The following is a 1,153,433-nucleotide window of genomic DNA, read 5'->3' as shown; positions in this document are numbered from 1 at the left end:
TTTCTTATAATTGCACAATATCCTCCTTTTGAGTTCATTGGAACAAAAGCCCATCCATCAACAGTTTGATTCAACCCATGTAATTTCTGCAGTGCCTGGGGCAATTCCACTTTCTGAATTCCATTGTTAACTCTCATTGCCCTGGAATCTGGTGCCTCTTCTTCCAGGGATGAGGCCAAGGACACTGGATCAGAAGGAGAATTGCTGGTGCCCCTCGGTGCAGAAGGCAGAAGCACCATGCAGAAGCCTCAATAAGACTGGAGTCTCCTGCAGCAGGCTGCACTCCTTTAACCAAAAAGGCAATTGGGATACAGCTGTTCTTCCTATATAGGGCTCAGCCTAAGTTTGACTGTTGCTGTTGCAACATCAGAGCTATGTTAACTGTCAGTATTTGGCCTGAGCCCTGAACATGGCTGCCTGAACATGGCTGCCTTGCAGCAGAGCAGCACATTAAGATGGAGGATAAGGCTCTCTATGTCTGCTAGTCAAGACAGATGATAGATAGATAGATAGATGATAGATAGATAGATAGATAGATAGATAGATAGATGATAGATAGATAGATAGATAGATAGATAGATAGATGATAGATAGATAGATAGATAGATAGATAGATAGATAGATAGATGATAGATAGATATAGATATAGATATAGATATAGATATAGATATAGATATAGATATAGATATAGATAGATGATAGATAGATAAATGATAGATAGATAGATGATAGATAGATTATAGATGATAGATAAATAGATGATATAGATAGATGACAGATAGATGATAGATAGATAGATAGATAGATAGATAGATAGATAGATAGATCGATGATCGATGATAGATAGATAGATAGATAGATAGATAGATAGATAGATAGATGATAGATAGATAGATGATAGATGATAGATGATAGATAGATAGATAGATAGATAGATAGATGATAGATAGATAGATGATAGATAGATAGATGATAGATAGATAGATGATAGATGATAGATGATAGATGATAGATGATAGATGATAGATGATAGATAGATAGATAGATAGATAGATAGATAGATAGATAAAATTTTATTTATACCCCACCCTTCCCAGCCAAGACCAGGCTCAGGGTGGCTAACACCAAATATAAAATACAGTGTTTTTGTGTCATTGTTTTTTTAAAAAAAACAATTGATTAAAATACAGCTTAAAATGCAGCCTTGTTTTACTGGCAGCCCATAAATCAAGACCATAAGGGGAGGAAACATCAAATATTCACCAGGGCCTGCTATCCATGCTCATCCTACAAGGGTCAGTGAAAGGGCTGAGGGAAAATTTATATGCAGGATCCCATATAAGGGGTTCCATCAAAAAAAGAAGAAAGGAGGGGGTCAGACTGAGTCCAGCTCCGTCTTGCAGGCCCTGCAGAAAGATGTCAAATCCCACAGGGCCCTGGTCTCCCATGATAGAGCATTCCACCAGGTCGGGGCCAGTGCTGAAAAGGCCTTGGCCCTGGTTAAGACCAATCTAACCACCTTGAGGCCCGCGACCTCCAAAGTGTTGTTATTTATGGACCGTAAGGTCCTCCACAGGGCATACTAGGAGAGGTGGTCCTGTAGGTATGAGGGTCCTAGGCCGCATTGAACTTAAAAGGTCAAAACCAGCACCTTAAACCTGACCTTGTACTTCGCTGGGAGCCAGTGCAGCTGGTAAAGCACTGGAAGAATGTGATCCCATGGCAAGGACCCCATAAGGAGCTTCGCCGTGACATTCTGCACTTGCTGGAATTTCTGGGTCAGCTTCAAGGGCAGCCCTGCATAGAGCAAGTTACAATAATCAAGCCTGGAGGTGACCGTTGCATAGATCCCTGTGGCCACATCAGGGAGAGAAAGGTAAGGGACCAACTGCTTAATACGGTGGAGATGGAAAAATGCCGCCTTTGCTGTAGCTGGAACCTGCACCTCCCTAGAGAGGGAAGTGTTGAAGGTTACACCCAAACTCTTGACAGAAGGCACTTGCAGTAGTTAAGCCCCCGCAAGAGATGGGAGTTGGACCCCCAACCCCATGTTATCCAGACCCAGCCAGAGGACCTCTGTCTCCGATGGATTTAACTTCAACTAGCTCCCACGCAGCAATCCAGCCACAGCTTCCAAGCATCTGGTCAGTGTGTCCGGGCCCGAGTCAGGATGGCCGTCCATCAACAGATAAATCTGGGTGTCATCAGTATATTGGTGACAACCCAGCCCAAAGTTCTGGACAATCTGGGCAAGGGGGTGCATAAAGATATTGAAAAGCATCGGAGAAAGGATTGCACCCTGTGGCACTCCACACACCAAGGAGTGCCACGACTACAGCTCCCTAACACTACCCTCTGTCTCCAACCTGAGATAAAGGAGGTCAGCCATTGTTGGACTGTGCCCTGAATCCCCATGTCAGCAAGACAGTGGTGCAAAAGTTCGTGGTTGACCATGTAGAAGGCTGCTGACAAATCTAAAAGAATCAGCAATCGCAACCCGCTTTGATCCAGCTGTCTATGGAGATCGTCTGTAAGGGTGACCAGAGCCGTTTCGGTCCCATAACCAGGGTGAAAGCTGGACTGAAATGGATCCAAGGCCAATGTTTCATCCAGAAACCTACCAAGCTGTTCCGCAACCACTCTCTCAATTACCTTGCCCAGGTACAGAAGATCCGAAACTGGGCAGTAATTGGATAGATCTAAAGGATCTAATGATGTTTTCTTTAAGAGTGGATGCACCACTGTCTCCTTCAACTCCCCTGGGAATGTCCCCATGTTGAGGGACATATTGATGATCTCACCCGGGGGGCCGCACCTCGTCCGGACACACTCTAATCAGCCAAGACGGACACATGTCAAGGAGGCAAGTGGTGGGCCTTCCAGCACAGAGGAATCTAACAGATGGCTAAACTACCTGCAGCATCAGGAGACACATGCCTCCATAGCTGGCAAACCAGACAGACTTGAAGAAGGCTCTCCTAGTCACTGGGGCCCCCTAAGCCTCCAGTGACAGTGTTGAATCCAGGAGCACCCCTAATGGTGAATCTGCTCCTTCCAGTGGCATGCAACCAATGGACCAATGGTCTTTCTCGGTACAATACAGATTGCTATATAGGTTCAGTAAGTAGCTTTCCTAATAGAGCGAGAGTGGTGTGTCCTACAGCATTCTCCTTGAAGCCAAAGCAAATGCCAAGGGAGCCCAGCTTGTCACCCCCTGATCCTAATCGGCACACCTGTCTCATCAAAAAGGCAACCTTGCTTTTCTTCCCTCCAGGCGGTGCAGGCCCACTTGACAGAGCTCTTTGCCAGCCTTTCATCCAGCCTTTCATGGATCTCTGCATATGCAAATTTCAAGGGAAAGCAGACTATCATTGCAAAGAAAGCATACTGCAAATTAGATGAACGAGAATGCTACTATTTTTAGTGTTCACGAATACACTCGCTGCCTGACTTGGCATTTTATTTTATTTTATTTTTAAACTTTCGCAGTTCATAATTAAACTCCAGAACTCCTTCCCACAGGACACACAGATGGCCACCAACTTGGAGAGCTTTAAAAGAAGATTGGACAAATTCATAGAGCATAAGGCTACCAACACTTACTGCTCATGATGGCTGTGATCTTTATCCACACTCAGAGAAAGTATGCTTCTGGATAGGAGTTGCTGGAAGCTGCAGGAGGGGAGAGGGCACATGCGCTCAGGTCCTGACTGAAGACTTCCTATAATACAGGATGCTGGGTTATATGGACCACTGCACTGACCCAGCAGGCTCTTCTTATGTTCCCAATCTAAGGGGAGAGATAGTAGAGGAATTTGCATTACTCACAGGCTCTTCTTATGTTCCCAATCTAAGGGGAGAGATAGTAGAGGAATTTGCATTACTCACACTTTCTGAATGCACCCTTGGAACAGGGCTGCCTAGAGCAGTGTTTCCCAACCTTGGGTCTCCAGCTGTTTTTGAACTACAATTCCCATCATCCCTGACCACTGGTCTTGCTAGCTAGGGATGATGGGAGTTGTAGTCCAAAAACAGCTGGAGGCCCAAGATTGGGAAACACTGGCCTGGAAGAAATGAGCATCCTTTTGGACTACTTGCAATGTGCTTATGTGGGGCTACCTTTGAAGGTGTCTCAAAAATGCAATTAATCCAGAATGCGACAGCTGGACTGGTGGCTGGGAGTGGCCACCATGACCATATAAAATCGGTCCTGAGAGACCTACATTGGCTCCCAGTACGTTTCCAAGCACAATTCGAAGTGTTGGTGCTGACCTTGAAAGCCCTAAATTGCCTCAGCCCTGTATACCTGAAGGAGCATCTCCACCCCCATTGTTCAGCCCAGACACTGAAGTCCAGCTCCAAGGGCCTCCTGGTGGTTCCCTCACTGCAAGTAGTGAGGTTACAGGGAACCAGGCAGAGGGCCTTCTCGGTAGTGGCACCCATCCTGTGGAACACCCTCCCATCAGATGTCAAGGAAGTAAGCAACTATCTTACTTTTAGAAGACATCTGAAGGCAGCCCTATTTAGGGAGGTTTTAAATGTTTAATGCTGTATTGTGTTTTTAATATTTGGTTGGGAGCCATCCAGAGTGGCTAGGGAAGCCCAACCAGATAGGTGGGTTATAAATAATAAATTGTTGTTGTTGTTGTTGTTGTTGTTGTTGTTGTTGTTGTTGTTGTTGTTGTTATCCTTAACAGCTGTCCCACCCTAGAGAGAAATTGAAAGGAAAGTATTGCATTTTCCCAAGCCTGCTTAGTTGAAACTGCCAGGCACCAACATTTGGGGCTGGTGTATGGTACAATAAAAGCAGGAACCAATTTGTTCTCTCAGTCAGTGTATGAATGAAAGGAAGTTCTGGGTAGCAACTACAGAGAACTGAAACCCATGAGAGGCTGGCAAGGAGGCGTGGCAACATGGAGCTAAGCTTCCCAATAGCAAAGTTGCTGCCATGTACTGGGATGGTGAGCAGTCAGAGCAGAGCAGCAGTGAGGCTGGGGTTGCCTCTACCATGGTGCCAGAGCTGCCCCCAACTTCCCTTCCTGCTCACAGGTATGCCACACCGCCTCCTGCTGGCTGCTCCTGCGGAAACCTAGTACAACAGTTATCTAGAGTTCAGCTGTCATAAGAGTGGCACAGTATTAAGTATAGTTTATTTGTTCCATGTTTGCGTCTCCAGTGACAACATTCTACAGGTCTGAAGCAGGGAATATTACCTGTGGCATCCTGGAAGCCAAACAAAGAATGAGAAACCTCTCTGCTCCAGTCACCTTCAAATAATTGCTTTTCAGCCAGGAGAATGATGGAAACAATCCTCTTCAGCCAAGCAGCCTTGAGAATAAACTGCCTTATTAGGGCTGGGGTAATATCTCCTCCTTTCCAACAAAGGTGGGAAGGGGAAATACTTGAAATAGTTGGTGGTGGTGGTGAGACATTTAGCATTCAGAGGGCTTCTTAATAAACTTACAATGTTGTAAAGTGGTCCATGAGCTTTTTAACCATTTTCTTCTTTTGGAAAGGGGGAAAAAAGTCTTCCTTAAAAGGAAGGAATCTTTGGCCCTCCAGATGTTGCTGAACTACTGAAAAGAATAATAACCAGGGTTGATGGGAGTTGCAGTTCAGTAACATGGGCAGGGTCCACATCTGGAAGAAGAAGAAGAAGATGTAGAAGTTTGGATTTGATATCCCGCTTTATCACTACCCGAAGGAGTCTCAAAGCGGCTAACATTCTCCTTTCTTTTCCTCCCCCACAACAAACACTCTGTGAGGTGAGAGGGGCTGAGAGACTTCAAAGAAGTGTGACTAGCCCAAGGTCACCCAGCAGCTGCATGTGGAGGAGCAGAGACGCAAACCCAGTTCACCGGATTACGAGTCTACCACTCTTAACCACTATACCACAAAGGCAATAGTCCCTCTGAAGGGGAAGAGGAAGCCACTGTTGAACCCTGAAAGTCTGCACAAACTTCCCTGGGCATTGCCTACCCCCTAACCTTTGGAAGGGGTTCCTTGCCCCATGGAACCACCCAAATTTCCACTACTGGGGCATTTGGAACAGCTCTACCTGTGGAGCTTTCAGATCTACATTATCAACCTGACCCCAGGGAGTTGCCTATGACTCTGGCTTACTCTGGTTCCTGAGAGGTGTATGAGACAACACTATGAAAGAGGCGAGAACTGTACATATCATGAATAAGTCCCCTCCTAATAGAAGAAATGTGTCAAGGGAGAAGAACAGCACTGAGCATTATGAGAAGACATAGAAGGATGACTTTGTGGGTGTTCAAGAAAAAGTAAAGAGTGCTTTAGACCACTGGTAGAGACCTGTAGGCCCAGTGGCTCAATGCAGCCCCCCCCCCCAAGCCTCTCTTTATCTGTCCCTTGGAACTCTGCTCAGGCCATATCCCTTCTCTGGCCCTTGTTTGGACCCTGGGTGTTTTTACCAGGCTGGAATGTGTCCTTCTGCTCTCTTGTCTGGGTGGAGAGGTGTGTGTGTGAGAGAGTCCTGTGGAAAGTAACCAACTGTACAAAGGTGACAGTTGCATTTGTTTCTCCTTCCAGTCTTGTCTCTGGCCTCACCCACCATGTGGCATGTCACCCTTGGAAGGTTGCCCAGAATGGAGTGCACCTCGTGAGTGGGAAAAGGCTCTCTATCTTTCAAAGGCTTCGCATTATATTCTTTTAATTGAGTTTTTCCCCTGTGGCTGTTTTGATGGTCTAGAAGGGACATTGTGACTCCTGCAGGTGTGGCATGAGTGCAGGGGAGTGAAGCTCTTCCAGACGTCACAGCCAAGATGGTTATATGTCAATAGCAAGGACCCCATAGAAGATTTACCAACCATGGCCGTATCAAACAGAACCTAGTATTTGGAGATTGTACCCTGATCATTTCAGATCTGGGCCGACTCTCCTTGTATTTTTGATTGAAGTTATTTTGTTTCCTTTCCCTGCTGTCTTCCAAGCAGTGTTAAAAACTAGACTGTAATAAATACAGGTGTGTGTGTGGGGGGGGATCAAATTGCAGGAAAACAAATTCAAGCACTTACCAGGGACAAATGCGGTTTCCAATACGTCTTCCAATCCAATGACTTTTTTTGCAATTGTATTAGCAAGCCCGATACAGGCACCTGATTACATCACCTTGACTTCCCAAAGCAGTATTGACAAGGCAGGAAAGGCAGCAGGGTTTGTAAAGTTTTGCTGAGTTTTCTGATTGCCAAGTTTTGCTTTCCCTCAATCTTGAAGAAGCATAAATGCTGCTGGCCTTAATTTCTAACAGAGCAAGGCTAGAAAGTCATCATCTGATAGTTCACAGCTGTGCTATGTGGAACTTTCCCCCCCAAATGGAAGGGTTGTGGTTCAGTGGTAGAACATCTGTCTTGCATGCAGAAGGTCCCAGGTTCAATCCCCAACATCTCCAGGTAGTGCTGCAAGACGGTCTCCTGCCTGAAGCCTTGGAGGGTTGCTGCCAATCAGTGTAGACATTACTGGCAAATGTACCAATGTTCTGACTCAGTCTAAGGCACTAGTGAGCCAGTGTGGTGTAGTGGTTAAGAGTGGTAGACTCGTAATCTGGTGAACTGGGTTCGTGTCTCCGCTCCTCCACATGCAGCTGCTGGGTGACCTTGGGCCAGTCACACTTCTCTGAAGTCTCTCAGCCCCACTCACCTCACAGAGTGTTTGTTGTGGGGGAGGAAGGGAAAGGAGAATGTTAGCCGCTTTGAGACTCCTTCAGGTAGTGATAAAGCGGGATATCAAATCCGAACTCTTCTACTCTTCTTCTTTCCTAGGTTCCTATTTAATCCAGCCCTTTATGCAGAACTATAAGCACTAGGTCTGCAGAGCAGGTGGGCGTGGCTGAGCCAAAATGACCTCATGGGCCTGATGGGCTCAACTGGGCTTGTGGGTTATTAGTTCCCAACCACTGAACTAATTCTTGAAGCATGGAAATCACATTTCCTGCACCTTAACTGAATCTCTTACTAACTTAAGTTCTTTCTTTCTTTCTTGAAAATGACCCCCATGCAAATGAACATTTAAATTCCTTTCTTATGAATCATTCTTTAAGGCCTTAAATTGATGCAGTCAGCTTTTCCTCACGCATTGTCAAGTGCTGTCCTTAATAAAAAGAAGACACAATGATAACACCAGGATCAGAAATTAACCCTAATGACTGAAGTCTTTTACCTCTGCCAACTCATATAATCCACTAATACCTTTTGTAAAACACTTACATTTCACTTTAGAAGAGCTTCCGTACCCCAATTGCTGCAGAATCTTCAGAATTGGATTTAATGAACGCCAGCTCACCTCCAAAGTTTCGCATTTTAGAATCTTTGCTCTTTGATACACCTTACTTTTTAATATTGTCCTGATGATGAAAGGTGGGGTTGGCCTAGGACATTTTGCTGCTTGTGGTGAAGGAGAAGGCCATGTCTTCCATTACAAAAAGCTGACTGGGTTGGATGTTCAATCTTGCTTTCACACAGGTGATGGAACAGTGTCTTCCAACACACTTGGGTGCAGCAGGCAAATGAAGGGACCGAGGACTTTCTGCATGGCACATATCTTTGCGTGGCAAGGTTCCAGACCCTCCTGGGAAGTGCATCTGGCACTGACCCTACTGAGTTTTTGACAATAGTTAAAAATGTTCTGCTGCATTCAGGCTTTGGGAGAAAGAAAGCTCTTGGAGCCAGATTCTGTCAGTCTATCAGTATCCCTTACTGTGCAATGAAATATTCTGAGAGTCATGTATGGTTTTCAGTGTTTTAAAGGTATTTTATGTGGTGCTGGCCTTATTAATGCAGACCCACATTTTCTCTTGCCTCGTAAACTGGAGGGCAGGTTTATAAATAGGAGGAAGGAAATATATAAAGTGATCACTATGATTCCTCTTTAAAATAATGTCACCATGTGCTGATGTCATACTTGCAATTGGGATGGCGTTATTTCTCTCTGAATTTGTTCCCCTCTGCTGTTCCCCATGCAGTGGCTGTGCTCCTACCCCTGGTGACTTCATTAGAAATGAAAGTCCTTCAGTAAGGAATGAAGAAGAACATCATGGGGTCTCCAAGGAGATTGTATCTACGTTTCCAGAATCCAAACAAGCTTCCTCCAACCAGTGCTGAAGAAAGAATGCACTAAATTGCCATGTAGCAGGCTGGGGGTGGGGGAGTAAACAAATGCAGCCACCGCATCTTCACAGAAAAGAGAGAAGGACAGCTCGTGCTTATTCTCAGAAGCTCTTTTTTATGCTCGAAAAAAGTCATCTGCATTAAAAGAGGAGCAAAATGACATCAGCCGTATTTCTGCTTTTGTGCATGAGTACACTCCCCGGCCATTGGCTGAATTTCTGTGATGTCATTGAAAGTTTTGCAAACACTTCATGTGGTAGCAGCGCTACCCCTTCTGCAGCCTTAGATGAATTGCCGCAAAGGGGTACAGGTGCACTGACCAGGGGTCTCCTGGCTTGGTGCCAGATAATAATAATAATAATAATAATAATAATAATAATAATAATAATAATAATTTATTTATACCCCGCCCGATCTGGCTGAGTTTCCCCAGCCACTCTGGGCGGCTCCCAATCGAGTGTTAAAAACAACACAGCATTAAATATTTAAAACTTCCCTTAACAGGGCTGCCTTCAGATGTCTTTTAAAGATAGGATAGCTGCTTATTTCCTTCACATCTGAAGGGAGGGTGTTCCACAGGGTGGGCGCCACTACCGAGAAGGCCCTTTGTCTGGTTCCCTGTAACCTCACTTCTCGCAATGAGGAAACCGCCAGAAGGCCCTCGGCGCTGGATCTCAGTGTCCAGGCTGAACGATGGGGGTGGAGACGCTCCATCAGGTATACAGGACCGAGGCCGTCTAGTGCTTTAAAGGTCAGCACCAACACTTTGAATTGTGCTCGGAAACGTACAGGGAGCCAATGCAGATCTCTCAGGTTCCGGTGTTATGTGTTAAGTGGTCCCGGCGGCCACTCCCAGTTACCAGTCTAGCTGCCACATTCTGGATTAGTTGTAGTTTCCAGGTCACCTTCAAAGGTAGCCCCACGTAGAACGCATTGCAGTAGTCCAAGCGGGAGATAACTAGAGCATGCACCACTCTGGTGAGATGGTCTGTGGGCAGGTAGAGTCTCAGCCTGCGTACCAGATGGAGCTGGTAAATAGCTGCCCTGGGCCCAGAATTGACCTGTGCCTCCATGGACAGCTGTGAATCCAAAATGACTCCCAGGCTGTGCACCTTGTCCTTCAGGGGCACAGTTACCCCATTCAGGAAGAGAATCCCCCACACCCTCCCGCCCCCTGTCCCCCCAAAACAGTACTTCTGTCTTGTCAGGATTCAACCTCAATTTGAATTTGAAAGAGCAGGAAGAAAAGAGAAATAGTGAGGAGAGCACATGAAATTGCAAGAAGCAGAGGGAGAGAAGGAACATGGATAGGTGGAGGATCCACCTTGCACACAGGAGGCCCCAGGTTTAATCCTTGGGTAGGACTGCGAATTCCCCCTATCTGAAACGCTGGAGAGCCACTGTCAGTCGGAGTAGGCTATATTGAATGAGATGGCTCTATGGTCTGTCTCAGTATAAGGCAGCTTCCTATGTCCATATGTGTTGTGGAAGTTAAAGCAGGCAATGCAATTGGAGGGGGCAGAGGCAAAAAATGAGGAAGGGGGGTTTACATAGCTGTTAGCAGCCTAGTCATGTCATTAAAAGGAAATGTTTTTGCTGCCTGCCTGCCTGCCTCCGGATCAGTAAGTTCCAGCCCAGGAAGTTCCAATGAGGCAGAGCTAACAGACTAACTCTGCATTCCTCAGGTTGGTATGTATTTTTTTCCTCCTTTTTTCATCATCTTTACATTAATCCTGCCGAAGCCACGGCTAAAGCAATTGAACATGAACAAATAGAAAAGCTAATGATGTAAAGTGCATTGTGCTCCGTTGCAACGCACAAAGGCAATTTCCTGGCAGGGATCAAATAAAGTGGGATTTGATGAAGAGGAGGAAGGCATCGGTAGAGGAAAACTGTGGGCCAAATTCACCGATGAGTCACACGGGACTGCCAGTTTCGTGATAAGTGGGTTCTCAGTAAGAGATAATGGGAAACTGTCTCACCGGTACCTTGTGGAGGGCCTGGGATCCTGCAAGGGCTTTGAATTCACAGTGACTTGCCAAAAAGGGATTTGGTTTATTCTTAAATTGTCATCAGGATTCCTGCCCAAGAGGATTGTCATGAGGGTGCAGAAGGTTTTGTGGGTGCAGAAGGTGGGGTGGGCAGGCTGGAAGTGGAACAGTGGTGCAAAGAAAGATCCCTCAGTGTGTTCCCAGAAGCTCCTAGGAGTCTTTGTGGCTAGGAGTGTCTTCTTTGAGCTCCGGCTGGTTCACCAGCTGCAATTCCTTTTGGACAGAGCTGTCTTGGCCACTGCACTCTATCCAGACTGGATTATTGCAATGCACTCTATGTGGAGCTGCCTTTGAAGACGGCTCAGAAACTTCAGTTGGTCCAAAATGCAGCAACCAGATTGCTGTCTAGGAGTCCATTTCAAACTCATATGCAGTGGTACCTCGGGTTACATACGCTTCAGGTTACAGACTCTGCTAACCCAGAAATATTACCTCGGGTTAAGAATTTTGCTTCAGGATGAGAACAGAAATCGTGCAGCAGCGGCAGCAGGAGGCCCCATTAGCTAAAGTGGTGCTTCAGGCTAAGAATAGTTTCAGGTTAAGAACAGACCTCTGGAACGAATTAAGTACTTAACCTGAGATACCACTGTAAAACCCTGCTTTAAAACAGCTGCACTGGTTGATAGTTAATTTCTGGGACCAATCAAAAGTACTTGTGTTAGTGTTTAAAGCCCTAAACAGCTCAGCCCCCAAATATCTGAAAGACCGTCTCCTTCCCCACTGACCCTCTTGGGCGCTGATATTGGCAAAGGGGGCCTCTTGGTAGTTCCTTCACCTTCAGAAGCTCAGGGAAGAAGAGCATTCTCTGGGTTGCCCGTATGTTGTGGAGCTCCCTCTTCACAGAAGTGCATTGGCAATCTCACTATACAACTTCTGGAGGATGCTGAAGACTCAACTCTTTGCCCGGACTTCTGACACTTGGGGTATATATTTTTAGGACTCACCTTATTTTTGTGTTGCAAGTTGTTTTAACCTGTTTTTGATACTGGGTTTCAATGTTTAAATCCACCCTGGGACCTTAGGGTGAAGGTCAGGTAATGAAGAACAACAATATTAGAGTTGTGGGTGCAGTTGTAGGTGGAGTGAGTGGGAACTTAGATATGCCAAGGGAAGCAGAGAAAAGGCACACGAAGCAGGCTAAGAGAAGGAAATGGAGATGAGAAAAATGTTCATACCTCAAAGGAGGTGAAGACTGCAGATATGGGAAAAGGCTAGAGAAGGATCTGGGACTCTTAACCCCATTGGTGAGCCAGGTGAGGTAGAAGAAAAGGCAGCTGGATTCAGTGGGGCAACTGTATTATAGAAAATAAAAAGAGGATTCTGTGACTAAAGGAGTATTCAATATCTCAGACCCAAGGACCCACCAGATGGTATCTGAAGTAAAGAGACACCCTGGGACACTCATAGGGACCTTGGGAATTTTTTTTACACAAGGATTTATTATATCTCCAGGATACACACCTCCTCATAAGACCATGTGGTGCTGCGCTGCAGAAGCATGTTGTCATTGCCAAGGCAACTGGGCCATGTTCTCTGCCTAATTGCTTAGTGACCACATGTCTCTCTAAACTTTGCTGCTCTTCATTCCATTGCCAAGGCGGCCAAGAGAGGGCTTCCTTATTTGCCAACTCCAACTCCCTCCAAAGGAGCACACTTTGACAAGGAGTCCAAGACTAATACAGTAGGAGAGAAACCAGCAGGGGCAATCAAAGACAAACAGAGGCAGAAGAATGCAACAGACAATATTGCGTCAAGGAAGTTCTGACTTGCCACTCCAGCGATGTGACTCCGTTAGGAAGGGCTGCTTGAAAAATTTGATCATTGCAATTTCTAGCATGAACTGACCCTATCTGCACCACTTAGATGACTGTGAGGATCAGAACTGAGGTTGTAGTTCAGGGCTCAAAATTACATATCAAAAATGCATTTAAAATGTGTATTTTGAGAGGTATTCAACTAGGCTTTACTCATAGGAATCCCACTGAAAGTAATAAACATGACTCAGTTCATTAATTTCAAAAGGTCTACTCTAAGTAAACTATAGTTGAACACATTTGTATGAGTGGGACTCACTGAACCAATCCCATCAGTGGAAGCCTTACGCTAAGACTTCTGCTTCTGCAGTTGGGCTTTCCCCCCGCCTCTCCTCCTTCCATGCTGCCCCAAAAATGATGGGGGGGGGGTAGGAGAACTGCGAGAATAGCAAACAGAGGGAGGAGAGGGTGGATGATTCCATCTGGCAAACAAATAACAATGGTTGTGCAGATGGAACAATTAGAAGAGCACAGTGTGGAATTCCACCCAATATGTTTAGAAATATGTAATTTTGAGAGAGAACTATTTTGAAAAATGTATGTTTAAATAGATGCATGTGGATTTGAATGTATATTTTTTTGAAAAGCATCAAGAACAAAGAGTTTAATACAGAAACTAGATGGAACAGGCTCATGAATGAACATGTGCAAAAATAATCTGGAGCAGAAAAACGTAGGTGGATGCTACCATCCCAAATGGGATGAACAAATGGACGTCTCATTGATCGTATTAATGAATCAGGGTCCTCTTTTGTGCTGTATGTTACTTTTTATGAATTATTCTTATTCTCATTATTAGTTACTTTCTTCACAAAAGCCACCAAAGATGACTTACATTAAAACCATTAGATACTAGCCATAAAAAGACATATCCAGATAAAAGATGGGATTTGAATTGAATGGAGTTGAACAGGATTTCTCCAGCTTGGGTCTCCAGCTGTTTGTGGACTGCAACTCCCAGCATCCCTTGCTAGCAGAACGAGTGGTCAGGGATGATGGGAACTGTAGTCCCAAAACAGCTGGAGACCCAAGTTGCAGAAACCCTGGAGTAGAGTGAATGATTACTGAGCTAGTATGAGTGTGTAGGGGAATGTAACAATGTTCAGCAAGTTTTCTTAACTGCTGTTTTTTTTTTTAATTGATGATTTGCTAATTTATTGAACCTGCACAGTAGTTATGATGTTCTATCATTCTGCCAGTGTTGTCCTTCATTGTATGTAAATCGCTTTGGGATTCATTTGAACAGGAAGGGGCACAGAATTGCAATCAATAATATTAACTGGGCATTCCATCCTGTGCCCAAAATAAATGTAGACATAGCTTAGTGCTAGCAAGGGAGGGGGAAAGGGAGACACCAAAATGTAGGGGTGGAAGAGGGAATAGCTCACACTCTGTATTAACTCAAGGCATCCACTACTTTTATACTGCTTTGTATTCCACCCCACCCATCCTTTAATTCACTATCCTGTGATTCACAAAACTGTACTCAATGGTGACTTTGCCTCAGACGACCACATCATAATTTCCCAGGATGGTTTCTCCCACCACCCCCTCTGCAACCTGGGCTTACACTTCTGAGTCTCCCCCTTCAAAGTCTGCTGCATGGCCCATCAGACTTATCTTGTGAAATCACAGCTCAAGGTATCATGCCTAGGGGCTACAGAGCACAGCAACACTGTGAAGAGTGATACTAACAAGCAACACACCTTAATCTCGCCTTTCGTGCTGGTGCCATGGCATGTGCTGATTAAAGCTTGACTTGGGTTAGAAATCCTTGGGCAAGTAAATAAAAAATAAGCCCACAAGTTTCAGAGGAATATATACATAAATAATGGCTAACCTTTTGCACTGGCAAAAGAAACAGAGAAAGAGAAAGATTTCTATTTGGTTTCATCGCTATTAGGCTATCTGTGTAGGGTGGTTTTGTTTAGTCTTTACAAAATTTGGCCGGGAAAAATTGATTTTATGGGGGAGGGGTATTATGGCTTCAACACTTCTGAATATTAATTTAATGTTGTGGTGGCCATTTGGAAATGCTATTTTTTAAATGGAATCTGCTTCTGGTGTGCTTTGATTCTATGGACAAGTATAATGTAATAATAATAATAATAATAATTTTTATACCCCGCCCATCTGGCTGGGTTTCCCCAGCCACTCTGGGCAGCTCCCAACAGAACACTAAAAGCAGAATAAAACTTCAAACATTGAAAACTTCCCTAAACAGGGCTGCCTTCAGATGTCTTCTAAAAGTCAGATAGTTGTTTATTTCCTTCACATCTGATGGGAAGGCATTCTACAGGGCAAGAGCAACTACTGAAAAGGCCCTCTGCCTTGTTCTCTCACTTCTCTCAGTGAGGGAACCACCAGAAGGCCCTCAGCACTGGACCCTAGTGTCCGGGCTGAACGATGGGGGTGGAGATGCTCCTTCAAGTATACTGTGATTTCATGATACTGGTCATCTTATAATGTGTTCATATCAGATCATCAACATTCACCCACATTTGTGCCATATTTCAACCCTTTCACATAAGATCATTGTCTTGTGATAGTTTCAGCATTCGTTTCATGAACTGGCAGGACACAGAAAGAAGATCCTGGCAAGGGGTGTAGCCACAACTGGTATACACTATGACAAGCTGAAGAAGGAGAAGGGGATGTTGGGGACTTACTAGGTGCTCAGTGGACATCAGAGGACATCGAAGGGGCAGCCAACAGTTCACAGGAGCAAGGGGAAAGGGACACATCATCAAAACCAGAGGTGCCTCCTTCTCCATGAACAGGATAGGCTCTGATTCGTTGGGAACAATGGGAAGTACACTTTAGGAGACTGAGGCTGGTGAGAGAACATAGCCCAACTTATTAGTTGATCAGGTGAAGATCATGGGACTTGTTAGGTCTGGGAGGAGGTTTGTGGTCACTCCGCTTGATTAAGCTCAGGGCAGGTGATTTCATTAAGTGGAGAGACACAGTTAATCATCTGGAGTAAACTCAGGTGCATCAAATAAGATTGGGAGAAAAAGTGTCTGCTCAACTTTCACCATTGATGGAACTGTTTTGGGGACTCCACTAGACTGTTATTTTGGGACTGACCCAAGGATTCCAACCCTGGCTATTCTTCAGAGATGAGAAACTGGCATCACAGTTTGACTTTGAACCTTTCTCATTGCATTGGGTCAGAACTTGCATTTGACCATTGGACTATCTGACTCCTCTCTAGCCTTGTCCTTGGGACTTTGGTCAACAGAACTTTCTGTTTAGAATATGCTGCTCACTGCACGCACTATTGGGACTTACCACAGAGCACACTGGGGTTCAGGATATTAAGGTGTGTAGTGTGACCACTGGTGAAAGACGTAGGAGTGGGAATGACTTATTTACCTGGCTTTTAAAAAGACAGAAACCATGGTGCACTAGTGCTGTGAGCAAAACCTACAGGTGCAAGCACTGTTGGGGCCTGGGTGGAGCAATCCCAATTCTCATGGAGTTTTGGAGCTTTTTTGCAGGAGGTGTAGAGGGCTATAGTGGGGAGAAAGCACCATAAAAAATGGAAAAGATATATCAAGCTAGGTTCCTGAGCAATGTGATAAGTTCTCTCTCTTTCTCTCTCTCTCTCTCTCTGTGTGTGTGTGTGTGTGTATGAGAGAGAGAGAGAGAGAGAGAGAGAGGGAGAGATATGTCACAGGCACACATTTGTAACATAATAATGTAAGAGGAGCCTCTTGATCAGGACAATGGTCCATTTAGAACCTCCACTGAAGCATTGGAATAGGATTCTGGACAGCTACTGTTGCTTAATTATGCCAAGGATTGCAACCCTAACTGGTTTGACTGTCCACCAGCTTGCACATCCAGTTGCTACAGAAGAGCACCAGAAGAGCCTAGTTGCTAGATCAGGCCAAAGACCTGTCTAGTCCAGCATCCTGTTCTCACAGTGACTGAACAGATGCCCACAAGCAGGACCAGAGGGCAAGAGCATTCTTCCCTCTTGTGGTTTCCATTCAGAGGCATATTGTCTCACACTGGCCTGTGAGTGCTCCAGTTGGAGAACAGCCTTTACCAAAGGTGTCATGGGCGTTGAAGACACTCAAACTCAGAACGCAAGGGAGAAATGTGCTAAGAGGAAGGCACGCTTGCCAAATCCACACCGTGATCAACTCCTGGCCAGAAACCAATGTCCCCACTGTGGAAGGATGTGTGGATCCAGAACTGGCCTCCACAGCCACTTACAGACTCATTGTTAAAACTGTGTTTATGGAAGACAATGTTACTTGTCTATGAGTGATCGCAAATGAAGAAGAAGAAGTCTCCAACCTTGTTTGCTTTGCCTAATTCTCATGTCCTGCTAAATCACCCTCCTGCCTTTAGCTCTTTGGAAGCAGCAGGGTGGAAATGGAAGAGAATAAATAAAGTAAAATAAAGACAAATCCAGGGAAACTCAAACTCCTATTGCTTGTAGATGCTCTTCCTTACTCCCCAAGCAGTCCCTGCCTATGCCACAGAATTGTATAGTTACTTTAAGGAAAATCATGGTAATAAGGGGGAAAATATTACCAATATTATTCATTTCTCAGGTGGAAGAGAAAATAAACCAATTGCACAGATGATTCCAAAAGAGTATTACATTAAGTGTAGTGGAAGAAAATCAAGCTGAGGCAGCTTTTTTTTCATTATGAATTGTCAATTTTTTCCCCTTCCACCAAAATTAAATTGCTTATCTTGCCTTGAGACAGGTTGCCATCCTAGAACAGGTCTGATTAGGGGACTTGAGGCAACATTGTTAGAATGCAATAAGCAAGGTTTCGGTTAAAGAAGAATAGGAAATCTCATGGGTTGCATTTTTTTTAACATGACTCCTACCTACTAAGCAAAAGTAATTGACATTCAGAGGTTCTCATCAGCCATTATTTTCTTTTCTGTGGTGAAAGCAGCAAGGAAGTCCTTATGACATTCCACAGGTGAGCTGTATTGTTATTTATTCAATGGAGAAAACACCATTAAATGCAGTGAAAGTCAATGAGTAATGGGAAGTTTAAAATCCCCCAGAGGAAAAGTCAAGAAACTGAGCAATTCCTACAGCCGGAGATCAGCACATTAAGCCATAACTCTGCACTGCAACACAAACTAATAATGTCACATTCAGGTCTGATGCTGGAACCCACAGGGCAAGGCAGGTCAGACGTTTCAGCACCACGGATAGCTCTAAGTACACAACTTGCTCCAACAAGGATTGAGAGCAGATCACTGAGACCTTAGCGGCCTTAGACTGAAGCCACATTCACACCTTGCATTTAAAGCACTATGTTAACACTTTGAACAGTCGTACTGCCCCCCAAAGAATTCTTGGTGCCGTGGTTTGTTGATGATGCTGAGAGTTGTTAGGAAGTTCCTATTCCTTTCACAGAGTGGCAGTTCCAACAGTGGTTTAACAACCAATCCCTTTTCACAGCGAGCTCTGGGAATTACAGCTCTTGGCGGGGAATAGGGGCCTCCTAACAAACCTCAGAGCCCTTACCAAAGTACAGCTCCCAGAATTCTTTGGTTGGGAGCCAAGACTATTTAAAGTGGTATCATAGTGATTTAAGTGTATGGTGTGAATGTGACCAGAGTCAGACCATTGGTCCATCTTTCTCAGTATTGTCTAGGCTGACTGGCAGCAGTTCTCCAGGATTTCAGGCACGAGTCTCTCCAAGTCCTATCTGGAGATTTGAACTTGGGATGCTCTGAATGAAAGGCAGATGCTCTACCACTGAGCTGTGGCCTTTAAGACTCTGCCCATAGACTACCTCTCTCTAGAGCAGCCTTTCTCAACCTGTGGGTCCCCAGATGTTGTTGAACTACAACTCCCATCACCCCTAGCTAGCAAGGCCAGGTGATGGGAGTTGTAGTCTAACAACATCTGGGGACACACAGGTTGAGAACCGCTAATTTAGAGGAAAGGATCCTTAGTTAAAAACTCTAGAGGATAGTTTCAGTCCCACTATAGTGGGGAGGGTCAGAGGCAGGGAGGAAAGTAAGTGGGATGGTTTTGTTTTAAATTGGCTTGATTCCATTTAGCCTTCATACCCATCCACTGTCCTTATAACTGCATGCAATACATTGTAACAAGTTTGAATTAATACATCCACAATTTGGAACCATGACAGTCCATTATAAATCACTGCCATGAGAAGAATAGAGTGATGACAAATGAAGCCAAACCCATTAATGAATGTGGCCTAATATTAGTTCTGACATACATTTCAAACAACATTCCCAGATATTCTTGTTGTGTGCATTTGTGAATTGCAGGGAAAGATGTGCAGTCGGCATGACAATGCCCCATTCCTGACCCTTGTTTGATATCATTAAGATTTTTAGGGCTTGTTTTCATCTTCTACCCTTGCCCAGGCAAGAGCTGTTTGTGGAGCTGGAAGAGGCGGTAGCTTTATTTGGCTTGGAAGAAACCAGTAGGCAGTGCAACAAAGTCAAGAATGAGGTCTCTGTGGTGGAACTTGCTCTCTGGAACACAACCTCATCCGGGGTCAGTTCCAAATGACCTGTTTTTTTAGCATCATAGTTTGTATGCTCCAAGTTGCAGGGAGGTTGAGGGATGTAGACTATTTAATGAACATTCCTTTTGATTTGCTTCTAGGAAGGTTATGTTGTTGTTGTTGTTTAGTCGTTTAGTCGTGTCCGACTCTTCGTGACCCCATGGACCAGAGCACGCCAGGCACTCCTGTCTTCCACTGCCTCCCGCAGTTTGGTCAAACTCATGCTGGTAGCTTCAAGAACACTATCCAACCATCTCGTCCTCTGTCGTCCCCTTCTCCTTGTGCCCTCCATCTTTCCCAACATCAGGGTCTTTTCCAGGGAGTCTTCTCTTCTCATGAGGTGGCCAAAGTATTGGAGCCTCAGCTTCACGATCTGTCCTTCCAGTGAGCACTCAGGGCTGATTTCCTTCAGAATGGATAGGTTTGATCTTCTTGCAGTCCGTGGGACTCTCAAGAGTCTCCTCCAGCACCATAATTCAAAAGCATCAATTCTTCGGCGATCAGCCTTCTTTATGGTCCAGCTCTCACTTCCATACATCACTACTGGAAAACCATAGCTTTTACTATATGGACCTTTGTTGGCAAGGTGATGTCTCTACTTTTTAAGATGCTGTCTAGGTTTGTCATTGCTTTTCTCCCAAGAAGCAGGCATCTTTTAATTTCGTGGCTGCTCTCACCATCTGCAGTGATCATGGAGCCCAAGAAAGTAAAATCTCTCACAGCCTCCATTTCTTCCCCTTCTATTTGCCAGGAGGTGATGGGACCAGTAGCCATGATCTTCATTTTTTTGATGTTGAGCTTCAGACCATATTTTGTGCTCTTCTCTTTCACCCTCAATAAAAGGTTCTTTAATTTCTCCTCACTTTCTGCCATCAAGGTTGTGTCATCGGCATATCTGAGGTTGTTGATATTTCTTCTGGCAATCTTAATTCCGGCTAGGGATTCATCCAGCCCAGCCTTTTGCATGATGAGTTTTGCATATAAGTTAAATAAGCAGGGAGACAATATACAGCCTTGTCGTACTCCTTTCCCAATATGGTGTTGCAATTGTTATCCCACACTTTCCAATGCAGTTTCCTATTACTTTAATCAAAATAGTCAATTGGGGGGGGGGTATTGTGCAAGAGCACCAGATCCACTTTAGTTGTGCGACCTTAATTTGTGATTGAATCCCACCCAAAATAGAAACAGTCTGGAAGTACCCTGGGAATCTTCTGATTCTCTAATTGACGTTTTCAGTTCCAAATGGGAACCTATTCTAATAATACTTCCAGCTGGCTAAGTGGATGTCTTTTAATTGTTGCTGTTTAAACTTGGTTATGTGTGTTGGGGGGGGGGTTGGGGGGGTTGGAAGATATTCTAGGAGCTCAGCCTGTGTTTTATTTAATTTGTTTGTATGCATAATGGCTTTTCTTTCATCTCCTTCCTACCCACCCAATACCTGTAGGGTAACTGAGGAGTAGGGTTCCCATGTGCCCTACTTTCCAGAGGAGAGGCTCTACTTAGAAGGGTCTGATCTAAAAATAAAGAACCTTAAGAAGGGAGATCAAAAAGGCCTTAAAGTTGTCCATCAGATGTTCAGTCCTGGAGAGCAAAACAATCCCACAGATCACCTGCCCACAATTTCCTACAAGACTTCTCCTCCTACAGAGGGGAGGGGTTGTGAGCGGGAGCCGCTTCCCCCATCGGCAGGGGGGCATATTCGGCCCCCTGCATCAGCTTTCCTCAGCTGCCGCACCAAGCCTTTCAGCAAGCCAACAGGGCTGGCTGGTGGGCAGGGTTTAGCTGCATTTATGTGGCCGCCACAGCACCGGGTCTCCATTCTGCTTCCTGCTTACATCGGATCTTCCGCCCACCCTCCCTTTAGGTCATTTCTATGCTCTTGACCTTGCTATGGACGTTGGTCGGTTGCCTTGGTTGCCCAGGGGGCCTGGTAGGAGTTTTTATCAATTTGGCAAATTGGCACCAGCTTCTTGGTTTTTCGCCTACCTTGTAGCAATTCGTCACAACTTTCTGGTATTAGTGGTTAGGCACTGGAATATGTGTCGTGTGTTGGAGGGCAGGTTGTGGCCATCACCTCCCCCTCCCCCTTATGGGGTATTCCGTTAAGGGATCCGGTGGTCATGAATCCTGTCTGATGTCCTGCTGGTGGCTAGGGCCATGGCGCGACCCCTGGTGACGTCAGAGGAAGCTTCCAGTTGTATTTGCATCAACAAGCTCCTCTCACTGAATGTTAACCCTTGAATGACTCCCCGCTGAGTGGGATAGGTTGTTTTATCCATTGCCTAAGCTAATACCACTCACATGCTATAACCAATAAAGCTGTGGCCTTATTTTGCCCATTAACCTAAAACACATGTGTCCTTGTGTCTTATTTAACTCCATGTGGGTAGCAGATCCTCGACTCACGATACTTATTAATTTATTACTCACTTTTTTTGCCAAGGTAACTCATAGTGATTTACAACATGCACATACATTGAAACTGGCATTTAAAAAAGCACAATCTAAAAGGCAACCCTATTTTTTGAAAGGCAGGATTAAAACATTCCACCCACTTGAGGTCTCAGATTATGAAGAAAAGATGGGTTGGCTAAAAAGGAATTTTTTTGAGTGGCACCTGAAGCTAAGTAATGATGGTGCTAGCCAAGTCGCCCCAGAGAGAGGCTCCACAAACGGGGAGCCACCACTACACCAAAGGTCCATACTTGTTTTGCCACCCTTTGGACCTCCCGAAGAGGCATGGCACTATGAAGGGCCTCAGTTGATGATCCCCCCCTCCCTTGAACAGATAGTCATCATCCCATGAGCTTTTGCTGGATGGAGAGTTCCCTTACATTCACATTTTCCAAAAAAATAATAATCTGGTTGCTGCACTTGTAGAAGCAAGAACACTGTTAGTTATATGATGAAGAAGAGCAATTTCTTCTGAAACATTGCTGGCCCATGATGGGCAAGGCAGGACCCTCCAAATGTTGTGGATCCTGGTCTGGTTAGGGCATACATTTTTTTAAAAAAAAAAATCTACTGTCAATTTTGGAGATATAATTTGTTGTATTTTGCATTATTTGTTCTTTTTATATACAGTAAATTGTTTTCATTTGTTTTTCAAATGGAACATAAGAAAGTGACTCCCCTTATCAAACACTTTTTCTTGTCTTATCCATTCCTTGGTCAGTTTCCCCCCCTGAAAGTGCTATGGTCCAAATTCTTATTTGTGTTGTGACATTTGCAAATGTTCTAAATATTTCCAGTTTGGGGCAACAAGTTGTCAAACTGCTACTAAAAGAAAAGTAACCAGTTATTTGTTTCTCAAATTGGTGTTTTCATTTTTAAAGATTGTTAACATTACTAACATTTGTGTGCAAATTGCATTTTGTTTCATGATCAGGCTTCTTTCATCAACATTGTTCTTCCAAAATGGTTGGAAGAATGGTTTGTTCTTAATCTATAAGTCACTTGGAAAGCTTCTGAGAGGAAAAGCAGCCTAGAGATACAGATACCATCTATCAATGTGTATAGCACATTCCATAATCAGAACTGGGGGCGTCTCTTGATACAGACTTGCAGGCATCAGGGACCAGACTGTCTGTTCCTTCTCCCACTTCTGATTCTTTCTGCTTGCACGTCTCTCCCCCTTCCCTGGCTCCTTGTGTTTTGATACTCTGATTTATGCAAAGTGCTCACAGCAAGGAGTCATCTGATATTCAGACTTCACACAGATTAATATACAAATGATGAGTGGAAGGGGGGCACCAGATGCATAAACACCTTCAGGCATGTGCTCTGATGAAACTCACAGAAGAAAAGGCTGTGCACAAAATTAATAAACAAATTAATAACCAAGTATACAATCTGTAATGTAGCTGTATCTATCCCTTGTATTCTGCATTCTTTGAGGAAAGGACGGAGGTCAGGGACAGAGTGCTTTCTTTGCATGTAGAAGGTCCCAGGTTTCTGTTAGGATATTTCCGTTCCACCTTAAAAGAGAGCAGGCTTTGTGAGTCACAGAGTCTGCGTATTTCCTGTTCACAGGATGTTTCTGTTGTGTCTATGCTTTCGTTTCTCTCTCTGCCTGAGCAGACCGAAGCAGGCAGTCATGTTTTTTTCTTTGTTCTGACCAACGCTGAATAAACTTCTAAATAATACTCTCCTGAGTGCACCTTTTGCTGTGCATTATCTGCTGATAGAGCGTGCATCAGTTCTGAAATGTGGAAAGCTATTTTCTGGAGCTCGTGTCACTAATTGCTGATACTGCGTTTCTACGGGAGGTCGATGGACGTCTGGAGTCGACGTGGAGGTAGTGATGGCCTTTGTCTCCCTGGCAGTATCCCAACAGTTTCATCCCTGACATCACCTTGTAGACTTGGGAGCATCCGCCATCTGAAACCCTGAAGAGCCACTGTCAGACAGTGTAGACGATATTAATCTAGATGTGCTAATGGTCTAATTTAGGATTAAGGCATCTTCCTATATTTCCTGTTCTACATACAGTGGTACCTTGTGTTGCGTAACCTCCAGGTTATGGAATCTTCGAGTTACGGCCACGGCAAACCAGGAAGTGTATACTTCTAGGTTTTGCCGCTCACGCATGAGCAGAAGCACACTGCACACTGCGTGTGCGCGCAGAAGCTCTCTGTCATGCTGCATGTGTGTGCAGAAGCAGCACCTCTAGTTGCAGATTTTTTGGGGTGTGCACGACACTCCGAAATGAATTAAATCCGTAACCAGAGGTAAAACTGTATAATGGCTGGCATTCAGAGTGCTCCATCTAAGGTCTTGGGATTTTATCAACTTTTTCTACCAACTGTAATCCCTCTAGCTACCATTCTCACGTGTCCCCTCTTACATGTGTTTGGGGGCCCAGTTCTCCAATCAATTTGAATTCTGATTCTGTCTTCTGCAGCATTACCTAACCCTCCCAGTTTGGTGTTGTTACCGGAAAAATCCGAGGGCTCCCTTGGACAAAACAAAGACACCAACCAGGATAACTTGGAGCAAAACAGCAGCCTGTAGGCTTGGCCTTTATTGAACTGTTGCAACAGGGTATTCCCCTCACGTGCAGGAGAGAGGAAAAGACCCAGAAGAATAGTGTGCAAGGTCTTATAAAAACTTTTGAAATTCCCCTCCTCTAGGTCTAGCCCACCCCCAGAAACATCATGCATACATTACAGAAAGGAGGAGTTGAGGGAGGAGTTGGTGGTAACTTGAGTGTCTTGTCACCTGGCTGGTTCCTCCTTTCCCCCCTCCCCCTGGGTCACTTCCAGGAGACAAAGGGGAGTTTGCAGTTTCCTGCCCCCTGAGGGAAGATCTGATCAGTGTCCTTTGTTTCAGTCCATGTTGAATCCACTCCCATATGCAAGTTCTTTGTGATCTTGATTGTCTTCTGTCTGGGATCATCAGGGTTGGCATGGGCAGGGCTCCTGTGTATGTGCTGAGACAGTGAAGGGATTATGGCTGACCAGGACTAAGTCACCCCCCTTTGTTAGTTCTTGTCATATGGAGTAAAAATAAAATGAAACAGTGCAAATCCGATGTATGATTGATTTTCTATTTTTCTATGAATTTATAACAGAAATGTGGCGTGTGTGTGTGTGTGTGAAGTTTATACAAACAGAATGATTGGGGTGGGGGGGTTCCTGCAACAGTTCCCCCCTTCGGAGATAAGATTGCAAAGGTGGCTACTTTGCAATCCTTTTCTCCGCACAATTTAAAGTGGTAAATATTAACCTGCTATTCTCCCTCCCAGATGCGTGTGTCCATGTGAACCTGAAAGGGACTTGGATGTCACATTTCTCAAGGATATTTGCATAGAAATGTAACATTGTAACAGTGCTCATAGTTAGACATAGGATATCACGTAAAATTAATATTTTGTTGCTCAGTTACTTGTGGTATTTTAGCACCTTGGAATAAATATTTTCTCAATAGTGGCGTATGCTTTACATTTAGCAGGAAGGTCCACCAATGACTGAAAAATGCAGTTTGCTTTGTCCCCCGCCATTTTTGTGTTCTCAGGTGTCAAAGTAGCTCTTCTGTGGTCTCACATCGGCATCGTGTCACAGTAGTAGCAATCCCTGGTGAATCCACTTAGGGCTTTCATATTAACCATGTTGCCTGGCACTCACCACAGCTGGCACAGGTTTGGACACGTCCTGAGAGAAATGTCTTTACCGTGGCCTTTCTATGGGGTTTTATTATTATAGGCTCTGGTCTTGCAGTCATGGGAAGTTGCTCACTTGCACATTAAGGACCAAAAAGCTAATTGCAGCCTGGATACACTTGCCCAATTCAAACTGAGTCCAATTTGAATTTATCTTGCCCCATGGTTCAACTTTTCAAACCAATCTGTTAAAAGAAACCCATTCTAAAAAGGGCACTTGTCCAAATAAGTCAATTTAACTCTATAAGGGATTATTCCGGCTAAACCAAAGCATACACACCTTCCTGAAGCTTCTCCTTGGTAAAGTGAGTTTTAGCACATTTTTAAAATGGGTAGGGAAGTTGGCAGAGTGCCAGGTGAAACAACTAAATGTGGTTATAAATTTATCTAATTCTAAACATTGGACTACATAATAGCCTGATCTGTAAAAAGCATAAAATGTATGAGAATCCTCCACTGGGGTGTAAGGAATAAGACATTAAACATAAAAACAATTACACACAAAAATAGCCACAAAAATAGCCCCAATTCCCCCCATTTGTGGAAATAACACACTGTCAGACACATTTCAACATTCCTACATAATAACACATAATACAAAACAAACTAATAGTATCAGTTGCATATCTTGAGACAATTGTGATATTTTTACGCATGTATCTTGAGGTTCAAAAGTGAGAAAATGTCCTTGCAATTCAACTCCTCCCCCCTTTGTCAGCCCCACTCCCCCTGCGGTCTATATCCTTTGAAAGAGATAGCTGTGGCCACTTTGAAAACTTTGGTGTCTGTTGCTGCAGGTGGTGGCGAAGCTTTTTCATCATAGGTCTGTAGTAACACATCTGTAGAAGTGACATCCTGTAAGGGGCAGGGTTTTGGAGACTTAAAAAGATAGGAGTTAGTAAGGGGAAGGGGCAAAAGGGAAAAAGGATGTCCTTCAATTTACGTGGGAAGCTGCAAATAATAAAAATCTTAGCGGATTAAGCATTTCATTCATTCCAATATTATTATCACATTTCCATATAATTACTGTTATTATCTGCTAAGTTGGTTTGCTTTCCTTCACTTCGGAGAGAAAGAGAACTGTAAAAAAATACAAGGTTAAAATAATAATAAAACACACACACGCACATACAATGACCTATGAGGAACAAAAAATAAATAAATGCTAAGACACACAATTTCAAGAAATCTGAAGTAACAATGAAAATAAAAGAGTGTTTCTTGATGTGACAACATTGGCTAGAATGTTAATAGCAAAATACTGGGAAATGACTTAATACCAAGGAAAAAATGAATGGCAATTTAAAGTTGTGCAAGTACCTTGAACTAGCCAAAATGACAGAATTAATAAGAAATGCTCAGGCAAAAGGTAAACAAATACCATTCCACAAACAATGCTTGGTTGTGCTTCGATTAATTTCATGAAAAAACTGATTAAATAAATGAAAGGAGATTATTTGTAACTTTAAAAGTGTCAAAGCTACAAAGAGATGGAAGTCACTACTACAGCAGGGATTTCACAGAACAGAAAGAAAGTTGTTGTGGGAGGAAAAAGGGACAAACACTTTGTTATCGGGGTTCACATATCCTGTTAAAAGGGAAAAATTATTTCATGCGAGAGGCCTGTCAGGAAATGCTGTTCCTAAAATGCACACAAAGCCTGTTATAAAAGTTAAATCTCATTGGGGGGAGGACTATTCAAGAGTGGAACTCACAGTGGGAGCGCTTTGATATTTACCTGTGAAAAGAATTTGTCATGTTAAGATTTGGAACCTGGAAGACTCTTGACTTTTGATGGGCTAGTTTTTTTTTTTTTTTTTTTTTTTTTTTTTTTAATCCTTTTGTCTTACGAAGCCCCTGGAGGAAAGGACACATTAAGGGTGATTTCCCTCAGTGGCTCCAAGTTTTACATAAGGAAATTTGGATAAATTTCCCCCTTCAGCCCAAGCTCCTCTCACTCCCTACAGTTCCCCCTTCTTTGCTGATCTAGCCTCTGTGCATGTGCAGAGTTCATGTCTCTTTTATACTATTGAAAATGTTGAAACCTTTGGCTAAATTACCATTTGAATAAAGGGAATGAAGGGTAAGGAGTAGATTTTAAAAATAGGGTTAGATTTTAAAACAAAAAAGAGAAACTCAGCAATTTAAGTATTCACAAGAGCTAGGAATTGCAGCCCAAGCAAAAGGGATTGCTTCCTTTATGTACAGGAAAGGGCTAATATCCCTCTGGCAATTCGCGGAACAATGCCACGCCCTTATATATGGGAAAAAATGGCCAGACAGTCAGAATTTATAGGATTTTTTTTTTAACATTCTCAGTCATTTCAGCCTTACCATTTGCAGACAAATTTTGCTGCCCTTTATTTACAGGATAAATGGTCAAGACTCATATGTATTTTATGTGCTTAAACTTTGAATTGACTTAGAAGTTTGATTTATTTATTTTTTAATAGTAGAGAAAATGATAAACACTGTAATCACTCAAATGCTTGAAATTACCAGTTCTGCTTCAAAACATCACGGATTTTTACCTCTCACCTTTTTTAAAGAAAAACAAAGAGCAAAGTTGGGCTGAATTTCAACTCATCACATGCTTGCAGACACATGGCCCTCCACACAGCCACAAATTGGGAGAGCTGAAAGGGACCCTTGGGTCATCTAGTCCAACCCTAAATACAGTGTTCATAGCAAGATTTCAAAGCAAGATTTGCAGTACCAAAAGGACATATACATTTAAGTACAGATTTTTAACTGGGAAAGGAAACATCTATGCTCGTATCATGTACTAAGGAAGAGAAAAAGAAAAGTAGCCAACTTTACACAGAGCCGTTTTAGCAGATCTTGAGATAGTTTGAGTGAGTTTGCTTCCTTCAAGTTCCTAGAGAAATTATCTTTAAAGGAAGATTGAAGTGAACATTTTTCCTAAGAGGGAGAGGATCTCTTATAAAACATAGTTAAAACAGCCATAGATTTGATTTAAAAGGAATACAAAAGTGAGTTTTTCCTGAACTTGCATAGGAATAGTAAGCCTAATCTATGCCCCCCCCTTGCAGTTTCCTTTAAAGGAAGCTTACTTGGGAGTAAATTTACCTAGCACAGAAGTAAGAAGGAGAAGTGGGGGGGAAAACATGAAAGAGACAGAATGAAACAAGGTGGGCATTTTCTAAGAAAAGAGGCCAGGAAGTCTTATAGAGACTGATATCAGGACTGGACTCAGATAGACAATTTTGCTGGCTATGGAAGCCTCTACATTTAAAACCAATTTTTAATACCAATTTTTTCTTAGAAAGAACACATTTTCATAGGCAGATGCTTAATGAAATACATACACTGCATTTTAGCTTGAGAGAGCAGTTGGCTCTACTAGGCTTTTGCAGCAGAAACATTAGTTTTTTCACAGCACATTTCAAAATACTGGAAAGAAATACTGGAACACGGATATAAACTCATAAACTCAAACGTTGCAACATAACATTATCTACCATCAACTTAAAATCATACTCCTCACTCAAGCTACTCGTAGGAAGACTCCTTGGAGCCTCTCTCAAAGAACAAACATTCGCACACTTCATTCTAATGATTTATTTATTTATTTATTGGTCCTGTTTAAGACTGATGAGGCCCAACATGGCTTCCTTAGATTTAAAATTTCGAAGCATGCTTGCAATTTAAAAACTATGTGCATTTAAGAACAGTCTGTGGATGCCGGAGCCAATGTAAACACAAACCCTTTAAATATTTCCAAATCTTTGAGTACATCTCTTATCTTTTTTTTTTTTTCTTTTTTTTTTTTGAGAAACTAAGATCTCAAATGCATGGGCTCCCAGGCTGGGCTATTATATCTACTGCCTTCTGAGCACCATTAAATTTACGGTTTCATGTTCTAGCTTTAGGTTCTAGTTTAACAACCCAAATTTGATGTGTTCAGCTCTCCCTAAGGGTTCAAACCCTGATTTTGTTAAAGGATCCCTGGGGTGGCCACTGTGCCCTGGGTTCCAGGTGGTGGGCCTAAGCCACCCACTAAAAGTTACAATGGTCTCGTACTTTGTACTTGGAAAGACCATTTTGCCCCTTTATTTTTTTATTTTATTTTTCCCAATTGGAGATGACAAGCTGGAGGGGCATATTAGAATCCTCTCTGGGGCAAAAAGGCTTCAAGGAAGCTTTGTTGCCAGGAGGAGTCCAGTTAGGGTGTTTAGTGAGCTCCCATTCTCTCATATGTTATTATTAGGCTTTTTTCTTCTTTTTTTTCGTTAACGAAGTACGCTAAAGACAGAAAGAGTGGACGCACACACACAAGGGAAGAGGGGCAATGGGAAAGAAAGGGGGGACAGATAAAAGATCCTTTCAGTACTCAAAGTACCCTTGACTAACACAATTCCTACTTATCTATAAACCACGAATTAATTTCTGGAAATCTCAAACCTGAACCTGAAACTCAAACCACGGGTCTCTCTCTGCCCGGAAACTCAAACCACGGGTCTCTGCCCGGAAACTCAACCACGGGTCTCTCTGCCCGGAATTCCTTACCTCAGCGCTGTTTACAAGACAATTTCCCCCTCTACCCTCCACGACAGCCTCCTGCCTAGCCTTTGAGACTAAGTTCGGAACCCCTACTGGACGCTTGCACAGTGCAATGCCAGATTAAGGCCCGAGAAAATGAAGGTTTGGAAAGGAAACAAACAACCTTGCGTTCTCACGTACCCGGGTCATCCCTAACAAAGGTCGCCAGGCAGGAGGGGCAGCTTTGTTTGCATAATTAGAGGAGAGAGAGAGAGAGAGAGAGAGAGTGTGCTTTGAAGGACGCCTCTGGACGACTCCGAGAGAGGGACGTCAGAGAAAACAGTAAAGAGCCACGCTTTCCCGGACTCAATTCCAAGACGGAAAACGGGGGAGAAAAGGGATAGAGAGATTAAGACGTTCCTGGACGACCCCGAGGGGGAACGTCGGAAAACAGTAAAAGTACCACAATTTCCCCGGACACGTTCCGCGTAAGAAATTGGGGGGAGAGAAAGGGAAAGAGGAGAGAGAGAGAGGAGAGAGAGAGTGCTTTGAAGGACGCCTCTGGACGACTCCGAGAGAGGGACGTCAGAGAAAACAGTAAAGAGCCACGCTTTCCCGGACTCAATTCCAAGACGGAAAACGGGGGAGAAAAGGGATAGAAAGATTAAGACGTTCCTGGACGACCCCGAGGGGGAACGTCGGAAAACAGTAAAAGTACCACAATTTCCCCGGACACGTTCCGCGTAAGAAATTGGGGGGAGAGAAAGGGAAAGGTTTTGGCGTTCCTGGACGACCCCGAGGGGGAACGTCAGACAGTAAAGTTCCGCGACCTCCCTGGCCACTTTCCGAAAGGGGAGGATCGGGGGAGAAAAGGATAAAGCTGAACGTTCCTGGCCGACCCCGAGAGGGAACGTCGGAAATGAAAGAAGGAAAGTCTGGCTGTCGTGGGGACGCTGCTTCTCCACCCCCCTCCCAATGTATTTACTTCAAACCATACTCACGTTTGAAGATGTCCCCCGCGGATCCCGGGATCCTTTCCCCTTAGCCGGCTTGACCTCGCCTTTGCTCCCCCTGGTTGGGCTTTTGGTGACGATTGATTACCGCCCGCAAAGAGGAGGCAGGGAGAGGAAGAAGGATCCCTGGGCTAAGGTTGCCCAGTGGCGCCCGATCCCCTCTATCTCCCCTCTCACCTTTGCAGGAGAACCAAGTGTCCCTGAGCATGGTCGCCAAACTGTTACCGGAAAAATCCGAGGGCTCCCTTGGACAAAACAAAGACACCAACCAGGATAACTTGGAGCAAAACAGCAGCCTGTAGGCTTGGCCTTTATTGAACTGTTGCAACAGGGTATTCCCCTCACGTGCAGGAGAGAGGAAAAGACCCAGAAGAATAGTGTGCAAGGTCTTATAAAAACTTTTGAAATTCCCCTCCTCTAGGTCTAGCCCACCCCCAGAAACATCATGCATACATTACAGAAAGGAGGAGTTGAGGGAGGAGTTGGTGGTAACTTGAGTGTCTTGTCACCTGGCTGGTTCCTCCTTTCCCCCCTCCCCCTGGGTCACTTCCAGGAGACAAAGGGGAGTTTGCAGTTTCCTGCCCCCTGAGGGAAGATCTGATCAGTGTCCTTTGTTTCAGTCCATGTTGAATCCACTCCCATATGCAAGTTCTTTGTGATCTTGATTGTCTTCTGTCTGGGATCATCAGGGTTGGCATGGGCAGGGCTCCTGTGTATGTGCTGAGACAGTGAAGGGATTATGGCTGACCAGGACTAAGTCACCCCCCTTTGTTAGTTCTTGTCATATGGAGTAAAAATAAAATGAAACAGTGCAAATCCGATGTATGATTGATTTTCTATTTTTCTATGAATTTATAACAGAAATGTGGCGTGTGTGTGTGTGTGTGAAGTTTATACAAACAGAATGATTGGGGTGGGGGGGTTCCTGCAACAGTGTCATCTGCAAATTGGATGAGCATCTCCTCAATTCCCTCATCCAAGTCATATATAAAGACGTTGAACAACAATGGACCCAAGACAGAACCCTGTGCCCCCCCCCCACAGAAAGCCTTCCAGGTCATGTGGCTTCTGACACAATGGGACACCGTAACAAAAGCCAAAGCACACTGAAATGCCATTTACTTTCCCAACACAGCAATACTTGTTTATTTATTTGCATTGGTGTGCTTTCAAACTGCTAGGCTGGTAGAAGCTGGGACAGAGCAATAGGAGCTCACCACTGTTGTGCAGATCTAAACTGCCGACCTTCCAATTGGCAAGCCCAAGCTCAGTGGTTTGTACAAATGCACACTTATTTATTTATTTATTTATTTATTTATTTATTGTGTCAGGTGGGAGCAAGGGGGAACAGAGGTGAAGATGAACACATGATGTTCCCATTTGGAAAGACGAAATGAAGTAACAAATCTGTGTGTACTTCTAAACCAAATAAAAGTGATTGGATAGAAATGTAATTTAATACTTCTAGTGTTATCTTCCATGACAACAGTAGTATTAAATCAATCTCTCCAGCTGAAAAGAGATCTCAAGTCAATTTGGAGCTGTTTGTGTGATCTATGGGACAGAAAGTACCTTGCAGCTCCATCTAAAACACTGAAGTCAAATGAGTGATTTGCTGCTAATCACTCCATCTGATTATTTTTGTCATCATCTTGAGGATGCTTTGTGAATAAGAACATAAGAAGATATCCGCTGGAAAAGGCCAAAGGCCCTTTTAGTCCAGCATCCTGCTCTCACAGTGCCAAGCAACATGCATATGGAAGCCCACCAGCCAGACTTGAGTGAAAGTTGGGACTTTCCCAACTTTTACCCCCTGGCAATTGGTATTCAGAGGCATGCCACCTTTGATACAACAGATAGAGCATAACCATGATGACATGTAAAGGTAAAGGTAAAGGGACCCCTGACCATTAGGTCCAGTTGTGGCCAACTCTGGGATTGCGGCGCTCATCTCGCTTTATTGGCTGAGGGAGCCGGCGTACAGCATGACTAAGCCACTTCTGGCGAACCAGAGCAGCACATGGAAACGCCATTTACCTTCCTGCCGGAGTGGTACCTTTTTATTTACTTGCACTTTGACGTGCTTTCGAACTGCTAGATTGGCAGGAGCAGGGACTGAGCAATGGGAGCTCACCCTGTCACAGGGATTCGAACCACCGACCTTCTGATCAGCAAGTTCTAGGTTCTGTGGTTTAACCCACAGTGCCACCCGTGTCCCCCATGATAACTTGTAGACTTCAGTATTTACTCACTATTTGAACGGGGTCACTTTTGTTTCCAGTGAATCCTTCTTTCATGGTGGGTGGAAGATCATAGCAGATATTTGTAGTACTTTTTTTGTTTCTGATATGTGGGTTTGTGGTTGGTCCTTTCCCAATCAAAGCGGTCTGGCAAGTATATCACCTCACCACCAACTGTAGAAAGACCAATATATGCTTGTGAGCACAACAGTGATGTACACAAAAGCACAATCCAATTTGCACTGGTCCATGTGTGCCAAACAAGCCACTCATTTTCTTCATCTTTGTCTCCTTATTTGAAAACATCTGACGAGGCACTTTTAATGCAGGTCATGAATTTGGCACTTGAACGTAAATGTTTGTTAGCAGTAATAAGAAGTGACAAGACAGCACAAAGATTTTTATTTCTCAAATCCACCTTATTAGCAAAATGTAATAATTGGACTGGAGGTTTCTCAGTTGCCTAAGGAATGACCAACCCATGTGTATATACCCTAAGGTTTAAGTGGAAACTTTAATTAAAAAGCAGAAGTGTCATTTCCTGTTTAAGTGATCCTAGGATCCCCACCTCACCCCGTCATAAAGCTTTGAAGACTCCAGCCAGCAATTAGGAATTAAGCATGTCCAAGGGAGGGTTGTTCACACTTATCTAGAAGTGACAGGTGATGGTACTTGTGTAATGATGGGTGCCAGTCTGGACTTCTTACCATGATCCACAGAAATAAACCATGTATCAGTGCAGCTGCCAGAAGATGAATTCAAAATGTTTAAAAACTACGCAAATGTGTTTCATTCCTATAACTATTGATGGCCTAATGAAAAATTCAGTGGAACCTCAGTTTTCGAGTGCCTTGGAGGCGAACTATTCTGAACCCAAACGCTGAAAATGCTTCCATTTTTGAACACGCCTCAGAAGTCAAATGGCTTCCAAGGAGCGTTTCTCCATTTTCTCAATTGAAATTGCTGAGCACCCATTGCACCTTGGTTGTTGAACGTTTCGGAAGTTGAATGGTCTGCTGGAATGGATTATGTTCGACAACCGAGGTTCCACTGTACTGTTGCATTTTGGAGGCAATTTGGAGAAATTGGAATCTGTGTGTGCTTCAAGCACAAGTTGGCAACCAATGTGGAGATTTGGAGAGTTTTAATCAAAAAATCAGGTGCACCCCCCCCTTCTTTTGACCTTCAGGGCACTGAAATTGAGATATTCTTCAATGGGTAGGGTTCTTTTCTTGGAATGGGGTTGAGAACCTTCCCACCCCCTTCATTCCAAAAACTAGAGATTCAGGAAACAAAAAAGTGCTCTGATGGTGTTTCCTGCTTGGCAGGGGGTTGGACTCGATGGCCCTTGTGGTCTCTTCCTGATGCTCAGGAGTGCTCTGATGGTGTTTCCTACTTGGCAGGGGGTTGGACTCGATGGCCCTTGTGGTCTCTTCCAACTCTATGATTCTATGATTCTATGATTCTATGAAAAGTACATTGATAGCAAACATCCAGACAGGCATCTTAGCTGCAGCCAAGGTGGTGGGGGTGGGGAATCACTCCAGCTTGGTTTCAAACACTGGCTGATGCCTTGCTGTTCATTCAGCAGTGCATGAAAAGCTATTTTCATCATAGCAGGGGCTCCTGATGGAATGTGTTGCTGTGGAAAATCTGGGCTCATTTAATCTGGTGGCATTAATGCGCTGAGACATTCCCAGTGGGTGTCGGGGGTATCTGCCTGGAAACAACTGGGAAGCATGGAGGTAGGTAACAGGAAGAAGCTGTCAGTATGAGCCTCCACAATGATCACACTAAGGAACTGAGCCAAAGTCTATGCCTTTGTGGTGCCAGGTGAGGTGGACCTCTACTGGTCACCTGAATCACCTGATTGCTGTTGAGCTGGTAGCAACAGTATTTCTCATTAGGCCATCCATAGTTATAGGAATTAAATACAACAGACTGACAGAAAGCATTTTCTTGCAAGACACTGAGGTCGGTGGGATTTGGCCCCTAGCAACTGTGTATGGAACTTAGGCACCCAGTCCTTGTAAAGTTCATCATCGTTTGGTCATTTGGTCCACATTTTATGATATTTAATGATTTACTTGTACACTGCCATGATTTATTTTATGTGTTGGCAGCTTATATTTAAATAAAAGGTAAAGGGGACGCAGGTGGTGCTGTGGTCCATACCACTGAGGCTCTTGGGCTTGCTGATCAGAAGGTCGACGGTTCGAATTCCCATGATGGGGTGAGCTCCCATCGCTCTGCCCCAGCTCCTGCTAACCTAGCAGTTCAAAAGTACGCCAATGCAAATAGATAAATAGGTACTGCTGAGGCAGGAAGGTAAATGGTGTTTCCGTGCGCTCTGGTTTTTATCACAGTGTCCTGTTGTGCCAGAAGCGGTTAAATCAAGCTGGCCACATGACCCGGAAAGCTGTCTGTGGAGAAACGCTGGCTCCCTCAGCCTGAAAATGAGATGAGTGCCACAACCCCATAGTCACCTTTGACTGGACTTAACCGTCCAGGGGTCCTTTACCTTTTACCTTTTTTAATTTAAATAAAAATCAACATCACCATCTGTTTATTTGTATGCTATTCCCCTGACAAAACAACAATGGTGGTCAATAGATAATCAATTAGAAATAATCATAATATCTATCAATGAATACAAAAAAATAATAATCAATCCATACAACTTTGTATGGAACAATACAAAAAACAGCTTAAGCTTTGCTAGTCATCCTTTGGGGTGGGGGCAGAATAGAGGGGGGGACCTCATATTTTTAATTGTGTGATGTGTAATTCCCCTGAACCCCAGATGAAGAAGCTCAAATGCTTATTCTTGTGGAGTGGTTAGTAGGTGCACTATGCAACTTCAGATGATTTTAAACATGCTCAAAGGAACGGGAGAATGCATCTCACTCTGAACATATAGTTACAATAACAGGCACTCCTGATTGCCTTCAGATTACCCAGGAAGGCACTTATTAGAGTCACTTTCTTTGTGTTTTTCTCCATTTCGCTTTGAGAAAGAAAATCAATCTCCTTTCTCTTTCTCCAACAAAAGATACTTCTGTGTGGAGGGAGAGCAGGTCCTTCCCAAGTCATCAAAGTGCTTAGGAGGAGGGTGAAAAATAGTAATAAGCCTCCCAATTTTCTCTCAACCCCACCCCCACCTCCAGACATTATTTTCTTAATCTAGAAGGTGCAGGCTTGCGTCGTGAATGCAATGTGGGCTTAGTGCAATTCTCAGACGCATTGATTTTGTGCCCTTCATGTCAGAAGGAGAAGACGGGAGAGAGAAGCGTTATGGATAGTACTTCTGCGTTGATACTCCTCTGACCTGCGACCCCGCTGTTGGTGAGAGGATGGCTCATTTAAGAAAGAAACACTGCATTTCCCGAAGGCAGGTTTTAGCACAATGCTCTATGTGGAAAGCAGTATTTAGGGCAACAAGGTCCGGAATGTGATTTAGCTTCACGGAAGAAACATTTACAACTTGTTTCTCATTCACAGTTCAACCGACAGTAATCTTTGCATGTAGTGTGTGGTATTGATAGCTCTCTTAAATTCCAGCAGATCTGCATTATTCCATGCAAGTGGTTTTCAACACATTTTCTTCAGACTTGGGGGGGGGGGGCGTTCTTCCTCAATAGGCAGATCACAAATATTAGGCAACTTCCATGAGAGACAGTAGACCCACCAAGTCCCCAACCTTCCATGTTAATTAATTTTAAATGATTTTTGGTTAGAATGATTACATATGAGCTTCGTGATTTATCACATTATCACTGCTGTTATTCATTAATCACCGTCCACATACAGTATACATAACATGTAGCTTAACAATGCAAAACAGTGGGTGTTAGGTTAACACTGAGCAATGCTTCTGCTCACCGAAGCCAGCTACTCGGTTTAGCTGTTGCATGACATTAAGAAGAGAGCTTGCCACAGTGGCTCTTGCGCTAGGAGCTGGAGCAATTGGATGTCACACCATATGCCTGCAGAAAGAGCCGTAACCTAGCCTTCTCTTTCAGTGGTGGCTGGTGCCCATTGGGACTGGTGCGACCAATAGTAGATGGCACAGCAGCCAATGACAGCGGGAGCCCACTAATTCTAGTTTTGTCCCCATCCTTCTCCCTGCTGAGTTCTACAAGGACAACACTTAGACTCAGGAGGAAGTTGGCAGCCAGTGGCATTCTCTGGACTGCATGTAAGTAAGAAAAGCAGGTAGTGCCTGGCTGAAGGCAAGCTGAGGTTGGTGGGGAACATACCCTCCCACATTTCTCCGATGAAAATAGAGATGTCCTATTCCATCCATCTCCTCCCCCTCCTCCCCATCATCATCATCATCATCATCATCATCATCATCTTAGTATTTAAGGGGATGATTGCCCCAGCCACTCTGGGTGGCTTCCAACATATATAAAAACACAGTAAAACATTAAAAACATTAAACATTAAAAAAAAAAAACTTCCCTATGCAGGGCTGCCTTCAGATGTATTCTAAAGATTGCATAGTTACTTGGCTCCTTGGCTTGGGGGGTTGCATAACTCCATACCTTCCAACATTTCTCCAGTGGAAATAGGGACATCAGAAACCAGGATAGCTTTTGTAAATCTGGGACTGTCCCTAAAAAATAGGGACACTGGAAGGGTCTGGGGAAAGTGTGCCATTCACCCTAATGCAGCAGTCTCCAGTATTCTCTCGGGCGATTCCATCATATGAACCTGTATCTGTCATACGGAGCAGTGTGCTACTTGTACAGGTTTACCACTCCAGCAAGAACGAAATACGTCTTTTCGCTTGATAGTTTGGTGGGTATTAGGACCAAGCTGTTGAGGTTTCATTAATACACAGTTCAGGCAAGCAGCTGAACAGACATTCTCATTCCAACCTGCCAAGATGCCTCAACCCTTTCCTAGTGCATTAAGAGGACAGTTTCTACTCGGCAAGCCATTTATTCTTTGGCTTCTCCACAGAGGCTGTCAATAGAAGTGCTAGGAAGTGCCAAGTGCAATGCAGATACCTGTTCACCAGCCCCTGGACCGAGACCAAAAGAGCACTTTCCACACAGGCCACTGAACAGCCATCTGTCGGTAATGATTTTCAGACACTGCCGACACAGGCTGAATATACCTGCTGTTCAGATACTCATTTGTTATGGGTACTGCTTTACACCCTTAAGGAAACAGCTTCAGTCTAGCTCAGGACTGCATGACATATGATCCACCAAGCCAAACTCAACCCACTATCCATTTATGGCCACCGACCAGGTGCTCAGTGAAGCCCCTGTTTTTGTATTTTGCTACCTGGTGCAGCAAAAAAAAAACAACCCCAATACTGGGAGTCTGCAAACACATCGCAGCCATAATACATTGTTGTTGTTTTTTGTGGGGGAGATGGTTTTAGCTCAATGTGGGCCTGGCATAAGCCTGGCCTGGGTCCTGCCAATTCAGCCTTTGTGAGAAACCACTGCAGCAAAACGTTGTGATGTTGAAAGGCTTAGTTGTCTTAAAATGGGGATTAGACAAGCTATCTAATGTAGCTATACTTTATGGCACCATGTAGGGGATTAGACAAATTCATGGGGGGAAAGCTGCTGGCTGCTTCTATGATATCCAGGTTCAGAGGTAGTTCTGGATACCACTTGATTGGAGAAGGTAGAGGAAGAACTCTATTGCCTTCAAAAGTCACTTATGAGTTTCCCAGGGGCATCTGGTAACTGTGGGAAGGTAGATGGTGGAACTGATGGAACTTCTATGTGTTCTATTTCCTGATGTTCACCTGCATTATATCATTTCTCTCGCTCGCTCTAGAATGATTGCAACCCAAGGTCAGCTCATTTGCTCATGAGCAACCTTGTGAGGTTGTGTGCCAGTGGAGGGTAGGACCAGAAGCAACACAGAGAAGCCGTGATCAGAGGGGAAAAGTGAGTGGGGTAATATATCTGTCTCTTCTCACAGAGTCACAGTACAGGAGGCATGCAAAAGTCAGACGTTTTTATGTGTGTACATACTCACATGCATGAGAGACAAAAGGATAAGATTTCACAAACAGAAGCCTCATGGGCTGGCAGCAGAATTGCACTTCAACACACGGCAAAAGGATTGTGTCTTCTACCACACCTGAGGGCAGCAGGCTGGTTCTGGAGGCACAAGGATGGGGCTGCATGACATACACAGCTATGTATTCCAACAGAGAAACAGCTGGGGGTTTCAGAATGAGAAACCAGGGGTCCACTTTTGCCCATCACCACCGCAATATCAGCTGCCTGAGGTGGTTACCTCACTCTGTCTAATGATAGAGCTGATTCTGGCTGCCTTTGCCTTGTTCTGTTCTGATACCCCCCTGAATCCTCGTGCTAGCTTCCTCCTGATCCATCTATGCCTCCCACCTCTCAGATTGTCCATCAACAGCATCACCGATCTGGGTTTGTTTGCTATTGGACTTAAGGCAATGCAATCATGTCCTTGTTGACTTTGGTACTGGAGGCAGTGAAGGTTGAAAGGAAGTTTGCTTAAATTGGGGAAAGGATGGAGTTAAGAAGAAGAGTGCTACAACCTCATCCCCCAAAGGGACATTTGACAATGAAAGGAACTGACACCTATCCACAGAGTGATCCTCAGAAGAGAAGACAGAAATATCTCCAGGGGCTTTCTCACAACCATAGGATAAACTATCATGAAAAAAGATGTTGTTGTGTAAATGGACACCAAGAATGCATACAAAATTATGGCACAAAACAGGAATTTTATATTTTATGACATTTCCACAGTGAGTTTTTTTCTTTTAAAAAAGCTGCCACTGCTCTTTGATGAGATGAATCAAAGTACGTTAAGTAGAATGGAAATGCTCTAAAAAAAATTGAAATCAAATTAGGAGTTCATCTCTGCACACAGACACTGAACGTAGTGACATGTGGACGTGGTATATCTTGACTTGAGGGAGGCTTTTTGTGCATCGTCTCCCATGATATTCTTGTTGGGAAAGTGGTAAAATATGGGCAAGACAGTAATAGTGCTGCAGGTGACTGATGGGCTATATCGGAAGAGTGTTCATCTATGGTTGACCAGGATGAAGTGATATGTGGGGTGCTGACTGTTTCTGACCTGGACCCAGAGTGGTTTCAGATCTTTATAAATACTTGGATGAAGTAATAGAGGGGCTGTTCTTCGGATTTCCAGATGATACTAAACTGAATGGAGTATCAGACCAGGGTCAGTTCTCTGGATGAGTTATGAGGAATAGTTGGAGAAATCAGGCATGTTTAACCTGAAGAAGAGAGGTCATATGATAGCTATCTTCAAAAATCTGAAGGACTGTCACATGGAAGATAGAGCAAGCTTGTTTTCCGCTGCTCCAGAGGGCAGGATCCTAACTATTGGATTTAAATTACAAGAAAGAAGATTAAGATGTAACATTAAGTAGAACTTTCTAATGGTAAGAGCTGTTTGACAGTGCAACAGTCTCCCTCTGAAGGTGGCAGACTCTACTTCATCAGAGCTTTTTAAGCAGAGGTTGGATGCCCATCTGTCATGGACGCTTTAGTTGAGATTCTTGCATTTCAGGGGGTTGGGGTAGATGGCCCTCGAGGTCCCTTCCAATTGTATTATACTATGATTATGTTGTTACACATCACCCCAATCTCCAAGTGGAGCAAGTTTTCAGGGGTTCCAGGTGCCTATCCATGGTTCATATTTTCATTGGAAATGGGGCACAGTGGAGACTGTGGTGTCTTTATGATATATGGTTTATTTACACATATATACAAGCTGAGTATATGATGCAGGCGTTCACACTATCAACACCTCAAATGGGCCTTGTTTCTCCCATAGCTGCTGTCTTAGATGCAAAGAGAAATCAAATATCGCTTTCAAAAATTGCCCCGGCTCTCTCCAGCTTGCTGCTTTACCTCTAGTTCACATCACTGACTCTCAACTCTCTCCATTGTATTTTCCTAACTTGTAGCAAGTTGAGGGAGGGTGGAAACACCCATTTGCCATCTCACAGAGATCCACTTCCTTTGTTCCCCTTAATGGCCCATCACCCAAACAATCGCCTCATCAGGAAGATAACTCTTGCTGGATCCAGGAATTAGAAAGGTCTTGGCATACAGGCTACTTCCCCCAAACTCATAACCCTATTACTCATCCCAAATCCTGAAGCCTTGTCATTTCATTATTTTGTTGCTGCTGCTGTTTTCAGGAATGCTAACTTTTCTTAGCTGTAACGTACTGGAGCTCTCACTGTCTTTGTCACCTCAAACCAAATGTGTGCAGTAGAAGGGACTGTGTTCCTTCCATGAGTGATAAGGGGTCTAGACAGCAATCATCACTACTGCAGGAAGTGAATTCTGGATGTGACAAGGCTGCACAGAGGTTATGCATCAACTTTATATACTCTCCATTAACGCTTGGAGATACTTGCACTGATAAGTTCAAATAGTTGCCATTTGTTTCCACATACGTGACAGCCAACCTCTGCAACCCTGCAGAGAATCTGTCTCTTGTCAGTACATAAACACACTGGGACATCCTTCCCCACACCCTTTGCACTAGCCTTGCCAAGAAAATCTGCAGAGACCTCTTCTCCAAACCTTTATGGTCCTTGGGTTTAGAAATTGAAAAATCTGTCCATATTAGTTTCTCATTTTTCCAGTCTTAAGTTGGTCACATTTCGATAGCAGCTTGATTTTTTTTTTATAAGTCCCCCTGATAATTCATGAGTATTTTATGGTGCAGTTATCCTATTAGAGATATATTTCAATGCAATGTAGCATAAACCACACATTCTTGCATGCATTTTCTCCCAATGCATCTCTGCATGTCATTTTCACTATTCACCCTTTAACTTAATATATGCATTTCCTCAGACATTTTATGGTGGGGGGGGGGGAGAGGACAATTGCATTGAAATTCAAAGAATTGAAGGATTACTCTCTTTAAATTTGCACATGGTTTCAGGAAGTGCAAATTAGGTAAATTTGCATAAAAATTTGAACTGAACCAAATTTCTTCCCACCAGCACCTGTGTTGCAATGCTATACACATTTTCCAGGAGCACGTTTAAAGGTAAAGGGACCCCTTACCATTAGGTCCACTCATGGACAACTCTGGGGTTGCAGCACTCATCTTGCTTTACTGGCCGAGGGAGCTGGTGTACAGCTTCCGGGTCATGTGGCCAGCATGACTAATCCACTTCTGGTGAACCAGAGCAGTGCACAGAAACGTCATTTACCTTTCCACTGGTGCAGTACCTATTTATCTACTTGCACTTTGATATGCTTTTGAACTGCTAGGTTGGCAGGAGCAGGGACCGAACAATGGGAGCTCACCCTGTCATGGGGATTCAAACCACTGACCTTCTGATTGGCAAGCCCTAGGCTCTGTGGTTTAACCCACAGCGCCACCCGGGCAAGTTTAGTTGAACTCAAACTTGTGTGGGAGTAACATCCTGGTTAAGGAGCAATCCTGTGCATTCCTCTGATGGATCACTGCTAAGGGTACTAATGCTCCATAGGCTGCTTAGTTTGAACTAGATGCTGGGTTTTTGGTGTTGTGGCTCCAATCCTCTGAAATCATCTACTGTGCAAAATTAGACATCAAAATGTTTAGGTACCTACTGAAGACTCTTTTTTTGTTTAAAATTGAAGTGTGACCCAGTCACTTTATGGAATAATAATTGCACAGTTGTAGAAATGGTTTCATTGCAATTAATTAACTGAGTCTGGAGACTTTTGCATTTAAATTAATTTCATTGTACAGCTCTTTGATACCTTTGGGATGTGAAGTGGTTTGCAAATTTGCAACAACAACAAATACATAGAGTAATATCAGGATTGAATCCAATACTTAGCACAGCTTTCTTCTGTAGTAGCCACACATTTATCTTTTGGTTTCACTGAATTCCCATCTGTTTTCAGATTTCACCTGAGAAATGCATCTTTTATCCTTCGCCCTTTGTGTCCTGATTTTCCTCACCCTTGCTTATTTCCATTTAAATTTAGCTTTAAAATTTTGGTTCTTTAACTCCACAACACTCTTGAAGAAAAGACTATTATGTTCACCCAGAACAATGCACAACATTATATTTTACAATATCTCAGCTCAGCAGGCTTCCTTGTTTTTTGGGTATTTGTGTTCTGTGCCTATTCTTTCCACCATTTAGTTAAACCACGGAAAGTGAAGTTTAAACTCTGAGATTATTCTTTGGAAAATGCATTTTCTCAAGTGGTGTTGCCATCTCCTACTCACCTTATTTCTGCCTCAAAGAATGAACAACTTCACTTTTCTTTTGAGATGCAAAATTACACAGCAGATGCAGGGGTTCTCAATTTTGTCCTTGAGAGATTATCTAAAATATGAAGAAGAAAAAAAATCTCATTTTTTAACTCAGGTAGCTTCCTATAGGGGGTAGGAGAGCTGAAAATAATGCCAATATTTTTCACATCTGGCAATCAATGCTCCTCTTCGGTTTCAGATAGTACATAGGCAGATGAGCCTAAAAAGCCTGGGACACAAATTTCCATGGCTCTCTAGCAGCTATGGTAACTCATTTACCAGAAGTAATGTATTTAGCTTCCATGATCACTGCAGATGGTGACAGCAGTCATGAAATTAAAAGACGCCTGCTTCTTGGGAGAAAAGCAATGACAAACCTAGACAGCATCTTAAAAAGCAGATACATCACCTTGCCAACAAAGGTCCGTATAGTTAAAGCTATGGTTTTCCCATTAGTATGGAAGTGAAAGCTGGACCATAAAGAAGGCTGATTGCCGAAGAATTGATGGTGCTGGAGGAGACTATTGAGAGTCCCATGGACTGCAAGAAGATCAAACCTATCCATTCTGAAGGAAATCAGCCCTGAGTGCTCACTGGAAGGACAGATCCTGAAGCTGAGGCTCCAATACTTTGGCCATCTCATGAAAAGAGAAGACTCCCTGGAAAAGACCCTGATGTTGGGAAAGATGGAGGGCACAAGGAGAAGGGGACGACAGAGGACGAGATGGTTGGACAGTGTTCTTGAAGCTACCAGCATGAGTTTGACCAAACTGTGGGAGGCAGTGGAAGACAGGAGTGCCTGGCGTGCTCTGGTCCATGGGGTCACGAAGAATCGGACATGACTAAACAACAACAAATGTATTTAGCATTAACTCTGGAAGTGTATGCTCGATTCTGACCAACTAAGTCTGCTAGAGCAAAATATACACCAGGAAAGCAGATACCCATATGAAGAGCTTTGCCTGTACAGCAGGGATATTCAAGCCCTCATCCTAGGGATCTCACCTGGCTTCCTAAGGAACATCATCTCCCCCTCCATGATCTCAGCAAGTTTGGTGGTGGTAGGCAGATGGGGGGGGGGAATAAAAGTAGAGGTTAGGTGGCCATCTGTCATGGAAGCTTTAATTGAGATCCCTGCATTGGAAGGCTTGGACTAGAAGACCCTCAGAGGTCCCTTCCAAATCTACAATTATATTATTCATTCAGGATATGACACTCACACCCTGAAGCAGGAATCCCACCACATCCAGTCTGCATGCATTACATAATATGTTGGTTGGCTCCTAATAAATATTGGGTGACTTTGATTGTCTTTCAACTGGTTCTACAGTTGGCTGACCTGCTATAGGTTTCAGATCAGGGTTGCTGAGAAATCAAATACAGTTTTCATTTAAAGGCAATTCTACCTAGTTTACACTTTCCAAAGCAATGCATGAATGGAAACTGGGGCATCCATCGAAATCTGCACTCCTCTGAATTTTGTGATGAAGATATCCATCCAAGTAACAGACGCAGAAACACATATACTGAAGTAAAATGTGCATAGCAATGAACGTTTTATGAAAACTGCATAGAAAAATGCATTATTAGGGGAAATCGCTTTGCAAAAAATGTGCGTGCCAGGCAAGAAAGATGCATACAAATATCAAGAGGTGACATTTGCACTAAAATGCTGATGAATTTCCCTGAGGAACCATAAAAAGGACAGTCAGATATGGAAATGTAGAGCACTGAATTGGAGGAAAGGAGACTCTGAAATGGTCCACTCATTTCTATTTTGAGCTAACTCTGAATCAAGATATTAATGTGGAATGGAGAATATCTGGGGGAATGACCCATTGTGCTGTGGAAATAGGCCTATTGCCCTTGCCGAAGCCTGCTGAAAATGATTACAGGCAAAAATGCCCAAATCCTTTCTTTGGCTGTGGGCAGCCACACCAGCACTAATCAGAGGAGCAGAAGGAGAATCACATCACAGAAGCTTGAACAGAGAGCCATTTCCACACTGCCGTGAGAAATCTCATGGTCATTAGCGATAAAAGAGGCCTATAGCATTGGCCAGCGAAGCCTGTCTTCCTACCGGTGGTTTTCTGTTGTTGTCCCCCACCCACCCACTCACACACAGTATGCAACATAACCTTCTTGCCAAGCACCGGTTTAACTATCTAGGACTTCATCACTTCCCTGAGGTAAATGCTGTGTCCAGCTTAGTGTGATGCCTTGACTGCTGCATGCTGCTTTGGTATGCAATGGCAACAACTCTTTCCGGATAACAAAGGCATTTCAGTCTATCCCTGTGTGATCTCCCCTGCTCCTCAACTCCTCAAACTCAGCAAACAGCATGACAATAACACAATCAAAGCAACGGCGGCCTGCTCCAATTAGGAGAATGGGAAGGCAAGGCATCACCCTGTGTCAGATGAAACATTAATTTGTTTGACAGACGTACTACGACAGGATGGATGAAGAGATTAAATGCTGCTTTTTTTTTTTTTTAAAAAAAGGAAAATCTATGAAGCGTGGTTTGATTTGAGCCAGCATCAGAAAGTAAAGCTAAAATGGAGATTCACAAATATCCCACACAAACTGTGCGTGCAGATTTCTCACTTTGAAATCCAAGCTCAAAGAAACCTAAAATCTTAAACTCAATATCGGGCGGGGTGGGGGCTAGATCTGCGGGACTATTTCAGCAGGCTTCAGATATGAAAATAGTGTGAGCTGTCACCTCCCAAAGAGCCTTGCATGTCAACAAACTGGTTCTCTAAATTGCAGGGATGCAGGTGGCACAGTGGTCTAAACCACCAAGTCTCTTGTGCTTGCCACTCAGAAGGTTGGTGGTTCGAATCCCCGCAACAGGGTGAGCTCCCGTTGCTCTGTCCCAGCTCCTACCAACCTAGTAGTTGGAAGCACACCAGTGTAAGTAGATAAATATGGCAGGAAGGCAAATGACATTTCCATGTGCTCTGATTTCTGTCATGGTGTTCCATTGCACCAGAAGCAGTTTAGTCATGCTGGCCACATGATCTGGAAAGCTGTCTGTGGACAAACGCCAAATTTATGTATGTGTTTGCCTGGTACATTTATGAACATTTATTTTATATCTTAGACCTTATAATTCTCATAACACTTCTGAAACGGCAAAAGAGAGGGGGGGGGGGACCACAGAAACTGCAGGCATTCTCCCCAACAGCTTCTCTATCAATGGGAGAAAAAGACACCTATGTCAGCCATGAAAACACTTGCTGACCAAGAGGAACTTTTTGTGCCTGTTCCAAATGAAAAACATGGTAGGCATCCAATTCTGGCACACACTGATATGTAGACATGATGGGTGTGCCAAAGTACAGAGTTACAGATCCAGTGGCTATCAAGTGAGGTGATCTTACCTTTGTTCACAGTTTTTATTGCTGCCCCCAGACTTCCTAGAAGTTTCCAACCCTCCATGAAGAAGAAGAAAAAAGGATGAAAGCTATGCTTTGTAATTGTTTGTTAGGGGGAAAGACCATTGGGAAAGAAGCAGGCCACCCCAATAGTCCAACTCCACTTCTTACACCCAGAAATCACAGCCAAAACCCAGAGGAGAATGAGGACCTTCTTGGAGAACAACTCTGTTTATTCTGTGATTGCACTGCATGGGATACAAATTCCTGGGATCAAAGCTTGACCTCTCTGTTGGAATAAACACTTTGCCCTCACACATGCAGGCCTTTGACCTCCTCTGCATCACCTCCTCTCTACAGCTCATGCCATTTCCCTAGCCAGCTTGGTTTCATGTCTAAGAAAACAGAGAAGGAAACACATGATATATATGCACAGTATCATGGGTTTTACCCATTTTATCCTCATTTTAATCCTGTGAGGTAGGGTAGGCTAGACTGAGAGATGGTGCCTGGCCCAAAATCACACCTTGAAGTGAGCTTCAAGGCTGAACAGGGACCTGAGCCAAAATTGCAGACTGACCACAGAGTAGACATGCATAGGATTGAGTCAGAATGCATTATATGTTCTGATCTGAACATTAGCCTGGGAGGTTCAGATCAGGTCAGATTGTATCAGAATCCACAGAGGTCCAAATTCATTCTTCCTACTTGTGTATGTTAAATGCCTCAGAGTTGAGGATAAATGAGCATGCTGCTGAATGAGCAATGGCAGAGTTAGCTTTGAAGCAGCATTACCTGAATCCAAAATAGATCTTCCTCATTCTGGGGTGGGGTGGCAACGGCGGAGAATAATCTACAAAATATCATTTAGAAAAGCGGGAGCAGTAAGGTGGGGGGTATATGCAGGGTTTGGGGAGGGGGGAAAACCAATCAGGTGGGAGCGTGCATTGCTGAAACCTACCTTCTGCTGTGAGTCACTGTCAATGAACATGATTGGTGAGTTGACAGTGCACATCACTCAGGTAACCCGTCGCTGAGTCTCAGGGTGATGGATGGATGTACTGGTGAGCAAGGTTAGATGGAATTTCAGTAGCTGTGCCGAGGTGATGGGGGCACAATTAGGAGACAAATGACACAGAAATGGCTTTTATTTAAAACTTCAGGAGGTTAAGTTATTCTTATGTTCTTGGGGGATTAGATATTCTTCTAGCATGGATTTTTTCCCCCTAAAGGAAAAAGGGTTCACTTTCAAATTTGCTAATTCATAAAAAACACTATCAGGATATGTGATAGCGACTAATATTTATGTGCCACATTTATTTCCTCCAAGGAGCTCAAAACACTCACCCCCCCCCCCCATTTTTATTCTGGATATGAAGGCTATTGATGGGTACAAATCAGTGTGACTGCACATCACCTGCAGGTTGCTTCTGAATATCAGCTGCAGGGGAAATCGTGAGTGGGAGAATGATGTTGTACACAGGCACTGCATGTGGTTGTCCCATAGGCATCTGGTTCATCATTGTAGGGAACAGAGAGATGGACTAGATAGGCCTTTGGTGTGACTAGGGTTGGTGGCATCTGCTTTCCAACATCGTAATATATATCGCCAGCTAAATTGCACAATACGGTGGTACGTTGTGATGTTGGCAGTTGCTGACCACGAATATGGTTAGCAACACCGGACACAACTTCTGCCTCTACCTGGCGAGTTTTGGCAGCCAGCGCTGCCCCAGGCAGAGCACATCAGCTGGGGTGTCATATGGCATGGCACCGTGGAGCAGCTGACCTCCCCAGAACCACCAGCCACAGCTTGCCCTGACACTAGTCTCTTGCCTCACAAGTCATCATTCCACTCAGCATGAGGAGGAATAAAGGGAGGAGGCAGCCTGTCTGCACTCACATAGCCATAGAATGAAACAAAGGTGCTGGGTGGCTGGCAGGCAAGCCCCACTTCTGAGGTCAGTGGCCGGGCTGCAGAGGAAGTCAGCGAGCATCAGGCAGACTGATTGAAGTTTGTGATGCTGGCTGTGAATGGGGTGAACAGGGATTTATGACACATGACCTGACTGGAAATTCTGAAACCTCTCTTGTTGTTTATAACTGGTTTCAGGCAATGTATTGATAGATTGTTGTTGTTGTTTAGTTGTGTCCAACTCTTCGTGACCCCATGGACCAGAGCACGCCAGGCACTCCTGTCTTCCACTGCCTCCCGCAGTTTGGTCAAACTCATGCTGGTAGCTTTGAGAACACTGTCCAACCATCTCGTCCTCTGTCGTCCCCTTCTCCTTGTGCCCTCCATCTTTTCCAACATCAGGGTCTTTTCCAGGGAGTCTTCTCTTCTCATGTGGTGGCCAACGTATTGGAGCCTCAACTTCAGGATCTGTCCTTCCAGTGAGCACTTAAAGCTGATTTCCTTAAGAATGGATAGGTTTGATCTTCTTGCAGTCCATGGAACTCTCAAGAGTCTCCTCCAGCACCATAATTTAAAAGCATCAAATCTTCAGTGATTGATAGATTACCCAGGCCTAGGTGCAACCCAACAGGTCTCAAAACTACCGTTTAATGTAGATTAGACTGTGATGTCATGACTGGTCTGATATCACCCAATGAACTTGATGGGCTGTGTGGGCTGAACCTGGATCTCCAAGTCCTAGTCTGACAACCTAACCACTAGGACATCATACTGGCATACAAGCTTTGATGAATTTTGAAAATAGGCATATAATAATAATAATAATAATAATAATAATAATAATAATAATAATTTATTATTTATACCCCGCCCATCTGGCTGGGCCTCCCCAGCCACTCTGGGCGGCTTCCATAGAAAGCAAAAATACAATAAAATATCACACGTTAAAAACTTCCCTGAACAGGGCTGCCTTAAGATGTCTTCTGAATGTCAGGTAGTTGAAAATAGGCATAGACAGCAACTGGTGGGAAGCAGCCTTCTGGCAGCAGTGTCAATACTACTAACCAATAGGCGTGAGGCAGTGGTGAGCTCAGGGTTGTATAATGCAATGGCAAAGCCAGTCTTGCACTGCCACCAGCGCACAACACAGGCCCACCTCTACCACCATCTTGACCCTTCCAGATAGTGACAGCAATGCTGCTGCCATGAAACAATTACCCTGTTTCTGTCTCCAGACCTGCTCTGGGTTACAGCTTTAGGGAATTAAAAAAGTTATAGCATGAAAGGTTTGCAAAAATCCAAGCATTCTTTTGAAGAATGCCCCTAGGTTCTCTGCAATACATTATTGTTATTTATTTCTCTTTACTATTTGTTATCAGATAGCATTTAGACAATGGCAGAGAGCTGTCGTCTAACCTTCTATGGTTTGTCTCACAGTCATGTTTTGGATTTCTTCCCTCAAATTCAGCTGTGGCACATTCAGAGAGGGATTTACGGTTACCATTATATCCTTTATTAATTTACAAAGTAGGGGCTATCGGTCAGGAGCTGTAGAGTCATAAAGAGAGCCACAATCTCTGCCCCCAGAAGACTCACAATTTAATTTTGACTACAGCATTGATTTTGGTGCTCAGCATCGTTAGGGCATTTGCTTACAAGTGCTGTATGCTCTCCGCTTAAAGCTGGAAATGTAAAGCCATCCAAATGAAGTTCAGATTTACTGAAATGAATCTATATTTGGGGTTCCCACAAGCTGACTGAAGTTAGACCCGCACCAAAACAGCACAGACATTTCCAGGTGGGAAACAGGGGTAATCTGATGGAGCTGAAGTCCCGAAACCAACTGCCCAAGGTGGAAAATCAAAGGTTATTTGCCCATGCCAATGCCATGATCAGGAGTTATCCAAGTAGCAAAGCAGCAGCTTGCTACAACTGAGGTGTGGAGCACAATGAAACTCTAAGCCTCTCCCTCCAGACAACCTCTCCCAGGATTTGCTAACTTTATATTCTTAAAGGGCAGACACATACCTTCCAACATTTCTCTGATGAAAATAGAAAAATCCTATTCCATAGAAATTTACTTACCTGCCCGCCCATCTGACATGGTTGTCCCAGCCACTCTGGGCAGCTTCCAACATATATAAAACATAATAAAACATTAAACATTTAAAAAAAAAAACCCTTCCCTATACAGGGCTGCCATCAGATGTCTTCTAAAGGTTGTATCTGTGGCCCGGGGGTCACATAACTCCACACCCTCCCATTTCTCCGATGAAAATAGGGACATCCTAAGGAAAAGTGGGACATTCAGGGATCAAATCAGAAACTGGGATGGCTTCTGAAAATTCAGGACTGTCGCTGCGAAATAGGGACGCATGGAGGGTCTGCAAATGCTCTGGCCTTAAGATGGGCAGTCCTCCTCCATTCTATGGCTTTGTCCCTGCTGTGCTGTCTGTGAACATGAATGTTGAGGTCCCGGGGGAGGCATTTGGTTCCTCTGGCTCCTGGGGAAGGTGCCCATGAGGGATTGGGCTCTGGCCCTATAAGTACAGCAGCTTCTTCTGGGATTCATGTCCATCAGCCTCAGGCTTAGCGATCTCCTGATCTCCACCCTGCACCTGATCCTTACCTGGAGAGTCCACTGCCCCTGATTTTAAGTGCTGCTTGCTTCTGGACTCAGAGGTCATGACAGCACACAACCAAGCTGCAGGCCTTATTATTAGCATCAATTCTTAATAAGGGGGTGAAACCCTCTGCAAAGAACCTTCATTTTTTAATGACACCAACCAATTTAATAGGAACGGTTGCATTTCTGACTAGTGCAAAGCATGCGCGCGCACACACACACACACATTTCAAGTTCAAATGCTCGCCTTAAGCCAATGCCAGTCACAACCCATCATGCATTGCTTTATGTTCACATGAAATAAAGAAAACACACTACAGTTCTGGTCACTGGGTAATTGCTGCCTTAGAGAAGCTCAGATTATTGTGCTTCAGCCCATGCAGGAACAACTTTTCCACCCTGTGTGGCTGATCTCTTCTGTGACTGATGCTACTTAATTTTGTTTAATTTACTCTGAAAGATGCTGAACTGGCAACATAGAGAGGGCTGTAAAGTCATGGCCCGACCTTCCTGGAACTCTCGCCAGTTGGAAATATCCCATCTTTTAAATTATCCTTTTATTAATGTTGTTTCAATGCATTTTATGAAACGTGTTGTGCTGGACCTGTAAACCACTGCTGTTTTCAGTTGGTTATTGGATTACTTTCCATACATATATTTCAGTTGTCATGTATCATTTTAATCATGGGTCGGCAAACTAAGGCCCGCGGGCCAGATCAGACCCAATTGTCTTCTAAATCTGGCCCGTGGACGGACCAGGAATCTCCAACGCATGGATCATCAGTGAATGCATTCTTTCCCTCTCCCTCCCTCTCCCTCCCTCTCCCTCACACGGCGCCAGCGGCACCTCCTCCCTCCCTCCTCCTGGCTTCTCCCTGCCCTGCCTGGAGGAGGAAGGGGGCTGGGCTTTGTTGGTGCCAGCCCCTCTCTGTAGCCCTTTCATGCACCTCTCATAATCCCTCTGCCACTGCCAGCCCCTGCTGTTCGCAAGACACAAGAGCCGTGGTTGGCTGAGCGCCCCTCTCGAGTGGCCACCATTTAAAGCAGCCCCTCTCCGGAGCCCTCTCGTGCACCGCTCATCGTCTTTCGTTCATCCCCCCCCAAAAAAAAAATATATAGTCTGGTCCCCCACAAGGTCTGAGGGACAGTGGACCAGCGCCCTGCTGAAAAAAATTGAGGACCCCTGATTTTAATTATGCTTTTATACTGTCTTGGGATGGCTTTGACCTGAGAAGATGGCACATGCATTCTACATTTCTCTGTTGGCACCCATTGGCAATGAAACATGGCCAATGTTGCAAACAGCCTACATTTGACTAAAATGGAGGATCAGCTCATTCGTAGCAGTAGGGAAAGCTAAATGGATTACAAAAACATATTTAGGAGCATGTCATCATTGCAAGTAGGGTGTGGTCTACTCAAACCACACAAGCCTATGTCACACTCTTATAATGTCTACTCAGAAACAAGTCCCATCAAATTCAATGGGAATTCCTCCCAGGTAAGTAGGTAATGGATAGCAGCTCCAATTCTCACTCATATGGTAAAGGTTCTATGCACACCTTGCTCTGATGCCACATAAAAGCTACAAATGTACTGTCAAAATTGTACACAGAAAGTAATGAATGTACAAAGTATCGTGTAAACCCATGTATATATTTGAAAATAATACATACACATTTTGCTGCAAATTCATAGGGACTAGAAGAAATTCAATTCAGTCCACATCTAAAGGTGAATCTATCAAATTCCCATTTTTAAAACAATATGTGGACCGAAACGCAGCTTTTCTTCAGAATTTGCAGGTATCCAATTTTCACTATGCAGTTCGCCAACCAACCAAAGTTCTCAAAGTAGATCTCCTTTAAGTGGAGATCTTTATCTCAGTCTGTCTCTGCATTGGATTTGAAATTATATTTTTAAAAAGAAACAAATAAAATAGTTTCTAAATGTTGAATTGTTTTTAATTGTTGTTGTTGTTAATGTTGTTTTAAACTGTGAAATGGAATTGAGATATTATATTTATCCTAAATGGAATCAAATCAAACAGATACTGTAAACAGTAAAATAAATATGACTGGGTAACAGGATGATTTGCTTCTCAAGCACAGCGGAGGTGATTCTGAAGCCCAATTCACAGATCTTCATTTTACTCTCCCAGGTATGGTCAAAGCTGTAATCTTGGGTTACTGTAAATGTAACTGTATGTCAGCTTGACTGTACAAATGGTGTTTAATGTGAGAATGTTAGTAAACAGTGGCTCAGCAGGAGATGTAATAGACTATTCAGCTTAATAGCATCAGATAGTAGACGGGTTATTATCATGTAGTATAAAATACATTGTAATTACTGCAACAGTGCTATGAGAATGGTACATTTATTAAGAGAACGTCGAAAGGAGCTAGGCAGTTCTTTCAGAGTGGAATGCAGAAAACCTTCCTGTTCCTTTTCCTATGGATATTTCCATATTTGCGAATGTTGGCATTGCACATTTGCAACAATGTCTGCCAATAAGTAATAGTGTTCATTGTTCTCCATCTAAGCACCAGTCAGCTATGATACATGGACCTGCTTATTCCAATCAGTTCTCCATGAAAAGCAGAATGCAACATAGGTATTTCATATGGTGCGAAGGTATTACTCATTTCTCCCCCACTGAATACAATTGCTCAGCACTTCTCCATTGAACAATGGCCTTGTGCATCATGCTAGGCTGTTGCTATTCAGCTCACTAGTCAACCCACAGACCCATCTAAGGTATTATGGTAGCTCCAGTCATTTATTTAGGGTAATGTTCTTCAAGCAGAAAACACTAAAACTATGGAACTTGCTCCCACAGGAAGCATTGATGGTCACCAATCTAAGATTAAAATAAGAATACACAAATTCATGGAGATGAGGACTATTGATGGCTACTAGTCAGCACAGCTGTAGTTGGAGGCAGTAATGCTTTTGAATACCAGCTTCTGGAAACCACAGGAAATGAGAATGCTTTTGTGCTTGAATCTTGCTTGTGGGTTTCCCACAAGTATCTGGTCAACCTTGTGAGAACAGGATACTGGACTAGATGGGCCATTGGCCTGATCCAGCAGGCTCTTACTATATTTTTAGGTTCAGAGAGTAGCACTGGGTGGGTGTTTCTTGGCTTGCTTGCTTGCAAGTTTGACTAATGTGTGCATTTTTTGCAAACAATTTCCTCTAATATTTGTTATTTTCACTCATAAATGAATTTTATGCACATATTTCCCAAATATGGGCATTTTTGTAAACATTGGTTGGAGAACTTCATCACAAAATTTGGCTAAGTACAAATTTTGAAGGATGCCTCAGTTGTTACAGAAGGCAAAACATTTGATAGATTCGCCTTTAAATGTGACCTTAATTAAATTTATCCCCATCCTAGTGATAAAGCACATGTTTTGTTTCAATAAGCTGCCAATTTCAGTGCCCAGCATCTCCAGAGCAACAGACTTCAAATAATGCTGAGTTGGGAAAGAATTCTGCCTGAGTAGGGGCACGGACTTGGACCCGAGGTTATGGATGTCCAATGGCAGCCGTGATGTCGCGTTACACCAATGTGCTGTAGCGGTGCTTCGGAGGCCTGGCAGGGCCTTTATAATAATAATAATAATAATTTATTATTTGTACCCCGCCCATCTGGCTGGGTCTCCCCAGCCACTCTGGGCGGCTTCCATAAAAACCAAAAATACACTAAAATATCACAGATTAAAAACTTCCCTGAACAGGGCTGCCTTAAGATGTCTTCTGAATGTCAGGTAGTTATTTATTGCTTTGACATCTGCTGGAAGGGCATTCCACAGGGCGGGCGCCACTACCGAGAAGGCCCTCTGCCTGGTTCCCTGTAGCTTTGCTTCTCGCAATGAAGGAACCGCCAGAAGGCCCTCGGCGCTGGACCTCAGCGTCCGGGCAGAACGATGGGGGTGGAGACACTCCTTCAGGTATACTGGGCCGAGGCCGTTTAGGGCTTTAAAGGTCAACACCAGCACTTTGAATTGTGCTCGGAAACGTACTGGGAGCCAATGTAGGTCTTTCAAGACCGGTGTTATGTGGTCTCGGCGGCCGCCCCCAGTCACCAGTCTAGCTGCCGCATTCTGGATTAGTTGTAGTTTCCGAGTCACCTTCAAAGGTAGCCCCACGTAGAGCGCATTGCAGTAGTCCAAGCGGGAGATAACCAGAGCATGCACCACTCTGGCGAGACAGTCCGCAGGCAGGTAGGGTCTCAGCCTGCGAGTTGGTAGACAGCTGCCCTGGATACAGAATTGACCTGCTCCTCCATGGACAGCTGTGAGTCCAAAATGACTCCCAGGCTGCGCACCTGGTCCTTCAGGGGCACAGTTACCCCATTCAGGACCAGGGAGTCCTCCACACCTGCCCGCCCCCTGTCCCCCAAAAACAGTACTTCTGTCTTGTCAGGATTCAACCTCAATCTGTTAGCCGCCATCCATCCTCCAACCGCCTCCAGGCACTCACACAGGACCTTCACCGCCTTCACTGGTTCTGATTTGAAGGAGAGGTAGAGCTGGGTATCATCTGCATATTGATGGACACCCAGTCCAAACCCCCTGATGATCTCTCCCAGCGGCTTCATATAGATGTTAAAAAGCATGGGGGAGAGGACGGAACCCTGAGGCACCCCACAAGTGAGGGCCCAGGGGTCTGAACACTCATCCCCCACCACCACTTTCTGAACACGGCCCAGGAGGAAGGAGTGAAACCACTGTATAACAGTGCCCCCAGCTCCCAGCCCCTCTAGACGGTCCAGAAGGATGTTATGGTCGATTGTATCAAAGGCCGCTGAGAGATCCAGCAGAACTAGGAAACAACTCTCACCTTTGTCCCTAGCTCGCCGGAGATCATCAACCAGCGCGACCAAGGCAGTTTCAGTCCCATGATGAGGCCTGAATCCCGATTGGAAGGGATCCAAATGGTCCGCATCCTCCAGGCGTGCCTGGAGTTGTTCAGCAACCACGCGCTCAATCACCTTGCCCAAGAAAGGAAGATTTGAGACTGGGAGATAGTTGGCCATACTGGCCGGGTCTAAAGATGGTTTTTTAAGAAGCGGTTTAATGACCGCCTCTTTCAGCGGATCTGGGAATGTTCCCTCACAGAGGGAAGCATTCACCACCCCGCAGAGCCCATCGCCCAGCCCTTCCCGGCTTGCTTTTATTAGCCAGGATGGGCAAGGATCCAGGAGACAGGTGGTTGGTTTCACGCGTCCAAGCAGCCTGTCCACATCCTCGGGGGTAACGGATTGAAATTGACATGATCTCTGATCACAAATTCCTTGTGTGACTTCAGCAGGACTTTGTCACCTTTCTTTCACCATGCGAGTCAAGCTGGGCACAGAAAAGCATCTCCTACATTCAGAAATGTTGCAGGTGGGTCCCATAGCAATAAGCGAATAGGGCAGATTTTTGTGCGGCAGGAATGCCAAGGAAGCATCATGCATCATCCTCTCTGTGCGGTGCAGTGCCAGAGAAACAGCATGGAGAGCCAGTATGGTGTAGTGGTTAAGAGCGGCACACTCGTAATCTGGTGAACTGGGTTCGTGTCTCCGCTCCTCCACATGCAGCTGCTGGGTGACCTTGGGCCAGTCACACTTCTTTGAAGTCTCTCAGCCCCACTCACCTCATAGAGTGTTTGTTGTGGGGAAGGAAGGGAAAGGAGAATGTTAGCTGCTTTGAGCCCTGCTCTGCCCGTGTTCCTGCTCTCTTATTCCTAAGGGGTCTGTGTCCTCCTGACATTGGACAATATGTCAACAAGTTCAGCAGGTAGCAATCATGCAGAAGTGGGAGAATAAACATACCGTTGGGGGAGGGTGGTGGTGCAAAACACACCAAAGGAGGAGCCCTCCCCTCCTCCCTCGGGAAGGTTAGTGACAGGAGTGGAGGGGAAAGGAGGAGCGTTGGTGAGAAAGAAGAAAAGATGGATTTCAAATTGCAGTGTGATCCATCCAGCTCACAGCATGAGAGCAATTGGGAGTGCATCACTAGACAAAATCTCATATTACAAGGGAGATGTGGATCCTTTCTGTTCCCTTTCACATCCTGGCATGTATGTGCCTTTGTGCCCACTGAATATAGCTAAATAAACGAAGGGCCAATTTGCAGCTTACCTTCTCATTCCAGAGAAAATAATACTTCCCATTTGCACAGTATTTTTGAGTCTTCAAAGTAGTGCTGAGCCAAATATATCTCCTTCCACCCAATTCCTCTCCAACATAAAAATTTTCCTGGGTGAATTTCAGGTCCCCCTCCTTTACTTTCTTTTAGGAACATCCCTTACGAAGAGTCAGATCCACCCATCTAGTTCAGCATTAGTCTACACTGACTGGAAGTGGCTCTCCAGGATTTCAAGAGTCTCCCCCAGCCCTCCCTGGAGATGCTAGGGATTGAGCCCAGGTGAGGATTCAGCCCAGGACATTCTGCATGAACAGCAAATGCTCTGCCACTGGGCTATAGTCCATCCCAATGTGGCCGAAGGGTGTCAGTTTCCATTTTTTTTCCCTTCTATAAATCACCTCTGCAGTGAGTTGCACTAGCCAGCCTTCCTGGGAGTCCACACTTCACTTAAAGCTCAGGGAAAGACATAATGAGATAGTTATAATTCCCAAATCACAGGGGTTGACCTTGATGGCATTTTGGGTCCCTTCCAACTCTAAAATTTTATGATTCACCCTCTACCTAACCAGTTTCTGCCACTACATCACTTCACTATCTTTCATCCAACCAAAATCCCTGCAAACAATTGCTCAACCTTTCTTTTCCTTTTTTTTACTTTATGTGTTAGAACCCTCCTTGTACCTTGTATGGAGTTATTTTTCACTTTAATAGTCAGCCATTAGGTTCATCCTTAACTGGTTCTTACTAGTTTTGTGGTCAGATCATATTCTTGTGTATGTGGCACTGCTTTCACTGATAATGGGCCTAACAGAAATTCCACATCACAGCCCATCACACAAGAATGCTAAGCAGATATCAGAGCTCTGCATCGCGGCATTGCATTTTTAACATGTAACACGCAGCTCTGCTCATCTGATGTTTGCAAAGTAGCTGCTGAATTCAGTCTGGAGCAAAATGCAAGGTGAACCTGGAGCATTACTAAAGTGACCCATCAGAAGACGGAATGATGGGAGCAAAAAATTTGATATGCTCTCTCTCTCTCTCTCTCTCTCTCTCTCTCTCTCTCTCTCTCTCTCACACACACACACACACTACAAATGTGCTTTCTCACATGGGATTCACAGTTACTAAAACCGTGAGTGCCTAAAGCAAAATTCAGAGTATATTTGGAAAATTCTGTTTTGGCAAAAGCCCTGTCAAAAAGTGTTTCAGTGCAATGAAGTAGTGCAGTGCACTAGCTCTGGCCTAATCTCAAACTGAATGGAGACTATTCAGGTTGACAAGCGATTCAGGAAGCCCTGGATCACCCCAGGTAAGATCAAGTCAACCCAGAGTGATTCAGGACTGTCAAAAGGGAGAGCATTTGGGTGTCAAGGAAGGGACTTTCTGTCTGTGTCTCTGTGTCCCCCCTCCAAAACTCATGCTTAATTAGGGATTTAAATCCAAAATTGCCAAAGGTCCACAATTTGGTTTCAGGCTCTGATCCAGTTTGGGTCATCCCTGGATCATCCCAAATTGGGTTGAGGCTTCTTGGAAGCACTGGATCAAGTGCCAAATTGTATTGGAGGGTATGCACAGTCCTATAGTCAACTAAAGGTGGATAAGAGGACATAAGAACATAAACAAGAAGACATAAAAACATAAACCGAGCCTGCAGGATCAGGCCAAACTGCTCATCTAGTCCAGCATCCTGTTCTTCAACATTCAGCTTCATTGGATGACCATGAGATCTAGTGTTCTGAGACAGGGAGAAATTTTCTCTCTGTCCACCTTCTCAGTGACAAAGGGGAGTCAATCCATCACCTAGATCATTTTGGATGCCCTTTTCTGGGCATTTTCCAATATCCTTTTTGAGATGAGGCAATCATAAGTGTGTAGAGTTTTTCAAATGCAGTTGCATGTTCGGGTAACACAGGTTGTGTCGATGGCCAGCACTTTTTAAAAAAGGGTTAATGGAAACTAGATCTATCAACTATGCTCGTTAAATGGAACATCCATTGTCAGGAGCAGAGCACTTCTGAGTAACAGATTCTAGTGGCCCAGGAAAATGTGACGGCCCATTGTATAAAACTGAATGCTAGGCTAGACTGGCCTTGGTCTGTGCCAGCAAGCTAATGTTAATTAATTTCCTTCTCCAATATGAATCCTGGAGTAGAATCACTTACGCATATGCACTCATTGGAATGGAATACATCTCCTCTTCTTCTGGTAAAAGCATGGGTTCCTGCTCGGAAATCATGCTTTGTTTTTGTTTTTTGCTTTTTTGTTTTGCAAACAGACCCGTTAGTTTCCAGTAATCCCACCATTCATGGGACATCTTTGGAATCTGCAAGTGAGCCTGCAATGAATATACTTTCCAGCCAAAAGTCCCTATCGTAGCTGCTTAGCCTGACACTCTACTGCCTGCCACCCACTATCCAAGCTAGGATCACCTTCAGGCGTTTCTTCTCTCTCTCCCCCTTTCCCCCACTAGCTGTTTCGAATTTCAGCCAGACATATTCGCCTTGTACTTCTCTGTAATTGCATTTTAATTGAATGCCTTTCTGGAGCAGGACCAAAGGAACTCATTTTTTACTTCTCGTTTTCATGTTCCTGGATGAGGTTTGGGAAATCTCAGGCAACCTTTATGTATCGATGGCATGAACGGAGGCAGCCTGAGGTCTTTTCCTTCCCTCTTAATCTTGCGGGTGTTCTCCCCTCCTCCCCTCCACCACTGCCCCAACATTTTTCCTTCTTTCCTCACCTCCTCTTGGGTGCAGTTTAGACAATGGCTGCTAAGTTGCTGGATGAATCACCCATCACCTGCAACAGAAATGGCCTGCTATGCGCATTAAGGCTGTGGGTGGAGATCTTCCCTCCAATTTCCTGAAAAAACTTTCCTCCACTAATGCTTCTGAATACCAGTGACTGGAAAGTGTGGCAAGGGGACTGAGCTTGTGCTTGGGTCTTGCTTGGAGGCTGACCACTGACTGACCACTGCGAGGGCAGCATGGGCCATTGCCCAATTCCAGGAGCCAGTGTGGGAGTCATAAAGCCAAGGCAGAGGCTTGTAAATACCGCAGGGTGCCCCCTGACCTCGGCTGACCAGCACTCTGTGCCTTGCAATGTATTAGGATGTATTGATCTTAAATGGAGCTGTGTTTCCTCTGGGCAGTGTTTCCTTATATGGCGAGGGGAGTGTCAAACCTTGACCAGGCATGTAACTGAGACATTGCCAGATGACAAAGGATAATAAAAGTGACCGGGGAAGAGAGAGGTTGGAAGGAGCTGCCCGGCCATTATGAAAATACTCGCTGCCTCATTGTGTCTTCTTTCTATGCTATGCTAAGCACCATCTATGACAGCAGGACTCCGACAAGCCAGTTCTTTTGCTATTAAGAACATGGGTAAGTTTTCTGCTGCCTTCTTGAAAGGGTGCAGAGAATTTTCCCGGAAATCCCCTACCTACAAACCTCAGTCCCCACTTGTCTGCCACCTTGCTTAGCACCTAGCCAGGAGGTGGCACAGCCTATCAGCTTCCTCCTTCTTAAGTTCCAGCATTGTTCTTTTCTTAAACACAACAACTCTTTTTCTTTATTCATTTAGACAGCTGAACTTGTTGGGGCTTGTTTGTTTAAAGTGCATCCTGCGGCTTGTTTGCGAGCGTGTATTCATCGCTGATATGCTACTTGAAAATTGTGTACTTGATAAGAGACTTAATTAATATCATTCCAAGTCATGATCCGACGAAGACCGCTTCTAGAACAGAACACACTGTTGTTGTTTTAATTTCTTCTCCTCTTGTGAGCCATTAAAGAAAATGCACCAGTGGAGGCTGGTTTGTTATGACAAATGGGGCATTTCCCCATCAGCATCAGCCATATATATATATATATATATATATATACACAGTGGCGTAGCGTGGGTTGTCAGCACCCGGGGAAAGGCAAGTAATTTGCGCCCCCTAACCCGTGGATTTGCGCCCCCTAACCCTATCCCTAACCCTAACCCCCAGATGTTGCGCCCGGTGCGGCCGGCCCCCCTGCACCCCCCACGCTACGCCACTGTGTGTATATATATATATATATATATATATATATATATATATATATATACACACACCCCACAAACACCAGATCTTTCACACTCTGTCAGACCAAATGCATACCTTCCATTAATTTATTATTTGTACCCCACCCATCTGGTTGATTTGTCCCAGCCACCCTGGGTGGCTTCCAACATATATAAAAACACCATAAAACATTAAACATCTAAAAACTTCCCTACACAGGGCTGCCTTCAGATGTCTTCTAAAGGTTGTATAGTTACTTATCTCCTTGGCTCGGGAGTGGTATAACTCCATACCCTCCAAAATTTCTCCAGTGAAAATAGGGACGTCCTAAGGGAAAGTGGGACATTCTGGGATCAAATCAGAAACCAGGATGGCTTCTGTAAAACTGGGGCTGTCTCTGGAACACAGGGACACTTGGAGGGTCTGAGAATGACAATTTGATTTCCCTGTGGGTTGGCTTTTGCTCTTGTTGTTGTTGTTTAGTCATGTCCGATTCTTCATGACCCCATGGACCAGAGCATGCCAGGCACTCCTGTCTTCCACTGCCTCCCGAACTTTGGTCAGACTCATGTTTGAGCTTTGAGAACACTGTCCAACCATCTCGTCCTCTGTCGTCCCCTTCTCCTTGTGCCCTCCATCTTTCCCAACATCACGGTCTTTTCCAGGGAGTCTTCTCTTCTCATGGTCTTTTGCTCTTACTGAGTTTTAAAGAGCGAGTTTTTGTGGGGAAAGCTCTGAGGCATCAAAACAGGGAGTGCACTTGAGTTTTCTTAGTCTTCAGGGTGCCAGATGACTCTTTGTTGTTCATGTGCATTGATGGCAATGTGTAAATAATGACACGCTGTGTGGAAACCCCACCCTACCCCACGCTTTTCTCCTACTACAGATCCTGGCAAATCAGGGCTGTTAGTTGTACGTTTGCAAAGGTGTCTTGCTGAAATGAGGTACATTGTTGTTTGCCTCCTGCTTTGACCATGTGCTTCTTTGGCAAAGGGTCCCTGTAGGCTTGAGATCTACTCGGCGACAAGTCTCTGTAAGAAACAAAAAGTTACACAGCAACAAAAGAGGCGAACCTCTAGGCCTGAGAAGGATGTAAGTACATCTGAAGGGTAAAACTATAACAGTGAGATGCAATTACTGGAACTGTTCCCTCTGCGATGTCTATAGTGGCCTAGCTTGAGTGCCTTTGAAAGAGAGGCATTCCTGGGCCCAGACAAAAATCTGTCCGGGCGCTTTGAGTTTGCGCATAAGCAGCAGGTTAACGAGCCGGTGTCTAAGGTAGGAAAACTTACCTGAGGTATTTGAAAGAATTAAGGATGATCATATGGTGGAACAATTTGGTCTAATGAGCTAATTATAGCACAATCAGGATTTAGGGAAGCTTACAGCTTGCTGAGGAGAGTGGATGGCGAAGATTATCTGGTGTAAAAATGCCAGTTAGCTAGCCTTGTTTTCTCATTATCTGATGAGCAGATGGGAGGGAGCTTTTACCCGTGCCCCTTATTTCCATAAATCTCGATTTCTGCAACAACAAGTTTTTGAGGTCCAAGATTAGTAACCAAATATGCCAGTGGTTTCTCTGGGATTTATTTTTTAAGATTTAAAAGCAGCTGCGTGCAGCCCAAATTGAACTGGTGCAATGGTGCTAGGTTTTGTGTGTGGTCAGAAGGTAGCTGTTTCCCACAGCTATTTTCCTGCTCAAAATCCCCTCTCTACAAAACCTTTCTTTTAACTGCCGCACTGGGGGCAGGAGGGGAAATGTAAGTACCTGTCGGCTAATATTTCATTTTGTTCATTTATATTCCAGCCTTCCTCTGAGGGGCTTGAGATGGTGTACATGGTTCTCCTCTTCCTCCTGTCATCCTTACAACAACCCTGTGAGGTAGGTTAGGCTGAGATACAGTGACTGGTCCAAAGGAACCCAGTAAGTGTCATGTCTGAGTGATGGTTTGAGCTCTGATCACTCCAGCCATTGCACCATACTGCCTCTACATAATAGTCCTCTGCCCATGCCATGCATGTTCCTCTTGCATTTCATGTATCCCATGGCCAATCTTCACTTGCATTGCTCACCTATCAGCTTGGTGAAACTATGCTCCCTGTCACGAGTGATGGATAAAGGAGGTCATTGTGAGCTCTGTGCACCCCGCTGTCTTGGAGCGGAGCTGGAGTGGCAGTTTCTGTTTGAGGAAGAAGAGGAGGATGGGGAGAAGCTGAGAGCGAGGACAGTGACCCCACCTTTAGAGGTCAGAAACAGGGCAACAATTTTGCTGTCTCCCTGTTCTGCACCATCCATAGAACTGAGAGATTCCCTAGCAACAGGGATGAGCATCACCCATTTGTCTAATTCTCTTTGAAAGCCATCCATGTCGGTATCTATCACTATGGAAGTGAGTTCCATCATTTTAACTATGGGCTGCACAAAGAGACGTCCTTTCTTTCATCAGTCCTGGATCTTCCAACATTCAACATCACTGAATGCCCGTGAGTTGAGTGTGAGGAGAGAGGGAGAAAACCTTTTCTCTATCCACTTTCCGTGTGCCATGCATAATTTTATAAACTTCTGACATATCACCTCTTACTCAACCTTCCTGTAGTAGTAGTAGTAGTAATTTACTTATACCTCGTCCATTCTGGGCGACTCCCAACAGAATATTAAAAACACAATAAAACATCAAACATTAAAAACTTCCCTAAACAGTGAGCTTCAGATGTCTTCTAAAAGTCAGATAATTGTTTATTCCCTTACCAGCTGATGGAAGGGCATTCCACAGGGTGGGTTCCACTATCGAGAAGGCCCTCTGCCTGGTTGCTAAACTAAAAAGTCCCAAGTGCTTCAACCTTTCCTCAAGGTGAAGTTGCTCCATTCCATTGATCATTTTCTTTGCCCTTTTATAAAGCTTTTCCAGTCTTAAAAATCCTTCTTGAAGTGAGCAGCAGAACCACACTCCTTGGAGAAGTGTGTGCCTCCAAGGAGACCAGTCTTGTAGGGAGAGACTGTTTCATGAGTGAATGTAACCTTTAAAAGCTAGCTGGAGGACCATAACCAATCACTGAGACATCATCTTAGGTTTTGCCCAGTCTCAGATCCCTAATGTTGTTCCTGAACTCTATAGCTGTGCCCTAGACAGTGTTCGCCTGTACCACTGCAAGCCTTGAATAAAGCTTACTTTATTTCTCATGCACCCATAAGAGCCTCTGTTGAAGCATTGGGGTAGAAGCCTGGGCAGCTACTTCCCGTAAGTATGCATAGGACTGCAGTTTTTTAAATAATAATAATAATAATAATAATAATAATAATAATAATACTTTATTTATGTGGGATGTAAACACAGGAGCAGTCAATGACAACATTCCTAGAGTGTACATGTTAGAACATGGGGAGGGATGTCTGTCCAGCAAGCAGGTAAACTTCCTGGGGACGGACTTCCTCCGCATGTGACCAGAGGTGGGTGTGGCCTCACCTGTGCAGGTAAATGATAAAAGCACAGGGCAGGCAGCCACTCTCTCTCTCTCTGCCATCTTCCGTCGATAAGGAAACATCTAAGGATGCTCTCTTGGCTCCCAGCCAAGAGAGGAGATAAGGACTACCTTGCTATAAGACAGATTCTGAATGTATGTAACCTTTTTTAAGCTGTCTGCCTTCTGGGATCATATTGTGAACAGAACGTGAGTAAACTCTTTTATACTTTTATAAAGACTGTGCCGTGTCTTGTATTTTAAGAGGGAACAAAAGGAGAAATTACCAGAGTACTTATTACAGAGGTTCTAGCGAACCTGTGCAAACGTTACCGTTGCGAAATTAAAGGGGAATGTTATAAACTCTGCTGATATTTTGGCAACTTGTTAGCACAAGTTGGATTAGGATATAATCTCACAATATATCCTCTCCTGCACCCCTGAACATTCCCACAATTTATACCCTGCCCATCTGGCTGGGTTTCCCCAGCCACTCTGGGCGGCTTCCAACAGAACACTAAAATACAATAACCTATTAAACATTAAAAGCTTCCCTAAACAGGGCTGCCTTCAGATGTCTTCTAAAAGTTTGGTAGCTATTTTTCTCTTTGACATCTGGTGGGAGGGCGTTCCACAGGGCGGGTGCCACTACTGAGAAGGCCCTCTGCCTGGTTCCCTTGGCTTCTCACAGTGAGGGAACCGCCAGAAGGCCCTCGGTGCTGGACCTCAGTGTCCGGGCAGAATGATGGAGGTGGAGACGCTCCTTCAGGTATACAGGACCGAGGCCGTTTAGGGCTTTAAAGGTCAGCACCAACACTTTGAATTGTGCTCAGAAACGTACTGGGATCAGCTTGCACATCCAACTGCTACATAAGAACATCAGAAGAGCCTAGTTCCTGGATCAGGGCACCAGCCCATTTAGTCCAGCATCTTGTTCTTGCAGCAGCTGAGCAGATGCTTGTGGGAATCACCAAAGCAGGACCTGAGCACAGCAGCAGTCTTGCCCAGAAACTGGCATACTGCCTCCAACAGTTGTTGCTATCTTTTGTCTGCAGCTTATTCAATGTTAATAATATCAAACCTGTTCCCCTTTTAGTACGCTTATCCACAGTGCTGTGTGGCTTCCCCAAACAGAAGCAGAAAAACTTGAATATTTGCAGCATCCCTAGCGCACAACACATGCAATTATGCCACCTCATATTATCCGAGGCAGCTTGTTGTTGTATCACTGAAGTTTTCTGTTCCTGGAAAAATCTGTGAAGTTTTTTTAAAAAGAAAAGAATAAAGTTCTAGCCATCCCTCATGGACATTCCTTTGCTTTTATTAAGAAAAGATCCATGTACCCTGCCAGAAAATGTCCCGTAGCAAAGAATAAATGGCTTACAGATTGGTGATTGGTGACAGTGATCACACACAAGTTCCTCTAGATGCTTTGTTGTACATAATAAGCACAGCAAAATAATACATCTCCCTCCCCCGTAGGAGTTTTAACGCTGTTGTCAAGTATTAAAGCGTTTGGATTCCTTTTCAACATTCATCCATTCTTCTTCTGTCCCTCAGGGATGGAACTTTTATGTTTCACAGTCTAAAGCAAATTGAAATTGCTCTTGGCGGTGCTAACAGGGCACACTGCTTTGCCTTGAAGCTGAGGAAGGTTTCCTCCCGTCGTGTGTGCTGCCTTTGGGGTCACCTCAGAGGAGATGGCTAAAGCAAGGGGCGGGGGAGAGTTTTTTTTTGTTTTGTTTGGCAGAATCTGTGCACCAGATTCAGCTAAGTTCCTGAGCAACATTGGGCCTACTCAGAGGGACTGGGGCATCAATCAAATCAGGAGGAGACAGTCGTGGATTTCTGTGGATATGTTGATCCAGGCCTGTGAAAGGGCATGGCTTAATGTAGGAAGGAGAGGCAGGCATCGGAGAGGATAATACGTGAAAAGACTGAAACCTATCTCAAACAAGTGCATTGCATGGGCAGTTGCCCTGAGTGCAAAATTCTTAGGGTCAGTTTTTCACAGGGGCAGTTGTTCTGGGCAAACAACAACAATAACATTAATTTATTTATTTATACCCCACCCATCCAGGTGGGTTTCCTCAGCCACTCTACGCGGCTCCCAACAGATTCAAAACAGAACAAAACATCAAACATTAAAAACTTCCCTAAACAGGGCTGTCTTCAGATGTCAGATAGTTGTTTATTTCCTTGAGGGTATTCCACAAGGTGGGCGCCACCACCAAGGTGGTTACAGAGGTTACAGAGAACCACCCCTCTGCCTGGTTCTCTGTAACCTCACTTCTCGTAGTGAGGAAACCACCAGAAGGCCCTCAGAAGTGGATCTTAGTGTCCGGGCTGAACAATGAGGGTGGAGATGCTCCTTCAGGTATACTGGGCCGAGGCCGTTTAGGGCTTTCAAGGTCAGCACCAGCACTTTTAATTGTACTTGAAAACGTACTGGGAGCCAATGTAGGTCTTTCAGGACCGGTGTTATATGGTCTTGGCGGCCACTCCCAGTCACCAGTCTAGCTGCTGCATTCTGGATTAGTTGTAGTTTCCAGATTACCTTCAAGGGTAGACCCATGTAGAGAGCATTGCAGTAGTCCAAGCAGGAGATGACTAGAGCATGCACCCCTCTGGAGACACAGTCTGCGGGTGCAAAATTTCAAAAGAAAAAGAAGAAAAGTAGTAATAATAAATGAAAAATAGTGCACCCTCCCCTTCATACCAAAAATCTCTCAATGTTCACATGCGCAGACTAAAGAGCGGATTTGGGCTTGCTAGGGCACCCTCTGTATGAGCTTTAGAAAGATACCTGCTCCCAACCAAACCCCCGTCCTGCTCTCTGTTTTGCTTGACATTCACAGGGAGCCATGACTGCTACTTGGGTAAGTTGCCGAGCGATTGCTCCTTCTTCCAGCCTATTGGCAGGTGGTGCCAAGGATACTTGCCTTGCCCCCTGCACTGGCAACCCACGCTACACCACTGCCTACCTGACCTCCAGCTGTATCTTCTCAGATGTCTTCCCAGATGCTGCCTGACTCTCTTTCCTGCCTGATGCCTTCTCTCTGAAGAAACACCCCACAGGACCAATGCCTACATGCAACAGCTGTTGAGTGAAGCCATCAATCCTGCAGGGTGCAAGCTGCTCTTTTGCCAGCGACTTCCCTGAAGGAAAGCCACTTATGGAGCAATACCCAACAGGATGGATGCCTCTGCTGAGAAGCTGTTTCACAGAGGCATCAATCCTGTGTGATGCAGGGTCCTCCTTCACAGTTTCCCTGCATGGAACCCATTTGCAAAGGTGCACCCTGCAGAATTGACCCCATTGCTATCAATCACAGGTAGGGAGGAGACCCAACATCTCCATCAACCTTCCCCACCCCCCTCCTAGCTGTATGTTTATGCGAATCAGTTCAGAATCTGTATGACTTTTCAGGTGGATACTTTGAAAGCAGGGCGAACTGGATTCGTTTACCTGGATATTGGAAAATGCAATGCATTTGGAACATCGTGCTCATGGGGCAGGCCAGGGAATAAAACAAGAAGATAAAGAGGAAACATAGTTAGGAGGGGGAGGAAGAGTATCAGGGAACTGACATCAGAGCGAGAGGTGGAGGCAAGGCTCCCGAGCGATGCAGGAGAGGGGACCAGCAGAGGGGAAGGAATTCAGCGCAACACCAGCAGAGAAGGGAGGGAGATGGAGGATTCGGAGAGGGGTCTCCAAGACTCTTCGCCCGAAACTAGTGGAGAGAGCGCAGGCACACCTCTGCCCAGTCCTTCCTTGCGCAGAAGAGTTCTGCGCAGGGAGAGTAGGTGGAGACTGGGTGTCAAACAGCTTCTATGCTGGAAGAGGTTCAAGAAACACCCACTGACAGATTCTGCAAGCGACTGACCGGCCACGCAGTGGAGGGCTGTCAGCCAAGGCATGGTTAGCCAGGCAATCTAGCCGAAAGTAACGGCAACTTATGCACAAGTAACCCCTTATAACCATTACAAAGAGGAAAGGGGAGAAAATGAGGGGAAATGAGGAAACTTCCTAGAACGGACAAGAGATATTCTAATAGCAGGAAAGGGTATAAGAAAGAGATGTATGTGGCTGCTAGAGCTACAGCACATCAAAGGCAGAAGATGCTTTTTCTCCCAAAAGGGTGAACTTTGAAGAAGGATGTTAGCACCAATGGTAAGTGTACTCATAAGAGAGATCTGTGGTCAGAACAATGAGATCAGAGGAGTCACCTTAAAGCTTTCAGGCACACAAGTCAGATGTAAATAAATAAATAAATAAAATTTAAAAAAAAACCCAAAAGGCTATGATAATTGCTCCATTACAATAATACAGTTGCTGTGTTTGATCAGTTAGGTTGCCTCGTTACTATAGAAACCATTACTACTTGGAGCATGTAAATCAGATGAACTTATAAAAAGGGAGTTCACTATTAATTTCCCCTTTTTTTCTTAGCTCAGAATATTATTCAAAGGAAAGACATAAATATTTATAACTTCTTAGCCAAATCAGCAATGCATAAGGAACTAATTATTCTATTAGCGACAATATCCAGGTACTATGCATAAAGGGAATGGCTTTCTCTCCCCCCTCCCCCTCCTTTCATGTGACTTTCCCCCTTTTATGAGAATGTCAGATGCTAAGTATGTTTATAGCCAGAGATGACAGCTTGTTGTGCCAAGAGTCACAAATTGTGGCTTCTGTTGTGGGAGCCAGCAGTAGTCTGATGCTACTCAAAAAGAGCATTGTTAGATACCAGCACACACACACACACCCCCGCCCAAGGGAGAAAATTATGGTGCCATCCTAAACATGTCTCCTTAGAAATTAGCCCCATTGAATTCAGTGAGGCTTACTCCCAAGTAAGCGGTCCAGGATTGCAACCTTGGATGCTTTATAGTGAAATGAGCTTTCCGAGGCAAAGGGTTAGCCAACAAAGTATCTTCCAGATGTTATAGAATCATAGAATCGTAGAGTTGGAAGAGACCCTGAGAATCATCTACACCGGTGTGGTGTAGTGGTTAGGAGCGGTAGATTCGTAATCTGGTGAACCGGGTTCGCGGCCCCGCTCCTCCACATGCAGCTGCTGGGTGACCTTGGACTAGTCACACTTCTCTGAAGTCTCTCAGCCTCACTCAACTCACAAAGTGTTTGTTGTGGGGGAGGAAGGGAAAGGAGAATGTTAGCCGCTTTGAGACTCCTTTGGGTAGTGATAAAGTGGGATATCAAACTCTTCTTCTAACCCCCGGCAATGCAGGACTAGGCAGCTGTCCCATACAGGGATCAAACTTGCAGCCTTGGTGTTATTAGTCCCAGGGCCATCTTAAGCATATCCAGCGCTGTGATGCAAAGATGCCTTTGGCAGCGCCCCACCCCGTTTCCCAGAGTTGCTGACCTTTTTAAAGGAAATGTTCCCCAAAGCATAAACAAACTTTTTTTAGTTGCTCATTTATTAACAATGCACCTATATACACACTTAGATAGTCTCAGATGCATGTGGGCCAGCCAAAATCTGACAAGTCACTCCTGGTCTTAAATTGTCCAAGCAAATTGGCTTAGTTTAACCTGGCACCAAAATGAGGAGGGGAAATGATGAACTGAGATATATCTCAGTCAGTAAAGCATGAGACTCTTAATCTCAGGGTTGTGGTTCATGCCCCATGTTGGGCAAAAGATTCCTGAACTGCAGCGGGTTGACTAGATGACCCTGGCCGTTCCCTTCCAATTCTGTGTATGTTTATGTTATTCTGTTGTATCTGAAGGGCTGTTCACAGCGAAGATGGAGCTAACTTGTTTTGTGGGAGGTGCTTGTGCTGTGATTCCTGCACTGGAGGGGGTTGGTCTAAAAGAACTGGTCCCTTCCAACCGTCCAGTTCTGTGATACAGTGGTACCTCAGGTTAAGTACTTAATTCGTTCCAGAGGTCTCTTCTTAACCTGAGACTGTTCTTAACCTGAAGCACCACTTTAGCTAATGGGACCTCCTGCTGCTGCCGCGCCGCTGGAGCCCGATTTCTGTTCTCATCCTGAAGCAAAGTTCTTAACCTGAAGCACTATTTCTGGGTTAGCGGAGTCTGTAACCTGAAGCGTATGTAACCTGAAGCGTATGTAACCTGAGGTACCAGTGTACTATGATTAAAATACTCCAAGAAATAAATAAACGGGCTTCTCGGTGGCAGTCACTGGAAAGGGCTCCACGGGCGGCCATGCCACAGAAAGTTTGGTATGTGCCCTGTAGCCCAAGCTCCATTCACCAGGCGAGACCCGGTGAGCCGAAGGAGCACTCCGCAGTGCAATGAGGCTGCCCGGTAGAGCTTGAGTAGGTGCCTGAGGGATCTAGGGAGGTTGAGGTGCATGCAGGCCGGCCACCTCAACGCCTCCGTTGCTCAGCCTCGGACTCTGGGCAGGAGCCCAAGGTGGCTGAGGGCGATGGAGGCAAGGCTGGGCTGTGTGCCTACTTTGAAGCACGCAGCCTCTAGGCAGCTTGAGGTGCACAGGCCGGCTCAGCCTCTGGGTGGACTGAGGTGCGCGCAGGCTGGCCGTGTCTCAACGCCTCCTGCTTGGTGCTCCTAAGCAGCAGCCGGAGCCCGAGTCCCGAGGCGGCGGCGGGCAGCGGAGGCTGCAAGGCTGGGCACGCAAAAAACCAAGCATTGCTGCGCAAGCTGAGGTGACTGTTGAAGCCGGCCAATGGAGCTCCGTGAGTAGCACGCTGCTGGGCTGGCCCTACACCAATGGCGCGCAGCCGGGCAGCCGCCTCAGCACCTGCACTGCTGAATAAGCAGAGAGGGAGCTGTCCGCAAAAGAGGTGCCTGCCTGCTGCTAGGCTCTCTCGGCTCTTTCCGGACAACTCCGGACTCTCCACAGCGCCCTCGGCAGCGGGAGCGCCCTGATTCAGGGCGCCAGCTGCACCACTGGTTAGAGATGGGTCTGATCAGTACCATGTTCTAACCAACAGAGATATCCAGGCTCAGACAATAACTCCCACCAACCCCAAACAGGGACTCATGAGGGGCCCCCAAGCTATTTCCCCCCTGTTCCCCACTGACTCTCAGGTAAAATGGGGTAGGATTGCAGAGTGAGGGTGCAATCCTGTGCTCACTTGCCTTGGTTTAAATCTCATTGAACTCAATGGGATTTCATTCTGATCATTCACAAATGTAGGATTGCACTGTTGTGAGTTCATGGCAGAGAAGTCAGATTGTCAAGCTAGGAACTTTCCAGCTTATGTTCTGAGACACGATACTATATTAGAATTAAGATTAAAACTGCAAAGCCCTTTTGTACACCAACAAGCATAAATGATTGGATTTCCCTTTTCCTTTCAGACAAACATGTGAACATTGTACTACCTCCTCCAGATATGCTTTGAAAACTTCAGTACACCATTTCAGTAAATGCCAGCATTTCAATCAGGGGAGAACACACACACACACACACACACACACACCAAAATATAATTTACAACAGGCAAGGCAAGGATGCTGAGCCAACCAATTTGAAATAAAAAATAATTTCCACATCAAAGACTTTTCTTAATACAAAAGCCTCTTTAGACAGCCGAGCCTGCTGACGCTTGTTTGTTTAAAGTGCATTGTGAGGCTCAGATTTTGAAAGACCTTGTTTGCGAGTGTGTAGTCGCCATTGATGTGCTTCTTGAATATTGTGCACTTGATAAGAGACTTAATTAATATCATTCCAAGTTATGATCTGTTGACCGCTTCTGGAACAACAATGTGTGTGTGTGTGTGTGTGTGTGTGTGTGTGTGTGTGTTTAAAAATATAATTCTGCTGTGAACCATCAAAGAAATAGCAGCGTGATAGAAGTTTATAAGATTATACATGGCATGAAGAAAGTGGATAAATAAAGGTTCTCCCTCCCTCCCCCCCCCCATAACACTAGAATTGAGGGGCATCCAATAAAGTTGAACTACTTCTTCATGCAATGCAGGGGTGTCATCTAGGAGGGCTGAGGGGCTGAGGGCCCCCAAAAAATTCAAGGAGGGGGTTGGGTCCCCTCAATATTCTGCAGCCAGTGGCGGGTCTTTGTGGGCCTCCCCACAGCTGTGGTGGGCCCCATAAGGCCCCATTGGTTCTACCCACAGCTGTAGTGGGTCTTGTTGGGCCTTACCACAGCTGCAACGGGCCTCACCAGGCCTATCCACAACTGTGGCAGGCCTCACGGCCTCCTCCTGCCACATGTGTACATCGTGCACATGACATCACACGTCTGTCATGGGCATGACATCACACACATGCGCAGAACTCAGTGCCTGTGATGTAATGCATAGTCAAACTATGGTGCTTGCTCCACTGGAAGGCAGTGTTGGCCACCAACGTAGTAAAGGTAAAGGGACCCCTGACCATGACAGACCTTAGGTCCAGTCATGGCCGACTCTGGGGTTGCGGCGCTCATCTCACTTTATTGGCAGAGGGAGCCGGCGTACAGCTTCCGGGTCATGTGGCCAGCATGACTAAGCAAACATTCTGGCAAACCAGAGCAGCGCATGGAAACACCGTTTACCTTCCTGCCGGAGCGGTACCTCTTTATCTACAGTGGTACCTCGGGTTACATATGCTTCAGGTTACATATGCTTCAGGTTACAGACTCTGCTAACCCAGAAATAGTGCTTTGGGTTAAGAACTTTGCTTCAGGATAAGAACAGAAATTGTGCTCTGGTAGCGCGGTGACAGCAGGAGGCCCCATTAGCTAAAGAGAGGTTAGGCTGGCCTCAACTAGAGCCAGGGCCTTCTCGGCTCCGGCTCCAATCTGGTGGAACGCTCTGTCACAAGAGACTAAGGCCCTGCGGGACCTGACATCTTTCCGCAGGGCCTGCAAGACAGAGTTGTTCCACCAGGCCTTTGGTCAGGGCGCAGCCTGACTCCCTCCTCTGGCAACCTGCACAGAATTTTGCTTAATCGGTTGCCATTAATTTGATTTTAATTAATTTTTATAATGAAATATTTTTAGAATGTGTGATTATTTGATTGTTTGATTATTTGATTATTGTTAGCCGCCTTGAGCCCGGCTTCGGCTGGGGAGGGCGGGATATAAATAAAATTTATTATTATTTATTATTATTATTTAAAGTGGTGCTTCAGGTTAAGAACAGTTTCAGGTTAAGAACGGACCTCCGGAATGAATTAAGTACTTAACCTGAGGTACCACTGTACTTGCTCTTTCACATGCTGTCGAACTGCTAGGTTGGCAGGAGCAGGGCTTTGAACCGCTGACCTTCTGATTGGCAAGTCCTAGGCTCTGTGGTTCAACCCACAGCACCACCTGCGTCCCTGGCCACCAACTTAGTTGGCTTTAAAAGAAGATTGGATGAAATCATGGAGAAGAGGGCTGTTGATGGCTATTAGTCATGGTGGCTACGCTCTTTCTCCATGACTGGAGGCAGTATTGCTTCCAAATACCAGTTCCTGGAAACCACAGGAGTGGAGAGTGGTCTTGCGCTTTGATCCTGCTTGTTGGTTTCCCACAGGCATCTGGCTGGCCATTGTGAGAGCAGGGTTTTGGACTAGATGGGCCATTAGCCTGGTCCAATCTGATCTTATGTTCTTATGACCTTATGCTAGTGGAGGCTGGTCTGCTAGGGTGAAAGGGTCACTGCCCCACCAACCACTACCTCCTGTCAGGAGGGGAGAAGCAGATGCATTGTCTCCGCTCTTCCAACTGTCTATTTAATAAGAGTGCAAATGATCTCATATCTTTCTTTTCTATGATAGCTGCACTAAAGTGTATCCCTAGAATGAAATAACTCACCTCAGTATTTATTTCATGTATTCCCATGAAGTTCCATTCAATTATGAGGGAGAAAGGTTGTTTTCTGCTGCTCCAGAGAAGCGGACACGGAGCAATGGCTCCAAACTACAAGAAAGAAGATTCCACCTAAACATTAGGAAGAACTTCCTGACAGTGAGAGCTGTTTGACAGTGGAATTTGCTGCCAAGGAGTGTGGTGGAGTCTCCTTCTTTGGAGGTCTTTAAGCAGAGGCTTGACAACCATATGTCAGGAGTGCTCTGATGGTGTTTCATGCTTGGCAGGGGGGTTGGACTCGATGGCCCTTGTGGTCTCTTCCAACTCTATGATTCTATGATTCTATTCTATGATTCTATGCCGCATCATATTAACAGCATCTTGCTGATAAGGTAAAGGAGCCCTGGACGATTTAGTCCAGTCAAAGGCGACTACGGGGTGTGGCGCTCATCTCGTTTCAGGCCAAGCGAGCCAGTGTTTGTCCACAGACAGCTTTCCAGGTCATGTGGCCAGCATGGCTAAACTTCTTCTGGTGCAATGGAACACCATGATGGAAAATAGAGTGCACGGAAATGCTGTTTACCTTCCTGCCACAGCGGTATCTATTTATCTACTTGGACTGGTGTCCTTTCAAACTGCTAGGTTGGCAGAAGCTGGGGTAGAGCAATGGGTGTTCACCCCATTGCACGGAATCAAACCACCAACCTTCCAATCTAAAGCCCAAGAGGCTCAGTTGTTTAGATCACAGCGCCATGCACATCCCTTGCTTATATGACCAATTTATTGGCAACCTCTTGTGAGCATGAAGCTAGGGTTGGATGTCTGGTGTATTGCTTCTCCAGCTCCTCATTTGAAAGCAGGTGGATGCAGGGCTGCTCAATATAGACTTAGTGTGAGCTCTTTTGTGAAGGGCAGAATCATAGTGTATCCTAGCAGAGCTGGCTAGACCAGGAAATAAATCTGGATGCCTTGAGAGAGGTGAGTTTTCTCACTGCCCATTTTGTCCTGTACTCATCAGCTCCCAGCCTGCCTCATCTACCTAGCACCTGGCTGATACAGAAAAAATAAGAGGGTACCCAGCTATGGTTGTGATAGAATCATAGAATTCTATGTTGGAAGGGACTCTGAGTTGAAAGGGTCCCTGTAGGTAACCAAATCGGAATATCAACTAAAGCACCCATGGCAGATGTCCATCCAAGCTCTGCTTAAAAACCGCCAGTGAAGAGAGATAATGATGATGATGATGATGATGATGATGATGATGATATATTTATACCTCGCCCATCTGGCTGGGTTTCCCCACCCCTCTGGGCAGCTTCCAACAAAATATTAAAATACAATAGTCTGTTAAACATTAAAAGCTTCCCTAAACAGGGCTGCCTTCAGATGTCTTCTAAAGGTCTGGTAGTTGTTGTTCTCTTTGACATCTGGTGGGAGGGCGTTCCACGGGGTGGGTGCCACTACCGAGAAGGCCCTCTGCCTGGTTCCCTGTAACTTGGCTTCTCGCAGCGAGGGAACAGCCAGAAGACCCTCGGTGCTGGACCTCAGTGTCCAGGCAGAATGATGGGGGTGGAGAGAGAGAGAATCCACCACCTTATCAGGGAGTCCGTTCCACTGCTGAACAGCTTATACTGCCATGTCCAAGTACATTAAGGGTGGGCTATTAACCTCTTCTCTATAGTCATTCATTCATAATCGTATTCCTGTGCTGCTTTTCCACAAAAGGAATCATTCCCAAAGTGACTTACAACAAAGAAAAGAGGAATACAACTCAAGATCAATCACCACAAGAACAATTTTTGAAATAGCGCAATAAAACAACGTGAAAGCAAATAAATCAACATACAAAAACATTTCAGTTACACACAGACACACAAATACATCCATATATGACAAAATATTGCTCTAAAAAAGACATGCTAATATGCTTAGATTAAGAATGTAAATGCATCAAAACAATAAATTATCAATGACATATGTATGTATATAGAGAAAATAAAAACAATCAGAATGCTATGATAAGGGTAAAATTGATTCTAGAGAAGACGAGTAGCAGTGGAGGGAAGTTAAACAGGGTGGTGAGTTTATTTTATTTTGTTCATGTTTTTTGATATTGCATAATGATTTAATGTTTTTCTGTTTTGTATTATTTCTCTTTTTATTAAATTGTATGAAAATCAAAATAATAATAATAATAATAATAATAATAATAATAATAATAATAATACATCCATACCATCCAACAGCAAAAAAACAACAACAAGGGAGCCTGACAGTTCCATCTTGGTCCCAGAAATTCCCCTTCCAGGGTGAGATGAGATGAGGATATCAGAAAGGAGACCTTCTCAGTGGTGGCTCCCCAGTTTTTCCACACTCTAGCCAGAGAAGTTTGCACGAGGCCTACCACTGTCTTTTTGAAACCAGTCAAAGACTTTTCCTCCTTCCTGAATTTTTAGAGGAAATTTTACTGGCTGCTTTATGCTGCTTTTATGATGTTGTAGCTTTGAGCTTTTTTTGCATTTTGTCTTACACTTTGCATAGGCCTCCCTGGGAATATAACATAAGGGTGCTATAAATATGTATGCGATAAATTAATTAATTATAAAGGATGCTTTGGGTACTGGGCTGTGGCTTGGGGACTGAGCCACGGATCGTATCGTCACACGTGCTTTCTGTACAAGAGGGAGGCTTCCCCATTTCATGTTCCTGAAATATCCTCATCATCTGAAGCTTGAGTTTCAAGAAGGCCATGAGAACAGAAACCTTCTCTTTTCATATGAGGAGGGGTCAAGCAATTCACCAGTCATCTCCCCATAGCTGCTCCCCCAAAAGAGACTGCCGATCAATTGGCCATATAAGCAAGGTGCCCTTCAAAGGATGCAGCATAATTTATCAGAACTTTGTGGAGATACTGGAAACAAATACTGAGCAAGTTGCGGGGGGGCGGGGGGTGTTTCCTACTGGGAATGCTTCTTAGTGCAGTCATCATAGAAGACAAAGGCAGAATCGAGAAACGCACAGTGCCTGTCTGAGCAGGAGGCAGAAGCTTTATCTAGCAGACTTGGCGATGAGCTATGGGAATTTGCAGGTATTCAATTAGTCACCAGGGGGAGCCCCTATTATTCCATAAATGCAGCAGAACCATGCTGAGAATTAAAAAGGCGAATTGATCGTCCATCACGGGGCAAGGGAGTTCAGGAAACCTGTTGTGCGTGGAGCTGAGAAAGAGACACGGTGTAATCCAGGATTGCAGCAATTTTCTAGAGAGCAAAGCAAGGGTTGGTATTATCGTTCAAGGAACAGGCAACTACCATTCTCAGCATCGCTGTCATCAGCCTTGGCCCTCTTCTGCATGCAGGGCCATGGCTGCATATGCAAAGCCGCATCTCTCCTTATGCACATAGCTCACGTCAAAAGCAAAAAGAAGCTACCAGCAAAAAGAAGCTACATCCAGAAATGAGCTGCTGGATGTGTGCAAGGAAGCCTGATTTGTGCACAGCTAATCCTGTGCACAGGGACGCAGGTGGCGCTGTGGGTAAAAGCCTCAGTGCCTAGGGCTTGCCGATTGAAAGGTTGGCGGTTCGAATCCCTGCAGCGGGGTGCGCTCCCGTCGTTCGGTCCCAGCGCCTGCCAACCTAGCAGTTCAAAAGCACCCCCGGGTGCAAGTAGATAAATAGGGACCGCTTACAAGCGGGAAGGTTTCCGTGTGCGGCTCTGGCTCTGGCTCTGGCTCTGGCCAGAGCAGCGATGTCACGCTGGCCACGTGACCCGGAAGTGTCTCCGGACACTAGCTGTGTCATCCTGTGCACAGCTTGCAAGAGGGACTTGTGTATCTGCATGTAAAACTGCACAAGCAATTGTCCCTGCATTCCTTGAGCTGCAGTGCAAACGTAAAACATCTGAAGAAAGTCCCAGTTTCAATCCCTGGCATTTCCAAGTAGGTTTGGAAAAGATGCCTGTGTGAGATCTTAGAGCAGAGCTGCCAGTCAGTGTAAACAATACCAGCTAGATGGACCGACAGTCTGGCTCAGTGTAAGGCATGTTACAAGGAACTATTTTTCAGTGGTAGAGCAGCTGCTTTGACTGCAGAAAACCCCAGGTTCAATCCCTGACACCTCCAAGTAGGACTGGGACAGGTGCCTGGTTGACACCTTGGAGAGGAGCTGCCAGTCAGTGTATGCAATACTGAGATTAATGGACCAATGGTCTGACTCAGTCTGATGCAGCTTCTTCTCCTCCCCTCTCCACTTCTCCTAAAATGAGGATAACTATTTGTAGATGTGGTTTGGGACCATCAGGAAGATGGCAAGAGTGGAGGGGAGATGGAGAAGAAGAGTTTGGATTTGATATCCCGCTTTATCACTACCCGAAGGAGTCTCAAAGTGGCTAACATTCTCTTTTCCCTTCCTCCCCCACAACAAACACTCTGTGAGGTGAGTAAGGCTGAGGGAAGTGTGACTAGCCCAAGGTCACCCAGCAGCTGCATGTGGAGGAGCAGGGAATAGAACCCGGTTCACCTGATTACAAGTCCACTGCTCTTAACCACTACACCACACTGGAGAGGAATGGGTTAATGGGACAGCGGGAATCTGGCTGCCTAAGTTATTTGAGCTGTGCAGTAACAACAACATCAAGCAGTGATAGCCAACCACCACTGTCACTGCTGCCTCCTCCTCTCATTCTTTTCAATCTCCTCCTCCTCCTCCTCCTATGTGTGGTGGGGGAAAGTAGAGATGTACGGGAAGATGGGATTCTGGACTTCCCATAAACATTTTTTTTTTTTTTTTTGTCACCATGAAGAATAGGATGCTAAACTAAATGGGCGATTGATCTGATGAGATTTGGTGAAGTCCCTTTATGGAGTTCCTAAAGGAAAAGGTAGAGGGACCCCTGACCGTTAAGTCCAGTCGCGGATGACTTTGGGGTTGCGGCGCTCATCTCGCTTTAATGGCCAAGGGAGCTGGCGTCTGTCCGCAAACAGCTTCCGGGTCATGTGGCCAGCATGACTAAGCTGCTTCTGGTAAACCAGAGCAGCACACGGAAACACCGTTTACCTTCCCACCGGTACCTATTTATCTACTTGCATTTGGACATGCTTTTGAACTGCTAGGTTGGCAGGAGCTGGGACCAAGCAATGGGAGCTCACCATATCATGGGGATTCGAACCGCCAACCTTCTGATCGGCAAGCCCTAGGCTCAGTGGTTTAGACCACAGAGCCACCCACGTCCCTTTTATGGAGTTCATATTCAGTAGCAAAAATACGTTTTGGATTATCATTCCCATCTTCACCATCATCCATGAAGTTGTTCAACCACTTAGTTTTCAGATTTTGCTAGCAGGTTTGTTTTATTTTATTTATACCCTTTTTATGCTGCCCTTCATCTTTTCATATTTCAGGAAAGTAGATACCCTTTATAACTCTGGATGGTTTTTCAGCTCCTTCTTCGTAACATGCTCAAAAGGGAGGAAAGGATTTATATCTCATCCCTGTCATATAATAACAATATCAGGCACTCCGAGTTGCTTTCAGATTATCCAGGGTGGCACTTAACTTGAGTCACTTTCTCTATGCACTGCTTTTCTCCATTTATCTTTGAGAAGGTAAAATAATCTCCTTTCTCTTTCTGTAACCAAAGACACTTTTTGTATGGAGGCAGAGGCTAATCCTTCCCAAGAAGCCAGCTTTCCAAACGCTATAGCTTTTCCTTGCAAAGTGTTGGGTTTGAGCGTCTTGATCATTTTGGCTGCCCTTCTCTGTACTTTCCCCAGCTCTATTATATCCATTTAGGGATGGCATAGCCAAAACTGTACACCAAGGATGGAGACCTTGTGCTCATCCAGAGGTTATTGGAATACAGCTCCCATCAGCCCCAGTCAACATGAACAATGGGTTGAGATGTGGGGAGTTGTAATCCAATAGCAGTCAGGAGGACCACAGGTTCCCCAGCCCAACTGTACACAGTTGAAGTTCACACTGAGCAGTTCACCATGACCTGAAGTTCTCTCTCTTCATTAAGGGCTTATACACACCTCCTTTAACCCTGACTCTTTCTAATGGGAAAAGCCATGGTTTAGCATTGAATCGGAACAAACAGCAACCCGGTTTTCTTCAGATTGCTGTTTGCTCCAATTTAGCACTAAAGAGCAGGTTTTCTGGGGAAAAGTAGTGGGGTAAAGGCAAAACCAATCAGACCCATGTCTAGAAAGAATGGGGCAAGTGGTAAAATGCTCAGACCCTTGATTTCTATGCAAGTGGAAGTGTGGGTGAGTCACTGCCAGTTCAGATCTCGTCTGGGTTTGTCTGAAGATAGGATTCTTTTGCTTCCATTTGCAATACTTCATGCTTGTTTACACTTAACCTCCATTGCTATTCTATTGTTGCTGTTGTTTCCTTATGCATGCTTTCTCTGAGCAATGTGGGGAAGATCAGGGAGTTAGCAGGAGCAGGGAGGGTACATAATTACGCTGTGGTGGGTCTTGCATGTGCACTACCCTTTCACAGTTTGACACTCACGTATCTAGTTTGCCACCTGAACACATAGAATCATACAACCATAGAGCTGGAAAGTACTCCAAGTGTTATGTAGTCCATCCCCTACAATCTAAGATACATTCTTGTTCCATGACCACTAGGTTCACCCAGGAACCTTTGACAAAGGGCTTCATGCAACTCGTTTTTGGAGTTTAAGTATAAAGGGAATCATCCAACAATGTCAATGGATACAGCTTGGGCAATGGAATCTCAACTCCTTCTACCCCAGCATGCCCCCAAAATTCCCAAGAGGGTTATCCTAACAACCCATTATGTCTATGACCACTATGTACATGCTTGTTGATACTGAGAACAGATTTCCCTTTGCAGAAGCAATGCAAATCCTTTCTCAGCAACTCCAGGGATCATTTGTAGATGTATCTCTTTTGCTCTTGTACAAGGCATTTCCAGTGGCTGAGTGGCTCTATATTACCATCATCATTCCACCTCAACTCTGATCCAAAAAGTCAGCCCATACAGATTATTAGGTAGACCACTGAACTGTCATGACACGACAATCAATTTTTTGGGGGGGGATGAGGAGGTCATTGAAGCCAGCCACTGAGAATTGGATTTATCTCCTTGGCAACCTGGGCTTGGGGGTGAATCATCTGGAGATATTGAGTTGCTTTCCATGGCATTGCTCTCAGATGACGCGTATGCCCATCAGCCTGCAATCGCAGATCAATTTCCATATTGACATGTAATAGGACTGTTTTGAACATCTGCTGTACTGCTAGGAATTCACACCGCGACCCTGCACTTGTAATTCCACCTGAGTTCAACTCATTCCCAGGTAGCGATAGATGAATCTGTCAATTTTTATTTAACTCTATCTTCCATCTTTTGAATTCCCTGGGCATAGGGTTTCAGCCAAGCTGGGCTCTGCATGTGTGGGTTGGATTGGAAAAGGTAGGGGCAATCCTCTGCTTGCTTGTGCCACCTCAGCCAGCCTCCCATTGCCCATTGCTCCCCCTCTGCCCAGCAAATGTGATGGTGTCTCCTCAATGAAGTCTGGTGGAAATCTGTAAAACAAGCTGTTCTGGGTGCAGGGAAGATTCAGGGTTGAGGCAGCCCTTTCTACTTCCTGCCACAGATACAGCAATGAATCCACCACTCTTCAGATCCACAGCAATGGGAGGTTAATGTTCCTTTGCCACCCATTGTTCCTGAGACACAGCTATTGCTTTGCTATGATATCTTTTTAACTGGAGCTCAAAAATAGAGATATGAGGTATCCTTTTTGGGCATTCTTGAGAACTTTGCAAGATGTGTCGGAAAAGCTGGATGGGCTTGAGTCAGACGGAGATGAATTTTTCATCACAAGCGGAAGACAAAAAAAAAAAAAGCCAAACTAAGTGAGAAAGCTTAGAAAAAATAACAGCTTCTGAAACCGACAAATAATATATATTTTAAACTATAATTTGTGAAGCCCACAGCCAAGGTAGGAAGAAAGGTGATAGAGCGAGATGACTCATTTTGGACAGAGAAACTGCAGACTGCAGGGGATTTAATTGCCTTTCAATTAAAGGGTGGAAGCAGAGATCGGGTGATATATTCTCTTGAGCAAGAAGACATGGCTACCATAGTGATTCAAACCCAGCATTTTTTAAAGGCCTTCTGAAACACTTTGATCATTTCTCCATGTCTGATAGGCCACAGGCATATGAAAATAGCGACATCCTCAGAGGATGTTAATGACTGCATGATTACCTGGAAGTCTGACATGAATTTTATCGCATGAATACATATCACAGATGGAAGTGGGCACCTTCTCATGTGCTGGTATTAGGAACTGGAAAGAAATTTGATTCAGTTTGCATTTTAAGGTGAACCTACCTACTTTGAGACACTATTTGCAAATGTTTCAGTGCAGTTCTTCTGAAAAGTAATGCTTACAAAAATGCACATGCTAGGGTTAAGTGTACATGAACATGCATATATTAGTGGAAACAGCATACACAAAGGAATTATATTAAGGGAATTTGCTTTGCAAAAATAAAATAAAGAATAGATTAAAATTGCACTGGGAGAAATTTGTCATAAAAATGCTAGTGGATTTTCATGAGAACTTTTAATTTTTTTTCTTTAAAAATTGCAAACTGTTGGGGAAATGTGGAGAACTAAGCTTAGGGATGGGAAACAAAGAGAAATGGTGAGATTCTGACAGATTCATGCATTCCTGATTGGCAAGACCCTACTCTGGCACTTGGGATGATGGTGTGTTCATGTGCACACAGATGCAAACCCTTCCACTGTCACATATTACTGCAAGCTCTTTCCCTTCTGCAGTACATTCTTATGTAGTAATAGCATGCTCATGATTTGAATGTGGAGCCTTACGTTGTCAAAATGGCACCTTGTACAGACAGAAGGAAGTTATCAGTGGCTTTGAGAGGACCTTCCAAGTTTGTAGAAGCACAAAATAGGAAGGGGAGAAGAGAACTCTCAAACAGAATGATGACGATATACCCTCCAACATTTCTTCGATGAAAATAGGGGTGTCCTATTCCGTAACAGTTATACCCTGCCCATCTGACTGAGTTACCCCAGCCACTCTGGGTGGCTTCCAACATGTATAACAACCTAATAAAACATAAAACTTCCCTATAAAAGGCTGCCCTCAGATGTCTTCTAAAGGTTGAAAACCTGTCTCCTTGGCTTGGGGTTGGCGTAACTCCATGCTCTCCAACATTTCTCTGATGGAAATAGGGACATCCTAAGGAAAAGTGAGACATTCTGGGATCAAATCAGAAAGTGGGGTGGCTTTTGTAAATCTGAGACTACCCCTGGAAAATAGGGACACTTGGATGGTCTGTGATGACTGAGCATGGAACTGGGCAGGGGGGGTGTTAGGGAAATGGAGCTGTGTATTCTGGAAGAATCTGGCTGACAGGAACTCTAAAGAGAAAAACTCAGAACTGCATTTTTTGTTTGTTTGTTTGTTTCAGGTCTGACTTGCTGTATTCTATTTAAAATGAAGAAAAAACAAAGAAAAGCTCGGGCATTTGTGCATTTACACATCCACACATGCTTCCAAACCACAAGGAACATATAATTTAGGGTATCTGCTTTAGCTTCCACACCATGAAAATAATAAAGGTATTGTACAGTCTTTCATGGGGCCACTATAGACTGGTGGTGGGTGTTTTTCTGCAACATGTCACTGAAGCAATAATAATGCATTCATGGTGGATTTATACTGGACCATCCATCCATCATTCCAGTTTGTTAGTTTTTCTGCAGTGCCTCTCCAATATTAACTCATTGTTGCCATCTTGCACTATAAAGCAAATAAGGCAGGACACACACACACAATAAAATCCCCAAACAATTGTGCTTATAAAAAGTTATAGGATTTCACCTCTGCTGAATTATGTTAACAATAGTTTTTAAAGACATCCTCTGAGTTTCCTCTTTCCCTTCTTCTCTTTCAGCCTCCCCCCCCCCCAGCAAAATAGGGATAAAGATAGTGGCAGCAACTTAAGCAGCAGGTACTAGGAAATAATTGTTGTCCCTGAGAAGGAGAAACAACTGGAGCACTACCCAGCATCGCATACAAGTGAGATCTTAATAAAAATTAAGAAATATTTTAACTAAGTGTAGTTGTTCGTTTGATAAGCAACAAAGCAGAAATGCTCAGGCTATTGTGCTGTTGTTTTTCTCTTATTTTTTAAGGAAGGTGGGGAGCAGTGCACAGCGTATTATCTTACCATCTTCACCCATCCCTCTTTCCAATTTATTAAATGACATTGCATCCATTCCCCCCATCTCTCCCTATCAGATTTGCTAAAATAATGGCTGAAAGTGTGGGGGGGAATCACTGTGTCTGTTTTCCCTGTAAACAAAGGTAGCCGTTACAGAAAGTGAAGGAGATGAGAGGAACATTTGCGGCATTACAGACTGAAACTGCCCAAGCTTTTATTAGGCAAAGCCAGCCGTGGAATGAGGCAAAGGCACCAAACAAGCTGTTAAATGCGTCTGGTGAGGCAGTGAGGCAGAAGTGAGGATAGCCAGCATTTTCTTCTCTGTTCCATGTTCATACAGTAGGTAGGAATAGCTCTTTCACTAAGCTGCAACAGGTATCTGCCTGGGACAGCACTTTGTGACCCAGCGATGGGGAGCCAGCAGCCCAGAAGTGGTATGTGGCTCCCAATCCAATTTCACACGCCCCTCCAGATGTTGTGTGGAGGCTCTCCAAATAACCTATCTAAGTGCATGCCTGTGTTTGCCCCCAGACCGGATGCCTTCATCTGTCCCAGCTACACTAGTGGCCAAAATTGTGGAAACCTTTTGGAAAAAGTGTATTTCTGAGGTTTGATGGCTCATAACACCATATTTTTTTTCTGGAGTAATACCATAAAAGTATATATGAGTGGAAATATAATTTAATGAGTGTAATGGTTCTAGGGGTTGCTCATGCATAAATCGGCGCCACGCTTGGCTGAGTTACCTGGGTGAACCCTTTCTGTCCGGACAGCCACTCACCCGTGGCTGTCTCAATCGCCGGCAGAATCCGTCAGTGGGCGTTTCTTGAACTTCTTCCAGCAAACAAGCTCTTTGACACCTAGTCTCCGCCTACTCTGCCTGCGCGGAAGCCTTCTGCGCAGGGAGGGTGTGGGCAGTGGAGGACCCATGCTCTCCCCGCTGGTCTCTGGCGAGGAGTCATGGAGCCACCTCGCTGATTCCCCCATCTGCCCCCCTTCTCCACTAGTGTTACACTGATTTCCTTCCCCAGAAGATGGGCTGCTTCTCTCCCTCCCGGTATGCTCTCCAGAATCCCTCTGGAGCCCTCCCTCTCCCTCTGGCTCCGATGGCAGTTCCCTGACAATGAGGAATGTAATGCAATGAAGTTTGTTCAATTATCTGTATTCTATCAAAAGTTGTAGCAAAATAACCAGAAAAAGGAAGCACAACTTGCTTAGGTTGGTATGCAGTAGCTTTCCTTCATTTGAATGTAGCCAATGAGCATGAGTGTTTAGAGAGCCAATCAGATGTTATGGGAAATACACTTTTCCCAGAAGGTTTCCACAGTTTTGGCCACTAGTGTACAATGAAGCATGTCTCTCTCGTATTGGTCTCTACAGTCATAGCAGCTGCTATAACTCTCCAACAGTTTGACTTCACCCCTGAAGGCATGCTGTCCCACCTTTTCTCCAAGGAGCTCAAAGGGCACACATGGTTCTCATTTATTCCCGACATAAACCCTGCAATGTAGGTTAGTCTGGGAGTGAGTGACTGGCCCAAGGTCACCCAGTGAGCTCCAGGGATTTGAGCTCTGGTCTTCAAGGACCTGTTTAAACATGCTAACCACTACACCATGCTGGGTCTCTAGGGATGTGGGAGGATTCCAACAGAAATGCAAACAGAAATTGCCACTGTTCAGTTATTTGTCTCATGTCCTCAATGGAAATCAATTCAGCAAACACAGTTGGAATTGACTAGGACTATGCATGGTACCCCTTATTTTTCCCATGGCTCCAATATGAGGGGCATCAGGATGACGCACCTTAGGTCAACATGGGAGCCACCCCCCCCCCCTGCTCTGGATTCATTTCTAAATAAATTTCTGGGCATTATAATATTTAATTGGGATTTTTTTTTTAACCTAAGAAAACAAATAGCCAGGTGAAGGGTGAAATGTGGTGGGGTCTGCTTGCGTCTCCTTCCCACTTTCCCACAAATACTGAGAACCTCACCCCCAAGTATTTAAGAGTCATCTGTAAGTTTAGCATCACAGTTCATTGAGTTCTTACATTTTTTTGGGGGGGGGAGGGCGGGAATATTCACAGCTAGGTATTGAAATTCATGAGGAATCTATGTGGAAAGGCATGATATTTGGTCCTGGAAAATATTGTGCGAAGTATGCATAATCATGACAGGAGTGCCTGGTGTGCGCTGGTCCATGGGGTCAAGAAGAGTCGGACACAACTAAACGACTAAACAACAACAAGAAAAAAATTCCTTCCAGTAGCACCTTAAAGACCAACTAAGTTAGTTCTTGGTATGAGCTTTCGTGTGCATGCACACTTCTTCAGAAGTGTGTGCATGCACACGAAAGCTCATACCAAGAACTAACTTAGTTGGTCTTTAAGGTGCTACTGGAAGGATTTTTTTTATTTTGTTTTGACTATGGCAGACCAACACGGCTACCTATCTGTAACAACAACAAGAAATGCATAATCATTATGGATGGTGCATTCAGCTGTGAATTGGAAGGAGCACCCAGAAATAGGACCCAGTCAAAAGCAATGGGGCAATAAATCCACAACTTTCAGAGTAGGGTGCACAGCCTACTGAATATGTCTGTTTTGCCCATGTGGTTCCCCAAGGCAGAACAGACTTTATGTGTGTTCAGACATTCACCTGAACACATGAGTGCCAAACTGCCCAGTGGGGTGAGGAGGGGAGCACACACAATCTCGTTCCCTAATGCAGAGAAGAGAGAGAAAAGAGAAGACCTGGGTATAAAGGTCTAAAGGGATGCTTTGAGGCCCCTCTTCCTTCCTAAACAGTCCCCTCCACACACACACCCCAAAAGCCTGGGGAACTTTATTAGGCTCCTGCTCCGGAATGGCTGCAGACCTAAGTAAAAACGCTCCTCTTAGATGTCAGGGATGTAATGGACCATTTCACTTGTAAGGCTACTGATCTACCTCACAGGGCTGTTTTAAGTGTTGCCAAGCAAAGGTATGCTGATTCTGTATCTGTGAAATGTGCCCAGGAAACATTGGCGGTAATTTCCAATCTACCTTCTCACCTCTCCTTGAGCTGCTCCTGAGCTGAATGTAAAAGATGCTGCCTGCATTAAATAGATTATTTTTAGTCTCTTGGCTTCTGCGCCTCCTTAGCAAAGGCCTGAGAGTTATTTTAGTGCTGTTTTATAGGATGGCATTTGCTTCTTTAAAATCCACTTCAGTCGCTTTCTCAGGAGTCAGCACATCTAACGTTTCACTGCGCAATATATTTCCATAAAGTGCACTGGTGGCCCAAGCTTTGCTATACTCTGAGGATTCCGCCAAGCTATAAATTCATTATAATGGAAGGTGGCAACTCCTGCCTCCCTTGGCTGCATATATTCTAATGGAACGGAAGATGCACTGATTATCACATAATACACGGGCATTATATCCAGTAAGAAGAAACACTATGCTTCGATTTTTTAAAAAAAAATGTTTGTGATTATGAAGAGTGGAAAGGGCTCAATAATGTGGAACTGAAAATGTTGCATGTCGTTAATATATTTTAAGCAGCAGAGAGAGTGAAAAAACACGTACTGTGCTGTGTGATTCCCAACATTGCCAACTTACAACTGCTGCTTCTGGGACTAGTATCCAAGCAGAATTATGGGCAAGTGCCCCCAGACATTCTCTCAATTTCTTCCCTAAGTTCAGAGCTATAAATTACCCAGGCAACACTCAAACCTTGTATATAAAGCACTATGATATCATGGCAGACAGTCAAAGAATTCTGGAAGCTAGTAGACCCCATTTCCCTCACGGAGGTACAATTCCCAGAGTGGTTTAACAATCAATCCCTCTTCCAAGGGAAATCTGAGAAGGTCTATCACATTTAAGATGGAGCAAGCTTGTTTTATGTTGCTCCAGTTGGCAGGACTGGAACCCATGACTTCAAATTGCAAGAGAGGAGATTCCAAACAATAAGAATTGCATGTCGAGGTCCCCAATACACCCCAAAGGAAAACACAATTGACACTTAATTTTTGTTTAAATTTTTTGGCATAATTTTGGCCACAACTTTATTCAAATACAGCAATGTGAGTGGTTGCTTAGGCATTGGTAGCACTAACTGCCCCCGCACGGGGACAGCTCTGACATTCGCACCTCCCACGAAGTCAGGAAGGGAAAGTCACCTGGGGAGAGAGACAGGACTGGGAACCATGCCTCACCTCTCCCCAGAATGCTCCCAGGGGCTTGCGTGGCCCTAGCCCCTTGCCAGGGGGTTTAGGACAAAAGCATGGGGGAGCCCCTGGGTTCCTTTAGCGGTAAAACCCTTCAGCAGCAGCAGCAGCAGCAGCATTTTGGAGGGGCAGGCACAGCCAAATCCATACCCCTCCACCAGCAGCAGCATTTTGGGGGGCAGGCACAGCCAAATCCATACCCCTCCAGCAACCAATTCCAGACCAATGCCTAACCGCAAACCTTACAAGTTGTGACGATTTGCTACGCGGTAGGCGAAAACCAAGTGGCACACACTAATCAGCCAAATGGCAAAATTCCTACCGGGCCCCTGCCCCAAAGCAGACGATCCCATGACAGGCAATAGCAAGGTCAAGCAAACAGCCTAACATTAGGGAAGGGAGGGCCGGTAATCCGAAGCATGCAGCGAAAGAGGACGTCCGTTGCTGTGTGCCTTGTATTTAACAAATAGGGCTGTCAATCACTAAATGTCAACATCTAATTTTCCCCAGTAACAGCCCACCCCTGCTTACGAGTTGGCCAAACCATCTGCCCAGAAACAGCAAGGTGTCTTGGAATCCCCAACCGCAACACGTGCTCTCCGTGATGGACAACACGCTCTTTCCGACAGTAAAGTTCAACAGTGGAATGGGGTACCTCACAAGGTGGTGGACTCTCCTTCACTGGAGGTTTATAAACAGATGTTGGATGGCCATCTGTCCGGGCTGCTTTAGCTGAGATTCCTAGATGATCCTCGGGGTCCCTTCCAACTCCACAAGTCTATGATTCTACGTTGCACTACTGGCCACAAGAACCATGCTGGCTTCCTGCCCTTCTCTTAGAATCACAGAATCATAGAGTTGGAAGGAAAGCCATCCCATTAGCATAACTAGTACTGTACACTGCTAAGGGATTTGAACTTAGCTCAGCATTTAATGTTATATACAATGTAAATAACTCTCAGACCTTAGAGTATAAAGTTATATGCAAGTCGAACAGATCAAATCAATCAGTATCAATTCAATAGCTTGTTGCCAGACAGCTTAAGAGGTCCTAGGAGGAGGCAGACCTTGGCCTCTTCTTGCTGAATGCAAACCATATTTGAGAGGAGTGAAGACTGTGGGGATGTTCAGGGAGGCAGGAGAGGATATATTGTTTATTAATATCCTTCCTAACTTGTGCTAGCAAGTTCCTTTACTTAGCAGAGTTTTACATTCCCCTTTTAAATGCACAGCAGGTAGCTGGTTGCAGGCTTGTGTAAGCCTCTCACTATCAGTTTCCTAGTAAGTTCCCTTATATCCCTTTTAAAAGAATAAACACAAGACAATCTTATTTAAAGTCAATAAAGGAAGTTTACTCACATCATCAGTTCACAGTTGGATCCCTGAAGGCAGACTTAGTTACAAAGTATATCCATGTGAATCTATCCCATTTGGGGATAATTCTAGTGTCCTCTGTTGGCGGAAAGCCAGCAGAGCATTTCTAGCTAGAAAGCTGCTCCAGTGACGGAGGAAGTCAAAGAGAGAGAGAGAGTGGCAGAATGCCTTGTCCTTTTGTTACCTGGACAGATAAGGTCACACCCACCTCTAGTCACATGCAAAAGAAGTATGTCCCAGCCAAGAGGAAACAGGAAGTTTTCGACTGGCTGGACCAAACATTCCCCCACATGTCCACTCTAGGAAAACAAGGAATGTTGTACTTGACTGTTACTTATGTATCACACCCCGCAAAGGCTCTGTCTGCTTCGGCTGCTTTCATGGCAGGCTGCATGGGTCCCGTGAGCCAGAAGGAGGGCTCCCAGGAGGAAGCTGAGGCAGGTAGAAAACACATTGATCTCCTCTTGCAACGGGACCCGCACTGACCATAGTCATTGCATGGCTTTCTTCAGTGCTAGAATCCCAAGTTATTTGTGCTTTGCCTTCATTCCAGAGGTAGTGGAGGGCAGAATCAATCATATGCACAATCAGATAAAGATTGCTTAATTGCTGTGTGTTATGCAGATGCATGAATAAATAACGCGGGTGGGGGGGGGAGGGTAAGATGCAAATGAGCACTGAGCATAGGGTTGCAGCCTTAATATTCCTAGATAGTGCCGCTTCATTATTCCCATTTGCACTTTCAATACCATTTTTATCGTCCCTCTGCTTCCTCTCATAAAACTCTAATAATGCTGCAGAATTTCCCTCCCTATATTTTTAAGAACAATTCTTCCCCATGTGCATTTAATTTCAAAGCAATATTATTCATCCACCCAGATTTTTTGTGAGGCTTCATGCAGGGTATTCTCTCCCTAAGCATAGACTCCTTATTGGTCAGCTGTTTCTTCAAATCAATACATATATTTCATTTATATGACCTCTCAATCAGGATGTCAGTCTGTTCTGCACCAAAAATTTATCCCACTTTTTCTTTTCTTTTTTACCATTCGTCATCAATCAATGAGAAAAGAAATTGCACCCAAAAAATATTAAAGGGGATCTTTCTTTTCTTAAGTGAAACTCTTATTGGTGGGAGGCAGGGTTTTCTGAAATACAGGAAGGTGCATTTTTTTCAAGTCAAACCATTGGATTATTTAGCCCAGAATGATGCAGACCAGAGTGATATTCATACCATATATTTAAGACACTATGACAGCACTATAAACAGTCATTGCTTCCCCCAAAGAATTTTGGAAGCTGTTGTTTATTTTTTATTTTTTTAAAAATAATTTTTATTGAGTTTTACATTTTTACCATAACAATATATCAATAATAGGGACGCCTCAGCGCCTAGGGCTTGCCGATCGAAAGGTCGGCGGTTCGAATCCCTGCGGCGGGGTGCGCTCCCGCTGCTCGGTCCCAGCGCCTGCCAACCTAGCAGTTCGAAAGCACCTCCGGGTGCAAGTAGATAAATAGGGACCGCTTACCAGCAGGAAGGTAAACGGCGTTTCCGTGTGCGGCTCTGGCTCTGGCTCTGGCTCTGGCTCTGGCCAGAGCAGCGATGTCACGCTGGCCACGTGACCCGGAAGTGTCTCCGGACAGCGCTGGCCCCTGGCCTCTTAAGTGAGATGGGCGCACAACCCCAGAGTCTGTCAAGACTGGCCCGTACGGGCAGGGGTACATTTACCTTTACCTTTATATCAATAATAAAAATTCCCAAATTCCCCCCTCCCCCTCCCGTCTTCCCTCAACTTCCTATTTTGGTTTTTTACATATTAACTTCTCCTGCTTGCTTTATTGTATCTTAAAATTGAGTTCTTTGTATTAAATATTGTCATGCTCTTATCATTTTAACATCACCTTTATAGTTTTCTATATTGTTTTGTTAATTGTAAATGTTTACTCAACCCTGCTAGTGAGTCCATTTCTTTACACTGTTTCTGTAGATTCAACATAAATGGTTCCCAATCTTTTTTTAAATCTCTATCATCTTTGTCTCTAAGTCTTTCTGTTAGCTTTGCCATTTCAGCCTATTCCGTCATTTTTTTCTTGCCATTCTTCTTTCTTGGTATTTCATCACTTTTCCATATTTGGGTTGGGAGTATCCTAGCCACAGTTGCAGCATACATAAAAAGTTTCTTCTTCTCTTTTGGCAACTCTTGACCTGAAATGCAGGAGCTGTTGTTTAGTAAGGGTGCTGAGAGTTGTTCAAAAAACCCTATGCTTCTCACAGAGCTACAGTTCAATCACCAGGAAACTCTAGAAGTCATGAGGGGAATAGATGTCTCCTGTCAGCTCTCAGCAAACTGTTGTTGTTGTTTGTTGTTTAGTCGTGTCCGACTCTTCATGACCCCATGGACCAGAGCACGTCAGGCACTCCTGTCTTCCACTGCCTCCCGCAGTTTGGTCAGAGTCATGATGGTAGCTTCGAGAACACTTTCCAACCATCTTGTCCTCTGTCGTCCCCTTCTTCTTGTGCCCTCAATCTTTCCCATCATCAGGGTCTTTTCCAGGGAGTCTTCTCTTCTCATGAGGTGGCCAAAGTATTGGAGCCTCAGCTTCACGATCTGTCCTTCCAGTGAGCACTCAGGGCTGTTTTCCTTAAGAATGGATAGGTTTGATCTTCTTGCAGTCCATGGGACTCTCAAGAGTCTCCTCCAGCACCATAATTCAAAAGCATCAACTCTTCAGCGATCAGCCTTCTTTATGGTCCAGCTCTCATTTCCATACATCACTACTGGGAAAACCATGGCTTTAACTATACGGACCTTTGTTGGCAAGGTGATGTCAAACTACAGCTCCCAAAATTCTTTGGGTGAAGCAATGAATGCTTAAAGTCAAAGAAATCAAACTGAGCAAGAGAATGGAGTCATGGAGAAATGTGCCACCTCTTCAGTTGGTCAGAGGGTCTTCAGTGTCATCAAGGATCTGTGTCACAAACTGCCTTCCATGATGGCAAAGAACCTGGCCAGACCACTGGCATTGGCTTGCTTTTTGCATCTGCCTAACAAAAAGAACCTGAAGCCAGAGGGTTTGAAAGACTTATCTGATGTCTTAGTGCTGCAAGGAGATAAGTGTGTGCCACTCAGGCAGAATAAGAAAATCTTGGACAACCTAGGATGAAATTTATATATATTTACATAAAAGATACTCATAGACTGTGTTGCAGAACATCTGCCAATCCACGCCTGCCTCTCTTGAGGATGCCTACATTAATTAATCAACATTAATTGATAATGTTAATGTTTTATCTTTTAAAAACGGCTTAGAGGTTTTCTTACAATCAAACCCTATATAATTTTGATTAAGTAAAAAAAAAAAATGCAACTCAGCTGCTTATGTACATAGATTGTCCACTTGTTGAACATAAGGAGCTGATACCCCTAAAGTCAACACAGAAGGGACTCTCTGAAGACTGTATAATTTGAAGCTACTTAATTAGAGGCCCTCATTTATTTTATACTGGTGGAAACAATCCTCACAAGGAAAGACAAGCTTGGTGAATTTCAAGTCAGTTCACAGGGTCTTAAGTAAGACAAAAAAAAAAAAATACTCCTTGCCCATGGAAAGTTTAAGTAGGATAGAAGGATGAATTGATTTAAAATGTATATCAAAAGCAAGTTCTCTTCAGCTTACCCTTTAAAAACCAAGGATGTCATTTTAGTCCATGCAAAATGGTGAATAAAAACCCAGGATCAAATAAGATTACTGAGTAAAGACCAGAAGCTCTGCTGATAAAGCTTCTGAAATCCTAACTTCAACTGTTTAATTGATCACGGGATAAAGAGTCAGTATTTCCGGCTGTTTCTTTGCTCCCAAGTAGGGTTACTGGATCACTGACAGCTGAGAAATAATTTATTTAGCCCTTCCCATGTATGGAGATCAGGTGTAATAAGGCAGCAAGGCTCTACTACTGTATCCATTTCACACATTTGCATAGGGTTCAAATACAGAGTAATCAAGTATTCAGAAGTAATACGATGCAAACATGATGCAAACCAGCCTGGTTACTGGTTGAGTTATCAAGTGCTAATGGATTGAATGGTGTATGTATCTAGCATCCTTCGCTAACAGAAGACACAGTGGGACATTGGGGGAAAGGTTGTATCTAAATCAGTTGGCATTTGTCTGCCTTGGGAGACAGTGGAGGAGTGTTCCTTTGGGGATAAAGTCAAACTGTTGGGAGATTACAGTGCTTGCTGTGGCTGTAGAGACCAATCTGGGGCAGATGAAGGTTTCTGGTTGGGCCGCTGCAGATGCACCATGGCATCCCTTCTCTCTACGCTCCTCCCAGCTGTCATTCCTCCTCTGGTCACTGCTATGGATGCATGACCCGACTGCATGTCTCCAGGCACTGTAGTATTCCGCAATGGATACCCACACAGTGGGGATGATGTTTACAGCCTTCATGTCACATACCTTCATGCAGGCATCTTTATAGCACAGAAGTTCATCTACATTAAGGTTGCTCAGGACTTGAGTAGGACCCTGGCAAAGACACATGCCCAACTGGCATGTTCTCTCCCTCCTGGTCAGTCATTCGGGAGCTTCAAAAACTTTCTTCAGCGCAAACATCACAGCAACTGATGCCAACTGACACCGGCACACTTAGGGGATCTGCAGAGTCTTCTCAACTTGCGTGACAGACCTCAGCAACTCAACATTTTGGCTTATGTACTTTATTTACATATAAACACACACGGAGCACTGCAACATGGCTCCCTCTCTCTCTAGCATCAGACAGCAAAGAGAAAAAGAACAAAGGACAATAGTCCTACTTCACGGAACACAGTAACACAAACATCCTGTCTCCGTCACTTCCCACTCTGTGGAGTCAAAACATATACCGTTATGTGATAGACAAAAATCCCATGACTGCAATCATGGAGCAGGAATTCTAACAGTTGGGCTACCACTGTCATCATGTCTGATTATGTCTGGGTCTGATGGGAGTTGGGGACTGATTAGAGTTGGGGTAGATACTACCATGTTGGCCACCCCTCCTCTAAGATCTCCAAGCTTAGTGTTCTTAGTATTTAGTAATGCATTAGTAATATTCTTAGTATTTTAATTTCAATCAGGAGTTTCAGGAAAGCAGTTCCCAGAAAACCATGTGATCGAGACATGGGGCACTGATTTCTCATTCAGTTTAATAAAGCCTATTCCTTTTTATATGCAGCACTGTCTAAGAAGGATCTGAGCTTCCATATTCTTATGACATGTCGGTGTTTCGTCTGAATCCTAATAAATAGAATTATTATAAATGGGGAGGGTTATTGCAGCACATGCCACAGGCTCTGTGCAGTCAGCTCATTTCATTGAAACACAGACATCGCTGTGCAGAAGTGCATTTCTGTCTGGGATTGAGTCTATTGGGTATGCTAAAGGTGAAAACATGGGGCACATCTCATCTGGATTTCAGGGCAATGAAAGTCTGAGGGAAACCGCGAATGGGTTTCTGAAGCTTCTGACATGTCAAGATTTCAGTTGTTGATATGGATAATCTCTTCTGATTCTTTGTTGGTCTCCATTCCTTCATCTCTAAGAGACAAACTTCCAGAGTTGGTATATTTTTTTTTGGGGGGGGGGGTGCAAAACTCCAATTACTGCCAGTGGGGGATCCCTCCACCCCATGCACATATTGGTTTCCAAGTTGGGTTTTTGGTTTATCTAAGTTTATCGTTGTTCCAATCTCCATTCCTGCACATGTCCACACCAGTCCCCATTGAAAAGAAAGTCCTTGTGAACTTTCATCACCATCTTGGTGCCCCTATATCCCAATATACACATGTTGTTGTTGTTTAGTCATTTAGTTGTGTCTGACTCTTCATGACCCCATGGACCAGAGCATGCTAGGCACTCCTGTCTTCCACTGCCTCCCACAGTTTGGTCAAACTCATGCTGGTAGCTTCGAAAACACTGTCCAACCATCTTGTCCTCTAATATGCACATACTTGTATGCAATTTTGCTTGATATGCACAAAGTTTTTTGCACACCAACCTTCCCCAATATAATGCTTTTTGTGTTATTTTCCCTAATATACACATTTTCATGCACCTTTTAGCCTAGCAGAGCCTTTAACACATAACTTCGATGGAGAACTGCATTGCAAAATTTGGAAAGTGAGAATTTCAATGGGCGGCTATGTTTCAGAAGGTTCGCATGAGGTAGAAGCGCCCCTGTATGCAAACTAAATCAACCTGCTCCCCACCCATACTTTAGAGGAGGATTTTTTCTCTAAACCCCACAGCAAAGAAGGGAACAATGGGGTTGTATGTGTGTTTCCTTTGTGCTTGATATAGCACTGCATTTAGAAGAGGAGGACATGAGGGTTCTCCTCTTCTAGCCTAACTGCCCCACCAATATGCAAACATTTTTTGTGGGGGAAATATGTTTCATTCCTGCATTGCTAGGTGATCCTTGGGGTCCCTTCCAACTTTACAATTCTGTGATTCTTTGGTTATATGAAAGGCAGCTAGTGCAGCTTCAAGTGGTGCAATCCAACAAAAGCAACCCTATGTGATCTTGCCAGGCATGCAGGTCAGCTGTAAGAATAGGCGGACCAGTTTACATATCTCCAAAAACTCTCAGCCAGCCCAAATCCATACCAGTGTGGTTCCCTTTTCCTTGCTTGCATACCCACTTCCAGGCACACCTGGTCTCAACTGCTGCCCTAGCAGGGAATGTGAATCTTCTCATTCCAAATGCTTGGATCAGCAAACAGCCTGTTGGTGCCCATTGTGTCCCATCAACAACTAAGCCGCATTAAATCCAAAATGGCCATTTTGCTTAATAGGGTGGTGTGAGCCACGAGAGCAGTCTCATGGCATCTGTCTGGGAAGAACTCGACACATCTGGTATTCTCTGGGATCGCCCACTGAGTGGGAAAATTTCATGGTGTCCTGTGTGGTGCTTGATTGAGCTGCAGCAGCAAGAAAGAAACTAACTCCCAAGAATGCAGCAACACATAAAAGAGAGAGGGTGATAAGATACAATGGGAACAGATGTTTTAAAAATGCTATTCAGGGTAAGGAGAAGAGGCAAAAATCTGAATAGATTCCCCGCAGAGGTATTGCAACAGAATCCTATTATTTTTACAGATGCATAAACAGTAACTGCAGCATGTTGTACCAGAGGGTTTTGACTGATAAGTGAAAGGTGGAGGGAGGAGAAATAGGGCACTGATACAAATTTCAGCCCATCAGAATGGAACACATTTTTAATTTCCCCTTAGCCTGCATGGAGATTATCATAAGACTCCTCCAGTGCACCGAACTGCCAATGATCCACGAGACAATCAGGGTGTTGGGCGAGGTCATATGCTCAAAATTGGAACAGATTGAAGCACAGTTCCCACATTGGATTTAAGTTGGCCCTGTGCAGCTTTACGGATGTGTTTCCCCTATTTGAAGGACTGTCAGAGGACAGTCCTTTACACAAAGGGTGCTCTGTTTGAAAGGCTCCAAGCCTAGTCAGTGCCCAAGTTTAAGCACAAAACATCTCAAAATGGAGAAAGAAAAGCTGATTGGGGGAGGGTGCCATTCAGTCAGGACCCTGGACAGTAGACTGAGCTGGCACACAGGTCAGCTGGCCAGAATCTTCTTATATTCATTATTTATAAATTCCCATCTTTACAAATTAGCATGTGCACATTGTATGGAACTATGGCTAAATCTACTTTGTCCTACTCCTCCCCCCTTTATTTATTTATTTATTTATTTATTTATTTATTTATTTATTTATAAGTTTGGGGTGATGAATGAGTTTGATTCCAGCTCAAATAACATAGAAGCATAAAAACGCAATAAGAACTTGCTGAATCAGGCCAATGGCCTATCTAGTCCAGCATCTTGTTCTCACAGTGGCCACCAGGATGCCTGTCAAAAACCCTCAAGTAGGACCCAACCACAAGGGAACTCTTCCCTCCTGTAGCTTCCAACACCTCATACTTAGAAGAATTGCTGCATCTGGCTGTGGAGGCAAAGTTGTGGAGTCCTCATGGCTAGGAGTCATTGAGATCTGTGAGAGTATATATATGATTTAATTTAAGGGAACCAGAAATAATCACTGGCCCACATAGAGGAGCTAGGTTTGTGTGAGGAGTCCTGAATTTAAGAGCCACCTCAACCACTAATGCAGGATATTCAGATACTATGATTTATTCAGCATTAGAGCCTGTAAACTTAGCATTGAGCCCCCTGAAAAAATGTCACATTATGAATGTTAATGACCCTACCAAATGTTAAGCAACGTTTGCCTACACTGTTGAGTAGGTGGGGTGTGGAGCTGTTCTTCAATGCTACAGCTCAGTCTCTGCACACAGGTCTCAGGTTCAATCTTGGGCATCTCCAGGTGGGACTAGGAAAGACTGCAATGAATCCTAAAGCACCCTTCATCCACCTGGTGTCTTCTAGATGCTTTGGACAACAATCCCCATCAGACACTGAGTTGGCAAGAGATGTTCTAGAGAGTCGCTGCCAATAAGCACAAATGCATATGGACTCAGCATAAGACAGCATTCTATATTCCTAAATGTAGGTATACAGGAAACAAGCAAAGGTTTATTGTTTCCTTCCTAGCTAGACCATGGGCCACAATTTGATCAAATTTGGTAAGAGGTTTTGTGACACAGAACTTAAAATGGTGGTGTACCTGGCGAAATGGATATGGACTCCATTGTGGCTCATAGATGTTTTTGATCCTCCCTTCTAAGAATGAGTGTGCTGGTCCCGGGGGAAAGGTACCGTGATCGTAGTCAGAGTTCACGAGATGAGAGGCGAGGTCCGAAACAGGGAGCCGGGCGGGGAACAGGAACGCTGGGAGGTCAGACGCAGAAGGCTGGGCAGGGAACAGGAACGCTGGAAGGTCAGAAGCTGGGAGCCGGGCGGGAACAGGTGCGCTGGAAGATCAGAAGCAGGAGGCCGGGCAGGGAACAGGAACGCTGGAAGGTCAGGAACAGGAGGCCGAGCAGGGAACAGGAACACTGGAAGGTCTGAAGCCAACAACGACGTTGCTCCCGCAACCTGGGACCGGGCTGACTGACCTTTATCTTCTTCTAAGGCCAGGGGCGGTCCCGGCCCCCAGGAGCCCCGCCTCCTCTGGCCTTAAGGCGAGCACTCCTCCTGGGAGCAACCAGTTCCCTTCGCCTCTCTGCCCTAAGCCTCTGTAGTTCAGGAGAGGCCGAAGGGTTACTGGGCCCCGGAGGAGGCTCACCTGTAGCCACTGAGTCCTCAAGCACCTCTGGGGCCAGAAGGGTTTCACCTGGTGCCTGCTCTTGAGGATCTGACACAGGTGCAGGCTCCTCAGAATCTAGGCCTTGCCCCAGTTCAGCCGGCCCTGGAGGCGGGGACTCCTGTGCAGGCCGGGATTCCTCTGGTTCAGCCTCTGAATCGGAATCCCAGGCCATCACAATGAGCAGGAAATACTACATGGGCAATGTGGAAGCCGCTCTTGTGGTGGCCTGTTGTTTCTAACAAATACATTTGCCACTCAAGTATCACTCATTGCCATGTAGCTATGGTGTCAGGAGCTGGAGGAATCTTTGTGTAGCTGCCCCATGTGATGAACCACTGAACTGCAGGTTGCAGCCTTCATGGTCAAGAATCCATTCACCCTGGCTGACCATTGCAGTTTTCTGGACAGGAACGAGTATAGTTTCCTCTTCCAGCCATGGGTCAGTAAATATTGTTTGACTACAACTCCCACCATCCATGATTTGCCATGCTAGCTGGGGATTATGGGGGTTGGAGCCCAACAACATCAGGTTTGGTCTTCAAGGTTTCCAACAAGAGCCATTTTCCAACTTTACCATGAACCTGTGACTTTTTGGATTCAGAGCACACGCTCTCCAGTGGCTGCAGCCCTCCTTTAATCTTATAAGACAAGGCTCCCTGATTCTGTGAAGCATCAAGTTTCATGGAAATGAAAATAGATCATCCATTGGTCTAGCCTCATCACAAGTACTTGGAGGCAATCTATACAAAAGGCAGGCAATTAATGTGTTAAGGTTTTCTTTTCTCTGTCCAATGATCCACAACATGGAGAGCTTTTCTTTTTTCTCTCTCTTTTTTGGGTTAGAGAGAAATGATTGCACAGAGCCAACAAGTATCTTAACTCAACGTGATGTGATGTGTCTCACCAGAGTTTGGATGCCAGCCTGTGCTATTAAATCTGGCAGCCATCATGAGGCCCTCAAGAAGGAACAACAAGCTGCTACATTTGGAAGCTTCCACCTGTTCCGTCCCCCCCCCCCCCGGGCAATTTCTAAAATAAGGATTAAAAATCTCTAGTTCTTTCTTGGACTCTGGGAAAGCTGCTGGACATTGTATCTGAAATGGGGTAGAGGATGACTGTCCAAAGGCTCCCTGAGTTTTATTATGAGTCTTCTCTGGACTATAAAGTGTACATAACAAGGAAGATGAGATTCTTAAGGTGTTACTCTTCTGTTCAGCATTTGGGGAAGGCCAAACAGGAGCTCTTCTTCACCATGTTCCCACGCGACAGTGGTGTCTGAGCACTCCTGCTTTGTGCTTTTGACGGCTTTATAGGACACTTATTTTACAGGAGCAGCGTAGTCATGATTTGAATGGAAAGGCAGCATCTAAATGCTTCAGATGCAATAAACTGTTCATTCCTAATGATGCCAAAGTTGTGTTCTGTTTCCTGCATTGCAGGGAGCTGGAGTGGATGGCCTTTGAGGTCCCTTCCAGCTCTACAATTCTGTGATACTATGATTCTGCTGTTTGCATCCTAAAATGAGCAAGTAGAAGAGGGTCCAATGAACTGAATAACATAGTTGACTTTCAAGGAACTGCATTGATGGTCTCATCTACACCATGACTGAGGCAGGAATTAGAGGTGTTTCTGGAGACACACAGCTATCCCCCCAAATATCAGATGTATGTCTTTTCATCTCTCCTCCAGTAATACATAATTTCTTTCTTTTTTATTTTCCTTTTTCGTTTTATTGAATAAATTTTAGCATAATCAAACATTCAAATTACATTTTACAATTTTAATTAACCCTCCTTCCATGACTTCCCGCAACTTCTCTTCCTAGTTTATAACATATCTATTTTGTCTGCTTATAATGTTATATATCTTATATACTAAAATTAAAGTTGTGTCATCAACTTTTCTTTTCAATGTTCGTTCGTTGGTATTTCGTCGCTTTTCCATCTTTGGCCTAATAAAATTCTGGCCGCTGTTGTTGCATGCATAAGTCATTTATTCTTATCTTTTGGTAAATCCTGTCCTAAAATACCTAATATAAATGCTTCTGGTCTTTTAAATTAAACACTTTAACTTTTTTATCTTAAACATTTTTTTCATTTCATTATAAATCATCTCCCAATAATTTCTAATTATTTTACAATTCCACCACGTATAATAGTTTCAACATGCATAGATCTACACGTATAATGTAGATCTTGGGATAGGAAGAACTAAAAAAGGTTTGCTTTCTGGGTGAAATCATCTCCTCTGATTACAAACTTGATCACAACAGTCATTCCACCTGTCCTCTCCCCACCTTGGTGTTTGTTTTTTTTTTTTTTAAGAAATGTTTATTAATTTTTTTCATAATAAAACAAAGATTGAACAGAAACATCCAAACACAATACAAAATATAACAGAAAAACAAACAAAAAACATACAGATCCAATTTTTTTTGTTTAATCATCTTCATAACCCTCTTTCCTGACTTCCTCACATCTCCCTTTTCTGCATTCCCCTTTACCCAGTCAAATTCAGCAATTCCTTACCCTCTTTCCAATCTTATTTAATATTATACATTTCAACCAATTATGTCTTCGGTTTTCCTTTCTCCCTTATTTCATTTATTTAGCTTCGACATAATTTTACTCTGATCGTACCCTTTTTTCTTAAAACTTTTTTACCTATTTCTTTTTACTATGTCACTGATGCCAAATTCTCTTTATATCCAACATCATTTTAACATTCAAACATTTTGCAATGTTTTTGGAGGTAATCCTTGAACTTCTTCCAGTCCTCTTCCACCGACTCTTCTCCCAGGTCTCGGATTCTGCCAGTCATTTCTGCCAATTCCATATAGTCTATCACTTGCATCTGCCATTCTTCCAGTGTGGGCAAATCTTGTGTCTTCCAATACTTTGCGATGTGTATTCTTGCTGCAGTTGTTGCATACATAAAGAGTGTTCTATCTTTCTTTGGCACCAATTGACCGACAGTGCCCAAAAGGAAGGCCTCTGGTTTCTTAGGGAAGGTATATTTAAATACCGTTTTTAGTTCATTATATATCATTTCCCAAAAGGCCTTAACCCTTGGGCATGTCCACCAAAGGTGAAAGAATGTTCCCTCAGTTTCTTTACATTTCCAGCATTTGTTATCAGGCAGGTGATAAATTTTTGCGAGCTTGACTGGGGTCATGTACCACCTATAAATCATTTTCATAATGTTCTCTCTTAAGGCATTACATGCCGTAAATTTCACACCGGTGGTCCACAACTTTTCCCAGTCAGCAAACATAATGTTATGACCAATGTCCTGTGCCCATTTAATCATAGCTGATTTAACCGTTTCATCTTGAGTATTCCATTTCAACAGCAAGTTATACTCCTAAAGGTAAAGGTAAAGGTACCCCTGCCCGTAAGGGCCAGTCTTGACAGACTCTGGGGTTGTGCACCCATCTCACTTAAGAGGCCAGGGGCCAGCGCTGTCCGGAGACACTTCCGGGTCACGTGGCCAGCGTGACATCGCTGCTCTGGCGAGCCAGAGCCGCACACGGAAACGCCGTTTACCTTCCCGCTGGTAAGCGGTCCCTATTTATCTACTTGCACCCGGAGGTGCTTTCGAACTGCTAGGTTGGCAGGCGCTGGGACCAAGCAGCGGGAGCGCACCCCGCCGCAGGGATTCGAACCACCGACCTTTCGATCGGCAAGTCCTAGGCGCTGAGGCTTTAACCCACAGCGCCACCTGCGTCCCAGTTATACTCCTACTCTCCATCATCTCAGACAAGTGTTAAGATACCATGGTAAGCTTAGAGACATTAGTTTTGCTTTCAACAGATGCCTTTTTATGTCTGGATGCACTTCTGAGCCACCTCTTTGACTTCTGCTATTTCATAGAGATCCCATGTTTTCCTCTGGTAAACCCCCAATCCCTCCAAGCTTCCCCACTTTGCACTGGAATTTGGGATTCATCCAAATCTGATGCACATCCTTACTAGTCATCCTTCAGATTTCACACTTCTCTGACATTTGTGATACACCTATTGTCTCAAGAAATGTACCAAAATGTGTTCACATGGAGGCTGATGAATGTGCGAATTGGGGGGGGGGGAGAGAGCACCGTGTAAAACTGCCACCCATGTTGTTCTGGAAACAATCCCCCCCTCCAAAAAATGAGATTTTTAGCTGGAGTCAAACCAAGCATATTCCTGCTTAGTTTGTATCTGAACTCTCCCAAACTGCAAATATGTGCCCCTGGGGAAAATTATAGAAAAGGAAGAAATTTATAATCTGGAAGGTTGGCCTGAAGAGATGGTCTTCCTAAGAGGATTTGTCTTTTGATAATGACAGCTATGGTTTGAGATTGTCTGACTCAGCCTAGAAGCATAATTGTTCTAACTTGTTTTTATTTTCCATTCCATATGATTCCCATTTGGTTAAAGGAGCCTGCGTTTGGAGTCTAACACAGAAAATTCAGGGTTGAAACCTGCAGCTGGTGCCTTTTATTTACTGATCAATTATCTCATTGCCATTATTGCAACCTGGCTTCCAAAGGAAGAATGAACTTTCTGGATCCTCATGACCTCACCAGCAAAAAGATCAAGCATAGAGAAATCCACTGCAAGATGGTACACAAGGTCAAGGCAAGAGGGTCATGTCCAATGCTCATCTATAACTCATCTTGAGTCACATTCTTGGACTCAAGATGGAGACCAACAGGAAAAGCTATGAAACAAATATGTTAAAAATTTGTGTTTGGGGATAAAGTACATTAAGAAATTCATGTGAGATAAAATACTATTTAAATCCATATTTTGTGATAAAATTATGTATTTAAATGCAAGTTTTAATGTAGACTTTTTTAAAAAAATAAAATAAAAATACAGATTAATGAGAAAACGAGATGAAAGAAATCCATGAATGAACCCAGACTGGAAATAAATGAATCCATCCATTTTGACATTATAAACCTTCGGAATGGGAAGCCTGGTCCATTGTAATTACCACATGCATGGAGCAACCCTTCCATGCACACAGACCCCATTCACACTAATGTTGCATGTGGGTGAGGTCTGCAGGTGTGTAAGGGGATATAGCTCATGAACACAGTTCTGTTCCCTCCACATGTTTTCACTGAATGTAGAGGGAGGACTGTCAGCACGCTCCAAATGTCTCATTTGGAACTAGAACGGAATATGATAGAGAGAACTTGGAAATAATAGATGTAAATGACACAATGTCGTTTTTCACAAAAGGCATTTTCTACCATGGGAGCAGGGGCGTCAAGGTGGGAACAGAAAGAAACGGAACACTTTCAAATGTTGCTTGTGATTGTCAAGGTTTTCACACAACCTGTAATTAAATGAAGCCGTTTACTATTGCAAGATGTTGTAAAACTTAAATGGCTTTGTGAAGAAGAAGAAAAAATAGACATTGCCAGGGACATTATGGCTCTGAATGCATGCTGCTGGGGAATGATAAATGGGGAGAGGGCAGTTGCTCTCAGGCCCTGCTTTGGGGTTTCCTAGAGGCATCTGATTGGCCTCTGTGAGAACAGACTGCTGGACTAGTTGGCCTTTGGCCTGATCCAGCAGAGCTCTTCTTGAGTTCACCACAGCAGCATCCCTAACCCTTAGGAACACAGGAACCTGCTTTCTGTTGGTCAAACCATTGGTCCACCTGGTATTGTCTACATGGACTGGCAGCAGTTCTCTGGGGCTTTGGGCAGGAATCTCTTTCCAGCCCAACCTGGAGGTGCTGGGGGTTGAACTTGGGACCCTCTGCATGCAAACCACCAACCTCTGGAAGACCATGATGAATCCCCATCCCTGAGCTTGAGCTAGTAGCCGCAACAGCTTAATGGAACCTCTAGTTTCAGAAGGGCCAATCTACACATTATACGCAAACACTTGTGACTTGAGCAGCAGTAGGAAACCTTAGGCCTAGGAGCCAAATACATCTCTCTCCTGACATCTCTGTTTGGCATCTCTGGGACTCTCTCAGCCCACATCCTTAGACCCCGGGTCCTGGTGGTGTGATAACAGGGAGGGTGGGGAACGGACGAGCTGGGAGGTGCTGAAAGCAGGAGGTTGAAGTGATGGGGGTGGGGTTCAGAAGAAGAAGGCGCTTCCAGCAACATCTCAAGCAGAAAGAGTCAAGTCAGGGAGACGCTGCTGTGTTACTTTCTGCGAACAAAAGTCAATTGCATTCCAAGCCTCCAGTTTTTTCCTGACCTGCGGAAACCCAGAATTTTCTTGTCAGTCTCATGACAGTGTGTGTGTGTGTGTGCATAGAAACCTTTGACTTTTCCATGGGTGGAATGTAACCTGTGCAACCTACAAATTTACAAACAGTTACATCTACCCACTTTTGCATCTGGACCCACTCACCACTGATATGGTTTCCCACAGGAATGTGGCTGAAAAAGGTTCTCCACCCATTGGACTATATCAAGCAGTCCTTTTCTACTTTGAAAAGCCAGTTTGGGGAGGCACGTGGGACTGCTTGACCCTTTCCCCATTTTCATGCTATGAATTACACACACAAACAAATTCTCCGTACAAATCCCACCCCCCTTAGTACAAAGGCACACATCATTTTCCCTTAGAGCCTTGTATGCCATACCCCATCTTAAACTAATTCACTGATGTTGAGCTAATAACATTTTTGAACCAAAACAGCATTGATTGGATTTCCTACAGTGGCTGTGCATTTATTACCTGGGTACACGGTAAACTGAAAAGCAGCATTGATTTTTCTTTCCCCCACCCCCGCCCAACGTGGCTTTAATCATCTATGCTATAGCCAGAAACGCAGCTGCATTCGTGTGCTTATTTTGGTACTTGCTCTTTCATGCTGTGAAAGGTTTCAGAAATGGCAAGAGCAAACTTGAAAAGGCAGAAGTGAGTTCTTTGGGCCCAAAGACAATAGAGGCACCATCTTTTTGGGGTGTGGTGAGGTAGGGAAGCATACATTTCACCAGCGATTCAAACCGTGTGTATTTATTCTTCTGGAGCACCAATATATAAACAGGAGCTCAGTGGTAGAGCACGTGGTTAAGCCAGAGTGGGTTACTATTCTGCACAGAAAGACACAGGAGCAGGCCCAGCTGGGAGTTTGCAGGTCAGCTGGCAAGCCTATTCTTTTCACTTTTCAATGGAAAAAGAGGTAATTCAGCAGATGAAGCACATATAGCTACTCAAGAAATGCTGAGGTTAGAACTCAGATTTATTTAGTTTTGCATGCAAAACATGTGCTCTACCACTCAGTCATGGTTTTTCATTAAAAAAAGTTAGTAATGTTGCCACTAGAGATAGGCTGAGCAGCTAATTCTGTCCCATTTTGGTCTTGCTGGCTCTCAGTTCACCCTATTGTGTGCTATTACATCCCATTCTAACTTGTTGTCTGCCATTCTGTCCTATTATACACATTTTGTACTTTCTATGTAAAAAAAACAACAACCAAGGAAAATGCTTTCAGTGCCTCCAGTAGTAAAATGTACGTTCTGTATGCATTTGTTCCTCAAAATAATGTTTTTGTGTATGCTTTTTATGCACCCAAAATGCATGGGAAAATCCAGAGTTCAGATCCCTAATCAACTTCTTGTGCTTCAATTAAGGTCGGTCTGCTGTGAGAAGTGGACCAAACAAATTTTCCCCTCCATAAATGGGTTGCCACTTCAAAAAGACCCAGTCGCCAGTCAACCACACACCTAACATCCAAAGGTTTGAGTACCCAGAGCAGGACCCAGGATGATGATCTTACTGTAATGGCAAGTTTGTTTGGAAGAAGGGGGTAACAGAGAGTGCGACTCACTTGGGAGATGAAATCAGATTGGCTCAAAGGAAAGCAACAGCTTCATGTGACTGGAAAAGAGAGATCAAACCTAGCAGTGGTTTACTGGGCTGGCAGGAAGGTTAACTGTGGATAATGCTTAATAACATCCCCAATTGGAATCGTGTCGGAATGGAGGGAGACCGTGAAGGATAGAACCTCTGGGACTTCATGGAATGATTGGCCTGTTGTAGGAGAGTGAAATCTATTTGCAGAAACAAATTGACCTTGCTGGCTGCACAGAGTCAGGACCTGTCCCACTGAAACAATAGTGCCCCCTTTCCTCCACAAACTTCTTGTGTCTGTATAAAGCTACTTCTTTGCCGTAGCCAGTGTATAGATGGTTTTTGGTTTTTTCCTTCTATTTTGCCTCCTTTCTCATGCATCCCAGTGTGGGGTTTACTGCAGCAGTTTACCTGATTATAATGCAAATGCTTCTGTCCTGGTTTCTAATGTTTCTTTTACACTGCATTTCCAGTTGCATTGTGGAACTTTTTGAGCACCCCACGTCATGCTAAATTTCATTCACGTTGGTGGGCATGGGGGACACAACTGTAGATGTCGTTGGATGTAGCACCACCTTCATGTGCATGTGTGCTTCTGTTGCCCCATGATTCACCCATGAAAACATCAGAAAAGAACAGTATGCTAGAACGCTGACCTAAATTCCATCAAATGGTGTGAGCCAATATAGCAGTGAGGAAATGACAGGGTAAACCCAGCAATTTTCTGGGTTAACAGGGTTGAAAAATATTTTTCTGGAAGGAGTTGACATGGAAATGATTGCTAAACTTCCACTAGATTCTGCTAGATTTCTAGTAGTGGGTTTTATGTCATGTGAAACAGCACATAAAATGTGGAAAATATCAGGAAAGGAAAAGTTGGGAAAATGTATTGTTGTGCTTTGTCTGAATGCAACCTTCCTCTGACCCATTTAAGCTTCTGTCACAATGAATGTGCCACTAAACTCTTTGCAGAAGACCAAGCACAATTGGAACTGCCTCATGTTCTTTAAATGCAATTAATTTCTTTTATCTCCCACCCTTGTTATGCTATGTTACTATTTATTAAGGGTGTGCATGACACCAGAGATTCACCATGTATCTGCATCAGTGTTTTGTTTTGTTTTTTTTTTTTTTAAAATTCTGATCTGTTTCTGAGTTGTTCTGAGCTCTATCTGCTTTAACATGTGTTTAGGCTTTCAGATTGTTCTGTGCTCCCCATTTACTAGAACAGGGAACCTAGAAAAGGCTACAACTTTTTTTCCCCTTTGAGGAAATTAAAATTATGGGTGCAGGAACCTCTTCAGAGTGGATTACATCTGCCAAACTGCAGACAAATAGGTCCAGGGTTTGTTTGTTTTTGTGAGGAATAATGCTCCATGAACATGGAGCCCACAGAAGGAAGGGTTCCATCATTGCTTCACCCAAGAAACATTTTGCTCTCCCTGTGTGGTAACTTCAGGGGAAACCTAGGCTGTGTACACATTACTGCTTACTTGGATTCTCTGGTGTTTGAGGCTGAGTACACATGATACTAACCACAAACCATAGGTATCCTGTAGCTTCGAGACATATTCTTGCTTCATGCACATTCCCTCAAATCAGCTTCCATCAGATGAGACAATAGAAGCTGCAGTTAAGTTGAGGTGTGTACATTTCAGGCAGCCACTGCACATGAGCAGATGAGAGTGCATGCACAGATGATAGAATCTATTAATTGGAGTTTGGCATTGAGGGGAAATGAGAACAGCAACGTTTTTAAAAGGGACTTCGCACACAGAAGGAGGGGGTATCCTTGCTGCATTTCAAGCTGCTTAGGTGTAGAAAGCCTTATCTCTGCTTCTCTGTATCTCAGCCACCATTTTCCTATTTCAGTTTGCTGCTTTTAGCAACCATTATGTTGGTGCAGCACTCAAAAAGATTATTTTGTGATGCTGTTAAATTACTCAAAAATGAACACATTACTGAGCAATAACAAAACAAAACACAAAACCCCTTTTCATACACATACACACTTTTTCCCCATTTGAAAAGCATAGAGTAATTATCTAATTTACAACTACTGCAGCAAATGACTGTAATGAACCAAAACTCTCCCATTTAGGACGGAACACACTGAATGCCTATTCTAAACCATGCTTAATTGTCAGGTTGGGTCGAGGAGAGGGTGGGAAGCAAACGTACAAAATCAACCTGAAGTTTAAATACTAGTTTGACTAAATCTGTGGGAATGAAGAACAAATGTACATGTGGCACATTGAAAAAATTAAATAAAGGCAGGCAGCCTACCTAAAATGTGACAAGAGAGTCAGGGCTAGTGGCTGACCCAGCAGCATTCGACTGGATAGAATGTACGTATGACTGCCACATAAAGTATGGAGCAGTCAGGAAGCTGCAGTTTCAATGCAGGTGATGAATCCTCTGTGATGCTTCCACTTTTTGCAATAATGAAAGCGCAGAGACGTTTGACACCAAGATGGTGGCCATCTCTTGATCTTGTGGAAGCCAGTTCCATGGTATAGCTATGCAGTGCGTGAAGATTGGGCCCTATGATTTTCAACTTGCATAACATTTGCATATTTGTTTTGTGTCCTATGAAAACTTGTGTCTCCTTTTGCGGGTAGGGCAGGGGGCCCATAAATCAATCGGGGGCCACACAAGTAGTGTGAACATGTGAAGTTTTCCCCATAATTGTATTTCCATATTCACAAAGGCTTAGCACGATGAATTTCATCCTGCCACCCAGTTGTTAAAGGAACAAGGACCCCACTTTCCCCCAGTGGCAACCCTAAACCAACGCCTGACCTGCAATCCCCCCCCCCACAACTTCTTCTCACTGCACATATCTGTGAGTGGGGTGGAAGATGTGTGTGGGTGGGTTGTGGTGGCAAACTGCTGCTGGTTCATAACCATCAGCCCCAGGATACTGAGGACCCTTCTGGTGTCCTTTTGGGTCAAGGAAAAAGTAAGATAAATTAGCAGAGTCAATAAATAGGTTGAGTGTGTCTCTTTGTCCTGAGGCCACAGCCCTGTAGCCACTGGGAGCCTTATAATATTTTTCAGGTCTCCCATCTGAGGGTACAGAGAGAGGGTGACCTCAGAGAGGGAAGTTTGATCTTGCAAAGAGCTCCAGTGTCAGCAGAGGAGGGGAAATGGATGAGCTGGGCATGCCAAGACACATCAGGGGAAGTCATGTATCCAAAGCCTTCTCATTAGGGACATAGGAAGCCACCTTAAAGACAGACCACTGGTGCATCTAACTCAACATTGTCTACATTGACTGGTGCAGTTGTCTCTCGAGGATTTCCTCTCCCATCCCTACCTGGAGATGCTGGGGAATGAACCTTAGACTGCCTGCATTCAAAGTGGATGCTCTGTCACTGGGCTAGGGGCCTTCAATGCAATCCTGCAACATGTCTCTGAATTAGGGGGGAAATAAATGCCGCCTGTGTAGTTAACAACTTGTCCACGGTTACTTCTCCATCCCCTCCTTCTTGGATTGTTCTGTATGCCTATTTATAGCTGACATTCTGCTTCCTGGCCTAGGATGCAGTCTTGCTTGGTGGGGACATCATTAATGATCACACTGTTTTATTGTGGGTAGGTACACACACACACACACACACACACACCAAAATGCTCGAGTGATCTCAGCTCTGCTACTAGAGCAGATCTGTTTCTTCTCTTAACATTCTCACATAATCAATGGTGTACCCAGACAAAGAAGGAGGAAGCGGGATGCGGGGAGCATAGTTTGTCCCTACTTCCTATAAACAACTTGTAGAGCCAGAAGAGAAGCTGACTAATGGAGGCAGGGAAGAAAATCTATGTCTTGCAGCCAACCTTTGGATATTGATGTAGAAAATTTGAAAAGCAATAGAACAGGGATGGCTACAATTACAGGTATAGCAAAACACAGCCAATTGGGGGGTTTGTTTTTTGCACAACCTAAAGGACTCACTTCTTTTCTTTTTTCTTTTCCAGAGGAGACAGAAACTCACCAGCAAAAAGAGTTTTACTATCAAGCAGGAGACAAATAAAAGGCTTTTCAGAGGCTTGGAAGTAGCATGACAGAAAGAATGTGGCTCACAGTGTGCATAGAACTATCCTACTATTATCTCTGAGTCAGTTGTGATGACAAGTCAGAGGCCAAGTATGTAAAAAGCCTTGTGCTTTCATTTCCATGGGAGACGCGCTGTCTTACATAAGTTTACAACTTAAGAACAGAAGAACCTGCCAGATCATACCAATGGCTTATCTAGTCCAGCATCCTGTTCTCACAGTGGCCACACAAATTCCTGTGGGAAACCCACAAGCAGGACCCAAGCATATGAGCACTCTCCCTTCCTGTGGCTTCCAGCAACTAGTAGTCAGCAATAAGTATTGTGTCTGACTGTGGGGGTGGAGCATTGCCATCATACTTAGCAACAGCTGATAGCTTTGTCCTCTATGAATTTGTCCAGTCCTCATTTAGATCCATCCAAGTTGATGGCCATCACTGCCTCCTGTTGGAGAGAGTTCCATCATTTGACTATGCATTGCATGAAGAAGGACTTAGAATCATAGATTCATTCATTCATTTATCGCCCTATACCCAGAGGTCTCCTTTCATCTGTCCAGAATCTTCCAACCTTCAGTTTCATTGATGCCCATGAGTTCTAGTATTATGAGGGAGAAAAACCTTTCTCTATTCACTTTCTCCAAGTTGCAAACTATGACACCTATGTGAGCAGACCACGCCCTAGCCATATTGTCAGAATCTGCTCGGCACTGACAGATTTGAAGTATTAAACCCTTCAGAAGTTAAAATGGAATTTGGGAGTAGATGGAAACCACCAAACAATCAACTGGGAGGATCTGATCATGCCTAAGAAAATCTTTAATGAGAAACTGGGATTGAAGCCTGTTCTTCTTCTATCAGTAAATAAATGTGGTGAGAAAGAGGAAGGACCATGTACCAAGCCAGAGCCTAGATCCGTTTATCTCATTATTGTCTACCTTGGCTGGCAGTGGCTCTCCAGGCTTTCAGGCAGGGCCCTCTCCCAACCCTACCTAGATGTGTGAAGGATGGAACCTACCACTGAGCCCTTCTACAATTAGGTGGTATCTTAGAGCTTCCTCAACCTTGCCACTGCATCACCCCACTCAATCTCCACCCTGGGGGATTTTCAGTACTTTTTAGCACAGCACAATGGGGAAGGGCCATAGCTCAGTAGGAGAGCACCTGCTTTTTCATGCAGAAGGTCCCAAGTTTAATCCCCAACATCTCCAAGCAAGAACATGCTAAGTGTCTGCCAATGGTCCATCTACTCCCTCAGGAAGAGCTGGTGGACGCTACCTGCCTGAAACACAAACAGCCACTGTCAGTCGATGTGGAAAATACTGAGCTGCATGAACCAGTCATTTGACACACTAAAAGGCAGCTTCCACGGCTATGGCTCCTATTAGTTCAGTGAGCTTAGGCAATAGTAACAGGTCATTTTCAGCCACCTTAAAATGCACCGAACAGGAGCTTGGTTTATTTCTTCTGCAAAAGTTTGTGGTTCAGAATTTGCATTGACACAAATTATTTTCTTCTAAAAATATTATGTTTGCTTCCCCTGATGCTGGTTTCATAGATATCAGTGTTCACGGTGGAGCACTTTTTGGCATAGCAAACCATTGAGCCAATTTCGAATGGCTTGTAGAGTAGTCCTGATTCTATATTGACCTCCTGGTAAGTGCCATCTGTTTGTCCATATCCCAGCATGGCTATTAGAGAACAAGGCAAATCGGCAAGCATCGATTGCAGCAGAGAAGGGGACTTGGTGTTCTTTTATTCAAGCCCCAGGGACAGGCAACCCTTTTAAAAATAGTGTGCGCTGAGTTCCTGGGCATAATGATTTGTGCAATGGAGGTTTCCCTTTGAGAATAGGGCATCTGCTGAAAATGGATTATGGGAAGCAATGTGTTTCAAAGGATTAGCGTTAATACAGCGTGTTCCCTTAAGAGTAACTTGGCCCAAAGTCTCAATTTGCTGCTAGTAGCCTTAATAGAAATATGTGTTTCTTTAAAATAGATGATTCTGTGACAGCTAAACCATGTTGAGAGAAGGCGAGGGAAGCAATGGCCTGCAGTGTGAAACATATCACAAGATTATGCTGAAGTTTCAAATCCAATGAGAGGAGGGAAATGTGCCTGCGGATCCAGCTGCATTTCCTCCCAATATTTTGTGGTCCCTGTTCACTGGTCACTCAACATCCCTATTATAGACTCCTAGAACTGTAGAGTTTCAAGGGGTGCCAAGGGTCATCTAATTCAACCCCCTGCAGTGCAGGAATCACAGCCAAAGGGTCCCTGGCAGATGGCCATCCAACCTCTGCTTAAAAACCTCCAATGAAATCATGTGTACCATGCTCTGAAGTAGTTTGTTACACTGCCAAACATCTCTTACTGTCAGAAAGTTACTCCTAATATCTTTCCTTGCAATTTGACCTCTGGAGCAGCAGAAAACAAGCTTACTCCATCTTCCATGTGAGAGCCGTTAAGGTATTTGAAGATGTCTATCATATCTCCTTTCAGCTTTCTCTTCTCCCAGCTAAACATACCCAACTTCCTCAATTGTTCTTCGTAAGACTTTGTTTTCAGACCCCTTATCATCTTGGTGGTCCTCATCTGACCACATTCCAGCTTGCCAATATCCTCCTTAAATTACCCTGAACTAGGAACAGTATTCCAGGTCTGACCAAGGCAGAAGAGATTGGTACTGTTATTTTCCTTTATCTGGACACTAGACTTCTGTTGGGGAATGCCTTGCTATTGTTGTGTTAGTGTGAGTTGCCAGTTGTCATTTGTCAGTCTCCAGATCTCACTCTGAGGTCCCTAGAAATTTAATCTCCAGGTAGGGAAATGGGCACACATGTCAATTCATGCACATGGTCATTAAAACATCATGCAGTGCGCAGCCTGACATTTGCCAACAGCACGGCCAGGGAAAGAAATTCTGAACCTGCAAGAACTTCTTGCATCTGATTACAATTTTCAAGTATACCATTAGTCAAAAAGAACAAATGTTCCCTTGGCTTTTTAAATCAGGGGTGGCAGGTTGGCAGGGGGAGAAACTATTGTAAACAAATCAAGCATATGGCTGAATAGAGCCTTCAGAAATGAGACGTAGGGGTGCTCAGGCATTGATCCTTTGCAACAGAAATTGTGTGTTAGAAGCTTGTCTTTATTTTCATCTGTGAAATGATAGAAGGCAGGCATTTTACTGATAATGCTAACCAGACGTTTGCATGCCTCCCTCTTTCTGGGTTATTGATCTTTGATAGCTGCATGTAATTTGATGCTTTTAGTGTCTTTAAACAGGTTTGATTATATTGTTACTGTTTATTTTATTTATTTAAAAGCAGAACTAAGCAGCTTAATATTTCAGAAAATCTGTAAGCAGTGCACAGTCTCAAAAGGTCGGCAATATATTCATTAAAACAACATTATTTCAAAAAGAAAAAAGCAAACTCAAATCAAGTAAGGCAGCTGTACAAAAACACATAGAAGTAGATAAAATAGAAATTCAGAAATGCTGCTGTTATTTAGAAACCATTTTGAGTTGCAAGCTGGTTGCTTACTGGAAGAGAAGGTAACAGCAAGTCGAGGCCCACTATCCACACTGGGCAAGATGAGAAATTTCTCAACAGAACAGAGTGGACTGTGTTGGACCAGCAGTGCAGGTGAGGTATCCCACTGTTCAGCTTCACTGGAAGGTCCTGGGTTCTAAGTGAGGTTCTAAACTCTAGGCAAGGGAGAAAAATTACATCTTATCACTTTTTCTACAACAGGCACAATCTTCTACAGCTGCATCATGTCCCCATTGCCCACTCTCCTTTATTCTGCATTACAAAGCTTCGGACGTTATATTCTGTAGAAGTTTTATTGTGTCATATGTCATGGTTCCATTCTTTCCCTTTTCCTTAGGGTGTATATTTATTTTTAATGCCACTGTTTCGTAGTCTTTTCTTAGAGCTGTTGAAATGGCCAGTTGCTCTTTAGCTTCTAGTTAAGCAACTCCTATGTTTTTATGAACAGGAATGAATATGTCTCGAGAATCTTAGGAGAGCTGGTATCTACGCAACAACAAACTAATTTCTGGGTTTCGTTGGAGACTTTTTCTCTCTTTCCTTATTGGCGTGGACCCCCTACTGCACTGCGTCTGTGCTTATCTTCATTTTCCTAACAATGTGGAGTGTGGTCTGCTAGCTTGTCAGAGTTCATAAGCACAAAGGCAGTGAAATCATTGAAACCTGTCAAAAATGTGTGTTTGTTAATGATCTGACGTTACCCAGCAAGGAACAGAGTGAAAAGGAAAATGGCTGAACAGGCTAATGAAATGCCAAAGGAATTTCGCTTCTGCCCGGGGATTTGAATCTGCCAAATGCAATCCTTTGATGTCAAAAGTTTGAAATATGTTTTAACAAAACACTTATCACCCTTCCCTATATTCTGATGCACTAAACATGGCAAGGAGCATAGGAACTCCAAGATCTCTTTATTGGATCAGTCGATCAAGGCCATTGTAGCCCAACATCCTGTTTCCAGTTTGGTTCATCATGCTGCATTTGGAACCTGAGAAGCAGAAGCAGAAGCTGGGGGGAATTTAGTTGGATATGACATCATCATCATCATCATCATCAATAATCATCATACCCTGAGACCTCCGGGTATAGGGCAGTATAAAATTCAATAAAAAATAATACTAATTCATCAATCATCATCATACCCTGAGACCTCCGGGTATAGGACAGTATATAAATTCAATAAAAAATAATACTAATATCAGACTGGGTTGCTCCAGCCCAGGCTTCCTCAACCTCGGCCCTCCAGATGTTTTTGGCCTACAACTCCCATGATCCCTAGCTAGCAGGACCAGTGGCCAGGGATGATGGGAATTGTAGTCTCAAAACACCTGGAGGGCCGAGGTTGAGGAAGCCTGTTCTAGCCACTCTGGGCAGTATCCAGTTAAGTCATTCCATCAGTGCAAGGATTTACACTTGCAAAACAGAGCTTCCCCCTCCTCTTCCTGTGCATGTTCCATATCTTCCCCACATCTGCTGCAGAGCATGGAGGGATTTAGTGGATGGAGCAAGTTAGTCGGATACCACCCAATTGTTTTGTCTTGTTTTGTTTTGACTTATTTCATTTACAAATGATTCTGAAGCATCTCAAAGCAATTTCCGAATGCAATAAAAGAGTATATAAAACGATTGTATTTATTTAAAGAACCAGTTAAAGAAATTGCATATAAAACAATTTTTAAAATGCACTGATGTACCCTGCTTAGGAATTTCTTCATCAAATGGGGTGTAATTTCCTCCCCTGAATAAATAAGTAGAATGAAAGCAGCCATCACTTTTTCCCCTTGTTCCCAGCATATGGAATTCTGAAATATCTTGTCCTTGTAAACAGTTATTGCATTTGATTATCATAGATAATAACCACCAATAGATCTGCAGATAGCCCTATTCATACTTTTGCCAGATTCTGGTGCTATACTGAAACCATCCTCCAATGTCTTCTGTTTTTTTCTGCCTGTTATAGGTCTGTGGGTTGCTCTGGATGATATATGTGGGTCCCTTTCAGGTCTGTGATCCTGCATTTGTGAAATTTAGAATTTAGTGGAAGAAGTCATGGAACCAGTCTGACCAGATTCTTTGTAAGATAATGGCTTAAGCTGGCCAGTTAAGTAGAATCATTTACATGTCCAAAGAGGCTGCCCTGTTGCCCTGCAAAGAGATGACTGGGCGTTGGGTGGTGAGAGAACTCCAGCAGAATGTTAAAGTCACAAAATATGCAGCAAAGTGAAGCATGATAATATTTGCTGTTAGACTTTTAAAATATGCCATTCCAAGTGAGTTGCAAAATTTCTCTCTTCCCCCAGCATATGAAAATACCACACATTTGGTGAGTTAAAAATAGGTTTACTTACAAACTCTTCAAAGGTCAGAGTCATATGCTTTTCTAGACATCTGTCAGAAAAGTTGCACAGGCAATAAAAACTTAGTTTAGTTACAAAGTGGTGAAAGTTCCTAAATTATTGGTATAGGAACACAGGAGTGAAAGCCATGTGGCTGAGCTGGAGCAACCAGCTCAAACCTCTTCACACACAGAGTTTCTCAGGTAGAATGGAGGAAAGCTTGATTACATATTTCCTTCCAAAGTAAGGAAAGTGACACAACTAAGCCTGGCAGGACAGCTTACTCTGTGGTATTAACCCCTTCATGCATTAATTAGACTTAAGCATGTTTGTTAAATGAGACTGGTTACCCCACAGATGCTACATCACCCTAGGAGAGATAACAATGTGTGTGAGAGGGTCTTTTTAGGCTGTTGCTGAAAGCCAGCAATACCTCAGCCAGCTCTGCCTCAGACTCATAGCTCTGACTTGGGTCTCTCCCTGGGAATCTATTGAGAGGTTGGATCTGCTGGAGTGTTGATCCTTGAGTCCTTCATCCATGCTGCATTCAGGTTCTATATATGTGCATCCTAAAGACACCACAGTCTCCAGTGCCCTTCACTCCAAGGAAACCAAATGCTGCATAAGCGAAGGAACCCCTAGAGCAGGCATGGCCAAACTTGGCCCGCCAACTATTTTGGGGACTACAATTCCCATCATCCCTGACCACTGGTCCTGTTAGCTAGGGATGATGGGAGTTGTAGTCCCACAACAGCTGGAGGGCCAAGTTTGGCCATGACTGCCCTAGAGTCTCCCTTCACTAAGAGATTGAGGTGCATACAACAACATGGTGAGTGCAAATTAGGGGTGTATTGCTGTCTTCTCAGGCATCTTGAGTTTGACCTAAATTGAGGTATCTCCTGGAAGCTGATGTTCCTCACTCTGTTGGGGCTGCTGTGTTAATCCTCTTGGCAGCTCGTTCTGTGCATTAGAGAAACTCCATTTAATGCCAGGAGAGACAACATTTAAGCTTCACGTAATTTCAGTCTGTTCTGTGTTATTAAACTCTAGCACCTCTGTATATGGGGTATGGGTACTAAACTCTGGTGTTTTCATAGGTGCTATTACTTGCAGATTACTCTTTTTATGGGCCAGGCAAGGAAAACAGAGGAGCTATCTTGGTGTTGTAAATTGAACAAATTGGTGGCAATATTTTCTGATATTCAGCATGGTGTGAAATAGAGGCACTTTATAGATTTAAATACAAAGAAACTGCTTCAGCCACACCAAAGTAATTTGTATTTATAAGCGGGGAGTCAAACAGAACCTGAACCAAACAACAACTGAGCAAACCTCTATTCCCCCCCCCTTAATCTTGAACAGAACGTGAATCATTATCTGAAAGTGTCTATTGAACCTGAACCTGCAATCAATCAATCATAATTTACCAGTTCAGAATAAAGATTCAGCTCCCTCCCACCCTGGCATGTATTGTTTTGTGTTCCACTGGAACCATTATGACTCATAAGTGAATAAAGCAATAAATGTGAATTTTACGTTGATACAATGTTTAATGTTACAAATTAATTACTGGTGTCATTGAGGTTATTTGCATGTTATTTATTGTATTATGGTTTTACAGTTTTATTATTTGATCATTTAAACTTGTGCACTATACTTGTTTAAACATGCACACCATCTTGAGACAGAATGTAAATGGCAATATAGAAATCAATCCATAAATAACCAAGTTCTGATTTTCCCCCATTTGCTATATACAGTGGAACCTCGGTTTTCAAACGTGATCCATTCCGGAAGACCTTTCGACTTCCAAAACATTTGAAAACTGAGGATCAATGGGCTGGCTGCAAAGTCAATGGGGAAAAAAATGAAAAACGTGCCTCAGAAGTCGTTCAACTTCCGAAGCACATTCAAAAATGGAAGCAATTACTTCCGGGTTTTCGGCATTCAGGTTCCAAATTGTTTGGCTTCCAAGACGCTCACTGTAACAGGAAAGCTAAAAATGGTTGTGTTTCAACACTTTTTAATAGAATAACCAATATACCAGACCTGCTCAGACTACCCTCACTTTGTGGACCGAAATATTTCATTGCAAACATCAAGTCCTACCCTAGCCTATGCACAAGTTCCAGGCCTGCACCAAATGACTGGACCTTTCTCCCTTCTTGGCTACTTCCAATTCCACCCCCTACTTTGGGACCACTGCAAAAAACCACTGCAGCTCTGCTGCTGTTCACCACTTCTATGCACACATGTGATGCTATGTTTGCTTCCGCAAGGATTCAGAGAGCAACAGCCACTTCCCAAGAGACCTGAAGAAACCCTGAGAAATGAGATGTAATTTGGGAGGCCTGGTGTTCTCCTGCAGAGTGTCTTTTTTGATACCCAATCACAAACAATCAGACATCTCCTATTTTATCGGCCAATTCCTTTGACAGAACATAAAAGGATTGATTCCTCCAAGTGGGCCAGCTGTCTTCCAAGCACAGCCTCTTAAATGGAAATCAAGTGATGTACTTACCCTCTAGGGCCCTATACAGTTTCAGTGCAAACACAGCACATAATTATTCAGGCACTGAGATGCTTATAGGATTTCCATTGCTAGAGTGTTAAGATGTTATTTCCTGTGATTCCTGGCTCTGTGTTTATCAGCGACTGGTTAAGTAACAGGGAGCAGAGAGTAAGACTAAATGGACCATTCTCCCAATGGAGAGATAGAGGGAGTTTCCTGAAGGATCTGTACTGAGATTTCTGTTTTTTAACTTGTTCATAAATGATCTGGACTCAGGGCATGAACAGTGACATGGCCAAATTTGCTGATGATACCAAGTGGTTGAAAGAAATAAAAAGACTGTGAGGAGCTCCAAGAGGATCTCTCAAAGTTTGGTGAATGGGCATGCATTTGTAAGTGTGATGTACACTAATGGAGTCAGAACTGAGAGGGACTGATCAGGAATGAGACCTTGGGGTAATAGTGAATAGCTTGACGAAGATGTCAACCCAGTGTGCTGTGCAAAAGACAGAGTGCATGCAAGGAACTATTAGGAAGGGGGTTTCAATTAAATAGCCAATATTATTATGCCATTGTACAAATCTATGGTGCAACTGCTGTTGCACTCAAGTCTCGCTTGTGAGCTTCCCAGAGGCACCTAGTTGACGACTATGAGAATGCTGGACTAGATTGGCCTTTAATCCACCAGTGCTTATTTTATGTTATGTGTGGAATCCAACAACAGGTCTACCTTTCTGACATCAGGCAGTGAGCTGTATCTTTGAGATGCCCTCTCATGGGGCATGGGACTGCAGTTTACTTGGAGTGAAAATAGGCTTTTAAATGTTTTTTTAAACACATTTTAAGTGTTATTCTTTTTGCATGGGTATTTTAATGCACAGATTAATGTGCAAATGGGAGAGAACAGACCTATAAGTGAAAATACATGCAAAAAAAGAAGGAACAGCTATAAACTGATCTGTCCATTCACAGTTTCATGGAAAGTGAAAAATGTGTCTAGGAAAGAGGGAAACAAACAGCAGCACAATCCGTAACTGTGTACAGAAACAGATTTATTCAAAGCAGACACATTCAAAAAGCCCAGTGTCTTTCAGGTCCCAGGTGTCCCTTCATCAGAGGAATCTATAATTAACAGATAAACAAGCCTGAAGTTACATTAAATCATTTCATAGTTTATAAAATTTGGAGGAAATGTCATAATTTGTTACCGTTAAAAGTAAAAAGGCACATTCATCTCACAATGAAACATCAGTAATAAAATGAATAAAAGTTGAAATCAAAACACTGAACAGTTTTCAATCAAGAAAACATTCACTCCCTTTGAGGAAATTCATGCTAGTCTGGCGGCCACAAATATCTCTTAATTGGAAGTTCTTCTTTCTGGGCTGCATCAATAGGAGTATAGCATCTAGATCAAGGGAAGTAATAGTGCCACTGTATTCTGCTCTGGTCAGACCTCACCTGGAGTACTGTGTCCAGTTCTGGGCACCACAGTTCAAGAAGGACACTGACAAACTGGAACATGTCCAGAGGAGGGCAACCAAAATGGTCAAAGGCCTGGAAACGATGCCTTATGAGGAACGGCTAAGGGAGCTGGGCATGTTTAGCCTGGAGAAGAGGAGGTTAAGGGGTGATATGATAGCCATGTTCAAATATATAAAAGGATGTCACATAGAGGAGTGAGAAAGGTTGTTTTCTGCTGCTCCAGAGAAGTGGACACGGAGCAATGGATCCAAACTACAAGAAAGAAGATTCCACCTAAACATTAGGAAGAACTTCCTGACAGTAAGAGCTGTTTGACAGTGGAATTTGCTGCCAAGGAGTGTGGTGGAGTCTCCTTCTTTGGAGGTCTTTAAGCAGAGGCTTGACAACCATATGTCAGAAGTGCTCTGATGGTGTTTCCTGCTTGGCAGGGGGTTGGACTCGATGGCCCTTGTGGTCTCTTCCAACTCTATGATTCTATGATTCTATGATTCTGTGATTCTTTAAAGGAGGAGATTTTTAGGGAATGAAATAAGGAGCTATTCAAAATGAACCAAGCTTTGAAATATGCATATTAGCTATTATTGTCTTCATATATAATGCTTCAACCCTGCAACCCTATGATGCCAGGAAGTGGGTGATGCACTGAGTCTCACACCTCAGGGGGTAGGGGTGCAGAATGAGTGCACGGACATCGAAGTGGGACAACTGATGTAAAATGCCCAGACCCCTTGTTCAGCACTGGCTGTGCCAACGTTGGAGCTCTGTGGTCTGTAGGCTGAAAAAGAGCAGAAGAATCCATCTTATACACAATCAGACCATTGTTATATCCAGCTCTGGGTTGTCTACAATGCCTGGAAGCTGCTCTCCAGGGTTTCAGTCAGAGGTCTCTCCCAGCCTAAGGTTACCAGATTTTTTTCAGTGAATCCAGGGACACTTTTCAACTTCAATGGATTTTGTATGGGGACTAATTTGTAAATCCAGGGACTGTCCCCGGGAAACGGGGACATCTGGTATCTTTATCCCAGCCCTATCTGGTGATGCTGGGGGTTGAACCTTCAGCCTTTAACATGGAAAGCAAATGCTCTAATGGTGAACTTCACCCCTTCCTGCAATGGGACATGCCAGGGTATTTTGGGGCATGCTTGGGGTGGTGGAGAACAAGACAAGGATTTTAAGGATCCAAGGACTTCTGCACCCACAGAAGACCCTCAAACTGGGGAGAAAACTATGCCAGCCCTGGAGCAGGCATAGTTTATTTCTTTTTCATGGTTCTCAATGAGAGGAAAATTGGGGGGGGGGTGATTTAGAAAACAGAAAAAGCCAGTGGAGCATAAGTCTGCTCCTCTGCTCTCTCTCATCTCTGCTGCCATCAAAAGCCATACACTGCTTTTCCAGGACTATGGGTGATATCTTCTGTTCACCTGCCCCCAATTGTGGATTGCAGCCTAAGATTATAAATTGGTAATGTTCTGCTTTATGTGTTAGGTTTCGGCTGTTTAGTTTGGCTATGATTAAATCATAAAATATTTTGGATTAATGTATTGTTGCCCACCTTGTGTTCTTTGGAATTGGCTCCACATATTAAAAGAAGAAAACGAGTGTATTTGACCTGAACATCTAAAAGTGAACATTTAATAGAGGTGTGCATTGGCTCTGTGTGTGGGCTGAATAATGAAATTAATCAGGATGATTCAGGAATCTCCTCTCTCTCCCATGTCAAAACACAATCTCAATACATCCTAAATCAGATCAGCTACAGAACAAAGCTAGAGAACGCTCTGTTTCTGTGTCTTTCTGTGTGAGTACAGCTGTTTTCGTATATAACACATCTCTGTTTCTCTTTGTCCAAGAGCTTTGCAAGAAGTGGCAATGTCCCAAATTTTGTCTGCGGAGCACTGAAGAGCTCTGAATTGTTTTTCGTTGAAGCACAGCAGTTAAAAGCTTCATTTAAGCTTTTAAAACATTCCATGTGGCTCTGGTTTAACAACAGCAACAGAACACCAAAGCTCTTCAGAACTCTACAGGCAACTTTCTAGACAGTCTCAGATTGTAAGGCCTATTGAAGATGTGTAAAGGCCTAATGGGTAGTCTGTGAAACCTGTCAGAGGACACAAGAATATAAGAACCAGGCCAATGGCCCGTCTAGACCAACATCTTGCTCTCACATTGGCCAACCAGATGCCTATCGGAAACCTGCAAGTAGGATTCAAGCACAAGCTCACTCTCTCCTCCTGTGGTTTCTGGCAACTGATATTCAGAAGCATTGCTGTCTTCAACAATGGAAGCAGTTCACAGCTATTGTGGCTAGCGGATGTTGCTAGCCCTCTCCTCCAGTAATTTACCTTCTCCTCTTTTAAACCCTTTTAAGATGGTGACCATCACTACCTCTTATGGGAGCAAGGGCACGAGCAATTGTCAGATATAAAGGATAGTGTGGCGCTGCGTGGTTTCAAAAAATGTGCAAGCAGAAAGATACACCACTCAGCCACCTTTTATAATGTTAATGTAAGAGAAGGATTTGCTGGAATATCTAACTGAATCAGAATACAAAGAGGGGAGGTGTGAGGAGGTCAAGGAAATAAGTTAAAGAAGGAAAGTTATGTAAAGGTTTGATTTGTTCTTTTCTTTTCTTTTTTTTCCTTTTTCTCTTGATTCTATGTATATTTTTTTGCTTGTTTTTTGTTTGTTTTCCATTTTTTATCTTTTTCTTTTGATGTGACTTGTTTTTATGCATTGCTTTTTTGTTGTTTAATTGGGTGTTTTTGTTGTTGTTACTTATGTAACCTTTAAAAATTTAATAAAAATCTTTAAAAGAGAGAGAGAGAGAGAGAGAGAGAGAGAGAGAGAGAGAGAGAGAATGTGAACCCCCATCATAAGGGATTATGGAAGAAAGTGAATCTATGTTACTTCTACAAAAATCCAACCCACCTGCCAAATAATTTTCTGAAGTTTGACAAACTTAATGCACTCTGGTAAAGCCCCTGTGACTAAATTTCATCCACTTTGGCTAAGAGGGGCAATAGTTACAGCCATACAGTGGTACCTTGGGTTAAGTACTTAATTCGTTCAGGAGGTCCGTTCTTAACCTGAAACTGTTCTTAACCTGAAGCACCACTTCTAATGGGGCCTCCTGCTGCCGCCGCACCGCCAGAGCATGATTTCTGTTCTTATCCTGAAGTAAAGTTCTTAATCCAAGGTACTATTTCTGGGTTAGCGGAGTCTGTAACCTGAAGCGTATGTAACCTGAAGCGTATGTAACCCGAGGTACCACTGTATTTAGATTCCCCATTATACTGAATAGGTGAACCTGAGCTTCATTTTATACAGGAGCTGAATTACAGATCAAAGTGGAGCATGTGCAGAGCAATTTAGAATCAGAAAGCCGTACTTTTTAAAAGCATAGGTAGATACATGGCAAATCTTGGGGCTTAGCAGCTACTCTTGCAAATTTGGTTTGCGTTCCCAAGAGCTCTGTCAATGCACAGGCAGCTCCAATAGCATTTTGCTCTAATTGAATATAAGTACACAAATACTAGATACGCAATGCATATTAGAGCCTTGCAACCCTGTTCCAGACACTGGCTGTAAATTCTCTGCGCAGGCCACAACTTAATGTCCTAAACCAACTTTAATGGACATATAACTTTGTCCAAGGTCCCCACAGGCCTTATCCTCATGATCAGTAAAGCTCAGCAGTCTGTGGCGTTATTTAACAGATGCCTTAAATGTTTGTTGAACAGCTCCACCTGGGAACCTTAAGGCCAAAAGATAAAACACTGCACAGACATATTTTCCCCAGGTGTTTGAATTTTTATGAGGTGACAACAGCAGGTGTGACATTAAGCATTAGAGAAAGGACAGCATTTGTGGGAGGGGGGGATAAAGACAGTGATAAAAAGAGAGAAGCAATTGAGATTAACCAATTAGCGACTCCAACATATCTATATTTAAAAGGCTTATTTGGAAGAGGGAGGTCTCCAGCAGGAATTGAAAAGACCACAGAGGTGGCCACTGTCTAACATTCAAGAGGAGACAATGCCAAATGATGGTAGCCAAAGCGCTACAGTACATGGTGTGAACCAGACCTCCCAGTAAGGTGGCATCTGCAGGAAGTCCTCACCTGCAGAGCACCATGATCTGTTGGGCATATGTCATCTGTCACCATAGAAGATCCTAGACATTCCCCTAGACTTCAACTCCCATCAGCCCCAGCCAGCATGGCCAATAGTCAGGGTGATGGGAGATGTCTTTCTTCTTTGGCGATCACTCGTAGCCATGTGAGATTGTCTTCCATGAACACGGTCTTAACAGTGAGTCTATAAGTAACTGTGGAAGCCACTTCTGGATCCACGCATCCTTCCACAGTGGGGACATAGGTTCCCAGGTGGGAGTTGATCACAGTGACGGTTTGCCAAGTGTGCCTTCCTCTTGGCACGTTTCTCCCTCTCATCCTGAGTTTGAGTGTCTTCAAAATCCATGACACCTTTGGTAAAGGCTGTTCTCCAGCTGGAGTGCTCGCAGGCCAGTGCTTCCCAGTTGTTGGTGTTTATGCTACTTTTTTTTTTTTTTTTTTAGATTTGCCTTGAGAGAGTCTTCAAACCTCTTTTGTCAACCACCACCTTTACTCTTTCCATTTTTAAGTTTGGAATAGAGTAGTTGCTTTGGAAGACAATAATCAGGCACCTGCACAACATGACCAGAGTGGCTGGGGAGACCCAGCCAGATGGGTGGGGTATAAATAATAAATTATTATTAAATTATGATGATGTTGATGACCAGTCCAACAAAGTTGATGTTGAAGAATCATTACTTCGACACTGGTGATCTTTGCTTCTTGCAGTACACTGGCTGTGATCTGTTGGGCATATGTCATCTGTCACCATAGAAGATCCTAGACATTCCCTTAGACTCCAACTCCCATCAGCCCCAGCCAGCATGGAAAATGGTCACGGTGGTGGGAGATGTAGGCATACAATGTCTGAGAAACACCATGTTGGCTGCCCCTGAGTTAAAGAATCTCGCATAATGTGGCTCTTTGATGAGGAAAGAGGCTTTCTGTTGTCCATCAGGCAATGGCTTAAAGGGCACAAGGAGAAGGGGACAACAGAGGACGAGATGGTTGGACAGTTTTCTCGAAGCTACCAGCATGAGTCTGACCAAACTGTGGGAGGCAGTGGAAGACAGGACTGCCTGGCGTGCCCTGGTCCATGGGGTCATGAAGAGTCGACTAAATGACTTAACAACAACAACAAATATCTATATCTATATATCTATATCTATATATTCCCACATTTGGAGAGCGGAGCTTTTCTCAAAATTCCTTAGCTGTTTCACCTCAGAAGGAGTGCTCATTTCCTTGTGATCTCTCTCTCCCCCCCCCCTTTAAACAAAATTGTAGTGGTGACTATACTAGCATATCATTTTTCTCATAATCCTGACATGTATGGAATCGATCCAAAGCTTAGAAATGCTTAGCACCAGAGGATGTATTTTCTTAACATTATTAATAAAATCAGCACCTGCATTTTAGTGGAGAAATACATTTTATACAAGCCAGTCAATAATGGTGTTAAAAAAAAAAACTGGAAGGTGCATGCTACATTAATTTCCCCTCCATAATTTCTTTTCCATAAACAAAACGCTGAAGCAATAAAACATATGCTAATGCAGAAATTATAATTTTATACTCCTACCTGCCAAAGCAGATGGAAACCATTCCAGCTTGAATGCTCTTCACTTCAAAATAAACATTTCTTCTCAGAAGGAATGCCCCAGAGATTCTGTTGTTGTTGTTGTTGTTTAGTTGTTTAGTTGTTTAGTCGTGTCCGACTCTTTGTGACCCCATGGACCAGTTAGGGATGGGCGGATCTGTCCCTTTCTGTTTCCGTTTCTTCATTTTTCTGATATTAAGTTCAGTTTTCACATTTCCACTTTGCATTTCGAAGAAAAAGTCCTCACAAATATTTTCAACTTTTTCATGTGAATTTCTCCAAATATGCACATTTCTGTGTGCAATTCCCACATATATTTTGCAGGCAATTTTCCATAATATAATGCATTTTTGCATGCTATTTTCATGAATATATGAATTGTTATGAACACGTTCCCCAAATACACACATTTTTGAGTTGGAGGACTACACTGCAGAATTCCACATTTCAAATGACCATGGCATTTTGAGTCCATGTTGTTTCAGGAAGCGTGGGTAGCTAGAGCTTGTAATAACAATGTGAAGTGAACTAAATATCTGTCCCATCCCTATGCATAATTTAGCTCAGAACACTTCCCTAGACATAGTTATAAATTAGGAATGGATATCCTGTGGACTGATGTTGCTGGACTCCAACTCCCATCAGCCCAAATAATCATGGTCAATAGTTATGGTTGGTGGAAGCTGAAGTTCAGCAACATCTGGAGGGCCACAGGTATAAAGCAGAATCAGAATCTTCGCTGTTATGTCCCACCTGCTTTCTACATGAAGCTGATTTACCTGCAGATTTACCTACACAAGATTCTATTTGTACTGCAGAACATTGTAGCCAATACTAATCCTTGAAACAATGGCTTCAAGCTCCAAGAAAGGAGATTCTGACTAAACATATGGAAAAACTTTCTGACAGTAAGAGCTGTTTGGCAGTGGAATGGACTCCCATGGAAGGTGGTGTACTCTCCTTCACTGGAGGTTTTTAAGCAGTGGTTGGATGGTCATCTGTCATGGCTGATTTAGTTGAGATTTCTGCATTGCAGAGGGTTATACTGGATGACCCTTGGGGTCCCTTCCAATTCTATGATTTTATTCTTCTTCTTAATCCACCCACCCCCCATTTTAATGATACAGCCCTCTTAGAAACTGGGAAATTATGTGCTGTCCCAAAAAATGACTCTGAAGTTGGAATTACTCTCCCTATAGGTATCCCTGAAAGCCGGCTTGAAAAAGGAACTTAAATAATGAATCCAAACTCATTGTCATGCTGCTAGGAATCCAAAATACATGTTTGTATGCTGGCTAAATTTAGCTTCAAATCATGTTTCCATTTCATTTATTCAGGAAGGATTTGAACTCATGGAGGTATACTCTGCAAATTGGAAGGCAGGCACTTATGAATAGGCTCAAACAAGACACTACCCGTCATTTTCAATAAGAGCAGCTCAGAAGAACTCTTTGTCTTAATGCATTATTAGTGAGTAAACAAATCCTCTGATTTAATTAATGAATGGCACCAGGAGACCATGTTAGCTTGTCTCAGAAAATGTTTTGCATGTACCAGATCACTAGCTTGATTCCTATCAAGGAAAAGCAACATTGTCCAAATAATTCGAAAGCAAAATATGCTGTTTTTCTGCCCGTTAAAAGATCACAAATCCTTTGTTACATTAGGATGCTCCTTAAACAAACAAGACATCCAGGCTCATTGCCTTGCAATGGTCCTTGTAGTGATGTGGATGCAGAAAAGTGTGTGAGCTTAGAGATCATACATATTCATGGAGGACCACTATTAGCTATGATAGCTAAATGGAATTTCCATGTTAAGAATCAGTATACTTCTGCATACCTGATAAAAGCAAGAAATAATAGGAGGTGACCATTACCTTCATATTCTGCTTGTGAAGTTCCAGAGGCATCGTGATGGAGCTTGGCATCTGTTGCTATGTTGTTTAGTTATGAAAACAGAGTGGTGACTTGATAAGAATCTTCAAATGTCCAAACAAAAATTGATCTAAGAAAGAAACAAGCCACAAGCTTCTTCTTTACAGCGGACAAGACAGAATTCATCCTAAGGAAGATTTAGGTTGGACCTAATGTTCATCCGCTGTAGTAGGTGACCTTTCCCTTATGACATTCCATATGTTGTCAAATCACTGGTGCCATCATCTCTGACCATTGACCATGCTGGCTGGGGCTGATGGGCATCAGAGTCCAACAACATCTAGAGAGAATCTTTAGCATAAAGTATGGTGGCACCTTTAGCACCGGAGGTCTTTGGCATCAGATTAGACAAGGGTTTAGCTAAATTAATTCAGGTGGTCTCTTTAAGATCACTTCCAGGCATTTTCAATAATCTTTTCCCTTGAGTAATAATGAAAATTATTTTGATAGCCTTTTCAATTCAAAACTCCTTATTTCTATCCCAGAGGTTCTTCTGGGACAATTTTCTTGAGGGAAAGTCATGGAGGATTGGTATATTGACAGCCTTGGATGAGGTTCACAGATTGAAGACTACAGAGAGGTTATCTGTATCACAAGTGAGGAACAATGATATTTCAGTGGATTCAATTTACACAGCTTCATCAAAGCTCTGTGCAAATATTACAAAAGGGCAAGAGTGTGTGTGTGTGTGTGTGTGTGTGAGAGAGAGAGAGAGAGAGAGAGAGAGAGAGAGAGAGAGAGAGAGATCCCATTCCCTCAGTATATCTGGCCTTCATAGTTCTGAGATCCTGTATTGTCATGGTATTGTTAGGCGGGGAATATCCAGATTTAAGAATTAACTCTTTATTGTCAAAAGTACAAGTTAGGAAAAGGCATGTTCACCAGTCCGACATCTCTCAGCTACCTCAAGGTGTGCACCCTCGCAGCAACAGATAGTCCACGTCCCCCACCTCAGCTTATGTATATTCCCCACACAAGCCGTCTAAGACTCCATCTGTGTATGGCTCCATCAGCAATCCCTTCTTCCAAGTCAGTCTCCGACCCCACTTCTCCTGCTGCTTACTCATCAATATCCAGACACTAGTCCACAGTGTCCAGCCAATCCCGGGCATGTATACATGTATGCATATGGCCAATGAACATGCATCCCAACAAAACATGTTCGTAATCGGTGCTAGGGGTGGAAGGATTTGTCCAGTTTGGTGTTCTCTCTCTCTCTCTCTCTCTCTCTCTCTCTCTCTCTCTCTCTCTCTCATTTTTCCAATCTTAAATTCAGTTCTCCACATTTGCCACATTAGCTATTTGCTAATTTGTTTTGAAAAAAAAGTCCCCATGAAAGTTCTTCAGCATTTTTGCCTGGAATTCCCCTCATGTACACATTTGTGTGTGTGCTGTTTGTAGGAATCTGTTTTATACTGATTCAGACCATTGGTCCTCTCCTTCAGTATTGTCTATACTGAATAGCAGTGGCTCTTGGGATTGAACCCGAGACCTTCTGCAAGCAAAGCAGGAGCTCTGTTGCTAAGACACATTGCTTACCCCATTAGTGGCTCCTACTAGGTTGGCCAGGTGTCCTATTTTACAGATGACTGTTTGAAGGGCTATCAGAGGATGGTTCCCTCTTTAAAGGGGTCCTCTGTTTGTCCAAGTCTGCTTTAAAGATAAATAACCCTAAGAAGAATGACCTTGAAGTAGTCCATTAACAGTTAGCAGCACCTGAGCAGCAGACAGCAGAGGCACACATGGTCACAGCCTCCCCTGCTGTGTTGAGATACCTTGCATTCTGTTTAAATTATAGTAATTATTAATAAATTTGCATCTGCACATATAAATTAGGATACGCATATCTTTATGCATATTTGTGCCCTCTTTTTTGGGGGGTGACACATTTCATCTCTTTGGGGCGGTGTACTTTTCTTGCCTAAGGAGTGCCTGGCATGCTCTGGTCCATGGGGCCATGAAGAGTCGGACACGACTAAATGACTAAACAACAACTTCTCTTAGCTACACCTGCCCCTTTTTGAAACTGCAGGTATCAGGGATTGAACCCATTTTTTTAAAAAAATTGTAAATCATGTGTAGTATTGCTGAGTTAGTCCCTCCTACTGTACTGGAAATTTGGGCATATGGACCAACGATAGCTGTTTATTTTATTATTATTATTATTTGCACAATCAAACTTAGGAAATTCCATTGCACTTTTGTGATCGCTAACAACTTTGGAGGAAAAAAAATCAAAGGAACTTAAAAGCATAAGATTTTTCAGAAAGAAAAAAAAGGGGGGGAACCCAGGTCTCCACCCTGCCCACCCCCCAGGCAGGCATATCTCTAAAGAAGGACAAGGAAGATTCCCACCGCAGTCTCTGAGTGCCTTTAGTCGGCTGAGGCATAGTTAATGAGCAAATGGTCTTTCGCTATTTATATCTCTGCATATGTCAGATCTTCTTGTTTATAGGTGACATGTTCCCCCATCCATTAAGCAAATAACAATAGCTGTGGAATGAAAATGAGCAGCCAGGTGTATAATATTTCATTATCTGCCTCTCATCTTTTCCCCTCTGTGTGCCGTTGAATATGCCAATTACTTTGTGCACCTTCTCTTTCTACCTGCTTCCCCAGGTCGCGTCCCTTCATTTGGCAGCCTTTTGCCTGTGTTTTCTTTATAATTTCAGACTCATTAAACTTTACCCAAGAAGGGACAGGGAGGGGGGATGCAAAATCCCCCAAGCTCTCCTGTTGCCATAGCAACACTTACAACTACTTGCTGCTGTCGAGGTTCAGGGTACACTTGCCAAGAAAATCATGGCTTCATGTAAGAGAGACTAGGGTCATACTGAATAATAATAATAATAATAATAATAATAATAATAATAATAATACCAATGGCTTCATCTTTCTGCTATCCTAACAAACATCAGTTTAAAGCAGCACAAAAAGCTCATCTCTCCCTCCCTGCTCCGTTATGGATCCCTCTCAGCAAGATGAAATTGATTTTATGTTGGCACCAAACTATTTGGAGTTGTTAATATGTTTCTGCTGGTGATGGATATTGTGATTCCTTTTCATTTTCTATCGGTCCCTAAATGTGGACCCTTTTGACAGAGGAAAGTGAGGCAATGCCTTGCGATCAAATGCTTTCCTTTCCACAGCAGTGTGACTCGCTAGGCAAAGATGTTTCTCCCTGTGCTGAACATATGCAGAGACGGTGGTGGCTGAGGCCCTTTGGGACTGGTAGGTCATAAGGCAGGGAGGCCAACAGCAGCTGGAGCCAGAGCCAGCCAGATCTAGTTTGGTCCCCATCCTCCTATCTGCTGAGTTGTACAAGGGCAGCACTGAGATTTAAGGGGAAAGAAGTTGACTGGTTGTAAGTAAGAAGGCAGGCAGGTGGGGGATGTCTGGGGGCAGAGCCTCATTCACTCAGCTTCTACTGTACAGAGATGAGAAAACCACCCAAAACAGAACTTTACCTCTGATGATTCCAATCATCCCATATATCTAATCACTTCCATTAAACCCGCATCCAGTTGTTCCCCTGCGGATCTCTAAAATGCCCATATAAGTGATGCAAACTGAAATATATAGCACTAAAACTACAGGGATATCATTGTTAATTGTACCCATTAGGCCCATTATCATTGCCTTCAAAGAGTTATTGAGCTCAGTGTTTTCCCTGTGCCATATGGATATCTAGATTTCCCTTTTGTTCCAGAGGTTTCACTAGGGACCACTCTTCTTCCACTTCAGGGTGGTAAGAACAGCAAGGAACTATGGGGAGATCCAAAAAGGTCTATCCAGACTGGGTGAATGGGGAGGAAAAGGGCAAATGAAAATCAACATAGGCAAGTGTAAAGTGATGCACACTGGAGCAAAACAAAACAAAATCTAACTTCAGATATATGCTCAAAGCTTCTCAAAAGCTGGCAACAGACCAGGAAAGAGAACTTTGGGTCATGGTGGGAAATGTTGATCCAGTGGAATGGGATCTTTGCAAGATATGCCAGAAAAGTCCTGCTGGATTAGACAACAGGTCAATCTCAACTGCATCCTGTTTTCCAAACACATGCCTCCAGGAAACCCACAAGGAGGTAGGGATGGAGCAGAATTTGTTTTTACAAAATTTAACTCGTCATAAATCTCTGGAACTGTCTGATATCTTCTCCTGTCTCTGGCTGAAAGAAAGTGAGTAACAACAGTCAATTATCATAATAGGCTATACTAGGGATGTCCAATAGGTTGATCACGATCTACTGGTAGATCCCAGGAGTTTTTGGTAGATCATGGTCGATCACTGGGTCCCATTCCTTAGCACTGGTAAAATAGAATCCGGCTCTGCCCCCTCGCCCTGCCCTCCATTGTTGCACGATCTGCAGAACAGAAGACGGAGTTTACTCAGTGAGGCTGTTTCCCCCCCCAGTGATCTGTTGGTGAGTGGCTGTTCCCCCTTTTCCCTTAAGCTCAACAAGTTTGACCCGAACCCCAAAGAAATGGGGCTTTACTTCCTAAGAAAAGCTCAACAAAAGGGGGTAGATCACTGCCAGTTTTTAATTCTGCAAGTAGATTGCAGTCTCTTGGGAGTTGGCCACCCCTGGGCTATACCAATCACATCCAGAGCTACACTTAGCCATGCATTCACTGTCTGCATTGTCTTACTTGTCCATGTGTCATCCACTAAAATATAATGCAGGAACACAGTTCTTTCAGTTTGCATTGAGTGTGGTGGTGAGAGCACTGCAACTGCTACCAGAAGTTTTTGCACTGTGTGAAATTATGGGCAAGAGATGGCAATGATGTGCAGACATTGAACATCCTAAATAATAATATCCCCCAAGTTCTGTTTTCAAAGAAAGGTCTCCTGAAAGGCGCCTGAAAGTCAAAAGTGTGGATGCCTGCTGAATTTCTACTGGAAGACTGTTTCATTGCACGGGACAGGTGACCTTAAATGACAGACTTCTAGTAGACACCAGCTGAGCCTCTGTAACATAGCAGACAACTAAATTTGACTTTGATACTGGAAAACACCTTCAACATCATCTGAGGACAGCAGACTGACAAAGCAGGTCATGAGGCCCACACAACTTTGTTGCCTCCTCATCCCTCAGCTCTGTCACCTGAAGTGACTGCCTCATTCAGTTTCATGATAGGACCAGCCTTGATGTCAAGATTGGGATATATCTGATACTGAACCATAAAGCCAGTGTGGTGTAATAGAAGTGGACAGGGTGTTGGATGTAGACCTGGGAGACACTGTTTCAAATCTTCACGCATCTGTGAAGCCTACAGGAAGACCTTGGACCAGTTGTTCTCTCCCTCAGCATAAACTATCTCATGAGGTTGTTGTGCAGACAACACTGAGAAACATATTCTTACATTTAAACTAATACAATAACCAATCAATGCATTGGTGTTCTATGTATACATGGTATTACTAAGGAACTAGATCATGACCCAGAGGGAAGAAACTGGAAAGATAGAGCTTCTCCCATGTTACACCCTGCTCCAGCAGCAGAATCCATCACTTTCCATCACTTCAGCTGCAGTTGTTCCTGTTTGTTCAAAATGTCAGGTACTTGTCAGCAACACAACACCATGTCGGTTCATGAGAGGGAATCAAGTGCATTAATCACGGAGAAGCACGTTGACATTCTCTTAATTAAAGCAAATAGGAAGAGGGCCAGCTGATTAGACAGAACGTTTGGCTCATACTGGAGGAAACACCGTGTTTAGCAAAAAGCAAAAGTTTGATTCTATTCTTCACCTGCTCATTAATTTCTAAGTGCTCTTCACGCATTACCACTGTGATGACAATGGCCCTTTTTCTGAGCCACTAAATCCACACAGTGGAGTCCTGACACACCAGACTCTGAATTTTGTCATCTCTGCCCTCTGAGACACTCTCCATCAGTTGAGAGAGGCATGCTAGCATCAATTGGTACTTACTTGAGGCAGGAATTTCTGGATCTACGTATAGCTTTATGTGCTAGTCTTTTTTCTTTTTAACAGGTTTTTCTTCTTCATGGGGGAGCATTATAGCTTGTAGAAGAGGGATGGGAAACTTATGGACTCCAACTCCCATCATCCCTGACCATTGGCTGGGGATTATTGGAGTTGGAGTCTAACGTCATCGATGGACAATGGGTAACCTGGCCCAGCTGTAAAAGCTCTAACATTCTGAAGTGGTGCAAGCAAATATTTGCTTTATGACTTGATTCTGCTAATTGTATGTACTAGCCCATAATGATGTATAATGATGCTTTCCTACACAACAAAAATGTGAGGTAGTGTTTATTGCAGAGGGCAATTCTCCAATTCTCGCATGCTAAAAACTTTGAAGAAAATGGTCATCCCCTGCATTCTCTAACCATTCCATCAATGAAGGGTTTAGATCTGTCTCCTTTCTTGCTGAATAATTGTGCTTTCATTTAATCAGGAAATGATTGATATAAAAACGAGCCTTCACTTAGATGTTCACTGATCTTTCGAGTTTGAATTATGTGATCTGGAAAGTATTACATTGATATTTACTTATTATCGTGTCAGCTGGGGCCTCATTTTGCAGGCTAAGGGACTGAGTAATGTGACAAACGTTAAACATTTTTATTTAGCTCATTATTTCTTTTTAACTAGCCAGTGATAACATCCTTTTCTGCATCATGCAAGGTACTACATATATACTGCAAGGAGAAGTGATTGTTACTTTGTGTCAGCTTCCTCATTCTGCAAAATCAGAGGTGATCGTGGGTTAAGAGAAATAAATTAGTAGACCCAGGACAGGTATGCCACCTCCAGCACTCTTTAAAACTATTGTTTCTCCCAGGTTAAGGTGCATGGGTCCTGGGAAGGGATATGCAGCAAGTGATGAAAGAACTGAGTGAAGTTTTACATATGAGCATTGTTAAGAAGAAGAAGAAGAGGAGTTTGGATTTGATATCCCACCTTTCACTCCCCTTCAGGAGTCTCAAAGCGGCTAACATTCTCCTTTCCCTTCCTCCCCCACAACAAACACTCTGTGAGGTGAGTGGGGCTGAGAGACTTCAGAGAAGTGTGACTAGCCCAAGGTCACCCAGCAGCTGCATGTGGAGGAGTGGAGGCGCAAACCCGGTTCCCCAGATTATGAGACTACCGCTCTTAACCACTACACCACACTGGCTCTCAACCTTTGGGTGGGCAGGAGTTCTTCATTTTTGATAATTTGATACATAATTCAGAATTCTGCTGGGGCTTTTCTGACTCATCCACTCAAAAACTAATAAACCCAGGTGGTGGTGAGTAGGGATGGTCTCAAAAGCTAATTCCACCCTTTTGCATCTCAGTGGCATTCATTTAGACGTCAATTTCATCCTGTTCTATACAACTGCTTTTTGCTGAAGATTGTTCTGCTCTACTTGAGGGTGGGGTCATCACCCAAAAGGAGATTTCAGGAGAGTGCTGGTAGATACGTTGAAATGTGGGTGAGTTAAGCTTGTTAATCTTTCAACAATCAATAAAACTGAGGACCTGAATAATTTAAGGGCAGACATGACAGTGCCATATAAGATTATCCCTGGTGTGGGAAAAGCAAGATATTTTTCTTCCTCTCTCATCATACTATGAGTCCAGCCAATGAAGCTGAATGTTGGAAAAATTAGGGCAAACAAAGGAAAGAATTTCTTCAAACAGCACACAGTTAAAATGTGGGATTTGCTCTCAAAGGATGTAGTGATGGCCATCAATGTGGATGGCTTTAAAGTGGATTAGACAAATTCATGGAGGAAAGGGCTACAAATGTCTATCAGCCACAATGACTATTAAGTATAATTGTTTAATTGACACTGGAATGAAAAATGCCTGTGTGCATTGATGAAAAGGTTTAACACTGGAAAATTCCACTGCAGTATTCTAAGGGACTCTGAGTTTTAACTTATTGCTAATTAACTGTGATTGTTGTCTGGTAGCTAACATGTGAGTGTTTAACCTAGATCAAATGAGTGTTAATGATTTGCAGATCCCTATTTTGAAGTGAGTTGCCTTGAGCCTTTGTTCCCAGACTCTGTGAGAGTGGAGATATAAATGAACCTCTCAAGGTAAACAAACTTAGGCAGAATGCATTTTGTAAGATACTGAGCCTATGCCTTGGACTGGTATATGTCTTATGGAACTATTGGGATGTATCATTGATGTTTTTGTTTTGTTTTCAAAAAAGTTCTGCAAGTAAAGTTTTGAATAATAACTTATGGGCCTTGGCAATGTTTTATTTCCAAAAAGGAATCAGTTTTCATCCATCCGGCTGCTTCAAACTGCACAATATTAATATGTGCAATATTTACTACCAATAGTATCCAAGGTGGTATGCCTCTGAATAGCAGTTGCTTTGAGTCACTGGTGGTGAGAGTGCTGTTGTGGTCAGGTCCTGATTGTGAACTGCCTATACACACCTGGTTGGCCAATGTAAGGACAATGTCTTGGACTATCTGGGCCTTTGGCCCAGCAGGGCTTTTTCTTATGTTCTAAATTTGTCCACCAAAACCTAGATTTGTCCACCAAAACCACTGATATGAGCAATGGCATCTACTGAGAAACTTTCCCCTAACGTTCATTATTAGTCTTCTTGCATGCTTATCCGACTCTTTAGTTCACATTCCTTCTGCTTTATACTTAAATAGCATAGGCCTTAAGATGTTGGCACATGAATCGGGAAGCAAGACTGGAGCAGAAATGCAAATGTGTATTAAATATTTAAAAAGTTATACAGTTAAGTATTTTCTCCCCCTTTCCCCCAAAGAAATCATTTCTGCCTGTATTTAAATTCCAATTGGGCCAGCCAGTAGTAGTAAGCCAGCAGATGCAAAAGAGAAGGATGGCAGCAGAATCAACAATTAAGTACACACAAATATGCAGTCTTGTGCATTAAAGCAGCTTGTTTTAGATGACTGTCGGCCAGACACTTTTCTTCTGGAGGTTCTTGGTTCTATGTGTTTGAAATTGCTCTTTGCTTTGAATGTTAATATCCCTGGAAGATTAAAAAATAATGTTTGTGCATTTGAAAATAAGCATTTTATTACTCATCTTGCACATGAAATAAATGCAAAAAAGAGGGTTCATTCAGTAATTTGAGAGTCAGTAGAATGGCAGTAACTGCTTGCTACAACTTGTTTTGCTTCATGAGGCTGGCCTTAAGGTATATTAGGTCCCCATAGTATATGAAGCCTCTCATAAATCCAGAACTCAGGACCATCCAATGAAGACAAAAAGAATTCATTCACAAAATGAATGGTGAAGCTATGGAGCTTGTTCCCTCTAGAGGAAGTGATAGCCTCTGGCTTGGATGAGTTGAGAAGAGGATTAGACAAATTGATGGTGGATAAGCCTATGAGTGGCTACTAGTTACAGTGGATGTGTTCCACCTCCACTGCGGGAGGCCGAATGCCCCTGAATACAAATGAGGAGAGCACTGTTGTGCACAGATCCTGCTTGTGGGTTCCCATCTGCACCTGGTCGACCAATGTGAGAACAGGATGTGGACTAGATAGGTCTTCAGCCTGATCCATAATGTCTCTCCATATGTTCTTATGAAAGAATCTGTGTTTTTATTTAAGAACACAGATTTTCTGGAAGAACAGTACTGTCAAGACTAGAGCAAGGACCCATCCAACTTAGCTTTCCTTTTCCAATAGTGATTGTCTAGGCACTACCGAGTTCTCCCATGGTGAACACGGCTGTGACAGCCATCCTCAGTGATCATTAACCCTCATCTGGTTTTCTTTCTTTGGACTTGGATGTTCTTCTTAGCTGTCCTACATCCTAACAGTGGACTCATTTTCAGAGTGACTCTGATATGCAAAAGGGTGGAATTAGCTATTGAGATCATCCCTACTCACCCCTCCTGGGCCTATTAGTCTTTGACTGGGTGAGACAGACTGGCCCCAGAAGAATTCTGAACTATCAAATTATCGAAAAATAAGAACGCCCAACGTATGTAGTGGGGTACAGTAAAAGACAGAAAACACAAGAACCAGGGGTACCGACTTGGGGAAAAAATATATTGGGGAGGGCAAAGTAAGACCTGCCCTGCATAACTGATCACACAAAGTAGCACACACACATACCATTTGAATGGCAATCCCCATCAACTTTGGGGGGCAGACCCCTCAAATATTTTGGGGAGGCAAAGACCCCTTGGCCTGTAGGAGTTGGTTCCTATGACAAGAACAGTCCAATGAGCACTGAGCATGCTCATTGGCTTTTGAATGTTGTGAGGAGAAAATGAGGGGTAAAAAGAGTTGGGGGAGAATGAAATGGAATAATTCAACAAGGATTGGCTGCCTGCCTGCCTGCTTGCCTGGTTAGAAAACTGAACAAAAAGACACAACCTTGTAACATTTTGTTGCAGGCCCCACTGGTCTTACTTAATAGCCATTGATAGATCCAATCAGAAGGCATAGCTTGTCAGCTGAGATCCTCAATAGGAGCAATCCATGATGCATTTGTCTGTCTCGAGAGACAATGGAGGAACAGCATTTTATCACAGGCTGCCCTCGTTAAGGGCCTGAAGGCCAAAATTAAGAGAGAAGTTCTGAAGCATGACTGCAGGGCAGCCTTCCCCAACAAGGTCATGTAGATATTTTAAGGCTACATCTCTCATCAGCCCCAGCTAGTATGGCCACACTGGCTGGGGCTGATGGGAGTTAAGGTTTTAAAATATCTGGAGGGCACCACATTGAGGAAGGTTGTAGCAGTAAGTCATTGGAACAGATTACCAATAGATGCACTAAATTTGCCGCCATATGAAGCTCCTAAATCTAGTCTGGATATCTTTCACCAAGAAATGTAGCACAGTTTTAAACTCAAATCAGTGGCCTTGGTGAACTTTCTGGGAAAGTCATAGCAATGTATCTTATGACCAAATTCCAATAAATACCTATGAATTTATGAAGCTTTCATGAAAGTAAGAGTCTAAATGGATGTGTGTGTTGGAACTATACAGATGAAGGAAGGGGTTAGGTAGCATGATTAGCTGGTTATTTAACCAGCAATAATTCATTGAATAAATGCTTTTGCTCTGCAGCATTTCATGGATCTAATAAACTATCTTGTAAGATGACAAAAAATGCTAGGGTTTCTCTCCCCTTATACTGTGCTTAGTCAATTCACCACTCTAAGGAAGTGAGAAAGTCCATTCTTTGTTTGACAGATTGATTCCCTCTGTTATGAGAATGGATCATAAGCAAAATGCATAGAGACAAATAAATGTGGCTCATATATTTATGACATGCAGAATGACAAATCATATATTGCGGTTCACAACAAGATTCTGCAATGCGCACCCAGTCTAGATGTGGCAGACGTGCTCATGCAAGTTAAGTTATGTATTATTGCCCAGAACAATCTGCCCCTAATACATTATTGGTTCTTATAGACAGAAAGTTAGTGGTGAGGCTACTGAGGAAACATACTCACTGCATTTTGGAGAAAGGTACAGCCTGAATTGAGCTCATGGGACATACGGTGTTTCAGTTTGCAGCAAAAGCTGGATTTCCCCAGTGCTGATTGAATTGTGTCAATCAAAAAAGCTCCCTTTCCCCTTGCCCTGACCATGACTACCCTCTTGCTTCCCCACTCTGACTGGGTCCAATCTGCAGTCACCTATGACAGACCCTTCAAATGTCCCTGTTTTCCAGGGACAGTCCCCAATTTACAGCAGCCATCCCGGTTTCTGATTTGTCCTGCTTTTCCTTAGGACGTCCCTGTTTTCATTGGAGAAATGTTGGGGGGTATGCAAATACAGGCAAGTGTGTTGGTCTTTATTTATCTCCGTATCTCTGTTACTGCCATGAATATATTAAAGTCTTAAACAAATTATTTTGACTTCTGCCTTCTTACACCCACTCTTACTGTGAAAAGGCTGAATAAGATGGAAGTCAAAACACTTTGCTATTAGACTTTCTTTTTTCTGTTATCATAGCTTCTGTAAGAATTAGACAGTTCTGGTAATTAACTGCATTTGGGATCCAGAATAAACTTGTCTAGAGTGTTACTTGATTCTTTAAAACTCAGTTCCAGCACCTCTCAGGTGGGTGCCATTTCCATTCTAAGGGAGCAAGGGAGGTGTTCGTGGTGAGTTCTGGCACCTCTTTTTCTAGAAAAATAGCACTGCCTGGATATATCCATCCTGTTGGCTCATTGAACTGTTCAGTGCATAATTTTCCTTTATCACTGATGCTGCAGGTGAAATCAAACTCTTAAGCATCAATTCTCTCTCCATGGTGGTATTTTTGTGCATGCAAAACTTCATCCATTACAGCATTTACCAACAACATTAGCTAACTAGAGCCAGGCAGCTACTTTGATCATTTCAGATGGGAAATCTTCCTTTTACATATATACAAAACCTTCTGGATATTGTCCACATGGCTAACAGTAAAGGTGGTATTTGAACAGTCTCCTCTAGGATGTGGAATTGCTCTGAGGAATGGACAATGGGGTGAAAGGTAGTCATTTCAAATCTCCCAAAATCCAACAGCTTCCAGAAAACACTTTTGTTCTGTTTATATGAAAGGAACAACACTTCTCAGGAATTAGTTTTAAAAAACAAAAACAAATGCCAAACTGACAATATAGTTGTATTAAAATGAGGGAGGAGGACACAGGAGGTGCTTGTTTTTGATATTTAGCAATGTAGAGGACAATCCTATGTGCATGAAGCTGGGGTAAAGCAAGCTGGTGTAAATTAATTTGGCATACTTAGACCAGATTCAACCCCTTTCAGCAGTGGGGCAGCTCCTAATGTCTTGCTAATAAGAACAATAATTTTATTTATACCCCGCCCTCCCCAGCCAGAGCCGGGCTCAGGACACCAGTAACATTACAGTAAAAACATAATAAGGGGGGGGGGACAATTTAAAATACAGGTTAACATGCAATTTAAAATGCAGCCTCATTTTAAAAGTAGCCCATAGATCAAAACCATAAGGGGAGGGAAACATAAGGGTCAGACTGAGTCCAAACCAAAGGCCAGGTGGAACAGCCCTGTCTTGCAGGCCCTGCGGAAAGATGTCAAGTCCTGCAGGGCCCTAGTCTCTTGTGACAGAGCATTCCACCAAGTTGGGGCCAGTACTGAAAAGGTCCTGGCCCTAGTTGAGACCAATCTAACCACCTTGTGACCTGGGACCTCCAAAATGTTGTCATTTGTGGACCTTAAGGTCCTCCACGGGGCATACCAGGAGAGGCAGTCCCATAGGTACGTGGGTCCTAGGCAGAAAGAAAGTCCTTGAAATAGTGTTCCATGCTTAGGATCAAGCCTAAGTCACCTCCTTCCTCTGATCCAGCCATGCCACATCCACAGAATGGCTTCCCCCCACTTACACCAGTGTTGGCTCAGCCAGCTTTTAGGCAGTGGTTGGATGGCCTCCTATCCAGGTATGTTGTAAAGTGGATTCTCTGCATCAATGTGGGGTTGTAGAATCATAGAACTGTAGGGTTGGATGTGGTCTAACCAAACTGCGGGAGGCAGTGGAAGACAGAAGTGCCTGGTGTGCTCTGGTCCATGGGGTCACGAAGAGTCGGACACGACTAAACGACTAAACAACAACAAAAGGGTTGGATGTGACCCCTAGGTTTGTCTAGTCCAACCCCCTGCAGCAATCACAACTAAAGAATCCCTGACAGATGACCATCCAACCTCTGCTGGATCCAATGAAGAAGAGTCCACCACCTTCTGAGGTAGTCCACTGGAGCAGCAGAAAACAAGCTTGCTCCATCTTCCATGTGGCAGCCCTTCAGATATTTGAAAATAGCTATCATATGATATTACCTCGCAGTCTTCTCTTCCTTGGGCTGAACATACCCAACTCCCTCAACTGTTCCTCATAAGATATATTTTCCAGACCCTCATCTCGGTCTCCTTCCTCTGCCCACGTTCCAAATTCTCAATTCCTTCTTATGCTGTGGTTCCAGAACTGATCACAGGACTCCAGCTGGGGTCTGACCAAGGTAGAATACAGAGCAGTACTATTACTTCTTTTGATATGGACATTATATGTCTGTTGATACAGCCTAGAGTTGTTAGTTTTTGGTCTACTAAGATCCCTAGATCCTTTTCACATGTACTGCTGTCAAGCCAGGTGCTCCCTGTCCTATATTTGTGCATGTGATAATTCCTGCTTAAGTGTAGAACTTTACATTTCAGCTAGAATATTGTAAGCCAATATTTGGAGTGCAGGTGTTGTTGAGGTTTCTTTAAGTGCTGTTAAGGAAAATTTGGTGCACATGCTTCCCTTATCTTGCGCCTGCAGGTCTTGTGATTAGTATTTGAAGGTCACCTGACCTGATAACAGGTCACTGTGATCTGGCAACCAGCCAAGGGTGTGGTCATTCTTGGGTATATTAAGAGCAAAATATCCTCTTGAATTATATACCCAGAAAATGGAACCTTACAAATACTATAATAGTTTAAGATCTGGTGAAGTACAATAACAACCTTGTAAAATATACAGTTTTGGGTTTTCCCTCTTTATTTTTCCTTCTACGTGGGTTCTGTTTCTCTTTCTTTTTCTCTCTCTTTTATTTATGTCTCACCATGTTTAGTGCACATATAATTATGTACTTTTTGAACTTTCAATAATTTTTTTTTTTATTTAAAAAAATGTAGTAGAAGGAAAAAAAGTGGGGACTGTCCATTGCCCCTTTGCTTCGTTACAGTAAAGCTCTGCCAGATTGATACTGAACTCTGTGCTGTATGTATGCTGTGAGTTGTACTTGATTTGCATTTGAAGCCTGCACCTTCTACTAAGGATATAGGGGAAGCCTGTATATTGTGTATATAGTGAAACTGCCTTAATGCTTTGGACCTGTCAGTAAAGGACTGAACAAAATGGAGTCTGACTGAATTTCTTCAACCACAAAACTGCACTGCCACAAACCTGCACATGCCAAGCACCAACAAGTATAACATTACATAAGTTCTAGAAACACATAATCCACTTCCAATCACTTTCCACTTTGACGTTGCACTCACTACCATTATTAATGGCCTCCTAATTACTTCAGTCACCAGATTTCAGTAGTTACAATCAGAGACAAGCATTCAATTACTGGCAGGGATTTCAGACTGACATTCTCGGTAAACACACCCATACTATAAACACCGGGTCCCATATTTAAAATCAAATGCATTCTAAAACTCCTCATCTTAATTCAAATGCATTTTACATCCTTGTTAATCTAAGTTACAGAGGTAATTTGTAGCATAATGACAGGTTTAAACAGGGAGGTTTTAAAGTTAATTCTAATTGAGGCAAGAGGATAGTAATTCTTCATCACCTTGTTTGGTAGGCAACAAAACTGAAGTATATGAAGGAGAAAGAGGAAAATGTGATTTGGGTAGTATTAATAATGCTGTTTTATTGGTGACAAATTTGCTTCTGGCAGAGGGGATAGAGCATAGCCATCAGAGTTAGTAGCCACTGTTGTTGGGAGTGTCCAAAATATCTGCGAGCTTTTGTATTCTCCAGAACTTCTCATCCGATAATGTTGGCATCAGAGTCTTTGAACATTCCTTTGTGATTTTTGTTGTGCGGAGCTACTACTACTACTACTACTAGTAACTCAGTTTATATACCACCCTTTATCAAAAGATCCCAGGAGAGTGTACAACATTAAATAAAATATATGGAACATCAATGATAAAAAAATGAAAACATAGTAAAAAGCATTTGTTGTTGTTTAGTCATTTAGTCATGTCTGACTCTTTGTGACCCCGTGGACCAGAGCACACCAGGCACTCCTGTCTTCCATTGCCTCCTGTAGTTTGGTCAAACTCATGTTGGTAGCTTCGAGAACACTGTCCAACCATCTTGTCCTCGGTCGTCCCCTTCTCCTTATGCCCTCCATCTTTCCCAACATCAGGGTCTTTTCCAGGGAGTCTTCTCTTCTCTTGATGTGGCCAAAATACTGGAGCCTCAGCTTCAGGATCTGTCCTTCCAGTGAGCACTCAGGGCTGATTTCCTTAAGAATGGATAGGTTTGATCTTCTTGCAGTCCATGGGACTCTCAAGAGTCTCCTCCAGTACAATAATTCAAAAGCATCAATTCTTCGGTGATCAGCCTTCTTTATGGTCCAGCTCTCACTTTCATATATCACTACTGGGAAAACCATAGCTAAAAGGCATACTGACAGCCTAATAATAAACTAATCATCCCAATAACATTCCTCTGCATCCACACCCCTTTGTTTTGGGGGTGCTGTTTGGGTGTCTAAGCTCCAATCTGCTCCCCCACCACTTGGAATGAAACAAAGAGCACCTTCTGCCCTCACATCTGTTGGCTTCATTGCAGTCCCTTCTGGAAAGTGGTTGAGACAGTAGGGTGATTCATTTTAGGGGGTGAAACTTGATTTTAGCAAGCTTTTTCAGTGAGGGATTTACAAATACAGTGGTACCTCACAAGACGAATGCCTCGTAAGATGAAAAACTCACAAGACGAAAGAGTTTTTCATTTTTTGAGTTGCTTTGCAAGGCGAATTTCCCTATGGGCTTGCTTCGCAAGACGAAAATGTCTTGCAAGTTTGTTTTCTTTTTCTTAAAACCGTTAATACCCAGGCTGCATTCAGGGGGTGCAGTTGCGACTTGACTTCGAGGAGCAACTCATAGCACGCAGTGTGGTAGCCTTTTTTGAGGTTTTTGAAGACTTTGGTGATTTTTGAAGCTTTTCCAAAATCCGTGCTTTGCAAGATGAAAAATTCGCAAGAGAAAAAAACTCGCAGAACGAATTAATTTCGTCTTGCGAGGTACCACTGTATGTTTTGGGGTGTGAGGAATTCAAATCTGCTATTATTTTTGTGATTGGACAACATTTAGCTTGGTGAATCTACGTTTGATTTAAAAGCACATAAACTGCTCCCCCGAAAAAACAAAGAATTTTCATTTTATCTTCTGGAAATGTCACATGATACTATTTTAGTTTCTCTGCATAAAGCATATCCTGCAAAGCATACAACATTACTTTGTAATCATCAAACAACATTAGAAAGTAATGACTTCAGTTAATAAGAAATTTAAACAAGTTTCATCAAGTCTTGCTTTGATCCATTATTGGGCATCAGCTGCCAACTTGCTTCTTGAGCTCTGATGTTGCCCTCATATTTCTCATGTGTATATACCCTGCCTGCAGCCTCTGCAACTTGCTTCACACACCTCTCTATAAACTGAGCATAGCAGGGCCACTGTGGAACTTGCATGGGCTCATTAATGAACTTCTTTACTTCCACTGTAGTAAGTTTTCTATGTCAAAGGAGGTTTGTATACCCCACCAGACCAGCCTATCAGCTCCAACAGGGACAAAGCACTGGGGATGATGGAAGGTGTTGTCTTCAGACATACAGAAAGTATGCCAACATATTCACCTGTCAAGTCAACGAACATTTGCACACCAGCTCTCCTCTCCTACCTGCCATTTGAGTGTCTGAATTATTTTACTGAATGAGTGCCATGCTGAGTGCTGGATGGTTAGCAAAACCCTACAGTCTTCTTTTGCAGCCCAACTCCCTGCAGCTGAAACAAGATGTGGCATGAGGCTTCCATCCAGGAGTGTTTTATTTTGATGCTGAAACAGCAGGGGTAGCACATGCAAATGATGTATTTCACTCTCAGCCTTTAGTTGTTGAAGGTTTTGACTTTAAGGCCATGCTTTGAAACCCATATGTGACAAAGCCTGTTTGCTGTTGTTAACCACCTTGAATGGCTCACTCGACCAATTTCAAGAAGGACCAGATCTGTGGGAAGTTTTTCTGTCCTTACAGTCTGTGTAATATCAGTGGTGTCCAAACTTTTTTCAAAGAGGGCCAGATTTGATAAAGTGAAGGGCCGTGAGGGCCAACCAAAGGTCTGACCAAAGTTGTTAACCTTTTCTTAGGACTGAAGATGTTGAGCTTTTTTTTAGGGTTGAAGTTGTTGAGGTTTTTTAAGCATTTTACCCCAGGAAATAAACTGCCACAGGGGCCGGATTAAACTGACCGGCGGGCCAGATTAGGCCCCCAAAATGGACTTTGGACATGCCTGGTGTAATTCAATCCTGTATACTTGATTAGTAGACAGATTGTTTATGACATTGTCGCTCAGTGAAGTAAGAGGCTCTCCAGTTGAGAGTTTGGTGAATGAAGGATCAATTTCAAGTTTGATAACAGTGTCTAGCAGCTTGCCAATGCTACCTGTCCATTTGCTATTAGATAAGGTCTTCCCAACGAGTGCTGTGATCAAGTGTTGCAGGGGGTAGCTCTGTGTGGAGTGCACAAACTGACCAGATCAGCTTATGACCAAGCTTGGCACCACCCTCCCAGCCAATGTAAACATTGTAGAATCACCTCCAATAGCCTGCTGACTCTTCTCAATGTGCTTCTTCATGAAATTGACAAGATTATTTAGCCATAACTTTATCTGGTTTTTCTCTCCTTTAGCATTTCTCTGGAGTGAGGTGGTAGAGATAGCTTCCACCTGGTTCACTGCACACAGAATAATGCTGTTCTTTAATGATGCTGGGGAACTGCTGATCTGAATTGTCTGCTTTCAGCACAACTTTAGCTGTATCTTCACAACCATGAAAGAAGATTCAGGTCATTTCACCCTTCTGACAAAGATCAAATTCCTGATCCAAGGATTTCATAACTTGTCCTTGTTCCTTCTTGACTTTATTGCACTCAACTACAAGTCTATTGTATTCTTGTATTCTGCAGTGATCAAGGCAGCATTCATAAAGGTGGCACACAGGTCAACACATATCTGATGCTCTGCATAGCAATATTTTGTATTTCTAATGTGTTGTACTCTGTTTTATTACTAGAAGTACAAGGTGTACTTGGTTTTTCTAATGTCAATGCACAACTTCAGTAATTTCCATCTTGAGCATCAGCTCTTCATTCTTCATTTTCATCAGCACAGATAATTATTTCATTTGATGATATTGAAGCATCCTGCTTGCTTACTTTTCTGCTTATATTCATCAATCTTTTTTCTCTTGTTTTCTTGCCACCTGTTTTTTTTTTCTTGCTTTGTCTTTTATGTTTAGGCATATATAATATAACTGCAAGTACTTGGAAATCATTATTAATGATTTTATGCAATTTTACACTCAATTTTTCCACATTTTTTAAAAATAAGGCAAGTTTAAAATTATTGGTGATTCCACAAAAACATAAAAGTCAATATTTTTAGGTAGTTGTTTACCAAGCAAAACTAAATTATATTATTTTAACCAAAATATGTTTTAATTCCCAAGTCATGTTACAACTTCTTAGCACCCCTCATTTAAAAAAAAAAAATTGAAAAATTCAACATGCCCTATTGGGAGAGTGGACGTTCTTTCCGCCTTAGCTGGCTGGACTTTCTGGGAGTTGTAGTCCAAAACTACATTTTGGCATTTTTCCTGCAAAAAGATTATTGAACCCTCGAGCTATTTAAGAGGATTGACTTTTGCATTCACATTATGTTGTGAAATTAGGGTAAAAATGGGGGGGGGGACACACACTAGAGAAGAATTGGAGGCATTCCTAAATGGGGGGGGGGAATAGCGAGTCCATAATATGGAGTGAGAGGATAGCTGTTTCGGCAGTAGCAGTAAAGCAAGAAGATGATGAATTGGTCATGAGGTTTCCCCTGGCTCCTGGGACTGGCAGAGGTACCTAATTCGTTTTCTATGTTTTTTTAACAGCCTCAGGATAAACCATCTTTAACCTTATATTTTATTCCTGATGTAGCACGAACTCGCCTAGTCCCTTGACAGTCGAATTATAGCTCTGGTTAGATTCTGAAGTCTCATGAAAATGACATTTTCTTCGAGTCACCCAGCAGAAGAAACGTTAGTCATAAAATTAGAGTTTAGGAGATGTTTGAATGGTATGCGTTTACATGCAAGGGGGTGGGGAGAATCAGCTACATCAGAAGGAAAGGGACTTTCAGATGGAGAGATTCTGGGGAAATGTCACAAAGCTTTTGCGAGATGGATGTTTAAAATGTGCATTTGCTGAACCTATCAAGATATCATACAAAACACACACACATACACAAGGAATGAAGCTGTTTATTTATTTTTAGAAAATGTATACTCCACTGAAAATGCTCAAGTCATTAAAAGAATCCAGGGCTGCATTTGCACCATACTGTCAAGATGCTGTCAGTGGCTCCCAGCTGGTTGCCCAGGAAAGTATAAAGACAAAGAAAAGTTTCTTACAGTCCTTTTTTTATTTCAAACTTTACAGAAAGAGGCTATAGAACCAAGCCTCTTGGATAATGGTGTTGTCCTGAGTGAATCTCCACCCCCTTGTCTCTCCCGCTTCCTCATTCGTCATTGTCATCGTCATCACCTCCTCTACAGGTGCCGCTAAGTGTCCTCTGCCTTTGAGCTCTTTGCTCTCCTACTTTTAAGGCTTGCCGGGTTCTGGGAGATGGTGGGTCTGGAATGCTTTCTAGTGACGACATGTCAGCCTGCTGCTCCTCCCCCATTATTTCTCAACTTTTCCCCTCATCTGCCTCTGAGCTGTGGCCTCCCACAAACCACTGCTGTAAATCTATACTGTCTTCCTCTTCTTCCTCCCTGGAAGGGTCAGGATTTGAGGGAAGCGGTTTCCACTATTCCTCCTCTGCCCAGTCCCAGACCCATGCCTTTAAAGCACTATGATACAGTTTTGAACAACCATGGTTTTCCCCCAAAGAATTCTGGGAGTTGTAGCTTGTTCAGAGTGCTGAGAGTTGTTAGGAGTGATGGATGTGGGTGTAGAAACCAATATGGGAGAGACATGGTATGTGGTCGAAGATTTGCATTGCAAAATTCAGAGATGTGTGAATTAAATAGGTTTGCACTAAAATGCTAACCAAACTCAATTTCTGTCATCTCTGTTCTTAAGTGGTTGGTAAGTCCATATGGGAGCATGATCAGATAACTACACGTGTCAGGGCATAAGACATATTAAGTGTGAAATGGGATTGCTACCAATGTAGTGCAGTGGATCTAGGGTCAGGATGATGACTCAGGAAATGAGGGATCAAATCCTCACTTTGCTCTGAAATTTACTGAGTGACTTTGGACTTGTCACAAGCTCTTGGCCCAACCTACCCCACAGAGTTTTGTGAGGATGACATGGAGAGAGGGAGAGCCATGTATTCTTCCATGGAAGGGAGGTGGCAATAATTTTAAAACGGTGTTTTGTCTTTCTTACTTCAGGCCTTGATCACAACAGAGTGACATACAACCAAATGTACAGAGGAAAACACGCTCAAATCTACACAGCCAGTCAGAGCACGTGTTACCACCGTGAACATCCTGCTGCTCTGCTTTGTTGCTAAGCAATGCCTTCATCTGTCCCCCCCCCCCTAGCTAGACGACAAGAACAATAAGGAAATTAACTTTTTAGTTGCACATCTCTGCAATTAAAACCAGAGAAACTGGCCATGTGCTGTGATGTCATTATGATTTAGGTTTCCTCGCCCTCCCAATAGGGCAGCTATTTATATAGAGCAGGAGTAGGAACATTTACAGCTAATATCTGATCATGCATGATGCAAGGTGACGTGCCGGTAATTCAGCATGCAGGGAATTCAGGAGGTGGTTTAAATGAGCCTTGTGAAAGGAACTGTGCTACCTTCAGGTGCAGAGGAAGTGAATGCTATCAAAAGACCAAATGCGATTGCAGATGGGGCACCTCTGAGCAAAGGATTCCTCACACTTGGCAGGCTTCTTCACACAATCTTACACTTAACTTTTCCTCCACCGGGAGAGCAGCATTATTTCAGTCACTTCCTAGTTGATAGACGTAATTAATTCCACTAATGCTATTGATGTAAATGTGATAATTACTTATTACACTGTAATCTTTTAATAAGGCATTTGATAGACTGCCAGGCTGTTTTTTGTTTGCTGACTTGCTTGCTTTAAATAAGCTTTATTATTTTCAAGCAGCCATATGTGAACTGGTGCATAGGTGCACAGATCCTAGCAACTAGGGCAATTAACTGAAATGCCTCATCGAAAATGGCAACACAATTCCCTTCTTAACTTCACTGATGTGGGCAAAGTAAAGGAGAGCAATACATTTGGCACCAGATTAGCTGCAGGAGTTGCCGGAAGGAGGCATACCAGATGCCATCCAACTGCCGTAGGGACTCCACTCCAGATTTGGGTCTTTCTCCTCTTGCCCTCCCGTTGCCATTTGATTTTATCCCAATGTCTCAATCAGGGACTGAGAAGCTGACATCCCATCTCCTCCCCACTGACTCAGACCTCTACTTATCTGCTGATTGCCTAGCAACGTTCTGTAGTAAATCTATACTGTCCTCTCCTCAGAAAGGTCCAGGAGAAGGGGGAGGCGGTCTCCACCATTCCTCCTCCGATGTCCAGTCCCTGATAGGTATTCTGCTTTCTACACACACTCAAACACATATTCCTCTCCTTCGAATAAAGTCAAAAGCTTTGCAGAGTTCAAGGACACATTCCAGCCAGGTAAAAACATTGAGGCAAGTGCAAAGCAGAGCAATGAGGGGGTGCGCTAGGAAGGACTGTGGCCTGATGAGGATCTGGGGGTCCCAGATACTTGGAGGGTTGATTTTGGCCTCTGGAACTAAGGTTCCCCATACACACCATATTGACTCCATGTTGCTGGTGTTGTTTGCCTCCCAACCCCCAAACAGGAGAAACCCAGTGCCCTCATACACATGTGGCTGGAATTCCAGCAGCCCATCTTGTGGTCTGGTGTGGCTATGCATCGCAATGATGAAATCCTTTGCATTCGAGTAACAGTCCGTTTCATTAATAAGAAATAGTTTCAATAGAATCGGTTGGGATTAGTGGACAAAAGTTGGATGAATGGCACACAAAGATAGCAATGAAAATAGCTGAAATTTCAGCAGATGATCCTCACTGCTTTGACCCTTTAATTTAACAGCCATTTAGCTTCACTGGGATTTCCAAATTGACACTGAATAGGATTTCCAGAGAGTCTTAACATGCCTTGGCAGGTAACCAGATGACACCATCTCTGGGTAGTAAACCTATTTCCACACTACATTAGGAATTTACCAAAGCAGGTCAATTCAATTCTCTCTCTTTCAGGGAAAAAGAGAGAGCAAAAGAATGAATCTTGGTCTGAAGTTTCATAGATATGTGTTGCATTTATCAAGAAGGGTGAGGCTACATATGAGGGGAGACTCACAACTGTCACCTAAATCAGGAGCTCATTTGCTTCTTCTCCAATCTTGTCTAGTAATACAAAATCCATGAGGTGACATCACTGATATTCACACATTACGTTTAACAAATGTAAAATATGTGTGCCTCTGCACTCAAATTCACATGCAATTTTCAATGAGTATAGTCGTACCTTGGATCCTGAACACCCCGGAACTCAGACGTTTTGGCTCCCGAAGGCCACAAACCCAGAAGTGATTGTTCAGGTTTGCGAACATTCTTTTGGAACCCAAATGTCCGACAGGGCTTCCGTGGCTTCTGATTGGCTGCAGGAGCTTCCTGCAGCCAATCAGAAGCCATGATTTGGTTTCCAAACATTTTGGAAGTCGAATGGACCTCCGGAACGGATTCCATTTGACGTCCAAGGTATGACTGTATACAGTTGGTGGGCACAAGAATTCAGCTGTACAGATCAACAACTGTACCCTCTTCCCCACAAACTTGTACAAAGATTGCTTGTTCCGAGAAATGTGTTAACAAACATTGTAGGTTTCCACATCTAGGCAAGTGATAGCAAGTGAAATAGGGTGGCAAACTATTGTTTGATTTGGAATTAGTGGGTGCTACCAGAGAGACAAGGAAGGAGATTTAGGGTTATGAAGTTGACTTGCAGTTTTCATAATGTCCACTGCTAGAGGGAGAAGTTCATTTGGTTCAGCTTTTAATGTGAATCTACCTAATTCGCATTCCTCAAACCAATACATGAAAAACACAGCTATTCTTCAAAAGTGGCACTTCTCCATATTTTGCAGCGCAGTTCTCCAGCTTAATTTGATTTAGTTAGTTCTCCAAAGAGCTCAAAGTGGCATGTACGGTTCTTCCCTTCCTCATTTAATCCCCACAACAAGCCTTTGAGAAAGGTTGGGCTGAAAATGACTAGTGGCCAAGAGAGGATTTCAACCCTGTTCTCCCAGGTCCTAGTCTGACACTCTAACCATTGCATCACACTGCCTCTATAATAATTCATACAACAATTATATATCTTAGGGGAAAGTGCACACAGTTATACAAATATTGGGAGAAATAACATTCAGAAATGAATTCTATTGGGAAAATTGCTTTCAGAATTGTGTATATTAAGACAAAATTGAGGCTATTAAGAAAAATCTGCATGAAAATGCAAAATATATATGCATTTTCCAGGATATCCTTCATGGCAAAAATGGGCTCTTTTTATTTATATTCTTTCTCACCAGATCTTTCTATAGCACTGAAGGCCTTTTTTTTTTTTTACAGTTTTTTACAGCAATCTATTCAGAAGTCTTTTCTTCTTCCTGTATTTCTGAAAATGACTGTCGTTAAATTTTTTACAGCTGCTTCTTTGGACTGAACAACAGCAGGAAGGGGAATAATGTTTTTATTTCTCACCTTTCTCCAAGGTCATTCTGTCTATCACTACTGGATTTTTATTTTCATTTGCGTAGCCCATAATAACCTGAAACTGATCAATGGAACATGCTCCAGTTTATTAATATATTCCAGAGTAGCAATAAAGTAATATGGAGCAGGATTGGTGACAGGCAGGGGCTGGGGGGGGGGACTTATTATTGAATCTTCTTTTTCCTGCTAAATGTCCCTCATATTAAAGTGTGTGTTTATTTACTTGGCAAATCTGCTGCTACTACTGTCATAAAGTGTATTGAAGACACACTTCTGGAGGGCCATTTTATTTAGTCACCCATTCATTAGGTCATGAAATGATACTGTCCGTCATTGCTTTTACAAAACCAACATAAGAACATAGCAACTAGACATTTTCATTTTTCCCCAACCAAAAGAAAATAGCCACAGAGTGATTTGCTGAAAGCCCCACTCCAGGTTTTATTACCAGTCATTATTATTTATTTTGTACATTTTAATATTCTTCCACAAAGCTCAAGGCACTGTACATAGTTGCCACGTCTCACCCATTTCTCCTCACGACGACCCTCTGAGGTAGTTAGAGAGAGAGCAGACGCTTCCAGTGTCCCTATTTTTCAGGGACAGTCCCAGATTTACATAAGCCATCCCTGTTTCTGATTTGATCCCAGAATGTCCCACTTTTCCTTAGGATGTCCCTATGCGACCCTTAAGCCAAGGAGATAAGTAACTACACAACCTTTAGAAGACATCTGAAGGCAGCCCTATATTTGTTATTGTTTAGTCGTTTAGTCGTGTCCGACTCTTCGTGACCCCATGGACCAGAGAACGCCAGGCACTCCTGTCCTCCACTGCCCCCCGCAGCTTGGTCAGACTCATGCTGGTAACCTCGAAAACACTATCCAACCATCTCGTCCTCTGTCACCCCCTTCTCCTTGTGCCCTCCATCTTTCCCAACATCAGGGTCTTCTCCAGGGAGTCTTCTCTTCTCATGAGGTGGCCAAAGTACTGGAGCCTCAGCTTCACAATCTGTCCTTCCAGTGAGCACTCAGGGCTGATTTCCTTCAGAATGGAGAGGTTTGATCTTCTTGCAGTCCATGGGACTCTCAAGAGTCTCCTCCAGCACCATAATTCAAAAGCATCAATTCTTCGGCGATCAGCCTTCTTTATGGTCCAGCTCTCACTTCCATACATCACTACTGGAAAAACCATAGCTTTAACTATACGGACCTTTGTTGGCAAGGTGATGTCTCTACTTCTCAAGATGCTGTCTAGGCCTGTCATTGCCCTTCTTCCAAGAAGCAGGCGTCTTTTAATTTCGTGGCTGCTGTCACCATCTGCAGTGATCATGGAGCCCAAGAAAGTAAAATCTCTCACTGCCTCCATTTCTTCCCCTTCTATTTGCCAGGAGGTGATGGGACCAGTAGCCATGATCTTCGTTTTTTTGATGTTGAGCTTCAGACCATATTTTGCACTCTCCTCTTTCACCCTCAATAAAAGGTTCTTTAATTCCTCCTCACTTTCTGCCATCAAGGTTGTGTCATCTGCATATCTGAGGTTGTTGATATTTCTTCCGGCAGTCTTAATTCCGGCTAGGGATTCATCCAGCCCAGCCTTTCGCATGATGAATTCTGCATATAAGTTAAATAAGCAGGGAGACAAAATGCAGCCTTGTCGTACTCCTTTCCCAATTTTGAACCAGTCAGTTGTTCCATATCCAGTTCTAACTGTAGCTTCTTGTCCCACATAGAGATTTCTCAGGAGACAGATGAGGTGATCAGGCACTCCCATTTCTTTAAGAACTTGCCATAGTTTGCCATGGTCGACACAGTCAAAGGCTTTTGCATAGTCAATGAAGCAGAAGTAAATGTCTTTCTGGAACTCTCTAGCTTTCTCCATAATCCAGCGCATGTTTGCAATTTGGTCTCTGGTTCCTCTGCCTCTTCTAAATCCAGCTTGCACTTCTGGGAGTTCTCGGTCCACATACTGCTTGAGCCTTCCTTGTAGAATTTTAAGCATAACCTTGCTAGCGTGAGAAATTAGTGCAATTGTGCGATAGTTGGAGCATTCGTTGGCACTGCCCTTCTTTGGGATTGGGATGTAGACTGATCTTCTCCAATCTTCTGGCCACTGCTGAGTTTTCCAAACTTGCTGGCATATTGAGTGTAGCACCTTAACAGCATCATCTTTTAAAATTTTAAATAGTTCAGCTGGAATACCATCACTTCCACTGGCCTTGTTATTTGCAGTGCTTTCTAAGGCCCATTTGACTTCACTCTCCAGGATGTCTGGCTCAAGGTCAGCAACCACACTACCTGGGGTATATGAGACATCCGTTTCTTTCTGGTATAATTCCTCTGTGTATTCTTGCCACCTCTTCTTGATGTCTTCTGCTTCTGTTAGGTCCTTTCCACTTTTGTCCTTTATTATGGAAATCTTTGTACGAAATGTTCCTTTCATATCTCCAATTTTCTTGAACAGATCTCTGGTTCTTCCCATTCTATTGCTTTCCTCTATTTCTTTGCATTGCTTGTTTAAGAAGGTCTTCTTGTCTCTCCTTGCTATTCTTTGGAAATCTGCATTCAATTTCCTGTATGTTTCACGATCTCCCTTGCATTTTGCTTGCCTTCTCTCCCCCGCTATTTGTACGGCCTCATTGGACAGCCACTTTGCTTTCTTGCATTTCCTTTTCATTGGGATGGTTTTCGTTGCTGCCTCCTGTATAATGTTACAAGCCTCCATCCATAGTTCTTCAGGCACTCTGTCCACCAAATCTAAATCCTTAAACCTGTTCCTCACTTCCACTGTGTATTCATAAGGGATTTGACTTAGATTGTATCTTACCGGCCCAGTGGTTTTTCCTACTTTCTTCAGTTTAAGCTTGAATTTTGCTATAAGAAGCTGATGATCTGAGCCACAGTCAGCTCCAGGTCTTGTTTTTGCTGACTGTATAGAGCTTCTCCATCTTTGGCTGCAGAGAATATAATCAATCTGATTTCGATGCTGCCCATCTGGTGATGTCCATGTGTAGAGTCGTCTCTTGTGTTGTTGGAAAAGCGTGTTTGTGATGACCAGCTTGTTCTCTTGACAGAACTCTATTAGCCTTTGCCCTGCTTCGTTTTGATCTCCAAGGCCAAACTTGCCAGTTGTTCCTTTTATCTCTTGACTCCCTACTTTAGCATTCCAATCCCCTATAATGAGAAGAACATCCTTCTTTGGTGTCACTTCTATAAGGTGTTGTAAGTCTTCATAGAATTGGTCAATTTCAGTTTCTATATAGGGAAGTTTTATGTTGGAAAGTATGAGAGAGGCAGGGACAGCTATCAAAGATATTGTTTTAGAAGGCTTTCGTCAAGAGTCACCCGGGTCATTTTAATGACATAATTGTGCAATTGTGGAAATGGTTTTATTGCCTTACTTTTGTTAAGGGTTGAATCCAAGATAATTCTATTCATAGTAGACCCTGTGAAATTAAGGAAGACCTGACCTTTAATTTCAATGGGTTTACTCTGAGTATGGCCAGACTCATACCCTACCTTTAAAGCGCTATGGTACTAATTTAAACAGTGATGGCGAGAGCCAGTGTGGTGTAGTGGCTAAGAGCGGTAGACTTGTAATCTGGTGAACTGGGTTTGCATCTCCGCTCCTCCACATGCAGTTGCGCGTCGAGGTCCCCAAGACACCCCAAATAAAAACACAATTGACACTTGATTTTTGTTTAAGGTTTTTGGCATAATTTTGGCCACCACTTTATTAAATTACAGCAATGTGAGTGGTTGCTTAGGTACAGTGGTATCTCGCAAGACAAATGCCTCGCAAGATGAAAAACGCGCAAGACGAAAGAGTTTTCCATTTTTTGAGTCGTTCCGCAAGACGAATTTCCCTATGGGCTTGCTTCGTCTTGCGAGTTCTTGCAAGTTTGTTTCCTTTTTCTTAAAGCCGCTAAGCCGCTAAGCCATTAATAGCTGCTAAGCCGCTAAGCCGCTAAGCCGTTAATAGCAGCTAAGCCGCTAAGCCGCTAATAGCCGTGCTTTGCAAGACAAAAAAAAAAGCAAGACGAAGAGACTCGCGGAACGGATTAATTTCGTCTTGCGAGGCACCACTGTATTGGTAGTGACTAACTGACCCTGCCCGGGGACAGTCTCACATTCACACCCCCCGCAAAGTCAGAAAGGGTAAGTCACCGGGGGAGAGAGACGGGACTGTGAATCATGCCTCACCTCTCCCCAGAATGTTCCCGGGGGCTCTTGCGTGGCCCTAGCCCCTGGCCAGGGGGTTCAGACAAAAGCATGGCAAGCCCCTGGGTTCCTTTAACGGAAAACCCTTGCAGCAGCAGCATTTTGGAGGGGCAGGCACAGCCAAATCCATACCCCTCCACCAACCAATTCCCAAACCAATGCCTAACCGCAACCTTACAAGTTGTGATGATTTGCTACGCAGTAGGCAAAAATGGACAAAATTCCTACTGTGCCCCTGCCCCAAGGCAGACGACCCCATGACAGGCATAGAAAGGTCAAGCAAAAAGCCTAAACATTAGGGAGGGAGGGCAGGTGATCCAAAGCACGCAGCGAAAAGAGAAAGCCCGTTGCTGCGTGCAGTGTATTTATCAAATAGGGCTGTCAATCAATAAATGGCAACGTATAAATCTCCCCGGTAACAGCCCGCCCCTGTTTCAAGATGCCCAAACTCTTTTGCCCAGCAACAGCGTGGTGTCTTGTCAGCCCCCACCGCAACACATGCTCACCACGAGGGAAAACACACTCTGCTGGGTGACCTTGGGCTAGTCACACTTCTCTGAAGTTTCTCAGCCCCCCTCACCTCACAGAGTGTTTGTTGTGGGGGAGGAAAGGAGAGGAGACTGTTAGCCACTTTGAGACTCCTTCGGGGAGTGATAAAGCAGGATATCAAATCCAACCTCCTCCTCCTCTTCTTTGTCTTCTTCTTCTTCTTCTTCCCCCAAAGAATTGTGCACTGCTTTGATAATGGTTGCTCGTGAAGCGGTATATAAATATAAACAGAAAAGCAAACATGTATACAGTTAAATTTAGTCTGTAAATCTGATGACCTACCAGGAGTAGATCCACACACAGGGTGGGGGGAACGATATAAATAAGTCAGAAATTAAATCGTTATAACCAAAGGGGGGAAAACACTATGTAAAAATACATAGAATTTATTTATTTTTTTGCTCTATCTGGTGTTGCATAATTATAACACATTCAAAACATTTTTTCCCTTTAATGTGGCTCAGTCCCAGGTTGACCACAGCTCACCAACGATGCAAGATATCCCATTAGGAGATAGATTCCTGGTTTTGTCTGGGCTTGCAAAATCCAGGGCGATTTTCCAGCATTCCTGCTGTCCCTGGGATTGTGATACACCATTTGATGGATTATGTTCAGTTTGGCAGATCTCGGGACCCGCACGCCTGAGTTACTTTGATGCAATAGCAAGCCTAATATAGCAAACAGGTGGCCAGAGCCAACGGTAAAAAACTGTCCCCATCACCATGTTCCCCAAATTAATACGAGTCACAAATGTGTTGCCACTAATACGTAAGATGATTTATCCATCATAAAAATGTCCCCGGCTTGATTTGCTTTTAGCATACTCATATAGCCCAGATTTGGTTTACTAATCACAGATTATTATCCCCTATGCTGTACAATAACACTCACCAAATGCATTTGACCTGCTGGCCTCTTCCCAATGGCTTTTATTTATCTATGTAAATTAGACTTTCAATTATACACTTCCCAGCCTGCTTTCAAAGGGGTGGGCAAGCAACCAGTGTCTGCAGATTCAAAGTCCTGAAATTCCTCAAAACCTTAGCTGGCTATTGGCTCCAGTTGCAGAGAGAGTGTGGCTGGTGGATGCATCATTGGGGGCTGGGGGTGGCCACCAGGCCCATGGCAGGCAGAGCCGGCCCAGGCACCCCTGCTAACCCCCTTCCTGCTCTTTCAATACATGGAGGGAAACAGATGAGAAACCCTGGAATCTCTGGCCTGACGTGCATTATGCTGGGGATTCTTTCCTCTTACGATGTGCTATTGAATTCTTCTTATGCGTGGTAATTCTCTGTCACGATTACATGTTGTTAATATTCTTAGTTTGATTTCTCTCCTTTAATCTTGGCTTAGCTTGGGCTGTGAGCCATTCTGGCTCCTTTTCAAAGAGCGGAACAGACAGTGGTACCTTGGTTCTCAAACGCCTTAGAACTCAAACAACTTGGAACCCAAACACTGCAAACCCGGAAGTAAGTGTTCTGGTTTGCAAACTATTTTCGGAAGCCAAACGTGCTCCGTTTTGAGTGCTACACTTCCATTTTGAGTGTTACACTGAGGTCTGTTTTTATTTATTTATTTCATGCTTTTTGTTTTTGCAGCTCTTTTTGTTTTGTTTTTGTGACTGTGTGGAACACAGTTCAGCTACTGACTGATTGGTTGTGTGACTGCAGCACATTGTTTATTGCTTTCATTTTATGGATCAATGGTCTCTTTAGTAAAATTCATGTTAAATTGCTGTTTTAGGGGGTGTTTTTAGAAGTCTGGAACGGATTAATCCATTTTGCATTACTTTCTATGGGAAAGTGTGCCTTGGTTTTGGAACACTTTGGTTTTGGAATGGACTTCTGGAACGGATTAAGTTTGAGAACCAAGATACCACTGTATGATTGTGTGCCTATGTGTGTGCATGAGTGGTCAGCGAGGTGGCAGCACTTACCTGGCCTCCTGCTTGCGGTGTTGTTCTGGCTTACGAGGAGGGAAAGGGGTGAAGTAGCGGAGACCTCATAAGAAGATCCAGCTGCATCAGGCCAATAGCCCATCTAGCTCTGCATCCTTTACAGGGGCCAAACAGATGCATGTGGGCAACTCACAAGCAGGACCCGGGCACAAGACCATTCCCTCTTCCTGTGGTTACCAGCAAGTGGTATTCAGAAGCATTGCTGCATACCGCTCAACTGTTTCTATCTAAGTGGGACATTCCAGAAATAGTGAAGCCATTCCTGGCTTCTGATTGGGTCTTGGAATGTCCGGTTCCTTGGTCCAGCACTCTGGCTCAAGTCAGCTGGCTTGTGTCAGATTGTCGGACCAAAAAGCATCTGGGTTGTGTGGGGGTTTTTTGCTCCAGTGCTCTGGTACAAAATGAGTTGGCACACATCAGAACACCGGGCCAAAAGACATACAATATTTTTTTTCTCGCACTCTGGTGCGAGACATCTGGAACACTTGCTAGATAGGTGAGCGGCTTGGGGTTGGGGGGAGAAGACGGGAAAAATGCATTGCTGATTTTGTTATTGACTATTCGAGTCACAACTGCAAGAGAGCTGAAGCCAAATGAATATTTGAACTCCTCACCAACACCCATCATGCCGAACCGGGGAAGTGCATCTGCATTTAATATGCAAACTCTGGAGAAGGAATATATTTATTGTTAATAGAATATAGACCTCTAGCTATACTCGTCTGGCTTTTTGTTTTGACAAAACATTTCCTTGGGGATGCAGCAACCAGGCAAGACTGCTCCTGAATTTTTTGCAGAGTGCGCGATGATGCTTATTATTTTAAATTTTTTAGCCATTAAGTCCCTGAAATCCTCAAGCTGCAATTGACTTGCAGCTCATGCTGCCATTTGTATCTATGTCCTATATATACATCTATATATCTGTGCCAAGCAAGAGCAAAGCGCTGCAGAGCTGACATGGTGGCATTACTGCCCTTCCTTTCCTCTGGTGTAATATCCCTCATTTTGCGCTATATTAGTGTAGCTGGAGAATTATTGTTCATTGCACCACGGTCTCTGCAGATTGCTGCCTTCAGTTCAGCACCCAATTTGTGTGGAATAAGCCAAGTTCTACTTCCCAAGAGGAACAGGAAGTAGAAGGAAAGGGCAAAGGGGATACTTCCTGTGGAAAAATAGGCTGCATGCCTAAAAAAGAACAGAAAAGCACCCTGCATACTATCAGCTCTGCAAGTAAAGCCTGCATGTCAGCAAGAAGAATAGGAGGAATGTATTAAAGTTTACCAGCACTACCAATTCACCATCCATGGCACATTAAGGCAAATGGGGCACAGACCTTCTAATCTCAGACACCCTCAGGCTGTGCTCACCTGCCTACTTTCTTATTTAAAGTTGGTCCTGGTTTCTGGAACTTCATACCAGCTTCCCCATGCAGCAAGGAGGAGGATAGGGAGGGATCTAGAATTAACTGGCTATGGCTCCCCCTACTGTTGGGCTCCCTGCAGAGGCGTCTTACCCATAGAGGCTAATGGCTCAGGGCGCCAGGGCGCCACGTTCTGGAGGGCGCCAGGGAAGAGGCGGAGGCTGGACGCAGCGTCTCCCAGCATCAGCTCGCCCTCCTCCACCGTGCCACACTGAAGCAGCGCCACACCCAGAGCCTCCGTCTGCCATGGCCACCACGACACGAAGTGGCCAGCTGAGCCGGGAAGCGCCCCATACAGCCTCTGCCTCTTCTCCGCCAGAGTGAGGCATCTAATCATAAGCCTGCATTTTTATTAAAGCTTATATGTTTAATCAGGGCTTGTATTTTAAAATGAGCTTAAAGATTTTCAAATGTTTTATGCCAGGCAGAAGACCAGCTGCCTAAGAACCTTGGCAAAATGTTTTTCTCCTAGACAAGGGGGCCCCCTGATTTATAGCAGAAAACAATTCTCAAAGTCATAAAAAGGGAATTACAGGCTGAGAGCCAAGGTTACACTGACCCTACAAATTAAGGGTTGATAAATAGTAAAATGAGCCATATCTTCTTCCTAAGGTTAAAAAGGTCAAGAGCAGTGAAAAAGCAACTGGTCTGGCTGGCAGAAAGAGAACATTTTTGGGAAGTCTTTTCTAAAGCTGTTTCTTTCTTAAACTAAGATCCTTTTAAGATTTCTTTTCCTTTTAAAAGGTTATTTATGTATTAAATATATTAGTTTAAATATAATTATGCAAAGGATTTAAGAAATGCTAGATTCTTATTTCATATAGTTGTAAGAGTTGTAACTATCCTGAAATTAAGTCAGCCACCAGCCCGGCCTCCTGCCAGACAGGAGACGCCATCGAGCACTCCTGATATATGGTTGTCAGGCCTTTTGTTTAGAAACCTTCAAATGAAGGAGATCTCTCAATGTTGATGTGAACTCAAAATCCTTGACATATGTTTAAGATAAAAATTCAAGATTAACCATCTGTTTTGGAAGGCAATAGGGCAAGGAGGGCAAGAGGTGAGCTGGTAATTAAGATTCCTTGTTGAGACACATGTAAGATATATTACTACTTATTTGTCATTTATAGATAGAAGAATATATAGCTTTTTGATTCCCATAAAAGGGCAAGAGGAAATGGGTGTATCTTTTGTGATTGGTTCTAGCAAACAGCCAATAGGAATTTCAACCAGGCTGATTGGACAGAGGCAGCCACAGGAGGAGCAAGGGGGCTGGATTAAGGAAATATAAGTGCTGGCCAGAATGGCAAGAGGCCAGGCCAGAGCTTGGTAACCATATACCACTGTGCCTCATATTTATTTGTCTGACAAATAAATTATTATTTTAATTTCTCTATTGCTGCGTTGAATATTTCATTCCAGCTAAGCGTTAACCACAAGCAGGGTGCTACAAGAGGAGCCGCCCTCCAGCTGCTGCCTGCCTCCTCCAGCCCCACTGGCAGTACTGTCCTCCCTATAAAACTCTGGGAAACGGGGGGCGGGGGGGGCGGGTTTAGCGCTAGAGGGAGCTTTGCACCATGATGCCAGATATGCTTAAGACGGCCCTGGCTCCCTAGTTTCTATCCTACTGCTGCTTTTGGTAGCAACTTGACATGCAGAAATTAGCCGATTGTGAAGCCTTTCCATGGAGATAAACACCATCGCCTGCCGCTTTCTTCAGAGCGAGCTGTTACTAAAGGCACAGAGGCAGAGCTGGTACAAAAAAAGTTGGCAACCTGACTTCTGCACTGACTCACAATATGCTCTCTGCCACACTTCATCAGCTTCTGATGCCCGAAACCTGTCCTGCAGCTAATGAAAGCTTCCAGCCCACAATCTTTCTTTTCTTACTTCATACTGAGGTATACTCGAAGTGCTGTAGGGTGGGCAAGGGGGAGCAAGACAAGTATCTCATCCCCTTCCCCATTTATGGATCCCTTTGTGAAATAAGATAGTCAGGGAGGGGGGAACCCTTCTGTCAGCACCTGGAAATTAAAACTGAATCATAATCTGGAAATTTAAAAAAGACTGTCATTGTAAGCATGTTTTTCTCCCCCAACAATGAAAAACTAAACTAAACTAAATTGCTTAAGTAATTGCAATTAATATAGAATTCGTATAAATAGCTTTAATCATACAATTTAAACTTATAATAATAATTGCTTCAGAAGAAAACCCTTTACAAACACTAGAACAAAACCACGCAGACATTAAAATTCTGTGGCAGCTGTATAAACTATCTTCGTACAAAATAAACAAAGCAAAAGTTCTCAAAACCACAAAAGCAATTCAAAGATGCAAAACCTTGAAATGCCATATGACCACATGATGTTTACCAAACTGAAGTTGTCGCCGACCACGTAGTTTAAGATTAGGATTTTGTATAAATACATATTATCTATATTGAAAAGGGGAGGGACTGCATTTTTATAAGATTTAGTTTATTCCAAACTATATTAAGTTCTTCTTATTTTAAGAAGCTTAATTTGAAAGCTAACCTCTTCAAAATCAAAGGTACTTCAGAGAAAGCATGTTTTAGGAGGTGAGCATTAACGTGCCTCTGAATGAAAGTTGCTGGGGATCATGCCAGGAGGAGAGGGCTGTTGCACTCAGGTATTTAATAGAATTGTAGAGTTAGAATGGATCCTGAGGATCATTTAGTCCAGCCCCCTGCAGTGCAGGATTATGCAACTGTTACATACGGCAATCAAACCTGCAACCTTGTCATTTTCCTTCTCCTAGATGGGCTACCTTCCCAACTACAGTGGTATCTCAGGTTATACGTGCTTCAGGTTACAGGCGCTTCAGGTTACAGACTCGGCTAACCCAGAAATAGTACCTCGGGTTGCTTCAGGATGAGAACAGAAATTGCACGGCGGCAGCGGAATGTCCCATTAGCTAAAGTGGCACCTCAGGTTAAGAACAGTTTCAGGTTAAGAACGGACCTCCAGAATGAATTAAGTCCTTAACCCAAGGTACCACTGTATATATATTATGGAAAATGTGCTTTGAAATTTGGGGAGAGGTTTTTTTCCTTTTCTTTAAAAATGCAAACTGATGCAGACACATTGAGAACTTAAGCTCAGAAAATACTGAGATACTGGACAATTTGCTGATCCCTTTGTGGAGGAGGGTTCAATTCCCATCACTCCTTTTGATGGAAAAAGGAAATCTTTTCCACCTCTGCTTTGCAGGTGAACCAGGCTGAAGTAGGATTGGTTAAACAAACATGGCTGCCCCCATGTCTCACTCGGCCTGCGCAGAGAGCAAAGAGAACAAGGGCACTTAGTGTTTCCTAATGGATGCTGATGAGCGCAAGCTGTGGGGCTTCCTGTTTTGAATTGGTGCATCCTTTAGCTCACACCTGTGATTGTCAGGGAGTAAATCAATCCATTCTTCGCTGAGCAGCATGGAAGCTGCATTTCCCCTTCTGAGTGCTTTGTTGTTCCTGTTTCCAATTGCTGCTAACTAATGTCTAGCACTTAAATCTGTCTCAATTAAGGCTTTTTCCATTGAAGTAGAGAATGCATTTCATCTGCGCATCCATTAATCACATCCTCATTAACTTAACTATTGTCAGGAGTTTCTCTCTCTCTCTTTTTCTTTCTTCCTTTGTGGGATTGGGGAGGACAGAAGTGGAATTTCTATTCCTCTGCTTGCCATCTCGTATAATGGAGGAAAGCAGTAGCAGAAATCTTTGTCAACAACTCCAGTGGAGCTTACCAGAGAAAGTCTATTATCTCTCTGCACATTTTAAAGAAGCGTTTGATGGGGACAGACGCCGAGGAAAGCTGCACTTGCAGAATAAATTGAAATGCATTTTTTTAAAAATGGGTTTCTTGGTATTCTCCAGGCATTTAAATTCCATGAAATAATGTGTTCTCCTGAATTAAAAATGTGAATTCAATTTTTACAGCGGGGGGGGGGGGGGACGACTGGATCCAGGCAGGGGTCTGGATCCTTAATTCCCCACTGCGACCACACACTGATTTTGACAGGTGGGTGGAGTCACACACCTATCCATCACATGTTGTCATAAGCATGCCAGATCCCACCCACCTGTCAAAAGAGCTTGCTGTAACTACTTACGATGATGATTTCACAGGAATTTTAAATAAGTTGTGCTATTGACTGTAGAAGGTTGGTGGTTCGAATCCCTGTGACGGAGTGAGTTCCCGTTGCTCGGTCCCAGCTCCTGCCAACCTAGCAGTTCAAAAGCACACAGTGCAAGTAGATAAATAGGTACCACTCTGGCGGGAAGGTAAACGACATTTCCGTGCGCTGCTCTAGTTCGCCAGAAGCGGTTTAGTCATGCTGGCCACATGCTGTATGCTGTATGCTGGCTCCCTCGGCCAGTAAAGTGAGATGAGCACCCCAACCCCAGAGTCGTCCGCGACTGGACGTAATGGTCAGGGGTCCCTTTACCTATGGTGAAAAGCAGTGTATGAATATTGAAAATAAAGATTTAAAACAAAAACAAACCATTTGTGGGAACTCTGAGGTCATGAGCTATATTTAATTGTTTTAATTGCTTTTTAATTGTTAACCTATTTCAATGTCATGTGTATTGTGCATCTTAATTATGGATTTTTTTTAAAAAATGCTTAGATCAAATGGTTTCACTGTGTATTTAAAAAATGTGTGGATATAATTTTAAGATTGGTATACTTGTAAGCCACTTAGAAGCCATTTTTGGCAAATAAAATGTATGTAACTCTAATGATAACAATATACATTTTCTTATTGTTAACTATATCTTTATATTATGCTGTGTTCTGGAGTAGGGCGATGTGTGGCTTACACAAATTAAGACAAGACAGATAAAAATATAAGCATTGAAAAATAATTAAACTGTAATAGAATTCAAAGAATATAAAAACAAATCTTTTTAAATGCAGATAATAAAAACTAGTTAAAAAACAGCACAACACTTTTAAAAGTTATGGTATTTGCTTTAAAACTCGTCAGTTCCCAAAGCCCTCCATTGGGAACAATATCCTCCTCTGAATATTAAAGGGGAATGTAAAGTTTATTACTGCCCTATCCTCCACTGTGACCAATCACATTTGTTTTTCTTCAGACTCATGCTGTGGAGAAAAATTCCGCCCCTCATGTGGACAGGCTGGGCCAATACACCTCATCAATAAAGAAGTGGGTTTCTCTCTCACACTCACCAATTTCCCAGGTGCTCTAACTTTTTCTGGTGCTATAACTGCTATAACAATTTCTGGTGCTATAACTGCTGCACCTCCAAGCTATGAGGATTTGGAGACAGCAGGGATTTGAACCTGAATCTTCCTTCAGAAAAGCAGATACTCTACCACTGAACAGAAGCCAGGGCCCAAACATATCAGAAACTGGAGCAGATCAGTTTTACTTAGGATTCAATCTCTCTGTTTATCACCAAAAGGATCAGATAGCCCCAGAGTGCCTGCAGCACACCAGTCAGATGGGTGGCATATAAATAATAAAATATTGTTACTATTAATATTATTTTTTCCACGCTAAATTCTAGACCTGTTGAGGCACCCATGAAGGATTCCAGTAGTCCTCCTTCTGTACAGCTGTATTTACTAAAATTCTTAGTAATTCAGCTGTGCCTTGTCTTGAACCCTTTGTCTGACTTTTCCTGGGGCTAAAAAGACTCTTTCATCCCCCCCCCCCCCAATTATTTAGAAGTCTCCCCAGGAGTCATGCCACAAGCCACATTTGACTGTGTGAACAAACCACTTTCCTACAACAAAACAGCCTTAGAAAAGAGAAAATCCCAATATTGGGTGGATCAGCGTACATGACATGGTGGAGCACTAATTAATTTGTTTCCACATTGCTGGTGACAACCTTCTTTTGTTCCCTCACGGAAGGCCTTTTGTTGTATAGATTGAACCACAGGGGGATTAGCAAAATAAATACAATTACACTGAGCTACTTCCTGCTGATAAAGAACAGAAGTCAGATCAAACACAGTGTAGACAATTAGCAACAAACAATTCAGAAAAGTTGATGTGCTCCTTTGTGAGGGGGAAGGTGTTTTCTTTGCCTCTTGTGCCTTACCATCGACACCACACCCAGAGGACGACTCGGGAGACCATACTTCGGTAGAAAGAAAGGTTAGATTTGTTCAAATATATTTATTCAAATAGAACAACATAGAAGAGCTGCATATCAACAAATAAGCATAATTAGTCAAAGCAAAATATAGTCTGGGAAGCAAAGTTTCCTGAGGCAGGAGGTATTAGGTCCCTTCCCACTTTTATTGGCACCACCTGTGACCCCACAAAAGTATTTCTCCTTGCTATGAGAACCTTTGGTGTGTGAACCTGGCCAGCTCTGCCGATGGCAGAAAGCTGTGTGTGAAAACCTGGCTCGGTAATGGACAAAGAAATGTTGCGTCTACTGGCAATGACCTGCAAAACAACAGTAGATAGATGTGAGCAGAAGTGAAGGGACTTTGGGAAAGCTTTCTATATTGAAATTAAGAGGAGGTTGGAGGTGCCTTTTTCCAAAACTCCAGAAGTTCCTCTTATGTAAAGATAAAACTGATGAATGTTTTGGAGAGGAGGTTTCATGACTGTGTAACAACATCAGTCAGCGTGGCATGTATTGTGTGACTTTTGGGGGCTATGACGCACTTGTGTTCTGAAGGCATATGCTTTAGTTATACAGTGGTACCTTGGTTTACAACCATAATCCGTTCCGGAGGTCCGTTTGTAAACCGAAACAGGTTGTAACCCAAGGCACACTTTCGCCAATGGGGCCTCCCCCCCAAAAATTGTTCGTAATCCAAAAAAAGGGGGAGGGTTCTAATCCGAAAAAAAGGTTGCAAACTGGGACATGCACTTCCGGGTTTGACGGGTTTGTAATCCAAAACATATGTAAACCAAGACGTATGCAAACCAAGGTACCACTGTATGAATAATGATATCCAAGCTATAAACTCCAAAGCATGTATAAGAAGAGTTTGGATTTGATATCCCGCTTTATCACTACCCGAAGGAGTCTCAAAGCGCTAACATTCTCCTTTCCCTTCCTCCCCCACACCAAACACTCTGTGAAGTGAGTGAGGCTGAGAGACTTCAGAGAAGTGTGACTAGCCAAAGGTCACCCAGCAGCTGCATGTGGAGGAGCAGAGACGCGAACCTGGTTCACCAGATTATGAGTCTACCGCTCTTAACCACTACACCACACTGGCTCTGTATGTATGTATAACACTATAATGCCTGCCATCCCAGGTTCGCCCTCATTCTCAAATACCATTTCTTCACTAGGAAATAATGGCTACAAGGTAGCTCTTGACACAATGCTCTAGGATCAAAATAACCACATGGAAAATCACTTCATGAAGAATTGTTGCTGTTATTATTTTTAAAGACACAATTGTTGTACTACTTGATTCATGGATTTATAATCCTTTCAACCATCCGCAATGACTTCCTTGCAGGATAACAGCAAAGTGTTGAACAGGGAGGTTGAGAAGGATCTGAAAGCCATTTAACCCCACCACATGGGGACAACTGTGTCAGTTTACCCAGACATTCTTAATAGAATAACAGAAGGTGAGGGACAAGTGATGCTAGAATGCTCTTGCTGGGAATGCTTGACGGTTCCAGTTTCTATCAATCCCAATGCAAACTTGACCTGATGAGCATCTCATCAACTGACCTGCAGATCAGAATGTTAATTTTCATTTAATTTTCTACTACTCCAAATGTTGTGAAATGCTTCTCATCTCCAAAGGAAACGTACCTACCAGAATGCATTGAAAACACATCCTTTGAGATTAAATCCATGTTCATCCATTTTATTAATTAATTAACCATTATAGTCCACCCATAATCTAATGCCACGTACCGGGGTACAGCACAACAAATAAACACAATCATATAATCCACAATGACCAAACCATTAAAAAAAAAGTAATCAAGAGGAGGTGCTAAAACCTGAGAGCAGGCAAAACTGACAACAATTAACTAATGGTAAAAATGTCTGAATGAACATAGGGAGCTTAACCTAGCTTCATGGTGGCACATGACCTGGGTAGTATGCAGCTGAGGACTTGGATGAGGACAAGGTTCAGAATAATAGAGTAATAGATTTGTACTTGGAAGGGTCCCCATGGTTTGTCTAGTCCAGTGGTTCTCAACTTGTGGGTCCCCAGATGTTGTTGGACTACAAATCCCATCATACCTGAGCTCTGGCATTGCTAGCTAGGGGTGATGGGAGTTGTAGTTCAACAACATCTGGGGACCCACACGTTGAGAAAGGCAGGTCTAGTCCAACTCATTGCAAGGCATTTCAGAGGAAGAACACTCGGACATTAGGCCCTCCCAGCCAGAGAACAAAATCTTGCTTAGGTATATGCAAATCTGTCACTTTGCTTTTCTCTCAGCTTGTTTTTCTACTCTCAAGTTCTGGTTTTCCACATTTCCACATCCATTTTCTTTTTTTAAAAGAAAAATAATCATGGGAATTTACTTGCACATTTGTGCAAATTTCTCCTAACGTACACATTTTTAAACACAATTTCCCCTAAGATTCACATGTCTGCAAAACCATTTTCCCTAACACAATGCATTTTTGTATGGAGTTTTCACTAATATATCCATATTGATGCACATTTACCGTAGTGTGTGCATTTTTGTATACATTACTTGGCTTGAGAATGGAACTGCAAAATTCTGAGAAGTACAAATTACAAATTTCAAAGGATAGGTGTGTCTCAGTCCTTACATTGTTTCAGAAATGGAGAATTAGGTATGTTTGCTGTTATAAGCAAATTTGAATCAAATTTCTCCCCATCCCTCATCCTACCATCTTCTGACCCAAAAGATAAGCTCCATGCATTACTTCTGTCTCCCCAGCCCTGCTGAAGCCACAGGCTACAAAATCTGCTCTGGTCAGACCTCACCTGGAGTACTGTGTCCAGTTCTGGGCACCACAGTTCAAGAAGGACACTGACAAACTGGAATGTGTCCAGAGGAGGGCAACCAAAATGGTCAAAGGCCTGGAAACGATGCCTTATGAGGAATGGCTAAGGGAGCTGGGCATGTTTAGCCTGGAGAAGAGGAAGTTAAGGGGTGATATGATAGCCATGTTCAAATATATAAAAGGATGTCACATAGAGGAGGGAGAAAGGTTGTTTTCTGCTGCTCCAGAGAAGCGGACACGGAGCAATGGATCCAAACTACAAGAAAGAAGATTCCACCTAAACATTAGGAAGAACTTCGTGACAGTAAGAGCTGTTTGACAGTGGAATTTGCTGCCACGGAGTGTGGTGGAGTCTCCTTCTTTGGAGGTCTTTAAGCAGAGGCTTGACAACCATATGTCAGGAGTGCTCTGATGGTGTTTCCTGCTTGGCAGGGGGTTGGACTCGATGGCCCTTGTGGTCTCTTCCAACTCTATGATTCTATGATTCTATGATTCTACTTTTCAGTGACTTTTCATTTTACACTGAATTCCATTTGTTTTTCTTGCTTTTGTTCCCTATTCATCCATTTTGAAGAGATCTTTGTGGAATTCTTCACAGTCTGCTTGGAATTTCACCATCTTGCATAATTTGATGCCATCTGACACATGCAAACTTGTCTATTTCACTGCACTTTCTTATAATGCATCAAATTAATGCAGAATCCAGTTCATTTATAATAAACTGAATTCCATGAGTCCCAGGATGAACCCTTGTCTAGATTTCATTCATTCTGAGAACTGTCAGTTTATTCTTACCCCCTGCTTCCTCTTCCTTAATTAACTGATTTCCAATCCATAAGAGGACTCTTCCCTAGTCCCATAGCTGCTAAATTATCTCTGGATCCATTTCTGGCACACTTTGACAGAAACGTCCTGGAAGCCCAAGTCTATAATGTCTCAAAGAATTGGTGAGAAAAGCCTTTCCTTTGCCAAAGCCGTACCGTTCCTTCCTCAGAATTATATATAATATTGAACTTAGGCGATCAAGTGCCTATCATTTTGGAAGTGAAATGGCAGATTTCTGCTTACTTAGGGGACGCCAATGGTATTCAGGAGCATCTATGTTAGTAATTAAAAGCAAATAGAATAAGATTTAACCACTCGCCAACTCTATTTCCAACTCCAAAAATAGCCTAGTAAGTCATTCTGAGGTCCCAGGACTCACAGAATGTTGATGACAGTTCAGCCTATAGAGAGAGGAAATACGTCTAAAATCACCAGAAGCCATGGGCACTGATTTGTTACAAGTGTAAAGGGGGCATCACTACTGAGGAACAGGGCCATGGTGTGTGTGTGTGTGGGTGTGGGTGTGGGTGTGTGTATGTCAAGGCCATATTTAGGTTTGATGAGGCCCTAAGCTTTTGAAGGTAATGAGGCCCTTTATATAGCAGGCGGGGCCCATTACTTACAACATAGGAGCCTACACAACACAAAACACTGTTGCTGTATGTAGGTTTCATTTTATTTTTTATCTTATATTTTGGAAAGGCACATCCAGTTTTTTTCTTTTGGGTTTTTTTTTGGGGGGGAAGTGGGGCCCTAAGCTATACCTTGTTTAGCTTATACATAAATCCGGCACTGGTGTGTGTGTGTGTGTATATAATTTTGATGATATGCAGAATAACAGAGTAACTTACAGTTAGAAAGCTAAATAACTCTTCTAGGTGATTGATAGTTTCTTTGTGAAGACTATACCATTTCCAGACTCTTTATATTCGAAAGAACTTTAGTTTCATAAACATATAACTGAGAAGAATACATTTACAATCTCATGCTTATTCAAACTAGGGTACGTTCTCACTTGAATTGTACATTGAAGTCTTCTTACATAGACTTAGAAACAAAACTGTGTTGAGACTTGCATCATAGTTTTACCTCGCTCAGGCCTTACAGTTTATTATGAAATGTCTTTTTTACTTTGACCTCAGCAGTATTCTCTCTGTTCCATATAGAGAGCTCCTGCACAGGTTTCTCCCCTTTTATGTTTAGGGATCTTCCTCTTTTTCACTTCAAACTGATTGCACTGACATAACACTGTCCTCAGGGATATCCCAAGAAACATCTCTCAGCAGCTATTCTCCCTCACATGCAGAGAGAGAACCAGAAAACAGTTTAAAAGCAACAATTACTGGAATAACAGTCACAACAGAATGGAATGCTTCTTATATGACTCACAGTCAGCCAATCACATGGGAGCTGCTGCCAAAGAAAAAAATCCATGTTAAAAGTACGCAGTAATTTAACATACAGTATGGTTGAATCCCTGCGATGGGATGAGCTCCCGTTGCTCAGTCCCTGCTCCTGCCAACCTAGCAGTTTGAAAGCACATCAAAGTGCAAGTAGATAGGTACCACTCCGGCGGGAAGGTAAACGGCATTTCCGTGCTCTGCTCTGGTTCACCAGAAGCGACTTAGTAATGCTGGTCACATGACCTGGAAGCTGTACGCCGGCTGCCTCGGCCAATAAAGCGAGATGAGCACCGCAACCCCAGAGTCGGTCACGACTGGACCTAATGATCAGGGGTCCCTTTACCTTTACCTTTTTATGCTTTTGTAGTAGAACTTCCTCCCATATCTATCCCCACATCTACTCAGTGCCCTCCCCAAATCGGCACCAGAGTTCAGTGTTCACACATTACAGTGAACTCAGGTACAAGCTGCCTCTACACATGTACAAGAGCTCATGTGAAAAAGTGTGCACTTGTTCATTTACATTGTGCACACAAATACACAGCCTATATGCTCACTAAACATTGCATATGTATTACTGTACATGTGTACAACTCAACTATTGTGTACACAGATACACATACTGTATGTTCTTAAATGTAATGGGTGAACACTTCTTATATGTGTTTTCAGTGGTTGTTTAAAACTCCATAAGGAGGGACAGTTACCAATCAAGGCATTACCTCCATTTTAGCCCCTCCCAGGAGAATGTATTCTGTTCATTGATTGGGGCAGAAGATGAAATATTGAACCACTAGCTTTCTGGTGGTAAAAGTCAAAGAGAATATAAATGTCTCATCATGTTGTTTTGATTGACAGAGACATAAACCAATTGGAATTTTCTTTCTTTTTTTAATCTTCCCAGTGGCGTATTTTTATCCAGTTGAATTTCATGCATCTGAAAATAAAATTCTATACAGCAAGAGTTTTGTAAAAGTGGAATGTTTACAGTATATTTCCCCAGGTTCCACAACAATTTGCTATTGCCTTAATATAAATGGGAGAATGTAGCATTTGATAGATGGCTGAATAGATGACACAGTTTGATAGATCCTTGTTGGCCAGCTTCTTGGAAAGTTTAAATTTGATAAAACTTCCTTCAAACTCTTTCCAGCCCTACAAGAGCCCAAAAGGATGATATTTGCAAGTACAATTGGATTCCAGCTGGTAACAAAAGAACTAAATCAGAATTGAAGGCTGATAGGAGGTTGTCATCTTCTTGAACTGTTGCAGCTTCAGAACTTTAAAGAGCTGCAAAGGAAAGGCAGGAAGGGAAGTGCTTGAACTGCACCACAGCTATGACAAAATGATCAAAACAAGCAAACGGTGGCCATATCCATTTTTCAGCATCGGTAATGCTAAGTATCTAAACATCTCACCGTGAGCTTGGCTACGTAACACAAATGAGAACATGGAACAAGAGAAGCACAAAGAAACTTGGTTCATCTTCAGACAATAGCATTTGTCTCAGGTAGGGAGCGGGGAATAATTCAATTCAGTTGTCATGTAAAGGAGACTATCAAATTTGCACTTTTCAAAACAGAATGAGAAGCAACACAGCCACCATTTGATGTTCAAACGTCTCAGAATTTTGCAATGCAGATCTCCAACCAGGGTTTTCCAAAAATGCACATATTAGAGGACACTGTGTATGAAAATGATTATTATTTTTTTGGAAAAAAATGTAACAAAAAACCATTTTGTTAGGAGAAATTGCTTGCAAGAATGTGTTTGTTACTCAAAACTGCAAACAAAAATGTCTTTATTAGGAGAAAGTGCTGGAGAATTTTCATGAGGGTTTAAAAGAAGAATTTGTGAACTGATGCGGTAATGTGGCAAACTGAATTTAAGACTGGAAAAATGAGAAACTCAGAGAACTGAAATTAACATATCCTTCCATTCCCTAGTCTTAAGTGAAGGCTGCTTAGCACCATGCAAATGGAAATCCCATCTATGTCCAGTCATTCATCTCAGTAATAAGAACATCATAAGATCTCTACTGGATCAGACCAAAAACCTACCTAGTCTAGCTTCCTCTTTTCCACAACAGGAAGGACAGTCAAACAGAGGAACAGACTCCCTTGGGAGGTTGTAGACTTTCCTTTATTGGAGTTTTTTGGGGTCCCTTCCTACTCTACAATTCTATGATAACTCAATTTTCCATTCATTCCGAAATGAAATATTGAGCCCTGCTAACTTCCAAGGGGTCTGATCTTAGGCAGGCCTTGCTTCCTGGATACCGAAGTTCTCTTGGACTGTCTGACATGGGACCTCAAGGCTCAAACAAATCAAAAATCTCAATAAGATCCCAACTGTAAATTATCTCTCTCCCCCGCCCTCATTTCAGCCGCACGTTGCTGCTGTATTCATTGTTTGCCACCAGTTCCAATGCTATGGATATGCAAACTAGCAATGCTCATAATAAATCATAATAGGGGGATATTGCTTTTTTTTCTTCCCCTTTTTTACAGAAATAAAAAAAAGTACTCAAACCCATTATAGTTCATTTCCCTCAGGAGTGAATCAGGAACATGGCAGGATGCCAAAAGAACTGAATATATATTGCCTTTTTCACAGAAAAAACCCTGAAATAAGAGTAATCATGCTTTGTGATGTAGAAACTCCCTAATACAGAACTCGCAGTAGCATACATTGAGATATTTATGGCCACAGAGTTATTATGATGAGGATGGGTGCTGCTGTCCTGCTTTGCGGCTGCTGGGGAAATATTAATAGTTAGAAAACTTGTCTCATCTTTGTCTACGACTATAATTTGTGAGCTATAATATTTCCGCAAATGAGAGAAACAGCAGGATGATTGTGCTCCAAATACTTCTTTTTAAAAGAAAGGCATTTCGTGTGCAGTGGCAGCTGCAAGGAGCTGGCAAAGTTCAGCTCAAATTAGCAAAAGTGCAAATTAGGAGAGCACAGTGCTAACCGTACAGTTGTAATGAGTGTCCTGACCCAAGACCTTGCAAGGTGCAATGCAATTGTGGGTGCTGCCCATTGGGACTGATAGGGCAGAAGGCAGGGAGGTCAAAAGTAGGTGGAGCCAGAATTAATGACATGCAGAGCCACCTAATTCTAGGTGGCTGAATTATTATGGGAGAAAAGTTTTTATCCCTCTCTCATAACACTAGAACTTGGAGACATCCAATGATATTGGATGCTGAAAAAATCAAGGCAGACAATGGAAAGCCTTTCTTTATACAGTGGTGCCCCGCAAGACGAATGCCTCACAAGACGGACAACCCGCTAGACGAAAGGGTTTTCCGTTTTGGAGGCGCTTCGCAAAACAAATTTCCCTATGGGCTTGCTTCGCAAGACGAAATGTCTTGCGAGTTCCTGCGGGTTTTTTCCCCTTCCCCCCCCCTTTTCCTAAGCCCTAAGCCACTTATCAGCTGATCCGCTGATAAGCCGCTTAACAGCTGATCCGCTAAAAGCCGCTAAACCGCTAATAGCGCTAATCCGCTAAGCTGTCAATGGGCTTGCTTCGCAAGATGAAAAAACCGCTATATGAAGAGCCTCACGGAACGGATTAATTTCGTCTTGCGAGGCACCACTGTAAACTGCCTAAATGATGGGAGTTGCTCCCACAAGAAGTAGTGGTCCCCAACTTTGATAGCTTTTAGTGCTCTTCATAGGGACGCAGGTGGATAATTTAGTAGGTCTAAACCACAGAGACTAGGCCTTGCTAATCAGAAGGTCGGCAGTATGAATCCCCACGACGGGGTGAGCTCCCATTGTTCGGTCCCAGCTCCTGCCAACCTAGCAGTTCAAAAGCACATCAAGTGCAAGTAGATAAATAGGTACCACTCTGGTGGGAAGGTAAACGGCGTTTCTGTGCGCTGCTCTCGTTTGCCAGAAGCAGCTTAGTCATGCTGGCCACATGACCCAGAAGCTGACTGCGGACAAACACCGACTCCCAAAGCCTATAGAGTGAGATGAGCACGCAACCCCAGAGTCATCCGCGACTGGACCTAATGGTCAGGGGGTACCTTTACCTCTACCTTTTCGTGCTCTTCATGCTCGGGGTAGCTCAGTCAGCAGAGCTTGAGAGTCATTGCTATAGCTGCCTTGCCAATATGCTTGTCGGGTCAATGAAAATGTTGCTGGTTGTGGAGCCCAGGTAGGCAGTTAATCTCTTCAGTAACATCATCCCAGACCTGCGGTGCCACTACCTGTTCCAGTATGTTGCCCCAAAATGGGATATTGGATACTGATCAATAATTATCCAATGCAGTAGGATACAGGGAGGCTTTTTCAATTGAGGTCTTTAAGCATGTCACCTTTAAGTATGCAGGAACCCTGCCTTGTTTTAAGGAGGTATTGATCACTCCCTTCATCCACCCAGCAAGTTTGATGAGCACTGCTCTGTTTGATGAGCCAGGAAGGGCAAGGATATAATAATAATAATAATAATAATAATAATAATAATAATAATAATAATTTATTATTTATACCCCGCCCATCTGGCTGGGTTTCCCCAACCACTCTGGGCGGCTTCCAACAAGAGATTAAAATACAATAATCTGTTAAACATTAAAAGCTTCCCTAAACAGTGCTGCCTTCAGGTGTCTTCTAAAGGTCTGGTAGTTGTTTTTCTCTTTGACATCTGGTGGGAGGGTGTTCCACAGGGTGGGTGCCACTACCGAGAAGGCCCTCTGCCTGGTTCCCTGTAACTCTGCTTCTCACAGTGAGGGAACTGCCAGAAGGCCCTCAGCGCTGGACCTCAGTGTCTCGGCAGAATGATGGGGGTGGGGACGCTCCATGTAGCTCTCACAACTCCAAGGATCTTGTCCACATCTTTGGGTACAAATTGAAAAGTATCCATTAAAACTGGACAAGCAGAGGCCAAATTCACATCTACCAGACCTGTATCAACTGTATTGTCCAAGTCCTAATGGATCAGAGTGATTTTGTCAGTGAAGTGCTGAGCAAATTGTTCACAGTGGGTTGCTGAGTGGTCTAAATTCTCCTCAAGTGGGCCAGAGTGCAAAAGACCCCTGACCACTCTAGACTTCTCTACTAAATGGCTCCTCTCTGATACAATGGAGGCAGAGAGAGAGAGAAACTCCGGTTGCCTGCATTCCCACAGAGTATGTCTTCAGAGAGGCTGTATCTTGTGTCCAGTTGGACTCATCCTGAGTTTTCACAACCATGAGCTGCACTGTAAAAATCTTGGATCCAGCACTTCATATCCCCATGGTGGATCTGAGGTAGTGATCATAATGAACATACATGTTTGGGCAAGGAATGGATGTAGATACACCATTGAATTACAGCTCACAATAATGTTTTTATACTACACCTCTCTGTAAAATAAAATAAATCACAGATCCAGTCCTACCAAACTCCACAACAATTCGGCAGGTCATAAACCAGCCTTCCTCAACCTGGTGCCCCTCAGGTGCTTCAGACTACAACTCTCATCAGCCCCAACCAGGACAACCAATGATCAAGAGGGACAGGAATTGTAGTCCAAACCTTAAGTTGAATAAGATAGACCCTGGTTACATCCAGGAAGGTAATTCTTAACAATCTATGAAAAGAGTGTAAATGCTAGACTTGCATGTGATGAAAGACATAATATGCAAATCGGCACAGCCCTTAGCTTCACAAGGGTCGGGAACCCCTGCTGTTGATTAAGAACATTCCTTGATGGAGCTATAAATATGGAACATTATCCTGATTAATTTGCCAGCATGCTATTGCAGAACTGTGTTCAAGAGTAACTCAGTACCCTTGATTGACATTGTGTGAGAAATAAGGAATACCACACACAAATCTTAGGAGCTTATAAATGGCAGCCATCCTAGTCATTGGATGGTCCTCTTAGCTGATAGGTCCTCTTAGTTGATGGACCTATGTGATCAGTGGTGGTCAATCTTTTTCACAAGCATGTCTCAATTTGAGTCCTAAGTATGAATAAAATCTGTGGTTCTCCAGATGTTGGTGACTCTAATTCCCATCAGCCTATGTCAGCATAGCCAACGGTTGGAGTGGTTGGAGTTGCAATCAACATCTGAAGGGCCACAGGTACCTTATCTGTGACTTCAAACTTAAATCCCCTGGTGGAAGAGAGCACACTGCTTCCTTAGGCAATCTGTCCCTTTGGCCAATTGTTCTTATCATTAGGAAATTTCTCCTAAATGTTAGCTGAAATCTGCTAAACTGCAATTTCATTCATTTTTAGACCTCTCTAAAAACTCATTCATTTTTCGACCTCTACAGAAGTGGGACTTGTTGGATGGGTGAAGGGAGTGGTCAGTGCCTCCTTACAACAAGGTTCAACAAGTTACTGTCTTCTATAGAGCAGCCCTTCAGATATATGAAGACCACTACCATGCCTCTCCTTAATCTTCCCTTCTCAAGGCTAAAAGGAGACAGCTCTTTCAGTCACCCCTCATAGGACTTGGTTTCACCATCCTGATTGCCCTTTCCTGCACACATGCCAGTTTACTAACATCCTTCTTAAAACATGGCACCCAGAAAATAGCACCCACAAAAATACATTGACACAGTGGACTCCAGATGTGGCCCAATGAACACAGAAGAACAGAGTGGAAGAATAATTCACATGATCTGGACACTATGCTTCACTAAAGGCAACATTTTTGCAGCTGCATCACACTGCAGGCTCGTGTTCAGCTTGCAATCCACTAAGACGCCTTTCCTCAAAGGTTTTTGGTGTAGAGCTCATGGCCCTATATGAACTTCCCCTCTTCTCTCCACAATGGAGAAAGGCTGTAGCTCAGTGTTAGAGCACCTGCTTTGCTGATTCAATCCCTGGCAACTTCAGGAAAGGCTGAGAGAGATGCTTATGTGAAAGCCCAGAGAGCCACCGCCAGTCAGTGTAGACAATACTGAGCTATATAGTCCAATGGTCTGATGTGGGATAAGGCAGCTTCCTGCATTCCTTTGTCCTATGCCTCTAATGACATACCCTCCAACTTCTTCTCACCTAAATCTTGGACACCCACCATGTCGCCACCACCCTGCTCAAGCCCGCCATTGCCACACCAGCCCCCGCTGCCTTAACTTCACTGGCTGGGCTTTCTCTCCACCTCCTTTTCCACCACTGCCACCAGGAGGCTGCTACTGCCGCCTCCATGATGAGGCTGCTACCGCAATCTCCACAAGGCCTCTGCCAAGGCTCACTGGGGCCACTGACGTACTTCCAGAAGCCAGTGGTGCACCAGAAGTGCACTTCCAGAAGTGCAGCCCAGCTTTCTGAAGCACTTCAGTGGGTGCAGCAGGCCTCAGGGCCTCAGCGGAGGCCTTGAAGAGGAGAGGCAGTGGTGGCAGAAACGGAACACCATGGATTGACATAAGAAGCCAGGGCAGGTTCTGTCAATCCACGATGTCCCAACTAAATCGGGACAATTGGCAGATGTGCAATGAGTCTATTCATTAGTTAGTTAGACTGAGAGGATGTTACTCAGAATTATCTGAACCCATGCTCCCACCACAGGATGCTATTGTGTACTTTGCTGCATAACCAACAAAATGTACACATTCTAGGACAGGGGTCAGCAAACTTTTTCAGCAGGGGGCCAGTCCACTCTCCCTCAGATCTTGTGGGGGGCCAGACTATTTTTTTTTTGGGGGGGGGATGAACAAATTCCCACAAAGATGCATTTTAAATAAAAAGCCACCCCCAACTCTCCCTTCCCTTCTCCACAGCACTGGATGAGCCCCTGTGTCTTGCGAGCAGCAGGGGCTGGCGGCAGCGAGGTGATGAGCAGCGCGCGAAAGGACTCCAGAGCTGGGCTGGCAGCAACAAAGCCTGAATCGAGCCTGCTTACAATGGTGGCCACTTGAGCGCTAACACTGCTGCTGCTGGCACCAACAAAGCCCAGCCCCCTTCCTCTCGGCTCTAGGCAGGGCAGGGAGAAGCCAGGAGGAGGGAGGGAAGAGGCGCCACCAAACGTGTACGCTGGCACAGCCTGGATGATCAGATCCATGCCAATCCACATGGTGATGCCTGGACTGTCCGCGGGCCGGATCCAGAAGGCAACTGGGCCGGCCCCAGCCCCCGGGCCTTAATTTGCCTACCCATGTTCTAGGACATCACAGTTGATGATGGTTGGTGGTGATTGATGTATATAGCCAGCTTTTGCTTATCACTAGATGGTTTCAAGTTACTCCTTCAACGAGCCTCATTTAATATTGCAGGCTTGTAGGGTTCTCTCTCTCTCTCTCTCTTTTTTTTTTTGCATCTTCTTTCACTACACAAGATGTTTAATATGAAACACCAGCCTTCCAGGGTAATTTTGCCAGCAGATAGATAAACCCATAGAAAAGTCGTTCATTGTCTGAGTTATACATAAGCATTAGACACCTAATAACTCCAAATCAGCATTTCCCCCTTAGGTTAATGAATATATATCTTTTAGTAGAATGGGCTGAATACAGTCGTCGAAAGCTGCGTGGCTGGAATGCCTGGCGCGTTGCGTGCCGCTGCAAGCGATCTGATAAAAGAGCCTGGTTCGACTTCTCTCTTGCATCTGCCATGGTTATTATATTATTGTGCAAAACAGATGAATCCAAAATGTTTTGTAATAGCTTCACGTAGGGCTCGTCTGCACCACGGCCCACCTCAGTGGAAAAAGCCGAGGTGTTGCTGCTTTGTACAGCTTGCATCGCCTCTGTCTGTCTCTCCCCCTCTTTACCTTTTTCTCGGCATCCTTAATGGAAACAACCTCTGTGCAACCCAGCAATGGTTTTCATTCCACAGATACCTGTAGTGCTGACAGAAGTTAGTTCTAAAACTAACATTTCCTGATATAAGAAGCTGTGCACATTTCCCCAGGTTTGAAACCATCCCACCTAAACACGCTAAGATCCAAATTTCAATGAGGCCTATGTGACAGGACTTGATGATTGTTATTGCAAAAGAAAAGCCCAACCATTTGCAACCTCTCCTGTTCTGGTCAGACTTTTCTGTTCATTCATACCCCCATCTACTTAATATACCAAAGAACACACAGAGATTCCTGCTGGATCAGACCAAAGACTCATCTAGTCTACATCAGACAACCAGATACTTGTGGGAAACCCATAAACAACTCATGGGGAATAGCCCTCTTCTGCAGCTGTTCTCCAGAGACATGTTTAGATTCCTCCAGTCCTTGAGCCTCTGATCCTGGAAGTACCATATAGGCATTGTTTAGTAGCCATCGATCGTACTATGCTCCTTAAGTCTAAGACTTAATAATCCAATCTCTCAGTTTACAACTCCCACTGAGCCTCTTGGGCTTCCTGATCAGAAGGTTGGCAATTCGAGTCTCCGCAACAGAGTGAGCTACTGTTGCTCTGTCCCAGCTCATGCCATTCTAGCAGTTCAAAAGCACACCAGTGCAAGTAGATAAATAGGTACTGCTGTGGCCGGAAGGTAAACAGTGATTCTGTGTGCTCTGGTTTCTGTCACAGTGTTCCATTGCGCCAGAAGTGGTTTAGTCATGATGGCCACATGGCCTGAAAAGCTGTTTTTGGACAAACACTGGCTCCCTCGGCCTGAAAGCGAGATGAGCGCTACAACCCCATAGTTGCCTTTGACTGGACTTAACCATCCAGGGGTCCTTTACCTTTACCTTCTCAATTGAATAATGTGTCCGAGTCTTCATTTCACATGGGGGAGGTAACTTGCCACACAACAAGCACCACTACTGAATGAGTGCCTAAGCTCCAGAGTTGCAGCATACTTAGCACAATACTCCCAATGCTTCACATAGGAACATAGAAAGCTCCTTATACAGAGTCATACCACTGGTCTGTCTAGCTCAGTATATCGTCTATAATGACTGGCAGTGGCTCTCTAGGGATTCAAGCAGGGCTCTCTCCTAGTCCTACCTAGAGATGCCGAGGAGTTGAATCTGGGGCCTTCCGCATGCAAAACTCTCCTGCCTCAGGTGGCTTCTTGCCATTGCTGCCAACCTGCCCTTCTGCCCACCAGCAGTGTCCTTCCAGTAGGGCCCAGCAGAAAGATCTGAAATTGGGTGTTCAAAGAGCAAGGAAGGGGAAGGACTGAACTGGCCTGGGATGAATCCTGGCCTGGCCTCACAGCCAAAGGGTGATGGCTTCAGGCACAATCTAGGCTCACTCAGTGTGCCCGCTTGGAGCTTGGCCTGCAGAGATAAAATATTCATCTAATTTATTTATATTCTGCTTGATTGTAAAAATAATAATAATAATAATTCTAAACATTTAACAAAAATACAAAACAATAAAACTGATTAAAATCACAACCATATCTAAATCACAACCATAGGAGAGGAAATTTGACTTCCGTTTGCCACAGGAAGGAACATGGCGTGAGCTCAGAAGGGTTCAGTCACTAACAGGCTTTGAAAACCCTATCTAAAATGTATAAATCTTATTAGAGTGGTCAGTAAAGGATGAGGAGGTGAAGGCAGTTATGGTGAAGTGGGCAGTGGACCTAGGACACAATGTACATCTGTCAGAATGGGCAAATTTATGGAAGGAAGACCTTAAGTTCACAGCCTGTTATACAATTAAGGAAAACTATATGAAGGTTTTCTATAGATGGTATCTAACACCAAGCAGACTTGTCTTAATGTATATATATAAAAAACTCAGATAAATGTTGGAAATGCAATGAAGTGGTGGGTACAACATATCACATTTGGTGGATATACAGAAAGACGAGGGAGTTTTGGGATCTAATTTATAACAAATTAAAAAAGGATGTTTAAAATCTCATTCCCCCCAAAACCAGAAGCATTCCTGTTGAGGATTGTGGGAAATGAAACTCCAAAAGATTTAAAGAAAGTATTGTGGTTGCACAAGAGTTGTGGTTGCACAGAACTGGAAAAGGGAATGTTTACCGACTAAAAAAGATTGGTTGACCAAATTAATGGAGTACACAGAGATGGACAAGATCAAAGAAAACAAAAATTTTAAAAAGATTGGAACATATTCCAACAATATTTGAAAGACTATTATGGGGGAAATGAAATTTTGACTGGTTTAGATTAGAATAACTTCTGTAAGAAAAAACAACACCTAAAATATAGTGGAAAAACAGGAAAACAAACTCATAGACGTGTTAAGAGAGGCATTCAAATAAGTAAAACTGAGGGCCCAAGTAAGAAGGGGAGGGAAGTCAAGTATAAAAGGAATACAACTGAATCAAGCGATTAAACACAAGTTTTTGTTTTTGTTTTCTTTATTATTATTATTTAGAAATACATGTTCAGCCATAGGAGTACTTAGATGTTATAATATGAATCTATGAATGTAAATTAAAAGAAACCAATAAAGATGATTTGCAAAATAAAAAATCACAACCATACTTTAAAATACACAAACATAAAGATATTAAAACAGATTAAAATTGTCTTAACATTCTAAGCATCTGGGTGGGCTTGTCTAAACAAGAATGTTTTTAGCAGCCGCCGAAAAGAGTACAGTGAAGGCACCTGCTTGATCTCAATAGACAGGGAGTTCCAAAGTGCAGGTGCTGCCACACTAAGTGATTGAGTTCTTGAAAAGGTGGAACTGGGATTACGTGGCACATGCCAATTCCTCCGATCAAAGTGCTTGAGTGGGCACATGTGGGTCAAGCAATCTCATAGGTAAACTTGTCCCAAGTTGCTTAGGGCTTTTCATAAGATGTGCCTTGAATCTAAATCATGTCCGTGTTGGTACTAAAGGGTTAAGAGGTAACAAGTGGCTCTAATCACTGAGCAGCTGGAAGTCATTAAGCATCCAGAAATGTGAGTTGGTTTGTATAAATAGACAGTTCACCCGTGTTTCTCTCCCTTCCCCCCTTGACCTGACTCGCAGACTCAGTTTGTGGCCATGGGCGTGTTTGCTGATATGAGTTAAGTTTAGAGTAAAGTTTTCTTTATGCCGGAGATAAAAGCATGTGTGCTTTATCGCCAGGGTTTTTTTTTGCTTTTGTGAATAAAGTTTTTCCCTGAGTTCCAAAGTGCTTGCTCCAGGATTCTTCATTTATAAAAGGTACTGACTCTCCTGCCTCCTTCAGCCGCTGCACGAAATTCTCTGCTGAGATAAGACTTATGGCGTTGGAAGCGCACTGGACGTTTACTTAACATTAAACTAATCAAAGTTTAATGGACAGTCCGCCAGTGGACAACTTCAAAAGGAGCTTGCTGTCAGCCCCAATCAGCTGATTGGCACTGTCAGCAACCCTCTTTGAGGTTCTCCCCCATTGCCATTAAGACGTAGGTTGATTCTCAGGTGTGCAGTCCCGTCCAGTGGTCAACAATGGCCCATGGAGGGTTGAGCAGTTCTTTATCTGGTCTTCATTATGTAAACCCTTTGGCTGTTCTGCCACCACACAAAGGCACAGTGACTATGGACTTATTTCACATTCCAAACTCCATTGCACATCATTTACAGAGCTTGTGGTGGCCAGTGTTGAACTGCTAGCTAGTCTTGGTGCTCCCAGTGCAATTCAAAGGGTTGGTACTGACCTTTAAAGCCCTAAACAGCCTCGGTCCTGTATACCTGAAGGATCATCTCCACCCCCATTGTTCAGCCCAGACATTGAGGTCCAGCTCTGAGAGCCTTCTGGTAGTTCCTTCACTGCGAGAAGTGCGATGTCAGTGAGATAAAGAACTACACAACTTTTAGAAGACACCTGAAGGCAGCCCTGTGTCGGGAGGTTTTTAATGCTTGATGCCATATTATGTTTTTATATGTGTTGGAAGCTGCTCAGAATGGCTGAGGCAAGCCAGCCAGATGGGTGCGGTATTATTATTATTATTATTATTATTATTAGCTATAATATGGACTTATGGAATGAACTAGGTAAAACACAAAAGGAACTGCTCTAGGAATCAAAGTTTTGGTAAATGTTATAATGATGATGATGGTTAAAGAAAAGACAGAATAGGTGTGTAATATGATGGTTATAATGAGATACTGAGAGACACCCTAAGGTAATGATATAAGCTATTTAATCTGATAGAGGGTTTTTTCATATAGAAAAAAAGTCTTCAGACAGCAAATGTATTATAAAAATAAAGACTCTCAAACTTCCCCAGGTCTCAGACTTAATCAAAACTGCCAAAGAATGCCCTTGGAATTTTCATGGAAATGTGTACTTTTATTCTTGTAAGTAGTCTGTTGAAGAAATAAGAGCATATTCAAATGAAGTATATGTATTTTTTTATTTCTAGAAGCATAGAACTGAATATTCAGAAATGAGGTCCAATGATGATATATTTTAATATACTTTTTTACAGTTTTGATTGAAAAAGAAATGGCTTTATGGTAACCATAAAGTACTGTGTGGGATACTGTGGGGGGAAGTAAGTTGATATAAAGAACCATCTAATAATGTAGGAAAAAGAGATGTGCAAACCTTGCAGATGAAATTTCATTTCCCCTTTTCCATCTAGCAGTTTCCATGGAAAATCCTCCTGCCTAACCAAGCATGAGCCCCATGAACTGACATTCTCATTTCTCCTATATTCAGCTGGAAACTCCTAATACTTAACATTATTTAAGGGTTCAGTCTCTGCAACATTTACCAATGTGGTGCCTGCCATAGGCTTTGGACTACAAAGCCCAACAGCCCTGATGGTTATGTTCCACCTCCACTGTCTCCAAATACCAATTGGTAGGAATCAAATGGGGAGGTTGTGGTTGAGCTCATGTCTTCATTGCCAGCTTCCCACTGGCATCTGGTTGGCTTCTGTAAGAACAGAATGCTGGACTAAATGGCCATTTGACCTGATCCAGCAGAGATTTCCTTATATTTTTATCATTAAGCCTTGGTTGCGCTGACTGGTGCTGCTGGGAGTTAAGAGTCCCACGTTGTTGGGCTGCACCACATGGCGAAGGGCTGGTCCAGCCTTCTAACGCTAGCAAAACTTAAGATATTCTGGGGCAAGAGCCTAGAATGTGCATTTAAATTTCACCTTTCTTCTTTTTCTTTTTAAAAATTCATTTTTATTAAGTTTTCCACTTTAACAATCTAATCAAATCACATTAAATATTCCAGATTATACATATGTGTATCAAATAATCTAAATATTCTGCCAAATTATAAATTTTTTAATAGGACTTCCCATGCTTCAAGTTCAGAGGGTTCTGATCATCTCATATCATTACCGCTTTTCATAGTCATTTCCGATGGTTCCTCTAATTCCTCCTGTTGTTAACCTTCCTTCTTTCACGGCCTCTGAGTTGTTCCCACAAGCGAGTTGAAACAAGCAATGATGTGTTTCTGTGTGGATTTTATGTCTATGATTCCCCTCTATAAGTTTGCAGCCTCTCCTCACACGCTGGTGTTTCTGCCAAATCAATCCACCTTTCTTCCATCTGCTTTACATGCAGGTCCTAGGTGCAAACCCCACCATCTCTGGGTAGGACTTTATTGTGAACTTTCCTTCCTTGGATGTTTTTAAGCAGAGTGTGCTGGTCCCGGGGGGAAGGTTACCGTTGGCGTAGTCAAAGTCCGGTCCTGGGTCAATAGCCTGGAAACAGTTCCAAAGGAGCGGGGCGAGGTCCGAAGCAGGAAGCCGGGCGGGGACAGGAACACTGGAGGAACAGGACTGGATGCTAGCCGAAACAGCTCTTCATCGACGTTGCTCCCGCAACCTGGGACCGGGCTGACTGGCCTTTATCTTCTCTGAGGCCAGGGGCGGTCCCGGCCCCCAGGAGACCCGCCTCTCCTGGCCTTAAGGTGCGCACTCCTCCTGGGAGAAACCAGTTCCCTTCGCCTCTCTGCCCTGAGCCTCTGCAGTTCAGGAGAGGCTGAAGGGTTACTGGGCCCAGGGGGAGACTCACCTGCAGGCACTGAGTCTTCAACCACCTCTGGAGCCAGAGTGGAATCACCTGGTGCCTGCTCCTGAGGATCCGGCACAGGTGCAGGCGCTTCAAAATCAAGGCCCTGCCCCAGTTCAGCCGGCCCTGGAGGCGGGGACTCCTGTGCAGGCTGGGATTCCTCCGGTTCAGCCTCTGAATCGGATTCCCAGGCCATCACACAGAGGTTGGGTGGCCATCTGTCCTGGATGCTTTAGCTGAGATTTGTGCATTGCAGGGGGTTGGAATAGACAACCCTTGGCGTCCCTTCCAACTCTACAATTCTATGCTTCTACGACTGGGAGAGACTCTTGCATGAACCCCCAGACTGCCACTACCAGTTGATGTAGACAATACTGAGTAAGATGAACCAATTCTCTCTCTCAATATAAAGAAGCTAGCTATGCTCCTATGCTCAGGGTAGAATGCATGGAGCTGTCTCTCGCTTAGGTAATAATAATAATAATAATAATAATAATAATAATAATAATATTTTTACCCCGCCCTCCCCTAGCCAGAGCCGGGCTCAGGGTGGCTAACATAATAAGAAAAACATAATAAGAAAAAGAAAAAAGAAATTAAAATACAGGTTAAAATGAAATTTAAAATGCAGCCTCATTTTAAAAGTCAAAACCGTAAGGGGAGGGAAAACATAAGGGTCAGACTGAGTCCAAACCAAAGGCCAGGTGGAACAGCTCTGTCTTGCAGGCGCTGCGGAAAGATGTCAAGCACCGTAGGGCCCTAGTCTCTTGTGACATAGAGTTCCACCAAGTTGGGGCCAGTACTGAAAAGGCCCTGGCCCTAGTTGAGACCAACCTAACCAGGGACCTCCAAAATGTTGCCATTTGTGGACCTTAAGGTCCTCTGCGGGGCATACCAGGAGAGGCAGTCCCATAGGTACTGACCAGACCCTATCTGTTTGCTTCAGCAAGGTGCCTATGTACCCTCAAACAATGTATAGGACCCATCACCTCTCTAGGCAGTTGATGACTAAAGAAAAGGCCTTTTCAGTGGTGGCCCCACAACCATGAACCATACCACCAACACCACCAAGATCTTCATTTGGTGCCTACTCTTTATAGTTTTAAATCTCATGCCAAGCCCATTTTATTTGTCCAAGATTTTAAGCAAGTGTGGGTTGTTAATGCTCTTTGGTTATTTTTTCCAGTGAGCTTGGGGAAGTTTTTTGAATGGTGGGGTATAAATGTACTTAATAAATAAAATATAATTAAATGTGTGTGGGTTTTTTTAAATAAATCATTTGTGCTATAATTGAGCTTGCAATTAGCTATTTATTTCACTGTCTCTTCAAAAGGTTTTTCTTGGAAGAAGCCTCACAGGAGAAATAAAATTTAAAGTCAGAATATAAATGTTAAATAAATACATTAAATGAAATGGAAGTGTGGGGAGACAGATACTGGGTACACACATTTCTTGCGGTTGTTAAGACCGTGGAGTTCCTTCTCTCAGCTATTCTTGTGCTGGTGGTCTTATTAGCATTTATATAGCATTTTTAAGTGTTTGAAGGGCTCAACGCTACACTAGCAAGGCAAGAGGAAGATGTTTGGCTTGCCAGTTCATTAGCTGGTGTTTTGTAGTGCATGAAAGCTTCCCTTAGGAAAGAACATAGGAAGCTACCTTATAACAAGTCAGACCAATGGTTCATCTAGTTCAGTATGGTCTACACTGATTGGTAGTGGCTGTCAGGCGTTTCTGACAGGAAGGCCACTTCCACACTGTACATTTAAAGCACCATGATACTGTGTTAAGCAGCCATGGCTTCCCGCAATGAATTCTGGGAGCTGTAGTTTGTGAAGGGTGCTGAGAGTTTTCAGGAAACCACTCATTCCCCTCACAGAGCTACAATTCCCAGAGTTCCCTGGGAAGAAGAGTTGATTGTCAAACCACTCTGGGAATGGTTGCTCTGAGGGATGAAAAATAGGGGCCACCTAACAACTCTCAGCTGGGACATGGGTGGCGCTGTGGTTTAAACCACTGTGCCTCTTGGACTTGCTGATCAGAAGGTCGGGTGGATCAAGGCCCTGCAAAGGGGTGATCTCCCATTGTTCAGTCCCAGCTCCTGCTCACCTAGCAGTTTGAAAGCATGTCAAAGTAGATAAATAGGTACCGCTCTAGTGGGAAGGTAAACAGCATTTCCATGCGCTGCTCTGGCTTTTCCAGAAGCGGCTTAGCCATGCTGGCCACATGAACCAGAAAAACTGTCCGCAGAAGCAGACAAACGTCGGCTCCCTCGGCCTGTAAAGCGAGATGAGTGCCACAACCCCAGTCATTTGCAACTGGACTTAACTGTCAGGGGTCCCTTTACCTTTAACAACTCTCACCACTCCTAACAAACCACAACTCCCAGAATTATTTGGGGAAAGCCATAACTGTTTAAAGTGGTGTCATGGTGCTTTAAATGTGTGGTGTGGATGTGGTCAATGTTTATCCCAGCTCTAACTGGAGATGCAGGGGATTGAACTTAGGACTTCCGAATGCAAAGCAGCTACAGTTGTACCTCAGAAGTTGAACAGAATCCGTTCCGGAAGTCCATTTGACTTCCAAAACTTTCGGAAGCCGCAGAAGCCATGATGGACATTCAGGTTCCAAGGAATGCTCACAAACCAGAACACTCACTTCCGGGTTTGCGGCATTCAGGAGCCAAAACGTTTGACTCACAAGGTGTTCATCAACCAAGGTACGACTGTACTCTACCACTGAGCATGGATCAGCATGGACAAAAGTCTGTGCATGGAGGCAGTGCCTCACCAGTAGGCTACTACAGCTCAAGACATGAAATATCTAGAGCTACACTGTGTCTGCAAACCTCCCTTAGCATGAATTGACTTGAGCAGAGATCCATGAATGGTGGCAGAGCTACTACAGCTCAAGATGTGGACTGCAGGAGTGAAGTTTCTTGGCAATCGGACAAAAGTGAGACATCCCACTATAAAGCCCCTTTTCTCCTTTTCAGAGCTATTCCATAACTATTTTACAGAGCGCCATTTCTACCAAAGTCCTCTCAGAAATGCTCACAGGCTGGTCATTATCTAGGTCTTTCTTCACCTCTCTCTCTCTCTTCCTCCTCAACACTGCTATAATTTAAAATGTATCGTCATCCCCCACCCCAAAATGAAAGCCTATCATTCCTTTAAAAGATTTCTGATTTCTTCCTCTATGATACTAACTTCACTTTCTACGTGATTTGGAGCAAGAAGGCTTAATGCAAAAAAAATTAAATCCCTCAGGCTTAGACATGTATTGCTATGGTCAAATGCCATGTCATGAACTGATTAAGCCCTTAACTGACTAAACTCCTCAAGGCTATGCCTGATAATGTAGAAAGCCCACCAGGAAGAAGATGAACTCAGGGACCAAAAAAGGAAAGATGAAATATCTTTGTGAGAACAAGATCAAACTGTATTTCAATTAGATACATTTCTATATATGTTTTAAACCTGTAAATGCTACTCCTGGCCCATCAGATGTCCAGGGGCTGAGCCACGGCTGCTTCAAATATTTCTTGGAATGTTTTATGTTCCTGCCTCATTTTGTTAGCAGAAAGTAAACAGTAGTGTGTGTGTGTGTGTGTGTGTGTGTGTGTATTACCACTTACTGCACAGGTGACAATGTCCTGTTGATACATGTATTTACATTCCACCTTTTTTCTCCAGGGAAAAAATGTGAGATATAAATTGCCCCCCTCCTCATTTAATCCCCACAGCAACTCTGAGGTAAGTTAGGCTGAGAGGCAGGGATTGGGGCCCAAGGCAGACCCTCCAAGTGTCCCTATTTTCCAGGGTCGTCCCTGATTTTAAAAAGTCGTCCCAGTTTCTGATATGTCCCGCTTTTCATCAGGACATCCCTATTTTCATAGGAGAAATGTTGGAGGGTATGGAGTTATCCAACCCCATAGCCATCTAAAGGCAGCCCTGTACAGGGAAGTTTTTAAAAAATATTTATTTTTTTTTTGTTTTTTGTTTTTTTATAAATGTTGAACACTACCGAGAGTGGCTGGGGCAACCCAGTAGGATGTTGGGGGTATACATAGTAAAATTACTATGGGATGGGACATCACTATTTTCACTGGAAAAATGTTGGAGGGTATGCCAAGGTCACCCAGTGGGCTTTGTGTCTGAGTAGGGATTTGAACCCTAGTCCCCTGGGTCCTAGTTTGACACTCTAATCCAGAGGTTTTCGACCTTTTTGAGTCCATGGCTCCCTTGACCAACTACATTCTTTCTGTAGCTCCCCTGTGGGAAAACATGCTCTGAGCCTCAGAAACCCAGTTATATCACCCCACAATCTTACTCACCTTGGGAGGCAGCAGTGGGCATTGCTGGGCCTGCATGGAGGAAAGTCTCCCCTTTGGCGCTGGACACTCAGCTCCCAGGCAGGCATTGCCCACAGCAAGAGCAATTAAGGCCAGTGTGGCACCTCCATACCTGCATATGCTCCCACTTGTTGGTCCATTCCCCAAAGCAAGGGCTGATGGCTGGGCTCCCTCACCCACTTGCTTGTTTACTCCAAGGCCACCCTCTGCCCCAGAGGCAGCATTAATCTGGGGAGCTTGTAGTCAGGGCCACTGCAATAAACAGCTCCATGAGCCTTTGGGAGGTGGAGACACAAGAGGGCATCAGTGGAGGGAGGGAAAGGAAGAAAGGGACAGAGGCCAGTGTTGCCTGTGGCACCCCTGACTATCATTCAAGGCACCCCAGGGTGCCAAGGCACACTGGCTGAAAACCATTCTTTAATCCAGGGGTCAGCAACCTTTTCCAGCCATGAGCCGGTCCACTGTCTCTAAGACCATGTGGTGGGCCAGACTATATTTTGGAAAAAATAATAATGAATGAATTCCTATGCCCCACAATAACCCAGAGATGCATTTTAAATAAAAGCACACATTCTACTCATGTAAAAACACCAGGCAGACCCCACAAATAACCCAGAGATGCATTTAAAATAAAAGGACACACTCTACTCATGTAAAAACACGCTGATTCCTGAACCATCCGTGGGCTGGATTGAGAAGGCAATTGGGCCGCATCCGGCCCACGGACCTTAGGTTGCCTGCCCCTGCTCTAACCACTACACCAGACTGGCTCTCAGTCCAATGTAGTCCTCCTAGAAGAACTACACTGTAGATTTACTTCTGTGTGAATTCTAGAATGAAAAGTGCACTCAGGAAAGAATTTTGCCCCTGAACTATCGGGTGATAGCATTGCAGTGGAAGAACTTCAGGGTCACAACCAACTTCCTCACTCAACACAGAATTTTACCCCAAATTCAAATTTTAAAGCAGAATTCAGCAGCACTTATGTCTACTAGCACAAAATGCAAAAAGTTGTTGATGGGTTTGTTTCTTAGTTATAGGGAATTCTACTACAGATCAGCATGTCAGAGCAGGTGATGCCTTCCACCTCTATAATTTTTCTTTCTTTTCTAACAGTAGGGTTGGCCAAAGACTTCGACATACAGTAATTTTGTTTCAGTTAACTGCTCTTTGACTAAAATGTAAAAACAAAAAAAAAACCCAGCCCTCTATACCACATATCTTATACCATCATTAAAACATGCTCATGAATGAAACACAATGTATGCATGATGTGAAACGAAGGGTGATTTGTATTGGTCTTTCTGCCACATAACATATTTTGCATTGGGATAATGAAAGGCTAGAATTCTTCCACAGGAATGATTGACGCTCCTTCCTGCTCTTAGAGGTCAGCATGTTCCTTAGTCAGTTTTATGGGAAGTAAATCATATGCATACTTGAGAATATACCCCCTTTTTTTGGCCAAGCTATTATACACTGAATTCTAGTTGTCAGAAGGGTTGGATTTTTATGAACTGAAACAAGAACCATATTAATCCTCTAGAGTGTTGCAGTGGAGCGATTATACTGTGCACTGTTTGGGTTCACTTCAGTTTTACATGATCTTTCCTCAATGGAGGGCTGTCAGAGCACAGGAAGTTGAATACGGATGAGCCGAAACGTCTCAGGGATGTACACTCTGTACAAGTATTCTATCAAAACACACTGCATTATAAACAGCAGAATAAAGAATTTATGTCCCAAACAACTGTCCTTTACTCACTGAAAAATGTGGTTAGTGCTTCCGATCTATGCAGGCAACACAATCTGTCAAGGACTAGATACATTATGTTTAGGTAAAAAAAATCAACTTCGTTGGACTGGTCATGTTGTGCGGATGCCTGATGATCGTCTTCCAAAGCAACTACTCTGTTCTGAACTTAAAAATGGAAAGCGTAATGCTGGTGATAAACAAAAGAGGTTTAAAGACGGTCTCAAGACAAATCTAAAAAAAAAAGTAGTATAAACACTAACAACTGGGAAACACTGGCCTGCGAGTGCTCCAATTGGAGAACAGCCTTTACTAAAGGTGTCATGGGCTTTGACGACACTTGAACTCAGGACGCAAGGGAGAAATGTGCTAGGAGGAAGGCATGCTTGGCAAATTCACACCGTGATCAACTCCTGCCCAGAAACCAATGTCCCCACTGTAGAAGGATGTGTGGATCCAGAATTGGCTTCCACAGTCACTTATGGACTCATTGTTAAAACCGTGTTTATGGAAGACAATCTTACTCGGCTACGAGCAGTCGCCAAAGAAGTAGAAGACATTAAGTTTAGACCAATTTTAATTTCCCTAGAAGTGTAAGGAATGACACAATTAGGCTACCCACAACGGCTACATGGAATCTTCCAATTCAGAGACAATATGGAGCTTTCTGGGTAAAGTGAGACTTCAACCAAACTGACACGATGAGGGAACGGGCATCAGAAACAGGGAGGATGAGCAGAAAGGGCTACTCAAGGGAAAGACCCCATTAACAGCTACCACTGATTCAGCATCTTGTCAGTGATGAAGGGCAAAGAAGGGCAAGAGAGCTTTGCCTCCCCATCCTAAATGAAGTCCAGCTGAACAACAGCCTTTCCTAGGCCATGACTTTTAAAACAGCAGAAGCTGGGAATGGAGAGGGATTTTTTTAAAAAAATAATTTTATAAGTTGTGTATCTTTGTTCCTCAGTTTGATCCTTTTACATGGTTTTGCTATTTCATGCACTGTGACTTTCTGTCATTTTTATTGATTAAAGTTTAGTAATTATCTATTGCAATTATTAAGAGTGAATTTCCGTTTAATTATTTTTTGCCGATATTTTGAGAGTTAATTTTATTGTGTACTATTATATTCTAATGAGTTAGTGAATATTGCTTTATCTGATATGAGTTATTTATTTTAAAATGATGGTGTTTATTGCGACTTTTTTTATCGGATCGGATTGTTACAAGTTGTGTGACCTTTGTTGTCTGTTGTGTTGTTTCTTCAGCTTGTGTGTGGTAAGATAGAAAGGCAGTATGCAATTAAAAGTGAAATTAAAATGAAATGCAAGTCACCTTGACTGAGCATCATCCACAAACCCAGAGTTTGCATTGCCTTGGAACTGTGCGCAGCTAAGCATTGCCAGGGATAACCAGCTATGGAGAACAAGCCATCTTTCATGGAAATCCATTTGTCATGATCAATCTCATTGAGAGACCCCAGTTAAGTTTGCAGCAAGACCCTCCCCCTGAATCCCTGGGATTCATTGAACATTGTTGAAAATTACTGCGGCAACTATTTCACTCTCTCCCCACTTGCTACCCACACTCTGTTAAGCTTCAGCTGTGTCATTACACCCAAGACAGAGATAATATTTCTCTTCCTCTTTCTTTATTTTTCTTTTCCTCCTTGGAGATAAGATAAATGCATCACACACACACACACACCCCTTTATCAGACTTTGTTGAAAATAGTCCCTGAAAGAAGCAAGGAATTCCATCAGGAGAAATGCTACATCCTGTATGGCTTCCTTTTTAAAGATAATGTGACACTTTTCTTTTATTATGATTACTGGAGAGCTCTTAGCAACAGTCAAGTGTTTGTGTATTTCTGTTAAAGGTGTCCCTAAGATGTGCAGAGGCTCCTCTCTATTCTGGTTTATCTACCTGGGCAACAATGAAAGAAGAAAAAGGAAAGCAGCAAATAAATAAATGTGCCAGTAACAACAAGCTAAACGAAAACATATTTTGGAAATGACTATAGAGGCTAGATCGGGTGGCAAATTTCACTGTTTTTGAAAGCATCCTTTAGAATATTGGCCCCTTATCGTGCATAGTATAAATACAGTTAGATTCAATGTGAGCCATTGAAATCATCATCAGTGTCATCGCCACTATCATCATCCCTGTTACCTGCCCTCACATCTCAGGGTTACATCTAAGAAAGATAATTTGACAATTAAGACTACCTATCCCCCAAAATAGGAATATAGGAAGCTGCCTTCTACTGAGTCTGAACTATTGGTTCCTCTAGCTCAATACTGTTTACACTGACTGGTGACAGCTCTTCAGGGTTTTGGATAAGGTTCTCTGCCAGCCCTAGTTGGAGATGCCAGGGATTGATCCTGAGACCTTCTTCATGCAGAGAAGATGCTCCAACACTGAGCTACAACCTTTCTCCTGTTTACCATCCAATGTGTGTGAACAAAACCAGATTGGGGACATCAGCGACAATATTTGTTAGTGTCAATGAGAAGAGGTGTGACTTCAGTGACCACCTAATACTGAAAAGAGATAACACCTAATGTGCCTTCATAAAAAGGGACTTTCCAGTTTGGGGGCCATGACAGAGAAGGCTCTGTTGCAATTATGCAGTTATGCCTTGAAGCCAGGGAAATACTTGCACATACCTACAGTTGCAGAAGTCACTAGGATATGGGAAGGACTAGGAGATGCCTAGGTGACTATCAGTGGTGCCAATGGAGGATGGTCCACAGTCCAGGTGCTACCACAAACAAGCAAATGGATCTTATTGGGGGGGGGTTTCTGCCAGCCATCATACACTCAATGAAAGAGGTACTTCTTCATTTCACGTCTTGCTCATATTTTCCCCGAGGAGCTCAAAGCAGAGTACATTGTGATGCACATACACACATTTTATCCTCACAATGATCCTGTGAGTTAGGTTAGGCTGAAGGTTGGTGATTGGTCCAAGTTCATTCAGTGAACCTCTTCGCTGAACAGAAATTTGAACCAAGATGTATCAGAGGCCATGCGAACCATAGTGTGACAACAACCTTACATTTTACATATATAGGGAGAATCAAGAGTTTGTAAGCTACTATGCATAATAAAATTGCATGTCTGGGTAGACTTGCCTAAGCAATAATAACAACAACATTTTTAGGAGTTATTGAAGACAGCAGGGAAACAAGAAGGGACTTCCAGAGAGCAGGTGCTAAAACACTAATGCATCAATTCCTTAGAAGTGCTGAGTGAACTTTATGTGGCACTTGTAAAAGTGCCAGTTCTGCAGATTGAAGCAGTTGAGTTGGCACCTATGGGGTGTAAGGTGTAAGCTGGTCCCGAGCTGTTTAAGACGTTATATACTAATAGTAGCACATTGAATTTGGCCTGGTAACGAGTCATCAGCCAGTGCAGATCTCTGAGCAGGAGGGTAATATGCTGAGCAGGGGTTCTCACTCCTATAATAAATGCAGTTTCCAGACCAAGTACAAGGAAAGCCCCACATAGACTATATTGCAGTAATCTGGTCTAGAAGGTATCAAGATTATATCATACGGCATACTGCGTAGGGCTTGCAGAATCCTGCTTTTCTCGCTGTAGAATTGGAGCTACATTGCCGTAGTGTCTTGATGGTTCTTTGTCTGACATTCTGCTTTGCACCAACCCTAACCTAAATCCTATTGCACCCTTGAATCTTCTTCATTTATTAGGCAAAGATAAATACAGTAGGCATATTGGGAGGTATTCCCCCTCCATCCCACCCCTAGCTTCCTGTGGATTGAAACTGATTTGGTGTCAATAATTAAGTGCACACAATTCACAGGGATTGCAGAAAGGGTACATTTCATGGCATGGCACTTTTGACAGACTTTTATGCCAACTCTTCCATTATTAAAGAAACACTCCTGGACAATGACACCGGGAGATGCTTTTAAGCTGGTTGTTCCAGCAGGGCAATTGCACAATCTATTTCCCACTCCTTCCTTTTCTTTTCAGTATGAAGAAACCTAGCAGAAGAAGCACAATGGGAATCAGCCCAGAAAACCTGCTGAATTCTGCTAGGAGAGATCTTCACAGCAGGGAAATAACAGGCAAGCATCTTTCCTCATTGCTTATAAATTTCTGGACGGAAGCAAGGTCTCACCTGGAATCCAGGTAGTCACGATCATTTCCGTATCTTTTCACTGTCAAGGAAACAAACACCTCAAGTCCATGGTATGTTGGGGTGGACATAAGCAAGGGTAGGGTACCTCTGGCTCATGGCAATTTCCACAAGGCCTCTCCCCAAGCCACACCACTCATCTGCCCTTCTTTCCACTGTCATTGAAGATTTTTGCTTGGCCATAATGTGCCCTTGAATTCTGTTGATGTCTTGTATGCCTGGCTTGACAGGGAGGTGAGAGTGTTTGCTGATACTAGCCTCCTGTGCAACATAAAATTAACATATCTTGCTCCACCCTCTTTTCCCTCTGGCCCTGCCCATCTCTGCAACTGAGGCCCTGGAAAGCTGATTAGAAGCAAATGTAGTCCTTGGGCTGTAAAATGTACCTATGTGTGGAAATGACATGTCATTAAGTACAGTGAGGTTGAGAACCAGTGTGGTGAAGTGTGGTGGAGTGCCAAACTCAGACCTGTGTCGTTCAGGGCTCAAATCCCCACTCAGGCATGAAGCTCATAGGGTGACCTTGGGCCAGTCACTATCTCTCATATGGTTGTTGCAGGGATTAAACGACGAGGACGAGAACCATATATGCCACCTTGAGGTCCTTGGAGAAAAAAATGGAAAGAAATGCAATAAATGAATCAATCAATCAATCAATCAATCAAGTCATGCTTTTTATAAAGTAGACACAGAGGTATGGATCTGCCCCCAGCCTTGAAGCATTTTAGTGGGGGCAGTTTTTGTTTAGACTTCTAGTGCAACTGACATTAATGTTTCAATCAAAAGCACTTTGTTGACTGACAGCTAGGAAGCAGACAGGAGAATACATTGTGCATTTTTATTTTTTTGTCACCAGGTACAAGCAGGTACTTTCTCCTGCATCCTACCACCTGCGTGGATGGCATATAAGGAGAAAGAGGCGTTGAATATGCACTTAATGCATACAACACAGTAAGCAGGTGAAGAGAAAGGACCTGCATTCTCTCTATCCATAATGTATTTGTCCTGAAGTGCTCTTGTGATCACATTTACACTTAAAAGTGCTGCCCCTTGCCAGCCTGTCAATCACAGGCATGTTTAGCAGGGTATGACTAATGTTCCTTCAAAAATATCAGAGGAAGGAGTGGTTGCTCTTTAAAAAAGTGTATTTATTTAAAGTCTTTTACAGTCTCAACCATCTCCAAAGAATTCATGTAGCTCCAATTCTAGGACATCTGCAGGCTCCCTGGTCTTGGATTTGTCACCTTCTTAGGCTCAGTTCCTCACCTGTAAAATGGGGCAAACTGGTTGCTGAACATCTCCATGCACCCTGTATTTATGTGACCACTTTGAAGGAAAAGCCATGTAATGAATAAAATAAATAATGCATAATTTATATAATATATTATAATAAATGAATAGTGTAATAAATAAAATGATAGCATCAAGTTTATAAGCATTCATGTTTACTGGGGATAGGGGAGGATGTCTCAAATTACATTTTAAAACAAATCTACCTGGTTCACACTACCTGACACAATACACGAACCAAGACATAGCTATCCTTTCAAATTTGCACATTGAATTTTGCAATGCAGTTCTCCAACCAAATAATCGGCAGCAAAATGGGTATCTTATAGGAAAGTGTGCATCACATGTATATGTTATTGAAAGCAATGTATAAAGTGCATCACTGGACTGATCTGGCAACACATGTGACCCCCAGCAATATGAGATAGAACGGAGCCATTGTAGTTAGTAGTCAATGATCAGGATGCTTAGGAGGCAAGGCACAATAGGCTGGCTGCTCAAGGTCTCAGGTTGAGACACATTCCTCTCAGCACATATTTGGATATAGCTAATGCAGAAGAGGGACGCAGGTGGCGCTGTGGGTTAAAGCCTCAGCGCCTAGGACTTGCCGATCGAAAGGTCGGCGGTTCGAATCCCTGTGGCGGGGTGCGCTCCCGCTGCTCGGTCCCTGCTCCTGCCAACCTAGCAGTTCGAAAGCACGTCAAAGTGCAAGTAGATAAATAGGTACCGCTCCGGCGGGAAGGTAAACGGCGTTTCCGTGTGTGGCTCTGGCTCTGGCTCTGGCTCTGGCCAGAGCAGCGATGTCACGCTGGCCACGTGACCCGGAAGTGTCTCCGGACAGCGCTGGCCCCTGGCCTCTTAAGTGAGATGGGCGCACAACCCCAGAGTCTGTCAAGACTGGCCCGTACGGGCAGGGGTACCTTTACCTTTAATGCAGAAGAATTTGCAAAGGATTTGTGGGATCTGAAAGCAGCCTTTGCACAAAATGCAGAAAGACACACATCTACACACACAATTAGAACCATGGTAGATAACTGAAATGGCACTAGAGTCGTTCAAAACCTCAAAATCAAAATGGATTTTGAGAACCATCCCTGGTGGGTGGGCAGTGAAGAGCAGCTGCATATAAAAACCTGGCTCAGATATAGACTTGTTGATTTCCTGAAGTTGTGGTCCTGTCTGACTCTCTAATCACCGAATCTTTATATGCCAGTCCTTTAGGGCTCGTTGCTTAACAGGTGTTGGTACAGCAGGGGGCCCCTTTCCCAGATACATAAAACCCGGTTTCCTATGACATTTTACAAGCATTTATTTGTTATCATAAAACATAAATAAAAGGCATAAAATATTGAGGAAGGCATAATTTTATAGTGCATTTGCAAAATAAAAAAAATTAACAAGCGTTGCAAGGTAGGCTTTTATAATCATCAAAGGAGCATCTGAATAACTGAGGCTGCATCAGCATAACACTCTCTCTCTCTCTCTCTCTCTCTCTCTCTCTCTCTCTCTCTCTCTCTTTCACTCCAGGGCTAATCGAGAGAGAAAGAATGTTAGTTTATTTTACCTCCTATCTAATTACGCACTGGAAATGAGATCCTACCAGCTTCCTTCTAAATTGCTTTCAACAAAACAAGGACTGAGGTTTGGTTCCAAACATTCTTGTGGACTTAAATGTTTAACAGACAAACGTTCAAGCAACTTACGAGGATGAAGGAGAAAGCATTTGGGTGTGTTTGGGTGCGTGTGTTAAGTTTAATCCTATATTTGTGTAGTGAAAAGTAAGTCCCATTGAGTTCAATGAGGCTTACTCCAAAGTACGAGTATATAATATTGCAGCCTATGTGGCAAAAAAGAAGGGGGGGGAGAATTAATACAACTATGAAAAGTGTGGTGAGAGATAGAAGAAGAGAGAGATTTCTTCTTTCTCTCCTAATGGAATTAGATAAGTGTTATAAGAGATGTTGTCGTTTAGTCGTGTCCGACTCTTCGTGACCCCATGGGCCAGAGCATACCAGACACCCTTGTCTTCCACTGCCTCCTGCAGTTTGGTCAAATTCATGTCAGTAGCTTCGAGAACACTGTCCAACCATCTCATCCTCTGTTGTCCTCTTCTTCTTGTGCCCTCAATAAGAGATACTAAGTGGTAACTTATTAAATTAGATAATAAGAGATTGCACTAACTAAATAAGCATATTTATATATGATATTCATATACTCTGTGTTTTTGTTGGATAGTTAGATATATCTATTCTCTCTCTCTCTCTCTCATCTATCCATCTAACTATGACTTATCTTACTATTATTTTCATTTTTATCTGTAAGCTGCCTTTAGTCCCTGTTGGGGTAAAGGCAGGGTACAAATAAATAACTAAGAAAGAAAAAACTAATCACTGTTTCCAATAGTCTCCATGGCTGTTAACAGTGCTTTGATAGTGTTTTAAGTGTGATTGTGACCAGTTATAGCTCTATTTGGGACAAACAAAGAAAACACAAAAAGCCACATTTAAATTATGTGCATTTTGTTTGTGTAAAACATGCCCTGCATTCCTCCATAAGATACACGTGTTGTCTGCATCCTTTATGTAAAATATGTCTTTTCGGATGCAGCTTTCAAACATGCCCAAACTGCATTGCAAAATCCAGAGTAGCGAATAATCTAAATAAAAGTTACATTCAGGTTTGCAAGCAAAAGCATCATATCTGGTTGGTCCACTGGGAGGGGGGAACAGAACTTAGAATTTCCTCCCCCATCACTAATTCTGCCATGAAACAGTTCAAATGCATCCGTCCAACCCCCCCCCCCAAATTTGCATACGTATGTTTCTGCTGACACCTGAAGCATCACAGAAGGAATATTAATCTTGAATAGCAAAGAGTTTTCTTGCGGTGTGGGAAGGCAAAACAAGATTTTCTGATGTTTGCAATGGTCCAAGAACCAAACTAGATAAAACAGGAGATCTAATTAGCAATTCCCCACACATTTTGTGGGGGTGGGAGTGGAGGGGGGTTTCTGCCATTGTGCCTTCCTCCATTAATTACATCTTGCAATCCTTCATTGGCAAACCTGAGGCAATTCAATCACAGCTTAATTGGAGTATTGTTCAATTAAAAACATGGAGCCTAAACAATTGCAGGTATTGTTTGGCTGAAAATGCAAGTGTCAGTGAGGTGTGCCACCCCACCCCCCGTTTTTTGTTTTTTGTTTGTTTTTTGTGGGAGGAGAACCAAAACCAATTTGATGAAGGAGAAGTCTAATAACCATTCTTCTCACGAAGCATCTAAAATGGAATCATTCACAACTGGAATTTATTCATGTATTTGAAATTGTATCTTATTTCTTCAGCTCTGGTATAACTTAGTGCTTACTTTTTTCCCTCTGTTGTTGTTTTCCTGTATTGTCGCCCACAGCAATATAATATCTGCATGATCTTGCCCAATGCTCAACTTCGTTTTGGGATATCTGTTTCTTAAATGCATAGTGGCAATCAATTTTAAGAGGGTTTGGAGCAACAAATCGCTTTCTGCTTCCTTGAGAGGAGGTGAGGTAAGGAATGCCTAAGGAGAAACACCTGAGAATCTTCACTCTATCCCATCTCTCCCTCCCTCCCTCCCTCCCTCCCTCCCTTTTTCATCTGATGGCTGACAGCTGACAGTGACTGATAACTTCATGATAGTAGGTTCCCCACTCTCAACTGGGGCCAGTCAATTAGTACCAGCAGGCTGGTCAGGGGCAGCCAGTTAGAGATGGCTATCACAATGCCGTTATACAGGGTGAGTTCTTTAAAAGAGGCCCTGTGGATACAGAGTACAGTGGTACCTCGGGTTACGTACACTTCAGGTTACATACGCTTCAGGTTTCAGACTCCGCTAACCCAGAAATATTACCTCGGGTTAAGAACTTTGCTTCAGGATGAGAACAGAAATCATGCAGCAGCGGTAGCAGGATGCCCCATTAGCTAAAGTGGTGCTTCAGGTTAAGAACAGTTTCAAGTTAAGAACAGACCTCCAGAACGAATTAAGTTCTTAACCCGAGGTACCACTGTACACATGTTCCACAGGGCCTCTTTTAAAAGACTCACCCTGTACAAATCTGTGGTGTGAACACACTTGTACACAGTTCTGGCTGCCTCACCTCAAAAAGGATATTGTAAGATTCAGAAAAAGGAAACTGAAATGATTGCCAGGATGCAGCAATCCTCTAAGAGAAAAGATTGGAACTTAGCGTTTGGGACTTAGAGTTGCAGTTGCGTGTCGAGGTCCCCAGTTCCACCCCAATAACTCACACATTTTTGTTTTAGATTTTTGGCATAATTTTGGCCACAACTTTATTAAAATACAAATTTGTGAGTGGTTGCGTAGGCATTGGTTGCGACTATCTGCCCCCACCATGGGGGACAGACTGACATTCCACACGATGCGAAAGTCAGAATAGGGGAATACACTTGGGGGTTACACGGAGCAGGGAACCTGCCCTCACCCCAAATGCAACCAGGAGCTCATTGCTATGGCCCGAGCCCCCTTGACAGAGTGGACAAGCAATAGTTAGCTCCCAATTCCTTTAACGGAATCCCTTGCAGCAGCAGCATTAGAGGGGCAGGCACAGCCAATCCATGCCCCTCAACCAACCAAACCATAAACCAATGCCTAACTGCAAACCTTACAAGTTGTGACGATTTGCTACGCAGTAGGCAAAAACCAAATGGCCCCAGCCAATCAGCCAGATGGACAAAATTCCTACCAGGCCCCCGCTCCAAAGCAGACGACCCCATGAGAGGCATAGCAAGGTCAAAGCGAACAACCCTATTCTAGGGAGGGAGGGATGGGCAATCCAATGCACGGGTGAAAAGAGGAAGCCCTAGCCTCGTGCAAGGAGTTTTACTATTTCTGGCTGTCAATCAACAAATGGCAACATTAACTTCTTCCCAACAACAAGGGAAGCCCCAATCGCATCAGTGGCCAACAATCAATTAGCCCGCCCGCCAACTTTGGAGTGTCCTGGCGGCCCCCACCGCAACACGTGCTCTCCACGAAGGAGAACACACTTTGTTGGTACTGGTATATATTTATTTTTTAAAAAAAACCACTGCCACCAATGTGCAGCTGAAACTCTTGGGTTTTTAAAAATAAAATTGGTTGATGGCTTGGGAGCTGGATTTGCCCAGTCCCTTCAGCAGGGCCGTCTTACCCATAGACGATGGGTGCGGGGCACCCGGGCGCCAGGCTCTCAGGGGTGCCAGGCCAAGAGCCCGGGGCCCGAGAGTTGAGCCCAGTAAAGAGCCCAGCTGTCAGTGGAAGTGCCACGGTGGGTTCTTCTGCTGTGGGTGGCTCTGTGCCGTGAGTTCAGGGGTGACCAAGCCAGCAAGACACTGAGGCGGCTGGCTGGCTCCACCCTCCTGTGCGCCTGGGGCTGGGCAACTTGGGGGAGGGGGAGAGGCACCAGGTAGATCTTTGCACCCCAGTGCTGCATATGCTTAAGAAAGCCCTGCCCTACAGCACCTATTTTGTCTCATTTACACATCACTAGCAGATCTTTAAAAGAGTAAATAAGAATGACTCTCAAGCCTACATGGTTGAAGCATGTTTTCATACAACCACAGAACTGTAGAGTTGGTAGGTACACCGAGGGTCATGTAGTCCAACCCCCTGCAATGCACCAATCTCAGCCAAAGCATGCATGACAGAGGGTCATTTTATAGCTGCCTCATGCAGGAGAGGGAAGCAGAGCTTGGGGGTTTAGTGGGAAAATTCATATCCCTTGGAGTGGGTAACTGTCCGCAAGGATGCCAGTTCCCATGACGGGTATGTCTACTCAAGGTAGAGTACATAGAAAAAATATAACATCCTTCATAACATCCATAACAACCATAACATCCTTCTGGACCGTCTGGGAGCTGGGGGCACTGTCATACAGTGGTTCCGCTCCTTCCTCCTGGGCCGTGTTCAGAAAGTGGTGGTGGGGGATGAGTGTTCAGACCCTTGGGCTCTCACTTGTGGGGTGCCTCAGGGTTCTGTCCTCTCCCCCATGCTTTTCAACATTTACATGCAGCCGCTGGGAGAGATCATCAGGAGGTTTGGGCTGGGTGTTCATCAGTATGCGGATGATACCCAGCTCTACCTCTCTTTTAAATCAGAACCAGTGAAGGCGGTGAAGGTCCTGTGTGAGTGTCTGGAGGCGGTTGGAGGATGGATGGCGACTAACAGATTGAGGTTGAATCCTGACAAGACAGAAGTACTGTTTTTGGGGGACAGGAGGCGGGCAGGTGTGGAGGATTCCCTGGTCCTGAATGGGGTAACTGTGCCCCTGAAGGACCAGGTGTGCAGCCTGGGAGTCATTTTGGACTCACAGCTGTCCATGGAGGCACAGGTCAAATCTGTGTCCAGGGCAGCTGTTTATCAGCTCCATCTGGTACGTAGGCTGAGACCCTATCTGCCTGCGGACTGTCTCGCCAGAGTGGTGCATGCTCTGGTTATCTCCCGCTTGGACTACTGCAATGCACTCTACGTGGGGCTACCTTTGAAGGTGACCCGGAAACTACAATTAATCCAGAACGCGGCAGCTAGACTGGTGACTGGGAGCGGCCGCCGAGACCATATAACACCAGTCTTGAAAGACCTACATTGGCTCCCAGTACGTTTCCGAGCACAATTCAAAGTGTTGGTGCTGACCTTTAAAGCCCTAAACGGCTTCGGTCCAGTATACCTGAAGGAGCGTCTCCACCCCCATCATTCTGCCAGGATGCTGAGGTCCAGCGCTGATGGCCTTCTGGCGGTTCCCTCATTGCGAGAAGCAAAGCTACAGGGAACCAGGCAGAGGGCCTTCTCGGTAGTGGCGCCCGCCCTGTGGAACGCCCTTCCAGCAGATGTCAAAGCGATAAACAACTACCTGACATTCAGAAGACATCTTAAGGCAGCCCTGTTCAGGGAAGTTTTTAACGTGTGATTTTACTGTATTTTTGGTTTCTATGGAAGCCGCCCAGAGTGGCTGGGGAGGCCCAGCCAGATGGGCGGGGTATAAATAATAATAAATAACAACAACAACAACAACAACAACAACAACAACAACTATTATTATTATTATTATTATTATTATTATTATTATTATAAATAATTGGTACAGTGGTACCTCGTGTTACAGACGCTTCAGGTTACAGACTCCGCTAACCCAGAAATAGTACCTCGGGTTAAGAACTTTGCTTCAGGATGAGAACAGAAATCGTGTGGCGGCGGCAGGAGGCCCCATTAGCTAAAGTGGTACCTCAGGTTAAGAACAGTTTCAGGTTAAGAACAGACCTCCAGAACGAATTAAGTTCTTAACCCGAGGTACCACTGTACTATAAAGAAACCATGCAGAAAACAGCATGAACCAAAATGGCACCAAATATATGACACAGATATCTGCCATGTAGAACTGACCCCTTCCTTCCATTCCTCGGCTAAATGTCAGGGGAGTCAGTCTCTGTTCATCTCTTAATCCACTCAGCATGCTGTCTCCGTGTCATATTGCTAGGTGAGTCATGTCCCCATGGAGAAGTTTCCCCCCGCTTGTAACTTACATGAAAACTTGACCTTAAGCTGCACTTGTGGAGTTCCTGCTGAACAGGAGCCCTCTCGGGATATTTTATAGAGGGACATAAAATGTTGAAAGGGTGGAAATAGATTTATGCCCTGAAAACTGTTGTTGAAGAATGCAGCTAATTGGAAAACAAGAGGTCAGCAAGAGAGGCTGAGGAGGAGATTAGCATACAAGTAATTGGAGGAAGAAGGTTTTTTTGTGAGTGTTTTTTGTCATTTGGAAAGAGAGAATAAAGGACGTTGACAAAATATGGAGTTAACTGCTCTAGACCAGAAAATCAACTACAGAACTGAGGGTAGATTCACTGATAGGCAAAAGAGAGAGAGAAATAAACTCCAGGAACTAGAAATATGATTTATTCCAGACCCTGAAGTCACCCTGCTCTCATTTTTTACTATTTTCGATAAGCACAAGAAAACAGAGTTTCAGAAGATGTGGTGTATACATTTTTGATGTAGGGTAACATTAACAGAAGAGGAGACACCTCACACATTCATTCCCCATCCACCAAGACAAAATAAAAGTTTTGACCAAAATTAACCTAGCAGCTTAGGCGACATTCTCTTTTTTAGGTGGTGAAGTTTTCTTCATTGCAATGTACCTCCTTCATTCTTACACAGCCAACAATTGTTCTGATTGTCTACCAGCCATGGAGATATCATCAGAAAGTTCACATTTATGTTCTGGACAACACTGATTTATGATGGATCACTGGGCTTTGGCATTCCACAGCTTGGAATGAAGGCACAAGACATAAACTGGAGGTTCCCAAATTTTATGAACTCATAAAGATCAATGATCTCCAGAAAGCATTATTCTGAACCTGTCTCTAGTCACAATAGGCATTTTTAAGATGCATTGACTGTCAAGCCAATGTTGGAGGCAATAAAATCCTCTGAATACTAGTCGCTGGGAATCACAGGTGAAGACAATATTTTTTTTTCTTTATTCCCCCCCCAAAAAAAACCTCTAGGTGCGCCCTATGGTCCGGTGCGCCCTATAGAGCAAAAAATATGGTATTCCTCAGAGTGGATGTTTCTACCCAGAACCAACTCTTTCTCCTCTCCTTACTGATAGGCAAGCCTACCCCAACTGTCTCTCCAAATCCTCTCCTTTTCAACTCCCTCTCCTGGAACCCCAGTCAATCATAAGCTGTTGTTCATTAACCATTTGCTGGCAGGGAAAAAGAAAACACTTGGGGACCCAACCTGCCCACCAAAACAAACTTTTCCATCACAGTGTGTCCCACCCACTGCTGGAAAGTCATCTGTGTATTTCAGAGCAGATTAGCCTTTCCTTCCTAAAACATGCATGGACTATTAGCAGTGCAGCAGTATATGCATGGCAGACATCGCAGCTCTTCTAAAATGTGGTAGGGCCACTGGGGGACTGAGCATTGGGTGTGTACGGGGTTGGAACTGACCCATATGTGCCCTTTGGCTAATTTTTTTCTTTCTTCCTTTCCTTCTAGCTCTTAAGAGCCCATTTAAATGTGGCTCTTACCACATGTAGGTTAATGAGAATGCCCAGACTTTTGCAGATGCTGCATGGTGGGATGTAAAGAGTTAAAAACTCACATGGACCACGTCTACAATAATAGCAGCATGAAAGGCAGTTCTGCCAGGGGCATGTATTGCTAGCTATCACTGAGAAATCAAAACTTAGAGCCAGCTGAAATGTTACTCTTTCCCTACGTAGTTTGCTGGGGAATCCTTATGTTTTCCCAGTTGGATGTGGAGTGTTTTTCTTTTATTTATTTCAGTGAGTAACATTTCAGCTGGCTTTAAGTTTTGATTTCTCGTTTCTCAGCTCTCAACTTTCATTTGTCCCAACTGCAGTTTCTGACTTTTTAAAAGAAGTGTGAAAACGCACATAATTTTGTACTGCTTTATACACACACTTTCACCCACCTTTGCAAGCCCTTTCCATCCTAATATAAAGCTTTTTTGCTTTTTGCTTTCTTTTTTAATTTTACTAATATACAGGTTTCTGTGAATGTTCTCCCCAAATGAAATGCTTCATTTTTCAGCTGGCAAGCAGCACCACAACATTCAGAGAAGTGTGAATTTAAAAGATAGCAATGTATTGGTTTGTGTATTGGACCAGGAATAAAAATGTGAACAGAACTTAATTTCTCCTCTATCCCTAATTGTGGGTCTGCAGCTCAAACTGTAGCCTCCTTTGTGGGGACATAGATAGAGTTTCTCTGTACAGTGGTACCTCGGGTTACAGATGCTTCAGGTTACAGATGATTCAGGTTACAGACTCCGCTAACCCAGGAAATAGTACCTTCGGTTAAGAACTTTGCTTCAGGATAAGAACAGAAATCGTGCAGCAGTGGCGCAGCGGCAGCAGGAGGCCCCATTAGCTAAAGTGGTGCTTCAGGTTAAGAACAGTTTCAGGTTAAGAATGGACCTCCAGAACAAATTAAGTTCTTAACCCGAGGTACCACTGTAGTTCCTCCTCAATCTCCCCAAATTGATGCACAGATAGCGCCTACATTATTGGGCTTCAGCACCAGAGTACGATCCATTTGTTCACCTAAAGTTTCAGAAGAACTGGATTAGATTGTTCAAGGGCTTTGTGTTATTACGAGCTGTTGTGCTCTATAGCTGCATTCGCATGTCTTGTGAAACTGTGGGGAGAAAAAGTAGCTTTTATGACATGTGAAAGATCCCATAGATAATGGAATTGATCAGGTAAGGAAACATCAAGAAAATGAAATAAAATGCTGTCTGAACGCAGGCATAACTGAAGATCCAGTGTAGCGTAGTCATTAGAGTGTAAGGCCAGAACCCAGGAGATCGGGGTTCAAATCCTCCACTCAGCCATATAGCTCACAGGGTGATCTTGGGCCACTTGCTCACTCTCAGCATAACCAAACACTTTTATAAGTGGTTTTGTGTGTGTGTGTGTGTGTGTGTGTGTGTGTGTGTAATTGCAAATTTAATTTCATATACCATATTGTAAACCACGCTGGGATCTCCATGTGATGAATACTGAACAATATCAACCAACACACGAATAAATATGCATTTTCCACCTGCCTGACATTTCTCTGCTATATCTCAAAATAGTTCCTCCATCCTGTATTTTTTCCTCTTTTTACACCCCACAGCCTCCTTATGTACAAATATTGTTCTTTCTCACCTCCATCCAGTATGTGCCATATAATTTCCTTAACGTACAATTTTCTAGGCAAATAATACACTCCTTTACAGCTTACCCAGATAGTGTCAGTTCCTCTATTAGGCCTTTTTTCATTGCTATGGTGCCTATAAGGCGTGGGGAGAGATATAGACACTATAATCCCATTTTTTTAAAGATAGTATTTATGTCCAATAGAGTTACAATCTGAGGCTAGAACGGGGGTGGGGGGTGCAAGAACAGAAATGTAGAAGCAAAATGACCCCCTCCCCCCCTCTCTTCTCTGAATATTGATGTCAAATATTCTCTGGATATATATATATGTATACACACACACACACACACACACACACACACACCCCATTGCATGCCAACTGCCATATACTGCCAAAAATCTAAAATTGAAACTTTAGTATATAACAATATATACAGTGGTACCTCGCAAGACGAATGCCTCGTAAGACGAAACACTCGCAAGACGAAAGAGTTTTTCGTTTTTTGAGTTGCTTCGCAAGACAAATTTCGCTATGGGCTTGCTTCGCAAGACGAAAACGTCTTGCAAGTTTGTTTCCTTTGTCTTGCAAGTTTGTTTCCTTTTTCTTAAAACCGTGCATTCAGGGGGTGCAGTTGCGACTTGACTTCGAGGAGCAACTCATAGCACGCGGTGTGGTAGCCTTTTTTGAGGTTTTTGAAGACTTTGGTGATTTTTGAAGCTTTTCCAAAATCCGTGCTTCGCAAGATGAAAAAACTCGCAAGACGAAAAAACTCGCAGAACGAATTAATTTCGTCTTGCGAGGTACCACTGTAAATAGATTAATAATAATAATAATAATAATAATAATAATAATAATAATAATATAATTTATTATTTGTACCCCGCCCTCCCTGGCCAAGACAGGGCTCAGGGCGGCTAACACCGAATATAAATACAGTAAAAACAAAACAAAACAAACAAACTCCAAACAAACAGTTGATTAAAATATAAGTTAGAATACAGTTTAAAATGCAGCTTAAAAAGCAGCCTCGTTTTAGTGGTAGCCTTTAGATCAAAGCCATAAGGGGAGAAAATGTCAAATATTTACCAACTATCCATGTTGGTCCTACATGGGCCAGCAAAAAGAGCTGAGGGAAAATTGATATACAAAATCCCATATAAGGGGTCCCATCAATCAATCAATCAATCAATCAATCAATCAATGGGGTGGGGGGTTAGACTGAGTCCAGCCCAAAGGCCAGGTGGAACAGCTCTGTCTTGCAGGCCCTGTGAAAAGATGTCAAATCCCGCAGGGCCCTAGTCTCTTGTGACAGAGCGTTCCACCAGGCTGGGGCCAGAGCTGAAAAGGCCTTGGCCCTGGTTGAGTCCAATCTAAACTCCTTGGGGCTTGGGACTTCCAAAGTATTGTTATTTATGGACCTTAAGGTGCTCAGCGGGGCATATCAGGAGAGGCGGTACCATAGGTACGAGGGTCCTAGGCTGCATAGGGCTTTGAAGGTCAAAACCAGCACCTTAAACCTGACCCTGTACTCCACCGGGAGCCAGTGCAGCTGGTAAAGCACTGGATGAATGTGATCCCACAGCTAGGACCCCGTAAGGACCCTCACTGCGGCATTCTGCACCCGCTGGAGTTTCTGAGTCGGCTTCAAGGGCAGCCCCGCATAGAGAAAATTACAGTAATCAAGCCTGGAGGTGACCATCGCATGGATCACTGTGGCCAGATCGGGGTGAGAAAGGTAAGGGACCAACTGCTTAATATGGTGGAGATGGAGAAATGACGCCTTTGTTGTAGCTGCAACCTGCGCCTCCATAGATAGATATTGTTGTTGTTGTTGTTTAGTCGTTTAGTCGTGTCCGACTCTTCGTGACCCCATGGACCAGAGAACACCAGGCACTCCTGTCCTCCACTGCCCCCCGCAGCTTGGTCTGACTCATGCTGGTAACCTCGAAAACACTGTCCAACCATCTCGTCCTCTGTCGTCCCCTTCTCCTTGTGCCCTCCATCTTTCCCAGCATCAGGGTCTTCTCCAGGGAGTCTTCTCTTCTCATGAGGTGGCCAAAGTACTGGAGCCTCAGCTTCACAATCTGTCCTTCCAGTGAGCACTCAGGGCTGATTTCCTTCAGAATGGAGAGGTTTGATCTTCTTGCAGTCCATGGGACTCTCAAGAGTCTCCTCCAGCACCAGAATTCAAAAGCATCAATTCTTCGTCGATCAGCCTTCTTTATGGTCCAGCTCTCACTTCCATAGACAGATATTGTTATATGCTAAAGTTTTGATTTTAGATTTTTGGCAGTATATGGCAGTTGGCATGCAATGGTATTTACTACTTTGCAGCATTTAAGGGTTGGCATGCAATATCACACAGTATTTGATAGATGACATGCAGTTTGACAGCCTGCAGTTCTGAGAAACCATATTTGACACCTGCCAAAATCAGCAGGAGATGCTAATCAAACTAACTTTGAGATCAAATTTCCCATTCAGCACTGGAAAAAGTAAAGTGTTGCTAAATGTCAAATATTTGTACACCTATGTTTTTGCTCTCCGAGAGATGGGGAGAGCACCTGAATAGATCCTATATATGCTCAAATCCATGCATTAATGAATATAGCAGAGTTTTACACCTTATTTGATATTGCAACAAGTGATCGGTGCATGTACCAGTTTCAATTTCTCATAATTTCTACCCCCCCCAATCTGCAGTTCCCCTCATTTCCACATCAGCTTGCAACTGCTTTGTTCATTCGTTCATTTATTTTTTTAAAGTCCTCATGAACATCCCATCAGCATGTTGAAGTTCTCCTAATAAACACATTTTGGGATGCAGTTTGACCTAATATACATTCTGGCCCTTGCTGCCTAACGATGAACTCAGTCTTGGGCTTCGGGTTCTGCCAAATGCTTTGAAGCACAGATCTGAGCAATGCATAGGCAAGGCAAGGGTTAAAGGCACAGGAAGTGAATTGCATGGCTAAACTTGAGCTGAGACCTTGGCCCAGCAAGCTGCATGACCTCTGCCTCTTTCTTTTGAACAGTGGGGTTGGCACATGCCTTAGCGTAGCAAACACCAGGCATTTCTGCTCTGGGCAAGTAGATGAGCTGTTCTGCAATGGGCAGGGCCTGTGAAGTTTGTTCATGTTGGTGCTGCCATCTGTGTCCTTGGTGATGGATGTACCTGCTCTGAATCCAACTGATTCTTAGACTCTTCCCCCAGAAGAAGTAGTGATACGATACGATAATCTTTATTGTCATTGTCCCATAAAGAACAACGAAATTGAAAAATCTACATAAGACATTCAAAAACCAACAAGCCTGCTATCCCAGCTATCCCAACCTGGTTAGCCCCCTAAAAACTCTGATACCCCATTTTTAAATACAATACACTCCCATAGAGACTCCTTACACTGTGTTTAAAACCAAAATCACATTTGGATAAAAACTGTTTCTCAGGCGGCTAGTCCTAGTCTTTATAACTCTGTACCTTCTTCCAGAAGGCAAAAGCTGAAAGAGATCATTTCCGGGGTGCGCACTATCCTGCACTATCTCTGCAGCTTTCTTATGGCACCTGGAAGCATAGATTTGATCCAAGGTGGGAAGAGTGCACCAACTTGTTCTCTCCACAGTCTTTACAACCCTGGACAGCATTGTTTTTTCCCTGACCGTGGCAGCAATTGTGGAGGTGCCTGACTAGAGGTGTCTGATACCATAGGGATGGAGTACCTCTCTGACAACCAGCTTGAACCTTCCTCGGGATCCAGTTCCTCACCCTCCTGATCACTGGCCCCCTCTGCCAGCTCCAACCTGTCTTGAGCCTGCCTACTCAGGCTCTCTCTGGGTCATCTAGCTGCTATTCCCTCCTCTCCACCCCCCACACCTTGCGGATCCTTCCATTCCTTCCATGGCAGCTCCATGAGGCTCCAGACAGTATGCAAGGTTTTTGCAAAGTGTTGTTATTGTTTAGTCGTTTAGTCGTGTCCGACTCTTCGTGACCCCATGGACCAGAGAACGCCAGGCACTCCTGTCCTCCACTGCCCCCCGCAGCTTGGTCAGACTCATGCTGGAAACCTCGAAAACACTATCCAACCATCTCGTCCTCTGTCGCCCCCTTCTCCTTGTGCCCTCCATCTTTCCCAACATCAGGGTCTTCTCCAGGGAGTCTTCTCTTCTCATGAGGTGGCCAAAGTACTGGAGCCTCAGCTTCACAATCTGTCCTTCCAGTGAGCACTCAGGGCTGATTTCCTTCAGAATGGAGAGGTTTGATCTTCTTGCAGTCCATGGGACTCCCCCCCAATACAATTCATTTTTATATGTTACGTCCACTAATCTGTGCATGTTAACACTGTGGTCTAAACCACTGAGCCTCTTGGGCTTGCTGATTGGAAGGTTGGCGGTTCAAATCCCCGCCACGGGGTGAGCTCCCGTTGCTCTGTTGCAACTCCCACCAACCTAGCAATTCTAAAGCGCACTACTGCAAGTAGATAAATAGGTACCGCTGTGGCGGGAAGGTAAACTGTGTTTCTGTGTGCTCTGGTTTCTGTTATGATGTTCCATTGTGCCAGAAGCAGTTTAGTCATGCTGGCCCCATGACCCGCAAAGCTGTCTGTGGACAAATGCTGGCTCCCTCAGCCTGAAAAGTGAGATGAGCGCCTCAACCCCATAGCCACCTTTGACTGTACTTAACTGTCCAGAGGTCCTCTACATTTACACTTTCCCCAACTATCTGTGCTTTTGTATAAATAACATGGGTGGAGAACTGCATTGCAAAATCTGGAAAAGTGTGGATTTTGGAGGGTGCCTGCATTTTGGTCCACATACTGTTTTCAATTAGGTAGGTATACCTTCAATGTGAAGTCAACCAAATTTATGCCCCATCACTAGCTGACAACAGGAGTGGGGAGAATCATGCAATCATAGAATTGTAGGGTTGGAAGGGACCCCAAGGGTTGTCTAATCCAACCCCCTGCAATGCAGAAAACTCAGCTAAAACATCCATGACAGATGGCCATCCAACCTCAACTTAAAAATCTCCAAGGAAGGAAAGTCCACAACCTCCCTCCAAAAGCACAGTGGTGATACTGCATTTGTAGATTACTCCAAAGATCACAAAATAAAAAAAAAAAAATTCTTCCAGTAGCACCTTAGAGACCAACTAAGTTTGTTATAGGTATGAGCTTTTGTGTGCATGCATGCTTCTTCAGATACACTGAAGAGTCACCAGACCTTTATATATAGTGAGAGGGTGGGGAGGGGTATTACTCAGAAGGGTGGTGGGAATGGGTTATTGGCCGGTAAGTGTGGTAGACCTGTTGACGACTGTTAACGACTGCAATTGGTCTTACAAGGAAAAGCAAGGGGTGAGATGGCTAAAAATAGCTTTATCATGTATAATGAGATAAGAATCCAATGTCTCTATTCAGACCAGGTCTCACCATGGTCTGAACTAATTAAGCAACTTCTTTTTCCAGTCTATTTCTGAAATTCTTTTGTAATAAGATAGCTGCTTTGAGATCTTGTATAGAATGTCCTGGGAGATTGACGTGTTCTCCTACTGGTTTCTCTGTCTTGTGATTCCTGATGTCAGATTTATGTCCATTTATCCTTTGGCGTAGGGTTTGGGGCCTGTTTGTCCACTATATGTAAGGGTCTAGTGACTTCTGTTTCAGTGTATCTGAAGAAGTGTGCATGCACGCGAAAGCTCATACCAATAGCAAACTTAGTTGGTCTCTAAGGTGCTACTGGAAGGATTTTTTTTATTTTGTTTCGACTATGGCAGGCCAACATGGCTACCCACCTGTAATCCAAAGATCACGTTCAGCTTCTCGCAACAAGCCAGAGAGCCTAACCCACACAGCAGCAACATTAGCACACACCAAGATAGGTAGATTTGCTCTGTTTATGTTGCTGGGTGTCCGCACCCTCTTCCAATACGTCTATCAATAATGAAACAATTAATATTTAAGAGGCCATTAACCAGCAGTTCAATTAGACACCTCCCATTGGGTGTGATGATAATGTTGGTAGTCATGAGCCGATTCCCGGGGAAGGGATTTCTTTTAAATAAAAAAAAAGCAGCATCAGATTGCTAACCCTGTGAAACAGGATTAATGGAATGAGCAAAACAGATGGAAGATAATCAGAGGATTGTCTCCTTAGCTCTAGTGCAATGAGGTATTGACAATAAAAGAAGGAGAAGGACCCAGTGTATAGGTGATACCTCCTCAAGAGGGAAAAGTCAGGGCTGGGGTGGAGGGGTGCTTAGGGCAGATGAGGTACTGACCCACCAAACTGAGCCTGTCCTCCGCCAGATCCCTTCTGCTTTCTTGCTTATAATTGGCTCTGGCTCCTGTTAGTCTCCTAGCCTTCTGCCCTCCCAGTCCCAATGAATATAATCCATTACTAGCTTAGATGTTCCTCTTCCACTTCCTTCTTCTGTCTTTCATTAAAAAAATATTATTAAAGAACTATTTGTGCATACATGGGGTGTACGGAGTGTTACAGGAGGGGTAGTACCTCTGTCATGATCCTTCTGGGGTAGTTTGTCCACCTTGTCCCTGCACTAAGCTCTTACCTGTGGCTCAGCTGACTGGCTAAACCAGGTGAGGGTAGCCAATAGGTCTCAAAGCTTCAGTGAATTAGGGACTTCCCCTGTATGAGAAGAAAGGCTCTGGCAAAGTGAGTGGATGAGACCAACAGTGGTCCATCAGTCTATTATTATTATTATTATTATTATTATTATTATTATTATTATTATTATATGGTGCCTTGTACACCTCCTTCTGGCAACTTCTGCAGTGAAGGTAAAAGGTGGTACCCCTGCCCGTATGGGCCAGTCGTGTCCGACTCTAGGGTTGCGTGCTCATCTCACTCTAGAGGCCGTGAGCCGGCACCGTCCAAAGACACTTCTGGGTCACGTGGCCAGCGTGACGAAGCTGCAGTTGGCGAGCCAGCACCAGCGCAACACACAGAAACGCCGTTTACCTTCCCGCTTTAAAGCGGTCCCTATTTATCTACTTGCACTTAAGAGTGCTTTCGAACTGCTAGGTGGGCAGGAGCTGGGACCAAATGACGGGAGCTCACCCCACCACAGGGATTTGAACCACCAACCATACGATCGGCAAGTCCTAGGCACTGAGGTTTTACCCACAGCACCACCCGCGTCCCCAGACTTCTGCAGTGAAGCTGGTGCCAAATGCATTGTTTCTGCTTTCCTCTGGAACAAATCCTTCAGACCAAACATACTCTAGTATTGCCCTCCCAGAATTATTGGTAAATACATTACTTCTAGTAAATGAGCCACCATAATCTCTAGAGGGCCATGGAAATTTGTGTCCTGGGCTTTTTAGACTCATCTACCCATGTATTACGGTATCTGAAACCAAAGGGGCACATTGGTTGCCAGATGTGAAATATATTGACATTATTTTCAACTCTCCTACCCCACTAAACATGATTTCTTACAGAGCAGACAACTGAAAATTAGTGAAGACCAGAACATCAATTTGGAATTTTCCCCCTTCCCTTCCTTTCCATTCAGCCAATTATTATTTAAATATGCTTAAATGGTCATTTCCTCAGATGCAAAGGTATCTGGTGTAATCATTAATGTCACGTTTGGGGGGGGGGGGTTGTAAAGACTAGTTCTATGACAACATGGAAACCAGAACCCATTATCCCTATACTTGCCTTAAGAGACAACACAGAACAGCATGATTTCATTATTTGGGAATGTCAAGTACCTCCCTCCTAAGCAATGCCCCCCCAATACCCCCTATTTCTCACATGATAAATGCAGGCAGCTTTTCAAATAAACCATGTATTATATATGCTTGGCATGGGGTGGGGTGGGGGAAGAGAAATGCCAGCATCACAGCAGCTCGAGTCTCTGAGGAAAACATGTATAAACGTTTATACATTTTTTAACACAGGTTATTTACCCAAAAGAACATAACAGCTGCTTCAGAGCTGTTCAAGTCTCAGTGGTAAATAGGATTTTGACAGTTCATTGAAATGGAAATGACTCTTCGGTTTCATTACCTTGTACCCTTGCGAAAGTGCCTGTTCCAATAATTGCTCAAAGGAAATCACATCTGCAAAGATTGAATGGGTCATATCAAACATGGCTGCCAGACAGACAGCCTATGACAGCAGGCTGGGCTGCAGGAGTACCGATCCAGGATTGGAATGTCAGCTGTTACAGGTGCATTCAGGTGGGAGATGGAATGCTCCCCACGCACATGAAATCATGAGAGAAGAAACCATTAGCAGCTTAGGATGCTGCCTTTTCAGGATCAGGGACACGGGTGGCGCTGTGGTCTAAACCACTGAGCCTAGGGCTTGCCAATCAGAAGGTCAGCGGTTCGAATCCCCGTGATGGGGTGAGCTCCCATTGCTCGGTCCCAGCTCCTGCCAACCTAGCAGTTCGAAAGCATGCCAAAAAGTGCAAGTGGATAAATAGGTACCGCTCCGGCGGGAAGGTAAATGGCATTTCCATGCACTGCTGTGGTTTCGCCAGAAGCGGCTTAGTCATGCTGGCCACATGACCTGGAAAAACTGTCTGCAGACAAACATCAGCTCCCTCGGCCGGTAAAGTGAGATGAGACCCACAATCCCAGAGTCATTTGCAACTGGACTTAACTATCGGGGTCCTTTAAAAAGGTAAAGGGACCCCTGACCATTAGGTCCAGTCGTGGACGACTCTGGAGTTGCAGGGCTCATCTCGTTTTATTGGCTGAGGGAGCCAGTGTACAGCTTCCGGGTCATGTGGCCAGCATGACTAAGCCACTTCTGGCGAACCAGAGCAGCGCACGGAAACACCGCTTACCTTCCTGCCAGAGCGGTACCTATTTATCTACTTGAACTTTCTGCTTTTGAACTGCTAGGTTGGCAGGAGCAGGGACCGAGCAACGGGATCTCACCCCGTTCGAACCGCCGATCTTCTGATTGGCAAGCCCTAGGCTCTGTGGTTTAACCCACAGTGCCACCCGTGTCCCTCTAGGGGTCCTTTACCTTTACCTTTATCAGGATCAGCCAGCAATGTGACCAGCTCAGTACTGGCATCAGCTCTCCAGAATTTCAGGCATGGGTTTCTTCCTGGAGATACCAGAGATTGATCAGTATCCTGTTTCTGCAGTGGCCGACCAGAGGCACCCAATGGGGAGCCCACAATCAGGAGCTGAGCACAAGAGCCCTCTCCTCTCCTGTCGTTTCCAGCCACTGGCACTCAGAGGCATCACTGCCTCCAGCTCCAACAAATACAGCACAGAGATCAGAAGCAACGCCACAGAAAAACCCTGCAACATCACAGCAGAATTATAATTGTTTGAGCAGAAAAGTACAGCCGTCACACATCAAGGCACATGTTTGCGAGAGAAAGGGAGAAAAAGAAATGGCACAGAGGGAACTGTTGTGGTCCCCTTACATCGCAGCAGAAGACTGAAAGGAGGCTGGGATGCCTCCGAGGAGATGAACCAAAAATAGAGAATAAAGCCTGCCTAGGAGGGGAAGGAACATCAAAGGAGAAGGTCTCATCTGAGCCCACCAGCAATAGCAGGTGCAGTTGAGATAAAGGAAGCAAAGTAACCTCTGACTACAAAGAACAGGAGCTACAAAGCAGCATGAACTAAGTGCCTTTTGATGACTTGCTTTGCTTTTGTGGAAATGGTTGAAGTGTTTACCTGCTAATAACTAGGACTGCAGATGCTCCCCTTCCAATTCAATTTAGGGGCCCGGTTCGGCAGTCCGCATCAGACCCAACCAGAATTGGACCAGAGCCCCAAATTGGAATTGGGAAAGGGAAACAGATCTTTTGAAATCCAGTTGACTTGCATTGAGAACACAAAATGGCCATTGCTTACTCTGCCCTGCCCCCACTCCAGAAAGGTGCATAAAATTTGGAGGGAGCTAATCTGGGTGCCTCCCCTAATTTTTTTTTTTTTTAAGTTATGCTGTGTCTTATTGAAAAGACAGGATCCCTGTTACAGGCCTGTAGCCACAGCTATTATCTTATGCATATATGATTCAATATCCAACATCTAGGATAGGCACTTCCCAGAATAGGTTCCCTGAACTGGGGTGTAAGAGGTGTTTTCTAAAGGCTAACACCCCAAAAAAGATTTATACAGCCTTGTAAGGAAAATCAACTTTTTGCAAACCTTTGATAGGCTCACATCCATCCTCATCTTTGTCCTTCATAAATATGACAGCTCAGGTATGATGTGACTGAGGAGGGGCAAATCTATCAATTTCAGTTTCTAATTTTTCCCAAATTAAGTTCAGTTCTCCACATTCCTACATCCGTTTGTAATTTTTTTTTAAGGCCTCATTAAAATTCACCAGTATTTTCATGCAAATTTCTCTTTATGCACACATTTAGGTTTGCAATTCCCCATAATAATATATTTCACTAATATATGAATCTTTATGTACATTTTAATTTACTATATGCATTTTTGTACATATTACTCCACTGGAAAGAATGAAGACTATGGTAAAACAATGAGGCTTTAAGAAACCATTCCTCTGCAAATGATTATTGTTAATCACTGGGCCATTAACCTTAACAATGTCAATGTGTTCTCACTAGCAGATTCAGGTAAATGAATGCCTGAGGTAATAGTTAGAAGAACATTTCACAAAGATGAACATATGAATGCTTTATTTGGTTCTCAACGCAGTGTGAAGGGTTTTGCTGAGAGAGCTGGTGCACAGTTAGGCCAAGAAAGGAGTAGGCCACACCCTCACCATCCATTTAAAGCACTAATATTCCACTTAGAACAGTCATGGCTTCCCTCCAAAAATCCTGGGAGCTGTAGTTTGTTATGGCTGCTGAGAGTGGTTTAGATGGTTTGTCATTTGAATATTGAAACTTCAGGGCTTCCCTGATGTTTTGTAACAAAGGAGCAGTGGAAACTCTGAACTAGGGGTGAGTTTTCATGGGAGAAGGCACAAGTTGGTCTCTTCCACTACAAGGCGGTATTGGGGATCATATAGGCAGGGGTGCCTAATAGGAAAGAAGCAATCAGGCTGGAGGAGACTCTTGAGAGTCCCATGGACTGCAAGAAGATCAAATCTATCCATTCTTAAGGAAATCAGCCCTGAGTGCTCACTGGAAGGACAGATCCTGAAGCTGAGGCTCCAATACTTTGGCCACCTCATGAGAAGAGAAGACTCCCTGGAAAAGACCCTGATGTTGGGAGAGATTGAGGGCACAAGGAGAAGGGTACGACAGAGGACGAGATGGTTGGACAGTGTGTTCGAAGCGACTAACATGAGTTTGACCAAACTGCGGGAGGCAGGGGAAGACAGGAGTACCTGGCGTGCTCTGGTCCATGGGGTCACGAAGAGTCGGACACGACTAAACGACTAAACAACAACATAGGCAGTGGTGCCTAATAGGAGAGAAGCAATCAGGCTGCAGTTAAAGTCTGTTTTGCCCTTTTCTCCTCCGCTGCTGGGTGAGTCACACTTCTTAGATGTCTCTCAGCCCCACTCACCTCACAGAGTGTTTGTTGTGGGGGAGGAAGGGAAAGGAGAATGTTAGCCACTATGAGACTCCTTTGGGTAGTGACAAAGTGGGATATCAAATCCGAACTCTTCTTCTTCTCCTCCTCCTCCTCTTCTGCAGTGCCTTCCTTTCACAGTGTGGGGTTTTTTTTTAGTTGCCCTTTTCAGGGGTTGAGTAGCGTCTTGATGGGAGGAGCCCCTAAGGATTCTCTCTCCCTCCCATCTCTTTCTCTATGTGTGGGTCTATGAAAGACTGAAAAGACAGTTTAAAACATGTAGTTTACTCACAGTCGAGCATTCATTCTAAGCAGCAACAGCAGTAAAAATAAATGCAGATAAAATACTTGTATTTACAGCAAAAACAGCTGGAGGAAGCAGATAGATATCCACTATCATGGCCAGTCAGAGAGAGAGAGAAAGAGAGAGAGAAGCAAGGATTGGGAAACACTTCTTTGCTTTCCCCCTCCCAGGCGAGATGGGGACCTGACATCACACATAAACACAATTAAGTGTTTATGGTCTGAGCCTATTAGCAATACAGCTCTATGGTCTTAACTCCTTCACATGCTAACCAACAAGCATATGCATTGTTAGATTTAACTGCATAACCCTCCTGCCATTACCCTGTCTCTCAAGTCTTCTTCCATGGTGTGCTGGTAGTGGTACCTTTTAATTTGACTAGATGTTACTAGAGAGGAACTTAGGACACTGTTCTCTAGCAAGTGTGGATATCTAGCTCAGAACTGGTGGCAGCTCTAAGTCTTAATCCAGCCCTGCCTTGAGATGCTGGTGACTGAACCCAGGATCTTTTGCATGCAAAGCACCTTCACTTACACTGAGCTACAGCTTTTTCCCATAAAAGAGGGTGGGATGCTGGGCCATTGTATGTGCTGCTCCGCATTTGATTTAAGCCACATAATATTCTGCAACCTATTTCTCAGATGTTGGAGCACTGGGTGTTATCCCAGTTCTGACAGTTCTGAACAGCTCCGAAATACCTATTCAGTAAATAATTGCCAATATATGGGATGGCGACTTTCCCCCTTAATGCATTTTAACAGAAATGTAAATACAGATAATGATCTATGCAGGAGGACGACAAAGGAATATTGAGCTCATAAATTCATGTGTAATTGATTAGTTCCAGATGCTTGAAGCTCTCTGAGGTGGAAGAGGCCAATTCTTCATTTCTCTTTCCTGACTCAGATCCCAGGCCTGTGATGGATTTAAAGGGACCATTTTATTTGGGGGAAATGAGAGTGGCTAAACTGAAGTGTTCAACACAACAACAGGGGTATTGGCACATGCTGTTTGAAAAATAAAGAATATGGTGTAGGGACCAGGAAGGATTTGAAAATAACAAGGACAGGAAAGATTTTCATCCCAAAGAGAGGATTCTAGAGCATATTCCATGGTGCATTAGCCACTGAGCCTGGGGTGTGTGTGTGTGTGTGTGTGTGTGTCACAGGGTGTCATAGCTGTGCTCAGCGATGGAGGAAGCTGATCGGGCGCCTGGGGCGGCATGCGTGCCCTGCACCCAGGGGCAGGGCCAGGTGGGGCAGGATGCTCCACGGGGCTTCTGAGGAGTCTGCCTGCCTCCTACCACTCAGCTGCCCTACAGCTAATGGGGAGGCGGCAGGTGGACCGTTAGGGCAGTGCGGAGCCTGTGGGTGCCCAAGCTACTGCGTCACTCCCAGGAGAGACGTGTGGCTTGGGCGTGCTGCAGGCCCTGTGGTGAGTGCCACCCGCCATTTTGTCACCCCCTTCAGGGGTGACACCAGGGGCGGAATGCCCCCACCGCACCCCTTCCTCCGCCCCTGGCTGTGCTGTAGTGAATTGAGCCGAACAGAAGGCAAGAGGCAGGGGGTGCTGAATTTTGGCCTCACACAGGGTGCCAATGAGATTTAAAAGACCAAAGTCCATCCCTGATGGAGGCACCCATGCTCTTATCTGTGCAGTTCCCTTTGAGAGTTATGGGAGGTCCTCAGGTCCCTATTGCTCCCAGGGCGACTTGCTCCTCAGTTCTCAGAGTGTGGAACAGCAAGGAGTCCCATTCATGAGCCACTTCAGGCTGTGCACAGCTGGGTGACCCGTTTTGGAGCTTTTGAAAAGGGAAGCAAAAAGTTACGACAGAGGCAGCACCACAGCCCTCAGACACTTCATAAAGTGATCCTCAGGGCTACGGATGCTGAAGGGGACTCTTGATCTGATCTGGTTCATGATCTGCACAGAATGAGTCAGGCGAGTCTGTTTTGAAATCTGACTTCTGCTCTGCAGAGCCCTTCTCCATCCCTTCCTGCAGTACATCCAAGGTTTCCCCATGGTTGCGAATTTTAGAGTCAGATCAGTGATGTAAGACTAGGGGTGTGGTCACATATGGGGGATATTGTGCTGGTTTTCCTGATTATAATGTTAGAGCTTCAGCCCTGTTTTCCAGTGCTCCTTTTAACACTGCAATTGTGTTATGGAACTCTGGCTTTTTAACCGATATATGACCATGTCACACTAATTTTCATTCACACTATATGCTGTGGTGACATAACAATGAACATCATCTAACAATTCAGTATTCCCTCACCCTTTCATCACATGTGTGCTTCTGTTCCACCCCTGCCCCCCAATTCCTCCATGAAAAAGAGCAGGAATAAACTGTGTGCCAGAATACTGCCCCAAATTTCCTCACATTACGCTCATAATTTTCCAGGAGCTGTAAACATTTCTTTTCTGGAATCCAACAGCATGGGAATGCTAAACATGAATTTTATATCCATTAACTTTCCAGAAGTGGCTTTTACATAATGTGAAAGTTCAAATATAATGTGGAAATTAACATAAGAACATACAGCGGTTTCCCTCTTCTCTCATGGAAAGAAATGCCACTTCTGTGGTTACGTCTTACCTGTATATGGATACATAATCTAACAACGACAGGGTGTATGTTCCTTGTTTCAGAACTATTGTTTTACCACATACAAATGTAATCAATAGATTAATCAATCACAAATTGTGCAATTAATCAACTACATTTTCTTTAACCAGGCCTACTTCCAAGGAACCTGAGTATTTCTTGGTATACATTTTGAAAGCCATGGCTTTGGATAAAATATACTGCTCCATGAATAGTTGCAATCAATTAAGAGTAACCTCCATGCCTATCTGGGAAGAGACTAGGGCATAGGCATTGCAGGAGGGACCATGCAATGCGTGGGGCAGTTGTATACTAGATCTTTCCATCCAGTCTTTCCATCCAGTGCCAAATCCACAGCCTTTTTAAAGGTGGGGCATTGCAATGAGTAAAATGGAAATAGATTTCTGCCTCGTCAATGCAGGCATTCCAATAGAGGAAGCAAAACATGTGTCACCTGCTTTATGTTTTAATTAGAAACCCACTGAACACACTGCTGAGGTCTTTGATGCATCAATGCAGCTGGCAGGTTTTCCATTCTGATTATTATGATCTTGAGATCACACTGGCTGGATGAGTAATCCTGGGCACAGGAGGCTGGGCTGGCTTTGCAGCTACTTCCCCCATGTCTAGCCTTGCTAAATACTAGTCAGGGATCACTGTGTGTCCTTTTAGCTCATGGGCAGGCAAACTAAGGCCTGGGGGCCGGATCTGGCCTAATTGCCTTCTAAATCCGGCCCACGGACCATCCAGAAATCAGTATGTTTTTACTGAAAAAGTTTGCTGACCCCTGTTTTAGCTGGTTGAACATTTGGAGTGTGGGATGCCAGCCAACAACAGCTATACTCTTTTAGAAGAAACCCAGAAGGATTAGCCATTGAGTTGTGGTAGTTTTATGGACATTGCACTTAGGCTGTATAAGAAAGTTAAGTTTCCCAGATCATATAATACAAGAAGAAGTGGATTATGCCTCAACAAATTAAACCACAGTCTTGTATGCACCCACCACCCTAAGCAGGAGGCTGCATGAAGCAATGGTCCTCTCTCAGTTTGCCAGGATATGGACAGTGGTATTGTAGTTGGGATTATAGTTTATGTTCAGATAGATATTCTAGAGAGAGGGAGAGAGAGAGAGAGAGAGAGAGAGGGAGAGGGAGAGGGAGAGGGAGAGAGAGAGAGAGGGGGAGGGAGGGAGGGAGAGAGAGAGAGAGAGAGAGAGAGAGAGAGAGAGAGAGAGTAAGGATGTTGTTAGGATGATCTGGTTACTCAGAAGTTACTCAGAGAGTAGGCATCAAACAAGTTTAATAGAGAGTAGGCACCCTGCTGTTCAGCTCTCACCATGCAGACATGCTTTTCCTCTGTCAACATGACTTAATTTTTATGCATGTGTTAAGGTGAGATAATGCCTGTGTACAGTGGTACCTTGGGTTAAGAACTTAATTCATTCTGGAGGTCCGTTCTTAACTTGAAACTGTTCTTAACCTGAAGCACCACTTTAGCTAATGAGGTATTCTGCTGCCGCCGCACCGCCGGAGCACAATTTCTGTTCTCATCCTGAAGCAAAGTTCTTAACCCGAGGTACTATTTCTGGGTTAGCGGAGTCTGTAACATGAAGCATCTGTAACCTGAAGCGTATGCAACCCGAGGTACCACTGTAATTTACAGGCCTGCGGACTTTACATTTGTAGGTGCCTTGGTGGTCACTGGAGTTTTGAGCAGGGCAAAGCTATCTCAAACATCACAATGGGGTGTTTATTGAAGAAATTTACCATAGTATCATCCAGAAGGTTTGGACCCCCATTTGGGAACATACGAAGAGCCTGCTGCATGAGGGCAATGCCCCATATCTAGTGCAGCATCCTGTTCTCATGGGGGTCATCTAGATGTCGGTGGGAAACCCACAAGCAGAAGCTGAGCACAAGAGCACTCTCCCCTTCTGTGGCTTTCAGAAACTCGTATTCAGAAGCGTTGCTGCCTCTGACCATGGAGGCGGAGCATAACCATTGCGGCTAGTATTTATTTATATCCTTATCCTCCATCTGTTCTAGTGGTAAATCTCTGGCTTGCCTTGTAACTCATTCATTATTTCTAAGTCTTCATGGAGCTCTTGAAGAGAGCTCAGAATGAGCAAGCATAAGGAAGACCAGCCCTTGTAACAGTGTCGAGGTTTCATCTTTAAGGCTTAATCAGTGCAGGTTTCTTCTAAGTATTCTTTGATTGCTGCTGGGGAGCGTGGGAGAAGGTGTTCCAAGTGCCTCTCTACTTAACTGATTAAGCCAGGAGGCAATGTGAATACCCTCCATCCCTGTCATCAAGTTCAGTGTAAAAAACCCCACTTTATCAGGTGCAATTAGTCCCTGACACAGCTCCTGTGGGGAAAATCCTTGACTCAGACCTTCATTCCCAGGAAGAATGGTCCCATCATCCCTGAGCCTCAACTGCCATCCAAATAGACTGGCAAGATTGAGTTGCTAGCCAGTATAAGCGGGGACCAGATATGCATAGTAGAGGATGAGCTTTTTTTAAAAAAAAATAAAAAATATTCAAATTTTAAAAGTTACAAAAAGAAAAAAGAAAAAAAGAAAAATGAAAAGTAAAAAAGACAGAAAAGACAGAAAAAATACAATCAGTTAAAAAAAAAGAACAAATCAAACCTTTACATAGCTTTCTTTCCTTTACTTATTTCCTTGACCTCCTCACACCTCCCATTTCTGTATTCTAATTCAAATTATTGTTTCAGCAAATCCTTCCAACCTTGTTTTTATCTTAATAATTTGTCTTAATATACTATAATTTTACATTCTCTCTTTCACCAATTCATTCTTACTTAATCTTTTATCTCCTTTCTGCCAAAACCACATAATTTTCTTTTTCCAACATCTTTCTAACAATCCTTAATTTTACAATATTTTTGAAGATAAACTTTAAATTTTTTCCAATCTTCTTCCACCGACTCTTCTCCTTGGTCCCGGATTCTGCCAGTCATCTCAGCCAGTTCCATGTATTCCATCAACTTCATCTGCCATTCTTCCCGGGTGGGTAGATCTTGTGTTTTCCAGTACTTTGCTATGAGTATTCTTGCTGCTGTTGTGGCATACATAAAAAAAGTTCTGTCCTCCTTTCGCACCAATTGGCCGACTATGCCCAAGAGAAAGGCCTCTGGTTTCTTCTGGAAGGTATATTTAAATACCTTTTTCATTTCATTATAGATCATCTCCCAGAAGGTTTTAATCTTTGGGCATGTCCACCAAAGGTGAAAGAATGTACCTTCAATCTCTTTACATTTCCACGAGGATGAGCTTTAACACCCAGGCGGTCTCTGTTGTCTTCAGTTGGAAGGATCTAAGGCAGAGGAAGAGCCCAGATTAAGTTCACAAAGAACCATGGCTTATTTGTTTAGTTACTGAGTTTATACCCCACCTTTCCCTTCAGTGAGTTCAAGGTGCCATACATTGTGTTCAGAGAGAGAGAGAGAGAGATTTTCCCACAACAACCCTGTGAAGTAGGTTAAGCTGAGAGGTGAGCTCCATAGCCAAGGTGATATTGAACCTGGTCTCCCAGGTCCTAGTCTGACACTCTTACCCCTTTGCCACACTGACTCACAGCATAAGGCAGTTTCACATTTGCAATAACAATTGCACTGACTTGAAGTTTAAAAGAGTGCCTACCATGGTAGGAATAACAATATACAGTGGTACCTTGGTACTCAAAAGGCTTGGCTCCCAAACAAATCAGCTCCTGAATGTTGCAAACCTGGAAGTGAGTGCTCCGGTTTGCAAACGTTTTTCAGAAGCCGAACATCCGACGTGGCTTCAGCAGCAAGTAGCTCTAAAGCCAGAGTGAGGCCTCAAAATCCAGCCCCTCTGAGGATCTAAAGGGTTGGAAATTAGAGAGGTCCTGGTGCCTTCCTGCTCAGTAGCTGATTCTGAAGGAACCTTGGAGCTAAAGGAGAGGAGGGGGGCTACCTTCTCAGGCTGAAAAGTTGAAGACAATGTTGGCTCCTGGGGCTTCACACTCATGGGAGTGTCTGGCAAAGTGCATAGTTACTGTATTTTATTTTTATTTTTTGAAATAAAATGTAAAAAAAACCCATTTGGTGTGAGATATATGTGTTTGTGTGTGTTTTTAAAAAAGATAAAGCAATAAAATTATCAATAAGAGGAATTAACAACAATAATTTAAGAGTTTTGGAAGATTTTTTTTTAAAAAAAAACCCAGTAAGCTAAAAACAGATTAAAATTTGTATCAGCTTTCTAAATATTTGTACATCCTTTCAGGTGCCTTTGGGCTAAAAGTGTGCTCTCATGTAAACAACATCATGCACATCAAAAGCTAGCCTATCCCAGGCTAACTTTCCATATGCAGGGAGATTATTATTCTTTATGTGGGACAGCATTCAATCATCTAGTCCTCAACATGGAGTCTGAAATGGTATAATCTCAGCAGTGTTGTACCACACCAACATTGAAAACATATACAGCACTTCTGAGTATAGGAAGGGATAAGGAGCCATGATGGCAAGGTATGGATTTCTCAGTGAGCAAACTCCTTTCTGAGAAATAACTGCAGAATGCAAATCCTCCGGGTGCTGTTATGATGGATTAGTAATTGTAAAGCCCATCAGGAGTCTTGTGAAACTTGATGCATAAGATATTAAACGGTTAGCACCGAGGATCTGAAAAACCCACAAATTTAGCAACGGCAAATCAAAGAAAATAATGTATTGCTCATCCATAAATCTATTTCATCAGTGTTGTAGTCCTTCTCCCCCATGGCTCTTTCATTGGCAATCAAAGGAGGTCTGTGCAGGTTAAGCTGAGTGAGTGGAACATTATTAATCTCCAGACTTGGAGCGTCCATGTTGCCGGATTATTACCGCAAGTTTTCCTTCCTCACTTCCTCTTTTCCATTGCCCTATCTCTGTCCCTTCGGAAAACATGAGCATCCTGGCCACATTTCTTTCATCACAGCTCTGAGTGTCTTATGCCAGCATGCCTTAGAACAACCCCTACCACCTCCTGAATGTCAATCAGCTCCTTTTCTAAGTGTGGCACCTGTATGGGAATTCTCCTTCCTTTCACATCCATGCATTTTAATTATTTTCTAATTTATGCTTGCTAGTGAGCTTACTTTCTGCAAATGGCAAAACCATGAGTGAGTGAGTGTGTGCATGCTGCACCTCTAAACAGGATTTCAAGAGGAAAAGAACCAGTTTTTGAAGTGTGTGACATTTTCCAGGTTCTCCTCCCCTGAATTCCCCCACAAAAGTGCTGAAGTGGTGCTAGGGGCTGCCAGGGAAAGGGGCAGTGCTTTTTTTAGGGGGTATTCAAGGGTACACAGTGTGGGAACGTTTATATAATTTAGCAGAGTTTAAACGATCCCCTGTTTGACTTTATGCAGTGACAAGCAGGTTGCTAACTCGTTTGAGTCCTATCAATAATTATACCTTCCTGGTTGATAATCCCTTTCTGTCTCTCTTTAAGAAAACACACATGAATCTGAATCATATTAACACAAACTGGGTGGCGCTGTGGGTTAAACCACAGAGTTTAGGACTTGCTGATCAGAAGGTCGGCGGTTCGAATCCGCATGACGGGGTGAGCTCCCGTTGCTCGGACCCTGCTCCTGCCAACCTAGCAGTTTTAAAGCACGTCAAAGTGAAAGTAGATAAATAGGTACCGCTCTGGCGGGAAGGTAAACAGCATTTCTTTGCACTGCTCTGGTTCGCCAGAAGCTGCTTAGTCATGCTGGTCACATGACCCGGAAGCTGTACTCTGGCTCCCTTGGCCAATAAAGCGAGATGAGTGCCGCAACCCCAGAGTCGGTCACAACTGGACCTAATGGTCAGGGGTCCCTTTACCTTTACTTTACTATCAGATTCATTCAGGTTTACAGAGTTGTTCCTGAAGGCAGGCTTAGGTTACATAACAGATAAACTATATACTAGATGGTAGTGAGTCATGAGAAGATTGCATCTGAGCAGTTACCAGTTAACACTCCCTTCAGCAACTGACCAACTGACCAACTGACAAAACTGCCTGCCACATAGAGGCAGTTAGTCCTCTCTCGGAATGTTGGACTTGACTGACAGCATTATATCCCAAACGCAGTACCGACGCCTCTCTCCTTTTTTGGTTAAAAAGTGTGACACTTACTGTAACAACTTCATGGTGAATATATTCTTCTAGAAAAAAAGCACTGGAGAATTGTGAAAACTCACCCCACACCAGTAAAAGTGTCTCCTAAGTGTTTGTATGCCCAGGTGATTGTCCCACCCATGGGAACAATGTCAAGATTTTCTTCCCAGAGCTACAATTCTCAGAGTGGTTTAACAATCAATTCCTCTTCCCAGGGAATTCTGGGAATTGTAGCTCTCTGTGGGGAATAGGGGTCTCCTAAGAACTCTCAACACTCTTAACAAACTGCCTCCCAGAATCCTTTGGGGGAAGTCATGACAACATGGTATCTCAGTGATTTAAGTGTAGCGTCTGAATGTGACCCAAGTCCGCTCTCAGCTTGCTGCTGAGACTGAAAAGCGATTGAAGTTGGAGACGTTGCCCTTGATGTCCTAATGACGAAAAAGAGCAAAAGAGATCCAGCCATTCTGTTTGTTTGAACTGTATGCAAGCTTATTGCTCATACAATATGAGTCATTTCGAGGGGTTTTTTTTGTCCCCTTTTCCTCTGAGTTTCTTCAAGAGACAACCCAGGGCTGCGCTGTTCTATATTTCCTAGCTCCATCAGGGGATTCTATGACATTTTCGATTACTGTAGAGATGCTTTTTCAGCCACGAAGGAAGCATGCAGGTCTCGGCTTTTTGCAAGATAGCATCTTCTCCTCTCCCCCTGCCACCAGCCCCAAAGACAACCAGCCCCTTTCTTCCACTTGCTTTCTTTGGCACGGCCCACTGATCACATCATTTGGTTACCATGACAGTTCTTAGCGCTCCAGCTCTGGCAGCAGAGTTCACTGGGGGGAGAAACTCTGGGATGCTGTCTTCTTGTTTGGTGAAAACCCACCATCACAATGATGCTCATGAGGCCTCTGAAGGCTATGAGTCAAGCAGATGTTTCAGTACATATGCAGCGCATCAGAGAGGTAGATCAAGGTCGGTTTTTTTCCCTACCTTGGAAACAACAACACAGATAGGTTTATCAACATTCATTTCCCATCGTAGCTAAAGTAAGGTTACCAGATTTTTTCCAAAGAATCCAGGGACACTTTTTTTTAAGAGGAAAAAACGTTATTAAAAAAATTACTATTTTTTAAAAAAGTTATATATTCTCTTCTGTGGTCTCCTCTGCCGTGCGGCCTTCCTCTGGGCCCCATCCTGCCCTCTTGGAGCACTAGCTACCATGGAGTAGGCTCAGGTCGGGCCTGGGCTTGGCCACGTGTCCTTGCTCTCCCGGTGCTCTCCTACCTCTCCTCAGTGGTGGCAGTGCAGCAATGTTGGGGCTCCCTTCTTTTTTCTCCTTCCTCTTCCTCTCTCTTCCTTCTCCTTCTCCTCTCCTCCTCCCTGCATCGTCTCCAGGGTTTTTACTGGCCTTGGAGCGCTACTGGGCAGTCGGCCAGGTGGCCGGGCGCTCTTACTCCTGGCTCGATTTGGGTCATGGGGGGGTCAGTGGTTCCCCCAGTTGACGCGCCAGACATCCCCAGTTCCCCCTCAGCAGTGGCGGTGGCAACAGCAGTCTCAGCAGCCCAGAGCCAGCCTGGTAGCGCAGTTGGCTCTGTCTGGCTTCAGGAGCTGCTTGCTGCTATGGCGCCCACCATTTTGCCTTGCTGGAAGTCCCCATATGATGTGTCTTGTGCCGTTGAACCAATCACGGAACATTCATTCCCTACTAATAAATCTACAACACTTAAAATAAAAATCCGAGGACATTAAATGAAATCTGGGGACATTCCGGGGACGGATTTTGTCTGGAGAGAGATTTGTAAATCTGGGGACTGTCCCTGGGAAACGGGGACGTCTGGTAACCATAAGCTAAAGCTAAACCAAAGGTGGAAAATTTCAAACCTGTAGGGCATTGGAGGAGGGAAATAGATAACACTTTCTGAGAAATATGAAAAATGCATCCTAACCAGTCTTTTGCTGACCACAACAAGCAAGGCTGAGTTTTATTCTTTCCCCAGCTATTGCCCAGCCCTAGGAATTGCCAGAATTATGTCTGGAAAAAAGCCTTTGAATGGCTACAATAGAAGACTTCTTTCAAACCACATGTCAGTAATGGGGGGCGTAGAAAAAGCAGGACCCCACAGGCACCAGGTAGGGCCTCTGTAGGGTGCATGTGTCATGGGCATTGTGTCTGGAGATGGTTGGAGGATGGATGGCAGCTAACAGATTGAGGTTGAATCCTGACAAGACAGAAGTACTGTTTTGGGGGGACAGGATGCGGGCAGGTGTGGAGGACTTCCTGGTCCTAAATGGGGTAACTGTGCCCTTGAAGGACCAGCCTGGGAGTCATTTTGTGCAGCCCAGGAGTCATTTTGGACTCGCCGATGTCCATGGAGGCGCAGGTCAATTCTGTGTCCAGGGCAGCTGTCTACCAGCTCCATCTGGTACGCAGGCTGAGACCCTACCTGCCTGCGGACTGTCTCACCAGAGTGGTGCATGCTCTGGTTATCTCTCGCTTGGACTACTGCAATGCGCTCTATGGGGGGGCTACCTTTGAAGGTGACCTAGGAGCTGCAATTAATCCAGAATGCTGCAGCTAGACTGGTGACTGGGAGTGGCCACTGAGACCACATACCACTGGTCCTGAAAGACCTACATTGGCTCCCAGTACGTTTCTGAGCACAATTCAAAGTGTTGGTGCTGACCTTTAAAGCCCTAAATGGCCTCAGTCCTGTATACCTGAAGGAGCATCTCCACTCCCATCGTTCAGCCCGGACACTGAGATCCAGCACCGAGGGCCTTCTGGTGGTTCCCTCACTGTGAGAAGCCAAGTTAAGGGAAACTAGGCAGAGGGCCTTCTCAGTAGTGGCACCCCCCCCCCCAGTGGAACACCCTCCCACCAGATGTCAAAGAGAACAACAAGACTTTTAGAAGACATCTGAAGGCAGCCTTGTTTAGGGAAGCTTTTAATGTTTGATGGACTACTGTATTTTAATATTTTGTTGGGAGTGGCTGGGAAAACCCAGCCAGATGGGAGGGGTATAAATAATACATTCTTCTTCTTCTTCTTCTTCTTCTTCTTCTTCTTCTTCTTCTTCTTCTTCTATAGAAAGATGCTGAAATCCTTGCTTATACCAGTTCTTGGTCTCTTCTCCCTTCCATTTCTACGATTCCCTAGGCACTAAGGTACTTCACCTCAAATCATATCAATTAGTGGTGGAAAAGAAATGGCAGCTAGGTAGCAGCATATATCCTCAGCCCCTTGCAGTGATCCCTGGAGTATACTCAGTACTACGGTGTAAATATTTCAAGCAACAGGGCTTCTAGTTCCTTGGGAGATCTTAACAGCAGCCTCACAGCTGGGATGTGATTACTGCCATCATTTCTCTTAGCTGCATCCCATTAACTGCAGCAGCTCATCGTCTTGCTCTCTGCAAGGAATGTTTGTGGAGTGCTGGCATTGTATTGCAGTGGCACCTAGTCAGCTACCTCAGAGGAGAATCTGTCATACTCCCAGGCGTCCTTCTGAGAAGAGATGGACAAGGAGAAGCAGAGCTGAGAATGTCTCTGAGTTCAGGGAGACTTCATAAAAACAGTGGCGTAGCATGGGTTGTCAGCACCCGGGGCAAGGCAAGTAATTTGCGCCCCCTAACCCGCACGCCTGGCACCCCCCCCCCTCCACAGTGGGCGGCGACCCGGCGGCTCAGATCGGATTTGCACAGAAGTGAGAGAGAGTGAGTGAGCCAGGTAGGGGCAGAGAGCTGCGAGTGCGAGCACGCCCCCTCCAGATGTTGCGCCCGGTGCGGCCGGGCTGCCCTGCACCCCCACGCTACGCCACTGCATAAAAAAAGAACCTTATTTATTTAATAATTCTATACAGTGGAAGACAGGAGTGCCTGGTGTGCTATGGTCCATGGGGTCACGAAGAGTCGGACATGACTAAACAACAACAACATACTACTTAATATAATAATATAATATAAAAATAGTCAAATGGTTTACACAAACATGATAAAAAAACCCCACCAACATCCAATACAATTGTCTAAAAATGCACTGGACCATATGCAACCTATATCTCACAAATCAATCATCTCACAAATAAAAATTGGGCAGGGTGTGCATTTACTGTTTATCTATTGCATTTCCATCACACCTTTTTTTCTCCAAGGAACTGAAGGTACATACATGGTTCTCCCCTTCCTCATTTCATCCCCACATCAACCCTGTGATGTAGATTAGGCTAAGAGGTGGTGACTGGCTGAAGGTGAGCTTCACGGCCAAATGGGGATTTGAACCCAGGCCTCCCAGGTCCTAGCCTTGCACTCTAACCACTATACAACACTACCTCTCAACCACTATATCACACTGGCTCTCATACAAAATATCCAGTATGCTATTTTCATTAATACATTTCATTTTCCCTACTGTATGTATGTACCCCTAATATATGCCTAATTGGTCAAAGAACTGCACCACAGAATTCAGAGAAGTGCAAAGTGTGAAGGATGGCTGTGTTTTGATTCTCACATTGTTTTAGAAAGTGTGGATTAGGTAGGTTTTCCTTTAAATGCGAACTGAACCATATTACTCCCCCATCCCTTTCTTCAAGTTACCATTCACCTCCTGTGGAGTGACCAGCAGGGTCTTCCTGGAAGATCTTAAAAGATCAGATCGGTCTCTACTGGGTGGCAGGGCGTATGCATGGCACCCTGGTCCCAAGTTACTTAGGGGCTTCACATGTTAACACCAAAACCTTGAACTTGGCTTGGTAGAAAATAGGCAGACAGTGCGGATCTTCCAGCACTTGTAAATGAGTGTGAAGCTGGTCAGCTTATAGAAGGGACAATGAAGAGATGATACAATAGCCATCTTAAAAAAGAAAAATCTGTATACTACTTCAATAGTCCATGAGCGTAGAACAGTTTATAAATTCTGGAATGAATCAATAAACATAGTCAATTAGCGGAGGAGGCTCAGCGTCCCCAGCCAAAGAAGCCACCTCCTCCTCTTCCTCCTTGCCCCGCCGGCTCAGGTCCTTCAGCAAGTCCCCCCTGCACTCCCTCTATGACCTGCTGATTGGGCCCATGGAAGGGGCCTGATGCACTCCAGTCACAGTTAACCATGGCTCAGCATCCTTCGAGTCCAAAGGCTGGATCTCTTCGAAGTTTGAAGGTTCAAATACCTTCTTGGAGCTATTAACAGCAGTTACAGCTTTGGCTGCTTTAGCAAATTCATCAGCAAATCTCTTTGGAGGTCTACCTTTTGTGGCTCTTTCAGACCTGCGAATTAGACGTAAGTCTTCAACACTCTCCTCTTCTTTCTTAGGAATTCTTAGGAATTCCTGCTGATTTATTATCCAAGGTTGTTCTGAAGGATCAAGACTGTACCTATGTACAGAAACTGGGTCTGTACTGAGATTGTACTGACACACTGCCCAGTGGTATTCACAGAAAGGGGGAGGATGTTAGTTTCTGTTTGCCACTGTGCAGTGCTTTGGAGTCACAAGACTCTGTTTTGCATTCCACACATTCCAGGCTGTTGGAAGTCTCACGGAAGACAGGAGACAGATGTGACGTTACTGGTTTCCTGTTCCTTTGTTTGTTCAGTTGCTCTCTGCTCTCACAGAGAGAGGATGTACTTATTTTCTGTCTGCGTAGCTAGAAAATAAAGTATAGCGATGTAGCCATAAATCTCATCACTTCTGCTGCTTTGATTCTCTCTTTTTTTTGCAAAAGTTTTATTAGTTTTTATAATATCAACAACAAACAAAAACACAAAACAAACAAAACATAACCAACATAAATCATAACCTTATTGAAAATAACAGTTATTTACTTCGTAAAATGACTTCCTCGTTTCCCCTTAGTTGAATTTCATTGCATATCCTTATAACGGTTTTCCAAATCCCAATTTTAATACCCTTTGAATTAAACATTAGCATCTTTAAATCTTCTCCTTCTTGTATTAGACATATTATTTTATCAGTTAACATAAATACAATCCGAAACCCATTAAGTATCTGGAAGCTATTTCCAATTATTTTAGCTTAACAAATTTAGCTAAATAATCATTAAATTTCTTCCATTCTTCGTGGTGTTCCTCCTCCTTCTGGTCGCGGACTCTTCCGGTTAGATCAGCTAGCTCCATAAAATCCATCATCTTCATCTGCCATTCTTCTACTGTTGGTAATTCTTGAGTTTTCCACTTTTTAGCTAACAAAATACGAGCCACAGTTGTGGCATACAAAAATAAATTAACATCTTTCTTGGGCAATTCCGAACCTGTTATTCCAAGAAGAAAGGCCTCTGGTTTCTTTATAAATGTATATTTCAACATTTTTTTCAGTTCATTATAAATCTTTTCCCAGAAGTCTTTCATCTTGGGGCAGGTCCACCACATATGAAAGAATGTTCCTTCTTTTTCTTTACATTTCCAACATGTATTATCACAATTATGATACATCTTTGCTAATTTTACAGGAGTCAAGTACCATCTATACATCATCTTCATAATATTTTCCTTTAACAAAGTACATGCGGTGAACTTAACCCCTTTCTTCCACATCTGCTGCTTTGATTCTCTACGTAATGGGAACGTGCCTTGAGGCCTCATCAAAGGCTCAGGTCATTAATTATCTTTGGAGGGTGATTTCGGAGGAGCTCGGAGGAGCTCGGTCGAATGCAGGTTCCAACAGCCAACAGTGCTTTTGTTGAGGTTTGCACAACGGTACGTTCTACCGCCACCTCTTTTCCCTCAGCCACCATCTCGCTGCCGCTACTGTTTGTGGTGGAACTATAAGAAGTTTAAGTAGACTCCCCAATGTTCCTTTGCAAGCAGGGCTCATTGACAGCATCAATCAGTTGATCAACACTGGCAGTGAGCCCCATTGAGATCAGTTGCACTGAGGGCGTGTGGTCTGGAATGGGGCCTGTGGTCTGGGCACAGAGTAAAGGGCCGTATAGAGGGTCAGAGGGCCACATGCATCCCCACACCTGAGCTTCTCCACCTCTGTGTTAAAGTAGCTATTCGTTGTGCGAAGGATTACTTCTTTCTGCCAGCTCTGAACCTATTTCCAGTCAATTTCATTGGTTGACTTCAAGTTTTAGCCCTACATGAGGGGGCAAAAGAAATACAGGGCAGGGGACCCTTCATTATCCACTCTTTTCCAATCAAATGAGGTTGGGTGTTCTTTTTAAACTTTAGGTTAGACAGTGAAGGCTTTACAAATGGATTGAATGTTTTGGATTTTTTTTTTTTTTTAAGTTTCATTGCCTCAGGCTAAAATGTTTTTTTTTTATACTCTGGACAGAAGGATAAAACCCAGAAATTATTTAAGAGCCAGAAAGTATTGTAAAATTAATAGTGGTGATGAATAAGTAAAAAAAAAAGGGCCAATTAAAAAGTAATGCAGGCAAAGGTAGCGCAATGCAGCCTTGACCATCAAAAAGGGTGATGGCCAAAGGGTGAATTGTCAAAGGGAATAATTTAACCTCCATTTTAAATTAGGGCATGGACTCAAGAATGATAGGTAAACCAAATCAAGGGATTAGATTGGGTTAATTAACAGGGTGTCACTATGGAGAGAAAAAACACAGAAAAGAAATGTCCATGTCTGTTTTAGATCTGAGCCCAAATTTCCACCCACCTCTTTTTCAAGTATTTGGTGGGCGGCTGGGTATCCTTAGCAGGGCAAATGATTTATTACAGACCAATAAAATTCCATACAAAGGTAAGAGACACTACACTTAAAAGCAAACACAAATAATTATACATTTTTTTCTTCTCTCAATAAGCCTCCAAGATTTTTTAATACCTGCATCGAGGTCAGAAAACCCCCCAGCAACCCTATTCATGACACAAGAGGATGCGTCCCTTAAGCAAATCAGTACCAATCTTGCAGGAGATCTTCCTGGAAAAGCTGTCAGTAGATAGAGAATCAACCTCCTTCTACATTCACTACAATGTAGGGGAACATGTTCAACAAATTCTACTGCTCCACATCTATTCATTAACCAGAGTCTTATTAACTCATCCATCTAGCAATGCTGATGGCAGCACATTGAATCAAGCAAGAGTAAATGCTCTCCTATACTTGTAAATGTATACAGACACAGAGCTGTGGTGATTCCATAATTTGCAGGGTTATTATAGTATAGAGCAACAGAGGTCAATATTTATTGGCAGTATTTTTCAGATCCTGTAGATCTAGTTCTACTAGTCTTTGAACAATAAGAAGTTGGGCATTGTTTTTTTAATTATAATTGCCCGAAACGTCAGGAGAAAAGCCTAACCAAAATAATGTCTTCTCTCCATCTCTCTCACCCAATGACTAACAAAAGAGTCTGAGAGCAATAAGAAGAGATGGGTATCAGGATCAGCTAAGAAATGTAAGCATAGGCACCACTTGAGTGCATCAGTCCAAGCTTTACAGTCAACTGACCTACTTCCAGGTAAATAGCTGTGATTCTATGTAAGTTCCAAATGGAAATGCTATAACTAACTTGGGTCAAGGACCTTACTTTATAAGCTTGGAAGGCAGAAAAAATAAAATTGTCACCTTGCATAAAGAAGAATCCTGAAATACACTGCTGGTTAGAATTTGCTGAGTCAATTGCCTGCTTACATTGTTGTGATGTGTGGGTTTGAAATGAATCACCTTTCCGCATACCCCAAAGCTTCTGGTTAGGGGATCTAACCATAGTATTACTCAGAAAAATCCTAGGCCAGTATTTGCCAACTTGGTATCTTCCAGATGTTGCTTCCAACAACATCCAGATGGCACCAGTTTGGCAAATTTGGCCTAGGATATGCCTTGCCATCTCACTTGTTACTCTCAAAGCAGACCTAGAAATCTCCAGAAAATGGCAGATCCTGTACCCATCTCTTAAATGCATTTAAGGTAAAGGGACCCCTGACCATTAGATCCAGTTGTGACCGACTCTAGGGTTGCAGCGCTCATCTCGCTTTATTGGCCAAGGGAGCTTCCGGGTCATGTGGCCAGCATGACTAAGCCGCTTCTGGCAAACCAGAGCAGCCCACGGAAATGCCGTTTACCTTCCCGTCAGAGCAGTACCTATTTATCTACTTGCAGTTTGACGTGCTTTCAAACTGTTAGGTTGGCAGGCTTTATGCATTTAGTTATGTTTAAAAAAGCATGCATATACTGCTTAATGTTTCAAAGATCTCTAAGCAGTGAATACTGCTATCTCAACTCATTAGTTTGGCCTGCATTCTGGGATGGGCCTGTCCCCAACCTCAATAAAACATCAAAGATTACAAACACTGACCATAAAACATAGCACAGAAAGAAATGTGGCATTTGGATAATTGGTGAAGAGGCAGATGGAAAACAACCACAAATGGTTAATTGGACACAAATGCCCACAAATGGCCTTAGAGGACGGACTATGGGTCATACCCAGCTATGTTATACTCAAGGAGATACATAGAAATTAACAGACGTAAGTTAGTCATGAAAACAGGAGTGCCTGGCGTGCTCTGGTCCATGCGGTCACGAAGAGACGGACATGACTAAATGACTAAACAACAAAAAGAAGAAGTTAGTCATGCCCATTAACTTCAACGAGACTAACAAGGGATACAATCCAAAGTTCCCACAACTTGTATGTCATCAAACATTTCCTGTTATCTTCTGAAGCCACCCTCAGATTCAGGACACACAAAAGTCTCACATGGCTATAAGTCTACTCAGAAAGTAACAGCAAAGAATAACTATTCCAAAGTTGGCTATGGCTTTACATCTATGTGAAGCTTTCCCTTGGGGTTATACTGTTCCATTATTGCTTTCTGCACCACCATCTTCCAACACGTCGGCTGCAGGCTTTGGGGTGGAGGGCATCATTTGGTTCCGTGTGTTTCCGTTGCTAAGCATGGGGAAGTCTTGTTCTGTGACTTAAGCGGTTCAGATACACCTTCTGGTTCATGCTTTGCATTAGATGAGTTGCCCAGAAATAATGAGACCTGCCTGATTCTATGGACTGTTACAATTTCAAGAATCAGGCCAGGCATGCCAAAACATTCAGCAAGGTTTGTTAAACACATTTTCAAAGTCCCTGGCCAATTTAAACTTTCATGTTATGGCGGTTCTGCAAAGCTTTGATGGACACGGCATCATCCAAAATTCATGCTCTTCGGTAGAGTTTGCTTCCCTCATGGAAATGCCAAGGATGCAAAGTGAATGTGAATCAACCTCAAGGAATACATGGACACACACACACACGTACAAACCTCCATGCTGGAGCCTATTTCCTTTGTCCACCAAAAGTGTTGAGCCCAAGCCATTTGTGCCATCAAAGCCAACTTTATGGATCTTCATTGGAGGTCATTGGTTCCCCAAGCTTCTGGGCAACAAGAACTTTGATCATTTCAGGTGTGCTTTGTTCATTTCTGGTGAATATAGGAACAGGCCAGCCCTAGCACTAGGCAGGTACATCTCAATCAGCAGAATCTGGAGAACTTTAGAGGACAGGGAAATGCCAATTATTTCCATTTATTTTCTATTATTATTATTATTATTATTGCCACCACCATGGGGGAAAAGAAGAAATACCATGGTGCATTTGCATCAGCACAACCAGATGCCTTCATATGCCTCAGCTGCAACAAAACATGTCACTCCTGTTTCGGTCTCTACAGCCACAGCAGGTGCTCTTACTCTCCAACAGTTTGACTTCACCTCAGAAGGCACCCTCTTCCATTGTCAACCAACTAGGGGACAGCACTGGTGCCATCTGCAGGATGCTCTGGGTGCCACCATGCCAGAGGGCAGCGATTCACATGCGCAATGTGGCATGGCATCATGACATCTCATTGTGAGCACCCTGCTGGGCACCCATAGTTTGGGTCCCAAGTCAGCACCTCTGGTGGAGGTGGCATTATTGTGATTGTCTTCTTTAGGTACCAAAATGCCTTGGGCTTCCTTTGAGAAGATCCTACCCTGATCCTACCCTTCTCCTCGGGAGAAGAGGAAACAGAGCTCTTCAGGATAGGTGCCTCCCTTAGGCCCCTTAAATCTTTTCAAGGGCCCATCGTTGCAAAGTTGCAATCTATCTCTCAGCGAATACAACCAGTAATGCACTATTTGTTGATAAAGCACAATATTATATAATGCATTTTTTCACGTGGTGTTCCTGAGGTAGCTTTCCTGAACTGTATGGAAAACAAATGTATTTTACAGCCTGCATCAAGCGATTGGCTTCTGTGGATTTACTAGCGGAAGGAAGAAGCATAAAGTAGGCAGGGAAGAGGAATCCAGGTATGTAAAATAAAACATATACTAGTGCAATATTTACAACCTGGAGAGTCTATTGCTATAAAAAGATGGATACTCATAGAGTGGGCTGTGTGTGTGTGTGTGTGTGTGTGTGCAGGTACTACAACTATAAATGCAGAGCAAGAGAAGGCTACGCTTTAAAAAAAACCCACCAGGGCAACAGGAAAGACCTGGGCTGCATTTCCACATTTTTGTTTGCCATTCTGCATAGGTTTAAAGAACCGGTGATGGATATCATAGGTCCTCCATGGTTCATGTATTGTTATTTTATGAGGAATTCATCCCTTCTTCTAGTCCTACTCAAAAGACTGGGTTCACACGCACCACTGCATTTCAGGATCGAGGTGGAACTCAAATCTGGGACTTCTTGTTCGGGTGGCAAGTTTCTTGAGACTACAGAATTGAGGGTGGAGTGGGTGGTGCTGTCCTTCTGAGTCCCAGCATAGGGTTGTTCATTAGAGAACTCCCATGTACCTATCAATGTGCAAACAGTGGACTGGGACTCTGTCTCTCATCTCCATTCCTGGCATCTCTAAAGCAGAGTGTCTGAAAAGGGGAGACTCTGCACTCCTGGCTTACAAGCACAAGCTTCCCCTTTCATACAGTTAGCCACACAGATGTGGAACAGCTGTTCCACTTCTCCCTCCAAACACTGGATAAATGCATAGAGGGCATCTTCAGAATGTCCCTTCTGTTTCCACCCTAAGGAAGTGAATTGGCCTCTCTTCACCTGGCCTGGATATAAATCAGGAATGGGGAAAATCTGGCCCTCCAGATCTCTTTGTTCAGTCCCTGGGACTATCCTCAGGACATACACCCTCTTTCCCCTAGGAGAGAGGCTAAGGTCAAACAAGTAATGACTTCTCTTCCTCATCTTCACTGTGGCAAGAGGTGAGTGAACAAGCAAGTTACCATGATGAAGAGGAGAAGCAGGTCCAGCGGTCTCTTGTTAGTGGGTCATCTGCTGTATTGTGAGCCTTCAGCAGATGCCCAAACATGCCAAGCCTTTATGCCAGCCCTGGCTGCATCTTAAAGAAGTGCATATCTCTAATCCAAAGCACAAATGAATGAATCTCTTTTCTCATTGCTCACTTATTTACTCTCTCCTCACCTACGTTCCCAGCTCCTGCAAACCACGTTCAGATTGTCCTAGGCAGAGGGGAAGTCGCCCACTGTTAGCCACATTCAGACAACCAGGATTAGAGCTGAAATGCCATTTTGACCAAATTTGAAGAAAAATAATGCAAATGCATACCAGTGTTTGATGTTTTAATTTGTCGAAAGCCACCCAGAGTGGCTGGGGCAACCCAGCCAGATGGGTGAAGTATTAACAACAACAACAACAACAACAACAACAACAACAACAACACCTTTTGCTTTTGATGTTGGACCTTGAAAGGTATAGTTTAAGTCTTAAGACAATCACATTGAATATTATTGCCCACATTAAAAACAACAACCATGGTGATGTTTTGTTTTTGCAAAAATAATAATAATCCTAAATTCATCAGCATGCATACTTCATGTGAAACTTGCCCTTTCTTGTCTATTGGGGTTGTATGATCAAGACATGCAGGAGCAGGTGGGCAATTTTTGCAATGCAGATGAGCATCCTTTGTGTGCATTGCATGCATGTTATTACCCACAGTTGGCTTAATTATCTTGCTACCTACATAATTGTGTATTGTATTCCCTACTGAAAAGCATAGCTTCTCTTTAAGCAGTATAATACAGATGTAGATCATGTTTGCACATCACACACTTGATTGGATTATTTCTTAATCAACTTGCACATCCAGAAGCATCCTTTGTTTTGCAGATCCATGAATAATATTTGAGGGCCAAACTGCCATGCATATATTCCAGAGAAAACAGGGATTAATTTCCTGCTGCTTGCTTGGTGAGAGGAGATATATCTCAATGTTTTCTTTAAGGAGCTGCCACTTTTCCTACTGGATCTTACCTGGAAGCATGGTCTGGTGAGAAAGCTGTGCAGAGAGCCTCCTGCAGTTTCACTGACTGCACTTTCTGGAGAGCCGTGGAAGTGTCACAATATGATGTGACATGGCCTTGTTCCTAAGGAAGTGCCATCAGAAGGAGACTATGGAGAAGATCCTTTAGCAGCAGCATCCTTTTTAAAAAATAAGTGATTATGAAAGCAAGACAGGAAACTTAGAAGACATTTGGCCAACTTGTGATGTGAAGTAATTGGCAACCCTCCCCTGGAAATTTCTGAGAAACTTCTGACTCTCCCCTCCCACTCCCCCATGATCTTTTCAGAAAGTTCATTCTGCCTGAGGGAAATTATATATATTCATGCCATCCCTCATCATTAGTAATGTTCAAAAACATTGCATTAGGAGAGCCTAATATTTGAACACTGAGCAAGGAGAATTTGCTTGAGAACTGCCCTCCCCAATTTATGTTAGTCTCCTCCTGACCCTTGGGATCCTTAGAATGGTAGAAGCAGAAATATTGCCTCCATACTGGAAAGGCTGGAGAAATATCTCCACGTTTGCCATCGCTTATATATCAGCACTGGAAATTCAAGCAACCAAGTAGGAGGTTGTATCCTCTGCACTACTCCCATATATTTTTCCTTCCCAGGGCATTTCTCTAGCGTGCCAACAACTCAAGCACTTGTTTGCTAAAACACAAAATTGTAGAACTGGAAGGGACTGTGGGGGTTATCTACTCCAACACCCAGCAATGCAGGAATCTTTTGCTCAATGTGGGGTTCGAACCCACAGCCCAGAGATTAAGAGCCTCATGCTCTACCAACTGAGCTCATTAAATTTGAGGGAGGTAGCCAATGCACAGAGGAATGGTAAAGTGACCCCCCCCAAAAAAAAAAATGTCATAGGGAAACAGAAGGGGAGACAAGGAGGCAAATATTAATGTAGATTCCTTCAGGGGAAGGGTACCACGGAGGGAAGAACCAGGAACTAGAAGAATGCCATTCTGCAGTAGAATGCATCACCAAAAAGTCAATATTCCCCCCCCCCCATATATATATATTTATTAATTTTTAACATATCATTTCCAACAATCATATAACATATTTTCTTGTCTTATACAATGTTTTGAACTTCCATCAACCGCATCTGAAGATTTTTCAATCTTTATGACTTAATCTGCATTTCTTAATTTCTCTATTACTTTTAATTGTCCTTAACTAATAACTCTCTTCATAATCTTCTCTGCAATATTTCGCACAGTCCTCCTTACAAAACTTCTTGCAATCCTACTAGCGTAATCTGTTGTTTACAATTGCTTTTCAAATAATTTAGATATTCATCTTGTCTCTGTTATTCTTGCAAGTGACCAGTGCTGCCTTTTGGGAGTAGCAGCTATGTGAAACTGTGTTCACTTTGGAGAGGTGGCTATACTCTGCAGTAAAGCTTCTGAATACCAGTTCCTGCAAGCCATAGGAGGGGAGAGTGCTGTTGTGTTCAGGTCCTGGTTTCTGGCTGGCCACTGTGAGAACAGGATGCTGGACTAGATGGGCTATTGACCTGATCCAGCAGACCACTTCTTATGCTCTTACATTCTTATAAGATATCTGTGCTAAGCCAGGAGTTTAAAGAGGTAGGTGGTGTTTTGGTTGTTGCTAATTATTCACTGTTTCAGAAAAAAACAACCCTCAAAGTGAGTTACAAAAAGCATTTACAAACAGGTGCAAAAACAAGAACAGAAAAGCCTAAAATATAGCACAATTTGTGTTTATATATACATATGCACAATTTGTGGGAAATCTGTATCTTAAGCATAAAAAAATGTGTATATTAGGAAAAAATCCCACTAAAACACTGGTGCAAATGTGTAGAACTGAATTTAAGACTGGGGGAAAACTTACATTGACAAATTTGCACCTCGTTAGCACCAGCACTATTCCAAAATAAGTAACTTTAGAACAGCAACAGTAAATCTATCTTGCATTTTCTGTGAATGAACTTACCTTGCCTTGTCAGTTGCAGCACAATACAGTGGTACCTCGGTTTATGCACTTAATCCGTTCCGGGAGTCTGTTCTTAAACCAAAACCGTTCTTAAACAGAGGTGTGCTTTCCTGAATGAGGCCTCCCGCCGCCGGTGCCCTTCCACCGTTCAGATTCTGTTCATAGACCAAGGTAAAGTTCTCAAACCGGGACACTATTTCCGGTTTTGCGGAGTTTGTAAACCAAATCATTCTTAAACCGGACTGTTCTTAAACCGAGGTACCACTGTACTAGGAATAACTACTCAGAAATAAGCCTCACTGAGTTCAACCCATTTCCCCCATTTCTTTGTGTCTTCTGTTCTCTCCCCTCACATCCCTGCACACACACACACCCCTTTTTGACTTCTCTGATCTCTCTATCGCCTGTCCTCCTGCTGTTGCTATTGTTGTAGCTGTAGCTGAAAATAGCCCTTACTCTTGCTGTGTCTAGCAAGGAACAGCAGAGCACCTGCTAAACCCAAGTTCTTAATCAGAGAGCTTAAGCAGTCACCTATGGAGACAGACCTGCAGAGAGCAGAGCAATGGATGGAAAGTAGTGTGATCCTGACCTCCCTCTTCAAGGAGTCAGTTGGCTTTCCTTTGCTCACCATAACTTAGCCAGTCAGATCTTGTCTTTCTGAGTGCCTGGCCTGCGTGTGAGAAACCTATAAAATCGAGTCTTGCTGGAAGCCACTGGGATTTGCACTTCGTGCTCAGTGCAGTTTTTAGATGCACGTTAGGGACAACAGAAAGGCTAAATATCCAGATTTAATTCAAAGAGTCTCAATCTCAAACTCAATAGTTTGTGCAGACTGTTAAAAAAGAACAATACATGGGTTTGCAGAAAACCCAAACTACTATTACCATCTGCATTGCCATTCTGGTTTCTTCTCTTTCTAAATCTTATTTTTGCAAGATTTGGAAAATCTCATTCCCTCTCTCCCTGCCACTCAGCATCAAATTGGAAAATTGCATGGATTCATCTTTTACAACTGGGATGTGGAACTTGTAGCCCTCTTGATCTTGTTGAACTCAAAGTTCCAATTCACATGGTGAATTGTCTAACATCTGGAGGACCACAGAAACTCCACCCCTGTTTTATAACAATGGTCCACATCTCTGTGAACCTATCTTCCCCTACTGGATACCAATATGGTCAGTGGAATTACTAAAGGAAAGCTGAGAGACACACAAAGATAATCTGCTGTGATCAGGTACATGCAGCATTTCTCAGAAGAACATAAGAAGATCCTGCTGGATCAGGCCAGTAGCTGATCTGGTCAAGTGTCCTCTTCTGTCAGTGGCCAACCAGATGACCCAAGCGAAGCGCACAAGCAGGATTCGAGCACAACAGCTGTGATTCTTGCATACTGTGATAGTGCATTGCTACACAGTTTGCATTATTGCATATTTAGCATCATGGCTGATCCAGTCCTGTTGTTCTTCTCAGTCCCTTTTTAAAAAAAATCCTTTGTTTCCACCTGCAGCTTCATAAACTTCCATATTAGCTCTTTAAGATTAAAAACAGCCCTGCAACACTGAATTGTCTTTCGGAGTAATTACCTCATTTGGTTTAGATTAGCTCTGCGCAGAGATTCACCCCTGACGTGTTTACGAGGGAAGTGTGAAATTATTCAATTTGAACGGCAGCTGAAAAGATAACACGGATGCAGTTTATGACTCAAAGTTTCAGCTCATCTGAATCGAGAGATAATTCCTGCTGCTGGTACCTCAACGAAAGAAAAAAGAGAGAGAGCGGAGAACAGCAAAGCAACAAAACACTTAAGATTCGAGGCTCACACCTTTCGTAATAGGTTGGAGATTGGTTTATTATTTTTATTATAACCATCTCCATGATCTTTGATTCTCAGTGTCAAAGCAATTAAGGAATCAGGAAGCATATTAGCTTAACCCCAGGGAAGCTCCTTATATAGGTATTATGAGTGGAAAGATAGCCAGAGATTGGGACTCTAATGAATGCATATTAGTACTGAGAGAGAGATGTTTGGCCACTTGGCAATCCTTCACATTTCCACAATCCTTTAGAGCCAATTGGACAGTACCATCTGCCAAGGGATGGTAGGATTACTTGGGGGGGGCACTAAGAGGCAAGGGGGTGGAAATGGGAAGTACTGGAAGTCTAAATGACACTCAGAATTTGAAAAAAAAAACTGGTATCACTGTATCAAGTTAATCTGCTGTAGTTGAATGAATTGGACTAAACAGCTTTAAATGGGATTTTGAACAAATGTGCTATCAATTGTTACCCTTTTGAATGTCATTGTGTTATTATCTTTCTTAGTGGGGTGTGCAAACTGCTATTATGGGAGGACAGGGCCCTAACTGACTCCAGTTACGGAAACCAAGGCTGCTGATTAGACTATGGGCCACAGTATTGTTTGGGGGAGTTTGTTTGTTGGGCACAGTGCTATTTTTCTAGGGAAAAGAGGTGCCGCAAGTCACCATGAAGGCCTCCCTTGCAGCGGGGGAAATGGGGGGGGGGAATGGATTGAACTCAGTGAGGCTTATTTCTGAGTAGATACTCCTAGTGTTATGCTCAGTGGAGGAGGAAGCCGCTCAAGCGCCTGGGGTGCGGCGAGCCTCCCATAGGGGAGTGGCGCACCGTGGGGCCTCCGGAGTCTGCCTGCCTCCTCCCACTCAGCTGCCCTACAGCTGGGGGGGAGGCAGTGGGTGGACCATTTCGGCAGCGCAGTCTGCGAACATACAAGCTACTGCGTTTGTCCCAGGAGAGATGCGTGGCTCGAGCACACTGCAGGCGCTGCGGTGAGTGCCGCCTGGCATTTTGTCACCCCCCTCAGCGGTGACACCCGGGGTGAACCACCCCTCCCCACACACACCCCTTCCTCTACCCCTGCTCCCTTGTTCTCTTACAATAGCAATGGTGCCCATCTGAGAGGTGCCAGAACTGAGTTCCGGCTGGAAAAAAAATCCCTGACTGGGCTGGCGTTGCCATTGGTTTTTTGTTGTGATTTATGTGGGAAATGTTCTGTTTGGTTTTGTATTGTTTAATGTTCAGTTTATTGTTTATGACCACTTTCTATGTTGTAGTTATGTATTTTTTTTCATGTTTTAAATCACCTTGAGCATAGTTTGAACTGTGGACAGGCAGCATACAAACAGAATTATGTATGTTGTATGGTTGTATGCAGTACTTTTTTCTGGGGGGACACAGACTCCTAAACATTTTGTGAATCTTAAGTTTGGCCTCATTGAGGGGCAGTATTTCAATATGAGTAGGAAAATGAGAGTACCTCTAAACATTTTTTAAAGAAAATGTATGGATGTATGGATAAAATACTGTCCAAATTATCAAAGGCATGGAGGGATTAAAACTTGCAATTTCTGAAAAAAAAGTGTGAACCAAAACAATGCTATCTTTTAAATTTGCTCATTTCCAAATTTTGCAATGCACTTCTCCCATCAAATAATGTTTGCAAAAATGCACGTGTTAAGGGAAAGAATGTATAAAAATGATGGTATTCATGAAAATAGCATACCAAATTGCATTGTATTTGTGAAAGTTGCTTGCAAAAACAGGTTCACTGGTCAAGACAGCAAACAGAAAAGTTTATGAGGAGAAATTCACATTAAAATGCTGATATATTTTCAAGAAGCTTTTTTTTAAAATTCAAATGGCTGCAAAATGTGAAGAACTGAATTTAAGATAGGGGGGAAATGAGGAACTGAGAGAACAAAAATTGACAGATCCTTCCATCTGTCAAACCTGTGAAGGTCTCAAGTGACTCCTGATTTTTCACCTTAATCCTTACTCTCCATGGTACCTCCATCTGTAAGCTTGTCATGTTCTATGATATAGCTTGATGCTTTGGTAAACAGGAAAATGCAGGTTTGAAATGATGACTTTCCAACCACATTTCGTATTTTGGAAGCAGGGTGGAAATGTATTTGGGGTGGGAGAGCTTATGCATGGGTTGATGTATTTTTCTTAATGAAACCCGAAGTGTCTAATGAGTATCTAGCTGAGTTATGTGCGCTGCAGCAAACCCCTGTCTGAGCCCTCCTGATTTATGAGGCTGTCTCTCTGCAAGTATTCTTTACAGAATAATCTTCCTCAAGAGCTGGGTGAACTTTCCTTCCTATCTTCCTTTCACTGATGGTTGTTTACTGCAGTGTGGGGTTTTATTAAAGCCTGATTTCCAGCTGCCACATTTCTTAGAGAGCTCAGGAACATGTCTCTCTCTTAAAAAACAACAACCACCCAAATCTATATTATAGAGAATCTCAACACTTTTCCATGAAGAGTTTGCTTGTGATAACCAGCTAACAGAGGACCCAATTTCACATGTCCCTCAGGGTCAGTAATCTTTCTAGATGCTGCAAGCCCACTTTATATTTCCAGACTGCCTCTCTGGGAATAACTTCACTTTGCACCTTGTGTGAGGGTGTCTGTGCATGCATGGACGAGAGAGACACAGGGAGACAGACAGACAGACAGACAGACAGAGGCTCTATGCTGAATCCAAAGCTATGGTTTTAGGAAACCTCCCTGGAAACTTAATGGTCAGATCTTGCTTCCCTATTAAGTTTCTATCTCTCCTATAGCCTGCATTAACCTGCGTCTAGCCTAAGGCTACACAGCTCCTGGAGATCACATCTTCTCTCACTGTGCTTGGGAATAAAAGGCAAAGTCAACTCCCTTCAAAATGGTGAATTTGCAAGTGGATGCCTTACTCACATAATCTAAGGTTAAACACACACGAAAAGGCTAGCAGAGAACATCAACAGTTAATTATCAACTCAGCTAGAAGCTTGGAGAGAGTTCTTTCTAGCTTAGTATACTCCAATGGGACTTTCCAATGTTAAACCCTTAGCAACATTCATATAAGCACTTTCCATTTCACTGTGCAATTAAAACAATTATACTTAACACAGGCTGGGGTGCAAGCCACAATATACTGGATCAGACCACTGATTGATCTTAATAGTCTAACCAGCAGTTCCATTCCTAGATTTCACACAGATGCTTTCCCACAAGCCATGTGTCAAGCATACATACATCCCTTGGAACTGGAGTGTCTGGGGATATCTGGACATGGGGATATTTTGCATGTTCTACCATTGAGCCTAAAAGATCATCACCTCTGAAATCATCACTTTTCTGTGCAGTGTAACCAGGGAAGCCAAGTTCAGCTAGCTATATCTAGAGACTATGGCCTACCTCCAGTGGCTGTCATTATTCTGGGATGCGTTTAGCCTAACAAAGGATCTGATCCTGCTTTTGAAGACCATGATTGCCTCCCCAAATATACCTCCCTCCCATTATTGATCTGAAGTCAGTTCAATGCAACCAAGGGAAGAACTGAATGTTATGTCTTTAACAAATGTTCTTTTCTGGTGTTTTCAATTTGGCTTCGATGTTGCATTAGGAAAGCAGACGTTTTTGAGATTGAACTGTCCTGTATGACAAAGGAGAGAGTCCTTAATGGATTCCAGCTACGAGACACAACAACTAGTCAAAGGAAATTACAGGACCCGCTTAGTCAGACTGGTTACAGAAGCTCCCCCCCCCCCTTTGTAGCCTAACAATGATGCTCACCTTATGTAGAGAGTGATCTGTCATCACTGAAACAAAATCTACTGATGGACAAATTAGCTGGTTTCCGGTCTGCATCCATTTTTCATGTGTTCATTCATAAATACATTGTGTTCCATCACCATATTAATCTCAGGAGGTTGTGGACTCTCCTTCTTGGAGGTTTTTAAACAAACTTTGGATGACCATCTGTCATTGATGCTTTGCAAGGGGTTGGACTGGATGACCCTTGAAATTCCTTCCAGCTCTACAGTTCTAGGCTTCTTTTCCTTCAGACCTTTCTTGGACAATGATTGGCTCGTATCTTGATGGGAAAAGAATGTTGTGGGGGTATTAAGTAGTTTTCTGCTTCCTTGTTAAAACAATACAGTGGATGCTCGGGTTGCGAACATGATCCGTGCGGGAGGCACGTTCGCAACCCGCAGCGTCCGCAACCTGCAGCGCCACGTCTGTGCACGCACGGGTTGCAATTTGGTGTTTCTGCACATGCGCGAGCGCCAAAACTCAGAAGTAACCCGTTCTGGTACTTCCGGGTTTCGGGGCATCCATATCCCGAAAACACACAACCTGAAGTGTGTATAACCCGAGGTATGACTGTATATATTAAAACACTCACAGCATTCCACTTGCATTTTTTATGTGTATTGCCTGAGTGGTTCCCATCAAAGATCGTTTATTTAACGTCAGTGCAGTTCTCAATTATTACCTCTTTCTTTAACCACAACTTTAAATCACATAATGCATATCTGAGGCTGAGGGGCTTAGAAAGAGACACATAGACACCCTCCCATGAGTTTGGTCTCTCCTCATTAACTATTGCATCAAAAGTGGCAAAGCTGCAAATATGTAACTTATTCCCTTAACAGCTTCATTCTGTCTCAGACATTAATTTAGTTTTATAGCTATTTATTTTTCCAAACTGTTACAAAGGAAATGTTAGTTGCCCAATAGTTTAATGCTATAGTTGTTTACATTTTTTTTCCAGCACTCAGGCAATGCAATGCAAGGTAAGAGAGAGAGAAACAGATCTCAAGGGAAGAAAATGTATTTCAGTTCTGTTTGTGTTGTTCCTATTGCCAACAACATAGATTTTATCTTCACTGTATGGGTTTGGTTGCCTCTTCTCTCTTTTTTTTATCAACTCCAACCATTTCTCCTTGAAAGCCTGTGTTTCATTTGGGAGTTTAAAAAAAGCATTCCCTCTGAGTGTATAATCTGAGATCCATTCAAGCAATTCACTTTCTGGGTTGCCAACCTTTTTTTGCTGGCTCTAGCTCTCCTGACTTTATTAGTCGCTTGGTGTGCAGGCATTAGCTGGTGACAATGTTGAAATCCAAGCTGTGCTTTTTCCTGATGACCAAGCTGCTGTTAACAGGCAGAAGAGCAGCCAGGCTATTCATTTGGCAGCTTGAATAAGCTTCCTTCCTCTGGAGGCAGTCTAAAATGGAACTCATTGCCAAAGGAAGAGGAATGAAGAGGTGTGACATAACTTATAACTTTGGCTAGTGTGGCCCACTTTTATCTGAGAAGCTTCTTGTCCCTTTGAAAACACTTGTGATGGAAAGATCTCCAAAAGGTACAATGTTATTAGCCTACAGATGCACACTATTAACGTATGTGTCTGAATACCAGTTGCTGAAAATAACAGGAGAGGGAGAGTCCTCTCGTACTCAAATCTTACTTGGGGGTTTCACATAAACATCTGGTTGGCCACTGTGAGAACAGGATGCTGGACTAGATGAGACACTGACCTGATCCAGCAGGCTCTTCTTATGCTGTCACATGGAAGAGGGAACAAGCTTGTGTTCTCCTGCTCCAGAGGGTGAAACAGAACCAATGGCTTCAAGTTACAAGAAAGGAGATTCCTGTGATGGCCTGGGACTTGGGCTCGAACTCGGAACCAGAGGAGTCTCAGTCCGCATCGGATCCTTTGCCTCAGGCGGCATCTGAACCAAGTCTGGGGCCTGATTCTGAAGAGCCCCAGTCTGCACAGGTTCCCCTGCAACAAACACCAGCTGGGCCGAGTCAGGGGCCTGAGCCTGCTCTGGCTCCAGATGTGGGGATTACCTTGTTGCCCTCTGCTGGGCAATCACTTACAGCTGCTCCACTACCGGTTGGGTCAGGGGAGACTGAGGTGGCCTCTGGGTCTAGTAACCCACCAACGTCTCCCGAGCTGCAGAGACTGAGGTCTGAGAGAAGGAGAGACCCGAGTACTCGCAGGAGGAGTGCTCGCCTTTGGGCAAGACAGGGAGGTGAGTCGCCGGGGGATCAGGACCAGCTGTTACCCCGACAAAGATAAAAGGCTGTTGGACCCCACCCCAGGTTGCAGGAGCAACATTGCTGTATGCTAGAACCTGCCTCAGACCCTGTGCCAGACCTCACCTGGTTTCCTGCCTTGTGTCCTGCCTTGGCCCTGTTGGATTGTCTCCTCGTGGAATCCTTGGATTTGGAACCGGACCTGGACCGCAGTGCTCAGGTTAACCCCTGGGCCCAGCACAATTCTGACTAAACATCAGGAAGAACTTTCTGACAGTAAGAGCTGTTCAACTGTGGAATGGTCTCTCTCGGAATGTTGTGGACTCTCCTTCTTTGGAGGTTTTTAAGCACAGGTTAGATGGCCACATGTCATGGATGCTTTAGCTGAGATTCCTGCATTGCAGGCAGTTGGAATAGATGACCCATGGGGTCCCTTCCAACTCTACAATTCTATGATTCTATGATTCTATGTTTTTATGTTCTGAAGCAACAGTTAACTGTCTGGCCTGAGGCTTGCAAGGCTCTCTGTGACATCAGAACAGCCGGACCATAGCAGCTGCAGCCTAGAGCGGCTCACTTGATGCTTGAATGAGACCTGCTGATGTTAAAGGGCCTTAAAAGGCCATGTATTCTGAGGGCACTTTTGTTGGAAGAGAAGGCCAAAATGCTATAGAGACTTTAGAAAAGCTATTTCAAAGTCCTTCTCTTATTAAAGTATCTTTCATCGTGTCTTTTCTCCCTTCTCTTAAGATTATCCCTCTTATTTCTCAGGCTGCTCCTCCTTGAAATTAAATAATAATTTAATGTTTCTCATTTTAGACTAGTAAGAACTCCAATCAAGGGATTAGGAGTCTGCGGTTATTACTTGCAGAAGAAGAACGGGTTGAGTGTTAAAACTACTCTTTCCCGTCAAGCTATTGTTAACAAAAAAGAGAGAGCGAGGGAGAGGAAAGCTGTTAATGAGGCAGCTTCTCCTTGCTTTTTATAGCCGGAATCTGTTGGAGAACCTTTAGATAAGGAAAAGATGGAGAGAGAAAAAACCCACTTGATATGTGTGACTTCATTCACGTGGGCAGGTAAGGGCAAAAATTGCTGTTCCCTGAGATCATACTGAACGTTAACAGTGGGAGGGGTATCTTTTTCACTGTGTTTCGATATGCTAAAAGAAGCTTGAAGGCTGAAAAACTTGAAGCAAAAATGCATATACAAAAAGGAGAAAGATTATAACTAGAGGATAGACATGTGTGTTATCCTTTCAAGTGCAACTTTAAAGTTCAGGCATTAATCTGGAACCATATGATGTGGAGCAATGAGAGCACACTTCCCCTCTGAGGCTATTTTTGCTATTTTAAAATGCCGACTGTACAAGTCTTATTTTATTTTTACTTGCTTTGGAGGGCTGAATTAGATGCTATCTACTGATGGGATCGTGGCCTTGGCAGCTTCATGGGAAGCTGCCTCATACCAAATCAGATCATTGGCCCATTTAATTCGGTATTGTGTACACTGATTGGCAGCATCTCTCCAGAGCTCCAGGAAGGGATCTCTCCCAGTCCTACTTGGAGATGCTTAGGATTGAACCCAGGACATTCTTCATGCAAGAATTTACCACTGAGCTATGGTCCTGCGCAATATGTTTTTCTGAATACAGTATTTACAGTCATAGAGTGAAAGCCACAAAGTCAAGAAGTACACAAGAACAGTCTGGGGTCATCCAGATCAAGGAACCATCTCTAGGTGTAGCATTCTGTCTGTAGCAGTGGTCAAAATAAGGCTCCTTGGATGCTGACAAACAGATTAACCACCCATGGAGAACATTCTCTTTGGCATAAACAGAACCTTTGAGTCACTTAGAAGGCCCACACCAGCCTTTAAAACAGGTATGAATTCTTTTAACTTCTGCCCTCAGTGACCACTGAGAATGTGCAATGATAAATGGACCACGTTGGGCTTAGAGTTCTGGAAGCCAAAGTCCAACATGCTCTAAATGTACAGAAAACAAAACAAAAGGGAATGACAAATACTTAGCTCTTGTCAAGTTCAGCTCAGGGATGCCTTCCAGTCTTGCCTGTGGCTACTAAGCAAAACATGGTACCAACTTGTGACTTAGGGAGGCTTTGAGGAAGAGACAGGGGGCACATTAAAAACATCTGGTTAGGAGTAGGAAAGAGATGATTTAATGAGTGAAACAGTTGGGAAACAACCAGAGCACTGTAGACATGTTAATGAAAAGGTGGAGGCAAGGCAAGTCTGCCTGGGCTGTTCTCATTTAGGTCAACATACCCAGAATTTCTGGACCACTTCTCCCCAGGTAAGATTCGCAAGCACTGTTCAAAAATCCCATTGCTCTTAGGCGCATTTTGCGACAGGGAATTTCATTAGCGCGAGCAGTTTCTGAGCTCTAGATGCAGTACCACACCTAAAATTTCAGATTAAAACTGCAGAGTGGAAGGAAAGGAGGACCTGTTTCTTCCTCCCCACTTCCAGCTGCTCTCTGAAGACTGGAGAAGAGGCCCTCTTAAGAATATTAGGGGGTGGGCAGCGGAAAGACTAGACCATGTGAAAAATGAACATAACACAGTGGTACCTCGGGTTACAGATGCTTCAGGTTACAGACTCTGCTAACCCAGAAATAGTACCTCAGGTTAAGAACTTTACTTCAGGATGAGAACAGAAATTCTCGTGGTGGTGTGGCAGCAGCAGGAGACCCCATTAGCTAAAGTGGTACCTCAGGTTAAGAACAGTTTCGGGTTAAGAACGGACCTGCAAAATTAATTAAGTTCTTAACCCGAGGTACCACTGTATTTTAGTTGCAGTTCATTCAACTGCAGCTTTTTATTCTTGTTATAAAAAAGTGTGCCTAGACTTCTGTTGTTGCGCCCATAACCTAGGTTTAAGGGGCCATTTAGCTCCTAGCTTTCATACCTCAGTTTCTAACACAAGGAAGTTGGAGATTCCTGATGGGTAGAAGACATTTGATGGATTTCATGGGAAACTAGGAAAAGATCTGATCAGATTTACAGCAATTCCTAGGAAGGTGAAGTTGATGCAGCATATCCTAATACATGTTTATAAGCATCCAACTCAATCCTAGGATTTCTAGAAGATTGCCTTTCCCCCATAATGCTCATCAGATGAAACCATCCTAGTGGTGCTCCCTGAATTCACCTTGCTGTCACCCTGTTGCTCCCAGGTGACTGAGGACAAGGCGTCTCCCCCCCCCCCAAAAAAAAAAATGATCCAGAGATGGTGTCAGGAATGAGCCAGCTCCAAGTGAAGGTTTGCAGCTAACTACAGAAAGCAGCCAGAAACAGAGAAGCTTAGAAGTTAGTCAGGCAGGGGAGAGCTGGCAGCTGCAGACTTCAGCTCTTCCTGACCTTGACATGCAGGCTGATAAGGCAGTAGCTGAGAGCAGGCAAGAAGACAGCCAAAGCTTGCAGGAAGCAGACAGACTCAGAGACAGCCTCTCAGAACGGGAAGAGGTTGCAGCTGATCCACTAAGTCCTAAGAGTCGGTGAATGGGAGGGCTGCTAGATAGGAAGCAAAACAAGAGACGTAAAGGTCGTAAGTTCAATATCTTCTGCAGATGCCAGAAAGACTCTTCAGAAGAGTCATCTTGAGTAATGATGCTGGAGGCATTGTTCAAGTTGTCCAAATCTATCGAGTTTTTGCAATAAATCCTCCTTTTTCATTACTTATGCTTACTGTGTTATCAAGCTGGGAACCTGGACTCCTGACAGATACCCTGCCCCGTTGCCAGTAGAAATCACCCAAAATGGCACCGATTCACGTTGTGATTTGGGTGTCAGTCTCTGGTGCACAGTCCTGGTGTCTGCTACACATAGAAGCAACTGTCCACATTCTGGGGGCAGGGCAGTTTCTGTGCACTTACTTCCTATTGTTTAAGAAAGGAGATTCCAACTAAATATTGGAAGGAACTTTCTGATGTTAAGAGTGGAATGGACTGCCTCGGAAGGTGTTGGACTGTCCTCGCTTGGAGGTTTTCATATTAAGGTTGGATGGCCATCTTTCAGTGATTCTTTAGCTGGGATTCCAAAATTTCATGAAGTTGGACTAGATGACCCTTGGAGTCCCAGCTCTACAATTCTATGATTCTAAGACACTAAGAATTGAACCTGGGACCCTCAACATACAAAGCTGAGCAAGCACCTTTCCCATGATTCTCAGTGCAATCAGGATAGCAACCTCTGTTGGTGTGCATGCATATAACTTTATGGTCTGCTCTTTACCTTTTTTAAAAAAAAAAGAAATCTCAATTAAATTGTGCTTCAAAATTTAGTCTCAACCTGCAAACTGGTTGTTTTGGTGAAAGTTTTTAATGTGTTGAATTAAAAGCACGCTGGTAGGGAAGGAGGGTCTTGAACAGTAGTAAACAGGTGCATTCTTTTATGTTATAATCAGTCGTCTAAACACCTGTGAACTTTTGAGTTTAATTGGTCTACAGCTGGCCCTGAATCTTTGCTGTAAATTCAGGATGGGAATGGCTTGATTTACAATAAATTTAAGAAGCATACCCTTGAGATCTCCCCCTGCTTTCCTGTGTGTATCTCATGCAACCAAGGAATGATTCCCTGCGCCTTTGTCTCTAATGCAGTTCTTGGTTAATGCAGAGCAATGTCCCCTCCATCCAGTATTCCCACAGCAAATACTGATTTACAATCAATATAGCCAATTCTGTGATGAAAGGTATGTGTCTATATGTGTTTCTATGTTGCACAACGGGTGGGGGGAGACCTTCATGGGATTGTAGGCTATGTGTATGCCATTCGTTGCAATACATTGGAGCTGGGAAATTTTTTTTTATAGAGATGAGATAAGGTGCAGGTTTTGCCCTTATTACAAATGAAGGGTCCCCCCCTTCCATATGGGATATCAGGCACCGTGCACAGGAGGGCTGCACTGAGGAAGAATAATGGGAGCCACCCACTCATCCTGATTCTGATCCTGAATCTTCCCAGGAGCAGGCGGACAGTATAGATTTGGAACAGTGGCTTGCAGAGGGGCATAGTTCAGAAGGCAGAAGCTGGGAAATACTGGGTGGGAAACAGCTAGGAGAAGAAACATTGGAATAGAGAGGGTTAACAGGTTCATAGTCTTTGCACAACATTCCTCCAGCACCTTCCCCAAGGTCGAGAAGAGCTCAGAAAGTCTCAGAACAGAAAACACAGAAGGTACAAACTCAGATTGCAAGACGTAGGAGTGACATAGATTAATAGGGACAAAGGGAGTGTAAGCCTTCCTTGGGAGCACTGACATTCTAGGTAGATGGCTTCTTTTGTCTCTCACTGTGATTATTAAAGAATCTAACTGATAATATCTTTCTTTCGTTTGCTCTCTTCTTATTTACTGTCATGGGGAAAGAAGCTAATTCCCCAAAGCCTGGCATGGGCAAATGATGCAAGGACCCCAGGAGCACTGGGTAGAGAGTGCAAGAGCCTTCTGCCTGCCCCCAAATGGTCAGGTGGGCTGAGACTCCCAGAGATAATTATTACTAGTTATTGGATTCCATTCTCTCTCTCTTCCATTCAGGTGTATGTATGGTTGTCATAAACCCGCTTCAGCCATTTTGAATGTGATCAAGTAATGTATTGCTTTATTATTGGCACATTAAGTAAGCAGATGTTAAAATGCATGAAAATAAAGCAGCAGTCATCATGGCTTCATCATGGCTCCTACCCATACCTTGTTTATTTTATTTTTTATACAAAAAAGCAACCTCTGAATGATAACTTTTTACCTGCTTGTAAGAAAACGATTAAGCAGAGCAGGTAGAGACAGGTGCCCAGGCCTGATACATACATGTGCTGCAATGTCAAAATCTATTGATCAAACAAGTTCATTGATTTTTTTAAAAAAAAAATCATTTCATTGACTCAATTGTTTGGACGAAGATAAAATATGATGCATAATTTTGAATGAATTACAAATATTCCACATGGCAAGCACCATTGTAAGAGGAGTTTCCACTTGTTTCATAAGCATAAGGAATCACCTGAAAGAAATGAGAATGTATTTTCTGGTTTCTGGATTATTGCAAATTTATGCAAATTCAATCAATTATTGTATTCCTCCCTCACTCCCCACTTCATTCATAACTTTGTGACCGAGATTTGTAAATCATATACTCTCTGGGTTGTCATTTCCCTTCCACCGCCTGGGGTTAAAAAGTCCCTGTTGCTTTGCTAGTCTTAAAGTACAGTAGCTAACTTCTTGATCATTTTAATTTCTAGTTCCATTATATTCTTCATGAACTGGAGCTATAATCTTTATATTTATAATACTCTACTTTATCTGTTAAAATTTACACTATGCACTAATCAACTTCAGTAAAAATGATTGGTTCAAACTGAACTCAGTTACTCAAGAGCCTTCAAGTGTATAGTGGTACCTCGGGTTAAGTACTTAATTCATTCCGGAAGTCTGTTCTTAACCTGAAACTGTTCTTAACCTGAAGCACCACTTTAGCTAATGGGGCCTCCTGCTGCTGCCATGCCGCTGGAGCACGATTTCTGTTCTCATCCGGAAGCAAAGTTCTTAACCCGAGGTACTATTTCTGAGTTAGCAGAGTCTGTAACCTGAAGCGTATGTAACATGAAGTGTATGTAACCCGAGGTACCACTGTACATCAAAATAGTTACTGATCTACAGTAAGGGAGACTGGAAACTTTCAGTTATTCAGGAATTGCAGCCATACTCAAATATTCTCACCTTTGTTGTTTAAATTTATAGTTATGCCATTTTAAGATTCATGAATGGAAGACAGCCCAAAGTTTCAAGGTATTCTAAATATGGCTTTGCCCATATGGGTTTCCCAAGTCCTTTTTACATCAAGGACTATATGTAGCCTATAAAGAACAAAAAATGCTAATGGGCCTTGAATCCTGCAAGGATTCTGTCCTCATTATTTCCATCCAAACCCAAAGGACAGTAGGAATATCATCTTACTTCATTAGAGCTAAGGCTACAAGAGAAATTTGATGCTGTTCACATTTGAAGGTGAACCTACCTAATTCACACTTTCCCAAACAATATGCAGACTAAAACACAGCTGTCCTTCAAAAGTCACCCTTTTCTGAATTTTGCAATGCTGTTCTACAGTTCTACATGTACAAAAATGAATATACTAGCATAAATTGTGCATGCATATAAATGTTTGTATTAGTAAAAATTGTTTTATATCAGGAAGAATGGCTTTGCAAAAAAAAATTATATTAGGTAGGGTGGGGTGGGGTGGTTTTTTTAGAAAAAATAAATAAATTGCAACCTGATGTGAAGAACTGATCTCAAGATGGAAAAAGCAGCAACTAAGAGAAACCAAAATTGACAGATCTACCCATCTCTAATTAGCCGTTGCTGGGAACACTTTATAATTGCATTAAACACGGTAGATACTATTGGCCCATTGAAAGAACACACACGGGTTACCTCTGCAGCTGTGCATTTAAATTTAGAGCATCTTGCAAGTTTCCAAACTAATTAACAATCTGTAATGGTGGATGTTGAATTATTCTGAAGATAAAGCTGTTTTGACACTGTTTTTCACACTGCTGTGGTGTTTTTGACAATGAACCGTTTTCCTTTAAAGAAGGTGTTTTGACACCAAGAGTTTGCTGTATAAAACAGTGGTTCTTTGCAAAAGTTTCCCCAAACTATGACAAATCATCTTCTGTACATATTTTAGAGGTGAGTTTGGAAAGTTCTCCTCAGGCACAGAATGTAAGCAAAGGAGCAGAAATTCAGTATCACCTCTCAGTCTTCTGTTCTCCGGGCTAAACATATCCAACTCCATCAACCATTCATCCTAAGACATGATTTCTAGACCCTTGGTTGCCCTCCTCTGCACACATTCCAGCTTGTCAATATCCTTATACTGTGGTATAAGGAACTGGATACAGTACTCTAGGTGTGCTCTGACCAAGGCAGAATAGAGTGGGACTATTACTTCCCTTGATCTGCCCACTATGCTTCCATTTATACAGCCTAGAATAGCATCAGCTCTTTGTGTTGCTGCATCACACTGCTGGCTCATTTGAGCTTGTGGTCCAACAAGACCCCTAGATCCTTTTCACATGCACTATTGGCAATCCAGGTGTCCCCCATCTTATATTTGTGCAGCTGGTTCTTCCAGTTGGTAGCTCAATTGGTAGAGGATGAGACCCTTAATCTCTGGGTTGTCGGTTTGAGCCCCTTGTAGGACAAAAATATTCTGCCATGCAGCAGATCAGACTAGATGTTCCCCATGGTCCCTTCCAGTGAGAGCCAGTGTGGTGTAGTGGTTAAGAGTGGTAGTCTCATAATCTGGGAAACCGGGTTCACGTCTCCGCTCCTCCACATGCAGCTGCTGGGTGACCTTGGACCAGTCACACTTCTTTGAAGTCTCTCAGCCCCACTCACCTAACAGAGTGTTTGTTGTTGGGGAGGAAGGGAAAGGAGAATGTTAACTGCTTTGAGACTCCTGAAGGGGAGTGAAAGGTGGGATATCAAATCCAAACTCTTCTTTTTCCAACTCTACAATTCTGTAGGGAAGAACTGCCCTGAACACTGGACATGATGGCCTTAGAAGATTTAGTCAAACGTACCTGTATTGTTCTCCATCTCTAGCAGCAAATTATAGTACGAGAGAATGACATAAAACTGAGTCAAGGCATGGTGGAAACTTCATGAAAGACTGATATGTATAACCAGCAGAGACAGAAAGCAGGAGTGAAACCACAGTGCACAGATTATATATTTTCCTGCCACAGCCCTGATGGAAATTGCCTCACTGCTCCCAAGCTGCCATTAGCTCCCAGAGAGAAATTCCCATTGGTGCCAAGAGACACTTTGCTTCCAGTACTAATCAAAGCTTCTTGGTAGTGGGCAATTTTCCTTGGGATCTTGTCAAGCAGAAAGTGTTAATCTCACCCCTCTGCATGTGATTCCACTTCTAATCAGGCCCCTCATGAGAACTGTGTCCTAAAAAAGGGGGGGCATGTTCTTTCCTTAAATTCAGTTAATCTTTAGTGTTGCCCACTATATCTGGGGTGGAGGTAGATGTCTCTGTGGCTCCTTGCCATTAGGCACCAGCCCCTGATGTTCTACACCTGCTTGGCTTGCAGGAAGTCTTAGGTTCAACCCTTGACATCTCCAGTTAGTGTTGGGACCCTGTCTGAAATCCTGGAGAGCTGGAGCCAGTCAGTGTAGGGCATATGGAGCTAGATGGACCCATGGTCTGACTTGGAATAAGGCAGCATCCTTTGATCCCTGCTGGATTTGACCAAAGGCTTATATAGTCCAGCATCATGTTCTTACAATGGCCAACCAGATGGCTCTGGGAAGCCTGCAAGAAGTCAGGATTGATGGAGTCTTCTTTCCACCCCTTTTCCTCCTAGCTCTAGTGAATAAAATCTCATTCATTTTGATTTTATTCACATGCAGAAGCAATTAGATGCTCTCTCGCCAGCCATCACAATGATTCAGCATCGTTAAATGAGGGAGAGATTCTGCGCTCTCTCACTCTCTCTCTCTCTTTTTCTTTGAGAAAATGGCACTCATTTTTAAAGGAAATGTGAAATGACCAGCACAAAAGGCTTTCGCTTGAATTCTACAAAATACGTCCTCCCATCCAAGGCAACTTGATCTGCACAAATTAACCCAATTTCATTTTCATCAAGCTCTTTCTCTCTCTCCTCTGCACCACTTTCAATGCAAATAAAGGAAGGCGCTGCTGGCAATATGAGAGTATTTCAGTGAACAATGTCTGCCGATTCATGGTGAACTGGGACATCTCTTTGTCCACAATGTCAAAGCCATTATTTTGACCTCAGCCCTCAGCTTCCAACTCAATAGTATATCCATCACCATGTTGCGAGCAATAGAAGAGAACTGTTGAGAAATAGCATCCAAAAAAAGAAAACAGAGAGAATCATAATGACACTTTCAAATCAAAATGTAATATTCCATTTAAATATGAGTGCAGTAACTCAAAGGGGGCAGGCACTATGAACTGAAGGAGATGGAGAGGTAAGCAAATTTTTCATATGCTTCATAGACCTGGAGGGATCATCTAGTGGCAGGATGGGGAACCACAGCCCCAAAGCCCAGTTGCAGCCTTCCATTTTATCCTTGGGGGTCTTCCCCAGTCATGCCCCTTTCTGGTCCTGATCCACACACACTCTGTGCTTTTTCCTGCCTGGGATATATCCTTGATCTCTGATAGTGCCTCCTGCTTGCCTGAATGGAAAAATGTGGGTTGGACTATATGAACCTCAGGGTCCCTTCCAAATCTTCCAATTATTTGATTGCATGATTCTATGCATTTGTAAAAACCTCCAGATTCGTGTAGCTGGCATATAATATTTTTTTTGGGGGGGGGGGGCTTAATTGAAAGACTTGCACAGGCCTTCCCAGTGGCGTAGCGTTTGTTGTCAGCACCCGGGGCAAGGCAAGTAATTTGCGCCCCCTAACCCTGGATTTGCGCCCCCTAACCCTATCCCTAACCCCCAGATGTTGCGCCCGGCACCCCCTGCACCCCCCCATGCTACGCCACTGGGCCTTCCATGTGCTACCAGGCTAGATGCAGGGAGATGGCCCACAAATTCTGAGGCTGGCTCATTTGTCTTGTGAGACTACCCTAGATGATTCTTTTAAAATGTCCAATCATAACATTAATTCACAGATCAAGTGGGGGACGGGGGACGGGACAGGATGATATCCTAGAAAGGCACCTTAAGAAGAGGAAACCCACTGAAGTTAACGTGCAGAAGTCAGAAAACAGTAATGTCAAAAAATTCTGATGAAAGTGGAAATTGCTAATTTTGGCTTAGCTATCTCATGCCCAGAACAAAAATCAAGCCAATCAATTCTTATCAGTATTTGCTGTTGTTGTTTTAAATTTGCAGATGATCCACAATTGATGGAGCAGCTCCATTTCAATGGTGTTTCCTTTACATAGAAAAGTGTGGTAGAGAAATAATTACGGTACATTGTTAATATACAGTGGTACCTTGTTTTATGAACTTAATCCATTCTGGAAGTCTGTTCTTAAACCGAAACCATTCTGAAACTGAGGCGCGCTTTCCCTAATGAGGCTTCCTGTCACCAGTGCCCTTCCACCATTTGGATTCCATTCTTAGACCGAGGTAAAGTTTGCAAACCGGGACACTACTTCCAGTTTTGTGGAGTTCGTAAACCAAATACCATATTTTTTGCACCATAACACTCACTTTTTTCCTCCTAGAAAGTAAGGGGAAATGTCTGTGCGTGTTATGGAGGGAATGCCTATGGGTGGCATGCCTACGGATTTTCCTCCTCTAAAAACTACGTGCGTGTTATGGTTGGGTGCGTGTTATAGAGCGAAAAATACGGTAGTTCGTAAACAGGGCTTTTAGAAACTTATGTAAATAATTGCACCAACTAGCACATAGTGAAACAAATAACAAAGTATTTGGTGGAAACCGAACAGTGGCAGAATGGAAACAGTGTTGATTGTGACAAAGACAGGATGGGATGGAATTGTGTGCCTTCTTACATTTCCTAATGTCTTAATTTCGGTAGGTCTTCTCCAAGTAAGACTAACATTGGGTACAGACCTATGAATAAAGTGACTGGCAAATTCTTCAGCTTAATGGTTCATAAAGGAAACAGCTGCATTAAATTTGCATTGAAAAATGATGTGCCCAGGCATTTCTGAGGATTAAGGACATTTGTGAAAGGTCCCTGCATGCCTTTGCTGTCTAAATTTCATTTTCACCTTGGCATCATATAACCGGTCCCTTTTGCTGCTTTTGGAAGTGTTAGTCCCTGTAAACGCACGTTGATGTCAGTTTGTTTCTTCTTAGCTCTTTAATTGTTGCTTTCATAATTGATATAGTCATGAGATCATGGGGACGCCTGGGCGGCCCCTTCAGATGAATTATTTGTGATGTGACAGAAATATTACAGAGCGTAGCCCACTCTGCCCCAGTTAGAAGCGCTTCTACAAAACAAAATATATTGCACATTTCACAACACTGGATTAAGATTCAGCTGCCCGCAAAGCCTTAAGGCCGAGGTGGGGATCTTTTTTTCAGCCCAATGGCCACATTCCCTTCTCGGACAATTTTATGGGTGCCATATGCCCGTGGTGGGTATGGCTGGAGACAGAAGTAAGTTAAGTTTCACCTTGGTATGGTAGACTCGCTTCTCAGATGCACACACACCTCTCTGACCCCCCATCTCCTCTAAGCAAGGAGCATTATCAGACACCAAGAGCACGGTCCAGCCAGGCAAAAACAGGGGCCACACAGGTCTAGTGAAGTGTGTGGCATGTGTAGAGGAGTGGCATGAGGAGAGGCCCTGTGGGCAAAAAGTGAGATCTAGAAGGCTTCATTCATCTCCCTGACCTGATTTCCCCCACTCTTGCCTTAAAGGAATGCATGCTTTGATGACTTTCTACACAGAAGTTAGTCAAGATAATGAATCATCCTCTGGCATAGGGCTAACCCACATGGTAGCCAGCCAGTATGGCCAATAAGTAGGAATGCTGAGTGTTGTGCGCCAACTTTTTTTGATGGAACCATGTTGGCTGTCCCTGTTCCAGCTAATTTGCTATCAAGACTTGAGACAACAGGAGGCCTTGAACTGGTGATCTGAGGACTGTTAGGGAAGGATTCAAGCTGTGCAGTATCACTATACTCCAACCCCAATCAAAGGGGGAAATTTGCTATGCTGAAAACTTCTCTTGCCTGCCTTTCTTTCTTTCTTTCTTTCTTTCTTTCTTTCTTTCTGGATTTGGAAGGATGCCTGTGTTCATGTATTGTTTGGGGAAGTGTGAATTAGTGAGGTGCATCTTTCAATATGGACTGAATCAAATTTCTCCCCCGTCCATACTCTTGCTGAATGTGGAATATCAAACCCTCCAAGTGTCCCTATTTTCCAGGGATGTCCCTGATTTTCATTAATGTCCCACTTTCATTAAGATGTCCCTATTTTCATTGGAGGGGACACAGGTGGCGCTGTGGGTTAAAGCCTCAGCGCCTAGGACTTGCCGATCGAAAGGTCGGCGGTTTGAATCCCTGCGGCGGGGTGCGCTCCCGCCGCTCGGTCCCAGCGCCTGCCAACCTAGCAGTTCAAAAGCACCTCTGGGTGCAAGTAGATAAATAGGGACCGCTTACCAGCAGGAAGGTAAACGACGTTTCCGTGTGCGGCTCTGGCTCTGGCCAGAGCAGCGATGTCACGCTGGCCACGTGACCCGGAAGTGTCTCCGGACAGCGCTGGCCCCCGGCCTCTTAAGTGAGATGGGCGCACAACCCCAGAGTCTGTCAAGACTGGCCCGTACGGGCAGGGGTACCTTTACCTTTACCTTTTATTTTCATTGGAGAACTGTTGGTGGATATGGAGTTATCTGACCCCCCCCCCCAGCTGTCTAAAGGCAATCCTGTACAGGGGAGGTTTTTAAAAAATGTTTAGTTACATTTTTATATATGCTGGAAGCTGCCCAGAGTGGCTGGGGCAACCCAATAAAATGTGTGGGGTATAAATAGTAAAATTTTCAGTATGGAATGGGATGTCCCTATTTTCATCAGAGAAATATTGGGGGGTATGGAATACAAGACTCTCTGCACCTTTTCTTTCCTATGGAGCTAAAGGTAGCACTTCATGGCTGTTTAGCTTCTTTTGACATTATAGTGAGCAAGTCACTTCCTTCCCTTTTAAAAGATTCTTTAAACATTTCAGAGAAAGCCAGTTCCAAGAAGATGTGTCTCTGCAATCTGATAAGCAAACATTATGTACTCCAGTACTTTAAAAATTGAGTCACTTTTTCCCTCTGGCTCATTTTGTCCACCTTATCAGTTAATTTGTCCATTCCGATGTTCTTCAGTACAATTGTTCAGACATGGAGAAAATACTCATCTCCAGTGCCAACCCAGGCCAATTTTTGTTGTTGGTAATTGAAGTTGAACAAATAACATGTCTTTATTCATCTGGATAATTCAATGGTGTAGTTAAAGGATCAAGATTTAACCTATGGCCTGTTAACATGTGCATTTGCATAAGATTGTCCTTCTAGCTCACCAACAATAGACCAGGATAAACAAATGGTAAGCAGGGCTCTGTGTGTCAGCTAGATAATAAGGCAAAGTGGTGCTTTCCTTTCTCTCTGAGATGAAGCAGAAAGCCAATAGCCAGCCAACTGAGTTGGTTCAGGGTCCCCATGAATCTTCTGGTTTCTTTGTTTTCTGTACGTTATGGTACTGCATTTTCCTATATCTCTGTTGCATCCTCTGCTCACCAGATTTGAACATCTTCCATTCTATCAACGTTGCTATGGGTCAGGGTTATTTGCATCACCCCACCCAATACAAGATGACCTGGGGGACACTCAACCCAGCTCCAGACCCAAATCTGGTGAGCAGAGGATGCAATTTTGCTGGGGTTTGCTTCTACAATGTGTTTAATACAGGAGACACATTGACAAAGCAGAACCTCCGGCAGGATTGTATCATTCACTAACCTAGAGGGTTTAATCCTGCTCAGTTTGATTGCATGTGTGTGTTTCCTGGCTGGGATCGGATGCACATAGCCCAAGCTCCTTCCTGCCTAACTCCCCACCCCCTGAAAGTTCCTTAGTGGTGCTGCTTTCGTTCTCCAATATATTTTGCAAGACTCTGAATGATCATGGGCGTTCAGAGAGTGAAAGACGCCTGCTGAGTCTAGAGTGTAAATCTAACACCTGTAGTTCAAGAGGATCCCACCCACTGGCGGAGGAAGAGGGGGATGGCGGGAGTGCACTGCCCCTAGCACCACGATCCTGGTGGAGTGACATTGCAGCTGGTCCTCCCCTGCGCTGGGTACCCCACCCCTGCAGGCAGCGTGCCATGCCCCTGCGGGCGGTGCGTCATACCCCCAGGACGTGTATCATGCCCCTATGGCGGTGCACCACACCCCGCCTGCTCTCTGCCCCTGGTCCCAGAGCATGAAGCTCCACCTCTAGTCATCTGCCTCTCCACCTTAGACCGTAGGTGTCAGACATTATGGACTAGTGTATTATCAAATGTGCACAGTAAAAAAAATGTTTCAGAATGAATTCCATCATCTTGGGCTATGCAGCTAATAAACATAAGAAACAGGATCTTCTTGGTAATGGCACAACTGCTCTGGAATATCCTTTCAGTAGAGGTTAGTAAGGAACATTTAGCCCTTCTGATGCTACTGGATTAAAATTCCAATCATTCCTATTGACCATGCTCTTTGCAGATGGCAGGGTTGGAATCTAGAGACATCTAAAGGGCTGTGATTTTCTGTCCCTTCAGTAGAGATACATCAGACTCCTTCTTTGATCTCTTTTTTTGTAAACAACCCTGAGATCTACTGGTATAGGGTGGTTATTATTCTTATTCTTATTCTTATTATTAGTATTACTATTTCCCAAACCACAAAACATTATTTTCAACAGCTATTTAATGTTTCATTTCACTGCTGCCTTAATTTGCATTATATTTGAGATTGCTGATCTTCATTCTCAAACTGTATCTTCAATTGCTTGCCCTTTTGATATGTATGTTCCTTATTGTATTAGATGATGCGAACTGATCTTGAGTGCTTTATGTAGGCCTGCCATACGCCCAGAAAATCCATGACAAGTCCTGCTTTTTGCGTGTAAAAATGGCGTCATGGGGGAATTTTGCCAAATCACCAAAATGTCTGGGAAAACCTGGATGAATGGCAACACAATGAAAAAAAAGCAGCAGAAACAGCTCAAAAAGATTAAAATCACTATTTTGTGTTTGTTCCAGAAAATAGCTTTTCGTCCTAAAAAAAAAAAAAAGCAGAAAAACTCAAAATATGGCAACTGTAGCTTTATGGGGTAGAATCTTAGAGTTGGAAGGGACCTGAGGGTCATCTAGTCCAACCCTTTGCAATGCAGGAATCTCAGCTAAAGCATCCATGACAGACAGCCATGCAACCTCTGTTTAAAAACCTCCAAGGAAGGAGAGTCCACCACCTCTTGTGGGAGTCTGTTCCTCTGCTGAACAGCTCTTCCTGTCAAAAGGTTTTCTGAACATTTAGTCAGAATCTTCTTTCTTGCAACTTGAAGCCATTGGTTTGAGTCCTACCCCCCAGAGCAGGAGAAAACAAACATGCTCCCTCCTCCATGTGGCAGCCCTTAAGATATTTGAAGATGGCTATGATATCTCCTCTCCGTCTCCTCTTTCCTGGGCTAAACATACCCAGCTCATTCAAGCGCTCCTCATAAGGCTTAGTTTCAGACCCTTGATCATCTTGGTTGCCCTCCTCTGCACATGTTCCAGCTTGTCAACATCCTTCTTAAATGGTGGGGCCCAGAATTGGACACAGTATTCCAGGTGTGATCTAAGGTAGAATAGAGTGGTACTATTATGTCCCTTGATCTGGACACTATACTTCTGTTGATGCAGCCTAGAATAGCATGAGCTTTTTCTGCTGCTCCATCACCCTTGTTAAGTTTGTGGTCCACCAAGACCCCTAGATCTTTTTCACATGTACTGCTAGTAATCCAGGAGTCCCCCATCCTATATTTGTGCATCTGGTTCTTTCTGCCTAAATGCAGAACCTTACATTTGTACCTATTGAAATTCATTTTGTTAGCTTCTCCAATCTGTTAAGGTCATTTTGAATTCTGATTCTGTCTTCTGCGGCATTGGCAACCCCTCCCAGTTTGGTGTCATCTGCAAATTTGATGAGCGTCCCCTCAATTCATTCATCCAAGTCATTTACAAAGACGTTGAACAAAAACAAACCCAGGACAGAACCCCGCGGCAACCCACTTGTCACTTTCCCCCAGGCTAATGAGGAACCATTAATGAGTATTCTTTGGGTTCAGTCAGTCAACCAGCTACAAATCCACCTAACAGTTACCTCATTCAACCCACATTTTACTAGCTTCCTTGTGAAAATATCATGGGGGATTTTGTCAAAAGCATTACTGAAATCAAGATACACTATGCCCACAGCATTTCTATGATCCACCAAGTTTGTAATTCCATCAAAAAAAGTAATCAGATTGGTCTGGCATGACTTACTTTTGAGAAACCCATGCTGGCTCTTAGTAATCACAGCACCCTTTTCTAAATGCTCACAGACTGACTGTTGAATTATCTGTTCTAGGACCTTCCTTGTTATCGATGTCAAGCTCACCTGGGTCTTCCTTTCCCCCCCTTTTGAAGATGGGGGCAACATTTGCCTGCCTCCAGTCTGTAGGGACCTCACCTGTTCTCTAAGAAGTCTCACAGATAAGAGACAAAAGCTCTGAAATTATATCCACAAGCTCCTTTAGCACCCTTGGATGCAGCTCATCGGGCCCTGGAGATTTGAATTCATTTAAAGTAGCCAGGTGTTCTCTTACTACCTCTTTTCCTATCTTGGGCTGCAGCTCCCTCCTTACATCATTTATTCTGTTATCACCGGGTTGATTCCTTTTGGGTGAAGACAGAGGCAAAGTAGGTGTTGAGTAGTTCTACCTTCACTCTGTCACCCAATAGCATTTCTCCATGTTCCCCATGCAGAGGACCTACTACTTGCTTGTTCTTCCTCTTGCTTTGGACATAACCAAAGAAAACTTTATTATTATTATTATTATTATTATTATTATTATTAAAAAATGGAATTGAAAAACATGTCTGCTTTTAAAGATACCATTGGTATCTGATTATCTTTAAAAGCAGGCATGTTTTTCAATTCCATTTTTAATAATAATCCAGCAGGGTTCTTCATCTGTTATGTTCTCTGTCCCACTCTCCAGACGTCTGATCTGATCTAGAAAGGGAGATCAGTCCATGCAGAATAATTTCTGCACATGCAGGTGTATGTCCTGCAAAACATATGCACTGCTGAATGAGATCTGGATGCACATTGCAGGATTGAAACTTCTGTGACATTTGCAAAAAGCCAAAAATGTCCTCACTCAGAATGCCTGAGGGAAGTAAACAGGGTTTTTTTTAAAAAAGGAAGGAAGGACGGAAGGAAACCATAGCAACATTTCTTAGTTGATGTTGGAGTTTGCAGATTTTTAGCATCCTAGAAGAACTTATGGTGGTTCTCTAGTTAATAATGTATGGCTGTTAAGTCAATGGAAGCTATTTCCCCCCATTTGAGTGTTACTCTAGTTGACTGCCCCTAAGTGTCAGCTGTTGCAGCTCTTTCTGACTTCATCTGAAGAATTCAGACCCCTGTAGTTCACAGCACGGCAAGCAATTGACAGTTCTAATGAGACAGTCCAATAGCCGTATGCCTACATGTCACAGAAGCCAAAACGGAGTTGAAACCGACTACGTTGCCAAGGTTACACATCAATTCAACATGTCATCCTTGACAACTAACCATTAAAAATCAGTGCATTGCCATGTGGCGGGAGAGACGAAAGATTAAAAGAGACTGTCACCGATATAAAATCCATGTGCCAGCAAAGGGGAAATCTAAATGAAAATGGGCGTAGATTAGCAGAGGAGAAAGGAGAGATGGATATCATGCAATCGTTTGGTGAGATCAATATCCATCTCTGGAATCCATTTGCTATCAGGTACGCAGATGTCCCCAAAATAAATAAATTCACAACTGCATGAATTTCCTGATGCATAAAGATATTCAGACAAATACTAGAAGAACAAGAACCATGTAGGGCAGGGTTGGGGGGGGGATGAAGTGTCCATAAACATAAAATATGTCAGGGTCTACAGTAGTGCAGAGAGTGCTGGATTGGAATGCAAAAGGTGCAGGTGGAAATCACATCTGATCCAGCATGGATGAAGACAGACATGACATTTCACTATAGTGGGCATTTGATGAAATCTGACTAGGGTTGTGGCAAATCCACAACTCATCCACAGCGATTGGGTGTGGATTTTTGGGGTGCATTTTGGGACTGCCCACTGCTTCTGACTAGAGATGCCAGGAATTGCAATTCATGTGTTTAACCACTGAGCTACAGTTTCTCCTAGGACTGTGCAAAATCCCCTCTGAGAAATCTTTACTTTCATTAAAACCCTTTTGGGGTTCCCCTCCAAATTCTTCCTCCAGCCTCAGGAATGCCATTCCTCACTGAAACTCTCTTGGCTTCTCTTGGGGTGGGGAGGAGGCAAAGGTACCAGCCCCACCCCCTTGCAAACTTCATTGCTGCCACCAACTCAATACAAGAGTTGTGCAAAACACCCGAGAATTGATTCAGAACCCAGTTTGACAATCCTGATCAGGCCCTGAGTTGTCCTGGACCAGTCAAGGCCCAACCTGAGCCCTGCATGTTGGGAATCTGAGATAGCGTAGCGTAGGGTTGCCATATTTCGAAAAGTGAGCACCAGGACACATTTTATATATATATATTTTGCAAAATCTAAACAAACAACATTGAGCTATTTTTAATGAAATTCACAAAAATCTACACTGCCGACATGGGCTGCCATACATCTGGATTTTCCCGGACATTTCAGTGATTTCCGCCCAGAAATTCAAGATGCAGCACAGACTCCGGCTCACTGCACAAGACTCACTGGCTGACTAATGAGCTAACATGTCTTAATCACTTATATAGATGTCAACTGAGCCATTGCCATGGCCACTAGCTTGACTGACCATGCACCTGTTGTCTTATCTCATACACAGGGTGATTGGCACCCATGAATAAATTAATGCCTTCCTCCATGTCCAATCCTAACGTTCAATTATGGTTTAACATCCGCTAACAAGATTTGGGCACAAGTGCACTCTCCTTCCCAGCAACAGATATCACTGCCTCTGACCATGGAGGCAGAGCAAAGCCATTCTGGCCATTGTCTATTATACAGGTATTTATTTGCTAAATCAAAAACAACCCCCCCCCCAACCCCAGAATCCCTCCCATCAAATGTCTAGTTTTCTTTTCCACAGCCTCCAGCCCTAAGTATTTACATATGTGATATATTTTCGATCTGAATTGAAGAGGAAGGCAACAAGTTGTCTAACTAAAAACAAAACAAAAACCAAGCCCTCTTGGTTATTTGAAGTGCTGGCAGGAACGGAGAAGTTGGTTGCATTTTAAAAGTAGGTCACAGGAATGAATTGATTTGAATTGACTTGATTAGATCTAGGATGGAAGATTAAGAGAGACTTTATCTTTTGGATGCTTTCGGGAAAAGAGCATTAGTTGATTAAAGAGTGCAGACGTTTTCTGCAGAAGGGAGGGATGGGAGAGGAGGGGATTAGGAGTTGGAATTTGCAACCAGTATTCATTCTAAGAGAGGTAGGGTGCCACTAAAAAAAAAGTGTATAATGAGAGAGAAACACAGAGAGAGAGAGAGAGATTGCGCTTTCCCCTGGACGTGACAACTAAGCTGCAATAGAATATAGTGTTCATGAATGTTTTGTGACTCCTGAAAAGCTTCTGCATGCAGAATCTTGCCTACATGCTTCCAGTCTGTCGTCTTCTTCTTCTTCTTTGGCGATCACTCATAGCCAAGTAAAATTGTCTTCCATAAACATGGTTTTAACAATGAGTTCATAAGTGACTGTGGAGGCCAATTCTGGATCCACATGTCCTTCCACAGTAGGGACATTGGTTTCTGGGCAGGAGTTGATCCGGTGTGGATTTGCCAAGTGTGCCTTCCTCTTAGGACGTTTCTCCCTTGCGTCATGAGTTCGAGTGTCTTCAAAGCCCACAACACCTTTGGTAAAGGCTGCCCTCCAACTGGAGCGCCTGTAGACCAGTGTTTTCCAATTATCAGTGTTTATAGTACATTTTTTAAGATTTGCCTTAAGACAGTCTTTAAACCTCTTTTGTTGACCACCAGCATTACGCTTTCCATTTTTAAGTTTGGAATAGAGTAGTTGCTTTGGAAGATGATAATCTGACATCTGCACAATCAACGAAGTTGATGTTGAAGAATCATTGCTTCAACACTGGTGATATTGGCTTCTTCCAGTACACTGATATTAGTTTGGACTATCTTCCAGTCCGTATAAGGGTATCATATAATAACTGCAGACTTATTTTCTGAATGTGTGTCCTTAGGTAGCCAAAACATTACTACTCAACTCACAAGGGAATATGGGAGGCAACTCTCCATCAAACCCCTGAGTATGGAGGGGACAGAAAATGATTTTTTTAAAAACCAAACCACATAAATATAAAAGAAACAAGTTTTTTTTAAAAATAAAATAAAATAAAATCTGATTTTTAATTTCTAAATTGGAGAGTTTTGAATTATTTACTTATTTTTTAAAAATGCAAATACTTCGTTTCCCTTTAAGAGTAAATTGATTAATATGAATTCAAATTTAAGCATGTCAACCCAACTGAAAATGTCCACTATATCACGAGCAACAGCAGATACATGCACAAATGATGGGTGAAAGGACTCTGTCCCAACCTTCCTCTCATTGCGGGCCCTCTTGAAGGAATGTGTAAGGGTGTGTTTCTTGCTCCTTAGGCTACTTTAACCCCTCAGGCACTGACCAGGTGGGATGGGGGGGGTGAGAGGGTGCTTTCTGGCTCACCTTTAAGGTGAACAGGCACTGATTTGCAGCTGGCTGCAAACTCCTCTTGTAAATTAATGGATATGGAATAGTTAAATACGAACAAAACATCTCACATTGATATGTTACATAACATCAGTGGCTGTTAAAATAAAGGATTAAGATCGGAACTGTTGTATTTGGCTTAATTAAGAGGATTGGAGCAGGACGAAAGAATAACATCACTCCCTGAAAACCAGAACACGGGAAGTCATCCAAAATTTTTTAATTTGGAATTGGATAGTTGGCTTTTTAAATTGTATTATGATTTGGTATTGCATTAATGTGGCATACATTGGATTGTTATTAATGAAAAATTAATAAAAATTATTTAACAAAATTTGCAGCTGGCTGAGTTGATACCAGGGTGGTGTTACTCAAATAGGGATGAGAGGTGAATTTTAATTGAATAGGGTGTCTGTACCTTAATTAAGCATGTTAAGTTGAATTTGGTGCTCACTACTGATCCTTGCTCGTGAATAAGATCATTCAGGTTTAAATCAGCCTCTCTTTTTTCTTGTGGGTTTAAATTGTTCCACCCTTGTTTAAGACTTTATTGAAATCCATCCACTCTGGCCTGGATTCTTCTATGGTTCTTACAAGCAAGAAGCAGAAGCAATCCTGATGGCAATGCACAGGCCAGGCTCCTTTATCCTTAGTCACCAGGTCAACCAGGCTCAGTTTAGAAATTACACAATTTCAGTCTCACATCTTGCAGTTCAGCCCATCCAACTGCATGCATATGTGAAGTCTGAAAACAATATTTCTTTCTCTCCTCTCCAAATATATATATATATAAATGTCTCTGAGGCGAAAAATCTAATTTTAGGAACTGGTACTTCTCCAACTGTTGATTTACAACACACTCTTTCTGCAGTTGCTGGCAGCCTTGCATCTCTTTCTTTTAAGATGTTTTATGATTGGAGTCCTGAGTGTAAATCATGCTCAGCAACGACACTTTCCATGGGCCAGTGACGGTGAGAGTAATCTGTGCATTCAGTGGTTTGCAACAAATACATATGTACCCGACAAACTGATTTAGCCTTTGCAGATTTGCACTGTTATCAAAGAGTCAAAGTGTTTGCAAGCAACAGAGGATTAATATAGATGAACAATAATCTTGGATACTTTCCCCCTGCTAAAGGTAATCCATATCATCCTAGCAGTTAGTTCTGTTCTCTGGTGAAATTATTATCTGACCTGATGTGTCCTATCTGGTGATGTTTAAGCTATTTCTTTGAACCATTATCCAAAGAGGAATTTCCAAGGATGCATCTTAGATTGTGAATTTATGTTAACTTACATCTAATACAGTGGTACCTCAGGTTAAAACGGTTTGGGTTACATACGCTTCAGATTACATACACTTCAGGTTACAGACTCCGCTAACCCAGAAATAGTGCTTCAGGTTAAGAACTTTGCTTCAGGATGAGAACAGAAATTGTGCTCCAGCAGCGTGGCAGCAGCAGGAGGCCCCATTAGCTAAAGTGGTGCTTCAGGCTAAGAACAGTTTCAGGTTAAGTACGGACCTCTGGAACGAATTAAGTACTTAACCCGAGGTACCACTGTACAGACATTTTTTGCATTCTTGCATTTCAAGCAGGACCGGAGGGCAACAGAAGAAGAAGAAGAAGAGAAGAAGAGTTTGGATTTGATATCCTGCCTTTCACTCCCCTTCAGGAGTCTCAAAGTGGCTAACATTCTCCTTTCCCTTCCTCCCCCACAACAAACACTCTGTGAGGTGAGTGGGGCTGAGAGACTTCAGAGAAGTGTGACTGGCCCAAGGTCACCCAGCAGCTGCATGTGGAGGAGCGGAGACGCGAACCCGGTTCCCCAGATTACAAGACTACCGCTCTTAACCACTACACCACACTGTCCAGCTGCAATTTCCACCAGCTGGTAATTAGAAGCTCTGCCAGTGAAGGTACAACATTGTGACTAGTAGCCATTGGTAACCTTGTTCCCCACAGAGAAGGTTTCGGGGTTGGGGGAGGACAACAGACATTGGTAGGGTCACTACTCTTTTGAGACCTTGGCCTGTTTTGGGAAATGTTGCCAGGTTTTTCTGAGTCTTTCCCTCTGAAAAGTACCTAGACAAGGAATGGGGAACCTGAAGCACAGGAGCTGAACATGGATGCCCAGGCCTCTTAATCTGTCCCTCAGGACACTCTCTAAACTAGTCTTTTTCAGCCTTGGGTCCCACATGTTGTTAGATCACAACTTGCATCATCGCTGAACTTTGGCTAACGTGGGCGGTAGGAGGAGTTATAGCCCAGTAACATCTAGGGACTCAAGGTTGAAGAACCACACTCCTGGGCCACAGCGTTCACCAGCAACACCCCCAAGTGCATTTAGCTGGCTAAAATACATACTTGAACTGTGATAGTGCTTCTTTTCCCCCCTGCATGGAGGATGGTGAGAGATCATTGAATCATAGAGTTGTAGAGTTAGAAAGGACCCACCCCAAGAGTCTTCTAGTCCCGTGTTTCCCAAACGTGGGACTCCAGCTGTTTTTGGACTACAGTTCCCATCATCCCTGACCACTGGTCCTGCTAGCTAGGGATGATGGGAGTTGTATTCCAAAAACAGCTGGAGACCTAAGTTTGGGGAACACTGCTCTAGTCCAACCCCCTGCAATGTAGGTATGTGTACGTGTGTAGAAATTGCTGGCTTTGCATGGCTGAAACGTAGGTGGCTACACAGAAAATTATCACCTGATACTATACCCCCTTTTGCCCTGGCTACTGACATGTGGCCCCCATAAGGCTTGCTACAAGGGACTGTGGCCTTCAAGCTAAAATAAGGTTTCTAGCCAATAAATATGAGTTTTGGAAAGGTCACCCATCCTTGTAATGAAAAGCTGCACCAGACACTATTATCATTGTGACCGCTACCTAAGACACACATACACTGATCACGAAATATCACCACTTGCACACTTGGTGGTGTGTTCACCCTCACAGATTTATCCCACCTCTTTTCTTTCCTATAGATCAGTGACTCCACCGAAATCATCCTGAAGCGGGTATCTACTGAATTGGAACTGTGTGTCAAATTGGATCATTTCCACAGCTGCATCACGAAATCACAGAGAGCGACCGTATTTGGATGCCTCATTTGAAAAGGAACGTCACAGGGAAAAGCTGAGAGGCAGGATCTCAGGCCATAAAAGGCATGTGTCCCTGTTAACGATACCCAGCTTGGGGCGGGTATTGGCTTGGCTTTCCTCACCCTCTAGAAATTGCTTTCAAATCCACAACCAGCCAGCTAGCCTGTGGAGGAAAAAACCACTACTGACATTTTGACAAGATTGGCCATCTTTTAAGCTAGTGAAGTAACTGAGCCTCTGCACCCCACAACTTCAAATACAGAGCAGGATTGCACCCCTCATCTCTCTGAGTTTCCTGCTCCCTTATCAGTCATCGATGATGTGAATGAAAATAGACTCTGGCACTAGTAAGCATTGAGTCAATGTGTCTCGGGTGAGTCCTGTAACGCTACCCTGTGGAATGATGGGATTACAAGGACTTCTTTCTCTCCCCCCCCCCCGAAAGAAACTCAGCTTTTGAAATACAGCAAGTCTTAAAGCCATCCAGTAAATGCAGCGGAAGCATTTGGGGTGATAGACGGCAAACGGAGTCAATTTGTGAGTGGCAAGCATGTTTCAGAGATCGTGCAATCTCTGCCCATTTCAGTCAATCTCTGTGAGTGGGAAAAACGTTTTGCCTGAACGAAGAGTGGTTTACTGCTCTGGACAAGATTTCTCTTCCATTGCAGAGTAGGAGAAGAGTTAGTTGCCATGGCATGTGTGCAGATTGCTGTGTCGCCTCTGAAGGAACAAGTGGGGGGTTGTGTTCTGACACCATAAAATTGGGGTCATCCGGAATAACTTGTTCATTCTATCACTTTCTCTTTGCTCATAGGCTCATTTTGCAATAACAGACAGGCTGGGAATAATAATAATAATAATAATAATAATAATAATAATAATAATAATAATTTCTTTATACCCAGCCCATATGGGTGGCTTCCTACAGAAGATTAAAAATACATTAAAACGTCAGTCATTAAAAACTTCCCTAAACAGGGCTGCCTTCAGAAGTCTTCTAAATGTTAGACAGTTGTTTATTTGTTTGACATCTTGTGGGAGGGCATTCCACAGGGTGGGCACCAATACCGAGAAGGCCCTCTGCCTGGTTCCCTGTAACTTTGCTTCTCACAGTGAGGGAACCGCCAGAAGGCCCTCGGTGCTGGACCTCAGTGTCCGGGCAGAATGATGGGAGACGCTCCTTCAGCTATACTGTGCCAAGGCCATTTAGGGCTTTAAAGGTCAGCACCAACACTTTGAATAGTGTTCGGAAACGTACTGGGAGCCAATGTTGGTCTTTCAAGAGGGGTGTTATGTGGTCTCGGCGGCTGCTCCCAGTCACCAGTCTAGCTGCCGCATTCTGGATTAGTTGTAGTTTTCGGGTCACCTTCAAAGGTAGCCCCATGTAGAGCTCGTTGCAGTAATCCAAACAAGAGATAACCAGAGCATGCACCACTCCTGCGAGACAGTCTGTGGGCAGGTAGGGTCTCAGCCTGCACCAGATGGAGCTGGTGGACAGCTGTCCTGGACACAGAATTGACCTGCACCTCCATGGACAGCTGTGAGTCCAAAATGACTCCCAGGCTGTGCACCTGGTCCTTCGGGGGCACAGTTGCCCCATTCAGGACTAGGGAGTCCTCCACACCTGCCCACCTCCTGTCCCCCCAAAACAGTACTTTTGTCTTGTTAGGATTCAACCTCAATCTGTTATCCACCATCCATCCTCCAACTGCCTCCAGGCACTCACAAAGGACCTTCACCGCCCTCACTGGTTCCAATTTGAAAGAGAGGTAGAGCTGGGTCTCATCCACATACTGATGAAGACCCAGCCCAAACCCCCTGATGATCTCTCCCAACAGCTTCATGTGCATGTCGAAAAGCATGGGGGAGAGGACAGAACCCTCAGGAACCAGATGTCACTTTAAGGAGCAAGATACAGATGCCACATTTCCCAATCCAGGACACTGGACCAGGCCAGACCAAGGGCCTCCAGAGCAGCAAGAAAACAGGAATTTCTCCTCTGTCAAGCAGCTGGTACAAAAATCTGGACTCCTCATCATTCACAACACATGAAGAGGGGTGTTGCTGTTGCACCATTCTCCTGGCTGCAATGACTGGTAGCCCTTCTAGAACTCAGCAGGGAGGAGAATGAGGACAAAAGTATAATTAGCTGGCTATGGCACCACCTACTGTTCGACCCCCTGCCTTCTACCTCTCCAGTTCCAATGGGAACCAGCCACCAGGGGTGATACAGATCTGCTGATAGCTCACAGCATAATTTGCAGTTGATCAGCAAAGGTTCTTGAATCCCAGTTGTTTCACAGCAGCAACAACAAGATGACTTTTCCCATCTCAGTTAGGCTATTGAAAATAAGAAAGCCAGTTGGCAGTGGGCTCTTGTGTGAAAGAGATCTGGGGTGAGTTCACTTCTAGTACTGCTTTTTTTTCAGAAGCACATTGTTCTGAAGGAGTGTCTCTACCCCCATTGTTCAACCTGAGGTCCAGCTCCGAGGGTCTTCTGGCGGTTCCCTCCCTGTGAGAAGTGAAGTTACAGGGAATCAGGCAGAGGGCCTTCTCGGTAGTGGCGCCCGCCCTGTGAAACACCCTCCCATCATATGTCAAGGAAATAAACAACTACCTGACGTTTAGAAGACATCTGAAGGCAGCCCTGTTTAGGGAAGTTTTTAATGCGTGACATTTTAATGTATTTTTAATCTTTTGTTGGAAGCTGCCTAGAGTGGCTGGGGAAACCCCGCCAGATGGGCGGAGTATAAATAAATAGAAGAAGAAGAAGAAGAAGAAGAAGAAGAAGAAGAAGAAGAAGAAGAAGAAGAAGAAGCCACTTTCCCCTGTCTGTAGGCAACAGACCTTGGGAGTTAGAGGAGGAGATCTGATAAACTTCAAGTATGCCCATCCCTGATTTAGAGACTATTGAGCACACAGCCCTGGTGTTTTCTAGTCCTAACAAATCTCGGGCCCCCATGCTGCCTGACAGTTGTGAAAACCCATGTTGCACATTCCCAATGTCAATCTGTGCCCCAAGGGATTGCCTGAATGAAACTCATAAATTTGTTTAGCCTAGGCTTGTACTTTTCAGTTCTCAGGCTTTGCTCTTTTGGAAAGCATTGTACAAAATATGCTTTTGATGGCGCTTTCACTAAAGGGCTTCAGGTGGGTCAAAGAGCTAGAGATGCACCATAGCAAAAAGAGAGAGGGGAGCAAAAAATTAAAAAATCCCAAGGAAGCAAGTAAGAAATACTGAATTTTTCACTGATCAGTGCACATTAAAGTAGCCTCATACTTCAGACACTGATGGGATCTCCCAACCATGGTTACCTACTCGAATGAGTGAAAAACTTTGATGGATCAGCTGTGTGTCAAGAGATAAATCTGCCTTTTCAGGAGCAATTGGTGTATCCCAGCAGTCAGTGTTGGCAAGCCCTTAGATGGAGAAGCACATCCCAAGGATTTTCTTATGGGCTAATGGCTCCCAGACAGTGCCTGCTAAGTAGACTATCTGCTAATGTCATTTATAATTCAATTAATGCTAATACTGTTAGTGCTGTATTGATAATTTTCTCTCATTTAGCTTTGTTCCATTCTTCACAGTTCACCTGTTAAGTTCTCGTTAAACAAAATGATAACAGCAGGAACGAGGCCTGTGAATGCTGGCTTCAGTTCGGTTTGAGTCCTCCTCCTCCCTGGAACGTGAGCTCAGCCCTGGATGCTCCAACAAGCAGAGCCTCGTTCACAGGTTATTATTCCTCCCAGGAAAGATTTCAGTCCTGTGGTCGTTCCCCCCCCCCCCCGCCCAATCCCTGCTCAATTTCTCTGTCCACAAACAAGGTGCAGATCTTGAGGCCTCCTCACACATGACAGTGAACACAGGTGCTAGTTGTTTGTGTGAAAGAGTTGTTGATTTGCACAGCTCAACTAACATGTACACAGATTGCACACTTGTTGAATGTAACCGTGTGAATACCCCTTTGCTCTTTCCCTGGGAAGTGCGATTGACTGTCAACCATCCAGGGAATTTTAGCTCTGCCAGGGGAGCAGGGATCTCATAACAACTCTTAGCACCCATAACAAACTACAGTTCCCAATGTTGTTATTGTAGGGCAAAGACATGACTGTTTAAAGTTGTATGATCCTGGTTTAAATGTGTAGTGTCTCTGATAGGACAGTATCCAGCTGAGAGTAAAAAAAAAATCTTTAATGTCTTCATCGGCATCCAGTGTTGGTGCATAAGCGCTTATAATAATAGCCTGTTGGTTTTTGGTGAGCTTTATTCGAAGGGTTGAGAGTCGCTCATTAATGCCAGTAGGGATTTCTGACAGTAGCTTCACAAGGTCGTTTTTTATAGCAAAGCCTACCCCATGTATTCAATGTTCTTGTTCAGATAGACCTTTCCAGAAGAATGTGTAGCCTCCTTTTTCTTCGTTCTGTTGTCCCTTGCCTGCTCTTCGAGTCTCTTGAAGCACTGCAATATCGATGTTAAAACGTCGCAGCTCTCTTGCAATGATGGCAGTTCTGTGTTCAGGATGCTTGCTTTCTGAGTTATCTGACAAAGTCTATATGTTCCATGTTCCAAAGTTCATTTGTCTTTTACAACTGCTAGGTGGTGACCCCACTGGGCGCAGTAATCCAGTCAGGGGGAAAGGGAGGCAGACTATGTTTAGGGCACCTTTTCTAGCACCTCCCCCTTTTCAGGGTGAGCAGAGTGGATCCTAAAAAGGGCTGCTACACACTTGGTAAATGCACACCGTGATCAGCTCCTGCCTGAAAACCAATGTCCCCACTGTGGAAGGACGTGTGAATCCAGAATTGGCCTCCACAGTCACTTATGGACTTATTGTTAAAACTGTATTTATGGAAGACAATCTTACTCAGCTATGAGAGATCACCAAAGAAGAAGCAGAATAAGCAGATGGGGTACTAGGTTCTACACACGCCCATTTCTATCCTTTAGCCAGCCAGGTGTCAGGGACTGGCAGGACCATGACAAGGATGTAAAAGGGGAAGTGGGACTGGAGTCTGACTCAGGAGAGGGGGCCAGTGATTTGTGGGGACATGTACCAGGCAGGAGGCAGGAGGCAGAGGCAGGAGAAGCTTCAGAGCTAGAGAGTGGAGTACAGGATGGGTCAGAAGAAGAGGAGGAAGAGGCACGCCAGTGCTTACCCACTATCTCCCACAACACTGTCTCCCAGCACCAGGAGAGAACTGAAGTGGGAAGAGTAGAGGCAGTTTCCACGCATGCGTAGTCTCCAGCTATGTGTATGCAGCCCATTAGGGGAAGGTACATAAACTGGTGGAGGGCTCATCAATTGCTGCAACTGCACCATAGAGCACAGACCTGGGAATAGCCACCTAGACACTAGATCGGGGTGCTTAAGTATCCAGAGCTGTGGATACTGTGTTATCTTTGACAATAAAGCATTAATTCTCTGCCATGTGCATTCCTTTGGCTGGGAAGCACCTGGTCAATCAAGAGGCATTATTAGGGTGCACTGCCCTATTCCAGCAGGGCAAAAACAGCTAAGGATGGGACCAAGGAATATGGCTTGGTGAGAATCCCAAGGGCCAGAAAGAGAGGCCTGGAGGGCCACATGTGCACCCCCTTGGGTTTGAGGTGCCCTATTTCTGCCTTAGCGTTTGGTATCATTTACATTTTAGAACATATCTATCATCTTTGCCTGCAGGCCTTTCATACAGAATTACCGAACAAGGTGTTTTGATCTGCATCCTTTGAGAACCCTGCCTCAGATCCTCCTAACGCGATGGCATATTGGTAAACATTTGTGCAGTGAAAATTGCCAAGGGGGAGCTCATGCGATTGCGGCCGCAGCCATGAAAATAGATCTTCACAATCCTCTCAAAGAAAGCATTAATGTGGCACCTGGCTAGCTTCCCATCTGCGAGACAGCCTGTCCGCGTGAACAAAAGCCGATTCCTCCTGCAAAGTATTGTAATACATGAAGAAAAAAATTACACACAGAGTAAAAACTACACTTGGGGCAGCTTAAAAGACTCTGATGGATTTGATTAATTTGCATCTGTGCCATCTGCCCTCATTCATTGACGTTGTTTTAATTTGCCTTGATGGCAAGGAAAGCAAACTTGTCTCGAGTCTTTAGAAGTTGGGTAGAGGAAACCCTGCCAATGTCTAAACATGAAGGAACAGCTGATAAGCCACTGGATGCAGGCAGCATCATAATGACAGATCACGAAGTGGCGTCATTGAAGGGCTTCCCCTTCAGCGGAAGTTTTCCAGCAAGGAGACCAATGCTACATCCAACCCATACATTGAAAGCATTGTGATACTGCTTTAAACAGCCATAGTAGTAGTACGACTCATGCAACACATCGGCGACTAATATATACACAATAACTACCAAAATAATTATACATTTTTTATCAATCTTCTGAGAAAAATACAAAGCCACAGAGACTTGCTAACTACCCAACCTAAGATGAATTTATAATGTCTGGTTTCAATGGATTTTTCAAATGCTTAATTCAGTCTTTTGTTTTCTTTATCTTTTTAGGTAAGTTCATGAAGATACCAACAAAAGGTAAGTTCGGTGTTGTTCACAATACTGAGAGATGCTAGTGAAGTTGTAGATGGATGTTAATGAAGTTGTAGACAGGGTGCCGCCGTTTTGCACCTGTTTCGCCCTGGCAGTCCAAGTAATCAAGAGACCGCTGTTCGCCCCCGATGGGGCCCTTTTACTGGGGCTTGCAGGTAGCACACTCCCAAGGTGGTTTTCCAGGCTTCTTCAGTGGTCTAATCTCAAAGCCTTGATACATATATTGATATTCACTAATAATAAAGGTAAAGGTAAAGGTACCCCTGCCCGTACGGGCCAGTCGTGTCCGACTCTAGGGTTGTGTGCCCATCTCACTTAAGAGGCCGGGGGCCAGCGCTGTCCGGAGACACTTCCGGGTCATGTGGCCAGCGTGACGAAGCTGCTCTGGCGAGCCAGCACCAGCGCAGGACACAGAAACGCCGTTTACCTTTCCTCTATAAAGCGGTACCTATTTATCTACTTGCACTTAGGGGTGCTTTCGAACTGCTAGGTGGGCAGGAGCTGGGACCGAAAGGCAGGAGCTCACCCCGCCGTGGGGATTCGAACCGCCGACCATACAATCAGCAAGTCCTGGGCACTGAGGTTTTACCCACAGCGCCACCCGCGTCCCCATTCACTAATAATAATTCAAACCAAATGTTATTAAAAATAACTTAATGCACTTCAAAATATTCAATTAAATCAGAAATACATATCCATTATATGTGGCTTTAAACAGCCATAGCTTCCCCCAAAGAATTCTGGGAATTCTGCTCTCGGTGCTACAATTCCCAGAGTTCTCTGTGAAAAGGGATTGGTTGTTAAACCACTCTGAGATTTGTAGCTCCAAGAACACAATAGGAGTCTCCTAGGAAATCCCGGCAACCGTAACACACTGGAGCTCCTAAAATTCTTTGGGAAAAGCTATGACTGCTTAAAGTGGTATCATAGTCTTTTAAACTCAGAGAATTCATACAACTGTATGGAAAGGACTCCAAGGGTCATCTACAGTAGTTCAGTCCTCTGCAAGGCAGGAATATCAACTGAAGCATCCATGACAGATGGCCATCCAACCTCTGCCTTACAATCTCCAGGTAATGAGAGTCCATAACCTCTTGTGAGAGACTGTTCCACTATCAAACAGTATCTTACCATCAGAAAGTTCTTCCTGATGTTTAGTTGGAATCATCTTTCTTGTAACTTGAACCCCTTGGTTTGGGTCCTACCCTCCAGAGCAGGAGAAAATAAGCTTGCTCCATCTTCCATGTGAAAGCCCCTGAGATATTTGAAGATGGCTATCATATCTCAGTTTTCTCTTTTCCACGCTAAACATACCCAACTCCCTCAACTGGTCCTCATAATGTATGGTGTGAATGTGGCCTAAAGCTATTTTATTGTGAAACCTGGACTCCAAATTGAAATGGATCTGGGTAATTGGTATCATTCAGGAGAGTCTGGATCTGTAGGACTATTACCCATCTGAACACCATGCTTGAAATAGGCATCTTTTCAATAGGAAGGCTACTGACATGTCTTAAAATGTCCCTAAGGTTGGCTAGGCATGCCACACTGAAATCTAAAAATCACCTTTATTTCAATTAATAGGCCACAGCAGATGTAGCTGTGGGGTCCTCAGGAGATGGCAGATTGCGGGTACCTTGTTCCAAACACTCCATGGATGTCTATCCTTAAAGACCCATGAAGGTTAGCTACTACAGGGTAGAAGAAAGATAGGAAATCTTGTTGCAAGGCTGCAGCTTCTAGCATCCCTGGCCATTGGCCAGCCTGGCTGGTGCTGAGTGAAACATCTGGAGAGCTACAGGTTCCCCATTCTTGATCACATGGAGAAAGAGTTGGAATTCTGAGACCCGGATTCAAATTCCCATTCATCCATTAAGCCCACTATATCCAATAGGTAGCCTACTTCACAGTGGTGTTGTAATAATATTTGCTTCTCTGAGCTCTTTTGGGGTGGGGGTGGGGGAGGACAAATATTTGAACAGCAAGATAAACACGGCGGGAAGAAAAAGATCAGACTGCAAGCAATCGCTTGGTTTTCCCCTTTACACCACACACTGTTGACAGAGTCTTTCATCTGTTATAAACTACAATGATGTTTGCTTCGCATGATAGGATTACTTCTTTAATAGTTTTCCCCCCTGCCTAGCCTGCCCTGTCATTTTGGGTAAGTGTGTGTTGTTGGTTTTGTTTTTGTTTTTTTAAAAAAATCTCTTTATGTATAAAGCACACACTTTCATTGTTGGAACAGAAATATACTGCCATTCTCTTGCTACTCTAGAGTGTAATCACATTTAAAAGCATGTCCATTTGTGTTGAAGGCGTCTCACATAACACCTCCTTATCAGGTGCAGAGCTGAACCTCAAGCGGGAGGGGAATCAGTGCAATCCTATATTTTTGGGAGCTATCACAAGCCTAGTAATGCTAACTAGTACAGTGGTGCCCCGCAAGACGAACGCCTCGCAAGACGGAAAACCCGCTAGACGAAAGGGTTTTCCGTTTTGGAGGTGCTTTGCAAAACGAATTTCCCTATGGGCTTGCTTCGCAAGATGAAAATGTCTTGTGAGTTCCTGCGGTTTTTTTCCCCTTCTCCCCCCTTTTTCTAAGCAGCTAAGCCGCTTATCTGCTTATCCGCTAAGCTGATAAGCCGCTAAAAGCCGCTAAAAGCCGCTAAACCGCTAATAGCGCTAATCCGCTAAGCTGTCAATGGGCTTGCTTCGCAAGACGAAAGAAACGCTTTACGAAGAGACTCATGGAACGGATTAATTTCGTCTTGCGAGGAACCACTGTATTGCTGCAAGGTTTTCCTTCTCCCTCCTAAACCTTCTCCCTCCTATGTCATGTCTGTTTAGATTCGGAATCTGAGGACTGGGACAGCGGCGGAGCAAGCTGATCAGGCGCCTGGGGCTGCACACGTGCCCTGCGCCATGGGGCGGGGCAAGCTGCCCGTGGGGCGGGGTGAGCCAGGGCAGGACATTCCACAGGGCCTCCAAGGTGTCTGCCTGCCTTCTCCCGCTCAGTCGCCCTACAGCTGAGGGGGAGGAGGCAGCGGGCGGACCGTTTGGAGCTGAGCAGAGCCTGTGGGCGCCCAAACCACCGCGTCACTCTGCAGGCCCCCCGGTGAGTGCTGCCCGACATTTTGTCACCCTCCTCAGTGGAGACACCCGGGGCGACCTGCCTCCACCACACACCCCTTCCTCTGCCCCTGGACCGGGATGGCCTTAGAACTGATTTTTGTTTGGTTAGGGACTTTATTTTCCTCACTTCTGGCCCACTTTATGTTGTTGAAAGCCAACTCCCATCACCACCAGCCAGGTAATACTGAGACACCCTGAAGAAGTTGGATACACCGCTTGAGGGTACTTCTGCATCCATTGCTGTCACTTGAGGCCCAGGTGGCCTCAATAGTGCAGAGAGCCTCCTATCAGCTTTGGCAAGTGGCTCAGCTGTTCCCCTATCTGGACAGAGACAGCTTAACCTCTGTCATCTATGCTCCGGTCTTCTCTAGGTTAGATTACTGCAATATCTAATATATGGACCTGCTTCTGAAGTTTCTCATATTCCATTGCTTTGCTGTCTGCATCACCAAGTCTTTTAAATGGGTTGCAGACTGAACTATGCTAGCTGGGGGAAAAACACAACCCCACTTTAGGCACCATAACAAGCCCTGTTCCTTTTGATTCATGTTCCGTCTGACTTATGTTCCTTGATCTCCTCCCCTAAATCTAGATCTAGACACGTCAAAGAAGCAATTCAGTTAAATGCGCTGCAAACTCATACAGGGAAATCCAGTAGGGAAAGACGAGACTCCACAGTGCCATCTGGTGCCACCATGTTATATTGCATATACAATGCATATGAAATGCTTTTTCTTTACCGATGTTGCTGAGTTCAAAGAGAAACCAACCCCAGGGTCATGATAGCAACCCTTCTTGGCAGCCTCTGGATTGATATACACCACTTGTCTTTGGCCCTTGTGATAACTAGATCATGCATCTGCAACCTCTGAATTTTCTTGTGCCAAAATGCATCACAACCCACCTGTAACCACACCTGGCTCATGACTCTCTCTCTCTCTCTCTCTCTCTCTCTCTCTCTCTCTCCCTCCCTCCCTCCCTCCCTCCCTCTCTCTCCTGATGCTGAGTTTTGACACTGCACCACCTTGCAGCAAACTGTAATGACTGTTCAGCTACAAAAACACAAAAGCAAGAAAGAAATAACTATGCATATGCAAAACCCAGATCCTGAGCAAATATCCTTTCCTAGTGCTGTTGGAAAAACTGACCCTGCTTCTAATTGCACAATAATTGAATCACAAAGAATATTATTTCCTTCTTTGAAGCAGGCTAGTTCAAAACATTACTAAAGATTTATCCTGTAGAAATATAATCCCTTTTTTTCACCATTAATATTGTTCTTCGCTCCTCTTAAAAAGAAAAAAAAGAAAGTCTACCTCCCCTATCTGCTTTGGTGCTTCAGAAAACAGTTTTATCAATGTAAATTAATTCTACATTCGGATACATATCCAAGACTTAAAAATAGCCAGAAATGGATTTGTGTATCCCAATGTGTTTTCTTAATCATGGCCAAATGCAGGAGCCCAAATAACCAGGAGTGGCTCAGTGGACCAGACAGATGAAGCTTCTCACGCTTTGCTTCACTTTGTCACCTCCATCAGTCAATTGAATTGAGCATATGTCCATGATGCACTCGCTCCAGATTTCTAGCTGAATGATCCATTAGAAAATAAGCCGATTCATTAAAACATAAAAATGAGAAGAGGATTCATGGAAGAAGGAGTGACATATGGGCCAATAAAATGTCACTGTTTGGTTTCTTAGAGAGATACAGACAGAGAGAGGGAGGGAGGAGGAACTCTGTCTGTATGTCTCAATGTTTGTAATGATTTGACAACCCAATGCAAGGATCTCTGGGAAGGCCCAGTTTCATTTTGGACTCATTTCTCTTGAAAATCATAAAACGTTTTGGAAAGTTTCCCCAACTCCCAGTTTGCTATTTGGCATAAGAAGGGTAGCAGAGCTCATAAATATGTCCAGGAGGCAGAATTCTTAGGCCACACGCACACCAAAACATCTAAGGCTATATGGTACTATTTGAAACAATCATGGCTTCCCCCAAATAATTCTGGGAGATGAGGCTTGCTAAGGGTGCCAAGAGTTGTTAGGAGGTCCCTAGCCCCTTCCCTGATCAGAGGGTGTTCCATAAGGCCCTCCACTACTGAGAAGGTCCTCTGCTTTGTTTCCTGCAACCTTGTGATGAGGAAACCACCAGAAGACCCTCAGAGCAGAAGTTCAGTGTCTGGCCTAAACGATGGGGGCAGACATGCTCCTTCAGGTATACAGGGCTGAAGCCATTTAGGGTTTTAAAGGTCAACACCAACACTTAGAATTGTGCTTGGAAATGTACTGGGAGCCAATGTAGATCTTTTAGGACCAATGTTATATGGTCCTGGTGGTTGTTCTCAGTCACCAGTATAGCAGCCACATTCTGGATTAATTGTAGTTTCTGAGTCACCTTCAAAGGTAGTCCCACATGGAGTGCATTGCAGTAGTCGAAACAGGAGAAAGCCAGAGCATTGTACCACTCTGCAATTCCCATATGGCTTCCAGTAGCTCGTATTCAGAGACTGCCTCCAACAGTGGAGGTAGAACACAGCCATTTCAAAGGATAGCTGCGTTTCAGTTCACATGTTATTTCACAGAATCAGGTGGGTTCATATTAAAATGCAAATTGAACCAAGTTTCTCTCCCATCCCAACACATAGGTATCAGTCTCGTCTGCACCTTACAGATGTTGCTGAACTACAACTGCCATGAGTCCCAGCTGGCATGGCTAGTGACAAGGGATGATGGAAATTGCAGCTGAATAGCATCTGGAAAGAAAGAAAGAAAGAAAGAAAGAAAGAAAGAAAGAAAGAAAGAAAGAAAATATTTGGGGAGGCATTGCTCATCTTACTTTCCCACTGCAGGTTTTCAAGCTCCACCTAGGCTACCATGCACAATTGCAAGCCTTCACTGGTTCTCCCAAAGTGCAGTCGTTAAAATGAAAAGCCATTTGTCTTCTAGTTACATTGTTCAGCCGGTAAAAATGCACACAAAACTGGATTGCTCCAGTGGACATGCTCCATGCTTCAGCACTGACTGCAAGGTCAGAAAAACTCCTCATTCAATTCCAGATGGAGAAAGCAGATGTCAAGGTGAAGAGAGGTGGGGGGGAGCCTAGCAGATGGAAGTGTTAAGCATTTCCCATACCGAAAGAAAATAAAAGAAAGTGTGATTCTGCCGGGTGTATTGCAGCTCGGCATCTTATCTCTAATCATTCTTGTTAAGTTTAAAGATGTTGCTTTCACGCAACACACACACACACACACACACCCTGTCTGGCTTCTACATTTAGCAATGGCTGCCTGTGTAATCTCAGAGAATAAACTGCCGATCCCGCTCGAGCACTTTGTCAACTCTCTTGGTAATATTTGGATTAAAGTCGGGGAAATTAAAAGATTGCCGTGGTTAAGGAAGTTTGCCATCTGTAAAATCGGAGACTAGTCACGCTAATCAGCCCCGTGAGTTAATTGGATTTTGGAATGGGCTGGTGTGAGAATGTTGGGAGCAGATTAAATTCAGACTTCATCAGACTACACATTAATTCCATTCAATTTACAGCACCTAATAATTTAGGATTGGCTCCTCACAGAAGGTGGAGTGGTTTATTTATTTATTATTTTGTTTTTGTACTGCTCTTCATAAAATAAAGTAAAAACCCAGTGCGGACAATGTTGAGCAGAACTCACAGTGAGCCCCACTGACAGTAAAATAATTTGTTTGAAGTAGCAGTGGGAGATGCAGAATAGGACACCCCTCAGGACACAGGTCAAATATGGGTACCATATTTGTTTTCATCACATTCACCTTGCTCTTCAGACTCGGAGGTAAATGTATCCACTGTTGCAAGTCAGACTGTAGTTTCTTGAAAACATGTATAAGATTGCAGTTGGCCATGTTACCAGCATTCCTGGGAACTAGAATTCCGAGATGAGTAAGCTCAGTGGGGCACAATCTAGGAATAGCTGCCACTGTCTTACCAACTGATGCTGGTAAAAGGCACCCAAGCCACCAAGTGCACCTTTGCCTCCAGTGACAGAGCTGGACTGAAGAGCACGCTCAAACTCTGTAAACCAATTCATTTCGTCCAAGCCACTCTGGGAGCCTTCTGGGCTGAAAAGTAGGTTAACATGTCCCAGATACACACATACACAGTGCTTGAGTCAAGAGTTGGTACCTTGTACCTAGCTTATAATGTGGTGCTCAGCCACAATCGGTTTCTCGTAAGCCCAATTTCTGCTGTCATCGATGCCACTGCAAATTCTGAGGAATCTCAGTGGGAAGGAGTTGGCTGAACAGAGATCGATAACAGCCTGGGAACCCTTTAAAAAAGTCACTTTAAATTTACAAAGAAAAGAAGCCAGAGAACAAGCCAATGTTTTGTAGCCCAGTCAACATAATGAATAACCCCTTAATCTGCCCTATCTCATGAAAAACAATAAATATTTTTCATATTGGGTGCATGAAAAATGTTTATTTGTCACATGGAAAATACCACACATCATCACTACAGTCTCTTGCAATCTGGCAAAATATTTCTTTAGCTAAGTAACAACACACATACACACTTTTTTTTACAAATGTTGTCCTTCAGCATCATTCTGAAGGACAGGACTGGCCCTGAGTGGTCTGAGTGATATGGCTTCCTCATGCAATAGAAGGTAACAGGTGGGGAAAGTAGCAAGGCATTGGCCCACAGGACCATGCAGTCTACGCTACACCCCTAAGCTAGCCTACCATGCTCAGGTGTAATAGAGAATGCTGTCCCATTGACAGTAAGAACACAAGAAGAGCCCTGCTGGATCAGGCTGATGACCCATCTTGTCCAGCATCCTGCTCTTGCAGTAACCAACCAGATACCTGTGGGGAAACCCATAAATAAGTGCTGAAATTAGATCCACCAGCAAATGGTCAGTTTCCATCCATGGAATGGGACAAGCCACCTTCTCGCCCTCTGCTAGCAACATGTTTTGGGCCAAAGTTAATTTGTACAGTCAATTCAAACACCTACAACATGGAGAGAGGAAGAGGGAGACTTGGAAAATTGGGAGCATTCACAGAAACATTAAGAAAGCTTTAACACTTCTGCTGTTGTTGGCAGCTAACCTCCCCTGAAACTGAAGCATTAAAAGAGCCCACTGCAAAGGTAAGCAAGTTTTGAATGAGTATAAAATAGCAGGGAGTGGTTAGAGCAGGATGGGGAACCTGTGACCTTCAAGATGCTGATGGACTCCAACTCTCGTCAACTCACTGACTATCATGTCCTATAGTCAAGGGGAACTGGAGTCCACCAAGACCAGGAAGGTCATAAGTTCCTTACACCTGGATTAGAGGGACGGACAAGGACTAGGGAGTCAAGAGTTAATATCCCTACTTGATTTTGAAGCTAATTGTATGTCAAAGATACTAGGTGTCCTTGGGTTTGTGTATGACTGCCCCACAAATGAGCACAGGCCAGCACAAGCCAACCTTCCCTAACCAGGTACCCTCAAGATGTGCCTCCATCAATGCTGGGTGAAGTGATGGGAGAGGAAGTCCAACAACATCTGGAGGGTACCAGATTGAATTGGGCTGCCCAACACAATGCATAGTACAATCCAAAAATATCTACTTGGAAGCACGGATGGGAAAGGCATTAAACTGAGTTCACATTAAAAGCAAACCTCTCTAATTCACACTTTCCAAAATGATGTGCAAACTGAAATGAGGACATCTTTCAAAACTCATACTTCTCTTAATTTTGCAATGCCATTCTCTGGCCAAATTATGTGTACAAAAGTGCTCATGCTCAAGCAAAAGTAATATGAATCATTTTGTTTCATAGAGCAGCAGATCTATAAAAGTATATCACCCAATAGCAACAAAAAACCCAACCCAAAGAATGCACCCCACTCTGACAAATGCAACTCAGCCAAAACCTCCCCCAGCCTTCTTTCCCTCTGCAATTGCCTAATTACAAACAGTAAATCAGGAGTGGGGATGGAAGGAAGTGTAGATCAATTTACGAAAGAAGGGGAAGAATCCCAGAAACAAGATTATCAATCCATTCCAGCAAGTTTTCGAACACTGGAGCTGCATTGAAAATGGTCTCTTGTAAATTAACCAGCCCAAGTAAATGCTGACAGGATCTTATCACTGTAATACACAATAAAGCCTTCATTATTAAAATTCTACTTAAAAATAAAAAGCATAGCGCAAGATAAGGCCATTGTGAATGATCATTTAGCATTAATCCTAATGACAACCAGTTCCACTTTGCTGTTGAAGTTCCCGTCTGCCTGGGCTTTCATTTTGAAAGGACAACACGCCTTAATCAATCACATTTACTCCCACTATAATTTAAATCCAGGGCCCTGTTATTTTGCTATAAATAGACTACCAGCAGCCATTTGTTTCTTCACCTCAGCTCTGCGGCCTTTGAAAGGATGTACAAATAGGAGGGTTTATGTGTTGGGGACAATCACCAGCATCACCAGCTGAAAAAAGATGACAAATTTGAACCCTACTGGGGGATGAACCTCTTCCCCTCTTTGTAAAATCACAGTTGCCCTCTGGCAGGGTCTTGTGGTTGCACTGGTCACCCCAAAACAAGCATGCATCATGTGGGGAGAGCTATTTAAAGATCCAAGATAAGGGAAAGCCAAACTACGAATCCTCCCATTTTACTAACCAGGTGGAGGAATGGAAGGGCCATCTTGGCTAATTTCAGCAGCACAAGCTGAAATTAGGAACATAGAAAACTGTCTTATACTAAGTCAAACAATAGGTCCATCTAGCTCAGTACTGTCTGCACTGACTGGCAGCTGATACTCAGGTTTTCAGACAGGGCTGTCTTGCAATTCTCCCTGGAGATACCAGGGGCTGAACCTAGATTCTTCAGCATGCAAAGCAGATGTTCTACCACTGAAGAGAAATATCCTTGCAGTCTTTTGACAGCTTTCGAATAGAGGTAGACACAGGCCCAAATATTCACCTTCTATCACTGTTTGTGTTTGTGCATTTTACTTTATTTTTAAGTTTCCCATTCACTATAATAGGGAATGTAAAAACAGCTACACACACACTCCCCTTTGGCCAAAGTGGATGGAATTTGTAGGCAGATACATTGAGGAAGTTTGTGGAGAGTTCCTTTAACATTTGATTTAAAACACACACACACACAAATCAATAAATTTTTCATTTTCTACCAGAATTGGGTGCAATTTGAAGGCATGGTGACCCCTTCTGAGGAGATGACCCCCCCCCCCATTTACCATTGGGATGTGTGAAATAAAGATTATAGGTGGTGGGAGAAGAGCATGGAGCCACAAGAAAGACTGGGGTGAAGAAACTGCCACCCCTAGCAAGGACCTGCATCCAACAAGAATCATTTATGGAGAGGTTAGCAGCTGCCCCTCCGTGGGTTGGGGGGGGGGGGATACAGCCTCACTGGGAGAGATAAATCTTTGTTTTGTTTTGTGGAGGGAAAACTATGGTGCAGAAAAAGACCCTGTTACTCCAAGGGTCATTGGTGGGGGTGAGATTCTGGCTTCCCATTGGTTTTGAGGGTTATAGTGGTGCTCAGTCTACTGACATACATAGCAGAAACCACAGATCTACATGGAAAACAAACACAGTTTTTACTCCCTCTAAATCACAGTGGTTGAAGTGCCCTGGAAGAATAGTTTACTGTCAACTAAAAGCTAGACCTCTCAGCCAAAAAGTAACAGTCCCCACTTCACCCACTTGCATCTCGAGCCCTGGGTGTTTTTCCCAGTTACCTTGGTTCCATTTCTTGGTTGGTGGGAGGGAAGGCACTTCTTAGACAAAGTCATTCAGAAGCTTAAGATGCCTGCAATCCACCTGTATTATCCTAATGGTGTAATTTAACTCAGAAACATGGGAACGTTCTCCAAATATTCTGTTTTGCCATTTAGTAGAGGATGCACAAAGAGTCAATGCCAAGCCCTGCTATTCACCCTGGCTTTTAGAAATAAATAAATGCAATGTTTGGCTGCAGGGCATCTGAAGGAACTCCTTATTCCATATGTCTCTTAATGGTAAAGGACCCCTGACAGTTAAGTCCAGTCGCGAACAATTCGGGGGTCGTGGTGCTCATCTTGCTTTACTGGCCGAGGGAGCCGGCATTTGTCCACAGACAGTCTTTCTGGGTCATGTGGCCAGCATGACTAAGCCGCTTCTGGCAAAACCAGAGCAGCGCACGGAAACGCTGTTTACCTTCCTGCCAGAGCGGTACCTATTTACCTACTTGCACTTTTGGCATGCTTTTGAACTGCTAGGTTGGCAGGAGTTGGGACCGAGCAACAGGAGCTCACCCCATGGCAGGGATTCGAACTGCCGACCTTCCGATCGGCAAGCCCAAGAGGCTCAGTGGTTTAGACCACAGTGCCACCCACGTCCCTATATGTCTCTTAACCTTGTTTTTTTTTAGTTCTTATGGTGCAGCACTGCTCTCTGTACCACAACCTTCCAAGATGACATTTATGACAGTGACGCTTATAGCTATTTTTGTGTAGTTCTCTTATTAAGGAAGCCAAAGAGGCATATTTAGCCAGCCTGCAGAAAGGCTCTTAAAGTCCTTGTTTCAAGGGACTCATTTGGCTGATTTTGCTGTGGCTGCTGCTCTGATTAAGTATATTACTCAGTTTGTTTGTTTCTGTAATTTCAATGTCTGCAATTTTGTTTAGCATTATATGTCTTAACTTGCTTTGCTGTTACATGGACTTTTTGAATGAGTGGTGCAGAGATAGACTGAAGAATGAATAGATGCTGGTGATCTTTTTCTGCTTCCAGCCTTTAATCCTACATTGTGCCCACCCATTCCTGCTGACTCACTGATCTGAGACATTTTGCATCATGTCTCTCAGATTAGTAGGAACTTCCTCCCACCACCAACAGGCTCTGCTTATCACCAATGACCAGAAATGCCGTTGCCTAAATCAGGGGTCAGCAGCTGTTCACCAGTACCAGCAGGTCACATGACAGAGATATGGGCTGCACTCATGCTGCAGCTTATTCTGTTTTCCTGATTTTTCCTTAGCTGTTATTTTGCACATTATATTTGGGCTTTTACACAGTGTAAAAACCACTTCTGGAAAACCAACTGAATATAGTGCATGTTTAACACTCATTTCTATGTTATTTGATTCTGGAAAAACAAATCCATTTGGCACCCTCTCAGCCTGGAAAAGCATGGGAATTTTGTGTGGCAATTTTCCTGACTTTTTCAGAGCTTTGTGCCACAGCAGCTCACATGACAAGTCCTAACAGTGTGCACTATCCTCCCTTCCCACTTCAAGGCTTGCATTTCTTCTTCTTCTTCTTCTTCTTCTTCTTCTTCTTCTTCTTCTTCTTCTTCTTCCTGATGAGAAGCCATGGTGGGATTTCAGCATAGAAAGTCATGCCAAAAGGTAAAGCCTAGAACAACAGCAGAATGTTAAAAGACAAGGAGGGATGACATGGAGGAATGACATGTGTGGATAACATTTGCTGCAACCTGGTGGTATCGTGCTTGAGATTTGATGAAACGGGTGTGTGCATCATGATGAGGCATCTAATCATAAGCCTGCATTTTTATCAAGCTTATATTTTGATCAGGGCCTGTATCTTAAAATGAGCTTAAAGATTTTCAAATGTTCATGCCAGGCAGAAGAGCAGCTGCCTAAGAACCTTGGCAATGTTTTTCCTCCTAGACAAGGGGGCCCCCTGATTTATAGCAGAAAACAATTCTCAAAGTCAAACAGGGAATTACAGGCTGAGAGCGAGGACACTGACCCTACATATTACAGAAGATAAAAAAGCAGAGATAAACATAATTAAGAGTGGGTAAATAGTAAAATAAAACCATGTACCTCCCATTAAACTTGAGCCATATTTTCCTAAGGTTCAAAGGTCAAGAGCAATGGAAAAGCATCTAGCTGGCAGAAAGGAAGAGAGTATTTTGGGAAGTCTTTTTCTAAAGTTGTTTCTTTCTTAAACTGAGATCCTTTTAAGATTTCTTTTCCTTCTAAAAAGCTATCTATGTTATGTATTAAATATATTGGCTTAAATGTAATTATGCAAAGGAATTAGAAGCTAAGAAATGTTAAATCCTTATGCTAGATTCTTATTTCATATAGTTGGAAAAGATCACAGGGGCCATCAGCCACCAGCCCAGCCCCCCCTTGCCAAGCAGGAAACATCATTAGAGCACATATGGTTGTCAAGCTTTTGTTTAGAGACCTCCAAAGGAAGGAGATCTTTCAATAATGATCCTTGACATCTGTTTAAGATAAAAATTTAAGATTAAACCATTTGTTTTGGAGGGCAATAGGGCGAGGTGAGCTGGTAATTAAGGTTCCTTGTTGAGACACATGTAAGATATATTACTACTTATTTGTCATTTATAGATAGAAGAATATATAGCTTTTTGTTTCCCATAAAAGGGCAGAAGGAAATGGGTGTATCTTTTGTGATTGGTTCTAGCAAACAGCCAATAGGAATTTCAACCAGGCTGATTGGACAGAGGCAGCCACAGGAGGAGCAAGGGGGCTGGATTAAGGAAATATAAGTGCTGGCCAGAATGGCAGGAGGCCAGGCCAGAGCTTGGTAACCATATACCACTGTGCCTCTCATTTATTTGTCTGACAAATAAATTATTATTTTAATTTTTCTATTGCTGCGTTGAATATTTCATTCCAGCTAAGCGTTAACCACAAGCAGGGTGCTACAATGAAGGGAACATTAGAAAATGAGACAGAAGCACTAACCTTATAATCAGTTCCCTTATAACCTTATACAATGGTACTTCAGGTTAAGAACTTAATTCGTTCTGGAGGTCCGTTCTTAACCTGAAACTGTTCTTAACCTCAGATACCACTTTAGCTAATGGGGCCTCCCGCTGCCGCCATGCCACTGCTGTGTGATTTCTGTTCTCATCCTGAAGCAAAGTTCTTAACCCGAGTTACTATTTCTGGGTTATCAGAGTCTGTAACCTGAAGTGTCTGTAACCCGAGGTACCACTGTAACCAGTTCCCTCCCTGCAAGAAATGAAACTACAGGAAACCAGGCAGAGGGCCTTCTTGGTTGTGGTGCCCACCCTGTGAAAGGCCCTCCCATCAGATGTCAAGGAAATAAACAACTATATGGCTTTCAGAACACGTCTGAAGGCAGCCCTGTTTAGGGAAGTTTTTAATGTTTGATGTTTTATCGTGGATTTAATATTCTGTTGGAAGCTGCACAGAGTGGCTGGGGAAACCCAGCCAGATGGGTGGGGTATAAATAAATTGTTGTTGTTGTTGTTGTCGTCATCACCACCACCACACAATAAACCCCACATGTGAATGCAGGCATAGACACAGGACCAGACACTGGTATAGACTCAGATGACATCTTCCCTCCTTTCATTCTCTCCCCCCCCCCATTTTATTTCATAAAATTTATATACTGCTTGATTGTAAAAAAAACAACAACCTCAAAGCAATTTACAAAAATCCCCACAATTAAAACATTCAGAAAAAAATAATGTTGATAGTAAGTTAAAAACACATCAGCATTCTAGATACCTGGGTAGGCCTGTCTAGACAAAAAAAAATAAAAAATGTTTTCAACATGTGCTAAGAAGAGTACAGTGAAGGTGTTTTCCTGATATCAATAGGCAGGGAGTTCCAAAGTGCAGGTGATACCACACTAAGAGATCAATTTCTTACAAATTTGGAATGGGTATTACAGTATGTGGCATTTGTTCTGCAGATTAAAGTGGTCAAGTGGGCATATAAGGGGTTACTCTGTCCCTGTGTTTATTCTAACATTAAGCCCCTTGTGCCTCTCGTGGACTGTGATTAGGGATTGGGGAGAGAAATGGTTCACTTTGCATTTTAATGTGCCACCCCAAATATAGATATGTCCATATCCCCCCAAATTCACCAAACATTTGCAAAGCTGGCATTGCAGCATATTGTACTTTCAGAAGCTACCACTGTACGTAAGATGAATTAGGCTTTCTTTAGCCAATAAATCCCTCTAAACAAATCTGACTTCTATTAAAATGCCACCCAACAAGTCCCTGGTTTTGGTATGTGATCCCAGGGGCTTCCACTGACTGCAGCCCTATGTGCAAATACAGATTTCCAAGTGAAATAAAGGGTTTCTAAATGAAACGGCAAAGAAAAGTGTTTGTTTTAGGGGGTGAGGTGGAATAATCACAACAGAAATATGTGCAAGGGCATTGTCAGGCAGATGTCGCAATAGCTGTGCAAGTAAGGTGTAAAGCTGAAAAGAACACAAGGCAACGGGAATTAAATGCTGTGCGTGCAAACAAGTGCATAAGTGCTCAATCAGTACCTACTGTAGATGAGAAATCAAGAAATTTCAGATTTGTTTTTAGAGGACGGGAAGGTAATACAAACTGGAAGGGTGCTCCAAAAATGAAGGGATTCTTACATCCAATCAAAGGATTGATAGATAGCATGCAATTTGCTTGTCAAATGGGATGCTATCTTGTTATAGAAATATGCAAGTGAAATGCGGCACATTGGCACATACTGATTCAGCTGGCACGTGCAAGGAGCAAGAAAATTTGCCTTAGGGACAAATATGTATTTGGTGCTCTGCAAGAGCCCTGCTGAATTAGAACCTCATCCCGTTTTCCACAGTGGCCAGTTAGAAGCCAATTAGAAGCCCCTGGGAAGCCCACAAGCGGTACTTGAGGACAAAAGCCTTCTCTTCCTGTTGTTCCCCAGCAGCTTGTACTCACAGGCACACTGTGTCCATAAGGCATCATGGCCAGTCTCAGCTTTGATAGATATTGTCACTACCATATTGCAGGATGGGAGAGAGGTTAAGCAGTGGGCCTTCTAGATTTGGAAGAAGCAGATTGTTCAAACTGAGATTTCTTTCACTCTTTCTCTTACCTTTATGAGTTCTCCATGAAATGGGAAGAATTGTGGTTTGGGTGCTCAAAGAAAGAATCTAAGTTTTGAAAGCTCTGGAGCAAATGACATAAAGAGCAGGAAACATGGCCATGATTGAAAATGGGATGAAGTACAGGCGTCCCAACCACTTATGCGTGGTCACCTCACTTACAGTGCTGGGAGGTAAATAAATAATTTGATTCAAACCTGAAAATGGCGGGAGGGAGCTGGAAAGCCCTCGTGAGTTGCAAGGAGACCTCCCCCAGAGCCCAAAGACAATGTCTGTGAGGGCGGATGAAGCCCCAAAGAGACCAGAGGCACAGTTTAGGCTGCTCAGCCTCCCCACCTAGACGGATGAAGAATCTGACATGGTAGAAGGCAGTTTCCTCCTTTTCTATGCTGATGGTTTCCCAGGTAATTCCAATTTTAGATATTGCAAAACAGAAAAAAAGGAGGGTGGCATATGAAATAGCTCTTGATTTTGTGAGTTGTATGTGGCTGAAAGCACCAAAAGTGGATACATACCTTGAACTCAGCCCCCCAAATTATAATCATAGAAACACATGCTTGGCATAGTTAAATCGTACATGATAAATAATACTGTATGGTTCCCAAAGATACAGTGGGTTCAAGTACCAAGAAAGTTAAACTTTCGCCCGGCAGGGGTGGGGAAAACATATTATGTAATGTCCACTCTAAAGACAGTTGGTAAGCTGTGCGTTGAGAAACAGGAGCTGTGCTTGTTGAGATTTTGGCCTGCAATGATCAAGGTCTGTAAGAAAAAAGGGGGTGCATCAGTGCAAATTAAATCGTTATTGAAAGCAGTGCTTCCTTTAGAAAATTAAATACAACTTCTAACTCTCTTCAGCTTACACAGTTGGCCTATGAAACCTGTTATCACCAAGTAAAGGCAGAGATATGTAATCTCCAACAATAGCCCATTTCTTTATCATCTCATTTGTCAATTTTAGAGACGAAGGATCCCCACGGCGCAGTAGAAATTCATCTAAATCGACCTCGTTGATGAATTGGGAGCTTTTCATGTAGTTTTATGCTAATCATTTCTCTTCACCAAACAGAATCTGTTGATGACGGTTTTCACATTGTTGAGGATCAGCGTGAAAAGCCATGGAAAGGTGGAATTGAATAAACCTGCTGTTCCTCTCACAGTGGTACTTTAATCACCTCCCTGCAAGCAGTTTGCTAAAAATGGGCTGGGGGTTTAAGAGAGGAAGAAAGAGATGGGTAATATTGACCTATGCTTTGAGGTAAAAACAGCTTGTCCTTGACCCACACGTCACTGCGCCCCTTGCAGAACTCTTGAGGTAAGTAGGAACTTGGAGGGGAAGTCAATGTGTCAACACCATTGCTGAGGTCTGAATAACAGACTTCAGGAGCTGAAGGATAGCATACTGATGGCAGACAACTGAAAGACCAAAGAACAATGTACCTGCATGGGAGATAATTTGTAAGGAAGCAGTTTGTAACATTGTAAAATGGAATTAGTGATCAAAGGGCATGAAGGTTAAGGCTGTAGCCTTAAGCTACCGAGATATTAGCTGCACACACACTGTAAATTTAAAGCACATTACATCCTCCAAGGAATCTTGGGAACTGTGATTAGTTACAGCTGCTCAGAATTGCAGCTCTGTGAAGAGTAAACTACAATTCCCAGGAATCTGGGGGGGGGGGATCATGTGCTTCAAATGTATGGGGGGGTGGAGAGACGGCTGTACCTACTCATTCTTTCCTCCATACAGTTAGCAAGGGTTCCATGTCATAATGTAACTGGAGCTGCAAAATCGATTCCATGCCCTTCCCTCAGACACCGATTCTGGGCCAGAGGAGCAAGAACAGCAGTTGTAGACTTCAGAACACACTGAGGTGGCTGTGGAAGATACAGCGTGCAGAACAATTCCTGCCATTCCCCAGAGGAAGAGATGTTTGGCGGTGGTAAGTGACTCCCTACTGAGAAGGACAGAGGCAGCAGTGTGTTGAGGTAACAGGATGGTGTGTTGTCATCCAGATGCAAAGATTCGCAATATGACAGAGACTGTAGAGTCTTATAATGCCTACTGACCCCCCAACCCCTCCCTCCTGATTCATGTGTGTACAAATGATACTGCCAGAAGCAGCCTTCGGATGTATGGCAAGGGACTATAAGGCTGTGTAGGAAGTTGAAGCACCTTGGGACACACGTGGTCTTTTCATCATTCCTTCCTGTTGAAGGTCATGGCTTTGAAGTGAGAGGAATATACTTGAAGTAAACCACTGGCTACACAGGTGATTTTTCAGAAAAGGATACTTTAGTTGAGATTTCTGCATTGCAGGGGGTTGGTCTAGATCAGCCTTTCTCAACCTGTGGGTCCCCAGATGTAGTTGAACTACAACTCCCATCACCCCTAGCCAGAGCTCAGGGATGATGGGAGTTGTAGTCCAATGACATCTGGGGACCTGCAGGTTGAGAACCACTGGTCTAGATGACCCTTGGGTACCTTCCAGTTCTATGATTCTGTAACATACTCCTGCTTCTAGAGGCCTTTTAGTCAACAGTTTTTGACAAGTGTTGCAAGAGCAGAACTTTCTAGCTGGGTCAGATGGTAGGACACTTGCTATTTTCAGGGATAAAATGCTGGCTTGGTGCATGGATCCCACTCCATTTCCTACCTGCAAGCTACTTCCAGCTGCTTCCACCTCACCAGGAGTTCCCGACACATACGTAAAGAGAAAATGCAGATGAACAGTGTCTAGGGATTCAAGGATATGGAGGCAGATTTTTCTGCAGAGAAGCCATCACCGTGATTCGCAATTCAATGTTTTCTACTGATCACATTGATTGGTTCTTCCACTGAAACTTCTTTCCCAAATTCTAAGTTCTGTCCATTAATGAAAACACACTCAGTGTGCGTGTGTATCAAAAGAGCTAAATGGATAAATAATGAATGCATATGGCGGCCATTATTTAGGAACATAGGGCCACTGACTCATCTAGCTCAGTATTGTCAATCCAAACACTGGTTGCAGCTCTCTGGGTTTCAGATAGGGGGCACACCTTGGCCAAACCAGAAACATCAAAGATTGAACCTGGGATCTTTTGCCACTGAGCTACAGGCTCTTTTCTGCATTTTGCAACCTGCAGTAAGCTGTGAAAGCTTGCCTCCACTACTGTATGGTAACCACATCGTGGGAAATGAAATTGCAAATGGTGCAAAAAAAATTTCTGGTCTACAGTAGCTATGCAGCTGGCAGAATTTCAACCAGTGATTCTTTTTCTCAAGTCTGGGTCTTTGCGCTGGAAAAGGGTTAACTACTAGCCAACTCTCTGATTCGACCAAGGTTTGCAGCAGAGTCCTTTAAGAATCTGAATTGGAACCAATGATGTTTTAACTTGCCCCTAAATGATCTAGATTGGGGGAGAGGGAGTTGGAATGCTGGTAACTGTAGCTCTTGGAAGAGGGAAAGGTGTTTGCTAACAACTCCCAACACCCTTAACAAACTACAGCTCCCAGAATTATTTGTCACAAGTAGTACCATACTGCTGTGAATGTGACCAAAGTCTTTTTTGGTCTACCCCTCAAAGTTCTGCAGAAAAGACAAATCCAAACTTAAAAGTACTTCAGTTATTTTGCCAGCAAGTCCAGCAGGGATTCCATCCCACTCCTGTCCTTTGTATCATCTACAAATTAATTGATGCTAGCTGAAAATAGCCAACTATTATCAAGCCTTTTAGATAATAATAATAATAATAATAATAATAATAATAATAATAATTTATTTATACCCCGCCCATCTGGCTGGGCCTCCCCAGCCACTCTGGGTGGCTTCCATAAAAACCAAAAATACAGTAAAATATCACACGTTAAAAACTTCCCTAAACAGGGCTGCCTTAAGATGTCTTCTGAATGTCAGGTAGTTGTTTATCGCTTTGACATCTGCTGGAAGGGCGTTCCACAGGGCGGGCGCCACTACCGAGAAGGCCCTCTGCCTGGTTCGCTGTAGCTTTGCTTCTCGCAATGAGGGAACCGCCAGAAGGCCCTCGGCGCTGGACCTCAGCGTCCGGGCTGAATGATGGGGGTGGAGACGCTCCTTCAGGTATACTGGACCGAGGCCGTTTAGGGTTTTAAAGGTCAGCACCAACACTTTGAATTGTGCTCGGAAACGTACTGGGAGCCAATGTAGGTCTTTCAAGACCGGTGTTATGTGGTCTCGGCGGCCGCCCCCAGTCACCAGTCTAGCTGCTACGTTCTGGATTAGTTGTAGTTTCCGAGTCACCTTCAAAGGTAGCCCCACGTAGAGTGCATTGCAGTAGTCCAAGCAGGAGATAACCAGAGCATGCACCACTCTGGCAAGACAGTCCGCAGGCAGATAGGGTCTCAGCCTACGTACCAGATGGAGCTGGTAAACAGCTACCCTGGACACAGATTTGACCTGTGCCTCCATGGACAGCTGTGAGTCCAAAATGACTCCCAGGCTGCGCACCTGGTCCTTCAGGGGCACAGTTACCCCATTCAGGACCAGGGAATCCTCCACACCTGCCTGCCTCCTGTCCCCCAAAAACAGTACTTCTGTCTTGTCAGGATTCAACCTCAATCTGTTAGCCGCCATCCATCCCCCAACCGCCCCCGGACACTCACACAGGACCTTCACCGCCTTCACTGGTTCTGATTTAAAAGAGAGGTAGAGCTGGGTATCATCCGCATACTGATGAACACCCAGCCCAAACCTCCTGATGATCTCTCCCAGCGGCTGCATGTAAATGTTGAAAAGCATGGGGGAGAGGAAAGAACCCTGAGGCACCCCACAAGTGAGAGCCCAGGGGTCTGAACACTCATCCCCCACCACCACTTTCTGAACACGGCCCAGGAGGAAGGAGCGGAACCACTGTATAACAGTGCCCCCAGCTCCCAGCCCCTCAAGACGGTCCAGAAGGATGTTATGGTCGATGGTATCAAACGCCGCTGAGAGATCCAGCAGAACTAGGAAACAACTCTCACCTTTGTCCCTAGCCCGCCTGAGATCATCAACCAGTGCGACCAAGGCAGTTTCAGTCCCATGATGAGGCCTGAATCCCGACTGGAAGGGATCCAAATGGTCCGCTTCTTCCAGGCGTGCCTGGAGTTGTTTGGCAACCAACTCCAGGGACGCCTGGAAGAAGCGGACCATTTCTTCTTATGTGTGCACCCTAGATTCTTATGTGTGCACCCTAGATTCTTATGTGTGCACCCTAGACTAATCTAATAAACACCTCATTTAATCCATTCATGGCCCATGGCCCTAATTAACTATCTTTTACGTATTCAGGCCCTTCAGAAATCTCCTTTAAAAAATAAATACAGCTGTATCGGTATTGTCGTTTTCTAATTTTATTGAGAGACACTGCTAGTCAATGGGGACAAGATGGACCGGTGGTCTGAAACAGTATAACACAACTTTCTTTGTAAGTTTAGTAGTTTTTGTCTCTTAAAATGTCATCAGTTGAAATCCAGGCCTCTCTCTCTCTCTCTCTCTCTCTCTCTCACACACACACACACACACACACGTAACCTCAACTTGTGTATGTCCTATCAGGGTCAAATAGAACAAATCATGCAAATAGTTAAAGTGAACAAACGTTCTTTAATTGGAACCACAATTATACTAAACGATAAGAGCAATTGCACAAATAGAACTAAGCACATCAGTAATTGATTTAACACATGAACAATGCAATCGTCTCCCTGTGTCCAAAGAGACAATTAGAAAATTCTATGCTTGCAAACTTTGTAGCCAGTCCAAACTTTTTCTTGAATACCCCCATGGTGCCAGATACTTCAGAGTTACTTCATTGCGACCTGCTTTAGTCCCCGAGTGGCAGGAAAACCACAGCAAATGGCAATGTTATAATCCGCTGTTTTTGCAGGATATAGTCCTGCAATCACAATTCTACTAAAGAATACCAAAATCACACAAACTGAATCTCCATCCCTTTGCTACCTATCTGTACATGTACAGGATTCTGGTTTAGTTATTTTTTCTTACCCTGCCTTCACCACAGGAGCGCGACTCCTGAGGAATGAGCCTTTTTGGCTCCCCCAATATTTCCCCTTCCCCATGTCCAAAAAAATCAGGGGGCAGAGGAGGCCAAGTACAGAGTCAAGTGCTGTGTGGCTTCAGTGGCTGGCTCCTTCTTCTCCTCCCACCCCAGAGGGATGGTGGGTCAAAGCAGCAGACGTCCTCAGCTAAAGCTTCTGGATAGGATCAGTCCATGAAACAGCCATATCTGCTTGCTCAATGTTCCTCCCCAGTTCCTAAGCTATTTTATTTATTATTCCATCAGCTGGAGGGATGAGGCAGTAAAATATGAAATGTGCATTTCCTTGTGATGTTATTCTCAGAGCCATTTGTTCATTAACTGTAAATGGCACAGAGAGAGGAGAGAGAGAGGGAGAGAGGGACAGAGGGAGAGAGGGACAGAGAGAGAGAGAGAGAGAGAGAGAGAGAGAGAGAGAGGGAGAGAGAGAGAGAGAGAGAGAGAGAGAGAGAGAGAGAGAGAGAGAGAGAGAGAGATGCCCAAGGTGGACCTACTAGGAAGAACAGGCTAGGGCTACATTTGGATATTCAAAGACCGGTGGGGCACTTTGTCAAAGTTATTACTCAATCTGATTGCAAGTGCCAGGAGAGAAAGTGTATGAATGCTAATGAGGAGGGATCCATCTATCCATCATTCCAATAGGGTACTCAATCACCCTATGAGAAGGTAGTATGTGTCCCTGGAATGTGCTTTCTCCTATTCATCAGACACCTGTATTGACTTGTGACAAAGGAAAGAGAGTTTCTTTTCTTCTCTCAATAAACTTGCATTGCATTTTTAAAACAGCAGTCAGCGATTCAAAAGCTGGGCTCCCCGCAGACTGCACTGATAAGGAATGAAGACCCCACCACCCTTATCCTCATGCTGGTACTACAGACAGCAGACCTTGGGATGCTAGTCCTTGGCAAGCAATCTGGGTTGTGGTAGGACATCTGAAATTATCACGAGAGGGAATGTGTTTTCTGGTTTTCATGCCATACCTTGGACAAAGCTGTGAAAAAGAAGGAGTGCAGCTCATTGGCTGAGCATCTGCTTTGCACACAGGAAGTCCCAGATTCAAATCCTACTGGCGTTTCCAAGTAGGACTGGAAATGTCTCCTGTATAAAATGCTGGAAAGTTGCTTCCCGTTGGTGTAGACTGTCAGTTTGCATTTCTTAGTGCCGAAAGTATTGATCCGATATCTAGAGATCTTTCGTAGTCTACTTAATTCAAGAGGGTTCTGGAAGCTTCTGGAAACTTCTCTGTGTGAAAGAAAAAAGAAGAAACTTCATGGTGTTTGGGTTATTCCTGAGCGCAGCTGGCTTAAACTGGTTCTGGGTTTCACTTTCTCTTTCTATCTCTTTCCCTTCTGTTGTGGTGTTTTGTACACAGTATACTTAGTGTTAAGGTTTAGATTCATTATAAGTTATTGTAAGTTTAAATTAAGTCTGCTGCAACTGGATTCCTTATGGACAGTGCCAATCCTGAATGCATTGGATTTATGACCATTATGCTCATTTGCCTTCAGTAGCAGTAAAGGTCTGCTGGATAAAATACAATTGCCTCTGGTCTATGTTTTGGGGAATCCTGCAGTGTGTTTAAGTTTTTACTCTGCTAACTATACATTGGAATCTACTCTGGATAAATATTGAGTAGAATTTCAATGACATAGACAACAGCAATCTAGATGGACTAATGGTCTGACTCTCTATAAGGCACCTCCCTGTGGTTATATCACTGGTGCAGACTTGTAGAAGGTCTTGGAGAACATCTAGAACTATCTAAAGATCTAGAATGTCTTAAGCTCCCTACCCTCTGCCAAGGCGGGAGTCAGGAGCAAGTCCGCAACAGCTCACAAGGTGTCGGTGAAGTTAACTCTTTATTCAAGGAAACAAAGCAGCTCAGGCCTAGTCGTCACAGCAACTCTTCCCGGTAGATCTTGTCCTAACCTATCCAATTACCGCCCAGTTTCAAATCTTCCATATCTGGGTAAGGTAATTGAGAGAGCGGTTGCTGAACAGCTTGGTAGGTTTTTGGAGGAAACATCGGCTTTAGATCCATTTCAGTCCGGTTTCCGTCCTGGTTTTGGGACTGAGACGGCTCCGGTTGCCCTAACAGATGATCTCCGTAGACAACTGGATCGAGGCGGGTCAGGACTGGTGATCCTTTTAGATTTGTAAGCAGCCTTTGAAATGGTCGATCATGATCTCCTGGACCACCGTCTCGCAGACGTGGGGATACAGGGCATAGCCCGTAACTGGCTGTGCTCTTTTATCTCTGGTTGGGGACAGAGGGTGGCACTAGGGAGGGAAATGTCGTCGCGCCACTCCTTGGTGTGTGGAGTGCCGCACGGCGCCATTCTCTCCCCAATGCTTTTTAACATCTTTATGCGCCCCCTTGCCCAGATTATCCAGAGCTTTGGGCTGGGCTGTCACCAATATGCTGATGACACTCAGTTCTATCTGCTGATGGATGGCCACACCGACTCGGCCCCGAACAGACTGACCAGATGCTTGGAAGCTGTGGCTGGATGGTTTCGTGGGAGCCAATTGAAACTAAATCCGTCAAAGACAGAGGTCCTATGGCTGGGTCGGGATGGCATGGGGATGAGGGACCAACTCCCTTCTCTTGCGGAGGCCCAATTAGTGCCATTGCCTTCCGTTAAGAGTTTGGGTGTAATCCTTGATGCCTCCCTTTCCATGGAGGCGCAAGTTACAGCAACAGCCAAAGCGACATTTTTCCACCTTCGCCACATCAAGCAGTCGGTCCCTTACCTTTCCCGCCCCGACCTGGCCATAGTGATCCATGCGACGGTCATCTCCAGGCTTGACTACTGTAATTCACTCTACGCGGGGCTGCCCTTGAAGCTGTCCCAGAAACTCCAGAGGGTGCAGAATGCTGCAGCGAGGCTCCTCATGGGGTCTCTGTCATGGGAGCATATTTACCCAGTGCTTTTCAATCTGCACTGGCTCTCGGTGAAGTACAGGGTCAGATTTAAGGTGCTGCTTTTGACCTTTAAAGCCCTTCACGGCCTAGGACCCTCATATCTATGGGACCGCCTCTCCCAGTATAGCCCACGGAGAGCCTCAAGGTCCATAAATAGCAACACCCTAGTGGTTCCAGGCCCTAAGGAAGTTAGACTGGCTTCAACCAGAGCCAGGGCCTTTTCAACTCTGGCTCCAGCCTGGTGGAACGCTCTGCCTCATGAGACCAGGGCCCTGCAGGATCTGATTTCTTTCCGCAGGGCCTGTAAGACAGAGTTGTTCCGCCTGGCCTTTGGCTTGGAGCCAAATTGATTCCCTCCCTCTCTTTCTTTTTTCTTTTCCTTCTCCTTCTGCGATGAGGATACATTTTAATATTTTAATGTTTCAATATTTTAATGCTGTATTTTAATTTTGTTTTTAAGTTGTAATCATTCAACTTGTTTTTATTATTGCTTGTAAGCTGCTCTGAGCCCGGCCTTGGCTGGGGAGGGCAGGGTAGAAATAAAAATATTATTATTATTATTATTATTATTATTAGGCAGTTGCAACAACTGAAGGGTTTAAAAAAATACTCTTTCTTATGTGATATCTGGATTTTCTTCTGAAGACCTTACTTCGAAAGAAAATAATAGATCTCTGGCAAAGTTTTGTTTTAAGCATAACGAATGTGAAAGATGATATGCTCTGGATGGGAAAGCAGCACAAAGCATGACTTAATCAATAAGTTGCCAATAGATTTCACACAGGTGTGTATGTGTGTTGGGAAAACAGCCAGTGTTGTAACTATAAGCTCTGTTGGTTTCCTTCTTTTTTCATTCTTTCCCACAGTTCCGCCTTACAATACGGACAAATTTTTCATGGGAAGCCTTATGCTTGGCTTTGGTGAGGTTACACAGCACTTTGTGAAATAAGGATGTTGTTCCAAGGAAACAAGGAACTAAAAGACCCACCCAAAACTTCCCAAAGACTTCCCACTGCCACTTTGCAGTGCCGGATTTACGTATAAGCTAAACAATCTATAGCTTAGGGCCCCAATCTCTTGGGGGCCCCAAAAAAATTAAAGGAAGAAAACCTGGGTGTACATTTCCAAAATATAAGATAAAAAAACAAATAAAATTAAATCTACATACAGCAACAGTGTTTTGTGTTGTGTAGGCTCCAATGATGTAAGTAATGGGCCTCGTCTGCTCCCTAAAATATCACAGGTTTGCTCATTTCTATATATAGGGTGCCTACATTCTGTATGGACTGGTTGAATGGCAACATATGCAAATAGCTTTAAATATCTATTAGGTCCATATAGCATATATTCAACACACACAAAAGCGACAATTTGTTGTTGACAAAGGACAGCTGGACATATAAAGGGCCACATTACCTTCAGTAGCTTAGGGCCTCATCAAACCTAAATCTGGACCTGCCAAAGAGAGTAACCATAGCTCAGTGGTATATAGCACAAGGACTGGGGAACCAACGAGTACACTTACTGTAACTGTTGTGGACTGTGGAACTTCCTGCCTCTTAAGACTCACCAGATCCTAAATAACAGTGTGTGCCCAAAATAAATTTTAATTGTTTATGTTTTTTAAATAAGTACCTAGCATTTAAGGATCAGTTAGTAGCAAATTAATATCTTTAGCAAGATAGATAGACAAGAGTGTTCCTAAAATCTTTTTTAAAAATCTATTTGAGTGGTTAATGATTAAGTTTTTATCAGCCCTTCTGGAAAGGCTGTATTATATATTTAGAGGATAATTTTCACACTGCAGGTGTGACACACCCACCCTAGAAATATTAATTGGCTGCCTTTATAATCATATAGTAATGTAGAAGCAGAAATGATTGATCTAACAGCGGGTTTGCTTTGAAACTGTGTGTTAAATGCTCAGGTGCTGCTAATTACATATCCCTGCATTTCATCTTCAGAAATGACCCAGGCAAGATAAGGGACAGTGAATATAACCAAGTCATTGATATCAGGTGAAGATGAGATTATCAAATCTGGAAATGAAAGCCTGCTAAAAACAGGGTGGGTGGATGAAACAGCATAGATAACACAGCAGCCTTTCCCCAATGATGCGCCTTCCAGATGTTTTTGGATTACATCAGGCATAGACAAACTCAGCCCTCCAGATGTTTTGGGACTACAACTCCCATCATCCCTAGCTAACAGGACCTGTGGTCAGGGGTATGGGAGTTGTAGTCCCAAAACATCTGGAGGGCCGAGTTTGCCTATGCCTGGATTATATCAGCTCCAGCCAGCATAGCCAATGGCCAGGGAGTTTTAACCCCCCCCCCAAAAAAAAAAAAAACCATACTGCACTAGATATTGCGAAAGACTGGAGTGATGCAATGATTTATCCAGAGGAACTGCAAACCTGGCTTAAAATAACGTGAGCGCTTTCCTGCTAAGTGCATCCATTTCATTTTTTTTTTTTTTTTTTATATATAAATATTTTATTAATTTCCAATTTTTAACAGAAACAAAGAACAACAGAGAAAACAAACAAACAAACAAAAACTCATATTTTCATAACCTTATTTTCATAACCCTCTTTTCCCGGACTTCCCCATACCTTTCCCTTTTTGCATCCTTGGTTTAGTACCATTATTCAGCAACCTATCTTACCCAATTAAATAAAAATTTGTCCTCTTTCTCTATTCCACCCTAAATTTTAAACCCAATTATCGCTGCAATTCTACGTCTTCTTTTCCCTCAGCATTTTAACACTCCTCAGTTTTATAATAATTCTTAAGATACATCTTAAATTTCTTCCAATCTTCTTCCACAGTCTCTTTCTCTTGGTCGCGGATTCTGCCGGTCATTTCTGCCAGTCCCATAAAGTCAATCACTTTCGCCTGCCATTCCTCCAGCGTGGGTAGCTCTTGTGTCTTCCAATACTTTGCTAGAAGAATCCTTGCTGCCGTAGTAGCGTACAAAAAGAAATTCTTATCCTTCTTCGGCACCAACTGGCCGACCATACCCAAGAGAAATGCCTCTGGTTTCTTGTTAAAGGTGCACTTAAGCACTTTCTTAATTTCATTATAAATCATTTCCCAGAAGGCCTTAATCTTTGGGCAGGTCCACCAAAGGTGGAAAAAGGTACCCTCAGTCTCTTTACATTTCCAGCATTTGTTATTGGGCAAATGGTAAATCTTCGCAAGCTTGACTGGGGTCATGTACCACCTATAAATCATTTTCATAATGTTTTCTCGTAAGGCATTGCATGCCGTAAATTTAATACCTGTGGTCCATAACTGCTCCCAGTCAGCAAACATAATGTCATGACCTATGTCCTGTGCCCATTTAACCATAGCAGACTTCACTGTCTCATCTATTGTATTCCACTTCAACAGCAAGTTGTACATTCTTGATAAATTCTTAGTATTGGGTTCTAACAATTCTGTTTCCAATTTCGATTTCTCCACCTGGAAACCAATTTTCCTGTCTTGTTTGAAAGCCTCCATTATTTGAAAATAATGGAGCCAATCTCGTACCTTGGACTTTATTTTCTCATAACTTTGTAATTTAAATTCACCACCTTCTTGTTCTAAAATCTCAGAGTATTTCGGCCAATTGGTTGTCATATTAAGTTTCTTTACTTCCTTAGCCTCCATAGGTGAAAGCCACCTGGGAGTTTTGTTTTCCAGTAAATCTTTATACCGTATCCATACATTATATAGTGCTTTCCTGACAATATGATTTTTGAAACCCTTATACACTTTAACCTTGTCATACCAGATGTATGCATGCCAACCAAAATTATTGTCAAATCCTTCCAAATCTAGAATGTCTGCATTTTCAAGAAGTAGCCAATCTTTTAACCAGCAGAAAGCTGCCGATTCATAGTAAAGTCTTAAGTCCGGCAGGGCAAACCCCCCTCTTTCTTTAGAGTCGGTAAGTATCTTAAACTTAATTCTGGGCTTTTTGCCCTGCCAGACAAATTTAGATATGTCTTTCTGCCACTTCTTGAAACAGTCCAGTTTATCAACAATTTGTAATGTCTGAAACAAAAATAACATTCTAGGCAATACATTCATTTTGATCACAGCAATTCGACCTAACAAGGAAAGCTTCAGGTTTGACCATATTTCTAAATCTTTCTTTATCTCAGTCCAGCACTTGTCATAGTTGTCCTTAAATAAGTTCACATTCTTAGATGTCATGTTAATCCCCAGGTATTTTACACTCTTTGCCACCACTAACCCAGTTTCCTCTTGGAATCTTTCCCTTTCAACATTTGTTAAGTTCTTTTCCAATACCTTGGTTTTTTGTTTATTCAACTTAAATCCTGCGACCTGGCCAAATACTTGAATTAATTCCAAAGCTCTTTTGGTACTAGTGTCTGGCTCTTGCAAGGTCAGTACTAAGTCATCTGCAAAAGCCTTTAATTTGTAATGTCTGGCTCCGACCTGAATCCCTTTTACCAGCTGATCTCCCCTAATCATATTTAACAGGACCTCCAGGACCGATATAAAAAGTAATGGGGATATTGGGCACCCCTGACGTGTCCCTTTTTCTATAGGTAGTTCATCCATAACCACATTATTTACAATTAACTTCGCCTTTTGCTCAGAATAAATTGCACTTATACCATTTTCAAACCTTTGGCCTACCCCCATCCCATGGAGATTCTTTTTCATAAATTTCCAAGATATATTGTCAAAGGCTTTCTCCGCGTCCACAAAAATTAAAACTGCCTTCGTATTAATGTTCACTGTCAGCATTTCTATAATGTCAATTATATTCCTTACATTAGTAGATATATGCCTACCCGGGAGAAAGCCTGCCTGGTCTTTATGAATCTCCTCCACCAGCACCTTCTTTAGTCTTTTTGCCAAAATGTCTGCAAAAATTTTGTAATCCACATTAAGTAGTGATATGGGGCGGTAGTTCTTGATCTGTTTTTTATCAACCTCAGTCTTTGGTATAAGTGTGATGAAGGCTTCTTTCCACGTCTCAGGTGCCCTTTTCCCCTCTAATATCTCGTTGCAAACCTCCTTAAGTGGCTGAATTATCCAGTCTTTCAAAGCTTTGTAATATCTGGAGGTTAGTCCATCTGGCCCTGGAGATTTCCCCAATTGCATGTTTTGAATGGCACCCTCGATTTCTTGTTCAGTTATTTTCTCATTTAAAAACGCTGTACTTTGTTGCGAAATTTTTTGTAATCCATATTTCTTAAGAAATTCTTCAATATCTCTTTCGTTTTCCGGCCCTTGTGCATACAGTCTTCTGAAATAGCTCTGAAAACAGTTGCTGATCTCATTTGGTTTCGAAATATTCTTTCCATCTACCTCCAAACTTGTAACTGTGTTCAATTTCAATCTCTTCTTCAATTGCCATGACAGGAGTTTCCCACATTTATCTGCCGATTCAAATGTCTTTTGTCTCATTCGTTTAATTTTCCATTCAATCTCCTGATTCATCAATTCCATATATTGCTTCTGATACAATTTGATTTGTCTCAAGATCTCATGTGACTTTGGGTTGGATCTCAGTTTCTTTTCACTGTCTTTTATCCTTTCCAAAATTTTATCTTTCTTCTCCTGTTGTTTCCTCCTTTTCAAGGAGTTCTGCTGTATCAAGAAACCCCTCATCACGGCCTTGCTTGCGTCCCAGATCACTCGTTTCTCCACTTCTGTCCTTAGATTTATCTCAAAATAGTCCTTCAAAGTCTTTTGGGCCTTTTGGTACACCTCTGGATCTTTAAATAGGGTGTCATTCATTCTCCATCTGAAAGAGCCAGCTGTTGTTGTTCTCATTTCCATCTTTACTGCATTGTGGTCGGAGCATGTCTTTGGGCAGATTTCCACTTTCTTTATCTTAGGAGCCATCCCACTAGTAATCCATATTTGATCTATTCTTGTCCAGGTCATCTGTGATTCAGAAAAGAATGTTCCCTCCCTCTCGAGAGGATTTCTTATTCTCCAAATGTCGATCAAGTCCAAGTTGTCAGTCATTTCAAAAAAAGTCTTAGGTAGTCTCCCGTCCTTGGAGATCACCTGTCTTTGCGCTTTGTCCATGTTTGTAGAGACAACCCCGTTCATATCGCCTAATAAAATCACCTTGTAATCCAGATAATTTGTTAATGTCTCATGTAATTTCTTATAAAATTCTGCCTTCCCTTCATTTGGTGCATAGATTCCAAATATCAAAATTTTTTCTCCTTGGATCTGTATCTCAATTGCCAAGATTCTGCCCTGTTCATCTTTAAAAATCTGTCTTGGAGCCAATTTCTCTTTTGCGTATATCACCACTCCTCTTTTCTTGACTTTATCTGATGAAATGAATTCTTGTCCCAATCTTTTATTTATAAGAAGTCTTCTGTGTGCTCTTGTCACGTGGGTTTCTTGTAAGCAGATCAGATCCAATTGTTCTTTCTTCAAAATGTGAAAAACCTCACGCCTTTTCCTGGGAAGGTTCAGTCCATTACAATTCCAAGTTAAGATTTTCAGAGACATTGTTAATTAGTTACCTCCAACTGCACCCTGCAGCTGTTCTTCGTCCGTTGGTGATTTGAGTCCAAATGTCAAGTTCCCCAGGTCTGTGTCTGCAGTTGAATTGAGGACCCCTTTCACCAGGTCTTCTCCGTATTTATGTAGGAACTGTTCTTTATCTTGTATGGTTTTTATCTTGACTTTCTTTCCTTGGAAGTTGAAAGACAAACCCTGTGGAAATTCCCACCTGAAGGGTACGTTGTTCTTTTTCAGCAGGTCCACCAGAGTCTTGAACTGAGTTCTCACCTCCAAAATGTATTTTGGAATATCCCTGTAAATTTGCACAGAGACGTTTTGAATCTGAAGTGTTTTCTGGTAATGCAAATTAAGTATCTTGTCTCTCTCCTCTTTCGACCTCAATGTAATCAGGCAATCCCTTGGAATCTTCCTGCCTTGCCTTCTACCCAATCTGAAGGCGGTTGTAATCTCAAATTCTGTTCCCTCTAGATTTTCCTGCCAAAAGTCTGAAATTTCTTTTGTAAGAAAGTCCACTAGGTTGTCCCCCTCACTCTCAGGAACCAACCTAAGTCTTAAGTTCTTCTCCTTACGCTGCATGTCCCATAAGGAAAGGGTCGCCTCATGCTGGTCAAGCCTCCTACAAACAGGAACTAAATTTTCCTGTGTAGATTCCGCAGTAGATTTAGCCTCTTCTGCAATTTTCCTTATTGTGGCGTTCTCCTCTACCAACTGTTGTATAATCTGTGTATTAGACGTTACGCTCTTCGTGTTTAATTCCAATTTTGCCGTTAGATCTGCCAATTGCTTGGTATTTTCTGTACTCTGTTTATTCAGTCTTTCTAAAGATTCATTTATCTTCAATAATGCCTGCGTCACTGACTCCATGAATGCACTTATTCCCTTTTCCTGTCCACCTGGGCCTGTTGGCAATAGTCCTGATAAAGAGCCCCTTTTCTTTTGTGCTGCCTTAGCCTTGGATCTTGTTGCTATCTCATCTACAGGGCCGCTCATGTCCCAAGGTCGTTCTCACAGGAACAGGTTTGAATGGAAAAAGCCAGTGACTAACAATCGTGTTGCAACTGTTACTTCCAGCCCTCTAGAGGGAGCTGAGACCTTCAAAACAGCAAAGAAACAATGAATCCAAAAGTCCTCAGAGGGAAAAGTTACTAAAAACTTCTCTCAGCCTTTTAGTTGCAACCATATAATTTTTACAAAGTCTCAATAAATTGTAGCAAGTAAGGTCTCCTCTTTGCAATGTCTTTGACAGCTCCCTGTCAATGCCTGGATTATATCAGCTCCAGCCAGCATAGCCAATGGCCAGGGAGTTTTAACCCCCCCCCCCAAAAAAAAAAAACCATACTGCACTAGATATTGCGAAAGACTGGAGTGATGCAATGATTTATCCAGAGGAACTGCAAACCTGGCTTAAAATAACGTGAGCGCTTTCCTGCTAAGTGCATCCATTTCAGAGCCTCCTTGGCACTAGAGTCTGGATGCAGTGTTTGACTGACAGCAAACGGCAGGATTGCTGGGGTTAGCGGCTGTATATGATGCGAGAGACAAAGGACACAGCCCTTATCTGTAGTTCTGAGATCAGCTCTGGGGAGCCCCAGTTCAAGAAGGAAGTTGACAGGTTGGAATGACTTCGGGGAGAAGCTGCCAAGATGATGAAGCATCTACAAGACAAATCTTACAAAGATCCGGATACGCTCACTGTAGGAGAAAGGCGATTAAGGAAGGACGTGCTGAGAGTTTTCAAACAAAGGGACCTCAGGATAGTGATGGGAGAACCAGCTCCTTTCTGGTCCATGCCACTTCTGCATTTGTTCACTTCTAGATCCCTAGGGGTTCCGCATTAATCGCTAACTGAACAACGCGTCTCCGCAAAAATGCACATTTATTCGCTTTACAGATTTTTAAAATGCTTCACAGTCAAATGCTATCAAAGCAGTGTGCAATCAGATAAAATGAGATAAGATATGGAAGATACGTACACTTAAAAAGAAACCATTTCTTACAATTGTACAGTTAATCTAAACGCATGCTCATAATGGATGCTCCATAAGCTAGAGGGAGCCGCAGTTGACGTAGCATCAAGACGAGTTAAGCAGCCAGGCAATGAGAGGGTACGTAATACAGGTTTATTTAATTATTTGATTCAAGCAAGAGCTCAGACTAATAAGGGTGCAGTAAAAGGCCGCTTTGGCCTGGGAGCCAAATCCTGCAGTGGAAATTTATCTATGAAAAGAATACCTGATAAATTGTGACTCATAGAAATGCAGAGTTGGAAGGGACCTTGAGGGTCTTCTAATGCAGCCCCCCTGCAATAACTTATTAGGAGCTAAGTCCTACAGGTAGGAACCCTGTAGAAGCCTAGTTTTCTGTCTCCTCCTAGCTGAAGCTTGAGTGGCCATAGGAAACTAGGCTAACCACCAGTTTTGGAGAAAGGGTAAAAAGAAAACTCCCGATAGAGAGAGTTTCACACAATGCAGATCTAGCCAGTAGAAGAGACAGCTTAGTGTCCCCTTTAGAAAACAAGCTCAGTTTCCTAGATAAAAGGGGTTAGGCATTTGTCAGTGAGGGAAAAAGACAGCTGAAAGTTTCAGCACTCAGTTCAACTTAAAACTAGCTAAAAGCTAATCTAGCATTTTATAGGGCAACCTGTGCATTTAGTTGTGTGTTGTGTCTAGTAATCTTTTTCATTTATTATTATTTAAAACAATTGAATTGGGGGGAAATTACCGGTACTTGCAAAAATTGTATATTAAGAGAAATTAAGATATTAAGAGAAACACTAAAAATCTGTATTAGGGGAAAGTGTACATAAACATGCATTTATTATTGAATATAACACACAAAACAGCATTCTGTTAGGGGAAATTCCATTCAAAAATATGTACCTTGAGAGAAATGCGTCCTAAAATGCTGTCTAAGTTTTATCAGGGCATTTTTTTAAGGAAAGTGATGTGGAAATGGGGGGGGGGTGAGAGACCGGGAGAAACCAAAATTAACTGATTTGTCCTGTCCTGCCCTGATTTGTTGTATTGAATGTAGGTGTAAATAGTGCTTCACATAAGTGGAATGACTTCTGCTTGTGCTGTTTAAAGCCCCTCAGTGTCCCAAAATATGTTCTGTGTGTTTTCCCAAGCTTCTGGGGTGATTTGGGAATGGCATAGAGGAGGAGTAGCAGGCAAAGTCCCATTGAGCAAGTTCCACTCATGTATTTATTTAGTTAAATATCACCCAGGCTTTTTGTTATGGTTAGACACCTTCCTTCCCGCAAACCTTAACAATGCTAGAATCAGATCAATAGATGGGAAATGGTTTGAGAACGCAGAAATCCATGGTTGGGGCATTCCTGCAAATGCACCACATTACACCTCCTAAATGTTGCACTCCTCCTGTGAGAGGTCTTGACATAACGGAAGCATCCAGTCGTGCCATCTCTCACATCCTCTTAAAATGCTACAGTCCCATCTCCATTCATGCACCTTTGCTCTTAAAGTAGGACAATTTTGATATCAGCAGAATCTCAAGCAATTACCATTCCCTCCCTCCTTCTGCGCTTAATTTTCTCTGTAGGGGCCTGTCGGGTGGAATGTGGGCTTTAGACGCTTTGAGAGCCAGACGAACAATGCCGAACAATTTTCAGCAATGGCTGTAATTATTGATGGGAAATGTATAAGAGGACTCTCAAGCACACGTTTTTAAGAAGGTTGTTTCTATGAAGTCGCAGCTCTCTCTCCCTTTTTCTTAACTGAAAGATTACGCAGCCGACAATCACCTTATCCAAAAAGGAGGCGGGAGTTCCATTGTCAGGGTTGAAAAAGGAAGCTGCGGACTCCAACTTTGTTTGCAGAAAGATGAAGTGTGAAAGAAATTCAAAGCTTTTTTTGGGTGATGCCTTTCTTGGCATTTGCCTTTAAAATAAAAAGATGAAAAGCTGGGGGATGCTGATGGGAACAAAGTTTACACAACTATGCCTGGTGTTGCATACCTGAAGGAGCATCTCCATCCCCATCATTCAGCCCAGACACTGAGATTCAGCACCGAGGGCTGCGGAAAGTGAGGTTACAGGGAACCTGGCAGAGGGCCTTCTCAGTAGTGGCGCCTGCTCTGGGGAACATCCTCCCATCAGATATCAAACACATAAACAACTATATGGCTTTTAGAAGACTTCTGAAGACAGCCCTTTTTCGGGGAGCTTTTAATGTTTGGTGTTTTGTTGTGTCCCTTTACATTTTGTTGGAAGCCACCCAGAGTGGCTGGGGCAACTCAATCAGATGGGCGGCATATAAATTAGTAGTAGTAGTAGTAGTAGTACATGGGGAGAAATGTCCTCCTTGCTTTATAATTCATTGTCACCCACTTAAAGTGGTAGTAGATTTACACAGATGAATGCAAGTATTTCTTACAACTGGTAGTGACTGCACATTTTTTTGCAGCCCAAGCAGGACAGCTCTTCCAATGTGTGTGTTCCGAATGTACACAGAGACAGGAAATCCAAAGACCCAGGAAACAGAAATCACATTGTTCAATTTACTCTGCTCGAGGTTGGTGAATCCAATTTCCAGTGTGGTGTAATGGTTAAAGAGTTGGACTAGCATCTAGACCGCAGGCATAGGCAAACTCCGGCCCTCCAGATGTTTAGGGCTACAATTCCCATCATCTCTAGCTAACAGGACCAGTGGTCAGGGATGATAGGGATTGTAGTCCCAAACATCTGGAGGGCTGGAGTTTCCCTATGCCTGGTCTAGGGGACCAGGGTTCAAAAAATATCTGCTCAGTCATGGGTCTGTCTCTCAGCTGGAGCTACCTCCTGGGGTTGATGTGAGGATCAAATGGAGAGAGGGAGAATTCTGTCTTCCAGCTTGAGCTCTTTGGAGGAAAAGTAGGAGAAAAATGAAAGAAAGTACTGTAGACTTGCCTGACCTATGTTTCCAGGACAAATGTGCAGAATGGAATGTAGTCCTCCTTTGGAATTCTGATTCTAATCAATTCCTCAAGGTGGTCCAAGGGCTGCCTTTAAAACAATTAATATTTCCCAAAGAGCTCATAGCCACTTAGAATGACTAAAAAAGGCATGGCTGCCACAGTAAGAATCAGCTCCAAAGGCCCTGGGAGTGATAAGACATAACAATGTGGCATTTGTCACCCTCAGTTTCACTCCATGTGGCAGGATCCATGTGAGGATTTTTTTTAAGGCATATTACTGCAGAAATAGGAGTGAACCAGTTGAAACTTGAAAAGTTTCAAAAGCGTCATGAACCGTATTTAGAGTGATCTTTCTTTACCTATATATAGCAAATATCAGATGGCAGAATGAAACATATATATATATATATATATATATATATATATATATATATATATACACACACACATATATATATCAACCCAACATGAAGAAAGCCTAGATTTCATGCTCAAACCCTCATCTGCTTTACATTGATCTTCCCAAATACGGACGGATATATTACCAGGAGCAAACGCTTGTCAAATATCATATGGAAGATGTGCTGCCTCCCACACTGATCAAACACTTGCCCAATTACTCCCACAGCACTGATAGAAGTGATTAAGCAAAATAACACCACTTTTATCGTTGATCATAAATTGCAAATGAGTCACGTCGCGTGTGAGTTCGTGCCTTCAACAACTTGACAATACTTTGAGAATACAGAAGGTGCTGGTCCCCTGCTCCCTCGATGAATGAAAGAGAGGGGTCCACTTACTTGACTCCATCTGGAAAGAACATAAGGGAGCTTGGGCTCAGTGCTTCTTCGCATGCCACCTTAAATTTCATTCATACCAGTTGGTGTAAATGCGACACAACAATGAATATCATTGGGTGCCATCCCCACCCTTTCTTCACATGTGTGCTTCTGTTCCCCCATGATTTGTCCATGCAAACATCAGCAGAGAACTGTATGCCCCCATACAACCTTGAATTTTGTTGCTTTACTCCTATTATTTTCTGGCTTCGAACTGTTTTTTTTGTTTTTCCCCCCTTCCTGGAATCAAATAACATAGAAATGAGCACTAAGCCTTTGCTATGTTCCCTTACATTTCCAGAAGTGTCTTATATTTCATGAGAATGCTCAATTATAATCTGGAAAATAACAGTTGTGGAGATGGAACAAGCTGCCATGTGAATACAGCCTCAATACAGACCATTATAAACACAGCTTGAAATAGTTTTGTGTACCCAACCTAACAAGCCCCCTCCCTACACACAATGGTGAGATTTGACACCCCTGTATGATAAACTTAAAACTACAAAAACCATGATCCAGTGGGCCATGAGTGAAATATACATTAGCCCATGCTGAAGTGACCACATAAGTATACTGTAGGCCAAGCTCCTTGTTAATCCCACTGAATTCAAAAGAAATGATTTCCGGGTAAGTATGTAAGACTGCAGAATTCATTTTTAAGGTGCCACAGCACTTATCTAGTAGTTGCGTAAGCTTTGAGCGTTTGGGACTAATGCTTCCAAATAAATACATAAAATCACATAAAAAGTGAACTAGTATTCTTCGTAACAACTAGCTCAGCCCAGTAATTTAATTCTTGTTGTAGCAGCAACAAGCAGCAGTTAATTCTTAGCAATTGCTCCTTGTATTTATTCAAATAAATCAGGGTTTAATGTAGTAATATCTCATGCAGAGCTCAGCCTCTTGCTAAGGAATGCATTTCCAGACAACGTGGCTTCCAAGACATAAAAGAGGCAGCACAGGCAGACTTAGGACCATTATTAAACTTATGAATACAACACACCATTACGTTTTATGGATTGATTAATAACAAATTACTGCTGCCCCTAATAATAATTTTGGAAAGCTGTATGTGTGCCAATAAAAAGTAATGTTTGGTTCTGATCATCACAGTTTCTCAGTTAAGCTCATAATTGATTGGAATCCTGAATGAGCTAGGAGTTTCTTGGGAGTTTTATCAAGGAGATGAAGTACTGTGCGTGCCTAGGGACCTGGACTTCCAGGTTCAAATTCCAGCTTAGGCATGGACCCACCAGTTGGCCTTGGGCATGCCTGTACCTCTCAGTCTTCATTCCTCATCTTTAATATACTAAGGGGAAGGCACGTTTGACAAATCCTCATCGTGATCAACTCCTGCCTGAAAACCTATGTCCCCGCTATGGAAGGATGTGCAGATGCAGAATTGGCCTCCACAGTCTGCTACAGATACACTGGTAAGACTGCATTCATGGAAGACAATCTTACTCAGCCACAAGTGATCTCCAAGAGAAAGAGAGAGAGAATACATGTAAGGTATATCAGATTCCCACATCTGTCTCCCTACTATAGGGGCGAAGAACATGTGGCTCTACAGATGTCGTTGAACTCCAGCTCCAGTCATCCCTGATCATTGATCTTGCTGGCTGGGGCTGATGGGAGTTGAAGTCCAACAATATCTGGAGGACCACACGTTCCTCACCCTGGCCCTACTGTGACACAGAATTCACCAATGCATGGTTCTGCCAAGAAGTTGTGCACAACTTTCACTTGTAGCTTCCCAATAAAAGATTGACCAAGCATCAGCTGGAGATTCTTGTCTTCTTACTGAGATGTTTTGCAGTGTGACCCACTGTATAGCTCTGTGAGTGGAGGTCTCAGCCCCAGGCACTGCCAGATGGAAGATGTGCAAAATGGCAGGTAGACTGCATTGAGAAAGGGTTGGAAGAGAGTTCTCCATAGACAACTGTTGCAGCTGTTGGAACCGTTAACTGATACAGTTATCTGGAGTCTCATAAATACATGGAATCATGATCACTGTAATCTTTAGGAGTCTCCTAGCAACTGTCAGCACCCTTAACAAACTACAGTTTCCAGGATTCTTTATGGGAGGACATGACTATTTACAGTGGTGTGATGCTGCTTTATATGTATAATACATATGTGACTTTAGAGTCTATGAGTTATGGCCCAGAAGGCACTACTGCTTACTAAAAGCTGATTAGTCCACTCATTCAGACATCGGGAACTCTTGGGAGGTGGTCAGGCTGCAACATATATGTAAGACAACTTGTTACTCTTTCCCATGGAAGCTTTCTGAGCCTATGGCAGAGTTGTCTGGTGACATTTGTGTGTGTTTCCAATATGACTGCACCTCTCCTAGTTGACCTTGGGTGCTGAATTATTAGCCTCCTTCAACAGATTGATTATGGCGCCTTCCTCCAAGGTGCTCTCCCCCACAAGGCTAATAAGACTGGAAGAACAGGCTAAGAAAAAGGAATAGATTGAATTTTCCAATAGGAAGAGAAGGGTGAGCATGACTTCCACGGGAAATACCGGTAGCTTGCATCTGTTGCTTTGGCTTCTCATGCTGAGATTTAATGCCTTCCCTGAGGAGAAGGCTAAACCTCTGAAACCAAGCAAACCTACTCCCAGGAGGTTGTAGCAAATCATTATATCAGAAAGCACCACACACTGTTCAGACAAGCTCAGTCTTGCTTGGGACTTTCCTGTCTCTGGTTTCTGGATGCCTTAAAAGAAGAAAAAAAGAGAGGTTGGGGAAGAGAAAGACAAACTAATTAAATTGTGGCGTTAGGAGAGGGACATGCACTCAAAGTAAAAGCAGTTTGCACCGTTGTCTTGCATTAGCATTATCAGAGGCTGACAGTGTAACCGAAGAGGGCTGTACAATGAGCATGAGAGGAAAGCTGCAAAAATAGAAATAGCGGGCAAAGCATCAAAGGCAGAAACCGAATGTCAGGAAGCAGACTTATGATAACCAAAGCTGAGGCAGCAGCCAGCCAGACATTCGACGCAAGCGAGGGAGAAATTAGGTTTACGCATAAAGCCATCAGAAACGAAAGATGTGAGTACAAAGCCCTGCAGGATCAGACCCTGCTCCAGGTCAGTCAATCCAGGAATGGGCCCAGGAAATGTAAACGTAGAAGACCAGGGTTCAAAATGGAAGCCCTGGAAATCAACTGCCAGTCAGAGGCTGGGACTGTCAGAACATGAAGCCAGCTATTAGTCTCTCACCTGAAATTCTTGAACCTGGGTGTTAGGTGCCTGTGACAGAGCCAGCCATACCCCCTATTATATAACTCCAATAGCCTGCTTCAGTTCCTCAGCAGCTTGGAAAGGGAGGTACTAGCACGCCAAGATGTTGCACCTCCTATCACCCCATCCAGACACAATACTTTGTGTGTCAAATCAGGCCACAACTTTATTGACTGCAGATGTAAGATGTTTGGCATAGGCATTGGGTATAACCATTTGACTTCTGGTTAGACGTCTGCTGGACTAGATGGGACAGTGTCCTCACCCAGCTAGGCTCTTCTTATGTTCTCAGTTTGAAGGAAGCTACATGATTTCACCACTGAGTTTTTGTGGTCAAAGGGTCAAAGTAGACAGGACATTATCCATATTTGGTTTTTGTTTATTAAGTGAATAAGCGCCTTGGGGATAGGTCTGCACTACTAGCTGATCAATCCTAGTGGCTAATGTTTTGCTAGTTGTGTGTAATGTATCATTTTTCAGATTTGCAAAGGTAGTGCATTTGTGTGTGTGTGTGTGTGTGAGAGAGAGAGAGAGAGAGAGAGAGAGAGAGAGAGAGAGAGAGAGAGTTCATTTAATTTGTTTGGTTCTAAGTTGCTTTGGATTGCCCTGCGCAAGATAAAGCAACTGACAAATTTAATGTTATACACACACACACAGGCCTCAGGCCCACACCCAGCCAATTGGGATGTACACCAAAAATTACTTGGTTATTGTAGAATGCATAGATCCAGTATAGTATAAATGGCATTGAGCCTTTAGCATTGTTTAATATCTCATCTTTGCATCTTTGCCTTTTTATGTTTTGATTTTATATATACCTTGTACCCTCGTACCTACGGGACCGCCTCTCCCGGTATGCCCCACGGAGAGCCTCAAGGTCCATAAATAGCAACCCCCTAGTGGTCCCAGGCCCTAAGGAAGTTAGATTGGCTTCAACCAGAGCCAGGGCCTTTTCAACTCTGGCTCCAGCCTGGTGGAACACTCTGCCTCATGAGACCATGGCCCTGCAGGATCTGATTTCTTTCTGCAGGGCCTGTAAGGCAGAGTTGTTCCGCCTGGCCTTTGGCTTGGAGCCAATTTGATTCCCTCCCTCTCTTTCTTTTTTCTTTTCCTTATCCTGCTGTGATGAGGATACATTTTAATATTTTAATGTTTCAATATTTTTAATGTTGTATTTTAATTTTGTTTTTAAGTTGTAATCATTCAACTTGTTTTTATTATTGCTTGTAAGCTGCCCTGAGCCCGGCCTTGGCTGGGGAGGGTGGGGTATAAATAAAAATTATTATTATTATTATTATTATTATTATTATTATTATTATTATTATGTTATGAGTTTGACCAAACTGCGGGAGGCAGTGGAAGACAGGAGTGCCTGGTCTGCTCTGGTCCATGGGGTCATGAAGAGTCGGACACGACTAAATGACTAAACAACAACAACAATACCTTGTGTTGCACAATTTTTTAAATATCTTGTATTACTTTGACAATATATTTTGTTTTGTTGATTGTTATTGGAAGCTGCTCTGTGCCCACACAGCAATGGGAAATGGAGAGCACTGCTCTACTCAAGTCCTGTGTTCATCTCCAACTCCTCGAGAGATTCCATCAGTGGTGTCTCCTGAAAAATTTCACTTCACTTGGGAAGACAGGTGAACTAATGCCAGTGTACTGGAAGAAGCAAAGATAATCAGTGTCAAAGCGATGATTCTTCAACATCAACTTGGTTGGGCTGGTCATGTTGTGCAGATGCCTGATTATCATCTTCCAAAGCAACTACTCTATTCTTAACTTAAAAATGGTGGTCAGCAAAAGAGGTTTAAAGACTCTCTCAAGGAAAATCTTTAAAAAATGTAGTATAAACATTGACAACTGGGAAACACTGGCCTGCGCGCGCTCCAAATGGAGAACAGCCTTTACCAAAGGTGTCATGGGCTTTGAAGACACTCAAACTCAGGACAAAACGGAGATACGTGCTAAGAGGAAGGCACATTTGGCAAACCCTCACCGTAAGCAACTTCCCATTGTGGAAGGACATGTGGATCCAGAAATGGCCTCCACAGTCACTTACAGACTCACTGTTAAAACAGTGTCTGTGGAAGACACTCTTACTCAGCTACGAGTGATCACCAAAGAAGAAGAAGCTCAAGTCCTGACCATGTGCTTCCCACAGGTATCTGGTTGGCCACTGTGAGAACAGGGTGCTGGGCTAGATGGGATGTTGGCCTGATCCTGCAGGCTCTTCTAATGTTGTTATAGTACAGAAAATTTTGGAAATTAATGAATTTTGGTGGGTCTATTCTTTGTATGATTTAATTGGCTCTTACCCAGAATATTGGATTTATTAATTAACTTGATTTCAGTGTGTATGTGAGAGTGGTATTTAAGATACGATCCACCTGAGTTAAAAGAGTTTTGTCCCATTGACTTCAAGCATACGCTGAGCTTTCTTCCAGTGAAATAAATAGGATGTAAAATTCCAACTTTACATGGATGTCCAACAATGCTCTTTCCAGAACAGCTAACCCAGTATTTGCTGCTTCTGCTTAAACACGTGGTACCTGTGTGTTTGACTTGGATCAGAGTTAAATTTATGACTTGCTTTTTTTATTTAATTAAATTCTTTAATAGATACAAAACTTCATATGATGCCCAAATATCCCCACAACTGACCATTTTGTACATGCACCCTCTGCTAAATCCCCTCTAACAAAATCCTTATAAAGTCTTCATAAAATTCCAATAAAGAATTTGTAAGTCATAAATCAGAACCATAAATCTTCACAAAGCAATAATTTCCTCGCTTCTAATCATGAATATATTTCATAAGTGAGACGACTATAATTTAGTCACAAAGCACAAAACAGCACAAAGTGGAAAAATTCATTTCTTCCAGCGACTATACTGTCAGAGTACTCCTATACTGTATTAATATATCAGTCCAGAAGTACATGCATACAGCTGCTAGAAGGAGTATGTGTCAGCTCTGTGTGAGGGCTGAAGGAGGCAATTTGAAATGATTTAGGAGTCCCCCCTCCCTTGAGTCAACTGTGATGTCAATCACCTCCAACCCAAAATCTTGTGTATCTCTCTGTCTAGAAGTTGTAATGTCTTAAGGAGCTATATCAGTGCTGTGCACATTTTTATTCCTGCATTGGGGAGGAGGAGGAGGAGGAGGAGAAGGAGGAGTTTGGATTTGATATCCCTCTTTATCACTACCCAAAGGAGTCTCAAAGCGACTAACATTCTCCTTTCCTTCCTCCCCTACAACAAACACTCTGTGAGGTGAGTGGGGCTGAGAGACTTCAAAGAAGTTTGACTAGCCCAAAGTCACCCAGCAGCTGCATGCGGAGGAGCAGAGACGCGAACCCGGTTCACCAGATGACGAGTCTACCACTCTTAACCACTACACCACAGTGGCTCTCACTGGGAGGGTTGGACATTTGTGAGCAATCCCTATAATTCTATTTTTCTACCTTCCCTATCAGCCAGAACAGCAAAATCCCATGTCTGTGACTGGACACAGGACCTTGAACAGAGGTGTGTTGCTTGATTACAATCCCTCCCCCCGATCCCTGACCATTGATCATGTTCTCTGGGCTTGATGAGAGTTGGAGGCTGATGACATCTAGAAGACCACGGGTTCCGCATCCCTGCTTTCGTGCATTGTTCCATTTGGTAATGAATACCTGGCAACCGAGGCAGGTTGTTGTGAAATTATTTTCCTAATTCTCTCGAAATAGCAGGTTGGTTGAAATCAATAACAGACAACAGCTGGTCGCCTCGAGGGGAAAGCCGAGTATGAAGCACCAATATCCATTAGCAAGGAATGTGTGTCAAGATCACCTGCCATTCAAAAGGCTTTTACCCAAATCTATAAATATTGAAAGCTCACCAAGCTTCTCCAGTTTCATTTGTGACCATCAGTTTAATTTCTCTTTTCAAAGTGAGCCAAGGTGTGTGTGTGTGTTGGGGGGTGTTTTTCAGCCCTTTTTGAATTTTCATACAGTGAAGGCTTTTAAACAGGGTAGGGAGCATCACATTTATTTATTTCCCCCCTCTTTCCTCTGCCACTTCACATAGAAAATGGAGGCAATTTATCTGCCCACGCAAACTTTCAGGACTGAGCAGTGATTTGAACATGCCCCTTACATTCTTCTATCCTGCTTCTCATGTCTTTTCTGAGCTGCTGATGGAAGTGGTAGTCCAAAACATCTGAAGGGCACCAGGTTGGGGAATTCTATGGGGTAATCTAAGAGGTAATCCAAATTACATATCATATAATGCAGAGCTGCTTCAAATGTGCATAATCATCATTCAATGGCTGTAATAAGTCTGCAAAAACTAACAATGGATAGAATGCTTTTTGTGTGTGATGGTGGTCACCATCTTCAAATTTTTTGCTGCCGTTTTGTGCTGGCACCCACAGCACTTTTACCATGTTATGAGTACCAGCACCTCTTAGAAAAAAGAAGAAGGAGACAGGGAAGAGGGTAGAAAGGTAGAAGTATTCATAAAGAAAAATCAGAAAGTATACAGGATGCCCTTTTTTTCCTTTGTGACTTTTGGAAAACAAGCCAAATGGACTGGGGATGATTTGTCAAGGGGAGACATTATTCAGTAGCAGGGGATACTAATAAAACTAATGAAGCTTAAGCATCAGGGCCCCTAATTCCAGAGGCGCCCCTAATTCTATGGGGCCTCATTACTTAAAAAGCAACGGGTCTAGTAGATGCAATTTGAGCAGCACAACTCAAATTGACTTATTATTATTTTTTGTGTATCTTTCAACAATCCCATTGTTTGAGAGTCAGTAGCACAGATGTTGCAAAGGTGTGGTGATCTGTCGTGGAACAAGCCCATTGAAAAAGGTAACAGTGGTTACCTAGACCTCCTTGCTGGTTGCGAAGGGGTCCCCATATCAGTTCAAGCTTTGGGGACCCCAAAATGAAGGTTTGCCACTGCTCAGTAGAAGAACATATGCTTTGTTTCTAGAAGGTCCCAGGTTCAGTATCTGCTGCTTCTGGTCAAAGGTAGCAGGTTATGAGAAGGACCTTTGCCCATGAACAAGAAGATCAACTGACTACCAGTAAAAGGAGACTGTACGGGCTACATGGCTGTATGGTCTGACTCAGTAAAATACAACTTCACATGTCCATATGTTATTGGCATTTCTTGATACAGGGGTCTGGAAGGATGGAAGAGCCTTTGGAGAATGCTTTTTTCCTGAAATGTGCACTGCTTGTTCTGATCTGACCTTCTGCTCTGTCTCTGTTCCTGGGGCCCAGGGGTGATTATTGAGGTCCTGAAGCAGAGGTGCGTGGCCAGCCAGGGAATATCATGTATCGTAATTCTGCAGACTTCCAGGATGGAGAACCTTCCAGGTAGGTGCAGTCAGATGTGAGGACTTTTGCATTACCGGTAGTTTTCCTGCTTAAAATGCCAGCACTTCTGTCCTGGTTTCTAATGTTCCTTTTACACTATGTTACCTGTTGCATTGGGACGCAGGTAGTGCTGTGGGTTAAACCACAGAGCCTAGGGCTTGCCTATCAGAAGGTTGGCGGTTCGAATCCCTATCATGGGGTGAGCTCCCATTGCTCAGTCCCTGCTCTTGCCAACCTAGAAGTTTGAAAGCATGTCAAAGTCCAAGTAGATAAATAGGTACTGCTCCTGCGGGAAGGTAAATGGCGTTTCCATGCACTGCTCTGGTTTGCAGCTTAGTCATGGTGGCCACATGATCCGGAAGCTGTACACCGGCTCCCTCGGCCAATAAAGTGAGATGAGCGCCGCAACCCCAGAGTCGTCCACGACTGGACCTAATGGTCAGGGGTCCCTTTACCTTTTACCTATTGCATTATGTAACCGTGGCTTTTTGACTGAGATACTTCCATGACACAATAAGTTTCATTTACACCAGTGGGCATGGTGTGGCACAACAGTGGACATGGCTGGACATGTTGCCAAAACCATTATGAGCACACATGCTTCTGTTCCCTCATGAAAATGGCAGGAAAGAATTTTATGCTGGAATTCTGGCCCAAATATCATCGCATGGCATTGTCCAGGAAAATGGTGGGAAATTAGAAAGCAGAACTCCCATGATCTTCCAGGTTAATGGGGTAGTAAATGGATTCTTTCTGGAAGCAATTAGCATGCAAATGAGTACTAAAGTTCCTCTAGATTTCCTGAAGTGGCTTTTCCGTGAGGTGAAATATCACATAAAGTGTGAAAATTATCTGGTAAGGAGACATGGAGGAAATGGAATAAAGTGCTATCGGAAAGCAGCTTTTGTCAACAACTCACCTTGGTTCCAACACATGCTGGTGCCAGTAATAGTTTGATCTTGTCCATTTCTGGATCTGAGTATGGGCTTAACTCAACAAGGAGGTGGATGGATTTGATAGTTCCATACTGGCTGCACCTGAAATTTATGAATGATAGCAAGGTCAAGCTCATCCAGCTCTCCTAATAAGATATAACTTTGTTCACCTTCCTAAAAAAAAATCCCACTGAAATCTGAATTGAGATAAAATCACATTTGAGGGTGGCGAGAAAATGTGAACAGGCCATATGGCAACACTTCAACCCAAAGATAATGTAAGGAGCAACTTTGCCAATGAACCGGAATAAACCTTTCAAATGAAAACATAGTAGCTTGAAGAGATTGAGGGAAGGATTTTGAATACCAGAAATCCGTCATTGTTTAATTGAGAGGGTAAAAGCACATCGTATATTATAATCACCTATCTTAAAGGACAAGAGGAGCTATTTAAGGAGGAAATGTGAAAAGTCACATGGTAAGTCTAAGCAGACTAAAAATTAATGTTCTATGGATTTGTTCTCAATAGCCAGGAAATCCACTCTAAGACTAACCATCAACCATTAAATCCTATTAGAGATAGATTAGTCTGTCAATTTCAATTTCTCTCTGTTTCTCATTTTTCAGAGTTTAAATGCAATTTAGTCCAGCGCTCTAACCACTACACTGCACTGGTTCTCTTCTTACGTGCAACCAGATAGAGGGTTGTGCTGCATGTCACAACTTCTGGCTGTACCCATCCTAAAGGGCAACAGCCACCACTGGGGGGAATAATGATAACTGAGTAAGGCTTACCACTGGGTAAACATGTGTAGCCATGGCGTAGCATGCAAGGGCCACAGGGCAAAATTGTTAGGGGTGCAAAATTTCAACACTTGGTGGTGCCTCAATACAGCTGCACAATTCAATGGCTGGGCTCCACTGAAAATGGCATCTCCATGCAAACCAGGAAGTGACCTCTCCTGACAATAGAACAACTCTTCTTTTCTTATCTCTGTGGCTGCAATCTCCTCCGTGACGCCATCACTGTTAGGCAGATTAATGTACATGCGTACTCTGTCCGTTTCCCTCCCAGCCACCCTCTGTGCAGCCCAGGGCACTGGCAACCCATGCTACAACACTGAGGCATAAGATTGGGCTATTTGTAATTAAGCCAATCAAACCTTAGTAAACCTCTATCATACCCATTTTGTTCTTGACGAAAAAGTTTATTTGTAGGGAAAGAGCCCTGAATTTAGAGCAGCAGAGCTGACTTTCATTATCCTGAATTATAATCCACAGAAACACAGTTTCAGAAACTACCGAAAGCCTCCTGTATCCCATTAGCATATTATATCTTTTGCTTTTTTTTAAAAAAAAAGTTACTTTCACAGGGTTTCTTTCTCATTTTTTTCTTTAATGTACTAAAGGGTTTCTTTAAAAAAAATGAGGGCAATGAACGATGTGGGTAGCTAAGCATTTTGCAAGATATGTCATTTTTTAGTAGCGGGAAAAGTGTTTTAACAACCGGTATTCATTGGCACGTAACTGTGCTGTCCCTCATTATGAACCTAAATTTATCTCCCTTCCCACACAGCCCCAGTGTTATCTCGCGTTTTCCTCTCCTAAATTGCTCACATCCAAAACGAAGGCTCATGAAATACAGAGTATAGAGGACATTATTTATATAGCGAGAACAGTATGCTTCCAGTATATATATATATATATATATATATATATATATATATATATGAATGAAGTTCTCTGCATAACAGGGTTATTCTGTGTCCATCCCATTTCAGGGCTTAGCGCAATGGGAGCTATCTCACATTTGCACCTCGAAAATTTAAGAGGCCTACATCTCCCTAGCTTCCGAGAGCTCCAAATTAATGTACTCAACCTTCATCCTAAATGTACTGCTATAAAAGAGTTAGCCTCTTTATTGACTTGGAGCCCCCTGGATGAGGCTATTTTGGCATGGAAATTATTCAAATTCATCAGCTTAGCTTCCCCACGCTTAGGTAAAAGGAAATTGCAGATTCTTCTCAAGGGTGCACAGCTTAATTGCAGCCCTATTCATCCATTTCCCGTGCGTTGGGGAATTGTGTGCCGACGGGGAAGCAAGGCCATGTTTTGAGGCCCACTCCACCCCTCAATGTGAAGTCTGCTTCCTGGAATAACTGCCTGTCTGCTAGGAATGTAGTAATATGGGGAACGGCCTTATATATATCATACTCCTCAACTGTCCCAATTTAAGGTAGGATATCCTGGAATTACAGGAGCCATTCCGACTTCTGATTGGATCCCAGAGTGTCCCATGTTTTGGTCTGATGCTCTGGCACGAGTCAGCAGGCTAACACCAGACCTCAGGACACACACAAATGTACTTTTTTGGTCTCATGCTCTTACATGAATCAGCTGGTTCTTGGGAGAGCTTGGGACCAAAAAACCGAGCACCCTGATTTTGATCAGCAGGATGTTGGAGGGTATGTTATACAGTCATATCTTGGTTCTAGAACAGAATCGGTTCCGGAAGTCCGTTCGACTTCTGAAAACGTTTGAAAACCAAGGCGCAGCTTCCAATTGCCAATGTGGTGTAGTGGTTAAGAGTGGTAGACTCGTAATCTGGTGAACCGGATTCGCTTCCCCGCTCCTCCACATGCAGCTGCTGGGTGACCTTGGGCTGGTCACACTTCTCTGAAGTCTCTCAGCCCCACTCACCTCACAGAGTGTTTGTTGTGGGGGAGGAAGGGAAAGGAGAATGTTAGCCGCTTTGAGACTCCTTCAGGTAGTGATAAAGCGGGATATCAGATCCAAATTCTTCTTCTTCAATTGGCTGTAGAAGCTTCCTGCACTCAACTGGAAGCTGCGGAAGCCATGTTGGACATTCAGCTTCCAAAAAACGTTCGCAAACCCTAACACTTACTTCCAGGTTTGCAGCATTTGGGAGCCAAAACGTCTGAGTCACAAGGCATGCAAGAACCAAGGTACAGTGGTACCTTGGGTTACATACGCTTCAGGTTACAGACTCCGCTAACCCAGAAATAGTACCTCGGGTTAAGAACTTTGCTTCAGGATGAGAACAGTTTCAGGTTAAGAACGGACCTCCAGAACGAATTAAGTACTTAACCCGAGGTACCACTGTATGACTGTATTGAGTCAGACCATTGGTCTGTCAAATTCAGGTTTGTCAACAGTGACGGGCAGAGGACCACCAGGATTTCAGAGAAGGTTCTCTCACAGCCCTCCCTGGAGGTTCAGTGGATTGCATCTGGTGCCTTCCCCTAAAAAGAGTCCCAGCATGGAGGCCCTACACAGAAACAGGCACTTACACACTCAATTTTCCTTACACATGGCCATGTTTAACTATGTGCTACATCAAGCACCGCTTTATTTTATTTGTCCTGAATCTTCTCTAACATCTGACTTTGCTTCTAGCGATATGAGAGAAAAAGAAAACTTATCTGCTTTCTCCATGCCATGAATAATTTTATAAACCATCACGTCACCTCTTAAGCATAATTGGTTTAATCCACACTGAAATGAAAATGTCTGCGTATTAAGAAAGTTTTAAAATGGAGAATGGCTCGATGCATATTGCTAACATTGGGGTTTTCCCCACAGTAGTTTCCTAAGTAGTGTGAGCTTTTGCTGAGTTGATAATTACCGTATTTTTTGCTCTATAAGACGCACCAGACCACAAGACGCACCTAGTTTTTGGAGGAGGAAAACAAGAAAAAAAATATTCTGAATCTCAGAAGACAGAACAGCAAGAGGGATCACTGCACAGTGAAAGCAGCAATCCCTCTTGCTGTTCTGGCTTCTGGGATAGCTGTGCAGCCTGCATTCACTCCATAAGATGCACACACATTTCCCCTTACTTTTTAGGAGGGAAAAAGTGAGTCTCATAGGGCAAAAAATATGGTAACTAACTTGTTTTCTGCTAGCTCTAAAATGAATGTAACCTTTGGTCAGGTGGTGAAGGTACTGAATTGAAGGTATTGGATTGCAAATTTGCCATCTTGGAAGGGTGGTGGCTGGTTTCTTTTGTTCCCAGGCTGTGTGGAGTAAGAATGTAAATGAAGATCTCCAGGAAAACAGCTCTAGGCAAAATGGATGCTGAATAAGAGAGACTTTTGCTTATAGGTCTGTTCGGATTAATTTCATATTGTCTAATATGATGAGCCTATGCTTTGGGGACGCAGGTGGCGCTGTGGGTTAAAGCCTCAGCGCCTAGGGCTTGCCGATCGAAAGGTCGGCGGTTCGAATCCCTGCGGCGGGGTGCGCTCCCGCTGCTTGGTCCCAGCGCCTACCAACCTAGCAGTTCGAAAGCACCCCCGGGTGCAAGTAGATAAATAGGGACCGCTTACTAGCGGGAAGGTAAACGGCGTTTCCGTGTGCGGCTCTGGCTCGCCAGAGCAGCAATGTCACGCTGGCCACGTGACCCGGAAGTGTCTCCGGACAGCGCTGGCCCCTGGCCTCTTAAGTGAGATGGGCGCACAACCCCAGAGTCTGTCAAGACTGGCCCGTACGGGCAGGGGTACCTTTACCTTTACCTTTAATATGATGAGCCTATGCTTTGGACTGCCATACGTCTTATGAAACTGTTTGGATGTGTCAATTGATGTTTTAATTCTGTTATGAAGAAAGTTCTGCAAGTAAACTTTGAATAATAATAATTTTTATGCATCTGGGTAATGTTTGCTTCCAAAAGGAATAAGTTATTATGCTTCCAGTCACTACAAACTGTGCAATATTAATATCTGCACTACATCTCGCCTGTACTACATCTCGTACTACATCTCATAGTACTACATCTGTACTACATCTGTACTATATCTCGTAGGTGATACTACATCATCACCTGTACTACATATCTGCACTACACCTCGCAGTGAGAAATTTTACTTTCTTGGGCTCCATGATCACTGCAGATGGTGACAGCAGTCACGAAATTAAAAGATGCCTGCTTCTTGGGAGAAAAGCAATGACAAACCTAGACAGCATCTAAAAAGCAGAGACATCACTTTGCCAACAAAGGTCCATATAGTTAAAGCTTTGGTTTTCCCAGTAGTGATGTATGGAAGTGAGAGCTGGACCATAAAGAAGGCTGATCACCCAAGAATTGATGCTTTTGAATTATGATGCTGGAGGAGACTCTTGAGAGTCCCAAGGACTGCAAGAAGATCAAACCTATCCATTCTTAAGGAAATCAACCCTAAGTGCTCACTGGAAGGACAGATCCTGAAGCTGAGGCTCCAATACTTTGGCTACCTCATGAGAAGATGGAAAGGACCCTGATGTTGGGAAAGATGGAGGGCACAAGGAGAAGGGGATGACAGAGGACGAGATGGTTGGACAGTGTTCTCGAAGCTACCAGCATGAGTTTGACCAAACTGCGGGAGGCAGTGGAAGACAGGAGTGCCTGGCGTGCTCGGGTCCAGGGGGTCACGAAGAGTCGGATACGACTGAATGACTAAACAACAACAACATCTCACCTGGCTTTTCACCAAAACGTCCCAAATGAAGCAGTAAATCTCTCTCCCACTTTGGTGCCTGGTGTTCAGTGACATAACATGTCAGGTGCAAATAGACCACAGAAATGTAATTATTATACTTAATTATTTAATTCTATCAAGGACTACTGACACCCAGTGCTCCCCCCCCCCAAGGCTACACAAAGGTATGCAGTACCAGCACCTTTTCTTCTAGAAGAAAAACACTGCTGACATCCCTAGTAGACTTTGGCAAACTAGCTTTCCCAGGTGAAGTTATGTCTGGCAGCATGTCAGGCACCAGAGATGGCCTCCCACTGCCATTACCACTGTCAGAGCCAGTTGTAAGATGACTGAGCAGGGGATTATTACGTCAGAGCAAATGAAGAGGTATTTTGCATGCATTCAGGTGCATGAGAGAGGCAAGAAGGCTTGTAAGATGCACAAGTGGGAGGAGCTTGTGAGGGGAAAGGATCTAATTGGTCAAAAAGTCACAGGTGTGAAACTTAAGAGATGCTAGAGCAAGCATAGGCAACCTTTGGCCCTCCAGATGTTTTGGACTACAATTCCCATCATCCCTGACCACTGGTCCTGTTAGCTAGGGATCATGGGAGTTGTAGGCCAAAAATCTGGAGGGCCAAAGGTTGCCTATGCCTGTGCTAGAGAGAACAGTGCTGTTCCAAAAAAGAAATCTTTAAAAATGCTTTTAAATGACATTTTGTGTTTGAGCAATATAATCTCGATGTCATGGTTTTCTCATTTGAATTATACCTTCTAGATTTTTAAAAAGTTGTTTCTGATGAAGAGTTGTCACATTCTAAATGCATTAGGTGCAATCATACAGAACTGGAATGCATTTGTAAACATACTGAACTATTTTCTTGAGCACCTTATAAACTTCACCACTTAAGGTGTTTGCTCCAAAGCTGCAGCAGCCCCCTTTTTTTTCTTAAAGGGATCCAGCCTCATTACCCTTCTGATGACATCATCAGTGGGCCGCAGCAGGGTTCCACTCATGCATAGGAGCCAACTTTCTAGGGACCTTCAAAATATTTGAGGAGATCGCCCCCCACTCAAAATGGATAGGCATTGCCATTCAAATGGTGTGTGCTTGTTTCATCTTGTGATCATTTATGGGGGAGGCAGGTAAGCCCCAATACTTTATTCAAGTTGGCACCCCTGCCCTCAAGTCAAGATTGCATGCAAAATAAACTGAGTTGTTTTCTGAGTTTTGAAGCAGAGGGGAGTTTTCTGAGCCTGTGTGAATACTTAATCGAGAAAGGGCACATGGTATCGTACTCTGAATTGGCTTTAAAAAGCAGGTATTGTAATATGAATTGGCTTTAAAATGTAGTCATAGAGCAATTTCTGAGCTGGAAACCTATTCTGGAATGCTTTCAGCCTAGAAAGGGACGTTGTCTCAGTTTAATACATGCCCAGGTCTTAGTTCATGTTGTAGCTTGTGCTTCATGCATCATTTTGAACATCACACCCATCAAATGTGACACAGAAAACCACTTTATTCACCCAACAGTGTGGACACTCACTTTGCCATTTAGGATTTGCATTATTGCCATACAATATCCTCCCATTTCCCTTTGGGGACTCCATCTGCAGTTCAGCAGAATTTCCCCCGCCACAAGTAAGGTCCCCATGCAACTGAAACTGAAATGTGTTGAATATTTTGAAGACACTGCACTTTCTGAAATACAAAGCCTCCACACCATTAGTTGAGGGTCCCATGAGGCATTCTGAAAGGTAAATCAAGGGGGAAACTGAGAGAGTTCCCTTGAAAATGGATGTCATTCTCAATACAAGTGCATACAACAAAATGAGCTCCATCCATTTCTTCAAAGATGGGGAGGAGAATCCTTTAAGGCTGCGCCTGTAAAAGTTTCGAATACTGTTCACTTCCTTGACACAGTTAGTTCTTTCTCCAGCCTGCTGCTTTAACCCTACTTTTAAGAATGAAAACAATGTCTTCTTCCTGAAAATACCTTATCTGAGGACAGCGCAGGCTGTGTGATGACATTTGAGCAGATTGGGTTATGTGATCGCATCACAAAGCCAAATAGGAGGGAGGGCAATATGCTCACTCTGAAAGGGATAACATTGCTGCTCTTTTTTCATCGACCTGAAAAAGCAAGTAAATGAAAGACAAAGAAATGGAAAAATTGGATGCGTTTTTAACTGTTTTTGCTTTTTTTGTTTTGGATGTATTGTTTTTTGTTTTGTTTTGTTTTTGTGTATTGTAATGTATTGATTTGTTTTGCTTATTTTTTTTTCTTTCTTCTTCTTTCTGTAATCTTTAAACTTTTAATAAATATCATTTAAAAAACCCAAAAAAACCCCATTGCTGCTCTTTTTCATAGCCACTGCCTCAAACCATTACAGTAGTACCTCAAGTTACAAACACCTCAGGTTACAAACGCTTCAGGTTACAAACTCTGCTAACCTGGAAGAGTTACCTCGAGTTGAGAGCTTTGCCCCAGGATGAGAATGGAAATCGTGTGCCAGAGGCGCAGCAGCAGCAAGAGGCTCCATTAGCAAAAGCATGCCTTTAGATATGAACAGTTTCAGGTTAAGAACAGACCTCCGGAACAAATTAAGTTCATAACTAGAGGTACCACTGTACTGAAATACAGAGGTCTTTTGTTCAGGGGTAAGGACATATCCTATCTTCCCATATCATCTGGATAGGTCAGTTGTCTAGAGCGTGGTGTTGATTATGCCAAGGTTGCAGGTTCGATCCCCATATGGGACAGCTGCATAATCCTGCATTGCGGGGGGTTAGACTAGATGATCCTCAGGGTCCCTTCCAGCTCAACAATTCTATGATTCTCTGATCTCAGCCAAACCCAGACTCATGGTTTTGTCCTCGCTAACCAAACTCAGCTACAGTTTGTTGCTAGCAAGGTGAGAACTTAAACATGGGATCAGGTTCAGACAATGTGCTAAGCCCACCCTAAGCTTAGCGTGAAGCAAAGCTGTTGTGACCGTCCTCCAGGAGCCTAGGCAGTCTTGTGTCATGCAAACCAGGCAATTATGTATATAGGTTTCTGCCTACTTATGCATAATCGACTTGTGTGTGACCATGTTTACGTGCAGCGCCGGGAAGTAAATAAATAGATGGCGGGAGAGAGCTGAAGAGTCCTCCAGAGCCTGAAGAGGATGTCAGTGAGGGTGAAGGAAGCCCCAGAGAGACCAGGGGCCCAGTGGGACTTTGTTTAGGCTGCTCAGTCTCCCCGCCTAGCAGCTGATGCGTGTGGTAGTAGAGCAGCTGCAGCCACTTCTCCACACATCCTCCAGCTTCTGGTTGGCCCCAGAGCTTCAGCTCTAGATATTTTGGTCTGGATTAGAGAGAGAGCTAGAGAGCAATGTGAGTGAGATAGGAGGGGAAGGCAAGGGAAGTGGAGGCAAAAGTAGACAGAATATATGGAGCTACTACAGCTACACACATTTAGGCTTCCAGCACAATCCAAACCAAAGATTCAAGAGAGTTTGGATTCACTGGATTGGGGGCTTTCCCATCCGACTCAAGGCTCAGCCCAAGATACACTGGTGTAAGTCTCTCATGCCAAAAAAGGTCAAGCACCCCTGGACGGTTAAGTCCAGTCAAAGAGTAAGTATGGGGTTGCAGCGCTCATCTCACTTTCGGGCTATTTGTCCACAGACAGCTTTCTGGGTCATGTGGCCAGCATGACTAAACCACTTCTGGCACAATGGGACACCGTGACAGAAACCAGAGCACATGGAAATGTCATTTGCCTTCCCACCACAGCGGTACCTATTTATCTACTTGTGTTGGTATGCTTTCAAACTGCTAGGTTGGCAGGAGCTGGGACAGAGCAACAGGAGCTCACCCCATCGCAGGGATTTGAACCAAAAATCTTCTGATCAGCAAGCCCAAGAGGCTCATTGGTTAAGCCACAGTGCCAACTGCATCCTTACCTTACCCTCACCCCAACTCACCTGAGACCCTGACAACATATTTTAGTCTGAAGTAATTTACCCTACTGTAAGTCCCCCGAAAGGGTGTTCTAATGGTGGAGCAGGATGAGGAAGGAGAGACTGAGAGACTTACACCTGTTCCAAGCCCTGCGAAGCTATGTCATGTGACCTAGGGCCCCATCCTTAAAACCTGGGCCCACACTCACCTGTTGATTCGTCCATCTTTAGCACCTCCCAGAAACTCCTGGATGGAGTTTGGAATTGGAGTAAATTAGACTGGACTAAATTATGCTGGCCCAGGTTACACTGGGCAGATTCTTGTTGTTAGGATTGCTCTGATTATTAGTAAAGGATGGGGTATTGCAACTTGAGCAAAAGTCACAATACAGGCAGTCAATAAATACACAGAAAAATACAGTCAAGACAATAAAGAAGGGGAGAAAAGGTGGGAGGGAGGAGAAAGAAACTAAAGGCCAAGCTATGTAAATCAGTAAGGTGATTTTTAAATAATGGGCTTCATCTTTGTGGATCTGCTGATCCTATATATCTGGGTTTAAACAAGAAAATGATATTATTCTGCATCTGTATTTCTGTGCCAGTATTTATGCCCAAATTACTGGTGGGATGCATGCTCCTAATGAGAGATATAAATTCTTATCTTGGTTAGGTAAATATTAAATCTTACAGGATGGGACTAGAACTGTCAGGAAAAAATGAAAAAATGTCACCATTATGGAAAGCAACAGAAGCAAAAGCAAAGATAAATAAGAACTCTTGCTTAAAAGCAATAATTCAAGGCTTTCAGGAGCACTTTCCAATGGGAGCTTTCAAAATATATGACAGATCTCAGTTCCAAACACACACAAAAATGCCTAACTTCAGAAAAATCCTGCTGCATTTGAGTAGCTAAATAGTTGTGCCCATTGCTGCATTAAGCCATGTATCACTGAGGCCCTAGTCAGCCATTTCAAATTAACTTTAGTTTCCAATGAATTCAGGTGACATTTTTGAGGGTAATTACAAGGTTCCTAAACAGGAAGGGAATGTAATAAATTATTTGCTTTTTTTGTTGGCTCGTTCTTGTTATTTAGATTTATATACCTTTACTCCAAACAGGCCCAGAGCACCAAACATGTCAATACTAAAACTTCTAAAAACAGCCTTTAAAATAATTAAAAACTCCTGAAAGCAATCACCCACTCTCAAACCAATATTTTCAGGGCAGCCAGGGATAGAACTTTCAACCATGAAATGTCTGGGTAAACGTGAATTTTTTTTTTTTTTAAATCTCTAATAGTTAATAGTAAGGGAGACTGATCCACTGGGGGTGGGGTGGATTCCACAAATGGGGACCCATCACTGAGAAGGCCCTGTCACCGGTCACTGCCAAATGGACAACCCACAGTGGTGGCATCATCAACAGGTTCTCTTCTGCTGATTATAGGACCTGAGATGGTTGATACTGGTCTCCCTCAAAGGAGTTCGGGTTTTGTCCCCTCATATTTTTTCCTCACCTCCTATGATGCATTTGTTTATGAAATAGTACAGAACAATAACATTGATCCATTTTAAATCCATGCACCTAGAGCTATGGGTGTCAGAGCATTCTGAAAACAGAAGTGAACATTGCAGGCATTTGCTTATTCTTCCTATTCTTCTGGAAAGCCACTTCCGCCTTAAGGAGGAGGTGGGGTTGCAGGCTTCATTGCCCCTCCACGCATGCGGGGGGGGGGGGGAGAGGCCAGCCCAGTGCAATTGGGGGATTCCCAGCTGTGTCACCCCCTAGCTGGCCAATCGGGTTGGTCTGGGGGCATGGCCTGCTCTATAAAGGCAGGACGCAGCTGGGGATCTCCCTCTTTTTCCGCCTGCCAGCTGTTCCTGTTTCCCCCACCCTCCCGTCCTATAAGGTTTTCTTTCCCTGACCTTGCTATGGACCTCGGTTGGTTGCCATTGAGGGGCCTGGTAGGAATTTTTTCCACTTGGCAAATTGTCACCAGCCACTTGGTTTTTGCCTACCTCATAGCAAATTCTGGGTATTGGCGGTTAGGCATTGGTATAGTTCTATAGATGGAAGAGGGGAGGTAGCACCATCACCTGCCCCATATATTGAAAGGGTAGTCCTTTAAAGGATTCTGGGGGGTGTGCCCCTGTCCAAAGCCTGGGAAAGTTAGGCCCTAAGGTATGCCCTCTATCGGTGACCCCGGAGGAGCTCCTAGTTAATGTGCATCAGCAGGACTCCCCCTACTGGTGGTCAACCCTTCCCAGACTTCAAGCAGATGGGTTGGAGTCAGATATAGTCGGTTAGGACCAATGCCTAAGCCAATACTGCTCATCACCTGTAACCAATAAAGTTGTGGCCTTTTTTAGCCCATTAACCTTAATAATTGTGTCATGTGTCATTATTTCCACCTGGGGAGTGGGTGGGTGGGTGGGTTGGGAACTTGCCATGCAATCGAAATCAATCCAGTGAATGCAATCAGCATTTGCTGCTCTTATTCCTTTCAGTGTGTAAATGTTACTTAATTAACTACACCCCCCACATCTGCACTGCATTTCCTTTTCATTATAACATAATGAAAACATAACTTACTGTATTTTTTGCTCTATAAGACGCACCAGACCACAAGACGCACCTGGTTTTTGGAAGAGGAAAGCAAAGAAAAAAATGTTTTGAACCTCAGAAGCCAGAACAGCAAGAGGGATCGCTGCACAGTGAAAGCAGCAATCCCTCTTGCTGTTCTGGCTTCTGTGATAGCTGCGCAGCCTGCATTTGCTCCATAAGACGCACACACATTTCCCCTTACTTTTTAGGAGGGAAAAAGTGAGTCTTCTAGAGCAAAAAGTATGGTAATCAATTTGTGTAATTGATTAGGTAAATTGTGCAATTTCACTATGGTGCACAGCAGGACGAATAATAGTTTCTGGTGGAAGACCAACTGCAGCAGAACGGAAACAGTGCTGAAAGAGTGCTGAAACAGTGCTGAAACAGTGCAAAAGAGAAAATGAAGCCTTTTTCCATCATGGAATTGTAAAACTGGAAGGGAACTCAAGGGTCATCTAGTCTAACCCCCTGCAATGCAGAAACCACACCCCCACCTGCAACCATACGTGGATACTGGCATGTGCTACTGCAGGCATGCTCTTCAAACTGCTTATTCACAGATTCTGCTTTCTTCACACCAGTATTTGTGTCAATTGTTTCCCTTTTTAAAGGGGAAATATATGTCTATATCTTGATGTTCTGTTAATGGTAAACAAGCAAATAGCCACAGGTGTTCTAATTTGAAGGAAGCAACAAATTTGCTTATAAATCAAATGAACCTCAATTCTGCTGCTTCGTGTCGATTTAATGAAGTTGGAAGATTAAAAATGATGCTTGAAGACTGCAAAGATCTAATTTAATTACCAGTCAGTTCCATAACAGCATATACTGAACAAAAAAAAATGCCACCATTGTTGCATATTATGCTTGTATCAGCACTATGGTTGATTCCCCACATAAACACACACAGCCCTCTGTGTGCGCCAGTGCTTTGATTACTAGTTTGATTACAATGTAGTGTAGCAGGCGGTAGTATTTAGCATAAGTAAATAGAGCCCTGCTGCATAAGGCCAAAGGCCCACCGAGTAAGGCAAAGTGACAGCTCAGTCAGCAGAGCATGAGACTCCTAATCTCAGGGTTATGAGTTTGAGCCCCACGTTGGGTGAAAGATTCCTGCATTGCAGGAGGACGATCCTCGCGGTCCCTTCCAATTCTATTATTCTAGTCCAGTATCCTGTCCTCACATTGCCTAAGCAGATGCCTATGGGAAGGCTGCAATCAGGATCTAAGCGCCAATGCCCTCTGCCCTCCAGTGGCTTCCAGAGACTGGTATTCAGGGGCATTCTACCTCTGGCATTGCAGGTAGAACATACCCATTGTAGCTAGTAACCCTTGATAGCCTAATCCTCCAGTGATATGTATAATTGTCTTTTAAACCATCCAGGTTTATGCTCATTGCTACAGCTCAGGGGGGCAAAGTCCAGAGTTTAACTATGTGCTGGGGGGGGGGGGGATGCTCTTTGTTTGTCTGTCCCGAATCTTCCAGTGTTCAGCTTCATCATATGATTCTGGGTTCTAGTATTAGGAGAGATAACTTCTCCCTATCCATTCTTCCTGCACCATGCCTAACTTTACACACCTCTATCATACCCTGCAAGTGTGTCCCAGTAAAAATGGCACTTCCTATTTCTTTGCATTAGAGCACAGCAGTCATTTTGGGTGCCTAGACCTCGCACAATTTCGTGCCGAGATCTTAGGGTGCTTTCCCTCCCCCCCCCCAAAAAAACACACCTTTTTTCAGGGCCGTGATCTCATGTTGTACCCCATAAACACGTTTTTGAGCATTGTGCAAGTGTCTCTTTTGGGTTCCGTGAACTTGTGTGGGTCACATGACTCATGAGGGAGTGGGGTGGGAAGACGTGCACCCCTGTTTGGGGACTCAAGGTGCTGGACCGTATGCTCTATTGTTTTGCCTGTCCTTGTCTTGCCCTTCTTTTCCAAACTAAAAAGGCTCATGTCTTGCGATCTTTCCTCTTGGGGGGGGGGGGGTTGCTCCATCCCTCCTTTTTACCCATAGGACAGTGCAAAGCCACTGACAGTTTTTGTGACCAACAGACAGAACTTCAAGTGTCTTAGCTTGACAATTTATATACTTCTTAATTACAATAGCCTCTAAAGCCCAACCTTTCTCAACTTGTGGGTCCCCAGCTGTTGTTGAACTACAACTCCCATCACCCCTAGCTAGCAAGGCCAGAACTAAGGGATGATGGGAGTTGTAGTCCAACAACATCTGGGTACCCACAGGTTGAGAACAGCTCCAAGCAGTGTGCAGTTGTATGAGCCGAGGCCTCTGTGTGCGAGAGGGATGGGCAGCTGCCACGATTTGCACAATAGCACAGCTCAGAAAACAACCCACACAACTGTGTAGATTGCGGAATCTGCAGGTCTGTGAGAAACATGGAACCTACAACTAATAGCTCTGTGCAATTCTGGGAGGGTTGGGTTGGGGGTTGGGAACTACTACTCACTCCTAAGACTGCCCACATAAGGTCCAAAAACGTATCAGCTAGGCCAGTTCAAATCTAAGGTTCAAATCTTGGAGTTCTTACTTAAAGGACACCGACACAGTCTTGTTTTCCATCACTCTAGAATGCTTTCCCCCCCTTATTTTAAAGGAGGGGAAAAAACTTTTGATTGCAGTTAATGTGGCATGTTATATGAGAATCAGCCGTTTCAGAGTTGAATAGTCCACATAAATGAAGCTATTTAGACCAAATTATCTGATGGGTGTAATGAACAATCGTGCCTTAAATGGTGTGCCCTTCTGGTTCCCAATCACTCTTTTCTTTCCAACCATACAGAAATAATGTTGGCTTCCTTCTGGAGGGCATCACCTCCATCGAAAATGGTAGGCATCGCTTTTCTAAGAGCAAGGGAATGTTAACATTTGCTGCCCGCATCCCCAACCTGCCAGTAGCCATGGGGAAGAGCCATAGCTCAGTTGCACGGCCCCTGCTCTGAGAGCCGGTGTGGTGTAGTCGATACAGTGGGGAAACCCTTGCCACTTACTATGAGGGGTAATCCCATTTCCTTCAGCAGGACCATGACACTTCTGAATTGCCAATTTATGCAGCATTCCCAGGAATACTTACATAGAAACAGACTCCATTAACCACTATGGGGATTACTCCTGAGTAAGCAGGAGGAATGTCAAGCATCAAGTAACAATTGCCCCACCGCCACTGCCACACATTAGAAACAGAGTAGCTCAGCTGAGGTGTTCTTAAATTCTGTTTGAGAACTTTCCCATAATGAGCAGTAAGATCTGAAGGGGGTTGTAGTTAAGCGTATTTACTTGTTCAGACCCAGAAACCTGCCCCCTAAATAAATTCACACTTGACTCAAAATTTTGGTTTGGTGTTTGGCAGAATTTAGGCCACAACTTCATTGATTACAGAAAGTGGCTGGTTGCATAAGCTCTGGCTCGACTAGCTCCCTGCCACGCAGGTAGCGCTGACCCAGGACACCAGCATAGGTCAGCCAAGGGTGAACACCTGGATAAGCGGAAAGCCAGGCACGGGTTGTCTCCGCCACCCAAATGTCCCCCTGGACTCAGGCACGGGCACAACCTCCTCACAGGGGTTGACCAAACCATCAAGTCCCTGGACTCCTTTAACGAAATACCCTTCACATAGGGATGGCAAGAGCGTTCTCCCATCCCTATCACCTGAACCAGAGCCTAACTGCAACCTTACAAGTTGTGACGATTTGCTACATGGCAGACGAAACCCAAATGGCAACAGACAATCAGCCAAGTGGGGGAAATTCCTGCCGTGCCCCTGTCCCAATGACAGACGACACACGACGGCATAGCAAGGTCAAGCGCAACAAGCCCTTAAAGTAGGGGGAGGTGGGCGGGTGTTCCGAATGCACGCACCGAAAGAGGAAGCTCTGGGTCACATGCAGGGACATAAATAGGTCCCTCAAACCGTTTAGACTGCGTGCCATTGGCCAGATTGTACCCAGCCCTCTTTAAGGGAGGACCCAATTTGATGAATTCCTGAACACAGGAAGGATTTAAATGTATTCAGCCAAACCTTCTTACATAACAACACAGGAAGAGTCTTCTAGATCAGGCCAATGGTCCTTCTAGTCCAGCTTCCTGTTCTCATGGTGGCCAGCCTGTTGGAAACTCATAAGTAGTCTTCATAGAATCATAGAGTTGGACAGGACCATCAGGATAATCTAGTCCAACCCTTTGCAATGCAGGGATCTTTTGCCCAATGTGGGGCTCAAATTCACAACCCTAAGAGTAAGAGTTTTGTGCTCTACTGCTGAGCCATCCCTCATCCCAATGCTATTGAGTACAATCCCTTCCTGCAGTTTCCAGCAACTGGTATTGAGAAACTTCTGTCTCCAGTTGTGGAGTCAGAGCATAGCCATCATGGCTAGTAGACCTCTCCTCCATAAATTTGCCTAATCCTCTTTTGATGACATCTTTTATCTGTCCTGAATACAATCCCTCTTCCTAGTCAACGTGGGAAGACAGTAAGCGGGACTGGTGCTCGTATTCTGCACCCCCTTCAGAGAGCGAAATTAAGGACACCTGAATCAGGGCTGGGCTACTGAATATACCTAAATTATGGTGTACCAAATGTTTTCGAAACTGCATGCTGAAGATAAGCGCTGATGAGTTTCTTAATCTCATTAACTAAAAGAGAGAAACGGCATGTTATTCTTAAGCTCTGAAGGTGGGAGGTGTTTTTTTTATGCAGTCCCGCTGGCAGGCTGTTGTACAGGGCAAAGAACCTGGATCTATTATAATCTACTTATCTCTGGAGAATTTAATTTCCAAAAGGAAAGATTTTTTTAAAAGGTAAAAAAGAAAAGAAACTAGAATGCAACTTCCCCTACTGAACCACCAATTCTCTATTTATGTAGCAGGAATGGGATGCGTTAAGCCTGGGGGCTGAATGCAGGCCCCCAAGCCTCTCTGCCTGACCTCTGGCACTGCACCCAAACTGCAGCCCCTCCCCAGACATAGCCTGTACTAGCCCTGCTTCACATTCTCCTGGGGTGCTTTTCCAGACAAAGAATATGCCCTTGAACTCTAATAAAGCCTCTTGATTTCTTGGCATTGACATGGATGCCTGCAGTGGGAACGCCAGTGTGTGCTTCCTAAGGTCCTGGGATACTGGACCATTAGGATTCTAGGGGCTAAGGAAATCTATATGCCTATTCTTTTCCTCCTACAGAGGTTTACGCCAGGAGTCAGGAACTGCATATAGCCAGCAGCCCAGATCTTTCCTTGAACCACCTCCTGCAGGATAGCTCTATCTTGGTGTCATTATGCCAGATGACAACTTGAAAAGAGCTTGCCTTTGAAGTCTTGTGGCAAGAAACTACTTGCAAATGGATTTCAGCAGCGATGTCTCTCATGCCCATCCAGTGATGGGACACCATCTCTGCAGTAGTGTGTGGTCAGTGGACATGGGAGACTAGGCTAGTCTCCCCAAATGTTCCCTTGGCACCTCCTTCCCAAAGCCTAAGAAGCTTCTGCCTGGCTTAGGGAGGGAGGAGCGATGCTCTGACAGGTCCAAGAGCTCTCCAACCACCTTCCCAAACCCTGCCCAGCTTTGGGAAGGAGGCAGGAAGGTTGCAGCATCCTGTCAGAGACCTGACTCCTTGTTCCCAAAGCCCAAGAAGCTTTGGCTTGGCTTAGGAAGGGAGTCACAGTGTGCTCAATAGCACAACATCAGGACGTCACAATGTCACACATGTTTCACCCCCCACCCACCACAATTGCCCTCACGAGCTGCCACCTCTGGAGCTAACTGTTCCCCTTTGAAAAATTTCACTGCATTCCGCTGCACCTCTGAAGCCCGTTTGCATGCAGTTTTAGTCCTATCCACTTGCAGCTGATTTCAAAGTGGTAGCAGCCTCACAACTGAATTCATATGTTTGTGACATCGGGGTAGCGCAGGTGGGCATGACTTGGGGGAAATGGGCACACCAGAGAAATCAGCAATTTTCTCAGGTCTAATTAGGGCTGTGAGCTAGAGCATCTCCATCACTGGGTTATGCTTTAGAAAAACACAGATCAGGGTTCTCTACCATTTTATCCCATGACCCATGAAAGAGAAGGAGAAGGAGAAGGGGAAGGAGGAGGAGGAGCAGATGTATGTCTCCTTATCTTTATCTTTTACTGTACTTCTATTTGCTTGCTTGCTTATTTGCTTACTTCCCTTTTATAGCAAACAGAATTGCTTCTTACTTCGAAGCTGACCATATTCAAACACAACTTTATAAAGTTACCATTATTTAAACTAAGAACTGCTCTGTGCCGTGGCAAGTGCACTGTGGGGCGTGAGCCATTTCCCACGTGACGCATGAGGCCTACCTGAGAGACGCATCACATTTCCAGTCAATTCATGATCCATGTCAAAGGATCGTAGCATATGTTGGTAGCAGCTGTGCAAACCAGCCACTCTGATCTCACTCTAAACTAATTAATTACATCTCTCCCCGACATATGTTAATAGCAAAATCCAAACCCACATGATATATGCTAATATTATGGGAAGGCTTTGCCACACAGTTTCAAAAAAAAAAAAAAACCCCAGCTGACAAGCAGGTGGCTTCTTGAACAGAAAGAAAACATCAGGTACAGGATCATTTGGGGTCACCTCTTTGGTGGGTTTCAATATTCATGCTGCAGAAAGTGCCAGTAGCCTTGCTATTCTATATTCTTTGCAAAGACCAGGCACACCAACTCTATGGGGCCAAAGCATCTTCAGCCCCCTTGATATTGGTTGAAATGGGGCCTGTCCTCACCTCAGTGGCTCTCCCACTTGCTGAGGGGCATGCTGCCAAAGGCTGGCCAGCTCAGGTTGCCTCACTGGTGTGCCAGCCATGCTAGGGCAGCCAGCTAGCTTAGGGACTGCTGGGCGGACCACATGACACACCTTTCTAGCCACTTCCCACCCCTCAGAATTTGCCTCCTGAGGCAGCTGCCTCATTCGGCCTCATGGTAGGGCCATCCCTGCTGGACACTTTTCAGCAGTCTCATTGCCTAGTTGTCATTCTACTGGCATTACTGAATCCAAAATGTCTCCCTCTTCTCTGCCTAGCTGCACACTCATCTGTTCTGGCTCTCAAAATTAAATGCTTCCTCAAGAATATCCACTATCTTTTTCTATCCCTCTGTCTACTTCTTTTTCTAAGCTTGCATTTCTCGTTGGCTAAATATATTGACAATGTGGCATAGTATTTGCTTTGGCGGTGACCTCACACAGCTGCTGCATGCTCTGCAGTCCTTGTGGAGCTTCAGAAATAACTCGGAGAATTGGAGGTGCTTAACAATGGCATTGGGTCAGTTCTATATACCAAGTGTCTATTTCTGGCTTAAAATTCATATACTTCAATAATTGCTTGCCACATCCAGGAGGTATTAAGTATCTCTCTAGGAAGACTGGGGTGAAAGTGGGGATTTATATGACAAATGCTTTCCTTTATAGCAAGCTTCCTTCTTTCCTAATGTATCAGCAGAATGATGTTGACGTAAGGAAAGGACAGATAAGTGCAAAGTAGTTTAGATCACAGTCCGTTGCACACTTACCTGGGAGTAAGTCTCATTGAACAGGATGTGTCTCACTTGCAAGTAAACAAACACAGAAATGACAAGTGGTTTATTCTAACTTAATGGGGACAGGGAGCACCATTACGCTGCAGGGTCTTTATTTATTAACATTGGGATAGTCGTCTTAAGTTTTTGTGTCAGGTTACACTGCAATTTGTTGCCACTGAATCACAGGGCAAAATGATGGGCCACATCATCTTAAAGGGAGATGTGAATTGGCCCCCACCCCTGTGCCTTGGCTCACTGACAGGGAGCAAGGCACTCACATTCCTTTCCAGGCTGCAATTTGAAAGCCTGCTTTTTTATACCCTCGTTGCTTTGTGGACGACTCACCGTGTAAAGCCTCCCAAGCAGCACTACTTGAGCACCACCACCATGCAGCGCGGATCCCTTGTGATGTGCCTGGCCATGGCAGCAGCAGGTCACAACCAACTCCATCTTCTGACCTCTTACCATGTGCTCCAGTGTCAGTCTGGCCTGTGCTGTGCAGGCACCCTCAGAGGAGACCATTGCTTCTCTGCATCGTGAAGCAGCTGGAGTGCTCCTTCCTGCCCCACTGCTGCTGTGCATTTGCCGCTCCTTTGCTCTCACTGACCGCTTGGAGGCTGCATTTTTTGTAAACAAGCTTCTTTTTCTTCTTCTTCTTTGGTGATCACTCATAGTCAAGTAAGATTGTCTTCCATAAACACGGTTTTAACGGTGTGTCTGTAAGTCACTGTGGAAGCCAATACACTGGCATTAGTTCGCCTGTCTTCCCAAGTGATGTGTAAAATTTTTTGAAGACACCGTTGATGGAATCTTTCGAGGATTTGGAGATGGCTTTTATAAGTGGTCCACATTTCACAAGCATACAGTAAGGTTGGTAGTACAGTAGCTTTGTAAACAAGCATTGGGGTTTCCCTGCAAATGTCCCAGTCCTCAAACATTCTGCACTTAACAAGCAGCACTATCATCGTCAGGAACCCAGCCTGCAATGGTGCCTACCTGAGGGGTACCAGAACTGCATTCTGACATGTTCCAGCAGGGAAAAAAGCCCTGCTTTCAACTCCATTGGCATTTCCTCAAAAATGTCTAAGGTTTTCTTCACTTAATGGCCACAGATGCAATTATGGTGGGGTAGGTTTTGCTCACCACTGCTCTGCAGTTTGGGGAAAGAAAGGACCTCACTTCAAACTTTTAACATTGCCTCTATGAGCAAAGGCACAAGACAAATATGGGTGTTTGGTAAAAGTCAGTTCAAAAAGTCAGTTCCCCCCGTCAATGTTATTTGAAACATTGGGTTCCTGTAGTAATTACTGCAGTCAAATTAGTGCTTTGTCCATGTCTGAAGGGATGGCAGAACTGGATTTTGCCAGCCCTGAATTTGCCAGGTAGTATAAAAACAGACATGTGGAGTTTCTGACCCATCAGTGAAAGGTAGGAAGTAATTGGATAGCTGACTCTGTCCAAATCTCAACTCCTGTGTTTTATAGCTGATGTACGCCATCTTAGGAAACCTTTTGCTTTGAAGTTAATTAAATGCTTGAATTAAGACCCACAAGATGCTACTTGTGCGAAGAAATGAGACAGAGTCTGAAAATAATGATTCACTCATTTTGATCTGTACATTTTTCCTCTTTTAAATAGAAGCCCCAAAGATCCATTTTGTGGTACATGGCTGATCTTAATTTTTCCAGTAAATGGAGATTTTAAAGATCATTTGGGGAGTCTGCTTTTGAACTTTATATCTTTTGCTGCATTATAAAACTTAAATGCCCTGTCCTCTTCAGCCAAAAACAGCAAAAAGCCTGTGGCACCTAAAAGACTAACATATTTATCAGGCCAGCTTCCCCCCAACCTGGTGCCCTCCAAAATGTTGTTGGACACCCGGGATAGCACAGTTGGTAGAGCATGAAACTCCTAATGTAGGGTTGTCATTTGGGCAAAATGATTCCTGCATTGCAGGGGGCTGGGCTAAATTATTGGGTCGTGGTCCCTCCCAACTCTACAGTTCTGTGACTACAAGTCCCATCACCCCTGACCGTGCACAGCAGACCTGATGGGCATCGTGGTCCCAACTATATTTGGAAGGCACAAAGTCAGGGAAGGCAGTATTACTTTCCAAGCCATTTTATCCCTTCAACGTTGGCATAGGGGACCACTTATAGATAGCGGGCCATATTCTTCCTTAAGCAACCTTCCAGAAGCCATATGCCAGTGGGGAGTGGAGCCAGAAGAGCAAAGGCTGTGACAATAGTCTGCATCCTACCCAAAAGCCAGAGGTTTCTATATGCACAAACACACCTCTTTCCATCCTCTGTGTAGGATGGAAAGCATTATGAGGCATCATCACAGCTCAGGGACAAAACACCTGAGGAGGGAAAGGAGCAGGGCTCGTGAGAGAGGTGACCTGAGGAAAGCGTTGAGGGTATGATAGACGGCCATCCAAATCTGAGATTCTCCCATTCCTGCTTTAACCGGAGAGGCTCAGGATTGAATCTGGGATATCATGCGTGTAAATAACTCGGTACAGCATGAGATTCTTAATTTCAGGGTTGTGGGTTCGAGCCCCATGTTGGGCAAAAGATTCCTGCTGTCAAGGCTTCTGTCAAGGCTTCAGGAATTCTATTCCCCCCTCATGGCAGCAAGAAGCAGAGAAAACAAAGCTGAGTCCTTTTTTAATGAGTTTATTCATTCACAACAGCAAGAGACAAAAGTTTGCAGCAAGCCCTGACACTGGCGTTGCTCCAACTGAGCCCCTTCCCTTCTTCCTAGCAAGAGCATTTCCCTTTACGGTGGCCGCTCAGGGCCAAGTGTCTCTAAGACCTTTGTTCCTACACTCTTAACGAATGCTGAGTTCTAGGAGAAGGGGGGGGGGGTCGGAATAATTTCCAGTGACAATGTGTCACCTGGCTGCCCTGCCTCTGTCTCCCTGTTCCCTTCTTCTAACACTTCCCAACTCTTCTGTTTGTCTAAAGCCACTTCCGCCCTTTGGAGGAGGTGGAGTTGCAGGCTTCATGGCCCCACCACGTGCACGGCGGCTGGTGACTGGGGGGATTCCCAGCTGCATCACCTCCTGGCCAGCCAATCGGCTGGCTCTGGGGGTGTGGCCTGCCTTATTTAAAGCAGGACGTGGCTGGGGATCTCCCTCTTTGCCACTTACCAGCTGTTCCTGCTCCCCCTCCCCTCCCGTTTCTGTTTGTCTAACTCTGAGCTGTGACTTTTCTCAAACCCCTGTTGTAAATCAAGGCTGCATTCCTCTTCTCCTACAGCATCAGGAGAAGGGGGGGTGCATCTCCACCATTCCTCCTTCTCCTCCTCCATCTCATCCCCTTGAATCCAATCCCTGACACCTGCATTGCAGGGAGTTGAACTAGATTTCCCTTGCAGTCTCTTCCAACTCTACAGTTCTATGAAATCATATTCCCTAGCGTTGAGCTGAGGTCCCACCACAGAAAACGTTTCTGAAGCCCTGCTATGAATTGCATCAAGGTGTTGTTTGATGCATCACTCAACTTTTAGAATGATGGAAGCAAAACCCCAGTGAGTTGGACCCAGACAATAGAATAAAGTAGTCATGACTTGCCTTGAATCCCGTTGACTTCACCCAACTTCGTCTGGATCCAAGCCAATGATAAGAAGCGCAAATGTTTAAAATCCCTAGAGACACTCGCTGTGAGGATCACCAGGAAGTTAACAGGTGGCTGCTTTTAAGTACAGATGCTGAACGCCACCAGTGCAGATGGCTGTTCAGCAGAGCTGCTAAAAAAAAAAAAAAGACCCACGTACATCTTTATTGAAGATTATGAATCCTTTTCCCATAGAGTATTAAACACAACTTCTCCTGGTTTGAACTGTAGAAAACAGAGTGTTTAAAGGTTAAATTGCATTCCAAATATATCTCCAACTTAGAGATTGCTGCTAGTATCCTAGAGTTTTGATCGAAGGGGGAACTTTGAGCAGGAAAGAGTTTAAAAGTAAAAAGTTGCTTACTTCATTATGTGTAAGTTTAGCTGTCTGCTGTGAAATTATTAGAAAATAATTCAGCAAGTGGCAACTCAACCTCGGTGTAGGAAGTATATTACCCTCACCCACATCTGGTAAAAAAAAATCTGGGGCGTGGTTAGGGATGGGGAAGAATTCAGTTCAGTTCACATTTAATGGTGAACTAAAGGCAGCCATCATCTGGATTCCACACACCTCCAAATTTTACAATGCAATTCTCCCATCAAGCACTGTGTACAAAATTGTGTCTATTAGGATAAAGTGTGCATATATAATTATAAATAACATAAAAAGTGCATATTAGGATGAATTGCTTTGCAAAAATGTGCGTATTAGGCAAAATTGCATACCCAAAATGGGCGTATTAGAAGACAACTGCTCTGTAATGCTGATGAATTTTCATGAGCATTTTTTCTCTTTCTTAATGCAAACTGATGTGGAAATGTGGAGAATTGAGCATAGGACTGGAAAAATGAGAAATGGAGAAATACTGAAATCGACAGATTTGCCCATTCTTAGGCAAGTTATTTTAGTTTCTCTCTGTTTCTCATTTTTCCAATCTTAGGTTCAAATTCTTCCCATTTCCACACCCCATGTATTTAACCGCATGTTGCATACCACTCCAGTCTCTGAGCAGTGTGAGATTCCAGGGGTTTGAGACATTTACCCAGGGTTTATGTTTCCTTTCAGAAATGAGGCACAGTAGACACTGTGGTGTCCTTATGATATATGGTTTCTTTACAGATATATACAACCTCAGCCTATGATGGAGGGGTTCACATTATCAACACCCCAAGAGGGTCTTGCTTCTCCCATAGCCACAGCCTTAGATTCAAGCAGAAATCAGCCATGACTCACTCTCTCTCTCTCTCTCTCTCTCTCTCTCTCTCTCTCACACACACACATTCCATCCTGCAGCTTTTTCCCTCTAGGTCATATAACAGCAAAACTGGCCTTGAAACTCAAGCTTTGTCTTTCTCACTATCTGAGAACTGAAGGAGGTTTGTCATCTGGCACAATCTCCCCTTTCCTTTGCTATCTTAATTGCCCACCACTTCTCCTTTGTTCTCTTAATGGCTCATCGCCCATGCAATTACATCATCCGGCAGCTAGACTGGCTTGATTGGCTTTTAACACTTCATAGGATTACAGGGATCTGGCACCCACAAATTAATAACACTACTTTTCATAGAAGCCAGAGAATTTGGGGATGTGGGTGGGATAGAGAACTTGAAACTATGATATACTAAGAAGCTTCAACTGCACTTGCTTTTCTCTCTTCCACTTTTGCTCTGAGGAGTTTGCATAGAAAGCCAGGAAGCTGTCTTATATTGTCTGAGACCATTGGTCCATCTACCTCGATACTGTCTACACTGATGTGTAGGGATGATCGCAGGGTGGGGAGTGGGGTCCAGAGGGAGCACACTCCCCACCCGCAGGCAGCCTCAGCCTGCCTGCACGCGTGACCTTGGGGTGTGGAGCACACATACCCCTCACAGATAAAGCCACGGCTGTCTGAACATCGTTGCCTCTGTCTAAGCTTTTGCGGTCTCAGTAGTCTGCGGTGTCGTGTCTGTAACCTTTGTCTCTGAGACCTTTTGTCTCCTTCATCATACACTGTGCAAGGGGAAAATGACGTGGTGGAAACAGGTGCCAAAATAACTTTGTACCACCCCACGATCTCGGGACCGGAAGATATATAAAGGTCACAGCCCAAAATGTATCCGCCTGGTTTGCATATTTGTCTCAATAAAAGGAGGCTCCACAGGGCTGGCCGGCAGCTTGCATGCAGCCCACCTGTGCGCAGCTCACCTGCTTTATCAACTCCTGCCTCATGTCCATCACTTCACAGATGGGCAGCAGCTGTCCAAGATTTCAGACAAGGGTTCTCTACCTGAAGATGCTGGGGGTGGAACCTGGGATCTTCTGTAGGCAAAACAGCTGCTCTACAACTGAGCTAGTCATTCCCTTAAGAAACAGCTGAATTCACACCCCAGAGGAGGAGTTTTGGATTTTGGATAGCAATTGATATACCTACTTATTCTGTGGTGGGACAGATATAAAGAATGGTTAGGTTGTTTGCATTGCATTGTAATGAACAATTCAAGCTCTTTTGAGTCCTAAGCCTCTTTCCATGCTGGGAATTTTCCATTGTCACCAGGAGAATGACTTTGATTTGAAATGTCATTTGGATGACCCTTATCTGAAACAAAACAGACATTCTAATTATCATTCCACAGTCACACTTCAGGCTCAAATGTCACTGGGCATATAGCTCACCTTTATGTGTGAAGAGTATCTTCTTGCTTGTGGTTTCATTTTCACTGACAGATCCGCTTCCAGCACCTGTCCTCAGGCTTGTCGATCAAAGTGCTTGAAATATCACACCATTTGCATCTTGCAGGAACTTTGGCAGAACTTCTAAAGTCTCTCCGCCCCCCCTCGAAAGTTCAAAATGTCAATGAGATAAATGTGGGAAGGCAAAAGGTGGACCTTCAGAAAATCATGAATGGAGAAAGCAAAAGATAATCTCTGTTCCCAATGGAACAATGGCCAGCTGCTCTAAGCTGTATCCCAGTACTGAATTCTCCCCCATAATATTTAGGGATGTGTATCACATGACTGAGCAACATCACATTGTTCATGTTCATGCTCTTTGCTGGTTTCGACAAAGGAGATCACACAAAGCTTTGAAGGTGCCTGATTAATGTCAGCCGCAAGATTTTCGGTCATATTCTAGCTCTTGTGGAGAAACAGACCAATCAGACTCAGCTCTCCAGAAGTTTGGTCAAGCCTGAGTCTGTCTGCACTATTTGGTATATCCCATAATATTTCTCTCTTACAATGTTTATATACCACTTGATTGTAATAAAACCTCCAAGTGGTTTACAAAAAGAATAAAACAATAAAATTTACAGGTAGAAACCAAGGATGATGATGATGATAATAATAATAATAATAATTTATTTATATCCGGGCTCAGGGCGGCTAACACCAGTAAAATTACAATAAAAACATAATGGGGGGGGGCAATTTAAAATACAGGTTAAAAATACAATTTAAAATGCAGCCTCATTTTAATAGTAGCCCATAGATCAAAACTATAAGGGGAGGGAAACATAAGGGTCAGACTGATTCCAAACCAAAGGCCAGGCGGAATAGCTCTGTCTTGCAGGCCCCGCAGAACGATGTCAAGTTCTGCAGGGCCCTAGACTCTTGTGACAGAGCGTTCCACCAAGTCGGGGCCAGTACTGAAAAAGCCCTGGCCCTAGTTGAGACCAATCTAACCACCTTACAACTTGGGACCTCCAAAGTGTTGTCATTTGTGGACCTTAAGGTCCTCCGCGGGGCATACCAGGAGACGTGGTCCCATAGGTACATGGGTCCTAGATATAAAACTTACAAAAATTAATTAAAATAAACCCGTCAGCCCACTGTTTGGATGGGCTTGTGTAAACAAAAATGACAAAAAGAGAACAGTGAAAGGGCATATCTGATATCAATAGGCAGGGAGTTCCAAAGTTTGGAACTAAAATATTGATTTCATACAAGTGCGGAATGAATATTATATGACACCTATAACAGTGCCCATTTTACAGATTGAAGTGGTTGAGTGGGAATATACAGTGTAAGGCTATATTTATGGTATAGTGATTAGATTGTTGGACCAGGAACATAGAGACCCCCGCTCAGATCCCTGCATAGCCATGAAGCTCTGTTGGTGGCTTTGCACAAGTCGCAACCTCTCAGCCTGACCTTACCTCAGAGGGCTTTGTATGGATAAAATGATGAACCATGTACTGAGCTTCTTTCAGGAAAGGTTTGGAATAAATACAATATATAAATTAAGTGATGAATAAGGGGATTCCAAGTAAGCATTTATAGTATTGGACAGGGAATCCCATTGATCAAGGGATGAACGTTTGCTGGACTTGCTCTTAGTAGCTCTGAAGGACTTGCAATTCTTTGATAGTTAAGGTTCTAGCATCTACCAAACAGGTTCAAAGTCAAAACATTTATGAGTGCAAAACGATGCTGTAAAAGTGGCTTTGCTCCACTGTAAATTTCTGAAGGGCCATTTCATCACCTCTCAATCTCTTACTCCCTCTTCAGTCGCTTGAAGAACTGCTTTATCGTTTATATACCTTTGTTTATATTTAAGTAGTATATATAGTTTATACATTATGCCTGCTTGCCAGCAAATCTGTAGACATTGGATATTATGTGTACAGATAAAGGATAAGAATTATGGATTTCATAGCAAAGCTGTGTTTTGATAACTTTGGCTTACTTGAGGGAATAAAGCTTGACTTGGGTATATTGCAGTTGAAAAAGGATTTGCTATTCAAAGTTTTGCTTGAAACGATAGTCTGGGTCATCAATCTGCTTTTGCTTAACATCTTTACACTTAGGAACATAGGGAGCTGCCTTGTACCAAGTCAGACCATTGGACCATCTAGTCCAGTACTGTCCACACTGACCGACAGGTGCTCTATAGGGTTTCAGACAGGAGGCATTTTGGGGTTTACAGCCAAAATCACAAATTCATGTTCTGCTAGACAAGCACGGGGCTAGTGCACAGAGAGTTCTTGAACTTCCTAGAGAAGACCCTTTTTGTGTGGTCACTTCCTTTGCCTCCTCTGGCTGGGAACTCTATAACCAAGGAGACAATCTTTTATATTTCCTGCTGTCTCTGAGGACAGCAGAGCCTCCGAGACATATTTCCAGCATGCCTCCAAGCTGACCAGACGTGCATGGCTAAGGTCCTGATATTAGCCATGTTAGCTAAGACTACCTACTGTAACTTAGTAGTATTTTTATGCATACTACTTTTGCTGTATTTGCTGCCTGCATTGAAATGTAAGTAAACCTTTCTTCGTTTATCTTACTAAAAACATGTGGTTCATTATCCGTGATAGGAATGAAGAGGGGGTGGTCAGCAGACCACAAAGGTATAACTGCCTAATTCCCAAGCTTTAATAAGCTTCAAAACATATAACATTACTCTGCTAAAAAGGTTTCACAGACAGATTACTTTTGTATTTCTTTCTCACATGTGGAATAGAAGGTTTAGACCTAAATCTACATATTTAATCCTCAATCCATCTCCCAAAAACATTTGTGTGTGTGTGTGTGTAATATGTTTCTTCTGATTAAAATTTTACAGTCACATATCCAACATACAACATAAAAACAAGATTCTAAGGAATCTCTTGGACTTCCTCCCCCCCCCCCCACTTTGTGGATCCTATTGTTAATCATTTCCTCCCGCATCTTTTATAATAATCCAAATCTTTTACCTCTCCATTGTGTCCAAAAATCACCATTAAACTACAAATGATATTCCAATCCTACTAATGATTTTAACTGTTTACAATGGTCTTTAAGGTAAGTTATAATTTTCCCCCATTCCTTATTAAAATTTCGTTCTCCCTAATTTCTGATTCTTCTGGTCATTTTAGCCATTTTGGCATAATTCATCAATTTGATCTGCCATTCTTCTCTGATAGGGACTTTATCTCCCTTCCATCTAGGGAACATTCTCAGCCCAACCTGGAGATGCCATGAATTGAATCCGGGAGCTTCCACATGCAAAGCTGAGTGCTCTTCCACTAAGCTTTGGCTCTTCTTCTTCCTTGGGCTTTGAATGCAATTTAAAACAGGGAATCACAAAAAACAACCCCCTGTAATGCAGGAATCACAGCTAAAGAATCCCAGATGGTCAGCTGTCAGATATTTTTATTTTATTTTTTAATCTGTGATTTCTTCATTGCAGGAGGTTGGATGAGATGACCCACTGGGTCCCTTCCTCTGCACTTCTATGATCCTATGAAAACATATCCAGCTCTAGTCACATGCTACAGTCACATGGTGTGGATGGAGCTGCTGATCAAAAGATACTCTCAGCCAGCTCAGTATGGCCAGGATGACTTCTGGGTTGCAAATGCCCATGTGTCACCACAGAAAATCAATGAATTATCCTGCTTTAGCAGATTGAGTCCCCTTGTGATGATGTGGGTGTGTTAGCACAGCAAGAGCACCACATAACTCAAGAGGCCAAGGGCAGCTGTAAATGACATCGCTGTGCCGTGGCTTTTACCCAGGAGCTCATCTCTGGAAATATGAGGATGCAAACAATCATTTCCACCCTGATAAGTAAACACCTTTGAAATGAGGTCTACCCTTTTTAATAGATCTGCATAGCCCCTCCAAGTATTCCAGCACAAGGACCATAAAGATCAACAGAGGGATTAAATATCGTTACTCATCTAGGGTTATCAAAATACCAGCTCTCAGGGTTTGACCTGAAGTTTCAAGTTTTTAACCTCCTTCTGTGATGTCATGGGGGGGGAATAATATCTCAGAGTGGAGGGGCAGCATCAGCATTTAGTGTTTGACAGTGGAAGAGACTCGCTCAGAAAGGTGGTGGACTCTCCTTCACTGGAAATTTAAAAGAGAGGTTGAAGGTCCACTTGTCATGGATCCTTTAGCTTATGGTTACCAGACGTCCCTGTTTCCTGGGGACAGTCCCTGGATTTACAAATCTGTCCCCAGACAAAATCTGTCCCTGGATTCCATTTAATGTATCCAGATTTATATTTTAAGTGTTGTAGATTTATTAGTAGGGAATGAATGTTACATGATTGGTTAAACGGCACAAGACACATCATATGGGGACTTCCGGCGAGGCAAAATGGCAGGTGCCATGGCAGCGAGCAGCTCCTGAAGCTAGCCAGAGCCAACTGCGCTACCAGACTGGCTCCAGGCTGCTGCCGCTGCCGCTGCCAATGCCGAGGGGGAACTGGGGACCCCCAGCGCGTCAATTGGGGAAATCACTGAACCCCACCCCCGTGACCCAAATTGAGCCGGGAGTGAGAGCTCCTGGCCACCCAGCTGACTGCCCAGCGGCACTCCAGGGCCAGTAAAAACCCTGGAGCCAACACAGGGAGAAGGAGGAGAGGAGAAGGAAAAGAAAAAGAGGAAGAGGAAGGAGAAGAAAGAGGGGAGCCCCGACCTTTCCGCGCCGCTGCTGCCGCCGCTGAGGAAAAGTAAGAGCACTGGGAGGGCAAGGACACATGGCCAAGCCCAGGCCCAACCTGAGCCTACTCTATGGTGGCTAGTGCTCCAAGAGAGCAGGCCAGGGCCCAGAGGAAGGCCACGCGACAGAGGAGACTACAGAAGAAAATATATTACTTTTTTAAAAAACAAAACATTTAAAAATAACTTTTTTTTCTCTTTTCAAAAAAAAGTGTCCCCGGATTCTTTGGAAAATTGCAGGGGGTTGCACTAGATAATCTTCAGGGTCCCTTCCAACTCTACAGTTCTCTGATACTACGATTAAGCAGGCTTCCCCTGAAGACCTTGCCCAAAGTGTAGACCTTGTGGAGCTGGAGACAAGGGGTAGAAGATGCCAGTGGTTGAGCAAGCATCCCCCCACTTTTCCTCCATGTCTCATTAATCATGTGGGAGAAAGGATGCCTCAACAGGGCTGCTGCTTAAGGCATTCTCGTTATCGTCTCGTTATTGCATCCATTAAGTTTTATGCAGTTTTGACAGAACCAGTATTCTAAGAGCTTCCAAATATTTGTGTTCTCAACCAGGTTCCATACTCCCTATCCATTCTATTGGTCATTAATCTTCCCTGGTTTTAATCCGAACGCTTGAGCTAAATGCGGCTCTGGTGAAACAGGGGAGTTTTGAAATGCTCCATTTGGATAACAACAACATCTGGACCCAGCCAGCAAGGAGGAATACATTGGGAGTGGGGGGAACCTAGGGCTTCATAAAATATGCATGCATCTTCATCCTCAAGCACTCTGAACGCATATAAGGTATATTTCAGTATGAAACCAATACTTTAAATAATTCAGGACTGTAATCTGCAGGATATTTGTGCACACTTACATCTAGGAAGGCAAGAAGCTGTATTACACTGAGTCAGACCACTGGTCTGGCTAGCTCACCTTTGCCAGCACTGGCTGGCAGCTGTTCTCCAGAGTTTCAGAATGGCGTCTCTCCAAGACCCACCTGGAGAGGCTGAATGAATGAATTGATTTATTATGGCCGCAGAACAGAAATACAGACATATACAGCAATAGAGAACATGTAAACTCTGTAAGCTAAAGCACGGTAAATAATACAGATATAAAACAGTTAAAATATGGAGGTTAAGTCCTTAACCACTCATTTAAAATATGCATGTTAAGACATTGAGTATTAGATTTGTTCAGAGTTTGTCTCAGTTTTATAGCCGCAGAACAAAATTTGGCCACTTTTAAGGTAATTTCTGCTTCTCTGTTAGATATTTTAAGCAGTGGTCATCATATCTGCTTGGGGTTCATTGCATGATTGGAGTGACAAATATCGAACGTATGTCCCTATAGTAATGGAAATAAAATAGGACATGGGTAACAGTTTCAACTGGAGATGCTGGAGTTTTGAACCTGGCACCTTCTGCATGTAAAACAGATGTTCTGTCACCAAATTAGGAACCTTTCCCTACAGTTTTTCACTGCATCTGTTTACCCAGATGCTGAATCTGGAAATCTGCACAGAACACAGCAAATCTATTTTTATACCTGAAAAAACAAGAATAACTTAAAACAGATACTGCTTTCTTAAAGACTAACAAATTTACTATGGCATACGTGTCAAAACTACAATCTACTTCATCAGATCAGGATGATGCACCCTGGCAGCAGATGGACAACCTGTCTCAGCAAACCAAAGCTGATGAAATTACTCAAGCGAAAGGGTAATCTGTGAATGGGAACCTAACTCATTCTTCACTTCCCCAGAGTCGTGACCCTTCAACTATCATTGTCCCCCAAAAGATACATAATCATAATAGTACAGAGGACGAATTTGGTTAAATCAAAGCAATCAAGCTTTGATTAATAAATGGGTACCTTGTTAATTTTGCAATGCGTACCAGTGTCTACTTTGCAACAGAGCATAAATCTGCCTGACACATTAATTGGATCTCACTTCATTGCTTTCTGATTTGTCTTCCCTTCCTGCCACCGATCTTAATTATATCCTGAAAACCGGATCCCCCAATTTTTTATGACGTGTGTATGAACATCAGACAGGGCTGTGAGCCTCATGAAACCACATTAACGCTCTTCAAAACTGGTGTGTTAATACTCTCAGGTAAGAAAAATCTCTGGAATAAGTTTCTGGAATGAGCGCTCTACGTGGGGCTACCTTTGAAGGTGACCCGGAAACTGCAATTAATCCAGAATGCAGCATCTAGACTGGTGACTGGGAGTGGCCACCGGGACCACATAACACCAGTCCTGAGAGATCGGCATTGGCTCCCAGTACGTTTCTGAGCACAATTCAAAGTGTTGGTGCTGACCTTTAAAGCCCTAAACGGCTTTGGTTCTGTATACCTGAAGGAGCATCTCCACTCCCATCGTTGAGCCTGGACACTGACATCCAGTGCTGAGGGCCTTCTGGCGGTTCCCTCATTGCTAGAAGTGAGGTTACAGGGAACCAGACAGAGGCCTTCTCGGTAGTGGCACTCGCCCTCCCATCAGAGGTTAAGGAAATAAGCAGCTATCCTATTTTTAAAAGACATCTGAAGGCAGCCCTGTTTAGGGAAGTTTTTAATATTTAATGCTGTATTGTTTTTAACACTTGACTGGGAGTGGCCCAGAGTGGCAGGGGAAACTCAGCCAGATGGGCGGGATATAAATAATAATAAATTTATTATTATTCCTCTTGATCATGGACTTTGTGATCTTATGCAAATTGTTTTTCAAGGTAGTATTCAACTCATAGTAGACCCACTGAAATGAATCATTGTTCATTTTCTAAAAAAGAATGAATAAAACTAGTTTATTGTGTTTTAGAGGACAGCCATTAAACGTTAGCTAATTTAAATAGGTCTGCTTAGTAAACCCTAACTAAATGCTAACCTCTTCATCAATTTAATTTCTCACTTGAGACATTGTAAATATATTATTGTAATATATAGTTGAGGGGTCATCAACAATTTTTAAGGTTGTGGGCACATCTGCAAACCAAAGGAACTCTTGTGGACAACATGCACACACCACAATAACACACACGTGCATGAAAAGCCGCCATGCATTTTTATTTTTCCCGCCCCAGCAATTAGACCTGGGAAAAAGCTTTTGTTGGCTACAAGAGAAGGCTTATTTCAAGCCTAAATTCAGCAGGGGAGGTTGGACCCCATAGGAAGGCATCTATGGACACATGGGCATCATGTTGGTGACCCATGAAATAGTTCTGCACACCCTCCATTCTGTGCTCTCCCTCACTGTTAGCCAATATCTGGGCTCTGGGGAAAGCTGGAGATCCTCAAAAGCTAATCAGGTATTCCTTAATGAGAAAATAAGCAAGAGCAGACAGACTTCCCCAAAAGAATCTTGTCAGCTGCTACTGATCTTTCCCATGTGATGTGCAAGGATATCTAAGGTGCACCTGAGTGTGAAGGCAGATATTCCTTAGGTGATGTTGAGGACCAATGCACCTTGCTTAACTTGAGCTGCCCTGAAACACCCAGGGATTATGTGAAGGAATGGATTTAAACACTAGGAGAGGATATATTGCTTAATTATTATATTTCTTTGCTCATGTGAGTAAGTTCAGCAGAGTACCATCCTTTGCAGTTTAAACTTGGAAGCTAAGGCAATGTTGATTTGATCTTCTAGAATCAATAACCCAGGATGCTTTAAGGCAGACTGAATTTTCCTGGCATTACCCCTTTTCTCCCCCTTAGAAACAACAATTACATGCACATTGTTTTGTGTATAAAAGTAGTGTTTACTTACATAATCTAGGTCTTGAAACAGCAATTGAAGGCAGGTTTATAACTACTATCTAAGTTGTTGTTGTTGTTTAGTCGTTTAGTCGTGTCTGACTCTTCGTGACCCCATGGACCAGAGCACGCCAGGCACTCCTGTCTTCCACTGCCTCCTGCAGTTTGGTCAAACTCATGCTGGTAGTTTCGACAACACTGTCCAGCTATCTCGTCCTTTGTCGTCCCCTTCTCCTTGTGCCCTCAATCTTTCCCAACATCAGGGTCTTTTCCAGGGAGTCTTCTCTTCTCATGAGGTGGCCAAAGTATTGGAGCCTCAGCTTCACAATCTGTCCTTCCAGTGAGCACTCAGGGCTGATTTCCTTCAGAATGGAGAGGTTTGATCTTCTTGCAGTCCATGGGACTCTCAAGAGTCTCCTCCAGCACCATAATTCAAAAGCATCAATTCTTCAGCGATCAGCCTTCTTTATGGTCCAGCTCTCACTTCCATACATCACTACTGGGAAAACCATAGCTTTAACTATACGGACCTTTGTTGGCAAGGTGATGTCTCTGCTTTTTAAGATGCTGTCTAGGTTACAAAAGTACAAAACCTAGGTTCAAAAATGGTGTCTGAGGTATGTAGCATTACAGCTTCCTGCCAAGGAAGACAAAGGAAGTGATGTCACAGAGTAGTTCTCTCTAGCAAATTTTAAAGGAAAGCTCTGTGAGCCTCTGCCGCTGCATGTGCCCATTTGACAAAGCATGAATTGCTGGTCTGACTGCAGTAATGTCCCACATTCTGTGGCAGCCATCAGAGTTCTCTGAGATTGATGACAGAATCAGGTCTGGCTGCTGGATCAGACCAAATGGCTGGATCAGACCAAATGGCTGGATCAGACCAAATCTGAAATCCTGTTCTTACAGTGAACAAGCAAATGCCTATAGGAAGCCAGCCAGCAGGACATGAGTGCACACCTCAACTTTTCAAAACCTCTGCTGTAGCGTATCCACTTTTTTATGCCTTTCTGCTAATCACTTTCAAATACGAAAGGGAAGCAAACATGACCCATCATAATGCAATATTACCAATGGTTCCATCCATGTAAGTAGTACAGCCCGGGAGAAGGAAGAACTGTCCTTTAATAAAGAGCCATAAATGTCAGACAAAAGTTGTTGTTTATTAAATGTATGTTAATACTGTTGTTGTGGAGTGAAATGCTCTATTGATTGCTAATCTGAGTCAGAAACGCTGGTCTCTGGAAGCCTGCCAGTCAACACCAAGTATGTTTGTTATTGTAAAAAGTCAAGCAAGAGAGTGGTTGGATGTGTATGTGGAAGGGGAGCACAATGGCTATATTCTGCCTCCAGTAGCAGAGACAGGATGACTCTGAATATCAGTTGTCAGAGCTTGAAATAGGCAATTCCCCAGGCCACAAATAGACCCTCATTTTCCTCATTTCCAGTAGATAGGAAGCTGGGTTCTCTCTCTCTCTCTCTCTCTCTCTCTCTCTCTCTCTCTCTCTCTCTCTCTCTCTCCATGCATACAGGCTGGGATTGTATTATGCTGCACAATCCAGTGATCTCATGGGTGGTTAGATTCTATAATAAAGAATGTGCCACCTAATAATAAAGTCATTACATCTGCCTGACCATGGCTGGATTAGATGGACCTTTGGTCTGATCCAGCAGAACTCTTCTAATGTTCCTGTGCAAAACTTGGAGAGGTAGAATGTTCTTGTTGTATCTCCCTCCCTCCCTCCCTCCCCCCCCCCCCCCCTCTCTCTGATGTGTTTTGGGTTCAACATTGATTTCAATGGACCTGCTCTGAACATGACTCACATAATATGGTTTCCCTTAAATGTAAAAACAATTTCATTGAATAGTCATAGAGTCACCAGTGTGGCACCCTCAGAAGTCAGTGTGGCCACCACTGCCTTCTAGGGCACCCGTTAAAGATGTTAATAAATATCCCCTCAAAAAGCCACAACTCGTGACATACTGTTTTCTCTCCCTGCTCAGTTCCTGTTTACGCTGTCTTTGTTTACTCTGCCTACATTGACCATGACCCCTCAAGCATGCCCACATTTCACTGGATGTGAGGATTTGATGCCCAGCTCCCTTTCCATTCTGAACAACAGAGAGATGCAAAGTGTGGGATAACTAGCCTTGTACAACCAACATGCTTAAGTCTAATTAATGCATGAATGGGTTAATGCCATAGAGGAGGATGTCCTGGCAGGCTTAGCTAGGTCACTCCCCCTCGCCTTGGGAGAAATGAAATCAAGCCTATTGTTCCCTTTCAGTCTACCTGAGAAGTTCAGCATGTAAAGAGGTCAGAGCTGATTGCTCCCAGCTCAGACCGCATGGCTATTACAAGCCATTCTTGCGTTCCTGTAACAGTGAACTTTCACCAACATAACTAAGTCAGAGTTTTCTGACCGATGTATGGGTAAGCATATGAACTTGATCTCTGGAGATTTAATAAGTAAACAATTTTTAACTTACTAAACATGTGGTCTTTTCCCATGTTGGGGGAAAAGGAGACTATTTTGAGGAAGTCACAGCACTTCCTCAAGATTCCAAGTGTGGCCCAAAAAGGTTGGCAAATCCTGTTATAGATCTACATTTTACCAAAACTTAGTTAAACTTTGAAGGGAAGCGTACAATTTAGAAGGGGAGATTTAGTCCACAGAACACAACACTGGACCATCACTCCTATATTATCAGAAGCTATCAGTTAAACCAGAAAACATAAAGGTTTTTTGTGCCACTGCCCTTTGCAATCAGATTTTTTTCCCTAGAAGCAAATAATACAAATAAGAGTGTTAAACTTGAACTATATCCTGCAACACATTCTGTCATTGAGTCAGTTTGGGGTAGTTTGTTTCTGCATACATACTAGGGAAGGACCTTAGCTCAGTTCTAAAACTTCAACTTTGCATGCAGAAGGTTCTAGATTCAGTTCCCCGCATCTTCAGGTAGGAGTAGGAAACACCCCTTATCTGAAACCCTGTAGAGCTGCTGTCGGTCAGTGTAACCAGTACTGAGCTACATTTATCCCATTTATATAGGGTCATTATATTTGAAAAGCTAAGTTTATTATAATCCACTCATCATATCAATCTAACATGATAATAGCAAGTCAGAGACAATAAATTAGACCAGATTTATAGTGCAGAGAAATCTCGGGCAAAGACAAATGTGTTCATTTGGTTCAAAATAACAATGCTACGAGCGATGTACAAATAGCTTGGTCTCTAAATGTCAAGTGACAGATTAATTAATAAATGAATATTTAAGTCAAGCAGTCATTGACTTCATTTTTCCTACAAACCATAATTGAAGTGCATTACATGTTTTTAACTGCAAGCATCAAATAAAATAATTGCATAATAAGAATGAAATTACTTTCAGGAGTGATTAATTGAGGCTGCTTTTAAATGTGTGGAAATCCAAATGCAAAAAATAAAATAAAAATGTAAAAAATTGTAGGGCAAGCAGGTATGTGCAGCAACATTGAGGCAGAGAAGTATGGGTTATGAAGTCCTCATACTTGTGGGAATCTATGTTCAGTGGCATGAGCACCCATCTCTTGATTATGAAATGCTTTTTAAGATCTATCCACTTTCTCTATGCCATGCATAAATTTATAAACTCCTATCAAGAAACTATGGCAATGTACACATTGGTGGTTTAAAACACATTAAGCTTAGTTCCTCTTGCCCACTGCATTTCACCTTGCCTTTGGACATTGCTGTACATACTAGAGAGAGGACGTTACCTTTAAAAAAAAAATCGATTTATCTTTCAATTTTACAAACATCAAATAAAAAACAGGAAACAATGCATATATCCCCTTTGACTTCTCTCCCCCTCTTTTGTGGATCCTTATGTTATATCCCCCCCACCAGGGGCAGAGGAAGTGGGGTGCGGTGGGGGTGGGTCGCCCTGGTGTCATCACTGAGGGCCATGACAAAATGCCAGGCAGCATTCACCGCGGGGCCTGTAGCGCACCCAAGCCACGCATCTCTCCTGGGAGTGACATGGTGGCTTGGGTGCCAACAGGGTCTGCGCTGCCCCAAATGGTCTGTCCACTGCATCCGCCTCAGCTGGACTCAAGGGCATCCTGATTAGATGGACTCAAGGGCATCCTGATCAAATTTGCAGATGACACCAAACTGGGAGGGGTGGCTAACACCCCAGAGGACAGGATCACACTTCAAAACGACCTTGACAGATTAGAGAACTGGGCCAAAACAAACAAGATGAATTTTAACAGGGAGAAATGTAAAGTATTGCACTTGGGCAAAAAAAATGAGAGGCACAAATACAAGATGGGTGACACCTGGCTTGAGAGCAGTACATGTGAAAAGGATCTAGGAGTCTTGGTTGACCACAAACTTGACATGAGCCAACAGTGTGACACGGCAGCTAAAAAAGCCAATGCCATTCTGGGCTGCATCAATAGGAGTATAGCATCTAGATCAAGGGAAGTAATAGTGCCACTGTATTCTGCTCTGGTCAGACCTCACCTGGAGTACTGTGTCCAGTTCTGGGCACCACAGTTCAAGAAGGACACTGACAAACTGGAACGTGTCCAGAGGAGGGCAACCAAAATGGTCAAAGGCCTGGAAACGATGCCTTATGAGGAACGGCTAAGGGAGCTGGGCATGTTTAGCCTGGAGAAGAGGAGGTTAAGGGGTGATATGATAGCCATGTTCAAATATATAAAAGGATGTCACATAGAGGAGGGAGAAAGGTTGTTTTCTGCTGCTCCAGAGAAGCGGACACGGAGCAATGGTTCCAAACTACAAGAAAGAAGATTCCACCTAAACATTAGGAAGAACTTCCTGACAGTAAGAGCTGTTCGACAGTGGAATTTGCTGCCAAGGAGTGTGGTGGAGTCTCCTTCTTTGGAGGTCTTGAAGCAGAGGCTTGACAACCATATGTCAGGAGTGCTCTGATGGTGTTTCCTGCTTGGCAGGGGGTTGGACTCGATGGCCCTTGTGGTCTCTTCCAACTCTATGATTCTATGATTCTATGATTTTTTAATAAATCCTTAAATATTCCTTATTTCTAATTTTTAACTACAAGTTTTAAATCAATCTTGCTAATGAACTTAATTCTTTGCAATAATTTTTCCCCGTTCTTAATTAAAAGTTGATTCCTCCTGGTTTCTAAGTCTTCCTGTTAGGGACACGGGTAGCACTGTGGTCTAAACCACAGAGCCTAGGGCTTCCTGATCAGAAGGTCAGTGGTTCAAATCCCCGTGATGGGGTGAGCTCCCGTTGTTCAGTCCCACGGCGTTTCCATGCACTGCTCTGGTTCACCAGAAGCGGCTTAGTCATGCTGGCCACATGACCCGGAAGCTGTCTGTGAACAAACACCGGCTCCCTCAGCCTATAGAGCGAGATGAGTGTGCAACCCCAGAGCCATCCGCAACTGGACCTAATGGTCGGGGGGGGGGTACCTTTGCCTTTAAAGTCTTCCTGTTAATTTTGCCATTTCGGCCTAGTCCGTTAATTTTATCTATCTCTGGGCTAGCAGCACCCCTGTTGTGCATTACTTGTTGGGGTCCCCCACTGCAGCCCCCCCCCAACTGCAAATTCTTATTCATGAAACGGTCATCTGCTCACTTGTACAGCCTGGAAGTCTACAAAGCTCAGCTTAACTGTGGTGTGAATGCAGCCTATGCTTTCATAAAGGATGGAAGCTGGTTTGCAGGAAAGCTGAATTTCTCAAGAAACTACAGGATAGATATGGATTGTGGCTAACATCATGTGTACATGCAGCTTCACACACCAGCGGTGGGAATACTCTGGAGACAGGGTAAATGGTTATGTGTACACAGGCTCAGAAAGAGTGATCAGGAAGACAGGAGAGGAACCCAGACAAATTCAACCTCGCAAACATGGAACAGAAAGAAACGCAAGAAGCAATTTATCAACTTTGTCAAGAGCAGTATGCAAATCAGTGGGAGCAGAGCAGAAAGCAATCACATACTTTTCAGCCAGTAGATTGTTAGAAAGCTTACTAGGTGAATGGAAATATATGTATACGACATTACCAGTTTGAACAACTGGAGATATTTATAATCAATCAATCAATAATACAGCATGCAGACAGAGATCAAGATGGACATCTCAGTTTCTGATACAGGACAGAAGAAGCTTGGCTGGTAAATGTATAATCACAATATGAGATTACTAGTAAGCCTCTTTTCAGAGAAATTCTTGTACTGAACAGTATATAAAGCTTACCCAAAAGACGTCATGTGTTGATGCCGTCGGTGACTTGGCTGTCCCAGAAGACTATAGGATCAATGGCGCTGAGTTATTAAGCAAGCTGAAGCAACTCCAAATTAACAAGCTTCAGGGACCAAGTGGGATTTGTTGGCAGCGTTAATGGAAAGGTCGGCAGAAACCTGAATGGCAATGGGATGTTTATTTCACATTAAGAATTTGCTGCCATTGCATAGTTAGTCTAGAAGACAAATTATAACGTGGAAGCAAATTTCATTGAAGACAGGGAAAAATTCAAGCTGCAGGTGTTACCATTCTTCCCATATTACACAGTTATGCTGTCAAATTCATGTTTATAGCAGAGGTGAGCCAAATGGAAGCATTTTTCATGAATTGTTTTAGAAGCTGCAAAAAGCTCATTTTCTTTTGGTAATTGGGGGAAGTGGTTGCTGCGAAAGAGGGAGGGGGCATTGTTTGCCAGTTAAGAGTGATGGCGATTCTACCCAGGAACATTGCCCTCAGTCAGAATTGGCTTCATATATTTGTCACAAAGCCAGATTTGATTGGCAATATGGCATTGTGATTTCACCACATTCTCTACATAATGTCCTATTGACTCAGATCACTTCCCAGGAAGGAGTCTTGGGTTTAAACAATCAGAAAAAATAGCATCGAAGAGGCTGTTGATTTGGCAGTGAGAAGCAAATAACAAATGGACTTTAAAGGATTTCTCTTTTCTCTTTTCTTTTTGAGGGGGGCACCAAAAATATAATTTGTATCTCTGAGGCCTGTTCACACATACATAGGCCAACTTGATTTTGTTTTCACGATGCCTTGCTGTTGAGGGCATGAACTGACTCCACTGAAAATAATTGCATCTTAGGTAGTATTGAAGTTTATCTGTGCTATTAAATTGTTGATGACCCATTCGCACAGGAAAGCCATTTCTTGATGTTGCAGTCATCAAGCAGTGAATACGCCTAATGAGTTGTGCTCATGCTTAGTAAGTTCCCATTCATTGTTATGGTCTGCTGCTCAGGTGTAACTCCCTGATGTATTGATTGGCTTAAGGTTCAGCAGTGGAAGAAGTACCGTATTTTTCGCCCTATAGGACGCACTTTTCCCCCTCCAAAAATGAAGGGGAGATGTGTGTGCGTCCTATGAGGCAAATGCAGGCTTTCGCTGAAGCCTGGAGAGCGAGAGGGGTCGGTGCGCACCGACCCCTCTCGCTCTCCAGGCTTCAGGAAGCTCTGCGCAACCCTCGGGAGACCGGCGCGACTTCGCACCGGTCTCCTGAGGGCTGCACAGAGCTGCCTGCAGTCCCAGGCTTCGTGCAGCTCTGCGCAGCCCCAGGGAGCCCGGTGCAAAGTCGCGCTGCACTCCCGGGGGCTGCGCAGAGCTGCCTGCAGTCCTGGGGGCTGCACAGAGCTGTCTGCAGTCCCGGGCTACGTGCAGCTCTGCGCAACCCCAGGGAGCCCGGCGCGACTTCCCACTGGGCTCCCTAGGCTTGCAGATAGCAGGCTGTTCTCGGGGCTGGGGTCGGGGGAAGCTCGGGCTTCCCCCACACTAGCCCCGCTCCTGGGGGGGGATTTTTTTCCCCTTTATTTCCCCCCCCCAAAAAAAACCTAGGTGAGGTGCGTCCTATGAGGCAGTGCGCCCTATGGGACGAAAAATACGGTAGATTACACAGTGGCATAAGCTAGCTTTTCCTCTACAGTGGTACCTTGGGTTACAGACGCTTCAGGTTACAGACTCCACTAACCCAGAAATAGTACCTCAGGTTAAGAACTTTGCTTCAGGATGAGAACAGAAATCGCGCGGCGGTGGCGGGGCGGCAGTGGGAGGCCCCATTAGCTAAAGTGGTACCACAGGTTAAGAACAGTTTCAAGTTAAGAACGGACCTCCAGAACAAATTAAGTTCTTAACCCGAGTTACCACTGTACTGCAGCTGAAGAATGCTACAGGTGTGATCCACAATGCCTTCTGATGTGGTGACGGCCACACTAGTGCTCAGCCAAAATGGATGGGGGCAGTTTCATGAAAAGCTTCATGAGAATTGAAAGGGTTGCCCCCATCATGGCAGGTTTTCTTTTTCAGAGATCACTGTGAAGTGGGGGGTGCACTTGTTTGACTCTTAGATGGTTCCTGAATAGGCAGGCCCCCTGATAACACCCAGTGCAGGAAACCTTGCCCTCATTCTAGTGTGACATCGACACGTAGCTAAATTTGAATGATCACATAGTGTTGAAAAGGAAAGAATATGCCACCAAGCAATGCTGGTGGGGAATGCAGACACCATACCTTGTCTCCATGATTCATGCACCTCACCAGCAGTGGCATAGCACTGGGGAAGGACCACAGGGGCAGTTGCTCCCAGTGCAAAATTGTTAGGGGCACAAAACTTCAACACCTGATGCTGCCTCAATACAGCTGCACGCTTCTGTCATAGGGCCCCATTGAAAACAGCTTGTCCATGTGAACCAGGAGGTGACCTCTCCAGGTTGCAATCTCCCAGGCATTTGAATGCACATGTGTACAGCTGTTGCCCTCCTTCCCTGCGACCCCGGGAGCTGGCAACCCATGCTACACCACTGCTCACCAGACGTGCTTTGTACCCTGCCTCAAATGTGTCCTTAATAAGTGACATATTCTGCATATTACTGTACAAAGAAAGAGATCACTTCCATTGCTCCACCCACTTTTGCTTATGACTCCACCCAGCAGTCATATGAGGACCCCAGAAGAAAAGTGGCCTTTGGGCTGAAAAAGGTATTCTCTATCTTTGGTTGGATGACGTTCTGCTTTTCATTATTTTCTTTCTTTCTTTCTTTCTTTCTTTCTTTCTTTCTTTCTTTCTACTAGGTATAATCCACACTCCCATAAAATATTTCAAGGCTGTTTTATATGGAGAGAGTGTAGCACCCTGCTTGTGGTTAACGCTTAGCTGGAATGAAATATTCAACGCAGCAATAGAGAAATTAAAATAATAATTTATTTGTCAGACAAATAAATATGAGGCACAGTGGTATTTGGTTACCAAGCTCTGGCCTGCCTTCCTGCCATTCTGGCCAGCACTTATATTTCCTTAATCCAGCCCCCTTGCTCCTCCTGTGGCTGCCTCTGTCCAATCAGCCTGGTTGAAATTCCTATTGGCTGTTTGCTAGAACCAATCACAAAAGATACACCCATTTCCTCTTGCCCTTTTATGGGAATCAAAAAGATATATATTCTTCTATCTATAAATGACAAATAAGTAGTAATATATCTTACATGTGTCTCAACAAGGAACCTTAATTACCAGCTCACCTCGCCCTATTGCCCTCCAAAACAAATGGTTTAATCTTAAATTTTTATCTTAAACAGATGTCAAGGATCTTGAGTTCACATCATCATTGAAAGATCTCCTTCTTTTGAAGGTCTTTTAAACAAAGGCCTGACAACCATATGTGTGCTCTAATGATGTTTCCTGCTTGGCAGGGGGGGCTGGGCTGGTGGCTGATGGCCCCTGTGATCTCTTCCAACTATATGAAATAAGAATCTAGCATAAGGATTTAACATTTCTTAGCTTCTAATTCCTTTGCATAATTACATTTAAGCCAATATATTTAATACATAACATAGATAGCTTTTTAGAAGAATAAACCTTTTCAAAGTAAAAAAGGAAGGAACAGTTTCCAGCCTCAAAAATAGAAAGAAAGAAAACCTATCTTCTCCAGCCAAGCCAGTTGCCTTTTTCACTGCTCTTGACCTTTCAACCTTAGGAAAATATGGCTCAAGTTTAATGGGAGGCACATGGTTTTATTTTACTATTTATCAACTCTTAATTATGTTTTCTCTTTTTTTATCTTCTGTAATATGTAGGGTCAGTGTAACCTTGGCTGTCAGCCTGTAATTCCCTTTGACTTTGAGAATTGTTTTCTGCTATAAATCAGGGGGCCCCCTTGTCCAGGAGAATAAACATCTTGCCAAGGTTCTTAGGCAGCTGGTCTTCTGCCTGGCATGAACATTTGAAAATCTTTAAGCTCATTTTAAAATACAGGCCCTGATCAAGCCTTAATAAAAATGATTAGATGCCTCAAGAGAAAGGAGAGAGAGAGAGAGAGAGAGAGAGTCAGTTTATAAATATGTATAAAATATAATTAAAACATCAGTGAAATGCCAGTAAATACTAGTTGGTTAAAAAGAAAAATAAACCGTATTGTGAAGACCTGCTTACACTTTTCAGAAGATGTCTGAAAGGAGGCAAGGTCAGTTTTTGTTGAACTTCTAGAGTCGGGGAGTTCCACAGGGCAGGATCTGCCACACCAAAGCTTTGTGGAATCAAGGCATATACAGTATGAGCTGCTCATCAGGTTGTTTCTTCCTCTCTTTTATTTCAAAATAAAAGCTTCCTTTCCTTGGTGATGCAGAGGCATCTGATTTTAATAACCGCACAATTCTCAAATTGTAGAATTTCTGCCAAGTCCTCTCTTAAACTGTCTGTTGCATTATTATGATTTTTCCCCTTCAAAGAGCCCGCTAGAGCATTGGCACTTCCAAATTTGTATTTTTCCTATATGTCTCCACTAGTGAGCTGGCATTTTTATGAGGTCATAAAAAATAACAAAATAATTTTTGTACTGGCTATCTTGGCAAATAAGATCAGATCTCTCTTGAAAGTATTATGTAGCATATTTTAAATCTTATGGTTTTATTGTTGGGTTTTTCAATGCGTATATTTTAACATTGCGCAATGAACATATTTTATGATGTCTGGAATTGGTTCGTAATAGCCAAGAGGTAACAATAAATTGCTTTGACTGGATGCAGACTCTTGAAACTGTTTAATAGGACTGAGTCATCGATGCTGGGGGAGGCAGCTTAAAGCCCACCTATCAGTTTCTGTGTTTATTTCATTTCAGTTCTGCCTCTTTTTTTGTAGAGTTCAGGATGGCATGCAGAGAGCTCCCAGGTAGTCTCTAATCCAGGAATTAGCCAAAGCCAGACCTACTTAGCTTCAGCAAACTTTAACTTTTATACCTTTTATAACTGTATATTCCATTGTTGCAATGTGCCCTGGGGCCTTATAGTAAAGAGCAGATAACAAGTCTTGCAAATAAATAATTTTTGCAGCAACATCTGTCTTCAGGCCATATACAGGAGCAGCACTGGTGTCCACCTCTGTTCACAAGCGAAGGAGTCCTGCTGCAGCAGACAGCGGTGTAAAAGATGTACAATGAAGGATTCCAGTGCAACTGTTGCACTGGCCGAAGCTGCTTGTAAAATTGCAGGTTCTTGTTGTGCAATCTGCTTGCCCAACAATCTTCATTATTGTAACTGTGTCATCTCTTGCACAGTAGCTGCTGCTTTTTGTCGAACAGCTGGATTTTGTGCAATCCGATGCACAACAATCTTTGTATTTGTGTTATCCCTTGCACAGCAGCTGATGCTTGTGCAATCTGTTGCACACACAAAAATCTTTGGTAATGTTTTTCAGTGTCCCCAAAGTTCTGTCAGTGCAACAAGTATACCATTAGGTAACTTTAACTTAGCACTGCATTGGATACCACCTATTTGTTTATTTATTTATTTACAAAAGTACTGATAAATACTAATCTAGATTATATATGCAATTGCCTAGATTAGCTAGCAATATCTAAAAAGGCTTGGTTTCCCCTCTTCATGAGTAGCATGTGACTTGATCCACTCATTTGCGATGTATCTTCTCATCAAGATTTTAGTATTGTGAAATCTCTTTTGTTGCTGCTCGCTGGTTGCAGGAATTACTGAGGAATTATGTGGACCCTGTGGGAGGTCTGACAGATGGAAGATGCAGCCTCAAATCAGGAAGCTGAGGCCAATGAGTTCCATGGCCCAATTCAACCCTACAATCTTCTCACTGATGGAAATTGTTGATAATTTCAGCTGCCTTTGATGGGCATTTACTCTGTGGTCCTTCAATTTCTTGGGGAAAAATTGTTATTGATTGCTAAGAGGTCTCTGTCCTCTTCTTTTTTGGTGCCCCCCCCCTCTACATTTGATGATTGAAATGCTTGATCCAAATATACTCAAGTTCTAAGACATTTGAGAAACTACTATTTAGTACTTATGTTATTATCCTTTCGTCACTGAAGCCAACACACAATCTCTTCTCTAAACAACAAACGACCCTTCAACAATGCAATCTGGCAAATTTGTCAGAATGGGAGAGCACATTGATAATCTCCTTTGAATGGCTGGTGGGCCTGTTAGTGCCTTGCATTCCACTGAATCTCCTGCTCTTGAAGTTCTCAGAGCAATTACCTGCAATAAATGTTGGAAGGTGTGAGGATCAGGTCAGCATTCTGAAATGTGACCCAGAAAAGGCTTCTTTTACCTTTATCTTAAGACTTCATCTAGTTGTTGTTGTTGTTGTTGTTGTTGTTGTTCAAATGCCCCCAATGTATCTCTTTTATCCCCAATTTCCATGTTACCCTAAACTCCAGCAGTGCCCTAGTTCACATAGTTCCAAAGATCAAATCAAGTAGTCATGTTTTACAAAGGGGATAAATGGCCCAGGCGCTGACTGGGCAGAGGGGCAGTGAAGAATCATTGCTAGCAACAGGAATGGGCAGGTGAAAGAGAGTTGGTTTGTTAAAGAGAAGGGTCTGGTCATGAGAGAAGCCACTGCTGTGCACCATTAACTCCTCAAAATACAGAGGTCTGCCATATTTCCATTACTTTATGTAAGCCTCCCCCCCCCCACCGCCCCATTATTTTAAAGTGCTATAAAATAAATTAAAGCATCCAAATTCAGAATGGTGATTACCCAGACGGAAGGATTACCCATGCAGGTGTGAAAGCTGGGATGTACAAAAGCGAAGTGAAGTTACCTGTGAGTTTATGGCTGATTAACTCTCTGTTTCTTCCGGCCATACAAATGAATCACCAGCTTAGCATCACACTTCAGCAAATGCACACCAGAGTTGTGGTGTGTCAAGTGGAAGAGAATGGAAGGCAACAGGAACTTCAATAGAGCCTGGAACTTTGACTTGCTGAAGAAGGAGGCATGTATAGAAAACCAGATAGCTGAACCCAGCAGTTGCCAAACTTTGGGGGCCTATGGCAGCATTTCCAAAACATAATTTGTGTGTGTGTGTCACACACCACCACCACCACACACAAGCCACAATCAAGTACACACAGCAACTTATTTCACTGTCAAGTCTAACTGCAATGGAGGGAGGGCCTACCGGCATAAGGGAAAGCCTCTGAGGGTACCATGTTGGCAACCTATGATTTTACCATGCTATTAAGATATACTGACTGGAAATGCAGACACATCAAAGGCAAGAGCTGCTGGAATATTTGTAACAGCAAACACAGAAGACTGGCTCTCATCTATGCTCACCACATAATGACTGGGTCAGAAGCCTACAGGGTTAAAACTGGAGGACTTGCAGTGATCTCCACAATGACTCCAGTCAGCACAGCTGTGGTTTGGAACATCTTCCTCAACAGAAGTGTATTGCCAGGTGGGGCAAAGCCATTATACAATCTTCCTAGCAGGTGACTTGCACTTGCTTACTGGGAGGGAACGGGGAAGGGGTGAGGTGGAAGGGAGATCAGCATATTCCAAATGTTGGCTCCCCAACCCATGAGCTGCTTCTGTGCCTCAATATGAAAAGATTCTACTCACCAAAGAGGGTCAATGGCTCTCTATAACAGGAAAGGCTTTAGCCTTCCATCCCATTTGAATCTCACTGAAGCTCGATCATCTGTCTGTTGCCTTTTTGAAAGACTGCATGAAAAGTCTGCATTTAAATTCTGCACATTTTATAGACACTTTTAATGTAAAACACACACTTCTTAAACTGGAAATACACACACTGGGATGCTTTTGCATGCATTGACCCGTCCATAACATGCAAATTTTGTATGCATCTTTCATGGTAAATACATATTTGTGTGTACTTTTTCTGCACTGAAGCTACACTGCAAAATCCAGAGATGTGCATAATTCACCTGGGAGCTTTGTTCCAGTTTGCAATCGTGCTCAAGCTCACTGGATCAGACTGGTCTACTATGAAAAGTGAGCAATTGATTTGCATAGAGTAAGGGCTGGTGGCGGCAAAAGCAGCATTAATCTATGTGAAGAACAAACACAGTGTTTTAATCCTCCACACACACACACACCCCAAATCAGTGTGAGTTACATACTTGGGGGAAGTAATTTCACTCAGTGCACAGTTAAACTATGGAACTAACTGCCACATGAGGCAGTTATGGCCACCAAACAAACTCAGGAAAAGGCTATCAATGGCTGTTAGCCATGGTGGCTGTGCTCTGCCTGGAGGCAGAAATGCTTCTGAATACCAGTTGCTAGAGAGCACAGAAGGCGGAAATGCGAAAATCCTGCATGTGGGTTTGCCATGGGCATCTATGGTTGGCCAGTGTGAGAAGATGATGCTGGACAAAATGAGCCATTGCTATGATCCAGCAGGCTATTCTTTTGTGCTTATGTTCCCTGGGATTAAAACCCACACATGTAAGTAAAAACAAAATATTTCCCCTCCTCTCCACTCAAGCTCAGGGCACTCCTCTAGCCAATTTCTTTACAAAAACAAAACAAAAAAAGAAAATACATTTTTTAAAATGCAGCATTTTGGGCCACCTGAGTTCACAAAATGATTCAGAACTTTAGGGAGCACCTGGCCTGGCTTGAGACCCTTTGTAAATGGCAAGGTCCAACTCAGGAATACGAAAACCTCACCTAAATCACCCCCATTTGCCTTGCAATCTGGCACACAACCGATGGACGCACCTAGTACATGCAGCATTGACAAGCATTGCAATTGCATTCATGATGATCTGAAGCTTCTGTTTGTGGCATTCAGTGCAGTCCCCTGAAAAGACTTGTATACCCCTTACAGATGCCCGTAAAGTCCTTCCTTCCAGTTCTGGCTCAACGTAACATATGCTTACCTTATGGAACTTAATGGAGCCAGCAAATTAGATGTGGATCAATGTAAATTACCAGTTTACAAATACAGGGCATGGAATGTAAACTCCATTTTTCATGTTGGGAAGTAGCCCGTTTCTCGTTAACAAGCATATGGATTTTAAGACCTGGGCTAAATGAGCTTTGTCAAGCTTTTCCGGACCTAAGCCTCTGCACAGAGCTGCTGGGCAGTTTCAGTTTTTAATCCACATCCCTCTCTCCTTTCGTGCTTGTCTAATAACGCCAAAGGAGTGGAGGCATTTAATAAACCGTGTTTGAATTGGAGTGATTCAATTAGGCTACACTTTCTTTAATCTGTATGCACTTTGGACAGAAATTTTAGTCACTGCTGATTAAACATATTGGTTAAATAAGGAAAGCAGAGATGTCTGGTTTGAAAACTATGAGAGCTTGGCGGCATTTACATGGGGGGCTCCCCCCTTCTCCTTGTCAATGGTAATGCAAGAAATTAAAGATCTTAGGAACACTCCGTGGCATAACCACTCAAGCCTTTCTTGCTTCTTCCTCATTAATTTCTCCTCAGTTTAAGGTTTTTATGGGGGAGGGGGAGACGAAAGGACGATCTCAGTAGCATCTCTGAAAACAGACGTAGCCTACATAAAATGATTCCCAACACCTTTTCCTCCAAACTAGTTACTGTAACTCACCTACTAGCTAAAGACAGAGCTCTGTAGGGAGGAATGTAGGAATCTGCTTTATATGAAATCAGACCATGAGTCCACTTAGCTCAATATTGTCTGCACTGGAGTTGGGGAATCTGCAGCCCTTCAGATGTCATTGAGCTCTAAGTCCCATCATTCAGACACTGGCCAAGATGGGTGGTGTTAATGTGTGCTGGAGCCCAACAACAACATTTAGAAGTCCCCAGGTTATACACCCATAGCCTATGCTGATGGGCAGTGTAATCCCAACATTCTTCAGCTAAACTTAATGCATCTGGACACCAGGTGAGGACTTTATTTTAAAGAAAATACATTCAACATCTGTGCAAGAAATGTGTATACTAGGGGAAAGTGTACCAAAAGATCTTTACATTAGTGAAAGTTGCATGCAAGAATTCATTGTGTTAAGAAAAATTGTGTATGCTCTTTTAATTAATATAAGGATCTTGGTGTACACTTTCCCCATGTATATTAAGCTTTGTATAGTTTTTTTTGTTGGAGAACTGGATCACAAAATCTCACAGGATAACTGCATCCTATTTAGTGCAGCTGGACAGCTCAGTTGGTTAGAGCATGATGCTGCTATTGCCAAGGTTGCAGGTTCAATCCCCATAAGGGATGGTTGCATATTCCTGTATTGCAGGGAGTTGGACCTGATGATCCTCAGGGTCCCTTCCAACTCTTGTGATTCTGTGATTATTTTGGGAAGTCTGAATTTGCCAAGTGGGCATGAAAACGTGAAGGAAACCAAATTTCATCTGGTATCCCTAGAGTCACTATAGTAGAACAAGGAAACAAGCAAAATGTCTGTGGCAGCTTGTCAACCCAGTGTATACTAGGGATGAGCGTATTCCACAAAACTATTTTAAGCAATCCTTTCATTTCTATGTTGCATTCTGCTGGCCTTCCATCAAGAGCAGAGGATTTCAACAGGTTTACAATGATTTGTTAAATGTATTTTAAGTGCACGTTAAACTTGTTACGGTGTCCAAGGTAGGGTGAAGAGAGACAGAGAGAAGATCCTATACAAGTTTAAATTGCTGTATTGAGTTAGGTCCACTTGACTTAATTAAAAAGTACATTTATTTGGTTTATTTATTTAGTGCTTTAGAGTAATATATTTCGCTGGTGGTGGTTTCAATAGTCTGAATGGGGATTTTCTATTTATTTAGGTTGATGTCCAGCTGTGACCACCCACAAACGGACTTCCACTTGCACGTGCTGCAACATACCTGGTGGGAGCCTTCCAGCATGCCCAAACGCTTCCAATATGACCACTTAAAGGTGGGCTTCCTGCTCCCTCCTGGCTGGCCAAGCAGTCCTGCTTCACCACCGTTCCTTCTGCTGCATACCTTATCATGCATAGGGGCAGCAAACACACCCTCCGCCTGGAAGCTGCAGGTACCGTCTGCTGGGACTGCATGGTGACAGCCTAATGAACAGGCACAGTGGTGATTCACATTGAGATAACCAGAACATTTACAAATATGGGTATTATTTAGTGATATCTGGCATCCTTTGAAAAGGTCTTCAAATGTAATTATGACTTCAGTTGCTGTGCATGTCATTAATACCAGCTCGTTTGCTGTTGTGGTTTGATGAGTATGAAAACATGCCCAACATGTTTCTATAACTGAATATCTTGCAGTGAGACGGTCTTCTGTTTCAGCGCTACTGAGTCATGTCTTCATGACTCATTTCATCATATAGTTCTGTATTTCCAGAACATCAAGATAACCCCTTCCCGTTTTTCGCACGCAGCCTTGCTATAGCTTTTCAGGAGACAGGAAGGCTTGCTCACAACTTTGTGATACTTTGGTTGACCCTAACAAAGAAAATGCATTTTAAAAACTCTCTCTCTCTCTCTCTCTCTCTCTTTATATATATATATATTCTGATGGACCAACACAACACAGCTCCCTGAAATTCTTGTGTGATTCGGAGAATGTTTCATTTATCTGTCCAATACGGGGATCTATGAACTGGAGGGAAATTATATTCTACTAACTGAAGATGGGACTTAACCGGAGAGGAGGTCTTACATGCCTTTCAAAGATTAGGCAATTCAGCACATAAGAACACAAGAAGACCCTGCTGGATCAGGCCAATGGGCCATCTAGCTCAACATCCAGTTCTCACAGGGACCAACCGAAAGCCACCAAGATGCCACCAAGCAGAATCTCACTGCAGCAGCATTCTCCCCTCCTGTGGTTTCCAGCAACTGCAAATCAGAAGTAGCCACTGATAAAGTTATCTGCCATGAATTTGTCTAATTCTCTTTTAAAGCCATCTGAAATGTCTCTGAGTGTACTCAGTAAATAAATCTCTAGTTTTGCTGCTAAAGAGTAGTAGTAAATATTTGGGTAGTCCTCCAGAAGTGTCCTCCTGACACCTGCTGCCGCTGGATGGTCTACCGTAGGGGGAAAGTAGGGCAATGGCGAGGTGAAGATTGCACAGGTGCATCAGTAGGAGTGCTGCATTGGCTCCACTGGCGTGTCTGTGCTGTCCAGGCTCCCACCATAAAACATGCCAGCAGAGGGACCTTCCTTTAGGTAAATAGCTATGCAGGCTCAGTAGCAGGGTAAAGGCTCAGGGGTCACAGTTCAGGAGTTCAATGGCAAGGCAAGAAATTCAGAACTGAATGGAAGAATGGAAGATGCCCCAACAAGTTTACACACCCTGTCCACCAAGCTTTTAATGACAAGGCCCGGCACACTCACTTGCGAGACTCATTCGCCTTGTGGGAATGTCAAAATTGCAAAAGTCTGCACAGAGTGGATTGCTCTGTTCCCATCTGTAAAGGTGGCTCCTGGTTCTAGGTGGCCAGACTGAAACCTCCTGTTTAGTTACTGATGCCTCTGGTTTTTCCTCCCCACTCAGCTGCCCCAAAGCCCTCTCCAGCCCCACTGAGGCTCTCCACTGAGCAGGAAGGATGGGGGAGACCTAGTGTCTCTGCCCCTGTCTTCTGAAGTGGCTGACGCTTCAACCCTGGTTCCCACCATTCATCTCTCTCCCAGTTCTTCTTTCTCTTTCTCCTCCTGCATCGGAGCCCACCAATCCAAAACTCGACAGCATTGTGGGGCTCATGACATGTGCAGCCCCAACTGGCCTCACCCCAGTGCCATTCAGGTAAACAATAGTGAAGCTGGTGTCAAGAAGTTGGCTCCACAGCTCTGCTGTACCACACTGACCACAAATGACTGACTGTGTTTTGAATAGAGTTGGAGACACAACCCAAGTAACTGTTGAATGGTTACTTTAAATGTAAAGGTTCATCTTTGTTCCACCCGATGTGTATGTCTTTAAGGGGCCAGAGCAAGGGCCAGAGCAAAATAACGAGATCCAGCTTTACAGCTGTGAAACATAGCAGGTGCTGCTGAGTTGCATTGATTAAGCTGTGTCAGCAATTGGGTGTAGTATATAAGGAGCAGCACCTAGCTTTCCCATTACCCTGGGGGATGGGTTGGTGGTTGGGTCATGTTTGTTTGTTGATGTATTTAGTGTAAAAGAAGTTTTTGTTTTTGTAATTAAAACCTTGTTTAAGTACTTTTTGAGTCCCTTTTTAATGCATGGTCTCCCCAGCAAGTTCTCTGCAGCGTTATTATACTGCAAATATCCAACAGTAACTACCATATTTCATATTTACAAAAATAAAATAAAAGAATAGAGAGAGACAGCTAGTCTTGCTTCCTTGTTCACATAGCCCCTGAGGCATCCTGCAACCTGTCTTGCACCTAATTTCATTTATTTGTGTATTTTAAAATTTACCCCTATTCTTATTAATGGAGAAGAAACCTTTTCAATCTTTCCTTCTTTTTTAAAAAAAACAATTGGGTAAGAGACAAACTTTAGTCCAGAAGACATGGATCACATCAGAATTTGCAAAATCTAAGTCCACCAAGCACCACTAATCATAAATGACTGCAAAGGGCTCGTCTCAGCATAAAATAATCTCTGGTTATATCTATATTAGAAGCTATATAATTGTAAATGTATTCCACCTATTATCTTCATAGCTGCATTCCGAGCCTACTTAGAGTTTGCGTCGCCTCCGAAAAAGCTTTGTTCCTCGGTCAGTTCAGAAGATCGACCACGTACATCCCACACATATTGCAAAATCTTACTAGCGAGCGGCTGGACATGGAGGCTTCCCTGAAATTGTTTGTACTCCAAAAATGTAATGATAGGAACATTAAAAATACATAAATAAGAATGCAACGAGGCGAGATATGACTGCATTACTAGAGAGTGAGTTATGAGTTGAAGAGACAAGTGACTGTGAGATGAGATTGGAAAAGAGATATGGAGTCAAATCGTCACATGGGGGGGGGGGGAGGAAACTGCCTTTGCTTGCAGGAGAAAATTGGCAATTTTCTGAGGCATGGATACAATTTTCCATAACTGGGACGTATGCATCAAAATAACTCTGCAGCTTACTGACCTTGGCAATACAAAAGAAAGAATTGTGAGTGTCTGCGTAAACTACTTTTGAATTGCAGTCTTTGATATTCATAGTACGAAACAGAAAAGATTTCCTCAACCAGGACAACATGCATTACAAGTTTTCTTCTGTGGACAAATGGAGGCCCCTGGAATACTAAGAAAACTGTATGCGTCCATAAGACAAAATGGTCCAATTTGAACTCTTCCCCTGTCTCCAAAAACAGCCACCAATGGGTGACTTGGAATTTGCATTGAAGATCAGAAAGCACTTATAACTCACCTGGCAACTTTTGAAAACTATAAACATCTTATCCTGCCTTCCCCATAAGCTTCCACTTGAACCATAATTCACATGGAGCAGTTGGTGTTAAGCACGTAAGAAAGGATGCATCCATCAGTTTACCATTCCCACCACATTGACATGTGTTCCATCCCATTTCTGAATTAATCAGCTACTTCCTAATCCACATTAAAAATCTACCTTTAAATGCATATTGCACTTCCTCACAAAATTACCCATTTCTATGTGTATTTTTGTTTCAGAATACTCAAGCACCCCTGAAAGAACAACCCCCAAAACTGCTTGAAGAATTTAGCTCCCTGCCTCTGAAGATTGGCAGAGGAGGGACTTCTCAACCAATTTCAAGACTGAAGTCATCTCAGTGCAGCAATGATGTAGAAAGCAAATTTCATAATAGGGATTGCTAGGGAAAAGATTGAAAAGGGAAACAGGCAGTATCATCATCATTGGGTAAAGGGCTGTAGCTCAGTAGTAGAGCTTCTATCTGTCAGTGTTTGTAAAAAACAAAAAAAAAGAAGGAAAGGGTTCTGACCTCCCTTTGTCTCCTCAGCCTGGTCCTTGGACCCTTGTTGGCACAAAAAGAGTCCACGAGAATATCCTTGCAGAGTTTTATTCTTAAAAGTCTTTGTGCAAAACACGACTGAATAAGAATACACACCAGCACCAACCAACCCAAACACCAGCCACAGCACAAACTAACATTTCTCACTTATATATACAACTTGGTGCAGACCGCTGAGTCATGCTGACCCAGCTTTATTCGCATTAAAGAAACAGCGGCCATTTTAGCCGTGACACTATCTCACATGCAGAAGGCAACAAGTTCAATCCCTGGTGTCTACATGTAGGGTTGTGAATGACTCTCTGTCTAACATCCTGGAATGCCACACATGTCCCTACTGAAATTCATTTTAATCGTTTTGTTAGTTTGGGCCCAGTTCTCCAATCTGTTAAGGTCACTTTGAATCCTAATTCCCGTCAGAATTATACTTTCTGTGCCCTCCTCCACTTCCTTCACTCAGGTAGGAAGGTTCCTTCTACTGAGTCACACCTTCCACTGTGAACACCAGCCTTTCCAGATATTTTGGACTATAACTCCCATCATTCCTCACCATTGGCCATGCCTGGCTAGGGCTGGTCAGAGTTGTAGTCAAGTGATGTCAAGAGGTCATCAGGTTGCGGAAGGCTAGTCTTCACTGTTTGGCAATGCCTCTCCAGGTTTCTGGAGCCTTTCCTAGAAATGACAGAGACTGACCCTTACAAAGCATTTGCTATATCAATGAGTCATGACCCTTTGCCTGATATTATCTTAATGAACAGTCCTTGATTCTTTTTGTCAGTAGATCCCTCGGCTTGTCTCCACATCCTCTGTGGTCAGTGCCACTTCTTAGTGTCACACCTCAGAAAGTTGACTAATAGATTAACCATTAAAGGCAGGGCTCCTCCTCTGTCTCTTCTTCTCGAGGCACCTTTAACAGATGAGCAGTGATTTTAATCACTGTCAGGCAAAGGCGGCCATAAACAATCCAAGAGATACATCTTCCCTGACATGACCCTTATTCGCTTCAAATAAAAAGTCACTGCCCTTGATTAACATTGTGCTGCTGAATTTGATGTCCCCGTAGCGACATTGATCAAGGTTTAGAACAAGATGGAAAGTTCAGCCCCATGAATATTTTTTCTCTCCTTCCACGCCATTTACTCAGCTTCTGAAAAACAGGCCTGAAGTGGAGTTAAGAGGACCCACTGCAGTCTGGTTAGGGAGACAGATTAATGGTGGAGTCTGGAGAAAGAGCAGAGGATTTGTCTTTCCTTTTTGGGTGATATGAGCTGCTTTGGGAAAGGCAATGATTGTCTGCAAAACTAACTAACTAACTAACTAACTAACTAACTAACTAACTAACTAAAGTACGTTTCCAAATATCCAACCCCACTTATACCACACTGGAGGGTTTGTGGCCAGAGATGTAAAGGTAAAGGGACCCCTGACCGTCAGGTCCAGTCACAGACAACTCTGGGGTTGTGGCGCTCATCTCACTTTTTTGGCAGAGGCAGCAGGCGTACAGCTTCCGGGTCACGTGGCCAGCATGACTAAGCCACTTCTGGCAAACCAGAGCAGCGCACAGAAACGCCATTTACCTTCCTGCTGGAGTGGTACCTATTCATCTACTTGCACTTCATGCTTTCGAACTGCCAGGTTGGCAGGAGCAGGGACCGAGCCACGGGAGCTCACCCCGTCGTGGGGATTCAAACTGCCGACCTTCTGATAAGCAAGCCTTAGGCTCTGTGGTTTAACCCACAGCGCCACCTGTGTCCTTCTAATGTCAGCCAAACTCTGTTTCAGAAATTGGACTCCTATCCATCACTGCAGTCGTGAGCAGAGGATCCGGCCACCGCCCATATGGCATTTGAGCGGCACCGATGGCAAACCGCTGTGTTGCATGCATGCGCTGTACATGGTGATGCCGCATGTGTGCCCTACGTAGCAACGCCACGCATGTGTCATATGTAGCGATGCCACAGATGCATTGTATGTAGCGGTGCAATGGGCGCGCAGCCGGTGGTTTGCCTTGCCCCAGGTGTCGGTTAGCCTTCGTTCATCCCTGATTACCACATCAGCTGCAGGCTGGTACAGCAATTGTCTTGTTAAACCACTCAGAGACCTGTATCTCTGTGAAGGGAAACAGGGTCTCTTAACAGCTCTCAGTACCCTTAAACTACAAACCCCAAGAATCTTTGGGGGAAGCCATGGCTGTTTAAAATGGTATGGTAATGCTTTACATGTGTGCTGCAGATGGGCCCTAATTAGGTCTGCAGGCTGGAGATACCCCTAGGTGTTTGAATTCCCACAGAAATTCAAACTAGCAGAGGCCAACTACCATCTGCATGGTTAGAAAGTGTCTGAACAGAGCTTACATCAGACCTGACACCAACTTCTCTGTATTTAGCTACCTTCCGCCATACAAAATCCTAAATGGAAGATTTCCCAGCTAGGGATGGGCAATTCTGACAATAATTATGTCTCTTGGCATCTTGTTTTTTCCCATTCTCAGATTCAGCTCTCTACATTTCCACTCCTGTTTGCACTTTTGATAAGTCCTTATGAAAATTCATCAACATTTCTGTGTGAATTTCTCCTAATATTCATATTTTTGCATGCAATTTTCACTAATCTTTGCCAAGCGATTTCCCCAAATAGAATGCAAATCTAAGCACACTTTGCTTTAGTGTATGCATTTCATTACATATCACTAGGCTGAGGGACTTCATTGCAAAACTCAGAGAAATGTGAATTTCAAGGGACAGCTGTGTTTCGGTTTACATATTGCTCCAGAAAGTGCAAATTACATAGGTTGGCCTATAAATGCAAACTAAATCTAAATTCTCTCCCCATCTCTACTTCAAACTTTAATACATGCTGGAAGAACGAAGAAGGTTGCCAATCAATTACACCGTTATCTGATCCACAGACGACAAACTGACCTTGAAGCTTCCTTTGAGATTTGTGGCCCAGGAGATAATGACCAAGGGTGGCTGATAGACTATGCAGCAACACAGTATATGAATCTCTGTTGAATTTACTCCCAGTAGCAGTATATCACTCTAGTGCCTGAAGTACTACTTATTCTAGCACTTTTACCTCCGATGGCATTATAAGCACTTTATCTTTTTCCGTATCATTAAGGGAGAGAGCTCTCGCAGAGTGGCAGGAAACAATTTACACTTTCTGACAGAAATATATATATATATATACGATGGGAAACAAATAGAAGGCCAGCCACCAAGACTTCAAGTAGCCTTGCAAAATGACTGAGAGCAGAGAGCTTTTTAGGCTGGTATTTTGGTTGAGCTGGATGCAAAGCAAACTCAGCTATTCTAATCTGTTATATTCCCAGAGGATTGTTATACTTTGTATTTTGCTCTACCTGTCTTCTGCTTTAACCTGGAGAGTTGCTAAAACTGATTTCAGAATTGCTTCATTTATAATTTGCAGCAGTTTTCAAGTCTGCCTCTTCTTCTTTTTTGCATTAACGTTTCTGATGTGCATTCAGGACCTATGTGCACTGCTTAAACAACAAGCAAAGAGGAATCTTGATGTGATTGCACCAAGATTCCAATGTGCATGTTGATTTGATTAGAGCTGAGTCTGCTCCGTGCTACAGATTTGACATATTGATGACTTCAGGACCTGAAGCACGAACAGCACAAGGTTTTAGGGTAAATTTCCTGCTGGGTTGGCCTGTTTACCAACTAGGAGCCACAAAAAGGCAACATGCCCTCACTCTGATTAGGCTTCATGACAATGCTACAGAATGAAGCCTAATCAGAGTGAAGGTAGTGCTTACTGCCCTCACTCTGGAGTCTAGTGAATAAGCAAAAATTATGTCAGCCAGCAACTGGAGCTCTCCATGACTGTCATTGCCCCCTGCCATTATAACAACGAAACAGGCAGAAGCAGGAAAAGAAGCGGGGGAAAGGAGCTATGGGGGCTGTTTCATGAATTTTTTTACCCCATCCCTGAAGCCTTAACTTAGAGCCCCTGCTTCAGAGGTTCAACCTTCATGTTTGGCAATATTTGATCTTGGGGAAGTATTCCATGAAACCAAGTATGTAAATAATGCCCTGTTTTTTCACATCATGACAACAAAAGTAAAAAAAGTGGATTCTTTGTTCTCTTGCCCTGCATGAGTCAGTGTCAATACACACAACACTACTAGAGTATCTGAAGGATCTATGTTTCCAACATGTGCCTGCTTGTAAACAAGGGGTTGCCAAACTTTTATGGCTAGTGGGAACACTTGGAATTTTAAGAAATTGCCATGGGCACCAGTCACAAAATGGCTATTCTGGGAGCAAGGCATAACACAAATAGCTGCTGTAGGGGTATGGCATAATGGCTTCAGTGTAGAAGAGTCTGAGCAAGTGTAAATTAGAATTGAGCAGGAAGAACAAACAGTGTCTTATTGTCCTGGACTGGCTGGATACAGAGGAACAGTAGGAGGAACCGGCTGGGGAACCACCAAGGGAAGAAGGCTCAGAACCCAGGGAGTGGTGGGACAATGATGAATGGTCAGAGGGAGAAGACTGGGAAGAGGAGGTGTCAGAGGTGGAAGGGGTAACAGGGCTTAGTAAGTTGGGAGAGTCAATGGCAGAGAGAAGTCAAGAATCAGAAGCTGAAGCTGGCTAGTGGGAGGTCAAGAGGCAGAGATGAGTCAGTCTGGTGAAGAGTCTTAGGTCTCTCCCCCTGCTGCTGTGACAAGCTTGCCTCCCCACTGTCTGGCAGAACCAGGAGAGACATGAAAAGGATGGAAGAGAGATCAGCTGCACACAGGCATAGTCTTCGATTGCTTGGGGAAAGCCCTGGAGAGGAGGAGACATGGACAGCTGTGGGGAGGCAGGGACCTTCAGTCTTGGCAACTGGTTTCATGGAGTAAGACCTGATGTGCTCGTTAGGCCTGACACTCAGCCAAGTCTGTGGAGATCATGTTTTTGCTAATAAAGAATTAATTCCAACTTTGTGTAATCTACTGACCAGCACGCTGTATGACACTTGTGCCTACCATGCAGAGGGGGGTCAACTGGGTACATTTGTCTTGGCCTCTGTCGGATGCCTGCTGCACTTACACTGTCATGACAAGAACAAGACTCCCACCCCAAGCCTCAGACTAGCTCTGCACTGGCCTGGTCTTACATACTGCATATTTTCCAGAGGATGTTTATTGAGACCTTTTGCTGGCACCACAGGAGGTACTGGTGAGTGCAATGGTGCCTACATGCACCACATTGCTGGTTCTGCTGTATCCTAACATCTTCAGCAAAAGAACTTCTCCAAGGTGTCCTCACACCATCAGAAGAGCAGCAGGTAGCTACTGAGGAAAGGACCTCACCAGTGACAGCACCAGATGATGAAATATTCTCACTAGGGAGTCTTGCAGGTGTCTACTCTGATGTCATAGTGGTGAAAGACAAATGCCTTCAATCAGAAGATCCTGGGGGATCAGGCTAGTGATCCATCTACTCCAGTCTCCTGCTCTCATAGCAGCCAACCAAATGTCTGTGAGAAACCCACAACAGAATCCAAGCACAAGGGCAGTTTCCAGCAACTGGAAGCATTCATAAACACTAGTGCCTCTGACCATGGAGGCAGGATGCGGCCATTATTTCCCCCCAGGCTTTGTGATTGTTTCATTAAATTATTTTCACCATCCATGGTTTTATGATACTGTTTTAGAATTCCTGTGCTTTAATATATATCATTTCTACATCTTAACTTCTTTTATTCTGTTTTCATATGTTTGCCTGCGTGTTTGGCAGGATGCCTCTGGGGAGTTGCTGAAAGGGCATGGTAGGAATCTCTCAAACAAGCCAAACTGGTTTTGTGCTCTGTGTGTTTTACATTTTTAATATCATTTTAAAGAAAGCTCATTGCCGTGTAGGGTATTCCTCCAGGTCCCAAGCAGAAGCTAAGGACTTTGCCCCATCACTACAGAGGGCTTTCAGTGGAAAATATCACCAGCTGAACCTGAGACCTCATACATCCTCTCTCCCCAGGGAAGCTTATCACACCACAGTTCTCTTTACCCATTGCCACTGGGCATAAAGATTGTTTTATTCTCAAAGGCCTTTTAGGTTGAGATCCCCTGTTGTCTAGGATGGTTTTACAGCTGCTCTGTATTTTTACTATGCTTATTGTCTCATGGGGTTTGTATCCTTTTTTGGGAGGGGGGAATTGTGTGTCACCTTGGATTATTTTATGGAACAGATACATCTTTTTAAATAAATACAATGTTGGCTACTGCCTTAAATGGGTTTTAAAGGGATTAGATTAATACAGGGAGCATAAGGCTATAGTGCCATACCAAGCAAGAAGCCCCACTGAATTCCAGGGGGCTTATTTCCCAGTACTCATGTGTAAGTTTGCATTGTCTGCATATCAATAGCTATTAGCTAGGAGAGCCAAGTTGCGGCGCTCAGTCTTTTTGAGCCTGGAGGCATGTTTGGAGCTCCAAGAAAGTGTTGTGGCCACCATGCCATCTCTGTTTCACAAAAGGAAAACTAGCAATGCTCAGGACACACATGATTTCCAGAACATACAAAACCTCTACACACACACACACACACACACACACACGTACATTAAAACACAGAAAAATCAGTGGTTCCCACCAAAAAACAAGCACGCATGCACCCCAACCAAACAATGAGGAAAACGTCCCCAAAATAAGTTCTCTAAAATTAAAAATTGGGAGGGTCTTGTTGGGCACCAAGGAGAACACCTAGGGGCACCGTAAGGCCCATGTCAACCACATTGGGGATCCTAGGATAAATGTTGTTGTTTAGTCATTTAGTCATGTCCGACTCTTCGTGACCCCATGGACCAGAGCACGCCAGGCACTCCTGTCTTCCACTGCCTCCCGCAGTGCTAATTACTAAACAATATGGTCAAGTCAATGGGGAGGACAGTTACCTTCCTGCCCTGTTTCTGAGCTTCCTGGAGGCACCTAGGATCTCTACCTGTCAGGGACTGAACCGAGGAGGAATGGTAGAGACCGCCTCCCCAGCCTGACCCTTCCAGTGAAGAAGGAGACAGTTCAGAATTACAACAGGGGTTTGAGGGAGGTCACAGCTCAAAGGCAGATGAGGGGAAAAGTTGGGAAATAATGAGAGAGGAGGAGGAGGAAGAGGAAGCACCAGGGGGGAAGGGGATGACAGCTGATGGACACAGTGTCTTTAGAAAGCATTCCAGACCCCAGCTCTCCCAGAACCCAGTGAGCCTTGAAAGTAGGAGAGCAAAGAACTCAGAGGGCACTTGTCAGCATCCACAGGGATGGCGCATGAGGAAGTGGGAGAGACGGAGAGGGTGGAGATTCACTTGGGACAACGCCATTAGCCAAGAGGCTGGGTTCCACAACCTCTCTCTGTAAATACAAAATAAAAAACAGATGGTAAGAAACATTCCTTGTCTTGGTACTTTCCTGGGACTGGCTGTGGGAGTTGCTGGCATCCACCTGACACACTACCAAATAAGCCATTTCCTTTTGGGAATGCTGCTTATCCTGGCATTTGACACTTGAGGTGTCTGTTTTTAGGATCCAGCTTATTTCTGTGATTGCTACACACACACACACACACACATATATATACACACATACAAACTGTTTTTCATATAGGATTTCAATTAGCATCATAGAATTGTAGAGTTGAAAGCTCCCCAAGTGCTTATCTAGTCCAACCCCTTACAATATAGGACTCTACATGGAGCATCCATGACAGTTTAGGCACTTCAGATAACAGGTAGTTGAATTACAAGGGCCATTGATCCTATCCAGCAGCGAACTCATTTGCTGCACACCAAGTCAGCGTCCAACAGGCATTTCCACTCTGACTGGCAGAGGGCCATATTGCATTGCAAACTGCTTCCAGAACTCTTGAATCTCAGAAATGTTTTGCGAGCATGAAGGCGGAGGGATGTAGTTTTGGAAACAAATTTCCGATGCCCCACTGGCTTCATGGGGACGGTGCCATTGACCTCATTTCCCAAATTCCTCCCTGTGCTATTGTTGCCTTCTCTTGCAGTCTACAGGGATATCTGATTATTCCTCTGCCACACTGCTGGCTTCATGAACAGCTTTCAGCCTCTCCATTCTCAAGAGGCAGTGGAGTTAGTTTCAGATCTTTGCTTTCTGCAAGGTCGCAATCTCCTGCGGTTCCATAGGCTGAATTTATCTTTCTTCGTGCATGCTGAAAAGCAAAAAAATAAAATAAAAATAAATTATAAAAAATGAAGAGAGGTGACTTCCAACTGCACATTACAAAGAAAATTACAATAATCACCTGGACAATTGAAGTGGAATGCTAGCAGCCACAAATTATTCCAGCACAATGAGCTACCTTGGGGCAAGCTGCTCTGCATTCAGGTAATCGTATAATAAAATTAGCCCACAACAAAGAATTGGCTGATTGGATTATTACCTGTCACCCCAACCTCCAAGCGGTGAGAGACTTCAGGGTTCCAGGTGGTTCCCATGGGTTTGGTTTCCATGGAAAGAAGGTCAGCAGAGACTGTGGTAGCTTTAAGATACATGGTTTTCTTTACATATGCCGTATTTTCCCATGTATAAGACATTGTTTTTTGCTTTAAAAAAATAGTCAAAAATCCGGGGTCATCTTTTACACGGATAGTGAATGCACAGGGCTTTGGGTTTGGATTTGGGTTTTGGTGTGGGCAGCTCGGGCTCAGGCTCAGGCTCTGATGTGGGTGGCCTGGACTTGGGTTTGAGTTTGGGCTCTGGCTCTGGCCCAATTTATTTTGTGTTCAAAAAAGTAGGGGTCTATACAACCTGTGCATAAGATGGGGGGCTTGTGCCATTAGCACCCCAACAGATCTTGCTTCTCTTATTAGTCACAGCTTTGAATCTAGCACAGAGAAAACATGTCACTGTGTCTCCAGCTTCCATCCTGCTTCCAGCTCCACTCACTCTGTCTAGCTATTGTTCTCCTACCTAGCAGGCTGAAAGCCTGCAGGGCACCATTCCTTAGCTGTAACTATTGCAACCTAGTTACAGATAGGTAGCCGTGTTGGTCGCCGAAGAATTGATGCTTTTGAATTATGGTGCTGGAGGAGACTCTTGAGAGTCCCATGGACTGCAAGAAGATCAAACCTCTCCATTCTGAAGGAAATCAGCCCTGAGTGCTCACTGGAAGGACAGATTGTGAAGCTGAGGCTCCAGTACTTTGGCCACCTCATGAGAAGAGAAGACTCCCTGGAGAAGACCCTGATGTTGGGAAAGATGGAGGGCACAAGGAGAAGGGGGCGACAGAGGACAAGATGGTTGGATAGTGTTTTCGAGGTTACCAGCATGAGTCTGACCAAGCTGTGGGGGGCAGTGGAGGACAGGAGTGCCTGGCGTTCTCTGGTCCATGGGGTCACGAAGAGTCGGACACGACTAAACGACTAAACAACAACAACAACAAAGCCGTGTTGGTCTGCCATAGTCAAAACAAAAAAATTCCTTCCAGTAGCACCTTAAAGACCAACTAAGTTAGTTCTTGGTATGAGCTTTCGTGTGCATGCGTATCTGAAGAAGTGTGCATGCACACGAAAGCTCATACCAAGAACTAACTTAGTTGGTCTTTAAGGTGCTACTGGAAGGAATTTTTTTTGTTTTGACTATTGCAACCTAGTTCATTCTTTTGAGATGGTGATCAGGACGTTAAGGTCATTGTCTTACAAAGAAACTTGTCTGACATAGCCTCCCATGTGGGTTGTGCTCCTACCTGAGCCAAAACAGGACATCCCGGGATCCAATCAGAAGCCAGGGCGGCTTCTGTAATTCTGGGATGCCCTGCTCAAAGTGGGACAGTTGAGGGGTATACATTATATCAGAATAAATCCCCTCCATTCTTCCAGTTTCATTCCTAACAATCCTTTCCGTCAGAAACAATGTACAGAAAGACTTAAACCGAGTTACCATAATTTGCTTTAGATACAGTGGTACCTTGCAAGACGAATGCCTCAAAAGACGAAAAACTCGCAAAACGAAAGAGTTTTTTGTTTTTTGAGTTGCTTCGCAAGACGGATTTCCCTATGGGCTTGCTTCGCAAGATGAAAACATCTTGCAAGTTTGTTTCCTTTGTCTTGCAAGTTTGTTTCCTTTTTCTTAAAACCATGCATTCACTTTGAGGAGCAACTCATAGCACGCAGTGTGGTAACCTTTTTTGAGGTTTTTGAAGACTTTGGTGATTTTTGAAGCTTTTCCAAAGTCCGTGCTTCGCAAGACGGAAAAATCACAAGACGAAAAAACTCGCGGAACGAATTAATTTCGTCTTGCGAGGCAGCACTGTATTGCCTTTTAAACACAGAAGCACCCAGATGTGCAATTGTGCAAGAACTTGAGTAACTTTATAAGTTCATTCCAAACAGAAATCCCTAGAGAGGAAGGAGAGTTCATTTATCCACTAGATCAGGCTCCATTTCCTTTTATTCGCCACCCTCAGTCCCTGCTCCCAAGCCAAAATATTTCACCCTTCATGACAGAGGTCAGCAAGCATAGACTGCAATTCTATTAACTTCAGCTTCTAATATGTTCATGTCTGAACTAAAAGTATGGATTTCTTAAAAAAAATAAAAATCTGAACCATTTGCCAACTTTTAGAGGAAACAGGGTGACTCGGGAGAAAGCAATGGTCCAGGAGAACGTGAGTCAGCAATTCTGGAGGTCATGCATGGGAGATGCAGAATAAAAACCAAGAGTCTGCTGGAGATGCAAGGCAATGTATCTAACAGGCAAAATTTCTCTACGGAGCAGTCTAGTCTCTCCAAGGAAAACCATTTACTCCAGAGCCTTATGTGCATTTTGAAGCATGCAGGGACCTCCCAAAATGCAGCTGCCTTGATCCCCTCCAGTGGAAGGGAAGAATTTAGAATGCATTTATTATTGCCAACATGCTTCAAACGCTAGAAACTTGGCAATATCTATTCTACAATCCTGTATTGGGTTCATAAGAGCTTAACTTGCTGCACCAAGACAGCCTGCATTAACATGGCTGTTTATTCTGTTTCCATGACGTCTCCCTATTTGTTAATTTTCACATTATATCTGAGCTTTCACACAATAAAAGCCACTTCTGGAAGCATAGTGGAATGTAGTGCAAGTTTAATGCTCATATCCGTGTTATTTGCTTCCAGAAAAAAAATCTGTTTGCAAATATAAAGGAAACGAGTGCTACACTTATGCAACGTTCCACTAGAGTTCTGCTGTACTCCACTATACTTTTCAAAGGGGCTTTTACATCATATGAAAGCTCAAATAAAATGTGGGAATTAACAGTTAGAGAAACATCAAAACTGAATAAACTGCCATGTGAATGCAGCTATAGAAATATAGAAAGCACTCTTCTCACATCCATGGTTGGCATCTATCTGTCTTGGGTGACAATGGAGGAGTGCGCCTTTGCAGGTGAAGTCAAACTGATGGAAGGTTACAGAGTCTTCTGTGGCTGTAGAAACTGATATGGGAAAGACCTGTTTTGTTGCAGCTGAAGCCAATGTAGGCATCCGGTTGTGCTTCTGCAGATGCACCATGGTGTCCCTTCTTCCATTGTGCTCTATCCAGCGGTCATTCCTCTTCTGGTCACTGCTATAGATGCATGACCCCACTGTTAGGATTCTTGCTCCATGTTTGCAGTCAATGAGATTGTTTTCTATCACGGGACAGTGTACGTTTTCATTCCACAGTGTGGGACGTGACAGAGACAGGATGTTTTGGTGTTACTGTGTTCTGTGATGTGGGACTATTGTCCTTTGTTTTTTCTCTTTGCTGTCTGATGAGAAAGAGGAAGGAGCTAAAGCAGAATGCTCTGAGTGGATTATATGTAAATAAAGTAGATTAGCCAAAATGCTGTGCTACTGAGTTCTGTTACGCAAACTGCAAATACTCTGCAGGATCGTAAGTGTGCTGATGCCTCTTGGTATCAGTCGCTGTGATGTTCAGGCTGGAGAAAGTTTTTGAAGCTCCCAAACGATGACTAGGAGGGAGAGAACATGCCAGTCGGGCATGTGTCTCTACCAGGGTCCTACACGAGAGTAGGACGATCCTAACACCCACATGGCAGCGTGATGTTGCCAGCCTTCATGTCACATTTGCAGACAGGGCCGTTTTTACCCAGGGGTGCAAGGGATGCGGGGCATCTGGGCTCCAAATTCTGGTGGGCGCCAGGCGCATGCTGCTGAAGCCACCAAGCTCTTAACTGTTATGAAATAGTAAATAATTGTGATCAAGCTAGAACAACAAAATACATATATACCTAGGCATTACCGAAATGTATACCTATACCTACTGTTTCACTAAAGGACTTTCGACATTGTGTGCTCATTTACCAAAGACGTGCCGCGCCAGCGGTGGTGCTTGTCATTCACAAAGGCAGCACTTGACTCAATGACGGTGCTTGTCATTCTCAATGGCGCCATGTACCCGCAATTAACTCTTACATCAAAATATTATGTTGTGTATTGTATTGAGCTGCACTGCTATGCGGCAGCGGGGTCAGCGGCACCTTTGACATGACTGATATTTCTCCTAAGGAGGTGCCTACACAATACTTATAAGTTTAAGTGTGGTGGTGTTGTATACTTAAGTATAAGTGTATTGTAAATAAATGAGCAAATAAAAAAGTTTGTTTCTTTTTCCTCCCTTCTTTCATAGACAAGAGATAAAGCGTAAGTGTGGTGTCTGACATAAGCATAATAAAAGTTAATTTGGGGACTAAACTAAATTTGGGGGCGCTGGGTGGATCTTTGTACCCCAGCGGCGCATATGTTAAAAACTGCACCGATTGCAGACGTCTTTGTAATACAGAGTTGGTCCCTGTAGAGCACATCCTTGAAGATCTTGCCATCTTCCATTCTGTGTACATGACCAAGCCAATGTAGACGTTGCTGAGACAAGAGTATGGCCATGCTGGGACTGTGGACTTGGGAAAGCACATCTTTGTTTGAGACTCTGTCCTGCAGTATGATGCCCAAAATATTCCTGACACAACACACGTGGAAAACATTGAGACATTGCTCCTGGCGGTTGTAAGTTGCCCAGCACTCACTTCTGTAAAGCAGAGTGCTCAACACGCAAGCCTGTTAAGACCTTGATCTTAGCATTGTCTACACCAGTATTGTCTACGACAGCCTTTTCCAAACTTGGGTCTCTAGATGTTGCCAGACTACAACTCCCATCATTCCTAGGCAGCATGGCCAGTAGTCATGGATGATGGGAGTTGTAGTTCAAGAACATCTGCAGAACTAAGTTTGAGAAAGAGTGGTCTATACTGTCTGGCAGCAACTGACCAGGATTTCAGACAGGGAGCTCACTCTGTCCTACCAGAAGATGTGAGTGACTGAACCTGGAACCTTCTACATTGGGCCATTCCACACATTCACAAAGAATCCCAAAGAACTTTTTCAACATGGGTGCAGTTTCACCCCCTGTCTTCTGAAAATTCTGGCATGTGGTAAGCTTACCACTTACAGTGTCTTGATAAAAATTTATTTTTGTACCTTCTTGAAATAAGAACACAGGAAATAATATGCAGACGTGCTAGTTTGTGTTGCTGCTGGGGCTTGGTTTTTGAAGGGTTTGGGAGAAATTCCTGTATTATCACCACTTCCCACTTTCCCTTAGGAACTCTTACCACTATTAGGTTTGAATAAGGGGATTTTTTATATCAAGAATGTAATATTGGTTCATTGCGTTTCCTTTTACAGCCTTGCCCTTGTTACCACCAGGCTATCAACCCAACTTTGCTCCTGTAATTAAACTTTACATCAAGGCATATTAATCTTCAGTTATTTCCCTTCCCTCCATCTCCCTGGGCTCAACTTTCTTCCTATCCACAGGTCTTCAGAAATTCACCCCAGTGCTTTGCTTTCCTATATCAATGTCAATAGCTCCTGTCTTTCACTTCCAATACTTAATTCAGAAATTTGATATGAGCCTTCAGAGAACAATTTTGCCAGCTTTGCATGTTCTTCCTCGACTTATTTTCTCGGGTTTAGAAAGTAAGCAGTTAAGCCTGAGTGGAAAGTTATGGATTTTAGGGAACATTTGCCGCAGTGTCGAAAAGGTTTGGCAATCAAGGGGGCGGGTTTGATTGCTCCAAAATCATTTGCATATTCGGAAAGCATTGCCCTCACTCTCAATTGACTTCATTTCCTCTGTGACATCAGTGTGCCGTTTGCAGTCATTCTATGTTTGTAGTAATTCTACAAACATAGTCAATAAAGAAAATGGCAAGATTGAATGCATTGCCCTCGGCTGTACTAGAGTGACGATTCCAGCAGATTCCACACGAAAAACACTTATGTCCCTGTGGAGATGGCAATACCGAATCAGTACTTATAAAGACTTGAGGAATGAGATTATCACCCCTCTTTTATTGTCCATTCCGGGTTGCCCAACCACTGCCACAGTGTCCTTTCTCTTGGCAGATCAAGATGAGCAGGTGACAGCAAAGTTTGCAAGGTTTCTAGCTGGGGCAATCAGAACAGGATCCACTATTTGACTATTGATTCAAACACCTAAAATGTACTTTATATAATTATATAATTATACAAAGAATTTCTATTCTTTGTATATCATACTGTTGTTTTATTGCTATAGCCAGTGGCTGACACAAATAAAGATTCATTCATTCATTCATTCATTCAAAATGGCAGGGGCTGGTTAATTCACTGCCTTAGAATTGCTGGATAACAAGGGTAAAATTATGGTACATGCCATAGCAGTGAAAACCTCCCCTTCTATGCAGCTCTTTAAAGATGCAGGTGCCTTTTCAAGGTCCCAGAGCTGCTAATAATTCTATGTCTGCTTTGCTTCCACAACCAGAGTTCTTGGAAGTCTCTGTCCTCAAGTCTGCTTCTTCAACCTTCCCTTCCCATGGGTTCCTGCATTTCTCTCCACTGCCTGCTCTTGACATTTTCTTCAAATAACCCTCTATTTGGGGTCTTTGGATCTTAGACTACTTGTCTTCTGGGATCTCAACCAAATAAGCCATTTCCTTTTGGCGCTTGGCTTTTGACACTGGAGGGGGTCTGCTTTTTTAGGCTCCATCTCATTTCTGCAATTGTAAGTTGTTTTAAACTGCTTTCCATAATAGGATTTCAATTAGAATTATAGCATCATAGAACTGTAGAGTTAGCAGGAGTCCCCAGGATTCTCTGGTCGAAGCCCCTGCAGTGCAGGAATCTCAGCTAAAGCAATCATGACAGATGGCCATCCAACCTCTGCTTAGAAACCTCCAAGGAAGGCGAGCCCACCACCTCCCGAGGGAGACCATTCCACTGTCAAACAGCTCTTACTCTCAGAAAGTTCTTCCTGATGTTTAGTTGGAGAAAACAAGCTTTCTTGTCGCTTCTAGCCATGAAGAGCAATCATGGTTGCATTATATGCAGGGGACGGGGCTACTGTGCTTCTATTATTGACATCTATTTTTGTTCCTGCTTCCTGGGTAACAGGATAATCTAACTCATTCACAAGGATAAAGGTAAAGGTAAAGGTACGGGCCAGTCTTGACAGACTCTGGGGTTGTGCGCCCATCTCACTTAAGAGGCCAGGGGCCAGCGCTGTCCGGAGACACTTCCGGGTCACGTGGCCAGCGTGACATCGCTGCTCTGGCCAGAGCCAGAGCCGCACACGGAAACGCCGTTTACCTTCCCGCTGGTAAGCGGTCCCTATTTATCTACTTGCACCCGGAGGTGCTTTCGAACTGCTAGGTTGGCAGGCGCTGGGACCGAGCAGCGGGAGCGCACCCCGCCGCAGGGATTCGAACCGCCGACCTTTCGATCGGCAAGCCCTAGGCGCTGAGGCTTTAACCCACAGCGCCACCTGCGTCCCAACTTCACAAGGATAGGTAATTGCTAACCTCAGTGACACTGACTTTGCTGCACTCATTTTACCCACTGCAGCATGAAGTACTAACACAGCACTGAAATCTATCCTCCAATTTCTTAAAAGTTTCCTTCCACTTTCCTGCCCTCATTCTCAGGGCACTTAAGAATTTCAGTGAGTAAAGGGTTTTGAGATTTCCTAATTGTTGTGAGGTGGCAGAAGCTGGTGGGTATGGGGTTTTTTTTTTGGGGGGGGGGTTCCTACTAAATGTTTTTTTCAGAACTATGCAGCCTCCCCAACTGTCTGCACTTCCTAATCTGGGAAAATAAATTCCCATGGCAATAATAATAATAATAATAATAATAATAATAATTTATTTATTATTGATACCCCACCCATCTGGCTGAGTTTCCCCAGCTACTCTGGGCGGCTCCCAATCGAGTGTAAAAACAATACAGCATTAAATATTAAAAACTTTCCTAAACAGGGCTGCCTTGAGATGTCTTTTAAAAAATAGGATAGCAGCTTATTTCCTTGACATTTGATGGGAGGTCGTTCCACAGCGCGGGCACTACTACCGCGAAGGTCCTCTGCCTGGTTCCCTGTAACCTGACTTCTCGCAGTGAGGGAACCACCAGAAGGCCCTCGGAGCTGGCCCTCAGTGTCCGGGCTGAACGATGGGGGTGGAGACGCTCCTTCAGGTATACTGCCAGAGCCCTCACACTTCCTTGCCAAAGCAGGACACCCTCTTACCTGCATTTGGGAAGGCAGCTCAAGGAGTGGAGGTGGTGGCACCAAATTTTGGGCTCACACAAGGCACCATAGTACCCCAGTTCTAAGTAGTGGTTCTGACTTTAAGCTGGTGTTAACACCTTTCTCCAAGAAATGACGGACTAGCTGCTATTGTTGCTGTTGATGGTATATTAAGTTATGTTTATTATGTAAGTGTAAAGCAATAAAATACTTATTAAAAATATGTACAAAGGAGCTATACTTTGCCACAAACAACTTTTGCCGCAATACATGCGAGAATATTTGGGCACTCTGCACTTACCAAGAGATACTCTAATCATCATTACTGCTCCCCACAAGTTCAGAGGATGAGCACTGGCAGTCAGCAATTAGTTCTTCCAGAGCTGGCTTAAATAAAGTCCAGCTGCTGCAGCTTGTTAAACGCACAATTTAATCACCGGCCTACGAAAGATACCCAAGGTACAAGCATAATTACCGTCTCCATCTCCTCCAAGAAAGATAGCGATCTGACTGCCTAATCTCTGAAAAAGTTGTAAAACCATCATCATAAATTGGTGAGTAATTTATGAAGGTGTCCAAATAATGGGAAATAATCAAGAAGAGATTAGAATGATGTAGAACTGCTAAATACCACTTTACAAAATAAAAACGAGAGCAAAGCGGCACGGCTTACCAAATTAATAGGACAAATTATGCACCACCATGTTTTTGAGCCTTCGTCTGCTCTAGACGCTGCTGAATATTATAGCTGTGAGCAGAGGGCTCATCAATGCAATCGGCTGAATTGACATTTTGGGCATGAATTGACTTCTAATGGAGAAAGTAAAGGTTCCACGGCTGAGAAAGTGAAGTTGCAGGAGAGGAAAACCTACACCGTGCACACCATCTGGGATCAGGGACCACAGGAGCCACAGGAAATGAATGAATGGTGGCAGCTGCATGTGTCTTGTGTGATGTGTGCATTAGGAAGTGGGAGGAATTCAGTCCAGTTCACATATATAGGTGGGCCTACCCAATTCTCACTTTCTGTATGCAGGCGGAAAATGTGAACTGCAACATGGCCATCCTTCAAATGTTGCAGTTTTCCAATTTTGGCAGTGCAGTTCTCCAGACTAGTAACATGTACAAAAATGGATATACCAGTGCATATTGTCTCTATATTGGTGAAAATAACATACACCAATAGGTTATACGACAGGATTTTACTTTGCAAAAAATGTGTATTAGATAAAACTGCATAGAAAGATTTGTATATGAAGAGAAAGTCACACTAAAATGGATTTTCTGGGGGATTTAACAACAACTTGCAAACTGATGTGGAAATGTGTATATGTGCATAACTAATTTTAAAACTAGAAAAACAGAGAGCTGAGAGGAACCTAAATGGCCTTGGTCCAGTATATCCGAAGAGGCTTCTCCACCACCATCATTCTGCCCGGACACTGAGGTCCAGTGCCGAGGGCCTTCTGGTGGTTCCCTCACTGTGAGAAGCCAAGTTACAGGGAACCAGAGAGAGGGCCTTTTCGGTAGTGGCACCCACCCTGTGGAACGCCCGCCCATCAGATGTCAAAGAGAACAACAACTACTAGACTTTTAGAAGACATCTGAAGGCAGTACTGTTTAGGGAAGCTTTTAATGTTTAATAGACTATTGTATTTTAATATTCTTTTGGAAGCCGCCCAGAGTGGCTGGGGAAACCCAGCCAAATGGGCGGGGTATAAATAAATAAATCATCATCATCATCATCATCATCATCATCATTAATTTAATTGACAGATTTGTCCACCCCTAATGCGGATGCAACTGGAGCAAGTTATCAACTTCATAAGGTGTGTAGTGCAGTCCCCACAAAAGAGCCAGTTTCAAGCATCCTTCACTGGCAGCAATTATTATGAAATTCAGAACCAGTATTGTTTACTCTGATTGATTTAACTCCCTTGCATGTGATTCAGCTTCTTGGGAAAGGGCCATAGCCCAGTGGAAGAGCATCTCCACATAGGGCTGGGAGAGGACCCTGCCTGAAATTTTGCAGAACCACTGCCAAGCAGTGTAAACAAAGCAGCACTAGTTGGACCACTGCTCAGATTTGATATAAGGCAACTTTTTGCATTCCACAGGCATAAGGTAGCACTGTCTGCTGAAAAAGTAGAGAATGGAAGAAAGTTGGTTGCAGATACAGAAGGGGAAGACAGCCACGTCTGATTCACTTTGCCCAGTATTGTGCACAAGCTTGAGCCAGCCCTGCTGACAAGACCAACAGAGTTTGCTAAATGTGCAGTGGAAGGTTAAATAGACCATGCATTCTCCTGTAGTCAGGGATAATTATAAAAGTGCGGGGAGAAACATGCTGCTTTGTGGTATAACAAAAAACAACTAATGCTGGCTTTTAAGAAAGGACAGAACCTGCTTGTGTAGATGAATGGTTCTCTCCATGGAAAGAAGGGCCCCAGTATAAGAACACAAATTAGGCACAAAGTACTTTTCAAATGGAGAGGCTTGTTCCAACAAGAACCCTTTCACCTAGTAAGAGAACCAGTGTGGTGTAGTGGCTAAAGTGCTCCACTGGACCAGGAAAACCCAGATTCAAATCCCCACTCAGACATGAAAACTCCTTGGGTGACTTCAGGCCAGTTATGAACTGTCAGGCTAACTACCTAAGCTAAGCATTTTGGAACACTGAAAATGCAACACATGCTTCAGTTTCTAGAGAATGGTGTGCAAGTTCTGTTATGTACAATGGAACTTAAAGGAAATCGCTCTGAAAGAAGATACTGGAGCACTCAAAATGGTTTGTCCATGTACACAGAGTCATAGAATCGTAGAATTGTAAAGTTGGAAGGGATTCCAAAGGTAAAATAGTAAATGCACAGAAAATAGTAAAATAGTGCCTCTAGCTGAAAGGCATCACAGGGAGATTTCCATTTGTCAGGGAACTGACATCAAAGGGAGAAACGGAGGCAGGGCACCAGAGCGATGCCGGGGAGGGAACCAGCAGAGGGGAAGGATTTCAGCGTGACACCAATGGAGAGGAGAGGGAGATGGAGGAGGCGGTGTCAGGGCTCCAAGACCCTTCAAGCGAAACTAGCGGAGAGAGTGCTGGCACGCCCCTGCCTTCCCCGTACTTGCGCAGACGTGTTCCGCGCAGAGAACATAGGAGGAGACTTGGGGTCAAACAGCTTTTATGCTGGAAGAGGTTCAAGAAACGCCCATTGACGGATTCTGCAAGTGACTAACAGGTCACGGAGGGTGAGCTCTAACCCTAAACCAAGTTGAGCTAACGATCTAATTGAACTGAAGGCAATTTACCCACAAGTAACCCCTTACAACCATTACAGCAATCCGTCAATCTTCTGCTGTTACTTGTGCGCAAGCAGTGGAAACATGAGCCAGACTGGAGGCGCCGGGGCAGCAGAGCCGGCTGCGGGGGCGCAGGACCTGGTGAAGAGGAACCAGGAGCTGGAACGGCATGTAGCACTGCTGATGGCGAGGCTAGATGAGAGGCGCACCCAGGACGCGCAGGTTAGACCCACCCCAGTGGGAAAAAAGGTGCCCGGACTGGTACACAAATTTTTGGGGAAACCCCAGGAATATAATGGATTCCGAATAGAAATAGAGTACGCCTTGCAACTGCAGCATGATGACTTTGCTGACGAGGCAGCGCAAGTGGCGTATATTGTGGGGCACCTTGAGGGCAGCGCGAGGGAATGGGTTAGACCCCTAATGGCAGCTCAGAACCCCGCCATGAAGGACGTCCGAAGGTTTTTTCAGGCAATGGACGCAATGTATTCAACCCAATTGGGGGAGAGTGTCACCCAAAGGGAGCTGCTGAGATGCAAACAGGGGGATCTTTCTGTTAGAGACTACTGGTCCCACTTTGCGATGCTAATACACCGGCTCTAATGGGATCTAGATAGCCCGCCCATACGGATGCTGTTTGAGGAGGGGTTGTCCCCAACCGTTAAAGACGAGCTCTCCCGCGCGCCCCGCCCGGAGACTATGGACCAGCTGACTAAATCTGCGTTAGCGATAGGCGCTCGCCAGGAAGCGTGCGCTTTGGAAAGGCGGGAAGGGAGAGGAGAGCGTTGCCCTGACTACCGCATTCCTGAGATGCCAAAGCAGCCTCACGATGACGTGGTGCCAATGGAAATTGATGGGGGGCGCGTGCGCGCGAGGTGCCGAGCGCCCACCAAGGAGTCAAAAAGGAGGGAAAGGCTGGGAAAAGCACCAAAAAATGTTTCCTCTGCCAACGGCCAGGGCACTTTGCCAGGGTCTGCCCACAAAGAAAGGCATGGCAGGGAATGGTGGGAGCCGCTGGAAACGAGGAGGAGGGGGCAGAGGAAAAAGTGCAGGGAAACGACAGCGCTTGACTGCCCACAGGGGGGCACAGCAGCCAAGTGAACAACTAACAGGAGTGCCCCAACCGGACCCACCCAAGGTTTCTATAGCGATAGAGGTGGTGCTAGAACTGCCAAATGGACACCCAGTCAAGGTGAAGGCAATGCTGGACTCAGGCAGCTCTTGTAATTTTTTTAGTAAGGAGTTTGCCCTGGAGCACCAGATCCACCTGCTGCCACTTGATTTCCCACTCCAAGTGACCACGATAGATGGCAGGGAACTGCTGGGGGGGGAGGTGACACATCAAACCCCGCCAATGAGGATGAGTGTGTCCAGGCACACAGAGACCATTGCCTTTCACGTGGCCACACTGGCGGGACCCCCGATATTACTGGGCATCAGCTGGTTAGTGCTACATGACCCAGTGGTGGCTTGGCACCAACGGACAGTCACCTTCGGGTCAGCGGACTGTTTGGAACACTGTCTAGGGGGGGAGAAGCCCAGAGTGAGGTTGGCCAGAGTGGCAGCAACTACACTGAAGCAAGGAGCGGGGGTGCCGCCACAGTACGCGGACTTACAAGAGGTCTTCAGCGAGAGGGAAGCGGACAGGCTGCCGCCACATAGGCCCTTCAAGTGACAGATCAACCTGCTCCCTGGGGCGCAGCTACCGGTGGGTAAGCTGTATGCCATGTCAGACCGAGAGATGCAGGAGTTGCGAGACTTTATAGACAAGAACCTGAAGAGGGGGTTTATAAGAGAATCTAAGGCAGTGGGGGGCAGCCCTGTGTTTTTTGTGGATAAAAAAAACACGGATCAGCTGAGACTCGTCGTAGACTATCGAAAATTGAACCTCGTGTCGCAACCCGTGACCTTCCCTATGCCGAGAATCGATGATATTCTAACTAGGGTAAGGAAGGGTAAGATTTTTACCAAGCTGGACCTACGGGGAGCATACAATTTGATTAGAATGAGAGAGGGGGACGAATGGAAAACCACCATGTTCACCCCCCTAGGGGCCTTTGAGTACTTAGTTATGCCATTTGGATTACAGTCGGGCTCAGCCTGTTTTCAAAGCTTCATGCATCATGTTCTGGGTCCCCTGCTGTACAAGAACTGCGTAGCATTTCTGGACGACGTCCTGATCTATTCGGACAATGAAAAACAGCATGTCCAGGACGTCAGGGAAGTGCTGAAGAGGTTACAAGAGCACCAGCTGTGGGTCAAGCTGGAAAAGTGCCAATTTCATGCCAAAGAAGTGGAATTTCTGGGATACAGGTTGTCAGACAGAGGCCTAGCCATGGACCCCAGCAAGGTCAGGCGGTGCTGGAATGGAAGGCCCCCAAAACCCGGAAGGATGTGCAGAGGTTCCTCGGGTTCAGCAACTTCTACCGGAAGTTCATCAAGAACTTCGCCCACTTGACCGCACCCATCACGGATTGTCTCAGTAGCAAAAAGAAGTTCATCTGGACGGAAAGTGCCCAACGATCCTTCGAAAGGCTAAAGAAGGCGTTCGCCTCAGAGGAACAACTCCTGCACGTGGATCTGCAGAAGCCGATGAGGCTAGAGACCGACGCATCGGACAGAGCGGTGGGAGCGGTGTTACTCCAGCCGGGACGGGGCCAATACACCTGGAGGCCGTGCGCCTTCTTCTCAAGGAAGTTGAACAAATCGGAACAGAACTACACGGTGTATGATCGCGAACTGTTAGCTATTTATGCAGCATTTCGCCAGTGGAGACATATCCTAATAGGGGCTCAGCACAAGATTCAGGTTTGCACTGACCACAAGAACCAGAGACAGATTCGGTGGGCACAGGAGTTCTCCAAGTTCTTCTTTGAGATCAAGTACGTGCCAGGAGAAGAGAACGTGAGAGCAGACGCGCTTTCCCGGAAACCGGAGTACACGGAAGGAGAAGGACCACCAAAAGCTCGACATGTGTTCCCTGAGGAACGATGGGTTTGTGGGGGGGCGTTGGTTGGGAAACGAGAACTAACCGAGCTGATTCGCCAGGATGAATTTGCCCAAACCAGAATCAGGGAACTAAGGGAAGATGGGAGAGACCGTGGGGACTTCGAGGAAAGGGAAGGGTTACTGTATTACAAGGGAGCTATGTATGTGCCGGGGGGGGAGCCTACGGGAAAGGGTGCTCAAACAACTTCACGACAACCCTACAGCAGGGCACTTTGGGCAACACAAGACTATGTTACTGGTCACTAGGGAGTTTTGGTGGCCAAAGGTGAGGGAGGATGTACGAGAGTATGTACGGGGGTGTGATCGCTGCCAAAGAGCCAAGGGGGAGCGGGCAGCCCCGGCAGGGCTACTAGAACCCTTACCCACGCCGGGAAAACCCTGGGAGGTGGTGTCGATAGATTTCATGACAGATTTACCCAAATCCAGAGGTAAAACAGCAGTCATGGTAGTCGTGGATCTGCTAACCAAAATGTGCCATTTTATAGCATGCTCTCACGCGGTGACAGCAGAGGAAACCGCACAGCTGTTCGTCAACCACATATTCAGGTTGCATGGGGCTCCTTCGAGGGTTATCTCTGATCGAGGGAAACAATTTACCTCGAGGTTCTGGAGGAGGCTTATGAACTTATTGCAGGTGGAGGTGGGATTCTTGACGGCAAGACACCCGGAGACTAACGGGCAAGCAGAGAGAGCGAATAGCATATTACAGCAATATCTCCGCTGTTACGTCAATGAGAGACAGAACGATTGGGTAGATAAACTAGCTCTGGCCGAGTTTGCATATAACAATGCGGAGCATGTGTCCACGGGGATGAGCCCGTTCTTGGCTAATTATGGGTATCACCCCAGGGCATTTCCCGGGAGGGGGGAGGAAGGGTGGAGCGTGCCTGCAGCAGAGCAGTTCGTGGAAGAAATGGAAGCACTGCACCAGCAGCTTAAGATGAATCTGGACCGGGCCAAGGAGGAGTACAAGAGGCAAGCAGATAAGCGTCGCCGGGAAGGGGAGACCATTAGGGTGGGGGACCGGGTGTGGTTATCTACTCAAGGATTGCCCTTCAAGGGGGGATGTAAGAAACTCAGGCCGAAGCGGCTGGGGCCATTTGAGGTGACACACCAAGTCAACCCGGTGGCATTCAGGCTCAAGTTGCCAGACAGCATGAAAATCCACCCGGTATTTCATAGGTCACTGCTCTCGCCGTACAGAGGGGAGCGGGGGATCCGGGGGGGTAGGAGGAAAAAGACTCACACACCCACCACTGGAAGAGAGGGAACACCACCACCAGGTAATGGAGATCCTGGACTCACGATGGCGGGGACGGCAGGTGGAGTACCTAGTGGCTTGGGAGGGTGAACCCGAGTCAGAAAACACATGGGTTCCAGAAGGGGTAATAGATGATGAGTATCTGGTGGGAGAGTTCCACAACAGGTATCCGAGAAAGCCCAAACCCCTGGGGAGGTTCTGGGAGGAACAATTTGCCACCACCGATGAGGAGGAGGAGGACTTTGTGGGTTTTCCAGCGTCCCAAGAGGAAGAAAGAGAATCGTCAGGGGAGGAGGAATCAGATTGGGAAGCCCCTCCCATTAGAAATCGGAGCGGGTGGGAAGCGGGGTTTGAGTCCTCGGATGATGACGGCAGCTCCTTTCGAGGTTTCCCTGCATCATCGGCTGAAGATGGGGACAAGGTCACGTCTTCGGGTCAGGCCGGGGGTGAAGGGGGTCCTGGGGGGGAGGTGGATGTCAGGGAACTGACATCAAAGGGAGAAACAGAGGCAGGGCACCAGAGCAATGCCGGGGAGGGAACCAGCAGAGGGGAAGGATTTCAGCGTGACACCAATGGAGAGGAGAGGGAGATGGAGGAGGCGGTGTCAGGGCTCCAAGACCCTTCAAGCGAAACTAGCGGAGAGAGTGCTGGCACGCCCCTGCCTTCCCCTTACTTGCGCAGACGTGTTCCGCGCAGAGAACATAGGAGGAGACTTGGGGTCAAACAGCTTTTATGCTGGAAGAGATTCAAGAAACGCCCATTGACAGATTCTGCAAGTGACTAACAGGTCACGGAGGGTGAGCTCTAACCCTAAACCAAGTTGAGCTAACGATCTAATTGAACTGAAGGCAATTTACCCACAAGTAACCCCTTACAACCATTACACCATTGATCATTGCAATGCATCTATCATCGTCGTCGTCGTCGTCGTCGTCGTCGTCGTCTTAGAAGGGGGCTGTGACTATCATGAAGGCACATGCCACTTCTGAATTTGCCACTACATTACTGGATAGGACATGGGTAGGCAAACTAAGGCCCAGGGGCCAGATCCGGCCCAATCACCTTCTAAATCTGGCCTGCGGATGGTCCAAGAATCAACATGTTTTTACATGAGTAGAATGTGTGCTTTTATTTAAAAAGCATCTCTGGGTTATTTGTGGGACATAGGAATTATGGTAATTTCCCCCCCAAAATGTAGTCTGCCCCCCCCACAAGGTCTGAGGGGCAGTGGACCGGCCCCCTGATGAAAAAGTTTGCTGACTCCTGGGATAGGAACTATGATCCATGGGCTCCCTATGCTGTTATGACACAGAAAAAGCTAAGTATGCGTGGAGTTGGAAACGTTCTCCGAGATTCATATTCTTCATGCAAGACTTAATGAATTGAGTGTTTATTGATTCAGCTGAGTAATGCACACCCTCCTTGCATAGCAAACCACTTTTCCAGGGAAAGAATGCATCCATTTGCCTGCTAAGTATGCAGAGGCACTCAACAACAACAAAAAAAAGGGTTACAAATCCATATTGGAATATAGCCCAGAGAGCAGCACAGGATGTCTAACATTGTGCAACTCTGAGATATTGAGTTTGATAGCAAATTTATTTATACAGTGCTTGATCTGTGTAGTTCTGCTCAAGCAATTGGCTTTAGCCTCTCCTGCGCTGCAGCAAGCCTGAGGAAGAGATCAAAGTGTTCTGCTGATGGACCTCATTAAGCAATCTCTGCTCTCATGCAGAAGTGTACGGGGAGCCTAGCGTGCCACGAGGAAGTGGCAGCAAGATGGAGGTGTGCAATAATGCATGCTTTCTGATAAAGGAACAGATTTACTGAATGGGGTCAGCCACAAATTCCTACAAGAACCATTAACTTGAATTCTGCATAAGGATATGGGTTTGAAAGAGAGAGAAAATGTTTAAAAGAACTCCCCCCCCCCCAAAAAAAAAACAGAGTCCTTTTTTGGGGGGGATAATTCAGATGAAAATTCCCAGCTATCAAAAAAAGGTTATTTATGTGTATGCCACTACTGCGGCCCATGTTTTGTTAGCTCAAAGGTGGAAAATGTGTGAGGTCTCAACTAAAGAAGAATGGCAACTTAAACTGATGGAATATGTGCGCTTGCGGACCTAACATATAGAATAAGAGAACAAGAAGAACACACTTTTAAAGAAGATAGGAAAATGTTTATTGAATATATGGGGGGGAATTGTGTACATTTGAAAACTTTGGCAGCATTAAGATAAATTCAACAGTGTAAATGGAATACTGAATGATTTAGCTTATGTAAAATATGCAGGGATTTATGATATGCAAAATGAACCATGGAAAGAGACTAAGGGAAGTCATTGATATGTTATGGTTGTTTAAATGAATATTCTAAAATGTAAAACAGAAAATTTAATAAAAAATATGGGGGGGGGGGATATGGGTTTGAGCTGAATTGAATTAGTTGAAAGCCCTGTTCACTTGCATTCATGCAGTTGTTTTAGACTTTTGCATGGGGATAACAAAGTAGGAAGGTATTAACTGTTCTCCTAAAACATAGCATGTTTACATACCTGTCATTGCTACTGGATAAGAATGCAATTCCCTAAGGCAGGGAAAGAATTATAGCACCTCCATTCCTAAGCCCCACAAATAGGCATCTCCCTTAAATGGGAGATTGAGAGAAGGACCTCCTCTGCAGAAATGTTTAGACTAATTCATGGAGGTAAAGACTCTCAGTGGCTACAAGCCATGGTAGACATGTTCCACCTCTGCTGGTGGAGGCAGTATGGATTTGAATACTGGTTGTTGGGTATCACAAGTAGGGAGAGTGTTAGCACACATAGGCTCACTTGCCCTCTGTGAGTCAGTTGGGGTCCAGACATTGGGAAGACAGGCGAACTAATGCCAGTGTACTGGAAGAAGCAAATATTGCTAGTGTCGAAGCAATGATTCTTCAACATCAACTTCATTGGACCGGTCATGTTGTTTGGATGACTGATGATCATCTTCCAAACCAACTACTGTATTCCCAACTTAAAAATGGAAAGTGTAATGCTGGTGGTCAACAAAATAGGTTTAAAGATTCTCTCAAGGCAAATCTAAACAAAATGTAGTATAAACACTGACAACTGGGAAACACTGGCCTGCGAGCGCTCCAGTTGGAGAACAGCCTTTACCAAAGGTGTCATGGGCTTTGAAGACACTAGAACTCAGGACACAAGGGAGAAATCTGCTAAGAGTAAGGCACACTTGGCAAACCCTCATTGTGATCAACTCCTGCCCGGCAACCTATGTCTCCACTGTGGAAAGATGTGTGGATCCAGAATTGGCCTCCACAATCACTTACGGACTCACTCTTAAGACTGTGTTTATGGAAGACAATCTTATTCAGCTATGAGGGATCGCCAAAGAAGAAGAAGAGACATAATGGAGGAAAAAAGGTCCGTCCCCCCCACTGGGAGCTGTCCATAGTGCTGCAGCTCTTGTACCTGGCCGATTTGATCCAGACTCTTGTAGTCACTAGCTCTCTGTCAACCTCCAGTATGCCAGTATGGTGTAGTGGTTAAGAGCGGTAGTCTTGTTATCTGGGGAACCGGGTTCGCGTCTCCGCTCCTCCACATGCAGCTGCTGGGTGACCTTGGGCCAGTCACACTTCTTTGAAGTCTCTCAGCCCCACTCACCTCACAGAGTGTTTGTTGTGGGGGAGGAAGGGAAAGGAGAATGTTAGCTGCTTTGAGACTCCTTAAAGGGAGTGAAAGGCGGGATATCAAATCCAAACTCTTCTTCTCCTTCTCCACCAACTCTAATACGAACCTCTACTCCCAAGAAACCTTATTCTGCAGCCCCTATATGGTTCCCCTCAGTTCCTAAAGGCTTTATTGTGTTCTACAAGCTTTGACCCAGCCATGGCCAGAAAAGAGAGATCCTGCAGACCTTCTGGAGCTTTAAAACCAGCACCTGAAGGTACTTCTTTATGCAGCACATCATTAGACTATGGAACTCACTTCCACAAGAGGCAGAAATTACCACCAACCAAGCTGGATTTAAAAGAGAATTAGACAAATTCATTGAGAGGGCTATTGGTGGCCATAGTTGGAGGCAGCAATGCTTATGAATACCAGTTGCTGGAAGCCACAGGAGGTGACAAGGCTCTTGTGCTCAGATCCTGCCTTCTGGTTTCCCACAGCATCTGTCTGGCCACTGTGAGAACAAGAGGCTGGGTTAAATGGACCATTGGTCTGATCCAGCGGGCCCTTCTTATGTTCTTATGGGCATCAATTGTTAACTTCTTTTCAATATTTGGCAGAAGAAGTTTGTCTAATTAAATCCAATCTTTGCTAGGAAGGAGCATTATTCTTCTCCTTAAAAAGAAATCATCTAAATAATAGGGTGTGATTCTAATTATTATAACAGGATGCAGAATGCTGACTAAATTTGGGAGTTAATTATTCACAAAATAAATGCTGCCGTTCTTCCCTCAAACGAGAAGTGGGGAGAATGTATTTTGTGGCTCAGAGGTTCAGCTAATACCAGCACAGTCTCTATATTTACCGATGTGTAGCTCATGTAACAGTTAAATGAGTTCCAATCAATTCTCCCTCACAAGCTGCATGCACAAATTTTAACTAGCAAATTAGAGAGATGACATCTAACGCCTCCCCTGGGAGAGCAGAAATCCCCTGCAGAAGGCGATCAATTTATTCTTTGCCAATTGTCTGAAGAAATGTTAAACTAATACTTGTGTGGGGTAATTTCTTCCTATCCTTTTCTGTACAAGGAATTATTTCCCCTAAAGCTGAACATTAATTACTGAACAAACACAACAACGGAACAAACCAAATTTCTACTATTCTATGTAGAGGGTTTCCCGCATTGGCAGGGTGTGTTCGTGTGTGTGTGTGTGTGTGTGTGTGTGTGTGTGTGTGTGAGAGAGAGAGAGAGAGAGAGAGAGAGAGATTAGTTTTTCCCCAGTTTCCTCCATATGTTTTGGACTCCATTTCCTTTCTGACCATTGGCTATGCTGATGGGAGCTGATGGGAGTTTCAGGGTACCATGTTGGGGAAGGTGGTCTAGATTATATCTGAGATTGCTTCTATGATTGTATGTGGTTCTCCCTATACCAACCTCGTGCAGAGAGCAGGAGAGAGAGAGGGAAAGGGGCTGGTACTTTGAGTGTGTTTCAGGTGTTGCAGAGACAGCTGCATTGTGTGCATGCTGCAGGCATTATGGGGTGGGGAACTATGGGGAGAGGATATTGCTTGATAGTAGAGCAGGTGCTTTGCATTCAGAAGGTCCCAAGTTCCATTCTGTTGCCTTTCCCAGAGCTACAATTCCCAGAGTGGTTTAATAGTGAATCTCTCTTCCCAGGGAACTCTGGGAATTGTTGAACAGGAATAAGACTCTCCTAACAACTCTCAGTATCCTTAACAAACCTCAAGTCCCAGAATCCTTTGGCGAAGCCATGACTGGTTGAAGTGGTATCACATGCTTTGATAGCCTTTGATGACCACTTCATTTCTTATTTTTATGACAGCTTCAAGGACATGCTGAAGAGTGTTCTTCACTGACCTTTGTGTCCTTTTACTAATTCTCTGGTTGAGTTAATAACTGCCATTATGTCCCTAATGAAGCCCACTCTGAAATATCTGTTCTTTTTTGGGCTGACAAACCTGCTGCAGATGAGAATTAAAGTCTTGCTTTTGGGTCCCATAATTAAAAGAATGGATTCCACACACACACACCCTTAAGATGTTTTTCTTTCATACTTCTCTCTGTCAGAAGAATTCAGTCATAAGAAGAACCTGCCTTAAACCAAATCAGACCATTGGTCTACGTAACTCAGTACCAAGGATAGCCAATGTGGTCTTCTCCAAATGCTGTTAAACTGTTTATTTACAATTACATTTATATGCCACCTTTTCCTCCAAAGAGATCAAGATGGTGTACATGGTTCTCTTCCTCCATTTCATCTTCACAACAACCCTGTGAGGTAGGGCTAGGCCAGGCTTCCTCAACCTTGGCCCTCCAGATGTTTTTGGCCTACAACTCCTATGATCCCTAGCTAGCAGGACCAGTGGTCAGGGATGATGGGAACTGTAGTCTCAAAACACCTGGAGGGCCAAGGTTGAGGAAGCCTGGGCTGGGCTAAGAGATGGTGACAGGCCCATGGTCACCCACTGAGTTTCATGGCTGAGTGAGGATGTTGTAGAGCTGCAACACTGTCCACAAAGCATATCTTCACTTCCATGTGTGGAAGGGACGAGCATGAACACACCCACATCCACCCAAGACCAGGGTCATCTCAAGCCTATGCAATGTTCATAGGCCCTATCCATGAATTCCAATGCATGTGTGTGTGTCCTGGGTGGGGCCATAAGGGGCAAGCATCCATATCCACAGGCATATCACATGAGCGAGCCTCGTGTGGAAGAGCAACAACAATGGAAGCCTGCCCCATTGAAGTCAGCGTGACTTACTTTTAGTTAAACATGGTTACTCTTGGGCTATACATCTAAGAGCTTTTACATTAACTGGGCTGTGGATCTAATGGCTTTCTTCCCCCTTCTGTTTTTCACATGTGTGACACTGGGAGAAATATCTTCCCATACCATGCAATAAATTCAACAAGCATCCCAAGGCTTCTCGCTATCTATGTAATGGAAGACTTATAAAATGCCACTGAGAGATAAAACGTCCCAACGCCACGGATCCATTTCAACAGCAGGTATACGAAACATATCTTTGCACACTTTGCCCAGTACTCAGGGATCTATTACGATAAAAGGCTGTGCATAAATATTGGGAGATATCATCTATTGGCTTCTAATTTAGCCTGTAGACTTCAATATATTACTACTTCCATTATTTAGCACACTCATTCTTGGAGTGTCTTGAGCAATTTTCTCCAACACTGGGGCCCATTTTACATTTTATTTAATCTACTTCTTCATTTTTGGCTGGTTCCTAAGCCCGTGTATGAAACTAATGACTATTACGGGATGTCAGTCACTGGTGGAAGGATTTTCTCTCTATGTTTTCCATGAATATTTTGTCCAATTAATTCCATCTGGTAGTGTCAAATAGCTTACATCCCCCCCTCTCATCGCTTAGCCGTCTTATTTTTCTTTGCTTCACTGATCCAGAAGTAATCCAATATAATAGCCCAGCACTACCCCCCACTCCCAGGCATATATCCACCTTCTCCTCCCTTGTGATTATATTTTAAAGCCTGCCCTGTGCACAGTTCAATACTGCTCATCTAAATGGAATAATAAATCACAAGTAGATGAATGTCAGTTGTGCGAGTTTTCAATGATATGCAAAGGCAGCTCTCAATTTATCTTGATTTTATGGGGCGGAGAGGAGGGAAACCCCTATACCTATCATGTTCTAATATACTCATACTGGTCAACATGGCTTACATCATTTAAAATCACAATATAACAATGAACCGTAAAGTCACACTATAACAATCACAAAATACTAATAGAACAACAGAACTAGCAAACTCAACATGGGCTAGAAAAGGAGAGGAAACACAGTTTCCTACTAAAAGCAACTCAGACAAGTTCAATGCCTACCATGTTTATTGAAGCCTTCATTAACCAGTGGATGGGGGAAAAACCAGGAGAGGGCACTTTCGAAAAATGTCTCCATGCTTCACTTGAGGGGGAGGGGGTTGTGAGTTTTGCAGTTATAATGAAAACTGTCACCCATTTGCTTCCTTTCTCCCCAGTAGCTCTCTCTTGCCTTCGCTTTCCATGGGTGATGCCATCATGCAGCCAAACTTAGTTGGGCGCCCAACAATTTTGACTGCGCACTCTGAGCAAGTCAGAAGCTGCCCCCCAAGAGGCTAGGCACCATTGCAAATGATTCATCCAAACCAGATGTGCTTTCTCCTAAGACCCGTTTGAAATCACAGTTCTCTCTAATTTCCTCCTTAATCTCTTTTGACTGGTGACGGTTTGGAGAAGCACTGGAAAATACAACAGGAGGGGTTCCCCCCCCCCTTGCCACCTCTTGTTTTGTCATGGAAGGTGATTGTTCCCAATTTAATGCAACCCAATTGTGCAGTGTGAGGAACATATGCTTACTAGTCCGGTGCAAAATGCATCTGCTCTCGAAGCATGCTTGTGTCATCTTTCATCATCCAAATGGGGAACTGATCAAAAGTTCAGAGCTCTGCACATGACCTGGGGGCGCTCACCTTCTCCTTCATATTTCTGCTCCTCATTCGACACGGCAGACAAGGCGGCTCAGCCACCTACAGAAACCAGCAGTGACTGTTCATTAATTACACCTTAGTAGCTCTTACACTGCACTTCGCAGCGGAGGGCAGCACCTTCAGAGCCAAGCCAAATCCATTGAGTGTTTGCAGGTGATCAGACGAACATACACTAATTCCTCTTCTCTTTATGCTCACATCTGCACCATGTATTTAAAGCACCCCCAGATCACATATAAAAGCATGTGATCCCCATCCACCCACAAACAATTATCCGGGGAACTGTAGATTCTCTCTCACACAGCTACAGTTCCCAACAGAATTCCCAGTTACAGTACCCAGGTTTCCTTGGGGGAAGCTATGTACTTTAAATGCCCAGTGGATGTACTTACCTCTAGGTTAGATGACCACAGAGCATTGTACGTGGGGCTGGCTCTCAGGACATTTTGGAAAACTTCAGCTAGTGCAGAATACAGCGGCCAGGTTCTCCACAGGGCAAGATGGTTGAGCATATAATCTCAATCCTGGCCTGACTGCAAATGATGCCAATTACCATATTTACTCAAATCTAATGCTCACCTTCTTGGCCAAATTACATTGCGAAAATCAAGGTGTGCTTCAGATTCAATCTCACATTTACATTCGCCAGCAAAAAAAAAATGGTTTCAAGGTTCTGGAAACTGAGGTGTGCATTAGATTCGATGGCACATTAGACTTAAGTAAATACGGTAGTTTCTAGGCCCAATTCAAAGTGCTGGCTTGGACCTATAAAGCCTTAAATGGCTCAGGACTGCAATACCTCAAGGGCCACCTCTCCGCATATGAACTGACCTGGATCCTGCAAACATCATCTGAGGCCCTTCTTCATGTGCCTCCTTCATGAGAGGTCGGGGGGGGGACAGCAACACAAGAACAGGACCTTTTCTGTGGTGGCTCCCCACTTGTGGAATGCTCTCCCCAGGGAGGCCCACCTGGTGCCTTCGGTACATATCTTTAAGCTCAAGGCAAAAACATTCCTCTTCTCCCAGGCCTTTGGCTAATTAAACAATCTATGGCCTTTTGAGCTGGGTCGGTGGGTAGTATTTTTGTTTGTTAATAAAATCTGTCAGAGAGAGGGGGGGACCATCTTGTGATCCTTGGATGTGGCTGTGATCCATTGCTTTCACACACATACATTTAAGGCATATTTAAAGCACACTACTTCTGACAAAGAACCCAAGGAACTGTGCTGCTCTGGTTCGCCAGAAGTGGCATAGTCATGCTGGCCACATGACCCAGAAGCTGTACACCGGCTCCCTCGGCCAAGAAAGCGAGATGAGCGCCGCAACCCTAGAGTCGGCCACGACTGGACCTAATGGTCAGGGGTCCCTTTACCTTTACCTTACTTCCGACAAAGAACCCAAGGAACTAAAGTATTTTTATTTTTATTTTTTTAAAAAAAAATATATTGCAAAACAGTTTACTTAAAACAGCACAGACAAAAAGAGAAAGAAAGAACAGTACGTCTCTAACAACTACACACACACTAACAACACATCTTCTGACTTCACACACACTTTGACTTCCGATTCACCTTATTGTGCTTTCTACATATTCCTAGCCTATACGCACTTCCTGGGAACTAAAGTATTTTTAAGTGCGCTGGGAATTGTAGCTCTTTGAGGGATGAAGTCCAATTTCCAGAAATCTTTTTTTTTGGGGGGGGGGGTCCATGTGCTTAAAATGTGCTTAAAATGTATGGTGTATATGCAGCCTTACTGTTTGGAGACAGCCTTCGTTTTTCTCCCCTTCAGGCTAAACAGACCCAACTCCTTTGTCCATTCCACACACGGCTTGGTTTGTTACAACCAGAATAATACTTTTCGACTGTTTCCATCCATGTCTGTAATATGGACTCTTGATTCTTATCAGCTTATCTCCAGTTGATTTATTGATGGGGTAAGCAACACCCTAGCGTCTATTTAACGGGGGGGGGGGCAGAGGGAGAGAGGCTGTTGGGGATTATAAGTCATTCATCTTAAACTGCAGTTCAGCGACATCAACTCACTAGCTTAAACACACACACACCAAAAAAGAAAAATACCCCTGTGGCTAACCTCCTTCATATTACAGTTATTTCAAGAACATCAATAAAATGAAAAACAAGTGGGCTGGTGTTCAATTTGTTTTCTAAGGGTAGTAAAAAGAAGGAGGCAGGAGAGGTGTTGCTGGTTCAAATGTTACATTTGTAGAGACTCTCAGAAACAGCATGGCTATCATCCATGTTACTAGATATTTTTTGTGCGTGAATAGTAAGAACTTCATCATCATCCTTTTTTATTTGTATGCCGCCTTTCCACAGCTGCTGCTGCTGCTTGCGTGAGTGTTGGGAGGACCGCTCCCTCTCCTGCCAACTCCATCCGGCCTAGGGGGCGGGGCCTGCACTACCACTACAGTTTAGAGGCCTGAGCAGCTACCGGCAGCAATGGACAAAATGGTTTTAAATGTTTTAATCGCTTTTAATTTGCAGCACTTTAAATGGTGGTTGTTGTTTTTTATAATATTATATTATTTCATTATTTTATTTTTGCTTGGGGTGGGATAAGCACTGAGTCAGCTCTATTGTTCCTTGCTTTGTTTTGTTTTGTTTTGTTTTGTTTATTATTATTATTATTATTATTCTGTTAAGTTATTATATAGTTTGTATTTTGCTTTTTAAGGGGAAGGGTCAGGGCTGCCTGGGAGTGGGCCTCAGCCAATAGAATGGCTGGGGCAGGTTCCACAGGGGGGGGGGGATGTATTGGGACACCCGATCTCAGTGATCATGGGCAGGAGGAGGAGTTATGCTAAGACCAGACCATGTCATTACCGAGGAGGCAGGCTTAGTCGTCGTTTGAGGAGTATCCCTGCCTCCAGGTCTGGTCCTGACCGGAAGGATACAGGAATCAGTAAGGGAAACCCACATGACCTGAAAGTGTTGCTGTGCAATGCCAGGTCAATGATGAATAAAACCACTGCCATCCACGACCTGATTGTGGATGGAGGATTTGACCTGGCATGTGTGACAGAGACCTGGTTGGATGAGGCAGATGGGCCTGTCCTTGCCGCTGCCTGCCCACCAGGTTTCTCTTATGCACAGCAACCCAGGTCATGTGGGCGGGGAGGGGGGGTTGCAGTGATTTTTAGGAAGTCATTAGTCTGCACCAGGCGTCCTATTGGGAAGACCCAGTTTTCTGAGTGCATGTTCTGGAAGTTGGGCAATAGGGGCAGTACAGGATTCCTACTGGTGTACCGACCTCCCCGCTGCACCAAGGATTCCCTGCCCGAGCTGCTTCAGGTCGTGGCGGATATGCTCCTGGAGACACCTAGCTTGGTTGTCCTGGGGGATTTTAACATCCATGCCGACACGACCTTACAAGGGGCCGCTCGGGACTTCGTGGAAAGCATGGCCTCCATGGGGCTGTCCCTGAATAAGTCTGGCCCAACTCATAGCCACGGACATGCCTTAGACTTGGTGTTTACCTCTACGGATGTTGGTGAACTGACATTAACTAAAAGCGAAACAAAAGAAGTGCCATGGTCAGATCACTTCCTGGTGCAACTGGACTTCTCCGCAACCCTTCCCCTCCGCAGGGAGGTGGGACCGATTCGGATGGTCCGCCCCCGCCACTTAATGGATCCAATTGGCTTCCAGAGAGTGGTAGGGGATGCTTTATCCCAAGTTGATGGCCTTTCAGCTGATTCCCTGGTGGCACGCTGGAATGCGGAGTTAACCAGGGCTATTGACTGTCTGGCTCCGAAGCGCCCTCTCAGATTGCATGGAGCCTGGACAGCCCCGTGGTTCTCCCCGGAGCTGAGGGTGATGAAACAATCGTTGAGACGGCTAGAGCGCCGGTGGCGGAAAACTCATTCTGAATCAGACCGGACACGGGTTAGAGCTCAACGTCGAGCCTACCAAGTGGCAATGGCGACGGCGAAGAGGGCCTTCTTCGCCGCCTCCATTGCATCTGCAGAAAACAGCAGCAGGAGACTTTTTCAGGTGGTTCGCAGTTTATCGGAACCACCTGTACCACCGGGGCCTGGTAGGGACCCCAAGATCTCCTGCAATGCTTTTGCAAAGTTTTTTGCAGATAAAATCGCTCAGATTCAGAAGGAGGTAGACTCCACAGTGGGAGCAGGGCTAGGGCGGGAGAGTGCTAGAGTTCTGTCTGGTCCTGTTATATGGGATCAATTCCAATCTGTTACCTCCGAGGATGTGGACAGGCTGCTTGGACGAGTGAAACCGACCACCTGTCTCCTTGATCCTTGCCCATCCTGGCTGATAAAAGCGAGCCGGGAAGGGCTGGGCGATGGGCTTTGCGGGGTGGTGAATGCTTCCCTCTGTGAGGGAGCCTTCCCAGACCCGCTGAAAGAGGCGGTCATTAAACCGCTTCTTAAAAAAACATCTTTAGACCCGGCCAATTTGGCCAACTATCGCCCAGTCTCAAATCTTCCATTCTTGGGCAAGGTGATTGAGCGGGTGGTTGCTGAACAACTCCAAGCACGCCTGGAGGAAACGGACCATTTGGATCCCTTCCAGTCGGGATTCAGGCCTCACCATGGGACTGAAACTGCCTTGGTCGCGCTGGTTGATGATCTCCGGCGGGCTAGCGACAAAGGTGAGAGCTGTTTCCTAGTTCTGCTGGATCTCTCAGCGGCCTTTGACACCATCGACCATAACATCCTTCTGGACCGTCTAGAGGGGCTGGGAGCTGGGGGCACTGTTATACAGTGGTTCCGCTCCTTCCTCCTGGGCCGTGTTCAGAAAGTGGTGGTGGGGGATGAGTGTTCAGACCCTTGGGCCCTCACTTGTGGGGTACCTCAGGGTTCCGTCCTCTCCCCCATGCTTTTTAACATCTATATGAAGCCGCTGGGAGAGATCATCAGGGGGTTTGGACTGGGTGTTCATCAGTATGCAGATGACACCCAGCTCTACCTCTCCTTTAAATCAGAACCAGTGAAGGCGGTGAAGGTCCTGTGTGAGTGCCTGGAGGCGGTTGGAGGTTGGATGGCGGCTAACAGATTGAGGTTGAATCCTGACAAGACAGAAGTACTGTTTTTGGGGGACAGGAGGCGGGCAGGTGTGGAGGATTCCCTGGTCCTGAATGGGGTAACTGTGCCCCTGAAGGACCAGGTGCGCAGCCTGGGAGTCATTTTGGACTCACAGCTGTCCATGGAGGCGCAGGTTAACTCTGTGTCCAGGGCAGCTGTCTACCAGCTCCACCTGGTACGCAGGCTAAGACCCTACCTCCCCGCGGACTGTCTCGCCAGAGTGGTGCATGCTCTGGTTATCTTACGCTTGGACTACTGCAACGCGCTCTACGTGGGGCTACCTTTGAAGGTGACCCGGAAACTGCAATTAATCCAGAATGCGGCAGCTAGACTGGTGACTGGGAGTGGCCGCCGGGACCACATAACACCGGTTCTGAGAGATCTGCACTGGCTCCCAGTACGTTTCCGAGCACGATTCAAAGTGTTGGTGCTGACCTTTAAAGCCCTAAACGGCCTCGGACCTGTATACCTGAAGGAGCATCTCCACCCCCATCGTTCAGCCCGGACACTGAGATCCAGCGCCGAGGGCCTTCTGGCGGTTCCCTCATTGCGAGAAGTGAGGCTACAGGGAACCAGGCAGAGGGCCTTCTCGGTAGTGGCGCCCGACCTGTGGAACGCCCTCCCATCAGATGTCAAAGAGATAAAGAATTACCTGACATTCAGAAGACATCTTAAGGCAGCCCTGTTCAGGGAAGTTTTTAATATGTAATGCTGTACTGTTTTTAACACTGATTGGGAGCCACCCAGAGCGGCTGGGGAAACTCAGCCAGATGGGCGGGGTATAAATAATAAATTATTATTATTATTATTATTATTATTATTATTATTATAAAAAACAATGCTCAGGACGGCTTGCAGCATGACAAGATCTACATAATTACAAAAGTCATAAACAATAAATAAACCACATTAAAAAAAAAAAAACACAACCAAATGGGAAACAATTTCCACAGAAATCAACATCTAAAACTAAGACTACAGCATTAATATCACAGTTTAAAATGACATAGGTATATGTCATTATACAATATAACAGCAATTTAAACAAACGAAAACAAAACAAAATGGAGCCCTTTCTGCCCAGCAGCAGCAGTGGCAGCAGTCCTTTACAGAGCCCATCAGGCCCCGCCCTGGGCCAGGTGGTGAGTGGCAGGACTGGGGCCCTTAGGTGCTGAGCAAGGGAGTCCGCCTCTTGCCAAAAGCCTGCTGGATCCGGCCAATGATCCATCTAGTCCAGCATCCTGTTCTCACAGTGGCCAACCAGATGCCTGTGGAGAAACTGGCAAGCAGGACTTGAACACAACCACTCTCACCTTTCGTGTGGTTTCTAACAACTGGTATTCAGAAGCATCGCTGCCTCCAACTGTGGAGGCAAAGCGCAGCTATCGTGGCTAGTAGCCTCTCCTCTCTGAATTTGTTTAATTCGCTTTTACAGCCATCTAGATTGATGGGCGTCATTGCCTCCTGTGGGAGTGAGTTCCATATGTTAACTATGTGCTGTACAAAGGACTTCCTTTTATTTGTCCTTTTATTTGTACAAAGGACTTCCTTGTTTATTTGTCCACAAGTTCAAATACATGAGGGGGGGGGGAATCATTTCTCTATGCACTTTCCCCATGTCATGTACAGTGGTGCCTCGCAAGACGAAATTAATCCATTCCGTGAGGCTCTTTGTATAGCGGTTTTTTCGTCTTGCGAAGCAAGCCCATTGACGGCTTAGCGGATTAGTGCTATTAGCGGTTTAGCGGCTTTTAGCGGATCAGCTGATAAGCGGCTTAGGGCTTAGGAAAAGGGGAAAAAAGGGGGGGAACCCGCAGGAACTCGCAAGACATTTTCGTCTTGCGAAGCAAGCCCATAGGGAAATTCGTTTTGCGAAGCGCCTCCAAAACGGAAAACCCTTTCGTCTAGCGGGTTTTCCGTCTTGCGAGGCGTTCGTCTTGCGGGGCACCACTGTATTGTTTTAGAAGCCTCTATCACATCACCTTTTACTCATCTTTCCTCTAAACTAAAAAGTCCCAAATGCTGCATCCTTTCTTCACAGGACATTGTAGGAATGGTTGCCTATTATAACCACCTTTCTGCATTTTATTTTGTCACCCCAACCATGCATGGCCAATGCACTCTTGCAGGAGGGCGTGGCCCCAGCCATCCTCAAAGAGGCAGTGATCTGACCATTCCTGAAAAGGCCCACCCTAGACTTCATTGATTTGTGGTAACTATGCCCTGGTTGCAAATACAGTGGTACCTCGGGTTACAGATGCTTCAGGTTACAGACACTTCAGGTTATAGACTCCGCTAACCCATAAATAGTACCTCGGGTTGAGAACTTTGCTTCAGGATGAGAACAGAAATCGCACAGTGGCAGCAGAAGGCCCCATTAGCTAAAGTGGTACCTTGGGTTAAGAACAGTTTCAGGTTAAGAACAGACCTCCAGAAAGAATTAAGTTCTTAACCCTAGGTACCACTGTACCCTGTTTTTACAGAAAGTGATTGAAAGGATCCCCTAGGACCTGCTCTGCAGAGAGCTACCTTAAGGCACCAGGCCCATTGGCAAACCGACTCTGTGTTGTAAAGATGTCTGCAAACAGGGCATAAAGGCTGGCAGCATCAACCCCACTGTGTGGGAATCCCTTGCAGACAAATGCAGTGCCTGGAAATAGGCAGTCAAGTTGTGTATGCATAACACTGACCAGAGGAGGAATGTCCGCCGGGAGGAGTGCAAAGAGCAGAATCTACAGCAGCACAACCAGGCACCTTCATCTGCCCCCGCTGCAAAAAACATGTCGCTCCCATATTGGTCTCTACAGCTACAACAGACACTGCGACCTTCCAATAATTTGACTTCCCCTGCCCAAAGGCATGCTCCATTGCTGCCCAAGACAGACGGATGCCAACAACAGCAACAATTGAGAGAGAGGGACAACAATGGCAAGTATGTTTGGCTGAAAACAGTTGTTGTTGTTTAGTTGTTTTGTCATGTCCGACTCTTCGTGACCCCATGGACCAGAGCACGCAAGGTACTCCTGTCTTCCACTGCCTCCCGCAGTTTGGTCAAACTCATGTTGGTAGCTTCGAGAACACTGTCCAACCATCTCGTCCTCTGTCGTCCCCTTCTCCTTGTGCCCTCCATCTTTCCCAACATCAGGGTCTTTTCCAGGGAGTCTTCTCTTTTTATGAGGTGGCCAAAGTATTGGAGCCTCAGCTTCAGGATCTGTCCTTCCAGTGAGCACTCAGGGCTGATTTCCTTAAGTATGGAGAGGTTTGATCTTCTTGCAGTCCATGGGACTCTCAAGAGTCTCCTCCAGCACCAGAATTCAAAAGCATCAATTCTTCGGCGATCAGCCTTCTTTATGGTCCAGCTCTCACTTCCATACATCACTACTGGGAAAACCAAAGCTTTAACTATACGGACCTTTGTCGGCAAGGTGATGTCTCTGCTTTTTAAGATGCTGTCTAGGTTTGTCATTGCTTTTCATCCAAGAAGCAGGCGTCTTTTAATTTCGTGACAGTTACCTTGACCCATTTCACCACGAGCACCAGGTTGGTGACTCTCATTCTAAGGCAAATTTAACTCAAAGATGAGACCACTGTGCCCACCCTAGAGAGCTGCAAACAAAATGACCCCTGGAAGCAGGCAACCAGGCTATTGCCATGTGGATCTTTGGAGAGAGGATACTTGTCTCGAGCCAGCCAGTTACTTGCTTTTTGCCTGTGCAATCAGGAGCTGCAAAAACACATCCAGGCTTCCGCTGCCACAGCAATGACTGAAAGAACGGACCCTCGTCCTGCTGCTCTTTCCCCTCGCACACAACTCTCTGAGCTCTCAATTATTGACACAGCACAACAACACCTACACTCAGGCTTCCAGGAGCTTTGCTCAAAAAGACCCTATTATTTAGGAGTCATGGGTAGGCCCCATCAAGTAAACACTGTTCCTGGGGGTTTCAAGCCCTTGGAAAGACTGAATGGTTTGCCAGCAGTATTCCACCCCCCTCTCACAAACCCCTTTGATTTGAAATTGGCCTTCAGGCACGATTTGCTTGCAAGACATGCGTGAAACTCAGAATTATTATTTTTTAACCAGTTCTTACATGTAACCTGTAGAACCGTAAGAACATTCCTGCTGGGTTAGGCCAGGGCCCATCTAGTCCAGCATCCTGTTCTCACAGTGGCTAACTAGATGCCTGTGGGAAGCCTGCTAGTAGGATCCGACCACATGAACCCTTTCTCCTCCTGTGGCTTCCAGCAACTGGTATTCCGAAGCATCGCTGCAGAGCATAGTCATCAGGGTTAGCAGCCATAGGGAGCTGCATTACATTGTTTCTTGCCTGAAAGGACTATAACCTGACTGCATAGAATGGCTGCTGTAGCTTAGCCTTCATATTCTGGCACAGATGTAATCCTCCAGCCTCTTACACACCACCATTTCCAAACTGGTACATTTCTGGGAGCCTGCACACCTTCTTCTTTCTGGCATTGTGATGGGTTTGGAAGCCTTTCACAAGAAATACCTCTGCTCACTCAGAGATATATTTACAGTCTTTATTTACATATTATGTACAAGGTATAGAACATAGCTTAATGCATCCAAGTCCTCAGTAACAGATCCAGGAAGTGGGGACTTTCTGCTCCTCCTCCAGCAGAGGAGCTTGGGAAGCCCCAGACACCTCCTTTGTTCCCTGCGTTTTAACCCCCTCCTGCCCTGTGCTGAAGGAATGGGCACTGACTCTCCCTCTGTTCCTGAGCAAGTTGAGTGGTGTTGCTGCTCTGCAGAATCCGGGAGCGTTCTCACCACTTGAGTTCCTTCTGCGGGCTTGTCTCCCCTCCCTCTCCTGTCTTGTCTAAAGGCTCCTGTTCCTCCCCCTCCCTCAGCTCCAGGGCATTCCCTGGCAGCCCTGTGACAGGCATGCATCCATCTTTCCTCCCTTTCCTTGTTTGTGTTAAACATGGTTCAGTATTTGGCACAAACGGATGCTCTCCATGGTAATGTCAACCAGATTCACGTGTTACTACAGTTTACAAGGGACATTCCCAGGGAAACCAAAATACTTGTTTACAAAGCTTTGTACTACCAATCTTACTGTATGCTTGTGAAATGTGGACAACTTATAAAAGCTATCTCCAACTCCTTGAAAGATTCCATCAATGGTGTCTCTGAAAATTTTTACACCTCACTTGGGAAGATGGGTGAACTAATGCCAGTGTACTGGAAGAAGCAAAGATCACCAGTGCTGAAGCAATGATTCTTCAACATCAACTTCGTTGGACTGGTCCTGTTATCCGGATGCCTCATTATCGTCTTCCAAAGCAACTACTCTATTCTGAACTTAAGAGTGGAAAGCAAAATGTCGTTGGGCAACAGTGGAATGTTAAACATGATGATGAGTTTCTTTGTCTCAGTGAAAAGAAACTATTTGACAGCACATGGAATAACATGGAGTTATTCACAGCAACGTGTTCCCAAGCTGGGTCAAGTTCTCACCCGGTAGCAGAATAAATGTGCACAAACATGATGTCAGCACATTATCATCTAATTTAATTTATAGCTCCAAGGCCAATGTGACAATATAATTATACGCCATTTAGGCCCAAGAGAGAGCACTTTTAAATGCTCACCCATTCCACTTGTATAGAAAAAGTGGGACTTAAGTTACGTTTCTGTGCCAGCTCGTCCAATGAGGGCCTGCGATTTGTAAAGGCTGCTGCAGGAATGCCAAACGATGCATGAATGGTTTTTCTAACAAAAGGCCAATCAAATGTAATTAGCAACAGAGAATCCTAGTGGCAATCGAAGGCAGAAAACGTGGTATCCAGTTGATATGAATGGGCAGGGAACAGCCCTTAATTTGAAAGAGAGAGAGAGAAAGAGAAACCATTAAAAAAATATCTAGAAGCTGCATCATTATACCAATTGAGATTCATAACAGCTGCCTGCAAGTCTGTGCATTGGTGCCCCCTTGGTGCTCCTCAAGGCTGAAGAGTGAAGGAAGAGGAGGCAGCAACGTTTTCCAAGCATGGTTCTGCTGCCAGTTGCCCATTGGCTCCTCCTAACCCAGCTACAAATGCTTTTGGATTCAGAAGCCACTGTTGATGTGTGACCAGCAACCCTAAACTTTTGTGGCTTCTTAGACTCTATGTCGCCCTCTCCATCAACCAAAGGTTACCCGCCATATGCAACCTTCGTGCATTTAAAGGGGTAGATTGTGTTGCAGAATTTTGTGGCCTCCCGTACGCCATTTTGCAAACATTTGATTCCTCCCTCCGCCCTTTGGGGGGGGGGTAACAAAGGCCCCTTTCCAGCACTTGCCCTTTTTGCTGCGGCATCTTCAAGACACAACCACCTTTCATCTAGAAATCACACCTTTGCCATCTAATCCACAAGGGAAGCAATTAAATTTAATGAGGCTCGTCTCTTAAACAAAGACATTTCTTCCTTTCTTTTTCCCCACAAAGGAAGGCAGATAGAGTGAGACAGAGGAAGGATCCCTTCTTAGTCCACCGAAGAGGGACCAGACAGGCTCGACAGAATTTCCACGTTGGTTCAACTGCTTTCTCGAGAATGTTGCTTCCATGCCTTCCGTTTTCTAATTATCTTCTAACAAAGCCTCAAAAGTTCACAAAAGAGCAGAATGGAATGAGCCTGTTCAGAGCATCACCATTTTAGTTAACATCCCCGAAGACAAACTTAAAAAGCATATTCTATGTGCAGGTGAGGCGAATTTGCAAAATGTTCTTGGAAGTACAGCTGGTACTTGGGGTATTAGGTGTGTGTGTGTTTCAAAAAGGGAAAATAGCAAGATTTTCATTGCTATAGTCTTGGTACTAGACCCTGCCATGTGTCATGGAGTGGTGGCGGTGATGGGGCAAGACTGGCAGGGTGAGAAGAACCCAGAGGAGGATGTCAGCAGCTGCTTGGCATCCTCAGGACTTGGGACAGGAGACCTCAGCACCCCAGCAGCACAGGGAGGCATCAGAGGACCTGGTAGACAAGGAGCCAATGGGAGAGCAGGAAGACAGCAGGCAACACAAGGAACACAGGGAAGAAGAGATCACACAGCCCTGCAGCACAGAGGGGGCTAGGACCCTGGAAGAACATGACTCCCAGCCTCCACGGTTTCCAAGGGCCAGGAGGAGAATTAGGGGGCAGAAGAGCTGGGGTGGCCAGGAAGAAAAAGTGCATGATTGAAAGCACATGATCTGCTGGGATTCATCAGTCAGTAGAACATGAAGGAGGAGGAGGAGAAAAAGAAGAGGAGGAGTTTGGATTTTATATCCCGCTTTATCACTACCCTAAGGACTCTCAAAGCAGCTAACAATCTCCTTTACCTTCCTCTCCCACAACAAACACTCTGTGAGGTGAGTGAAGCTGAGAGACTTCAGCGAAGTGTGATTAGCCCAAGGTCACCCAGCAGCTGCATGTGGAGGAGCGGAGATGCGAACTCGGTTCACCAGATTACGAGTCTACCGCTCTTAACCACTACACCACACTGGCGCTCACTCTAAGGGTCATTGAGCCCCACATTGGGAAAACAATGATTCCTGCATTGCAGGGGCTTTGACTAGATGACCCTTGTGCTCCCTTCCAACTCTATGACTCTCTGACTTACCACAACAGTCAATGAAGAGCCAGACCAGCACCTAGAACCACTGAAGCCAAGACCTAGGCAGTGAGTCTCTGCTCAGCAGCTAAGGACTATATAAGAGGAGAGGCTGCAGGCACTCAGGGCCACCACAACTTTCCATGATGCTTAAGGTGAGAGTCACATGGCAGGGGACACTGGAGATTGGCAGAGGCAATAACGATGGAGGGGAGCAAAGAGAGCATCCCTTGAACAGTGGAGCATATGGATCACGCTGGGGATCTGCTGTGAAACTGGACACCAAGGGGAGGTGAAGGCAAGAGGCTCTTTCGCTGACAACTTGGAACTACCAAAGGGCAGAGGACTGCAGCGTAGCTAACTAGTGCATCGGAGCCACCAGCCCTGGTTTTGTGTCTGAGAACATCTTTGGAGTCTGTGCGGTAACTCTTAGTAACTACTGGTAACTATTCTTCCAGCTCTTGAGCTTAGTGTTGCCAAGTTTCAGGGTCCAAATCTGAGATCTATGGGTGGCCCCGGTAATGCCACTGGGGTAGGTCCCTGGTGATGTCATAGGGTGGAAGCCTGGAGATGGAGGTTAAGTGGGAGAGGGGAGTGAAGGAGGGCAGATTCCCAGATGCTATCATTTGCAGCCAGCTTGAGCCAGCCTGAAGTTTGCAACTACATACCTAGTCTTAACATCTATCATCTGTCTGTCTGTCTGTCTGTCTGTCTGTCTATTTAGTTGAACGCACTCTCACACACCTGGGGAGTCAAACCCTCCACCTGGCAAATGTGGAGGTCTGGCCACCCAACCTGAGCTGGAGCCTCTCTCCCTGCTTCTCCAGAAATACTTTCCTCTTGGTGATTACATTTGCAGTGCTGTCATTTCAAACCCAATAAAGGGTTAGGAGGCATCTGAAAAAGAAAGAGGGGGGAAAGAGGTTTGGGGAAGACCCAGATGGATGTATCTAAGGAGACAAAGGAAAACTAAAAAAAGAAGATAATGAAAGATGTGGCCGTGAGCAAAGGGTCTCTGCTTACACCATTAATTTTGTCATCTCAGTAAAATAACTATGATGTGTGATCTTCTAATAATTGTTTCTTTTATTGGAGGCTTCCAAGGCCAGCACTGCTAGGATACAGATTGTTATTTCTTCAGTTTAATTATTTGTCCTGTCATCGGGGAGGTTGCGGGGAGAAGAGTGGTTGCTTGAATTTTCTTTTAATGATCAGTTCCTTTTCCTTTTCCTTTTTCGAAACAAGACACACCAAGACAGCAGCAATTACACGCAGCATGTCAAAAAGGCTTAAGGGAACTGAAGCCAATTCTGGGAAGAGTCCTGCAACCTATGCAGCACTGGGGTGGTCTCTTTTGCTTAGGATTCTTACAAAGGCAATCCCAAAGGTGTTAATCAGATCTTGGAAAATCCTGAAGTTGCCACTTTGGATAGATTTGGGTGCTTCTCCAAACCGAGGCAAAATCTTTTGGAAGTGTTTCGGGGTTATTAGGAGAGAATGAGACTCTTAATCTCAGGGCAAAAGATTTCTGCATTGCAGGGAGTTAGACTAGAGGACTCTTGTGGGCCCTTCCAACTCCATAATTCTGCGATTCTAACCTGCCATTGTTTTATTATATATGTAATATTAATAGGACATAGTTATAGGCCTCTGGGGACACATAGCAGCTTTTGATACTTTTGTTTAAAAACTGAAGCGACTCAAAAGTTAAATGTAATTAAATAGACATTTGGTGCTTCTGCAGTGGGCAGGTGGGATTGTTGACTGTTGATTGAAATCAATAAAATATTTGTGAGGGGGATGGCCCCAACATAAGTATCAGTATTCCCTGACATACACGATATCTGTTTAAAAAATCAACCATCTTAGTTTCAAATTCATCTGTCTGTAGTGTTGGTGTCTGTCTCAAATCTAAGCTTACTACACAACACAGTTTGGAAGCATTCTGGGTGAATTGGTGGCAACGGGAAATGATAGAAGCACAGATGCCTCAGCCTGCAATGATGATGAAGAAGAAGATGAAGAAGATCATTCTTAAAATTGGTACGCCACCCTCCGTCCGAATATCACAAGATGGTTCACAACTTAAAAATGCAAAATGAAGACATAAAATACATAATAAAACTAAAATTAAAACAAACCAGTAGTCCCCCCCAACCAGGGGCATAGGAAGGGGGACAGTGTTGGTGGGCCGCCCCGGGTGCCCTCCCAGAGGGGAGTGACATTCGGCGTGCCACCCGCCTGCGACTCCCAAGCCTACCCCAAGCCATCGGGGTAGGAGGGGAGCTGTGCCGCTTTGCCGATGACATTTGCCCCTTCCCCCATCATTTTGACAGTTGGGGGGGGGCTTGGGAGTTGCGGGTGTTTACCTGCTGCACCAAATGCAGTGATGTGATAGGATAACTGATTATTTTGAAAACTGTATTCAAGTTGACCAAATGCTTTGTATTGTACTGGGTGGTGTAGAGTGGTGAGGGCTGCTGATTTGCAGCTGGTTGATTATCATTTAAAAATAAAAAGGAAGCAAAGATATTGTGGACAAGTTTTTATTCCATCGTCCCAGTCGCTGCACAAACTCGGTTGGCAAAGCAAGTCCAACAGAAGGAACAAATGAGCTGTACTTCAGAGGACCCCAGGTTGGCTACCCCAGTCTTGCTTAGCAACTGGTGATCTGGCCATGTTATTTTTCAGGCACTTTTCAGTCTCTGGGTTGGCCAGACCTTCTAATGGCTGTGTTAAAGGCTCACACAGTTGCCTCAGTTTCCCCAGGCACACCCCTTTCCCCCAGGTCACCATCTCACTTGCCCTGCTTTGCACCCTCCTTGAGCGCTTTCGCCTAGTTAGAACACTCCTTGCTTGCTTGGATGGCAGGAAGGAAGGTATATTTGATTGCATCTGCAAATATTTGTACACTTGTGGAGTAGACTTGACATTTGCTCCTCTGCTCACTCTTGCTTCTTGCCCCACCCATCCTTGGCATGTGCCCCCCCCCCAAAGCCTGCCTAGGAAGGAATGTGGCCCTGAAGCTGAAAAGGGTCCCCCACTCCTTGCTTTAACATAACAATGATTTCCTTAAAAAAGAAAAAGAAAAAGCACTGTTGTCTTTAAACTGAGGTTCATTGCAGTGAATTAACTTCTCAGGGCAAAGTCAGCACTGAAGGATAGCTTAGCAATTAGGATATCCTCGCAAATAAGATAACGTCTAGGTTTGAAGAGGTTAACGGACCATCTTGCGAGCAAGTTGGGTTGGTGGGGATTTCTCCATTCCTGGCCCAGACCAGCCTTTCAGTAAGGGCACAGTAAGGAACCTGTGAGTTGGTGCGTTTTGCAGTGAATTACCCAGCACACTTCCCACGCTACAGCTAAATTGCTCACCTCTGATCCACTACAGCATTGCTCTTTCCTTTGGTTTTAAATTGCCGCTAATTAAGCCAAGCACTCAAGCACAATCTTTAGCCTTAAACATCTGCAATTCTTTTCGCCAGTCGCATCAAGGTGGCACTCAGCAGGCTAAGACAAACACGAACAAACTGAATTGCAGTGAATGATTAGCTGAAGGAGAATCATAGAATACCTGGATGGGGCTGGGGTACTGTTTTAAGGGGGATTTTGGGGTGTTTGTTGTTGTTATTAATCTTGGGTATCTTTATTTTTAGATCTCACAATTTATGTGGAAATTGTTCAGTTTGGCTGTGTACTTTCTGATGAGTTTCACTTTTTGTTGTGTTTGTAATTGCGTAACTCTTTTCATGTTGTAAGCCCCTTTGAGCATGGTTTTGACCATGGGGAAACGGCATACACATAAAATGATGGTGATAGTATTTTTAATTGTGGAGACTTGGGAAAAGGGGCTCTTACCCCTCTGCCCCAATGCATTCATTCACCCTACATATTTACTGTTTATATTAGAGTGAAATCTGCAGAAAGTGGGGGAGGGGGCAGCCCTGAAAAAATCTGCATCAAAGGAGTTTCAAAACCAATGTCTGTTTTTCGCCTCTTATCAGAGATAATGTCAAACCAGAGAACTGCAGACTTGAAAAACTACCGGTTCACCAAGTTTTTTCTTCAGAGAGGATTCTGCTATATTGATGCATTAACCTGATCTATGGATTTGTGGTCCCCCCCCCCCTTTTGCATCTGTTTGATTGACCTAATGTTATTGTTGATTTTATGCCACGATGCTTTCTTCTAAATGTTGGTGGTGTATATTGCAAATTCATACATATATAAACTTGCCTGTGCCAACGTATGACTGTTGCAATAAAAGAGATCATTTTCAATTTATAAAGGCAAAAGATCAGGGATGATCTTTTGAGAGATGATCAGCTCACCGAGATCAGAAGGAATGGCCACATCTGACAGGCTGTCAATAAGACTTGACCAATGCATTCTGCCACATGTCCAGCCAACTGAAAGAAACAGCCACATCATGGAGAATGCATGCCAGGACTTTTAAAGCCTGTTGGAAACAGGATCTCGTGTAGGGAAGGCAGCCAAAAAGAAACACTGTTCTTCAATCCAAAACTCTGTAATATGTAATAACCTGCCAAAAGGGAAGTGGCACAAAAAGCATCTTTGGAGCTGGGGGCCAAGGAAGCAGTTTACCCTTTGGCCTGTTGTCTGCATTCATGACATGACAAGATTGTCTTTCAGTGGCTGAATCTCCAAGGGAAAAGGACAGAAGTTCTTAGGCAAATCACATTTGGGGGCAATTTAGGAACATTACAAAGACTTCGTGATTAAGAGAGACATGGCTATGCCAAAACCAGTAGCACCCCACTGACATACTTGCGAAGGAAGTAGGATTGCAAGAAACAGAGTTGATATGCAGCTTATTAATGGCCTGATATGGTTTTGAGAATTAATGAACTGTAGGGAAATATGAAGCACTGAAAGCAGATCTGGAGTCCGGCTCATTTGCATCTTCTGAGGACTAAAAAAAGTGGATTATAGCATGTTTTTTATATATCTCTGTATTTGATTACAGAGACTTATTTTTTTATAATTCTACAGTGCATATTCCTTCATTACATTAATTGGATGGCCTGTTATATATTGCAAAGATCCCCCGCCCCCCGCTCCTGAACAGAGATTTTCCCATTAAAGCAGAACTCACTCAGAAAAGACAATTTTCTTGATGAACTGAATAATTTACTGTGTGTAGTTCTTCATTGCCTTCAGTTTGCAAACTTGCCGGATTGCCGACTTACTGTCACTTTTGCGGCAATCATTTATTCAGACGTGCCGATTTTGTTTACCCCCTAGCCAAGTTTTCTTTAAAAAATAAATTCTCAGGGGAGACAAGATCTGTAGCAGTATGGGAAGATTGCACAGAGCAGGGATGACTGAGAGTAGACTGACCTTTAAATATTTCCCAACCAAGCTGCATGGTTTTGGCATAAGAGCGACATCATCTCAGCCACTTACCAGGGAGAAAGTCTGCAAAGACTGGAGGAGGCGCAGCTTTTCCTGAATCCCAGCAGTGCGTAGAGGGTGGCCTTAGCAGTTATGGGAGCTGAGAAATGATGCTGCATCTTTTGCCAGTGTGATTGGCTGCCAGAGTGCTCAGGTTATGGCCTTGAGGCATTGATCTGCTCCATGATGCAACAGCCAGGAGAGACAAAGGAGTCTTTGAAGAAGAGATCTGGTCAGTTGCTTTTTCAGCACAGCAGTCCTTTCTGGGAATATCCTGCCTTGAACCCATCTCCTGCTGGACATACCAGATAACTGCCCATCCCTGACTGCTTAAAGCAGGGGTCGGCAAGGCTTACCGGGCATGGGTTGGATCACTCCCACAGATATCCTCTATGGGCCGGACTGGCACAGCACGACGCCGGAAATCACATCTGTGCATGTCCGTGGCGCAGGAAATCACTTCTGCGCATGCCCAGACGTTGAAAATTGTGCCTGTGAAGAAGCAATTTTCAGCATCTGGGCATGCACAGACATGACTTCCGGAGCCACGGAAGAGAGTCCCTGCTCCGTGCTGTGCTGGTTTAGCACAGCACGGCGCAGGAACTCGCCGAGCGGGCAGCTTGGTTCAGGGGCGGCTTGTGGGCCAGTGAAACAGCCTCCATGGGCTGCTTCTGGCCCATGGGCCTTAGGTTGCCAACCCTGGCTTCAAGCAACGGGGAATCGAATTCACTGACACATGTGACGGTGGAGGGCCACATGTCCTTTGGGGGAAACATTTGGGGGCCGTATACCACAGTGAGTGAAAAGTAGGTGGAACTAGCATTGGTGGTGGGCCACTCATTTGCCCCCTCCACTACTTCCCCCTGGCATATAACAGCTGAAGCAGATACAAAAAGATCCCACTTGCATTAATATGACCTCCCCGCCTCCAAAGTCTACTTGTCACATGGGGACAACTTTCTGGTGGTGGCAATGCACTGGGGTGGAGGGGAGGTCAGTCCTTCCCTCCACAGTTGTCCCCCTCCTGAAAGTTGGTGGTAGTCTCATTCATGAAAATGGGGACTGGTTTTGTGATAAGTCTAGCTGTCGTGGGAATTGCTAAGGACCATTGGCTGTGACACCGGAAACCACATTTAACCCATGAGACAGCACTTCCCCTGTACCAGTGATGGCCAAACTTGGCCCTCCAGCTGTTTTGGGACTACAGTTCCCATCACCCCTGACCACTGGTCCTGTTAGCTAGGGATGATGGGAGTTGGAGAGCCAAGTTTGGCCATCACTGCCCTATAAAGGTAAAGGTAAAGGTAAAGGTACCCCTGCCCGTACGGGCCAGTCTTGACAGACTCTGGGGTTGTGCGCCCATCTCACTTAAGAGGCCAGGGGCCAGCGCTGTCCGGAGACACTTCCGGGTCACGTGGCCAGCGTGACATCGCTGCTCTAGCGAGCCAGAGCCGCACACGGAAACGCCGTTTACCTTCCCGCTGGTAAGCGGTCCCTATTTATCTACTTGCACCCGGAGGTGCTTTCGAACTGCTAGGTTGGCAGGCGCTGGGACCGAGCAGCGGGAGCGCACCCCGCCGCAGGGATTCGAACCGCTGACCTTTCGATCGGCAAGCCCTAGGTGCTGAGGCTTTAACCCACAGCGCCACCTGCGTCCCTGCCCTATACCCTGCCCTATACCCTATACGTCACTGCCCTATACCCTGCTTTAAAAGGTCAAATGAATTTGTGGAGGGCTGGCCATTAACCATGCCAAATGCATAGCAGAGGCAGTTATAACTCTGTGTTCCTGTTCCCAGGTGGTGAGGTAGAAATTATCACTGAGGCCGGCGTCACTACATAAGAGCATGACCTGACCACAAAGCTTGTAAGGGCCAATTTAGGAGGAGCTCAAAGCTGAATGCTAGAATGAAAAGTAACTCTTGATAAGGTACAAGGAGGGATCTGCACATTTAGCAGAAAAAATTGGTTGAATAAGTGTTTCCAAGGACTGTGGTTAGAAGAAGAGATGGTGAAATGCTGGGGTGGTTGACTAGAGGATGGAAAAACTAAGATGATATATAATCCCTATATGTGCTAGATATAGAATCCCTTTTGGACTCTGGCTGGTAGTGCATTGCTGAATAAAGTCTGCCTAACTGGGAATTTGATATGAGCTTCCACAAACAAAAGTAATTTTGCTCCAAAGTGGTATACAAAAAGGGGGACTGCTTTTGTATTCATGCCCCTGCTTGGGTGCTTCTCAGAAGCATCTTACAGGCCTCTGTCAGAAACAAGAGGCTGGGCTGCAGGGTTCTTCAAACGTTTTGATGAAAATGGAGGTTGCTGCCCCCCAATGAAGCCATGCTAATTGTGTGCCTCTTGGAGGAAGTTTCTTCACATTTGGGAAATATTTTGGGGGTATTAGGGGGTACGTACTGGGTTGCATGAATGCTAATATGCCCCTTACCTTTGTGACTGGCAAAATGCTTATAAATGCTAGGAGTGGGTCCAGACTAAATTAGCTGACTGTAGTTCCCACTGAAATCAGTCGGACATAAGTCATGATTAATTTGCCTCATTCATTTCAATGGGACCTAAACTCAACTCACTTTAGTCTAGATCCTACCCACTGTGTCACTTTACATGTCATATGTATGGAGCACAATGTTGTTCCACCATTAGTTTCGGGGTGTACTTTAGTCATCAACTTCAGTAGGTGCAGAAGTCACCCAGTGCATCAAATCTAACTATTTGGACTGTGTGACTCTCTAAGGTGGAAGTAGTTCAGCTTTAGTCTTCGTCTGAAGTTTTCCTCCCATTTATTTTTAAATTTCTGTCCCCCATTCTCTGCCACAGTGGCACTCAAAGTGATGAACAGCATAAGAAACAACCAAATGAATCACAATCATGAAAGCAATTTGGAAAACAATTGCCGCAACATTAAAACATATCCAAGGAAACATCCAAAAATATCAGCAGAGAAGGAAAACCCAATCCAAATGCGCTTAGCCAGCACAAGGCACCGTTTGGGTGTCTATGTATCTATGTTTGTAATAGAGGCAGACCCAGAATCCTATTGTGGACCTGCTGAAGTTATCACATCTGATAATGAATTTTGTCACTGGGACATGTATTTGTGATGGGTGTCTATTTCTTTCCTACAGAAACTCAGCGATAATTTAAAGCACACACTGAAATGGAATATTAGGCATGTCAGCTGCCAAGGACACGGACTTTGTCATAAGCAGTGAAAGATGTTCTTGGGGCACTGTCAGGCCTGGCTGAGCATCAATAGCATTTTGATCCTTACTTTTTTGTTATTTGCATTGTAGGTGCAATATAGACCGAGATATTTTAGAGCAATCTACATTTAAGAACGGAATAGGGTCAAAGGCCCATCTAGTTCAGCATCCTATTCTCACAGTGGTTAAGTGGTTATCTATGGGCTGCCCATAGGGAAGACCTGAGTGCAATTGGTTCTCAGAGGCACACTGCCTCCATCAAAAACATACTGATATGCAATGATGCATTGATACCACACATGTTCACCAACAAGCTCAGAACGCCTTATGTAGGGTTCCTACATCATCTCCCATCTAGGCAGTCAGACTCAGATTCAGCTGTAGAACTGTGTTGTGTTTCTTCAACCTACATAGTAAGCCAGAGTGGCGTAGTGGTTAAGAGCAGTAGACTCGTAATTTGGTGAACCGGGTTCACTTCCCCGCTCCTCCACATGCAGCTGCTGGGTGATCTTGGGCTAGTCACACTTCTTTGAAGTCTCTCAGCCCCACTCACCTTACAGAGTGTTTGTTGTGGGGGAGGAAGGGAAAGGAGGTTATTAGCCACTTTGAGACTCCTTTGGGTAGTGATAAAGTGGGATATCGAATCCAAACTCTTCCTCTTCTTCTAAGGAACCCCAGATTCCACCATCCCTTAACATAGGGATCTTAGCAGTTGATTCCTTAGCCTTGAAAAGTATAAATGCCAACTTCTGTGACTCCTAGTTCTGCATGGGCATTGCACAAGCACATTTGCACAGAACTGAGATCTTGTTCACTGTATTGGCACAGATTTTAACACTCAGATGGGAGAGCCAAGTGTTAGGCAAGAGCGTGAGGAGGAGGAGAGGGAGCAATTTCCTTCTTGTCTTCCAAGACTCCAAATGACATGCCAATATAAAATAATTTGACAGCCCAGCTGCCAAATTTAAGTGCAATATCAGAGAACAGGGTTGGGATGAGAGGATATTTTAAAATTAAACAAGAGAAAAGTTGAACATTATGAGCCGTACTTCAAATTCCAAGGTTAAATAAGTTTATTGAGAGTTAGCGGTTACGACGGTATATCAGATACCTTGTAATCCAAAGCTACACCTACACATTTGCCTCTAAATTCTCACATGTGTCAGTTTCCATGTCTCTACACATTCCATCACCGGTTCTTCTATTTCTAATAATAATAATATTAATAATAATAATAATATAATTATAATAATACAAAAGGCAATGTCAACCACCAAGTTGTGCTTCATACTCCACCAGAAAAGAAGAATCCAGTTGGCAAAAAGAAAACAATTAAAAAAGAGAAAAACTTTGTTCAAGTCATCATCGTTGAAACAGAATCATCATTAACACTACTAGAAACAAAAAAGGAAAGAAAATGCGAGTTAAAGGAATTGTTATTTTTTTTTAATCATCTTGGTTAAAAATCCACATATCATAATGAAGATGACTCAAAGTTAAAATTGTCTCATTACCCGGGCCACACATCCAAGCATATTGGCTAGTTACATGATTACACTGTAACAAAAGCAATACAGGTTTTATGGTCTACCATTTCCAGGAATCCCACCTATAAATATACCTGCCAACCTAATGTTTCTTGCATGCATTAAGGATTTGCTTTCCACCCTTCAGAGTTGACTGTCTCCCATTCCCCCACCACGGTTCTTACAATACAATTTTTTTGGGAGGGGAGCCGATTAACATTATCATTATTTTATGCTCTTGGGGGAAATACAAAGGTCAGCATGATGGACCTCCATTTAACATAAGAATTGCCATGTGTCTTTTGGAAAGGGAAACTGCGGACTGTTTAATGACTTTAATAGAGTCTTGGGCTGCATGCACATTGAAACTGCTTCATTATTCTTTTCTCCCCCATGCCAGATGAATACAAGTTGGCAGGTACGCATACAAAAAGAAACAAGGAAGGAAATAGAAAACCCCTCGAAGGCTGAAGCCTAGTGAATTAGAAGGAATCCATTGCTTTAAATTCACTTAGAGCCTGTACCGGAGAAATGTGTTTCTTCTGAGAACCTCTCCTCACTCTCGTCTGATATTCCTCCGGCTTTTCTCTTTTGACTAGAGGTTTCTTTTCTGGCGCCTTCATCTTCCAAGACACGACAGGCGAGTTGACGGCAGCCGTGCCGTAGACCTTCTGATATTTGGTCGAAGCTACGTAGGAAGCTTTCACAGTAAGGACCACGGCATTCATCAGGTTTTTAGCTGCTTGGATGAGGGAGGTGGCACTGTCGAGCTAGGGAAAAGGAAAGGAAGCAACAGGAGGGTTATTGCCAGCCTGGGTTGGAGGAACGTAATGCTCACCAAGCGGAGATGGTTGTCTTGCTGAAGAGGGTATTGTGCATAAACTACCTCTGTATAAAAGACATACAGACTGATATATGCCATTCTGCCATACACATGGAGCTGCCTTCGCACAGCGTGAATAATGGATGTTTCCCAACGTTTTTATGCATCATTGGCAATGGATTGATGATTTCATTATACATTAGTGATTTTCAATGCAGAGCAAGGGAGTAGACGTTCTCCCAGGTTAATTGGATCAGTAAAGAAGAGTATTGCATGTGCCCACCAAAAACCTGATCTTGCTTGCTCTAAAGCAAAAAGTAAACCACGCGCCGATGCAATGCCCAGACTGCTATTAACCTGGAATATTAAGATGCTGTTCCTGACTCACAACATTTATGGCTAAAATGTGTAATATTAGAACAGTCAGACACAATTCTGGCAAATGCACGTAACAACATTTCTCAGAAGATGGCCCACTAGTGAGATGTGTCTGTCTCCCTCATTATGGACTTTCAGGAGAAATTTAAAAACACTCCTGTCTACTCAAATGTTTGATGGTTGAAACGTATTGTTCCCAGCAACCCTGAAATCACTGGTTGAAAGGATGTGGTTGTGATTTGCCCCATTATTTGTAGTCATCGTTCTGAGAGGTTTTAATTTTGACCAGCTACTTTCCCCAGGAAAACCCACAGCTCAGTTGGTTCGACCCCCATAAGGAACAGCTGCATATTGCTGGACTAGGTGATCTTCAGGCTCCCTTCCAACACTGTGATTTTATGATTCTACTGCTGAATCGGAACAAATGTCAATCTACAGAAAACCTAATTGACATTTGTTTGGATTCAGCAGTAAGCAGCATAGGCGTCAACTCCTGGGTGACGAGGTTCTTTTGCCCCCCCCCCCAAAAAAAAAATGTTTGAAGGGGCTACAAGTTGATGTAAATTTTATTTTACTAAATTTATTAGTCACTCTTTTTGGGAGGTGGGGGCAATTCAAAGCAATTTACAAAATGACTTATTGACATCCCCCTGCACATATTTGCATTAAACCCAGAAAATATCCCACCCAGTTGAGATTATGAGGATTACATTTATATACCACTGAATTGCCAAGAAAGGTTCTAAGTTGTGAAAACCAGTTGTGAAAAAATATAATCACACATAATTAAAATATGCAGTATGCAATTTATCAAAAAAATAAACACCCACATTAAAAATATGCAGTAAAGCACTTGCAGCAGTTAAAACAGCAATTGAAACAGGAGGTTCAAGTCACAACATAACTGTGCACACTTATGCAGGATGCAAACTTAGCAAATATACACATGGAAGGTCTTGAGGTACCTCTGACCAAACTAGAGGTGGCAATACCAGTTAGCTCTGCTTCCCCATATTTTTAGATTCTTGACTTTGCCACATGATTGTCAGTTCTGTTCACAGACCAAATAATTTGCTGCTACCTCCTGCACATCACGAGGGTGAGCAGAGCTGCCAAAGGCCCCATGCACTGAATACAGTATCATTTTACTCTGAACGGTCATGGCCTCTTCCCCCAAAGACTCTTGGGCATTGTAGTTATGTTAAGGCTGCTGAGAGCAGTGGGGAGGTCCCTATTTCCCCCACAAAGCTACAATTCCTAGAGTTCCCTGGGACAACAAATTGTTTAACCACTCTGAAAACCTGTAGCTGTGTGAGGGGAACAGGGATCTCCAAACAGGTCTCAGCATTCTTAACAAACAGGGAAGCAAGAGGCATTCTCAGAGTTGAAGGACACATCTCAGGCAGCAGTGCTGTAGTGTGTGTGTGTGGGGGGGGTACAACAGGGGTGCTCGCTAGGGGTGCAAAATTTCAACACCCGGTGCTGCCTCAGTACAACTGCACATTTTTGTTGCTGGGCACTACTGAAAACGGCTTCTCCAAGAAGTGACCTCACCAGACAATGGAACAACTCTTCTTTTCTTATCTCTGCAGCTGCGATCTCCTGGGTGACACAGATGCCATTAGGCAGTTGAATGCGCATGTGCACTCTGTTCATTTCCCTCCCTCCCATCCTATCCCCTCCACGTCGCCCCAGGCACTGGCAACATACGATATGCCACTGCCAGGCAGTCAAAAAACTTCAGGGAGGGTGTAAAGTTGGGTTGGCTCAAGGAATGGCTCAGTGCCTGGGCATAGTCCTGAAGGCCGTTTACATAGGTCTGGAGGTTTTCATGTGGCCCCTGGACTTTGGGTTCCCACATTCCTGCTGTAAAGTCCTGCTGAAAAGGTATAATAAAAGTCCATATAGTTCCAGAGTTCCTCACAGCTATATAGATATACTGAGGGGGGCAGAGAAAGAGAGGAAAAACTAACCTACCTACAGTACCAACAATTATGAGGACTTTAAATTAATTGGTTAAAATGATTCATCGTCATGCATCCCTTAGATTGGTAATTAATTTTTAATCTCCAGATTCAAGAACATTTCCCCTCCTTCCCACACAAACAGACGCTTATTTTCCATCTTTCCCTTTCGGAAAGAAAAGCATGTTTTAAGATGGATAGTAACATTATAATGGCAACAACATGCCAACTCAACAGAGAGCCATGATATATCGCCCGGTATAATGGTCTTGTACCATTCCACAGCGTGATTTACGACACAACTTGCGTGTTTGTTGGCAAATAGCCGATCATACACTATTAAATTAGGATATTTGAAATTACCACTGAGATCTGCCATCAAACATTGCAGGCTGTTGAATGACTTGTTCGCAACAAGCGCTGGGTGTCAGAGCAGAGAGAGAGCGGACAGGCAACAAGACTTGTACCTTTAAACATTCTTCTGAGGCCTGGTACATTTGCTGAAGGCAACTGGCTTGCCTTGACAGCCAAGCAAGGAGTGGTCCCAAAATGATGGTGTATTAATTGAAAAAGAAAAAGAAAGAAACAGACATGATAGGAGGCCTTGAATGGGGCTTCAAGCGTCAAACTGGGAGCCCTCACCCCATCCCTGACTCTACCTAGCCCTCCTGCTAAAGAAATTTTGTATTGGGGAGGGGATAACAGGGGCCAAAGAGGGCTGATGCAGAAGAAACCCTGTAAGTGTGGGCCATGGAAGGCCTCGACTGAACAAAGGCAATATGCATATGCTAAGGATCTTCCATGAAGACATTTCGGCGTGAAATGGGAATCTGTATGAAGGTAAAAAAGGGTAAAGGACCCCTGGATGGTTAAGTCCAGTCAAACTTGACTATGGGGTGTGGCGCTCATCTCACTTCAGGCCGAGGGAGCCAACATTTGTCCGCAGATAGCTTTCTGGGTCATGTGGCCAGCATGACTAACATCCCATGTAGTATAGTAAGTGATGTGTTTGGGCAATGTGAGATAAGGACCCACATGGAATGCACAGGCTGTGATTCCGCTTCACACAGCCTTGCTGGGTCAGGCTAATGGCATATTTGATCTCGTGTCCTGTTTCCCACAATGCCCAACCATATGCTTCTGTGAAGACTACAAGCAGGACATTTCCTGATGTTGTTCCCCTATGGCTGATACAGGTGCATGGTGCCTCTGATTATGATGAGGATAATAATTATTATTTTTTTATATCCCACCCATCTGGCTGTGTTGCCCCAGCCACTCTGGGCAGCTTCCAACAAACTGAAACATCAAACACGGTGAAACATTAAACTTTTAAGACTTCCCTGAACAGGGCTGCCTTCAAATGTCTTCTAAAAGTCAGATAGTTGTTTATTTCCTTGACATCCGATGGGAGGGCATTCTACAAGGCAGGAGCCACTGCCAAGAAGGCCCTGTGCCTGGTTCCCTATAAACTCATTTCTTGCAGTGAGGGAACCACCAGAAGGCCCTCGGAGCTGGACCTCAGGGTCCGGGCTGGATGATGGGGCTTGAGACACTCCTTCAGGTATACAGGGCTGAGACGGTTTAGGACTTTAAAGGTCAGCACCAACATTTGAATTGTGCTTGGAAACATAATGGGAGCCAGTGCAGATCCTTTAGGGGTCCCGACAGGCACTCCCAGTCACCAGTCTGGCTGCCTCATTCTGGAATAGTTGTAGTTTTTGAGTCACCTTCAAAGATAGCCCCACATAGAGCGCATTGCAGTAGTCCAAGCGGGAGATAACCAGGGCATGCAAGACAGCGCATGGCAAGACAGTGCATGGGCAGCTAGGGTCTCAGCTGGTGTACCAAATGGAGTTGGGCAGCCATCATTACTATTCCCCGGACTTACATTTTCTATCCTGCCTTTCCTTCATCATGGAACCAAAGGCAAAGTACATGTGGTTCCCAAGCAGTAACCTTACATCCAGCTGCCAAACAGACCCAGAACTGCTTAGCTCCAGTAAGGGGTGGCCCCACAACTTGGGGCTAATAGCCGCTTCACTTATCCCCTGCACGAAATGTTGGAGAGCTGCTACCAGTCAGTGTGAACAGTACTGAGCTAGACTTGGGGAAAGGCTTCCAATATGATTTTTTAAAAAGTTTCTAAAATATTCGGATGAGGCTCGCAAAATTTCAGCAGGTTTTGTGAAACATTGCAACGCTGGTGTGAGGCCAACAAGCCTGAAACTTCTGAATTAGCCCCAGTAGCACACCCCTTTTTGTTGTGCACGTGTATTGCTCTTTAGACCTTTTAAGGGATTTGATTTTATGCACTGCACTGACTACTGGGAGTGTGAACGTGACTGGAGCTTGCAGCAGAGGAAGAGGCCCTGCATTTACATGAGCGAGCGTTGCAACTCCTGGGCAAGTGCGGGTAGGGGAAGCTGCAGACAGCAACAAGGAATAAAGAGTTTTGTTACATTGTTATGACAGCTATAATAGCAAAGAAACAATGGCTTGCATTTGAAAAGGAGATTATGTTATATGCAAACAGCTACCATCAGACCTGGGAAGGAACAGAGAGTCTTTGAAGTGGGAGATCTTAGGTTGTATTCAACACGGTGTGAAGGTGAACGTTTATCAGCACAAAGGTTTCTCCTTGCACAATGGAATGAGACCATATCTCCTCCATCCACACACCCTAAATCTATTTTGGGTTCCCCTCTGCAGCCCTCAGAAGCAGATTTGTGGATGGCACACAGGTTACCCAGGGGTAAGAGAGAGGGGAAAGGCTCTGGAGCTAGTACTAATCCTTGTGTTCATGGGGAAAGATAGCTGAACACCACTCCTACTCTCTCCTGATAATTCTAAAAAGTATTTTGGGGTCCTGTCTTTTCTAGATGCAGAAGCCATGGTGTGCTCCGTAGTGCCCTGCGTGGCACCCATTTTGTGATGGGCGCCCACGGAACCTTCTTGAAATTCCAAGCATCCCTACTATCCCAAAGATGTTCTATACCAGAGGAAGGGAAATCTGAAAGGAGTCATGAAATGGAATCAAAGGCATGGCTGTCCAGTCCGTTATACGCAATTCCTGAAGCGGACTATAGACACCGTCCGTAGGCACATAAGAGTTCCCTGCAACAATCAAACCTGCAGCCATGTCTAGGATTGAGAATCACAACTTACAGCAAATGAAATGCAGCATTTTGAACAACCTAAAGTGCCTTATATAAGACAGGCTGGTATTTATTCTTCCCATGCTGCAGTTCAGGTGCTCAGGCAGAGTTAACAATGGCTTACTTAAGCCCCCCTCCAGAATTCATTGTCAGAGGTGAAATTCAAACTGGGGGATTCATTTGCATCCATCCCTCTTTCTGACTGAATCCACCCATGCTGTAGAATGAATTGATCCTGAAATAGTTGACTGAACTATGCCACCACCTGGCAGGGAGTGTCTCATTTAAGTGCTCTACATTTAACCCCCACCCCACAAAAAAACCCTGCAAGTATGAAAACTAGCCTGTCAGGGTGATATTCAGCCTGTTCCTTACTGCGATTTTTAAAAATTCCTCCAAGCAGAAAAAATAAAAACACAAAAATATGCTACAGCCTTTTCTGGCACTTAAGGGTTCTACCAGTTAATTCTCATCTCATCTCAGTGTATGTTTAAACCAAGTCTGAGTCATTAACAGTGTACTAGAAGAGAAACTTATATTGGTAAAATCAAATTACTAGAGCGTTTTGCAAGGAAGCATAATAAAATAACTCCTCTTGGTATGTAGCCATGACTCAAAGGCATGTTTTAAGTTTAGAAAGGGCGGGGAGGAAGAATCTATTTTCTCCATTCCTTCATTTTTCCACCTCATCCCATTTAAAGTAATTTACTTATCTGGACGTGATGCATTTTTAATTCATTACGGCAGATAGCTGGGTAGTACTGCTGGCCAATCCACTGATTAGTTGCACTCATTTGCATTTTTTCAATTATTAGTAAGAAAACCACTGGGACCCCCAAACAAAATTACTTGTATATTTAACAAATTCTGAATTTTAATGTGGCCTACAAATGCTATCTTTCTGCAGATAACATCCAACAGACATTGCAAAAGCTGTAGACAGCTGTGCACCAGAAATACTTGTGACTCTGAAAGCATAGATTGATGTCTTAAAACGGCTTGGCTGTCAGCTTCACTGTGCAAGGGAACTAAATAAATGACAAATATCAAAGACAATCCCAAAATATACAGGGTGTTCCTGAGCAAGCACATATCGTACGAGCATTTGCATTCAAAAAGATACATTTCTTCAACAGAATGATTTAATTGCTTTAGCCAACGTAATTTTTAAACAATAAAATTAAAAAATGAAATTGCATCTCATTTTGCATGCATGAAACTCTCTTTTTAATATAAGTAGATATTTAATTTATGATAACTGGGGAGGGGGGAAACGAGGCACAAATGCAATCATAAAAGATAATTAAATATGCCTTAAAATTCCTGTTCAGTCCCGTGAATGATCTAACTGAAGAAAGAGTCCTTGAAGAAGTAATAGATATTGTTCCACCTAAGTTTGCAATATATAATAATTGCTCCTAACAGCTAATTCTAATTATATTAATTTTAAATCAGACTGGTTAATACATAAATCTGCTCACTTAAAACAAGGCGGTGTGAACTACCCTAAATAATGGCATTAAAATATCCTTACTTTCCAAACTAGGCTGAAATGAAAGAATGCAGCCTTAGAGCTTGGGGAATATAGATTGGGGGTAGCTGCCATTGTGGTGGGGGAAGAACTTGAACTTGAATCAGATGTGACCTCTCCTTTGGGAACTTATATTTTTAAAATCCCATTCCACCTCATCCTGGAAGATGGGAGCAGGTACCAGTAAAGTAAAATGAATGTGTCCATCTGCCTTTCCCAAGCTGGTGTCTTCTATATATTTTGTATTAAAACTCTCATCAGTGCCAGTTGTAGTGCAAGATTTCTGGAGTGTATCAGATTGGGAGAGGTTAGTGGATCTCAAACAAAGAAATATACAGTGTACAAATAGGGCCTGCAACAAAGTGTTGCATGCCTCTTTCAAGGATATTCACTGCAGCATATGGCACCCACTTGAGTTTTAGAAGAGAATATTTTTATTTGCAGATGCACAGTGGCAAGCCCTGCTATAAAGGGTGGCCAAGGTGACCAGGAATAAGGACCCAATGTTGGAGAAAAGCAAATACATTTCCTTCTCTTGAGTTTGTAAACACTTGGGTTACTTGAAACCAAACAAGGGCACTGTTTTATCTAATAATCTAGCCACGGCTTGCAGCCTCTGCATCTAAATTAACTACCTCACTTAAAGCTGAGCCCTTTTGTTGGTTGTTCTCTTACAACTTGTTGGGCGATATCACACTATATCACTGGGCGATATCACAATATATCACAAGCCAACCATCACAATATACCGATATACAATATCATGATGTCGAGGTCCTGGGCTGTGGAGGGAGGGAGTAGGCAGGAGGAGTGATCTTCTGGCTGAGCTGTCTGCCCTGGCGCACTCAGCTATCGCTCTGTCATGTCCTTCCCAGCAAGGGAGGGAGTGGGCAGGAGCAGCAATAGCCCCTTGCACCAGTTCCCAGTGAATGCTCCGGCATGTCCTTCCCAGCGATTGCCCTTCCTGGTGGCTGGGCATAAATGCTCTGTTTTAAAGCTCTCTCTGGCGATATATTGCCAATCTGAAACCGCTATCGCAATCTGAACTTCACATCGCTTCCAGGCGATTTATTGATATACCTCCCACCCCTATCAGTCACATGGCTCTCCATGAAGCTCAACCAGTTTTCATCAGCTGTCTGTGACACAGGTTGATGAGTCTTCCTGTGTCCTTCCTGGGTGCTGCATTCTGTGGTTTTGTTGCGCCAAAGGGCATAGAGATGGAATGTGCCACCATTCTGGGTTAAAAATAAAAAATGGATACATGTGCATTAGAAGTAATCCATTTGTAGTAATCAGACTCCAGGTGTAACTGGCAACCTCATAATGTCACTAATACATAACTGGCCTATATCCCAGGTCGGCTTTTATTCCCTGAATATGCTGCAGTAAGAGCAAACACCCTAACACTTTGAGAGGAAATGTGCAATGTGAGCAGAGATGCAGCAATGCTGCCAAACTATTCCTATGGCAAGTATTTCTGCTATGACTGGCCGCCTCCCAGCCTGGTAAAAGGTAAAGGTAAAGGTACCCCTGCCCGTATGGGCCAGTCTTGACAGACTCTGGGGTTGTGCGCCCATCTCACTTAAGAGGCCAGGGGCCAGCGCTGTCCGGAGGCACTTCCGGGTCACGTGGCCAGCGTGACATCGCTGCTCTGGCGAGCCAGAGCCGCACACGGAAACGCCGTTTACCTTCCCGCTGGTAAGCGGTCCCTATTTATCTACTTGCACCCGGAGGTGCTTTCGAACTGCTAGGTTGGCAGGCGCTGGGACCGAGCAGCGGGAGCGCACCCCGCCGCAGGGATTCGAACCGCCGACCTTTCGATCGGCAAGCCCTAGGCGCTGAGGCTTTAACCCACAGCGCCACCTGCGTCCCATTCCCAGCCTGGTAGAAACACTTAAATCCTGCCTTTTCCTCCCTGCATCTGTCACAAACTCTGCAAGGGAAAGGATCCTGACAATTGCTGGTCCCTTTGCTTTGTATTCAGTGGGAAGGATTCCAGAAGATGGCCAGTTGTCAAAAATAAAATAGCTCCTGCTTTTGAAAGCCAGCAAGAAAGCTGCAAGTGTGGAAGAAGGAAGGCAATATTATTTTAGCCAGTGTTAACTATGGTACATGAGAGACATAACTTAAAAATTCCTTTCCCTAGCTTGTGACTCGTTTTCAGGGATTGAGGAAGTGAGTGACATTTTCTCTTTGTCAAAACAGCAAAAACTGCTCCCCTGCATTTCCATCTCATCTGATACACAAATTCCACAAAAGGTAAAGGACCACTGGACTGTTAAGTCCAGTCAAAGGCGACTATGGGGTTGCGACGCTCATCTTGCTTTTCATGCCAAGGGAGCCAGCATTTGTCCACAGACAGCTTTCTGGGTCATATGGCCAGCATGACTAAACTGCTTCTGGTGCAATGCAACACCGTGACGAGTGCCAGAGCGCATGGAAGCATCTTTTACCCTCCCACCACAGCGATACCTCTTTATCTACTTGTACTGGCGTGCTTTTGAACTGCTAGGTTGGCAGGAGCTTGAACAGAACAACAGGCGTTCACTCCATTGCGCAGATTCGAACCGCCGACCTTCTGATCAGCAAGCCAAGAGGCTCTGTGGTTTAGACCACAGTGCCACCCACTCCCCAAAATCTGCCACAAAAAATATTCCACAAAACCTGTGCCCAAAGCAAGGAGATACACATTTATCAGAGTGTATGCTTTACCATCGGGGGGGGGGGGGGCTGCAGAAGTTGCATTTTAGAAGAGATGAAGGAATATGAAACCCAAGGCTTTTACAATTCCTGCTCCAGGTGCAAGCCGGATGACGTCTACAGACTAACAAAGGGAGAATGTAATGTGCACTTTTTAAATGTTGTTTTAGAGTGATTGATGACTGGCCAAAGCCTATGATGGAAATGTCAAGAGCAATGGGTTCAAGCCTCAGCAGAGGAAATTTGGAGCTGGTACAAGGAAATGCTTTTAAAGGGGATGTTTACAAGATGAATTCCCTGAAAGTTTCATTATTGCATGTTATCATCCTGACAAGAGACCACACTGCACAATGGCCAGATATTCCAAAGATTGAACATCTAGAGTCTCCTTCTTTCCAAGTAGAAGTAAGAGGAAAGGAAATGCTAAATCCATGTCTAATCATAGCAGTTGTGCATAATGCAATCTACTCAAGCTGAAGCACTGAAATGAAGGGTCCTGGAAAGGAGGAAGCATAAGGGATTCTGTGGTTACTTTCACTTTGTATGGAGATGTATGGATTTACTCACAGAATCATAGAATTGCAGAGTTGGGTGGGATCTCCAAACCCCTGCAATGCAGGTATCTCAACTGAATCATACATGGCAGGTAGGCATCCAACCTTTGCTTAAAAAATCTCCAAGGAAGGCGAGTCCACCATCTCCCAAGGGAGTCTGTTCCACTGTCACAAACAGTTCTTACTGTCAGAATCTCCTTTCTTGTAACATGAAGTTGTTGGTTCAAGTCCTACCTTCCAGAGCAGGGAAAACAAGCTTGCTCCATCTTCCATGTGATATCCATTGAGATATTTGAAGATGGCTCTCATATCTTCTCTCAATCTCTGCTTTTCCAGGCTAAACATACCCAACTCCCTCAACTACTCCTCGTAGGGCTTGGCTTCCAGACCCTTGATTGTTTGGATTGCCCGCTTCTGCACACACTTCAGCTTGTCAATGCCCTTCTTATATTGTGATGCTTAAAACTGGACACAACAATGGGCACAGGACAACACCAATGGTGTCCCACTTATCACTTTTTTCCAGACTTTCTCTTGCAAGTCTGGGCTCATTCTGAGCTTTAGCCCCCTCACATTCACCCCACAACTGTTGGCTACTTGTATATACTTTTTATATTTCTCCTTTCTTTCATTTCTTAAAAAAGGTAAAGGTAAAGGTACCCCTGCCCGTACGGGCCAGTCTTGACAGACTCTGGGGTTGTGCACCCATCTCACTTGAGAGGCCAGGGGCCAGCGCTGTCCGGAGACACTTCTGGGTCACGTGGCCAGCGTGACATCGCTGCTCTGGCGAGCCAGAGCCGCACACGGAAACGCCGTTTACCTTCCCGCTGGTAAGCGGTCCCTATTTATCTACTTGCACCCGGGGGTGCTTTCGAACTGCTAGGTTGGCAGGCGCTGGGACCGAGCAGCGGGAGCGCACCCCGCCGCAGGGATTCGAACCGCCGACCTTTCGATCGGCAAGCCCTAGGCGCTGAGGCTTTAACCCACAGCGCCACCTGCGTCCCCTGTTTCATTTCTTATATTTCTTAAATCTCAAATTATCTGTAAGCTTCTTATGCAACCACAGTGGTTTCATTTGATGCCTCCCACTTTTCTTTCTCGTTGGAATTGTCTGCATCTGTGCCTGCAATATTTCATCTTTAAGAAGCTCCCATCCATCTTAGACTCCTCTTTTAGTATTTTTGACCATGGGACCTGATCCAGCAGTTCCTTCAGCTTTTTGATGTTGGCCTTCTTAAAGCCCAAAGGGCATGTTTGACTACACTCAGTCTTTCCTTGTCTTTGTATCATGAAACCGAAGATCATTTCCTCCCAAGGTTCCCAGTACTTCCACTTTTTCCATTGCTTCCTCCAATCAACATTCTTTTGTTATGAAAAGTGGCAGAAACACACAACAATGTATTCTAATGTAAGGCAACAGCTGCACTTCCCACTTTGACGTATCAAAATATGTTGCAATGTAACTTTTGCTTCTGAAAACCAAGATGCTTGGAGTAGGGATTAAGTAGTTCAAAGCACCTCTTTGGAACAAACTGTTCAGCTCAGTGTGTTTATAGTGCTTGTACTATACATTAAACGAGATCAACAAAATAAGTAGACTGGGGATGAATTTCAACTACTGACTTGCTACCAAACATATTGAAGTCTAAGTGGTAATCCCACCCACTCCCCCACAAAAAAACCAGGTTGTTATCATTTGATCCGCTCAATGCCAGCTGGTTCTATCATTGGGTTCCATAAGCTGTGGTACCCAAAATCTTTGCTCAGAGTGGTCCCCAATGGTATAAATATAGTCCAACAGAGTAAGCATTTGGTGGATTATTGTCAGGTCTATGTGCACTCAGCACCTGCATTCCAAGGTCCTCCTGTTGGTGCTGAAAGCCCTATATGGCTTAGGCAGCCTATATGAAATATTGTCTCCATCCCCACTGACTTAGGGTGTCAAAATCTGCAGAAAGTACTCTCTTGGCAGTTCCACTAGCCTCAGACATGTGAGGAATAGCAGCCCAGGACAGGACTTTCCTTGTAGCAGCCCCTATGTTGTGGAATCCCCTACCCATAGAGTATCTGGCACCTTCATTGTATAGTCCCTGCCATATGTTTTACCCTGGCCTTTGACCGTTAACATATTTTATGAGTCTGCAGCTCTTTTGTTGATTTTCTGTTCTGTTCCATTCTGGATGCTTTTACTTGATTTGTATGTGTAAAGGTTTTATCTGCTTTTATAATTTTATACTGTACTGTTGTAAACCTCCCTGGGACTTTACGGTGAAGGGCAGACGAGAAACCTCATAAACAAACAAACAAACAAACAAACAAAGAATACAATTGCTTAAACACATACCCCAGGCTAGCTCACCCTTCGAAAGCTTCAGACTGCACTGGAATCCTAAATGTTTCTGAGAATACATCAGGTAGAAGCAAAACTGGAGAGAAGGGGCAACTACAGACTATCTCCAGCTGGGTGGCTAAACAGTGGCCAGTTCCTGTCGTCATTGACTAATGACCATACTGGCTGGGACTAATGGGAGCTGCCATGCAGCAGCAACTGGAGAGTTATGGTTAGCCACACCTGGTCTAATCCATCTTAAATAGGAGAAAGTGTAAGTAGCCCTACTTTGTAGGTTCTTATGAACCCCTGAGAACCCAGAGGTTCTTCCTTTTTGCTAACCAAACATTTGTGAATCTGCCACTTCCATAATCATAATAATAATTTTATTATTTATACCCTGCCCATCTGGCTGGGTTTTAAAATTTGCCTTTCAGAAGGTCCACTGGAATGATCACACACACACACCCCAAATACAATCCACTTTCTAGAAAAACTAATGATCAAATTAATGGCTATGGGTAATATCTGGTATCCATGGTCACTAATAGCCATCGGAAGCTCTCTGGAAGCAGTGCCGTCAATGACAGTTTTCTTGGCTTTTTGTACTGAGACAGCTCATTAGAGAAATATAAGTGTCTGACCATTAGAGAGGGCAGAGAAGTTAGACTCAGTTCACATTTAAAGGCTGATCTATTTCATTTGCACTTTCAGAAACCACATGCAACAACATGCAAACTGAAACACACCCATCCTTTGAAATTTGCACTTCTCTGAATTTTGCAATGCAGCTTTCTTGCCAAGCAATGTGTACAAAAATGCACAAACATGGATAAAGTGTGTTAATGAAAATAACATACATCACAGTGTGTATTATATTAAGATTACACTATATTAATATATTATGCTGGGAGAAATGGATTTGCAAAAATGTATCTGTTAGGGAAGACTGTGCACCAAAATATGTGTGTTAGGAGAAATTTGGAATAAAACGTTGAATTTAGTGGAGAACTGAACTTGGAACTGAAAAGAGGTAACTGAGAGAAACCAAAATTGAAAGATTTGAGCATTCCTACTAACCATTGATACTGAATATAAAGTAGAATAAAAGAGTGATAACCTAGTTAGGACTGGTGCCTGCAGGAGGTTCTGAGGATGGTACTCAAAGGATAGCAGTCCCATGTGACTCTTTTTATTGCTTCTTCTAATTTTCTTAATTTTTCATCAGTCACGATAGTAAAAAGCCCATGATGATAGACTGACCTCCTTCTGCTTCGATACGAAGAATAGGCACAGCTGCTGTTTAGCACCTCCCCAGATAACCTAAGACTGGACCCCAAGCAGAGCTGGCAACAAAGAATTAAATAACCAAGAGAGGGGGGGGGGACTTTACAGACCCTGCAGGCAGACATTCTCACATGACACATCTCCTGGCCTTTCCACGCATGAGCTTTGACATCTTGACAGCTTTAATAGGTACCCAAGAGGCAGAACAAGAGTATAGGGGGGGGGGGAGAGAAGAGAAGGAGAGAGAGAAATCTCTTCTCCCTTCTCTTTATTCAAATGCTGAGGGTTAAAAAGAAGAGTCAAGTGGCAGCTGGAGGACCCGTAAAGAAGAAGAAAAACCACATGTTGTTCAAAAACAAGATTTTGAAATAAGATTTTTGCCTGCAACAAAAAGCTGAAAAGGTTAGATAACCAGAACCACAATGGCAGCCTTAACAGAGTGCAGGATGGAGGCTTATACTCACTGATCCAAACCAGTTATATATCAAAACCACAATTACCTTTATAATGTATTGATTCTGGATTTTTATTCTTTTCTTTTAAGGACATCCCATCCCTGATTTTCATTTTCAGCCCCATTGATCCCCCAAAGTGACCAAATATTGAGCTAACTTCTAGAGATGGAACAGCTGTTTTTTCTCAATATGGGAGGCTGATTTTGTTGGAACACTGGAGAACTCTATCCCTTTGCCCCGCTGCAGGGTCTATTGTATCACTGTCTATGTTACTGTTTTCCACATATATTTTAAGCCGCCTCCAGAATCCTGCCTAGTGTGCGGGGTGTAAATGCTTCTAAATAAATGAATATTTATGGAGATTTAGGGATGGGTGGGTGCCTTATCCAATCTCTAGTCTCAGCTGTACCATATATTTAAAGCAGCATAGTGCCACTGTAAGCAGTTATGGTTCCCCCAAAGAATTTTGGGAACTGCATTCTTTTAAGGGTGCTGAGAGTTGCGAGGAAACCCATGATCCCCTCACAGAGACTCCTGTCTGATATCTGGAGAGCTGCTGCCTATAGACAATACTGAGCCAGATGGGTCAACAGCTTGACTCAGTATGGGAGCGTCTTACCCCTCAGTTGCCTGACATAGCTGCCTTCTGTGGAATGGTATGGGAGGGACATGTCAGCACATGCAAGAATTGTGTGAGGTCAGCACCCCTGTGAAGGGGTCACACAACGTCCTTACATGTGCAGTCTAAATGCAATAGAAATACATTCTTTCCTGGAAAGGTAAATACATCTTTGGTTATCTTCATCATAATTGTGGTAATTAATCATACCTATTAATAAAAACACATTTGAACATTGTGATTAACCATAAATTTCAACAGGAGCATGCCACTACAAATTGAACAAGGTGCTTCTGGATATGTTGGGTTTCAAATGTCACGTCAAAGGTTCTCAATCAGTGCACAGCACACCCACCAAATGCCAGCTTTACGCATCTTGCTGCCAACCCAAATGAGCTGGCAGAGGTGGCGCAGTCCAATTCATTGACTGCGGTGTTGTCTCACCCCCTTGCCCACCCCAGTCCACTATCATCACCATGGATACTAGGAATCTGCAGATGCACACACACACAAATAGAGAAAGTTTGCAGCCCTTATTGAAATGTTTTGCTTCCCTCAAAATTATTCCAATGTTTTGGCTGAGCAAGAATCTTTAGGTGAAACTTGTCAGTGGCCTAAGGATGACAGACCCAATCAGACCCATGACACATTTCAGGTCTTAGCAAAACATCTCTTAAAAACTGCTCAAGTAGCACCCTCTACACCTGTGCCAAAATTTTGCTTTAGTAAAGTTGGATGGCAACTGTATGTCTAGAGATGGCTTGCAATCAGGTACAGTCAGCTGGTCAGCTGTGGCAGCAAAGGTATGCTCAGTGTATCTGTTCCTGTCCCTCACAATTTCTCACCTCTCCATATAGTTTCTGGGGCAAGCTGCTTTCTGGATCTAGCCATAGGGCAACCAAACAGATATAAGCAGTACTTCTGCCATTGGCTGTGAATAACAGCAAAAACAAGCGCACAGAATTCTGGTGTTCTCCCACAGAAAGGCAAAGAATTAAACTTGCAGAAAATCTTTGCTTTTCTATAGCCAAGATGAGAGATGGGAGAGGAATTCAATTCAGTTCCGGTTTCAAGGGGAATTTATGAAATTCACACGTCATACAAACCGAAATGCAACTGTTCTTCAAAATCTACACTTACACAGTTCTATAACCAAATAATGTGGATATTAAGGGAAAATGCACATACAAATGACAGTATTAGTGAACATAACATGGAAAAGTGCATTCAATTAAGGGAAATTGCTTGCAGAAATGTGTACAGTAGTCGAGACTGCATACAAATATGCATTTTTTTTCAGGAGAACTTTGCACTAAAATGTTGAAGAATTTTCATGAGCCTTTTTAAAAAATAACTCAAATTGCTGCAGAAATATGGAGAACTGAATTTAAGATGGGGAAAATGAGAAACAGAGAAAACCAAAATTGACAGATCCTGCCACCCCTAGCCAAGTTTTGGATTATTTCCTCTTGCTGTTTTTAGGTTGGGAACACTGGGAAATGAGCAGCCTAAAGCTTCCTTCCTATTCCTGTTGAGCGCAAAAAGTGATGTGACTATACCAATCCCACTTAAAGGGGCAGAGTCTCCCACAATCAAAACCACTTAAGCTCACATGGAAAAGCATAGAGATTAGAAACGAGGTTACTCACCATGGAAGAGTCACCGCCTCCGTTTGCAAGCGTAGCTCCCTCAGCACAGGTGGGTAGGTGGGTAGAAAGTTGACTAGCCCTGCCCCCATCTATGACATCACACTCTACCTCATAAAAGGTAGTGAAAGTGCTTTGAACTCCAGTCTGATTTCCGAGAGATACAGAAAAGAGAGAGTGAGAGAGAGAGCAAGAGAAATATTGTGCCCTATTGCAGAGTAGGGGGGTGAGGGGGAGAAGTGGGGCTGGGGCTGGGGATGTGAGAGGGAGAGGGGGATGTATGCTGAAAGAGCTAGGCTCGACAAAGTAGCCAAGGACTCTTCGGCGACGAGGAACCCTGATTTGTTATCCCTCTCACTTGCTCCCTCAGCACAGGTAAAGCCAAACAACAGTATAGGTTTGCAGACAGGGCGAAATCTAGGGCCTTGCCTAAAACCGATTGGGGATGAACCGGCTGCTGAGTTAAAGGCTGGTTCTGTGTGGCTGGCCAAGAGAACATCCCAGAACAGAAGAAGTCAACTGTTCAGGGCACAGGAGACGGTGTCCCTCTGGCACATACTGTAGCAGGATTCCCCAATATCCTGGGTCCCTAAATGTCATTGGACTACAAATCCCATTGACCCCAACCACCTGTAAATGATGGCAGTTGTAGTCCAACAGCATCAGGGGGAGCAAGGTTGAAGAATGCTGCACTTTATGCAATCCCTTCATGCCTTGGGTTTGGTCTGTTTAACAAAGAGAAAGTTAAACCAGCATAACACTGAAGAGGCAGGCAGGAGCCAGGTTTCCCTACTCTTTAGGAATGCGATATGTGAACGGTTTCTAGACCACTTGTGGCATAATGATCTCAAGGTTGCTAACCTTGTACTAAAAAGGTTGTGTTGTTGTTTTTAAAAAAGTATTTTATTGGCATGGTTTCTATCCTGAACTTAAATAAGAAATGGACTGGTTTTCTGTGTATCAGAGCAGAATACATTCTGTAGGTGAGGGATAAGGGGCATGAAGTGGCCTTCTCTAATACCTGGGAAGGTAAGAAGAGACCTGCAGGATCAGGCCAAAGGAGCCATATCTTCCATTGCAGAACTTTAACTGCAAGTGACAGAAGATTTTTATTCTCTGTGCTAGTTACAACCTCCCCTATCATAGTTGCCGGGCGTTTTTCTAAAACTGAGGTGTGAATGCTGATAGCCTGTGCTGAGGGAGTAAGTGAATGGTAGACACTGAATTTACAAAGCACACTTGAAATGTCCAGGAGGTGTCAGCAAAATGATACAAAGGTGATCACTCTTTTCAGTCTAGCAGTTAGGCCCAGTGACACCTTACTAAAAGGAAAATGCATCTCCCCCAAGAAATATGCAGTTCCTGACAGACAGAAGGGAGATTTGAAAACATTTTGTTTTTGACGGCCTTCAAGAGAAACTAGAACACATGCGTGAAGCGAGTTTCTCCATCTATGCTATGAGTAGCATCCAAGCGCAGTGTCTAAATAACTGTGACATTACCAGGGTAGGGAAGGGTTTGGGCCGACAGTCGCAAGACTGTTTCGCAAATAATGTGGTTGAAACAGGAAGCTGTGGTTGGGTAAAATAAATAAATAACAGCTTCCAAAGTCGTCCTCCTGACTGCACAGAAGGAGGCGATGGGGGTGCATGCAGGCTTAAGGTTTGCTTCAGCAAGTACACATCACAATAAAACACTGTTTATCATGACAGCAGAACATGGCCAGCACCGAGTTTCATTTCAAAAAAGAAGAAGAAAAAATAGCCAGTTCTGCTAAATTCCTGGAGCCCTGTAGCCTCCTATTATGTCAGCATTTATTTATTTATTTATTTATTTATTTATTTATTTATTTATTTATTTATTTATTTATGCATGCTATCCATGGTATTTAATTTGGCAATATCACTTGAATCCTGGTCCCTACCACATTTTAATGCTTTCTTTGACTTGCCCAGCACAGCACCAATGATCAAATCTCCACTAAGGCAGGGGCAGCCAACATGGTGCCTTTCAGATATTGCTGCACTGCAGGTCCCATCATCCCTGAGCACTGGCCATGCTTGACTGGGACAGATGGGAGCTAAGCAAAACGCAGAGGGCACCACACTCGCTGCCCCTGCACTTAAGAGATCAGGCACTGGGTTAGGAATGAATGGTGTTTAAAACTATAATGGTATCACTGATTTGCCTGCTGTGCTGGTGAATGCTTTGTTTCAGTTGCAATGCCATGCATTTCATTATGTTTAATTTGTATCAAGGGTAGGACAAGCCCATTGTAGAGGGGGAAGGACTTCCGTGGCAGCTACTGCCACTTCCAAAGCCCTGCCAACTCACTGTCCCAGGGTGGGATGTGGGAGTGGCTTTTCCTGGTCTTTTCCTTCACCATACTTTCCCCCCTCTCCCCTTGCAGTCAATGGGAGGGCTCCGATTGACAATGCCAGTTGAATGGCAGTTGATGACTCCTTAGGGAAGTGAGGGGCTTAGGGTTTTCTGGTTCCTTGGTTATCACCACAATGCTCTGCTTCCCCCTACAATGCTGGTTGGACATCTGTGATATGAGAGAAGCTATGGTGGATCTGGCCAAGGGCCCATCTACTCCAGTGCCGTGTTCTCGCAGTGGCCAATCAGATGACCCCGCAAACAGGGTCTGAGTGCAGTAACGTTCTTCCTACTTGTGGTTCCCAGCAACTAGTATTATTCAAAGGCATAACGCCTCCGACAGTGGAGGAGGAACATAACCATTGTGGGAAGCAGGCACTGATAGCCTTTACCTCCAAGAAATGTACTAGGGGGCTTCTGGCAATGTAAATGCATTTCTGCTGGCAATTCTCCCTCTTCTCCAATGGTGCAGCATTTCTGCTGCATCTAACAGCCCCTTAGCTTGACCTTGGCTGGCTTTAGGACTACATGCTTACATTGTGAACAGGTCTGGGATATAGTTCATGAATGGCAGTATTATTATTATTATTATTATTATTATTATTATTATTATTATTAACAACTTAACTAAACGAACGAGCGTTCAATCTTGGGGCTTGCAACCTGTACCTATCCAGGGAAGGCCAATAAATGAATGTAGAATCTTCAGAAAATTAGCCAACCTCCGAGAGTGACTGTTGGACTGTTTTTTCTTTTTAATGCATCCTGTTAATACATCCCTATTTACATTTTCCCAGTAGTTTAATTATTTTGTTATCTTCATCCAAACTAAATTTAGTATTCTTATTGCCTAGGGCTGTGTTGTTGTTGTTGTTGTTTTTAAAAAACCTTTTTGACTTAGCTTGCATAGTAATAGATCCTAAAATACCAAAACACAGAAATATAATGGGCTGCATAGATCATATATGCATTGCAAAAGTACCTGGACTGGAGCCTTGACCAGGCATTAATCCCTGAAGATTCTGCAGGATTACTGAAACAGTCATATTGAGTCTTGGAAAGGAACTGAGACTGCAAGGACTCAGTGCCAAACGAAGGATAGGCCATATATTCAGATTTGTGCAATTGATTATTAATCAGTAAAAGGTGTTTACAAACTGTATCTAATATTAAGAGGAGAATGGAGGCACAGGGAGGGGAGAGGTTCAACTTTGGCATTTGCATAATTAATCTAAATTGCCTAGTCCTAAAAGGGAGGGAGGGGGAGGAGGAAAGTCACTGTATACTATGGGGTATAGTGATGCCATCTTAAATTAAAAGGGGTCAAATGCTAGTTTTGCTCTTACTGAAACAATTTGGTCTTCCTCCCACTTCAGTGGTGTGATTTTCATTCTTAGAACATCCATGTTTACCATTGTACTTTGCACTGAACATCAAGGCACATGAGAACCAAGACCTTTGTGGTCTAGTGTCCTAATGCTATGTACTGAAGAGATCATTAAAACATAGGCCTCTGCAGGAGCAGACAATGTGGGAATTTCCAGATATTGTTGGTCTGCAGTTCACATCATCTCAAACTACTGTACAGCCTGGACTCCCACCACCCCTGAAGGGCACCAGATTGGCTAGAGCAGGCATAGGCAAACTCCGGTCCTCCAGATGTTTGGGACTACAATTCCCATCATCCCTAGCTAACAGGACCAGTCGTCAGGGATGATGGGAATTGTAGTCTCAAAACCTGAAGGGCCGGAGTTTGCCTATGCCTGGGCTAGAGGGATATCTAGCAGAAACTATACTAAAAGCCTTTACTTAGTCTTTACTTAGGAAGTTTCCTAGAATTTGGTCAGACAAATTCTGCAGCTGCACACTAGTTTTAAAAATTCCCTCTTAGGAGCATCTCCTTAGCTCTAAGTTAGCACTAACTAGTGTCCCAAACTTAGGCTAAAATTAGATGCGGGACGCGTTGGGCATGCACAAAACTTTTATACTAGAGTTGTACTAATTTAATGCTCACCTTGCATTATGAGTTGGTGAGATTCATATTTTTGAGCTGGGAAATAGCAATTATGGTGGCACCACTAATTTAGCCCACCCCTCCCCTCACCAAAAATAGAATCTTTATCGAGCCCTTGCCTCTGCTTCTACCTCTGCCTTGCTCACTTCTTTGTTTTGATGGCTGGCATTCTATCGATGTTAAAGACAATTTGACTAACTCTGGCAACAGGATCCTTCTTAGATTATAATGAATAAGAGTTTGATACAGTACTGTAAACTGATTGGAGACGATCTGAAGATGCTTCAGTACCGGTTAGTACTGATAAGGCTAGAGTTGACAATCTGCCTTGGGTTCCTCAATACTGGAAACATGATTTGTTGAGACACAAGATAGATTTTAAACATCGTAGGAAGGCTAGAGGGTAGGATTTAATGAAGAGAGAGAAAGAGAAAGGGAATGTTTGGCTGCCTGACAAGTCAAATGTGAAACAAAATAACTAGAATATTTGGAAGACATCATAAATTTCGAAAGATAGGGAACAGCGCACAGGGTTATATCAATGAGTAATCAAATTTACAAGCGACAGGAAAGTTTTATCAGATAGTAAGTAGACATAGGATGGAAACAGATACATCTCTCTGTGTGCACGCAATTTTAAATGGAAAACTATTAAGGGAAACGGATGAAGAGATGCACTTCATAGGAACGCTGTAGTAATCTTAGATCCATGTGTATTTTGGTGCATTGAATCTAAATGAGTAACAGGTAATCAATTTGTTCTGTGCTGATTGCACACGAAATAACGTTTTAGCTAAAGCTGTATAAGAATGGGCAGGTTTTGGAGGGATGGAAGTAGACAGGCCAGTGAATAAGGACTCACAGCATATAGAATTTATGACAATTCTTCGAAGAACGTAAGAAATAGGCGAAAACCATTGACTTGAAAAGAGTAACTATTGTACAGTTGTGTTTAAGCAAAGGAAAAAGGTGTGTCTCACTTGAGGAAAGTGAATAAGCATCATAACCAATGGAAGACAAGTGACAAAATTCAGGACACAGATGGTTTCCTTTCCACTGAAAAGGGTCCCCCCCCCCTTCTTTCTCTTTCCAGAAGATTAGCCTTTGTTGTTCCTCTTTTTCATAATGCAAAGATCTGGGCTGGGAATTCGCACCATACCTCTGGATTTTGGTGCGCTCTGAGCAGGTAGCTTAAATACACCACTGTCTCCAATCACTCCCAATGACAGATCAGCATATTTGCATAGCATACAGGGTGGTAATAATTAGTTCCTCCTTTAACAACATTCAACACCATCTCATGTGCAGCAGTAGTGTCCCCCAGGTCCTTCTGTGCTCATTTCAGCAAGATTACTTTCACATCTGCCATAAACTGATAACACAAGACACCACCTAAACTGCAGAGGCCTTTTTATCCAAGGGCTTAAGCGACCAACGTGGATAGTTAGTGCTCATTTCCCATATGTCGTTTGTTCCATGGCAATTTCTGCAAAACGCAACAATGCTTTGGGGATGTTTCCAATCACAGGAATTGCTACAGAATGGATCATTCTGCCAGTTTGCTCAGTATGTTTCTCCTCATTAGGGATGGGGAGATTTTGGATTCAGTTTGCATTTAAGGGGGAGTCCATCAAATCCACACTTTCTGAAACAACATGGGAACAGAAACACAGCCATCCTTTGAAATCTGAACTTCTCTGAATCTTGCAGTGCAGTTCTCCAACCAATGTTTATAAAAATGCATTACATTAGGGTAAAGTTGCATAAAAAGAAATGCACTGGTAAAAATTACAACAAAATATATGAATTATGCTAGGATAAACTGCTTCCAAATTGTGTACATCAGTTAAACCTGCATACATAAATTGGCTTACTGGGAGAAATTCACACGAAAATGCTGATGAATATTCAGGATGATTTGAGGAAAAAATGCTGCAGAAATGTGGAGAACTGAATCTAAGATTGGAAAAATGAGAAAATGAGCAACTGAAATTGACAGGTCCTTCCATCCGTACCTACTCCTCATGATCCTGAACACGGAGATGGAACTGCCTGAAGAAACGATCCCCCATCTGACTGATGAAATGTCCCTGAACTGACTTGAAAAGTGCATGTTGGTGTGATATGCATCCCCTTCTCTACCCTTTTTATTGCCTTTTCTCTTCACCTTTGTGGATTGCCTAATATTAAAAAGTCAGTGCAATGTAGCTCTCACTCGGTAGACCAGAGGCCCAATGAACTAAGGACCCTGTAGTTCAACTTGAAAAAGGATCAAGTCTGCAACACTTGCAAAAGGCTCAAAAGATGCTCATACTGAGCATCTGGTCCAACCACTTTTGTCCTTCTCCAACCTTGAAGATAAGCAAAGTGGAAGCCCACTTTCAAGGAGCCATGTTGACATGTGCTAGAGAGGGTTTGCCAGTGGAAGATGGTCCACTAAGACCCAACTAACCTCTGCCTTGATTCTCAGCTGCTTGCCTTCTTACCTACAACCTGTTTACAAGGGAGTCTTGGCTGCCAACTTCCTCCTCCTTAGTCTCAGTGTTGCTTCTGTCAAAAATAGCAGGGAGGAGGATAAATACTGATATATTGTTTTTAAAAGAGAAACCATAATGTTCTCCAAGGCAGATTTTCTTCAATAACTTATATGCAATACTCTTGCTGATCCAGTCCAGCCCCTAAGAGGTCAATAAAAGCAAATTCTTTTCATCCACGCCTATATTTTGTATCTTATTCCCCAAATTCAGCAATTTTTGTAGGTCCTTAATTCTTGCAGGTATTTATTGTTTAATACTGTTTAATGATCTGTATTATGTTTATATTCCAGTTTGTACAGCACTCAGATAATCTCTGAGCGTACAAACGATTTATAAATCCTGAAATAAATATATAAACAAACAAACAATAAAAGAAGGCTGAGCTTGTTGACAATCTGATTTATAATGCTGTGATACTCTTGTCAGTTCATCATTTTTAGCTCAATCTTGACTGTAGGTGAGTACAACTGGGTCAACCCCCATTTATTTACATTTTAATAAATCACACTATATACATATACACTATGATCACATCTTACACAGAGGTCAGTTCCAAGGGTTCCGCATATACTCAAAAGCATGTGTACTCAAACCCCTGGAACCATCCTCCCACAAGCATCCCAGGGTTTCTGTAGCTGGCTCAGGGAGGGCGCCTTGTTCCCAAGCAGAGCAGAGCTTAAAAGCTCTTCTGTGCTGGGGGAAAATAGTTTTTAAGCTCTCTTCCTTACTTGCAGTTAACATGCAGGATTTCAACCAGGAGCCCTCAGTTGTGGGTGGTAGAAATCATGCATCTTAAATGCGTGCAAGATATGATCATGCTCCATATACAATCTATAGCAGTTCCTAATGCAATTGCACAAAGGTCTAAAGGGGCTTTCAAAGGATGTGTGATTCAATGTGTTTAGAAACTGGCACCATAACCAGAAACCCTGTTTAGTCAGAGTTATTATTTGCTATATAACATGCATTCAGTAGAACATTTTTTATTTTGAGAGTGGTGCACAAATTTCACAAAAAAACTGAATTTCTGGAATGTCATGGACAGAGGTTGGCAACCTAAAGCTCATGGGCCAAAAGCAGCCCATGGGGGTCATTTAACCGGCCCATGAGCCACCCCCAAATGAAGCCACCTGTTTGCCGAGTCTCCACGCGCTGTGCTAAACCGGCACAGTGCGGTGCGGGGACTTGCTTCCGCGGCACCGGAAATCACATCTGCACAGACGCAGGTGCTGGAAATTGGCGCAATCCAGCCCACGCAGGGATGTCCGCTAGAGTGAACCAGCCCAGGCAAGGAAAACCTTGCCGACCCCTGGTCATGGATGTTGAGGTTGGGGTTTGCATGTGCACATCTGCCAGCATCCTTGTTTTAACCCTTCATGAGTTCAGATACCAGAACACAGTTTTGCCTAAAAGCAAAATACCGTATTTTCTGCTCTATAAGACGCACCAGACCATAAGACTCACGTAGTTTTTGGAGGAGGAAAACAAGAAAAAAAATATTCTGAATCTCAGAAGCCAGAACAGCAAGAGGGATTGCTGAGCAGCGAAAGCAGCGATCCCTCTTCCTGTTCTGGCTTCTGGGATAGCTGTGCAGCCTGCATTCGCCCCATAAGACGCACACACATTTCCCCTTACTTCTTAGGAGGGAAAAAGTGAGTCTTATACAGCAAAAAATATGGTAATTGTCTTGCTGGAACAAAGTTCATCCAGCCCAGTATCCAATGTCTCAAAGTGTCTGGCCAAATGCATCTGGAAGCTCACAATCCAGGTATCAATGTGACCTGGCCCTTTCCTTTGTCTCCAGCGTTTTGTAATCAGGCTTCCACTCCTCCTCCTCCTACTCACTGGAGCAAGGTCAACTTTTAGAGACCCAAACTGTTTCCCACAAGTATTTCATTAACAGCTTGTCATCGCAAACCACCCAAAAAGTTGATTTCCCCTCCCATCGCAAATAAGGTTGCAAGTTTGCTCAATTAATCAGAACTTACAAAACAATGGTGGTTGACAGGCACTCTCTTAGAACAAGCAGAGGAGAAAATCTCTTTTAAAGTTGATGTCTGCTGCTGTGTATGTGTGCATCATTGAAAAACAACAAAAGTTTACTCCCCCCAACCCTCCAGACCTATTGCATTATTGCTGTGAAAACAGACACAAATTTAGCTGTCCAATCAATTAGGAAAAACTCACAAAATTAATATAATGAGATTTCCTACATTGAGTGACATCATTAGCAATGCTAGACCCAAGTACGTCTGCTCATCTGCAGCTCTTTCTCAAATGTTCATTTTGTTATAAAAATGAAAGCACCAAGGGGATGTTCGAGTGAACCATTTACATGAAGTCTGGGTGCATATGCCTGAATGTCTTTGTAACATTGAAGATGCTTACATTCCAGGATATGGGTACATATAGTCTAATGTGCAGTTTCTACCTTTGAATATGTGGAGCTTGGAGGCAAGGCATGATTCCAATAGCGCCTTTCCATGCATTTGTTTGTACACAACCAAATGTATGAAAAGGGCTCCAATTGCGGGGGACGACTCCATTTAAACTCTCATTTATTACTATAACGATTTCCCAATAACAATATTAAGTCACGTTTCATTTCTATTATTTGTTGCTTAATGAAAATTCCTGGAGAGGTCATATTCCCATCTCACTCGTACTGGATCCTTAACGAAGATCCTAAAGGATAAAGAAAACGCTAGGGGGGGAAACTGACTTTGCACAAACCATGTTAAGTATTTCTACAGTTCTCTGGCCTCAAGGGCACAGCAAACACCAAGCAACCCATATCTCAGCATGAACACCATCTGACAACAATACATGCATATTAGTCTTCTTCTGGGTAACTGTTTTTCCAACCCAAGGCCATAAGGGACTGGGTCACACATGTCAAAACAAAAAATAGGTTTTTTCAACCATCATTTGGGAGGTGTCATGAGCACTGTACTGTATGCAGATTCCAGAGCAATTTTTTGTTTCCATGTTATGCAAATAAAATGCAGTTTATTTGCAATTGGCTATCCAAGAGAGAATGAAGAACAAGATGGAAGCAGGAAGCAGGAAGTGGGCAGGAAGACTACAGATGAAGTGAAGCTGGAATCCAGATCTCTGGATAGTCTTTTAGCATACAGTACCCAGCACTTTGAAGCATCTGCCAGAAAGGTATCGTGCTCATGTTTTTCAAACATAAATGGAGATAGATACATAATGATACCTCCCACCTAAAAAAAAAAGGGACAAAAAAGCAGGCAAATCTTCCTGTACAAATTTCACAGTGGAAAGATCAAGTGAAGTCAATACCAGTGATCTCTGGGTTTGGCGTCTGGCTTCCAACACAAATTGTTAAATGGCAATGCCAAAGGCAAACTATTCACAAGGATAATGGTGCTAGCATTGCCAAGGATTATGGCTGAATGGAAGAGAGAGAAAGAGAAAATAAAATATATAAAGACAGTGGTGATGAAAGTTCAGAAGCAACAGATACTAAAGACTACCAAACTGGGAATGGAGAAGTCAAGCAGTTTGGCTGCTTTGGTTTCACAGCATGTGATGGTATGCCAACAACAACGAACGCGAAGGCTACTATCTGAGCTGCGGCCCAACGCCAGCTTCCGCCGGAGATAACGAGAGCGAAGAAGACAGAAACGAAAAAAAGCACAACAGCCAAGCTGATGCACGTGCTGAGTTGGGAGCCTGGTAAGAGGCGGGTGGAAGTGATAATAATTAATGAGGATGGGAAGCAGATCCTGTTATGCCAGCGGGTAGAAAGGAGGAAGATCTAAGCCTGTTGCAATGAGAGAGATAGAAAGGAGGAAGGGAGGGGGGGTGTTCCCACAGCTGTTAAGAACATCAAGACTTAAAAAAAATTACAACACGCTGCATGTGTATCAAGAGACAGCGCCAATTTGGAGGAGAGGAAGAAAAGCAGGACATTTCCAGTAGCCCCTGCTGCAGGAGTTTTCGCCACAATTACTCTGGCAGGGGTGGGGGCACCCAGAAAAAATAAAGAAACAAAACAATAAAATCCTTACTCTGCCTTTGCAAACCCAACACGCAGTGCATACTAGCAAAATATATCTTGTTTCATACGTGTGAGTGTACACACACGTGTGAACAGAGGGCTTTTATATTGCAGGGAGCTGAGTGAGAGTGTTATGAGCACTCTGTGCAATAGCATTGCAAACATTTCAGGGAGTCTGTAGGGGCTAAATGTGATCTCTGCCCCCCTTGTGATCCCAGTAGCTAATGAGTCCCTGTCTTCTTACAGCTCAGTAATGAATTCATCTTTGTTGACTAAGCTGGGGAGAGGATTTCTGTTATGGGGAAAGGCTGGCATTAATACACAAAAGCACTAAACAGCTGCGGTCCAGAATATCTAAAGGACCACCTAAGTTCTTATATCTCAGCTCGATCCCTGAGACCATCTGGAGGGCTGCTGCTAGTTTTCCCTGCATCACGGAGGCCTGGGGCATTTGGTATCATGGCTCCTATGCTGTGGAACACTCTTCCAGAAGTGATGGGGCAGACATCCTCACTTTTGACTTTTCAGGCATCTCTTGAAGACCTATTTATGTAGACAGGCCTATGCAAAGGTTGGGGTTTTGATCAGCCAGTCATTTTCAGCATCTTATGCTGTTTTTATTGTATATGTTGCTGCATGCTATCGTGTGATATCGTATGCATTGGCAGTATATAAGCACTTTAAGAAATAAAAATACGAATCAAGCACATATTAGTGCTTTGTCCTAACATGACTGGGCCTGCCTATATGGCTGAATTAGTTAAACACTATTCTGGTCACATGGGAACTTTATTTTATTTTATTTTATTTTATTTTATTTTATTTTATTTTAAGAAAAGGAGTTAATACACACTTTTCAGGTCACCCAAAGGATTAAAAGTTTGTGGCTTTCCTTGGAGGGGAGAGGGTTTTTCTTGCCAAGAAACTCTTGTATGAAGCTACACAGGGGTCCCAAAAGAATATCTTTTGTGAATGTCCTAAAGCTGGTTTTTAAATTTAAAAGCATATTTTGTATGGGTGGCTTTTATTTGCTCAGCCCAGTTATGCACTGGGGCCTGAGTGAGTGCAAACCTATGACCCACCCTCTCCCTACTTTAACAATATATTTGCCCTTGACACAGAGGAGGGAAATTACTATGGCTCACAAAAGGAAATGGATTTCCAAGGAGCCAATATGAAAAAGATCCAATTAATTATAATATTCATGGCTTGGCAAGGGCTTCCTAAATTACGTTTCTTCTGGAAAGGTGGCTAATTTTTAACAGGTGAAGTAGAAGGGAGGGGATCAAGCAGTTCTGCAAGGAACCATAGAGCCAGTCTTCAAGCTCCTTTGGCCTCCAGAACAGTGTACATGCCCATTTCTTATGCGCCTCGGTTGCTCACTCCTGCACACTGAGCACAGGTCAATGATGAGTAACTGTGGAGCATTAAATGACTCACAAGGCCTTTGCTGAAGTTCAGACTTGCATGCATAGGGTTAAAGGCACCTGTGCCCTCCCCCCATCTCAGATCTAAGGGTGCATAACAAGAACAGGACTCTCCCTCTCTTGGGCCACCTGCCTTTGCCAAATAGAAAAAGGAGGGGGGCGTTATTGATAGCAGACCAAAGCTATAAAGTCTTGAATAACAATGGTTATCATTTGGGGACAACTAATTCCAGCACTGGGAGAGCTGAGAAGCAGAACTTGCTCCATCAGCTTTGCCGCAACAGGCCAGTTCCACCAACACCACCCTTCCCTCAGCTGTCATCTGGGGGCAGAAATTTCATCAGGCTGCCTCAGTGGGAGAGATGGGATGCAGGGTTCATTGCATATGCTAAGCTGAAGGGCCAGCTCCATCAGGTACTTCCTGCCTCTGAACTATGCCGGCTGGTCAATATAGGATCAATTATCTAGAAATTGGCGTCTGAGTTTTATTTTCCTCTTCCTTCCTTTTTCCTTGTGTGTTGTCTTTTCATTCATTTATTAGAATGTCAGCCTGCGGGCGGGGAGCGTCTAGCTTTGATTTCATGCAAGCTGCTCCGGGAGCCTTTTTGGCTAAAGAGCAGGGTACAAATGCCCTAAATAAATCAAAAAACTAAATAAAAAGGTGATAACTTTTTTAAAAATAAAAAGAATAGCAAGAAACTTGCATATGATCAGCTGACGTATTTTGCTTCTTCAAAGCATGCCCCACCCCCAAACTGGGGAGGTGGCAGGGGGAAGGGTTGGAAATTCACTTGCAAGCAGGTCATGCCAATGACAAGATTCAGAAACCGGCTTACCCCCGAGACGATCAGTTCTCCTCCCAGGTTTTGAACTTCCGCCTTCACCTTGCTACAGATATTAAGCTGGTGACAGTACAGGGCGATGCGTTGCAGGTACGCTAAGAGATCTTGCTTACAGGCTGAATCGGGACACTGTAGATAAAGAAAAGAGATAAACAGCATGTATTTGATTGGCTTTGGTTTATATGCCTAATATACAGGGAAGAACGGGCAGGTTTGCTAACACCGTATTAGAGGCATTTGTTCTGCTTAACCCCTTGGCTACATATTTAACAAGGGATGGTTCTCTCGCATAGCTCAAGACAGTGATTTAAAGTACAAAGGGACCCACAAGCAGCAGAGGGAAGGGAAGGAAACACCACCAGAACTGTTTGTCAGTTACCTGATGAGCTGTAAAGTAGAGTAATTTCTGTAGCCTTTTCCTGAGGACATGGCTCCATTTGCACTGAACATAAGGTTTTACTGATGCATAATGCACATTTTTTTTAAAATGGTGCAGTAAGGACTACGTTGAAAAGAGGTGCTTTCGGGCCCGCAAACCTTTCATAAGGACAGAAGCGAAGCCATTTTGTCACATCACAACTGGCAACGGATCATTTTGCTCCAACGGTGGAATGCCACCTGTGGCGCTGTTTGCGACATACCATACAAATCAAAACCGGACCAGCCACAATGAAAGTTGGTCAAACCAAGCCAGTGCTGGGAAGGTTTTAAAATCAGTTCAAAAACTTGAGACAATTTATGTGGCAGCTCCACAAGGGACTATTTCATAGCAATAGAAGATGCGGCAGCTGCAACAGTAAGAACAACATGCACTTATCTGGGTCCTAACAAATTTTCTATAAATTAGTGAAATGATATCTTTCTATGTCTCGCTTCCAATGGTGGGGTATGGGGAGGGGTTATGATCCGAATTGCAAGAGCAACCTAAGAACCTGTCCATGGAGAAGGTAAGTTTGGGACCTGAGCTGACAGTCATAGTGCACCACAGGACACACGACACTTATCCAAGTGGGAATTAACTATTAAACAAGGCTTAGAACAAACAAACAAAACAAAACAAAACAAAAAACACTTTATTACAAGAACTGAAATACTGATTAAACACCCAAAATTCAAACTGGACTGGCAGATCTGTGGTTAAAGTAGAGAGGCAAGAGGGACAACAGGATATTAGCACCCATGTGGAGAATGGAGTTCTTGTTATATTTATTTATTCCCCACCTTCTCCCTTGGCAGGGACTCAAGGCACCTTACAGGTAAAATAGGAACAGCTAAAAATATGGGGTCATTAAAAACAGGGACATAGGAAGGGGGCAGTGCACCCCGGATGCCCTCACTGAGGGGGGTGACATTCGGCACGCTGCACGCCTGTGACTCCCAAGCCTACCTCGAGTCGCTGGGATAAGGTGGGGACCTGTGCTGCTTTGCATTCCCCCCCTTCCCCCTTCATTTTGACAGCTTGGGGGAGGCTTGGGAGTCACAGGTGGGTGGCTCTCTCCACCCCACCCCCCGCTGCAAGGTGTGCATGCCACTCCAGGCATCCGAGTGGCTATCCCGCGCCTGGGAGGGCATCCTCCATGCCATGCCCCACTTGGGAGCGCACCCGCCCTGGGCAGTGCAGGCATATGCTCCACAGAAGTAACAGAATGTGTTTCGCCGGGTTTCGCCGCTCACGCATGTGTAGACGCTCAAAATGACATCACGCGCATGCGCAGAAGCGGAGAAACACGACCCGCACATGCACAGATGCGCAGTCGCGTATTACGTTCACTTCAGGATGCGAACGGGGCTCTGGAACGGATCTCGTTCGCATCCAGAGGTACAACTGTAGAATTAAACCTATATATAAATATAAAAGATCTATTAAAACATACAGATAATTCCTAGAGATGTCTGATTTGGCTACAGATGTAGTCTGGGAGAGGGGTGTGGCCTGAGGAGAGAGCCGAGGGCCGGATAGAGAGACTTGGGGCTGCATTTGGCCCCTGGGCCTCAGGTTTCCTAATCCTTGCACAGGAGAGGATTTGTTCCTGCCATCCATCACTGGTTCTGTCAACTGTGGCGTGAAAGGCCACAGCTCTTCAGGGCTTTGGCCAGGGGGGCTTCACCTGGCGCTGTCAGGGATTGAACCTGAGGTTTTCTGCATGCAAAGCAGATGCGCTGCCACTGAACAGCACTGAAGCATCAGGAAAGTCCTGGAGAGCTGAATTGCAATCTGGAACTTGGCAAGGCGGAGGAGGAAGCAGGTAAAGACTTGGCAGGAAAAGAGAATATAGAGGAGCAATCTAACAGCAGCGGCACTGTTTTATTTTTCCATCTCCCAAATGAATAAATAAAAAACAATGCTGTGAAAATTCTCTGGGGTAATGAAGCCTAATCTCTTATGAATTCCGTATATGATAATGCCACGAAACATTTCTCTCATTGTGTGTGCGTGCCGTGATTTAGCAGGACGCAACCCTCTCTCTTTTTCGCACACACACTTAACATAACTTTCAAGTGTGAATCCCAAAGAGAGCCTTTTCCCACTTAGTAACAATTTAACACACTCATATTTATTCCACTCTGGAGGCCCTTGTATCTGAAAGAAACTTTAAAACAAACTCTCTGGAGAGCTGAGAAAGGGTTTCAACAGAAGCACATTGCGGCAAATTAAAACTTACGATATCTCGATCTCTCTCCCTCTTTAGAACAGTAATTAAAAATGCAACAGTCCATAAAAAGTTTACATTGCACAGAGGTCTCAAAACTTCCATAAAACGTCTACATATTTCAGACTCTAAAGAAGGACAAGCAACCCTGGATGGTTTTAAATAGGAGTTATGCCTCCAATAGTCTTTTCTGCTGCCCCTGTTCCTGCCCAATAGCTGCTCTAATTTCTTTGTAAATCTTTGTAAATCACTCACAATTAGGAGTGGGAGAGTTCAGAGGCTAGATGGCCATCTGTCAGGGATTCTTTACCTGTTATTCCTGCATTATAGGGGGTTGGACTAGATGATCCTTTTGGTCCCTTCCAACTGTATAATTCCATGATTCTATATAATTAGGTCAGTTTCTCTGAGCTTTCTCAGAGAACTCTTGGGGAAGGGAAATGGGTTCATCTAGCAGCCTAAATTCTTATCTCTCTAGCCCCTGCAGACCAAGCTGCCCGGGTGGGTGGGAGGGACTGCCCACCTGTCTATCACCTGACATCACAGTGACATCAGACGACCCATTTTTGCATAGCACTCTGCAAGTCCAGATGATCAGCTGATGGGTAGAACCATGCAAGCCCCAGCTATCAAGTTTTTAGAGTACTTTATGTTGGGGCACCAAGGAGAACTCTCTCTAAGTCTTGCCTGGAGATTCCCTATATCCTAAAACTTACAATTGCAATTGCAGATCAGGAGGCAGAGGCATCATCTTGGAGGACAGGTCTGATTGCAGCAAGAAGCTCTGGATGGCTATAGATGCCCTATAGGAGCATCCTGGCATTAATGATGAGCTCCATTGCTGTTGCACGCTCTCCCAGCTCACTTACTTCACAATAGTAGCACCAAGTGCTGGCACTAGCGGGAGCCCAGATTTGGGCCCCAAATATCTTGCCAGGCCCTCCTGATCGTTCCATCAATCTTGAAAGTATGGTGGCTGCAGCTTCTGAGAGGACCTTCTCAGTGATGGCCCCAGGGATGTGGAACTCTCTCCCCACAGAGTTGCATCTGGCACCATTTCTTGACCGCTTCCATTAGTTGCTAAAGATGTATCTCTTTACCCTGTTCTTTGAAAATTGAGGAAGTGATTTTGGTGCCCTCCTTGTATTCTGACTTTGGGGTAATGGGTGGGGATATTTTTTTACCATTATAATTGCCTTTTCATATGCTGTGACCCTGGGACATTTTGGTGAAGGGTTGTTAAGAAAATAATAAATGTGCCTGTTCAAACTCTATTACTTGGATGTTAGAAATTCAGGTAAATCCCATTTTTTGGCATATTGGCCATCACACACAATTTTTTAAAAGTACACCAACTTCTACAATACAGTTTGATCATTAAGGGGCTCTAAAGTTTTGATGGTGGGAAATTCACGTTATATATAATTTGGTCTTTTAAAAAAAGAGTTGTTTTTAAGTAGTTAACCTGTCCTTTTAATACTTCCCCATTCTTGGTTAATCATCATCATCATCATCTGCAGCAGCAGCAGCCAGGTTCAAACTTTGGGAATGGTTTGAGTTCAGCACTTAATCGCTTGGCATTTTCAGAAATGGGTGACGCTCTCTTGCAGAAGGAATGGGAGAAACTGGCATTACCTAGCTAACAGACTGGGTTGTATCACATTATTTTAAGTCATGTTTCTCAACCTGTGGGTCCCCAGATGTTATTGGACTACAACTCCCATCATCCCTGAGCTCTGGCCTTACTAGCTAGGGCTGATGGGAGTTGTAGTTCAACAACATCTGGGGACCCACAGGTTGAGAAAGGCTGTTTTAAGTCATTCTGGAAGTAAGCAAACAAAATGCCTTTCTGTGCGAGCAGAGGAGTTAGAGTCGGTGATCAGCTCTGAGAAAACAAAGAAGGGTTGTCTCCATATCAGAAAGAATAGCTGCAAAATATTTATTTGCCCCAAACAATTACAAGAGCTGCTCTTCATCAAGGCCAAGATCTATACACACCATGTGTATATAGAACACAGTACATTGCACAACACAACAAATTGTAATTACATAACGCTCTGTTGTTCACTGTTGAATAGTATTCTATGGACTTTGACCACCCCATAAAAAGCTGTCCTTGAAACACGCAGAGCACTTTCCTCCTGAGTACATGAGGGACTCTTCTTCTGAGGCTCTTGTTGGCACAGTTGTTCTCCCCAGGTGAAGGCTCTTTATGAAAGTGTGCTTAAGTGGTCAGATGTAAATTGAAGTAGCTTCTTCCAGACAACCAGGCTATATTTTTTATTATTATTAAAAGAAACCCCTGTCTCTCAAAACATGGTTAAAAATAAATATAAAACATTGCCATGGCTACGGGAATGGGAGAAGGAGACAGGGAAAGAGCTGATGGCAGGAGCCCTGAATAAAGCAGCCCATTATATACATCAGCCTTTCCCAATATGATGCCCTCCAGATATTCCTGTTCGCATGGCCAGTTTCCAGGAGAATGGGGATTGCAAGGACCAAGAACATCTGGAGGGCAGCAGGGTTGAAGAATGCCAGTGAATAGGCATTTTGGGGATGGGGAACCTGCAGCCTGCCAGATGTTTCTGGACTGCAACTCTCACAAGTCTTAGCCAACAGCACCAGTGGCCAGGGATGATGGGTGTTGGACTACAGCATCTGGAAGGTATAAGGCAGGAGGAAGTAGCTCTGTGTGAAGCTTAACACATTTATCACAACTCCAGATGCATACAATGAAGGCAAGGCAAAATGTTTGGTGGGGTTGGCTCTGCTGATCATAAGAACGTTAAACAAGAGCTTGGCTGGATCAGGCCAGTTGTCCATCTAGTCCAGCATTCTGTTCTCACAGTGACCAACCAGATGACTTTGGGAAATCCTCAAGCAGCTGCTTAGTTTCATTATTATCATCATTACAATCCAGTTTTCACAGTGATTCCTGTCCTGCCTGCCCAACAGGTAAGGCAGAAGGTCGGAGAAGAGAAAATCACGGAGAGCCTGGATAGCTCAGTTGGTTAGAGCGAGGTGCTGATAATGCCAAGGTTGCAGGTTCGAACCCTGTATGGGACAGAAGCATATTCCTGCATTGGACTAGATGATCCTCATGGTCCCTTCCAACTCTACAATTCTATGATTCTTTGATACTCCAATACAATCCTTTGGTCGTGCTGACACCAGGGGCACCACGCTAGCATGGGCATCACGGTGACAGTCTAATAAGGAGCCTGCAGGATCAGGCCAGTGGTCCAGCATCCTGTTCTCACAGTTGCCAACCAGATGCCTGCAGCACCTGAGCATGAGAGTTCTCCTCATATGTTTTCAAAAACTTCTTTGTAAGAGGATTTGTTCCCATTGAAATTACCTGATCAGCCACAGCACGGGCCAATTTGTCCATTCTTGAGCCAGCTTCTGCAATCTTCTTGGCAGCATTAATGACATCAGATGTATTCTTTAATGGTCCCTTACCCCTGGAAAATACAAGGTAATTACAGTGCCATCTAATTAAATTATGGAAATAAATAGAGTTAATATTCTGGATAAGAGGTTTAAAAAAAACCTTCAAAAGGGGGGGGAGAGAGAGCTGTAGTATGAACGTCTTCCCAATTTAGTACGACATCACCTTTCAACTACTTATTATAGCATAGCTTGATTAGGAAAAGAAGCAGGAAAAAAATAGAGGAAAAGCCTTCTAGATTCCCTCATATGCTCCAAAATGCTTTGGCAGCACTTTTCTTTGATTTCGTCTCTAAGCTCATGAACTATGTTTAATAGCATGTGCATTTTTAAGTGCTCATTAAGACAGGGTCCCTGGTGGAATCCAAAGCTTTTTCATGAGAGAGGGGGGGGAAATAGAACCCCTCTGTTATTCCCCGAGCTATGCTTAATGCAAACTCAAAATGCAGAAATGGGGCACGCCGGTTTCCGTGGGGTGGGAAGCAACATTTGCAGCAAGCATGAATGACCCACTAATGCATATAATTAAGAATAAGCAGTGGGGGGAAAGCAGCTTTGTTTTTAGAGTCACTTTTCTTTTTTTGCAGTTCCTCCTTCTACTTCACAACATCTGGAATTGCTTTGTAGCAACTAGAGGTCGGAGAATAACCCCACCACCTTGGGGCTCATTGAATTCTTCATCACAGTAATGAGTGCAAAAATCCAGGTGTTCCTGAAGTGTCAGGACATTGGTAGGAAAAATCAGCCTCCTTAAGACACACGCCTGAACAACAAGAAAAGCTCTCCTTTCATGCACAAGCTGTGCCTTGCCCCATGCAGCTCCATGCACTTGGGGGAAGGGTGGCCTAGCTCAGTAGTGGACTATCTGCTTTGAACACAGGCAGGAGAGCAGCTAGCTCATGGGTAGGCAAACTAAGGCCTGGGGGCCGGATCCGGCCCAATCGCCTTCTCAATCCGGCCCGTGGACGGTCCGGGAATCAGTGTGTTTTTACATGAGTAGAATGTGTCCTTTTATTTAAAATGCATCTCTGGGTTATTTGTGGGGCCTGCCTGGTGTTTTTATATGAGTAGAATGTGTCCTTTTATTTAAAATGCATCTCTGAGTTATTTGTGGGGCTTGCCTGGTGTTTCTACATGAGTAGAATGTGTGCTTTTATTTAAAATGGATCTCTGGGTTATTTATGGGGCATAGGAGTTCGTTAAATATATAGTACGCCCCCCCCCAAGGTCTGAGGGACAGTGGACCGGCCCCCTGCCGAAAAAGTTTGCTGACCCCTGGCTAGCTGCTCTGGCACCTGGAGTGGCGGGGGGGGAGTCACACATGTGGATGGGGCGATCCATGCACGGGGCGCCGTGGTAATCCACCCGGGGGGCACTGCCACGAGCTGCCCATGGAGTCTGCCTGGCGGATGCAAGCACCACAATGCCATTTTGGGCAGCGCAGGGCCCTGAGCCACCGTGTCACTCCCAGGAGAGATGCATGGCTCAGGCATGCTGCAGGCCAGGCCCTGCGATAAGTGTCACCCCCCACAGTGTGCCATTTTGTCACCCCCTCAGGGGTGGCACCCAGGGCGGACTGCACCCCCTTCCTACGCTTCTGAATACAGGAGGCCGCAGGTTCCATCTTCCATCTAGGGCTGGGAATGCCCCCCTGCATGAAAGAGCTGCTGCCCATCGAAGTTGACAACACTGAACTAGATGGACCAAATGGTCTGATTCAGTATAAGACAATCTCCTCTGTGCGCCTTTGCCTGTGCATTTTCTATTTGAAGCATTCAAGGCATCACAAGGTGGTCTGGGTGGTAGACTCTCTAAGGTGACAAATCTCGGTATGGCCTGTACTACTTCAAGCAAAAGCTGAGGCCCCACATGACTGAACACTCACCCATGCAAATAATATTTCCTGAACAATGAACAACTAGTTTTAAAGGGAGAAGGCAAGGATATATTGTTTCTCCATGACAAGAAAGGCCCTGCTAAATCAGAACAAAAGCCTATCTAATTCAGCTTCCTGTTTTCACAGTGATGTTTTCTTTTTTTAAAAAAATAATTTTTATTCATTTTTCAAACACATAATAAAAACAAAACACAAAACAAAAACTCAAAGCACAAAACAAAAACATACAAAACATTTAAACAAATTTAACTTCAAAATTGTATTTTCATACACCTTCTTTCCTTCGACTTCCCCATACCTCCCCATCCCTGCATCCTTGTTTTATGGTTCTTTAGCAACCCTTTGGTCACACAGTGATGTTTTCTGTGTGGATGGGGTTTTAATTTTTTTTGTTTCAAAGAAGTACAGTGGTACCTCAGTTTATGAACTTAATCCGTCTGGAAGTCCGTTCTTAAACCAAAACCATTCTTAAACCAAGGAGCGCTTTCCCAAATGAGGCCTTCCGTCGCCAGTGCTCTTCCACCGTTTGGATTCCGTTCTTAGACCGAGGTAAAGTTCTCAAACCGGGACACTATTTCCGGTTTTGCGGAGTTTGTAAACTGAATCGTTCTTAAACAGGACTGTTCTTAAACTGAGTGTAATGGTTCTAGGGGTTGCTCGTGCTTAAGTCGTCGCCACACCTGGCTGAGTCACCTGGGTGAACCCTTTCTGTCCGGACAGCCACTCATCCGTGGCTGTCTCAATCGCTGGCAGAATCCGTCAGTGGGCGTTTCTTGAACTTCTTCCAGCAAAGAAGTTCTTTGATGCCAAGTCTCCGCCTACTCTCCCTGCGCGGAAGTCTTCTGCGCAGGGAGGGTGTGGGCAGTGGAGGACCCGTGCTCTCCCCGCTGGTCTCCGGCGAGGAGTCATGGAGCCTCCTCACCGATTCCCCCGTCTGCCCCCCTTCTCCACTGGTGCTACGCTGATTTCCTTCCCCCGCAGATGGGCTGCCTCTCTCCCTCCTGGGACGCTCTCCGGCATCCCTCTGGAGCCCTCCCTCCTCCTCTGGCTCCGATGGCAGTTCCCTGACACTGAGGTACCACTGTATTCAAGTGAGAGAAATCCCTCATCTGAAATCAGTGGAGGACTTGGGCTTTTGTTCAGTGCCAAAATTGAGTGCCCATCCCACCACACGTTTTCCATTTTAAGCCTTTGTTGCAGTGCCTCCTGTGGCACCAGCTTGGCTAGAAATGAGGTGCAGGTGAACCAATCCTGCTCCCCGAAACTCCTCGTCAATTATCCACATAGGAAGCTGCCTTATACAGAGTCAGGTCATTGGTCCATCTAATCCATTCTTGTCTACGCTGACTAACAGCAGCTCTTCAGGCTTTCAGGCCAGGAGACTTTCCCAGCTGTCGGGGATTGAACCTGATGCCTTCTGCAGATATGGAGGACATCATGTTTGAGTCATGATACATACCTAGTGAAGTCTGTCATCTCCATCATGATCATACACATCTGCTTGGCCAGCACAATGATATCGTTGCCACTGTCGTCCCACTTGGCCACTTCAGCATCCAGTTTGCTCTTTTCTTGGTGGAATATCTCTACTTGCTCTGCGATTTTAGCCTTCTCCTCCTGGGGAAGCTGGGCCATGATAGCCTGGATTGAAACAAAAACAGAACAATTAAAAGAAGAAGAACAGCTGAAGTCGTCGTAAAAACAAATGCTTCCAGTCACTTGCACATAACTGGAGGAACCAGTTCATAAGAGCTCTATTTGTAAATTTCATAGGACTGGCTGGGATAGTCTGCTTCTGCAATTCGTATTATTTCCAGGAGTAAATCAATGGTTTCAGACACCCTACAGGTTGTGCGTTTCACCTTCTGGGCTTAAAACATTGGCTCCAGAAACCTCAGCAGAATCGTAAATATGGTTGGCCCCAAAATTGCCGGATGTTGTTTCATACTGAGATAAACAGACAGTTTGTTAACATGTGCCTGTGCAGAGGTGGCTTGTCAGGTGAGGTCACTGTGCTAACTTCCTGGATCACCACTGCTTAGCGAAGGGGACGATACGGTGGCACTAATTCAGTGGCAAAGCCAATCCAGTGCTCTTACCAACCTCCCAATGGCCTCCTCCCTTCTCTGTAAGCAGCATAAACCTAGCTCCTTTTAAGTATATAAATCTTTCTGCTGTTTTCATATTTGGTGTGCCAACCCTCGACTACTTCCTGGTTGAGGTTATGTTGCAATGCTTAAACAAATGCCCAGTTTTACTGATTCTAGATTCCATTCCAGCCAGCTCAGGGCATTGGATTTGAACCCTGATATTTCCCCAACACGGCTCTACTCTACCCCGTGAGATGCTCCTTCGTATGTGCGCCCGAGCAATGCATATACATTGTGTGTGCAGTTGCATGTTCGTTTCCAACTGAGAGTTTCCTTCAGTTATGGAAAGCAGCTGTGGAGGGAGCAGAAGATTCAAGGGTGGGAGGAAGCTATTTCATTTTCTGCTTGCCAGCCATTGTCAGGGACCGGCTGGATGAAGAAGAGTGGTGGGATTAATAATAATAATAATAATAATAATAATAATAATAATAATAATAATAAAATAATAATAATAATAATAATAATAATAATAATAATAATAATAATAATTTATTATTTATTATTTATATCCCGACCATCTGGCTGGGTTTCCCCAGCCACTCTGGGCGGCTTCCAACAAAGTATTAAAATACAGTGGTCTGTTAAACATTAAAAGCTTCCCTAAACAGGGCTGGCTTCAGATGTCTTCTAAAAGTCTGGTAGTTGTTGTTCTCTTTGACATCTGGTGGGAGGGCGTTCCACAGGGCGGGGGCCACTACCGAGAAGGCCCTCTGCCTGGTTCCCTGTAACTTGGCTTCTCGCAGTGAGGGAACCGCCAGAAGGCCCTCGGCACTGGACCTCAGTGTCTGGGCAGAACAATGGGGGTGGAGACGCTCCTTCAGGTCTACTGGACCGAGGCCGTTTAGGGCTTTAAAAGTCAGCACAAACACTTTGAATTGTTCTCCAACCTTCAATAGAAGCCCCAAGGGAAACCCTGGAGGAGGAAGGCTCAGAGCCAGGGGAGTGGTGGTGGGGCACTGAGGACAGGTCAGGAGAGGAGAGGAGGAATGGTTAGATGCTGAAGAGGCAACAGGCTTTGGCGAGCAGCTTGGGACCTGTTTACCTATGAGATCGTCTAACTCTGCATGTTCCCACTCAACTGCTTTGATCAGCAGAACTGGCACTGTGACAGGTGACACATAATACCTTTTCCACATTTGTAAGAACTCGGTCATTTAGTGTAGTAGTGGCCAGCCTTTGAAAAGCCTTTTGAAATCAAGCAAGTGCCTTCATTGTACAGCGGTACCTTGGTTTACGAACTTAATCCGTCCCAGAAGTCTGTTCTTAAACCAAAGCGTTCTTAAACCAAGGTGTGCTTTCCCATAGCAGCGGGGGACTCAATTTCCAAATGGAACACACTCAACAGGAAGTGAAACATGTTCTGCATCCAAGGCAAAGTTCACAAACCAAAACACCTACTTCCGGGTTTGAGGCATTCTTAATCCAATTTGTTCATAAACTAAGCTGTTCTTAAACCAAGGTACAACTGTACTCTTTTTGGTGTCTGCTAAAAACTTATGGGACGCAGGTGGCGCTGTGGGTTAAACCACAGAGCCCAGGGCTTGGTGATCAGAAGGTCAGTGGTTTGAATCCCCGCAACGGGGTGAGCTCCTGTTGCTCGGTCTCTGCTCCTGTCAACCTAGCAGTTTGAAAGCATGAAGTGCAAGTAGATAAATAGGTACTGCTCTGGTGGGAAGGTAAATGGCGTTTCCGTGCGCTGCTCTTGTTCACCAGAAGCGGCTTAGTCATGCTGGCCACATGACCCGGAAGCTGTACTCCGGCTCCCTCGGCAAGCAAAGCGAGATGAGCGCCGCAACCCCAGAGTTGTCCGTGACTGGACCTAACTGTCAGAGGCCCCTTTACCTTTATCTAAAAACATTCCTGTTTAGACAAGCCTACCCAGATGCTTAGAAACCTAAGGTGATTTTAATCTGTATTTTAACATTTGTATGTATTTTGTCTTCTTCTTGATTTTACTTTTTATCATTTGTAAACAGCTTTAAGGGTTTTTTATTTTTTTAAAAAAACAATCAACTGGACTGGTGGATTCTAGCTTACTCCAAGTTCCCAAAGAAACCAGCAACTAAGTTGCAACACAGAACAGTAGAATTATAATAATTGCTTTTGAAGATCAAATAGGCACTTTCAGCAATGATTTCCAGGCTGAGATACTGTTTGGCTCCAGGGGTTCTACCAAGTTGCATTGCACATTTAATGGGGTGTGACATATATTTAAGTGTCATTACAGTTTTTCTTGTTTATGTCACTTCCAATCAGCTGTAGTCTCCCTCTACGTATTCTTAAAGTGCTCTTGGCTTTTAAAAAATTCATAATTGACCTTTTCCGAAACCAGGATTAAAAAAGGTTATCTAGAAGCAGGAGATAAAAAAAAAATATGGAGAAAATTGGCAAGTTAATCAAATTAGAATTCAATGGCTGAGTTTTAATTAGGCCTTATCAATGTAACTCAGCAGTCTGAAATGTTAGCGTGCAAAAGCTTCTACCATTAAAAGAAAAAACGGTAAAGAAATTGAGCCCCCACTCTGTATTTGAAAGGGAAAAAAACGAGCTTCTTTTATGTGTGTGATGCTGTTCTGTATTGCAAGATGATAAATACCTGGATGTGTATACATATAGACTTGCAGAACCCCTTCTCTGTTACTGATATGTGGCGTTGTTCCCAACTTAGCTGACACACTAACCTTGACACCCCTGTGCCTTTTATTAAAGCACTTTTTCCTTAGAAGGAAAAAGAAAAGTGCCTTTTTTTCTGTAGGAGCTGCAGCAGGGCATGCATATTCTGTTTTATATATTTCTAATCAAAGATAAAATACTGAGCTATTAAAAGGCTAACAGCTTCAGCGGAGTGGTATTATAGCCACAAGTAGCCTCCAGCTTTTCATAGCAAAGGACACTTTTACATGCGCTCTACAACAGCTCTGCACAAACATGAAGGTATTAGTTTGGGGTGAAGAGTCCTACAGCTCGGGAGTCTCCCATTTCACTTCTTTTATTTTTATTTTTTAAAACAAATAAATAAGAAAAGGAACATGAGGCTGGGAAGGAAGTTTTGATAGTTTGGGGGTGGGGTTTGTCTTCCCCCTTGAATAGTAAAAGTAGATTATTGAAAATGAAGAAATACTTAAATAAACCTATTGCACAACTTATCAACATATTTGATAATAAAAGTTAATACTCATATATGTATATATATATATATTCCCTTTAACTAGGGTTGTTTACAGAGACTACTCAAAAGCTGCAACGGAGTTAAAATTGCAACAATTTTCCTTTAAATATCTCTTAAGAGATTCCCAACTTTAAATGAACTCCTGCTTGGGCCTATCTTTGATCTTTTCTGAAAGATTGTCTAATTCAGCATATTCTATCATCTTCAATAACCATTCTGATCTAGTGGACTATTTTTTGGTAAGGACGGGAAGTCAAAGTTTATGTACAAAATTTATTGTTAGAAGACTTGTACCCTGTAATTGGATTTTTGTTTTGATGAGTGGTATTTACAGATAACAGTAATGATACGTTCTTGCTGTGTAGATGCAATTATGGAAAATAAAGCATGGGGGGGGGGAGAGAGAGAAAATGAAGAAATACTGCCTAACATGTAGTTTTATCAAAATCTAGCTTTTTGGCACAGAGGTTGAGTCTGTTTGCAGTAGCACCTGCATAGCATTATGAAGGCAGCATTATCGGCAGTTACTTGGAGGTCATGGTTAGCAATTCTATTAACACGGAATATGTTATCTGATGCAATTACTTTGCTAATGGCAAATGGGACTGGGATTATGAACAAACTCTGTATATGGGGATGCTGCAAAAGCCTTTGTGTCAATTTCTGATGCTCTCACAGCGAAATGCAACCGTCATTTCAATACTTTCTGTCATACTCTACTGTAACCCACAAAAGTGAGCTCAAACTGAGAGAACTCTGTAAATAGTATCAGGCTTGATTCTCAATGGTTGAGATGTCTAGGGTGATGAGAGTCAGAAGGCAGACTTAGCCCCTCCATCCTATAGGTGCCAAGGACAAATTACTAACTACAAATAGTTCAATATCCCCTTTGTGAATGCTGAATGCTACCACCCATTTTCCAAAGCACATATGCTGTAAAGGGAGTTTCTGCAATGTAAATTTTTCAATGGCACAAATATTGCAAGAGCCCTTACACTGGCTCTGGCGTTCATAATTCAGTTCCCCATCTGTAACGTTGGACCGATAGTAGGACTGTTGAGGATTCCTGAGATTGTGCTGCCCACCAGAGATTAGACCCAGGGTGAAATAGAGACATTTAAAATAAATAAATAAGATGAATTAGGATTCTCCTTCCATCATTTCAGTACTACACTCTGGAGGGAGAAGAGCGGGGGAGAAGCAATCACGTCTGGACCATCTTTTTAGCCATTCATGTGTCTACTGACTTTTGACAATACTAGGCCCCCTCATGTGCAACCCTTTTCTGTTAGCAGTTGTTGGGTGCTACGGCAATGCAAAATGCACTGGCATATTCAGGAGTGTCTGAGGCAGTCTTCACTGATCTGGAATGCACACCGGTGGCACTGTGGTGTAAACCACCGAGCCTTGGGCTTGCCAATCGGAAGGGCGGCGGTTCGAATCCCCTCAACAGGGTGAGCTCCTGTTGTTCGGTCCCTGCTCCTGCCAACCTAGCAGTTCGAAAGCACGTCAAAGTTCAAGCAGATAAATAGGTACCACTCCGGTGGGAAGATAAATGGCATTTCCGTGCGCTGCTCTGGTTTTGCCAGAAGTGGCTCAGTCATACTGGCCACATGACGTGGAAAAACTGTCTGCGGACAAACATCGGCTCCCTCAGCCAGTGAAGCGAGATGAGCAGTGCAACCCCAGATTCATTCGCTACTGGACTTAACTGTCAGGGGTATTTTGCCTTTACTTTAAGGCAGTCTTCACTGATCTGGAATGCTCTAGATGTTTTGGACTACAACTCCTATTAGCCCCAGCCAAGACAGCTGATAGGAGCTGTGGTCCAAAACATCTGGAAGGCCCTAGGTTGGCAAAGGCTAGTCTAAGGCCATACAGACCAGGGCCTGATCCACAGAGATTAGACCCATCAGCTCAGCTGAAAGTTTTGGTGCTTGGTGCATCGAGGGAAGTCCTTTAGAACACATTGGTTTCACAGTGCTGGGGTTGCATACACACCAACCATTTGAAGCACATTTAATGCACGTGACTTCCCCCAAAGAATCCTGGGAGCTGAAGTTGTTAAGGGTGCTGGGAACTGTAGCTCTGTGGGAAGTCAGTTGCATCTCCCAGCATCCTTTGTGGAAGAAGCATACTTTAAATGCTGTGTGTGCGCGCGCAGCCTTAGTGACCAACCAAAAATCAAAATGTGGAGCCAGATTCTGCTTTTTAAGAAATCTTCAGCGATTAAAATAATCAGCAAGTGGTTTTTTGGTTGGCAAGCAAGGGGATTAGCACAACAGACACAATCAAATATCTTGCCTGGCATTAACCCTTCGTCTTGATATTATATCTCTCCTAATTTTCTCTTCTGGAAGCAGTAAGCAGAACTAACGATGGAAAAACTCATCAACAGAGCTGCATTTTCATACTTCTGGATAGTGTCTGCCTCTGGATTCTGGCCTAGAATAACACAGTTTCTTATCTCAGCTGTTGCAGGCTACTTAGCAAAAGGTAAACCATTAATCCAAGAGTGGAAATACCCAGAGGGTTCAACAAGCCTCACTTTTCAAGCATCTCCGTCTGCCGGGGTCACTTGTCAACTTAATCGGCAGTCTCCTTGCATAAGTTAAGGTCACCTGGTACAGCATCTTCGCTTTATCATGAAACAATTACCCTGGTAGAATTGCCCTGATTCAGTAACGAGCGTCTTCCGCTGCAATTAGATTTGCAGAGACGACTCAGCAACGTGCAACAGTTCTCCAAGACAAATTAACAGACTGGAAACCATGACTAATGGACAACTTCGTGGAGTGTGGCACACACTGTGTGTCCTCAGTGGTTTAAATTTTTTTCATTTTCTGCCTGCTCACAGCTGGAGCGCATTCTGAAGAAACACAGTGAAGGGCAGAATCAGGGCATCTCATTTCAACTGTTGATCTTCTACCTCTAGGTAAGAAAAACCACACATACGTCACTGTGTAGGACATGTGCACATGAGTCAGGATGCTGTCAGCGACTCCTGGTTGGTTGCCCAGGAAAGTATAAAGACAAGTAAAAGTTTCTTACAGGCCTTTTTCATTTCAGACTTTACAGAGAGAAGCCATAGAACCCACCCTCTTGGATAATGGTGTTGTCCTGAGTGAAACTCCACACCCACCCACACACTGGTTTCTCCCACTTCCTCATTCATCATCACCATCACCTCCTCTATGGGTGCTGCTACATGCCCTCTGTCTTTGAGCTCTTTGCTCTCCTACTTTCAAGGCCCGCCGGATTCTGGGAGATGGAGGGTCTAGAATACTTTCTAGTGACAATGTGTCAGCCAGCTGCTGCTCCGACTCTGCCTGCTCCTCCTCTCCCTAATTTCCCAACTTTCCCCCTCTGAGCTGTGACCTCTCACAAACCACTGCTGTAAATCTATCCTGTCTTCCTCTTCCTCCTCCCTGGAAGGGTCAGGATGGGGAGGTGGTCTCCACCATTCCTCCTCCTCAGCCCAGCCTCTCGCATCCCCCCCCCTTCCAAAGTCATCTGCCTCTGACATGTTTGCAAGTGTTGGAGGCAGTATGCCCTGGGGATCATGACTGGGGAGAGAGATATTGTGCTTTCTTCCTGTTTGTGGGCTTCCCTACAGGCATCTGATTGGCTGCTATGAGAACAGGACTAGATGGAGCTTTTGACTCACCCAGGTAGCAGGGTTTTTCTTCTGATCTTATATATGCAACATGCAATGGGAACCTCTGATCAACTACAACCTTCCAGCAGTATAAAGGATGTGAAGTAGTGACACACCATCACTGTAAAGCTCTCCCCCTACCACACCCCATTTGCCCCTGAAAACAAATAAAACATTGAAATGTGCCAAATATAGCCCAAGAAGCCCAAATCTAGGATGGTCACGATAGAGAGCAAACATATGACAGCTCTGTGACTTTTTGCTCCATGAGATCTGGAATCTTGCTCTAAGGCTATAGGAAATCTTGGCCCTCTGAACAGTTGCACTTCATTCAGTGCTGGAAGCGAGATTCCTTCGTTCCTGGTGTAAACCTTCATCATGGGGGAAGCAAGCATTGCATAAGCTCTGTGAAACTTTTCTTTTCCAATAAACTTCTCGAGTCAACTGAACGCTTGTGTCATAAATTATTTCAGATGCTAGGGGACCCAAACTGATACTCCGCTGTCTGCAGTCACGTTCAGACTTTTCAGCTTGCGAGAGAGCACATGTTCCCTGAGGAATCTGAAGCTGTGTTAATGTGTTGCACAGATTTTACACTCACCCTTGCACTCTGGCCGGCGATAAGCTGATCGTCTTCAGTCTGAACACTCGTCCGGCTGCGAACATCGTAATCTTCCTGCTCAAAGTCAGAATCATCCTCTAGCTCTTCGGGAGTCTGGATTTAAAAATAGAGCAAGAAAGGGACGAGAAGAGGTGGCAGGCTTACAAAGGATACCAACAAACCCCAACCAACGAAAACGCTATTTCATCAACTACCTGCCCAAAGAACACTGATTTATTTTAAATTAACTTGTCTGCAAAGGAAGGCAGAACCCCAAATTGAATTGTCCAATAAAGAAAGAAGGAAAGAAAGAAAGAAAGAAAGAAAGAAAGAAAGAAAGAAAGAAAGAAAATGAAGCTGTTCCAACCCTCTTCTTTTACAACTGGCATTCCTCGTCACCTTGCTGTGATTTTCTCTTAACGGGGTGAACATACATTTTGCAAACTAGCACCCACTGGACTTGTGTCCCATCGCCCCCCCCCCCATGCATAACATTTCAAAATAATTGTTTTTGGTCTCTGGAAAAGGAAGACCCAATAATATTATCACACCAAACTGATTGCAAAAATGTTTCAAGAGATTAGGGAGGCACCTTGAGCTAGGAACTTGAAAAGAAAAGAGAAATTTAAACTGGACACATTCTGAAGTGTAATTTGTTCATTTATTTTACTAGGCAGATCAAGAGCTGTTCGACAGTGGAACAGACTCCCCCGGGAGATTGTGGACTTCATTGGAGGTTTTTAAGCAGAGGTTGAACTAGATGTCCCTTCCAACTCTGCAATTCTCTTATTCTATGGTGATGCAAGGGACTTTGCAGCAGGAGGTGGCAGACAAGATGTGCAACACTCCCAGGTCAGTACAGGTGAAGGAAATGGGAATCCTCCTTGGATTATTTATTTATTCATTCTTCCCTTGCCCTTCTGGCTGGGTTTCACCAGCCACTCTGGGCAGCTTTCAACAAAAGATTAAAAATACATTAAAACACCAGTCATTAAAAACTTCCCTAAACAGGGCTGCTTTCAGATGTCTTCTAAAAGTCAGATAGTTGTTTATTTCCTTGACAACTGATGGGAGGGCATTTCACAGGGTGGGCGCCACCACCGAGAAGACCCTCTGCCTGGTTCCCTGTAACCTCACTTCTTGCAGTGAGGGAACTGCCAGAAGGCCCTCGGAGCTGGACCTCAGTGTCCAGGTTGAACGATGTCAAGTCGATGTTCTTGTCAAGTTTTCCCTCCTCCACACATCCTAGAACATTTTTAGGGTTTCAGGGCTGCAGATGCCCTCTGCCTTTAAAAGGGCCCCGGCAAGATGGAATAAGGCAATGACATTTCTTTCATGGTGCATGGGGTGTGTGTATGCTGTGTCAAGGCATGTCAAGCCACAGGATATCGGGGCCAAAAATAAAAGCCAGGAAGCTCTCTCGATTGCTAAGATAGCTTTATGCTGTTTTCAAAGTGCACAAGAGGACAAACACCCCTTTCCCCCAACGCAAGACTGTGCTCTGCTATTCTTGCCGTTCTCCCTTTAACTCCCACATGAAAGCAGCAGGAGTTCTGCACACATAAGAAGAAAACAGTCAAGGTAACCTTATCCTAGCAAGAAGGGGAGAGGAGAGTCATTCTCTCTTATCTGAAACATACTCATTGATCCCTCCCCCTATGGAGGCAGGCTGCGCCCCAGTACCTGAGGGGGTCCAACATGGACTGCTGGAGACCAAAGGCCTGCATGATTCAAACAAATAGTGAACCCCTGACACTGCTGCAATGCTCCTGCACTTTTCCATGGTTGTCTTCTGCAGGCACAAGCAACATCGATTGCCTGTAGTACAGGGACAGCCGGAGAGAAGCCTCTGTTTGTCACCCCTGTTGCAACCAAACAACAATTAACAATGACAGGCACCCCCCTCAGGCCTCTGCCAGGTCACAAATTCATAGGATTCTGTCTTGTTGGAAATTCATGGGATGAACTTGTGTTGTCTAGTGACTAAGGGACTAAGGGACCCCCACAGCCAGCAAGATTGAATTTTCTGCCCACCAGCTGGTGAGAGAAGGATCCAGCCCTGATGGGGTCTGCTTTCCCAACATGTTCAGCATGAGAAACATGCTGGTGAAGCAGACTCCTGAAACCCACAGGATTGCACCCGGCTGGTGAGCAGAAGGTTTGATCCTGCTCACTTTTACTGTGTGCGTGTGTGTTCCTTTGCTTGGGACAACTGTGCATAGCTAAGTCTCCTTTTTCCCACCTGTTGCCCCATCCCGACAGCCCCTGTTGACTCTGGGAGGCCCAACCTGGCTTGCGGTTATCCAGGGCTGTCTCCACCCAAGTCAGCCAGAGCCTAGATCTGCCTGAATCACTTTGGGGTTCAGCCAAATCTGCTGGATAGGCCTAATATACACCCTGTCTCAGTGATGACTTCAACAAAAAATGTTATCCCATTCAGAGCGAGGGAAGGAAGGATTGCCCTCATTCTGATGGGGCTACCTTTTGTCTTGTAGCCAATTCTGATACGCAGAAGGACCACGAACAGGAATGAAACAAGAAATATTGGGATATTGGGTATTTTATTTTATTTTTTGCAGGAGGGGATAAACTTTCTTTTTTGCACCCTGATAATGCCAGCATGAATATGGATAGGCCCTCTTGCTACAGTCATCTGGTGCAATCCTGGAACAGTACGCCTTAACAGATTCCTATGTTCTGCTTATGGCACATTTTCATTGGCATTATGTGGATTCATTTATTGGGGGGGGGGGTTGAATATCAAAAAACGATCCTCCGCTGAAATATCATGTTGATTTGAGTATTTAATTTGCACCAACCGTTTCTGCAGAGTTTACTAAGATGGAGAGCATTTCATAATGGATAGATGTGGAATGTTAACTAGCAACAGAGCATCTGGTCATTAGCAATGATATTTATATTAGGAGGCAAGTCTGACATGGAAGCTACTGTAAGGATTAGGCCTTTCCCTGGCCTATTAAGGACTTAATCTTTTTATACATCTGGCTGATCTTTTTGTACTTCCTACTTTCCTTTTCACAGGCATCAACAAGTTCTTGGTTCAGCCTATGAGTAAAACACAATTTGCCTACTGAAAGCTACTACAAGAGTTGCTTTCTTCAAAACTGTTGCTTGCCTGGGTTCAGGCCTATTTGGACTGGGAAAGCCTGGCCTGATGCTGCTTTGAGATGAATGCCATAATTCACTCCTGGCTGCAGAAGCCACCTGAGACTCCAGAGACAAGTTGGAAGCCAGGAGCACTCGCAGACGATGAACCTGTTCCTTCAGGGGACGTGTAACCCTTCCAAGAACAGGCTGTACACCTAATTCCTAGACCCGCAGAGAACTAACCCACAGCATCTCTGTCTTATCAGGATTCAGCTCAGTTTTTTCGCCCACATCTAACCCATAATTCCTTCCACTTGCATATCGTCTTCTGATTGAGATGGAATGGAGATACTGAAGTGGTTGTCATTAGCATAGTGACGGTGCTGTTCTCCAAATCCTTGAGCAACAGCTCCCAATGGTCCCATATAATGTTGAATAGTTTAGGAGACAGAATGGACAGTTGTGGGACCCCACAACTAAAAAAATGAAGGGGCAAGCGCCTGTATCCTAGCATTGCTTACTGATAGTGTTCCTGCAGACAGGAAGAGAACCACTGTAATACTGTACCCCCAACTCCCATCTTAATAAGTAGTTCCTAGTAGGAGACTATGGTTGACAGACATTGAGAGGTCCAGGAGAACCAACAGGGTCGGACTCCCGCTGTCTCTCTCCCAATAAAGGACATCCATCAAGGCAGCCAAGACTGTTTTGGTGCAAAATCCAGTCCTGTAACTAGACTAGAATGGACTTCGATAGTCTGCTTCCTCCAAGCTTACCTGCAGCTCGCTCGCTCCATTCTCTTAATCACCTTGGAATGGAATATGAGAGACTGGACAAGAGTTTTCTAAAACCTCTGGATCGAGGGAGGGCTTCTTCAAGAGGAATCACACCATCGCCTCTTACATGGTGGTGAGCATAACTCCATCCCCTATTGGGGCATTAACCACCTCCTGGACCCACCCAGTCAGTCATCTCCTAATAGATTTTTTCAGCTGGGATGGGCAGGGATCAAGTGGGCATGTTGTCACTCGCACTACTGCCAGCATCCCATCTGCAGCCTTGGGCTGCAGCATCTGAAGCTACAATGTGATCTTTGATGGTGCTCTAGTGGAACTATAAGTGAACCAGTTGTGGTCTCATTAGGAATGAAGGAAGCATTTAGGAGAGACCAATTTACATGAGCAGCATCATGTGATATCGAAAAAGCAACGTGAGGTTGATGCTAGAGTAGCTCTTTCTGCATGTTCTTGGTTCTCCCACATGATTCGTCCATTCTGGCTTTACTGGAGTGGGAAGCAGTAGAGAAGGGCCATAGCTCAGTAGTAGCGCCTCTGCCTTCCATGCAGAAGCTCTCAAGTTCAACCTCCAGCATCTTCATGTAAGGCTGTGAGATACCCCTTCCTGGAACCCCAGGGAGCCACTGCCAATCTGTGCATAGAATACTGAGCTGGAAGGAGCAGAGATCGGACTCAGTAGAAAGCAGCCTGCTCCAGTGGACTAAGGTGAAAAGTCTCCAGCTATCTTCACTGCATGCTATAAAAGAACTGTGCAGGATTCTGCTCAAGAAAGGACACACACATCGTTCGGAGTCCATGTCACTGTTCAAATGGATTGCGCTCCCTGAGTTTCAGTGATCAAATCTAAGGAACAGAAAAGCATTGCCAGGGGACAGCAGGAGAGTCATCCAGCACAATCGCTTGACTTTCGGACAAATTGAAAAATGAGACAAAGGAATGGAGAAAATTCTCTCTCTCTCTCTCTGTGCGTGTGTGTAGTCTTGATCTTTTTTCCAGCGGGTTTCATTATAACAACATCCAGGGGAAACACCACAAGTTAGTGTGACAAAAGAATATGTACCAGGATGCCTATGGAGTGATGGAAGAAGCCTTGCAGTTAGCCTATTACTTTCCATTTCAAATTCAACAGCTGAAATCTACCAACTAAATGTATGACATTCGAAGTATTCCACCCTGCAATGTTCAGTAGGGAATGGATTCCCAAGCCCCATAAGAGAATATTATTATTTCTTTACTCTTCAGATTCTCTTCCACAGATCACTGAAATGTAGCAAAACGGAAGCAAGGCTCTCTCTCTCTCCCCCCCCCCCCATTTATTAAAGTTGCGGGGAGGGAGAACCCTTCATGTAGTTTTTTTAAAAGAGGCTTTATTTCCTACGTGCCATGAGACAAATATCTCAGATAATTTTCTTTGTTCCGTGATGTGTACCCTGAACAATTACTGTGGGACAATGAATGCCTCTGACAGACAGCCTGATGAGATTACAAATCATTTCAATGTGCAGGTTTTCAGAAAAAGTCTAAAGAGGCACAACGAGAGGGAAACATGAGACTTACAGTGCCTGAACGAATAGCTCAGAATATATCTATGTTCCTATCTAAGAATTTGAGTCTATTTAAGTATCTATATGTATGTAAAGAGCTGCCCAAGACATTTTGGCACTTGAGGCAAATTGCAAAATGGTGCTCTCCCCAACTGGAAAGAAGGGGCGAGTGAAGATCTTCATCAGGAACAAAGGGGGAATAAAGATCTAGATTGGAAACAAGGGTGGGAGAAGACCAGCAGTGCCACTATTAGCCAAGAGGCCACTGTACCAGTAGCAGGCGGCCAGGGGCTGCCAAGGAGGTGAGCCACAAAGAGTGAGCCACAGCTGTTGGTGCCACTGCAACAGCAGCGGGCGATGCAATTCATTCATCTGCTGCCCTTGTGGAGCCTGCGCCTGAAGCGGTCACCTCATCTTCCTCATGTATTCCTGTGTCTTTATCTATATCTATGTCTCTATATAAGGGACGCAGGTGGCACTGTGGGTTAAACCACAGAGCCTAGGACTTGCCGATCAGAAGGTCAGCAGTTCAAATCCCTGCGATGGGGTGAGCTCCCGTTGCTCGGTCCCTGCTCCTGCTAACCTAGCAGTTTGAAAGCACGTCAAAGTACAAGTAGATAAATAGGTACTGCTCCGGCGGGAAGGTAAACAGAGTTTCCATGCGCTGCTCTGGTTCGTCAGAAGCGGCTTAGTCATGCTGGTCACATGACCTGGAAGCTGTACGCCGGCTCCCTCGGCCAATAAAGCGAGATGAGCGCCGCAACCCCAGTCGGCCACGACTGGACCTAATGGTCAGGGGTCCCTTTACCTTTATGTCTCTATATCTTCATATTAGATCTGAGCACCAGTTTAGTGACTCCAAATTGTGTATGCCCCATTCTCTGAAACGTTGGACCATGGGATTTAGAAGTATAAGAGGCACACACAACCATATTACCTGTGAGGGATAGTCAACACAGGGCCATTCAGAGGTTGTTGGACTGTAATTCCCATTAGCCCCAGGCAGCCTGGCCAGTGGTCAGGAATGATGGAAGTTGTTAAGTCTGACAACGTCTGGAGAGCAGCAAATTGTCTCCCCCTGCTCTGAGCTCATAGTCAGGGTCTCAAAGCACCGGAAGGGTGAAAATGGGGCTCCTGACATTGTGACATCAGGGGATTGACAGCAACCCTACCCACCTTCAAATGTGACCTGCAGGGATAAGGATCCCACCCACTGGGCCCAGTTCCTCACTACTGCTCTAAGAGAAGATGACACAACTTGCTTTGGCTTCGAAGGAATGTTCAGGATTTTTATCAAGCTGGTAAGGCCAACATTAGAAAGCCACATGCAAAACCCTTCCCTCACTTATTACGCTGTTTATCATTTATTAAGGAGAGGGGAAAGGAATGCCTGATAAAATCAAATCAACTGGCTAGTCAACGTTGAAATGACAGTTTCCTTACTTGAATAGGCGCTGAAAACCATCCCTGTGGGGTTCAGTGGAGCAGCAAGTTAATTTATTTATTCATTTAGATATTAAGAACACCTATCTCATACCCTGAGCTGCATACGTACATCAGACAGACACAATTGGTTCTAATCTTCATTACACAATTGAACTATAGTAAAACCAGATATTGAAATGTGCAATTTCTACGCCAAAGAAGGGGGTGTGCATAAAAGGGGGGGGGTGTTGCACATGTTTGGCTTTCAAATGCTGATCAGTATTTAGACTAGACTGGCTCTCCCCCCCCCCCCCTCTGATTCTATGATATGCTTTTAGCTTTTTGTATTTTATTTGTGTTGTTTTAATTTGTGTAAGCCACCTTGAGTCCCAGTCAGGGGGAAAGACAGGATATAAATGATCAAGCAAACAAGCAAATAAATAATAAATCTGATCATGGCTAAACTGTAGATTCACCATTTCCAGGCCTCCCTTAAATCTCTCTCCTCTTATCTACTTTTCTGGTATAATTTTGTCCACGGGTAAATAAGAGGATCCCAACATTTAGAATGGGCCTGATGTGTTTGAGCAAATCTGGTACCATTTAGAATGGGCCAACAAAGCTGGTAAAATACAATTGCATGGCTGTGAGTATCATTTGTAAGACAGAATGGGTAGAAAGAACCCAGAAAGCTGTCCAGCTACAGTGGTGCCCCGCAAGACGAACGCCTCGCAAGACGGAAAACCCGCTAGACGAAAGGGTTTTCCGTTTTGGAGGCGCTTCGCAAAATGAATTTCCCTATGGGCTTGCTTCGCAAGACAAAAATGTCTTGCGAGTTCCTGCGGGTTTTTTCCCCTCCCCCCCCTTTTTTCTAAGCCGCTAAGCCGCTTATCAGCTGATCCGCTAAGCCGATAAGTCGCTAAAAGCCGCTAAGCCGCTAATAGCGCTAATCCGCTAAGCCGTCAATGGGCTTGCTTCGCAAGACGAAAAAACCGCTAGATGAAGAGACTCACGGAACGGATTAATTTCGTCTTGCGAGGCACCACTGTACATTCACCCAGTAAGAATCTTACATTGTCAGCTCCCATAACCCAGCACAGGCCTGGACTTTAAAGCTCTGTGTCTAAGCCTTATTGTTTTTGTCCTGTCGTTTTCCCTGGGAAAACCTGCCATTCACCGTTGAATCAGAGCAAATAGCAATTAGGTTAACCATGGATTACTGTTTGCTCTGATTCAGCAATAAAACATGGGCTTTCCCAGGGAAAGCTCTGGGACAAAAAATACCCCAATGCTTGGACATGGAGCTTTAAAGTAAAGACCTAGGTCTGGAAAGCACAGTGCAAAGGGAAGATTGGATGAGCCAAATAGTCCACAAAAGAGAGCATCTCGTCATGAGGCTCCTGGTTTAAGATATTCCCTCTCATCTTGATCTTCCTCACAGGGTTGTTGTAAGACAAAACACAGCTGTGATGGAAGAAGAAACACAAATGCAAGAATCAAACGAATTAAACCTTTTTCTTTACTTAGTGAGAGAGATTTCACACACAAAGTTAATCTGCCGTCTCTGCTCCACGTTTATTCTGGCGCCCAACGGATGACAGCACCATGCGAATGCCAAATTGTTCTCATATCCCTTCCGCCTGCCATGATACGTCCCCTCTAGGTCCAAGCCACTTCATTTCCCCCGGTGCTTTACGTACCCTTATCATCAGAACAGCTTTCCTTATGTCGCGAACTCCATCATAAACCAAGCGGGAGGCGTCTATGAACTCGTTCTCTTCAAACGGCTGTGGGACGTTCGCACTCAGGGCTTCAATGGCGACTTCAACTTGTTCGGCAAAACGTGGCATAACTAGATTAAACCAAATGAAAAGCTGTGAGAACACAGGCTGCCTTTCATGTATTTCGTACTCCCTCCCTTCCTTGCCCTTGGGCTTCAATACTTTCCAGCAGGCCCGGAATTAGCGGCTGCCGCAGAAATCAGGAAATAGGGAACTTTGCCGAAGAGTTTCACACCAACAGGGGAGAGGTGTGCGGTTCTCTGAGGGGAATGAAACAACCTCTTGTTCTACCAACACAGAGTCTACGTGACAAAGAACTTGCAAACTTATGATGGCGTAGCTTCAAGTCAGAAAAAAAATAATTGGTCCCAAACAGCTACAACTCCTATGTCAAGTGAGACTGTTCTCTCAGCCTCACTACTCCAATCTGTAATATGGGGGTGCTAATCCTGATATCCCTGTCAAGGGTGTTGTCACGCGTGTTGACATAATGTATGCAAAATGTTTTGAGAACCTTAAAATGACATAGAGATGTAAAGTAAGTAGAAGGGCTTGACTCAGGGAGACAGTGAAGTGTAGTGGTTAGAGTGTCAGACTAGGACCTGGCAGACCAAGGTTCAAATCTCTACTTGGTCCTGAAGTTCCCTGGGTGACCTTGGGTCAGTTACTGCCTCTCAGCCTAAACTACCTCACAGGGCTGTTGTGGGGAGTGGCTGTTTTAGTTTAGATTGGATCACTACAGCCTGTAGTTCATAATTTTATTATCTAAAATTAAATCAGTTAAATTAAAATGTACATAATGTGATGGTGGATAATAGTAATAGTAATATTGCTACCTCTGCTAGTTTTCTGTTTGTCAACGTCCATGCCATGTAAAAAAAGAAAAGCAATTTACTGTACACCGTCACAAACCATGCCAAGCGAAAACTGCAGGTAGGCAGGCCAGAGGCTGTTTTTATTGAACTGAACAATAGTCATCTTGGCTACTCCATATCATGTCTGTAAAATGACAATTTGAACTTACAGAACACAGTAGTCTTAATTTGTGAAAAAAATGAGCCAAGAAACCTTCTGCCCACTGTCATTTTAACTAACAAACCACAGCGTAGCTCGCCATGAACAAGGACGACGGTTGTTCCTTACAACGATGCACGAGAAGCACATGGAAGACCCACCAGTTTCTTATTTCCAGCAGTGTGTAGAGCATGAAAGATGCTAATGGTTATCCGTGAGCAGTTCCCAATATTAATGGTTGGGGTGTGCATACATAGTTTATGAATATATGCATAATGGTCACATTCAATATTTATTTCAGCAATATATACCCTTGCTCTGGCTTTTTCATAGCTGGAAAACACACACACACAAATCTTAGAAGACTTCTCTGCTGACTTGCACAGAAATGCTAATAGCAATGAACAACCTTGTGAAACTGGGGATCGTAAGGACAGGAACTTGTTTGCACACAGGGCTGATATTCAGCATTAGTATACTCTGTGTGGGGGAACCAGTGCAGTCCAGTGTTGTCTACACTGACTGTGCAGAGACTCTCTGGGGCTCCAGGCAGATCCTCTCCCATTGGGGACTGAACCTGAATCTGAATCCATTGGGGATTGAACCTGAATCTTTCTGCATGCAAAACAGATGCTCTACCACGGAACCACATCCCTTCTTTTTCTGAGATGCACCCAGGTTCCCTCTACATTCTTCCGTTTCTTAATTCATCCAACTTCTTTTGCCCACTTCCCCTTCCCCCCGGAAACTTAAGTTGTGCAGGATGCAATAAAAGGGGATTTTAAAAATCCCAAAAACCGTGATGAGAATGATGCTGGTATAAAGACTTTACAGGCCAAGCTGGCAGCTGAGAGGCCTACATAATGAACCTCTTCCACCTCCCCTGATATGCTCTTTAATAAATGCTTTTCAAAAGTTGCAATATCTTTTTTTTTTTTTTATAAATATTTTATTAATTTTCCAAATACATAATAAAAAAAAGAAAGAAGAGAAAAATATAACCAATCATTCAATAAAGTTTTTCTTATATAACTAACTGGACTTCCTCGCATCTCCTTACCCTGCATTATTTATAAACAAAATATCAGCAAATTATTACCTTATTTCATACCTTATTTTATACTTTCCAAATATTATACTTCTAAATTTAAAATAATTTTTATCAATTACTCATACCTTAAAATTAAAGAAAATATTGCCTTAAATTTTGACCTTTTCTTACTTATAACTTAATTTTCTATTTTACAATACCTATTTGCTGGAGCTGGTATTTTCTAAATCGTGCAAATACTTAACATTCATACAACTTATAATATTTTTGTAGATAGTCCTTAAACTTCTTCCAGTCCTCTTCCATTGTTTCTTCTCCCAAGTCTCGGATTCTGCCAGTCATTTCAGCCAATTCCATATAGTCTATCAATGCGTCTGCCACTCTTCCAGTGTGGGCAAGTCTTGTGTCTTCCAGTACTTTGCAATGAGTATTCTTGCTGCTGTTGTCGCGTACATAAAGAAGCTTCTGTCCTTCTTTAACACTTTCTGGCCGACAATGCCCAAGAGGAAGGCCTCCAGTTTCTTAACAAAGGTATATTTAAATACCTTTTTTAGTTCATTATAGATCATTTCCCAGAAGGCCTTCACTCTAGGGCATGTCCACCAGAGGTGAAAGAATGTCCCCTCAGCCTCTCTGCATTTCCAACATTTATTATCAGACAGGTGATATATTTTTGCAAGCTTGACTGGGGTCATGTACCACCTATATATCATTTTCATAATATTCTCCTTCAAAGCATTACATGCCATGAATTTTATTCCGGTGGTCCATAACCTTTCCCAGTCCTCAAACATAATGTTATACCCTATATCCTGAGCCCATTTTGTCATGGCTGATTTAACAGTCTCATCCTGTGTGTTCCATTTAAGCAGCAAATTATACATTCTCGAAAGTACCTTAGTCTTTGGTTCCAACAGTTCTGTCTCTAATTTCGACTTCTCCACCTGAAATCCTATCTTTTTATCCAATTTAAAAACCTCTTGAATTTGAGCGTAGTGTAACCAATCTTGCACCTTATTCTTTAATTTCTCAAAGCTCTGCAACCTCCATTTGTCTCCAATTTTTTCTATTATTTCCCAATATTTCGGCCAACAGGCCTCCATATTGAGTCTTTTCCGGGCCTTAGCCTCCATTGGTGATAGCCATCTCGGGGTCTTACTTTCTAATAAGTCTTTATATTTTGTCCAGACAATAAATATTGCTTTTCTGACAATATGGTTTTTGAACATTTTATGAATCTTTACCTTGTCATACCACAAGTATGCATGCCAACCAAAAGCATTATTAAACCCTTCCAGATCTAGGACATCAGTGTTCTCAAGAAGTAACCAATCTTTCATCCAGCAGAAAGCTGCAGCTTCATAATATAACTTTAAATCCGGCAGGGCAAACCCCCCTCTTTCTTTTGCATCAGTTAATATTTTAAATTTTATTCGGGGCTTTTTGCCCTGCCAGATAAACTTAGAAATATCTTTCTGCCATTTTCCAAAACATTCCACTCTGTCCACAATCTGTAGAGTTTGAAACAAAAACAACATCTTTGGCAATACATTCATCTTTATAGCTGCAATTCAACCCAACAAGAAAAGTTTCAATCTTGACCAAGTTTCTAAATCCTTTTTGATTTCTGACCAACATTTTTCATAATTATCTTTAAATAAATTCAAATTTTTAGCAGTCAAATTAACCCCTAGGTACTTCACTTTCTTAACCACATTTAACTCTGTCTCATTCTGAAACCTTTCTGCTTCCAAAGATGTCAAATTTTTTACCAAAACCTTAGTTTTTTGTTTATTCAATTTAAATCCCGCCACCCGACCAAACTCATGTATCAGTTCCAAAACTCTTTTCGTACTAGATTCTGGCTCCTGTAATGTTATTACCAAGTCATCTGCAAAAGCTTTCAATTTATACTGTTTCACTCCGACCTGTATTCCTTGCACCAACCGGTCCTCCCTAATCATGTTCAGAAGCACCTCCAGGACTGAAATAAATAACAGAGGGGATAAGGGGCAACCTTGTCGTGTTCCTTTTTCAATTTTAAACTCTTCTGTCACCACATTGTTAACTATCAATTTAGCTTTTTGCTCTGAATAAATTGCCTCTATTCCATTTTCAAACCCCCGTCCCACTCCCATCCCTTCCAAATTTTTCTTCATAAATTTCCAAGAAATATTGTCAAAGGCCTGTTCCGCATCAATAAAAATTAACACAGCTTTTGTGTTAATATTAGTTTGCAAAAGTTCCAAAATGTCTATAATGTTCCTAGTATTATCAAACAAATGTCTACCTGGAAGAAAGCCTGCCTGATCTTTATGAATTACTTGATTTAACACTTTTTTAAATCTACTTGCCAAAATATCCGCAAAGATTTTGTAATCCACATTTAGGAGTGAGATGGGACGGTAGTTCTTAAGCTGAGTCTTTTCAGATTCCACTTTCGGTATCAATGTGATGAAAGCTTCTTTCCACGATTCTGGTGCCTTCTTCCCCTCCATGATCTGGTTACAAACCTCCATTAGTGGTTGTATCAGAAAATCTTTCAATGTCTTGTAATACTTGGAGGTAAGACCATCAGGTCCTGGAGATTTACCTAATTGCATATTCTGAATGGCACCCTCAATTTCTTGTTGCGTTATTTTATCATTTAGGATTGTTCTCTTTTCCTGGGATAATTTTGGTAGTCCATAAATTTTTAAGAAATAGTCTATCTCAGTCTCATCCTGCGGCCCTTGCATATAAAGTTGTTTGAAGTATCTCTGGAAGCACTTTCTAATTTCCTCTGGTTTCTGGATATTCCTCCCTTCAATCTCTAAATTGGTAACCGTGTTCAATTTTTGTCTCTTTTTCAACTGCCATGCAAGCAGTTTCCCACACTTATTCGCTGATTCAAATGATCTTTGTTTCATCTGTTTAATTTTCCACTCAACTTCTTGATTATCAGCTTAGCGTATTGTGCTTGATAAAATTTAATTTCTCTCAGAACCTCCTGTGATTTAGGTTTTGATCTCAATTTTTTCTCACCATCTCTTATCTTGTCTAAAATCTTATCCTTTTTTTCATTCCAAAATCTTTTCTTTATTGTGTTCTGTTGTATCAGAAACCCTCTCATAACTGCTTTACTTGCGTCCCAGATTATTCTTTTTTCCACCGTAGTATTCAAATTTATTTCAAAATAGTCTTTTAAAGTTTTTGGGCCTTCTTGACAATCTCCTGATCTCTTAATAGGGTGTCATTCATTTTCCATCTGAAGGAACCGGTTGGAAAAAGTCTCATTTCCACTTTCATAGCATTATGGTCGGAGCAGGTTTTTGGGCAGATTTCCACTTTTCTAGTCTTAGGTGCCAGTCCTCTAGTTATCCATATTTGGTCGATCCTTATCCATGACAGGTGGGCATCAGAAAAGAAAGTTCCTTCTCTACCTAAGGGGTTCTTTGTCCTCCATATATCAATCAAATCCATATTATCAATTAATTCGAAGAAAGTTTTAGGTAGTCTGCCGTCATTTGTTAAATTTTGATTTTGTGACTTATCCATATTTGTAGAGACGACTCCATTCATATCTCCCATCATAATGATGTTGGTATAGTCCAGATAGTCCAGAATTGTCTCATGCAGTTTCCTGTAAAATTCTGATTTCCCCTCATTCGGCGCATAAATTCCTAATATTAAAAACTTTTCTCCTTGGACCTGTATTTCAATTGCCAAAATTCTTCCTTGCTCGTCTTTAAATAAGAGTTTTGGTGACAGGCTCTCCTTTGCATAAATCACCACTCCTCTTTTCTTAACTTTATCCGATGAAATAAATTCTTGGCCTAATCTTTTATTGATTAACACTTTTCTATGTAGCCTAGTCACATGTGTTTCCTGCAAGCAAATAATGTCCAATTGTTCTTTTTTCAATATATGAAAAATTCTTCTTTTTTCCGGGGAATTTCCGCCATTTATATTCCAACTAAGGAGCTGCAGAGACATCCTGGATCAGTCTGTTAGTCCTGTGGTGGCGTCTCTTTCTTTTGGTCCTCTGGTCCCAAGAGTGTAGGTGCAGATGTAGGTATAGGTGGAGGTGGTGGCCAAGATCCTGTTGTTCCTTTCTGTAGGTCCTCTTCGTGGTCGTTCAAAAACTTTTGTTGATCCTCTGCTGTTTTGATTTTATCTTTCTTTCCTTTGAAGTTGAAAGATAGTCCTTGAGGGAACTCCCACCTAAAGGGAATTGAGTTGCTTCTCAGTAGTCTTGTTAATTCTATATAAGTCTCTCTAAGGTCCAAAAGTTGTTTCGGGATATCTTTGTAAAGTTCTGCCTTGATGCCTTGAATAACAAGTGATTTTCCAAAATGAAGGCCTAGTATTTTATCCCTCTCTTGCTTAGATCTCAAGATAACCAGACAGTCTCTGGATCTGTCCTTCTTCACCACTCTTCCCAATCTAAAAGCAGTTACAATTTTAAAATCCTTATCTTCTTCTATACCCCAGAACTTTGTAATTTCTGATGTCAAAGAGCCAACCAGATCTTCCTGTTCAAGTTCTGGGATAGCTCTCAACCTAAGATTATTTTCCCTATTCTTCAGTTCCGTCATAGCCAGGTAGACCCTCTGTTCCTTGATCTGTTTGTGCAAGGGATTTAACTCCACTTTTAATGCATCAACTTTCTGGTTAGCTACCTCCGCTTTCTGATTGGCTTCCTCAGCCAATGTACGGTTTTCCACAATTGCTTCCTGAATATTCCCAATTGCTTGTGTATGTTGAGCAACTTGATCAGTCAGTTTGCTAATAGTGGCTGTTGCTTGGTCAATTTTGGACGAATGCTCATCTGCCTTTTTATTTAAAGTTGCCAGTTGTTCCAAAATTTGATTTAAAACTGTTGCAGATTCTCCAGATGCCATATCCTTTGGTACAGTTTGCGCAACTACCTCTTCTTGTACTAAAACAGCTGGAACAGAAGATCTGCGTGGCTGAGAAGTCAAAGTTGTTTGTACTAGTTGTTTAGCTTTTGTTTTAGCCGCTCTTGCTTTCCCTGTGCCACTCATTCCAATCCTGACTACGTGCCAAGGTTAAGTTATATACAGTCCCGTGGGAAAGACATTTCCAAAAAGTAAACAACAAGGCAGCAGAAAGTCAAAACAAAATACAGTTCCCAAAGAATTGTAAATCCAAAGTCCTCTAGGGGGAGTACAATTGTACTTCAGCAGAAAGAGAAAACTGTTCCGCCATTAATATCCCAGCAGTTAAAAACAGATTTAAAGAGAGCCTTCAGACTCCCTTTGGGTTGTAGAGCCTCCTCAATGTTGAAACAAAGTCTTAAAAGATGTGCAAGATACAGTTCCCCAATTTGTAGCTAAACTGTAACGCTCAAATGTAACACTTTCAGAATTCAATTTTTAGCAATTTGACAGCTCCTTATTGCCCCGGCAGTCCGGTACTTTGGGCTTCTCAGTTATTTATAAATCCACAAAGGAAAGGAGAGGTCCAATCAAAAGCCAACAAAATTAAAGCAAGATTGTCTCTTTTTAATTGTTATTATTAAAAACAAAGTTCAATTGTTGCACGAAAGTCCGCACTTTTTACAGCCTTTTTTAAATGCTTCCAGCTTGTCAAAATCTTTACTTTAATCCTTTGAGCACGGTAAGGAGACGGACTTCCTGGTTACGTCTCCCGCTTTTAGCCAAATTTCAATCACTTTAGTCCCAAATGTTTTATAGATCCCCTACTCACGGGTTTGTAGTTTAGAGTCTGATGTTCCAGGAAAAAAGGTCGGCGCTCATCGGCAGCAGCCGCGCGGCTTCGCTTCCGCAGAAAGAGCGATGAACTCACAGCACCGCTCCCCCTTCCACGCTCCGGAGCCCCTTACGGGGTTCCTTCTTCGTTTCTGGGGGGGCTTCTGGTGCCCGCCGAGTCCCACGGCCACAGGCTCACTCTGCCTGTGGTTTTTCTTGATGGGTCTCCGCTTTGCCGCAGCGGACGACCCTTTCCTGCGGAGCCCCTCTTCACAGCGCGAAGAGGACCGCCATTGCCGTTTCACGCCGCCTCCGGAAGTCCTCCAAAAGTTGCAATATCTTAATGATCAGGTTATGGTGAAACATATTTAGAAGTGACGATAATGTGTATTCAATTATTGTTTTTTGGAGTGAAAAAATATCCCCGAAGCACACTTTGCATTCTTTAAAAGACAATATGGTTGTTTGGGGGCAGGGTGCTGTTCCTTTATGTTTGGAAGAACGAAGTGGCAGCAACTTTGAACCCCCTCCTTTCACATTACTGAGCTCTTTGCATGATTCAAGACACTTGCTTTGTGCACAGTTTGGCAGGAGCAGCTCTTACATTAAATGTTATGCTCCGAACATGACTCACTGGAGTAAAGCCTGCTACAGGACTTAATCTATCCAAAATGAAATTAATTTTGCCAGCCTTCCTCTCTCTGCTGACATACTTTATAATGCCTCAGTGGGCACATCTTTCCCAGCGCTGCCTTCTTAGTCTGTGTGCTCAGCGTGTCGACACCTGCTATTTTGGAAAGGGGCTACCTAAAAGAGAGGCGGGGAGAGGCCGGCACACTTTTACAAATTCCTGTACTTACCTGCAGCTGGCACAGTTTTAACAGAATCAAGGAAATGTAGAGGTGGAAGAAACCCCAAGGGTCATCTACGATACGATACAATATGATACAATACGATACGATACGATACAATATGATACAATAATCTTTATTGTCATTGTCCCATTGTCCCATACAGAACAACTAACTTAAAAAAAACAAAACCACTACATAAGACATTCAAAACCAACACGCCTGCTATCCCAGCTATTCCAACCTGGTTAGCCCCCTAAAAACTCTGATAGCCCATTTTTAAAATACAATATACTCCCATAGAGACTCCGTACATTGCATTTAAAACCAAAATCGCATTTGGATACAAACTGTTTCTCAGGCGGCTAATCCTAGTCTTTATTACCCTCTACCTTCTTCCAGAAGGCTGAAGCTGAAAGAGATCATTTCCGGGGTGTGCACTATCCTGTACTATATCTCTGCAGCTTTCTTATGGCAGCTGGAAGCATAGATTTGATCCAAGGTGGGAAGAGTGCACCAAATTATTCTCTCCGCAGTCTTTACAACCTTGGAGAGCATTGTTTTTCCCTTGACCGTGCAACTCCCAAACCACACAAACAGACCATGTTGATATAGTCCAACCCCCTAAAATGTTGACTGCTTGTGTCTACTCCCCCTTTGTGATTTCCCCTTTTTTCCATCTCTTATACACGGCCTTCTTAAATCTCAGCTCATCTGTAAGCTCCTTATGCATCCACACCTGTTTCCTTAGATGCCTCCCAATTTTCTTGTTGGTTTTAAATTGCTGCACTAAAGCGGTGGAGGAAGAATGGGGAATGCTTGCTGAGTGCAGCATGGGGGAATGGGGCCGGCACTGTGACAAGAGATGGAGGGATGAGAGATGAGGCCAAACTGGCTAATGGGGCAGAAGGGGTGGACAGCAGCTGCCTAGTTTAAATGACATGCTTTTGCTTGACAGCCTAAATCCATAGGGCCTATAAGCTTTATTAACTACAAACCCAAATACAGTATCTGGAATCCCCTTGAAACTGGTGCCAAAGTTTTGTAATCATTTTGTAGCAACCACCCCGCATTTTGTAGCACCCCACAAACAGATTAATTGAACATTCAACCCGGGGTTCGTAGTTAACACCCAACGTTGTCTGATCTCCTTGAAACTACTGCCAAAGTTTTGCAACCGTTTTGTAGCAAAACCCCTGCAAATGGAGCGATTTACACTCAAAATGGGGGTCATGGATATGACCCCAAAACCCAACACTGTCTGGTTCCATCCAAGCTGGCACAAAACTGTGGCAAAAGTTTTGGAGCGGAAACCCCACATTTTGCAGTGCTCCACAAACTGGGCAATACACCCTCAAAACCAGGGATCAAAGGGTCACCCCAACACCCAACATCGTCCAATTCACTTCACACTGGTACAAAACTTTGGCAAGAGATTTGCAGAAAGCACATCAAGGAATACATGTAACCGGAGTTCCAGGTTAATGCGAGAGTTGTGCTGTTTTCAACCTTATGGTCCTGAACTCAGCCACCCACATTTTTTACACCCCCAAAAGTGGGGGACTGCCTTTCTCAGTGTGGGGTGGGGCCATTCTAGACTTACCCTACTTTGTTTTTCAATGCATGTATCAGACTGGTGTACAACCACTAAACAGCAAGGCAACTAACTATCTTGTAAGTTCACATTCTGGGTAATACCCTCTTCCATTTTTGTTTTATTTTAATATGTATAGTAACTATGGACCACGTATCATTTCTCTTCCCTCGTGGCCCCATTAATGTTCTGTTCTCCAGACACAGCAACCAGCCACAACAGGCACTTTTGGTCTAACATCAGCTTTGATCCAAGCACTGAAGATTCACGGAAATCAAAGAGCAGAGCAGAGCAGAAACTGGTTGGGGAGGGGCAAGTTCCACATGTTTTATGGCTCCATGTGCTTTATGGCCTTCTAGTTCGGCCATATGCAGAAGACCAAGGAAATTGCAGCCCAAGGCACAGCAATAAGAGACTAAAGCACTGAATATTTTAAAGGGATTATTTACTTGATGCAGCGTGAGAGCTCTGCTGGCACCCTGGAAATATGTATGGGAAAATGTGCACTTTAAATGCTTCTACTTTCTATGCAGTGCAACAACTTGAAACAATGCACGGCATGAAAACCAGCATTTGAAACACCCGCCCGCCCCCTCCAAAAAGGGTTTAATCTGAATATATTCCCCTCCTTCATTTCTTTATTTGAGTATTTACAAATGGCAGTTTCATCAACATGCAACGGTCATGTACAATGAAATCATTAAAGCCATAAAACACAGAACAAATTGTATATTTGATTTTATGATAATATAGAAGGGTGCTTTGCGACTGAGTGTTCTACCAATTCATTTAAAGAAAAATAAACAAATAGGAAAATGACCGAGACTTGAGTCACTGGTGCCACTACCCTACAAGACTTAAAAGGTAAAGGTTCCCCTGACCATTAGGTCCAGTCACGGACGACTCAGGCGTGCTCATCTCGCTCTATAGGCCGAGGGAGCCGGCGTTTGTCCACAGACACTTCTGAGTCATGTGGCCAGCATGACTAAGCTGCTTCTGGCGAACCAGAGCAGTTAACCTTCTCACCGGAGTGGTACCTATTTCTCTGCTTGCACCTGACGTGCTTTTGAACTCCTAGGTGGGCAGGAGCTGGGACTGAACAACAGGAGCTCACAGGTGATCACAGTGATGTGGCCAATTTACAGTGGTGCCTCGCAAGACGAAAATAATCCATTCCGCGAGTCTCTTCGTCTAGTGTTTTTTTTCGTCTTGCGAAGCATCCCTATTAGTGGCTTAGCGGATTAGCGCTATTAGCGGCTATTAGCGGCTTAGCGGCTAAGTGGCTATTAGCGGCTTAGCGGCTTAGAAAAAGGGGGGGAGGGAAAAAACTCGCAAGACATCTTGCGAAAAACATCTTGCGAAGCAAGCCCATAGGGAAACTCGTCTTGCGAAGCGCCTCGAAAAACGGAAAACCCTTTTGTCCAGCGGGTTTTTCGTCTTGCGAGGCATTCGTCTTGCGGGGCACCACTGTATTCTGTTTGGCACATATATATATATATGCATAAATTGATCTAACTGACATTTAAGTACACAATGTTTAAAAGAGACTTTAAAAGAGACAATATACATAATTTGGAACTTTTTACACCACAAATTAAAAGTGACCATAAAAGATATGGGGTTGTAGCCAAGCAAGTGCACAGAAGACTCATTGAAACCAAACAACAGTCAGCAACAGTCAGTCCTTGCAATGGGTCCACTCTGAGTAGGACTATTATGGGCTACAACCCCGAGGAAAGTGCTCCATCATATTGCTATTTATATCACACCCCCTCTTAACTACTAGCCAGTGGAATGAGGACCCTAAAAAGAGGCTTGCCTACCACAGTGTTTTTTGGGTGCTGAAAGAAAAACCTTTTTCTGACAGGCTTTTTAACACCTCTTAGAACACTTTAATGATATTTTAATACCATCTAATTTTAGTCTGTTTCACCAGTTGGGTGAGTTTGAGCCTTCACAGCGGAGTTTTTAGAGTTGCATTTGGCTTAAGCTCTACGCAAAGGAGACCCATTGCAATCTTCTATGGACTGTAGCAGGCCTTAGTCGGATTCAACCATGGATTTTTTATGACTGTGATGATTGAGTTAATCATTCTACTTGTCCATTCTGCAAAGGCAGGTTAGTTTTATTCTGAACAGTTTGTATTTTGCTGTGTTTTTAAATTGTTTGCTTTTGCTTTTTATGTCATTGTACATCATCCAGAGGCTTGCTTACAGCATGAGGCAATTGATAAATATAATTATTAATGGCAATAATATAAAGAAACACCCAAAGGTAAATGGAAAAACCCAAATCCAAGACAATACAAATCATGTTGAAGGGAAACTAGCACACAAGCAACAACAGATTTCACAGCTATTTGTATCAATTCAGAATGAATTTTTTTCTGCTCCAACTGGCACTTTCCAAAGAGGAAAAAATTCATCTCTGGCAACACAACACTGCCCACATGGAAATGTAATTATTTGAAACTGAAAATGACCCAACTGGTTATCAAGACCACAGAGTTCTTTTATGGGGGGGGGGGGGTTGCCTTCATTTCCGAATTATAATGGGGAAAATGAAGAATTAAACACGACATTTTATTTAGCTTGGAGTGTTTGGCAAAGTCTCATTCTATGAGGACGGTAAATTCCATGCCAGAGGATTCTAAATATTTCATGCAAGTTTTATTACATTTAAATCTGATATAAAAGGCTTTGTGTGGCTAATTTCCAACATTTTGAGCCTGATTGTTATGGGCATAATTAAAAGAAAGCATGCTTTTAACAATAGTCCCCTAACAGTATTACATGATTTGGCACTGGCAATTAATCTAGTATGTATTCAACATCCACATATATATCACAAATATTCCAAAGGTTGCCAATTGGAAATTGATATACAAGTCCTTCTGGGATTCAACAAATTTCACTATAAATACAGTCCCATGAGAGAGAGTTAGCTATTTCAGCAGTTTTCACGTTAGCGATTTGGTAGATATGTCCTGGTTAGATTTGGGCAAAAGTGCTTTGCCAGAAATTCCAGTGGTTTCTGTAATCCTCCAACAGGTACGTTGGACCAGATATTATGTTTATGTTTCATTTTTCTGCCTCTCTCGTCAATTAACTGAGGATCACCTAGAAACATTCACCGTCAATTGATTCAGGATAAAGAAAATAAAACACTTCGGCGCACTAGGCATAATTAACTGCAATTAACTGTGAATTGCAGGATTTACTGCTGTAGGATATGGTGTTGTTCATTATCCTAGATGGCTTTGAAAGAGGATTATAGAAATTAATGGAGGATAGTTAGCAGCCACTAGAGGGGGCATGAGGGGGCGGTGGCACTAAACTCATCTCTGGTGGGTTGTCTCATTGCTGCTTACCAGGAGATGGGGGGCACGGGTGTAGGAGCAGTGAGGTTGGGGCTGCTCATCTGTCAATCACCTGACATCAAGTGAGCCAGCCTCAAAGGAAAGGGCTAGGAGAACATTCTTAAATGCACACCGAATCCTTCCTTTGCAATTCAGATTGAATTCAAGCCATGGCTGCAAAGGAACATTTTGTCCTTTGCATTGCGGTTGCGCGTCAAGGTCCCCAAGACACCCCCCCCCCCAAAGAAAAACACAATTGACACTTAATTTTTGTTTAAGGTTTTTGGCATAATTTTGGCCACAACTTTATCCAAATTACAGCAATGTGAGTGGTTGCTTAGGCATTGGTAGCACTAACTGCCCCCGCACGGGGACAGCTCTGACATTCGTACCCCCCGCAAAGTCAGCAAGGGTAAGTCACCTGGGGAGAGAGACAGGACTGGGAACCATGCCTCACCTCTCCCCAGAATGCTCCCAGGGGCTTGCGTGGCCCTAGCCCCTTGCCAGGGGGTTTCGGACAAAAGCATGGGGAGCCCCTGGGTTCCTTTAACGGAAAACCCTTGAAGCTGCAGCAGCAGCATTTTGGAGGGGCAGGCACAGCCGAATCCATACCCCTCCACCAACCAATTCCAAGACCAATGCCTAACCGCAAACCTTACAAGTTGTGACGATTTGCTACGCAGTAGGCAAAAACCAAGTGGCACACACTAATCAGCCAAATGGACAAAATTCCTACGAGGCCCCTGCCCCAACGCAGACGACCCCATGACAGGCATAGCAAGGTCAAGCAAACAGCCTAAAATTAGGGAAGGGAGGGCGGGTGATCCGAAGTAAGCAGCGAAAAGAGGAAGTTCCTCATTGTGAGCACTATATTTAACAAATAGGGCTGTCAATCAACAAATGGCAACATCTAGATTTCCCCAGTAACAGCCCGCCCCTGCTTAAAGGATAGCCAAACCATTTCCCTAGTAACAGTGAGGTGTCTTGTCAGCCCTGCCCGCAACCTGTGCTCTCCATGAGGGAGAACACACTTTGCAAAGGGAAAATATCCCTTACTTGAATTCAAGTCGGGGATGCAAAGGAAGAATCGAGTGCACTTTTGACTAGTTTGACAATATGCAGGGTTTAGATTAAGAATGCCTAGAACTGGGATGGATAACCTAGTGCTCCCAGATTTCGTTGGACTGTATACAAGTCCTGTCATCCTTAAGCACTGGTCCAGCTGGCTGGGGCTGATGGACACTGGAATCCATCATCATCTGGGCGGGGGCACAGATTCACCTAGAAACATAGAATTATACTCTAAACCAGGTATATTTTGAATCATCTGCTTGAACTCCTGTGGAAATGCCTTAGTAGGAGACGGGCAAACTAGCAATTGATATACTTCTGTGTGGCATCCAAGAACTTTACATTCCTAGCTTGGCCTTCAAAATGGAGTCTCGCCGATCTGCAAGGCAAATTGTTTCTCAGTGTTTGCATGCTTCTGTAAAAAGATTGTGTGTGTGTGTGTGTAGTATATAAATTGCACACACACTTAAAAGGCAGTGATTGAGAGATGTGTTGTGAATGTCATCAACTTTCAGTGCACTTTTCAAACTTAGCGCTGAAGCATCTGGAGACAAATTCCTTGTTTGCTCCTTGTTTTGAAGAGTCAGTTTAGACCTTCAGAGTTTTCAGGGAGAATCTGAACAATAACAAAGGCATATGCAAATGTTCACACATGTTGTGCCCCTGTGTGCCTCTCCCGGGTTTTCTTCTTATTCACCTTTTCCCAGAATAAATAGCCTCAGTTTGTTGCACCTCTCCTTGTTCAGAATCTCTTCCCCATCCACTCCACTTATAATCCTTACTCCTCCACTCTCCGGCTCATGGGAATATCTCCAGAAAACTTACATACAAGCCTACAAGTTCATATTTCCTCCAAGGATATGTGCCCGCAGGATTATTTCAAAAAGCAATCTTTGCAAATATCAAATCTCACTTCAAAATAAGTCCTGAAAGCATCCTAAAGTCAAACCATGCTGGAAACTCCTGCTAAGCCTCACACTGCAAGGTCCAGGTTCAAATCCCTGATCCACAATGAAGCTCATAAGGGATCTCAGAGCAAATTTTTGTTCCCAGCTTATATTTTATTAGCTATGGAATTATCAACCATATCAGGGCTGAGCTGAAACAGGGAAGAGGGTGCACTTCACAAAAAACAATTATGCCATGTAAAAGGTGCTCCCCATTTTGAGAATAATTTGCATGAGTTTTCAAAATGGTGTAAAAATGTAGCACCAGGGATAGGGAAACCAAGCCAGATGAGTGGGGTAATAATAATAATAATAATAATAATAATAATAATAATTTTGAGGTTCCACAAAGGCCACATTTCATTCTGGATAACCCTCCATGGTCAGTAGGGCCAGAGACAGATGAGGGCAGAGCAACAAACCTGAATGTTATTTTTGTTGCTAGTTGCAAACACGTGCATATGTTTTCCTCCATTATGGCCAATGAGAAGCATTATCAAAGTTCAAGGACACATTCCAGCCAGGCACAAGCACTCAAAGAGGATGCAAAGCAGAGCCAGAAATGGGTGTGGCCTGGGAAGATGTGTAGCTAGGGAGGAGGTATGGTATGGGGAGAGTGCCAAGGCTGAATGGAGAAGCCTGGAGGGCCACATTTGACCCAGAAGTCTGACATTCCCCATCCCTGAGTTATACTGTACAGAGGCACCTTGGTTCTCAAACTTAATCCATTCCGGAAGTCCATTGCAAAACCAAAGCGTTCCAAAACCAAGGCGCACTTTCCCACAGAAAGTAATGCAAAATGGATTTTTTTAAAAACCCCTAAAACAGCAATTTAACATGAATTTTACTATCTAACAAGACCACTGATCCATAAAATGAAAGCAATAAACAATGTACTGCAGTCATACAATCAATCAATCAGTAGCTGATCTGGGTTCTTCCACACAGTCACAAAAACAAAAAACGAGAGTTGCAAAGACAAAAATACAAAATAAATAGCAAAAACAGACAAACCTCAGTGTAACACTCAAAATGGAAGTGTGGCACTCAAATCGGAAGCATAACACTCAAAACGGAGCACGTTCAGCTTCCGAAAAGAGTTCGCAAACCGGAACACTTACTTCCGGGTTTGCAGTGTTTGGGTCCCAAATTGTTTGAGAACCAAGGTAGCACTGTATAGGGACAAAGGCAGAATCGGAGTGATTTGTCAACAGAAACACCTTGTAAGACAGTCCCCACCTCCAGATCTGATGTGGTTCATGTATTGTGCCAGTATCCATGCTTCTTCCTTGACTCACTGGCTGACAGAGCAAGCACTTTGGCCACAGACCAAGTTTTCGTCTTGCACTAGATACAGCTTGTCAGACCTGACGGCTCTTACACTGGAGCATAAGCCTTAACAGCGAGTCTTTTTCCTGCTCGCACTTTGTCACTGGCTCTTCACTCTTAATCTTGACTCTGCAAAATGTACATCTGGCCTGATCCTGCAGGAATGAGCCTGAGAGATCTCACTTTCCTGTGCCCTTTTCCTCTCCCTCATTATATCTCCCCCTCCCCATCTCTGTTTTATGTGCTTTATTTTGAGCTGAACAACTGTTCATTCTTTAACTATATTATTTATACATATTCTTATAAATAAAATAATGCACCAAAGCTTTTAGCATGGTGGCACCAGGAATATGGAACACTGTTCCTACTGAAATCAGACAGGAACCTACAAATTCTGATATGCCGCCTGCTGAAAACATCTTTGGTTTTTTTAGAGAATTAATTTGATTTGATGTGGGTCATTTGTATTTTATGGTGTTTTAATGATTTTATTATACAACAGATAGATAGATAGATAGATAGATAGATAGATAGATAGATAGATAGAGATATGATATGAACTGGTGCTTTCTAAATACTCTGATAGATAAATCACTATAAATAAATAAATATTGTAATTTGAGTTGTAAATGCATGCAGCGTTTCCTTACGTAGTGATAAGCCAGCTGCAGCATAACAGCAATCTTAAAATCCTATTATATAGTCCAAAAAATGCAGATAAACTTGAATGGCTAATCAAAAATAAGCAGTGGATAAGGCCTGCCACAGTAAAAGGGTCTTCAAAAGATGCCTAAAAGTCAAAAGTGAGAATGTCTACTAAATTTCTGCTGGAAGAGGGTTCCACAGAATGGGGCCAGAGACAAAAAATGCTCAACTTATAACTGAATGGATTTGGACCTTGGAAACATGAGACAACTCATGATGCTTAATCTGGGATACAAGGAGTCAGGCTGCCCTTAAAGTATGCTGCATGGGCGGCCAGTGAAGACAATGTTGTCATATGCTGTTTTCTGTCTGCTCCCATCAGCAGTCTAGCCCCTGCATCCTGAAACAGCTGGCACTTTTGAACCAGGCTCAAAGGCAGGACCAAATAAAGTGTATTGCAGCAACTGGTCTCTATGTTAGCGCTGCATGGTCTACATTGGCCAACTGCCTCGAGAATGCTGATAGCCAAATGGTGGAAGGGAGATAAAATACCAACTAAAATGGAATGGCAAGGTGAAATTATTTGACCATGTACAATTGACGGGAAAAATTAGGAACCAGACAAACCAAAAGTTTAACAAAGAATGGGATATATACATATTATATTTAAAAGAACACTGTTCCCATACAAAATCTTTGACACGCTTTGATTAACTTCTGCAATGCCATATGCTACAAAGATTATAGATAATGATGAGTTAAATGTCATACAATATGCAGTTAACAAAGAAACGAAGGACCCATGCTGAGGAAAGCTTTCTGGGAAATGATATATAATGAGCTAAAGAAAATGTTTTAAAACACTTTTGTTAAAAAACCAGAAGCTTTTTTTATTGGGGATAGTGGGTAGAGAGATACCGAGACAAGATAAAAAAATGTTCTTATATGCAACAACTGCAGCAAGAATTTTGTTAGCCCAAAGATTGAAACAACAGGGGTTACCAACAGAAGAAGAGTGGCAGATGAAGCTGTTGGACTTTGCAGAACTGGCGAAACTGACGGGAAAAATCCAGAACCAGCGAGACCAAGCATTCCAAAAGGACTGGAACAAATGTATATTATATTTGAAAGACAACTGTAAGCAATTAACATCATTAGCAGGGTTATCTGAAGATTTGTAAGGTGAAATTGCTACCTATTCGGGTTGCGTAATATAATATTTTAGGTAATGATATAACAAGGAAAGGAAACGAAGCAAAATGTAAAGATGCAAAGTTTAATTTTGTAAACCAATAGATGGGAAGGGAGGGAAGCCGTTAGGCTCAGTTGAGCCAAAGAGATAAAATAAGAGGATATGGTGTTACGTAATGTGAATATATGTAAAACCAATAAAAAATTAATAATAATAATAATACATTGGCCAACTGGTGATTATCTGGATATGGCTGAAGCTGGCATATGAGACAAAGCAGATACAAAGCACTGCTATTAAAACAGGGTAGGCTAGTAACTGCTCTTTGACCTTGTATTGCAGCCATTCTAAAAGCCATTTCTGTTAATTGTATCCCAGGATGTATTGTCTTTTGATGAATTCGTCTTCTTTGCTCTGTACCTGTTAATTAATTGCAGCACACAATGCTAGCCGTATTACCAATCTCTAGGCTCTTGCAGGATAAATCCTCTCCTGCTTGATTTATATTTGGTTCCCTATCTCTTTAACCAGGACTTAATCCATCAAAGGTGTTTTTGTATTTATATATTTTACCTTTCATCAGAGGTTTTCCAAAAATAAACTCGTGACAGACTATGTGGAAAATCTTTTGAAACATATTCAATTATGCCCACACATTCCTACTTTGTATGGCATTGTACTGTTATTTTTTTCTTCTTCCTTTGCAAAGCACACTTTCATTACAACAATTCTGGCTGTTAAGAGAAGCATGATTTAACCTTTCAGAATGCACGCTGATTTATCCCTCTCTTAAGATAATCAACGCCATTTTGAATGGGGATTTTGCCATTGTCATTCCACCTTGCACAGAATTAAGTCTCTCAGCTACGTGTGTCTTTGGATTGCACTAGGGGCCTATTGAATAACTACATTCACTAACACAATGGTCTTCCACAATGAGGCATTAAATGACGTAGGAAGTTGCTAGGCTGGGTGATTTTTTAGGCTGGAATTCATCAAATTAATAAATCACATATGTATAAAATAAAAGATAAGCAGAGCCAGCCTTAGCACTAGGCCAACTGAGGCACTTGCCTCCGGCAGTGGGATCCTGCTGGGATCCTAAGGTGGCAGATCCCACTAATTTGCCTGTCTACTGCCACTGCCAATACTGGAGAAGCGAGGAGAAGCGGGAACACAAGTGTTACAGAGATCTCTCGCAAGAGCTTGCAGAGCCCTGTGTGATCTCTCTGCTGCAGCTTCTCTTCATTTCCCTCAACCGTTCCTCATCAGGCTTGGTTTCCAGACCCTTGATCATCTTGGTTGCCCTCCTCTGCACACATTCCAGCTTGTCAACATCCTTCTTAAATTGTGGGGCCCAAAATGGACATGGTATTCCAGGTGTGGTCTGACCAAGGCAGAATAGAATGGGACTATTACTTTCCTTGACCTGGACACTAGACTTCTGTTGATGAAGCCTAAACAGCACTAGCCTTTCTTTTTTTTCTTTTTTTTTTGCAGCTGCATCTCAAAAAATGTTCCACTTGCTTGTCAGCGTATATTCAATGTGTTGCAAAACTGATGCGGTGGGCATTGACGATTTGCACAGATGATTTTTTGACAACCTTTCCATCCCTTTTGATTATGCCACATCCGATCAGTTGAGATCTTGGAGCCCAGCTATCCATTAGCCTGATCATATTTGTAGCCTGACTCAACTGGATCAGAATCCTTAAGACTCCATCCCACAGGCAGCCCCAACAAGAAAGGAAAGTTTAAGGGGTTTGAATCATTCCTTGCACTTTCCCTCTCAGCTGAGTTATACAGGAAGTTGAAGACGTTGCCTGGTTCAACCCAGCCTTCATTGCTATCTCTTATGAGGCTAATTTTTCCCAGTTTTCCCTTCCTCTTCCGCTACAGTAGTAGCATAAAGACATTGGGCCTTAGTTTCACGAGCCTCTCTGAATGTTGGCTAGAGAAGCACATTTAGGATTTGTAAAGTCCAAGATATATCAACTCTGTTTTACAGCTATAGAAATTATAACAGTGATGCTACACGTTGCTGTATGTTAAATAGAAGTGGCTGACTTTTGGGGAAGGGGGAACACAGTAGCAAATTAGCTGCTTTATTGCCCAGTAGACCATGACAAAAATTGACAGGCGGAACCATTCACTATTAATATGAGTGGCATACATCTGAATAAATGGAAATTTAAGAGCACAAAGCCAGGTCCACCTAACATGTAGCCTGCAATTCTAATCATTTAAGCTGGGGTTGAAAGAAAACTGGCATTGTGTATAATTATAGGAGGGGAAATTCAAGAGATGTCAGAATATCTTAAGAGTTCTATTCTGTCTCATTAAGAGGATGCAATTTAGTCTCACTGAAATGCACAAATATTTGAGTTTATGCATCTTTGCGGTTTTATGGCTGGCATAAAGCGGTAATCAAGTGCCGTGCATTATTTTTTTAAAGGGGGACTGTAATGAGACAAGAGCACTTTAAGGAAGTTTTATCTGCAGCGTGTGAACAGTCACTAATGTTGATGCCAGAGACACTGGGGAACAGGGATGGGATCAGCTGAGGCTATAGACAGTCCAAGAACACATGCTGTGCCTTCCATTATGTTATTGGGCAGGGATCAGAGAGGGAGAAATCCCAAATATTCCACTAAACACAGAAAGGATATAAACACATTATGGGGAGGGAGGGAACCCACAAATTTTGAAGATGAAAAGAAAATGCACTTTTCAAGAGGCATGTTTTAACTGTCTTGATTCTATTTACCTCTGCTTTCTTCCTCCGACTACACATCTCCCCAATCTAGTGATGTTTTCCTAATCTTAAAAACAAAAAAGCCTCCTAAATAGTATTCAGTTACACATTTGCATCCTTTTCATCTTACAGTTCCATTCCTATGCAACCCCTTTTCTGCCTAGCAGTCACACAACTTTCTCTTTCTTCATCAGAGGGGGTGAGGTCTTGAGGGGAGGAGCTATAGCATGGACCTCCCCTGCCCCATAAAGGGAACCCCAGAGGTGCTTCAGACATTTCAAGCAAGCAGAGAGGCGAGAAGAGAGACACCCTTTTGGCTCCCCCCTCCCTTATTATTCAGAAGGAAGTATTATGCTTTATATAACCGTATTGCTTGTTTGCATTGAGTTGATCTCATGTTATGCAGTTATGTTACTTTAACTGCCCTGTGGCCTTTTGACAATTGGTGATATATAAATTTTAATCTTTTTTGAGATTTTGGCTGATACAGTCAGGAATGGCTTTCCTGGTAAGCAGCAGCTACAGCAATAGCCTCTCAGCTGCAAAGTCATTGTCATTTACAAGGAGGGAGAAGAACAAGGCAGCGGGGAGGCTGGAGGGGGTGGAGATGCACTAGCAGAGTCAATCCATTGCTACTACTAGTGTTCTTGTGAAGCACCAACTTTGCTCCTCCTGGTAACTGACATCACCACTGCTGCCAGGAGCATATTCCTGTGGCCCTACCCTGCTGGTGCAAGTCAATCATGCTTCCCGTTTCTCCACTGCTCTGGAACGTCTTGAGTACCCCTGGCTTTTCCTTGATATGTCTCCCTTGACTAGGGAAATCAATCTTTGCGAATTCAGATAAGAACTCTCCTGGTGCTATTTCAATCCAGTTTAAGATCCTTAGATGCCCTGGTTGATTATTTTTGTTAGGAAAGGGATGGAGGGACTGCAGCTCCATTGAGTCTCCTTGACATCTCTGTGGCATTCAGCATCACTGACCGTGGCACTGAGTGGCACTGAGGGTAAGAATGGGAGTCATTGCCATGCCCTGGTTCTGCTTCTACCTCCGAGGTTGTTTCCAGAGGGTAGCAATGGGGGACTTCTGCTCAAAACTGTGGGAACTGATGTGTGGTGTGCTGCAGGATCATTCTTGTTCCCTATGCTCTTCAACAACTATATGAAATTGTGAGGAGAGGTCATCAGGGTTTGGCGCAAGGGTCTGCATGCTGATGACACCTACTGTATTTTTCGTCCCATAGGATGCACCAGCCCATAGGACGCATCTAGTTTTTTTTGGGGGGGGAATAAAGGATTCCCCCCCTTTTATTTCCTCCCCCCCCAAAAAAAAAACCAGGTCGGCTAATCCAAACCAGGTCGGGAAACAGCAGGATGGCGGCGCTCCGCCTCCCCGCTGTCTCCCGAGCTTGTGGCCAAGCTTCAGCAAAAGCCTGCATTGGCCCCATAGGACGCACACAGATTTCCCCTTCATTTTTGGAGGGGAAAAAGTGTGTCCTATAGGGCGAAAAATACGGTAGGTCTGCCTCTCTGTTCCATTCGAATCAGGAGAGGCAGTTCAGGAGTTGTTTTTGTATATGTTGGAAGCCCCCCAGAGGGGCTGGGGCAACCCAGTCAGATGGGCGGGTACAAATAATAAAATAACGGTGGTGAGTAAGCCAGACTCAGGCTACTGGAAATTCTGACAATACCAGGATGGCAGGGATCACAGAACTGTTTGGCTTCTTGCCCATTCTGTTATCTTCAGTGATCTCATCTCTCCTTTAGCTGCTAAGTGTCCCTAGGTGGGGTGGGGTGGAGGGGAGGAGCAGGGAAAATTAGTTGCTAAAGGAGACCTGGGATAAGCCGAGATAAACACTGGGCAAGGAAAGGGGACCATCAGCCCCAGTTTACTGGCTGTCAATCTCCTCTTGTGAAATGAGAGCCTGTTTACTTGTGGCGGCTTTTGATGTGATCAATGTACCGGTAGCATGTAGCCCAGCTCTCATTTCAGGGTTTTAGTTAAATCTGGAGTTCTTTGAACTCAGGCTATCCTGCCCTGAGGTAGGAATTTATTTTCCTCCATATATATCCTAAGCATGGATGCCTCCACAAATGAGAAGGAGAAGAAAATACACCCTAGCCTAACCCCAGAAAAACAGCTGGGGAAAAATAGCACTTTGCAAGGCTGTGCGGATTTTTCCAGCTCAACATCCAGATGCTTTCCTTGAAGAGATCTGCGAAAGTGTAAATAATAATTATGAGAGAGGGCTGTGCCCAGTTTCCCCTTTTCTATTATCATTCAAATTTGTTCCCCTCTAGATCTTCCAAAGCTCCTCATTTGAAAATGAATAAATGTTCAATTAAAGAAAAAGTGGGGAAGCAAATGGAGTACAAAATGGTCTCACCCACATGCGGGTCAAATACAATAGGATGTTTAAGCATCTAGAGCAGAATCTGGCCTTGTGCAACAGCAACAACTTATTTATCTGCATTCTCCCAGCATCAAGAGTCATTAGTTTACCATGAACTAATAGTTTACCATGAACTAGCGATAAGAATGCACAAATTACGGAAATGTGATTTGATTTATGGTAAATTTCCTTCATAGAAAGCTAGAGTTATATCAGAGTTATTTAACTACAGACATGTCTTACTACGTAAGCTGGGAAGTTGACAGGGATAGCTTGCTTGCCGAGGAGCAACTGGGGTGGAGAAGACAGCTGGCCCTACCATTAGGCAGAGTAATATACCTTCTTTGTTTTCCAGCCCCTTGCAGCCAGCCTTCCAATCAGCCATGCTGGATGACCGTCTTACCTCTCAGGGTCCTTCAATGGTGTGGTCTCAAGGATGTGGTATGGAGACAGATGTACCGACCTTGCTGAAACTAAGCAGCTCTGGGATCCGGTCAATGCCTGGATGGGGCACTGCCTGGGAACCCCATGCACTCTGCTGTGAAGGCTCTTGCTGGCTACCAGCCACAATGGCTAAGCTCTGCCTCCATGGTTGGAGGCAGCAATGCTTCTGAATACCAGTTGCTGGAAACTACAGGAGGGGAGAGTACTCTTGTGCTCGAATCTTGCCCACAGGTTCTCCTCAGGGACCTGGTTGGCCACTGTGAGAAAAGGATGTGGGACATGATGGGTCATTGGCCTGAATTAGCAGGCTCTTCCTATGTTCTTAGGAGTCCCATGATGGAAGACTGTAGCAAATGAATAGTCAATTGCTCATAATGCTCAGTAATGGAGTACAGAGACCAAGGAGGGGAGGCTGACAAATAAAGGAAAGGAAACACACAGAGTGAATAAGGAGTGGGTACTTGTGAGACAGTGGTGCAGTGAGAGAGACCTGGGATCATCCTCATGGACAGCGGATGAGGAAGTGAATTTGCTTCCAGACTGTACCATTTCAGGTTGCAAGTGGGGATTCACACAGTTGAGTGCTCCTCCACAGGAAGACAATTAACAATGAAATCCAGCATAGGAGCTCCCACCGAACAGAGTGCACCTATAACCATTTTTGCCAGAGAAGAAAGTAGTTATGGAACAAATAGAGAGGTTACAAATTGCGAAAGGCTCAGACACAGCTGTAGTGTTGCAAAGAGAGAAAGGAGAGCAGAGGATAATAATAATAATAATAATAATAATAATAATAATAATTTTATTATTTATACCCTAGATGGGTTTCCCCAGCCACTCTGAGCAGCTTCCAACAAAATATAAAAACAGCATCAAAAGTCAAATGTTTAAAACTTCTCAATACAGGAGGTGTTAAAATAGATATAGGTATGGATTTAGATGATACAGATATAGATGATATATAGATACAAATATAAATATATACTTAGACTCACTTCAATTGATTTAGTATGGAGCATAAGAATCTGCCTTTCAGTGGGTCAACCCATTGCTCCATCAAGCTCAGTATTGGCTACACTGACTGGCTACAGCAGGTGTCCAGCATTGTAGAATGGCCTGTCCTACATGGAGATGCAAGGGATTGACTCTGGGACCTTCTACATTCACTGTGCCACTTGCTCTCCTCTGTACTGGGAATGAGATAATTCCCCTCTTTATGGTTCCTCTGCTTTGCGTTCCCCTGCTCCCAAATTCCAGTTTAAACAGGAGAACTGCTAAAATCATTCCCAGAATCTAGAGTATGCAGATTTGGCCAAAATTCTAGGAAGCTTCCACTCCTTTGGCCTCTTCCCTCGTCCCAACTACACTACAAAACAACGAGAACATCACTGATAACAACCATGTATGTGGCTCCATCAGGATTCATTCTGTGCACACTCGCTTCCGCACGCAGGGAAAATTATCATGCCAAAGGGATCTTGATGCAATTGTATGAAAAGAACTTCTCAAACTATACTGGAAAGAGCCCTCTTGTGTCGTCTTGCAAATGAACAATGTAATACAGCGTGCACTTTTTTTGGGAAAAACCAGGCATCTGCAATTAGGCACTCTATGTCAGCACAGCACAGCAATTAGATCTTTTAAACTTTTCCCTTTTTCTTTTTGCATAAAAACCCTGAAAGGGGGGCTTGGCCAAATACGCATTTACTACAGGGCTGTTAGTACTTTATTATAATTCACGCTTTATTAAAGAGCACATTAAATATGCCATGGAACCATTTAATGTGTCTGCTGCAGATTTGGTTTATTGTGTTTTTATCATTGTGAATTAGTTTTATGAAAAGCAAATAGGCAAAATTTTGCATAATGCTGGACCTGAAATTTTAGCAATTATAGATGTCTTTTTTTTTTTTTTTACTGAACACTGAGCATGCCAGAATACAAAATGATTTTTTATTTTTTTAAGCAAACACTCACCTTTTATTAATGAAGGGTCTAATGGAAATGGAGAGAATACTTAGCTGGTGATCCCCAAATGGATTTGCATTGGAGAATTTTAGACCCACACCTGCTGCACATTTCATCAGTTTGTGTGGTTCTTATAAATAAATAAATAAATAAATAAACAAACAAATAAATAAATAAATAAATAAATAAATAAATAAAAGTCCACACCTCTAGGTGGTTTCATTGTCTGGGCTAACTGGCTATTAACAGGCAATTAAAAGGCCCTAATCCACAGCTTTATGAACATCCTGGTGCATATGCAGATCTTCTGCAAAAGCAAGATTCCTTGCTCCCTGCAATGGAAAAGGAGATTCCATGCTCACACCTCTGTGGGCTTATGGGACTGCCTCCTTCCCCTGACATGAATGAGAGAGATATTGATACAGCTGGACAATATGAAGCCCTCCTGATGCTATTGGACTACAACTCCCATCAATACCAGCCAGCATGGTCAATGCTCAGGGGCAGGGCCAGATTTGGTTTTGATGAGGCCCTAAGCTACTGAAGGTAATGGGGCCCTTTATATGTCCAACTGTTCTTTGTCAACAACAAATTGTCACTTTTTTGTGTTGAATATATGCTATATGGTAATTTAAGGACCTAATAGGTATCTAAAGCCATTTGCACATAACAAAATATGTATTTTATCAAAGTAATTGTTACAACTAGTCCATACAGAATGTAGGCACCCTATATATAGAAATGAGCAAACCTGTGATATTTTAGGGAGCAGACTAGCAGGCTTACTTACATCAAAGAAGCCTACACAACACAAAACGCTGTTGCTGTATGTAGGTTTTATTTTATTTGTTTTTTATCTTATATTTTGGAAATGTACACCTAGTTTTTTTCCCCTTTAATTTTTTGGGGGGCCCCAAGAGAGTGGGGCCCTAAGATATAGCTTGTTTAGCTTATATGTAAATCTGGCACTGGTCAGGAGTGCTGGGAGTTGTAGTCCACAACCCCGGAAAGGCACTCTGTTGGATAGTTCTCTGCTCCCCATAGTTGCACCAGCCAATTAAAGAGGTGCAATCAGGATATCTTACAGCAGTGGTTTCAACTATATTTATAAAACACACGGCTTTCCTCAGAGGAGCCAGAGTTTGTTAAGGGTACTTGGTACTGTTGCTCTGTGGGAGATAAACTACAGTTTCCTGGGTATTTTTTTTTGCGGGGGGGGGACATACAGTGGCGGAGAGCAGGCGGGGGCATGGCTGGCGTGCATCCCGGCGGTGTGGTGCGCCGCTCCACAAGGGCGCGGCACACGTCCTGGGGGTGTGCCGTGCCACCCGCAGGAGCGTGGCGCACATCCTGGGGGCATGGCACGCCGCCTGCGGGGGCGTGGCGCCCAGCATGGGGGGCAGCCATGATGGCTCCCCACCGGGATCTTAGTGTCGGGGGTGGTGCGCTCCCCCACCCCCTCTTCCTCCACCAGTAGGGACATATGCTCTAAATGTATGAGGTGCATGAAACTCTAGTTTCCTGAGAGCAGCAACTCACAACTCAACTAAGAATCCACTAAATATTGACTTCACACGTGCTGCTCTGAAAGAAACATGAATTGTACAGGAAGTGGGTGCTTCCAGGCTGTGTTCAAGGAACATCAGTAAGGGTGGCATTAACCTATCCCAAACCATTTCCATAACAAGATACCAAACCCATGGAGAACATAGCACACAGAATCAGTACCAGACTTCTGAGGGCTTATTGATGCTGCTGGGGCCCAGCCCCACAATACACAATCCTACTCCACACAATTCTTTTTTTCTGCTGCCGCCGCCACAGCAATGACAGCAATACCACTCACTGTCCTCCCTACAGGGTCCCCAGAGAAACATCTTCGAGGTGAGGAGGCAGGGGGTGAAGCTTTTTAATATGATTTAAGATGGAGTTCCATCAACGGTGACTGTTCACCAGCTTAATTTACCCAAAATGTATTGTCCTAGCCTATAAGCTCTACGATTTTATAAACTTCATAAATCTAAAGGCCCCTAAGGCACTGCATTCTGGGTAAATTAAGGTGATGGGTGCTGAGTTTGGCTCCTCTTCAAAAGCAGCAGCAGCAGCACCTACCCACTGCCCAAATGGCCATCTGGGGCCTGGTGAGGAAACTTTGCACAGCCAAGTTTGGCTGGTAATGGGCCTTTCTGAGACCCTGGGGTCATGGCGAGTGCCCAACTTGGTTGAACACTGGGACCAGGCCCGATTGCCCATGGTTCAGACCTATCAAACATGCTTCAACATGTAGTGGCGGTGACTGGGTCGGAAGCAGCACTATGCAAGGTTTGCCACAAGTCACAGAACCGATTGTTGATTGTCCTTAAATGGAAAGAAAAAGAAAAGAGCCATTTGCTGTCCGCACTCACCTGTTTCGGAAAGCAGCTTTGTCGCTTCTAGCACTTTCTCCGTGTAAACCCCAGCTTCGTAGTTTTCCATCTCGGCGTTAATGATATGGATGACCCTGGCTGCACGGCCTCGGATTGCCCCTGCGGTCCTGTCCAGCGTGTCAACATCTCCCTCTTGCAGTGCAATCACACATTTGTTGACGTCCTCCAGAATGTGGTTTTCTGCACGGACACAGATACACAAGACAGAAGGTTTGCTGCGTGGCTCCTTTCAAAGAACGGTTTGATCTGTCTGTGCAGCAAGGCTGAGAGATGGATCACAAACAAAATCCTAATTTGTGGAAGCATCTAGGGTAGGTGGAGATGGAATGAGATGACTGAGACGGGCCCAGTGCCACCCAGTGAATCCTTGGGTGAACAAGGTTAAAGTCCAGGTAGCCTAAAGCTCAATATTTCGCTAAGAAGCTCGGAGCTGGGCTAGCAGAGCCAAAATTAAAATAAAAGAACGACATATGACAGACTTCTGTCATATGAGACAAATGTGGATCTCTCCACAAGGCAGATGCCTCAATCCACTAGTTCATAGCTAGTGTAAAGGAAATCTGCTAGGAGTCACACTAGCAGTGCTGGTCACCATGACTCCCTCCCTAAGCACTGGCCTAGACTTCATTATTATAATCAGCACTGTTCATACCAGGAGAGATAAATGGGAGGAAGAAAAAAACCCCTGCAAATCCTCCTTAAAGAAAACCAAATCCTGTTCTCAGGGGAAATTATGCATTTCAATTTACTTATTTTGCATAAGCTCGTTCAGTTCGAATACTCAACTGGATATTTGAGCTTCAATAAAATTTCAGGGTGTTTTTCCCTCTCCATTGTTGGCAAAGAATGGCAAACTTGTAGGACAGAAATAAGAATATTAACAACAGCAACAATAATAATGTTGCCAGATCCCTGCCCCCAAAGAGCATACAATATAAATGTCAGCAGTAACCAAGACAATAGAGGAAAGGAAGCTTCAGCAGAGAGGAGGGAGAGGTAGTTTTCATTCATTCATTCATTCATTCATTCATTCATTCATTCCACACCTTTTTCATTGACAGGCTGAACAATGAGAGTCAAGGTAGTGTCATGCATGTAGGAGTCTTTTCGGCTGAGAGTTGGAACTAAGCAGGCTGGCCAACAGCATGCCTTATTTACTTGACACATTTTATCCCACTCTTAAGATTTATTTACCTAGGACAACATATGAGTTCCGCATAACCCCAGTAGATAGTGCTGGTTTTGACCTATAAAGCTTTAAACTGTTCAGGACTGCAATACCTCAAGGACCACCTCTTTGCATAGGAACCTACCCAGACCCTGAGATCATCTTCTGAGGCCCTCCTTCGTGTGCCTCCTCCTCGAGAGGTCCGGAGGGTGGCAATACAAGAACAGGGCCTTATCTGCAATGGCTCCCCATCTGTGGAATGCTCTCCCCAGGGAAGTTCGCCTGGCGCCTTCATTATACACCTTTAGGTGCCAGGCAAAAACATTCCTTTTTAACCAGGTCGTTGGTTAACCTGACTGACATCCTATACCCTTTTAAAATGTGGTTCTGTTTTGGGGGGTGCTATTGGGTTATTGTTCTTATTTTGATTTTATATATTGTGATTTTTTTCTGTAAACCACCCTGAGACCTCTAGGTATAGGGCAGTATATAAAAACAAACAAACAAATAGCTGTCAGCGGCTAGATTCTAGTTGTGGGTGGACTACCACAAACCCTCAGACTAACACCCTATATTCTTTTAAATGTGTTTGCAGGAGGCGGGGGTTATTGCTTTGTTCTTGTTCTTGTTCTTGTTCTTATTATGCATTTGGTGTTTTTATCTTGTATCTTTACGGACCTGAGATCTGCAGATAAAGGGTGGTATATAAATTTAATAAAAAAATATAAATAAAGATGCAGACACAAAGCTATTTCCCATTGAAACAAAGTTATGTATGTGTATGTATGTGTGTACACACACACACACACACACACACACACTTTTTAACTCCACTCAAGTTTTTCCCCCATAGACTTTGTAAAAAAAGACATGAAAAAAAATAACTGGGGGTGGGGAGCACTCCACCATCCTTTCTCTGCATCTGGCCTAATTGTGAAAAAGGCAAGAAAAACCAAAACTTTGTAATTCTAGTGGAAGAATGCAAATGAAGTAGATGCACAGCTATGCTGCAAGCCCTGTTTTACAGCTATTTGAAACCTCAGTTGACAAAATGCATCTACATCCTGGAGATTGCAGGCACGCAGTTGCAAAGTACATGGACTACTTTTTACGTATTTTCAAGGAACAAAACCTGCTAAGACATTTCCTCCTTTCCTTTGATCTTCTTGCAGCACATCTCCCAGAGGAAGAAGTGGCAATTGTTCATTTTGCATAACCACAAAGCTCTTTCCTCTATAAGCCAAACCTTGCTGAACAGCTGATGGAAGCTCCTCCAGCCCCCACAGCCTCTGACTTAGGCAACCACAAGGACAGAGAGGCAAGAAACCAAACAGGGCACAGAAGTTGAGGTGCTTGACTATTTGCAGATGGTACCCTTCCACTATCAACCACTGGGAAGCTTAGAAGTTTCTCATTTTCTTTTTAGCAGAGTGCACCCAAAATTCCATAGGAGATGAACTGGCTAGATAATGCAGTAACTGACATAGTTCCTATCAGCAAGGAGTGCTTGAGACAGCCAAATGGCAGCTATATGCTTGGAACCACTGGAGTAAAAAACAAGGTTCAAGGAGAACAGATGGTCCCAGAGAAGGTGAGTCTCTGTCCCTGACCTTGCTGATTTTGGGAGGTGTGTGCCAACAACTGAAGCAATTCCAAAATGCCTGCTTGGCCCACAGTTGTCATTTGTGCACAGAATTTACCATTTGTCTTACAGTGTTAGTTGCTGGGCAACTTCCTTTGCAAACCATTCTGCTAGTTTTCAACGTGCTTCTTGTGCTTTCCATAGCAATGCACAGCCAAAAGAGTTATGGGGGGAAATTAGAAATGTTTAAGGCGAGGTTTGAACATGTGGCTGCTGGAGCTCATTGCAACATTGACAGGCTCCTTCTCTCTTGGTCTGAATAAAGATTAGGGATGGCAAAAAGAGTAATAATAAATAATAAATTTTGAATAATAATAATAAATTTTCTTTATACCCCACCCTCCCCGGCCAAGGCCAGGCTCAGGGTGGCTAACGTCAGGTATAAAAACAATCGATTAAAATACAACTTAAAAACAGGATTAAAATACAACTTAAAATGCAGCCTCATTTCAGTGGAAGCCCAGATCAAAAACTGGGGGGAGAAAACGTCAAATCTTCACCAAGGCGAGCTATCCAGACTGATCCTATGTGGGCCAGAAAAGCCAGGGAAGTCCATCACAGAAGGAAAAGGAAAGAGGGGGAGGGGATCAGGCTGATTCCGAGCCAAAGGCCAGGCGGAACAACTCTGTCTTACAGGCCCTGCAGAAAGAAATCAGATTCCACAGGGCCCTGGTCTCATGAGACAGAGTGTTCCACCAGGCTGGAGCCGGTGTTGAAAAGGCCCTGGCTCTGGTTGAGGCTAATCTGACTTCCTTAGGGCCTGGGACCTCTTGAGTGTTGCTATTTATGGACCTTAAGGTCCTCCGTGGGGCATACCAGGAGAGGCGGTCCCGTAGGTACAAGTACTTATCCCGTGTAATATTATGTGTTGCAGTTTGTGCGCTGGTTACTTCAAGGCTGGATTACCGCAATGCGCTCTACGTGGGGCATCCCTCATTCTGGATATGGAAGCTGCGGTTAGTGCAGAATGCTGTGGCATGACTAATAATAATAATAATAATAAATATTATTTATATCCCGCCCTCCCCAGCCGAAGCCGGGCTCAGGGCGGCTAACAACATTAAAACAGTGTGACATTATAAAACATTATAAAAATGAATTAAAATCAAAATTGATGGCAACCATAAACTAAAGCTTTGTAAAGATTGCCAGAGGAGGGGGTCAGGCTGCGCCCTGACCAAATGCCAGGTGGAACAGCTCTGTCTTGCAGGCCCTGCGGAAAGATGTCAAGTCCTGCAGGGCCCTTGTCTCTTGTGACAGAGCGTTCCACCAGGTTGGAGCCGCAGCCGAAAAAGCCCTGGCTCTAGTTGAGGCCAGCCTAACCTCTCTGAGGCCTGGGACCCTCAAGGTGTTTTTATTTGAAGATCGTAAGTTCCTCTGTGGGGCATGCCAGGAGTGAGGCTTTGTCAGCATCTAACTCAGGCACCCCCAAACCTGGCCCTCCAGATGTTTTGGGACTACAACTCCCATCATCCCTAGCTAACAGGACCAGTGGTCAGGGATGATGGGAACTAACTCCTGTACTCAGAGATCTGCACGGGTTGCTGATTTGCTAGCAAGCCAGGTTCAAGGTGTAACTATTAGTTTATCAAGTCCATAACAACTTGGGACCAGTTTACCTACAAAACTGCCTTACTCCACATGTGCCCACTTGACCACTTCGACCGGCACAATTGGCACAATACCCACAACACATCTGTAAGAACTTGATTGTTTAGTGTGGCGGTGGCTACACTTTGGAACTCCTTGCTTATTGAGATCAAGCAGGCACTTTCACTGTACTCTTTTTGCCACCTGCTAAAAACCATTCCTGTTCAGACAAGCCTACCCCAGATGCTTAGAAAGTTGAGGTGCTCTTAATCTGTTTTGGTATTTTAGCTTTTGCAAATTTTAAAGTATTGTGCATTTTTCTGGTTCTTGTTTTATCTTTTTGTAAACCACTTTGATGCTTTTGACAACCAAGTGGAGTATAAAACTTATGAAAATAATAATAATAATAATAATAATAATTCATATAAAAAGCACCAGGTTGGACATGTGTAGGATCCATCAATGGATCCATGTGTACTAGCTGCAATGGCTATGCTTTACCTCCACTGTCAGAGGCAGCTTGCTTCTGAATACCAGTCACTAGAAACCACAGGATGGGAAAGTGATTTCGCACTCAGATCCTGCTTGTGCATTTCTCATTAGGGCATCTTGTCGGCCACTATGAGACCAGATGGGCCTTTGGCTGGATTCCATCAGGGCTCTTCTTATATTATATACTTATGAAAGCCCATTTTCATTTCAATGGCTCATGCTTTGCATCACCATTATAAAATATGGCCTCTTCTTGATGGGCTGGCTCACATACTTAGATGGCAGCACCTGCCCTTTGGAACTGCCTCCCATTATATATCAAGAAAATGCAGTCTCTATTGCCCTGTTGAATATAATCCTTTTTAAACAAGCCTATAAGTTGAGATTTATATCCATGTTGGTATCTGTATTGGATTTGAATTGATTTTATACACATGCTGCTGTTTCAAATCGCTTTCTCTTTGTGTGTGTGTGTTGTATTGTTCCTATATATGCAATTGTTACTTTTTAGGTTTTTCATAGTTTCATTGTATTGAAAAATCACTTAGAGATGCCCTAAGGGAAGTGATTCATGCTTTGATAAAGCTTGGCTTGGCTTATGAAGACTCATCCTGGAACAATTCCACCTGTTCATTTAATGGATGTTGTTTGGATGGTGTTACCTGAGACGGAGAGGAAATCATCCACAGAAGTGATGTCGTCAACGGCCTCGGTGAGAACCCGCACTTGCTTCTCCCACTGGTCTTTGAAGACGTCCATGTTGTCCTGGGCCACTTTGCTCTGGGGCCTGGCAGCCAATGTCAGGGCTGCGTTTATCACCTATGAGTCAAAATTGGTTCTTGTGAGCAATGACAAAGAGAAAGAGAGAGGGAGAGAGAGAGAGAGAGAGCAAGAGAGAGACCCTTCTCAAGGGAAAAAAAGAACAATTTGATTAAAGACTACATTAAAAGCCCAGCTGTGTGCTTTGATCGCTCCGTTCATTAAGCGAGGCTCAGTATACAAATGCATTTTTCGCTATTTGGGCAAGGCAATCAACAATATAATGGAAGGCACAAGACTCTAATCTTCGTACCGGGTGTTTTTCTATGTCAAGCACCTTATGCTCTTTAATACTGCAGAAGGCTTCCAAGTATATACACGCACAGACATATTTTTCATGCACAAATATGGCTTACCTGTGGACACAGACTATCAATCTGGGTTGCTGCCATGCGGACTAATTTTACACCTTCTTCGTTATTGGAAATTGAACAGGCCAAATTGGCAACCTGCAATAAAAGCCAGCAAAAATAAAAATAAAAGATGGGTTTGCTGGCAATATGGAGAATTCTCCCCTCTCTCTTTTTTATTTGTACGGAAAAATGCCCAGGAACAAAGAAATTGCATGTTAAGGGTATTAGCTTCTTGTGAGCCTTCATCAATCTTGGTCAGAAACCTCCCAAAGTGAAAGTAAGGCCTAAAGGGGGGCAGAAAGTTCACCTTACCAAATCTATCTTTGTTCCTGGCTGAAAGGACAAACTGCTGAATGGACATGATGCGGTACATATAACCAGAAAGATCCCCTATGCCTTGAGGTCCCTTAGGAAGGTAGGAACGGCCGAATCTGTCAATTTCAGGTTTCTCATTTTCTCAACCTTATCTTTAGTTCTCCACATTTATGTATCACTTTTGACTTTTTAAAAAAAGTTCTCATGAAATTTCCTTCGTAAGTGCAAATTCATCCCCCTAGAGACATTTTTGCAAAGCATGTTCCCCTGATATAATTCATCTTTGCATGCTATTTTCTTTTTTAAAAAATCCACTCTACACTAGCATGAACATTTCCGTACACATTGCGTGGCTGGAGAACTGCTCTGCAAAATTTGGAGAAGTGTGCATTTTGAAGGATGGCTGTGTTTCGACTAACATATTGTTCCCAAAAGGGTGAATTTGGTAGATTCAACTTTAAATGTGAACTGAATCAAATTTCTCCCCCATCCATGTCCTATGCACAGGGAGCTTTGCACTGAAAAAGAATGGGAAGTTCGGGTGCATTGGAAATGGTTACTTGGTGTTTTTGTACTGTCAAGAAAATACATCCACGAATCACTTCCTCTTCGGCAAACTAAACTCTGGCTATTTCCAACGTTAAGACCTCTGAAGCTGCTATATAGACTGCCTCTTGACCTGTAGCTTGTGAATAGCTCTCTGAAAAAATTTCTCAGGAGATTGTCTATTTATCAGAAGAATTATTCATGCTTGAACTCCCTCTGCCTCTCCTACGCTTTTATTAACAATAAATGCAAACATGTTATCTGGCCCTGGTTCAAATCCCATAAATACCCCATGTTGCTAATCTCTAATGCTAATTTTGGATAGAGAACTGTGTCACACAGAATCATGGCAAATGATGTGGATCAAGCCAATGGTCCATTCAATCCAGTATCCTGTTCCCACAGTGGCAGACCTGTGGAAAACTTGCAAGCAGCACCCAATCACAACAGCAGGTTCCCAGAAACTGGTTTTCAGAAGGTATTGTCTCTGACCGATGAGGTAGAGCACAGCCATCATGGCTAGTAGCTACTGGCAGCGTTATCCTTCATGATTTTGTTATCCACTGCTATTAAGGCTGTGGTTTTCAAGAAACACTCTGTCAACATCTACAGAAGCAAGAACTTCTCTCCCTCCAGATATCACCCCCCCACACACACACAATAAAGTAAAATAAAATATGTACAACACTTAAGCTTTAAGAAGTTTAGAAGAGGAACTCCTGGCCTGAAAACTTTTTAATGTTAATCAAACAAATAAGCAAAGCAAGTTGAGTGGCAGATGTGAAAAATGAAGCTAGATCTGGCTTGAGTATCTGAAAAGCTTATCGACTCCAAATTCTAATTCTCTATTAAAACCCAAAAATGGGTTTAATAAATATTCTGCTTGGGTATTATTTATTGTGCCCAGAGGCAAAGCTACCAGTTGGAAATGATTCATGAATGAGTTCAAATGCCTCTGTTCCTCTTTTGCCATTCCTTTGGTCTCCCCTCGTGGCATTAATCTGTTCCAGTTTCCAAAGCACAGCACCATATAAGCACGGATCCATCTGTTCAAGTAGCATTCCCCACCCCCCAGCTCTCCCAATTTCACTCCACTGTTATCAAGGACGCAACTTACATGCATTGCCATGTCAATACCTATGGAAGCAACAGCCATTCTAGGCGCCAAGAAAAGCCTTCCAGACACATCCCGGCCCAGCTCTTGATTGAAACGTGAGGGATCTTGTTTTTATTTCAAAGGGAGACAAATGAATTGGCCTTTTCACTAACAGCCCTGCAGCGCCCACGTCAGAAATGCTCCGTTAAGATGACAGGCTCCAGCTGATTTGCTGTGTTTGCTCGTCAGCTGCTGCTTTGCATACATCAAACGATACCCCTAATCTTCATTAAAAAGCCCCCAAAAGCTACAGCAAACAGTAATTAGGATGCAAAGGCAGGGCTAGGGATTCAGATCCTTCAACTTAAAAGACATAGTGCAGGATTAGGGGCCTTAAACACTAGCAAGGAACATTAAAGTTCAGATGGGCGGGCGAGACAGAGGCATGTGCTTCTCCTATTACAAAATAAGCCATCTTTCAAGCTTCCTTTCCCCTTTTATGATCATCAAGATGAAAGCACTGTCCTAAGGCTCCAAAAGCACTATATATCTAACCTGTTCTCGAGTCCACTGAATATCACCTGAAAGCCACTTTAATGGCACCATAATAGGGTACCTTGTAATGGCAACAGAACCATCAAGCTAGTGGCGGGCTAAGAAAAGAGAAGCCTTTTCAATGCATCACTAGTGGGTCATCTTGGACTCTTTCTTTGTATGGGGGGTGGGGGGAATCACATGCTGAATACAGTAATGCTTAGGTCTGACTTTAAGTGCTGTCCTGCTTTTTAGAAGCAACAATTCATCAATTTTCACCAAGCTAGGCTGCAGATTGAGTCAAGAAGCCTTCCCCAACCTTGTGTTCTCTAGTTGTTTTCAACTGCAGCTACAGTTGGCCCCAGCCTGTTGGGAGCTATAGTCCAAAACAGCTGGAGGGCACCAGGTTGGGTAAGGCTGTTTTAAGATATTAAAATGCAGGCGGCGGGGAGGATGGCTGTGAGGCAAGGCACACTGATAACTGTTTATCACACTCATGATACGCCAGTGTGGTGTAATGGTTAATAGCAGTGGACTTGTAATCTGGTGAACTGGGTTCGATTCCCCGCTCCTCCACATGCAGCTGGTGGGTGACCTTGGGCTAGTCACACTTCTCTGAAGTTTCTCAGCCCCACTCACCTCACAGAGTGTTTGTTGTGGGGGAGGAAGGGAAAGGAGATTGTTAGCCACTTTGAGACTCCTTAGGGTAGTGATAAAGCAGGATATCAAATCCATACTCTTCTTCTTCAACGTCATCATCATGGGGTGTAATGATGGAGAATCCTGCTTGGAGGGTGTTTACCGCTTCTTAATGGAAGTCCCACAAATATACTTCATTCTATCAAGTGAGTGTCACAATGCTTTGAAAGAGCTTGCAATGAGGGGATGCTCATCATCATCAAAAAAGTAGATGACACCAAACTGGGAGGGCTAGCTAACGCCTCAAGTGACAGAATTTGATTCAAGATTACTTTAACAGATTGGAGAACTGGCTCCAAAATAAGAGAAATGATTTCAATAGGGACAAATGTCAGGTTCTGCACTTAGGGGTAGTCACCTCAGAAAAGGCACATTCTTGTGTTACTACTTTCCAGATCTCTCATGGAGGAGGCACACAAAGAAGATGACGATCACAGGGTCTAGGCTGGTTCATATGGAAAGAGGTGGTCCTTGAGGTATTGCGGTCCTGAGCCATTTAAGCTTTAGTAGTTCAAAACCAGCACTTTGAGTTGGGCATAGAAACTAATCAGCAGCAAGTGCAGTCTGGCCAGGATCATTGTGCTGTGCTCAAACCATTTTGCCCCATTTTGCTGAATTCTGCACTAGCTGAAGTTTCCAAACCATCTTCGGAGGCAGCCCTATGTATAATACATTGCAGTAATCTAACCTAGAGATTACCAGAGCATAGGTGGCAGAAGTTAGGCTATCCTTGTCCAGACAGGGGTGCAGCTGGGCCACCAGCCGAAACTGATGGAAGGCACTCTGTGCCACTGAGGCCACCTGAGCCTCAAGTGAAAGCAAAGGATCCAAAAGTAAAGGTAGGGTAAAGGTAACGTAAAGGACCCCTGGACAGTTAAATCCAGTCAAAGATTACTATAGGGTGTGGCATTCATCTCACATTTGTGGAGGATGGAGCCGGCGTTTGTCCACAAACAGCTTTCTGGGTCATGTGGCCAGCATGAATAAACCACTTCTGGTGCAACGGAACACCGTGACTGAAGTCAGAGTGCACAGAAACGCCATTTACCTTCCCACCACAGTGGTACTTATTTATCTACTTGCACTGGCGTGCTTTTGAACTGCCAGGTTGGCAGGAGCTGGGACAGAGCAGCAGGAGCTCACCCCGTCACATGGATTTGAACCTCTGACCTTCCGATCAGCAAGCTCAAGAGGCTCAGTGGCTCAGACCACAGTGCCACCCATGTCCCGATCCAGAAGTACTCCCAAGCTATGTACCCGCTCCTTCAGAGGCAGTGTAACCCAAGCTTCACTTTGTTGTCTCTCATCCAGTCCTTTACAGAGGCAAGACATCAGTCCTGCACATCCACTGCCTTGCCTGCAGATGTAAAGGAGAGGTAGAACTGTGTGTCCTTAGCATATGGCTGTCAATGTACTCCAAAACTCTGGAAAACCCCATGCTTAAGCAAAGGTTAGATCTGCTATGGGTGATGTAGCTGAGATTCCTGTAATACAGTGGGTTGGAATAGATGAACCTCAGGTTCCCTTCCAAATCTACAATTCTATGATTCTATGAACTGTAATAATACCCCATGTATGCCTGGATGGAGGATAGTGTTGTATGGGGTACGTTGTTTTAGAAGTTGAACGCACACTCACACTATTGATCCAGACTCTACACGCATCCACACAGCATGTGTGCATCTTCATCATATCTACTTCGGCCTTCAGGAACTGATCTAAGTCCATTTGTCACTGTGGGAGCATCCATACATTTAAGGAGAACTAGGTTCTTGCCAACGCAAGTGGCCCATAAAATATATATGCATGCCAAAGTACCTGGCTAAATTGGTTTCTAAATTACTATTCATTAAGTGGCTCAAGCTGCTAAATGTGTGCTTTTTGTAAGGCTGATTCAACAGAAGTAGAAGAAGAAAGGCCTTTTTATTAGAAGGTCACAGAGATTAGCTCTGCAACTGGACAGCTGACTCAGCTAGGAAAACAAAGTCCATGGAGGGCATTACTATTACTATTACTATTACTATTACTATTACTATTACTATTACTATTACTACCAATGATGGTTAATTCCACAAACAGGTATAAAAGAAAAATAAGCCATTTAGCACCATGCAGGTAAGTTGGTTTCTTGCACTGTGAATTTTCAAGCCAAATTCATCAAAAGCAAAAAGTGAATTGGGGAGGCAGGGTGCAGGCTAAACCAGGCTTATCTTGGGTTTCATCTTGAGTGGAGGGCAAGGCAAAACTGGGAGGGAACAATCCAGAATAAATTCTCCTTCTTGCTAAGCCCAGCGAGCAAGACTGTTGAACATGTAAATGGTGTCCTCTGTCTGGTGAGAACAGGGACTTGCCTCATTTTGGAGAAGTTTAGCCTTTGATGATTCTCCAGGTGAGCACAGCTGGACACACCATCTTCTACCTCTCAATTTGGCAGCAAGTAATTCTGCATTGAGTTTGGGGAGACCGGTTCATTCTACTTTTAAAATGTTGGGCCCACAACAAAAGGGGTGGGGTGGTGATTAGAGGCGGACTTTGGGCTTTTAAATTTCAGTGGCCCCTTGTGCGATGCCAAAATTGGACACACACCCTGCCTCCCACACTCCGTTCTAAATCCTTATTTTGGTGCCCCCTGTGGCGCCCTCTCAGCTCTGCACCCAGTCCAGTGCAGGTGAACCATTCACTCTCACTTAAATCTGCCTCTGGTGGAATTGTAAAAGGACTGAGTTTGTCACACAAGCCTTTTAACTCTCTTGCTCCCCTTCCCCATACTGGTCCATCTTCCATGCCACTTCTCTGCTGTTTTCCTCATTTTGTTGCTTTCCCTTCCTCTTTGCTTGCATGCTTCTCCTGACATTTCCTGCTTTCTGTCGCTCTGCTCCTTTACAGCCCTCCCACACTCATGTGCTTGTTCACCTCTTCCCCTTGTCTATTGTCATCCCTGTCTCTGTCGACCCCACCTCCCTCGCTCTGACTTCTCAGTTCCTCCTACCAGCTGCATCTGGTTCTGCCCTCATCACTCTCGTTCACCCCTTCCCTGCCCCCTCGCCTCCTACTCTGTTTTATCCTGTCTTCATCCCACCTCCTTCCTCCTCTAAGCTGCCTGTGCTCCATCCCCTCCATCTCTTCCCTTCCCCTATTTCCCTTATATTTTCTGGTACTTCCTGCTTCCTCCTCTGATCAAATGCAGATAGTGGCTTTGTGCAGTCTGCTGTGGATTCATGTGACAAGAGACCTGGGTTATTTATGCAAGTGATGCATGCATAGTGCTTTTTAAGAGTTTGGAGAGAATCTTTTTTTTTTTTAATAATAATATTTATTAATTTTATAAAACAAAAATCCACATAGATAACAACAAGATCTTTCTCATTAACCACGTTTCATTCACATCTTTGGACTTCCTCACATCTCTTGTTCCTGCTTTCTAAACACATAGATTCTTCTAGCAAATTATTCACTTAATTCAATTTATATCATTTAATTATCCAATATTAAATCTCAAATCTTATAATTTAAAACACTCTGGTTCTAACATATTGTTCATCCAAAATTTGTCTTTTCTTTCAGTCACAATTAAATTTATATTCTTTGTAACTAATTTGTTGGAACCATCTTATTGCGGATCTTACATCTTTCTTAACATTCATACAGTTTACAATATTTTTGTAGATAGTCCTTAAATTTCTTCCAATCCTGAGAATCTGCCCTCTTTGCTATTCCTTCCTCCCTCCCTCCCTCCCTCCCTCCCTCCCTCATTCCCTCCCTCATTCCCTCCCTCCCTTTTGCTAATCTTGGTGTGCACCCTTAAACATTACTATTATAGGAAAGCATGTCCCATAGTGCAACCCATTCACTGTGTCTGCTGTCCTCATTCTAGATGAGTGCAGTTGAAACATTAGGAAGAACTTCCTGACAGTAAGAGCTGTTCGACAGTGGAATTTGCTGCCGAGGAGTGTGGTGGAGTCTCCTTCTTTGGAGGTCTTTAAGCAGAGGCTTGACAACCATATGTCAGGAGTGCTCTGATGGTGTTTCCTGCTTGGCAGGGGGTTGGACTGGATGGCCCTTGTGGTCTCTTCCAACTCTATGATTCTATGATTCTATGAATACACAACTAGTCCATAGACACTTAGGTACAGATTTCCAGCAGGTTTGGGATTTGTTTATCTCATTTTAGAAATTCAATACAGTGGTAGCTCAGGTTACATACGCTTCAGGTTACATATGCTTCAGGTTACAGACTCTGCTAACCCAGAAATAGTACCTCGGGTTAAGAACTTTGCTTCAGGATGAGAACAGAAATTGTGCTCCAACGGCGTGGCGGCAGTGGGAGGGCCCATTAGCTAAAGTGGTGCTTCAGGTTAAGAACAGTTTCAGGTTAAGAACGGACCTCCAGAACGAATTAAGTACTTAACCCGAGGTACCACTGTATCCTGCTCCACTTCTCCACATGGTGATCTGTAGCACCTATAATTGGAGATTCCATTTCATATGAAAGCAACAGATGGACAAGTTAACCATAGCTCATTTCGGAATGACTCATAAATAAGTCAAACCATTTCCCCCAAAAATGGAACATGGCCCTGTTTTATTTCTGAAACAGTCTGAAATAGATGCCACTAGGCACCATTTGAGAGTCAAGGATCACTTATCACTCCACTGAAATACCAGGGGACAACAAAAGAGGTTTAAAGGTGTTCTAAAGGCAAATCTAAACAAATATAGTATAGTAGTATAAGCGCTGATAACTGGGAAACACTGGCCTGCGAGTGTCTGGAAAACAGCCTTTACCAAAGGTGTTGAGGACTTAGAAGACGCATGAACTCAGGGTGAAAAGGAGAAACGAGCTAAGAGGAAGGCACATTTGGCAAACTCTCACTGTGATCAACTCCCACCTGGAAACCTATGTCCCAACTGTGGAAGGACATGTGGATCCAGAATTAGCCTCCAAAGTCACTTACGGACTCACTGTTAAGACTGTGTTCATGAAAGACAATCTTACTCAGCTATGAGTGATCACCAAAGAAGAAGATCACTCCATCAAATTCAGGTTACATGCACAAGTACACATTTATCTGGCAAAATGTCTCATTGAACTTAATAGGATAGGATTGTGCTGTAGGTGGAATAACTTTGATGAATCTGTATGAGCAAAAAAAACCCTGTTGTTTTCCATCCCAATGCAAAGGACTCTCTTGCCCCCAGAATCCTCAGTGGAAAGGTGAGTGTTAACTACCCACCAGCCTGCAAGCCTTATGATCTTTGCATCTTATTTGAGGTGTGCATTATGAGATCCCAAAGCTTTTAACTGAGCCAAAGGCCAGAAAGTTCCAGTGGCATCTTTCCTCCTACAAACATATTAAGGGCTTTGGGTGGACTAAGGAACACCCCTCTCTTCCCTGCCAAAGGCCACCCCAACATTATACACAGACCCTGCCCCTGCCAACAGGGACAGATGGGGAAATAGTGTTGGAAGCGACAGGGAGAAATTAAGGTGATTGATTTATTTTCTAAGGCACACGGATAAACACTTTTTACTTCCTGATGGTGCACATTTATGCTCCTTCCATTCGCAGAAGAAAAATTTATTACGCCTATCTGACAGAATTCCTTCTGCGAAGGTCAGAGATAAATGGGCACATCCATCTCCTTTTACCTGTCTTCCCCCAAATTGAGGGTTCTTTTTCAATGTTCAATCTGAGAGTGGAGTAAAGGGGGGTGCTGGTTTTGTTTTGTTTTTTACCTCCACTCCACCACCAGTTCTACCTGTTTATTTATTTTCCATATTGGAAAGAAAGCACTGAACAAACAGTGCAATGAGAAATAAGCAAGGAACAAGAGATGTTTAACTGTTCCCTGATGATGAAGGGGGCAAATCTGCAAACCCACCTCCCACGCAAAGAACACAGTGCTTGCGAATGGGCACAAAATCTTCCCAGATATGTTGATGTGCCTTCAACTTTCCTATGAAGTCATGACCAATTATCTGCAGCGCACACTGTGACAGGACAAAGCAAAGATTAACTCCGTGCCAAACAGAGGCAAAATTTTAATAACACAGCTTCTGTGTTGTTGTTCTTTTCAATGGAGGGGAGATGATTTGAATCATTGCATGGTTGGCATTATTTAATCAATCTGTTTATTTCCATTTCCAGCCACTGCGATATACTAGATAGAGTGCTGGGGCTGGGGGCTGGGGCAACCTGTGGGTTCTCTTGGACTGGATTGGAGGGTCCATGGCGTGAGATATGTCTGCATGCTTCCCAGTGAGTAGACAGGAATGCACCCTAGGCACAGAGGGAGGTAATTGAATGCCTAAATATAAAGCACATATCGGCATTTTTACCGACTGTCCTACTACTAGACATTTACATACTCACATACCTCCAGGCAAGCAAGAGATACTATCACAGTTCAAGGCAGGCTTGGCCCACCTATGAGGCAGAGTGAGGCAATCGCCTCAGGCGGCAAGCTGGGGACATCTAGGCCCTGAGAAATGACCTGATCACTGCCTCCTGCACTTGTTGCCCATTTCTTTGATGAAAATAGAGACACCTTATTTTTTTAATAATAATAATAATAATAATAATAATAATTATTATTATTATTATTATTATTATTATTATTATTATTATTTAATTATTATTTATACCCGGCCCATCTGACTGGGCTGCCACAGCCAATATGGGTGGCTTCCAACATATATAAAAACATAATAAAACATTAGACATTAAAAACTTCCCTATATGGGCTGCCTTCTAAAGGTTGTATATTCAGGTAGGTAGCCGTGTTGGTTTGACACAGTCAAAATAAATAAAAAAATTGTCCAGTGGCACCTTAGAGACCAAGTAAGTTTGTTCTGGGTATAAGCTTTCATGTGCATGCACACTTCTTTAGAATGCACACAAAAACTTATACCCAGAACAAACTTACTTGGTCTCTAAGGTGCCACTGGACAATTAATATATATATATATATATATATATATATATATATATATATATATATATATTAAAGGTTGTATAGTTACTTGTCAACTTGACTTAGAAGTCACATAACTCCATACCTGCCAACATTTATCCAATGAAAATAGGGATATCCTAAGGGAAAGTGGGACAATCTGGGATCAAATCAAAAACTGGAATGACTTTTGTAAATCCAGGACTGTCCCTGGAAAATAGGGACAGTTGGATGGTCTGCCACTGCCTTCAGCATGCCAGGGCTTCCCTGGGCAATCTCCAGTTGCCTCAGGCGGTGGCAGCAGTCATCATTTTCCATTTTGCCTCAGGTGGCAAAGCATACTCGGTTGACCCTGGTTCAAGGGCATACTATGGTTAGGTAAAATCACTTGTTTTAGCGATGAACAGGGCTAGTGGTGTGTCTGACCTACGGGGAATCCCAAGGGCCAGACAGAGAGATCTGGAGGGGTGCATTTAGCCCCCAGGTCTGAGGTTTCTATATCCCTGGTGTACAGGATATGCACCCTACACTGCAGGAAGCTATTCAGAGTTACTGGATCCAGTGCTACGGAGTCACTGGGCAGGCTTGATTGACCCTTTTGCATGAGGGGAAAACAACATTAGTGCTTTGGACTACAGTTCCAGTAAGCCCCATCAAGTATGGTCAGACATGATGGGAGTCCACCACATCTCAAAAGTAGAACATTAGTGAGCCCTGCCCTACGTGATTGCCGGTGGGATGAAGAAGCACCATCACCATAACTGGGAATTGAACACACACACTGTTGACTTGAATAGATGCAACTTACATGAGGTCCATAAATGCACTTAAAATGAGGAGCCCAGCGCCATTTTGGGTGCTGCCATAAAGAAGGCTGATCACCGAAGAATTGATGCTTTTGAATTATGGTGCTGGAGGAGACTCTTGAGAGTCCCATGGACTACAAGAAGATCAAACCTCTCCATTCTGAAGGAAATCAGCCCGGAGTGCTCACTGGAAGGACAGATCCTGAAGCTGAGGCTCCAGTACTTTGGCCACCTCATGAGAAGAGAAGACTCCCTGGAAAAGACCCTGATGCTGGGAAAGATGGAGGGCACAAGGAGAAGGGGGCGACAGAGGACGAGATGACTGGACAGTGTTCTCGAAGCTATCAGCATGAGTTTGACCAAACTGCGGGAGGCAGTGGAAGACAGGAGTGCCTGGCGTGCTCTGGTCCAGGGGGTCACAAAGAGTTGGACACGACTAAACAACTAAACAAACAAGATTGCAGAAATGAGAATGGCTGCCTTTGTGAAGGTCCACATAGCCGATGCGGTCTTCATCACGATGCAAGCCCCACCAACCGGCACACACATGGCTCCACATTTCCGATCCAGGCCTAAGAGCTACTTTGGGTTTGCTATTTGACCTTCCAAACCACAGGATGAAAGGTATACCCCAGGGTCCAATGAAGGATTATTTGTTTTTCCTCTTGTAGAGAAGGAACGACAAAGTGAGTGTTGCTCAGACCAACCTTTGCTTGTTTATTTTTCCAAATGGCATGATGCAAACAGAATTATTGCTGTAACTTCAGAAGTTCTGCATCATTGAATACAGAAACGGGGGGGGGGGGGGGATCCCAGCTATCCAGCTGAGATCTGATAGTGGTATAGGAAGATTCTGGAGCACACAGCCAACAGATTCAGCTTCCCTCTTAAAGATTCTTCTTAGAGTTAAGACTCACCATGTAAGCTTGAAATAAGAGTTTTTATTTATTTATTCCTCTAATACTTCAGCAACACCACCACCATGAAAAAATGTTGCTTTTTTATTTTTCAAAGGTGCAGGCAGGGGAGGGGAGACAGACAAATCTACAACATGGGGGGGAATAGAACAATTTGTTGTAGACTTTGGCTATTGCAACATTAATCACTGAATGCACTGAATACATATCTCTAAATTATGGGATGTCTAAATTAAAGTCTGCATTTTTCTGGGTTTGGCTACAGTTTAATCTTTATTAGAGAGCTAACGGAACTGTACAAATTTTCAGCTGAGCAGTAAACCAAACCATATGGCCTATCTGATTAAGGACTGCTACGGGGATAATATCCCTGATTAGGCCTCACATATTATCCCAGTCCTCAGAGATTTGCAGTTTAACTCATGAAAGCAGATTACCTTTTCCAAAGAAGTATTATTAGCTCGTAAATACATAAGACCGTTTGCGCATAATTGTGCTGCCTTTCTCTCCATTTCAAAGCCCTCTGATTAGATGGCTTCTCTTGCAGTGCTTAAACAAGCAAACAAAAAATTAAAAATATTTCAGGCCGACTAAACGCAATTTTCGTAATGACTTTCTAATAAGCATAACTTAAAAGAAATATTTTCAGCAACCCACTCTTGTGCAGCACAAAACAGGAAAGAAAACACTAATTGGTTTTTTATTATTATTAAAAAATGCATAAGTTTCCAAATGGGGCTCTAGATTAAAGAAAAAGATGATCTGCTAAAACATGAATTTAGCTGTTGATGTCTGAATGCTCTTGATAATTTTACTACAAGAGCTAATCCCAACCTAGCATTTCTCCTTCAGAGAAGAATATCTCTGAAGCGCCAAAGCTCAGTGGTTTAGCATCTGTCTTGAGTGCAGAAGGTCTATGGTTCAATACCTATTATCCCAGGAACAGCTGGAAATGTCCCCTGCCTGAAACCCTGGAGAGTTGCTGCCAATCAATGTAGACCAAGTATGTAGCACCTGTGGTCCTCCAGATGTTGTTGAATTGCAGCTCCCATCATCCCTGGTCATTGACCATGCTTGCTAGGGCCAAATGTTCTCTGCCCCTGGTGGAGACAATACTAAGCTAAATGGATCAATTGTCTGACTCTGTATAAGGCAGCTCACTAAGTTCCTATTTGTGGAAGGATACCAGGTCATTTCTTCATTGCATTAAATGAGAACTACACTGCGGCTGCATTCTATTTAAATCTGAAAAAATGGAACTTGCTGCCCTCTATAGCAGGCAAGAGCAGATGGAAGATTTCCATTCCGTTTTGGCTAGCTGAAGGTTTGCTGTTTGTGAGTGCAAGAGCGGGCTGTGGCTTGCATTTTCTTGCCAAACCGCTGGGGAACGAAGGCCCAACTCTTCAGTCTAATCCTCAATTTTAATTCCAGCAGGGATGGAACACCTTGGACTGAAGCTTACACATAACTATTTGCTCTTGCATTCCTAACACAACAGCTGCGATTTTAATGAGGATTTCAAAAATATCCTTTCCCTGTTTTCCATTACTCTGTATCTTGTATTTGCTTCCTTGCAAAGAAAAGTGACATAGCAAACCCAAACTTTCTCATCCCCTTTTGATGTGCAATTTTCTTCATGGTAAGGAGGCCATCGTTTTATCTGTGATGGGGGAAGTGGGTGGTTTTCTTATTGCAACCAAAACGGCAACCCCAATACACAAGAGTCTTTGTGGAGTGTAAGCTCTTGGGTAGCCATTTCCCACAAAAAATGCATCTCTTGGGGGACTTTTGGGTGACTTTCACAATGCTCAAGGCGATTGCTGAAACACAGTTTTAAGGAGGACTATGGCAGATTCCAGATTATTGAGTCCTGGGTAAACCATACTTAGTCATTTAACACAGAACCAAAGTTTCCATTTTAGTACCCATTTGTGAGTAGTGCACAAATTTCAGGGAAATGGTGTCTTAGAGATTTCTCAGTCTGGTGGTGTTACCTTGGAGCCACATCTGGCAAAATTTAAGCATATTAGAATGCTTGAATCCTTAGACAATGGTAACACTAAGGTTCTGGATCTAGAGGAGAAAGAGAAAAATAACGGACTGGAAGGGGGGAAAGGCCTTATGTCTATGAAAAGTAGGCATTGGGACTTAGCAATGATTTAATGTGCTTTATTAATGTATCAGAAACTTTGTGGCTAGAATAAGGAGGATATACCCTGCCCCCAAATTTTCTGAACAAATGCACTGTACAGAGTGTGTTTACTTGAAAAGAGAGCTTTTCATAGCCTCTGATATTTGAAGGCATCTGACCTAATAGGTTTTGGATCCAAGTAGGTGGTTATGACCTCTGATAGCACTGTCCTCTCTCTCTCTCTCTCTCTCTCATGTGTGTGTGTGTGTGTGATCCAAAAGGAAACAGTTTACTGAACTGAAATTGAAGGCACATTGCCTCAGAGGACTTTCTAGTATGGCAAGCCAGGAGGGACAATACGTTGCAAAGAAGGCAGGGACATCCAGGTGGGAAAACTAAGGAGGAACTCTCCCCGCCCACAGGCAAAATAAAAAGCCAGCTCAGTGTTAACTGAGCATGTTCAGTGGTCATTAAATGCTGACAGTCTGTTGGTGAGATAGAGATGGAAAACGAGGGAAGGAAGAATGCAATGGATTTATCCTGGAGAAGGCTGTGGCTATCTGGATGGAACTTTGAACAGAAATGTCCCTCACTGCAAAAATGTTTAGAATCTTGTTGCTACAGACACTTCACCAGCACCTACAAATATGCAACTTTCGCTTTCAAAAACCAAAGTAATTGATATCCACAGTGTATGCCTTCCTTGGTTCCCTCTCCGTTAAAAGCCACATACAATCCTCTCCCACCTATATATTTCTGCAAGTTGCATTTCTAATTTATCTTGACTTTTCCTCTAAGCAGATTGTTAAATGCAGTGTGATATCTAAGAGCAACATATATTTAAACAAAATGTTAATATCTTTATTTTTAGACACAATGGTTCTTGCGTTAATATAACACTGAATGATTAAGACTAAGTGGTGATATTTTCCTTCTGCTGAGGAAAACAAGAAAGGGCTGTAATTTGAACCTTAAAATGTGAATGGTTAAACAAACCTAAGCATTTATTCCGGTGACAACTAATGATGTATTCGGAAAGCCTCGGCATTAAATAGCAAAAGAAATTTAAGAACCTGCTTTCTAACTAACATAACTTTTTATAGCTTTTTGGGTGTGTGCACACTTGTGTGCATACATGTTGCTTGGGTGTGTTTATGCACACTATCAAGGGCTGTCAATGGCTACTAGCCATTATGATGTGGTTCTACCTCTAGTACTGTTAGGCTTCAAGGAATCTGATCCCCTTCCCTCACAGCTAGTAATTGGAAAGACAAGAAGCTCTTACCAAGGTATTTTATTCAATATCCATAGAGAGAGACACTGCATGCTGTCTCTACGATAATGGCGTTGCTCCGAGTAATCTCCTCCCCCCTTACCTTCTCAGTCATCAACAGCCCCACCTCCCTTATGGTGTCTGCTTAGGGACAATTGTCTCTGGGTTCTCTGTTCTCCTACTTTCATTGCTCGCTGGGTTCTAGAATGCTCTCTAGTGATAACGTGTCAGCCAGCTGTTTCTGCTCTGCTTTCCTCATTATTTCCCAGCTTTGAGCCTCTTCTATCTCTGAGCTGTGACCCTCTGCAAACCACCATTGTAAATCTATACTGTCCTCCTCTTCTCGGGAGGGGAGAAGGGGGATTTGTTGTTGTTTTTTTATTGATTTTCTTTTCTTGTAACAAATATCCAATATCATTACAAAACATTCATTTTCCAATTTCCCCCTCCCTGTTGACTTCCCTCAGCTTCCATTTCTGGTTTATTACATCAAATGACACATTCTGCTGTTTGTATTGTTATAGTTCTTGTTCTCTCCCTATACTTCTTGTTCTCAACATTGGGGGATCTGTTTGGCCACAATGAGAGCAGGATGATGGACTAGATGATGGACTAGATGGGCCTTGTTCATTTTCAATTTAAATACAACACATAAAAGTGCTTTTTTTAAAAGGTGAAGAGGAAACCAAGTAAAAAAAAGGAAAGTATATCAATAGAAACAATTGCTAAGCTAACAATTAGAATTTTTAACCTATTGTATTTGTTTAAACAAATTCCAAATTTCACAGAATCATAGAACTGTGGAGCTGGAAGGGACCCCAAGGGTCATCTAGTCCAACCCCATGAAATGCAGGAATCTCAACTAAAGCATCTATGACAGATGGCCGTCCACCCTCTGCTTAAAAACTTCCAATGAAGGAGAGTCCACAACCTCCCAAAGGAGACCGTTCCAATATTGAACAGCCCTTAATATCAAAATTTCATTATACTTGTTCATGCAGTCTACATCAATAAGCAATTGGCTCACAGGTGGCAAGCGTAATCAGGTCTTCAATCCATTGAATAAATGGAGCAACAGGACTCTTCTTATGCACACATACATTTATCACTGCAAGTCAAGCAATATTGTGTCCAGGGCTGGCCCAAGTCATTTTGGTGCCTGAGACAAATAAAAAAATGCTCCCCCCAAAAAACCAGGGAAGAAGTGAGCTGGGGATCTACAACAGCAACAAGGGGGAAGAGTGAAGATCTACACATGATGTGTTCTTTGGAGGCTGAATTTGTTGTCGCTGAGGATCCTGCCACCAAAGGAAGTCGCTTCACCTTGCCTCATAGGCGGGCTGGCCCTGACTATGCTGCTCTCCAAACCACTCACATAATATCCACAGGAAGCTTTGACAGCATACTTAGGAAAAAATATCCCCAGATGGTGGAGTCACAACTGAAAAGGCTTTCTCCCTTTTAGTGACTACCCCAAAGGGAAACCTGAAGAAGGGCCTAGATGAAGAACTAGGGGTCTCGGTTGGCTCATGTTAGAAGAGGCATCCCAGAAGCTACTGGGGTTCTGAGCCACAAAGATCTTTAACGCCCAAAGCCACCACTTTGAATTGGGTTCAGAAGCAAACAGCAAGCCTGTATTGCCTTCACAGAATTGGTGTTATGTGATCCGTTCACCTTCTACACTGGTTGAAATTTCCGAACCATTTTCGAAGGGAGCTCCATAGAAAGCCCATTGCAATAATCCAACCTTGAGGTTTACCAGCAGATAGATTAACTGTAGCCTAACAAATGAATCCGAAGTATCCTTTAGGAGCCCAGAGTAATCAGATCTTAGCAGCCCCTCTCCAATACACTTACACTACTCTACAGCTCTTCTGGAGGAAATATTTTAGTTGGTAGTCATGATCAAGGTATGGAAAGCCAGTAAACTTCAGAGCTCTCCCAACAAAGCCTTTGGTTTTGTTGTTGAGTACATCCCTGAACTTGGCATGCTTCATCCCACCAAGCACTTTTTCATACCCCCCCCCAAGAGTGTGCAACATTCAAACTCCAGTTTTTGTGCCAGTTTTGAGGCTGCTTTGGAGCTCCATTTCCCAGGGATTATTTTAAAATTCAAATCTTGGCGGCGCTAAGAGCAACACAAGAGGAAATATGTAACAGCAACACCTCCCTCTGTATTTTTATTTTGTTTTACTATTTTAAAAAGGCCAGCAAGTTGAAATATCTTAGTGACTGTATGCAGCAAACAAAATGAACTGTGAAGGCCGTTAATGCTGTATATATGCATCCTCCAGGACCATCTTTTAAAAAACGATTTATAGTGTTCTCAGCGAGCGTTACCACATTAGAAGAAGAAGAAAGAGCCAACGAATGAAAAGAAGCTTCGAACATTGATGCAAACAACATGACTGAGATGGGATGGGAAGAAATCCCTTCCTACTCTGATTTATTTTTTAAAAAATGATTTATTGGTTTTTAAAAAATATGTAACATATGTAATCAACAGAAAAAAAAAGATCAAATAAACAAACATTTGTTCCATAGTTAGTGGTTGTTATATATCACACTTAGTAATTACTTAGTAAATAATACTCTGATTTTTGTGCAGGTTCTGCTTTGTTGACAGACAGCAGAGCATGAGATCTGGTCTTAGGCTGCTGCTGTCAGTTATGGGAGCAACAGTTCCACTGCTGGGTCTGCCATATAATAATAAGAATCTTTATTGCAGTCCAACGACCCATAACATGGATTCAGAATAAAATACAGATTCATACAGACAACCCCCCAGGGAAGGGAGACCAAAGTGTTATTTGTTTAGTCATGGGTATGCTGATCTTTGCCACGGCCACTGTGATATCATTGGACTTGTCGTCCAGAAGATATTTGATATAGTAGACTTCAGATTGACCCGGCCAATTTGCCAATAGTGGTTTAATCAACAGTTCCCTAGCTTGATCATATTGTCCACAATGCAATAAAATATGTCTTATGCAGTCGACATCCTGAGAGCATACACAGATTCTATTTTGATAAGGGATACCTCTCAATTCGAAAGCACATCAAAGTGCAAGTAGATAAATAGGTACCGCTCTGGCAGGAAGGTAAATGGTGTTTCTGTGTGCTACTCTGGTTCGCCAGAAGCAGCTTAGTCATGCTGGCCACATGACCCAGAAGCTATACGCTGGCTTCCTCAGCCAATAAAGCAAGATGAGCGCCGCAACCCCAAAGTCGGTCACGACTGGACCTAATGGTCAGGGGTCCCTTTACCTTTACCTCTCAGTCTGCCATTTAACACTTCTGGTGGAAATACATTTAATCTGGCTTTGGTGAAAAGACGCCGATATGTTGGTACAGACAAATTTCTAAGATATGTAGGTGTCTGAAAACCTGAACCCATAGTGAATTCCTACTGCTAATGGGCCACAGATAACATGAGATTGAGATTAGAGATCACTATGTGATATGTCCCAGAGCCTTTGTCTCAGAGATTCAAGGCTGGTATCATAGCCCAGATGGTACAGGAGAGAAGGTGGCACACCAATCGAAGTGGCTTTTCTAACCATAATTTTCATCCATGAGCTGGTAAAGTCCTCGTTGTTTAGGTATGGAAGTAACCCCTTCCCTAGGCCAAAGACTGAGATCTTGAGCCAGTATCTCAGGGCGGGTCTGCCATATGAAGATGCCTCATCCAAGTCTGCTCATTACTCCAGCTAACCCACAATGGTTTATTCTGACGAGCAAACAGCCTTCCAGGATCTCATGCAGGGTCCCCCCCCCCCATTCCTACCAACTGGAATTGTTGGAGCCTGAAACTGGGAGGTTATAAATGCAAGACATGTGGTTTGCCACCTGTCAGGGAACTGCCATCGGAGCCAGAGGAGGAGGGAGGGCTCCAGAGGGATGCTGGAGAGCGTCCCAGGAGGGAGAGAGGCAGCCCATCTGCGGGGGAAGGAAATCAGCGTAGCACCAGTGGAGAAGGGGGGCAGATGGGGGAATCGGTGAGGAGGCTCCATGACTCCTCGCCGGAGACCAGCGGGGAGAGCACGGGTCCTCCACTGCCCACACCCTCCCTGTGCAGAAGACTTCCGCTCAGGGAGAGTAGGCGGAGACTTGGCGTCAAAGAACTTCTTTGCTGGAAGAAGTTCAAGAAACGCCCACTGACGGATTCTGCCAGCGATTGAGACAGCCATGGATGAGGGGCTGTCCGGACAGAAAGGGTTCACCCAGGTGACTCAGCCAGGTGTGGCGACGACTTACACATGAGCAACCCCTAGAACCATTACACTGCCCTATACCCAGAGGCCTCCATAGTGAAGTTGGTTCTGAACCCCTAGAACAGGAAAAAAGAAATGTAATAAGGTATACCAAGCCAATCTGTGAAGAAAATGGGTCAGAGATGGACAGTTCTGCTTCTCCTTTCTCCCTTCCTCCCCTCCAAAGTACAGCTCCTCATCTGCAAGGTTGGGGGTTGGGGGGGGGGTGGGGGACACCAACTCAGAAGATAAAGACTAAAGCCCTCTGCCCAACAAATGTGCTGTGTATCCGCTCTTCCTTCATCCTCCTCATTTCCTCTGAGGAGCATGGATTTAACGATTGATTGATTTTAATTCCTGGTCTCTCTCCTCCTCGTCTATTTGCACTGTTGCTTATTTGTCTAGCTACAACCGGGATTTATTTAGTTATCGAGGGTCAGTGCACATGCAACGTGGTTTATAAAGTGATATTGAACAGGGAGAAAACTGCATTCGAATGATACCTGAATAATAAGCAGTTAGTGACAAGAGAAGGTTTGGCTTTATTTCTGGGGTCGACGTGCCAGAGTTTTGTTGTGTGCAAGAAGCGAAGCTCATTTGTTTGCCTTTCTTTTTTTCCTTCTCTAGATTTTTTTTAAAAACCACTCTCCAGCCTCCCAATGGAAGCCATTTGGAGGACAATTAGCTGGCATGGCTGAACTAGGCTGATGACGGGGTTTTGCCCCACAGAGGAGTATTCCCAAGTCAGTGCAATCAGCTGCAAACAAAACAAAAATGGGTCTGTTGGTCTTTAGGGATATTTAGACTCTTGCTTTCCATCTTGTCCCCTCTAACACTCATCTTTTTTTTTAAAAAAAATAATTTTTATTCGTTTTTCAAACACATAATAAAAACAAAACAAAACAAACAAAAGAAAAACAGGAAAATCAAAACACAGACGAAAACATACAAAACAATTAAACCAATATAACTTCAAGATTATAATTTCATGCCCTTCTTTCTTTTGACTTCCCCATACCTCCCCATCCCTGCATCCTTGTTTAGTGATTCTTTAGCAACCCTTTAGTCAATTGTCTTAATTCCCTTTCATTAAATTTCCTTTAGTTTTTTAGTTACAGCTGCAATTCTCTGCTTCTTACCCCCTGACATCTTAACATTCCTCAATTTTACAATAATTTTTGAGATATATTTTAAATTTCTTCCAGTCCTCTTCCACTGTCTCCTTCCCCTGGTCGCGGATTCTGCCCGTCATCTCAGCCAGTCCCATAAAGTCCATCACCTTTGTTTGCCATTCTTCCAGAGTAGGTAGTTCTTGCATCTTCCAATACTTTGCCAGTAGAATTCTTGCTGCTGTGGTGGCATACATAAAGAAAGTCCTATCCTTCTTTAACACCAATTGGCCAACCATGCCCAAGAGAAAAGCCTCTGGTTTCTTAGGAAAAGTCCACCTAAGGACCTTCTTAATTTCATTATAGATCATTTCCCAGAAAGCTTTAATCTTTGGGCAGGTCCACCAAAGGTGGTAAAAAGTGCCTTCAGTCTCCTTACATTTCCAACACTTATTGTTAGGCAAATGATAAATTTTTGCAAGCTTGACTGGGGTCATGTACCACCGATAGATCATTTTCATAATGTTTTCTTTTAAAGCATTACATGCAGTAAATTTAATACCGATAGTCCATAACTGTTCCCAGTCAGCAAACATAATATCATGGCCGATGTCTTGTGCCCATTTAATCATAGCTGATTTCACCGTTTCATCCTGTGTATTCCATTTCAACAGCAAGTTATACATTTTTGATAAGTTCTTAGTATTGGGTTCTAACAATTCTGTTTCTAGTTTTGACCTCTCTTTCTGGAATCCTATTTTCCTGTCCTGTTTGAATGTCTCATTTATCTGATGGTAATGCAACCAATCTCGAACCTTGGGCTTTAGTTTCTCATAACTCTGAAGTTTAACCCTTTCACCATCATATTCTAAAATTTCATAATATTTTGGCCATTTAGAGTCCATATTAAGCTTTTTTACTTCCCTCGCTTCCATTGGTGACACCCACCTGGGGGTTTTACTTTCCAACAGATCTTTATATCGAATCCAAACGTTGTATAATGCTTTCCTTACAATATGGTTTTTAAATCCTTTATACACCTTTACCTTGTCGTACCATAAATATGCATGCCAACCAAAACTATTGTCATACCCTTCCAGATCTAAAATGTCCGTGTTCTCAAGAAGTAGCCAGTGTTTCAACCAGCAAAAGGCTGCCGATTCATAATAAAGTCTTAAGTCCGGCAGGGCAAACCCCCCTCTATCTTTTGCATCAGTTAAAATCTTAAATTTAATTCTGGGCTTTTTGCCCTGCCAGACAAATTTTGATATGTCTTTCTGCCACTTCTTGAAACAGTCCATCTTGTCTAAAATCTGCAGCGTCTGAAATAAAAATAGCATTCTAGGCAATACATTCATCTTAATAGTAGCAATTCGGCCTAACAAGGAAAGTTTCAACCTTGACCATATTTCCAGATCTTTCTTTACTTCTAACCAACATTTTTCATAATTATCCTTAAATAAGTTCACATTCTTAGACGTTAAGTTTATCCCCAGGTATTTCACCTTTTTCGTTATTTCCAAGCCTGTTTCATTCTGAAATCTCTCTCTTTCTTCCATTGTTAAATTTTTCTCCAACACTTTCGTTTTTTGTTTGTTCAATTTAAAACCTGCTACTCGACCAAATATTCCAATTAGTTCTAATACTCTTTTAGTGCTAGTGTCTGGCTGTTGCAGGGTCAATACTAGGTCATCTGCAAATGCTCTTAGTTTGTAGTGTCTAACTCCGACCTGAACTCCTTTAACCAACTGGTCCTTTCTAATCATGTTTAACAAAACCTCCAGGACTGATATAAAAAGCAGAGGGGATATTGGGCATCCCTGCCGTGTATCTTTTTCTATGAATATTTCTTCTGTTACCACATTATTTACAATTAACTTAGCTTTTTGTTTAGAATATATTGCACCTATACCGTTTTCAAAACCTTGGCCTACCCCCATCCCTTGGAGATTCTTTTTCATAAAACTCCAACAAATGTTGTCAAAGGCTTTCTCTGCGTCCACAAAAATCAGAACAGCCTTCCTGTTAATATCAACTTCTAACAACTCCAAAATGTCTATAATGTTCCTCACATTGTCTGACATATGTCTCCCTGGGAGAAAGCCCGTTTGGTCCTTATGAATCTCCCCTATCAACACTCTTTTCAATCTTTTTGCCAGAATGTCTGCAAAAATTTTGTAATCCACATTGAGTAAAGATATAGGGCGGTAGTTTCTAACCTGGTTCTTCTCAGTCTCTGTTTTCGGTATAAGTGAGATGAAAGCCTCTTTCCATGATTCAGGTGCCTTTTTCCCCTCCAGAATTTCATTGCAAACTTCCTTCAGTGGTTGTATCAGCCATTCTTTCAGTGCTTTGTAGTATTTAGCCGTCTAACACTCATCTTTCAAATAAACATGATGCTGTGAGGGGCAGAGCCATTGCAATGGGATGGCTAGAGTGGCTTTTTATTTGTATTATTTAATGGCATTTATTTGCCAATTCACAATTCTCAGTAGTGTATATAAGAACAAAGCACAGAAAATGGGGCAATACATAATCATAATCATAAAACCAAATACTACCTTTAAAAGCCTGCTTGAACAAGAAAGTCTCAGCCTTGTGCCTGAGGTTTAGCAAGAAAAGGGCTAGCCTAATAAGTTGTTCTACACTGTTTGTAATATTGTGCTTTATGGAGGACTGCCAACTCCACCCAAAAACACAATCATCGGGCCATGATGCATGGGATCAGGCGGTCCCTGAGGTATCTTGGTCCCATGTTGTGAAGAGCCCTGTAAATGAATACAAGAACCTTGAACCTGACCCTGTAGTATATGGGTAGCCATATTAAGCAGTGAAGTTATGCACTGGCAAATATCCCCATCAACAGTCCGGCCGCAGCATTATGCACCAGCTGGAACTTCTGGACCAGGTGCAAGGATAGTTCAAACCTTGGGGCAGGGGCATGCTTTCTACACCTGACCTAAGCCTTTAGCATATTTTTCATGACCTGTTTTGTACAATGCTTAGTTTTATTTCTGAGATACAATTGGGACATACAGTGGAACCTCGGGTTGCGAACGTGATCCGTGCGGGAGGCACGTTCACAACCAGCAGTGGTTGTGATTTGGGGATTCTGCACATGCATGACCGCCAAAACCCGGAAGTAACCCAAAAATCGCACCCTGAAGCGTCTGTAACCCAAGGTATGACCGTATAGGATAAGAGGGTCCTTAAGGTGTCCAGGGCTTTGTATACTAACAGAAGAACCATGACCCTGACCCAGTAGCAGATAGGAAGCCAGAGCAACTCTTTTAACACTGCTGTCATGTGTCCATGGTAATCTGGTCTCATCACCAGTCTAGCCACAGCATTCTGAACTAGAAGGAAGTTTCTGGACCAGACTCAAGGTGAGCCCCACATTGAATGCCTTCCAGAAATCCAGTCTGAGGTTACCAATGAATGAACTACAGTGGTTAGGTGTTCACAGGTAGGCAGGTTTGTTATCTGCAGTACTTCCTTCCCCTTTGGATGATTCACCTGAACTATACCTGAGCAGCTTTCAGAAGTAATCATGAACTGCAACCCAACGTCCTCTTTTCAAGACATAAGTCCAACTGAGAAAACTAAGGCTTTGCTCCAAGTGAACATGTATGTGAGACTTTTCTCTGCTGGTTCAGCATTTAGTGATGGAGGTTAAGCAAGCAAGTCTGTGTTTAATTTTCAACTTAGTGTATTTTATGTGGTTTTTAACAGCATCATTACCTATCTTGAGCCATGAGGATGGGGCGGAATATAAATTAAACTAAATGAATGTATAAATCCTTACAAACATGCATAATTTACAAATGAACCTGCAGGCTCAGAGATGCTCATATTCTGAATTCTTTAAAAAAGAAAAAAAGGGGGGGAAACAGTGAGGGGGTGGTGGTACAGAAGCCAGCCACAATTGTGGCAGCCCAGAACTCAAGTTCTGCACTTTTTGAAGCTGATTGACTTTCTTGTAATTTGGAATGGTTTTATCTGGACATTTCTCAGCCAACATTCTGTAGCTCTAATGGCTTCAGGGGACAGCATTCTCCATTTCTATTCCAAGGGGAATTCTATGCTCAAAGTGGATAGCGGATGGAGCACCATATTAGGTCTTGATGTGAATGGATTTGTGCTCTCTCTGCAAATTCTGGAGCATCCACATGTGGGTAGATGAGCTTGAGCTTAAGGTCCACCCACTGGGATTTCCCCTTCGCTTTTCCTTATACAAGGTCTCTGTGAGTTTTGTGATATATAACTATCTCTTCCCTAGTACAGATGGCTCTAAAAGGTTAGACAAATTCATGGAAGAGAGGACTATCAATGGCCAGTGTGTAAACAGGATACTGGACTAGATGGGCCTGATCAGCAGGCTATTCTTATGCTCTTATGTTGCTTGAATCCTATCACTGCATTTCAATCAATTGATTAATCCATCACCAGTATTTTTAGTATGTGTATGTTGATCCCTCAAAAAGCCTTGAAGGGCTCTTTCAAGTGACTGATTTGACATGCACCAGAACATTTCAAATTGTTGCCACTGTACCACCATCCCAGCTGTCCCTCCCAAAGCCTAGAAGGTCTTTCCTTGGGTGAGGGGCCAGCAAGCAGTGAGATCTCATTCAAGTCAGCAGAGGCACCATGGGGCATTCTCATTGGTAGCAATTTACATATGAAGTGTTTTATGCCAGGAATGTGGTGCTGATAGCTAAGCCTCATGATCTCTGGCAGGAAAAAAACCCCCAGAAGTCAACTGCCCCTGGGGAGAGGCCCATTTCCTATCCTGAGGCAGCCTTCCATAGCCTGCTACCACTTTCCTCAAGAAAAGACTTCTGTGGCTAGGTAAATGGAGGAGGAAGGAGTGGGAGCAAGGTGACACAGCAGAGATGCGGTGTGAACCTGAATTTGAGACCCAGACCTTCATCCAGGCTGTGTGCTTTTGCAGCAAAAGGGAGAACATCAAAATAATAGCAGAAGAAGATCCCTGCTGGATGAGGCCAAGGACTCATTTAGTCCAGCATCCTGTACTTACAGTGGCCAACAAGATGCTCATGGGAAGCCCACAAGCTTCTGATCCCTGGCAACTGCCTCCAACAGTAGAGGACAGGAAGAGAGAAGTGGCACCGTCCATCACCACAGAGCAGGGATGGTTGGGGGGAAATCTGAACAGTGGAGACTGAAATCCATAATACAATTTTCTGGTTCTTCAATTCCGTATACGAGGGACTTATTTATTTACACGCTATCCCACAGACAGCTCAGTTTTGAAGCCCCACTTTGGCACAGCCTAACTCATAATTATTCTATCAAAGCCGAGAATAATTTGTAGAGATTTGAGAGGGCTACAGGCTTCCCTTCCCTTCGTGTTCACCTGCTGGCACCGAGGCCATTTTCAAATTAACTAAGATAATCATCTCTCTGTAATAAGCACGGGCACCACGTCTGCTGTTATCAAGCAATTTTGTTCTTTAATGAGCCCCATCCCAAGCCCATCCTAACAAGGAGGATGTCATATAATTAAACGGTCTAATTTTTTTTCTCCAGGGGAGGTGGGGGAGGCTAAGTTGATGCAACAATGCTGTTTCAAATCTCTACCATGGAGGGATTTGTACTTTAGGTCAAAAATATTAATAACTAGCAATAATGAAGCTGCTGACAGACAAAAATAACATGCTAGAATCATAGATACAAAATAGACTTAAATCTATCTAATCCACAGGTCACATCCCAGGAAGCAGGAGACTTTCTGTCTCTTCTCATCTCCTCCTCCTCCTACACCTGTAGTCTTCCTGGCACCAGGAGCTCTGGGAAATGTTATTTTCCCAGGTGACCTGACATTCACGCACTGTGAGAAAAGCGTATTTCCCTGGCTGACAGACGGGAGTCCACAGAACAATCTCCCTAGCACCAAGGGCTGTAGACTCAAGTACTTCACAGGCATCTTTCCCTCAGATACCACGTACAATACCTTAGTAGTCCAGCAGTGATAGGAACACACTAGGGAAAAGGCTATGAAAAGCCGAAGTGCTCATCTTCAGGCCAGAGGGATGTCTCTTTAAGAAGCTAAGTTATCCACAAGGAGGCAGAGTCTGGGAGAGAAAGTCTGGAGACAGAGCCTTTAAAAAGTCTTGTTTTGCCTTCAACTTTTGTCAGAGCAAGAGGCTCACATGGAGCTGTCCGTGGTACTGCAACTCCTGGCCTACACCATGAACTGCCGTCACCTACTGCAATTTCTAAGATCAGCTAACCTTTTTCAACAGACCACTCCTGTACCACGTGCAAACAATAAGAACAGGGGCAGAGATCTTCTCATAAGTTTCTCCTTAGCTCAGGAAACACCCTGAAAATCATAACCAACACCAAACTCTCTAGGTAAGGGGACGTTTTAAATTCAGCCTCAGAAGGCTGGAACACAACATCACAAATGCAGGTTCAGGACGCAGTAGGGGTGAAAAGAGTGGATTTGCCTGAATGAAAAAGGTGGCAAATAATTTCCTTTCCAACATAGACATTTTTAATCTTACTTCTGCATGTTAAAAGGAACTCATTTGCTTTCTAGACAGATAAAAAAACAACCCCACATCCCATTCTTCAGGAGTCCCATGAGATTCTTAACAGTTGATGACTCCCTTTTGTTAAAATGTTTTGCTATTCCTTTTGTCTTTCAGCAACATCCAAAATTCAAAACAAAGGAAGCCAAAGAAACAGCTCCCATGCATAGCCCTCTTGCTTTGAGTAAATCTCAACATATATCAACAATGAGGTTTTCAGGTTATCTCAAGGAGTGTCTCGGGAAATGCTATTCCTTTATGCATTGCTGACCTCTAAGTGCATAATTAGATGGACACCTGTTCTATTTTGTTTCTGCATAGATCTACTGCTGATTAATTGCAACCAACAGGATCAATTCAGACATCCCCTTCCCTATGTTTGCTTGGTTTTCCCAACTTCCTGACCAAAAGCCCCCCTGCCTCTTAACCTCCTTGCCTCTCTCCCCATTGCAACCCAGAGAAACCCTATATCTTGCCTTATATAATGTATAAGGATGTTCTTTCATAAGAATAGCATTAACTCAAAGCGGAACACACCAAGATTCCATCTAGCTCAACCTGCTAACAGGGGCCAGCTGGGTGACCTGGAAAGCTCATAAGCAGGGTATGATGGGAACAAAGTCTTCCATTTGCCCCTGAATTTTGTAATCAGAAGTACAACTGCTAGCAATCACTGACTAAGCTGTCCTCCGTCAATTTGTGTCATTTATCGTAAAAGCCATCCAGCACATATCGTGACAATTAATTTTATAATTTTTCTGCACAAGCACTTCCTGTTCTTACACCTGTGGCCCATCAGTTTCATTGGCTAATAACTGATAAACTGGACAGTCCTGAGCTGTGGTATTTTAAGACTGTATACACTTACACTCCAAAAGAAAGAATAATAACCATTTTACTCTGTTCAGTCTCTCAGCTGAAATCACCTGCCCATTTTTCCTGCAGTAGCAGCACAGGCTCTTAACGCTAAGACTAATGCTTCCCTTTCACGGTTAGAATGTCCAGAAACCTTCCAAAACATGACAGCTGTTCAGCCTACTCTTCTGCTGGGTTATAGAAGTGACATTCAAGTTTTAGCCTCCAATATTGAAGACTCTTGTTTTCTCCTCCAGAAACTACTAACCAAAGTGGACAGCTGATTTTAACCAAATGGAAAGTTAGTCATCCTGCCTCCTTGATCTCCCTAGGTTGTTGATAAAACTGCACCATCCTGCTGACAAATGCATTATACTGATATACGTGTTTCTGAACAGCATACAGTTTCAGGGAATTTTGGGATAGATGCTCATAATGAATAATTTAAGTGTAGGTGGGAATCCTGCTGTAATGCAGAGAACTGGGTTGGGCTTGATGGCAGCTGAGGCCTCTTCTGAAACTTACAAGCCTTTGAACCTCAAGCCAAGTTCCTGCTGATTTACTTCATAACAAGTCCTGCATCTTGACAGCGTGGCAGGGATAGCGTGGTTGCTTTTAACTGTCACCCATCGTCTTCATCCTTTACTCACGGGAATATTGCCTTCGTGCTTAGATTAGTGTCTCACTGTTGCCAACAGAATTCAACAAACTGTCTAATATCTGAACAGAGGGCCCTTTTTATCGAAAATGTCTACCTATCTCTCATTTAGCTGACACTCGTCTGCTGCTCTGCCACTTTCCCCAGTTTTATGTCAGTCTCTCACTGCTAGATACAAGTGTATTTATCACACAATCATCATCAGCTCCGTGACAGTTTGAGCATTTCTAGACATATTAAAGCACACACACCCCGATTCTGCATGTTGCTGCTATCATAAAATATAGCACTGCTGCACTGCTTAGTAATACTTAGCAGAAGGAGCCACAGAGTCTAGCATGACAGAAATGCTAAAGGAGACCGCTTGGCTCTTATGAAATGCGTGACAGATGGCATGCAGTGCAGCATCTATTATACTAATGATGAACATGGAGGGATACTTTGCCTTCTTCTTCCTTGAAACACTGGGAATAAATTTGGTGCACATGTTCAAGACACAATTCTGCAATTCAGGTTCCATTGCCAGCTTCACCTCTGCACCAGTGATCAAGATGGCGATTAAAGATATAACACACAAATACCTTTTAGTGCTGAGATACCACACGGAAACTTGGTAATATGCATTTATGATGATGTAATTCTCCAACATAATGCCAAGCCCTGTGTCAACCCCCTTTCTCTCACACGCATTTATTCAGCAAAGGAATAACAATGTAAAATAGACCATAATGCTCTATCTTGCTTGAAGACTGTGATACTGAAATGTTCAAGTTCAAACACCAATACTTTTTCACCATTGTTAAGAAAGGCAATGCTTCTGATTTCCCATTCATTTCTGTCCCCCCCCTTTAAACAATTCCCATCAATTCTAAATAACTCCCCAGACCAAGAGTTTGCAAATCAATGCAACTAGCACATAACACAAAATGTCATAATTACAATATAGGACACGTGTGAACTTGCCTCTTATTAATTGCATTTGGAAGGAAAAGGGCAAGCAGGAAAGCACCCAGAACACATTGCAAATGTTACATTCCCTGACCCCCAAGAACTGGGGAGTTCTTGCTTGAAGCATGGCAAACAGAATTAATTCTTCCTTACTAAAATGATTCCTTTTGGATTTAGAGTGACTGCTGTTCCTAATGTTAAGCTCTGTACTTGAAGACTGAAACCGACTGTCTCATGGGAAGGGCTGAGATGGTAGGTGTATATACATTCTTACTCTGATCTGCTGATCTTGGGTTATGATCTGGTGATGAAATCCTGTGTTCAGTGTTTGTTTCTGCCTACCAAAATGACAGAGAGTGTGCATGTTTTGAACAGCACATGTGATGTGGATGACTTTATTCAAAGATGGTACCCTTTTGCAAAATTTTCTAACTAACAAAGGCACCCACTGCGTTCACAAACAACACTATGGCAGGACTCAATAAACTGACCATCTCTTCTGGGAGGGAGCAGGGTGGAAATGGAGAAATTTCTGTGTTGTGTTTTTAACTTGTTGAAAATCAATTTTTTAAAATATATATATATATATATTGTTTATTTTAAAAGAGGTAATCACTATCCCAGGAAATGTAAATGTATGCAATCAGATTACTTGGGGGAAATGCTCGCTGGAATGAATATGTTTTTCAACTACTATGCTATACTTGATTGGTGCTAAACAAGGGACTATACCTGCATTCAACATGGCTTAGGTTCTGGTGACTGATTAGGCCTTATACTTAAGGGATTCCACTGCATAGATTGCATATTGTAGGAGAAATTGCCCTGTTCAGCAGTGACTCTGGGGAAAATCTTTGGCAGGAGCCACTGGGGTTTCCTCTGAATAAATGATACTGGGATTAAGCTTAATTTATATTTGGCTTGAGCTCCCTGTAATTACTTGTGCTAGCAACAGACTCTTCCTCAGAGTGAAGCCAAAACAAGCGCAATGTTTCGGACCACATTCAGAGATCCAGATGAACTGAGCTTCTTGGTAACATCCCAGGTGAAGTGCCTTCTTAAACGAGCAATGCAAAGAAATAGAGGAAAACAACAGAATGGGAAGAACCAGAGATCTGTTCAAGAAAATTGGAGATATGAAAGGGACATTTCGTACAAAGATTACCATAATAAAAGACAAAAGTGGTAAGGACCTAACAGAAGCAGAAGACATCAAGAAGAGGTGGCAAGAATACACAGAGGAATTGAGCCAGACATCCTGGAGAGTGAAGTCAAATGGGCCTTAGAAAGCACTGCAAATAACAAGGCCAGTGGAAGTGATGGTATTCCAGCTGAACTACTTAAAATTTTAAAAGATGATGCTGTGAAGGTGCTACACTCAATATGCCAGCAAGTTTGGAAAACTCAGCAGTGGCCAGAAGATTGGAGAAGATCAGTCTACATCCCAATCCCAAAGAAGGGCACTGCCAAAGAATGCTCCAACTACCGCACAATTGCACTCATTTCACACGCTAGCAAGGTTATGCTTAAAATTCTACAAGGAAGGCTCAAGCAGTATATGGACCGAGAACTCCCAAAAGTGCAAGCTGGCTTTAGAAGAGGCAGAGGAACCAGAGACCAAATTGCAAACATGCGCTGGATTATAGAGAAAGCTAGAGAGTTCCAGAAAGACATCTACTTCTGCTTCATTGACTATGCAAAAGCCTTTGACTGTGTCGACCACAGCAAACTATGGCAAGTTCTTAAAGAAATGGGAGTGCCTGATCACCTCATCTGTCTCCTGAGAAATCTCTATGTGGGACAAGAAGCTACAGTTAGAACTGGATATGGAACAACTGATTGGTTCAAAATTGAGAAAGGAGTATGGCAAGACTATATATTGTCTCCCTGCTTATTTAACTTATATGCAGAATTCATCATGTGAAAGGCTGGGCTGGATGAATCCCAAGCCGGAATTAAGATTGCCGGAAGAAATATCAACAACCTCAGATATGCAGATGACACAACCTTGATGGCAGAAAGTGAGGAGGAATTAAAGAACCTTTTAATGAGGGTGGAAGAGGAGAGCACAAAATATGGTCTGAAGCTCAACATCAAAAAAAACGAAGATCATGGCCACTGGGCCCATCAACTCTTGGCAAATAGAAGGGGAAGAAATGGAGGCAGTGAGAGATTTTACTTTCTTGGGCTCCATGATCACTGCAGATGGTGACAGCAGTCACGAAATTAAAAGACGCCTGCTTCTTGGGAGAAGGGCAATGACAGGCCTAGACAGCATCTTGAGAAGTAGAGACATCACCTTGTCAACAAAGGTTCGTACAGTTAAAGCCATGGTTTTCCCAGTAGTGATGTATGGAAGTGAGAGCTGGACCATAAAGAAGGCTGATCGCCGAAGAATTGATGCTTTTGAATTATGGTGCTGGAGGAGACTCTTGAGAGTCCCATGGACTGCAAAAAGATCAAGCGCATCCATTCTTAAGGAAATTAGCCCTATGTGCTCACTGGAAGGACCGATCGTGAAGCTGAGGCTCCAATACTTTGGCCACCTCATGAGAAGAGAAGACTCCCTGGAAAAGACCCTGATGCTGGGAAAGATTGAGGGCACAAGGAGAAGGGGACAACAGAGGACGAGATGACTAGACGATGTTCTTGAAGCTACAAACATAAGTCTGACCAAACTGCAGGAGACAGTGGAAGACAGAAGTGCCTGGCGTGCTCTGGTCCATGGGGTCATGAAGAGTTGGACACGACTAAATGACTATACAACAACAAACATAAATCTGGAACCCTAACTGTGCAGAGGGTGGTTGGGGACACCTTGGAAGATTCTGAATGTGGAAAGAGCAGAAATGGCTAAGCTCCCTCTTTTGTCCTGCAACTCCTCTTCTCAAAATACACCCTCCCAGGGCTTAAAATGCCTACACTCTGAACTGGGAGGCTGCCTAGCTTATTGTCTTGGCTACAGAGAGAAATGGGCACCTGGCTCTTTTAGATGAAAGTGCAACGTGATGAAATGTGTCTGCATGCATGGCAGGTCTGCCTTGTTTTTAACAGAAATAACAGCAATGCCTGCTTTGAATCATAAAAGGAGAAACCACATAAACAGTAATGCAGCAGTGCTTGGTATTTCCTCCCATTTATGAACAAAAAGTACTCGTAGTTAAAAGGAGGAAGCCGGGTATTAAATCAAAGCAGCAATTGATATTAAAAATTTAAGGAAGGAAACAAGAGATTAAATTCTGTATTGTGGAGACGCCGGAAGAGCACATGCTCTGCATGCAAAAGGGATCTGCCTGAATCCCCCGACATCTTCAGTTAAGGCAGGGAAGCATTTCTTTCTTCAAAGAATGAAGAGCTGCTGCCAGTCAGTGCAGGTTAGAGGCAGCCAACATGGTGCTCTCCAGTATCCTGCAGCTTCCTGTGTTCCTAAGCTGAAAGAGAAGCAGCTAAAACTTGGGGTGGAAAGAGCAATGTTGTGGGGTGGGCTGTTCCAGCAGGGTATGCCTGCGTAGACACTTGCAATGGACAGCACACACAGTGTGGATGCATATTTGCCTCAGATCCAAATGCATAAAACCTGGGATCCACCAGAGAAGTACATGAAATGAGTAAGGCAACCATTAGCAGACATTGGGTTGGTGATTCAGGCACTGGATGTGAAAAGGGACAGAGCTAGGCCTGTCCCAGAGCACAGGGCAATAAGTGAGAGGTTTGTAAGGGTCAACAGACTTGGGAAATTGAGCAGGGTTGACAGAGAATATGGAAGGCAACCCACCCTTTTTGTCCTGTTTTTTTTTTTTTTGGGGGGGGGGGACAGAATGGACCTTGCAGGAAGGCTCTCACACTTTCTATTGCATGTTACTGTCACTTCCCTTAGGTAAAGGTAAAGGGACCCCTGACCATTATGTCCAGTTGTGGATGACTCTGGGGTTGTTGCGCTCATCTTGCTTTACTGGCTGAGGGAGCCAGCGTACAGCTTCCGGGTCATGTGGCCAGCATGACTAAGCTGCTTCTGGCGAACCAGAGCAGTGCACGGAAACGCTGTTTACCTTCCCACCAGTGTGGTACCTATTTATCTACTTGCACTTTGATGTGCTTCTGAACTGCAAGGTTGGCAGGAGCTGGGACCGAGCAACGGGAGCTCATCCCGTCGCAGGGATTCGAACCGCCGACCTTCTGATCGGCAAGCCCTAGGCTCTGTGGTTTAACCCACAGCGCCACCTGCATCTCTTCCCTTATTCATAGAATAATATAATTGTGGCACTGAAAGGGCCAATAGTTCCTTCCAATTTCCCGCCAATGGAGGAATCACAGCTAAAGCATCCTTGACAGCTGGCCACCCAACCTCTGCTTATAAAACCTCCAGTCCACCACCTTCTGATGGAGTCCATTCCACTGTCAAACAGCTCTTAGTGCCAGAAAGTTCTTCCTAACGTTTAGTCAGAATCTAATGAATTGCAATTTGAATTCATTGATTTGGGCCCTGCCCTCTGGAATAGGAGAAAACAAGCTTGTGCTGTCTTTCATGATAGCCCTTTATAGATATTTGAAGATTGCTATCATATAACCTCTCAGTCTTCTCTGAGATCACCCATGTGACCAGCACAGGCAGCACTGTTGATACTCTAATGGGCTTTCACTTGTTCTTTGTGACATCATCAAATAGGTAAGCCTGATAGGTTAGTAGCACAAAACCCCACAGAGCAGGGAAACACACACACACACACACACACACACACACACACACATTCTCTGAAACAGAGAGAGGGGAAAACTAGTCACTGGAAAGTAGATTTTCCAGGGGATACCACCCCCACAACAATTTCGAGACAAAAATGACAGAGCATTTGGGCTCTGCACTACCAGGTGCATATATAAAGGGGGAGGGCTGATATGATACACTGAGAAGGCCATAGCTCAGCAGTAGAGCATCAGAGTTCAGTTCCCAACATCTCCGCAAACCCTGGAGAGTCCCTGCCAGTCGGTGTAGCTAATACTGAGCTAGATGGAACAAGGGTCCAATTCAGAATGAGGCAGCACCCCTATGTTTCTAACTCTACACAATTTACCTGAGATGCAGAGTGCTTGCTTCTTTTGAGAAGCATCACTTGATTCCTATGATCTCTCCTTGTATTATCTCTTTTAAAAATAATAATAATTCTACAATAAACTACTGTGAAGGCACACTTGCTTTCAGGATTTCTTCCACCACTGCAGTCCTCTGAACTTCAGAAGTCTTTAAAGTCAACACTGGATCAGAAAAACACATATTTTTTCTTAAGCACGCTGCAGCCGATCCACCATGACACGGCTCTTAAGGTTGAAATGGCACACTCATACTTAAGCCCTTATTCTCCATCTCGTATAAACTTTCTCGAGCCGTTGCCCTGAGGCTGAAAATTTCTCATGCTTGCTTCTGAGCCCATGGGTGAAATCTTGCTGGGGCTTTGAAGAAAATCCATTCAACCATTTCTTTAAGGTGTTTGAGCATAAGAAAATGGTAATTATTCACACAGAGAAACTGAGACTTCCTTCTCCTCCTCCTCCATACTACAATGCCTGATATGGTCACAAAGGAGCTTTCTGAGATCCAGGACTTGACATGTACATTACAGTGCCAAGAAATGGGATGCTTGTCATCTGCCTATTCACCAGGGTTTCCAAAGGTGGACCAAGCCTAATTGAAAATCAAAATGGGGACCCTCCAAACACACACAATATAATTACAGGGATGTAAAAAACATCAGGCAGTTCTCCCACTCAAGCTTGGTTGAAATGAACGGGAGTTGAACAACTCCATTCCATTTCATTTGGGCTTCGGCAGGAGAGCTTTCCTGTCCTGACTCCAGACTCCAGCAGTGATCAAGCCACAGACTATAGCAACACTGGCTGAAAAGCCAGCTAAATTCCTGGCTCTGAGCCTGATGCTGGTGATCAGTGGCCCATTGAACCTAAGGCTGGCAAGGCGGATGCCCGCTGAACCAGCTCCTATGACCTGGACCACCAGGACCAGGACCTTCGTGGATACCTTTTCCTGAGACACAAAGTGCCTCCTACACTACCTTGCCAGTGCAAAGAGGATCGTAGTGCAGGAGATGTTCTCATATTCAAGCTAGATGGTTGGACTTTCTATGAGACTCTACTTTGCCAGAGAAGGATGCAACATAGGAGAGGGAGAGGAGGCAGCTGCTCCAAAGGCCTCATTTGCTTCCATCATTTCCAGAGCAGGTTGTTCACTATGAGCTGTCCATGGTCCTGTGAAAACTACTCTGCTTTGCTCCATGGGCTCCTCCACAAGAACTAAAAAAGATATTCCCAGTAAGATGGCTTTATCTGGCATCTGCTATACTACCCTTAATGAACCTGTAGAAGCCACCTCCTGAGCAGACATTTCATGCTATGTTGACTTCTGTTTGTTTCTCCCTATGCTCTGGATTCTCCCATAACCCCAATATTCACTGAACATCGCAGTCCAGTTGGTCTTCACACTGCAAGTTCCAGCACCACTGAGTTTCTTGCTAACTTTCCCTTTTTGCTTTTTACTAACTTAATTGTCCATCAGAAAGTCTAGGCAAATATATTTTGCACCACTATAATGGATGAGAGCAGCCAGGTGGATTGGAAAAAGGCAATCTTTCAAGCCAAGAGGTCTTTGCCGCCTCCCTGCATAAACCCAAGAGCACATTTCTCAGTCTTTTGCAGCAATAGGAACCTTAACTTTCCCCACATGTCAGCTGCTGCTGCCATTGATAACTTTAAAAATGACCAAGCAAGACATTTAAGTGTATCCTGGACAGGATACAATGTAGCTATCGGAGGAGCACTAATTGTGTATTTGGAAAAGTCTAATAAAACATGGATCATCCTTCATTCTGAAGTGTGGAGGCTCAAAACTTGTTCTCACGAGCCTCTTTAAATCACAAAGCCACAAAATTATAGCAAGTAAAAAGTAAAAGCAAGTAAGTTTGTGCTTGCACCTCACATCTGAAGTCCAACAGACTGCAAGAGGAAGGAGAGGAGAATTTTAGAGACCATAGTGGTTTAAATGAATGGTGTGAACGTGGCCCATGAGTGTTGGGGTAGCCAGTTAGGAATGCCTCCAAGAAGAGAGGACAAAAGAGGTTGTTGATTTGCCATAAAAAGTCAATGACTAACTAACATGTTACAGATGGAAATTTAGAAATAGTTGCAATTTAAATAGAAGAATGAGAAAGACTGTGACCAGGCTCAATATTCTCTCCAGGTGCTCACCATTGATGGGCTAAAATTCCCTTGGTTCCCCCTTCCCATTTTTCCATTGGGCTTGGACCAGACAGCCCTGCAGCCAGAGGACTGCCCATTGCACAGTGGGATATGGGGTTGTGTGTGTTATTTTTGTGACACATGTGCATTTCTCCAGGGTGTCCAATCCAACACAGACTATTCAGAACTGGGACTGATGGAAGGAATAGCCCCACATTTCCAACTCACAGCATGAAAATACAGTGCAGCGACACCATGTTAATGTCCTGCAAAATGAGGGGGGAGAGGGACATGCAGCAAAATGAGCTTGGACAGCACAGGAGCCTGTGCATCTGTTTGCAAAGCTAATGTACCTGAAAGTGAAAGAGCCCTAAGTCTCCACTGGCAGGAGTCTTTAATCCAGCCCTCTCCATTTGTTCAATCCAATGGAATATGTTTGTTCCTCTTTTCTCCATTCCAAACTTTGGTACAAAAAGGGATTAGCCATTTAGAAAGAAGGTTAGAGATAATCCTAGGCAGGTATTAGTAAGTGAGTTTACTGAGAGAAGATCACAGAACACAGTATCAGAAGCAGTGGATGTTCCAAATCAAGAGGCAAGCAGTTTTATTAAGAAACAAATAACTATTTGCTGAAAATGGCAGGAAGGCAATGGCTGGATTTCCATTTCTTATAGCCCAAACCTATGCATGTTGATTCAGATGGAAGCCCTATTGTGTTTTACAGGGCTTATTCCCAAGCAAATGAGCACATGGTTGCAACCTTGGTCATTCAGAGGTAGACAAACAGAACACTGAGATCTGTAAATAGACAGATAGAGCTTAAAAACAAAAAACCCTCCCTCCAATAAAAATAAGCAAAAATGCTTTGTGAATCCGTGCTTCAAATGTGTCCATGTTATGTCTAATTAAGCTCTCATAGCAAATTTCAGATAATGGTACCTGTTCCAGGAACAGAAACCAAACTACCACAGTTAGATTCTCTCTCTCTCCCCCCTCTCTTTTTCTCTCTTGCTTACACTTACACACACACACACACACACACACACACGAACAGCCAAGAGCCTTGTGTTGCTTCATGGTTAACAAAATTCTTATGGCTATCAAGTGCTCAGGTTGAGGACTTTCTCTGAAATATATTACCAGGCTGAGAGGAGGCAGTATCACAAAGAGCATTATAGCAGCTGCTGGCACCATGCTGGCCCTTTGGTGCCACCTGACTTCCTAGGCCAGAAAGGTAATGGTTTCTTTTATGACTGGCCTGCATCTCTGGTGCAGAAGGGAGCTCACACCTGATCCAAAGGAGGCCTAGTTCATGCTTAACATCAAGTGCCACAGGGCTCTTGTTTGGTTTTGCTACAGGAAACAAGCTATGATTTATTTTTATTTTTTAAAACACAGTTGTACTTCAACAAATAACAGTAGCTATTATTATTATTATTATTATTATTATTATTATTATTATTATTATTATTATTCACTGCCACAGGATGCAGTGATGGCCACCAATCCAGATTGCTTTGAAAGACTATGCAGATTTATGGACAAAACAAAATAAAAAAAATTCCTTCCAGTAGCACCTTAAAGACCAACTAAGTTAGTTCTTGGTATGAGCTTTCGTGTGCATGCACACTTCTTCAGATACACAGATATCTTCAGATATCTGAAGAAGTGTGCATGCACACGAAAGCTCATACCAAGAACTAACTTAGTTGGTCTTTAAGGTGCTACTGGAAGGAATTTTTTTTATTTTGTTTTGACTATGGCAGACCAACACGGCTACCTATCTGTAACCAGATTTATGGAGAATAAGGTTATCAATGGCTATGAGCCACAATGTCTTTGTTCTACTTCCACAATAGGAGGCGATATATCTCTGAATCCCAGTTGCTGAGGAGCACAAATGTTGCACTCAAATGCTTGTTTTATTTATTTCAACTATTTGCATACCACTTAACCACAGCCCCCTCTATGAGGTGTACAGGGGACCCAACACAATAAGACTGAACATGAGTTATGACAATAGGCTTTTGGGCTTTTCATAGGCAACTGGCTGACTGCTGTGAAAAGAGGATGTTGGACCAGAGGGGCCCTTCACCTGATCCAGTAGGGCTCTTCTGATGTCTTCTTATTAACAATGGGCTAGCAGGACTACCCTCTCTGGATTCAATGTCTTTCTGCCCACCCCTCTCCCCGCACTCCTGCCCACACATCCCAACATCCATCTCTGCCATGTCCTTTGGAACTTGCCAGGCATTTTAGTTAGACAAACAAGGACATCTGGCTTTCTTCCAAAGGAGGCCAATGGGCAGGAAGCAACTCTCCTTGTCTTCAGACATATCACACCCCCTTTCAGCTATTCGCAGCATGAGACTTATCAAATGAGGAGGGGAGGTGTTTGTGCTAACACAATATTGTGAGTATATAACGGGACACAAAATTCAGTGACTAACAGGGAAAAGGCAAGGAAAGAGCTGAAGGGTTTTGAATAAATAACTACATGGCTAAAGGCCAGCACTAGAAGTGATGCTGTGGAGTGTGTGTGTGTGTGTGCGTGTGTGTGTGTGTTTTGGAAAGAAGACCAGGGTTCAAATGCTCAATTATAAATCTCATTGGATGGCTTCAAATAAATGAGTCCATCAGCCTAACCTATACTGAGAAGATAAAATCACTGTGGAACTTTCCAAAACACTGTCCTTAAGAGCAAAGGATGGGGGGATCACGGCTCTCCAAAATGCTCCCATTGAAATCCAACAACATCTGTAGGGCCAAAGGATTTTCAAGGATGGAGGATGCAGAGGATGGATAAGGTTCAACTGCATCAGATAAACAACTCAGACCACAATCCAAAACACACAGATGCACACACAGAGAGAAAAATAATTCCCATTTATCTCAAATAAAAATAGTTAGGACTGGCATGTAAGAATGTATGAGCCACAAAGGAAGACAAGAGAATGAAAGTCTTTCTCTGCATCCTCTTTCAGAGGGATGTTTTTAAACTTGCCAAGCTTCCTGCATCCGATTAATATAAACTACAATGTCATGGGGGAGATCTCTTCCTAAACTGAAGTGCTAGTTTTCTATATGTGCAGGGGGTTGTCTCACAGTGAAACATTTATACAGAACCTCCCTCCTGCATGAGCCTTAAACCTTTAATTTTAGGGATCTGGTTTTTTTGCTTGGTTCTCCCCCTCCTCCAAACCCATCCCTTTTCCTTGCTGCACATGTCTTTTTAGACTGTAAGCTTGAGGACAGGGATTGTTTTACTACTGGTTTTTTGTAAGCTGAAAAGTGGGGTGAAAATGCTTTCAAGGAATAAATCACGTGGTACCACTAGGTGTGCAGGGTACTGAACAAATATTAAGCAACTGATCTTGGGCACAATGGGTGCATTGGGGGAGGGGTATTTTGGCAGACATTGCTCATCATGGGAGGGAGAGAAAGGTCACACCTCCCAAAACACCCTCATAGGCTTGCCCTCCTTTACATACAGTTCCTCCTTATGAATGGGGTTTCAGATATGCATCCTCTTAATAAGGCTGGCTTTTGTTGTCTATTGCAGCCTCCACTGGTATAAACTTCCTAGACAGCTACTAAAAGGCAGCTTCATGCAGGGTGAATTCAAGTTTTGAAGCCCATAACTACACCTGATCAAGCCACACACACCTTCCTCCAACCCCCGGGGAAATGTTACAATGGCAGTGGGTAATCTATGGCTTCCAAGGCACTGCTTAAAAAATTCATAGGGCTATTATCACCCAAATTAGTCCTGATCATGTCACCTCCCTGGACTCCCCTTGCTGAATACAAACTCTGCCAGTAAAGGTTGCTAAGGGATGCATTGAAACTGGCCAAACACCAGCTGTCTGGGCTGTCCCCTCGTTCCATCTGCAGCCCATTCGACCCATTTCTGCAAAGCCAGCTTGCCACAGGGGGAGCTTTGCAGCCAGGATCTGCAATTGCATAGTCTCCTTGCCAGAATCCCCAGCTCCTGGGGTCTTACGCCAAAACCTAAGGCTGGCACAAGCCATGCTTGCTCCTCAGGCACGTGGGGGCTAAACAGCACAAACCATTTTAGAAGAACATCAAACTATTACCTTGCTCATTTGGGGGTGGTGGTTAGGGAATGGGAGGATCAACATATGTGCCCATTCCTGTCATTCCACCTGTCTGGCAGTCAGTGTGTGTTTATTGAGAAGTGGGGATAAGAAAGGCTTAAATAGATAAGCAGCCGACATATCAAGCACCTCCTGCCACACTGGAGACAAATTCCATGGATGCATTCCATTCTCACAATGATGCCAGTTCAGAAATAAAGTTCCACTAAAATGTGGGTGAATTGTACTACTTCTTGAAGCAGATGCACAATAAATAGCAGTTTGGTTTTGCTGGTTTGGTGTGCTGGGATGCTTTTCATGCTCATAAGGAGCCTAGTGCCACCTGCAGCATGTGGCACAGTGGCATAACCATTGAGCCAGGAATCACCTACCTGAATCCTACCTTTGCCATGCACCTTCTAGGTGGCCATAGGCAAGCCATCACTTAGTCTCTGCAATCCCCACTCAAAAGTACAATTCTACCAGCTGTAAGGATCATGACAAAACAATGTAGATTGCTTTGAAAAGCCTAACACTAGGGAACTATTCACAACCTGATTTTATATGACATGTAAGTTTTAAGGCCTGGCCCCTTCCAGTAGTGGAGAGTGTCCTCCAGACACTTGGCTGGTGCTATGAGGTCTGTGATGTGCAGGATCACCAGGGGGAGCGACACGCCCAACCTGGCACTCACCTCAGCACCCCTGCCTGACCTCACCACTGCCCTGTGCACTCCAGGTGAGCTGCAGTGTTGGGAGGGTGGTTCCAGCCCAACACACATGGCTGCTTGGATGCCCTGCTCAGACACTCAGTTTGCAAAAGGAGGTTCACTCTCTTTCATACCACAGGAGACACTCAAGTCCTGTTCATTCCTTCTCTTCTCACACAACAGCAAGGGTGGAGAAACATTTTCAGCCCAAGGGCAACATTTCTCCATGTGTAGCCTTCAGGGGGCCATATGGCAGTGGTGGGCAGGGAAGCAGTGGATGTGTCTCTTTACATTTCGTCCACAAAAACATCTGAGGTTTCTACACACCCACAGGCTTCTCCATCCAAGCAAACAAGATAAAGTATATAAGCTCAAAGACAAGTTCCGGCTGGACAAAATCAGTTTAGGAGGGAATGGATTTAGGAGGGAACTGGATTCAATGTCTTTCTGCCCACCCCTCTCCCCGCACTCCTGCCCACACATCCCAACATCCATCTCTGCCATGTCCTTTGGAACTTGCCAGGCATTTTAGTTAGACAAACAAGGACATCTGGCTTTCTTCCAAAGGAGGCCAATGGGCAGGAAGCAACTCTCCTTGTCTTCAGACATATCACACCCCCTTTCAGCTATTCGCAGCATGAGACTTATCAAATGAGGAGGGGAGGTGTTTGTGCTAACACAATATTGTGAGTATATAACGGGACACAAAATTCAGTGACTAACAGGGAAAAGGCAAGGAAAGAGCTGAAGGGTTTTGAATAAATAACTACATGGCTAAAGGCCAGCACTAGAAGTGATGCTGTGGAGTGTGTGTGTGTGTGTGCGTGTGTGTGTGTGTTTTGGAAAGAAGACCAGGGTTCAAATGCTCAATTATAAATCTCATTGGATGGCTTCAAATAAATGAGTCCATCAGCCTAACCTATACTGAGAAGATAAAATCACTGTGGAACTTTCCAAAACACTGTCCTTAAGAGCAAAGGATGGGGGGATCACGGCTCTCCAAAATGCTCCCATTGAAATCCAACAACATCTGTAGGGCCAAAGGATTTTCAAGGATGGAGGATGCAGAGGATGGATAAGGTTCAACTGCATCAGATAAACAACTCAGACCACAATCCAAAACACACAGATGCACACACAGAGAGAAAAATAATTCCCATTTATCTCAAATAAAAATAGTTAGGACTGGCATGTAAGAATGTATGAGCCACAAAGGAAGACAAGAGAATGAAAGTCTTTCTCTGCATCCTCTTTCAGAGGGATGTTTTTAAACTTGCCAAGCTTCCTGCATCCGATTAATATAAACTACAATGTCATGGGGGAGATCTCTTCCTAAACTGAAGTGCTAGTTTTCTATATGTGCAGGGGGTTGTCTCACAGTGAAACATTTATACAGAACCTCCCTCCTGCATGAGCCTTAAACCTTTAATTTTAGGGATCTGGTTTTTTTGCTTGGTTCTCCCCCTCCTCCAAACCCATCCCTTTTCCTTGCTGCACATGTCTTTTTAGACTGTAAGCTTGAGGACAGGGATTGTTTTACTACTGGTTTTTTGTAAGCTGAAAAGTGGGGTGAAAATGCTTTCAAGGAATAAATCACGTGGTACCACTAGGTGTGCAGGGTACTGAACAAATATTAAGCAACTGATCTTGGGCACAATGGGTGCATTGGGGGAGGGGTATTTTGGCAGACATTGCTCATCATGGGAGGGAGAGAAAGGTCACACCTCCCAAAACACCCTCATAGGCTTGCCCTCCTTTACATACAGTTCCTCCTTATGAATGGGGTTTCAGATATGCATCCTCTTAATAAGGCTGGCTTTTGTTGTCTATTGCAGCCTCCACTGGTATAAACTTCCTAGACAGCTACTAAAAGGCAGCTTCATGCAGGGTGAATTCAAGTTTTGAAGCCCATAACTACACCTGATCAAGCCACACACACCTTCCTCCAACCCCCGGGGAAATGTTACAATGGCAGTGGGTAATCTATGGCTTCCAAGGCACTGCTTAAAAAATTCATAGGGCTATTATCACCCAAATTAGTCCTGATCATGTCACCTCCCTGGACTCCCCTTGCTGAATACAAACTCTGCCAGTAAAGGTTGCTAAGGGATGCATTGAAACTGGCCAAACACCAGCTGTCTGGGCTGTCCCCTCGTTCCATCTGCAGCCCATTCGACCCATTTCTGCAAAGCCAGCTTGCCACAGGGGGAGCTTTGCAGCCAGGATCTGCAATTGCATAGTCTCCTTGCCAGAATCCCCAGCTCCTGGGGTCTTACGCCAAAACCTAAGGCTGGCACAAGCCATGCTTGCTCCTCAGGCACGTGGGGGCTAAACAGCACAAACCATTTTAGAAGAACATCAAACTATTACCTTGCTCATTTGGGGGTGGTGGTTAGGGAATGGGAGGATCAACATATGTGCCCATTCCTGTCATTCCACCTGTCTGGCAGTCAGTGTGTGTTTATTGAGAAGTGGGGATAAGAAAGGCTTAAATAGATAAGCAGCCGACATATCAAGCACCTCCTGCCACACTGGAGACAAATTCCATGGATGCATTCCATTCTCACAATGATGCCAGTTCAGAAATAAAGTTCCACTAAAATGTGGGTGAATTGTACTACTTCTTGAAGCAGATGCACAATAAATAGCAGTTTGGTTTTGCTGGTTTGGTGTGCTGGGATGCTTTTCATGCTCATAAGGAGCCTAGTGCCACCTGCAGCATGTGGCACAGTGGCATAACCATTGAGCCAGGAATCACCTACCTGAATCCTACCTTTGCCATGCACCTTCTAGGTGGCCATAGGCAAGCCATCACTTAGTCTCTGCAATCCCCACTCAAAAGTACAATTCTACCAGCTGTAAGGATCATGACAAAACAATGTAGATTGCTTTGAAAAGCCTAACACTAGGGAACTATTCACAACCTGATTTTATATGACATGTAAGTTTTAAGGCCTGGCCCCTTCCAGTAGTGGAGAGTGTCCTCCAGACACTTGGCTGGTGCTATGAGGTCTGTGATGTGCAGGATCACCAGGGGGAGCGACACGCCCAACCTGGCACTCACCTCAGCACCCCTGCCTGACCTCACCACTGCCCTGTGCACTCCAGGTGAGCTGCAGTGTTGGGAGGGTGGTTCCAGCCCAACACACATGGCTGCTTGGATGCCCTGCTCAGACACTCAGTTTGCAAAAGGAGGTTCACTCTCTTTCATACCACAGGAGACACTCAAGTCCTGTTCATTCCTTCTCTTCTCACACAACAGCAAGGGTGGAGAAACATTTTCAGCCCAAGGGCAACATTTCTCCATGTGTAGCCTTCAGGGGGCCATATGGCAGTGGTGGGCAGGGAAGCAGTGGATGTGTCTCTTTACATTTCGTCCACAAAAACATCTGAGGTTTCTACACACCCACAGGCTTCTCCATCCAAGCAAACAAGATAAAGTATATAAGCTCAAAGACAAGTTCCGGCTGGACAAAATCAGTTTAGGAGGGAATGGAGCAGTGAGGAGTGGGGCCATGGGAGAGAGTCCCAAGGGCCAGAGAAAGAGTCTTAGCTGGGCATATTTGGGCCCTGGGCTTGAGGTTCCCCACCCCTGGTTTATGGAACGCAATCAAAAAGAAAAGGGAAGTACAACACACCCAGCAAAATGGGTGACATAGTTGGACCTTACAGTAAGTACATGCAGAGAAAGGGGGTTCAATGCAAGCTGGGGAATCCAGTGAGGGCATAGCAGGGAAAATAGAACAAAGTCTCATCTAGAACAAGATGCCACAATTCCACAAGGGAGAGACCGAAGGGAAGACGCCGTTTCCTGACTTTGCAAAACCAAAAGAAATCTTTTCCCAAATGGCATCCGTATGGTCAAGGGGATATTAATGAACAGCTCCTGTGAGCCTAATAGACAAAGAGACTATAAAGCAGAAATAGAAGCGCTGTTCTTTAGTTCCATCTGTTGCAAATGACTATCCTGCCCTGCGAGTCTATTGATTTGCCTGCACTATATCAAATTTTAATCACCATAAAATATAGGCTTATACAGCTTTGCCACCAACAAGTGCTCTTTGCAGACAGCTGATTATTTTGGACATCCCTAGAAACCTGTAAGAGGGAAAAGTGATTGGTACAGAGTTAGGCTTCACAACATCCTCCTTTGCAGTTTATTAATGCAAAGTGACTGTCTTTGGGAACAAGGCTCTGAAGGAGAGCAAGCCCAAACAGGCAGGGACCAAAGGGAGGCAAGAACTTCCTTGCTCTGCTGAGACTGGCAAATTTGCAGTGGGGGGAGGGCAAAGTAATTATTTTAAGAGTAATAGCAGTACTTAGGAACTGCTTCCTCCTATACAGGTTTGTAAGCGAGACCCTGGAACCTTTTAGGGCCAAACCAAAGCAGCTGTCCCAGTTCAACCTCCACCCCCCCCCCATTTGCAGGTGGCAAACAGTGGCTGATGCTTTCAAGGGAGGAGGACACTGACCGCGGGGGCTGCCATCTTATTTCCCCTCCCTGCCTTTGGGGGAAAACAATCAGTTTAAAAGCTGCCAACTGCAAGAGCCCTCCGTGCCTCCAGATCTTAGGAGACTGTGGTTACGAAGTAGGGCAATTGCCCTTTAAAAGAACAGACACTTCTTTGAGGGGGGGGGTGAGGAATATATGAAGGTTGTGGCTGGGCATCCTTCATAAAGCTTCCACGGGCTACTGAAGCAACAGTTCTACCTGAGGGAGTTCCGGTCAAGATGGACCACAGGCCTCCATTATCTTAATAGCATCAGAAAGTATAGAGACTACAGAAAGGGTGGGTCTTAACTGCATTTTTGGGGAGATCCCATTTATGTTTTAATTTCAGTTGAAATAAATGTAGCATGAGAAGCAACGCAATACAACTGAGGATCTGCCAACTCAACCGAGAAAGGAGGTCAATAACAAATGGTCAGTAACTCCATGCAACAATAGCGAACATAAAAACAAAAACGGAACTATAGTTGTGCTCTTGAGAAACAAATATACTTTCAATTGCTGTTAATCGAAGAGAGTGAGCAAGTCTCTCCTGCCACAAACCAGTCATCTCAGTCCTGAACTCCCCATGGAACTAGCAACCCATTCGGTAGCCCAGCAACCATATAATCCTGGAGAGCTTCGCTTTTCTTTTTTCTGAGCATTGCTAGATGCTTCAAAGCAAAAAGGAAAGGGAGAAAATCTCCACCCTGCTATGTGAAGATCATTCATAGGGGGAAAAAAAGCTCCCTATGTTTGATTACTTGTTTCCTCTATAGGCTCAGGCTCTATCAGCCTTCTCATTCTTGCAGATGGCCATTTGGAACACTTGGCTGCCACTTTCAGAAAGCAGGAGAGAAAAGCCTACATGACTGAGAGCCATGGATAGTTTCCATAGTCATAAAGTACCCACCCAAAGCCTTGGGAGTGGGAGCTGGACCTGTCCATTCCCCCATGTAGGTTTGTAGTCAACCCTAGCCCACCCCCAAGCCCTTGACGTTTACAGTGTTCCTCCAACATGGCAGAAAATAAGACAGTGAGATTGGTGCTATCTGCAGTGGCCACACAACCCCAGAGAAGATATCATTGAGAGGGTTTCCCATGCCACAGTAACCTCATTGACAAATGATGGCAAGCCACATTATGGCTTACCGGGACCACACAAAGATGGGGACTCCTGGAAAGGAGCTGGCAGCCTTTTTGCTCCTCCCAAGTCTTTTTTGACTGAGGGTTTGTCCACACTTCCACTTGTGTTGTGTCCAGTGCCTTTTTCCTAGAAAAACAGGTGCCAGTATTCACCATGAAGCTGTTACAGTAAATGCCAGACTTTTTAACAACAACAAAAGCGGTGCCAGGACTGCATACCCTTGAGTACTCCCTGGGGAAAAAAGCCTGCTACACTGGCCATGCCTAGAAAGGATGGGTCCAACTCACAGCACTTTCCCCCTCGCCCTGCTCCTTTCCATGGGAAAAACCCACTCTTTAGTGATGGATCAGAACAAATGGCAATCCAGGCAAAACCTCAATTGCTGTTTACTCCAATTGAGCACTGAAGAGCGGTTTTCCCTGGGGGGGGGGCAGAGGAAGTGTGAAGAAACCCTGAGCTATTCCAAGATTTGTCTCAGCATGACACCTGAACATGGGTTTGTGGTTAAGCTCTCTCCTAGCTAACTAGGTGGAGCAAAAGGGCAGTGAACTCCTCTACAGGAGCCTGGAGGTTTGCACAGTTTCAGCTTCAGTGAGAATATGACAAAAAAGGAGTTTTATGCAGGTGTGTTATAGGAAACACAATGCATGCACAAATCTTTAGGTGGAGATCCTGAAACCTCCAAGGATGTAAACCTCCAAGGTTTACCCTCCAAGGATGAAAACCTTTAAGTCTAAAAGAAAACAACTGCATTTCTGATTATCTTATGTTGAGTTTAGCCATATAAGGACTGTTCACTAGAAAGCCACCCTGCATCCTCTTTTTAATACTGCATTAACTATTTTGGAGAGACAATCTAATAATTACCCAATGTGCTTTCTAATCCATTTGTGTCAGCTACAGTGCACTGGAACATCTATTTGGCCCTGTGCCTGGTACAGACAGCCTCCCTGCTGTACTGCTTGGCTGGCAAAGATTTAAGTGAAATCTACTGGTGGATATTGGAGGCATTTATTGACAAGACACAGGAAATATGAGCTAGCCCTCAATCGACTGGGTGCAGTTTAAGCTTGTTGTGAAATATAAGGCCCCATAGGGCTAAGCTGAGGAAGTAAATAGATTTCAACTAAGCGAAACCTAAGACATCTCTCCTGAAGTACAAAAAAAAAAAAAAATCAAACACACACACTGTGTCCTGGTTTCTATATAATGCTAAATCATGTTTTGTTTCAGCAAAGTGTGGCTTGTTGGAACATCCAGTAGACTAAATATGGCTTGTTTTCTAGCAACAAATCATGATGTGAAGCTGTGGTTTGTGGTTGCCTTACAAACCATAGCTTTTAAACTCTGTTTTTGCATTATGTCCAGTCAAAGCAGTCTTGCTGTTTACAGGGAAATGAAGCAAGAACTGTGGCTTGTTTGTTCATCTATGGGATGCACGTGGTTTGTTGAACAAACCATGACTAAAACAAATCACAACCTAACTGTTAGGTGCAAGCATTGCCACTATAGATGACAACCCCATTATCTTCACAGTATGTAGTAGCTCAGGATAAACCCTAAAAGTTTGCAGCTGCAATGTGTATGTGACTATTTTGATGCAAGTCCCACTGAGTGCATTGCTCCAGGGTAAGTGTATTATATATATGTTTGCTGCACACGTTACTTTTTTTACACACCATTTTGCTGTTTTGCCACATTCCTGCCAAGGCAAGGTGCTAGAGCACTGTCGTCTTACCTCCACTAACTTGTTGGCGTGTTCGCGGAACACTTGAGCATATTCCTTCACTTCTTTCTCATTACCACTCTTGGCTGCTTCGATGAGAACCAGTAATGGAACGTTGGTCTCCAGGAAAGAATCAGATATATGATCCATCACTGCTTTCCGGAGCTGTGATAAAAGAAAGCAGAGAGCAGTAAGCGGCTGAACATTTATCTGTACATGGTGCCGACGACATCGATCTGCCATTTGCCATTATAAATACATTCGCCGTCCCTTACCAAGGTATTGTAAGAATAGGTTTTTAGCCTTTCCCTTCATTTTTTGCATTAAGAACAAATGGAACCAACTTGAATGTAAAAAAAAAAAAAAAAAAACCCAAAATAAAAAATCCAAGTTGCTGATTAAGTAGATAGCACTGGCCAGGGCAGGGACAGGTCACAGATTTCTTTCAACTAAGAAAAAAAAAATCCCCTTGAAGCCTTATTCATTAAATTCATTCAGTTTTGGGCACTCAGTCCCAAAATGTTCAGGGTAGTTATCAAGAGAGTGTAATGTATAAGATGTCAAGATAAAATAAAGGAAATTCTTAACACAGAACCTGTAGGGAAGGTCGATCCTCACTGCTACAGACCTTAAATACAACTGAAGATATTTTGGTGTCTGAGAAAGGAAATCTTATGATGGTATTATGTAACACAAGCTCTCGCACACAGCTTGTAGAGAGGGGGCTGGAAAGGGGGCTGGAATCCCCTTAATCAGAGACCCTATTTGACATGTACAGTCGTACCTTGGAAGTCAAACGGAATCTGTTCCGGAAGTCTGTTCGACTTCCAAAACATTTGAAAACCAAATCACGGCTCCTGATTGGCTGCAGGAAGCTTCTGTAGCCAATCAGAAGCCACAGAAGCCCCGTCGGATGTGCAGGTTCCAAAAGAACATCCGCAAACTGGAACAATCACTTCCGGGTTTGCGGTGTTAGGGGGCCAAAACGTCCAAGTTCCAGGGTGTTCGTGATCCAAGGTATGACTGTATAAGGAGACCCAGGGTTTGTACAGGTGAGTTGAATAAATTAAGGGTTCCTCATCCATGGTCTGTGGGCCACCAGTGGTCTGAGGTTTGCTCAGGTGGTCCACAACATGTCTGTGGATTCGTAGTTGAAGATGGGTGATGGAACACCCATTGCATGAAACATCTATATCGATTTTTAATTGTATTTTATTGCTTCTTTTATTTCTTACATTGCATTTTGTTGCATTACAATTTGAATTCCAGTGCAATAACACACAGTGTATAAGAAATAGAAGAAGCAATAAAAGTAAAATTAAAAACCACAAAGCATCTAGCACAGAACATTACAATAGTTACAACGGGCAGGGGGGAAAATGTTTAAGTGGTCCACCAAAACTCTCAAGAAGAAAGTAAGTTTGGAAGCCATTGAACTAAACGATTGTGGGGATGTTTGTTTTACAGAACTATCAGTGTAGGCTGTGCTTTGCAGCAAGGCAGAATTAGTAGAAAGCATGTGTGTCTCTGTCCCAAGAACCACAGTGAGACACCGAAAAATGGGAGAGGAAAGGATAACAGGGGATGGAGGTCAGCTAATGGAGGTAGATGATCGATTGAGTTACCTTCTACTTCAACTATTCTATGTGAGTCAGAATAGAAGAAAACGCTGGGAGGAGGCAGATTAGGTTGCACAAAGTGGAAAGCACGAGAAGAGGAATAAGGGAGGGGGGATCAGTCAATGGCAGAGAGGCTTTCTATGTTGAGGACTAGAAGGTTTAAATGAGAACAACATCAGCCAGATTTCTACCTAGCTGAATCTCACTAGGTATATATTGTGGTTAACCCCATAGGAATCACCAATGCAATCTGTGTACCTTGCCTAGCTAAAACATTATGTGGTGGATTACAAACCAGAGCAATTGCCTTAATTGACCTCCAGTCCACCCAAGAGATATATGATTAAATGAGACTAATTTCTTGTTAGACCCTCAGGCTACATGGCTCCAAGCCTGTTGGCTTTGAGTGCACAGCTTTTCATGTTTAATAAGAATTATACCCCCAAACCTTAAGGAAATGCACTAAGCAATGAGTGTTACATGATCACCGAACTATAGCAGTCCCAAGGATTCAATCATCTTTCCTTACCTTACAAAAAATGGGACAAAGTATGACTAATGTGTAGTTTCTAGAGTGACACAAGAGAAAATGGTGCTGTTATTTTTAAGTGATATTTCTTTAACCTCTTAGTTTGCTTTCAAAGACATGTAAGTTTTTTTGCTACAAATACAGTACTTCCTTTCGCCTCTTCAGAAGTTCCATCAATAAAACCAGATGATTAAAAAAAAACCAACATGTTAAATTCAATGCTAATCGTTTCTTTTTAAAAATAATTTGATTTCAAATGAAATCAACATGCTAGTCTACACTTACTAATCTGATCCTCTATCAAGGACCATTATCACATCAAAGTGATAAAAAGTGTTTATTAAAAAACAGAATAAAACACCACCTCTTTTGGTATGAACTTAGCTGGACCCTTAGATCTTCATCTGAGGCAATTGTCTGGTTGTCCTCTCTGAGGCAGGTTTAGAGGATGGAAACAAAGGGGGGGGGACATTTTCATTTGTGGCTCCCCATTTGTGGAATACTCTCCTCAGTGAGGTCCACCTGCCACCATCATTAATATCTTTTCTACACCAAGAAAACGCTTATATTCTCAGGAATTTGGCAGATAGTGATGATTTGCTGGATAAGAAGTTTGATGTCAACATTTTTAGTTGGACCCATTGTTGTTCAATGTTTTTATAAATAAATGATTTGGATGAAGATATTGAGGGGATGTTCATCAGATTTTCAGATGACACCTAACTGGGAAGAGTAGCCAATGCCGCAGAAGATAGAATCAGGATTCGTGATGACCTAAGTAGATTGAAGAACTGGGTCAAAACTAGCAAAATGATTTTCAATAGGGAGAAATGAAAGGTTCTGCACTTAGGCAGGAACAAGGGACACCTGGATTGCCATGTGAAAAGAATCTAGGGGTCTTACTAGACCATAAGCTTGATGTGAGTCAGCAGTGTGACACAGCAGCAAAAAACAAACTGTGGCTCATTATGCAGGTGACACTATAATATGCAAGTTAGGATGACTATTGGGTCACATTTCCAACATGCAGTTGGAATCACTCAACTTCAGTCTACTATGTTTTACTTAGAGTAGAGATAAAGTGAACAGGTGATGCTGTGGTCTAAACCACTGAGCCTCTTGGGCTTGTTGATCGGAAGGTCGGCAGTTCAAATCTGCTTGATGGGATGAGCTCCTGTTGTTCTGTCCCAGCTCCTGCCAACCTAGCAGTTCAAAAGCACAAAGTACAAGTAGATAAATAGGTACCGCTGTGGTGGGAAGGTAAACAGTGTTTCCATGTGCTCTGGCACTCATCACAGTGTCCTGTTGCACCATTCTGGCCACATGACCTGGAAAGCTGTCTGTGGGCAAACACCGGCTCCCTCGGCCTGAAAGTGAAATGAGCACCGCAACCCCATAGTTACCTTTGAGGGTACTTAACCATCCAGGGGTTCTTGAACTTTGCCTACTTAGAACAGACCCATGGAAATTCTGGAACATGACTAAATGAAGTCCATTAATTTTAATGGATCTACTCTAAATAAAACATAGTCACATATCACCCATAGGTTTTGTTCTAGAGAGAGAGAGAGAGGCTATTCTGTACAATTTCTTTACCAAAAAATATACATCAGCACATCTTCTTTTCACTTCTCTACACTAGATTAACCCAATTTCTATCAGAAGAAAATTTGATTTGCACTCTCATGCAAACAAGTGTCATGTCTTTGTGAATTGAGCTTTTGAAGTGCCCTTGTATGCATGTTGAAAGGTACAGTTAACAGCTTTTACATATGTAATGGGATACCAAAAATTTAGCAATCTATCAACAATAGCCTATAAGGAATGTCTTGACAAAATCATTTGTTAAATGTGACAGGAGTGTGAACATAAGGCGTTCTTCTAATAGCTTGAACGGATGCATGACAAGGGAATATTAATTGCCCCAGACAAGATATTCAAAGGTATTAGCTCAGCAGAACCAGTCTATTCTATCCAATTAGGGCCATTCATCAATGTAAATAACTGTTCGAAAGCTAATCTTATTCACCCACCCACCCATGCATTGCAACAAAGACCAGGTTCCTCTTGCAATTCTTCCTTAAGGCCAGCAAAGCTAGTCACTGGCAGAGAAAGAAAGAAAGAAGAAGAAGAAGAGTTTGGATTTGATATCCCGCCTTTCACTCCCCTTCAGGAGTCTCAAAGCGGCTAACATTCTCCTTTCCCTTCCTCCCCCACAACAAACACTCTGTGAGGTGAGTGGGGCTGAGAGACTTCAGAGAAGTGTGACTGGCCCAAGGTCACCCAGCAGCTGCATGTGGAGGAGCGGAGACGCGAACCCGGTTACCCAGATTACGAGACTGCCGCTCTTAACCACTACACCACACTGGCTCTCAAGAAAAGCCAAGAAAGAAAAGAAAGAAAAGAAAGAAAAGCCAAGGAGACTTGTGACACCTTGGAGGCTTACTAATTCATTTTGGCATCAGCATCCACAGGTCCACTCCAACAAGTGAGCATGGGGGATGTGTTTGGAGGAGCACAGTTGTTTTGAGGGGAAATACAGAGTTCCACAGAAAACTCCACACAGGAACAATGTCCATCTCTAGACCACTAGCTCTCCTTACCACCTCTGCTATTGTGTCCCCAATGTCATCTGCCAGGATGCACAAAGGCATCTATCTGGTGGTAATGGTCCACTCACATCTCCTGCTGGAACCATGACCAGCAGGTGCTATCACCAGCTCCATAAAGGAGTGGGCAGTATACAAAACACCATGCTGTGTTCATAGTGGCTAAGAGTATGACCTGGGAAGTCCTTACTTGTTTTAACAATTTTACAAACCCCTTCCCTTGGTTCTATCAGTGCCTTATGGTATTGTTGTAACCTGCCCTGGGACCTCATGGTATAGGCAAGAAATCTCACGGAAAAATACATAATCAAATTGTGCGGCAGCCGTGGACTTTTGAGGGGGGTGTAAGCAAGCAGCTATTTGCACAGCCTGAGCCCCACCTCCCCCCCACCATTTGTAATATGAGGATAATCAATATTGACCTGCCTTGCAAGAGCTTTGAAAGGATTACTCAGCTGATGTATGACAGAAAACCCTTGAAATCCCTTATATAAATGCTAAATATTATTACCACGTCTACTATTAAGTACAAATGACATGCAATACTGATTCAAGTCAGGTGTATTCCAATTCATTATTCAGCTTCCCCCCTGGAAAACATTTGCTGGAGTTTGCCTGCAGCAGTCGTGGTGGTGGATGTGCAGAAACACTCTGCATTACATCAACTTGAGCAACCAACTTTAGTATTTTTTTCCAGGTGTCCAAGTGACCAGGAAGGTGCTCAGGATTTCCCCAAACACTGTATCACATTGTACAACAACATAACATATCCATACTTTTAACCTAAAGCAATTAATGGCATATCACGAGGGCAGGTTTCTGTGTCCTGTTTAGGCAGTGGGGAGCTGGCGGGGAAATCTTCTCTTTCTCCCTCTGCCCCATTCTGGGCTACTTTGTCATCAGAAATACAGGAAGCTGTCTTATACTGAATCAGACCATAGGTCCATCTAGCTCGCGCCATGGTGGACCTTAGGACCTCAAATTTCAGCTGAGCCCTGTGTGACACCAAAGTTTGGCACCCACTGCCTCTCATGTTCCATTCTAAATCATAGTTGTGGCACCCTCGGCAGCACCCCTAAGGCTCCACACCCAGTGCAACCGAATCTGTTATAAAGTGATTTTGCACGTTGGCCACAATACACAAGATGAGGTACACTGGGAATTTTATATAGCAGGCTTTCCAGTTGCAAGAACGTAGGAAGCTGCACGTGTGGTAACTCTCATCCCTACCTAGAGATGCCAGAGACTGAACCTGAGGTTATGAAAATCAGGTGCTCCGCCACTGAGCAGCAGTTCTTACCAGCCCCACTTCTAACTGCATTCAGAAGTTAAACTGACCTTCAGAATGCCACTTTTTATTGTTCTATCATGATTTTACCCTGCACAGATGCACACAAACAGTACGTTTCTAAGCACAGTTCAAAGTGTTGGTGCTGACCTTGAAAGCCCTAAATGGCCTCAGTCTTGTATAGCTGAAGGAGCGTCTCCACCCCCATCGTTCAGCCCGGACACTGAGGTCCTCCTCCGAGGGCCTTCTGGTGGTTCCCTCCCTGTGAGAAGTGAGGTTTCAGGGAACCAGGCACAGGGCCTTCTTGGTGGTGGTGCCCGCCCTGTGGAACTCCCTCGCATCAGATGTCAAGGAAATAAACAACTATCTGACTTTTAGAAGACATCTGAAGGCAGCCCTGTTTAGGGAAGTTTTTAATGTTTGATTCTATTTTTAAAATTTTGTTGGGAGCCACCCAGAGTGGCAGGGGAAATGCAGCCAGATGGGTGGGGTATGTATGTATGTATGTATGTATGTATAAATAAATTATTATTATTATTATTATTATTATTATTATTATTATTATATGCAGATTACCTGTTTGCTGCTTACTGTCACGAAGGGAATTAAATTGTCAATTTCTGTTATGGAGAGTTAATAACATAATAGAAGGCTTATGGCTCTCATTGATTGTCATATTCCATCAAGTGCCCAGGGCTGCAGAGATCACCACTAACAAAAGTCTGCCAAACCTTTCTTTGCAACTGCTGCAAACAGCTTTGCTTTCATTGTTTACCCATTTAGTGTGCGGTGTCTCAAGAACCCACTGACAACCCTATGACTTGTGTTGGCTATTGTGTGGGCGCAATCAAATATTGATTGGCACAAACAGAAGCAAGCTTTTCCACTGCAACTTAATCACATCTGGAGACAGAAACCGTACCTTCAAGTCAAAGGCTGTATTGCTGGAAGGTGCGGGGGAGATCTGGGAATTGTGCTCATAAAATAACACAAATATTTATTTAATTATATATATATTATTATTTTTTTGCAGAGGAACTAAAAAAGAAAGCTGTGGATCATGAAGAGGCACAAAACGGACATGCCGTAAGTCAAGTCCAGTCCTTACTGACAGAATGAGGTGGGTAATACTGATAGGCAAATTTGGAAGATCAGATTCAGTGGGACATTTGCAAACATTTCAAGGATAGCTAAAGAAATTTGATTAATAGGAATAATTTCCTCTTGACTTACAGTAAAATCTTATTTTATAGATTTATACATTGTCTTATAATCAGTCCAAGATGCCACTGACTCATCACATTGAACATCCTGTTCCCAAAGTGGCCAACTAGATATCTGTGGGAAACCCACCAGCAGGACCCAGGCACAATAGCTCTTTCCCCTCCTGCATTTTCCAGCAATCATATACTATGCCAGCATATACAATCTAGCTCAATAATGTTTTCACTGACTGGTTGTGACTGCAGGGAGGGCATTCCTAGCCCTACCTGGAGATGCCAGGACTTGAACCTGGGACCTTCTGAATGCAAATGCTCTGCCACTGTGTTACAGACCTTCCCTAAAATTGGTTGAAACTCATAAAAAAGCACCGGTGTTGGTGCGGTCACACTATTACACCAGGATTTCTTTTGTGCTGCGATTTAATCAATGCAAAGGTGGATTTTAATTGAAACACAGCACAAAAAGGACATATAGATCACTGCCTCCACCCCAAACATTGACCAAGACCCTCCAGTCAGATGTGTGGGGTATAAATAGTAAAATTATCATGATGCAATGGGACGTCCCTATTTTTATCGGAGAAATGTTGGAGGGTATGCAAGAAGTGGGACTTTGAGCCAAAGCACATATTGGGCTGCTAGAAGTTAACCATCAAAGAAATGGTGGGCTCCCACAATTATCCATCGGGAAGGGCTAAGGCTCAGTGGTAGGGCAGCCTCTTTGCATGCAGAAGGTCCCAGTTTCAATCCCTAGCATCTCCAGCTAGGTCTGGTGAAGTCTCCTGCCTGAAACCCTTGAGAGTCACTGCCAGTCAGCGGAGGCAATACCAAGCTACATGGACCAATAGTCTGAGTCAGTGTCAGGGCAGCTTTCTATGTTCCTACAAGGGACGCAGGTGGCGCGGTGGTCTAAACCATTGAGCCTAGGGCTTGCTGATCAGAAGGTAGGTGGTTCGAATCCCTGTGATGGGGTGAGTTGCCGTTGCTCGGTCCCTCGCTCCTTCCAACCTAGGAGTTTGAAAGCACATCAAAGTGCAAGTAGATAAATAGGTACCGCTCCAGCGGGAAGGTAAACGGCAAACAGCGTTTCCGTGCACTGCTCTAGTTTCGCCAGAAGCGGCTTAGTCATGCCGGCCACATGACCTGGAAGCTCTCTGCGGACAAACGCCAGCTCCCTTGGCCAGTAAAGCCAGATGAGCACTGCAACCCCAGAGTTGTTCGCAACTGGACTTAACAGTCAGGGGTCCCTTTACCTTTACCTTTAAGGTTAAATGCAGGGCCGGATTTAGGTTTGATGACGTCCTAAGCTACTGAAGGTAATGGGACCCTTTATATGTCCAGTTGTCCTTTGTCAACAACAAATTGTCACTGTTTTTTCTTGTGTTGAATATATGCTATATGGTAATTTAGGGACCTAATAGGTATCTAAAGCCATTTGCACAACAAAATATGTATTTTATTAAAGTAATTGATATAGTAATGAGCAAACCAGTGATATTTTAGAGAGCAGGCTAGCAGGTGGGGTCCATTATATACATCATAGGAGCCTACACAACACAAAACAAAACAAAACACTGTTGCTGTAGGTTTTATTTTATTTGTTTTTTATATTATATTTTGGAAATGTACATCCCATATTTTCCCCCTTTACATTTTTTGGCGGGCCCCACTTGGGACCCTAAGCTATAGCTTATTTAGCTTATACGTAAATCCAGCACTGGTTAAATGCCGGGAGCATTGGTTGCAATGTCCATTACTGATAGACTCCTTCAGATAACCTAATTCCAATTGTTTTGGAATTTGGAATTTCATGGTTTTGTGACTGACAAATTAACTCACAATGGAGGGGTGGGGAGATAATCTAGCTGCCTGAATCCTACCTGAAATTATTTAGGGTTTCTACACAAGCAGGGCTTCTTGGTCGGAACTTCATTTTTGTGCTTGTTCCTCTTGCTACACAGGCAGCTGGTTTCCAAACATGTACGCTTCTTCAAAAATGACTAATCTATAACAAATTATTTTAAGGAGAGTAGCTGGGCATATTGTCACAAAGAACTGGGGTTGCAGAACTTTCCATGTGGCACACACAGATTTCATTCTTGAAACCACCCCCTGCCCTGGCCACCACTGTTCAGCAGAGTCCACAAGCTGAGTACTGCTATAACTGTCACCACAAAATGATGCAACACGGCCAGGGATCCAGCACCAAACAGCTCTGGGTGTGCTTTATGGCTGATGCAGCCCCATAAAAAGATATTGAAACTAAGGGAATTTATTAAATATTTACTAATTGCTTCAAATGGCGGCCGGCGCCTGCAGTTAGCCAAGCTAAGCATTAGCGTTAATCAAAGTATTGACTGTGGTAAGCGCTGGGAAGGTTAAGGGAGCACCGTACATCAAAAGGTTCCAAAAAACACTTGCCAGCCCCTAGGAGACAAGCGGGAAATTTCCACTTTCACAGTCTCACTTTTTTATTCCATGGGAACAAACGTTTCTCATTATGAGAACTGACTGATGTATTTGGGGAGAGGAAATAGCTTCAGTGGCAGAGCACTTGAACCTTCCCTATACTGATAGAATGGACACTTGTGTGTGTTGAGGTGGACTGAGGTCCTCCTCCGAGGGTCTTCTGGTGGTTCAGTCCTTGCGAGATGTGAGGTTACAGGGATCCAGGCAGAGGGCCTTCTCAATAGTGGTGCCCCCCATGTAGAATGCCTTCCCATCAGATGTCAAGGAAATAAACAACTATCTGACTTTTATCAGACATCTGAAGGCAGCCCTGTTCAAAGAAGTTTTGAATGGCTGATGTTCTACCGTGTTTAAAATATTTTGTTGGGTGGCGAGGGGAACCAAGTCAGATGGCATATAAATAATGAAATCATCCTCATCATATTTGTTGGCCCTACTCCCTGACACCACCCAACCTTCACACATTCTACATCCCTGCCTATGGATGTGCAGCCCAACAGGCATAGGCTTGGTGCCCTCAGTTTTTGCAGGACACAGACACTGGCAGCCACAACAAATGTTCTAAAGATGAGGGAGCCACAGAACCTTCTCATCTCACTTTTCCCCTTGTAGGCAAATTAGACCCAGAAGAATGAGCGGTGGTGACAATGGCAAGGAGGTACACCCACTGGAATATTTCTGGTGGGGGGAGAATACACTGAAAGAGGGGGCAAATTAATTTCTGCACACCCACTGCCCCAAAATTGAGAAAAAATAGTGTTTGTACATTTTATCAATGTCAGGAAGTTTCATTAAAAGGAAACAAAATTCTGAGAACAAGAAGAAAAAAATAATTTACCAAACTTTTCTGTGGATGTCCATGGATATAGCTCGCATGCTAGGGATACTCACAAAGACTCCTGTACGGATGGACCTTAGGAATGGACAGCGCTAGCAGGCATGATTTTGGCCCCAGATCCCCATGTGGACACTACCCATTTACTGTAGAATGCCCATGTAGTATCTGAAGAAGTGTGCATGCACACGGAAGCTTATATCCAGGTCAAACTTAGTTGAAGAAGAAGAAGAAGAAGAAGAAGAAGAGTTTGGATTTGATATCCCGCCTTTCACTCCCCTTCAGGAGTCTCAAAGCGGCTAACAATCTCCTTTCCCTTCCTCCCCCACAACAAACACTCTGTGAGGTGAGTGGGGCTGAGAGACTTCAAAGAAGTGTGACTGGCCCAAGGTCACCCAGCAGCTGCATGTGGAGGAGCGGAGACTCGAACCCGGTTCCCCAGATTACAAGACTACCGCTCTTAACCACTACACCACACTGGCTCTCAGTGGTCTCTAAAGTGCTACTGGACAATTTTTTAAATTTATTTATTTATTTTGACTGTGTCAGACCAACACAGCTACCTACCTGAATCTAGAATCATGCAGTGGCACACATGCAAGAGACCCTTGGAATCTCCAAACAAATGACTTGGGCTTTGCTAAACTGAAATTTCAGCTTTTGAAGGGGAAAGTGTCTGTTTCAGGGAGCGCTAAATTTACCCGTTTTTTATTGTGGGGGATCAGTTTTCACTTCAAACAATGGATCTTTCATCCTGCTGCTATCAGCATGGCATTGTCGGGCATGTGACACGCCTGCTTCCTAGTCAGGTTAAACTGCCGACTCTCAGGGACCCGTAGCCTTGCTTCTCCTCCTCCTCCTTGTTGCTGCTGATGACAGAGGGTAAGAAGAGGGAGCAGAGGCTTCTGTTTGCCTTGCTTTCTCCTTCTGGCAGAAGAAGCCCAGAGAATCAGGGTTAGTGACTGGGCAGGATTAGCAGTAGCAAGGAGGTAGAACAACCCAGACAAGGTTCCATCTTGGCCAAGCTCATCCTCCACAAAAGTGATTCTGGCTGCTTCTAGCAATGGATCCCACAGTGCTCTGAGTGGTCTAAGCCAATGATCTTCAACTGGTGTGTTGGTACTTGCTTCTGGGCCATGGCCTGATGTAAAGTGGGCCACAACAGCAGCACTACTTCCATACAAATATATGGCTGAGTAAAGAAGTGGGTTGCAGGAGGAGTTAGCAGCCAGCAGCAGTTCTATTCAGCTGATTCCAGCCTCTGGGAGCTCATGAGCAGAACTTGTGAGCAGAGGCATTTGGGAGCTTGCTTTGATGGGGAGACCCAGAGTGCTGTCTCAAGGTGTACATAGGAACAAGAGACATGGCCTGTGGTGGACAAACAAACTAACAACCCTTTGTGAAAGCCATCCATGGTTAATGCTCAAGGAAGTGGCATATAGTCTTCCATAACATGGGAACATATGGCTTCAGTAAACATTATGTGTAGAGTAAATGAATCTGAACCCTATAATTAGGTAGCAAGGAAATTACGGCAGACCTGGCAAAATAAATCAGCAACATTAACACACTCTCCATTTGCTCTGAAGTGATTTAGAGTGCCATAAAACACACACACACACCATGTCACAGTGATAAACATCTCAGGAAAGACATTCGGTTGGGCGAGGGGGGTAGCAGAATGAGTAATTTGAAGGGAAAGCAAGGAACCAACCAAACCACCATTCTCCATGGTGCTGAAATCTGGAGCCCCTCCACACAGTGAGAATCAGCCATGTTTTATAGTTTGTTTTATGCACATAATGGTCTCAAGCTCCATCTGGATCTGGTAGTGAAATATCCACTTCCCTACCCCCTACTCCCCAATGTAATCTATGTAGGCAAACTTGTTGTGCAGCAATAACCAAATGGTTGTTTGCAATATTAATTTTAAAATAATGGGGGCTGAACACCCACTCTAGTGCTGGCTTTGCACAGGAGGGGAGCACAGTGGCAACAACAATTAAACAACAACAACAACCCCAAAGCAACATACACAAATCAAAGTTCCTGCAATGACCAGGTAAAGTTTAAACCTTAAATATAGTCAGCCCCTAAACTTAGCGTTGTATGAATTCATCACTACTCATTACATCATGTCACAGATAAAGTCCAATAAATAGCACTAATGTCAACTGCAAAACTATATTCCGCCTGTCCATTAAAATCAACAAGGGAATAAGCTAACTGAAGAGGAAGGGGTAGTCACATTTCCCCAGCTACAAAACATAACACAACCAGTGCTGGAAAACTGTGGGACTTCCACAAACTCAGGGGAAGACATTAGGACTCTGTTAACCTACACATCTATGATGCAATGATTTGTGGAATCTGCTCCTACCATTGCTGCTGCTTCAATAAAGAAGGAAGAGGCATGTCTGAAACAACAACTGCCCCTGCCCAGATCACAGACCTGCAATCAGTGGCAGCTCCTCATGTGTGGAAATCTATTCCTGGTGAATTTCATCCATCTCCCTCACTATAAATATTCAGGAGGGCTTTGAAACTTTCCCAGACATTTGATGTTTGGAAGGTGCTGCTCCTGGCAACCTTGCAACTATTAACTGAGAGGGTATGTGTTTGTTTTTAGAATATTTTAAATTAATTCCATATTTTGCTGTGCATTCTCTGCCTCACATGAGCATTGTAATATCATTTCCAGGACACTGTGGGAAAGTATTTTAAAAGGGGCCCCTTCCTGCAGTCATAAAAATGTTCACCGAGTCCTACCTCTTGGACTTTTAAGACTTGGCATGGAGGGATTTCAGAGATGAGCAAAGACTAGTACAATTTCCATCCGTGCTTTGGGGCTCAAAGCTGTGCTGGATATTGATTCCATGCAGCTTCACTCTCAAAAGTGCCAGAACACTGAGATGAAGCTACATGACCAATCATACGCAGCATATTTTCTTGGAGGACAACAGATCTCTCATCTCTTGGCAAGCCATGCAGCCTTAGGAAGAGATGGCCACAATGGCTGATGTGTTCATGTGCAAGATGAGCGCAGCTCAATATCGCAATAACTCAACATCCCCATCCACAAAACAAATCATCCCTAGGAATAAGCTCAGCCCAATCTAAATTTAAAATTCAGTTTTGTATATTTTTTTAGTGTGTGTGTATGTGTACACAACCCCAAAGCATGCTTCTAATGAGGCTGAAATTGGTCAGGGTCTTAACAAAAACACACCAAGGAAATGAAATAGACTGAATAATGATCTCAACCAGGATGCCAGCACAGTGGGAAGGAGGAGAAAATAACAACATTGTCTCACCAGTGCCAGACATATTGTACACAGAATGTGGAAAGAGTCACACTACTGCCTTTTTCCATGGAAGGTGTATTCTCTTAAGTAGAGACATTCTGCAATGGCAAAGAACAGTTTCTGCCATTGGAATGTTCTCTTATTAAGCTGTATCATTATCTGAAGAACAGTGCATATCCCAGGTGAAAACATTCCTGCAGAGCAAGGGATTGGACTAGATGACCCTTGGGTTCCCTTCCAACTCTACAATTTCAAATTATTTTTTAGGTGGGAATAGGGAAAATTAAATACAGCCCACCTTTGCACTAGATACTTTGATATCAGGTTTTGCATTAATGTACGTCAAAGGGCCCAGATTGCATAGGTGTCCTACAAGTGTCTCCGAATGGAAGTATTGTTGAATCTGGCAGGAACCAAAGTCAGCTGGAGAGCATCTCTCTACACTGCTGCTCCTTCTCCATCACCACACAGATCCTTCATGAATGCAGCATCAGAGAGAAAGAAGGTAGCAGGTCCTTCCTACCCTTCTAGCATTGTAACGGCTCCATCATTGGTGCAGAAAATAGCCTAAGTAGCAGTCTTTTAGTTAGTACCTGAAAGAACCGACAGCTGCTACAACCTTACCCTGTAGAGCATTTTAAGTCTCATGTTTGAAGCAGGAGATAGATCAGGGGAGGGGAAACCCTGTTCAGGTCAATGACCACATTCCCTTCTGAAGGCCACAGGTCAGGGGTGGACAGGAGCAAATGCAACCATTGTAAAATTGTCTTTGAACAGTAAACTACTTTTGACTTATTGCTTGCACACATGCACATGCCCTCCATCCAGACCAGCCAGTGGTAGTATCAGTGCTCAAGGACACATTCCTGCCAGGCAAAATCACTCAACAAAGGATTATAAGAGGAGAAGATGTATTGCTGGAGAGGGGACATGGCTTGGGAGAGTACCTGGGGCCACTGAGAGAAGCCTAGAGGGCTGCATTTGTCACCGTGCTCTCAGGTTCTAGAAAAAGTTAACATTTGGGTACAGTACTTTGTGGTAGAATTATCAGAGGGTATTTTCTGAAAGATTATAAACAAATGTCCCTATTCTTTTCAGGCAACGCTACCCAGGAAGAAGAGGCATTTGCTGCCATATGTGTTTACACTGTCAGATGAAAAAAACAGATATTGACAATACAGCCCCAAGTCCTCATTACTGTATGTGTTTCTGATCCTTGACTTCGGCACTGAAGCTGCTAAACAGAACAGAGATCCCATCTTTCTGATGGCAATTTGCTGCTTGTTTAATAATATCTCTTTGTGAGGAGCAGGATAACAAATAATTAATTTCTTAAAGGTCACTGGGGAGATTGGCAGATGGAAAAATAGCTTGCTGTTACTGCTTCCATAAAACCAGATTTCAAGGACAGAGACCTTGTTGACTCCAATAACAAATCTTTGTTATGTAGAGATAAATGCAATAAGCATGATTTTGCAGCTGCACAATGACTGGGGTGCCACCCAATGCCTCCCATTGTATCAAAATGTTAGCTCTAAATGCTTGATGTAGGTAGAGTCTCAGATGATCATTTGCTTATAGAAGGGGGTAGGGAACTGGATCTGGCTGGAACCTTACATCCCCCAACCCCACAGGCAAGTGGATTGGGACCTCCATCTGTCAACCACAGGGGGCTTCCTCTCAGTTGTCCTGCACTGTGTTCCTGTGCCATCAGCGCAAATCAGGTGTTGCATCATCTCCAGGGGAACTTATCTCAGCACTCTTCAGTTCATAGCCACTGAGAAGAAAGTCCACTGTCAGTGTCAATGACCTGTTTGACTTCAAAGGGGGTCCCCACTCAGGTGACTGGCACTGACAGTGGTTCTTCCAATGAGTTCACTTTCGATGCCGATCAGCTGAAGGACATGGACCCTTTAAAGTCTGCTTGCAGCTGATCCCAGCCACATATTTATGTGCCCTACACCTGAAGTTACAGGTGGGCAGGTGGGTGCAGTTTGGACTCTCCCTAATCTGGACTCTCCCTGGGCACATGGTCTAGAGGTTCCCCACTGCTAGCATACAGCATAATGAATTTGTGGTTCTTATATAGCTAAATTCCCAAAGAAATTGGATGGTGAATTCTATAGTACAACATACACTGAATTTAATGCTGTAAATGAGTCCTTTTCTATTTCCTAAACCAGGGATGTCCAACAGGTCTATTGCGAACTACCGATTGATTGCTGGACGTTCTTGGTCAATCCTGGTTGATTGCATGATCCTGCCCCCCCCCCCAAAAAAAAAACTCAACAACATAGAATTGTAGAGTTGAAAGAGACCCTGATGGTCATCTAACCCCCTACAATGCAGGACTCTGCAGGTAGCCTGTATGGGGACTGAACCCGCAACCTTAGCATTATCAGCACTACGCTCTAACCAACTGAGCTAACTCCAGGGACTGAGCACAGAGGCAGCACTCACTGGATAGAATGTGAATTACTGTTAGTTGGAAAATCCAACCACTGTTAATTGACAATGATAGGATCGTCACAGCAAACTGTGCTTAATAGATATGTGAGCTCCATTGCCCATTATCCCCCCTTATTCATATGCATGTGTTTTAAAAAAAGCAGGGTCAGGTCTCCAATAAACAGAGTAGGAAAGTAGTATCATGGAGAGCTCCTAGTGGTACTTGAATGTTCCTTCAACAGCCAACCTAAAATGGGGGGTTTGACTTCCTTCAGGTAACCCTTAAAGGAGACCCTGCTTGCTTCAATACAGGGGTGGCAGTATGTGGGCCCCAGGCCTCTCTATATGGCCTTTGGGACCCCCAGACCCCCTATCCTGAGGCCACACCCTTCATTGAGTACATTTTATTGCCTGGAACGGTCCCTTGGATTCTTATGACTCTTGCTAGCCTGGATGGAATATGTGAGTAGAAGCTAGTCTACTGTACAAAAGCAAAATTCATATTTATTGCTTTGTTTCCTTTCCCCTCTGGCCCAACCCACCACCAGCATGTGGACCCCGGAAGGTTGCTTAGAAGGGAATGTGGCCCCCAGACTGAAAACAACATATCCACCCTTACTTAAGCAGCCTTTGACTGCAGCAACTCGTGATTGCTGCAACGTGACAGAAGTGGAGGTGGAACACAAGGATGGTAGAAGTGCCTTCTCAAGATGAAGGGCAGCTGACCTCATTGTCCTTTATGACGCTGGAGATCTGGCTCTCTGAAGGTACTTTGCCCAGCTAAGACAATGAATGGGAATAAAGCCTAAAAATCTAGAGAAGAAGAGGACCAGTTGCCCAGTCAGCTCAGAAACCATCCAAAACGGGGTGAGGTTGCAATGGCTGGAGGGGAAAGTTGGAACACATGGGATGCTGGGGTAGTGACAGTCAGGCAATCAGAAGGCAGTGAGATGTATACAAAACAATGCTGGGCCTTGGCAGGCTTACGGTCTCCCTCAGTCTGCCCTCCTCACTCAATGCAACGCCACTGCAGAAGTAGACTCTCTGAGGAACCATGTGCTCTCTGCTGTTGTAGGACAACTTGTAGCATTAAGAAATTATCAACTTAGTGATTTCCTTTTGTCTCTACTCCCCCTCTCCCCCAGAAGATATAAAACATTAAAGAACCCAAAATAACCGGCAGGAGGGAATCACCCTGCTGCTGTGAATGTGTCTGTCTGCCCTAGCCTGCAATGAAAGAGGCTTGTTTTGTTCTGTCTGACAAGCTTCTCTGCAGGAGAAGAGCAAAGAGCCCTGCCAGTTGGCACAACTTCCGTTCAGACTTCAAACTCCCCATCTTTTCCATGCAGCAGAAGGAGAGGCAGCCAGAGCTGTGTGCTGCTGCCTCTGACATGACTGCTCGCTCCTAAGCACTTTGTTCGCAGCCGGGTTTTGCTCCTTGCTTTTCTGGTTGAGTGATGTTTGAAAGGGATGCATGGAGGTGTATATGTTTAGCATAACCAAGGAAGAATGTTAAGTGAGAACAGCCCAGTGTTTACTCCTCTCAAACTGGAAAGAGTATTAGATAGCTGCATGACAAATTGCAGATAAACTTTGCCAGGGATCTTGAATGCAGAAGCTTTTTGAGCTAATCCGGCACCTCAAACCAATCACCATCACATCTCCTAGCAAGATCACGCATTTGGGCCACAAGCAGTTCCGCCAAATCAAGCCGGGTGCCTTAATACTGAAAAACAGTTCCTAGCAGCAACACTGCTACTAGCTCCCCTGCATTTATATCGTTGGAATATAATTTCATACCTGCTGTTGGCTCAGCTATGAAACTCTCTACAAGAGCAAAATGGGTAGTATTAGCTAAAGCAGAGATGAGTCCCCTTTTCACCATGAGGGCCACATTCCATTCTGGGAAATCTTCCAAGGGCCACATGGCAGTGATGGGTGGGGTCAGAGGGAAAAGGGGTCAGAGCAACAAATGCAAATTTGGCCTTTGTATAGTAAACTAGTTTCTACACAAATTGACACACACCTTTTTATCCTTTATCCGGGCAGGCAAAGGGCATTATTAGAATTTGAGGCCACATTCTAGCCAGGCAAAACCACTCAAGGAGGGTTTGAACCAGGGCCAATGATGGATATGGCCTGAGAAGCAGGGGGGGTATCTGGGGAGAGAATATGCTGTGGGAAAAGTCTTGAGGGTCCAATAGAAAGTCTTGGGGGCAATATTTGGCCCCTAGACCTGAAGGTTTCACCTCCTGAACTAAAAGGAGCAGGCAAGAGGCCATGGTGCATTTATCATGCTTAGTTGACAAATCACTTTTAGCACCCAACCAATAATATTTGTATAATATTTAGAAACACAGAGCAAGTGGGGGGGGGGGGATTCCACCATTTGGATGAGACGATTTGCTAAAGGTTAGAAGTGAGCTTTTGAGTCACACAGCTTCATCGGCAAAAAAAAAAATCAGTACTAAGATGGGAGACAAAAGTCAAGCCACTTTCAGTTATCCTTGCAATGCCTCAAATTATGCAAAGTCCAGTCCCCCCCCCCAGTTCAAATTCTTCAAACAAAGTAGAATAAATTATGCAGAACAAGCCAACATATTCATTGTTTTATAATTTATTCAAATTAGAGTCAGTGGGTCTCATTTTCCAAATGTTTTATTTCTGAGGGTTTTTCAAGTATTGGGCTGATCTGCTGGTTCCTATCACTTGTGTTCAACTTCAGCTGCTGCCTTCAGCTGCTGTCTTTTGAAATGGCAATGTTACAGGATATACATTTTAAAAATAAAATTAATAGGGGGAGGGGGAGGATGGCTCAGAATATATCCAGCCTAGCTCTAGGCTCCCTAAAGTTTAGATCTGTTAACATTACAGCTAATCTGATGCTGTTACTCTGTTAAAAGTGGGTGATCCTCCCTTCTTTGGTTCATATCAGACTGCTTTGGAACAGAGTTGTTATTTTTTTTAAAAAAAGGAAAGAAAGAATGAAATTTGGATCAATGCAAATTTGAGCTAACTTTACCTCTATGAGCACAAGGCCCTGCCTCTCTCAGTGGGTACCCACCTGTTACCCAATCCTTTCCATTCTAAAAACAAACAAACCTTACTTTCCATAATCTTTGCTTACCTGGCTGGCAGAGCTAAGTCACCATAAGGAAGGGAATGAGGTCTCTTCTTTCCCTCTCTGGCACCCAGGCAAAAGACTCTGCTAGCCCCTGAGAAATGTAATTTCACCCAAGGATGACCGCAATGTCTCTGCTCTAAACAGCATTTTTACTTTTTCAGGTTCATATCACCATTGCTAATTTTATTTTATTGTTGTTGGCTGCTTGCATGGCTTCGTGATCTGCATCAAAAATTGATAAGCCGAAGGGGACAATAGTAATATTTTTAAAATAAAAATAAATGGGGGACGGGAATCAGATAATAAGCAAGAGACCTTTGTAAATCCATGCTTCTGCCAGGCTCCTTAGTGCCTACTTTGGAAGCCTGCAGTTTCAGAAGCAAAGAGTCCACACTGAGACGTGTGAGAAGATGCTTGCCAAAATAGGACACATCTCTCTAGGTCTATTATTGGCTCAGCAGCTGGCTATCCAGCATGGAAGGTTTCCTTAAATTAAATAATAAAAAAGCTCAGTGAACAAGAAGTACCTGTCTTCGTAGATCTCTTGTTTTCTTGGTCATCTTATCAATTGCTATGTTAAGTGGGTCTCCTTTCTCCTTCCTTCCAGTCTGTTCAAAAGATAAAGTACAATTAAAAAATTAATTAGGTAAAACACAATGGGAAAAAAATACATTAGCAACTTCAGCTTGCATAAAATATGTACAACATCACTCCCTTCCAGCTGCAGCCACTCCAGTATACACAAAAATATTTAATCACATGTGGGAGCCCACCTGGATCAGGCTAAAGATCCATTTAGTCTAGCCTCCTGCTCCCACAGTGGTCAACTAGATGCCCATTGGAAGTCTGCAGGAAGCATTCAAGTGAACCAGCACTCTCCCCAACTGCATTTCCCAGCTACACGTATTCAGACTACTTTGATGGTTGGTGGGAGAACATAGCCATCACAGCTAGGAGACATCTCTGCCCTCCATGAAGTGGAAATCTGTCTACCCAGGAGCACACAAATGCATCAGAATGAATGTAGTGTCCTAGATCATAGGAAACACAGTCCAGGAATGGGAGTGTTCCGCTTTTTGAGTGGTTCTCATTAGTATCAGATATATGAACAAATGCCATGTATTTAGCAGCAATACAAGTTTGGGACTATAGAGGTGTGATCTGTTGGGGGACTTTATTCAAACACCTATCTTAGCTGCCTGCACTCCTTTGAGACAGCCCTTGATAAAATCAAGAGTGACCTTCCAACTGCAAAACCCAAAGGTCTCCATTGCATCCTCCCTGACATTTGGTCAATCTCTGGCCATACTTTCTTGCCAGATCCTTCATACTGTAGATGCTCATGACTCCACTGTCAGCTGGTTCTTCTCCTACACATCAGACCATTTGTACATATATAACACCCTTTCCCTTTTTAGCTCCTCCATTTCACCTCCATTCTTCTCTCTCTCTCTTGCACTCTACATGGGTGACCTAATCAAATCCCCCATTTTTCTGATATCACCTACAGCAGATAGCACATCACCCGATCTCAGACCTTCCCACCCTCCATCCAACCTCCAGCTACCTGGCTGATAAGTCTGCTTGGATGTCTTCTTGCTGTGCCTTGCATAGCCCCCATTTTGCTTCCTGGGAAAACATCCTGGCCTGTAGGTTTGTGCTCTCCCTCTTTATACTGCTTGCTTCTGTCTCATCGCCAATCGGGAGTTATTTCCTATATTAAGTTTTTCAACTCCAATATTAAGGGGATAACTGCTGAGTGCAGCAGATTACTTTAAAACAAATCATAAAAGGATGAAGAGGGGAGATTAAGGTGACTCAGTAGATCGCACCGAAGTTTTGTGCTAATGCATTATATCCCTGTACTGTAGCCTTTGCTCTAGGAAAAAAAAATCTGGCAATACTCCTCACTATAAAACGAATATTAAGAGCTTCTAATCTCCATCCTGCCAGGCAGCAGGGATGTTAAAACATGATAATAAGCAGCAAAACAGCTTGAGGACAGAAGGAAAATGTTCCTTACGACGGTAACAAGGCTCACATGGGCAGACATTAGGTGCAGGATAAAGGCAACTTCCACTTAAAACATTTTTCCCCCTGGAGGAAGTATCAACACAAAAAGATCCTCAATTCAAGTTTGGTTTTTTGGTTTTTTTTAAGGAATTTGGGAGGGTGGAAACTGTATTTTATAGTTCATGGTCAAATAAAAAAAAACAGCAAAGAGGATAGCTTTAAAGGTCTAAGGGAGGGAAAGCTTTAATAACTTCAGGGTATGTACTATCTTGCTTTTTAGAAGAAGGTTGTCTCTTTAAAGATTAGTTAATCTCTTATCACATTTTTTAAAAACAACAACACCCAAGAACAGCACAGTTTGAATCTTAGTGCTGCCTTCTATTCTCTGAAAACTAGAATAGTCAGAGGTTACTATGAACTCCACAAAAAATGAATCAGTTACCTGTATTTTCTAATAGTGCAGGAAACAGCCATGAGTGGCTGGCAGCACTTGGAAATTGCGAGAGACAAAAGTCTGACTTTGTGCAAATGAGCACAAGGCGACATCAGAAGATCTGAGCAAACTGTTGCAGACAACTCCAACACCCAGACCTCGTTAACAACACATATACTTGCAGAAGTGTTTGAAAATAAAACAATGGATACACTATAGCAGCTGGTATTGTGCAACACTTCAGACAACAGAAGAGCATGTGAATATATGAAGACTATTGTTGCTTCGATGGCTTTTTAGGGATTCAGACATGGGCCTTTCCCCAGTCCTCTTCCAGAGATGCCAGGGACTGAACTGAGTAACTTCTGCATTTGCAGTAGAAAACTGAGCTACAACACCTCCCCTCTTTTCAGAATTACCATTTGCTCACATATACTGCTAGTATAATCCAATCTATCATCATCATCATTATTAAAAACAAAATAAAAAAATTCCTTCCAGTAGCACCTTAAAGACCAACTAAGTTAGTTCTTGGTATGAGCTTTCGTGTGCATGCACACTTCTTCAGATACACTGAAACAGAAGTCACCAGACCCTTCTATATAGTGAGAAGGTGGGGAGGGGTATTACTCAGAAGGGTGGTGGGACTGGGTGATTGGCAGATAGCTGTGATGAGCCTGTTGACGACTCTTAACGACTGCAATAGGTCTTACAGGAAAAAGCAAGGGGTGAGAAGGTGAAAAATGGCTTTGTCATGTATATAGAAGGGTCTGGTGACTTCTGTTTCAGTGTATCTGAAGAAGTGTGCATGCACACGAAAGCTCATACCAAGAACTAAGTTGGTCTTTAAGGTGCTACTGGAAGGAATTTTTTTATTTTGTTTTGACTATGGCAGACCAACACGGCTACCTATCTGTAACTAATCATTATTATTATTATTATTCCGCCCATCTGCTTGGGCTGCCCCAGCCATTCTGGATGGCTCACAACCAGAGCTTTTTTTCACAGGAACACACTGGAACACAGTTCTGGCACCATTCAGGTGGGCACCATTGCGAGCCCCAGAGCAGGGAGGAGGAGAGGATGGAGAGTTCCAGCACCCTTTTTTCATGAAAAATAGCCCTGTTCACAACAAATTAAAATATCAAACACAGTAAAACTTGAACCATTAAAAACTTCTCTTCTATCTTCTAAAAGTCAGTTAGTTGTTTTTTTCCTTGATATCTGACAGGAGGGTGCTCTACAGGGTGGGCACCACTACCAAGAAGACCCTCTGCCAGGTTCCCTGTAACCTCACTTCTCTCAATGGGGGAACTGCCAGAAGGTCCTAGGAGCTGGGTCTCAGTGTCCAGACTGAACGATGGAGGTGGAGACTTTCCTTCAGGTATACAGGGCTGAAGCCATGTAGGTCTTGAAAAGTCAGCACCCACACTTTGAATTGTACTCAAATGTACTGGGAACCAATGCAGATCTTTCAGAACCGGTGTTACATGGCCCTGGTGGATACTCCCAGTCACCAGTCTGGCAGCAGCATTTTGGATTAGTTGTAGCCCCACATAGAGCATATTTCACACTAGTCCAAGTGGGAGATAACCAGAGCAAAACAACTGCACATTCCAGAAACTCTCAGCAGGATCTTCTCCACACCCAAAAATGAGGGTGTTACGACAGGTTGGCTTGAGAGATTGGAAAGCTTAAGATATAATGCAAAGGGTATTGATATAATGTGAACAAACAGCATTATAAGCTGGTTTGGTTTTTTTGCTTTTATTGTACAATGTTTATTGTAATGATATGTTCATCATATCATTAAAGGTCTTTTAACACTAACGTGTTGTTCTCTTTCATCTGGTAATGGGTACAATCAACACACACAGAGACACACAGAATCACAGAAGGGCAGCTATTAATAGATCAAATTGCCCCCAGTGTATAATCTGGCACTCAGTTGTACTCTTTCTTAATATGTAGGGAAATTAAATGTGTGAGACAGTTTGGTGTGGGAAAGAAACCCCTCTACTTGAACCTATGATCCAGGTATCCGAAAAAGAAGACATCCAGAGAACTAGAATACATATAGTTTAAATAGTTTATAAGAAAGAAAAAAAAGGACAGGTGATGGATCATAGCTGCTGGCAGCTTTTTTTTGTATGCCATCTGTTGTATGGAAATATATGTGTTTATTAAAGTATACTTAGTGTCTTTAACATTTCATTATCATAGGATTGCTATATTTCAAAAAATGACAATCCTGAGCTTTTTGGGGGAAGTTGTTGAGCTTCTTTTCTTTTTCCTTTTTGGCCAAGGTTGTTGATGTTGTTTCTTAGTATTGCCCAAAGTTATTGACCTTTTTTTGCAAAATCTAAAAAAGAGAGAGAGAGAGCAAAGCTTTTGAGCTATTTTTAAGGTCATTAGCGAAAATCTACACTTCCGTATGTCCGGATTTCCCTAGACTTTTAACATTTTCCACCTGGGCACTGTTTTCGACAACCAAATCCTATCTACGTCTGGGAAATTCCTACGTATCAAAGCTGTGAATTTGGAATGAAATTCCTAGAGGCCATTACAAACACACATGTACACTCCCCAGAGCGGCAGTCAAAAGCATACACTGATCTAAGAAACTCACATAAATTATTTGGCTCCATAAACTAGAGAACAAATGCTAGTCATTCTCTCTGTGTATGTGTGGCATGCACACACACACACACACACACACACACATACACGCACACGGGGCATCAGTCAGACATGAATCCAGTCCTGATTTTATTGCAATCTGCAACAATTGCATTCAGAAATGCAACCTTTGCAAGAGACCATTTACTAGCTAAAAGAATGGTGGCAACAAAAGCTGTGCAGGAAAAGTACACGAAAGCAAGATAAAGGGAGCCTTAGAATTAAGGGGTTTTAAAGAAACAAGGGCCTCCTTTTCCTGTACAAGAAGCACCGGCTGCAAATGTAAGGCATTTCACAATGCATCAATTCATAACACAGACATATTCCTGCTTTTCAAATAGTTCTGCAAAAAAAAAAGTTAGAAAACAAGGGCCATTGTTTTCCAACAATGAAATGCTCCCTTGTGGAGTCTGTGCAACTGATATACAAGTGAAAGCTAAAACCACTCCGGCAGCTCACCTACTAACATATTATTACCCATTGTATGTCCAAAACATCCCGGTGCCATTTACCCAGTAATTTATCCAGGAAGAGACAGCCAGACAGATTATCTATCGATCTAACAGCTATAGTGCCTTAATGTACATTTCTTCCATCTCTCTCTTTCTCTCTTCACTCCCTCCCACCCATGGTCAGATCATCAGCAAGGAAGATGACACCGTTATTCACAGCTCATTCAGAACTTCAATATCACACTCTTTTATTAAGGCATGCATTACTATTCAGGGATGATGACCCTCAAATGATTCCCAGTATTTCCGTCCTACTAGAAAACATCATTATTCTTTTAAAGAAATTCTCCTTAATATCTCAGAACTGGTAGGCAGGAATGTAATAGTAAGAGGAAGTAAAACCCAGTCACAGGAACATTTGGTAGACATGGCGATTTTATTTCTCCAGGAAGGACCATTAATTACATGTGCCACCACATTCCTCCTCCTTTTGACTTCTCTTACCCCATCTGCTTCCTCCCTCCCAAATGACCCAAGGATGGATGGGCACTCTGTGTTCTAGCAGCCATATGGTAGCAGGCGGCCACATCAGCAAGGATTACCAGAGAGAGCTCTTGGGGTGAATGTGTCTTTTGATAGAGAATGTGCGATGGGACAACCTTGTCCACAAATTAAGAGACCTGTAATTGGTTTTGCTGGGCCAGCACACTCACTGTAAGTTGACTGGTTCATGCGATCCATATCCACTTTCAGCATCCAGTAATGATGTGTGTGTGTGTGTGTGTGAATGAGTGATCACAAATAGAGCTCCACATGTCATACTTTCATACCTTCTTACCCTGTCTCTCAGGAAATGACATTCAATGAAGTCAATTCACACAAACAACTGCTGATCATTGAGAGATAACCAAAATTCTGCAGCTAGACTGCTTATGGGGACCGACTATCACCAGCACATAATTCCAGTGCTCAAAAACTTATACTGACTTCTCATATGCTACCGGATCAGGTTTAGGTTGTTGTATCAATTAAGGAGGCCCTTAACAACTTGGGCCTGGAATACCTCAGGGACCACGTGATCCCTTATATCCTTGCTCATTCACTTAGTTCTTCTGTGGAGTCACAGCCAGTGGTCTTCAACAGATGCATGGCTTGTATCTACCAGGGGCCATGCATTCAGTAATATGGACTCAATTTTATGGAATTCCCTTCCAGTTGAGCTCAGATCAACTTCCAGCAGCTACTGAAGCCTTTTTATTATCCCAACTAGCATTATAACTGAATTATGATTTTATATCTTTAACTGATCTTTATTTGCATTATATCAAGTTTATTGTACACCATACACAGGTAATTGCAATTATGCAGTGTATAGATGGTCAAAATTGTTCAGTCGATACAGCATGATGCTCTTAATCTCAGGGTGGTGAGTTCAAGCCCCACATTGGGCAAAAGATTCCTGTATTGCAGGGGGTTGGACTAGATGACCCTCATTGTCCCTTCCAACTCAATAATTCTATGATTCTAAATAATGAAATGAAATGAAATGCAGTGACATCAAGAGGCATACATGCATGGCTGGAGCAGGTCTTTGGCTGATCTAAAGCACTGAATGTCACATGCTGACTGGGTTGTGAGAAGCGTTCCTAAGGGATGACTCACTTCAACTGTGGCTATAAAGCATCCCTGATACAAAACTATGCCAGCACACTTATTTTCAGTAGCAAGCCATACACATATAACATAACTAGAAGGTGATGATTCATTTGACTTTTCAGTTGCTGACTACAAAGAAGTTTCTAAGAAACTTGCAGAAAGGTTAAAAGCCAAGATGGCATAACATATAAAAAAATACATTTCAATCAAAATAAGTTTATTTTTTATTTTTTTTAAATGGTCTCTAAGGTGCTACTGGACAATTTTTAAATTTATTTTGACTGCATCAGACCAGCACGGCTACCTATCTGAATCTAGAATACATTTCAATGACATCATTCCAATAGCCCATAAAGAAACCTGGCAGAAAACAAAACAAACAAAATCAATAGAAAGGATATTTCATCCTAAAGGCCATCAGCCAATTTGTCACAATCCATCAAATGCTTGAGAAAAGAGATTTAGCCTAGCACCAAATGGATATCAATGGTAGAGCCAGGCAGACCTACCGTATTTTTTGCTCTATAAGACTCACTTTTTCCCTCCTAAAAAGTAAGGGGAAATGTGTGTGCGTCTTATGGAGCAAATGCAGGCTGCACAGCTATCCCAGAAGCCGCCACAGCAAGAGGGATTGCTGCTTTCACTGCACAGCAATCCCTCTTGCTGTTCTGGCTTCTGAGATTCAGAATATTTTTTTCTTGTTTTCCTCCTCCAAAAACTAGGTGCGTCTTGTGGTCTGGTGCGTCTTATAGAGCGAAAAATACGGTAACTGGGGAAAACATTAACTTTAAATGGCTCCCTCCCTTATCATGAGCCTCCCTCAGAGGGGGCACCCAGAAAAAGGTCTGGGCAGGTTCATATTGGGAGGAGTGCTCAGTAGGTATAGAGGTCCTGAGCTGTAAAGGAGTTTAACTATTTAAATTGGCATTTCGAATTGGGCCCAGAAATGTACAGCCAGTGCAGCAGTGCCAAGATATTTGCTATAAGACTGAGTCTCCTCGACTGTCAACACTCAGGTGGCTGCATTCTGCACTAGTGGTAGTATCTGAACTGCCTTCACATAAAACACATTGCAGTGATCTAATATTACCAGAATATAGGTTACTGCAGCCAGGTTATCCCAGTCCATATAGGGTTGTAACTGAGGCACCACCTAAAGTTGGTAGAAGGCACTCCATGCCATTGACACTATCCCTGCTTCAAGTGACAGCAATGGATCCAGGAGAACCCCCAAACTAGGGATCTGCCCTTTCAGAGGAGCAGACTGCACTCCACTCATCTGGTCAGAAGAGCCACACATTAACAGCATGTCAGTTTGGTCTGGATTAAGCCTCAGTATACTAGCCCTTATCCCATCCATCAATCCCATCCATCATTGTGACCAAGCACCTGTTGGGCACAACCACCACCTCATTTGCAGAAGGTGAAAAGGAGTCTCAAACCTGTGTGTCATCATCATACTGACAACAACACACTGCTGAACACTGTATCCTCTATCCTTCAAACACCACCTTCTGGAGCTGGCCATCCACCCAAAAGAACCACCATGCAACACAACAACTGATTCAAGGTCAGTTGGGTCTACAGAGCACTGTGCTGACATAGGTCAAAATATGGGATATTCAGGTCTGCATTTTCTGATATTTTTTGAGCTGTCTGGAAAGTATGCATGAAAAGAACAAATGGGTGGGTGACACAGAAGCATATATACATATGGAGTTTGGTCAATCTACTACAGTATTAGATACTTGAAGTAGTAATTACTCTCCAAGATCTCAACTGAAGCTCTTTCTTAGCCTTGCAATCTGGAGAGGATATAAGCTCATCTCATTCACAGCATATCCTCTGCCAATATACTATAGTCAGATATAGTCATGTTTGCAGAACAAAACAGGAAAGGGGGGGGGTGAAGAAAATCCCATCAATTAAACTAATATTTTACCACCCATTAACTTGTGATGACAACAATAGTTAGATTTAATAAATACACATATCCTTTGATTTCATACACTAGAGTGCATTCACAGTGCAGCTCAAACAGGTAGCTTAGAGGCCATGAATCATTATGTTTTGGGGTGCGGGGGAGGGAGGAAACAAGAGAAATCTCAATGACACTTTAGATTGTAGCCAAAGGGCTATTTAAATTTGCACCAAAACTCTTAGAATAACCCACATTCCCAAGATCTATCAGTGATTTTCACTTTTACTTCAGGAAATGATGCACTATTTCAATTCTAAATGAGAAAAAATACACCCACTTTATTACATCCAAAGAAAACAGGTGCCTCCACAGGCATATGTTTTTGTGCAAGGAGGAGATTTTATCAGGAGGTAGTAGACTCATCCTCCTACAGTGCACTTAAAAATTAACATGAGAGTGTGCACGCACACACACACGAGCAAGAGAAATACAGATAGAGAGGGGGAGATTTAAATAAATAGAAATGATCTTGGAGCCAATGATGACATCAAGAGAATGGGACAAGTTTGGAAGTGGGCACACATGTACTGATGGATAAATGAAACATCTGAAAAGTATTCCCATACTGGTGAAATAAGATAAGACTCAAAGCCAATTTTGGTAATGCTTTCTAATGCTTTCAGAATTATTTCAAATGCATCAGAACTAACTACCTTCAAACTTCTGTTTTCCCAATCGCACACAGCTTGTCCTCCCACTCCTTCCTGGCTGCAAGAAAAAAAACTTTCGATAGCGGAAGGAAATTTTTCTAGTTGTGCTTTCTGCTCCCTTCTATGGACAAGTGTGCCAAAGAAAAGCCACATATTTTCTACAAATGCTTCAAATTATTACTGGGGACCATTTTAATTTGCTCCTGACAGACTTGGCTGTTAAAAACACATTTATTTGCTTGTGGCAGACGTGGCTGGGTACCAATCTCCTTCTCTGTGAAGGGGTCCAACATGAAGAAACTGGGAGTGCCCACTGGTGTCTCTTCTGCATTAGCACACCTGCACTGCATCCTGGGTTGAAGATACCTGGTATGTTAATGAAGGTAGTGTTCTCTTACCTAGGCCATTTGCACATCATCTTAAGGATAATTTAAAGCTTGGCTTTGTAGTTTCCCTCTGAGAAGTCTATATTATTTGGCCATTTTAAAAAGACAGTGAGAAAGCAAACTTCAAAACAATTAAAGAACAAGTACCGTAATTAGGATGTTGGGGATTCTGATGTTGGCAAAATTGACCTGTGAAAGGTCTCGATTCAAAGTGATGGTTTTGACCTGTAAAGCCTTGTGTGGCTCAGGAATCCAATATCTCAAGGACTGCCTCTCCCCATGTGAACTAACCCAGTCCCTGCAATCAACATTTCAGGGGAGATCTGGAGGGTGGCAACATGAGAACAGACCTTTTCAGTGGTGGCTCCCTACTTGTGGAATGCTATCCCAAGGGACACTCACCTGGCGCAATCTTTGCCTAGTTTTAGATGCCAGACAAAAATGTTCCTTTTTACCTGGGCTTCATTTGAAGGTCTTTAAGTACTTGAGTTCTCTTTTAGTGGGGCAGGATCTGTAAGACCTAAAATTTTCAGTTGTATAGCTGGGTTTGATGTTTATATTGGTTGTATATAGTTGTAGGGTTTATACTGCTTGTAAGTTGCTTTGGGTCACTTGTGAGGAAAGTGACTAATAATAATAACAGAACGAATATGCGAGCAACATGGTAGGAAAACAGAGTTACTTTATCACGTAATAAAAGAATTGTGATCAATGTGGCTGGTTGGGGGGGGGAGTTGGGGAAATGCATACTGAAACTTGAAATAAAGAAGGCTGATCACTGAATAATTGATGCTTTTGAATTATGGTGCTGGAGGAGACTCTTGAGAGTCCCATGGACTGCAAGAAGATCAAACCTATCCATTCTGAAGGAAATCAGCCCTGAGTGCTCACTGGAAGGACAGATCCTGAAGCTGAGGCTCCAATACTTTGGCCACCTCATGAGAAGAGAAGACTCCCTGGAAAAGACCCTGATGTTGGGAAAGATGGAGGGCACAAGGAGAAGGGACAACAGAGGACGAGATGGTTGGACGGTGTTCTCGAAGCTACAAACATGAGTCTGACCAAACTGTGGGAGGCGGTGGAAGACAGGAGTGCCTGCCATGCTCTGGTTGATGGGGTCACGAAGAGTCGGACATGACTAAATGACTAAACAACAACAACAACTTGAAATAAAGTCATGTTTCTAAAAGAAACACCACCATCCAACACATCTATATATTAAAATTAGAGGGCTGTAAAAGCAAGGGCTGTCTATATGATGCTAGGAATGGCAGACAGATTATTTCAGTTACTCCACAGACTTTGCAAAAATTCAGAGGACTAACAAGAACCCCCATAGATCAGCAACTTCTCAGCAGTCTTTCCACAGGAGATGCTATGGGGTGGCAGAACTATATGCTTGGCTTACACAAGGTTTCAGGTTATCATATTGGTGTACCAACTAGGATCTTGGGGAGGAAAGGTCTCCCCTTAAGTGCTTGGAGAGTTGCAGTGGAGAAGGACCATAGTGCAGGTATATTTTATTTGTTTGTGTACATAATTCATATCCTGCCTTTCCAGGCATATGATTCGTTTCAAAACAAATAACAATAAACTACAATCACTAAAACCAAATCAAATATGCAACATAATTAATATTATTCAAGCGTTATCAGTTTGTGGGTGCCAGACCTCTCTAATCCCTGGATCCAGTAAGTGCCAAAAGCTAATCAAGCCAGGCCTGGGTGAAGGGCCATTCAGAAAACAAAGGATCAAAGGGCTTGATGCTACACAACTGGGTGGAGCCCCCCAGTGTAGTGTAGTGGTTAAAAGCAATAGACTCGTAATCTGGGGAACCGGGTTCGCGTCTCCGCTCCTCCACATGCAGCTGCTGGGTGACCTTGGGCTAGTCACACTTCCCTGAAGTCTCTCAGTCCCACTCACCTCACAGAGTGTTTGTTGTGGGAGAGGAAGGGAAAGGAGAATGTTAGCCGCTTTGAGACTCCTTTGGGTAGCGATAAAGCGGGATATCAAATCCAAACTTCTCCCCTCCCTCAACAGATAAATCCAGAGTTTAGAGTAGAGGGGTTAGGAGAGGTGTGGAGCAATGCTAGAGAGCCATGCTTGATGTCTGTTTGAATCCAAGGCTATGGGAGAAGCAAGGCCACCTTGGGGTGTTGATGTTGTCAACACCTCCATCATAGGCCTGATCATCAACAAGATGCTGAAAACTAGTGATCTGAGCAGTTTCCCTGCCTTTCCTTTCATCTTTTTTTTTCTTTTTCTTTTTAAAGGCACAGCCTTTGATCAGGTAAAAACATGCTTTTCTTAATTAGTTAACTGTCCATTTAAGTCTCTCTCTCTCTCTCTCTCTCTATATATATATATATATATATGCATGCAACTAGCCTTTGAGAGGGAAGCCTGCAAATGTCTTTGCTTAGATGGCAGCCAACATTTCATTGAAAGAGCTAATCTTCTAATTACCATCCACCATAGCACCCACAACAAACTCGTAATTTAAGGACCCACAGTTTGCCAGCTGCAAACTGCAATCTGTATTGATTCCATTTTCACTTCATTTGCTCTGCTTCCCAGTCGCAAATGATGCTTGTGCAAAGGTAATGCACAGGAAGCACATGTTCTTAATACTGTATACTCAGTAATCTGCAACAGAGGAGGAAAGGGCACTGGCCTAAATTGGAACAATCAAATCACAAGCAAAGTAAGAAAAGTCCTTTCATTTGATTGATTATAAATCATTATCAATGATTATCATTGTTACTGCAGCCTCAGTTTCACAGAGGATCATCATTACCAAAGACATCAATACCAAAACACACTTTCCTCCAACTGTTCTTACAGTTACTCCTCGAATTCCATACACTTCTAGTCCTCAACAGGAAAACTATGGACCTCCTCAAAGTGTTATTTTATAGTCCTCCAACCTACTCCTTTCACTAATCACTCCTAAAAGCCATCAGCATCCCTCTTTAGGTATGGTACTGCAAAAAGCAAGAGAAGTACTGGACAGATGAACCACAGAGGATCAGGGCATGAGTGAGGAACGTTGTACAGGGGCAGAAATAGATGTTGCTCTATAGGCTTCTCTGTATGACTCCCAAGACTCTCCCTGAACTATACTCCTCATTAACCTGTGCCCACCTTCAGTGCTTTTGTCTGAGAGAAACTCTGGATTTTCCATGGCTGGAATGTAGCCTGCTTTCTCATGCAGCCTCCAGAACATTAGCCACAAAGGAATGTGGCCCTTGGGCTGGGGAAAAACCTTCTCTGTGCCTGGTCCAAACCAATGTAGTACCTTCCCAGTTGCTGTTCCATCAACCCCAGCCAGCATGGCCAATGGTCAGGGATGGTGAGAGCTGCAATATAACAACATTTGGAGGGTACCACATTGGCTACCCCGACAGTATGTAAGATAGCTTACATACTGGTGGGGATGGGGGAATAAGTACATATAACCATTGCCTTAATATTCATGGGAACCAACTCAACTCCTTCAAGGCATATTAAACATGGCAATGGGTCCCAAATCTTGCCTACTGGCATTTTGATATCCACTACAGGCACCGTAGGCCTGCCCTCCTCTAGAACCTTATCAGCTTCTATCAATGTAGAGTCCATTATACTAATTTGCAACGTTAGATGTCTGCCATCTCTATCCAATCTAATAATTAGAAGTGAGTACTATTTATAGAGTTATACTCACAAGGGGGAAAATTGTGAATATGAATAATGAGGAGTTCCAGGTAACTGTCATTCAGATAACAGGTTTTCAAGTGTAGTCACTTGTTAGGGGGGCTCCTAGTACATTGATGGGAGAATATTAACTCTCTGGCAGAGAGATAGCTCCAAGGTAGGAGAACCAACTACTTAATTATCTATAATAATCCTTCCAAAGCATAACAGTTTGTGGGAAATCTCCCATTCATGGCTCCGTCCTGTTAGCTTTATGGATCTAGCTGGATGCCCATATAAGGTGGAATATTAATGTAACACATCATGCTATCTATTTCTTATAGATAAGGGAGACATAAATTTATTATTTCAGAGATTAATGTTGCACAGCTTGAAGCAATTGGATGCATACAAACTGAACCCGTTTAGAATAAAAAAGAATTAAAAATTGTCCGGACCCACAATTATGATTAAAAGCTTTACTAATCAGAACTTATTCAAAACAGGCACAGAAACAATCAACAAAACATCTAAATACTTGTATAAAGCATATGCTTATCCAAGGATAGGTTTTTCTTCTTAAATATATAACATAATTATGATCAGAGCAAAAATCAAAGCTTTGTCTCTCCCATAGCCTGCATTAGCCTGCATCCAGCCTAAACCTCTGCAGCTCCTGGAGAGGGTTCATTATCACATCGTTCTCTGACTGTGCCTGGGAACAAAAGACTCAAGAGGCAACTCCCTCTCATAATGGAGATTTGCAATTAATTACCTAAGGTTAAACACTCACGTGTAAGAGCAGAGAACATAAACAGTTATTCAGCAACCTGTTAGAGCTCAGAGAGCTTCAGTATGCTTCAACTGAATTTTCCAGTCTTAAACCCTTCCAGCAATATAGGCATTCTCCATTTCAGTATGCAATTGAACAATTATACTTAACATTTACACCATTCTCTGCACCAGCCTTCATGATGATCTAGGTTTTCAGGTCTTGCTGACTATAAGATATCCACCCCCCATATGCCATGTAGGCATAGGCAACTTCCCACTGGAACTGATAATCTCCACTGTTGGCCTTACACTACAGTGGATGCTTGGATATGTCCTTGCTTGTTTTTAAAGGTCCAATTCAGGGGTGGAGAACTGGATCACACCAGTGGGCTAGATTCTTATCTCACCCACCTGAGGGCCAAGTTTGGCAGTGAATGAGGCTGCACATCTGTCAATGATGTCAGTGAATAAGGCTGCACATCTGATGTCACAACTAAGTCAGGTTATTCATTTTTGCCCACAGGGTTTGAGAGCAAACTGGCACAGTTCTGTACAGTACTTGCAAGGAGTGATGATCATTGGTATTTGCAAAGTGCTTTGTGAGGGGTTTTACAGAGGACATAGAAAACCTTCTTTTGGCTGAACCACATCTTTATCTGCCCCACACCTGATATACAAAATGTATGTAGCCATAATACTGAATGGGAATACCGAGTGTCATAGGCTTTTGCCTCCTTTGGGGTGTATGGGGTATATGAGGAGGGGTAGTACCTCTGGTAGAGGACACATTATGCTCTTTCTAAGGTAGTTTGTCCACCTTTGGTCGCCACCCTGCACTCAGCTCTCACCTGTGGCTCCTAGAAGCTGTCAGTATGCAAGAGCGGCCACACCCCGGGAAATGGCTTTGACTGCCCAGCTAAACCAGGTGACGGTAGCCAATGGGTCTTAAACCCTCAGTGAGTTAGGGATTTCCTCTGCATGTAAAGACAGGCTCTGGTGGATTGAGCGGACAAGACCAATAGCGGGTCCAACGGTCAAGAAGGCGGTTTCTGCATGTGCTGTAGAGGGAAGTGAGGGGCAGATGCCTGGGAAGGAAGCTCATCTAGAAGAAGGAAATCTCTGATCCTAAACATCTGCTGCCTTGAGGGTCATATTCAGGAGAAGAAAAGGCTAAGGAGTAAACCCTACACAAATTTGAAGTGGAGTCCCTAAGATGGTTAAATGAGCTGGACCATAAAGAAGGCTGATCGCCGAAGAATTGATGCTTTTGAATTATGGTGCTGGAGGAGACTCTTGAGAGTCCCATGGACTGCAAGAAGATTAAACCTCTCCATTCTGAAGGAAATCAGCCCTGAGTGCTCACTGGAAGGACAGATCCTGAAGCTGAGGCTCCAATACTTTGGCCACCTCATGAGAAGAGAAGACTCCCTGGAAAAGACCCTGATGTTGGGAAAGATGGAGGGCATGATTAATTTGATCATGCAGCATAACTTCCCCCTATCACTCTGAATTAATGGCTGGCTGGCTAAGAAGATGACGAGATTCTCATTAGTGTAAATAATGAAGCACTGCTGAGCATTAGCTCTGCTCTTTGAGTCTTAAGAATTTCCCTCTAGGACCCTGTCATGAAGCTTGACAGAGTCGGAAACACATAATATATATTCTAAATTAAGTGGACTTGGGAAGAGAAACACAAAGGGTGACAGCTGGGAAGGAATCATCCTTGGTTCCTCACCATTCCAGGCACCTCCGCAACAAATCTTGCATACGACACACCGGCCAGGAACACCCAGCCATATATTCCTGCCACCTCTTCAGATCAATGTTCTAAGTGATAGCAATTCAAGTTTGCTTGTCAGTTTAATTAGGGAAAGTGAAACACAATTACAGGGCATTAGTGCAAAGCCAGTGCAAAAGGTCCATTTGGGATACTTGCAGCTGGAGAAACCAACTGACATGACATTTTCCATCAAAAATCTTAATTAAAAGCATTACCCGAGGGGGGGAATATAGCAAGTGCCACTAATAATGAACACTGTTTTCATCTATGCACTAATTAAAGCTCATATATTTATTTTGGAGGAGGTTTTTTGGCATTTCCTTAGCTGTCGCTTGGCACAAGGAGCATGAAATAAACCAGCCACATTTTAAAGGGAAATCTTTCTGTTCCCATAATCCTTCCTTCAGGCTAAGGCACCTTGAAGGCTTCACATTGCGGGGGGGGGGGGCTGGAAAATAAAGCAACAGCAGAGGACAGTAAGGAAAGATCCACATGGCTGGAGACATTTGGAGAGCAAATGCCAATGCTAGAAGCCTCCCAGCCAAGATGGGGGAGTTGGGGCATTTGGCTCAAAGGCAGAACTTAGTCGGAATAAAGGAAACCCAGTAAAATGACAAGAACCAGCGGGATACTGCTACCCCTGGAGCAGGGATGAGAGCCCTGGGAGTGATGCTTCTCTGTATGCCAAGGAAGGCAAAAATTCCAACAAGCTATAAATCCTAAAAGGGACAGACTCCTCCATAGAATTGTCATAATTTAGTATTGGGTAACAGGGAATGTGCAAAAAAGTTCAGGGAGATCTTGAGATGGGGAATAAAATCAAGCGGGTATCAGAAGAGGGAATGCTCTCACGACACAGAGGGTAACATTTCTAGATACCCTAAACGACTGTGCCCTGGAATAGACCAGAGGGGAGGCAGCCTTGGGCTTAATCTTAACTGGCATCCAAGAACTGGTGTGGGACTAAATGTAGTTGAACCAATTGGGATCGGTGACCACAGTGCTAATCAAATTCAAACTATACACAAGTGGACAGCTGTCAAGGAACTCTAACACAGTCCCATATGGCTTCAATTGAAGAAGTTCCTCATAAATGAGTTGGTAAAAAAGGAAGTTGAAAAGGGGAGTCAGATGTCTCCAGAATGCTTGGTGGGGTAATTCAAAACCGCAATAAGATAAGCTTGGCTGGAATATTTAACTTAGAACAGGAGAGGTCCCGTTAAGTCCAAGAGGATGCCAGGTGGTCAGTGAGCAGGGTAAAGAAAGTTATTGGGAGCATGAAGGTTAATCCTTTTTACAAATGGAAGTATTACCCAGCTGAGAAGAATGAAAGGAACACAGCCATGCCCCTCAAAATCCATGCAGATAAGTGCCATTGTAGAGGTAGAGTTCTGCACATGAAACAGTAGATACAACCATAGCACTCTTAATCCCAGGGTCATGAGTTTGAGCCCTATATTGGAGAAAATATTTCTGCATTTCTGCATTGCAGGGGTTTGGACTAGATGACCCTCGTGGTCCCTTCCAACTCTAAAATTCTATGATTCCATGAGCATATTGGAACTATAGACCGACATCACAAGGTTTTTAGTAATATATTTCTCATTGCATTTCTTATTCCCCTTTGTATTCTCCCTGCCTGGTGCACCCTGCCACATTCTCTTCTCATTTTGAAGGTGTGTGGGGTTGGGGCTGCAGGGGAGAGGAGGGAGAAGTTCCATTCTATGAGAAGAAGTCTCTTGTGCTAGCAGAAAAAGAACATTAAACACATATTAAAGCCCAATATTTACTAAAACATATATCAAAAGCAGGAAGCCAGCTGTTGGGCGACAAGGACACATAGGTATGCTTAAGCTGGATAAGGCAATTGCAGCGGGGGGAAACCTGCATTTTGAATTCTTAATGTCCGTCTTAATAGCTGAAGATGAAGGGCAGACACCTGTGACTGAACTGTGGCAAAACTGATGACAAAATATGAAGTTCAAGGCCCAACTAACAATTTAAAAACATAACTCAACAGGTTCAGCTGGTATCCACCCAACAGTTCTTAGAGAATTCACATGTGAAATTGCTAATCTTCTAACGGAAAATATGCCACTTGTCAGTTGATATGATCAGACTCCATACCTGAATTCTGGAAAGTGGCCAATGTAGCAACATTTTTCAAAAAATGGGATCCAGGAAATTATAGGGCAGTTAGCTTAACATCTGTCCTGGGTATATTGATGAAAGTTTTATTTAAAGATAAAGTTATCCAACACAGAGAACACAGATAGGGAACCTGCACCCCTAGGCACCTGCTGGGCTAGTGTCAACACCCCTCTCTGCAAGCAATCATTTGAGAGCTCTGGTAGGACAAATGTACTTACTCCTCCTGTACCACCCTGCTCAGTGGAAAAGGGAGAGGGAGAGGAAAGATAGAGAGAGGGTGGAAAGAAAAAGAAGTATTTAATCAAAAGAGTGTAAGAAGAGCCTTCTGGATCAGGCCAATGGCCCATCTAGTCCAGCATCCTGTTCTCACAGTGGCCAACCATATGCCTATGGGAAGCCCATAAGGTTGACCCATGCATAACAGCCCTCTCCCCTTCTGTTGTTTCCAGCAACTGGCATTCAGTACCATACTGTCTCTGACCTTGGAGGTAGAACATAATCATCATGGTTGGTAGCCACAGAGAGCCTTCTCTTCCATGAATTTGACTAGTCCTCTTTTAAAGCCATCCAATGAGGTGGCCATCTCTGCTACTGTGGAAGCAAGTTCTGTAGCTCCATCTGGATGCTGGACCCATCACCTGAGAACCTTCTTTGTGTGCATCCTCTGTGAGAGGCTATATGAGAGCAGGCCTTTTCTGCAGTGGCTTCCTGCTTGTGAAATGCTGTCCGCAGGGAGGCTCGCCTGGCAACTTCGTCACACATCTTTAGGCTTTGGAGAAAACATTCCTCTTATCTCAGGCTAATTAAACAATCTGTGGCCTTTTAAACCATGAGTGGGAGAATTATTGTTTGTTACTATGGTATGTATTTTTGTATTTTTATTTTGTTAACGGCCCTGCGATCCTCAGATGAAGAGAGGTAAATAAATGTTTTTTTAAAAAAGTGTTTCACACAGTATATAGTTACACTGTGGAATTTGCTACCACAAGATATGGTGATGACCTCCCATTTAGATGGCTTTAAAAGAGGATGAGGCAAATTCATGCGGAGGAGGCTCACTGTCTACCCCGACTACCAGTAACCATCAGGTTATCAGCCCTAAATGGAGATGACCCGAAGTGAACCTGGGACCTGCATGCTCCACTGACTTGCATGTAGACCAGGGATGGCTGCTGCTCTTTGGCAATGGTAGGGTAGAAGGCAAGGAGCCCCCCAGTAGGAGGAGCCAGAGCCAATTAGAAGTAGAGTTAATGAATTCTAGTTTTGTCTCCACCCACCTCCCTGTTGAGGTCTACAAGGGGCAACGCTGAGACCAACAAGAGGAAGCAGACAGCCAGGGCCACCCTCTGGACTAAAAAGGCAGGTGGACTTAGAAGCCAAGTGGGACAATGCCCCATTTAACCCAACGGACTGACTTCCACTGACGTAGACAGCTTGCACTTCAAATCTTCAAAATAATTAAATTAAATTAAAATTAAGTAAGTAAGACTCAAATTAGAGAAGGGGTTCCTATATTTGCTGCTAAATTTACTACCTCCCTCCCTCAGTGGCTGAGGTAACACATACACACCAGGCATTCATTTGGGGCAGGGGCCCACTTGGCTGTTATTATTACTGTTATTCCAAGCATAGAGCATTAGGTTGACTGTCATTTGCCTATTCATCTCTCTCCTGCTCCTCCGAGACTAGCAGGCGTATTGGTTTCTACCTTGATTTTCAATTATAGTAACAAAAGTTGGCAGGGATGTGCCGAGATATATATCTCAGCACAATGTCCTGTCCTGAACTGACTGATTTGCGTGGCTTCTGTTTTCCTTTGCCTTGCGGCAAAACAGTGCAGCTGATGTATCCTGATGACCAAACAGGCCTCCTTCATTTCACCAGGGGCCCTTAAAAAACCCCATCCGCCCCTTCCAGTGTTGCTTGTGTCATGTAGCTGCTCAAAAAGGAGCAAGACACATCATGGAGAAATGCAAGAAGCAGGCATTTGCACCTGCTACCACAATGTGTGCAGGACAGAAGGTGGAATGGCTTTGGGAAATCAAACCCTGATCCTACAGGCTGGCTACAAACGGACACAGGAACCTCTCATCCTTTGCAAAAAGAACATCTATTCTCCAGAGCACTCCCACTGGTACACATCATGTTGGCCACAACCCATAGGTTTCCTGAGGATAACTTGATGTGCATTATGTATTGTAAACTGCCCAGATGACTTCATGTTACGGGGCAGAGTACAAGTGCTACAAAGCAAGGATTAAAATAATATAGCTGCAGGTAAAAACCTTATTAAAAAGGTTCTGAAGCCATTTAGATGCCCACATTTTAAATATTTATCCAAAATTAGGCTTTAGAAAATGTGCTAATACAGTGCCAGTCTAAGCCACAACTTGAAACACACACAGTTTTAGGCTAATGGCCCTGTTCATCTGTGTAAATGACCAACACAAACTGCAGGTCTTCTAAGTTGTTACATGGGATGCTCATTCCAAAGAGATAAAGGAGAACTATTTTCTCAAATTAAAAATCAAAGTGGTAACAGATAATCCCCGCTGAGATGACAAATGAGAACTAACTCCAAGCAAGATTCTGCTTGGTCTATTCAGTTGCAGGAGGGGGTGCAGAGAAGAAGAAGAAATCAAAAGGCGCCTTTAGAATTGACAACAAACTACCTATGAAGCAATGCTGGCATTCATCTAAATAAACACACGGCTGCTATCCTAGAGATGAAGGGAAAAGTGGTTTTATGGTTTGATCTTGAAAGAGCTTCGAGGTAATTGAGGTCATGCTTCTCTACCTTGTGGGGAGGGGCAACAAAAAGGCTAACAAGCAAAGGATCTGTCTTCCCTACATTTTCTCTGAGACACATTTAACATGGCAATATGTTGAGGGTTTAGGCCTCCAAATCAACTAGAAAAAAAATGATTATTATTTTTGTCTCTTTAATGATAAAAGATCAGACAGTTGGATTAAATCTGGGGACTAAAATCTGAGCTAAGTGTGCCTCCCCCCACCCCCGGCTTCTGCTCTTCAATTCCAGGTTTGTAAAATGGTATACAGGGCTCATCTATACTGCCCTTTAATGTGAATAGCAAGCTTACTGTACTGCCTTAAATTCTTTGCCAAATCACTTTTCCCTTGCTGAAGACAGATTTTCTCATGCACCTTTTGTTTCTGAGTGCCCCTGGCATGAGAAAATCCAGATTGAGGCAGGGGAAGTACGGTAAGGTAGTGATTTGGAGGAGAATAAGCAAGAATTGACAGAGGTACAGGAAGCTTACTATTCATATTAAACGACAGTATGGAAGAGCCTGGTGTTTATGATAAGAGATTAGTCCCCTAACCCTCTGAGGCAGATTTGGGGAATATGTTTGTGGGGAGAAGGGGAAATCTCATTGAGCAAACACAATTATGTGCCATTAGGAGATGGGTACTATTGGATATCAACTGTTGAATTGGTATTGTTCATTTCTTGTGAGCCTCTTTGGGCACAATCTTCTTGTGCAAAGATGGCTTACAAATAAACAGATGAATGAATTCCCATCAGCCCCATCCAGCATGATCAATAGTGAGTGAGGGATGGTGGGAGTTGTAGTCCATCAACATCCAATAGGGTCACAGGTTCCCCACCCCAAGACTTCTACAGTCCTGCTACTTGAGTTCCTTTAAATGACTAGTGTTTGAACTTCCTTCTTGCAAAACATGTACTCCAGCTACAACCTTTCCCCAGTATGCGATATACTTAAATACACAGCAAATATTATAGTGCTGAATAGTCATTTTTACCAAATCAAGAAAATAAGCGAGAGTAGAAGTGGATGAGAAGGGCTAAGAGAGGAATTTTCAGAATTACAAGATGAATGTTAATCATCTGAACTAGTGAGCAATGAAGCCTGTTTTCAATCGTTTTCCATGTTGGCTAGGTATGAAGCAAACTTTTAGGTGTTTCTCCTTATCTTTTAAAAAGTTTAGCATAGAAAAGTTTTTTCTTGGGGGAGGGGGACAAGGAAAAACAGAGCTACTTGTGACTCCCCGCTATGGCACATGCTTAAATATTCAAGGATAAAAATGTCACTTTCAGGGTAACCCAGTAAATCAAGGAGAATTGTAAGCACTTTTCATGCAGTGATTTAGTTAAGAAGTGCAAATTGCAGGTGGGTATCTGTGACTTTACTCCCCCCCATTTCTGAAAATATGGACGGCAGAATGACTGACGAGGGTGGCATCCCCAGTGAAAGATGAGACCCGGGGCAGGATAATGTGACAAATGCTTCCCAGAGCAAAGTCCTCTTCGCCAAATACCATTCTGTTCTCAGAAATGTACACTTTTGACATCAGAAACAAATTGCAATGACATGCAAAAGGGAGAAACTGCCACAGAGAGCTATTTATCATTTTATATAGTCCTGGGTTTTGTCAAACAGAAAGAACAATGCCACCGCGAAGGATGGGATCTATTTTGCGATAAGGCACTTTTAAGTGGTAATTTTATTTTACTTCTGGGGAAGGAAAACATTGACAAAGAAAAGTTTAGACCCTTCTTCCTTCACCTGTATTACACTATTTTCATTTAACCATATGAGACCAAAAGGGAAAAAAAGGGGGGACAAAACCTGGGCGGGGGGTGGGGGGAGAGGGAGACTGTTTTATGTGATGCCATATAATGTCAAGTAACCTTTACTGGCATCACATAAGAACATTCAGAATACATTCAGAATAGATAGGCCAGTGTGATCTCGTTGCCACCCCAACGACACAGTCACCCGCCAAAGGGCAGAAGAGGCGAGCAATCCACCTCATCTCTGTTGGTTTCCAGCAAGGGCAGGATCCTGTAGCATACTTTGGCGACAAAAAAATCAGATAGAGGAACTTAGCTACTGTCTTGGTGAGCTCCTAGTCTCTCCCTTGTAATAAGAAGTTCATGACCTCCGTCTCTGGTTTCCATGTTGGAATACATAGATGGTCTAGAAACTGTTGGCGGAGATCATCATATGTCAGAGCTGCCCGAGGTCCCAGCTCACAAAGGACCAACGCCAGTCCGTTGTTATATACAAAAGTCTTTATTGAAACGCAGTTTCAATTTCAAAGCCGCGGCGTGCAGCCCTACGTCTTAAACGCTAGACCGCTGAAGCTCCGTCTGAATCTGCTCCCCCCAGACACCAGTTTAAGACTCTAGCCTTGCTCCACCTCTTCCTTTGCTCTTTCCTCCTCTGGGTCCTCCTGTCCGCTGGGGTCTTGCCCTTTCTAGACTCTTCTGACGCTGAGTCCCCTGAGTCTTCCCCCTGCCTCCGGCGGGCTTTAGGACCTGGTTCCCAATCCGGGTTTTCTGCTGTCCCGCGTGCCTGTACATTTGAACTTGGCGCGCGCGCCCAGCCGGCAACCTTCCTTCTGACCGTTTCACTGCTCCTGTCACTGCTTCCCTCCTCGGGGGGGGGGGTAGCTGGACCTGACTTCCCCTCCGTTCCCTCACTCTCCGATGGAGGCGTGGCCAGCCCTGACTCATCTTCTCTCCCTACTGGAGGAGACGCTGGCCCTGATTCATGGGACTCTTCCCCCCCACTCCGCTCTGGTGGGGGAACTGGTCCTGATCTCCCGCTGCTGCTTTGGGAGTCCCCGCTAGCCCCTTGCTTCTGGTGTGTCCCCCCTGGGACCCCCCTTGCCCTGGCCATCGGCGCCCCCCTCTGGGAATCTTCTGAATCGCTGGAGAAGCTCATGGAATCTCTCGGGCCACTGTCATACTCCCCTACGCTGCCCTCAGATTCTTCCCCTTCGCTCTCCGTTTCCTCTCTCCCCTGTGTCTCTGCTCCTGAACCCCTGACATCATACATTTTGCATTTAAGGGCCATGTGAGCTAGAGTTTCCAGCAGGTGGGCATCGCATGGACAGATCCTATCTCTTCTGCCAAACCTGCAAACCTACCCCAAAGGAGGTTAGAAGGATTAGACTTGAACCTAGCCAGTGAAAAAGCCCTCCTTTCTTGCGAATTATAATGCCATATAATGTCCACAAACACTCAAACTGTTCAGGGGGAGCTGCCAACAATGGAATGTTGTAGTTCACTAGGTGGGGGTGCCCATGAACAAAGCATTCACCAACAGTGCAGTATCAGTGATTTAAATGCACACCACACACATAGAGAGAGCTTGGTACTACAGGAAGAAGGGAAGAATCTGATAGAGCTGTGATCTTGGAACACCCCACCCCATCAGGGCCAGATTTATGATGGTGCAATTGGAATAATTGCACCAAGGACCATGCTTGCCAGAAAGGGTAGACTCTGAGCTTTTCCTCTCTCTCTCTTTTTTTAAGTCTCTAGCTATTATAGAAAGGAAGTTATGACACATAATGGACAGGAAACCTTCTAAGCATTTTCTGCAAGAGTTAGCCTGTTTCACCTTCTATAACAGGAAAACTAAAATAATAATAGCAATAATCAATAATAAAATTGAAGGAGATCACTCTGCTTTCCACAATTCCCCTTCCTATGTGGCTACAGGCCTAAGACAGCCCCTCATAGGAATCAGTCAACTGTGCACATTCACCCTGAGAATAAGCGCAACGAAACTCAAGAGGGAGTTGTGCATAAAAATAAATAAATGCAATGATCAGACCACCTTAAGTCTAGCACTAGTTGTCAGTATCTTGTGTCTGACTTCTCCCTTTCAGCACTTGGAATGTGAACATTCAGTGACACCATAGCAGTCCAGCCAGTTAATGAATAGCCAGTGGCGTAGCGTGGGTTGTCAGCACCCGGGGCAAGGCAAGTAATTTGTGCCCCCTAACCCATGGATTTGCACCCCCTAACCCATGGATTTGCGCCCCCTAACCCTACCCCTACCCCCAGATGTTGCGCCCGGTGCGGCCGGCCCCCCCTGCACCCCCCACGCTACGCCACTGTGAATAGCCTCACGGGCAGCACAAGCAAACCAACAGATAGCAATAGGCATGCATTCTTTGAACATCTTGTAGTTTCCCAGTTTAGATGAAGGAAAATAATTTAGAGCCTAATGTGTTGTTCACATACTACACAGAAATTGAGAATATAGTTGTAAAAGATGTCTATCCCTTGCATGTTACTCAGTACAGTATCATGATGCAATATCAGGGCCCCAATCCAAGTTTTCCTCTGTAATTCAGGAATGTCTAAAGCCTGGCCTTGTTTCAAATAAGTCACCAAGAAATCCAGCACAGCTTGAGAAAGATGAAATATGAAACAATGATTAATAACTAGTTTGACGAAAGATGGAGAGCTGAATATTAAGGTTGTTTGGCATGCCTTTAAAAAACAGGGTTGTTTTGAGTCAATAATATAGCTTGGCAATGCGTTGTAGCGGAAAACAATATTATATGCTGGTAACATATTTTGTTTTAATCTGAAATTACAATGCAGATCAGAGCAGTGAAACCTTTGCTAGAAATGCTGTCCTTATTCCAGCTAATATTTGCTTTCAGATGAAAAGGTGTGTGTGTGTGTGTGTGTGTGTGTGTGTGTGTAATAGGAAGGGAAAATAAAAGAGTTTCTGTTCGTTACCCCACCCCTATAATTGCAACATTATCCTGGGGACATAGAGTGATCTTTTCTCTATTAAATTCTCTTGAGTTCTGGAATCGCAATGAATATGCAATGGTGGGAAGTGGGTTCAACATAATTTCACCACCAATAACCAAATCAAACCTGTGGGACGCAGGTGGCGCTGTGGGTAAAAGCCTCAGCGCCTAGGGCTTGCCGATCGAAAGGTCGGCGGTTCGAATCCCTGCGGCGGGGTGCACTCCCGCTGCTCGGTCCCAGCGCCTGCCAACCTAGCAGTTCGAAAGCACCTCCGGGTGCAAGTAGATAAATAGGGACCGCTTACCAGCGGGAAGGTAAACGGCGTTTCCGTGTGCGGCTCTGGTTCGCCAGAGCAGCGATGTCACGCTGGCCACGTGACCCGGAAGTGTCTCCGGACAGCGCTGGCCCCCGGCCTCTTGAGTGAGATGGGCGCACAACCCCAGAGTCTGGCAAGACTGGCCCGTACGGGCAGGGGTACCTTTACCTTTACCTTAACCAAATAAAACCCAGCTTTTATCATCTTATTTTATAAGCAAAAGAGCAATATTTATTTCTGAGACACTTACTTGTTTGCTTCTATACACTGCAGGAACCTAATTGGATAGAATCATAGAATCATAGAATCATAGAGTTGGAAGAGACCACAAGGGCCATCGAGTCCAACCCCCTGCCAAGCAGGAAACACCATCAGAGCACTCCTGACATATGGTTGTCAAGCCTCTGCTTAAAGATAGACCTAATTGGTTAAAATTAGAGTGCTTAAGGAGTTCAGTATTTGCTAATCTGGATATGAACTGACTTGATCTGTGGCTCCTGGACTAATGTGCAAATCGGAAATCCCAATGGTTCTGATGCGGTTTTGGTGTTGGATGTTTGGGTGCAACTCAACTTGTGGAAGAGTGCTTTTGTATGAGTTAAGACAAATACAGTTAGGGACCTCCAAATTCTCTGACTAGTCCTGTTTCTTTAACCTCTTTAGCTGACAATATCTCGTTGGTGTTAGACTGATATTCTCAGGTTGCATCCTGCTTACAGCTCCTTCCTCTTTCCCACACTTATCTCTCATACTCAGGATGAAAGGCCATCTTTAATATTCTCTGAGAGCAGGAAGAAGAGAGCATTATTGCTTTGTTCTCCTCTGGAATAGGTTGTTAGACTAGAACTAGAAACTTTTATTGCTAAGCTATGCATGTCCTACAATAAACCATTTCCATACTTTCCTGCCTTTCTGTCTATGTGTATATGAAGCAAAAGGTATTGTTAAAATAATATCAAAGCAGTGTGCAACATACATAAATGCATATCTAACACAAATTTTCATGCAGGTTTTTATTTTTTAAGAATACAGATTAATTTGTTTTATGGAACTGAATGGGCTTAAAGGTGAACACATGTAAAACTGTCAAGGAATGGAAAGAGACAGTTGTCTATCACTAGTTAGAATCCAGTCTCTCCTAATAAAAAGGCAGCTCATGAATCACAGTGGTTTTAAACCCCTCCTGGCAGCAACAGAATAGAAAGGATTAATTTAAATACAATTGCAATTTCATTCTTTTACTTTCCTCGCTTGTTGTTGTTGGATTTTTATTTTTTTTTGTACTGTTTTCCATTTCTCTTGTCCAACTGAATCAGGTGGGGTTTTTTGCCCAGAGTTTCTAATTTTTAATCTCACTCACTCTTCTCCCAAATAATTAGGCAACATGCCAAGTCTGCAGTGCTAACCTAGCTCACTTTGTAATTTTCTGCATATTAAATAACTGGTGTCCACATTTTGCACATTAAATAACCAACCTCCTTCCCTTAAATGCTACCATAAGATGGGGAGTGGCCTAACCCATTTAGAGCCTCTCATCTTTATTAGACATTAGGGATAATGCAGCAGTTTTGGCAAAATGCTGACTCTAGAGTGGTAAATGTGCTCATTTATGGTGGGTACATTCCCCCCCCCCCTTTGGGAAGGGAAACGTCAAAGATCAATTATTTTGTGCATCACAAACCAGAGTTAACCCCCATTTATGTTGACGTCAAGCTGCCATTTTCAGTCTGCAGGCTTTCTAAGAGGTGTTTTACCTTGTCATTCCACTATGTAGCACTTCTAAGAGCCTCAAATTTCCTGTAACATTTTGACCCATTCTAAAACAAAGCCTTGCCCAAAAATCTCTGTCCACCTGAATCATTTTATCTGTGCTATTATTTATTGTTGATATTTATTAAATTTGTATGCCACAGCAGAAAAACAAAGGCAGTATCTGCAAATATGGATAACTCTGCTACTCCATATTTGGGAATGAAGAATTTCAGAGCATATCTAAGTTCTGAAAGTACTGATACCTCACAGGCTGCATAAGACCAAATGCACATGAACAGGAAGGAGCAGCCACAGACATATCTCCATGCAGAGTGACCCGATAGCTGAAGGAGAGGAAAGACCCAGAGGTTGGGGCAAGCTGAGATGGGTCAAGGTCAGAGAAATGGCCGGACTGAATCCCTCGCAACCGTGAGATGCCAAGGATCTAGAAAGGTCTGGGAGCGGCCGCTGAGACCATATAACACCGGTCTTGAAAGACCTACACTGGCTCCCAGTACATTTCTGAGCACAATTCAAAGTGTTGGTGCTGACCTTTAAAGACGTAGACGGCCTTGGTCCAGTATACCTGAAGGAGCGTCTCCACGCCCATCGTTCAGCCCGGACACTGAGGTCTAGCGCCGAGGGCCTTCTGGTGGTTCCCTCACTGCGAGAAGTGAGGTTACAGGGACCCAGGCAGAGGGCCTTCTCAGTAGTGGCACCTGCCCTGTGGAACGCCCTCCCACCAGATGTCAAAGAGAAAAATAACTACCAAACTTTTAGAAGACATCTGAAGGCAGCCCTGTTTAGGGAAGCTTTTAATGTTTCATAGGTTATTGTATTTTAGTGTTTTGTTGGAAGCCTCCCAGAGTGGCTTGGGAAACCCAGCCAGATGGGCAGGGTATAAATAATAAATTATTATTATTATTATTATTATTATTATTATTATTATTATTCAGGTGCAGAGGCTTCTATGAACACTGGTCTGAGGGAACAGACACTCTTTGGGAACAGGTGTTAGTTACATCAGTAGTCAGGAATATCTGCCACATGAAACCTCCCAATGTGGCACAGACTGGACCTGCCTCTGTCACTGCAGACAAACTTCCAGAAGAGGACATCAAGGTAAGTTTTTCTTCTATTTTTTGGTCCTGTTTCTGGACAGGCACCACAGCTGAACTAAAAATCACCCGTCTTTTGCTCCCTCCTTCTGGTGTGACCAGCTCTGGGGAGCAAAATTGGGACATTCAGGTTGGAAGAAGCAGGAACATCTTCTGCCATTTCAGGATGTCCTGAATAATTCGGGACACTTGAGGGATCTGGTGTAATTTGGCCTGTGAAGCAGTTTCCCCAAGCCATACCCACCTAACACATTTTCTTTGAGTACAGAAGGTCCCAGGATTGCTCCCTGGCAGGTCTCTTCTGAACGAGGAGAATGAGGAGCACGCCTGACAGTCAGTGTAAACAATACTGAGCTAGATGGACCAATGAACTGACTCATCCCTATACCCAGTGCTTTTTTCATGAAGAACACAAGGGCACACAGTACTAGCACCTCTTTTAGTTGTTAAAAAGTGTGGCACTTGCTGTAACAACTTCATGGTGAATACCAGCACCTTTTTTTTTCCCTAGGGAAAAGCACTGCCTTTACCTCAAAAAGTTGCTGAATTGTCTTTAATGTTTTCTGAGTAATAAAACCTCATAGGAATGATTGTGTGCAGGAATAAGGAGAGGCACTTTCACAAGAGGAAAAGACACCACCAATGTTGCCATTGATTTCTGGTTTTGTCAGACTGATGTGTCCCATGGGCTTGCTGCTTTTGTTGCACAACCTCAGAGAAGGATGTCTCAACCCCAAGCCTGTTTCTTCAGACCTAAGCCCCCTTGATTTGCTACAGTCAGCCAAGATCCTCAGTTCTGAAGAAACTGCATGAGAAAATGGCGGCTGGGCTTTATTGTCTTTTGCTCAATTGACGCAAGCTCACATCTCTCCACCTTCCTGTTTGTGTCTTGGCAACTGACAAGTCTGAAGTATATTAACCACTTTATTATATTGCTTTTCTCCATTAGACTGCCAAATCTGAAGAGCTGGGGAGAAATGACAAGAAAATGCATGCAAACCCAATGTAATAAGTATTGATTGTATGTGTGTATGTGTGTATTGGGGGGGGGGGGGTAATGACTGGTTCCTCCATATATTCATAATGTCTCAACCGTATTTGTTAGCGAAGCTTTTATTGATTTTGCTCAATACAAGTGATGCACACAGATCTTTTTAGTGAGTATTTCACACATACACAGTATTTTAATGGTCTTTACAACTATCCTATAAGGTAGTTTGGTGGTGTGACATTAAAGTTAGGGTGCTGATGGATATTAGCATGCCTGAGGGCAGCTCCTGATCTGAAATCTGGAGTAGCTGCTTGTCAGCCATCAGGGGGGCTAGCTCCTGGGGGCCAAGCCTTTTTTGGGGCCCCAATATTTTGGGGGAGGGGGTCAGGGTCCTCAATTTCCAAAAAGTGCAGAGGCTGAGCACATTGTGGTTCCAGTGGCTGTCTCCTTCTCTTCGTCCTCCCGCCATGGAGGGGAAGAAGGGTTGAAACAACCACCAGCAACAACACCCAAACTATCATGCGGGAAGCCACTTTAACTAAAATGTATTAATCAGAAGTTGATTGGCATTTTGATAAATGTATAATTTGAGAAATAATTGTTATTTTTTTATAATTTGGCCATTATTGGGGGTATATTAGAAAACTAATATATATGGGGTATAGGATTTGGGACATAATATTCAGATAGCAGATTGGGAAAGGTTATAGAAAACAGATTTGAAATTTATGGCAAGTTGTACATTGAAAGAAAACTAAAGGAAAATGATGTACCTGCTGGAAATGTAAAGAAAAAGAAGGTACCTTTTATCATATGTGGTGGTCTTGCAAGATAATAAAAGCTTTCTGAGAGATGATATATAATGAAATGAAGAAAATGCTTAAAATAACTTTTGTTAAGAAACCAGAAGCTTTTTTTACTAGGAATTACAGGCACCGACAGAAGCAGAAGAGACTCTTCATGTATGGAACAACAGCCACATTCTGCTACTAGCCCAGAACTGGGAAGAAGATAAAGTCTCTACCAGAGTAGAATGGCAAACCAAGCTGATGGGACTATGCTGAGAGGAGCACAAAAACTTTATTAAAGAATGGGGGGGGGATATAAGTTACTTAGGGGACCACTGTAAGCAGATGGAAACAAGAGCAGGATTTTGATTCACTTGAAGTGTAAAAATTATTATGGCACAATATGGTTTGATGTAAAATCTGGAGTATGGATGAATATGCAATTGTAGATGCTCAAAAGGAGGGGATGAGAGGAAGTCCTGAGATTCAGATAATCTTTTTATATAGATATGCTATCATTAGTTTGTGTTTAGTTACACTTTGTATTTGTAAAATCAATAAAAAATATTTCACAAAAAAGATAAAAAAGGAAAACTTTAATAATAATAATAATAATAATAATAATAATAATAATAATAATAAAAAAACAACCACCCACCAGTGGCAGTGCCAGGAGGAGGGAGAGATGGAGCCACCAGGTATTGAAATCACACGGCTGCCACTTTTGGCTCCGCCTGACATTGTGACATCATGTGCACAATGCTGACCCACCAATTGCCCTTGCAAGCTGCCATCTCTGCCAGCCATATTTTTAACCACTACAGAGCCACCGTTCACTAGCCTTACAAACCAGTATATACCCTACCTAGCCAAGACAGCACAGGACTTGAAATATATGCTTGCTTTTTTTTTTTTTTTTTTTGCATTGGATCTAATCTATGGGCTCTCCAGAGTGGTGTTCTGTGTCTTTGTGCATGGGTATACTCTGCAACGTATACACTTGATGCAATAATCATGCACTAGTGGTAGATTTATGCTGAACCAGCCTCATATCATTCCACTTCAACAGTTGTTCTGTGATGACTGCCATCTGGGGGCAACAAAAATGGAACAAAAATTAAACGGGAATATCTTTGGTATAAAATGTTGCCAGATTTCTGCAGGAAATTATGGGACTTGCACTGAAGGGAAGCAAAGCAGTACTTTTGCAGGTACAAACAGAATTGAAAGCAAGTCCACTTATAACTAGACCCAATATCACCAGCAGCATGAATAATCATGAATGCACAATAAAAGGGACATCTGGAAGGGCCTTTGAACTAGAACAAGGAGCCTAATGTTTTAGGGCTTGGCACTTGCTTAGGGAGATACCTGGGCCTTCAAGTACTCATGTTTCAGAATCAGTGGCATTCAGTGAAATCATCTTGTAGAGGAACAGTTAGGGTCAGAAGCGCCAGCTTGCATAAGCGATTTGTGGGGGGCGTGCACATGGCATGCATGTGATGTCATGCACGTGAGCATCACACCTCCCTCGCAAAGCTGGGCAGAAGCTTCCCTGGTTTGGCGAAGGAGGCGCCAGGGGAACATTTAGGGGACTAGCCTAGTCTCCCTAGTCCACTGGCCACACACCACTGTTCAGAATCCTGCTCAAGCATAGAATAGGGCTCCCTAAAGACTCGCAAGCAGTCTGTTGGTTCTGGATTGACTGGACAAAGTATCCTAGGATCCTTGCGTCATTCTGTACGCTGATGGACACAATAGGACACTCTCCCACTTCTAGTGACTGCAGCCAAGGATTGATTATACTAAGATTAGGATGACTATGATGCAGATAGTTTCTGTCTATAGGCTCATTCTGGTTCTGTCTATAGGCTCATTTTGTAGAAGTCCATGGTCTTCTACAAAAACCACGGAAAGAAACGAGATTGATATTATTAACCCTAATTAACCAACATGATATAGCACCTTTAGGAACAGCTTGTCTGATCACATACTAACGCAAACAAGTCACATTGGACGAGTTGTGAGTAGCAGTTTCTGAGATGATCCACCTACTTCTCATGGGACTCTGCACCAAATGCTGCATTCAAATCCTGGCCCACTCCTGAATGTTGTGACATAGGGATGCTTGATGAATTCAGTCTTCAAAAATTCCGATTCAGTTCATGACCTGATTCACACTTTTCAGATCAATATGTGAATCTGAATACGGTCATTCACTGGCTATTGCATTTGCCAAGCACAGTGCCTGGCTCTAAAAATGCATCTCAATGTACATTTCTTAATGTGTATTTTAGGAATAAATATTTTGAAAGAAAGAATATATATATTCTGGAAGTAGATAGATTCATCCCTCCCTAATGTATAGTTTCTTTTATGACCCAAAGGAGGATGCTCAGACTATTAATCTGTTTGTAATGCACTTTCTTCCTTTCAAATAAAAGAGCTGCCAGCCTCCTCAGCAATACAGGTGGCTTAATTCGGAAATGCATTCTGCACAAGTGTGTGCGGAAACACCATGCATTAGTGCGTACTGCACCCAAAAAAAGAGGAGAGATCAAGATCTTAAGCGCTCGCCCATAAAACCTTCCTGTGTGCACTGCATTTGCTAATAGATGCATGGTGTATTTTCAACACAGAAATAGAATTTTTGATGAAGCACCTTGTGGCAAATTTGAAATGCTGGCCTGGGGCCCCCAATGAGACATAATTCACTCCACTAGCTAGAAGAGATGGCACTTCAACATCCATTCCTCTAAACTCATTATTGACCCGGGGGAAAATGCTAGCCTTAAGCAAGTTTTAATGAAGACTCTGGTGCAGTCGTTGCTGTAGCACTAAATGCGATAATGAGAAACAAACCACTTAGCAGCGATAGACCCAGGACCTGTATATAACCTGAAAAGTCAGTTTCTTGGGGATTCCTTCCAGAGATGAAGCTAACATCCAAAAAGTTTTAATTACCTTGCTCACTAATTTGTTACATATAACTCAGTCAAGCTCACTGTGCTGACATATTCAGAGACCATTTCCAGAACAAAAGAAAATGCTAAACCTTGTGGGTGACCATTTAGTTACTAAGTAGTAACTTGCTGCAATGCATCCTAAACCACATGGACCCTTTCTGACTGCAATGTGCCGCCTCCTCGTGCCTAGGCTTCTAAATTTGAAATATTCAGAAGCAACCTTACCACAATGGCTGCCTGAAATGAAAGGTCTAAGTTTGCCAAGCATAAGTAATCTACCCATGACCATGTGGTTGGGGTTGCCTCCTCCTTTGGTGTGTTAGCTAGGGAGTACCTCCAAGATAGGCATTATGTTTTAATGTCAACTGCTCTGGGGTAGCACCATTTTGGAGGACCTTCCCCAATCCACCGCTGAGATAGGGAGTTATTTCAAATTTGTCCAAGGGTTATTCTAAATTTGTCCAAATTTTGGGATCCCTCAATGACAATCCAAGTTTCCTACCTGAGGACCAGTGTAGAAGGTCAAAGACTGAGAAGTCAAGGAGGAAATCCCAGGTAGGTTCAGCTCTCACCTTTGAAATGGACACAATAGGTGGGCTTTAGGAGAGGCACTATTCTCTCAGCCTCAGCCTTATCCCAGGGATCACTGATAGGACTTATGTGAAGTACTTAAAATACTCAAATATTTGCATAAATGTTAAGTGTCGTTAATATAGTCACCATCGTGACCATTATTATTCAGCCCACCCTATGATTGGGCTGGTGGTGTGAAATCATCTTAGGCAGATGCCAAATGGACCAAATGAATAAAAAAGGAGCATACTGCATCCCCGAGAACTTAGCAGTATATTTCACACACGGTGACAAAAATCAGTGCTCCTCTCTAGCCCCTATTCACCACTGAGATGTTTACAAATTAAGGCCCTTCCAGAAAAAGGGAAACCTTTGGAAAAATAGGCTATAGTCTGTATAGAGACAGGGCAGTCTGCCTAATATAGAGCATTAGTTTCTACAATGAGCAGACAAGGAACTTGCATATTTGATACCTATTTGTAGCCTATGGCTGGTGTTTGTTCAAGGGAAGATGTTGACCTTTGCTGCTAGAAGTTCTGCAGGCAAGTATCCACCAGACACAGATTCTGTGTGGAAAGGTTAAGAAGACAAGAGCTGAAGGAAAAATAGGGTGGAATAAATAAAGCACAAAACAAAAAAGGCAGTGCTTAGCAGTGGTCTCAAGAGGAGAGGAACAGAGAATTCGAGCTTGCTTACATCATTTCAAATGTGCAGCTACATCACCCAAACCACTGTAATTGTTTCAGTTCAAATGATTGAATTCCTTTCATTCCAAACACATCCAGTTGACGTATTTTCTTCCTCTCTGAAGGCAAGTCAATCATTCTTCAGATTTTTTACATAGGTCTGATCAAGGAATTCTTGTGCACAGAACAATCTGACTTGAACATCGATGCACCATTGGTTTCAAGAGCATAAGCAAAAGGCTCACATGTTGTAAAGAACAGTTTGGCCTTGCCATGTTTTCAACCTTTTTTCAACTTACAGAACATCTAATCACTTTAACACAATCTCTAAATCATTCATATATATATATATATATATATATATATATATATACACACAATTCTATTGCTTTTGAGGTGGCAAGCCATTTCTCTCTGGTTGGTCTAAAATCAGATTCTACTGGGTGATTCCAGTAAAAATAGAACTGAGTCATGTGTCTATCTATGCCTTATCTGTGTATATAGATGAAAGATTGAGGCAGTGGTGGGGGTGGGGGGAGAGAAATATTTCTACTTTCTGTAGTCATCTGATGTCAAGAAGACTGGAGTTGCCATCTGCTGGAATGTGCAAAGAATGACAACTGGCATAATAGTTTAAAATCCTGCAAGCGGGTGGGCGGCATGCCTAGAGCATTTGCAAAGACTACCAAACCTTTGGAGAGAAATACAATTTCCCGGGGAAATCTTTGAAAGTTACATCAGCCTTCCCTTACACGTCTTTGTCCAGGATCTTTTGCAACAGTAGACCAATCAATCAATCAATCAATCAAACCTTTATTGCATTAGCATACAGCCATAGCAGGATAAAACAAAAAATGCTAGAAACAAACAACCACACAAAATTCAAGGCGATATTGCTGGGGTTATGACATTTAAATTACCCTAAGACAATAATGTAAAGATTTAGTTGCCAGCGCCGGGAATCTAGAATGCGAATGTATAAAAAGCATATAATGGCCCCAAAATAGGCTCGGGACATTAGGTTAAAAAGGAAATAAAAGAATTAAGACAGGACCAGGTCTAGGACACACTACCCCGTCAAAGTAGCCCTGAGTTTCAAGGCCTGCACTATAAAGATTGCCACCCCACCCCACGTGTAACTTGGGGATTTGCGTCCACAAGAAGTGATTTCAAACAGTCTTCCTTAGATGTGATGGTGGACGGGATCAAGAGGAGGAGCTTAGTTCTTATTAGCTCATAAATAGGGCAGTAGAAAAAGAAATGTATGAAGTCCTCTACTTCATTCATTGTGCATGGACATAGACGCTGAGTAATAGGGGTCTTAGAGTAAATCCCCTGCAGGAAGGCCGTGGGTATAGAATGGAAACGGGCCATGGTAAACGCTCTTCTCAAATTGGGCTCCGTCAGGTCTATCAAGTAGTTGGCAAGTGATCTTACCACTTTCACTTTAGGGAGCCACGTAGAGAGGCGAGCTGTGGTGGACTGTGCCCGGTCCATGGCCTCGTCTCTAGTAAGAATCCAGGCCCGGATTTTATGTTGATCCCAAGCTGACAGCGTGTCCAGATCTGGGAGGGAGTAGCGTGCAGTAATAGTCTCCATGGCCTTGGACCATTTATTGCTGTGAGAACAAGTTAAAAAGGCTTGCCTGGCTAAAAGGGAACCTGGGGCTTTGATTAATTTACAATAAAAACTAATAATTCTAATGTGGGCTCTCGCGACAATGGAGGGGAGGCCCAGTTCTGTTCTTAACTGTGCAGCAACCGAGCCCTTGAGGAGACCCAGTACCTTTTGTGCAAAGGAGTTTTGTAGAATCTCGAGCCGTTGTAGTGTTTTTAAGTTCCACCCCCAGATTTCAACCCCATACAGTAGCATCGGGAGGACTTTGCTGATAAATGCTTTTCTGATTGGTGGAACCAACTGGCCGCCTTTTGCATAGAAGAATTTCTCCAAAGCTTTGATGGTTCTACGGGCAGCCAGGATGGACATATTTAGGTAAGCTGACCAGCTAAGCCCATGCTGAAAAGTGATACCCAAATACTTGAATGCTGAACAATATTCAATAGAGTGGCCCTCAAAATTCCAGAATGGCTTCCGAGTTTTCGTGCCAAAAGTAAGAATTTTGGTTTTGGCGAAATTGATTTTGAGGGAGTTGGTATCACAATATGTCATGAGCCCTCTGAGCATGTTGTTTAAGCCCTGCTTGGTTAAAGACAGTAACACCATGTCGTCCGCGTAGAGTAATATGGGGATTTTGAGCTGTTGTAACAGTAGACCTTAATTCCTCATGAGCACACCTTATCTGTTTCACTTCCCCCATCTTTCAGATGGCTAGCAAAGCCTTTTTAAGTATGTATATATTTCAGCTGACATTTGACATATGAGATTTGCTGCTTACACTTTTAATTCTGCCAGTTGTTGGAGTTTCTAAGATTTTTCTGCACTGCTTTTTGATGTTTTGGCTGCCACCGTTTTTATGGTTGTGATAGATGGACTTTTTCCAATTGCTTTTACTCTGTCTGGTGTATTTTATACTTTTATTATAAGCTGTTTTGATTGAACGGGGTTGGGGGCACAGGAAATAACTGAGCTACATTAAATTTTGAGTTTTCCTTTCTTCCTCCTTATGCCAGATGCTGTAAAGAAGAACCAGAAGGACCATAGTTCTAGAGGAAAATGATAAAGTTCCGGGGTGGAACACATGCTTTTCATGCAAAGGGTTTCAGGTTCAACCCCTGGCATGATCCAGCAGGGCTGGAAGAGACCGCTGTCTGAAACCTTGGAGCGCCACTGCCAGGCAATGTGGCAGACAGTAGTGACCTAGAATGGACCAGATGTCAGACTCAGTAGAAGGCAATACGTTCCTAAGGTTCACTATTTGAAAAGCAGGATTGTGACTGCCAGAACTGAGCCATTTGGTTCGTCCAGAAAGGTGCAATATAAATAAGGAAAGTTCCCTATTAGATGTAAAATTTGTTTCTACATGAATATGGAAGTTTTATTGAATAGTACTAAATTCCAATGAATATCAAAGCATAGAACAAACACGGGTATTTAGTGTCAATTTCCTTCCTGTCTAAGCTTTTCACTGGAAAGAACTGCACATGTATTTCTGCTCAAACATGAACTGCTGTTCTTAATATCTTTTCCACCCCGTCCTTGAGTGCTTCCAGACTCACCATTTTCAGGTGAGCTTCAGTCACATACGGGAAAATTCAGGTTGCCCATTTATGCTTGACTGGGAGCGGAGCCAGGGCCATCTGAAAACATTTTGTACATGAGGTGAGCCACAAAATGGCACCCTCTTTGCCACCAGAAATGAAGGAGTGAGCAAAGATCCGGATGTAGAACACGGGGTGGAATGAAGATCTACATTGGCTTCTGCTGACCAAGTGAATCCTGCTGCCTGAGGCAATCACCTCACCTCACCTCATGGGTGGGCTGGGCCTGCTGGGAGCTCTTCTGTACTCTCCCAAAAGATCAGGCTGTTTGATATGATGGATGGGGAAAAGTCACTGGAAAGTGTGGGACAGCATTTGCTTGGGCACAACATCATCTAACCTCCCTCACAAACAAATGAGAATGAATGTTTGCTAAACAGCTAATGTTGTCTAGCCTCCCTGCTGGCAAATCAGCATGGATGCTCAAGGAAAATAATAATAATAATAATAATAATAATAATAATAATAATAATAATAGTAATTTCTTATACACTATCCATCTGATTGGGTTGCTCCAGCCACTCCGGGGGGCTTCCAACAAAAATACAGAAACAACAACAGCAGCAGCAAAAAAACATTAAAAGCTTCCTGAAACTGGGCTGCCTATGTCTATGAAAAATTATATAGTTGTTTAACTATTTGACATCTGCTGGGAGGGCAAAACACAGGGAATGAAATGGAAGCACCCCTTGTAACAGGTGAAGAAATGCAATTAACAGCTTGGGGTTTTCTTTTGCTTTTTTTTTTATAAACACCAACAGCTGCACTCTTCTGGTGCATACAATTCTGATGAGACTAAAGCAAGTCTCCCCAGCACGGCCCAGAAACGCCTAGGAGGGAGGGGGGGAATCAATTATTACCTGACACTTTCACTACATCTAAGTTTTTGATCAGTGCATCTCAAATGAACATCAATACTGGGATGGAATGGGGGCGGGAAACATAATAAAGAAAGGAAGGCACAGCATATTCTACTGCATGTTTGGATATATTTCGTTATGCACTGGCATCTAGGAGAGAGAGAGAGAGAGAGAGAGAGAGAGAGAGAGAGTCCGAGTCCAAATAAAATCCCTTGGAGAAGTTGCTATCTCCTTCCAACTTATATTCCAAAATTGTGAAAGAAGGTAACACTGAACTGCGTCACTTTCACATGGTTATTGTGAGAACAGGTAAGATAATGGCTGGAAAATATTTTACAAAGTAGGAAGTGATCCTCAATGATTGGGATGGGCAGTGAGACAGGATGAAAAGACAAGTGCAGATTACTGTTTCTTTCTCTCTGTTTCCCATGTTGGACTAATCTTGTGCTACAAATTGTGAAGTGGAACATCTTTGTGATGCAAAGTCTTTTCGTTCTGAAGTGATTCACCCGGAACCAGCAATCTGCTGTGGAAATAGGGTTTCCAAGGGCATCCATTGCTTCCCTCTAGAGAGGGGCCCCCTCCATCCATGTTGAACCAGGGAGTTCTCCATGCAGGCTTGGTGCACATGGAGAGGAACCCATTTCACAGGCAAGTCTGGATGCACATTTGGGGCTGTGTTTCAAAGTGACTGTTGACATAAGCAGCCCGATGATTTTCTTCTTCTCATGTTGCTCAGTTTGGTTGTCATGACACTTACATCAGAGTTATATGCAACAGCAGAATAAAACCTGTTGGATAAACGTAAGTTTTCATGTTGCAGAGGCACTGCCTGTTCCATCTCTTTCCTGGATTGTTGACCTTAAAAGAATTTATCCCTGAAAGATTTTGAAGCAAGCAGTCCCAGTTTTGGATCCAGTTTAGGCCCTGTGTGCTCTACTTCCTAATTACAAGTTCTGCCTTTATTGCAATATGGCAGAATGACTGAAGGGAAAGATAAATAAATGGGCCACAGCTAAATAAACAAATAGCCAGCTAAATAAACAGGCCATAGCTAGAAAAATAAACAAGTGGGTATTGCAAAGAGGTGGCTGTTTTAATAGAAGAAAAGAAAGCAGCTTAGGTTTAGCCTAACTGTGGCATATATGCCTATATAGCTTGAACAATTCTTGATTTTAGATTGTGAGGGTCCCAGGGTCCATTCCTCTGAATATTTCAAAACATTATGACATACATAGAATAGCCTTTCCCATCATGATGCCCCCCCCCAATGTGTTGGAATATAACTCCCCTGATCCACAATGGATGGGAGTTGTAGTCGAAAACATCTGGAGGGCACCAGGCTAGAGAAGGCTGATGCAGAGGTATCTGGTGACCATCCTTCTAGATACCGTGCTGCCTGGTTAATTTATTTACACGCATAACCTTTTCCAGCAACAAGTAAACCACAAAGGTCTTTAATTCAATTCTGAATACAACATTACACAGAGCCATTAAGTAGCAGGCACCAAGCAGGCAGCAAAACAGGAAATGGTTTACATCTCTGAACTGGATGGAAAGAAAAGGGGCATTAATATTGCCTGCTTTGCACGCTATGAAATGCATGATGCAATGTCCTGAAATTGAGTTAAGCCTCAAAAGCAGGGTCAATTCACAGGGCCCTGCATTCCACCCACCCAACTCAATGGAGTGTTGGACACATTTGGCATTTTGGTAATTTTGGCATACACTGTGACCATCTCATAAGAGTGCAGATGAACTTCCAGATCCACAGCTGTACTTTGGGGTTAGCTATAGAACCTGTCCTGTCTGATTTTACTGTGGAAGGGGGTTTCTGCACAGGCTGGCTCCCTCTTTGTTGTCCTTCTGCTGGCAGGTGACAACCTTCTTGCTTCGACAGGCTTTGGGGAACTGACTGCTTTTAATGAAAAGGCCAGTGCCATACTGCTTTTATTGTAATTATTTGTATGCTTTTAATAGTTTTAGTATTCACTCACTCTATCATAATTTTATCAATGTTAAATTGTTTTTTATTTATTGTTGTTGCTGTTTTTGAGGCTCTTGTTGTTATCTTTAAACTACGGTGAGTCCCATCAGAGGAAAAGTTGGGGAATGAATGAATAAACAAACAAACAAACAAACAAACAAACAAACAGATACTAAAACTTAAATTAAAACAACAACAACCCTAAAAACAATTCCAAAAAAACCCAGGGATTTCAGGGATCTCTGGAACAGTGTTTTTCAGCTATCAAAGGCCTGGGTAAACAGGAATGTTTTGAAATTCCTCTTGAAAGTCAATAATGAGGGATGTAGATATACCTCACCAGAGAGGGCATTCCACAAGTGGGGAGCAATCACTGTAAAGGCCCTGTTATGCCAGTCAGGCAGCCCTGCCGATGGCCACATAACCTGTCCTCACATGCCTACTGTATGGTCTGAGGTGCCTGATTTAGGGAAGGTGCACTTTTAGGTACTTGGGTCCCAAGCCACCTTGACTTGCACCAAGTAGCTCCCTGGCAGCCTGTGCAGCACTTTCAGGACCAGCAACACATGATCCCATTGGACTGCTCCACTTACAATCCTAGCAGCTGCATTATGTACTAGCTGCAGATTCTGGGTCATCTTTCAAGGGAAGCCCCACATTGCAATAGCCCATACAGGAGGTCCAAAGCACGGACAGCTGAGGCCAGGCTCTCCTCATCCATTTATTTCAAACTACATACATCATTTGCTTGCTTTGAAATTTCAAATTGCAGAATCCATTGCAATATGATTGTAATCTGTTTTACCTGATTTTAATACTTTTTCTTTAAGTTGTTGTAACCCATGTGGAACCTAATGGTGAAGGGCAGGTAAGAAATCCAAATAATAATAGTACACATTTGGTCTGGGTTTTGGGAGATAATACATGTGAATAGTCCCGCGAAAAGACCCATGAAGCTATTGCATCCAAGTATTCCAGAATTGCTACTACTAGTAATAATAAATATGCATGTAGGTCACCTCATTAACAGACTTTATAGTTACACACTTGTACCTGCTATCTGGGGAGCTACTGGTGATAACAGCAAGTGCATCTACAGTGAATGGATGTGCATTTAGCACATTGTCAAAATAAATAGGGTGATCTGAATAAGCAGATCCAATCCTCACAGAGGATAACACATTCCATGTGCTAATGAAGCAACAGCTTGAAAATTAACAACACTTACCTCAGCACCTTGAAGTTTTCTTGGGCTGAAAATTAGTGACATTTTAGTGAGGGTGGAGAAGCAGGTCAAATGCCACACTGATCTAACTTATTGGCTCCTTATTCAACTGAAATTCTTTCTAAAAACCCATTTAGCAGGGTCCGTGTACCAAATGTCAGCAGCACTCTGGATGTAAATATCAGAGAAATAACTCATTTAACTTACTACTCTTGAAGTCATCTTTCCCTCCCTGATTTTCTCTTTAAATGTTCCCTTTATAAGAAGCACCATGGTTCACTGCACTTGGAAATTAAAGACGACAGAGTAAAGATCAAAGTTTGAGTTTGCCCACTGCCAGCCACAAAGGGAAATTAAAATCACTACTCAAATTCCATTTTTACAGCTTGCTGATGGATATAAGCTTAGAAAAATATAAGCATCAGAAAGCCCACTCTTGTACGCTGAAGAGTAAGCTCTAAACTTTTGACTGTTGCTGATCATTAAGATGAGCAAGGAAAACATGGTCATTTAAGAAGATAACTAAGTGGTACCCCCACTGGCAGAGGAAGAGGAGGGAGGGTCCTGCCCCCAACAGCACGATCCTGGCAGGGTGCCATTGTGACTGTCCTCGCCCCCAGGACGCACGCCCCACCCCTGCGGGCAGCTTGCCCCACCCCCAGGACGCACACCAGCCCCACCCCCACTTGCTCTCCAGCCCCCTCCAGCATGAAGCTCCGCCACTGGGTACCCCCCGTTTGTGGCAGATTTCAGAACAACAATTATTCAAATATAAGGATAACATCAAACATAATCATTTTCAGGATGATTAGTCCAATGCTGTTATGATGGATTGTTTTTTTACAGGGGCGGGGACTAGATCCATCACCATCCCATCCTGACCAGCATTAAGGCCATGTGAGATTGAAACACTTCCATCCTCACATGGGGGCACATATCTGCTCAAGGTAAAGGTATCCCTGACCATTAGGTCCAGTCGCGGATGACTCTGGGGTTGCGTGCTCATCTCATTCTATAGGCTGAGGGAGCTGGTATTTGTCCGCAGACAGCTTCCGGGTCTTGTGGCCAGCATGACTAAGCCGCTTCTGGTGAACCAGAGCAGTGCACGGAAATGCCATTTACCTTCCCGCCGGAGCGGTACCTATTTATCTACTTGCACTTTGACGTGCTTTCGAACTGCTAGATGGGCAGGAGCAGGGACTGAGCAACGGGAGCTCACCCCATTGCAACAGTGCCACTGTTCAAGGGGTGGTTAAATGGTTCTATTTAAGGAGGCAGTGCCAGACCTGTTTTCTTCAGATCAATCTCCAGAGAGGGAAAACATTTAGTCTGATAAATAAATATGAAACTATCTCACATAGAAAAGGGTTTGGGTAGGGCAAGAGTGGTGATGACCCCTTCCCTGTCCTTTCTCTCTCTCTCAATAGCTAAAGCAGGGCAAGGCTCAAAAACACACAAAAAATAAGCAGGGGGAAGGACAAGCCTATGACCACCCACTTTAAGCCAATCAAAGCCAGGCATTCTTCATATGGGTGTTGCTCTTTCCAAAGCTGTGTGTACGTGTAGTTCATAACCTTCCAAATAAGAGAACCAGAGCAGGTGGCGGCCACACAACTTTTCTCCCAGGAGAAGAAGCAAGGATGACAACAGAGACCTCTTCTGAATCAAGGCACAACACTATAGATGCCAAGTATTTGTGCTGTTGTACTACTAAAGGGTCCATTGTTTCTTTTTCAAGGGGGTGGGAGGTCAGGGACCTCCTAGGCCCCGCCCAGGTCTAGGTTGCACCAACCTGTCATTTGCTGCATTTCCCCTCCCTCCTACAGCCAGCATGGAACTCAGGGAGATGGGTCAGGTAGGAGAGATGGGCTGAATATAGCCTGGGAGGGCAGGCAAAGTTTTCACATCCCTTCCTTAAATGAATTCAACCACTGCAGCTCTTAAAGGATACACTCCCTGTGGGATGTATCATTCACTGAAGCAGTCAAATACAACATTTCCTGTTTCCTAGAGTGGACACACAAAGGAGAATGTAGCTCCAGATGGGGAGGACTTCCTGTCATACCTGCTCTGGAGCATCCTACCCCTGTGTGTGACCAAGTAGAAGGGCGTGACCCTAGCAGACCCTATAAAGGCGCTAGTCATGCAACCATCTCCCTCTCTTGCTCTTTTGGCCCTTTGGCTCTTGCACCTGCTCTTTTGCCATCTTCCTTTTGCTGGCTCTTAGCCAGCAGCACATGGCTCATCCTTACAGAGGATGGAAGCCACAAGGTAGAAAGTCTGAGGCCTAGCTCAGACTTCTCTTCTCTACACATGTACCTGTAACTACAAGATAAAGGTTGCCTTCAGGACAATACTGTGAACTGAATGTAAATAAACTTTACCATTTCTTTTAAAAGAAGACTGTCATGTCATTATTGTTTTTAAGAGGGAACTAAAGGGGAAATTTGCCAGGAACAATCCAATCTGGACAAGCCAGACTGGATTGCTCAACTCAAATGATTCTAACAAACCATCAACTTGCTTCCAGCAATGAGCAAGGGAATGTGCTCTGCTACTAGCTCACTAGTATGAGTGAAGAAGGATAATATTTAATCAATATATCCTCTCCTGCTATCCACAACATTCCCACACTCCCCACTCCCCACCACAGTAAACAGAACATCTCAAAGTGCCACACAATCTACCATCCATTTACTCTGGAGCAATTGCTCGGATTAATGCAACATCATTGAAACATCTACAGGGCAACCGATCTGTGGATTGTGACAGGTTCTATGTGCTTGTTTGCCTGGCCTAAACACAGTTTTGTTTCCCTGATAAAGGTAAAGGTAAAGGTACCCCTGCCCGTACGGGCCAGTCTTGACAGACTCTGGGGTTGTGCGCCCATCTCACTCAAGAGGCCGGGGGCCAGCGCTGTCCGGAGACACTTCCGGGTCACGTGGCCAGCGTGACATCGCTGCTCTGGCAAGCCAGAGCCGCACACGGAAACACCGTTTACCTTCCCGCCAGTAAGCGGTCCCTATTTATCTACTTGCACCCAGGGGTGCTTTCGAACTGCTAGGTTGGCAGGCGCTGGGACCGAGCAACGGGAGCGCACCCCGCCGCAGGGATTCGAACCGCCGACCTTTCGATCGGCAAGCCCTAGGCGCTGAGGCTTTAACCCACAGCACCACCTGCGTCCCAATGTTTCCCTAATAGGGTGAGACATATTATTAATTTATCTTTATATCATATTGTATCCCTAAGCCTGAGGGTGGATAAAGACATGAGTAATTTATAAATATTAAGTATACAGGAAAGGAAAATAACTTCATCCACCAGTGTAAAAATAGCACATATTTTATAGTTTCTTAAAGCCTGGTAGGCTGCCTAGATATATGCATGTATACGCATGCCTTCATTCCTCGAAGATGCTGGAGCTTTGGCACACCGCCAGCAAACATATCTCCATGTGCTTTGCTGTTTAAATGTGGCAAACTGATTTATATTGCTAAGAAGGCACTCTTGGGTGATCTCAAGGCCTTTTTGCACATTACAGAACTCCACCTTGGAAGTATTTTGCAGAAGGAAGCAATGTGCTAAATGTGTGTAAGCCAACACATGAAACAACTGCACACAGGCCCATTTTATCCATATGCCTGCATGTTTTTAAAACTGCAATCAAGCTATGCATTCTATTTAATTTTCACACAAAGAATGCACATGGGTTGCCAGGGCAGCCTTTGTTGGGATTCTACAACTTCATGTCAACAAGGGTTCCTAACTGTAGTTGGTTACATGTAACAGATTTTATCAGTTCTTAATCAGCTACAGGTCTGTTTCTGGGCACAATTCAATAGTGCCTATGAAGCACTACACAGCTTGGGACAAAGGTGTCTAAAAACTGCCTTTTTATCACATAAGTCTACTGTGTTCAGCAACCGAGGCTCTCCTCCATATTCCACCACCACCTGGTTAGCTGGTGGTGAGAGGAGGCAAGGTCTTTTTGGTTGTTGCACCCCACTTATGGAATGTCCTCCCCAGGGAAGCTCACCCAACAGCATCCTTGATGTCGCCCCAGTGTCTAGAAAATACATTATTTACTGCCCACGGTTTGAACTATCACTATGAATCTACTGCTTTGGTAAAGATTCATTCTGATTGTTTTAACCATTGCTCTGCTCTCTGTAGCTTGTTTTCATTCTAGTCCTTTATCATACGTATTCTATAATGCCATGAAAATTTAACTGAAGGGTAGCTGAAACACGGTTTTAAATGAAAAAGGAGAAATACCTGCCATATTGAATCAGTACATTGATCTGTCAAGCCAAGTGTAGCATACCTTGCCCAGCAATGGTCCCTGGGTCCTCGGCAGGTGGCTTACCCAGCCTTGCTCTGTGGCAGGAGTATGAAACCTGTGGCCCTCCAAATGCTGCTTAACTACAATTCCCATCATATCATCATCTTGGGCTGGAACTGATGTGCTTTGGGGTTCAGCAATGTCTGTGAGGGCCACAGATCCCTCCCATCCTTAATATATGATATACCCTTTGGAGATACCACAGTCTGAATGATACACCTTCTCCATGGAAAATGAGTGTTCCAGCATTGAGCTATGATTGTACCCTTAAGAATGAAGGAGGGGAGTTTTAAAGAGATTGATATTAGGCAGGCACCTTTTTTGCATTGCTTTTGACCATATATATCTCGACTTTAGCATATAACTTAATTATATACATTTATTAAATTCTGTTGATATTTATCTATATCTTGATAATTTTATTAGGGTGGCTGTTTTAAAGTGTCCTTATTGCTATTTTTAATGAATTTTTTACACCATTTTATGCAAACCACTTTGCTTTTTTTTTTTTTTTACTCTGGTACATAAATCTTGTTAAAATAAATAAATATGGAACGTCTGAGATTCATCGGCAGCAATGCATCTTTCTGCTAAAAAAACTGTTGAGTTGGTTCTAAAACAAACACACAGATAAAACTCCTACGGAACAAGCCACACCTGTAAAAAAAACAACAACACTCTCCTCTTTTACATGATCATTAGAACTGGATAAGCCCTGTCCTATTTTGCATCTATGGGACGCAGGTGGCGCTGTGGGTTAAAGCCTCAGCGCCTAGGGCTTGCCGATCAAAAGGTCGGCAGGTTCGAATCCCTGCGGCGGGGTGCGCTCCCGCTGCTCGGTCCCAGCGCCTGCCAACCTAGCAGTTCGAAAGCACCTCCGGGTGCAAGTAGATAAATAGGGACCGCTTACCAGCGGGAAGGTAAACGGCGTTTCCGTGTGCGGCTCTGGCTCTGGCTCTGGCCAGAGCAGCGATGTCACGCTGGCCACGTGACCCAGAAGTGACTCCGGACAGCGCTGGCCCCTGGCCTCTTAAGTGAGATGGGCGCACAACCCCAGAGTCTGTCAAGACTGGCCCGTACGGGCAGGGGTACCTTTACCTTTTACCTATTTTGCATCTGGTCATACTGAAAGAGGAGAAACAGGCAAAACCTTTTTCTAATCAACAGTGGGTCCCATGTTGTAAGTAGCTCCCATGGTTAGCTTGAAGCTAGAGAACATGAATGTGAAGGTAACATTGTGCCAGTAAAACAGGATATCACAAATATGATGGAGGGAGCAATATATTAGTATAAGATAATTCAGAGAATAGTGTTTTTTTTTAAAAAAATATCAGTTACACCAGTGTTACCACTATGAATGTTTTTGGCTTATTCCTTTCCCACAAGTTTACTTAAATGGGTATTTTGCTGCCTAATTTTGCATATATTTAGTCACTTTCCTCTAAATACATGTATGCTGCTTACCATCTAACAGCTAAGTTTTAATAAAAGCTCATTTAAATCTGTTAATTTATACAAATCTGCCACTGGGTAGATTTAAATTTTTTGGGAAGCATGTGGGAGTGTAGTGTTTTAGCACTGATGAAAGCCTAAAGTGAGGGAAAGAATGAGGACACTTCCAGAATACTTTGATCAGAAACATGTTTCACTGCATATAGATATAGGTAAATATTGATATTGGTATTGATATAGCAAAGAGAGACTGAGGAAGTAATGTTTTGATTGGTTGGTTTAATAAGAATTCCTAATTAAGGGAGGGAATGACCTTTTTTCTGCACAAGAAAAGTTTAGCCAACTTGGGTGACCTGTGAATATTCCTCACCTAAAGAATTCCTGTATGGCACACCCCGTTCAATGTTGCAGGAAGGCAAACAATAACATAGCAATTTAATAAATTTATCTTTTTTTTTTTTTTATAAAGATTTTTATTAATTTCCAATTTTTTAACAAAAACAAAAGACAACAAAAAACAGACAAACAAAAAACTCATATTTTCATAACCTTATTTTCATAACCCTCTTTTCCCGGACTTCCCCATACCTTTCCCTTTTTGCATCCTTAATTTAGTACCCTCATTCAGCAACCTATCTTGCCCAATTTAAATATAAATTCATCCTCTTTCTCTATTCCACCCTAAATTTTAAACCCAATTATCGCTGCAATTCTACGTCTTCTTTTCCCTCAGCATTTTAACACTCCTCGGTTTTATAATAATTCTTAAGATACATCTTAAATTTCTTCCAATCTTCTTCCACAGTCTCTTTCTCTTGGTCGCGGATTCTGCCGGTCATTTCTGCCAGTCCCATAAAGTCAATCACTTTCGCCTGCCGTTCCTCCAGCGTGGGTAGCTCTTGTGTCTTCCAATACTTTGCTAGAAGAATCCTTGCTGCCGTAGTAGCGTACAAAAAGAAATTCTTGTCCTTCTTCGGCACCAACTGGCCGACCATACCCAAGAGAAATGCCTCTGGTTTCTTGTTAAAGGTGCACTTAAGCACTTTCTTAATTTCATTATAAATCATTTCCCAGAAGGCCTTAATCTTTGGGCAGGTCCACCAAAGGTGGAAAAAGGTACCCTCAGTCTCTTTACATTTCCAGCATTTGTTATTGGGCAAATGATAAATCTTCGCAAGCTTGACTGGGGTCATGTACCACCTATAAATCATTTTCATTATGTTTTCTCGTAAGGCATTGCATGCCGTAAATTTAATACCTGTGGTCCATAACTGCTCCCAGTCAGCAAACATAATGTCATGACCTATGTCCTGTGCCCATTTAACCATAGCAGACTTCACTGTCTCATCTATTGTATTCCACTTCAACAGCAAGTTGTACATTCTTGATAAATTCTTAGTATTGGGTTCTAACAATTCTGTTTCTAATTTCGATTTCTCCACCTGGAAACCAATTTTCCTGTCTTGTTTGAAAGCCTCCATTATTTGAAAATAATGGAGCCAATCTCGTACCTTGGACTTTATTTTCTCATAACTTTGTAATCTAAATTCACCACCTTCTTGTTCTAAAATCTCAGAATATTTCGGCCAATTGGTTGTCATATTAAGTTTCTTTACCTCCTTAGCCTCCATAGGTGAAAGCCACCTGGGAGTTCTGTTTTCCAATAAATCTTTATACCGTATCCATACATTATATAGTGCTTTCCAATTTAATAAATTTATCCACATGGGATTAATGTGTGGTACTGATGGAATTAATGTGTGTTTAGTCACTGAAGGACCTTGCTATGATATAGGATTGGATTTAATTGATCTCATCTTCCTCTGAGTTGTGCAATTACTTGTGCCATCCTCAAGACTGCAATAGGACATCAGGTGTGGAATCAGATGGGCAAAGGAAGGTATTGTAGGGAGAAAACATCTTCCTCGCAGTAATAAGGTGGAACTCCCAGAATCCTCCTGAAAAGCTTCTGGGTCAGATGTCAGGGACTGGCAGGTCTCTGAGGAATGTGTGGCAGAGTCAGGGCCCCCTGAAGCTAATCTAAGGGAAGGGGCTAATAGAAGGGGGGGAAATCTAAGCAGTCAGTGATGGAAGGAGGAGGTGCAGAACATGGCAGGAATGGAGGAAGAGACTGTTCTGGGGAGGAACAGGATGATGACTCCCCTCCGCCCCCTTCCCCACTGTCTCCAAGGATCAGGAGGGGCTTCAAGAGGCAGGCAGAGCAGCAACTTCCATGTAGAAGAAATCACAGGTTGTTTATGAAAGCCCCATCAGGCGAGGGTACTTAAGTTTGGATGGAGGCATGGTCCCACCATTGCTCCAGTAATCCAACTCAGGCAGAAGCCTGGGGAGGAGATACCAGCTACTTAGTCACCAAAACGGTGTGTGTGCTCAGTGCACCTGCAAGTGTGTGCTTTCTCAATAGAGAATTAAACCACAGTCTCTTTGTCCTCTTGGGCGAGGTGTGCTCAGGTCATGAAGTCATCTCACTGGTCTTACTTGCTATACACCACCAGTGTCTCAATTCTGTCATCAAGCTGGGTCCAACACCTAGGAGGTAGGATGCAACTGCTGCAAACCACTTGTAGCAGAATCTGTTTACTGAAAGTGCTACCATAAAGTAGCAGTATGGTGTGATCCTATCCCCCTTTGTTAAGAACTAAGCTCTACTGAATCCCATCGGGCTTGCTACCAGGTATGCAAAGGACTGCAGCCCAGGAATGGTTTCTGGAGGAAAGATGACACAGAAGATTGCTGATTTGTTACTACTTGGAATGCTGGGGAGAGAACAGCCTGTCTAGATAGAAATCCATAAAATTCTGTAAAATTTCTCCCAAAGTTACATGCTGCTGCTTTCTAAAATAGTGGGTACTGGAGGCTTTTAACTAGAACCAGCAAAGCAGGATAAGGAAGGGATGCAAACTCTTCCTCTACTGCCTTTCTCAAATACCACTGCTTTTTTCTATTCTAGTTCTCAGCAACTTTTTCTAGAAAAGATGCAGGTCTAGATGCTCGGGTTGCGAATATGATCTGTGCGGGGTGCATGTTCTCAACCCACAGCTGCACGTCTGCACATGCACGGGTTATGATTTGGCACTTCTGCGTATGCTCAAAGCACGATTTAGCACTTCTGCACATGCACGACTGCCGAAACCTGGAAGTAACCCGTTCCAGTACTTCCGGGTTTCAGCGGTCCATAACCCCCCCCAAAAAAATGCAACCCGAAGCTTCTGTAACCCAAGGTATGACTGTATCTAACACATGGCCTCCCGTCTCCCTTCCATCAGTTCCTAGTTACAGTTTCCAGTGGTTGCTTCTCCCCCCCCCAAAAAAAACCCCAAAATCGGGAGGGGGGGGAGTTCTACAGCACATCCTGTTCTGTGCAGGTCCTGAGATACATTTCTTCCATGTCTGTTAAATGACTGATTTCTTCTATGTCCCACAACTAGCACAAGTGAATTATACTTTTTAGAGACCACTTCTACAAAGAGTCCTTTGCATGGTTCTTCTCTTGTTCACAAGTCATCCCAAGGGAAGCAAAAATCCAGGTCACCCATGCGTATTCTTGTGCAGTTAGGAAACTAAGACCAGGGAGTAATGATCTGTTAAAAATATCCCATGAATTCATGGTTTAACAGGAATTTGGAAACCAGGTCTCTTTGTCATGGATGTTTTAGTTGTGATGCACTGCAGGAGGTTGGACTAGATGATCCTTGGGGTCCTTTCCAACTCTAGGATTCTATGGAAACCAACACTCTAGGCATTGCAGATTTCCAGCATTTTAATGATGCATAAACATGGTTTAGAGAATACACACAAAGATTGTTGTTGTTTTTCCTCTTCCACTTATTTTTTCTTGTTAGTTAAATTTGCTATTAAAAAATAAAATAAAAATATTAACATGGAAACCTGAGACTGTTGGCTCCCTTGGAAGCAATGGTGCCTGTTGAATGTTAGGACTAGCAGGGTGGAAGGTAGGGAGGCCAACAGTAGGGGAGCCAGAGCCACTGACAGGCAGAGGCAACTAATTCTAGTTTTGCCCCCATCCTTCCCTGTTACATTCTTGAAGGGCAACACTAGCCCAGAATACCTGAAGGAGCATCTCCACCCCCATCGTTCAGCCCGGACACTGAGGTCCAGCGCCGAGGGCCTTCTGGTGGTTCCCTCACTGTGAGAAGCAAAGTTACAGGGAGCCAGGCAGAGGGCCTTCTCTGTAGTGGCACCCACCCTGTGGAACGCCCTCCCATCAGATGTTTTAACATCTTTCTGCTGTTTACCACCACATGGACTCCAATGTTTTAGGGCAGCACATGTGCTTCAGTATAAGGCATCTTTTTATACTCCTAAGATTTTAGCCTTTGAGAGGCTGTGTCTTTTTCAGCTCATCTGAGCATTCCATATCTTTAAAGCAATCAGGTACTGAAATGTGCTAAAGAGCTTTTTGAAATAGTATTACTGATCACCACCACACACTGCTACCACCAGTTCTGAAACTTGCAGACAGATTTGCAGCGTCTCCATTTGCAGAGGACGGTCAAAATCTTTGAGCAGGAACTCAGGTTGACCACTTGACCCATTGAAGATATGCATTGCCAATGCCTTTCACATCCACTGTGACTTAAGCAACCTTCCATGTTTACCATGACTCACTCCTAGGATACAGAAAGTTGCCACCCAGTGCATCTGTGCAGCCTTTGGCAATCAATTTTACATCCTTTTGTCTGTCTGTCTGCCTGCCTTGCTCTCTACCAACTTCCATGCTGGTTTTGTATACATTGCTTCCACTGGGCAGGATCGGCAGCAATGGTCCAGCTGAGCAGAGAATAAAGAAATGGGAGGAGGAGTCTGAGTCTTCCTCACCTCCCCAAAAAGAGATACACCTGGGAGTCAGGCTTTGAATTTGCTTAAGTGCCCAGGTATGCATATTAAAATAAATGAGAAATGTTGAAAAGTGCAGACCGAACTTTGCAAATAATAAAGGCAAGCTTCGAACACACTGTGCCTGAATGCTTCTTCTCTCTACATTTTTGACATTATTTTTCATAGGTGATGTTTGGGAGGATTTTCCCGAAATGGCAATTCTAACTCATCTTCTTTCTTTCTTTTTTGTTCAGTGATGCATCACAGCAAATGCAAATTCAGGAGAAATCAAGATTTCAGTCAATATTAGCCAAAGGACAAGAAGAAGCCCACCATCTCAAAACCCTCCTCAAGGGAGCAGCTTTCAAACGAGCACCCCTTTTATTACCTGGCATGCCTATTTTATGCAACACCTCAATAAACACGTCAACTGTGCCAGGATCGAGAAATCAACTATCAAAATATTGAGGCGTGAACCACCTGCTCTGAAAGAACTGGCAACCAGCAGACTTTGGGGTATGTTGAAAAGTGGGGGAAATAGGGGAAAGATTGGCGAGTATTTCCCTGGCAACAGAGCAGTACTTGTTCCCCAAGTCACTAAAGGATGCAGAAAACGCCTGTCAACAATGGCCTTTTCCAAATCCAATGAAGGTCGAAAATTAGCAGGCAGGCAATTCTTAGTCTATCGAACAAAACAACAGCAGAGTCATTGAGGGCTGGGAGTCTAATCCTTCCAGCTTTACCCCCTTCACACACACACACACACACACACACACACACACACACACACACACGAAGTAAACTGCATGGTAGTTAGATTCCCAAATGCTTGCATCCAAAACGCACGCATCACGTTTCCGAATGCTGTAGCGTATAGCGCTGCAATTTTGTTTTGTCACAAAGATGTCATTAGCAAGAGCATATGCTAAACACCTAGATGCAGTAGGGTACGAAGCCCGAATAGTATTCCGTTCCCACATGAACCCAGTGATGGTTGCATGAGCCTCCTACCCGCCCCCCCCCCCTTCGCAAAAAGAAAGAAACGTTGCTCCAAAACAGGCGTCAAAATGAAAGAAGAAGGCAAAAAAGGAACGGGGTGTGCGCCACGCACGTTTCTCGCCCGCAGGAACAAAACGAGAAAAGAAAAAGGGGGGAAAGTCAGTGCCTCATCTCGAGCAACCAAATATCATCCAAATGTCGTAATTTGGACACATCTCTCCTGAAAGCCCCCCTCCCCTCCCCGCCTGACTCGTATGCGCTGGGACCCTTTGAACAAAGAGGAGCGGCTGGTGGGGAGAGGGAAAGGGGTCCCTGTTTTGGTCGCCTCCTTAAGAAATGCCTCGCCGCTGCAGCTGTCGATTGCGCGCGCGCGTGTGCATACGTGTGTGTGTGTTTGAGCAAAGGCGAGCGGAGCTTAAAGTATTTTCCATTTCATCAGAGAACATATATCCCTTTACTGGTTCACTAAAATGTTGGCTTTTTTTTTTTTTTTTAATGCCCACCCCTTTTCCCATTCGCCCCTGTCTGCTGCGAAGCGCGGCGCAGGCATACAATCGCCGAGAGCTCACGACGCTCAGTGAGCGCTCGGTGCCTCTGCGTGCTGTAGCTACATACTGCTTCTGCTGGAAGGAAGGGATCCTGGGCTGCCGCTCTCGCTCTCTGATCTTAAGCATCTCCGAACCAGCAAGGCGAACCAGCAATGGGGAATAAAGCCATCTTTATGCCGCCGGTCCGGTCAGGGAAGGAATGGTAAAGCTGCATCAGAGGAGTCAATAAAAAACAAAACAAAAACAAAAAAAATTTGGTGCTTGCCGCCGCCCGCGTCTGCAAGGATGGACATGAAAGGGAATGTCAAATCCTGGGAAGCCGTTAAGTAAAGAGGTTTTGTTTTTTGGGGGTTTTTTTGGAAGGGGTTTCTCTCTCTTTTTCCCCCCTTTCATTTTTTTCTCCTTGCCCTCCCCCTCCTCTCTCTCCCTCCCCACGTCACAGTATTAACCGCAGAGGAAGGGAGGGAAGAAAAGAAAAAAAAAAGAACAGAGGGGGAGAGAAGGGAGAGGGGGGATAAGGCAAGGAAGGAAGGAAGGAAGATCAAGCCTTATGCCCATACTTCTGAAACTTGAAGGTCCTGGGAGTCAGCTTAAAAATCAGGGAGGAGAGTGGAGAGGAGGGGAGAGAAGCTAGCTGGACTTGCCTCTCGCCCTTTGAGACGGAGCAAAGTGAGACATTGTGAGCCTGCCAGCCTCACAGAACGCTGAAAGAGACAGAATTTGTAGCAACAGAGAGCTCTTTTGGAGCCTTGCATATAATTAAGTCCAAACACAAAGGAAGCCGCTGAATGGAGGTTGTCACTCTCTGGAAAAGGGTGGGTAAGGCACTTTTTAATTTCATTCTTTCGTGAAGAGAGAGATCTTTTTTTTTTCTTTTTTCTTTCTAAAAGAATTGTTCTTTTCTATGCCGCGGCAGCTAAAATGGACAAGACCCCTTGTACCTTTTGAATGCCTCTCTGAACTTTAATGCTGTACAGATTTTTGCATGCTGTTTTGTTTTGTTCTTTTTTAAAAACAGGGCAAAAGCCCCGTAAGTGAAATCTTTGGCCCCCATGGTTCTCTTGTTTTTGCCTCGCCCCCACCCCCTCGCCCCCTGTTTTACATACAATATGATGCAGAATTCGTAAAGGGAACTGTCGGACAAAAGATTCAATGGACATTCTCAAGCGCATTTGGGGATATTCTCGCTAATGGATTTCCTTCTTATTGGTGTCTGTTTAAACTGGCTGCTGAGGAAGCCCCCAGGGTTGATCCTGTGCACACTGGGTCTCTTTTTCAAAATGCTTCCAGCCGTGAATAGTGGGTGTCCGCAGCTCTGCCGGTGCGAGGGGAGGCTCTTCTACTGCGAGTCCCTGAATCTCACAGAGATGCCGCACAACCTGTCGGGCGTGATGGGCTTGTCGTTGCGGTACAACAGCCTTTCCGAGCTGCCTGATGGACAGTTCACAGGGTTAATGCAACTCACGTGGCTATATCTGGATCACAATCACATTTGCTCAGTGGAGGAAAATGCCTTTGAAAAGCTGCGGCGAGTTAAGGAGCTCACCCTGAGTTCCAACAAAATCACACAACTGCCCAACACCACCTTCCGGCCCATGCCCAACTTGCGCAGTGTGGATTTATCCTACAACAACCTGCAGGCTCTGGAGCCGAACCTGTTTCACGGCTTGCGGAAGCTGACGACGTTGCACATGCGGTCCAACGCCATCAAGTTTGTGCCTGTCCGAATATTCCAAGACTGCCGCAGCCTGAAGTTTCTGGACATAGGATACAATCAGTTGAAAAGCCTGGCTCGAAACTCTTTTGCAGGCTTGTTCAAACTCACTGAGTTGCACCTGGAGCACAATGACTTGGTGAAAGTGAACTTGGCCCATTTCCCCAGGCTCATCTCCTTGCACTCCCTCTGCTTACGCAGGAATAAAGTCACTATCGTGGTGAATTCCTTGGACTGGACATGGAAATTAGAGAAACTGGACCTCTCAGGCAACGAGATTGAATACATGGAGCCTCATGTTTTTGAAAGTGTACCTCAACTCCAGTCCCTGCAGCTGGATTCCAACCGGCTCACCTACATCCACCCGAGGATCCTAAACTCCTGGAAGTCCCTCGTGAGCATCAGCCTTTCTGCAAATGTCTGGGATTGTGGACGTAACATTTGCGCCTTGGCCTCTTGGCTGAGCAACTTCAAAGGCCGCTACGACAGCAACCTCCTCTGTGCCACCCCTGAATACACACAGGGTGAGGATGTCTTAGATGCAGTATATGCTTTTCACTTATGCGAAGATGCAACGGATCCAACGATGGACATTAACCTCCTGTCTGCTGTAGCAAACAACAGTGACCAAACATTCAGCTACAGCCCTGCCACAATGAACTACGATGTGCAGGATATCGAAGGGGATAGAACGACAAATGCCATCACGGTAACTATGCCCAACGAGAACACCGAGAATGCTGTTCAGATCCACAAGGTGGTCACAGGGACCATGGCCCTCATCTTCTCGTTCCTCATAGTAGTTTTGGTGTTGTACGTTTCATGGAAGTGTTTCCCTGCCAGCCTTAGGCAACTGAGACAGTGTTTTGTGACACAGCGCAGGAAGCAAAAACAAAAACAAACCATGCATCAAATGGCTGCTATGTCAGCCCAGGAGTATTACGTTGATTACAAACCCAACCACATTGAAGGTGCTCTGGTGATCATTAATGAGTATGGATCCTGTACTTGCCACCAGCAGCCAGCAAGGGAATGTGAGGTGTGATTTAATTCTTTTCCAGTGGGGGATTTAACACAGTGTGTGCAACCAAATAGCAGTGGGCAAATTAAAGGACAGTTGGAGGGTTGACGTTTGCTTACCAATGCCCTTCTTTGCTGAAATTGTTTAAAAAAATAAAAAGAGGAGCTGTCCCAAAAAAAGAGAGACTTGATATTTTAGCTTTATTGTGGCTTAAAACCTTCAAGACATTCAACTTTCAAAAAGAAATAAGATATTTCACATTAACAGCTCTCTTTACAGATCTGTCAATATTCAGAAAAAAAAATCAGAGTGTAAAAAAGTACCAATTATTGATTTTTTTTTGTAAAACTACAACAAAAATATGTTTAAAATAAAAGCAAAATAGCATTTACAGTTTTTACAGACTGGTGTACGTTACCTGGATTGTGTATATGGAAATATATGGGGGGGGGCAGAAAGAGAGAGAAAGAGAGAAAGAGAGAGAGGAGTGAGGGAGGGAGCATGGATTTTATCTCTCTTGCCCATGTAGCTGTTTAAAGTAAGCCAAAAAGAAACACACATTTGAATTAATTTGATGGGTTCATGGTGCGAAAATTATTGGGTACTTGTGGCTGGTTGTACCATGATGTGGTTTGTGAATTTGAATACAGGGCACTGGAAATTATTTTCTCCTCCTTATTATGCTACCTGTAAAACCTATATATAGTCTCCAAGGGGCTGGTCTGAATGGAAAAGTGGATGATCCAGTAGCTGCTGTGTCACTCTGTCAACACTGCAGAGGGCTTAAAAACACACCTTCCCTGTAAGTTGCTTTAAGAGCCTCACAAAAAAAAATGCAGCCTCTCTGTCCTTCTCTGTCTTTCTGCCTGTCTGTCTCTCCCATTGGGGATCAAAATGGACCCCATCACAATATTCCAATTGGTGGGATACGGTAGGGCAAAACAGCAACAGAAAGCCTGCTCCAACTTGCCATTTTGACCTCTTCCTCTGAGGACTCAAAGACTTATATCAGGTCTCCCACTATCTCCCCCAAAATTAACTGTTTTATGTGGTAGCCCCCCAAAAAAGTAAGGGGAACTATTCCATCCATGCTCCACAGAGCAAGGAGAGAGAGAAAGAGAGAGAGAGAGAGAGAGAAAGAGAGAGAGAGAGAGAGAGAGATTCATTTGTAGTGGCAAAAGCTCTGTGCATGTGGCTCAGGAGTAAAATCCTCAGAATAACGCACCAAAGGTATCTTTGCATACAGAATGGTTAGAAAATGCCTCTGGTTGCAACAGCGAGACCATAGAAGAAGAAAAAGTGGGGGCAGGGGGAGGTAGCCCATCCCTAGGTGGCCTCATTAGTCAATGTGTGTGTGTGTGTGTGTGTGTGTGTGAGAGAGAGAGAGAGAGAGAGAGAGAGAGATCACACATTTTGCATCTCTGGCTCATTGCTTGAGTGGATGTCATTAAGTACAATCAGCAAAACTTGCCATCAAAGCCACTTGCTGGTTTTCTTTCAGTGCCCCTCTTAAAAAATGGCTGCATTATGTTAGCCCCCTCCCTCATGTTTTTTAAAAACCTGCCACCCCCTAGGCTATGGCCAAATCTACCAAGTGCACTTTCAGAACAGTATGCAGGCCTACACACCAGACCTGTGGAATTCCCCCCTCCGTAAAATGCAAAATCAGGCAAGTGCATATTTCTCTCATCATAATCAGATAGTTTATCATAGAAACGAAGAAAGGTTCCCCCCACCCCCACAAACAACACATGCTTTGCCTATTTTTCATGAGTGGCAGAGACAGAAGCAAATGCCACAGTGGTATCTTACATTTAATTATCTCAAAATGTCACTGCTTTGAAGCAAATAGATGTAGGAAGGAGATAGCTAACACCTGCTTGAAAATGCAATAAATAAATAAAAGTGTGGAGTGGAGGAGGGGGCTAGAGGTCCATAACATGCATACAAGGTGTGAGTTCAGCTAGACTCCCCCTCCCAACCCCCCAAACCCCTCCCAACATAGCAGTTCCTTCTCCTGGCAGGGAAATAGACAATGTTTACTCTATCTGGCCAACTCCTGAACCACTGATAAAGCACAACCTAAATTGAATTACAGAGCCCCAAGCGATAAATAGGGCTGCTTTAAGTTAGGAGAGGGCACATTCTTCCCTGCAAAGCCCAATGCCACACTGAATGTACATGTCCCAAACCCTGTTAGACTTCAGTTAAAGGTTCTGGCATTTGCAGAATGGCTAGAGGCAGCCTCCTACTGGAGCAAAGGTGGCATAGTTAAGAACAACACATATTTTGTGCAATGCTGAGTTAAGAGGAAATCATGCAGATTCCTCTCAATCATGATAACCTTTTCGGGCACTTTGCTTGGTGAATATCTGGAGAATGTAGCTTTCAAAAACTCCATAAATCTGTACAAAGCTATCAGCAGTGCCTTCATGTGAAAATATATATTTAGATGCTTTATTCAAAGAGGTATGACGAGAAATACTCAAGTGGAACTGCTATATATAAGTGATAGCAATACAATCCTTGCCAATAATGGGCAGCTCTCCTTGACTCCTGTTGCTACATGGATAGATTGTTGGGGGTGGCAAGACATATGCATGAATTTTCATGGATGTGTATGGTTGTTTAGAATTGCATGACTTTGCTTTAAGGTTACAGGGTGTGCAAGATTGCACTTAGAGACTCTGAAAGAACTTGATCAGGAATTGGCTGTGTTTCCAGGTGTGCAGAAGATGAGCAGACAGAAAAGCTGGCAGACAGGCAGGGGAGAAGAACTAGTAGCAGCACCAATGGGCAGAAATGAGCAAAGATGTCTGGCCACTTCCTATGGTTGCAATTTTAAACCAGGTGCTGCAAGATTTTATTTGATTTCAGAGTCATGCTTTGGAAGTCCATTCCCTTTGCTGCTACTTTACCAGCACAAGCCAATACCATAATGTATTAGGAGTCTAGTTCTGAAAGGCAAAGTGCATGCTGTTGTCAAAATTTTGCATAAAAAAACCATTGCAGTGTCAATTGCTTTTAGATGTTTCACCAAAAGTGGTGGGAAATGGGTAAAGTAAAAGAAGGAGAATAAGCAGAACAGGACACATGGGAAATCCCAACACATGGGGCAAATGAAGAAGTAACCCAGTAACAAACCCCCGCCAAAAAAACAACAACAACCAATCCACACCCTAGTACTCCATGGGATACTTTCAAGACAATGAAAAGTTATCACAAGAAATGAATTAATAATTGCAGGCCCAAAGGGCAAACATTGATTTCCTGCAATCCAAATCAGATTGCAGTCATTCCCACCTTTCCAGGCAGCTGTCAGAGATCTGATTAAACACCACTGCATTTAGAGTGCATGTGTAACAGCAGCAACAGGAGAGAGAGCTCTGACCGGAGCTCTTTCTAATTCCCACACTGAACTAACTGACCACAGTATCAAAAGCATCTGTTTGCTTTCACCAATTAAACTGGCGATGAGACAGGCAGACAAGCAGGCACCCCCCCCCCCAAATTTAAACCCTGCCTCACAGGAGGTTTTCTGGTACAAACATCAATCCTGTTGGCAAGTGTCTTTTCTACACACATACACACCTACACAAGCGCATACAGTCATGATTTTGGGCACCCCAACAGTACAGAGTTTTGAATGCACATTCGGAATGATTTATCTTCCTCCAGGTCTCCCTCTTCTGTAGTATGAAAGGGGAAGAATTTGCAAAATCAGTGCCAAGGTGCCACTTTCCATATATGTTTTGCATCTAGAAAATGTGGAGGACCTGTGAGCCACTGACTTGAGTGCTTGCAGAGGTCTCGGTGGGAAGCCTGCTGTGCACTGTATGTGCAGCAATCTCTGCCTTCCCCATTGTGGACGAAGGAGGGGAGCTCAATTGCCAGATGAAAGGCAGAAACCTGTAAATATATTCCCCAGATTGTGAGATCCTGCTCAGGGAAGGAGGGCAAGCAATCCCACCAGCTCAGAGAGGGAAACAGAGGTTGCTTCGGAGAGGGACACATAGAACGTGCTCCTTCACTGCCTTCCTGCCCCTGAGAGGAAAGGGATGCTGAACAAAGCCCCACTTATACCAAATGCCTAGATTGTCAGAACTGGGAGCAACATGACTTAGAGGGTGCATAGCTGGGACAGAAATGTATTCAATGGGAGAAAAGGAAGGAAGAAATCAGTGAAGCTGAGTGAGTATGAGTACGTGTGTGTGTGTGTGTGTGTGTGCGTGTGTGTGTGTGTGTGTGTGTTTTTCTCTCTCTCTCTCTCCTCTCCCCCCCCCCCAAAGTATAGAGGTACATAGGAAACAACACTGAGGTGCTGAATCTGAAGAGTATGGGTTGACACCTTCTTGACAGGGGTGTGTGGTGTTTTTTTGGGGGAGGAGAGGATGCGTCTTAGGGAAGTGGCAGAGGAGAAAGGGTTTGCAGAAAGTGTAAGTAAAGATGAAAGGGCAACACAATACAAAAATTGCACATGTCTTTTGCAAGAAAGATTAGAAGGCATTAGGATGTAATGAGGTTGGGGATGCTTTGAAAGGGTATTTTGTTATCTTTTACAGAGTATGTTTGTTCTTGGAGGTATGGAAGTGTAGTAGAAGAGGAGTAGGGAGAGTCATAGGTACACAGCTAATGTAACACTACAAAAATAAATCAATCAAACTGTCTCAGCTTCTTCCGCGGAACTCCAGCAATTGTGGTCACTGGAGTTTCTCCTGTGGAATATCACCACCACCAGACCATCACGCGAAGCAGCAATTATCAGGGGATCACCAAGGGGAAACTCTGGCATAAATAAAAATGGTTATGTTGCCTGCCCACCCCCCACATTTCCTGCAAGGAGGGGAAGAGACAAAACTCTCTTCCTCTTCAAGGTGTCTGCAGACTTACTTCCCAGAGCACATTCTCTCCCTGCTCTTGCCAGCAAAACCAGCCATGGTGCACTTAGTTTGAACCAGCTGCAGGGTCCCGCCCCACAATGAGTTTCTAGAGAGCTCGGTACAGATAACAGAGGAGTGTTCCTAATACTTCTAAAATATGACAGCTCTAAATTAGGGACGCTTAAAAAAAAGAACCAAGGAGCAAATGGAAACCATAAAAATATCAGCACATTAAAGAAATTATTGTGACAGGCATGGCTTCTTCTTCTTCTTGTTGTTGTTGTTACCAGCCATAATAGGATTTTTTTTTCCTATTTCTAACCTCTATCCCTTCTCTCTGTAGAGTACCAGGCTTGTTATTTATTATTTAGTTGTTGTTGAAAACCAGCTATTTCTATGGATGGTGGAGGGAATCACTCAAAATATATTGAAACCCAGGCTGCAGAATAACAGATCTCCCATTGTATCATCAGGCCCTGGACTCAGGCACACTCTAAGCACCAGTGGCGTGTGGTCAGTGGACTAGGGGGATTAGGTAGTCCGAAAGCCCTCCCACCACCTCCCCAAACCCTGCCCCGACCCCAGCATCCTGTCAGAGGTCTGGCGTCTCCTCCCCAAAGTCCAGGAAGCTTCTGCTTGGCTTAGGGAGGGAGGCACGTAATGTTCATATTGCCCCCTCCTCCAAAAAAAATGCCCTCACAAGCTGGAGTCTCTGGACCTAACTGTTCCCCTATGGAAAATTTCACGGCATGCCACTGCTTAGGACAGGGGTTAGCAAACTTTTTCAGCAGGGGGCCAGTCCACTGTCCCTCAGATCTTGTGGGGGACCGCACTATATATATTTTCTGGGGGGGGGGAATGAATGAATTCCTATGCCCCACAAATAACCCAAAGATGCATTTTAAATAAAAGCACACATTCTACTCATGTAAAAACACACGGATTCCCGGACCATCCGCGGGCTGGATTTAGAAGGTGATTGGGCTGGATCTGGCCCCCGGGCCTTAGTTTGCCTACCCATGGCTTAGGACCAGCTTTCTTAAGCCAATGCAATGGCAGCCACATACCCATTGGGGTTCTTTTTTACTTCCCTCTCACAGATGATTGGTCAACAAGCCACAAGATTGCTTATTACACATTCTCGTCCTGACCATATGCATATACCAGTCTCATGCGAAGACACCCAAGGCTCCAGCCCGAAAGAGCTATATATACACACTCATTTTTCTTAAGCCTGCATTAATTCATTGCTTCATTTTGTCAGTTCTCTTTTGCTGGTGTTTTGGAGAAAGCCAGCAATCTAAAGGTTAATATTTCAAATAATTCCCCTGTGTGTAGCCAGTGTGTAGCTGGGGCATCTCCTTATTCCAGACAAGTATTTGGAGTGACTGGTTTGGTTGTTGTTTTTTAAAAAAAATAATACTAATAAAATAAAATAGAAAATAAATCAAAATCTGCCCAAAGGTACATTTGCTGCAGCATAGGCACCTGGTGGTGGGAAGGAGAGGAGACAATGCCCCGTGGTCAGAAAAATAGCCTGGAAAAGAGCTAAATTAAACTATACAATATTCTGGCAAGGCAAAAGGGGGGGGGGATGCAATTTGGTGGGTGGGTGAGAGAAACCCACATGAACGCAGAAGAACACTGTGATTTTATTTTATTTTTAAATGGGACTGTGTCTGGCTTTATAATGAATGCATTTGTTGTGAAACCTGGTGAGCATCTCCAAGCTGCATGCAATTTCTTCCTCTCTCCTTTATTAAGAACATCATGCCATTTTTGGTATTCAAGAACACACACGCTCCCTTTCCTCGCAGTTAAGCCACTTCCCCCACCTCCCCGCTCTTGTTCTCTAGTATTGATCATCCATAACACTCTAATTTTCAAGGGGAGGGAAAAGGAAAGAGGAGATGTGATTTTCTTTTCTCTCCCTTTAATTTCTTTTTGATAAATAATGAAAGGCGAAGTATCAAAAAGAGAAACGAGAGGTAGGGTATGAATTAGCTTAATGTGATCCAATGCAGAAGGAAGGAAGGAAGGAAGGAAGGAAGGAAGGAAGGAAGGAAGGAGGAAGGAAGGAACTCCAGCCCGCCCTAGTGCCCTTAAGAACCACTGATCCTAATGAGAAGGGCTATGTTCTTAAATTCCCTCTCTACAAAACCAAAAAGGAATATAAGAGCTTGAGATGGGGTAGATTACACCCCTTACGATGTGTGCATGGTCACTAGCTAAGGTGGGTAGGAAAGTGCACACACCCCCCCCGAAATGTGCTATTAATAGTACTATAATAGCATAATTAACGTCTTAAGAGAGCCAGAGTATTCCAGGAACTTGGGCTGAAGCAAGATTGGCCACTGAATTCACAGTTCTATTTTGGGAGCTTTCAACAAGGTGCCTCTTTCTCTCTCCCCCCCCCCTTCAGTGCTGCTTCAGGGAACTTCCAAACAGGGGCCCAAGCATTTGCCATTCTGTAGAGGAAAAAGAGGGCACCACTGTCTTGCCCAGGGAACTGAGCGGTGCTGCTTCCCTCTCGCCACGCTGCCCTCTGGAGGTGACAATGGAACTGCACTGGAAGTGGGGAGACTCGCACCTGGTTCCACACTTACCCTTCCTGTTCTGCGGCAATGGCAGTGCTTGCCCTCACAGCGCAGCACATACACGGCTGGCTGGACGGTGGTGTGACATCATCTCATTACGTGAGCCCTGACTATACAGTGCAGGTCAAGACAAAAGGGAATCAGGTGAGGCACAGAGAAGTGGCACACTTTGTCTATTTATTAATTAATTAATTAATTAATTAAAATCTTCAAAAGGGTGTGTGAAAAAGTGCCCCCCCCGATGATATTTTGTACTCCTCCAGACCTTCCCTTCTTTTCCTAAAAAAAAAAAAAAACAGCACTGCCACAGTTAAGACAGTAAGTTGTGACACAGGGAGTTTTTAATTCAAATTACATCTCCATCATAAACACGTTTGGTGGTCTACATGCAGTAGAAGCAATTCTCTCTCTGCCTCAGCACCTCTCCTATGTCTGCAGAATGGGGATAGTAATGCTGGCATACAGTCAAATGCAGGACTGCTGCCACACTTCTTGGCTAATTAAGGCTGGATCTAGACCCATCAGAGAAGCGTTTCAGTTTAAAGCGTTGTAAATTTAAACAGGGGAAACAGGTAGAGAAAAATTAGACTCCACGTCGCCATCTGGTGGCACAACATTATATCGCACATGCAACACAATAAATCCCTTTTTCTTTACCAGTCTAGCTGAGTCCTAAGAGTTTTAGTCAATCAACTAATCAATTATTTTTTCACAGATTTCATGTATTGCAGAAGGCACTGCCTCGGAGTCTGCATTCTTCCAGCATATATGTTGCATACAGGGTTGTGCAAAGTCCCACCCCTCCAGCCATGCTAACTTCTCCCCAATGAAAGTGGGGAACATTACAAAGATCTGAAGCAAAATGCAATGTCAGTTGCAACAGGTTGGTAACCAGCTGAGTGTGTTATCTAACCTTCCCCCTTCCCCTCTTAATGAAGATGGCACAGTATTAAATTATGCTTGACTGATGTCATTACTGGGTAAGCACACAGTCCCCCTTGTTTACATATTTTGCCCTTCTGTGCTCATTTTCAAGACGTGCTGTTCTGTTCTTTCTCACCCCCCTCCTGCAAACAGGCAAGCTGTGTAACTGCAGAGTTTAATGACAGAAGACCTCAAATTGTTTTCTCAATAAAGTCCCTGACAAGAAATATACATGTGTGTATTAAGCTGGTAGAGAAAGGGCTTATCCAATTAAGCTCTTCAGCCTCATTGGAACAATTCTGTGCTCCTTCTGCTCTAATGGTTACTAAGGGAGGCAGTGGAGGGGGGAAGGAGTCTAAGAAAGAAGCTTCTTAGTAGATATAGAGCTTTGATTGGGCACATTTTTAAAAAAAGAGGCAATGGGGAAAATTGGTGTTGAGCTTTATCCATTTATATAGTTTTCCCATCCTCTCTGCAATCTTCAAATTAGTGTTTCTAACAGTCTACCCAATTTTTTACACTGATCAACCAATAGTTGTGTAGCGACTGGGAGACCAAGGTTTAATACTTTTAAAAGATGCATCACCCATGAAACTCAAGTAGAATTGATGTCTAATCATCTCTCCTACATAAAACAGTCATGTGACACTGGTCAGAAGGAATGCGGTTCCTCCCAAATACAGTGATGGGAGGAGTTATAGCTACAATTATCTAAAAGTTATAGTTAGAACATTTTAATTATCTAAATGTTACAGTTGGAAAACATCTGGCAACCCCTAGCCTGTGGTCTGTATCTTGACTTGCTTCCCCAAACAAGACAGTAGCTGCTCTTATGTCCAAGTAAGAGCAAAGTCTTTATTAAGGCAGAATAACAGGTCAGCCTCAGTAGCAGTTATTACAGTGCCAGAACTCCCACAAATGATTGGTAGGGGGAAGGGAGGCTAGTCTAGTGGTGAAGCCAAGGTTCATGAGTTGGGGATCCCGAGAACAAGATATTCAAGATGGCACAAGAGCAGAGAAGTCTCTCTAGCAACAGGCCCACATCCATCAAGCTTTGAAGTAAAGGTAGGTGCAGATTCTCCAAATGAGAATCTCTATTTCTGCATGAGTGGCTGGCCTGAAAAAAAGGGGCACTGTGTCTGCATGGACACTTCTCCTTCCTTCTCTGGAGGTGGCACCTGATTTTGGGAGAGAGTGTCAAACCTGCTTCCCTACTGCTCAGGACCTGCTTGGCCATCCCATCAGAGCCCTTCCTAGATTCCGGCAACTCTCTGTTACTATCAGGAAGGGAGGGAGACAGAAGTCATGCTTCCACACTAGAACTTGATGGGAACATATAGAAGGAAAGCCTTCTCTGTATTCCAGCCTTCCGATCCTCCTTCAGAATCTGCCACCCGAGAGCTGAGCCTGAAGACATTGAGGGAGTCATGACAGACTACACCCAACTTTCACAGTTCCCAGCTTCTTCCCTCACCTCTATGGACTTTTTCCTAGGCTGAGGATCAGGTCCATATTGAGAAAGCTGGAAATGAATGAGGGGACATCTTTGCAAGCTGCCTGCCTGTGTCATCTAAGAAGGAGAAGATGGAAGGAGAACAAAAATCTGGTAGCAATTGAAGGCTGAATGAAATACGAATGGAGAGAAGAGGAGGACAGAGACAGAGAAGAGAAAAGAGAGAGAAGGAAGGGGCAACTACTGATATGGGGGAAAGTATCTAGAGCTGCATAAAAATGCACCCCCTTGGCCTCAAGAAAGGTTGCTCACTTCTCTATGACATCAATCTTTGGTCTGATCAATAAGGGCATTCTCTTTAGATCACAAAATTTGTTTCATGGCCAAGCAGGAATTTAAATGCATTTCTCCACCAGCTACCTGAGGTTAAGAGATAATTATTTACAGAAGGCTGCCTGCTGAGACCTCACCGGAACATAGATTAGAACACAGAGCCTCAAGAAATGCTCTACGAAATGTTCTATGTGTGTGTATGTGCATAAAAAAATCATTTCAGTCACTGCCATTTCTATGATTCACATCAACAGCTCGTGTTTGTGCAGAACCAGAGCTAAATTGTCCTCTCTGGAGAAAACCTGATTGTGTCTGTGCTTCAGCACTTTAACTGACAGTCTGGCTTGCTAAGAAAGCAGCATTTAAAAAAGAATTTAATAACAATGTTTTTACACTTGGAGATTATTATTTTTTAAAGACTAAACTCAGCTTACTACAAAAGTTTATCCTGATGGAAAATGTGCTTCCCCAGTCCAGACCATTTCCCAAAGCAATTTTCCAACAGCAAACATACATTTGTGGCCGCTGCCAAGGGGGTTTCAGTCCCCTGTGCTAAAGAGGTCGCTGAATACTGAATGTTTGCTCCACTTTCATGTAAATGTTATAACAGCTTTGGATGCCATTTCCCTTGGCTTTTCTGCCTCAGTTGTCTCTGTGCAAAGTCTTAAGCTACAAGGCGGAAGCCTTTTTAACTCCAGCCTTTAAATCAACAGTTACAACCAAAAGGGAGATTTCACCAGTTCAAATTCTACAATGTTATGTTGCCAACAGTGCTCTCATTAACAAGTGGTGATAACCCAATTAACTACAGAAGATTTTGGCAGGCACTTGACATGTATGGAAGCCACAAGCGCAAACTAGCTGTTATTCCAAATGTGTGCCCACTTCTCAAAAGACCAGCTACAAGTCTAAATCTCTGGTAGAACATCTCCAGGTCAAGATTATGAAGTTCTGTTTCCGCTAGGGATGAAGGAAGGCTCACCTGGTGTCTTCCTTGCATATCTTTAGGTGCCAGGCAAAAAATAATAAATAAATAAATCACTATAACCAGCCGTTTGGCTGATTGAACATTCTATGCTCAATAAACACCAGGCATAATCTGTGTAAGATTTTTGCAAACAAATTAAGATTGAAAGTTCAATAAACAGGTTGTCTGGAGTAATCTGAATAATATCTGATTCCTATTTAAAAATACCATGAGGGCTGCTTTGATGGATCAGACCGATGACTCACCTAATCACGTATTCCATTTCAAATGACCACCTGCTAAATGCCTTTGGGGAACCTGCCTGCAGAGCATGGTGATGATAGCTACTGTGAGTTATTGAACCTCAACACCTGGTATTCAGATGTTTACTGCTTCTATATGGACCTTCCACTTAGCTAAACATTTGCATTATCACGTTGATTAGCTTCACTATTTTACCATCCAAGGTTCCTATATTGAATCTTCGGGGAGTTATTATAAACACCAACATTTATCCAGTGTCTTCCTGTGACAGAAGCAAGTATATAAAGGATTTAACTCACGCCGTGACATACAAAACATACAAACACAATCACTAAAGTAAACATTTAAAATAGTATATTCTGGCTGACTGGCAGGTCTCAACCAGAATGCCAATTAGGAATTGGATTGCAAAAATAAAAAGGGCATGTCTTCTAGAGTCCAATCAACACAGGTGTATGAGCAAGATCCTCCAAGTATGTTCACCATCAATTTTAGTTTAGGTAAAACTCAGAGATGGTCTGGAGATGTGTGTGTATGCACATAAACACAAGAGTAATGTTCCTAATCCTCTGAAAATTATTTCTGCTTCCTTTGCAATCCCTGCTGATGTTTTGCTTGGACATTCCTCTCAAAATACACCTCACGTACTATGCAAGGCACACACACACGCAATGAACTCCCATTGCAGGTTATATGAACACTTTCCCTTTTAATGCTTTGTATATGTTTAGCCCAATCTGTCATTAATTTGTATCAGCAAAGAATGAGGAGTGTCTGCATGCAGAGAGAGTATTTTTTTCATCTTTGTTTCTGCACGGCACATGGTCCTTTGCTTGAAGGAAAACTGGCCATAAATAGGCAATAAATATAAACCAAAATGATACTGGGAATGGTAGTTTTGTGAACACTTCCTCACAGAAGTAGGGTTCCTTGGTGAATGAATGTGTATGTGGAGATGGTAATAAGGTGTACTTTTAAGTTTCTAACATAGTCATATCTAGAGATTTATGTATAGATAGAACTGTATGATTTAAAAGGACCCAATGGAAAATCCCAACCAGCCCCTTGCCCTGAAGCAGGATATCCTGCACCTGGAACATTCTAAAACTCTTGTCCAATTATTTATTGAGAACCTCCAGGGAAATACATTCTCTCGGACTCCACAAGTAGCTGAACTCCTCTTAAAATAATAATAAAAAGGTCTTTCTATCATGTAAACCAAATGCAGTTCAGAGGAAAATAGAAATGTAGGAAGCTGACATTATATAGAAATCAGCCTCTTATACTGACTTGCAGGGCTCTCCAGAATCTCAGGTGGGTCTTTTCCATCCCTACCTGGAGATACAAGGATCAGAGGTGCTGGAACCTTTGACATTCAAATCATGTACTCATTCACTGAGCTATGGCCAATATTTTCCCCTGTTTTCCCTGTGGACAGGGAAAATACTCTTAAATCTTTGCAAATATGTGTAAATCTGGGCCAGTCAATGTGGTGCCCCCTCCAGATGTTACTGAACTACAACTTTCATAATCTCTGACCCAGAAGTGAGTTCCACAACATCTGGAGGGCACCATATTGGTCACTCTTACTGTAAAGTGTCAACATGCTGCCCTCCTGTCTCAAGCTTTTCCAACAGGATCTGAATTCTAAAATGTTTGTCATGTCTCATCCTGACCCTGGCCACCATTTCCATGAAGCAAGTTGCATTCTTTTCCACAGCCTTTCATCTGCTCCCATAATGAGTTTGATCACATTAATAGCAGGCACACCATTCTTCTCCTCACAATTGACAGGCCAAAATCATGTTGGACTTTCTGTAATTCAGATCAGAAGCATCGCTCCATTCTTGCAGCTGTGGGGAGTGATAAGGAAGCCTGGTATAAGATGATACTCCATCTTCTATCAAGGCATTTTGGATAAATACACTATAGCAGGGACCCTAACCATCCTGTGGGTCTGCTCTAGGGGTAGACCTCCAGATGTTGTCAGTCTCCAACAACTCCCATCAACTCCAGCCAGCATGCCAATAGTTAATAATAATAATAATAATAATAATAATAATAACAACAACAACAACAACAACAACAACAACAACAATAATTTATTATTTATACCCCACCCATCTGGCTGAGTTTCCTGGCTTCCAATCAAGTGTTAAAAACAATACAGCATTAAATATTAAAAACTTCCCTAAACAGGGCTGCCTTCAGATGTCTTTTAAAAAGAAGATAGCTGCTTATTTCCTTGACATCTGAAGGGAGGGCGTTCCACAGGGCGGGCGCCACTACCAAGAAGGCTCTCTGTCTGGTTCCCTGTAACCTCACTTCTCGCAATGAAGGAACCGCCAGAAGGCTCTCGGTGCTGATGGGAGAGGCATTGCAGCAACATCTGGAAAGCTACAGGTTTCGTTTTATGAGTTCCCCTGTTACAAGAGGCCGGCTAAATTCTCTCCCAGAGAATTAACCGTGACGATTAAGTTCTGAATGTGGTTGGGTAGTTTTCTTTTATATAGAATCATAACGCCTAGTGTTGTCAGGGACACAGTCATCCAGGAGAGCGGTGCGGGGAGATATATTAAGTGTCAACAAGTTATCAGATGAAATACAGAAATTCTGAACGACATGGATGAAACTGCAGAGCTTTTCTTCTTCTTTTAAAAATAAACTACTCTCCCACGGAGCAATCCTGCCGTCTAATAAACTTCATCACTATAACAGAAGAAAGGGGGGAAACCCATAAAACTAGACCTTAATCGATATAGTTTATTTTATTTTGGATGTTTATGCCATGTGTTTGTAAAGGTAAAAGGAATCATGCTATTCTAGTAATACAAATATAGGGGGGGGGGTTAAATAACTACCTAAGCCTTCATAGTATGAACCTCCTGATGACTTTATACTATCCCTAGCATCTCAATTAAGTATCCTAAGACTATAAGTTGGATCAGCAACCTTTTCGCCTCCAGAGGTTGCATGCAGTTGTGTGTCGTTGCTCACAGGCCACATGCCCATGCTGAGTGCGTGCAATGATGGTGATGGGCATGACCACTGGCATGTGGGCACACACTAATACATGCACACACTTGCACACATTTAGGTTGCATTGACCTCCACTCCCCAGCAATCCTGATGTTCAAAACACAATGCTCCTAGCAGCACATGTTAGCAGCACATATGTCAGCTGAATCAGAACCACTGGGAAGCAGGGGGACTTGGTGCACCCACCCCTCAGCAATCCTGATGCTGCCTCAGTTCCTCTCCCTGTGCTCCTTAGCAGCATGAGGAAAGCCGTCCTTTCATCACCACCCATCAGATGGTCACTGTTCCCTTTGTTTTATTTCAGTTTTGTTTGCAGTGCCCATGACTGCATTGTTCTGCTTTGGAGACTGTGGATGAATGAAAAGAATATATAAAGGACCTATATATTTGGGGTTCCCATGAAGGAATCCCTCAAAATGAGCTTTTGAAACAGTAGAAAGAGTCACAGTAATGATGAGCGGTGATGACAGAGAGGCAAAATGTCTGTGAGAAGGCAGCCTATAAGGTTAAGTGTGGAAGGCCGAAAAGTCAATTCTGCGTTTTAATGACAGAACAGCTGACTTTTAAAGTGGGACCTTCTTCCTGACCTCCAACAAGTCAGAAGAGAGAGGCCAAAGATACATCTCTGAGAAGTGATAAAGATAGGTCCAAGCTGGTGGCGAAATAAGAGTGCTAAGGAATCTGTCAGTGCATTTAGCACATAATGGGTGGAATTCAACATTACCTTATTACAAATGTTCCCTCTGTGCAAGCATTGCAGCTTGCCAGATGGAACAATCACCCCTTTCCTCCCTCCATGTGCTGTTCTGGGCATTCTCTCAAACCCCACAGAGCTAATTTTATGGGGGCAGGGCACACGGGGAGGGAAAAGGGAAGATCCACTATACAAGCAGAAGGCCTTGCATAGAATTTCTGCTGATGGGGCAAATTAGGTGAATCCCGTCCAATAAGTTGAATTATTTATGGGTTTTAATTCAATCACTGAACTAATTATAAATTAAGTAAAGGTATAAGAATGACAATCTACAATTTTCAGTCTTTTCAGTCCTGGGACCCAGATATAGGGCCGAAATAAACTATTTTAGAAGACTTTTAAAAGATATTTAGATATAAAAATGGTTTAATGGTTTTCTGCCATTAAACCCTTGAAGTGTCTTAGAATAAAACCGTTAACATGTTTGTTTGTTGGTTTGTTGGTTTGTTGGTTTGTTTGTTTTAAAAAATACTACACGTTAAAATATTCAGTTAAAGTGCCTTTATTGAAAAACCTAAATTGAAACAACACCCACAAAATAGTAAAAGTCAAATAGAAATTTTTTAAAGCTATTGGAAGGTTGTTTAAAGACTGGTGCAATAGGTGGCTCAGTTCAATGCAACAGAGGGAGTTCCAGAAAGTAGCAAAGAACAATAACAACCTTATTTTAGTGGACAGTAGGTCTACTACCACTGACAATGATCAGTAATATCCAGAGCTACTGAGAGATCCACAATGATCAAATGGATAAACCTCTACAATGTGTTCCCTTATGCAATTTTTCTGTCAGAGTGAACAGTTCCCTCCTGAAGATTACCCTGAAGCCAGCCTAAAACAAGTCCAGAAAACAGATTTCATCTATAAGCTCCTGGAGGGTATTCCTGCCCCCACTTGTTTACCTTGGCCAGGAATAGCAGGTGCAAAACTGGGCTTCCATTTCCACAATAAAGGGAGGAGAGAGATGTTTTCTTCAGTAAAGGCCTTATAATCACTTCTTTGAGAACAGACAATATCCCTCCTCCCTGCAATGACATTTCAATGATGAGTAGGGTTGAATTCAACAGCTTCCCTCAAGAGCCAAGATGAAAGATGATCAAGCTGGTATGGTTAGCAACAAACTCAGATGACAATGCCAGTTGACACGATTCTGCACACTTCTGCTACGGACTGTGTCCTTAATATTGAGTCCAAGCATGAATGGATTCAAGCACTTTTATTCCTTTTTTTATGACATGAGCGGGTTTCCCCACTGCAGTTCTTTATTCTTTAAGGGTTCCCTCTGCCCTGCATCTCACTTCTTCTAAAGCCCATTTTAACTAGGAGAATTCTAAAACGGGAAGCATAAACTTCTGTGACATGTGCACAGATCTGATCCAACTGATCATTTTTAGATGGAGTTTCACTTAGGTGCACACATGGTCCTGACCACTAGTAAAACAGTGAAAAAGCATCTCAATATGACCATAGGAGTTACTACATCAAGCAATAAAATTATGGTGTTGTCACCACTTCAACCAACTTTAGATAGGGATGCAACACAGTTATGGCTCCCTAACCACCACTCAAAGACTTTTGATGACCACTAGTCAATAGACAAACAATAGTGAAGATACAAAGCAATACAAGACATACAGGGATTGATAGCCATGCTGTAAATAATATAGCCCTTCCAATTGCATCCATGAAAGGCATTTATTTGGGTCACCCTATTAAGAAAAGAGGGATATGGCAGCAGAATGAGACAGTTGGGGTTTGTTCATTTGATTATATGGTGTGTTATTTTATGGATATAGGAAAAACGTCCCTATGAAGAAAGACTGGCACTAAACTATGCTGTTGCAAAATGTGTAACTACTCTCCCTCTAGTGGCAGATCTCAGAAGAAAAGAAAAATGCAGAGAAAAGGAAGAAAGGAAGAAGAAGAATAAAACATTACAGCTATAAATAACACCCACGCCCACACAACATTAAGGTAGGGCCAAGAAGGAATCTATAGAAAGCAGGAAAATCAACATGTTACATGAAGGATCTTACTTGCAGTATTACTATCAGAACTGCCTCATAGTAAATTTTGGAAAATCAGAAAGGAAATTATTTAATCCACCAATAAGTGGCATAAAGTTCACACATAATAACCCCTCTGATCCTGAGTGAGATGGGATAAGGGGAATAAAACTGCAATTTTATTAATAGAGATTACAGGAACTTGAAAAGTTAACAGCAGCTTGAATTTATCTTGGAAAATCACTAGAAAATTCTTTTAAAATTGATATAATGCATGCCAAGCAGTAAGCCCCAGGACCACAGCCAAGGCGCCACATTCTGGACTAAACCCCCCCCCCCCAAAAAAAAACACACAAATTATGTAAAGCATAGGGCCAGACCAAGATATTTAGGCACCTGAGGTGAAACACAAAATGGTGCCTTGCCCTCACCAGGGATGAAGAGGTGAGTGAAGATCTACATCGAAAATGTCATGTGTCGGTACACCAGGTCACAGCCCAAGCCTGAGAGAACCAATTGGCATCACAAACAGCACACAAATAAATCCAAGACAGCTGAATTTTCACCACCTCATAATGTGGCCAGCAGACCACTCCAGCACAGAAGGAAGTGCCAAAGTCCTAAAGCCCATTTGCAGTGCCTGTCCCAGGCTAGAAATGTATTTATATTGTACTTATCTTCCACTCCAGACATACACTACTGTAATATGCTCTGTTTCCCAGTAGCCCTTGGATTGAGCAATAGCAGTTACTGCAAGTATTTTGGCCAGTACTACAACAAGCTGTGCACATCTTACTTTCCTCTCTGCATTGCAAAAGAATAAAAACCCAAAAAAACCCCACAAAAAACAAAACAAAAAATAACCCTTCCTTTGCAATAAAAATGAATTTCTGTTCCTTTCCACACAAATGAAAATGTATGAGCTATAACGACTCAGTCAATGGATACAGATATTGAAGGCAGCAGGATGGACCATAACATTAAAAGTAATGGAGGGGGGAAAGGGTGAAAAAAAAAACAACTGATTTGGTGTTTCTTGGTATCAAGTGGTCTACACTGCAGCCCCAGATACCTGGAAGCAAGATCTACTAAACCAGAGGTCAGCAAACTTTTTCAGCAGGTGGCTGGTCCACTGCCCCTCAGACCTTGTGGGGGGCTGGACTATATGTTGCCATGATTATGACCTGCATTTTTGGCAAAAACCCTTATTGGGACCAACCCCAACATTGCCCAAATATGATTTTTTTTGGGGGGGGGATGTTCCCTCATACACCCACGCTGCTTCCTTTGCATTTTACGCATTGACAGTTATTATTTCTCTCGTAAGGTGTAGTGGGAGGCTGAGGTAAGTGTGCCATTCTTGTCAGCCCTGGAGAGCATGTGTGCATGCGTGGGTGAAGGGAAAAGCTGTTGGCCACGCTAAGCCAGGCCGGCGCCGCTCAAGCAAAAACATTCTTTTCCCTGAGTGAGGGAAGATGAGGCAGTGAATCATAGAATACAATCATAGAATCATAGAGTTGGAAGAGACCACAAGGGCCATCGAGTCCAACCCCCTGCCAAGCAGGAAACACCATCAGAGCACTCCTGACATATGGTTGTCAAGCCTCTGCTTAAAGACCTCCAAAGAAGGAGACTCCACCATACTCCTTGGCAGCAAATTCCACTGTCGAACAGCTCTCACTGTCAGGAAGTTCTTCCTAATGTTTAGGTGGAATCTGCTTTCTTGTAGTTTGGAACCATTGCTCCGTGTCCGCTTCTCTGGAGCAGCAGAAAACAACCTTTCTCTCTCCTCTATGTGACATCCTTTTATATATTTGAACATGGCTATCATATCACCCCTTAACCTCCTCTTCTCCAGGCTAAACATGCCCAGCTCCCTTAGCCGTTCTTCATAAGGCATCGTTTCCAGGCCTTTGACCATTTTGGTTGCCCTCCTCTGGACACGTTCCAGTTTGTCAGTGTCCTTCTTGAACTGTGGTGCCCAGAACTGGACACAGTACTCCAGGTGAGGTCTGACCAGAGCAGAATACAGTGGCACTATTACTTCCCTTGATCTAGATGCTATACTCCTATTGATGCAGCCCAGAATTGCATTGGCTTTTTTAGCTGTCGCGTCACACTGTTGGCTCATGTCAAGTTTGTGGTCAACCAAGACTCCTAGATCCTTTTCACATGTAAAAAGTGGCTATTTACCTTTCCATGGCTCGCACCGTGTAGCTAATGAGCGGCCTCCCCAGCAAAGCACAGAACTGCTTCCTCCGGCAGGGAGCATCACTGCCACAGACACCGGCGGGCATCGCTCCCGAGGCACTCCGAGCCCCTGCCGCCACAACTGCCCTTCCTGAGGTCAATCGCCAGCAGCTCCATGGTGGAAATCTGAACTGTGGCTCCTTTTCCCTCTTCCCTACCCCCCACCCTGGAAAAAAAAAATTGCTGCATTCATGAGCTATGGACGGAGGAGGGGCTTGTCTCAAGCAGCTGCCCACCTCACTTTTGAGCCCCAAGCTTGGCTAAGTGACAAAAACCATGGCACACATGCACTATGCCAGCTGTCTGGATTCCCGGACCATCTGCGGGCTGAATCTAAAAGGCAATTGGGCCTGATTTGGCCCGCGGCCCTCAGTTTGCTGACCCATGCTGAACTCATGAGACTTATTTCTGAGTAAGCTTAGAATTGCACTGTTAGTGCAACTCAGGCAAATACCAAATTGGCCAATTTGTCATCACCTCCTACAGATGTCCTGATGTCATCTCAGAACCACATATATTTTAGATGTCATTGTTGGGTTTTTTTAAACGTGGCTTATTATTCAAATTGAAAGGGAAGAACTCAATGATGCAAAACAAAAAGCAGTTTACTGAAGTTTTGAGAAAAGGTGTAATAACTTGACCACTTTTGAATTGTTATTCCACAGACACACACACACATCTGATTGTGTGATGCAGCCCTCTCCTTCCCCCCCCCCTTCCCCATTCTATTATGATCAACTGATTTATTTCAAAGGAGTAAAATAAGTAGGTGGAAACAATTTACTGGAGTAAAATAAGAGGCAGGTAAGTTAATCATTCATTAGTAAAGGTAAAGGTAAAGGGACCCCTGACCATTAGGTCCAGTCATGACCAACTCTGGGGTTGTGGAGCTCATCTCACTTTATTGGCTGAGGGAGCCGGCGTATAGCTTCCGGGTCATGTGGCCAGCATGACTAAGCTGCTTCTGGGGAACCAGAGCAGCGCACGGAAACGCCGTTTACCTTCCCGCCAGAGCGGTACCTATTTATCTACTTGCACTTTGACATGCTTTCGAACTGCTAGGTTGGCAGGAGCAGGGACCAAGCGATGGGACTTCACCCCGTTGTGGGGATTCGAACCGCTGACCTTCTGATTGGCAAGTCCTAGGCTCTGTGGTTTAACCCACAGCGCCACCCACGTCCTGCATTCATTAGTAAATAACGCCAATTCCATTTTTATTGCTGATAGTACATTTCCCACACTATCAGAAGGACTCCTTGTCCCACCCTGCTAACTTTATCCCAAGGCTCTTTCCTGTAATCTACCCCATTTAAAAAATAAAATAAAATAAAAAAACCCACTATTTAATCACAATTTTAATGGCTGATCATTTTTCCCTTCACTAGAATAAAATCATAAAAAAGCTCTTTAATTAAATGGAATGATAATTGAATGACTTTAGTCATACAAAGAATGAAAATGAAAGATGTTCTTCCCCCTAAAACCTACAACGTTTAACATCTTGGCATTGCAAGATGGGGAAAAAAAGCTCTTACAAAACAGCCTACACTAGGCAGATATTTCTTGCACATGAATAAATACCTATTAGAAAGCTCAGCAGCTTCTTGATCCATACGTTCCTAAGATCTTTCACAATGTTAATAGAAACAAAATCTAAAATGTGCACCTTCTCCCACTTGCAGAAATACACCGTAGCACACGCAAGAGATCCTGAGACACTCCCATTCCATGCCTGGAACAACTGATCTGTGCACACAAGCTCATCTGGTTCATGCCATGTGCTTGGGGAAACGGTGGTACCATTTACCTATTATTATTAGTTTTCATATTTAGCCCAATGTGATATCCCATTGCAGGTGGAAAACAGCCTGTCCCACAGAGCTGGGGATGGTAATATGCACTGTGCCACTTCCACCTATGAACAATATTGTGCATTCAAAAGCAAATGCAAAACTGACAGGTTATCTGTCCCTGACTTCAAACATGCATAGATATTTGTTTAAACTTTCAGATGTGTATAGCTGCTACACACTTCTGAATAAATAGGCACATTGCTACCTGCCTTTGACCCATTTGTCCACCAAAAACTACATCTATTAAATCAGGGGTGGGAAACCAGTGGCCCTCCAAATGTTGTAGGACTCCAGCTCCCATCAGACCTCACCATTTGCCTTTCTAGTTGGGGCAGACAGGAGCTGGAACCAGCAACAACTCATGGGCCAAAAGTCCCTCAGCCCTGTAGTGATGGAACTAAAAACAGATGATGATGATGATGATGATTTTGTATTACAAAGTGTATTTGTGGATTTGCTGGGAAGTTTCAGTTTGGTTCCCACTATCCTGCAGTCTTTGAACATAAGAACAGCCTCCCGGATCAGGTCAATGGCCCATCCAGTACAGTTTGTTGGTTTCACAGTGGCCAACCAAATGCCTATAGGAAGTCTGCACACAGGACATGAGTGCTTCCAGTCAATGCCAGGTTGATTCTTCATTTCCAAAATACCTGCATTCTAAGAAAACCTGCTGAGCAGTAGCTATCTTGAACTGCTGGTGAAGTCTCCTCCATTCCTAAATTTCTTATATCAGTCATTAGAAGGACACGACAACGGTTAAAAATACAAACAACCAAATAGGATTGAAGCAGCCATGCAAGAGATTATAGGCCAGATATATTAAGGTGTGTATACTTTGAAGAATCAGTATCTGTAAGAGGAAACCAAATGTATCATCTGGGATCAGAAGGGAGGAGGGGAGGGTATTTGATTTTATTATTTGAAGAGCTCTAATTTTGCTATGGGGACGCAGGTGGCGCTGTGGGTTAAAGCCTCAGCGCCTAGGACTTGCCGATCGAAAGGTCGGCGGTTCGAATCCCTGCGGCGGGGTGCGCTCCCGCTGCTCGGTCCCAGCGCCTGCCAACCTAGCAGTTCGAAAGCACCTCCGGGTGCAAGTAGATAAATAGGGACCGCTTACCAGCGGGAAGGTAAACGGCGTTTCCGTGTGCGGCTCTGGCTCGCCAGAGCAGCGATGTCACGCTGGCCACGTGACCCGGAAGTGTCTCCGGACAGCGCTGGCCCCTGGCCTCTTAAGTGAGATGGGCGCACAACCCCAGAGTCTGTCAAGACTGGCCCGTACGGGCAGGGGTACCTTTACCTTTACCTTTAATTTTGCTATTGAGAATTTGATCCCACCCTTGGCATGAGACAAAGCTGGCGTTGTGAGGACAAGAACAAGTTCTGTTAAAAGAAGATGGCTTTGCACTGATTTTGTCATATTTCACCACAAGGTTTTAGAGTTTGTTCTTGCTGCTGTTATTATTCATGACATTTATATCCCTCCCTCCAAGAAGCCCAAGATTGCATACATGGATGAGCGGGAAGTTGAACTATACTTTAAAAATGTTGGACAGTATCCAACTAATACATTATGTCAGTGCAAGGATTTCCATTTGTGCAATGGGACTTTCCCTCCCTCCTCACCCTGCACCCCCCCCCATAAATCAACTTGGGAGGGGGACTGGGGAAACTCATAAAAGAGCTTTAGGAGTGTTCAGAGGGGAAATGGGAATCCTTACATTGACAAAACACATTGGTTGGGTGCTCCCATTTACTTCTATGTTTGCCTTCTATGCTGTGATTCAGGTGGCTAACATGGTACCCAAGATGCTGTTGGACTCCCACTCACAATGAGCCCATCCCAAACCAACCAATGGTCAGGGATGGTGCAAGTTGGGAGTCCAATAACAAAATGAGAGGCACCACACTAGCTACTCCTGCTGTGGTCTAAGTTGGATATTGGAATAGGGTTCATAGCCATTATTTTTATTATTTTGTTTCTTATCATTAGTAATGATAATATTAGCATTGATGGTAGGTCATGAGGAGCTTAGTACACTTTCAAAGATAACTTAAAAACATACACACATTGGCTCATCTAGATTGGGGCAGCAGTTCAGTCTAGAGTTGTGGAGTGCTGGGCCAATGGCCAAAAAAGTCTCTCTCACATCAACCATGACCATGGAAGATGACATTGGGGTCAGCTATATAATTGCTTCTCTTCGGGTCCATGCTGCTGAGTTGCAACCTGGATCAAGAGGAAGTGGACTGCCTGCAGATGTTTGTGGACATGAATGAGTGACTTTCTAAATTAGTAAGACCAATCAACAACTCATTAGTTGTGTAATTTGATTAGCCTGAGTAGTCATGTTAAAGGAATCATTCAAACCATGACCAAAAACTAATATACAAAATGTTTGAATTACAGCTGGTCACAATTTAACTGTCAATGACTATAACATTTGGAAAACGTGAATAATTGGTTTGCTTAAAAATGGGGGGAAATATTGTTACATCTTGATGCTATCTCAACACTATTCACCTTTCATATATGCAATATTCCAAGAGCTCTTAAAAACTTATTAGCAACTCAGTAGACATCTAAATTCACAGTAAAGAGTTACTAAGTATTTGTATATGTTTGATATTTCAGAGTGCATCCAGGAATACCTTTGGGATCCTATTAAAATTAAAAAAGCTCATCTATCATCTGCATTTTCATTGCAACAAGCACAGGAAACCTAATCATGTATTCAATAACTGCATAAGCTATTTGGACTTTCCATCCCATGTTTCTCATACAAGGTTAAAAAAAGAAAAGGAAAAATGAATCAAATAGTTGCAGTGGCGAGACTTCTGGGTTGGCGCCTGCGGCAATGGCTGAATTCCTCTGATCGGGAGGAATCTGGGTCTGGCCGGCACGGCGAAGGCGGAGACCCACTAAAAATCACAGGCAGGTGAAGCCTGTGAATGTGGGATTCGGCTGGCACCTTTTGCGCCTCCCCTACTTACGGGGAAACCCGGTTTCGGGGATCCGGAACGACGTGGGGTGAGCGGCGTGGTGCTTCGAATTGACTGCTTCTTCCACGGAGCGAAGCCGCATAGCTATTGCCGGAGAGCGCTGATTTCTTCCTGTGGACAATTTGATCTTAAAGCAACTACCCGTGAGTAGAGCGGAGAATTGGATTTTTAAACGTCTTAATTTGGTGTCGAAACGGGGAGGTCTAAAACAGGAAGTCCACCTTCCCCTTTTGTAAATAGATTGAAGCAATGAGGATGCAAGCAGAAGCCTCGGAAAGCCTATTCTAAAGGACTAAATTTCCATCGGTAAAAAATACTAAACCCCCCTTGGTGGCAGGAGAAGAGGGGGGAAAGTTTTGGACTGAGTATACCTGCAGGAGAGAGCAAACAGAGTTAAAATACCACTGCTCCGATCCTGGAAACGGGCTGCCAACAGGACTGACGTGTTCTGGAATGCTTATTGATCGTGATTAGAACGTTCACTGACAGTTAGTTAAATAAGGAATACATTGTTTCCACTGTCTCCGTCTGCGTTTAAAAAGGAGTAAAAGTAACAGAAAATTGAAACTAACTTCATTGTTTGAATTGAGTTTAAAAGGACTAATACAAATAGAAACTGTTTTCCTCTAGAGGAACTGTTTCCCTCTAGAGGAAGCCTTTGAAACTGTCACAAGAGTTGAGCTGGGGGAATTTCCAGCTGCAAGATAAAAACCTGTGAGATTCTGGGGACCTTGAATCAGTTAAGAATGTTGACAGAAGAGGCCTTAGTGGATGTATTATGTAAGATATGTGACTCATTGGAATAGCTTCACAAAAAGGTGGATGTGGTAATTACCAAAATCGACAGTTTGGGACAAAAAGTGAACACCAATACCGAAACTATTCAGAAACTGACACAGGAATCTACTTTGACATGGCAAACTATGGAGAAGGCTAGGGAGAAAGTTATTGCCGTTGAACCTAAAGTAACACAATTGGAGAGAGAGAGAGAGTCCCAGCCTTACAGATGCAATTTGATGACCATAAGTTGATGCCTGCTATGATTGAATTTAAAGAAAATCAGATTTTGAGGATCAGAGCCCTACCTGAACTGGAGAAGGAAAGTTTGATAGATTTCCTCACACAGGAATTTGATGATTTTTGGGACCGGGACTTGGGTCAAGAAGAGATTAAAACTGTGAGGGCCTTCGGACTTGGAAGAGGAGGGAAAAAAGAGAAGAACAAAATAAGAGACTGTTGGAACTACCAGAAGAACTTAGAAGAACAACAGTCAAGAGTGGAAATTTTGAAAGACGTCCTGAAATACCTTTTGGATCTTAGATTTAACTACGGAGATTTGGTTGCCCTGTCGAGAAGGAATAAAATCATCTTTAGGTGGGAGTTTCCCCGAGATCTACTCTTTAGCCTCAAAGGAAGGAAAATGAAAATAAGATCAGTGGAAGACAAAGTAAAGCTCATGTATAAATATGAAGAAGACTCGCAGAAGGGACTTGGAAAAGAGTTAAGAGCATTGGACAGAAGATCACCAGGTTGATGGACTATAGGGAATTGGCGGATATGACTGGCAGAATTCGGGACCAGGGAGAAGAGTCGGTGGAAGAAGATTGGAAAAAGTTTAAAGACTATTTATAAAAATATTGTAAAATTAATGAGTGTTAGAAAAATGTTGGAAAGGAGTTATATGGCTTTAGTAGAAATGTTATAAGGAATTAAGTACAAATAGATTATTAGAGGATTAAAGGGAAAATAAAGTTAAAATATGTTAAGACAATTATATATTAAAGGGAAAAATAAGGTTAGAATATGTTAAGATAAATTACAGGCCAGAAAACAGAGGAAGATGGAAAGGAATTGCTGAAACAGTTAATTAAAGTGGAATACAAAAAGGGAGGTGTGAGGAGGTCGTTGAAACAAGTAAATGAAAGTTAAGATACTGAACTTATTAGATGTGTTTTAAATTGTGTTTGTTTGGTTTTGTTAATTTAATGTTTGGGGTTGGTGTTGTGTGGTGTCTTTATTTTTGTATTGAATTGTATTGTTTTGTTTAATTTCTTTCTTTTGTAGTCTTTTTTGTAGTCTTTAAAATGTTAATAAATATTATTTTAAAAAAAATAGTTGCAGTGGCTCAAAAGAACTTCCTTCCAGTCTACCTCCAGATTAATTTTCCTTAGCCTCCTGGCAAGACAGGTGTCTTTGGCACTGCCACCTTACAACAAATGTCAGGACATTTACAGCATGATTAAAGATGGCATCATGCAGACAGTCTGTCTTGGTCTAATAGCTGGCACCTCCCCAATACAGAGCACACTATCTTTTGTGTTAAGCCACTTCTACACTATAGGGCTGACTCTGCCAAAGGAAAATGTAGCTGTTGAAAATGAAACCAAGCAAACTGAACATACACATCCATTGTGTACAACAGGAACTGCTAGGGCTACAGTGGAAACCTATGGATCCATGTGGAACTTCTCCCTATGTGTTGAAGGCTTCCCTGAGCTGTGATATACTTCTAGGCTTCAGAATGATTGCACCCACCCACCACCCACCCATATCAGCAATTGCCTCCTTTTGACTTGGAAGCAACAAAAAGTGTTATAAGTCAAGCTTAGGGTTGTTGTTTTTTTCCCCTGGTCATCAACACTGCTTGCTGACACTCTCTTGGCAAATGCGCCACCAAAGTCCAGCCCTGGCAGCTCAGCAGTCCTGGCTTCTGGCATAAAAGATGGTGTGGGGTGCATAAAAATTGCCCTAGGATAAATATCAGAAAAATGGAAAGCACATCCAAGCCCTTAAGCTAAAGCACGATGAAGAAAATATCTTTGCATTATGCATGGGCATCACATCAGTTTTGGTTGACAATTTAACAGTCTATGAATACAAGCTTCATAACCCACTATGGTGAAAATGCAACAGATAGATGGAGATTGTTTTCCAACTTGGCAAATGTCAGAGGGCGCATTAGTTGCCAGCACTGGGAGAATCTGTGCCAGAGATTTCAGTGTACACATTAAAATAATACTGGAGTATATTAGAGTATCAGGCATTTGAGACAAATGCACCATTTCCAGCTCTCCATTGCAAGGTGCAAACTGAGCCATGGACCTTTATACTATAGGATTAAACATGTGAAACCTAATTGCACCCATTTAACACAACCATATAGTGTATTGAAGGGAGGCAGGCTGTGACAGTGTCCTAGTGAAGCAGCAATTGGCTAGTGCTTCATTATTTCCTGTGGCCTCTTACAACTGTATTCCAAACTTAAAAATGGAAAGTGTAATGCTGGTGGTCAACAAAAGAGGTTTAAAGACTCTCTCAGGGCATTTTTTTTTTAAAAAAAAAGTAGTATAAACACCGACAATTGGGAAACACTGGCCTGTGAGCGCTCCAGTTGGAGAACAACCTTTACCAAAGGTGTCATGGGCTTTGAAGACGCTTGAACTCAGGATGAAAGGGAGAAATGTGCTAAGAGAAAGGCACGCTTTCATGATCAACTCCCGCCAGGAAAACTATGTCCCCACTGTGGAATGACGTGTGGATCCAGAATCGGCCTCCACAGTCACTTACGGACTCACTGTTAAGACCATGTTCATGGAAGACAATCTTACTCAGTACGAGTGATCACAGGAGGAGGAGGAAGTAGATTGGAACAGAAGAACGGAAAGTCATATTTTGCCTCACCTGTTATAATACACATCCAGTGCTGTTGTGCTTAACAACAGGTTGATATCATTTACAGAAACAGATAAGCTGTGAAATGTGATTATTGAATGATCATTCATAAATCATTTTGCTCTAACCTTTGCCTTCAGTATCTTTAAGTAGTAAAAATAAGCCTGACACTATTTTAGTTAAACTTTGAAGAAAATAATTCCTTGCCTACATCTGTCAAGGGATTTGAACTTCTCCAAAAAGCTTGTTGTTATTACAGGAGACGATCTCTCATTTCTTCAGCACTTTCTCATTGATAATAAATTATTACAGATAAGTGCACAGCAATGCATGGAAGAAGCAAACTTAATTAAGACACCACCACCATAACAGTACTAATACAAAGCCAAAAGAATTTTATCACAACACAAGGGCAGTGCAAGGCAGTGCAAGTCCCTGGGAAATGACCACATTCAAAATATGGTTTCTGGTTGCCAGAAGCATCAACAAGCACGATAGGTTCAAATATCTCATGTTCAGATATAAGAGAAGAGATATATACTTTGCTTTGTGGAGTCATGGTATAATGGGCAAACAAGAAGAAAAAGAGGGCAAGCTCAAGAACTAAATTGCAAAGCACAGCGGAGACAAAACTAGGTGCAAACAAATAATTGGGAATCCAAGCTGCAGCCAGAGCAGGGGTCAGTGATGACAAAGCAGGAAGAGTGGTGAGATCCGGATAAAGTGTAAGAATGCAAGACAGAAGCAGCCAAAGGGCAAACAAGAGACTAAATGACAAGGTAGCAACAACTAGGTAGTCCAACAGCATATGGAGAAGGTTTCCCAGATCTACTCTGAATACGTGTCTATCTAGGAGGCCATCTTGCCACTGAAGTGAAACACATAATTTCCTGAAATGGAGCAATGACATCAAATGGAAAGCAGGACAACTGTCAACGCTCAGGCTGAAGAGAAGCATACATGTTTCAGGCATGTAAGTCATATTAGATGGCCAATGAAGAAGTGCTATAGAACTATTATTTTGAGCAGTTTCAATGTGGGGGGGGGGGAATACAGTGGTACCTCCGGTTACGAACGTTTCTGGTTACACATGCTTCGCATTACAAGCTCCGCTAACCTGGAAGTAGCTGCTCCCAGTAGCAAGTTTTGCCCTGGGATGCAAGTGGAAATTGTGCACAGGAGGCGCCATTAGTGAAAGCGCACCTCAGGATAAGAATGGTTTCCAGTTATGAACAGACCTCCGGAACGGATTCAGTTCATAACCAGAGGTACCACTGTAGCTAGTGGATTACAGAGAACCCTCCTGGCTTCTTCTCAGATGTAACAAACATTTAAATTTTTTTATTGGTTTATCACTTTTTGCCACCTGGGGTTCCTTTGAGAGGAAGAGTGGGGTATCAAGCAAACCAACAAACCAAGCAGTATTAAGAATATTTATTATGTTGGAGATGTAAAACACAGAGAATTTGGTTTGGGGCCCCAAAGAGTTCCTCTACGGCAGTGTTCCCCAACCTTGGGCCTCCAGCTGTTTTTGGACTACAACTCCCATCATCCCTCGCTAGCAAGACCAGTGGTCAAGGATGATGGGAACTGTAGTCCAAAAACAGCTGGAGGCCCAAGGTTGGGGAACACTGCTCTACGGTAGGAAAGACAGGTGATGTCCAACCAAGAAGAGAAAGAATCAAGCAGCTTTTTAAAAGCAAAGATCCTTTATTTGGTTGCAGCTGAGTTCCCTATGCAATGGTGACCAAAGGTATGATGAACCCCGCCCAAAGGTAAGTCCAGAAATTTATACAATCACAATTGTGGGTGGCCTTATTCGTCAGTTTACAAGATAAGGGGTGCAGGGCGCAAAAGGGAGGTTCAGGTGCAAGATACAAGATGGGGTGCAAATCCTATCTACATGAGTAAGTAATACCTAGAAATCTAGGGAGAGATGGCAAATGATATGGTAATTGGGTTGTTGTTTTTCTAGAATAATAATAGGGATGAGAATTTTATCTAACAGCTGAATACCTCTCCACGGGGTCAAAGGAAATGGATCTGGTAGTCTGGCACTTTATAGAAGAAGGAAGGGGAGCTGAGTGGAAGTGATTAGGTTGAGACTAAAAATAACATTTATACTTTCATGGTTATAATACAGTGATGCAATTAGAATACATGGGTTCCAATTCTTATTTTCCTGAAAGTAGTTACAATCATTGAGAAGTTAAACAAACAAGGATACAAGGGGGTCATTTCCATTGCAAAGTTGCCATATGTAACAATTGCATAAGGGTCACCTTAGGAATTCACATTTACATGTAGTAAAGACACAATTACAAGAAAAATACCTGGATACAATTTAAAATTACCTGGATACAATTACATGGAAATATTTGGATATATATATATATATATATATATATATATATATATATATAGCTTGGATACAATTATAAAAAATAGAGATAGGGTAAAATCAGGAAAAGGGTAATGGGCAGTGCAGGGAAGAAAGAAAAATACTCTATTTGACAGAAAGGAAATAAGGGATTCGAAAGAGGAGAATAACCAGAGAAGCGAATTAAATGGAGAGCTGACTAAAAGGCAAACTTGAGGGAAAGGGTCATATATCTCTTAGGTTGTCTTCATTTGGTTTATTTGGTCTTGATTTTCAGCTTCTTTTGCTATTTCTCTACATCACTGGTCAGAATTGTTTCATACTTTTAGTCTCCTCCCTAAATATGCAACTCTTTTTCTTTGTTGAGAGTTTATCCCCAAAGCCAGATGGCTTGTTGAGTACTGCCTGGCATTTAGCTTAGCCCTCATTCGTCAAAATGGTTCCATAAATGCTCTGGATCAGGTCAACTCACAGTGCCAGGAACTATGGGGTTTTAATTGTCTGTCACTGTTTCAGCAGCTCCTATTCCAGCACAACAACAACAACAACAACAATTTATACCACACCCATCTGGCTGGGTTTCCCATTATCTCTTCTCCTGATTCCTTGTTGCCCTTATTAGTGCCCTGATGTACCTACATTCTCAACCTAACAGTTCATTCCTGGTCAATTTAATGATCACAGTAATTATTTATCCTTGATTTAACCGGGGATGGTGGAGGGGGGAGTAACACCAAGGAAAAAATATTTATCTGGAAGAGCTTCTTATTAATTATCCCTGATACAAAACAGGCAGTGCTATCAACACATCTGATTTAAAGGCAGTAGTCTTACAGCGTTTTTCATGTGAGGGATTAAAAATATAGACAGAAGACATTTTCTGCTGAGTCACATTCAAAATGTGATCTTTGCATTTCTCATAAAACCTTACATTAAATATTCAGCTCCTTTCCAACTTTGCAATGCTATTTTTAATTTCCTCTACCCTGGAATTGTGTGTAAAATGTAATGCTTTCTTTTGTTTTTCTGACAAAGGCCTCACCATGTTTCTGTGATGCAAAAATATTAATAGTGGTAAAACTTTTTTTCTTTCCATTTTAGCAGCAGTTTTCATTACGCTGAATGTTCGCTGTACACTTTCAGTATGAAAGTGAAAAGTTATCCCCATTCCTGCACATAAGAAACCCTGTTTACAGTAGCTTATTAATGCCTGTTAACTGTCCCATTTAAAATTTGTATCCCCCCACCCCCCGGAACAGTAAAATTGTCAGATTTAGGTTAATGGTTCCTAGGAAGGCAATGGCCCATTTGGATATAGAAATGGTGTGGAATCAGCAGCCGATTGGAGCTGTGTACACATTACAGTCATACCTTGGTTCTCAAACAGAATGTGTTCCGGGAGTCCATTCGACTCCTGGAACCATTCAAAAAGCAAGGTGCGGCTTCTGATTGGCTGCAGGATGCTTCTGCAGCCAATTGGAAGCTGTGGAAGCTGCGGCGGACGTTCGGCTTCTGAAAATCGTTCGAAAACTGGAACGCTCACTTCCGATTTTTGATCCTTTGGGAGCCCATTTGTTCGGGAGCCCAGGCATTTGAGATCCAAGGTATGACTGTTCTGGATAAAACACAAGTTGTTCTTTTTCTCAACTCAGATTCACATTAGTTTAGAGGGGAACACATCAAAACATGGTATTTCATAAGAGACCACTGGAGAGACAAGGATTGGGGATAATGTTGAGTGTATTATGTTTCCCAAACCAGCAGCGGGAGCACACTGAGTACAGAACAAGTGATAGTGTGTACACAGCCCAAGTCTGCAGACAGATTGGAGGTACTTTTGAATTAGGAATAAGTCCCCCCCCCCACAAACAAAAAACCCTCTCTCTTTCTCTCTCCCTGTCTTTCACTCTGAATCATAGAATTGCAAATTTGGAAGGGATCCCAAGGGTTATCTGGTCCCACCCCCTGTAATGCAGGAATCTCTCTCGCCTTTATCTTCTATTTCAGCTCAATTCTAGTTTTAATGCACAGAGTGGGGTGAAATGCACTAGTTATTATGCAAATGGTCCAAGGCAACTAGAGCAGCAACTTCTAAGCAGGTATCAGCCATATGGGATTTCTGAAGGAAGAGCAGGATAGACATTTGATAAACAGATCAAATTACTTGCTAGGTAAGATGATCTGGGAAAATCAGGTGCTGTGTTTTCAGCAGTGAGGAAGCTGTGGCCCCAGCTCCCATTCATCCTAGCCAGCATGTCAGGGATAGTGGGAGTTGTGGCGCAGCAACACCTGGAGGGCCAGAGGTTCCCCATCCCAGCTCCAGAGCCACTAAGTCCAACTTTGCTCACAGGACTCGGGCAGCAATCTTTTTTGTCCGGTTTTTGCCTGAATAGCCATGTGAGTTATGCAGCTCTCCTTGCAAAAAGAAGAGGAAAGAAAGGAGAAGAACGGCTTCTACCAGAGAACACGTTTGGATTTGCTAATTAACTCACTACCTTATGGAGGGAGAAATGACTGCACCTAAGATTACAAAAAAAGAGAGAATGGGTTCTGTGTGATATTGCTCTGTTTATCAGATGTTCTGCCACGGGAATATTAACCAGCCCTATGTGAATTACTTCAGTCCTTTGAATTTAGACTGCCTTAAAAGGCCAACAGATAGCCTCTGCATATCTCCAGGCAGTGTATAATTTACAATTCTTAGGAAACTATCTTGATCTGCAGTGGAATGAAGTTCCTTTATTCGCTTTATTACGCCAATATGGAAACATTAATGGATATCTTGATAGAAAAAAGACCTTCCTTTTCTCACTTATATACAGAGAGAGAGAGAAAGAGTTGGATATATAGAGACAGAGAGAGCGAGAGATGGATATTCCAACTAAGGTTGGAAGTCAAAGCAGGAAAGGAGGAGCTAGAGAACACATTTCACAGAAACTATCCGATGAGTGAGTCGGCCATGGTTTGGAAGGAAGCCATGCCAAGAAGAGGAGCTTTGGGGGTGCAGTGAAGGGGTTGAGAAGAAGCAAAATCTGTCTTCAGTCAGGCAAACAGCATAGTAGACTTTTGGACAAAATCAGCAGCAATGAGGCCCAGTGCAAGAGGGCGAGGGAATAGGAAAAGGCAAAAGCAACAGTGTAGTGGTTGGAAAGGAGGAAGAGATTACAGCTATTGTCGATGGTTGTTGTTACATTTATATTCCACCCTTCCTCTAAGGAGCTCAAGGTAGTACAAGATGCCCCCTCCCCATTTTATCCTCACAACAACCCTGTAAGGTAGGTTAGGATGAGAGACAGTCCCTGGCTCAAGGTCACCCAGGGAGCATCATGGCTGAGTAGGGGGATTTGAACCCAGGCCTCCAAGACCCTATTACAACTCTTTAACCACGACATCACACAGGCTCTGTGGGAGGCACAGAATTTACTACTAAGTTAAACAGCTGTCTGTGTGTTGTTTTCTTTGTGGCCTTTACACTTAGACTTCCACCTGTTCTAAGAACACAAGTGTGGGGTACCTCTCTGTAAACCAGCTCACAGCCTCCCTCGGATCCAGCTCCTGACTCCCTTGATCATTGGCCCCCTCCTCTGGTTCAGGCATTTCTTGGGTCCTTGGTTTCACCTTCCCCATTCTGCTAGGGCCTAGGTACTCTAGCTCTAACTCCCTTATCCAGCTCCTCCCACTCTCCTCCTCAGGATCGGACCATCCCGATGGGGCTCATGAGAGCTAATGCTATTATTGCATTTGGGGAGGAAATGCAACATTTGAGCAGCCTTCTATGCCTACCGTTATTAATACATGGTGTGTGTGAATGTGTAGCACACAGGAAATCCTGCACCCATCAGTTTGTATGTCAGTCCACCTGTGTGTTATAAGTTGTTCCATATTTCAGGCTCAGGAAAGGGGATATACTGCAGTTTCAAAAAAGCCGATATGCAAACTGACTTCAATCAAAATCTGTGTCATGGGGAGATTCCTAAAATGACCCACATACTAACTATACCCAAGAGAGGAAAATCCACCCCCACATATAGAAATGGTATGAATATGGATAGCTTCATCTCTTGTGTGCTTGTAAGTCCAGATTCAGCGTGAAATAACTGAAGGAGGTGAAGGAGTGGTAATGGTGGCTAGTTATGTCTTATTCCTTTGATTAAAAAAGAAATTAGCCCATCTTCATGGAACAATAAGCATCCATTAGCCTCTAAATTTCATTGTTCAAACAAAAGGGTTGCTTAGAGGCTTTTCTAAATCTTAATAGAACACAAATGAAGAGGTGGTATTCATACATCTGCTAGCCTGCAAAATGCCAGACAAAGGTTTAAAGCAATCATCTGAGTTAATTTAATTTTTATCTCCTAATTTCCACATCTGCAGAGTTATCAGAACACTAATGAAAATGGTATGTTTACAAATTCTCGAAAGAATAGTTGCATGCTTCTACCTTCTGCAGTAGTTTTGCTCAGCTTCAAAGACGACAATAAACCCATAACAATGGCTTTGTGAGTTATTCCTCAAACGTTTCATTTTAAATGCCTCCCCCCAAATGAGGCAACCAGGCATGCACATCCACTCACACAAAGAGAAAGAAGCAAGAGAGAATTGGCAAATGCTGATTCCCAGCGAAGTCAGCTACAAAGCACCCCCATTCCCATTATCTAGACTGCATCGTAACTTGAGAGGTCAGGTCTACAGCTTGCTCTGAAAAATAAGAGCATGATCTGCTATGATGGGATTATGATGCTCTCATTGCATCAAAAACTCCACAAGGCTTAAGGCACAGCTGTAACAACAGGCAGGTATTGCTGCTATTGTTGTGGCATTGACAGTCATGTAATGGACATTAATAATGCCAGAAAGAGTAAATAATGTGACAAGCCACCCCAATCTTTGCCAGGCAGTAGCAGGATTCCAGAGGTCTTGGCACTTAACCAGGTGTCTTTATGAAATATGCTTTATTCACACATATTTATACCTGAATTTTATGGAGAGAGAGTTCACAGCATTTATATCTCAAGTGGGGCTTGTCCTTCCCAGCAGTGCAGCACTGGATTCAGAGGCGTCTTAAGCACCATCCCTGTGTGTCTCTCCAGTTCCAGCCAGCCAGAAGAATTATGGGGCTTGCAATGAGACCAGCATTCATAACCTTCAGAGATCATACAGCAGCCTGAGTCTGCAAGGTGGGCTAGCATCTCTACACACAAAGACAAGTCTGATATTTCTTGAAGTCGTGGTACGAAACAGGGTTGCTACTGCTCACACATGTAATCTTGTTCAACTGTCATTTCAGCTGTTGCCCAGATCATCAGCTTATTAGCTAATATCCATTGTCAGAGGTAGTACCAATTGCTAGGAATCACAGTTGAGCAGAGTGCTGTGGCTTTCAGGATCTGCTTGGCAAACCTCTGCAAGCATCTGGTTGGCCACTTTGTTGGCCCTTTGTGCAAAATAAAATAACATGCACAAATAAAGTTTCCAATTAATATACAAACAACCATTTAAAAAGACCACTATTGCACTATAAATATGCTGGATTTTGAAGTTTTCTAATGAGCATGCACAATCATAGACTTACTTATACTCCTCGTGGTCACAGTGTACACTCAAGAGAAAGATTTAGATTCATTTCAATTATGTTTCATCCTGCCAGTTTGGATTAACCAGTTTGCATTAGCCCAAAGATCTACTGCTACCTATGAGCAGTCACAACCTGTTATGAGCTATAATTTAAAGTGTACCTCCTGTGGCACTTGACAGCACACAAACAGATTTGTAATGAAGCCATTATGGTGGATTACACTAATTTCCAGTGACAACACCACATAGCACCTTCAAGAGGCACTCCCCACCCCCACCTTTCTCTCTGAACCACCTGCTGCAGATAAATTATCAAAAAATGATACAAATGATGTCTGCCCTCGCAGCATGATCCTAGGGAAATTATAGTCTCCATCTCTCTCTCCCCACCCAAAATAACTTGTCCCAAGCTTCCAGATATAAGTCCAGTATATTATCTATATATTAGGATGTTGGCCAACTTTTTCTTTGAACGGTGCAGATGCACTCTTACACTGGTCAAGCCTATGCCAAAGAAATATGTCTGAATGGCAATATCCCAACTATTTCTGAGCACAGACATGCAACACATAGAGCTTCTTTCAGAGAAAGATGTCCATATTCAGATACGGCATTTTGAAGATTTTCTTCAAGTCCAACACACTAATATGCCACTTTCATACTTATTTCCCCTTCCTTCCTTCCTTCCTTCCTTCCTTCCTTCCTTCCTTCCTTCCTTCCTTCCTTCCTTCCATTTCTGTGCCTTTAGAACCAAATTCCTAATGCAGCAATAGGATGAGGCAACCAGCAGGCTGCATGGGACTAGAGCTGAAGACTGCCCACTTGTGGAGCATGGCCCATTACAGCAAATGTGACTTTGTCCCACCGACCTCAGTCTACCCTCAACTGCTCCATCTTCTTAATTACAACCAGTCTAGGGTATAGCCCTTGGGTGACTGTTTCCTCTTCCTTAGTCTCAGGTGTTACTATTCTATAACTCAACAGGGAGGAGGATGGGGGCACACCTACAAATGGTTGACTCTGCCTGTCACTGGCTCTGGCTCCACCTACTGTTGAACTCCCTGATTTCCACCCTACCAGTATCAGTGAGTGCCAGCCACCGCTGTTGCTTTAGATCATAATCAAGACTGATAGCCCCTTTTCATTGTGTAACATGTTGTAGGTACTAAATAAAGAAAGGCCTTAAATTTTGTCATTGTGGGCCACCTCAACAAGTAGCAATTTTCAAGGTCTTCAGCTATTTGTTGCCTATTCAATGGAATATGAATACCTCATTTTCTTAGGCTTCATTAAAGAGCCCACATAATCTTGTTGCAAATGTGATTTGCTACATTTAAGATCCTTAATAGTCCTCCACTCTTTTATACATCACTAGAAACAACTCATTACCTCTTAGAATTCACAGCTTTCATCTCTTGTGAAGTGTGGACATGTAAAAAATGAACTGTCCTTTAACCTGACAAATGCAGACAAATTCCAAGATAAGGGAGGGAGGCTTTTCACACCTTCATGTAATTATCATCCTCTCAAGGCTGCATTCTTCAGAGGGGTTTGGAGGAAACAATAGCAGATAAAGCTGCCAAAAAAAGGGAATGTCTTTCTGATTTCTTTGATTAGCTGCATAATCAAGTCATTGTTCCTCTGGGTGACCTTTCTTGCCATAATTGTTAGTTTTCTCCCATGCTGCCCTTGTTAGTAACTCCATTGTACTGGCTTCCGGGCCTCTAGAGGATTTCCTTTCTCTTCTTTTCCACCCAACTGAAACTTTTCAGCATCACCCAAAGGACTCGTTCTTATCTTGCTCCTTGAACTATTTGGTCAAGGTAATGAAATGCAAAATTCCTATTCACACAACATAGCCAAGGTACTTCTTTCTGCCTCTGTGTCTCTCTCTCTCTCCCCCCCCCCCCAATAAGTCTGGCGGCCTGATGCTGAATTTCTGGGTCTCCTTCTGCCATCAACAGATGGATAATGTCCTTCCAAAGCTAACTGAACTTGGGAAATAGCAAGACACCTCCTACTTAATATATTAAAGAAAACAACAACAACCCACCTCCGAATTTTGTAGCCATTTGTCTCTGTAACACAGAGACATTTGTCTCTGCACACACACAAACACAAGCATTCCCAAACCTTTGCCCCTTAAAAGTACACACCCAATAAAATAAAATAAAAATATGTGGACAGGAGAAAAAATACTAAGCCATTAAGACAGGAGTCAGTACATTAAATATAACATTGGGAGGGGTGTTAAGTAGATGGTTGGTACAGACCACCTGGTGAAAAACAAGTTTTTCTTAATACATCTTAAAATCATGAGGGTGGGACATCTGAACCTGTGACTTCTTGGTTATTTCCTGTGAGGCTGTGAACTTCTAAAAGAAGCAGGTTGCAAATAACAGCTCCAGCTAAGAATGCACCAGGTGAACCCAGGGTGTATAATTACTGGGGCTTTATTATGGATCAGATGCACTTTTTTAGAGCACTTGACTTTCCTTACTTGGCTATTAGAAAATGAAGGTGCCAAATATTGCATATTTTTTGCCAGGTACAAGGAGCCTTTGCCCCACCAGATGTTGCTGCACAACAACTCCCATCATTCTTCATCATCCTGGCTGGAGCTGATGGAAGTAGGAGTCCAACAGCATCTGGAGGTTGCCCATCGCTGGCATACTGGGGATAATCAGATCCAGATAGCTCCACGTTTCTCGCAAGCATCTGTCTGGTGATCAAAGGGGTGAGCAGCATATTGGACCACATAAATGCTTGGCTGGATCCAGCAGGATGCCTTCTATGACATCCTTGTGTTCTCTCCTCGTGACTCAAGGGACATGCATTAGCATGGTTGCCTGAAAGGCATGAATCTTAAAAGTGTAAATGGCTTTTGCTCATCAGATTTATTGAGACAGTTTTAGAAAACACCTAGTATCAGCAAAGGGAACTATTGTGGGGTTTTTAAAACCACTGAATATTGTTTAACAACCCTTGATGGTCATCAAATTTAGAACATCTATAAAATGCAAGGCAGCTCCAGAGAATGAAAATGCAATTTCAAAACCCTAAAGAGGAGAAATCCAGCAACTCTATTGACAGTGCTGCCACTGAATTAACACCAAACAGGTATAAATGAAATCAGGCATGGAAGGTCAGAACCTTGGAGAGCAGCAGTAAACGAAGCTCCACTAAAATCTGTGTCATTCTGTGCTCCTATAAAAACAGCTGAGGGTCCATTTAAAACTTTTTGGATGTTAATCTCATGTAAAGGAAAGCTCCTCTGACTTGAGCAGCACTGAGCAAGTCTGCAGGGATATGGGTTTGTCCTTCTAATATTTTATTACCTGTTTCTGAATATCAACATCACATCTGTTACCTACACCTTTCATCAGAAAAAGTCTTTCCTACTTTGAGAGGTGCAAACTACTTCCTTTGATTTTAAAAAGACATGGCAATTTCATGTGCCCATGTTGCCTACTGTGGGCCACTTTTTGTAAGCTGAAGAGACATTTCCCTACATCTTGCCTGTGATGAGTCATTTAAGAAAGAGACAATTCACAGGATACATTTTGTGGGTTTCTGAGATTTGTGTTGTTCATATATTTTTGGCTTTTAAAGGACTATTGAATAAATGATCAGGCTATATCAGAAGGTGGTGGCCGTTTATTCACCAGAGGTTTTGAACTGGTGTCAGATGGCAATCTGCCAGGGATTCTTTAGCCATGATACCTGCATTGCAGGGGTTGGACTAGATTACCCTTGGGACCCATTCCAACTCTACAATTCTATGAAAACATACAAATATAAAGCATCACAATTCTATATTTGTAAATCTAACACTTAGTATTGTCTTAGCCTGTGTTCCCAGGCTACTCAAAAACTTTTCAATTCATTAAAAAAGAGAGAAAGTGTGTTTTTCAGAGTAAATGAGTCATCTGCCATCCTTGGTTTAAAATGGGTGCAATCTGCCCTAAGCAGGTGGGTTTTGCACTGGGATAATGGGAGGTTGCAGTTCACCTTCCTTGGCAGAAAAAGATGCAAACATCATCACTATACTGGCTGCATCTATATAAATTGTTAGGAGGGAAGGAGAAGCCAGGTTAGCTTCTCCCATCTATGAGGAAGACACTTTGGTCACCTGCTCCCACAGTCTCTCTCTGTCCTCAGTGAATGGTTCCCCCTTCCCTTGGGGATCAAGACAGGTAGGCAAAGGGAAACAGGACTCTTCCATAATTCTTTTATGGAACACTCACCCCCCCCCCCGAGCCTTTCAGTGGAATACTCAAAGGGCACACGATTCATTGGGGCGGAGGGAGCCGACTTTTCATCTCTGGAAATAAACACTTCACATTAAATGTGTTTCTTGCACATCAGCCAAAAAGGTAATTGATTCAATCAATCTAAAATCTTCCAAGCAGACTTCAATTCATGATGACTCCTTGTGAAGCTTACACAATCCCTGGACCTACCAACATGAAGGATGTGCATTAAAAATAATAATTAAATGTCTACATATACTAGAAAAAAGGTAAGTATTTAACATAAGGAGAGGTAGCTAGTTTTAGGTGGCTCAGAGGTCCATTGCTTAAAAGGAATTTTAAGCAATTATTTAGGGAATAATTAATCTGGAAACATTATTGCTTTCTCAGAAAGAGTTATGAAGCCAGAAATTAAGTAGAAAACCTGTTAATGATTATTTCTAACAGGGAAAATGAATGGGTGGGCCAGATATTACGTGCCCATTCTGTTCCAGTTGAGCCTTACTCTACCACCAAATCTCCATTATTTCAAAACAGCCTCAAATTTTTAAGAAGAAAAGAGAGGGCTGGGTGAACTGTAAGATCACTACCCTTGCAACACATACAAAAATGCATATACTTTGGTAAAATGTGCCTATAAATGCATATATTATGGAAATAATACAGTGGTACCTCGGTTTAAGAACAGCCCTGTTTACGAACTATTCAGTATACAAACTCCGCAAAACCGGAAGTAGTGTTCCGGTTAGCGAACTTTACCTTGGTCTAAGAATGGAAGCCGAACGGTGGAAGGGCACCGGCAGTGGGAGGTCTCATTAGGGAAAGCACGCCTCGGTTTAAGAACAGCTTTGGTTTAAGAACGGACTTCCAGAACGGATTAAGTCTGTAAACCGAGGTACCACTGTATACAGAAATGAATTACAATAGTGAAAATTGCTTTGCAAAAATAAAAATTAAAAAAATAGACACATGTATATTGGGATAAATTTACACTGAAATACTGATGTGGAAACGTGGGAGGGAATTTGGGAAGCTGAAAAACAGACACATTCATTCACCCCTACCTGGGAGTAGCCTCGCTGAATGATTTAAGCATACTTAAACTTCAGGAGACGAAAACGCTAAGGAGTAAACACTAAACAAATATGGAGTGCTGTTCATAAGATGGTTGGATGGATAGTGTCTTGTATGCCTCCTTCCAACAACTCCTGCAGCCAATCTGCTGCCAAATGTATCGCTCTTGTCAGGACCTCCAGACACACTGCTCAGGCTTGGGGAGAGCTCAGAGCAGAGCCAGTCAATAGAAAGAATATTGAGGGTCAGGTAGAGAGGCCTGGAGGACCACACTACCTCTTCCCTGGTCCAAGGTTCACCTTTGTACTAGGAAATTCACAGCTCATTCATACCTCATCTTGAAATATGTGCCACTGTGCTCATTCCCAGTCTCATTTAACTATCTGTCGCTATCTGGCAGGAGCAACATGTGGGGTTTTCCTGATGTTCCCATTTTAAATACAGGAAGCTGAAGCTAGGAGAGTCTCCCATGATTGTATGTAAACAAAACTTGAAGTCAGGTCTCTTACATCCAAACACCTGTCCATCAGGGCTGGCCCATCCACGGGGCAAGGGAAGGTGACCACCTTAGGTGGCAGGATCCACAGGGCAGCAGATCCTGATGCAGGTCTTCACTCACCCCTTATTCACTGGCAGCAGGTGCAGAGCAAGGTGGGGGCAGACAGCTCCAGGTGTCATCACCTGGGGGTTACATTCTGTGCACTGGCCAACCATGGCTCCCACCTACCGTGAGCAGAAGCTCCCTCAACTCCAGACCCAAATCCTGCAACCCCCCAAAAAGCTCAACAACTTTGGTCAATCCTTCCCTTAAAAAAGCTGTATAACTCCTGGCAATGACAATGGGTAGATCACAGCCAGTCTTTTTTATAGTGTGAGTAGATCACAGTCTCTTGGGAGTCCAACTAGATTTCAATGTGGCGGGGGGGACACAAGAAATTTTCCGCACCGGGTACCACCTGACCTTGCGACGCCACTGCCTGGCAGGGACGGAGGTGCTATTTTGTGGTTTGCCAAAATGTATTGGGCTGGTCCCACTGTCCATGCACTTTAACGGCACTTGTTCTCAGAGCAGCATAACACAACTTATTATGTGACAAGCATCAACATCAGTCCAGAATTTTCTGCCTTAGATTAGTTTCAGCAGACTCTGCCTTGGCCCCTACAAACACAGCTTTAGACAGAAAGCCAAGGCAGATCAACTTGTCTCAGCTCATGGATTTCACAAATGAGAGATAACTGAAGCCTGATGGTGTGCAGTAATCTCATATCAAATCTGAAACTCTCACTAGAAAGAAGGGAAAATGCCTGTTGAAAGACTGATGGTGTGACCTTAACTTCTCATAAACTGTTAGGAGTTTAAAGTCCAACGAGGCACAAGGGGAGAAATGTCCACAAGCTACATACCATTAACTTCAGTCAATACATAATTTTCTTACTGGGGGAAAAATGCCTTTAAAAGAATGAAGGGGGATGGGAAAACACTGCCTTACATTACTAATTCATATAAGACAAATGTTAAGAGACTGGATAGAAAGGTTTCACTTTTCACAACACTAGAATCTCTTCTGAATCTCTATGGTGAACTCAGTTTCTATCTCTCCAGTGACCTTCAGACAGAATCCCAATTGATATAATACAAATGCACATTTAAAACACACCTTAGAAATCCAGTCACAAATGGCAATAAGCATCAGCTATGGGTATTTACAACCATCTTGCCATGGCAGGATAGACTGGAAAAGTGCACACCACCATCAGGATCATTTCCCACTGGGGAACTGGTGCATCAGGGCTTGAAATCAAAGATGGGCTCTGTGGTTTAACACATCATTTTTATTTCTAGTAAATTATTTGGGCAGAATTTCAAAGGAGTGGGTGGGGAATAATTCTGGTTGTCTCTTCTTCCCCAGTCATGCCTGCCACGTTTCTTGCAGGGGCCTTTCTTTCAGACAATGTCATACTCCAAATGCATATTTTTCTTTTCTTTCCTTTTTCCCAATGCATATGTAAGGCCCAGAGTTCTCAATGGCAGCTTTGTTTTCTTGTTTTACTTCCAGAGAGCAATGGGCAGGAGTCAGGCAAAACAGGCTATTTGACCTGTGCCCTAAGCAAGTGCCTTGGTGTTGCCAGAAAGAAGGGCACCAAAATGTCTCTAGAAGAATTTGCACAATCGTGTTGCATAATCAGTGCAAGAAAAGAAGTGGTGCTCCTTAGTCCTTCTATAGCAGGAGTGTGAAACCACAGGCATGGGGCTTAAATGTGGCCCTCCATACTTCTCTATCTGGCCCTGGGAACTCTTTTTAGGCCACATGCCTCACTAGTCCTGCTTCGCCCCCTAAGGGTTTTTTGCTTGGCTGGAATGTGTCCTTGAACTTTGATAAAGCCTCATGCTTGTCTGAATGGGTGTGTGAATTTGTGTAGAAATTAGCCTACTGTATAAGGGTCAAATTTACATGCTCTGCTCACTTTTGCCTCTGGCCCCACCCACCACTGGCATGTGGCCTTGGGCTGAAAAAGTCCTCTAGCTCTGCTCTACAGACTGATCCAGCCATGGAAGTAACTTTACTCAATAGATCATTAACTGATGACTCTCAGCCCAACGTCTGTTGGGTGGTAAGTTACACCTGAGGTGAATTCAATCCATACTAGTAATTACTTAGTACTGCAGAACATAAGTGATCTGAGCCAGCCAAACATTCTGGGAGCCCTTCCCCTTCCCATCATTAGAGAATGCATGTAATTGTTGGTTTCTGCTCTCTTCACTGTGCAGCGAAGTGCTTGTCACGAGACAGGTGTTTACATTCCACAGTCTGTGCTGTTGGAGTTTCTCACGGGAAAGAAGACTGGATGTGACGTACACTGGTTTCCTGTTTTTCTCTGTTCACACACAGTGCTTCTCTCCGTGCTATAGAGGAGAGAGGATGCTTTCTCTGCTCCGGCAGAGGCAAGATGTTTTTCTGTAATCTACCAGCTTTGAAATGTAAATAAAGCAATATAGAGTATGTGCACGTATTCCTCATCATTCCGCTGTGCACGGGACACTGCAAACACAACAGTAATTTCAGACGACGTCCTTCACGTGGGGCTGCCCGAGAAGTTCCTCCAAAAACTGGAACTGGTGCAAAATGTGACAACTCAACTGCTCCCTGGGGCAGGATATCACCACCATGTTATGCTGCTGCTGAAATAATTGCAGTGGCTGCCAACTGGCTCCCAGGACAAGTTCCAGGTGCTGGTCTTGGTGAGTATGGTCCTGTACAGCTTGGGACCAAGGTACTCACCTCTTTTATACCTAGTTAATCAATGAGGTCTGAAAGTGTGAGACTCCTCCAAGTACCACCTTAACAGGAGCTCCATTCTGCACCATAGAAGAGTCAGGCCTTTAGTGTTTTGGCATCTACTCTTTGGAATTTCCTTCCATTCACTGTTAGATGGGCACTATATCTGTGGTCTTTTCAGTGCCTTCCACATCTAACAAGCCTTTTAAGTACAGATCTTTCCCAGTTCACATCTGTATTGGACCTGCTTTTAGATGTTTTAATTTTTTTATTGTTTGCTGTTTGCCACCCTGGGCTTCTTTGGGAGGAAGGATATAACTTTCATAACAATAATAATACTAATGCAGTAGAACAACTCAGCTCCGCTAGTGTGTAATGTGGACACACACACACACAATTACTCTTACTCAGAGTAGACCCTGACATAGGTCTATAACTGACTTAGGTCCATCAATTTCAATGGGTCTACTCTTAAGTATAGCTTAGCTGGAGACAAGCCATTGTCTGCAGTGATACCTATCAAATATAAATTAAGTGAAGGAAGTTAAATGTTGCCAGCAATGCAGTTAACTCAGAGCAAAGCATCATTTTGCAAAACCTGCCCAGCACATCTAACAAAATAATGGATGTGGGGGGAGGACCAATCCCCCCAAGCGTTCTCCCAAACCAAAACCTATTTCCTTAGGTAATGCATTCACAACAGGAAGTTAAGTATTCAATGTATTTTTCAAGGTTCAGCAGTGTGGAAAATATTTTCTGTCCCTCCTTTAATTTTCTGTTTGTTTTAGGTCAGTGCAGAGTCTGGAGGAGAATGTCATGTGTCCAGGTTTCCCAGATGGAAAAGCGGACAGTTGCAATACATCTGCTGTATATTCTATTTGTCAGGCAGTTCCAGGCGACTTCCTCTGCTGCTAGATGCTGCTCATCTGCTCCTACAGTGCAGAAGAGCAAGCAGAGGGAGTTGCTGAGAGCTGCTTTTGTTTTGCATATTTTAGGTACAAAATGAGAAGGAGGGTCCAGATGGGCCAGTTCTTTTGAGCAACAATGCTGCAATGCTGCAGACAGACGTCTTAAATCTTATTGACAAAGTCAATTGGATTTATGCATCCTAATTGGCAGGGTAGAGCATCCTTACTAGGAAGAGAATTTGTTTACGATCAGGCAGTAAAGGAGCTGCTCCACATTAACAAAGGCAGCCACATAATCGGGTTCAGGTGGTCACTTGTGATCTTCATACCAAACTGTCACCACCACATTTTGCCCCTTGCGAATATGAAGGTGTGGCAAAGTCAGCAGTCTGTCCCACACTTCCAGATCTTCAAACCATTGATGCAAGAGAGAACCCTCTAGGCCTATGACCACCCTCCACCGTGCAACTGGCATGCTTATTACTGGGAAACCTGCTTTCATGACAGGGCAAATTTGTGTGCTTCTACAACATCTGCTATTGAATGTAAACCTACATAAGCTCACCTTGGGAGCTCCCATTTTATGACCACTGATGGCAAACACCACAAAAAGGTAAAAAGGTAAAGGACCCCTGGACGGTTACATCCAGTCAAAGGCGACTATGGGGTTGTGATGCTCATCTCACCTTCAAACCAAAGGAGCTGGTGTTTGCCGACAGACAGCTTTCCGGGTCATGTGGGCAGCATAACTAAACCGCTTCTGGTGCAATGGAACACTGTAATAGAAGCCAGAGCACACAGAAACACTGTTTACCTTCCTGTCACAATGGTACCTATTTATCTACTAGTACAGTCATACCTCGGGATAAATACGCTTCAGGTAGAGCGCTTTCGGGTTGCGCTCCATGGCGACCCGGAAGTAATGGAGCGCGTTACTTCCTGGTTTCGCCGCTCGCGCATGCGCAGACGGTCAAAATGATGTCACGTGCATGCGCAGAAGCGGCAAAACGCGACCCGCAGACGCGCTGTCACGTCTTATGTTCCATTTGGGATGCGAACGGGACTCTGGAACGGATCCTGTTCGTGTTCCGAGGTACCACTGTACTGCCCTGCTTTTGAACTGCTAGGTTGGCAGGAGCTTGGACAGAGCAACAGGAGCTCACCCCGTTGCAGGGATTCGAACTTCCCACCTTCTGATCTGTAATCTCAAGAGGCTCAGTGGTTTAGACCACAGCACAACCCACATCCCTTCCAAACACCACAACCCACATTGATTCAGAATGAGTCTCAGTTGGAGAATACTGGCTGCAAGATGTTAAAAAGTAATCACATTTCAAGCACGGTCAATTCTGCGTTGAAGGGTTGCATCCCTAAGACACACACATCCTTTCCCACTAAGGCATCCCTTTCCTATCGTGGCTCATGCTTCTGGCACTGAATATTTCTGTAAGCACACGCAGCAAGTGTCAGGGCTACTAAAAACATGAAATATTTAGTTCACCTTCCTTCCACCTTGGTACATGTGAGAAAGAGGAGAAAGCTTGTTGGTGGGGGCCAAAAATCTATTTTATAACATCATAGATCCTAGAGGGATTCTGAGCCTGGGCCTCAGATGTGTTGCCTGACACACATACACCCCTAATTTGGTCTATGCCCCATTACCTCTTCTGACATATTAGCAGCTCAATAATAATCTTGACTTGAGTCTGGTTTTTGCTATGGAACCTAATTACAATTGATGTGATCCATTTAGCTTCAAGTAATTCCTATTTTTAGTTGAACTAAATAATTAGTCAGACAGTTCTAATTGTGTAGAAAAAATGAGGTCTTATTTGACTTCTTCTAATTGAATATAGATGTTTGGGTGCAAAAAGTGACCATGATTTGGACAGAAAAAAGGAATTCCCCCTCCAAGATGACAATGTTATTGACTGGAAGAAGTCTTCCCAAGGATTCTTGTCAGCCCCAACTTGTCTGATGTCTTCTGGTGGTCAGGCAAAGAAAGGCTTTTCCATTGTCCCAGTATGTTTCCAAGCACAATTCAAAGTGTTGGTTTTGACCTTTAAAGCCCTAAACGGCCTCAGCCCAGTATACCTGAAGGAGTGTCTCCCCCTCATTGTTCAGCCCGGACATTGAGGTCTAGCTCCGAGGGCCTTCTGGCAGTTCCCTCTCTGAGAGAAGTGAGGTTACAGGGAACCAGGCAGAGGGCCTTCTCGGTAGTGGCACCCGCCCTGTGGAACGCCATCATATCAGATGTCAAGGAAACAAACAACTACCTGACTTTTAGAAGACATCTGAAGCCAGCCCTGTTTAGGGAAGTTTTTAATGTTTGATGTTTTATTGTATTTTTAATATTGTGTTGGAAGCCGCCCAGAGTGGCTGGGGAAACCCAGACAGATGGGCAGGGTATGTATGTATGTATAAATAAATAATAAAATAATAAGACTTGTCAGGAGAGAGTGTCTCTTTACATGCTGTTTTCTTTTTAAATTATATACTTCAAATTACTATATTGTGAATCTCCTTGGAAACAGTCACAGTGATGGGTAGCCTATAAACCACTAAATAAATAAACAAACAAACAAGAAGATAAGTAAATGTTAGCTGCATAGAATCATAGAATTGTAGAGTTGGAAGGGACCCCTAGAGTCATATAGTCCAGCCCCCCTGCAAGGCATACTTTAGCAGGAATTCAGCTTTATAGTAAGGAGGTTGTTCCACCAGTGCAAGCATTTCTGCTGCCCGATGAAACAAATCTCTGCCCCCCTGGGCTGTTCTGGGGGATTCTCCCAACCACCCCATAGTAGATTTCAGGGAGATGCCAGGAGAGGAGAGAGAGGAACCCCATTTCACTAGTGGGAGTCCTTGCACTAGCTTCTGCTAGCAGAGCAGGGTTGTTGAATCCATCCCTGTGGTGTTAGCAGGGAGGACTTTCTTCTGAAGGCCCCTCAGTTGCACTCATTCATTCATCACAAAATGGCAACCTTTAAATACAGCCCCTGAAAATCTAATATTCATGTTCAGTAGCTGAATTTCCCACCACCGCACAAGCATTTTCAGCACATGAGAGGGCATTTATAAGGATGGATAAATGTGGGATGAAGCTCCTCATGAGGAGATTTCCCTGCAAAGCACAGGCCATCTAAGTTGCCCCACTTTCAGTTAAACATGGTTGGTGGGAACCATGTATAATGCTCTAAGAATTGGCACCTTGATTTTTCCCATTTTTTTTTGTTGTTCTCCCTGTTCCTTTCCCCCTTTTGAACTCTGCCTATAGCATTCTGTCTATTGGACCACAAGTCTGCTGGCAGGGACCATGTTGTCTCTGCATAAGCACAAAGAACAAAATAAAGGCTTTATATATTAATAACATTAATAGGCATCAAATCACGAGCACATCGACACAATGCCTGCATTCAGGTATCATAATAAGTCATGATTTATTAGGAAACACATGAACATGTACAAGCTTTCACCTCTCACACACTTCCCATGGCCTCTTCGCCCCTAAATGACCAAAAAGTATTGAAAGCATTTGCTTTTGTTCTTCTTAACTAACCATGGTCCCTTATGTCATCCAAATCTAACAAAGTGTGGTTAATTTTAACCATGGTTTGTTTCAAACATCAGCTTCCAACCCTAGGTTACGAATCTGGCTTGTTAAGATTAACCATAGTTTATGGTTCAGATGTAATACTCAATATTGGTTAATCCAAAATGGACATGAAAACTTTTGATCTCCTTGAAGCTGGGTTAGAAGAGACACGTGAACTTGAGGACCACTCAAGCTCATTCCCATTCTGGTAAACATGGCCAAATGTAGACATTGTGCACACAAGCCAAGGTTGTATGGCCATCTGCCATGGATGCTTTGATGAGTTTGCAGGGGTTGGACTAGATTACGCTTGGATTCCCTTCCAACACTACCATTCTATAATGCTATGTATTTTCCGACATGTTCTTTCAATGTTTTTTTTTTACACATCTGAGCTTTTCTCTTTCCTTCCTTCTATGGCAGAAGTCTAAAACACATCTCCCGCAGTGGGGTTTGTATGCCTTCACATGATCCTCACCCCTCTCTACCCAGACACCCTCCTTTCCAACTAAACAACTGCATTGACCGTCACACACCACTCTATATTACAAATCTGCTGCCCAGCTCCATCTAGTGGGATTCCTGTAGAATATACAGTACTTCAAACAGAAAAATAATGTTACTGGAACAAGAAAGAAGCAGCAGAACAGGATGGAAGTAAAGTCAACGACTGATATTAAATAGCCAAACTCCAGAGATCATCTCATGACTGTTGGTTCCAGGCAAAATATTCCTAATTTTCTCTTTTTTAAAAAAAATGTAAAGGACTCCTGACAGTTAAGTTCAGTTGCAGACGACTCTGGGGTTGCGGCACTCATCTCTTTACAGGCTGAGGGAGCCGGCGTTTGTCCGCAGACAGTTTTTCTGGGTCATGTGGCCAGCATGACTAAGCTGCTTCTGGCACAACAGAACACCAACACCAGAACAGCGCATGGAAACGTGTTTACCTTCCCACCAGAGCGGTACCTATTTATCTACTTGCACTTTTGGGTGTGCTTTTGAACTGCTAGGTTGGCAGGAGCTGGGACCGAGCAACGGGAGCTCACCCTGTCGCGAGATTCGAACCACCAACCTTTTGATCGGCAAGCCCAAGGCTCAGTGGTTTAGATCACAGTGCCACCCTCGTCCCATTTATTTTATCTTACAAGCTGTTAAATATGGGGCACAGAAAATGAATGCAATGCATGCACCTGGAGAGATTACATTTCCAACTGTGTATGATTTTTCACGAAACACTGAAACCTCTGGTTTGGTTTGTAGAGAACACAAGTAAAGGCACTCATGACAGCCTACTCTTAATGCTCAGAGAGTCAGGCAAAAGATTTATGGCTGCGAGAGGATTGTGTGGGGGAATATAAATGGCTGCTGGGTCCTCCTAACTCCGGCAACAGAGACTGCAAATGCTCATTTGGTCAATAAAGTATTTAAGCCCCCTGGTGCTGTGTGGGGTGTTGCAGATTAATTTTTGAAAGTCTTTCATAGAGTAACAAGGTCTTTAATTTTATTTTAACTCCAGGCATCAGACTTGTCCTGCCTGAATTCTATTGCTGAGGGTATTATTCTCAAAACAAGGCTTTTAGATGTGGTTGTACAAGACAAAACACTCAACCATTGCAGCAAGTCTTATAAATATTCACAGCGGGCTAAACCCTCATGTCTCTTGGTGATGGAACTTGAAAAAGGAGGAAGGAAAAAGGCATCAGTGCTTAATGCTATAATCTAAATTCAACTTTGATCATTACAGGTGTAACAACAGAATAGGAGGAGATGGTTCTCAAAGACCTGCCCTCATCTCCTTCCCCTAGGGAACAAATGTGTGGCCTCAGGCTTCAACTTGGAAGTTACACCAACTCAGCAATCTTTTTATCTCGTTTGTTTCTCTGCATTATAGGATACCTTAATGATTTCCTCAGCGTTCTCTTGCATGATAGGAGACTGTGGGGCTGGACTTTGGGATTACAAAGAAGTGGTGCAAGCACATTAAATTCTGCCATCTTCTGGGGGATACTTTTTCCTACACATTCAAATTAAACTGCTTAAATGTCTCTGCAAGGCGTGTGCCCAGAGCAAAAGCCATATGAGTGTTTCTGTCCCTAAAGTGGAATATTTACTGGTGCTACCCCATCTTCTGCAAGCATTCATTCGCTTAATTAGCTGTGGTGGTGTTATCTAATTCGACCTCCCTTCAGCCTTACCTAGCCTTTTAGAAAACAACAAGTTTACCAGCTACATGTCCTAACTGTGAAGAGAAAACACTGATCTTCACCCCTATCCCCAACAAGTCCCAATGCAAGCGATGCTTCAACATTAGATAACTGTGCCACTGAGCAAGGTTTCACATATTCTGAAACAGGTTAATAGGAGGGCTTGCAGAGAAAAGACGTTATGCAGAACAGAGGTTGCATGTTCCCTCCTCATCAATGAGGATATGGGATATCGAGGATATTCCTATTACAAACAAAACAACTAGACTGGAATGGATTGAAAATGGGCTTGAATATTATTCTGCAGCCCCAGTTAAAGTAACTGGCAGGCAGCAGGGGAAATTGATGATGATCTCCGAAACCTTCAGTTTTCTTCAGTGACTCTCTGACTTGCAGTTTAGATTCGAAGCCACTAGGTGGCAGCTACAGCTACATTTATTTATTTCTTATTACATGAATTGTGGCAAAGGCCTTTCCTTTCAGTCTCCTGGCAAACTTTTCATTGCGTTCCCCTCCAGTTACTTTAAGAACTCCCACTTTTGCTTATCACTGTTTTTGTCTTCCCAAAGTTTACAATCACAGAAATATACACACACCCTTTCAAATACTTACATTGACAGAATGCTAAAAAAGAAAAATGCACCATGTTCAAATTGTTGTTGCTGTGCAGGGTGGAAAAAGTTAAGCAACTTGGTGAAAATAAATGCTTTATTTTATTTACTATGTTTGTCAGGTAGTTTGGTGCTCGGGGCAGTGCCGTGCAGTGGTCAAAGCAGCCTTTCTCAACCTCGGGTTCCCTGATGTTGTTGGACTACCACTCCCTTCTTCCCTGACTGCTGCTTCTGCTGGCTATGGATGATCGGAGTCATAGTCCAACAACGTATGTAAACCCGTGATTGAGAAAGGCTGGGCTAGAGTGTCAGACCAGGACTTGGGAGACCAGGCTTTGAATCCCCCTGAAGCTCAGTGTGTGTGACCTGGGGCCACTCGCTTCATCTCAGCCAAACGTACCTCACGGGGTTGTTGTGGGGATTAAAGAAGAAGGGGGAAACCATGTATGCCACCTTGAGCTCCTGGGGGTGAAAATGTGGGATAGTGCTGGCATCCATCTGTCTTGTGAGAAAATGAAGTGTACCACCAGGATATAAATGCAATAAATATATAAAAGTTACACTGGTGGGGGGGGTCACTGGGAAAAGAAAGTTCTCCTGCAGGAAATCCACTGATGTGCACCGGGGGTATACAAGGGAACAGGTGTACAGGAGAACAAAGCTGAGAGAGGCTGGTTGGCATCATCCTGGCCCCTGCCCAATTTTCTCTCCCAGCCAGCAGGAGTGTGTCTGTTTTGCCTGCATCAGCCTGAGAGTTTGCCTTTCTGGGTGTGATTGCTGCTTGCCTGCAGGTAAGAGGGTTTTATTTTTTTCCTCTTGGCTGATTGCAATGTATGGGATGGCTTGATTAGGTAACCTTAGCTAACCTGGCCCCAAGCTGTTCAGGGCTCTAAACTCTAAAAGCAATAGCTTGATCTTCATCTGGTACCCTATTGGCAGTCAGCACATCTCCTTCAGAAGAGGTGGCTGAAGCCCTTGGTGGGATGTCCCAGCTCAACAAGCAAGCTGTTGCATTTCTGCCAATGCACTCCAGGCAATTCAGGTTTCTAAAAGGGCAATTTAGTATACAGGCAATTCTAAAGAGCAGAGGGACAGGCAGAAGAGGAGGGGAACCAGAAAATCCAGGACCACCTCATGACAGAGCTGTGGAAGGAGAGGAGGCAAATGGCAATTGATCCCAGCCAGGCAGAAGAGAAGGATTCACTGTCTCTCCTGTCCCTGGAAAGCAGACTGTCAGTATGAAAAAGGATCTCTATGGGAAGCCTGAGAGGGAGACGGCCGAGGAATGAAAAGGGTGGTTAAGTAATGTTGAACTTTGCCGTCAATCCTGCTGTGATGAGATTCAGCCATCTGATGCAGCCTGTGCAAAAGAGGATGACTGAAGAAGAGGCATTCAGGGCTTGACCACTGGAATAAATTACAGCAACGCTGCACTGGGAAGCTATGCTGGTTTGCTCATTCATACCCAGCTAAGAGGAACCTCTTCTGCCCCCACACTCTGCCCACTGCTATGCCAAGCTGACTTTTCAGCTCCCCTTGAGGACCACGCGTCAACAAGCTTTTAGTTTACTGCATGCATTTGTTTGTTTGGTGTTTTAAATTTACACTTAGCATGACCACCCTATGCAGATTTTTCTATTTCCTTAGCCAATAAATATGTGTGGGGAGTGGGGGGACATTGAAGATATAATGCAGAAGCAACTTTTCAAATGGACTCCTTAAGTTATGGATGGAGAACCTCTGGTCCTCCAGAAATTGCTAGACCCCACCTCCCATCATCCCTGACCGTAGGCCATGATGGCTGCTGGGACTCAAACAACATCTGAAGGGCTAAAGGTTCTCCACCGCATTGTAAGTGACATCTTGTTGAATGGATTTTATTTCCCTTGATCCAGATATAGAAAAAAACCCATAGAAACTATCTAATTTCTCCACACAATCAACCATTTTACAAACCTCTGTCATTACCCCCACAGTATTCCCCCGGCCCTAAAGCAATAAGTTCCAGTCATCGTAGCTTTTGCTTCCCAGAAGGGTATTTGAACTGCCCTTGTCTGTTTGAGCTGCCCTCTTTTTTTGCATCTTTCCAGCCCTACAAAAACCCTTTCTCAGATGGAATAAACTGAATTGCATTCCAAATTTAGATAATGATAATAATAAAAAACTTTAATCCAATTCAATTCCTAAATTGTTTCACACAGAAAAAGTCCTGAAGAGATTTACAACAACCTTCAACAGACATACAGTAGGTAACCACCAGTGCTTTTTTTCCTTTTAAAAAACGTTTAGGGGTACTCTCATTTTCCTACTCATATTTGGCCCCTCATATTTGGCCTCTCAATGAGGCCAAACCTAGATTCACAAAATGTTTAGGGGTATGCATACCTCTGCATATGCATACCTTAAAAAAGCACTTGTAACCTCAGTCTTGGGAGCCAAATGCAGCCCCCTAGGGCTCTCTTTCCAGACCTTGAGACTCTCCCTAAGCTGCAGCTCTCTCTGGCCCTGTTTTGCACCTCTGTGAGTGTTTCTTGCTTGGCTGAAATGTGTCCTTAAACTCCGATGATACATATTGCTTCCATGGATGCAGGCTAGAGAGGGTGTAGGTAGAAACTAGCCTACTACACAAGGGTTGAGATTTGTTGCTCCAGGACTCTTAACGACTGCAATTATACATGACAAAGCCATTTTTCACCTTCTCACCCCTTGCTTTTTCCTGTAAGACCTATTGCAGTCCTTAAGAGACCTCAACAGGCTCATCACAGCTATCTGCCAATCACCCAATCCCACCACCCTTCTGAGTAATACCCCTCCCCACCTTCTCACTATATAGAAGGGTCTGGTGACTTCTGTTTCAGTGTATCTGAAGAAGTGTGCATGCACACGAAAGCTCATACCAAAAACTAACTTAGTTGGTCTTTAAGGTGCTACTGGAAGGAATTTTTTTATCATGTAACCCTGTTACTTCTCCAGCTTCCAACACCTCCTCCTCCTCCCAGTCTACTCCCTCTCTGAGCCTTCTTCTCTTGGGGGTTCCCCAGCTGATACCTCCCACCATTCCCGTGTGTCCAGCCAATCCGTGGCACTACCCCACCTAATAGATACAATGAAGCTAAATAATGCCTCCATGTTCAGAAGCAGTGTACCTCTGAAAAGCAATTGCTGGGGGACAAACAATGGGGAGTAAGTGCTGATTTCATGCCTTGTTTGTGGTCTTATACAGAAACATCTGGGTGGCAGCTACGGGAGCCAGGGAGGTAAACTATGTGGTCTATGGGTCTGACCCAGCAAGTCTTTTCTTATATTGACTTTGCTTTCCCACTTTTGGCATCACTGGCTGGGAAGTGGGGAAGCATGCAATCTCCTAAAAGTTGGCAGGGTTCATGCAGTTCCTCTGAACTCTATGCAACACATAGCATGGTGCTATAATGTATTTCAAGGTTATACCTACACACACGAAATTTTTTGACTTTATTTCTTCTCTTTTTAAAAAAAGAAAAGATGGGTGTTCATTTGCAGACATTGTTTTCACAGTAGACCTCTGATCCTGAACCAAACACCATCCATTGTAAGCGCTGCTTGCAATTCCTAAACAGAGGCAGCAGCACTTTAACGAGAACCCCCTAAGGCTGGGAAAGCAGCAATAAGTGAATCCAGAGTCTCGCTGTCTCGCTAATGAGATAGACCCACAAAGACCCAATGCCAAGTTCATATGATCAAACTGGAAGGGTGGGCGACAACCTGTGTGGGATGAGAGGTCAGAACAAGGCCCTAATCATATTAAGAATGGGATACTTTGATGGCGGTCTGGAAAGATTTATCACCATTTCTAATGCTCAGGCTCTGGTCACAGGCAGACACCCACAATGTATAATGGCTGGTGTCAGAAAGACAGACCTTGTAATGCTGCCTTTCCTACTTCCATTAGTACAAAAGATGTCAGAGGTTATTTGCAAAAGTATTTCCACCCCCAACCTCACTTTCTTCAAAGAGGCTGCGCCTGCACTATCGACTAACAAAATAAAAAAGATGGAAACAATAATAAACTCAATTTCCTGCAGGTGTCCCCACACCCACCCACCCCAAAATACATGCAAAGACCCTTTAATACACACAAGATTTAAGCAGGCCAAAATATTGATTTTTTTCACCCTCCAATTTCCTGCATTCAATTGTAGGTAAGACAACTCAGGAAAAAGGTTATACCATTAGAAGACCCAAAGCAAAACGTTTTACATTGGACTCCAGGAAATAACATTCAATAACCACCTTTGTTTTTATTTTTTTAAAGATATTTATTTTGACCAAAATTAATTTTCATTGCAATGATGTTGTCCAAATGGAATAATTATGAGATGTTTCCATGCCTATTTTACATTATAATAATAATCTAAATAATTTGGCATCTACAGTTTAGCATGTGCAAATGTTATGCAGATAAGTGCTCTTTTCTGGTAATGTGGTTCCTCCTTTTTGGCAATGCATAACTGGACACCCTATCTACAGATCCTACCTAACGCTGCCAAATGTCATTCTGAATGGGAAATGTTGGCAACAATGAAAGCTTTTTTTTTATTTTTTTCAGAAAGCACAGGTGGGGGGGCGGGAGGGAAGAAAGCCACTTTCCCCTATGTGATGCAGTGTCAAAATAACAACCACCCTCTTGCACTTATTTAAAGCCAAAATGGTGCTATCTGGTTTTTCCTGGACTACAACTCCCAGCATCTATGACCATTCACCATGCAGGCTGGGGCTGAGAGACACTGGAAGTCTAACATCTGGAGAGTACTATCTTGACTACCTCTACGTTAAATTGTGGCTTCTCAAATGTTTTTTTTCCAGGGTCCACTAGAGATGACTGATAATCACAGCACACACACACACAGTCGCAAAATGGTGGTAGAGGGAGGTGGATTTTGGCATAATTCTACTGATATCTAACCTACCTTTAGAAATTCCTAAATTCTTTGCTACATTTTCCTTGTGTCAAGGAGTTCCATAGCTCAAATTTCCACAAGCAAAGAATTTGTTCTAGAGGTATAGTGACTCACCCTTCCCATTTTAGGCAGATGGTGATGCTCCAGGAGCTCAAGTCCACATGTATCTCAAAGTAATTTTACCAATCTTCTGTAATCTCTTCTCCCAATCTCCTTTCACATTTGACTTGTATCTTACCCTCACCGCACCCCAAACTACCAGATTCTTTCATCCCTCCTCCCTGGTCATTTTACATTTTTTACTTCTTCCTCCTGTGACAGCCTTCTGTTCTCATCTGCTTCCTTTCCATCCCAGTGACATTTGTTTTTATATAGTGTTATAGTTAATATTAACAGATATTTATTTTTATATATATATATATATATATATATATATATATATATATATATATAATTTTTATTAATTTTCCAATTTTAAGACAAAACAACATACATCGACAAACAAAAACAAACACACAGATATGATTTCATAACCTCATTTTCATAAGCCTTCTTTCTCAGACTTCCCCATACCTCCCCCTTTTTGCATCCTTATTTTACAGTTTTTCAGCAACCCTTTACTCCAATTAATTAAAACTTATTATCTTATTATCTTTCTCAATTTCATCTTATTTCAACAAACAATTTCCGCTGCAATTCTGTATCTTCCTTTCCCTTGACATTTTAGCACTCATCAATATTGTAACAGTTCTTAAGATGAGCTTTGAACTTCTTCCAGTCTTCCTCCACCGTCTCTCTCCCCTGGTCACAGATTCTGCCAGTCATCTCCGCCAGTCCCATAAAGTCAATCACTTTCGTCTGCCATTCTTCCAGTGTGGGAAGTTCTTGTGTCTTCCAATACTTTGCTAGAAGGATCCTTGCTGCTGTAGTGGCGTACATAAAAAAAGTCCTATCCTTCCTTGACACCAATTGGCCGACCATGCCCAAGAGAAATGCCTCTGGTTTCTTGTGAATATTAACAGATATTTAAACCCTTTATTTCACTTTCTAATTTCCCTCGATACCTCCTCTTTCCAATTTCCCCTCAGAGGGGATAGTCTGTCCCTTCTCCACCCTCACCCTCACCCCAGCCCCACCTTGATTTTTGCTGTCTCCTGGCCACCTTTACTCAGCATGCAAAGAGTTGTTGGTGTTGGCATTGGTCCCACCAAAAGTCTAAGGCTTGGCTTGAAGACAGGAAGACAAGTGAGAAATTACAGGACAGTACTGGGGACCAACCAAAAGTGGCCCAAGGCCCACTGGTGAATCCCAGCCTGCTCTTTTGAGAAAACCTGTATTAAATAAACAAAACCCTTGACATTCAGCATCATATATGAGTAGGTGCTTGCAGTCTGGCTCAAATGACCTCTCCTTGCTCCTGACTTGATGATATAGCCAGCCCCTCTTTCCTGCTTCAGTTGGTTTCTTCTCATTGCTTCTTTAATTTACCAAGAGCAGCTCAAGCACTCTCTATGACCCCAAGTGCAGGCACACATTTAATGTTCAGGCTCTGCATCAATCCATCCAGCAGGTACCTCTTAAGGCTGCAAAATTGGAATACAGGAGGTCAGATCACAATGTCCAATGTTGTGCTTCATGAACTGTCCAAGTGACCGTGAACATACATCTCTCAAGGAGCTCAGGGAACTGGACAAGGCGTTGTCTGATTTTATCCTCCAAACAATCCTATGAGGTAATTGAGGTTGAGAGATTGTAACTTCCCCAAGGCCATCCAGACAACTTCTTGGTGGGGCAGGAATTGAAAAACACAGGATCACCTTGTCCAGCTACACTATCTATCACACTACCTTGGAAAAATCCAGATTCTTCTTCTTCAAAGGCTTAGGCCAATTTAGGCCCACCAGGATTTGCAAAGGCTGTTTTCTCAACCAACACCCACTTGCCTCATGCCTCACATCACATCACATCAGGTGTGGAGACAGGTAGAGCCTCAGCATTTCTGTTGTTATCAATGTAAATGTCCATAGTAAGTTACAAAAGATGCTGTGGTGTGATGGTTACAACCCCGAGATTGTTTGATGGAAACCCAAGGTCAATTCCTCTTTCATCTGGGAAGCCTACTGAGTGGCAAAGCAAAAGTGAGTTAGCCTGCAAGGCAAACCTGGTCAAGAGCCCTTCATTCAAGTCTGTGATCAAACTAGATCTAGAAACATTTCTGGCTCCTGGTATACAGGAGGCATGTTTCAGTTAGGTAGCTGCTTTGGAAATGAATTAAAACTCATCAGATAATGGACTGAGGGAGATGTTATCAGCACACCTTTGAGCTATTAGAAATACAACCTCCCACCCCTACTATTTATGGGCTAATTCACACATAGCATTTTGCCTTGCACGGAGAGAAACTCAGTGTGGGGATTTGGGGGGAAATGTGCTAGGATTCAAAGCAGTACAGCTATTTGGCTGCAATTATATCCATGATCCATTGGTCTCTTGCTCATCTATCCAATAATTGCAATAAAAGCATGCCCAGATTGATAGTATGTTCATGCAAAACAGGCAACTGAAGCCCCATAAGGACTTGTGCTCCCAGGTGGATCAGGCCAAAAGATCAGACCACAGTAGCGACTCAGTTATCTCTTAACTCAAAACAGTGTCAAATGGAGAGCGGGGTGAGGAGAGGCAGCCAGGAAAGACATGCCAGCACTTTCTGAAAGTCTCTACAGCAAAGTCTTTATGGTGCCAAGCACATCTCTTATCCTTATTTCCATAAGCTGAGCCCAGCTACGTGTTTCCACTTAGGATGAAGACAGACGATGGTTCTTGAGAGAGCTGAAGTTGTTGAGGATTCATTTGCCAGGGTGTAATAACACATGGTGTGAGTGGTTTTCAGGTGGAGGGAGACAGGGTTAGCACAACACATTTTGCTGCCCGAAGCGAAAGACAAGACGGCACCCTCCCCAATGGCACATACAGAAGACAATTTGATTGGTAGTTGAATCTTACTGCAATCCTGATGAATGGACAGTATCTTCCACAGCAGTTGAGGACAGTAGGCTAGTTGGGGTGGGGTTACAGGGCAGACCACAAGACAGCTCTGTCCTCTCCCTGCCCCTTAGTATCTGCCACCTGAGGCAGTTGACTCACTCTGCCTCATCACAGGGCCAGCTCTAGAGGAGGACTGTTGCCCCTGATCAAACAAGTTTTGAATGTTTTTGAAATGATACAAAACCTGCTAATCAGAAACAAAAGTGTGTCTATAAAATGAAAGCTGCAATCCCTCTTGCAAACTGCCTACAAATGACTTACAAATAAACTACCATTTGCCTCCAGCCTTAAAATATGCATTCATAATTTTTAAAGAAAACTGTGACTGTCCTGATCAAGTTACTTTAGACCAGGTCACATACCTGATCAGTTAACCTTGTCCATGGTGATTCTTTATATCAGAAAGGGACAGAAAACCAGTGTTCAGATATCATAAAGGGACTGAAAACCAGTGTTCAGATATGTTAGCCTGACTAGAATTAAATTCCCAAGTTGGCAATGGATTACCATAAGCAACACCACTGAGCTTTAAAAACAAAACTTTGAAATGTGATCTACTAATGGCCCAAATGGCACTGATAAATGCTGAATGACATTTACAGGGAACATAAAGCTACGAACCTGTTCCTTCAACTTGTGCCATAAACCCCCCATAATTTAGGCTGTCTCAAAGCAACTGACATTTTTTTTTAATGGACATTCTAAATAAAAGGCACATACACACAGAATCACAAATAAAAATTATTAATGGCGTATGAGAAGGGAGGCTATGTAAAATGTCTGTCGTTCTCTCATCTATCAAAATAGTTTATTTGTGTACAGGATATGATTTTGTGACTTGTATGTAGAAGCAATGCAAATGGAAATTCTCATAAAATGTTCTTCGCTAAGGGATGGGGGAGGCTTTATAAGCACAGATTTATATCTGAGTTTTAAAAGATCTGCTTGAAAAGATGGCAATATTTTCATGACAAACAAAACCAGCCTTTTCCCAAGGAGATGCATGGGGATATGATTACAACCATATATTTTTTTTTCGATAAAAAAGCACACATATTACATGCACATAAATAAATCCCACAGCAGTTACTTTTCAAGCTTCGGAACCCTGTTTCCTTTGGTCTTAAACTGTATGGAATAATTCATTATTTTAAAAATGGTTATCATATTTTCTGCTGGCTCTGCAGTGGGACAATGTGAAGCAGCTGCAGCAAATGGCAAACCTGGGGCACATTAACACTATGGGAGGCAACGAGCTGTGATATATGAGGCACAGATAAAATTAGGAAAACAGAAACATAGGGAAAAGCCTATGGAGAATTGATCCATCTAGCTTAGCTTTGCAAAGACTGACTGGCAGCATCTTGGGCAGAAGTCTCTCCCAGCCCTTTCTGGATTTGCTGGAAATTGAAACTTGGGGTCTTCTGCATGGGATAACTTCTCTTCTCTTTAGCAATAACAAGTTCTTTTTAAAGAAAACTTGTGGGAAAGTTTGCTTTAACAAGCCCCGCAGAAACAAACAGGAGCTCCACAAAACACTCATGTTTTATTGAACTAAAATCCATACTGATTGTGCTGGAAATGGAGTTTATTATTATTATTATTATTATTATTATTATTATTATTATTATCAGAAGCAGCATCATTACCATTATTCAACCTGCCCTTCATCTTAAGATCCCAGGATACATAACAGCAATTCCACAACGTAGGGAGACCCACAAGTTTCAAATATTACTATAGGGTACAAATCTAAATGTATGCTTATGTGTGTGGGTAAGTAAATTACAGGGCTATTTCCCTTTCCTCTCTTTGCCCTGCACCCTGTGTTTCCAGATTGTTTATTTCCATTATGTGTTACTTCAATAATTCTTAAAGATTTCATGATTTAAAAATTCACAGGCAAGTGTGTTTGTGTATGTGTGTGTACAACACAATCTCTTCCAAATCACTATCATCCTACAAAACACAATTCCCTAAACATAGCTTTACAACAGCAGAACCCAAAGCCGCTATCAAATCTGAGGCCAAAATCCTGCTTTTCAGCAGCACATCAGATGTTCTATGCAAAGGCTGGGATGTAAAATACTGGCATTTGCAGCTGCCATTTGGGCACTCATCATTCCAGAGCTCATAAATGTCCATCTGAGGAATGAGTGACTGCAGGGACGAAATGGAGGAGAAACGAGGGCATGATGCTGTCAGTTCATCTGTCAGAAAGAAAACTGGACCTTCCCCTTATGCAACTCCTGAAGTGTCATTGTTACAATGAAAACCTTTGGCTGGCAATTTAATTGTGGGGGGAAATACATATAGATCACCCATGTGGGGTAATTAACAAAAGAATTGGCTGGATCCCTAGACCCAAAGTGCAGGGCTAAACACACTCTCCAGCAAGAGAGAGCCTCCAGCAGAGTTTTAAAACATACAATCATGCAGCACATGAAGTGTATTAAGCATGAGGAATATAGGCTGTTACACCTTTTAAATATCTCATTCTGAGTTGCTTATGCTGCTCTCCAATTCTATCCCTCTTGCAAAGAACAGACCACTCTATTAGTAATTTTAAATGCTTTACTTACAAACTCCAAAGGTCAGGTTCATGTTTATTCCATGCAGCAGCACGAAGAAAACAGGCAGAAAGTATTGGGTTTACAAAATATAGAAACAACTCTAAGCACACAGTCTGACCTTGTAGCAGACAAGCTCCAGCATCTCCTACCTCAGTGAATTCACATGGTGAAAGAGAATGAACAAAGAAGGAAACTAAACTTCCTTCCTTCCAAGTGAGGGGTGTGACCTAGCTGAGTCTAGGAATGCAATGAAGCACTCTTAACCTTTCATGCATTAAGTTGCCCTATGCTTGTTAGTTATATTTGACTCTGGTTTGCCTCATTAATTTGGTGCCTTCGGCACAAACTCAGCATTGGCAAACCTGAAATAAAAGGCACACACCACTTTATGACAACCTCCGCACCAGCTGACTCCTGTGCCAGCACTCTAGCAGGGATGGCTCTACCATGAGGGATAGTGAGGTGACCATTTCAGGCAGTAGATTCTGGAGAGGAGGAGAAGCATCAGGCCCCCTGCCATTCCTCCTGAGCTCCCCAGACCTTCTATTGGAGGACAAAGCTGTTGTGTGCCACACAGTTTTCTCTGCACACCGTAAGCTAGCATGTTTTCCCCTTAGGTGCGGTGGCAGAAACTGTCTCATTGCCAGGCTGAAGTAACTTCCAATCTAGTCCAGCTTCCAATCCAGCCAGTTCTGTATGTGAAATGGAGGGGAGTGTCTAGTCCTTCGCCTCATGCAGCAAACTGCCCTGGGTTGGCCCTGCTTCTTTAAACCCACAGAAAAAGGCACAAAGCCCTCTAAAACACACAAAGGACCTCCAGATATGTAAGAAGATTCCCTGCTCAAGACAGTCACCCTGCTGAAGTGTGATGAGGACACTCACCAGAGCAGTCAAGAATCTACCGTATTTTTTGCTCTATAGGACGCACTTTTTCCCCTCCAAAAATTAAGGGGAAATGTGTGTGCGTCCTATGGAGCGAATGCAGGCTCCTTGGCTTCAGCGATAGCAACGCGAAGCATCCGAAGTGCAGAGGGAGAGCTCCCTCTGCGCTCCGGAGGCTTTGCGTTGCTTTCGCTGAAGCCTGGAGAGCGAGAGGGGTCAGTGCGCATCAACCCCTCTCGCTCTCCAGGCTTCAGTGAAAGCAACGCAAAGCCTCCAGAGGGGGCTCCCGCTGCCCTCCGGAGGCTTCGCATTGCTATTGCTGAACCCGGGAGAGCAAGACTCTCCTGGCTTCAGCAGAGAGGGAGAGCTGCGCAGCACCCCTTCAGCAAAGCGGGAGGAGAAATGGAAGGGGCTCCGTTTCTCCTGCAGCTTTGCTGAAGGGGCGCTGAGCAGAGAGGGGGAGATTTTTTTCTTCTTGTTGTTCTCCCCCTCTAAAACAAGGTGTGTCCTATGGTCGGGTGCGTCCTATGGAGCGAAAAATACAGTAATAAGTTCTCACCTTTTTACAGAACACCAAGTCAGAAGAGGGCTACAATAAGTGACTTATTCATGTCTGTCCACTCAGAATGGGTTTTTGTTGGTAGAGAGAGATGCAAGGGGGAATCAATGCTATTTACTTTCAGCCTCTCTCTTTCCAAGCAGCCGCATCTAGAGAGAAGCCAGGTAGCTTGATGCTAATAAGGCTTGCTAAGCCTTTGTCTTGCGGCATCCAAGAGAGCCTCTCTAATGGCCTTTGGGTACTTCTTGCTTCTAGTGACTTGCCCATCCAGATTAGGAGGGCAGAGTCATTCTCCTAAAGTGTCACCCCCAAAATAAAACACAAATTGCCTGGTAGCTTCTTGTAAGTTTGCATGCATCTCACAGTTTTTCTGTTTTGATTTTTTTTTTGTCAAGGTAGCAGCTGCTCTTGTCAGTGGGTAATGCTTGATTATAATTATCCATTAAAGAAGTCAATAAATCAAAATGAATCAAGCAAACATACATCACATTCAGTCCTGTACTGGATTTCTTTCCCCTGCTAGACACTTCAAAAAATCTTTATTAAGACTGCATGATTTGGGACTAGGAACAAAGGAAGCTGCCTTGTATTGAGTCAGAGCTGTATTGTCTACACTAACAGATCACAAGTCTAAAGGGTTTCAGACAAGTGTGTCTCCCAGCCCAGATGCTGGGGATTGAACATGGATCCTTCTGCATTCAAAACACATGCACTACCATTGACATACAGCCCTTTCCCAGATAAATTAGCAAATGCTTTAGTAGACTTGGATGTGTTATGAGTTCTGTGGAGGATGGTCAGATGACCAGAAGATACATTATTTTTAATATTATTATTTATTAAATTTGTATACTGCCCTTCATGCATAGACCTCAGGGTGGCCCACAGAATAAAATACAGTGGTACCTCAGGTTACAGAGGCTTCAGGTTACAGACTCTGCTAACCCAGAAATAATACCTCGGGTGAAGAACTTTACTTCAGGATGAGAACAGAAATTGTGTGGCGATGGTGCGGTGGCAGCGGGAGGCCCCATTAGCTAAAGTGGTACCTCAGGTTAAGAACAGTTTCAGGTTAAGAACGGACCTCCAGAATGAATTAAGTTCTTAACCCGAGGTACCACTGTACAAGACAAAAACACAAAATATGTAACATAAGCAAGAACAAAACAAACAAACAAACAAAAACCAATAACCTTCCTCCCCGCCATAGGAGGCATTTGGGAAATATAGGAGGCCAAGCTAAGGAAAGGTCCTAGCAGATTGTGGGATGAGAACTTGAGATCTGGATTCAGGGTAATGACGTAGTGGCATTTCAGGGCAGCAGCTTACTTCTTTGATATCAGACACCCCAAGAAGTATGCCAACAATTGTGGGGGGCTCTGGTGTCATCCCCTGTCATGGAAGAGCCTCCCCATGAGATACGTTTGACAGTGAGTCAGCTATGTCTCTCGAGGCATATTATTATTATTATTATTATTATTATTATTATTATTATTATTTACCCACCTTTCACCCTAAGGTCCCAGGGTGGGTTACAAGGACCACCCTATTGATAATGTAGTGTTGCATCATAGTCACATGGAAGTGTTCAAATACCTGAGAACTGGGAGGTGTGATGCAACTGGAGAACAGGGCAGCAATTCAAAAAAGTCAGCACTGCAATTAATAAACGCCAGGATTTCATGGAAGTAGCCATGACATCACACAGCCCAACTGCATGCCCTACCCGCTAAGTGAGGAAGGAAACAGGAGCTTCCAGCAGCCTCCTACAGACAAACATCTTCAAATCAAAGTGCAAAAGACACATCATCAGCTTCTAAAGAGAATCTGAACCCATCAATCTGAGAAGTGGAGAGTCAAGTTTACACACACAAAGAACACCTCCCTGATACTCATTAAACAAAGTCCATTTGTTTGGCATTCAAGCCTCCCACCCCAAGATCTGGCAACTGTCCCTGACTGTGTCAGCATGACTGCTGAAAGCAATCCTTAAAAGGAACTCAAGTTCCCCCCTTGAACCTTCTTGGACAGCTTAAATGCTGATTGATAGTATGCAGAGTGTCACTCACACTTGTCTGGGATGGCAAACTGATTTGGTTTTGCTGTCATTTACTCAACCCAGTGCCTTTATTGTTCCTTTGGCAGCAGACACAAGAGTGTGGGAGTGCTTTGCTCAGAGGGAGACACAGGTTAATGAATACACCCATGAGTCTTTCATTTTCTCTTAAAGTGGAAAATGAAAACTGAATATCTCAATGATCTCCCCTTCACTCTTTCTTTTGTTTTGCGGTTTCCTTGTACGGAGGAAAACTTTTTTAAAAACCCACAAAAAACCACTGCAAGTCACAGGAACTGCATATCTGTATCATAAAAATCCAATTATTTGATAGGAATAAAGACTTCATAATTAAAGGAAAAGCCAGTGGTAGCTCATCTGATTGGAATCATTTTGTAAGAGGAGATAGGAGGACCTATATGTGAAACTGAATGGGCACACTACACAAATTCCTGAAACTTTTTGTTTCCTTTAAACATTTATTGGAGTTTTACCTGCTCTCCATTCTCCTATGAAACCAAATGTTTGGGTGTGTATTTTAAGATTGGTCAAAAGGTAGGGCCCGTTAATGTCTGCATTGAAATCCTAAGCACATTCAGCTGAACACATTTGGGAACCTCCGCATGAATTGGTGCCCCCCTGACATCAGACAAAAGTCTGAATTTGTGGTAGTCTAGCAATTGAGACCAATTTGAACTGTGGAATTTTGAAAGTGCTGGCTGAAAAGGACGAGGGAGTTTGGCGTCCCAAACAGCACATAGTATAATTTAGGTGGGGATAGACAAATCAGTAAATACTGTTTTCTCTCAGATTCACATTTTTCTGATCATAGATTAAGGGCATGTCCACCGCTTTCCCCTGCGAAAACCTGCTGTTTACCACTGACTTCTGTGGATTGACATTTCTTTCTGATTCAGTGGTGAACAGTAGGTTTTCCCAGGGAAATTGGCAGGACAAAGGAAAAACCACTTGAACCCATGCACAGAAAGCACAAGACAAGTGGAAAACTGATTAGCCCCCTGCTTTCTAGGCATAGAACAAGAAGAAGTGTGGATGAGCCCTCACATTTCTGCAGTAATTTTCATTTTTTTAAAAAAACCCTTCTTGAAAATCCATCAGCATTTTAGTGTAGATTTTCTCGTAATATAATATTTATGTATACAGTGTTGACTAGCGTACACAGTCTTGCAAGTATGTGAGCACTAGGATCAGGGGAACACCTGCCAAAAAGTTGGTAGTTTTTTTTAAAAATGAAAATAAAAATGTCCTCTCCAAGCCCACGCTATTCTCTCTTCCTTAGGCTATACAAGCAATAAAGTACTCACAATCAGGGCCGATTCTAACACTTTACAACTATATTATGTAGCCGGGGTGTTCAGGAGAATGGGCAGGGGAGACTCCTCAGTTTTTTCAATCCCACACATGACCAAGACACCTGCAGCATCAAAGTTCTTCTGAAGTTAGCATATCAAATCTCATGGGAGACTAAGTAGAGCGACGGCTCATATCACGTCACATTGCTTGACTTACAAAGGAAAGACCAGTAAAAAGGGGGTGGGGAGAAGCAGGAGGAAGGAGAATAACACCCACTTTAATTTATATCAACACATTTACTATTTGGGTAGCCCTTAGAAAGCTCTGGCTGGAAGAAAACACTCATAAGGTTGTGCCTGAGAATGTGTGTTTACCAAAGATAAAAAGGAATATCTTGGAGCTTGCAGTTCAGTCAAATTCTAATTCAGTAACTCATCTCTGCAGCACATTCTCCAGCTCTAACAGAAAGATCCCACTAGCATGCCCACAAAGGAAATGACTTATTTGTGCTGTCAAAGGGGTGTCATTAGAATGCTGAAATTAATAAGGCAATTTTGACTAGTTTATTATTTTACATTTATTCAGCAACCTTCTCTGGAGGCTCAAGGCAGCTTAGAATAGTCTCATATCCGCAGACCCTACTGCTAGAACAATCCCCTTGATTATCTTCTGGCCAGCAAATGTCTGCCTGAATGATGTTCAAGAAAATGCCTCCAGGGGAAAGCTCTTAATGGAATATAAATTAATTGCTGTTCCAAACGGAGATGGACGATGTGCTTGGTTCAGTTTGGTTCAGACATACCCAGGGGATGTCCTGCAAAGGCTGCTTTGGGCACACTGCACTGATAGTGATGGGGTCCGTCTATCCAGCTTAAGTTCATCATGACTACATTCCTCTGAAACCAGTAGAAGAAGTCCACTCAGGGTGGCCTCCTTCACACAACATGGTAGTCCAAACTATGGATTATTGCCAGGATCCTGGCCACAGGGTATTAGTGGGCCCCTGGGCTCCTTCCTTATCTCCTCAAACCATAACCCTCCCCTCTTGACACCATCCATTTAAGCAAAAACAAATTTTACCAATAGGGAGATGCTATATTGTCAAAGGAAAAACTCAAACTTCACTATTTCACACCTGCCTGGCAGTGAGTCCCATTGAACTCATCAGGGCTTACATACAATTGCCGTGTAGAACGTAAGAGATACATGCACAGAAAAAGCACATGCCCAAATTGAAACAACATAGGAAATTTAACCCCCGCCCCTTGACATTTGGTATTCTGATGTTTCGGCAAGGAAGAAAAATTACCTGCTGAACCTTGAAGACTATCAGATTGAATTAACACATAAACCCCTTCATGGCTTCAACATGTCCAGAGAACTGTATGTCTGGCAATGCAACTCCCCCATAACCCCATACAATCCCAAGTTATCTATGATCCTTATTACCTCCCCTACACATTGATGAGGTTGGTATCTAGTCACAAGAAGCACAGACCTACCTAGATATCTACTTACCTGTCACTCCTCTGTCTCTCATGCACATCTAACTACCTACATGTGACTATCTTCCTCTCCCACACATGCAGACCCATCTACCTCTCCCCTCTATCTCTTTCTTTCTTTCTATCTCTCTCTCACACACAAGGTCAGGCTGAGATCTAATGTAGCCTCAGTAGTGCAAATCTACAGAAAAGGCTTGTTCCAATTCAGCAGTAAACCGTAGGTTTTCCCAGGGAAAGTGGTGGTGGTTGGAAATAAAAATGTCTGGAATTTGTGGCTAGAAATCATGGGAAAAACTTGTGCTTTCTGGGCAGTGGTCTGTGCTTTAAAGAGTCATGTCCGTGGTTTGTTTCTTTGTTTGTTTGACCCAGTCCTTTCCCCATGAAAACCCACTGAATCAGAACAAATGACAATTCAGGTTTTCTGCGGAATAATATCCTGGGTAAATATCCCACTGTGGATAAGGGCAGGGCCACATTTAGGTTTGATGACGCCCTAAGCTACTGAAGGTAATGGGGCTCTTTATATGTCCAGCTGTCCTTTGTCAACAAGAAATTGTCGCTATTTTTTTGTGTTGAATATTTGCTATATCGTAATTTGTGGACCTAATAGGTATCTAAAGCCATTTTCACATGCAGAATGTAGGCACCCTATATACAGAAATGAGCAAACCAGTGATATTTTAGGGAGCAGGCTAGCAGGCGTGGTCCATCACTAACATCATAGGAGCCTACACAACACAAGACACTGTTGCTGTATGAAGGCATTATTTTATTTGTTTTTTATCTTTTATTTTGGAAATGTACACCTAGTTTTTTTTTCTCCTTTAACTTTTTTGGGGGCCCCCAAGAGAGTGGGGCCCTAAGCTATAGCTTATACATAAATCTGGCACTGGATAAGGGTTATTGTCAGGGTAAAGTTGCTGTGGCAAAGAAAGCAGAGGAATGTTATTAACTTCCCCCCTCTTGAGAATGGTGGGAAGGGGGCAGCGTTGCAGCCAGTCTCTAGCAGAGGCGCCTGCCAAATTCCTTTTGATCTGGAAGGATGTTGCTGCTGGTCACGCTTACTGGCGCCACAAGAACATGCTGACTCCCGGAGAGAAGCTCAAGCTCGCAGCCACCTTGCTCCTCCCCAGATCCTTTTCTTTTTACTGCCTTACCACACTGAGCTAAACCAAGGTTTGAGCATCATTCAAGCAGACATTTGCTGGCCAGAAGATAATCAAGGAGATTGTTCTAGCAGTGCTTTTGTAGACTATTCCCAGCTGCCTTGAGCTTTAGGAACACGGTGTCAAAAATACAAAAATAATAAACTAGTCAAAGTTGCCTTATTAATTTCAGCATTCTAATGGCACCCTTTTGACAGCACAAAATAAGCCATTTCCTTTGTGGGTATGCCATTGGGATCTTTCTTCCTGTGTTGTGCAAACCCAGTGATCACTCCCAAAAGCTAATTTTAGCTGTACTGGAGCCAAGGAGCACAACAGTTTCAAATAATAATAACAATAAAAATCATTCTAGATTACTCAAATGGATCAGTTTTAGTCTCTCATTTCCTAATCCTACCATTACCAATAGGGCATGGTAGTGGAACAGCTCGCTTCCCAGTGAGGGGACAGGGGAGGTCAAATTTAAAAGCTTAAGAAGCCCATCGGCAAGTAAGTTGAACCCTCTCTTCAGCTGCTCTCTCAGAGTACTTTTATATCATTTCCGGTATTGGAACTATTGCAGAACTACAGTGGTGCCTCGCAAGACGAAAGTAATCTGTTCCGCGAGTCTCTTCGTCTTGCGGTTTTTTCATCTTGCGAAGCACGGCTATTAGCGGCTTAGCGGCATTAAGAAAAAGGAAACAAACTCGCAAGAACTCACAAGAAGTTTCGTCTTGCGAAGCAAGCCCATAGGGAAATTTGTCTTGCGGAACGACTCAAAAAACGGAAAACTCTTTCATCTAGCGAGTTTTTCGTCTTGCGAGGCATTCGTCTTGCGGGGCACCACTGTAAAATGCTCGCCATCATTCAGTAATTTTTTGGGAGTGTGTATGTGTGTGATCTATCTTCTCAGGATCCTCTCTTGCCTTCCAAAAGCACACATCCCTGACCCCATCCTGCTAACATTGCACAGATAGGAGAGTAGGAAATATGTCTACTAGCCTACAGCCACCAAGATAATTGTTGCCACTATCTCTGGGCAGCAATGGAGTAAAAAATGGAAAAGAGCAAGTGATTTTACACATGCACTGAGCCCTCAAGTCCCAGCCAATTTGTGCTGAATATTTTTCTTCAGGAAATGTTTCTGGGTGGTGACGCTGCTTGGGGTGATGGTGGTAGGTCTTCAAATCCGGTAGATGAGAAATAAGCAGGGGTTCCCAACCTGTGGTCTGTGGGCCACTAGTGGTCCACGCACTTCAGTCAGGTGATCTGAGGTGTTTCCATGAAGAACAGCAAGAGCAGCCACCACAAACAGGATACAGCACAATAAGATTGTGCTTTGATTGTATTTTTGTTTGTTTTCTTTAAAACAATTTGTGATATTTTTTATTTGACAATAAAAATGCAATTAAAAATCATTCAGCATCTATCACAACACATTGCAGTTGCTAAAACAGGCAAGTGGGGGGATCGTTACGGGGTCTGCCAAGACCCTCAACAATTTTCAAGTGGTCTGGGGTGGGAGAGGGAGTCACTGGATTAGAGCATTCAAAAATGAGGTTCATATATGCAGTTGTGTTTTACACAGGAGAGGGGCATAGAACAGCTGTAATTATGCTAAGTTTAGAAAAGCAAATACAATTCCAGACAACTGAGAAAGACCTGCAAAACTAAGAGGCATAATTTTTTTAACAATTCTAAACGTTAAAAACTCAGCTGTGTTAAATCACTGGGGACATTGACTCCCTGCTTATTTTCTGAGGGGCAGGGGAGGTATATCAAAATTCACTTAAAAATATTTAAACACATCTGTGCTTGCCGTGTTCCATATATCCATGTATTATGTTCTACATTTCCTCACTAATCTTTTTTTTCCCCTTTTTTGGGAGGCAGAGACTCAGAGGCTCCAGAAGGAATATAAGTGGACTTCAAATGCTCTGCATTGCTCTCTCTCCACAGGGTGCCTGCAGAGTTCCCAGCTATCAAGGTGGGACACAAGTGCCTGTATTGATTGCATAAATGAGAGGCATTTGATTTTTACACAGCACATAGCTGTAATCTTGCATCAGTTAATTTTAAAACGAAAATCATTTTCCCCCCAATCAATTTCTTGTATAAAATATGGACATGTGCAGAAGGAAGTTGATTTGTGAACCACATTTTGAACACAGGCACAGCAGTTTGTTATAGAGGGAGGTTAATATAATAAATTGTTATTTGGTCAATCCTATCACAATCTAAGAACAATTTTTCAGCATCATATTTCTTTTATTTTCAGAGTCCCTACGTTTAAGTTATAAATTAGAGGAATTTTCTGGAGCTTTTCAGGGCAGAGAAACATGATGCTATCAGCCTTTCTGATAATGTGGGAAAGCATAAGAAGCTGAGCATATCTTGTTCTTCAGCAAGTTCCATGCCTTCCAGTATTAAGAGCCACCCACTCACTTATTTAAGTCAGCAAAATGCTAAGTAAACATTAATTCAGAATATTATTTAAATGCTAATCTATAGCTACTTTGACCCTGATAATTGCAATATTCAGCAATTTACATTTTATATTATCTCAGTACACTCCCCCCCTCCCCATTGATTCATGTTAGTCTAAGAACCTCTCATGCTCTTCACTTTCACCATCATTAATACATTCATTTTAAGTGTGACAGTTGTTCTTCGGTCCTTATTTTCAAGCTGAAAGAATAGAACCAGTACTTGGCTGAATAAATCAAACAGAGTAATGGGTCTGGGACTCATCTAGTGCTTTTCCTCCAGATGAGAATTGGTGGGATGAGGAACATCAAGGAAATTACATGAGAAATATCACTTCTTAAAGCTGCAAAAAACTCACATGTTGCCTACTAGAGCATATTAATTTGATATCCATGTAAATTGCTTAGTAAAAGTAAATGTATCTCAGAGATTTATTTGGGTGGTGGAAGCGAGGGCTGGGTTCATAGGGTAGTGGCATAGAGATCAACAATTTTCAAGTAGAAGAAAGAATATGACTCTTTTTGCCTCTATGGCTACCACTCTTATTTTCAGTTGTAGTTGTTATGTCCTTCATTGCCTAAAAACATGAAAGGCAGGAATGGGCTCATTTCTCACATTTATCTCATATCTGGTTCTACAAACTCTATAGAGTAGCTTTTGAAATCATCATCATCATCCATGCTAGCTGAGAAGCCATGCTAGGCACCTGTTACAATATTTGATTTGGTAATGTTGGAAGCAAAGGGGGAACTTAAAAGACCTGGTTTGAAATACGTGTGTCCCTCTGTAGGTATATATTATTAATCACAAAATCTACAAGAACACAAATGAGACTTAAGTCAACAAGGTGACATGCGATGGAATGTTATATGTCAGCATAAATCCATCTCTTCACACACAAGATAAAATTCTTTTAAGATAGTTGATAGATGGTACTACACACCAATTAAACTTGTGCACACAGCAAGTAGTCAGTGACAGAAATGCCAGAGGGGCTGTAAACAAAAGGGATCTTATCTCCACCTTCGGTGGAACTGTCCAGTGGTAACATCTTTTTGAGATGGTGCATTAGCAGAAATGATGGACATTAAGAAGCAGAATATATGCAAACGTCCCATAATGCTTAAAAGGAAAATACTGGTATAGTGCTTAAAAGATCTGGCATTAATCATGGCTGCAGCAACCCATCTGGCTATTGCACAAAATTTGGGAAATTATTCTAAGCTTAAATGTGAATAACTAGTATAGGAATCTATGGTATACTGCAGCAGTTGAAAAACTGAGACACCAACTACAGTTAGTACGAGGCAAACATCACTGGAGTCCTTCTAAGGAGAACTTTATTACATACAGTGGTGCCTCGCAAGACAATATTAATCCGTTCCGTGAGGCTCTTCGTATAGCGGTTTTTTCGTCTTGCAAAGCAAGCCCATTGACAGCTTAGCGGATTAGCGCTATTAGCGGTTTAGCGGCTTTTAGCGATCAGCTGTTAAGCGGCTTATCAGCGGATCAGCTGATAAGCGGCTTAGCGGCTTAGGAAAAGGGGGGGAAAGGGGGGGAAACCCACAGGAACTCGCAAGACATTTTCGTCTTGTGAAGCAAGCCCATAGGGAAATTCGTTTTGCGAAGCGCCTCCAAAACGGAAAACCCTTTCGTCTAGCGGGTTTTCCGTCTTGCGAGGCATTCGTCTTGCGGGGCACCACTGTACACCAAAGCACATACTAGTGCCATACATCTGCTGGATATTAGAGAGCTTCTTTGCACAGCACCCTTAGCAAGAATCAGTGATATCTCAGAGGAGTTGTAATCCATGGGCACAGCATTAGCGGGTCAGCATTTTCATGTCATAGTTTGAAATAAGAATGAGAACATTTTTGTTACTTTTGGTTGTTTATACACCCATTGTTACCTCTGTTAGCTTTATATATTCCTTAATAAAATTTAGATGAAAAATGGAATCTGAGTAAAAGCTGGCAAACTGGGCAAAATTCAGTGCTTGCGGGCAAGCCTACACCTCACATCACAGCACCTCACATAGTTTCCATGAGCTGTACAAACTCAAGGGACTGTTGTTTGATTCACAGAAGAGAAAATGAAAAACCATGAGACTAAATTAATAGAAAAGGAGTGCTGTTGCCCTCAGGTCCTGCCTGTGGGATTCCCATAGGTTGGCCACCATGAGAACACAATGCTGGAACCGATAGGTCTTTGACCTATAGCGGGACTATTATTATAAGAGGTAGAGATGAGAAATCACTCCCACAAGAATTAGTAAGGGCCACTAACTCAGTTAGTTTTAAGGGAGAATTATAGAACTTCACAAAGAATATGGCTATCAATGAAGACTAGCCACAACAACTATGTTCTCCCTCCACTGACATGCCTCTCAGTATGACTTGTTGGAAACCACAAGTGCGTCAAGTACTGTTGTGCTAATGTCCTTCTTGTGGGCTTCCAGTGGGGATATGGTTGTCCCTGTGAGAACATGATGCTGGACCAAATGGGTCATTGGCCTGATCCAACAGGACCCTTCTCATGTTCTTGTGAAATACGTTGACCAATTTACCGTAAAATGGTTTCTGATATAGTCTAGTTTTTAAAAAAGTTAAAGCTCTCAACTTTCAACCAAAATGTTGGCTGAAGGGAAGAAAGAGTAACAGCAGCTCTGCTAAATATAATGCTATTGATTGACATGATGTATCACTGCATGAGACAAGCATTTGCTTGCCTACTCATGCTGACAGTTATGTCACCTTAACTTCAAACAAAAATAAAATAAATAAACTAGTCCATTAATCATCTGCTTTTAGACATAGCAGAAGCTAACCTTAATTTTTAAAGTATTAAACAGCAGCCTTAAAGCAGTATTAGATTTTTTCATTGTATTTGGGACGTTACATTGTCACTACTTGTTATCCCAGAGTTGTTTGTGTTATATTTCTTTGGGTGAAATATTTGCCATGGCCCATTCTTATGAGGCTTAGGCTGTATTCACATGTATTGCCAAATTATAATTTAATGCTACGTGAACAGGGCGAAGGAAGTCGCAGGCTCATGTGTTCCCTCTCCTAAATGACTTCTAGTCTCTTGCCAAACTGGTTTGTAATATTCACATGTAAACCATGGTTTGCCCAAAAACAAAAACAAAAACAAAACCGGAAGCTATGCTAGCAAGTTATTATGCACAAGTGAAAGAGAGAGCAACAGAAGATCAGAGTCACTCCTTGCCCTGCAAACCCAAACCCACTTACTGGAAATAAGCAAAATTCAGCTCAGTGGATTCGGTGAGTTAATATTAATGATCAGGCTGTTAAAATCTAAATGGGAAGAATGTTGTTATGTGTTTGGGCCCCAGAGTTGTGAGTGCACCGACAATTCCTGGAATTAGTAAAAGTTAAGATGAATCAAAGTTTGATTAAAACTATGCCAAACACTGCTGGGTTGAGTTTAGGATAACAAGTCAGCCCAGCTTGACAGCTGGTTCAGGATAAGCCATTAAGAAAGAAAGGCAGGAATGACCTATCAGACTCTGCCAGGCACAGAGGGAGAGGTTGCCAGGGTTACAGTGGGCGGTGATGTAAGCGGAAGGGGAAGTACTGTTTGGCAAAGGTTTTCTGGGAAGAAGAACAAGGGGGGGCAGAAGCCATATGGACTTGCTGGAGCAGGTTATAAGAAAGAGACAGGCAGCATGGTTGGTCCCTCTGTTTGTAGATCTAAGCTTACCGCTCCTAAGAGAGTGGGGGGCGGGGTTCATATTGAGATGTGAATGCTGGAAATCCTTCCACATATATATATGTTGTATATATGTGTATATGAAACCATATATCTTAAAGACACAACAATCTCTGTTGTGCCTAATTTTCAAAGGAAACACAAACCCTGCATAAGCATTTCACACTGCTTGGAGATAGGGGTGTGACAATATGCTACTGAGTCGGCACTTCTTAAAGTATTTCTAAGTATTCCAATAAAAACTGAACGTCCAGCTAATGCTTTGGATTTGTTTGAATAAGGCAAATCAAACTTAAGTGCCCTTTATTGAACCCCCCCCCCCAATCAAATAGTTAAGTTCAACTACTTTTGGCTATTAGAAGGGGTGGAAAAACAACAGATTTTTATTAAAAGCATGTAACACTAATATGATATGCTTTAAAAAATGCCAATAAACTAAATGTGATAAGTGCTAGTTAACAATTTAGAGAAAGTGACCTCCCCCCCAAAAACATCACATCAGTTCTCCCCACCAGCACATATACTTTTTTCACACTAACCTTAAACAAACCCCTTTCTCTTTCAACTCATTGTTCAATCTAGCAGAAATTTAATTCCTCATAGCATTTACAATTCAGTTGTAGTTCTCATGAAAACAGTTCTCAGGTCTGGCAATTTACACATTTGTCTGTTTGTTTGTTTTTTGTTTTTTTTTAAAAAAAAAAACTTTCCCAAGTGGATAAGTGATTCAGATATTTGGTTATGTTGGCTGAAGTAATTTGAGTGAATTCCATAAACATTAAAAGCAAGTCAAATGATATAGCAATTATCTTCTCTCTCTCAATCCCCCTCCATATTTCACACACATGCAAACACTAACAGCTTTTTAAAACCTTGCAATGAGCAGAAATTTAGCGATAAATTTCCCCATGGTATCCCCCCCCCCCCGTAAGGAGCCCAACCCTCCTCTGCCCTGCAGTGTTCTGAATTTCCAGCATATAATTACTTCCAGAGATAAAACACAAATCATTTTTTCCATAAAAGTATGGGTTGTGGGGGTGGGCATGATGTAGATTTTCCACTTCAATTTTATTTTTTTATCTTTCACTCCAAATTAGTGCCTACTACAGATCCTACACTAGGATGTTGTTGTTATGTTATGTTATGTTATGTTATGTTATGTTATGTTATGTTATGTTATTGGTATCTGAAGAAGTGTGCATGCACACGAAAGCTCATACCTAGAACTAACTTAATTGGTCTTTAAGGTGCTACTGGAAGGAATTTTTTGTTTTGACTATGGCAGACCAACACGGCTACCTATCTGTAACTGCTCTTATGTTGTTTGTTTTAAAAAAGTTAAATATTAGAATCTGAATTGCTTCAATTGGTTCAACTTTTGTTCTCGTAAAATTCTAAAACAATATTGATAGTATGGAGAGATGTTCAGTTCCTCCCTTCCAGCCAATATTTCAAGGGAGCCATAAGAAATGGCATTATGAATGAACAGAAGGTTCGGGAACATCTCAGTCTAACAAGCTAATAATGTATGGACATCCATCCCCTTTGCTGTCTGTGGAACAGAAGATGCTTGTTTTCTCCTCAAGAACTGCAAATACAAAGAAGGCGGCTGGTTTGCATGTGTTCACAGAGAGCCAGCATGGTGTGGTGCTTAAGAGCAGTGGACTCATAATCTGGTGAACCGGGTTTGCTTCCCCGCTCCTCCACATGCAGCTGCTGGGTGACCTTGGGCCAGTCACACTTCTCTGAAGTTTCTCAGCCTCACTCACCTCACAGAGTGTTTGTTGTGGGGGAGGAAGGGAAAGGAGAATGTTAACCACTTTGAGACTCTGTGAGGGGAGTGAAAGGCAGGATATCAAGTCCAAACTCCTCCTCCTCCTCCTCCTCCTCCTCTTCGTCTTCTTCTTCACTCAACTAACTTGGCTTAAGGATTTCCCAGAAAACAGTCACTAAGTCTTAGGCTGCCAACACATCACACATTTAGAATCATGGAACTGTAGAGTTGGAAGGAACAACAAGGGTCATCTAGTCCAATGCAGGAATCTTTTCCTCCAGTGCATCCCCTGGGATAAGGTTGCTGGGAATTGTAGTGGATGTGCTTTAAATGTATGATGTGAACACAGCCAATGGCTCAGACAGGTAGCTTGGAAGCTTGCCTAAGAAAACCTGGGAAACTGTGATCTTTAAAGTCTCTTCCCTCACACACCATCAGCATACATGAAAGGCTCCTTTCTCAGGGACATACACAAGCCACCTTCCTGGGGGGGGGGGGGGAGGAAAGGAAAGAAGCAGAAGCAGGGAGATGTGTGAAATTGATGTTTGCTGCAGTTCAGGGATCTCCCTGTTGGTGAGCTTTGTTGAGCCCTGCTTCTGATGTTAAAGAGAAGCGGAGAATCAGGAATGCAAGTCACTTCCACACTTCTGCAATCCCCAAATCTCAGGCTATACTTAAGAAAGGATGCAGAGAGCCCACTGGAACTGCCAGCCTGCATCAGGAAAACTGCAGTTTTAGTGGAGAAAGAGGATGAGCCAAGAAGCTTGGTAAAGGCTTGTCACTTACAGAAAATGTTGTCCCCTCTGGGTCTCTCCCCTGCCCCCTCCAATCTTTCACTGTTTAAAAATTAAGAGGAAGATCATGTATGCTTTTTAAAAGGATGAGCGGCCCATTTATAATGAACAAGGAGAGAGACTGATAGAGCGTGCACTTAGTTTAAAGATAGCGGAGCACGCTGACATCTAAAATCCTGCGATTGCTAATTAAATTCAACAGAGCTGTCTAGTTGCTCTGGAAATTTTATCCAAAAATAGACTTGACCACAGCCTGAGTTGAGCTTTCCTAGCCTCACATAAAAGAAACACAATGGCTGCTGGTGGTGCTGCACCACGGCTGTCATTTAGCCTCATTCACATAAAGTATTATGCAAGGAGCGGTGCAGAAAGCAGTCAATCCTCATGCAGCAACTCCCTGTGATCATTCATTAGCAACGCAGTTGCTCGAGCATTCATTCATTTAGTACATTCTGGGTTGTTCAAGTGGGGGTGTGGGAAAGATTAAATTTTAAATATTCACTCACATCACACTTAACTCATCATACAAATTCCTGCCAGCTTTCCTCTGATTAGAGACCAGTCAAACATATAGCATGGGCACTATAAACTCTTTTCTTCTGTTGCATAAACTGGCCACATAGAGCAGGGGTCAGCAGTCCACTGTCCCTCAGACCATGTGGGGGGGGGGCAGACTATATTTTGGGAAGAAAATATGAACGAATTCCTATGCCCCACAAATAACCCAGAGATACATTTTAAATAAAAGCACACATTCTACTCATGTAAAAATATGCTGATTCCCGGACTGTCCATGGGCTGGATTGAGAAGGCGATTGGGCCGCATCTGGCCCCTGGGCCTTAGGTTGCCTACCCCTGACATAGAGCCATAGGAACCAACCCAGACCCTGTAGTCATCACCTGAGGCCCTTCTTTGTGTGCCACCCTCTACAAGAGGTCTGGAGGGTACCAAACTAAAAAAGGGCCTTTTCTGTGGTGGCTCGCCTTGAACCATCATTATATATCTTAAGGTGTCAGGAAAAAACATGCCTTGGTAACTAAGCCTTTGGCATTTAACTATGTGTGGCCTTAGAAAAGTGATGTGTCTCTCTCTCTCTCACACACACACATTTTCCCTCTTGGTTTAAGGTATTCATGGGGGGTATCCATCTGTTTGGTTGGTCACTTTGGGTTGCTCTGGGCAAGTTAAAGCAACTAACAAATTCAATAAATCATAAAAATGATAAGTGAGAGATTTTTGCAGCTGGTAGCTGCCATTGCAATTGGATACAAGGAAGAAAATGGTTTAAGGAGCAACCCAGGCTTCTTCAGGTTGGGGGTACTGAGCTGAAACAAGTCTGTCTGTCATTCTTCCAATGAGTTCCATTGTTTGCTTTATCACACATTATTCTGCTCTTGTGGTTTTGGGGAAGTGTCTTTTTTTGCCTTGATAGCTCAAGCTGTGTTCTCAGTTGTTAAAATCTATTCTGACCATGTGTGATGTTTACAGACTGTAGACTAAAACTTAATAATAAAAACTAGGGTTTTCATAACATCTCCAAGCCACATCAAAGAACCAAGGGTTATGTGAATCCCTTTCACCCAAGACCTGTGCCAGCGATGTTCCTCAAAGGGAACAAAGCAAAGAACACTATTTTATAGATATGTAGGCTTCTTTAAATGTAGTGGAGAATCCTGATTTCTTCAAAAGACATTCAGCACAGCAGGAAAGAAATAAAGTTCCATCTCTTTGTTTTGATATATTTATCAAAGGGCCCAGCATAATCCAAATGAGAGAGGTACCTGGGTTTCAGGAAGATATTAAGGAAGGCTGGCAGGTGACCTGTAAGAATTTTAGCATATGCAAGTCACACATTTATACTTTGCATTACCTTGGATAAAGAAAATGAAACATTCTGATAAGTGCTATATTGGGTGAAGCTGAAAAGTATGTGTGGTTTCGCAGAAAGTGAGAGAATCACCAGGGTGTCTGGCAAATCAAAAGAGAACAAAATGTTTACCACTACTTCTTTTCTTCCCTTAAAGGAATCTTTCCAGCTGAGGCATTGCACAGGAGAACAAACCTCATGCTTTGAGTGGTCAATGATCATTTTTCACACACATACCCCTTTCTAAGTGCAACGGGTCACTGAAATGACCTCTTCCTTGCAACTTTTGAAACTAGTTTTGCACTTAAACATGACTTTCCTTCATACAACTAGATTCTGAATGGTAGGGGAAAGATGACAACAGACTCACTAATCTCACCCCAGCAGTGTTTAAGTGTATTAAAACATGTCCACAGAACCTCTATTCATTGGAAGATTATTATTTTTTTTGTCTCTGTAACTTATTCTCTAGTTGGAGGAAGTGGAAGAGCCATTTCCCACAATACCTTGAGTCTCATTTTATTTTATTTTATTTTGTAAACTAATACACGCAAGGGTGTTATTTTCAATGGTTTAATGGATTAGCCTGTTAACCTTTAAATGGATAAATGCAAAGAGAGTATCTTTTCATCTTCTGGTACACAAAGGAATATCATGTTCAATTTCTGGGAAATGTTGAAAAGAGAAACATAAGACAAATCAATATAAATTATTATTCAGGACTGTGTTTTCTCAATGATTGCAAAGATAAAAGGGGAAAGAGGAGTAAAGGATAAAGAGGTTTTCTGCTTGATTAGAACTTTAAGCTCGAGAATATCTCCCTAATTCCTCTGTCCAACCTCAGCTGCTAAGAAAACAAAAGGAAGCATTACTGGAAACATCTGAACGTGTTAGGGAAATCTACCCAGTAAGCTAAGCAAATGCATTCTGATTATATTTATAGCCGACCCATCCCAAAGGGCTCAGGATAGTGCTCAGCCATACGTGGCCCTACCTCTAAGTTGCTGTTGTTGTCTTGTGTATATGGGCTACCTTTCACTCCTTCCTCTGTCTGAGGGAGGTGACAGAATGGCTTCTCAGATGGACTATAAAGACCATCTGAACAATGTTATCCATTAAACAATTATTAAGGTTAGCAGGTGCAAAAACTGTGCTGGGATAGTGTTCCTTGCTTCCCCATAAATATGTGTGTACCACTGCAGACTTACAGCTAGCTGGTTTACGCAGGGACATTTGACCGGACGATTGAATTGAATTGCTCCATCATGTAAATGTGGCATGTGTGCCTTCAAGCAGCTTGTGCATTTTGAAAAGTGTTCAGTGTGAATTATACCAACAATTAGCAACTGCCTGGGGACACCATCCTTTGGAAGACAAGAAAAGTTTGCTGTGGTTTCTGCCATTGAAGATCTTCAGAGCAGAAGAGTCTTTCAAGAGAAGTGTAGGTACCCACTTATGTGTAAGCACATCCACATCAAAGCAGTGCGTTCCTGCTAGATTTATGGGAACAGAATCAGACCAGACAGCACAGCTCATCTTGAATTGGCAGGCCACCCACTTTAATTTGCTTGTGCATCCTCCAGCTGTCATTTAAATGTTGTGAACTGCTCTGAGATTTGCAGATGTTAATAAATAATAATAATGATGATGATGATATAGTTCCCAAAAGAGAGATGAATACAGAGTAGAAAGTGGCAACTCTATCAGCACGATGGCTCTTCTTTCAATGGTTAAAAGCCATTTGGACATCTGCAATTCTTTAGTGAGTTGTTGCTGTTTTAAATCAAGAGAAGGTGCTTCCTATGTTTTGATATTTCAGGTGTCACATTCCTCATGGGATCTGGAATACAACACCTATCTTCGCCAGCCACAGGAATTTTCAGCTATGAATGGAGTTCTAGTTCAACCCCCATAATCCCAGGTGGAAGGAAAAACTTTAGTATCAGGACACTCCAAGCATCTCCTTTAGCTCGGAACACAACAAATGGGGCTTGGATGAGCCACCAGGGCTGCTTCTCCTTGCTAGCCTCCATGGCCCCCAAGGTAAGCTTCTTCTCTCCTCACCATCACCAGGGACTGGCGGAACCCTGTAGCTGGATGGGTGGCAACTAAGTCCCCTTTAAAGAAGCCCATTCAAGCACTAGCCTCTCTTGAAATGATGTTGATGTTCATTTGCTCCATCTGAAGTCTCCTCAATTTATTTACAGGTTGATCCAGGGCTTTTTTTCAGCTAGAACTTGGCCAGAACTTAGTTCTGGCAACTCTCTGGTGGGTGCCATTGTCATTCTAAGAGACCAAGGGAGGTGTTCATAGTGAGTTCTGGCACCACTTTTTCTAGAAAAATAGTACTGGGTTGACCCATCCCTAAAACTGAAATCCATGCAATACTAAAGGTTGAGTTTGCACGAAGGAGTCTTTGTCCTTGATAAATATTATATCAAAAGAATCAAGTGAAAAGAGATGGCTCAGATTTGTCAATATGGCAACTCACAAAAAAGTGAAAGAAGGAAAAAAGAAAATCAAACCAATCACCAAACTTCTTTTTCAACAAAAAATAGCTCAGAATGATGAAACAAGAAGATGTTCATGGAATTATAAAGTTAAGCAGCACTTACTCTTATTTAAAATGTCATATCTACTCAGTGTAACTGTTTGATATTTAATGCAGATAGATGAGCTAAGTGGACTCTATGAAGAAAAAACTTGCTTTTTTATAGCCACTCTAAAAGCTTTTAAAATCTCTCTGTCAGGAACAATTTGATGGCATATCAATTGTATTCCCTTTCATCCTGCAGGACTTATTATAGGTGATCACCACATGGATTGTGGAGGGGGGACCCTACATTTGGGGAAATATTACAAGTAAATGTGTATGCCGGGAGACTAATTTTGTTCATTAGCATTTCATTCAATTACAAGGACACCTGGATGTGGACGATTGTTGCCACTTGAACACGTTGATCAATGTGGAAGTTCTGGATGAGTTTGACAAAAAATTTATAGCACTGCCAGCATAACATTCTGGCCTTGAGATGGAAAACTAACTGTTGGACACAATTAGGATGTAAAGTTGAAATTGTAGAAGTAACAAGTGTGTGAGTTGTGAGTTACCTGTACTGTTACTAAATCCAGTTTTAAGTTTATAGTCATGCCCGCCTTCAACATGCTGAGACAAAACCTGCTCTGCAACAGGCCACAACTATTCCAACCTGTTCTCACAGTGGCAAAGCACCAGACAACTCCTCCAGATGATCTGTTTGTCTCAAAGTAGAAATATATATATATAAATAAAAAAATTGTACAGTAGCACCTTAGAGACCAACTAAGTTTGTTCTTGGTATGAGCTTTCATGTGCATGCACACTTCTTCAGAGACACTGAAACAGAAGTCATCAGACCCTTATATATAGTAAGAGGGTGGGGAAGGGTATTACTCAGAAGGGTGGTGGGAATGGGTGATTGGCTGATAGGCGTGGTAGACCTGTTAATGACTGCAATTGGTCTTACAGGAAAAAGTAAGGGATGAGATGGCCAAAAATAGCTTTATCCTGTATAATGAGATAAGAATCGAATGTCTCTATTCAGACCAGGTCTCTCCATGGGTTAAAGTTTGGTAATAAGTTGTAATTCAGCAACTTCTCTTTCCAGTCTATTTCTGAAATTCTTTTATAATATGACAGCTACTTTGAGATCTTGCATAGAATGTCCTGGGAGACTGAAGTGTTCTCCTACTGGTTTCTCTGTCTTGTGATTCCTGATGTCAGATTTATGTCCATTTATCCTTTGGCGTAGGGTTTGGCCTGTTTGTGCAATATAGAGAGCTGAAGGGCATGGTGGCATTTGATAACAAACACAATGTTAGAAGATGAGCAATTAAATAGTCCTGAGATGGTATGTTTGATGTTGCTGGTGTTGTCTGGGTGTATGTGGCATCAAAGTTGGCATCTGGGTTTATTACAGGCTCTGGTACCAGTGTCCATGTTAAGTCACAAAGACTATATCCAATTGCTATTGAGCATTCATTCTGATTTTGTTATGGGGTGGTTATGTGACAACCAGCATTCATCCCGATTTTTTTGCAGGGTATTTATACAGCTCCCATGAATCATTAGTTTAGCCCACACTTTTCTAGCTATTTTCCAGGCAGTTTCTCTGCTAATTGGAACAACAAAGAGTCATCTTTTTAAAAAAGAAAGAAAGAAAGAAAGAAAGAAAGAAAGAAAGAAGCATATTTGTTGTACTAGGGCTACAGAGCGCTTTAATTCATTTTAATTCCACAAACCTGAAGTTCTGGTACGTGTCTGATTCTCACCTACAAAATAGTGACAGTTCACTTTACTAAGGTAAAGGTAAAGGGACCCCTGTGTTTAACTACAGGCGTGCAAATGTGAGTCAAATTCTTCATAAAATTTGGTAACAGGAACCTTTGCCCATGATGTTTATGGAGCTTCTTTCTCTGAAGTTTTCAAAAAAAAAAAAAAAAGCTGAGTGTTATCTGTTTGAGATGTTTCAGCTAGTTGTCTCCCTCGCAAGGCAGGGGCCTTTGATGATTCCATTACTGTTCATAAATTCTGTAATAAATATAGAGCAAACAATTTTCCTAAGCTGCTCCACCCCTTTACAGGAAAGAGCTGAACAAAAACACATTTTTTTTGTTTTTATGCATGATCACTTAACTAATTTTGACTTTACCGAATAAACCCACATTTGAAGGGCATTTTTGGAGGGGAGGATAGAATACGGTGCTTCTTCCATGTGAATTCTCCCACTGCTTGCTTTATAGCAAAGGATACGTGTCAATAATGTGTATGTGTGTGTGTATGCACTGAATCAATAACACATTACCTCTCCTTGCATATTTTACACAGCTGCCATATGCAAGATAACAGGGGAAAGAGGGAAAGGGAAAGGACAAATGCTACCACAGCAATTTGCAGCTGCATTTTCCTCACCTCACTTTTCATATTGAATTCTTGCCTTTTGTACATTAGACAGGATTCCCCCATGGACCTTCCAGCAGGCTAAAAGTAACTCTCTTCAGCTCTGTGTTTCTGGTAGATAATTCTCTCACCTCCCTACTGCTTGCATTGTACCTCACAGCTACAGCATAGCGGTACTGCCTAAACATACATTAGAAATGGTTTGAGGCATAGTATTGCGTTGATATATTACATGCAGGTTAGAAATACTTCTAGTCGCAGACCCGCAAAAAAAAGCAATATAAGCCACAGTGCCCCCTGAGACGTGGAAAGAAGCCTTCATCACACTTATACCAAAGACTGAGGTTGATAAAAAACAGATCAAAAACTACCGCCCTATATCATTACTTAATGTGGATTACAAAATTTTTGCAGACATTTTGGCAAAAAGATTAAAGAAGGTGCTGGTGGAGGAGATTCATAAAGATCAGGCAGGCTTTCTCCCGGGTAGGCATATATCTACTAATGTAAGGAATATAATTGACATCATAGAAATGTTGACAGTGAACATTAATACGAAGGCAGTTTTAATTTTCGTGGACGCGGAGAAAGCCTTTGACAATATATCTTGGAAATTTATGAAAAAGAATCTCCATGGGATGGGGGTAGGCCAAAGGTTTGAAAATGGTATAAGTGCAATCTATTCTGAGCAAAAGGCGAAGTTAATTGTAAATAATGTGGTTATGGATGAATTACCTATAGAAAAAGGGACACGTCAGGGGTGCCCAATATCCCCATTACTTTTTATATCGGTCCTGGAGGTCCTGTTAAATATGATTAGGGGAGATCAGCTGGTAAAAGGGATTCAGGTCGGAGCCAGACATTACAAATTAAAGGCTTTTGCAGATGATTTAGTACTGACCTTGCAAGAGCCAGACACTAGTACCAAAAGAGCTTTGGAATTAATTCAAATATTTGGCCAGGTCGCAGGATTTAAGTTGAATAAACAAAAAACCAAGGTACTGGAAAAGAACTTAACAAATGTTGAAAGGGAAAGATTCTAAGAGGAAACTGGGTTAGTGGTGGCAAAGAGTGTAAAATACCTGGGGATTAATATGACATCTAAGAATGTGAACTTATTTAAGGACAACTATGACAAGTGCTGGACTGAGATAAAGAAAGATTTAGAAATATGGTCAAACCTGAAGCTTTCCTTGTTAGGTCGAATCGCTGTGATCAAAATGAATGTATTGCCTAGAATGTTATTTTTGTTTCAGACATTACAAATTGTTGATAAACTGGACTGTTTCAAGAAGTGGCAGAAAGACATATCTAAATTTGTCTGGCAGGGCAAAAAGCCCAGAATTAAGTTTAAGATACTTACTGACTCTAAAGAAAGAGGGGGGTTTGCCCTGCCGGACTTAAGACTTTACTATGAATCGGCAGCTTTCTGCTGGTTAAAAGATTGGCTACTTCTTGAAAATGCAGACATTCTAGATTTGGAAGGATTTGATAATAATTTTGGTTGGCATGCATATATCTGGTATGACAAGGTTAAAGTGTATAAGGGTTTTAAAAATCACATTGTCAGGAAAGCACTATACAATGTATGGATACGGTATAAAGATTTATTGGAAAACAGAACTCCCAGGTGGCTTTCACCTATGGAGGCTAAGGAGGTAAAGAAACTTAATATGACAACCAATTGGCCGAAATATTCTGAGATTTTAGAACAAGAAGGTGGTGAATTTAGATTACAAAGTTATGAGAAAATAAAGTCCAAGGTACGAGATTGGCTCCATTATTTTCAAATAATGGAGGCCTTCAAACAAGACAGGAAAATTGGTTTCCAGGTGGAGAAATCGAAATTAGAAACAGAATTGTTAGAACCCAATACTAAGAATTTATCAAGAATGTACAACTTGCTGTTGAAGTGGAATACAATAGATGAGACAGTGAAGTCTGCTATGGTTAAATGGGCACAGGACATAGGTCATGACATTATGTTTGCTGACTGGGAGCAGTTATGGACCACAGGTATTAAATTTACGGCATGCAATGCCTTACGAGAAAACATAATGAAAATGATTTATAGGTGGTACATGACCCCAGTCAAGCTTGCGAAGATTTATCATTTGCCCAATAACAAATGTTGGAAATGTAAAGAGACTGAGGGTACCTTTTTCCACCTTTGGTGGACCTGTCCAAAGATTAAGGCCTTCTGGGAAATGATTTACAATGAAATTAAGAAAGTGCTTAAGTGCACCTTTAACAAGAAACCAGAGGCATTTCTCTTGGGTATGGTCGGCCAGTTGGTGCCGAAGAAGGACAAGAATTTCTTTTTGTACGCTACTACGGCAGCAAGGATTCTTCTAGCAAAGTATTGGAAGACACAAGAGCTACCCACGCTGGAGGAATGGCAGGCGAAAGTGATTGACTTTATGGGACTGGCAGAAATGACCGGCAGAATCCGCGACCAAGAGAAAGAGACTGTGGAAGAAGACTGGAAGAAATTTAAGATGTATCTTAAGAATTATTATAAAACTGAGGAGTGTTAAAATGCTGAGGGAAAAGAAGACGTAGAATTGCAGCGATAATTGGGTTTAAAATTTAGGGTGGAATAGAGAAAGAGGACGAATTTATATTTAATTGGGCAAGATAGGTTGCTGAATAAGGGTACTAAATTAAGGATGCAAAAAGGGAAAGGTATGGGGAAGTCCGGGAAAAGAGGGTTATGAAAATAAGGTTATGAAAATATGAGTTTTTTGGTTGTCTGTTTTTTGTTGTCTTTTGTTTTTGTTAAAAAAATTGGAAATTAATAAAAATCTTTATAAAAAAAAAAAAAATATAAGCCACAGTGCCCAATTCTAGCAATATTTACATAGAAAGAAGTCCTGCTGGACTCAGAACTGCAGCCCCCAAAATGCTCCTGGAACCGTAACCTTTCTGAGCGAGAGGACAGTGTGAAAGATCTTTAAAATGGCAATGGTGGACTGCCATTCAAGCCAAGGTAGTTGTTAGATCAAGGGGTAAATGAAGGGTATGTCCTGGTCTGTGGGTTGGACTGTTGACTATTTGAGACAGGCTCATGGTTGCGATGGAGACCATTAACTCCCAAGCTGGACCTAAAGCATCTTCAATGTGGATGTTGAAGTCACCCATAACCACAATTCTGGGTTCCTCCAACACAACATGCCCAATACAACCTCAGCCAGCTCACTCTAACCACTACACCACACCGGCAAAGGTGACATTACAAAATTGAAGGAACCCCATCTGAAAAGGAAGGCTGCTTCTCAAGACATGGAAAGATGCTATCGGGATCATTCCCAATAGCAAATTCCCCCGGGTCTACTGGAAATAATGAGGTGTATTATTAATAGAAGCAGAGTCACTTCTCCTTTAAGCCTAACTGTCAAAAGATGGATGGTTCCCCCCGGTTCATAATGAAAAAAGAAAAGTTCCTTGTAAATCTTTTAACATGATCCTGTCATGTAGCTTCTGTGCAAGGTTGCTATGATACAAGCTATGTAGAATGCAACAATCTGGTTCTGCATCACATTAACAACCCGCCCAAAGCAAAGAAATAATGCCACTATCTGAAAGAATTAGGCCCATTTAACTTGATTTTTAATAGGTGTTTTAAGGGAGGTGCAGACATGATAAGTGTTAAGTAAAAAAGCTTGCACAGAAAATATACTCAGATATTCTATGTGGGAAGAACATGATGCGGCCACAAGCAGTAGATAACTAGCTATGAGAAGCTAGGGCAGATACTCCCCTTCATGCTATACATTACAAGTTATTTTAAAGAATGCTGCACTCTGTTACTCTGCAAAACAAGAAGAAAAAGGTGGGAGTGTTACAGAACGCAAGACCATTACTGCTGCTTTTATTTTAAGTTTGACATTCCTTCTACGCCGCTACTGAAGTTGTACAAATCCATAAAACAGCAACATATTTCACAGTTTGTTCTGTCACATAAAAATAGCAAATTGGGTTGTGTTACACAGTCTGTCACATAAAAAACCAGCCTTCACCTGGGAAATTATGTTCTGCTGATTCGGCTTTCGAGGGGTTAGAATTGAATTCTTTCTACTGAACAGAAATGGGGCTAAGGATGTGATCCGAACCTCTCTTACCTGGGAGTTAGCTAATACATGGTATGGACTGTACTGTAATTCTGCCTCGTGAAATCTGTTCCAGTTTGCTACTTCCCTACAACTTTTTAAGGCATATGACTTCCCCACACCCACTGACCAGTAAATCCAATCCTGCTTTGGAAGCCGCTAGTGGTGAAAGACCAATGGAATTTTATATGGAATTTTATATTGATGCATATTAAAATGTAGTATATTAATTGTTAATAGTGTTGCTTCAAAATGCACTTTGTGGAAGGATTTTAAATCCATTTGTATTGTTCAATAAGAGATCCTGTTTGGCTTGCTGGTGCTCGAGGAGTAAAGAAATATTGTTGCAACTGTTTCAAAGCTGTCATAAAGGTGTGAACCTTTAGAAGATTTCCCTGATATGTTTTTGCATGTTGTAGCTTAAAGAATAAAGAGAAGGTCCCTGAGGTGGAGCTCCTTTTACATTTCCATAGCACCTCTGGAATAAGGAAAGTACAAGTTGAAATTTAAATAAAATGTTCTCTGCACCATAGGCTGGATTTTCTCCATGTAACCTGTTTTACCTGTACTGAACCAAATTAGAATCATAGAATCATAGAATCATAGAGTTGGAAGAGACCACAAGGGCCATCGAGTCCAACCCCCTGCCAAGCAGGAAACACCATCAGAGCACTCCTGACATATGGTTGTCAAGCCTCTGCTTAAAGACCTCCAAAGAAGGAGACTCCACCACACTCCTTGGCAGCAAATTCCACTGTCGAACAGCTCTTACTGTCAGGAAGTTCTTCCTAATGTTTAGGTGGAATCTTCTTTCTTGTAGTTTGGAACCATTGCTCCGTGTCCGCTTCTCTGGAGCAGCAGAAAACAACCTTTCTCCCTCCTCTATGTGACATCCTTTTATATATTTGAACATAGCTATCATATCACCCCTTAACCTCCTCTTCTCCAGGCTAAACATGCCCAGCTCCCTTAGCCGTTCCTCATAAGGCATCGTTTCCAGGCCTTTGACCATTTTGGTTGCCCTCCTCTGGATACGTTCCAGTTTGTCAGTGTCCTTCTTGAACTGTGGTGCCCAGAACTGGACACAGTACTCCAGGTGAGTTCTGACCAGAGCAGAATACAGTGGCACTATTACTTCCCTTGATCTAGATGCAATACTCCTATTGATGCAGCCCAGAATTGCATTGGCTTTTTTAGCTGCCGCGTCACACTGTTGGCTCATGTCAAGTTTGTGGTCAACCAAGACTCCTAGATCCTTTTCACATGTACTGCTCTCAAGCCAGGTGTCACCCATCTTGTATTTGTGCCTCTCATTTTTTTTTGCCCAAGTGCAATACTTTACATTTCTCCCTGTTAAAATTCATCTTGTTTGTTTTGGCCCAGTTGATGGAAATTGATGGAACTGTCAAATTCTGCCAGTGGCACCTGCTTCTCAGTGCTGTTTCCCTAACTCTCCAGCCTCCATTCAGTGCAATCACTGCTCTGTCCCTCAAACAGATATTATATTCAGTTACAACTGAGCAGGGCTTAGAGAAATATCAGGGCTGCAGGGAAAGAAGAGCGAAGGCAGATCAGGGCTTTGAGTCACCTTATGCTCGACTGCACTGGGCAGAGAAAGAGGCTGGCTGATGTAGTAGGAGAACGGAGCCTGGTCCTTGGAACTATAAGATTTTCAAATTATTTTTTATTAGAATACTTCTAAATATTTTAAAATGTGACGGCTCAATTAGCATGCACTCCTGACGTGGTTAATTAAATAAAACTACTGAAAACTACTAATGAAGCAGGATCAACGAACTGTGCTTTAATTACGTATATAGGTTTGTGGGTGACAGGTTACTTATCTCTGAGATGTACAGTCACCAGGGAAAGTTAATTGCAATTTAGAAATTGCCCAATTTTACTGGTATTGCATCTCTTCATTAGTGGCACTGATTAATTTGACGAAACAATTCACTTTTGGAAATGGAAAAGTAATATAGCCTCATAATGTTAAACACCATAGCCATGGCCACAGCATCTAAAGTCAAGGTAAAGAGGACAGGAAAGTACCAGCAGAGGAAAAATCTGGTAGAAAGCCAGCACGGGGCATATCTACACCTACCTTTCCTCCGTTCTTTCCTTTTCCTGTGAAAACCCGCTCTGTAAAGTTGAATGAGAGGAAACAGCAATTTGCGGAAAACCTGAACTGACATTTGTTCCGACTGAGCACTAAAGAGCGGTGTTTTGTGGGAAAAGCTCCAGTACAGGGGAAAAACCTCTTGGACACAGAGCTTTAAAGTGCAGACCTTTGCCTGCAAAGAGCACAGTGGGGAGGTGTGGATAAGCCCAGAAGCGTGTCTGTTGAATTTCATCACCTTGCCAGGAGCTGCACAAACTAGATGTGCAATGTCAAGCTTAGGCAGCTTTTAGACTCTGGAGATACTTGCTTACTTACAGTATTTATACAGAGCCTGCCAACATGAAGTCTTCATAGTGAAAAGGGAAAATTTAAACATCTTAACTCTAAAATGTTTCACAGCAGTTCATCATCGACTTTCTTCATCAAAAATGAAATCCTTGGATGCTGTAGTTCCATATGGCAGATGGCACTGGTCACTCCATTAGTTTCAGGATCGATAGCTGCTAGAAATGTTGGCAGCACAGGACACTGGTGTATATAAGTCCAGGGTAGGCATGGAGGGAATCTTTCTCTGGATATTAACACCAAGAAACATGGCTGGCTAACCAAAGATCTTAGTTTCAGGTAGGTTGCTGTGTTGGTCTGACACAGTCAAAATAAATTTAAAAAATATAAAATTGTCCAGTAGCACCTTAGAGACCAACTAAGTTTGTTCTGGGTATAAGCTTTCATGTGCATTCTGAAGAAGTGTGCATGCACACAAAAGCTTATACCCAGAACAAACTTAGTTGGTCTCTAAGGTGCTACTGGACAATTTTATAATTAAAAAAATAATAATATGAAGATCTTAGTGTTCGAAAAAGGGAAGGGCTTCCCTCACCATATATTGGTAACTCCTTTGTGTTATTTCTTGCCCCAGGGCATCAATGAATCCTTCCAGACATTCATCTTAATGTTGAGAGGGTGGAACTGCTCACCTTCCTTCATTTCCTCCCTATCACCCTCTTGTCCAAGAAATGGAAAATCCCTCACTTTGAGGAGGAGTTGTGATCATGAGTTGAAAGGGCTGCTCAAAGCAGGCTGTCCCCCCTCAGTTCCTCTTGGAACCATCTGAGCAGGGGCATTTGCAAACAGAGCTGAGGGTTTTTGGTTGAATCCCTGCCTAATCCTTAAAAATGCACTTGAAAATCAGGGTACTGCACTCTCGCTTTCACAGCATTATAAGGTTTTACGAAAGAAAGAGAGAGACATATCCCTATCTCTAACTAGCTAGGAAAGTGTCAATAAAATATTGCATTGGTTGTTCATTTAGCCAAAGCCACAAGCTGAAGAGTTCTGGGGCCAAAGAAGGGACTAATTTTTTCGCTTGACCCACTTAGTGCAAGGACACTTTGCTTTGTGTTAAACAGAAAAGGTGTGACTTAAAACTAGCTAATGTGATCATATGATACCTTTGAATTCTCATTGATGAAGCACGCATAAAACCACCACAAACACACAAGAGGCCGCTGAGATATTACCACCCACACCTCTCAGAAATACATAAAACCCAGTACAGTACAAATGAATGTTAATAATATGCAGAAACTGGAAATGGCAAGTCTGACAGACCCAAGCAAGAGACCAAGGGCATGTACACACTCTTCAAATACAGCAAGGAAATGCTGTATTTAAGAGGAAATGCATCAAACAGCAGCATTTCTCAAGAAAGATATGGATTGTGGCTAATGTTATGTGTGCTCCTCTTCAAACAACACTGGTGGGAGCACATCGGAGCCAGAATAAATGGTAATGTTCACCCAGCCAAAGTGATGGGTTCCTTTTCAACACCTCTGTCATAAGCAAGTAGTGGCATTAAAACTCACTCACATCCAGTGCCTGCACTGTTTTCTTTCCCAATAATGATAAATCACTACCAAAGAACTGCTCTCCCAACACACACAAAAGAGAAGGCAACGAACTCTCAAATGGGGTAGGTCTACAGCAAATTCTCCCTCCTCCCCTCAATCAGATACTGCTTCGAGTGTGCAAAGGGTGATTTGAACAGCCCAATCTCATCTATGCCTTGCCCCGTTTCACGCATGAATGCTGCTGGGTGCTTTTAAGAGGTGTATCCCATGTTTTAAATGACAGAGATTTTTTTTAAAAAAATAATAAAATCTTGTTTTGAAGATTTGCTTGCATTTATTATCTGTTAGACCACAACAACTAATTTCAGTTTCCTATAGTGTACAAGTAGTTGGATTCTGAGACAATTTTTAGTGCATGGGTCAGTCAATTAGACATAAGCATCTTTTTTTTAAAAAAAGCAGCATATTTCTATTTTCAGCAATATAATGGGAGGTATCATTGACACACCTTGTATGTGTTTAAAAATATATATCTCTGTCTGTCTGTCTCTTTTTCTTTCTCTGCACATGCATGAGATTCCAACAGTTTTAATGGTTGAAGACTTCTATATTCAAGGAGATCAAGGTCCCTTTGTTTATAGGCAGGGCACCCTCAGTAACAATTAAATTACAGCAATGAAATGTTACAAACGTTCTGGATGTGTGTTCACATTGCATTTTTACATCTTTTTTTTATTTATGCTGCTGGGTTTAATTAGGATGACAAGTAGAGGAGCTGAAGCTGCAAACACAACACTCAGAAAGTAGCTGATAGTAGTAACAAAATAAGCATTAGCTAATGTGGGTTTCAAATCCCATTTTATCTCTCAGCTCCAACCACCCCACATAATTATTTTCCCAAGTCAGTTTTTAATTGGTTAGCTTCAAAAATGTTTGCAAGAGTGAAACATCAAGAGCTTTCTAGGTGAATGTCATGGCAGTGGAAAGTGAGAGGAAGAAGCCATCATAAACTTGAAAGGATGGGAAAAACCTCATAGCAATTCCTAAATAAAAACACAACTGGCAACTTTTATTTGGTGAAGCAGCCAGGTGGGGGTTGGGGAGAGAGATCTTATGGCGTCTACTGTACAGGGTAAAAGAATATGGACCTAATCACATATCCCTCACCCTTCCATCGAGCTCGCCATCGGGAAAGGTGGGTGATTGTGGCTATTGAGGGGCACATCACCCCTTCTTCCTCCTGTAGCCTCCCAAAGAACATGACTTATGGTCATCGTGAAACTAAGTGAAGCCTTATTATTGGTGTTTATCGGCTTAAGGAGACTATCAGAAGAGATCATAAAGAAAAAAGAGAAAATATATGAACAAGAGATATGTGGAAACAGCAAGATAAGACTGGATAGAATTATGAACTTTGTTTGGACTGATTTGGACATTAACGCAGTAGCAAGAAGATGATCAGAATCCCCCTTCGGATCTTGAAATATGGGTCCGCTCAACAAAATTTAAAATTCGGCTTTGTAATTCGGAATTTATGTGATGTGATGTGATTTGATTTGATTGGCCGGTTAATAAATATTTTCTTTTTTAAAAAAGAAACTAAGTGAAGCCAAAAAGTCTTGTGGGGTCCCATATTTTGGCCCTAATGTGGGAATCACGGTGGATACATTGTGTGAAGCGGTCTCACAATTGGACAGAAAGCTAAACGGAAGAGCTGTGACTCAAAAAAGAAGGAAGGCAAGATGTTTGGCCATGAGGCAACACAAAAGAAATAGGAGGAAAGGGCCCTCCCAGGGCCAGAGGTTTGGTTAGGGGAAGGAGGAAGGGTTGTTGTAGGGTGAATGACATGCTCCCTTGGCACCAGAGGCAGTCCCTCTACAAGTCCTTAATGCCTCAATAGGATGAGGTCTGACTTATTCAGGAGTGGGAGCATCTAGTCTGAGGACAGCAGCTCTGGGTCTCTGTGTCCAGAAGGGTCACCATGCCTCTCCTCCCCACTCCTGTTAACTGTGTTTGTCCCAAATGATTACTGGTATCAAATAGTCCTTGCCAGCCACCCCAGTCATGACTGCATAAATATATGCCATTACTGAGGGGTCTCAAAGCAGTTTTCACATAGATACCTATTGGAAATTTTGGGTGAATAAGAAGAGGAGGCCCTGGAAGGGAGCGACAGCAGATTAAGACTATGGCACAGCAGGCCATGGCAACCGTCTCCACCCCCCCCCCCCCAAAAAAAAAGGTTGTCAGGTGGTAACAGGGTGACTAGATGGACAGTAGAAGTGGAGCAAATTGAGGTATTTGTGTGCCAGCAAGTTGGAGCAATCCTTCAGAAAGGAAGGACAGATTACTTCTGGGCTGTGGCGAAGGAAAAGTTGACTTGCCTACCAATGATGAACAGAGATAAACAATAGTTTGTATAAAACTGTTAGAAAACCATGCAGGTGATTTCTGTAAAGGAAAAGAAAGAGAAAGGGAAAAAAATATTTTAAGCATGTGCCTTCTCCCACAAAATAAATTAAAATGTATCCAGCCTTCATCTTAATGGTCTGTATATTTAAGCACAATGTTTTAAACATGATTTTAAAAGCTATAACTTTAGCATTGTAGAAACAGCTAAACGATGTTCACTCAATGCAGAATGGGAGGGGGGTTAAAAATGCATAGCTTAGTATTAATTTCCATAAAGTAACTGAGTAGCATATTTCTTTTCTTCGGACAGAATATGGTTTCCAGCTCTTACTATACACTACCTCTTAAAACGTCTTCTTATCCACTTGCACTTCAACCTTTCTGGGGTTGAAGGGGAAGAAAAAAGGAACACACCACACACTGCTCTGTCTTTCTAAATGTACCCTGCTTCCAGTAAAATTCTTTTCTATGCAATACAGCCAAGCATAACTGCAAGGGTCCAGAATAATTGGGAGGAATTATTCTCCCAATAAAGGTGTGCACAAAGATTTTGTGTGGCTTTCTTAAATGTTTATCATTTTAAAGAAAAGTGTGCTTGTAGCATAAATTTCACTGAAACGATATGGACTGTCTACAATATGCAGAAGTGAAAAGGAAGGACAGGCAAGAATTAATTCACCTCCCAACCAATAGCGGACCGCAGCCCATCATCTTAGCTGCCACTGCACCAGGCAGTTCAATTTCTTTTGACTCACACCTGAAATTATGTGTTGCATTCTCGTCACAAATTTCATGGTTTTCCACAGGAAATGTACTAAGTCACTACTTGCGCACATTCTCTGGTGGCCATAACAAGGCAAACTGTTATTAAGAAAGACAGCTCCACAATTGGATTCAAACCTACCTGTGGCACCAGGCAATATGGTCCTGCCCTCTTGTTTATGATCCTTGACATCCACTTTTATGAGAAGCAGCCAATTATGCACTAAACCCTTTTTTTTTGGGGGGGGGATAGCTTTTTGGCATTCAAGGAGAATTCCTGATTTATTTATTTTTAAAAGCCCTAAACAAATGTGTGATTAGAAGCAGAAATATAATTATATACCTTTTAAAAGTACTCTGGACCCCTCTCTGAAAACACTCACTGAATTACCATAGCAAGATTTTGACACAGCAATGTGTGTGTCCTTTTCCAGGAACCTAATCAGCACTTTTTCTACAGATCTGCCTGTTTTGAAAACTGCCAAGGTGGTCAGTCAGGAGGCAGACCACCTCTATAACAGCCTTCCTCAACTCTGAATCCACAGAATCTGTTGGGCTGCAACTAGTCATATCCCTGGCCATTGGCCATTATGGCTGGGGTTCATGGGTTTGTAGTCTAGCAACAACAGAGAACCCAAGGGTTAGCAAGTGTGCTGTGGTGAAAGTTATGGCACAACTGCTAAACTTCTCAAAAGAAAACACACACACACACACACACACACACACACAAAACCCTTACATAACGTACAGAGCTTTCAGTCCATCATCGGCTTTGCTGTGACAGGCCAGCTCTACCAGGCCTTCTCTCCCCTCAACTGTCATCTGGGGGCAGGAATTTCATCAGGCTGGCTCAGTGGGAGAAATAGGAAGCAGGGCTCATTGCATCCACTTTGGTAGAGGGCCATCAGGCATTTCCTGCCTCTAAACTATGCCAGCTGGTCAATATAGGAACAACCATCTGGATTTCAGTAATGCTTATTAGGTAGTATTTGCCATCCTTTATTGAGACCTAAAATTCATCTTGCTTGTTTCCCATAGTCTGTGCATCAGTATAGAGGCAGTTGAATCCACAGGTTATTCCCTCTAGCTGCTTCCTTCTTGTAGCTTCCTGCCCTTTAACAGGTTTCTGAAGCACCACCTCAGTTTCCTGTGCATGAATTAAGCTATTTTCCCCAGGACTCAGTGTTCCCATCATCTGTAATATTGGTTCTGTCCCCATCATAATTTAGTTTTATATATATATATATATATATATATATATATATATATATATATATATAAATTTTATTGAAGATTTTTTCTAAAACAAAAACAAAACAGAAAGAAAAACAAAACAAAAAAACAATTAACATCTTGTAATAACCATATTTTCTTCACTTTTTGGACTTCCTCACATCTCTCGCTCCTGCGTTCCAAAATTATACAGTTTTAATCAGCAATTTATCACCTTGTTTCCATTCTTATTCTATAGATTACCAATGTTATGTCCCTAACTTTAAATACTTTTAGCTAAATCTTAATTACCCAATTTAAACATAATAATTATTCAAAATTTATTTTTCTCTTTAAGTTCACTTATTCTCATATTCTTTTCAATTAACTTAATGGAGCCATGTTATTTTCAATCTCGCATCCTTCTTAGCACTCATGTAATTTACAATGTTTTTGTAAATAGTCCTTAAATTTCTTCCAATCCTCTTCTACTGCTTCCTCTCCCAGGTCTCGAAATCTGCCAGTCATTTCTGCTAACTCCATATAGTCCATCAGTTGCATCTGCCATTCTTCCAGCGTGGGCAAATCTTGAGTTTTCCAATGTTTGGCGACAAGTATCCTTGCTGCTGTTGTAGCATACATGAAAAATGTTCGGTCCTTCTTTAACACCCTCTGGCCAACAATGCCCAAAAGGAAGGCCTCTGGTTTCTTAGGGAAGGTATACTTAAATACCTTTTTCAGCTCATTATATATCATTTCCCAGAATGCCTTAACCCTAGGGCAAGTCCACCAGAGGTGAAAGAACGTTCATTCAGCTTCCTTACATTTCCAACACTTATTATCAGGCAGATAGTATATTTTTGCAAGCTTGACTGGGGTCATGTACCACCTATATATCATTTTCATAATATTTTCTTTCAAGGCATTACATGCCGTAAATTGCATACCGGTGGTCCATAACTTTTCCCAGTCAGCAAACATAATATTATACCCAATGTCCTGTGCCCATTTTATCATAGCTGATTTAACCGTTTCGTCCTGTGTGTTCCATTTTAACAGCAAGTTATACATTCTTGAAAGTACCTTAGTCTTAGGTTCTAACAATTCTGTTTCCAACTTTGATTTTTCCACCTGGAAACCTAGCTTTTTGTCCAATTTAAAAACCTCTTTAATCTGAGCATAATGTAGCCAGTCTCGCACTTTATCTTTTAGTTTCTCAAAACTCTGTAACCTCCAATTGTCTCCATCTTTTTCTAGTATCTCCCAATATCTCGGCCATTTGACCTCCATATTGGGTCTTTTCAGAGCCTTGGCTTCCATAGGTGACAGCCACCTTGGGGTCTTATTTTCCAATAAGTCTTTGTATTTTGTCCAGACATTAAACACTGCTTTCCTAACAATATGGTTCTTAAAGGTCTTGTGAATTTTAACCTTGTCGTGCCAGAGATATGCATGCCATCCGAAAGCATTGTTAAAACCTTCCAAATCTAAAACATCAGTGTTTTCAAGAAGCAGCCAATCTTTTAACCAGCAGAAAGCTGCTGATTCATAGTACAGCCTTAAGTCTGGCAGGGCAAACCCCCCTCTTTCTTTAGCATCAGTTAGTATTTTAAACTTAATTCTGGGCTTTTTGCCCTGCCAGACAAATTTCGAAATATCTCTTTGCCACCTCCCGAAACACTCCATTTTATCCACAATCTGTAGAGTCTAAAACAAAAACAGCATCTTTGGCAATACATTCATCTTTATAACAGCAATACGGCCCAACAAGGAAAGTTTCAATCTTGACCAACTTTCAAAATCCCTTTTAATTTCTGACCAACACTTTTCATAGTTATCCTTAAATAAACTCAAGTTCTTTGCTGTTATGTTTACCCCTAGGTATTTAACTTTTTTAACCACATTTAACTCTGTCTCTTTCTGAAACCTTTCTGATTCTGAAGATGTCAAGTTTTTCCCCAATACCTTGGTTTTCTGTTTGTTTAGCTTGAATCCCGCCACCCGACCAAACTCATGAATCAATTGCAATACCCTTTTTGTACTAGATTCTGGCTCCTGTAAGGTCAAAACTAGGTCATCTGCAAAAGCCTTAAGTTTATACTGTTTCGCTCCGACCTGAATTCCTTCAACCAACCGGTCTCCTCTGATCATATTCAAGAGCACCTCCAGGACTGAGATAAATAGCAAAGGGGAAATAGGGCAACCTTGTCGTGTTCCCTTTTCAATTTTAAACTCTTCCGTCACCACATTGTTAACTATCAATTTAGCCTTTTGTTCTGAATAAATTGCATCTATCCCATTTTCAAATCCCCGTCCCACTCCCATCCCTTCCAAGTTTTTCTTCATGAACTTCCATGATATATTATCAAAGGCCTTCTCTGCATTTATAAATATTAACACTGCTCTTGTATTAATATTTGTTTGTAAGAGTTCCAAAATATCGATAATGTTCCTTTATTGGCAAACAAATGTCTACCTGGGAGAAAGCCTGCCTGATCTTTGTGAATCACTTCGTTTAACACTTTTTTAAATCTACTTGCTAAAATGTCTGCAAAGATTTTGTAATCCACATTTAGGAGGGAGATGGGACGGTAGTTCTTAAGTTGTGTCTTTTCAGTTTCTGATTTGGGTATCAATGTGATGAATGCTTCTTTCCACAATTCCAGTGCTTTCTTCCCCTCCATAATCTCATTGCAAACCTCCAACAATGGATGTATCAAATAGTCTTTCAATGTCTTATAATATTTGGAGGCGAGCCCATCTGGCCCTGGGGATTTACCCAATTGCATATTCTGAATGGCATCTTCGATCTCTTGTGTTATTTTATAATTCAGGATTGATCTATTTTCTTGAGACAACTTTGGTAGTCCATTCTTTGTCAAAAATTGTTCTATCTCAGCCTCATTTTGCGGCCCTTGAGTATATAATTGTTTGAAATATCTCTGGAAGCACTTTCTAATCTCCATTGGGTTCTGAATATTTCTTCCTTCAATCTCTAAATTAGTAATTGTATTTAATTTTTGTCTCTTTTTCAACTGCCATGCTAACAATTTTCCACATTTATTTGCCGATTCAAATGATCTTTGTTTCATTAGTTTAACTTTCCACTCGACTTCCTGATTTGTCAATTTGGAGTATTGTGCTTGGTAAAGTTTAATTTCTCTCAAAATCTCCTGTGATTTCAGTCTCAATCTTAGCTTCTTCTCACATTCTTTAATTTTCTCCAAAATCTTATCTTTTTTCTCATTCTGTGCTCTTTTCTTTATAGTGTTCTGTTGTATCAGAAACCCCCTCATAACCGCTTTGCTTGCGTCCCAGATGATTCTTTTTTCCACCTTAGTGTTCAAATTTATCTCGAAATAATCTTTCAAAGCTTTTTGGGCCTTCTTGATAATCTCCTGATCTCTAAACAAATTGTCATTCATCTTCCATCTGAAGGATCCGGTTGGGATTAGTCTCATATCCATCTTTACGGCATTATGGTCGGAGCAGGTCTTTGGGCAGATTTCCACTTTTCTTATCTTAGGTGCCAGACCTCTAGTTACCCATATTTGGTCGATTCTTGTCCATGTCAGTTGGGCTTCAGAAAAGAATGTTTCTGCTCTTCCCAGGGGATTTTTTGTCCTCCAAATGTCAATCATGTCCATATTGTCAGTCAGTTCAAAGAAAGTTTTAGGTAGTCTGCCATCTTTTGTCACATTTTGGCTATGGGACTTATCCATATTGGTTGAAACCACCCCATTCATGTCTCCCAACATAATGATGTTGTCATAGTCCAGATAGTCCAGCATTATCTCATGCAGCTTCTTATAAAATTCCAATTTCCCCTCATTTGGTGCGTAAATTCCTAATATCAAAAACTTTTCTCCTTGATTTTGTATCTCGATTGCCAAAATTCTTCCCTGCTCATCTTTAAATAGAAATTTTGGTGACAGGCTCTCCTTCGCATATATCACCACTCCTCTTTTCTTGACTCGGTCCGAAGAAATAAATTCTTGTCCTAGTCTTTTGTTTATTAACACTTTTCTGTGGAGCCTAGTCACATGTGTTTCTTGCAAGCAAATAATGTCCAATTGTTCCTTTTTCAATATATGGAATATTCTTTTCCTTTTTTCCCGGGGAGTTGCAGCCATTAATATTCCAACTCAGAAGTTGCAGAGACATCCTGGACAAATCTGTTATTCCTTTAGTGGTGGTGTCTTATCCTCCTGGTCTTCAGATCCCAAAGGTGTGAGTGCTGACAATGGCCCGGGCCCTGGAAGTTTTTCAATCCCGTTCTGAAGGTCCTCTCCGTAGGCACTCAAAAATTTTTCTTTGTCCTCGGCTGTTTTAATTTTCACCTTCTTCCCTCTGAATGTAAAAGATAATCCTTGAGGAAATTCCCACCTAAAAGCAATTGAATTACTCCTCAACAATCTTGATAACTCAATGTAGGTGGATCTAAGATCCAACAGTTGTTTTGGAATATCTTTATAAATTTCTGCTCTTCTATCCGAAATTTCTAGTGACTTTTCGTAATGTAGGCCTAATATTTTATCTCTTTCCTCCTTGGATCTCAAAGTAATCAGGCAGTCTCTGGGCCTATCTTTCCTTGTTGATTCCCCAAGTCTAAAGGCAGTCACAATTTTAAAGTCCTTTTCTTCCTCCAAATGCCAAAACTTGGAAAATTCTTTTGTCAGGTATTCAACTAAGTTCCCTTGTTCAAGTTCTAAAATAGACCTTAATCTCAGATTGTTTTCCCGACTCCGTAGTTCTATCATAGACAGATAGGCCTGCTGTTCACCAATCTGCTTATGCAATGGTTTTACCTCCTTCTCTAATTCTTCAACTTTTTGATTGGCTTCCTCAGCCAATTTACGGTTTTCTGTAGTGGCTTCAAATAGTTTCCCAATTGATTGTGTATTCAGAGCAACTAGTTCAGTTAGCTTATTAACACTGGCTGTATTTTGGTCAATCTTAGCCGTTTGCTCATCCGCTTTTTTATCCAAAACTTCCAATTTTTCAAAAATTTTATCTAGTACTGAGCTGGATCCTCCTGCCGCCATAGCTTCCAGCAAAGGTTGCTCAGTTCCTTCTTCCTCTGCCAACAACACAGCAGGGACAGATGATCTACACGGCTGTGAAGTTAAAGTCAAAGTTGTTTGTTTAGCTTTTGCTTTAGCCGCTCTTGTTTTCCCAGCGCCACTCATTCCAGTTCGTCTATGAGTCAAGGTCAAACTGAGTATGTTCCCATGGGAATCCACCAGCCCAGAGGGTAAGCAGCCAAATAGGAGGAAATGAAAGAGAAAGCAGAGTCACGTACAAGTATAAATCCAAAATCCTCTAGAGGGAGTTCAAATATATCTTGAGGGAAAAAGCCAGATTGTTAAAATAAATGATTTATAACTCCAAATTTCTATGGCAATGTCCAAACAGCCATTAATTTCCAAAGATCCTTCAGTTTTCTTGTCGTTAACAGAGTTGGTCTTAAAAGCAAAACAATGTCTCTAACAAGTGCCAGAAAAGATTTTTCAATGTAGCAGTTCCAATAATACTCAGCTTGTAGCAAACCCTAATAACAAAGTGTCCAAGTCTGCAGTCTGACAGTTCTATTAATCAAGCAGTCCAATTGCCTGGATCTCTCAATAAAATTGTAGTTCCAAAAGAAGAGGTAAAACACAGTCCATAGTTAAAAGGAAAATCATTTGGAAAGGTTAAATCCTAATTTAGCATAAAAACAGCTCCAATAGAGACGCAGATTGCTTGCCTTTTAACGCCTCTTCAAAGGCTCCAAAGATCAAAGTCCTTTGCTTTAGCTCTTAAGCAGAAGCGGAAGACGGACTTCCTGGTTGCGTCTCCCGCTTTTAGCCGAATTTATAATGATTTAGTCTCAAATTCTTATTGTCCTTTCTTACTCACGGGTTGTTGCTTTTCCAATCGAATGTCCCCAAGAAAAAAGGTCAGCGCTCACCGACAGCAGCTATGCGGCTTCACTCCATAGAAATAGCGATCGACTCACAGCACCGCGCCAGCCCTTCCACGTTCCGAGGCTCCTTACGGGGTCCCTTCTTCGTTTCGGGGGGCGCTTCTGGTGCCCGCCGAGTCCCACGACCACAGGCTTTCGCTGCCTGTGGGTTTCCGATATGGGTCTCCACTTCGCCGTAGCGGACGACCCGTTTCTGTGGAGCTTCCCCCTCACAGCGCGAGGAGGACCGCCATTGCCGTTCGCGCCGCCTCCGGAAGTCCCCATCATAATTTAGTTTAAAGATATCCTGCAGGTTCACGGGATTATTAGTAAACACAGTCTTGTAACAACAATGTAGCATGCTTGCTTGCCTGAATGCAATGTCTGTTTTTAGGGTACCATGAAAGCTATGAATAAACATATCTGAATATGTCACCTTATTAGGAGATTTATAGCTGCTGGGTTTCTTTTACCAATAATCATGCTTTATTTTGCTTAATAAGGAATTTTACACAATTTGGAGTATTCGTAAAATGATTTATATGCTGTAACCTCCCACCAACCCACAGTGTGAAGACACTTCAGCAAAACCTAAACACATTCTACTTGGTGTCAGCAAAATCCTGAGCACCAGTTGGATTAACAGAACTCAGTACTAGAACAAAGGATATAAGAGTCAACACACTATATAGCTAATTATTTGCAAATGTTTAAGGAAGCAAATATACTAACTCTGTCCCCCCCCCCTTTTTACTGCACTGCACACCAGGCACCGCTCACAACCCTAATTAGTATATTTAGCAGTCAATTAAATAAATGAAGTGATAATAATGGAGTAGATTATACAAACTATTTCAAAGCATGAAGGAACTTTGTCTCTTTGCTACAGGAAGACACAGCTGAAGAATTACAAATAGTTACAACCTCCATGAAACCTCTGCTGTGAGCAATTACAGGCACACATATTTCGCTATTGCTCTATGATTAAATAAAACGTTCAGCATTAATGGGCATGGCATTCAGGAGTTAAGGAATTGTTTTATGTAGAGCTTGAGGGTTTAATTTCTTGATACCACATTAAAATATAGTATTGTGGCCATTTTAACCATCTTTAGCATAAATGGTGGAATGTGGAAATTCATTGGTTCCTATGGTCCATGGAATATGTCATTAAGGATTGCTGTACTGGATAATCTCTACCCCTGACTGCTGTTTTAGGCAAATAACAATTTCAGACTGTAAACCAATGCCAAATGCTGCACATGTAGTCCTAAGAAAGTCAGTGGGTTTAAACACCTATATATTGGCATCAGATTGCTGCCAAAAGTATTGTTCCCATACCAATTATGGGCCATTGCTGCTGAAGAATTCCAAATCTTTACACTATTCGTATTTAAAGGAACTGAAGACTCAAGCTGGGTGAACAAGCTAGAAAGAGACAAAAGCAAACAAGCAAAACAGGGCGCTCCAGAGCTGGTGATAACTTAACCAAGGACATGTTAATGAATCAAGGACACTGATTTCATGTGCTACCTGTCTTAGTTATTTCACAATAAAATCTAGCCTAGCAGTTCAAAAATCCGTAAGATTGGGGTTGATTATTTTCCCACTCACAGATACACAACTTTGGGAAAGAAGAAAATCATCAACAACTGGAAGAAAAAAGAGAGATGAGTTTATTATCATAGTAGGTGATCGCTGTGAAAAGCAGAATCAGAAGAAGAAGAAGAAGAAGAAGAGGAGGAGGAGGAGGAGGAGGAGGAGTAGTAGTTTGGATTTGGTATCCCGCCTTTCACTCCCCTTCAGGAGTCTCAAAGCGGCTAACATTCTCCTTTCCCTTCCTCCCCCACAACAAACACTCTATGAGGTGAGTGGGGCTGAGGGACTTCAAAGAAGTGTGACTGGCCCAAGGTCACCCAGCAGCTGCAGGTGGAGGAGCGAAGACGCGAACCCGGTTCCCCAGATTGCAAGACTACCGCTCTTAACCACTACACCACACTGGCTGTAGTGGTTAAGCAGGGACGTTATTAAAGAGCAATTGAATAATGATGTCTGCTTCCATACCAGTTGTTTAGTCTCAAACTGTCACACTTTGTTCACTCACTTTTTTACAAGGCATTCGCTCAACAGAATTATTGGGGTGGGGGGAGCCTCACACGTTCACCCTACATGGTGTTGATGTGGAGGTTGAGCTCTTTCACCATGAGCATGGTGATGGTTATGGAAGCTGAGCCAAATTACGGTATTTTGCTTCTTCACTTCACCTCCCGTGGCTGTACCTTCATCTTCACAGTGGCATTTCCTTCCTTCAGTGCCATTTTAGCTTTTTTGATATATAAAACTAGAATGATTAAGCAATCAAGAGATAATGTCGGGAGAAGAAGAGAGGAAGACAACTTAATAATGCATTTGTTAAACACAGCTTGTCAGATTTTCAAGCTGCTGGTTTTCAACCTTCTGTGGGCTGATGAGAAAGCAGTAATGGGGAGAGAAAATGAGGAGCAACCCTCAAAGAAAGATTGCAGTCCAGCCAGAAACTTGACTAATAATAATAATAATAATAATAATAATAATAATAATAATTTATTTATACCCCACCCATCTGGCTGAGTTTCCTCAGCCACTCTGGGCGGCTCCCAATCAAGTGTTAAAAACAATACAGCATTAAATATTAAAAACTTCCCCAAACAGGGCTGCCTTTAGATGTCTTTTAAAAATAAGATAGCTGCTTATTTCCTTGACATCTGATGGGAGGGCGTTCCACAGGGTGGGTGGCACTACTGAGAAGGCCCTCTGCCTGGTTCCCTGTAACCTCACTTCTCGCAATGAGGGAACCGCCAGAAGGCCTTCGGCGCTGGATCTCAGTGTCCGGGATGAACGATGGTGGTGGAGATGCTCTACAGGTTGCTTTGCTCTTTCATTTCATTTCTATTTATGCATCAACAGCTAGAAGAGAAACAGTGAGACTGCCCTTACCCTTCTCCATACCTCCCTCCCTTAATTTTTAAAATAAAATTAAAAATTGAAATATCTGCACAAAATCACTTCCCCACATGAATAAAACTGGAGCTTAGATGATGTCTGATACTTTCAGCAATGAAGCACCACAGACAGGGAGTGTGTGTGTGTGTGTGTGTGAGAGAGAGAGAGAGAGAGAGAGAGAGAGAGAGAGAGAGAGAGCTGGAAACTCCACCCCTTTCTGCATCTCATTCAGGCTCTTAACCAAGCAGGACTCTTGCATATGGTTCCCCCTCCTTCAGACTAACCTTACACGCAGCTAGTCAAACACTTCAACTGCAGATCTATAGCTCCTGCATGGCTTTTACAGCCCACTTCAGTAAAAATAAAATAAATAAAATAAGTGGATTGGCGTTCTCAAGTGTGTGAATCTATGCATTAGGGGAAACATGCAAACCCCAAATGAAGAGCTTATCAACTAGATATTGATCCATCTGGTGCATACAGTGTAAAATTAGTTTGGTGTACATAAAATTACAAGTAGGGGAATTATTTCCCATGATTAATGGGCACAGGAGAAAGACTGAAAATTTGTGCTTGTTATTTCTCCTTTGGGTAGCTTTTGATACCATCAAGCCTGGTATCCTTCTGGAGTGGCTGTCTGAGTTAGGGGTGGATGCCCTAACTCAGCATCAAGAGGGTGGTGCTTAGGAAGTGCTCTTCAGCCCTGTGGAGCCTTCAATGTGAAGTTCCTCAGGCCTCAATTTTATCATCTGTGCTATTTAACATCTACATGGAACTGCTGAGTGAGGTTCTCCAGAGTTCTGGACTAAGTTGTCACCAATATGCTAATGATACACAGTTCTTTTACATCTGCACACGAGGCAGTGGATGTTCTGGACATTCATCTTTCCTCAGTAATGGACTGGATGAGAGCCAACAAACTGAAACTCAGTCCAGATAAGACTGAGTGGATGGTTCTCTAGACTGGATGGCTGGGAGATTGCCTGCTCTTGATGGGGTTACTCTCCCTCTGAAAGAACAGGTCTGCAGATTGGGGTTCCTGCTGGATCCATCCTGTGGTGTGAGGCTCAGGCAGCCTCGGTAGCACAGAGTGCCTTCCATCAGCATCAGCTGGTGGCCCAGCTGAACCCCTTTCTGGACAGGGATAGCCTTACCCTCTGTTGTCTATGCTCTGGTAAACTCTAAGTAAGATTACTGCAACGTGTTATATGTAGTGCTGCCTCTGAAGATGGTTCAGAAACTACACCTGTTGTAGAATTCAGCAGCCAGGTTACTCACAGGGGTAAGACGGTTTGAGAATACAATGCCAATCCTGGCATGACTGCACTGGCTGTCAATTAGTTTCCAGGCACAATACAAAGTGCTGGTTTTTGACCTATAAATTCTTAAATGGCTCAGGACCACCTCTCTACATTTGAACCAACCCAGAGCCTGAGATCATCATATGAGGCCCTTCTTCATGTGTCTCCTCTGCAATAAGTCTGCAGGGGAGCAACACCAGAATGGGGCTTTTCTGTGGTGGCTTTCCCTTTGTGGAATGCTCTCCCTAGGGAGGCTCGCCTGGCATCTTCATTACATATCATTAGGAACCAGGAAAAATGGATTTCATACACTAGGCCTTTGGCTAATTAAATAATCTATGGCCTTTTAATATCTCTCTCTCTCTCTCTCTCTCTCTCTCTCTCTCTCTCTGTGTGTGTTGTTTTCTGATTTACTATGCTATGTATTTCTTTATTTATTTCATTTTTATATTGTTAACCACCCTGTGATCCTTGAATGAAGGGTGGTATAGCAATTTAATGAATGATTTTGATTTCCTTCATTTTCCTACTTTCAATTGCTTTCCATTTTAATAAGCCTAAACTGAATATCAAGTTGCAACTAATTGTGCTTTCCTTACAGACAATCAACTCAATAAACTGAAATGTCTTTAACAGAAAATATAACACATTGTCACATATATAATAATAATAATAATAATAATAATAATAATAATAATAATAATTTTTTATTTATACCCCGCCCTCCCCAGCCAAGGCCGGGCTCAGAGCGGCTTACAAACAATAATAAAAACAAGAAGAATGATTACAACTTAAAAACAAAAATAAAAAACAACATTAAAATAATGGAACATTAAAATATTAAAATGTAGCCTCATCGCAGGAGGAGAAGGAAAAGAAAGAAAAAGAGAGAGAGAGAGAGAGAGAGAGAGAGAATCAAATTGGCTCCAAGCCAAAGGCCAGGCGGAACAACTCTGTCTTACAGGGCTGGATGGTATAGATGGGCATCTAATGCCCAATATATCTTGGGTTACTTCCCGTCACATCCTATGTGTTGACTACAATACATTTTCTCTCTCCCACTCACTCCTGTTTAAAGCCAGCAGCTTAAAAATCTTATAATTAACTATTTATTTATGTGTATAGTTTTCCCCTACTTCTTTGTCTATTCGTTTTATCATAATGAAAGGAATATTAGGGCTCAAGAGAAAAATCTATTATGAACCATCCCTAGATGATTTAAAATGCCTCTTCACAATGTACATTACAAATTGAAAATTAATGAGGAAACTTGTTTAAAAATTGACTCCAAGGTTTCTTTTAAAAAAGGTGAACGTAGAACTCATTTTTAAATGCAGCAGTTCCTAGTGATAAATAATACATTTTGTTTCTCAGAATTATCACTACTAAATTCATTTTTCAATGTTTTTATCATTAGTGATGTTATTATAGCATCTCAGCATACTGCCTTATGCAGTGTAACACAGTCATTTAAATTATATTTCCCTAGGCAGGATGCAACTTACAGAAACTTAGGATTCAAAGCAAATGAACTGTGACTTGCTAAAGATATTCTCCATGAGTGAGTGGCAGCATACAAATTCCAAATTCTATAGCGGGGAGGGAGGGAAGAAAAAGGGAGGAATGGTCTGATCCTCAGCTTCTCATGGGCTTCTCTGAACATGCACAACTCCTACAAAAACAGGCTTCTCTGTGCATTTTAATGTAGGCGAACTATTGCATATGCATACATCTCATTGAGCACCTGTGCCTACCACCTTTACTGAAATGAATGATTGTCTCTCTGAATGTTCACTTGACCCTCTGTGCCCACAAATAATGACTGAATTTGTGAGGTGGAGTTTCACACAGCGAAGTTTCAAAGACCATTCATTCTAGACTTCTCCTACCCCACCCCAGAAAAAATAAACCTACCTACCAGTAGGATCCTTTTTGGTAATTTATTTCACAAAGCACATATCCCATTCATTCTACAATATTTACAGCACTTGGGGAAGCTTGCAACAGTACAAATCTTCTCCTTTCCCTCCATGGTGCTTCGCAAAGGAAAAGACAATAGGTCTCTGCTCTTACAGCAGACAGAAAATCAGAGAGAAATGAAATGGGGGCATGGGGAAATGGGAAAGATTGTGTAATTGGTTAAGATTTGTGCTTAGGTTTAATACTACAATATAAAAGTGTAATAGAGCAAAAAAGAAACAGCTTTGATAGGCAAACTAGTTTAAGAATAGGTCATCATTAAAGCTCCTAGTCCTGGAGTAGAAATGTTCTTAGCTAGGGACTTCCGGGTTAGCGCCTCCGGTAATGGCAGAATTCCTCTGATCAGGAGGAATTTGCTTCGTGGGAATTTGGGTCTAGCCGCCACGGCGAAGGCGGAGACCCACTAGAAATCACAGGCGGGTGAAGCCTGTGAACGTGGGATTCAGCTGGCAACTTTTGTGCCTCCCCTACTCGCGGGGAAACCTGGTTTCGGGGATCCGGAGCGATGTGGGGTGAGCGGCGCGGTGCTTCGAATTGACTGCTTCTTCCACGGAGCGAAGCCGCATAGCTGTTGCCGGAGAGTGGACTTTTTCCTGTGGACAATTTGATCTTAAAGCAACTACCCGTGAGTAGAATGGAGAATTGGATTTTTAAATGTCTTAATTTGGTGCTGAAATGGGGAGGTCTGAAACAGGAAGTCCACCTTCCCCTTTTGTAAATAGATTGAAGCAATGAGGATGCAAGCTGAAGTCTCGGAAAGTCTATTGTAAAGGACTAAATTTTCATCAGAAAAAAATACTAAACCCCCCCTTGGTGGCAGGAGAAGAGGGGGGAAAGTTTTGGACTGAGTATACCTGCAGGAGAGAACGAACAGAGTTAATATACCACTGCTCCGATCCTGGAAACGGGCTGCCAATAGGACCGACCGTGATTAGAACATTCAATGACAGTTAGTTAAATAAGAGGAATACATTGTTTCCATTGTCTCCATCTGCATTTAAAAAGGAGTAAAAGTAACAGAAAATTGAAACTAACTTTACTGTTTGAATTGAGTTTAAAAGGACTAATACAAATAGAAACTGTTTCCCTCTAGAGGAACTGTTTCCCTCTAGAGGAAGCCTTTGAAACTGTCACAAGAGTTGAGCTGGGGGAATTTCCAGCTGCAAGATAAAAACCTGTGAGATTCTGGGGACCTTGAATCGGTTAAGAATGTTGACAGAAGAGGCCTTAGTGGATGTATTATGTAAGATAAGTGACTCATTGGAATAGCTTCACAAAAAGGTGGATGTGGTAATTACCAAAATCGACAATTTGGGACAAAAAGTGAACACCAATACAGAAACTATTCAGAAACTGACACAGGAATCTACTTTGACATGGCAAACTACGGAGAAGGCTAGGGAGAAAGTTATTGCCGTTGAACCTAAAGTAACACAATTGGAGAGAGAGAGAGAGTCCCAGTCTTACAGATGCAATTTGATGACCATAAGTTGATGCCTGCTATGATTGAATTTAAAGAAAATCAGATTTTGAGGATCAGAGCCCTACCTGAACTGGAGAAGGAAAGTTTGATAGATTTCCTCACACAGGAATTTGATGATTTTTGGGACTGGGACTTGGGTCAAGAAGAGATTAAAACTGTGAGGGCCTTCGGACTTGGAAGAGGAGGGAAAAAAGAGAAGAACAAAATAAGAGACTGTTGGAACTACCAGAAGAACTTAGAAGAACAACAGTCAAGAGTGGAAATTTTGAAAGACGTCCAGAAATACCTTTTGGATCTTAGATTTAACTACGGAGATTTGGTTGCCCTGTCAAGAAGGAATAAAATCATCTTTAGGTGGGAGTTTCCCCGAGATCTACTCTTTAGCCTCAAAGGAAGGAAAATGAAAATAAGATCAGTGGAAGACAAAGTAAAGCTCATGTATAAATATGAAGAAGACTCGCAGAAGGGACTTGGAAAAGAGTTAAGAGCATCGGACAGAAGATCAGCAGGTTGATGGACTATAGGGAATTGGCGGATATGACTGGCAGAATCCGGGACCAGGGAGAAGAGTCGGTGGAAGAAGATTGGAAAAAGTTTAAAGACTATTTATAAAAATATTGTAAAATTAATGAGTGTTAGAAAAATGTTGGAAAGGAGTTATATGGCTTTAGTAGAAATGTTATAAGGAATTAAGTACAAATAGATTATTAGAGTATTAAAGGGAAAATAAGGTTAAAATATGTTAAGACAATTATATATTAAAGGGAAAAATAAGGTTAGAATATGTTAAGATAAATTACAGGACAGAAAACAGAGGAAGATGGAAAGGAATTGCTGAAACAGTTAATTAAAGTGGAATACAAAAAGGGAGGTGTGAGGAGGTCGCTGAAACAAGTAAATGAAAGTTAAGATACTGAACTTATTAGATGTGTTTTAAATTGTGTTTGTTTGGTTTTGTTAATTTAATGTTTTGGGATTGGTGTTGTGTGGTGTTTTTGTTTTTGTATTGTATTGTATTGTTTAATTCTTTTTCTTTTTTTGCAGTCTTTAAAATGTTAATAAATATTATTAAAAAAAAGAAAAGAAATGTTCTTAGCTAGATGACAGATGGTAAGGAGAGGAGGGGAAAGCAGGTTTAGGAAATGCAGGGTGGGGGTCCACAGTCTAAACTCAGCAACAGAAAAATCCCTCTCACATGTGCTGCCGTCAGGATGCAGAGAAAGCCTCCCCCAACAAATCTTAAGGACTGGGGCAGCTGGTATAGGAAAAGACAGTCCCTTCGGTATCCTGGGCCCAAGCCATTTAGATTAAATCTCATTGTGACCATAAGTCATAGGCAGTGCTGATAAGGGGACTTATACCAAAGGTACTTGAAGTTTTCTTTTCTTCTGAAATACACTTCACCTACAAGATGGTTCAAACAACTGAGAACTACCCTACACTACATTGAAGGGGGAACTTTCCTTCTTTCCTCCCTCCCCCACCCCCTTTTAACCTCTATGAAAATTCATTTTATTTTTTCTGGTAAACATCCCTCCTGGCAACATCCCAGACCACATATGGCAGTCATTGATGCTTCAGCAAAAGGGAATTGTGAGAGATATCATTAGTGATGAGGTTTGTGTGGTATTTTTTCCATAAAGTCATGGGCACCAAGGTGACTCCAACCAGAATTTTTTCAAGTTATCATTTATGACATTTATTAGCTATGTTCCCCAAAGACACTCAAAATGACACACAGTATGATTTATCACACAAGACATACAAACGAAACTTTAATTAAGTCCAAAATTTATTATGTTAAAGTATCAACCAGTTACTATTGTACTATTCTGGAGTGTTTTGAAAAATATAGAGCAGCAAGCTTTAATTATACTGATTATTCAATTAAAGTTTTAATTGGCACGGCTTTTCAGATTTCCAATTAATCAGGACAGGCATTAACCCCCTTGGACAGTTAAGAGTTTTCTAAATAATGAGAATAAAAAAAATAATATTTTATTGAGCAAATTGATATGGAGCTCAAAATTCAAAACTGTAGTGATACAGCCAGGGAACTGAAACAAAATTGAACACAACATTTCTGAGTCAGTTGAAACCAGGAATGAGCATCTAAACACTAGAACTGGGATCCTTTTTTTTTTTTTTTTTTTTTTTTTTTTTTTGCAAAGAAAGAGGTTCAATAGGCAGGAACTTATTTGGGGACTAATAAGAGCCACCAACCGTAGAGAGATGAAGTGATTTTTTTCCTAGGAAACCAAAGGAAAAGAATTGGAGGCACAGTTTTAGTGACTCAAATTTTACCTACATTTACCTTGAACTCCAAATACAGTTTTTCTCAGAAGTGACATGAGCATCACTGAGAAAGAAAAACACAAATCTAAACTTTCTAAAGTTTCTAAAGATGAATATTCCAAATAATTAGGTGAATGTGGCCACTGGCAGAGGAAGGGGGGAAGGGGGAGCACACAAACCCCGGCACCATTGGGGGGGTACCATCACGCCCCCCGGAACACGTGCCACACACACACCACCGCGTCAGGAGCCACACCCCCACAGGCGGCTCACCGTCCCTGGGACGCGTGCCACGCCCCTGTGGGCGATGTGCCATGCCCCTGCGGGTGATGTGCCACGCCCCCAGGATGCACGTAACGCCCCCTGGGGTGCACGCCAGTCACGCCCCTGCCTGCTATCTGCTCCCAGTGCCGGACCATGCAGCTTTGCCACTGAATGTGGCTGATTATTATTATTATTTTTTAAAAAAAAACAAAAAACTTCAAATTATTTTGAGCTCCTCCTCCAAGGTAAAAATGCTTGATCAAAGCAACCTCCATTAATGTATCTAACCCTTCTGCCTTCATTTATCAATGTGGATCTAGTCTAAGCAAACATGAGCCCGATAGGGGAATGCCTTTTCCATTTTTTGTGGGAATGACATGCAGAGTGTCAGTTTCCTACCAGTGATACTGAACTTTATCATCCCAGAAAGGAAAGATGCTCGGCTGGGGCCTGTGAGCGCTCTGCATCCTGTCACCCCAAAGGAAATTCCGTTATCTTACTGCAGGGGAGTGGTTTGTGGCAACAGGATTTTTTCAACACCTGTAAAGTGCACATTCAGTTCTAATGCCTGCACAAAAGCCTTGACCCCTTTTGAGACAAGGAGAAGAACAACTCGGTCATGCCTATAAAGTTGAGGAAATTGTTTACTTCAAACTAATTAATGTCTGAAATAAAACCAAAACTGACACGTATACTGATGAACCTGAACTGCACCAGTTTCTTTTTAATAGGCCACAACACAGCTGCAGTGTTTTCATTTCATTTCATTTTAAAATCTATTGATATATTGTTCACAGTGTCAGTACTCACCAGCAGGCAGGGGGAAGGGCGTGGCCTGCCCCCAAGACAGGGGTGTGTGGGTGGGTTAGCAGTTTGATGCTCCCTTGCCCACTCATCTACTGGGGCACTTTCCCCCATTTGAAGAGGCCTTCCCTGCCAGTCACCATCGCTTACCTGCTGGCAGCTGCTTTGGTGAGGGAGGCACTTTTCCTGCCAGTGGGGCTCTGCAAACCAGCCCCCTTCCTTCCCCCCTCCACTGCTCAGTAAGGGATCAGTAAGGGGTCAGAGTATTTTATTTCTTAATTAGTACAGTGGTGCCCCGCAAGACGAATGCCTCGCAAGATGGAAAACGAATATCCTATGGGCTTGCTTCGCAAGACGAAATGTCTTGCGAGTTCCTGCGGGGTTTTTTCCCTCCCCCCCCCTTTTTCTAAACCTAAGCCGCTTATCAGCTGATTCGCTAAGCCGCTTATCAGCTGATCCGCTAAGCCGCTAAGCCGCTTATCAGCTGATCCGCTAAGCCGCTTATCAGCTGATCTGCTAAGCCCCTAAGCCGCTAATAGCGCTAATCCGCTAAACCGCTAATGGGCTTGCTTCGCAAGACGAAAAAACCGCAAGACGAAGAGACTCGCGGAACGGATTCTTTTCGTCTTGCGAGGCACCACTGTACTTTAAAATCTCTTTCCCCCACCCCACCCCTCTCTTTCAGAGGCTAAGCAAATTGTAAATGTCATGTACTGAAGTTCTCACTCTGGGCCAGCAGGGGGATACTGTAGATAGCTATGCAAATAAGGGATCGAAAGTGACGTTCAGTGATTGGATAGTTTTAGAAAATTGTTACAGTTATGTTGTACTGGAGCTCTATATAAGCAGGCTGACTGAACCCTTCAGTTCAGTTCTGTTCTGGCCTGTGAATAAACAAGAGCTATTTGAATAATCGCTGTGTCGTCTGATATGTTCACCCACAACTTAACAGTAAAGGCTGCTTTAAACTTTCAGATTCCTACTTAACAATCTGATTTGGTTATTAAAAGGGATTAAACCCATGTAGCAAGCCTGGAATAAAAGGACAGTGCAATTTGTATAACCATAGATTGATTTTCATTTTTATTTTGGTCACATTATCAAGATCTCATTTTATCATTTGCCTTCTCCCTTCACATCAACCAAGTCAGCACACATGGGATGTTTATTAATGCATAAAGATGTTCACTAATAAAAATATCCATTTATTAACAGCAAAGTGAAGTATCATTGCTTTAACCTTCCCCTTATCGGCTTGTTTCCAAATGTTTCAGCTTACCCAGGCACACCGAAGGTGGAATCAAATCTCCCTTGACATAATTCTCTGGCCTTCCCTTAGTTGTTTATTGCCTACATGTCTATAGCTGCATGATTTCTACTGGCCTTGTGAACTGTGAACATTAAAAATGCAGCCCTAAGAGGAGATGGGGGGAGAGACCCAGTGTCAGTTGATTCCAGTAATATCCAGGGCTTCGCTAATAAAAGTCACTTTACTGAGGCATCTTATTGATAGGAAATCTTCCACTTATTTTGTTCAAAGTATGCAACTGCGGTTGGTCTAGGATGTAGCAACCAGATTATTACTTAAAATTTGACTGTAAGGTCCATATAACACTGCTCAGAGAAGAGGTTGTGTTCACCTTTGGGTCAAGTTTAAAGTATTGATAGTCAATCTTCTACATCCCGAAAAAGTCTGGCTCTGGGATGCTCAAAGGATAACTTCATCCAAAATGTGCCCCTACTCCCCAACTGTGAATTAGTCACCTTTATAAAATAGCATTTGTTTGATTCACAAATTTGATTTGGCTGTTGGTTTAAGCAGGCTGATGTTTCTGATGTTAATTGTCTTATTTTTTGGTTAATCTGAACTTCGGGTATTTTAAGAGAAACTGTCACCTTCATTCAGGATCCATCAAAAATCAATAAAAAGTTGCCACCTTCGTTTAAAACCTATAGAAATTATAACACTAAAATTACCTCAACTTTTTTAAGTATCTGGGTAGGCTTGTCTAAACAAGAATGTTTTTGGCAGGACCCAGAAAGAGTACAGTGAAGGTGCCTGCTTGATCTCAATAGGCAAGGAGTTCTTACCAATATGAAATGGGTATTATGTGTCACCTGTTCCATACACTGGAATCTTGAAGGTGGGCCTTCTCAGCTGCAGCACCTCAGCTTTGAAATTCCCTACCAGCTTAAATCCACCTGACACCTTCTCTGATGATATTTGGATGCCAGATTAAAATGTGCTTGTTTACCCATGCCTTCAGAACCCAACACTGAGGTATCACTGTTGTACAGCTAAAAGGGTTTGATATACGGTGTGAGTTTATGTTCTGGTGTTATTATATATGTCTATTTTGTTGCATTTTATTGTTAACAACCCTGAGAACTTTGAGTTAACGGGAGTACATAAGTATTATACATAAATAAATAAATACAATTAGCTGACTGTTTCGATTGGTGTTTTCCTTTCTCTCCTAAGAGGGAAAGGAAAACACTAATCGAAACAGTCAGCTAATTGTATTTATTTATTTAAACAAGTGTTTATCCTTGAGGTAAATGTAAGGAGAATGGAAGTCCTTGGAACGTTTGTACAACTTGGTTTTTTGTGGCAAATACAGGTCTTTTCCTGCTTCTCTGGGGCTGGAAAAGACAGAGGCTCTCCTGTTCTGTTGATGGGTACTTCCATCAGTGGAGAAACAGCAGCTGAATACCACCAGGTACTTCAGTCCGAAGTTTTTTGTTGGTTTTTTTAATATTGAAATTTAATTAAGAACATGTATCTATCTAGACCTTTTTAAACAGTGTAACACTGGCAAATGTGTGTTCCTTTTAAAAAAAAGTAAAAATATAATAGTAGCGAGAGCTCACTTCAGATATGGAACACTCGTCTTGCATCACTTTTTCTTGATGAAAATCTAATTAAGGAATAAGTAATTCTTTTTTTATTCTTCTGTAGGATAATCTAATGGAAATGTTATAATCAATTTCATTATGTGGCTGTGTGGGAAGCGAAGATGAAAAGTAAATTTGGAGTGAATACCTATATTTAAAGAAATGCTGAGATGTTTTACACTGAATGGAGCTGAAGATAAATGGTAGTTAGAGAAAGAAAAGTGCTCATTTGCTGAATGGAGCCGTCGTGTAATTTATTTTGCTTCATTAAAGGCTGTGTTCCTCAAACACTACTAAAATGTGGATCCTTTGAAACTAATTGTTATAAATATGTTTAATCACATCTTTGAAGTTACTTTCAACATTGCTTTTGCCTTCTGCTTAGATTAGATTAGATTTGTCCTGCCATTCAACTGTGGCTGTCTGGTGTGCACACCCCGGAGAAGCAGCGCCTGCAGAAACTCATCAGCTAAAGAGGCAGAGACAAAGAAAAGTGGACTTTTCTTTTGGCACACAAATTGCAGCAGCATTTCAGCTTTATCACTGCTGTAACAAGTGACGCGATGCAAAGCAAAAGCATTTATTTTAAAATCACAATTAGTAGTTTGTACCAGGGTATTACTTTGCTAAGCAAATGGGAAAGGTCTATTAGCTCAGTAATAATCAACATGGCTTTCATGAACCTGGTCCCAGAAAATCCAGGCAAGAGATCCTACCTGTTTCCTGTGAAAGAATTCAGGATCCCTCTGTGCGAGATCCTGAAAAGAGCCAGGAAAATGCACATAGCTGAATTGGTAGCATCATATGGCAAGCTGATACCTTTCCTCGCCCCCGCTTTTTAAAGGCTGTTACTTGAGTGAGTCTAATCCCCATGGCAAAACTTCCCTAGATGCAGATGGTCGGGCTGAATAGCCTTCAGAATAATCTTCTGGTCCATTAATTATCTCAGTAACATAGTCATCTTACAGGAAAAGTTAGTATCCTCATCCTAATGTGACTTGAAAGCTTGTTGTCAAGGTAAATGAGGTAAGACGTGTAAAACTACTTGTACCCTGAAAGTATTGTCAAACCTCTTAATGATTTGACAAATGTACAGAAGCAAATGTACAAGCTAAGGTGTTTTTTTTAAAGGAGCAAGTCTTAAGCTGTTGTTTCCAGGAGGCTGATCCACTCTGGGACCAGCCTTGATGGCTTCTTCTTAGCCTTGGGCTTGAGAGACAGAGCGAGAATGCTGCCAATGGGCCACCCACTGCCTCCCTTGTTAGAGCGGCAGAGGTTGCCTCAGAGGTGGAGTTGGGAGACTTCAGCATACATGTCGAGGCAGCACCCAGAATGCCTGCTTGGGACTTCAACACCTCCATGACAGCCATAGGACTGTGTCAATACATCACTGGTACAAATACATGTGGCAAGAAATACTCTTCATCTGATCATTGCTATGAAGCAGGTTGCTAGGCATGTGATGGTATGGTGATTTATAATAAACCAGTTGCCATGGATGCAGTGGTCTGGGAGCAGTGTTGCTTGAGAGGACCTTCTCGGTGGTGGCCCCTGGTCTGTGGAATGTCCTCACACCAACATTCCATCCATCCATTCATTTATTTATTTATTTATTTATTTATTTATTTATTTAATTTATGAAGATATTTATTGGGGGGGGGGGAATATCACAGCAGTTCACAACAATATAAAAACATAGAATCAGACAATAAAATTAAAAAAAGTTAAAAACAAGTTAAAAATAAAAACAGACATCAATAGAATATTGTGCAGGATGTACTCTTTAATTGCCTACATAGGCCTGGCAGAACAGACAGGTTTTCAGCAGGCATTCACATCAGTAGGTAAAGATATCTGTTTGTCCAGGCCTATGCAGGCAATATGTATGGAAGTGAGAGCTGGACCATAAAGAAGGCTGATCGCTGAAGAATTGAGTGAGGGGCCAGGTACTGAGACGAACTGCGAGTGAAGCCCATTCCCTCCGTCCCTGGGGGGAATTTGCAAGGATGATTTACCCTCTGTCATCCTTGTTTTTCATTCACTGATGTGCCCCTGCTGTTGTGTGGGCTGCCTCCATTAAGGCAGGCAGGATCAGAAACCGTGACTAATTCACAGTTGGGGAGTAGGGGCACATTTTGGATGAAGTTATCCTTTGAGCATCCCAGACCCAGACTTTTTCGGGATGTAGAAGATTGACTATCAATACTTTAAACTTGACCCAAAGGTGAACACAACCTCTTCTCTGAGCAGTGTTATATGGACCTTACAGTCAAATTTTAAGTAATAATCTGGTTGCTACATCCTAGACCAACTGCAGTTGCATACTTTGAACAAAATAAGTGGAAGATTTCCTATCAATAAGAACAATGAAAATACAACAGTAACTTCGGCTTCTGTGATGATGAATACTTGCATATTTAATGTTGATTCTTACATAGATTATTATTTGAGTCTTTTCATTTAACTTGCATTGCTATTGCTACTCTCAGATGTTCTCTGCTTCTTTGAAACATACTGGTGATTTTATCACAATGTTCATTTCAGCATATTGCAGCCTATTCTATTTTGCTCCAGGCCGATATCTTTATACAGATTTGTGTATGTGCATGAAAAGTATTTTTAATGGTTAAACAACTGAATTCATTGCTATAGTTTCCTTGCTACCTTTGGAAAAGGAAAGGGTGGAAGTCAATACATCATTAAATGACAGGTTGGTTCCTATCCGCTTAACAGATAATGTTATTCAATCTTTCTTTCTTTTAGCACCATTACTGCACATGCCTCATTAACTAACATAGCTCCCAAAAACCTCAGATCTGCACCCTATAAGTCTGTGCTTTACATTTGGACAATAGGGAGTACTAGGGTTTTCAAACTGGGGAAGGAAGAGAAATGGGAAAGCATATTTTAAGGGTGCAAGGGACTATTTGGTGACTGAGAACGTAGCACTGAAGAAAGAAAGGTAGCAAGAACTGATGCTTTAAGAAATAAGAGCTGAAAGATAGGGCGGGGCAAGACATTGGGAGCTTTAAAAGAGCTGTGTGTGATAAATATAGAAGACGATAGGAAGTCAGTGCACTGGTTTAGTTATCAACTAACAAAGTAAGACGCGATGATGCACTGGGTGAAATTTCACATAATCCACATTCAGTGATATTTTCTGTCTATTTTCAACCATTTTTTAAAATGCAAAATACTTATTTTAAAAAGCATTTCTAACACAATGTTAAACACTCTATAACCTATAGACCTAGTACATCTCAAAGTGTAGACTGGATTCTGGTTGTCTACATCACAACCACTTAAATATCTAAGCTTGCCTTCATTGCTGCTGCTTGCACAGCCATATGTTTCAAACACTATCAGTTAGGGTGAAACTTTATGTACAAATGGCCCTAAAATTAAGTCTTTTCTCTTACAACAGCAAGTTTTCAGTTTCTTCTCTGATATGCTCTTCCAAGTGCTTATAGCTGAACTCTCTTACAATCTAATTTAAAGAACAATTAGTGAAATGTATTCAAAACAAATTAAGTTGATCCGCCCTGATTTGTCAATTGCATTCAACTGTAGCTAACTGTCATTTAAAGGTCGCCCATAGATAACACTGTCTGTAGAATCAGCATTAACTTGTCATATCATATGTCTAGTGCTGCAGTTAACCTAGGTGAATATTTAAAAACTTTTCTCTCTTTCTGGCTACTTGCTTGTCTATTGGTGGAACACTATTTTATCATGAACAGCAGAATCAATCCAAGCAAAACTTTGCAGAAACAATTGGCCAAGTACCAGCTGGGTATAGATTTGGTGTTGACCTTGCTCTCCTCCATTCTGCGAAGATAACAGAGCAATTGTCCCTGTCTGACTTAGAATAATAAAGCTGTAGAAGCCTGACAAGGCAACTTTACACTCCACCTGCCCCCACCGCCGGAGCTGTGTGAGATTTGAGGGCTCTGTAATGCTTATTTTGGTTATATATAACTGCATGGTCCTGTGGCAAAATAGGGCTATAAACACCTTATTCAATCAGTCCTTCCCCTAAAAAAACCCCAAACCCCCTCTGATATAGTTTTATGCTGTGGCTGTGCATTTCTATGATGATTAATGATGGAAGAATTACAAAACACCCTGGAATGGGGTGGAGATAGTAACAGCAAGCAGTAAGCTGGAAGTAAAGGGTGATAGCAGGAGACCAAAGTAAGAATGTGGAAAAACTTCCAGGGAGAACAGACATTGGTTGCTTCCACAAGGATCAGGAATTAACAGAAATTAGATATGTATTGTACATTTAAAGCATATGCAACACACATTCAAAGAATAAGGCTTTCCCCAAGGAATCCTGGGAAGTGGAGTTTCCCCCTCACACAGCTACCATTTCTATCACCCTTAACAAACTAGGGTTCCCAGGATTATTTGGGGGGGGGGTCATGTGCTTTAAATGTGTATCAGATCTGCCTTAAGTCCTTAAGTACCTGAGTTACTATCCAAGCTTCACCCCACCAGTTGTGAGCTGGAAAAACTCAAAAGAGATATTGCCTTGTCATACTGTCTGCTGCCATAGCAGGATCCTGTATGAACCAAATGGGCCAGATAATCCAATTCCAACAGCTTACTACCAATAACAGGTACATTGGTTTATGACACTGTTGCGTGCTTCTAATCACATTTTCATTCCTCCTCAGCATCCACAGTCACTAGAATATGAATTCATTTTATTTCTTTAAATTTTAAAGTGGGTATAGCTATACTGTGGCTCAACAGATGTCGTTGGACTCCAACACCCATCAGTCCCAGAAAGCATGACAAATAGTCACTGAGCTACTGAGCTGTACTTCATATCTGCAGGGCCATCTTTGTTTCAAAGAATGCCATTTCACCCTATGTAAACAAGAATGCACCATAGATGAATGTAAGCATGAGGAAATGTGAGAGTTCGACGGGCCAGAATACAGATTCAACATATTCTGGCTCCATTGCTCACTTTGCTACCAAGTTCACAGTTATTCTCAATCTCTCCCCACCACGACCCATCTCTCACATATGATAATGCAAGACTGACAAGTATTAAAAGAAACAAGATGAACTCTCCCTCCAACACCCACCCAAGACTGCAGTCTAGGAACAAATTCTGATTTATTGAATGCAAGTGCTAGTAATGACTTATCAGTCTGGGTGAGAGAAGTCTATTACCCTCCAACCATATATCAAGTGGTTTTCATTTCTGTTATATACAGCATGTCAGGTAGCTCACAGTCAGAGCTGAACACTAAATTCACTCCAGGGTTAATAAAACTTTGTAGTGAGCAAGCATGACAGACAAGGTCTTGATTATAGAGTGCAGGATAGCAATTTTGGAACAAGTGCTTCTATCTATATTTCAAAGAAAAACTTAAAGAGCTCAAAAACAAAGTATTTGATAGTGTAAAGCATAAAGCAATGAAGTAAAATAGACTGCAGGCTCTGAGATGTAGCTTATATGTTTTATGACTTCTGCCAATTTCTAAACACATCATGGAGGTTGCAGTCCTAAATAGTACATGAAAAGACTCTTCAGTCTACTTTTTGAGTTGGTAAGTGGTGGGTTGGTTCTATCGCTACTGATGGTCAGCAATTCAAAATTATTCAAAATACAGTGAGCCACATATTTAGCATGTCACTTAGTTGGACCTTGAAGTAGTCATTACATATACCAAAGAGATATAGTTGCTCAGCTTCTGCTTTGCCTAGGTCCCAAGTTCATTTCCTAGAAATCTCTTGATAGGGCTAGAAATCCTGGATGACCACTTGCCAGTCATTGTTGAGCTAGATGCAACAGTGGTTCAACTCAGTGTACACGACAGCTTTCTATGATTATCTGAGTGAGTTATGAGCAATAGATGATATCCAGTGTCAGCCATGATCAGATTAGATCCACTGAAATAAATGGGATTATGTTACTTTTGTCCATTTATCTCAGTGGGACTATTTAGAGTGTGAGTTAGTTGGATATCACCCAATATGTTTAACCAATACAAAAAATTTTGTAAGTTGCTCTTCCAATTGTTTATTGTATCCAGACAATTGGAAGAGCAACTTACAATATGCAAACTATATCCTGTTTTAGAACATTTATCTTGCACTCCATGTCCTTTCCCACATCCTTCCTTGATGGCCTGAACAGTGGTTAATGCTAACCATGAACTTAAGCATGTTTTCAAATCTAGCTGGTTAGCATTAGCCAGATTGTTGAAGACTTGAGCTATGATTAATGCCACTGAGAGGAGGAGGCAAGGAGTTTATGTGTGAGAAAAAGAAATAGCATATTCCTATAGCCCCTTTCCAATCTCTGAAACATGTTTAAAGAAATAATGGTGTAACATCTGTACCCACCCCAGACAAGAAAAACAAACAAACAAACGGGACTTGACTAGATTGAACTAGAACAGGGGACTGGTTCACACAATTTCATCAAAATAGGAGGGTAATGTGGGTTAGCACTTGCTGAGAAATAAGTTCCACTAGAATCAGAGTGACTTTCAAATAAACTGGTTCAGAATTTGTGAGTAGACTAATTTATCAGACACAAGCATGGGGGAATTTCACCAGAAACTGTCAACACTCCCAATAAGCCCAGTGATTTCAGCTTCTACCGTGGCTATTTCTGCAAACAAGTTCACAGTTCCTAAAATATAATTAAGGGAGGGGGGTAGGAATCTCTCTCCCACATGCACGTGTATTAAATATGCCAAGTAAAAATGAGGTGATGCTACAGGAGGAGAGAAGATAATAGAGTGCCTTAGCATTTTTGTTTGTTTAATTATATTTTTTATCTTGACAGCTTTCAATAATGTCATTTCACCATTTGGGAGAGGTGGGGAGTATAACCAAACTGAATATGAGGAATTACATCTTATTTACACTGTTAAGACTTAATTTTTATTTGGTTTCCAAATGAAAGCCTTCAAGCCACAATAACTAAAATGCGTAAGTGGTAAAAATTGCTTTTAAAGTGCATTTTCCATTTTTAACAAGTTGTTTATATTTATGGATTTTATCTTGTTTCTGTAAACCATCCTGGAAGCTCTGCCCAAAGGCAGTGTATAAATCTAGATCAAAAATATTTACAAGTGTGTGGAACAGGGCCTAACCCCCAACACATGAAACACTAAGAAAGTAAGTGTCTTTTAGAAGAAGTCATTGGGAGCAGGCCATAGAGGAATTTATAGTTAAAGCACATGACATAATCTTACAACGTCTCACACTAGAAACAAGAGAGTTAGGTTGCAATCCTAAGCATGTTTAATCAACCAGAAACACTTCTAAATCAACTTGAATGATCCCCTCTCACAACTCTTTGCTGAAATAAGTTAAATTAATCACTAAGCAATGAATGAAAACACCTAATGTTGTTACCTGGGGAAATGCACAACCACATGAAGATATTAGGGGAGTAGTTTGTTTAGGAACATTGCATGAATCAAGATTCCCCCCTCCCCAAAATTTTGAGGAATGTTTAGGGAAAATGTATAAGAGTACATTTGAAAGCAATGCACCTCTTCATTTTGGCTATCTGATGCTGGAATTGTTCTGATTGCCCATCCAATGAGCATTTAATGTCCAAGAGTAGGAGTATAACATTCAGGGGAAATAGGAAACAGATGATGTTTATTCTAAATAGGCCAATTAAGCTGCCACAAAATATCACTGACTTGTCTCCTAATGGGAAATAATTTAAAATCTGGCTCTTAGCATGCTTGAACCTACTCATTTGTAGCTTTTGGCGACAATGTGACAGATAAGCACAAGTAAATTCCCAGTGAAATCAATGTAACTTGTCCATGGTTAGCTGCTGCAGAATGGAAGTCCTTGCTTTCACTCAGCACTTCATTTGGCCCTATCAACAATGAAGCAGCAGGAGAGAGGAGGCCTGAGAGCAAGGGGAAGGAAAAGTCTGTTTTGATTATCTAATTGTTGAAAACAAAGAAAAAACACTCATGGGAGTAGCATGGAACATATAAAGCACTCTGCTTGAACTGAACAAGGATCTTACTCAAGTGACCTGGTTCCAAGGCTCCATCTTTATTGTACATTTAAAGCAATATCATATCACTTTTAACAAGTCACAGCTGCCCCTTTAAAAACAATCCTGAGACCTGTAGTTTGTCAAGCTTGCCAAGAGTTCTAGGGAGACCCCAATGCCCCTCTACAATTCCCATAGTGGTTTGACAAGCAATTCCTCTTTTCAGGGGGCTCTTAAAGTCCAGCTAGTCACCCCTACCTGGTCCCACCCCTGCCACAGCCATTTGGGGGTGCTTATACCAGTTTCCGCTCAGCCATCTGAGCCACGTTAAGCAAGTTACCCTGACATATCTTCGTCTGAGCTGGGTGAGCTGCCAATTTCTAATTTAGTCATCCAAGTGATCTTGCCCCCTAAACATAGTGTCTCCTTCCGCCTGCTTTCCCCGTTTGCTGCATCATTCCTTAGGCTTAGATTAAATAACACTGCCTTTCAGAGTTGTTTCTTCACCTTGAAATGAAAGGAACAGCAGAAAATCAAATTCCTTGTCAGGGCTGCATTAACTTCTTAAACTATGCCAAGCCACTGGTATGCGACAGCTGATGTTTCATTTCAGCACTCACCTCCTTTTCTCTTAAGAATAAGGAACAAATGCCCCAGGATGCTTCGGGATGATTAAGTGCTTGAACCCCTACAGAAATTCAGTTACATTTGAGGAAGAAGCAAATGGGATCCAATACAACTTTGGCTTCTTTCCTTTTTGCTATCAATTCAATTAGAGCCTACCTTCCCAGAGGGCAGGTGTTAGGGAAGGGGTAGTACATCTGGTGGAGGATGTGCCATGTTTCTTCTGGCATAGTTTGTCCACCTTCTGGCATAGTTTGCCCACCTTTGGTTCCCCATCCTGCACTTAAACTCTCACCTGTGGCTCCTATAAGCTGTCAGCATGAAACAGTCACAACACACCCCAGGAATGGCTTTGACTGGCTGGCTAAACCAGGTGAGGGTAGCAAAGGGTCTCCTACCTTCAGTGAGTTTGGGACATCCCCCACATACAAAGACAGGCTCCGGCGGATTGAGCAGACAAGAGCAACAGTGGGTCCAACAATCAAGAAGGTGGTTACTGCATGTGGTGTAGTGGGAAATGAGGGGCAGATGGCACTCGTGAACTTGGGGAAGTATCCCATCTAGGAGAAGGAAAACTCTGGTCTTAAACCTCTGCTAACTTGCAGGATATCTTCGGGAGAAGAAATTGCTAAACAGTAAACCCTACACAAATCCGGAGTGGAGTCCCTAAGGTAGTTGGATGGTGTCTTGTGTGCCTCCTTGCAGCAACTCCTGCAACCCAGCTGGTGCCAAATGTGTTGCTTTGGACCACATTAGTGAGGCTGAGAGAGGGGTCATCATCTCGGTAGCCCAAGACCTCCATACACACTGCCCAGGCTTGTACCGCAGGGAGGTCACTCACTTCAGTCCTGCTAATGCAGCAAAAATAATGTGGGAGGCAGCCGTAATGACTTACCACTATCTGCAGCCACAGCTGGTGCTGTGGTTCTCCACCAATTTGACCTCACCTCCGAAGAAGTACTCCATTGGCTCTCAAGATAGACCGATGCCAGCAACAACCTTCCTAAATTTCACCATCTCAGGGCGATGATAATTCGCAACAACTTAGCATTAATATAGCATATTAAGTGTTCAAAGCACTTCACATATATTTTCCCAGCAATATTATCAAGAAAATGCAGGTGGGGGGTAAATGCTTGAAAGTAATTGCTTCCTTTTACTAAGAGGAGGGAAAGATGCTAAACCGTCATCTGCAGATTTTCACCCAAGAAAAGGCCTCTCCCCCTGAACACTCACTCCCTAAGAAATATTATGGGGGGATAGCACACATTTGATTTGCCTGGAGTTGGGATGAAGCAGCTTTGTGACATGTGCAATGAATGTGCAATCTTCATCCTCTGTTCAGACTCAACAGAAGCAGCAAAGATCTTTCCACAGTTAGTTGTTTCCAGGCTACTAATGTTAGGAAGCTCTAGCTAGCACAGAATGTAACCAAATTGCTTAAAGGATCACCCACACCCATATGAGTCTGTACGTGCACTGAAATCAGCTACACACTTCCTCTTCATAAGCCCACCAGTGGGGTGAGCTAGGATGGTGGGCACAGAGGACCACGCTTTCTCAATGATGGTAGAGACTGCGATCTACAGAATTAAAAACTGGCAGTGATCTACCCCCATTATATTGGGGTTCATGTCAAAATTGTTGAGCTTTTTTTAGGGAAGGGGGAAGAGGTGGCATAAGTTGGGAGGTGGGGCGCAGAGTTTTTTACATTATTTCAAAGAGTCAAAGAGAAACAGCAACTCACCAAAAAACAGCCTCAGTTTGTAAACTCCGTCTTCCATTCTCCAACAGGCAGGGTGAGGGGGTGGAGCCAAAACCTTGCAGGGATCCACCAGTAGATTGCGATCAACCTGTTTAACACCCCCGGTCTAGAGGTACAATTACTGTATTTTTCGCTCTATAAGACGCACCAGAACATAAAACGTACCTAGTTTTTGGAGGAGGAAAGCTGCACAGCCTGCATTCGCGCCATAAGACGCACACACATTTCCCCTTACTTTTTAGAAAGGAAAAAGTGAGTCTTATAGAGCAAAAAATACGGTACTTCCCCCTCCTTTCCTTTTAAGAGAGCCCTGAGTACACGGGTCTTTTAGAGAATACAGGCGAATGTTTTTGTTGCTATACATTGTTTCTAATGATTCTGAATCAGGATTTGAGTTCTTTTTACTTACTCGCTCGCTCACTCGCTCACTCACTCTCTATGTGATGGTATAGTTAGCTTGAAATGCTCTTCCCATTTTATTATTTTAAACATGAATTGTGAAGTTGTTTTTTGTTTTTAAATAGCATGTGTACTATTTGGAAACCATTATATTTTGAAATGTGGCATATGCATTAAAAAAATGAATGAATAAAAAAAAAAAAATGAATGAATACAGGCTGAATTGAGGATAGAGATTGGTGCTATGATTGCTGATGTCACAAAGGTTCTGCTTTCCCCCTTGCTATTTTGCATCTCCCCTAACCATGGTGATAGACAGACAGACAGACAGACAGACAGACAGACAGACAGGTAGATAGACAGAAACTGAAAACCACATACACATTCATCAGCAATTTGACTGATGCCAATACCAATGTTTTCCTGGCTAGATTAAGAAGATTGTGAGTTGCTCAAAGCTCTGCATGTTCTGCATTTGACATACTGCGCTGAAAATTTAATGGGATGGTATGAAGGGGAGCTGGCATGTTGATTATAAGTGCTGATCTAGATGACCTTTGGATTACTTCAAATCATAGTATTAGATATTTAGACACAATTTTGCTCTGAGCAATGCAAAGCACCATCACACCAAAACAAAGGAAGGTAATTGGTAGTGCAGACACAAAGTTGAATCTATATATAGCTTCCTACTCATTCTCAGCTGAGTTTATTTCAATTCCCTCTCCCACCCCCCGCAACCATACTTCAAAAAGGACTAAAATATGTATATAACATGTCTGCTGCCTGCTGAGTGAAACTACAGAGGCAATATTATCCATCCAATAACACAACATGGATGGGTGACAGCAAAATATAAACCTATTGTTAGGAAAACAGAAAATATGGTGAATCATTTTGTATATTAATAAACAGCACACACAGGTTGTATGGGATGTTAAGGGAAGAGTATATCTCTGGTTAGACACACATCGTGAATCTCAGCAACTAAAATAACACAGAACACATTCATCATGGTTAGCAGCTCTGGTTTGCTTTTTTTAACATTTTAGTTAGTTTATATACCAACTGATTTATTAATTTTCTTACGTTCTATCCCAACTTTCTTCCATCAGACACTAGAGGATGAGGGTAGTAATTCTGACCTGAAGTACTGGCTAAACTTTCTCTGAGATGGGAAGAGGCTACATTTTAAATGACTGCAAAACAATAACTGGTACATCTGAGATAATTATTTATACAGTTCATCACCTCGAACCAAATAAGGCAGTTCTACCAGGATATTTTGCAAAGGTTTTTACTGCAAGAAAACTGAAGCATATAAAATAAAATAAAAAATATTAGGGTTCCAAATGCTTTTGGCATTTATCTTACAGCCTGATTCTTCATAAATGTATTCATGTGCTTGAATGAAAACACTTAGCACCCCACATGTTAATAGATTGTCAAGGAAACTAAGTTGTGGTTTTATTAGCTATTCATCCTGACTCAATAAATGGTCTCAGCAATATCCATCACTCATTTATAATAATAATAAAAAAATGGTTCATTTCCCTTGCCCTTTATTTTCTACTTAATATTCCTAATGAACTTAATGTAGCAAATGATGTAATCAGACAAAAGAACTGCAAGAACTCTTTCTGCCACTGTAAGCACAATAATCTTTCACTTAAGATTCAGCATTAACAAAAGACTTTAGTTAGCTTATTCAGATCATCCTGTTTTTAGGGGAACATTTTCTCCCTACTATCAACACCACAGAAGGAAGTTAACTGTTATTCATTTTATGCTGTTACAGCACAGTGAAGACTTTGGTGCCATTATGATATATGGTCTATTTCCACATACAGTATATACAATCTAAGCCTATGATGGAGGGGTACACAACTTTCACACCCCAAGAGGCTCTGGCTTCTTCCATAGCCTCAACAGTCTTGGGCTTAAACAGACCCCAACCATTTGCTTGCAAATGTTGCTTTCTGATTCTCTAGCCCACTGCTTACTAGCTCCCTTGCATAACATCTAACTGCAATCCCTGAACTCTGGCTTTTTCTAACTGAAGGAGAGGCACCATTCCTTTGACCCTTTGTTGAGCTAATGGATCAATACCCCATGGGCTATCATTTTTGTTGGCATCTGTCAGTCTCTGGAGACAATGGAGGAGTGTGCCTTTGAGGATGAAGTCAAACTGTAAGAAGGTTGTAACATCTGCTGTAGCTGTGGAGATCAACGTGAGAGAAACATGTTTTGTTGTAGTGGGAGCAAATGAAGGGTCCAGTTCTGCTACTGCAGATGCACTATGGTGTTGCTTCTCTATGTGCTCCTCCCAGTGGCCATTCTTCCTCTGGCCAATCCTATGGTAAAAAGGTAAAGGTACAGGACCCCTGGACAGTCAAATCCAATCAAAGGTGACTATGGGGCGCAGCACTCATCTCACTTCAGGCCGAGGGAGCCAGTGTTCGTCCACAGACAGCTTTTCTGGTTCATGTGCTCAGCATGACTAAACCGCTTCTGGTACAATGGGACACCGTGATGAGTGCCAGAGCACACAGAAACACCATTTACCTTCCCGTCACAGCGGTACCTATTTATCTACTCACACTGGTATGCTTTTGAACTGCTAGGTTGGCAGGAGCTGGGAGAGAGCTCACCTTGTTGCACAGATTTGAACCACTGTCCTTCCAATCAGCAAGCCCAAGTGGCTCAGTGGTTTAGCCCACAGAGCCACCACAACCTGACTGTCTATCTGCAGACACTGCAGTCATCTGCAAGTTCTTGATGTTACTATCTTCCAGTCTGTGGACATGACCAAGCCAGTGTAGATGTCACTGCAACAGGAGTGCAAACAGGCTGGGAATGTGGAGTTGGGGAAGCAAAAATTTTGGCTACCACTGTACTACCCATATAGGTTGTCTTCTAATACAAATAGTTAAGAAGACTCACTTGAGTTGGATTTTGATTTTCCTTTCATAGAGAGCAGGGACTTGAGCAACCAGAACAATGAAGATGACTTTCAAGGACTGCATGAATTTCTAAAATGTTTCTAGTCTTACTGTATCAAAACTATGCACACCTCTATTATAGTAAATCAGCTAAGTCTGGTTGTTTGGCATCCAATGGGACTCCAGACCTTTGGCCCATTTGCTTCTTTAAGTCCACATGACATAACTATCAAAATGTCATGATTAAAAAGAAAAACGGTAGCAAGATAAATACTACATTTTCCTCCTCGGCTTCAGATATCTGTCACCTAACAGATAATCCCCTTCATATTGTGAATATTGCAGATTTGTATATATTTAATAGAACATATATTGTTATCTTATATACTGTTGGTCATGTAAAATATACCCAGGTAGTATAGCCTACATGAATCTCTTGATGATTTTCAATGTATAACTTTGAGTTCAAGTATGTTTCTGCATGCCACACCCATGTTTACTAGGTTGCTTCCAAACAACCTGTTTAATGAAGATTTTGCTTGATTTGTTTATCAAGAGATTAGACAACATCAGCTATTTAATGAGTATTCATCCTGATTTGTTTGTGGACAACATTGCGTCAAACAAATATTATCCCAGAATTTATACTGCATTTTGCTTTGACTTTCCTTATTGTAAAAAGTCTAATCATTTTGGGGAACAGGTTTGTTTTGCCAGCCTTCCAAATCAGCTTTAATTATGCAACCTGAATTCACCGTGATTAAATCCCACTTGAAAATAGTGAGTCAGGAAATGCCCCTAGAAAGCGTAGATAAACTGGGATCACAAAATTGGAACCTGTTGCATCCTCAGCATTGTTTGTGTGTTTTTGTTTGAGAGAGACAGAGAGAAAGGGGGGGGGATGGTGCTTTGTAGATTAATCCCAGAACATGCATTAATGCCTCTTCCTTACTGTATCTGTATTATTCATTAAATAATTCATTGACTGATTAAAAGGAGGGAAATTGAACTACAACATAGCACGGCATAAGAAAGAAAGAAAGAAAGAAAGAAAGAAAGAAAGAAAGAAAGAAAGAAAGAAAGAAAGTTAAACCGATCTCTTGTTAAGATACTATACACTGCAGCTAAGGTGTTCTGCCTGAAAGCTGTCAATGGGAACAAGAAAGGAATCTGTCCACAAAAGTGCCCCACTGTGCTGGTGTGTCCCCTCTCCCCACACCACCCCCCTTGCTGCACAGCATCCGCTGGAGGGAGCAAAACTTCACAGTTTAGTTTCTGTGCAGCGAATTTTAATGCACCACTGCAAATCCATGGAGTTTTATAAGCTGCTGGAGAAGACAGAAGCCATAGGCTTGTCACTATTGGCTGGGGATACTGTAACTGCAAGTTTCATTGAACGGCTGCTATGACATGTGTGTCTTGGGGGAGTGGCTACAGAGCTGTGGAGTGCACCTTCACTTCACACCCTGAAAAGGTGTAACTGCCTTACAAACCAAGCCCAATATCACAAAAGTAATACACGTGCAGACATGTAAACATTCCTAATTTAAAGACCACCTTATTAAAGAATTATTATGGCTGGAAAGGACTCAAGGGAAGAATTAATGCAAGTTTCTATAAAAGCTGTCTTTTCAGAGATGTTCCCTTTAATTTGGAGTTATTTTCTTTCTCTTTTCTCCCCATCTTCAAGGTTTGACTGTAATCCCCACGTGAAGACAAATTACTTTATTATCTTCAGAAAGTCTGCTGAAAATCATTGAATTTTTAGTCCTAGTTGCAGAAGATATTTCTTCCTTGACAAAGTACATCAATACCTGTCAGTGCCATAGAGATTGAAGACAAAGCCATTTATAGAACAAAAGAAACAAGGAAGATTTAACCGTGACATTCATTTAAAGTAAAACATCCCAATATAATAAGAGCTGTCAAAAGTACATAGCCAAAGTCTGCATCTGCATTTGCTTTAATCAGGGGTCCACAAATGCTGGCTTAGCATTGACCAGTCCCTGTTTGTAGTGACCCTGAGAACACTACATATATGGAGAGGTATGTGGCGGGGGGCTTTTGCAGAAGAAAATGCACCCTTTCTCACAAGTCAGTGCAAAGGGCAGCAGAGTCCCCTCCTACTCACTCACATACTCTGTGCATGTAGTATTTGCAAGCAATGGGATATTTGCCTTGGTCACTGGGAACTTAATCAGCAACAGGAAGTATGGCCTCAAAACTCTCTCTCTCTCTCTTTCTTTCTCTTTCTCTCTACACACACACACACACACACACACACACACACACACATCACAATATTGGAAAAAATATTGGGCAATACTATTATGCTAGATTTTAGACTGATTATTTTACTAGAGCAACCCTACCCACTCACCCCATAGCAGCTCATCTTTTATGTTAGTTTTTGCTAGTGACACCTGGCAGCTGAGCACAATGAATAGAGAGTGAACAAAAAGTTTGATCCCTACTCCGCATTCTTTGTAATTCATAGAAGTTTAGTGGTGGGGCAATCCCCTTTAACCAAGATGGCAAGAGTATTTGTGGTGCTCTGTAAACAAAGCCACAATCATCAGTCAATCAAGAACAAGGTCCTGAAATTCATTAAAGTGTTGTTATTCAATAACAACGATGCTCAAGGCAGGATAAAGCAGACACCTATAACACATCAACAATGAATGTTAGATACATAGGCATATTTTTATTACAGTAAAAGGCAAGAATAATATTTGCAGAGCCATTATTACTATAACTGTAAAAACACTGCCCCATGTGAGTTCAATTCTGAAAAAAATGAATGCACATTTTAAATACCAATCACAAATGGTTTCAGAAAACCATCACTCCATGAGTTCTGTATAATCTATGTTGCCAGGTTGGTTCTATTTTGTGCTCTTAATTCTTTTTTTGTTTCTCAGTGCTAGGCTGGAAAAGTCTAGTAACTAATGGCAAAATTCTTAGCTATCAGGAGTAGCCTCCACTCTGAAATGCAGAGGAAAGTGTGCTAATGGCTTCAGCTGCAGAGTTATTGGATGTGGGATAGGCTAAGCCCATACCTCCTTCATGTAAAAACAGTTGAATCAATATGCTACCCCTTATTGACTGACAAACCCAAGTGTACACTTGCAATCTTCTACCTACGACCGAATACACCCATCAAGTGTCCCTATTTCATAAAACAGCCCTGGCATGTTTGCCCTTTTGTTTTCCCCATAAATGTTCATTTTCGGTAGGCAAGCTTGTGTTTTTCTCTCTTAAAAAATGCCATTTCTTTCAGACCCCATGTTTGGTGTGTTTCTGGGAATAGGCCTGCAGGCAGATGCTCTGACTAACAGTTGGGTACCAGCCTTTGCACCCATCAATCCACATCCCTGACCAGAACAAGCCTGTGAAAAAACCAATTAGTTGTAATGGTTCTAGGGGGTTGCTCGTGCGTAAGTTGCCGCCACTCTTTTTTTTTTTTTAATATTTTTATTAAATTTTCACATTTTATAAAGACAAACATACACACACAAAGACAAAGACAACACGTATAAAAATTTCATAACCTTACTTTCCTAACCCCAGTTCTTGACCTCCCCCCATCCCCCCTTCATACATCCTAGTTCAGTTACATTAACTCAGCAAATTCAAATCTCTCATCCATTGCGTATTATTACTATATCTATATATATATGTTTTTTTTTTAAAAAAAAACCATTTACTTAGCCAGATTTTACTTATCCAATTTTCTTATAAAACATTAAAGCCTTTCCTAAGGTCGTCTCGAGTTCCTTCCACGAATTTCCCTTTAATCTTAAAAATAGGTCATAATAATCAAACACAAAAGTCATAAAGATTTAAAAACAAATTCTCCTTCCCCCCCCCCCAGCCCCGGTTTCTGTCCCTTCCAAATGTCCCCCCATCCATAACAACAGTTTTTAGCCTGGGTTCCTCACATCTGAGGCCTTTAAGTCCTTGTCAGTCTCTCTTTGCCGATCTTGTTGGTAACCCTCCTCATTGGTCCTCAGGTTTCGGGGAAATTTCAGCTCAGTCTCATCAGAATTTCTTCCATCCAAAGTACTTGACACCAGCTGCTGCAGAAGATCAACCAGTCCATACTCAAATAGGAAGCCCCAGTCGTATTTCTTATTTCTTTTAAAATCAGGTATTCCAGATGTTCCAGGGGCTTCCTCCCTCCTCTTTCGCATCTTTCGCAGATTTGTAATCCAAGGGTCTTCTTCTTTGTATTCTAACAATGTAGGCTTGTGGTTGGTAGTCTCCATCTGTACTAGCCCTTGCTCGCTCTCCCCCTGTTCCGAGGTTATCTCTTCTGATTCAGCTGCAGACTTTTCCCCAGTCAAATCCATTGTACCTTCAGCAGAGTCATTTATTTTAGAGTTCAAGGTTATGAGTTGTTTACTCATGACCGTAGTCTGCTCCTCCAGTTTTCCCACAAGAAAAAACATTCTTTCTAGCTCTGCCTGTAGTTTTCCATCTGCAGCCATTGCAATGTTTCAATGTTTCCCCTAGGGGGATTCTAGTTACTTAGTAATCTTTTCCAATAGTCCTTTACTTTGTTATTTCCCTACTTTGTTTCCAACCACTTTAGTTCGAATGTAACAAATTAAGTCCAAAAAGTGTTAAATAATAGAGTTTTTCACTTTCGCTGCCCGTTTGACAGCTCCTTTGACAGCTGTCAAACTCCTCGTTCCTTGTTCTCCAGCTCACATAAAAGGACACCCCCGGGTCTGGGGGGGTTCAAAAAAGACAAACTTCTAAAAAATCACTCTTACTCTCCAGCACACATCTTCTTCTGTCAAATTCATGCAAATCTTATCTTTTACAGAACACCAAGGAAAGAACTCTCCACCTTAGTTCTCCGATCTTTGCTTTAAATTTTCTGTAGGCAGGGGGGTGCGGACTTCCCTTTAGCACATCCCCCGATCGTGCCGAATTCAAGGATAAGCTTTTTAAAGTCCAAATTCCAATCTACTCACGGATTAATTAGAGTCCGAATTTCAGGGAAGAAAGTCAGCGGTCTCCGGCCATGGCTCGCGGCTTCGCTCCACTGCAGTAGCGGTCTACTCACAGCACCACGCCACTCCCCGTACCCTCTCCGCAGCCTTTAAAAAGGCTCTTCGTGGGTCGGGGGGGCGCTTTAGGTGCCCGCCGAGTCACCAGGTCCGCAGGCTTCCGCGCCTGCGGTTTCTAAGGGTCCCCGCGTCGCCGTCGCGGTGAGACCCGTCTGCAATGGAGCCGATTCCCTCCGGAGCTCGGAGGGAATCCGCCATTACTCGGATCGCGCTAACCCGGAAGTCGGGTTAGTTGCCGCCACTCTTGGCTTGGTTGCCTGGTTGAACCCTTTCTGTCTGGACAGCCCTTCACTTTGTGGCTGTCTCAGTCACTGGCAGAATCCGTCAGTGGGCGTTTCTTAAATTTCTTCCAGCAAAAAAGTTATTTGACGCCAAATCTCCTCCTACTCTCCTTGCGCGGAAGTCTTCTGTGCAGGGAGGGTGTGGGCAGCGGAGGACCCGTGCTCTCCCCACTGGTCTCCGGTGAAGAGTCCTGGAGCCTTCTCTCCGATTCCCCTATCTGCCCCCCTTCACCCCTGGTGTTACGCTGATTTCCTTCCCCAGCAGGTGGGCTGCCTCTCTCCCTGCTGGGACCCTCTCCGGCATCGCTCTGGAGCCTTCCCTCTGCCTCTGGCTCTGATGGCAGTTCCCTGACATTAGTATTATTTAAAGTAAAATGAAAAGTGATTAGATATATGATCATGCTATGAAATAACTAGGTTGCTTGCAATACTTAAAATACCTGCACTTTAAACAAGAGGCAAATCTGCATGTGATAAGGCCTTATATCTCTGTGAAGGTTACAGTGTATGGAGGGCCTGCCAACAGATGCCAAAGGAGAGAAGCACTTTTGATACTTAGCAGTGCAGAAAGTGAATGTCCCTAGTATGTATACTGATGATCAGGAGCATCCGAAAGGTCTGATCCAATTGCTGTTGACAGAGTCAATCTAAAAAACTCTATTAGTCCTTGTTTCTATGAGCAGTTCATGTCACTGGCTGTGGCCAACAGAGAATAAAAGACCTCACAAAGCCCTATTGGGAGTTCAGTTGAATCTGGAGTTGGGCAGAGAAGAGCCTAAGGAAGAGGGGAAGACAGAAGGCTAGAGAAGTCTGGAAAAGTGGCAGAAACAGTGCCTGAGAAGGTAGCTCACAGGCTGAAGAAAGCCTAGAAGATGAAGGGCTAGAATGCAGCAGATGGTGACATAAAGTTGTGCTTAAGGCATAGATAGCTGGACACCTAGTGCCAGAGCCTTTAGGGTGATCTTGACCCAAGTGAAAATGTTTCTTCTGAAAGAGGTCCTCACCTGCAACTGAGCATCCATCAGGCCAATGAGCAGCACTGTAACAAAGAATTATATCAACTATGAACCTGTAGAAGCAGTAGCTATTACCATAGCAGCTTATTGCAAGAATGACACACCACAAAAGATTTATGAGATTTTCACATGTCATTCCTCTGACAAATATCTTAGAAAGATGAATATGTAAAATAAACTATCCTGGATATATTGATATTTCTGTAATCTCACAAGGAAAAATTATTAGGTGGGGGAGGTGAGCCATAATTCAGAATGATCCATTTCCTAGTTCTTATCTATTGAACTTAACACATTGAAAAGGAAGGCGGGTCGGTTTGGATTTATGGATCTGAAATTCTCCTTCAGTTCAGAGACTAATTACTAAATTTTGTTTACTTCTGAGATTCTCAAACTCTGTCATGGAAAGTTTCTCTAAAAGAAGAAAACAAGTCTATGAATGCCAAATGGAACATTTCATTTTCTATACTTCTCGACTGGTAGAAGCTGACAACATCAGCAGGGTGCTTTCAAATAGGTGGAAGGTATCCTTAGAAAGCCTCTGGACCATTAATCACCTGGCCTGCTTACAATACAGCTAGTCTTTCTACCAACTGATCATTGAAATGGGTTTAGGATACTGTTGCTTGCCTCCCACACAGGAGAGTGGAAGGGAAGCAGCAAGTTTTCCTCCTAACCAACACCACTTCTAGGCTTCCCATGAGCGTAAGCATTTCTCAGCACCTTGGTTCAGTTCAAACTCTAGAGGGAAGGGTCAAGGCTGCAAGGTAGCATGGTTTGAGTTTGGTTTTGAGAACAGATAAATTATCCAAAAATCAAAGGAAAGGGTGAGGTGTTGATCCAAGTAAAACAGGTAGATAAAACAGTCTTCTTCCATTGAAGATTTCTTTATATATGGATGTGTTGCTTGACATAGTTCACAGCTGCGGTACTAAAGAAAGGGCAACACACAATGGCTGTGAGACATTGTCCTCTCTGGGATATGGTCAAATGCAAAACAGGCTACCCCTACTTTTTATATTAGAGGACAGTTGTAGACCAAAGATGGTAGTAGAGAATTCCAATACCCTTCCTTGTTGTGCCCCTTGTGATGTATTTTACAATTTCCCTTCCATGGGCCTGCTGAGATTGCATTTTGTAGTGTGTGTGTGTGTGTGTGTGTGTGTGTGTTTAAAGGTAAAGGACCCCTGGACAGTTAAGACCAGTCAAAGGCAACTATGGGGTGTGGTGCTCATCTCACTTCAGGCAGAGGGAGCCAGTGTTTGTTCACAGACAGCTTTCTGGGTCATGTGGCCAGCATGACTAAACTGCTTCTGGGGCAACAGGACACCATGACATAAACCAGAGCGCACAGAAAGGCCATTTACCTTCCTGCCACAGGGATACCTATTTATCTACTTGCACTGGCATGCTTTCGAATTGCTAAGTTGGCAGAAGCTGGGACAAAGCAACAGGAGCTCACCCCATTGCAGGGATTCTGATCAGCAAGCTGAAGAGGTTCAGTGCTTTAGACCACAGTGCCACCTGCATCCCTTATGAACCTAGGACACGTCCCTAGCTGCCATTTTTTTGCTTCAGCTGAAGTTCTGCTTCATCCTGGGATGGGTGGGGAGGGAGGAGTTATTGTTGAGTTTTTCTATAAGTAATATTTAATATTATTCAGATTGCTCTGAGCAGAAGCTTTCAGGTGCTTGGTTGAGGAAAACCCCAGACAGGGCTAACAGCACCTGACAGTGGAGATATAATGTTGATGGATGATTGAGGGCAGCAGAAGAGACAACCTTAGAAATTTGCACATGGAAGGACAGTGCTGGGAAAATAGCAAAAACAACCCTGAGGGCTGCTCTCAATGACCTAATCATGGTTAAGAAACAACCAGCCTTGCATCTCCACCACCCCTAAAAGTAGTCTTTCTGCAGATAAAGAGATAGAGCACATTGCTTAGCAAATGCAGATGGAAATGTTTTACAGCTTTAGTAAACATTAATGGGTATTAAAAGGTGCATGCTCTAAAACCAGCTTAGCTCTGAAGCACAGGATTAAATCAAAACAAAATATTTTATAGCTCTCAACTCAGTTTGATTCCAAATATTACACTGCAACTGCCAATTCAAAAACACAGATGGCAGAAGACAAAGTTAAATATCATGAGAAAGGAAAGTGTGAGGTGTGGGTGGCATTTCAGCACAGCTGAAGAAAAGGTGAAAGTGGATCGAAATTTCAAAGCTCAGCATTAACAAAGCAGCAAACAGGAAAGAAGTAGGGATAGTAAAAATACATGGCTGGCAGCAGCAGTGCAGCCTGGCAGGGGTCTGGATGAGGGCCCATGACCTCTAGGATCTATCAGCACTCACCAGATGCCCTCCTCCCCAGCAGGACACACAGACATGAGCTGTGGGGAGAGCAGGGTGGTTTTTTTTTTGGGGGGGGGGCAACTTGCTTGCTTTTCCCCATGAAAGGGTTTTCCTGAATGTGAGGGGTGGAAGGAAGGATCGATGTGCTGCTGGCACCTGTTTGCTTGCTTCATCCAAAGACGAGCATGAAGACGAGAAGCAACTGGGATGTTTGATGCCAGCCAAATCCTCTGCCCTCTGAAGGGGCATTGTTAATTCTTAAAGGAGGAATAAACCACAATGGGCTCTGTTCTTGGCTGTTTGTTGTCCGTAAAGGAGCTTTCCTGATGGGAGAAGGCAGGGCCGTCTTTACCCAGGGGTGCACGGGGTGTGGTGTATCAGGGTGCCGAATTCTGGGGAGCGCCCGTCGCTGAAGCCGCCTAAGCTCTTAACTGCGACCCCGGGATGATTGTGGCTGATGGGTCATTTCCGTTCTCTTTTGCATAAGAGCTACAGAATCAATGTATCCAGCGGCAGCCTGGATGGTGTCTTTCATTTTCACATGATCACATGATCGCTCCTCCCCCGAAAAAAAAATAAAAATTGGGAGTGCTGGGTGAATCTTTGCACCCCAGCACTGCATATGCTAAAGATGGCCCTGGGAAGATGTGTCACTCTGTGTTCTCTCTGTGTGGACACACACAAAAGAGATCCCTAATGTCAGAGGGAGAGAGAGAGAGAGAGAGAGAGAAGAGATTCATTGTTCGAGTGTGTGACAGAGAGGCAGCAACAGATTTATAGGTACACGCAATATGCAAAGAAGAAGGACCACAAGTGACTGAGGGGGGTCCCTCAGCACACCCTTACTGCATACCTATAAATCTACCACTGCCACTGACTGTTGTCAGCCCTCTGCCTAGAGTCAGAATCCCTACCCCCCACCCCAGTCTCATTTACAGTGACAGGCTTCCTCATCACCGCTGTGGGAATCAAGAAGCAAAACACCAAGGGCATTTTCAAAAAGGCCTCTGAGCTGCCCTCCCTACCTTGCACACCTTCTTCTGAAGCCTGAGAGTGACGGCCCCCTCCCTCTTCATGCACTTGGAGAGCCCAAATGAACGGGAGCAGAGCAGCCATCAGTTCTATCTAGTTCTGTCACACACAAAAAAGCTGTTCATGTTTATTTACATGAATTAATAAAGCCAACCCCCCATTCCTGGCTGCATGCAAGTCCAACAAACCATAAATCTGCCACTGAAGAGTAGGAAGTGTATGTGAGAGAGGGAGGGAGGCAAGCAGGCAGGTTGGGGTTAGAGAGAGACAGAAACAGGCGGCAAGTAGATATGTGATCTGTGTGAAAAAGAGAGAGACAGAGGAGTAGGTCTCCATAGTCCATCTCTCCCTCTCTCTCCCTCCGCGTGTGTGTGTGTGTGTGTGTGTGTGTGAGAGAGAGAGAGAGAGAGAGAGAGAGAGAGAGAGAGAGAGAGAGAGAGAAAAGAGGAACTGTCTGTTATTCAAGTGTGCCTCCATCTGGGTATCAGATGTGAATGACAGCCTTTTGTGTTGTTTTGTTTTCTATACTTCTTGTTCCCAGAATATCTTGGTGCAGGGCTCGAACCTGCATAAAAATTAAAATACCCTAATCTGAATGTCTGCTAGCTGCTCCTCCCTTAAGACTGTGGCCAGATGATGACTCCATGGCTTCACCCCAACCCCACACTGCTTTGGTTAACAACTACTCTGATGAAAAATTCTGGAGATCTTGAATTCTATAATGTAACAGTTTGATTAGCACAGGCATAGGCAAACTCAGCCCTCCAGATGTTTTGGGACTACAACTCCCATCACCCCTGACCACTGGTCCTGTTAGCTAAGGATGATGGGAGTTGTAGTCCCAAAACGCTAGAGGGCCGAGTTAGCCTATGCCTGGATTAGCCTAACAAACCTATTTAAAGTTGCTTGACCTTCAGCAGCCCTCACTCAGAATGTCATGACCACAACAAAAGGTGAGAGGTAACATGATCATGGTATATTGTACAAAATGATATTAGATGATACACATGAACCAAGGTATGCCCGCAGCAATTATTTTCCCTCCCTCCCTGTATTTCATTAATTTCAAGTGCTATATAACCAAGTCAATATGCCAAGCATGTTCCAATATGTGATCTCATGAGAGCTCAACCATGCTACACATGGAGTTTTGGACAAAAGAAAGTGAAGTAACCTTACATAGCATCTAATCCAACTGCTTGCTCAATGCAGGATCTACAATGCAGGATGCAATTACAGCATCCCTGACAGATGGCACTCCAAGCTTCTGCTCAAATACCTCCAGTGAAGGAAAACCCACCCCCGTGCAAGGCAATCTGTTCCACTGCCGAACAGCTCCTCCAACTGTTAAGGTGAAATCTGCTTCCCTGCAATTTCCACCTATTAGTCAGTTCTGGGCACCACAAATTAAGAAGGATGTTGACAAACTGGAACATGTGCAGAGGAGAGCAACCAAGATGACCAAGGGTCTGTAAGCCAGGTATTATGAGGAACAGCTGAAGGAGACTGAGAGGAGATATGCTAGCCATCTTCAAATATCTAAAGGGCTGATACATGGAAGATGGGTCAAGCTTGCTTTCTCCTGTTTCGGAGGGTAGGACTCGAACCAATGGAATCTCCTTTCTTGTAAACTGAAGTTGACTAAACATCAAGGATAATTTTCTGATGGTATGACCTGTTTGACTGTGGAACGGATTTCCTTGGAAGGAGGTGGACTCTCCTTCACTTGAGGTTTTAAAGCATAGGTTGGATGGCCATCTGTCATAGATGCTTTAGTTGAGATTATTACACTGCAGGGGGTTAAACTAGACGACCCTTGGGATTCCTTCCAACTTTACAATTCTATAAATCTATTCTTCTCCTGTTTTCTGGAACAACAGAGAACAAGTCTGCTCCATCTTCTGTGTTAACTGTATTAACTACCATGTCTCCCCTTCCTCTTCTCTTCTCCAGCTCTTTCCACCAATCCTCATAACATATGGGTTTCAGACACTAAATCATTTCAATTACCCTCCTCTAAATGTGATCTGACTAGTGCAGCATTAGTAGAACTATAACTTCCTGTAATTTGGATACTTTGCATATTCAGTCTAAGGTTGCATCATCTTGTTTAGTGGGTGCATTACACTGCTGGGTCATGTTCAGCTTGTGAACTGTTAGGATGCTAGGATCATTTTCACATGTACTTCTGCCAAGCCAGGTCTACCCCATCTACTTGTCCCTTTGATTTGATTTTGTTGTTGTTGTACTTAAATGCAGACCTTTACATATATTTCCACTGAATTTCATCTTTTGGTTTCAGCCCAGTGTTTCAGCCTGTCAACATTGTTTGGAACCTTGATACTTTCTATAGCATTGGCTATCTATCCCAGCTTTGTGTCATCGGCAAATATGATAAGCATCCTCCCTATGCCTGCATCTAAGTGATTAATAAAAAACGTTGAAGAGCACAGAGCTTGGAACAGGGCCCTGAGCCACTCCACTCAAGACTTCTCTCCAGTTTGACACAGTCCCTTGAGCTTAGTTTAACAGAGCTCCAGGGCCCTTAACAAGAATTTGTTGGGTACAATTGTTGAACCAGCTGTGGATCCACAGCAGTGCTGTCCAGTTCCTATTTTATAATCTAGTCAACAAGAATATCATGGAAGACCTTGTCAAATGCTTTGCTGAAATCAAGGTAAACTAGGTCCGTCCGTGGCAGATTACTGGCAAACATGGGACCCACCTGGTGTATTTTCTGCCTCTGTAAAGTAGGGACTGTCAGTCGGAGGCAGTAATGCTTCTAAACAGCAGTTGCTGGAAAACACAGGAGGGGAGAGTGCTTTTGTGCACAGGTTCCGCTTGCAGGTTTTCCACAGGTATCTGAGAGACAAGACAATGGACAAGATGAACCATTGGCCTGATCCTGAAGGCTCATCTTATGTTCTTATCCTCCTCCACCTCCCTACTCTATGCTTCAGAACAACAAGCTAAAACAACTCCTGTCATTCTACCTCACTATTTATCCACAAATCCAATGTTATGAGCGAAGAAGAAGCTTCCCACCTTTTTGTGCCCTGAGGTGTACCACATCTGCCATCCGTGTTTGTTTTCCTCATGGCATTTCTACCTACAAGTTTGCCCTGCACAATATGTGAAACTTGAGCTATTTTGCAGTACCTAGGATGTAAGAAAATAGATCATTTTGACAGTAGTAAATGACAGAAGTATCACTCTGAATCTCTCCATGCTTGGCTGATAAATGAGTCATATCAGCCCCCAGATACTGCTATCAAGTTAAAGCCCAGTGCAAACAAGCTAAAATCTTTAGGATATAAGCTCAAAAAACATATCACAACAAACCACAGAAAGAACACAACCTTGCACCCTAAGAATTAATTGCACAGGGCAGGCACAGTTATAGCTGGCATTATTATTTTTGATAAGTTGTCCTCTTACACCATTAGCAGCTCCTGCCAGCTTCCTATACACAGTGGAAGTTCAGTAGACTGAACTCATTATACACCTAATTGGTATTAATACTTTTCTAAAAATGTTATGAATAGATACCACCATGACTATGCCTCCACATGAAATGTTACAAAACTGGCTCATGAAAACATTATGACTTCCACCTATCATCTGCTCCCAGGGGTACCATTGCAAAATTTCATTCCAAAGAGTGGGATTTCAGTGTGGTAGGATTGTCGACAAGATTTAAAGACTCTCTGTTGTATCCTTATGCGGTCTGTGCAAAAAAAGATCAGTAACACTCAAACTGGAACCCACTTCATTGCTTCAGATAGTGAGTCACCTTGATTCAGGCCTGAAACAACGTTCGATTTTGGTTGTTTTCAAAAGTCTTGGGTGACTTCTAAAATTGTTGCTAATGGGAAAATCAACAGCAGCAGCAGCAGCAGCAGCAACAACAACAAACCACTCTAATTTTTAAGCAGAATATAATGAAATTTGCTGATTTGCTAGTTTTTTCTTGGTAGTCAGATGCTAGACAAATAGTTGTGGAAGGTTTGTGGGTTTTTTGGAGGGGGTGCTATATGTCTTTAAAATTGATTGGAGGAAAGAGAAATTGTATTGCCACCTCTGCTTCTCATTGAAACTGCCTTGACATCAGCATTGGATCACTTTATTCAAATATAGGATAGTGTACCTGGTGCCTAGATGCACAACTATGGACTCATCCACACTTACATTTTGCCCCACACTTTCTAGGCACAGGTCCATGCTTTAAAGCTCTGTGTCCAAGCAACACCCCCCCACACACAGTTTTCCCCTGGAAAACCTGTTCTTTACTGCTGCTCTGGAACAAACAGCAATTTGGGTTTTCTGGAAGCTCCAGGACAAAAAAAAAAGTGTTTGGACACAGAGCAATAGAACACAGACCTATGCCTAGAAATGCGGCACAAAAGGAAGTCTGAATGAGCCCACTGTATCTCCCTTCACTGAAAAAGTAGTTCCAGACAATACAGGTCTAAGTATCCCATCACTGCTTTTCTCATGGAAGATAGTCCTAGGTTATACAGGGTATTTTATTGTCTTAAGAATTTGCAAGGAAGAGCCCAGGTAATCCATGGTCTCCAAGTGATGAGGACAACCTTCTGATTCAGTGCAATTCCTGGGGATGAGTCTTTCTTTCACATCCTAGCTGTCACTCAAGCACAATGTGTATTCACACCCTAACTTCTCTAACCTTTAAACATGCCAGTCTGGCACCTACTTGCCTCTTCTCTCAGTAATTGGCACTAGATCCCTTCTGTCAATACAGTCTCTTAGAGTTAACTCCAAAGTTGCCAGTTAATTCTAAACTTTGTTGTGTGGTTGTTAATTCCCTTTGATACTACTAGTATAAGCAGTGCTTTTTTCTGGGGGGTACGCAGGGGTACGCATACTCCTAAACATTTTGTGAATCTAAGTTTGGCCTCACTGAAGGGAAATATTTCAATATGAGTAGGAAAATGAGAGTACCCCTAAACATTTTTTAAAGAAAAACCCCCACTAAGTATACCCTCCCCATGATGCACTCTGACTCTGAGCTAAAGGCCTGAAAACAAATGTTCTGTGCATATGCAACCAGCATGTGAGGACAAGGACACATGGTAACACCAGCTGCCTGGACAAGAGAGACTGTGAGACATATATCCTCTCCATGATCTCATTCAGAGTATGCATAATAGGAAGACTTTGTTTGCCCTTATATCTATCTTTGTAGCATCAGAATGTCAACTAAGTGATTCCCAACTGGACGGGGACCATGCAGTGGAAAAGGATAGCGACACTGAAGCAGTATTATATCTGGATTGCAAGCAAGAGCACACAAATGGTGAGAGACTTCTAAGATGGTTTATTTCTGTACAGTGGTGCCTCGCAAGACGAAAATAATTTGTTCCGCGAGTCGCTTCGTCTTGTGATTTTTTCGTCTTGCGGAGTGCGGATTCCCCGGGTATTAACAGTTTAACAAAAAAGGAAGCAAACTCGCAAGACGTTTTCGTCTTGCGAAGCAAGCCCATAGGGAAATTCGTCTTGAAAAACGGAAAACCCTTTCGTCTAGCGAGTTTTTCGTCTTGCGAGGCATTCGTCTTGCGGGGCACCACTGTATCTCAGAAGTCCACTTTTCATGTTGAAAACTGAACCTCAATAAAATAAAATAGCATTGGTGGTAGGTATCTTCCTGTTTTGCAGAACTAGGTAAGAAGTGACAAATAGCATCAAAGTTACTTGCTGCTTTTAAGACCAGGGGATAGTATTCACTAGCATCAGCTATTAAGCAAGCTGGACTTCAAGCAGCTTAGTAGTAATACTAGTACTTGTAGTAGTAGCAGTAGCATTAACCATTTATTAGGCAAGCATATTTTCTCAGAAATCTTTATAACTACGCTGTGAAGATAAAGATGAAGAAAGTGTAGATGAATAACGTAGGGCTGAAACTAAAGGAAACATGAAGTTTTCCTTCCTTTCTTTGTAACACTAGATCTTGTAGACATCCAATGAAGCTGAATGCTGGAAGATTCAGGACAGATAAAAGCATTTCTTCATGCAACATATTAATCTATGATGCAACTCATTCCCATTGGAGGTATTGATGGTCCCCAGCCTTGATGGCTTTAAAAGAGGATTAGGCAAATTCATGGAGGAGAGGGCTACTTGCCATAATGGCTCTGCCTTCACAGCTGGAATACTCATTGCTGGAAGCCACAAGAGGGGAGCATGTTCTACTTGCCTGTCTTCTACAGGCAACTGTTTAGCTGCTGTGAGAACAGGATGCTGAACTAGACAGACCATTGGCCTGATCCAGCAGACTCTTCCTATGCTCTTAAAGAAAATTAAAAGAAAATGAAGGAACAGAATGCAATAAATCTCCAAGTATCATAAAACAAAAGATGGGAGAAAGACTTCTAGAGATTCTCCTCACTTTAGTTGACCAATATCTCTTTTTGTGGCAGATGAAAAAAGGTATGTTGTTTGGTGCTGCCATTCATGATTCTAATATAGAACAAAGTGACAGGGAAAGGTTGCATTTAATATCCAAGTGTCATCTTGCTTCTGCCAACACCTTCACTGGAGCCTTCATGCATTATGTTCGAGGTGGGCTTTGTCAGTTGAGTGTCATGAAGTCTTGAAAGGAGTCAGAGAAATGAAAATGACCCCATAAAGAAAAATAGAGACGTCGTCAAAGCAAGAACAGTTGGGAACCGTTTTGAATTGTTAATAGTTCTTTCCACAGGTCACTAGAAAGCCCAACTTTAGCTTCTCTCACATAATAAGAATAAAAAAACAGAAATTAAAAATTACATGCAAACATCAGCAGTTCTGCCCTTCTTTGTTTGAAGTCAATTACATTATAGTCTCTTAAAAGAATTTATAACACTATACTTGTGGTAAGATATATGTTCTTGCGGCCATTTTCTAATGGAAGAGCTAAGGCACTCGGCCCACCTAATTTTAAATATATTGTGGATGCAGAGCATTAGAACTTTGAGGGAGAAAAACAACTATTACAGTAGTATTTGTTTGGATGGAGAGATTATATTAAACAGATCTGGGGCTCCTGCCCTCAATATTTTGTGAGCATTATAAGGGTTTCATATATCCCCATCACTCAATATGCTCCATTCTGAGACTCACAGGATTTTGATTTGATATTAGCACGTTGTTTTTTCAACAGCTATGCTGCACCTCATAATCTCAACAACATTAACAATTCCATCTAAAAATGTGAACATGAAATAACATTTCAACCAACATAACAATATCAGTATAGCAAGTAATGAAGAACTGCTTATCAAGAAACGCAAAAATAATTTCAGAAACAGTTTATTAAATCAACAAATATAAATTTCCAAAAAGTGCAATCATACCAGCCAGCAGGAAGGAAACTCTGAAACATACAAAGTGTATTGCATGAAGAGTTAGCAGATTTGAAGGCAACAAGGTGAGTCACAAATCACAGACCTACCTTGAATGGAAGCCACATCTCTCACGCATAGAAGGCCACCATCCAACTCTCATCTGGACCATTCTCTTCATCTCTCAGGAATGCAGGAAGCTACCATAGAGCAGTTCAGATTATTTGCCCAACAAGCCCAATATTATCTACTCTTGCCTAGCAGCAGATCTTCAGCATCTCAGGCAGAAGTTTTTTTCAATCACCTGTAACTGGATTATTTGAATTGGATAGGCATGGGGACTAAAGCCAGGGCTTTTTGCATGCAAAGTATGTGTTCTGTTTCTGAGTGTTGGTTTCTTCCTCAAATCCCATCTGGATCTCTCTACACCTCCTTCAAACTCCAGATTCACCTAAAAAGATGGGCACTCTCACCCTCATCTCAGCATTTCCTCCTCCAGTCCCCAGATAGTGTAGCCTTGTCTATTCTAGGGCAACAGCACATGGATGCAGCTTCCCCAACTGTCAGGTGTGCGTGCAGGATCCAGGCCCTGTGACCAATAGGACTCTGCAGGACTGGGGCCTTCCTAAGTTCATTCTGAAGAGGTAAGGTGTGGCCACACAGGTGAGGCCGTTTGGTAACTCACAGCACCTGGTGGCAAGAGCCGGGAGGGGTATGAGGTCAGCATTTTCCCTTCTGCTTTTTGCCACAGCAACACGTTCCCTGCCTTGCTGCATTTGACTCCTTGACTCCTTGCTTCTTGATCCTCAGACCCTTGACGTTGTGACTCCTTGCTTCCTGATCCTCAGACCCTTAGCTTCTTGACTCCTGGCTCTCTGACCCTCAGACTCTTGGCTTCCTGACTCCTGACTTCTGGACTCCCATTCCTGCTACCACCCCACCATCTTGCCCCCAGTCCCGATGTCCCCAGCCAGGACTTCGATTGCCCGTGAACCGGACCATGACACCAACCACCTAGAGCACCTACTATATACAGTTGATGAGGCCCGTTAGTGGGAATCAATGCATTTTCCCATTGTACAATACTGGTACAAGAACTTCTTTCTCAGCTTGGTGTTGTATTTTTTTTTAAAAAAAGTGAGAGGAAGTAGACCGCAAAATTACATCCTTTACACCAGGGGTAGCCAATGTGGTGTAAAGCCAATGTGGGACTAAAACATCCACCCTTCTTGATTACTTCTCCAGGTTGGATAGGGCTAATGACTTCCAGAGTCCAACATTATCTACATTACCTAGCCCTGCATTACACACACACACACACACACACACACACACACACACACGACCACCACCACCACCACCACCACCACCATCATTGCTCCATTTCAAAACCCATTCATAATTCTTTTGAGGAAGGAGACTGTGCAATTTTCCTTGTCTATGCTGAATCACACAACTATCCATATGATCAACAATCAACTGCAGGGTTCACTCATCGTCAATCCTATTATTATGGGCAAAGCATATCACTTTATTGCCACAGAACTGGTAGGAGTATCAACTTATGAATCAATTGTTCTTGAAATGCACCTATTTAACCTTATGGATACAGTCCTCACTCCTCTTCCTGCAATATTAATCCATTTGTCAGGAAAATAAATTCAGTGGCTTGAACACATCTTTTGTTTGGTAAGTAAACATTTTGATTCTTCTTTAGCAAAGTATTAGCCTTCCCATAAATATGTATTATCCATAGCTGCAAGCTTTCATCTGTTTAACCAGCCAATCAATCAACTAAATCTTGAACTAATCAATCATTGGGGGAGTGGAGACTTAATGAATTTTAATTGGTAGGAAAATAGTTTATATGTGAGTGCACTCTTCATAACCAGCACTATTTGTGTATATCTCTACCTGAACACAAAATATCCTATAAGAAGCAGCACTTGGTTAAGCAATCAGTGAAGCTGAACAAAATTCTGCATTTGTTGTTCCTTAGATAAGCCAAGCTATAAAATCAGATATGTGTTGTTTATAAACAGAAATGGCCTTGAACATTTTCATTGCCACCATATCTAATATGAATCTGAAATTTTTAAAACAGTTCAGATCTGGAAATCAAAGGAGAAGAACTCTGCCTTGAATTTACCCTCTTTAGATCAAAATTACAATCTGCCTTTACTGAGTACCATATGGTTTTCAGAAACAGAAATCTATTTCCAGTTTGATATTTGTTAAGCTAGACAGACAGACAGACAGACATGCCAATGCTTAGCACATCATACAGCTGGATAGTGCAATTCCATTTAAGGCAGCAGTAAAATACCAACTTTTTCACTATACATATGCTAGATAAATGTACATTAACAACCAGCCATTGTGGATATTCACCATACTTCATGATAGATGTGTACATATCTGTCTACAAAGAGGGAACTGTGCACATTTCCCAGTCAATATAAATAATATTCAAGAGGACTTGGGGAACATGTACATATTTAGAGTACATTCTCTGGCCAATATGCACAATCTTTTCAAGTGTATTCAGAGCAGAGCCCTAAATAGACACTGGTGAAAAACAAGCATATCTACACATATTACTCTCCTTCCAGTTGTACACAACTCATCTGGAAGGGGGTGTGTGTGTGTGTGTGTGTGTGTGCATGTATGAATAAGAAGCATAATAATGAATCCTTCTGGCCAACAGAGTGTAATATTCACATAAATCTGATGATGGCAATGGCCGATCCTGATGACAATGATGTGGCAAAGTCATAATCAAACCAATCAACCACGAGAAGGTGAAAATGGTTATCTGAACCGCCAAAGCAACAGTGTCCTGAAGGAACGTGTCTGAACAACTGAGTAAGTGGAAGTATGCATCACTCATTCACACTGCATACTGAGGTAATAAAATTTCAAAAAACCCCACCAAATTTCTCTTGCCTAGCTTTGATAGAGCCAATATCCTATATTCCACACAATTCTATACAAATCTGAAAGGGTCATAGTCGGCCAATATTAGCACATTACGATTACCACCACCAAATCACTATGTGAGACATAAGAAGCAGTAACACAGGCCATGTGATAAGCATAATGCGTAGATTAACTTTCCATCTTAGCACCCAGGAACCAGCTGTAGAATGGCATTATTCAAAAAGCAACTCACAGGCAGCCCATGGACCATTATAGCTACAAGGTACTATCATCATTATGCTATGTATTTCTACCCAAATGAGTGGATGGTTTGTATAAATAAGGTAACAGCCATCTCACATCTACCTACGGGGCTTTCAAAGGCTGAGTACTTTTGTTCCCCGAAGTAATTTGCCTAAAGAGCTAAATCAAACTAATGCAGTTAGACTACTGTGGGGTTAGCCATCTGGTTTAGTGGCTCATTAGTAAAGAAATGACCCCTATGCATAAAACACAGCTGGGTCATTCCAAGCTAATGAGCCTTCAAGTTTTATTGTCTGCTACCTCTACAATGGATGTGTGTGGATCGCTCAGATAAAGTCTACTGTTATCACATACCTATAGCGGGTCATGGATTTTACTGACTGAATATTAAGAATAGTGGACAATTAGCATTTTCACTTGCATAACTTTAACACAGCTTAACCACTCACCTTGAGCCCTAGTAATATGGCAGCCTTATCTCTTAAATTATTAAGTACAAACAATTCCATGGTATACACACAAGGTTTAAGAAGGGGAAGCACGCTTGAGATTTTCTTGGATCAGAATTTGATCCAAGTTATGCCAAGGCTATTTAGCATTACTCGCAGAATACATAAGAAGGCTACAGAGTCTCCATGATTCAGAGATTTCCAAGAAGAGATCAAGCAACCATCTGCTTGGGGTACCTTGGAGATACAAAATGAAAAACTGGATTAGATGACACTTTCCACACACATACACACTAATTCCTCTTTATGCCATAATATCAAAGCAGTATTTTGAAGGTCTTTTTGCATGCAATCTGAACTCTCCTCAATAAATACTTTTCCCAATCCTTAATTATTCTCAGTCTCTTCATTACAGGTATGCATTGCTTCCTGTAATAGCAAACAGAAATTAAAAATGGAGGCAAAACAGTGCCACTAAGAAACTATAGAGGTTCATCAGAATCCGGGGGGGGGGGGTGTTGCATGATTATTATTTTAAGATCCAAAGTATCAAAACAGAAACACTTCAAAACAGGAGAATGAGGACTGAGCTTGTTCAGGAGCCCCAGAACGCTGAATGTCAGAAAAATAAGCTGGAAAACTTTCTTTTGGTGGAGAAGGTGAAGTCATGCTTATTGCATCCTAGCAGACAACATGTGACTGACCAGTTCTGATACTTGAATAGGAGCATATGATTATACATTGTGAACTTTTGTTGCAGATCCTATTTGTTCAGTTAATGGCTAACTCCACTGTATGATACTTCACTGGTTGCTTAATCAAGGTTTGAGGCTGATGGTTCTCATCATCACTACTCCTAAAGCAGTGGTTCTCAAACTTTTTTCTCTGGACCTCATTTTCAGAATAAAAAATTTCTTGTGCCACACTGACTTTTTTTCTCGATAAGAAATACATTGGAAAACAAAAAGAAATAACTCATAGCAGTGCTTTATTTATAACATGTAACACAATGGGTGGTGCTGTGGGTTAAACCACAGAGCCTAGGACTTGCCGATCAGAAGGTCGGCGGTTAGAATCCCCGTGACGAGGTGAGCTCCCATTGCTTGGTCCCTGCTGCTGCCAACCTAGCAGTTCGAAAGCACGTCAAAGTGCAAGTAGATAAATAGGTACCGCTCCAGCGGGAAGGTAAACGGTGTTTCCGTGCGCTGCTCTGGTTCACCAGAAGCGGCTTAGCCATGTTAGCCACATGACCCGGAAGCTGTACACCGGCTCCCTTGGCCAGTAAAGCAAGATGAGCGCCGCAACCCCAGAGTCGGCCACGACTGGACCTAATGGTCAGGGGTCCCTTTACCTTTAACACAACTACTTCATAAGATGATCATGGGACATCCAGAAAGTATAAAACAATGGTGCTATGCTATGCTGGAATGTTCAAATGTTTCTTTGATCATCCTTAAATCTTTCCACCACACTTGCCATTCTCTCCTGCCACACCCTTTGAGAACCACTGTCTTAAGGGAACAGGAAGTTCCCTTCCTTTTGAGCACAGCATGAATGAACATGGAAGTCGCTGCTTGTTTAAGCCATGAAAATGGCAAGATGAACAGTGGATGGCTACAGCTCAGTGGCAGAGCATTTGCTTGGCATGCAGAAAGTCGCAGGCTGAATCCCTAGCACCTCCAGTTAGGACTGGGAATGCCCCATTTCTGAGAGAATCATAGAATTGTAGAGTTGGAAGGGACCCCAAGAGTCATCTAGTCCCACCCCCTACAATGCAGGAATCTCAACTAAAGAAAGAGTTGCTACCAGCTGGTGTAGATGATACCAAGCTAGAGGGTCCAGTGGTCTGATTCAGCATAACACAGCTTCCTATGTTCCTGGCCCCATCAGCTTTCCCAGCACATCAGATACTAATGATATCAAGACATGGGCAAAATTTAAAGCAGCAGCCTGCATCCTTATTATACTGCATATCACTTGACTTGGTGCAGTCAAGTCAGGTGCACTGATCACCAGTTGGGTGAAGGACGTAGATTCAGCCCTTTCACAACAGCTGATGGGTACTATCAAAGTTGAGGACACAGACCATCTGGTAGACAAGGGTACATACAACCCTTATTAAGTATGGATCACCAAACATACAGCCAGCTCTAGTACCGTGATGTGAGTGTGGAGGTTGCAGAGAGGCATCCTATGCAGCACCTTTCTGTACATGTGCCGCTCTATGAACACTCATTTGCTAACTGGATTCTTCCGAATATATATTCCCCCCCCCTTTCTTTTTTTCCAAGTGGAAAACAACAAATGTTTACTACCCAGACAGACATTTTGCCAAATAATCCATTTAAAGAGATGATTTACAGATACAAATGCTGGCCAGCACCAACCCCTTCTGCATGTAAAGCACTGCTTAGTTGCAATTCTTAACAGATAGATATTTTAACTTGACTAATGGAATATGGAGTTAATTCAGTGCTTTCAGTTTTACAGCCTTATTTAAATTTCAGTCATTTGAACATGTCTACGTAAAAACTAAATGAAAGACAAAATGAGGTTATTAGGAAAAAGGTCATGTCTGCAATGAAAATTATATTTGGCACTGTTAAAAAAACATCATAAGCTTGTTAATAAGTGAGATAAATAGGCTAATGTTACTATCCTCTCAGAGTAAGCAGTAATTTATTTTGCCTTCTTTCAAGAAAGAAAAGAAAACCTTAATTCTCTGCTCAAATGGTCCCCTACCGGCATTGTGAAACTTAATTTGGTTTTGGTTTTGAAATAATATAGAGTAACCAACATGGGCTTGCCCATTTCCTGGGATTTCCAGTGTTCAAGGTAACATGATTACATTAGAACCACTGTTTGTTTCTACCTATCAATGCCAATCTCTCTCAGCCCTAGCATGACATCTCCTATCAATGATATATGGCATGGTCTTTAATACAATAGACTAAAAGTAACCAGGGGTTTCATTGCATTAATGTCTCTCTGTCTAATTCCACCTTATCTACTTATTCCGCTTAGTCTTAAAACCCAATTAAAACCTAATTTATCTGATCCCTGGATTCAGAATACTATTTGACAATGTATCTGACAGCCTTGCAGTAACTGCATTACTCCACACTGTACACTAAGGTATTCTGGATTGTGTTTAAAAAATCCAATCAGTGTCCATTTTAAAAGACCAAGAAATATATAGCTGAGGCTCTTTGTTTTCACATTGCAGAATAATTTGCCTGATCATTGTACCAAAATAATAACACGGGACACGACTGCTGCTGCTGCTGCTTGCGTGAGTGTTGGGAGGACCGCTCCCTCTCCTGCCAACTCCATCCGGCCTAGGGGGCGGGGCCTGCACTCGCACCCACAGCATAAGAGGCCTGAGAGAGGCTTCCGGGACACGGCTGCTGCTGCTGCTGCTGCTTGCGTGAGTGTTGGGAAGACCGCTCCCTCTCCTGCCAACTCCATCCGGCCTAGGGGGCGGGGCCTGCACTCGCACCCACAGCATAAGAGGCCTGAGAGAGGCTTCCGGCAGCAATGGACAAAATGGTTTTAAATGTTTTAATCGCTTTTAATTTGCAGCACTTTAAATGGTGGTTGTTGTTTTTTATAATATTATATTATTTCATTATTTTATTTTTGCTTGGGGTGGGATAAGCACTGAGTCAGCACTATTGTTCCTTGTTTTGCTTTGTTTTGTTTTGTTCTGTTTTGTTTTATTATTATTATTATTCTGTTAAATTATTATATAGTTTGTATTTTGCCTTTTAAGGGGGAGGGTCATGGCTGCCTGGGAGTGGGCCTCAGCCAATAGATTGGGTGGGGCAGGTTCCACAGGGGGAGATGTATTGGGACACCCGATCTCAGTGATCACGGGCAGGAGGAGGAGTTATGCTAAGACCAGACCATGTCATTACCGAGGAGGCAGGTTTAGTCGTTGTTTGAGAACTATCCCTGCCTCCAGGTCTGGTCCTGACCGGAAGGATACAGTAATCAGCAAGGGAAACCCACATGACCTGAAAGTGTTGCTGTGCAATGCCAGGTCAATGATGAATAAAACCACTGCCATCCACGACCTGATTGTGGATGGAGGATTTGACCTGGCATGTGTAACAGAGACCTGGTTGGATGAGGCAGATGGGCCTGTCCTTGCCGCTGCTTGCCCACCAGGTTTCTCTTACGCACAGCAACCCAGGTCATGTGGGCGGGGAGGGGGGGTTGCAGTGATTTTTAGGAAGTCATTAGTCTGCACCAGGCGTCCTATTGGGAAGACCCAGTTTTCTGAGTGCATGTTCTGGAAGTTGGGCAATAGGGGCAGTACAGGATTCCTACTGGTGTACCGACCTCCCCGCTGCACCAAGGATTCCCTGCCCGAGCTGCTTCAGGTCGTGGCGGATATGCTCCTGGAGACACCTAGCTTGGTTGTCCTGGGGGATTTTAACATCCATGCCGACACGACCTTACAAGGGGCAGCTCGGGACTTCGTGGAAAGCATGGCCTCCATGGGGCTGTCCCTGAATAAGTCTGGCCCAACTCATAGCCACGGACATGCCTTAGACTTGGTGTTTACCTCTACGGATGTTGGTGATCTGACATTAACTAAAAGCGAAACAAAAGAAGTGCCATGGTCAGATCACTTCCTGGTGCAACTGGACTTCTCCGCAACCCTTCCCCTCCGCAGGGAGGTGGGACCGATTCGGATGGTCCGCCCCCGCCACTTAATGGATCCAGTTGGCTTCCAGAGAGTGGTAGGGGATGCTTTATCCCAAGTTGATGGCCTTTCAGCTGATTCCCTGGTGGCACGCTGGAATGCGGAGTTAACCAGGGCTATTGACTGTCTGGCTCCGAAGCGCCCTCTCCGATTGCATGGAGCCCGGACAGCCCCGTGGTTCTCCCCGGAGCTGAGGGTGATGAAACAATCGTTGAGACGGCTAGAGCGCCGGTGGCGGAAAACTCATTCTGAATCAGACCGGACACGGGTTAGAGCTCAACGTCGAGCCTACCAAGTGGCAATGGCGACGGCGAAGAGGGCCTTCTTCGCCGCCTCCATTGCATCTGCAGAAAACAGCAGCAGGAGACTTTTTCAGGTGGTTCGCAGTTTATCGGAACCACCTGTACCACCGGGGCCTGGTAGGGACCCCAAGATCTCCTGCAATGCTTTTGCAAAGTTTTTTGCAGATAAAATCGCTCAGATTCAGAAGGAAGTAGACTCCACAGTGGGAGCAGGGCCAGGGCGGGAGAGTGCTAGAGTTCTGTCTGGTCCTGTTATATGGGATCAATTCCAATCTGTTACCTCCGAGGATGTGGACAGGCTGCTTGGACGAGTGAAACCGACCACCTGTCTTCTTGATCCTTGCCCATCCTGGCTGATAAAAGCGAGCCGGGAAGGGCTGGGCGATGGGCTTTGCGGGGTGGTGAATGCTTCCCTCTGTGAGGGAGCCTTCCCAGACCCGCTGAAAGAGGCGGTCATTAAACCGCTTCTTAAAAAAACATCTTTAGACCCGGCCAATTTGGCTAACTATCGCCCAGTCTCAAATCTTCCATTCTTGGGCAAGGTGATTGAGCGGGTGGTTGCTGAACAACTCCAAGCACGCCTGGAGGAAACGGACCATTTGGATCCCTTCCAATCGGGATTCAGGCCTCACCATGGGACTGAAACTGCCTTGGTCGCGCTGGTTGATGATCTCCGGCGGGCTAGGGACAAAGGTGAGAGCTGTTTCCTAGTTCTGCTGGATCTCTCAGCGGCCTTTGACACCATCGACCATAACATCCTTCTGGACCGTCTAGAGGGGCTGGGAGCTGGGGGCACTGTTATACAGTGGTTCCGCTCCTTCCTCCTGGGCCGTGTTCAGAAAGTGGTGGTGGGGGATGAGTGTTCAGACCCTTGGGCCCTCACTTGTGGGGTACCTCAGGGTTCCGTCCTCTCCCCCATGCTTTTTAACATCTATATGAAGCCGCTGGGAGAGATCATCAGGGGGTTTGGACTGGGTGTTCATCAGTATGCAGATGACACCCAGCTCTACCTCTCCTTTAAATCAGAACCAGTGAAGGCGGTGAAGGTCCTGTGTGAGTGCCTGGAGGCGGTTGGAGGTTGGATGGCGGCTAACAGATTGAGGTTGAATCCTGACAAGACAGAAGTACTGTTTTTGGGGGACAGGAGGCGGGCAGGTGTGGAGGATTCCCTGGTCCTGAATGGGGTAACTGTGCCCCTGAAGGACCAGGTGCGCAGCCTGGGAGTCATTTTGGACTCACAGCTGTCCATGGAGGCGCAGGTTAACTCTGTGTCCAGGGCAGCTGTCTACCAGCTCCACCTGGTACGCAGGCTAAGACCCTACCTTCCCGCGGACTGTCTCGCCAGAGTGGTGCATGCTCTGGTTATCTCACGCTTGGACTACTGCAACGCGCTCTACGTGGGGCTACCTTTGAAGGTGACCCGGAAACTGCAATTAATCCAGAATGCGGCAGCTAGACTGGTGACTGGGAGTGGCCGCCGGGACCACATAACACCGGTTCTGAGAGATCTGCACTGGCTCCCAGTACGTTTCCGAGCACGATTCAAAGTGTTGGTGCTGACCTTTAAAGCCCTAAACGGCCTCGGTCCTGTATACCTGAAGGAGCATCTCCACCCCCATCGTTCAGCCCGGACACTGAGATCCAGCGCCGAGGGCCTTCTGGCGGTTCCCTCATTGCGAGAAGTGAGGCTACAGGGAACCAGGCAGAGGGCCTTCTCGGTAGTGGCGCCCGACCTGTGGAACGCCCTCCCATCAGATGTCAAAGAGATAAAGAATTACCTGACATTCAGAAGACATCTTAAGGCAGCCCTGTTCAGGGAAGTTTTTAATATGTAATGCTGTATTGTTTTTAACACTGATTGGGAGCCGCCCAGAGTGGCTGGGGAAACTCAGCCAGATGGGCGGGGTATAAATAATAAATTATTATTATTATTATTATTATTATTATTATTATTATTATTATATCTCAGGTTAAGTACTTAATTCGTTCCGGAGGCCCGTTCTTAACCTGAAACTGTTCTTAACCTAAAGCACCACTTTAGCTAATGGGGCCTCCTGCTGCTGCCGCGCCGCCGGAGCACGATTTCTGTTCTCATCCTGAAGCAAAGTTCTTAAGCCGAGGTACTATTTCTGAGTTAGTGGAGTCTGTAACCTGAAGCATATGTAACTTGAAGTGTATGCAACCCGAGGTACCACTGTAATAAAATTAATGCTATTAAAAGATAAAGTCCTTAGCTCTCTACATCTCAGCTGTGCTTGGATTTTGAATAGATTGGCTACTATGATGACTCCCTTGTGAGGCCATCTCACAATGTAGTCATGTATCTCCAGCAAGGGACACCCATTGTCCCTGGTAAGTAATCTTAGGGAGGAACCAAATATAGCATGAAAGTAGGAGAAATGCATATTTGTATTTATTTCACAACTTTTATAAACTGCTTGATTGTAATGAAAGCTCAAGCAGAAACACTTTATTACCTAATGTGCCAGCGAATGAGATAATACGTATGACGTTATGTACTGTTAATAGTACATGGCTTGGTTCCTTGATCTCTGTCTCTGTGGATGATGCTGACGTTGATTAACGGCCTCAGGTTAGAAAGTTTAGAAAAGGCTACAGGATGAATGTGCGAGGCGCTAGCTTTTTCAAGTGAGAAAATATACAGTAACATCTGGGTAAAACTTATCTGGGACTGATTTCATCTCAAGACCTATTGGTGTAACATACTTAAGGACAGCTATTCTTATCTTCTTTTTCTGTTCTGTTTCATAGGGGGAGACGTTTTTCCCAGCAATAATACAAACTAGCTTACAAGCATTGCTAGTCAATAAACTCTGTGGACAAAAAAATGAAACGCCCAAGCACACCACCATATTCAAGTCAGCACTTAATGACTGGCTTGCCGGCTTATTTTATAATTTACTGATTACATGGAACTATTAGAACGAACCACATCTCACACTGCAGTCATGTTGTGACTATATTGTCAGCTAACTAGGTGTCTCTCCTGTGATGTCTGCTTTTTTTACCTACATGGTAAAAGCACATTCAAAGTAAATGAAATGCAATCCTCTCTGCACCCCTAATTTTAGGATATTCAGCTGTGGGATTTAATATACTGGGATTCAGAATGTGATGACGATAGGCGTTAACTGGGAGCAAGTAATATAGAACTGGAGTTCATTCACAAAGTGATTCTGTTTTTATACTCTAAACAAAGGCAACAGGAAGCTTTGTCCCTGTAAGATTTACAGTACACAGTGATGAGCATTTTACCTCAACTCCTGCTCATATATACCCATCACCTTCCGAAAGAAGCAGATTGCTGCCAACAGATGCCCTGCCTCAACCACCAGTAAGTCCCCAAATCTTTTAATACTTTTATGTTAAAATACCAGAAGTGGGGCTTCCTTCTGACCTTTTGTAGGACCATTTACATCGTTATTATATGCTGGAGAAACCGTCGGAATACAGTGCCTTGTTAAAGATCCTGTACCTCATAAAAATAAGCTCTGCATTTTGTTTATTATTATTAAATTTCATTTTTATTATAGCTGTACCACAGCAGAATACAGATCTTTCAATTATGCAGAAAAGTATTGTAGTGTGCAAGTATGCCATCTTCTGGCTGGCCAAGAAAGCACTTTATATAGTGTTTTTACAATCTGCTATAGGGGTTGTAAAGCTCTCACATTACAACCACTGCAAAAAACCGAACAACTCACAATTATAATACTGATTACAGCAAAGACATATGTTTATCAAACATACATATATGACTTCATCTTTACATTCATGTAAGAAAGGTGATAGGTTCACAAAAGCAAGGCATCAATTGCAGATGGGGAGGGGATCACACACTCAAGACCACCCAAAAGATAGAAAACTTATACATTCAAAAATGTATGTATATAAGGGAATGTTTATATTCCATACTGAAGACTGATGGGGGGTGGGAGGTGGAAGGAACCCTTCATCGTTGCAATGCATTGGCAACACCAACCTATGCAAACACAATGGGCTCCCTTGCCATATATTTGTGCACAGGCATGCTTGTATGATCTCCAAATGTCAACATCTGTTTTGGGAAAAAGGTGTTTCACTGCAGCTGTTATAATGTGCAGACCTGTCCAGAATCTCTGCAGCTTAACAATCCTGCTGCGCCTAGATTCGCAAAGCAATGAAATTCAGGAATAAAATAAAAAAATTCCTTCCAGTAGCACCTTAAAGACCAACTAAGTTAGTTCTTGGTATGAGCTTTCGTGTGCATGTACACTTCTTCAGATACACACTTCAAATACACACACACTTCAGATACACACTTCAGATACACACTTCGTGCATGCACACGAAAGCTCATACCAAGAACTAACTTAGTTGGTCTTTAAGGTGTTTAAGGTGCTACTGGAAGGAATTTTTTTATTTTGTTTTGACTATGGCAGACCAACACGGCTACCTATCTGTAACTAAAATTCAGGAATATTAAGCTTTTGCATGTCAAAAGCAACAAAGAGATAGAGGACAAGTCCTTTACTGCCCGTGCTCTCAAAGCAACCATAGAGTTGGAGGACGCCTTGTAGGCCATTTAGTGCAATCCCTTGCTTGACACAGGAAATCAACCCAGCTACAGCTTGAAGCCCTCTAAGTATCTGCTTCCATTGTTGGGAACAACAATGTCTTGTTAAGACGTTTCTCTCAATGCTCAACCTAAATCTACCCTCCTGTCGCTTAAGCCCATTTGTTCTTGCCCTGCCCTCTGGGGCAGCAGGGTCTTCTCTTCCCTAGACTAAATGTATTCAGTTCCTTCAACCTTTCCTCGTGGTGCTTGTTTAACAGTTCTCTTACCATCTTTGTTGCCCTCTTCTGAACATGTTCCATTTAGTCCATATCCTTCCTAAAGTGTGGCAGTCAGAGCCAGACACAGTGCTACAGGTAACAGCAGATTAGTGAAGAAAATAGTGACACTATGGTTTCTTGTGATTAGAAACTAGGGTCTCCTTCATGTACCCTAATATCATGCTTTGTTCATTCTTGCCCAGTTTCCCATTCTATCAAAATTGTTTTGAGTTGATTCCTATCTTTGGATGTTAGCTTATCCCTCTCACAATTGCAGCATCCACAAATTTCATAGGAATTCTGTCCACCCCTCTGAGTACAATTCCCCACCAGATGGTATTAACACCTAGCCTGTGCTTAGCCAGTTTGCTAACTGAAATATCAGGGCTGACTTTGTCAAATACTTGAAATGTATAAACTGCCCCTCATCCCCAAAGTTCCTTCACACAGACTTTCCACTCTAAAAACACAGAGAGAAAGAGAGACAGAGAGTCAGGATATTTATTAAAGCTCTAGTTTGGCCTTTACATGCCTCAGGCTCATTCACAGACATCACCAGGGAAAGAAACAACATACAGGGAACAAGCTGCCTTGAGTTTCCATTGGGAAATAAATATTTCTGCAAAGCACAGGACTGTCAACTCCCTTCCATCGGAGGATATCTCAGGGTAAGCTTGGGTACAAGGCACTTCCTTGGGAACCTGACAACCCAGAAATGGAAAATGTAGCTGGACTTTAGAATGAAGAAAAGCAAGCAACATGTTGTGTAAGGCTGCTAGATCTTGGCACATTTTAGCCAAGTCTTTGAGCAAGAAGAGAAGGTTGTGGAAGCCTTTGCACATTGTGGGGCCCAGAGTTGATGATTGCATACCTCCCAACAAGTTGAGTCCCAAAACTGGGATGCTCATCTTCCCATCAGTGCTCCTGCACGAGATCATGGAGCCCAAAATATGCACTTTCTTCAGGGCCGTGCTCTTACAGCACCCCAAAAACATGCATTTTGAGCTGCCACATGAGATCATGGCCCCCAAAAAGCACTTTTCAGGGTAAAATGTTGATGTGAAATTGTGCGAGATCATGGCTGCCATGCTCTCACAAGGGAAAATGAGATGTCCCAATTTTTCCAGGAAATTTGCGGGTTATGTGATTAAGCCAGGAGGATTTCCTCAAGAAATAGGTTTCAGCTTAATAGGGTCCCTCCTAGATCCTGTTATACCCAGAAAATAGAGGGGTTAAAGCAAATTCCTGAGGCATATTCTCAAACCCTGCACAGCTCTAGAGTACAATCATTTATTGATCCTCCTTTCCCTGGTTAAGTCATGGGGGGAGGGGTAAATCTGCTCAGTCATTCAGTATAACTGATCCCTTAATTTCTTCAGCCTAACACTATAACATAAAAAGGCTCACTTTGCAAAGTTGATAATATAATTGTGTGTGTGATAACTAACATCTTCTTACAGAAATTATACAGCCAAAAATTATCAACAGGGACACATCTATCTTATTTTACTCTGCTTTTACAGGTCTCTTCTAAAGCAGTGCCTGCAGTCAAAAGCAGAAAGCCAAGGATGATTTACAGTGACCCCAAACCAGCAAAGAAGCCAAGCATCTACTGAATTTTAAGTTAATGTTCAAGAACTTTGCTGAATTGAAGTCTGAAAAGTAGCATGGAGTAAGCTCTCCCAAGAGCAGAGTCAAAAGAGAAGGCAAGACATTTAGGAAGAATTCTAAGGGAAGTTCTTTCCAGTGGAAATGTGCAAGGGGACCAGAAGTCTGTGTGAGTCTTACTAATAAAGTCAATGTCCAAGAGTAGTTTGAGAGACAGAATGTTTGTTTGTGAGTTGAAAGAGGAGAAGAAAATGGAAGGTAGAGAATGAGAGGAAAGGGCGTGCTCAAGCTGCTGATAGCTGAAAGTAAGTAGCTAGAGTAGAAGCTTTAGATTAGGGGATGGACTTTCCATTTTGCAGAACTGTGTGCCTTCAACCACAATATGTATACTTGAGTTTCAACTAGCAGCTCCCTAGTGCTGTTTAAATTCTGCCTCACACCCCAAAAAGAGGCCTGAACTGCAGCATAAGACTTCTCCTCCATGCTGACTGGAGCCATCAATAGGAATACTTCTGTAAGATGCCAAGGATACGCCCTGCAATATTTTGTTACAGACTGGCCCCCACCCTGTAACAGCTAAATCAAGCAACTTAGTGCTCACACCATGATTGGAACCAACAAGGAGGAAACTAAGAAACAAAGGTGTTGTAAATGCACAAAGGGAAAGGAGACAACCCAACAAGGACTACATGTTGTTATGAGTTTGTGGGGAAGGGTGTTGAAGTAGACTGTATGCAGAGACCCTTTTAATCCCTGGATCCAGCAAGTGTTAAAATCTAATCAAGGCTTCTAATTCTTGGAATAGCCAGGCTAGCCTCCTGGAGAACCATAAGGAGAACCAAGAAAGAGGCTCTGTGGGACATGGCAAGCCAGAGTTGAGAGCTGTGAGTTTTGGGCAGGGATGTGAGCCACAAGCAACGCAGCAAGCAAAGAGAGAGAGCCAGGCAGGATCTCTGCTTGAACCCAAGGCTGTGGCTATGGATTTGATGCTGTGAACCCCTCCATTGTAGGCTCAGGTTATATATACAGTGGTACCTCGGGTTAAGTACTTAATTCGTTCCGGAGGTCCGTTCTTAACCTGAAACTGTTCTTAACCTGAAGCACCACTTTAGCTAATGGGGTCTCCTGCTGCTGCTGCACCGTCGGAGCACGATTTCTGTTCTCATACTGAAGCAAAGTTCTTAACCCGAGGTACTATTGTGACGATCTGTGATAAGATCTTAATTGGCACTGGCTGGCTAATTACTTTATGGCCCCAATTAGCCCCAGTATAATGCGGTCCGGCACGCTTCCCAGCCAAGCTGCGCAAACCTTCTTCTCTCCGGTTTCGCCTTGCAGAGTAAAAACACAGCGGAACAAAACTGTTGCAGGCTGCTTCAGATCCAGACAAACACACCAAGCACCTGTATGTCCAAATTCATCAGTTCTTTATTGCAGCAAAATATTTACAGCTCAGCATTTCTCAGATTCTCCTGGACTGCTAGCATTCATGGCGTCCGTCTCTCTCAGAGACAAAGAGAGAACAACAAGTAGAGCTCCTCCCTCCTTCCAAACGTCAGAATAGGAGGCACAACTCAGAACAAAATTAACCCAGTAAGTTCTGAATCCCAACACCCCCTCTTGCCGAGTATTCTGACAAGACCTGTGGATGTACCTTTGCAGACCTCTGTGAGATCAATCCCTTCCCCAATGCCTTGCGCCCTCTCCTGGCGTTCCTGTCAGGCATCTGTGGAACATCCTCACAACTCCCAGATTCGCACTGTGCGAAACTTACCCACGCACCTGTGGCCTGATACCTTTCAGGTGGAATCCCCTTCGTTGTGCGACTGGACCGCCTGGGCACAAACTCAGGCACTTCCTCTGACTCACTGTGGTCAGCAGGTGTGTCCTCTGCATCCTGGGATTCCCCCTCTGACTTAACGCGTCTTCGAACCCTTGGAATTACCCTCACAGGAGAACTAGGCTCACTCTTGGGCTCTCTTTTTACAACTTGCGGAGATGCCCCATCCTGCTCCTGACTTTGGTCAGTGAGCTGATCGTCATCAGCAGACTCAGCCCCTGGCTCTCCTTCCTCCTCATCAGAACCTTCCTGCTCTGAATCAGAAAGACATTCTGAAAGAATATCGCGTCTGGCAGGGGTCTTTGACCTTTCCTCCTGCTTACAGAACTCAGCGTGTTTACTGATCAGCAGCTTACTCTGATCACCTGACGGGTACGCAAACCTCCATGCACGAGCCGTTGGCTCATACCCACAGAAGATCATTTTCTGGAACTTGGGTTCACCTGGCCCTCGCAAAGCTTCAGGCACCGGCAGTGAGGCCGTTGATCCGAACGCACGGAGGAAGTGAACCTGTGGTTTCCTCCCGTGAAGCATGAAAAACGGTGTGTCTCCTACCACTGAATTGTAGGACCGATTCCAGGTGAAGCTCACATATTTAACTGCCTCCATCCAAAACCTTGGAGATAACCCAGAATCTGACAGCATCACCTGTGCAGCTTTAACCAGAGCCTCACTTCTTAGCTCTGCCACCCCCCTCTGTTGAGGAGAAGTCACTGTGTGACTTATCCCTTTCTTGTGAAAGAACTTCTGCAAAGCAGACCCAGTAAACTGTGCGCCTCTGTCACTAGCAATTTCCTGCACCTTCGTGGAGAACCTTAGTTCCACCTCCTCAATCCAACATCTAATCAGCTGTGCTGCATCTTCCTTGGATTTGAGACCATGTGTCCAGGTGTTCTGCGAAAAATCATCCTGCAGCGTCAGCAGAAACCTGGCCCCTCCCAAACTTGGTTCCTTCATGGGACCCAACAGATCTATGTGCACAAGATCAAAAGGTTTTGTGGTTACCCTCTCCACCCTGGGGTAACTGCACCCTCTTACCTTTGCCTGTCTGCAAGCCTGACAATCTAGGACTCTTGCACATTCCGCAATTCTACAGCCTTTGGAAACCTCAGGTAGCACCTGTAGTTCTTCAAGACAAGCATGAGCTGTCTTCTTATGCCACGCACAAGAACATGAAACATGAGTGGGAACTGTAGCACGCAGGGCTTGTGCTTTCTCAACCTTCCCCTCACCCTCCAGAGACGTTTTAAGAATGAAGAGATCATTCTGCCCCTTTGCAACTCTGACCAGTTGCTTCCCTCCTTTGGAGATTGTACAAACATCGTGTTCAAAGCAAACCTTAAACCCCTTTTTCAACAAATAAGGCACAGATAAAATACAGTGTTGCACTCCTGGCACAATGCAAACTTCCATCTGCTCCTGCAAAACAGAAAAAAGGACATTTGCAATGTTATTCACATTTTTCTTTTCCCCACTTGCAAACTGAACAGTTTTCCCAGCCGGAATTGCCTTGCAATTCCACATCTCGACTGCAGGGGTCTCTGGGATCAGGTTGCAGTTAGCTCCTGAGTCGATTAGAAAGCGAAAATCAGTGTGTCTCTCAGAGCTGTCCTCAAACAAAGCCATACTGGCAACAAACGTCCCGCTGCCCCCTCTCTTTGGGCTTTTGCAGCAGTTCTCTCTGGTTGTCTTGGCAACCAACTCCCCCTTGCTCAGGACCTTGGCAGCTTCCGCAGAAGTAGCCTCCTCCGTTGCCTTGGAGACCGGCCTGGCCTCTGCGTTCCCACGCGACTCTTTAGGCCTTATCTTCACTTTGTCCAGGTGGCCGACCTTGAAGCGTCTAGCTCTCCGCAGCCTTCCAGACTTTGGCTGACGACGACAATCCCCAGTGGAAAAATACTGCCCAGGGCTCCTTTCAGCTGGCCTGGCCCCCCTTCTTCCGGAAGAGCACTCTGTGCCAGCCCTGCCCTCGCTGAAACTGCGTTTCACTTCAGCACTCACAGTGGAAAACTTTTGAAACTTGCCTTTGGAACTCTCAGCCCCCCCGACTTGCACCTCAGGGACTGGGGCTACAGCCATTTCCAGGCTCTTCATGACTTCTCCAGGGCTCTGGCCTCCTGCTGAAGTTTCACACAAACTTCTCAGCACCTCCCAGGCAGCCCTTGCTGACTTTACGCCCTCCAAACTGGGCAAGAGTGATGCATGTACACATGCTTTCAGCATAGCAAGCTCTCTTTGCATTCTCTGCTGGCTATCTTCAGGCAACGCAGCCTCAAAGCCTGTAATGTCTGTCAGGGGAAGTGGCTCTTTCTGGCTTACATCCCAAAGCCCAGTAACCAGAAACCAACCCCTTACTCTTCTGGACCAGGTTGCCCAACTTCTTAAAGTGAGCTTTTCAAGCGGAACGTCCTCAAGGACCTGGCTGTCTGCCATTCTCTCCTCTTTCCCGGGGCCCCAGCTGTACTCACGTAACACCAGTCAGCTCTCCGGCACCCGATTCTTCAGCTGCTTTCTCAGCTCTCTGCCTCTCAGCATCAGGCAAAACACAGAACGCAGACCTCCGCTTCGTCTAGCGTCTTCCCAGCTGAGCAAGCGGACTTCAAAGCAGACTTCAAAGCTCACCGGCAGACTCTCAGCAACAGTTTTATTAGCGTTAATTAGGTCCCCCATAACCTGTGACGATCTGTGATAAGATCTTAATTGGCACTGGCTGGCTAATTACTTTATGGCCCCAATTAGCCCCAGTATAATGCGGTCCGGCACGCTTCCCAGCCAAGCTGCGCAAACCTTCTTCTCTCCGGTTTCGCCTTGCAGAGTAAAAACACAGCGGAACAAAACTGTTGCAGGCTGCTTCAGATCCAGACAAACACACCAAGCACCTGTATGTCCAAATTCATCAGTTCTTTATTGCAGCAAAATATTTACAGCTCAGCATTTCTCAGATTCTCCTGGACTGCTAGCATTCATGGCGTCCGTCTCTCTCAGAGACAAAGAGAGAACAACAAGTAGAGCTCCTCCCTCCTTCCAAACGTCAGAATAGGAGGCACAACTCAGAACAAAATTAACCCAGTAAGTTCTGAATCCCAACAAAGCAGACCCAGTAAACTGTGCGCCTCTGTCACTAGCAATTTCCTGCACCTTCGTGGAGAACCTTAGTTCCACCTCCTCAATCCAACATCTAATCAGCTGTGCTGCATCTTCCTTGGATTTGAGACCATGTGTCCAGGTGTTCTGCGAAAAATCATCCTGCAGCGTCAGCAGAAACCTGGCCCCTCCCAAACTTGGTTCCTTCATGGGACCCAACAGATCTATGTGCACAAGATCAAAAGGTTTTGTGGTTACCCTCTCCACCCTCTTCTGGGTTAGCGGAGTCTGTAACCTGAAGCATATGTAACCTGAAGCGTATGTAACCCAAGGTACCACTGTATGTGCAAAGAAACCATATATCCTAAAGACACAACAGTTTTCCCTGTGCCTTATTTCCTAGAACCTCAAGAATCTCGCACCACAGTATGTTCAGGGTCTCTTAGGAGCTATAGAATGTGGAGTGAATTTACCTGATTTCACCCCAGAGTATCCTGGAGGGCATAACCATCTGGTACGATGAACAGCAGTATTCGAAGGGGCAAGGGGATATACTGTTACATTTTGCTGAAGATATCACTTGGATTTTTTTTCAACCTTTTTTTTTTTTTTACCTCTATCATGTCCAGTGTCTTTTTTCCTGAACTAAAAAGCCTCAAACACTGTAGATGTTTCCTTATATGGAAGATGCCCTAAGACCTTGTCTTATTTTCATTCCCACCCCCAACCCCCAATAATCTGTAACATGGCATTTACATTTTCATGGAGCAAACTACAGTGACACCAATGTCTCCTCCCTAATTAGTCATAGTCAGTTCTGATGTTGTTAATGTTGATTAATTATTTAGCCAACTTTGTATCTCACTGTCACCTATCCAGATAATTTAGGGATAACACTAGTACCAGACCTTAAATAGAGGATCCCATCGTCTGTTTCTCACCACATTATGAAAACTCTGCATATATGCTTCCATTATGCATCCTGTTCTTTAACTAGTTAGTAATTCATAATAGGACCCATCCAGCAGGATGCAGAACATGGAGGGTAAGTCGCTTTCACAGTATGACAGACAAGCCATAATCTAAAGTACCCAAGAGCTAAAATGTAAGATCCTGAGTGGTACTAAAAATCAACTATATTCATTTCACATGACCAAACGGGGCAAACTAGAGTATTATTTAAATATTGAGTACACTATCCAAATGTTGTTAATCTGGCCCCAAAAAGGAAAGAGAAGGTCTCAAGAGTAAAACAGAAAGCCATATGAGACGTTCAGGATGTTACACAGTGTTTGCTACCTGCAGAGAATAGAGGGCACTGAATTCTAACTGCATTATATTATATACTGTACAGGTTGCAGTGGCACCTAGTGGAGGTATCAGAAACTGGAAGCCACAAATTATCTTACTGTTCTGCATTTGCAATAAGAAGATGCGTACTATAGCCATTTTATGTATTGGCTTCAGCTGTTTTATTGCAATATGATGCACACTCAAAGCACACTTTCCCAAGCTCTGACAATAATGTAGTTTGCACAAGCACTCTCAGGGGTCTCTACATGAGCACACACAGACACACTTTGCAATATTAAGTATCTGTTTTTCATCAGGATGCAGAGATTATCTCAGCAGCTCAGAAAAACTGCATTTCCTTTGCATTGGTACTTTATGCCTGACACTTAAAAACAAAAACAACTCTATAGAGTGTAATATTTCTATTTCAGCTTTATACAAGTTCAAGACTGCTCACAAAGACAGACCATAAAAACTCATTTTTTAAAATACAGTAAGAACGTCATTTCTAATAAATTATTATAAAGTTAAATTTACCCTTAGGTTTTGTTTAAAAGAAAACTTGACTTAGGATAAGCCACTATAGGAAGTTCAAGCAAGTGGTCTCTACTGCATTTGCAAGGTTTTCCTTTGAATTCACTGGGGGGGAAAACATGCCAATTATACCTGACTTATATTACTAAAAGTAGACTGCCTGCCCCTGGAGAGGGAACAATTTCTTGTAGAAATCACAGCCTGAGCCACATACAAGCCCCTTCCCAAAAAAAAAAAAAAAAAATTTATCCAGGGTGAATTTGTAATAGCTGAGCCAATAAATATGAAATCCTTGTATGATTAAGTATGGGCAAATTCCCAACATCCTTATAGTAACTAGTGAAAGAGCTGTGAAACAATGTCATCCTTACACTGTGTGGCTGTAATCGTTTTACCATTTTGTTAAAACTGGTTGTGGTCCTCCAGGTTACTTTTTGGCATTGTCCGTTGGTGCAATGAGAAAAGCATGTATTACTATGAGATTCCAAAATATGCCCACAGTATGGTTAGAGGGGAGATACCTATAAACTGCTGTTTAAAGAATTTTTAACCACGCACAAAAAGGTACAATCTGCTGAGGCAGCAGCAGAGGAAGCCGCTCGGGTGCCTGGGGCAGTGTGCCCAGGGGTGGGGCAAGGGTGAGGCGAGCCACCCATAGGGGCGTGGCACACTGTGGGGCCTCCGGAGTCTGCTTGCCTCCTCCCATTCAGCTTGCCTTCCTCCCATTCAGCTGCCCTACAGCTGGGGGGAGGCAGCGGGCAGATTGTTTGGGCAGTGTGGACCCTGCACGTGCCCAAGCCAGGAGAGAGGCATGGCTCAGGTGCACTGCAGACCCCACAGTGAGTGCCGCCCAACATTTAGTCACCCTCCTTAGTGGTGACACCCGGGGTGGCCGACACCCACCACACACCCCTTCCTCCGCCCCTGTGCTGAGGATAATCTACTTAAAAATGTATCAATCGCTCGCAGTCTTGTGATGGCCAATGGTTTTCAGCTTATAAATCTGTTTCACTGACTGGCCTGTAGAGAGGGATTTGGAAGGACAAAAGCTGATTGGCTTTCCCACAGTATTTGTACTGGGCTGAAATGTACATACGGAAGAAACAATGGCAACGAAGCAGGGTAAGATTATGCATGAACAAATTGTAACTCAGGATAAACTAGTAGTCAAAGAATCTTATGTTGTTACCTACATTATTATTATTTTAATCTAGTCCAGTTACTGCCTAAATCTAAGATCAATGATGTATCAAACTTTTATCCTTCAATAATCTCCTTCCCCACACAATATTGTGATTGGTCAGTAAATTATCTGCTGCTGAAGTTATGGTCAGCTAAAGAAGGCTGGGACCTTGGTCTAGCTTAAGTGTATTATTCTGAGATTTGAAAAGTTCCAGTCCTGGAAATACACAGTTCTCAAAAAGCTGAGAACTGAAGCCCAAGATGGGGACCTTTAGGAAGAACGGCTGTTGTTGTTGTTGTTGTTGCTGCTGCTGCTGCTGCTGCACCATGACCAAAACACAGAATGTCTCTCTGTTGAAAGAAATATGCTGCCTGTTCAAATATTAACTTAGAGAAAGCATCAGTCTATCCTCTGTGAATGGAAGATCTAGTTGAGCATTTCAACAGCATGCTAGAGGGAATGAGACCATTGAAGCAAAAAATTGCAACAAATTGTTTAGATGCCTTATTGGCAATCCTAGGGGTTCCACACTGCTACTCTGTTTTGACTTGTGCTTATTGGACGACTGCAACCTAGTATTCTGGACCTGAAAAATGAAGACATGCCAAGAGCAGGATAGTCAGAGTGCAAGCAATTCCCATTAAATAATGGAATCCAGAGATTGCTTGGAGGCTTCCGCCTGTACGAGTTTGAGCAGTCAGAGCAATGGCTTGTAAGGCCAAGATCTGATTACCAAGGAAAAGTGAAGCAAAACAAGTCTTGAACTACTTTTGTAGTTTGTGTTTGAAAAACTACTTTTGTAGTGTGTGTGTGTGTGTGTGTGTGTGTGTGTGTGTACTATCCACAATAGCTAGGGTTGCCATATTTCAGAAGGTAAGCTTTTCTTTGAAAAATTGGAAAAAAAAATGAGGTTTTAGAGCTATTTCCCCCCGAGAAATTGCCAAAATCACCACTTCCGATATGGGTTGCCATTTTCCCTGAAATCTCAGGGATTTCTGCCCAGACACAGTTCCCAAGGACCGAATCTTCAGTATGTCCGGGAAATTCCGGACCAATGGCAACCCTAACAATAGTAGTTTCTCATCCTCAGTAACAGACAAATAGTCATTAGGAGGTTTGAGGTAAGGTGCTTTTAGTAAACGGATTTGTTTTATTTATCTCATAAAAATTATACACTGCTTGATTGAGAAACCTCAAAGCAGTTTACAAAAGATGACACTCAGCACTATTTCTCTGTAACATCTAAATCACGAGAGGCTGTGTGGGGCCTGGGCACAGTGCTGGGATGGATAAGGGAGAATATGCTGAATTTGAATTCTGGCAAGATGGAGGCACTGCAGTTCCTGTGTCCAAGAAGCTGGCCAGTTGCCTGCCCTGCATGTGGTTTTACTTCTCCCTTGAAGGAGCAGGTATCTAGTTTGGAGCTGCTTCTGGATCCAGTTTTATCACTGACTGCCTAGGTAGCTTCAGTGGCTAGAAGTGCCTTCTAGAAGCTCCAGCTGGTATGACGTATTTATTTATTTATACATACATACATACATACATACATACATACATACCCTGCCCATCTAGCTGGGTTTCCCCAGCCACTCTAGGAGGCTCCAAACAGAATATTAAAAACACTATAAAACATCAAACATTAAAAACTTCCCTGAACAGGGCTGCCTTCAGATGTCTTCTAAAAGTCAGATAGTTGTTTATTTCTTTCACACAGGCCGTTCCACAGTGTGGGTGCCACTACTGAGAAGGCCCTCTGCCTGGTTCCCTGTAACCTCACTTCTTGCAGGGAGGGAACTGCCAGAAGGCCCTCGGAGCTGGACCTCAGTGTCTGGGCTGAACAATGGCAGCTGTTTCCATTCCTGGACAGGGGCAGCTTGACCACAGTAGTGCAGTCATAACTTCAAGACTGAATGACTGCCATGCACTCTATGTATGGATCTCCTTGTGCCTGGTCCAGAAACTGCAGTTAGTGCTGAATATTGCACTGTGATTGCTGATAGGACTGAGACCCTGTCTGCATGTAACAACTCTGATGTGTATTGGCCCCTGATTTGTTACTGGGCCAAGCTCAAGGTGTTACTATTAGTATACATAGTATATATATATTGCCCTTAAAGGCTTGGGACTAGTTTAAGATGGTTTGCCCTATATATGCCCACTTGACCACTTCAGTCTGTGAAACTGGCACTTTTACAACTTTCACTTTTTATAACATTTGTTCCGCACCCACAAGGAATCAATTTTTTAATATGGTGACTCCTATACTCCAGAACATCCTACTCATTCACATTAAGCAGGTTGTTTTTTTAATGCATTCTTTTAGTGCTAACAAATTTCTGTTCAGGCAAAGTTGTCTTTCAATATGTATTTGAAGTTTCTAATATTTTGATTTTTTTTTTACAAAACTTGTTTTTAACTCTGATTTTTATTGATGTAGTTTATTGTGTATTTTATACTTTTTATAATCTTTGCTAATCACTTACGGGTCTTATTTACAATTAAGCAGTAGACATTTTTTGCTGAATAAATATAAATGAGTTTGATCACAAGCAATCAGGAGGCAAGGTTAATTCTTTCTGCAGCCAGGATATGAATGCCCTCAATAAACAGGGAGGACAAACTAGAAAGTGTGATCAATGGCTTTGAAACAATCCATTTCAGAATTTCAATTACCTCTTCAAACAAAATTTAGTTTGACACACTTCTTTTAAGGATTCAGTTGCTTTGACATTTGAGATGAAGATGAGATTTTATCACCAAATCCTTTTCTTCCAAGCAATAAAGTCTACTGTGTTAAGAAAATGATGCTTGCAATTCACATCTCTGATCCAAACTCAGGGACAAAACTTCCTTGGACTTATCAAAACTAGCTGAGTTAATAATGTTCAGATTGCTAGCATCTACATTTAATAGCCTGCATTTTCTCAGTATTCCCTGAAAAGTCAGAAATACAAAACTGTGATCAATTGATACATAGCCCTTTCTAGGCTACCATAACTAAATTAGGCAATCCTAATGACTCAGCTAGCACCAATCACTGATGAGTGAGTTGGAGACGGCTATGGATATTTTGCTGTCTCATGAATGTAATTTACTGCTCACTATCTCCCAGATTAACCTTGTACAGTTCCAAGTCACCATTTGAAGGAGTACAAAAATTATTCTCCTTTCCTTTCAAGCATGAGGCTCAGCCAGAGATGTTAAATATGGGCTTGGGTAGTATCTTGTGAGTTCATAGATTTTCATTTCCCTGCGACCTTTTTCATTATAGTTTCGTTCTGCTTTCTAGAACAGCTGCCTCTAAGTGTTCAATAAAATATTTCATCTTTCATTTACCGTCAAGCCTACTTGACATACTTTTATTTTGGGGTCCATGAAAACTATTTATTGTACTTCATGGAGCAAAACCACCCAATGCTTTATGATTTCTTTATTTTAGAAATATAAGATCTTTCAAACAGAATCAGATGGATAGACCATCTTGTTGAAGTGGACTCTTCCTTGTCTGAATCCAACTTTCTCTCCTGCCCTGATGCTTCCTATCATAGAAAATCCGTATGGGACATTTCTGCTGTTTTTTTCCACTGTATAGGGATCTCTTTGGGTTTTCAATTTCAGTCTTTCTGGTTTGGTTATCATTCTCCACAGCCTTTCACTGCACTAAGTACAGCTTGTAATTATGCTAACTGCTTACAACAGCTGCCAGCTATCTTGTTCACTTTTTAAAACACATTGAGAATGATGTCACCCTATCCCAAGGATTCCTTGAGGCTAATGCTTGAACCAACCACTCGTTTAAACCAAGAAAATAAATAACCATTGATGTGCTATGTGATTGGATTGAACCAACTGACTTTAAATAATCCCAAATCTGTTTAGCCCCATTTCGACATCGTTTAGGGGTCTGACTCTCCATTCCACTGCTCTGGGAGTTCTGCTAAGAACTTCTTTCTCTCTGGCAATTCACTGGGCAGATTAGCAGGTTTGGTCAGCTGACAGTATAACTGAGAAGAGCGCTCATGAATCATCTCAGAAAGTTTCCAGCAGGAGGTACTGGGAATGACAGGATAGCAGTTGCTAATTTAGACACTGAGTTGAAGATAACAGGTGTTTCTGCATAGCAGGATTTTACACTACTAGCAATCCTAAAAATGGCTCCTTGGTTTAAAAAGACAGGTACAAACACTATCTTTTAATTCTTGGAATATAATCTGAAAGATATATATCAGGCATAGGCAAACTTGGCCCTCCAGATGTTTTGGAACTACAACTCACATCATCCCTGACCACTGGTCCTGTTAGCTAGGGATGATGGGAGTTGTAGTCCCAAAACATCTGGAAGGCTGAGTTTGCCTATGCCTGATATATATTTTCATTCTCCTTCAGTGTTGGGCACATTTTAGAAACCTATGTGATTCAAAGAATCACAATGTATCTGTGATGGCAAAGTGGTGGAGGATTGGCCCCACTGTTTGTATAAATGTTCAGTCTACAAATATAGCACAAGCACAAGTGCTGACTGGGTCACATTTTTTGTTTATCCCATAGAATATTCTGTTTTCACTGGTGAGCAGAAATATTAATTCAACCACTATGGTTGTCTGTTCTACATTCTTTGTAGCAAAACTGAACCGAAAGGTTCTTGACTATAACATTTATTTGTTTATTTAATAAAATGTATATGCCGCTTACCTGAACAAAAGACCTCTAAGTGGTTTTTAAAAAGCAATCCAAAATATTGATTAAAAAGATTGACATGATTATATTGACAGTCAAGCACACCAGCCTTGTTAAATATCTGTGCCTCATGAAACAACATATTACAGAGCATTTCTAATTATTGGACATGGTTTACTGGTCTTCACAAATAAAAGGTCCAGCTGTGCGAACTACAACTTCTCATGACAGACCAAAGGGCCAGTTGCTCTGTGGCTCATCGTTGCTAGTTCAACTCAGTGTGGATAATATCACAACTGTGGGGCAAAACCCACAGCCCCCCTCCAAATCACTTTACATCTTTAAGGCACAGTTTTAATATGGCTATAGAACATGCACAAGTAGATATATACAGGGGGAAAATCAGCTTTAAGAATTTCTCCAAGCGCAGCTTCAGAAAATAAAAGCAAATTTCATAAGAAGGGGTAAATGTCTTCTGCTATCACAAAGAAGTTTTCACATTAAACAACAACCAGGCACTGCTAGTAAGGGAAGACAACCATCCATCAGCCATGAACCATCTAAGGGAAAGACCTTTTAGAGCTTCCACCAAAAAGTAATTCCATAAGACAAGACTTTATATTCAGCAATGCCAAAGCAGTATATTTCACATCATCATAATCACCTGTTCTTTAACTCTCTCACTTTATAGCTCTCACCTCGTGATAAACCTGCATCCACCTTTTATTGTCAATTGTACTCAAACATCTTAACTGTCACCTGATAAAATACAGCAAGCCATTTCTATCTGGGAAGGAGAGATTCTTTGAAGTCAGTGCCATTTGACTGAATAGTAAAAGTGATCTGATGCATTAAAACAAAGTTGCCTTTGCTACACATAAAATAAAGCAATGGGGATTTTGTTTTTATGCTGCACATTTATGGATTTTCTTAAGAGGGATACAATAAATAACTCAATATTTCTTGAACCTTTATATCTCAAAGGAGGTAGGGTGAAGAATAGATAATGCTCAATTTGCGGTGCGCTTTATTACTGCTGGACTAAACAATTCATTTTGATAAGCACAGTCCACAACTGAAAAGCACAGTCCACAACTGAAAAGCATAGGTTCTCACCCACACCGACACCCTAGTTTAGGACATGCAATGGCACAATACCGGTACATGAAATTATCAAGAAAAAATGGCTTTGGAACATTGATAGATGCCTATGCAGCCTTCTGAAAAGATATTCTATAGTATTATCCATGATTTACTTAAAGTATAAAATGCTCTGTTATACAACTCTTGACAACAAAGAAGTTATTCTGCAACATACCAAATGCTAAGTGACTGGTGGTGGTTTTTTATGTTGTACATTTCAGAAACGGAAATAGTAGAGCAAACCATTTGCCAAACAGCCATTAATGGTTCAAATCCAGAAATATCTTGCTGTGATGTACCATTTAACGGAAAGACTACCCCAATATTGAAAAGTGCAACATTCTCTGAATAATATAAAGTATTGTATATTTTGCTAGGAAAGATTGTGGTTCATATGCCTGGAAATTCAAATCACTGTATTTAATAGATTTCAAATATTTCACTGAGTGCACTTGCCATAATGATAGAGATTACTCAGCACCTCCAGGGAACTCACGCAAGTCACACTCATTTAATAGCTCCAATGAGACTATTAGCAAACAGCTATCCTTCCTTTACAGTTTCACTTCCTCCCACACACATTCCCACATTTGTCATAACAGTTAATAATGGAGGAAATTATGCTTCTAACTAATAAATGGAACTGGTGTGTGTGTGTGTGTGTGTAAGAAACATAAGGTAACTGTTTAAGGCTCCACCTGACTTGCACATTTTCCTGCTGAGTACATATCTAGCAGAATTTACCCATTTTGTGGCAGAATTTGAGCTTTTTAGAAATATAAAAAGTGCAAGTTCAAAAGCATTTGCAGATATTTTGTCAGAATTGTGTGTTGTCAGGAGAATATACCCAGTCCCCTTTCTCGAGATGATAAAATGTTAGAAAACAAATGTATTGCTATGGTAAATTTGTTTCTTAAACTTATTTTTAAAAATGCAAAAAGACAGTGAGCATCCAAAACAAAGGAGATAACTTAAGATGCTTATGAAATGTGGGTTTTATTCTTTAGAAACAGCTGAACATGTTTTGGCCTGCTGTGACTAAAGGTGTTCCTTAGGGGCTGTCTAAAAGATAATACATCATACCTAAGCAGGTGCTTTGAGATGGTAATTTCAGTCATCTGTTAATGTGGATAAGTAAAACAATTAACAGAGATCAGTGCAGGCTCCCCCCCCCCCCATTTTGAGTAAGTATGCATAGGCCCATAGGCAATTTGTATATAATCAATTCAATTTGTTTGCTGAATAATTACCTAATGCATTGTCTTCTTTTCAGCCACAGAAGATATTTAATAACAGGCCAAAACATAGGCTATTTAAAAGAAAAAGAAAAAGAAAAGAAAATCCTTCTTAAGCTCTTAACCAACTCTTATTCTGAAGTTCTCAGAGCTTTATACATGATTTGCATGTTAAAAGGTAAAGGTAAAAGGGGCCCCTGACCATTAGGTCCAGTTGTGACCGACTCTGGGGTTGCGGCTCTCATCTCACTTTATTGGCCGAGGGAGCTGGCGTACATGTGGCCAGCATGACTAAGCCACTTCTGGCGAACCAGAGCAGCACACGGAAACACCGTTTACCTTCCCGCCGGAGCGGTACCTATTTATCTACTTGCACTTCAACGTGCTTTCGAACTGCTAGGTGGGCAGGAGCTGGGACCGAGCTACGGGAGCTCACCCTGTTGCGGGGATTTGAACTGCCGACCTTCTGATCGGCAAGTCCTAGGCTCTGTGGTTTAACCCACACCGCCACCCGCGTCCCTATGATTTGCATGTTAGGAAAACATTATTTAAGAAACAGATAAAAGTTCCTGGAAGCTTTAAAGAGGTTCCAGAATTTTCTTTAGTGTGTAGGAGTGGGACCCTGGGCTTGATTGGTGTCAGCTGGAGGTGCAAATAAAGGGAGGAAGTTGCAGGCTGCAATTTCCACACGAGGAAAGCACACACACACACACACACACACACAAACCAGCACAAACACTGACAAGGTTGGAAGTAAGACAATGTGTGCTGCTGATACTGTGAGTTTTGCTGTGTCAAGATTGTTAATTACTGGACTGAGATTATACCAGACTAGAGAGATAAAGAAGGAATGTAAATAGTTTGTATATAATATTAACAGAAATGCTTGTGCAACCATTCAAGCCACAAAGAAGCTCTTGACTGTGAATTTGAGTATGATTCCTGTTTTTGTCCTCTGCCTCTGGGGAAAACTCTACTACAAACAATAAGAAGTGGTTTTACCGAAGTGCCACCACACATGCAGAGTAGCGCAGCGGAAGTGTGTTGGAGGTAACCTCTAATATTGCAGTAATGCAAGCATTATTTAGGGTCGAACCACCATAGATGAACCTTGTGTGCCCTTACATAATTCCTCGAAGGATGGTCTCGCAAGACTTCAAAATGCGGAATTCTTTCCGTTACTTAAACTGACTGCCTTGGTTGCGAGTGGTCAGGACTCTTAGGATCTAGCACAGCATATACACCTTTAACCATGTCTATGGAACCATTTAACAATCAGAGAGGAACAAGAAATCAAAAAGCAGAATGTCACTTACATTATTCATGTATTCACTAAGCAAGTCCTGGAGGGCTTGTCGTACAGCATTGCACTCAGCTACAATTCTCTCCCGGCGGTCATCACGAGTACAGGAGGAGTCTGCCATGAGCGCTGCACCGCTGATAATGCTCTCCAACCTCTCTTCAAGAGATGGTCGAAATCGGGCTTCACTGAACGTCATGGGGTCTAAAATGATCTTGTTCTGAAAAAAAGAGAAAAAAAACCATCAGCAATTAATTGAGGAACTCATGCCAAAACAGCTGGTCCTGAAAGGATGTATATAATTGTTTCAAATTTCAAAACTAAAGTTCAACATATATCTGGTGAAGGAAAGCATTGCAAATGCTTAAAGCATAACATTGTAACCTTCAAAGGAAAACAAGTGATTAGAAGTGTATTTTCCCGTAAATCGTCCTTTTGAAATGTAGCAAACATTGGCTGCATCTGCATTCGGTAAGTCCGGATATGCATATGCAGGTCAAACATATATACCAACCCTTTGCGGCTGCTTTGTTCCTCTCTGCTGAAACACCAAAACAAGGCAGGGTTCATTCCTTAAGCACTGTTTCCCGTTACATGCCAATCAGGAAACCATGGTCAATTGCTTCAAAATAAGCCACAATATAATGGCATAGTTTAAAGTTGCCTTCATATTGTGGTTTGTTTGGAACACATTTGGCATCGTTCTGGGGTTTGCACATAAGAGGAAGCCATGGTTAAATACTAAATCCTGACTTGTTGCCACTTCATTGAAGCAGGGAGCAAAGCAGTAGAGATGCTGCCTGGCTGCAGTTGTGCACCAAAAATAGGTTTATGACATAGGATTCCTGACAATATTGCATGCAAATGATGCCACTATTAAGTTATGTGACAGTAACAGATCACATTACATTCACATCCCCACCCACACTACTGATCAGATATGAAACTTTGCCTTCGTTCTTCAGGTCCTTTTCATGTTCTGCCCTTTATTCAATCTGTCGCCAAATCACTTTTGTCTACACAAAATTGCAAATGTCCACCCTTTCCTCTCAGATCTCCCAGTTCAGTGTCAAGAAAAAGAAAGAAAGAAAGAAAGAAAGAAAGAAAGAAAGAAAGAAAGAAAGAAAGAAAGAAAGTTTCGTGCTATGGTAATCTCCTGATTACTGCAAACTTCATTGGAAGGTTTTAAGCAGAAGTTGGATGGTCATCTGTCATGGATGCTTTAGTTGAGTTCCCTGCATTGCAGAGGGTTGAACAAGATGACCCTTGGAGTCCCTTCCAACTCTATAATTATATCCTTCTCTGTTCTTGCATCTTAAAACCCCACTGTAAAAATAGTTTAAAGTTGTCTTCATATTGTGGCTTGTTTGGAACAGGTTACTGATGGGCTCCATAAAGGACTGCTGCTGCTGCTGCTGCTGCTGCTGGGCAGAGAGGGCTCTGTTTTGTTTTGTTTTTGTTTAAATTGATGCTATTTTTTACCTATGTCATTTTAAACTGTGATATTAATGCTGTTTTCTTAGTTTTAGATTTTGATTTATGTGGAAATTGTTTCCCATTTGGTTGTGTATTTTTTTTGATGTGGTTTATTTATTGCTTATGACTTTTGTAATTATGTAAATCTTGTTATGCTGTAAGCCGCCTTGAGCATTGTTTTTTTAACAGTGGAAAGGCGGCATACAAATAAAAAATGATGATGATGAATTCACCTCTCATATCGCCAGTATTTCATGCCACCCCTCTTCATATTCTTAGACTGTTTTCCTTACCTATAAAGTGACATGAAGCAGTCACTGCCCCACGTGATCTTTTGACCCTTATTTCCTCTAATGTAACAACCCATGACCTTTGCATCTCCCATGCAGAAAAAGGTAAGGCAACTGCAGGGAGCAATTACTCAGATTCTGGAGAAGGAGAAGGAGGTGAATTGAAAATTTCCATTCAAACCATCTAGCAAAGCAGAGATTGGATTAACCTGAATGATTTTGAGCCAGGGGAAAAAAATGCTCAGAAAAGCCGATTACTGAATTGAATGGTTCTTACAAATAGATTATACCCTGAGCGGTGAGCTCCTAATCACACTTGTTCTTCCATTTTTGGAGTGTAAAGCCACAAAGTGATCCATTTTGCACCAATTCGAAGCTATATTTATTTTGGTGGATACAATTTCCTTGATTTTCTGGTATTACTACGTTAAGGACATTTTATCACCACACTAATGCTTTCTGCAGCCACCTGCAATTTGATTTCCAGTGCAGGCAGCAAGACCGAATCACAGGTGGCACATCCCGCCCCCCCCCCCCTTTGAAGAATCCTTACCCCAATGATAAGGGGCTTTAGGTAACCCTTGGGTTGTTTTCTAACTCATAGTAGTCTCTTTATGGTTCAAGATGGCAGCTGCAAAAAAATAGTGTCATTTTGTGCTCCTGTCTTGCGGCACTTTACCCACACTGCCAGCTGCTCAATAAAACAGGCTGCAAAAGAACTGGCATAAGAGGAATCTGTCTGTGGAAGCAGAAAGTTGCCTTCTTCTCTGCAGCCAGAGCACAAACATTAAGCGAAAGGCACTTCAAAAAAAGAAGGAAATAAAACCAAGTAGGAAGACCAAGAAAGCCATGAAACAGAACAGGCTGGCAAAATCCCCTACATTAATATAAATATTTAACTATTGTGCTACGAAGAGATAGACTAATAAGACTGCATAATGGCTTCCCCTGATAACAAAGGACGAGTCCCTCCCCACCTTGGCACTGCCTACACAGAATTTGGAAAGCAACGTAAAAGGGAAATTAGTGCATGCCCAGAACTCCTAGTCAATTAGAAGAATAAAAATGCACATGGATTTATTTATTTATTTATTTATTGCACCCAATGAGCCCTATTCAGTCGTTCAAAATCATATAGTATGAAAGGGGTAGAGGGGAAATGTTTTTTTTATTTGCAGTTCTGTCCCATGACATGCTAAGCTGAAATTCTGACTAGAGCTGACCACGTTCGTTCTCTCTCTCCCTTTCTCCTTCTTTCCCTCTCGCACACACACTTCAATAAAAAGTATTTCCCTGTTTGACAATTTGAATTGATTCTGATAAAATGACCTATAAATGAAACTCCAGAATTCAAGTTTGACCCATGTGAGAATCATTTCTAACACTTTACAAAAAAAAAGAAAGCCTTGTTTCATTTTAACAGGAAAAATAAGTTTTGATACAAACATAAATAAATAAATAAATAAATAAAGGTCTTACTTTTGGTAACTCAAAAGTAATAAAAATGGCAGCCTTAAACTTCCCATAGCTACTGACAATCAGTTAGTGAATGACTAATGTAAAATGTTCCAGTTCATTTACATTTGTAATTAATCAAAATCATTGAAGTCATAAATCAAAGCTTGACAACGTAATGCAGATTATGATTAATTGTTCTGAGGTTCCTAGCTGCCAATGACAAAGTAAAAGAAAATGTGTCTGTAGTGGGATGGTCAACACATGATTTTACACACTTTTGTAAAAGTGGAGACACTTATAAAAGTAGTCAGGGCAATATATACTGAACAGTCGGTGAAATTGATAGTAAATAATATCTAAGGAACAAGACAAGATTGCCCATTGTTGTTTATATTAGTTTTAGAAGTATTGGCACAAATAATAAGATGTAACCAAGAAATTAAAGGTATAAGAGTGAGACAGAGACAATATAAACTAAAAGCATTCACAGACAACATGGTGATATCTCTAGAAGAACCAATACAATGGTACCTTGGTTTACAACCATAATCCGTTTCGGAGGTCCGTTCATAAACCAAAACAGGTTGTAACCCAAGGCAAGCATTCGCCAATGGGGCCTCAAAAAATAATTTGTTCGTAATTCCAAGAAAAAATGGGTTATCATCCAAAAAAAGTTCACAAACCGGGATACGTACTTCCGGGTTTGATGTGTTTGTACGTAATCCAAAACGTATGCAAACCAGCCTGTTCGCAAACCAAGGTACCACTGTAGAGTCAATTCTGAAAGTATTACAAGAGATAAAAAGGGGGAGGGGAGTGTAGCAAGTCTTAAGATTAATAAAAACAAAACCAAACTCTTGGTTAAAAAAAAAAAAAGAATGATGAAAGCAAAAATAAATTACAAGATGTGTCAGGACAAAGATTCAAAGGAAGGTCAAGTATCTAGGTCAGTGGTGCTGAACCGTTAGAGACAGAGTGCCAAACTGCAATGCAAAACCCACTTACCTATCACAAAGTGACAACACCGCAATTTATCGTATTTTTCCGGGCATAACACACTCCCTGTTTGTGGGGACTACTAATTAAGATAATGTGGGGAGGATTGCCCTGAGTTATTGAGCTTTTTTTGGGTGCCAATGCCCAGCTGGCCTCACGCACACAGAGAGTGGCTGGCAGGCAGGAACGCAGCAGCGGCAACAACACAATCATTTTAAGAAAGGGACTTACAAACTCTCCACTTCGAACACATGGACTCGCACACTCCCTTCCTCCCTCTCACATGCACACATACCGAGCCACCCTCTCACACCCCCTCACATTACGCGTGGTGCAAAATCTCAACTACCCGTCCTTGTCAGGCTGCCAAGAGGGCGAGAAGGTTGGGCTTCTGCTCGGCCACGGCCACTTCTCTTCCAGACAGTGCCCCCCTCCACACACACACACACACACACACACACTTGCAGTGTGCACAGGCACAAGCGCTCCTCCAGCAGCCTCCTCCAGCTCCATTTCAAGATAGCGCAGGGGCTGGGATCACAATTTCACTCAGTGCTGGGGCGACAGCACGCGTGTCCACAGAGACAGCTCTGAGTGCTGCCTCTGGCATGCATGCCATAGGTTCGCTACCACTGATCTAGGTGTATGGCTAACAGTAAATAATATAAATCTGTATAAAGATAATTATTTAAAAACATTAAAAGAAATTTGCAAATTTGGAACAGAATAAAACTTTCACTGTTAGGTAGAATGTCAACTATAAAAAATGAATGTACACTGGTACCTCGGGATGCGAACAGGATCCGTTCCGTAGCCCCGTTCACATCCTGAACAGAACGTAAGACGTGACAGCACGTCTGCGCGTGCGCAGGTTGCGTTTTGCTGCTTCCGTGCATGCGTGTGACATTTTGACCATCTGCGCATATGCGAGCAGCGAAACCCGGAGGTAACGCGCTCCGTTACTTCTGGGTCACTGCGGAGCGCAACCCGAAAGCGCTCAACCTGAAGCGTATTTATCCCGAGGTATGACTGTATTACCAAGAATGGTATTTTTGTTTCAATCAATTTCGGTTATCAGCAAGACAGATTGTTTCAATGTATAGCAAAAAAGATATTGCTAAATATATCTGGTGGCAAGGAATAAACTGATAATAAAATATCAAATATTGATAGATGCAAAAGAGAGAGGAGGTTTCTTCCTGCCGGATATGAAATTATATTATGAAGTATCTTGTCTTTGTTGGCTGAAGGATGGATGACATTGAATAATCCACATATTTTAAATTTAGAAGGTCATGATAATATTTTTGGTTGGCACGCCTATTTGTGGCATGAAAAAGTGAAAGTACATAAAGGATTAACAAATCCCATAATTAGGGGGGGGAAACCTGCATAAAGTATGGAATAAATACAAAAAATTATTGGAGACAAAACACCACTTTGGCTCTCACCACTGGAAGCTATAGTGGTAAAGAAAAAAAAATGATCGAAAGTTGGACAACTTATAGAAATTTATTAAAACATGAGGGAGGAGAGTATAAATTAAAAGAATTTAAGGATTTATCAGGAAAGCTAACAACATGGATACAATATCATCATTTGAATGAAGTATTTAAGAAAGATAGGATACGAGGGTTTGGGGAACAAACATCACAATTGGAGAGAGATCTGTTGGAATGTAATGTTAAAGTGCTGTCTAAAATGTATAGGATATTATTGGAATGGGAGACAAAGGATGAGCAAGTAAAATCTTCAATGATACATTGGGCAATAGATTGGTTAAAAGACAGATATGGAAGCATGAGAACGATTGTGGAATATGGATATAAAATTTACAGCATGCTAAGATTTAAGAGAAAACTATATGAAAATGTTATCTAGATGGTATCTAACACAGAGTAAATTGGAAAAAATGTATTGCCAATTGTTGGAAATGAAAAGAGAAAGAATGTATTTTTTATCATATGTGGTGGTCTTATAGTAAGGTTAAAGCTTACTCGGAAATGATATATAATGAATTGAAAAAGATGTTTAAAATAACATTTGTTAAAAACCCAGAAGCTTTCCTTTTGGGAATCATAGGGGTAAAACTACCTATAGAAATTTATTCATGCATTCAACTACAGCGGCAAGAATGCTATTTGTCCAAAAGTGGAAAGAAGAAGTTCCGATGAAAGAAGAATACAGTGGTACCTCGGATTAAATACTTAATTCGTTCCGGAGGTCTGTTCTTAACCTGAAACTGTTCTTAACCTGAAGCACCACATTAGCTAATGGGGCCTCCCACTGCCGCCGCGCCGCCGGAGCGCTATTTCTGTTTTCATCCTGAAGCAAAGTTTTTAACCCGAGGTACTATTTCTGGATTAGTGGAGTCTGTAACTGGAAGCGTATGTAACCCGAGGTACCATTGTAGAGACAAAAGTTATGGAACATGCAGAAATGGCGAAACTTACCAGAAATAAGAAATCAAGATAACAAACTTTTTATAAAACAATGGAAATGATGTATTGAATATTTACAAACAAACTGTAAACAGATAAGGACATTGGCAGCATTATTGTAATAACCTTCAGTTTAATAGGAGCATATATCTAAAGTAGATGGATAAATGGATAAGTTATAATATGCAGGAAATGTAAAAACTAAAACAAAAAACTAAAGAACCACAGAAAGAGGAGGAAGGAAGTCGAGTTTTGAAATGTTAGAATGATTATAAAACTATTGAAATGTATATAATTGGAAACCATAAATTAATTTTTAAAAAACAAAACAACAACATGATTTTATTTCCATGATCAAAGATAAACGCGTGTTCCATTTCCCCTCAGGGTTCAACAATGAGATTACACAAGAGCTGAGTTTTTAAGTGGCTCAAAGTCCTAATTCAGGTACCAATTATAAAAATTTGGGGGTCCTTCCAAAACTGTCTTTACTGGACGCCAGGGCAAACAGATGCCAACAACACATGCAAAGTAACACATCAGAATTTGTCTCTGAGGCCCTTGATGGAAACTCACAGCCAAGAGCTGCTACCCCATCTCAGATTCCAGATGGGCACACATGCATCTAAAAGTAAAATAGGGTATGGAAACATTACACACATGTGGAGGGAGAGGAGTCGCCTGAAACCTGCTTAAATATGCAGCATCCACAATTTGTGGAAGAGGTTTTTGGTTTTTTTTATGTATTTTGTGTTACTTTGTATTTTTATGAACTGATCTTGAAATGAAGAGTGGTATACATATTTAATATAAATATATAAGAATACAGTGATACCTTGGTTCTCAAACTTAATCTGTTCCGGAAGTCCGTTCCAAAACCAAAGCGTTCCAAAACCAAAGCGTGCTTTCCCATAGAAAGTAATGCAAAACGGATTAAGCCGTTCCAGACTTTTAAAAACAACCCCTTAAATAGCAATTTAACATGAATTTTACTATCTAACGAGACCGTTGATCCATAAAATGAAAGCAATAAACAATGTACTGCAGTCACACAATCAATCAGTAGCTGAACTGGGATCCACACAGTCACACACACAAGAAAGAGCTGCGAAAACGCAAAATAAATAGCATAAACAGACAGACCTCGGTGTAATACTCAAAATTGAAGCGTGGCACTCAAATCAGAAGCGTAACACTCAAAACGGAGCATGTTCAGCTTCCGAAAAACGTTTGCAAACCAGAACACTGACTTCCAGGTTTGCAGTGTTTGGGTTCCAAGTTTTTGCATACCAAGGCGTTTGAAAACCAAGGTACCACTGTAGTGACTCTCAGACTGATCCACAAAACAAGCAGCTTCCAAATGTTATGCTGTCTGTGTGGAAGCATGAGAATGTCAAATAGTAATGGCATCTTTAGTACTTAGTAGAACAGCCTTTTGCTGCTATGACCTGCTGCAAACGGGATGCACAGCCAGACAGCAATAGAGATTTTCTATGGGGTTCAAGTCAGGTGACTTTGATAGCCACTGTAGAACCTTCCAGGACTACTTCTGCAACCAAGCCTTAGTGGAATTGGAGGTATCCTTGGCATGACACTTCCTCCCAGGATTTCCCGATACTTCAATGAATCCACCCTGCCTTCTGCACACTGCAAGTTTCCAGTGCCAGAGGATGCAAAGCAGCCCCAGAGCATCATTGAGCCACCACCATGCTTCACTGTAGGCAGAGTGTTCTTTTCAGCATATGCTGCATTCTGCTTCTTTCAGACATAGCGCTGATCCATGGGGTCAAAAAGCTCCCATTTGGTTTCATCGCTCCATGGAACAAAATCCCAAAACTTCTGTGGCTTTTTATATGATTTTGAGCATACTGGAGCTGACTTTTATTGTGCTTGTGGGTCAGTAGTGGTGTACGTCTTGGAGTTCTGGCATGGAAACCTTCTGTGTTTAGTGTGCTTTACTGTGCTCACTGAAATCTCAGTGCCTGCTGCCACCAAGTCTTGCTGTAACTCCTTTGAAGTCACTCAAGGGTTTTCCCCATCTGCTTGCTGCCGCAGATAGTTTGCTTTTTCTGCCCTGTCCAGGTAGTGTAGCCGCTGTTCCTTTCACTTGGAACTTGCGAACTATGCTTCCAACGGTGTCTCTGGGAACACTCAGTGCCTTCACTATTTTCTTGTATCCTGCTCCTTGTTTGTGAAGGGTGATAATCTCTTCTTTTACCTTCTTGGATCATTCTCTTGATTTAGCCATACAGTGATACCTCTGGTTACAGCCGCTTCAGGTTGCGTTTTTTCAGGTTGCGGACCGCCAAAACCCGTAAGTACTGGAACAGGTTACTTCCAGGTTTTGGCGGTCGCGCATGCGCATAAGTGCTAGACCGTGCTTTGTGCATGCGCAGAAGCACCAAACCGCAACCCGTGCGTGTGCAGACACGGGTTGCGAACGCTGCGGGTTGCAAATGTGCATCCCGCACGGATCACATTCGCAACTCGAGCGTCCACTGTATTTCTAACATGCAGCCAAATTTGACATTCAGCAAACCCCTAGCCAGTTCAGGTATTTCATGTGTTCCAGCTCAAGCACACCTGGTGCGACTAAAGAAGCCCTTGATTGGTTGCATATGGTGGGCTTGAGACAACACCTGTTGTATTTCTGCTGTTGTGAAGGATTCTAATGTTTAATAGGTTATTGTATTTTAGTGTTTTGTTGGAAGCTGCCCAGGGTGGCTGGGGAAACTGAACCAGATGGGCAGGGTATAAATAATAATAAATTATTATTATTATTATTCTATTAGAGGGTTGAATAATAATAAGACTGGAAAAACCTGCATAGGCTGCAATTCAGCTGAATTTGGGGAGACCACTTGAAGCATTGTTGTGCTGAGCTATTTCAATTGTTTTTGTTGATTTGTTCATTGCAAACAGCTGAAAGTCTATAAATTTAGATAATAAGCCTGACTTGCAATGGGGGGGGGGGTGTTGAATAATTTTGATTACAACTGTATGTAAAGCCTTGCAATTTCAGCTCCCTTGGCTTTCCAGTTTTACTTTAATTACCAAAAGCATTCAACAGGCCATGCCTTGATTAACTTTGGTCCATAGTTAACTTTACTGAAATGTTTTGCTGCCAGCAGGGTGTTGTTTGTTTTTTTTAACCCATGCTGTTTTACGGGGTCTGATCTCTGGGTATTTTGGGTATGGTTTTCATTGTAATGTACTTACATTTTTCTTCTTGTTGTTCTAAGGTTTACTTTAGGTTTTTAAAGCTCTCTAAGTTGCTTAGAAAGGGACTAATAAATTGAAATAGCAACAATAACAAGGCAGAGGAGATTACAATATCCTTTATAGAATGTGCACAGACAGAATGTAGTAAGCAAGGCCTGTAGGGGAAAAAAAATATTGATCCAAAAGCTGAATTGGCCTCAGCACTTAGGATTTCATGAAATGCTGCATCCATGTGCGGATGCAGTCAGTCAAAAAAATGCGTAAGTGAATGAGCAATAGAAAAAGACATATAAACATGAAATCAAATCATTTTTACTTAAATGCAGTGTCTTTGGCATTAATTTGCAGATGTTAAATTTTGAAATAGACAGTGTTCCTTAAACATGTAGAAAAAAATGGACCTTTAAATCACCTCACATTGACAAGTCTGACAACACACTGTTTGTTTGGTAATAGGCAATTGTAGTTCTTGAAGCTGGTATAAATATCTATAGTTTTGTTCCATTTTCCCTCAACATACCATCTCAGGTAGCTGCATGCTGTAACACTGACAGATCTGCAGGTAATATACTGTTTGATGAAGTCTTTTCCTGATCATAATATTTCTGAAGATGACAATTTCTCTGTGATAATGAAAGGCGCTGTAATGACTGGAGTCGCAACACTGAGATCCAATAATAACAATTCGTGGTTTTAATTCAGCTGTCACAAAAAGCTAGTGTAGATTAGGAAGCTGTCAGAGAGTGAAAAAACAAGGCTCGCTGATGGCTCTGTACCCTTTCCATATATCTCAGATCAATGACCATTAAAAAAAACCAAAAAACCCAGAAACTGGGGGGAAGGGATTGAGCAACCCAAAACACAAGAGCAGCAAATGCACATATGCACAAGAAGCAAATGCACATATTTCAAGTGAAGAAGGGGAGTGAAGTCTGCTAATTTAAGTGACCTCTGCGAAAGAAGACGACGGGTTGGAGAAACAGGAATATTTTACGATGAAGATACACCAAAGGCTGGGTATGTTGACAACGGGACTGAATGGGGGGGGGGACCTTTTTTACTTTCCTTCTATGTGATTTACAAGAACCCCTCCTCATTAGAACCGTCGGTTGAACTGACCCAAGCAGGATGATTAAGATCTGTGTGGAGATAAACTTTAACCAAAAGTACGCTTTATGGAGATCAAGAAGCAATAAGAGCTTTTGGGAATGGCGCAGCAATTAATTCGGAGTCGCCATCTTGCCAAAGGATTTATAGCCGAGAGGAAGAACGGACTTGTTTTCAGACTGCATTCCTAGTGAATCTCCTCAGAGGTTTTGAGAAAGGAGGCAGATTGGTGAAGATTAATGACGCTAAGACTGTTTTGATGTATGGAAGTGAAGTTATATGGAAAACGTCTGGATATGGCTACTGGCTAAAAAAAATAATATCCACGCGGGATTACAAACTGTTCTAACCAGCTTGCGGAAACTATCAGAGGTCACAAAGAGAAAGGAAAAATATATGAAAATAACAACAAGAGATGTGGAAAAACAATAAGAAAGGACTGGATAGTACTGTGAACATCATAAGGTTAGATTTGTGGACATTAAAACAGCAGTAAGAAGCAAGAAGTTGATTGGATCCCCTTCGGAACTTGAAATATGGGTACCCCCAACAAAAATTTAAAATTTGGCTGTGTAATTTGGAATTTATGTAATTTGGTTTGATTTGATGTGATTGGTCAGTTAATAAAAAAATATTCTTTTAAAAAAAAAATGTCGCTTCCCAGAGCCACAGCGAGGACTCCGAAGAGGAGGGGTGGCAGGCTGGGGAAAAACAGAGGCTTTTTTCCTTTCCATATTGAGAGTGATGCAAACGTCTCCTGTCCTGGAGTGCCGGCTGTAAATCCCAAGATAGTGTAGGTTAGTTCAGAGGAACTGCAGCCTTTAGAGATAGCTCCAGAGGGGGATTGGCAAAACTGTCCCCAAGTCCCCATGGACTTGACGAAGTAGAAGGGTCCATGCTTGGCATAAGTCCAACAGGAGGAGGGGCGGCCGATGGAGGATATCCTGTTGGCGGAGGACCCGCCCTTTAGTGAGCTCAACGTCATCCTCGGCAGTTGATTGAGCTGTGAGCTTGGACTGAAACTACTGTGTAAATACTAATAAATCTAAGCGAAATTAAACCGCCAGCTTGCTGTGTTCTTAAGAGAGACATCTGTAATCCCGATACACTGATAGCCTTTTCCTCCATGAATTTGTCCAGTCCTCTTTTAAAGCCGCACAAGTTAGTGACCATCACTGCCTCCTGGGGGAGTGGGTTCCACAGTTTAAAAAGCTGGGGATGTGGCAAGATTGATTACTGGAATGCAACTGTATCCAAGACCTCTCTGCTCCTGCCATAGAGTTTCTACAGCCATCTTCCCCTTTCTGCTGTAAGTGTCAAAAACTGAGGGTGGGAGAGGTGGCAGCATTTGGGAGTCCCAGCAATGCCACAGCAGCAACTGGGGCAACTTACACATCTGGGTTGGGCAAGGTTCCCTAGATTGGGGGTATCCATTTGGATGCCCTCCAGAAGTTGTGGACTACAACTCCAAACAGCCCTGACCGCTGCCAACACAGGCTGGGTCTGATGGGAACTGTAGTGCAAAAAAAAAAAAAGCAACCAAAATGGTTATTCCGCCTCCAGAGAAAGATCTGGCTGGAAATGAATCCAGGAAAATAATAATTATAACACACCACCCACCCCTATCTCTGTTTCAAAGTTCTAACAAAGTAATAGGGCTGTGAATTCTTTCCATTCCTCTGTATCCTAAGAATTGTTTATATTCAGTTATCACTGTCTTGCTTTAAAGGAGTTAGCCAGAATGTTAACTAAGCCTATTGAGTGAATGGCCTGAGTCATTTGCCAGAAAGGGACTGATTCCTTAGACAATGGCTTAGCCATATCATGAACTATACATGAAAGCATTCGTCTTCAAATGTGAAGTACAATTACCACAATAAACCTACTGCACGGAGCATTTCATGAATTTTAACTTTTAACTTGGGGGAATGTTCCATGCAATGCCCACTAGATGTCTCTATCACACAACAACAAAAATATAACAGGTAGCAAATTTCCATTGCTAAATCGGTGAAAGAGACAGGGCATGGAGTGTTACACACACACAAGCGATAAATTAAAACATAGTAGCTATTATCAGATTTTTGATTTGTTTTATTTTTAAAGAAAACAGAAATTGAGAATTTCACTGGAGGAATAGAGGGGCAAAGGCTATTTACCCCTTTTCTGTCTGCATCTCCCCTCCCCTCCCCTCTCTGTGCTATGGAGAACTGAGTCCCTCCTAGCAAAAGACTGGGGGGATTTTGACAATAAAAGGAGCTGGAAGCAAAATGCTTAAGCATTTTGACTTTGCTGACCCTTCATTGACTGTATTTATCAATATCTTTATCTTCACCCTCTAACAACAGAAGCACAGCAGTTCAGTCAGGCTGATATTGGGTGGGGGGATACAAAAGGTTTTTTTTTAAAAAAAGGAGGAAAGTCAATGTGAGCACAGGTCACAAAGAGGCCTAAATTATTGAGGAGTTCTCTCCTGTTTCCAGCTGTATTTTCCAAGAACGGTTGACTGACAGTTTTCCTCCTGCTGCTGCTGCTGCTGCTTCTTCTTCTTCTTCTTCTTCTTCTTCTTCTTCTTCTTCTTCTTCTTCTTCTTCTTCTTCTTCTTCTTCTTCTTCTTCTTCTGTAATTATAGTGGCAATTATAGTGCATTTGTGCATCAATTTCAACACAGGGAGCATTTTTCATGTCCAAAGTATATGGCACGAGTGTGCTTTGCAAAAGGACGCAACAAAAAGGGTTCTTTTTCTGCATCACCACAGCTTTGCCTCCAGGCTTACGCCCGCTCTTTGTTCCTGTATCCATTTCTTTGCCATTGGCACTGTCAACACAGCATTGTTGAAAACAGTTGCTTTTATTCTGTTGCTTCCTCTCTTACTGAGTAATTCTAGAATCACATTAGCAAAGAGGTTCCCATGATTTTCTGTTGTTGTTGCTTCTTTACTAGATTTTTCCCTGTGTTTACTATTTTAACTTTCATGCCTCAGTTTGCATTTTAAAATGCAAACACAATAGATCTGTTTATCAGTTATGCCAGAAGTCATTTGATATCCAGCCGTCCATGTGACACCTCCATGCTCAGAGTTGCCATCCAGCTGTCCTATTTTAATCATGATGCTAAGAGTTCATATTGCAATAGTCTCCTTTCTACGTCCTGTCAAACTAAGTAAGTTAGGATAAATGGAACTTCCAGCTATAGAGGTAGTTGATAGTTGATCTCTGAATGCCAGGGAAAAGGTAAAGGGACCCCTGACCATTAGGTCCAGTCATGGACGACTCTGGGATTGCGGTGCTCATCTCGCTTTATTGGCCAATGGAGCGGGTGCACAGCTTCCGGATCATGTGGCCAGCATAACTAATCCGCTTCTGGCGAACCAGAGCAACGCACAGAAACACCATTTATCTTTCTGCCAGAGCGGTACCTATTTATCTACCTGCATTTTGACATGCTTTTGAACTGCTAGGTTGGCAGGAGCAGGGACCGGGCAACGGGAGCTCACCCCTCGCGCAGATTCGAACTGCCAACCTTCTGATCGGCAAGTCCTAGGATCTGTGGTTTAACCCGTAGCGCCACCCAGGACCAAAGGCAGCTTGGCTGATTTCCTGCAGGCATCTGGCTGGTCTCCTGTTAGAATCGGGATTCTGGATTAAGTTTACAAATATATATATAAAAGAAGAGTTTTATGGGGTTAAGGAAGAGGAAGGTTATGTGGTTCACTAGTGAACAGAAAGCTTCCTGCATTGCCTGTTATGAGCGGCACCATCAATTGATCAAAAATGATCAGCTTCCTTTGTTTCAAGCATTCATGGTTTTGTTTTTGTGAATGTGCATTCTTGAAATGCCACTTGATTTTTTTCTTCTCCCACAGAACAACAACAAAAAAAAGGTTACATTTACACTATGTAAAGGTCACATTTACATGATCAATGTGCATACCCTTTAGGTATACTTCACTCTCCTAGTTTCAAGAGTCAGGATATTCTATTATCTTCTGTAATTTGCACTGCAACTTTATTCACTCAGTCATTAAAGGCATTTACACCCTACTCTTGAGCAGGAAAACTCCCACAGCAGCTTATGAATCAATAAAAACCAAGTCAGTTCCTACCCTCAGGCTTGTAATCTAAAAATACATGGCAGAAAATGAAATATGGGGTGAGGGTAGAGGAGAGAAGGGAAGCAAACTCAGGCACCAAATTCTTAATGTTTCCCTTAACCTTCCAAGGTTCTTACATATGACCAGCTTGTCTGGAAATGGACTGTTCACAATTTAAAAACAAACAGGTCTTGGTAGCCCCTGAAGTGGGGGGAAACATGATAACCAAACCCTCCTGGAAGTGACTGAAAGGCAATCAGAGTTGTTGGCCTTTCAGTAGGGTTGGAGAACCTGTGCCTCTTTGTATGCTGTTGAACTTTGTCTCCCATCAGCCCTGAACAACTTGGCCAATGGTCAGGGATGATAAGACTTGTAGTCACAACAACCTTTAGATGATCACAGCTTAACCCACCCCTGCCTCACGGCAGGTACAGGGTACCTCCAGCCCACAAAGCTCACCAGCTATCAAAATGTGGCCTGTGAGACAGTTCCCCGAAGCCACCTATGATATCAGGTGTGGAGCAGATAAAGGTGCAGCTGCAAGAGAACTGGAATATTTAAAGTATGTTCCTAATTGTTCCTTGGCAAGCAGAGCTTGTATTTGGCTCCCTTTAAAATTTGGTGCCAAATGCAAGCCCTGCTAGGACCGCTTCGAGTCAGGAACTCCTGAGTGGACTTCATCCCTGCTGAAAGCAGATTGCAGGTTGACACTAAATTCAAGTTAAGCGCTGAGTGCAAGGCCCACTCAAATCAGGTCCACTCAGGGCCTCCTGATCAGAGCCCCTGCGTGAAACCAATATCTGCCCAAAGCAGTGTTTGCGAGTTGGCACTGTGCTTAAAGGCCCGTATAGTTAAAGCTATGGTTTTCCCAGGAGTGATGTATGGAAGTGAGAGCTGGACCATAAAGAAGGCTGATCGCTGAAGAATGGATGCTTTTGAATTAAGGTGCTGGAGGAGACTCTTGAGAGTCCCATGGATTGCAAGAAGATCCAACCTCTCCATTCTGAAGGAAAACAGCCCTGAGTGCTCACTGGAAGGACAGATCCTGAAGCTGAGGCTCCAATACTTTGGCCACCTCATGAGAAGAGAAGACTCCCTGGAAAAGACCCTGATGTTGGGAAAGATGGAGGGCACAAGGAGAAAGGGACGACAGAGGACGACATGGTTGGACAGTGTTCTCGAAGCTACCAGCATGAGCTTGACCAAACTGCGGGAGGCAGTGGAAGACAGGAGTGCCTGGTGTGCTCTGGTCCAGGAGGTCACGAAGAGGTGGACACAACTAAATGACTAAACAACAACAACAACTGTGCTTCAAGGAAGAAATGCAGAGTGTGCTTCTGAATTTCCTTGACCTGACCTCAAGTGATTGACAAAGCGTTTCATGGATGATGGGATGCATCCATTTCACCATCCCCTGGCCCAGCTGGGGAGAGCAAGTGGAAATGTGTGATCCTTGCTTTCTGCTTCTTGTCTAACTCACAAACTACTCAATCAATTACAGTAATTAGGACGGTTCCACTGAGACCAAATAAGGGATTTAAAGTAATCAGCTTTTGAGCTTGTGCCAAAACCAGCCACCTAGTCAGAGGAATACTAAAAAGCACAGGTGCAAAACAGCACACATGTGTCAAAACTCACTTTGTTTTCAAGTGCAATCAAAGTCATAATTTTAAGGGAAGGGGACTTGGATTGTTCTAATGGCTTGAGAGAACTGCTGGTTTTATTTATATTCTGATTTTTTAAAAGTGATTTTTAACTTTGCCCTTTTAAAAAAACTTCTTATGACAATTGCAAGGTATATTTTATATTTTCTGTAAACTGCTTAGAGGTTTACACTGAAGCAGTATGCAAATTATGTGAAATAAAAATAAATTGGCTAGCTGCTAAACCCACTGTATCTCATTAAAGTGTTTCTTTTTTTAGGTAGCATGGAACTTGTTCCCATAGTACCTATATACACAAATCATTAAATGCATCTTCTACATTTTGGTGTCCTAGAATAAAGCAGCTAGCAGAAGATGCATTACTCTAGATGAAGTACAGTAACTGCCATAATCTAATCTCAACTTTTAAGGTGCACTTTAAGTAGTGATATGTTAAATATTGAATGCAGGATAAAAGGAAAGAGGTATATAAGTTTTAAAAAAGATTGAAAATACAAAATTTCACATAATGGATTTCTAAGTTTTGGAATCTGCACAAATGATCCTTCCAGACCAATAAATTACATTTCTGGCTGCTACACAAAACAACAGTTACTCTGCAGATATATCCAGACAGGAGTTTTGGGGCTTCTGAGATGCAAACAACCAAAGTTAAAATACTTGCCAGACCTCATTTTGTAAAGTGCAATTGATGATTCAGTTCTTTAAAAGCCTACTTTCCAGGATGGCCTGCTGCTTTCTAATATTTTCCCTGTCATCAGAAGTTCCAGTCCTGTCTTATTTAAAGAGAAAGTTGTTCTCATTTCTTTATTCTAGAAGATTTATTTTGACCTGCATCTGAAATCTTTGTAATGCAAAGTTCACATTATACGGGTCTGTTTGATAGCTTTAACACATACATGCAAGAACCAAGAGCAATTTTAGAAATGTAGACAGCAGCTGAAGCAATAAAAGGATGATGTTTATGTTTCAAGGGAAATACAAAGCTTATTTTTGAAGGCCATACATAGTAAGCTCACGGAATAGCTCATGTACCTGAAGAACAAAGAAGTCCAAACGAAGCGAGTCACTCATACTTAAATTAGGAATACTGTTATATTAATAATGCAAAATCACTTCCCCTTTTTAAACAACTTACAAATTATACTAGAGAGATAAAATGACATTTCTCAAGCCCATCAAAAAGTGTGAAAAAATTACCTGTAGTTAAAAGGATGCAAGTAAAGTACAGCAATGTAGAGTATCTGCTGGAAGCTCTGCATAGTGTCCTCCATCCTATTTGTTATTGTGTTTATTATGATGCAACACAATGTCCCCTGTTGGTGTTCAGTGCAGTCCTTTCTGGATGGCATTGACTAGCATTAGCTTGAAGCTGCCAAGCATCAGGTGATTTTAGTGAGCTTAAAATGTGCAGTGCATATTACCATGTGGGAAATGGGGAGGGAGGGGATTTTCTGCCAGTTCCAGAACATGATCAGACTAAAGTAGCATATATTTGGGAAATTCCTTTCACCGTTGTAGGCATTTTGTATAACGTGTATACTAGCCTAAACATACAAGACTATAGGATCGTGTGTTACAGTCTCTACCTGCTCTGGTGTTGGTTTCTAACTATTTTATGTAAAGCCATCATTGATGCCAAGTAAATTCCTCACACATTTGCTGCAGGAACCCTCAATTCGTCAAAGCTTATGATACACTGGCAGGAAAAGCCAGGAAATGTTTAATATTACTTATCTAGCTATACACTAATTTATAGGCTGCCTTTTGGAGAATAGCCCACAAGAGGCAACTTAAGTAAAAGTAAAAGACACAATTCATTGCAATGCAATGCAATACAAAACCAAACCAAAAAGCTAACGATTTATTTACGTAATTACAAATTTAATTGTAATGAAAATAAATCCTGGCAGATAAAAAGTAATACACACTAAAGCACCTCTACAAATTAAAATCATACAGTAAGCCTATATTAACAAAAAAGCGGGACAAACTAAATACGTTTTTAAAGCTGTCCGCACTTCCATGGGGAGGGAGTTCCACAATCTCGGGACCACTAAAGGAAAAACTGTATCTCTCATGCACAGCAACTGAATTAATTGTAAAGGTGTGTGCCTACAAGGAAAATCTTAGTGCTAGGTAGGCTTGTAGGAGATCTTTCAGATAACATCCCAATAGTTTAGTGCGTTGTATCAGGGTCAGACCTAATATAAGGCTTAGTGAGGCACGTGCCTCTGGTGGTAGATGCTGGAGGCAAGAAGTGGCAGCAAGTTATTCGAGGCCACAGCTGTATATACCAAGTGGTCCGTTCTGCCCCTCCTCAGCTAATGTGCTACACTTAGATGTGATAAAGTTGCAGTGCCATCATCAGCACTAAAGGAAGATTCAACCGCTGGTCTAGTTGGTTAGGTATATGGAAAGAAGAGAAGACATCTTCTTATTCTGTGCCATAAGACGCAGAATGTTTGAGGCCAGCCCTGCATACTGTTTTTCACTGTATAGTATTAATTCCAAATTTAGCCTTCATTCCTAGACACCCGGAAATCATTGCAATCATGTGAAAGTAAGCACCCCCTCTTTCTTTTCATGCAAACTGGGGGGGAAACACACACACTTACATCAAACTCATTCAGCGCTGCAGCGAGTTCCCCAATGCCAGTGTGCCCCTTGTTTTCATCAGTTGGTGAGGTGGCCTGAGCAGCATTTGAGATGCCAGCAATAGCTTCTTGGACTTGCTTAAAGACGTAATCCCGGTTAGCTCTGGTTGCTGCTACGTCAGGGTGACGGAGGAAAGCTTGAGAAGCAGTATACAGCATGGTGGCATTCTTCTTCAGGGCACCACGAGCAGCAGCCATTTCATCCCGACAGTGGGGATCCTTGAGTTCCTGTTGCAAAATATACAAACATACATATATAAGCATGGGATTTTTTTGCCCTAACCAATGGTTTGGAGGAAATGTTAAAAATATGGTTTGGACCCTCTGCTTTCTCCAAGGAGCTCAGGGAGCAGACATTGGTGATGCTCTCATTTTATTTTTGCAACTATCCCATGAGATGTGCTTGGCTGAGAGACTGTGATTTACCCATGATCACTCAGCAAAATGGATGAATAGCTGTTATGAACCTCAGTTGTCCAAGTCAAACTGTTTGCCCAAACTGGCTCTCTGCTGCTTGATAGTCAAGAGATATGGATAAGGGGAATGGCACCTTCATAGGGAAAAAATGCATCTATGGATCTTCACAGGGTAAACCAAATTAATTCAGAACCCAGAATATAACACCTCAGTTCTTTTTCTTCAAGAGCCCTAAAACCATCCTCTATGGACATATGAGGGGCTCCTGGCAGTCTTACATCCTAACAGGAACTGTAGCTGCATCAACTGTATGAGCCAACACCTCCATAACAGGACTGCTGACAAGGTCCACACAATTGCAGCTACTCAAAAAAGGACAGTCTTGATCATGCAGATGGCAGCAGCAAAAGGGCAGAGAATTGGGGGGGGGGGGGTAGATACCAGGTCTCCACACAATTCCTATCCGGCAAGCTCCAACAGGTCATCATTAGGGACTTTTGAACATATGAACCAGGGCTATGATTTGGATAAATGTATCCCAAGTGTGTGCTCTATGAAAGATATAATAGACTTTCAGTGGAATCGAAAAGGCGAGTGATGTGGAGGTTGAAGCAAGGATTCAGAATTAATTGCATGCACATCTAAAATCTTGGGCTACATGACAAGCAAAATTGACTAGATAGGCTACTTCTTTTTATACCCAGAGGCTCTTTAGGAACAATGGGAATATAACTGCAGATCATATTATATTATTACTTTTGAACCACTCTCTTTTTTGCCTTCATTAATGGGAAGAATGAGCCAAAGAGTCATATTTTTAAACCACCCCAAGATTAACAATGTTTTGGCTCACACAAGGCATTACAGTTCTCATTAAAAGGAAGTATCTTTAGTTGTCTTGCCTCCTACATAGTGCCTTTTGTACCAAAAAAAAAAAAAAAAAAAAAAAATCTGTACCCAAGCCTTGAAAATATGGGTTAAATTTATATAATCCTCTGGCCTAATTTTCAGAAGTGCAAGCCCTCTGTTCCCATTGAAGCACTGCATGGCCCATTTGGGAAGGAAGCACATCATGATTAGGGTTCTTAAAAGGAGGACATTCAAAGTGCTGCATTGCATTTAAAAAAATACACACACTTCCACGCCCCCTCCCCGGGAGCAGCCTGATTCATTCAGTCTGGTGTGAATCCGCTTCGGCTGAAAATTTTCAGCTGAAAACCAGTATAACAAGATAACCAATTGGGGGTTTATCACACATCTGCATGTAAAGCATAATAAAATCCTCATTACAGGAAGTTATGACTCATCTCAAGGTATTTTGGTTATCTATAGGGGGTCACTGGTACCCTGACCTCTTCCAGAAATTAGGATAAAGATGATTCCAAATAGAAGGTGAAGAGAGAAGGCACAGAAGCATATCCACAGTCACAGCAAGATTTTTAACTAAAGTTGCGACTGAAGTTCATAATTCCCAGGCTCAGAAGTAGTACAGGCATCTCCCCACTTACGGGTGTTCGGTTTGTGTGTGACGGCATATAAGGATGCTGCCTTCTACTGAATCAGACCTGTGGCCCATTTAGCTCAGTACTGTCAACAATGGCAGTAGAACTCCAGGGTTTCAGGCAAGGGCCTCTCCTGAGTCCTATCTGCAGATGTTGAGGATTGAACAGGGGAGTTCTTGCATGCACCACAGTAGCACTTCCCCAAAGATGCCTTAGGATTGGTGACCCCACCATCCCTCCAGTGACCTAACTGGAAATGCAATGAGATTTCTGAATCTGGATTTATTCTATTTATTCTATTTACTGTTGCATGTATATCCCACTTTTCCTCCCAGGAGCTCAAGGTGGCATATATGGTTATTTTGGGAGTTGCTTTTCAGGGGGCTGAAGAGGCTGCAATGGGAAAGGATAACATCAGGAACCCCAGAATGCAGGGGTTCTTTGGAGCCTCACCCCCTTTCCCAGTCTCTGAAACTGATAAAAGATCTAGAATCTTTGCATACTATGTTGAAACAGTACTGTTTTCTTTTCTTCATTTACTGTTTTTAATTATATCCACCTGTTGTCTTCTAGCAGCTACATAGTTAAGCTTCACCATCTCTTTCCCAAATTCTTTGAAGCGGTTTGCAAGGTCCTGCTCATTTGTGGCATTCTTCACAGCTTCTAATGCTTCTTCTACCTATAAGGGAGAAAAATACGTGAGAGAGTTAAATTCCTGCCAGCTGATTTTCAGATATTATTTACAGCCTAATAGCTGTTTCACACATTACAGATTTGGCACGTATCTGCCTATATCCTGTATCACAAGAAGCAAATAGATTTTCCCATAAAATTTGATTAAAGGTTAAATACCTGCAAACATAGATACAGTGTGGATTTCATGTGAAAAATATTGCATGGTTCTTTGGATTTATGCATTAGCATGCACCTGTTTGTAACCCATAACACAGACATCCACAAGCAGGTGGCCTTTAGGCTTTTGGGAATACAACTCCTCTCATCCCGGGCTATTGGCCATGCTACCTGGGGCTGATGGGAGTGGGACTTCAAATCAACAGCCAGGGACCAGGTTGCAGGTGTCTGTCATAATGTATGAAGCAGATATCTCTGTGTGTTTCGCATGTACACTTCAAACAGCTGGGAAAGCAGACTACTGGGAAACATGCAATGCTGAAACTATTTATGATATGCCATATGCTGTATAATCCACCCATTTGCAGTAACAAAAGAACAGCTGAAAATAAAGAATGGCAGCAGTGCAATCAGGATGATTTTGAACCTTCCATTTTTAACATGTGTGCTTCCACTCAATCTGTTGCAAAACTATTGGCAGAAAAGAGCATACACCCATAGTTGTTCTTCATTGCTATATGAAAAGAGCAACTCTGAAGTTTTCATCACATTGCCAATCCCCAATCCCCAACCCCTCAAAAAGAACCCTAAGTTGCCATACTAAATTACTACTTCAGGGTGGTTCATGTAAAAGTTTGTCATCGTGGTGATTATGAAAAAGCATATCAAAATATGTATTCAGTCTGCTTGAAAAAATGGTTCTGCCCATGGATGACTACGGAGTGATTACAAATGATAATTTGGTCAAATCAAAAGGTGAACATTTCACCTTTGAGAGCTGAAAAACACCATATATATCCATTCCAGGGTCAAAGTGCCTATTTGGACCGTATGTATGGATACAAAATGGCTGTAAAATAGCATTACTGGTCTGAGGTTCCATACACAGAATAACGTACCATTGGTAAAAAGGGAAGACCACACCAAACATGTCACCTTTGGGATATGAGTAATAAAAGTGAGAGCCCTGAATGTGAATACCCTGCCTTTGAAATTCACTCCCCAGGAAGTCTCATAAAGAACTCTATGTTGCTGACAATCTGGAGATATCCAGCACCAAATCTACATCTGGACCTTTGCCTAATGTTCCAAAAACTTATCAGAATGATTAGCCTTCTCTACTATACTCCTGGCGAGACAGGATTGACAGATCTTCCGAATTCGAATCTGGCTCTTTGTTGGCCAGTGATCCACATTTTATAACACATACAGTGGTGCCCCGCAAGACGAACGCCTCGCAAGACGGAAAACCCGCTAGACGAAAGGGTTTTCGGTTTTGGAGGCGCTTCGCAAAACGAATTTCCCTATGGGCTTCCTTCGCAAGATGAAAGCCCATAGGGAAATCTCCGGGACAGCGGGGAAGCGCAGCACGTCTTCCCCACTGTCCTCGGACCTCCTCCGAAGGCTGCCGGTGGGGCGGAGAGACCTCCTCCCGCCGCCAGCCTTCAGATGGCTGTCCTGAAGACTTGCGGTGGGAGGAGGGTTTTCCTTCCCACCGCCAACTTTCAGAATGCTGTTCTGAATGTTGGCGTGGGGAGGAAAAACCCTCCTCCCACTGCAAGCCCCGGGAACAGAGGAGAAGCGCTGCGCGCCTTCCCCTCTGTTCCCGTACCTGTCCTGAAGGCTTGCGGTGGGGAGAAAAGCCCTTCTCCGCACCGCCAGCCTGGCAAGCGGTCTCCATAGGAACGCATTAATTGATTTTCAATGCATTCCTATGGGAAACCGTGCTTCGCAAGTCGAAAAACTCGCAAGAAGAAAAAACTTGTGGAACGAATTACCGTATTTTTCGCTCTATAAGACGCACCAGACCATAAGACACACCTAGTTTTTGAAGGAGGAAAACAAGAAAAAAATATTCTGAATCTCAGAAGCCAGAACAGCAAGAGGGATTGCTGTGCAGCGAAAACAGCGATCCCTCTTCCTGTTCTGGCTTCTGGGATAGCTGCGCAGCCTGCATTCGCTCCATAAGACGCATACACATTTCCCCTTACTTTTTAGGAGGGAAAAAGTGAGTCTTATAGAGCAAAAAATACGGTAATTTCGTCTTGCGAGGCACCACTGTACCTCATTAATACTTCCACAGCCACAGATAGAATCAACAATCCTCCAATTAACCCAGGAGGGAGAGGGGGATTGACAGTTAATGAAACACCATGGGACTGTCCCCCTCGCTTGGGGTGCGGTTGGTTGGGTTTTATCTTCTAGGGATACTTACCCTATCAGACCTCCACCTCTTTCCCATACCATTTTGACCCATGAGTCCTGGCCCAAGGATGACTTGTTATTGAGGGGATGTTACCCATCTATTGGGGAGGCTAGTATGGGATCTGGGATTTCCACAATTGAAGGGCTAGGGAGGAATGGCGGTGGGGCTAGATATCTCTATCGGTGAAGGGTTTCGAGATGCAGTGATCCTCGAACCCCTTCCAATCTACGCCCCATCCCAAGGGATGAGGGTAGGAAGAGCAAGGATTACACACCTCCGTCATTGGTGCTGTGCAATGCCAGGTCCATAGGCAACAAAACCGCCACCATGCGTGACTTTTTTGTCTCGCAGGGGATTGACCTGGCTTGTGTGACGGAGACCTGGATACGGGAAGGCGAAGTAGTCTCCCTACATGAGATAACACCCCCAGGTTTCTCTGTCCTCCATCAATCGCGCACTGTGGGTCGGGGGGGAGGAGTAGCGTTGTTATTCCGGGAGGATTGCTCTTACAGAGCTCTGCCATCACCGGTGATCTCTGGCATTGAATGTGTTGGTCTCATGTGGGGCACCAAAGAGAGCTTGGCTGTCTGGCTGGTGTACCGGCCACCCAGCACACCTGCAGCCACCCTGTCAGACCTGCTGGAGGTGGTGGCAGGCTGGGCCTTGGAGTTCCCAAACCTACTGGTTTTGGGAGACTTCACCGTCCATGCCGATGCCGCTCCCTCCTCACAGGCTCTGGACCTAGTGACTTCCATGGCAACACTAGGGCTCTCCCAGGTTGTTTTGGGCCCCACTCATCAAGCAGGCCACACGCTGGATCTGATCTTTGGGGCTGGCATAGATGTGATCATGCTCCCTGCTGTGGAAGTGCCATGGTCTGATCACTACGCTCTGAAAGCCAAGATTGACTTCCCGCTCCTCCCCGGCTCGGGTGGCGAACCTATTTGGGCTCGTCCGCGAAAACTGATGGATCCTGATAGATTCCGACAAGCCTTGCGGAACCCTGCTCCTCCTGGCGACTCATTAGATGACCTTGTTGAGGACTGGAATAACCGGCTCTTGGCAGCCATTGATGAGATCACGCCTAAGCGCCCTCTGCGACCCCGTCGAAACCGGGCCCCTTGGTTTACTGAGGAGCTCCGGAAAATGAAGCGGGATCTCAGACGGCTAGAGCGAGTATGGCGACAGACTCGTGACGGAGCCTCAAGAACATCTTATAGGACGCTTATGAAAGCCTATGAGATGGCTATGAAAGCTGCTAAGAAATCTTACTTTGCAGCTTCCATTGCATCCGCTAGCTCTTGCCCAGCACAACTTTTTAGAATAATTAGATCAATAACGTCCTTAGGAGGACAACCAAATTTAAGCACAAATTCGACCCACAGCTGTGAGGCATTCGCGAGTTTTTTTGCGGAGAAAGTCCTATTGCTCCGCCGTGACCTCCCTACCAATTTAGATACAGTGACTGAACTGGAGGCCCCTCGACTGACTTCAGGTCCAGTGTTGGACCATTTCGATCGGATACTCCCTACTGATGTGGATAGATTCCTCCAAGTTGGTAGGCCCACCACCTGCCTCCTTGATCTGTGCCCGTCTTGGCTGATTAGGGAGTGTCCAGATGTTGCGCGGACCCCCCTGGTTGAAATTATCAATTTGTCCCTTGACACGGGGACATTCCCAGGGGAACTGAAGGAAGCAGTGGTGTGTCCACTCTTTAAAAAAAACTTCATTAGATCCCTTAGACCTATCCAATTACCGCCCAGTTTCAAATCTTCCATACCTGGGTAAGGTAATTGAGAGAGCGGTTGCTGAACAGCTTGGTAGGTTTCTGGAGGAAACATCGGCATTAGATCCATTTCAGTCCGGTTTCCGTCCTGGTTTTGGGACGGAGACGGCTCTGGTTGCCCTAACAGATGATCTCCGTAGACAACTGGATCGAGGCGGGTCAGGACTGCTGATCCTTTTAGATTTGTCAGCAGCCTTTGACATGGTCGATCATGATCTTCTGGACCACCACCTCGCAGACGTGGGGATACAGGGCATAGCCCGTAACTGGCTGTGCTCTTTTATCTCTGGTCGGGGACAGAGGGTGGCACTAGGGAGGGAAATGTCATCGTGCCACTCCTTGGTGTGTGGAGTGCCGCAGGGCGCAATTCTCTCCCTGATGCTTTTTAACATCTTTATGCGCCCCCTTGCCCAGATTATCCGGAGCTTTGGGCTGGGCTGTCACCAATATGCTGATGACACTCAGCTCTATCTGCTGATGGATGGCCACACCGACTCAACCCCGAACACACTGACCAGATGCTTGGAAGCTGTGGCTGGATGGTTTTGTGGGAGCCGATTGAAACTAAATCCTTCGAAGACAGAGGTCCTATGGCTAGGTCGGGATGGCATGGGGATGAGGGACCAACTCCCTTCTCTTGCGGGGGCCCAATTAGTGCCATTGCCTTCCGTTAAGAGTTTGGGTGTAATCCTTGACGCCTCCCTTTCCACGGAGGCGCAGGTTACAGCAACAGCCAAGGCGACATTTTTCCACCTTCGCCGCATCAAGCAGTTGGTCCATTACCTTTCCCGCCCTGACTTGACCACAGTGATTCATGCGACGGTCATCTCCAGGCTTGACTACTGTAATTCGCTCTACGCGGGGCTGCCCTTGAAGCTGTCCCAGAAACTCCAGCGGATGCAGAATGCTGCAGCGAGGCTCCTCACGGGGTCTCTGCCATGGGAGCATATTCACCCAGTGCTTTTCAAGCTGCACTGGCTCCCGGTGGAGTACAGGGTCAGATTTAAGGTGTTGCTTTTGACCTTTAAAGCCCTTCACGGCCTAGGACCCTCGTACCTACGGCACCGCCTCTCCTGGTATGCCCCACGGAGAGCCTCAAGGTCCATAAATAACAACACCCTAGTGGTTCCAGGCCCTAAGGAAGTTAGATTGGCTTTGACCAGAGCCAGGGCCTTTTCAACTCTGGCTCCGGCCTGGTGGAACGCTCTGCCTCATGAGACCAGGGCCCTGCAGGACCTGATTTCTTTCCGCAGGCCTGTAAGACAGAGTTGTTCCACCTGGCCTTTGGCTTGGAGCCAATTTGATTCCCTCCCTCCCTCTCTCTCTCTTTTTTCTTTTCCTTCTCCTCCTGCGATGAGGCTACATTTTAATATTTTAATGTTCCATTATTTTAATGTTGTATTTTATTTTTGTTTTTAAGTTTGTAATCATTCATCTTGTTTTTATTATTGCTTGTAAGCCGCTCTGAGCCCGGCCTTGGCTGGGGAGGGCGGGGTATAAATAAAAAAATATTATTATTATTATTATTATTATTATTATTATTATTATTATTTGATATCTGTTTTGTGCCAGCAGAACTTTATTTTTATTTCTTGCCCTGACTTTTCAGAATGGGGTGTGTGTGTGTGTTTTATTCTGGCTTTTTAAAGAGTTTTCTGCCCCTGTCTTCTTCTGTTGTATTGCAATGACTTTTATTAATGCTTTCTTGTTTAAAACAATTAGAAAACTGCTTTGGGAGGTTATACGCCTAAACAGTGGCATGTAACAGCATGAGCACATATACACGCAAATAAGGTCAGGATAATAATTTTCAATTCCCTCTGTAAAATATCATTTATGTTAAGTTAATATTACCCCCTGAATAGCTAGAATGGTGAGACGGGATTTAGAAAATATACTCTGCCATACAAAAGCAGCATCAGGAGAAAAGAATATTGGAATATGACCTGTGGTGCTTAAACCTTTCTTCCAAGAGTTTTCAAAAAGCACAATGGTTAGAGGATTGGGGAAACCAACCAATTCCTATCAGTGCTTAGCCATATTTTGCTTGTTTCCAATTCTATGATTCTATGATTCCATGAGTCTACTCAATTGAAGTATCTATCTATCAAGCAGAAAATCTCAAGGTTTTGGATAGAGAAAGGTGGATATATTGGAGAGACCATCTACTACATTTGATGGCTGCTCCTGGCCATCCTGAAATCATTTGCCAAAAGAATGTGTTTCTTAACTGTTTTTATAATGTTTTTGGTTTCAGAATACTTTTAATGATATTTTTATTCATGTGTTTCCTGCCCTGGGTTCATTTGAGCCAAAGGATGGGATATACCGTAATTGAAATAATAATAGTAGGAAGAGGGAGACATGGGAAGAACTGGAAAATGTGTTAAGGAAAACAAATGGCATTAGATCAGATTTTCTAACTTATTGCTTAGTAACCTACATTATTTAGGTAACCTGGAATTAAGCCATTTGTGAAAATGCAAGCATCGTAGTAGAAGATGTAAGTGAGCAGTCACAAAGTACATCCAGGTACAGCCTTTTTAACGGGGTTTATCCACTTTCAACTCAAACTGGCATATAAACACCATATGAATATCTGTAATAGTGGAGGAAGTGATGATTCACTGGGGAATTTTGCTTTCATTTATGTGCAAGGAGAGAGTGTGATTTGTGCTTTTATAAAAATATATTTTCACACTGTGGTGCAGAATGTGGCAGCCGGGTCATGGATCTGTGCTGAAAAATGAGATTTGTTTTTAAGGATCTGCACAGCCAAATTTAAGGCACTGCCTTATATAAAGCACTAGAAGGCACTAGAAGTCCTAGGGTCCAAGGACTGTCTGCCTTGTTACCTGCCATCTTGTGCCTTAAATGAGCAGCAGAGGCATGCTAATAGATTAGGCCAATGTGAAAGACTGATTGCTGCAGGTTTCTCAGAATTTCTGATTTATTTAGTGTCTTCAGGTCAAAGGACAGAATAACAAGCTGTCCAAGTTAGGGGTAGATGGCACTGATTGCAGTGGTTCCAGTCCTATTTGGTTGTTTCCAAAGAGTGATGCTTAGGGAGTATTCTTCGGTTCCATGGAGCCTTTAGTGTAGGGTATCTCAGGGTTCAATTTAGTCTCCTATGCTATTTAATATCTACATGAAATTGCTGCGTAGGGTTACCCGGAGTTTTGAAGTGCATTGTCAGCAATATGCTGACGACACACAGCTCTATTTCTCCTTTACATATGCAGGTATGGCAGTGGAAGTGGTAGACCAGTGTCTTGCTTTGGTGAAGGACTGGATGAGAGCCAACAAACTGAAACTAATTCCAGATAAGACTAAAGCACTTTTAGTAGTTCCCTAGACCAGATGGATGGGAGACTGCCTGCTCTTGAAAGAGTGGGCGCATAGCTTGAGGGTACTCCTGGATCCTTTGCTGTCACTTGAGGCTCAGGTTGGCTCAGTGGCACAGACTGCCTTTCATCAGCTTTGGCTGGTGGCCCAGCTATGGCCCTATCTGAAAAGGGATAGCCTAACCTCTATTGTCTATGCTCTGGCAACCTCTAGGTTAGATTACTGCACCGTCTAGAAATTTAATAAATGAAATGAAATTAATATTTGTATGTTGCCTTTCCATAGTTCAAACCATGATCAAGGCAGCTTACAACATGAAAAAAACCTACAAAAGTAACAAAAGTAGTCATAAACAATAAATAAAACCTCAAAAAAATACACAACCAAATTGAACAATTTCCACATAAATCATAATAAAATTGCATATGCAACGACCCACAAAAACCCAAACAATACCCCAGTCCAGTTTCTATAGAATTATGAAAATATTTATTTATTAAATTATGAAATCTATATAATAAAAAAGTATTCCTATATTTAGAGTTAGCTACATCAGAAAGAAGGGATGCGGGTGGCGCTGTGGTCTAAACCATTGAGCCTCTTGGGCTTGCCGATCAGAAGGTCAGCGGTTTGAATTCCCGCGACGGGGTGAGCTCCCGTTGCTTGGTCCCAGCTCCTGCCAACCTAGCAGTTTGAAAGCACGCCAAAAAGTGCAAGTAGATAATATCCACTCCCCCTTCCCCACAGGTGGGCAGGGTTTGCGGCACCGAGCGGGGCTCACCTGGGTAGGTGCCACCCATCTTCTTGAGCCGACCTTTAGGTACCGCTCCAGCGGGAAGGTAAATGGTGTTTCTGTGAGCTGCTCTGGTTTCTCCAGAAGCTGCTTACTCATGCTGGCCACATGACCTAGAAAAACTGCCTGTGGAAGTTCTATTGTACTTTTGTGTGGTAGGTACTTAAGACATGTTTGCCTATGCTAATCTTATACTTGGGTGTTGCCCTGACATATCTGTCTATTGTAATCTTGTGTAACCCTCCCCTTTTGTGACATGTTAGTGATGTAACAATGACATACTGATGATGCTGTGTGAACTGTATTCTGGGATATGGTGGGAAAGTTTTAAAAGTCAATGTTGCCCCATGCTCTGGGTTCACTCGCTGCTGTTGAACCTGTTGCACAACGATAAAGGATCTAAGTCTACTGACTTCTGTTTTGCTCCAAATTGCTTGGCTGGAATTTCCTTCTTTTACTGACCACATGGACCTGTGGGGGACTTGTACCCCAACGAACTGAGCTGTTGAGCAGTCTTTCAACTCAGAATTTTCTTTAGCAGGTGGCACTGATGACAGCCTGAGACTAACAGGAGGTCTGCAGCTTCCTCTATACAAAAGGCAGTGCCAGAGGTTCGATAACAGGAAAATTTCACTAGATCAATACCAACCCTTTTATCTCTGCCGCCACCCCCCAAAAAAGCAAGAAGTCATGATCCCAGCAGAAATCTTTGAACCAAAATCCAACCCAGTTATATTTATTAACACAAGTACAGTCTCAAAGGGATTGGAATCTAGCATTGCTATGTCATTCCTTTAAAAAGGAAGTTAAAACTATTTCAAAATCTGCCCGCTTATTTTTTGACTGGGATTGCTCCTAAAATTGGTCAAGGTAAGTCATAGTCTGGCTTACCATGCCATGTGAACATAATCATTGGTAATCAACTACCTCATTTTGAAAATTGGACAAATTATAGCAGAAGGCAAGAAGGATTCTGCACATGGAAAAGTACCATCAATCAATGCTTTGTTTTAAATCATTTGATTTAGGAATACGTTGAAAGAACAAGACAAGAGCTATATGTAGCTTTTATTGCTTTAGCGTTGGCCTTTGACTAGGTCAATAAAGAACAGCTCTAGTTTAAACTTTTAAATACCAACATAGGTAAGCATCAGTCCTGAAGAAAACTCTATACAGGAACAGAACAGACATTTAGAGTGAGTTTCTCAGAGTATATTCCCCACAGGGATGCCTTTTGGGGCTCTCTCAATTTTTTATGTCAACAATATAGAAGATTGCAAAGGCCATCAATATTTCCCAGCTAGCAGAGATGATTCCCAGCTTTCAGACTTATTCTGCATCAGTAGCCCTCATTTATATAATACAAATAAGGGACTACTTGGATATTTGTGAGAGTTTTGTTAAAGGAAAAAATGTTAAATGACAGTAAAATGAAAACTGTAGTATTTGAAAAACGACTAGCGGTTTACAAATGGAAAACCAATGGGGTTAATATTGAGCAACTGAATAATTTTAATATTTATGGATTCAGTTAGAAGGAAGTTATTGGGTTGGTCACTCAGCAACGAAGCAGCTAGAGGTATTTTAATTAATTCAAGCAGTTACAAATTTTGTACAGGGTAAAGTGGAAGGGGGCGTGTGATCTAGGAATTCCAGCATCAAATACTGGTAGCTTTGCTAGGAAATTTTGAGTACATGATCTAATCAGCAGAACTACGGGCATGACTTATTTAATTATGATAGAAAATAGCAACATTCTTTTCTGAGACTTCCTAATAGCAATGCTAAAAGCCAAGACTGGCTAGTGTTCCTGATCATTAGTTCTGTAGCATTACTCCTGTGGTAGTAGCTGAAAGATGCAAAAAGCCGAGCAAATATCAAAGAATTGTGAAGTGTTGGGGGGGGTTGCTGTTACAAACAAAACATTTAAATAGCTACCTTTCTACCAGTACGATGGGAGGGGGACACAGGAAGGAAACAAGGTCGGAAGGGAGCCATGGTCGGAAAAATGTTGAGAAATATTGGTGTACACCACCAGTTTGGTTAACAAAGACAAGTAAAAGAAGCTGTTAGAGGCAAGAAGGCTTCTTTCAAATGAGGGAAACAAAAAGGAACCCAAACTTTGACCAAACAAATATGATCAGACAGTGAGAGATGCAGAAAGAAAGAAAGAAAGAAAGAAAGAAAGAAAGAGAGGAGCACATTGCAAAAAAATAATAATCCCATAATGACCAGCAATAGCAAAATACGTTCATAGCAGAAGACTGGCTAGGGAGACTGTTGGACCTTTGGATTACAAGGGAGTTGAAGTATGCTGAAGGAGAGTGAGGAGACTGCAGAGATGCTGAATGAATACTAGGTATCTGTCTCCACAGCCGAAGGTATATGACAGATGCCAGTGGCTGAACTAACTTCTGTTGGAAAGGAGTCTGAGGAGATGAGGTAGATAGTGGTGATAAGAGATGAAGTTTGAGGCCTCCTGGACAAAAGAAAAACTGGCAAATCACCAGGTCCAGATGGCACCCACCCAAGAGCTGTCAGATAACTCAAATGTGAAATTGTTGACCTAACAAAAATATGCAACTTGTCCCTCAGATCACCCTCAATACCTGACAATGGGAAAATAACCATTGTAATGAGGGAGAGGGAGAAAGAGAGAGAGATCAAAGGGAGATATTGGAAATTACAGGCCAGATAGCTTAATGTCTGTCCCTTGAAAACTGGTGGAAAGTATTTTTAAAGATAAAATAAACAAGCATATAGAAGAATAAGCTTTGCTGAAGTACAGCTAGCATGACATGGCAGCTGTGTAAAAGGCTAAGGATCATCTGGAAAGAACTTGAAAATAAAACTGCTGATATCATAATGTCAATATACAAACTTATGGTGTGACCACTTTTGGAACACTTATGTACAGTTTTCTACAGTTAGAAAATGTTCAGAAAAGGGCAAGCAAAAGCCCTATGATGAAAGGTTAAAGCATATGGGGCTTTTTACTTTAGAGAAAGGGTGAGTAAAGGCAACATGATAGAAGTGTATAAAAATATGCATAGAGTTGATAGAGTGGATAAAGAAAAGCTTTCTTTTTCTCTCCTAACTCATGGACACCCCATACCAGTTACCAGTTCTGGAAAGAGGTACAGTGGTGCCCCACAAGACGAACGCCTCGCAAGATGGAAAACCCGCTAGACGAAAGGGTTTTCCGTTTTGGAGGCGCTTCGCAAAACGAACTTCCCTATGGGCTTGCTTCGCAAGACGAAAATGTCTTGCGAGTTCCTGCGGTTCCCCCCCCCCCTTTTTCCCCCTTTTCCTAAGCTGCTAAGCCGCTTATCAGCTGATCCGCTGACAAGCCGCTTAACAGCTTATCACTAAAAGCCGCTAAACCGCTAATAGCGCTAATCCGCTAAGCTGTCAATGGGCTTGCTTTGCAAGACGAAAAAACCGCTAGACGAAGAGCCTCACGGAACGGATTAATTTCGTCTTGCGAGGCACCACTGTATCTGGTTGGCCATTGTGAGAACAGGATGGACCTTTGGCCTGATCTGAAAGAATTAGAACAAGGCACTGATGATTGGCACATAGATGAAGAAAAAATGGTGAAAATCTGATTAATTAGATAGAGGTGAGGCTGTAGCTGTCCTGAACCAGTATTTGGGTATGGCAATGGACTGGAAGAGGGAGAACAAAATATTCTACCAAAATAAGGTGGTACTCTTTGCTACGGTAGTTCATCCAGATAGGTAGCTGCAGGTCAACCTGTTTTAGAGGATGTTACACTCCTGTTCTAAATGGGTATCAGGATTATAGTCTGGGGGAGTTTATTCATCCAGCACTCTCAGTAGAGGCCAGGCAGCTTCTGCACCTCAAAGCGCCATTTATCAGCTTCACCACTTGAGATTTTACCTGGATGGAGACAGGAAAGCCACTACTACTGCATGCTCTACAGTAAAACATGCATAACTGAGTAGGTGCCTGTAGATAAAATTCAGTATTCGGGTAAACAGTATTCAGCTTATAACTGAGCAATCATATCATCAACTCATTCCATTCCTGTTAAAAGAAGTGCAGGTACAAAACCTTCCTGATTGCCATGACAGTTAAGAAAATTACTGTGAAAACCAGAATCTCATCATCATGCAATTTGTTCCAGTTGCTTTTTCACCACCACTAAAAATACTAATTTTGTGACATGGAAAATTACTACAATCCTGGGATAAAGAGGACCACTATCACTTCCATTCTTATGCAAATGAAGTTGCTGACAAATTCTATTACAGACCAGCTTCCCTCCTTTTTCAATTAATGTCAATGTCTTCAGCCAGGGGTGGGTGGGTTGGTGTAAGAGAAAAAAAGAGCATAGAACAACAGGTTGTGAGGCCATTAGATGTTTCTATTGCATATTTGTGAAAATGTCAGTTGAATTAGGCAATTGCCTTAGAGTAACTGCCTCATGACTTCTGAAACTTTCAGGGAAATATATGTAGAGGTACAAATAGAAAGTCTGCTTGCAGCAAAACACTGCAAATTTACGTTCATGTCAGCAAACTATATTTAAGGGACAAAGTGTCATTTCTGTAACACTGCTTGATTTGTGTAGGTGTAAATATTTCATCAGAATGTCTGAAACAGTGGCTTGTTCCGGACATGAGTGCCAGGGAAAAAAGTGATTTATTTTTAGGGTCAAAGTCTTTTGTTAGCTCAGCCAGCTTGCTACCAAGCGACACTTCTACATAATTAATTAGAAATTTCTCTGGAGCAGCCTGATTTCCAAAGGTGAACAGAATTACCTAGGTCCCATCTGCTCCAGTGGGAGCTGACAGCGTGGAACACCTGCAGGGGTATGCATCACAAGCTTTTTAAAGCCGTTTCTCCTCAAACTGGGCCAACTGTTTCCTAAGGGTTCTGCAGGAAGCAAGGAGGAGACATGATTGATAGGAAGCAAAACAGGAGCTAAGTGGCCCTGCTTCAGCACCAAAACTTGGATAATAGCACAAGAGTGAGATGAGATGGAGGGTGGGTGGGAATAGAGATTGTGGAATGGGTGGCAAGATGATTCTGGCTCTTTTGGAAGGACAAATTATTCAGGAAGGTAGACTTATTCTGAAACTAAACAAGAGGAAAAATGCCTGCCCAGAATATGTTTTAACTCTTCATATCATACTTTTTAATATTTTTGCATGTAATATTCTTTTAAAGTTAGCTATGACTATCCCATGCTATCCCCTTTTTATGTATAATAGTTTATGAACATCTCCTTTGGCACAATGAACAGTTCTACTGTACTCGGTTGATGTTCTCTAACTTAAAGGTGGTGATATGTCTACCTGGCTGTCATATTGATGCAGAAAGTTCTTGAAGTGCACCAGCCAATTTTATCCATCCCAAGTTTCGCTCAAAGAATTTGATTATTATTACTAGATTATGTGATGCGGGATTAGCAGAGCTGAAGAGAACTCTTAAAGTAGCTTAGAACTACAGTGGTACCTCCATTTTCGAACGTTTCGGTTTGTGAATGCCATAAACCCAGAAGTACGGTAAATGCTTCAGTTTTCAAACACGCCTCGGAAGTTGAACATGCCACGCAGCTTCTACTGAGTGCAAGAGCCTGAGGCCTAGCTGTCAGCTAATGAGTTTTCAGTTTTCAAAGGTTTCAGAACTCGAATGGTCTTCCGGAATGGATTACGTTTGAAAACCAAGGTACCATTGTAATAAACACACATTGGTAGAAGGCTTCTAGTGGGGTCAGGAGACTAAAGGTTCTCAGCACATCTAATATCTAGAAGCCACAGCACACTGAACTTAACTCATACATCTTTCTCTCTCATATACAGATGCATTCACTTATTTTATTTGTATAATGGGACCTCCCTTTGGTCAGTGGGGGCAATGCACATCCAAGTGTGAAGAAAGTGAAAGAACCTTCCACTCTATATTATAAATAACTTTAGAGAGTTTCTCACAATCTTGCTGCTTTTCACTAAGTATGGAACCTCTAGAGGCTGTAGTAGTGCTGCTATATTAGTTTAAATTTATATCCCTCCCTTCCTCCCAAAGGAGCCTAGGGTGCAAGCAAAAGAGATAAAACAATTAAAAAATTAAGCCACTTAAGAATAATTCCATTGTAGATGCAGACTGGAAAAGATCTCAGCTTAAAATGCTTTTTTGGAAGAGGAAGGTCTTCAGCAGAAAAGAGAATAGAAACAGTGCCTGTCTAATATTTAACTGGGGGGAATTCCAAACTGGAGCCCAATTCCTATATTCTGCAGAAGGAACCACCTGATTAAGATGATCTCTGCTTGAGACCCTCGCCTGCAGAGTGTAGTGATCTACCAAGTAAGGGGTGAGGTGAACAACTCTGTCTATATTAGAAGATATGAATAAATATTGCAAAGTAATGAAAGTAGCTATTTGTTGTTGAAGCAGATTGTACTTGCTTGAGGTTCTTGAGATGTGAAGTCTAAACCTAGTCTACTTTATGGTAGTTCACATCTTCTCACAGTTCTTACTCCAGCAAGGCAGAGGCCTGCGGCACAAGAGACGTGGAAGGAATCTAATCAAGGTAGGATCCAAAATTATGTTAGTGTCTCAGCTGGGTGGTCTGTATAGAAAGTTGTATCTTAATATTGGGCTGTCTTCAGTGTTCCATAAGCTTAGATCTACTACTGCAGTGAAACTTGTGTTTCCTCTCTTAGCCCTGCATACCAACCAAATCTAATGTAGAAGGTCCCCCAATTCTAGGGGGTGGGAGCTGGAGGGGGCAGGAGTGAGAGTGGAAGCTCCATTGTACATATACAACATACATGATTGTGTAAAGTATTATAAATGTATTATAAATGTATTAAATAAATGACTATTGCTGAAATTTCCAAAACTAACTTGAAACAGCTGTAATAACAAATGAATGTTTAAAAGTTAGTTAAAGTAATCCAAATTTTAAATAGTGTAAACAAAATATAATTAAGTGGATGATGATGATGTACAGAGATTCTGGAAAGGAAAAAAAAAGTGATTACATATTTTCCTTTCCTACCCTCCCAGTAAGTGTTCCCAAATATTAATGTGTCATGATGCCCACAAATTAATCAATCAAGTCTAGCAATATGAGGGCTGTAGATAAGCTATAAAAACTGAGTTCTGTAATCACAACCGTGTCTTTGAAAGTCTGCAGCGTCAAGAGATTGTGTGAGTTGGACCAGTCTTCATTAGGAAATGAAAAATATGGTCACACACGCATTGCTAGCTGTGCAAATATTTATAGGGTAATGTGGTTGATTTTTGAGTAAAAAAGCACCGTGTTCATTAAAGCATGGACTGTCACCTTCCTGCAGGAGAGGATTTGGCATTTTCCGTTGCAAACCCTAGTTCTGGGGAATTCAAGAAGAGTCTGCCTAGCTCTCATTCCAAGCTAAAGGTTGCAACGCATCATTGCCTCGGAAACAACATTCTACTGCCATCAAGAAAATAAAAGATTATAAACATTCTGCTCAGTCCAGTTTACACAACAGATCTTCCACCAGCAGCACAATTAGCAATGCTCAGTTATGAAGAGAGGAATGGGAAAATCAATCATTACACTGGTTAGCTCCAATTACAGAGCATTTTGTTACATGCCTCTGTAGGCAGGAAGGCAGACAGTGGCAAACCAAATACAAACCCACAGTAAATCATTTGCTGCTCTGCAATTCCTCTGCGGTTTTCCTATTTTCCCCCCATCTTTGATGATTCATTAAGCACTCGCTGTTTCCATCTCCAATCAAAAGAGTTCTGACATTTGGATGTAATTAATTTCATACTGTGGCTCACAGGCAAAAGCACACTGCTATGCTTTAATTTTACCACAAGAGGGTGGTAAGTCTACAGCTTTCCTTATGTTACAGGACGGTCTGAAAAGCAGCTCTCAAAGAAGCACACACAGTGTGCACCTGTTACGGCTAAACCACTTTCCTCACGTCCCAATAAGAAAATGAAGATGAGTCCTGCTGTGTCAGAGCAAAACCCTGTCTAGTTCAGCATCTTGTTTTTCCACAGGGCCAACAAGCTGCCTCTGAACAGCCCACAAACCAAGAAGTCCTCTCTCCTGTTCATGGACCTCAGCAACTGGTATTCAAGGATGCTGCCTTCAGTTCTAGGGGTAGCATAAAGCTATTGTGACTCTACATTAATTTGTCTGAGATTTATTGTGCACATGAGGCCATTTTTTTATTGTGATAATGTCCACAAGGCAATGACAACACACTACTGGAAAAGAGCCTGCATAGCCCAGTGATGCATTACACATAGTACACATGGATTAGTCATGCAATAATATGTGTGGATGTCTGTATTAATTCATGATATGGCCAGTGTAACAAAGCAAAAACATAGCTGTCGTTATTGTTTTACGTAGACATTAAATGTGCATAACAAAATCCATTCTCAGTTTGAAACTTTAACCAGGCATGGTGAAAAAGCAATGGCTTTTCAGAGAATACATAGCAATGTTGAATAGGTGTGTCTGATGGAGCATCTGAATACATCCCTATGGGCTCACATCTAAATTCCCACTCCCCACAACTCTTACTACCAATTCCTATCTGTGATGCACTTCTGCATTCAAACAAGTAAATACAGTACTCAGCTGCCAAGCCGAACCCCAAGTAATAGATCCAGCAGTGGCCATCCAGAATTTCCCCCACTACCAAACAGAAGTAAGCCAGAGTTATGCCTAGGAAGTAATACTAGTGGGATATTTGATACTTCCCCAAAATATTTGCAACTACAAAATACGAGCCCCATATAAACCTGGTTGTCCTTCCTTTGTATGTAGCATACCATATATCCCTTCCACCACTTGCTCAACACAGCGCATACAAGAGCATAACGTATTGAAGAAGTCTTACGATTTTCAAGTGAGACAAAAGCCTCATGACATCTGCCATGTCAGCCAGGATGAGCAGGCGAGTGACAGCTGAGAGCAGAGCCCGTGCTGCCCGGACCATGGTGCCTCGCTTGACAGAGGAACAGGGATCATCGGCAAACTCTGACGAAGCAATTCTCATCGTTTCACCTGGAGGGCAATTAGAAACAAGCATGTTTTTAAAGCTGATTGCAAAAGCCACTTCTTACTCCTTGCTTCTTGAAAAATGTACAAGACAATAACGAAAAATGGAATTCTCCCAGAAGCACTATAGTATCCAATACTAAAGAATTAATCATAATTTCAAGTTGTTTTATTATTTTTATTTTGTTTGTTTGTTTGTTTGTTTTATATGCCGCCCTATACCCAAAGGTCTCAAGGCAGTTCACATAAAATATCAAATACATAAAATAAAAATAAAAACAACAACTCAATTAAAAAAAAAACCCCAAAGAGCCAGCATTTTAAAAAGGGTGTAGGTTGTTGATCAAGTCATGCAAAGGCCTAGTTAAAAAGGAATGTTTCTGCCTGGCGCCTAAAGGTGTATAGTGAAAAAGCGCCAGTATAACAATAGCATCCTGCTCTCAAGAACTAGCCACAGTGGCTGCACTGTGAATTATTTGCAAGGAGGCAGTTCAAACAAAATCCTATATTTTGCTGATGGTAATGGTTTGTTCTGCTGTGCCACTCTGTCATAAAAGCTGCTTAATCTTTGCAAACAAAGACAGACAGGATTGGGTTACTGTTATTTGCTCTTGGACTGGTAAACATCTACGAGATGCCACAAGGGCAGCGAAAACTATGGCAACACTTGCCAGACTTCGGAATACACTTATCCTAGTATCAGTTTGAAGGCTGGTTCCTTCGCTGCCTCTGGGAGCCATGCAACCAGTTTTATCAGTTGCACCCCAGAATTAATGCATATGTAATTCTTAAATCACAACCTTAAAACAATTGCACACCACTCTAAAGCCTGTCCAACACCCTGGTTTCAGATGCTGCACTAGAAAGGTAGGTGACACATCCTTTCCAAAGCAACTGGGGGTTGGGGGCAGGGAGTCTTAGGACTGAACAGGAGAAGAGCTTTTCTTCAGAAGACAAACAAGGTTCCTTCTTCTTCGCATGATGTTAGTCCGACTCTGATGACACAGAAACTTTCAACTGCTTTCTTTCCTTACAAAGTGTTGTTTTAGGGCCCAAATAGAGGGTTAAGATCAGTTTCTCAATGCCTTTTAAAAAAAATAAATTAAAAAAATCAGCCACAGGGGATGGTGAACCTAACCAGAGCAGTGAAGGAGGAATGATTTTCTTTCTCCTCAATTCGTTTCTCCAGTCGAAATTGTGTGTCCCCCAAGCTGGTTTGTAAAGTATGCCTCTTCTCTGACACAGTTTTTAATGAGTCTCTGAAGTTCATCTTTTCAGCCGAGCTCAGAAGAACTCTTGCCAAAATCTCGAATTAATATCTGGTAGATACTGTGTTACATTTCACTCCGTTATTGCATAAACTGTGAACCAAAAGTGTTGATCGAATGAGAAGATTATTTGTATACTGTAAGTTTGCAAATTAGTACCAAATAGCACCAAATACCAAATTGATGCTTTTGAATTATGGTGCTGGAGGAGACTCTTGAGAGTCCCATGGACTGCAAGAAGATCAAACCTCTCCATTCTGAAGGAAATCAGCCCTGAGTGCTCACTGGAAGGACAGATTGTGAAGCTGAGGCTCCAGTACTTTGGCCACCTCATGAGAAGAGAAGACTCCCTGGAGAAGACCCTGATGTTGGGAAAGATGGAGGGCACAAGGAGAAGGGGGCGACAGAGGACGAGATGGTTGGATAGTGTTTTCGAGGTTACCAGCATGAGTCTGACCAAGCTGCGGGGGGCAGTGGAGGACAGGAGTGCCTGGCGTTCTCTGGTCCATGGGGTCACGAAGAGTCGGACACGACTAAACGACTAAACCACAACAACAACAACAACCAAATAGCACAAATCCCAGGAAAACCAACATTTCCCTATGTACCCCTTAATTAGTAGAATCTAATAGCAGACATTATTATTACGACTACTACTTCAATTTCATACCCACCCTTCACCACAGGGTCTCAGCGTGGGTTACAGAAATGCAAAAAATACAGTATCTAATACAGTTTAAAACAAATTACAGTCACAAGAATAGTCTGGTTCCTTAAAAAAAAAAATCTCAAGTGTCAAAACCCAGAGTATAGGACACAAATTATATAATGAAAGTGACAGGCACACCTCTTTGGCAAGGGAATTCTACATCTTAGGGGCTATCACAGATAATGTCCTCTCCTGATCTCTACCCTGAACTTCTACCAAGACTCTGCTCATCTTAACACCCAAGAGTGTCATTAGGGATGGAAGTGGTCTTTCGTAAAATTGTAAATTTATTTCTCTGCATCACACAGAGGTTTAGTAGAACAGCATTCTTTTCTCTACAATCCAATTTTATCTTGGTAGTTTATACAGGCATTAAAAGTGCATTTAAATAAAATATTACACAGAAAGCAGTACAAATAGCCCTTAGGACAGACACAGGCATTTGAAACTGAGAACTGCATCCAATAAATGATTCTTTCCCTTGGTACTCAATTTTAAGTTTAATTATTGCTATATTTTGTGTAGCCCTGAGTACAATTTGAATCAATACATAAGGGTACCAATATGTTACTTTTCTCACTCTTCATTCTTGAAACTGCGCTTCAAATGAAATAAACTGAATCCATTATATTTTCAGCACCCATATGTGCAAATCAGCTTGATAAAAATGTGTATTGTCTCAACATATCTTTCAGGGTAGGAGGGAATAAAATTCTTGATTAAATATTAAACATTATAAAATATTAACAAACATTAATTTGCAGTTAAGCAGTGGGGAAATATTCTGAATAAAGAAAATTACTGTATTTGTGGAAGCACACACACAACATGTCCTTGTCTCTAAAGAAAAGCTGATAGAACTCTAGAAACGAGAAAATGGACCAGGCTAGGTCTGTCCTAAAAATAAGTAAATCATTTTTCTTTTGTCTAAAAACTAGGGATATTTGAAGAATTTTCTCACAGAAGAACTGCAGAGTTACCCAGGCTTTTGACACCTTTCTTGAAACAGACATACTGACATTTCCCTCAGAGGCAGTTCTTTTTTTTTTAAGAACCTACAATTCCCCTGGTACTTTTGTCACTATCCCATGCCAATTATTTTCTGCTGCTCAGTCCATGGCTGCTATAGTTGTCATCGCCATTACTGTGGCCTCCCATATACCAAGGATCACCCGCTCCGATCCACATGGTCTCGCAGTTAGTGAAACAATACTGGACAACATTGTGACACACAGTATGTGGCAATGTCATGGCAGAACTGACAATGCACACTGCATCTAGAGAGGAACAAATGAAACAAACACAAATATTAATATAAAAAAGACTGCTGCCTTTGATGTCCAACTTGTGTCTTAATTTCAGTGATCGTTTTCCAAACAGGATGTGGATCACAGTGTCCATCCCCTGCCAATTCAGGAAATCCACTATGATAGCATCCCTGATACGTGGCCATCTAATCTCAGCATCAGAATTATATCTAACAAACTTCATATTTTGTTCCCCCAGCCAGCCAGTTTTGAAGAGGAATAATAATAATAATAATAATAAATTTTATTTATACCCTGCCCTCCCCGGCCAGAGTCAGGTTCTGGGCAGCTAACACCAGTAAAATTGCAGTAAAAACATAATGGGGGGACCAATTTTTAAATGCAGCCTCATTTAAAAAGTAGGCCATAGATCAAAACCATGAGGGAAACATAAGGGTCAGACTGAGACCAAACCGAAGGCCAGGCAGAACAGCTCTGTCTTGCAGGCCCTGCGGAAAGATGTCAAATCCCGCAGGGCCCTAGTCTCTTGTGACAGAGTGTTTTACCAAGTCGGGGCCAGTACTGAAAAGTCCCTGGCCCTAGTTGAGACCAATCTAACCACCTTGCGGCTTGGGACCTCCAAAGTGTTGTCATTTGTGGACCTTAAGGTCCTCCGCGGGGCATACCAGGAGAGGAGGTCCCGTAGGAAGAGGGTTGAAATACTATTGTGAATACAATAAGCAGCTAGGGATGAAACAATACAATACAGTGGTACCTCGGGTTAAGTATTTAATTTGTTCCGGAGGTCCGTTCTTAACCTGAAACTGTTCTTAAACTGAAGCACCACTGTAGCTAATGGAGCCTCCCGCTGCTGCCGTGCCTCTGGAGCACGATTTCTGTTCTCATCCTGAAGCAAAGTTCTTAACCTGAGGTACTATTTATGGGTTAGCGGAGTCTGCAACCTGAAGCGTATGTAACCTGAAGCGTATGTAACCCGAGGTACCACTGTACAGTCATTTCTCTGACAAAAGGTGAGAAAAGGTGAGAAAAATATAGACGGGTAGGGCCTGTAACAAAATGAGGAAGTGTAGCAGTGCTCCTGTTTAGCGTTGCAGCCAGCCATGCTCTCCTCCAGAATACAGTGGTGCCCCGCAAGACGAACGCCTCGCAAGACGGAAAACCTGCTAGACGAACGGGTTTTCCGTTTTGGAGGCGCTTCGCAAAACGAATTTCCCTATGGGCTTGCTTCGCAAGACGAAAATGTCTTGCGAGTTCCTGCGGGGTTTTTTCCCTTTTCCTCCCCTTTTCCTAAGCCCTAAGCCGCTTATCAGCTGATCCGCTGATAAGCCGCTTAACAGCTGATCACTAAAAGCCGCTAAACCGCTAATAGCCCTAATCGGCTAAGCTGTCAATGGGCTTGCTTCGCAAGACGAAAAAACCGCTATACGAAGAGCCTCACGGAACGGATTAATTTCGTCTTGCGAGGCACCACTGTACGGCATTCTGTTCCATGCAATCTCCCACCCAGTTTTCTGTCCCACCCATTCATCAGTCAGTCCGCATTTCTTTGCCACTGTGCATGCTCAGTCCTGCTTTCAGGAGGGTGTCCCTCCTTTGATCCCCTCCCATTTTGGGGGGGTACTTCTACAAAACATGTCTGGGGCAGCTGATAACTCATCTCTTGTGCACTGATGGTGATGCTTTGGCTACATATGCATCAGCACCCACACTTGAAAATAAAGGGAATCATATCTAGAAGGTGAGGTGATCGTAGGGTTTCCATCATTATTATTTTTTGGAGTGCTTGGCTGCCACAAACACCAATTCCTTGTTTGTGTAACTAAAAGTCTACAATCACTGGAACGAATGGACAAAGATTCTTGCCCTTTTGGTGCTCTTTCTGGTGCCTACTGTTGATCCTGTTTAGCAGGAACTTTGCCAGAATACACTCTATTATAAATAGTGCCCAAAGTTCCAGTAGTTAATATGTTATAGTAGAAAAAGCTAAAGGGCAGGGCCTCCAGTTCCTGAACTGCACTCACTAATACATTCTTTGAAGCTGTAAAGATTGAAAGCAAATTATGAACTGCAGAAGTTTTTTCTTGTTGAAGAGCTGACATCATAATTTAAATATGTACAATTGATTTTATACTTTTGGAAGCTGTCAAATTGGTGCAGATTTCTACAGACTGAAACAACTTAAATTTACGTGAAATAATGAGCACCAAAATTGAATTATACAACCAGGAGTTGCTGAGAATACTTAATCAAATACAATCAAAATCTTCTACATTCTTGGAACCAGGGCTGTACTGGGTGGGATTGCATGGTACATTTGTGAGACTGCACCAGCACCCATGCTGGCTATGGCTATTGGTGGTTGTAGCTCAAAACCTCGGCAGCACATATACTAAAATTGGAACGATACAGAGAAGATTAGCATGGCCCCTGCGCAAAATGGACCACCGGTATGAAATTCACGGCATGTAATGCCTTAAGAGAGAATATTATGAAAATGATATATAGGTGGTACATGACCCCAGTCAAACTTGCAAAAATCTACCATTTGCCCGATAATAAATGTTGGAAATGCAAAGAAACTGAAGGGACATTTTTTCACCTTTGGTGGACGTGCCCTAGGATCAAGGCTTTCTGGGAGATGATATATAATGAACTGAAAAAGGTATTTAAGTATACCTTCTTGAAGAAACCAGAGGCCTTTCTTCTGGGCATGGTCGGCCAACTGGTGCCAAAGAAGGATAGAACTTTCTTTATGTACGCTACAGCAGCAGCAAGAATACTCATCGCAAAGTATTGGAAGACACAAGATTTACCCACTCTGGAAGAATGGCAGATGCAAGTAATAGACTATATGGAACTGGCAGAAATGACCGGCAGAATTCGAGATCAAGGAGAAGAGCAGGTGGAAGAGGACTGGAAGAAGTTTAAAGTTTATTTACAAAAACACTGTAAAATCTTTGAATGTTGAGGACATTGAAAAGGAAAAGAAGGGGTTCTAGTGACTGAGTTAATTAAGAACACAAAGGGAGGGACCAATAATCAAAATGAACAAAATTGAGCTTGCTGAACTAATTATTACATAGAATACAAGATCGGGAGGCGGGTGGAAGTAAGGAAAATAAGGTTTTGAAGGGTATAATTGGAAAGTGAGATTATTTTTATGTCAAATTTTCCTTTTTTTTTTTTCCTTTTTTTTTCTTTCTTTTTTGGATAATGTTTGTGAAAATTTTTCTTTCTGTAATGTTTGTGAAAATATGCTTTTTTGTTCTTTTTTGTGGAAAATGTAATAAAAATTATTATAAAAAAAAAAAAAAACCAAAACCTCTAGACGGCACCTGGATGGCAAAGGTTGGGCTACACTTTCTCAAGCCTATTCCAAGAAACATATTGCTTGGATATGCTTCACCTTTACCCCCTTCTACCCTAACAAAAGTATATATTAGAAATTATATAAGCTCTCTTGTCAAAATCCTGGGGAGATTTAATATAGTTTCAATATAGCTGTACAGAAAATGAAAATAAACATGATACTAACTTGCTCTACACAGAATTGTCTGATAACTTAATCAGGAGTTTTGGCATAGTGAATGCCAGCAGTAGTGGATTTTAAGGATGAGGCAAATTAGGACCACCCACTCCATTAATAATATTAACAAGAAATTGTATGATGCATACTGGAATTGAAATGCAGCCATGAAGAACAGGTGGTGACCTTGGGCCAGTAATTGCCAGCCCAAGCTCATTAGAGGAAGGCTGAGAAACAAATGTGAAGCTAACTCAAAATAATAGAAGCAAGAGGCCAGAGTCTCTGCCCTGGATTGGCTTTGCTTTGATCCAATGATAGTGCTTCTGTCTTGGCCTCAACTAGATCTAAGCAGGCCTGCAAAATTATCTTGCCTGCAGTTAGGGCAGCTTACCACTAACATATAACACTGGTGCAGAAAGCTCAGCACTGACTGCTGCCAGGCTGCCAAGCTGGATTTAAAGTGCTTGTTTTGACTAAAGCCCTCGATGGCTCAGGACTCAGGTATCTGAAAGATCACCTGCTCCCTTTTACAGCTGCCTGGATTTTGAGGTCGTAGTGGGGTGTGCTTCTCATGATGCCACAGGTCTCTGAAATACAGTATGTGGCCCCACAACTCTGGAATGCCCTCCTTTCTCAGCTGCGACTCTAATGAAGTTTCGATGCCAGGTAAAAATGTGGCGATTTACCCAAGCATCTTACTAAAGTGGCTGGTGTGGTTCAGCTCAGGGCCGGATTTAGGTTTGATGGGGCACTTTATATAGCAGGTGGGGCCCATTACTTACACCATAGGAACCTACACAACACAAAACACTGTTGCTGTATTTAGGTTTTATTTTATTTGTTTTTTATCTTATGTTTTGGAAATGTACATCCAGGTTTTCTTCCCCTTTAATTTTTTGGGGGGGCTTCCAAGAGAGTGGGACCCTAAGCCATAGCTTGTTTAGCTTATAAGTAAAACTGGCACTTGTTCAGCTATTAGTATATTTGTTGCATTTAAATGAAATGTTGTTTTTCTGTATGCTGAAGAGGCCAGGGACCATATTGGCTGTGACTCCTGGAAGAACTGCTCCCTGCCTTGCAGGCCTTTTCCACCTGCCTCGGAGGGCAGGCCCTCATTGACTCCAGACGCAGAAACTGGGGTATTTTTAAGGGGGTTTTGTTAGATGGGAGTTGTTGCTGTTATTGATATTAATATTTTTGTAGCTTTATTTTAGATATCATGCTTTATGTGAAAATTGTTTCAATTTGGTTGTGTACTTTTTGATGTTTTTATTGTTTATAACTTTTTTATGTTTGTAATTAAATATTTTTTTTCATGTTGAAAGTTGCCTTCAGCATGGTTTTAACTGTGTAAAGCCAGCGTACAAATTATGTATGAATGTATGTATGTATGGACTTTAGTGTTCTACACTCTGGGATTGTGTGAATCATGATGAATGCGCTAGAAAAGCAATCAATCAATAAATTGCATTCTTTCTACTTTTATTTTGAAGACTAAACCTGTAACACAGAGGTGTATGCACATAATAAAAGTAATTTGTGACACATGCCAAACACTTCGTTTTAAGCAAAGCACTCAGCCAAGCTCAAGAGAAAATTTAATTTAACACATATGTAATTTAAAAAATGAATGACATTCAAGTAGGGGAGAAATGAGTCAACTGATTTTCTTGTAGATTTTAAAATAAACTAGGTGATGGGGCTTTATTATAGAGGCAGGATGCATAACAAGTAGTCCTAGAGCATTTTGAAAATCTAGTGAGAGAGGGGGAAAACATTAATAAAATGCTCCACAAGCTCCACACCTCAGCAATTCTGCCTTTGGAAATAAACAGAAATAAACCTACTTAAGAAAAAATAGGGCAAAGCTTAGCACAAGTGGAGGATATATATATTTTTGAAAAAGAAATCTGCAGTTCTCAGCCATCTTTCCACATTATCTCTTGGCACATTGGTAGTATGAGACATTAGAAAACATCTAATGTTGCAGAAGAGGTTGAAGGGTCTGGTTAGAAAAACCAAAACTATTTTTTTACTGGAAAATCCACAGCATGCAAGAGCCGACATGTATACAGTGATTTAAAGATTAATCTAAACTAATGAGTATTTTGTGAGCTGCTAGGAAAACTGTGTTTTCTAAAGCTAGATATACTGTATATAGCCTCTTTAAATTCTCCACCCTGTTTGTAGGGGGAAACTAGAAGGCAATTTCACTTGATTTATCCAGGAAAAGGAAAATATTTTCAACACTTTCTCAGGGTGGGGTTTATCACTGGCAACAGCAAAGCTTCTTCTGAGAAACTTTGGCAGTGGAAAGGTCTTCCTTAGGAGGTTGTAGATTCTACTTCCTTGAAGGTTTTTAAGTAGAGATTGGATGGCCATCTGTCATGAATGCTTTAGCTGAGATTTCTGCATTGCTGGGGGTGGACTAAATGATCCTTTGGGTCCTTTCCAATTCTACAATACTATGATTCTACTCTGAGGAGCAGAACTCTAAGTGACTGACAGGGGGAGCAAAACCCACTACCTCATTTGCATTTTAAGGGGAACACATGGTGGCATAAGGGTTGGCTTTGGCTTGAGTCTGCAACTTTAGACCACTCAGCACCCCATATTTTATGCTATAGAACCCATCAATGAAAAATCTGCAGGGATCTGCAAGAAAACCCCTAAAGGACACTGGAGAGCTTGATTAATTATGAGCCGTATGCAGTAGCTACTGGATGAGTTTAGTCATCCTTATTTTTTTCTCTCTCTTCCCACATCTCCAAGAGTGATGTGAGCCTCCTTATTCTCTATTCTGAAGGCAGGACAATTTTACCGTATGTCTTCCCAGCTGTGCAGGCTGACCGGACAAGAAACAATTACCTCTCACCATGTCTTAAGCAACACAAACTGGATCCTAGGTACTCCAAGTTAGTCACTCAGTTTGAACAGGAAAGGGACAGTCTTCTCTATTCTCTACATCACTTTGCTTTCCCATGGAGCCCAATGCAAGCTGGGTTCCAATGTGGTATTTTTCTGTTCTCTTTACTTGTTCACACCCTCCCCCCCAACCCCATGCCTTTCTGCTAAGGACATAAATATTTGCTGCCAGGATGCCTTTTTTGTTGTTTAGTCATTTAGTCGTGTCCGACTCTTCGTGACCCCATGGATCAGAGCACGCTAGGCACTCCTGTCTTCCACTGCCTCCCGCAGTTTGGTCAAACTCATGCTGGTAGCCTTAGGGAGCACAATAATTTGTTTCCTATACTGAGGGATGCCCGTATGCTGACAGTATTCCTGCCTTACAACAGAAAAGACTGCAGGATTGGGGACAGGGGAGAGAGAAAAGACATCCACCCACGATTGTCAGGTATAATAGCTCCAAACGTTACCAGCACTTTATATTTAATGAAGCTCAAGGTGCACCACTACTTTAAATAACAGTGATTAGCAATTCTTCTGACAATGATTCACACTCCCACTCTAACTTTCTAAATGCTAAGCTGCATCATTAACTTACTTTAAATAGCTTCCATCTATTTGTCCCAGGCAACTCTTTAGAGCCATATCATTTTTTCTTTTGCTTTTCCTTTTCACAATGGCTGATGTACCGTTATGTATAAAAAACTGGTAATGACTGAGTTGCGTCAGGATCACAAAATCAACATCAATGTCAGTTAAAGATTATATAGCATATTGGATTTTCCTAAGGCTGTGAAACATTTTTAGATCCAATCACCCACAGCTTCACATAATGCACAGGCCATTAAATGTATAGATTTTAATTATCGTAACTACAGTCTTTCCCAGGGGAAGCTGGAGGAGAATGCAGAACTTGACGATCTTTCAGGCCACAAAACTATCAACCTGATGTACAGCACCTCACAAATGTCACCTTGCCGTTAACAGCACAATTTTGTTCGGTTAAGCCTTAGCCATTACATTAATCCCATTCTTCATTATGCCTATGTACCATGCCTATATTTAGCTATGTTACAATTTACATGATACTGGTATGTACTGCTCCCTTTATTTTATTTTAAAAACCTTATATTGAACAAAATAAACAGGATTAGCCTCAGCCTGAAACAGCAGACCTAGTTACAAGAAAAAAATCATGACCATATATATATTTTTGGTTTGTCTCCTTTATCATCCCATCTTCTGCTTTGTTTTCTCACTTCTTCCTCCTCATAATAAATCATAATAAATCAGTTTATCATCTGATCACAACCAATTGCTAGAAGACAGTGTCCAGATGACAGGAAGAGTTTTAAACTTAATAAATGTACAAACACCAACATTTATTCAAAGACTACATCCTAGGACAAACACATTATTTCGCTTAGATTCTGTTTATATGAGAACTGAGGGTCAGTACTCAAAGCCATCCTGTCCCAGTTCCAAGTTAAAACATTCTAGCTGTCGGCACACCTCTCCAGCTCACACAAAGTATAAATTCTAAAATACCGTACATATACCAGCAGACCATAGCTCTAAACTTCAGCACATCAGACTGAGCTGTGAACAAAAAAAGGTAAAGGAACCCTGACAGTTAAGTCCAGTCACGAACGACTCTGGGGTTGCGGAGCTCATCTCGCTTTACTGGCCAAGGGAACCGACGTTTGTCCACAGACAGTTTTTCTGGATCATGTGGCCAGCATGACTAAGCCGCTTCTGGAGAAACCAGAGCAGCTCACGGAAACGCTGTTTACCTTCCCGCCGGAGCGGTACCTATTTATCTACTTGCACTTTTTTGGGGGTGCTTTCGAACTGCTAAGTTGGCAGGAGCTGGGACAGAGCAACGGGAGCTCACCCCATCATGGGGATTCGAACCGCTGACCTTCTGATCGGCAAGCCCTAGGCTCTGTGGTTTAGACCACAGCGCCACACGCATCCCTCCGAGCTGTAAATAAGTTTATGTAAACCAGAAATTCATTCCAATGACCTTTAATCCTCTTCATATGAATGGTCCCTTATGACTGAAAACTTGCAAACTTTAAGCAACAAGAGGCAAAGTATAGCAAGAAGTATAATCATTTTCTGCATTTCATAACTCCCACTATTCTTAGAAGCGGTGCTTTTTTCTCTAGAAAAATAGATGCCGGTACTCATCATGAAGTTGTTACAGTTAAAAAATGTAATGCTTACAACGAAAAAGAGGTGCTGTTACTCACCATGAAGTTGTTAAAGTAAGTCCCACACTTTTTAACAACAAAAGAGGTGCTGGAGCTGCACACCCTTAAGTACCCTCTGGGAGGGAAAAGCAATACCTAGAAGTAGCATTTCAATAATGGATGAAAATCACAAAGCATTAGCAATGGATCTTCAATTATTATTGAGATCTGTATGCAACTTTTGAATCCAAAATTACTGTTTCCAAGAATAAAAAAGAGCCAGGTAAAATAACATTAAAACACAGCTGTATCATTACGAATGAATGAATACAATAAAACATTCAAAGCAGTTAAACCATCCAAATTATTGCTTATTAAAAACCCGGGCTAAAAATTGAACCATATAGACCCTGCTGTCTGAAACGCTAGACTAGGGTACAGACAGTGACCATTTTGTGCATGTCCAATTGATGTTTGACCGCCAATGTGTTGGTCCTTTTGGACCCGGAAGAGGGCAGAATGAGGGGCAGGGTGGGACGGCCTTATGTGCGCTCTGCTGATGTGTGAGGGGGGCCAGGAATGGAACCTCTGCACAAAATGGTCACCCCCTATATTATTTGATGCCTCTCTGGGGAATTGTCACCATATAGAAAAAGTCCTTATTCTGGACAGCTGCATAACCTCTGACAGTGTGAGCCTTGAAGGATTATTTATGATTGCAAAAAAACAGGCAACTTCAGGCAAGTGGTTCACTATTAGATAATTCATTGCTACATGTAAGTTATTTGAAATCGCTACATACAAGTTATTGTACAAGAAGACACGCCTTATCATGGACACGGTGCATGGCCGTGTCTGAAATATAAACACATCAGCACAGAAGAATATCGTCACCTGACAAGGGCCAGCCAGAAGAAGAAGAAGAAGAAGATTTTTTATTTATTATTTATACTCCACACACCTGGCTGGGTTTCCCCAGCCACTCTGGGAACAATGGGAGGAACCACTCAAGTAAAGACTTCCCATCTCCCAAGTATGACAAAATGGAATTATTTAGCATGAATTTCTGTTCTCCAAGTCTCCTGCAGGCCTTTTGCCATCTACCATATTTTTTGCACCATAACACTCACTTTTTTCCTCCTAGAAAGTAAGGGGAAATGTCTGTGCGTGTTATGGAGTGAATGCCTGTGGGTGGCGGGGGGGATCTGCTGCAGTCGTGAGCAGAGGATCCATGGTTCTCCTTCCTTCCCTCCTCCGTGGTTACAAAGCATGGATCCACATGGATCCTCAGGATTTTTACATTGGGCTACTCCAAACTCACTGTCAGATCACATGTCTGTGGCCACAGCATGAACCACAAAAATCATATATCCACTATTTTGTTTAGAATATTTTTTTTCTTGTTTTCCTCCTCTAAAAACTACGTGCGTGTTATGGTCTGGTGCATGTTATAGAGCGAAAAATACGGTATCTCCTGGCGTCTGCAGACAGGGCCAAACTTGTGTGCTTCTCCATGAGAAGGGGGAGCCCTGCCCTCTCAGGAACAGACTGGCAGAGGAAGACCTTTTGACCCTATTGAATCAAAAGGGTAAAAGAGGGACAAAAGTCTAATACCAGTTATCTGAACAGATGTTCTCATCCTCCCCCACATGCCCTTCAAAGGAATCTTAATACTGCAGAGCTGTGGATGATAAAACCCCTGGTGCGGTACAATATTCCATAGATTGTCAACAGTAACAGTATAAAAAAAAAAAAATGCTGGAAGCTTGGCCTGAGACAAACAAACTTATCTGATTTATTTTATTTTATTTTTTAAAGAAGAATATAGGCTTGAGGTGTGGCATTTTATTATCTTTCATTAGTCAGGCATGCACTTCCAATACAATCTTTACCAGTCCTTCCACAAACTGTATTTTTTTCTTACTAAAGAAGCAGCATTAGAACAATTCTCACACCAAAATCCAATGTCTGGAAAGGAAATTCAATTTAAAAAATAGGTTGTTTATTGGCAAATCTTATAATAAAATAGCTTGAGGCACTAATGGCATGCAATCCTGTAAGGGTGTCAGCAAAATTGGGCGGTGGGGGGAGAGAGAGAGAGAGAGACGAACTGCAGCGTAATGAAGTTGAATCAAGTGTATTGACTTCATGTACTAAGATTGAAATGGATACATAAATGTGCTAACCTTAAATGTGACATGAATATAATGGGAGCTTTTTCACAATAGCAAAAAGTACACACACTTGAACATCCTGTACAAGGCAGATTCTTATTATACTGCTTAGAGTATTGCTTTTACACTGCTACTTAAGGCAGATTATAGATCCCATTTTGTAGAGGAATATAATATGCCACACCTGTATCCTAGGCACAATAGCAATTGCTCTTTCATCCTGGCTGCAGTTTCGCTATCCAGATTTGCCAGAACACCTGTTGGCAACCTCTACAGAGGAGCAGTAATCACTTCCTAGGTCAGAACTACAGATTGTGTTCCTGTCTCGGTGCAGCACTTCTTTGGCTATTGGGCAAACAGTAGTCATGTGCCAAAATCTCAATTACATACTTTTCACACGGCCAGCAGCCGCCGCTACCCCATAATGCACAACTACCTAGACCCGAAGTGGCCAACTCTCTGAAGGCCGCTTGGTTAGGCTGGTGGGGTTGTCTACCTGTCAATCACCTGATGTCATGTGACATGATGTCATATGGCATCAGGTGATTGAAACTTTAAGCTGTGACTGCAAATTAAGATTCACCCAATATGGCCTGGTGGGTCAATGGAAAGAGCCACAGAAAGAGCTATTTAAGGCCTCTGCCTGACTTACCCAGCTCTGGGAAGCTCACAAAGCTTTCACACCTCCTTCCCAGAGGCTGGTAAGGAAGGCATTGCCTTTACTTTTGAATAAAGCTTTTTTCTAAGGTCCTATTTACCCTTTTTAGCTCCCCACCAGGTTGCCCGCCATGGAAATAGCTTTTTGATCCCTCTGCCTTGCTTACCAGCCTTTGGAAAGGATGTACTCCAAGGCCCTCACATGACTTTCCCAGAGTCCAGTAAGTGAAGCAGAGGGCAAAGTCTGCTACAGACAGGTGGGGCTAGTCATGGGATGGGGGCAGTTTCGGAGTTCCTGGCCTTAAGCAAGTTTGCCCTTGTGCATGGATCCCTAGAACCGAATTGTTGCATAAGTGGCGGGCTCACTGCGCATCATATCCAACCCATGCTCTGAAAGGAGAACAATAATGCCAATAGTTGGATAGACCTTAAAATTGTCCCCAGTGTGGAACAAGTGTTCAGTGAGGTGCAGATACCCTCGGGGGGGGGGATTGAAAGTTTCATGCATCTGCAGTTTGGGAGGTAGCATGTGTAGGTAGAGCCTAAAGGTAAAGGTACCCCTGACCGTTAGGTCCAGTCGCAGACGACTCTGGGATTGCACGCTCATCTTGCTCTATAGGCCAAGGGAACTGGCATTTGTCAACAGACAGCTTTCGGGTCATGTGGCCAGCATGACTAAGCTGCTTCTGGCAAACCAGAGCAGTGCACAGAAATGCCATTTACCTTCCTGCCAGAGTGGTACCTATTTATCTACTTGCACTTGATGCGCTTTCGAACTGCTAGGTGGGCAGGAGCTGGGACCAAACAACGGGCGCTCACCCCGTCACGGAGATTCAAACCGCTGACCTTCTGATCGGCAAGCCCTAGGCTCAGTGGTTTAGACCACAGTGCCACCCGCGTCCCTAGGTAGAGCCTACTTCTAAATAAATCAGAAGATGGCATAATTAGTGTGGCAGCAGCAAGCATGGCGTACTTCAAGAAATAAAATTTGGAATATTTCAAAGGAAAAGAAACAAATGGGGTTGTTGAGACAAAAGGAGATGGAAACTTCAAGAAAGCCAAGGTCCACGTTTTGGAGTCTCGCTACAAAGAAATAATCATTTGTTTAAAAAATAAACAAGCAAACCTGTCAGCTTGTAAGAAAGGTACATCCATTTTCTTGTTTATCAAGGCAAAAAACAGGGGGTGTTAGATTAAAAGAAAACACAATGAGCTGTAACAAGCACTGACCTAGTCTTGATTTCTGGTAAAAATTTAATATTTGACATTTTGCTACTGATAAAAATCAGAATTCTGTGGCAGCTTATGTTAATGCAAAATGGATAACCTTCTTTTATCAAGAGATGCATAATGCATAAATGCTTGAAGAATAGAACGCTACCAAAATAGTGATAATGGAACACTTTATACTCATTATTATTTTTACATATGCCATTACTCCTTGAAGAAACTGGGAGGAAGAATGTGGCTTCCAAACAAAGGTTGGCAGGGAAGATACCTTAAACTGTCTACCTAATTCTGTAGCACAGTGGAAAAACTAAGATAAAGGATAATACCCCTACTAGACAAGAAGAAAATCCATAGATGTTATATTAAACTAAAAAAACAAACTTTCCAGCCCAAGCTCATTATTTGCTCTCAATGACAAAACATTTTTTTTAATAGTGTGGAGATTTGATAGCTTCCTAGCGCAATAGCTATAAAAATGTTATCACCTCCTAAAGGCAGGCAGGGGGTCCTGTCTGTTCTATTTGTGCTATGTTTGAAAGCTTTAGAAAGAAAGCACATCTGAAAATGAGGAAGAACTTATGGGATCATAAAGCGATAATGTTCGACATGTTCTCACTTGAAAGAGACGGAAACAACCCATGGTATTTCCTTGCAGAATATGAATGAAAGCAAAGTGTCCCTAGAGAGCTAGCTTGGATAGAGCACATAGGTCAGTTATTCTGGTGGGAAAACCCAGCACATGTAGTCCACAATCAATAAATCAATGTCACTTATAACGCAATCTAAGATGGTCCAGAGGCATAAAGGGAATAATACTGTGTAAAGTAATAGAGTTATGTCCCTTCTGCTTCCTCAAAGTAAAGTTAACATTGTGAGGAGAGCAATGTGGGGGTTTTTTAGATGAAGGGGGAAAAGGCAGTATAACGAGAAAGACAAAAACAAATCTACCAGCCCTATTTTAATCCAAAGGACAAATGCACAGTTGTGTTTAAGGCAGCAATCAAATACATAATTAATACGGAACAAAATCCATTTAAATCTGAATGATTTTCTTTTTGAATTAATATGCTTAGTTTAGGATTGTACACTGCAAATCCCACTAATACCAGTAGGAAAATGATATGGAAAACACATGATTTGGGTATACAAATCTTACATTGCTCGCCCCAATCCTTATTCCACTCTGTACTGTCTAATTAGAATTCCAATTATAATTAAACAACAAATTTCCTGTTATTCAATATTTTCTTCCCACGTGCCAAAATTTTTTTATGAGAAAGAGAGAAAACTCCAAAGTAGTGCTAGTGAAATAAATGAGATATTCAGTGAATGGCTAAGGCTTAAACCAGGGGTAGGTCAGCTGGTGTCCTTCAGATGTTGTTGGACTACAAGTCCCATCATCCTATACTGGCTGGGACAGATGGAAATTGGAGTATATCAACATTTTCCTACCCCTGATTTAAACACTAGAGGCAAAGTTGTCCATACATCTTACCATCCCCTCTCTAAAGGCCAGGAATTCTTGACACAGTACATTTCAATATAAATACCATCCCATAATCAGTGAGTCATTAGTGCCAGCTCCTCAGCACTGCCTGATACAGACCCAGACAATGTTAATTATATAAGCATTAACACTTAGACACTCAGACATAATCAAGTGCTAATGTATATCATAAATACTTAATAGCTTAACAAAATTGACAATGTTTGGAATACATCTCATTTCTAGCATTTAAGCATGTAAATTTTGTGGGTCAAGGTTTAGAACCACCAGCCTGTGTACCTAATTAGATCCACCAGACCTCCCCATTGGCCCATGAGGTCATTTTGGTCAAGCCACAGCCAACTGCCCTATAACTGACATCGGGTATGAAGCAGGTAAAGATGCTGATGGGCCAAAAGGGTGTTTGAAAGCCCCATAGCCTCCTTCACAGCACTTTGGAAGTCCCAACAATCAACTGATCAATGGGACTTGTGCAGAACTGGGCAGAAAATGGTTCACTCTGCCCCCACACCAAGGTCCTGATCAAGTTCAGGCCACCTGCACCTGCAATTTGGAGAGGAAGGGAAGGGCTGAAGGTGAGAGCCACCCTAGGCTGGATGAAAGTGACAGTGAGTGAGAAAGAAAATGAATGGAGACAGATAACAACAACAACAACAACAACAACAACAACAACAACAACAACAACAATTTATTATTTATACCCTGCCTATCTGGCTGGGTTTCCCCAGCCACTCTGGGCAGCTTCCAAAAAAAATATTAAAAATAGAATCAAACATTTAAAACTTCCCTAAACAGGGCTGCCTTCAGATGTCTTCTAAAAGTCAGATAGTTGTTTATTTCCTTGACATCTGATGGGAGGGCGTTCCACAGGGCTGGCGCCGCTACCGAGAAGGCCCTCTTCCTGGTTGCCTGTAACCTCACTTCTCTCAGGTGGGAACTGCCAGAAGGCCCTCGGTGCTGGACCTCAGTGTCCGGGCTGAACGATGCGGGTAGAAACACTCCTTCAGGTATACAGGGCCGAGGCCGTTTTGGGCTTTAAAGGTCAGCACCAACACTTTGAACTGTGCTCGGAAACGTCCTGGGAGACAATGTAGGTCTTTCAGGACTGGTATTATATGGTCTTAGAGACCACTCCCAGTCACCAGTCTCATTGCTGTATTCTGGATTAGTTGTAGTTTCCGGGTCACCTTCAAAGGTAGCCCTACGTAGAGCACAAGCAGGAGATAACCAGAGCATGCACCACTCTGGCCAGACAGTATGTGGGCAGGTAGGGTCTCAGCCTGAATACCAGATGGGGTTGGTAGACAGATGCCCTGGACACAGAATTAACCTGCAGTTCCATGGACAGCTATGAGACTAGAGACTGTTCTTATGTGAGTGAGGACGCATAGGGGTTGCAGACTGATGTGCCCCCAAAATTACTGGGTGGCGTCGTGGGTTAAACCACAGAGCCTAGGACTTGCCGACCAGAAGGTCAGCGGTTCGAATCCCTGCGATGGGGTGAGCTCCCATTGTTCGGTCCCTGCTCCTGCCAACCTAGCAGTTCGAAAGCATGTCAGTGTGAAGTAGATAAATAGGTACCGCTCTGGCGGGAAGGTAAACGGCATTTCCGTGCGCTGCTCTGGTTCGCCAGAAGCGGCTTAGTCATGCTGGCCACATGACCCGGAAGCTGTACGCCGGCTCCCTCAGCCAATAAAGCGAGATGAGTGCTGCAACCCCAGAGTCGGTCACGACTGGACCTAATGGTCAGGGGTCCCTTTACCTTTACCTTTTATGGCATGTGCCCATGAATAAATTCAGCAAAAAGGCAAGAAGTACCTTGAACTACATGGGATGCAGGTGGCGCTGTGGGTTAAAGCCTCAGCGCCTAGGGCTTGCCGATCGAAAGGTCGGCGGTTCGAATCCCTGCGGCGGGGTGCGCTCCCGCTGCTCGGTCCCAGCGCCTGCCAACCTAGCAGTTCGAAAGCACCTCTGGGTGCAAGTAGATAAATAGGGACCGCTTACCAGCGGGAAGGTAAACGGCGTTTCCGTGTGCGGCTCTGGCTCGCCAGAACAGCGATGTCACGCTAGCCACGTGACCCGGAAGTGTCTCCGGACAGCGCTGGCCCCTGGCCTCTTAAGTGAAATGGGCGCACAACCCCAGAGTCTGTCAAGACTGGCCCGTACGGGCAAGGGTACCTTTACCTTTACCTTTACCTTGAACTACAGTGAATCACACAAGGAAGTAAATCACTGTGCAAATGTTTCAGAATTTAGTTAGCCCAAAAATTTGCACTCAAACAGACTGATTACTTTAATTTAAAGCAGTAGATGATGAATTGAGAAACGGCAGCTTTGGCTTTTGCTCTCCCCTCATTAGACAACAAACTTTTAAAGTCTGTTTATCAAATGGAAAACAGTTCTGTGTTCTTGAGAAAGGTAAATTGAACATATCTCCCTCACCTCTAAGATCCCACACAATGTCTATTCATTTATCACAAGTGCTTTGTATCATCCTGGAACAGGTAATGTAATGCCTTTCACAATCTCCATTTTCTGAGAGCTGAAAGATAATTAATGGATTTAGAGAGAGTCTGAGAGGACTAACAATAGAATATTTGCATAGAGTGACATTTAGTGCACAATATTTCACAGAACGAGAACTGGCAAACCTGAATAACAATTGGAACTGATGGCAAATACTTAGAACAGGTTATGAATATTTCCCACAATAAAATATGATGAATGGTTATGGATACATCAACACTGGTCTTAATGATGATGCAGCCAAGTTTAATAAGGCGTCTTATGTAGAAGAAGAGAAGAGTTTGGATTTGATATCCCGCCTTTCACTCCCTTTAAGGAGTCTCAAAGCGGCTAACATTCTCCTTTCCTTTCCTCCCCCACAACAAACACTCTGTGAGGTGAGTGGGGCTGAGAGACTTCAAAGAAGTGTGACTGGCCCAAGGTCACCCAGCAGCTGCATGTGGAGGAGCGGAGACGCGAACCCGGTTCCCCAGATTACGAGACTACCGCTCTTAACCACTACACCACACTGGCTCTCCCAGTGGTCCAAATGAACCAACTTAAAGCAGGCTAGTCAGGAAGAGATATTTGGGTGCCGTAGGAGGTAGCAGCAAGCACAATGGCACCTGTGGGTGCCACTCTGGCAAGCACATTTTGGTAGCAAATTTCATTGAATTATGTATTTTATGAAGACATAGGTTGGAATCCAACAAAGTAGTTCCATAAACACAATGATTTCAAGCTGTGCAACACAACTTCCCCGCTCTCTCTTCATTGCACCTATGCCCCAGATCTGCCCTATGGGGTCCCCCCCAACCACCCAGAGCAGATGTGAGGAAGAAGAAGAAGAAGAGTTTGGATTTGATACCCCGCCTTTCACTCCCTTTAAGGAATCTCAAAGCGGCTAACATTCTCCTTTCCCTTCCTCCCCCACAACAAACACTCTGTGAGGTGAGCGGGGCTGAGAGACTTCAAAGAAGTGTGACTGGCCCAAGGTCACCCAGCAGCTGCATGTGGAGGAGCGGAGACACGAACCCGGTTTCCCAGATTACGAGACTACCGCTCTTAACCACTACACCACACTGGCTCTCCAGGATGTAAAGTGCATGGGGAGAGGAGAAGGAAGTTCCACTGTGCAAATGGAAATCCTTGCACTCACAGTACTACTTCGCTGGATACCGCATATACTTTCTGTTGTCTGAAATTCAGTTCTAGTATTATGGGGAGAGAGAGTTCTCTTTTCCCATCATACATAAATTTTGCAAACATATAAACTTTTTGTATATAGAAAAAGACAACTAGAAAGGAGAGGTTTACGAAATTTATGTGTGTTTCCTAGCTTTTGCTTGCTGGCTAGATGCTTCTCCAACCTCTTAATTATTACACATCTTTCATTTCCAAGTTGTGGTGACCAAAAGACTACATAATGTTGACTGAAAACATGGCCACGCCATAAAGGGCATTACATGATACTAGGGAAGAAAGGAGGTGCTGTTTTTAGCAGGAGTATCATGCTGCCAGAGCATCATATCCCCCTCCCAACTCAAGCCTAGGAGACAGTATCTTTAGTTAATGGGATTTGCAATAGTGGAAACTGACAAGTGGTTAATGATGCTGCCACCAGACAAGATACCCATAATCAAAGTCAATGAATGCAAGATGTTTCCCATGGAAAGTCACTAGCAACCTTATGTACCAAGCTGCCATTATTTATCTCTTTTCTCACAACTCTCTCCAGAAACTGACAACAAAGGAATTACTCCCCCAAATATTAACGATTCCACCAACCTAATCAAAATTGCTGTAGATGAAGAAGAACAAACATTTCCTTATACAACCCACACAAACTTAATGGGCACACACTTTCACTATCTCCACTGGAGGTGCTTTTGACAAATTGAAAAAGATTCATGAAAAACCTTTGTGCATCTCACTTTAGACTGAAATTCCACACAATTAGTTGTCTGATAAAAATAATTTTATATTCTGCCTGAAGAACAGGTCTGCATAATTTGCATATATTTATGACAATGGAAAAGTAGTTCTCTAAAAGGTGCCGCTTTGACTATTCTATGTAATATATTTAACAACTAAAACAGAGACAGACAGCTAGATATAGTATACTGTATAGTGTATTTTATTAAGAATGTTGAAACTTGCTTTGAGTGTAGAGCACAATTTTAAAAGCTCTACATTCTTCAAAGCAAAATTTTAAAATCCAGTTTTAATGTTATGTTTAATATAGTATAGAGAGAGACAAACACCTTATCTAAATATATAAAGAACAGCATCCAGCTAAAATGTACGAAGTTTTCTCTCCCCATCCCTGAAAAATTCCAGAAAAAGACATTGCAAGGTTGAAAGTGTGCAAACATTTTGAAATAAGTGGTGCAAACAAATTTGTGTTTGCTTGTTAAACTTCTGTTTCCCTTAATTTTTTTATCATATACAGCAAAGTATTGCTTTGAATTGCATTTGTGACTGGTTTTTCCAAAGAACAGAACTCATGTCAGTCCATAGAACTGCAGGTCTCTTTTATTTTCTGGTTGAAGTCTAGTTGAAGGCTGATTAGCATACACATAATAACCTGCACCAAGGATAGCTATTGTTTTCACATACAAATTTTGGTCACAGAGGCTGGACGGTGGTCCCAGAATTGTCATCTATGTATGATCATACTCCGTAAATCACAGTGATAGGAATGCATTGGTGCATATGGACAGTCTTCTGAAGCACTGGTCTTTTTGCCCATCCATATATAGCTGCCACGTTTTTGAAAGCCATTTCAAAACTTGATTATTGCTCATTACAGTGGTAGATATATTCAGTGACCATGTCATCATTAAACATGGACGAGTACTTTCTCTTGAAGTCAGGCCTAATGCACTGTACAAGGCTCAGTCCAAAGGGCCCCACTATTCTGAGACCAGACAATGGATTAAATGGACTCAAAACTGCTCCAAATGCTTTGATCCATATTGGAATGCGCCTCTCATGTTCAGGACAGGAGGGCCTCCCCGGGAAACCCCGTGGCTCCACTAATATAAGATGTTTTACTGTGAGTAAGCAGCTGCCAGGAATCCACTCAGGTTGTGTCCAAGTAAAATCATTCTGTCCAATCCCATTTCCCTCCTCCATTCTTCTACAAACTGATTTTCTGCTACTTCTGCATCTGTGTCAAAGTGTGACCTACTACTGCGTCCAAATCCCAAGAGATCAAATGCATACACAGTCCTGTTTTCGCAATGATCTTCACAGTTCAGTGCCCAAAGTCCAACACCTCCTCCAAACCCATGGAGAAGAACAAGTGGAGTTTTCTGCAAGAGGCTGTGAGAGAACATTAGTGTCCATATTTTATTCTCATTGGATAGGAAGACATATTGTTTACTGTATGTACTTGTGATACATTTCAGTATTTGCTCTTCAGCATCCTTAAGACATACCAGTGATATAGGACACCAAGCAGGCAGCCAACTGGATAGCCATCCTAACCCTTTGCTGGGAGACTCCAGGCTCTCACTCTCATCCTTGGCCATGGCAGTGCAGAGGCAGTGTCAGCATCTGGGAGCCATTCCAGGGGCAGCAGCTGGGAGCTGAGTGACAGAGCGACCATGGCAGCAGCACCCCCACCAGCCATCATGGGACCCACCCAACAGCATATAGAATATAACAGATATCATTGTACCCTACACAACGTTAGACACTTTTAAAAATTTGTTTTTATTACAAAGAGTCTACCAAAAAAAAATGCAGCAAAATAGTTGTATTATTTTAAAGTTTGCAACCAAATTTTGCCATTAAACGTGTTACTTCAACTGCATTTAAGCCAAACAGTTAAAAAGTCTGATCACACCATACAAGCATTGTTTCGCTTATTAGTCACATGAAATAACTGTGAGGATGGACTCAAGGGGAAAATTCACCTTGTACAATGAGTGTTTGGGTTTTCCCCATGATAAAGTTGAATTTTTGAAGAGGAATCACATGAAACAAATTTCTGCAATAATGATTTCAAGAGGCACTCTTACCAAGAGCATTTCAAATTGTTCATTTTTCAATGTACAACCTTGCATGAAGAGGTAGTGCCATCTTAAAGCCATTTTGAATCAAATTGTACTTGCACATATATGTGAAAATTAAATGGTACCTCCACAATACATAAACCCAGCATTCAATATAAGCAGTTTTAATGAAATTGTCATGATCAAGGAAACATCTGTAATCTGATGTTAACAAAGAGGTGGGAGGTGTGGGAGACAGGGAGAGAGATGGAGAGAGAGAGAGATACATACCTTGCTTCCGCACATCCTCCACAGCAGCCACCAGTTCTTCTTTTAGGTCCTGGCTCTCCTTTGCAATCTGTTCTCCTTTTTCCAAAAAGTTTTGAGTAGCTTGTTCAACTGAAGCAGCCAGCACATGAGCCTTCTTAGATCGACCTTTCTTTTTACCAGATGGTCCTTTGTTACTTGTATTTACAAGGGTAGTCACCTTTAAAGAAGATTTTTTTAAAAAAAGTTTAATGAGCACAGCTTTAATTTGTTTTACAATTGTTCTCAGCAGACATAAGATACATGACTCAACATTTTCTATTTTTTTTTTAAAGCAGCAAAGTCTTGTGGCACCTTAAACACATTTATTATAATATTAATAAATACACCAAAACAGCTCCAACTACAGTCCACCTTCAAGGATACCATTGTACTGACTTCAAGGACAGCAGGAAACATAAAAAAACAGGATTCTACTCTCACCTCTTCCTTCTTTTCTTCTCTGTTTTCTCTGTTATCTTTATTAGACAGCTTAGTCTTTGTCCATATAATTCCAAGACAACATGCACACTAATGGTCATGCACAGTTAGTGATTTATTATTATTATTTTTAAATCAAAATTGAAAATGACACTCAACATACAGAGTGATAGTCTAAAACTCATGCTAATTTGATGTCACCAACTTTATTCATCTACCCTTCTTCCTGAGAGCAAACAGAGAACCAATGTTGTCAGAGCATTTGAAGTCAGGAGGTGAGGAAAACTTCCACACTACTTTTATCAGTCATAGCTGAGCTTTGTGAACGCTTCTCTGATTCCATTGAACAAGCTCTACTGAACTGCCCTAGAGATAGCGCCAGAGCAACGTGGAACCACATCAAAGAGACAATCTACAACACAGCCATGTCCTGCTTTGGCAAAAGAGAGCAACAGATCCCCGACTGGTTTGAATCTGGCATAAAGGAAATGAAGCCTGTTATCACTGCAAAGCACAAGGTTCTTGTGAACTACAAGTGTGTGCCCTGTGAAAAGACACTTGCTACACTGAGAAAGGCAAGGAGCGATGCCCAGTGGATTGCCAGACAATATGCCAATGACTACTGGCTAAAGCTGTGCCACAGCATTCAACTCGCTGCTGACACCAGCAACACTTGCAGAATGTACGATAGAGCTCCCCCAAAGCCTCAGACACAAAAGGGTAAGAGTTGCTTCTGACTGTCTAGCTCCTTCTGTCTAGAATTGCTTTTCTACCACAAAACACTGAGTTTCTCTACTTCTCAACCTGCGCCATACCCTTTTAAACCCAATGTGGCATGCCATGCAAGCAACCCTGACCAGCCTGTCCACTCAAAGGACATCCAGGTTCCCCATTGCAAGCACAGCATTAAAGGTAAAGGACCCCTGACCATTATTAGGTCCAGTCGTGGCTGACTCTGGGGTTGAGGCGCTCATCTTGCTTTACTGGCTGAGGGAGCCGGCTTACAGCTTCCGGGTCATGTGGCCAGCAGGACTAAGCCACTTCTGACAAACCAGAGCAGCGCACGGAAACACCATTTACCTTCCCGCCGGAGTGGTACCTATTTATCTACTTGCACTCTGATGTGCTTTCGAACTGCTAGGTTGGCAGGAGCAGGGACCGAGCAACGGAAGCTCACCCCATTGCGGGGATTCAAACTGCCGACCTTCTGATCGGCAAGTCCTAGGCTCCGTGGTTTAACCCACAGCGCCACCCGCGTCCCAAGCACAGCATTAGCCCTATCATTAAGGTAATGGGAAAGCTGTCCTTCTTGAGCACCATGCAGTTTGGCCATAAACTCTCTGGTGACGGTTGCTGCAGAGATCCAATGAATGAAGGACATGTCTTCTCCCTCCAGCCACTTCCAGAGGGTTTACATTGGCCCCTGGATTTTGGATGGATCCTGGACTATATATCTGCACTCTTGAATGTGAGTTCACAGAAGTTACTAGTTCACACATATTTTTTCCTAACCTACGTGGATCACACAGACCAATTAAATTAATTTGTGGTCGAAAGCCAAACGAACTTCCCTGCCTTATATCCCAATATGGTTATTTATTATCACAAGCAACCAGATGAGAGAAGGTGCGCTGAAAATTAGGTATGTTCAGCAAAGATATTTTACAGAAGTGTATTTTTAAATGAAAGAAGTGGAATCCTGTAGTATAAAGTATTATCCCTTATAAGTGCAATGCCTCAATACAGCCTATGGAATAATTCTACAAATCCTTGCTTCTGTACTAAACTCTCATTGCTTATGTGCTGCCTCTATTACCATACAAAATAAAACTACAGCCGATCTTGTAGGTATTTGGCACAGTGCTAAAATGTTATTCCCACAGTGACAACATGCCACACACAGTTAGAGCTAAAGGACACAGGGGAATGGGCACTAAACAGTGCTAAAGGTATAATGTCACCAATAATAGATACTCAGTGATTGAAAGTTACAGATGGCTTGCTGGTTTTTTTTTACAATAGACAGCTTGCTTAGCACAAACTAGTAGCATCTGAAACAAAGAAAAGTGGTTTTTGGCAGCTTTCACACAATGAACTGAAAACAGCCTACCATACTATACTGAGAGCAAAAGATCATGGAAAGAAAGATGAACCGAGTAATTTCCAGCTTCAGGAATGTTTTATTCAACTCAGCTGTATAGATGACATACATACAGACAGACAGACACATGCAAGCTTGGATCAGTTACTGAAATGACAACTGAGATTCTGTAAAAAGATTATCTCCAAACTGTAGTTCTATTACGCCGTGTTATAAATCATAAGTGCAATTTGAGTCTGTTCTACATACAGTGAACTTCTGGACAAAAAATAAATAAATCAAGACACTAAAGGCAAGGCAAGTAAATTAGATTTACTTTTTATGTGCTAGTTTGGAAGATATAGCCAAGGCTGTGATGAGTTCTACACAAATCCAAAGATGATGTTGAACTTCAACCATGCCTTAGTATTTGAAGACACCATGTGACCTGCATCAGATTATGTACTGATTCAAAGCCAACACGAAGTGGAGCAGAGAAATATATATACCACATGAGACTGATGGATAGTGCAACTATGTCACTAATGTCTGCATTGGACCCAGAACAGCATAAGGAACTTCAGATCCTCTCTTTCTGCTGCCTCCTACCTTGGAGCAGCATGATTCAATGTTGATGAATTAATGGAAGCAATGCAAAAAAAATTGCCAAATATGTAGAAGTATAAAAAATCATTCTAGTTATGGACTACCAAACAATTCCTTTCTCCATATTTTCCCCATTAGAATAGATATACAAGATTCAATATTGGCAACATTCAGTTGTGTATAACAAACTCATATTGAAGTAGTTCAAAACCAGTGTCATGGGATTAAACCAGTCCCATGGACCATTTAGGAAAGAGTAAAATCACTAAATCATCAATAAGGGTAAGACGATACCTTTTAACTTGACTCACAGAAACTAATTGCTGCGAGTGATCTGACTTTGTGGTCTGATCATGGTGATTCTATTATGGTATACTTTTGATATTAGACTGCTAGTTTAAATAATATGGCATTGCTTTGTTGATATTTTTTCAATGTCTATTGTATTTTATTGTTATGTTTTATGTGAACCACCTGGAGACGAATTTTAGTCTGAAGGGTGGTATAGTTGTGTCTTTAAAAAATGAATGAATAAATAAAGCTTGAGAGGGCTAATTGGAACCTTGTGTACAGTATCCAGCTGGATTTTGCTTAATCCTCAGAAGCTCTTCTAATAAGGCAGTCATGCCTGAGTCCTGTGGTGTTGAACTGGGAATTCATATACCCAAGTTTCCTTCTCCAGTAATTCTTTCTTTGCACATATCATGGTTTGAGAGAGGCTAAATACAAGCTGAAACACTCCATCTCCTGGTCTACAAAGTGAATAAAATCTCTTACTGCTGATTTAGTGATATTTCACAGTTTTATTATATACCTAGATGAATTTTGACGGATATTAAACTTTCTTTATAAGACTCTTTCTTTTGACAAAAATATTTGATTATATTGGAATGTGGTATCTACTGAATCTCTATCACTACATAAAGCATAAAGTAAAACATACCCACCATGGCCCTAAGTATTAGAATAAATTAATACTGACAGAATGAATACAATGATCAAAAAGTTGTTGCATCTTCTTGGAAGATGAATTAGAGTAAACATAAATATTAAATATAAAATGGGGTGAAAATTAAACACAAAGGAGGTTTGGCAAATTTGATTTTCTAAAGTGGTATGAGATAGTGGTCTGCCATCTGCCACTTTGGATTTGGTCAAGAGCAAATAATAACTGATGCTGATATTAAGCAGATGATAGTGAAATGTAGTTATGTGATGTGGTAGTTATGCAAAAGGAGCTGGAGAGAGTATTTAATTATGCTTATGACTATTTTTCAAGAGATTCTGAAGATACAGTTAATGTTAGATAGATCCTCTAATAAGTTTTCTTAAATAAGGTATGGATCTATGGAACCAGACAACTTCTTTTCCATGTACCTAATGGAAGCTTGGACTTTCATTTTATATGAAGTGTCCCCTTATACTATACAGCATGACAAATCACCTTTCTTTGGATCCTGGCCTATGAAAAAGTGTTTTCACCCATTAACTGTCAAGCTTCTCATATTTATGTGTTGACAGCAGCCATACTGACATTTGCCAAATGTTAAACAAGAATGGAGCAAACTTAAGAGGGGTAAACATTTTTCCAGACTTTAAGCCTAAATAAATAATTTATCAAAAGTCATCTATACAGAATACCACTCTGTAATAGAGTTCTGAAGGGCAGTTTACTTTGTTTCTGCAAAGCGCTCAATTTCTTATTCTGAACATGATGATTTCGAGCAATACTGGGCGCACTTATTAAGCAGTGAGCCCTACTTCTTATAATGGGACTTACTTTCAGGCAAACATGCATTGCTTGTGCCGCTAGATCCATTTGAGAGGGTTTTGTGGTTGCTTTTTAAAAATGTATATTCAATAAATAGATTTAAAAGAGAATATAAAGCTGCATCATACAGTTCTTTCCACCCCAAAATGTATTTAGGTTGAAACATATAAACATATTTTACCACATATTAGTTTGTACTTTACTTAAAATAAAGAAAATTGATTTTATTTTACTATGTGAGCATACTACTAGAGTATGTCATAAATCATACACAAGCACAAATGAGTCATAAATCATACACAAGCAGTCCAAAAGGGAAATCCCTCTCTTGCAGTAGCATGTGGGTTCATTGGTACAAAACATGCAAAACATCTCAACATGCAAAACATCTCAAAGTCCACCCCTCCTTTTCAATTTAAACCTAAAAAGAAATGTTGTTAATTCAGGCTGCTTTCCAAATCTGAAAAGTGCTAAAAAGATGTCACGCTAACAAGGCTTAAGCAGTTCTGTAAGGGGATTTAAAAATATCATTATCTAGGCCAGCTTGTTTTAAACAAAAAAGTCAGCATGCTGAAATTCAGTGGAACACTTGAAGGCACCAGTATATCACACTCTGAGCTGTGAATCTGAGTTTAAACAGATATGGCACATATCACATATTTTTTAAAGAAACGTATAGATAGTTCTGAATGATAAAGGGACACTTTAGACATGGTATGAGCGTCTTACATTGTGCAAAACTTTAGACATGCCTAGCTTGTTGGATAATGGTCATTTCCTTCCTTCCTTCCTTCCTTCCTTCTCTCCCAAGACCTCTAAGCATGACAATAAGCATGCTAACAAAACAATGGTTGTTCAAAAGAAGCAGTAATTAGAAAGTACTCTGGAATTAATCAGCCACTTTTGAGGAGGGCTGACCTTCCTTAACTGCTGCTAAACCCTGTTGGGCAGTGAAAAATATGTCTCAAGAAGGAAAAGGGAAATCTTCACCTGTTTTTTAGTCTTGAATAATATATTTCATGACATTACCTTGAACAAAGGATAATGGTTAAAGCTATGTGATGAATGGATAATGATACAAGTTCCAGTCTTGGATGAACAGACATATTAATGTTAACAAGAGAAGCAGCCAGAGACATAACTGCACTACAGTGGTAAGGTAAAGGTACCCCTGCCCGTACGGGCCAGTCTTGACAGACTCTGGGGTTGTGCGCCCATCTCACTTAAGAGGCCAGGGGCCAGCGCTGTCCGCAGACACTTCCGGGTCACGTGGCCAGCGTGACATCGCTGCTCTGGCGTGCCAGAGCCGCACACGGAAACGCCGTTTACCTTCCCGCTGGTAAGCGGTCCCTATTTATCTACTTGCACCCGGAGGTGCTTTCGAACTGCTACGGTTAAGTACTTAATTCGTTCCAGAGGTCCGTACTTAACCTGAAACTGTTCTTAACCTGAAGCACTACTTTAGCTAATGTGGCCTCTTAACAGTAAAGTGTGTCAACTGAAACTGTTCTTAACTTGAAGCACCACTTTAGCTAATGAGGCCTCCTGCTGCTGCCGCGCCGCCGGAACATGATTTCTGTTCTCATCCTGAAGCATAGTTCTTAACCTGAAGCACTATTTCTGGGTTAGCAGAGTCTGTAACCTGAAGCGTATGTAACCTGAAGCGTATGTAACCTGAGGCACCACTGTAATTTTAAATATGGGTAGCTTTGTAGACTCACAACACTGAAAGACCTGTGTAAGCAACCTCAGATTGACACAGCTCAAGTGCTAAGACCTGCAGTTTGAAGTACAATTCCAGTGCACCTGGGGGAGTCTGGAGAGACATAAAGGGCAGGAAGGGTACGTAAAGTGAGAGTGGAGACAGGTTAGTGCAAATAACTGTCAACAGCTCAAATACATTCTGCTGAAGAGACTACTTTCCTGGAAGTTCTATATACAGCTCAGAATTTTCTCAAGGAAGAGATTGATTCTCTCAGCTACTTGCTGAGCCCTCAACTAATTTATTTCTTGCATCTGTGACTTTGCTACAAGTCCAAGTAACTGTCCCTGCAAAATCCTTATTCATTTGTATACAGTCACCTTGCAATTGGTGCGCTTGGCAGCCAGCCTCACGCAATTGCACAAATTAAACACATGCAAGGCAGAGCGCTTAAAAGCTAGGATGCATAAAGTGCACTTTATGCATCATACTTACCTTCAGAGTTCTGGGAAGGTCTTGCAAGATCTTACGGGGCTATGTGAGATCTCATGAAGGGCTGAAGAGCCCATGTGAGACCTTCCCAGGGCCTGGGAAGCTAGGCTTAAAAGCTCTCTGCTTTACATGGAGGACTAAGTCTGCTTGGTGCACAAGCTCTGGAAAGGTAGAAATGGTCACACCAGAACAGGATTATTCTGGCTATTCCTTGATTTCAGTTTTACATGCAGTCTCCGGAACCTCCGTTTTACTAGTCCACATTAGTACTAAAAGATATAGTCAAGTATAAGACCACCATAACTAACTGGAAAGAATGTTTCTCAACTAGACATCTAGGGCTGTGCAATAAATCGTCAAACCATTGAAAACCTTGGTTTTTGAACGCCCTGTAACTCTAAAGTTTTGACTTCCGAACGCCGCAAACCCAAAAGTGAGTGTTCCAGTTTGCAAACTTTTTTTGGAAGCCGAACATCCAACACAGCTTTCATGGCTTCTAATTGAGTGCAGGAAGCTCCTGCAGCCAATCAGAAGTTGTGCCTTGGTTTTTTAACGTTTTTGGAAGTCAACGGACTTTTGGAAGGGATCCTGTTTGAGAACCAAGGTAGGATTGTATTGAAATACAGTGGTACCTAAGTACTTAATTCGTTCCAGAGGTCCGTTCTTAACCTGAGGCACCACTTTAGCTAATGGGGCCTCCTGCTGCTGCCGCGTCGTCGGAGCACAATTTCTGTTCTCATCCTGAAGCAAAGTTCTTAACCCGAATTAAGTACGAGGTACTATTTCTGGGTTAGCGGAGTCTGTAACCTGAAGTGTCTGTAACCTGAAGCATATGTAACCCGAGGGACCACTGTAACATTGTGGATAAGTACTTAAACAAGGCAATATACCAATGAACAAAAGGTTGAGATTTGACAGCTTGGGGGGGGGGGGAAGGATAGCTCAGCTGAATGGATACGTTACACATAGTGTAACTCTGCCAATTTGTCCTTACCCACAACAACTTCAAATTCGGTGATGACCTGTTCCTTCAGATCAGCGGCACAGCAATGGGCACCCGCATGGCCCCACAGTATGCCAACATCTTCATGGAGGATTTAGAACGTTTCCTAAACTCCTACCCACTCAAACCTCTCTTGAGAGCCAGTGTGGTGTAGTGGTTAAGAGTGGTAGATTCGTAATCTGGGGAACCGGGTTCGCGTCTCCGCTCCTCCACATGCAGCTGCTGGGTGACCTTGGGCCAGTCACACTTCTCTGAAGTCTCTCAGCCCCACTCACCTCACAGAGTGTTTGTTGTGGGGGAGGAAGGGAAAGGAGAATGTTAGCCGCTTTGAGACTCCTTCGGGTAGTGATAAAGCGGGATATCAAATCCAAACTCTTCTTCTTCTTGTACCTGCGATACATTGACGATATTTTTATCATCTGGACACATGGTCAACAGACCCTGGACACCTTCCACCAGAAATTCAATGATTTTCACCCCACAATCAACCTAACAATGAATCAATCTATGCAAGAAATACATTTTTTGGACACTACTATAAAAATACAGGATGGGCGCATAGACACCACCTTATACCGTAAACTAACTGACCGACAAACATATCTACATGCCTTTAGCTACCATCCCAAACATACCAAACAGTCCATTGTATATAGCCAGGCACTACGTTACAGCCGCATCTGTTCCACCTAAGAGATCTACAGCAAACCTTTTTAGAACTAAAATACCCAGCAGATGAAGTTAGACAACAGATCAACAGAGCCAGACTGATACCCAGAGAGAACTTGCTGCAAGACAGACCCAAAAAAGAAAATAACAGAACACCTCTAGTCATCACATACAGCTCCCAAGTTAAAACAGTACAATGCATCATCAGAGATCTACAACCTCTCCTGGACAATGACAGTTCTCTTTCTCAAGCTCTGGGAGGAAGACCTTTCATTGCCTGCAGACAGCCACCCAATCTTAAACAACTCCTAACCCACAATAATACTACAACCAGACTTAACACGGACACTGACACCAGAGCCTGCAATAAACCCAGATGCCAGCTTTGCTGCCACATACACCCAGACAACACAATTACTGGCCCCAACAACATCACACATACCATCTCGGGACTATTTAATTGCTCATCGTCTAACATTGTGTATGCCATCAAATGCCAACAGTGTCCTTCAGCTCTCTATATTGGACAAACAGGCCAAACCTTACGCCAAAGAATAAACGGACATAAATCGGACATCAGGAATCACAAGACAGAGAAACCAGTAGGAGAACACTTCAATCTCCCAGGACATTCTATACAAGATCTCAAAGTAGCTGTTCTATTACAAAGGAATTTCAGAAATAGACTGGAAAGAGAAGCTGCTGAATTGCAACTTATTACCAAACTTAAAACCATGGAGAGACCTGGTCTGAACAAAGACATTGGATTCTTATCTCATTATACATGACAAAGCCATTTTTCACCTTCTCACCCCTTGCTTTTTCCTGTAAGACCTATTGCAGTCGTTAAGAGTCGTCAACAGGCTCATCACAGCTATCTGCCAATCACCCAATCCCACCACCCTTCTGAGTAATACCCCTCCCCACCTTCTCACTATATAGAAGGGTCTGGTGACTTCTGTTTCAGTGTATCTGAAGAAGTGTGCATGCACACGAAAGCTCATACCAAGAACTAACTTAGTTGGTCTTTAAGGTGCTACTGGAAGGAATTTTTTTATTTTGTTTTGACTATGGCAGACCAACACGGCTACCTATCTGTACATAGTTTGCAGGCTTTGTTTGCTCTCTCCCTCCTCCCTCCTAACTGATAAGAAATGAGGATAAGCCCTCACACAAACCTGAAAACGCTTTCAGCTTTGCTGGTATGTTTATTGTTACTTTCCTCAGCAAGAAGACAGTCACCTCTGTCCCTGCTTAGTTGTCATTCCCCTCACTGAAAAATAAGGACACAGTGGAGTCTCAGGTTATGTTGCCTCCGGCTAACGTCACCCTCAGCTTGCAGAAAGTGCTAAATCGCGTCTGCGCATGCTCAGAAGCGACACTTTGGGTTACATCTTTTTCAGCTTGTGGGGGCTTCAGGAATGGATCCCCGCCATAACTCGAGGTTCCACTGTAGAAGCCCTAGGGTGCAGCCAATTTTAACCCCTCAGAAGCACACAAACCAACTCCTTCAGTAGAACTTCCTGCTCTCAAAAACTCTCAGAGCTCAGCTAATTATGAAGAACCTGCTAACAATCCATGAGAGATCTCCCATGACTAGACAATCAAGGATCCAGCAGCAAAGTAAACAGGGAATGTAAACAAAGAAGTGGAAAGCACTTTATTTTCTTTCTTCCCTCAGTGAAAAAAAGAGAGGAAGTGTTTTTATTTTTGTTATCCCCCTAAATAGCTTTCCTCCATACTAAAAAGGAAGGTTGTTTGTTTGTTTGTTGATTGGAGACTGTCTTTGCTTGCCCTCCCTCCCTTTGATAAAAAAGGATAAATTGGTGGGATGCAGGGATTTTGGGAGGGGGCTTCTGTGTCAGGGGGAAATGGAGGGGAGAAGATTTAACTGGCTGCCTTCTGCTGAAATGGGAGGTTGAGTACTGTGTGAGAATGGTGCAGAAGATGTTTATCTGTAAGCAGCGCAAGCAAATATATGTCTACTCACAAGCAAGCCCTACTGAATTCAATGGGGCTTACTCCCAGGAAAGTAGAAGTTTAGTTGAACTCAGTGGGGCCTATGCATACACAGATTCCACTTAGAGCTCTGAGTGGGGAGGCAGATGCAACTTGACTAGGAAATCACCTGAACTATTCTTAAATTAGCTGAAAATACAGTGGTACCTCGGGTTAAATACTTAATTCGTTCCAGAGGTCTGTACTTAACCTGAAGCACCACTTCAGCTAATGGGGCCTCCTGCTGCTGCGCCGCCAGAGCACAATTTATTTTCTCATCCTGAAGCAAAGTTCTTAACCTGAAGCACTATATCTTGGTTAGCGGAGTCTGTAACCTGAAGCATATGTAACCTGAAGTGTAACCTGAGGTACCACTGTATGTTAAATATATTATAGGGAAGTTTATTTAATGTTTTTATTAAATCGACTACTTCCTTACATTTTAAAGCCCTCCACCGCCATGGGGAGGCATGGCAAGACCATCCACCACTGCAGAAAGGTGCGACAGGGCCCTCCACCTCTGTGGGGATGCTTGGGGAGGCCCTCCACAGCTGTAGGGAGGCACTGCGAGGCCCTCAGCAGCTGTGGGGAGGCACAACAAGGCCTGCTGCCACTATGGATAGGTGTAGCGAGACCCTCTGCCGCTGCAAGGATTCCCGGGAAGCCCTCTGCCACTGTGGATAGGTGTGGTGAGGCCCTCCTCTGCTGCAGGGATACCCAGCAAAACCCTCTGTTTCCATGGCAAGGCCCTAGCAAGGCCCTCGGTCGCCACAGATACATATCATGATATATCAAGATATTGTGGTGTTTAGTTGGTGATATATCGTGATATTGAAAACCAGGTACTGCTCAGCCCTATAGACATCCGCAATCTGGGGTGAGGGATTCTTCTCCAGCAACAACATTACTTCTATGACCATATAACACTGGTCCTGAAAGACCTACATTGGCTCCCAATACATTTCTAAGCGTAATTCAGAGTGTTGGTGCTGACCTTTAAAGCCCTAAACAGCCTCGGCTCAGTGTACCTGAAGGAGCATCGCCACCCCCATCGTTCAGCCCGGACACTGAGCCTTCTAGCAGTTCCTTCCCCGCGAGAAGTGAGGTTACAGGGAACAAGACAGAGGACCTTCTCGGTAGTGGCGCCCACCCTGTGGAACACCTTCCCATCAGATGTCAAGGAAATAAACAACTATCTGACTTTTAGAAGACATCTGAAGGCAGCCCTGTTTAGGGAAGTTTTTAATGTTTGATGTTTTATTGTGCTTTTAATTCTGTTGGGAGCCAGCCAGAATAGCTGGGGAAACCTAGCCAGATGGGTGGGTTATAAATAAACTATTATTATTATTATTATTATTATTATTATTATTATTCTGGCACAGATGTGTCAAACCTACACACAAACACAGGCATGCGCACACACTCACACATGCCTTCTGCTGCACATGCACTTTACAATATTAGCTTCTATGTTGAATGGCTGGTCATGCCATTTGAATCTGACCTTTTTAAAAAAACAGTTATTTTAATTACATTTTCTTCAACAATGTGCTACAATGTTCTGCTGTTGGAAAATTATAGAATTCAATATGTCATATATGAAATCATTGACCTACAGGCATTAGCCTTGACTAAATTAAAAACCAGACAAAAAATGGGACTATGTCCCAGAGAGTTTTAAAACTGGTACTTCTGGGACAGCAACACATAAAGCCACATGTCAAACTTTTTCTGAACTTAATAGGATTTTCCAAAACAAGATATAATATGCACAGATGGCACGCATTTGTTTTTCCAAAGAAAAAAGTCATAACCTGATGGCTTGGGCTGGCTTCAAGTACCTCTTTGGGATTCTGGGCACTGAAATATGCATGTGTGCAATTGGGTTTACTTCCTGCTATGTATGACAAGTATGTACAGGATCGCAGCCATATTATTGTACATACTCGATAACAATGTATGACTGTCACCACACATACATGGGAGCATAGTTCAATGGAGAAATCCAGAAATTACCATGACTTTTGTAGTAAATGGTGAAATAGTTTTGTAGTAAATATATTCATTAATAGGAATTTCCAAAAAGGTCACACTGAATATGTACAAGATGGTACATATTATATTATAAATTATTATAAATACAAGTTAAAACACAGAGATGGTTTGCAAAGGTTATAATTCACATTATAAAATGCAATAATAAACCGACATTCAGCAACTTGCTCTTTCATGGCATAATCCCTCTTCTTTCAAAAGGCCAAGCCTGAAAAGCCTACACAGTGCAGGCACCCAGGGTTTTCCATATTCATTCCCTAATGCAACATGAAAAGCTACCCCTGACCTTCAGGGAACCTCTATAGGAAATTCAGTTGGGTGGGGAAGATGCATCCAGAAGGGAAAATTGTCCTTCTCATTCTACCCTGTACATAAGAGGATTGTATCCTGACCAAAATCAATAGCAAATAATATCATATCAAAAATAACTGAGATAAGCCAAGGCATTTTCTAAGCAGTGACCACACTATCCCACAGAAGCCAATTCAGAAAGTCAGTTTCATCAGACCTCTCTTCAAACTGTTTTCAAAAACCCTGAAAGATAACTTATGTTGGGCTTCCATTGGTATGGGGCGGGGGGAGTTTTAAAACAGAGTTTTAAGCAACAAAAACAGATATCCAGGTTTTTGTTAAAAATAACAAGTGGAAGCAAAGCAGAACTGTATAACAAAATAGCAAGTGGAACAAAATTGTTACCCTTTAGTACATCAAATGTTATTATTTCATGACACATGATGCTATTGAAGAATCACAGGATTCAGTCAACTGACTAAAATATTTTTGAAAAGAGCACTGAAGCAAAACAAAAAGCAAAATGAAAGAACACCCAACATTGAAAAATGAAAGAAACTGTTTTATAGTTTGCTTCTAATTTAACACAAAACTGGAACTTCCATACTCATTTCTGAATCTCCGGTGCAGTTATGCAAGTGCTTCCTCCCACACAGAGACACAATGCACATTACGTTGCCATAAGTTGCAGGAATGGAAAGGGAGCTTATAACTAGTACACCTGGTTGTATGAATTAGCCCACAGTTAAAAGTAAGAGAGAGAGAGATAACTAAAAGGAAATCGACTATTACATAAAAATAGAATTTCTGCAATAGTTTTAGTTTGCAGCAATACTACTCAGCATTGATATAAATATCCCCACCACCACACAGAGACATAGTGCCATTTACAACAAACCATAAATGACTGTGTATTCTTCTCACTCTTCTTAAAATTCTTATATATCATTGAGCTGCTGGAAACAGTCAATGACCTGAATAAAACGCAGCCTTGACATTTTAGTATAAAGACTTTATCCCTTTTAGATGTAATGCTAGCATTCCACTTGAATGCACTATCTTGTTGCCTGACTGATTTTACTAGTAGCATCCCTCAAAGCGCAGCTTTTCAGAACCCTCATATTTTGGTGAGGGCCAGGGATAAAATATGGAAAAGCATGCAAGTTGTATTTGGGACTTCTGAGTCCATTCTTCAAATGGTTTATTTTCCAAGTACTGGATTTTTCATTGATCTCAACAGAGTCAAACATTCCGTTTGGTAGCTGTCAGGAGGATAGACAGGCAACTTCATTGGCCTGGAATGATATTTCATCCCAGACAGCATCTGTGGCCAATTGCACATGGTCACTGAAAAGCACCTGGTCACCTTCAAAGCAAACAAACCAGAACTCTGAATTAGATTCTTTGCCTCATTTTTCTAGCACCCTTTCTTCTCTCATGCTGCCTATAGGAAACTGTGTGAGCTGTTCTGGCCAAATCCATTTTCTTGTCACTACTACACTGAATGGTATTTTAGCTATAAACATTACCCATATCCATACAGTGGTACCTCGGGTTAAGAACTTAATTCATTTTGGAGGTCTGTTTTTAACCTGAAACTGAGGTACCACTTTAGCTAATGGGGCATCCCGCTGCCGCCGCACCACTAGAAAACCATTTCTGTTCTCATCTTGAAGCAAAGTTCTTAACCCGAGGTACTATTTCTGGGGTAGCGGAGTCTGTAATCTGAAGTGTCTGTAACCTGAAGCGTCTGTAACCCGAGGTACCACTGTACTTTCATAAATCAACCAATACTACTAACATTTCAATGACATTTCAATTACACTATCTCAAAAGATATATTTCAAAGTAAATGCCAGGGACTAGCAGGGTGATGAAGGTGCCCTGGAGAGAGGAGAAGGGATAGAGAGTGAAACTAAGGCTCTGCCAGTGGTGAGATGGGATAAGGAGGAGGATAACCACAGGGAAGAGACCAGTGAGTTGTGGGGTTCTATGCCACGGGGGGACGGGGGATGGGACACCTTCCCTGTCAGAGTAAATATTGCTTATTCCATGGTGGAAGGAAGTTGGAAGAAGCTCTTCTTTAGTGGGTTGCAATAAATCAGGAGGCTCACTCAAGTGGCTCCTTAAAAATTATTGAGGATCAGACACCCTGGCCCTTGGATAACAATCAAATATGTGAGCTTTGCACTTCTTCTCAACTCAAGTATAAAAGTAAAATTAAAGGAAGCACTGGGGAAGAGGTTGATAGGAAAGGAAGCAAAGTTGTCTTGGCCAAGTGATGGATTCTATACAATGTTATGAAATTTATGTGGCACTTTTACATGCAATTAAACGTCCTAACCCACAAAAGTGCATGCAAAAGGCACAAATGCTTTTGCTTACAAAAATCTGCCTGATAACAATGCTGTAACTATGAGGTATTACAGAAAAGGATCAAATCCTCTTGAAATGCATTCATTTAAAAATAATAAAATAATAAGGAACATGGGTGGCGCTGTGGTCTAACCACGGAGACTTGGGCTTGCTGATCAGAAGGTTGGTGGTTCAAATTCCCACTACGGGGTGAGCTCCCATTGCTCGGTCACAGCTCCTGCCAACCTAGCAGTTCGAAAGCACATCAAAGTGCAAGTAGATAAATAGGTACCGCTCCGGCGAAAAGGTAAATGGTGTTTCCGTGCGCTGCTCTGGTTTGCCAGAAGTGGCTTAGTTATGCTGGCCACATGACCCAGAAGCTGTCTGCGGATAAACACCGGCTCCCTCGGCCAGTAAAGCGAGATGAGCACAGCAACCCCAGAGTCGTCCGCGACTGGACTTAACTGTCAGGGGTCCCTTTACCTTTACTTTATCTATAACAATATGGTTTTAAAACAGGAGTGTCAAATCCAGATGAGTTGCAGGGAGGAACTGCATGCCCATAGATACATGCACAATGTTCTCATACACACAAATGCACAGACAAGTTTGGATGGGGCAAGAATCCTTCAGTAGGCCCAGCATGAAGCTTCTACAGAAGCTTCTCATAATCAGAATGCCACCACTACAATCCATACAGTTCATGCTACAGTTTTTCCAAATGATGCTTCATTTTTAATTAATGTGAGTACAGGATACTGGCTATGAAATTAATGAAGTCTATCTATTACGCAGTACAAATGCTCACATGCAAAACATTCTCAACATTTTCCAGAGCTGAAAGCAACACACTCATTTTCTATCACTTGGCCCCAAAGGGCCTCTTTGTTTCCAACATCAGCCTATTAGACAGTAAAGCTGTCAACTTGGGACCTTGTTGCTGTGTCTGTACTTCATTGTACTCCAATTAGATAGCATAGTGTTATTTAACTACATATGCAATAGCCTAATATTTTAAAGCAACACTTTAAATATTAAAGTGACCCTAACCACCCTGTTTAATAATATTGCATTATCTCCATAGGACAAAGGAACTGAACACCAATAATGAAGCTGATAAAGTTTCTGACCTTCAAGCTAGGACAGGAAATCTGTTCACTGGTTCTTTTTTCCCTCCTCCTCTTCTGTATTTCCACATCTCTAATTCCTCAAGGAAGATAGCTACATTGCTCCTGGCCAGAGCAATTTAGTCTACTTTCTCTTCTGAAACCAGTTTATCCACATGGATGTCTATCTATGGCCTTTCCCTCTCCTTACTTGACATTAAGTGTCCTCTTAACTCCCCCAGACGTTACCCACAGAGTTCAATCCTACCTGGTTCGGGCACACCAGTGAGTTTTCCATGGAAACTGGGTTGCACTACAGTGGAACCTCGGGTTACGTACCGTCCTCCTTACGAACGCTTCGGGTAACAAGCTCCACTAACCTGGAAGTAGATGCTTCTAGTAGCGAACTTTGCCCTGGGATGCGAGTGGAAGTCGTGTGCCAGCGGTGTGGCAGCAGCAGGAGGCCCCATTAGCAAAAGTGTGTCTCATGTTAAAAACGGTTTCGGGTTAAAAACGGACCTCCGGAATGCATTGAGTTCGTAACCAGAGGTACCACTGTATTGAATTTCCCCATGCAGCAGCTGATGGTCACAGAGTTCCATCCCGCTTGGGCAGAATCTCCTCCCCACCCACTAGGTTCACCCATTGCCTCTGCAGTTGGATCTCCATCTCCTCTGTTGCTTTCTCAGAGGAGGGCACACCAGGTGGGATAGCTGTGACAGCACCTGTGCATCTTCTTACTCTGGTGGCTAAAAACCCATCCTTTGGAAACAGACTACTGTTCCAAACTGATTCAGATTTCCTATGATGCTTGACAGCAATAGTGTAAATTAGCTGAATCATTTTGCATCTGAAGTTCACATTCTTAGCTGATAAAGTGTGCAAAGTCTAAACTTCGCTGATACAAACAGCAATGCTTAACTAAACCTTAAGTTTAGTTTCAAATATCTTTAAAAAGATAAAATTATGATACCCTTTTACGTCAGATCATTACAGTTCTTTTTATTATTATTTTTTTATAAATATTTATTGAGATTTTTTAAATACAAAATGCAAAAATAATACACAATATGACATGTATCATAACATATTTTCAAAGCTTCTTTGGACTCCCTCACGTCTCCCGCTCCCACTTACATCATTATAAACTTTTTCCAGCAATTTATCATCTTGTTTACATTCTTATATCTCATTCAATTAATTTAATCTAATAATTCTCCAAAAATTTTATATTTTCCTCAATCTCACTTATCGTCAAATTCAAATCTAATTCAATGGTAGGCAATTATTTATGATCTAGCATCCTTCTTAGCATTCAACCAAATTACAATACTTTTGTAAATAAATCTTGAATTTCTTCCAGTCTTCTTCAACCCTCTCTTCTCCCAGGTCTCGAATTCTGCCAGTCATCTCGGCCAGTTGCATATAGTCCATCAGCTGCATCTGCCACTCTTCCAGTGTGGGTAGATCTTGAGTTTTCCAGCTCTTAGCGATAAGTATCCTTGCTGCCGTTGTTGCATACCATTACAGTTCTTTTTAAAGTGTCTTATTTTAGTGTCTTGTGTATCATATTACAATATGTTTTCTGCCAAACTAGAAATAATTGGACAGGTATTTAATTTAGCTAATTAAACATAATGTCTCTTTTTCCTGTTTGCCATTTGCTCTCTGTGAAGACAGATTATCAATAAAGCCGAATACAGTACTTAACTGTCCTTTTTAAGTTATCTGTTCAACATTTCATTGTAAGTAATTATAGCTGAGAAGAAATGCAGTTTATTTTTTCACATTTGGTCAACTTTCTCAAATTAATCACCTTTATAAAACCTACTTCATTTTTGTAAAGTACGATTTCAGAAGGGTGAAAGGAAACACGTGTAACCTTTTCATCCCTGTCCTGTTACATTTTCACCAATCAAATTCACAGGGAGAAGCGGGGGGGGGGGGGGAAGCATTAGACTTCTGCAGGAGTTTAGAATGCTGCACTATTTTCACAAATGTTTGGATGTGACCTAAAAATGGCTGCCAACAGTTGGTAGAGCTATTATTTATTTATTGTTTTATACGAACAATTAATATACTGCCTTCTATTTCAAACACCAAGACAGTTCACAAACAAATAAAACCACAGCAAAATATCACAATAAAATAAAATTAAAATATAAATCACAGTAACCAGGAAGTCCAGGAACTGGTATTAATGTCCAGGCAAAAGCCAAGAGAAAACAGGTACATTTACCTGATGAAAGAGTTCCTGGCTCAAATTTGTCCTCTGCTAGGTTACTATAGAAAAACCACTATTCCCTATGCCCCAGCTGCCATATGGGGATCGTAATACTGAACTCACAATGCTTCAGCTTCTGCATAGCAATTTTTGATTAAATGTAATCTGATCTCTAATTGGTTACTCTCTTTCCTTCCAGGATAGGGCAGCCCTGTTGCTCCCGAGGGCATTTGTTTGCAGATTTTGAGCATGCATGGTGACAGCAAGGCTTTCTAGCCACACAGAGTGGCTCTTACCATCAAAAGAAAAAAAGACATTTTTTAAAAGGCAGCCCTCAGATTAGCACATAACTTTAGATTTTCAGAAGAAGCTTCCCTCCCTCACACTAATATCTCTAAAGTTATTTCTTCTACCTTCATCGGAAAGAAAGGTCCAATTTTTTTATTTTTTTTTTGGGGGGGGGATGCTAATTCAGGAGATCCTGCTCTGCTTCTGGATTCTGTTGCCAGCTCTGACCTACTTACAGAATAATTCCTATTCTCAGTTCACCACATACTTAAGCCTTCTCAAATTTGCCATTTAAATTTAAATCTTGGCTGTGAGTTCTTGGAGACCTGCCTAGCATGCCTTTTCCACCTGGCTTGAGAGGGCAGGTCCCTAACTGACTCCAGCTACAAAAGCTGAAGCTGCGGAACAGAAAGCAATAGCAGATTGACAAAAGCAGAAACTGCAGGCAGCACAGGAAGAAACAGGCACAACATTAGCAACTGCTATATTCCAGGGCTCCCGCCAGTCAGTGCATGTTTTTCTGCACCTTCCTCCCCCCCCCCCTTTAACCTTTAGTTAGGCAGGCAGACTGCACAGCAAAGTGCCTGATGAAGCCCGGGCCATGAACACCACCTTTCCAAGATGCATTTGGAAGACTAAGGTAAAGGTAAAGGTAAAGGTAAAGGTACCCCTGCCCGTACGGGCCAGTCGTGTCCGACTCTAGGGTTGTGCGCCCATCTCACTTAAGAGGCTGGGGGCCAGCACTGTCCGGAGACACTTCCGGGTCACGTGGCCAGCGTAACGAAGCTGCTCTGGCAAGCCGGCACCAGCGCAGCTTCCCGCTATAAAGCGGTACCTATTTATCTACTTGCACTTAGAGGTGCTTTCGAACTGCTAGGTGGGCAGGAGCTGGGACCGAAAGATGGGAGCTCACCCCGCCGCGGGGATTCGAACCGCCGACCACGCGATCGGCAAGCCCTAGGCGCTGAGGTTTTACCCACAGTGCCACCCGCGTCCCATTTGGAAGACTAAATGGTGCTAAAGGACCCCCTCCTTCTATTTCCACCACTTGATGTTGACTAGGAGAGTGACTAGGGTTGATGGGGTCCCATTCTTTCTTTCCCTTTCAGATTTATTTAAGTAGGAGCACTGCATAGCAAAGAACCCAGTGTTGAGATTCTATCTGGGCCTGCCATCCTCAGCTTCCAAGAGTGCTGAGAATCAGATAGTGATGGCTCCACACAACACATACACCCAACTAAAGGTGAATAAAAGGGGAAAACAGCCCCTTCCTGCTGCTGGACACTAAGCTAAGGGAGGAGAGCAGAGGGATTAGGGTGGCAGGGGAGAGGGTGGTGGAGCACCCAGTGGGAAAGGAGTAGGGCCAAATTCTAGAGAGGCTGGGGAAACCCAGCCAGATGGGTACGATACGATATGATAATTTTTATTGTCATTGTCCCATACAGAACAACGAAATTGAAAAAATCTACACCAGACATTCAAAAACCAACAAGCCTGCTATCCCAGCTATCCCAGACTGGTTAACCTCCTAAAAACGCTGATACCCCATAATTAAATACAATATACTCCCATAGAGACTACCTTACACTGTGTTTAAAACCAAAATCGCATTTGGATAGAAACTGTTTCTCAGGCGGCTAGTCCCAGTCTTTATAACCCTGTACCTTCTTCCAGAAGGCAGAAGCTGAAAGAGATCATTTCTGGGGTGCACACTATCCTGCAGCTTTCTTATGACACCTGGAAACATAGATTTGATCCAAGGTGGGAAGACTGCACCCAATTATTCTCTCTGCAGTCTTTACAACCCTGGACAACATTGGTTTTTCCCCCTCCTTTAATTCTTTTTATTAATTTTCACATTAGATCACCAAAAAGAACAAATCAACGGTTACAACAGTTGTAAAAAACCCCAACACACACAAAAAAGAAAACTAAATAAATATCAATACATAATGTATAAACAATGTCGATTTCCAATTACATTGGTTTTTCCCTGACCGTGCAGCTCCCAAACCACACACAGAGACCATAAGTTAATACACTCTCAACAGTACAATGGTAAAATGCCATCAACAGGTCCTTTGAGAGTTTATTTTTCCAGAGGATTCTCAGAAAATATAACCTCTGCTGTGCTCTCCTCATCAGGTCTTTACTGTTTTCTCCCCAGGTTAGGGTGGGGCATAAATAAAATTGTTGTTCTTGTTGTTGTTGTTGTCTCTAACCAACAATTCTGAATAAGGGAAATGGTTTGTACTCAATGGATAACAATGCAAGATTGACTTTCCAACTCAGTTTGAGCCGTTGCTATGTGAAACTTTCTGATACAGTGTTTAGAGACTCTCTTTTTTCAATAAGCAAGAACAGCAAAAGGTCAACATAGCTCAGTAAAACAGCAAAAGTAAAATTTACATTTACTGGGCACTTGGGTATTGCACCTAAAAGATAAGCTTAAATATTATTAACTGTGAGATTTGTTCCAATAATGAAGACTTCTTTTCACAGTTAAAACAATAAGGAGATTTAATTAATTCTCAAGTGGAAAGGCAGAACTAAAATTCAAGGCAGCATTCAGATCAGCCTAAAAAGTCAATTCACAAAATCCTCTTGTGCATCATTCTAAATTGGTAAAGAGCCATTCAGACTTTAAATCAACATCAGGTGAGGGAAACAAGGCTCTCCACACATAGGGATTTAATATGCTAACTTTCCTAAAACCAGAAGTAACATTTGCACTGCATCAACAAATCTTCACTGGTTGCTTCTTTCAATTAGAAAGGTTTATCACATGTAATTATTTCCGCAACCCTTCAAGTAAACAAAATGATAATATTTCATTCTAGAAGCATAGTTATGCAAGCTTTTGCAAATCAAATTTAGAAGATGTGGATGTATCGTGAAGGCAGAATATATAAGATAGGTCCATATTGTCTATGCTGATTAATATGTCAGTTTGGGGTTGAATATGGAGTGGGAGGAGGCACACACAAAATGTTTCATTAAAAAACAGCTGCTTATTATTATAGAAGACAATGTCCACCAGTTGATATTTCAAAAAATGAATTATCCATAGCTTTCAAAAAGTTGTTCTGAATTGGCACATGAAAAACGCAACCATCCCATATGTAACATACAATACAAACATGTTACAACATCCCTCCTTTTTAATTAATGTCATTTCCCACTATTTAATATTCTCTTCCTTCATTCCACAATGAATGTATTCCAAAAGCCCATTATTTTTGTTTAATTTGTCTGTTTTATTACTGTAAATCACTTTGGCATTTCTTTCTGTAAATGGAAAGTGGTGTTGAAATCTTTTAATTAATAAATATATAAAACCCAAGACTTTAAAAAAAGTATTTTTACTGAATTTTTTCCATGTAAACCAAACAATGAAACAGAACTTCATGAGACAAACACCAAAAAACCAAACCAAACCAAGGTTGGTATGGGATGTTACATTCACAAGGAGAAATGATAAAGTTGGTTATCTGAATATTTGTGATAAGACGCAGACAGGTAAGTGCAGAGTACCATTGTAAGAAAAGAGAGTAGAGAGCTGGGATCTTTGGATAAAGGGTGGTATATAAATCAATCAAATAAGAATAATAAGAAACAGATGCAGAAACAAAAAACCTATAGCTGATATAAACAAGAGACACAAGGAGTCCCAAGAATAAAAGGTTCCATATTGCATCAAGAAAAAATGTTCAATTTATGTTATTTGATTTGATTACTAGCAGCATTTCTATACTACAGGTTATAGGAATAGCAAAATAGATACAGGGCAGTCTCCACCAACCTGGCACCTTCCAAATGTTTTGAACCACCACACCCTACAGCCCCAGCCAATACATCCCTAGGGAACTGAAACATGCAAATAAAAGTATAATATATTGATCAGTCAATTTCATTACATTATCAAGGAACTAGCAGAATATATTTAGTACTATGTTAATTGAGCTGAGAAAATCTATCACTGAAAATCTATTAGTGAACAGATGGTAAGAATAATTGGGAAGGGTTTTGAATAACAGAAATGGAACAATACAGAGTCAGTATCTGCATGACAAGATATTTAGCAGAGATACTACAAGTCACAAGGCAAAAACACTGCACGGGACATACAGTCAATTATAAAAGTGTGCAAGTTGCACATTCTGAAATATCTAGTCACTGTTGTCAGAAGCAGTAGAACTCTATTGAGATGGGGAAAGGCTATATTGAGTTACTTGTCATAACAGTATAAATTCATTTTATTTATCATCCTTTATTCTAATTAAGCCCCGGGAACAAAGTTTTCTTATCACTTTCCTTTTAACCTATTACAATATTCAGAAGACCAGAAATGTTGAAGAAATTAGCAGCACATAGCAATTCCTGTGTCTTATTAAAAAGTATAAGCTGTGGATATGCTACCATTTATTTGTTTTTAAAATGGGCCTTGTTTTAAGCTGGACTATACAAGGAAAATGCCTAATCAAAAGCAGCCTCGCCATTCCAAATAATGACTGGCCCATTTGGATAGGGTAGCAAGATGTTAAAAGTAATCATCATATGCTATTTATTTTGTCAGTTAAATGCTCTGGTATATGTTGAGATTGACTCAATGCACACTGAGAAAGTTAATCAACTACAGCTCCTTATTTTCAGTATTTGCAGGCTGGCAAAGTAATTGACAGGTGGTAGCTGCCAGGCTCACTATCTCACCTAAAGTTGCTACCAAAATCTCCACTAAAGCAAAATTTGAAGTGAATTTCAGGGTTCTGCCTTTAAGGAAATGTGATAAATACTATGAGTTACTAGAGAATTGTCCATATGTAGCCAGATTATGTGAAGATAATTGAAGTCATGCATTACTATAACATTTCCTCTTCTGGATGTTTCCTTGATTTCATTCTTAATCCGATATCACAACCGACAATAATTTCATGGAGGAGTCTGCCCCTTGGGGGATTTCTGGCTTGCTAGACTCAGTGCCCTCTCTGACTCATGGCAAAACTAGCTTTCAAAGATCTGGAGAAAGGCTCGTGAAGGACTGCACTCTTGCTGCACACATACTGTATAAGAATCCCAAGATCAAAGGTTCCTTCACAATGTAGCAGCAGCTAAAATGTGGCCCAATGCATTTTATAACACATTTGCATGACTAACAGTATGTTGCAGGTGTGGGTGTCTGTTTCGTAACACACACACCTGATTCTGACTAAATATGTCTACTTGTACATGTGTGCCTAATTATGATATGTATTTTATATATATATATATATATATATATATATATATATATATATATATATATATTGTAAAAATTGATCTTAGTATGAAGGGCAGTATAGAAATTTAATAAAAAACAACAACAACAACTATATCTGAGACCCTTTCAAAAAATCTGTATTGTAGGATGCAAACCAGCTGGGTTGTTCAGATCCACTGAGATGTTGTCAAACTGCCAAGGCCTCGCTACATGTATTGGTCTACATTATTGAGGCTGCCCAAGATTCATTGAGGTAACTGAATGAATAATGTAAGGCATTTAGCTTGGATGTTTTAGTGTTAAGAGTGCATCAGCAAAAACAAAAAATAAATCTGGCAACAGATTTAAATAAATCTTTTGGGTAATCTCGGATTTACATTTACTCATACAGTGAGAGCATTTTTCTTTTACCCACCAAATAAGCTCGTTTTTAAAAATATATATAAAAAAGACAGCATCTGTTCAAATGAACACATATCCTAATTTAAAATGGATTTCAATGCATTCTTTAAGCAATAAAACTTCCTTAAAATGAGTTGGCACTTAAATGTATTTCCTTTTTGTAATGCTTCTTTTCTTTTCCTTTTTTCACATCTACCATCCACAGAACAGTTCGTTTACTTGATTTCAAAGAGTCCCTAGAGATACCAGAGGAAATCATAAAATAAAAAAACCTCGAGTCCTTTGCTTTATTCCTTCTTGCCTCACTGTTATTTCGTTTTCATTTCAGACAGAATTTTCAGACCTATCTATGATTGTACAGCTGCAGAAGAGGAAAAAGATGTAATATACAATTTACTTAATCATTTACTATTGTTAATCATTATTAATAAAACTACTACGCATTCTCATATAGAATCCTTAATTCATTCATCTCCCAAATAAGGCACAGCCTCTCCCTAAGCTCACCCCACATGGCAATATTGGGGTAATAACATTCGGCTACCTACTGTTACTGAGATAATGCTTTGAGTAAAGGTAAAGGGATCCCTGACCATTAGGTCCAGTCGCGGACGACTCTGGGGTTGTGGCACTCATCTTGCTTTACAGGCTGAGGGAGCCGGTGTACAGCTTCCGGGTCATGTGGCCAGCATGGCTAAGCTGCTTCTGGCGAACCGGAGCAGCGCACGGAAATGCTGTTTACCTTCCCGCCGGAGTGGTACCTATTGATCTACTTGCACTTTGACGTGCTTTCGAACTGCTAGGTTGGCAGGAGCAGGGCCCAAGCAACAAGAGTTCACCCCATCATGGGGATTCGAACCGCCGACCTTCTGATCGGCAAGCCCTAGGCTCTGTAGTTTAACCCACAGCACCATCCACGTCCCTAATGCTTTAAGTAGTGTTATATAAATGATGAACACTGCTTTCCACATGATTCAACATGCTTAAAGAGAAGAAAATAAAGCAGAGAGGCAATGACTAACCCCAAAATACTCATTAAGGACCTCTTAATACATTACAGAGGGACATGGGTGGCGCTGTGGTGTAAACCACTGAGCCTTGAGCTTGCCGATCAGAAGGTTGGCAGTTCAAATCCTCGCGATGGAGTGAACTCTCGTTGTTCAGTACCAGCGCCTGCCAACCTAGCAGTTTGAAAGCATGCCAAAAACCGCGAGTAGATAAATAGGTACCACTCCGGCGGGAAGGTAAACGGCATTTCTGTGCACTGCTCTGGTTTCGTCAGAAGCGGCTTAGTCACGCTGGCCACATGACCCGGAAAAACTGTCTGCGGACAAACGTCGGCTCCCTCAGCCAGTAAAGTGAGATGAGCACCGCAACCCCAGAGTCGTCTGCGACTGGACTTAACTATCAGGGGTCCTTTACCTTTATTTTAATACATTACAGATTCCCACATAGGAACACCACAGAACAGACATTGCTTATGTAGCCCTTTCCATTTACAAGGCAGCACTTTGTTGACAGTAAGGCAACAAAGCTTTTTCTCTTCCCATATTCCAGCTATTCAAGGGCAGGGGGAGGAAAAGAGTGGGAGAACAAAACTTTTGCTTCTCTATATGGAAGGAAATGGCACGCAATAAGCAAAAAAGATTCCTAGTAGCAACAATGGGTCTTCTGGGCACAAAACATGATGGCACTGGTTGGTGGGCATAGTAATACTATAGTATTTTTACTGCTGGAGGGGTGCAGAGTGCTTTTAAAATGTTTTTTAAAAAAATTTATTTTGAATTTTTTGTATGTGGGGGGTGGTGGATGTTTATTGGGCCTGGGAATTTGTTTGATTTTATGTTTTTGTAATTTTTATAATTTTTATTGTTTTTTGTTTGTATTGTTTTATTTGTGTTGTTGTTGTTTTTTGTTGTTGTTTTTTAAAGGGGTTATTTGGTTCTTAAGGGGAGGGGTCAGGGCTGCCGGGGAATGGGCCCCAGCCCACAAAATGGCTGGGATATGTTTCACGGGGGGGGAATGCACTGGGACAACCGATCTCAGTGATCATGGGTAGGAGGAGGAGGTACGCTAAGACCAGACCATGTCATTACAGAGGAGGCAGGTTTAGTCGTTGTCTGAGGACTATCCCTGCCTCCGGGTCTGGCCCTGACCGGATGAATACTAGAATCAGCAAGGGATACCCACATGACCTGAAAGTGTTGCTGTGCAATGCCAGGTCAATGATTCATAAGACCACTGCCATCCATGAGTTGATCATGGATGGAGGACTTGACCTGGCATGTGTAACAGAGACTTGGTTGGATGAAGCAGATGGGCCTGTCCTTGCCGCTGCTTGTCCACCAGGTTTCTCTTACGCACAGCAACCCAGGTCATGTGGGCGGGGAGGGGGGGTTGCAGTGATTTTTAGGAAGTCATTAGTTTGCACCAGGCGTCCTATTGGGAAGACCCAGTTTTCTGAGTGCATGTTCTGGAAGTTGGGCAATAGGGGCAGTACAGGATTCCTTTTGGTGTACCGACCTCCCCGCTGCACCAAGGATTCCCTGCCCGAGCTGCTTCAGGTCGTGGCGGATGTTCTCCTGGAGACACCTAGCTTGGTCGTCCTAGGGGATTTTAACATCCATGCCGACACGACCTTACAAGGGGCCGCTCGGGACTTCGTGGAAAGCATGGCCTCTATGGGGCTGTCCCTGAATAAGTCTGGCCCAACCCATAGCCGCGGACATGCCTTGGACCTGGTGTTTACCTCTACGGATGTTGGTGATCTGACACTAAGTAAAAGTGAAATGAAAGAAGTGCCATGGTCAGACCACTTCCTGGTGCAACTGGACTTCTCTGCGACCCATCCCCTCTGCAGGGAGGTGGGACCGATTCGGATGGTCCGCCCCTGCCACTTAATGGATCCAAATGGTTTCCAGAGAGTGGTAGGGGATGCTTTATCCCATGTTGATGGCCTTTCAGCCGATTCCCTGGTGGCCCGCTGGAATGTGGAGTTAACCAGGGCTATTGACTGTTTGGCTCCGAAGCGCCCTCTCCGATTGCATGGAGCCCGGAGAGCCCCGTGGTTTTCCACGGATCTGAGGGCAATGAAACAATCGTTGAGACGGCTAGAGCGCCGGTGGCGGATAACCCATTCTGAATCTGACCGGACACAGGTTAGAGCTCAACGTCAAGCCTACCAAGTGGCGATAGCGACGGCGAAGAAGACTTTCTTCACCGCCTCTATTGCATCTGCAGAAAACAGCAGCAGGAGACTCTTTCAGGTGGTTCACAATTTAGCGGAACCACCTGTAACATCGGGGCCCAGTACGGGCCACATGTTCTCCTGCAATGATTTTGCAAAGTTTTTTGCAGATAAAATCGCTCAGATTCGGGAAGAAGTAGACTCCACCGTGGGAGCAGGGCCGGGGCGGGAGAGTGCTAGAGTCCTGTCTGGTCAAGTTGTGTGGGATCAATTCCAATCTGTTACCTCCGAGGATGTGGACAGGCTGCTTGGACGAGTGAAGCCAACCACCTGTCTCCTGGATCCTTGCCCATCCTGGCTTATAAAAGCTAGCCGGGAAGGACTGGGCGATGGGCTTCGTGAGGTGGTGAATGCTTCCCTCCGTGAGGGAGCCTTCCCAGACCCGCTGAAAGAGGCGGTTATCAAACCGCTTCTTAAAAAACCATCTCTAGATGCGGCCACGATGGCCAATTATCGCCCAGTCTCAAACCTTCCATTCTTGGGCAAGGTGATTGAGCGAGTGGTTGCTGAACAACTCCAGGCACGCCTGGAAGAAGCGGACCATTTGGATCCCTTCCAGTCGGGATTCAGGCCTCATCATGGGACTGAAACTGCCTTGGTCGCACTGGTTGATGATCTCCGGCGGGCTAGGGACAAAGGTGAGAGCTGTTTCCTAGTTCTGCTGGATCTCTCAGCGGCGTTTGATACCATCGACCATGACATCCTTCTGGACCGTCTTGAGGGGCTGGGAGCTGGGGGCACTGTCATACAGTGGTTCCGCTCCTTCCTCCTGGGCCGTGTTCAGAAAGTGGTGGTGGGGGATGAGTGTTCAGACCCCTGGGCTCTCACTTGTGGGGTGCCTCAGGGTTCTGTCCTCTCCCCCATGCTTTTCAACATCTACATGCAGCCGCTGGGAGGGATCATCAGGAGGTTTGGGCTGGGTGTTCATCAGTATGCAGATGATACCCAGCTCTACCTCTCTTTTAAATCAGAACCAGTGAAGGCGGTAAAGGTCCTGTGTGAGTGTCTGGAAGCGGTTGGAGGATGGATGGCGGCTAACAGATTGAGGTTGAATCCTGACAAGACAGAAGTACTGTTTTTGGGGGACAGGAGGCGGGCAGGTGTGGAGGATTCCCTGGTCCTGAATGGGGTAACTGTGCCCCTGAAGGACCAGGTGCGCAGCCTGGGAGTCATTTTGGACTCACAGCTGTCCATGGAGGCACAGGTCAAATCTGTATCCAGGGCAGCTGTTTACCAGCTCCATCTGGTACGTAGGCTGAGACCCTATCTGCCTGCAGACTGTCTCGCCAGAGTGGTACATGCTCTGGTTATCTCCCGCTTGGACTACTGCAATGCGCTCTACGTGGGGCTACCTTTGAAGGTGACCCGGAAACTACAACTAATCCAGAATGCGGCAGCTAGACTGGTGACTAGGAGTGGCCGCCGAGACCATATAACACCGGTCTTGAAAGACCTACATTGGCTCCCAGTACGTTTCCGAGCACAATTCAAAGTGTTGGTGCTGACCTTTAAAGCCCTAAATGGCCTCGGTCCAGTATATCTGAAGGAGCGTCTCCTCCCCCATCGGTCTGCCCGGACACTGAGGTCCAGCTCCGAGGGCCTTCTGGCGGTTCCCTCACTGCGAGAGGCCAAGTTGCAGGGAACCAGGCAGAGGGCCTTCTCGGTGGTGGCGCCCGCCCTGTGGAATGCCCTCCCATCGGATGTCAAGGCGATGGACAACTACCTAACATTCAGAAAACATCTGAAGGCAGCCCTGTTCAGGGAAGTTTTTAATATGTGACATTTTAGTGTATTTTTCATCTCTGTTGGAAGCCGCCCAGAGTGGCTGGGGAAACCCAGCCAGATGGGCGGGGTACAAATAATAAATTATTATTATTTATTATTATAGTAATAACCCTGTCAGGAAAAGGGTTTATTGAGACAGATGAAAATAAGCTGGTAAACTGGACAGTCCAGCAGGCTGTTGCTATCTCTCTAAGTGTGTTAAGCCAAGCCTGGCAATGGTCTAGGAACTCTAGGCCAAAAAAGAATTGTTTTAAGATTTCTGCATAGAATAGGAAATTACTGATGAGATATAGTAACACTCAGAAACCCAAAATGCACAGTCCTATTCCTAATAGCAGCCTCAGCAATGCTAACGGATGCATTTTATCGCCAGTATTTGTGACTAATGTAGCCAAAATTTATTTTAAAAAGACAATATTACAGGCTAAAAACAAAATCAGTTTGGAGTGCCAATTTAATATGCTTACTTGTCGATGTCTGCCCACTTACAAACCTGGCCTTGAACTTGAGTTCCCTGAGGTAAAAATATGGAAACTTGCTCAAGTACTACTCCGTTGCAGAAATGAGGGACCCTCATAAGCTCTATTATCCTCTAACACAGAGTTTCTCAAACTTAGGTGTCCAGCTGTTTTTGAATTATCCCTAGCTAGCAAGACCAGTGTTCAGGGATGTGTAGTCCATTGTGTATGGAGTTGCCGCATGCCCTAGCTCCCAGTAGCTGAAGCCCAAGGAACTCAAATTATTTTAGGCTGAATCAACAGAAGTATAGTGTCCAGATCAAGAGAAGTAATAGTACCACTCTATTCTGCCTTGGTCAGACCCAACCTGGAATAATGTCCACTGCGCACCACAATTTAAGAAGGATACTGAAAAGCTGGAAAATGTGTAGAGGGGAGTGACCAAGATGATGCAGGGCCTGGAAACCAAGCCTTATGAGGAATGGTTGAGGCAGTTAGCCCAGACAAGAGGAGACTGAGAGGAGATATGACAGCCATCTTCCAGTATATAAAGGGCTGTCCCATGGAAGATGGAGTAAGCTTGTTTTCTCCTGCTCCGGAGGGTAGGACCCAAACCAACGGCTTCAAGCTACAACAAAGGCCATTCCAACTAAACATCAGAAAGAACTTTCTGATGGTAAGAACTGTTTGTCAGTGGAACAGATTCCCTCGGAAGGTGGCTGACTGTCCTTCATTTAAGGACTTTAAGCAGAGATTGGATGGCCATGTGACATGGATGTTTTGGTTGAGATTTCTGCATTGCAGTGGTTTGGACTTGATGGCCCTTGGAGTCCCTTCCAATTCTACAATTCTATGACTCAGACAGCTCATGATACCACTATATCTTACCTTATAATAATATTTTAAATTATTTATATGCTGCCCATTTTCTCATATATATTATGTTGATAACAGATCAACAATGGTCCCAACCTGGTCTCAACTATGATTTCTGATTTCAGAACCTTATACTCCAGTTCTCAATGCATTTATTTGGAGCCCATAACTTTAAACTGAATTTATTTCCAAACTTATGCGCCATTCAGCCTCAACTTGAATTTTTGATCCCACAATCCTGCCTAATACAATATCCCCCTCAGCCCTAACAGCAGCATTTGTGCGGAGAACCAAAGTAAACAGGTGAAGAGAACACCTGGTCTGCAGCCCACTTTCCTCAACCATAATAGTACTTTCTGAACTGCCAGTTTTGCAGGCATTATAATGTAATTGATTTTTCCGTTATATGGGGGAACTTGCTTCCACAGAATTTGATTCACACAGCTATTGACAAAAGCACTAAGAAAATGGAATCAATGTTTAGTTTTTGTTTAAAGATTTTTTTACTAACATTTCAAACAGTGAGGAAAAAAGGTTCAAAGTGTTTGACATCTCTATCTTGATAGACATCTGCAAATAGAAGCGGAAGAACAAGCTCCTCTACTTAAAGCATCTCCTGGTTAAAACAGGTAATACACAAATCAAACAAAGCTTCACCATTTCAGAACTGTGGTGTAACTTTAAAAGATAGTGGCAGCAATGCCTTCTGCATGCCAATCACAATTTTGGAGCAATGAGGCGTTTGCTAACTCTTGGAACTCCACTAGGTGTTACATATGTGTGTGTGATTTCATCGAGTCTGGGAATAGAAGGAGCAGTAGCTCCTGAGGGCCTGAGCTGTTTTGAACTCCCTCAATACCCAATGTTGAGGGGATGGAGCAGTGCAGAGCGGAGTGTGGCACAGTTACACTAAGCAGCTCCTTCTCTTCTTTCTGCAGAGGGGAAGGAAGATGGAAGCAGCCTCCCGCCAGTGGCAGTGCCAGAAGGGAGCAGAAGGTTGAGCTGCCGGCCATTGAAGCCATGCGACCACAGCGTTTGACTCCACCCCAGCTTCTCTCAACGTCCTGACATCAAGCATGCAATGTCAGGAAATCACGTGCAACATTGGCACCCCCCCCCATTACCCTTGCAAGCTGGCACCTCTGGGTTGGTGCTTTTGTACTTGTTCATAATTTTTAAGTAAGTCCATAAGTTTTTAAGCAAGTTCATAACTTTTCTGGAGTTAACAGTAACCAGTGAGGTTCTAAATTTGCTGATAGCACCAAAGCATTCAGGGTTATAAAAACAAAAAGGATTTGTGCTCCAAAAACATCCCTGCATGAATGGGTATTGAAATTGCAAATGTTACTCAGTGTAAGCAAGTGTAAACTGATGCACATTGGGGCAAGAAAGCCAAACTTCATATATACATTAATGGGATCTGAAGTGACAGTGACTGACCAGGAGAGAAATCTTGAAGTCATGGTTGATAGCTCAATGCACATGAGAATAGGAATAGGCTGCCCATGTTTTCACTGGTACTTCACATGCCTCTAAGAATATCTGTTTCATATAGAAACTGCACTCAAATGCTGCTATGCATACAACTGTTCTTAAATTACTTGTTACAGTTACTAATAGACTGCTATATGTGGTGTAAAGAAGGCAATGTATACAAATATATAAAATCTGTTTATTACGAATGTTGTATGATTCAACATTGTTATGCTTGGCATGTATTTTGGCAAAGAGAAAATATTAACACCCAAACATAAACATCACAGATTGGCAACACCATTTAAGAAACACCATTCACCATTCTAGCCAGGAAAAAAGAAATGCTACTTATCAGAAGTGAATTGCCAGGTAGTGTATAGCTGCTACTCTAGCTTCCTGGCAGGTTCCTCATCATCATGGTAAAAAGTGACAAACAGGGTGCCACAGAGTTCTATTCTGGGCCCATGGTTGTTCAAAATTTGATCAATAGTGATCAATGTATCATTCAACTACTAATGGAATGCTCAACACTGAAAATTTCCTTTGAATTCAAAATTGTGTAAGCCATGAAATCTACAAAGTGTACAATTTACTGCAAAAGCAATATTTGTTTCAGGTCTAACTTTTTTAAACATTAAATACATGTCTTAAATGCCTTAACTTTTACTATTTTGCACTTCGCTCGGTATAAACTTTTGTAGCAATGTGTCATTAATTAAAGCATTTCAAACCATGAATTAAAGCTTAATCACTCTGTTCTGCAATGCACACATATGCTTAATTTGCTGTGAAAACTTCAATAGATGAATATATGTCCTCTAGAAGTAGCTCAATATTCAGCAATGGTTCAGAATGCTTGACTGATTATGATTCCACATGAGCGGATTAAAATAGCAATAGAAGGCAAAGTATACTCAGAGTTTTAAATGCAGAAACAGATACAAAAGTCCTTAAAGAAGTCTAGTAAGGAATAAAAAATGCCACAAACATACCATAGCATAATACCTTCCAGTATTCCAATGGCAAACAAATTGCACAGGACACTGACTATAGAGGAATGAAATCACTTGAGGTTATAATCAACTCAATCAATATGCTAGAGAAGTGCCTATGAGCAATTCTAAGAGCTACACTGGCTAACTATAACTGAATGAGAACACATGAACATACAGAAATTCAGAGGGAGAGAATAATCCCAGAATATGGCGCTGGCAGAAGCAACTACCAAACATCATGACCCTATGATAATGGCCTCCAGGAAACCCTTGAAACAGAAAATGACCATAAGAATTTCTGTTTGATATCAGGAGCAGAGAGTGCCTTTGTACTCCAATCCTGCTTGTGGGTTTCCACAAGCATCTGGTTGGCCACTGTGAAAACTGGATTATTATTTTAGAATTATTAGATGGGTCATTGGCCTGATCCAGCAGGCTCTCCTCGCATTCTTAAGATCCACTTTAAGTTCTTAAAGTGTGAAGCATTGATTAGATAAAAGGGAGTTCAGATTATCTTAGAATATTGGGAGAAACTCTGCTCTCAGATGTTGGAGTAGAAAAATAACAGCATTTCCTTCCAAATGGCCACACACAAGCATATTTATACAATTAAGCTGGGAAGCAAGAGCTCATAATTGGCTTATCTCTTCAATAGCAGAGATGACTGGGTAGCTTTTCTAGCTCTAATGCTAAACAATGTATGTCATTAAGCAAATGAACAGAAATAAAACAGAACATTTCAGCAAATAACTAACATGCTAAGGATGTTTTGTAATCTCTTCCTAAGATGCTAGACAGCATCTACCTATCTATTATATTTATATTCCATTCACAGTGGCAAACAACAAATTTTAAAACAGTAAAATTATCATAAAAACAATTCCAATACAGGTGCAGACAAGGAAATATCTCAGCTTAAAAGGCTTGTTGAAAAAGGGCCTGAATCAATGGATTCAAGTTACCAGAAAAGCAATTCTGATTAAACATTAGGAAGAATTTTCAGGTGGTAAGAGCTATTTGACAATGGAACAGGCTCCCTTGGAAGGTACTGGATTGTCCTCCATTGGAGGTTTTTAAGGAGAGACTGGATGGTCATCTATCATGTATGATCTAGTTGCAATTTCTGCATTGCAGGAGTTTGGAGTAATGACCTTCAGGGTTCCTTCCAACTCTACAATTCTATGATTCTACATTAGAGATAAATATTGTTTTTAGGAAGAGCTTTCATACCCTTTTCCTATTTTTCTCAGCTAAAACCTTTCTATTAATTATTAATGATCCTCACTTTCTGTTCTGCTCCTGGAAAGCATCGGAGGTGAGCTAGGGGAAATTTGTCATATGGAAAGTCATCCAGCCAAGAAGGCATGATAAAGCTATCCTCAAACTCTGTAAGTTGTGTTGGGGCGAGGGGAGTAGGGGGTTGAGAGAAATAAAGCAGACATAGATACAAATAATATTTTGATGAAATAATTGCATTGAGATGACTAGAGCAAATCATTGTTGCAACTGGTCGCTTAAGAGACTTTTTTTTTTAAGTTTACACTTCTAGAAACTTACTAAACAGCTATCTGATTTCTTTCTTCACAGGACCTTATCTTGAAACCACAATCTGTACCAATTTTTCTATGAAAGTTTTTCAAATAAGGTGACTTAAGGATCCAAACTGGTGGGAGGTGCATGCACTTATGTATTAGCGTATTTGCTATTAAAATACATGGTTATTTATTGCTTGGTGTAGCTTTCAGACTAATCCATATTCTAAATGATATTCTAGGAACTCTTTATGTAGTGTGAAATGCATAACTATTTAATGTGTGTTACTTCTGTTTACATTATCAGGTCCTTGTACTACTATCTTATTAGTTTGCCTCTAGGGAGTAATATATTTAGAAGGCTTGAGAGAGCTGTATTATCCCTCTTACAAAAAATAAAATAGAAGACAGTGTCAGAATACAAGGCTTCAATGTTGGAGTTAAACAAAACTATTTATACAGGCTACATCCATAGCAGAAACATACAAAAGACAGATACAGAGGCAAACCACAACCAGGTTTTAGTATATTGGGCTTTGATGTGAGAAACACAAGTTGCATATTTATTCTAAGCTGGTTGACTTTGGGCATGTCTCAATCTCTCAGACCAATCCAGGGTGATCCAACACATGGCACATGGGGCACATTTGGAAGCCCCAAGGCAGGGAGCAGGAAGCAGCTCCTGGGGTAGTAGTGATGGCAGCATTGGGAAGGAGGCATGAGGACTCTAATGGGGTCCTAGAGCCCTCTCATCTCCTTCCCAAAGCCTTGTTAGTTCTTTCCCAGCTTTGGAAAGGAGGCGGGAGGACTCTAGGGCCCTGTCAGAGCTCTCACACCTCCTTCCCCAAAGCCAGGGAAGTGCTTGCCAGACTGAGAAAAAATGCCAGGAAGGAGGGAGTGGAGGGGTCTAGATGATAGCTGCACCAAAGTCCCCAAATCGGCAGAGACATGGCAATGCTGCTGCTGCTCAGTTAGGGGAAATCCTCATTCTCTCCTGTGCATGCAGATCAAGGGCCTGGCTGGGGGCTGGAGAAGGGGAATCGGTGGGATGGGGAGGAGCAACAGAGTAGTGGATCTTGGCAGTGCAAAAAAAAAAAACCCTGCCAAGCAAGAGGAAATTTGGGCTCCTGATTTTAGATTGGTGAGGGGGAAATTTTAAAAATCCCCACCTCATCCAACACACACACACACATCAATAAGGAAAGGAGAGCTGTTATCTGCCTCTTCCCCACACCCCCTCCAGGTAGAGAGATAGTCCGAACTGCATGGGAAGGATGGGATGGGGTGGGGTGGGGTGGGGTGGCAACAGTTTTGGGGGTCACTTTGACTCCTGTTCTGTGTGCTTGGATCTTTTCCAGGTGGGATTTCAGGGGTCAGATTCTCTCTCACTCACACTCACACACACACACCAATCCCAGGATCTCCCACATTTCTGTGCTTTGCATCCATCAATCTGTCAGGTACTCACCCTGAGTTTACCTGAGACTGGGAGTAAGTCTCATCGAACACCAAGTAAGTATCACAGAATTGTGCAGCAACTGTGCCTATCTGTCAACCTTGGAGGAAAAGTGTAAACCAAATATAATCCATCAGCAAATGAAGTAAGAATATAATACATAGGCTGGGTTCTCAAGGTGCAAGGGGGACCTGCCTATGAAACTGTAATCAGAGACTGCCTGTATGATTTCTGGTGACTGGGTGTGTGTGACTGTATTGTTCCAAGAGAAAGAATGCAAATGTCCCCCAAATTTATACATAACCTAAGTGACTTCCCTGTTTAAGAAGTGTGCTCGGTGGTTAATATTTTTGTGAGGCTTTTTTTACCTTCTGCAGGATACCTCCTGTAGGGAGGGTCTCATAAGCATATTATAGACTCAAATAGCCCTTATTTTCAAGCACAATTTGACCAAGCATCATGTATCAGGGATCCCAGGAACACTTCTACAGTAGTACCAAGATCCGCTACAGTTGGATAAGAGATCCAAGGGTCCCACAGTTTGGACTACACATTTTCAAATTTTGTTATTTCTCAGTATAATCAAGCTCTATCACCCAGTATCAAATTTCAGACTATTAAGGTGAAAACACATCTGAATAACTAAGGAACTGTTGTTCCAGTATGGCACCATCACAGAATGTAAAAATTAACATGCTTAACTGTAACATGAATACAGTGGTACCTCGGGTTAAGTATTTAATTCGTTCCAGAGGTCCGTACTTAACCTGAAACTGTTCTTAACCTGAAGCACCACTTACCTAATGGGGCCTCCTGCTGCTGCCACACCACCGGAGCACGATTTCTGTTCTCAATCTGAAGCAAAGTTCTTAAGCTGAAGTACTATTTCTGGGTTAGCGGAGTAAGTAACCTGAAGCGTATGTAACCTGAGGTACCACTGTAGTGGAATATTCTGCAACTGGAATATTATAGAATTAGTTGAGGAAAATGTGTATATATTGTTTCACTTAAAGAAGTGCAGGCAAATATACACAAACGTTATTGTAAAAGTGATGCTATTCATGACCTGAACACTGAAAGAGGCAAATATGTAGCCAGCTCACTTCCTACCAAACCTATATATTGATTATAGAATTGCCCTGCCAAATATTGTATCTGTCCTACATTCCATTTACTGCTTGTTCCCCTTGGCTCAGAAGCATAATTAAGGTGTCAGGCTCTGAATGATACAAATTAAATTCCCTTTCAGGGTCAAATCCTATTACTCCATGAATCTTGGTGAATCATAGAAGTGAAGATGCAGACTCCCGTGCTAAATTAGGAATGGACAATTTGTTCAGTACCAAAGGCTAAGTAGGAAGTAGATCATGAGCCACACTAAATTTGCATATTTTAATTGCATGTTATTAACATATTATGGACAGCATTTTCATGAACCTGTAAGAAATTAAAATGAGTTGACAGATACCACTAGCTCTGCCACTTTCTTATTATGTAACTGATACTTTCAAAGGTTGTGTGAGAGAGCCAGTGAGATAGATGATCTTAGAAATCTTGAGTAGGGCGGGGGGGGCGTGAATTTAGTATCTACTTGCTTCTTTACATTCCCAAACCATTTAGTAACTTGGAGTTCTTCCTTCCCGATTTCTGCTCATCTGCAAAAGGGCAGCAAAAATTCAAAACAAAACTACTCATGTACACTATGCTAAAACAATAAGATTTAAAGATTCTAATAGGAATCTATTGGTTAATTTAAAAAATAACTGGGTGTGGAAGGAAAAGCCTTAAGTGTTTGCTCAACTTACTGTGCTCTTGATATCTTCTCTGCACCAAACCTACTTAAATATACTTCTGATTCCAGTGTTCGTTTTATGGCCCTCCTACTGCTTCAGCCTCTTAATTGCTAAGGCCTGCAGCTAGAGCCCTGTATGATTCAGCACCAGGGCGCTGTCCAAAGAGCCGGCTTTGGCGCTAAGCTAGCAACTCATACTGTCCAAAGCTTCCAAATCTAGAAGTCATTTCTGATTAGGGTCCAAGGAGTACGATACTCTTTCCTTGCCAGCTTAGCTGTCAAAAGGCATTCTGACTAGCAACTTCCAAAATTGCTCTGGTTTTTCTGCCTCTAATTTGATTTGCCCAGCATCATAATTCCTTTTGTTGCACACGTATTTTCAACTTTCACAGAATGTGCCAGTCTTAATTACATGTACATCAGCAACAAATTAGTTATTTATTGCAATATATGCAAGTCATCCTGTTTCAGCTGAAACCCAAACACTGAGCCTTTGGTAGAGGCATGTTTAAATCTGCAAGACTGAACCCAATACACTAAACTATACTACACTGATTTTCAGCTGGGGGCATTTTGGCTTCTTCAATGCCACAACTGTTCACTGTGCTTTGGCACCAGTCCTCATTCCTATGGGGTTTTCAAAACTCTGCACATATGAGCCTTGCTGAAGGGGCAACTGGGAATCTTGTCAATTCTCCCAGGGAGCTGGCAAGAAAAGACTAAGCCAGACTGTTTGGCTCTTTGGTCAGTTGGCCTTCTATGCATAATGAAAACATATGCCAAGAAAGGTAATGAAGATGATGCTTGAGGTTCTCTTTAATGCCTATGCCAAACACAGTTTAGGAGGGCTAAATTCTGTACTTAGTAATACAAACAAAGGTGTCCGAAATGTAGATATATTTGCAAGGCTATTGAGATAATTTTTAACTGACTTCCAATATAAGCCTAGTGGAAGTCGGTTTTAGAGGATTAACTTTACAAAATAATTGTACAATTTCACCCGTACTCACAATCACTCGCAAATTGTCCCATCTATAGATTAAGCGTTATTTTCCTTAATCTAAAACCAGAATATTTAATCAAAGCACTACACAGTGATGTGGAATACACACACGTACAAACACACACACACACACACACACACACCCCTTTTATATATTTTGGCCACAAAGCAGCTCACGAAGTAAAATACAATGCAAAACTGCACAACAAATCAAATTTAAAACAAAGAAGTAAATGAATAAACACAATTTCAAAAGCTAACCAGATTTGAAACCAGTTGCCAGGATCATAATAAAAGACTCAGAGAGCAGACAAAAGGCTCAGTGGAACAGAAACACTTTTAAGGTCTTCCCAAAAGCTTCCAGAGTTTAAACATCACAAGAAAGACACTCTACAATGAGGAAAGGACCACAGAGACTGCCATACTAACCAGTCCAACCTCAGATGATTGAGAAACTGGGAGCATGTGCTTAGAGAGCATAATGTTTGATTTACTTATGGATAAGGAGGATCCCAGTTTGAATTATACCACCATCATAAATTCAGTAGTTAACCTTAGAAAATACCACTCTTTCTCTCAGACTGTCTCAGCATCTGCAATATAGGGGTGATAATACTGACCTGCTTTGCAAATTCATTAAGATTTCAACAAACTAATATATAACAAGCTAATATAAATATTCAACAAGCTTTGCATACTCTATAGAGTTCGGCATAAATTTTAAACAATGTCAGATTGTGCCCCCAGTCACTTTAGATTTTTTAAAAAAGGTAAATGATACCATAAATTTCACCCAGAAACTAACTGGTAATTAATGAAACTCCTTTAAAGCAAGTATAAATACAGGCTCTGTGACCTGCACCAGTAAATAACTGGGCAACCAAATTCTAAAACACCTTGAAATCTCTGCTCTTCAGTGGCAACACAGCAAAGAACACTACAGTGATCCAATCTGAAATGAACAGAGCACAGAAAACAGTGACTAGTGTCCAGCATTTCCTAGGAGAATTGCAGGAAGTTTCCCAGCCAAAGCTAGGAAAAAGGATTCTCATCCATATATGCCAACTGCGCTTCCAGAAGTACTGCCAACTAGCTGACCTGATTCTTGAGGAAGACAGTGATTCTGTCCAAAAAAAAGGTCCACTTACTCCAATAAACCTGTCACCAACATCTTGATCTGTGGGCTAAAAAGCACCATAATCACTGGACAATTTTGGACATTTTTCTACATAACCATTTTCCTGTGTGAGTAACCATTGCAACAAGCTGAATCATGACATCTGGGCAGTACAGGTGAGGTATGATTGAGAGGTGGAAGATTATTTCTGTCCTTGACCTTGCTGCCAGCAAGGAAGCAAAATGAGCTGCCAACCGTATTTATTTAGATTGGAAATTTTCATTCCCCACCCTGCCAAGGGCAGAGAAAGACTTTGCATTTCCATCTTCTTAATGAACATTTACCAATCCTATTTTGTTATTCTTTCCTAATGGCTTTCTTAAGATGAATATAAATCTAAGTCAAGAGTTGCAGAAAGGCACTGTCAGTGAGCAAACATTCATAACTATTAGACAAAATTAAATAATTGAAGTTCAGAATAACAACCCCTCCATTTCAAGAAGACATTCGAATTCCAATCCACAGCTGCAATCTGCACTGGTCCCATCATACTATATGGAAGAAGGATAATTCAATTCCATAAAATGTATTTTTGGGGGAGCACTTAGTTCCCAGAGGGTGATGCTTGGGGAGTGGTTTTAAGTCCTGTGAAGCCTTCAATGTAGAGTTCTCCAGGGCTCTATTTTATCCCCTGTGCTATTTAAAATCTACATGAAACCACTGGGTGGGGTCATCCAGAGTTTTGGAGTATACTTTTAGCAATATGCTGATGACACACAACTTTATTTCTCCTTTACATCTGCAAGTGAGGCAATGGATGTGCTGGACCAATGTCTTGCCTTCGTAATGGACTGGATAAGAGCCAACAAACTGAAGCTCAATCCAGCTAAGACTGAGGCACTGCTAGCGGTCAGTTCCTCAGACCGGATGGCTGGGAGTTTGCCTGATCTGTATAGGGTTACACTCCCTTTGAAGGAGCAGGTACATAGCTTGGGGATACTCCTGGATCCGCTGCTGTCACTTGAGGCTCAGGTGGCATTGGTGGCCTTCCATCAGCTTCGGCTGGTGGCCCAGCTATGCCCTATCTGGACAAGGATAGCCTAACTTTACCAGCATCTTCGTAACCGCAACTCCCTCATAGCTGCTGAGGTCCTCTCATAAATTCTGCAAAAACAAATTAGAGATGAGCTTGCAGTCTCTCCAAATCTGGGAGAGTTGTGTACAGCTATTAACCAAATGAAAAACAACAAAGCCAGTGGACCTAATGGGATACCTGCCGAAGTCTTCAAAGTGCGCAGAATTGAACTTACACAATTTCACAAGCTCATCAAAAAAATCTGGGAGATGAGATCCCAGCAGTCGTTAAAAGGTAAATGACCCCTCACAGTTAAGTCCCGTCGCAGATGACTCTGGGGTTGCGGCGCTCATCTCGCTTTACAGGCCAAGGGTGCCGGCATTTGTCCGCAGACAGTTTTACCGGGTCATGTGGCCAGCATGACTAAACCGCTTCTGGTGAAACCAGAGCAGTGCATAGAAACGCCGTTTACCTTCCTGCCAGAGCGATACTTATTTTTCTACTTGCACTTTTGGCGTGCTTTCGAACTGCTTGGTTGGCAGGAGCTAGGACCAAGCAACAAGAGCTCACTCAGTCGCGGGGATTCAAACCGCCAACCTTCTGATCGGAAAGCCCAAGAGGTTCAGTGGTTTAGACCACAGCACCACCCGCATCCCTAAAGGTAAATTATCAATCTCTTTAAAAAAGGTGATAGAACAAATTGCAAAAACTATCAAGGCATTTCTTTATTAGCTGCAGCCAGCAAAATTCTTGCAAGGATTTTAGCAAACTGTCTCCTAACTATATCCAAGAAATCATATATCGAACAGATGAAAAGCTCTTTAACCTGAGTAGGCTGAAAGCAAAGAGTAAGGTGACCATAACCTCCATCATAGAGCTTTAATATGCTGATGACATAGTGTCTGAGCACTCAGAGGATATCCTTCAAACCATCCTAAATATCTTTGCAGAAGCTTACAAAAAGCTCAACATCCAAAAAACCAAAGTGCTGTACCAACAAGCACAAAACAAACTCTCTGCAGAGCCACAAATCCAATTTAATGGTGTAACACTGGAAAATGTTGATCACTTTTCCTACCTGGGCAGTCATCTTTCCACAAGGGACAACACTGATGCTGAAATCCAGCATCACCTGAGCTCTGCAAGTGAAGCTTTCTCCCAACTGAAGTACAGAGTGTTTGAGGATTGGGACATTCACAGGGAAACCAAAATGCTTGTTTACAAAGCCACTGTACTACCAACTTTACTTGCGAAACGTGGACCACTTATAAACACCATCTCCAACTCCCCGAAAGATTCCATCAACAGTGTCTCTGAAAAATTTTACATATCACTTGGGAAGACAGGCGAACTAATGTCTGTACTAGAAGAAGCAAAGATCACCAGTGTCAAAGCAATGATTCTTCAACATCAACTTTGTTGGACTGGTCATGTGTGAATGCCTGATCATCACCTTCCAAAGCAACTACTCTATTCCGAACTTAAAAATGGAAAGCATATTGCATGGTCAACAAAAGAGGTTTAAAGACTCTCTTAAGGCAAATATTAAAAAATGTAGTGTAAATACCGACAACTGGTAAACACTGGTCTGCAAGGGTTCCAGTTGGAGAACAGCCTTTACCAAAGGTGTCATGGACTTTGAAGACACTCAGACTCAGTACGAAATGGAGAAATGAGGTAAGAGGAAGGCACATTTGGCAAACCCTCACCGTGATCAACTCCCACCCAGAAACCTATGTCCCCACTGTGGAAGGGTGTGTGTATCCAGAATTGGCCTCCACAGTTACCCACAAAGACACCACTAAGACCTTGTTCATGGAAGACAATCTTACTTGGCTATGAGTGATCGCCAAAGAAGAAAAAAAGAAGGAGCTGTTGTTTATGCTCTGGTAACCTCTAGTTTGGATTATTGTAATACGTTATACGCAAGGCTGCCTCTGAAGATGGTTTAAAAGCTTCAGCTGGTGCAGAATTCTGCAGCGAAGTTGCTCACTGGGGCAAGACGGTTTGAGCATCTTACATCCACCCTGCCCTGACTGCACTGGCTTCCGGGCCCAATTCAGTGTGGTTTTGACCTACAAATCTTTAAATGGCTCAGGACCGAAATAGCTCAAGGATCACCTCTATCCATATAAACTAACCCAGACTCATGCGTTCATCCTCTGAGGACTTTCTTCACGTGCCTCCTCCTCATGACGTCCAGAGGGCGGCAACAGGAGAGTGGGTCTTTTCTGCAGTGGCTCCCCATTTGTGGAATATTCTCCCCAGGGAAGTTTGTCTGGCGCCTTCATTATATACCTTTAGGTGCCAGGAGAAAACATTCCTCTTCAGGCAGGCTTTGGTTGATTAATAGTCCACAGACTTTAAAATATGTTTGTGGGGGATATTGGTTTGCTGTTTGTGTTCTAACAATTTATTTGTGCTTTTACTTTGTATTTTATTTTGTGAACTGCCCTAAGATCTTGTGATGAAGGGCAGTATATAAATCAAATCAAGTTAATAAAGAGAGTTATTTCATACTGGAAAGTAGTTTTCTAACCTTTTTATGCATCTTACTTTTTTTATTTGTACAGTGGTACCTTGGTTTATGAACTTAATCCGTTCCATAAGTCTGTTTTTAAACCAAAGCGTTCTTAAACCAAGGCATGCTTTCCCATAGTGGGGGATTCAATTTACCAATGAAACACACTCAACAGGAAGCGGAACATGTTCTGCTTCCAAGGCAAAGTTCACAAACCAAAACACCTACTTCTGGGTTTGCAGCGTTCTTAATCCAAGTTGTTCATAAACTAAGCTGTTCTTAAACCAAGGTACCACTGTACTGTGCAAGATTTCAGGAAAACTGGCTACAATTTCTCATCTTTATCTGGTGAAGAGCATATATTTTAATGTTCATTGATATTGCTCCTATTACTATCATTATTTTTCTTAATAATTCCCTGGTTCATGATTATTTGCAGAAATGTTTCCTTGCAATTATATCTGAATGGAGTCCACAGTATTTATCAATTGCTACAGATAAATATTTAAAGTATTATATCCTACAAAATTGCATTTGACCTTCTTTCTCACCCTTTCATATTCTGGGCATGCCTTAGTCTCTTCTGCAGCAAATACTTTGTGCTTCTATAATTTGGATTATGACTATATTTCCATATCTATCTTGTACAAATGACAAAATGGTCTACAAAACACAAATGCATGAGAGATAAAAAATAAGTGTCTCTTCACATAGGAGTAATAGTTACTAGAGCACTCATTTATTTCAAAATTACACAATAGGCAGCACTAGTGCTTCTATAATGGGACGCAGGTGGCGCTGTGGGTTAAAGCCTCAGCGCCTAGGGCTTGCCGATCGAAAGGTCGGCGGTTCGAATCCCTGCGGCGGGGTGCGCTCCCGCTGCTTGGTCCCAGCGCCTGCCAACCTAGCAGTTCGAAAGCACCTCCGGGTGCAAGTAGATAAATAGGGACCGCTTACCAGCGGGAAGGTAAACGGCGTTTCCGTGTGCGGCTCTGGCTCTGGCTCTGGCTCTGGCTCTGGCTCTGGCCGGAGCAGCGATGTCACGCTGGCCACGTGACCCGGAAGTGTCTCCGGACAGCGCTGGCCCCTGGCCTCTTAAGTGAGATGGGCGGACAACCCCAGAGTCTGTCAAGACTGGCCCGTACGGGCAGGGGTACCTTTACCTTTACCTTTAGTGCTTCTACAACTACTAATCAAAGTGTTTAATAATAATAATAATAATTTGTATTTATACCCCACCCTTCCAAGCCAAGAGAATGACTGTGAAGAAGGGGGGTGGGGACATATTATTTTTGGTATAAGCAACTGTGAAACAAATTGGTAGCAGGCATTTATTCTAATGATATCAAAAAGGAAAAGTTTTTTCCTTAATATTTTGCTGCAATAGTGTTAGTATAGGGTTACCAGATGTCCCCGTTTCCCAGGGACAGTCTCCAGATTTGCAAATCTGTCCCCAGACAAATTCAGTCCCCGGAATGTCCCCGGATTTCATTAAATGTCCCCGGGAAATGTGACGCCCTGCTCTCCTGGAGTAATATGCAGCTGGGGTGGGAAGGCAGGCAGAGGCAGAGGTGGGTGGGGAACCTTGCCTGGTAGAGAAACCGTGTGCCCTGCGCTCCTCCTGGGCAATGGCGCACTGCCCACCTGTGACTCCTGAGCCTCCCCCGATTTCCTGCCCCCTTCATTTTGAGAGATTGCAGATGGGCGGCCATTGCCCAGGAGAGTCTCAAGGGGCACAGTTTCTCTGCTGGGCAATGTGCAAAGCTCTTCTTTCGAACGCTGTGAATCTCTCAAAACGAAGGGGTAAGGGGGCAGGAGATCGGGGGAGGCTCGAGAGTCATGGGTGGGTGGTGCGCAGTTGCCCAGGAGGGGCGCAAGAGGTGTGGTTTCTCTGCTGGGCAAGGTGCAGAGGGGTGAGATGACTTTGATCCCTTTGGCCAACTGGAGCGGCGGTGGAGCTGACGCAGAGCTGAGCAGCTGAGCGTGAGAGAGCGTGAATGAGAGTGTTTCCCCGATGACCAGGAACTGCAGAAGTCAAATTGGAGCAGGGAAGCCTTATGTTCTTTTAAGTTGAGGCTGCTTGAATTGAGGTACCTCCATTGCAGGGGGTTGGCCTAGATGCCCCTCAGAGGTCCTTTCCAAATCTGTGATTTTGTGAACACCCCACAGTCGTATTCTCAAACTCTGCTTCCAACTCCACCCCCCAGGTTTCTCTCTTCTCCGGACTTCTCAAGACAGCAAAACAGCTGAAGTATAGATGTAATTAGGGATAATAAAGCATGTAACTTTAAAAAAAAAAGTGTCCCCAGATTCATTGAAAAAAATCTGGTAGCCATATGTTAGTAAGCCACAAAAAACCTAGGAAAATTAATAGCAATATTATTATTTATATAGAACTACAATATACATGGGACTTCACATGTGAACAATACACAAAACATAGGCTTGAACCTCAAAGAGCTTGCAGCTTAAGTTTTCACAGATGTGGAGGCAAGGGGACAAAGTCCTCAAGAGGCAGTAGTCTCTCAAGGGCCATCCAAACTGTATCCTTTACAGGGATGGCCCTGGTTTCCAGGTGGGTACTTGTAATGTGGAATGGTAGCTTCCAGTGAACATACAGATCTGGGACTGCTCTGCTTCTGACAGCAAGCTAGTGCCTAAGTACTGGCAAAGTTAAACCACAAGTTAGGCTACTATATAATACTCATTTATAATTCATTCTATTTTTTTATTAAAAAATATATATCGCTAGTCATAAAAAATATCAGAGTAGATTGCAATAGTTATACATAAAAGCATTCGATAAAAAAATCGTTTAACTATTATAGAAAAATGTATTTTTAATTGCCTGAATAAGCCTGTCAGAATATAAAGGTTTTCAGTAGACGTCTGTTAAAAGTGTGGCCATTGACAGATGCAATCTCCCACCATTTTGTAACTTGAATGAACATGGAAAAGCCTTATCACAACATGTTTAAACAAAAGGTTTTTGTTAATTGAACACTTCTGATAACTATGGCAGCAAGCAAACAACTATGGATGATATTGAACTATTTAGACATGCAACCATCATTAACATTCATATCACGTACTGAAGGTTTTCTTCATCTTCTTAATGCTAAATTACTATCCACATTTTAGTATATGATTAGTTGTGACAAAGAAAACCTGACAACTCAAGGCCGCCCATCATAATTCAGAACATTATTCTATCCAACTTGAAATTTTGCTCGCCCTCTCCCTCAGAATCAAAATGTTGGTGAAGCCTGAAAAATGTGCAATACTGTACAACTATTTCAGCTAAAGATATTTAACCTACCTTGTCTTTCTGTCTTGCATTCATGAGTTAACAATGCTCCCACCATACTATAAATACTGAAAATTGTGTAAAGTATGACTAAACAAACAGAATAGCAGCTAATGCTGTGCTTACCTGTGTAACTAGTGGCTCCAACAGTCTCTCCACAGTAAGGGTCCTGATTTCCAAACTTTTGGGATCCCATTTTAATATGATAGGTGACGTTGCAGAAGTCATGCTCCCTAGAGCAAGAAAACAATCAATCAATTATGATTCTAAACCTGTGTATATAGTTGCATATCACTAAGAACTTAAATCAAGACTCAAACTAGAAAGGGGTTACATTTACTAATTATGTATAGGAACAACAACAACAACAACAACAGAGATGGTTTACATTCCCCATAAGAGTTATTTCTGATTTGAATCAGTAAGACAACATTTCTACAAATGTGTTGTTGGGGTCTTTTTAGCCAAAGATTCTTATTTAAAAATAAAATAAAAATCCCGTAAGACACTGAGAAGATGCTATCTCCTAGTTTCCTAAAAGTCTGATGACAATGATAGCAACTTAAATTATTGTTGACCTAGGGCTGGTTCCAGTGAATACGAACTCATTTTCCATTCCGTAGCTATAATTAACAAACTTTTTGTGAAAAAATACATCAAAAATTTACATTTATGGAAGCATTTTTGAAGTTGATGTGTAGCATAGTAAATATGTGTTGAATAAAAAAATAGCAATTTCAACTGCTCTTTCAGTTTACAATACTGTATATTCTACTATCTTTCTTTGGGTCATCTTTGCAGCCATTCTGATTACTGTTGGAGTCTTGAGTGGCTGTATCCAAATCTAGCCTAGAGGCCAGAGGGTGTCCAAATAGAAGCAGAAATCTGGCGCTAAGTGAAGTATGCATCCAGCTGAAGGTCAAGTCCCTATACAAAGTTTAACCAGTCCAGAAGCATCATGCTATTGCATATGCCTGTTTCTATCTGTGTATGAAGAAGATTCAGCATAGAAGATCTATGGCAACTTCATCAGGCTTGGTCTCCTATCTAGGCCACAAAGTTCATAATTTAATATCCAGAGTCCCTTGGCAAGCCTTTTTATGTAGGCCACTTTTTCCATTTGTATCAGTGAGGATGATAGACATAGCCAGAAGTATGTAGCTTAGTTTAACATTAAATTCATGACTTAAGTACAATTTGACCCATCTAGACCACACTGGTTCAGATAAACCCATCCAAAGAAAAGGTCCTGTTCAGATGTTTAACAATAATCCATGATTTGTTATTATGAAAATAAGTCTACACAAGTGCCGTGGTTTGATACTTAGGTTTTCTAACTATCCGCTTTTAAAAGCAAGCACAGTTCCCTGAATTAAGACATAATGGGAAACTGCAGTTAGTTCAAAAATAGATCATAGAATTTCAGGGTTGGAAGGGACCACAAGGGTCATCTAGTCCAACTCCTTGCAATGCAGGAATCCTTTGCCCAATGTGGTGGTCGAACCCATGGGAGCGTGCGATTAAGAGTCTCATGCTCTACCAACAGAGCTGTAGGCTGGGTGCTTTTGACCTTCTACTCATATACACAGAAGGGGAGGGGAGGAGAGCAAGACGAAGGCTTATGCAGCTTCATTTTTGTAACAACAATCATGGTTTCTTATGTCTGAACAGACATATCCTGTAAACCTGCTTTGTGATCCTCAGATGAAGGTTGGTATATAAATTTAATAAATAATAATAATAAAGTTAGAGGGACCCCTGACTGTTAGGTCCAGCCATGGATGACTCTGGGGTTGCGGCGCTCATCTCGCTCTATGGGCCGAGGGAGCCGGTGTTTGTCTGCAGACAGCTTCCAGGTCATGTGGCCAGTATGACTAAGCTGCTTCTGGCGAACCAGAGCAGCGCATGGAAACGCTGTTTACCTTCCCACCGGAGCGGTACCTATTTATCTACTTGCACTGCGTGTTTTCGAATTGCTAGGTTGGTAGGAGCAGGGACCAAGCAATGGGAGCTCACCCTGTGGCAGGGATTCAAACTGCCGACCTTCCAATCAGCAAGCCCTAGGCTCTGTAGTTTAACCCACAGCGCCACTTGCGTCCCATAAATAATAATAATAGATAGGACCAAAAAATTCTGCCAGTTCTCTGCAGTCTTTTACCTAGCATAAAATCCTTTCTAAGTACTATAAAATGCTACATAGCTACCTCATATAAAGGATTATAAATATTAGAAAACAACTTTGCATACCCTAGGGGTGTGCTGTCTAACCTAAAGACAAACAACTAAAGAGGTTAATCAATTTGTATTCAACCAAATAATGAATCCTATTATGGATATCACAGTGATGTATGGAAACAGATACAACTAGAACTCAGTTACAAATATGAAGGAGATGGGGGGGCAGAGAGAAAGATAGGGAAAAAAGGAAACAAAAATATGTGGGGAGGATTGTGGGATTGTTGAAGAGACAAGCAGAGGTAACAGAAATGAAGGTAGAAATTTAGAGAGAGAAAAGGCAGCAAGCATCAAGAAACATATCAAGAAAACACACATTGCTTGTAAGCACCTCTCATTATTCACTGACAAGCAGTGCAAACCCCCAAGAGATGACAGAGGGGGCCCAAGCTGTCTTTTAGCCACAGAAAAAAATTGGTGCAACTCTGGCAGATATTTCCAATGGATGTTTTGCACCACTAAACTTCATGGTTTTGACATACTTTTGTTACATACTTTTAAGTTTTATAACCTTTCAAATGATTTCTATACAGTGGTACCTCGGGTTAAGAATTTAATTCATTCTGGAGGTCTGTTCTTAACCTGAAACTGTTCTTAACCTGAGGTACCACTTTAGCTAATGGGGCCTCCTGCTGCCGCCGCACCGCCGCCGCGTGATTTCTGTTCTCATCCTGAAGCAAAGTTCTTAACCCGAGGTACTATTTCTGGGTTAGCGCAGTCTGTAACCTGAAGCGCCTGTAACCTGAAGCGTCTGTAACCCGAGGTACCACTGTAATGTTAATAGAAGAACAGAAATAACACTGACCTGCAGACTTACTTTGGTGCAGGCACATGCCAAGAAACAAGTGACTGCCACACTTTAGCTTTAAATAATAAACACACATGACACACATACACGGGGGCGGGGGGCGGGATCACTGGCAACCAAGGACCAGTTTTGGTCAACCTGAAAACAGACGGACTTAACAATAGTGTTTTTCAGATGTTACCATAAAGGTTATGTAGAAAATAGATAATTCGAGATTGCACAAGAGATAAAACCTAGCAACATAATCACAGTTTAGGAATAAAATAAAAAAGGGCAAGTGTGCAAAGCTGCAGTACACTAGCCCTGGGCAGGAATGACGTCTACAAATGGCATATGTGTCACACATAACTCGCACTGACTTTGCTAGCATTTTACTTCTACAGCTTGGACTACAAACTATTATTAAATCTAAAAATTATTAAATCAATGCCTGTGCAGTCATAGTTAAGATTTGTAGTTGTGTTTTTTCCACTACCCGGAACAAAGAGGGGGAACTCTAAACTACAGATTAAGCATATGGACTGGAAACATTTGTCCTGAAAAAATGGAAATCCAGCATTTCTTCTCTTTTATCAAGAAGGATTCATACAACATGGTGGAGGAAGCAATGTTTACCTATCTTGCTTGGGCTAGGCAGCCCAAAACACACTGAAAACTGCTTACATATGTATGCATGTATGTCATATGTTTTCAGTAGGAAAAACTAGTGAGAGACTGCAACAATCATGTTAGCTAGCTGCATCAGGTGTCCTAAAATATATAACAAAGCCCTTTGCCTGTAGAGAAAACAAACAAAATACACACACACACACACACACAAAATGGACTGTATAATTGATGTATTAAGATATGTAAAATAGATAGATAAATAAATAAATAAATAGGGGGAGACTTAATATTGGGAAATCTGGCAAGAGATGGAAAAGGAACTTGAGTACTGTAATTGTGCATTTACTTACCACAAAGGGGGGGGGGGATATTATATCCCTGATTTTCTAATAGCTTATTCTTCATTCAGTCATTTTCATAATACTGTTCAACCAACTGAACTACTTCACAATCCAGAGGACAACACTTTTGAATAAATGCCTAAAGCTTTCTCCCTAGTGGTGTCAGAAAAGTACTCAAATGCTTTTGAAGAAATCGCCTGTGAAGTTCTTCATGCAATCCATTTGATATAGAAGGGGTCTATTACACTTCTCCAAATGCGCTCTCCATAATCCCTGAGAGTAAAAGGAATGCATATCACAACCAGCAATATTGGCTCTGCAGTTCAAGCATAGCTAGCAGAATGGATTCCAATAGAAGATTGAATTTCCTCCAGTAATTACAGTATCAGGCCCCATTAACTTGAATTTGGCCACTGCCTCTCATTCAGAAAGGCATCTAATCTTCATTCAAATGCAGAAAATGGTGTAGATCCACCTTACCTTCCTCTGCTGGACTCTATCCCAGTGCTAATATAGTCACTGTCACTGTAAAGAATTTATAATCCCAATACAATATTTAACTGAGCAGCTCCAGGATGAAGTAATAATTTTTTAGTTTTGTGAATTAACAGAATAATATATGTGATGAACACAGGGAAAAGAAAATCACGAAGAAATTCATAACTTTTACAGCAATTGCCCTTGCAAATGATCTTGAACCCTCAAGATTTCCAGGTACAGACAATTATAATGACATACATGACCTAATGAGCAAACCATGTTGGTTAAATAAATAAAATGCTCTGAAGCATCTGAAGAAGTATCTGGTATCTGAAGAAGTGTGCATGCACACGAAAGTTTATACCCAGAACAAACTTAGTTGGTCTCTAAGGTGCTACTTGACGTTTGGGTTTTTTAAATTTATTTCGACAGTGGTAGACCAACACGGCTACCTACCTGAAGATGGGAAATACTGTTATCGAAGGGAAGAGCTAATGGCAAGTATGAGCCCTAGAGGAAAAGGGAGCAATGCCTCATCTGATTCTCTCAGAGGACTTTGGAGTTCAAAACATGAAATCAAGAATGCATGGGGTGTGTTACCCACCTCTGTTAGATCATGCTAAACAATTCTGGACAGTCATTACTACTAAATTGAAAAAAATAATCTCCTTTGACTGCAGCTAACCTTCCCATTTAGATTGCAATTAATCCTTTAATTTCCTCAAAGAACAAGATAACTTGACATTAATTAGAATTTTACAAAATTTATGAGTAAACAGGTACTCATGATTTAATGAACACTTCGCTGCACAGGCAGCCATGCTATTGATGAGAAAGCAGCAAACAAATATCTTAAACAGAAACAGCCTTGTTTCTTTTAAACCAGTGTTCAGAATGGTAGAGTCAGACTGAGAAAACCTATACAGTGGTACCTCTGGTTACGTACTTAATTCATTCCGGAGGTCCATCCTTAACCTGAAACCATTCTTCACCTGAGGTACCACTTTAGCTAATGGGGCCTCCCGCTTCCGCCGCACCAGCGCCATGCAATTTCTGTTCTCATCCTGAAGTAAAGTTCTTAACCCAAGGTACTACTTCCGGGTTAGCAGAGTCTGTAACCCGAAGGGTTTGTAACCTAAGGTGCTTGTAACCCAAGGTACCACTGTATTCAATTTTTTCCTCATCAGTTAGCTTATTAGGTAACGTTGGACCAGTCACTCACTCTCAGTCTAACTTATTTCAGAGGGTTCTTGTGAGAATAAAATGGGATAAACTAATGAATGTCCTTCATCCCCTGAAAGAAATGTAGAAGTGAAAATATGATCCAATCACAATGGGGGGCACTCAACTGATGCAGAAATGTCTTAATGGACTGGCTGCTTAATGTGAAAACATGTTTAAAAGCTACCTTCCCCAACGTTTCCATGATAGTTGAGTTTTTTATATCTCCCTCACTACCACCCTTGAACCAAAAACAAACAAACAAACAAAACCCCAATCCTTTTAAAGAGATTCCAAGATCAAAACCTGATCCCTGTGAATGGTCACCAGGAGTGTTTTCTATTATTAGAAGGCAATGACAACCAGCTTAATAGTATATAGGAGAAGTGAGAAACAGTGACAGATGAAAAAACAAAATGGGACTCAGGTCTACCAGAGGAGCTACATTCACAGGTTAGAAAACAGATGCACAGCATTTGGCCTGAATTTCTAACAATTTAGCAAATCCTATCATCAGTTGTAGCTTCCGATTTTCTATATTGCACATACATGTTAACTCTTCCACTTAGGTGAATGTTATCCTAGGCATGCTACTCCACACAGGACACTACCTCTCCACTGTATACTGGTAGCAGTGAAATTTTTCAGGATCTCGCTCTTTCAAACTCTGTTCAAGAGAACCAGTGTTTTCAGTTGATTTTTCATATCGATCTTGTCAAGAAGCCTGCAAAAGTAAAATCCGAAGGTTACCAAATATCTCAAGAGTAATAACGAACCTGTGCTGTTATGAGTTGTGAGTGGCCTGGAAGTGGATGCACTGAAGTTTGTTCTTTTTTGCCTCACAGGTAGGTAGGATAGAGGGAAAAACCTGTCTCACTCTAATAATACTTTTCCTTTGCCACTGAGCTTCTAAAAAAAAATAAAAATGGGTGGTATTCAACAGCTTCACTCAGACCCATTGAAATGAATGGACCTAACTTAGTCATGTTCATAAATTTCAATGGGACTACTCTGAGTAACACTTAGTTGAATACACACCATATTCCCACTTTCAAAATTAAGTGTGGACTTAATTCCCTATCTCTAACTTTGGCCATAAATCACAGTCCATGTTTTTGGAGAGGGTAGGGAGACAGAGAAGACCGGAGTGTCACTAGCATTTTGAAACTGCTGCAGCTAGAAACCAGAGCACTTGCTGGGGGGAGCAGACATTGCATGCTAATGGTTAACATTCAACCCAAAATGTTAAAGTGGCCATGGGGAGACAATCACTGTCACTGCACAGTTGGTCTACTAAGCCTGGTAGGAGGAACTGGCAGGAGAGAATGAGGAAGTTTACTGCTACTTTCCTGCAATTCCTGTTTTATGGAGCAAATTGAGGACTTAATTTCACAGTGCAATAATTATCTATAAACCAATTTACAACCCAGGCGATAACAAACTCCACAAGCTGAAGGTCATGCCCTTCTTAAATGGGACCTAGGCCAGCACAACTTTTTAAGGATCAGAGGTTTGGCAATGACAGGGAATTAGAGTCAGTGCCATATCATCTATCCCACAGCATGTCAATTATCTCGGTCCCAGTGCTAGGAAAGAATGTAGTGTATAAGGACGAACTTGCACTTTGCCAAGACCTCTGGCCCTTTTGGCAAAATATTCAGCAAACTGGCTTGCCAAATGGCAAGCACAGTAAACCAAAACAGAAACTGTCATTGGTTGTAGCTTCTTGCCTATTCTATATAAGCCTCTTGGACGTAACATTTTAAAAACTGTCACTGATCTGGTTCAGCTCTCTTAACTCTCTACCACCTGCAAGGCTAGCGCAGAACACTATTGGAAGCCAATTCAGAAGATTAGACTGTCAGACTGTAAAGCAACCATTTCGTGTCAAAACTGGCAGATTCAGAGTTGTGAATGACAGCAAAAATGTTAATGGTATAAAGTCAGCTTGCTTAGGCAAATGTTTCCCAGATTTAATTAGTACTTGACAATATAGACTCCCACTGTGACTACAAGCTTCAAACAATGTTCTGCAAATTCTAAAACTTCTGGAGGAGACATATGCATGTTAACAGAACCATCAAAGACATTATGAGATAGAGTAAAAGCAGCTTTCTTATAGTGCAGGCCAAAAACTTTGCTTCTAAAAAATTAACCAGAGATTTTAAAAAACCAAAAAAAACCTGACCAGAGCAACAGATGAATTTTACTGGAAATATCCAGAGAGCAAACAGCCATACCAGGCAAGATATTCTTGAGACTTAAAACCTGTTACACCAACAAAAAATATTCTAAATAAGTTGTTACCCCTCCTTAGTTACACAAAAGAGTTGAAAAAGCAAATTTACACCAACAGTGAGCTGCTATTGCTGAAACGTCTCACACTCTGTTTACAACTAAATCAGCCTTGCGTTAAAGTGTTTTATCATTCCCACATATTATTTACTCCAGTGTAGATGCCAGAAATGTCAGCATAGCAACTCTTCCTCTTTTTAATAGGAACTGAACTTCAGATTGATTTTGGTGTCCTTGTACATTTACTGAACTCATAATTTCAGGCTACAAGAATCACTGCTACAAGCCCAGCCTATGCAACATCCAAGGTGATGAAGGTCTGCTAGCCAAAAAGTCCCTGAGAATCTGAACTTTTGCATTCCCTGTTACCTTTGTGGCAGCCAAGCTTATGTATGTGGAGTTTTGCAAACATACCCATATATGAATTAAGAGTTCTGTGAAGTGCTGGAATACAGTCTGCTGTGTGGTTCTCTTGCCTGGGGCGATCTCAATATTTCATTTTCATATCTGAGCCTTTTCAATTCAATACTGCAGTCTAGTTTTGCATTTTGTTAAAGTTCAATGAAATTAACAAAAGCAAAGCAAATATTCCCTTCTTCTGTCAGTCAAGGCAGTCTAGCCCTATTACAAGAACTTATGGGTTTCTGTTCAGTTCCTTGCCATCTTGTCATTTCCCTGTGTATCATCTGATAAGACACTTGATCACTGCACTTGACTTTCACATCTGTAAACTACTGTAAATATTGAACTACCATGTCCAATGTGATATTACAAAGATAACTGCCTTACAAGGGAGACATGTGTAGAAAAGAATGAGGAGATAAAAGTACCTGAATTTAAATGCTTACTAAATTGACATCCCGCACCCACCCCCTGCTCCTCAAAAAAAGCTGCTTGTTTTTGTTCCCAGCATTAAGGCCCAGAGTTCTCAGGGCAATCTTTACGGTGAGAAAGAGAAGCTTGGAGGGCCACATTTCATCCTCAGACCTGAGGTTCCCTACCCTGAGGTTCCCATCCTGGTTATTTTCCGGACATCTTAACTGGCAACCATACTACAAAAGTACTCCTTCACTAAATAAGTTTCCATGTAAGTGTCAAGGAGGAAATATTGTTTGCTGCAGTGGTTTCACTTATAGAAATTGACACATTAATTACCCCAAGCTTCCCCCTCCCCCGCCTCCCCCTGTTCCAAATCCAATTGAATAAGGATCAGCCAACTTGCTGTTTCATGGGAATTTATGCTGAAAAACTTGGAAATGATGGAAGTGGGAGAAGATTTTTATAATGGTATAAAGGCGATATATACAGAACAAAGAGCTAAATTGATAGTAAATAATGTAATTACAGAGGAAGTGAAAATAAAGAAGGGTACAAGACAGGGATGCCCTCTCTCACCACTGTTATTCATCATGGTTCTGGAGGTCCTACTGAGTTCTATTAGACAAAATGAATTAATAAAGGGGGTAACAGTAGGTCAAAACCAATATAAAGTTAAAGCCTTTGCCGATGATCTGGTAATCACGATGGAAGATCCGACAAATAGTTTAAAAGAAGTCATAAAAGAAATTGATCAATTTGGAAGAGTGGCCGGATTTGTATTAAATAAAAGGAAAACTAAACTTATGGTGAAGAATCTGGATCAAAGCGCAATTGAAGAAGTGCAAAGAGAAACAGAGATGGAAGTGGCGAAGAAGGTAAAATATTTAGGAATATGGTTAACCCAAAAAAATATTGACTTATTCCAAAACAATTACGTGACAATTTGGAACAATATTAAGAGAGACCTCGAAGTGTGGAGTAGGATGAAGTTATCCTTTTGGGGCAGAATTTCTTCAATCAAGATGAGTGTGCTTCCGAGGATGTTGTTTCTATTTCAAATGATCCCAATAATCAAGGGGACAAAGATCTTCAGAGATTGGCAAAGAACGATCTCAAAATATATCTGGCAGGGCAAAAAGCCACGAATACAATTTAAATTACTAACTGATGCGAAAGAAAGAGGTGGCTTCGCCCTGCCGGACCTGAAACTTTATTATGAAGCATCTTGTCTCTGGTGGATAAAGGATTGGATAACACTAAAAGACAATAAGCTACTGGACTTGGAAGGGTTTGATAATAGGTTTGGCTGGCATGCCTATTTATGGGCAGGAAAGAAGAAAGCTCATAAAAGTTTTGCCAACCACATTTTCAGAGGTGCCCTTATAGAAATATGGGACAGGTACCAAAATATTTTGGAACCAAATGTACCACATTGGTTATCCCCACTAGAGGTCATGAGTGTTAAAAAGATAAACATGAGAGAGGATTGGATGACTTATGGAGATATTGTAATTAAAGAAGGGGGGAAATGGAAACTGAAGCCATATGAACAAGTTAAAAAATATGTATATGATTGGTTGCACTACTTCCAAACAAATGATATGTTTAAGAAGGATTGTAAAGAGAGGAAATATATTGAAGGAGAGTCTAGATTTCAGAAGGAAATAATTAATAATGACTATAAGGTATTGTCAAAAATGTACAAAATGTTACTGGAATGGCAAACAAAGGACGAAGAAGTTAAGTCAGTTATGATACACTGGGCCAGGGATTTTGGTTATAATATACAGTTAGCAGACTGGGAGAAGGTGTGGAAGGAAAATATGAAATTCACTGCATGCATGACGATAAAGGAAAACATTATGAAAATGGTATACAGATGGTATATCACTCCCGTAAAATTAGCAAAAATGTATAAGACATGTAACAAATGTTGGAAGTGTAAAGAGAGGGAAGGGACATTTTACCATATGTGGTGGGAGTGTAAGAAAGTAAGAGGCTTCTGGGAAATGATATATAATGAGTTGAAAAGGATGTTTAAATACACGTTTGTGAAGAAACCAGAAGCTTTCTTGTTAGGAATTACAGGAAGAGAAATTAATAGAAGTGATTATAAACTTTTTCAATATGCAGTGACCGCGGCAAGAATTTTAATGGCTCAAAAATGGAAACAAGAAGAATTACCAACATTGGAAGAATGGAGACGGAAATTGATGGACTTCGCTGAACTAGACAAACTGACAGGAAAAATTAGATACCAGAAAGATCACAAGTTCACACAGGACTGGAGAAAGTTTACGATTTATCTGGAAAATATTTGTGATGAACAGACAACGCTAGTTGGATTTAAAGAGGCTTTGTGATGAGAAAGGGTATTGTGGGAGGGATAAGAGTTGTAAAGATTAATTAACTGGCAATACAATTATAAAGGAAATGTGAAATAAATATAAAATTATGAGGATTGTGGAGGAAGCGGGGGGAAGTCCAAAAGAATTTGGCATTATGGTTGATGTGAATGTGTTATTTAAATTTGTAAAAGAAAATTTTTCTAAAAAATTAATAAAAAAAAAAAAAAAAAGGATCAGCCAACTTGCACAGAGGCCTCACTCCATTCTATACATTTGAAATTCTTCTCCTCCCTTCCTTTCCTCGGCCTCCAATTCCTTGCACGTATCCCAAAAACCTGCAACAATTATTTCCATAGCAACAGTTAAAGCAGAGCTATACTCTGTAGTTCATGTATCTTCACATTATGTTCTTTAATTCATTCTTTAACTTGCTTATAGTTAAAGCAAGTTCTAAAACTAACATAAAAGCCTAGGAAAATACTACTATTTTCCGTAAGATAGAAGCATTCTTTGGCACCAAGCATTATTTTGAAAACTGACCTGAAAACCTTGCTCCTAAACTCATATATGTGGCAACCAACTATGATTATTCATTATGTGGGAACAAATCAACACATGCTCAGACACACTGTCCTTTCAAAACAGTATGGAAGTACAGGAAAAAATGTCCCAACTATTACATCATTGTGAAAGTCCTGGCACCGAGCCCAGGCTTAATTTAAATCCTAGACACATGCTTTTGCAGGAAGAATCAGCCAACATTATTAAATGCACAGGCCCACTGTATGTATCTGATGAAATATACTTCGGCATGGACCATCATGGCACAGATGCTACAGGCAGTAGGTGTTTGCTGGAGCAGGAACACGAGGACCCATAGATGCAGGTATGATATAGTCAGGACTGCACTTTTCCCTAAATCCTGACTCAGTAGACAAAATGCAGAACCCTCCAAAGCATAGAGCACATATACAGTGTGAGCGCCATGTGTAGCACAGCACACATTAGTCTTAATATTTTTTTAAAAAATTACTTATGCCACACTTGTCCAAAAAAAAGTTGGCCACTGATACTCTATGGCCTGAGATTTTACAGCCAAAAGTCAGAACAGTATGTTAGTTTCCAAGGAAGCAGACCACTCAACTGCACACTACCGGACTACTCTTCTGGAATTTATTATTTATTTTTAGGAGTATTAATTAGGAGTATTAATAAGAAGCTAGCAATTTTTTCCTGCAAGTAAATTGCACTAAATGCACAGAAACTAATTTTCAATTTTTCCCCTCATATTTTGTTTTCTGCTTGTCATTCACATGGCATAATCAAGGCAGCATTACTTCATTCCAGTAATGCTGTCTAGACTGTAACAATGTTCTTTGAAATAAGTAAACAAATAGTTGCTAAGCTCTCGGCTTCAAGCGCTATGGAAAATGTGCTGACCGCAATAAATACGGGACAAGTTTAGTATAATGAGGGTCCAGTTGGCAGAATTTGCAGGACAACAGCAGCAGATTTCACTACAGTGAGGCTAATCCTATAGTCACAGCCAAATTAATACAGGCAGATGAACAGATCAGCAATACACATATCACTGGCAGACAGAAGTTATAGGACACACAAAAATTGAGATTAGAGACATTACAGGTTTACACACTAATAGATAGATTTTTTTTCCCTACCAAAGAAAAATAAGCAAAGAAACATTAAGAACTCTGAATATCTACACCTATGCCAGGGGTGGAGACTTTGGTAATTTTTGGTAATATGGCGCCCTGACAAAGGCCAAATATTGGCACCCCCAAATGAATCTTCTCGATTATATAGCTTCTTGATTTTGCATCCCTTCCACTCAGTGCCCCGTGCAGGGGAACTGCTCACAAGCATAAGAGCAAAACAACTAGACAACAGAAAATCTCCCACAAATATACAATCCATAAACCACAAAAAAAAAAATGCCAAGTGAAACAATCAGGGGACCATCACAGAAATAATCAGCTAGTCTTACCGCATGCCCCAGGAGTCCTAAATGCATTTGTTTTAATGTACACGGATACACACACATCTAGCCAGTCAACAAGAGGTTTAGAATGATCTCCAAGACAACTCATGTTGAGGCTGGTTGCCAGACACTGAACTTTTCTGGGGGCCAGTAGGCAGTTCAGATGAATGCTGCTTGTTCTACTCTAATGATGATGCTTCTGCAAATGTTGAAAGATTTGAAAACCCTTAACAATGATAATATAAGCAAATGAGTTATGCCTTCTTGTGATCAGATGAGGCACTTGGAGCTGAAGCTGGACCCGATCATGCTTTCTGAGGAACAGGGAAAGGCTGTAGCCAAGAATAAAACTAGCCCAGAAGAGTAAAAACTGAAAGTGCTTGCAAGGTTCTCAGGAAATCATAGCAAAAATCATTTTCTTAGGAAACAGAAACTTATCATTTTGATTGGTTTGAAGGTTGACAGAAAGGCATGGAGGTTTTCCATATAGGTTGCTAGAGAGAGAGAGCAAATCAACACAGCTGGTTTTATTTGTCTAGCTATGGATATCTGCAACTACTTCAAAAAGCAGAAGACAGATATTGAGCCCCAGACAGATACTGCAGATACTTCATCAGACACTGTACAGGCAGGGCATGAGATTATCCCAACTGAAGAGACTGAGGCAGCTACCAGTACTGCACAACTTGAACAGGAAAAGCTGGACCTATCAGATGTGTTAGTTTCAGCTGCTTACACAATCCTGGAACCCAACAGAAAGTTATGACTCTAAGAACACTGTCATGCATGGTTTTCTAAATAATCTCATTGGTTAGCAGACTCTGCTGCTTTGAAAGGACCTGTATGTTGCTATTGCATTTTATCTTTGCTCAGGTTAAAGATACAGCTACATTCCCCTTTGTAACATTAGCTCAATGTCCTAAATGACTAAAACAAGATTAAGTACTAGATCACAAAATGTAGGAGTAGATAAAACGAAGATTAAGTTAATCCCTGATTTTAGCTTTCTGAGCAACAATTCCATCCTAGACACAAACACACTTGTCTTAGTAGAAAGAAACCAGAAAATGGTTTTAATTACTTAGGGTTGCCATATTTCGAGAAGTGAAAGTGTTGAGCTTTTTTTAAAGGAAATTCACCAAAATGGGTTGCCACACATCCAGATTTCCACCCGGACACTGTTTACAATGGCTGAATCCCAGCAATATCCGGGAAATTCCAGGTGTATGGCAACCCTAAATTACTTATCTTCTGTTTTGTTTCATAGGAAAAAGCAAATTAAAACCAAGAGGGATTTGCACAACCTAAGAATGTAAAACATTCTTTTAAAGATCTGTATGTTGTATACCTTTCATTAAGTCATTCCAAGAAGTATTGACAATTTCATATTCATCTATTCCCAGACATTTAATGCAAACGAACAGAAAACCCATACTTGCACAAGCCCGTTTGAGTGGACACTCAAAAGTTCTGACAACATTCTACAGATACAAGGAAAGCTCACAGAAACACACAATAAATCTCTGCACTAAAACATAAAATAACTAGACAAAGCCTAACTGGTCTCACAAAAGTAAGTGTGTATAATCCAGTGTGCAAGAACTACTCAACTATTTTACATATCAAGAGAGGGAGAAGGAAGTAACCAAGTTATGAAAAAGGAGGGTTTAGGTAATGCCCCAGCTCCTAAGTGTTCTTAAATTCATGAAAGGTGTAAGAATTTATGAGCATGGCTAAAATCAATAAATAAAGTTTAACATTCTGAAAGAGAATGTGAAGTGGATGCACTATATCTCGGGTGAATGCAAGATTCCAACTTCACATTCTCAAGTGGAACATCGAAGAGGCAGCCAACGGGCTAAGATCATTATTAATGGTAACATTACAGAAGACTGTGTAATAAGAAAAGGGACAAGGCGAGGGTGACCGCTATCCCTGCTAATATTCATTCTGGTAATGTAAGTGCTGGGGGGGGGGAGAATAAGAGAGGACAAAAATATAAAATGAATAACATTAGGAGAGAAAGCATTCAAACTAAAGGCATTTGCTGATGATCTCATCATTACGACAGAGAACCCAAAAGTTTATTAAAGGTATTAGAAACTACTAAGGATTTTGGGCAGGTGGTGGGGTTCAAACTAAACAGTTCTAAAACAAAGCTCCTGGTTAAGATTCTAACAGCACAGGAGAGAGCTGATTCAGAAAGAGCTTCACACTTGATGATTTGTAAAAAGGCAAAATATTTGGGAATATGGATCTCGGAAAAAAATATCAACCTATTTCAAGATAATTACCTTAAGACCTGGATGGAGATTTAAAAAATCTGGAGCAGATTAAAACTATGTTTTTTTTGGGGGGGAATATCCACCATCAAAATGAATGTTTTACCATAAATACTTTTCCTATTTCAGACAACTGCCTCAAAGATTGGCAACAAAATATATCTGGCAGAGAAAAAAACCTAGGATTAAGCATAAATTATTAATTGATCTCAAAGAAAGAGGGGGATTTCCCCTGCCAGATCTGAAACTCTACTACGAGGCGGCCTGCCTATCCTAGATCAGGGAGTGGTGTATATTACAAAATACAGACCTCTTCGATCTGGAAGGGCATGACAACCGTTATGGTAAAATCAGTAATGGTTAAATGAGTTCAAGATTTTGGTTGCATCCCCCCTATGGATGCTTGTGAAAAGCAATGGAAGGTAGATATGAAGTTCACCGCATGTTATGCCTTGAAAGAAAATTTTATGAAGATGTGATTCCGCTGGTACCTAACACCATTAAAATTATCTAAAATGTATAAAAACAATTCAAGTAAATGTTGGAGATGTGGGGAAGTGGAAGGTTCAGTGCTACCTATGTGGTGGACCTGTAAGAGAATAAAGGAATTTTGGGGTTTAATTTATAACGAGCTCAAAAGGATGTTCAAGGTCTCCTTTAGATTAAAAAAAAACTGGAAGCCTTCCTCCTGGGGATACTAGTCACAGATATACGTACATAAAAAAAGTGAGGGGAATATTCTTGTATGCCATGGTAGCTGCAAGAATATTAATCGCCACAAATTGGAATGGGGGAAAACCCCTGACTAAACTGGAGTGGCAAACTGTTAGAATACGCCAAGCTGGCAAAAATGACAGGGAAACTAAGAGGTCATAATGTACAGACATTTGTTAAAGAATGGGACATGTACAAAAAATACCTTAAGGAACATGATGTCAATGGCAGGCCTTGAATGACTTATGTGATGTGGATACTTATAGGAGAATAAGTCTTTAATGGAACTTAATAAAGGAAAATGGATAGCGTGTTAGAAAAAATATGTGGTAGATGCATGATGGATTGAGGGGAAGTTGTTATAGTTGTAATAATTTGTTGTGATTTGATGTAACATTTATTACTGTTTTCCTTCTGGATAAATTTCTGTTCATTGTTTTTCATTAACTTCAATAAAGCATTAAAGAAAAGGAAAGTTTATTCTGTCAACAAGTTCAATTTGCAAACCTATAAATTTACAGCTTGTGTTGCTTTCTTTCATATAGGAAGCCATATTGTGGATTATGTGGATTTTCTGTAGCTAGGCTAATCACACGCAATTCCTCTCTATAGCTGCAAAATTGCCATAGGCTACCATAGCAACTAAATCTTGTCTTAGTAAGAAAAAAATGGGAAGGGGGACTAGCTGGGAGGTAGGGATTTTATTCCAATTGTATTACATTTCACGCTTCTATGCATTAGATTTTAAAAGTTGTTTTGACTGTTTTACCTGTTTTTCCCCACTGCTGTATTGTTAGCCAATCTATCTCCTTTTCAGAGATGCTCACTTCCTATTTTTGGCAATGATTTGTCTTCCAAGGACTCCCCTAAGGCTAACCATTTTCCAAAGAAACAATTCCCTTTGTGCTGCCAAGCCCCCTAAAATGCATTCTAAGGCAAACAGTTTGTCCTGGGCACGGGGCCATCCTGCTAGGCTTTGTGAAGGGTTTACAGCAGGCAAATTAAAACAGCCTAGAATGCAGCCAAAACACACCTGAGGCTGTGCAATGTAGAGGAAATCAACAACAGTGGACACTGGCCAATCTCCCTTTCAGGAAAGCTGATTGCCATCACTGAATCTCTGATAAACTTTCTAGGAACCCAGCTTCAAAATCTCCTGAACTGCTCCCACTATCTGCAAACTCCTAGTAGATCCACCTCCACTGACTTTTCTGTTATTCGCTTTTGCCATGCAACACTCAGTCCACAAAGGATACCTACAGTGTCTTACAAAATTTAAAGCATTCATACATTTAAAAAAATCCTAAAAACAGTATTAATAAATAATACTAATAAAATACTAATTAAAATACCCCTCCTTTACTGTCCTCCCACAGATCTATGATGTGAGAGCTATATATCAACATTAAGATTTTAAAACAAACCATCCCGAATGAGTGATGGAAGACCTCTTTTTTAAAGAAGGTATTTCTTAGTCTGAGGAAACTAATCTGGGAACCAGCTAAGTATACCTCACTGAGGAGAGAGTTCTAAATCAAGAGTGTCACCACTAGCAGGCCAAAAATATGACTGCTTTTGTCTATAGCTCTATGAGAGAAACATCAACCCCACCACTCATTGCTTGTGAATACCTGCCTTTACAGTATTGGTAATCAGAGGATAAATATGGGTGAATTAAATATACAATATAAAAAGTGAAGAAGCAGGAATCAAAGTCTCTTTCCTGAAACAAACTGCTAAATACGGTAGTTTCATCTGATGGAGCAGCAAGGCATAAACATCTCTTTGCACATGATTAGTCTTGACTCCAGTGGAATTTCTCAAGCATAAGCACCTTCTGAAGTGCTTTAATGGATTAGACAGGTTCTCAGCATCTTTTAGTTCAGAACTCAAGCATTAGGATTCTGCACACAAAAGTAATAAAGAGGATATTAAAAGATAGCAATGTGCATTTATACCAGTGGCCAAAATTGTGGAAACCTTTTGGGAAAAGTGTATTTCCGAGGTTTAATGGCTCATAAAACCACTTTTTTGGGAGTAATACCATAAAATTATATATCAGTGGAAATGTATGCAAGGGACACTTCCACTATTATTGGTAACAGGCCACCAATAATACTGAAGAAGGGGATAGGGGTTAAAACATTATTCCAAGTGATCAGGATTATTCAATGACTAGCTAGAGCATCTACAAACATGTTCATACATACACACAGAAAACTCTAAAGTCTAAAGAACATAGGCACAGAACAGACAAAGCAGGTTACATCCTTGCATGTTTAAATATTATTGGTGTATCTTTTGTACATTTTTAACTTTAAGCCCCATTCCCAGCAAAATCAGTAATTTTACAATCCTATACTAGGTTACCTGTAAATAAGTCTCATTGAATTTAGTGGGACCAACTTCTGAGCAGAATGTACATGATTGTGTTATTAGGCACTAAAGTAGATAAAAAATCTCATCACCTGTATATCACCTATATTCCTTCTGAAGCAATTACTTAGATTTTTGTTACATTTATGTTAAATATCAGCCAGGTCCCTCTCACACATTTGCAAGAATGGTATTACTCCAATTAAAAGAGAAATTATAATACTAAAGGATGTTTAGTATTATAATGCTCAAAAGGATGTTTTATTCAAACAATGATATCAAATGAGAACTATAACTTATTCTACCTATTGGGTTCTATGTGCATCAGCTTTGAAGATGTTTTTCTATAACTTTTCGCCTCTTCTTTAGTACAAAAGATTTCATTCAAAGATTAACATAAAAGACTGGCATTTTGCATAGGAAAGTATTTCAAAGCATTTCTGACTTCATTTTTTTAATCCAAAACTTAAAGGAAATAAAATATGAATGGGAGAGGGGTAGGGAGAAGAGTTCTTTCTTTCTTTATGAAGTCAGATTTAATTCATATGTGTTCTGCAAGCCCAAATCAATTGAAACTTGACAAGAGTTGGTTTCTCATAGAAGCTGCTAGTACCATACCCTCCAAATGTCCCGGTTTTCCAGGCATAGTCCTGGAATTACAAAAGCCATCCTGGCTTCTGATATGATCCTGAAATATCCCTATTTTCCTTGCCGGTGCTACTGCTGCCGAGCTTGGGAAGGAGGATGAGCCGGTGCCTGTCTTGAGTGGCGGCAAGGGAGCATCCCAGGGCCTCTCTCTGGTTGCTGCTGCAACCCATGTGGTGTGCTGGCTTGGAGGGGCTGGCAGAGGACAGGGCTACCCTGGGCAGAAAGAATGAGGGAGCAGAGTGGACTGCAAGAAATCTCAATTTTTAAACAAAATGCTTTGTATGTCCACGCCTAATTACTGGCGTGGGTTTTCTTTTTGTAAAACTATCAAGGAATGAAATAAAATTGGGATTAAGGGATTTATTCAAGATGGTGAAGTGCATGTGTGCTGTGTCTCATTGGAGTAGTAGTGGTGGCACTTGCCCTTCTTATGATAGGAAATGCTTGGCGGGGCAGGGGAATTGTGGAGTCAAAGAGAGTCAGGGGGGTTTTTTTTGGGGGGGTGAGAAAAATGTCCTTATATTCATCTGAGGGAAGTTGAAGGGTATGTAGTATCATCATACTCAAATGCAGTTGTGACTGTGGAGTGGGGAGTCCCTATCTGGAACACCTCAATACTCATCAAGGGATCTAGGTGGGGAGACCAATTCAGGAATTTTTCCTCCAAGGCGCTACTACCATTATTATATGGCAGGAAGCAGACCTGGACCTTACAAGGGTTCCTGAGCATTTTGCCCACTGTTTATTTGATATTTATATCAAAAAATACAAAATGGCAAATTATAACAACAAACATACACTTATTTTTTGAACAACAACTAATCTTCAAGGATTTCATTCTGCTCTTTTCTATTATCCATTTGCTCTTTTCTATTATCTCCATTACAAATTACTAAATAAACTAACAGCAGATGAGACAATAATCCTTGGTGTTCAACGCTTCAATGATTTGTTGTTCTAAATGCACCATGGAAAAGGAATAACTTCAAGTCAAATTCAAACAGATACACTGGTATACATATACAGTTCTACAAGTTTCACTCCTTGGTAATTAGGCTGACATGCACTGTTCCAGTTCATGCTGCTGCTCTGAAATGTGATCTAATTACAACTGGCTGATTTAACACAAGATAAGCAGATCACATGTCAAGCAAAAGTTATTAGCAAGGAATTAATTTGCTTCTTTCTTTAATTTGAAGTTTGATCCTATGTTTGCCTGATGCAAGGCAGAAAAATGTTTGGTGTGGTTGTCAAATACGAATACATGTTAATAACTCTAATAATATTCTATGACTTTTTTCAGATTCACAACCATCCATGTTATTAATAAAGAAAAAGCCTCATAAGGATTAATGCAGGAAGACAGATACTGTAACAGTCCTCACATACTGAGTTTCTATGCAGTAATCTTCTTCTTCTTTGGTGATCACTTGAAGCCGAGTAAGAGTGTCTTCCATGAAAACAATCTTAATGGTGTGTCCGTAAGTGACTAGGGAGGCCAATTCTGGATCCACACACCCTTCCACAGTGGGGACATAGGTTTCCAGGAGGAAGTTGATCATATTGGGGGTTTGCCAAATGTCCCTTCCTCTTACTGTGTTTCTCCTTTTCATCCTGAGTTTGTGCTTTTTCATAGTCCATGACACCTTTGGTAAAGGCTGTTCTCAAATTGGAGCACTCGTAGGCCAGTGTTCCCAATTGTTGGTGTTTATACTACATTTTTTTTTATATTTGCCCTGAGAGAGCCTTTAAACCTCTTTTGTTGACCACCAGCATTATGCTTTCCATTTTAAAGTTTGGAATAGAGTAGTTGCTTTGAAAGACGATAATCAGGCATCCGAACAACAAGACCAGTCCAACAAAGTTGATGTTGAAGAATCATTGCTTTGACACTCCCCCCCCCCCCCGGCTTCTTCCAGTACACTGACCTGTTTTCCCAAGTGATGTGCAGATTTTTTCAGAGATACCATTGATGGAATCTTTCAAGGAGTTGGAGATGGTGTTTATAAGTGGTCCACGTTTCACAGTAAAGCTGGTAGTACAATAGCAGAGTGATTGAGGACTGAAACATTCACAGAGAAACCAAAATAAACTAATCTATGGGGTGGAGGAAGGTAATAAACCCCAGCATTGCTGAGCAATATTACTGAATAGAAAACAATATGAAAAATTAAATGTAATTATATTTTATTACATATAATTTTCATACTTATAAAAAAGCTGTTAAAAACAAAATCCTACAACATGGGAATTACTATATTATCTATTGTTATTTAACTTTAGTAATTTGCACATGAATTATATTTACAGAGTTATAGAGGGGGAAAAGGGGAAACACAGGTGGTGCTGTGGGTTAAACCAAGAGCCTAGGGCTTGCCGACCAGAAGGTTAGCGGTTCAAATCCCCGTGACAGGGTGAGCTCCTGTTGTTCGGTCCCAGCTCCTGCCAACCTAGCAGTCTGAAAGCACGTCAAAGTGCAAGTAGATAAATAGGTACCACTCCAGCGGGAAGGTAAACGGCATTTCCGTGCACTGCTCTTGTTTGCCAGAAGCGGCTTAGTCATGCTGGCCACATGACCCGGAAGCTGTACGCCGGCTCCCTCAGCCAGTAAAGCGAAATGAGCACTGCAACCCCAGAGTCGTCCGTGACTGGACCTAATGGTCAGGGGTCCCTTTACCGTTTACCTTTAGAGGGGGAAAATCTAAGTACCACCCAAATACATCTGAACATGTGGTAAGCAAATGTGCAAATATATAATGAGATTCTGTTACAATGCTAAAGTCCGAAACAATCAGAATCCATGAAGTAGGGAAAATTCATGCTGCAGAATATTATTACCGATATGTCTCTCTGGCACTACCAAAAGTTAACTTGAACCTACCTGACAGAGAAGTGAGCACAAGAACTCCAGAAACTATGTGAATGACTTATTCTACTGTAGAATTAAGTCTGGTAGTCCTAAAACATTGCACTCTAAAACCTCAAAGCAACCACTTAGTAATATTATTGACTGGGATATATACTCTTATCACATTTTCAGCACTGCAGCCTGCTTCAACAAATTGCCAGATTTGGTGGAAGCAACTCATTGAGAGGATGCATGAACAAAACTGAATGAGACAATGATAAAGGGGCCAAGATGATTTTAAATGTTGGCAATATCTTCTCAAATCTAGGAACTGTGCCAGATTGCCAACTGCAGTGCCAGCATTATACTCTATATTAGTCCAGACTGATTTGGCAGCATGGTAACTTTGTCAACAAGCCAGCACTTCCAAGGCCTTGCCCAGTGGGGCTTTGGCACAGGAACTGGGTAGAGAAGTATTACTTTTGTTGGCTGGTTTCTAGCATTTCCAGTATAGTTTGTCCAAAGTCATGTTTAGGTACTGCAGCGTCCCCCAACCCTCCGTATATCTGAAAGGTTGTACAGTATCAAGAAATAATAGTCTGTCCAATATACTTGGAATGATGGCACCCACAGATCATGGAGTAATAAAGTAGCATGTCCATGGACAAAGTTGTCACTAAGAAAAAGTACAGACAGAAAACAAGACGTGGCTTACATTTTAAGGACACGCCCTCACTCATTTGTCACTCCCATCTCTGACTACATATGCAAATATAAAGCAGAAATGATAATACCTACAACTGGTTCAGAAAAACACCACATAAGATTTTCTTAAATGTATCCCACCTCCCCTCCCCTAAAATTCTCAAATACCCTTTTTTTGATGGTGTGGATAACCTGTTGGCAGACTACTATGCTCATCAACTATACTTGTGTACTGTGAAGTCTCATCCATACCAAGCTGTATCTGAAGGCATGTAGAAATTTTATCTTAACTTTTTCAGCAAACACATACTTTGGGAAAGCATTAACACCAAGGAAGAAACAACTTTCCGCCAATATGCAAATGCCTACATGTGCATACTACTTGGCAAGGATGAACCTGGCAAACTTTCTTTCCATTTCAACTGCCAGCACTGCAACAGATATGATTAATCCTTGAACAAAAAGAGAGTGGTAGATAGCAGTCATGCCACTTGCCAAATTTTAATATACAATGAAACTTATAGTACAAATTATTGCTACTCACAAAGGGAGAGTGAGCTAAAAATCTCAAGTTAGTAAATTTACAACAAAAGTTCCATTCAGTCAGCAGATGTTCAACAACTGACTTTCACAAGGACATGGTGAGAAATTGTTATATCTTTTTAAGCTGTTAAAATCATGAGAGAAACGCTTAAGAATAATGGGAAGGGAAAAGAGTGCCTTAGACGTGGTACACCGTCATATCTTTGTTCTAGAGAACAGATACAAAACAATGAACTAATATCGTCAATGAAGTGAATCATAGGCAAAATTACAGATATCAAGAAGTTTATTGTGCCTATATTCTCTGCTCCTTTCTTACAGTTGATTCAACTTTTCAATCACAGACCTTGTTACATTCAATCTTCAAACCCCCTCCCATTTAAAGCACACACATCTATGTATGTATGTGTGCGTGCATAAATGTATCTGCTATTTTTTCGCTATTGATATGGGAGGCAAAAGCCAATGAACTTAATTGAAAGCAGGCTATACAACAATAATCCTTACAGTAATTCAGCACTCAAATACAAACAAATCTGTTGAGGCCTCTTACATTTTAAGTGCCTGAGGAATTAAATATCTTACTATTTATTTAAATGAGCCAAAGTTCTAAAAACACCTTTCATAAACTACTAACATTTCTAAGATGAATAGAAATGGCCAATCTGCAAAGCTTGCTACCTATTTATAGAACGCTCTATTAACTCTGACAAGCACAAGCAAGGTGGTGGCAACAAGGGTGATGGGAGAGACCTTCTGCATTGGCAAGTAGAAGAAGAAAGAGTCTTTTGAATCCCCATCAGCTGTGAGCAGAGCCAGCTGGGGACAGTAAAGAGCATAATCGTGATTTTAAAACTGCTCAGAACTGGAGTGGGAATTGGTATGCAACTAAGCTAGGTAGAAATGCCACGTATAACAGAATGAAATCATTTAAAGCATTAGCCAGCCAAATAGCCAGTCAATGGTCATTATTTATTTATTTATTTATTTATTTGTGTATGTATGTATGTTCATCTGGGTCTTGAACATGAAATGTCAATTAGCAAAGTACGCTATATTTGTTGGTAAAATTCAAGTGCAGAGCAGTGGGAGCTTGTTATTATTTATTTAAAAAGAAAAGCCTTGGTTTTTGTAGCACCTTACATACTAAATTTACCTTGAAACAGTTTTCATAGACTTTATCTGTCTCTAAAATGGATACAAGAGGAAGCACCTAAGGCAGAAAACCTGATGCAGTCCACCAAGCTTTCCTGACCTAAGTTGCCTGACAGCCACTGATCCAAGGTTTCAGCAGGAGCACTGCTGCCACTGGGAAAGTGTCAACCAGGAATGGCATGATTTCATCACCAGTGTGGTGTTGGGGGGTGGGTGCAGAGGTTTAAATGCCTGTGTGAGTTTACTACATACACAGATTCATCAGAAAGGGGATGAAGTTTGATACAGCACTAATCTTACTTTTCTTCCCAAGCCCTCTTCTCCTTTTTCACGCTTATGTATTGACAACCTTGCTCTTCACACTGTTGTCTAGCAATTTCTGTTTTGACTCCTCATATTTCTTCCTCATATTCAATCCATCACAAAATCATATTGCTGCTTCTTTAACATTAGAAGAAAAATACAGCATTTCCTTGTAACCCCACCTTTTTTTGATCCATGCCCTCATCATGTTTGCGTTTGTCTGATTTTGCTGCCATGATAATTTATTTCATCACTCTGATCACATTACCTCCTTTAAAACCCCTAAGCCTTGCCTCCCCTATCTCTCTGCTTTTATATCCTGATACATTCCCACCAGAGATCTTTGCTCATACAGCCCTACCATCCTCATTTGTCTGAAAGCTTCCTACTCCTTCAAATTATTCCACCCTTGCTGCCTCTTATCTTTGCACCCAGAACACCGCTGTGATACCTCATCCCCTTACTTCCTGCACATACTGGTTCCCTGAATACTTTGGAACAACTCTCTAGTCTCAATGCCTTGCTGTAACAAGTATATGTAATTGAAGTAATTGCATATTTTACCACTGCCTCTGTCGCTTCCCTTGTGCCTATTTTTAAGGTTGCAGGTCCCTTTCACTAGGGACTAACAAAGTGCCATGAAAAGATGGTGCTATATAAATAAACCAACAGCATTATATACAAAGTGCTTGCTTCCTGGACATAAAAAATGCTGTGTAGAAGTGCAACCTTCAACAAACACCTACCCACAAAACATTTTATGTAAGAGAAGGTGCATAACAAGATGTAAAGAACATCAAATTTTTCAAGTAGTGTAACAGACGTGAACACCACAGGAGGTTCAAATCATCATATGTCTTATTATTATAATGGCTGGATAGGGAAGGTGAAGGTTTCCATCGCTTCTGTCTCCAACATTTGCAAACAGGGAAACAATAAACTCAACAAGCAGCAGGGAAGTACTAAAACCAATTGAGATAAGCAATTTTTCTCCATTATCTAAGTGTTTTGGATTACAACTCCCCGAATCTTTGAAGTGACCTCTCCAGGGCACAAGCCTGGGCAGTATGTATGGAGGTCCTGGGCTAATGTGATCCAAATGAAAGCAGAGCAGTATGTTTGGCACCAGTTTGGCTGCAGGAGTTGCTGGAAGGAGGCATGCAAGACACCATCCAACCGCCTTAGGGACTCCACTAAAGATTTGTGTAGGGCTTACTCCTTAGCCTTTTCTTCTCTTGAAGATGTCCCACAAGGCAGTGGGTATAAAAACCTACTACAGTGGTACCTCGGGTTACAGACGCTTCAGGTTTCATACACTTCAGGTTACAGACTCTGTTAACCCAGAAATAGTACCTCGGGTTAAGAACTTTGCTTCAGGATGAGAACAGAACTCGTGCTCTGGTGGCGCAGCAGCATCAGGAGGTCCCATTAGCTAAAGTGGTGCTTCAGGTTAAGAACAGTTTCAGATTAAGAATGGACCTCTGGAACGAATTAAGTACTTAACCCGAGGTACCACTGTAAATACAAAGGAAAAAAATACACAAAGACATATACAGAGTGGACTGACCACTGATTTGCTTAAGCAGAGGAGCTTAATCAAATGAGCAGATTTTAAAAATTCAAATAATAAGTAAAACTTAAAATGTATTCATTATATTTTGTATTTTAACTATTTAACTGGAGAAATATTAACAGGAACAAACTAACAACTGTAACTGCACAATTCTCCCCAAAACGTTTGCCCTTCCTGATAAAGAGGAGTTAGCAGTGCTGCTGTGGTATTTTTAAGCAGCAAAGAAACAAACTGTGATAGTGTGCATCAGCAGACAAGCAGGTAATTCTATTATTTGTTGCATTTAACTCTAACTTTCTTCTTGGATAAGAAATTTGGAACTGTCTGCTGGCTTCTTCCAAGGATCTTAACAGCCAGGTTGGCACATAACCCGGAGAGGCACTCCATTAAGTATTTGGGCAACAAACCAACATCAGCACCTTGAATTGGACTCTGAAATGAACTGTTGGTAAGTGTAAGTGAACAAATAGGTGTAATATGGCTCTAATGGCATGCCACTGAATAACCAAGCAGCAGTTAGGGTCACCAGTTAAGCCTTCATGTTTTATGGCAGTGAAGTTGAGTAGATCATTTTAGTTAATTTTTTACTGTAAAAAGACATGACTATGATGAGGTGAGCTTAAGTCATTGTTCAAAGGCTGTCAAGAAACCAAACTCAGCTAATAATCAGCAAGCCAGGCATTAGCACTAAGAGAGTTCCACTGTTACCCATTACCAACCATTATCTTTTTTTCAGGCCACATGACTAGCTGTCTACTGTGAGGCTCAAATGTGTCTATGGCACTATTCAGATTAACAGATTCTCAAATCTGAGCTAAACATCCATTACAATGGGCGAGGGGAGGAACTGAGGACAAAATTATTCATATGCAGTGGTACCTTGGTTATCAAACGTCTTGGTACTCAAACAACTTGGAACCGAAACACTACAAACCAGGAAGTAAGTGTTCCGCTTTGTGAACCTTTTCCGGAAGCTGAACGTACTCCATTTTGAGTGTTACACTTCCAATTTGAGTGCCACACTTCCGTTTTGAGTGTTATGCTGAGGTTGGTCTGTTTTTGCTATTTATTTGCGTTTTTGTGGCTCTTTTTTGTGATTGTGTGGAACCCAGTTCAGCTACTGATTGTTTGATTGATTGTTTGATTGATTGTGTGATTGCAGTACATTGTTTATTACTTTCATTTTATGGATCAATGCTCTTGTTAGATAGTAAAATTCATGTTAATTTGCTGCTTTAGGGGTTTTTTTAAAAGCCTGGCACAGATTTATCCATTTTGCATTACTTTCTATGGGAAAGTGCACCTTGGCTTTGGAACACTTTGGTTTTGGAATGAACTTCTAGAACAGATTAAGTTTGAGAACCAAGGTACCACTGTATTACAGTTGAGGAGACTTATGCAATCTTATTGTCATGCATCTGTATAGGATCTGAGAACTTGTGAAAATTGCTGGAGTCAAACAAAAAAACTAAGAGTGAGTTGCTGACCTAAGCCCATCTCTAAAACTGAGAAACTATGCAGTGTTTCCCAGCTTTGTACTTCCAGCTGTTTCTGGACTAGCTAGCAAGACTAGTAGTCAGGGATGATGGGAATTGGAGTCTGAAAACAGTTGAAGACCCAAGATTGGGAAACACTGCACTAGAGTATAATATAAGAGACAGTATGACACCCTGTTTGAATTTCTTCACTCCTGCTGGTGGTTCCTTTGCTCAGACAGAAGATTCTATCAAGGTAATCAATCACCATACTAATGAGTAAATTATATAATGTGGAGTGGACATGTTACAAGTTTGTATTGGGTACAGAAAAAGGATGTTTGGATGCTGGTATATACGAAGTACTGTATATACCTGCTCTCTCCCATCTCCTGCCAACCTAGCAGTTTGAAATCAAGCAAGTGCAAGTAGATAAATAGGTACCACTGTGGCAGGAAGGTAAACAGCATTTCTATGCATTCTGGTTTCCATCATGGTGTTTCGTTGTGCCAGAAGTGGTTTAGTCATGCTGGCCACATGATCTGGAAAGTTTGCTGTGGACAAATGCAAGCTCCCTTGGCCTAAAAGCGAGATGAGCTCCACAACCCCACAGTCACCTTTGACTGGACTTAACCGTCCAGGGGTTCTTTACCTTTTTACCCAGTAGGAAATCATTAATGTATAAAAGGAGAGCACAAAAAGACGATAAAGAAATGTACATACTCCTAGATCTGAAAAACCAAACAGTCCCTTTCTGCTTTAAAATGGGCTCCTAACAATATGTGTCATCAAGACTTGAGGGGGCATGATGTAAATATATTTAATAAAAATCACTATGTAGTGAGGATTTTGATGGTTTACCTGAGGGCAACTGTCAGGGGCTCAGGAGCAGAAGCACAGAGAAGAGGGGAGATGGAGAGCGAAGGGGAAGAATCTGAGGGCAGCGTAGGAGAAGATGACAGTGGCCCGAGAGATTCCATGAGCCTCTCCAGCGAATCGGAAGATTCACAGAAGGGGGCGCAGGTGGCCAGGGCAAGGGGGGTCCCAAGGGGGACACTCCAGAAGCAAGGGGCCAGCGGGGACTCCCAGAGCAGCAGTTGGCGATCAGGACCAGCTTCCCCACCTGAGCATAGTGGGGGGGAAAGAGTCCCAGGTATCGGGGGTAGCGTCTCCCCCAGCAGGGAGAGAAGAGGAGTCAGGGCTGACCACGCCTCCATCGGAGAGTCAGGCAACGGAGGGGAGGTCAGGTCCAGCTAGCATCCCGGAAGAGGGAAGCAGTGACAGAAGCAGTGTAACGGTCAGGAGGAAGGTCACTGGGTTGGCGCAAGAGCCAAGTTCAAAAGTACAGGCGCGTGGGGCAGCAGAGAACGAGGATTGGGAACCGGGTCCTAAAGCCCGCCGGAGGCAGGGGGAGGAGTCAGTGGACTCAGCGTCAGAAGAGTCCAGAAAGGGGAATGCCCCAGTGGACAGGAGGACCCAGAGGAGAAGAGAGCAGAGGAAGAGGTGGAGCAGGGCTAGAATCTTAAACTGGTGTCAGGGGGGAGGAGATTCAGACGGAACTTCGGCGGTCTAGGGTTTAAGACGTAGAGCTGCGCGCTACGGCTTTGGAATGGAAACTGAACTTCAATAAAGACTTTTGTATATAACGACGACCTGGCGTTGGTCCTCTGTGAGCTGGGACCTTGGGCAGCTCTGACAGCAACCATTAAATGCAAACAACCTCAATACTGTATCACTCTTTCAATTATGCAATAAAAGACAAGGTTAGCTTTCCCATTAGGTACATTCAGAGTTTATGTAGACTGAACATGCTCCCTACACGAACATGCAAAGCCAAACCAAATCACACATTTTATATCGGACAGAGAACAATTTTAAGGGTTTCAGGGCTTGTTTAGAAAGCAAATGCCAAACAAAACTGTGTCCTATCAGTGTAAAAATAGCTCCCGGATAGACAATTATTTGATTCAAATTTGCAACATACATCATACTAGAGATGGCATATGCTTCATTAAACACTCATCTTCACTTTCATACAAATATGGATAGGATCCCAAAGTTTATCTAGTCAGATCTTTAGTACTGTCTGGGATACCACTCAAACCAAGCCTACAAGGCTCATAAACTGGTACTTCCAGTGCAGTGTCAGAGGCATTATGCCTCTGCATACAAGTGGGGAGGCTGTTGCACTCTGGTCTTGCTTGCAGGCGTCCCAGAGGAATCTGGGTGGTCAGTGTGAGAACAGAATGCTGGACTACATGGGCCTTTGGTCTGATCCAGCAGGGCTCTTCTTATGTTCTTATTTTCTTAAACCTGAACAAAATAACACAACACGATGTTGGGATTCAGAACTTACTGGGTTAATTTTGTTCTGAGTTGTGCCTCCCATTCTGACGTTTGGAAGGAGGGAGGAGCTCTACTTGTTGTTCTCTCCTTGTCTCTGAGAGAGACGGACGCCATGAATGCTAGCAGTCCAGGAGAATCTGAGAAATGCTGAGCTGTAAATATTTTGCTGCAATAAAGAACTGATGAATTTGGACACACAGGTGCTGTATTTTATCTGTGCCTTATTTGTTGAAAAAGGGGTTTAAGGTTTGCTTTGAACACGATGTTTGTACAATCTCCAAAGGAGGGAAGCAACTGGTCAGAGTTGCAAAGGGGCAGAATGATCTCTTCATTCTTAAAACGTCTCTGGAGGGTGAGGGGAAGGTTGAGAAAGCACAAGCCCTGCGTGCTACAGTTCCCACTCATGTTTCATGTTCTTGTGCGTGGCATAAGAAGACAGCACATGCTTGTCTTGAAGAACTACAGGTGCTACCTGAGGTTAGCCAAGGCTGTAGAATTGCAGAATGTGCAAGAGTCCTAGATTGTCAGGCTTGCAGACAGGCAAAGGTAAGAGGGTGCAGTTACCCCAGGGTGGAGAGGGTAACCACAAAACCTTTTGATCTTGTGCACATAGATCTGTTGGGTCCCATGAAGGAACCAAGTTTGGGAGGGGCCAGGTTTCTGCTGACGCTGCAGGATGATTTTTCGCAGAACACCTGGACACATGGTCTCAAATCCAAGGAAGATGCAGCACAGCTGATTAGACGTTGGATTGAGGAGGTGGAACTAAGGTTCTCCACGAAGATGCAGGAAATTGCTAGTGACAGAGGTTCACAGTTTACTGGGTCTGCTTTGCAGAAGTTCTTTCACAAGAAAGGGATAAGTCACACAGTGACTTCTCCTCAACAGAGGGGGGTGGCAGAGCTAAGAAGTGAGGCTCTGGTTAAAGCTGCACAGGTGATGCTGTCAGATTCAGGGTTATCTCCAAGGTTTTGGATGGAGGCAATTAAATATGTGAGCTTCACCTGGAATCGGTCCTACAATTCAGTGGTAGGAGACACACCGTTTTTCATGCTTCACGGGAGGAAGCCTCAGGTTCACTTCCTCCGTGCGTTTGGATCGACGGCCTTGGTGCCGGTGCCTGAAGCTTTGCGAGGGCCAGGTGAACCCAAGTTCCAGAAAATGATCTTCTGTGGGTATGAGCCAACGGCTCGTGCATGGAGGTTTGCGTACCCGTCAGGTGATCAGAGTAAGCTGCTGATCAGTAAACACGCTGAGTTCTATAAGCAGGATGAAAAGTCAAAGACCCCTGCCAGACGCGATATTCTTTCAGAATGTCTTTCTGATTCAGAGCAGGAAGGTTCTGATGAGGAGGAAGGAGAGCCAGGGGCTGAGTCTGCTGATGACGATCAGCTCACTGACCAAAGTCAGGAGCAGGATGGGGCATCTCCGCAAGTTGTAAAAAGAGAGCCCAAGAGTGAGCCTAGTTCTCCTGTGAGGGTACTTCCAAGGATTCGAAGACGTGTTAAGTCAGAGGGGGAATCCCGGGATGCAGAGGACACATCTGCTGACCACAGTGAGTCAGAGGAAGTGCCTGAGTTTGTGCCCAGGCGGTCCAGTCGCACAACGAAGGGAATTCCACCTGAGAGGTATCAGGCCACAGGTGCGTGGGTAAGTTTCGCACAGTGCGAATCTGAGAGTTGTGAGGATATTCCACAGATGCCTGACAGGAACGCCAGGAGAGGGCGCAAGGCATTGGGGAAGGGATTGATCTCACAGAGGTCTGCAAAGGTACATCCACAAATCACCTCAGGAATGGAGGCAAGAGGGGGTGTTGGGATTCAGAACTTACTGGGTTAATTTTGTTCTGAGTTGTGCCTCCCATTCTGACGTTTGGAAGGAGGGAGGAGCTCTACTTGTTGTTCTCTCTTTGTCTCTGAGAGAGACGGACGCCATGAATGCTAGCAGTCCAGGAGAATCTGAGAAATGCTGAGCTGTAAATATTTTGCTGCAATAAAGAACTGATGAATTTGGACACACAGGTGCTTGGTGTGTTTGTCTGGATCTGAAGCAGACTGCAACAGTTTTGATCCGCTGTGTTTTTACTCTGCAAGGCGAAACCGGAGAGCAGAAGGTCTGCGCAGCTTGGCTGGGAAGTGTGCCGGACCGCATTATACTGGGGCTAATTGGGGCCATAAAGCAATTAGCTGGCCAGCGCCAATTAAGATTTCGTCACACACGATGGCCAATAACAATGGCACTAAACACTATTTATAGACTAATACAAATGATCAGAAATTACAACCAAAGTCTCTAAATCTTCTTCACCAGTCACGGTAATTTCCCTTACAGTATACCGTATTAGTTTCATCTGTGGCTAAGTATATTATGTACTTTACAATTTGTTAACAGCATCAGTGACTACAGTATCATACGAGCACTGATCCAGAGCACATTTTCTACAGTGTTTATGTATATTTACTTACATGTAAGATTGGTTATGTATTTTAGTTGTATATATTGTATTATGCATTTTATTTTATATAGACGCAGGTTTCATCGCATGTATATTGTAATTTCAGCTGGTTAAGAAATTGAACCGCATCCCTCTCATATTAATTCTTACAAGTCTGGCTGATAAAGAATTGATCAAGATTGGCTGATGAAGCATTGAACGAAACAGATTGGTTATCCGGAAACTCTGTTCTGGCGATATTGAACTTTTGAATTATTCTACCGCAACTGGTGAAAAAGATTTAGAGATTTAAATATTTAGTTATAATTTCTGATCATTTTTGTTTGTCTATAAATAGTGTTTAGTGCCATTGTTATTGGCCATCGTGTTGTGTTATTTTGTTCAGCATGTCTATATTGCAACACGGGGGTCTATTTACGGCTTATTTTCTTAAAGGCAATCCATTGTCATATTTTGTTGGGATTTTATACTAGCTGATTGGTTCTTATTTCCTGTGTGTATCTCTTTTATTATTATTATTTGTACAGGCACATTTCGCAACTACCTGCCACAACATAACAGTTCTCCCCAGTGTGCTAGATTCTGTATTATGCTTCTTTCTGGGGTTGGAGGTGGGTGTCTTACAGTCTATTAGAGACTGATCAAAGTTGTAAGATCTTAAATTTATAGTAGAGGACGTTTATGTGGCAGCAGACAGCAGAGGAGAAAGAAACAATAGTAACTAAGGTCAATTTTGTCAGATTTTAGAGTAATTAAAGGGGAGAAAGTTGACTTGATGAAAAGGCTATTCCTGGCAAAGGAGTCACACAGCAGAATATAAAATAGGAATAGAAGAGAGAAGTAAAGGACAGCAAGAAGACGACTGTGGTAAGAGCAATAAGAAGCTAAGCTGTCACTGGTGAGGAAAGATCTGTGAGTATAAAGATTAGAAACTTCAGGCATATATAGAGAAAGCACAAAGACTAATGCAGAGAGTGATTCCTCTAGCTTTGGAGCCACAGTTGTAGACCCTTTCAGACTACATTTCTCATACACTAAGCTGTCAAAAATCGTACAAATGCTTAGTTATCACATTGACTATGATCATTTAGACACCAATCACGTTTTGCCCAGGTCAAACACAGATCCCAGTAGTGTCAATGATTCACTCCTAAAATGCACTGCATAGCAATATTTCCTTGTCCTGAAAAAGATTATATTCTGCACTGCTTGAATCATATTCTAGAAACTCCAAAGTGTCTCATCATGATTTCTATACCTCAGGCCACTCACAATAGGCCCCCCTCCCCCACAACCTCTATGGGGAAATATTAGGGCTGCCACATTAATAACATGTCAGCAATTCTGCTATAAACTCAAGTCTGAAGCAGAGTTGTAAAAATTTGCTTCGGGCAGAAACTTGGCCTGCAAGTATCAGCCCCAAAGAGAAGCTGTACATGTTTTCAACACATATTTATTTGGTGTTTATGTTAAAGGAGTTTGAAAGAGAAAGAACAAAATAATGATAACGCTTATGTAGTTTCTTTACTTGATCACTGTGGTTGGAAATAAACCCAAACTCTCCTTTCTTACTTGTCTATGTGATATACACTACTATACTTCCAAGTTTGAAAGCTATAAATGAATGAGTTTGTGGGTGCCAGACACCCTAAATTCCTGGGTCTAAAAGGTGTCAGTCAGTGCTTGGAGTGTTAAAACTGGGTATGCAGACCCAATGTGTATTAAACCAGAGCCATGTATATCAAACTGTGTGCTAGACAAGGTTAATCTCCTAGAATAGGCATGTGTTAAGAGCTAATTAAGTTAGGCTGAATGTTGAATAGATAGGTTTGGTGTGCTACAATGTAGAAGTAAGTAGCAGGCTTGAGAGAGAAGATGGTGGCTGTTGTCTGTTAGGATCCAGAGCTGCACCTAGTGATGTGAAATTCTCAAGAATAATGTTTTGGAGAATATTCTCGAGAATATTCTTGATTAATGAGAATATTAGAGAATTTTCACTTAAAATAGGAGAATATTCATTTTAATGCATTGAAAATGATATAATTAGTTAATACACATGTTTATTCATGGGTAAACATGTTCAGATGGCAACCAAAAACTGTACAGATACTTTTATTCAATGGGGCAATGCAGCGAATTCACATCCTTTGCTTCACATTCACTATATGGCCAAGGGTACAGAACTGCTAAGAATAAGGTCACACCAAAATAGGTGGGGGGAGGCTATTACATATTTAGTGGTACCTCAGGTTACATACGCTTCAGGTTAAAGACTCCACTAACCCAGAAATAGTGCTTCAGGTTAAGAACTATGCTTCAGGATGAGAACAGAAATCGGGCTCCGGCGGCACGGCAGCAGCTGGAGGCCCCATTAGCTAAAGTGGTGCTTCAGGTTAAGAACAGTTTCAGGTTAAGTACGGACCTCCGGAATGAATTAAGTACTTAACCCGAGGTACCACTGTAAAGGAAAGGGTGGGCGAGCCTTTAGACCAGGCATGGGCAAACTCAGCCCTCCAGATGTTTTTGGCCTACAATTCCCATCATCCCTGAGGTGCCACTGTAGTTGAAATACATACGAATTCAAATGTTCATCAAATTAAATGAATAGCATTTTTAAAACTAAAAATAATAATAAGATATGTTTTCTGTAGCTCACATTTCAGAACTGCCAATGATGAATGACACAAAGCCCAGTAATGTAACTGGATCAAAAAATAATAATTATTATTCATTACTTACACTGGCAATATCACAGCTTGACTTATTATTTACTAGATTTTTTAAATGTGGGTTGTAAAACTGGTTCTTACATTAGAATTTACAGTTTGTGGAGAATATTCTCCGGAGAATTTTCTAGCAAAGAATATTCATGAGAATATTCTCAATCTCAACAATATTCTCCAGAGAATATTCTCACCTCACATCACTAGCTGCGCCTATCAAAAAGGCAAGTTCCTCTTGGAGTATAATGCTGGGAACCCCTCCACTGCAGGCTTAGGTTAATAATAATATAATAATTTATTATTTGTACCCCGCCCATCTGGCTGGGTTTCCCCAGCCACTCTGGGCAGCTTCCAACAAAGATGAAAAATACACTAAAATGTCACATACTAAAAACTTCCCTGAACAGGGCTGCCTTCAGATGTCTTCCGAATGTCAGGTAGTTGTTTATCGCTTTGACATCTGATGGGAGGGCGTTCCACAGGGCGGGCGCCACTACCGAGAAGGCCCTCTGCCTGGTTCCCTGTAACTTGGCCTCTCGCAGTGAGGGAACCGCCAGAAGGCCCTCGGCGCTGGACCTCAGTGTCCAGGCAGAACAATGGGGGAGGAGACGCTCCTTCAGATATACTGGACCGAGGCAGTTTAGGGCTTTAAAGGTCAGCACCAACACTTTGAATTGTGCTCGGAAACGTACTGGGAGCCAATGTAGGTCTTTCAACACCGGTGTTATATGGTCTCGGCGGCCGCTCCCAGTCACCAGTCTAGCTGCCGCATTCTGGATTAGTTGTAGTTTCTGGGTCACCTTCACGTAGAGTGCATTGCAGTAGTCCAAGCGGGAGATAACCAGAGCATGCACCACTCTGGCGAGACAGTCCGCAGGCAGATAGGGTCTCAGCCTACGTACCAGATGGAGCTGGTAAACAGCTGCCCTGGATACAGATTGTATGGTTGTATATATGTGTAAAAAAACCATATATCATCAAGACACCACAGGCTCTGCTGTGCCTCATTTTCCAAATGGAAACATGGTCTCTGGGTAAAGCACACCAGAACCCCTGGAATCTTGCACTGCTCAGAGTTTGGGGTGGCATGTAACAGTATATACACATGTAAGAACTTTGAACCTAAGTAAAGCTATGGAATCAACAGCCCTGCACACCTTGTATAATCAGATATTTGGTACAAGATTCAACTTCTAAGGCATCTTCACTTTATTTCCCCCCCTTGTTGTTAAAGCAGCTAAGCTGCTTCCAAAACTAAGCTGCTTTCAGCTTTGTTTCACAAACGGTCCAGTGTGGGGTAAACTTTTCAAAGGTTTCTTCTTTTTTTAAAAAAAGATATTTATTAAAGTTTCCAATTTAATACAAAAAGAAAAACAAAAAATAATAATGCACAAAAAATAACAAAAATACACAATTAAAGCAAAACAAAACAAATATAATTCCCGTTACTTATTTCCAGTACCTTATATACCTTATTTCCATTACCTTATATACCTCCTCCCCCCTCCCCCCTTTGTATTCCAGTTCAAATTCTTAATTCAGCAAATCCTTATTGTAACTTTTCAAAGGTTTCAATGTCCACTCTGTTCAGGTAACATCTATGAAGGAATGAATAGGAAAGCAGCAATGGATAATAGATAAATGCACAACAATAGTCAATGGTACTTTTATTAGAATTGTTAGAGTGTGTGAGGGGAGGTAAAATTAACAGTGCGGGTGGCGCTGTGGGTAAAACCTCAGTGCCTAGGACTTGCTGATCGTAAGGTCGGCGGTTCGAATCCCCGCGGCGGGGTGAGCTCCCGTCGTTCGGTCCCAGCTCCTGCCCACCTAGCAGTTCGAAAGCACCCCTAAGTGCGAGTAGATAAATAGGTACCGCTTTATAGCGGGAAGGTAAACGGCGTTTCCGTGTGCGGCACTGGTGCTGGCTCACCAGTGCAGCTTTGTCATGCTGGCCACGTGACCCGGAAGTGTCTTCGGACGGCGCCGGCTCCCGGCCTCTTGAGCGAGATGAGCGCGCAACCCTAGAGTCGGTCATGACTGGCCCATACGGGCAGGGGTACCTTTACCTTTACCTTTAGTTAACACATTAAAAACTGCTAAGGTTTTTAAAAGTTCCCACTTTTCACATCAACGCCATAAAATCCTTGGAGGGTAAGAAGTAGCTCAGTCAGCACTAGAGCTTGACCAAAGGTTTGCAACTTGAGGATAATTAACACCTTTAGTTCAAGCATCTAGAGAACCAGTCACATGGTGCCTGAAAAGTCTCCTCACTGCTGTCCCAAATCTACTTCATTGCCTGAACTTGGTAACCTACTATGTGTATGTGCTTTTGGGGAGCATTTTATTTTATTTTTAGAGCTGATCCTTCAGTGCAAAGGGTTCAGAAATTTTCCTGTAAAATGCCACTATTCCAAGGTTCTCGCTATCCTACCAATCTATCAGCTGCATTCTGCAGTAGCTGCAGCCTTCAGAATGTTTTCAAGGGCAGCCCCTCATACAGCACATTATAGTAGTCTAAGGTGGAGTTACTAGAGCATGGACAACTGAGGCAAGGCTACCCCAGTCCAGGAATGACCGCACCTGGCAAATCAGCCTAAGATAGGCAATGTAACTTGCAGCCATAGATGCTACATGAAACTTCAGTGACAAATTAGAATCTAGGGATACTGTCAAACTATGATTGTGATTTCAGGGGAAGTGCAATCTCTCCCCATCCCAACTGAGATGAAATGGATAGAGCTGCATTTCATCACCATACTGGTGGAACTATGCTCCAAATGCCCAATGACAGCTCCCAATAGTTTCATAAATATATTAAATAGAATAAGAGACAGAATAGACTCTTTTTCGGGACCTTACAACTCAAAAGACACAGGGCCAAACAACAATCTCCTAGTTCTACTTTCCGGTGACATCCCTGCAGCTAGGAACAGAACCACCGTAATATAATGCACTCTGAGACACCTTGGTCAATGGTGTCAATAGCCACAGAGAGGTCAAGGAGAACCATGCCCTCCCATGTCTCTCACCAAATACCATTAGTCAGGGCAAGCAAAGCTGTGTCAGTGCTAAGATTCCAGAATGATTTGGGTCTAGAAAAACTGCTTCCTCCAGCCATACCTGCACCCAGCCAGCCTCCACTCTTGCCCAAAAAGGGAATATTAGATACCGGGCAGTATTTTCCAAAAACTTCATAATACAGGGGTGCACCACTTCCACGTTCAATGCACTGGGAATAACTACCCCCCATAACAAGGCAGTGACCACTCATCCTGTTAATCCCTTCCTACTAAATTTTATCAACCATAATGGGCAGGAATCAAGAGGACACCTAGTCAACCTCACTGCCACAAGCCACCTACATGGTCTAACATGCCCGTAGTTACCCAAAACCTATGGCAGTTGCCAAAAAAACCCAGCAGTTGCAATGGTGTTCTGCATATGCTGGTGAGCATTTACATAGCTGTCCAAGGCAATGCAGCCAAAAGTCAGCATAGGCTTACTAAAAATCATTGATGCCACAATGTAAGACTTCTGAATAGGTCTTTATAAGCTGCATGGTAAATCATCAAAATATCTATATACATTCCCTCCCAATGGATTAATAATAATAATAAATTTTTATTTGTACCTCACCCTACCCAGCCAGAGTTGGGCTCAGAGCAGCTAACATCATATAAATAATACAATATGCGTAAAAACAAGCAATAAATTAGATTAAAATGCATCCCAAAATTAATTCAAATCAATTAAAATTAAAGTTAAAACTGGACAAATGACAATCCTCAGGTTAAAATTGAATGCAGTTAATACTCGCCAGTAACAGATACCACACAAAAAATCAAGAGGAAGTTTCTGCCACCCCCAGCCCCTTTTATAGGAAGTTTTTAGCTTATTTTCCCAGAACAGAAAAACAAAGAAAGAAGTGAGTCTCAAAAAGGTGAAGGATCATTTATTTCCTCTGCCCAACATGACAACAATATGTCTTCCTCAAGAGTAATTGTTACATGCCATTATGTTCACAAATTCACTTTTCCAGAGTTCTAGTTTATTCTAGATGTTTGTTAGAGAATGTACGGTAAGAGAAACTGCATTATGATAAATATCCTGTGTGAATGAGAACACCAAAAGGACCTTTTTGAAGCAGAAGAATATGTGACTATTGCCCCCGAAAGAAGACATTTTGCTGACAATAATGTATTTTAATACATTTTGGTCCAAGCACAAGTTTAAAGTTCACCTGTTTGTTTGTTTGTTTCCTGGCAATTTTGATGGTATCTTTCTTCTCTTTCTACTGATATTTTACAATGCTCCTTCAGACAACTTGGGTGATGGAGTGAAGTGCATTGTCACAATAATAATATCCCTTTCTTTGTGTAACCTGACAGAACGTGTTGGTGTGTGTTAACAAAATAAAACAGGTGTCTTTTAAAATCTGCTGTCCATAAAATACTGCTCAATAGAGGCTACATGAACTATGATGCTAATCAGTGCTTTTTTCTTTAAAAATATCAACCCCAGCCAGCATAGTCAGTGGTCGGAGGTGATAGGAGCTGTAGTCTAGCAACACGCGGAGGGCCGAACATTCCCCACACCTGCCTTCAGTACTTTACACACTCCAAAATCAGTACTTACAAAGCAACTGCAATTCCACACCACAGCTGCTTGGCTTTCCTCATAAAGCACTAAAGAGCATCTTTACAAAATGGGTTATATTATCATTATTATTTATTAAATTTCTATACCATCCTTCATCCAAATATATTACCCTGCAGCTCCTCCCTTCACCAGATATAGTATTAACATAAGCACTTATTAGCCATGCTGCAGGCATAAGTTTAATAGGAATCTGCCCTCTCCCATGTTAATATTTGCCCGTGTGCACATTAATATGTGCTCGCTCATGAGTGCTCTGTGTGCACAGAGAGGATCAACACCTTCAGCCAGTAAGATGCTACAGATTTAAATTATGTTTTCTAGGATTCACACCCCTCCCACAATTTAGTTCAGTGTGTGAAAAGGCTTAAAAGTACATGTTCACATTCTTTCTACTTATGTCCACCAATAATGATGCATCTGCTCTATAATGATTTGCATATTGTTGTGACATGCAGTAAGTCTACCCCATGCTGATTTCAATTTGACTGATAGCTATCCTGTGTGTTTAAAAGAAAACAAAATTTTACATCTATTTTATATCTGTTGGCTTAGGAACTTAATTTATCTTTAATTGTTATTTTTATGTTTTCTTCAGCAACAGCAAGTTCTTCCCTTACATTTATTAATGCCCTTACATGCTGTTATCTTCTTCACTTACAAAAGAACAGTATACTTTTTTTCTCACAAACAAATATTAATGCATGCAGCATTAATATGGAAAATAGAAGCTCATGAAAACAGCGCCAGGAATGAGGTTTACTGGGTGATTTTCATTCAGTCACTTATCTCTCTGCCTAATCTACTTCAGAGAATTGTTATGAGAATAAAGAAGGGTGGGAAAGAATCAGAAATACTGCCTTGAACTCCTTGAAGGAAAGGTGAGATATAAACACAATGTGTTTTTGCTATTAACAGTAATAAATTCTCATGCAGAATAGAACTGAGTTGAAAGTGAGGAACTATCTGCACAGAACAAAATCTACTTCCACAATCTGTGATACATGCTTTCCCCAGAAAGAAAACAGTCAGCAACTTCACCAAGATGTTACAAAAGGCACTCTCCACTGTTGAATAAGAAGCAGAAAAAACTAAGATAGCCTTTTCAATCACCATCACAATCCAAAAGTACCATAACCAGGAATGAAAGCAATAACTCCAGTATATTTAGCTGGCAACACAATTCAGGTTTCACTTCCAAAGTGTGCTATTGATAGAAACTGCCACATTAGGGTAGGTTTTAACTATTTACACTAGTAGTTTTAATTTGGCTTCCATTCTCAAGCTTCATAAAATCGAAATGTCAGGACTCTGATATGGAAAGTATTATTTCCATCACTATGTATGCAGCATTTGGAAAGAAAAAGAAATACAGTGGAACCTCGACTTATGTACGCCTCGTCTCGCAGATGTTCCAAGTTGCGTCCACAGCAAACCCGGAAGTAAACATGCACGGAAGCAGCTTCTGCAATCTGCATGTGCACAGAAACGACGGCCACGGAATGCGCATATGCAGAAGTGCGCTACTGCCGAATGCACACACTCACAAGATGCCTCTTCTAGCATCCCGTTTCGACCAGCGGACAGACCTCCGGAACGCATTAAGTCCGTAACTATGGGTTCCACTGTAGTGATTATTCTCTACTACACTCTTACATTTTAAGCACTCACCTGGCCACCACTGGTAACCAGGTATTCCATGTAAGTTAAGGCTTATCCACACTTAACCTTTAGTGCTCAATTGGAGCAAATGTAAATTCAGGTTTTCCGCAGTTTGATATATGCCCCAATTGAGATTTAAAGAGAGGGTTTTCGTGGAGAACACTCTGGAGGGGGTGAAAGGGGGTGCTCAGACATGGAGCTTTAAATCGTGGGCAAAGCATGGAATCAAACACTCTGCTTCATTGTCCCAATCGGTTTCCTCAGTGGTTACAAAAAGTGGCTTCACTTTCTCCACAATCAGTACAGAAGCTGCCAGGGCTGGTGAAGCAGAGTGCTCTATGTCCACTTCACCAGCCTGATCTGTGCAACTGCCACAAGGCCTGACTCCAGCCATGCGCACTATATTTGTCAAGAATAGCTTTAGGTGGGCCCAGAGCCACTTTGGTCAAATGGTGGCAGAAATGGCTACAGTCGACTGGAAGCCACTCCCCTGAAATGCAAAATATGGGACAAGGAAAGAACCCCTTTCTGTTCCACCACCTGGTAAGGAAAGGACAAGAGGACAGCAGCAATAAAGGCAGTGCAGTGGACTGGAGGATACCTATAAGCTGGGGGTGGGGGGAAAACCCACCTGCCTCTCTTATGTGTAGAAAGGAGGCAAACAACATTCAGTAAAACAAGTGTTGAAGAAACTGATTGTGAAAAGATTTATGGCACATTCAAAAGATAAATTTAACTGCTGTTTTACTTAAATATCTCACACTTTGTACTGTACAAGAAATATAGCACTGGAATATGCTGGCAACAGTGCTGACATTTTGTTCCTATAACCAACGGGTTATTTTTGCTTCACGGTTAAATAAAAAATGTCAGTGGGAAAAAAAGGAATATATCACTTATATTTGATTTTTGTTTTTAAAATGCTATCATATCTTCATAACAGCAGATGTTTTAATCACTGCATACAAAATATATTGGGTTTTCAAAACACTATACAGTTCTGAAAAGCAGTTCTTCCAATACATTATCTTTCTCTGGAGTAGAGTTGATTAGTGTAAAATAATAAAAGTATTTCTGGATATACCACATTTGTGTCAGAGTCCTCCTAGTCATACAGAACCTATCAAAAACAGCAGACATAAATCAGATTATATAGGTATAAGAAACAGAAATAGAAATGGTAAGATGATTCATAACAATCAATAGAAGCTGGTGGAAATACCCTTCCCCATACACAAATGTGAATGCTGGAGCAATTTGGGGGCCAGGTCATAACGCCAGGCTTCAAAGCATCTTCATTATACTTGTCCATACTTATTAACATTTTAATGCTAGGCAACTAAGTTTGGAATCCTATGAAACTGAAATATTAAAACTTAAATTTCAAAGTTAGAATAACATGCACAATACTTGGAAGCAATGTACAACATTGTATCAATTCACAGACACACTGGATAATCCAGAAAAGATTCCTGCCCCATGGACTGAAAATGTATGGCAAATCATCCCAACCCAAAGGCATGCCTTTTTTCCTGCAGAAACCAGAGTAACACAGTTGTGGAAACAGTTAGTTTCATCCATTTTTAAGAGTCACATTAATTTGTTGTGCACATCAGCAAGTATTGATGTATTTAGTTATACACTCAAGTCATCTTTATATACATATTTCAGATGAACCAGTTTTTCAGACTACTGTTTTGTTAAGCTGTACAATTATTGTGGAAAAGTCTATAAGCTCAAGTCAAAGAACTAAAAAAAACTCAGCAGGAGGTAAAAAAAAAGCACATTCAAACAAATTTTGAGCAGAGCACCTCAAATGTACATTACCAGACTTGCAATTTTTAGCATACAAGAGCTCTGCTAAATCAGGCCAAAGGCCCCCTAGTACAACATTGTGCCAGATGCCTGTGGAAGGCCCACAAGAAGAACATGACTGCAACAGCAATATCCCTACTTGTGATTCTTAGCACTTGGTACTCTGTGCCTCCAAAACTGGCTATGTACCAATTTAACAGGTTCTGAAAAAGGAGACTAAGACCAAAAGCAGGAGGGAGGAAATGTTGGCCTCATGGACAAATGCAGTCTGCTGTGTACACCACAGCCCACAGTCTCTCCTCCATGGCAGTACCACACTTCCCTTTCAAGAGCCACTGCTTTCGTATCCCTTGTCATTCCTGACAAAGTGTGCTTTGTCAGGAGCTACTTCTTCAAGGCACCCCATGCACCTTAAATCAGCAGCTCCTAAAGCTTCCCTTGCCCTTCATTCTTCTGTCAGGAAAGGAAATGGCAGCAAAATATGGAAATTGTGGAGCCAAAAGCTGAACAAAATGAGACAACGGAGATAGACAAGGGAAAACTGATGGACAGTTAGCAGAGAACAGGGTGACAGGGAGAGAGACAACAAGCAGGATGGCCAGGGAAATGGGATATGAGAGAGCATGTGATGATCTCTCACTAGATCATGCCTCCCTCTGGTTGTCTTTCTCAAGAAAGTAGTAGTATGGTCACAATGATGTGAAACAGAGAGCTGGGAGATAGTGGCTCTGGCCTCACCCACTGCTGTTTTCAATCCCAGCCACACAAAAAAAGCAGAAAACAGATGTGTTACAAAATCTAAGGAAATTTTGCCACCAATGTATCTCAAATCTCTTTTAGAATTTAGAGATTTAGTACAGGGCAATGTCCTTGCAACTTCTGTACACTGAAGGAAGTAGTAAGATGAATCTTCTTCCACAATAGTGTTTTTCTGGCCCACATAGAACCTGGCAACCTTTTCCTCTTTCAATGTGGCTTTAGCAACAGTAAAGCTTATAATAAAAACTGCAAACACTATCCTTAATTACTCACAGTTTAAGATTAGAAAAACTGGAATTTAAAAAAATCGCTGCCCAATTGATTTCTTCCACCTCAACTACAGATTAAGTACTTAGAAGATCTCAGTGAGGAAAATTTCTTTGGGACATGTAATCCTTTAACAATTTCTTGCCTAGCTGACTGATTGTCAGCCAACCAAAGAACAAGCTTTGTGCATTTAAGCTGTCAGGAGAATACCTGGGCATGCTTCCACCACCATTACACTTCAATGTCATTTCGTGATTTGGTGGACTGAGGAGAATTATTAGGCTGGAGGTAGCCTGTATTCTTGCATGAATACTTGGGGTCTGGAAAAATTCAGGCTGGAATTGACTGAACGTAGTAGACAATGCAAATGAGCCCAGACTGTTTCTAGAGCACCAAAATGCGGGAATGCAACCCCATAACATACACACACACTATTAAACACAGGTTTTAATGTTCACAAAAAATAGGGAAACATGTGGGCATAACAAAGCATAAATGTACGGTACTTTAGTTTACAGCAGAGAACCTTTATTTCACTTATTATTCTTATTTATTTGATTTATATACCACCCTTTATCCAAAGATCCCAGGGCGGTGTACAACATTAAGAACATAATTAACACAGTATAATAATAAAAAATAATACAAAACTTAATACTACACAGCATAATAATAAAATAATAATAACTGCTCCCCCCAAAAACACATTTAGTAAGCCATAGATTATTTAATGGCCAAAGGCCTGAGTAAATATAAATGTTTTTGCTTGGTGCCTAAAGGCATGTAATGATGGTACCAGACAAGACTCTCTGAGGAAAGCATTTCACAGATGAGGAGCCATGACAAAAGGCCTGTTCTCATGCTATCACCCTCCAAACCGCTCAGGGAGGGGACATAGAGAAGAGCCTCAGATGGCAAGCACAGAGTCTGGGTCGGTTCATATGGGGAGACGGCGGTTCTTAATGTTCTGCAGGCCTGAGCAGGGTAATGAATCTAAGGCTATGTACACTCTATAGCTTTTAAACTCATTCAAAGCACACTTTCCCCTCTCAAAGAATTCTGGGCAATGTAGTTTAACCTTCACAGAGTTACAGTGCCCAGCAACCTTTAACAAACTACAGCATCCATAATTCTTTGAGGGGATAAAATGTGCTTCAAATGTGCTTTAAATGTATAGTGTGTATGGAGCCTAAATAAACTACTAACTCCACCCATTCTCAAATTTGTGGTACTTTAATATGGAACATCACTGGGTTAAATAATCCCTCCAGCTACAAGCAGTAACTAATTATCACAAGCCCAATTGTTCTCTACAAGTTGAGAAGCCCTTAGGGACAGGTAAGGTCAAAAGGAAGAGCCTGTTCAGAAAACTTTAGGAATCAAGTTGGCCTGGTGTGGCCAACGTGGAGCTCAGTCAGCAAATCCTCCTTCCCTCTTCAATTAGTCCTTAATAAGTACAATCCTTTGCATGTCTTAACCCCACTGAGTTCAATGGAACTCACTCTCAGGTAAGTGTATACAAGATTGTAGCCCAAAGAATAAATAAGTGCTTAATGAGCTGACCCCTCTAATGTCTAGACCCACATTCTATTCACAACACCACACTGATTTGACACAGTATATAAGTCATCAAAATCTTTTCACCTTTAAAAAGGAGAGAGAATAGCTATATCTAATATTACACAAACACACACACACACACACACACACACACACTATAGATCAGAGGTAGCCAATATGGTACACTTCAGATGTTGTGGATAATAATAATAATTTATTACTTGTACCCCACCTATCTGACTGGGTTGCCCCAGCCACTCTGGGCAGCTTCCAAAAGAATATAAAGAACACACAATACATCAGAAATTAAAAGCTTCCCAATACAGGACTGCCTAAAAGTGAGGTAGTTGTTTATTTCCTTGACATCTGACGGGAGGGCGTTCCACAGGATGGACACCACTACCCAGAAGGCCCTCTGCCTGGTTTCCTGTAACTTCACTTTCCGCAATGAGGGAACCGCCAAGAAGGCCCTCAGAGCAGGAGAAGAACCTTCAGGTAGACAGAGCCGAAGCTATTTAGGACTATAGCTCCAGAGCATGGTTTGCACCTGCTCCTAGATTCATTTGTTTGTTTTATTTGTATTCCACTTTTCCACACACAAAATCATGCTTACAACAAAGAAAACAGGAATACGTTTCAAACAAACGCTATGGAAACAATTTCATAATAACATAGCAAAACAAAAGCAAGTATAATAATATACAAAAAGCAACATTTCAATACTATAAATGTAACAAGTTTACTTAAACACCATGCAGCATCCAACAGCAAAAGTAACAAGAGTGCTTCACTGTTTCAACCTAGTCCTAGAAACACACCTCCCATAATGTTGCTCACAGTCTCTCTCCTGCAAACACTTGCAAGGCTTCCAAGAGCAAGGGATGGGTAGCTGGAAACACCACTTCTTTGCATAGCGGTCAACCTTCCCTTTTTTTGCGGGAAATTCCCTTATTCCAGCACTGTTTCCCACTGCTTCCCGCTGCTATCCCGGATTGTTAGATATCCTGTAGACTGTCCCCGGAACAGGTGAGGCTTCTGATCCCTTATCTTCGAGACTGCTTATCCCTTATTTTCAAATCTGAAAGTTGACAGCTATGCTTCTATGATGTTGTTCTCTCTCAACCCATCAGCCATTAGTAAGGGTCAGTGGGTGTTTGAACCCATTTGGGTAGCCGATAGGGTATCCCTTCGTTGGTTATGTCCTCTCTGAACTTATTTTCTGGGTTCTGGATAAGTAAATGGAAGGATCAGATCCACATATTGTATGAGCTAAAGTTTAGTTTCAGAAAGCAGTGATGATCATTATGCCTAAGCTGAAGCCTGGAGAAGCAGAAAAGATACCGTTGAATCATTCTTGAATGCAATGTACTGTATCATTTTTCCTACCATGCAAACTTTGAGACAAGCACAGCAATGGGCCCTATATCATCCTTTGAAGATGGGTGTCTGGATGGTTGACAGTTCTCTGACCGCAGCACCCAAGGGACCCCTAGACGAGGACATTCTGGTTATTCCCTGTTCTAATTAACAAGAAAAGGGAAAAAATTATCTCTGTGACCAGCTGGAGCTTATGCTGGAACAACACAGATTTTTTTGTTTAATTGGGAATGAAATATTACTTTTATTCAATTTTATATTTGGGTACCTTTTGATTTTACATGTTTCCTCATCAGAGTTTAGGAATTATCTGTGTCTGTTTGATTAATCTAGGAAGCAGCTATTCAAGGGGGTGGGAATCTCCTATTATAAGCTCTGGGGTGAAGAGGGGGATCAAGATATGAACTGGGCACTCAGTATTGTGGTGAGAGACATCTTCCCCTGTCATCTGGTAATTGCCCAGGTGTTTGCCTTTATAGTATATTGTTTTTATTTTACCCAACATTTTCATTCCAGTTTAGAAATAAAAACCTTTGTTTGGGGCAATTAGTTTGAGACAGTTAGAAACCAGGTGGTTTGAAGGCTTTTTTGTCCTGGCCTGGACAGACTTTGCAACTTACTTTTGATAAGGAAAGCTGAAAGATTAAAGGATGAAAGGGAGGGAAGAGAAACAAAGAAGGCACAGGATCTTGGTGAAAGTCATAAATTAATGGAGTAGTTTTTAATGAGGAGAAAGTTATTCAGGAGTATAACAAGAGAGAGAAGTAATCAGAGTTTGGGGAAAGATTTTAAATGAGAGAGGTCTTTATACTGAGAAACATACAAAGAAGAGTTACCTACCCCTGACCTTACTTAGCTTTCTAGCCTTATTTCTCTTCCTTTACTCTGTGCACTGTCCCTCCGCCCTTGCCCAACAGAATCTTTCCTAAATGCTCAAGGTATACTGGCATGGGGTTTTGAGGAGATGGAGTGTAAGCTTTTTGCATTTTGCTTTTAGCCCATTTTCTTGGCCAAGTTTGTCTTCTTGCTAAGAGGAGACCTCTTTCAAGACAAGGTTCACAGGGAGTAGATTTTTCTTTAGCTCTTTCTCCTCTATTTTTCCTTTTAATTTATTTATTTATTTATTTATTTCTCTTTCTTTCGTTTCTTTTTTCTTTTTCTTTTCTTTTTTTTGGCTCAAGGATTCCCCAGCTAGAGCCAGTGGACCTCATTCCAACAATTTGCCTAGATGTGGACCTCTTGAACATTTCATACAACCAATGGGAGGAATAAGGATTTAATTTGGGGTTGCAGTGATTAACCTAACTTCATATTCACATTATATACAAGGCACTTTCATTGGGAGATGTACACAGTTAACATTAAGATTCAAATATTTCTATTTGAAACTGTGAAAACTTCCTAGGAACAGCTGAAAAAGCATGCTAATGGTAGCAGACAGCAAGTTCAAATGGGTGATGCACAACCAGCTAGCAAACCCTTCTGAATCAGTGGAGAAAATAACAGCTTGTTTGCAGTGGAGCAGGACACACATGCAATTCTTCTACAAAGCGAGAAACAAAAACAGGACAAAATTCATCCCCAGCTTGTTTCTGTTTGGGCACAAAGGAAGCTGTGTCTGTGCTTATGATTCTGGCTAATCAACTCCAGCAGAATTCTAAGTGTCTGAAATGTACATTTAATGTGATTATCAAGGCACCATCAAGATTAGAAAATTAAATCCCACATCCTCAACACATCTTGGTGAGATGAACATACGAGTAAAGATGTGTATGATTACACTATTAACACAGCCATTCTAACCAAAACAGGGGACTTATGGGAATTTCAACATCATTGGGGGCAGGCTTGGGCTACAGATCAGGCCACTGTACAGTGGTGAACAGCCCAAATCCGCAAGAAGGACAGCTGCCTACCTAGTCATCACCCAGAACACCAGCTGTAGTTATCCAGGTTCGGCACTCCTTGGAGGCAGTCACCTGTCATATTAATCTCCCCACAATGCAGCTGGGTCCCTGACATTGTCGCTCTAGGACACACTACCAGGTGTACAAAAACCTTTTGGGGGAATTTAATTGGCAGGAACAGAAGCAGTGCTGGCCAGCTAGATGAGTTTTAAAAAACAAACAAAAAAACCCCCCTGCTGCTATACCCACCTGACACTACCAAGATAAGTGGAGGGTTCTGCTACCACTGAGGATCCCATCAAATCTAGCCCTGCCCCAGATGCAACTCATTGTACCCCATTAATCACATATTTTCTAAACTGACCTACTGCATAGCAGTGCTATAGATAGTATTTTATAGAGTAGTCACACCAACACAGAGACATATCTTTTAAGTGAATGCAATGAAAACCAATGTATTGGTTGTACACTGCCACAGTAAGTTTCACATTACAAGTTCCACATTATGTTTGAATACACTATACATCAATATTGCCTTACTAGTTTAAGGACATGCATGTGTACAGCTAATAGTCTTCCTATTTCAACCTTGTAAGATCATAGAATCACAAACTTGTACAGTTGGAAGGTACCGTGGGGGTCGTCTGGTCCAAACCCCTGCAATGCAGGACTCTTTTGCCCAACATGAGGCTTGAACCCACAACCCTGAGATTAAGAGCCTCATCATGCTCTATCAACTTAGCTATCCAGAGTATATTGACATCAATCCACTTTGTCCTACAGTTTCTCACAAAATTGCATATATATTTCAGGGATTTGTAACAAATGTGACTCAACCACATCAGTGACACTACTGATGTCATATTTCTCATTTAACAATATTCCCCCTCTGCAAGGACACTCAAAATAAGAGTCATAACTCTGCCTTAAGAGTTCTGGCCCTGAAAGAACATTGAAATTTCATTCACATGGCCACCAACAGATGAAAAAGTCTCAATTCTAAAACCACTCACATGCGTAATAGGTTCTTACCAAACTGAACACGTCAATTAAGTTTTAATTTAGGGTTTTAATTTGTACATCTTGAGATGCCTTCACTAACAGTTGCTCACTGTGTTTTACAAAGATAAAACTTGCTCTGTTTAAATATAGTTTAAATATAATTGCAACATTAGACAAACCATTTTAAATTAAACACTTGGACAAGTAGCCATGATTATATACTTATTTAGTTTTTAATTATGATATTATTTATAGAATTTTGTTTTTATCAATGACAAAATGCCCATTTTATGCTCTTCCAACTAAGGAAATAAACATGATTTTTATAAAGCAGTTTTAAAAAATAGTGTAATGAATACGACCTATTCAGAATACACAATTAAGAACCCTGCCAATAATTTTGACAAGTTAACAGAATATAACATCTCTAAGGAAATATGTGCCAGCGGTTACACACAAACCCGCACAATGCTGATTGTAGTATTTTGGAAATGTCAAAGTTCCAGAGTACAGGCTCAGGTTGACAAAGTACGTAATAAACTTGTTCATTCAATAGGCAAACTCAAAATGAAAATTTACGTGTAATATATTATCTAACAACACAGTTGAAAATGTCACAGTACTGCTGACAATATATTTGCTACGGGAAGGGCGAAATGGCAACACTCCCATGATACATATTAGAAGACACATAACCCAGCAGCTAAAATATGAACTGCAAGTTTAATGCCATCACCCTTTTCCAGCTGTGATAAGTCAAAGGTACACTGAACCATCAGAGAAGCAGCTGCCTACTAATTGTAGAGGTTTTAAAATCAAGCATCTCTTTTCTGCCCACTCCTCAACCCTGTCATTTCGCAGAGAAGTCAACACAAACTCAACTCGCAAAGCCTAACACAGTTCAGATAATACTCTGCCAACATAATGCTCACAAATAAACACAATTACTTCCCATCCCAAAACCTCTGTTTATTAGATTGATTGGAGAGGAAGATACTCAAACCAATTGGGTATATATAACTCTATACCGTAATAACTATACTAAGTTATAAATTCATGTCATTTCATCATTTTCAACAAATGCCTTGGCGGGACCAGAGACCTTCTCAGGCTCAGATACAAAGCAGGTTGCCTGAAGTTGCTCCGAAGCTTAAAGAGGCCTAAAGGCAGCAAACAGCTGGCTTATCTTTTTCAACTATACTCTCTCTATTTCCTTTTTCCCAGTGGCATCTTACTGAGACAATTAAAAGCAGGAGGAGACTTTGTAATTTAGAGGCCGCCCAGCGACGAGTTTAAACGCATACACTGAACCATAAAACCGATGCCCAGAGAAAAGAAAATGTGGTATTGAATAAAGGACCGGCTAACATGAAAGGGGCACAAGGAAGCATCCCTTCCCTAGGAATAGGAGGAAAGAAGATATTTCTCTCTCTTTTTATTTCAGACACACACACACACAAACCCAAAAAAGCTCCTCTGGTCCTTCCCCCCCCCCTCTCCTTTTATACCCACACATATACACACACTGCAGAAAAATGACCACTTATTCAGAAAAGGGGGAGGGGGGGCAGGAGGGATGGAGGGATGGATTCTTTGCCTGATTCTCTCCCAAAAGCGCACACATAGAGACGCATGTGAGAAAGAAGAAGAAGAAAGGGAAAGGAGGGAAAGAGGGAAAGAGGCGGTGGAAGGGGGGGGGGGATAAACACGCACACACACACACACACACACACACAATGTGCATGTATGTGGTTCCCTCTCACAGAGGCAGGAATTTCAAATCCTGCACATAGACATGCATTTTGATGGAGGGGGGGGGGGGTTGGTAAGTGAGCGCTGTGACAGCCTGGCTGGCAAGAGAGAAAGAGCGTGAACACAAAGGAGGGAGGATGGATGGATTGAGGGATGGAGGGATGGAGGGATGCAGGAAGGGATGCTAAGGTAAGGATGGGGAGGGGGTGAAAGGTGGCAGATGGGAGGCGAGGGGGGGGGTAAGGAGGGAGTCGAGGGGGGGGGACGGGAAGGAAAAGAGGGAGAGGGAGAGAGAGAAGGAGGGATGGGAGGAAGGTGCCAGGGAGGAGGCGAGACAGACGGGAGGATGAAAGGCAGCAGCAGCAGCAGGAGAGGAGGGAGGGAGGGAGGGATGCAGGGGAGGGTGCTGAGCCCCGGCCTCACCTCCGCTCGGTGCGTGGTGGGAGAGCCGCCTGGTTCGCCTCCTCACGCCGGGCTTGTGGCGCCCAACGAGCGAGCTGCGCTGCCTGGCTAGGGCTCCCCTGGCTCCCCTCACGCACGCCAGAGAGCGCGACTGGCGGCGGCCAAGGCGGTCCCCGCCTACCTCCTCCTCGTCGTCCTCCTCCCTCCCCGTCCTCCGCCCGGCCTTTCTCTCCCGCTCGGGCCCGCCTCCGACTCCCTCCTCCTCCTCACAAGCGGCGGTGGTGGTGGTGAGGGAAGGGCCGACGACGCGCAGCAGCCGAAGGTTCCGCCAGCGCGCCTGCGCCGCCGGGGGAATAACGGCAGGTGGCGCCCGCTGAGGAGACGTTGCTGGGGGGGGGGGAGGACGTGTGCGGGGGGGGGGGGCACTCGCGAGCGTTGTGGGGGGGGGGAGTATGCTTGTTACCTGAGAGAACGGGCGAGCGGGGCCCGGCCAGAGGCCAGTGCGCAGGTGCCGCCGCCGCCGCCGCCTGTGGGGATGGCAACGGCGTTGCTAAGCGCTCGCGGCGGCCACGCGCCGCCCGTTACAAAGCGCGGGGCGGGGGGGGGGGGGCGTGAGGCGGAGGGTCGGCCTGTGGGGCCTCAGGAAGAGAGAGAGAGGGAGAAGGGTGTGAGGGAGGGCAAGTGGGTGTAAAGGGGGAGGGTTGTGAGGGAGAGCAAGTGGGTGGGGAGGGTGGGGTGTAAAGGGGGAGGGGTGTGAAGGAGAGCAAGTGGGTGGGGAGGGTGGGGTGTAAAGGGGGAGGGTTAGGGGTGTAAGGGGAGGGTTGTGAGGGAGAGCAAGTGGGTGGGGAGGGTGGGGTGTAAAGGGGGAGGGTTAGGGGTGTAAGGGGAGGGTTGTGAGGGAGAGCAAGTGGGTGGGGGAGGGTTAGTGGTGTAAAGGGGGGAGGGGTGTGAAGGAGAGCAAGTGGGTGGGGAGGGTTAGTGGTGTAAAGGGGGGAGGGGTGTGAGGGAGAGCAAGTGGGTGGGGAGGGTTAGTGGTGTAAAGGGGGGAGGGGTGTGAGGGAGAGCAAGTGGGTGGGGAGGGTGGGGTGTAAAGGGGGAGGGTTAGGGGTGTAAGGGGAGGGTTGTGAGGGAGAGCAAGTGGGTGGGGGAGGGTTAGTGGTGTAAAGGGGGGAGGGGTGTGAAGGAGAGCAAGTGGGTGGGGAGGGTTAGTGGTGTAAAGGGGGGAGGGGTGTGAGGGAGAGCAAGTGGGTGGGGAGGGTGGGGTGTAAAGGGGGAGGGTTAGGGGTGTAAGGGGAGGGTTGTGAGGGAGAGCAAGTGGGTGGGGAGGGTTAGTGGTGTAAAGGGGGGAGGGGTGTGAAGGAGAGCAAGTGGGTGGGGAGGGTGGGGTGTAAAGGGGGAGGGTTAGGGGTGTAAGGGGAGGGTTGTGAGGGAGAGCAAGTGGGTGGGGGAGGGTTAGTGGTGTAAAGGGGGGAGGGGTGTGAAGGAGAGCAAGTGGGTGGGGAGGGTGGGGTGTAAAGGGGGAGGGGTGTGAGGGAGAGCAAGTGGGTGGGGAGGGTGGGGTGTAAAGGTAGGGTTAGGGGTGTAAGGGGAGGGTTGTGAGGGAGAGCAAGTGGGTGGGGGAGGGTTAGTGGTGTAAAGGGGGGAGGGTGTGAAGGAGAGCAAGTGGGTGGGGAGGGTTAGTGGTGTAAAGGGGGGAGGGGTGTGAAGGAGAGCAAGTGTGTGGGGAGGGTTAGTGGTGTAAAGGGGGAGGGTTAGAGGGGGAGGGTGGGGTGTAAAGGGAGAGGGGGAGGGTGTGAGGGAGAGCAAGTGGGTGGGGGAGGGTTAGTGGTGTAAAGGGGGGAGGGGTGTGAAGGAGAGCAAGTGGGTGGGGAGGGTTAGTGGTGTAAAGGGGAGGGTGGGGTGTAAAGGGAGAGGGGGAGGGTGTGAGGGAGAGCAAGTGGGTGGTTGAGGGTTAGGGTTTTTAGGGGGGTGGGAGGGTTAGAGGGGGAGGAGTGTGAGGAAGAGCAGGTGGCTGGGGGAGGGTTAAGGGTATGAGGGAGGGCAAGTAGTGCAGGGAAAGGTTAGAGGTTTAAGCAGGGAGGGGTGGGTTAGGGGTATGAGGGAGGGCAAGTAGGGTTGGGGTGGGGGGACTGGCCAGCGTTAAGACCCCAAGCACTGAAAAGACTATGTTGGGCACCCCACCCTCCCAATGTGCATTTCAAAATAAAAACCATACTAAATAATACTATTGTTTTAAATATCAAACGGAAAGTGTTAAATTCTTTTCTTTCTAAAAACATATTTTGGGGAGGGGGTGCTGACCCTTTGCTGGTGCCCTAGGCAGGTGTATACTTTGTCTTCCGGCAGAGGCAGGTGTGCGCACGCGCATGTGCGCAAAAGCTAGGAGCCTACATATCTGTGCCAAGGGCCTATCAATCTATATCCATGCACATTCTCCTTCCGTATGTCCCCTTTGTCGCCTTCTTCCTATACCTGCTGGTTTTAGGAAAATACTTATTTTTACGGGCAGGCAAACCTCTGAACATAGCAGAACTGTTACTGTATGCTTACGTCTTTGAAGGGGTGGAAACAATACATGAGAATAAGTTATCTTTCAGAGATATGTCATCAATACTGGTGCACAGTCTTTCACATTTTTATCCAAAGTGGATACTCCAAAGATTTACATGCATTTGAAGTGGCATAAAATTATTGCCTTTGTTAGATGTGTAATCAATAGAACAATACCAAGTTTCCACAAATTTGTCTGCATCCGATCCTTTCCCCTACTTGTGGTTATGTATATTTACTTCATAGGATTTATATCCTGCTTTCCTCTACCACCAGCTGTTTGTATAGAAAATTTTAAAATGCCCATTTTTAAAATAAAAATCAAACTGTAAAAGCATATATATATATATATATATATATATGCAAAACCAGCATAAGCTGAAAATAAAATGACATGTTATAAGTGTAAAGGCAAAAAAAAGTATTTAGTGGGTGTCAAAAGCTACAACAAAGGCATAATTTCTGACTATTTGGATGTTATTGTTTATGTTATATATGTTTATCTAACATAACAGGCTCCTGACAATATATACATGCATACATATATATATACAGTATACACACACAAACACACACACATATATATATATGCCTTCCTTTTCATCCTTCATTCCTTCTTTTGCTTCATTTCCTATGTTGTGTCCTTTGCCTTTATTTCTGACCATCTCTGTTCCTTTCTTTGTATCCATCATCTCGTGCAGTCCGTAGTCTCCTACTCTATGGGGGAAAGTCTCTACAATTTGTTGTCATTTTTTAAAAAAATTAAATGGTCAAAGGTAAATCAGTACAGAAAAAGTAGCATGCTCACCAATGTTTACTAATGCTTAATAAAAGTCGTTAATATACACCAATACTTAACACCATACCCTGCTCATCAATAAATACACCTCAGTTTCAACCAATCATTCGCATCATTGCAAAAATGTACCATCACTAAATACTGTGGTACCTTGGTAGTTGAACACCTTTGATGTCGAACAGATCAGCTCCCGAACGCCTGGAAGCGAGTGTTCCGGTTTGCGAATGGGAAGCCGAACATCCGATGCATTTTCCGATTGAGTGCAGGAAGCTCCTGCAGCCAATCGGAAGCCGTGCCTTGATTCTCAAACCGTTCCGGGAGTCGAACAGACTCCTGAACAGATTATGTTAAACAACCAAGGCACCAGTGTATACATATTGTATTACTATAATGATTTGAAATAATCCAATTCTTGCTAATTTCACAATCAACTATATTAACACATAAGTAACATATTATTGTTATTTATTGTTGTTAGCTGCCCTGAGCTTTCATCAAGAGAGGAAAACTATAAATATACAGTGGTACCTCGGGTTACATACGCTTCAGGATACAGACTTCAGGATAACCCAGAAATAATACCTTGGGTTAAGAACTTTGCTTCAGGATGAGAACAGAAATCGTGCTCCGGCAGCGCGGCAGCAGCAGAAGGCCCCATTAGCTAAAGTGGTGCTTCAGTTTAAGAACAGTTTCAGGTTAAGAACGGACCTCCGGAATGAATTAAGTACTTAACCCGAGGTACCACTGTATAGCAAGCCTACTCAGGCTGATTTTATAAAGATTTTTATAATTTTATACATGTTTTTAAAGTCTGTTGATTTTTGGTATTTTTTATATATATAAACAGCTTGGTTTAATTTTTTTATTGAGTTGTGTATAAATCTTCTTAAATAAATAAAAATGCAAAGCCAGTCCCCGATCATGAGTTGCATCATTGGAGGCCAAATAATAAAATAAAAATTAAACTCTAGTGTAGAGCAGGAAGGGATGGCGACTAATAAAATTCACAGGAAGTCTGTGGATGATTTATTGAAGAAGGGAGATGTGTGGACTGTGAGATAAGAGGCCCATGGGAGATACATCTTACTTGCTCATCACTGATGGGTAACTCCAAAGGCTCACCCTATTTCCTTGACTGTAATTTTTTACAAAACAAAACAAAACAGATTTTAATATTGTAATTTTAAATTACTGTAACCTGCTTTGGGACCTTATGGTGAAAAGTGGGCAAGAAAATGAAATGAGGATGAGTCAACCATGCTACTGTAAAATAGGATTAGAAATCACCATAATGAAAATCTCAGTTTTAATAATAATAATAATAATGTCTCAAGGACTTTGTGTTGTTAGCATTCATCTGTCTCGAGAGACAGGTGGACAAAGTACCCCAGAAGGTGCACAGTGTGTCCCCCACCAGAGGTACTACCCCTCCCCTAACACCCCTTTCACCCCACAGCGTTAATAAAGGAATCACAATCAGCAGATGAAGCTATGAAGAGGAAGATTATGGTACAGTATTTTTCTTTCCTGGAAACATTTACTGTAATTTCAGCCGCAGGTGACTTTTATGGGTCATGCTTATATACCTTTACACTGTGTCATTCTCCCTAGTTATTTATGGCTGATTACTTCCCCCCGCTCCCTTTCTGAAGGCATGATGTCAGGATTTGAGAAGCTTCAGTCTAATGATCTGTACAGCTGAATACCAGAAGCAGTTTTTAAAATGTATTTCCCCCCCCTTGGTTCCCAGGCAGTCATGCGCTCTGGAAGATGAAGCGAGGGGAGGAATACGCGGTACAAAATTGTGTTTATCTATGTTATGGTAACAGCTAGTTAGAAACAAGCCTTGATGTTCTTTGATTACTGTTAACTGCCTCAAGTGAAACTGAAGCAAAATGCTTGTTCCTCTTAGCTTGAGAAGGCAACATTTATCAGGTTGGAGAAACCAAAGGACAGTCTTTTCCAATTCTCACAAAACATGATGAGGCAATTACATTACCATTTTCTGTAGAAAGTATTCTGCCTGTGATGTTAATTTTGTCTGGTTATTTAGGGAGGAAAAAACACCCTTCAATACAGGGAAGTATTTCTAGATTTTGAAACCCAGTCTCATCAATAACTCTCATCAATAAAGCTGAAACAAGGCTTCCAGGAAATTTCCAGAAATGCTGTTAGACCACAAATTAGCAAATTGTGCCTTTGTTGAGCAAAACACAAGTTGTGGCACTCAAGTTTGCACTGCCAGGTGGGTGAGAATTCCTTGGGTGTGTAGAGGGATGTGCGCTCCTGTGTCATCCCTGAGTTGACTTTGGGATGCAGTAAAGCTTTGCAGCCATCAGAAAGACGTCCTAGACATTAGCTAGAGCCACAAAAGAATTGCAATACAAAAAATGTTAATTTTCACAAAATCTCACAATAGCCTTTTGATTTTGTGATCACACATGTGTTAGATATGCATCCATAATCGCTTTAATCTAAAAGGTGGGACTCAACATTTCATGACAAAGCTGGTGGTGGTCTAGATTAAGGGACAGTCCCCAGATTTACACATCAGTCCCCATACAAAATCCATTGAAGTTGAAAAGTTTAGAAGGACAGAACTTTCTTTATGTATGCAACAACAGCAGCAAGAATACTCATCGCCAAGTATTGGAAGACACAAGATTTACCCACCCGGGAAGAATGGCAGATGAAGTTGATGGACTATATGGAATTGGCGGAAATGACTGGCAGAATCCGAGACCAGGGAGAAGAGTCGGTGGAAGAAGATTGGAAAAAAATTAAAGATTATTTACAGAAATATTGTAAAATTAATGAGCTTTAGAAAAATGGTGGAATGAAGTTATATAGCTTTGGCAGAAATGTTATAAGGAACTAGGTACAGATAGACTGTTAATGTATTAAAGGGGAAAAAATAAGGTTAGAATATGTTAAGATTAATTACAGGACAGAAAACAGAGAAAGATGGAAAGGAGTTGCTGAAACAGTTAATTGAAGTGGAATACAAAAAGGGAGGCGTGAGGAAGTCAATGAAACAAGTGAATGAAAGATAAGCTCGAAAATATTGGAAGTGTTTTTAATTGTTCTTGTTTTGTTTTGTTAATTCAATGTTTTATGTAGTGTTTTTGTTTCTGTTTTGTATTGTATTATATTGATTTGTTTAATTCTTTTTCTTTTTGTAATCTTCAAACTCTTAATAAATATTATTTTAAAAAAATAAATGAAAAGTTTCCCTGGATTCATTGAAAAAAATCTGGTAACCTTAGTCCAGATGCCATATGGAATGCAAAAGAGAGTTTTTTATGTATTCATTAATGGGTTGCCGCAGGACTGCAAATGCTATGTTATGCTGAACAGAATAAAAATATTGAAAATCTTTTTCAAGGTATCCTGAATTTTGTTTTTAAAACCACATTTTCTACATCCTGATTATGCAGAGAAGTTGAATGTGCACATATTTGCTTATTTGCATGAACAATTCTGCTTCTGTCTGTGATAAAGAGATTCTGTGCAGACTAGTAATGCACTTACATGCCCTGACAAACAGCAATTCATCTTGCAGTGCGGTCTTCAGCATGTTTACTTGAAAGCAAATTTCACTGATCTCAGTGGGAGACTTTCTCTCCAATAAGAATGCATTTATCAATCATTTACAGATTAGAACTATAATGCTGTACTGTACTTCAGTGTTTCGTGATTATTATTTACTGTATAATTTTACCCATTGAACCGCACTTTGATATTTTCAGATTATCAACAGCACGTGTCATAACTAGATGGCCCTACATGCTTTCAAACTTTGCAGTTATGTGGGCTAGAAACTTGTTTTTTAGATAAAAAGTCTTCGAAAGCTGAGATGCTCAGCATGCTGAATTGAGCATTTGATGTCAAATTCCATGCTTGCGTGATTAAAAGAAAACAGCCATAGTTATATTATGTGCTGTTATGTAATGTGAACTAGTTACACATGGTGGCTAGAATCACTAAATTTTTGGCACCTTTAAAGACTCACACATTTATTGTGGCTTAAGGATGTTTGTTGTATGGGGTGTTAGGGGAGGAGTAGTACCTCAGGTGGAGACTCATCATGCTCCTTCTGGGGTAGTTTGTCCACCTTTAGTCCTGATGCTGCACTCAGCTCTCACCTGCGGCTCCTAGAAGCTGTCAGCATGCAAAAGTGACCACATCTCAGGAACAGCTACAACTGGCCATCTAAACTGGGTGAGGGTAGCTGATGGGCCTCAAACCCTCACTGAGATAGAACTTCCTCTGCATGCAAAGACAGGCTCTGGCGGATTGGGCAGACAAGACTAACAGTGGGTCCAACGGTCAAGAAGGCGGTTTCTGCATGTGCTGTAGAGGGAAGTGAGGGGCAGATGGGGCTGGGAAGGTAGCTTATCTAGGATCCTACACCTCCGCTGCCTTGTGGGGTATCTTCAGAAGAAGGAAAGGCACAGGAGTAAACCCTACACAAATCCAGAGAGGAGTCCCTAAGGCAGTTGGATGGCAACTTGTATGCCTCTTTCCGGCAACTCCTGAAGCCAAGCAGGTGCAAATCGTATTGCTCTGCTTTCCTTTGAACATCAATGTGGCTGAGGGGGATCTTGTCACATGGGCAGCCCAGGACCTTCATACAAACTGCCCAGGGAGGTCACTTTGGTGATGTTAACGCAGTGGTTTGATTTCATGCAGAGACGCAATCCACTGTCTTTCGAGATAGATGGATGCCAGCAACAAGCATGTTTGTGTGTAGAAATGGCCATAAAGATCCAAATATATACAAGTTAAGAACAAAATGACCTTTCACAACTGCAGTCTTGGGTTGAAATAAGCTCCTGCTTTCTATACTAAAGGAACACCATAAGCAGAATAGTTTGTCTAGTGGGGCAAAAAACCCCAACCTCACCTGAGACTGAATTCTCTTCTACAGAACTGCATTTGCTAATAAATTCTACTTCAGCAGTTTCATATTGAAGAGTCCTTTTGAAGTTTATTTTTCTTGAAGTCTGGTGACTGAGGTCAGCAGCAGTGTGTCCTGGGAAAGTGAAATGTTCTCCCACTAATTTCTGAACACTGCAATTTTTAATGTCACATTTGTGTCCATTCTCTTGCGTACAGGCTGACCTGTTCTGCTTTCGCTTTGTTCTTTCTTGTTTCATCTTTATACCACTGGATACTGAAGAGGAGGCAGAAGAGAAAGCAGCACACTGCTCCTTTTCATTTTGGGCCAAGTAACATCACAGAACTGGGGCAGTATCAGTGTTTCCTGCAAAGTATACACCACAGATGTGGAACCTCTGTTCCTATAGGCCAGATCAGCGCTGAGTGCAAAGCCTGCCGGAATTGGCTTCACTCAAGAACTACTGAATGGAGACAATCCCTGCCACCTTGGTCTTAGCAGGGACCTTTGCAGCTGTGACTTGAATTCAAGCAAGACTGCAAAGGAAGAATTGTATGCCATCAGGGAACCAACAGATGGTTGTCCCTACCACCTGCCTCATGTGTGGGCCAGCCCTGCCAGTGCATCCTATCTTTGAAAATCCCTGCACTTTCTGAGGTGGAAAACTAAAGTCTCAGTTGCGTGCTGCTGGCTTTCATGGCTGAACGCTGCTCTGTGCAAATAATAATAATCCTTGCGTACATAAAGCTAGCTTCTCTCTGTGCCATCTATTTTTATGAACTTGCTAGGAATATATTTGCATGGAGGAGTGTTCAATCCTGTGATCCTGTCTGCATTCCGAAATAGTAGCACACAGATGCAAGTTTACCTCCTCAGAGTACTAGGCCCTTGATGCCAGATACCTAATCAAGTCCTTTCTCGTTCCATTTGCCACTCCTGATGTCTAAAGGCCTCAGACTGACAAGTATTAGTATTAGCAGCCCAGTGTGTGGCAGTAAGGCTATCAAATCTCAAGTCGTTTAAAGTAGGCATTGTATGCAAAGTCATCAACAAGCTGAGGTCTGGCACTCTTGGTCACTCGCCATGCCCTCAGTCATTCTGTTCCTCCTCATCTGGCTCGGAACAACCTGTCACTCAAAGCAGCCAAGGACTTATCCTAGCTTGTGTATGCAATAGCTAGAAGGGGAAGCAGCAGATGTAGTTTATTTTGGAAAAACCCCAGGGGAGCCCTCTACCCTCGTTTACATTTCAAAGACGATGGGGTAACATCTCCCTGCATCTCTCTTTTTATTAAAGCTGGATTTAGAACCGCCGGGACTAGAGTCCTCTTCATGCTCACCTGAGCGTAAGACTCATTGAACATAGTGGGTCTTGCTTCCAAGTAAACATGCATAGGATAGAGCCTCACATGTGCATATCATCAATTCTCTACAAAGGACCCTGCAAAGTAAAAACTCTTCTGTTGTTAAATTTATTAAAAACCATCCTTTTATTAATGCTTTTCCTTCAGAGTCCTAGGAATATTCATTCTTTCTTTCTTTCTTTCTTTCTTTCTTTCTTTCTTTCCTAGCTTCCCCCTTTGCTGTGTGGTCCTTCCTGTAGTTTTCAGACGTGAGCAGCACATGAAAGATCCACCCTTTGTTTGCTATTAGGAATGCGGTTTGGAAACCTGGAATATATTCAAAAGTCTTGCTCTATAGCAGATCCAGCTTTTAGAAACACACTTGGTGGCAATTGTGAACATTTTTGAAATCCTGGTCTTACTGTAACATATACCGTGTGGATTTCAAGGGATCGTGTTTAAGATCACAACTGCACAGCCCAAATCTGTGGGTAGAATTTTGAGGATAAAATTGCTTGCATCCACCAAGACCTTGACTCTGCTGTTAAGGCACATGAATCTCATGGGGTGTCCAGAACACAGTCTAGTCCTGTTGTGTTGGATGAGTTTCAGTTGGTAAGGCTCAAGGATGTGGACAAGGCGCTTGGATCAGTCAGGGCAACCACTTACGCTCTAGACCCTTGGCTGAGAAAAACCAGCAGGGAGGGTGTCAGGAGCTCATCCTACACTCGAGTAGGACCCTGGCAGAGACACATGCCCAACTGGCATGTTCTCTCCCTCCTGGTCGATCGTTTGGGAGCTTCAAAAGCTTTCTTCAGCCCGAACATCACAGCGACCGATGCCAACAGACATCGGCACACTTAGGGATCCGCACAGTTTTCGCAGTTGCGTAACAGACCTCAGCAACTCAGCATTTTGGCTAATCTACTTTATTTACATATAAACACACACGGAGCACTGCAACATGGCTCCCTCTCTAGCATCAGACAGCAAAGAGAAAAAACAAAGGACAATAGTCCCACGTCATGGAACACAGTAACACAAACATCCTGACTCCGTCACTTCCCACTCTGTGGAGTCAAAACATATACTGTCATGTGAAGGACAACTATCCCATGACTGCAATCATGGAGCAGGAATTCTAACAGAGGGAACAGCTGACTGGGCCAGGGAGGTGATTAATGCCTCTTTATGAGAGGGGGTGGTCCCTGCCTGTTTGAAGGAGACAGTGGTAAAACCACTCCTTAAGAAACCTCCCCTGGATTTGGAAAACCTAACTAACTACCAGCCAGTTGCTAATCTCTCTTTCCTGAGCAAGGTTGTGGAGCGAGTGGTCGCAGACCAGATCCAGGTGCTTTTGGAAGAAACTCCGGCTATAGTGTAGTATATAAATTCAATAAATAATAATATTTATTTGAAAATAAATCACCACTGAGTTCAATTGGTCTTCTCTCCATAACCCTTTTCCATAGCCAATATGGATAAGTTGTGCTTCCGCTACAACTGACCATCGGCCTCCAAATACCAGTTATTGGGAATCACAACTTAGGAGACCATTGTTGAACTCTGGTCCAGCCCATGGGCCTCCCATAGCTATATGTTTGGCCACTGTAAGAACAGGATGCTGGACTGCATGGTCCTTTGATATAGCAGGCCTTGTCTAATGTTCATAAAACAACACAATATTTTCACATTAAGCATAGTTAAAATATAGAATCATAGAATTGCAGAGTTGGAAGGGAACCTAAGGATCATCCAGTACAACCCCCTGCAGTGCAGGAATACTCCCTGTAATGCAGCAATAAAAATGTGCTAGTATTGCCCATTCTTTTCAAGAAATGATTGCAGATGCCTCTTGGATGTTAACAGTAAGTAATCAGCTCATGCGGCAATGGGTGGAGATTGCCACCATCCTCTGTGTCTTGCATTTCAGGGAACAAGTGAGGCGTGTTTTGTTTCATATGAAATAGTTTACTTTCGTTTGCAGGAATCCTGCCCACAGCCGTCCTCGGGTGGGCTCGAACCACCAACCATGTTTGGCTTCTGAGTAAGCACATATAGCAGCAGCTGCATGGATAAGCACAAGTCCCATGGCATTTACTGATACTTCTAATTAAACATGCTTAGGATCCTGTGGCACGAATTTTGAGTGCATCCAGACTGTCATTATTTTGCAATAGGGATTCAAGTGCATATTGAAATTTTGGGTTTGCTCAGCTGAAGTTGATTAAAGCACCCTAGCACAAGAATTCAACTTCTTCTTCTTCTTTTTAAATGGTCCTTTTGCAGTTAGGAAAGTGATGGGGAAGCACACTGAAAAGATGAATGAACAATTAAAGGAAAGACATGTAAACATCCTGCTAGCTAATGAAGATGAATGCACATTGTCATATAACAGCCCCATATGCAAATGAGATTGAATGCTCAGTAAAGACAAGACATAGGCTAACCACTACGTACATGCAAATCAGGGTGAATGGTGAATAAACAAACAGATCATCCGTAGCAGCTTTTTGATAATGTGCAACTGAAATACCCTTTTTCCACCCAGAAGAAATCTGGTTGCAATCTATCCAAAGGAGAAAACAAAATATCAGCTTGCAAAGTTATGCAGTAAAGTGTTTACAAGTTGATTTCTTTTACACCACCTTTTAAAATTGTTGTTATTATTTCTGAGAGAGCCCTTTTTTATTATTATTATTATTATTATTATTATTATTATTATTATTATTTTCCATTTCAGGTAACTGGCTAAGCATTCACATATTCATTGAATAGGTTTTAGTCTCACAACTGTGATCATTTCCAGGTGGATTCATACCTTTGGTTGAGGTGACTTACTGAGTCTTTCCAGGCAATCATGTTGTGCAGCGATTACTGAATCTTTAGAGAGGAACTCAGATTCCTTTCTCCAAGGTATCACCTTCATTGCAGAAAAATCATAATATTTTTTTCCACCACTGGGAAAATACAATTTTCTTACCACGACTGTGTCTAATACACTGCATTGCGTGTGATATGGAATGCGTCACACTTGCACCTATTGGCTAGAGCCCAATATAGTAAGCACAAAACATTCTCATCCATGAACTTTGTAAGCTGTATGTCTGTTGTATGTAATTTACAAATAAACAGAACCTGTGTCTTCCTCTCATTCATGCAGCCACCCCCCCCCCCCAAAAGAGTGCTTGCAAGGCTTGCTGCTCCCCTAAAGGAGTGTTCTATCATTTCTGGACCAATTTAATGTAGTAGTCCTGACTTCTTTGCACTCCCCCTCTTCAGTGTTAAAATGCAAGTGTTTGTTTTCCTGTTTAATTTTTACCAACTTGTCCGCAGCTCAAGTGATTTCTTGCATTTCCATGCCGCTTTTCATTCAAATGCATCTCAAAACAATAAATAACTAGAACATAATAGAACAGGCATATCCAACTCCCAAGAGACTGTGATCTATTCCCAGTATAAAAAAAACTGGCAGTGATCTACCCATTGTCATTGGAGGGAGGAGGAGCGTGTGTGGGGTGGGTGGACTGCCCAGAGTTGTTGAGCTTTATGGGGTGAGGATTGGACAGAGGTTTTTAGCCTTTTCCCTGTAACGAATGAATGAATTTTTTTATTTCGGTCACAGACCAGTTCCAGCCCACATGCAATACCAAGGAAGTCATAAAACACAATAGGGATACATTTGAATTTGCAATTAGGTATAACGGGCAATACAGATATAGCAACAGTTAAAAAATATATAAATTAAAATTTAGTCACTAACATATAACCTAAAATTATCATTTAAAACCTTAATCATTATGATAGCACAGCTTGTTCCCTAAGTTTTATGGCAATCGCACGGAATTTGACTACCCTTAATGTGGTGGGACGCAGGTGGCGCTGTGGGTTAAAGCCTCAGCGCCTAGGGCTTGCCGATCGAAAGGTCGGCGGTTCGAATCTCTGCGGCGGGGTGCGCTCCCGCTGCTCGGTCCCAGCGCCTGCCAACCTAGCAGTTCGAAAGCACCCCCGGGTGCAAGTAGATAAATAGGGACCGCTTACCAGCGGGAAGGTAAATGGCGTTTCCGTGTGCGGCTCTGGCTCGCCAGATGCAGCTTTGTCACGCTGGCCACGTGACCCGGAAGCGTCTCCGGACAGCGCTGGCCCCTGGCCTCTTAAGTGAGATGGGCGCACAACCCCAGAGTCTGTCAAGACTGGCCCATACGGGCAGGGGTACCTTTACCTTTACCTTTTAATGTGGTGGAGTCTCCTTCTTTGGAGGTCTTTAAGCAGAGGCTTGACAACCATATGTCAGGAGTGCTCTGATGGTGTTTCCTGCTTGGCAGGGGGTTGGACTCGAGGGCCCTTGTGGTCTCTTCCAACTCTATGATTCTATGATTCTATGATCTCAGGATCCTTGTCTTCTACCAGGGATTTTAGACACTGAAGTTTGGATTCATCCCCCCCCCCCGTAACTTTTTGTACATGAAAGGATCCCACGATCTACCATGTTGTTGTTGTTGGCACCCGTCTGTCCCAGGAGACAGTGGAGGAGTTCAGAAGCGCCTTGCACAATGCATTATACAAGTCCAAAGAACAAACAGCCAGCCAAACGAAATGAGGAAAATATTAATTTGCCACTTAGTTCTTGCTTATTCAAGGGCAGTATGTGGCCCAATATCTGCCACGTAAAGGGCACAGGTGTTCTCCGCCAGTCCTTTTTCCACAGATATCTTGACAGAAAGGCTGCTTCAATTGCTTGGATACAGCGTCCACTTCAGCCCTTTGAATATATCGCCAAAGATCATACTGGTGATAAACAAGACATGGAACAGTAAATACAGGACTGAAAGTTAAGTCACATACAAGGTGCTTTTATGAGATACTTTGGGAGACAACCTCCATATAACTATATGACACTTAGTTTATTGCAAGGTGTGCATGATTGCTGCCCTTGATTTATAAAACGTGCTGGGGGGTCCGTCCCACCCTAGAATCATGTTTTTAACCTGTAAACTCTATCCGCTAATGTGTAAGAGCTGACATTCAGTGATAAGAGGAAAGCACTTGGCCTATTGCCAGAAATACATTTTGTTGCGTGCTGAGGTCCCCCAAAACACCCCAACCCCAATAACTCACACATCACTCATAATTTTTGTTTAAGGTTTTTGGCATAATTTTGGCCACAACTTTATTGAACATACAAATTGTGAGTGGTTGCTTAGGCATTGGTTATGACTATCTGTCCCCCTCCACCTTGGGAACAGCACTGACTCCCGGATTCCAGCGATAGCCAGTGTGGAGGAACAAGATCAGGGATAACTGGAGCTGCGGCACAGACCCTCAGCTTCTCCCCGCATGCTCCCAGGGGCTTACGCGGGCCAAACCCGATTCCAGGGGTTTGGATGAAAGAATGGTAAGCCCCTGAATTCCTTTAACGGAATTCCCATGCAGCAGCAGGATTGGAGGGGCAGGCCCAGCCAATCCATACCCCTCCTCCAACCAATTTAAACCAATGCCTAACCGCCAACCTTACAAGTTGTGACGATTTGCTACGCAGTAGGCAAAAACCAAATGGCACACACTAATCAGCCAAATGGAAAAATTCCTACCAGGCCCCTGCACCAAGGCAGACGACCCCATGACAGGCATAGCAAGGTCAAAGCACAAGCCCAAAACAAGGGAGGGTGGGCAGGTGATTCGGTACCCACAGCAAAAGAGAAAGCAGATTGCTGTGAGCATTGCTTAAATAACCTCTGTTCCCACCTCCAAATTGGCAACATCAATTTCACCCCAGCAACACCATCCACCAATCCGAGCCGGGCCCCTTCAACCTATCCTGCCTGGCAACTACGGTGTGTCTTGCCTGGCCCCATCCACAACACGCGCTCTCCTTTAATTGAGAACACGCTTTCCCGTCAAGCGTTGCCAGGTCAGGAGCACCCCAGTCCCGGAGATTTCAGAGCCCAAATTGGAGAACTATGGGCAGCATCCAATCTGGTGCACAGCCCCCATCAGAGCACACAAAACTGGATAGGTTGGACAAAACACCTGTAAGGCAGTTTCCTATATTCCTATGATTTGTGCATTTGCTTATGTAGGAACAGCCAGATATAGATATAGACAACTTATCTTGTCTTCAAAGCCCAATACCATGTTATATGAACATAGGTCTGTACTACAGAAACTCCGTGATGTATTCCTTTTTCATGTGTGTGGGGCTTTCAATAGGGTGTATTCAAGCGAGAGTTCCCCTGCCTGAATGGTGAGGTGCTAGCCAGTGCCATGAGAACATCATCTACATTTGAACTACCGGTAGCTCCCAGAGAGGAGTGAGGAGGTCCCAGAGCTAACCATTCTGATTGGCATTCCTGAGGACTCGAAATGTCTCATTGTGCCATTCAAGCAATTCGGATGCTTCACGGGTCTCATAAATGTATTTGCAGCCACTGGTACAAGGAAAAGCAAACAAGGCTAACTTGAAATGTCATGAAGGCAAGTGACAGAACACGGCCTGCATAATGGCAAGCCTGTGCAGTTAGTTGTTCAGCCACAACGTGCTGAAAGCTAAACAGCACAGCCCCCAAATGACTTGCAAGCATTTCCCTTTCTATATATCCATCTGGAACCTCAAGTCTGGGGGGGGGGGGAGAGAGAGAGAGAGAGAGGAAGCCACTTGGGTGGGCTTTTAAGTGGAAAAAGAGCCAGTAGGGAAGCATTTTAGCAATAGTCAGTCTTCTGAGGCTGCTTTCATTTGAGTTTATTTTTAAACCATAGCCCCTGGAACTTCATTACACACATTTGCCTGTAACATTTCATTTGCCCCCACATTTTCTATTTTAAAGGTACACACAAGGAACAGGGAGTATCTGTCGACCTCCAACACCTATCAGTCACAGCCAGCACAGCCAATAATCAAAGATTATTGGAATCAGAGTCTCATGACCTTTAGGCTGTGTACACACCAAACATTTAAAGCACACTCCCAAATCCTGGGAATTTTAGTTTGTTAATGGTGCTGAAAATCAGAGGTCTGAAAGGTGTAAGCAACAAATCCCAGCATTCTGGTGAGGTGCTTTAAAGTCATGGGGTAGTATTTCATCAGAGTAGGCCCCTTGAAATTAATGGTCTTACCTTAGTCATGTTTGTTAATTTCAACAGGTCTCCTTTGAGCAAAACATAGTTGAATGTCACCCATAGTGTGAATTCAGACTTGGAGGGCCACAGATTCTCCATCCCTTATATACGCATAACTTCCTATGTACTATACATAAAAATGTAAGACTGCCGTCGCTCTGCAGTTTGTATGGCTCCCAATAGGTGGCCACACCAACTCCAGCATAGAAGCAGCAGGCAAGCAAATGAGCAAGGACGCAGGTAGCAGGTAGCCCAGGTGAGCTATTTAATGGGGGAGGAGCAGTTTGTTCCACCACTGTGTGAAGTGCCTCATCCTTTAAAATGGGTTTGGGTGAACTATGAGAGGTGAGGTGAGATGTGAAGAAAAGGGGGTTGGTCAGATGTGGGGAAGTGGTTTGTGGGGCTGGCGACCAGAGTGAACAGGGATGGCAACCCCTAGTAATGTCTATATTAAGCAAGCCAATATAATGTGTGAAGGAGCATCTCCACCCCCATCATCCAGTCTGGACACTGAGGTCCAGCACCGAGGGTCTTCTGGCAGTACCCTCACCGCGAGAAGTGAGGTTACAGGGAACCAGGCAGAGGGCCTTCTCGGTGTTGGTGCCTGCCCTGTAGAATGCCCTCCCATCAGATGTCAAGGCAATAAGCAACTATTTTACTTTTAAAAGACAACTGAAGGTGGCCCTGTTTAGGGAAGTTTTTAATGTTTGATGCTGTATTGTTTTTTATATTCAGTTGGAAGCCATCCAGAGTGGCTGGAGAAACCCAGCCAGATGGGCGTGGTATAATAAAAGAAAAGAAAACTAACGACTGCATTTGAAAAGTTAGACTGTGACAAGGTTTAATCTTACTTACTTACTAGAGACGTGGGGGGGGGCGCTGTGGTCTAAACCACAGAGCCTAGGGCTTGCTGATCAGAAGGTTGGCGGTTCGAATCCCCATGATGGGGTGAGCTCCTGTAGCTCGGTCCCAGCTCCTGCCAACCTAGCAGTTCGAAAGCGCATCAAAGTGCAAGTAGATAAATAGGTACCGCTCCGGCAGAAAGGTAAACGGTGTTTCCATGCGCTGCTCAGGTTCACCAGAAGTGGCTTGGTCATGCTGGCCACATGACCCGAAAGCTGTCTGCGGACAAATGCCAGCTCCCTCGGCCTATAGAGCGAGATGAGCACGCAACCCCAGAGTCGTCTGCGACTGGACCTAATGGTCAGGGGTACCTTTACCTTACTTACTTACTTAGTTACCTACTCGGTTTAGTCCAGGAGTCAGAAACAGCACCGAGTCCTGTAAGGAGCATGTGTGTTAAGAACATAAGAAGAGCTCTGCTGGATCCGGGCAAAAGCCCATCTAGCAACTGGTATTCAGAGGCATTTAGTGCCCTCTGCCTGTGTAGGGAAAACATAATCATCATGGCGAGGAGCCATTGGTGGCCATTCTCTGTACGCACTTTTCCTTTCCATTGAGTAACTGGGACCATCCCTTAGTTTTAGGGCTAAGGGACTTCTAGGGCAGTCAGGCCTTGCCCCCCCCCTCCCCGCAACCTCTCGTTTTACAAATTCTGTGCTGGCTTAGCCCTTCTGAAGCCATCTTGCCCGTATCCAGCAGCAAGCAACGTGCCAGCTCCGACAGATTGTGAATTGCGCTGTTATCAAGGTCGTTCTTGTCAACATGCTGATCTGGAGATTAAATGGCGAAATATGCTGCAGGACAGCTGTTTGACTGAAGTGCATCATATGCCCTCCTTCCATCCCATGTACATCTGCAAACCTGATATCATCGTGGCAGCCCATTTGGCCCCATTTAGCCTGCCAAGTCCTTCCCAGCCTTTCCCCAGAGATCTCCATCTTCCAGGCTCCAGATAGGAGAGAGGTGCATGTGTGTGTGTGTGTGTGTGTGTGTGTGTGTGTGTGTGGTGAAATATAATATTATCCCCTCATTGGAAGGACAGAGCATTTGCCTTCACTCTGAGAGTATTTGAACCCTGCAAAATTGTCATCGCATTGTGAGTGTCAGGGAACTGCCATCAGAGCCAGAGGCGGAGGGAAGGCTCCAGAGCGATGCCGGAGAGGGTCCCAGCAGGGAGAGAGGCAGCCCATCTGCTGGGGAAGGAAATCAGCGTAACACCAGGAGAGAAGGGGGGCAGATGGGGGAGTCGGAGAAAAGGCTCCAGGACTCTTCAACGGAGACTAGTGGCGAGAGCACGTGTACTCCGCTGCCCACACCCTCCCTGCGCAGAAGACTTCCGCGCAGGGAGAGTAGGAGGAGACTTGGCGTCAAAGAACTTTTTTGCTGGAAGAAGTTTAAGAAACGCCCACTGACGGATTCTGCCAGCGACTGAGACAGCCACGAAGTGAAGGGCTGTCCAGACAGAAAGGGTTCAACCAGGCAACCAAGCCAAGAGTGGCGGCAACTTACACATGAGCAACCCCTAGAACCATGACAGTGAGGAATGTGATTTAGGCAAAAAAACCAGTGACCATGGTCTTTGGGTATAGGGCCAGCTGCCTCCCTGTCCACTCATATGGCCATAGGTGGGTTTTCTTGAGCTGCTGAGTCTCAGGATTAGTAGCGACCCCAATCTCTCATTGTTGTCTATGTTTAGGAGAGGGATTAAAAAAGATACAAAGAAAAACCAGCCTACTATCTGATTTATGCCTTTCCCCTGTATGCAGCCTCTCCTTGCAGTCAAAACCACCCAAGGTATTTTGCTGCCTGAGGCAGAACAGCAAATGGTTAATACCATACCCTACAAGTGTCAGAACATCCCTGAACAACACGCAAGACACCTCCACCCCCCCCCCATTAAATACAGGCAAAAAAACCCCGCACCTTTCATTCTCAGCAACCCGCTGCATCTTGCCTCCTCCATGTCCAAAATGACCACTTTTGATAGACAGCTGGTAAATTCACCAATTTTGACTACTAATGAAATGGTACCAGTTAGAAAACTGAGCATTTTCCAGTGGATTATTCATTTACCTTTTTACCCAGGAAAACCATTACCAATACTTAGCTGGAGCTAAGTATTCTATCCTATTCCTCGTTGTGTTGGAAGGTCTGTTAATACAAGTACTGGACAAATCACACTCATTACTATTGCATCGAAGTTCGCAGAGGCGCTGAACACTCTGGGCATTATTAGGCCTGTCCCTTTGAGGCTTCTCAAAGGCTTTGGAAAGACATATTCATAAACCAGAGGGGCCCATTCAGTCGCCAGTATGATGTGGTCCAGGTGTTGTGGACTACAGTTTCCACCATGACTGATGGGAATTGTGGTCCACAACATCTCGATGGCACCATGTTGGCTACTACTGTAGAAAATCTAAGAGCATGCAGGCTTCAGAGGACAGATAGGCAGTCTGGATTCACTTCTTCCCTCTGTGGAATCCCTCTCTGCCTTGACGACCTTGAGAGAATCCCCTCTAATTCAGTCTTCCACACACAATCCCCCAGCAGAGTTTAACCTCACAGGTTTCTTGTTAAGATGACTGAAAGCAGGGTCGAAAGCATTTTGCATGCTAATTGCTAACACATCCACACTTCTGTGTATTTTCATTCGTTTTGTTTGCAAGTAGCAATTCACTGGGAAGCCAGATTGAGAACGGTCGACCCCTTAAACATCCCATCCCAGGATATTAGAAATTTATTCCAGCATTGTATATATTCGTATAAAAAAGGAAGAAAAAAGAGACTTCAGCCGCCGCCGATAGCCTTTGAAAAACAACAAAATGAAGGGAAAAAGTCTAATTTCTCCACTCTTTTATCTCTAGACACCCTCTGAAATCTGAATCATTATAAATTATAATGAGATTCCAGGAGTGACCAGAATGATAATTGAAAGAACAGTTGGTGTCCTAAAAGTGTGATACGCAGCCTGAATCTGTGCATGTTTGTTCAGAAGGAAGGGCCAAGCGAATACACAATGGTGAAAGCCCTTTGATCAGACTGACATTTTAAAACAAGACTTAAAAGTGGCTGCTCAGGGAGGGGTGGGGAGCATACAACTGAAGATTTTACTTCCCTGATCAAAAACCTCTCACCTAAAGCCATTTTTGCTCCTGTTGGAGAAGAAAGGCGGAAAACCATTGTACCTCTGCCTCTCCCCAGACTTAAGGTCCAATTCTGATTGAAGAAGGCGTCATGGGAGTATGAGTTAAAGCATCTTTCCCCGGGATCTGTTTTGATCTAATTCATCTAAGACATTCCTATCCAGCCCTCCCACAAGGGAGCTCAGGGCAGGGCCCATGCTTCAGCCCCCTTCTCTATTTTATCCTTGCATTTTATCCTACTGTGAGGTAGGCCAGGCTGAGAAACGGTGACTGGCCCAGGGTCATCTAGTGAGCTTCATGGATAGATGGAAATTTGAAACTGCAGCTCTCCAGTTCTGGTTTTGTGTTTTTTCCATTCCAAAAAGCTGACCACCCCCTGGACCGCTTGAAAATTGTTGAGGGTCTTGGCAGACCACTTGAATATTTTTTCCGCGTGTTGTAGCAATTGTCACGTGCTGTAGGATTTTTAATTTCATTTTGACAGGCACACCATGGGGCAACTGAATGAAGCTCGTGGCCCACAATTTGGGAGCCCCTGCTTTAATTGTTACATCACACTGACAGTTACCTCACCTCCTCCTTGCGGGTGATTTTAAGAGCTACAAATAACAGTGCCCATAACAAACTGCAGCTCCCAGGATTCTTTGGGGGAAGTCATGTGCATTGGATGTGCTTTAAGTGAGTTGTGTAGATCAGACACATCCAATAATGTCAGCTGGACTGTCTTTGAAGAGCATGATCTAAGACCTTCCTTCCTGGCTGTGCATTACATAACATGACCATTAAAAATGGCTTATCTCTAAAGAAGAAAGAACATCAGTTTAATGAGATAAACTTGATCCCTAGCATCAGCAATGATAATGACACAGACTAGGAGAACTGGCTCACGAATAAGACAGTAGTAGTACTTCAAGCCCTGAAATTAGCCTCAAGGTATGCTATGCATCCAAAATTTATCTTTAGATGTGTCAAAGGATAATGGTGACAAATGCAATATGAAAACTTATGTAGTCTGCTTTAGTTAATCCAGAAGATCTTTTAGCATTGGATACAGAAATGTCCCATCACAATGGCAATGATATAATCATACTAAAATGTAAGGTTGTGTAGGATCTCTCTTAGTTAATCACTGGCCTCTGGGGTTGTTTTTTTAAAAAAGGTTTGATTACACTTTGTAATCAATTTGTTGACTCTTTCTCAGCCTGGTACCGTACAGATAACTCGGACTACAATTCCCAGCAGCTCCAGCATCATGGGGATGCTGGGAACTGTGGTCCGAAACATTCGGAGGACAAAGACTGGTGAAGATATAAGGTGGCTTCCTATGTTGCTATATTTTTTATTCCCGTACTACCATTTGGTAGTGGCGGCGGCAGGGCTTGAGGTTTATGGTGTTCAAAGCTGAAAGTCCAAGAGAAGAAGCATTGCTTCCAAGCAGATTTTCGTTTTATAGATCTTGGAAGCAGTGTTTCCCCACACCACAAAAGTGAGAGAGTACATAGTGAGAAAATGTAAAAAGCCACACAAAAAAGCCACATATAAACTAAAAATATGTGTTCTGCAATTACCTGGTGGGCGGTGATGATGGGGGAAAACAATGTTTAAAAAACAAAAAGTTAACTGCTTTAAAGTTGGTGTCTACAAATTTATGCAACAATCAAACAATGGTCTGAAAAGGGCCTAAAGCAAAATGACAATTCCTCCCCCTCCCCCCCCCCCAGTTTTTTGCATAAGCACCAAAGAACATCGCAACAGGAACCTACTTAAAATTGAAAAAGCAAAGAAAAAAAAGAAATACCAGTGTGGGCTGAGATCCAAAAGCATTGTGATATGACATGTGACTCAATCTCAGGGTTGTGGGTCTGAGCCCCATATTGGGAAAAAGATTCCTGCATTTCAGGACTAGGTGACTTTCATGGTCTCTTCCAACTCCACGATTCTATGGGTCTATGGATATGCTCATCCTCCCCACCCCACATTTGTTTATGCTATATCATCCATGACAGAGGGCCATCTTACCTCTGGTTAAAAACCCCCAAAGAAGGAGAGTCCACAGCCTCCAAAGGGAATCCGCTCCACTGTCTAACAACTCTTACTGTCAGAAAGTTTTTCCTGATGTTTAGCCGGAATCTCCTTCATTGTAACTTAAATCCATTGGTTCGAGTCCTACCCTCCGGAGCAGGAGAAAACAAGCTTGCTCCATCTTCAGATATTCTAAGGTGGCTATCATAGCTCCTCTTAGCCTCGTCTTTTCCAGGCTAAACATACTCAACTCCTTCAACCATTCCTCATAAGGCTTGGTTTCCAGACCAGCATTGTGCTAGGAGCCTTTATGACCAGAATTGGCTCCCCACTGCAGAATTTCAAACCTCAATGTGTGGAGGAGGAGGAGGCTGGTGATACTCATGTGACACAGGAGGTGTGGCCAGGAGGTCCACCCCATCCAGGACCGGCCCACCCATGAGGCAAGGTGAGGCAACTAGTGTGAGGGAGGAACAACTGAACTTAAGAAGAGCCTGCTAGTTCATCATCCTGTTCTCACCATGGCTGATCAGATGCCCTTGGAAAATCCACAAGGAGGACCAACTATGGAAGCAGAGTCGAGCCATTGTGGCTAGTAGCTATCAAAAGCCCTCTCCTCCATGAAGAGCTCTATATTTATCATCGCAACTAGTTTGGATTCTTGCGGAGCCACTCATGGGTCCAACACTTAGGACAGGGGAGGTTCTGCTCTGAAAATTCAGGGGCTGTTAAACTGAAGCCACTGGACAGCATTCTTGCAGGAGGAGAAGGTGCCCGCCACCTCTCTTGGCCATATTTCACAGCTGCGAATAAAGCTGAACATCCTTGACATTGTTATGTCTGCTTAGCATAGAACTGACTAGGAGAGAACACTCATTTCTCTGAGTCCTGGAAAAGATGCATATTTCTGCCTGCAGCTTCTACAGCCTATTTGAGTTTTGGACTGAAACCTTCAGCTCATTTGCCGGGTGCATTCTTGCTAATGGCTTAAACTGTGGTTGGAACTGCCTAATAGAGACAGATGAATCCTTTAAAGAGGAAGTAATCTCTATCACTCTGCTATTCTTGGCCAATGTTTATGCTCAGTGCTCTTTCCCATTCTGGTAGGAGCGTGGATGGTGTCTGAGTTAAGCAATCAGCAAATGCTCTCAATATGGCATTTTAGCTTCACTGGCTTCAAATAAAATCCCCGCCAGTGGGATGTTCTGCTTATTTGTTTACTATGGGAGATTGGGGAAGGGCTGTAGCTTAGCGGTACAGCATCTGCTTTGCATGCAGAAGGTCCCAAGTTCGATCCCTGCTGGGGCTGGGAAAGATTCCCAGTCTGAAATGATGGAGAGCTGCTGCCAGCCAGTGTTGACAATATTCAGCTAGATGGACCTATAATCTGAGGCAGTATAAGGCAGCTTCCTGCCTTCCTGTGCTGTATTCTGCTCTCTCCACTTTCTAGTCAGATGGGCAGGGTATAAATAATAGATTATTATATTTTTATTATAGTTAATCTTTGCCCCCTGCAAAAGTAGCTGATTCCCCCCCCCCATCCCATCAACGTCTCAGGATGCTTGAGAAATGATTTTATATTTTCATTGTAGCAAAGCTTGAACTTACTTATAAGGTGGCTGAGGTATGTGTGGGAATGAGTGCCCTACTGAATAGCATAACCATCTCTTGGAGTTCTGCAGCCTTCTCACCTGTCATGCTTTCTCACAACTTTCCTGTAAGCATGAGCACCTGAGAAAGATGTATAGTGCAGCCTACCAGAGAGATTTGCAGAATCTGAATTCCTCAATTGATGAAATTCCTCAATAACAAACTTAGCTGGTCTCTAAGGTGCTACTGGAAGGAATTTTTTAATTTGGGTTCGACTACGGCAGACCAACACGGCTACCTACCTGTAACTAGAACTACGAACTACACCACATTGACCTGCATGAAATGCAAGTCCATCAACCTCACCAAGAAACTTGCACAGGTACAGACTGACATCTTCTTTCTGACTAAAATGCAAGAACCTGGATCTGAAGAAGTGTGCATGCACATGAAAGCTCATACCAATAACAAACTCAGTTGGTCTCTAAGGTGCAACTGGAAGGAATTTTTAAATTTTGTCTCAAAATCAAAGTAAGCACAGCAGCAGCAGTAACAACAACAAAACCACTCATGAAACTTTCACCTAAATCCTCTATTTGATAAGTTTCAAATACATTTTTTTTTTCTTATTAATTGATGGAGAACAGTTGCAAGGTCATTTTTTGGGAACAGCACCAGGAAGATTCTACTGCTAGTTTCTTTTATAGCTTTCTTTAGGATTCAGGAACCCCAAATACACAGGAAAGATGCTATAGCACAGCCTCTCCCAACCTTGTGCCCTCCAGAGTTTTTGTACCACAACTCCCACTGACCCCCAGCTAGTGTGGTCAGCAGTCAGGAATCATGGGAGTTGTAGTTCAAAACATTCGAAGGGCGATGGGTTGGGAAAGAGACTGAGAGCTTGTACACAAGGCAATTTAATGTGGATCTGAGGAAAAACCATGCATGCATGGATAGCATCTTGTGTTATCCAAAGGCCAGCCTGCCCTGTTTTCCAATTTAATATGATTTTCCTCTTCCATGGATAATCCAATAAGGGAAAAGTAATCAGTTTTTCATCCACAAACCCAAGTTGTGGGCAGATTTGTGGGAGCTGCTCTCCAAAGATTTAAAGGCATAGGTAAAGGTTTATGGGTTTAAATCCAATTTGAGTCCATGGGGTATTAGGGTATGTTCACTCTTGATATTCAAAAGTTCTCTCTTATTTATTTCCATTTATGAATCACTTCCCATAAAACATCTCAAAGAGATATCACAACAAAAACATCAGAAATATAAATCAGTTACAAAGCTTCACACACAAACTATTGTCATATGTAAACAATTAAAATATTTTCATATGTAAAAAAACCAATTTCAAACAATTTCAAATCCAATACAGATACAGACTCATTTCCTTCTAACACCCCTGGATTGAATCTATTTTCTATTGGGAATATTTCCACATTTTGTGTTCGTCTAAATCAAAATGACTTTCAATTGGCTCAAGCTTTCTTCATTGTGATTGTAGACGTGTGATTTCTGAAATGATTACATTGGTCTGTTGTCATTTTCCCAACCTGCTCTATGTGGTGTTCAGGACATTTGTAGTCTATAAAATGTATTACATTCTCAGACTTGGTGGACGATCCTGATGTTTAATGTAATTGGTCTTCCCAATCTTTCCGCGTTTGAAGGTGACACTTTCCCTAAGATAAGTACAAGTGATACAATGATATGACCCAGGATTGATGGTAAGTGCTTTGAGTTTGGCTCTCACAAGCAATTTGTGTCGGTTTGGAAAGATATGAGAGGAGGCTTGATGTTGAGCCCTTCACAGTACCGTGAATTTGAAACAGGTAGATGTGGTGTCTCCCTAGTTGCAAAGCACTATATGAAACTCAAACACAAAAGGACAGCAGAAGAAGAAGAGAAGAGTTTGGATTTGATATCCCGCTTTATCACTACCCTAAGGAGTCTCAAAGCGGCTAACATACTCCTTTCCCTTCCTTCCCCACAACAAACACTCTGTGAGGTAAGTGAGGCTGAGAGACTTCAAAGAAGTGTGACTGGCCCAAGGTCACCCAGCAGCTGCATGTGGAGGAGCGGGGAAGCGAACCCAGTTCACCCAGTCTACTGCTCTTAACCACTACACCACACAGTATCTTCCTATGCAGGGTTTCTATGGATAGAAAAGATGGCTAGTTATAAAAAAATAATCCTAGTCAGCAAGGTACATCTGGAAAGTCCAGAAGCAGGAAATGAAGAAGGAATTGGAGGATGTTTTCTCAGCCAAGAAGCACATTCCTTTTTGAGGACCAATGACAAGATGCCAGAGGTGGGCAGACCCAGAGGCAAAAGTAGGTGGAGCTTTGGATGCGACTTTCCCTGTTAGAAGGTGATGGCCTGGGAATCCGATTCAGAGGCTGAACTGGAGGAATCCCAGCCTGCACAGGAGTCCCCGCCTCTAGGGCCAGCTGAATTGGGGCAGGGCCTTGATTCTGAAGCGCCTGCACCTGTGCCGGATCCTCAGGAGCAGGCACCAGGTGAATCCACTCTGGCTCCAGAGGTGGTTGAAGACTCAGTGCCTGCAGGTGAGTCTCCCCCTGGGCCCAGTAACCCTTCAGCCTCTCCTGAACTGCAGAGGCTCAGGGCAGAGAGGCGAAGGGAACTGGTTTCTCCCAGGAGGAGTGCGCACCTTAAGGCCAGGAGAGGCGGGTCTCCTGGGGGCCGGGACCGCCCCTTGCCTCAGAGAAGATAAAGGCCAGTCAGCCCGGTCCCAGGTTGCGGGAGCAACGTCGTTGATGAGCTGTTTCGGCCAGCATCCAGTCCTGTTTTCCCCAGAGTTCCTGTCCTTGCCTGGCTTCCCTCTGTGGACCCCGCTTCGCCCGAGGAGGACTGTCTGCCGACCCTCAACTCAGGTCCTGGACCTTGCCCCACGGTAACCTCCCCCCTGGACCAGCACATATAATATGATTTCCTCTGGTTTCACCAGAGTGTAACCACCTCTTAGCCTAACCTACCTCACAGGGTTGTTGTAAGTATTAAATGAGTAGGAGGAAAACCATACACACCACCTTGAGATCTTTGGAAGATAATCCACATTAAGTAGTGATATAGGGCGGTAGTTCTTGATCTGTTTTTTATCAACCTCAGTCTTTGGTATAAGTGTGATGAAGGCTTCTTTCCACGTCTCAGGTGCCCTTTTCCCCTCTAATATCTCGTTGCAAACCTCCTTAAGTGGCTGAATTATCCAGTCTTTCAAAGCTTTGTAATATCTGGAGGTTAGTCCATCTGGCCCTGGAGATTTCCCCAATTGCATGTTTTGAATGGCACCCTCGATTTCTTGTTCAGTTATTTTCTCATTTAAAAACGCTGTACTTTGTTGCGAAATTTTTTGTAATCCATATTTCTTAAGAAATTCTTCAATATCTCTTTCGTTTTCCGGCCCTTGTGCATACAATCTTCTGAAGTAGCTCTGAAAACAGTTGCTGATCTCATTTGGTTTCGAAATATTCTTTCCATCTACCTCCAAACTTGTAACTGTGTTCAATTTCAATCTCTTCTTCAATTGCCATGACAGGAGTTTCCCACATTTATCTGCCGATTCAAATGTCTTTTGTCTCATTCGTTTAATTTTCCATTCAATCTCCTGATTCATCAATTCCATATATTGCTTCTGATACAGTTTGATTTGTCTCAAGATCTCATGTGACTTTGGGTTAGATCTCAGTTTCTTTTCACTGTCTTTTATCCTTTCCAAAATTTTATCTTTCTTCTCCTGTTGTTTCCTCCTTTTCAAGGAGTTCTGCTGTATCAAGAAACCCCTCATCACGGCCTTGCTTGCGTCCCAGATCACTCGTTTCTCCACTTCTGTCCTTAGATTTATCTCAAAATAGTCCTTCAAAGTCTTTTGGGCCTTTTGGTACACCTCTGGATCTTTAAATAGGGTGTCATTCATTCTCCATCTGAAAGAGCCAGCTGTTGTTGTTCTCATTTCCATCTTTACTGCATTGTGGTCGGAGCATGTCTTTGGGCAGATTTCCACTTTCTTTATCTTAGGAGCCATCCCACTAGTAATCCATATTTGATCTATTCTTGTCCAGGTCATCTGTGATTCAGAAAAGAATGTTCCCTCCCTCTCGAGAGGATTTCTTATTCTCCAAATGTCGATCAAGTCCAAGTTATCAGTCATTTCAAAAAAAGTCTTAGGTAATCTCCCGTCCTTGGAGATCACCTGTCTTTGCGCTTTGTCCATGTTTGTAGAGACAACCCCGTTCATATCGCCTAATAAAATCACCTTGTAATCCAGATAATTTGTTAATGTCTCATGTAATTTCTTATAAAATTCTGCCTTCCCTTCATTTGGTGCATAGATTCCAAATATCAAGATTTTTTCTCCTTGGATCTGTATCTCAATTGCCAAGATTCTGCCCTGTTCATCTTTAAAAATCTGTCTTGGAGCCAATTTCTCTTTTGCGTATATCACCACTCCTCTTTTCTTAACTTTATCTGATGAAATGAATTCTTGTCCCAATCTTTTATTTATAAGAAATCTTCTGTGTGCTCTTGTCACGTGGGTTTCTTGTAAGCAAATCAGATCCAATTGTTCTTTCTTCAAAATGTGAAAAACCTCACGCCTTTTCCTGGGAAGGTTCAGTCCATTACAATTCCAAGTTAAGATTTTCAGAGACATTGTTAATTAGTTACCTCCAACTGCACCCTGCAGCTGTTCTTCGTCCGTTGGTGATTTGAGTCCAAATGTCAAGTTCCCCAGGTCTGTATCTGCAGTTGAATTGAGGACCCCTTTCACCAGGTCTTCTCCGTATTTATGTAGGAACTGTTCTTTATCTTGTATGGTTTTTATCTTGACTTTCTTTCCTTGGAAGTTGAAAGACAAACCCTGTGGAAATTCCCACCTGAAGGGTACGTTGTTCTTTTTCAGCAGGTCCACCAGAGTCTTGAACTGAGTTCTCACCTCCAAAATGTATTTTGGAATATCCCTGTAAATTTGCACAGAGACGTTTTGAATCTGAAGTGTTTTCTGGTAATGCAAATTAAGTATCTTGTCTCTCTCCTCTTTCGACCTCAATGTAATCAGGCAATCCCTTGGAATCTTCCTGCCTTGCCTTCTACCCAATCTGAAGGCGGTTGTAATCTCAAATTCTGTTCCCTCTAGATTTTCCTGCCAAAAGTCTGAAATTTCTTTTGTGAGAAAGTCCACTAGGTTGTCCCCCTCACTCTCAGGAACCAACCTAAGTCTTAAGTTCTTCTCCTTACGCTGCATGTCCCATAAGGAAAGGGTCGCCTCATGCTGGTCAAGCCTCCTACAAACAGGAACTAAATTTTCCTGTGTAGATTCCGCAGTAGATTTAGCCTCTTCTGCAATTTTCCTTATTGTGGCGTTCTCCTCTACCAACTGTTGTATAATCTGTGTATTAGACGTTACGCTCTTCGTGTTTAATTCCAATTTTGCCGTTAGATCTGCCAATTGCTTGGTATTTTCTGTACTCTGTTTATTCAGTCTTTCTAAAGATTCATTTATCTTCAATAATGCCTGCGTCACTGACTCCATGAATGCACTTATTCCCTTTTCCTGTCCACCTGGGCCTGTTGGCAATAGTCCTGATAAAGAGCCCCTTTTCTTTTGTGCTGCCTTAGCCTTGGATCTTGTTGCTATCTCATCTACAGGGCCGCTCATGTCCCAAGGTCGTTCTCACAGGAACAGGTTTGAATGGAAAAAGCCAGTGACTAACAATCGTGTTGCAACTGTTACTTCCAGCCCTCTAGAGGGAGCTGAAACCTTCAAAACAGCAAAGAAACAATGAATCCAAAAGTCCTCAGAGGGAAAAGTTACTAAAAACTTCTCTCAGCCTTTTAGTTGCAACCATATAATTTTTACAAAGTCTCAATAAATTGTAGCAAGTAAAGTCTCCTCTTTGCAATGTCTTTGACAGCTCCCTGTCAAAATGTATCACTCAGGCAGTCCGTTCCCAAGGATAGAGTCTGCGGTAGATTGTCCTTTAAAAAGTTTCCCTGCAGGTTTCCTTTCTTTTTCACCCCCCCCCCCCGTTCCTGCTCCCTAGGGGGGAGGACTTAAATCAATGCTGGGGTTGATCCTTTTTTCTAAAATTCCCTTAAAAGATATCAATTGCAGCTTACCAAGTCCGTTGCTTTAGCAGTCATGCAATCTGGGGAAGGCAGACTTCCTTTGTTTACCGTCCCCACTTTCGGCCGAATTTTAAAAGAAGTTGAATTTAAAGTCCCGAAAGGGTTGCCAATCCTACTCATGGGAATCTCTTTCAGTCCAAATAACAGGAAGAAGTCAGCGCTCTCCGCTAATAGCGATGCGGCTTCACTCCGCGAGCTGGGTAGCGACTCTCAGCTCAGCGCTCCCCCGATGCTCCTCCGGAGCCTTTAAAAAGGCTCTTTTGCAGTAAAAGGGGGGCGCAAACGATGCCCACCGAGTCTCCTTGTTCACAGGCTTCCGCGCCTGTGATTTTAGGGGTCCCCGCTTCGCCGCAGCGGTCAGACCCGAACTCGCGGAGCAGCTCTCTCTCCGGAGAACGGAGAGCGAGCCGCCATTAGCGCCGGCGCCAACCGGAAGTCTGATTTTTGCAGACATTTTGGCAAAAAGACTAAAGAAGGTGCTGGTGGAGGAGATTCATAAAGACCAGGCAGGCTTTCTCCCGGGTAGGCATATATCTACTAATGTAAGGAATATAATTGACATTATAGAAATGCTGACAGTGAACATTAATACGAAGGCAGTTTTAATTTTTGTGGACGCGGAGAAAGCCTTTGACAATATATCTTGGAAATTTATGAAAAAGAATCTCCATGGGATGGGGGTAGGCCAAAGGTTTGAAAATGGTATAAGTGCAATTTATTCTGAGCAAAAGGCGAAGTTAATTGTAAATAATGTGGTTATGGATGAACTACCTATAGAAAAAGGGACACGTCAGGGGTGCCCAATATCCCCATTACTTTTTATATCGGTCCTGGAGGTCCTGTTAAATATGATTAGGGGAGATCAGCTGGTAAAAGGGATTCAGGTCGGAGCCAGACATTACAAATTAAAGGCTTTTGCAGATGACTTAGTACTGACCTTGCAAGAGCCAGACACTAGTACCAAAAGAGCTTTGGAATTAATTCAAGTATTTGGCCAGGTCGCAGGATTTAAGTTGAATAAACAAAAAACCAAGGTATTGGAAAAGAACTTAACAAATGTTGAAAGGGAAAGATTCCAAGAGGAAACTGGGCTAGTGGTGGCAAAGAGTGTAAAATACCTGGGGATTAACATGACATCTAAGAATGTGAACTTATTTAAGGACAACTATGACAAGTGCTGGACTGAGATAAAGAGAGATTTAGAAATATGGTCAAACCTGAAGCTTTCCTTGTTAGGTCGAATTGCTGTGATCAAAATGAATGTATTGCCTAGAATGTTATTTTTGTTTCAGACATTACAAATTGTTGATAAATTGGACTGTTTCAAGAAGTGGCAGAAAGACATATCTAAATTTGTCTGGCAGGGCAAAAAGCCCAGAATTAAGTTTAAGATACTTACCGACTCTAAAGAAAGAGGGGGGTTTGCCCTGCCGGACTTAAGACTTTACTATGAATCGGCAGCTTTCTGCTGGTTAAAAGATTGGCTACTTCTTGAAAATGCAGACATTCTAGATTTGGAAGGATTTGACAATAATTTTGGTTGGCATGCATACATCTGGTATGACAAGGTTAAAGTGTATAAGGGTTTCAAAAATCATATTGTCAGGAAAGCACTATATAATGTATGGATACGGTATAAAGATTTACTGGAAAACAGAACTCCCAGGTGGCTTTCACCTATGGAGGCTAAGGAAGTAAAGAAACTTAATATGACAACCAATTGGCCGAAATACTCTGAGATTTTAGAACAAGAAGGTGGTGAATTTAAATTACAAAGTTATGAGAAAATAAAGTCCAAGGTACGAGATTGGCTCCATTATTTTCAAATAATGGAGGCTTTCAAACAAGACAGGAAAATCGGTTTCCAGGTGGAGAAATCGAAATTGGAAACAGAATTGTTAGAACCCAATACTAAGAATTTATCAAGAATGTACAACTTGCTGTTGAAGTGGAATACAATAGATGAGACAGTGAAGTCTGCTATGGTTAAATGGGCACAGGACATAGGTCATGACATTATGTTTGCTGACTGGGAGCAGTTATGGACCACAGGTATTAAATTTACGGCATGCAATGCCTTACGAGAAAACATTATGAAAATGATTTATAGGTGGTACATGACCCCAGTCAAGCTTGCGAAGATTTACCATTTGCCCAATAACAAATGCTGGAAATGTAAAGAGACTGAGGGTACCTTTTTCCACCTTTGGTGGACCTGCCCAAAGATTAAGGCCTTCTGGGAAATGATTTATAATGAAATTAAGAAAGTGCTTAAGTGCACCTTTAACAAGAAACCAGAGGCATTTCTCTTGGGTATGGTCGGCCAGTTGGTGCCGAAGAAGGATAAGAATTTCTTTTTGTACGCTACTACGGCAGCAAGGATTCTTCTAGCAAAGTATTGGAAGACACAAGAGCTACCCACGCTGGAGGAATGGCAGGCGAAAGTGATTGACTTTATGGGACTGGCAGAAATGACCGGCAGAATCCGCGACCAAGAGAAAGAGACTGTGGAAGAAGATTGGAAGAAATTTAAGATGTATCTTAAGAATTATTATAAAACTGAGGAGTGTTAAAATGCTGAGGGAAAAGAAGACGTAGAATTGCAGCGATAATTGAGTTTAAAATTTAGGGTGGAATAGAGAAAGAGGACAAATTTTTATTTAATTGGGTAAGATAGGTTGCTGAATAATGGTACTAAATTAAGGATGCAAAAAGGGAAAGGTATGGGGAAGTCCGAGAAAAGAGGGTTATGAAAATAAGGTTATGAAAATATGAGTTTTTTGTTTGTTTGTTTTCTCTGTTGTTTTTTGTTTCTGTTAAAAATTGGAAATTAATAAAAATATTTATTAAAAAAAAAAAAAGAGATCTTTGGAAGATAAAGGTGGTATACAGTGGTAGCTTGGGTTAAGTACTTAATTCGTTCCGGAGGTCTGTTCTTAACCTGAAACTATTCTTAACCTGAGGTACCACTTTAGCTAATGGGGCCTACCACTGCCGCCGGAGCACGATTTCTGTTCTCATCCTGAAGCAAAGTTCTTAACCCAAGGTACTATTTCTGGCTTAGCGGAGTCTGTAACCTGAAGCGTCTGTAACCTGAAGCGTATGTAACCCGAAGTACCACTGTATAAATGTAATAAATAAAAATGAAATGAAAAATACAATGATTTTCCCTGCTGAAGGCAGCAGAACACCCCTCAGTTCCCAAAGCAGATGGACTGATTGTTAAACCACACTGGAAACTGGAGTTCTGTAAGTGGAATAGGAGTCTCCTAACAACTTTGAGGATTTGTACCAAACTACAGTTCCCAGGGTTTTTGGGGGGAAGCCGTATCAGTTTAAAGAAGTAAGATGCAGCTTTACATATAAGGTAAAAAAAAGAAAAGGTAAATGACCCCTGGACAGTTATGTCCAGTCAAAGGTGACTATGGGGTTGCAGCGCTCATCTCACTTTCAGGACATTTGTCCACAGACAGCTTTCTGGGTCATGTGGCCAGCATAACTAAACAGCTTCTGGTGCAAAGGAACATTGTGACGGAAACCAGAGTGCACGGAAACGCCGTTACCTTCCAGCCGCAACGGTACCTATTTATCTACTTGCACTGGTGTGCTTTCGAACTGCTAGGTTGGCAGGAGCTGGGATAGAGCAACGGGAGCTCACCCTGCACGGGGATTCAAAATATATATATTTACATATATAATGAAGATGGGCCCTTGGTGAGTTAGATGGAGAAATGGTCTGACAGACAGATCTGAAAATTGCTGGGGAATGTAAACTGGTTCCCTCCAGACATTTAAAATTATTGGCCCCATCATGTCTGACCATTGACCATGCTAGCTGGGGATAATGGGAATTATAGTCCAAAGTATTTGGAGGGCACCAGGTTGGGGAAGGATGGTTCTGGTCTTACCTGTGGGACCAAAAGAAGAATGGAGAATGAAGGCTACTGTTAACCTTGCTGACAAAAAGCTTGGGGTTGCTACATGTTTCCATAAATAGGCCCATGACTCAGAATGAATTATTACAAAAATGCTCTTGGTGCAACCTTTAGCTATTTATGGCTATTTATGCTGATGGTGTAATAATGGAGGACTGGAGAGATTTATTAAAGATGAGCCATTTGTAAATAATAATAATAATTTATTATTTATACCCCGCCCATCTGGCTGGGCCTCCCCAGCCACTCTACAATTCATTGTAACATTCATTTCAATATTTATTTTTTATTTATTTTTAAAAAACTGCAGCAGAGGTTATAGAAATGTGAAGTTCTCCTGGAATGTCTTCAAGCAACGTGGTACAGTGGTTAAAGTATCAGTTGAGGATCTGTGAGACCAAGATTCAAATCCCCACTCAGCCATGAAGCTCATTGGGTGACCTTGGGCCACTGAAAGTCCATCAAGACAGCTGTTGTGATACAATGGAAAGTGGGTGAGAAACACCTGGAGCACTTCCGGAGGCGGCGCGAATGGCAATGGCGGTCCTCTTCCTTTAGTGAGGAGGAGGCTCCGTAGAAACTGGGTCGTCCGCTACGGCGAAGCGGAGACCCACATCGGAAACTCACAGGCAGCAAGATCCTGTGGTCTTGAGACTCGGCGGGCGCCAGAAGCGGCTCCCGAAACGCTGAAGGAACCCCGTAAGGGGCTCCGGAACGTGGAGGGGGTAGCGGCGCTGTGAGTCGTTTTGCAATCTACGGAGTGAAGCCGCGCTGCTGCTGCCGGTGAGCGCTGACCTTTTTTCCTGGAAATTTTGGACTCGGGAAAGCAACAACCCGTGAGTAAAGAAGGACTTTAAATAATTTGAGACTAAATTATTGAATTTGGCTGAAAGCGGAGCGACGCAAAACAGGAAGTCCGTCTTCCTCTGTCACTGAACTTCAAGCAAAGAGCTGGAGGAGTGGAGGCTTTAAAAGAATCTTCAGCCTAATTGATTTGAGCACCCAGTGAACTTTTTCTCAGACAAAATAAGGACTTTAAGTATTTGATTATCTGATTTTTATTTGTACTGTGATACCTTTCTTCTATTGGAATTACAATTTGGATGAGAAACCCAGGTGCTGGAGCTGCCTGAGCAACTTGAGCTGTCAGTTCTGCGGATCTGGCTATTGTGTATTAGAACTTGCAACAATCTGAGGGTTTGGACTTGCTACTTTGAAACATCAATTGAAGTACCAGTATGCACTGTTTGATACAATGTGGCTGTTAATACCAACTCTGCTTAAAATCTGCTATTGAAGGTCCTTGGACATTAAACTTGATTCTAGTAAATTTATTAGAATTGGATTCTTCCCTTGAGACATTTCAAGCTCCCCCTAGAGGATTTGGGATTTACAGCAGTGACATTACTTTCCTTTTCCCCGACCTCCTGTTTTGTTTTCCTCTGGGCCGCTGCTTTCTCATGGGAACAACTCAGCTTGACCTTGACTTTTAGATAACTTTGGAATGAGTGGCGCAAGAAGGAGGGGAAGAACTAGACAAGCAACTTTGACAACTTTAACCTCAGTCTCGCAGGCATGTAGATCATCTGTACCCACTTTGCCTTCAGAGGAAGAAGCTGCTGCTCTGCCAAGGGCAGGAGAGGGAGAAACTGAACAGTTACAATTGGAAGATATGGCCTCAGGAGCAACTGCTTCTATTCTAGAGAAAATCTATGAAAAATTGGAATCTCTGGACAAGAGAGGGGAATCTCTGGACAAGAAAGTCAATGAACAAACAGCCAAAATTGATCAAAATACAGAAAGTCTAAATAGATTAACTGGACAAGTATCACAGAACGCACAGGCAACTGGCAGTTGACGGAGGACACGTTAGAAAATCGGAAACTGGCTGAGGACACTAGTAAAAAATTAGAAAATTTTGAACAAGAGGTAAGACCAATCTGCAAACAAGTAGGTGAACATCAGACTTATCTATCTATGATAGAACTGCGGAACCGGGAGAGTAATTTAAGGATAAGGTCGATACCAGAAGTGGAAGAAGGCAATCTAGCTGAGTTTCTGACTAAAGAATTTTCCAAGTTCTGGAATTTAGAGGAAAAGGACTTTAAAATTGTGTCTGCTTTCAGGCTTGGAAGACTTGTAAAGAAAGAAAAGCCCAGAGACTGTTTGATAATATTGAGATCAAAGGAGGAAAGGGATAAGATTTTGGGCTTACATTACGGAAAGTCACTGGACATTTTGGATAGAAGAATTGAGTTTTATAAAGATATCCCTAAACAACTGTTGGACCTTAGATCCGCCTACCTTGAATTGGTTAAACTGCTTAGGAGCAACTCAATTATCTTTAGGTGGGAATTTCCCCAAGGATTATCTTTCACCTTCAGAGGGAAGAAGGTTAAAATTAGAACACTGGAAGATAGAGACAAATTTCTGACCACATACGGAGAGGATTTAAAAAGGAATTGAACTACCTTTTGGGCCTGGAGCACCGGCAGTACCGGCACCCTTGGAATCTGAAGACTTAGCGAACAAGATACCACCCCTGGAAAAATAACTAGATTATTTCAGGATGTCTCTGCAACTTCTGAGCTGGAATATAAATGGCTGTAATATTCCGGAAAAAAGGAGGAAAATATTTCATATATTAAAAAAAGAACAATTGGACATCATTTGCCTGCAAGAAACACATGTGACTAGGCTCCATAGAAAAGTGCTAATAAACAAAAGACTGGGCCAGGAATTTATATCTTCGGACAGAGTAAAGAAGAGAGGTGTGGTCATCTATGCAAAAGAGAGCCTGTCACCCAAATTCCTATTTAAAGATGAACATGGAAGAATTTTGGCAATTGAGATACAACATCAAGGAGAGAAACTTTTGATATTAGGAATCTATGCGCCAAATGAGGGGAAATCGGAATTTTATAAGAAGTTGCATGAGACCATGCTGGACTATTTGGACTATAACAACATCATTTTGATGGGAGATATGAACGGGGTCATATCAACCAACATGGATAAGTCACAAAGCCAAAATGTTACAAAAGATGGCAGACTACCAAAGACCTTTTTCGAAATGACAGACAATATGGATTTGATTGATATCTGGAGGATAAAGAACCCCTTGGGAAGAGAGGGAACATTTTTCTCTGAGGCCCAACTGACCTGGACAAGAATCGACCAAATATGGATATCTAGAGGTCTGGCACCCAAGGTTAAAAAGGTGGAAATCTGCTCAAAGACCTGCTCCGACCATAATGCAGTAAAGTTGGACATGACACTAATACCAACCGGCTCCTTTAGATGGAAGATGAATGACAATCTGTTTAGAGATCAGGAGGTTATCAAGAAGGCCCAAAAAGCTCTAAAGGATTATTTTGAGATAAACATGAACACTACGGTGGAAAAAAGAACTATCTGGGACGCAAGCAAGGCAGTGATGAGGGGGTTCTTGATACAACAGAATGCTGTAAAGAAAAGGACACAAAATGAGAGGAAAGATAAAATCTTGGAGAAAATTAAAGAACTAGAAAAGAAGCTAAGATTAAATCCGAAGTCACAGCCGACGTTGAGAGAAATTAAACTTCATCAAGCACAATATTCTAAATTGATAAACCAGGAAATAGAGTGGAAGATTAAATTAATGAAACAAAAAACTTTTGAATCGGCGAATAAATGTGGAAAACTGCTAGCTTGGCAGTTGAAGAGGAGACAAAAATTAAATACAGTTACAAATTTAGAGATTGAAGGAAGAAACATTCAGAACCCTGTGGATATTAGAAAGTGCTTCCAGAGATACTTCAAAAAATTATATACTCAAGGGCCGCAAGATGAGATTGAAATTAAACATTTTTTGGAAAAAAATGGATTATCAAAATTGTCACAAGAAAATAGATCAATCCTGAACTGCAAAATAACACGACAAGAGATTGAACAAGCCATTCAGAATATGAAATTGGGCAAATCTCCAGGACCAGATGGGCTGACCTCCAAGTATTATAAGACATTAAAAGACTATCTGATACAACCATTGATGGAGGTTAGCAATGAAATTATGGAGGGAAGGAGGGCGCCAGAATCGTGGAAAGAAGCCTTCATCACATTGATACCAAAATCGGAAGCTGAAAAGACACAACTTAAGAACTATCGTCCCATCTCTCTTTTAAATGTGGATTACAAAATATTTGCAGATATTCTGGCAAGTAGACTTAAAAAAGTTTTAAATGAAGTAATTCATAAGGACCAGGCGGGCTTTCTCTCAGGTAGACATTTGTTTGCTAACACAAGGAACATTATTGACATTTTGGAACTTTTGCAAACAGACATAAATACAAAAGCAGTGTTAATCTTTATAGACGCGGAGAAGGCCTTTGACAATATCTCCTGGAAATTTATGAAGGGAAATTTAAAAGAAATGGGAGTGGGACGGGGTTTTGAGAATGGGATTGATGCAATATATTCAGAACAAAAGGCTAAATTGATATCTGAAGAAGTGTGCATGCAGAACAAAAGGCTAAATTGGTATCTGAAGAAGTGTGCATGCACACGAAAGCTCATACCAAGAACTAACTTAGTTGGTCTTTAAGGTGCTACTGGAAGGAATTTTTTTTTGTTTTGACTATGGCAGACCAACACGGCTACCTATCTGTAACTAAATTGATAGTTAACAATGTGGTCACAGAAGAGTTTAAAATTGAAAAGGGAACACGACAAGGCTGTCCTATTTCCCCTTTGTTATTTATTTCGGTTCTGGAAGTGCTCCTGAATATGATTAGAGGGGACCGGCTGGTGGAAGGAATTCAGGTCGGAGCGAAACAATATAAACTCAAAGCTTTTGCAGATGACCTAGTTTTGACCCTGCAGGAGCCAGAATCCAGTACGAAAAGAGTACTACAATTGATCCAAGACTTTGGTCGGGTGGCGGGATTTAAACTAAATAAACAGAAAACCAAGGTATTGGGAAAAAATTTGTCAGATACAGAGTCAGAACGGTTTCAGAGAGAGACAGAATTAAAAGGTAAAGGTAAAGGTACCCCTGCCCGTACGGGCCAGTCTTGACAGCCCATCTCACTTAAGAGGCCAGGGGCCAGCACTGTCCGGAGACACATCCGGGTCACGTGGCCAGCGTGACATCGCTGCTCTGTCCAGAGCCAGAGCCAGAGCCAGAGCTGCACACGGAAACGCCGTTTACCTTCCCGCTGGTAAGCGGTCCCTATTTATCTACTTGCACCCGGAGGTGCTTTCGAACTGCTAGGTTGGCAGGCGCTGGGACCGAGCAGCGGGAGCGCACCCCGCCGCAGGGATTCGAACCGCCGACCTTTCGATCGGCAAGCCCTAGGCGCTGAGGCTTTAACCCACAGCGCCACCTGCGTCCCTGAGACAGAATTAAATGTGGTTAAAAAAGTAAAGTACCTAGGGGTAAATATAACAGCAAAAAATCTGAGTCTATTTAAGGATAATTATGAAAAATGTTGGTCAGAAATTAAGAGAGACTTAGACAGTTGGACAAAATTGAAACTTTCTTTGTTAGGCCGAATTGCTGCTATCAAGATGAATGTATTGCCAAAAATGTTGTTTTTGTTCCAAACACTACAGATTGTGGACAAGACAGAGTGCTTCCGGAAGTGGCAGAGAGATATATCTAGGTTTGTCTGGCAGGGCAAAAAGCCCAGAATTAAGTTTAAGATACTAACTGATGCGAAAGAAAGAGGGGGCTTTGCCCTGCCGGACTTAAAGTTGTACTATGAGGCCGCAGCTTTCTGCTGGCTAAAAGACTGGCTACTTCTAGAAGACACTGACGTATTGGATTTGGAAGGTTTCAACAATGCTTTTGGTTGGCATGCATACTTATGGTATGACAAGGTTAAGATCAATAAGGCCTTTAAGAACCATATTGTCAGAAAAGCAGTGTTTAATGTCTGGACAAAATATAAAGTCTTATTGGAAAATAAAACTCCAAGGTGGCTATCACCTCTGGAAGCTAAGGCCCGAAAAAGACCCAATATGGAGGCCAAATGGCCAAAATATGGGGAAATACTAGAAAAAGATGGAGACAATTGGAAATTGCAGAGTTTGGAGAAAATGAAGGATAAAGTGCGAGACTGGCTACACTACGCTCAGATTAAAGAAGTCTTTAAAAATGACAAAAAGTTAGGGTTCCAGGTGGAGAAATCGAAATTGGAAACAGAACTGTTAGAACCTAAGACCACGGTACTTTCAAGAATGTATAAGTTGCTGTTAAAATGGAACACACAAGATGAAATGGTTAAATCGGCTATGATAAAGTGGGCACAGGATATTGGGTATAACATTATGTTTGAGGACTGGGAAAGGTTGTGGACCACTGGGTTGAACTTCACTGCATGTAATACTTTGAAGGAAAATGTAATGAAAATGATATATAGATGGTACATGACCCCAGTTAAACTTGCCAAAATATACCATTTGTCTGATAACAAATGCTGGAAATGTAAAGGAAATGAAGGAACATTCTTTCACCTCTGGTGGACGTGCCCTAGAGTGAAGGCCTTCTGGGAAATGATATATAATGAGTTGAAAAAGGTATTTAAGTATACTTTCCCCAAGAAACCAGAGGCCTTCCTCCTGGGTATTGTCGGCCAGAGGGTGATAAAGAAGGACAGAACTTTTTTCCTGTATGCAACAACGGCAGCAAGGATACTCATCGCTAAGCATTGGAAAACCCAAGATCTACCCACACTGGAAGAATGGCAGATGCAACTGATAGACTATATGGAATTGGCTGAGATGACCGGCAGAATCCGAGACCTGGGAGAGGAGAGAGCTGAAGAAGATTGGAAGAAATTTAAGATTTATTTACAAAAATATTGTAATTTGGTTGAATGTTAAGGAGGATGCTAGATCATAAATAATTGAGCACCACTAAATTAGATGTAATCTGGATGATAAAGGAGATTGAGGAAAGTATAAATTTTTTTTTGGAGAATTATTAGACTAAATTAAATAATGAGACTTAAGAATGTAAACAAGTTGATAAATTGCTGGAAAAAGTTTTACAATGATGCAAGTGGGAGCGAGAGACGTGAGGGAGTCCAAAGAAGTTATGAAAAGATGTTATGATACATGTTATATTGTTTATTATTTTTGCATTTTTGTATTTAAAAAATCTCAATAAATATTTATATATATAAAAAAGAGAAACACCTGGAGCACATGACCTGCCTTAAGAGGAATAGGTCAGTCAACAGAGCGTTAGACTCTTAATCCCAGGGTCATGGGTTTGAACCCCACAGTGATTGAAATATTGAGGGGTGTTGGACTAGATGATTCTTGTGGTCCCTTCCAACTCTACAATTCTATTCTATTCTATGTCCTTGAGCTCCTTGGAGGAAAGATGGGATATAAATGTAAGAAAGTGACCCTATGCATGTCAGTGAAAAGGGCCCATTTGAATTAACCATATAAACAGCTCTATTTTTGTCCCGTGAATTGCCGAGCAAATCTCCGCCTCCGATATTACACACCGCTGAAGGATCCACTCCACTTGCAAAAGAGGGCACTTATTCTTTCAGTTACAGATCTATCGAGCAAAACATAATGGGGGATTCTGCAAACTTCCAGTTACCCACACCAGTCCCATAACTGCATTCGCTTATAAACTCAATAGACAGAGGAACAAGAATTGTTGTTGTAATTATAGCTTTCCAGTATATGTCCTTGCCTTGCAACAGCAAAAACTCAACACACTATGCTTGGATAACAGGATTATGATATCACGGTTCAGCTCCACCAGCTACTGCTGATCAATGTGCAGCAATGCTATTAGGTTATCACTTTTGTTTCTCTTTCTTTCTTTTTTTAAAATAGCTTAGCTGCGATGTTCTCATCCCCCCCAAGGCCTGCTGTGTTAAAGCAAAACGTTTGTGGCCTAGAAAAAAAAGCCATCAGGAAAAAGAAAGACTTCCACAGTGAAACTTCAGCTCAGCAAGAGTAGCTGAATCTTCCTGCCAGTTAAAGGACTTCGACTGGGTCATTTTATTTATTACACTTGTATACTGCCCTCTACCCGCAGGTCTCAGGGCAGCATAAAATCAGAATATAAAACCACAAAATACATAACTGAAACAAAAACAAAAAGAACCCAATAAGCCCCACCCCCATCATAGCAGCCTGGTACAATCTGAGGTCCTGATAGGTGTCAGCAGAGATTTTAAGAAAGGAACGAAATAATGGTGTCCATTTTTTACCGATATTAGGAAACAGACCCATAGCAGCTGGCCCAAAGGATTAATGCAACACACACACACACACACACACACACACACAGAGAGAGAGAGAGAGAGAGAGATTCGTGAAATATTGCCAGGCCAAAAATTATGAAACCGTTTTGGACGGCATATCACCCAGCCCTACTCAGCACTAGTTGAACAAGTTAAACTGTAATGGCATAATCATTTCAGCAATTTGTTGTTGTTGTTGTTTAGTTGTTTAGTCGTGTCCGACTCTTCATGACCCCATAGACCAGAGCACACCAGGCACTCCTGTCTTCCACTGCCTCCCACAGTTTGGTCAAACTCATGCTGGTAGCTTCAAGAACACTGTGCAACCATCTCATCCTCTGTCATCCCCTTCTCCTTGTGCCCTCCATCTTTCCCAACATCAGGGTCTTTTCCAGGGAGTCTTCTCTTCTCATGAGGTGGCCAAAGTCTTGGAGCCTCAGCTTCACGATCTGTCCTTCCAGTGAGCACTCAGGGCTGATTTCCTTCAGAATGGATAGGTTTGATCTTCTTGCAGTCCATGGGACTCTCAAGAGTCTCCTCCAGCACCATAATTCAAAAGCAACCATTCTTTGGCGATCAGCCTTCTTTATGGTCCAGCTCTCACTTCCATACATCACTACTGGGAATACCATTTCAGCAATAAAGGAGTCTTTTCCATCACCAGGAAGAACTTTTGAGTGGAAAAGTGTAATTGCTGGACTGATAATTCTTTTTTTTCTATGTACACATTGATTGTGTTCAGACATGTCTAATTCGACTTTAAGGGAAGATTGATTCAAGTGTTGAACTTTAAATAGTGCAGATAAAACTGTACCTTGCATTGCTGTTTCTGAATGTTTAAAGGAGACCCTGGAAGCCAACTGCATTCTTGTAATTGTTACTTACATTAATATTCAAACAGAGTAATTTTAAAATATTTGCCTTGGGATCGACTCCGCCAGTTGGCTCTAACTTACCCAGGCAGCATACAAAAAAGAGATTACCTTTCTTCCATGGCAACGCCATGCCAACCACCAAACATCTAACCTGCCCCATATATCTATGGACTTGATTTACTGAATGGAATCCTGCAGTTGTTTACTTGATCACAACCTGGGTGGGGAGGAAAATGAGTCAGCTATCCCTGATCTTGACAAGTGAATGCTGAGTCATGTTTGTGAGACTTCAACCTCTGATTCAGTCCTTGAGAATCTAGCATACCAATCAAATCAATCCTCAAGTGCAAGGATTCTGATCCCAGAACAACCAATTGCGGCCTTTTTAGAAGCTTAAAGATGCCTTTTCCAATAAATGACACGTGTAGCTTCTATGAAGCTTTCGTTATACATATCAGCATAATGTCCATGTAATTACAACCCCTTATGAATGATCACTGTTGAGAACTGGCTGTACAAATTGGCAGTTTAAACAAGGAGAGAAATAACGAAGCAATTATTTTATATAATAGAATAACTTTCCACCTCGCTTCCGTTTAAACATGCAGTCAATTTTAATTAGCAAATCACACTCGTAAGTCAAATTGGGAAAGGGAAAAAAAACCCTCCTGGTTGTAATGGTTTCTAAGACTGAAACCTTGCAACTTAGCCCAAAGTGAACTTTTGCAGCTAATTCAATGGAGGTGCTTAAATTGGAAGCACAGAAAGGTCTTTAATTATAGTGAGATGAACAAAGCTTTTTGTAATTTCACACTAATTGTTCTTATAATGAGATTGTCCTTGTCTTCTGTGTTTGCAGTAACTTCCTTATTGCCTTTGGGAATTTAAGTCCAGCTTCTATGAATTCTTTACCTCTCCATACAGCAGGAACAGGATGTTGGCTCTGAACAGTGTGGCCTGGAGAAGTGACAATTAATAAACCACTTCCTTGATTTCCCCCATTGCAAACTTTCCAATAAGACATTCATTTTAATACTTGAAATATGCATGCGGTATGAAGTGGAAATAATTTTTCTGTCTTCTAGGCCATAACCTTTACCTTCTTAATATGTGCAACATGTGCTATTGACCTCAGTGATACTAGAACTTGTCCTCTCTAATATAGGCACAGAAACCCAGATAGAAAATATGCCCTCTTGTTTCCGCAGCATTCCCAAAGTGCTACCAACAGCAGTGAAATTTGCATCCTCATTAACCCCCCCCCCCCCCCGCCCTACTCTGGGCAGCCCAGGAATTGGAGTCCAACCACATTTGGAGAGCCACACATTCCCCACCCCTGCTCTACCCTGTGAAGTATAAAAGCACAAAAATTGTGGATCTGCTTGGTTTCTGCAGAGAAGAATTGGGTCCCGGTTGTCATCAAAGAATGACCTACTCACATTACACCAGTGCGAAAAAGCCAACTTTCTATGAAATCGTAATAGCTGGCAAGTCAGAGCTGTCAAACCAGTGCTCGCTAACTTTACTCTGTCATTACATCAACCTACCATTACAGCTCCATTCACAGACCCCAGACTGGATCTGGGAAAGAAAGGAACAGCAATGGATGGACAACCTTGATTCGACGTTTCCTCCCTGCAATCAGCATGTCAGAAGTTAAGTGTGTTCCTCAAGACCCCACCCTTAAAAAAAAAAAGGCAGTCCAATGAGATCCATGGCATGCCTCATGTTATCCAGATTGTGTCCAACTTCTTCAAAAGCAGAAACTCATGTCACAGTTTGGCTTTCAATTAAGGCAATCAAAACGCCTCTATCTTCTGAAGGGTACAGAATATTGCGAGGGCCAGCCAAATGGCAGACACCTGCTGTGCCTTTGAATATAGATGAGTTGCAGCATCTTTTCCAATTAGCTTCAACAGACTGTGGAATGAGCTAAGGCATCTTGGCGCTGGAGTGTGTGCATCAGGGGTGGGGTGGGGGTGGATTTAGGGAGCATTGGGGATAACGCACGTTATGTGCCGCGATCCTGTGCAAGCGAAACATAAGGGGCATTGGGAGAGATGAAATTTGGCTGCTGTTTCAGGGAGTCCACATTAGGATGCAAAGTCTGCCTGCTCTTGAGTTGGTCCTGCTTCAGGGTTCCTGCAGAACTTAAAAGGGGGGGGGGAATCCTCCATTGAGCAGAGAGGACCTTCTCCTCTGTCATGGGATCTAGACTTACAGGGCAAGGTCAATTCAAGGTCACTGGGTTCTGTATCTTCCACCCTAGATTCCCAAATAAAGGTAAAGGTACCCCTGACTGTTAGGTCCAGTCGCGGACGACTCTGGGGTTTTGGTGCTCATCTCGCTGTATAGGCCGAGGGAGCCGGTGTTTGTCTGCAGACAGCTTCCAGGTCATGTGGCCAGCATGACTAAGCCGCTTCTGGTGAAACAGAGCAGTACCATTTACCTTCCTGCCAGAGCGGTACCTATTTATCTACTTGCACTTTGACGTGCTTTCGAACTGCTAGGTGGGCAGGAGCTGGGACCGAACAACAGGAGCTCACCCCATCACAGGGATTCGAGCCACTGACCTTCTGATTGGCAGTGGTTTAGACCACAGCGCCACCCATACCCCGAGAGGTTCCCAAGTAATGAATGCCAAATAGATGGGTGCAACAGAACTTGTGCATAACCGCACGTGGTTATGCTGGGAGTTCAGCAGAGATATACTGTAAGTGCCCACTTGCCTCCTTCGCCATTGGGAATAGGATAAGCACTCCAGGAAAATATCTGAACCAGATGAGGTCTTAAAATGATGCAAGAGGATGATGTGGGGAGGGGGAGAGATCACCGGAATACTGATAGAGTTGCAAATATGAGACCCAATAAGGGGGAAATTAAAATGCAGGAAAAAGACAGGGTGATAACTTTTCATGTGACCATTGTGGCTACAGTATTGGGTTAGGCACTGCCAGAAGTGGCATGTTTATCAATACCAGTTGCTGGAAACTCTAGGAAGGAAGAGGGCTGCTGTGCTCATGCCCTGTTTGTGGACTTCCCATAGGTATCTGAGTGTCCACTGTGGCCATTCCAATATGATACTGGAATAAGGGTGCTTCAAGGCTGCCATTATTTTGGGTGAAGTTCTGTCACATACTGCCGAATTCACGTTGCGCAGTTGCAGAAGTAGCTTACTGTACAAAGTTAAAATTTGCATGAGGTCCACTGCCCATTTCCCCCTCTTTTTTACCACCCATCATTGGAATGTGGCCCTTGGAAGGTTGCCCAGAGAGGAACATGGCCCTCAGGCTGAAAAGGGTTCATTCTCCACCCTTGCCATAACAGATTGAACGAAACAGTAGAGAACTTGAAAATCATAGGAAAGTAAGCCTTAGAGGACTTTGAGAAAGGTCTGAGAGAACCGTAAAATACAGTGGACAAAAATAAACCGTGCAGACACAGAGGGCAGAGAACTGGGGAATGGGTCAATCTGTAATGCACAGCATACAAAGTGCGGACAATTTTCTTTGAGAAAATAGCTATCCCTCTAAGTGGTCGCTCCTAATGTGTGATTACATGGTGGGTAAAGACCTCCAGATGGCTTCACCTGTGCCCCGTTAAGAGCAATAAATGATGTGCTGATGGTTAAAACATAATCACCAAATGTACTTCCTAAAATGTGGGCGCATACTGCTGTTTTTCAGCAAACCCACTGGGCTTGTCATTGTATGGAGTAAAGAAAACAAAGCACCAGAACAGATTCCTAGTTTTTGGAGACAACGATTGCATTGCAATCCCATCTGAACAGAAATGACTCAAATGGCTACTGTTTATATTTATTAATTTATCTATTTAATTTCTATACTGCCCTTCATCCAAGGAGAAAAGGGCGGTTTACAATATAAAACACAAAAATACGTAACGTAGTAACAAAAACAATAGACTCCACGACCACAAACACAGTTTTAAAGGTCATAGATTGCTTAAATAGCCAAAGGCCTATGGACACCAGTATGTAAAATGACAACAAGGGTGCTCTTGATTCTCCCCAATTTTAACAATTGTGAAACATCCTAATAGATCACAATGATATCTGATGAGCAACAAAACCCTAAATGACTTAGGATTCAGCTACTTGATGGAGTGTCGCTCTCAGCCAGGCTGAACCCAGTGGCCTAATGGTTAACCTCGTGGACCTTCTTGAGGGCTAACCATATGAGGATGTGGGACAGTGCCTTCTTTGTGGTGGCCTCCATTGGTGCAACTCACTCCCTGTGGAATGGTTTTCCCATCCTTGATGGTTAAGACATCAGATGAAGACGTTTCCCTTCCAAGAGAGACTCCATGAAAGAATATTGTATTGGGGCTTCTGCTGCAGAATTGGAATGTTTAGTAGTATTCTATTTCTGTATTCTGGCTGAATGAAGCTGCATCTTCATATTTTGGCCATAAATTCCAAATTGCATAAAAAGCTGGCATTTAGCACACACAGAGGGAAACACACACTGGGGTTAGTATTATTTATGTGAAGAAACTTTTCAAAGAGGACTTTGCAGAGACAGCGGGTGAAAATAAGGGATGCACTTCATACGCTTTGAATCTCACAGCCCAGCTGTTCTCATTGTATTTGCATTTTCTTTGAAATGATGCCAAATTAAAGTAAATTTGAATATTATCTGTAAAGAAGGTCTCTGTGGAATAATCAACAGAACACTTTTCATTATAACACAATTATATCATCAGTGCCTGATGATCAGAATGCAGAGCAGCTGATTTTCATGATGCGATTACACTTTTCGAACCAACATTTCAGAAGACTCAGCTGCAGCTACCCAATTGGCGCCAAATGCCTCGTTTCCCCAATTAATTATTGTGCTGCCATTCTTTTCTTTCTGAACATTCACCTGCACTTACAAAGCAATGATAGTTCTGTGCAGTGCAGAGCTACATGCCTCTTTTCAGAAGTAAATCTTACTGAGCTCAGTCAGACTTACTCCCAGTCCAATAACTGTATATGAAATTGCATCCTTATTCATAATACAGATCTGGGGAACCTTGGGCTCACTGAAATTCATCTTAGAGTTGGAAGGGACCACAATGATCATCTAGTCCAACACCCTGCAATGAAGTAATCTTTTGTCCAATGTGGGGTTCAAACCCATGACCCTGAGATTAAGAGTCTCCTGCTCTGCCAACTAAGCTAAACAAGATTCCAGTTGTTGCTGGACTACAACTCCCATCAGCATAGCCAATAGCCAGGGATGATGGGAGCAACACCTGGAGGTTGACACCTGCTTTGGACCCAACAAAGTCCAAGACTGTCTTTAAGCTAGTTTAACTGGGCCAGGGTTATAGCTCAGTGGCTGTCTTACATGCAGAAAGTGTTGGTTTCTGCTCTCTTCACTGTGCAGCGAAAGGCTTGTCACAAGACAATGTTTACTTTCCACAGTCTGTACTGTTGGAGTTTTCCCACGGGAAAGGGAAACTGGATGTGACGTACACTGGTTTCCTGTTTTTCACTGTTCTCACACAGTGTGATTCTCTCCGTGCTTCAGAGGAGAGAGGATGCCTTTTTCTGCTCCGGCAGAGTAAAGATGTTTTTCTGTAATCTACCAGCTTTGAAATGTAAATAAAGCAATATAGAGCATGTTGGCACGTATTCCTCATCATTCCGCTGTGCACTTGGAAACTGCTAATCAACATTTTGGTTATGGGCCCAGAAGACGCAGTCATCGGAATGCCGGCAAAAGGATCGGAATGCAAAGGGACGGATCGGACGCTATCAGCTCTGCACGTCAAGATGATTGATGAGGTATGTGCTACTGCTCCGGGCAGCCTGCCAGCTTCTAATTAATGGCTTTATGGCTGGACTTTGAACTTTTAAAGCCGTTTGCCGGACACAGGCAAAGGCTATGCTGGGGAAATCGAAAGTAACTTTTAAAAGGGCTGGAGCAGCTGCAGAAGTGACGCAGCATGATTTAGGGCAGCAGAGAGAAAGCACTTTTGAACTTGCCTTTGGAATGAGGCTTGAAGCAGCAGAGATGCAGCTTGAATAAAGCAGCTTGTTTAAAGCAGCAGAGATGACGCAGAAGGCTAATGCCAGAGTCATGATGGCCCTTCAGGATGCTTGTGGGATTCCCAAGCTCAATAAGAAGAACTATGTGGACTGGGTTATCTATGCAGAGGCTATTCTGCGGAAAGAGGGTCTGTTTGAGGTTATTACAGACACCCCCCCAGCTCCAGTTACAGAAGCATGGAAAGTTAAGATTCCAAAGCAAGGGGAACTCTTACATTGATAGTATCCCCAGAAGAGCTCTGTCTATTGCGTGATAAGACCTCAGCCAGAGAAATTTGGGACGCTTTGAGAGAGGCACACTTGAGGACAGAAGCTGGATCTACCATGTTTTATTTTAACAAGCTGCATAATATGGCTCTTGCTGAAGGTGGAGATGTGCGTACACATCTGATGGAGATGCAGAATCTGAGACATGAGCTGCAACAGAGAGGACTCAACTTTCCAGAGGCTGTGTATTCCTTCATGATACTACAATCTTTGGGTTCAGGTTGGGAGTCTGTTGCGACTCAGATTGCTGTACAGCCTACCGCTCAGCTGACAGTGGATTATGTTACTGCCGTGATTCAAAATGAAGCAGATCGCCGGGGTGCTAGCTGCATGGGAAAGGGGGAGTCTTCACAGACGTCATCCCAGAGTGCAGTGGAACCACCAGATGGCGCCAAAGCTTTGAAGGCAGTGAAATGCTACTCGTGTGGACGTCTAGGCCATATGAAGAGGGAATGCAAATATCCCAGGGCCAAAACAGAGCAGCGCAGCGGAAGCTCATCGCGTGGAAAAGGCCGAGGCAAAGGCAAAGGTCCAGTGTCCAGGACAACGCAGCACAAAGCAATGGTCTCACGCTTCACTCCAAAAGTTGCAGAGGTCCAGAAGACGTCTAGATCTTTCTTCGTTGTTGATTCAGCGGCGACCCACCACATGTGCAACGATAAGCGACTGTTCGTGTCTTTTACACCGCAGGAAGGTGCGATTCACCAGGCGGATGACCACACAATTCCCAGTAAAGGCTACGGAACTGTTGTTCTTCACAGTTTGGACTTATCGATACAGAATGTACTTTATGTGCCAGATGCCAAACATAATTTGCTCAGCGTTGGACAGCTGAATGAGCGGAACATTGACATTTCCTTTAAGAACAAAAGGTGCATCATCACAAAGAAAAATGATTATGTATTGTATGCTGAATACGTTGATCGTTTATATGTTTTGTATTATGATGATGTTGTGCAGGATGACACTTGTTGCATTGCAGGTTCTGACAAATGTTTGCATGCAGAATGTATTCATGATTTTCATCGAAAATTTGGACATTTGGGTTTTGAGGCAGTATCTAAAATGCCTGCCTTGGTTGAAGGTATGACTATTAAACCCTGCAGGTACCACATGAAGTGCAAGGCATGCGCAGCAAACAAGGTGAAAATGGCTGCGAAAGGTAAGGTGTCTAGTAGGCAAGCTACAGAACCATACCAAATTGTTCATGCTGATTTGGTTGGACCACTAGCGCCCTCTTTGGGTGGAAATAGGTACTTCATGGTTCTCATTGATGCATTTTCCAGGTATATTCATGTGTACAATCTCAAGCAGAAATCAGAGGCTTTTCCTAGGTTCAAGGAATTCTGTGCTTGGTTGGAAAATGTGCATGGTAAGAGGGTAAAGACTCTTTTCAGTGATCGCGGGGGAGAATTCACTTCTCAGCAGTTTGAAGCTTTTCTGACTGAGAAAGGAATTCAACACGATTTGTCTAGTCCTCGCTCGCCATGGCAGAATGGACTTGCAGAACGAGCAAATCAAACATTGCTTCAAGGGTTAAAAACTTTGCTACATGATGCAAATCTTCCAGAGAGTTATTGGGCCGAAGCTCTCTCATGTTTCACTTACAGTTATAATCGCAGGTTATCTTCAGCGATTGGTTGTACCCCCTATGAGAAGATGTTTGGCAAGAAGCCATACATCAAACACATGAGAATTTTTGGTTCTGACATGTGGGTTCACTCACCACAAAACTCCAAGTTAGACAAGCGTGGTTTGCATGGTATCTTTCTAGGTTATGAGAAAGGTTCTTACAGAATAAGGATGACTGACTCTAAGACTATTAAGCTCACAAGAAGTGTTGAGTACAATGCCAAGTGGGGGGAGAATGTGGGAATTTTCCAATGTTACCCTGATGACAGTGATGAGACTGAGGATAGTCAAAAGCAACCACAACAACCCACACCCACTGATGAAAGTTCTGATTCTGAGTCTGAAACTGAATCAGGTGATTCAGAGGATTTCAAGAGTGCGAAAGCCTCTATGCGACCCTCTGAAAGCTCTGATCAAGAATTGGAGGAACCATTGTTCACAATAGGTCACTTTTCTCCTAAGAAGGAAGAGGAGAGTGTTGAAGACCTAAGGCTAATTCGCAGGTCACAAAGAGCCACAAAAGGTAGACCTCCAAAGAGATTTGCTGATGAGTTTGCCAAGATAGCAGTAACAGCTGTTAAAAGCTCCAAGAAGGTATTTGAACCTTCAAGTTTCCAAGAAATCCAGGATTTGGATTCAAAGGAAGCTGAGCCATGGTTAAATGCCATGAAGGCTGAGCTTGATTCCTTGGAAAGGAACAAAACATGGGAACTTGTTCCAGTAGTTCCAGGAATGAAACTGCTTGAAGCAAATGGGTCTTCAAAGCGAAGACTGATCAAAATGGCAAGATAGTCAGACACAGAGCCAGATTGGTAGCCAGAGGTTTTGCACAGGTACCAGGTGAAGACTATCACGAGACCTACTCACCCACAGTAAGGTATGAGAGCATTAGGCTTATGCTCAAGCTAGCTGCAGAGGAGAATCTACACATTAGTCACCACGATGTGAATACAGCTTTTCTGTACGGATCTCTAAATGAATCACTTTATATGCTTCCACCTGATGGCGTACAGGTAAAACAGGGATTTGTTTGTGCTCTGAAAAAGTCCCTTTATGGTCTCAAACAAAGTGCACGGTGTTGGCACACAAAACTCACTGAAGTATTGTTTTCTCTAGGTTTTCAGCAAGGGAAAGCTGATCCATGTGTATTTGTCAAAGAGGAGGGGCAAAAGAAACTGTATTGTTTGTTTTATGTTGATGATTTATTATTCTTTTGGAAAGATGTCACAATGTACAATAACGCCCTAGCTCAACTGAAAGAACACTTTGACATGAAAGATCTTGGTGAGGTAAACAACTACCTATCTCTGGAAATAGAGAGAGATCAAAATGGTAACATTCTAGTACACCAGTCACGGAAAATTGCTGATGTGTTAGGCAAATTAAACCTGATGGATGCTAACCCTGTAGACACACCGATGACAACAGGTTATCAGGTAGATGACACTGAAGAAGCATTTTCTGACACTACACTGTACAGAAGTGTGCTAGGCAAGCTAAACTTCATTGCCAGATGTTCAAGACCAGACATTGCTGTTAGCTGTAATTTGCTAAGCAGACAAGTCAACAATCCTACTGTTAAGGATTGGAAAGCTCTGAAACGCATAGCGCGCTATTTGAAAGGCACTATGCATTACAGACTGAGGTTTAACAATCAGAAGTCTGGTGGTCTTGAGATATTTGCAGATGCAAGTTTTGGAAGTGACACTACAGACAGGAAAAGCACGTCTGGAGTTTGCTACATGTACAATCAGGGTCTATTTGATTGGTCATGCAAGAAGCAAACAACAGTTAGCTTAAGTACTTGTGAAGCTGAACTGAATGCACTGTCTTATTCACTTAAGGATTGTGAATGGTTGTTACAATTGTGCAAAGACATGAAAATTCCTGTCAAATGTCCAATCCAGGTTTACCAGGACAACAAAGCATGTTTGGCTTTGCTGAATTCTGAAGGTTGTAAGCAAAGCACGAAGCACTTGCAATTGAAGTTGCAACATGCTAAGGAACATATTCAGAAGGGACTCGTAACGGTGTCCTATATGCCAGGTAATGAAATTCCTGCTGATGTATTGTCCAAGATTGTATCAAGGGATCAACACTGTACCTATGTGCAGAAGTTGGGTTTGTACTGATATTGTACGAACACGCTGCCCAGTGGTGTTCACAGAAAGGGGGAGGATGTTGGTTTCTGCTCTCTTCACTGTGCAGCGAAAGGCTTGTCACAAGACAATGTTTACTTTCCACAGTCTGTACTGTTGGAGTTTTCCCATGGGAAAGGGAAACTGGATGTGATGTACACTGGTTTCCTGTTTTTCACTGTTCTCACACAGTGTGATTCTCTCCGTGCTTCAGAGGAGAGAGGATGCCTTTTTCTGCTCCGGCAGAGTAAAGATGTTTTTCTGTAATCTACCAGCTTTGAAATGTAAATAACTCTAGAGGCCAGGAGGCAGCGCTGTCCACAGACACTTCTGGGTCACGTGGCCAGCGTGACAAAGCTGCTCTGGCAAACCAGCACCAGTGCAGCACACACGGAAACGCCGTTTACCTTCCCGCTATAAAGCGGTCCCTATTTATCTACTTGCACTTAAGGGTGCTTTCGAACTGCTAGGTGGGCAGGAGCTGGGACCGAACGACGGGAGCTCACCCTGCTGCGGGGATTCGAACCGCCGACCATGCGATCGGCAAGTCCTAGGCGCTGAGGTTTTACCCACAGCGCCACCCGCGCCCCAAAGCATATTTACAAGCAGTTTATTCAGCATAGATCAGGACAAAGAAAAACATGTCTGCTTCTTCATGTCCAAGAGCAAGAAGCATAAGGCAAAAGCTATACACAAATGGAAGTTCCCAGGAGACTGTGCTGGAATGTAAACAGACATGTGACTTACAACAATCCACATATCTGTTCCTCTTAGGGTGGAATGGAACATCAATATCCTAACAGAGTGCACCCAGTAAGCATTTGTCCAGCTACAAGTGAGAGCTCTGATAGGGTCCTAGAGTCCTCCCACCTCCTCCCCAAAGCCTAATTAGGGCTTGCCCTGCTTTCGGAAGGAAGTGGGAGGGTCCTAGGACCTGCTGGAGCCCTTGTGTCTTCTTCCCAAAGCCCAGCACAGTGTGAAGGCTGGAGGTGGTGTGTGCAAAATTTTGGTCTAGCTCAGAGTGCCATAGTACCAAAGTCTGCCATTGCAGGAAGCTCAAAAGCAGGGCATGAACACAACAATATTCTCCAACTCACGGTTCTCCACAACTAGTATTCAGAGACCTGGTGGCTCTCATCCTGGAGATAGCTATCCTAAGTAGAAGAAAGGCTTGAAGACAATGGCCCTCTTCCAGTCTATGCCCCCCCCCAAAAAAAACATGGCATATTGCCTCTAAACAAGGAGGTTGCATATAGCCATCTTGACTCATAGCCATGGATGTTTATTTATTATACAACTATGTATCCAGCTAAATCAAAAGAAAATATATCAGAGGTGAACAGCATAAAATCACATGAAATAACAGATCTGCTTTCTTTGTCTCAGAGTCTTTTTAAAGCCATCTTAGCCTTCACCATGGCGGGACGGAGGTGGCGCTGTGGGTTAAAGCCTCAGCGCCTAGGACTTGCCGATCGAAAGGTCGGCGGTTCGAATCCCTGCGGCGGGGTGCGCTCCTGCTGCTCGGTCCCAGCGCCTGCCAACCTAGCAGTTCGAAAGCACCTCCGGGTGCAAGTAGATAAATAGGGACCGCTTACCAGCGGGAAGGTAAACGGCGTTTCCGTGTGCGGCTCTGGCTCGCCAGAGCAGCGATGTCACGCTGGCCACGTGACCCGGAAGTGTCTCCGGACAGCGCTGGCCCCTGGCCTCTTAAGTGAGATGGGCGCACAACCCCAGAGTCTGTCAAGACTGGCCCGTACGGGCAGGGGTACCTTTACCTTTACCTAGCCTTCACCACAACAGAATGATGGTTTTGCATGAGGAAAGACTTCCCTCTGTCTGCCCAAGGCCACTAATGCTGGTCAACAAGATAAAAAGGTGGGCTGCTATTAAGAGGCTTGCTTTAAATTAATTGACTCCCACTCCCACAAAAGAGCCAAATGCAAGTGTCCTTGTCCTTACTCACTCAGAACCCAGCTATGACCTATTTTATGCTTCTCTTTTCTTTCAGGCTTGCCTTAATTAGTGCCCTCATTTGCCCTTCTTCAATCCAGTGGGGACTCTCCAAAGGACAAGAGGGAGGAAAAAGACCAAGTGCCCTCTCCATTATTACAATGACACACATAGTTACATGGGATGGCAAAGTAGGGCTGTCTTCCCAATGCCCTAGTGCTGTTGGATTCCAACATCCCTGACCATTGGCCATTCATGGGATGATGGGCTGTTGATGGGTGCTGGAGTCTCTGGAGGGCAACAGGTTGGGGAAGGCTGTGCTACAATATGGTGTGTGATTGTGTTTGTAGAACCACAGGTGGTACGATTTTAGGCGTATTCAATTGACACATGACTGCCAAAATGTGGGTCTTTTTGGACCCAGCAGAGGGAGGAATGGGATGAAGTAGGGTGGGGCAGGCTTATGCATGGTCTGCCAATGTGCATGGGGACCAGGAACAGAACCCCTGTGCAAAATGGTTTCCACCTGTAGTGGGGTCAATTCCAGGGTTGAGGGCTCTCAACGAAGTGTCTTAAGAACACAGGAAGAGCCTGCTGGATCACGCAAGTGACCTATCTAGTCCAGCATCCTGTTCTTACAGTGGCCAACCAGATGCCCATTATGGGAACCTCCAAACAGGACCTGAGGACAACAGCATTCTCCCCACTTGTGATTTCCAGCACCGGGTATTCAAAGGTATGTTGTCTTTGTTGGAGACGAAAGGTTTGGAAGAGATTCCTTACTCTCTCATAGCAGAGTGAGCACAATGGTGATTGCTCCAAGCACATTAAACTTGTTTAGAATTACATCTGCCCTCATCCACTTTTAAATAAATGTTCCCCATGAAAGTACCTAGGCTAGAATAAATCACAGACATTTAGCTTTGTAAGTAATTGAAGATTTTACTCAGTGTTTCAGGAGTTACAGCAAGCAAGTCTCCATCTGTTGGCAGTAAAAAGAAGAAGAAAAAGGTTCCAAAAAACTTTTTAAAAAAGAACTTGGTTTCCTTACAAAAGGAATCATGCAGTATTTGGATTAGCAAAGATGCAGGCTGTAAGAACCCCTTTAGAGAGATTGCATTTATGTGGGAGCCATTCTGATTGATTTATTTCTTCCTTGAGGAAGCAGGCAGAGACAGAAAGAGGGGAGAGCAAAGGCTGCTGGAAGCCAGCTATACTTCACCCACTGGCAACTTTTGCTCAGGGCTCAGGTTAACCCTTCCATGCACACAAGTGTGAGTCAGTAACTTTGCAGTATATAATAACAGCCTCTGTATCAGTGGAGCTAGAACGCAGCCATCATCACCTCCCTGTGTAAACAGGTTTGGGAGTAGAAGGGCTGAATAAGACCCCCTGGCTACCCAAAACTGGAGAGAGAGCTATTGTCGATATATTGGGATAGATGGTCTGAATCACATGCAGCACTTGGTCTTTACGGCCCCATTGATAGGTCTTGCAAGGAGCCAAGGCTTCAGCTGGCAAATTTTCAGCTATCCATTTAGCTGTGGCCATTTATTATTCCCAAATCCACTTTTATATTTGTTCCCCCTTATGCCAGTTCTTCTTGGCAACCCTGCATCCTTAAAAAATGCATTTCCAGAAAATTGAAAAATTGCACATAATTGTCATCAAACATCATGCAACCACAATAGCATATGGAAATAATGATAGAACTTTCAAAGTATTCCACTTTACTGGAAGCTGTAGTCAACTTTCTCAAAGCACTGTGCTTTTCATAAGCCCCCTGGACTGACCTGTCCTTTTAAAACTGGAGAGGCTTCCTTGTATATGTTCCTAAAATACAATTGTCATATGTTTGGAAGCGGATTCCTCAGTCCTGTAGCGAAATTAATTGGGATAAAAACAGCAGGTAAAATCTGCTGCTTGTTTCCCTGTTAGGTCCCTAACAGAGAGCTACCACACCTTTTCTTGCCTCACAAGGGTATCTTCAAAAATACAGAGAAAGCAATATATGATGTAGAAAGTTAGACCAATAATTGTCATATTAGAACAGTCTTGATCGATGAACAACATCAGTCAATCTTTTGATGTTTCAGACAGAGCCAAAATATGCCTCACGACACATGGACATTTCTTGACTGCTCAGTCTTCAACCATGGTTTCCATCATATTTTTGGTCTTGATAGAACATCTGCTTTGCATGCAGAAGGTCCAAGGAGACTGCTGCCAGTCAGTGTAGAAATTACTGAGCTAAAAGGACCAATGGTCTGACTCACTAAAAGGTAGATTCCTATGTTCTTATGTCTTTGCAATAGAGGCTCCTCTTCACACGTATTCGTTGCATTGATTCTGATTTGCTTGTACAAAGCGTATGTGGAGATTGAACATTTGTCCTGATTGGTTTGCAGGGAGGTTATATGACAATCAGCAGCCATCATGCAGTCATCCTGATTTGCTTGTAAGGTGTTTAATACATCTTCCCATTAATCACCTGTTCATTCCATATTGGTCAATGCATTTCCCCATCACTTTCTTATCTGCAAATAGTCCATTTCTTTTTTAAAGCTGATTTATTGCAATAGGGTGACAGAGGACTTTAAACCACTTTAATGGTGCAAGCCCAAATCTCTCAGTGCTCCCACAAAATACAGGCAGTCTGGAAGTCCCCAGTGTTTTTGTTATATGAGTGATGTGAGTTGTTATCCAAAACAGCTGTGGTGACTGTGATTGATGCAGGTTGCAGTCTAAAGCAGCCATACGGTTTGTGACTGATGGCTGTACTGGTTCCAGCTGATGGGAGTTGTAGTTCAAAGCATCTAGAGGGTGCTAGGTTGTCAAATAAACTGCCATGTATCAATTTAGACAAGCTGGTGTTCAGATTCTCATCTAACGCTCTGATCAATGTGGTGGAATCCCAGCTGTGTTTGGCAACAGTGCTCTAAGTCTCCTTTTCAGCCCATCTTTGTTCAAATAACATGTAATTAGTTTACAAAGGCAATTAAATGCACCCAAGAAGCAAAGAAGAATTGATTTGCTGTAATGGATTGTTTAGCTATATTCCTCCCCCCACCATGCAGAAGAATATGGAGGAGATGGCTTTGGCCGGCTGAGCCCAAAGTAAACAAGGAAATGGATCGCTACTCACCATGCAGCTACTGTAAATTCAATAATCACGTGGGACACTGTGAAACTGGAGGCAAGGGGAAACCTACAGCTACTGCAAGATTGGAAAATATGACCCTGCTATGCTTGAATGAGTGGAGATGGCCTCATGAATACCGTTATCCCTTTGAAAGCAGAGCCCTGTGGCTCTACAGGAAGGATTGGAAAAGACTGATGATGACACCTGGGATTTGCAAGGCTTTGCTACCAACTCGTTAGAAGCAGGCCCTTGACAAATTCAGAGCAGGACTCAATGTGTCGGCAGTAAGCCCCCTCCTTTTCTCTGGCATGCAGTTCAGCTGGCGAATGGACAAAGTGCTGCCGCTGAACCAAATACTCCCCTCTCCTCAGAATTCAGGTTGACTGAGGCATTGGGTTTCTTTTTTAATTCCAATATGGGCAGACACGTTTCACACCTAGTGGGGTAACATATGGATTGGACATTAATAACTACCCACCAGATTTCAAATTTCCCCACAATGTCCTCGGAACGCGTATCAATGTGTGTTTAGAAAAGTGTACTTTGAGAGAAAGTGTTTGGAAACACTATTTAAATACATTTTTTAAACGCAGATTAATGAAGAAATTGGGATGCACACACTGGCTTGAAATACTTATTTGCCCATGTCTGATTAGAATACAGTGGTACCTCAGGTTACAGACGCTTCAGGTTACAGACGCTTCAGGTTACAGACTCCACTAACCCAGAAATAGTACCTCGGGTTAAGAACTTTGCTTCAGGATGAGAACAGAAATCAGGTGGCGGCGGCAGCGGGAGGCCCCATTGGCTAAAGTGGTACCTCAGGTTAAGACCAGTTTCAGGTTAAGAACGGACCTCTGGAACGAATTAAGTTCTTAACCCAAGGTACCACTGTACAAGCTTGACTAGCCCATAATAGTCAGATCCACTGCCAACTGAATGTTACTTCTCTCAAATAATCATAGAATTGTACTCAACTCCCTCAACAGTTCCTCCTAAGGCTTGGTTTCCAGAAACTTGATAGTTTTGATTACCCTCCTCTGCACACCTTCCAGCTTGCTAATATCTTCCTTCAAGAGTGCCAGCCCTGGCGCCATAATTTGTGGGTTCCTGGGCCCTTCATGGGGAATTGTGTGGGTGCTTGGGCACCCAAGGCCCCGGGGAGCTTGCACTGATATATCCTCCTTAAACTGCGGTCCCAGAACTGGAAGATTCTTCTACTTCTCAGTGTGGGGAACCTGTGGAGGCAGCTGTAGTTATGAGCCCTGACGTACATGAGGTGCAGGGAAGGATTTGAATCAGACATAGGGATTCAGACTCAGAAGCAGCATTCCAAATGCTGTTCAGAAATCGCGTTTCAGCAGCATGCCATTGTGGCAGAAGGCATGGAGGTAAGGAAGACCGTAGCTGCCAGGACTGTTGGTAAGCGGTGTAGGTTTTTCAGTGTGGCGGAAGGCTCACTTGGGATGAGAGCTGGAACAGGGAACTCGAGACAGGAGAAATGAGACAACAAATCTCTGCTCTTTTGGAACGCAGAGAAGTCCTTGCGGAGCCCAGCAACAACACCAGCGGAGGGATGAAAGGCAAGAAAGTGAAATAAATAACTTGAGGATCTTCAAGGAGCAAAGTCAGCAGGAACTCTGGAGGTTCTTTGGACAAAATCATGCCTCTCGGTTTGGCTTTGACTGTCGCTGTGGGAGATGAAGGAGCCTTTGCAAAATTATTATTACTATTTTGGGTATTTTGTTCTATTTATTATTGTTGCATCAAATGTGAGTGAGCTGCTCCCGGTGGATTTATGGGGAAATATGCAGATTTGCTATGCCCTTGGTGACAACAAAACTTTGTTCTGCTGAGGGCTAAAATTAGGGGACAGAGGTTAATGAAAAGAGCAACTAACTTTTTCTGTCTGTGCAACCATTTCTTCTTGTGCAATTGAACTTCCCTCCATCTGTGCACCCCCTAAATTTGTTCTGGGGTTCCCCTCAACTTTCTGGAGTGGGTTGGTGGTGGCCATGGGGCAAGCACAGAGAAAGGAGGGAGGAAGTTCCATTGTGCAATTATAAATACTTGTGCTGACAGAATCTGTACTGATAGCGCACAATATTTAGTATCAGGCATTAATCAATTAATTAAATTAATTGATCATTATATTTAAATCCCGTCTTTCCTCCAGTAAACTCAAAGTGGCATGCATGCTTCTCCCCCTCCACTTCTTATCCTCACAATAATCCTGTGAGGTAGGTTAGCAATGATTGATCAGAAAGCTGGCTGATAATAATAATAATAATAATAATAATATCCTGCATTTTCCTCAGACTGGGACACAAGTTAGGCTACACAACTTAAAACAATGTAGCTAAAATACAAAAAGCTAAAAACATACAAAAGATCATCATTAAAAAGTAATTAATATAATTAAAACAATATATAAAACAAACCAATTAAAATACAGATAATAAACACAGTACTGCAGGATTAAAGCCCTTTACTTTTTTAAAAAAACACCTAGTCAGTTCCCAAATGCCTGTTGGCATAAGACAGTCTTCACCTACCAGCAGAAGGGCATCAAGGAGGGAGCCAGCCTAACTTCTCTAGGACAGGAGTTCCAAAGTCTGGGAGAAGCCACTGAGAAGCCTATTTGAAGGTTGAAGTGATTCAGCTAGAAGTCACCTACAACACCTCCAGTTTATGCATGAAGATAAGGGTGTGACCTCTTTTTTGCTTCATGCCTTTAAAATAGAATTTCTGTCATAAACACATTGAAAATGCTTGTGTGGAACTTGCATCTTTCAACAAGCCCAGGCCTATTCTCTGCCTCAACTGCACTTGCACTGTGTGTGGAATCACAGGCCTTTGGCCCGTTAAACCTCTAATGTTTAATAATGGGCCCAGCTGTCAACTTTCCCTCTGTTTTCCAGAAGAGCTACTTCTCAGAATATAAGTGTGCTTCAGCTCTGGAATCATTAAATGGTGGTTTAATTGGGCGCTGCGAATTTATTTGCCCTTTTAATTCCAACACTCTCAATCTTGGAGAGTGATAAATTTGCAAGGAACTAAGGATAGAACTCAACACAGGCAGTGGTAGAAAAGACTTCATGTACAGAGGTGTCTTGAGGTGGTCTTCTAATGGGAAGCAGAAGTTGAAATATGAATGTTGGCTTGTATCCAGTTCTCCCTGGACAACCAGTGTGATGTAATGGTTAGAGTGTTGGACTATGACCTGGGAGACCAGGGTTTGAATCCCCACCCTTGCCTTCTCTCTCCTGGGAGGCAACGGTGACTCTGCTGCCAAGAGGGCATGTGTGGGGTGGACCATTCTTCCCAATGGTCACTTTTACCAGTTAGCATTCTTCATTGGGAGCATATTTGCCTGCATCCTGGGCCCCCGCAGTTCCTGAATTTCAGAGGCAATAACGCTTCCATAAACCAGTTGCTAGAAGCCACAGGAGATGACAGTGCTCTTGTGCTCTGGTCCTGCTTTTGGGTAGTTGACCACTGTAAGAACAAGATGCTGGAGTAGTTGAGCCATTAGCCTGGTCCTGCAGGCTCTTTTTACGTTCTTATGAATCCTACTCCTAATCCCCCAGATCCTGCAGGCTCTCGTCTATAAACCCAGAACACCTGTTCACCACCAGCCCAAGACATTTTGCTGCCTGAGACAAAGACGGTGCCTTCTCCCCATTCTTAGCACAATTGGACTGGCACATGAATCGCATTTCAGCACTGGCAATGGGACAGCATCCTCACCTGCACTTGAGGGCAGTAGCCTAATTTAGGGGGTGCAGGGCAAAATGCATAGTACACACAGCTGTGTTCACTCCAATGCCCTCAGGTTCTGCAACCTGAGGTGCTTCTCTCACACTGCCTAAGGGTAGAGCCGGCCTTGTTATTAACCTCTTCCAGTTAGGCTGAGTTCTCACCTACCTATTTATTGTGTGGCAACTTGTATGGGTGAAATGGACAGCGTGGGGCAAACACCACAGGCAGAGTTTTCATGGCACCTGACATTGTCTCATACATTTTTCAGTGGTGGCAAGCCATGCATTTAGCTGAGCAGCAATGGGTGATCAATGAGATTCTGAGCAATGATTATGCATGTGCGAAGCGGCTCTTAAGTTTCTTTGGTGCCACAGTTCCTTTTGCCTTTTTGTCGCTACAGACTAGCTGGGCTCCTCTTCTGGAATCTGTCCTTTCGGATTAGATGACGGCTGCCCTCCCTGGAGTTGGCAGATGTTTCTGTTGTTTACTTTGAAGCCCAAAGAGCTTCCATGCGAATTTATTACAATGCTTCCTGGGCTGATGCTAAATGTGCCTGTTTACTCCAGTGCTTTAAATAGAAGCCTTCTCGCTACATCCTTGGCTTTGCTGGTGGAATTAATAAGCCTAGACATGCCCACATTAAGCGGCTGTTTCCAGAGCTACCACTGAAATTAGTCCAAAGCAAAATTCAAGCTGTATCCTGTGGCTCCAAAGGTTTTGAAATATTGTTCTGAATATTATGGCGGCTGCAACTAACATCTGCCACGCTTTTGTTGAACTGGCGGCTCCTCCATCCAAGAATAAACTAGGAAGATTTAAGTGTTTTCACAGCTTGACACGGATGAGTGTTATAGATTGAATTCATGCAATGTATGGGCAACCCATACATTATTAAGAGCATGAGAGCACTTTGTAAAACCAGCAGAGGGCCTGTCAATTGACACATGCATTTTTGGGGGCACCATGAGAGCATGGCCCCCCAGTCAGTGCATCTTTTGGGCTCCATTATCTTGCATGGGTCAAATGACTCACACAGGAGCATGGACAGGAAGACAGCATCCCCGTTTAGGGGCTCAACATTTTGGAGAGTATATCTAAATACAAAGACCTTGTGGGAAATTATACTCTAAATAAAGTATCAAGTCTAGGAGATGACAAAATCCAGTAATGCTCTTTCATCATCTCCCTCCCTGATGCAACTATGGGCACAATACAACTTGTATCTTTTTAGTTTTTCGTTCACTTAAAAAAGAAAAAGCAATGTGTTTTCAACAGTGTTCGAGGAACCATTTTCAGTTGTGGAAAAAAAATCTGCATATTGTTTTCATCTTCTATCCCCACAATAGAGAACGCTTCCTAATATTTCACATACTATTAATACCAAGCATTATCCTTTCATAATTACCATTGGCACATGCAATTAATTAGTCGCTAACGCTGGTAATTTTTCTGCTTTGCTGTTCTGTCTGCTTGGAAAACAGCAGCGTCTAACATATGTACGGAACCTTTGATTAATTCCAGCAGAAAGCCATTGTTTCCACACAAAACACACAGCGTAATCTGAACTGCCTGCTTTCCTTGGCGTGAGAATGCCTAATTTCCTCAAATGCACATAATATAACCAGGGTGTACTCCTTTCAGTCAGAGCAGTTTTGATCTGTGGCACTGCGATGGAATGTTCTAGCTCGGGTGGGAAGCCTCGAGTCTACTTTCTGAATGTGGCCTTCTGATGCCTCTGTCAGGCCCTTGAGAGTCTTCACAGGCCATACCCACTATGCAAAGGTGGATGGGTGGGTGTCAAGCAGATTTACCAACTGTACATATTCCCCACCAGACACCCAACGCTAAAGAAGAAAGCACCAGAATGAACACAAAGAGTGTTTTGCACCTTGCTTTGACCCTGTATCGATGGCAATTGCCTCATGGGAGTAATGATGGCTATGTTCGCATTCACACTATGCATTTAAAACACTTCAATGCCTCTTTAAACAGTCATGGCTTCCCCCGCAGGATTCTGGGAGCTGTAGTTTGCGAAGGGTGCTGAGAGTTGTTAGGAGACTTGTGTATTCCTCCTACCCCAGAGCTACAATTCTCAGAATGGTTTAACATTCAGTCCTCCTTCACATGGAACTCTGAGAATTTTAGCGCTGGGAAGGGAATGGGTATGTGTCTCCTAACAACTCTCAGCGCCCTTCACAAACTACAGCTCCCAGATGATACTGCTTATGTTTGTACAATACAGGTGCATGTGTTTGTAAATCAAGAATGGTATGGTTTACTGTTTACAATTCGTAGTTACACCTAGAGAGACCCAGGCCCCATCTACCCTATACATTTAAAGTACTATGACACTACTTTGAACAGTCAAAGCTTCACCCAAAGAATCATGGAAAGTGTAGGTCATTAATGGTGCAGAGAATTGCCAGGGGGCCCCTATTATCCACAAAGAACAATTTCCTAAGTTCTCTGGGAAGAGGAGTTGATGGTTAAGCCACTCAAAGAATTGTAGTTCTGTGAGGTCAATAGTAGGGCAGCCATATTTCCAAAAGGGAAAATCTGGACACAAAAGTTGTTGGGTTTTTTTTAGTTTTGCCCAAAGCTGTTCAGCTTTTTTTTTTGGGGGGGGGCAAGACCTCTCTCTCTAAAAAAAGTTGATGGGCTTTTTAAAATGGAAAATCCACACCTCCTTGCCATACATTCCACCTGAGCACTGTTGATGACAGCCAATTCCCCAAAAAGTCCAGGAAATCCCGAACATATGGCAACCTAACCTAATCTCCTAACAATTCTCAGCACCTTGAACAAACTAAAGTTCAAAGGATTGTTTAGGGAGAAGCCATGGCTGTTGAAGGTGGTATGATACTCTTTAACATATATATTGCAGCCATTCAAAATTCCACTCAGCTCTGTAGCTAATACAGTGATCCTGAGACAGTCACATTCTGTCTTGTCCTAAGTCACCTCTCCGGGTTGTTACAGAGATTAAAAAAGAGGGAATGAATGCCTCCCTGTGCTCTTCAGAGGAAGAGTACATTAAAATATAATAAACAGATAAATATTCAGCAGATCTGGTCCTCATAGACAACACCAACTCTGAGCTTACTAGTTGTGGAACTAATCCAATAAGTTATTTTTAAACTAAAGGTTTAAAATTCTGAACTGTTTTGGCTTTGCTAATTAACTCTGTACATTTCTGATGGATTCTGTCTTGGTTTGCAAGGGCAATAAGATTTTAAATTCTGTGGCCTGGGAACTAATATATTTTGCTGCACAGTCTAGTAAGCATACATTGACAAGTATGGAGCCTCTAAAGGTCAGAATAAGTGGAGGTGGAGGGGCATTGTAATCCTAGAAACCCTTTGGGACCTATAGCAAAAATAGATTTTAGCATTTTGGGTGCTAACGTTTCCCCTTCGATCTAACAGACCTGTGTCTTTTGTCATGCTAGTTTCCTCTATGACAAATGACAAATAGATGCACAATTCAAAGTCGGAACTATCCCAAGTGTTTGCGCACAAGCAGCAAATGGGATAAATTGCTAGGATTGGACTGGACGGCTCTCAGCATCCCTTCCAACTTTACAGTTCTATGATGCTGTGATTCCATTGAACAAACTGAATGGGCAAATAATGAGGATGACATAAAAGAAAAATTAGACACAAGATGCCCTCTAAGGCTTTTTGGTAACTACTCAGTAAGCATAAAGTAAGTTTGTTTGTTTGTTTTTTCATGCCTTAGGAAAGAACATGCAGTCAACAAATTGACTATTAATGGGTCATGAAAATGTGCTGATGGGAGATGAGTGCCCGGTTCTCCGAGGGCATGTTTTTACACCAGTCAGTTCCAGAGTTATTTCTGTCTGGAAATAGAGCAAATGCCAGGTGCAGGCCTCTTTGCTTCCAGTGCCTGATCCTAATTGGTGTTCTCCTTCTGGATTTCTCAGAGCTGTTTCAGATGTTTGGCTATTTGAGCATCAGTGTGGTGTAGTGGTCCGAGTGCCAGACTAGGACCTGGGAGATGAGGGTTCAAATCCCCACTCAGCCACTCGGTGATCTTGGGTCAGTCACTTTCAGCCTAGCCCTACCTCACAGGGTTGCTGTGGGGATTAAATTAGAAAGAGGTGAACCATGTACACCACCTTGAGATCCTTGGAGAATAAGGTGGGGTATAAATGCATACCCTCCAACATTTCTCGGCTCAGATGGTGCAGACTCAAAATGACCTGGTTCAACTGTGGATCAGACATGGCTATGGTGCTGGCTCCTGAGTTGACCCCTGATGCTGATAGATGGACTGGATCTTCTGAGCTAGAGACAGGATGGGGCACCAGGCAGGTGCACCAACATATTGCTACACACCACTCCGAACTTCTACTGAGGAGACACTTCATGGGTTCCAGCTCTTCATAGAATCATAAAATTGTAGAGTTGGAAGGGACCCCAAGGGCCATGTTGTCCAACCTCTTGCAATGCAGGAATCTCAACTAAAACATCCATGAGAGATGACCATCCAACCTCTGCTTAAAAACCTCCAGTGAAGGAGAGTCCACAATCTTCCAATAGAGTTCATTTCATTGTCAAGTCGGAAGGTTCTTCCTAATGTTTTGTTGGAATCTTGTAACTTGAATCCATTGGTTTGAGTCCTACCCAGGTTTGGGTTCCTGGGAATGAAGGTCAGATCAGACTGGTCTTATTTACACACATACACAAGCTGAACAGGAGATGGAGGTGCTTACAGCATTAAGGCCCCCAAATATCTTGCTTCTCCATTAGTGACAACTTTGGATGCAGCACAGAGCAAGCATGTCTCTTTGTCTTCAGCTTCCAGCTTGTTTCCAGCTCAGCTCCTATACACCACTCTGGCTATTTTTCTCATACCTAGCAGCTAGGTGAGTGGGGTAGAGGAAAGGCCCACACATTGTCCTAAAGGGCAACAACATCCCATAGTTTTAGCTCTTGCAACCTAGCTCATTCTTTAGGGATGCTGAAGAGGACACTTAAGTGGCCAGCTAAGGTCAGTGTCTTACAAAGAAACTTGTCTGACTAGCTCAGCAATACAAACCTCTATTAGACGCTAAGCCTCCAGGACCCCGAGAATTGGAAGGGACTCAGGGCATCATCTAGACTGACCCATCCCAACCCACAGCAATATGCTTCTTGTCTCATAAAGCTGATGAATCTGGCCTGTCCCTCCTTGCTTGAGTCAGAGTCCAGGCTGCTGCTTCATCCAGGAATTTAGGGAATTAAAAAAAGCTGAGCTAACCCCCGCCCCCAGTACATCCACATCCACACACCATGCACTGCCAAAATGGTGAAGCTCACAGTGTTTTATTGATTATTTATGTAGGCCAAATTTTATCCATTATCTTTTTATATGTCTATGAGTTGAGTTGAGTGTGTGGGCAACCTTCCAGGTTTCTCTGGTTTAAGACGATCTGACATGAATAAATGATTTGTTGGATGCTCCAGGAGGGTCAATTTGGCTCTCTCTCTCCAGAATCTAACGATTGCTCGCTGGCAGGATCCATAGAGAGCCAGGCTTTTAAAGCAAGACAAGGACTGTGACAATGTAAAAGGCATGCCCTTTGGATTATGCTGTGCTCCTGCCAATTCCGAGCATTCCTGGAGAGGATGTTTCATCAAAAGGATCTCTCAGCTTGCTGAGAACAACATCTGGATAGCACCAGTGTGCAGCACAGACCGGGGACATGGAGTACTGCAATAAAATTAAAATGAACCTTTTGTTAGCTAGCCATTAATGCCCCAACGTGGTGATCCGTTTCCCAAAGAATGTGAGGATTCTCTTGATAAATGGTCTGATCTGATCAAGATGGGAAATGGTGAAATTACCTGTTGTGGTAGGTTGAGTGGCATGTACAAGGCTGTGTGGGGTAGCTGGCTTTGGGGGTGGGGAGCTTATACATGCATATGGCTGATTGCTATCTGGGGGGGGGGTTATGTAGGGGAGGACTTGGTGGCCAGATATAGAGTCTGTGTTGTCTGTGATTGATGGATGATAGAGGAAGGTTTTCTGATTGTGCTGGAAGAGTCTCGGCTGAAGAAGAGGGGATTGTCTTATTATGGGGTTGGCAAAAGCATGGGTTTTCCACCACCATTAGATCCAATACTCACCTTTATCCCAAATGTAAATTTGGGGGTCTACCCCCTCCTCCTTATTTTACTATATGTTTGTGTTATGGGTTAAGGGGCTGCTTGTGCGTAAATGGTTGAGTTCTCAACTCATGCAATCAGTTTCTAAAGACTCTCCCAGACCGCGGAGCCATGGGTGCATGGCTACCTCAATCGCTGGCAGAATCCGTCAGTGGGCGCTTCCGGAATTTACGCCAACATAAGAGTTCCTTAACGGAAACTCTCCTTCTGGATTCTCTGCGTGACAGTTTCCTGCGCGGAGTAGGCGTCCCCAGCGGAGGTCCTGAGACTTCTCCGCTGTTCTCACTGGAAGTATCCTGGAGCCCTCCCTCCGACTGAGTTTCTGCAGGAACTCTCTCTCTCTCCCCCTGCTGGTTCCTTCCTCAGCATCCGAGGGTCTCCTAGCCTCCTTGAGCCCCTCCACCACCTGACTCTCCAATGGCAGTTCCCTGACATCCACCTCCCCTCCAGGACCCCCCTCACCCCCCGTTTCCCCCTCTTCTCTGGGTGGTGAGGCTGGGAACCCCCTGAAAGAATCCTCCTCATCTTCGGATGACTCGAAAACCGCCCTCCACCTACTACTGTCCCTTCTTCCCGAATACTCTTCCCCATCTGATTCTTCTTCCTCTTCCTGTCCTGATTCTGGGAACCCCTCAAACTCCTCTTCCTCATCAGTGGTGCCGAAGTGTTCCTCCCAGAACCTAACCAAGGGCTGAGGCTTCCTTGGGAACCGGCGATGAAACGTTCCTGCTAAAACCTCATCATCGACCGTTTCTGCCGGTACCCAGGTATTTTCGGACTCCGGTTCCCCTTCCCATGCCACTAAGTACTCCACCTCCACGAGTATTCCTGCTACATGACTGCTGCGCTCCCTCTCTTCTACTTCCAGTGCCGCAGGAACCTCACCTTCACGTCCCAAAAATTCCCGCCCCTCCTGGTATGGTGACAGTAATGACCTATGGAATACTGGATGCAGTTTCATGTTGTCTGGCAACCTGAGTCTGAAGGCCACCGGATTGACCTGTTGTATAACCTCGAAGGGTCCCAGTCGTTTCAGCCTCAATTTCTTGCACCCGCCCTTGAATGGCAACCCTTGTGTTGACAACCACACCCGGTCCCCCACCCTTATGGTCTCTCCTTCCCTTCTGCTCCTATCTGCCTGCTTCTTGTATTCTTCCTTGGCCCTATCCAAATTCATCTTCAGCTGTTGATGTATGGCTTCCATTTCTTCCACGAAATGTTCCGCTGCCGGTACGCTCCATCTTTCCCCTCCTTCCCTTGGAAAGGCCCTAGGGTGACACCCGTAATTGGCCATAAATGGACTCATGCCCGTGGACACATTTTCCGCGTTATTGAAGGCGAATTCGGCCAGGGCCAATTTCTCTACCCAATCATTCTCTCTGTCATTTACATCACACCTCAGATATTGTTGCAGAATACTGTTTGCCCTTTCTGCCTGCCCATTAGTTTCTGGGTGTCTGGCGGTCGAGAAATTGACCTCTACGTGCAGTAAGCTCATGAGCTTCCTCCAGAACCTGGACATAAATTGTTTCCCTCTGTCTGAGACCACCCTCAAGGGGGCGCCATGCAACCTAAAAATGTGTTCTATAAACAACCTGGCGGTTTCTTCCGCCGTCACCGCATGTGAGCAAGCTATAAAGTGGCACATCTTGGTTAACAGGTCTACCACTACCATTACCGCAGTCTTTCCCTTGGATTTTGGTAAATCCGTCATAAAATCTATGGAAACTGCCTCCCATGGCCGTTCGGGTGTGGGTAATGGTTCCAGCAACCCCGCCGGTGCCGCCCTCTCCCCCTTTGCTCGTTGGCAGCGGTCGCACCCCCTTACATACTCTCGTACATCTTCCCTCACCTTGGGCCACCAGAACTGCCTGGTAACTAACCACATGGTTTTGTGTTGCCCAAAGTGCCCTGCGGTGGGGCTGTCGTGTAGTTGTTTGAGTACTCTACCCCTCAATTCCCCTTCCGGTATGTACAATGCCCCTTTGTAATACAACGCCCCGTTCCTTTCTTCAAACCCCCCTGTGTTCTCCCCGGCTCTCCTGAGCCCTCTGAGCTTATCTTGGGCGTATTCATCGTTCTCTGTCCCTTCTACCAGTTCTCTTTGCCCCACCAATGCTGCTCCACAAACCCAGTGGTCCTCTGGGATAATATGCCTTTCCTCGGGCGCTCCCTCCCCCTCCATATACTCTGGCTTTCGAGAGAGAGCGTTCGCTCTGATGTTCTCTGGTCCCGGTACGTAGCGAATCTCAAAATGGAATTTGGAGAACTCCTGTGCCCATCTCACTTGTCTCTGGTTCAGTACTTGGGCCGTTCTCCAATATTCCAGATTTTTGTGGTCTGTGCACACCTGGACCTTGTGCTGCGCTCCAATCAGCAGGTGTCGCCACTGCCGAAACGCTACATGAATGGCGAGCAGTTCCCGGTCGTACACTGTGTAGTTCCTTTCGGATTTATTCAACTTCCGCGAGAAGAAGGCACACGGTCTCCAGTCCGACGCATCTTTTCCCGGCTGGAGAAGCACCGCCCCTACCGCTCGATCAGATGCGTCCGTCTCTACGCTCATCGGCTTTTGTAGATCTACGTGCAAGAGCTGTTCCTCCGACGCGAACGCTTTCTTTAGCTGTTCAAACGCTCACTGCACCTCCTCCGTCCAGGCGAATTTCTTCTTACTACTGAGACAATCGGTGATGGGTGCCGTTAAGTGGGCAAAGTTTTTGATGAACTTCCGATAGAAGTTTCCAAACCCCAGGAATCTCTGCACGTCCTTCCTGGTTCTGGGTGTCTTCCATTCCAGTACCGCTTGGACTTTACTGGGATCCATGGCCAATCCCTTGTCTGACAAACGGTACCCCAGGAATTCCACCTCTCTGGTATGGAACTGTCACTTCTCCAGTTTTACCCCCAGCTGGTTTGCTTGCAGCCTGCTTAGGACCTCCCGGACATCTCAGACATGCTGCTCCTCGTCCTCTGAGTAAACTAACACATCGTCTAAGAAGGCCACACAGTTCTTATAGAGCAGAGGTCCCAGGACGTGATGCATGAAGGATTGGAAGCATGCTGAGCCCGCCTGTAATCCGAAGGGCATAACGAGATACTCAAGGCCCCCAAGGGGGTGAACATGGTGGTCTTCCATTCATCCCCCTTCCTCATCTGTATCAGGTTATACGCCCCCCTCAGGTCCAGCTTGGTAAAAATCTTTCCCCTCCTCACCCTGGTCAGAATGTCGTCAATCCTGGGCATGGGAAAGGCCACTGGTTCTGACACTGAATTGACGGCCCGGAAGTCCACGACCAGCCTGGGTTTATTCGAGTCCTTTTTTTCCACAAAAAACACTGGGCTGCCCCCCACCGCCCTTGACTCCCTGATGAACCCTCGTTTCAGGTTCTTGTCTATGAACTCCCTTAACTCCTGCATCTCCCTGTCCGACATAGCGTACAGTTTGCCCACTGGTAGCTGGGCTCCCGGGAGTAGGTTAATTTGACAGTCAAAGGGTCTATGCGGGGGCAGTCTGTCTGCTTCCTTCTCACTGAAGACATCACTCAGGTCTGCGTATTGTGGGGGTTTTCTCCCTTTTCTCCCACCACCATCCCTGCGAGACTTGCCCTAGCCAACCCCTGAGTTTCTCTTCCCTTGCAGTGTTCTAGGCAATGAGCTGACCCAAAAGAGACTGTCCGCTGGTGCCATCCCACTAGCGGGTCATGTAACGCCAGCCAGCTCATTCCTAATATGATGGGCGGCCCCGCCAGGGTGGCTACGTGAAATGCAATGACTTCCGTGTGCCTTGCCACCCTCATTGTCATGGGGACCGTTTGTTGGCTCACTTCCCCTCCCAGAAGTTCCCTCCCATCAATCGTGGTCACCTGCAAGGAATTACTTAAGGGCAGCGTCTGTATCTGGTGCTCTGATGCAAACTCCTTACTCATGAAATTGCAGGAGCTGCCTGAGCCTAACAGGGCTTTTATCGTGAGTGGATGTCCATTGGGTAGCTCTAGCAGCACCTCTACGACTAGTGCCACTCTTGGGGGTTCAGGCTTGGGCACGTTCACTGATCCTTGGCCTGGCTGCTGTGCCCTGTCGCTGGCAGCCAGGCGTTGGCTTTTACCTGCTACTTAACCCCCTCCTCCTCACTCCCAACAGCCCCCACCATTCCTTGCCATCCCTTACTTTGTGGGCACACTCTGGCAAAATGTCCTGGCTGCTGACAGAGGAAGCATTTTTTGGCGCTCTTCCCCTCCTTCTTCCGCCCTTCGTTGACGTTTGAAATTCCGCGCACGCGCGCAGTCCCAATCTCCATTGGTTCCACTGGCGGGGAAGGTTGCTCAGGCATCTCAGGAATGCGGAAATCACTCCAACGCTCTCCTCTCCCTTCCCGCTTCTCCAGAGCCCTTGCCTCTTGGCGCGCTCCAATCGCAAGCGCCGATTTGGTCAGCTGATCCATGGACTCCGGATGGGGCGCGCGGGAAAGTTCATCTTTCACCGCCGGGGCTAGCCCTTCTTCAAACAGCATTTGAATCGGGTCCAAAGACAGGTCCCACCCCAATTTATGTATGAGCATGGTAAACTGTGTCCAATACTCTCGGACGGACTGATTCCCCTGTTTGCATGCCATTAACTGTCTGCGTACCACGGCCTGTTCAATCTGGCTGGAAAACATCAAGTCCATCACGATAAAGAATTTCCTCAAGTCTTTTAGGGCATCATTATTCGATGCCATCAGGGGTCTCACCCATTCTCTAGCTCCCCCCTTGAGGTGCCCAATCACAAAAGCCACTCTCGATTCCTCATCTGCAAAGTCATCAAACTGCAGGTTCAGTGCGTACTGCATTTCTGTCTTAAAGGCTTGGTAGCTTCTTGGGTCACCCCCAAATTTCTGTACCAACCCCGGTACCTTCCTTGCGATGGGGGTGGGCTTCCCCTGTGCATCCTGAGCTCTCCTCTCCTCGAGACGCGCCGTTAGCAGTGCCAGCTGGTGTTCCAACGCTCTGTTTCTCTCCTCCAGAGTTGGTCCCGCTCCAGCTCCTCCCGCTGCTCTGTCTCCAGTTGGGTTGCTCATGATGCCTCTCTTTCGCACACGCAGCGTCGAAGACTGACGGATTGCTATTATGGGTTAAGGGGCTGCTTGTGCGTAAATGGTTGAGTTCTCAACTCATGCAATCAGTTTCTAAAGACTCTCCCAGACCGCGGAGCCATGGGTGCATGGCTACCTCAATCGCTGGCAGAATCCGTCAGTGGGCGCTTCCGGAATTTACGCCAACATAAGAGTTCCTTAACGGAAACTCTCCTTCTGGATTCTCTGCGTGACAGTTTCCTGCGCGGAGTAGGCATCCCCAGCGGAGGTCCTGAGACTTCTCCGCTGTTCTCACTGGAAGTATCCTGGAGCCCTCCCTCCGACTGAGTTTCTGCAGGAACTCTCTCTCTCCCCCTGCTGGTTCCTTCCTCAGCATCCGAGGGTCTCCTAGCCTCCTTGAGCCCCTCCACCACCTGACTCTCCGATGGCAGTTCCCTGACAGTTTGTTTGGTGGTATTATTGCTCTTGCAAGCTAATTTAGATCAGACTGTGACTGAGGTAGAAATTCTGCAAAACCCATGTCACCTAAGACTGTGTGGACTGACCACAAAACTGGTAAGAATCTGTTTAGGAAGTGTCCAACACTGACTGTTAGAAGTGAAAAACAACTCCGGATAACGTGCAAGGAGGTCTTCACATACAGCAAAAAACTTGGCTCACAGAAGTATTGTCAAGGACATTGGTTGGACAAAGAGATAGTCAGATGCTGGGATGGCAGAAGGTGATTGGCTAGAGAATAAACAGCTAAGCTGACCTAAATTTCCTATACTGGGTGTGTATTAATGAAATGCTCTTGCATGACACTTTTGGACTCTGCATTGTAATGCACTGCTGAATAAAGTCTGGCAAACTGAGAATTTGGTGTGAGCCTCTGTTGAATGCCCAAAGGGAATATTCTCCCATAAGACCCTCTCCTTCCTTGGAGGTTTTTAAGCAGAGGTTAGATGGCCATTTGTCAGCTGAGATTCCTGCATTTCAGGGGGTAGGACTAGACGACTAGACAACCCTTGAGGTCTCTTCCAACTCTACAGTTCTATGATTCTATGACCCATTTGTGGCTTGTGACCTACGACTTGAAGGCCAATGGGCTAAAGAATAGGCTTTACCATTTTTAGATCAAGCACCCACCTTATGCTGTTGTTTAGTCGTTTAGTCGTGTCCGACTCTTTGTGACCCCATGGACCAGAGCACACCAAACACTCCTGTTTTCCATTGCCTCCCACAGTTTATACCTATTAGCAAAACAGGACACATCTTAATGGCCAAGTGTGTGTGTTTACATTGTGTCTCTGTTTTCTCTTCTCCTTCCTACCTCTCTCTGCCTTTTTCATTGCAAACAAAAAGGTCCTGATATTTGAAAAACTATTTGGCAACTTTTGCTTGGTATGACATGCAAATTGCTCTGGTGGCAGGCAAAGCACCCTGAGTAAAGCATACGGAAATCCAGTTATCAGGCAGACAAGCAGGAGGCTGGAAACCGGGCAGATCCTCAGCAATGCTGCCCACATTAAACATGTGCGGCTGTGGCATGGCACTGGCTCCCTGAGGCCATCTGAGTGTGCATATAGATAGTCCCAGAGTCAAGAGGAAGTACTTGAAAGAGAAACTTCCTGTAGAGGTGATGGGTAGGAGCAAGCCAGTGTGAACTTGGAGATTTGCTGTCTACTATATAAAAATACCCCTTCATGGATCACTGCCTTGCCGTGGCGAAGGGGCTTGAAGAACTCAGAGAAGCTATGAACTATGCCGAGCAGGGCACCCAAGATGAACAGGTCATAGTGGAGAGTTTTGACCAAACGTGATCCACCTGGAGGAGGAACCGGCAAGCCACTCCAGTATCCCTGCCAAGAAAACTCCATGGACAAAGACAACAGGCATATAAAAGTTATGACGCTGGAAGATGAGCCCCTCAGGTCGGAAGGCGTCCAACATGCTACTGGGGAAGAGCGGAGGGCAAGTACAAGTAGATCCAGAGCTGATGAAGCGGCTGGGCCAAAGCCGAAAGGACGCTCAGTTGCGGATATGCCTGGAAGCGAAAGGAAAGTCCAATGCTGTAAAGAAAAATATTGCATAGGAACCTGGAATGTAAGAACCATGAACATGGGTAAGTTGGAGGTGGTCAAAAATGAGATGGCAAGAATAAATATTGACATCCTGGGCATCAGTGAACTAAAATGGACGGGAATGGGTGAATTCAGTTCGGATGACCATCATATCTACTACTGTGGGCGAGAAACCCGTAAAAGAAATGGAGTGGCCCTCATAGTCAACAAAAGAGTGGCAAAAGTTGTACTGGGATGCAATCTCAAAAATGATAGAATGATCTCGATACGAATCCAAGGCAGACCTTTTAACATCACAGTAATCCAAGTTTATGCACCAACTACTGGTGCTGAAGAAACTGAAATTGACCAATTCTATGAAGACTTACAACACCTTATAGAAGTGACACCAAAGAAGGATGTTCTTCTCATTATAGGGGATTGGAATGCTAAAGTAGGGAGTCAAGAGATAAAAGGAACAACTGACAAGTTTGGCCTTGGAGATCAAAACGAAGCAGGGCAAAGGCTAATAGAGTTCTGTCAAGAGAACAAGCTGGTCATCACAAACACGCTTTTCCAACAACACAAGAGACGACTCTACACATGGACATCACCAGATGGGCAGCATCGAAATCAGATTGATTATATTCTCTGCAGCCAAAGATGGAGAAGCTCTATACAGTCAGCAAAAACAAGACCTGGAGCTGACTGTGGCTCAGATCATCAGCTTCTTATAGCAAAATTCAAGCTTAAACTGAAGAAAGTAGGAAAAACCACTGGGCCGGTAAGATACAATCTAAGTCAAATCCCTTATGAATACACAGTGGAAGTGAGGAACAGGTTTAAGGATTTAGATTTGGTGGACAGAGTGCCTGAAGAACTATGGATGGAGGCTCGTAACATTATACAGGAGGCAGCAACGAAAACCATCCCAATGAAAAGGAAATGCAAGAAAGCAAAGTGGCTGTCCAATGAGGCCTTACAAATAGCGGGGGAGAGAAGGCAAGCAAAATGCAAGGGAGATCGTGAAACATACAGGAAATTGAATGCAGATTTCCAAAGAATAGCAAGGAGAGACAAGAAGACTTTCTTAAACAAGCAATGCAAAGAAATAGAGGAAAGCAATAGAATGGGAAGAACCAGAGATCTGTTCAAGAAAATTGGAGATATGAAAGGAACATTTCGTACAAAGATTTCCATAATAAAGGACAAAAGTGGAAAGGACCTAACAGAAGCAGAAGACATCAAGAAGAGGTGGCAAGAATACACAGAGGAATTATACCAGAAAGAAACGGATGTCTCATATACCCCAGGTAGTGTGGTTGCTGACCTTGAGCCAGACATCCTGGAGAGTGAAGTCAAATGGGCCTTAGAAAGCACTGCAAATAACAAGGCCAGTGGAAGTGATGGTATTCCAGCTGAACTATTTAAAATTTTAAAAGATGATGCTGTTAAGGTGCTACACTCAATATGCCAGCAAGTTTGGAAGACTCAGCAGTGGCCAGAAGATTGGAGAAGATCAGTCTACATCCCAATCCCAAAGAAGGGCAGTGCCAAAGAATGCTCCAACTATCGCACAATTGCACTAATTTCTCACGCTAGCAAGGTTATGCTTAAAATTCTACAAGGAAGGCTCAAGCAGTATGTGGACCGAGAACTCCCAGAAGTGCAAGCTGGATTTAGAAGAGGCAGAGGAACCAGAGACCAAATTGCAAACATGCGCTGGATTATGGAGAAAGCTAGAGAGTTCCAGAAAGACATTTACTTCTGCTTCATTGCCTATGCAAAAGCCTTTGACTGTGTCGACCATGGCAAACTATGGCAAGTTCTTAAAGAAATGGGAGTGCCTGATCACCTCATCTGTCTCCTGAGAAATCTCTATGTGGGACAAGAAGCTACAGTTAGAACTGGATATGGAACAACTGACTGGTTCAAAATTGGGAAAGGAGTACGACAAGGCTGCATTTTGTCTCCCTGCTTATTTAACTTATATGCAGAATTCATCATGCGAAAGGCTGGGCTGGATGAATCCCTAGCCGGAATTAAGATTGCCGGAAGAAATATCAACAACCTCAGATATGCAGATGACACAACCTTGATGGCAGAAAGTGAGGAGGAATTAAAGAACCTTTTATTGAGGGTGAAAGAGGAGAGTGCAAAATATGGTCTGAAGCTCAACATCAAAAAAACGAAGATCATGGCTACTGGTCCCATCACCTCCTGGCAAATAGAAGGGGAAGAAATGGAGGCAGTGAGAGATTTTACTTTCTTGGGCTCCATGATCACTGCAGATGGTGACAGCAGCCACGAAATTAAAAGACGCCTGCTTCTTGGGAGAAGGGCAATGACAGGCCTAGACAGCATCTTGAGAAGTAGAGACATCACCTTGCCAACAAAGGTCCGTATAGTTAAAGCTATGGTTTTCCCAGTAGTGATGTATGGAAGTGAGAGCTGGACCATAAAGAAGGCTGATTGCCGAAGAATTGATGCTTTTGAATTATGGTGCTGGAGGAGACTCTTGAGAGTCCCATGGACTGCAAGAAGATCAAACCTCTCCATTCTGAAGGAAATGAGCCCTGAGTGCTCACTGGAAGGACAGATTGTGAAGCTGAGGCTCCAGTACTTTGGCCACCTCATGAGAAGAGAAGACTCCCTGGAGAAGACCCTGATGTTGGGAAAGATGGAGGGCACAAGGAGAAGGGGGCGACAGAGGACGAGATGGTTGGATAGTGTTTTCGAGGTTACCAGCATGAGTCTGACCAAGCTGCGGGGGGCAGTGGAGGACAGGAGTGCCTGGCGTTCTCTGGTCCATGGGGTCACGAAGAGTCGGACATGACTAAACGACTAAACAACAACAACATATAAAAATAAAGGGATGCGGGTGGCGCAGTGGTCTAAACGAAGGTCAGAAGGTCAGCAGTTTGAATCCCCACAACGGGGTGAGCTCCTGTTGCTCGGTCCCTGCTCATGCCAACCTAGCAGTTCGAAAGCACGCCAAAAAGTGCAAGTGGATAAATAGGTACTGCTCCGTTGGGAAGGTAAACGGCGTTTCTGTGTGCTGCTCTGGTTTTGCCAGAAGCGGCTTAGTCACGCTCGCCACATGACCCAAAAAAACTGTCTGTGGACAAATGCCAGCTCCCTTGGCCTGTAAAGCGAGATGAGCGCCGCAACCTCAGTGTCGTCTGTGACTGGACTTAACTGTCAGGGGTCCTTTACCTTTTTTTATATATGAAAATAAAGCTGAGTTTATTTGGAGTCGGTTTCTAAGAAAGGCAGCCCTCCTGGGCAGCAACAATAAGTCCTAGCACCAAGAAGAGTCAAGAGCATGGGTAGGCAAACTAAGGTCCGGTGGCTGGATCCGGCCCAATCACCTTCTCAATCTGGCCCACGGACGGTCCAGGAATTAGCGTGTTTTTACATGAGTAGAATGTGCCCTTTTATTTAAAATGCACCTCTGGGTTGTTTGTGGGGCCTGCCTAGTGTTTTTACATGAGTAGAATGTGTGCTTTTATTTAAACTGCATCTCTGGGTTATTTGTGGGGCATGGGAATTCGTTCATTCCCCCCCCCCAAAAAAAAAATAGTCCAGCCTCCGACAAGGTCTGAGGGACAGTGGACCGGCCCCCTGCTGAAAAAGTTTGCTGACCCCTGCTCAAGAGGATTGTGCAGCAAGCCTTTATTTTCTCTTAGTAAACATTTTGTTTATAGTGGCCCATGTTGTGAGGAACGCATCTCAGTCTGGTTTCTCATTCACGTCATGCTCCTGCTTTTTCGCCCCTGCCTCTCTTTTCTTAGCATGTGCTGTTTCGGATTTTGACGGGATGCTTTCAGAGACGAGCGCTCCATTGAGAGCGATGCTGAGCAATTCGGCATTAATTTTAGGCAGTTACCTCGAACTTTCAGGTACAGGAAATGTACAGGCACAATGCACTCACGTAGGGAAAATGATTCCCAGCGCTACGCAAATGATTGTGAAGGAAACGGCATGCTTTTAATGTCTCGGCGGAAATAAAGCAATTTAATCTGGAAGCGCACAATGTCAAATTATTTGAATTGTCATGAATATGGAAACAAGCACAACAAAGGGACTTAGAAGAACAAGAAAATTCCCTATGCCATGTCAGTGATTGGTGGGTTTCTGAAGTATGAAGCAGAGAATCTGGAGGAAGTTGTTCTGAAGCTCGTTTCGAGTGCTGATGAGTTTTTAGCAGCAATTAATGTATTTCATTTTGGGGGGAAAGTATTTGTTCTGGTTTCCTTCACTGGCTTTTGGTAATTTTGGTTTAAAAAATGTAGTACTAGCCAGCACAAAGCAAACATTTGAACTCCAATGTAACAAGTGACTTAATACTCTAAGAGTATTGGCTTGGATGTGCAATTAGGGGACACATGTATGAAATTATACAACTGGCTAGTGCACAATCTTAGTGCAAACTTTGTTGTGCTTGTTTACATATATTTAAATAGGAATTCATGACTGCTATGTGGAAAAAACCTTCAAGCATTGGTTATTACAAAACCTTTCAATTTCATCCCTTCCCCACAAAATACATGGCTGCTGAAATAACTCCCCCACTCCATACTTAGTACATTTATGAGCATAATTCAAAATGTTGGTGCTGACCTTTAATGCCCTAAAAGGCTTCAGCCCTGAATACCCAAAGGAGCGCTTATTGAATCTTAACAAGGTTTAATCACAGTTTTCTTAACTTATGAAACGCCTGGCATAACCGAGAGCCTTGTCGAACACAATGTGTGTGCTCTTTACATAAATAACTTTTGTATATAAGTTTAATGAAACTATGAGTCACTTGAATTGGAGTTGCCAGTAAGGAATGGGAGGCCCTTGAAAACTGCAATGTCTGATCATTTTAGTTAAATGCGTGGGGAAGGGGGGCAGATTGACATGACAGATTTATGTTGGTTTTGTGCTCATTTATACATACTCTGTTTTTCTGCAAAAAACCTTGGGAAGTGTAGTTTTGGTGAAGGTGCATCTGTTAAACTATGGAATTCGCTTCCACAGAAGGCAGTGATGGCCACCAACTTGGATGGCTTTAAAAGAAGACTAGACAAAGTCATGGAGAGTAAAGCTGGGAATGATGGTTCATGGGTGGTGGTGGTAACTGTCTATGTACCTCCACAGTTGGAGGCCGTATGCCTCTGAGTACCAGAGTGGGGTTGCACTCTGATTCAGCTTTTGGGTTTCACACAGGCATCCAATCTGGTTGGCCACCAGGAGAACAGGATGATAAACTAGATGGGCCTTTGGCCTGATCCAGCAGGACTCTTAAGTTCTTCCCTATGCACCATGAAAAGTGTTCCATGTTATATTCTGCAGGCGAAGGTGCTGTTTTGAGCATTTCTGAGTGTTACGTGCCAGGGCTGGGAAAATTATTCCTCTACCAGACGAACAATATGTAATGAGAAAAAACTGGGAATAGCTATATCTGATTAAAAACCTAACAGTGATATTAAGGAACAGAGAAGATTATAAAGAGAAATTAGTTAAATAGAGTGTGTTAACAGATTATGTAAAAAGCAGACAGGGAATATCAGGTGTTGGAGTGGGTTATCTATTTTTGTAAAAACAAATGTGTTTATCCTGCAGAAAAAACCATGTGGGTGTAAATAATCAAGGGACTTTCTTCTTTAATGTTAAATTAAAGCATGTACGGACACTAATGATCAAATAGTGTTATAAGCAAATTTATTTATTTATTTATTTATTTGTGTACACACACATGCACGCACACACAAAAAGCGTGCGTGCGCGCACACACACACACACACAAACACAAACACATACACAAACACAACTTTGCCTCTGTTTACATCCAAATCTCATTCTCTTTCTCCCTGTTTCTGGTTTCTGCAGGCTCCTGTTCAATTTTTCCTCCAAAAAATTGTGCATGTGTTTCTCCCTTTGTATGCTGATTGTGATTACCATATTGTAAAAGGACTCCTTTCCTTTTAATTGAGATGCCAAAGATGGCTGGAGCTGGTGAGAATTGTGGTCATCAGGTTGATGAAGATCCTGCTGCTACTGCAAAATGGCCAAGAGTCCAACTGGATATATTAAATGCATGCATGGATTTTGTTATTCAGACTGCAAATGTGATAGAAGGAGGTGCCTATGCAATGCCTATTCACCCAGTTTGGAGAGATCCTTTTCAGAGTTCCCCACAATCCCTTTTTTTATTTTATGACGCCAAACAACTTGGTGTTGTCAGCAAACCTGGCCACCTCACCACTCAACTCTTGACTCCAGGTAACTGATGAAGAAGTTAAAAAGTGCTGAACCCAGTACAGATCCTTGGGTGGCCTCACATCCCATCTCATGGTGAGAACTGTCTATTTAGCTTTCTGCTCTTAAACCAGTTACTGATTCAAAGGAGAATCTTTCCTCTCATCCCATGGCTACTAAGATTTTTCAGGAGTCTTTGATGACAAACTTTACCACAAACCTTTTATGGCCATGTACAAAATGTCTAGTGGGTCACCTCTTTCTATATGCTTATTGACACTCTCAAAGAACTCTATTGTCCATCTGTGTGTCTGTTTATCTATCTATCTAGCTCTCTATCTATCTATCTATCTATCTTTCTATCTATATCTATCATCTATCATCTATCTATCATCTATCTATCATCTATCTATCTATCATCTATCTATCTATCTATCTATCTATCTATCTATCTATCATCTATCTATCATCTATCATCTATCTCTCTCTCTCTCTCTCTCTCTCTCTCTATCTATCTATCTAGCTCTCTATCTATCTAGCTCTCTATCTATCTATCATCTATCTATCTATCTATCTATCTATCTATCTATCTATCTATCTATCATCTATCTCTATCATCTATCATCTATCTATCATCTATCTATCATCTATCTATCTATCTATCTATCTATCTATCTATCTATCTATCTATTTATCATCTACAAACACACACACACACAAACACACACACACACACACAGAGAGAGAGAGAGAGAGAGAGAGAGAGAGGTTAGGAACCATTTGGTTTCAGACTAGGCATCTTACTTGGCAGCAATCAATATTGGCTTTATAATTGCATCCTGTTGTTAGATTTATTTTCTACATCGTTTTCTGTTGGATTAAAGTCTTCCGGTTTTCAATGCATTTCCTTTCTCCAAATGCAAGCAAGAAAGTAAGCAAGCAAGCAAGCAAGCAAACAAACAAACAAACAAAAGCTCCCATTAAGATTCATTTCTCTTGTGTCAGATAATTCAGCCTGATTGATTTAGAAAAGAAAGAAAAAGAGAATTAGGACTCTTAATTGTTTACTAATTTCAATTCCCATTTTTGCAACACAGGTCGCCCCAAGAAAGCAGTAACCAAAGCAGAAAAATATCTCCACTTCATGAACGTATAGATGAACGTATAGCTCCTCACTGGAATTGGGAGGGAGGATAAAAGGCACAGCGGAGTCCAGCTGCTTGAAGAGGCATGAGTGTCTCCCCCTCCTGCTGCAACAAACTCCCCTCCCCTCTGGTCTTCCAGAACTGGAAGAGGCGTGAAGAGGGAAGAGCAAAGACAGGCACAGAGGCACAGTCTCAGATTGCTTGGAAAAAGCCCTGGGTAGGAGGGGACAGACAGCTGTGGGAAGGCAGTCTCTGCCACTGCTTCATAGGGGCAAGATCTACCAAAGAAGAGTTGTTGTGCTCGTTAGGCTTGACACGCCTGTGCGGATCCTGTTTTTTTTCTAACAAAGAGTTAATTCCTCTAACTTTGTGGGATTTACTGCCAACTCACTCCTGTCACTCATCCCATGATTTCCAGCACCAGGAATTCAGAAGCATTGCTGCCTCTAACTGTGATGCCAGAGCTTCTTCTTCTTCTTTGGCAATCACTTGTAGCCAAGTAAGTGCCCACTGGGCCACTGGCCTAGTCCAACAGGCTCTTCCTATGCTTTTATGTTCAGTCACTTATGTTCAGTCACACAAAAACTCATGCAATTTATATCTTCTTCTTCTTTGGTGATCACTTGTAGCCAAGGAAGATTGTCTTCCATAAACATGGTTTTAATAATGAGTCCGTAAGTGACTGTGGAGGTTAATTCTGGATCCACATGTCCTTCCACAGTGGGGACATAGGTTTCTGGGCAGGAGTTGATCACAGTGTGGATTTGCCAAGTGTGCCTTCCTCTTAGTGCATTTCTCCCTTTCGTCCTGAGTTCGATGCGTCTTCAAAGTCCATGACACCTTTAGTAAACACTATTCTCTAATTGGAGCGCTCACAGGCCAGTGTTTCCCAGTTGTTAGTGTTTATACTACATTTTTTTTTTAGATTTGCCTTGAGTCTTTGAACCTCTTTTGTTGACCACCAGCATTACGCTTTCCATTTTTAAGTTCGGAATAGAGTAGTTGCTTTGGAATATGATAATCAGGTATCTGCATAACATGACCAGTCCAACAAATTGATGTTGAAGAGTCATTGCTTTGACAGTGGTGATCTTTGATTTTTCCAGTACACTGGCATTAGTTTGCCTGTCTTCCCAAGTGATGTGTAAAAATTTTGGAGACACTATTGATGGAATCTTTCGAGAAGTTGGAGAAGGCGTTTATAAGTGATCCATGTTTCAAAGGCATACAGTAAGGTTGGTAGTGCAATAGCTTTGTAAACAAGCATTTCTGTTTTTCCTGTGAATGTCCTGGTCCTGAAACAATCTGTACTTCAATCAGGAGAAAGCTGCACTTGCAGAGCTCAGGCGATGCTGGATTTCGGCATCAGTGTTGGTCCTTGTGGAAAGATAACTGCCCAGGTAGGAGAAGTGACTAACACTTTCCAACGTTACACCATTGAGTTGGATTTGTAGAGAGGTTGTTTGTGTTTGTTGGAGGAACACTTTGGTTTTTTGGATGTTGAGCGATAAGCCAAGCTTTTCGTAACCTTCTGTGAAGATATTTAGGATGGTTTGGAAGTCATCCTCTGAGTGTGTCACACTAAGTTGTCATCAGCATGCTGCAGCTCTATGTCAGGAACTGGGCAGAGGAGGAATGGTAGAACTCCAAAAGCAGATGGTCCTTAAGAGTCGCTTGGAAGCAATCCCGCTTAATAGGATCTTGAAGGGTTTGAGTGTTCATTTTGCGCATGGAACGTATTAGTCGGTGATCTGTCCAGCACTCGTCAGCATTGGTCATAGCTCTGGTAAGGAGCACATAATGGAGATCTTCAGCTCGGACAATTACATAGTCTAAGAGGTGCCTGTGGTTCGACCAAAGAGCATAGTTATCCTGGCTAGTAGCCATTCATAGCCCTCTCCTCCATGAATCTGTCTAATCCTCTTTTAAAGCCATGGCGGAGCAAGTTCCCTAGTTTGACAATGCACTGCATGAAGCCTTAGACAAGGCTCACAATATATCACCACGTTATTAGGGACCACAGTGAGGGTCCTCTCCCTATTTCTATTTAAAGATGATGGCTCACTTTGTCCGTGCTATTCTTCTTCCTTTTCCTGTGTTTGCTTTAATGTTTTGCAAATCACTGTTGGAACAGCTGCCCAGTTGGATGCTAAGCAAGCTAGGGTGGGAGTGAGAAAACAGCTCAATAGCTAATCAGCCTGCTCATGAAGGATGAGAAGGAAGGTGAGAGCAAAGGGGGGGGGGCGAGAGACAGGAACTTAGCTAGGAACAACACACACAAATTGGAGAGTGGAAAGGTGGCTGGATCTGTGAGCTGAGTCTCATACAATACAGAAGAGAGAAACGGGCCTCTCTCTTTCTTTCTGTGTGTGTCTGGAGTATGCACCAGAGTCAGAGGTGTGTGTGGCTGCATTAAGTGCAACCATGTGTATGTGCGCCTGTGAGAGAAGTTGTTCCTATGACAGGTCCTGTCTCCACCCCACCAGTTTAAATTGAGACCACTGTCACATATTCAGAAAGCAGGTGCTGAGCAGAGGGTTCTGACCAGTGCTATTTTTCTAGAAAGAGAAGGGCCAGAACTCACCATGAATGCCTCCTTGTTCTCTTACAATGGCAATGGCACCCATCCGAGAGGTGCCGGAACTCAGTTCCGGTGAGTTCCAGCTGAAAAAAGCCCATCTCCCTGCACACTTCCTGGTCCATTGCCCATATGTTTCCCACTATGAAACCTGGCCCTCTCTCTGCGGTTCCATTCCCTATCCCTCCCTTCCCTTTCTTCCGAATTTCTGCATCCATTTGGCTCTAGGCAAGGTTCTTGGTTGTCTGTTTAAAATGTACACAGAAAAGCAAGCTTTCCCTTCAGCACTGAGTGGAAATGACTAAGAATTGCGGCTGCTTACTCTTCACCCTGAGGTCTTCAGCACTTTCGATTATTTCTATCATGATCTCCCAGATCCCCTGAAAGCACGTCGGAGGCCCCAGGTGCTCCCCTGGCCACATTTTAAGAGCTGCTGTGTTGGAGTAATTGCTGTGGAAGACTGGAGTTAAGAATTGCCCTCAGGATAAATGGTTAGACTGAAGTGATCACTTGGGGCTAAGATGGAAGGATTTCTCGTGTTTCAGAGGCAAGGATTCCCCGCCCTGCCCCCCCCGCCGCCCCCTGCTGCAAAGGGAAATATTTGAGTCAGGAATCACTCAGTTGCAGCAGAATTCCAGACTGGAGTGCGTCTGCAATGATGGTGATGCCGATTCCAGCTTGCAAAAGAGAAGATTTCTGCCCCAGCCTCTCCAATCTGCACAGGGCTGCCAGCAGCAGTGAGGGCTGGGCTGATGTGGCTGCAGTGGGCTCCCTCCGAGTCCTGTCCTGGGTGGAAATAGCAAACTCTCTGCTGCTGCTCTTGAACTGTTAGTGGCCTTGGTAGAGAACGTTGCTATCAGTGTCGCTGTTTGGGACTGGATCTCTGGAGTCCCACTTTGAAATGTAAGCAGATCGGGAAGATGCCCTCTTTTCCATGCCAAGCGAGTTCCTGGCCTTCCCTGGCAGTGACTGCAGTGTGAAGAAAAGCACCTCAGCTTTTTGTGTGCAGCCTGTTAGAGATCTGCCAAAGAAACAGAGGCAATTCATGGAAATATAAATGCTGGCGGAGTAGGGTTTCTTTTTCTCTTTCCTCTCCTTTATGTTAAGAAGCAAGGAAATTAAATGCAAATGTTGCCTGTCCCTCTGTGCAGACGCGTGTATTCTATCCCTGGATGTCACAGACGGTAGATGAGTTTTCTTCCATTCGCACAGAGATTGACATTCTAAAGTGGGGACGGGGTGGGCTGGGAGACTTGAGGAGTGGAGCAAAGTGCCCAGTGTTGCCGGGAAGAGACCGTTCCCCTGGGAACAGAACAAAAAAGGGTTGCTGGGCAATAGAGAGGCAGGCCAAGAGCAGTTTCCCCTTCTTCTCCATTTGCTGTTGCCTGGGGAAGTCTTCTATCTTCCGCCGCATCCCTCTTGCTTCAGTGCTTGGGCTTGAACTGGACGGCTTTAAACAAGATTTGTTTTTTATTTTTTTTATATGTATAATTTTTATTAAAGATTTAAACAAACCATATTATCCAAAAACGTATCATCCTTAATTTCCCCCCTATTTCCCTCCCTCCCCCCACCCTCCCTCACAACCTGCCCCCCGACTTCCCTCAGTTCCAGTCCTTGGTTTCTCTATGGATGCTGTTCTCTGCATGTTACAAAGTTGTATACAGTCATACCCCGGGTTGAATGTGCTTCAGGTTGAGAGAGCTTTTGGGTTCACTCCACGGAGTGCTTTACTTCTGGGTTTTGCCTCTCGCCCATGCGCAGACGCTCAAAATGACATCACGTGCATGCGCGGAAGTGGCAAAACGCAACCCGCGCATGCGCAGACGCACTGTCACGTCTTACATTCCATTCAGGATGCGAACAGGGCTCCAGAACGGATCCCGTTCGCATCCCGAGGTACCACTGTAAATCCTTAAGTTATTTAACTGATTCATGTCAATAAAAAGATTGTGAATGTTGATTGAAAGGCTTTAAACGAGATTTGGAACAATCTGTGGACGAGAAGGCTTTCAGCGGCTGCTAGCCATGATGGCTCTCCTCTGCCTCCACAGCTGGCAGGCAGCAATGCTTCTGAATACCAGCTGCTAGAAGCCACCGGAGGGGAGGGGAATCTTGCGCGAGGGTCCTGGGTTTCCCACAGCATCTGATGGGCCACTGTGGAATGAGGGTGCTGGACTAGGCCCCTGATCCAGAAGGGGCTCTTCTTAACTAGGCAGGAGATCTGGGATTGAATCATCTGATATTTTCCTGCATCGCAGGGTTCTTTTTCCTGCATTGTAGAGGGCAAGATTTTGGTTGGGAAAACCGCACAGGAAAAATAGCAAACCCTCTTCTTATCCAGGGCCACTGCCCTGTGACAGAGTGCCTCACCCACAGCAAGCATTGAATACGATTCTGCAAGGTCAGTCAGGAATTTCCCACATCCCAACTCATTCAGCCCTGACCTAATATTTTTGTTCAGGCTTGCTACCAGTTGCACTCTGGGCAGGGAGTCAGACCCAATCTTGTTTCTCTTCTGAATCTCTAGTTCCCCACATTCACCTTCTTTTTTAGCAGTGCCCTTAGAAAAACACATGTGGCCCTCCAGTCCTCTCTACATGGTCCTCGTGACTTTCACAAGGCCACACCCCTTCCCTAGCCCTGCTTTGCATCCACCTTGAGGGTCCTTGCCTGCCTGAAAATTCTTCTCGCTTGCCTGCATGGACGATATCCTACTGTGCAAAAAGTAAAATTCACACCTGTTGCTTTGCCTACTTTTGCCTCTTGTCCCATTCACCCCAGGTATGTGACTGCCCAGAAGGGAATGTGGTCTTTGGGCCAAAAAGCTTCCCTGCCCCAAAGCCTGAATCACACAGCCGAGACCTGAGACCCGGGAAACATATTGAAGCAGAAATGACTGCAGGGAGAAATGGTTCATTGGTAGGTTGTGCTAAGTTGCTATTTCTGCAGCAGGTGGAGGTGGCAGGAGAGGCGAGAGCCTTGCATTTGCCCCCAGGGGATTCTAAAGCCTGAGACCTGAGCACCGGAGGACCAAAGCTTTTTGCAGAATCCCACTGCCCTGGCTTTGCGGCTGTTTGAAACGGCTGTAGAGGTAATGTTGCTATTAAGAGCTGGCGCAAAGCGGTCCCAAATGTGTACTCTGCGCATTGCTTTTGCCTGAATGTGATTGTGTGCAAAACCACTTCCCATTGCGGCTGAAGCCAGAAAGGGAAGAATCAAAGTGAAATGGAAATGAAAGATTTATTACTTGTGAAGTGGCTAATGTGATTAGCTTTATTGTCAGGGAGAGCTCGTGAAGCTCCCGTTTTTGATCTCGGTCTAGCTTGGGAATTGTAACCATGTTCAGCGGTAGGACTCTCAGATCTTAATGCTTTGGGCAAAGGGGCTCACTCTTTGAAGTGCTTCTTCCTCTCCCCTGCCCCCCCCTCCGTGCCAGTCCACGAACAGAGAAACTAAAGATATTTTAACAGCCCAGCTGTTTTAGGCGGAGATCATCTCAGGTCACAGAGGCTCCAGCTGTTCCTGGCTACTGGACTCTCCTGCAACTCTCAAAAGGACTTTGAAGGACTTTGAGCATGTCAAGCTGCCTTATGCTGGGAAATATTCTTTTAATCTCTCTTTTTTTCATATAAAAAAGTTTTACTTGCAAGATTTCTTACTCTCCCTTCCTTAGGAAGTCCTAGGGCACATTACTGCAATATATTCATACAACTAGGTTGCCACCCGTCTGTCTCGGGAGATAATGGAGGAGTGTACCTTTGAGGGTGAAGTCAAACTGATGGAAGGTTACAGAGCCTGCTGTAGCTGCAGAGACCGATACAGGAGAGACATGTTCTGCTGCAGCGGGGACAGATGAAGGTGTCTGGTTGTGCTGCTGCAGATGTGCTCCTCCCAGCGGTCATTCCTCCTCTGGTCACTGCTGTAGATGTACAACCTGACTGACTGTATCCAGTCTTTGTAATGCAGGCACGGTCTGCCAATGGGCCTGATGCTAGACGCCAGCTCCCCATAATGCACATCTTTGGGGATCCTGCCAACTTCCATTCCATGGACATAGCCAAGCCAGCGCAGACATCGCTGGGGCAAGAGTGTGAACTTGTTGGGGATGCAGGCTTGGGAGATGCAGCACACATGGAAGGCAATGAGGCATCATTCCTGATGGGTGTAAATCGCCCATGACTCACTTCCATATTCATGCAACTAAAAATTCACAACTGTCCATGGAGGCGCAGGTCCATTCTATGTCCAGGGCAGCTGTCTACCAGCTCCAACTAGAACGTGGCTGAGACCCTATCTGCCTGCGGACTGTCTCGCCAAAGTGGTGCATGCTCTGGTTATCTCCCGCTTGGACTACTGCAATGCACTGCACGTGGGGCTACGTTTGAAGGTGACTCGGAAACTACAACTAATCCAGAATGTGGTGGTGAGACTAATGACTGAGAGTGGCTGCCGAGACCATATAACACCGGTCCTGAAAGACCTACATTGGCTCTTAGTATGTTTTTGAGCACAATTCAAAGTGTTGGTGCTGACCTTGAAAGCCCTAAACGGCCTCTGCCCAGTATACCTGGAGGAGTGTCTCCACCCCCATCGATCAACCCAGAAACTGAGGTCCAGTGCCGAGGGCCTTCTGGCGGTTTCCTCACTGTGGCAAGTGAGGTTACAGGAAACCAGGCAGAGGGCCTTCTCGGTAGTGGTGCCTGCCCTGTGGAACACCCTCCCACCAGATGTCAATGAAATAAACAACTATCTGGCTTTTAGAAGACATCTGAAGGCAGCCCTGTTATAAGTTTTAGTCTGTTTTTAGTGTTCTGTTGGGAGCTGTCCAGAGTGGCCAGAGTAATAATAATAATAATAATAATAATAATAATAATAATAATAATAATAATGCAAAAGAAGCTTATACAGTTATTGGTCTGGGACTGAGAGTCCCATGGACTGCAAGAAGATCAGACCTATCCCTTCTGAAGGAAATCAGCCCTGAGTGCTCACTGGAAGGACAGGTCCTGAAGCTGAGGCTCCAATACTTTGGACACCTCATGAAAAGAGAAGACTCCTTGGAAAAGACCCTGATGTTGGGAAAGATTGAGGACACAAGGAGAAGGGGACGACAGAGGATGAGGTAGTTGGACAGTGTTCTTGAAGCTACAAACATGAGTTTGACCAAACTGCAGGAGGCAGTGGAAGACAGGAGTGCCTGGCGTGCTCTGGTTCATGGGGTCACGAAGAGTTGGACATGAATAAACGACAACAAAGTCTGGGATTCACCCATCCAACAGCCAGTGTAATGCTGTGGTGTTTCTATTTGGACCAAGGAGTCGGAGGTTCAAGTCTCCATCAGCTGTGAAGCTCAGAACTAGAAGCTGTGACTTTCTGACATGGTATAATACTGCTTTAAATTTACACTGCGGATGGGGCCTGAATCTTTTGTCTCATGACGTATTCATCTCAAAACTTTCCTCTATTGTGCATTATCATCAATTCTTAAGCATTAACTTTTATTTAATAATGGATAGGTACTGAATTTGTACATGCTGCTCCCCTCAACAACAAATAGGATATAGTCTTCAAAGAATATAGCATATGCAATGCATGATTACTTGGAAATGAGCCCCACTGATTTGAAGGATGCTTAGGTTTGCAAAGGACTGCAGCCTTAATGTACAGTACGACACAAATGTGTTGATAGTGCACTCCAGTGTAAGCAACCTTGGCTGTTCAAATGATCTTTGGGAGGTGTGTTGCTAAGCAGCGTTTCTCATGTAAAAAATACTAGTTACTGATATGAATTCGATGTCGTTAGCCATTTACAGGTGGCTTTTTTGTTCTTGTTGTTTCAAATCAGCCACCGCTGTCCAAGGCACAGTTTACCTGGGCTGACTTTGGTTCCATGCTTGCTTAAAACAATTTGAAAAAACAACAAACTAACAGTTTTAAAGAACGGAACATATATGCTAAGGCAGGGTGGTTTGCCCAAACAATGGCCTCAGTGGCTGGCAGCTCCTCCTCCTCCTCCTCCTGCTGCCACCGGTCAGGGGATGGAAAAGATCCTATGAGGGGCTGGAACAAATAGCCTTTCTTGGAGGAATGGGTTTCACCAGAAACAGGCTTAAAGTGGAAGTTCTAAGTAAAGTGATTGGCCTTATCAAAGTAACTACAGTGGACACTCGGGTTGCGAACGTGATCCGTGTGGGATGCATGTTCGCAACCTGCAGCGGCGCGTCTGCACATGTTTGTGCATGTGTGACCGCCGAAACCCGGAAGTAACCCATTCCGGTACTTCCGGGTTTCGGCGGTTCGCAACCCGAAAAAACGCAACGTGAAGCATCTGTAACTTGAGGTATAACTGTATTAAGCAGTAATCCTCATCAAGAACGTTTAGATAAAATTCCAGTTTTGTTTTCAATGTGCCTCATCCTTACCTTGAGGGATAAGCGGTCACAGGTTTTCCTTTCACACTGTGCGTTTCCGAGCACAATTCAAAGCGTTGGCGCTGACCTTTAAAGCCCTAAATGGCCTTGGCCCAGTATACCTGAAGGAGCATCTCCACCCCTATCCTTCAGCTCGGACACTGAGGTCCAGCTGTGAGGGCCTTCTGGAGGTTCCCTCACCATGAGAAGTGAGGTTGCAGGGAACCAGGCAGAGGGCCTTCTCGGTAGTGGCACCTGCCCTGTGGAACGCCCTCCCATTAGATGTCAAGGAAATAAACAACTATCTGACTTTTAGGAGAAATCTGAAGGCAGCCCTGTTTAGGGAAGTTTTTGATGTTTTATGGTGTTTTTAATATTCTGTTGGGAGTCACCCAGAGTAGCTGGGGAAAACCAGCCAGTTGGGTGGGGTATGTATATATATATGTATGTATGTATGTATGTATAAATAAATAAATAAAATTGCTTAGGTTCCTTGCTACTGAATATCAGTAACTGCTACCATATCAAGAGAATATCTTTTTTTAAAAAAAAAAATTATTAAGAGTTTAAAGATTACAAAAAGAAAGAAAAAGAATTAAACAAATCAATATAATACAATACAAAAACAAAAACAAAAACATTACGTAGAACATTGAATTAACAAAACAAAACAAAAACAATTAAAAACACTTCCAATATTTTCAATCTTAGCTTTCATTCACTTGTTTCATTGACTTCCTCACACCTCCCTTTTTGTATTCCACTTCAGTTAACTGTTTCAGCAATTCCTTTCCATCTTCCTCTGTTTTCTGTCCTGTAATTAATCTTGACATATTCTAACCTTGTTTTTTCCCCTTTAATACATTAACAATCTATCTGTACCTAGTTCCTTATAACATTTCTGCCAAAGCCATATAACTTCATTCCACCATTTTTCTAAAGCTCATTAATTTTACAATATTTCTGTAAATAATCTTTAATTTTTTTCCAATCTTCTTCCACCGACTCTTCTCCCTGGTCTCAGATTCTGCCAGTCATTTCCGCCAATTCCATATAGTCCATTAGCTTCATCTGCCATTCTTCCCGGGTGGGTAAATCTTGTGTTTTCCAATACTTTGCAATGAGTATTCTTGCTGCTGTTGTTGCATACATAAAGAAAGTTCTGTCCTTCTTTAGCACCAATTGGCCGACCATGTCCAGGAGAAAGGCCTTTGGTTTCTTCAGAAAGGTATATTTAAATACCTTTTTCATTTCATTATAAAACATCTCCCAGAATGTCTTAATCCTTGGGCATGTCCACCAAAGGTGAAAGAATGTACCTTCAGTCTCATTACATTTCCAACATTTATTTTCGGGCAAATGGTAAATTTTTGCAAGCTTGACTGGTGTCATGTACCACCTGTAAATCATTTTCATTAAATTCTCTCTTAGGGCATTACATGCCGTAAATTTCATACCTGTGGTCCATAACTGTTCCCAGTCAGCCATCATAATATTATGTCCAACGTCTTGTGCCCATTTAATCATAGCAGATTTCACCATTTCGTCCTGAGTGTTCCATTTCAACAGCAAGTTATACATTCTTGACAGATTCTTAATTTTGGGATCTAACAATTCTGTTTCCAATTTTTATTTTTCCACCTGGAAGCCAACCTTTTTATCCAAGTTATATGCCTCCATTATTTGGTAATAATGGAGCCAATCTCGCACTTTGTTTTTTAATTTTTCAAGAGAATATCAGGCCTCTCAACTGTTAGTGGCCAGGAGTGTTTAAGTTTTTAAAAACCCCAAACTCAGTCACATTACCCCGCTCCCGTCTTTATGGAGGGAGTTTGCTGCAGTAGATACTGATAATACAAATGGAACTGAGGTGTGTGCACTCAATTTCTGCAGTAAAAAGGTAAAGGTAAAGGTACCCCTGCCCGTATGGGCCAGTCTTGACAGACTCTAGGGTTATGCTCTCATCTCACTCTAGAGGCTGGGAGCCAGCGCTGTCTGCAGACACTTCCGGGTCACATGGCCAGCGTGACGAAGCTGCTCCGGCGACCAGCACCAGAGCAGCACACGGAAACGCCATTTACCTTCCTGCTATAAAGCGGTACCTATTTATCTACTTGCACTTAAGGGTGCTTTCGAACTGCTAGGTGGGCAGGAGCTGGGACCGAACGACGGGAGCTCACCCCGCTGCGGGGATTCGAACCGCCGACCATGTGATCGGCAAGTCCTAGGCGCTGAGGTTTTACCCACAGCGCCACCCGCGTCCCTTAATTTCTGCAGTAGATGTCAGCAAGTGAGAGTGCCTGGCCCCAGAGGTGGAGCTAGCTGCTCCAGCACCCAGAGTGGCGCACATGTTGTGCACCTGGGGGTGGGGCGAGTGTCCGGGGGGGCTGTCCACAGTGAGCAGTGAACCTCCCAGGGGGGCAGGGCGGTGATGTCACCCTCCCTCAGGGATAACACCCAGGGTGGACCGCACCTACTGCATCCCCCTTCCTCTGCCAGTGCCTGGCCCAAATGTGGCCCCAGGCAAAATGACATTTGACATGCCAATTGCTGTGGTGAACCCTAACATTTTGATGTCCAGAAAATCATAATAGCATCCTTGTTGTTACAACACACACACACACACACACACACACACACACACGGAAAGGAAGATTTACCAATCTTATTTTGATCACTGACACACACAACTTCTAGAAAGCAAACAGCAAACTTCCCCTGGAACCTATTTCTCATTTACTCATGCTAATTACTTTCATTTGCATACATATATTAGAGTCGATCACATTCCTCATTAACTTAAGTAAATACCCCTGTCTCCAATACGCAAACACAGCGGTGGCTAAATTTAACACCGTTCTGTGCATGCAGCCATCTCAGGATCACAGTGGGGTTTTACTTTGCTGGAGTTCGTAGCAACCTAAAAAAAAGAGGGGGGGGGGGAATCATTTATTAACAATGAACTAAAGTAAATCATTTACAAGTCTTACTTCTTGGAACTGCTTTGGGATTTTGTTTCTCCAAAGCGGAAAGAAAAGCTGAGCAGCTGTTGGCTAAAGTCTGTTGTTCGTGTGTAGCAAAATAGCAGTTCCTTGGGGTAGCTGAGCAATGCTCAATGTACAGCTCTACTCAGCTCTTTCTGTTGTCTTTCTGCATCAACACAGGCCAGGGGTTAATTTCTAAAATTAAAAGAGGCAGGGTTCTATGGCTGCATTTATATGAAAACGTTTTCCTTCCTCATCTCAGGTTTTGAGAGCGTTCCTGCATGAGCCTAATTGGAAATGGCTTCTTCTAACACCAGTTGCTGGGCCACACAAGTGGAGAGAGTGCTCTTGAGCCCAGGCCCTGCTTGTGGACTTCACAGGTGCATCTTGTTGGCTACTGTGAGAACAGGATGCTGGTCTATCTAATTCTTTGGCGATCACTCGTAACCGAGTAAGATTGTCTTCCATAAACACTGTTTTAACAATGAGTCCGTAAGAGACTGTGGAGGCCAGTTCTGGATCCACACGTCCTTTCATAGTGGGAACGTAGGTTTCTGGGCAGGAGTTGATCATGGTGTGGATTTGCCAAGTATGCCTTCCTCTTAGGACATTTCTCCCTTGTGTCATGAGTTTGAGTGTCTTCAAAGCCCAAGACTCCTTTGGTAAAGGCTGTTTTCCAACTGGAGTGCTCGGAGGCAAGTGTTTCCCAATATTTGGTGTTTATACTACATGTTTTAATAGTTGCCTTAAGACAGTCTTTAAACCTCTTTTGTTGACCACCAGCATTGCACTTTCCATTTTTAAGTTCGGAATAGAGTAGTTGCTTTGGAAGGCGATAATCAGCCATCTGCACAACATGACCAGTCCAACGACAGTGATGTTGAAGAACCATTGCTTCAACACTGGTGTTATTTGCTTCTTCCAGTACACTGGTATTAGTCTGCCTGTCTTCCCAAGTGATGTGTAAAAAAATTTGGAGACACTGTTGATGGAATCTTTCAAGGAGTTGGAGATGGGGTTCATAAGTGATCCTTGTTTCACAAACATACAGTAAGGTTGGTAGCACAATAGCTTTGTAAACAAGCATCATGGTTTCCCTGTGAATGTCCTGGCCCTCAAACACTCTGTACTTCAATCAGGAGAAAGCTGCATTTGCAGAGCTCGGGCGATGCTGGATTTCAGCATGATGGACCATTTGCCTGATCCACAAGGCTCTTCTTAACATTCTTATGCATCTACATGAACATATGATGCTCCATACATTCTTTTACAGACAAATGAAACTTGCAGCTTCCTGTTCCCACAATGGCCGCCTTGGCGCAGTTTCCAGCAACTGGGAGGAAGAAGGAGATGGGAGGGGAAACGAGTGTGTGTGTGTGTGTGTGTGTGTGTGCAAAGAACGGTTAAAAAAAGGAGGGAGTTGGATGCATTGGAATGCGAGTGAAGATGAAAGGAGATGTACGAAAGTAGCTGTAGAACAGGTGATGATGGTGATTTCATAACAGGGTGGAAAGGGGCTTAGTAGTTATGTATGAAAGGAGGAAGGTGGCATAGCATGCTCTGGCAGCGCCCAGGGCATGCAATGCCACTGTGTCACTGCAGCTGCCACTCCTGAATGCCCACCCTGGATGCGTCTTGCCTCCCTGCGGCTCTGGAAGGTGGCAGCCACATGGCCAACGCGAGGGAGCCTGCCCTGGGGGTGCCGGGTTGCGTCCTCTCAGAACTCTGTGCCTGGGGCCATGTCCCCCCTTGCCCCCCCTGCTATACCACTGGCAGGACCCTTCCTTCCTTCTTCCTTCCTTCCTTCCTTCTTCCTTCCTTCCTTGATGCCAGTGGTCAAACCAGGAGTTCTTAGGCTTCAAAGTCAGGGGTTTATTGCAGGTCCTCTCCTGTTCTAAGAAGGAACCGCATCCTCCAGACTGACAAGCCATTTTCTAGTCCTTGATACTAAGGGGGTCAACACCATCGCCCTTCCGAATGCCCTTCCCTTTTGTGTTGCTGTTGTTTGATTGCGAGCCTTCAGGCAGGGCCTCATCGCTTCGCCTTTGTCTTTGCATAGCACGGAGTAGACACTTCTGTAAATAATGAATGGGGATGAGCAGTGAGAGCAGTTTGATATTGTCATCACTGTCAGCAGCACAGATGTCTGTTTCCTGTGTCATTCTCTCTTCAGTGGTTTTGCAGGGGGTCGGTTCATTTCAGGTTGAACCAGGGAAAAGCCAACCTCTCCTTTTCACGAAGGCAGATAAGGCTGCCCAGCTGGGGAAGGTGGGTGTTATTGGTGTGTGTGTATGTGTGTGTTTTCTCCTTGTTTTTATCTTGTGTCTTCTGCTTTTATATTGTATTTTTATATTGTGAGCCACCCTGAGATCTGCAGATGGAGGGCAGTATACCAATTTAGTAAATAAAATAAACAAAAAATAAATGAAGCTACTGTGTGTAGCTTTATTTTTCCATCTTTTTTTTTTAAAGCACCAGCTGTGTTTCTACCTTAAAGTGTACAAATCAAATAGAAAATCCATGTGATCAGCTGCTGCATGTGTCTATTGGCTAGCACTTGTGACATCAATCTCTCCCCTGTTTTTGAACTATTCTCCCTAGTAAAGTAAAGGATGAACCTGTGTGAACAAAACACAGATGTGCCTAATAACGATAATGATTATGACAAGGTAGTGTTGCTCCAGCTCTGTTGTAAAGATGATTTTGTAACTATTTAAAAAAAAACCCTGATTTCTCTCATTGCATTCCACATGTTTTGTGCTGCAGTTATCATTTGTTATGGAATGTCTGAAGCTAGACTGATTGAGCAGTTGAAACCTTTTCTCTGGTGTCTGTTCTGTCCTTCCTGGTACCTGATGGAATGACAGCCCTCATCAAAACAGAAATTGCCTAGAATGCATGCAGCCACCTTGAATTTTGCTTTTTTATTTATGATTATTTCTAAACCCCTCACTTGTTGAAAATAAATCATGGCAGCACACAATAAAACAATGTAAACATCATAAAATTATAAAATCATAAAAAGCAGAATAAAAAGTACCAGCACTGAATCAAATTAATTCTCTTACTTATTTATGAAAGAGTATGATAGGCATTGATGTAATTTAACTTGCATGCTCCTTGGAACAGGGAACTGTTGTTGTTGTTTATGTTACTTTATAAAGAACCACATATAACTGTGGTGCTACTTCCATGCTTGATCCAGATCGCAATACAGACAAATGCATATATGGGGCAGTGGGTGCTGCATTGCAGATTCTACAAGTTGAGAGGACATTCAAAGTGCATTCACATTTATACTTTTATAAGCATTCAAAACAGCTCTGCTGTGTCTCCATTATCAAAATGTCCGCTGTAGGATGGGGGCTAACTTTTTTTGCTTAAGAGCACAGATGCCTCCCCCCCATCCCTAAAATTGAAAAATGGTAGGATTTTGATTTTGATTTGTGAAGGGAGAAATGCAGAGGAATTCCTGACTTGGCCAAGGGAGGGCCATGAGGAAACAATACAGGTCCCTCTTTGCCCTGAGGTGTGAACAGAGACTGGGGATTTGGAAGGTTGCCAGGGTGACTGGGTGTCTGAGGTGACATGAAAAGAGAGTCTTTAGCAAGCTGTGCTGGGAAGAAAGAGGGGAAGAAGAAAGACTGGAATCCATCTTGGGCAGACTGGCTGAAGGGTGGCTGGGAAAGATGCCATTGACTCCAATGCTGAACTGCTGTCGGATACAAGCCCTTCCTGAGAAGACCATGCCATAAGATTTGGACTCCCTCCATGGAGACAGAAGGTGTAAAGATGTGAATAAATCATATTTCTTAAAGCTAGGACAGTCTCTACTGCATCTTGAATCTCAAAGGAACACAGACCCAGGGTGAGCGCCTGGAACCTCCTTGGAACTTGCTACTGCTTGGCAGAGAGCAGAGGTGGTGCCCAGCTTTTGTAACACTGCGTATTATTCCTATGTATGATCTTGAAAAATGTGACTACTTGTTAAATCATTGCTTTGGCTGCTGAGAAAATTGCCTGCTAAGTTAAGGTTCAAGGTCAGGGTTTTTTTAATTTGAAAGGTGGATAGGTAAAAAAAAAGACACGGCTTCAGGTTTTTCTTTCAGATTTTTAAAGAAACAGCTTACATTTGGTATCATTGTAATACAGAGGCTTTGAAGAGTTCAGAGGTACATTATCCATATTCTTATCAGGTCAATGCTTCTCTTAAGAAGTACATCTATAAACCCCAAGAGGAGGAAAATGATTGACAAAGAGATGCACAGAGATTTTTGCTCCTTATTCAAGATTAAGGAACCAGTCTTTGAAGTGGGAGGGTGGAAACAGCACCCATAGAAATCTTCATTTTTCCACACACACACACACACACACACACACACACACACACACACAATGTATCTGTGTGCGCTGTTGATATCACATTGTTCTGATATCCTTATCAGATCCCTGCAGAAAACCGCCATCTCCCACAGAGAAATGCACATTTATATCTGCTTCCAGTATAAGCCTTAAGCAAATACACATCCAATATGCTTATTCCTGGGATATTTGCAAAAGCCTTCAGAGGTAAATATGATTTTAAGCCTGGGCAGTTAGCAGAAATGGTTCCTCAGAGGCATGTGGGTAGGGAATGTGTTGCGTTTATCTGATTGTATGTGTATAAAAAGCGCATATCCAGTGGATGGAAAAATCAGTCAACAGCAAGGCAGCTAAAGACACTTTTAAACACATTTAAAGTTCAGAGGAACAGTGAAAACAATGACAGACACTTAGCTCATTCAGAATACAAATGTTTTTACATGCCTCCGGGAAGAGACCAAAGAGGAAAATAAGCACATTTCTGAAGGAAGAGCACAGAACACTTCAGGGACCACCACCAAACTGGTTTTCTCCAAATGCAGGACATATCTTAGTTTCGTGTTGATGGCACCCATCAGCTGAAGGCATTCAGTGAGGTACTCAGGGCCTTGGCCATGGGGGGGCTTTAAGGGTTGAAACCTGCATTTGGAATTGTGCCAACAAGCAAACCATCAACTAATGGAGATGCCATAGTTGTTGGCATCTATCTGTCTCTGGAGACAACAGAGAAGCAGGCCTTTGGGGGTGAGGTCAAGCTGTTGGAAGCCTGCAGAGCCTGCTGTGGCTGTAGAGACCGACAAGGAAGATGTAGCCTTATTGGAGTTCACTGATTGGGTCTGCATTGCTCTGGGACAGGAGGAAGGAAGTCAAATGACACCGAGGTTGATTCCAAGAAAGAGTTTATTCTGCTCTCCGGATAGCAGAAGGCACTTGCGTGGTGAGTCCACAGCAAGTCCAAAGAATTGACAAGTTTCATGCAGTATGTATATCCTCCAGGCACCCTCTCCCTCCTTCCTATGTAAATCCAACCACGTCAGCCTATGTACGCAGGTTGACATCACATATGTTCTTGCTCTGGTATTCTTAACCATAAAAGGGAATTCCTTCCTGTACTTCTGACCATAAAAGGATCTTCCTTTTCCTACTCTTATCTTTGGAGGAAGAGGTCATCATCTCCGAGAACGCACTTTGGCTTTGTTCCTGGACTTAGGTCTGTGCGTCAGGGTTGTGGTAAGATAAGACCTAGAGTGTTATCTCTGTTCCACTTTAGAGTGGCCAAGGCCAGCCTTATCGTCACAGACTGATAAAGGAGAGAGAGCCTTGTTTATGCAGCTGTGTTCTTGTTATGCTTTTGCTCAACCGCTCAAGTTAAAGCATTTTAGAAATGCTAAGAAGAAAAGGGGGGGGGGGTTTGAGTCCATTTTAAACTGACTGCTCAGAAACCCATTCCTTCAAAGAGACATGTTTTGTTACAGCTGGGATAGATGAAGGCATCTGCTTGGGCTGCTGCAGATTCACCATGGCTTTTCTTCTCTCTAAGCTCCTTCCAGTGGTCATTCCTCCTCTGGTCACTGCTGTGGATGCACAATCTGACTGTCATCAGGCACTGCAGTCATCTGCAAGGGATTCCCACATGGCAGGGCCTTCATGTCATGCTTGCAGACATCTTTGTGGCGCAGAGTTGGTCTGCCAATTGGCCTGGTGCCAGAAGCCAGCTCTCTGTAGAACATGTCCTTGGGGATCCTGCTATCTTCCATCCTGTAGGGTTGCCAGACGTCCAGAAATTCCCGGACATAGCCGGCAATTGGCCGTCGGAAACAGTGTCCAGGCGGAAATCACTGAAACCTGGTGGAATGCTCTGTCCCATGAGACTAGAGCCCTTCAGGATTTAACCTCATTCTGTCAGGCCTGTAAGACAGAGCTATTCCGCCTGGCCTTTAATTTGAATTCAGCCTGATCTTTTATTTCCCTTCCCTCCCCCTCCCCTTTTATGAAGATCACCCGCTCTGAGACCCCACAGCTAATTCTCTCCTGGCCTCCCTCCTAGAGGAGGGAGAAAGGTTGTTTTCTGCTGCTCCAGAGAAGCAGACACGGAGCAATGGTTCCAAACTACAAGAAAAAAGATTCCACCTAAACATTAGGAAGAACTTCCTGACAGTAAGAGCTGTTTGACAGTGGAATTTGCTGCCAAGGAGTGTGGTGGAGTCTCCTTCTTTGGAGGTCTTTAAGCAGAGGCTTGACAACCATATGTCAGGAGTGCTCTGATGGTGTTTCCTGCTTGGCAGGGGGTTGGACTCGATGGCCCTTGTGGTCTCTTCCAACTCTATGATTCTATGATTCTATGATTCCTTGCTGGCCCAAGTAGGGCCAATTCAGCCAGCTAGCCCTGGGGATTATCTAATGCTTATTACCCCTAAATTGATTTTTGAATTTATTGTTATTCATGTTTTTATACTGTATTTTATGCTGCTTTTACAATTAAGTGTTTTAAATTTGTTGTTAGCAGCCCTGAGCCTGCTTTTTGAACCGGAAAGGGCGGGGTATAAATAAAAATTTATTATTATTATAATAAACATCTAGGAAAATCTGGATGTATGGCAACCCCTGTTGGGAGTGCCATTTTGCTCAATTTCCCTTAAAAATAGCTCAAAAACTTCATTTTTACTGAGATTTTTCAAGAAAAGCTCAACAAGCTCTTGAAATATGGCAATCCTACATTCTGTGGTCATAATACAGTTGTCATATGGCAACCCTACATATGTCATATGTGACCCACAGTTGCCAGCACATGAATGATCACTGTGTGAAGCCCACAGCATTTCCCCCTCTTGTGGTTCCTAACAACTGGTACCCACAGGCATATTCCCTCTGAAGCTGCAGTAATATAGCCATCATGACTAGCAGCTATTGATATCCCCCAATAATCTGTCTAATCTCCTTTTAAAGCCACCCATATTGGTGGCCAACACCAATTAACTCACTACAGTGAATAGTTTAACTCTGTGATGTGTGCAGAAGTACTTCATTTCATCTGCCTTGAAGAGAGGAATTAGGCTCTGGATTTAAATACAAAGCTAATTAGACAGATAGGGCTTTCATATTCTTTAGCAAGTATACCGAGCTTCAATAAGGCACAACATCTTGGCCACTGCGAGAAAAAAGAAGGCTGGGTTTGAGGGGACATTGGCCTGATCCCGCAGGGCTCTTGTTATCGGAAGCTGTGATGGTAACTGTCCTGGCTCTCAGTTTTTGAAGAAGAAAGACTCAAATAATGATTCCCCCCCCCCAAAGGCTTTAATGCTCAGCTTACTGTGGTGGAACATCCCTCTCTCAGTAGACAGAGCTACTCCCAGTATCTGAAAGTGTCATGGTAGGCAGTGCAAGGAGCAACACGGGAATGTCAGATGGAGATGGAGAAAGGGCTCATGACTGTTGCAGCGGGGATGGATGAGACAAGTCAGCAGGTTGAGGGAGCCCCCTAACCCCGGATCTTCACTAGCAGACTGCCCCACTTCCGGCAGAGGCTCTCACATTGTCAGGTTTCGTTGAATCAGTTTTCTTCCCCCGTGGCAGTAAATAAGAAGAGATAAAATGAAAGGAACGTCTTACTAGTTAGATTCTTTAATAATCACAGTGAGAGAGAAAAGAACACGTCTATTAGAAATGGCGGTGATCCCAATTAAGGTTCACTCCAACCCATCCCTATTAATGTACGTCTCTCCTACGTCTTGTAATCTGAGCTTCTAGTCTCTGCGCTTTCTGTTCAAAAACTTTCTGAGCTCTCCTTGTCTTTGGAGAAGGGGGGTGAATGCTGTCCAGATACTGTGAATCTGTTCACTCTCTCTCTTCTAGTGTTTCTTCTGCTAGCTGTTCCCCATCCAGCATTTCCTAGCTTCTGCCTTCTGAACTATAAAAGGTAAAGGTAAAGGGACCCCTCACCATTAGGTCAAGTTGTGGCCGACTCTAGGGTTGCAGCGCTCATCTCGATTTATTGGCCGAGGGAGCCGGCATACAGCTTCCAGGTCACGTGGCCAGCATGATTAAGCCGCTTCTGGCGAACCAGAGCAGCACACGGAAACGCCGTTTACCTTCCCACCGGAGCGGTACCTATTTATGTACTTGCACTTTGACATGCTTTCGAACTGCTAGGTTGGCAGGAGCAGGGACTGAGCAACGGGAGCTCACCCCGCCGCGGGGATTCGAACCACCGACCTTCTGATCGGCAAGTCCTAGGCTCTGTGGTTTAACCCACAGCGCCTCTGCAAACCACTGTTCCAAATCTATACTGTCCGCCTGCTCCTGGGAAGATTCAGGATCAGGATCGAGGGAGGGGGTGGCTCCCACCATTCTTCCTCAGTGCAGGCCTCCTCAGCACAGTCCCTGACACACATCCTGCTGGAGCCCTCCCCCAGGTCATCAACCAATCCTCCATTCTCATTGTCCTAACTTGGCCATTCCATGGCAGCAACTTACAACCCTATAGCAACTTACAACCCTATAGCCCTCTTCAGGCATTCAGCCTAACCGCTTGGCAGAAAGGAAAATGAAAGTAACCAGGTACCTATGCACCAGCCCTGAAGTCAGCTTCTTCGTGTGCTCCCAGCCAGCCTTCTCCACTCCTAACATTTGTACAAAGATATGATGCGGCTTTTAAGTCTGTTCAACTGAACACGCTTGTTAAAGAGTGTCTCTAGTTACAAGGAGGCTGAACACACAAGCCCTTTGCGAACCATTGCAAGAAGGTCAATTTAAGTTCTCTCCGTTTTTTCATTTTCCCCTGATCTTAAATTCAATTCTCTGCATTTGTACACATGGAATTATGTTGCAGGGGGGTGGGGCAGATAGCTAGGATTTATGTTGGGGAGGGGAGTATCTACCCGTCACCATCCTCTGATGGCCTCTGTCTAGCAGTTTCAGAACAAAATGTCTTACCAAACAATTTTAATTTACTATCTTTTGACCCCAGGTACTCAGAAAAATCTGCCAAAATCTTTCAACAACTTCTACTTTTAGTTAAGCATTTTTATTAATTTACTTGAAGGGGGGCATCTGCCCCCTGCCTCCTGGCTATGCCCATGTTCATACATCATTTTGTGTATTTTTTTAAAAAGAAATCTTCATGATCCCCCCCCCCCAGCATTTTAATACACATTTTTGAAAAAATTATTTCCCCTAAAAATTATATTTTACCGCTGACATGTCAACAGAAATCAGAAAAGATATAAGACCATTGTTTATGTACGGAACAACAGCAGCCAGAATATGAGTGGCAAGAAACTGGAAAAATGAAACGTCACCCACGATAATAGAATGGCAGACTCTTATGACTGAATACCTTGAACTGGCAAAGATGACGGGGAAAGTAAGAGGGCTCTCAAACCAGAAAGTATACAAAGAATGGAAAATATTCAAATATTACCTAAAAACATATTGTCCAAATAACAATCTCCTTGTGGAATTAAACTGATCCTTGTAAAACACAATGTGCAAATGTCAATTTATTAGAATACACGAAAACAAATCAGGGTAATAGAAAGCTGTGTGTTAAACGTAAATAACAATACAAGTACAATGAGAAGAACTGGAAGTCTTTTATTTAGAGATTCAATGAATGATTGCATAATAATGCAGGTTCTTGTTTTGTATGCTTTCTTTTTTCCTTTTCCTTTTCTTGTCTTAATCTTTTCTTTTTTATCTTTATGTATGTCTATGTATTTGTATCTTAATTCAATAAAGATAAAAAAATTAAAATTAAAACTATATTTTACCATATATAAAGCATTTTTTATTATTTTCAATAATATATGAATTTTAACACATCCTTTGCCTTAGTATGTGCATTTTTGTACATATTACTTGGCTGGAAAACTGCTCTGCAAAATTCAGAGAAACATGAATCTTGAAGGGGTGCGGTTCTTCGGTTTGCATGTTCTTTCAGAATGTGTGACTTACATAGATTTGCCTTTAACTGTGGACAAACTTAAACTTCTCCTCCATCTCTAGTCAGGAGCAGAGTGGGGCATGTCCTACATACTTGGGGATATTGGGGATATTGTAAACATCCCCAGCCCCCTGCTTATTGGGGGGGTGTCACATGATCAGGCTAAATGCCTGAAGAGAACTTAAAATTTCCATCAACCTTTAATCCCATTTGGACATATATTAATCCCACCTGTCTCCTGGATCTTTGCCCATCCTGGCTTATAAAAGCTAGCCGGGAAGGACTGGGCGATGGGCTTCGTGGGGTGGTGAATGCTTCCCTCCGTGAGGGAGCCTTCCCAGACCCGCTGAAAGAGGCGGTTATTAAACCGCTTCATAAAAAACCATCTTTAGATGCGGCCACGATGGCCAACTATCGCCCAGTCTCAAATCTTCCATTCTTGGGCAAGGTGATTGAGCGAGCGGTTGCCGAACAACTCCAGGCACACCTGGAAGAAGCGGACCATTTGGATCCCTTCCAGTCGGGATTCAGGCCTCATCATGGGACTGAAACTGCCTTGGTCACACTGGTTGATGATGTCCGGTGGGCTAGGGACAAAGATGAGAGCTGTTTCCAAGTTCTGCTGGATCTCTCAGCGGCGTTTGATACCATCAACCATAACATCCTTCTGGACTGTCTTGAGGGGCTGGGAGCTGGGGGCACTGTCATACAGTGGTTCCGCTCCTTCCTCCTGGGCCATGTTCAGAAAGTGGGGGGGGGATGAGTGTTCAGACCCCTGGGCTCTCACTTGTGGGGTGCCTCAGGGTTCGGTCCTCTCCCCCATGCTTTTCAACATTTACATGCAGCCGCTGGGAGAGATCATCAGGAGGTTTGGGCTGGGTGTTCATCAGTATGCGGATGATACCCAGCTCTACCTCTCTTTTAAATCAGAACCAGTGAAGGCGGTGAAGGTCCTGTGTGAGTGTCTGGAGGCAGTTGGAGGATGGATGGCGGCTAACAGATTGAGGTTGAATCCTGACAAGACAGAAGTACTGTTTTTGGGGGACAGGAGGCGGGCAGGTGTGGAGGATTCCCTGGTCCTGAATGGGGTAACTGTGCCCCTGAAGGACCAGGTGCGCAGCCTGGGAGTCATTTTGGACTCACAACTGTCCATGGAGGCACAGGTCAAATCTGTATCCAGGGCAGCTGTTTACCAGCTCCATCTGGTACGTAGGCTGAGACCCTATCTGCCTGCGGACTGTCTCACCAGAGTGGTGCATGCTCTGGTTATCTCCCGCTTGGACTACTGCAATGCACTCTACGTGGGACTACCTTTGAAGGTGACTCGGAAACTACAACTAATCCAGAATGCGGCAGCTAGACTGGTGACTGGGGGCGGCCGCCGAGACCATATAACACCAGTCTTGAAAGACCTACATTGGCTCCCAGTACGTTTCTGAGCACAATTCAAAGTGTTGGTGCTGACATTTAAAGCCCTAAACGGCCTCGGTCCAGTATACCTGAAGGAGCGTCTCCACCCCCATCATTCTGCCCGGACGCTGAGGTCCAGCGCCGAGGGCCTTCTGGCGGTTCCCTCATTGCGAGAAGCAAAGCTACAGGGAACCAGGCAGAGGGCCTTCTCGGTAGTGGCGCCCGCCCTGTGGAACGCCCTTCCAGTAGATGTCAAAGCGATAAACAACTACCTGACATTCAGAAGACATCTTAAGGCAGCCCTGTTCAGGGAAGTTTTTAACGTGTGATATTTTACTGTATTTTGGTTTCTATGGAAGCTGCCCAGAGTGGCTGGGGAGGCCCAGGCAGATGGGCGGGATATAAATAATAAATTATTATTATTATTATTATTATTATTATTATTATTATTATTAATTACTTTGATTCCTGTTAAAGCTGTCTCAGTTGTGCATTTGCTAGTCTCAGTTCTAGGTCAACCTGCTACCTATGCGACATTAACCAAGCTGCTGTAAAAGGCAATGAAATTGAGGGAGTGTTTATTTTAAAGGTAGCAGTGGGAGTTTATTAGCAGGGTCAAGTCATGTATCATTTTCCCATGTGTTGCATTGACAGCCATATACTGACTGCAGATTTGCGGGATGGGATGGAATGTGTCTTACAACTGTTCCCTGGTAAGGTTTTGCAATAAAACTATGAAGTAGGTCATGGCAATTCCTTTTCCATCAAAGACGAAGGCGACTCAAAACAGTTTTATGCTTCAGATTTACGGGTCTCCACTAGGAATGGGCAAATTTCAACATTTCACTTTGTCTCTCTTTCTCATTTCTACATTCTTAAGTTCAGCTCTTCACATTTCAGCTTATGAATTCCTTTTTTTAAAAAATGTGCTTGTGAAAATCCAACCGCTTTTCACGGCAAATTTCTTCCGATATACATATTGATGTATGCAAATTTGCCCAATATAATGCATGTTTGTGTGTCATTTGCACTGCTATATATGCATCTTTAAGGGATGCAGGTGGCGCTGTGGGTTAAAGCCTCAGCGCCTAGGACTTGCCGATCGAAAGGTCTGCGGTTCGAATCCCTGCGGCGGGGTGCGCTCCCGCTGCTCGGTCCCAGCGCCTGCCAACCTAGCAGTTCGAAAGCACCTCCGGGTGCAAGTAGATAAATAGGGACCGCTTACCAGCGGGAAGGTAAACAGCGTTTCCGTGTGTGGCTCTGGCTCGCCAGAGCAGCGATGTCACGCTGGCCACGTGACCCGGAAGTGTCTCCGGACAGCGCTGGCCCCTGGCCTCTTAAGTGAGATGGGCGCACAACCCCAGAGTCTGTCAAGACTGGCCCGTACGGGCAGGGGTACCTTTACCTTTACCTTTATATGCATCTTTGTACACATTGCTTGGCTGGAGAACTGAATTGCAAAATTCGGAGAAAAGCAAATTTTGAAGGTTGACTCGCCTTCGGTTCACATTTTGTTCTGGAAATTAGTGAATTCAGTCTGGCTCACCTTTAAAGTTGAACCAAATTTGTAGACTCAAGTCAGCGATCAATGGCACAGGTAAGGTGGCACTGCTCATTTGCCTTCCCAACGCATTGAGCATTGCTTCTGATTCCCAAGAGAGATAGGGAAGGTGCAAGGAGCTCAGTGTGGTACGAGCACAGCAGCAAAGCTAATCTGATGTTCCTACCACTATGCCCGCACCACATTGCCCCTCCTCCTCTACATCTCAGCAACCAGTACCAATTCTTGTGTTGAGAAATGAGGTGAGCAGTGCCACGCTGTCTGTGCCACCCTAGTTCCTGCTTCTGCGCTTTAGTGAACAGAGGGGTTTTTGCATGCTCCTCTTAATGATAAAAGCACATACATTTGCAGTAATGAGTATATCATGCACACTCATTAGGAAGAGGATTAAAGAATCCTATGAAAGATCAGCAATGTTTGTGAATTATTATAGGACACTTTATCAAGGAATGTGAATCCTGTCATGCAATTATCTTTTATTGCAGTGTTAATCAATGACTGCTTGGTGCGAAAAAGCTTATTCTAAGATCTGTTGAATAGCAATGTTTTGCATGCATCACTTTTTAATCGTAAAGGGACCCCTAGTTGCTACAAAGATGCAATTGATGCAAGCATTCAACAGAACAAGGGAGATTGACTATTATTTCAAAATGAGTTGAAAGCAGGTAAAATAAGGAGAGCAGCAGGGAAATTCTCAGGGGTTGTCAGAGGAGGGAGTGAAAAACAAATGTGTGGAAACTAAGGAAGTTTCTCAAAAGGTTTGATGGAATTACGATTGAAAGAGAACAAAAGCCGGAAACAGGAAACAAATTGTATCAAGAGGTCTTTCTGCCCCTCTTTGTGAAATTAATTTAGGGGTGAGATTTTTATCATAATGGAAATAAGCTAAATGCATTAAAGGAGACTCCAGAGTTTCAAGGAGTAGTTGGAGAATTCAAAGATTTTTGACAGTAGGGGGGAAAGGAGTTTGATTATTGAAATGTCTCTCCTCTCCTCATGTCCCACCACAACTGTCGGGGGGGGGGGAGTAGGAAGGACAGCACATAGGGGGGGGAGAGGGGGGAAAGTCCCATTGCTCAGGTGAAAATCCTTGTGCTGTCTCCTGCTAGTAGGACTCACCTGTTAAATCCTGCCCTTAAGGACATATCAATAGCCCTGGTAAGGTAAAGGTAAAGGGACCCCTGACCATTAGGTCCAGTCATGACCGACTGGGGTTGCAGCGCTCATCTCGCTTTATTGGCTGAGGGAGCCGGCGTACAGCTTCTGGGTCATGTGGCCAGCATGACTAAGCCGCTTCTGGCGAACCAGAGCAGTGCACGGAAACGCCGTTTACCTTCCCACCGGAGCAGTATCTATTTATCTACTTGCACTTTGACATGCTTTTGAACTGCTAGGTTGGCAGGAGCAGGGACCGAGCAACGGGAGCTCACCCCGTCACGGTGATTCGAACCACCGACCTTCTGATTGGCAAGTCCTAGGCTCTGTGGTTTAACCCACAGTGCCACCTGCGTCCCATAATAGCCCTGGTAGATTGGACCAAAATATACCGTATTTTTGGCTCTATAAGACTCACTTTTTCCCTCCTACAAAGTAAGGGAAAATGTGTGTGCGTCTTATGGAGGGAATGCAGGCTGCGCAGCTATCCCAGAAGCCATAACAGCAAGAGGGATTGCTGCTTTCACTGTGCAGTGATCCTTCTTGCTGTTCTGGCTTCTGAGATTCAGAATTTTTTTTCTTGTTTTCCTTCTCCAAAAATAGGTGTGTCTTGTGGTCTGGTGCGTCTTATATAGCAAAAAAATACGGTATTTCTATCCCAGCGTTCAGTTTCCAACAGTGTCAAACTGGATGGTTCAGGAAGCTTAAAAAGGAGTGTACAAAAACAGCAGCTCTTCCCTGTATTTTGTACACAGCACCTGACATTCTGAGATACAGTGCCTCTGAACATGGAGGTTCACTATCATAGTCACGGGCAGAGCTCACTTCCATGAGAAACACTGTGAAATCACCCCCATATAAATGTGTGCTGTCTGTTTTTTAAAGGGATGCTAGTAAAACAAAAAAAAAAAAAAAGGGGGGTGGGTGGGAAATGGGACTGACATGGAGCAATTCAAGGTGAGGTCGTGAATTCAAGGAGAATGTCTTAATAACATTATGAGCCCATAAGCTGTCACTGTCAATTGAAATCTAAAGCAGTGTGGAGCTGCGTCGCTTCAGCCCGAAACGAAAATGCACTCTGATAATTAGCAGCATAAAAAGGTCAGAAGGAACTGGAATATAAAGAGCAAGCAAATAACCAAAACTCTTAGCAGGATTATTTAGCAAGCCTTTTTTATAAAGCAGCTTTGAAAAAGAAAAAAAACACACGCCAGATGCTGGGATCGGAGGTCACCACTGCTATTAGTGGGCAATGATGTATTTCTGGGTCCCTGAAAATACTGCTCTAAAGCTAACTAGAAATGAAAGTTCAGCTGGGGCTGAAAGACTGCATGTCGTCATTTCAAATGAGGATCTTTTGTACAGTCCTGTTTGCTGCAGCCTCGTGGATGACGCCTGATGAAAATATGCTGCACATTGAGGCGCCATGGAATTGATGGTTGCATAAAGCAATGGGTAACTTTGAGAAAGGGAGGCGAAGCATCTGTGAAACAATGGAGACATCGGCAGTGGATTTCATAACCAGGCATTAACGTTGTCATTTCGACCCTCGGATCTAGACACACAACGCAAAAGAGGTTTCTCGAGCAGCTGTGACCAGCAGATTTATTGTAACCTACAGCTGAAGCTACCAATGACACACTGGTGCACACCTGAAAATTAACGCATACCCCACCAGCAGACAAAAGGCTATGCCAGTCTGATCTCAGAGTGGCAGTGTAAACTAGGTAAGTGTGAGAGATAGCATCTTCCCAAGCCTTTTAGGGCTGTGAAGGTTTTGGAACCAAGTCTCCCCCATCAAATCTCAATGCTCTGGTTACTACATCACTATTTGGGAATGCATGCAGTACTTAAAGTTATATCTATCACATTTAGAATGAGAATAGGATGAGGTCTGATAGGTCCACTTAATCCACTTAATTGTTGCTTAAGTGGATTTTAGTTCCCAATGACTTTGGGAATGCTCTTTCATAGAAAATAATTAGAAAGCAAGCATGGTAGAGAGGAACTTTAGGAACAGAGGAAACGGCTTGTTATTGAGTCAGTTGATCATTATAGCTCAGAATTGCCTACGCTGACTTGCAGAGGCTCTGTTGCAGAGATGCTCCTTCACTGAGCTACAGCCTTGTCCTGTGTGTGAGACCTCACTGGTGCTCTCAAGTACTGGACTTGGACTTGGAATGTGCCTTCCCCCCCACATTTGGTCAATGTGTTCCATCAAGGTATCCATCCATGATATAGCTCTAACATAGCTGCAAGCTATGAAAGCAGCAACAGAATAATGGCTGTTTACTAGCACTTGAAAATTAGCAAACCAGGACAATCGTCACATCTGCCCAATGTGTGGGGGAACGTTTCCAATGACTGTGAAAATTGTCTAGCACATAGGAGGTGTGGGGAGGTGGAAATGTGAAGTAAATATGCAGGTTTCAGAAAGTAAATGCATTTTAGATGCATAATAATAATAATAATAATAATAATAATAATAATAATTTTATATGCCACCCATCTGACTGGGTTGCTTCAGCCACTCTGGGTGGCTCCCAACAAATTAAAATACAATAAGACATCAAATATCCAAAAAAAATATAAAAAAAATCCCTATACAGGGCTGCTTTCAGGTGTCTTCTAAAATTTAGATAGTTGTTTATTTCCTGGACAATGGATGGGAGGGCATTCCACAGGGTAGGTGCCACCACCAAGAAGGCCCTCTGCCTGATTCCCTGTAACCTCAGTCCTTGCAATGAAGTAATGGCCAGAAGGCCCTCAGAGCTGGATCTCAGCTAAGGGAACCTTATAGCTGGTTTGGCACCATTAAAAAAATCTGTTCTGTGACTGTGTCCCATGAGAAGAGTTCTCATGTATTTGAACAAAGGTCCATCTTTGTCTAGGCGTGGGGAACCATTGAGCCTCCGAATGTTGCTGGCCATGCTTGCTGAAGCTGATGGGCCTTGTAGCAAAACAGCTTCTAGAGGTATTACACTCCTGATCTAGACAAAAAACAAATCTTACTTGCCACAGTGGCCAAACAGGTGCCCCATGGAAACTAACAAGCAGGGCATGCAGCAACAGCCCTCTCTCACTGCTGCTCCCTAGCAGCTGGTTTTTAGAGGTAGAGTGCCTCTGAACTGGAGGGTCCATGTAACCATGATGACCAATAGCTACTGATGCATCTCTGCTCCAAGAACTTGTCTAATCTCCTTTTAAAGGCATCTGCGCTGCTGGACATAATGGCACACTGCTGCATTTCATAAATTACGTGCCCCTTCCTTTCTATGGCCAGATCTCAAGGATCAGGAAATAAAATAAGCAAGACAAACATAATCCTGACTCATATCTTCCCAGCGAGGGAGCTGGCAATTCAGAAAGGAGTCTTTTTAACTTCCCAGAAACTGGGACAGCATCATGTATAATAGATCGTGAATACCATGCACTTGAATGCTGTTGTTAAGATTAAACCTCTTTCTTCCAACCAGTGTGTGTGACTGTATTCTTCCTTGCACAGCCACCCTGCTTGAAGCATCAAACAACCTCTTATGCAAAGAAATCACCATTGCCTTTAGAAAGGAACAACACGTTGGGATCACAGTGTGAGCTTCGCAAAACATTTGCTCCGCATTGGTGGGGTAGGTGGAAATTGGGTTCTGCCGGTTCAGTTGGGACGGCCAATTAGAAAAAGCTGTTTCACCCCTTGAAGTCTGATGCCTTCGGGGTGAGAGTTGTGAAGCCGTGACTAGCAGGTGGGGGCATTTGAGGGGAAGCTACCAGGGCCTCAGCATTTGCAAAAGGACAGAACGAAATGGCTGCAGCAGAGGGACTCAGGCGGAATCAGCTCAGCAGTTAGGGAAGGTGTTTGCCAAAGGTGGAAAACCAGCTCTTGTGTAGTGGTAGCCATGGGAAGGAGAGAAGAGGCCGCACCCTTCTGAAGTGGTGGTAGAGACCTGGGGGTTTCTATATTACCAACATGCAGGTGAGCAAATGGCTACAAAGTGCCTAGCACTCATCACTGACATCATGACCCATGGACTACAATGATACAGATTGAAGTAATTATCTCAGGTGGCATAATGGGAGGGACAGCAGTGTCCCTCTGCTGGGGATCAGAGCTATGTATGCTTGTCACACACTTCCTGCTGCATTAAAGGTAAAGGGACCCCTGACTGTTAAGTCCAGTTGCGAACGACTTTGGGGTTGCGACGCTCATCTCGCTTTACTGGCTGAGGAAGCTGGTGTTTGTCCACAGAGAGCTTCTGGGTCATGTGCCCAGCATGACTAAGCTGCTTCTGGCAAACCAGAGCAGTGCATGGAAATGCCATTTACCTTCCCGCCGGAGCAGTACCTATTTATCTACTTGTACTTTGATGTGCTTTTGAACTGCAAGGTGGGCAGGAGCTGGGACCAAACAACGGGAGCTCATCCCATCGCGGGGATTCGAACCGCCGACCTTCTGATCGGCAAGCCCTAGGCTCTGTGGTTTAACCCACAGTGCCACCGTGTCCCTCCTGCTGCATTGGAGGGCGCTATTCTGTTAGCAGAGTGGAAGTAAGATTCATTTGCCAGCCCAGGTGCAATGGGAAGGGGCATACCGCTTTGCAGTAGAAAAAAATCTTTTATTGAAGGCATTTGTTCTTCCTCGTTCCCCTCAAAATGCTCTCAGAGCAACATACAAGAAAACTGTATTAAGGCTGTCTCTGTCTTCAAGCTCACAATCTAAAAAGACAGAACACACAGGGAAACCAGAATGGGTGGAAAGAGGGAGAAGCAAGCACGCTGTGGTTCTGTATGGAGATCTATGGTTGTGTCTATTCAGATATTGGATGTCCACAAGAGCAGCAACACCTCTTCAATATCAGTGGTGGTTCTGGCTGTCTCCTGGGAGGCGATCTCTTCTTCCCCACTGCCACCACCGTGATCAGATCCAGGAGCATGTGACAATTTCCTGGCCAGGTGGACGGGGCAGCTGCTGTACTCATTAGAAAGGGCTAGCTAGTCAGCAGCCAGGTGCCCACATAGGACTGAGTGATATCACCCTTCATACCTCTGCCAGCTTATGACACATTATGAGAAGAACACCTTTTGCTTGACTGCTGTTCATCAACTGCTGCCTTTATGTATCAAGTGAACCAGATAAAGATGAGATGCTACTGTGAGAAAAGGGTGCTGGACTAGGTGGTCATTGGCCTGATGCATCAGATTCTTCTTATGCAGCCAATAAGGCTCTATATTGGGCAACCAATAGGACATGTTGTTGCATGGCCTAGTTGCATGGGCCATAACAGGGTATCAGGGAACATGCAAGCTCCATTAATTGTGCAGTCAGAATTTCACATCATGCACCTTCCCATTGAGTCATGTATGCTGGTTTTAAATTAGCACAGGCAAACATTTCAGGAATGGGCTGGAAGGTGTGTGTATGAGAGAAAATATGAGAATAGCCCACAGTCTTGGTTGTTGGCCAATACGAGCATGAAAACATATGAGGGTTGTTCTTTTTTGGGGTTGTGCCTGCCCTCCAGCCCTCCATTTGTCTTCACAGGGACTTCAGGTGCAGGAGAGCAAGTGCTTAAGGAGGTAAAATGAAGCAGTGGGGAGATCAAGCTGTCTCAACAAGAAGGAGCTGTGAGTGACTAATGCAGCACTGCACAGTGAGTGACTAATGCAGCACTGATATAGAGAAGCAATTTAATACTGATGGCATGGTTGTGCTGGGCAAGATAATGCAGAACTGCAGTGTGTTTGTATGTGTGTGTGTGTGTGTGTGTGAGAGAGAGAGAGAGAGAGAGCGCACATTCTGCGTTGCTGCATTCTGCGTTGCTGCATGAGATAAATATCTTATGCACTGTACAGTGCCAATTCTCCTTTCCCCAAGTATGTTTAGGACCACCTATCCTCACAGCCGTAACTATATAATAGTTATTAAGGTGCATAGCTTAAGAAGAGCCTGCTATTTCAGGCCAATGGCTCATCTAGTCCACCATCATGTTCTCACAGTGGCCAACCAGATGCCTGTGGTTAACTCTCAAGCAAGACCCGAGCACAAGAGCCTTCTCCCCTCCTGCAGTTCCCAGCAATGGGCATTCAGAAATGTTACTGCCTCTTACCATTGAGGAAGAGCATAGCCATCATGGCAGGTAGCCTCTGAGAACCTTGTCCTCCACTAATTTGTGGTCCTTCAGAAGGGTTGCCTCTCTTCATCTCAGTCAGTCTGGGCCCACCCTGAGGGGGCCCTTCTCACTGTCCCACCCAATGTGTTTCTCACTGTGTGGTCCTGCCCACCACTGGGATGTGGCCCCTAGAAAGATGCTCATGGGGGAATATGGCCCTCAGGATGGAAAAATTTCCCCACAGCCATGTGTTCAGTGGTTGTGAGCAGGCTCTTCTTCCATTGAGGGCAGATCCTGGGCCACTCAAGATCTCACCTCATACCTCTAATAGCAGAATCTTACATCCATGTGTTAGTACAGATATGGGACCACTTCTCACAAGCACCAAACACACGTCTGGTGGAGAGCAGCTGTTGTGTGCATTGGTGTGGGAGGGTGGCCGCTGCACACATCTTGATCACCTCACAATGCTTTTAACATTCTTCAGGGGAGGGATGGAATAATGTGAACCCCCTATTATGCAAGTTCTCTCTCCCACCCATCAGGGGGGCAGACATGTAGACAGTCTATATGTGAGTCAGTTCCAGCCTTCCATCTCTTGGTCACACTTGAGTGTGACTGAGGAATGGAACCCTTAGTGAGGCTTCACAGGTGGTGGAGCAACTGTGTTTTCTATGGTTTATGTAGAATTAGATGGGTGTGAAGGATGAAAAGACTAGCCTGTGCTATGGTAGTTTTGCTCATGACAAGGTACAGCATAATAGCACTTAAGCAAGGAGTTTCTGCTTCTCATCAAACATCCTGTTTGAAAATTGGATTTATCATACATCTCCCCCACTGGGGAGGAACTCAAGCTCCAAATGCATCCGAAACTCAGGCAGCTCCTACAATATTCCTATTTATAGGTGAGAAATGCAAAAATCTTGTTTATCTGCTTCATGTTGCATCATGTAAAAGAACAAAATAGAAGAAAACAGAATGAAATGTGGGAGAACTCAAGATGAACTCTGCTGGATCAAACCAAAGACCTATCAAGTCCAGTATTGTGTTCCTCACAGTGGCCAATCAGATGATTATTGGGAGCCTGCAACAGGTCATGACCACATTATCCCCAGGTGTGCCCCAGTGATTGGCAGGTAAGAAACAAGATGCCAATGAAGCTGAATATTGGAAGATGCAGTGCATAGATAAACTATGGCACATGCTCCAACAGGAGGCAGTGATGGCCACCAGCTTGGATGGCTTTAAAGGAGGATTGGACAAATTCATGGAGGGCAAGGCTATCAATGGCTACTACTCTCTACTGTCATAAAGAAGGCTGATCACCGAAGAATTGATGCTTTTGAATTATGGTGCTGGAGGAGACTCTTGAGAGTCCCATGGACTGCAAGAAGATCAAACCTATCCATTCTGAAGGAAATCAGCCCTGAGTGCTCACTGGAAGGGCAGATCCTGAAGCTGAGGCTCCAATACTTAGGCTACCTCATGAGAAGAGAAGACTCCCTGGAAAAGATTTGGGAAAGATTGAGGGTACAAGGAGAAGGGGACGACAGAGGACGGGATGGTTGGACAGTGTTCTCAAAGCTACCAGCATGAGTTTGACCAAACTGTGGGAGGCAGTGGAAGACAGGAGTGCCTGGCATGCTCTGGTCCAGGGGGTCACAAAGAGTCGGACACGACTAAACGACTAAACAACAACAACAACAACTCTACTGTCAGAGGCATTATGCCTCTGGTTGGCAGTTGCTGTGAATCACAATGTCACGAGGCTGACAGGGAAATACAGGTCTCCACAAGTCAGGACAAGGCTGGAGGCTTGAAATGCAAATGATTTTTATTCACAGAAAGTAACACAGCGGGGTCTCCCTGACTCAGCTCCTTCAGCTTGAGATGTTGTTGGAAACTGACCTCTGTCCTGCCCTGGAAGGGCCTTCTTCTTCTGACTCCTCTTGATCACTCCAAACCCTGGCTGCCAGCACCTCCCAGCTTGCCTCTTCCCCAGCATCTTCCTCCCTGTTGCCTCACCACCAGGACCTGGGCTCTAAGTCCTTGTCTTCCCTGTCCTCCTTGGGGGGGGCTTCTGGGTGGGAGTCTCCCACCACTCTGCCTCATCCAGCCAGTCCCTGATACACAAGCATACACAAGAGTGCTGCTGTGCTTACGTTTTGCTTGTGTGCTTCCCATTGGCATCTGATCATCACTGTGAGGACAAGTTGCTGGATTAGTTGGCAACTGGCCTGATCCAAAAGGTTTGTCTCCTGTTTTTATGCCTTTGATCTTGGAGGCAGTAAACAGCCATGCAGCTTCCCGGAAATGAGTTCACAGCCACTTTGCTCTTTTCAAGTCCTTTTTGCTTCCCTGCTGAACTGTGCTAAAGTTTGATTACAGCTTGAGGTTAATCGGGAGAATAACCATGAGCCCTGGCTTGGACAACATGTAAAGCCAAACTTGGGCTTAATGCAGCGTGATGTGGCAGGCAGCTCTGAGGACTGTGGAGGAACAAAGCAGCTGTAAACTCCTCTCCAGCAGCCTGTGCATTTGCACATTGATGCCGAGCCAAAGTTTGGCTTAGCATGATGTGCAAACCCAGCCAATGCCCGAGCCATGGGAAAAGTGGTCACTTTTTTAAAAAAAATATTCTGTTCCATCACTGAGTCTGGCTTCTCTCCAAAAGCTTCACATTTTCTCTCCTAGTGAAAGAACGCCACTAGAAAATCTTTTTCTGCTGCTGCAGCCTCCTACAGTTTTTGCTTAGATGTGATAGTCTTTCATCTCAGTAGGGTAGGGAACAGGGAGTGTCATGTTTGACTCGTGTCTTTGGTCTCCTTAGCTATCACTCCTCTATGCGCTTGTCGGTTAATGCAAAATTTCTCAGCCCTCATGATGAAATATTTGCTCTAGCTTGCTTCATTTTTATTTAGTTCTGGAGCAGCATATTTTTGGCTCTTACTTCTGCTGTGTAGAGAAGCGAACCAGCAGCAACCAGCTGCTGTCAAACTTAGCTCAGTGCAGATCCTGGGAGCTCACGACCAGAGCTTGCAACCAGGAACAAGGATTGCTGGAGGAGACTGAAGCGAGTGAGCTTGTCTTTTGGAGTTTGCTTGCCTGCTTCTCTGAGCTGTTTAAAAAATTGATAGATTGATAGCAAGCCTCAGGGAGTGGCTGAGTGCTCTGCTAGAGGCTTGATTACTTTTCCTGATTACTTTTCTTTTATTGTAGGCTGGAGGGTATGTGTAGCTGATCGCTCTGTGGGAACACAGGATCTGAGGGGGAGGAGTTACAGCTGAGAGGAAGCCGGGCTGAGGGAGGAGTTAGCAACCAGCAGCAGTCAAACTTAGCTCATGAATAGACCAAACAGGAAGGCAGGAGGAGTAGCATTGTAGATAAAACAAAATAAAAAAATTCCTTCCAGTAGCACCTTAAAGACCAACTAAGTTAGTTCTAGGTATGAGCTTTCGTGTGCATGCACACTTCTTCAGATACGATAGATAAAGGATCTGTACATCTGTACTGTAGATAAAGGATGTATACACTTATGAAGAAATCCATGACCTGGAGCATGAAAAGCAGAGTGAGAGTATATGGGTAAAAACTGTAGGAGAGAGAAACAACAGTGACCTTACTGTGGGTTTCTGCTATAGACCGCCAAGCTAGACTGAAGACTTGGATGGTGCCTTACTAGAGCAGATTACCAAACATTCAAAAAGGAGAGAATAAGTAATCAAGGGGGACTTCAACTTCCCCAATATCTGTTGGGAATCAAACTCTGCCAAAAGTGTAAGGTCTGACAAATTCCTCCATTGCATCGCTGACAATTTCATTTCCCAGGTGGAAGAACCAACAAGGGGATCATCTATCTAATAGGGAGGAACTGATTGATGAAGTGGAAGTGCTCAGAAACTTGGGAGGAAGTGATCATGTTCTCCTGGGTTTTAGGATATAGAGGCAAGGGAAAACTGAGTGTAGTCGGACACGCACTCTGGACTTTAGGGTGGCTAATTTTGAAAAGCTTAAGGAGCTACTAGGTGTGATCCCATGGTCAGAAATACTCAAAGAGAAGGGAGTCCAAGAAGGATGGGAGTTTCTAAAAAGAGAAATATTGAAGGCCCAAATGAAGACAATACCAACAAAAAAGAAAAGTGGGAGGCATCTAAGGAAACTGATGTAGCTGCATAACGAGCTTACAGATGAGCTGTGAGTTAAGAAGGGCAAACATAAGAAAGGGAAGAAAGGGAAAATCGCAAAGGAGGAGAAGACACAAGTAGCCAACAGTTGCAGGGGGGAAGTCAGGCTGGCTAAAGTTCAGAATGAGCTCAGGCTTGCAAGAGAGGTTAAAAATAAAAAAGATTTCTTCGGCTATGTCTGAAGTAAGAGGAAGAACAAGCAAGTCCTCTGCATGGGGAAGATGGAGAAATGCTATTGGGTGACAGAGAGAAGGTGGAATTACTCAACACCTACTTTGCCTCTGTCTTCACCCAAAAGGAAAGGGATGCCCAACAGAATAAATGATGTAAGGAGGGAGCTGCAGCCCAAGATAGGAAAAGAGGTAGTAAGGGAACACCTAGCTACTTTAAATGAATTCAGATCTCCAGGGCCTGATGAGCTGCATCCAAGGGTGCTAAAGGATGTAATTTCAGAGCCTTTGCCCTTTATCTTTGAGAATTCCTGGAGAACAGGTTGGCATGCATACCTATGGTACGATAAGGTTAAGATCAATAAGGTCTTCAAGAACCATATTGTCAGGAAAGCAGTTTTTAATGTCTGGACAAAATACAAAGACTTATTGGAAAACAAAACTCCGAGGTGGCTTTCACCTCTGGAAGCTAAGGCCCGAAAAAGACCCAATATGGAGGCCAAATGGCCAAAATATTGGGAAATATTAGAAAAAGACGGGGACAATTGGAAATTGCAGAGTTTGGAGAAAATGAAGGATAAAGTGCGAGACTGGTTACATTACGCTCAGATTAAAGAAGTTTTTAAAAATGACAAAAAGGTAGGGTTCCAGGTGGAGAAATCGAAGTTGGAAACAGAATTGTTAGAACCAAAAACTAAGGTATTATCAAGAATGTATAACTTGCTGTTGAAATGGAATACACAAGACGAAATGGTTAAATCGGTTATGATAAAGTGGGCTCAGGATATTGGGCATAATATCATGTTTGAGGACTGGGAAAGGTTGTGGACCACTGGGCTGAACTTCACTGCATGTAATGCTTTGAAGGAAAATGTAATGAAAATGATATATAGATGGTACATGACCCCAGTTAAACTTGCCAAAATATACCATTTGTCTGATAATAAATGTTGGAAATGTAAAGAACATGAAGGAACATTCTTTCACCTCTGGTGGACTTGCCCTAGAGTGAAGGCCTTCTGGGAAATGATATATAATGAGTTGAAAAGGGTATTTAAGTATACCTTCACTAAGAAACCAGAGGCCTTCCTTCTGGGCATTGTCGGCCAGAATGTGTTAAAGAAGGACCGAACATTTTTTATGTATGCAACAACGGCAGCAAGGATACTTATCGCTAAGAGCTGGAAAACTCAAGATCTACCCACACTGGAAGAGTGGCAGATGCAGCTGATGGACTATATGCAACTGGCCGAGATGACTGGTAGAATTCGAGACCTGGGAGAAGAGAGGGTTGAAGAAGACTGGAAGAAATTCAAGATTTATTTACAAAAGTATTGTAATTTGGTCGAATGCTAAGAAGGATGCTAGATCATAAATAATTGCCTACCATTGAATTAGATTTGAATTTGACGATAAGTGAGATTGAGGAAAACAAAAAACTTTTGGAGATTAGATTAAATTAATTGAACAAGATTTAAGAATATAAATAAGATGATAAATTGCTGGAAAAAATTTACAATGATGTAAGTGGGAGTGGGAGACGTGAGGGAGTCCAAAGAAGTTTTGAAAAATGTGTTATGATACATGTTATATTGTTTATCATTTTTGCATTTTGTATTTAAAAAAATCTCAATAAATATTTTAAAAAAAAAAGAGAGAGAATTCCTGGAGAACAGGTGAGGTCCCTACAGACTGGAGGTGGGCAAATGTTGTCCCCATCTTCAAAAAGGGGGGAAAGGAAGACCCAGGTAACTACCGACTGGTGAGCTTGACATCAATACCAGGTAAGGTCCTAGAATAGAAAATTCAACAGTATCCTGCTGTTACAGTGGCTGACCAGATGCCCACAGGAAGCCTGCAAATAGGACCTGAGCTCAAAAGCACTCTCCTCAATTGTGATTTCTAGCAACTGGTATTTGGAGGCATGCCATCTCTGACCATGGAGGCAGAGTATAGCCATTGTGGCGGGTAGCCATTCATGGATTTGTCCAGTCCTCTGTTAAAGCCATCCAAGTCATTGGCCTTCACTACCTATTGTGGGAGTGAATTCCATAGCTCAACCATGCACAGTGAGATGAAGGACTTTCATTTGTATCTCCCGAATCTCCTGACATCCAGCTTTACAGTATGTCCATGAGTTCTACTGTTATTGGGAGGAAATAGAGTAGCAGTTGCATCCTGCTTCTGTATTCAACACCGCAAACACGGATTAGCATCCCAAATTCACTCTTGAACATGAATTGAACAAAGGATGTGAAACATCTTACCCAGTGAGTACTTTTTAAGCACCCTGATTATGGGGGCAAACTATTCTACACATAGGCTACCCTGCCCATATCCAGGGCTTTTCTGACATCTTGATATGCAATGACGATGCTATATTATTTGTACTGAACACACATCAGTGGCGGCCTCCCGGCGGTGGTAAGTTCAGAGGAGGTCTGGGTTGACAGTTCTGCTGGTCCACACATACCTGTGAGGCTGCCGCTCTTCTGACAGCATAGCAGGTGTGCCAACTCTATGGGGCGGAGGCCTCTATAGTTTCCCCAATATCCGCTGGGACGGGACTCATCTCCTCATCCCCAATCTGAAGGGGGAAGAGGAGGCCTGGTGGGATGTCAACCCAGGCCACATGGCATCTCCCGATGCTACTTGGCCTGGCGGGAAGTCAGCAGTGAACCAATCCCATTCATGAAATTAATTTGGCCTGCCATGCAAATGTTGCATCGGGAGGAGGCCTGGTTGGCCTCTCCTAATGCAACAGATGTCACACACACATGTGACATCACTTACATGGTGCTCATCACGCGCATGCCGTCAGCACTCCCAATGTTGGGCACAACTCGGTGCCTGTGCTCCAGAGCCATCTCACCCCATTGTGACGAGTGGCAGAGCCACTGCATTAGGGTGCCGCTGCCACTCCGACCCCCATCACATACCACTGCTGATCGAATGTTCGAAACTGGGCTTTCTGGTGGTAGCGAAACTGGGCTTTCTTAGCGCAAGTTAAGAGCTTGAGTGTAGCAGACTTAATAGGATCACAGTGTTCATCTTTTGCTTCAAGTCCTGCCTGTGCAGATTAAGGCAATTGTTCCCTACGCTCCAGTGGCCTTGACGCTGGTTGCGCACATGCAACATTGCCCAGGTTCTGCCTGGTGCTTATTAGGAAAAGAATAGAGGTTTTTCATTGCAATCAAACCTGCCTCTCCGAAATGCCTTCTGAGACTGCTGTCAATATGTGGCCTGCAAACACTGTGCCGGATTTCAAAGGCAGCGAAGAAAGAAGATTAGGCAAATGTAATCATAGCTCCATTCATCTCAACATGGGATGCTTTTTTGAGGGGTGGGGAGAATGGATTCAAACTGTATTTTTTATATAAATGCATCAAGCAATCGAATAACAGCATTATTGACCAGCACAACTGCATTCGTAACTTCATGGCTGGATTAATACAATGTGCTCAATGTGAGCTACCCTTAGGGTTGTTCTGGAGGCTGCAGCTGGTGCAGAATGTGGTGTTTAAGTTGCTTGTGGGGAGAAACGACCACCAGCACATAACACCTTTTTCTTTTGTGGAATTTGCACTGGTTTCCAACCTGCTACTGAGCCAAGTTCAAAACACTGGTATGAACATATAAGGCCCTATAATGCTCAAGACCAGGTTACATGCGAGGTTGCCTTAGCCCTCAAATGCACAGCAGATCACTGCAGTCTGCAGGAAGAGCTTCTCTTGCAAGTACCCAGAAGCCTGATCTGCATTAACTTAGAGCAGAGCTTTCAGTATGGCATCCTTCCTGTCAAGATATGGCAGGCGCCCACCAGGCACTTTGACTTTCCCCTGCACTTCAGGGAGCCATTGTCATGCGACATGCTCACATCACATGTGGGATATGGAGGGAGCCCACCCCCCCTCAAAAATTCCAGGGGTATCCTGAGGCCCCTCTCCAGCACCTCTGGCACCTACTACCTGCACTTTCTGGAAATAATTGAAAACGTTTTTCCCCTGATGGGCTTCATGAATAGGTCTCTGCCATTAGTGTCTATTTTGTGTCCTTTCAGTTTTGCTTTAAATATACCTGCTGTTTGTGTTTTTGAGACTATTTGTGCAGAAGGTATGTAATAAGTTAATGGTGATGCTGAGAAGAGGACAAGGAAGAGGAGGAGAAGGAGGAGGAGGAGGAGGAGGAGAAGAAAAACAAGATGAGGAGGAAGAAGAAGAAGATGGAGAAGAACAAGATGATGAAGAAGAACTAGATGATGATGATGATGAAGAAGAAGATGATGAAAGAGGGGGAGGAGGAGGAGGAGGAGGAGGAGGAGGAGGAGGAGAAGAAGAAGAAGAAGAAGAAGAAGAAGAAGAAGAAGAAGAAGAAGAAGAAGGTGATGATGATGATGAAGAACAAGATGATGATGATGAAGAAGAAGATGGTGATGATGAAGATGATGAAGAAGATTAAGATGAAGAAGAAGATGATGGTGAAGAAGAAGATGATGAGGATGATGATGAAGAACAACAACAACAAGAAGAAGAAGATGAAGAAGAAAAACAAGATGAAGCAGCAGCAGCCACCTTTGGGGGCAGGAAGAGGGAACACATTTCAGCACAAGGGTCACATTTCCTTCCAGACAGAGGTAAGTTTTATTATTTCTCCTTTGTCCACACACATTCTTCTCTGTCCTCTATCCAGGTTCAATCCTCAGCATTTTCAGGCTGGGGAAGAATCCCTGTCAGTCACTGTAGAGAATAGTGGTCTCCATGGAGTGTTACACCAACTCATTCTAAGGCAGCTTCCTATGTTCCTTGAGGACAGACTGCTGCTGAGACATTGGAGTCGTTCTCTTTCTTGGGATCTATGGACTGTGCCCTGTAGCTGGCTATGGGAGGTACTGGGAAACACTAAGGTCACTGCCCTTTTGCTGAGTGAGTTCAGGGCAATCTAGGCATTTGTCATGTCAGTATGGAAATATGGGTAGGGCAGCAAGAGGCTAATTACAGCCGCAGTATAATTGTAGGCGATGCAGCTTTAATCATGCTAGTATTAAATACAGAAGGAAAATAAATATTGCACTGTAGATTGCATTGCGTAGGCAGTGAAAATATCAATTCATTCAATTTATCAGTGTGCCCGGAGCTATATCTCATGCAAAATTTGCCATTAACCTTTAGGAGTTTATTTTTTGGAGGGCGGAATAACTAATAACAACACAAGATAGACTTGCTCCTTACGGGAGATAGAGCTCCTGCAATATGAATAAAAGGTAAAGGTACCCCTGAGCATTAGGTCCAGTCACGGACGACTCTGGGGTTGCGGTGCTCATCTCGCTCTACAGGCTAAGGGAGCCGGCATTTGTCTGCAGACCACTTCTGGATAATAATAATAATAATAATAATAATAATAATAATAATAATAATTTATTTATACCCTGCCCATCTGGCTGAGTTTCCCCAGCCAGCATGACTAAGCCACTTCTGGTGAACCAGAGCAGCACACAGAAACGCTGTTTACCTTCCCGCCAGAGCGGTACCTATTTATCTACTTGCACTTTGATGTGCTTTCAAACTGCTAGGTTGGCAGGAGCAGGGACCAAGCAACAGGAGCTCACCCTGTCGCGGGGATTCAAACCACCAACCTTCTGATCAACAAACCAACAACCTTCCGATTGGCAAGCCCTAGGCTCAGTGGTTTACACCACAGCACCACCCGTGTCCCTGTGGCAATATGAATAATCCATAACAATAATGGAGAGGTTGTACCATTATATGCTATAGGGCAAGGGCCATGGTTCAGGGGTCCATGCAGGACCACCCATGCAGAAGATCCCCAGCATCTCCAGGCAAGGCATGGGAATGTCTCCTGCTTGAAACCTTGGACAGCTGCTGCCAATCAATGTTGAGCATACTGAGCTAAATGGACAAGTAGCCTGATTCATTATAAAGGCTGCTTCCTATGTTCTTTTGGGATTCTCCTAGAGGAGCTCCACCACCAGAAAATAAGCATGATGCCTCTTGGCTTGTAGCTCAAGAGCCTGCTTTTCCACCCCTGATACGTCTTCAAGGGCAACACGTAAGCAATTTAGACTCCTACAGGTGCTGTGTGCCTGACATTAAGGAGGACAAAACACCAACTTCATGCAATGAAAGGATGTTGGCAATTCTCAGGGTGTTTCTCAGGAGTGTCTGATTTTGTGCACTCAAAATTAAAGGAGGTATCAAGCGCTTCACTTGCGCAGCCTAATCGTTTGGCTTGGGTTTCACACAGAACCATGTTTACTCAAGTGAATCACAGCCACATTTTTTGATTTCTGAGCTGCAGACTTCATTTCCCCACTTTGCTCTTCCAGCTGAAATCCCATCATTATTTTAAATGGGAAACATTTACTCTGAGAAAGTAGGTTGTTCGCACAGTAGATGGTCTGTAGGGAAACTGTGATGCTTTTATTGCATTCAGTGCATGAACAAATTTGAAGATCTAAGAATGTAAGGGAGACATTGCTGGTTTAGAAGAGGATCCATCCATTTCCCCTTTATCTCTAGAAAGACTCTAAAAATGACTTTGAACATTTTTGTAAATTACAAAAGACCAATACATCAAGCAACATTAAAGACTGATTTTAAACAAAACGACTAATTTTCACTCGCATATTCTCTTTTCAGAGTTACTGTAAATTCACTGAAAGTAAAACACACAGTACAGTATATTACAAATTTACATTGTCTTCTTAAACTTTTTTTCTTTTAAACTGGGTTTATTCATCTTTTTAAAGAAAGGAAGTTCTGTCCATGTCAGCATGGCAATACAAATATAGAGCTGAGCAGATATTTTATCATCATATTTGCATAAAATGTCTTTACGGTTGGGCAATACATTTTGACGCTTGAGGAAAACAACTGCCTTGGGCAGAATGCAACCCCACTCTCCTCCTAAGTCAAGTTGCACAGCAACCATGGCTGACTAACAGAGCAATCCAGCCCTCTGATCCATTCCACTCTTCCTCCTGTGTGCCTTCTCCAGAGTGACCCTAGGAGCCAATCCTCAGTCCTTCTACTCTGATTGGCTCCAGTCAGTGAGATAACGTCTTCTCAATGGCTAAAAAGCTCTCATTTCAAGCTGATTGCACAGCTATAGGACCCTGCTACAGATATAGCAGTATGGGTTCAACCCCTATAACCCCACACCACTTCACCTCTGCTTGGGATCATGTTCTTTCAGAAGGTCCAAAGCTCTGGGAGAGTAAGGACAGCTAGTCTTCCCAAATGGCAACCACTTGGTTGTGTGCAAGCCTGCTACTTCCAAATTGCTGAGCCGTTCTAGAAACCTTCTTGCTTTTCAGCAAAATGCAAACAACCAAAAGATTTACAACAATTTGGTTTTTTAAATTGTTAAAAAAATACAGCTACTGAGCTACAAGTGTTGGAGTATTTAGATCATGAGAATGCAGACTTACTGAGTGGTTTCTGAGGCAGCCAGGGTGGTGTTCGGCAAGTGACAATTTTCTGCTTAGTTTGTCCTCCAGTGCGTGGGATTCAGAGAAATGCTTCCTCTAACATTAACTCGCTGCAAAAAGCAAAGGCCATCTCCCATCCCCCAAGAAAAGGAGGGGGCTTACTCTGAAATCTAGATAGATTGCAGGGAGCCAAGGCAACGTAAGACACACTGATTATTTAATAGATCATTTCTCAGTTCAGCTTCCTGATCTTCATCAGGAGAATCTAAAGAAACATACCCACAAATCTTGCTAGGGTTATTATATAAATGTATGGTTATATATTCACTTTAATCACTTCACTTTAATGTTGCTGGCAGATTCACAGTTACTGGGAGGATTATTTTTATGCCATAGTTAAATTGTCTATTTGCGGATATGTGTTTTTGTAGATTCCCCTGGTGAAGATCAGCCAGTAATAATAATAATAATAATGTTGAGATTTATCAGCTACCAAATTTTGACTTTGCCTCTTTCATTCATTATCCTCTCACCCCAATAACAGGTTATTTATTATACAGATAGCATTTTTCTAAAGTCTGCAGAAGACAGACAACTGAAACAATGGAGAAGATAAAAGATTACCTGATGCAAAACATGAGGAAAAGAACAATAATTTTGATGAAACTATTTATTTATAGTCTACCTTCCACCACACTCAGTGTAAGTAAACTTGTAATACATAATGATTAAATGGGAGGGATAATCTGATCTCATCCTCTACCTCCAAACACCGGTGTACCTTTTAAAGCTTGCAACACTATATACAGGAACTTCCAAAGCAGAGATAGAAGCCAAACAGTTTGAGAGATCTTGCAATTACAGTGAAAGGCTAAAGGGATGTTCCCAGGTTATTATTCAATGAGTGTACACTCTGTGTTTTGTTTGTTTGTTTGTTTGTCACATTCATATCCCAGCTTTTTCCAAGGAGCTCAAGGTGGCCTTCATTGTTCACCCCATCCCATGATAACCCTGTGAGGTAGGTTAGGCTGAGAGGCAGTGACTGGCCCAGCATCACCCAGTGAGCTTCAAAGGCCAAGTGAGGATTTGATCCCTCATCTCCCAGGTCCTAGTCTGACACTTGTCAAGGCTTCAGGAAAGCTATTCCTCCTCCGGTTGCAGCAAGAGCACAGAAAAGAAGGTAGAGTCCTTTTTAACGAGGGAGTTCATTCATAATAGCGAGAAACAACAGAACACAGCAAGCCCAGACAATGGCGTTGCTCCAACTGGGCTCCTCCTCCCTCCTCCCTAGCAACAGCATCTCCCCTTATGGTGGCTACTTGTGGCCAGGGGCATTAGGAAGGGAGTGCAGGGGGTGCAGTCTGCCCTGTGTGCCACCCTGATGGGGGTGACAAAATGGTGGGTGGCACTTGTCACTGCGGGGCCTGCAGCACACATGAGCCATGCGTCTCAGTGCCTGCAGGCTCCGCGCTGTCCGTCCGCTGCCTCCCCCCCAGCTGTAGGGCGGCTGAGGCCCAACTGCACGCCCCATCCCTATGGGTGCCGCGAGCTGCCTCTCGTCCCTATGGGCATCACTGTGGCGCCCATAGGGATGGCATGGGGCAGCATGGCACGGAGTGCATGGCAGCCATAGGGACAGGGTGCACTGTGGCACCTGTAGGTATGGCACAGGACATCGGGCACCCTGTTCTGTCCCTATGCTGGGGAAGTCCAGCCAGATGGGCAGGATATAAATAAGAAATAATTATTATTTATTGGCACCAGGCACCCTGCCCCTATAGACACCATATCCTGCCCCTATGGGTGGTTCACCCCGCCCCTGGGCATTGTGTGCCAGGTGCCTGAGAAGCTTCCTCCGCCGCTGCTTGTGGCCAAGTGTCTCTGAGTCCTTTGTTCCTGCACTCTTAATGAATGACGAGTTCTAGGAGGAGGGGGTTCAGAAATACTCTCCAGTGACAATGTGTCAGCTGGCTGCCCTGCCTCTGTGTCCCTCCCCCTTATTCTAACACTTCCCAACTCTCCTGTTCTTCAGTCTCTGAGCTGTGACCTTCCTCAGACCCCTGCTGTAAATCAGTGCTGCATTCATCTTCTCCTGCAGCGTCAGGAGAACTGGTGTGTGTGTGTGTGTGAGAGAGAGAGAGAGAGAGAGATAGCGCTCCACCATTCCTCTTCCCTCTTGTTCCCTTGAGTCAAATCCCTGATAATACTCTAACCACTATACCACACTGGCATAGTTAGCTGAAGTGTACAAATCAACAAGCATATACTCTTTTACACCAACACTTGTATATGTATAGAGACAGCTTGTATAGTGTCCAACGTAACATGTGAACAAGCCTTACAGAGAAGGCCTGGTGTATGTCCCATGGTGGCCAAATGGCTGAGAACAAAGTTTTGGGACCTTATTTTCAAGCTTTAGACCTGCAACTACTGATACCGCAAAGCCCCTCACCTTGTTTTTGCAATTCTGACTGTCGTACTCCCATGTCCACTGCTAGGCAAATGTATTTTACCCTACTAGACTGGGTCAAACTTTCATCTAGCCCAGTATTCTGCTTCCAGTGGTGCTCAGCCAGATGCTTCTTGGAAGCAGATGAGAGCTCACAAGGGTGACGGCCCTTCTCCTCTTTTCCTCCAGCATTTGGCATTTAATGACAAACTGCTCTACATGGAAGTCTCATTTAGCTAATAGCTCCTATGACTAACAGCTAACCTGTCTGCCATCAATTTGTCTGAGTGCTGAGCCAACATTTTCTCAGAAGAGAAACATTATTTTTCTCACCCCCCCCACCACGAAAAAGACCACTTTCAAGGATTATCTCCAAATTTTCACCACCATTTTTTTATTTTTATTGTTTGCAGCACCCACAATTACCTCCCTACAACATGTTTCATTATTAGTGGCCAATGTATAAATTCTTGGTTCATGAATTGGTTTAAACAATTAGGAAGAAGAAGAAGAAGAAGAAATGGGGGGAAGAGGGACAAAAATGGTGCTGGAGCTCACCATAAACCTCTCCCTTGTTCTCTTAGAATAGCAATGGCACCCTCCTGAGAAGTGCCGGAGCTGAGCTCTAGTGAGCTCCAGCTAAACCCCCCCCCCCCCGAGTATTGTCTACACACACACTGTGTTTTCCCCAAATTCAATGTAGAGAGATTCTGAAAACATCTGGATGTTGCAATCAGAACACATTATCTGACTGCATTTATTATTCCCCTGCCCCTTCTGGGGTGGAGGAGGGAACCAACCCTTGTTTAGATAATGCATTTCCTTCTGTATGCAACTCTCCCTTTTTTCCCTCCCTGCTCCCCTTTTAGTTCCAGATTAGCAAAATAAAGCAGTTCGAAGCGCCGGAGTCTTTAGCAGAGAAATATTACAGAGAATAAAAATCCAGGCAAAAGGAAATTATTCCGGTGCGAAGAGAAATAATTTACTCTTCTCAACTAGAAGTGGGTGGAAGGGAGAGAGAATGATATTTGTGATTTAAAAGATATTTGCACAGATTATTGCTTTCATGCAGAGGCGCCAACTTGCACAGAAGATTGGGGCCCCCCGATGATGCAGGCATGATATCAGGATGTTGGGAGGAGCCAGGGGGCAGAGCTGAACATGGCAGCAGCGCAGTTTCAGTGGCTGGCAGGTCCTTCTCTCTTGTACATGGCCTCCTGCTGCTGCTGCCACTGGTTGGGAGCTGCTTCCCCTGTCTTCCCCTTACATGGCAGGAGGAGAAAGAGCAGCCAGTCACTGAAGCTGCCCCAAGCTGTCCCATGCCTGGTTCCATGATTGGCCACCTCCTCCTGCCTCTGCCACTGGCCAGCGACTGCTTCTCTGCTCCTTATGCTCCATGGCAGGAGGAGGAACAGCCGGTCACTGAAACCATGCCATGCTCAGTTCCATGCCTGGTCTCCTCTGCCCCATGACTGGTCTGCAATAAATATTCAATAAACACACAAGACGTAACCGGCTGTACGTTTGAAAAAATAATATGTACTATTCATTGAATTGAATTGTAGATTTCAACAGAAGTAGCTCATAAAGTTCAACAAGAAAAGTAGAAGATCCAGTGGGTCAGTTCATTCTCTAATCGGTTTATGCATAAGGTCCATATATCTGAAAGTGTCTATTCCACCTGTCTGTTCATAGAGTCCAACAATCCACATGAAAGGTTGTTACAGTTCCTAGAATTCCTAAAAGGGCTAGTAAAGTGCATCCCATGTTGGTGGAACACGAATTTCACAGCAGCTACTACTATGCTATAATATCTACTGTTCTGTGATATCATATATGAGTTTGTACTACTCATGAAGCCCAAGACGGCAAAACAAGGCTAATATTCTGGAAATCCTTGTCTTAAGACTCTGTGAAAGGATTCTGTGGAACTGTAGCAACCTTTCATGTGGATTGTTGGACTCTATGAACAGACAGGTGGAATAGACACTTTCACATATATGGACCTTATGCATAAACTGATGATAGAATGAATTGGCCCACTGGGTCTTCTACTTTTTTCGTTGAACTTTATGAACTACTTCTGTTGAAATCTACAATTCAATACAATGAATAGTATATATTATTTTTTCAAACGTACAGCTGGTTACGTCTTGTGTGTTTATTGAATATGTTTCACGTAACCAGAGGTTTGTTGTTGCTTTGCCCATGACTGGTCTGACCATTGGAGGAGCCTACCACCCAAAAAATAATTATCGGGGATCCCAAAAGAGCTGGCACCCATGTATTGGTGGTGTTTCCTGCTTGGCAGGGGGTTGGACTCGATGGCCCTTGTGGTCTCTTCCAACTCTATGATTCTATGATTCTATGATTCTATTGGCACCTATGCTTTCTTGTGTGCAACATGGTAAAAGTAGGGAACTGGGGGCCTTCCAGATATTTTTGGACTACAACTCCCATCACCCCTGACTGCTGACCAGGCTGGCTGTGGCTGATGGGAGATGGAGTCCCTTCTAACTCTACCATTCTATGAGCTTGTGATTCTAAGGCAAACATGGCCCACCAGCCAGTTATTATAGTCTGTCAGCATGTAAACCTCATGTTTAAGGCAGATGGTTCACACCTGTGGTTGTCCTATCAGGATGCTCACAATTGCTGCTTCTGTGCAGTGAATAGAGTTTCTGGTATCTCCCAGCTCAATGGTCAATCCACGTGTCTGCATAGTGGGATGTGCATATCCTGTGATTCTATAGGGAGAATAAAATTCACAGGTGTGTGTGTGTGTGTGTGTGTGTGTGTGTGTGTGTGTGTGTACAGGAAGGTGCTGTTGTCAAAAGAACAGGGGTAGTCTGATTTCACCGTCAGTAATTTGAAAAGTTGGCAAGTGCATCCATATGGGAATTAATGGGTCATGCCCTACAGGCTGCAAGAGATCCATCAGCATATATTTTTCATCTGGTTTAAATAATTTGCAAACTGCAGTCTTAGATGATTCAGGTCTCTGACCCTTAATGTCAAGTCAAAGTCAAAAGAAAAAAGCTGAATCAGGAACACTGGCTTAGTTGCTTTCAAATATTTAAGTTATCAGAAGACACACACACACACACACACACACACACACACACACACACACAGAGCATACCAGGTGAGGCTGAAGAGTTTGAGTGTCATTGAACAACCTGTGAACTCCTGCTGCCTCTCTCTTCCCCTGACTCAAGAGCTGATGACCTTTGATTGCTTTTAATATAGTTTGTTGTTTGATTCAGAGGGACGTAGAATCATAGAATTGTAGAGTTGGAGGCGACCACGAGGATCATCTAGTCCAACCCCCCTGCAATGCAGCAATCTTTTTGCCCAGCATGAGGCTCGAACCCACAACCTTGAGATTAAGAGTCATGCTCTTACTGACTGAGCTATCCTGGCCCATTCAAATCAGTGACAGTGCGGATGTCGATTTATTAGCCTTGTTAGTTACCCAAAAGTCTACATGCACCTTACAACACATTTTAAAACATCAACATAAATACACTATACCATCTCTCTTGCACAAACAACATGCCCCTCCCAACAGAAACAGGAAGCTTGGGCAGTCCATGGACAGCAAAACAACATACCGTATTTTTCAGTGTATAAAACTATATTTTCCTCCAAATTTTTTAAGTTTAAAATTGAGGGTCGTCTTATACATGGAATGTTTAAAATATTTATTTCTTAATTTTGGGCTCAAAAAATAGGGGTTGTCTTATACATGGGGGCGTCTTATAGACAGAAAAATACGGTAATTTCAGTCCATCAAAAGCCTAGGGAAAAGTCAAGTCGTTAGTGCCAAAAAGATGTTGGTGAAGATGTCAGGCAGATCTCAAGGGGGAGAGAATTCTACAGATGGTGAGCCACAAATAAAAAGACCGTTTCCCTTGTCATCACATGTGAGCCTCCCTCAAAGGGCAGACCTAGAGAAGGACCTCAGAAGATTGGAGGGATCAGGTAGGTTAATTTTGAGAGAGGTGTTCTAGAAGATATTGGGGTCCTGAGCCTTAAAAGTTAAAACTCAGATAGGGTTGCCATACCTCCGGAATTTCCTGGACATAGCAGGCAATTGGGCGTCAAAAACAGTGCCTGGGTGGAAATCACTGAGTGTCGGGAAAATCCGGACATATGGCAACCCATTTTGGCTGTGTTGTTTTTGTAGATTTCCCCTAAAAATAGCTCAAAAAGTTCAAAAATCTTTGAGATTTTGCAAAAAAACACACAAAACAAAACAAAACAAAAGAAAACAAAACAAAACAAAACAAAACAAAACAAAACAAAACAAAACACCTAAACTAATCAAGGTTTCTCTCTGGTTTTTCACTTTTTGAAATATGGCAATCCTAGCAGGGGCATTCAGGGAGCCAGAGTGGTGTAACCAGTGCTTTTTTTCTTTAAAAAATGTTTAGGGCTACTCTCATTTTCCTACTTATATTGAAATACTGCCCCTCGATGAGACCAAACTTTAGATTCACAAAATATTTAGGGGTTTGCGTACCCCTGCATCCCCCCAGGAAAAAAAGCACTGGGTGTAACAATTGATCTCTTTTCACAGGCAACTCTGAAACTGTACCTCTATGAGGGAAATAGGGATGTGCTAACAACTCTGGGGGAAGGCACGACTCTTTAAAGAGCTTTAATAATGCTTTAAATGTTGTGAATGTGGCCTCTCTCGACTCTCCCCTTTTCTCTTTCTCTTCCCACTCCTTGCCCCCTACTGCATGCTTCTTTGCTGCCCATAGTGGCATATATAACTGCTGGGATTGCATTGGAAGATCAGAGCCCAAATACTGGCATTCCAAACCATGCCCAGCCTGGCTCTGTTTCTATCTGCCTGGGCCAGTACTCTGGGGAGCTGCCTAGGTAAAGGTAAAGGACCCCTGAGAGTTAAGTACAGTCACAGATGACTCTGGGGTTGCGGCGCTCATCTGGCTTTACAGGCCGAGGGAGCGGGCGTTTGTCCGTAGACAGTTTTTCCAGGTCATGTGGCCAGCAGGACTAAGCCGCTTTTGGTGCAACAGAACACCGAAACCAGAGCAGCGCACGGAAACACCGTTTACCTTCCCGCCAGAGTGGTACTTATTTATCTACTTGCTAGCCCCTGTTAAATGTGCAGAAACACAGGTCCATTGCACATGCTTATTCACCTGTTGCTGCGCTGAGGCGTTACATTGCCGTATGCATAGAAAAGCCCACACGGTCTTAGTGTGAAAAGATGCTAGCCTGGGAAAAGGGGATGAGCTAACAGGAGATGGTTCAATTTGGGAAGGAGCAGTGGCGTAGTGTGGGGGGTGCAGGGGGGGCCGGCCGCACTGGGCGCAACATCTGGGGGTTAGGGTTAGGGGCGCAAATCCACGGGTTGGGGGGGCGCAAATTACTTGCCTTGCCCCGGGTGCTGACAACCCACGCTACGCCACTGGGAAGGAGGTCAAAATAGCACAGTTACCCAAGTGATGGTGATGACTATCACAGCAAGAGTGCCTAACTGTATACAAGAATACAGGTCCCTGCCCTGAAGATCTTCCAGTCTGAAATTCCACACAGGAAACAATACAGGAAAGGGAGGGGAATGGAAGCAAGGGGGAACAGGGTGGCAAACTTCTTCACATACTTGCATAGCTATTCTATCAGGAGGCAATGATGGCTGCCAACCCAGATGCCTTCAAAAAAGGACTAGGCAATGTTAGGAGCACAGTGGGGTGCTGCACTCAAATCTGCTTGCAGACTTCTCAGAGGCAGACTTGTGAAGGTGTTATTGTGACTACAGTTCTCACCTAGGACATTATACTGGACCCTCTGCCAGCTTCACTCACGAACAGCTTGCCGAGTCTCCTGGGCATGGGTGAGAGGGGAAGGGCTGTAGTTTAGAGATAGCACACATACTTTGCATGCCCCAAACCCCAGGTTCAGTTCCTGGCATCATCAGTTAAAACAATCTCTGCTAGCATGGTTGGGTAGGCTTTCTTTACCTGAGACTCTGGAGAATTGTTGTCTGCCAATCACTGTACACAACAGTGGCCTTCGGTGGACCAGTGGCTCAACTCAGTGTTCGGCCGCTTAGTCTTTTCTCCAGCACAGATGTACAGCTAATCACAAATGTTCGTGAGAGATTCTTTCTGACACATCTATCAATTTATCCCTTGCCCTGGAGGGGAAGTAATTCCACCTCTGGACCCCATTATGCTGTCAAGAATTGTATCCTGAGCTTCAGGGAAGTGCAGCAAGAGATTTTTTTTGTGTGTGTACTGCGGAGAATTCACTTATGCTAAATTCATTTACTGAGATAATGAAACTAGACTCTGTGCCCAATTTTGCTACCAAGGGAAGCCGGCACAATAGCCAATGTGGATAATCTATTCTATATAGCAGCCCACATTCCCTTTACTGGCATCATAATAGAAGCAGTGGATCTGCAGAATGTAGGGAGGATATTGTACATTTAATATGGCTTCTTGAAAACCAAGGTGAAAAAGGAGATGGGAGAATACAGGTATTCTGTATTTCATAATGCAGTTCAAAGGGGATTGGCTTTTTGGAAAACACACACACATCCCCTGAGTTTGAGCACAAGATGAGGCTTAAAATTCAGCTTCTGAGCTGGGTTCATATCAAGTAAAAATGCATAAGCCTATTGCAGCTCTTCCCAAAATAAATATATCTCAAACAACAAAGAATGGATAATCACAGCAATTGTGTGTGTGGGCTGTTTGCTACCTTGTCACTTTGCGTGTAAGTAACTATCCCAGCAGAGGGTAAATAGTAATTTTGGGTTTCTTACTTAGCCATGATTAGGAAGTATTCTATTCTCTCTCTTTTATTGTTTTAAAAAGGGATGCTAAGAGTATGCACATGCAGAAGCATCAGAGCTCTCGTTCTGTGGCTTACAAAACACCCCCCAACCAATCTATGCTAAAGGATGGATGAGAGAACCTGGTAGCATATATGATAGGCATACTGCATTTCTCTACTGGCAATTCATGAAACCGTGGGCATAATGCACCAAGATGTTCCCCTGTGCATACACCACTGAAATGAACAGGAGCGACATGTTTCCTGGTGAAGACACATAATTCATCACAGCAACCAGTGTGGTGAGTGGACAGAGCGTTGCATTGTTTGTAGGTATTGTCCTCCTTCAGAGGTGTGGTATGGTAGATGCAAGATCACAAGAAAAGCCTGCTGGATCAGACCAGTAGCCTCTAATCCAGCATTCTGTTCTCACAGTGGCCTACCAGATACCTGTGGGGAACTTTGAAGCAGGAACAGAACACAAGAGCACTTTCCATGTGGTCTCCAGCGACTAGTATGCAGAAGCATTGCTACTCAGCCATTGTACATGCTTGGCTTTATAGCTGTTGGTGCTGTAATAGCTAGATGAATGGGGAGACATAGACTCAAATCCCTGCACAGCTCATTGGGTGGCATTGGGCCATTAAGTCTATTTCAGCCTAACCTGCCTTAGAGGACTAGTGTGGAGATAAAAATGAGAAAACCCTAAAATGACTGCCCTTAACTTTTTGGAGAATGTTCCTTGGAAGGTGTCCATATACAAATGCATGTGCTTTATTAATCAAGTTGTTATTGTTATATTTATATCCACCCCCCTTTCCTTCAAAGAGCTCAAGATGGCATACAGGGTTCTCCTCCTCTGCATTTATATCATCACAACAACCCTGAGACGTAGGTTAAGCAGTAACCCACATTGCTTCTGCTACGGCTGTGATTTTTGTCCCGATCCACTGTGATGTCTTTGATGTCCATCAAGGGAAGGTGATGGCTCAAGCAAAATGGAGAGCAACAGACTTGGAGGTAAGGTAAGAGAAGGCAAGGTCAGGACCTTGGACAGGGATCAAGGGGCTGATTCAGTACCATGGCCAGCAGTCTTACAACTCAGGCAGAAAAAGCAAGTTGTCTTAACAGTGTCTTGGAGCCATTGTTAGAGCTTAATCATCTGTGCTAGGATAGGGAGGAAACTGCTTGTCATTGGCTCTTGAGTCACCTCCTTCTTGTGACCTCTGCCTCCTTCCCTACTAGTTCAAATGGGCACCAGTCACTACTACTAGCTAGGGTCTTATTACACAGCCATTGGCTTCCTCTAGGCAACACAGTTTTCAAGATGTAGGGACATTTTTGGAGGAATTTCCTGGGGTGGGGGTGTATTTCCTGTTTCTCTGAGTAGTCTGAAACCGAGTCATTGAGTCTGGGGACAAATGCATCTTCTCTGCTTTTAGAGAATGAGATGCAGACTCTGGTGTTGGCATGGGAACGCTTGGGAAGTACTGGGGAGCAGATACTGTTATAGGAAGACTCTGCACCTGTTCCAGGGCCATGACCATTTCTTGAGACTCTTCCACTGCAATGTTTTCATTTGTAAATCAGATATACATTTAGCCTAGTGGGTCATCAGCCCTTTTTGTTCTTGTTTTGCATTCCAGCTGGGCTGTGATCAGTTATTCTGTATTTATTGCAGCTGCTCTACTGAGACAGCAGAAGACTTGAGTGGGTGAGTGTCAGAATCACCACCTCTCGCTACCACCACTCAGTTAATCCTGCAACATGTCGTGGAGTGCGGAAACACACGGTAGCCATGTCCTCCTGCCAGGTTTTGCACATCAGCTATGCTTCGTGCCAGCTTCTGGAAGCAGCCCAATGTACATGCATCAAACTTCTCCAAAAGTGGTGAATGCTGGACCAATCATGATACCTCCTACTGGAGCTCTGTGCACATGCATGTACAGTTCCTTCCCATGTGTGTTAAATGCACAAGCTGGGTGGCATAGATGTGTGGCCACTGGGAGGTAGGGGGAGGCAAGGCCACGTTGTAGGGGCATGTGAGCTCTTTGTGCATTCTTTGAATATGTTAAGGGTTTTTTTTCTGGAGGCAACCCACAGTCACCATACTCAACTCTTCAGCCAAAAAGGCTCCCAGGCAGTGGCAGAGCTTCATGCTCTGGCACCGGGGGCAGAGAGCAGGCAGGACTGATGCGTGTCCCGGGGGCATGGCGCACTGTCCACAGGGGCATGGCATGCCGCCTGCAGGGCATGGCGCCCAGCGTGGGCACGGGTTGGAGCTGTGATGGCACCCCACCAGGATCATGCTGCTGGGGGCGGTGCGCTCCCCCCCACTCCTCTTCCTCTGCCACTGCTTCCAGGGTGACTCACATGTCATCAATTAAATCAAGACAGTCACTGACTGAAAAGCTTACAATGTAAAATACATGACACGAAAGGGAAAGTGAACTGGGAGGGAAGAGGAGAAAATCAAACTCGGGTGTCAATTTTTAAAGCTTGATAGCAGCTATTTGTCATGACTTGGCTGGGCTGGGAGGGGATGCCTGATACAGCTGACATGCCAGAGGAGCGGGTGGAATGAGCCCTGATTCCTATCACCCCTGCTCCTCTTGGATCTCTAAGTATTAGCAATAGCTCAAGCTGCCTGTCTGCTGAATTGTGTATGCACGTTCCGGCTTTGTTATCTAGAAAACTGAGCAAATCCCCATGTCTCAGAGCTGTTAAATGATTACAAGGATCTCAGGCACGACCTACCTGGGTAGCCCAAAGCAGCAAGAGTGAAACAAGAGCAGCTGCAATAGATATTGTAACGGGACGCATTGGGGGTGGGGGGTGGGGGAGAGAATGTGTGACACGAAAACATGCGCAACAAAACTCCAAGTCCTTTTTTCAAAAAGTAAAGGCATCACATAAGCGTGGGCCCCGGGGGAGAAAGGGTGCTTAACCCTTCCCTCTCCCCCAGCTCCAAATCATCCACCAAACAGTGGTGTTCAAAACATATCTTTGTGAGGTGAAATAGAAATAAGTACCACAAACTCTCATGGACAAGGGGAAATCAACTCGGAGGAAGTGATTTGGGGTGGGGAAATGGCAGGCAGGGAGAGGGTTCACTGCTCCTCCTTCTCCACCTTCTGATTCTCCTTCTCTCTAAATAGCCAGGAGTATGTTGTATGTTGTAGTGGTTAAGGGACGCGGGTGGCACTGTGGGTTAAACCACAGAGCCTAGGACTTGCTGATCAGAAGGTCGGTGGTTCGAATCCCCGCAATGGGGTGAGCTCCCGTTGCTTGGTCCCTGCTCCTGCCAACCTAGCAGTTCAAAAGCACATCAAAGTGCAAGTAGATAAATAGATACCGCTCTGGCAGGAAGGTAAACGGTGTTTCCGTGCGCTGCTCTGGTTTGCCAAAAGCAGCTTAGTCATGCTGGCCACATGACCCGGAAGCTGTATGCCGGCTCCCTCAGCCAATAAAGCGAGATGAGCACCACAACCCCAGAGTCGGCCACGACTGGACCTAATGGTCAGGGGTCCCTTTACCTTTTATGTTGTAGTGGTTAAGGTGTCGGACTGGGAACCCACACAGCCATGAAGCTTGTAGAGTGACCTTGGGCCAGTCCTTATCTGTGAGGGAAATGTGACTTTGTGCTGACCATCAGGCAATGGCTTTTCCTTCCTGCCTTGCCCTACTATCCAGTCTTTTGATGAACTGAGAGGAAGATTCCTGCATTTCAGGGGGTTGGTCTAGATGACCCCTGGGTCCCTTCCAACTCTACAAATCTATGATTCTGAGTCATGGGGGTGGGGAGAGTGAGTGCATGAATCCCAACAGTGCTTAGTTTGGTTTCTTAATGTTAATATTGTTTTGTGGATTATGAGTGCTGTAACGCTATGTGAACCTTATAACATGCCTTTTGTTGTGGCTGCACTGTTTAGCTTGTTTCCTTAGTTGTTTTGCTAACAGATTTTTTTTTTTTTAATAGAAGGTGGTTGTTTTACTGATGATCTGTAATTGTTCTACTGAGGATCTTTTAATCGTTCTGTATGATTTGTGTTGTGGTCATGGTGCTCTGTTTTGCTATTGCGATTTACTGTTTCTAAACCGCTTTGTGACTTGTGTGAGTGAAAACCGGCATAGAAATATAATAAGTGAAATTAATTATCTCTCAGCCTTACTTACCTACTTTCCTTCCAGGGTTTGTCAACAAGTTGGAAGATGGGATATAAACAGAATGAATGAAGAAAGAAAGAAAGAAAGAAAGAAAGAAAGAAAGAAAGAAAGAAAGAAAGAAATGCAATAAATACCCCCTAACACAAAGTGATTCTTTCCCCTTTAGGCCACCTCTGCACCATATATTTAGGGCACTATGCATTTAAAGGCATTGCCCTTTCCCCAATTCCCAGAGTAGTTTAAAAAATCAAAACCTCTTCTCGGGGAACTCTGGCAACTGTAGCTCCAGGAAGGGAATTGGGGCCTCCTAACATCTCTCAGCACCTGTATTGATTCACAGCTTCCAAGATTCTTTGGGGGAAGTCATGACTGTTAGATTGGCAGAGGAATGTCTTAAACAGGGCAGTGTTTTGTGCATTAGTGTGCAGCTTGTAGTTAGCCCCTGAGGTTTGCAGAGTTCCCTCCAAAGCTCACACCTGTGCAAATACCATTGTCAGGATGATAATTACAAGGGAGCACTCCCTTTTTATTCCAATGCCTGGAGTGCTAATAAGCAGAGTCACTGCAGAAGGTTCTCCAGCTATCAATTGGGAGGTCAGGAAACACAATTTTGCCAGCAGCTGGGACGCAGGGAGTGATTCTGCCGCACCGCAAGACTCTGACACTTTGTTTTACAGGAGCACGGCATCGCGGCGGCTGCATCTGTCCACCCTCTCTCCAATGCTCCCCCCTCAACCAGCCCCTTCCCAGACTGGCTGATGGAGATGGCGCCTCTGTTTGTCATTAGCTAACAGCCTGAACCTATGGATTGGTTTTGAGCTGTTGCCTTGCAAGCATTGATTTGCACTGCAGTAATTGAGCGAGAAACCGTGAGATTCTCTTCCTGGCATGTAGGGCAGGGAGTGGGAAGGGAATTCCCTGCCAAACTCAGAGAGTGCTGCGGATGGACATGGCAAGTTGGCAGGTTGTTGACTGACATAAGGACATGAGAAGAGCCCTGTTGGTTCAGACTGACAGCCCATACCAGGGCCGGCCCTACAATGAGGCAGAGTGAGGCAGCTGCCTCAGGTGGCAGATGCTGAGCTGCGGGGAGTGGACAGAGCTGCGAATGCCATGTGGCTTGCCTTGTACCTCCTATGCTAGCCTGCTGCCCTCACTTGCAGTTGAAGATATTGTTCCTTCTCCAGTTTCAAGTCCAATTGGCTTCTGTATGTGCCTTGGAGGAGGGTGCCATCTTGTCCCTCACCTCAAGTCACAAAAATGTTTGGACGTGCCAGACCCCTCTAAATTCCTGGATCCAGTGAATGTTAAAAGCTAATCAAGCCAGGCTAGCTTCCTGGGTGATGGGCCATCAAGAGAACAAAAGATCAAGGGGCACAAGTGAGATGACAGGTGGGTGGAGCTCTCTTCCTTCAACAGATAAATCCAGAGTTTAGAGTAGAGTGGTTAGGGTGTGATGTGACCTAGAAGCAGAAGCAGAAGGCTGGAAAGGCAGAAAGGCAAAGCAATGGTTGATTTCTGTTTGAATCCAAGGTTGTGGCTATAGGAGAAACAAGACCCTTTTGGGATGTTGTTGCTGTGAACCCATTCATCGTATGCTCAGGTTGTATATATGTGTAAAAAAACCCATATATCATAAAGACACCACAGTCTCCCCTGTGCCTTATTTCCACAAGGAAACACAAACCCTGGGGTAAGCACTTGGAACCCCCTGAATCTTGTACTGCTCAGAGTTTGGGGTGGCATGCCATAAGATATAGCCTCCATGATTTTATTGTTATTGCTGCAGTAGCAGCCACACACTGTGTTGACCTTTTCATGAGGCTCTTCGCCATAACCCAACGATTTCTTTCAGGCACCATGAGCTTAGACCCCATCATAATATAGGCTTTATGATATTGCCAGTTTAATTTTCAATCTCTTTCCTAATGTTCCGTAGCATAGATTTTGCTTTTTCACAGCCTCTATACACATATTGGCTTAACATTGAGCTACTCACCATGACCCTAATGTCTCCTTCACCATCAGTCCCCACCAGTTCAGACCCCATTAGTGTATGCAGTGGTACCTCAGGTTACAGACGCTTCAGGTTACAGACACTTCACATTACAGAGGCCCCATTAGCTAAAGTGGTGCTTCAGGTTAAGAACAGTTTCAGGTTAAGAACAGACCTCCGGAACGAATCAAGTTCTTAACCCAAGGTATCACTGTATATGAAATTAGGATTTCCTTTTGTCCTCAATGTGCTTACATTGAACTGCACCTGCTATTGTAATGCCCCCCCCCATCTTTTAATGATCAAATGCTGCCACACACCTGTAGGCTTACTTTCATTTGGGAGGGAGCACTGAACAGTTTGGCCAAAGGCATTAGGCTAAAGGTGGCTTTTCAGAGAAGTGAGAGGTATTACCAGGTAAAAGTTCTGTGAAGAACCAGCCTTGGCTGCACCTGATCACCTGAAGTGAAGGCAAATGGTGGTGTGGGCATTAGCAGGATTTTCATCCATCCATCCATTCACTTCTCACCTGTCAACCGTGCTCAGCTAAGCCCTTGGGTGTGAGTGTAGCTTAAGAACAACTATTTATTTTATTTTTTAAAGTAATATTTATTAAAGTTTACACAAAAAAGTTACAAAAATGGTAAAAAGAAAACACAAAAAATACAAACACTAAGAAAACAAAAAACAATTAAAAACAAATCCCTCTTTCTATATCTTACAGTTCATTTACTTATTTTCATGACTTCCTCACACCTCCCTTTTTTGTATTCCAATTCAAATATTTAATTCAGCAAATCCATACCCTCTCTATTTTCTCTTAATTCTTTGTCTTCACCTATTATAATTTCGAATTTTCATCTAATATCAGTCCCTTTTTACATATTCCTTTTAACCTTATTGCTAAGACCACTTCGTTTCATTCCAACATCATTTTAACATTCAATAATTTTACAATGTTTCTGTAAATAATCTTTAAATTTCTTCCAATCTTCTTCCACCAACTCTTCTCCCTGGTCTCGGATTCTGCCAGTCATTTCCGCCAATTCCATATAGTCCATTACTTTCATCTGCCAATCTTCCAGGGTGGGTAGATCTTGTGTCTTCCAATACTTTGCGATAAGTATTCTTGCTGCTGCTGTGGCATACATAAAAAAAGTTCTGTCCTTCTTTGGCACCAGTTGGCCGACCATGCCCAGGAGAAAGGCCTCTGGCTTCTTCAGGAAAGTATATTTAAATACCTTTTTCATTTCATTATAGATCATCTCCCAGAAAGCCTTAATCCTTGGGCACGTCCACCAAAGGTGAAAAAATGTACCTTCAGTTTCTTTACATTTCCAGCATTTATTATCGGGCAAATGGTAGATTTTTGCAAGCTTGAACAACTATTTAAAAGAATACATCCAAATGTTTTATAAAAAAATTAATCTGAAAGCACATCAACAACAACAATATGCAAAACACCCAAGCAAGCAGCCAAAGTAGCATTAAAATAGTTCAGTATACAGAAATTTCTGCTGTCATTGATTGGTTGGATGCAGAGCAATGGTGGGAAGTATCTGCTGGGGAACCACCAAGGGAAGAAGGCTCAGAACCCGAGGAGCGGTGGTGGAACCACAATGAGTGGTCAGAGGGAGAAGACTGGGAAGAGGAAGTGTTAGAGGTGGAAGGGGAAACAGGGCTTGGTGAGCAGAGAGAATCTGTGGCAGAGGGAAGATCAGAACCAGAGGCAGAAGCTGAAGCAGGAGAGGAGGAAGGCCCAGAGGCAGAGATGAGTTTGGCTGGTGAAGAGTTACAGGTGTCTTTCACGCCTGCTCCCCTTCCTGCTTGTCTCTCAGAACCAAAAGAGGCATGAAAAGGAGGAAGGAGAGGTTAGCTTCACACAGGTGCAGTCTCTGATTGCTTAGGAAAAGCCCTGGCAAGGAGGAGACATAGACAGCTGTGAGGAGGCAGGGACTTTCCGTCCCAGCAACTAATTTTCATAGTGTAAGACCACCGGGAACGAGCTGCTCTGCACATTAGGCCCGACAAGCAACCAAGTCTGTGGAGATCATGTTTTTCCTAATAAAGAGTTAACTCCAACTGTAGCACCCTGCTTGTGGTTAACGCTTAGCTGGAATGAAATATTCAACGCAGCAATAGAGAAATTAAAATAGTAATTTATTTGTCAGACAAATAAATATGAGGCACAGTGGTATATGGTTACCAAGCTCTGGCCTGGCCTCTTGCCATTCTGGCCAACACTTATATTTCCTTAATCCAGCCCCCTTGCTCCTCCTGTGGCTGCCTCTGTCCAATCAGCCTGGTTGAAATTCCTATTGGCTATTTGCTAGAGCCAATCACAAAAGATACACCCATTTCCTTCTGTCCTTTTATGGAAATCAAAAAGCTATATATTCTTCTATCTATAAATAACAAATAAGTAGTAATATATCTTACATGTGTCTCAACAAGGAATCTTAATTACCAGCTCACCTCTTGCCCTCCTTGCCCTATTGCCTTCCAAAACAGATGATTAATCTTGAATTTTTATCTTAAGCATATGTCAAGGATTTTGAGTTCACATCAACATTGAGAGATCTCCTTCATTTGAAGGTTTCTAAAAAAAAGGCCTGACAACCATATATCAGGAGTGCTCGATGGCGTCTCCTGTCTGGCAAGGGGAGGGGCTGGTGGCTGACTTAATTTCAGGATAGTTACAACTCTTACAACTATATGAAATAAGAATCTAGCATTTCTTAAATCCTTTGCATAATTATATTTAAACTAATATATTTAATACATAAATAACCTTTTAAAAGGAAAAGAAATCTTAAAAGGATCTTAGTTTAAGAAAGAAACAGCTTTAGAAAAGACTTCCCAAAAATGTTCTGTTTCTGCCAGCCAGACCAGTTGCTTTTTCACTGCTCTTGACCTTTTTAACCTTAGGAAGAAGATATGGCTCAGTTTACTATTTATCCACCCTTAATTTGTAGGGTCAGTGTAACCTTGGCTCTCAGCCTGTAATTCCCTTTTTACGACTTTGAGAATTGTTTTCTGCTATAAATCAGGGGGGCCCCTTGTCTAGGAGAAAAAACATTTTGCCAAGATTCTTAGGCAGCTGGTCTTCTGCCTGGCATAAAACATAAGCTTTGATAAAAATGCAGGCTTATGATTAGATGCCTCACAACTTTGAACTGTGTGATTACGCACCTGCACACTCCTATGACATTTTGTGATGGCCTGGGAGTCTGATTCAGAAGCTGAACCTGAGGAGTCCCAGCCTGCACAGGAGTCCCCACCTCCAGGGCCGGCTGAGTCGGGGCAGGGGCTTGAATCTGAAGGGCCTGCACCTGTGCCGGATCCTCAGGAGCAGACACCAGATGAATCCACTCTGGCTCTGGAGGTGATTGAGGACCCATTGCCTGCAGGTGCTCCTCTCCCAGCCCTGTCAGGAGAAGGTGAGGTTGCCTGTGGGTCCAGTAACCCTCCAGCCTCTCCTGAGCTGCAGAGGCTCAGGGCAGAGAGGCGGAGGGAACTAAGTTCTCTCAGGAGGAGTGCTCGCATCCAGGCCAGGAGAGGCGGGTCACCTGTGGGCCGGGACCGCCCTAGGCCTCAGAGGAGATAAAGGCCAGTCAGCCCAGTCCCAGGTTGCGGGAGAAACATCGCTGGAAGCCTGTTCCTGCCAGTACCCTGACCTGCTCTTCCTGAGTTCCCAACCACGCCCAGCTTCTTGCTTTGGACCCCGCTTCACCCTTTGTGGACAGTCTCCAGACCCTCGACCCAGGACCGGACTCTGACCACGCCTCATGGTAACCCCCCCCCCCCGGACCAGCACACATTTATTGGTAGCTGAGAAGCAGTTACCCAAGCAAGACCATTAAGATCATATCCTCAGAGAAAAGAAAAGGGAAGGGGAATCTAAACATATTTTTGTAAAGGGAAGCTGGGCTTGCCTCTTGTTTCGTCTACTGTTGCTTTGGAACACTGAGGGCAAGTGATGGAAAGAGAAGGGAAACAACAGCAACTAATGGTAACTGATGGAGGGAATGTCTTCATTCTTTCTTCGACTGCAGTAGATCACAACTCTGCCTGCTTTTCTTCCTGTGTTTGCTTCTGCCAGAGCTATCTGCCTCTTCTCCCCTTTTTGATTCTATTTATGAAAGCGCTCACTTCTGCAGAGGTAAACCCCTTGATGTTGCAAATGTCACTGGAGTGGAAATAAAATGATTTGTTGTGCTGCTGCCTGCACCACCTTTTCAAGCACAGGCCAGAACACCTGGAGAAGATTTGTCTATATTTTCCCCCCATCATAGATTCTCTGATCTGAAAGAAAATACCTCACAAGCACAGGGTAGGAATTGGAAGAGATGGCTGGGCTTTCATAAGAAAACCAATTTGAGCTTCCTTCTGCTCCCCTGAACTCAATGCATCTTCAAACTCCACTGAACTCTTCAGCAGTCCTTGATGTCTCTCTGCTAGATCTGAAGATTTATCCTGCAATGTGCTATTGCAATTCAAATGGGTCCAACTGTTCATCACTTTTTTTTGCATTCCACTCATATGTACACTGCACTTCAAATAATCTGTGTGCAAGCATGGGCTTTTTGAGAAATGTAGCTTTTGATTTTTCAAGTTCCTAGCCGATAGGGTTTTAACTAAGCACACTGACAAAAAGCATCTTGCGATTTCCCCTCATGCAACTCCTTTCCCCCATCCTTAGTGCATTATGGCTGAATATTGTTACATGCTACCCCAACCTCTGCCAAGCAGTTGCAAGATTCCAGGGGTGGAAGGCACTCGCCCAGGGCCTGTTGTGAATTCAGGGCATGACAGAAGCTATAGCGTTTTATATTTTATATATATATAATATAATATAATATAATATAATATAATATAATATAATATAATATAATATAATATATAATATAATATATAATTATTATTTTACTTATGATTTTCAGTTATATACATTTCAAAAACTTTACAATCATTTTGACATTTCAAAACTCGACTTCCTTCCCCCTCTTTCTGTGGTTCCTTAAATTTATTCTTTATCGTTCCTGCATATTCCAGATTAACTTAATTTTACTCATTTATTCATCTACTTTAAATATACACTCTTACAAAACTGCAGGCTATTACAACAATCCTGCCAATGTTCTTATCTGTTTACAATTTATTTCTAAATATTCAATAAACCATTTCCATTCTTTTATAAAAAGTTTGTTATCTTGATTTCTTATTTTTCCAGTAATTTTTGTCATTTCTGCATATTGATTTATATGGCTAAAGATAGAATCATATTGTTTGGGGCAACAAATTGTTGAGGCAAGTATTAAAAGCAAATAACACCCACCCTGAAATATTCTGCTGGTTACAACTGAGAAAGTACAGCTCTACTGAAGCATATGAACAAACCCATGTCGTGTTACTTTAGCTATAATTAGGAAATTGGGGGTAGGGTGGCAGCAAGCATTAATAATCAGGCATGTCAACTCCTCTTATTGAGAACACTGAGTCAGAGAAAGGGTGACATTGATTGAAAACTGTCAAAAGGTCTGTATCGACACAGGATGCACATGAAGAATGGTGTGTTGAACAATGTTTTCCGAAGCCAAGATAGTAATTAGAGCTGATTGAAAAATGTCAAAGCCAGTTTTAAAAAAATGAAAACAAAAGAACATTCACTGTGTAAGAATCTTGGTCCACCTAGCTCAGTGCACAGAATGGTGAACCTGCACAGCATTCTCTTGACACCTTGTGTTTTCTGTGTTCCTAAATGCTTAGTTTTGGAGCACACATGCTGTTTAGCTGGCTCTAGGACACCACTGCAGAAACAGCAACGGGCCTTTGACCTTCTGCAACCCCAGACCACTACACCACTGACCCGTATCCCTTCCCCATATTTGGTGAGGCGAGATTGTTTTCAGTGAAGTGCTCCATCCAGTCTGCTACATTCCAAGCAAACAGCAGCATTAGAGAACATCTTTCACAGCTCCGGCTGGCTTTGAGATTCTTAGGAAGGCTTTTGCAAAACATGTTAACATAAAAACTGAGCAGGGAAGAAAGGTTCAAATAAAAGGCTGCCTAACTTCTGAGCAAGAGAGGTTTGTGTGCAGAGACGTACCTGGGGGTTGGCAAAACAGGATATGTGCAAAAATATCGGACTATGGACTATGTGATGTGTATGTGTGTGTGG

The 1,153,433-nt window shown here is 43.2% G+C and overlaps 2 protein-coding genes, 3 long non-coding RNA genes and 1 pseudogene across 9 annotated transcripts; 4 read left to right on the top strand and 2 right to left on the bottom strand.

Annotated features, from left to right (window-relative positions):
* Positions 1 to 241,967: 241,967 nt before the first annotated feature.
* LOC307224459 lies at positions 241,968 to 256,182 on the top strand. Its single transcript, XR_013842545.1, has 3 exons — positions 241,968 to 242,371; positions 243,513 to 243,788; positions 255,018 to 256,182. It is a non-coding gene; the product is annotated as an uncharacterized lncRNA (long non-coding RNA).
* Positions 256,183 to 278,698: 22,516 nt separating this feature from the next.
* On the top strand, positions 278,699 to 284,562 carry LOC307224482. Its single transcript, XR_013842569.1, has 3 exons — positions 278,699 to 279,155; positions 282,397 to 282,541; positions 284,487 to 284,562. It is a non-coding gene; the product is annotated as an uncharacterized lncRNA (long non-coding RNA).
* Positions 284,563 to 442,478: 157,916 nt separating this feature from the next.
* Positions 442,479 to 1,004,609, bottom strand: CTNNA2 (catenin alpha 2). Of its 3 annotated transcripts, none has more exons than XM_079990774.1 (19): positions 1,004,334 to 1,004,609; positions 951,979 to 952,085; positions 904,458 to 904,653; positions 880,059 to 880,225; positions 862,757 to 862,876; positions 860,240 to 860,506; positions 840,890 to 841,093; positions 603,710 to 603,790; positions 583,746 to 583,898; positions 534,676 to 534,768; positions 534,163 to 534,319; positions 528,588 to 528,788; positions 499,776 to 499,927; positions 491,202 to 491,315; positions 483,083 to 483,264; positions 479,635 to 479,740; positions 473,617 to 473,751; positions 460,400 to 460,543; positions 442,479 to 443,719 (listed from the first exon to the last, which is right to left on the bottom strand). In XM_079990774.1, the coding sequence occupies exons 2-19, from the start codon at positions 952,078 to 952,080 to the stop codon at positions 443,432 to 443,434; spliced, it is 2,862 nt and encodes a 953-aa protein (XP_079846900.1). In that variant the 5' UTR covers positions 952,081 to 952,085; positions 1,004,334 to 1,004,609; the 3' UTR covers positions 442,479 to 443,431. The 3 variants fall into 3 exon arrangements, with proteins under 3 accessions (XP_079846900.1, XP_079846901.1, XP_079846899.1); XM_079990773.1 differs by lacking the exon at positions 442,479 to 443,719 and adding an exon at positions 451,820 to 452,041 and having other exon boundaries at positions 1,004,334 to 1,004,460; XM_079990775.1 differs by lacking the exon at positions 460,400 to 460,543 and having other exon boundaries at positions 1,004,334 to 1,004,607.
* LRRTM1 (leucine rich repeat transmembrane neuronal 1) lies at positions 658,110 to 661,173 on the top strand. Its single transcript, XM_079990942.1, has one exon. The coding sequence runs from the start codon at positions 659,233 to 659,235 to the stop codon at positions 660,799 to 660,801; it is 1,569 nt and encodes a 522-aa protein (XP_079847068.1). The 5' UTR covers positions 658,110 to 659,232; the 3' UTR covers positions 660,802 to 661,173.
* On the top strand, positions 877,536 to 929,658 carry LOC307224447. Of its 2 annotated transcripts, none has more exons than XR_013842530.1 (3): positions 877,536 to 877,738; positions 928,957 to 929,080; positions 929,541 to 929,658. It is a non-coding gene; the product is annotated as an uncharacterized lncRNA (long non-coding RNA). The 2 variants fall into 2 exon arrangements; XR_013842531.1 differs by lacking the exon at positions 877,536 to 877,738 and adding an exon at positions 887,377 to 887,656.
* Positions 902,483 to 903,718, bottom strand: LOC307224308 (1-acylglycerol-3-phosphate O-acyltransferase ABHD5 pseudogene; annotated as a pseudogene). Its single transcript has one exon. The product of its transcript is annotated as a 1-acylglycerol-3-phosphate O-acyltransferase ABHD5 pseudogene (transcript).
* Positions 1,004,610 to 1,153,433: the final 148,824 nt, after the last annotated feature.

This window comes from Podarcis cretensis (genome assembly GCF_951804945.1).
Source record: "Podarcis cretensis genome assembly, chromosome: 9".
In the NCBI taxonomy this organism is placed as follows: Eukaryota; Metazoa; Chordata; class Lepidosauria; order Squamata; family Lacertidae; genus Podarcis; species Podarcis cretensis.
This window is presented reverse-complemented; position numbering and strand designations above follow the sequence as displayed.

Bases quoted from the DNA above. Each gene is read 5' to 3' on its own strand.
- LRRTM1 (XM_079990942.1), top strand. From the start codon at position 659,233: ATGGATTTCCTTCTTATTGGTGTCTGTTTAAACTGGCTGCTGAGGAAG.
- CTNNA2 (XM_079990774.1), bottom strand. From the start codon at position 952,080: ATGACTTCTGCAACGTCACCTATCATATTAAAATGGGATCCCAAAAGT. The intron at 904,654-951,978 runs GTAAGCACAGCA...TCTTCTTTAAAG, and splicing joins TGGAGCCACTAGTTACACAG to GTGACTACCCTTGTAAATAC. The intron at 499,928-528,587 runs GTGAGTGCGGAC...GGTTTAATCTAG, and splicing joins AAAGCTGCTTTCCGAAACAG to TTATGCCACGTTTTGCCGAA.